The 1,112,203-nt window shown below is 43.9% G+C and overlaps 1 protein-coding gene and 1 pseudogene across 1 annotated transcript; one reads left to right on the top strand and one right to left on the bottom strand.

Moving 5' to 3' along the window:
- Nucleotides 1–90,514: 90,514 nt before the first annotated feature.
- LOC121283411 lies at nucleotides 90,515–91,134 on the bottom strand (annotated as a pseudogene).
- A 124,461-nt stretch (nucleotides 91,135–215,595) lies between these two features.
- Nucleotides 215,596–1,043,257, top strand: LOC121282846 (N-acetyl-beta-glucosaminyl-glycoprotein 4-beta-N-acetylgalactosaminyltransferase 1-like). The gene is made up of 20 exons (XM_041196659.1): nucleotides 215,596–216,087; nucleotides 477,692–477,807; nucleotides 666,375–666,488; nucleotides 694,883–694,978; nucleotides 697,845–697,935; nucleotides 721,009–721,109; nucleotides 724,711–724,778; nucleotides 811,951–812,029; nucleotides 865,873–865,939; nucleotides 901,500–901,640; nucleotides 918,871–918,980; nucleotides 970,972–971,072; nucleotides 972,757–972,827; nucleotides 977,092–978,427; nucleotides 993,669–993,961; nucleotides 1,002,482–1,002,635; nucleotides 1,018,960–1,019,032; nucleotides 1,033,658–1,033,811; nucleotides 1,039,658–1,039,784; nucleotides 1,043,131–1,043,257. Exons 1-20 carry the CDS (start codon nucleotides 215,937–215,939, stop codon nucleotides 1,043,255–1,043,257), a joined length of 3,570 nt encoding a protein of 1,189 aa, XP_041052593.1. The 5' UTR covers nucleotides 215,596–215,936.
- Nucleotides 1,043,258–1,112,203: the final 68,946 nt, after the last annotated feature.

Here is a 1,112,203-nt window from a genome sequence, read left to right as displayed (position 1 = left end):
TGTCGCCAGAATACATCATCTTTAAGTCTCTAGAGAGGAGCCTGTAAGACATAAAGCCAACAAAGAGCAACTTTGGTGGTTTTCTAGTCGCTATTAATACAAATGCACTTCCTGTGTCCTCATTCACAGTATGCTAAAGGATATGCTGCTTTTCAGTGATAGAAACTTTAAACGGAATATGAAGACGGAAGAACTTGTATTTGTGCACCACATTATCACACTTCTCAGGAAGTCTCAAATGCTTCCCATCTAATGAATGGCCTTTTGATATGTAGTCAATGGTTTTATGTCACTGCTTTTAATGCACAAACAATTATAGGGTACTAATGATTTGCCAAGGTGTTGCATCTGAGGAGTCAAGACCAAGTCTAATATTGAGGTGAAATAGAGTTGGATGGTGTAACATATTTGGGCCAGAGTGCAGACCATAAGGTCTTAATAAGTTGTATAATACAAAATACATATTCTGTATCCATTTTAAGATTATGCATTGTCTCCTTATTCTGTAATTTGATTTTACATTATTATTTGTAGTTAGGAAATAAGGAAAGAAAAAAATCACAATTATATAATGCCTTTCACATCCTTAGGGCATCCCAAAGTGCTTCACAATTAATTACACATTTTTAAAGTGAAGTTACTGTTGCGTTGTAGCAAATGGCAAAACTTGCTGCAATTTCGCAGAGAAAAGAATTGGTTCAAGCAGATGTGCTTTTTCGTACAGCTGAGTTGAGATCTAAGGTTGAGGAGGTAGCACCTCTACTGGCAGGAGGGCGTAATTACAGGCTAACAGGTTTACCGAGACAGTTCCCATTGGTTCCCATTACAAATATGAGCATAGGAATTTATAATGGTGAATTTTGACACAAAAATGTGACAGCAGGAAGTAACGTTTTGTAGGCAAGAAGCATTTAAATTTTTAAACCTCATAAATAGTTGATCTCCAATGGTATTTCTCATGGAGGAAAGTAATCTCTCTTCCTGCAGCTGTTTATTGTTCTTTCCCACACCAATTCTTTCAGTGTCCACCCGTTTGTTTCCCACTCATCTTTCTCGCTCTGTGTGGTTCTCATTTTTCCATTCTATCTCTCTCTCATATCTCTTTTATCTCCCACTCTTGGTGCAAATATCTCATTCTCTCTGATTCCTCTACCTATGTCTCTTATTCACATTGTTACTTGTGTTCCTTTAGAGATTTACTCAATTCCCTATCCTTTACTTTTTCTGAAGAACTCAGTTACAAGGTAAGATGGTATCCAACATGGTCTAAGGGTATCAGGATCAAATGGGAAGGAGCTATCTGGGTACAGCTAGAATACCCCCACAGGCAAGAGAGAAACTGGAAGGCAGTGCCTGCAAGTTCAGAGAGGAGAGGCCAAGGGATAGGGGCTGGAAGGAAGTGGAGCCTGGTGCTGGTATGAAGGAGCCAGATAGCAGTGGGCCTAAGGCCTGGGAAAGTATGAGTGGGGCTGGTAGAAGGAATTTAAATTTGGGAGGGGCAGGAACTGACAGAGGCTGGGACATGGGATAGTTAGGTGAGATGGTGTCTACAGTTCTGAGCAGTGGAACTTGGAAGCATTAGGATGGGCTGGGAGCTAGGAACACTGTCGGGGAGATGGGTATGGCACTACTTGAGGAAGTGTTTGGGCTGGAGTTTGAGGACTTGGGGTGGTCTCGAAGCAGTCATTGGTGGTTTGGGAGCACTCAGGGTGCACAGAGCTCTTAGCTGAATGTGGTAGGGGTGGAATTTGCGTGCGCTGGAACCTGCAGCAGAATGAGTCTTACAGTGGTTGTTCTGGACCAGTCCTCTTTTAGAAAATACATAATTTTATCATGCCAGATCTAGGTTGTAAAACTGCTACATTCCTTTCAATCCGATTTTTATTTTTATATTGTTAGTTCCTATTCTGCTTATGCAATACACATTCCATTTCCATTTCGTATTTACTAAATGTTTAAATGTTGTGCCATAACCACCAATTACTTATATTATTGCTATGCAATAATTAGTTTTAATTCCAGTTGCAGTTGTCATTTAGATTCCAACTCTAATTATGGTTTATAGCCAAAGGTATCACATATGGTATCCTTTATAACTGTGATAACTGTAACTATATATTATCCCTCTCAGCCTTCCTTGATCTTTCTGCATAATTTGATGCAGTTAACCACACATTCCTCTCCATTGTACAGTTCCATGGGACTGCCCAAGTCGGGTCTTATTCCCAACTTTCTGAATACAACCAGTATTTCTCTAATAATGGAATTATCTCCCTCCCCTGCACTGTCATCAACCAAGGCCCTCCCCTCAACCTTATCTAAATACTATCCCTCAGTGATATTGTCTGCAAGCATGGGTTAACTTTCATGTGATGATACCCACCCACAGGTCTCCATCATTTCTCTTGAACCTACTGGTTGCCTCCATGCTGTCACACTGCTTATCAGATGTCAAGTCCTAAGTGATTTTACAATTTTCTCTAGCTCAGTTATGGGAACTCTGAAGCCTTCATTGTTTACCCCATCGTGGACTCAGCTCCTTTGTCAATGACTCCTTCCCCCTTCAGGCTCAGTCTCTCAGGCTGAACTAGACTGTTTGCAATCTGAACTGAGTTTTAACTCCTCTTCCATGCACTCCTGTCTTCTTCCACCACATCTGTGACAGGCATTTTTCCATGTTCAACGAGCACTGTCCCATTATTGATGGACACTGTCCCCATTGTTGATGGAGAATTCCCCTTGTGCAATGGACAGTTCCCTATTTTTGATGGATATTTTCCCCATTGCTGATAAGAATTTTTTCATTTGTGATGAACATCTTCCTCTGGTTGATGAGGATTTTTTGACACTCCTCAAAGAACTCTGCACCCTCCATTCTTGGCTTCCTATTAATCTCCCTCTTCCTTTGCCATGACGTGGAACCCCTTCTATTGGTCCTTTAGGCCCTTAGCTCCAGAATTCCCTTCCTAACTCTCTCCTCAACTCTACTTCTTTATCCTCCTCTTTGACCACAATTTTGGTTTACTGTTCTCAAATCGCCTCCTTTGGTTTGGTGACAATTCTCTAGTTCTGGTGAAGTACTATATTAAAGGTACTATATAAATGCAAGTTGTTTTGTTTTAGAGAGGGGAAAGGTCAAACAGGGTGCCTTTGCCTGACCCTCGCATATGCAGTTGTCAGGTGCGAATAGCATCTGGTTTGGGCTATTCACCTGTGATTCACAGGATTTTAAATGCTTTTGTGCATCTATGGAAAAGTCGATCAGGTTAGGATAGTTTTGCTACTGAGGGAGGATTTAATAGTCAAAAGAGACAATTAAATCTCAGATGAGGGGAAAGCTATAGTCCATCTGGGTGGAAATTTGTGACAACACGGGTGCAATATTAATGGCTGGGAATTGTAGCAGTCCCACTAGGCACAAAGGAAGAAACTGATGTGGAATTAATTAAGCCGAGGAGGAAACGAACGCACTAATTATGGGCGATTTTAATTACCCAGGAATTAAACAAAAATGACAGTGACGATTTTTCAAAAGGAACAATTCGGGGTTTAGTGGATGACTGCCTCTGTTGTAAAGGGACCAGGAAACCTTTGAGCTAATAGCAGTGAGCTTGTGATGGTGGACGTTGGAAACCTTTTGTGCCCAAGTCATCAAAATGTCATTAAACCTGACCCTCATGAAACAAGCCAGAGCAAAGGGAAATAAAATGAATTAGCAGATTTCAAGAGCGGGGAACTTAAAATACCAGGAAAGACGCAGGGAGGTAATGAGGCGGGGGAGGGGGAGAGGGGGAAACAATACCAGCAAAATGGAGAATATTGAAGCATTAATTAAGAATGATATAGATGCGGGAGGAGACTATGAAAACCTAGACACCCATGTTTTGAGCAAGAAGGATAAAGAAATCTTTATTTTTCCTTTAAATGGCATTTACAAAGCACATTAAAATCATAGAATCATTGAATGGTTACAGCACAGAAGGAGGCCATTCGGCATGTCATGCCCAAACCATCTCTCTGTGAAGCTACTCAGCTAAATGCACTCCCCTGCCTTTTCCCCATAGGTTTGCAATGCATTTTCGCTATAGGTAATTATCCAATTCGCTTTTCAAAGTGATGATTGAATTTGCCTCCACCACACTCTCAGGCAGTGCACTCCAGATCCTAACTACTCGCTGCTACTACTAACTTTATTTTATTAACCATTCACCTTAAATCAGTGTCCTCTGGTTCTTTACTCTTCCGCTAATGGGAATTGTTTCTCTCCATCTACTCTGTCCAGACCCTTGATGATTTTCAATACTTCTATTAAATCTCCTCTCAGCCTTCTCTTCTCTAAGGAGGACAGGCCCAGCTTCATCAATTTACCCACATAACTGAGGCCTCAATCCTTGGAACCATTCCTGTGAATCTTAACTGCACACTCTCCAATGAACTCACATTGATAAAAAAAATCTTATGTTATTAAAATGTGACAGGAAATAGGAAGATTGGGAACTATTTGATAGAAAGCACAGAAATAAATGTTCATTTAATGCCATATGATCTTTAACCTGCTTGAACAAAAATATAGCTCCCCAGTTTAATGTCTTAACTGAAGGATGATGCAGCACTTCCCCAGCGCTCCCCTGGAATGTAAGCACACACCAAGGATTCAAGTGCTACCAAACTCATTGGAACTGACATTTAATTGGTTAATTTGGCAATCTTAAAGGAAGAAAATGTTTGAGCCTATTATAAAAAGAAGTAACTTTTGTAACAGCATCTAAGCCATCGTCAGATTATGAAAGAAAGGCCATGACTAAGATGTAACTGAGTTGGTGAATGAAGATAAAACAGTGGATATCATGAAGGTGTGTTTCTACAATCTGGTATTCTGAGAGTGGAGCTGTAATTGAAATTATACAATTGTTCTGAGACAATTTACAGAAGCATAATTAAACAAAAATTGACACTGAACCTTAAGGAGCTCAGTGAACAAACGCTTGGGCAAAGAGGTATGTTTTAAGGATCTTCTTAAAGAAGGTGAGAAGTAGAGAGGGAAAGAGGTTTAGGGAAGAAACTAAAGAGCTTAGGGTCAGGAAGACATGGTCTCCAGTGGTGGGTTGAAGAAAGTGGGGGTTGCACAAAAGACCAGAGTTGGAGAAACACAGAGATCTCGGAATGTTGTAGGGCTAGAGGCAGTAACAGAGATGGGAGTGCTGTCGCCATGGACGGTTTTGAACACAGGGATGAAAAAAATTTAAAATGGATGTTGCTGAAGTCAGAGCCAATATAGTCCCATGAGCAAAGGGAGATGATGCACAGGAGTTGGTGCAGCATTTAGGATGAACATTAATTTATGTAGGGTAGAGGAAGGGAGACCACCACTTGTTGGGAGTTCATTGTGGGAAATTGTAGGTGGGAAGCCTGTGAAGTTCCCTGAATTAGTGTTAGCAGATGGGAAATCAGAAGCACATCTCCCAAAGTAGAGGGCTGCTAATATCCCCTCGGAATTTCAAATTATAACTTCGTTGTGAGACGGCTGGATTTTTGTTTAAACCCTCACATGAAAAGCTGGAGAGTAGAGTTGGTTACCCTAATAAGGTTTATACTCGTAGATATGCAATTCTAGTGCATAACTTTAACATTAATCTTCTGAAGATTAAAGATTTTTTCTAGTTGTTAATTACTTTTGTGCCCTCCCCTTTTCTTCTGGCAGGTATGCATGCATTGTTCCATACACCTTTCTCTAGGTCTGTATTCAGCAGGAGGAGGTGTACGAGGGCAGCTGAAAGCAACCATCTCTCTAATTTTATCACTGCTTCACATTGCAAAAGTACCTACCCACTCATTAGCATTGTCTCTATTGATAGCTGAGATCTAGTCTCAACTGAGTAGGGAATCTTGGTCAAAAACCTATGTGCTCTCACTTCAAGACACACCATCTCACTTTTCTTGCCTTTCTACCTGATGATGCTTTCTGATACAAGGCTTCATCTGCATTGGTGCAACATACCATCTGGCTCATGTGTGAGCCTGCTCTTGCAGAATTGCCAAAATTTAGACATGACATGGAATTACTTGGAGATTTAAGTTGAGAATAATGATGGATGCAAAACTGCCAGAATGTGCACTAAATCATTACCAACATGCACACGGTTTTGGTTGGTGATACCCTCAGACTCTTCTCCAGAAAATACATCTCATGATTCACCAGTCACGTTCTCCCTTCAGTAATTTCCAAATAGCTATAGCGTTTTTCAATGAGTAAAACACGGGTAGACATGTTTGACATCTGGTTTAGAACACTAATTTATAGAATTACAGATGCAAGAACTAAAGTTTGGCTAAGGGGTTGACATGCTTGTGAGGAAACCTGCCTGTGGAGTATATTATTGTAGCCTCACTGTACTGGGGCAGTGAGACTGAACTCCCACAAATGCATGCCACAATAGGCAACAGGTCAGCTTCTGGGATTCTCTGGACAGTTAATTAGAGGCACTCAGATGTTGCTGCTTCACAGTGCAGATCGATGAAGTTGGAGGGAAAGTTAGGATTCTCGCATGACTCCTTGTAGTGAGCTTAAGGGCAGAATTAGCAATGGCCTGTAATTAAGTCTACTGCTATTGTCATTGGCTGTAAACTACAAAAGAAATGATTAACGTCATAAGGCTATATCTGTAGCTTGAGTTATGACAGTCTGATGTGCTGCTGACCTTTGAGTAAAACTTCTTGTCTTCATATATCAAAAGGTTCCACTTATGTAGTTAAGCAACCAGCATCAACAATTGAAGTAATAGGCAACATCAGACTAATACACAGATTTACAAGGAAAGGTAGAAAGCCAGTGGACTGGGGGAGCAATAAAAAATTACAAATTGATGCAAAGAAAGTAATAAGAGGTGTAAAAGGAATATAAAGGCTAAAGGATGGTTTGATTGGTAGATAGAGAAAAAATATTTTCACTGGTTGGGAAATCTTGGACTGGGGGACATTGCCTAAAATTTAGAGCTAGGCTTTTCAGGTGATGTTAAGAAATTCTCCTACATGCAAAGGGTGGTAGAAGTTTGGAACTCTCTTCCACAAACAGTAGTTGATGTTGGGTCAATTGTTGATTTTAAATCTGTGATCGATAGATTTCTATTAGCCAAATGTATTAAGGGATATGGGACAAAGGTAAGTATATGGAGTTAAGCCTCAGATCAGCTATGATCACGTTGAATGACGGATCGGGCTCAAGGGGCTAAATGGCTTCTTCCTGTTCCTATCTTCCCAAGTTACAGTCCCCACTGGATCAGTATAGGTGGCATTGCAGAGCGATTATAAAAATATACCTAGCAGCACCACTAGGAGGAAGAAGAATGCACTGCACCCACTTCCATTGCAATCTGAAGCAAAAACAGAAAACACTGGAAATACTCAGCAGGTCAGTTAGAAGCTGCATAGGAAGGAGAATAGTTAACGTTTCAGGCATACTCCTTTGCCAGTTCTAACAAAAGTTTATAACTGAAACATTAATATTTTTCCTGTCTTTGCAGATGCTGCCTGACTTGCTCGATGTAATGAACATTTTCTTTCTTGGTTCAGATTTCCAGCATTTGAATTATTTCATGTTTTTTTTCATTCTGGATTCCTTATTCAACATTTTACTTTTGACAAAATACAATAGGCACTCAAGCATTTTATGATGTACAGTATGCTGTCCATTGCATATCCACAGGTTAAAATTGTTCGGGGCATATTCAAGAACACACCTTGATGCATGAAGAAGAATAGATTTCTACAAGATCAGGAGAGAAGTCAAGAACAAGAAAAAAACCATTTAGGCCATTGAAGGCGATCGCTCCAATACATAAACACTCTTAGTCAAAGCATCCAACTTTAGCTGTTGGTTGTGACTTCGTGTTAGTACTCTTGCCTCTGAATCACAAAGTTGTTGGTTGAAGTCCCACTCCTGTACAGAGGGGATGCTGCACTACCAGAGGCGCTGCCTTTCAGATGGGATGTCAAACTCCAACTTCGTCCTTCTTCTCTGATGAACATAAAAGATCCTATGGCACTACTCGAAGAAGTATACTTCCTGGCCAGTATTTGTCCCTTAACTGACACCAGTAAAACACATAAGCTGGTTGTTGCCTCATTGTTATTTGGGGAGCAATTTGCTCTAGGCAAATTAATGGCAGCATTTCCTGCATTTCAACAGTGACTAAACTTTAAAAGTAATTTGCTAGCTTAAAAGCATTTCATGACACCGTGGGCTGAATTTTCAGCCACCCACGGGTGGGAAAGCAGGTGGGTGGACTCGTAAATTAGGGCGCTGTATCATTGGTGGCATGCCTGCTGCCAGCCCACTGTGATTTTATGAGTGGCAGGAAGTCGTTGGGTAGGCTGCACACCTGTAGTCCAGTTGATGTTTTTACGTGAGCAATCAATGCCCAATTAGTGCCTGACCCTGACCCTGCTCTATTTAATGTGTGGCGGAAGAGGCCAGTGCTCAACACGGAGCTTGGCTTGTTTAACACCGCAGGCTACTGACCCGTTAAAGAAGGGGGGGAGGGTGGAACGCATCGTTTGCCAGGCCCTGGTGCCAATTGGAGGCACTTCCCCAGATTTGCTTCATGTTCACCATCCACCCCTGTCCTGTCCCACATACCCCAACCCCTCCACACCAGGGCCTGTCAGCCTGGCCCTGGTGAGGTCCTGACATACTTGAATGTCCAGATCCATTGCTGAATGCCACCTCAGTTGGCTACCTGCAGTACCAGCTGTGGCCACCACTCCCACTGGCGCTACTAATGTGCAGTGCTACCAGCCTCCCATTGGCCAGCAGCTGTATAAGGCGGGACTTCCTCCTGGACATGGATGGAAGTCCTACCCCATAATAATTAAAAGGTCATCACCCAAAAAATTAAAGTGGGATGAGCCACTTGGTGAAAGCATTTTGGGGAAAGTAATCATCTTCTGTGATGTAAAGATCTATGGGTAAAAATTCCACAGAGTTTCAGCAGGTGTCATTGGATAATGATCAGGGCCAGAATCCTGGATAAATTTCCCATCACCAAACAACCCCACCTCAGACATCCCATACTTAATAGCCAAGGACTATTTATGCCAATGATAGCATCCCTAACTTACTGCCCTGGGTGTGGTCAACTAGTTTAGTATAAGTGAGGTACTGGAATCATTCTAATCTGGATGGCCCTCAGATTTGCACATATGTCAAAAGAACCACTGGGGGAATATGCCAACCAGACCTACAGGTTTTGTCACAATTGTATTACATGAAAAAACATAAGAATATAAGAAACGGGCCATTCGGCCCCTCTGGCCTTCTCCACTGTTCAATACAATCACTGCTGATCTCAGTTCCATCAGCGTCTAACCCTGCCACCAGTCTGATTTAATGCAAGGTGGGAGAGGCCGATGTTTTGTCATGTAATACAGTTTGCCAAAACTTGTGGAGCCCACAAGTTCATGCTCCTGCTCTCTTTAACAGTACAATATATCTTGAGAAAAACCCTTTAAACTGTGTCTATAGTGCACATTGTGTCCTCCGTTTGCTGAATGGATCTGGTGAGTCTGGTTGGCACACCCCAAATGGTCCTTTTGATAAATCAATTCCATTCTTCCGCCCTGTGCTCGTATCCTTTGATTCCCTTAGTTTCCTAAAACCCGTCAATCTCGGTATTGAATATACTTCATCACTTGGAAGCCGAAGTCCTGTAGGGTACAGAATTCCAAAGCTTTATACCTCAACCCTCCGAATGACTAGTCCCTTGCCCTGAGACTATGGATGGAATTTTATAGCTACGCCACTGGTGGATTTGAAGGCTGGAGGGCTTGTAAAATGCATTTTGTGGCCTGCTGCTGCCTCCCTGCCAGCCCTGACCTGTCTCCCATTTTACGGGGGTGGAGGAGGGGGGTTGCGGAGAAGGTGTTGGGCAGCCTGCCCACCCTTGGGTCAATTAGTGGCCAGTGAAATGCCTCATCCAGCTTCCACTGCTATTTTACCCATGGCAGGGGGAGACTCATGCCAGGTGGGGAGCATAGTAGCTTTTACTGGCTCATCTGATAACAGGCAAGCTGGGGTGGGAACTTCTTTTGGGGGTGCCCAGTGTCCACTGAGGCACTCCTCACACAAAGTCATACCCCTCTAATCCTCCTCCTATGGCCTCTCAAAGCTGGCAAAGAGAGGTGCTGAAGTCCAGTCTCCAGCCAATCAAGATTCAATGGAGCATAAATGGTTTTGGGTCAAATGATTTCGGCCAGGATGTGTTCCCCGCTGCCTCTTTGGGTTGGGGGGTGGGGGCGGGGGGGTGCGGGGTTTGGGGAGGGGTGGGGGCCGGTGGAGAGGGGGGCACAGGAAACCCCATCCTGAAGAATCCTGCCCTATGAGCTCTAGACTTTCCAGGTAGGGGAAACAACCTCTCATCATCTACCTTATAAAGCCCTGTAAGACTTTTATATGTTTCAATTAAGTTACCTTTCATTCTTCTAAACTTCAGAGAATAAAGTCCCATTCCTCTTCTCATAGTACAACCCTCTCATCCCAGGAATCAACCATCTGTTCAAATATCTGTGAGTTATTTAATATAGCCTCCCCATTGCTCCTCTCTGGCCTATCCATCATTAACTCAGACAACACCACAAGCGGTCGACCTAATTGTAGGCCATTGCTAATTCTGCTCTTAAGCTCACTACAAAGAGCTACAGCAGAGGCAAGGCTTTCCCTCCAATCTCACTGGCCATCATGGCAACCTGCTGAGTGCCTCTAATTGACTGTATAGTGAATTCCAGATGCCAACCTGTAATCTATTGTAGCATATGTTTGCGGGAGTTTAGTTCCACTCCCGCAGCAGAGTGAGGCTGCGTAGAATTGCCCCACAGGCAGGTTCCCTCATGAGCCTGTTAACCCGTTACCAAACCTTAGCTTTGGCAGATCTCTCAAGTTTTTTTCCGAATGAGAAATCAAACCCATGTTTCACTCATTGAAAAGTGCTATAGCTTTATAATTTAGAAATGGCTGTTGTCTGTAACAGCAGATGATGCATAATGTGTTTGTAAGGCATTCCTCGGTCTGGTGGTTTAACACAGATATTAGCCATATGCTCACACTACCGCTAAAACTATTTTCTAAGCATGTGTGTTTTAGTCTCATTTGTCTCATTTTTCAATAGGGTAGTAAAACCAAACACATAGGCCTGGATTTTCTCTCCCAAGGCAGGTGCTCAGAGTCACAAATTCTCCTGGCTCACTGCATCTGCCTCAGGATAAAGTAGCCCAAACGGTGGGATATTCATTCCAGGTGGTTGGTTGTGGGGGAGGAGGCAGGTGGGTGCTTACAAACTCACTGCCCTCCCCCAACCCTGACCCCAGATGCAGATCAGAGGTGATCACAGGCTCTGCCGAATGGTGAGGTGGGCTGATTAAAAGGCCTGCCTCAGTCCTCTGGGACTTTTCCAGTTGTTTTGTTAAATATTAGGCTCTCTAGACTTCACCGCTTACCCCCCTCAGCCTTCCACCCACTCTTCATGCCCATACATGTCAACTCATGCCAACATATGCCCCCACCCATCCCCATGGCCCTTTATAGCACCTATTCCAACTTAGTGTTAACTCATACCAACCCTTGCCCCCCACCCCCCACCTTTTCCCTTACCCTCCTCATGCCAAATCACCCAGGATCCACCATGTCAGACCATGGCTAGAACTCAGGAGCCATGCTGAAATGAATAAAGTTCTCAACATCTATTACAGACTTCACTATATAAAAAAACTCTTTCATGAAAGCCCATTCAAAACATTTCAATCCTCCAAGTACTAAATCCCTTAAAAAAACATTTAGATTCATAACTTCACATCAAAGACAGCTAATCCTTTAATAGCTTCTTGGAATTGTCAAATTGTGAACGTACAGCTCCGGACTGTGATAATGATAGGTTGTAGAAAGCAGTCAAGTAGTAATAATGCTATAATGATAGCACTTAGGGCTTTGTCAACAAACAGCTATTGAAACTGTAGTTTTTATTTCAACTCAGACACACGCAGGTTTTTTTCAAATTTTATAGGGTAGGCTATTTAAATAATAGACAGCATGGCAGCTCCACAGACCAGGGAGGGTTTAAACTAAAATGGCAGGGGGATGGGAGCCTATGCAAGGAGTCAGAGGAGGGGGAATCAAGGACAAGAACAAAAGACAGAAAGGGAAATAAAAAAAGTAATAGGCAGATAGGCAGAGAAATCAAGGGCAAGAATCAAACAGGCCCTCAGTGAAAAATAGTGGGAATGGGACAAGTAATGTTAAAAAGACAAGCCTTTGTGCCTTAATGCGAGGAGCATTCACAATAAAGTGGATGAATTAACCACGCAAATAGATGATAACAGGTATGATATAGTCGGGATTATGGAGACATGGCTGCAGGGTGACCAGAGGTGGGAAATGAACATCCAGGGGTATTCAGTATTTAGGAAGGACAGACAAAAAGGAAAAGGCAATGGATTTGCATTGCTGGCTAAAGAGGAAATCACTGCAATAGTGAGGAAAGATATTACCTCCGATAATGTGGAATCTGTATGGGTAGAGCTGAGAAACACTAAGGGGCAAAAAGCATACGTGAGGGTTGTAAATAGCCCCCCAAACTGTAGTGGTGATGTTGGGAATGGCATTAAACAGGAAATTAGAGACTCATGCAATAAAGGAACATTTGTAATTATAGGTGACTTTAATCTGCATATAGATTGGGCAAATCAAATTAGTAACAATACCGTAGAGGAGGAATTCCTCGAGTGCATATGGGATGGTTTTCTGGACCAATATGTTGAGGAACCAGCTAGAGAACAGGCCATCCTAGACTGTGCATTGTGTCATGAGAAAGGAATAATTGACAATCTAGTTGTGCGAGGCCCCTTGGGGGTGAACGACCATAATATGATAGAATTCTTCATCAAGATGGAAAGTGACATAGTTGATTCTGAGACTAGGGTCCTGAATCTTAATAAAGGAAACTATGATGGCATGAGGTGCGAGTTGGCTATGATGGATTGGGAAATGTTAATTAGAGGAATGATGGTGGATAGGCAATGGCAAACGTTCAAAGAGCGCATGGGAGAACTGCAACAATTGTTTATTCCTGTCTGGCGCAAAAGTAAAATAGGAAAGGTGGCCAAACCATGGCTTACAAGGGAAATTAGAGATAGTATTAGATCCAAGGAAGAGGCAGACAAATTGGCCAGAAAAAACAACAGACCTGAGGATTAGGTGCACTTTAGAAGTCAGCAAAGGAAGACCAAGGAATTGATTAAGAAGGAGAAAATAGAGTATGAGAGTAAGCTTGCAGGGAACATAAAAACTGACTGTAAAAGTTTCTTTAAGTATGTGAAGAGAAAAAGATTGGTGAAGACAAATGTAGGTCCCTTACAGTCAGAAACAGGGGAATTTATAATGGGGAACAAAGAAATGGCTTACCAACTAAATACATACTTTGGTTCTGTCTTGACAAAGGAGGACACAAATAACATACCAGAAATGTTGGGGAACACAGGATTTAGTGAGAGGGAGGAACTGAAAGAAATCAGTATTAGTAGGGAAATGGTGTTGGAGAAATTGATGGGATTGAAGGCCGATAAATCCCCAGGGCCTGATAATGTACATCTCAGAGCACTTAAGGAAGTGGCCCTAGAAATAATGGATGCATTGGTGGTCATCTTCTGAGATTCTATAGACCAGTCAGCCTGACGTTAGTAGTGGGAAAATTCTAGAGTCCATTATAAAAGATTTAATCGCTGAGCACTTGGAAAACAATGGCAGAATCAGACAGAGTCAGCTTGGATTTATGAAAGGGAAATCATACTTGACAAATCTACTGGAATTCTTTGAGAATGTAACTAGTGAAGTTGATGAGGGGGAGCCAGTGGATGTGGTTTATTTGGACTTTCAGAGGGCTTTCGACAGAAGTCCCACATAAGAGATTAACGTGTAAAATTAAAATGCATGGGATTGGGGGTAGTGTATTGAGATGGATAGAAAACTGGTTGGCAGACAGGAAACAAAGAATAGGAATAAACTGGTCTTTTTCTGAATGGCGGGCAGTAACTAATGGGGTACCGCAAGGATCAGTGCTGGGACCCCAGCTATTCACAATATATATTAATAATTTAGATGAGGGAACTAAATGTAATGTCTCCAAATTTGCAGATGACACAAAGCTGGGTGGGAGGGTGAGCTGTGAGGAGGATGCAGAGATGCTTTAGTGTGATTTGGACAAACTGAGTGAGTGGGCAAATACATGGCAGATGCAGTATAATGTGGATAAATGTGAGGTTATGGAAAGCATAGCAAAAACAGGAAGGCAGATTATTATCTGAATGGCTATAAATTGAGGGAGGGGAATGTGCAACGAGATCTGGGTGTCCTCGCATACCAGTCGCTGAAGGTAAGTATGCAGGTGCAGCAGGTGGTAAAGAAGGCAAATGGTATGTTGGCCTTCATAGTGAGAGGATTCAAGTACAGGAGCAGGGATGTCTTGCTGCAATTGTATAGGGCCTTGGTGAGACCACACGTGTAATGTTGTTTGCAGTTTTGGTCTCCTTATCTGAGGAAGGATGTTCTTGCTATAGAGGGAGTGCAGCAAAGGTTTACCAGACTGATTCCTGGGATGGCGGGACGGACATATGAGGAGAGATTGAGTCGGTTAGGATTATATTCGCTGGAGTTCAGAATAATGAGGGGGGAATCTCATAGAAACCTATAAAGTTCTAACAGGACTAGACAGGGTAGATGCAAGAAGCATGTTCCCGATGCTGGGGGAGTCCAGAGCCAGGGGTCACTGTCTGAGGATACGGGGTAGACTATTTATGACTGAGATGAGGAGAAATTTCTTCACCCAGAGAGTGGTGAGCCTGTGGAATTCGCTATGACAGAAAGTAGTTGAAGTCAAAACATTGTGGGCAGAATTTTATGTTTGCCGGACGGGCCCCGGGCAGGCCCGACCCAATTGGCGGCGGGCGTGTAGCCGATTGTCGCTCATGAAACGGGCTGTGCCGTCATTTTGCGTGGGCGGGCCAATTAAGGCCCGCCCAGTGCGTTTCAGACTCCCGTGTACAGCGGGAAATTCAAATGTGCGGTGAGCGTGTGCAGACCACTGGTTCCAATGGGGAACCAGCAGTCTGTATAAAGAATGGCCAGGCAGCCTCCTTTAGGCTGTTCACTATGGCCATCGACCGAGCTCCAGAGGAAGTCAGGGCAGAGGATGAGGAGGGGGGCAGGCTGCAGGGTAGGCAAGTGGGGGGTCACTGTGCCCCTCGGTTCTCCGATGCCTGCCCTGCTGCCCTCCTTGAGGGGGTGTCACATCGTCGGGAGGTGTTTTTTCCCGAGGATGGGAGGAGGAGGGCCCCCCACGTGACCAGGCTGGCGTGGCAGGAGGTGGCGGAGGCTGTTAGTTCTGAAGATGCTGTGCGGCACACATGAACCCAGTGCTGCAAGCGCTTCAATGATTTGCTGCGCTCTGGAAGGGTGAGTACCATGTCGGCCTTGGCCATTTTACCCAGCAGGTAGCCTTAGCCTTTGAGGCCCCCTCCCCTCCACGTCTTAGTGTCGTTACTGCATTGGGCATTTAGCACATGCTGGGTGGGCAAACAATAGTGACCACGCTTACATCAGCCTTAGTGGTTGAGGAGAAGATGGGTTCTCCCTGCAGCAAATGTTGGTGTTTGTCGCTTTTGGGTAGTCTGGGGGCAACCTGCAGGGGAGGCAGCTGGACACATACTCAGAACTCCAACACATGTCTTATTGATGCTGATGAGATGGTGGAAGGGGAACCTCAAGGTGTTGTGGCCACGAGCCATCTACTGGCCTCAGTGCTGCACCTAGTTGCGCCTCTTTGCCATGGGCGCAAAGGCCCATGTGTTATTCAAAGTGATGGATGTCGAATGTGTCCAAGGTGGCCATTGGGGGAGGGGGTTGGAAACAGCTGTACTATCTTCTGGTGACTGATCACCAGTAGTGTGGACAGGAGCTACTGGAGGCCTCAGTTGGGCCACTGTGGTTGAGGTGTGGCATGCGTGTGCAGAGTACATGAGCGATCAGCCCCAATAAATCCTCTTCTTTGTTCAGCAGGCAAAAATAGGGCACAATATCCGGGAGCGTTTGTGGACTGGTGGTGGGCACGCTGTGCTACAGCACCTAACCATATATGAGGAGCAGGCCATGGAGCTGGGGAGAAGGCTAGCGGCCAGGTCGGCAGGTGGCGGCGAGGCTGGGGTGCAGCGGCCAGGTATTTGAGGGCCACGGTCCCATCCACTCTGTCTCCCCACCATCCAAAGCACTGGTGGTTGCTGCAATCGTTAATGCAGCAACACTGCTCATTCACAGACTGATACAGTCAGACGTGTGGGACATACACAAAGGTCCCTTGGCCCCTTGAAGATGCATGTCTCTAGCACCTTCCAAAGTCGCCTTATCCCATTTCTGACCGCTATCCCCATGGCCTAACCTGCCATGGCATCTCTGCTGCACATCCAAAGGCTTATTGCATCTTAGGAGGGTTTGTATCTCCACCACCCTTTCAGCCAGTGCACCCACATTACTCTGTACAAAATATCCTCAGCACCTCACCTGTCAACCTCATGGCACTCAACTTAAATAAATGCCACCATGTTAGTCAGCCCTGTGCCAAGGGGAAATGTTGCCTTCTGCCCACCTGTTCTATCCCCCTCCTAACAGTATGAAGGTCAATAATGTGACCTGTCAATCTCCTGTGCTCCACGGCAAATGTCGCAAGTGTTTGCCATGTTTCCTCATCACTCCAACTCTCCAGGCCAGCATGCGTCCTGGTCAGGAACCTCTGCACTTTCCCCACTCCAATGCCATCCCGCCCATGAAGCGCAGGTCACAACTGAATGCAGAAGTGTAGATGTGGCCTCGACAGCATTTTCTGCACTTGCAACATGACCTCCCTTTTCCTACATTCTATTCCTGGGCTAATAAAGGCAAGTCTGGCTTTGACCTTGTTAAATACCTCATGTTCCTGTTCTGCTACCTTAACAGGTCTGCCCAGCAAGGTCCCTGTAAGCGTCATGACTTCCCATGGTCCTACCATTACTCATGTATTCCCGTACCTTAAAAATAAAAATAAAAACAAAAATAAAAACAAAAAAACTGCGGATGCTGGAAATCCAAAACAAAAACAGAATTACCTGGAAAAACTCAGCAGGTCTGGCAGCATCGGCGGAGAAGAAAAGAGTTGACGTTTCGAGTCCTCATGACCCATGAGGACTCGAAACGTCAACTCTTTTCTTCTCCGCCGATGCTGCCAGACCTGTTGAGTTTTTCCAGGTAATTCTGTTTTTGTTTTGTATTCCCGTACCTTGTTTGTCTTGCCCAAGTGCTTAACCTTACACTTATCCACATAACGTTCCATGTGGCATTCCTCAGGCCATCTGACCAGCCTGTCTGTATGCATGTGTAATGTTTGGGCCTCCTCTTGACTATTTACCACGCCACCAATGTTCGTCTCCTTAGGTTCTTGAAGGTTGAGCACCTTATGAGCCTGGGGTGGAGGGGGGAAAGGGATGAATGGTGTTACTGACTGGACGCTAACTGATGAACTGTCCTTGTTGTTAATTTCAGCATCACCACTGCATGGCCGCCAGGAACAAGTCCAAGGCCCCCCCTCCACACCTGAGGGGCATCACTTGCAATTTGCGTCACATCATTTCAGTGAGCCAGGCACCAGCGCAGTGACTACCACATTGGTGGGGATTATGATGTTGGCTAGTGTCCTGGGGCACAGTGGAAAGGGCACTTCACAGTCGCTGGAGGAGATGGCACCGACAGAGAGTGCCGGTGGCGCCAGCAGCTGGAGGACTGCACGGGACCAGGCACATGCTGAGTCCAGCAATGATGATGTGCCTCTGGAGATGTCAGCCATGCAGCAGCTGCAGGACAAGCGGCAGGGTGCACGGGAGCATCTGGCAAGGTTGCATGAGGGTGTGCTTCACTTGGTCTCTGTGGTGGAGGAATCCAGGCAGAGTGATGGCACGAACCTCAGGACAGAGCTTCAGGCTTCCTCCATTGAGAGATTGGCGACTCTCATGGAGAGGGGCTTCCAACAGATTGAGAATCGTCTGATTGGGTTATGCTCTGACCTGCAAGCCCTCACAGTGGTACTGGCCACAGGTGGTCATTCGCAATGTGGGAGATGTTCTGGGCACCAAGCGTTGACACTCGGTGCCCATCCATCTGCGGTGAGCAGGGAGGTCCAATGTGACCTCACGTCGGTGCAGCAGCTGCCTGTCACCACTGTGAGCTCCTCTCAGGGCACTCCGGATGAGGGCAGCAACTCCTCCGTCCCTCTGCCAGTGACCGTTGCATTAGTTGAGGTTGTGACAACTGGGGAGGTGCCAATTCTGGAACTGGCCATTCCCTCCCAGGTGGGGCCAGCACAGGCTCCATGGGCTAGAGGACGGCCGCCAAGGTCATCGAGGCCAACAGGACAGCAGATTTAGCAGGCTATCTCACAAGCCACTCCAAGCGATGGGGCAGCACCAAGACGTAGCACCCGCAAACATAAGCATAGGGCACATTAGGCACTCCACGGATTTGTCACTGGTGATTCTGCGCTGGCCGTAGATTAGGGAATGTTTCATTATCACAATGACATTTGTGGTTTATTTTGGTGGCAATAAAGTCCACTTTTCTGACCATGGCTGAGGGTGTTTCATTTGTGCTACATTTGTATGTTTCACAGACATATCATGAGTGTTTGGGTGGACATTGATGTTTCTGTACTAAGCCCTTAGTTGCAGCTGGTGAGGTGGAAGATGTAGCACCTAAGTTCCACATGTGGAAGCGCCAGGCAATGCTGGTCCTGCTGATCCATGTGTGTGGAATTAGCTGAAGGGTCGTTGGATTAAAGTGTCCCGGGTGTCCCTGCCTCCTTGGTGTAGTAGCGGGTCGGCGTGCTGTCCCTCATCATTGCCCTGTGCTTCCTCATCCTCTGAGCCACTGTTGGGTTCATCCTGTGCATCCTCATCCAGGGCATCAAGATCTTCATTGTCAACTGCATCCTCCCTTTCCAGCGCAAGATTGTGCAGAGTGCAGCATGCTACCACTATCACAGAGACACGATCTAGGGGGTACCGAAGTGTGCCCCCTGAGCGGTCCAGGCAACGGAAGCACATCTTGAGAACACCGATGGCTTTCTCCACCACAGCCCTTGTGGTGCCGTGGCTCCTATTGTACAGCTACTCAGCTTCTGTTCTTGGATGGTGGAGAGGTGTCATGAGCCACCTTCTGAGGGGATAGCCCTTGTCACCCACCAGCCAACCATCCAGCCGAGCCGGAGCACTGAAGAGCCCTGGCACCTGGGAGTGTCTCAGGATGTAGGCGTCATGGGAGCTGCCTGGGTACCTTGCACAGACTTGCAGAATCTGCATCCTGTAATCACACACTATCTACACGATCATGGAGTGGAAGCCCTTCCTGTTGATGAAGGCACCGAGCTCACCTGCTGGCGCCTTGATGGCCACATGTGTACAGTCTATTGCACCCTGGACGCAGGGGGAAGCCAGCAATGGCCGCAAAGCCTCTGGCTCGCTGTGCCTGACTTGCCTGGTCACAGCGGAAGTAGATGAAGGTCAATATACATCTGTAACCTGCTTGACACAAGTGTGTACAGCTGACTGGGAGACACCGCAAAGATCACCCACCAAGGCTGGGAAGGAGCCAGATGCATAGAAGTGGAGGGCAACTGTGACCTTCAGAGCCGCTGGCATGGGGTGTCCACCCACACAGGGGAAATCTCAGGGCCAATCGTCTGACAGATATAGGTTACTGTCCCCCTTGACAGTCAGAGCCTCCTTCGGCACTGCACCTCAGACATATTGAGGTAGCTGCTTCGCCACCTGTATACCCCGGCAGCAGGATAGTGGCGTCTTCTGTGGCCCCTTGCACTTTGGACAACCTCTTGGCCCTGCGCCCCTTGTGTCTGCGCCTGGCCTCCCAAAGTAGCTCGCCTGGAGGCTGATTGTCCAGTCCTGGCCTCCTCCTTATTCTATCCTTCCCTTCCTCCTCAGAGGAGCTTCCTCCAGCGGAGATGTCAGAACGCATACCCAGGCTAAATGGAGATCCCCGGAAAGCTACAGGCCTGATAAAGATTTTTGTCTGCAGACTGGTGAGCTGAAGCTTCAAAGTACAGAGAAAGCTGTTGGAAATCGATCTGAACTGCTAACAATCACACAGGCAAGTTTAAAACACTTTCTGCAATAAATACTTCAGACAAAACATGAACAACCCCTCTGAGCCCACATATCCCGCCTGTGGATGAGGTTTGTTAAAAAATCAGTTGCCCACCTGCCTGTTGGGCCCATGCGCTGTGGCGAAGATCGCACGGGCTCCTCAAAATCAGCGTCGATTGCCAAGTTAAGGCCCTTAACAAGGCCTTTAATTAATGGTGAGCGCGGGTCGCACTTCATAGCGCACCCGCCCACCTAAATATCGCGATGCTGCGCGCTGACGTCGGATGCTCACTCGATGTCAGCGTGTGACATTTTAAGCGCTGATGTGCGGGCTCCGCCACCCGTGCATCAGCCAGAAAATTCAGCCCTGTATGTTTTCAAAACGGAGTTAGATATAGCTCTTGGGGCAAAAGGGATCAAAGGATACGGGGAGAAGGCAGGAGCAGGCTATTGAGTTGGATGATCAGTCATGATCATAATGAATGGCGGAGCAGGCTCAATGGGCCGAATGGCCTACTTCTGCCCCTATTTTCTCTGTTTCTATGTTTCTTATCCGTCCTTTGTGAGTTTTTACGCCTACTCTGAACATTCATAACTCACACTCTGCTGGATAAGGCCTATGCTCCAGTGAAAGTGGGGTCTGTTTGAACTCAGTGCTGAATTCACTGAGTTCAGGATTTCCACATGTGGGAGTCACACCTTGCCCCCATTCCCCTATTGGCGAAAATAGGATTTATTGGAAATGGGAGTAGGACTTCCAGATCTGGGTTCCCAGCATCATTTTGGAATCTTCTCAACTTTGTGAAAATCTAGCCCATAGTGTTCTGACGTTTAAAGTAAGATTTGCATTTATATAGTCTTGCTCTATCTCAGTTTACTCAGATACTGTATCCCAAAATGTTTTCTAAAACACATTACAGCCAGTGTGTGATTTGGAATCAAACCAATGCTTTTGTGGCCACTAGGCAGGGTGATAATCATTGTACTATCACTACATTCAAATGGAGAAATACACCCATGCATTTATGATCCCAAAATTCCTGTAACATATATAGAACACTTTGTTCCCATGGTTTATGACCCCCTTTCTTTGAATCCCTCTCTTCTATTATATATATTACAGCCCACTTGTAAGCAACTGTCAGTTCAATTTGTGTGCATGTTTTCTAAAACTCCCAAACCACTCATATCACCCACAGCATGCTTTTTTCTCATTTGAAGGCCGTAGCCTGGGGAATCAACAGGGATGAAAAGGCAACTGCTTTGCCTGTAACTCCCGCATATGTCTCCTCAGATGGATGTAAAAACGTTAATCTGAAAAAGAGCAGGTGAGTTTCTGAGTCCTGGTCAACTTTTATCCCTCAACAAACATTGACTAAAACAGATAATTTGTTTGGTTATTTAATTGCTATTGTGTTGGAGCTTGTTGTGTGAAAATTAACTGCTGTGATCCCTGCATTACAACAGTAACTATACTGATTGTAAAGTGCTTTGGAACATCCTGAGGTCATGAAAATAAATGCAAGTCCTTTCTTTATTTAGCAACAGCGAAATACTGCAGATGCTGGCAATCTGAAATACAAACAGAAAACACTGGAAATACTCAATCAGCAGGGAAGGCAACATCTGTGGACAGAAACAAAGTTAACATTTTGGGTCCACAATTCTTCATCAGGACTGAGGAAAGATCAAAATGTAATAAGTTTTGTCTGAGTGAAAGTGTGGGGGAGGAAGGACAAAAGGTCTGTGATTGGGTGGAGGGCAGGAGAGATTAAATGACAAAAAGTTTCATGGTACAAAGTCAATGGGATTGGTAATGGGTAAAGTAAAGAAACAAAAGTTGTGTTTAGAGGAGGTGCGAATGGTTGGATAGCAGCTGTCTGAATGCAAAGTAAAGGAATAATGAAAGAAATCAGATTTTTTAAAATGACTACCAGGAAAAGTATGAGTACACAGAAGAATACACAGGAATAACTCCTCATCTGATATTTTTCCTGGTCACAACTCAATGTACCCGTGGCTTCCATCTCAGAGAGCTGGTCGGAGTTTGAACCTGTGCCTCCATGTTGCCATGCTGTGATATTCCAATTGTTACAACCCTTGTGGCGGAAACGTAAACCAAAAAAACCAAATTTGCCAAATGACCCCCCAGAGAAGAAATTACCAACAAGATTCCAAACTTTGTAGCTTTTACTTTAGCATGAATCATTACCAAAAAGCAAATTATACATGAATTAATAGGCAAATGATATTTCAACTAAAAAGGTAAATTGCACTTCAAATACTTGATTCAACAAAGATATGTCTTACAGAACAAGAATCTCCTGCATAATTCCCCACACAAACATGACACTATGTAACTATACAGTTCCACAATATGCTGTTTATATATGCAGGGTAGGTCAGGAGTCCAATCTGACAATAGGGTTCACCTTCTGGTTTCATGAGTACGGTTACCATCAGCAAAGCACATCTCTACGAGCCCTCTCTCCCTTGGGACATGACAGTCTTGATGGTGTAGTTTTCTAGAGTTCCTTTCCAAATGACCAACCAATACTACCCCAGCTACCTCTTGGAAACCACCCAGTTCCTTAGCACCTCTGAGCTATTCACACAGCTTTCCAGATTTTAGACCATTTTAACCAGCTCACATAGTGCCTCCAAGAGCTCTGTCTCCTTTTCGCAGAATCACAGAATTGTTATGGTGCAGAAGGAGGACACTTGGCCCATAATGTCTGCACCAGCTCTTTGAATGAGCAACTTATCTAGTTCCATCTTCCCGCCCTCTCCCTGTAATTCTATACATCCTTTCTTTTCAAGTAACAGACTAATTCCCTTTTGAATGCTCCAGTTGAACCTGCCTCCACCATACTCTCAGGCGGTGCATTCCAGACCCTAACCACTCGATGCATGAAAAAGTTTTCCTTCATATCACCATTGCTTCTTTTACTAATTACTTTAAATCTGTGCCCTCTTGTTCTCAATCCTTTCACGATTGGGAGCAGTTTCTCCCTATCTACTCTGCCCAGACCCATCATGATTTTAAATGCCTCTGTCAAATCTCATCTTAGCCTTTTTTTCTCTAAGGAAAACAGTTCTAACTTCTCCAATCCATGTTCATAACTGAGATTTCTCATCTCAGGAACCATTCCTATGAATCTTTTCTTCAATGCCTTCATATTCCTCTGAAAATGCGATGCCCAGAACTGGACACAATATTCCAGCTGAGGCCGAACTAGTGACTTATACAAGCCAAACAGTAAAAATGACCTCTTCCTGAGAGTGATTTGCTTCTTCTCCTTGCAAGAATTATCTGTGTTCTTCTTTCTGTCTCTGTCTGCTTTCTCCGTGTGTCTGCATCTGTGTACTGATCGCTTTCAGCTTCCAGCTTCTCTGCTTGTAGCTCTCCTTTGTGTTTGCAGCTCTCCTGTGTGTCCGCCAGTCACTTGATTTCTTTCTTAACTTCTTTCCTGTTGGCACTGCTTCCAGGTGAAGAGTCATCAGGTCACATAGACAAGTATTTCTTATCATCCAAGAATATTGATTCTTTCACAACTCTTGAAGATTCTTAAAAGCCTTTTAAAAACATTCTTAACAACAAATTATAGATTCCACAGACCTTTTTTAAAGTAATTACAGATTTTCCTTACTGTATTATTACTGTAATACTTTCAGATCATAGGTCATCACAGAATGCATTGTGGTGATACTCATCCCATTATGGGGGCCAACCTTTGTAAAAAAAAAACTAATTTGCTATCCTTTTAACAAATAAAATGCAGAATTGATGAAAATGTGCTCATTGGTTCAATCATTATTATTGTTCCTAAGAGGTATTTATCTTTCCAATTATCTTGAAGTCGTGAAGCAACGTATCAGGTACCATTAATGGACATGTCTGTTGAGTTAACAGAATTCTTCAGGATGGTCCTTGGGGCTATCTGATATTCAGCAACAAAATTTGAGAATTACTTTGTTTTGTAGCTTTGGACAGATAGCCAAGAACATGACCAAGCTTTTGCCTATCCTGAGATGCTGAGTGTCCACTGATGTGTAGTACAGGGATAGTTAATTCCTCCTTTCAGTATATTTTTGAGTTAGAAACAGCATTGAACTGCATTCGATCTCCAAAGAAAGTAAAATGGAAAAGTAAGTTAAACCAAAAGACTAAGGCAGCAGCGCTGCACTGGGATACGCTGATTTCTGTGTTCTCAGGAGAATGGCATTTCGTCAACAAGGAAAAGGGAGGTGAGCAGGGGGGCGGAAGATCCGATCCCAGGAGTGTAGCACTCAGACTTTGGGAATTCACTAAGGCACTCCACATTTGTTGCACAGTTTAGTACTGCCTTTCATTGGGTAATATATCATCCTCCATGAAGTGTGCGCTTTGAACACATGCCAGGGAGAGAAATGATCCTGAAAACTCTCCAGAGACTCAACCTGGCCTGTCTTTGGTCTGCATTAAACTCCCATTCACATTCCATTTACTTAACAGTGTGTTTACCCGAGGATATTGGGAAATAGAAAATAACTCATAGTGACAGCAGAAATACACAGATTATTCAGCGAGAGTGAGAGGTCTGTGGTTAACAGTCCTCCCCCCCACCTTAGGAGAATTATTGAAACAAACCATATATCGTTGCCGGGGTATAGTGAGCTATTTGGTTGATATGTAATACAGACACTGAGGAACTCTGGCCTTATTCAAACATGGCAGTTTGCTATTTTCATCTTTGTTATGGTGAAATATCATTCCGGGTCTGGTAAAAAAATGTAAGTACTCAGTATTATACACTAATATCATGTACATATATTCTAGCACCCAAAACTATATTGTATGCCTACGTTATATACCCATATTGTACAAAATAGAATGAAAGGATTGAGATGTCTGATGATGATACCACTGATAGTGGAGTACTGGGAAGGTTGAGGCCAGAATTAGATGAGGATGAAAGTTGATGTAAGTTGTATAAGTGGGATGTGACAAGGTGGAATACGACAGAGGCATAATGGTAATGTCACTGAGCTAGTAATCCGGAGGCTTATAATCCAGAGGCCCAGGTTAAAGTTCTGGGGGCAAGGGTTCAAATTCTATCACAGCAGTGGGTGGAATTTGAATTCAATTAATAAATCTGGAATTGAAAAGCTACTCTCAGTAATGGTGACCATGAAACCATTGTTGATTGTTGTAAAAACCCATCTGGTTCACTAATGTCCCTTTAGGGAAGGAAATCTGCCATCCTTACTTGGTCTGACCCACATGTGACTTCAGACCCACAGCAATGTAGTTCACTCCTAGCTGCCCTCTGAAATGACCTAGCAAGCTACTCAGCTTAAGGGCAATTAGGGATAGGCAACAAATGCTGGCCTTGCCAGCAAGCTGCCAGGGTGCTCCACATCCCTTGAAAGGATAAAGAAATAAATAAAGATGACAAGGTGGGACAAGACCATGGAGGGCTAGGCAAAGATTTACCCAACCAATTCAACTGACTAGTCAAACTTTGCAATTACTCTGTCTCTTCTTTTGATATAACATCATCTTTCTGTGATTACCTAGTAGGATTAATCAGGATGGGAGTAATACTCGCTAAATGGGTAGTTGATTTAAAATCATTCCAGCCCTAATCTAATTGTGAAACTGATCTATTTAAGAGCCCCGTAAACTTGACTCTCAAAGTTAATTTCGACTATAATCGGATTAACAACACATTTCCCAAACGTTGCGGTACTGTAAGACATCACTGTGCGTCATGAAGATGCTGGAAAGTTTTCTTTTATGGTACCAGTGAAACAGTACAGGATTTGCTTTATTTGAATGCCACCTATTTGCAGCCAAACAAATCTCATGGAAAAGCCTAGTGATGTCATTTAGGCCATAGATGCATTTATTTCGTTTCCATGGTTTCCGCCCTGCATCTGCTGCCTCTTTGGGCAGTTTCAGAAACACTTCTCTCTGAAAAGTATCACCCCACAGAAATACAGCTTCTATGCCAATTGATTTACTCTCCCTCGAATATATGGCGAAAAGCGCTAAAAAGATTTTTGAGATTATCTTTCCAGTTGTGGGTGAGTCCACTGCAACATCTGTATCATACAGTCATGCTTCAAAACCCCTACCAACTAACATCACTTTAGCCTTATAAATTGCATCTGCAGTAACTTTTTCTGTACAAATCCACCAACATAGTGGTAATGTCACAAGATTAGTGATTTTAGAGGTCCGGGCTAATACCCTAGGGACATGGGTTCAAATCCCACCACAACAGCTGGTGCAATATTAATTTAAATGATTAATTTTAAAAAACCTGGAATTGAAAGATAATCTCAGTATTATTGCCATTAAACTTTCGATGATTGTTGCAAAGATCCCTTTACATTGACTCCATAAAGTCTCATGGCATCAGGTCAAACATCAGCAAGGAAACCTCCCACTGATTACCACCTACTGCCCTCTCTCAGCTGATGAATCAGTATCAGTGGTGTTGAGCACAACTTGGAGGAAGTACTGAGGGAGTTAGGGGCAGAAAAAATGTCCTGGATAGGGCACTTCAATATCCTTCAGCAAGAGTGGCTCAGTAACACCATCACTGACCAAGCTGGTTGAGTCCTAAAGGACATAGCTGCCAGAGATAAAACCAAAAAAACTGCGGATGCTGGAAATCCAAAACAAAAAATAAAAAATACCTGGAAAAACTACCTGGAACTATAGCTGCCAGACCGAGCCTGCGGCAGGTGGTGAGGAAACCAACAAGCTATTGGTCACAGATGCATCTGTCCATGACAGTATAGTTAGGAGTGAACATCACACAGTCCTTGTGAAGACAAAGTCCCCTCTCTACACTAAGCAAACCTTTAATCGGGATTTTAAAAATTCATTCATGGGATGTGGGCATTGCTGGCTGGACCAGCATTTAGTGCCCATCCCTAATTGCTCTTAAGGTGGTGGTGAGCTGCCTCCTTGACCGCTGCAGTCCATGTGATGTAGGTACACCTACAGTGCTGTTAAGGAGGGAGTTCCAGGATTTTGACCCAGTGTCAGTGAAGGGACGGCGATATATTTCCAAATGAGGTTGGTGAGTGACTTGGAGGGGAACTTCCAGGCGGTAGTGTTCCCATGTTCTGCTGCCCTTGACCTTCTAGATGGTAGCGGTTGTGGGTTTGGAAGGTGCTGTCTAAGGAGGCTTGGTGAGTTTCTGCAGTGCATCTTGCAGATGGTGCACACTGCTACACTGTGCGTCGGTGGTGGAGGGAGTTGAATGTCTGTGGATGGGGTACCAATCAAGCAGGCTGCTTTGTCCTGGAATGTTCTTGAGTGTTGTTGGGCTGCAAACATCTGGGCAAGTGGAGAGTATTCCATCACACTTCTGACATATGCCTTGCAAATGGTGGACAGGCTTTGGGGAGTCAGGAGGTGAATTTCTCACCTCCATGCAGATTCATCATGGTTTTGTGATAGGGAAACTGTGTTCGACTAATTTATTAGAGTTGTTTGAGGGAGTAACAAGCAAAGTAGATAAAGGGGAACCTGTAGATGTGGTGTACTTGGATTTCCAGAAGGTATTCAGTAAGGTGCCACATCAAACATTACTACACAAAATAAGAGCTCATGGTGTAGGGGTAAACATTTTATCATGGATAGAGACTTGGTTAGCTGACAGGAAGCAGAGAGTAGGAATCAATACAATCAGTAACCTGATGGCCCAGCATGCCCCTCACTCAATCATAACTGTCAAGCCAAGGGTTAGGGGTGGGCACTGGTTCAATGAAGAATGCAGGAGGATATGCCAGGAGCAACACCAGGCATATCTAAAAATGAGGTGTCAACCTAGTGAAGCTACAACACAAGATCTATTTGCATGCCAAACAACGGAAACAGCATGTCATAGAGCTAAGCAATCCCACACTACCAACTGATCAATTCAAAGCTCTGTAGCCCTGTCACATTCTAACAGGAGGGGAAGATTCTACATGTAAACCCAGCACATCAGTGCAAAAGACAAAGCTGAAGCATATGCAATCAATGCCAATCTTCAGTCAATTTGATTTACTCCACATAATATCAAGAAATGGCTGAAGGCACTAGATACTGCAAAGGCTATGGGCCCTGACAACATCCTGGCAATAGTACTGAAGACTTGGTCCCTAGCCAAGCTGTTCCAGTGCAGTTACAATACTGACATCTATCTGGCAGTGTGGAAAATTGCCCAGGTATGTCCTCTACACAAAAAGCAGAACAAATCCAACCTGGCCAATTACTGCCCCATCAGTCTACTCTTGATGATCAGCAAAGCTATAGAAGTTATTGCCACCGCACTATAAAATGGCACTTGCTCAGCAATAACCTGTTCACTGACGTTCAGTGCAGTGGTTAAAGAAGGCAGCTCACCATCACCTTCTCAAGGGCAATTGGGGATGGGCAATAAATGCTGGCCTAGCCAGTGATGCCCACATCCCATGAAAGAATAAAAAAAAATGTTAAATCTGGTTGCCCCTCATCTGGCATCTCAGAATAAATTCCAAACTCTCTCCAATAATCTAATTCCCTTTTGTTTTGCCTCTCTTATTAGTTTACTCTCACGTTTATTGACACCAAAACTTCATGAGCATGGGGAATTCTGCTTTCATTACAGTTCTGGGATGGTTCTCTAGGTTTTATTTAATTTAATTAGGCTATGGCCTTTACTTGCATTCATATGTTTATTAGGACTGCGACTGTGAGATCTCTCCCTTGCACCGTTGAAGGCTCCTTCTCCAGTACATGATCGTTTTCTGACACAGGAGTCACTTCTGGACCCACTATTAGTACTTGCACTGCACTTTCTGATTCTCCATACTTTCACCCCGTTCTACCAGTCCATAGACCTCATTTCTTGGCCAACAGTCAATCAATATTTAAACTTGTCAGGAGATTTTCCTGCATGTCCTATGATTGTTGTGTTCCTCCATTCACCAAGCCCCTCTGCATGCAAAAACATTCAAACGTGCAGGAAAAAATGACACTAACTGTAGTACTTTCTAGAGCAGGAGGAGTATCACAAAGAAGAGAAAACAATTTGGAATTTCACCCACAGATTAATTGATAGGGGCTATATCCTCCAACTTTAATATTACGTAACCTTATGCCAATCCTCACTACTTAGTGAATCAAGATAACATTTTAACCAATCAGGTCCAGTACTGCACAGTTAGGAGAGTCCATGATTAACTCATTCATTACAGGATGAAAGCTCTTTTTCACTAGTATAATTCATTCAGATTCATCATTACTTTTATCCTCTTCTTCAGAATTCTCTTCATCATGTGTCATTTTGAGACCCTGCCTCTCAGTTTTAGGCAGTTTATTGCATAATGATAGTTCAAGTCGCACCTGATCCTTAGGCATTCCTGGGTTCATTCACATATTACTGTTGTTCTAGTTCTGTCTTGTGCTGTAATAGAAGATGTGGTAAAGGCACTTTAAAATCCTCATTCTCCCTATCCTTACTCTTTCCTTCATATTGATGCCTGTGTCCAGTAGCTGGATCATTTTGAAATCTGGAATTCATTGAGTCTTCTATTTTCTGTGTCACTATAAAATGTCCCATTTGTTCCATAACAGCTGAAGGAAATAATTGTTTCCTCAGAAATTTTCTCAGAGAAGGAGACCCTGTTGGAAGAAATGTCTCCAAGAATGAAAAACTAGTTAGAGCCAGTAGCCTGTCCACGTGAGCCACCTGAGAACAGTCCAGTAATTGAAACACCAGGACCAATCCAAGGATCCCCAAATTGAATTTTGTCAATCTTGTATACAATCTGCTAAAGTCCATGATATATTCTTCCTTGGAATGACCATCTGTTTTCCAAAATCTATCAAAGACTGACCAGGCCTCAATAGCATTTAATAGATCATCTTTCTTGTGAATTTCAACTAAGAACTCTAATAGAAGGTCTAAACCTACATCATATCCTAATGACAGGCATCCGGATCACAAAATACTTCACTTCTGATATAACTTCCGATAGGAAGTGATAACACCAAGGCCAAAGCTCGGTTCCTCTCAGGTGGGGGCATAACCTATATCCATTTCATTCTTCACTTGTGATATAATTCAACTTCAAGAACATTGGAGGGTTATCAGGCCCTGACAATTTGCACTTGCTTTCTTCCATTTTCCATAGTAGCAACTAGAATAGTAGCTTTCTGTCTGAAACTTATTCTGGCAGCTTCCAAACTTCATTCATAGGTATTCATCCTCCATCAACATGTTATATTCCAGAAATCCAGTTGATGAAGGGTATAACAGGAGCCAATCTTTACACAGTTTCATAAGCAATTATTTACACAGTTAGAGGTTACAGACAAGCACCTCCTAATGTAATTACTACAGTTTTTGTCAATATCTATTTATAGGGGCACAGGTGAATCCTCAGTTAATGCCCCTACAATTTCCTACAATTAAACCCAATTAATATACAATTAAGATAAAAGCAAAATACTGTGGATGCTGGAAATCTAGAACAAGAACAAAAATACCTGGAAAAACTCAGCAGGTCTGACAGCATCTGCGGTGTGGGATACAGTTGATGTTTCGAGTCCGTATGACCCTTCAACAGAACTAAGACATATAGAAATGAGATGAAATATAAGCTAGTAGAAGGGGGTGGGACAGGAGAGCTTGACAGGGGGCCAGTGATAAGTGGAGGCCAGGAAGAGACTGCCAAAGATATACAATTAACATGGGTGGTGAATGCACATCTGTTAGGTGGGGAGTTCCAGGAGTTTGATTTAGCAATGACAAAAGAACAGAAATATATTGCCATGGTGTGTGACTTGGAGGGGAGCTTGCAGGTTGTGGTGCTTCTATGCACCTGTTGCCCAATTCTTCCAGACAGTAGAGGTTACAGATTTGGAAGCTGCTGTCAAGGGATCCTTGGCAAGTTGCAGCAGTGCATCTTGTAGTTATAGATGGTACAGTGTGGTGTTGTTGGGATTTAATGTTTAAGGAGCATATGTGTTGTTCTGGATGTATCAAGCTTCTTGATTGTTGTTGGAGCTACACTCATCCAGAAAAGTGGGAATTATTTGATCATACCCCTGACTTGTGTCTTGTAGATGGTGGAAAGTTTGCACTGGATAATATCCAACCTCTAACCTTCTCTTACAGCCACAACATTTATGTGGCTGGCCCAGTTAAGCTTCTGGTCAATAGTGACCCCCAGGTTGTTGAAGGTGGGAGATTTGGTAATGATATGCCATTGAATGCCAATGGGAGATGGTTAAATGGTCTCTTGTTAGACAGGGTCATTGCCTGTTAGTTGTGTGGCACAAATGTTACTTGCCACTTATCAGAACAAGCCTAAATTTCGACCAGGTCTTGCTGTATGAGGACAGGGACTAGTCATTATTGTAAGAGTTAAAAATGAAACCAAACACTGCAATCATCAGTGAGCTTTTGACCTTATGGAGCTGATTGTGGAGCCTGCTCTGTCATTTACTCATTTATTTGTCCATCACCATTCACAGCTGGATGCAACAGCTCTGGTTAGAGGTGAAAAGCCAGCTTGACTCACAGGAATCGTGTCCCAGCTTCAGTCAATGCATTTTTGCCATTATTGTTCAGTTGGTCACTGAGCAGCTTAAGGGAGAAACCAATGCAAGTATAAACACACTGTAAACATTCTGTTCAGAAATCAGTCTGAGTGAGAGATTTTCAATTGAAGAGGAAGCTATCCAAATTCACAAAGTTTTGGTTACTGTTTTGGAGGCATTTAACAACATTTATTTTTTGAACCAGTTAGTTTCATTTCGAGCTTGCATTTTCCAAAATAGTTAGTTAATGTGCATGGTTGATAAATAGGGAAAAGAATCATCCTCCACTCCCCAGCATGATCTTTACGACTAATCAAATTTCTTTGTCCTCTCCACATACCCTTGTGTATTCTTCCTCTCTAAATGTTTATCCAATTCTCCTTTTTAAATTATGTTATCGTCAATGCCTCAATAGTCACTCTAGTCTAAGAGCCTGTTTTTAATTTTCCCTTTTAACTTCTAGCTGGACTGAGTTCTTGTGATAAGGTAACTGATCTCAGCTGGTTGATGCTGCAACTAGCTTCAGTATCCCTTGGCTAAGGAGGAAGAATTCACCCAACACTGCTGAACTGCTGCTGCAATGTTAGCCTGAGTAGTTCGCAGGTAAAGACAGGCTCTGGCTTGGCTGTAATGTTGTACGTAGCTGAATGGCGGACTGATGCTCATTGTCTAAACCACAGTTAGGAGCAACACTGGCCCTCTTGGAATTCTATGCCAGTTATCATTTACTGCTTCAGGAAAGATGAAGAAAAGCTTGTCGATTCATTTTTAAGTATTGGAAAATTAGTTTGCGAATTTACTAACTTGTTCCTTAATTCGCTTTTCTTCCTAGAGCTCCATAAAGGCATCTTAATCAATCACTTAGTGTAGCTTACTGTTTGCCGCAATGGCAATTTCCACTAGCCTGTAATAAAGATGTAAAATGGTTCTGATATATTGTTAATTAATGTAGCTGGGGGTACCATACTGGGCTGCAGTTACTGTGCATCATGATATTCCAAACACTTGATTCAGTCATTCAGATACTGCTTAAAATGAGGTAACCAGACAGCATGGCACCAGGCTTGAACACCTCAGTCACTATACGAAGGTTCTATGTCTAAGGTCATGTCTCCACCAAAGCCCCTGGGAAACAACTTGCAGGAACTATTCAGGCAACTTTTTTTTTAAAGAAGGGCAGAAAAACAGCTAATAGCTGGTTTGGTGCATGTTTGCTTCAAATGACTTCAGTGCTCTGGGTTGGAGAGCAGATAGCCACACTTTTTATCACTATCCAATTGCCCTAGTTTGGAGTGGACATGTGGAGAATTTGGATGAGAGTAGTGTCAGGGCTCCCTGCTACCAAATAACGACTAGCATTCACTCTCAAACCTCAAATCTAGTCTGTATAATGAGCACAAGAGAAGACATCCAAGGGCTGCCTGTGCAGGTCCCACCTCCCCCAGAACTGATCCAAATGTCCTAGAAATCTATAGCCTTTCCTCCTGTACCATCTCTTCAGACAGGTATTCATCTGCTTAGTACTCCAATTTCTACACTCACTAGTATGTGGACACTGGAAATAATCCAGAGATTACTACCTTTGGGGTTCTGTTTATTAATATTTTTCTAGCTCCCTAAAATCTGTCTGCTGGAGCTCATTCTTCTTTCTACCTGTGTTGTTGGTACTATTATTGAGCATAACCTCTGGCTGTTCACTTTTCCCCTGCTCACAATGTTCTGCATTTGCTAAGTGATGTCCTGGACCCTGGGTCCAGGGAGGTAACATGCCATCCTGGAGCAATATCTGTGGCCACAGTAAAGCCTTTCAGTTCCCTTACTATTGAATACCCTATCATTATTGCATTTCTGACCTTTTTCCTCCTGCCAGACCCCTCCCTCCCCTGTACAGCTGAGCCAATCATGGTGCTGCAGAATTGGCTCTGGCTGCACTAGTACCCAACACCCCCCCCCAGCCAGTGAAGGGGATGCATGCACAGGACTCCTGTTTGGTCCTCCTTGATTGCCTGGTGGTTACCCATTCCCTCTTTGCCTGCACACACTGAAGTTGAGGGGTGAACACCTTTAGAAATGTATTATCCACATAGCTCTCAGCTTTGTGGATGCACCACAATGACATCAGGTACTACTCAAGCTCTGAAATCCAGAACTCGAGATCCTCCAGCTGAGGACACATCCTACACATGTGGTTGTCCAGGATATAGAAAGTGCCCTGGATTTCCCACATGGAACAGGATGTGTATTTCAGGTGACCGAGGTGCCCAGCTATGCCTCTATTGATTAGGCTATTAACTAACTTTAAAAAACTTAAAATTTGAAAGAAAAACAGCTAATGGAGGTTGAAAAATAAATAAAAAACAGCACCTCCTTACCCGCTGCCCTAAAATACCCACTTACACCAATTTCCCCACTTTAGCCCCCTGTTAATGATGCACTCAGATCTGCAATCACTCCATGCTACTCAATTTTCTTAACCTTTTAGATGGCCCTTAAAACTTACCTCCTTGACCAACATTTTGGTCAAATGTACTAATGTCTTCTTTTTTAGCTCTATGCCAATTATTATCAGATTGTGTTCCTGTGAAGCATCTTGGGATGTTAAAGATACTATATAAATTCACACTGCTGTTATACCAGCCCAAGGCTATGATTTGTACAATGGTAACTAGAGTGAGATTGGTAGGAAGATTAAAGAACCTAAAAGGTCAGGAATGAGAAAAGGTAATTTCGATAATTGAGCCCATTCCCATCAACAAACCATATACCTGGGAATTGTTATCGACTCAGCCCCACTTATGATGAAAATGAGAAAATCTCTGGAAACACCAAATAGAAAGCCCTGGGAACGTTTTCGCTGATCCTGAAGTTAGATGACCAAAGGCTCTAGGATTTGAATGTAACATTTGTTTGTTTCTTCATTCTTTTATACCTTAATGGGGATGTTGGCATCACTTTGCTTCTTCTCTGGCTTTCTTCAGACCTTCCTCAGTTCATATCCCAAGGTTATCCATCCATCCAAATTTTCTTCTTCCAAATGCAATATCACAATTGACATTATGAAACATGGATTGACTGCATTCCATAGATGATATTTCCAACAGGACTAGAACTTGAGTGACTCCAGACAGATACACAACATCAATTGTTAATGTGTCATTGTAACTATTACTGTGTGTGGTGTAATTACAGGGCAATAGCAAAGTATTGGCAATGTAATGTATGTTGCTGGCTGTTAGTTACACATGAGTGAGTTTTCATAAAATTGCTCCGTAAAGTTTGTTTCCCCTGTAGGCTTTTCAATTAAAATTGACATTTTATAGTGTCACTTGTGGCTCAGTGTTTCTCGAGTCAGAAAATTGTGGGTTCATGTCCTGTTCCAGAGACTTGAGCACATAATTCTAAGCTGACACTCCAGTGTAATACTGAACGGGTGCTGCACTGTTGTCAACATTTGCATGAGATGTTAAACTGTCTGCCTTTTCAAGTGGATGCAAAATACCCGTGGCACTATTTAAGGAGTAGTAGTGGAATTGTAGTGTCAACTATATATTAAGCCGAGCAGAAAATATTCCAGATGAAACACTCTTGATGTGGTTTGTGAGGTAAAGGGGAGAATTTTAACATGTGAACAGGTGGGATTGGGTGTAGCTGATGGTGGAGGCTTGGGGCGGGGGGTGGGGGGGTGGTGGAGTTGTTAAATGGGCAAAGATCCAGAGTGCATTTGGAAGCCAACTCCAACCAGCTGACTTCCATGTTTACTGAGCAGGATTAGGGATGATCAGTCAATCCAGGACTAGGTGTTGGTATTTTAAATACGTAAATGAGGCTGGAAGTCTCAGGTATAACGAGCCTTGCAGGTTTAACTATGGCCGGCTGAGTAATCTCGGCCTAGGAAAATCAAACAGAGGTGAGGACAGCCTCGGGGATAAGGCAAGTGCCTTTGCAGCACTGCTTGTGGGATGAGTAGGAGCGCTTCCTCCCTGCCCCCCCACAAAGAACCTACAACTTAATGGCCTCAGAGTCAGTGATCAGACTACCCTCAGTGTCAGACTTCCACAGGGTCAGGAAGTGGGATTAGATCACCCACCGCCTCAGGGGATTGGATGATTGGACCGGCCACCCTAACTCCCACTTCTGGGTTTGGGAATTGACCCATCTGGTCCTGTGGCTGACTTCCAGCTAGGATCCTGTCAGGACCAAAATACATATGCTGTTAGAACTGCACAGCATGCAGCAACACCCAGATCTTTGGGTTTACTGCATACCATGCTCCCAGTATATTGGCAGATGAAAACTCCCCCATGAAATCGGCTTGCTGTTTATGTTAAATCTCGACACATATGTGTTGTTCTTCTCTCTAGTATCTCTCCTGAATCAAGACAACCACATCCACGAGGAACAGAATGAAGGAATATGAGTGCATGTGAGTGTGTGTTAGTGAGCATGTGTGTGTTTTATAGTTAGTTTTTGTCAGTGGTGCCATTTCATTGCCTTCCACTCTCAGGGGCAGGGCAAGGAGCCAGGTCTACCTCGGCCAGATCGGGAGTTGAACCCACACTGTTGGCACTATTCTAAACTGGGGGCTCACCTCTTCTGCTTCTTCAGATTTTGCTTTGGTTGTTTCAGCGTCACAGACTAACAACTGTATCCCACCAACATTTATATGTGTAGCGCTAGCTAAGTCAGGTATGACCTGTTGAAATGGTAGTCCTGATAATGAGTGCGGGCAATCCGGATGGTGGGGCTTCCTGATGAGAGTCCTGATTGAGCTCTCTGTAATAAAGTTTACCTGTTTCTTGTTGAAACCTGTCCGCTCTATCAAGTCATTACCTTTGGTGATGAGGATGGGAAATCTCCAACACTGCACCTCACCTGGTTACTGCGAGTACATCAAATCTTAAGAAAAAGAAAAGACCACTCACCAGTCATGCCACTCTTCGGCAGAATCGATCCTTATGATGCAACTATAGAAGACTTGAGCCAGTATGTAGAGCACCTCAAGTTTTATTTTGTAGCGAACGAAATTACCATGAAGGAAAAGCAGAAATCCATCCTTTTGAGTGTATGTATGTAGCAGTAAAACATACAATCCCACTGAGGGCACCGAGTGTGCCCAATTTTAAGCCCTAGAATGAATTGGTGGACCTTATGACAACGCATTACCAGCCGAAGCCATCTGTAATAATGTAGTGTTTTAAATTTAATTCCAGAGTTAGGGACCCGGGAGAGTCCATCACAACCTATGTAGCGAACCTGAAGCAGTTGACAGAACACAGCAACTTCGAGGACATATTAAATGATTTGCTGCAGGATTGATTAGTTCGTGGTGTTCAGGATGATGCCAAAAACCGTTGTTTACTTGCCGAGGTCGACATCGACTTTAAACATGCCCGAGGAATCTCCATCACCATGGAAGTGCTGTGAGAGACTCACAGCTTTGCAACAAATAGAACATGGCATCATTCTTCATGTTGGGCAGGAACCTACCGCTGGGCGTGGCGCAAAAAACAGACCCACAGCATTGAAGCGAGATGCAATGCCTGCTGGTAGACACATGAAAAGGCCGAGTAGAAACACTTCAGCAGTGACTCCAAGAGTAAGCTGTTATAGATGTGGAGGTGACCACGAACGAGACACCTGTAAATTTAAGAAGGTAGAATGCCATTACTGCTATAAGAAAGGCCAGGTAGTAAGACAATGCAGGGTAAAATCGAAACAGCCTGTAAAGCAGCAAACCAATATGATTGAATTAAAAAATACAGCAGAGCCTGAAGCAGCCGACACCGACATTTATTCCCTGTATAATGTAACCGTTGAAAAATCATACCTATCACTGTCACAATCCAAGTTAATGAGAAGCCACTAATATTGGAGATGGATGCGGGAGCCTCAGCTACAGTGTTGGGAGAGCCTGCAGCGGACAGCCACTAAATAAAAGACCTCACTGGAGAATCTATTCAGGTAAAGGGCATTGCCACAGTGCCAGTGTCCTACAGGCAACAGACAGCCCAGCTGCCTGTGATAATAGTGAAAGGAGAAGGACCGAGTCTTTTAGGCCGAGACTGGTTATAGAGAATCCAGCTTGATTGGTCCAAGACATTTCACCTGAACTGCTAAGGAAATATGACATGATATTTCAGAACAAATTAGGGAAGTTAAAAGGCCTGCAGGCCAAGATATATGTGGATCCTCAGGCAACACCATGTTTGTTTAAGGCCAGATCTGTGCCTTATGCATTGAAGGAAAAGGTGGATGCAGAACTGTGCCAGTTAGAAAAGCTGGGCATCATCCAATCTGTCCAATTCTTAGAATAGGCAGGACCCATAGTTCCAGTGGATAAGCCTGACAAAACCATATGCATTTGTGGGGACTATAAACTGATCATGAATAGGGTAGTAAAACTAGATAAGCACCGCACTCCAAGGATAGATAACTTATATGCAAAGCTGGCTGGAGGCAAGTCCTATACAAAATTGGAAATGAGCCACGCCTACCAACAATTAGAACCGAATAGCATGTCAAGAAAATACGTGACTATTAACACACACAAGGGTCTTTATCTGAACACTCATCTACCCTTTAGAGTATCGTCCACATGCGCTATCTTCCAGAGAACAATGGAAAGTCTTTTGCAAGGACTTCCCCGAGTGGTAGTATAGCTAGATGATGTTCTGATCACAGGGTCAACTGAGACCGAACACTTGGCCAACCTGGAGAAGGTGCTAAGAAGGTTCATGGAAGCCAGTGTACAGTTAAAGAAGGAAAAATGCACATTTCAAGCACCAGAAGTTAGTTACCTGGGTCGCAGGGTGGATGCCATGGGTTTGCATCTGGTAGAAGAGAAAGTTTGTGGAATAAAAGATACGTCCTCACCATCCAACGTAACCGAACTTAAGTCTTTCCTTGGTATGATCAACTACTATAGTCGTTTCTTGCCTAACTTACCAACTGTGTTGGCACCATTATACTTGTTGTTAAAAAAGAATCACCATTGGTCGTGGAATTCACAACAGGAAGAAGCCTTTGTGAAAGTAAAGAAACGGTTGCATTCGTTGTGTTTATTGATACACTATGGCCCATCAAAATAATTGGTATTAACATGTGATGCCTCTCCTTATAGCATGGGAGCTGTATTATCACATAGGATGGAAGATAGGTCAGAACAGTCCATTGGCTATGTCTCGAGAACCGTCTCCACAGCCAAGAAGGGTTATTCCCAGCTAGAAGAGGAAGGTTTATCGGTGATATTCGGGTTGAAGAAGTTCCACCAGTACCTGCATGGACAACATTTCACGATAGCGTCAGATATAAACCATTAATGGGTTTATTCAGTGAGGAGAAGGCCATTCTGCCAATAGCCTCAACAAGAATACAACATTTGGCTCTGATATTATCTGCATATGAGTATACTTTTATGTCCCACCCTGGCTCACACATTGCAAATGCGGACACACTCAGTCATCTCCCATTGCCAGATAGCATTGTACATGCTCCTGTTCCACAAGCAGTTGTGTTATTACTGAATTTCCAGGATTCTTCATCTATGTGTGCGAAATAAATTAGAAATTGGACAAACAGAGATCCAATATTGTCAAAAGTCAGAGACTTTGTTTTGCAAGAATGGTCAAATTCGCCTGTATCTGAAGATTTGAGACCATTCCAGGCCAGAAACACAGAGTTAAGCTGTCAAGCTGGAATTTTGTTATGGGGATCAAGAGTTGTCGTCCCATCACAAGGTAGAGAACCACTCTTGACAGAACTTCACAGTGTGCATCCAGGCATATCAAAGCTGAAAATGCTTGCGCAAAGCTACGTCTGGTGGCCAGGCATTGACAATGACATTAAAAGAATGGTCAAGCACTGTCTCCATTGTCAGCAACAACAGAAGTTGCCTGTTTTAGCTCCTCCGCATCTGTCAGAGTGGCCTGATTGACCCTGGGTTAGACTACATGTCAATTACGTAGGACTATTCTTAGGTACCATGTTTTTGTTGATTGTAGATGCACACTCTAAATGGATGGATGTATACGAAGTCAAATCGCCGGCATCGAGTGCAACTATTGAGAAGCTGTGTCACTGTTTTAGCATACATGACCTACCCAAAATCATTGTTTCTGGTAACAGTACAGCCTTTACCAGCAGAGTTTCAGAAATCCATGAATCTGAATGCAATCAGACATATTAAAACAGCCTTCACTCATAGAATGGTTTAACCGAGAGAGCTGTTCAAACTTTCAAGTCTGGTTATCAGGAGGTACTCAGAATCTCGACTTTCCCGCTTCCTTCTCAGTTATCATACAACACCAATTCAACTACGGGTTCAACATCGTACATTCAAAACTCACACATTTCAGTGTAGTGACACAGTATTCATGTAAAACTTTGGAAATGGATCTTACTGGGTTCCTGGAACCATTGTCTCAGAGACTGGCCCATTATCTTTAAGTACAAGTGGAAGATTGAATTGTTTGTAAACACGTAGGTCATCTCTGTGTTAGAGAGACATTCCAACAACCAACTATTCCCCCTTTGATTAACGTCAAAACGTCAATTCCTGAGGTGACAGATCGACCTAGAATAGACATGCCCGATGTCTCTGTAGAGTTACCAAACCCAGAACTGCCAAGTTCTAATGATGTGACTCATGCTGCAGTTCCAGATCCTGTTGAGGAACATCAAGTGGTATAGCTATGCCGCTCTAGCTAAATAAGGAGAGCACATCAGAAACTTGATCTTTAATCACCTGAAATTGTATATATCTATATGTTGTTGGATATTCAATGTTTCCCTGTAAATAGAAATTGTAAAAAAACACTAAAGGGGGAGGAAATGTAGTAAGTTTGGGTATAGCCTCTCCTGCTGTCGATCAGGGATCACATGAAGCTCCAACCAATAAGCGCTATGTGTGGGCTATCTGGAGGGTAGGCCTTCCAGACTGAGCATGTAGCACCTGAAAGGTTCTCTGTAATAAAATGTATCTGTGTCTTGTTGAAAGCGGCCCACTCTGTCAAGTCATTACACTTGTGTTTTGCCATTGTTGGAGGGCACCAGGTACTTGTTTTTATTAATTCCCACCAGTCCATTCCATATTCTATAGAAAATGGTCAGTCTATTTTTCTCCCTCCTTTACTGTGGTAATTCCCATTCCAAATCTTCGATCTGGGATGTGACACTAGTGTAATTTCCTTACTGATTTGTGCAGAATTGTGCAGTATGTCTTTGGATCACTTCGATTTATTTCAATCTATTGGGTCGCAGTCATCTAGCCAACAAAGCTAACTGGCCCCCTATACACATGAATATTCTAAATATATTTATTTATGTGCAGTCACATGCACACATTTGAAATCACTCTTAATACTTTTCTTTGCAACATTTTGCTTTGAATCAGCTTCTCATTTCCTGTTACAAATTTTCTAAACTTTCCAAAATGTTCTGCTGGTATTTTACTTTAAGGAGTGAACGTCCTTAGTTATGCTTGTGTAACTTATGTTGCATTCTTTACCAATTCTGTCACCAGATGTGTACCTGCCTGTGAATTACTGGCTGAATGATGAAGCATTTGCTGTTGTGTGCAGCTGTAAGATTGTAGCAAGGTTACAGATCATGTCCAATGTGGGCTCAGTGAGCATGACGTTGAATTAATTAACTCCAGCAGCAATATTATAAAAGCTGGTGAATCAAAAACTATGATTTTTATTTTCATAAACATTGCTGAATGTTCATAACAAAGGAGTGATAAAGCCAACAGTGAGTTACAACAGTCTTGTTGTACAGTGGGTTGTCGCACAGGTCTTGGTTGTAAACTTAGCCTATACTGATTGAATGACCATTTCTACTTTCTGTTGTGTTAAGGTAACAGGAGTTTGCGCAACCTCACCCAAGTTCACAGTGAATGTGGGTTCACCAAAAATTTTGACCAAAAATTGGGTAATTTAGTGAGGCTATAAATAAAAACTGGAATGTGAAATGACTGCACAAAGTAAATACAGATGAGGAAGGCCATCTGACCCATGGTAAATCATTCAACCAGAAAGACCCTCCAGTCTTCCTATTACATCATCCCATTGCTTGTTAAATGATTCCAGGGTTTAGCCTACACTACCCTATTTGGGGCCCATTCTATGCATTGGTCATTGTCAGGTATTTGTTTTTTTAAACTAGCTACATTCTCGAGTTCAGCATCACTTACCACTAATTTAAAAGATTATCAAGAGTTAATTTAAAAGATTATCACTTACCACTAGCCCACAGCACCTCATGATTATCAATATCTAGGTAAAGGAAAATGAGACCAAGGAATTGAAGCAGAGTAACCTTACTCCATAAATCAGCTACTGGAATGTATCCTGTGTTGCTACGAGATTCTCCTTGAAAAGCAGGTTGAATATATTCTCTATCAGACTGACACTTAGGCTTTAAATTAACAAGAAAGTTTATTTAAATAAAACAGGTGATTGAACAGCACAGTGTCAAACATTGAGCCATATGTTTCACTATTTTCTTCAATATGCTTGGGACAGGATTTTCAGGCCCCTCTGACATTGGGAATGTAGATAAGTGTAACTGCCACCAGCCAGCATGCCAGTATCCTGATCCTGTTCCCAGCACTGGTCATTTTTGCTGAGGTGAATTCAAGACCACCATGAGATGGGCAGCCAATTAGGCTCATTAAGAGCCTTGTTAAGGACACTTAAGGAGGCAGACTGGACATTTCCAATTTCTGGATGCAATGGGAGCAGTTTAGCTGCTCGGCAGTTACCCAGCAGTAAGCCGAGAGGCTCTCCCTACCTGCCTGTGTGCCTGATCAGCTAAAGGTCCACCTATAAATGGATTCTCCCTCCCTCCACAGTGGTGGCCTGGCTGCTAAACTTTTTAAAAAGCTGGTGAGAGGGCACATCCATGTTGAAGCTCCCTCTCAGTTACTTATCCTCTATTGCCTTTTGGAAATCATACCACATCTACTGGCTCCCTCTTTCCATCCTGCTTGTTACTTCCTACCACTAATCTTCACAGCATTGTACACATTTTTGTTCAATTTGATGCCTTCTTTAACTTCCTTAGTTAGCCACAGATGATGCATCCATCTCATAGAGTCTTTCTTTTGTAGTGAAATATTTGAAAGTTATGAAATATCTCCTTAAATGTCTGCAACTGCTTCTCTACTGTCCTACCTTTCAACCCATTTTCCCTGTCCATTTTAGCCAACTCTGCCTTCACTTCTTAAATTACTATTTGATGGAATGTGGGCACCAATGGCAAGGCCACCGTTTGTTGCCCATCCCTAATTGCCCTTGAACTGAATGGCTTGCTATAGACAGTTTCAGAATCAACCATGTTGTTGTGGGTTGGAGTCACATGTAGGCCAGACCAGGTAAGGATGGCAGATTCCCTTCCCTAAAGGACATTAATGAGCCAGATAGGTTTTTACGACAATCAACAATAGTTTCATAGCACCATTATTGAGACCAGCTTTCAATTCCAGATTTTATGAATTGAATTCACACCCTTGTAATTGCCTGTATTTATGCTTAAGACATTAGTCTTAGACCCATGTTTCTCACTCTCAAACTGAATGTGAAATTCTGTCATGTTATGATCACTGTTGCCCAGAGGCTCCTTTACTATGAGGTCATTAATTAATCCTGTCTTATTGCACATTATCAAGTCTAAAATAGCCTCTTTCCTGGTTGGCCGTAAAATGTATTTCTCTAAGAAATTATCCTGAATACACCTCTATGAACTCATCATCCAAGTCACCTTTGCCAATTTGATTCCTCCAATCCATATGAAGATTAAAATTGCCCATTATTTTTGCTGTACCTTTCTTATAAGCCCCCATTACTTCTTCATTTATACCCTGTCCTGCAGTGTAGCTACTATTAGACGGGTCTATAAACAATTCATACAAGTGACCTCTTTCCTTTGCTATTTCTTATCTCCACCCAAAATGATTCTACATCTTGCTCTTCTGAACCAAGGTCATCTCTCACTACTGTACTAATCTCATCCTTTAATAACAGAGCTACACCATCATCTTTTCCCTTCCTTCTGTCCTTATGAAATGTCAAATACCCTTGATCTCTGTAACGGCTACCAAATGATACTTATTTCTATTTGTGCTATCAATTCATCCATTTTTTTAATGGATGCTGCATGCATCCAGATATAGGGCCTTAATTCTGCCTTTTTACTTTTCTTCCACATTCTTACTTTATTTGCTGGTCCACTCTTAAGTCTGTATGCACTGTCCTTTACTGTCACATTCTGATTATCATTGCCTGTACTGCTACCCTGCTCTATTGCCCTGTCCAAATCTCCCCTCATATGATCCCCAAACCCCAACTATTCAGTTTAAAACTCTTCCAACAGCCTTAGTTATATAATTCACCAGGACACTGCAATTCAGTGTCCCAATGCAGTTCAGGTGAAGACCATTCTAATGGTTCAGTTCTCTCTTTCCAAGTACAGTAGCCAGTGCCCCATGATTCGAAACCCATTTCTCCCACACCAGTCTTTGAGTCACTCAATCAACTCTCTGGTCTTATTTATGCTATGCCAATTTGCTCATGGTTTAGCTAGTGATCCAATGATTATTACCATTGTGGTTCTGCTTTTTAATTTAGTCCCTATTTGCTTATAATCCATAAGCAAAACCTCTTCCCCAGTCCTATCTATCTTATAGGTATTCAGGTGGATCACAACAACTGGATCCTTCCCCTCCTACTTCAAGTTCATCTCCAGCACTGAGCAGATGTTCCTGGCACTGGGCGGGGCAACATGACATTCCGGACTCACGCTCTTGGCTGCAGAGAAGAATGTCTATCCCCCACCTATGCTGTCCTCTACTATGACTACATTCAATTTCACTCCCCCCAATGGTGCCATAGTCAGTTTGCTCATCCACCCTGAAATCCCTGCTCTCACCCATACAAACTGCAAGGACCTTGAACCTGCTTGATGGTTGCAAGGGCTGAGGCTCCTCCACTTCAACCTTCTCGATTCCCATACCTGCCTCACTTGCAGTCACACCAACCTATCTGTGACCATGGACCAAATCTGAAGATCCTAGCCTAAGGGGTGTGACTGCCTCCTGAAACAAAACATCCAGGTAACTTTCCCCCTATTTGATGCATCGCAGTGTCCCAAGTTCAGACTCCAGCTCATCAACTCTGGGTCAAAGTTCGGTGAGTTGCAGACACTCACTGCCGCTGTGACTGCTGTGGATCACACAGGTATCCACCAGCACCCACGTGCTACAGCTGCAGCACATCATCTGTTCTGCCATACTTATTATGTTTTATTTAACTAATTAAGTTTCAAGTACTTTAAATTTCTCAGCTCCTAATTTGAACGAATACCGTACTTTAGAGAGAGACAAAAGAAGAAAGTACTCACCAATTAGTTACCTTCTTTCCTGTTGTGTCAGATTTTGATTTTCTTTAGAATGTAGACAGTTCCTCTGAACCTGCAGACTCACCTCCTAGCTCTTTAAACTCTCACCCTGTCTCACTGTTCCCTCACAGGCACACTTTTCAAATCTTGTTGCTGCCTCACTGCTCCCTCACAGGCCCACTTTTTAAACTCTCGTCACTGTCTCATTGCTCCGTCTCAGTCTCGCTCTTTAAACTCTCGTCACTGTCTCTTGCAAACTTGACCCCTCTGACCCTTGCCTCTCTGCTGACCCCCTATAGGTCACTCCACTGCAGGCTGATGACCATCTTTCTCCTCATCTGAGGTCCAATCGAAGGCACCCATGGTGCCACTCATCCTGATTCTAAGTTTCAATACCTCCATAGGATACAATTTAGAACTCTCAACAAACCTTTTCCCAGTGAGAGTTAAGGAAGTAGCTGTGAGCACTAAGTATTTATTGGTGCCAATGCCTGGCTTTTAATGAACCTTATGAATTGCCGTTTAGTCTTCTCGCCTTTGTTTCAGGAAGCTTGGAAAATCCATGCATGTCATGGCAAATTTAAATCCCAGTAAAAATCTTGTTCAAATTGCCCCATTTAAGTACTGACTCTCTGGGCAGTGGGGGGCTTACATTTTTGCTGATTTTAACAATCCTACTGAACCTAAACTTATGTGCTCTTTGCTATTAATATTCTCCTCAGTATCTCACTGGTAGAGAATCAAATCATTTTGTAAAATTCCTTTTGATACTATAACACATCTGTTTTTTTTTTAATGAAGAGTTGAACCTTGAACCTAAGGGAGTTTACTCGCTTAGGCTTCTGGTGACAGCACACATTGAAGTAAGCTTACTTTCCCCATTGATAATTGAACCAAATGGTTCTAACAGAGGCCCTTCTCTGGAGACTAGACTGAATGTCCACCTGAGATTACTTAACCTCATGGTGACCCCCATTTCCCTGTTGGAAACCTGTCAAGACAGACTCACTTGCAGTAAGAATTACATATACATCAGTTATAAAAAATGTTTAAACAAAATGACCTATTTCAATACATCTCACTTGAAAATTAACAAAGTACTCCGGAAATATTTTAAATGGGTTTGCAATCTGTCTGTCCTTTGTGTAATTATAACTCACTTTGCTACCATGGGCCTCCCCTTGGCGACTCTGCTCCTGATTCTAGTTCTATTACTGAGATTGGTATGAAGTCATGTAAGAGGTGATGTAATGTTGGTGCCTCCTCTCCCCCCTCCGGGGGCCTCAGCTCTTTGATCAGCACCCTGATACTGTAATATACAAAGTAGACAGGATCTGGAAGTGAAAACAAGGCGTAACACAATAAGTTACAAACCAGGTGGCCCTGAAAACTCATTTTTTTCTCTCCGTCTACATCTTTGTGAGCTAAGAAATAAGGAAACAATTTAGCTTTAAAAATATAAAGTAACATCGATCAGTATCAGCCAAAATACTCACTAATACTGAGTTTGTACTGACACTCAGAGTGATTGTGGTATTTTTAAGATTCATTCTTGTGATATGAAAGTTACTGGTAAGGCAAACATTTATTGCCCACCCCTACTTGCCCTTAAGAGGGTGAAGGTGAGCTGTCTTCTTGAGTTGCCCAAGTATGTGTGGTGAAAATATTCCCACAGTGCGGTTCAGTAGATTTTGGCTCAGTGATGATGAAGGAACAGCAATATATGTTCACATCCGCTTGGTGTGTGACTTGAAGTGACGGTGTCCCCATGCATTGGTTACCCTTGTCCTCCTAGATGATGGAGGTCATGGGTTTGAAAGGTGCTGGACACACTCCCTGCTCCAGTCTGATGCCACACAATGCTGAGACTGAAGCTGTAATGCTGGTTCAGCACTTAATGTACACATTTCATGGAAGTGCTTTGTGTATGTTAATCATCAGATCTTACTTGAACAGATCAAGTTCAACTAGGCCTCACTAGCCATTGCCAAAACTGTCCGCTACTTCAGGATCATCTGAGAAGGCAAAGGTAACTCCCTTCTCTTTGCTCCTCCAAAATGCCCTCTTAAATCCTCCATTCCCAACCCCTCCACTTCACCTCCAGCAAGGATCGATAGTTCATGGATTTCTTGGTGACTAACATAAATACCACCCATTCAGTTGCCTCTGCAGCTATTTGCCTTCCAAATGTCCACTAACCCAAGCCTTTCACCACTCTCATTCACACTTTAGCTTTAAACCTTGTCTCTCCTTCTTGTTTCTCCCTGTCATGTAGGATTGCCAAACATACCGGATTGGCCTGGAGTCTCCAGGAATTGAAGATCAATCTCCTAGATACTGGAAAAATCACCAGGACATTAAAAAATATATTTTTTTGTCATTTTCATTGAACATTTCCCTTTACCAGATATAAAAATATTGAAAATGAAAGAAAAATAGCTGATTATCAAGCATCATCCAATTGGGTAATGAGCCCTTTTGCTTTCCAATTGGCATAGGAAGGCAGTATGTCACAAGGATGGATGTGTTAGCCAACTAATGGTTAGAATGTGGCTCAAGTCATGTGATTAAACTTCCAGGAATACATTTAATCACATTTGACAACCCTACACTGATGACTCCAAGCACATCTTGCCCATGAGACCTACCATCTCCTCCCTTGATCGTATTCTCACTAAACTCCTGACCAACCAACTTTCTTTCTTGGACCCCTTGTCAGCTGATATTGTAAATAGCTCCTGTTCCTCAGACCCGCTCTCCATCCTTTCAAAATTCTCGCATCTCCCTTCCTCCAAAAAGCACATTTTATCCTTCTTGCTTCAGTGGCTGATGGCTCCCTGCAAAGTCCTACCAATACACTTTTACACTTGCCTTATGTTCTTCATGTTGTGGGTGCGTTTTTGATTTGTTGTCTTTATTTGTTGGTAAGCCAGTTTATTTTGCTTTGAGTTCAGGTCATTCTGCCAGAAACAGAAAGTCTTGCACTTGCGATCAAGCAATTCATTGATATTCTGGTCACTTTCATGGAACCTATCCGGATGTTTTCCGGCAATGCTCTTTGCAGGCATTGATGGCAGTGGACTTAAGGACGTCCCAAGCACTGTGGAAACTTCTTCTGTTCTTGATTGAAGTTTGAAAGTTTTCTCGTGAGGCTTTGTTGGAATTGTCTCTTTTGATTGGATTTTTCTGAGCTTTGACGTTGACCTTTCGTGGGCATCTCTTCTGTTGCACCCATCGTTTGGGAGCCAGTTTGATGGACATAACTGCACAAATAAGTTGGTGATTGGCCAACGCCTATCAAAGTGATGAAAGCCAGCGTGGCACAAATGAAGAGCAACAAAGCCACAGGAGGTGATGGAATAAAAACAAAAAAACTGCGGATGCTGGAAATCCAAAACAAAAACAGAATTACCTGGAAAAACTCAGCAGGTCTGGCAGCATCGGCAGAGAAGAAAAGAGTTGACGTTTCGAGTCCTCATGACCCTTCGACAGAACTTGAGTTCGAGTCCAGGATAGAGCTGAAATATAAGCTGGTTTAAGGTGTGTGTGTGGGGGGCGGAGAGATAGAGAGACAGAGAGGTGGAGGGGGTTGGTGTGGTTGTAGGGACAAACAAGCAGTGATAGAAGCAGATCATCAAAAGATATCAACGACAATAGTACAATAGAACACATAGGTGTTAAAGTTAAAGTTGGTGATATTATCTAAACGAATGTGCTAATTAAGAATGGATGGTAGGGCACTCAAGGTATAGCTCTAGTGGGTTTTTTTTTATATAATGGAAATAGGTGGGAAAAGGAAAATCTTTATAATTTATTGGAAAAAAAAGGGAAGTGGGAAACAGAAAGGGGGTGGGGATGGGGGAGGGAGCTCACGACCTAAAGTTGTTGAATTCAATATTCAGTCTGGAAGGCTGTAAAGTCCCTAGTCGGAAGATGAGGTGTTGTTCCTCCAGTTTGCGTTGGGCTTCACTGGAACAATGCAGCAAGCCAAGGACAGACATGTGGGCAAGAGAGCAGGGTGGAGTGTTAAAATGGCAAGCGACAGGGAGGTTTGGGTCATTCTTGCGGACAGACCGCAGGTGTTCTGCAAAGCGGTCGCCCAGTTTACGTTTGGTCTCTCCAATGTAGAGGAGTCTCCTCTACATTGGAGAGACCAAACGTAAACTGGGCGACCGCTTTGCAGAACACCTGCGGTCTGTCCGCAAGAATGACCCAAACCTCCCTGTCGCTTGCCATTTTAACACTCCACCCTGCTCTCTTGCCCACATGTCTGTCCTTGGCTTGCTGCATTGTTCCAGTGAAGCCCAACGCAAACTGGAGGAACAACACCTCATCTTCCGACTAGGGACTTTACAGCCTTCCAGACTGAATATTGAATTCAACAACTTTAGGTCGTGAGCTCCCTCCCCCATCCCCACCCCCTTTCTGTTTCCCACTTCCCTTTTTTTTCCAATAAATTATAAAGATTTTCCTTTTCCCACCTATTTCCATTATATAAAAAAAACCTCACTAGAGCTATACCTTGAGTGCCCTACCATCCATTCTTAATTAGCACATTCATTTAGATAATATCACCAACTTAACTTAACACCTATGTGTTCTATTGTACTATTGTCGTTGACATCTTTTGATGACCTACTTCTATCACTGCTTGTTTGTCCCTACAACCCCACCCCTCCACCTCTCTCTCTCTATCTCTCCGCCCCCACACACACACCTTAAACCAGCTTATATTTCAGCTCTATCCTGGACTCGAACTCAAGTTCTGTCGAAGGGTCATGAGGACTCGAAACGTCAACTCTTTTCTTCTCCGCCGATGCTGCCAGACCTGCTGAGTTTTTCCAGGTAATTCTGTTTTTGTTGAGGAGGTGATGGAATCCCACTGAAATCAAGGTGAGGAACTAACATTACATCTCCATGCCCATACACTACAGGCCTGGAATGAAGAAGAGGTCTGGAATGATTTCAAGGACACCATGATTGTGCCAATCTTCAAGAAAGGGGCAAATTCAACTGTGGAAATTACAGAGGCATCTCCCTGCTTTCCATTGCAAGAAAGATCATTACAAGGGAGAGACCAATGTAGTGTAGTGGCAATGTCACTGAGCAAGTAAACTAGAGGCCACAGCCAATTCTCTGGGGGCATTGCTTCAAATCCCATGATGGAACTTAAATTAAATTAATTTTTAAAAATCTGGAATTGAAAATATTACATCAGTAGTGGTAAAAACACATCTAGTTCAATAATGTCCTTTAGGGAAGGAAATCTTCCATCCTCTATTCTAGATAGCTACATGTGATTCCAGACCCAGGCAATGTGGTTGACTCTTAACTGCCCTCTGAAACGGCTGATCAAGCAATTCAGTTCAAGGGTAATTAGAATGGGCAACAAATGCAGTGACATCCACATCCCATGAAAGAAGGAAAAAAAGAACGCTTCTGAATTGACTTATTACATTTGCTGAAGAGCTACTCCCTGAGTCTTATTGTAGGTTTAGACCATCAATATGCATGGCCAACATGATTTTTACAGCTCACGAACAAGAAAAAGAATGTTGTGAACAATATCAACCTCTCTGCATGGTGTTCTTTGAGTTGACAAAGGCCTTCGACTCTGTAAGTCATGAGGCACGCTGGACAATTCTCCTGAAGTTTGGATGTTTTCCAAAATTGGTTAACCTCTTTTGTCTGCTTCATGATGATAAATGAGTGGTTATCCTTAACAACAGATCCATTACAGACCCTTTCGAGGTTAAAATAGGAATAAAACAAGGCTGTATCAGCACTCCAACTCTTTTTCAGTTCTTTCTTGCTGCCATGCCCCGTCTGACTAGAGACAAATTCCCTGCTGGAGTGCAGCTTATGTATTGAATGGATTGTAAACAATTTAATCTCAGGTGACTCAACTCAAAAAATATGACCACCCCAGCCTTAGTCGCTGAGCCCCAATATGCTGGTGATGCTGTAGTAAGTGCTATGTCTGAAATGGATCTTCAGAGAATCATCGATGTATTTACTGAGGCATATGAGAAGATGGGACTTACACTCAACATTCAGAAGACCAAAGTCGTCCATCAGCAAACCCCAAATGCACACACCCCAGCCCCATTGATTAGGGTTCATGATGAGTATCTGGAAAATGTGGAACACTTCCAGTGCGTTGGAAATTGTCTTTCACAGGAGGCTGACATTGCTGAAGAAATCCAGCATCGCTTGCAATCGGCTGGTGCAGCCTTTGGCCACCAGAGGAAATGAGTGATTGAAGATCATGACATCAAAACTGAAATCAAGCTCATTGTCTACCATGCAGTCGTGATCCCTTCCTCACTGTACAAGGCTGAAGCATGGACAACATATAGGAGGCACCTCAAAGCTCTAAAGTTATACCATCAACGCTACCTGTGGAAGATCTTACATATTAAGTGCGAGAACAGATGCACCAACTTCACTTTCCTCTCTCAAGCATTGAAGCTATGATCATCTGTCATCAGCTTCATTGGACTGGTTATTTAGTTTGGATGTCAGATCCAGGCTCCAAAAACAGGTCTTATTCTCCCAGCTCAGTCAGGGCAGATACACCAAAGGAGGATAGAAGAAGCAATTCAAAGATGTGCTGAAAGCCAACATGAAGAAATGTAATATTGACATCAACTCATGGGAGACCATCTCCTTGGACTGAACCAGATGGTGGCACAGACTGTGGGAAGGATCACAGCATTTTATCATTCAACAACCCAAAATGAGGAGGACAAGCAAAAAGAATGTGACATGACCTGAACTGATAATACATGGCCAGACATCCCACATGACAACAAATGCCCTACCATAAAGGCTGCAGATCCAGAATCAGCCTCATCAGCCAGCTATGAACTCATGGAAGACAAGCATCCTCACTAGTGTGGAAGAGCCAATAATAACCAATGCACTTAGTTCTATGTTTATGTAACTTATTCTGTCTGTTCCTCCCTAAACCTTCTAGTGAGAACTGCCTGTCCACATAGACTGAGTCTAACCCTTTCAATCTTTCGAGGACCTCAATGAAATCTCTTTGAAGTCTGTAATTTTCCAAAGTAAAAAAAAAAACAATCCTCTAAGCCTATTGTGATGACTGAGGGCTTTTAAATTGGTATCAATCTGGTGGGCTTCCACTGAACCTTTTCCAGGGCCTATCACTCATAGGTGAAAGGGTCAAAACTGGGCAGTTTTCAAAATGAGGTCTGGCCAAAGTCTTGTGCAGAGACAGTACAGAGTTTTATATTTAATACTCCTGGCAATGCAGGCCATTTGTAATAGCCTTGTGCTGCTGATCATGGACCTTCATAAACTCATGCAGTCTAAAACTCAGGTCCTTTTCCAAATTGGCAGTCTTTTTCATGAAACTGTGCTTGTCCAGGCGTATTATGCTATAATTATCTGTATTGAAAGATATCTGTCATACATGTCCATTCACCCATCATTTCTTGTTCTGCCTGCTTCTGTTATTTTCATCTAAACTTCTTACAGTTGTGCACATCTATATATCACCAGCCAACTCGCTGAAAATTCCCTTAACATTTTCTTTCAGATCATTGATAAAGATGGTGAACAGCATTGACTCTAACACCAATCCCTGCAGGACTCCACTAGTCCATGATAGAGAAATTGTACCATTAATAACTATCTTCTGTCAACGAGGATGCAACTTTATTCAACTTAAGACCCATCTTCTAATTCCACAGGGATTTAGTAACATTTTGTGTGGCACTTTTCAATGGCTTTCTGAAAATCAAGACACATAGAGTTGAACAGTTCATCAGGAGGAGTGTGAAGTAGGTCAGAATCACTGTGAAGCAGATCTGGAGGAGTTTGAAGCAGGTCAGCATCATTGTGAAGAGACCGGGAGGAGTGTGAAGCAGGTCAGCGTCATTGTGAAGAGACCAGGAGGAGTGTTTAGTATAGTATGTTTCCTCCCTGGTGCCAGGGTCAAGAATGTCACTGAGCAGCTGTAGGACAATCTCATAGGGGAGGGTGAACAGCCAGAGATCATGGTCCCACATCAGCACCTACAACACAGGTAGAAAGAGGGATGAGACCCTGAAAGCAGATTTTAGAGAGTTAAGAAAGACTTAACTCTTAAAAGGTAAGACTTCTAAGGCAGTAATTTCTATGTGCTAGTGAGTACAGAAATAAAGGATTGACCAAATGAACACATGACTAGAGTACTTTTGCAAGAGAGAGTGTTTTAGATTCTGAGGCACTGGGACCAGTTGTAGGGCAGATGGGAACTGTACAAGAAAGAAAGGTTACACATTAGCAAGGCCAGGACTAATATGCTTGCAGGTAGATTTGCTAGTGATTTTAGAGAGAGTTTAAACTAACTTGGCAGGGGGAGTGGGAACTAGAGAAGGAGTTCAGGTAGGAGAGAAACAAAACTGGTAATAGTAGGAAGAAAAGTAGTAAGTGAAATTGGAAGGCAGCAGAAACAAAGTCCAGCATCAAATAGGGTCAAAATACAGAAAAATTGTTTAACAAAGGCAAAATTAAAGGCACTCTATCTGAATGAACACAGCATTTGCACTGAGGTAGATGAATTGGTGGCATAAATAGAAGTAAACAGGTAAGATCTAATTGCCATTACAGAGACTTGGCTGCAGGGTGATCAAGGATGAGAACTGAATATTCAAGGGTATTCAACGTTTAGGAAGGATAGGCAATAAAGAAAAGAAGGCGGTGTCGCTCTGTTAATAAAGATGAGATCAGTCTATTAGTGAGAGAGGAACTTAGGTTGGAAGGTCAAGATGTCGAATCAGTTGGGTGGAGCTAAGAAATGGCAAGGAGCAGCAAACATTGGTGGGAGTTGTTTATAGGCCATCAAACAGTGGTGGTAATATAGGGCATGGTATAAATTAGGATATTGGAGGTGCATATAATAAGGGTAATACAGTAATCATGGGAGATTTTAATTTACATAGAGACAGGCTAAACCTAATTAGCGCTAATGATGAGGAGGACAAATTCCTGGAGTGTAGACAAGATAGTTTTCTAGAGCAGTATGTTGAGGAACCAACTAGAGAATGGGCTATTTTCGATCTGCAATAAGAAAGGGCAAACTAATAATCTCATTGTAAAAGAGCCTTTAGGGAAAAGTGGCCATAATATGATAGAATTTTACTTTAAATTTGAAAATAATGTAGCTCAATCCGAAACTAGGGTCTGAAATCTAAACAAAGGAAACTATAAATGTATCGGGGCAAGCTGATAGATTCAGCTGATAGATTGTGGTAGATTCGGAAACTACATTAAAAGGTCTGGTGGTAGACTGGCAACGACTGGCATTTAAAGAATTAATACATGGTTTACAAGAAATATATGTTCCACTGAGACACAAAAACCCAACAGGCAAAGTGATCTAATTGTGGCTAACAAGAGAAGTTAACGATTGTATTAGATTAAAGAAAGAAACTTATAAGGTTGCCAAAAAAGTAGCAAGTCTGAGGATTGGGAGCATTTTTGAATCCATCATAGGAGAACCAAGAAATTGATAAAGAAAGAGAAAATGGAATATGAAATTTTACTCGTGAGGAACATAAAAATGGGCTGTAAAAGCTTCTATAGTATGCAAAAAGGAAAAGATTAGCAAAGACAAATGTGGGCCTATTACAAGCAGAGACAGGAGAATTTATAATGGGGAATAAGGAAATGGCAGAGAGACTAAACAAATACTTTGTGTCTGTCTTCACAGAGGAAGATACAAAAAAACCTCCTAGAAATACCAGAGAACCAAGGGACGAGCGGGAATGAGGAGTTGAAAGAAATTAGTATTAGTAAAAAAGTAGTACTGGAGAAATGAATGGGACTAAACGTTGGCAAGTCCCCTGAACCTGATGATCCATAACCCAGAGTATTGAAAGAGGTGGCTATAGAGATAATGGATGCGTTGGTGCTCTCCTTCTAAAATCCAATAGATTCTGGATTAATTCCTGCAGATTAGAAGGTAGCAAATGTAAACCCACTATTTAAGAAAGGAGGGAGAGAAAAAACAGGGAACTATAGACCTGTTAACCTGACATCAGTAGTAGGGAAAATGCTAGAATCAATTTTAAAGGATGTGATAACTGAACTCTTAGAAAATAATGGTAGGATTGGGCAGGGTCAACATGGATTTATGAAAGGGAAATCATGTTTGACAAACCTGATGGAGTTTTTGAGGATATTACTTGTAGCACTGATAAAGGAGAACTGATGGATGTGGTGTATTTGGATTTTCAGAAGACTTTCGATAAAGTCCCACACAAGAGGCTAATAAACAAGAATAGAGCACATTGGATTGGGGGTCATATACTGGCATGGATTGAAACTTTTTTTTATTCATTCATGGGATGTGGGCTTCACTGGCTGGGCCAGCATTTATTGCCCATCCCTAGTTGCCTTTGAGAAGGTGGTGGTGAGTTGCCTTTTTGAACTGCTGTTGTCCATGTAGTATAGGTACACACAGAGTGCTGTTAGGAAGGGAGTTCCAGGATTTTGATCCAGCGACAGTGAAGGAATGGCGATATATTTCCAAGTCAGGATGGTGAGTGGCTTGGAGGGGAACCTCCAGGTGATGGTGTTCCCATATGTCTGTTGCCCTTGTCCTTCTAGGCGGTAGTAGTCATGGGTTTGGAAGGTGCTGTCTAAGGAGCCTTAGTGAATTCCTGCAGTGCATCTTGTAGATGGGACACTCTGCTGCAACTGTGCATCGGTAATGGAGGGAGTGAATGTTTGTTGATGTGGTGTCAATCAAGCAGACTGCTTTGTCCTGGACGGTGTCCATGTTCTTCAGTGTTGTGGGAGCTGCACTCATCCAGACAAGTGGGGAGTATGCCATCACACTCCTGACTTGTGCCTTGTAAATGGTGGACAGGTTTTGGGGAGTCAGGAGGTGAGTTACTCATTCCTAGTCTCTGACCTGCTCTTGCAGCCACAGTATTTATATGGCTAGTCTAGTTCAGTTTCTGGTCAATGTTAACTCCAAGGATGTTGATAGTGGGGTATCTAGTGGTGGTAATGCCATTGAACATCAATGGGCAATTGTTGGATTCTCCGTTGTTGGCGATGGTCATTGCCTGACACTTGTGTGGCACAAATGTTACTTGTCACTTGTCAGCCCAAGCCTGGATATTGTCCAGGTCTTGCTGCATTTGGACATGGACTGCTTCAGTATCTGAGGAATCACGAATGGTGCTGAACATTATGCAATCAACGAACATCCTCACTTCTGACCTTATGATGGAATGAAGGTCATTGATGAATCAGCTGAAGATGGTTGGGCCTTGGACACTACCCTGAGGAACTCGTGCAGTGACGTCCAGGAGCATTGGTGCTCTCCTTTCAAAATCCTATAGCTTCTGGATCAGTTCCTGCAGATTGGAAGGTAGCAACAACCACAACCACCTTCCTTTGTGTTAGGTGTGACTCCAACCAGCAGAAAGTTTTCCCCCCTCATTCCTATTGACTCCAGTTTTGCTAGGGCTCCTTGATGTCACACTCAGTCAAATGCTGCCTTGATGTGAAGGGCAGTCACTCTCACCTCACCTTAAAGGACAGAAAACACGAGAGTAGGAATAAATGGGTCATTCTGAGGGTGGCAGGCTGTGACTAGTGGGGTACCATAAGTATCAGTGTTTGGGCCCCTGCTATTCACAATCTATATCAATGATTTTGATGTGGGGACCAAATGTAATATTTCCAAGTTTGCTGATGACACAAATCTTGGTGGGAATGTGAGTTGTGAGGAGGATGCAAAGAGGCTTCACTGGGATTTAGACAGGCTAAGTGAGCGAACAAGAACAGGGCAGATGGAATATAATGTGAAAAAATGTGAAGTTATCCATTTTGGTAGGAAAAACAGAAATGCAGAGTATTTCTTAAATGGTGAGAGACTGGGAAGTGTTGATGTCAAAAGGGACCTGGGCATCCTTATTCATGAGTAACTGAAAGTTAACATGCCAGTGCAGCAAGCAATTAGGAAGGCAAAAGGTATTTTAGCCTTTATTTAAAGAGCTTTTGAGTACAGGAGTAAAGATGTCTTGCTGCAATTGTATAAAGGCAATTGCCTTGGTGAGACTGCATCTAAAGTGCTCTATACAGTTTTGGTCTCCTTATCTAAGGAGGGATATATGTGCCAAAGAGGGTGTGCAATGGAGATTCACCAGGCTGATTCCTGGGATGGCAGGAGAGATCGAAGTGACTAGGCCTGTATTCGCTTGAGTTTAGAAGAATGACAGGTAATCTCATTGAAGCATACAAAATTCTTACAGGGCTCAACAGAGTAGGCACAGAAAGGATATTTTCCCTGTCTGGGGTTGGGGGGGAGGATGGTGGTGGCAGGGCCTAGAACCAGGGGACGCAGTCTCAGAATAAGAGGTAGACAATTTAAGACAGCGATGAGGAGGAATTTCTTCAGATTGTGGTGAATCTTTGGAATTCTCTACCTCAGAGGCCTGGGGAGGATCAGCTATTTCTGCAACTGTACGCATGATTCCTCGGGAGCTGCCATGATGCTTCCATCCTACAGCAGTAGCTCCCTGATGTGGCAGAAAGCAAAGAACAATGGTCGATGGATGTTTTTGTGACTGGGAGGCTCTTCCAGTGGGGTCCACAGGGCTCAGTGCTGGGTCACTTGCTTTTTTGTGGAATATATCAATGATTTAGACTTTAATGTAGAGAACATGATTGAGAGGTTTTCAGATGATTTATGAATTTATTTATTTATTTATGAATCTTTTCCTCCAGAGGGTGGTGGGGATTTGGATCTCATTGGCCATAAGGGTGGTGGAAGCAGAAACCCTCAAAATACTTAGATATGGACATGAAATACTGTATCCTACAGGGCTACAGACCAGAGCTGGAAAGTAGGATTAGGCTGGTTAGCACTTTTTTGACTGGTACAGGCATGATGGGCTGAATGGTCTCCTTTTGGGCTGTACATTCTATGGCCTGAATCTTCCAAGGACTAGCACTCAACATCGGAGTACCACTCTGCTCCAACTTCTCTGCGCCACACTGGAGCTCCACATTTCTGGCCAAGACATCTGAACCCACTTTCTCCAAAGGTAGCTATTTCATCATAGAGTTGGGTTGTCAGAAGAAGACAAGCCATGGCCCCTTTTCACGGCACCAGCTGCTGCATTCTGGTAAGTAAGTTTAAATGTCCCAAAGCTTCTTTGATAAACTATGGAAAGAAGGTAAATATGTAAGAGGGTAGTGTGGGTAAGATAAATGGGTGAGGGGGGTAAGGGTGGTGGGGGTGGCAGTTGGATAGGGTGCTGGCTGGGTAGGTTGGCAGGTGGGTGAGGTGGTAGGTGGGTAGGGTGGCAGGGCTGCAGCTGGGTGAGGTGGTAGCATGGCAGGGGGGTAGGGCAGTGGTTCGGTAGCATGGGAGGTGGATATGGTGGCTGTTTGGCAATGGGTGAGGTGGTAGGGTGCCAGGTCAGCAGGATGGCAGATGGGTAGGGTGGCAGTTTGACAGGATGGTAGGGTGGCAGGTGGGTAGGGTGGTAGATAGTTTGGGTGGCAGGATGGTAGGTGGGTAGGATGGCATGTAGGTGAGGAGTGTAGGTGCATGGGTATGCAGGGTGTGTAGTTGGGCCAGGTCAGAAGGAGTTGTCAAGTTGGGGGCTAGTCAGATTGGGTTGGTGGAGAGTCAGGTGCAGCAGGGGAGTCGGGTGGTGGGGACTAGTCAGGTCAGGTCGAGTAAGGAGTTGGGGCATCAGGGGGGAATTAGAGGGGTCAGGGGGTTAATTGGGTGGTGGGAACCAGTCTGGTCAATTTGGGAAGAGTTGGGGCTTAGGGGAGTTAGTCATTCAGGTCAGGTTGAGTTGGGGAAGTTGGGGATCCTAGTTAAGTTGCGTCTGGGGTGAGTTAGGGGGATCAGGGGGAGTTGGGGGTGTATGGGGGTAGTTGGTGGGGTCAGGGTGGGTAGTTGGGTGGTAGGGGTTAGTCAGATTAGATTGGGGGGTTGGGGGATGCAGAGGGGTTGAGGGGGAGCCTGGGGAATCAGTGTGAGTGATTGGTGGGTCAATTGTATAATTATCCAGGAGTTAGACTAGGTTTTAACCTCTCTAACAATTGCTGGATAACTATCCAGGTAAGTACATTGGAACAGTCCAAAATCTTCAACTCTAACTCAGAGGGCAGAATCATCCCAGATTTGCTCTAAGTGCAGTAGTGGGCGGAAGTTTTTTACGCCGCTTCATTCATTCCTGCCTCATTCATTATGCATTCCTGGGAAACATGCTGGGTCACAGGCAGGGCAGCCTCTGATTCGCCGGCCCCATCGTCACCTCAGGCCTTCAGTAAAATGGGTGCCACATTTAAAGGCTGCCCCTGTACAGAGCTAGCACTATTCAAGGGATAAGAAGCTGCTGGGAAAGGGAGGAAACATGCCGCCCCAGATTTAGCAACGCCTACTTTGAGCACCTACTGGACACAGCGGGGGCCTGCTGTCAAGTCCTCTACCCCTGCTCTGGGTGAAGACCAGCAAGAAAGTCCCGCATGACAGGCAGTGGCAGCTGTGGTCAGTGCCAACACCCTGGAAAAGATGACAGCCAAGCAGTGCAGGAAGAGGGTGAATGATCTCAACCATTCTATTGGGGTAAGTCACTCTTCGCATCACTCTCAACTCACACACTCACAAACCCATCACACATCCACAGGGATCTCACACCTCAAGGGACAACACCAGTAACTCTCACACACACCCTCACATCTCCATCTAGATCCTATCCTCTGGAGCCCACGTCCTCATCCCATCCATGGCTTTTTATGGGGGTGGGAACCTGAGGGGTGGCGAACTTGGAAGGAAGTAAAGTTGGTAACAGGAAGTAGTAGTGAGACTAGAAGGCAGGAGAAACAAAGCAGAGCATCGAGAATGCTTTGAATGTGGAATGATTTCAAAAAGACAAAGTTAAGGGCGCTCTATCTGAATGCGTGCAGCATTCACAATAAGATAGATGATCTAAAGGCACAAGTAGAGGTAAATGGGTATGATATAATTGTCATTACGGAAACATGGCTGCATGGTGACCAAGACTGGGAATTGAATATTCAAGGATATTCAACTTTTAGGAAGGACAGACAAGAAGGGAAAGGAGGTGGACTTGTGCTGATAACAAAGGATGGGATCAGTGCACTAGAAAGGGAGGATCTCAGATTGGAAGAACAATGTGTGGAATCTGGGTGGAGCTAAGAAACATCAAAGGGCAGCAGACATTGGTTGGAGTTGCTTACAGGCTACTGAAAAGTAATGGTAATGTGGGGCATAGTATTAATCAGGAGATGGGAGAAGCATGTAGCATGGGCAATACAGTAATCATGGGTGACTTAAATCTACATATAGACTGTGTAAACTAACTGAGCACTCATGCTATGGAAGATGAGTTTCTGAAGCTTGTTAAGGATAGTTTTCTAGAGCAGTATGTTGAGGAGCTGACTAGAGGACAGGCTATTTTAGATCTAGTATTAAGTAATGACAAAGGGCTAAATAATAACCTTTAGGGATGAGTGACCACAATATGATAGAATTTTACATTATGTTTGAATGTGAGGTAGTTCACTATGAAGCAACAGTGTTAAGATTGAATAAAGAAAATTATGAAGGCATGAGGGACAATTGGCTGAGGTGGATTGGGAAAATACATTAAAAGATATGACTGTACATAGGCAATAGACAGTCCTCAAAGAACTATTATATAGCTTACAGCACCTATACATTCCTTCCAGGCGCTCAGACCCAAAAAAGTCAGTCAACCGTGGCTGACAAAGGAAGTTAAGGGTTGTATAAGATTAAAAGAAAAGGCTCATAAAGTTGCCAGAAATAGTAGTAAACCTGAGGATTGTGAGGTTTTTAGAATACAGCAAAAGAGGACCAAGAAACTGGTGAAGAAAGGGAGTATAGAATATGAATGCAATCATACAAAAAACATAAAAACGGACTGTAAAAGCTTCTATAGGTATGTAAAAAGGAAACATTTGGCTAAGACAAATGTGGGTCAATTACAGGCAGAGTCAGGAGAATTTATAATGAAGAATAGAGAAATGGTAGAGAAGCGAAATGATTACTTTGTGTCTGTTTTCACTGAGGAAGATGCAGGAAATCTCCCAGATTTAGAGATCCAAGGTACTAGGGAGAATGAGGAGTTGAAGGAAATCAGTATAAGTATGAAGGTTGTTTTGGAGAAATTAATGGGACTGAAAGTTGACAAGTCCCCTGCACCTGATATTCTGCATCCCAGAGTATTGAAAGAGGTTGCATTGGAGATAGTGGATGCATTGGTGATCATTTTCCAGAATTCTATGCATTATGGAAACGTTCCTGAAGATTGGAAGGTAGCAAGTGTCACCCCGCTATTTAAGGGAGGGAGAGAAATAAACAGGGAACTGCAGACTTCTTAACTTTACATCAGTAGTAGGGAAAATAGTAGAATCTATTATAAAGGATGTGATAAATGGATATTTGGATAACCATGATCTGATTGGGCATAGTAAGCATGGATTTGCAAATGGGAAATCATGTTTGACGAACTTGGAGTTTTTTGAGGATGTTGCTAACAATTGATAAGGGGGGGTTGATGGACGTAGTATACTTGGATTTTCAGAAGGCTTTTGATAAAGTCCCACAGGAAGTTGATTAGCAAAATAAAAGCACATGGGATAGGAGGCAATATACTGGCACAGATTAAGGATTAGCTAACAAACAGAAAACAGAGTAGGAATAAATGGGTCATTTTTGCACTGGCAGTCTGTGACTGGTGGAGTACCACAAGGATCAGTACTTGGGCCGCAGCTGTTGGATGTGGGGACCAAATGAAATATTTCCAAGTTTGCGGATGAAACAAAGCTAGGCGGGAATGTGTGTTGTGATGAAGAGGTAAAGCGGCTACAGGAGGATTTGGACAGACTTGGTGAATGGGCAAGAACATGGTAGATGGAATATAATGTGGAAAAATGAGAGCTTATCCACTTTGATAGAAGGAAAAGATGTGCAGAGTATTTCCTAATTGGTAAGAGGTTAGAAAGTGTAGATGTACAAAGGGACCTGGGTGTCCTTATCCTTAAGTCACTAAAAGCTAACATGCAGGTACTGCAAGCTATTAGGAAGGTTAATGGAATGTTAGTCTTTATCGCAAGAGGATTTGAGTACAGGAGTAGTGAAGTCTTGCTTCAATTGCATAGAAGCTTGGTTAGAGCGCACCTGGAGTTCTGTATGCAGTTTTGGTCCCCTCGCCTCAGAAAGGATATTATTGCCATAAAGGGAGTGCAACAAAGGTTCACCAGGTTTGTTCTGGGGATGGAGGGACTGTCCTTTGAAGGGAGATTGGGCAAACTGGGCCTGTATTCTCTAGAGTTTCGAAAAATGAAGGGTGACGTCACTGAAACCTACAAAACACTTAAAGGAATTGGCAGGGTAGATGCAGGTAAGATGTTTCCCCTGGCTGGGGAGTCTAGAACCAGGGGACACAATTTCAAAATAAGGGGTAAGCCACTTAGTACCAAGATGAGGAGAAATTTCTTTACTCAGAGGATGGTGAATCTTTGGAATTTTCTACCCCAGAGGGCTGTGGAGGCTCAGTCATTGAATATGTTTAAGGTAGAGATTGATAGATTTCTGATTAACAATAACGTAAAGGGTTATGGGGATGGTGTGGGTAAAAGGCATTGAAGTGTTCGATCAGCCATTATCGTATTGAATGGCAGAGCAGGCTCGATAGGGTGAATGGCCTTCTCCTGTTCCTATGTTCCTATGTTTCCATGACTCTGCTCACCACACAAATATTCCACACAGTGCCATGCGTCCTACTCACAATCTCTCCTTCTGTTTTCATGCAAGAGAAGCTGGCTCACAACATCAGGGAGAGGTCCCAGACTGGGGTGGAATGGCCCACATTAGACCCCTCACTCACTTTGAGGAGTGTGTCATCGCGCTGACTGAGGACATGGACTGTGCCTGTGGCGAAGGTGAGGTCGGCGGCGAACACCCACGTGAGGATCTTGCACCACATCATCCCTCTCTCAATGAGTATCAGTGAGTTCTCACTCTCCTGCTTTTGACTCTGCTGCCTTGCACTAATTACCTCTACTTTGGTTCACAGGGAGCTCTGCCAAGTGACCCATACCTTCAGTCAGCCAGTCCCTCAGCTCCATCCAGATGCCACCTCCAGTCAAAATGAAACCTCCTTCATTGAAGAGCTGGAAATAAGCAGCCTGGAAGACCTGTCACAGCGCTTACCCACACTCTGCACCAGCGCAGAGACACACACCTCGGGGGACCTAGATCTAGAGCAGGCTCGGGTTCACAATCTGGTGGTCACTGCACAGACATGTGTCCACGGCAGGAGGAGGCAGGTTCAGCTGAGCTCCTCAGCACTCAGAGGACTGCTGAGGAAGAGGCATCTCTGAGGTCTGAGTCAGATGTTGAGTCTCTGGTTTCGGCCTTCCAACTCACCATGGAGAGTCAACAGAAGGCAGGGGAACTTCACGCAGAGCTGTTGGAAGCCCGCAACAGAGTGGCATGAGAGTCGGAGGAGTGTGTCTGATGAAATGGTGCCCACATGTGTGCATATGGAGGTCTCCATGGGAAAGATGACAGATACCATGGAGACCCTGGTCCAGCAGAACGCAGAGATACGAGTAGACCTGCATTCCATCGCGGCAGCCATGGGTGAGTTCCTACAGTGGCAACACGAGAGGGAAATGGGGCACCTCGACTTCCCTCCAGGTGCTCCTACTCCTCAAGGAGTCAGGCCAGGGCCCTTGGGCACCCAAGGAGTAGAGGAGCAACAACCGGACACCCCTGGGTCATCCACTCAGGAATCTCAGAGGCTGTCCTCTCCCTCCGAGTCCCCTTTGCCTGTGATCCCCTCAACCTCATCTGTCATTGCAGAGGGAGCAGCTGGCCCACTGGAGGACAGCCAAAGCAAGCCGAGGCCCTCAAGGCCTTGGCTCTCTATAGGGTCAATGCCAAAGTCATCAGAGGCAACAGGGCAACCATTGCGCAGACAGTCTGCACCCCTGCTGCGGATGTCAGGGAAGCACCTAGAAGAACCGGTAGACCTAGAAAAGTTAAGAATTTCTGATCGCAAGTAGTTGCACAGGTGAACATATTTTGTCACTTTATAATCTGAAAATGTATTCACTTTCACTGATTAATGTGTAATGGTGTCTTTAAGCTTCACTTACAGGCTTCATGCATCCTCCCCCTGCATCTCCACCACTATCAGTTCAGCTGCACGCAGCTGGACCAGGAGTGATTCTGGAGGGAGAAGTGTGTGCGTGGCAGGTCCTTTTGAAGCCTAGTGCAAGCACTCTACCACGCATGCAGAGCCTTCCTCCATCACACTCACCTTACTGTCCTGAGCATCTTCAATGCTGCCTGCTGGGGTTCTCTTTCAGTTGTCCATCTGAGCTGACCAGTATCTCCGCCCACCCACTGATCACACTCCCATGCAGCACCAGTGCCCGTACAACACGAGGCTCCGCTCACTTTCAGTTTCAGAAGCATGGTGGTTGTAAAGAATGTTTTCAGCTCCCCCGTCCTTTCCTCTCCCCGAGTCATCCACGTCCTTTCCCCCTTCACTGTTGATGCATCCTACCCCCCCACCACCCCTCACCACCCCGCCCCCCCCCGCCCACCCTCCCCCCCAACCCCCCCACCCCACACCACCACCCCCCACCAGCATCGCCTTCCATGTCCCCACTGTCACCTACTAGCTAGAACCCCTTTCTTTCCAGGATGTCCAAGTGAATGTGCAAGTTCCCTATCTTCCAGAGAATCCTACCCCCATCCTTACTGATCTCCCTTAGCTCCTCCTTTGCATCCCAGGGTCCGTGTCTGTCATTGAGTCCACACCAACTACCCTCACCATCCCTTCTACCTCTACCATCTCATCCTCACGCTCCCAACCTACCGGCTCACTCTGCTCTCTCTTGTACTCACCATTCCCTCCCACCACATCCACCCTCAGTTCTCTCCCCAGGAGGCAGTCATTGACTCCACAGACACCTCCCTTGCATATTCACCTGGACATTCCCCCCCACTGCTTACTCTTTCCTCCATCCTTAATCCTTCCTCTCCTCAGACTCCTTCTTCCCCCGGACTCCTTGTCCCCCTCCGAACTCCCGCCACTCCCCGGTCTCCTTTCTCCCCCTGGACTCCTTCCTTCCCCAAAGTCCTGCCCCTCCATCTGAACTCTTCCCCCCTCCGAAGTCCCTTCCTTACACCCATTTCCTCAGTTGTCACATTCTCCTTGTTACATCCTCCCCTCCCTACTCCCTCCTCCCCCTCCCAACCTCACTCCCCCGACATAATCATTCCGCCACCCGTCCCCCCCGAACTCACCCGCCTGGTACCCATTCCTCTCCCAGTCAATCCTAGACCTTCATCTCCACCCCCTCGATGGTTATCTATAGCAGCCCATGGCCAAGACCCTGATGTCCCGAAGCAGACCGGAGACATCGACAGAGACCTTCCACTATCCGTGGAGACATGTGCATGAGAATCCACCCAGCATGTGGTGCAAGTGTCCCTCCAGAGTTGGTAGTAATACGGCTCCAGTATCTTTTGCTTCTTGGGTGTCCGGATGTGAGCAAGGCCCTGACAGTAAGTCCCGACTTCTGCACTTGTGAAGACATGGTCTGGCCCAGCGTGCTTTCTGCTGACATGCCCAATTATCCAGCATGGGGAGATAATCCTGATGAGCAGGGCATATAATTATGTGCAAATATTTTAAAATGACAATCCCAATGTGCGACAGCCATTGACTGGTAGATCGATGATTGCAAACTTTTTTCACGATGTCGTGAAACTGATTTTTGGCTTTCCCTCCATATTGTCCGCTCACGCCCACCAAGATGCCTGACATCAACAGGGACAGAAAATTTTGGCCAGAGTTCCAGGCTTTTTCAGAGGTTCCTGGGGAGCAAGGGAATTGCCCATCGGGAAGTTCAAACTTCCTGGGCAATTCCCATGGAGTCGGTATATTGGGTCTTCTGAGGGCCAGACAGCATCTTCTGAGTGTGTCCAGTCTCTGACAATCCGGAGACTAGAAGATCTGGGCCTCTATAATTCTATTTTTATATGTTTCTATATCCTTAGACTTAAATGCAGACTTAAGGAGTGGCTGCTTGAAGACAAGAGAAGTATCCACTTCAAACTGAGCTGATGACACCCGTCAGCAATCCAATCAGTGAAGCGTTAGATTGAATGCCACTAGAATGATCACTAGAAACGTGTCATTAAACAAGCCATCAACAAGCACTCCAAGCGCTGAGGCAGATCTAGAGTCATCGTTCAGTATGTATCAGCTAGGGTGTCCACAATGGTCATGATATGCTGTTCTCCGCACAGCATTGTGCAGCAAGGAGGTTTAGACCTGCAAGAGGAGGAGGAAGGTGATGAGTGTATTGCAGCACCAGCTGCTCACATTGTTGCCAAGGATGTCTCTATGAATATAAAGTTCACTTAGGTAACACCATTGAAGCAATGCTAGAACCACATGCCACTCTTCCTGCTGTTCCATGGTTCCTGTAAAAATCATAGTTTCCCATTCATTATTAAGTAAGTTAAAAGGTGACTTTCTACCCAGTAACCAGGGATGAGCAAGACACAAGGAGGTGCAAATTAATAACATTTATGTAATTCCACTAAAGAATGGAAACTTAATAACAAACATTTTCTCATAATCCTACATGCACACCCATCTGCATCCACAGAGCATTATTCTTCCTTTCCCTATCACCCCTACCAAGAGCGACCTATGTAGTGTCAACAGAGGTAGAGGCTGTTCAGATCTCTGCTCTGACTGCTGACATATTCATGGCCAATGACCTCTGCTTTGAAAGCCGAGAGGGCCATGCCAATGACTGCTCCACCTGCACCTATGCAGGTGGGACAGACTTGGGACACAAAGTAGCATGTGGGCCACTGACTAGGGGTTGGGGTCAGTTAGAAGTTGGCGTGGAGGGTGGGTTCAGCTGGTGAGAAGTGGAAGAGCTTTGAACCGATCACCCATTTCCATGTCCCTTTTCACCATCATCCCTCTCATGGACCAGCTGCACTTCACTGCTGCCACTCTGATGGAGAGCACTTTGGTGCAGGGCAGTGGAGCCCTGTAAGGCCAACACTCAGAAACCTGTTATCCTATTTAAGGCAGCAGACATGTTTGTATCCAGAGAGACTGGACGGCTGTGGTCCAAGCCTGCATAAACTCATTTCATTGCTGCGTTTGAAGTTCCACATAGTTGGCAACTCTATTCATTCAAGAGGACATAGTCACCATGTTCTGCAAAGCTCATGCTTGAGGTGGACTGCTCTATTCTCTCTGTAATTGTCAATGTGATTGGAAGGCCTGTCATTCACATTCTCTGCTGCTATTCAATGATTATTCTTTAATCAATGGCCCCCAGGTTACAACATCTGTGTTCAGCTGAGCTTAAGAGAGGCCAGCACCCTCCAATACAGACTCTACATTGCTGTCCCTGCCACCGCCATTGCTCTTGTCAACTTGTGAAGTTTGGGACAGCCAGTGAAAACCCAACTATCGGTCCAACTGGTTCCACTGAAGTATGAGTATCTGCCCTGATGTACGATAAGCAATAGTTATGTGATGGTGCACCCTCAGAAGAATCAGGTCCTTCAACATTTCATTGATCCTAGGCTCCTGCTGCCATGTGAAGGTCCTGGCAAACAGAAATACTATGAATCAGTACTGGCAAGGTGAGCATGTTGAATTGACCATTTATATTGCACTCACTGTTGAAATCAAGTCAATGTGACAAAGTGTTGTGTTGTGTCCCAACCTTGGTGTTCTATTTTATGACAAACTGGATTTCCAACCTCACATCATTAGAAAGATCGGACTCTGCATTTTCACCTCCCACTGTCCATGTCTCAGCCTGATTGCCATTCAACCCATTACCTATGCTTTAGTCACCACAGACACAACTGCTCCAATGTTATCTCAAATGGCATCCTAACCTCCTTCCTCTTTAAACTTTAGCTCATCCAACACCGATGCCTGCATGCTATCATGCAATAGGTCTTGTTCATCCATCAACTCAGTTCCCATTAACCAACAATGATTCCCTGTTCCCTAACATCAAAAGTTTTCACTTTCTGTTCTTGTCTTTAAATCCTTCCCTGGTCTCACCCCTTCCCTTCTCTGTAAGGTTCCTCAGCCCTATAATTCCCTCCAAGTTCTCTATGCCTCTTACTGCTGCCTTTTGTTCAACAGCCCCTGCCTCCCACTTTACCCATGATTAGCAGAAAGAAGAGAAGAGGGGAGGGGAAAGGAGAGGAGGGGAGATTAGATGAGAAAAGAGGAGAGGGTGGAATAAAGAAGAGAGGAGAAGAAGAGTGATAAGGGCAGGAGAGAAGATAAGAAAAGAGACAGAGTGGAAGACATTGGCAAGGAAACAAAACAGAAAGTATTTGAAAAAACTGAGCAGGAGAGAAAATCTTCACTTCAAATTTTGACACTTTAAATGCTTTAAAGGAACCACTGAGCCCCAAGCAGCTTCAAGTAAATGGTGTGTAGGTGGTGCTGATGTTTAATTGACTCAGTTCAATATAGGGTGTGGACTTTTGTAAATCAGACTACATGAGTGCCTCTGGTGATTGGGGTGTGGGAATATTATAATTGCATGCTAATGACATTTAAGTGAGGCCAGCAGCTACAAACCATGCAGGCTCCCAGAGGAGGTGACTAGAATTTGAACAGACTCTGACAGGGCAGATATAATTTTTCCAATCTCCTCCCCAACTACCCTGAAGCCAGTCATTCTCTTTTGGGGTCCAGTTCCACAAACACCTGCAACCCTTTTGTCTTACATCCGAGTGCCCATTCCTTGCTTGCAAACCCAGACAGTGTGTCCAAGGTGGTTATTTGACTGTGGAGGGCATCACAACTTATCTGAATTGTAATCAAGAACATAAAATCTGAACACCGTCCTCCCTACACACACCCCCTCCCTCCACCCCCTCAACCCTAACATGAAGCGTCCATGATAGTTGTAGTAGCGTACAACCCCTCCCCACCCATCACTTAAAGCTCAGGGCAACAGAAACTGCTAATTGTACTTTAGAGCTCCTGATAAAGCAGTTCTTAATATTTCACTCATTTAGTGCATTTACCTAGGAATAATGCTTATCAGTAACATGGCTGAATATAAAGAAGTATAATTCTTCTTGCAAACAAATAATGTTGTCACAGGGGAAAAAAAATTAAGAATGGATAGGAGATAGGAGTGTAGGTGTTGATTTAGGAGTGTGAGAAATGAATTATTATCTCCCAGCCTCTCAGTAAGGGCTGAATGTTCCTTTGGTATCCAGCCTGGAATCAGGTGGAATAACAGCAGAAATTGCAGGAGATTTAGTGGGTGGCGTGGGATAGCAGAGTGAGGGCTACGGTCTGCCTCACTGGCATCAGTTTATCTCCCTCCTTCACCTATTGAGATTCCCCTCTGGTTGCTCCTTACCTAACCACTACATTTGTTTTTAATACTTTCACAGGATGTGAGCATCATTGGCTAGGTCAGTATTTATTGCCAGTCCCTAATTGCCCTTGAGAAGGTGTTGGTGAGCCGCCTTCTTGAACCACTGCAGTCCATGTGGTGTAGGTACACCCACAGTGCTGATAGGGAGGGAGCTCCAGGATCTTGCCCAGCAACAGTGAAGTTACGGCAATATATTTCCAAGTCAGGATGGTGTGTGGCTTGGAAGGGAATTTGCAGGTGGTGGCGTTCCCATTCATCTACTGCCCTTCTCAGTGGTTCAGTTTGCAGGCTTGGGAGGCTGGGAGTTGTAGCACAATGGTGATGTTACTGCACTAATGCTTTGGGATTTGTGCTCAAATCTCACCATGGTAGCTGATGGAAATTTCAATTGAATTAAACTTGGAATAAAAATTTAATATCAGTAATGGTAACCATGAAATTATTGGAGTATTATTCTGTTTCCTGAGGGGTGACCTAATAGGGGTCTTTAAGATAATGGAAGGTTTTGATGGAGTGGATACAGAGAGAATATTTCTTCTTGTGGGAAAGAGCATAACTGGAGGCCATCAATATAAGATAGTCACCAAGAAATCCATAAGGGAATTCAGAAGAAACTTCTTCAAACAAATAGTGGTGTGAATGTGGAGATAGAACTATAGAAAGGTTACAGCACAGAAAGAGGCTATTCAGCCCATCATGTCTATGCTAGCTGAAAAACTTAGCCACCCATTCCAATCCCACCTTCCAGTACTTGGTCTGTAGCCTTGCAGGTTACAGCACATAAGGTGTAGATCCAGGTACCTTTTAAGTGAGTTGAGGGTTTCTGCCTCCACCAGCAACCTGGGCAGTGAATTCCAGATACCTACAATACTCTGGGTGAAAAAGTTTTTCCTAATATCCCCTTTAACCCTTCTACCAATCACCTTAAATATGTGCCCCCTGGTAATTGACATCTCTGCTAGGGTAAATAGGTCTTCCTTCTCTATCTAAGCCTCTCATAATCTTGTACACTTCAATCAAATCACCCCTCAGCCTCCTCTGTTCTAAGGGAAACAACCCCAGCCTACCTAATCTTTCCTCATAGCTGTAATTTTCCAGCCCTGGCAACATTCTTGTAAATCTTTTCTGTACTCTCTCCAGAGCAATTATGTCCTTCCTGTAATATGGTGACCAGAACTGTAGGAAAACTTCAGCTGTGGGCTGATCAGGTCCAGCATTGCATTCCTGCTTTTGTATTCTATACCTCGTGCAATAAAGGAACGCATTCCGTGTCTTACTACCTTATTTACCTGTCCCTGCCACTTTCAGGGACCTGTGGACATGCAATCCAATGTCTCTCACTTTGTCTGCCCCTCTCAATATCCTCCTGTTTATTGAGTATTCCCTTCCTTTGTTTGCCCTCTCAAAATGCATAACCTCACACTTCTCTGGATTGAATTCCGTTTGCCACTTTTTTGCCCACTCAACCAAACAATTGATATAATTCTGGAGACAACAGCTATCCTCTTCACCATAACTTACATGGACAATTCTTGTGTCATCTGCAAATTGCTAAATCACGCCTCCCACATTTAAGTCCAAATCATTCATATGGACCACGAACAACAGGGGACCAAACTCTGAGCCCTGCGGAACACCACTGGAAACCACTTTCTATTTGTAAAAACATTGATCATTATCCTTTGTTTCCTGTCACTGAGCCAATTGTGGATCCAACCCACCATGTTCCATGTATCGAAGGACTTTTACCTTTCTGATCAGTCTGCCATGTGGGACCTTGTCAAACGCTTTACTAAAATTCATGTGGACCACATCCACTGAACTACCCTCATCAATCCTCCTTGTTTTTTGTTCAAAAAGTTCAATTAAGTTAATAAAGCAAGACTTTCCCTTAACAAAACCATGCTGACTATCCCTGATTATTCTGTTCCTTTCTAAGTGACTGTTTAACCTGGTCCTCAGAATTGCTTCTAATAATTTGCTCACCTATGAAGTCAGACTGACCGGCCTATAATTTTCTGGCTGATCCCTGGAACCCTTTTTAAACAATGCTATAATGTTCACAGACCTCCACACGTCTGGTACCTCGCCTATATCTAGTGAGGATTGAAAAATGATTCTTAAGGCATCTGCTATTTCCTCCCTGGCTTCCTTTAACAATCTGGGATACAATATATCCAGCCCTGGCGATTTAGTCACCTTCAAGGATATCAATCCCTCCAGTAATTCCTCTCTCACTATGCTTATTGTATCTAATATTTCACACTCCTTCTCATTAACTAGAATGTCTGCATCATCCCTCTCCTTAGTGAAGGCAGAGACAAAGTACTCATTGAGAACCCTGTCTACATCTTCTGCATCAATGTGCATGTTACCTTGTACATCCCTGACAGGCTCTACCCTTTCCTTAGTTATTCTCCTGCTCTTAATGTACTGATAAAATATCTTCGGGCTTTCCTTGATTTTACCTGCCAACATTCTTTCATATCCTCCCTTAGCTTTTCTGATTTCATTTTTTACTTCACCCCTATATTTTCTATATTCTTCCAGGTTTTCTAACGTATTAATTTTTTTGTGGCTATCATAAGCTTTCTTTTTCTACTTTATCTGACCCTGTATGCTTCTAGGTAACCAAAGGGCTCTAGATTTAGCAGTATCACCCTTTTTCTTAGTGTGGATATGCCTACAAAGTGCCCATAGAATCTCACTTTTGAATGCCTCCCACTGGTCTGGCACTGATTTCCCTTCAAGTAGTTGCAACCAGTCCACTTTCGCCAGATCACCTCTCAACTTTGTAAAATTTGCCTTTCCCTAATTTAGAACTTATACTCCTGTTCTATCTTTATCCTTTTCCATAATATAACTGTATTATGGTCACTATCTCCAAAATGGTCACCCACTGCTACTTTATCCACTTGCCCAGCTTCATTTCCTAAGACTAAATCTAGAATTGCACCCCCTCTCGTTGGGCTTGTTATGTGCTGGCTAAAAAAGTTCTCTTGAATGCAATTTAGGAATTTTGCACCCTCTGTGCCCTTCACACTGTTTGTATCCCAGTTGATATTGGGGTAGTTGAAGATCCCAACAATTACTACTCTATTGTTTTTGCACTCAGAAATTTGCCTACATATATCTTCTTTGTCCCTGTCACTATTTGGCTGTCTATAGTACACTCCTAGCAGTGTCACTGCCCCTTTTTTATTTCTGAGCTCAACTCATATATCCTCATTCGATGATTCATTTAATGTATCATCTCTCCTCACAGTTGTAATTGATTCTTTACCCAGTAATGGAGAATACACCAGACGAACGCGTGGCTACACCGCCACCTTTTTCAGCCCCCTCTCTATCCTGTCTGAACACCCTATATTCAGGAATGCTGAGCTGCCAGTTTTGCCCCTCTTCAAGCCAAGGTTCCATTACAGCAATGATATCATGCTGCCATGTGTCTATCTGTGTCCTCAGCTCATTGGCTTTGTTTGCTATACTCCTTGCATTTAAATATATGCCTTTTAACTCTGCCAAACTCCTGTGCTGTGGACTTTTTAACCTTTGCTTCTTCTGTCTTTCAGAGTCACTCACTATTTTTCTGTTCCCTGCTCACTGCTCTGAATTTTTACTATCCGAATCTGCCCTTAGGTTCCCATCCACCTGCCAATCTAGTTTAAATGCTCCCCAACAGCATTAGCAAATCTCCCTGTAGGGACATTTGTCCAGATCCGATTCAGGTGTAGACCGTCTGCCTTTTACAGGTCCCTCCTTCCCCAGAACCGGTCCCAATGCCCAAGAAATCTGAAGCCCTCCCACCTGTACCATTTCTCCAGCCATGCGTTCATCTGATGTATTCTCCTATTTCTATACTCACTAGCATGTGATGTTGGGAGTAAGCTAGAGAGTACTACCTTTGAGGCCCTGCTCGCTAATCTTTCCTAACTCCCTAAACTCAGCCTGCAGGCCCTCATCCCTTTTTCTACCTATACTGTTGGTATCAATATGGACCACGACCTCTGGCTATGCACCCTCACCTTCCAGAATGCTCCGTAACTGTTCGGTGATATCCATGACCCTCGCACCAGGGGGGCAACATACCATCTTGGAATCACATTTTGACCACAGAAGCGCCTATCTGTTCCTCTAACTATCAAATCTCCTATCACTACAGCTCTTTCCCTCTTCTTCATCCCCTCCTGTACAGCTGAACCATCTGTGGTGCCCCGAACTTGGTTCTGACTCCACTCCTTCGAGAAACCAATGCCCTCTCCAGCATCAAAAATGGAAAACCGTTTAGTGAGCAGGACCTCCGGGAACTCCTGCAGTACCTGCCTGATTCTCTAAGACTGCCTGGTGGTCACCCGTTCCCTTTCCTTCTGCATGCTCCTAGCCTGCAGTGTGACCACCTCTCTGAACATGCTATCCAAGCAGTTCTCAGCTTCATGATTGTGCCACAATGACTCCAGCCACTGCTCGAGCTCCACAACCTGGAGCTCAAGTTTCTGCAGCTGGTAACACTTCCTGCACATGGGCATCTAGGTCACTCATAACGTCTATGATTTCCCACATACTACAGGACACACATTCCACGTGACCAAGCTGCCCTGCCATGTCTTAACTTTCCTTCACTTATGTTAACTTTATTTTACTTTGGTCTACTTATTTTAATTTTACTCGGCCTTAACTCAATAAACCTTACAACTATTGATAAATCTTACTAGTACTGATAAATCTTAATAACTTAATACAGTTTACTAGTTGCAATGAACCTTACTTAAAGCACTTCCTTCCCTGCGCACCGAATTCCCACGTGAACCGAATTTGCAACCACAGATGAATAGTATAGATGAATTTAAGGGGAAGCTAGACAAGCATTTGAGGAGGAAGGGACTAGATGGTTATGATGGTAGATTTGGGTGATAAAAGATGGTAGCATGCTTGAGTGGAGTATAACAGCAGCATGGACTGATTGGACTGAATGGCCTGTTTCTGTGCCATGTGTCTTATCAATGTATTAATTCTTGCTCTTGGTTCCTACCCGACAGCCCATTGCTTATAAGCAGACAAAAGTGAATGTTAAGTCTGTCTTTCACCGCCTCAGGTCGCACATGACCAATAACTACTACAATAAAGTAACGACCATATAGAACAGCATCCTTTGGAGAGTGGGCAGAAACTGAGGAACAAGATTGCACAGGAAAGTGCTTTATAGAAAAAACTTAGGCAAGTGTCAGCCGTGGCTCAGTTGGTAGCACTTTCACCTCTGAGTCAGATGGTTTGGGGTTCAAATTTTACTCAACAGATTTGAGCACATAATCTAAGCTGAGACTCCAAAATAATACTGTCAAGTGGATTTTGAGGAAGATCTGGAGATTATATTCTAGCCAATATGTATCCTTCAGCCAAGAACACTAAAAAAAGATCTGTTCATTTACTTGCTTGCTCTTTGTGGGATCTTGCTGTGTAAATTTAATTTTGCATTACCTATTTATTACATTTCATGGGCAGGAGTTTACATTTCACGGGGTTCCCACCCCTACCCCCTGCCCCCCCACCCCTCCACCAGGAAAAAGTTGGTGGTGAGCCCACCCTCACTCCAGTGGGTTGCCTCCAGATTCATTTAATGTTCGGGGAATGGGGGGTATGGTTAGTGACTTCTGCCCCCATCTGGGGAGGATGTTCTGCTTTTGAGAGCTGCCAGCCAGCAGATGGCCAGCACCTCTCTTGTCCCAGCAGCGGTGGCCACTGCCGGCACTGCATCCTGACCCCAGCGGATGGGGGGGTAGGTTGAAGGGTTTATAGCGGGGTCAGGACAGTAGGCCCGGCAAGGGGTTGCTGATGGGGTTGCATAGGACAGGAGGGGAGGGGAAACTTGGGAAGGGTGAGGGGGCAAACCTTGGAGTGGCCAATGATAGGCCAAGGGGGAGGCTGTAAAGGAGGACCCCCTGCATTTCCTGCAATAGCCCAGGGAGTGAGACATGGTGAACATCAAACCTATCTCCGGCCTCCACCCACGTGGCAAAACTTGCGTTGAGGTGGGAAGAGGCCCTTAAGTGGCATTAATTGACCACTGGCCTTCCCCACTGTGCGTAAAACTGCCGTGGGATTGGGGCCAGCTGGCTACGTGCTGGGCCCAGCACCAATGAAATTATGCCCAACTCTATGTGCCCGCCTGCCTGCCAACCTGGCCACCGGGGAGTATAAAATCCTGACCAATAAGTAGTTAAATGGATAAAAAGTACTTTGAGCTGAAGTCGTGAATGGCACCGTATGAATACAAGTTATTTCTTTCTATATGTTCAGGTTTTTGTGTTTTTAATATTGAAGGTTGTCTCCTGGTCTGTGCTTACTACCTTGTTCCCTTAATCTTCAGATTTCACATGCCCGTATGTGTATCCAGTATACAGGCTGAATGCCAAGGAAATACCAAGCTCAAGGAAACTCTCTATCCAGTCATCATCCTCAGCTTTCACAGCCTAATTATGTTTTTCTCTTGTCAATAAAATTCCCATCACATTTTCCACAAGTGTAGCATTCCAAGCCCAGAAACTGAAATAGAACTCTGAGCTACTGAACTCTGGCAGGTGCTCTGTGTGCAGGAGTTTATTCCATATTTGAGGCAGTTGACACTCTTTTATCTCTCTGACCTTAGCTGGGAGCTCCCCTTAGTGGAACTATCTAGAAAGGCTATTTTTAAAAGATTATTCAGAACAGCTTTGCCAATAATGAAAGATGATACACGCATCATGTGTACATTTAAAGTGGGTTACCCAGGGGTCCCAATTACAGTAGCTTACATAGCAATCCTGGATACAATGTGCTACTCGGGAGATAAAAGCAAAATATTGCGGATGCTAAAACAAAGACAGAAAATGCTGGAAAAACTCAGCAGGTCTAACAGCATCTGTGGAGAGAAAAACAGAGTTAACATTTCGAGTCCATGTGACTCTTCTTTAGAGCTACTCAGGAGATTTGCTTACAGTAAGTTATGCAGGGGTCCTGGGTAACATGGGTTAGGCAGTGGATCATAGCTACAAAGTTAAATGTACAGTGGTACACACAGGTGTTCCAGGTTCAGTTGGTTAAACAGTGGGTCCTGGTTACACTGGTTTAGAGGTACAGTAGGTTAGACAGGGTTCCCAGATATTCAAGGTTAGCCAGAGATGAAAATGCTCCACTGAGATCAGACATCATGGACAGAATTTTCCCTCTGTCAGGGGGAAGTTCAGGAGCGGGCGTATGGAGGCGGGGGTGGGGTGGGGTTGGGGGACTCCCTGAGCTGGGAGTGCGCTCTCTCACGCATGCACGTGAAAGAACGCATCATCTCTCTGAGGCTAAGTGCTACCTCAGGGAGATCGGCTCCACATTAAAAAATGTTAAAAATAGAAACAAGAAATTTCCCTGACATGTCCCCACATGTGACACTGTCACATGAGTTGGGACGTATCCATCGCTTTTAGTTACACTTTTATTAAATTTTAAAAAACCTACATGAAACCTCATCCCACCCGTGGATAAAGTTTCATGCTTTTTCTGAAGCCCGCCAGGGCTCCTGGCCTGCTCGCCAACCTTAAGGTTGGATGGGCAGGTCCAGTAATTATGTTAAATACTTTGTCAATGGCTTCAATAGGCCATTGACAGGTAGGTGGGCGCACAGTTGATTTGGCTGAGCCCCCACCGACCTGAAAATTGAAATGACGCAGGGTGACATTGGGAGTTCTGCTCAACAACATCCCGTGTCATTTTATGCATCGGCGGGAGGGCCCCACCCCCTGCTTGCCGACCGGGAAATCCTGGCTTAAGTTGCAAAGGAAAGGTAAATGGCCCAAATCAAGGCAAGTGAAGTGCCCAGCAACATTTCTGAAGTTTCCTCTCTCCCAGTTTTCTCCCCTCTCTCCTGAAAGTGCTGAGTTACACTCTGACAAAATGGTCATTCTCCATGTGTCACTTTATGACCAAAATGCGATATTTGATCATGTATATCATTGCAGCTGACGTCAATTCTGTTCTCACCCAATATCCGCACATATCATTGTTACAGGGTGTTGGTTACAGTTTGGTAGATCTGAAGCAGTCTTCATAGTCATTGGTAGGTTAACTGTAAGTCTTTTGCGACTCTTAGAATTATTTACACATACACAGTAAAGGGTACAAGCTAGGAGATGTCTCCATGCCTGCTGGTACAGAAGACGCTGTTCAACATTCAATGGACCCTGGGTACGGGTCATTGCTCTCTTACATAACTGTGTGGGTGGTACTGTACTCAGTGCCACATAAACCCTATATGTGCCAGACCCTTAAACTACATCTCTCCCCAAGTCAGAAATTTATGGCACTCACACAATATCTCGCTTGGCAAACACGAGCATGTGCTGAAGCCGCGCCTGCCATCAATTAACAGGCCACTTAAGGCCATTAACAATTCAATTGACAGCAATTTTTTGTTGCCCATGCGATTTCGCAGTTGTCGCACTCGGGCAAAATGGGCAGGCGGGCAGCCGACATTTTCAAAAACCTCAACCAGGGGCAGGATAAAAACGGTCTCAGCATTGCCAGTGTGAGTAGGGAGGAGTTTTAGAGATAGTTTGTTACTGGTGACTTATTGGTACTTGGCAGCTTCATCTCTGTTCAGGGCTTCATTCTTCACATTTCCAGGCATCATTTCAGGACCCCTTGGTATCTGCCAGGCCCCTGGAGGATTCAGACTGTGTGGACCCTTCCAGGTATCAGACGGCCTTCCCCGTATTGGGGATTGTGGTGCCTGTTAGTGGCATCTCCTCTGAGGAGGAAGAGAGGGGTAAAAGGGAGAGGAGGTCAGGTGTCCCAATGCAGCTTCCAGGGAGGTGCAGGCACAAGGGCCCCAGGGCCAGCAGGAAGTCTATGGTGGAAGGGGCCAAAGAAGACCCCAACATCCTGCAGCCAGGGTTGACAGGCAGCGATGCAGCTACCTCAATATGTCTGAGGTGCAGTGCCGAAGGAGGCTCCGCCTCTCAAAGGAGACAGTGACCTCCATTTGCCAGATGATTGGGCCTGAGATCAGCTCCAACTGTGTGGTTGGCCACCCCATGTCAGTGGCAGTGAAGGTCACAGCTGCCCTCAACTTCTATGCCTCCAGCTCTTTCCAGGGCTCAATGGATCTGTGTGGAGTCTCCCAATCAGCAGTTCCATCAAGCTGGTGACAGAAGCTCTGTTAAGGTGGGTACTTCTTTACTGTATGGACAAGGCCAGCCAAGCTGAGCGAGCCAGAGGCTTTGCAGCAATTGCTGGGTTCCCCCGTGTCCAGGGTGCTAATGACTGTACAAATGTGGCCATCAAGACACCAGTGGACCAGTCGGGTGCTTTCGTCAACGTGAAGGGCTTCCACCCCATGAACATGCAGATAGTGTGTAACCACAGGATACAGATTCTGTAAGTCTTGCAAGGTACCCTGGCAGCTTCCATGATGCTTAAATCCTCAGACACTCCCAGGTGCCAAGGCTACTCAGTGCTCCAGTTCTCCATTCAACTGGATGGATGGCTGCTGGGTGACAAGAGTTATCTGTTGAAGAGATGGCTCATGACGTCTTCCTGCCACCCAAGAACAGAGGCAGAGAAGCGTGGAGTCATGCCTCCACAAGGGCGGTTGTAGAGAGGACCATAGGTCTTCTCAAGATGCGCTTCCGAAGCCTGGACCATTGAAGGGGTGCACTACAATACCCCCCAGAGCGGGTGTCACTGATAGTGGTCTCATGCTGCGATCTCCACAATCTGGCATTGGCAAGGGGGGACCCACTGGAGGAAGAGGATCTTGACGCAGCTGCACAAGCCACAGAGGATGAGTCCAGTAGTGAGTCAGAAGAGGAGCACGGTGAGGAGAATGCTGAGGGCATGGAGGCAGACCTCAGTAACTTGAAGGGAGGCAGGAATGAAGGGACACCTTGATCCAATGCTACTTCAACTCGGCTACCAAAGATCTGCTTCAACCACATGCCAGGGCTGCGGCCTCCATCCCCGATGTCTGAAAGGACCCTTTCATTTGAACACAAAGAACACTCAGTGCCTGTGCAATAAAGTTAAGAGCCACTTATGTCCAGCATTACATACTGGCATACCCTGCACCAATAAAATAAAAAGCTGAAGCATACTCAGGCCATGATGACAAAAACAAAATGTATCTCATTTTGACAATACCAAACTATTTACATAAATTTCTCATTCCCAGACCAGTATAGATAAAGCCAACATAAATGAACATAAAACCAGACGTGACCTGTCCCTCTTGTGCTCATGGTGTCTTTAACTTACGCTTGCGAATTCTATGCCTTGGTACCCCCGCGCCCCCCTCCCCCTCATTGGCACTGGCACTGGAGACAGCTGCTCACTCTGCTGTCCTGTTGGCCTTGAAGACTTTGGCAGGCACCCTCTGGCCAATGGAGCCTATGCTCTCCCCACCTGGGAGGAAGTGGCCAGTGCCACAGCTGGCATCTCCCCTGTCATCGCAGCCTCATCAGATGCCACGGTCACTGGCAGAGGGGCAGAGGAGCTGCTGCTGTCATCCAGAGTGCCCTGAGAGATGACAAGCAGCTCATGTGCTAACGTGAGGTCCCTCTGGATCTCCCTGCTCACCATTGATGGTAGGGGACTTAGCTGGGATACTGGGTGCCTCATCCATCTGCCACACTGACACTGACCACCTGAGGTCATTGCCTGTGGGAGGGCTTGCAGCTCCAAGTGCAAATCCAGGAACCCCTCATTCTGTCCCTGGAGCTTACTCTCCATGAGAGTCACCACTGCCTCAATTGAGGAGGCAGTGCGCTCAGCCATGAGGGTCAACACACTGCTGATGCTCTGCATGGACTCCACCATAATGGAGAGCATGGCACACAGACCCTCATGGATCTCTGCCAGATCCTCCCGCACATCCCACTGGACATCCAGCATCTGCTGCCTAATGGCCAACTCCATCAGCCTTCATCAGCCTTCAACTGAGCATTGACCTGGTTCCCAGCAGTCCTCCGACTGCCGGCCCTGGTCACTCTCTGCCTCTGCCCACAACTCAATTGGGTGTGAAGTGCCCTCACCAATGTGCACTGAGATACTAGCCACTGAAGTAAAGCCCACTGAAGTGCTGGTGCCTGCGCTGGTGCCTGCTTCAGAGAGCGGGTGTGATGCAGGAGCAACACGAGCTTGGTGGTCCTCTGGTGTCAGGGGTGGCCCTTCAGGGTCCACAGAGCGAACGCCTGCTGGTGAACCTGAAAGGGAGAACAAGGACATGTCATTAGTTTCAGTCATCACTCTGTCGCTGTGCATGCCAGGCACCCTGGTGAGACAATGGAGACCTACCTCACAGTGCCATCGTCTTCAAATGATCAATGTGGACTCCAGGTTTGAGGCTCCCATCAATGAAGAGACTATACTAGAATTGCTGCACAATCTGAAACTCACCTCTGTGCACTGAGCTCTTACCGTCTGGCACCCTCGCCTCTTCATGCCCAATTGCAGGTGGAGCATGCCAGTTCTCAAGCTCCAGGGCGTCTTGATTGAACCTGTTGAGCAGCAGGAGGTTGGGCTGCCCTTTGCCTGTATGTTCCCTTTCTGCCTGGTTATGGCTTGTCTTCCGCTGAAAGAGCAGAGGAGCTTTGATTAGTCCAATCTCTACCTGCAGCGCCATTGCAGCCTGGCCCATTCGAGGTGTTCCTCAGCCTGTAGCTGAGGAATACCTCGCAGGTCACATCTGAGTCATGGCCCTCGAGCCTCAAAGCACTCAGTCCAAGCAGCCAGAGCTCACCCCTTTGGCCAGCTCCAGGCTCATTGACAGTTGACACTCAGACTCTAGCACCCCTGAGGTCTATGGGGTGCTGGAGGCCTCACCTTAACACTTCTGCACACTGACCCATGCCAACATTGTGCTCGCCCTTCCTGAGCGCAGCAGGTCATTGAAGCACTTCCAGCTCTGCACCCATGTGCGCCGCACCACATCACGGCTGCTCACCATTGCTGCCACCTCCTCCCATGCCCTCTTGGTGAGGGGAGGTTGTGGCATTGTGGTATTGTCACTGGATGGTAATCCAGTGTAATTCTCTGGGGGCCTGGGTTCAAATCCCACCATGGATAGATGGAATTCAATAGAAATCTGGAATTAAAAATCTGACGATGCCGATTGTCATAAAAACCCAGCTGGTTAACTAATACCCTTTAGGGAGGAAAATCTGCTCTCTTTACCTGTTCTGGCCTACATGTGACCCCAGTGGTTGAGTCTCAAATGCCCCATGAACAAGGGCAATAAATGCTAGTGACACCCACATCCCATGAACAAATTTAAAAAAATGAAGGCCTTATAACACTTCCATATCTCATTCATGCTACTGTTGGAAGAGTGGCAGGCTTTGTTGCTGCTGGCCCTTTCTGTAGGTTTGGAGCTTGTTCTGGTATTTGGATATGTTTTCATCCTTTTCTTCCATTCCTTTGTGTTGAACCGCAGCAGGTTGATTCTGCTGTTGTGCTGGTCAGTGGTAGCTATCCTAACTCATTGTGTTCATCTCCTTGTCACTTTCTTCACTTTTACTATCATCGTGTGGGTCGTTATGACATATGTAGAAGTTTACGTTTCAAAAATGGAACCCTTGTTCCCTCTTGTTTCACAATTTTACCTATTTTCTTCTTTCCAGTTGTTTTTTGAGCTTATGGATCTTTTCGTTCAGCTCCGCAGCTATTCTGGCAAGCTGAGTTGTCTTTGTTTCAGAGTTATCAGCAGAATTCTTATGTAAGTTTGATACCTTCACCTGGGCATTCAGTTCTGTTCAGAACCTTTCTTCCATGGTCACTAACTGCTCCTTGGGCTCTTTCAGTTCACTCATTGGATCATCAATCTGTTTCGTAGAATTTCTCTTATCTGCTTTCAAAGTTGGACTTGCACTTCCATTTAATGTATCTTAACCTTCATGTTGTTCAGATTAGACCAAAGTTCAATAAGTTAATCAGTTCTGGTTGTTAATTCTGCTTTCAAGCAACTGTTCTGATGCATCAGCAATTCTTTCTCCTGTTCCAGGTATTTTGCATGATGCTTACTAGAGACTTCTGATTCTTGCAGTTCATTTGGTTTTAACTGAAGATCTATGTTGAATTTGCTTCTACAATTTTGTCATTTATGCACTTCAAGTCTTCTTCCAAGTGATCTACTTCCTGTGAGCAACTTTCCAGTGTTCTCAACAGTTCTCATTTTCTCTTTACAATTTCATCTTTTGTATGTGAAAGTTGGTTCTCTATGTCAATCAGTTTTCCTTTAGCACAGCATAATTACTTTGTACTATCCTTTAGCTCACATTCTGTAATTTTACTTCTGCCAGTTGTTTCTGACACTCTTCACGCCCTCTAGTGAGAAGTTCTACTTGTTCTCGCCATTCTAGGTTCTAAGTTTTCATCGCTTCATATATATCTTTGGAAATGTAATGTTTTCACATGTTTTCTTCCAAAAGTCCAACCATTTTCTTCAGCTCTGTGGTCTCTTCCTTGTACCTCTTGGCTTCCCCCTGGAATATAGAACATTCCAGAATCTTCACTATCAACTGGTTCTTCAGTTCCTTCAGAATGACATTAAATTAATTTTGCTTCACTTCATAATTATCCAGAGGAATCCTTGTAGGTGTGAAGGTCCTTTAGCAGGTTTTCCTTTTCTTTGTAAAGTGCAAATGCTTTGTATTGAGTTTTGTTGTAATTTAACAAAATCTCATCATGTTTGTTCTGCTGTTCCTCCATTCCACTGTTCAACATAGTTTTTATTTCTTCATGCTACTAGATGGCTATGTACTGTTTTTGAATTTGACCTTGAAGGACAGTTAGCTGTTCTTTCAACTGTTTATTTTCCTGTTCCGCCCTTGACTTCTCACTTTGTGCTTCAGTGCAATGCTTTGTTACTACTGATAGTTCCAATGCAGCTTTTTCTGAACTACTACTCAATTTTTTTTTTTAACTCTTCATGTTTTCCCAGGGGCATGTATTGGTTCCTCAAAGAGTCTTTCAAGGCCGCAACTTCTTTTGAGTACATTTTCTATCTGCTGTTGTGCCTAGCTGTACAGCTGGTTGAGTTTTCCCAACTCCTGCTCGGTTTGCCAACAATGGAATTCAGAGTTGTTATTTCTTCCTTATACCTTTATGACTCCTTGGCAATTTGTTTATTCAGATCTCAAGCAGTTTGGGTAATTGAAAATTTTAGCTTATCATGTTTACAAGGTATATTCTCAGCTTGAATTTTATGTTTCAAATCTTCCAATTCAACTTTGATGTGAACATTTTCAAATCTTATTTTATTTTCCTTTTGCAGGGTTTATGTGTTTTGGACTTCATCAGATAGCTTTCATTCATTTGCAGTCAGCTGCTCGATCTACACTGCCACCTACTGTTGCAATTCAGGTAGTTTGTCGGGCTTCCCAAAATATATATATTCCTGGACCTTCTGGCAAGTTCTTGGCCTCACTAATGCCCTCGTGTGGTTTGCTTGGATAATGTCTTTTTCTCTTTCGTAGCTTTCCTGGGGGTTTTCTATCCTTTTTAAGCTCTGTGTGCTCCGCAACCTGAAAATTCAAATATTCATCAAAAGTTATTCATATTTCATTGAAGCTGGTTGAGGCTTCATCAATGTCATGAGTTTTGATTATTTCCTCTGCAAGGTCACCAAACCAGTTTTCTGACATTCTACTTAGACCTGATGTACTTTGCTAGTTTAGAAATTCGTTTTTCAAGGATGCCAAATTTCCCATTAGGTTTGGCCTTTGGATATGCCTAAATTTGTCTGGTAGTTTTAATTTACCATCAATGGCTGTTTTAAATAACAGGTGAGTACCTCTTTTTTTTCTAAGATGGCCCCATGGTAACTATTTTTTCTTATCTTTATTCTTACTGTGCTGGTCAGGTTTTGAGAGGCCCCCATTGCGCTGATGAAGCCATTTTAAAAAAAAGTTATTCTCTCTGCAGGAAACCTTTATAACAAGAAGCCTGAGCCATCTATGGGATTTCTAATGTTCTTTAGGGAAGGAAATCTGCTGGCCTTATCTGCTCCGGCCTACAAGTGACTCCAGACCCACAGCAATGTGGATAACTCTTAAAATGTCCTCTGAACAAGGGCAGTTAGGGATGGGCAATAAATGGTGACCTAGCCAGTGATGCCCACATCCCATGAATGAATTTTTTTTAAAATTGGAGAAAATATACTGGAAGGCAATTTTTAAGTTCTGCCTTCACTTTTAAAACTTATTTTTTCATTCAGTTGAGCCCAGCCATACATGTTATGGCTGTGGCCTGTTGCTGCAGCTTTCTGAATTTCAGGATGGCGTGGCTGTTCACTTGGAGACAAAAGGATTTTCCATACTAGCCAGTTTTGGTGGGCACTGCCACAATGGCAATAGCACTCATTTTGAAACATTTCTTTTCTCAACAATGGCTACCTGGAGTGGCTACCCGTTGTCGTCTTGCTTAGCGATTTTGTTTAAAATGGCAAATTCTTTGAATCCAGGCTTCTGCTTGTCTTTAGCTGGGTTTCAAAAGACGTGATTCACCTGGAGTGTTCAATTAGTTATTTATAGATTTTTTTTATAGGGAGCTCAGATGCCTCATGTTAAGGTGCTGACTCAGGGATTGGGTTTTTAGGGCTGGCTTTTTTCAAACTGCACTTCTGACTCTGAAATTTTTAAAGATTTCTCAGGACTTGCTGTAGCCTGGAATTTTAAAAGATTTAGCTCATCCTTGCTAGATTTGCTGACTTTGTGCTCTGGGATTTGAAGCTGGACTTCCAAAGGGGATACAATGGAGTCTTCTGCTGTAGTAAGGAATTTTAAATCTCTGCCTTTAGCTTCCAAGCTTTTCTTTGGAGCTTTTTCTTGGTGAATTTTTCTCTGCGCCTCTGCTTCCAAAGCTTCTTTTCAGGTCAGAATGCTTGGTTAAATTTTTTAGTCTTCCAGCATTTTGGTTTCTCTCTGCATTTTCTGTGAGGTTTTGGGTTTTTCCACCAGCTGCCACCATGTTGTAGAGTGTTGGTCACAGTTTAGTATGTCTGCAAAAGTCTTTGTAGTTGCATGTAGGTTAACTGTAAGTCTTTATTGACTCTTAGAACTACTTACAAATGTACAATAAAGGGTACAAGCTAGATACATGCTTGCTGGTACACACGGCTCTATCCAACCCTCGACTGACTCTGGGTGTGGGTCATGTGCCTCCTACAACACTGTATGGGTTGTACTGTACACAGTACCACATTAACCCTACATGTGCCAGTCCCTTATATTACAATAGCCACCAACAGTGGGGTGAAGAGAAGAGGGATGCACATGAGCTACAATAGTAAAGAGTTCTTGTGGGTGATGGTGGGGAGGGAGGAATTGTTGGGCTGGAAGAAGTTACATGGATAGAGTGAAACTAGACTATAATTTGCTGTTAAAAATATTACTGCTGATACTCCTCCAGTTGTTGTGTGCAGTTTTTGTATTTTCAGAATTGCTAAGATGTGACCCTGATCATGTACACTTCTCAGGATGTTATTTGGTCCACACATCCTGTACAGTATTTAATCTTCATTACACATTGATTTTTTGACATCCCCATGCTGTGCAGATGTAGTGCAAATTTAATAGGTAGAACACCATATGAAGACAAAAAGGAGGCCATACAATGCTACCCTATCCAATTGTGGTGTGATCGCATACAATATTGACCTGTCCCCTGATCACATAATGGTGACAAATTCTGGAAAATTCTTCGCCAACGCCTTCTGGCAATCAAGCAAGGTGCTCAGGATAATGCATAATTCCTCATAATTTCAATTAATCTCCCTCTTACTGGGCATATCCTCTTTACTCAGGTGGTCAATCTCACTTATGAAGAACCAAAGCCATAACCTGGTTCAGCAATCTGCTCCAGAAGGCAGTAACTCCCTGCAAAAGTCTTTCTGGCATCTAAGCTAATTTGTTTTGTCTGTCGAGTTAGTAGACATGACCTACAACCTAAGCTTATGTTTCTCCAAAGTGAGTAGTCCTAATACTTGATGAGCCTATCCTGCTAACTGAGCCCTTATGTTCATGTGTCTTCCTTTGTATCTTCTTCAGCACCTTTTTGTTCTTTGCTCTTATGCAAAGACAAAACTGCATATGATGTACCAAGGCTCCAATATAGCCGAAGCATAGCACTATTCATTTCATACTTGATGTTCCTATCAGGACTGTTAAGACTCTACTTCCCTGCTTTAGTAACTAACGAGCTATTATCTGGTACAACCCTCTTCTTTGATCCTTATCTTCAGGTTAATTAACATGCCCAGAGTTTCTCAATGCCAAGTGCATGACAGTATAAGTATCCACAATGAAGGCTGCCTGCTGCATAAGGGCCTACTCCTATAACTTATCTAAGTTGGCTAACAACGTATTAATTTGGTCTAAATTATGTAGTCATGCTTATTTTCATGTCATTTGTGAATATATAAACAATTTATTTAAAGTCCTCCTCCAAGTCATCAATGAAATTGTGAAGTGGTCCACCATAGAGCCCTTATGAAGACCCTTCCCTGACCTGCTGTCCCCTCTAACTAGGGAATTCCAACCAATAACCTATGAGCCTAATATCTGTCTTACAATTCCATATCATCCAATCTTTTCAAATCTTAGCATTTATACGGCTCTTAATCAAACGCATTTTGAAAATGAGTCTATATCACATCAGCAGGGCAGTTGTCCTTTACTATTATAGTGACTTCCTCAAAGCAACCTGACATAGTCATACTCACCGAATCTTAACTTGCATGCGATGTCCCAGATTCCTCCATCACCATCACTAGTTATGCTTTATCCCACCAGCAGCGCAGACCCCCTAGACGTGATGGCACAATGATATACAGTTGGGAGGGAGTTGCCCTCAGAGTCTTCAACATTGACTCTGGACCTCATGAGTTTAATGACATCAGGTCAAACATAGGTAAGGAAAACCTCTGCTGATTACCATCTCCTGCACTTGTTCAACTAATGATTACTCCTTCATGTTGAACACCACTTGGAAGAAGCACTGAGGGTAGCAAAGCAAAGGCACAGAATATACTCTTGGTGGGGGCTTAAATGGGCAATAAATGCTGGTCTAGCCAGTGACACCCAAATCCTGTAAATGAATTTTAAATAAGCAAGAGTGGCTTGAGAGCACCACCCTGACTGAGCTAGACGGGTCATGGAGGACATATCCATCAGACTGGGCCTGCTGCAGGTGGTGAAAAGGCCAACACGAGGGAAAAACCTATTTGATGTCATCCCTAAATCTACCTGTTGCAGGTGTATCTATCCATGACAGTGTTGTTAGGAGTGACTACCACACAGTACTTGTGGAGATGAAGTCACACCTGGCGCTACCTCTATTATAGATGGAATAGATTCAGAATAGATCTAGCAGCTCAAAACTGGGCACCCATAAGACACTGTAGGTGATCAGGAGCAGCAGGATTTAATTCAACCACAATCTGAAGCTTCATGCCCAACATAAACCTCACTCTACCATTACCATTAAGACACGGAGCTAACCGTGGTTCAGTAAGGAGTGTAAGAGAGCATGCCAGGAGCAGCACCAGGCATTCTTAAAAATAAGGTGCAGTCCTGCTACATCCAGTCATGAATGGTGATGGATAATTAAACAACTAACAGGAGAAGGAGGCTCCACAAACATTCCCATCCACTATGATGGGGGTACCCCAGCATGTCAGTGCAAAAGACAAGACTGAAACATTTGCATCTATCTTCAGACAAGAAGTTCTGAATGAAGGATTCATCTCAAACTCTTCTTGAGGGTTCCCTAACATCACTGATGCCAGTCTTCAGCTGATTTGATCCACCCCATGTGATTTCAAGAAATGACTGAGCACAGAGCAAAGGATATGGGGCCTGACAACTTCCGAGCTATAGTAATGAAGACTTGTAGTCCTGAGCTAGCAGCATCCTCTAGCCGAACTGTTCCAGTACAGCAACAACATGACTATTTGCTCTTCCATCTGTGGAAGAGTGCCCAGGTATGTCCTGTCTTTCCGACCTTATGTTGAAGGCAGGTCACTGATGAAGCAGCTGGAGATGGTTGGGCCTAAGACACTATCCTAAGGAACCCCATGCAGCGATGTCCTGGGATTGAGATGCTTGACCTCTAACAACCACAGTCTTCTTCCTTGGTGTTAAGTGTGACTCCAACCAGCGGAGAGTTTTCCTTTGATTCCCATTAACATCAATTTTACAAAAGCAGGACAGATCCAGTCCAGCCAATTATTGCCCTGTCTACTCTCAGTCTTCAGAAAAATGGAAGGTGTCAATGACAGTGCTATCAAGGGGTGCTTACTCACTACTAACTTGCTCACCGATGGTCAGTTTGGTTTTTGTCAAGATCACTTGGCTCCTGACCTCATAATAGTTTTGGTCCAAACATGAACGAAAGAGCTGAATTCCACAGGTGAGGTGGGAGTGATTGCCCCTGACTTCAAGAAAGCATTTGATTGAGGGTGACCTCAAGGGACTCTAGCAAACTGCCTCTTGCATCTGTTCTGACGATGCCACCTTCTATACAGGTGCTTTCAATATGTCTTCCTTTTCCTCCACTAATGACTGACACTGTTCTTGACCATGTTCAGCTCAGTTCCTGCACTTCTCCCTCTTTCCCTTCCCTCTCAGAACCATGATAGGGTTCCCCTTGTCCTCACTTCTACCTCACCAACCTTCATATTCAATGGATCAACCTCCATATTTCCACCACCTCCAGCGTGATGTCATCACCAAACAGATTTTCCCTCCCTTCCACTTTCATTTTCGAAAGGTACTGCTCCCTCTGCGATACCTTGGTCCTCTCTTTAATCACCCCAGCAAACCCATCCCCCACTACAGCCATGGCATCTTCCTGTGCACGTGCAGGAGACACAACACCTGCCATTTCACCTCCTCCCTTCTCATTGTTCAAGACTCCTGAAAGCCTCTTCCAGGTGGAACAGCAATTTACACATATTTCTTTCAATCTAGTCTACTGTATTCACTGATCACATTGCAGTCTCCTCTACACTGGGGAGACCAAGTGCAGATTGGATGACTGCTTTGCAGTCCGCAGATTCAGTCCACAAGTGTGACTCTAAGGTTCTGGTTGCCTGTCATTTTAATTCTCCCGTCCACTCCTACCCTGACCTCTCAGACTCCTACACTGTTCCAACGAAGCTCAATAGAAGCTTGAGGAGCGGAACCTCATCTTTTGATTGGGCACTTTACAGCCTTCTGGACTCAGCACTGAGCTCAACAATTTCCAATCATAACCACCACTTCTATTTTTTTGGACAACAGCTGTTGATGATTCTGCTTTTCACATTTACACCTCCTCTCAACTCATCTTTTGTCTCTTTATTGTCCCGCTACAGTCTCCTTTTGATTTGCACCATCATTAGCTTTGTTATTTAATCTCTCCTGCCTTCCACCCTCTCACAGACCTTCCCTTTTGTTCTCCCTTCCTCCCATTCTCTGTCAAATGTTTCACCTATAACTTGTTTTATCTTTAACCTTTTCCAATTCTGACGTAAGATCATTAAAACAAAATGTCGGGCTGAATCTTAATTTCCAAAAATGGGCAGGGTGGTGTCAGGTCAGAGGTCAAAATTCAAGAATCTGAAGCAGGAATGCAGCCCACTTTGAACCCACCCCAACCCTGCTTTCAGTTTTTTTTTCTCTTTTTTTTCTGTTCAAGTTGTTTTATTTGGAGATAAGCCAAAGAACATTTTCTACAAGTACACTTCAATAACCCGCCAATATATATAGCTTAATCAAACCAATTCAAGTTTATGGTGGTATAATCAATTACATAATTGGGTGGTGTGAAAACTGGACAGACTACAAATATAAGTTAAACATGCACTGAGCTTTTCGGAGTCAAGCAGCAAGGGATAGACAGTTCAGGTGTTCAGCTGCTGTCTTTACCCAAGGTGTGCTTGTCAAATAAGTACTCAGCCATTCCACTTTCAGGAGCACTCAAACTCTGCAGGTTGATTACGTAGTCTCCTAATAGCTGGAGAGGCTTGACCTGTTCATCCATGTAGTGGGCCTCCAGGAAGTCACAGAGATGTGGGTCATTCCTGTCTGTAGTCAGTTTATGCAATTCTAAAAGCAACTGGTTTACGTTCTTCCCCAGTTCCAAAGAGCACACCATTGCACCCAAGCCACTTCCCCATTCATCATGATCTGGTTTCTTGATATTTTGGATGCGCCCCCCTCGCTGGTTCTGTAGTTTAATGAGTTTTTCAGCATGTTCACGCTCTTCATGAGATTGCTCCAGAAAGAATATGGCAAAATTCTTCAATGCAATGTCATCTTGATCAAAGTAGAAGGACATGGAGAGGTAAACATAAGACACATAGAGCTGTAGCTGATCTGGTGGCTGATGGCAGCCTCACAGTCAGGATGGTAATTCTGTCAAACCTGGGAGCTCATGGTGATGGTGAGACGATAGAGCAAAATATAAGGATGCTGTGTGTATATGGCAGATGGAAAAAGTACTTGGGATTGAAGGTTCCGTTCAATCACCATTGAAACAGAAACACTGTCTCTCCTTCAGACTCTCCTTCAATCTGATCCAGTTATAATGGAGGTGGGGTGGGGGGTCGTCAATCAATCTTCTCACAGGAGACAGGTTGACCATTTAAATAATATAAAAAGGCTCAATGCTTTCACTTTAATAGTTCTGTTTTTAATTCACTTTGGCCAGGTTTTCCAAGCCTTGGGAAACTTGACAGATGTAAGGAGCTGCGTGAAAGGCCGAATCCATGAACTAAGTGCCTTTATAGATCTACGTGTGGGCCAGGAGAAGCAAGAATATTTCCGCCAGGGCTAACAAACTATTCATAAATCCTTCACCCCCACCCACACCTCACCCCCATCCCCATGACCTCTCGAATCCCTCAACCATTGTCAAAAATTCCCCACCAATTGGGACCCTGCCCCAACCCAAGATCTCTTGCAGTTCCTCACAATCTGCCTGCTGCCCTTGTTCATCCTTATATCGAAAGGCCTCTTCACCTGACAGGTTTCTAGCCTGACTGTAGACGAGAAACCAACAGAAAAAGACTGATCAGACATGCAGGAAACTTGTTCTTCCAGGTTTCCTGACCTCACAGCAGCCCCCACGCATGGAATTAAAATCTGACCGTTAACTCTGTTTCTCTCTCCGCAGATGCTGTCTGACCTGCTGAGTATTTCCAGCACTTTCTGTTCATATTGCAGGTTTCCAGCAACCACAGTATACTGCTTTTATAAAGATTTTAAGTTTTTCACATCCTTGATCAGTTATGTAATGATCTGTTCCAGGAAGCTTTTACATATTTAGGCAAGTCAATTTAGCAAAATTCCTTCTTTCCAAAAGAACTCTAAAAGTTTTAAATATCACAGACCTGCAATCCAAATGGTTGAAATAAAGAATATTCTTAAGAAAATTCACTTTATAATGTATCAAAATTATAAGTTTTTACTTGTGATGTCCTGTAATGCTTTGATCTGACCAGTATGTGGCAGCTATGGCCGTTCCTAGATAATGCTGTAAAGACAAAACTAACCACTAGATGTCAGAACGTTGCATTAAATGAATTAAATGAAAATTGCTTTCCTTGTAATCCCAAATTTAAGTCAGGATGAGCACTGGACTGATGGGGCAAGTGTCAGGCTCACCCCAGCTCATTGATGTGAGGCTCTGGCAATTTTATTTTCTAGGATTGCTTTAAATAGATCAGGCCCGACTCCCACCTGACAACGTCAGGCCAAGGGGGCGGGAGTCAGCTGAGCACAGCAGGAGGCCACATCTGGGAAACCATGGAAACAGATCATAGCAAGATACTGAAGGAACCAATGAAATGGGAGCAAGACTCTGGCAGTGGAGGGCCAAGGATTCCTTGGGGGCCCAGAGGAGGATTACTCCTCCTCTTGGCTCACAAGGAAACCTTTACAAAATAATGTCATTTTAGTCTTTTTTAGTCTTTTGACCATCTGAGTCTGCCGCCCCCTCGGCAATGGGTTTCCCTAACTGATACTGGGCATCGGCTTTACTGGTCCTTCTTAAAATGGCATTGGAATCTGAGTGACGCTATCAGACCTCCCGACATTTGGATGTCAACGAGGCACTCGCCTTTCTGGGTATGATGGAGTGAGTGGTGGGCAGGATCAAAATCAGGGCTTATGGGTGGTATATAATGGAGGGGGCAGGAGTCTCACCTTCCAGTTGGAGAGACAGCAAGAGTCCTGCGTTGCCTCTTTTAGGGAAAGCCAGCCACATTAGGCGCTTAACAGGACAGCAGCGCGCCTTCTCTGGGACTAAGGGCCCTGAGACAGAAGTCCCACCCGCTGACAGCTGCCCAGCAAACAGAGACCAGCAGTTCCATCAAACGGCGGCACCGGCAGGCGGTGGCTGCTGCCGTTACGATTCCCACCCAAGGTCTATTATTGCCCCTGGACCCCAGGCCACAGGCAAGTTATAGCAGGAGAGCTGGCATGGGGTGAGGTTTGCATAGAAGGGCAGTGGTATAGATTGTCCAGGCCGCTTTTCTTGGTGGAAACATTGAACTTTATTTACAAGATAGCAGCAGCTACATATGCGCATCTAACTCTATAACTAAAGGAACACCCCATCCTAGAGGTTCCCTGTGCTGATTGGTTTCACAGATCATGTGATTTTACCACACGGGATTATTCTTAAAATTACAGTCCTACATTTATCAAAACTACAATTACTGCAGGCAGGGTGATGACACTTAGTGGGCCCGCCACTTCTCAGTGCTGTATCCTTCAATCAGGCACTGAGTGCTCTTGAATGAGGGAACTCCCCCCACTACCCCATGGGAACCTGCATGGGTTTGGTGGTCATGGTCCCCACACGGTAAGCCCCCTGCCCGCCGTTGGCTTAATACAAGCAGTGGCGTGATGAGGCATAAATTGGCCTCTTAAAAGCCCCAGTTGGCAGCTGGGTGGGAAGGCTGTGTGGGTCGAGGGGGGAAGGCTGTGTGGTCCCCACTCCTCACCCTCTCAACCAATTAAATGCAGCACTGTCACCAAACATGCCTTGTGGAGGGCATTAAATTCCATCTTCTGTGTGTGAATGTAAAAAATGATCTTTTAAACCAATAAGCACATGGTGTTCACCTTCAAGATTCAGTGCACATATGTTACTGCCTGATTCTAACTTTTTGGTGACTTTGATATTTTGGGTAAAATATGTTGACAAATGGTATATTTAGAGGAACTCAGGCTTCAGCAGCTGCCTGGTATTGGTGTATCAGCTTTCTATAGCAGGCTACAGAGCTTCACTTTGTGTCTGACATTTGCAATATAAACCGTTCCTGATATTAACTCAGCTGCACAAGAGAAATAGAGGGCAGTATTTAATGGAAGTGAGAGGCATCTCACCCACTGGCTGGACAGCTGGTGAGAGCCCTGCATTGACTCTTTTTGCGAATGCTCACCAAATTAAGTGCCACTGGGGTGAGCCTTACCCAGGATCAAGGACACGAAGGGCAGAAGTCCCGTTCACAGAGTGCTGCAAGTCATTCAGAGGCTGCCAGCTCTATTGAGCGGCAGCGCCACTGGGAGGTGGTGGCTGCTGCTGGTACATCACGCACCCAAGGCCCAGGACCACCGATGGATCCCAGGCCACAGGTCAGTGAAGGCGGGAGGGGATTGCAAGAGAGGAGAGAGTGGGTTCGGCAGCAAGGGCAGTAGGGTGACTCTCAACGGGTATCCCCTTCCTGATGGCAGGTCCCTAGATCAGGCACTGAGAGCTTCCCAGACGAAGAAACAATAAAAACTGGGAAAAAGGAATACTGATCCAAACTGTTTTTCCCTTCTGGGTTTTGAATGAGAGACCCCCCCACCCCTTTCCTCAGGAGCCTGCAAGCAATGCCACTCATGTTTGCTTGTCGTGCTCCCCACATGGCGAGCTCCCCCGCCCGCCACTGGGTTCATACCTCAATTGCCAGTAAGGGGTGGGAAGGCTGTCCGCGAGCCTTCCCACCACGGACTTAATTGGGGTTGAGGTGCGAAACCAGTGAGTCCCCACCCACTACTCTCCCGTCAGATTAAACACCTCCCCCAACACCAACCTCGCTACAGAAAAGGGTAGTAAATTCCACCCAACTTGTAAAGAATTTGGAGGGGGAATTAGATATTGCTACTCTTCTACACCATCTAAAAGCCATTACTACAACTGGGAATGAACCAGGCAGGAAATTAGAGGATCTGAGAAGTAATATAAAGAATGAAAGACCTTTCATTTGTATAGAACCTTGCATCTCCCAGGATACCCCAAAATGCTTCACAGCCAAAGAAATGTTTTTAAATGTTGCTTTGTGGACAGACGCAGTCATCAGTTTCTGCATAACAAGGTCTCACAAACTTAGGTTAATCTGTTTTTGGGTTGAGAGATGAATATTATTGGTCAGGGCATCAGGAGAAATCCCTGTCCTTTTTTTGAAAACTTGTTTTTAATTCATTCACAGGATGTGGGCTTCGCTGGCTGGGCCAGCATTTATTGCCCATCCTTAGATGCCCTTGAGGTGGTAGTGGTGAGCTGCCTCCTTGAACTGCTGCAGTCCACATGGTGCAGGTACACCCAAAGTGCTATTAGAAAGGGATTTTGACCCAGCGACAGTGAAGGAATGACGATATATTTCCAAGTCAGGATGGTGAGTGACTTGGAGGGGGACTTCAAGTTAATAGTTTTCCCATCAATCTGCTGCCCTTGTCCTTCTAGATGGTAGTGGTCATGGGTTTGAAAGATGCTATCTAAGGAGCCTTGGTTAGCTCCTGCAGTGCATCTTTTAGATGGTACACACTGCTGCTACTGTGTGTTGGTGGTGAAGGGAGTGAATGTTTGTGGATGTAGTGCCAATCAAGGGGTCTGCTTTGTCCTTGATGGTGTCAAGCTTCTTGAGTGCTGTGGGAGCTGCACTCATCCAGGCAAGTGGGGAATATTCCATCACACTCCTGACTTGTGCCTTGTAGATGGTGGACAGACTTTGGGGGATCAGGAGGTGAGTTACTCATCGCAGGATCCCTAACCTCTGATCTGTTCTTGCAGTCACAGTATTTATATGGCTAGTCCAGTTCATGAGCCTTCCCACCACAGACTTGCAGTGTAATCTTTTACATCCACCTGAACAGGTAGATGGTGCCTCATTTTAACTTCTTATCTGATGGGTTTCTGACAGGGCAACGTTTCTTCAGTACTGCACTGGAGCATCAGCCTGCATTAGAATCATAGAACTATAGGCCGGAATTTTACTGCCCCATTGTGGTGGGGACGAGGCTGTAAAATCCGGAGAGCCATTCTAAACTCTATTGACTTCGGCAGGAACATAAAATCCCACTATTGTAAAATTGCAGCCATAGAAAAGTCACGGTGCAGAAAGAGGCCATTCAGTGCATTGTGTCTGCACCGGCCAAAAAAAAGAAAAATGAAACTAGCCACTCATTTCAATACCACTTTCCAGCACCTGGTCCATAGCCTTTGCAGGTTACAGCACTTCAGGTGCAGATCCAAGTACCGTTTAAATGACTTGAGCATTTCAGCCTCAACTGTCAACTTTGGCAGTGAATTCCAGATGCCCACCACCCTCTGGGTGTAAAATGTTTTCCTCATGTACCCTCTAATCCTTCTACCAATCACCTTAAATCTATGCCCCCTGGTAATTGACCTCTCAGCTAGGGGGAAACAAGGCTTTCCTGTCTACCCTACCTAGGTCCTTCATAATTTTGTACACCTCTATTAGGTCAGCCCTTAGTCTCCTCTGTTCTAAGGTAAACAATGCTAGCCTATCCAATCTTTCCTCATATCTGAAATTTTCAAGCCCCGGCAACATTCTTGTAAATCTTTGTACTCTCTCCAGAGCGATTATGTCCTTCCTGTAATGTGGTGACCAGAAGTATACACAAAATTCCAGCTGTGGCCTAGCCAGCATTTTATACAGTTCCATCATTACATCCCCGCTTTTGCATTCAACACCTCACCCAATAAAGGAAAACATTCTATATGATTTCTTGACCACTTTGTCCACCTGTCCTGCCACCTTCAAGGACCTGTGGACATGCATTCCAAGGTCTCTCACTTCCTCAAGCCCTCTCAATAACTTCCCGTTTATTGAGTATTCCTTTGCTCTGTTTGCCCTCCCCAAAAGCATTACCTCACATTTTTTTGGATTGAATTTAATTTGCCACTTCTCCGCCCACCCAACCAAACCATTGATATCATTCTGGAGTCAAGAGCTATCCTCTTCACTATCAACTGCATGGCCAATTTTTCTGTCATCTGCAAATTTCCCAATCATGCTCCCACACTTAAGTCCAAATCGTTAATATATACAACAACCAGTAAGCGCCCCAACACTGAGCCCTGTGGAACACTGGAAATCCGGTTATGCTCTCAAGTCCCCTCAAGTCATAACCTCCCAATTCACTGGTAACATTCAATTCACTGAACCATAAAAAGAGGTATTAAAATAGAAACAGGTAAAAATAAAATTTGGCGTTTTCTGAACAAATCTTTTTGCCTGGAATTTCTGTATATGTCCTAGCAGAAAATGAGCAAAATCTTGCAGAAGTGGTATTAATGGCAGAAAATAGTTTTTATTGTCCTTTCTCCAATGTTTCCACTGATCTTCTGCCAAATTTACAACAGCAGATGAGGAGAAGCCTGCGTAGGTTCAGGGCCTTTACATTTCATTGTAGAGGTTCAGCATTTTCCTTTCTGCACCTGAACTGTTCCACTCAGTTAGATAACGGAATGAGGATCTCAACAGAAGGGCTGTTCAAGCAGCGACATTGCTTCACAGTAGGAAACATCACATAAATTAAAGATTAGTATTAATGTGTGCCATGTGGGATTTATGTCATGTACTAATTTAAAGAATGGATCTATTATGTTTCAAGTGGTTAAGAATTTATCAGAAGAAGGAAGTTTAATTCAGTGGGTTCTTTTTTAAAAATTTGTGGTTAAAAGGCAATGATAATTGGGTCAAGATAGAGTCAAGTATAACAGAATTAATGTCATGTGGATTATTGAGGTATGGAAAGATCTGGACTTTGAACTTTTGCCATGCGATACCAGGATATGAATCTTTAACACACTTGTATGAAATTCCTTCCTCTTCAATTTTAACAGAGATGTTAACCCATATAACATGAGACCTACCACCTAGTCCAGAGAAATGTGTTCAGCAGGCCAGTTCTATTTGTCTTTTTCTTTCAAATATGCATCTTCAGGTTTAGTTTCAGTTAGGTTGAATGGGATGGCACATTCCCTTATATGCTGTTGGATCCCAAGCTGAGCTTCAGATCCCACATCCTATACATCACCAAAAAAATATCAACTGTTGCCTCCAAAACCGTCGCTGTCCCAGTCCCTATCTCATCCCCAGCATCACTGAAGCCTTCATCCATATCTCCATAGCTTCCAGGCTTGGTGTCTCCGATTCTCTACTCACAGCCCTCCACAATTCCATCAGAAACAAACCCTCAACTCACCCAGAACTGCATGATGCCCCAGTTACCTACCAGCCCTCCAACTCTCTTCGCCACAACCTGTTAACCCTTCCTTGATGGTTAAACCTTGCAGTTCTAGCATCACCTTTGTAAATCTTTATTTTTTTGCACCCTCTCCCGATGCCTCTATATCCTTTATATAATATGATGACTGGAACCGTGCACAGAACTCCAAAGTTAGTACAAGTTTAGCATAACCTCTCCTTTTCAGTTCTATCCCTCTGGAAATAAACTCTAATGCTTATTTTGCTTTTTTTATGGCCTTATGAACCTGTATCACTCTTTTTAGTGTTTAGGCATTTGTACCCTCATATCCCTTTGCTCCCCTACCCCATTTAAATTCTTAATTTCCAAGTAGTATGTGATTTTTTTTAACCAGAATGTAATTTCTCACATTTATCCATGTTAAAATTCATTTGCCAAGTGCTGTATGAATCTATAATTCTAAGAAGTACATCTGATAATAAGCGCCTTCATGGATTGCTTATTTAGTATTCATCCAAGTTAAACCAACAGCTTTCCTGACCAAGGCTCCTGAGGCAGCACCTTCCAAACCAGTGACCACTACTATCTAGAAGGACAAGGGCAGTAGATACATGGGGACACCGCCACTTGGAAGTTCCCCTCCAAGCCACTCACCATCCTGACTTGGAAATACATCGCCGTTCCTTCACTGTCACTGGGTCAGAAACCTGGAACTCACTCACTAACAACACTGTTACCTACACCGCATGAACGGCAGCAGTTCAAGAAGGCAGCTCATCACCACCCTCTCCAAGGCAATTAGGGATGGTCAATATAAATGCTGGCCTGGCCAGTGGCACCCACAGCCCATAAATGAATGAAAATTATTTCCTACGCTTACCTTTTACTAGAAGTTTGCATCTTTATCCATCCCTTTTCTTTCTGTTTCACTTCTTTGTTAATGTTAAAGTTGACCTTTATATTTAATCTCCCGAAAAGCAAGTCAATGGCAGCAAGATGACCAACACCGACACAGCACAGTCAGAAGGTCCCAGATCACAGGCCCCCTTTTCATATACCTGAGGAGTTGCTGAAACTAAGCAACAAAATACTGCGTCAAGAACCCCGCCCTCGTCCTGGACTCTGTCAGGCTAGAGTTGGCAATGTCATGGGTGCCATTAGCACCGATGAGCATAGGACCACAGTATGAAGCTCCCCACTGACTATGGCGCTAATTGGCACTAAATTGATGTTCTTGCTCAAAAATGCTACAGGTTGGCTTTTTTGGAATATGGAAAATCTCAAACAGTGCGTGATGTTGCCCTGAAGTGGGGGCTGAAGCACATTGAATTTAACTGTACTGTACCTGGCCTGGCAGTGCACAATGACACAGGACAACTGAAATGGGAGAAATATTCCCTTTCCCAATGATAGCATCCTTCACCTTGATAAGCAAAAAAAAAAATTATCACAAAGAGAAGGTGAGAGGGCAACATCGGATGGATAGGTAGTTGAAGGAAAGGGAGTAAAGTGATACAGGAACAGCGGACGAACATGGGATTAGAATTACTGGTGGATAAACAGCAGCATGGATTGAAACAAAAGACAGAAAATGCTGGAAAATCTCAGCAGGTCTGACAGCATCTGTGGAGAGAGAAACAGAGTTAACGTTTTCAGTCCGTATCACTCTTCATCAGAGCTCTGAAGAAGGACCATATGGACTCGAAACGTCAACTCTGTTTCTCTCCCCACAGATGCTGTCAGACCTGCTGAGATTTTCCAGCATTTTCTGTTTTTTGTTTCAGTTTTCCAGCATCCGCAGTATTTTGCTTTTATTAAACAGCATGGATTAGTTGGGCTAAATGGCCTATTTCTATGTCCCAATTTCAATCTAATTCTATCATGACATTTTTTCCCAGCATAATTGTTGATTTGATCTTTAAAATGACTACACCTCGCCAGCTTATTGTCCAATTCTGTTTTATGCATTCTACAGCGATTCATTCCCATCCTGTCTTCCATATAAAGAGTTAGTTGTTCTATGTGAAGAGCTGTGGTATCAGCAAAATGGGCATTGTGTTCCTGTTGGCCGCACAGGCTCAAAATGTTTAGCAAAGCAATTATAAAACAAAGAACTAATAATTTACTATAAAGCAGTCGGCAGGTGCCCAGCAGCAACAGAACTGACGGCCATTACTCTTCCTGCTTGGGGTCTTGTCGCTGAGAATGCATGTGGGAATGTGGCCTCATCAGCAAATAAAATAACAAAAATAACACATGGGGCAGAATTTTTAGCTCGATGGGCCCATGCGTCCCTGACCCGATCTGGCATGAGATGGCATCGGGCATGCATCCCGATGTCATCCCACACTTGTGCGATATTTCAGTCAGCCGATCCCGGGCCCGCCAATCGTATCTGCCCGCCAACCTAAAATTTCTGCCTATAATGTAAGCAAAGAGTTACACATCCAACAACACCCACCAACCCACCCCTGTCCCCCCTCCAGACACCAACCCGCCCCCATTCCCCCTCCAGACACCAACCCACCCCCATCACCCCTGCAAACACCAACCCACCCCCATCACCCCTCTAGACACCAACTCACCCCCATCCTCCCTCCAGCCACCAGCCCGCCCTCATCACCCTTCCAGATACCAACCCACCCCCGTCCCCCTTCCAGACACCAACCAGCCCCCATCCCCCCTCCAGACACCAACCCACCCAAGTCCCCCCTCCAGACACCAACCCACCCCCATCCCCCCTCCCGCCACCAACCCGTCCCCATCCCCCCTCCAGCCACCAATCCACCCCCAGCCAAATGTACTTCCAGCTGTGACTCAGTTGATAGCAATTTTGCCTCTGAGTCAATCGAAAGTTTGTGAGTTCTCCAGGGACTTGAGTACGTAACCTAGGCTGACGCTCGAATGCAGTACTGAGGAAATGCTACACTGTTGAAACCAAGACTAAAATGTTAAACCAAGGCTTTACCTACAGCCTGAGGTGGATGTAAAAGGTGCTGTGCCATGGTCCTGGGGAAGAAAAGGAGGAACTCTCCCTGGTGTTATGGGCACTATTTATCCCTCAGTCAAAACTTATCAGGTCATTATCACATTGTTGTTTGTGGGAGCTTGCTGCCTGCAAATTAGCTGCAGTGTTTTCTAAATCACAGCAATGGCTATACTTAAAAAGTCTTTATTGGCGCTGAAACGTGTTGGGACATCCCGAGGTTGTGAAAGGCGATATATAAATGCAAGTCCTTTCGTTCAAGGCTGGATGCAAGTTTCCAAATCGGGCACAGAAGTCCCTCCTACCTGTCATTAGCACTGAGTTGCACTTACATCATCAGTTCAAACTGGGGTACATTAACTTTTAAATAAAATAAACCATTCAATAATCACTGGCTGAAAAGATTATAATTCATCTTTATCATTGTCGCAAAATAGATAATAGCATTTTACACCTCGCCAGTTCACTAGTTCCCCTAACTCTTTGTGTGACCATTCGTGTCTGTACGGTGCAGATTCCTTCACACTGATCTCTCTCTCTCTCTCTTTCTCTTTTGGCTGATGTAGGCGGAGCGCAACACCTATAATTTTAATTTCAGATGGTCAAGCCAGATAACTGAACCAGGAATCATGCCACATGTTGTTGTACTGCCTCCTTTGTATTTATGAATCAGGAAATCTTCCAATCCATGCTAGTGCACAGTACTTTGCTACTTATGAGCAGGGGAGAGAGCTCATCCTGAGTGAAACACAGCTAGAATGAGTGTGGGTATTAGCAATTTGGTGCATGGTGGGAATTCGGTGCATAGGGGAAGAGGTGCTCTTTGCATTTTTTCTTTGCTATCCAACTTCTTAAATCTTCAGAGAGTGGCCTTGCCCTGCTGCAGCATTAGAGGCTACAAGGAAAAGGAGTGACTGGTAAGTAGTGGGTAAGCTTGGGTAAGTATTAACTACTTTTGTTTTATGGTTTAAGGTCTTTTTGTGGTTTATAGTTTGTATATTCGGTAATAACAAGGATCAGGAAAGAAGGGCCCTAGATTAATTGGTTTAAAAGGTTTAGTTTGAAGGGATAAGTTATGGCAGGAGAGCTCAAAGCTGTGGTGTGCTCCTCGTGCTCCACGTGGGAAGCAGGGAACATTTCCAGTACCCGGGACCAGCATATGTGCAGGAAGTGTGTCCAACTGCAGCTCCTGGAAGCTCAGATTTAGAGCTGAACGGCAGCTGGGGACAATGTGGAGCATCCGCGAGTCTGAAAGCATCATGGATAGCACGTTTAGAGAGGTGGTCACACCGCAGCTGAAGGGACTTGAGGAAGGAAGAGAATGGGTGACCACCAGGCAATCCAAGAGAAACAGGCAGGTAGTTCAGGAGTCCCCTGGGGTCCTGCTCGCAAATCGGTATTCCATTTTGGAGGCTGATGAGGGCACTGGTTCCTCCAGGGAGTGCAGACAGTGCCAAGCTTCTGGAACCACAAGCAGCCTGTCTGTACAGGAGGGGAGGAAGAGAGGAAGAGCAATAGTAATAGGGGATTCTATAATCAGGGGAGCAGATGGGCACTACTGTGGCCGTCAACGTGACTCCAGGATGTTGTGTTGCCTCCCTGGTACCTGGGTCCGGAATGTCACTGAACAGCTGCAGGGCATTCTGAAGGGGAAGGGTGATAAGGCAGAGGTCATGGAACTTTTGGTACCAATGACATAGGTAGAAAGAGGGATGAGGTCTTGCATCAAGGATTGAGGAAGTTAGGCAGTGGACTAAAAAGCAAGACCTCTCGGGTTGTAATCTCTGGATTACTCCCAGTGCCATGTGCTAGCGAACTCAGAAATAGAAGAATAGCGCAGATGAATACTTGACTTAAGAGTTGATGCAGAAGGGAGAGCTTTAGATTCCTGGATCACTGGAACCACTTGGATCCCAGTTTCACTGGGTAATCACTGGGTTTCTGGGGGAAGGTGGGACCTGTACAAGCGGGATGGTCTACAACTGAACAAGAGTGGGACTAACATACTTGCAGGTGGGCTTGCTCGTGCTGTTGGGAAGAGTTTAAACTAATGTGGCAGGGGGAAGGGGACACAGAATGTTAGCAGGATATGGACACATCATAATACAGTAAAACAATCAACTCAGAGGGAGTACAGCTGCATTAAGCTTCAAGGGAGTAAGGCAAGGCTGGATGGCCTCTCCTTTAATGCCAGGAGTATTACAGGTAAAACGGATGAGTTAAGAGTGAGGATTGACATGTGGAATTGTGATATAGTAGCCATCACTGAGACGTGGTTGAAGGAGGGGCAGGATTGACAGCTCAACATTCCAGGGTATAGAATCTTCAGGCAAGACGGGGAGGGCGTAAAAGAGGAGGAGGCATTGCATTATTAGTTAAGGAGTCAGTTATTGCAGTAAGGAGAGATGATATCTTGGAGGTGGCATTGAATGAAGCTTGGTGGTAGAGTTTAGGAATAAAAAAGGGGCAGCTATATTGTTAGGTGTTTATTACAGACCCGAGAGAGTCAGCGGGAAATTGAGGAGCAAACATGTGCACAATTTGCGGAGGTGTGTAAAAACAATAACAATAAGGTAATTATATTAGGTGATTTTAACTTTCCCAACATTAATTGGGATAAACATGATGTTAAGGGCTTGGATGGATGGACTTCTTGAAATGTGTACAAGAGAACTTTTTAGGTGAATATGTAGAGGGTCCAACAAGGGACAGCACAGTGCTGGACCTAATTCTGGGGAATGAAGCCAGACAGGTGGCTGAGGCTGAGGCGATAGCAACCATAACATGGTGCAATTTAAGCTTGTTATGGAAAAAGAAAGAGACAAGTTGCGAAAAAATGTTTTGGATTGGGGGAGAGCGGATTTTAGTAAAATAAGGCAGAATCTGGCCAAGGGAGACTGGGAACAGCTACTTGTGGGGAAATCTACAGAAGAGCAGTGGGGGGTGTTCAAAAAGGAAATGGGGAGGGTACAGGCTCAATATGTTCCCTCTAGGATGATAGGAAGGTGTAACAAGCCCAGAGAACCATGGATGACCAGAAATATTCAGGATACGATGAGAAGGAAAAGAGAGGCTTTTAGAAGGTACAAGGGAAACAAATCAACGGAAGCATTAGTGGAGTAGAGACAGTGCAGGGTGTAGCTTAAGAAAGCAATTAGGAGAGCAAAGAGGGGACATGAGAAAGTTCTGGCTGGTAAAAGTAGGGAAAATCCCAAGATATTCTATAAGTATATCAATTGAAAGAGGATAACCAGGGAAAGAGTAGGACCCATTAGGGACCAAGGGGGACCTATGTGGAGCCAGAGGACATTGCTAGAATGTTGAATGAATACTTCACATCCAATTTCATCCAACAGAATGAAGATGAAGGTATCGAACTCAGGGAGAGAGACTGCGAGGTTCTTGAGCAAATTGATATAGGGAGTGACAAGGTATTGGAGGTGTTAGCAGGCGTAAAAATGGACAAATCTCCAGGTCCGGATGATTTGTGTCCCGGACTGCTGAGAGAGGCTAGGGAGGAGATCGCAGTGTCCCATATGCCTTTTTCACTACCCCATTTTTAATTCCTCTCTGGCCATGGGGGAGGTGCCAGAGGACTGGAGAACAGCTAATGTGGTTCCGCTATTTAAGAAGGGATGTAAAAATAAGCCAGGGAACCACAGGCCAGTGAGTCTCACGTCAGTGGTATGGAAACTATTGGAGAAAATTCTGAAGGAAAGAATCTATCTCCACTTGGAGAGACAAGGTTTGATCAGGGATAGCCAGCATGGCTTTGTCAGAGGGAGGTCATGCCTAACAAATTTGATTGAATTTTTTGAGGAAGGGACTAGGTGTATAGATGAGGGTAATGCAGTTGATGTAGTTTATATGGATTTCAGCAAAGCCTTTGACAAGGTCCCACATGGGAGACTTATAAAGAAAGCAAATGAACATGGGATACAGGTTAATTTGATAAGGTGGATTCAAAATTGGCTTAGTTGTAGAAAACTGAGAGTGATGACAGAAGGATGCTTTAGTGACTGGAAGCCAGTGTCCAGTGGCGTACCACAGGGATCTGTGCTGGGTCCCCTATTCATTGTTAGACAACAAAATTAGCCTGTGGTTATCATATCATCACATTCTTTCCCACAGCTGTGTCACTGGGATTCGCCTTGGAACATCAAGTACACCTTGGAAGTGATCTTCTATAGTAACATTGTGCAACTTGCTCTCTCTCTGGCCTGTCTTGGAATGAAGCTAGCCCACATGTCAGCCTTCCATGGCCACCTGAAGAAGATAAAAACTAAAAAAATAAATTGGAGACAAGTGTCACCCCGGTCACCAACTGGCAAGCATAAGGTGAAGACCATCAGTGCTTCGGATATCAGTGATGATCCTTGTGTACTCTGTAGCAAATACTGTGCACAAGCATGGATCGGAAGATTGCCTGATTCATAAATACAGCATAAGGCTACCCCGCCAGACTCATCACCCACCCCTGCTGGAACGTCCGTCCATGTCAGTATGATGGCATTCCGAAGTGTTTCACAACAGCATATAAAAAGGTGCACTTGGCGTGCTGATCTTTGAGGGGAACTCAGAGCTGAGTGCATGGTAACGTTATGCAGTGCTCGCAAGGGACGCCTGTTGGCCTTCAAGGTTGAGGGCGTTGGGGCAGTGGGGGCAAAGGCTGCCCTGTGGTTGAAAGTAGCGCACAAGCACGTGTGTAGTGGGGGGGATGGGCAAGGGAAGTGGCCACGCATTAGGGACACCTTGTATAAAGTGACCATTGCTCTGCAGCTGAGACAGTTCAGACACAGCCACATTGATATGATTGGAGTTGGGCCTCTAATTTATCTGCTCACTTAAGCAACACAGAGACATCAAAGTATCACCAAGTGCTCCAGACTGTTTTACCCCTTGGGTAGACTGCAAACTAATGAGCATTTTAGTGGACTGGAGAACAGTTGGGCGACTGGACGCATTGTACAATCTCCTCACTAAAGCTGGCCATGGAGCAGTCACTGGTGGAGGCACCCACAGCCCCTCGCAATGTCATCACCCCGGTTTGGGCCAGTGTTCCCCATAGTTCAAGCTAACAGTGCAGCCTAGCAGTGAGGATTAGGAGAATGCCTGTGCCTGAGCTGAGAGCACAGCATGCAGCCCAATGGGCAAAGCTGCTGCCAGTCAGTTGGGTGGAATGGAGCGGAGGTGATTGGGGATTTGGGAAGCCATGCAGCACACTAAACTCTGGCCATTCAAGTGGTGTCCAGCACTCTCTGGGATGCGTTAAGGGGCCTTCAGACTTAACTAAGAGAGGTTCTTAGAACACCCATGTTAACCCACGCATCTCTCTCTTTCATCCTGCAGAAGGAGTACATTAGAGTTATGGAGCCTGGTGAACTAGCTGGTGAACTATGTCTCGTGGAGTACAGAGAGCAAAGACGACGGAGGAGGGAGTGACTGAGGCACACGGCTGCAGAGGGAGGAGCAGCAACCTCTGGAACAAGGGGTGGCTGAGGCTCCCAGTGAAGGACCACAGAGAGCCATCATTGATGAGTGTCTAGCTATACCCAGGGCCTGTAGATGTTGCCTTTCATTCCTGTGGATGACCGAGAACCAGTGTCACCAAAGACTGCGCATGTCTAGGGAACTGGTTGGTCACATCTGCCAGTTACTGCAGGATTTGGTGCCACTTGACATGGAGGGCATCCACTGCCGGTGGCTGTGAAAGTGACAACGACACTCAATTTCTATGCCAGTGGCTCCTTTCAGGGCTCCACAGTTGACCTCTGTGGGATTTCACAAGCCTCCACCCACAAATGTATCCATGAGGTCACGGATGCTGTCTTCACGAGTGCACACAACTTTGTGCATTTCACCCAGAACCAGGAGAGCCATGATGCAAGATTGATTGGATTTGCCCAGATCTTGGGTTTCCCACAGGTGCAGGGTGCGATTGACTGCACTCATGTGGCACTCAGATCTCCGTTGCAACATGCAGTGAACTACGCCAACTGCAAGGGCTTCGATTCATTGAATGTGCAGCTGGTGTGTTATCACCACAAATGTATCCTACAGGTCTGTGCACAGTTCCCAGGGAGTGTCCACAACTCCTAGATTCTCAGTCAGTCAGAGATCCCTGACATCTTCCAGGGTCCACAGAGGCTGCAGGGTTGGCTCCTCATGGACAAAGGCTACCCACAGAGGCCGTGGCTGATGACACCTGTGTGGTGGCCTCAGACTGCAGCAGAGTGAAGGTACAACGAGGCCTCAGACTGCAGCTCATAACTTGGTGGAGCACACCATCGGGATGCTGAAAATGAGCTCCCCGTGCCTGGACCTGTCTGGTGGGGCCCTGCTATACAGTCCACGAAGGTTATCACACGTCTTCATCAACTGCTGCGCCCTTTACAACCTGGCACTGCAACGAAGAGACGAGCTGACTGAGGAGCAGATGCAGGAGTTGGAGGTCTCCTCCGATGAGGAGGACGCCGACAGTGATGAGGGTAAGGAGGTCCTCGAAGGCAATGATGATAGCGATGAGGCCCTTGCATTGGCCACACAAGGCAGGTACACACATGAGGCCCTCATAGCTGCTAGATTTGTGGAGGATGATGACAACATGCAGTGAGGAGACACTATAAGATCCTTTCATTGTATTTATGAATGTTTGACTCCAGTCTGGCTTAAGACAGTGCACATGCCCTCTATGATAATTCTCCTGTCTTGGAGATGCAGTGGAGGAGGCCCTAATAGTCACTTGATTGCAGGAGAATGATGATGTTATGCAGTGAGGACAGATCTTCACATAGCCTCTGAGAATACCTGTCTCCTGTCTGGCTGAGGGCAGCTTGCTTGCACTCTGTGAAGCCATGAAACTTTAAAAGTATCTGATCTTTTGTCCGCCTTCAGCACCTGACCCCTTCAGGAGCACAGCGTCACTGGTCACAGATGCTGAAGAGATGGGGCCAGCCCCATCTCAAAGGTGCTGAGAGCACAAAGAGAATGATGGAACTCTGTGACACCTGCCCACATCATTCTGGAAGCAATAACAAGCACCATCGAGGTGCAGGCATCAAGTAATGTGCCCAGGGAGTGTGAGACTGGACCATCACTTTGGTCTGAAGACTGCAAAGAGCACAGGAAAGAGGCCCTGGACTGAGACACCTGCCTTTATCTGGTGCAGAAAGGTTTCACACCTGAGTGACATGAATACTACTCATCAGTACAAGGAGCCATAGACAGGGGGACATTCTCGGGAGTTTATTTACAATAGTGAACATTATGTACAAGTGATTAACATCCGTGAGCAGGCCATGCAACTACATCTTCTTAATCTTCCTAATCCTGCTCCTACGTCTTGGTGCTCCCTGGATCCACAGTGGAGGTGGAGGCAGCCCGCTGACTACTCCACCATGTCAGTGATGACTTTGATGGGTATCCTCTGGAGGGCCAAGACCTGGAGGGCCCTGGTCTGCTTTCGGGGTCCTGCTGTGTGGCAGTGAACCCTCCTCAAGCTGTGAAGCTGGAGCTGCTGGGGTCACAGGAAAAGGGGATTCAGATGGGCCGGACACTCCCGGAGTCACCTGGGTGGATGGCCCCGGGATGTAACCTGCTGCTCCTCCTCCCTATGGGTACCCGAAAGCCCCTGGCTGACTCCATGAGGTGAAGGGGTAGCTGGAGTGAGATCAAGCTGCCCCACACACCTCTCACATACACACTGTTGGAGGCCACAATGGCATCAGCGAAGGCATTCAGCCTGCACAGCAGTGCAGGAGCGATGTATTTGGACCAAGGTCTCCATGGCAGCCACCATCCTACCAGTGTTGACCTTGATGCGTTGGCATGCCAGCCCTATCACCTCAGCCTGAAGGCACACAAACTCTTCCATTGTGCCTTGCAATCTGAGGAATGGAGCGGATATCCTTTCGTGATGTTCCAGAGCTTGTCTTTGCAGCTCCAGCAACTGTGACATGACCGAGTTCAGAGCTTCATCATCTGACTCAAACTCAGCAAATTTCTGGCCTTTAGCAGTCCTCTGAGTGCCAGATACCTGGGAAGTCCCTGCCGCTGCCTGCTGTGGATCAGATAGTGCGATGTGCTCACCAGATTGTGATCCCGAGGCTACTCTAAAACTAAGTCCTATCAAGGCACATGCCTCTGCGTTGGTGGAGGGTGTGGGTGAGCGCTGTGATGGGATTTCATTGAGGGTGTCTTCAGATTCCTCTTCAGATGTTTCTTCAGGGCTTGATTGCAGACCCTGGGTCCTGGTCTCTGATGGCTGTTTGGCAGATGTGCCTGCGAAGGCAAGGGGAGATAATTAGTGCATGGCAGTGACCGGTGAAACAGGACACATCACTCACAGTTTGATTGTCTGGTGGATGTTGCACCACTGGACCCTCACTTGGCAGAGCACTGCCAACCTCACCGTCAGCACAGAACCGGTCCAGATCCGTGCCGGCCAGCTGGATAGCTTTGTTTTCAAAGTCTGTGAGGAATTTGATTTAGGGCATTCCTCCACTGGTCTGCGACCTCTGCCTCTTGTTGTGTGCCAGCTTGTCCTGCATGAATAGAGATGGAGAGAGTGTAAGCAGGATGTCTGCCAGACCAGATGGTAAGTACGCTTGGCATATATTTGTGGTGAGTGGTTCCATGGATGGGTGAGGACAATGAAGGTGTGTGTGAGAGAGTGAATGGTGATGTCCCTTGCATTGGCAGTGGGTAAGGGCACTGTGGATGTGTGAGTTAAGAGTGATGATAAGAGTGACTTACCCTGGTGGAACGGAAGAGATCACTCATCCTTTTGTGGCACTGTTTGGCTGTCCTCTTTTGCAGAGCGTGGGCACCGACCACCACTGCCACCACCTCCCAGGCCAGATTAGTGATGTAGCTGCCCCTCCTGCAGCCCGAGCGGGGAGTAGAGGACATCACGGCGAGCCTCCACTGCATCCAAAAGGTGCTCGAGGAACGTGTCATTGAGCCTGGGGACTGCAGCTTTTTGCCTTTAAGGGCCATGTTTTCTTTGCTGCAAATGTGGGCTGGCAGCACGGAGAGGTGTGCATGCAGCTGGACTTTAAATATGGTGCCCGGTGTTATGAAGTGGTGAAGTGATGGCGTGATGGGCAAATGAGAGCCTACCCGCCATAAGAACAGCATGTTTCCCAGGAATGCATAATTAATGCGGTGGGTTTAGGGTGATACAGTGTGAAAAGCCACCTTTGCGGCCGACAGGTAAAATGTCGTTTTATCCACCCCTACCGCACTTAGTGCAAATCTGGGACGATTCTGTCCGCAGAATATACAGCACAGAAACATGCTATTTGGCCCAGTCCGTCCATTTCAACTTTTATGTTCCACTCAAGCCTCCTCCCATTTTTCCTCATCTAAATCTATAATTGTTGCCCTCTATTCCCTTCTCCCTCATATGTTTGTCTAGTTTCCACTTAAATGCATCTATACCCTTCGCTTCAACCACTTTCTGTGGTAGTGAGTTCCACATTCTTACCATTCTTTTGCTGAAGTAGTGTCTTCTGAATTCCCTTTTGGACTATCTTATATTGATAGCCTCTAGTTATGCTCTTCCCCACAAGGAAACATTCTTTCTGTATCCACTCTAACAAAAATCTTTCATCATTTTAAAGACCTCAATGTCACCCCTTAGCCTTTTTTTATCAAGAGAGAGGAGCTCCAGCCTTTCAATCCTTCCCTGATATGATACCCATGAATTTCTAGTATCATCCTTGCAAATCTTCTCTTCACCTTCTCCAGTGCCTCTATATGCTTTTTATAATACGGTGACCAGAACTGCAAGCAGTAATCCAGGTGTGGTCTCAACAAGATTCAATTCAAGTTTAGCACAACTTCCCTGCTTTTCAATTCTATCTCTCTAGAAACAAAACCTAGAGTTTGGTTTGCTTTTATTATGGCCTTGCTAACATATGGTGGTGCATCTTTCAGTTACTTGTGTATTAGGAATACAATAGTGTATTAGGCTCTACTTGAACTTAAACCTTCCAAGTAATATTAAGTGACCTCCCCTTTCTTCCTACCAAAATGTAATATGTCACATTTACCTGTGTTGAACAAGTTCCAGAAGACCATGGTGGGGCTGAAACCATCCTTCCCAATGACCACCCATTTTCCATCTGCAGATTAATCACTTGTCCAGCATCCCTTTGTATGCTTGCAATTAATCTGTACCCACTGCACATGTTGGCAACATATCCTGGAGGTTTCTGTCTCTCTACGAAAAGGAGTGCCCTATAAATTTGTAAGCTAATTTCATAATTTATGCTCGTGGTCCATGGTGGTGTCTAACCTAACTAGCTCAATTCGCCTATCCACTTGGAACAAGTCCAATCTTTTCATTGTATTTAATGCCTCAATCAAATCTTATTAATGTCTACAACTTTCTAAAGTAAAAAATATCCAAATCTCTTAGCATTTCCAGCAACCGAGGTCCCTTAAGCTCAGTTGTATCAGTTTAGTGTTCTCCTCTAAAACTTTTTCGGAGCCTCTATATCACCCAGTGAGTGAAGGGACAAAACTGAACACCATATTCTAGATGTGGCATAACTGAGGCCTTGTATGGAGACAGAATAGTACTTCCTGTTTTATGCTTAATTCACTTACAATACAGGCTAGAATACAATTCCCTTTTACAATAGCCTTGCGACACTGTTGATGGATCATCAATGACTTGTACAATATAGTCCTCAGGCCCTTCTCTCACTTAAAAGACTTGAGCATGCAATTTTTCAGGGTGTACACATGCTTGACATTGTATTATTTCAGAAACTGTTTGGATACTACTGTGATGAGGTGGGGGAAGTGGGATGCAATGGAAGGGAAGGCACTGAAGAAACTCAGCTATAGGCTTTTTTTTATGGTGCATTAACAGGAATTGCCCTCCGGTATTGGATGCTGCCTGTTTTCCAAAACCCTCTATGGCCTTGTCCTGTCTTAGGTAACCGCCTCTGGCCATACAACTCTCCAAGATCTCTGTGACCTTCCAACTCTGGCCTCTTGTGATTTTCATTGCTCCACTATTAGTGGCTGTGCCTTCAGCTTTCTATGCTTTAAGATCTGCAATGCCCTTCTGTGTCTCTCTCTACTACTTTCTCCTCATTTAAGCTGATTCCTTAAACCTACAGGTCACTTGTTGTAATTCCTCACTTTGTGATTCAGCATCAAATTTGTTTTATAAAGCTCCCGATAGAACATGTGAACATGCATATGAATTAGAAGCAGGAGTATGCCATTCAGCCCCTTGAGCCTGATCTGCCATTCAATAACATTATGACTGATCTGATTGTGGTCTCAACTCCACATTCTGCCTATCCCTGATAACCTTTGACTCTCTTGTGCGTCAAGAATCTATCCACCCTTGCCTTAAAAATATTCAATGAGTCTGCCTCAATAACTCTCTGGGGAAGAGAGTTCAAAAGACACCTGACCCTCTGAGAGAAAATATTTCTTCTCCTCTCTGTCATAAATGGGCAACCCCTTATTTTTAAACCATGTCCCCTAGTTCTAATCTCTCCCGCACATGGAAACATCCTTTCAGCATCCACAGGCCCCCTCAGGAAATTTCAATAAGATCACCTCTCATTCTTCTAAACTTCGATAGATACAGCCCCAACCTATCCAACTTTCCTCATAAGATAACCCCTCAATGCCAGGTATCAGTTAAGTGAGCCTTCTCCGAACTGCTTCTATCCTTATATCCTCTCTTAAATAAGGAGACCAAAACTATACACAGTACTCCAGATGTGGTCTCGCCAACATCCTGTACAACTGTAGCAAAACACCACTACCTTTATATTCCATTCCCCTTGCAATAGCCGACAACATTACATTTACCTTCCTAATCACTTGCTATGCCTGCGTACTAACGTTTGTGATTTTAGGTGTGCTAGGTGTTATATAAATGCAAGTTGTTGTTATTTTTGATGTGGAAGTGCTTGTGCAACTCCAGCCTCTCCTGGTTTTAGTTCAGCTTTCCAGTGGCTTTGCTATTTGTCTCTGATTCTGGTATAACTCTGCCTGGCTTGTTTTTATACACAGCAAGCTCTGATTCAAAATTTCTTTAGTGGTTCAGTGGCCACTGGCAAATACACAGCTCTTGGCTGTGATACAAGGGTCCATTGTCTCGCATGAATTTACTTGTTTGCCAAAGGGTGAAAACTTGAGAGACAAGACTTGAAAGGAATTTTCCCCACAAAGTATTTACTTAGTTACATTTCAACCAGGGTTTCTTTCCATCCAGCCAGCCTCGAATGATTCATAATGTATTGCTGAGGGCTCAAATCTGTAGTACCTATAATGCATCAGTCTTCGTTCAGTGGTAACAATCTTACCTCTGACTAAAAAGGTTGTGGGTTCAAAGACCCACTTCAGAATGTAATCTAAAGAGTGCTGCACTGTTGAACATACTGTCTTTTGAATCAGAAGTTAAAGTGAGGCCTAGTGTTGCCAATTGTGATTAAATGTATTCCTGGAGGTTTCATCACATGACCTGCCAACATGCTCTTGCCATTAGTTGGCCAACACATCCATCTTGTGATGCACTGCCTTCCTACACCAATTGGAAAGCAAAATGATTCATTACTCAAGTGGATGATGTTTGACTGTCAGCCAAACAGTCTTTTTTTAATCAAATTTTCAATATTTTTACATCTAGTAAAGAGAAATATTCAAAGAAAATAACAAAAAAACAATTTTTCTTTAATGTCCCAATGACTTTTCTCCAGGGTTGCACACAGCAGTGTCCTTGAGATTGATCTTCAATTCCTGGAGACTCCAGGCCAATCCTGGAGGGTTGGCAGCCCTAGGAGGCCTACTCTGCTCTCTTGGGTGGACATTAAAGATCCCAAAGGAATGCAGGGGAGATCTCCATGGCGGCCTGGCTTATACTTATCCCTCCACTAACATCATCAAAAAAAATGTTAGCATGTTGCTGTTTGGGCAACCTTGCTGTGTGCAAAATGGCTGCCACCTTTCCTGCAGTACAACAGTGATTACATTTTAAAAGTACTTAATTGGCTGTTAAGTGCTTTGGGATGCCCTGAGACCATGAAAGGTATTATATAAATGGAAGTTTTTTAAATGTCATTCACAGTGTGTAAGAAAGTGCACACTAGAATCTCCGTGAAATAAGCATCTGGGGTCAATTAAGTGTAGTGTCATCTCCACACACTATATATGGCTTTAGCAATATACCATTGAACTGTACCTGTAACGCTATAGATCCATGACATGTGATGCAAATGCTAGTCAATTCCTTGTCCAGTAAAGGCACAAAGTGCACACTAGAATCTCCGTGAAACAAGCATCTGGGGTCTATTAAGTGTAGTGTCATCTTACAGTTCTAGCCCAGCTCTAACCTGTATGTGTGGCAACTTCCTTGGATCATAATGCTTATGGCTGGAACTGGGCTGGCCTCATTTGAAACTTCCTTCTTTTATTAAACCATAGTGACCTGATTTTAGAAAGAGCAATTTAATTTTGGGGTGCCCTCTCCTTCTCCTCTTCATCATTCTCCATTCCACCACTGCTGACAACTTTTTGGCTGCTTACTCACTACTCCTGTTAGGCTTTGAGCTTCATTTTGTTTTAAAATAAACATGGCCCTTCTAAGCAAAATTCTCACTGCTATTTCAGGGCACGGAGCTATTGCTCCTTGGTTTTCAATAGTGACCCTGCTTGTTCAGTGGCTTCAGCCATTAGAAACACAGTCTCAGCCACTTCTGAAACCCACAGGTTAATGTGATTACTATCAATGCTGGTCAGTATCAATATAAATGTCCCGTAAGAGCTACCAGGCAACAAGTTTATGTTATCCCCTTCTTTGCATAATTTATTCAGCTGTGGGGAGTTGGATCACTGCCTCAGAAACTACGAGCACCCAGAGCTCAGGAAATTTCTGTATTTCAATAAATCACAGCAAGAGCTATGTTAAATGGATGACTGTGTGATTCATTGGAACAAAAACAGCAAAAACCCAGCTATGAGTTAATAGCCTCACTAATCATTCTTAAATTGTTATGGTTCCATGGCAATTAGGTATTCTGTGATCAGTGGGAAATGAGGAAGAACTAATTCATCACAGCACTAAAATCCTGATTTATCAAGCCCTACCAGTGACCTGCAGGAAAGAGCTGTTTGATGGAATCAGGAATAGTGGATTTAAGGCTGCATGCACACTACCATACTGGTATTGATGCTAAACTGGAGTGGAAATTGGAAAGCTAGGTGGAAAATAATTCCAAAGCAAAGCAAAGTGAGATTCCCAATCCAATGAGTCTCTATCCTGATCAGAGCAAAGTCAGGTCAGACTGTGATCCCAGATTTAGACTGCAGTAACACTATAATTTCACAGTCAATACAAGAGCCAACTAATTTATACTAACATGGCAACTGTATCCTAATAAGACTGATACATGTGGTCTTGTGGTGCAGTGGGTCATGTCCCTGCCTCTGCCTCTGAGCCAGAAGTTCCAGGTTCAAGCCCCAATCCAGGACATGGTGGCCAAGGAAGGTGTGTTCATAATGCAACCAAACAGGTATCAACTCGTAAAGCTTCCCAGCATATGTCAATAGCAGGTGGTAAGGGCAGGACAGATTGTCTTATTTGTGGTGGCAATCACAATTCTTCAATCAGACCCGCCTTTATGCAGAGAAGACTGATGCTCCCTGAAAAGGAGAGTTTAAGCTGCTGGTTTAGGTAAAAATGATGAGAACAGGTTACACAGAGTGGCTTGTATTTCCTTTAGAAAATTAAGGGGTGAGCTAATTGAGTTATTCAACATAATTAAAGGAGTTGATAAGGTAGATAGAGAAAAACAATTTCCTCTTTGGCAGAGTCCAGAACAAGGGGCATAACCTTCAAGTTGGAGGTAGGCTGTTGAAGTGTGTTATCGGGAAACACTTTCACTCAAAGGGTAGTGGAAGTTTAGAACTGTCTCCTCCAAAATGTTGTTGAGGAAGGGGTCAATTGGACATTTCAAAACTGAGATTGATAGGCTTTTGTTAGATAAGGGTATAATGGTTACAAAACCAAGATGGATAAATGGACTAAAGTAAAATAGAGTATGACCCGGGATAGTAGTAGTGTAAAGGGTAGAAAGGGGTAAGGTTTCTGAAATGTGTTCGGGATAATTTTCTTGATAAGTATGTTTCAAGCTCAATGAGGAAGGAGGCATTGCAGGTTCTGGTTCTGGGGAAAAAAAGTGGGTCAAGTGAATCGAGTTTAAGTAGGGGAACATTTAGGGATTGATGATCATAAGGTTTAGCTGAGCTCTGAAAACAGACAAAGAGCAGCCTAAATTTAAAAAAAAAATCTGAATTAGAGGAGGGTTATTTCAGTGGGGTGAGAAAATATCTGTCCCAAATATATTGGAATCATGGATTAGCAGGCAAAGCTATAACTGAACAATGGGCTGCCTTTAAAGAGGAGGTAGTTTGGGTACAGTTGAAGTCCGTTCCCATGAAGGAGAAAGGTAGGCAACCAAAGCCAGAGGCCTCTGATAGACAGTAAGATGAAGCAGAAAAAGAGAGCTTAAGACAGACGTCAGGTTGATAATACAAATGAGAACCCGGCTGAGTATAGAAAATTCAGAGGGAAGAAAATCAGAGAGCAAAGAAGGAATATGAGAAGGCAGCTAACATGAAAGGGAATTCAAAAATCTTCTGTCAGCATAGAAATAGTAAGATGCGAGTAAGAGGAGGAATGGGGGCCAGTGTTGTAGCTGTACTGTAACAGTTTGGCTAGGGGTGCTGCTAGTTCTGGAGTACAAGTTTTCAGCACTGTAGCCAGTACATTGTCAGGACCCATAGCCTTTGCAGTATCCAGTGCCTTCAACCATTTCTTGATCTATTTATCACCTAGACTTGTGTGTACAGGACACAAAAGTTTCCACTGTAACTGTACATCAGATGGCCTGCTATGGTTCAAGAAGGCAGCTCACCACCGACTTCTTAAGTACATAGGGATGGGCAACTAATACTGGTCTTGCCTCAAACCTTAAAATAATTTTAAAAAGTGATTCACACACTGTACCCCATACTCCTAACACTTTTTGTTTCGTTCTCATTGCAGGAGAGCACATAACCCCTGAGGGAGGTCAAACTGGGCTGGCGGGGTTGAGGGAGGATGGGGATTGGTAGAGCATTGTTACTGGTAATCCTGACGCCAATGGTGGAGATTGGTCTGTTATTGTCGTGGGCCTTAGATGTGGTAGTCATGGGTGTGGACTTACGGATAATACTGGAGACAATGCTGTTAGCAAACTCTATCTTTTATTGAATATTATACTAGTTATTTACAACATAGACTCAGCACTAGGGTCTGCATAGAATTATCTCTCGTCATGCTCTGTTGTCATGTGATCTTACATCACTGATGATGTAAACTACATATTTACATATTTAACATTAACTCTTTATACTATATCTCCCCCCGAAGTCTCTGACTCTAATAAATACTATTTACATTATCCTATAATTGGCAGGGTGGCAGCAGGACAAGGAGTCACTGAAGGAGACAAGGGGATGCGTTAATTCTGGAAATGAATCTGAACAGCTTCTCTAGTTGGCCTTATGTAACCATCAGTAAATATTTCAAACTCTGCAGCATGTGAGGGAATGAAACTAATATCGCCAACGTTTTTCACTAACTGAGATCTTATCTTTCCTGCAGGGACAATGCCAGGCGTGCAGCAGGAGCTGCATGTGGAGGCTGTACAGACCTCAAAGGACGAGCAACAATCTGAGGAAACATCATTACACTAGTCATGCTCACCCTCCACCAGAGCAGATCCACTCACCTCAGAGGGGCCTGAGTCATGGATAGAATGACTGACACAAAGTGAGGAACTTTTCTCATGAGTAGAAGCAGGAGATGAAGGAAGTGACAGATATAGGGGACTGAGGACAGCCTCAGCCATGGTCCACTCGAAACAGATGCTGAGCCTGGTGGGGGGTGGGGTTCATACACAAAACAGATGTTTATGGATCAGCAAAGGGAAATGTGTGGCCATCTGCCAATTCCCTGAGGCAGTGTGGAACCTTCCCACAGAAGGTGAAAGAGTCCATCCACACCATGATGCTTCAATCTCTCAGGCATATGAGCATATGAGCTCCTACATTGAAAGAAAAGCCACCCTTATGGAGAGTCATTTGCAGCTGGATAATGAGTGGATACAGGGGCAGCACACTAGCCTTTACAATATGTCAGCATTGATGGGATAGGGTGGTGCAATGGTGGGGGTTGGGGATGGGGATAGGGGATAGGGTGGTGCAGTGGTGGGGGTTGGGGATGGGGATGGGGGATAAGGTGGTGCAATGGTGGGGGGGTGGGGATGGGGGATAGGGTGGTGCAGTGGTGGGGGGGGTGGGGATGGGGGATAGGGTGGTGCAGTGGTGGGGGGTGTGGATGGGGTTTAGGGAGGTGCAGTGGTGGGGGGTAGGGATAGGGGATAGAGTGATGCAGTGGTGGGGGATGGGGATGGGGCTAGGGTGGTGCAATGGTGGGGAAGTGTGGATGGGGGATAGGGTGGTGCAGTGGTGGGGGTGGACATGGGGGATAGGGTGGTGCAATGGTTGGGGGGTGGGGTTGGGGTTTAGGGTGGTGCAGTGGTGGGGAGTTGGGGTTGGGGGATAGAGTGGTGGAGGTGGGGATGGGAGTTAGGGTGGTGCAGTTGTGGGAGGTTGGGGGATAGGGTGGTGGGGGTGGGGATGGGAGTTAGGGTGGTGCAGTGGTGGGGGGAGGGTGGGGATTGGAGATAGGATGGTGGGGATGGGGGTAGGGTGGTGCAGCGGTGGGGGGAGGGGATGGGGAATAGTGTGGTGGGGGTGTGGGGATGGGGGATAGGGTGGTGCAATGGTGGGGGTGTGGGGATTGGAGATAGGGTGGTGGGGGGCTGGGGATGGGGATAGGGTGGTAGGGTGTTAGGGTGGTGGGGGAATGGGGATTGGGATAAGGTGTTAGGGTAGTGGGGGGCTGGGAATGGGGATAGGGTGGTTGGGTGGTAGGGTGGTGGGGGGTTGGGACTGGGGATAGGGTGGTAGGGTGGTGGGACAGTGGGGATGGGGGATAGGGTGGTAGCGTGGTGGGGGGAGTGGGGATGAGGGATAGGGTGGTGCAAAGGTGGGGGTTGGCGATGGGGATGGGGGATAGGGTGGTGGGGGGCTGGGGATGGCGATAGGGTGGTAGGGTGGTAGGGGGTTGGGGACTGGGGATGGGGGATAGGGTGGTAGGGTGGTGTGACGCTGGGGATGGGGGATAGGGTGGTAGGGTGGTGGGGGGCTGGGAATGGGGGATAGGGTGCTGCGGTGGTAGGGAGGGTGGGGTTGGGGGATACGGTAGTGCGGTGGTGGGGGGAATGGGGATGGGGGATAAGGTGGTGCAAAGGTGGGTGTTGGGGATGGGGATGGGGGATAGGGTGGTGCAGTGGTGGGGGTTGGGGATGGGGATGGGGGATAGTGTGGTGCAGTGGTGGGGGGTGTGGATGGGGGTTAGGGTGGTGCAGTGGTGGGGGAGGAGAGATGGGGCATAGGGTGGTGCAGTGGTGAGGATAGGGGGTAGGATGGTGCAGCGGTGAGGGGTACGGATGGGGGATGGGGGGGGCGGGGATGGGGGCTAAGCTGGTGCAGTTGTGGGGAAGTGGGTATGGGGGATAGGGTGGTGCAATGGTGGGGAAGTGTGGATGGGGGTAGGGTGGTGCAGTGGTGGGGGAGTGGGGTTGGGCGGTATGGTGGTGCAGAGGTGGGAGTCTGGATGGGGGATAAGGTGGTGCAATGGTTGGGGGATGGGGTTGGGGTTTAGGGTGGTGCAGTGGTGGGGGGGTGGGGATGGGGGATAGGGTAATGCAGTGGTGGGGGGGTGGGAATAGGGGATAGGGTGGTGGGGGTTGGGGATCGGGGAAAGGGTGGTGCAGTGGTGGGGTTGGCGATTGGGATTAGGGTGGTGCAGTGCTGGGGGCTTGGGGATGAGGGATAGGGTGATGCAGTGGTGGGGGGGCGGTGGGTATTGGAGATTGGGTGGTGGGAGACTGGGCTTGGGGGATAAGGTAATGCAGTGGTGGGGATGTGGCAGTTGGAGATAGGGTGGTGGGGATGGGGGATAGGGTGGTGCAATGAGGGGAGTTGGGGATGGAGGATAGGGTGGTGGGGATGGGGGATAGGGTGGTGCAATGAGGGGAGTTGGGGATGGAGGATAGGGTGGTGGGGGCGTGGGGATGGGGGATAGGGAGGTAGGGTGGTGGGGGGTGGGGATTTTGGATAGGGTGGTAGGGTGGTGGGGATGGGGGATAGGGTGGCAGGGTGGTAGGGTGGTAGGGTGGTGGGAGGGTGGGATGGGGAATAGGGTGTTGGGGGGTGGGGATCGGGGATAGGGTGGTGCAGTGCTGGGGGCTTGGGGATGAGGGATAGGGTGGTGCAGTGGTGGGGGGTGGTGGGAATTGGAGATAGGGTGGTGGGGGGCTGGGCTTGTGGGATAAGGTAATGCAGTGGTGGGGGTGTGGTGATTGGAGATAGGGTGGTGGGGATGGGGGATAGGGTGGTTGGGGGGGTGGGGATGGGGTATAGGGTGGTAGGGTTGTGGGGGCGTGAGGATGGGGGATAGGGTGATAGGATGGTGGGAGGTTGGGGATCGGGGATAGGGTGGTAGGGTGGTGGGGTGTGGGGATGGGGGATAGGGTGGTACAGGGGTGGGGATGGGGGTTAGGGTGGTGGGGATAGGGATGGGGGATAGGATGCTAGGGTGGTGGGTGGAGGGGATGGGGGATAGGGTGGTGGGGGTTGGGATGGGGGATAGGGTGGTGGGGTGGGTGGGGATGGGGGATAGGGTGGTGGGTGGGTGGGGATGGGGAATAGGGTGGTGGGTGGTGTTGGGTGGGGATCAGGGATAGGGTGGTGCAGTGCTGGGGACTTGGGAATGAGGGATAGGGTGGTGCAGTGGTGGGGGGGGGGGCGGTGGGAATTGGAGATAGGGTGGTGGGGGGGCTGGGCTTGGGGGATAAGGTAATGCAGTGGTGGAGGTGTGGTGATTGGAGATAAGGTGGTGGGGATGGGGGATAGGGTGGTGCAATGAGGGGGTTTTGGGATGGGGGATAGGGTTGTGGGGGGGTGGGGATGAGGGATAGGATGGTGCAGTGATGTGGGTTGGGGATGGAGAATAGGGGGGTGGGGATGGGGGATAGGGAGGTAGGGTTGTGGGGGGTGGGGATGGGGGATAGGGTGGTAGGGTGGTGGGGATGGGGGATAGGGTGGTAGGGTGTTGGGGGGTGAGGATGGGGGATAGGGAGGTAGGGTGGTGGGGATGGGGGAATGGAGGATAGGGTCGTAGGGTGGTAGGGTGGTGGGGAGTGGGGATAGGGTGGTAGGCTGTTGGGCGGGTGGGGTTGGGGGATAGGGAGGTAGGGTGGTGGGGATGGGGGATGGGGGATGGGGGATAGTGTGGTGGGGGGGTGGGGTGTGGGGATAGGGTGGTAGGCTGTTGGGCGGGTGGAGATGGGGGATAGGGTGGTAGGGTGGTAGGGTGGTAGGGTGGTAGGGTGGTAGGGTGGTAGGGTGGTGGGGGGGTGGGGATGGGGTATAGGGTGGTTCGGGGGGTGGGGATGGATTATAGGGTGCTGCAGTGGTGAGGATGGGGGGTAGGATGGTGCAGCGGTGAGCGGCACGGATAGGGGATGAGGGACAGGGATGGGGGCTAAGGTGGTGCAGTTGTGGGGGGGTGGGGATGGGGGATAGGGTGGTAGGGTGGTGGGAATGGGGGGTAGGGTGGTAGGGAGGTGGGGATGGGGGATAGGGTGGTGGGGATGGGGGATGGGGGATAGGGTGGTAGGATGGTGGGGGGGTGGTGAGTGGGGATAGGGGGTAGGGTGGTTGAGTGGTGCGGGGGGGTGGGGATGGGGGATAGGGTGGTAGGGTGGTAGGGTGGTGGGGGTGTGGGGATGGGGTATAGGTTGGTTGGGGGGGTGGGGATGGGGTATAGGGTGGTAGGGTGGTGGGGGCTTGAGGATGGGGGATAGGGTGGTAGGATGGTGGGGGTTGGGGATGGGGGATAGGGTGGTAGGGTGGTGGGGAGGGTGGGGATGGGGGTTAGGGTGGTAGGGTGGTGGGGCAGGGGATGGGGGATAGGGTGGTAGGGTGGGTGGGGATGGGGAATAGGGTGGTGGGGGGTGGGGATCGGGGATAGGGTGGTGCAGTGCTGGGGGCTTGGGGATGAGGGATAGTGTGGTGCAGTGGTGGGGGGCGGTGGGAATTGGAGATAGGGTGGTGGGGGGCTGGGCTTGGGGGATAAGATAATGCAGTGGTGGGGGTGTGGTGATTGGAGATAAGGTGGTGGTGATGGGGGATAGGATGGTGCAATGAGGGGGGTTTGGGATGGGGGATAGGGTTGTGGGGGCGTGGGGATGAGGGATAGGGTGGTGCAGTGATGTGGGTTGGGGATGGAGAATAGGGTGGTGGGGGAGTGGGAATGGGGGATAGGGAGGTAGGGTTGTGGGGGGTTGGGATTGGGGATAGGGTGGTAGGGTGGTGGGGATGGCGGATAGGGTGGTAGGGTGGTGGGGATGGGGGATAGGGTGGTGGGGGGGTGGGGATGGGGGTTAGGATGATGCAATGATGGGGGTGTGGGGAGTGGGGATAGGGTGGTAGGGTGTTGGGGGGGTGCTGATGGGGGATAGGGTGGTAGGGTGGTAGGGTGGTGGGGGGTGTGGATGGGGAATAGGGTGGTTGGGGGGTGGGGATTGGGGATGGGACATAGGGTGGTACGGTGGTGGGGGTGGGGATGGGACATAGGGTGGTGGGGGGGTGGGGGTGGGGATGGGTGATAGGGTGGTGGGGGGGTGGGGATGGGGGTAGGGTGGTAGTGTGGTGGGCGGTGTGGTTGGGGGATAGTGTGGAGGGGGGCTGGGATGGGGGATAGGGTGTGGGGGGTGGGGATGGTGGATAGGGTGGTGGGGGCTGGGTTTGGGGGATAGGGTGGTAGGGGGGTGCGGATGGATTGTTGGGTGGTGGGAGGGTGGGGATGGGGAATAGGGTGGTGGGGGGTGGGGATGGGGGATAGGGTGGTGGAGGGGTGGGGCTGGGGGATAGGGAGGTAGTGTGATAGGGTGGTGGGGATGGGGGATAGGATGGTAGGGTTGTAGCGTGGTTGTGATGGGGGATAGGGTGATAGGGTGGTTGGGTGGTGTGGGGTGGGGATGGGTGTTAGGGTGGTGCAGTGGTGGGGGGGTGGGCATGGCGGATAGGGTAGTGCAATAATGGAGATTGGGGACGGGGGATAGGGAGGTAGGGTGGTGGGGGGGGTGGGGATGGGGGAAAGGGAGGTAGGGTGGTGGGGGGTGGGGATGGGGGATAGGGTGGGGATGGGGGTGTGGCGATGGGGGATAGGGTAGTACAGTGGCGGGGGGGGTGGGGATTGAGGATTGGGTGGTGGGGGGGTGGGGATGGGGGATATTGGTGCAATGATGGGGGTTGGTGATGGGGGATAGGGTGGGGATGGGGGATGGGGGATAGGGTGATAGGGTGTTGGGGGTGTGGGGATGGGGCTAGGGTGGTGGGGATGTGGGGATGGGCGATAGGGTGGTGCAGTGGTGGGGGGGTGGGGATTAGAGATAGGGTGGTGGAGGGGGTGTGGGGATGGCGGATATGGTGGTGGGGGAGTGGGGATGGGGGATAGGGTGGTGCAATGATGGGGGTGGGGATGGGGGATAAGGTGGTGGGGGGTGCGGATGGGGGATAGGGAGGTAGGGTGGTGGGGCGGTGGGGATTGGGAATAGGGGGGTAGGGTGGTTGGGTGGTGTGGGGGGGTGGGGATGGGGGATAGGGTGGTTGGGGGGTGGGGATGGGTGATTGGGTAGTGCAGTGGTGGGAAGCGGTGGGGATTGAAGATAGGGTTGTGGGGGGCTGGGGATGGGGGATAGGGTGATGCAGTGGTGTGGGTGTGGAGATTGGAGATAGGGTGGTGGGGGGGTGGGGATAGGGTATAGGGTGGTGCAATGATGGGGGTTGGGGATTGGAGGTAGGGTGGGGGGTGGGGAGGAAGGGTGGTGGGGTGTGTGGATGGGGGATAGAGTGGTAGGGTGGTAGGGTGGTGGGGATGGGGGATAGAGAGGTAGGGTGGTGGGGTGCTGGGGATGGGGGTTAGGGTGATAGGGTGTTGGGGGGGTGGGGATGGGGGATAGTGTGGCAGGGTGTTGGTGGGGTGGGGATGGGGGATAGGGTGGTAGGGCGGTGGGTTGTGGGGATGGGGGATAGGGTGGTAGGGTGGTGGTGGGGTGGGGATGGGAGATAGGGTGGTAGGGTTGTAGGGTGGTGGGGGGTGGGGATGGGGGATAGGGTGTTACGGTGGTGGGGGTGGGGATGGGGGAAGGGTGGTAGGGTGGTGGGGGGATGGGGATGGGTGTTAGGGTGGTAGGGTGGTGGGGGTGGGGATGGGGGATAGGGTGGTGGTGGGGATGGGGGATAGGGTGTTGGGGGGTTGCGATGGGGGATATGGTGGTGGGGTGGTTGGGGATGGGGGATAGGGTGGTGGTATGGTGGGGATGGGGAATAGAGTGGTGGGAGGGTGGGGATGGGGGTTAGGGTGGTGCAATGATGGGGGGGTGGGGATGGTGGATAGGGAGGTAGGGTGGTGGGGGGTGAGGATGGGGGATAGGGTGGGAGGGTGGTGGGGTTGGGGGATAGGGTGGTAGGGTGTTGGGGGTGTGGGGAATGGGGTAGGGTGGTAGGTGTTGTGGGGGGTGGGGATTGGGGATAGGGAGGTAGGGTGGTGGGGATGGGGGATGGGGGATAGGGTGGTAGGGTGGTAGGGTGTTGGGTGGTGTGGGGTGGGGATGGGTGTTAGGGTGGTGCAGTGGTGGGGGGGGTGGGCATGGCAGATAGGGTAGTGCAATGATGGGGGTTGGGGATGGGGGATAGGGAGATAGGGTGGTGGGGGGGTGGGGATGGGGGAAAAGGGAGGTAGGGTGGTGGGGGGTGGGGATGGGGGATAGGGTGGTGGGGGTGTGGCGATGGGGGATAGGGTAGTACAGTGGCGGGGGGGTTGGGGATTGGCGATAGGGTGGTGGGGGGGTGGGGATGGGGGATAGGTTGGTGCAATGATGGGGGTTGGTGATGGGGGATAGGGTGGGGATGGGGGATGGGGGATAGGGTGGTAGGGTGTTGGGGGGGTGGGGATGGGGATATGGTGGTGGGGGTGGGGCTAGGGGATAGGGTGGTAGGGTGGTGGGGGTGTGGGGATGGGCGATAGGGTGGTGCAGTGGTGGGGGGGTTGGGGATTGGAGATAGGGTGGTGGGGGGCTGGGGATGGGGGATAGGGTGATGCAGTGGTGGGGGTGTGGGGATTGGAGATAGGGTGGTGGAGGGGGTGTGGGGATGGCGGATATGGTGGTGGGGGAGTGGGGATGGGGGATAGGGTGGTGCAATGATGGGGGTGGGGATGGGGGATAAGGTGGTGGGGGGTGCGGATGGGGGATAGGGAGGTAGGGTGGTGGGGCAGTGGGGATTGGGAATAGGGGGGTAGGGTGGTTGGGTGGTGTGGGGGGGTGGGGATGGGGGATAGGGTGGTTGGGGGGTGGGGATGGGTGATTGGGTAGTGCAGTGGTGGGAAGCGGTGGGGATTGGAGATAGGGTTGTGGGGGGCTGGGGATGGGGGATAGGGTGATGCAGTGGTGTGGGTGTGGAGATTGGAGATAGGGTGGTGGGGGGGTGGGGATGGGGTATAGGGTGGTGCAATGATGGGGGTTGGGGATTGGAGGTAGGGTGGGGTGTGGGGGGATGGAGGATAGGGAGGAAGGGTGGTGGGGTGTGTGGATGGGGGATAGAGTGGTAGGGTGGTAGGGTGGTGGGGATGGGGGATAGAGAGGTAGGGTGGTGGGGTGCTGGGGATGGGGGATAGGGTGATAGGGTGTTGGTGGGGTGGGGTGTGGTAGGGTGGTGGTGGGGTGGGGATGGGGGATAGGGTGGTGGGGGGGTGTGGATGAGGGATAGGGTGGTGGGAGGGTGGGGATGGGGAATAGGGTGGTGGGGGGTGGCGATTGGGGATAGTGTGGTGCAGTGCTGAGGGCTTGGGGATGAGGGATAGGGTGGTGCAGTGGTGGGGGGGCGGTTGTAATTGGAGATAGGGTGGTGGGGGGCTGGGCTTGGGGGTAAGGTAATGCAGTGGTGTGGGTGTGGGGATTGGAGATGGGGTGGTGGGGCGGGTGGGGATGGGGGTTAAGGTAGGGTGTTGGGGATGGAGGATGGGGGATAGGGTGGTAGGGTGGTAGGGTGGTAGGGTAGTAGGGGGTTGGGGATGGGGTATAGGGTGGTGGGGTGGTGGGAGGTGGGGCTGGGGGAAAAGGTGGTGGGGGGATGGGATGGGGAATAGGGTGGTGGGGGGGGAATGGGGGATAGGGTGGTGGGGTGGTGGGGGCGTGGGGATAGGGTGGTAGGATGGTGGGAGGGTGGGGATGGGGGATAGGGTGGTAGGGTTGGAGGTTTGTGGGGGGTGGGGATGGGGGATAGGGTGTTACGGTGGTGGGGGTGGGGATGGGTGTTAGGGTGGTAGGGTGGTGGGGGAGTGGGGATGGGGGATAGGGTGGTGGGGGGTTACGATGGGGGATAGGGTGGTGGGGGGGTGGGGATGGGGGATAGGGTGGTGGTATGGTGGGGATGGGGAATAGGGTGGTGGGGGGTGGGGATGGGGGTTAGGATGGTGCAATAATGGGGGGGTGGGGATGGTGGATACGGAGGTAGGGTGGTGGGGGGTAAGGATGGGGGATAGGGTGGTAGGGTGTTGGGGGTTGGGGATTGGGATAGGGTGGTAGTGTGTTGGGGCGGTGGGGATGTGGGATAGGGAGGTAGGGTGGTGGGGATGGGGGATGGGGGATGGTGGATAGGTTGGTAGGGTGGTAGGTTGGTAGGGTGGTAGGGTGGTGGGGGGGGTGGGGAGTGGGGATAGGGTGGTAGGGTGTTGGGGGGGTGCTGATGGGGGATAGGTTGGTAGGGTGGTAGGGTGGAGGGAGGTGTGGATGGGGTATAGGGTGGTTGGGGGTGTGGGGATTGGGTATAGGGTGGTAGGGTGGTGGGGGCTTGGGGATGTGGTATAGGGTGGTAGGGCAGTGGGGGCATGGGGTTGGGACATAGGGTGGTACGGTGGTGGGGGTGGGGATAGGGGATAGGGTGGTGGGGGGGTGGGATGGGGGATAGTGTGGTGGGGGGGTGGGGATGGGGGATAGGGTGTTACAGTGGTGGGGGTGGGGATGGGGGATAGGGTGGTAGGGTGGTGGGGGGATGGGGATGGGTGTTAGGGTGGTAGGGTGGTGGGGGTGGGGATGGGGGATAGGGTGGTGGGGGGTTGCGATGGGGGATAGGGTGGTGGGGGGTGGGGATGGGGGATAGGGTGGTGGTATGGTGGGGATGGGGAATAGGGTGGTTGGGGGGGTGGGGATGGGGGTTAGAGTGGTGCAATGATGGGGGGGTGGGGATGGTGGATAGGGAGGTAGGGTGGTGGGGGGTGAGGATGGGGGATAGGGTGGGAGGGTGGTGGGGTTGGGGGATAGGGTGGTAGGGTGTTGGGGGGGTGGGGATTGGGGTAGGGCAGTAGGGTGTTGGGGGGGTGGGGATTGGGGATAGGGAGGTAGGGTGGTGGGGATGGGGGATGGGGGATAGGTTGGTAGGGTGGTAGGGTGTTGGGGGGGTGGGGATTGGGGATAGGAAGGTAGGGTGGTGGGGATGGGGGATGGAGGATGGGGGATAGGTTGGTAGGGTGGTAGGGTGGTCGGATGGTGGGGCGGTGGGGAGTGGGGATAGGGTGGTAGGGTGTTGGGGGGTGCTGATGGGGGATAGGGTGGTAGGGTGGAGGGAGGTGTGGATGGGGTATGGGGGTGGTTGGGGGTGTGGGGATTGGGTATAGGGTGGTAGGGTGGTGGGGGTGTGGGGATGGGCTATAGGGTTGTAGGGTGGTGAGGGCATGGGGTTGGGACATAGGGTGGTACGGTGGTGTGTGTAGGGATGGGGGATAGGGTGGTGGGGGGGTGGGGGTGGGGATGGGGTATAGGGTGGTAGGGTGGTGGGATGGGGGATAGGGTGTGGGGGGGTGGGGATGGGGGATAGGGTGGTGGGGTCTGGGGTTGGGGGATAGGGTGGTAGGGGGGTGGGGATGGATGGTAGGGTGGTGGGAGGGTGCTGGGAGGGTGGGGATGGGGAATATGGTGGTGGGGGTGGGGATGGGGGATAGGGTGGAGGGGGGTGGGGCTGGGGGATAGGGTGGTAGTGTGGTAGGGTGGTGGGGGTGTGGGGATGGGGGATAGGATGGTAGGGTTGTAGGGTGGTTTTGATGGGGTTAGGGTGGTAGGGTGATAGGGTAGTTGGGTGGTGTGGGGTGGGGTTGGGTGTTTGGGTGCTGCAGTGGTGGGGGGTGTGGGGATAGCAGATAGGGTGGTGCAATGATGGGGGTTGGGGATGGGGGATAGGGTGGTAGGGGGCTGGGAATGGGGATTAGGGTAGTGGAAGGGTGGTGGAGGTGTGGGGCTGGGGGATATGGTGGTGCAGTGGTGGGGGCTGGGGATGGGGAATAGGGTGGTGGGGGTCAGGGGATGGGTGATAGGGTGGTGCAGTGGTGGGGGGGTGGGAATTGGAGATAGGTGGTGTGGGGCTGGGGATGGGGGTTAGGGTGGTGGGGGGTGGGGATGGTGGATAGGGTGGTGGGGGGTGTGGGGATTAGGGATAAGTTGGCGGGGAGGGTGGGGATGGGGATAGGATGGTGGGGGTGGGGATGGGGGATAGGGTGGAGGGGGGGTGGGGATGGGGGATAGGGTGGTAGGGTGGTGGTGATGGGAGATAGGGTTGTAGGGTGATAGGGTGGTTGGGTGGTGTGGGGTGGGGATGGGTGTTAGGGTGGTGCAGTGGTGGGGGGGTTGGAATGGCGGATAGGGTGGTGCAATGATGGGGGTTGGGGATGGGGTATAGGGTGGTAGGGCGCTGGGAATGGGGATTAGGGTCGTGGAAGGGTGGTGGAGGGGTGGGGCTGGGGGATATGGTGGTGCAGTGGTGGGGGCTGGGGATGGGGGATAGGGTGTTGGGTTTTGGGGATGGGTGATAGGGTGGTGCAGTGGTGGGGGGTTTGGGATTGGAAATAGGGTGGTGGGGATGAGTGTAGAGTGATACAGTGGTGGTGGTGTGGGAATAGGGGATAGGGTGGTGGGGGGCGGACATGGGGGATAGGGTGGTGCAGTGCTGGGTGCCTGGGGATGGGGGATAGGGTGGTGGGGGTGTGGGGATGGGGGATAGGGTGGTGCAGTGGTGGGCGCGTGGGGATTGGAGATAGGGTGGTGGGGGTTGTGGATGGGGGATAGGGTGGTAGGGCGCTGGGAATGGGGATTAGGGTCGTGGCAGGGTGGTGGAGGGGTGGGGCTGGGGGATATGGTGGTAGAGTGGTGGGGGGTTGGGGATGGGGGATAGGGAGGTAGGGTGGTGGAGGGGTGGGGATGGGGGATGGGGAGGTAGGGTGGTGGGGGGTGGGAATGGGGGATAGGGTGGTGGGGGTGTGGCGATGGGGAATAGGGTAGTGCAGTGTCGGGGTTTGGGGATTGGAGATAGCGTGGTGGGGGGCTGGGGATGAGGGATAGGGTGATGCAGTAGTGTGGGTGTGGGGATTGGAGATAGGGTGGTGGGGGGTGGGGATGGGGGATAGGATGATGCAATGATGGGGGTTGGGGATGGGGGATAGGTTGGTGCGGATGGGGGATAGGGAGGTAGGGTTGTGGGTGGTGGGGATGGGGGATAGGGTGGTAGGGTGTTGGGGGTGTGGGGATTGGAGATAGGGTGGTGGAGGGGGTGTGGGGATGGCGGATATGGTGGTGGGGGTGGTGGGGATGGGGGATAGGGTGGTGCAATGATGGGGGTGGGGATGGGGGATAAGGTGGTGGGGGGAGCGGATGGGGGATAGGGAGGTAGGGTGGTGGGGTGGTGGGGATTGGAGATAGGGTGGTGGAGGGGGTGTGGGGATGGGGGATAGGGTGGTGGAGGGGGTGTGGGGATGGCGGATATGGTGGTGGGGGTGGTGGGGATGGGGGATAGGGTGGTGCAATGATGGGGGTGGGGATGGGGGATAAGGTGGTGGGGGGTGCGGATGGGGGATAGGGAGGTAGGGTGGTGGGGTGGTGGGGATTGGGAATAGAGGGGTAGGGTGGTTGGGTGATGCGGGGGGGGTGGGGTGGAGGATAGGGTGGTTGAGGGGTGGGGATGGGTGATTGGGTAGTGCAGTGGTGGGAAGGGGTGGGGATTGGAGATAGGTTGGTGGGGGGCTGGGGATGGGGGATAGGGTGATGCAGTGGTGTGGGTGTGGAGATTGGAGATAGGGTGGTGGGGGGGTGGGGCTGGGGGATAGGGAGGTAGGGTGGTGGGGTGCTGGGGATGGGGGATAGGGTGGTAGGGTGTTGGGGGCGTGGGGATGGGGGATAGTGTGGTAGGGTGTTGGTGGGGTGGGGATGGGGGATAGGGTGGTACGGTGGTGGGGGATGGGGATGGGGGATAGGGTGATAGGGTGGTGGGGTTGGGGGATAGGGTGGTGCGGTAGTGGGGGGTGGTGATGGGGGATAGGGTGGTGCAGTGGTGGGCGCGTGGGGATTGGAGATAGGGTGGTGGGGGTTGTGGATGGGGGATAGGGGGATTGGGTGGTAGGGTGGTGGGGGCTGGGGATGGGGGATATGGTGGTAGAATGGTGGGGGGTTGGGGATGGGGGATAGGGTGTTGCTGTGGTGGGGGGGTGGGGATGGGGGATAGGGTGGTGCGGTGTTGTGGGGGTGGGGATGGGGGATAGGGTGATACAGTGGTTGGGGGGTGGGGAATAGGGTGGTGCTGTAGTGGGGGGGATGGGGATGGGGGATAGGGTCGTGCAGTAGTGTGGTGGTGGGGGTGGGGGATAGGGTGGTGCAGTAGTGGGGGAGGGGTGGGGATTGGAGATAGGGTGATGGGGGTGTGTGGATGGAGGATATGGTTGTAGGGTGGTGGGGGGCTGTGGATGGGGGATATGTTTGGAGGGTGGTGGGGGTGTGTGGATGGGGATATGGTTGTAGGGTGGTAGGGGGGTGGGGATGGGGATAGGATGGTAGGATGTTGGGGGCGTGGGGATGGGGATAGGCTTGTAGGGTGGTGGGGGCTGGGGATGGGGCTAGGGTGGTAGGGTGGTGGGGGGGTGGGGTTGGTGGATAGGATGGTAGGGTAGTAGGGCTGTAGGGCGTGGGGATGGGGATAGGGTGATGGGGTGTGGGGATGGGGGATAGGTGGTGCAGTGGTGGGTGAGGGGGGATGGGGGATAGGGTGGTGCAGTTGCGTGGCAGTGAATTGAACTGTATTTTTATCATACTTTTATGGGATGTAAGCATCAGTGGCTAGGCCAGCATTTGTTGCTCATCTCTAATTGTCCATGAGGCGGCAAGTCTCCTTATTGAACCTCTGCAGTCCACATGGTGTAGGTACACCACAGAGCTGTTAGGGAGGGAGTTCCAGGATTTTGGCCCAGCGACAGTGAAGGCACAGTGATATAGTTCGAAATCAGGATGATGTGTGGCTTGAAGGGGAGCTTCCAGGTGATGGTCTTCCCATGGGTGTGCTGCCCTTGTCCTTGATGGTAGTGGTTGCAGGTTTGGAAGATGCTGTCAAAGAAGCCTTGGTGAGTTGCTGCAGCGTATCTTGTAGATGGTACACACTGCTGCCTCTGTGTGTCAGTAGTGGATGGGCTGCAGGTCAAGCAGGCTGCTTTGTCCTGAATTGTGTCGAGATCCTTGAGTGTTGTTGGAGCCACACTCATCCAGGCAAGTGGAGAATATTTTATCACGTGCCTGACTTGTGCCTTTTAGTTGGTGCACAGGCTCTGGGGAGCCAGGAGATGAGTTACTTGCAACAGAATTCCCACCCCCAGACTTGTTCTTGTAGTCCCCAGTATTTATATGGCTGGTCCAGCTCAGTTTCTGGTCAATGGTAATCCCCAAGATGTTGATAGTGGGGGAATCAGCGATGGTAATGCCACTGAATGTCAAGAGGACATGATTAGATTCTCTCTTGTTGGAAGGGGTCCATGCCTGGCACTTGTGTGATGCAAATATTACTTGCCACTTATCAGTTCAAGCCTGACTGTTGTCCAGGTATTGCTGCATATGCACTGGTGAGGACATGCCAAAACTCAACCTTTCTTTCCCACTCCTCAATTGATTGTAACAGGGTTTTTGTAATTTATAAGGATAAAGATAATATTTCAGTGTCTGTACTTAACCATTGTGCGCTGATTGCAAAGAACTCAGTCCAATAGGCTTTCTTCAGTATAAACAAATGAATTAGTTTTTATTGTGTTAAAAACCTATCCAGATAGAGATATAAAGATATTTAAAAAGGTAAGCATACATTTCGACCTTTGCACAAACACGCACACACACACTTAGACCAAGATATTGAGGTTGGCGAGCGGGAGGCGGGGCCCGCTTGCCGACGCGTAAAATGACGCAGGCTGACATCGGGCGGAACTCCCGACACCACCCTGCGTCATTTCAATTTTCAGATGGTGGGCGCACAGCTGACTGAGGCCATTTAAAAACTAATTGAGATACTTAATGGACCTGCCTGTCCAACCTTAAGGTTGGCGGGCAGGCCGGAAGTCCTGATGGGCTTCAGAAAAAGCATGAAACCTCATCCAGGGGTGGGATGAGGTTTCATGAGGGTTTTTAAAAATTTAATAAAAGTTTGAATAAAATTGATGGACATGTCCCAACTCATGTGACTGTCACATGAGGGGCATGTCAGGGAAATTTTATTTTTGTCCATTGACCATTTTTGAATTTGGCGTCGATCTCCCTGAGGTAGCACTTTGCCTCAGGAAGGTGAGTGCTCTCTTTCGCACACATGCATGAAAGAGCGCACTCCTGGCTGAGGGAATCCCCGCCGCCCGCACAGGGAGTGCATAGCGCTTCCTGGCAAACGTCATGCTGGGCCCATCCATGTAAATGGCGGAGCATTCCCAATCGGGGGCACCAATCAGAGACACGCCTGCATGCGCCTGCTCTTGCACTCTTCCCCCCCCCCCACCGGGGGAACATTCTTCCCAAACACATGCACACGCACACAAGCTCATAAGTTATACAGTAGGAGGTTTGTTTTTGGCCAAAGTAAGATGCAATGATAAGAGGCTAAAAAATAAGGAGTTTACTGTTTATAAGTCCTTCATTGGTGTTCATGGCTGAGGCAGATTTTTCTACTGTGGTCTTGGAATTCCTGTGGGGTTGAGACAGATGTAAACTGCAATTTCTGGAGAGAGTCTCTTTTAAACCATAATCAATCTTCTCCAAAAGTTGATATGATTGCACTTGAGCTTTTTTTTTTGGTTGAAATTCTCTATCTCTGTGATGGATTCCACGCTGTAACAGAGAAAGGTCTCCGAACTTGAGAATAGGGGAGAGGGAAAGATGATGTTACTTCCCCATTAGACTTTTTCTTCAAGGCTGACTGCCTAAAAGCAACCAGGGTGTTGCAGCAAAATACATTTCAACATGGTTATCTGGTCACATGACCTGTCTCCCCATAATGAGTTGGGTATTCCACAGATGGCCATTAGTTAGCTCATGTCTGGACAGACCTTAGCTATTGTGTTATGGCCTAGGTGATTGATTTCTTTAATGATCTAGACATTACTTCTGAATAGTGATGAGCTAGGAAGAATATATCAATACCTTCCATTTGGCCAATCTCCTGGTAGACTTTCTATCTCTGCCTGAAAAGTAGCTTTATCGAAATGCAAATGGTGAAAGCCAGTTACAAGTTTCAATTCGTCTTTGAAGTAATTCTTGACATCAGTAGGTGTAAAATTCCATAGGACGTTCGCCTTGTCATGTCCTAATTGAAATTCACATTGGAAACTTCCCGAAACTGACCAACTTGTAATACCAGATGTGTTGGGTGACCTGTGGCGGCCATCTTAAGTCAGAGTCTTTGTTTGTTTTAAAAGTCCTTTTGAAGAAGTTAAATGTATATTTGACCAGCTGATGAAATTAAAGATCAATGTGACATCATCATGACAACACGCACTGCTTCAACACCTGAGGAGTCACAAATGGTACTGGATGCCTTGCTATCAGTGAACCTCCCCACTTCTGACCTTATGATGGAAGGGAGGTCATTGATGAAGCAACTGAAGATGGTTGAGCTTAGGACACTGCCCTGAGAAACCCCTGCAGTGATGTCCTGGGACTGAGATATTTGACTCCCAACAACTACTGCCATCTTTCTTTGTGCTAGTTTTCTCCATGATTCCTGTTGACTTCAATTTTTCTAGGGCTCCTTGATGCCACAGTTGGTCAAATGCTGCCTTGATATCAAGGGCAGTCACTCTCACCTCACTTTTTGCATTCAGGTCTTTTGTCCATGTTTGGGATCAGGAGCCAACTGGCCCTGGCAGAATCCAAAGTAAGCATCAGTGAGCAGGCTTGCATCACTTTCCTGATGATCAACTATAAATTAATGGGACAGTAATTGGCCAGATTGGATTTATCCTGCTTTTCGTAGACAGGACAGACCTGAGCAAGTTTCCACATTGTCAGGTAAATACCAGTATTGGAGCTGCATTGGAACAGCTTGGCTAGGGGCACGGCTGTTTCAGGAGCACAAGTTTCCAGTAGTGCTGGGATTTTGTCTGGACTCAGACTTTCAACTGAAGATTGGACTCTATGATGCTGAGGGCCTCAGGAGGAGGCCAGAATGGATCATCCATTTACATTTCTGGCTGAAGATGGTTGCAAATGTTTCATCCTTGTCTTTCACACTTTTATGCTGGGCTCTGCCATCATTGAGAATGGGGAGGTTGATGCAGCCTCCTCCATTTGTTAGCTGTTTAATTGTCCATCAACATTCACTTATGAATCTGGCAGGACTGCAGATCTTAGATCTGATCTGTTGATTGTGAAATCACTTAACTCTTATTGCATACCGCTTTTGCTGTTTGGCATGCAAGTATTACTGAATTGTAGATTCACCAAGTTGGCATCTCATTTTTAGGTATACCTTGTGCTGTTCCTGGCATGCTCTCCTGCCCTCCTCATTGAACCACGCTTGCTCCCCTGGCTTGATGGTAATGGGAGTGTGAGGAATATGCTGGGCCAGGAGATTAGAGATTGTGGTTGAATATAATTCTGGTGTGGTTGATGGCCCACAGCTCCTCATGGATGCCCAGTTTTGAACTGCGAGATCTGTTCTGAATCTGTCTCAGCATGACTTTAGTGTCACATAATAGACTGGACAGTATCATCAGTGTGAAGATGGGGCTTTGCCTCCATAAGCACTGTGTGGTGGTCTCTCCTACCAATACTGTTATTTACAGATGCATCTGCGACAGGCAAGTTGGCGAGGGCAAGGTCAAGGAGAGCTGGTAAGGAAAGATGTGTTGAATGGCCTCCATCTGTTCATTAACCATTCTATTATTCTATAAATGGTGCTTCAGCAATTTCTTTAGCCTGAACACATTCAATAGCAGCAGTTTCAATGAGCTACTCTTGTAATGGCAATACTCAGCCTCTGACTGACCTCAGGCTTGATGCTTTCCCGCTTTATGCTTCTGAATGCATGTTAGTTTCAAGTCTCAATGACTTCCTGCTGTGCACTCACTTCTTCTAACTTGCTGTGTTCCAGATGCTGTATATCCCTTGCACAACTGGTAAAGAGCCATTACCTTGGGAAAATTACTTTTAATTAGATCCTTAAATACTTCAAGTGGCTTCCCGCCGCTGCTACATGTGTTCCCAAAAAAGCATATAACGCACCGCTGTGAAAAATGGAAGGAGCCAGAGAGAGGTTGGGATATCGGCTCAACATCTTTTTTCTAATCTTCCTGCCCCCCCCCACCCCCCACCACCACCTCAAATCATGACTCAAATGGCATGGGAAAATTCTGCCCCCCATCAACTACCACCACCACCTACCCACCCCCATTCCTCCCACCCCCACCCCACCCCACCCCCCACCAAGTATTGATTTAAGTTACAGAGTTACCAAAAGAGATTTAAATAAGGGAATAAGTGTAACCCAATGCAGCTACTTCCAGTTTCTGGGGCTTCGGATTATATGCCACTTCCAGGCTGGAGGATTCTAATGATATCACATCCTTTTACAATGTTCAGACTTACAGGAGCAGTGCCTTCCTTTGGCTTTTAAGGATCTCTGGGTTCTTTGTGCTTTTCTTTAGGATCTGTTTTTATTACCAAAATTAGCTTACATTTAAATAAAGGAATAACCCTCACTTGCATACCAACAACCTTTTAAGGGAATTGAGTGCCACAAAGGGATTGTAAAAGGGCATTAATTATTATTGATGTTTGCAGTGAGTAATGTGATAGCATTAAAATTTTCTTATTACTGCTGTTTTAGATAAGGTTGTCTTAATTGAAGCTGGAGTCTACCACTCGGTAAGCAAAATACAAATGCAGTGGAAATGTGAAAATAAAAAATTGAAGAAAATACTCGATAGGTCATGCAGCATATACAGAGAGATCTTCCCACCACCCATGGCTTGATGCTGTATATATCTGGAAATCATTGATATTGATATGTTTGTGTGTGTGTGTGTGTGTGTGTGTGTGTGTGTGTGTGTGTGTGTGTGTGTGTGTGTGTGTGTGTGTGTGCATGTCATGTATATAGTGATGTACTTGTCCTGATTAATGTATCACCTGATCCTTTCAGTGGTCCTGATGGGGATTAAACCTTCCAGGTCAGGCTGCTCCCAGCTCCACTTGCTGTTTGTGTTGATGTAATTGTAGTCTAGGAAGTGAATGAGGGGAAGGGTGAGGTCATCAGTTTGGTTAAAGTAATTCTGGTCCAGGGAATAGGGGAACCAGCCAGGTTTCCTGCTCCTGTGTGCAGACGCCAGGTGAGGGAAGGACCCCATGATCGAGCATTTTGCTGCCATTCACTCTTCAAAAAAACAAGCAGCCATTTGGGCATGGTACCTGAGAGGTTACTGACAACTGTCGACCTATATCTTAGCATAAGTTGGCATCTTCGGGAGAGGGAGGATGGAAATTAGGAAGACATACAGCGGGGCAAATTGACAGCTGCTTGTAGGGGAGTATTACTGTAATAAAGAAGAAGGAAAATATAAAGAATCTGCATTAGTTTAGTACCTTTCACAACCTCAGGATGTCCCAAGGCTCTTTACAGCCAATGATGTTCTTTGAAAGTGTAGCCACTGTTGTAATTGTATAAAACACAGCAGCTAATTCTTTAATACAGCAAGATCCCACAAACAGAAAATGAGATAATAACCAGATTTAGTGACATAGGTACGTGGACAATGGGAACAACACTAAATCAGTGCTTTTATACAAAACATAACAACAGCAAAATTTAGAGTAAAATCTTGATAGGGAGTTGAGCAGCCCTCCAGTAACCTGGCAATATTAAGCAGGAAGGGCCTTGTCTCATGAATGTTTTAAATGGCAGTTTCACAGTAAGTAGTCAGAAAATGCAGATGCCCCCCGCACCGCACCCCCCCCCCCAACACCCCTTTAGGCATAGGGTTCTGAAACCTGCTTGCTTAGACAGGGTGGTCTAATAAAGAAGTAAACAAGACGACCGTGACATGAATGACAATCTGAAGAAAAGTGCTTGACCTTTAAATGGCCATGTTACTGCGGTTTCTAATTGTCCATCATAATTAAACTCAGAACCTGATACTTACAAAATGAGTCATGCTGTTTGTCAGCACACTAAATATAATCATTTTACTAAAAGACCTTGTCTGAGAATGCTTGGGTGTTGCAAATCTCAGGAGATGTAATTTTCCAATAAAACTGCTGAGCTTTCATTTTATGCTCCCACTAGTAAACTGAGCATGTGCTAAAACACAGCATCAACATGCAGTGCTGCATTTCTCCACTCTTCCCACTGCATCTCCCCTCTCCCCATAGCATGTTAACCAAGCTGCTCAGTGAATTATCCTAAGACTGAGTTGCAAGATCCAAACAAAAGCCTGATAATAGCCAATCTCTCCAATGAAAATGTTCCGAACAATTAAGGAGTCTTTCGTGCATGTCTGATGCTGCCTGGTTGAGACAATTTCTGTTCTATTTGTAATGCTTCTGTACACCTTTGGGTACTTTTTAGGAATTGTGGTCCTGACACAGTGCTTTGCCAGCAGGGAATGCACACCTGGAGTTAGGCTGCCGAGATAGCGGGCAGTGCAGAATTTTCTTCCACCTCTTCTAAAGATACCAGTTCTTGCCCGGGATACAATTCTCCACAGGCAAAAGGCACCTCAAATTGCTTTCCTCATGTGTGACCCTAAAACAATGACCGTTGACAGGGCTGTTTGAGAGTAGAGTGCATCATATCCAAGCCTGATTATGTCTTCCTCACATGTACACACTTTCTACCATTGGTTAGTGATCAGGAGTGGGGGTTGCCCTCTGCAGCTCATTGCTGATTCCTATTGTAGCTCTCCAAATATTTTTATTCATTCATTGCTGTTGTTGTTTCCAGTGCCTAGGTCGATGCCAGGTGGTCAATCATGTTTAATTCTTTTTAGGCTTTTTAGTAGTTTGATACAATTCAGTAGCTTGTCAGGCCATTTCAGAGGGCGGTTAAGAGTCAACCACATTGCTGTGGGACTGGAGTCACATGTAGGCCAGACCAGCTAAGGACAGCAGATTTCCTTCCCTAAAGCACATTAGTGAACCAGATGAGTTTTTACAACAATCAACAATGGTTTCATGTCATCATGAGACTTTTAATTTCAGATTTTTATTGCATTCACATTTCACCATCTGCTGTGGTAGGATTCAAACTCCAGTCCTTAGAGCATTACCCTGGGTCTCTGGATTGCTAGTCCAGTGACAATAATATTATGGCACTGCCTCCCCTTTGTTACCTTGCCTCCAGTTGTTGTCTTGCTTGATATTCATTAACTGTATAGACTTGTGGTCAAAACTGGGACGACCTTTGCCTGGTATGGTTCAGGCCTCCATGTGACAATGCACTTATTGAATGAATCATTGCATATAATTGCACAGAATCTACAGTACAAAAACAGGCCAAATGCTCCAACTGTCTATGCTGATGTTTCTGCATCTGTTGTTTGTGCAGTTGTGATAACAAACATATAAACTGCGCATTGGCACTCTGTAACTTCACCCTCAACCACTTTCACTTCAGCAAACTATAAAAGCCTTTAAACTATATTAGCCATGCTCTCTGTCTGACAACTACATTATTGGTGTAAATAAGCCCAACTACCTTATCCAGAGAATTGCGTAGATCCACACCAATATATCTCTATGAGCAACAATTAGGATAAGTGACTTGATTTTAGCAATGTAAATATAGAGAGCTGGCCCCTATGTGTTTGCTGTCTTTAGGGCTCTATATAACAGTAAAGCCCAGCATGCCAGTCTAAACACTGAATATTTGTGCATGCATATTACTCTCCCAAACTGGAATACTACACCCTTCATCTGCTCATCTTAACCGAGGTAAGATTTAATCATGGAGAGTTGTCCAAATAAAACTCGTTTATGATCTCCAATTTCCCTCTGCTACTTGTGTTGTTTGCAAGCCCTTTTCCTGTTGTTTCATGAATGATTTTGATCATTGTTGCATTTCTAACAAAGGTTACTGTGATCACAGTGAGTTATGCAGTGCATTGAGAATGGAAAAGTGATTCCAATATGGCATCAGTCCCATGGCTATTGAATCCACCAATTTATGTTGCGGGGCTTCTATAGCAGCTAGACTGACCTTTCAACCTTTACACATGCAAGCTTGTGCTTGTTAATTTTCAAAGTCATTGCTTTCCACTAGCCACTTCAGTGCTTGAATCTTCCCCAGGCACTGGTGTATAGATCCCTAGAAGCCCTTGGTATTAAAACCAATTTCTTGTTCAGACAAAGGCAAGTGTAGGCCCTTCAGCTCATCAGAACACTGCTCTTTTACACTGGAGGTTAAAATGACCATGCTGTTGGATCAAAGATTTTTTAATATCTGATTTCACACTGTAATTTTTATCTGACTTTTGATTTTCTATATCCTCATGCATAAACAAATAGAGTTTGTCTAATATATAGCAAAAAAAGCTTTGGTCCTCAGGATCCTGGGGACATAATCCCATTGGCTATTCCCAGTTTATACCTGCTGGTTCCCTCCAGCTCTGACCCTGGGGTTTGTGGATTCAGTGGGAGGGGAATGAATTTTCATGGGGAGGTTAGACCCAAGCACCACTGTGAGTGTATCTCTGACCCTAGTTTACATCACCCAGCCAGAAAATCAGCACCTACCTGCCATGTAGGGAGGGGGGATAGGGGGAAGTAGTAGTAGGATGTTGGCTGGAGGGAGGGCCTTTGCCTGAACCTCAACTTGGCTCCTTTTGCGATTTCAAACATAAATTGCAATTCTTTTTGGGGGCCTAGATTGCTTGACTGGCCTGGACCAGCCCCCCCACCAATGGATGGGACCCACTCCTGCACATCTAAAACCTGGTATGCCTCACCCAAACTAGACGAGTCAGGGAATTTGGACCTCCGCCCTCATTATGTGCTGCAAATCTTATTGTTTCTAATTTATCTTTATTTTTATTAGCATTATAGAGAGCAATGTGGGTTTTGAAAGTGGGTTACATCGTGCCAGTGATTAAGTAGCTAACAGCACCATATGCTGAATTGATGCTAGATATTTATTTATACATGATTTGGGATAATATATTTCTCCCATACAAATGTCACTGTTTCCCATTAATTTACATTTGATATGCAGAATGTCAACTTTTATAGTGTGCCTACCACAGAAGCAATCTAAAAAGCATTGTAAACACAGCAAGACAGAATATTTCATTAGACAAACATACTCTGATCTATAATACAATCATTTAAAAATAATGCAGAGACCAACTGTTGTTTAGGAAACCATTTGTTCCTTGCATTTAGGTTCTTTTTTTTCCTTGTAGATTTTTGTTTAACTGGTTAATGTTTGCATTGGAAGATTGATAATATTTGCACTGTCAGTAAAGTCTTTGCCCTAAGTTCCAGGAGTCAGAGAGGAAGTCTGATTTCTGCTTGGGCAGATCCAGGAATTGAGTGGAACCTGCTCCATTTGCACAGGCCCTTTAAATTCTAGCTGGAGTGGGAATCTTTCTAAAGGTGACTAACCTTTATTAGACAACAGTAATCAATTCAAAGAATTGCAGAATTGTTACTGCGCAGACAGAGGCCATTTGGCCCATCATGTCTGCACTGGCTCTCCAAATGAGTAACTCACCTAGTTCCATTCTCCCGCCTTTGCCCTGTAGCCCTGCACATTCTTCCTTTCCAGATAACAGTCTAATTCCCTTTTGGATGCTTCAATTGAACCTGCCTTCACTACAATCTCAGGCAGAGCATTCCAGACCTTAACCATTAGCTGCATGAAAATGCTTTCCTCATATCACTGTTGCTTCTTTTACTAATTGCTTCAAACCTGTGCCCTCTCATTCTCAATCCTTTCTTGATCCTAACCTAGCCAGAGGGAATGCATTCAATTAGTCATAGAAAAGGAAAGCCAGTTTTATTCATATGCCGCACATGGAGTCCACATCAGCACAGTAGCATGGAAAGCACTGCCTATTCACCTTGCACATCTCATCCTCCTGCTAAAGCAATCACACTGATATGAAACCTTTACTTTAAAGGTGTCACAAGGAGCTTCACAAATGGAAACAGAGAGGAAGAAAAGTGCCAAACTATTGGGAAACATTTTAGGAAGGGGAACCAAATATTTGGTCATAAAGATGGGTTTTGAGAAGTATTTTAAAAATAGTGAGGGAATTGGAGAGGTAGAGGGGTTTGAGGTTGTGGGAGAGGGGAAAATTCCAGCCACTGGGGTTGAGGTGGCTGAATGTTCGGTGGAGCAGAGGGAAGGAGGGTGCACAGTTGGCCAGAGTCAGAGGACTAAAACTATCAGGCTGGAAGAGATTACAGAGATTGGATAAGGCAAAGCCATGAAGCAAACTAAAGGTGAAGACTAGGAATTTAAATTTGGTATGATGAGGCACAGGAAGCCAATCACAGCTGGTGAGAGCAGGTGCTGGTGGGAGAGAGGGATTTAGTCTGGAGGAGATCACAAACAGCTAGGATTTGGGGAAGTTGACATAAGTAGACAATAGAGAACATGAAGCCAGCAAAAAGAACATTGCCATTGGAGGCAATGAAAGGATGCTAAGGATTTCAGCATTCGAGGGGTTAAGGCATGGCCAGAGACAGGCAGTATTGTGGAGATAGAGATAAGCGATCTTTTTGATGGATAGGACGTGAGGACTGTTGCTCAACTCTGAATGGTATAAGACACTAACAATCCCATTCAGCCTGGGTGAACACCCAAGATGGAGTCAATGGCAGGTGAGCAGGGTTGATGACAGGAGTCTAAAATGATGTTCAGTTGAAAAAAGCTGTGACTCATCAGGGCTTCGTGTTGGACAGGCAGGTGGACATTGTGGAGGTGCAGTCAAGAGAAGCCTGGAAAGGTATTGAGATGGAAGCTAACTCTCATACCTTTGGTTAGATCTCTAAGGGGAAGCATGTAAGTGAGGAAAAGACAAGCAAAAATTAAATCCTTAGGGGACTTCAGAGCCGGTGGTGCAGGGCAGGAAACTATGCTGACTATATATGCGTAAGTTGGAGTGGAATCACATAAGGGAAAGAGAAAATCAATGAAGGCTGACGGTTGATGACAATGTCAAATACTGCGGTGAAGTCAAGAAGGACAAATTGGGGGGGTGGGGGGCAATGGGCCAAGGCCACAGTGGAGATTGCAGCAAATGATCAGAAAAAAAGGAAGGGAGGGTTGAGACCAGATGTGCAGAGGTTGCTAGGCTGAAAAATTCATAGCTTCCAGGACCTGAAATTAATAATCTGCAGAAGCATTGTATTCAGCCCTATGAGAATTTTCAGATCTCCCTGCATCGAAAGGTTGAGAATATCCAACAAGCTGCTCTGATATTTTTGTAGCATGCCAAAAGAGTTTTGGGAAACTGCACTTTCTCTACTTTTCTATATTATTCTTCTGTTCTGTACCTGCAGCAAACAGACCTGTAAAAGAGGCAGCCTAAAACTATTTAAGCTATTAATCAGTTGAAGCAGAGCTAGTGGAGGCAATGGATAGTAAGAAAATTGAAAGAGAGGAGGTACAGGAAAGGCTGGCTATGTTTGGGGTAGATAAGTCACCTGGTCTGGATGGTTTGCATCCCAAGTTGCTAAAGGAAATGAGGCTTGGAGATAGCAGAAATGACTGCCATAATCTTCAAATCTTCCCTAGATATGGGGGAGAGGTACCTGAGGATTGGAGAGCAGCAAATGTGACTCTCTTATTCAAGAAAGGATGTAAAGTAGTGAAGTCTTGCTTCAATTGCATTGCTTGGTTAGACTGCACCTGGAGTACTGTATGTAGTTTTGGTCTCCTTGCCTCAGAAAGGATATTATTGCCATAAAGGGAGTGCAACAAAGGTTCACCAGGCTTGTTCTGGGGATGGAGGGACTGTCCTATGAAGGGAGATTGGGCAAACTGGGCCTGTATTCTCTAGAGTTTCGAAAAATGAGGGGTGATCTCATTGAAACCTACAACATACTTAAAGGAATTGGCAGGGTAGATGCAGGTAAGATATTTCCCCTGGTTAGGAACAGGGGGCACAATTTCAAAATAAAGAGTAAGCCACTTAGTACCGAGGTGAGGAGAAATTTCTTTAATCAGAGGATGGTGAATCTTTGGAATTCTCTACCCCAGAAGGCCATGGAAGCTCAGTCATTGAGTATGTTTAAGGTAGAGATTGATAGATTTCTGATTACAATAACATAAAGGGCTATGGGGATAGTGTAGGTAAAAGGCATTGAAGTGTTCGATCAGCCATGATCATATTGAATGGCAGAGAAGGCTCAATGGGCTGAATGGCCTTCTCCTGCTTCTATTTTCCTAGGACTACCTTAGCAACTATAAACCAGTTAGTTTAACATCAGTTGTGGGTAAGATTTTGGAATCCATAATCAGGGAAAGACATTTACAGGTACTTGAAGAGGTTTGAGTTAGAGATTCAGCTTAAGTTTGTAAAAGGTAGATCGTAATTGACTAGTCTAATTTAATTTTTGATGAAATAATAGAAGGTTGATGAAGGGAATGTGGTAGATGTTGCCTATATGGATTTTAAGAAAGTGCTTTGCAAGGTACCACATACAAATCTATTTATCAAAACTGCGGCTCATGGAATAGGAGGTCCGTGTCCAATTGGATAAAATATTAGCTTAAGAACAGAAAGTAGCGAGTTGTGGTAGATGGTTGTTTTTCGGACTGGAGAGGGGTAGACACTAGTGTTCCCCAAGGTTCAGTGCTAGGGCCACGGCTGTTTTGTTATATATAAATGACTTGGAACTTGGAATAAGGAGTAAAATTTAAAAATCTGCCAATGATACCAAACTTGGAGGAATGGCAAACAGTGAGGATGATATGAATCACCTCCAACAGGACATAGATAGATTAGCAGACTAGACTGTCAAGTGACTGATAGAATTTAATATATAAATTATAGTGTGAGGTGATGTATTTTGGCAGAAGTGATGAGACACAATTTGGACTCAATGGCACAGCTCTAAAGTGTACAGGGACAGAGGGACCTGGGGGTGCATGTGCATAGCTCTTTGATGGTGGCAAAGAGAGGGGTTAGCAAAGCCTTTGGCATTTTGGGCTTCATAACTAGAAGCATTAAGTACAAAGCAGGGAAGCTGTGCTGAATCTTTATAAAATTCTGGTTAGGCCCCAGCTAGAGTATTGCATCCAGTTCTGGTCACCACATTTTAGGAAAATATGACGGTCCTTGACAGGTACAGAGGAGATTTACCAGATTGGTCCCAGGGATGTTGGGGAGGGTTTAATTACAAAATTAGATTGGAAAGGCTGGAGTTGTCCTCCGTAGAGCAAAGGAGATTGAGGAGAGATTTAATAGAGGTGTACAAAATTATGACAGGCTTGGATAAGGTAGACAAGAAAAAGCATCTTCCCATTAATTGATCGTACAAGGACTAGGGGAGTCAGATTGAAGATTTTGGGTAAGAGATGCAGGGGTAATGCGAGGAAGAGCTGTTTCCATGCAGTGAGTGGTAATAACCTAGTACTTGCAGCCTACGAGGCTGGTGGAAGCAGAAACAATCAATAAATTCAAAAGGAAACAAGAGGAACACTTAAAGGAAATAAACTTGCAGGGCTATGAGGATCGAGCAAGGGAGTGGGACTGACTGGGTTGCTCTGCGTGGAGCCAGCATGGTCACACCAGGCCAAATGGTCTCTTTCTGTGCTGTACATGACTCAATGGGTGGGATTTTCTAGCCCCAACACCAATGGGCATCGTCGCAGGTGGGACAGGAAAATTTGAAGAACCATTAAAAGTCAACGGTTCTCCAAATTTTCCTGTCCTTCCCGCACTGATGCCCGCCGCTGGCGGGACCAGAAAATTCCGGCCAATGACTCGGACTCCAAAACTCTAAGCTCCCTTGAAGGTGCCTTGAAATGATTGTCTGTACAGCATTGAAAGGGTGGGAGATAATGAAGCTGGAGGTTTCTCTGAACTTCAGGGCTAGTATCATAATGTTCATACAACAGCAAAATATTGCAGATATTGGAATTCTTAAATAGAAACAGAAAATACTGGAAATATTCAGCAGATCAGCAGCATCTGTGGGAGGGAGAGAAACAGTGTTAATATCTCAGGCTGATGATTTTTTTTGTCCGACTTAACAATGTGCATACCACATAATGATGTCCTACTGAGTGACTTGCACAAAAGCAACTGTAATAGCATCACCTAGCATCTTATGCAATTAAAGTAGGTCTTAAAGCTGATTATTTAAGGCAGCATTTCAACATTTTGTTCTCTTCTCCTTTCTAATGAAAGGAAAAACAGAAAATACCACAGCTATTGTCCCTGAGCAAACTATCACCTCAAACACCACTGTCATCGCCTCTCCAAGCATCGACAGGGCTACTTACATGCCAGACGATGTGCATAGTGAAGCTGAGGGGATAACACTGGGTAAACAGGATGACTAAACAGCAGAAAGTTGTGGTGACAGCTCAAGTCAGGCATCTGCTGGCCAGACATTCCTATCTCTCTGATGCAGCACCTAAAATTTGAGACCTCGAAGGCCATTCCTACAAATGGTGACTGCACAGGATCATCCACGAGCTATTTTTTCCCATGCAAAATACACCGCAACATCTGAGAACACCAGTGCCTGAGCCGCCATTGTTGAATAGCTGTCTGCGCTGAGGTCTACTGTGGAGTGCATGGAAACTTCTGGTTCAGCAGCAGCGGAGCCATGAATGGTCCATCAAACCTCCTTGTGCAAGTGATGGTAGGGGTGCTTCAAGGGTAAGCAGGTTCAAACAGCTTTCACAGAACTGCATGTGGTGACTCACATGCAGGGTCCTTGCATGAGCATCACAAAGTGATCCAAGGCCTTCAGAATCCAAGCAGATTGTCAGCAAAACCCTGCAGCAAGACAGCACATTTAATCCTTCCACAGAAGAAGTAGTAAATTAAATTTCACACATTGATTAAAAAGCACCAGCACGAAAGGGAAAAACTGAAGCAAATTAGGCTAACAACATTCTCACACCGACAATGGATGCTGAAAATGCATGGCAATCGTTTCGAATCTTGTGCTGTCATTGGTTGGAATAAAGAAGGAGGCCAGCAAATGACAGGAACAGATGGTCCTTGAGGAACTGCAGGGGAATGCAAGGAGAAGGCGGTTTGGGCACAAGCACTTTGCAGATGTCGATAGCAGCTTTAAGAAATGGTGTAACTGTGGCACTCAGTGGAAAAACTGATTCAAGATCTTAGTGATACATTTGATAATCATTACAGGTTGAACATGAACTTTGTTATTTTGCACTCAGCTTTTGTCTATGACCAGTGTGAAAATGGGCATGGCTACAGAGGGAATTCATGGGCATCCCAGCATTCTTCCATTTCCCTTTCTAATATGAATGCTACAGATAATATTGCCTTTTAAATGAATACATTGTGTGAGTTCAAGCAAAGTTTGCATTTCCTTGCACTTTTTCATTCAGGTACTCCAGAAAGCTAAGCACAAAATCTACGCTGGCATTTCAGTGCAGTACTGAGGAAGTGCTGCACTGTCTTTCAGGAGCACACAAAAGCACCCATGGCACTGTTCTGATGAAAAACAGGTGAAGTTCTCCCCAGTGTTATGCCCAATATTTATCTCTCAATCAGTATCTAAAACAGATTATACGGTTATTATTATATTGCTCTTTTGGGAGCTTGACATGCACAAATTGACTGCTGCATTTCCTACATCACAATAGTGTCTATACTTTAAAAGTACTCATTGTCTGTAAAGTGTTTTGGGAGGTCCTGAGCCCATGAAAAATGTCATATAAATGCAAGTCTTATTTCTTCTTTTTTACTATGTGGACCTTGAAATTAAAATCCTTTTCAGTTCCCATAGCACATGGATCTGAATGACAACATGAATACAATCAATGATTGACTCAACTCTGGGAGATCCAGTAGACCGTAAGAGTTTTGCTTCCTATTGTGTTGTCAATGGCAAGTGTGAAACTGTTGGCCCTGCCCTTGATACCTCTGTGGACAGCAAACCAGCTGATACTGCAAATGATCCCCGTGATACCAGGAGCCAGGTGCATTAAAATTGAGAGCACCTTGGTGAGACATGCAAGTGCATCTCCTTTTGCTAGTCCTCCTTTGCCAAATCCTAGCAGAGTGCTGAACCAGACTCATACATACAAACTTTGTAAGAATCAGCAGCACACCTTTCAGATAATAGTTAAATACTGACTGCTGCTTCTGTAGAAACACCAGTTGGATATGAGAACTAGCAGCACACTGTTTGTGCACTTATCTTACCTATTAATTGCTGACAGAAATAATGAGATTAATTTATTTTAATGCGGAGTTTCATCTTGTATTGCATAACTAATTCCCTGAATAGGAGTCTGCTTATTTGCAAGAAAAATGCTTTACACTCCTCAAGTTACTGCTCGGTAGCATTAAGGTTAAATTTGCCAATACATTCTGGGTGTACGGATCCAGAGATTACCGTACTGAGCAGGTCACGCTTGAAGTATTTCTTCAATTTAGGTTGCCACACCAGAATAACATATGTGTGTGGAGGAGAGGATGGAGAGAATAAGAAAAAGATTGTTGCCAAATGTAACAGGATGAGACATGAGGAGAGATTAGAAAAGCTCAAGTTTTCAGAGTCTCAAAAGATGATTAAGGAGAACCCCATTGAAATATTTAGCAAAATATCAGAAGAATGCGTTTTCATCCAATCCTCTGTGTTACATTCACTCTTACAGAGAACATTTTCTTGAAATTACTGAAGTAGACTTCCATGACAAATTGTTTACCATGAAAAGGATTCAGCTCATCACCTGACCAAGGTTTCTGTGTGTGACTGTTGCTTACATGTGATGCATTTAGGTTAATCTTAGAACAGTATTAATACTCAACAGCCTTCTGTCAAATATCCTCTATATGGCTTGTAAAGTGATGGATAAAGAGGCAATAGCACTTTGCATCAGTGTATCTGACTGTGCCATGTATAGATACATGTTCACGTACTTTAACCATCATTGAAACATATGAAGAATGGATCAGGACCCTTCCATTCAGGTAGAGCATCAGGAAATCATTACATATCAGCATTTCCTTCTCTTGAGTGCCTCATATTAACAGGCTGAGACTATTAGAAACCGAAGTGCAGCTTCCTTGCCTGTACTCTTGCCCAGGAAATGACGGACTTGGGGACTTCAAGCATCTAAGAAAAATAAGGTGGGATGAGAGACAAGCCTGTAATGCCTCTTGTTGGCCTGAAGAGATTCACAATCAGAAGACTGATCCTTTATAATGTGTATGTCAAAGAGACAGAGAGAACTATTTACTGGGCACTGCCTAATAGATATCTATTGCAAGTGAAGAACACGATGACAGTCTATTCTTACCAACACAGTTCTCCAGCAGGCATAAGATAGATGCAGAGTTGCCAAGATAATTGGAACTCCTATTACAGTGAATGTTGGAATATCTATCTCAATAATAGAATCATCTATCATGATTTATATTGTTCTAGTGTCTATTTGTTCAGTATTTTTCAGTGTTAGAGAAACTCGATGCTGTAAAGTACAAATATTTTATTACAGCAAAAATCAGTCGGCTTTTACTTCCCCAAAGTATATTCATTGTTATAATTTTGCCTGCAATAAAAGCAAATGTTGAGATTCTTTTTCTATTCCTTTGTGAGATGTGGGCATTGCTGCAAGGCCAGCATTTGTCACTCATCCCTATTGCCCTTGAGAAGGTGAGTCACCTTCTTGAACAACTGTAGTCTGTTTGTTGCAGGTGCACCTTACAGTGTTGTTAGCATCCTGGAAAATGCCATTCATTTGCATAGTAGCCGTCAAGTCAAAAAGACATTCTGCTTACCACACAAATGAACAATGTGGTATATGAATGCTGGTGCAGTGCCAGATACATAGGACATGTGTCCCAATCACTGGTGGATTGTATTAAACAGCACGCACCTTTGGCTGTTCACAACAGGCAGAGTACTGACCGTACTCAAACAGCCTGTGCTTGCAAAACTCAGAACATAATGTCAAACATTAGATATGGTTGCGCTATTGGATAGCACTTGCTGAAAAATCCTGAGTGGAAGATGAAAAGCTTCAACAACATGTATCCTCACTCAGCAAAAATATATTTTTAAAAAGATTTTAAAATCTCCAATGATAAGTAAGATCTGAAGGAATGATACTCAACATTTCTAAAAGTGCGAGAGAAGTTGTTTGGGAGCAATAAAGACTTATTTTTGCATTCTTTCCGTTTCATTCTTTCTCTCTGTCACTTACACTTGAATAGACAAGTAATAATCTTTTCTGGCACCTTTAGTGGGTATCTTGTTACTGCCACTGAAGGGCGTCAATTTGCTTCTGGAAGGACCTTTCTGCCCTGACCCTATTGTGGGGTGGAGTCAGGAAGGCAATGGGCTCTCTACTCTGAGCTTTCTAGCCCCATTACATGGCCTCCCACCAACCGCCCAGTCTGTTCCCTTTAAATTGCACCCTAAGTTTCAATGGCCAGTCTCTTGGTGAGATACCGATATAATAGAGCTTCTGGAGGGGAAGGGCAACCTGATGATTCCACATTTAACTGCACATATGCGCTTTCTGGAAGTTGCTGACTGATATACTCTTTAAGAATAGTGATCACTGGTAGCCTCAGCATAGTTTTTACTGCAAAATCAGAGCCATTGGGTGGAATCGCCCCAAATCTGCATTAAGTGTGGTAGTGGGCGGGTAAAACGTTGTTTTACCTGCTGGCTGCAGTGACGGGTTTTCACACCATATCGCCCCAAATCTGCCAAATTCTTTATGCATTCCCGGGAAACATGCTGTTTCCATGACAGGCGGGCACTCATTCAGCCGCCCACTATCACGCTGCCGCTGCATCACGCCGGGCCCCATATTTAAAGTCCGGCTACAAGCACACATCTTAGTGCCTCCAGACCACCACTGCTGCATGATAGGCATGGCCCTGAAACTGAAGAAGACTGCAGACCCCAGGTTCAGCGATGTGTTCCTCGAGCGCCTTTTGGATGCCGTGGAGGCCCGCCGGGCTGTCCTCTACTGCTATTCTGGCCCCAGGAGGGGCAGTTACAGCACCAACCCAGCTTGGGAGGCAGTGGCAGTGGTGGTCAGCTACCCAGTGGCCTAAGAGAATGAATGATCTCCGTTCAGCCAAGATAAGTCACTCTTCTCATCACTCTCAACTCTCACGTTCACAAACCCATCACACATCCATAGGGCCCTCACTCACTGCCGGGTCAAGGGACATCACCATTCACTCTCTCACACTCACTGTCATTATCCTCAACCCATCCATGGGACCAATCACCATCATCTGGAAAAACTCATGCGATCTGACAGCATCTGTGGAGAGAGAAGCAGAGTTAATGTTTCAGGGTCTGTATGACCCTGCTCCAGAACTCTGAAGAAGGGTCACACGGACTCAAAATGTTAACTTTGTTTTACTCTCCACGGATGCTGTTAGACCGCATGAGTTTTTCCAGCATTTTTCATTTTTGTTTCAGGTTTCCAGCATCCGCAGTATTTTGCTTTTATACTTATCACCTGGCCTGAGTCCTGCTTATACTTTCTCCATCTCTATTCATGCAAGACAAGCTGGCACACAACAAGACAGAGAGGTCGCAGACTGGTGGTGGAATGCCTGAAATCAAGGTCCTCACGGACTTTGAAAACAGAGCCATCCATCTGGCCAGCGAGGACCTGGGCCGGTCCTGTGCTGACGGTGAGGTCGGCGCTGCTCTACTAAGTGAGGATCGAGCAGTGCAACATCCATCAGATGACCATGCTTTAAGTGATGTGTCCTGTTTCACAGGCCACTACCATGCATAATTACCTCCCCTTGCATTTGCAGGCACATCTGCCAAACAGTCGACAGAGTCCATGACCCAAGGTTTCCAACCAAGACCCGATTAAACTTCTGAAGAGGAATCTCAAGGCACCCTCCCTGAAGTCAAGTCACAGTGCTCACCCACACTCTCCACCAGCACAGAGACACACACATTGGTGGGACCAAGCTTTGAATAGCCCTGGGATTACAATCTGGTGAGCACATAGCACCGTCTGATCCACAGCAGGTAGAGGCATAGACTTCCCAGGTCCCTGGCACTTGGAGTACTGCTGAAGGCCAGAAATTTGCTGAGTCTGAGTCAGATGACGAGCCTCTGGACTCAGTCATGTCACAGTTGTTGGAGCTGCAAAGGCAAGCTCGGGAAAATCAGGAAGGGATGTCTACTGCACTCCTCAGATTGCAAGGCACGATGGAGAAGTCTGTCCGCCTTCACTCTGAGGTGATAGTGCCAGCGTGCCAATGCACTAAGGTCAACATTGGTAGGATGGCAACCACCATAGAGACCTTGGTCCAGGAATTCGCTCCTGCGCTGCTGGGCAGGCTGAACTCCATCGCTGAGGCCATAGTTGGCCTCGAAGAGTGTGCACGCAAGAAGGATGGCGGGCAGCTCGATCTCACTCCAGCTACCTCTGCTCCTCAAGGAGTCAGCTAGGGGCCCCTCGGTATCCTTAAGGAGAAGGATCAGCAGGTGCACACTCCCCGCCCTTCCATCCAGGTGACTCTTGAGAGTGTCCAGCCCTTCCAAAACCCCTCTACCAGTGAATTTGGCAGCTCCAGCTCCACAGGCCAAGGAGGGTGCCACTGCCACTCAGCAGGACCCCGAAAGCAGACCAAGACCCTCCAGGTCTTGGCCTTCCAGAGGATGCAGCCAAGGTCATCACAGACAAGGCGTCACAGTCGGCAGGCTGCATCCACTTCCGCTGTGGATGTCCAGGGAGCACCAAGTCGTAGCAGCAAAGCTGAGGAGAATTAGTTGCACTACCTGGGTATTAATCACTTGTACATAATGTTCACTATTGTCAATAAACTCCCAAGAATGTCTCCCTGCCTGTGGCTCCTTGTTCTGATGAGCAGCATTTTTGTCAGATGTGAAACCTTTCTGCACAAGATAAAGGCAGGTGTCTCAGTCCAGGGCCCCTTCCCTCTGCTCTGTGCAGCTTTCAAACCACAATGATAGTCTGGCTTCACAATCCCTGGACACGTTACTGATGTCTGCACCTCGATGGTGCTTGTCACTGCTGCCAGAATATTGTGGGCAGACGTCACAGAGTTCCCTCATTCTCTCTGATGAAGAGCCAGATGGACTTGAAATGTTAACTCTGTCTTCCTCTCCACAGATGCTGTCAGACCTGCTGAGTTTTTCCAGCAATTTTTGTTTTTGTTCCATCATCATCTCTGTGCGCTCTCAGTATCTTTAAGGTGGGGCTGGCTCCCATCTCTTCAGCATCCGTGACCATTGATGCTGTGCTCCTGAAGGCCTCAGGTGCTGAAGGCAGACAAAGGATCAGATACTTCTAAAGTTTCATGGCTGCGCCTTCATTATATGACCCTATTCATAGAGCCCAAGGAGTCAGACATTCTCAGAGGCTATGTGAAAATCTATGGAGTGTCCTCATTGCATGTCATCATCATCCTCCTGGAATAGAGTGACTATTAGGGCCTCCACTGCATCCCCGTGACAGGAGCGTTATTACAGACGTTATCGCGCTACTATAAGCCAGACTGGAGTCAAACATTCATAGATGCGATGTGAGGATCTATGGGGTCACCTCACTGCACGTCGTCATCAACATCATTCACAAATCTAGCAGCTATGATGGCCTCCTGAGTGCACCTGCTTCATCTAGCCAGTGCGAAGGCTCATCCCCAGCATCGTCGCCTCAGAGGACCCCCTCACCCTCATCCCCGTTGGTGTACTCCTCAACATTCTGGCAGCTCTTCCTCAGCCAGCTCGTCTCCCTATTGGAGTGCCTGGTTGTAAAGGGCGCAGCAAATTATGATGGTGCATGATACCCCCTGAGGACAGTCTTGCAGGTCTCCAACAGACCAGTCCAGGCACCAGAGCTGCACCTTCAGCATCGTGATGGTTTGCTCCACCAAGTTGTGAGCTGCTGCATGAGCCTCATTATAGCGTCACTCTGCTGTAGCCTGAGGCTGCTGCATGAGTGTCATCAGCCACGGCCTCTGTGGGTAGCCCTTGTCCCTGAGGAGCCAACCCTGCAGACTCTGTGGACCCAGGAAGACTCCAGGGATCTGTGACCGACTGAGGATGTAGGCGTTGTGGAAACCATGTGCACACCTGCAGGATGTGTTTCTGGTGGTTGCACACCAGCTGCACATTCAGTGAATGGAACACCTTGCGGTAGTCTACCGAGTGTAGCGACAGAGACCTGAGTGCCACATGAGTGCAGTCAATCATACCCTGCACCTGTGGGAAACCCAAGATCTGGTTAAGTCCAATCATTCTTGCACCCTGACTGCCCTGGTTCCGGGCAAAATGCACAAAGTTGTGTGCCCTCGCAAAAATGGCATCCGTGACCTCATGGGTTCATTTGTGGGTGTAGGCTTGTGAGATCTTACAGAGGTCACCTATGGAGACCTGAAAGGAGCCACTGGTGTAGAAATTGAGCACCGCGGTCACTTTCATGGTCACGGGCAGTGGATGCCCTCCATGTCCCCCGGCGCCAAATTCTGCAGTAACTGGCAGATGTGAACTATCAGTTCCCTGGACATATGCAGTCTTCGACGACACTGGTTCTTGGTCATCTGCAGGAATGAAAGGCGGCGCCGACTCACTGTGGCTGTTGGGTGGTGTGTGCTGGAGCCCCAGCTGCCCCTTATTCCTGAGGTTGCTGCTCCTCCCTCTGCACAGCCAGAAGCCTCAGTCGCTCCCTCCTCCGTCTTCTTCATGCTCTGTAGGCCATCAGGCTTGCAGCTAATTCACCAGGCTCCGTGATCCTGATGTACTCCTCCTGCAGGATGAAAGAGAGAGACATTTGGTTAGCATGGGTGTACAAAGAAGCTGCCCTGGCCAAGTGTGATGGCCCCTTAACGCTTCCTGAAGAGTGCTGACCACCACTTGGGTGGCCAGAGATTAGTGCGCTGCATGGCTGTCCTGTTAGCTTAAACCATGGGGGAGACTGGTACAATCCAGGATGCTGACATTGTAAGGGGCTGTGAGCACCTCCAGCTTTAGCAAGGAGATTGTACAATGTGTGCAGCCCTACTACTCTGCAGTCCACGAAAATGCTCATGAATTTGCAGTCTATGCAGTTGGGGCGGAGAGGTCGGGGGGTTGCGGGGGGAGGGGGGTTGCAGGGTGGGGCGGGGGGGCATGGTGCTGGGGGGTTGGGTGGTATGGGGAGCTCTGGAGCACTTGGTGGTATTTTGATGCCTCTGTGTTGCTTGATTGGGCAAATAAGGTAGGAGCCTGACACCAATCATATCAATGTGGCTGCGCTTGAGCTTTCTCAGTTGCAGAGGAATGGTCACTTTATACTTTTCCCTAATGCATGGACACTTCCCTCTCCCAGTGTACCCCGAATGCTTGCGCGCTATATTCAACGGCAGGGCTGCCTTTGTGCCCCACCACCCCTCCCACCGCCAGTCGCCTCAATGGCAGGGCGACCCTTAACCTCGACTCCCAATGCCCCTGAAGCTTGAAGCCCAACAGGCGACCCTGGCTAACACTGCACAACGTTACTGTGCGCTCATCTCCAAGTTCCCCTCAAAGTGCAACCCGCCAAGTGCACACTTTTTATGTGCTGTTGTGAAATGCGCCTGCGTGCTTTCCTGCCAAAGTGGGCGGACGATTCAGCAGAGAGGGAACAATTCCGGCAGGCTGGCCTGATAATGATATGCTATTGTATTACAATGAGGTTCCTGACATCCGATGGCGGAAAATGTGGCCTCCCTGTCAGTGAGCTGAGCGGACGATCGCGAACTGGTTTCCCGCCATTGCAAAACCGATCACAACATTTTGTCTGCTCACGCCTCCGATCATGCCCGACACCTGCGGGCACGAAAATTTCTGCCCATGGTTTTTGAATCTAATGTAAGGAAAAACTGGAGGACAAAATTCAAAAGCTATGTTCAGATAAAAGTTATTGTGTATGCTTTTTTCATAAATATGACAAAATCTGCATGAGGGAGTGTGTATGAGACAGAGAGAGAGAGAGAGAGACAAAAAAAACTCCTGCAACTTTAGCAAAGGTTCAAATTATAATCCAAATTTCAGGGAATTAAGCTGACAGAGAGAGGGAGTTTCCAGCAGATCTGGGTTGAACTGATCAGAATTGCACTTGTGAGTAAATTCCTGCCCCTGTCCCTTCCCTCACTCATTTTCAATAGGGCAATGCCAGCAGTATCAATTACAGCTACCATATTCTTTTCTTTCTATTCCTGTTCAGCCACTTAGGTGGCCAGTTGAAATCTATGGGTGGAATCGTCCATGCCAACTGGGGTCGGGCGTGCTCAGCGGGCACGGTCCATGTCCCCATCAATCAGTGTGATGGCACACGCCACAAAATGAGTGAGGAACCTAATGTGTGCCACTCTACCCCGAGTCTGGGACCTCTCCTTGCTGATGTGAGGCAGCTTCTCGAGCATTACCCCTTCATCCTTCCTGACTCCTTCAAACTTCTTCCTCCAACCTTACTCCCACCCCTCTCCGCACTCCTTCGCCCCTGATGGAGATGTGAGGGTGTGTGTGAGAGTTAGTGGTGTTGTCCCTTGAGGTGTGAGATCCCTGTGGATTTGTGATGGGTTTGTGAGTTTGTGAGTTGAGAGCAATGAGAAGAGTGAATTACCCTGGCAGAACGGATGAGACCATTCATCCTGTAGTGGCACTGGGTAGCTGTCCTCTTTGGCAGGGCATTGGCGCTGACCACCGCTGCTACAGCCTCCCATGCTGGACTGGTGATGCTGCTGCCCCTCCAACAGCCAGAGCCAGGGTAGAGGCCTCCACGGCATTCAGAAGGTGCTCAAGGGAAGTGTCACTGAAGTGGGGGTACTGCAGTCTTTTTGCCTTTTGGGGCCATCCAGTCTTCCATGAGGCAGTCCTGGGCTGGAAGCGCTGAAAGGTGTACGTGTGGCTGCACTTTAAATGTGGCGCCCACTGTGATGATGCGGCGAAGTGATGGCGTGATCGGTAGGAGCCTACCCACCATGAAAATGGCGTGTTTCCTGGGAATACATAATTAATGTGGTGGGTTCGGGATTTTACAGTGTGAAAATCTGTCTTTGTGGCTGATGGATAAAACGTCGTTTTACCTGCCCATTACCGCACTTAGTGCAAATCTGGGACGATTCCGCCCCATGTCTGTAGAGCTGTTTTACTTCTTTCTGCGTGGTGTATGTTCAATCACATCTAACCAAAAAAAAAAGTTTATTCCAAAAATTCGAGCACCAGCTTGTTAAAGCCCACTCCTGACGTCATTCAGTGGTCCCCATTAGTATCAGAATAGTCACAGCACCACTACCCTGTTCATTCTGCAGCAGCTGAGAGGTGACCACTGGTCCTTAATAGTGCTAGCCTCACTTATACGTGATGTCATTGAGAACAGCTGAGCTTTGGTGACCTACATTGCAAAGCAGCTTGGATTTACCATCAGCAATGCTATAGGAGATCTATTTGGATTGTAAACATTGCTAAGTTATGTCAGCAGGTGTTAAATATAAGAGAGACTAATAGCAGTTAAAGGATTTGGATCAATTAACTGCATGGGCTGTGAAACTGCAGATGTGTTTCAAAGTAAATATAAAGGCATGGCTTTGCACACTGGAATAAGAAACATAAAATATGTACAACTTGTCAATGTTGGCTCAGTAGCATTCATACGTCTGATTCAGAGGATCTTGGGCTCAAGGCAGACACGCCCCAGAGAATTGAGCACATAATCTAGGGTGAGACTTTAGTGCAGTATCGAGGGAATGCTGCACAATCAGAAATGCTGTCTTTCAAATGAAATGTTAAATCCTGGTTGTCCTCTCAGATGGATGTAAGAGAGCCAATGGAATTATTTGAAGAAGAGCTGGAGAATTCTCCCTGAGTGCTGGCTGATATTTCTTCCTCACCAAACAGCTAAAACACATCATTCATTTCACTGGTGCTTGTGGGTCCTTGCTGTGTACAAAAATGTTTGGTGTGCTTCCTACATTGCAAATGGGCTGCACACCAAATGTATCTCAGTGGCTGTAAAGTACTTTGGGTAGTCCTTAGGTCATGAAAGGTGCTGCTAATATAAACACAAGTTCTTTATTCCTCCTGTACTGAAGAATGAAGGATGTTTTTATTAATAAAGAGGATTTGTGTGTTTATATTGACTAGTCATGGAATGTATCTGAACAGTGTAAAGGTAACCAGGTCTGTCTCAAGGACAATTGATTATAAGCTAAAACAAGGCATACTAATTTGGCACAGACCATTGATGAGGCTGCATTTGGAATATTATGTATTGTTTTTTTGAGGAAATGTCTCAAAAACTGTTTTAAAAATGTGGCAATGATGGTTTCAAAACTTAAGACATGAACAGGGAATCACTGATAAAATTAGTTTTCAGAAAAACATGATTATGGAGCAGCCTTATCCAAATCAAAATCTTCAAAATGCTGAGAGACATGGATGATGTGGAAAGAGTAAAATTATTTGGCTTGAGTTAGAAGAGACAATTTTTAAATTCTGGTTTTCTTTCCTCTTCTCCAGAAGGGATTCACACCTGTTGGGGTATGGTTACACAGGTTCTGGCAACATTCCAGTATTCTTCCGAAATGACCTAGCGAATCTTAGCACGTGACCCTAGAATGTGAGAGTTGGGAAGCTATTTAACCTCTGTGTGCATCACCCTCAATTCTGTTCTCACTCAAAGTCTGCACACTTACTTTTCAGCCAGGTTTATGGGACGTTGGTCAGGAGTGGGAATTTTGGATTCTCCCAAGCCCCAAAGCTTGGCTGTTGCAGGCGATTGCAATGCTGTTTAACTGCTGCCGCTGCTGAGGCTCGCTCACTCAGCACAGTTCACAAAACAAACCTAGGACATGGATACAGGTCCAAAGTTAACAAATAAAAAAGTTGGACCATGTGGTAGAAATTCTAAAATAGCAGCAGATAAGGGGAACAGCCTCACAACAAAAGCAGTTACATTGATTGAACATATTTGCTTCGGAACAGGAATAGGGTTGAAGATGAAAGGAATAAATATAGACTGAAATGATTGAATATTCCACAGCAGACAATGGTTCCTTTACTGCTGGACAGGCATTGGGAGCTGGGTGTGTGGGTTGAAGGCAAGATCCCTAATGGATCTTTACAGAGGATAAGAATGCACAGACTAAAATTGAATATTTGAGATGTGGGGGTGGGGTAGATGGAAACTGTGAAATTTCACCTTCAAGGTATTTCTGTGAAAATTCTCTTAATAGTTTATATGCCAGTAGAATTCATGAAAAAAATGGCTTAGTGCCATGTTTGGCCTTTCCTTCTTCCACGGTTTCTTATATGTTAATGCAGTTGATAAATATTAATTTAGTTCATCATTTTCCAGCTAGGAATCAAATATTCATGCAGAATCTTAATTTCACTTCTTCACTGTTATTCTGAAATTATTTATTGCTCTTTTCAAAAGCTAGCTGAAAAGAATGAATAAATATTTGCCAATTCTCAAGTACTTTAAAAATATATACCAGCAGCTCCACTGTAGAATTTCTCATGGTGAATCAGAGGTTATTCTGTTCCAGGGGATGGTGGGGTGGCAGAGGGTTGATTGAAGTTGAGGAGGAATTTGCTGGTTGAGTGAAAGAATTTGGAACAAATCTTGTAAAAGTTATGCACATAACCAATTAAATAAGTGTTCTTTTCCTGTTCTTGGAAAATTAAATATATGCTTTCCAAACAGCTAGAGCAAAGTTTTTCTTTTATTCATTCATAAGATGTGGGCCTAACTGGCAAAGCCAGAATTTAAATCCCTAATTATCCTTCAGAAGGCGATTCTTCTTGTACTGCGGCAGTCTGTGTGGTGTCGGTACACCAACAGTGCTGTTAGGGAGAAGGTTTCTGGATTTTGACCTAGTGACAGTGAGCGAATGGTGATATAGGGCAACATTCTCCCCCCGTCGGGGCAGACGTGTGGGAGCAGGTGCGGGCGGGCGAGCTTCTGATCGGCGCCCCCCCAGCCCGAGGCGTGCTTCCATTTTACGTGGGCGGGCCAATTAAGGCTCACCCAGTGTGATGTCCGCCAGGAAGCGTTACGTGCATGCAAGCAGAAGAGCACACAGATCTCCCTGAGGCAAAGTGCTGCCTCAGGGAGATCGGCTCACATTTTAAACTTTAAATAAAGCTGAGAATAAAATTTCCCTGCCATGTCCCCTCATGTCACATGAGTTGGAACATGTCCATAACTTTTATTTTAAAATATTGTGAGATTTTTAAATTCTCATGAAACCTCATCCTGCCTGTGGATGAGGTTTCATGTTTTTTCAGAAGACCACCAAGGCTCCCGGCCTGCCTGCCAACCTTAAGGTTGGACAGGCAGGTCCATTAATGACTTTAACTACTTTGTTAATGGCCTTAATAGGCCGTTGACAAGTCAGCAGGCGCACAGCCAACTCGGGTACGCACCCACTAAACTGAAAGTCTGAATGATGCGCCATGACGTTGGGATGCATGCCTGACCTCTCCCCGCGTCATTTTACGCATCAGCGAGTGGGCCCCGCCCCCGCTTGCCAATCAGAAGATACAGCCCACAGTTTCCAGTTGGAGTGGAGTATGAATTGGAGGGGAACTTGTAACTGATAGTGTTCTCACACACCTGCAGTCCTTATTCTTCTAGGTGGTAGAGATCAGGGGTTTGAAAAATGTTTTCGAAGGAGCCTTGGCGAATTGTTGCAATGCATCATGTAAATGGTACAAAATGCTGCTGCTGTGTGCCGGCGTTGAATGTTTAAGATGGCGGATAGGGCCCACAATCAAGCCAGCTGTTTTGTCCTGGATAGTGTCAACTTTCTATAGTGCTTTTGGAGCTGAACTCATTGAAGCATGTAGGATGTATTCCTTCACATTCCTGAATTATGCCTGGCAGATCATGGATAGGGCACCATGGATAAATAGATACCACAGATAAATAAATACATGTATTCTATGAACAATAATTTGCCTTATTAATTAGTTGTAAACAAATGCTGTAACCATTTAATATGTCTCTCTGTATCTCTTTCCATCTGCCAGTGTCTATGTTGCTGTATGTGTCTTGTTCATCCATCATCTGTTCCTGTCTTTCAGCCAGCCTCTTCCGATTTCTCTGAAATAAAAAGAAACACTTGAAAATAATCCTCCTGTCAAAAAAGGTTCTGGAGATGATTCTTCAGTCTGTTTTCAAATCATCTGGGAAAACCAATTCATTGTGATATTTATGGTTTGAGAAAAAAGATGTTTTGAATAATTGTGTAGATTGGCTGGCAAGCATGCAGATGAATACTGGACTAGTCACATTACATGGCCTCAGATCACACCATTTTGAAAACTGCAGGCACAGCTTTATCTCTTCAACTAACTACCAACAAACCTGAAATCAGACAGGCAGTGACCCTAATTAATAAAATATTTAACAAAAGTATAAAAAGACAATTTTAGAGATAAATTTCAGCATGCTATTGTGAAATAGGTAAGATTGTTATGTCTTTACTATATGACAAACTAATTTTTGAATGTAAATAAAGTTGCTGGTCCTCAAATTACATTCTTTGTTTTTGTCTCTCTTTTTTCTCTCTCTGCCTGTGACCCAGATTTTTTCTCTGAAAAAAAATCTTTTGATAATAGTTTTGTGTGAAATTTTATCTCAAAAAGAGCTTTGAAAGTGTATTCTTCTCCCTGTTTAAAAATTATTCATACAACTTTCTCATCCTCATATTGTCCCAAAGTGGCTTCATTGAATTCATTGATTTTGAGGTGTGATCACTGTTGTTCATAGGCAAACATGCATCCAATTTGCAAACAGCAATGTCCCCAAAACATCAATGGAATGAATAGCTAGTTAATCTGTTTTGGTGTTTTGGTGACAGTATTGAAGGATGAATGTTAGTCAGTATACTGATAATTTCCTGCTCTTCAGTAAAAGAAGGTACCATAAAATCATTTGTATACAAATGCAAACACACACAAAATGAGAGGAAGACAAGAGAGGGACACATAATGAATGTAAGGAAAGAGAGAAACACAGAGATTAAATGTGAGAGGAAGAAAAACCCAGAGGATGAATAAATGGAATGGAAACAGATACACAGATGAGTAAGATCAGAGAGGGAGGAACTTAGAAGAAAGAAAGACTTGCATTTATAAAGCATTTTTCATGGCCACCTGGCATTTCAAAATAAAGATAAAAACAAAAAATGGCGGATGCTGGAAATCCAAAACAAAAACAGAATTACCTGGAAAAACTCAGCAGGTCTGGCAGCATCGGTGGAGAAGAAAAGAGTTGACATTTCAAGTCCTCATGACCCTTCAACAGAAGGTTCTGTGGAAGGGTCATGAGGACGCAAAACGTCAACTTTTTTCTTCTCAGCCGATGCTGCCAGACCTGCTGAGTTTTTCCAGGTAATTCTGTTTTTGTTTTGGCATTTCAAAATGCTTTACAGCCAATCAAGTACTTTTGGAGTGTAGTCACTGTTGTAATTTAAGAAACTCAGCCGTCAACAAACTCTCATAGACAGCAATGTGATAATGTCCAGATAATCTATTCTTCAGTGATGCTGGTTATGGAATAAACATTGCCCAGGGCAGTGGGGATAACTCCCCTCCTCTTCTTCAAAATAGTGCCATGGAATTTTTTACATCCACCTCAAGACAGCAGACAGGGCCTCAATTTAATGTCTCATCTTAAAGATGGCACCTCTGACAGTGCAGCACTCCTAAGTACTGCTCCGAAGTGTCAGCCTAGATTTTTGTGCTCACGTCCTGAAGTTGGACTTAAGCATGTATATTGAGCAAGACAGTATAAAGAGAGGTACTTAAACTAATGATGGGAGAGTGCAAATAGATAGACTGGTGAACATGATGTGAGTTTATACAGAGCCCACAGGCAAAGCTCTTCATTTGATCTGGCATGAGTTCACCTTGCTGTCTTCTACTGCCTTCCAAAACGCATTATGTTGACCTATTCAGCTCTTCCAGAGTGATGGAGTGTTTAAATATTAGAAAACTGCAGTCACTGGGATCCTGACAGTATAGCATGATCAGCATTATCTATTTGAAGAATGGAGTCTTTGGAGTAGAACCAAAAATCACTGGAAATCCTCATATTTCAAGTGCTGCAGAACAAATTCTTTCTAACAAGATAATGACTCAATTCACTGATTTCCTGCAGGATTTGTATAAAAAGATGGTCAATTATCAGAGATACTGAGGCTAAATAAAGGACAGATTAACTTGTAGTTTTTCTAATATGGCCTTCTAAATTGGAACCATAACCAAGGAGAGTAAATGCTACTTTTAATTTAGCAAATGTGATAAGACTAACCAAATGATGAAATCCAGATAATTTGTTATACAGTGATGAAATTTGGTGAACTAGTGAATAATTATTATTATTATTACACAATACATACAAGCTAAGCAGTTCTTTTTAGTTTTGGGTAGTTCATTCATATAGGAGCTGATATAAACATTTCCATTGGAGTTGGGGCAGGACCTTGTATATGCAAGCAATACGTAGAGCAGACTTTTTTCTAAGGTCAGCAAGATTGTTTTGACGTGCAGCAAGTGTGCTGCAGCAACAGATAGGGATATTTGGTAACTCAGCAGATCTTAAAGGGCTGCTGCTCTACACTAAACTTGGCCTGCAGCGTTGTTCTTTCTGAGGCCACAGTCTTGGTGGTGCTACTCCAGGAAATGCTGCAAAGATGGTATGAGAAGTGTAACTTTGGAATCAAAAAGTTGCCATTGCTTGTTTATTTAATAATATATTGTAAGTGATCGGGACATCTTAATCTCTATCATTCATGTACATCAATGGCTAAGCTAGAAAGGGAGAAAGCATAAAAGGAAAGATACCAGAGAAAGGGATAACTTCAAGGAGGAAAATCTTGGAAGAACTGAGCAACCTTTTGCAAGGTTGGAGTCTACTGTAGACACCTTCAGTACCATCTTCTACACTTTTCCAAATGATCTGAATAGTTTCCTTTATGGGAGTTGATTCACCCTGCCCTAAGTTTGCCAGTACAGTAGCATGACCCTGGGCTTGTATCCATTTATGACTAGAATCAATGGATAAACATATCTTTTGCAAACACATTTGGTCAATCTCTCTGAAGGTGGACCGAGTGAGCATTTGGTGTTGGAAGGCTGCAGATTAATCATTAAACTGCTTTATTTTATCGCAGGGTGAACATACAGGACAATTGTTATGATTGCATTTACTGACTTCAATCAATGCAACTTGTGCTTACTTAATGCATTTGTATGAAATTCCATCACCCCCTATTCTAATCGATGCATTAATCCATTATTTTAAAACTGATTAGCATTTCCATTTCAATTGTCGACAAAGGAATTATATATCAGTAAGTTAACTATTTGTATGTTATCTGAACATCAAGTCCATATTTCTGCACTGACTGCACTGAACTAAACCATAAGATTCTGTTTCTGTCCATTGTTTGCTGCTCTTTGATCTATCAGCTGTGGAAAAGACCTGGAAAAATCTAAGTCTAGATCGTCTCTCAAAATTCCTGGATTCCTCTCGACATTAAGGAGAGACTTCTGATCTGGATTACACTGGCTACACCTTAAAGCTCAACTCCTGTCTCTGATCTGCTGCTCTTTTGTGAACTTTAAAGTATCATTGATCAGTTTATAGCCCTTCTCTCACCACTGCTCTGATTGAGAGACTTCAGTCTCCTGCTGAACCTGTGACTGATCACTGGTTATATTTATAAAAACAAAAAACTGCGGATGCTGGAAATCCAAAACAAAAACAGAATTACCTGGAAAAACTCAGCAGTCTGGCAGCATCGTCAGAGAAAATATTTATATTTATATTTGTTTTTCAGCTTCAGTTTGTTCCTGGCCAGAAAATCACTTGTCTGTGCCGAAGAACAAACCTCTGCTGCTTCTGGATTGTATGGTGTCTTTCAACTTTACCATCATCTTTCTGTCTTGCAACTGATCCCGTTCCCCTCCTGGACATTCATTCCTATGAAAATATCTCCATTCGTACATCCTGTGACTACCCTCAAGCAGCCTTTGGACTTCGCTGGCTACTCTGAACTCAGACAACATTTCATTGATGTTTCATGTTGACTCCACCCTAGCTAAGTCAATGCTATCCCACCACTGGGCCTCTGACTTTAACTCTGGATGCCTTCCTATTGTCTCCTATCTATTTTCCATTATCCATTCACTAGCAGGTTTTTATGTACCTTAATTTTTATGCAACCAGACCTATGTAACTTGAGCTTTCCCTATGTCTATTCTTGTGAACATTTTGGCTGCTGCTCCAGACCCAGATCCATTAACCTATTTTCACCTTTGATCTTCAGTTTTATCATTTTCTCTTTACCTCCCCTAGAATCCTCTCCTCTATTATTATGCCTCCTTTCGCTACTCCATTCTCCAGTACACTGCTCTCCCAATTCCCTTCCCCAACCTTTCAGTACTCTTCAAACTTCCTGGTTTCTTGCCACCATCCCAGGCTTGACTCCCTCTTAGGTAAGCTAGAGCTTCCCTCTGTTTCTCTCTTGGCATCTTCTGAAGGGCTCATTGAGGATGCTGCACTGGCTTGTTATGAGCATCAACTCCATGACTTTCTTGCCTAGTGTGCCGGCCAGGGATTAACCTTGCCAATTACCTTCCTGTCCAACTCACCCTTCCCACTGCTGATTCGATAAATCCTGCTAGCAGAAAAGCTCTCACCGCCTCACTATACATTTACCCCCACATGTGAAAAAGGCCCTTGCCATCCATGAATTTATAGTGGATGATCGCATCGACATCATGGCCTTAATGGAAACTTGGTTGAGGGGGTATGACACCCCTCCCACAATAAAGTCCCCCAGCTGCCCCATCAAGACCAGCGTGATGGCAATGCGGCTCTCATCTCCAAATCACATCTTGACCTGACCTCCCACTCCTCTGGAATGTTCTCTTCCTTTGGGCATCTCACCTTGTTCCACCTCTCTCACCTCTCATTCAAAACCATTGTTCTATAGTGCTTTATCAAGTATGATGAAAATTTTCCCACTGAGATATCGTCAGCCTCTGCCCCCGGATGACTTCTCATCCTTGATGATTTCACCCTCCTTCTCAAATCGTCATGTTTCCTCTCCTTTGAGTTCACTGCCCTCTTCGCCCCCCTAAATCTCTCCCTTCATGTAAATTCCCAAGCCCATATTCACGACCACGCCCTGGGGCTTATTATCTCATGTGGTCTTGCTAGCCCCACTGCATCAATCACAGATAAGGCCATCTCTGGTCACTTCCTTGTATCACTCACCACTCATATCTCCCTCTCCACGCACCAACCCTACCCTCTTCTGTATCCATTCCTGGAAAAACCTATACCCCAATTCACTTACAACTGCACTTTCAAAATCCCAACTATCTACCCTTTGGCCCTCTGTTTGCCACAACATTTCTGCAGCTATTGAATTGCTCAACCCCACCTTAACCTCCACCTTTGATGACCTAGTCCCCAATAAAACCATTACTCGCTTTCATCCTGGCCATTTCCCTAGTATGGCCCTCAACTCAGCTCCCTTAAATCCATGGGACACCAACTTGAAAGGATATGGCAGTTAATTGGTTTAGTATCCACTGCCAGACATGGCTAGGCCATGTAAAGCGCTATCGGGTCCTGCCCTCAACTGCTAAAACTGCTCTGGAATGCAAAAATAACCCATGGCTTCTTTTCTATGCTGCAGCCTTCTTAAACTTCTCTCCCCTGACTTCTCTACCCTCACCTCCAAGCATAAGTGAAAGGAGCTTCTGGATTTCTTGGTCATTAAGATCAAGACCACCCAATCAGCTGTCTCTGCCACATCCCTGCTTTCCAACCTTCTAACTTCCTCTAAAGGTCTGTCCTGCACAAGGTCTGAGGATGACCTAGCATCTTTCTTAGCTTTTCTCCTATTTCCCCTCAGGTCCTATCTGAGCTCATCTTGTCCATGATACACACCATCAACTCCCTTGAACCTATTCCCACTAAACTGTTGACCACCCGCCTTCCCCTGATCATTCTCATGTTGGCTAATATTGTTAATGTTTCTTTCTCTTCAAGTGTTATCCCACTCTCCTTTAAATCAGCCATCAACCCCACTGTACTTTCAAACTACCACCCCAGCTCCAACTTCCCTCTCCTCTCCAAAGTCTTTGAAATGTGTTGTCGTCTCTCAAGTCCATGCCAATCTTTCTTGGAACTCAATGTTTGAAGCCTTTAAACCCATGCCACAGTACCAAAACAGTTCTCATAAAAGTCACAAATGACATCCTATGTGACCATGACAAAGGTAAGTTTTTCCTCCTCATCCTTCTCAACCTGTCTGCAGCCTTTGTCATGGTTGACCATACCATTCTCCTCCAACACATCCCCACTGTCGTCCAGCTGGGTGGGGCTTCTCTCACCTGGTTCAATCCTTATCTATCTAATCGAAGCCAGAATATCACTTCCAATGCCTTATCTTCCCACTCCTGCACCATTACCTCTGGAGACTCACAAGTGTGTGAGTTTATAATAATGAGATAGTTGCCTTAATCTGGATGGACGGATGAGATCATCTTGCTGCACTGGATGGCCAACCTCTTCTGTGTAGCATTGGCACTGACCACCTCTGCCACCACCTCCCAAACCGGAGTGATGAGACCTGCAGCCAGTGCAGGGGTAGAGGACACTGCGATGGGCCTCCATGGCATCCAGAAGGCATCCTAGGGATGTGTCACTGAATTAGAGAACTGCAGTCTTCTCAGCTTTGGGGCCATATCTTCAGCGGAGCAGCCGTGGGTTGCAAGCATTGAGAGGTGTGCGCGTGGCTGCTGTTTAAAGATGGCGCCCTGCATGAGGAAGTAGTGAGGTAACAGCGTGGCGGGCAAATCAGTGGCCGCCGGCTAGCGAAACAGCATGTTTTCTGTAGCTGCATAATTACTGAGGCAGGAAGGGGACAGTAAGGCACGAAAATCCATCATTGAGGCCGGCAGGTAAAACAACTTTTTGCCTGCCCCTAGAGGGAGCAGAATTATTAAATGCATTCAGGAGAATTTTTTTTTATCCCGTATGCAGGAAGCCCAACAAGAGATAAAGCAATTCTGGACTTAGTTATAGGTAATGAATCTGGGCAATGGAAGGGGTATTAATGGGAGAGTATTTTTAGTGACAGTGTTCATAATTCATTTAGATTTAACATTGTTATGGAAAAGGATACAGAGAGACCAAGAGTAAAAGTTTTAAATTGAAGTAAGGCCAATTTTACTAAGCTGAATAAAAAGTAGACTGGCAATAGTCACTTGAAGGTCAGTACAATGGGGGGCATTCAGGGGAGAAAATATATTTTCACTAGGAGAAAGGGTGGGACTCCCAAATCTTGACTACTACCCCAGTCCCACCGTATGTCAAAGAGCATCAAGAGTAGGATAAGACAAAAAGGTAAGTGTATGCCAGATTCCAAGAGCTCAATATTACGGAAAGCCTAGGGGAGTACCAAATATGCAAAGGTGAAATTAAAAAGGAAATTAGGAAAACAAAGAAAGGACATGGAAAAATATTGGCAATTTAAATCAAAAAAAACTCAAAGATGTTTTGTAAATAATAAGAAGAATTAACTCAGGAAAGATTAGTGCTGATTAGAGACCAAAACTTATGTGTGAAGGCAGAAGACATCAGCATTGTTCTTAATGAATTCTTCGCATCTGTTTTCACAAACAAGGGGGTTGAAGCAACATTGTATTAAGAAGGAAAAGAGTGACATATAGGACAGAATAGACACAGTAATGGAGAAAATATTAAGATGTTTAGCATTCTTGAAGGTGGATAAACTAGTAGGCATGGATGAAGTATGCCCCAAGCTGCTAAGAGAAGCAAGGGGAGAAATATTGGAGGCGCTGACCACCATTTTCCAATTCTCTAGCTACATACATGGTGTCTGTTATTGTACAATTGTTTAAAAGGGGAGGAAGGGATAGCTTGAGTAAATGCAGGACAGTCACCTTAATCTTGGTGATGGGTAAATTATTGGATAAAAATTATGGGAGACAGTATGAATCATCATTTGCAAAGGCACAGATTAATCAAGGACAATCAACATGGGTTTGCTAAGGGAAGGCCGTATCTAACTAACTTGATTGAATTTTCTGAAGAGATAACAAGGAGGGTCGATGAGTATGGCACATTTGATATAGTCTACATGAATTTTAGCAAGGCTTTTGACAAGGTTCCCAAGGTTGACTGGTCAGAAAATTAAAAGCTTAAAGGATAAGTGACTAGTTGAATCCAAAATTGGCTAGTGGTAGGAAGCAAAGTGTAACAGTCAATGAGTGTTTTATGACTGGAAGACTGTTTCAATTAGAGTTTGGCAGGATTCAGTGATGGGTCCCTTGTATTTCCTGGCATACTTATCAATGAGTTAGACTTAAATGTAGGGAATATGATTAAGAGGTTTGCAGATGGTATGAAAATTGGTAATGTTGAAGAAGAAAGTTGTAGACTGCAGGAAGATATCAATGGACTAGACAGTTGGCAGAAAACTGGTACATTGAATTCAATCTGGAGAAGTGAGAGGCAATGCATATGGAGATGGCAAACAAGACAGGGAATACACAATAAATGGTAGGATATTGAAATATGTAGAGGAACCTTGGAGTGCATATCTACAGACCTCTAAAGATAGCAAGACAGGTATGTAAGGTGGATAAGGAGGCATATGAGATACTTACCTTTAGTAGTTGAGGCATAGAGTATAAGAGCAAGGAGGTTATGCTAGAATTGTATAAAACACTAGTTAGATTGCATCTAGAGTACTACATGCAATTCTGTTCACCACATCACAGTAAGGACGCAATTGCACTAAAGAGATTAGTGAAAGGATTTATGAGGTTGTTGCCAGGAATGGAGAATTTTAGCTATGAGGAACGTTTGGATATTGCATGTGCAAAGAAGTTGAACTTGATACCAATTGTTTAAAATAAACATTATAATGGCATATAGCATAAATTAACATATGTCATGGTCTAAGCAGTAATTTGCAGATCATAAATTATCTGTGAGATTATTGGGTACGGTAGCATGCGTTGTCTACTTGAGTTTGCTCATCCCCTTGAACAAGATGACTCCAAACAGCATTAATGTCCACCCACACAAGCTCAGCTATCTTCTTCACAACAATAATACAAATACCTGGAAAAACTCAGCTGGTCTGACAGCATCTGCGGAGAGGAACACAGTTAACGTTTCGAGTCCATATGACTCTTCAACAGAACTAAGGAAAAATAGAAGAGAGGTGAAATATAAGCTACCTTCTTGTCTTCTACTCCTGTGTTTGGCTATCATATTCCTCTTCTTTTATCCTCAAAGGTGCTGATTAACTGACTCAGTAAAGCTAATAATTTTTGTCCACACCAGCTCAAACTCTGGTTTTCCTGCTCCTCAGCGACCATCTTGAGCTCAATTTTATATAGGTATTTTCTTCTCCCATTCAATATTTTGTATATACAATCTGTGTTTTTCTTCCTGCACCAATCCAGACTGAATCAAGAACTACCATTGTTACATTTGTTGTCTGTGGTGGATTATAATCCTAGCCCCATTTTGAGAAACCCCAGATCAGGAGTAGCTCTCAGATGATTCCTCTTAACTTTAGTTTGAGAAAGACAGGTCTTAAACACTAAATGGATCTAAAGGACTGATCAATCTTTTCCTAAAGGAAAGGAGCCAACCGAGAGTATTACCATCCTCTGTTTAGCTTCTTTAACAAACTTAAACCAGATTATAATACCATGGAGGTTCTTAGGGTCTGGGCTACTTCTCAGCAATATACTCCACCCCCAAAGAGAGTACAGAGTTGGGTTCTCAAGTTAGCGATACACAAGACTATATTAGACAATATAAATTCTAAAATATAAAGAGTTTATTAAGAATTGATCATGCATTTCAAAGTCAGATGGAAACAATCAATCACAATGTTAAAATGATTCTAGGAAAAAGAGAGAAAATACAATCTTATTTCTAGTAGAGAATCCAGTTTTAAATTTCAAATATTGCTACAGTAAAATATTTTAAGCAATATATTGATCAAATATTAAAGCAACATTTACCTTAATTCCCGGAGTGAAGACTACAGAGTTAGTGAGATGTTCCTGTTCCAGTTAGGGAAAGAATCATCTTTGCTGAGCCTCAACAATCAAACCTTGAGAGACAGGAGTTAAGTGAATCTGATGTATGCTCTCAATACTTATAGTGTGTCTTGGGCTGCATAACCAATTTCTTATGTATCAGGGTGGTATCTTAATTGTAATTAGGTTCAGCCTTTTAATGTTCCAAATATGGCTTTGATCAGTGTCAGTTTCTAAATAGGTCTAGCCCTCCTTGATTCTAAAAATGTTTATATAATTGTTCATAAATTTTATGTAAGGCCTTGCTTTTATTAATTCCACGGAATCTACGCTTGCCTGAACTCATAATGGTCAATTTTTCTATTAGTAAGGAGTCCTCATTTTAAGATTATAATGTGGTTCCAGGTTGTAAAAATTCCAGTTGAGTGTGGTCTAGAAATATCAGTATAAACTCATCTTATCAAATCCAATATCATGTTTGTTGGGACTTGTAAATCCCAGTTGCACGCTTGTTGTGAGATGGCTGAGTTGGTACTATAGATAGAGTTGATCAGAAGACACTTCTTAGGTGGAAAGCATTACGGGCTGGATTTTCCAGCCCATCAGGCCCCAACCCGAGTGCTGGGCTGACGTTTAAATATGGCGCCTAGACCTTCGAACCCACCAGCTGATAGTGGACAGATGAATCAGCTCCTGTCTCGCCAGATGATTCGGAGTGAAATGCGCCTCTGTATAATTAATGAGGCGCCAAGCACAAAATCGGGTGCGAGTTGTCACCATTACAGACAGCGGGCTGGGCACTTCTGGAACCGCCCGCCACTGCACTTAGTTTCATTTTGGGAGAACTCCTCCCAATGAGTTTTATCCTGACATTAATTACTTCCCTCAGAGTGGCTGTAACATGGATCAACAAAGGGTTATCCGTGTCTTCAATTTACAAATATTTTCTCTTGGCCTGATATCCCATTTCTCCTCACCTTTAGGTAAACATGGTTCTTAAGGGCAGTCTGCCTTTGTGAGAAAGGTTTGAATTTAATGGCCCATGCCTGATGACAGCAGGTTGTGATGGGGATTGAAGTAGACACAGATTGAGTAAAACAAAAACAGAATTACCTGGAGAAACTCAGCAGGTCTGGCAGCATCGGTGGAGAAGAAAAGAGTTGACGTTTTGAGTTCTCATGACCCTTCAGCAGAACTGGTTGAATCCAATGAGAGGGGTGAAGTATAAGCTGGTTTAAGTTTGGGGGGAGAGAAGTGGAGCGGGGTGGTGTGGTTGTAGGGACAAGCAAGCAGTGATAGGAGCAGATAATCAAAAGATGTCACAGACAAAAGAACAAAAGAACACAGAGGTGTTGGAGTTGGTGATATTAACTAAACGAATGTGCTAATTAAGAATGGACGGTAGGGCACTCAAGGTATAGCTCTAGTGGGGGTGGGGGGGGCATAAAAGATTTAAAAATAATGGAAATAGATGGGAAAAGAAAAATCTACATAAATTATTGGAAAAAATAAAAGGAAGGGGGAAGAAACAGAAAGGGGATGGGGATGGAGGAGGGAGGTCAAGATCTAAAGTTGTTGAATTCAATATTCAGTCCGGAAGGCTGTAAAGTGCCTAGTCAGAAAATGAGGTGCTGTTGCTCAAGTTTGCGTTGGGCTTCACTAGAACAATGCAGCAAGCCAAGGACAGACATGCGGGCAAGAGAGCAGGGTGGAGTGTTAAAATGGCAAGCGACAGGGAGGTTTGGGTCATTCTTGCGGACAGACCACAGGTGTTCTGCAAAGCGGTCACCTAGTTTACGTTTGGTCTCTCCAATGTAGAGGAGACCGCATTGGGAGCAACGAATGCAGTAGACTAAATTGGGGGAAATGCAAGTGAAATGCTGCTTCACTTGAAAGGAATGTTTGGGCCCTTGGATGTTGAGGAGGGAGGAAGTGAAGGGGCAGGTGTTGCATCTTTTGCGTGGGCATGGGGAGGTGCCATAGGTGGGGTTGAGGAGTAGGGGGTGATGGAGGAGTGGACCAGGGTGTCCCGGAGGGAATGATCCCTACGGAATGCCGCCGGGGGGGTGAATGGAAGATGTGTTTGGTGGTGGCATCATGCTGGAGTTGGCAGAAATGGCGGAGGATGATCCTTTGAATGCAGAGGCTGGTGGGGTGATAAGTGAGGACAAGGGGGACCCTATCATGTTTCTGAGAGGGAGGAGAAGGCATGAGGGCAGATGCGCGGGAGATGGGCCGGACACGGTTGAGGGCCCTGTCAACGACCGTGGGTGGAAAACCTCGGTTAAGGAGGAAGGAGGACATGTCAGACTTTCCTGTCGCTTGCCATTTTAACACTCCACCCTGCTCTCTTGCCCACATGTCTGTCCTTGGTTTGCTGCATTGTTCTAGTGAAGCCCAACGCAAACTGGAGGAACAGCACCTCATCTTCTGACTAGGCACTTTACAGCCTTCCAGACTGAATAATGAATTCAACAACTTTAGTTCTTGACCTCCCTCCTCCATCCCCACCTCCTTTCTGTTTCTTCCCCTTTCCTTTTGTTTTTTCCAATAATTTATATATTTTTCTTTTCCCACCTATTTCCATTATTTTTAAATCTTTTATGCCCCCCCCCCCACCCCCACTAGAGCTATACCTTGAGTGCCCTACCGTCCATTCTTAATTAGCACATTTGTTTAGATAATATCACCAACTTCAACACCTCTGTATTCTTTTGTTCTTTTGTCTGTGACATCTTTTGATTATCTGCTCCTATCACTGCTTGCTTGTCCCTACAACCACACCACCCCCCTCCACTTATTCCCCCCACCCCCCACCCCAACCTTAAACCAACTTATATTTCACCCCTCTCCTTGGATTCAGCCAGTTCTGCTGAAGGGTCATGAGAACTCAAAACGTCAACTCTTTTCTTCTCCGCCGATGCTGCCAGACCTGCTGAGTTTTTCCAGGTAATTCTGTTTTTATTATGGATTTCCAGCATCCGCAGTTTTTTGTTTTTATCAGATTGAGTAAACCTTTCAAACTACATGGACTGCAGCTCACCACCATCTTCTCAAGGACAATTAGGGATGGGCAATAAATGCTGGCCTAGTCAGCGATGTCCACATCCCATAAATGAATAAAAAAACTTAATAGAGATGTTCAAAATTATGAGAGGTTTTGATAAGGGGAATAGTGAGAAACTGTTTCCACTGGCAGAAAGATCGTTAACCAAAGGTCACAACTTTAAGGCAAATAGCAAAAAAGCCAGAGGTGAGATTAAGAGATTTTTTTATGATCCAGAATGCACTGCCTGAAAGACTAGTGGAAGATAATTCAATGGTGACATTAAAAAGGAAATTTGATAAATAATTGAAGGGTAAGACATTTTCAGGGTTATCAGAAAAGAGCAGTGGATTGTGACTAGGCAGGTATTTCTTTCAAAGAGCAGGCACAGGCATAATGGGTTGAATGGCCTTCTATTGTGCTGTATGGTTCTATGATTCAATACAAAGCTGGTCGATTATTTTCGTGGACTTCTAAGTGAAAAGTTATTTCATGAAAAAAGATCCTCTTTCATAATATTTTCTCTTCTTCTTTTGTAGCTTTGCCTGCAGGAGACTGCCTAGTTGAAAGGGCAGGTAAGTAACCTGCTCCGCAGCCTTTGCAAATGCCAGTTTATATGTAGTGGAACAAAAGAACAATTATTCCCTTGTATTTAGCTCACTAGATCTTTATTGTAAGTACAAAACACCCACACAAGGTTTTGTTTTTAAATCTGGGTCCCTGACTTTTTGGACCAGACCTTTATGTATTGGCTAAATTACTATTAAATTGATAAATCAACACACTTAGAACATACCAACATGGTGGCACTACAATCCTATATCTGAGTCCAGTTGCTAATAAGTACATTTACTGCAGTGCCCATGGTACTAGCTTGCAATGTGTATGTCTGATGTTATCTATGGCAACACCAAAGATCAATTGATCAATTTTGAGGTGGCTAGGGATGCAGACAGCAACCAAACGCTACTAAGCAGTACATTATACTGATATTTACCAAGGAAATGGAAGGACCATTTGGTGAACAAAGAGGTAACCAGGATTAAAATAGATGAAATGGTGACATTAGTAAGGCTGGCAGTATTTACCAGGAGGATAATTCACCTGGTCCAGCCTTCACCCTAGGTTGACGCAGGCAAGAGAAAAAAATGCAGCTTTGCTGACCAAATCTTCTGATACATGATGGTGCTAGAGAACTGGAGGATTGCAAATGTTCAGAAAAGGGGAGAGGGATAGACTTGGCAATTATAAGCCAGTCAGTTTAATGTCTGTGATGGGGAAACTTTTAGATAGAATAACCTGGGAGAAAACTGGCAGCCACTTGGACAAGTATAGACTAATAAAGGAGAGTCAGCTTGGATTTTTTAGGACAGTTGTATTCAACTAACTTGATTGAGAATTTTGATGAGTGAATAGAGAGGGTGGAAGAGGCCAGTGCAGTGGGTACTGTGCATATGAATTTTGAGCTGGTATTTGCCATACCACATAATAGGCTTGTAAGAAAAATTGAAACCTGTGGGATAAAAGGGGCATGTGCGGCATGCATGGTAATTGGCTAAGATAAAAAACAGAGGGTTTTGGTGAATGGCTGCTTTTCGACAGGAGGGAGGTATACAGTGATATTCTCCAAGGTTCAAAATTAGGACCAAAGCTGTTTTTGACATACATTAATAACTCTGACTTGGGGATATAGAGCACAATTTTAAAATGTGCAGATGACACGAAACTTGCAAGTGTATGAAACAGTGAAGAAGATAGTAAGAGATTTCAAGAAGTTAAAGATAGGCTGATACAATGGGCAGACACGTGGCAGATGATACTCAACACAGAAAAGAGTGAGATGATACATTTTGATAGGAAGAATGATCAGAGACAATATAAGCTAAATGGTGCAATTTTAATGAGGTTGCAAGATCAGAGAGATCTGAGGTGTTTGTGCACAAACCTGTGAAGGTGGCAGGATAGCTTAACGAAACAATTAACAGAGCATATGGGATCCTGGGCTTTAGGAAATAAAGGGTACAAATGCCAGGAAGTTATGCTAAACCTATATAGTAAGTCCCCGCTTTAATTTGCTCTGCTTTAAGCCATTTTTAAAGTCGCTCAGTTTTTAGGGCTGGAATTCCTGATTTACTTCTTCAGTTCTGATTTTTCATTGTTTCGCATCATCAAAGTCGAAGCATCATCGAGTTATTGCTCTGCGCCATTTTTTGCAATGTTTCAGGTTGATATTTTGCGACATCACTTTCGTTTTGCATAGTTTCATGTTGCCATTTTGCGTTGGTTTGTCATTGGATCCCATGACCTGATTGGCGCCATTCTAAATCCAGTGTACTCGATAGCACTTGAAGGAGTCATGATTTTGTTTCTCTAAAACTATGCAACAAACTTTTCCAAGAAGAATATCCAATGAACAGAAATTTTTTTTCAAGGAAGAAGTCGAAGCCTGGGCTGATTCATTTCTGTGAAGAAAAGGCCCATTTCTTGACTCTGCAAGCTGATTTTAATTTTGGAGCCTCAAGTGTGACTGCTGTGGAGTTTTACATCAGGTGAGGCAGAGAGGCTATTTTAAAGTCTTTGAGAGGCACATTTGCTACAATACATTCGACAGGTAAAATGGCTTTCCTTGTCCACAGAGATTGATTAATGAAACATACAGGGTGCAGTACTTGCCTTTCAGGAGGCTGACTGCTATTTTGGAGGCCTGAGCCTGGCCAATGTTCAACTCTGCAGCAAGTGAGGCAGAGAGGCCATTTTAAAGCCAATGAGAGAGCTCAGCATTGAGGCATTAATCACTCAAAGCCACCTCCACTGAAATGCTTTAAGGATGTCCTCAAAGCATCCCTGAAGAGGTCAAACATACCCACCGATTCTTGCTGACTGACCAAAATGGGAGAAGGTTCATTCGAGAAGGCATCAAACACAGACAGACTTTGTCGAGAACATGCAGAGGTGAAGTCAAGGCAGTGGAGAGAGTGCAAAAATCTCCAAATAATTCATCTAACTGGCCCTCCAAGCAACACCTTGCACATTGGACTTAACAGCCATTTTAGAACCCATTGAACTGGAGTGAAAACAAGCCTTCCCCGAACATGAGAGACTGCCTAAGAAGAAAGAGAGACTGGTGAGTGTTACACATAGTGAATTCATACAGTAGTTAGGAACACGGGAGCAATGAAGTAGGCCATCCTGCTCTTTGAACTTGCTCCATCATTTGATAAAATCATGGATGATCTGGTTGTGGCTTTCACTCCACCTTCCTGTCTCCCCCAGCTTGATACCCTTATCTATTAGATTTGGGGAAAAGCATTTCACTCAGACCAACAATCTTAAAAGGGAGACTTCTTATCCTTAAACTGTATCCTCTAGTTCTAGCCTCCCCAAAGAAGTCATGATTTTCAGAAACACAAGCCATAACTTTAAGTGAGGACATGGTGTAGAAAAACACAATTTTGGCCCCAGTTGGAGTGTTGTGTCCAATTCTGGATGCCACACTTTAGGAAGAATCTGAAAGCTTTGGACAGGGTATAAAATAGATTTGTTAAAATAGTCCCAGGGATGAAGGATTACAGTTACAGATGGAACAGTTGAGGGCTAAGAGAACATAGAGGTGTTTGAAATCATGAAGAGTTTAGCCAGAGAAAATAAAGATAAACTATGTCCAGTGGCTGAGGGGTTAATAACAGGGGGCATAGATTTAAGATGATTGGCAGAAGACCCAGAGGTAACATGAGCAAAAACTTTTTTGCACAATTAGTGGTTGGGATTTGGAATGCACTGCCTGATAGGGTGGTGGAAACAGATTCAATAGTAGCTTTCAAATTAGAATTAGATAAAAACTTGAAGGAGTAGGAGGAGGTAGTGTGGGGAGAAAACAGCTGAGTAGGACTAACTGAATTATTCTTTGAAAAAACAACACAGATCTGATGGACCGAATGGTTTCCTTCTGTGCACTACCTGCAGTTAATTAGTAGGAGGTATGAGTGAGCAAAGTAAGGTGTCTCTCCGATTTCTACTCTTTCTTCTGAACCATTGCCTACTCTTCCTCTAGTCAGCTACAGTAGGGGAATTAAGAGCCCAGCAAGTGAATATTAACTCACATCCAAACATCTTAATTGTGCGCAAAGCAATTTTTCTTTTAAATGATTGAGAAAGTTGAATAGTCAGATGAATATTTGTCAAACTAACAGCCTGTTTAATCCTACAGCACTGTGGATAATACTTTGGCGAGCAAATGAGTATACTTAACATGCGCTGTGCTGGTGTGTTCTGCCAGTCACAAACTTAATGATAGATCAGGGGCAATAATATTCTGTAATAATCAATGACAATAATCTCCCGGTCAGACATTATCTTACATCCTCTAAACTTGAACTCATCTAAAACTCTGTTGCCTATGTCTTAACTCACACCAAGCCTGTTCATCCACCACCCCTGTTCTTGCTGACATACATTGTCTCCTGGTATGGCAACACCAATTCCCCTTCTGATTTTTCAGATCCCTCCATATCCTCACCCCTTCTTATCTCTATAACACCATACGGCCCTAGAATCCTTCATAGTCTCTACTTTCTTACAGTTCTGGTCTCCTGCACATCCTGATTTTAATCACTTCACCTTTGGTGACCATGCCTTCAGCTGTCAAAGTCCTAAACTCTGGAATTTCCTCCCTATACCTCTCCTTCTCACTACGCCTTTAAGACGTTCCTTAAAACCTACCTCTTTGACCAAGCTTTTGATCATCCACCCTTAGATTTTCTTAATGGCTTGGTGTCAAATTTTATTTGATAATACTTTACAAGCCTTGGGGCTTTATATGACATGAAGGTGCTATATAAATGCAATTTGTAGTTGTTGCCATGTTAGCACTGGAAACAAACATATGCTTACATGTAAAGTGTTTCATGGCCTCTGGATGCCCCACAAGTGCATTACAGCCATTGAAATACTTTTGAAGTGCAGCCAATGCTGTGACATGGGAAAATAATTTATGATATAATAAAGTACTTGTACAATAATGTACAGTGAGTTTAACACTTGTATCATGATTAGAAGACAGAGGCAATGATTCCTTTAATTTCTTTTTTAATCATTCTATTTCTTCACTAATTATTGCTGAAACTGTCTAAAATTGACAAGTTCTAGGCAGCAATTTGCTTTGAGAAAGCACAGCATCTCAATGTTGCTGAACAAAAGGAAGATATGAAGGAAGCCTACCTTTTAAATGTATTCTTTTCAGTGCTCACTACCTTTTTTTGATTCTGTTCAAGTTTTTACACTGGTGTTCCTTTTCAGGAATACAGTTTGTATGTCTACTCTGATAGGTCTCTTCCTCTTGCTCCAAGTTATGAACAAAGCAGGCACAAGGATAAAGAGCAGAGACCACCACATGAGCAGAATAACTATGACTACCTGAAACTTGATGTGTTGATCCCCTGACGGTAGTCGAAAACAGCAAATAAACTTGCAATTAATTTCCATGGGGCCATTTTTAGCATTTTCAACAAATGCCAACTTATTTGACAAAGAAGCAGAGTCAAAAAAGAATATATATTTTGATGAACTTGCATGTTGAGATTATTTCCATAAAATGCAATTCTAATTGTTTATATGCCTATTGAAATATATGGTATTTAACTCTTCAATGACAAACATTGAGCTATTGCGAAGAACTCCAACTAAAACTCTTTCCCATTCATTCCATTGCACAGAATACTAATGCCCATTCTTTTTCCATTCACTTGTATTGTATGGAATTCAGATAGAATGGACCTCTTTCTATTCCTACCAAAATATAGAATTTCAATGAACCCAACCCTTGCTATTCAGTCTCATTGTAAGACAGTACAATGGAGTAAACCGCTTTCCATATATTACTGTTATATAAAACTGATTGTCAAAGCATAACTTTAATTACAGAATCATGACTCTCACATTAAATGATACCAGTTCTGCAGGTTTTAAAACTCAGTATATTATATGCAGTAAAACAACTGGAAATTAGCACTTGAAGATAAAGATGCTTTTGTGTCAAATGTATTCTTGTGTTGAGAGATTACAAAGAACACAAACAAATACTGGAAATCTGAAATATAAGGAAGAAAATGTGAGGAAAAAACAGAGCAGGTGTGCCTGCATTTAGAAAGAGAAGATAGGTTCATGTCTCAGACCTGATATACAAAGGCAGGAGAGCCTGAAATACAAATGGAAGGAGAGGAAACATGGGCAGCTGAGGGGCTGATTTTAGTCTTGAGTTGAAAAAGTAGTACAAAGTGCTTGGAGTAAATTTCACATCTTTCTGCCTGACTCAAAAATGAACCTGGACAGACTCCTGTGTTCATCCCCATTTCTAATTTGTGAGTGAGCTGGAGGTGCGATAAGTGTTTAGGATAGGCAACCCACTCAATGGGGAATTGGGGGTAGGGCTGGCTGAAATTAAGGTGTTGTTGCAGGTCTTAAAGGGTGCAGAAACTGAAAGGGACATTTAATTGCTTAAGCAGCAGCGGCAGGACCAAATGTCAGGAGATTCAAAGTTAAATCCAATGGTAGTGGCGTGGCCGAGTGACTAGATTCTTCAACACAGCTGTGGATATTTTAGTGAAGCAAGCAGGGAAGAACCCTTTCCTCTTGGATGGTTGGCTAGTCTCATAGAGTCATTACAGCACAGAGGGAGGCCACTCGACCCATCAAGTCCTTGCCAACTCTCCATAGACAAATCCAGTCTGTCCCATTCCTCCACTCTATCGGTGTAGCCCTGCAAGTTTATTTCTAGATGAGTTGGGTAATACATTGTGCAAGGCATCCTAGGGTATGTCAATGTCAGTGGTGGTACACCATGACCTTACCACACTGCAATTAGAAATTCAATGATTGCACTAGGTGTGCAAAGGTAGGAAACACTCTCACAGGATACATTTGCCTTTTTCTGACAAGTTGGGAGACCATATGGATTAGGCTGAGTTTGTTACTTCCTAGCCTGTTTCCCCTGGTTGTCCTTTATATAACAGAGAAAATTTTGTTATACCTCATTCCTGCTTTTCCTTGTCCTCTTGAAAATCTGCTCCCCTTCAAAACTCATCTCATCTCTTTCCCAAGTTTAATTCTTCTTCCTGTCACTACACATACTAAGCTTATCATTCAGATAGATGATGAAAACTAGTGGCTCTTTTGCAAATTATTTATCCCCATCTACTCTTCTTGCAGCGGGGATTCGCTCATAACAAGAGGGAGAGAAACTCCTTATGCAAATTGAGGATGCTCAACCCTTCTGAAAAGGCCACTTTTGAAATCTAGGACAGAAACAATAACCTTGAAACAGGGAAGGCAAAACCTGAGGCCTAGCACAACATCAGGTTTTGCGGACTAATTTTCCATCTCTTCTCTTCAGGCCTCTCTTGTTTGCTCAAGATATGGCTCATCAGCTCATGACTATGCAATCTTTGTCCAGCTAGCAAAGTGATCTGACATATCTGTTCCCATTCCAGCTAGAACTTAATCCTAGTCCCTCTTCTATTTTTCGAGGTCAGGCTGATGACTCAAATTTGAGGGCCCAAGGCAGTGGTGAGGAAAGCCCTGAACAAAATACATAATTAATCGACCTTACATAGCCAGCATTCAGCAAAAGGCAGACTGAATGGCGGAATAGTCCTAGATTTGCACTAAATGCAGCAGCGGGTGGAGAAAACGACATTTTACCTGTCAGCTGCAATGGCAGTTTCTCACTCTGCATCACCCCAAACCCATCGCATTAATTATGCATTCCTGGGAAACACGCTGTCATTCGCCCACCACGCCATCACCTCGCCACTCCGTCATGCCGGGTGCCATATTTAAAGTGCAGCTGCGTGCACAACTCTCAGCACATCCAGCCCAGGACTGCTGCACAGAAGGCATGGCCCCAAAAGGCAAGAAGACTACAGTGTCAGGTTTAGTGATGTATCTCTTGAGCACCTTTTGGATGCCGTGGAGGCTCACCTTGATGTTCTCTCTACCCCCACTCTGGCTGCAGGATGGGCAGCAACATCATCAATCTGGCTTGGGAGGCGGTGGCAGCGTTGGTCAGCGCCAACGCCCTGCAAAAGAGGACAGCTACCCAGTGCCACAAGAAGTTGCATGAACTCCACCATTCCACCAGGGTAAGTCACTCCTCTCATCACTCTCAACTCACAAACCCATCACAGATCCACAGGACGCTCACTCACTGCCAGTTCGAGAGACATCACCAGGCACGCTTTCACACACACCTTCATTGTCCTCATCCCATCCATGGGACCACTCACCACCCACACATGCCAGGCATACTTATCATCTGGTCCGGCAGGCATCCTGCTTATACTCTCTCCATCTCTATTCATGCAGGACAAGCTGGCGCACAGCAAGAGGGAGAGGTTGCAGACCAGTGGAATAATGCCTGAAATCCAGGTGCTCATGGACTTTGAAAACAGAGCCATCCTGCTGGCGGGCGAGGATATGGACCAGTCCTGTGCTGGCGGTGAGGTCAGCGCTGCTCTTCCAAGTGAGGACCCAGCAGTGCATCATCCACCAGAAAACCATGCTGTGAGTGATGTGTCCTCTTTCACAGGCCACTGCCATGCAATAATTATCTCCCCTTGCTTTCGCAGGCACATTTGCCAAACAGTCGAAAATGTCCATGACCCAGGGCCTCCAATCAAGCCCCGAGGAATCCTCTGAAGAGGAATCTGAAGTCCCATCACAGCGCTCACCCACACCCTCCATCAGCGCTGAGACACACACTTTGGTGAAACCTAGCTTTAGAGTAGCCTCGGGAACACAATCTACTAAGCACATCGCATTACTCCGATCCACAGTAGGCGGCAGCGGAGACTTTCCAGATCCCTGGCACTCGGAGAACTGCTGGAGGCCAGAAATTTGCTGAGTCTGAGTCAGATGACGAGCCTCTGGACTCGGTTATGTCACAGTTGCTGGAGCTGCAAAGGCAAACTCAGGAACATCAGGAAGGGATGTCCGCTGCACTCCTCAGATTGCAAGGTACGATGGAGAGTCTGTCAGGCTGAGGTGATAGCACCGGCATTGCAATGCGCCAAGGTCAACACTGGTAGGATGACGGCTGTCATAGAGACCTTGGTCCAGGACATCGTTCCTGCACTGCTCTGCGGGCCAAACTCCATCGCTGATGCCAAAGCTGGCCTCCAACAGTGTGTACGTGAGAGGGGTGCAGGGCAGCCCAATCTCAGTCCAGCTTCCCCTTCTCCTCAATGAGTCAGCCAGGGGCCCTTGGGCACCTGTAGGCAGGAGGTTCAGCAGGTGCACAGCCCGGGGCCATCTACCCAGGTGACTCCAGGAGTGTCCAGCTCATCCGAAACCCCTATTCCTGTGACCTCAGCAGCTCCAGTTCCACAGGCTGAGGAGGGTACCACTGTCACACAGCAGGACCCCGAAAGCAGGCTGGGGCCCTCCAGGTCTTGGCCCTCCAGAGGATGCCTGCCAAGGTCATCACAGACAGGACGTAGCAGTCAGCAGGCTGCCTCCACTTCAGCTGTGGATGTCCAGGGAGCACCAAGACATAGCGGCAGGGTTAGGAAAGTTAAGAAGATGTAACTCTTTCGAGTACAAACCCATTTCCAACTGTTTCAGATGAAGTTACATTGTTTCATAGTTTGCCATTGTGAGATTTGAACACTTGATAATCTTTTAAAATGAAAACAATTAAACTAAATCAACAAAATTGGGATAAATCAGGCACAGCCCCTAATTCAGGTCAGCTGTAAAACCAAGGACAACGTTTAAAGGAACCTTACAAACTTTAAATCAAAATGTGATTAAAGGGGTCAACAAAACACCCCAGTCCCCGCGGTGCCCACCGAGCACGAAAGGCCTCGAGCGTGTCAGCAGACACCGCGTGCTCGCTCTCCAGGGACATCCGGCAGCGAACGTAGCCGCGGAAGAGGGACAAACAATCGGGCGGGACTCCCCCGTCGATCGCCCGCTGCCTGGACCTGTTAATGGCCAACTTGGCCAGGCCCAGGAGCAGGTTCACAAGGAGGTCCTCCTCCTTCCCGACCCCCTTCCGCACCGGGTGCCCATAGATCAGGAGCGTGGGGCTGAAGTGCAAACAAAACATCAATAAAAGGTTTTTCAAATAACTAAAAAGGGAGTGCAGCCTACAACACCCTACGTATACATGGTCCACAGACTCCACAAGACCGCAAAAAGGGCACGTGTCCTGAAAGTCCGTGAACCTATGCATCCTCTTATTATAAGGGACTGCTGCATGCAACACCCTCCAACCCAGGTCCCCGATAGAAAGGGGGAGGACACCTCCGTAGAGGGCCTCCCATCAGGGGCCTCCGCCACCGGACGGCAACAAGGCACGCCAGGGCGAGAAAATGGAAGGTGTGCAGCAGCAGTCCGTACAAAAAGCCCCTCTTTACCATGCCAAAAGGCACAGAGGGCATGTCCCCGAGGCGGCTCATATTGTGGGGCACCAGCACCCGAGGGAGGGTTCGGGGCTTGGGGCCAATGTGGAATTCCGTCCGAACAGGGGAACGTTCAGACGGAAGGCCACCGCGCACCTGGGCCACCTCAAGACCCAAAATAACGTTGGGTCCGAGCACGACCGTTCTCAGGTCTTGGATGGTATCGGCTGCGACCTGGACACTCACAGATGCGCGTCGCGCCAACTCCTGCGGGAGCATCCAGCCCAGTCTTCTGCCACCCAGCACGTCCCCGATCCTGATCACCCTTGCAGCCACAGCCCTCCTCTCCGCCAACCACTGAAAAGGACGGAGGGGCGGATTCCTGAGCAGCGGCTCTCTGACGGTAGCCGCTACTCCTGACGGGGGAGAGCTGCGTCGCGAGGCGACCACTTTCCAGACATTGATCAGGTCCTGGTAAAAGACGGGCAACGCCTGCAAGGAGCCACCGAGGCCCAGCTGTTCTATAAACAGGAGCTGCACGTCATAATTCAGGCCGTGCACCTGACGGAAGAAATACGTCATCAGGGCACACCATCTAGGAGGAGGCTCAACGTAGAGGTATCGCTGCAGGGTCTGAAGGCGGAAAGTCGCCACCTGTGTGCGTAGGCACATTAGCGCCTGACCACCCTCCCTAAGCGGGAGACTCAGAACTTCAGCAGCCACCCAGTGCAATCTTTTGTCCCAGAAGAAGTCGACTAACAATCTCTGGATTCTTGTGACAAGGTCCGGGGGAGGGGTCAAAGTGACCAGTCGATACCACAACATGGCGGTGATCAGCTGGTTTATGACCAGAACTCGACATCGGTAAGATAGCACTTGGAGCAGTCCGGTCCAGCGCCACAGGCGAGCGGTGACTTTCGTCTCCAGTTCCTGCCAGTTCGCCGACTAGGATTCCTCAGCAGGGCAGAGATGGACCCCCAGGTAGAGGAGGCTGGTCCTGCTCCAGGTGAAAGGCCTGAGCTCCTCGGGTAGGGGATCCATTTGCCACTGACCGACCAGGAGTCCAGAACATTTCTCCCAGTTGATCCTGGCAGAAGAAGCGGCAGAGTAGACCTCCTGGCACTCGCGCATCCTCCGCAGGTCAGCCGGGTCACTAAACATCAGGAGCACGTCATCGGCGTAAGCCGAAAGGACCACCCCGATGCCCGGCCCGCGCAGAACCAATCCCGGCAACCTCCTCCGCAAGAGGCGCAGGAAAGGCTCCACGCAAATACAATACAACTGGCCAGACAGGGGGCAGCCCTGATGTACCCCTCTCCCAAAGCGAAGGGGCGCCATCAGGGACCTGTTAACCTTCACTAGACACTCCGCGTCAGTGTACAGAAGTCGGATTCGGGCGACAAAATGCGTCCCGAACCCGAACGCTCGCAGAGTTCCGAGTAAGTATTCGTGATCCACCCTGTCGAACGCCTTCTCCTGATCAAGAGACAGGAAGGCGCTCGACAGACCAGCCCTCTGGGAATGGTGGATGATGTCCCAGACCAGATGGATGTTATCATAAATGGTGCGGTCCGGGACAGTGTAGGACTGGTCAGGGTGGATCATGTGGTCCAGCACGGTGCCGAGCCGAGAAGACATGGCTCGGGCGAAGATTTTGTAGTCCGTGCTGAGGAGGGAGACCGGGACGGAAGGCGGAGATCCCCCTTCTTCGGCAGCAGGGCAATCACGGCCCTGCGCCAGGAAAGGGGCATCTCCCCGGTAGCAATGCTCTCCCCCAGGACCCCCGCGAATTCGCTCCCCAAGACGACCCAGAACGCCCTGAAGAACTCCACGGTCAGCCCGTCTAGTCCCGGGGATTTGCCCCTAGAAAGACCGTAGAGTGCGCCAGTCAGCTCCCCCAGACTTATAGGGGAGTCAAGCTTTCCAGCGCACTCCGGGCCGACCTGCGGCAGGTCCTCCCACAAAACTCTGCAAGCGTCTTTGCTGGACGGATCCGGAGAGAACAAGGCAGTGTAGTAATCTCGGGCGATGGCCCTGATGCCCTCCGGATCCGAGACAAGGGATCCATCGTCGGCCAGCAGCGTAAAGAGCTGCTTACAGACCCCGTGCCTTTTTTCCAGCGAGTAGAAGAAGGGGTAGCCGCGGTCCATCTCCTTGAGGAACCGGATCCGCGACCTCACGAATGCGCCCCGAGACCTGACCAGTTGCAGGTCCCGCAGCGCGCCCTTCTTCTCATCGTACACCGACCGCAGGGCCGGGTCCGCGTCGGGCTGACGGAGACGTGCCTCCAGGTCGAGCACCTCCTTCTCCAACTCCTCGACCCTGGATTTGCGTCTCTTTGTCGACCCCTTCGCGTACTCTTGACAGAAAACTCGGACGTGAGTCTTGCCCACGTCCCACCATAGCCTCAAGGAGGGGAAGCTTCCCCGCTTCCTTCTCCAGCCGGCCCAGAAGCGACGGAACGAGTCCAGGAACCGCTGGTCTTCCAACAACAGGTTATTAAAATGCCAGTACGCGGACCCCGTCCGAGCGCAGAACGAAGTGAGCTCCGCCCACACCAGACGGTGGTCCGTGCACGGAACCTGTATAGAAGCAGCTGGAACGCAGGACACGTACGCCTTTGAAACGTAAAGGCGGTCGAGTCTGGATGCTCCGACTCCAGGTGACACAAAGGTGAACACGATGGAGTCAGGATGGAGATTTTGCCAGACGTCCACCAAGTCGAAGGACCTGACCAGGTCCCGCAACTTACTCACACCTAGCATGCGGTGCGGGGTACCGTGACGGTCTGGACCCCGAGGGTGCAACTGAAATCCCCCCCGAGGAGGATGCACTCGCCAGCGTCGATGGAGCCGAGATGAGTGGACACTTCTTCAAAGAAGCTCGCTTGCCGCTGCGTGCCCAGGGGAGCGTACACATTCACAAAGTGAAGCACCGCCCCCCCTACATGCACACCCCCCCTACACGCACAGTCAGGTACAGCAACCGACTTGGCACCGGCTCCTTGACCCCCAAGATCTCCGGCTGAAAATGCGGGGCCAACAAGATAGCCACCCCGCCCGAATTGGAGGCTAGGTGCCTCATGTAGACCCCCCCTCGCCACTCCAGGAGCCACGTGGCTTCGTCTCCCGGAACGGTATGGGTTTCTTGCAGGAAACACAACGCATACTTCCCGTCCCTGAGGACCGAGAAGTTCTGGAACCTGCGCTGTGCGCCCCTGCTGCCGCGGATGTTGAGGCTGGCTATAGTCGTCTTCATTGTCAAAGGTACATCAAACCTTCACCTTAAGTCATTAAAAAGAAGAAGACTTTTTAGTCCTTCCTCTCCTTCAGGAGCCCAGCGAGTAACGTTTGGACACTCCGCCGCGCGTTCCTATCCAACTCAGGAGACTTGAGAGCCTCGCGAGTGGACCAGAACACCAGCGGAAATGAATACCACCGGTCCAAGGCCAACTGAACCCTGTCTCGGCGACCGCGGTGACTCGCCAAAAAGTCCCGGAGTTCCCTTGGGGGGATGAGGGGGGAGTCAGTGGAGGGCACCAGGGGATCCACCGCCTCGCTTGAGAGCAACACTGCGTAATCCCCAACGCTCACCACCGACACCCCGTCCTCCTCCGGGTCGTCGCCTCCAGCTTCCGACCCCTCCCCCGCATTGAGTACGGGGGCTGATTCGGAGCTGCCAGCTGGCCCCACCTGTACCTCGATCCCACCCCCAGGATCAAGGCCAGAGGAGTCCTCTCTGGTCTCCTCTAAATTTTTTGGGCCAGAGGTCAGCGGCAGTTCTGATGCCCGCTCTCCTCCCGGCACCGGGTCGTCCAGGGAGCTCAGGACAAGCTCCTGACCTAAACATAGCACACCCGGTGTCAAGGTTTGGGAGGGAGCGGGAAGGCCCTCCTTTTCGCCGCCACCCAGTGACCCATTTATATTTTTTAAAATTTCCAAGCTGCAGTCCCCCGACAAGCCAGAAGGTACCTCGGGGGTATTATGTGCACTGGAGATGGACACCACCTCAAGGGAGGTGCCCTCAGTGCCCCTCGAGGGGCTCTGTTCAGGGGACTGCAGCAGGTTGACGGGGGTAACAGTGGGGGGAGTAAGTGCAGGGGTTTTGTGTTCCCCCAGAGGACAGGGCGAGATTTTACTTGGTGGAGACGCCACCACCTCTTCATCGGGGGAAGGGACACACCCAACTTCTTCAGTTTGGGCATCACCCACTTCCTCCTCCAAAGCGTGACGTCTCTTCCGGGTCAGGCTGGGGGCTAGGGAGATCTCCATTTCCGAGGCCCCCTCCTCCTTGTCCAGCCCTCCCGGACACTCCACCCTCTGGGTTTTGGTTGTTGGATTCCCCGGCTCGGCGTCCCGCGTCTTTTCCCCGCCGGCCCCGGGAGCACGCGCAGGGACGACGCCGGGCCCAGCACTCGGCGCCTTAGCGCCCACGGGCCCGGGAGCACACGCGGACACGACGCCAGGGCCGGATGATGTTTTTTCCCCCGAGCCGGTGCTTGCAGGTGTTTCGGGGTTTTGGGGCGTTTCAGGGGCCGCCTCCAGGTTGCGGGTCTTTCTCCGCGCCTTCTTACAGCGCGGGGGCTCTCCCCCCGCCTCACCGGCAGCCGAGATGGCAGTGGCCGCCGGCGTCGCTTCCCCTTGCGGGAGGGAGATGGAGTGGTGGCGGGGGAAGGAGGGGCGGTGCCAGCCGCGGCCGCTTGGGTGGGGCTCGTGGCCTTGGAGGCGGGGCAGTTCTTCCTCACGTGCCCCGCCTCCTTACAAGCATGGCACCGCACGCCCTCCACGGTCCAGAAGACCTGATAGGCGGTCCCTTTAAAATTGATAGTAAAGGCCCCCTCCAGGCACTCCTCCTGGGCCAAGCGGACAAATACCTGGCGCCGGAAGGAGTACACATGGCGAAGGGCCGAGTCTTTGAGGCCGAGCGGGATTGGTGCAACCCCCGACCTGACCTCCCCCAATTTATTAAGGTGGGGGAGGAGGAGCTCACTGGATAGAATAGGTGGGACGTTCGAAATAATAATTCTCTGGGCGGTGGCCTCAAGGGGATCCACCGCCAGAAAAGTCCCGCCCACAGTGAGTCCTTTTTGCAGGGCGAGGTCCACCGCCCGCTCGGACCTCAAGAAGAATATGGCCTTCCCATACATTTTAGAGGCCGCGACAATGGCTGAGGGGCCGACGACCCCAGCCATAGCCTTTACGCAGGCCTCGATTGTCATTTCAGGGTGAGCATAGCTCTTTACCCCAAGGGCCCTGGTGAGGAGGCGGAATGGTGACAGGGCAGCAGGAGCAGCTGGAGCTGCAGAAGCAGCCACCCCCGCATAGGTTTTCTTTTTTTGAGGCCCTGCCACCGGTGACAAAACCACCTCCACATTAGCCCTCGAGGGCCCGGCCACAGGCGATGGTGAATTGGCCTTAGGGCCAGAGCCACGCCCACCCCGGGAAGGATTGGCCATTTTGTTTGAGGAAAGGGGGTGAGGGAGAGAGGTAGAAACAACCTCCCCTATTTTAGGCAGGAGAGGAGAGGAGGGAGAGGAGTAAAAGACAGGGAGGCACAGGAGGGAAAGAGGTAAATGTCCAGGTGGGTGTCCTCGATGGTGGATGGACGGTGGGTGGGGGCCTGATGTTCTTCAGGCAGGGGGAGGTGATGTCTTCACCAGCTACTGCTGGCCTTACCGGGGAAAAGGGCTGGGTTGGGGGAGGGGCGGCAGAAAGATGGTTTCAGCACACACACACACCCTCCCTCTCTTCCTTCCCCAAACCCTCTGGCAGTCTTCTTGCCTCCCCCTACAAAACACAGTCCTTTATTGCCCCCACCTTACACAAACAATAACGTTGGACACCCACCTAGGATGTTGTTTTTAGACACAGTCCTGGCCTTCCTGTCCTGTAACAACAGAAGCTGTTCTCCTTCTCTCCCTCTCTCTCCCTTTACTCCACACGGGCAGGTCCAGGAGCAGCAGCAGCAAACACCCTCGAGTGCAGGTCCAGCTGCAACAAACACCCTCGAGTGCAGGAGCAGCAGCAGCAAACAGCCTCGAATGCAGGTCCAGCAGCAGCAGCAAACACCCTCGAGTGCAGGTCCAGCAGCAGCAGCAAACACCCTCGAATGCAGGTCCAGCAGCAGCAGCAGCAAACACCCTCGAGTGCAGGTCCAGCAGCAGCAGCAAAAGCCCTCAAGCGCAGGTCCAGTAGCAGCAGCAAACACCCTCGAGTGCAGGTCCAGCAGCAGCAGCAAACACCCTCGAGTGCAGGTCCAGCAGCAGCACACACCAGAAGCAACAACCCCAAAGGCAGCAGCAGAAACAGTTGAAACACTGAGGAGCAGCAACACCAACACCACACACCTTCTCTCCTCAGTCATAAGTTAACATGTAACTCTTTCGAGCACAAACCCGTTTCCATCTGTTTTTCAGATGAAGTTACATTGTTTCATAGTTTGCCATTGTGAGATTTGAACTCTTGATCTTGGGGTTACAAACCCAGTACCATAACCACTTGGCTATTTAGGCCAAGCCTTAAGAAGATGTAGTTGTACAGCCTGGGCACGGGTGTTAATCACTTGTACATAATGTTCACTATTGTAAATAAACTCTCAATAATGTCTCCCTACCTATGGCTCCTTGTTCTGACGAGTAGTGTTCATGTCACTCGGATATGAAACCTTTCTGCATAAGATAAAGGCAGATGTCTCAGTCCAGGGCCTCTTCCCTGTGCTTTGTGCAGCTTTCAAACCAAAGTGATGGTCCGGTCTCATACTCACTGGACACATTACTGATCCTTGCACCTCAACGGTGCTTGTTATTGCTGCCAGAATGTTGTGGGCAGGTGTCACAGAGTTCCATCATTCTCTCTGTGTGCTCTCAGCACCTTTAAGGTGGGGCTGCCCCCATCTCTTCAGCATCTGTAACCAGTGATGCTGTGTTCCTGAAGGGCTCAGGTGCTGAAGGCGGACAAAGGATCAGCTGCTGTTAAAGTTTCATGGCTGCACCTCTATGATTTGACCCTCATCACAGAGCGGAAGTGATCTGCCCTCGGCCAGGCTGGCAATTGTTAGAAGCTATGTGAAGATTTATGGATTGTCCTCAATGCATGTTGTCATCTTCCTCCTGTAATCTGGCAACTATTAGGGCCTCCACTGCATCTACATGACAGGACCATTCTCACAGAGTGTATGTGCGCTGCCATAAGCCAGACTAGATTCAAACATTCACAGATGCAATGTGAGGATCTATGGTGTCTCCTCAGTGTATATCATCATCATCCTCCACAAATCTAGCAGCTATGAGGGCCTCCCTAGCACGCCTGCCTCATCTTGCCAGTGTGAGGGCTTCATCATTGCCACCATCACCTTCGAGGACCTCCTCACCCTCATCCCCGTCAATGTCTTCTGCATTGGAGGAGAGCTCCAGCTCCTCTATCTGCTCCTCAGCCAGCTCCTCTCCCGGTTGCAGCACCAGGTTGTAAAGAGCAGCAGACGATGACAATGCGTGACACCCTCTGCGGATTGTATTGCAGGCTCCACCAGACCAGTCCAGGCACCGGAGGCTCATCTTCAGTATCCCAATACTTTGCTCCACCAAGTTGTGAGTTGCAGCATGAGCCTCGTTGTACCTTCACTCTGCTGCAGTCTGAGGATGCCACACGGGTGTCATCAGCCGCAGCCTCTTGGGTAGCCCTTGTCCCCGAGGAACCACCCCTGCAGCCTCTGTGGACCCTGGAAGATGTTAGGGATCTGTGACTGACTGAGAATGTAGGAGTCGTGGAAGCTCCCTGGAAACCATGCACAGACCTGCAGGATGTGTTTGTGGTGGTCGCTTACCAGCTGCATGATCAGCAAGTGGAATCCCCTGTGGTTGACATAGTTGACCGCTTGTTGCAGCAGAGATCTGAATGCCATGTGAGTGCTGTCACTGGCACCCTGCACCTGTGGAAACCTGAGATCTGGGCAGATCCAATTGCTCTTGCTTCCTGGTTTCCCTGGTCCTGGGCAAAATGCACAAAGTTGTTTGCCCTCGCAAAGATGGCATCCGTGACCTCATGGGTGCAGGCTTGTGATATCCCACAGATGTCACGTGTGGAGCCCTGAAAGGAGCAAATGGCGTAAAAGTTGAGCGCCACAGTCACTTTCATGGCCACTGGCAGTGGATGCCCTATGGCACAAATCCTGCAGTAGCTGACTAATGTGACTGACCAGATCCTTAGACATGCGCAGTCTTCGGTGACACTGGTTCTTGGTCATCTGCAGGAATGAAAGGCTGTGTCTATAGACCCGGGTCTAGCTGGGCACCAACTACCTCACTGTGGCTCTTGGGCAGTGCGTGCGGGAACCCCAGCCGCCTCTTCTTCTTGAGGGTGCTGCTCCTGCCTCTGCACAGTCAGGAGCCTTCGTCGCTCTCTTCTCTGTCATCTTGACTCTCTGTATACCACAAGGCATACAGCTAGTTCACCAGGCCCCATGCTCCTGGTGTGCTCCCCCTGCAGGATGAAAGAGAGACAGAGACTGTGGGTTAGCTTGGGTCTACTGAGAACCTCTGTTGGCTAAGTCTGAAGGCCCCTTAACGCATCCCAGAGAGTGCTGGCTACCACGTGGATGGCCAGAGATTAGTGTGCTGCATGGCTGCCCGAAATCCCATCCACCTCCGCCCCACTCCACTTTGCCCATTGGGCTGCATGCTGTGTTCTCAGCTCAGGTGTAGGCATTCTTCTAAACTGCACTGCAAGGCTGGACTGTTAGCTTGGACCATGGGGGAGACTGGTCCAAACCGGGATGACGACATTGCAAGGGGCTGTGAGCTCCTCCACCAGTGACTGATCCATGGCCAACTTTAGCAAAGTGATTGTACAATGTGCCCAATCATTCATCTGTTCTGCAGTCCACTAAAACACTCATTAGTTTGCAGTCTGTGCCCGAGGGATGAAAAGCTCTGGAGCACTTGGTGGCACTCTCATGCCTCTGCGTTGCTTGAGTGGGCAGATAAGCTAGAGACCTGACTCCACGTATTTCAATGTGACTGTGCCTGAACTGTCTCAGCTGCAGAGGAATAGTCACTTAATGCAAGGTCTCCCTAATGCGTGACCACTTCCCTCCTCCAACCTCTGAATGTGCTTGTGCACTACCTTCAAATGCAGGGCAGTCATTGACCCTCTCCTCCAACGCACCTCAACTGCAAGGCAGCCCTTCCCCCACCCTCCAATGGGCCTCAACCTTGAAGTCCAACAGTTGACCCTCGTGAGCACTGTGCAATGTTGCTCAGCACTCACCTCCGAGTTCCCCTCAAAGAGCAGCCAAGTGCACGTCTTGTATATGCTGTTATGAAACATGTCGGTGTGCAATCATGCCGACGTGGGTGGATGATCCACCAGAGGGAGATGATTCCAGTGGGCTGGCCTTATAATGATATGCAGATGTGTTACAATGGGGTTCCTGACATATGATGGCAGGAAACGCAGCCCGTCATCGATGGGCCGAGTGGACAACCTCAAACTGGTTTCACAATGTTGTGAAACTGATTTCAGGCCTTCTCGCCATATTGCCCACTCATGCCACTGAACACACCCGACACCAGTAGGCTCAGAAAATTCCAGACTGTGACTTAGAGATGAGTGTACTGAGTGATGCACAAAGCACTCATAAGGAGTATCAGGGACCAATGGCAACCAAAGCAAAGGAATGATCTACCTGGAGGACCAGCTATCATCCCTGATCTGCTGGAAGACAGGACTCAATAACCCACAATTTCAGAGAAGAATATTATCTGAGTATAAGAAATCATTGGAGGCATTAGATTATGTAATGAGGAGAATTCAACTTATTGGGCAGAGCTGAGGAGCCTATGGCATTCCAATGAATAGCATTTGAACTCCCCATTCTACCACAGAACATGTGGTCATTCCAGGGTCCATTGCAACAGAGCACACCTCCCCTCTTCACGCATGCCCCTTCTTACAATGGCAGGGCCTGTGATGGCGGGCCAATATCACCTCTCAGCCAAGTTCTGGGCTCAACCAACTCTTCCACCTTGGACAGGCTGGGAGATCATACGGATTTGGGTTTGTTAAGGCTGAACTTAGTGGCAGAATTAGACAGGCAATGAGCATGAACGATATTGCTAATTCTCTCTCCATTCAATGACATTTCTATTCACTTGTTCTCCATGCAACTAAGTTCCAGAAAGCATGCTGAACTATATTAGCAGATGTTGATGTGGAGTAACCTACAGCTGGCTCCTTACATTAATGACAGCCACATCCCAGGAGCCTTTAAATGAGATTCAGAAGCCTCCACAATTCAGTTACTGGGGGAGCACCTCATAAAAGTGCCGGGAGTACAGATTGGACACAATGCGGACTGGGTGTGTCACAGAACGAGTGTCAACTTGGGAATTTGGTGCAGGTTGGATATCTCTGCTAAGTTTTTTTTATCAAGTTATAATTTACATTTAACAGTTAGGCTGATTTAGAACTTTAAAACTACAAGCCAGTTAAAAAGCCTAGGCCCAGATTTTCGCTCCTGGGTCAGGGGTGCAGAGACGGGAGAATTCTGGAGTCTGCGAAGCTGAACTTTAAAAATGGCCGCCCGGAGGTCGAATTTTTGTGATGGGCTTCAGGCTGGATTGGAAGTCAGGCTCGCCACCCCCAGAACGTGTGTGGAGGCTGCCGGATGCGGGGGTGGGTTGGATGGGAGGCCTGCCTCTGTGCTCCAACATTGTGTTGAATGCTGATTTAAAAAGAATAAAACAAAAAATTACCCTCCAGCTCTCGCCCCTCAACTCCTTTCACACCCCACACACTCCATTGGTCCCTCATACCTCATATGCCAAACCATGCACCTCCACCCACCCCACACGGGTCCTCATATCCCTATACTGCCCAAACTCCCATGGTCCTTTATATCCTTTATGCCAACCTAGTGCCAACTCATGCCAACCTATGTCCCCACCCACTGCCCTTTGCCCTTATCCTCTCCATGCCAACTCACCTAGTATCCTTTCACAGTTCCTTGACAGTTCTTTGACAGCTTGACAGTTCCAATGGGTTTATGCACCTTTTTTGCATGATCATGCTTATTTTTAACAATCCCAGAGGGTGCCTTACATCTTCCAAAGGGGTCCCGGCACCAGATCCAAAGGGGTATTTTACTTCTCCAAAGGGGTACCCTGGCTGTCCGAACAAATCCACCAAGTTCAGACTTGCTCTTATCTGGCCTAATCTGCACGCTTCTAGTCTACCAAAATCCCACTTTCGTGGAGGAAGATGATGATTTAAATGTCCAGCTTCTTTCATAACCCACGTACACGTGGACCCTGGCCTGGTTCCAGTCCCGGCCCCACGAAAATGGAACATGTCATGTTTGGGGTGGGACTTAGGATTTCTGGGCCTTTCCAGGATTTTTGCCATGACGGAGAGGCTCTCCATCGTGGTGAAAATCTGAAATCGAAGTTTAACAGAAACTTTGTGGCAGTGGCAGTTATCTGTCAATCAATTGTAAGTGGTTGCCTGAATAAGTTTTAATTACTGTAGCAGGAAGCTGACTTAGCAGTTGCAACTTGGGTGTATGTCATCTGCCCTCAATAAAAGCAGACAGACTTTGTGGCTGCACAGATTGAGAGCACAGAGTGAAGATGTTGAGGATTGAATGTGACAAGGAATGGGTGCTAACTTGGAAATTTTGTGCAGAGGGCTGCTTTTTATACATTTTTTTCCAACCTCCAGTATCTGGTGAGTGTTCAAAGCCATTAATTAGCTGAACAGGTGGTTGGTGGTTGGTGGTTGGTTAGTGCATTTTAAGATTTTATTCCTGTGAACAGGAGCAGTAGTTGAAACTGGTACTGGGGAGATATAATTATTGCATTACATTTATCACTTAACTAGTTAAACTACTTAACTACAGATAGCAGTTGAGTGATATTTATTAACTCAAAAGCTAATTAGTTAAATAAAACAATAAAGATGGCAGGGCATGTGATATATTGCAACTGTAGCATGTGGCTGCTGGTGGACACCAGTGTGATCCACGACAACCACATCTGCATTGAATGTCTACAGCTCAAAGAACCTTTGCTCACAATTGATGGGCTGGAGTCCAAGCTTTGTACACTGCAATGCATCAGTGAGGGAGTATCACAAAAGTAATAATCTCTGGATTACTACCTGAGCCATGAGCAAATTGACAGAGGGTAAATAAGGTCAGAGAATTGAATGCATGGCTTAAAGATTGGTGTGATAGAAATGGGTTTCAATTCATGGGGCACTGGCACCAATACTGGGGAAGGAGGGAGCTGTATTGCTGGGAAGGCCTTCACCTGAACCATGCTGGGGCCATTGTCCTGGCATGTTGTATAACTAGGGCTGTAGAAAGGGCTTGAAACTAAATAGTGGTGGGGAGAAATTACATGAGGAGAGATTTGGAAAGTTAGAGAAAGGATAAGGCAATATTGCAATGTAGTGATACAGGTGATGGGAACCTGAGTGAGACACAAAGGGACAGAGGATACAAACATAAGATAAGAGTGCAAATACAAAATAAGTATATATCAGCCAGAGTAGGGAAAAATGGCTTTAAACTAACAGAAAGGGAGGAGGGTCATGAGGACTCGACACGTCAACTCTTTTCTTCTCCGCTGATGCTGCCAGACTGCTGAGTCTTTCCAGGTAATTCTGTTTTTGTTTTGGATTTTCAGCATCCGCAGTTTATTGTTTTTAGTATAGAAAGGGAGGAGGATTCAGCTGAAGGGAGGTTTAGAAATTCAAAGATAAAAGTTGAGGCAATAGAAAAGTATACTGATGTGGGTAAACACTAGCTGAGTAGAAGGAAGGGACAGATTGTGAAACAGTAATAATACACCAGGGAGTAAGGACCATGCAGGGAATAGTTGTAATAAAATTGACATCAGGTTATCTAAATGAACGGAGTATCTGCAATAAGATAGATGAACCTGTAACACAGTTAGAGACAAATGTTTTATAATAATAAATGCCATTACAGAATCATGGAGCAGAATCTTCCATTCTCATGCTCGCTGCCTGAAAAAGTCCTCCAGACTGAGAACCGTGGAAGACAAGCTCCTGCCCACCAAGCCACTATCCAAGAGGCAGGCAGCTCTTGCATTTGGCCGGGCCACAAAGGTCACCATGGCTGCTGCTGGAACCACACCCCCTGGAGTCCCAGGATCAAGGGGCGACCCAGTAAAAAGGTGAGTGCTGTTGAGGTTTTCTCACAGGGTGGGGATCATGGGGAGAGGGGGGCCATGGCATGGAAGCAAGGGCAGTGGCCAGCCCCCTGCTCCATGTCCACACCCTTGATGATGTACAGATTAGTGCAGATTGAGTGACCCCCACCCCTCCAGCTGACATGCAGCCCTCACTGTTTTACTAGTCGCACAAGCTGCAGGTCAGTAGGCCACCTGGAGCTGGGAAGATTGCAGAGGGGGTGGGAAAAGGCCCTTAAGTGGTTGTTAATTGGCCACTTAAGGAACTCAAGTGGGGGCGGGAAGGGACATGGGCCTTCCCGCCCAGAACTTACTTCCAGTGGTGGCATGCCAACCCGTCAAGTCCTCAGGCCCACCTGCCTCCTTCCTTGCTTTCTGTGGGGGCAGAAGATTCCAGCCATGGTTACAGGGGGACCAAGGTTGGGAAATAAATATTCCAGGGTAGACAAGACAAGGGCTCATGGAGTTGGGGGTGATATATTAGCATGGATAAAGGGTTGGTTAATGAACAGGAAGCAAAAAGTGGGCACAAACGAAGCATCTTCAAGTTGGCAGACAGTGATTAGTGGAATACCACCAGGACCTGTGCTGAGACCTCAACTTTTAACAACCTATATTAATGACATAGATGAAGAGACAGAGATGTATCTAAGTTTGCTGATACAAAACTATATGGGAGTGCAAGCTATGAGGAGGAAACAAAGAAACTGTAAAGAGGTATAGACAAGTTAAGTGATTGGACAACAAAGTGGCAGATGGCTAATACTGTGCGAAAGTGTGAGGTTATTCACTTTGGTTGTAAGAATTGAAAAATAGAATATCTTTAAAAGGTGTGAAACTTGTAAATATTGATGTTCAGAGAGACTTGGGAGAACTCATACAAGGAACACTGAAAGTTAGCATGCAGGTACAGCAAGCAATTGGGAAAGAAAATAACATGTTGGGCTTTATTGCAAGGGGATTGGAGAACAAGAGTAAAGGAGTCTTGCTACAATTGTACAGAGCTGTGGTGAGACCACACCTGAAAAACGGTGTCAATTTTGGTCTTCATATTTAAGGATATACTTGCACAGGAGATAATATAGTGAAGGTTCACCACATTGGTCCCTGACATGAGAGAGTTGTCCTATGATGAGAGGTTGAGTGAATTGGGTCTATATTGTCTGGAGTTTAAAAGAATGATAGGTGATCTCATTGAAGCATTGAAGATTATAAAGGGGCTTGACAGAGTAGATATTGAGATATTGTTTTCGCTGTTTGGGGAATTTAGAACAAGGGGCAAATTTTTAGGTTAAGGAGCTGATTGTTTAGGACTGATATGAGGAGAAATGTCTTCACTCAAAGGGTTGTGAATCTTCGGAATTCTCTACCCCAGAGCGTTGTGGATGCTCCATCATTGAAAATAGTTAATGTTGAGATGGACAGATTTTTGGTCTCTCAGGGAAGCAAGGGCTATGGGGAATGGGCAAGAAAGTGAAGTTAAAGCCAAAGGTCAGCCATTATCATATTGAATATTGAAGTGGGCTTGATGGGTTGTGTGGTCTACTCCTGCTCCTATTTCTTATGGTTGGCATTGGAATACTACGCTTGGACATCAGAAGAAAAACACCAAGGTTAAAAAAATAGCTGGGTTTATATATTTCACAATAAAACCCGGATATGTTTCTTCTTCAATAGGTATAGAGAATGCTCAGTAATTGGGTATGTGCCAAGGAATTAATGGATCTTTTGGCAGTGCCTCAGTACACATTGTTGTGATGTGCTGGAACTGGGACAGGAGCTGACACAACTGTTGATGAGCTAGGGGCTGGAATGCTCAGTAAACTGTTGATATGCAACTTTGATGGCTGGGATCAATTCAGCATCCTCACCAACCTCCATGATGTAGAGTTCTGCCTTTTCATAAGACTGTAGACTCTAGGTGTCATCCTTGTTGCATAAATTCATTTCAAGCTAGCTGCAAACCGTAATGATGGGTGGTTTTGGGCTGTGTTGGAGGAACCAGGACCTGTCAAGGCATCAGAATCATGGTTTTGAGAAACCAATGGTTTGCTCAATGGTGGTTCACCAGGAAGCATGGATCTCATTGTACGATCAGCAAGCGCAGATGGAATATGCTAAGCTATCATAAGTCAAGTTTGCAGAACAATAATCCTGGTCTCCAAGGAGCCAACCTTATACTTGCTGTATATACTTGCACTAAAATACTGGGGAAATGATGATTGATGAAAGATGAAAATATTGTGGCAGCTTTTGGAAAATCAAACATTGATCTGCATGTTTTTGTTTGTTGGTCATCATGGATTAACTGGATATTAGTCAAATAGATTCTTTTGGAACACAGCGTTGTTGTCAGGAATATGCAGGGTACATGCATACAGCCTGTGATTATCCTGGGCTTGATGGACTCTTGAAGTCTTTATGAATCCAAGGTCTCTATTCTGCTGCTTCTGACAGTCTGTGAGAAAAGTGACCAAGATGTTTGCTTTTGCAGACAAGGTGTCAGACCTTCTGATTGATATTTGTATGGACTGCTGATTGGCTAATATTACTGATGATCCCTGTGGCAACCTAGAAAGAACCAGAGGCTCAGTGCTTCAGTGACCCTGACTATGACAAAAAGCACCATGCTTGCCCTGAAAGTTGATTGTATGTTTTTCTTGAAGCTTCTTCCACAATTCTGCCACTGTCTCCCTGGAAAAGTGTAACCTTTCCATGTATGGTTTCTCACGTAGGATCAGGAATGTTCAAGAACACAAGAACATAAGATAGAAGAACATGTCTAGGCCACACCACCCATCAGCCCTACTGTGCCATTCAATACAATCATGGTTGTTCTTGGGCTTCAACTTCATCTTCCTGCCTTCATCCCATATCCCTTAATATCCTGAGAGGCCAAAAATATGTTATTTCCAGCCTTAAATGTATTCAATGATGCAGCATCCACAACCTTTGGGGTACAGAATTCCAAAGATTCATAACGCTTTGTGTGAAATAATCTCTCCTCATCTCAGTCCTAAACAATTGGTCCCTTATCCTGAGACTGTGCCCCCGTGATTTAGTTTCTCCGGCCAGTGGAAACAATCTCTCAGTGTCCAACCTATCAAGCCCCTTCAGAATCTTGTAGGTTTCAGTGAGATCACTTCTCGTTCTTCTAAACTCCAGAGAATATAAACCCTTTTACTCAGCCTCTCATCATAACCTTGACCTGTGCTACCAGTGAAGACTTGGTGAGTTGCTACAGTGCATTGTTGTAGATAGTAAACACAGATGCCATAATGAGTTGGTGATGGAAGGAGTGAATATTTAGTGTGGTAGGTGGTGTGCTAATCAAGGGGGCTGCTTTGTTCTGCATGGTGTTGTGCTTCCTGAGTGTTATTGGAGCTGCACTCATTAGGCAAATGAAAGATCTTCCATCATACTCAAGACTTGTGCCAGTGGAAAGGTCTTGGGGAGACTGGAGGTCAGTAACTCTCTGCAGAATTGCCAAACTCTGACCTACTCTTGTAGCTGCAGTATTTATGTGATTGGTTCAGCTAGGTTTCTGAGGATGGGGATGTTCATGGCAAGTACTTAACCTAATAGTTGTTTAATTGTCCACCACTATTCACAACTGAATATGGCAAGACTGCAGAGATTTGATCTGATCCATTGGCTGTAGGATTTCTTAGCTCTATTGTTATGATCTCATTAGAGGCTAGCAATGTATTTATTTTTTTAGAATCCAAAATGTAGATATTTACAAGGTTCATGGTTTAAATCAAAAGAATTTTATTCAACAATATCAAAGAACATGAATATTCCTAAGTATGCTGTATCTTAAATGGTAGTTACTTTATGTAAAGATATTAAAAGTACAATGAACACAGCTGCTTATTTTCTAACCTGAACTTCTGAATTCAAATTTCTTTCTACACCCATTTAACTTACATCCCTAAAACTCAAGTCAGATACATATCAAAATTTGGAAGATGAACTACTTGGTCCAAGTTCTGTTTCAGAGGTCCATACAAGGGTTGAGATTTCTTGAGCCTTCAGCTTAACCCGGCAATATTTTCCTTTCCAATCTCCTCCAACTACCCCATGGTTATAGACACCCAGTTCAAAATAGCCATAGTTAGCGTCTTAAGCGTAGCTGCCTCAAGTCAGACCCCTCATGGTTTTAATATTTTTAATTCTGGATTCTTTTATCTAAAACTCTCTCTCTCTCTCTCCCTCTGTCTTTCTCTCCTGGTGATTCCAGAAGTCTATCTCATTGTTAGGAATCCTTCAGTTAACAAGAAGTTTAAACTATTTTACCCAGCACACAGAATTTGAAAAGAACTCTGCTGGAAAGAGATATTCCTTACCCTGCAGTCAGATTGACTGGAATTTTATGACCCCGTCATGGCAGGGACTGGGCCGTAAAATGTGGCGAGCCATTCTAAACTCCATTGACATCAGCAGGACCACAAAATTCCACTGATGTAAAATTTCGCCCATTGTTCTAAAACTAAAAACCCTGCTTGAGATCAGGACCACACCCACAGCCTACTTACCCCTATAATTAACTTCTTCTTGATCTTTTGCTATTCTATTGTTTTTCTCCCAGGCAACTTGGTCACACAATTATTAACTGGAAGCCTGGTGTTATTTTTTTTACCAGAAATGAACTCCAAGAGAAACCTAGTTCTTAAAGGGATCTAACTTAAAATAGAGCTTTTTTACCCCCTAAAGGCAGAATAGCCATTACACTACCTATAGCATGCTGCTTCTACTGCTTGGCTTGTTCATAGGCTTGTATTGTAGCTTCACCAGGTTGGCACCTCATTTTTAGCTATGCCTGGTGCTGCTCCTGACATGCTCTCCTACTTCTCATTGAAAAAGAGTTGGCCCCCTGTCTTGATTGTAACGATAGAGAGAGGAGTGTGCCAAGTCGTGAGGTTACAGATTATGCTGAAATATGATTTTGTTGTTGACGATGGCCCACAGCACCTCATAGATGGTAGTGTCGCACAACATGATGGGGAGTATTCTAAAAGTGAAGGCGAGACTGTGTCTCCAAAGGCTTGTGTGCCAGTTACTCCTATCAATGTTATCATGGACAGATGCATTTGTGACAGGTAGATTGGTGAGGATAAGATCAAGCGTTTTTTCCCCCTTGTTGGTTCCTTCACCAGCTGCCACAGACCAAGTCTGGCATCAATATCTTCAGAACTTGACCAGCTCAGTCAATAGTGATACCACTGAGTCACTTCTGGTGCTAGACATTGAAGTCCCCACCAAGAGCCCTTGATACCCTCTGCACTTCTAGTAAATGTGTTCAACATGGAACAATCCTGATTTATCTGAGAAAAAGTGATAGATGGTAATCAGCTGGAGGTTTGCTTGCTCACATTTAACCTGATTTTAAGGAACTTCCTAAGATCAGGAGTCAATATTAAGGACTCCCAGGCCACTCACTGCTGAATGTAAGCAACTTGCTGAAAGTGGCCATTTGTGGATATTGGCTGAGGGCAAGATTGAAAATTAAATTATTATGAAATGCTTTACTGAAAACTAATGATTGGAGAAAAAAATGGAAACAAATTATAATTAATAAAAGAGAGGAAGTGAAAACTGATTGAGTACACATAGCAAAGTGACATGCTGTGTGGTTGTGAGACATTAGATTTATAGCAAATGGTTTAGATGTTCTTGCTGATGGGTTTCTGTGCTGAGAAGTGAGGAAACTCTGCAAGTGTCAGTCATTGGTAGTATTTATTTATTGCAATCAAATATTGCTATGGAATCAGGTCAAGTAATGGGGTAAGGGCAGCATAGTCTGTTTGGTCACCAGTGTGGCTGTCATTGTACATGAGTCTGGGCTTGGAAGTAGTTTGTGCCCAAATCTTAACCGAAGCCTGTGGTAGTGGACAGGAGGCTGATTATCTGTCACTTCTCGGGTCCCAGTAATGTAAATAAAAGTGTAAAATGGAATGAGAAAAATTTGAACTCAGTAGAATACTACTCAACCTCATCTCGTATTAAACAAGGAAATAGTCAGGGATAGAGACAGATGGAGAAAGCAAGAGAGAGGGAGACAACAGACACAGGAATAATGAGAGGGGAACAATGAGAGTACAAGAACGGCAGAGAGGGAAGGTCAGAAAAAAGAAGCTAAATTAAAATTTAATTAATAGAAAATAAAATGAAAACTGGACTTCTCTAAGCTAAAATGAGAACTAAAATATGACAGCCAAAATCATCAACTGTACAGCTAAAATTAAAACTTGAAACTAAATCCACTCTGCAGTTGGTCATTACTCATATGTGAATTTTGGCAAACATCTTCAGGAGTAGACAGAAATTTGTGGAGGAAAATGGTTAAAGAAGATAAATAGTGCAAGAAATAATTCTAAAATGGAAGGGAGCACAGCGGCAGGTGAGTGGACAATCTGGTAGGAGGATTGAGAATGCTGTTAAATTGCTAAAATCTGTTTTTTCTGGGAGGAAGATTAGATCCTATTGCTGAAGTTTGCATTGAGCTTGACTGGAACTGTTCAGTAGGGAAAATATGGAAAGGTTGGAGTGAGGGCACGAAGGGAATTTGAAGTGGTTTCAAGAGAAAGAAAAGAGATGCTCAGAAAAGTGATCAACCAATTTGTATTCCTATTCAACACTGAGGAGACATCTTCATGAGGCACTCGGTTAGAAGGACTAAATTTAAATGGTTATATTACATGGGAAGAATCTTTTGACGGCCCAGACAATAAGAAATGGATAGACGGTTATATGAGAACATTGTTAGGGAAGAGCATCTGATGGTAAGAGTGATGGAATGGGGATTAAACGTTTGCAGAAGTAATGGCTCTTTCAGGAAGCAGACAGAGGAAGGTGTGTTGGGCTCATATGGTAGATGGCAACAGATGATCCAAAGAACGTAGAGGCTTTGGATGGAAGGTAAGAACAAGTCAGTCATGGTTGAAATATCGGTTAAAATAGGGGCACTGAAAATGCAGTAAACGCAATTAAATACACAGGGAAAGAAATCATGAGTGGGAAAAAGGAAATTTTTCATTCAGCATCTCTTCAAATGTTGATTTGAAATACTGTGTATATCCAACATTTTCCACATCTTTTATCAACTGGTTGTTTATTTCCTCAATTTACTGAATGTCTAATTGAAGCATAGCCCTGACCGAAAGTTAATATTTCTTAGAGGAGTACTTATGCATTTTTCAGGCTGTACTTTAATAATTTATTTTCAATCTTTTTTCCTATATGTTAACCAATAACCCTAAGGCATTAACACATACCACAGGCTGTATATTTTGCAAAAAAGAAAAACTTGCATTTAATGTCTCAAAGCATTTTACAGCCAATGAAGTACTTTTGAAATGTAGTCACTGGTGCAATGCAGGAAATGTTAGGAATCCAATTTATATTCCTATTTCCTATTCCTATTCAACATTCAGGATACCTCACCATGTGTATGTGAGACATATCTTACAGAATGTATATAATGGTAGGAGGCAGTGGATGTGGAATAACGTGAACAGATAAGATGTTAGATGCTCCTGCTTACATCACTCATTTTCTTTTCCTGCACCTAGTGGCATACGAGGCAGACAAAGCACATGCTTACGTTTGTTTCCTTAACTAGTTTTTTCCTGGAACAAGTCACTAACCTGTCACCAACATCACTTCTACAAAGGTGCAAATCTTTTGTTTTGATTGGCTCACTAAACTATAAAAAGACCCTTCAGTATTTCTCATTACACATCCTTACCTCTTTTTAAAAAATTCTTTACATGGGACATGGACGTCACTGGCTCGGGCAGCATTTTAATTGCCCATCCCTAATTGCCCTTGAATAGGTGATGATGATCTGCCTTCTTGAACCACTGCAGTCCATGTAGTATAGATACACCCACAGTACTGTTAGGGAAGGAATTCCAGGATTCTGATGCAGCAACAGTGAAAGGATGGTGATATAGTTCCAAGTCAGGATGGTGTGTGGCTTGGAGCGGAACTTGCAGGTGGTGGTGTTCCCATCTAACTGCTGCCCTTGTCCTTCTTGGTGGTAGAGGTTGCGGGATTGGAAGGTGCTATCTAAGGAGGCTTGGTAAGTTGCTGCAGAGCATCCTACAGGTGGTACACACTGATGCCACTGTGCGTCGATGGTAGAGGGAATGAACATGGAAGGTGGTGGATGGGGTGCCAATCAATAGCAGTCGTAGGAATTCAGTGATGCCATTGAATGTCAAGGGGAGAATGGTTGGATTCTTTCTTGCTGGAGATGGTCATTGCCACTTGTGTGGCATGAATATTATTCTTATTCATGTCTCCATCTAGGACCTGAATCACTTTCTTTCCCATTTCTAATTTCTTCCTTTCTTTGAAGTTTCCTCAATTTTTTTTTACGTATCACACTGAAGTAGGTAAGCAGCTTCTTTGTCTGCTGAGGCTACTGAGTTGGAGACATGCAAAGGTAGCCCAGTGGGAATTGTGTTTTCAATTTCTCTCAGTCCGTAAAGGAGAAACACATTTGCCTTTCCTGTTAACACAGACAGCCATGCTAATCCCCTATGTAATGAGAAGAATTTTGACAACCTATGGTGCATCACAGGTACTCGATCCATTTTTTGTAACAATCATGCAAAACTCCTCTGCTGGCCTATATGAGCCCTTAAGAGGTATATCCAGCCACAGCCTAAACGTCAATGTTCCCAGCAAGCTGATTTACACTGTTTCTACCATTAGTGGTGGGCTGTTGTCAATAATGCTAGTTATCTTTAGGTTGTGTGCACTGCCACCTGTGGCATAAAAGTGGCCTCAGTTACATTGTTGGTTTGTAGTCAAGGCCAATAATATGTGCAGTAACTTCTAAAATATAAATTAAAATGGAAGAATATACTTCAAATATTCTGACTGCTTACATAATGATGATTCAATAAGCATACACAATTATCACACATTAATGTAGCACCTTCAGTTTGCATAATACCATTCAAATGGAAGAATATATGATACTACTTTACAAAGAGGAAGAAGATACCAGGCAGGAAATGGGAAAGACAAAGGTGGGGGTCGAAGAGATAACTTTTAAGAAATTTAGTGGTGGGTGGGGGGGGTGGGTAGGGGGGTTGGGGGGGTTGGTGTGGGGGCAAGAGGCGGTATGGTAAAATGGATCTATGACAGAGATCCAAGAAGAAAGGTATTGAAAGATTACCATGGGGAATTGGAAGAAGCAGACAAGCAGCAGTGAATCCTGATTTAGAGCAGCTTGAGTCTCTCTGCAACATTGGCCCAGCATACCACATTGAAATCCACATCCACAGGAGGATAAAGCAAATGGAAAAAGATGTCTTGCATTTAGAGCATCATTAAGTATTTTACAGCCAATGAGGTAATCACTGGTGTAATGTATTGAAATGCAAAGCAAGATCCCTCAAACATCCATTAAATGAATAATAAGCAAGTCAGCGATTCTAGATGTTGACACCAAGAGACTCCCATGCTTTTCTTTTATGTCCAACTGTGAGGGCACATGGAGCCCCATTTTAACACCTTACCCAAAAGATACCATCTATTTTAGTGCAGTACTCCCTTAGTGCTGCACTGACGTGTCAGCTTGAATTATGTGTTCAAGTCCTTGCTTTCACTCATAACTGCCTAACTCGGATGTGAGAATGCTACTACAGAGCCAAGGCTCACACCAAATACTAATAGCAGGTGATTATGCCTCAAGAAGTCCTATTTCTCTAATACTAAAAGCTCTTTAGAAAGAAAAATGATTTATTTGTGGTAAAGGTTTTCATTGCTTTTCTCTTTCTTATTTACTAGTACATTTTCTTCCAATGATTTATTCCCCTCTTAAAGAGTCAGCTTTGACAGTGTTCTTACCTCTAAGTCAGAAATTTGAGAACAAGATCTTGACCAGACTCTCGTGCAGTATTGATGGAGTGCTGGACAGTCAAAGAGGCCACCTTTCAGACAAGATGTTAAAGTGAGGCCTTGTCTGACCTGTCAGTTGAATGTAAAAGATCTTGTGGCACTATTTGAAGAAGAACACGTGGCTTCTCCTGGTTTTCTATCCAATATTTGTCCCTTAACTAAAACCACTAATAAACAGACCATCTGGTAATTTATCCCATAGCTGTTTCTGCGACCCTGCTGTATGAACATTCGAACAAGGGGCAGGAGAAGGCCATTCGGTCCCTCAAGCCTGCTCTGACATTTAAGAAGATCATGGCTGATCCCATAGTAACTTCAAATCTGCATCCGGCCTAACCCCAATAATCTATCGCCCCCTTACTTACCAAGAATATATCCATTTCTGCCTTAAAAATATACAAAGACTCTGCTTCCATCGCCCTTTCAGGAACAGAGTTCCAAGGACTGACGACCCTTTGAGAGAAGAATCACAGATTTGTTACAGTGTAGAAGGAGGCCATTCAGCCCATTGTGTCTGCACCAGCTCTCTGAGCATTTTAACTTAGTGCCAATCTCCTGCCTTTTCCACATAACCCTGCACATTGTTTCTATTTAAATAATCATCTAATGCCCTCTTGAGTGCCTCAATCAAACCTGCCTCCACCACACCTCCAGGCAGTGCATTCCAAACCCTAACCACTCGCTGTGTGAAACAGTTTTTTCTCACCTCACATCTGCTTCTTTTGCAAAACACTTTAAAACTCTGGTTCTCGATCTATTTACGAGCAGGAACAGTTTCTCCCTATCAACCCTGTCCAGACTCCTCATGATTTTGAAAACTTCTATTAAGTCTCCTCCTAGCCTTCTCCTCTCCAAGAAAAACAGTCCAAACTTCTCCAATTTTTCCTCATAACTTAAGTGTCTCATCCCTGGAACCATTCTCGTAAACCTCTTCTGCACTCTCTCCAATGCATTCACATCCTTCCTATAGTGTGGTACCAAGAACTGTACACAGTACTCGAGCTGAGGTCTAACCAGTGTCTTATATAAGTCCCTCATAACCTCCCTGCTCTTGTACTCTATGCCCCTATTAATGAAGCCTAGTATACTGTATGCTTTAGAAACAGCTCTCTCTACCTGTCCTGCCACATTTAATAGCTTACATACATATACACCCAGGCCTCTCTGATTCTGCACACCCTTTAGAATATTATCCTTTATTTTATACTGTCTCTCCATGTTCTTCGTACCAAAGTGTATCACCTCACGCTTGTCCACATTGAACTTCATCTGCCACCTATCTGCCCATTCCACCAATGTGTCAATGTTGTTTTAAAGTTCTACACTGTCCTCATCACAGTTTACAATTCTCCCAAGTTTTGTGTCAAACACAAACTTTGAAATTGTCCCCTACACACCAAGATCTAGATCATTTACATACATCCGGAAAAATAAGGGTCCTAATACCGACCCCTGGAGAACTCCACTACAAACCTTCTTCTGGTCCGAATAATACCAATTCACCTGTTTCCTACCCCTCGGCCAATTTTGTATCCACGTTGCTACTGCCCCTTTTATTCTATGATCTATAACTTTCCTCACCAGTCTGTTGTTTTGGAAGCTTATGTACACCACATCAACAATCTTACCCTCATCAACCATCTCTGTTATCTCTTCAAAAAACTCCAGCAAGTTAGTTAAACATGACTTTCCTTTAACAAATCCGTGCTGATGCTTCTGAATCAATCCATGTTTTTCCATGTGACTATTAATTCTATCCAAAATAATTGTTTCTAGAAGTTTCCCCACCACCGAAGTTAAACTGACTGGTTTGTAAGAGCAGGGCAGACCTTTACAACATTTTTTGATCAAGAGCATAATGTTTACAATTCCCCAGTCTTCCAACACCTCTCCCAAATCCAGGGAACATTGAAAGATTATTGCCAGTGCCTCTGCCTTTACCAATCTCACTTCCTTCAATATTCTTGGGTGCATTTCATCTGGTCCCGGTGCCTTATCAACTTTAAGTACCAACAGCTTCTCTAATACCTCCTCCTTATCAATTTTAAACCCTTCTAGTAGCTGAGTTTCCTCCTCTGTCACCATAGCCTGGGCAGCAAATGCCTCGTAGATAAAGACGAATGCAAAGTATTAATTTAACACCTCAGCCATGACTCTTGCCCCTATGTCTAAATCCCCATTTTGAGCCCTAATTGGCCCTACTCCTTCCTCCTTTTACCACCCTTTTACTATTGATGTGTTTAAAGAATAATTTGGGATTTCCTGTTATGTTAGCTGTTATGATCCCTCTTTGCTTCTTGTATTTGCTTTTTCATATCCCTTCTGAACCTTCTATATTCAGCTTGGCTCTCGACTGTAATTGCTACCTGACACCTGTCCCCTCATCTCCATTTTAATGGGCTACGCCTTATTTTTAAACAGTGGCCCCCGGTTCTAGATTCTCTTACAAGAGGAAACATCATCTCCACATCTACCCTGTCAAGACCTCTCAGGATATTAAAGGTTTCAATTAAGTCACCTCTTACTCTTCTAAACTCCAGTGGATACAAGTCTAACCTGTCCAACCTTTCCTCATAAGACAACCCACCCATTCCAGGTATTCATCTGGTAAACTTCTCTGAACTGCTTCCAACTCATTTACATTGTTCCTTAAATAAGATGACCAATACTGTACACAGTACTCCAGATATGTCTCACTGGTGCTCTATACAACTGAAGCATAACCTCCATACTTTTAATTTCAATCCCCCTCATCTATAGACTGTAGACTATATTTTTTACCTCAATTATATGGCACCCGTGATGCAGCTTTCCACTCAAAATCATCATGGCAACAAAATATCCCCTTCAAAATTTGCAGTGTAAGGTTTGTAAATTGTCTCCCACCAGGGAATATGTAACACATTATTTGTGCTTTAGAAACCTGTAAAACATTGGAAATTGGAGCTGAGCTATGCTGCCTTTGTATAAGCTCAAACCTATAACCTGATATGCAGTCGATCTTGTTTCTCAGGTGTAACGGTGTTTTTGTGTTCCTTACTTAACAGATTAACTAGCATAAAACCTGCATGCCCATAATCCACCTATGTCTCTATATCATTTAATACGGAGTTTAAAGCACACAATGTACATTGTGTAAAATAACCATGCCTTGGAGGGAGTGCTTTTTCTTCTCAAGATCATAGAGCTGTTAAGAATAGTTTGGATTGCATATGTAAAGTTGTAAGGAATTGTCCAGGGGACCAGGGGACTTGTTCAAGGCAGCATCTTGGATCTTTGGAGAGAACAACAGAAGTAATGTTTCAGGTTGATGATGTTTCCTCTGGCCTGGAAGAGGCTAAAGTTGGAACAACTTTTAAGGGACTGCAGAAAGAGTGTGGGTGTTGTGAAAGGACGGAGGGTAAGAGTGATTAAATGACAAAAGTAATGATGCTGCCAGGCCAGAAAGTCGAATGTGTGGCTCAAAGATTGGCATGGGAGAAATGGGTTTCAATTCATTGGGAACTAGCACCGGTACTGGGAAAGTGGGAGATGTTCCAGTGGGATGGGCTTCACTTGAACCTCACTAAGATCCAGGGTCTGAAAAAATCGAATAACCAGGGCTTATGAGAGAGCTTTTAGCTAAATAATTGGGGTGGGGGGTGGGGTGTAGGTTCCAGGTGATGGAAGATTTGGAAAGTTAACAAGAAAGAACAAGGTAATAGTGCAGGGTAGTGATACGCGTAATGATAACTAAGGTGTGACAGGAAGGAACAGAGCCTACAAACATAAGAGTGTACCAATAAATAGGGTCAGAGTAGGTAAAAGTTGTAAAATAAAAGAATTAAATGCTCTTTATCTGGATGCACATGGCATTCATAACAAGGCTACTGGGATTGAGTGGAGAAGTGGGACTGACTGGATTGCTCTGCAGAGAGTTGGTATGGACTCAATAGGCTGAGTGGCCTCCTCCTGTGCCATAAATGACTCTATGATTCAAAAGGGGGCTGACAATGAGGCTAATGTAAAAAAATGGGTCTATAGATGTAAATTGTTACAACAGAATAGCAGAAGGGACGTATATGTGTATGTTGGGGAGTGGGGGGCGGTGGGTAAGCATGCAAAGCGGAGCAAAGAGAGGGTTCCAGTGGATTAAAGAAAGGTAAGTGGACTCCAGGACTGTGAACCACCCAATTGGTCTGCACTAAAGCCGGAAGGTAATTTACGATAAAATAAGTTCAGGCCCATATCTGACCTCTACCCGTTGCTGATTTATCACATCTATTGAGGTAAAGACACGATACAATCTGACAACTCACTCAAATGCACAGCTTCATTCCCTTGCGGATCATTCTCATTCAAGGCAAGTCTCAAATCACCAGGAAGGAACTCGCTCTGCTCTGTTCTGTTGTTTTGGATTTCCAGCATCCGCAGTTTTTTTGTTTTTATCTCTGTTCTGTAGTTGTGTGTGTGTGTTTTTTTTAATGGAATGATGTGGCCGGGCTAGACTTAGGAACCCTGCCCAGATCAAAAGCAAAACCAAACTTGTAAAACTTGTTAATGAGCTGGCATTGTGGGACAGTAACAAAGTAATGGCTGGAGCTGGGAAATGACTGAACTGAGCTTCCTCCCGATTGGGCAAGGATGATTCGCCTTGGTCCGGAGCAGCATCACTCGCCGGTACCGGCAGGTGTCACACAAACCTTGACAGCAACATCAACTGCAGCTTTCAGCTTCACTCCTCTGTTTGAAGGAATCGCATGGATAGAAGAGCAGGTTTATAACGCAAAGCAGGACCATCTGGCACAGCTGACTACAACAGGAGGGCCTTCTTTGTAGACAGGTGCTAAGTTTGAGAATGCTGTAGAGGGAGTGAGCTGGCTAAGTGGAAGCTGGGGATATCGAGACCCCAGTTCCATTTATTGCGAAAGCAACGCATTTCAGGACCTGGGACTATACATTTGGGATTGCCTTAAATACATAGGCTTTGTCAACCTTGCTTTAGAAATCAAGGCTTCATATCCTCAATTAGTCGTTCATTTATACAGACAAAATAATGCCAAGATTTTGTGCAGTAACATTTACATTGCGCGTTCTAACAAGAAAGCAAACCTCTGGTCATTTATTCGGATTCAGCAACAAGCCGACCATCGATGATGGGCACCGGTTTTCTCGGGCATTGGATTCCTCAGTCTGTAGTTCGGCCAAGAGAAATATAGTTCACGTTGTGTTGCAAACAATCAGGAGTTGGTGGGAACGAGCGCCAAAGAGCGCTGGAAAAACTTAGCAGGTCTGGCAGCATCGGCGGAGAAGAAAAGAGTTGACGTTTCGAGTCCTCGTGACCCTTCAACAGAACTACTTATAGTTCTGCTGAGTTTTTCCATGTAATTCTGTTTTTGTTTTGGATTTCCAGCATCCGCAGTTTTTTGTTTTTATTTTTGTTTTTATCGCCACGGCGGGTTTCTTCACTCTACATCTTACCTCAAAATAGGTGACATATCGGCTCCAAAATGAGTGTGTTACTCATAGAGGCTAACACGTTTGATACGTCTGTGGCACAGCTAGTAACTTTTCAATAAGCCTTTGAAACCTCAGCGTATGTTTGCAACTCTCCTGCATTATAACATTGTATAATAATGCAATATTGTATATTATAAAATAGAAATCATTTTTGTGCGCTATATTGTGAGCGCAAGAACTGAAGAGAGCAGCATCAATGAAACACAATTTATTTCATTAATATTCCCCATAAAAAATGTACCCCGGTTCATCCACGCGGTGTGCTGAAGTTGGATTGCGGACACGTGTTGAGCAGGACATAAATATTCTGGGCTCTAACTTTGAGTTCCATCACTCATGCTGATTTTGGCAGGTTTTCTGAACGAAGGGGTTGTGGGACTTTTATATTTTTTTAATTTAAAAAGTATTTTTTGGTAGTACAGCACTTGAGTATTGCTGAAAAAAGAGCTTTTTAGTTGAAGCTTTTCATCTTGCACTCATCAGGACAATTCACAAGAATACCAAATGTAAAGGGAACAACAATTTATACTATATGAGAAGAGAGTGCTTATTGGTAGAGGTGTTGCTATAGATTGTCAGCTGGGCTCTCTGTTGTGCATTTGTGTGTACTGGCAGCTACATATATTAATACACAGGGTCCTGTTGTTTGCAGGCAGAAAGAACGTGTTCACGCATTGTGCCTGTTTTAGCTAAACAAAATAAGTGACAGCCATTCATTGGTTCATTTCTTAGGGCAATGCCTTGACCAATCAGACTTAATCTGTTTGGGTTAAATTTCAAATCAGAGTCCACTTGCTAACCAATCAGAATTGTCTTCTTATATCGTATAAATAGTTGTTCCCTTACATTTTGTATTTCTAAAAAGTGGATATGCACAATTAAATGGGTCATATCTTGCACAAACCTACCTTGGTATCAGTTGCAATGAGGCCTATTATGGCGGTTATGATCTACAGCTGCCCAGACCTTTCTCCTATCTTCACCCCTCCCCCACCCAATTAACCCCTGCTTCATGAGGATGATACGAACACCCATTCCCCACCCTTTGCCAGCCATTCCCTACACCCCGCCCCATCCACCCTGGTTGCCATTTAGAAAGGTTTCTTTTAAAGTAAAAATGCAAACACTGGAAAAACTCAGCAGGTCAGATGGCTTCTGTGGAGAGAAACAAAATTAATGTTTCAAGTCTGAATGACTTCTTCAGAGCTAAAAAGAAGTAAAAATGTGATAGGTTATAATATAAATTCCATCACATTTCTACTTCTCTTTAGCTCTGAAGAGTCATGTGGACCCAAAGCATTAACTCTGTTTCTCTCACCACAGATGATGTCAGACCTGCTGAGCTTTTCCAGCATTTGCTGTTTTTATTTCAGATTTCCAGCATCTGCAATATTTTGCTTTTATCTTACTTTTTAAAAAATATCAGCAAATGCTTAGTGGGTAGCATTCTTGTCTTTGAGTCAAAAGTTAGTGGGTTTCGGAACTTGAGAACAAAAAAACTAGACCGATACTCCAATGTAGTACTGAGGGAGTCAGAAGTGGTCCATCTGTCAGAAGTACCGTCTGTCAAATGAGACCCGGAGGCCCCATCTTCTCTCTCGGGTGCATATAAAATATCTTCTGGAATTATTTTGAAGAAGAGGTCATCTCTATTTATCTCCCATGCAACATCACAAAAAGAGATCATTTGGTCATTATTTACATTGCTGTTTGTGGGAGTTTGTTGTGTGCAAAATTGGTTGTCGCTTTTGTCACATCACAAGAATGACTGCACTTCAAAAGTACTTCATTGACTGGAAGAAGCCTTGGGACGTCCTGCGATCGTGAAAGGCGCTATATAAATGCATTTTTAAAAAATTCTATCCCATAGGTTAAAAAGTGAAATGTCTATTCGTGTTCTATAAACGTGCAACGAGCATAAAAAAACATTGTGCCGCAGGGAGAAACACTTTAGTGTTTCTTTTAACTTGTAAACTTTCATATTTTGGTGGTGTTTTGTTTTATTTGCAAAAGCCAAAGTTTCTCGCCGAGTAAAGGTTCTGCCTGATGAATGCTGCATTGTCCTAGGACTTACCCTGGTACTTTCAATACTAGGAATTGGGGAGTTATTTAATAAGAATAAAATAAAATGCCAGTAGAATAAAAACTAGAGCACAATTCAAAATATTATGAAATTAATAGAATTGCAATAAAATCATTTCAAAATTAAACCGTTAGTCTCCTTCAATGCAGATAATTGAGTAAATATCTGATAGTTGTCTCCCCCTATCTGGTGCAATGGTACAATCTGATAGGTGCTGAAATGGAGAGCGAGCCGACTACAACCTAACCTGATGACACCCACAGCTCCTGCCTTCCTCCCTCTCCTATTGGTCTATATTTCCGCCAATAGGGAATCCCCGTCGTTTGATTGGCTGTGGCCGGACCGTGACTCGGAGCAGCCCAGCTCTCCCCTTGGCCCGGCGCCTTATCCGGGTTTGGTTGAGCGGTGGCGGGGAGTCCGCCGCTGCCCGGGCCGTGCGGCAGGGGAGACTGTGAGCTTGTGCAAGCCGCTCCTTCAGCGTGCGGCTGACACTGGAGAGGCAGCGGGACTGGCAAGTCGCCCGTATACCCAGATAGGGAGCATGCAGTCCGGCTTGTTAAATGACTAGCCCATCTGTCTTTTGACTGAATAAACGGGGCGGGCATCGCTTTGAAGATGTGGCGGCAGCTGTGAGGGGTGTGTGGGTGCGCAGGGGGAGATCTGTCGGTGCTATTGGCGGTGTCTGGCTCTCCCTCTCTCGCTCTCTTTGTGTGTGCCTCTCTCTCTCCTCCTCGTCCTCCCCACTGGCAGTGCAGAGAGAGATGGGCTCTCGGCGGCGGCTGCTCCCACACTGAAAGGATGTGGCGCTTCCCCCTCAAGAAGATCCGCAAACAGTTCAAACTGCTGCTGCTGGTCGTCCTGCTCACCTTCGGCATCTGGTTCACATACCTGCACATCGCTGTGCTCAAGAATGGTCGAGCGCTGAAGCTGCACCTAGCCTACGGACGCGGTGAGCTCCCTGATTGTAAATGCATTGACTAAATAAATAAACAAACTAATAATAACTAGCCTCACACTAGGGCTACTGTACTGAAATCTGGCTGGAAGTAGAACTTCAGCATGACAGCTGCAAGTGAAAAGAAAATTTGCAGTTGTTTGTTTAGTTACTCTGAAATATGTCAATGGACTGGGTTTGTCGTGCTGCAACCTAGTTAAAAACTGTGACGGTATTTCTAATTATAATAGTAAGTTAAGTTCAAAATATTTTCCGAAATATTGCTTAGACCTGAGAACATGTATTGACTGCATTGCGAGCGAAGTTGTTTGAAGTTTCCCTTTTAAAAACTTTGGAAGCTACTGATCTGATGGTATTTGGACACTTGTTCGGACGCGCGATTTTGCATCAGAGATGTGCAAATTTTGTGTGTGTTTTTTAGGAGAGGAGCTGGCGATATTTGTTCTGTAACTTATCAAGGGTAGTGTCACACCAACGTATTGATATATTGATCTGACGTGTCGGAGAAGATCGCGTCCACCCCGTGGTTACTGGGGACCGACAGAAACTACACAACAGGAGCTCTGTTAGCAATGTTGAATTAACACAGAAATGTACCCTAGCTCCTTCACAGTTTTTAAGTTCTTTAGAAGGGGAGAGGGTGGAAGGGAGGTGGGAGGAAGTTGTTCTAGTGATTGAATTAGAATACGGAATACATTCCACACCTTACTCGTAGCCAAATCTTTATCTATATTGACGGAAACTCATACATTTGAATTTATATGTGAATGTCAGGCTTGAGAGATTGGAAGACGTGAAATAATTTCTTCATCGGGGTGTGGGGGAAGATTTTTTTATGCTGTGGGTCTGTGTCGGTGGGGAGTGTGTGTGGAAGCTGTACATGTCTAAGAATAATATTGTAGTATCTATATATCTGTTCAAGTTAGCGATCTTTACAACATCATGTAATTTACTGCGTTATTTGTCCGTCTTTCAACGTTTTCAATTAGTCTCCAAACCACCCCCAAGCTCTCTTGAAAATGAGGCTCATGTCAGACATAATTTCATGAAATTAGGGGACTGATGTTGGATATTGTTCCATAGGTACAGACAGCCGTCTGATTGATATCTGGCTGAAAACAAGTTACTCGTGTGGAACTAGACACTGTAGGGCCACAGGGGGAGAGAAGGTGGCATCTCAGCCCAAACTGATCGTGTCCTCACTGTCAACCTACCTATATTTTTAGCAGGGGCTACTGGATATTGATAAGGAGCAGGATCCCTGGTTAATTTCCCTCCCACCTTGGCACAGAGGCTAACTATAGTACCTGCTGAAGCTGAAATCAGCTAACAGCAGAAACCACGGATCCAACCTGGGAGTTTTACGTTCTAAAAGACTCTGCTACACCCCAAGTACATTTACCAGCTACTGAGTGTCCTTCAGTGTGTGGAGTTCACCTGGCAGATCTTGCCCATCAGACGCCTTGACAAAATGAATTTGCCTGGAGGCGCAGATACATGTGAGACCTGCAACTTCTGAAGCTCCAACTATTGGTAGACGCCTGCAGTTGCAGCTACGATTACGCATCGTCTCATAGTTGTGTCCAAATGCGGAGGGTGGGCCATACAGAGCAAATTTGATATTATTGCAGTTGGCAAATTGAAATCGTCTATGCACTTTTTTCACAATCCTGCTTCACTTTTCAGTATCTGGTCACAATTTATGGCAATGCATAGTTGTGTATGGATACTGAATATAAGTGTTAGAAAATTGTAAATGTTTGGGGGATTGAGCGGTCTTGTGAGTCAAAGGATTGCCTTTCAACATCTGGCTTTGAATTCGGCCCAGGCTGGTGGGACAAGCCTCTTTCTATCTGCTACAACCCGGAATTAAATTCGTTTGATTACTCTCAGCACAGTTCCTGATGATTGTCTGTCCTAGACTCTTCTCCCCAAGCTTTTTGGCTGACGAATCTCTCTCCTAAAACTTCTATCTTTGCTGGGATAACATGAACGAGCTCAATGATATTTTGGTTAGTTGTGTCTCATGCTTCTCTGCATCCTTTGCTAAATATTTTATTCATTCTTGGGATGTGGGTCGGAAAGGCCGACGTTAATTGCCAGCCCCCAAGTTGTCCTGAGCCGAGTGGCTTTCTCCAAGGGAAAGTTGGGAGTCAACTAGGCTACTGTAGGATTAAAGTCCCACATCCGGGTCAGACTGGGTAAGGACGACAGGTTTCCTTCCCTAAAGGACAATAGTAAGCCAGGTGGAGTCTTACAACAATCCAAGAGCGTCGTGCTCACTTTTACTGATACCAACATTTTATTTCTAGGTTTTAATCCTCCCCCTTCAGAATAAATGGTTACTTTACTGTCAGCTTTGTTTCAATTATAGCAACATTTCCCCCACTTCCTACACTGATTGCAATTTTGTTCTTGAACGTACAACTTTATTAAACTCCCTTCTACCTATTTTGATGCTACTTGTTCTTATTGCTGCTGTATGATTTTTCACGCAGCTTCCCACATATGCTATCAGCTTGAATTCTTGAAAATTTTCCCACCAAGTCCGGGCCCTCGGTCTCACTTACCACTGTATATTTCCAATTCCTAGTAAACATTTCCAGTGTGTTCTGCTACTTGTTCTGTAACATTTGCTCCTTTACACATTTTTACTGTTTGAGCTCTCACTGCTTAGCTCCCATCCTGTATTTCGTTGTTATGCAGATTTTTTATTTGCCAGTCTTCTCATTCCGTCTGATTTTTATGGGTGACCTTGTGTTTAATTTCTTTCACTGTCATCTGTCCTTTCTGTTACCTCTTCCCCCTTTATTAAATTTTTGTTGCCCCTTTGTTTTTGTCCAATCCTGACTGAATTTTTGTTTCTGGCTTTCTGGTCCTAACTGACTCCACTGAGTTTTAAAAATATTTAACTCTTCCCATACACTCCAATCATGTTCCCCTGCTTTGTAAGGTACTACCTACGATTTGCCTGTATCTGATGCATTGTCACAACTGGAGGGGAATGGGGATAGGGGGTATCTAATTTCCCCTGTTCATGTCCATGTAAAACTAAATGGAATAGAGTTAAAAAAATTAAAAGGATCCCTTGGCAGCAGTGCTTGATTTTTGGAATAAACTAGACTTGATAATAAAATTTTAATTGAACAAGGATTACCAATTAAAAATACTTTGAGTAACAGAATATTTAGGTGGCATCTGCCATGTGTACAACCAATAAATCAGACTAGGCAGAAGTATTGCACTCTAAATGATCATATATTAGGTTCTCCCGATTGCTTCCCGCGCTGTCATTGCCAGGGACATGATTTCAAGGCAATGATTTCATTTTGATTCCAATACTTTTGGTGAGAAGGTGGGACCTATTATACATAAAATAAATGTGTGGTATTCCCATACAAGTTATTTCTCAAAAAGGCAGCATTTAGCAAATACATTAAACCATTTAATATGCTAATGTCATTGATGAGTCCCAAAGTAAGTCTTGCCAACTAAGTTAGAGAGTGAGTGAGTGAAGGTGCATGTACATAGATAATCTCTCATGACATTGCACCAATTACAGTCCTCTGATGAACCTGGTTAGAGCATGGGAAGAAGTGATGAGTAATTACACCAGTACTTGCAAACATAGTCTTCATTTCCATGTCCATTTTTAAAGGCATATATTCGATCTTTGTTTTTATATTTCTGGAATAAATTGATATTGAATTGCTCAAGAATAAATTGCTCCATCCACGCTTATAATAGTAACTGGCTATGTAAACATGTCACGCCAGGGTATTCATCTTCAGGGCACACTACAATTAATCATTATGAAATGCTGTACAATTGATCCCAAACTTGTTTCCCATTGGGGAAATCTTTGAAGTTTTGCTCAGCCATCTATCTGGCTTTTTCAAAGCTTTGACAAATGGCTGAACTCTTGACTGTGTTCAAAGGCTGTAATGGAATTTGCTCAGGATGATTTGTTGGCACACTTGTTCAGTAATTATGAATGCTTGACTGCCCTTAAAACCATTAATGGATTCTGCTCATCAGGGTTTGTTGACACAGCTATCCAGAGGAATGTGAGCTTGTTCATTTTGACAGATTTATGAGCTGTTTGAAGATGAGTGTGTTTTTTCAGTGGCAATTCAGGTAATGCTTGTTAAGGCTAATAAATCTATGAGCTTTTCAAAGAGGATATTGGGTTTACAAGAGGCTATTCAAGCAAAGTTTGTTTATTTTGACAGATTTATGAGCTTTTCAACTACTTCCAAATGTTATAGGACTCATGAGCTCTGCTAATAGTGGACACCTGGTGAGTGGGTTGGGGTTTTGTGGGGGTATGGGGATTGATGGGATGTATAGGGATGAGTGGGGCATGAGTGTTGAAGGGAGGGGTAGGGACGAGGGGAGTGATAGGAGGGTGAGGGTTAAGAGGGGCCCTCACACTGATCTCCAAAAGTTAGAGAAAGGAGGCAGGCTGTGATTCAGCAAATGGAGGTGAGACTTTTAGCCTGACCCTCTTGGCATCACAGAATATTTACAGTGCAGAAGGAGGCCATTCAGCCTATCGAGTCTGCAATAGCTCTCTGAAAGAGCATTCTACTTAGTCCCATTCCCCTGTCTTATTCCTGTAACCCTGCACACTCTTTCTTTTCAGATAGCAATCCAATTCCCTTTTGAATACCTCAATCGAACCTGCATCCACCACCTTCTCAGGATGTTTGTTTCGTACTCCAACCACCCTCTGTGCAAAAAAGTATTTCCTCACATCACTTTTACTCATTTTGCCAATTATCTTGAATCTGTGCCCTTTAGTTCTTGATGCTCTCTTGAGTGGGAACAGTTTCTCACTTTTAACCCTGTCCATACCCCTCAGGATCCTGATTGCCTCCATCAAGTCTCCCCTCAGCCCTCCTTTCTCCAAGGAAAACAGCCTCACCCTCTCTATTCTATCCTCACCACTTCAGTTCTTTTTCCCTGGAAACATTCTTGTGATTCTCCTCTGTACTTTTTCTAATGCCCTAACGTCCATCCTCAAATTTGGTGCTTGAACACAGTCCTCTAGAGAATTTTGTTTCTGGTAAGTATGTTATATGATCTAGAGTCTATAGCCAGAAGGAATGGCGGAAACTCATTCAATAGCAACTTTCAACAGGGGAAGATTAGCAGTGCTATAAGGAAAGAGCGGGGTAGTGAGATTAATTGGTAACTCTTTCAGAGAGTTGACACAAAAACACAATGGGCCAAATAGCCTCCTGTGTTATTATTCTGTGATGATTACACTTCAAAAGCACTTAATTGGCTGTATGGCAATTTGGGATGTCATGAGGTCACAAAAGGTGCTATATAAATGCAAGTCTTCCTTTCCTGTCTCTATTTACATTGTAAGGAAGCGAGCCTTTGTAAAATACAAAAAAAAACATGTTGGACACTTCCCAATGACACTCTATTATGACTTCTGGTATGCTGAGTAAGTTATTCCTTGATGTAGGTGAAATTAGAAGTATTTATTTCAAATGTTATAATTTCACAAGAAATTTCCCTGGATAATGAATGACAATGATGTTGGACAATATCAATGGACAATGACCATGCTGGGCCCCATATTACTATTGTATTGCAATTAACTAATTTTCCATTTTCTTAAAACGTGTAAATGTCCTTACCAGTGGTAAAATCTTTCCTAATGATCTATTTTTGGTACTCAGCACAACACACCCAAATGCACTCCCTAATTGCACTTTGAGACTGAAATGTGATTTCAAAGTTTAAGCCCTTTCACGTATCAATTCGGGATTGAATCAATGCATTTATCCAGAATTTTGATTGTTTATATTGAATTGCTAATTAAATAGGCAAGGCAAAAATACTACAAATTGGCTATTCTTCCCTAGCTTATGGAAATGCCAATCCAAGCACAATCTGAATTCAAGTGGAACAGTCCTCTGCAAATTCGTGATGTGTCTGTCGTGACTCAGGAACTACAGAACATTCCAAAGTCATTAGCAAGTCATTACATAATTATAATGTTTTGGCACAGAGTTTAAACTTTACTTTCCAAGCAGGTCACAAATGGTAAACAGCCGGGTAAAATGAATACCATTTAATTTTCATTCCCCTGTTCTGAAGTGAGGTTTAGAACAAAATTCATGAACAGCGAGTAGCTGGAAATGATTATAGACATAGGGCAGAATTTATCATCCTGCAGGCGGGTGTGCGCCCGACCTGATCGGGAGTAAAATAGTGCGTGATGATGTCAGGCATGCGTCCCAATGTCGTTGCGCACTCACCCGGTATTTCGGTTGGCGGGTGTGCATGAGAGTTGTCAGTGGGCCCGCCAACAATTAAGACGCCTTTTAAGGCCCTTAATCAAGTAATTGAAAGCTGTTTTTCACTGCCTGCCCAACCTTACAGTTGGTGGGTGGGCAAATAGGCCAGGCAGCCTTTGCAGTTTTTAGGAAACCTCATCCATGGGTGGGATGAAGTTCCTAGCAGTAAATTAAAAAATAAAATAAAATTTAAAAAAAAAAATCATTTTTAACATGTCCCTCTTCAAGTGACTGAGTCACATGTGGGGACATGTTTATATCATTTGTAAAATCTTTATTTTTCATTTTGAAATTCTTCAGTTCCCTGAGGCAGCTCTGTGCCTTCAGGAAGCTTTCAGTGAGCGCACACCCATGCATGTGCAGACTTCAGCGCTCACCCTCCTCCCGCCCCCACCCTGGCAGCGAAAGGGTCTTAGCACATGTTTCGCGCTGGCTGGCCATTAATTGGGCCTGCCTGCTGAGCCCACCCGATGAAGGGAAAATCCTGCCAATAGTGATTTTTCCCTGCCTAGGTCCTGATGAATTGTGATGAATTTTCCATCACCTGTATTATTCGAAATATCATGCTGTCCAGAAAAAATAATTTTGAACCAATTTAAATATCCAAATGCCCACCCAGCTGGTATGTATTAATTTAACTGAAGCCATGAAGGTACCTCCTAGTAATTCAGTTTTTGCAATGATAATTTTCTTTGTGACCGTTACAACCAATTGCATTAATATCGTGCTTTTAGTGAGTAATAAAACACCCCAAGGTGCTTCACAGGACCATGATCAGATGAAAATTGAAACCAAACCAAATAAGGAAACATTTGGACAGGCAACAACAAAAAAGCTTGGTCAAATCTGTAGGTTTTAAAACAGGCCTTAAAGGAGGACAGGCAGAGCTGGAGAGATTTAAGGAGGAAATTTTAGAGCTCAGGGTCTAGAAAGCTACAAATGCTGGGATGAGGGAAATTGGTAAGAGGCCAGAGTTGGAGAGGAGCAAGAGGTTTTTGAGGGCCGTGGGGCTGAAAGGGGGACAGACCAGCAGGAATGTGCAGAAGATTTGGGTGTAGTGTTTAAAGAAATTAAATAACCTTACCAGAATAAGCAAGATAGACAAATGATACATCACATCTTAGCTGTACACTGAATAGGACTACTGTGATCTCTGATATCTTCCTGGGTGTCCGTTCTTTCACTTTCTCTCCACTCTCCCATGGGTGTTTATGAGATGTCACTTGAGCACTGGCCACCACCTCCCTGCCTATCACTAGTTTTTTCTGCTCAGGACAACCCACACAATGTCAAGTATACTTGGCTCTCAAAGACGAGGAACCTACACCCACGAAAGGCAAACATTCCTCAACCCAGAGATTTAATCTGATGCTTTTTAACTGATTCTAAGTTTAGTTAATATTGGTTCTTACTTCATTGTGCTCATTAATTAAAAGGGTCAGTGCCGGGATGGGAGCACTTTTCTACTTGTGGCATTCAGCACCACTTGAAGTTCAGGTACAGATTAAAATTCCCTCAACTCTCCCAACAATGTGCCTTAACAGAAAGAAAGCATCCTCAGGATATCCCAAACTAACGCAGAGCCAATCAAATACTTTGATGTGTCATCGCTGTTACAATGTAGACAAACGCCAACTTTAGAAAACTAATCTTCACTGCATGGGATATTTCCATATCCCATGCCAACCATCTTTATGATAATACCAAACTGCCAGTTAGTGCCGAATTATGAGCAACTCATGCTGTGGAACCACAGCAACTGGAAACTGGGCTTAATCAGTCCAAAATCATTTAATATAGATACCTTACAGCCCGCTGAGACTTTCATCCCGTCAAGGAAGGAACTAAACTCAGAGGTCCCAAAGGTGAAACTTCAGTCCACACTAAAACCAATTCTGCATCCATAGTCATCGACATTACCTAACAGATTGCTAGTTACAGTTAAAATAGTAAAATATTCCCACCATGTCAAACAGCAGAAACACTTGTGTGAACTTGTGGCGCTTTTAAACTATAGCATTCTTCATATCTATTTTTGCTGTCCAACACCATCCATTCTAAGGAAGGGATTTTAATTAATTCTTCAGTCGCTTCTGCTGTAGCTAATTCATCATCAGAACATCCCTTGGACTCATTATAGTTTCATAATTAATACAGCACACTGCCTAGCTAGCATTGTGTTCCTACATTAACATTTTAGTTTAGATTTAATAACTATCTTATTTGCACACTGAGGATTTCAGCCGCACACATGCCGACAGCTTTACAACTCATTAATTGGGTTTTTACCTTCCTTCCAGTGGAGGGGAGGCTGGAAAGGCGGTAAGCTAGCACAAAAATATTCTTAAATTAGCTGCCCCGGTAGAGAATACCACTTTGTAAGCCATAACGGAATTGCTCCAGAGCAGAAGTGTGAAGTTCCATACCTCCATCTGTCTTCCCTCTGTCCTTACAGTCTGAAGACTTTGAAAATTCAAGTTTAACAACTAGTGGCCAAATGTTTTCAATGTGTTTCATCTTCACTTCGACTCCTTTTGACTTTGGAGACGACTTGTGTGATGGGCCCTGACCATTTCACTTTTTGTTGCTCAAAAGTCAAGACAATACGGACAATAGATTAGAAATCTCACATATTTGTTAACAACCCAGTGTGGAATGGAGGGGGTGTGGAGGAGGGTGGGGGTGGGGTTGGGGGGTGGGGGGGTGGGTGGGAGGCGATAAGTTTTGCCCTATGTCTGTAATCATTTCCAGCTACTCGCTGTTCATGAATTTTATTCTAAACCGCACTTCAGAATTGGAGAATGAAAAAATTAAACGGTATTCATTTTACCCAGCTGTCTGCCATTTGTTACCTGCTTGGAAAGTAAAGTTTAAACTCTGTGCCAAATCACTATTAATCAGTAATGACTTGCTACGGAGGGCTGTGTCTGGGCACCATACTTGTGGAAGGATGTGAGAGAGTACAGGGGAGATTCATAAGAATGATTCCAGCGATAAACAACTGCAGCTATGAGGATAGATTGGAGAGGTTGGGTCTGTTTTCTTTGGAGAAAAGAAGGCTGAGAGGAGAGTTAATAGAAGTATTTAAGATCCTGAGGAGTATGGACAGGGTAAAAATGAGAAAATGTTCCCACACAAGAGAGCACCAAGAACTGGAGAGTACAGATTCAAAATAATTGACAAAAGGAGTAAATGTGATGTGAGAAAAAGTTTTTTTTCTCCCAAAGGGTGAACAAACTTCCTGAAAAGGTGGTGGAGGCAAGCTCAATTGACGAATTCAAAAGGGAATTGGATTACTATCTGAAAAGAGAGAATGTGCAAGGTTACGGGGATAAGGCAGGGGAGCAGGACTAGGTAGAATGCTCTTTCAGAGAACCAGTGCAGACTCAATGGGCCCAATAGCCTCCTTCTGCACTGTAAAGACACTGTGATTCTTATTCCCCCAGCCTTTTTGTGAATTATTTGGTTACTATCCCTCCTGCCAGTGGGAAAAATTTTACTATATATACTCTGTCAAACCACCTCATAATGTTGAACATCTCTTTTAAATCTCCCCTTAACCTTCTCTGGTCGAAGGAGAATCATCCCAGTTTCCTAATCTCTCTCCAGAAAACCAAAACCCCCCCATTCTTGGTACCATTCTGATAAATCTTCCTTGTAAACTCTCCAAGATCTTGATGTGCTTTCTAAAGGATGTTAATGGCCACATCATATTTTGTGGTTGAGGGATAAAATATTAGAAATAGAGATATTTTTTAAAAAATTTCTACAGGACTTCCGATAGTACTGCACTGAGGTGCCAGCCTAGATTTTGTGCTCAAGTCTCTGGAGTTGAACTGGAAGCAGCAACCTTCTGGTTCAGAGTCGTGAGTGCAACCAACTTAGTCACGGCTGATTATGTTGTTTTGTTACTATTTTCCTCAATGGGGAAGAGACTTCTCTTTGCACCTTCCTTATGGTGCTGAGTTCTCAACGTACAGAAAATCATAAACACACACTTCCTGCCTACACCATGGTACAATGTGTTGGACTAGCTTTGGTCAGTGATGGACTTTTTATTTAGTGAGCTTGTATTACAGAGATGCACTTCAGATCAGTGCGCACTGTACTGTAACTGTTACCATCAAGTATTTTTCAATTCATAATTATTCAAGCAGCCTTTGCGCAGCAAAAAATAATGTTGGGTGTCAGGGTTCGGGGGAGTGGACATTTTCTGTCAGGTATTGGTTTGAGGGAAAAGCTGGCTTAGAGCAGGTAAACTCCAGTTGTACTGATGGTTCTGTATCACCCACTGGGCATTGTAAACAAAGTGCTGGGGACGCTCCTTTCACTGGTTTCCAAAATCTGATTCAAGTTTAAATTGATCAAAGAGCTGGTAGAGCAGTTGAGATTTGAGACTTCATTTTTCATGCTCTCGGATCAGCCCATTCTATAAATGCCACAGTGCACTAGTTGCAATGATACTGCCGGTGCACACAAAAGTGATACAAGACTGCTTTCCTCCATTGGTTTCAATCCTGCCCAAATATGTGGCATTGAGTTGGGCAATCATGTGATGCAACAATATCTAGGTGAAACTGTTTCATCTTGATGCAAACTGTAGCTTAACTGGATTAGTCACCTTTGATGGAGCAAGCGTCCTTTTATGGTTAAGTTTCTATTATTCAAGTGACATTTAGTAACTGAACTTTTAAACTTGAGACTCAGTTTTTTCCATTAAAACCTTCATTCATATGTAACTGCAATAGGACATGACTTGCTGTAATAGAAAGATTTGCATATTTTTCTGATTCCTAAGTTTTTTAAGTTTCATATATATTTTTGTGCTAAAATGATTCTATTTTCCTTAATATCCAGAGAATGTGTTAATCTGGCTCCAGGAACATCATTTTGTCAGGTTCAAATAATTTCTATGGTTCATTTGGAGCCTTGTTAGAGATTGTCCATTCACCTGACAGTTTTTGATGACATTATTACTGGTAGATAATGTTGAAAAGGTGTGTGTGCAAATAGAGTTTGAAATTTCCAAAAGGGCTGCTCAATATATCAGCCTTTCATTGATTTCCATGCTGGACGGCATGAATAAATAGTGACAACTCAATTGCCAGCTCTGTTTGAGAGCTGCACTTAAAGACATTGAAATAATGAGCACGCATTGTGCTTGATAATAATAAAAGAAATCCAGTATGCCTTTTAATGCTGGGTCAACAAATGCAAGAACCAAGAAAGTTGGAATAATTAGAGAATAATGATTCTGGAACATCTCATTTTAAACTGAATTGATCTTACAGTCTCACATGGTCTTGCTAGTTCCATTGTATCTATTTCAAATGATCCCCTTTCCATGCCCAACACTACCTCTTCCTGCATCTGTGCCTGGAAAAAAACTATCCCTCAATTCACTTACAACTGCAATTTCACAATCCAAACCATCTAGCCTTTGGCCCTCGGTTTGCAACAACATTTTTGCAACAAATGATTTACTCAACCTCATCTTTGCCTCTGCCTTGATGTTGTGGTCCCCGTAAAATGATTTCTGTCTTTTGCCATAGTCGTTTCCCTGGTGCAGCCCTTATTTTCTCTCCCTTAAGCCCAAGGGACGTAGCCTTGAATGGATATAACGGGCAACTGGTTAAACCATTCATCACCAGATCTGGCCGGACCACTTAAAACATTATCAGGCCCTGTTTCCATCGGATGAAACAGCTCACTATTCCAGGATTATCCTGGAGTGCAAAGATAACCCCCAAGTGCTTTTCTCTACTGCAAACCATCTTCGTAAACCCATTTTCCCTGTGCATTCCACCCTCACCACAATAATAAGTGTGAGGAGATCATGAACTTCTTTGTCACCAAGACAAAGACATCTGAGCAGATGCCTCCTCCGCATCCAGCATCACCCACATTCACTCATCCAGCTGGCTAAACCTCCTTTAATGCTCTCTCTGTCCTAGCCCTGAACTCACATCTTACTTTAGTTTTTCTCTTGTCTTCCCTCATGCCCTCTATGAGATCATCTTACTTGCAAGATACTCTTGATCCTTTTATACAACATAAAAAAAGCAACTTCCAGCAATTTTCAGCTTAGTCTGAGCTAAATCAAGAACTTCCATGCAAAGTAAATTAGGATCGTGTGTGTGATTGTTTGTGAGTGTGTGAGTTTCTCTGTGTGTACTTGAGTGTGTGTATGCGTGAGTGTGTGTGTGAGTTTCTGTGTATGAGTGTGTATATGAGTATGTGTGTTAGTGTGTGTGTGTGAACCTGAGTATGTGTCACTGTGTGTGTGACTGTATATGTGCTTATGCATGTGTGTGTGAGTTTCTGTGTGTGTGAGTGAGTGTGTGTGTGAGTGAGTGTGTGCGTGTGAGAGCGAGTGTGTGTTTATGTGAGTAAGTGTGTGTGTATCTGAGTGAATGTGTGTGTGAGTGAGCGTGTGTGTATGTGTGTGCATGTGGGTATGTGTATGTCTCTGTGTGAGTATATGCGTGAGTGTGTGTGTGTCAGTGAGTGTGCCTGTGTGTGTAAGTATATGTGTGTTTGTGTGTGTGAGTGTTTGTGTGTGTGTGACTTAATTGAATTAAAGGCAACTGGTCTGAAGGCTTTCATATAACAGAAGATAAGCTCGGTTTGAAATGTTAAGTAGGTAAGCACAGGTGTAAAGGGAGCATTTACATTTTTAAATAAACCAGACCAGATTGAATTCAAAAGAGGGGTGAAATGTTTCACCTAGCCAGGAGAAGTTAAGAAACAGTGGGCAGAATTCTCTGCTCGTTGGGTGGGCACATGCCCGACCCGAAAGAGCATAAAATAACATCCGATGACATCGGGCGAGTGTCCCAATGTCATCACGCAATATTTCAGTCGGCTGGCACACATAGGAGTTGGCAGCGCACCTGCCGACAATAAAAAGGCCTATTAAGGCCATTAACAATCTAATTGAATTAAATGTTTCGCTGTCCGTCCAACCTTACGGTTGACAGCCAGGTGAAAAGGCCAATGGCCAGCGGTTGGATCCCCGACTGTCCCCGCTCGTCTCCTTTGATCCCGCATGCCAAGGATAAAATTCTGCCCTCTGTGTGTGTTTATAATCATTTCTTCTATTAATAAATGTTTAACTTAGTTTTGTAAGAAACCTGTAACACTCAGTGGTCTTATTAGTACTGAATTCAAGGCACGCATCTCAAAATTAATACAAATTGCTAAACAGTTGTGGCAGTTGTTTCAAGTTCCCCTTTTAGATTTGAGCAGCTCAGCATTTACCATCAGCTATGCCATGACGGTGTGTGTGTATGTGTAGAGTGAATGTGTGTGTGTGTGTGCGTGTGTGAGAGAGAAATTGAGTATCTTGTACATGTGTTTTTGAGAGTGTGTTTGAGTATGAGTGTATGAGTGTGAGTATCTGTATGTGTGTGTGTATGTTTGCCTCTGTGTGTGTGGCTGTGTGTGTGTGGCTGTGTGAGCTTGCGTGTGTGTGTAAGAGACTGTGTGAGCTTGCGCGTGTGTGTCTGTGTGACTGTGTGTGAGCTTGTGCGTGTGTGTGTGTGTGACTGTGTGTGAGTGTGTGTGTTAGTGAATGTGCCTATGTGTGAGTGTGTGTGAATATTTGTGTATGTGTATGATTGAGTGGGTCTGTGTGAGTGTGTGGGTGTGTGTGCGTGAGACTGTGTGTGTTTGTGAGTGTGTGTGTGTGTGAGTGAGTGATGGTGAGTGTGTGTGTTAGTGAATGTGCCTATGTGTGACAGAATGTGAGTATTTGTGCGTGTGTGTTTGTGAAAGTGTGTTTGTGTGTGCATATGTGTGTGTGAGTGTTATGACACAGCAGTTGATAAAGCTGAGTTATTTAAAAATCCCAGAGGGAAACTTTGAACAACTGTCATAACCTATATTTTTAAGTGGTATATTTGAGATGCAGCTCTAAATTCAGGAATCAGACCACCCAGCTTTCGAGAGGTTTTTATATCTAACTATATGAGACATTTATTAATTTACAACAAGGTATTAAACACATACATATGGCTACAAATTACGACCATCATAACTGTTTAACAAATTCCCAAACTAATCTCCACTAAGGCAACAACAGCCTATAGACTTTAAACAGACACCAGGCAAAGCATTTTCACCTTACAAATTCAATATGAGAAACAAAAACAAAAATTGCTGGAAAAACTCAGCAGGCCTGACAGCAACTGTGCAGAAAAAGACAGAGTTAACGTTTCGAGTCCATATGACCCTGAAGAAGACTCATACAGACTCAAAACGTTAACTCTGTCTTTCTCTCCATAGATGCTGTCAGACCTGATGAGTTTATCCAGCAATTTTTGTTTTTGTTTCAGGTTTCCAGCATCCGCAGTAATTTGCTTTTAAATTCAAAATGAGGTTCCTTTCACTTTGGTTCCGGTGCAGAAACAGTGGTAGGCTTACAGGCATTGATCTTACATTGCCTCTGCTCTGCACACACGAAAACTGCTATTGGTTATATCCAGCACATCTCATTGAATATAAATTCTCATTGTATCACCAGCCCTTTTGAACTCCACCTCTTCTAACAATAAACCCCTTTCATAGCACCAATTTTATTAGTGATATAAACATTGCTTGGTCACTGCTAGCTAGGTGCCAGATTTCACTCCCCTTCTTGAATGCTCTATTCAACAAAATGCAAATGCACTCTACCTCTCTTACATCTTAAAACTAGTATATATCAAAGCACCTGGACTAGTTGGCTTTAATCCAATTAAGACACACCCACAGACTAACTCTCTATTTTAAAAAAACATTTTGCAATAACATTATATACTTAATAGCTTCATGACATCCCCCTCCCTATCGAAAAATGAGCCGACATAACTCTAAAAGACGGCTTCATTTTATAATAACCCTTCTCACAATATCTTCTATACTTATTACACTGGGCAGAATTTTCCCCCGTTGGGGGAGAAGTTCAGTAGTGGGCATTAGCAGGTGCGCCTCCAATCAGCACCCCCGATTAGGGGCGTGCCGCCATTTTACGTGGGTGGGCCAATTAAGGCATGCACGCAAAAGAGCGCACTCATCTCCCTGACGCTAAGTGCTGCCTCAGGGAGATCAGTGCCAAATTCAAAAATGTTAAAAATAGAAAAATAAAATTTCCCTGACATGTCCCCTCATATGACACTGTCACATGAGTTGGGAGATGTCCATCAGTTTTAATTAAACTTTTATTAAATTTTTAATAACCTACATGAAACCTCATCCCGCCCGTGGATGAGGTTTCATGCTTTTTCTGAAGCCCATCAGGGCTCCCGGCCTGCCCATCCAACCGGGCAGGGTCCTTTAACTAGTGCAATTACTTTTTAAATGGCCTCAATTGGCCGTTGACATGTCAGCAGGTGCACAGCTAAATCGGCTGCACCCCTGCTGACCTGAAAATGGAAATGACGTGGGGTGACATCGGGAGCTCCGCCCGACGTCATCCCGCATCATTTTACACGTTGGCATGCGGGTCTCATCCCCACACGCCGACCGGGATATCCTGCCCACTATTACATTACCGGATGCATGCATTAACGTAATGTATACACACAAGTCTTTGGTATCAACAGAAATCACTCCAGTTCAGTGTCCAGGGTTTTAAAAATGTCCAATTTTCCTTTAAGCTTCAAACTCTTGATAACACATCTGCGAACAGATTCTCTCGTCCAGCAACCTCTATAATCCGTAGATTAAATGGTTGTAACAATAGACTCCACCTGAAAGGCTTGCACTTTTGTCTCGAAATTTATCCAAAAACTTCAAAGGATTATAGTCTGTATAAACAATTGTTTCTGATGAATTGTTTGCAACATAAATTTCAAAATGTTGCAATGCTAACACCAAACTCAAAATCTCTTTTTCAATCGTTGAATATCTTCTCTGTTGTACATTCAGCTTCCATGAAAAATACCCTATCGGTTTTTCAATTCCAGTGTCAACTTCTTGTAACAGTACAGCCCCAATTTCTGTCTCGCTTGCATAAGTGAGCACTGCCAAAACTGGTGTCGTGCTTAATATAGTTCTCAAACTATCGAATGATTTCTGACACTCCTGTGTCCATTGAAACTTCTTGTTCTTCTTTAATAATTCAGTCGGTGGAGCTAAAATTTGGAACAAATTTCTGGTAAAATCCACTCATGCCCAGAAATGTCAAAACTTCTCGTTTTATTTTAGGCACTGGAAAATCCATGATAGCCTTGACTTTCACATCTCTCGGAGCCACCTTACATGTCCAATGGTATGGCCTAGATACGTAACTTGTGCTTTTGCAAATTCACTTTTAGCCAAGTTCATCACCAAATTATCTCCTTGTTGTCGAGAAAATAATTCTTCTAGGTGCTGTAAATCTCCCATGTCTGAGTGAAAATGATTGGATCATCAATATAAACAGCACAATTGCTTTGACCTGCAATTACTTTGTTTGTCGGTCTATGAAATTTCGCAGGTGCATTCTTCATACCAAATAGCATGACTTTAAACTGATGTAGTCCACTTGGCAATACAAGAGCTGATATCTCCTTTGTTATCTCTGACAATATCCTTTTAGCAAGTCAATCTTTGTGATAAATTTCAATTATCCCACTTTCTCAATGCAATCTTCCAACTGTGATATGCGATATGAGTCCCCTTTTGTCACTGCATTCACCTTTCAATAGTCCACACAAAGTCTTTGTGTTCCATCTGGTTTCGGTACCAGTATAACAGGCAAATTCCAGTTACAGCAACTAGACTCAGTGATATCATTTTGAAGCATGAAATCAATTTTTTTTGTACTTGTGATAACTTCTTTGCTGGATTTAATTTATAAGGTTGTTGCCTCATTGAAGATAATATTTCTATACATACATCATATATAGCTAAATACGTCTTTCCCAACTTATCTCCACAAATAGTTTTGTGTAATAGCTTTTCCAAATCACTTTGACACTTACTTGGAAGATAACACAATATTTCATTTAAATTTTCAAGCACCTCCTCATTATCTAAGTTGATTAGAGGAAAATCAATTTCAGACTCCTGCACTTATACCTCCTTCTCATCATCCACCATCACTAATACCTCTTTTTGTTCCTCTTCCCTGTCAAAGTACTTTTTAAACACATTTACATGACACACCCTCTGTTTCTTTCTTCTATCTAGAGTATTTATTAAATAATTTACTTCATTCAGCTTCTTTTCAATCTGGTAAGGCCCACTAAATCTTGCATGTAAGGAATCACCTAGTACTGGTAACAAAACTAGCACTTTCTCTCCAGAAACAAAACTGCAAGTTTCAGCTGTCTTATCTACTTTCACTTTCATCACTTGCTGTGATGTCTTTAAATGTTCCCTGGCAAATTGCACGTTCTGTTCAATCTTTCCCTGAAATTTGACACATAATCCAGGAGAGTAGTTTCTGAATTTTGAACCACCAATTTCTCATGAATCAATTTCAGTGGTCCCCTTACCTCATAACCATAAACTAATTCAAAAAGGCAAACCAGTTGTTGCATTAGGAATGTCTCTAGTATCAAATAACAAAAATGGAATTCCTGTATCCCAATCCTGTGCATAATCCTGACAATGTGCTGTCAACATAGTTTTTAAAATTTGATGCCATCTTTCCAAAGCTCCTTCTGACTATGGATGATAAGCTGTTGACTTAAACTGTTTTATCCCCAAACTGTTCATTACTTCCTTAAACAGCTGTGACATGAGATTTGTCCCCTGATCTGATTGTATTTCCTTTGGTGAACTATATCTTGTAAAAAAATAATTAACTCCTCCACAATCTTCTTAGTTGTAATATTTCATAAAAGTATCACTTCAGGAAGTCTGGTAGACACATCCATTATTGTCAGTAAATACCAATTTCCACTTTTAGTCTTAGGAAGGGGTCCTACACAATCAATCATGACCCTAGTAAAAGGTTCTTCAAATGCTGGTACTGGGATTTAAAGGTGTCGGCTTAATCACTGCTTGTGGTTTTCCTGTTATTTGATGTGTATAACAGGTTCTACAGAATTTGACTACATCCCTATACAATTCTGGCCAAAAAAAACCTCTGTATCTTTTCCTGTGTTTTCCTAATTCATAAATGTCCCCCCATTGGAATTTCATGAGCAATCCTCAGAATCGAAATTCTATCCCCTAATGGGATAACAATCTAATGAACCTCCCTCCAGCTTTCATTTGCTGAGACATAATTCGACCTCCACTTTCTTATTAAAATATCTCCTCGAAGATAATAATATGCTGGAATACATTTTGCTTTTGTTTCTGAATAAGCTTTCTGATATAAATGTTTTAATTGCAAATCATTTTTCTGGAACTCTACTAACCTATTTGAGTTAAACATTTCAGCTAAATTTTCCTGTATTCCTTCCTCCTGAACAATGTTATCAAACACAGTACCAGCTAATTGGATTTCAACACCTTCTTCTGCCTTTGAACTGCCTGCTTATCTTGTTTTTCTTGTTTGAACCTATGAGCCTTTGACCTTGTTACATCACAATCAGGAAACAATCCAGGATGTTCCTTTCGTAACACCTCTGTTGAAAACACTGCTACAGGCTGCTCAACTACCATAGGCATCACCCACAATTGCGATACAGCTATATCATTACCCAGAATAAATTGAACCCCTGCAATAGGCATTTTTTCCACCACTCCAACTATAACTTCACTAATCTTCCATTTGCTCTTTAATTTTATCTTCCACAACGGAATAGATTTAGCATCTACATGAACCCCAATTATTAGTACATGCTCCTGCAATACTCCCTTTGAACAACAAGCATTGCTATCCCACAATATTAAGGATTGACTAGCCTCCGTGTCTCTTAAAATGTTAACATCTTTACTTACTCCACCCTGTACACATGGAAAGGCTTTCCCTTCACACACAAAGTCCTTAAACATTTCTGCAACCTGCTCCTCAGAAATCTAATGAGTAAACCATGAACACATTCCCACTTCTTCATCTATCATTGATTCTCCCTGTTTTATCTGTACTCAAACCACTGGTTTCTCCTGTGCCTGAACCTCAGAACCCACAGTACTTTTACTTCCAGAGCTCTTCTGTATCTCAACAATTCCAACAGATTTTTCCTGCAGTCTCCAACTCACTGGCTTCGTGTGCCCCATTTTATTTCAGTCCAAACACCTCATTGTCACTTCTACCTTCAGCACTCTCTTTTTTGAGAAAAGACTTTTTGGGAACTTCCAGCTACTCCTTCTCTTCCCTGACTACCTACCTTCCTTTCACCTTCCCGCTTTTTATCCTTTTCCAATTTGAAAGGGTGACGAAGAAAAGGTTTAGCTCTATGAACTAATTCATGATCATCAGCTGCCTCTGCTGCTTGTCTTACAGAATCAACCCTCTGTTCCTCCACATGAGTTCTCACTACTGAAGGGATTGAATCTTTAAATTTTTCCAAAAGAATGACTTCCCTAAGAGCTGCATAGGTTGTCTCTATTTTTAACGCCCATATGCACTGGTCATAATTACTTTGTTTTACTCTTTCAAACTCAGTATAAGCTTGTCCAGGCTGTTTTCTCGTACTCCTAAATTTCTGTCTGTATGCTTCATATGCACTTAAAATAGCCTTTTTCACCACATCATAATTCACCAACATTTCTTCTGATAGCGAAGCATATACCTCATGCACCCTACCTAACAACTTAGACTGTAATAATAACGTCCAGTTTTCCTGTGGCCATTTCATCTGTTTAGCTAGCTTCCCAAATGAAATAAAGAATGCTTCAATATCTTTTCTCTCAGACTTTGGAAGAGCTTGTACAAATTTAAACATCTCCCTACTGGGTTCTACTCTGGAGCTATGTCCTTCCTCACCTACTGGTGTCTCTTTTTTAACTGCCAACATTTTCAGTTGGAATTCTCTCTTTCTCTCTCTCTTCTCTTTCCTCCTTCTCTATCTTCACAATTTCCAATTCCCTTTTAAAAGCCACTTCTCTGTTCTTTGCTCCTGATTTAAGATTTATCAGTTCCTTTGCTTGTTCACATTCAAGCATCTTAATTTGTAACTGAACTCTCACTACCTCCAGCTGTGACTCACTAGTGTTAGGTTTCACTTGAAACTGTAGATGCTGTGCTATACTCTTAGTTATATCTGATTTCCTAACACCCTCAAGTAATCCCAATTTTACCTTATCTTCCAACTCTGTTAGCTTACTTTTGGTAATTTTTTATAACCCAATCAGAGTTATATCTTCTACTCCCAGACAAGTCTTAGCAATTGCCAAAGCTATCTTGCAGTCTCACCACGTCTAAACTACCTCACTAATGCCTTAATTCAAAATTCTTCTTGTACTTATAACCTTAAGATTCACCAATTCCAAACCAATCAAGGAATTAGAAATATTTTTCTCCTGCGAGAGACCCCGATTGTTATGACTAATGCAGTTGGTAAAGCTGAGTTAATTAAAAATCCCAGAGGGAAACTTTAAACAACTGTCACAACATAGACTTTAAGGAGACACCCAGCAAAGCATTTTCACCTTACAAATTCAAAATGAGGTTCCTTTCACTTTGGTTCCTGTGCAGAAACAGTGGTAGGCTTACAGGCTTTGATCTTACATTGCCTCTGCTATGCACACATGAAAACTGCTATTGGTTATATCCAGCACATCTCATAGAATATAAATTCTCATTGTATCACCAGCCCTTTTGAACTCCACCTCTTCTAACAATAAAACCCCTTTCATAGCACCAATTTTATTAGTGATATAAACATTGATTGGTCTCTGCTAGCTCGGTGCCAGATTTTAGTCCCCTTCTTGAATGCTCTATTCAACAAAATGCAAATGCACTCTACCTCTCTTACATCTTAAAACTAGTACACACCAAAGCACCCCAAATAGCTGGCTTAAATCTGATCGCCCACAGACTAACCCCCTATTTAAAAAAAATTCCAATAACGTTATATAAATTAATAGCTTCATGATAGTGAGTATGTGTGTGTGAGTGAGTGCATGTGTGTGTGTGAGTATGAGTGTGTGAATGAATGTGTGTGTGTTTGTGAGTATGCGTGTGTGAGTATGTTTGTGTGAGTGTATTTGTGTTTGTGTCTGCGCATGTTTGTGAGAAAGATAGTGTGTGTGTTTTTGTGTTTGTGTGTGTGCTTGTGTTTGAGTGTTTTTGTGTTTGTGTGTAAGTATGTGTGTGTATGTGAGAGAGAGAGTGTGTCTGTGACTGTGTTTCTGTGTGTGAGTGTGCTTATGTGTGTGTATGTGTGTGTGTGTGACTGTTTATGTGTGTGTGTGTGTGTGACTGTGTTTGTGTGCATGTGTGTGTGTCTGTGTCTATGTGTGAGAGAGAGTATGCATGCTCATGAGTGGGTGTTTTTGTACGTGAGTGCATGTGTGTTTGTGTGTGTGTGAGTGTGTGTGTGTTAGTGTGTGATTGTGAGTATGTGTGTGTTTTAGTGAGTGTGTCTGTGTGTGTGTCTATGTATGTTTGTTTCTGTATGTGTATGTGTGCGAGTGTGCGAGTGCGAATGTTTGTGTTTGTGTGTTTGCAACTATGAATATGTTGTGTGTGTGTGCGCACAAGTATGATTTTGTGTGTGTACACAAGTATGAGTGTGTGTGTGTGTGCACAAGTATGAGTGTGTGTTTGTGTGTGCAAGTGTGAGTGTGTGTGTGTGCAAGTATGAGTGTGTGCTTGTGTGTACGTATGAGTGTGAGTATGATTGTGTGTGTTTGTGAGTATGCGTGTGTGTGAGTGTATATGTTTTTGTGTCTGTGTGTGTCTGTATATGTGTGAGTGTGTTTATGTGTGTGTGTGAGTGTGTTTATGTGTGTGTGTGTGAGTGTGTTTACGTGTGTGTGTGAGTGTGTTTATGTGTGTGTGAGTGTATATGTGTGTGTGTCTGTGAATGTGTGTAAGTGTGTATGTGTATGTCTGTGTGTGAGAGAGAGTGTGCATGTTTGTGGATGTTTTTGTGTGTGAGTGCGTGTGAGTGATTATTTGTGTGTGAGTTGCGTGTATTAGTATGTGATTATGAGTATGTGTGTGTGTTAGTGAGTGTGTCTGTGTTTGTGTATGTGTATGTTTGTGTCTGTGTGTGTGTGTATGTTTGTGTCTGTGTGTGTGTATGTTTGTGTCTGTGTGTGTGTATGTTTGTGTGTGTGTGTGTATGTTTGTGTGTGTGTGTGCGAGTGTGAGTGTTGTATGTGTGTTTGTTTGTTTGTGTGTATTGTGTGTATATGTGTGTGTATGCTTATGTGAGTGTGTGTGAGAGAGCGTGAGCATGTGTGTGTTTGAGTGTGTGTGTGTGTATATATGAGTATGAGGGTGTGTGTGTGTTTGTGTGTTTGTATGTGTATACTTGTGTGCAAGTGTATGTTTATGTGAGTGTGTGTGTGAGAGTGAGAGTATCTGTGTATGTGTGTGTGTGAGAGTGTTTGTGTGTGAGCATGCTTGTGTGTGAGTGTATGTTTATGTGAGTGTGTGTGAGAGAGAGTGAGTATCTGTGTATGTGTGTGTTTGAGAGTGTGTGTGTGTGTGTGTCTGTGTGAGAGAGTATGCATGCTTGTGAGTGGGTGTTTTTGTACGTGAGTGCATGTGTGTTTGTGTGTGTGTGAGTATGTGTGTGTGTTAGTGTGTGATTGTGAGTATACGTGTGTTTTAGTGAGTGTGTCTGTGTGTGTCTATGTATGTTTGTTTCGGTATGTGTATGTGTGCGAGTGTGTGAGTGCGAATGTTTGTGTTTGTGTGTGTGTTGTGTGTGCAAATATGGGTGTGTTGTGTGTGTGTGTGCACAAGTATGATTTTGTGTGTGTGCACAAGTATGATTTTGTGTGTGTACACAAGTATGAGTGTGTGTGTGCACAAGTATGAGTGTGTGTGTGCAAGTATGAGTGTGTGCTTGTGTGTGCGTATGAGTGTGAGTATGATTGTATGTGTTTGTGAGTATGCGTGTGTGAGTGTATATATGTTTGTGTCTGTGTTTGTGTCTGTGTATATGTGTGTGTGTGTGTTTATGTGTGTGTGTGAGTGTGTTTATGTGTGTGTGTCTGTGAATGTGTGTAAGTGTGTATGTGTATGTCTGTGTGTGAGAGAGAGTGTGCATGTTTGTGAATGTTTTTGTGTGTGAGTGCGTGTGAGTGATTATTTGTATGTGAGTTGTGTGTATTAGTATGTGATTATGAGTATGTGTGTGTGTTAGTGAGTGTGTCTGTGTGTGTGTGTTAGTGAGTGTGTCTGTGTGTGTATGTTTGTGAGTGTATGTGTGTCTGTGTGTGTGTATGTTTATGTTTGTGAGTGTGCGTGTGTATCTGAGTGTGTGTGTGTGTGCGAGTGTGAGTGTTGTATGTGTGTTGTGTGTGTATGTGTGTGTATGTTTATGTGAGTGTGTGTGAGAGAGCGTGAGCATGTGTGTGTTTGAGTGTGTGTGTGTGTATATATATATATGAGTATGAGAGTGTGTGTGTGTTTGTGTGTGTTTGTATGTGTATACTTGTGTGCAAGTGTATGTTTATGTGAGTGTGTGTGTGAGAGTATCTGTGTGTTTGTGTGTGAGCGTGTTTGTGTGAGAGCATGTTTGTATGTGAGCGTGTTTGTGTGAGCGTGTTTGTGTGTGTATGCTTGTGTGAGTGTATGTTCATGTGAGTATGTGTGAGAGAGTGAGTATCTGTGTATGTGTGTGTTTGAGAGAGTGTGTGTGTGTGTATGACAGAGTGTGTGTGTGTGTGTGTATGACAGAGTGTGTGTGTGTGTGTATGACAGAGTGTGTGTGTGTGTATGACAGAGTGTGTGTGTGTGTATGACAGAGTGTGTGTGTGTGTGTGTGTGTGTGTATGACAGTGTGTGTGTGTGTATGACAGTGTGTGTGTGTGTATGACTGTGTGTGTGTGTGTGTGTGTGTGTATGACAGAGTGTATGTGTGTGTGTGTGTATGACAGAGTGTGTGTGTGTGTGTGTGTTTGTGTGTGTATGAATGACAGAGTGTGTCTGTGTGTGTATGAATGACAGAGTGTGTCTGTGTGTGTGTGTATGACAGTGTGTGTGTGTGTGTGTATGACAGTGTGTGTGTGTGTGTGTATGACAGTGTGTGTGTGTGTATGACAGTGTGTGTGTGTGTATGACAGAGTGTTTGTGTGTGTGTATGACTGTGTTTGTGTGTGTGTATGACTGTGTATGTGTGTGTGTATGTATGACTCTGTGTGTGTGTGTGTGTGTGTGTGTGTGTGTGTGTGTGTGTATGACTGTGTGTGTGTGTATGACTGTGTGTGTGTGTGTGTGTGTGTGTGTGTGTGTATGACTGTGTGTGTGTGTGTCTGACTGTGTGTGTGTGTGTCTGACTGTGTGTGTGTGTGTCTGACTGTGTGTGTGTGTGTCTGACTGTGTGTGTGTGTGTATGACTCTGTGTGTGTATGACTCTGTGTGTGTGTATGACTGTGTGTGTGTGTGTGTGTGTGTGTATGACTGTGTGTGTGTGTGTGTGACTGTGTGTGTGTGTGTGTGTGACTGTGTGTGTGTGTGTGTGTGTGTGTATTACTGTGTGTGTGTGTGTGTGTATTACTGTGTGTGTGTGTATGTATGAGTGAGTGTGTGTGTGTATGTATGACAGTGAGTGTGTGTGTGTGTGTATGTATGTTTGTGTGAGTGTGTGTGTGTGTGTATGTATGTTTGTGTGAGTGAGTGAGAGTGTGTTTGTATGTTTGTGTGAGTGAGAGTGTGTTTGTATGTTTGTGTGAGTGAGAGTGTGTTTGTATGAGTGTGTGTGAGTGTGTTTGTATGAGTGTGTGAGTGTGTTTGTATGAGTGTGTGTGTGTGTTTGTGTGGTATGCTTGTGTGTGAGTCTATGTTTATGTGAGTATATGTGTGTGAGAGTGTGAGTTTCTTTGTATGTGTGCCTTTGAGAGTGTGTGTGTACGAGAGTGAGTGTGTGTGTGTCATGAAAATATAATAACTTTCGTAATATTATTGTGATTTATTTTATAAGCGGAACATCTGAAAGAATTAATTAGTCAAGTACAAGAAGCTAATTTGCTGATGAACTTGGCTAAAGGTGAATTTACAGAAGTGCAAGTTACGCATCTAGGCTATACCATTGGACATAGGAAGGTGGCTCCGAGAGATATGAAAGTCAAGGCTATCGTGGATTTCCCAGTGCCTAAAATAAAATGAGAAGTATTGAGATTTCTGGGCTTGAGGGGTTTTACTGGAAATTTTAGCCAAGTTGTTGCTCCATTGACTGAGCTATTAAAAAGAAACAAGAAGTTTCAATGGACTTAGGAGTGTCATAAGACATTTGACAGTTTGAAAACTGTATTAACTGTGACACTAGTTTTGGCAATACCCAATTATGCCAAGCAATTTAGGTTGGCAGTTAGGCAGTTAACGCAAGTGATATACATATTGGGGCTGTACTGGTACAAGCAGATGACACTGGAATTGAGAAACTGATAGGATATTTTTCGCGGAAGTTGAATGTACAACAGAGAAGATATTCAAAGATCAAAAAGGAGACTTTGAATCCGGTGTTAGCATTGCACATTTTGAGATTTACATTGCAAACAATTTGTCAGAAACAATTGTTTATACAGACCACAATCCTTTAAAGTTTCTGGACAAATTTCAAGAAAGAAGTGCAAGACTATTCAGATGGAATTTATTACTGCAACCATTTAATCCACGGGTTATACAGATTATACATACAGATGAGAAAATCTGATTGCAGATGCGTTATCAAGAGTTTGAAGCTGAAAAGAAAAATTGGGCATTTAAAAACCTGGATACTGGATTGGAATGATTTCTGTTGATGAAGGATTTGTATATATATTATGTTAATGCATGCACCTGGTAATGTAATAGTGTGTGTATATAGATAAGTATAGGGGTTGGTATAAGATGGGTTAATAAAAATGAAGCCGTCTTTTAAAATTATGACAATTCATTTTCCAGTAAGGAGGGGGGTGTCATGAAAATATAATAACTTTCATAATATTATTGTGATTTAATGTAAAAGCGGGTTAATAGTGGGGTTTGCATAATGTGTGTGTGTGTGTGTGTGTGTGTGTGCAATTTAATTGAATTAGAGACAGCTGGTCTGGAGGCTTGAGTTATCAAAAGGGAAGCTAGGTTTAAAATCCTAAATATGTAAACATGGCTGAAGTTTTAGAAGGTGAGGCATGGGGAACATTTGCATTTTTAGATAAATTAGTTTAGTTTGAATTTCAAAGAGATGGTAATATATTACACCTAGCCATAAGAAGCTAAGCCAAACAGTGTCTGTATTTTTCTCAAATGTTACTGATAAAATTAGTACTATGAAAGGATTTACATTATGAGAAAAGTAAATACTGTTGCAAAAACATATTGGAACAGTCGAATTTGCATTAAAAGGGAGAAACATGTATAAAGAAGATGAGGTTATGTGTCAGAGGAGAAACATTCTAAGATCTAAGAAAGTGTGAAAAGCCTCCAGCCTCTGTGCATAAAGTCACTGTCTACAGGAACAAAAACTAAGAAAACTCACTTTGAATATTACTGTCCAGGGTATTGTGTTGCTTTGCCTGGGTCTGCTTAAATCTGTTTGTTTTTACTGTTGCCTTATTGGAGGTGTAACAGGGAGCCAGATTAATTAGGGGAATTAGGAGTTATCATAGTAGTAATTTACAGACCTATGTATGTGCTTAAAATCTTTCCTTTTATTAATAAATGTTTAATTTAGTTTTGTAAAAAACCTCTAAGTCTTGGTGGACTTATGACTACTGAATTCAAGGCACACATCTCAAAATAAAATACAAATTGCAGCTCAGCTTTCATATCTCTCGGAGCCACCTTCCCATGTCCAATGGTATAGCCTAGATACATAACTTGCACTTCTGTAAATTCACCTTTAGCCAAGTTCATCAGCAAATTAGCTTCTTGTACTTAACTAATTCTTTCAGATGTTCCGCTTATACAATAAATCACAATAATATTATGAAAGTTATTAAATTTTCATGACACACACACACTCACTCTCATACACACACACACACTCAAACACACACATACACAGATACTCACACTCTATCTCTCACACACATACACTCACATAAACATAGACTCACACACAAGCATACACCCACAAACACACTCACTCACACTCATACAAACACACTCTCACTCACACAAATATACACACAAACATGCTCATACACACACTGTGCCATAACTGTGTGTGTGTGTGTGTCTGTGTGTTTGTGTGTGTGTTTATGCAAGTGGGTGTTTGTGTGTATGTTTGTGTGTCTGTGTATCAGTGTGTGAGTGAGTGTGTGTGTAAAAGAGAGTGCGAGTATTTGTGTTTGGGCAGAATATTGTGCTCATCATGTGGACACGCATCTGACCCGAATGAGGGTAAAGTGACATGCGATGATGCCAGGCGAGTGTCCCGACATCATTGCACACTCGCACGGTATTTCAGTTGGCGGGCGCACACGGTAATCGGCAGTGCACCCGCCGGCAGTTAAGCGGCCTATTAAGGCCCTTAAGGCACTAAATGACTTGAATTTTCTGCTGCCTGTCTGACTGTTCGGTTGGTGGGCTGGTGAAAAGGCCAAACGGCCTTTGGCTTTTTGGTGAAACCTCATCCATGATCAGGATGAGATTTCATCCAGTGATTTAAAAAATACTTTTTGCACTCATATTTTACATGTCACTGCTTATGTGACAGAGTCACATGAGGGGACATGTTTTCATTATTCTAAAATTCTCTATTTATATTGTTAAAAATCTTCAGCTCCCCAAGGCAGCTCTTTGCCTCAGGGAGCTTTTATTGCACGCACCCCTGCGCATGCGCGAACATCACTGCTCGCGCCCCTGCCACCCTCACCTTCCGCAGTGCTGAGTGCTGCAAAGCATGCTTCACACTGGCTGCCTGTTAATTGGCCAGCGAGCGTGAAATCCATATCAAGGCCCGATCACGGACAGCGGTCGGTTTCACAACCACTCCCAGGCCCGATGAGGGCAAAATTCTGCCCTATATGTGTGTTTGAGTGTGTGGGTGTGTGTGTGAGAGAGAGAGTGTGTGTTTGTTGTGCATGTTTGTGTGTGAGAGAGAGTGTGAGTATCTGTGTGTGTGTGCTTGAGTGTGTGTGTGTGAATGTGAATGTTTGTATGTGTCTGCGTAAGAGTGTGTGTGTGTGGGAGTGTGTGTGTGTTTGTGCGAGGGAGTGTGTGTGTGTGTGTGTTTGTGTGAGTGTGTGTGTGTGTGAGAGAGTGTGTTTGTGCGCTGAGCGAATAATAAACCTGATTACTGTCTCTGAATTGAGGTTGAATTTTTGCTGCAATGATCTGCAGAGAAAGTCAACCAATGGAGCTCAACCAACAGCTTCGTCTGATTAACTTTTTCATGAAATGGTTCAGTTGCTATCTAATTTGTTACTGCTTGCTTCTCTAAATTGCTGTGTGAATAAAGCTGTTTAATAGTTTAGTCTGTTATAAAAGTATTTATTGAACCAAACATTAGCAGTTTAGAAATGGGTATGTAGGAGAGATTACACAATCTGGGATTGTATTCCCTGGAATTTAGAAGGTTGAGAGGTGTTTGTTTCATATCTTCACGCATTTTTTTTACCCACTGGGGAATAGTGAGTGGGTGTTGGAAGGATTTGCTGGCCAGTTATCAGCACTTTGAACCACATCATTAACATTTCTTCCTTGACCAACAAGTCCTGGCTCAGTGGCAGGGGCTCTACCTACTTGAGCCACAAGACCCCCTAAAGGATGATTTGATCCAAACTTTCACAATAGTTGGTAGAGAGGGAGTATTTCCACTGGTTGGGGAGTCTAGGGCCGGAGGTATGATGTAAAAATTAGAGCCAGATCTTTCAGTAGTGAATTTACTCCTGCACTTAAACAGCGGTAGACGTTTGGAACTCCCTTCTGCAAAAGGCAATTGGTGTTGATCATTTTTAAATTTTAAATCTGAGATTTTTGTTAACCAAAGATATTAAGGGATACCGGCCAAAGACAGCTATAGGAGATGGGTCATAGATCAGCCATGACCTCATTGAATGGCAGAACAGGCTCAATGGGTTAAATGGTCTACTCCTGTTCCTATCTTCCCAATCGTAGATCTACTGTTAATCAGTACTATTGTCTTGCATAGCTTCTTAAAAGTCTTCATGCAGAGTCAAAAGAATAGATGTAATTCTCCCAGCATGCAGTTTCCAGAGCCTATTATTAAGCAAAGAAACACAAGAAAGAAAGTCCGTAAATAATTTTGAATGTATTCAGTTTTGTCAGTGACTTACTTGTATTAACAATTCAAGTCTATGATTGGTTCATACATAACACGCCATATTTGTTCTTTGTGTGACAAATAATTACAGTCAAAGATTTAATTATATACTTGTAACGTCTTAACCAGAATATTCAGTTACTGAAACCAATAACTAACCAGCATTTTGTTTTAATCTGAATGGTTATTAATAATTTTCCTCAGTGGATGCAAGCAAATCCTTCAGTCTAAAGTCTGTTGAAGAGGTCTTGTGGTGACCTTGCCTCTGAGCCAAAAGCTCTGCCTTTGAGACCCAACCCAGAACTTGATGGCCAAGAAAGGTTCATTCATTACGCAGCCAAACAGGTTCAATATCAACCTGTGAATCCTTCCAACACATGCCAGTGGCAGGCGGTAAGAGTGGGAGTGATTCCTGATCAGCTATGCAATGGAAAGAAAGTTGGAGCCTCCACCATCACTAACCATAGCTCCAGACTACAGCATGTTTGTAAGAGTGCATGTTGCCATAGCAACTCAGACTCCCTAAGTGATCTGTAACACACCACCACCACCATAAGTCTGTTACAATTTATAAAGAATGAATCAGTAGAGAACCTATCTCTTTGGAGACTCCCACATCTATTTTGAACTGCCAACCTGTACCTATATTATCTGGATTTGGCAAGGTGAATGTTTCTCAATGGGATTAGAGCAGGTGCTCCATAGCAGGCATACAAAAATTCTGACTGAACAGATTTCTAAGTAGCTTGATTTGGAGATTAAGCATGGCGATGGCTTTTCACATTAGAAGAAACACATTAGACAAAAGGTCTGGAAGTGTTACATTCTGCAGAATATCTGCATAGCACAAATTATCATATTGGCTTAAATTAAGTAACTTGGGTATAGAATTTATACATGAAAGTTTTACCATCAAAGTCTTTTACTGAGTTCACTCAGGAATTTGCTGTATGTAACAGCAACAAACTGAGAGTAAGCTTTTGTGAAATCCCTCATCTAAGTGCTTTTGTTTTGTATAAAATGAAGATGGGGAGGCAGCTTAGCATGTAGTGTAGCTATATTAAGTGTCATAAAATGCTAGGATATGGCTATCTGTAATTCTCTGTGTGCTATTCCATGGAGTAGTAAGATATCAGTATCTTTAATACTCTGTATTGTACTGTAGAATGACAAAATTTGGGTATCTGTAATGCTCTGTGTATTGTACTGTAGAATGACAAAATTTGGGTATCTGTAATGCTCTGTGTATTGTACTGTGGAATGATAAGGTGTGGGTATCTGTAATGCTCTGTGTATTGTACTGTGGAATGATAAGGTGTGGGTATCTGTAATGCTCTGTGTATTGTACTGTGGAATGATAAGGTGTGGGTATCTGTAATGCTCTGTGTATTGTACTGTGGAATGATAAAGTGTGGGTATCTGTAATGCTCTGTTTATTGTACTGTGGAATGATAAAGTGTGGGTATCTGTAATGCTCTGTGTATTGTACTGTAGAATGATAAGGTGCAGGCATCTGTGATGCTCTGTATTTTGCTGTAAATGGTAAGCTTTGGGTATATATGTTGCTCTGTGTACTGTGCACATAACAATATGATGTGGATATATGTAAATTTCTTGCGGTAACTGAGTTTTGATTGGGTTCCCAATCCTGGCAATGGTTTTTGATAAGAGTAGGAAGAGGGTTTGGAGGGTTTGATTCCCCCCTTATGTGCATTTTCTCACTCCATGGCCATGTGAACATTTTGTGGTTTTGAAGCACAATGGTATCTGCATATTATCTGTTGTGAAGTGTATTTAGCGACCTGCTCTGACTGCTTTCCTCAGTTGAGGTGTATAATTGGATACTCATTAAACCAGCCTGAAGAGATGGTAAGAAGATTCTGTCTGATTGTGTCTATTGAAATCAGGTCAACATTTTATATTTCTTAATTAAATAATACAATGTTAAATTATCTGCTAATCCTCACTAAGTAGCTAAATGGTACGGTGCAGATTGTGAAAGAAGATACTTACTGAACCTGAATTAATTAATCTTGAATGCTGAAGGCGTTCCCTCCTCCTCGCTCCACAGGTTGCTTTCTCCAGTTTTTATCCTGTTGGACACACTATCATCATTCAGCCTGATTTGAGGAAGCACAGAATGAACTGGCTGGGGTGATGTTCCCACCTTTAAATCTCTGGTGCCTCCATAAATTCTTCATCCAGGAGCCCAGATGGTGAATACTGCAAGCTATTCGATTTGGAGAGCATTGCACCTTGATCCACCCTCTGATGTCCCTATCACATTCTCTCTGGTATTCAGAAGCATGGATCCTGAGTGATTTTGTTTCATATTGTTGCACCCTCACTTGAAGTTGCACATATTTCTTCAGGCGTTACTGGTTGGTGTTAAGGAATATGAATACCGGATAAATTTTGTTTTATTTTAGTCTCTGCCCTAGCTTAGGGATACTTGGGGCCAATTGTAGTGCCCTGGCACGATCAGCTAAAAGAGCAATGCATGAAATTTGGGAGTGTCCTTGTGGGCTTTCTGTTTTGTCTCAAGTGCATTCATGCACAGAGCTGGCAAGCAAGCTTCTCATGTTTGTAACAAGCTCTTCACAGATACGTTTACAAACTGCAGGACAGCCCAAGGAAAGGAAGTCATTATTTCTCAGTATGCCTGAATATACACAGATGATAGAAAGCTGGGAGCACTTTACATTCATCCCCTGTCTTGTTAATTGAACAGGAACTGCAGTTTCACAAGTGCTGCACTGGTGAACTTTCAAAGGCTTTTACCTGGAGTTCAATAAATGTTACTTCAGAATTGATGAATCAATCAGCATGATGGCCAATTTGTTAAGTTGGTCAATTTGAAGTCAATCAGATACACACCTGTGTCTCGGCTAATTTTGCAAGTGGTGCCAGTATTACTGACGTCATTAATGTGGCTAACTATGAATCACGGAATCAAATTAGAACCAAGTTATCTTGCAGAAATTCAGTTGACGCCGTGGTTTTATTCATTTATGGAAATGGCAGCTTTGTGGTAAAGTTACTGGACTAGTAATCCAAAGGCCCAGACGTACGCTCCAGAGACATGGGCAGGATTTTGGTGCCAGTATGAGATACTGGAACAGAGGTGGATAGTGTGGAATTTCCCAATGCCAGCTGGCATGCAGATTCCCTCCCAGGGTTCCAGCTCCCGATCTTTTCCTAGAGGCCAGATTGGGCATAGAATAGCTACCAGTTTGCAAGTGGCAGGTAGCTTGTTAACTCAATTAAAGGTCAATTAAGACCATTAATCATAGGCCAAATGGTATTTTCCACTTGGTTTGCGGTGCCCTGTCACGGCATCCGGATCCCAGCAGATGACTGGTGATGGCTTCCTGATGGAGCATCAGGGCAGAGCCAGAGATCCACCTGAAGATGCCATATCTACCTGTCCACAGCTATGTCCAGTGGAGGGGTTCCCCTGCCACACAGGTCTCTTACCTGCAAGAGTAGGCTGCAATTCCTCCAGTGCTGTAGGGTCACTATTGGGCATTTAACTTCGAGAGCCCTCAGATGGTCCTTAATTGGATGGCAAGCATGCCCTCTGGTCCTTAATTGCCCAATCCGTCCAAAATCGTATTAGCTGACTGTCGCTGACACAATGTAAGTTAGGACTCGGATTTTCTCCAGATGTCAGGGTCACTATCCATGAAGGAAAGTCCTGCCCTTGAGTTCAGATCTCATCAAAGCAGCTGGGGGAATTTAAATTCAATTAATGAGTTAATTCATCTGGAATAAAAAGCTGGTTTCTGTAATGAAGATCATGAAGCTATCAGATTGTTGTAAAAGCCCATCTGATTTAGCAGTGTTCTTCGGGTTGGAAATCTGTCATACTTATCCAGCCAGTGATTCTAGGCCCACAGCAATGTGGTTGACTGAGCTGCCCTCTGAAATGGCCTAGGAAACCGCTCAGTTATACCAAACTGCTACAGTAAAATCAAAAAAGAATAAAACATTGATCTGACATTGATCTAGGCGCCGAAAATGACAAAGATACACCCTGACCACTCACCCTGCAAAATCCCCCTCACTAATGTCTGCACATTTGAGGCAAAATTGGGAAAGCTGTCCCAACAGCTTGACATAATCATATTCACCAAATCATAACTTACAGCCAATGTTCCCCACTCCACCATCACCACCCCTAGGCATGTCCTGTCACACTGGCAGACACGTGGTATACAATCTGGAAGGAGCGGTCCTGGGAGTCCTCAACATTGACTCTGGACACTATGATGTCTCATGGCATCATGAGCAAGGAAACCTCCAGCTGATTACCACCCCCAGCCCTCCTTCCACCGTTAATCAGTACTCTTGTTGTGTTGAACACCACCCTGCTAGAAAGGTCCAGATGTACTCTGGTGGGAGACTTCAATGTCCATCACCAAGAGTGGCTCATTGGTACCACTACTGACTGATCTGGCCAAGTGGGAGAATCAACAAGGGGGAAAACCTACTTTGACTTCACCATCCCAATCTTTCTGTCATAGATGCATCTTTCCATGAGAGTAATGGCAAGGGTGATCAACGCACTGTCCATATGAAGGCAAAGTTCTGGTATCCTACTGAGGACACCCTCTATCGTGTTGTGTGACACTACCACTGTGCTAAATGGGATGGATGGAGGACAGATCTAGCATCTCAAAATGGGACATCCATGAGGCACTAAGGGCCATTATCAGCAGCTGAATTATATTCAATCACAATCTGTAACTTCATAATCTGGCTTATCCCTTGCTCTAACATTGCTACCAAGACAGGGGACCAACCTTTCTTCAATGAGAAATGTAGGACAGCATGCCAGGTCCAGCACCAGACATACCATCAGTGCAAAAGGCCAAGACTGAAGCATTTGCAACCTTCTTCAACCAGAAGTGTCAGATGGATGATCCATCTGAGCCTCCTCATGATGCCCCCAGCAACACAGATGCCAGTCTTCAACCTATTTGATTCACTCCACATACCTACACCATATGAATTATAGCAGTTCAAGAAGGCGGCTCATCACCACTTTCTCAAGGAATGGGCAATAAATGCTGGCCTAGCCAGCGATGCTCACATCCCATCATTGAATTTTTAAAAAAAAATCTACTGTCGCTCATGATGAGGGACTTGAACCAGAGAAAACGTATACAGGAATTTTTTTTTTTATTCTCCTGTGCTCCCTTTTACATCCCAATCAGAAAGTCAGACTTTTCACAGACATCTGCTGTTCCATTACTGATCTGTTTTAAATCTTATTATTTTAAGATATAGATGTATACAACAGAGCTTCAGGAACTGTGCATAGAGTTTAACTCCACATTCTCATTAAGTTGCATGTATATTCCTTGTTGTTTGGTCAAACAGTTCAGCTCTACCTTATGACTTAGCCATCATCACAAAAAACAGTCCTTTCCAACCCTCGAGGTCCATGAAATTTGAACAGAATAAACCAGTAAAAAAGGCATGTAAACACAGGAAGGGGTGAAGTGAGTTGCCTGTGCTTCATGCTCTGGTTTGCCAAGATTTAAATGCTGCACCAGGAAAATAGGTTGGATGTTCATACTGTGTAAAAACATGACTTACATTTATATAGTGCCTTTCGTGACCTCAAGCACATTATGGCCAATTAAGTATTTTTGAAGTGCAGTCATTGTTGCAATGTATTGTAGGGAAATGTTGCAGCTAACTTGTGCACAGCAAGCTCCCACCAACAGCAATGAAATAAATAACCAAATAATGTTTCAATGTTATTGGTTGTGCAATAAATATTGGGGGTTAAATATAAATATCCTCCCTACTATTTTTTAAATAACTTTCACAACCACATGAGGCAGCATCAGCTTAACATTTCACCCATACACAGGAGTATCAGTCTAGACCTAGACTGATTTTTTTAGTATTATTTCTCTAGAGTGTGACCTGAATCCATGCCTTCTGTGCCAAAGGCAAGAGTGTAACCCACAAAGCCAGGCCTGACCCTCACTGGTTCCAACCCTGCTGCAAGGCCTGAATTTCCACTGAAGATATCATAGGATTATATAATAGGATAAGTAGGTGGCCAATTTTTCTGGGTGAGTTCCATCAATGTTCTCATCACCAGCGTCATCCTTAAAACATTTCTTTGCTTTTGTTGGTTTTCCAGTTCCATGCAGTATACATTAATGTTGGTATCAAAGCTATGTTGAAAAGGCCATTGCTGGGGAGATGATTAAGGAGGTACCAAAGGTTGGTTAGCATTTCATATTCCTCCTTTTTTTCCACGTCTTTGGAGCAGCAAGTGAGCCACCGCTCAGTCTGATATCAGAAATGTGTTGTGTGAATAATTGTGGGGTGTGACTGCACTGTTCACCCTGCTACTGAGCCTTCAGATACAGAAGCATCGATGAAACATGACTTTGGCAAGCCAACACAGGCTTTGATTTTCAATTATCTCTCTTGGAACTACCCATCAGTGCTGACACCTTGGAGATGCCACAGTCTGTTGTTTATAAATCACCAAACTCTGCAATCCTACATTTAACTTAAATCAGTTCACTGCACAGACGGATATTGTGTATCAAAGCTTAAAGCCATTTATTTACCTCAAGCAGCACCATTAATCCAAGTAGTAGAAGGTTAGTTTTTAAGACACCAATCAGAACTGGGAAGGAAGAGATGGTGTACCTATTCAGCTGTATCTTATAAGCATGGTTGCACAGTGCAAGCATGCCTCGGTAGCTTTGTATAATGTGTCACATCAACTTTTGCACTATGGCCTTCAAGGTGAAATACTGAGCTGTCCTGAAACACTAGAACAGACAAATCTTTGTCATCTTTCAGTGCTCTGCTTGTTCAGGGTTAGACAGAATCCCGCATTTTATATTACACATTTTTTTGGTATCCAATCTAGATGCACTGAAGTAATAAAAGTGAAGGTTGTTTTATAAAACAAAGGTGCATTGTGTGTTTTGTTTCTGAAATCATTTCTTTCATTTCCTTAACCTCCATTAGGTTCTTCATCTAATAGGAGGAAATCATAATGACCTGAAGAGCTTTGCTCATTATAGTTTAGTTTTGTGTGTCCTTATCCCATTTCCTTGCTAAATAAAATCTGTAGCAGACCAATGTTATGTTCTTATTCTTCCATCAAGAACTGTCTCAATTTCTCTTCCAATGAGAAATGTTCTCTAGCCTTAATTGCCAATTCAGATTCTAACTCCAAGTTTTGTATTTTCACATTGTTTTTGCTTACAGACATTTGGGAAAATTCAGCCTTGGGCTGAATTTCTTTGGGCAGTATTATTTCCAATTGAAGCAGCGATTGCACCACGCCCCATGTTTTGCTTGTTATTCCATAGGGTACTTCCAGCAACTGATGGTGCCCAGCATCGCAATTGCTTCTCTTCTTCCCAATGTGCTTTAAAGGAACATAAAGCTCTCCTTTTAAGGGACATCAAGTAAGACTAAGATGATAGAAAGTGATCATTGCCAGAGTTGCCACTCGCAGATGTGCCACATTGTGCCCACCCCCCCTCCCCTGCAACATATTTAACTAAAATAAAACACCACCTTAGGGCATGCACCAGGCTAATAATAATATTTCATATAAGTAAATCCACCTACCATGGTTAATCACAAGGTAACCCGCATTTCAGAGTCCAGCATAAGTAAGGAAAAGCTGTTTCAGCAGTCTTGCACGAAGCATCGATGGAATCCTACATAACCTGGCATTCTCCTGCCTTTCCAACAAATAACCTTTGATTGTTTTGATGCACAGTATTGTTCATGCACATGGCTATGTAAAAATCATAATCTATGCCAGTGTATAGGCGTGTAAGAACTGTGGGTCTTCACCCACAGGCCGGTGGGGGGGGTGGTGGTGTGGGGGGTGGGAGTAGACGTATGTCTACTTTTAGTTAGGGGTTAGATGTCTGGGTTCTGTATCCTAGGTCATTGGTATATGTGTGGGGTCTGTAACCTGGGGCAGTGGGTTGGATGTGTCAGGTCTGTACCCTGGGGCAGGGGGTGGATGGTTGTGTTTCAGTTCCTTCTAAAAAGGAATTCTGATCGTAATGTGCGCAAAAGAGCATCAACTGGGTTGAAAGCCTGTGATTTAGGGACTTGCATTGTCCTAACAGTTCATGACTCTGAAAGTGTGAAATCTCAGAGCTAAGCCGTTTTTGACTGCCCACCCTGCCTCTTATAGGCAAGGTCTGTTTGTTCTGATAAAGAACAGATTGAGCACAATTGCTCGGAGCCTTCAGCTGGCAGCTTGGATTGACAGGAACAAGTCTATCAACTCAGGAACCTTCTCTGGCAGTGGTGGTCACTCTTCTAGACTACATTAATAGCATCATAACTACAAAGTAAACCATTTGTTTTGTTGTACTAGATCAATCCTTAAATTGTGATAGCTGAACAATCTTGCGTCATTGATAAGCTCTAATTGAGGTTTAACACATGGTATGATTCAATTTCCTTATTCATTTCTCTGTTTGCTAATTTTAGTGAACAGGTGAAGTAGGAGGCCTTCTTTATGCTTAATTTATTTTGCACCCCCGCACCACCACTCCAACACACATAATTAGTGAATGGCATACAAGGAAATTCTTTAAATGGCTGATTCTGTCCACCATTTCTGGATAGATGGCAGAGCTGTAGATAATATCTCATTGTCTTAAATTTCATTGGGCGAAATTTTACGGCAGTGGGATTTTACGTTCCCGCCGAAGCCAACGAGGTTTAGAATGTCTCGCCGCATTTTACAGCCCGTCCCCGTCGAAACAGGGCGGTAAAATTCTGCCCATTAAATGTGCACAGAAAGTCAATTTTACATTACCTTTAATTTGACATTAGACACCTGAGATCCTCATCTCTTTCTCCATAAACTTTCAGTGCTCCTTTTGAATTCACATCACCATGTGTCTCTGCTGATGCTGGACTTTGTATCTCAAATTATAGCTCTTGTGATGGTTCCACTGTAGAAGTTTCAGCTTTCACACTGGGCTTTTCTTTGGTGCCATTTACATTTTTCTCTAAACTTGCCTCCATATTTCTTCAAGACATTATAGTTTTGGATTATTTTCCTTGCCACCAGCTGCTGCAGAGCCCTTGCATACTGAACAGAGTGGATTAGTCGAAATAAAGACAAGTACTTGATGATAAAATGTTGGTTAGGAATGGGTCAAAATCTAGTTCAATCATTTTGAAATTCTATTCCATGGCATGATTCATCCCCTAACTGAAAATACTTGTGATTACAGCTGGTACCTTCCATTATGATACCTACACATGAGAAGGGCCATTTGGCACATATAGCATCAGTATCCACTGTTTAAATGTAAATATTACCTTTTCAAAAAGAGAAATGGGGGAAGACGAGAGAAGAAACAAAAAGTTGGCTGGATCACAAATTGGATAAAAAGTGGAAGGCCTTTGTCCCATTCCAACTCATCCATCCAGAAAGATGCTACAATCACCCTTCACATTGATTCAAGTAACCAAACATTATTGAATTCTTTTCTTAAAGTAGGTGGAGATGGACTGGGAAAAGCTGGTGAATCCCAGGTGGTATTTTGCCTCCCTGGTGCCAAGGTCAAGGTGCCATTGAGTGGCAGTAGAGCACTCTGAGGTGGAGGGGATGAACAGCCAGAGGCTGTGATCCATATTGGTATCATCAATATGGTGATACCTACATATTGGTATGTAGGTAGAGGGAGGTATGAAGACCTGTCAGCAGATTTTGGCGTTCAAGGAAGGAGACAAGCAAGCAGGACCTCAAAGTTAGTAATCTCTGAATTACCCCAGTCCCACATGCTAGTGAGTATAAATATAGGAGGATACTGCAGATGAAAATCTGGCTAGAGAGATGGTGCAGGAGGAAAGGCTTTAGATTTGGGACTGTTTCCGGGGCGATGAGACTTATACAGGCTGGACACGTTGCATCTCAAAAGAATGGGGGCCAATGTCCTTGCTAGTCCAGTGGGCAAGGGTTTTAAACTAACTTTGTGAAGAGAAGATTGAGAAGAAATTTGATAGGAGTGTTCAAAATCATGAGGCATCTAGACAGAATAGGTAGAGAAAGACTGCTCCCATTGGTGGAAGGGACAAGAACCTGAGGACACTGATGTAAGATGATTGGTTAAAAAATAGACACTTTTTCATGCAGCAAGTGGTTTGTATTTGGAATGCACAGCCTGAAAATGTGCTGGAGGCAGATTAAATTCTGGCTTTCAAAAGGGAATTGGATAAGCTCCTGAAGAGAAGTAATTTGCAGGGTTATTGAGGAAGAATGGGGGAATGGGAAAGTTGCTCTTGTAGAGAGCTGGCAGGGACACAGCAGACCAATGGCCTCCTTCTGTGCTGTAACCATTCTATAATTCTATAGTAAAGGGTGTTCTGATGGGAACCACCATACCCCTACACCCAAATAGAATGAGCTCCTCTTATTTTTATTCTTTTACAGGATGTGGGAATCGCTGGTTAGTCCAGCATTTGTTGCCCATCTCTAGTTGCCCTTGAGAAGGTAGAGCCGCCTTCTTGCACTGCCGTAGTCCATGTGATGTTGTAACACCCACAGTGCTGTTGGAAGGGAATTCCAGGATTTTGATCAAGCAACAGTGAACGAATGGCAATATATCCAGGATGGCGTGTGGCTCGGAGGTGGTGCTCCCATGCATTTGCTGCCCTTGTCCTTCTGGGCGGTAGAGCTCATGTGTTTGGAAGGTGCTGTTGACGGAGCCTTGGCGAGTTGCTGCAGTGCATCTTGTCTATTCTACACACTGTTGGCACTGTACTTGATGGTGTGAGTGAATGTTTAAGGTGGTGGATGGTGTGCCAATCAAGTGGACTGCTTTCTCCTGGATGGTGTCACGTTTCTTGAGTGTAATTGGAGCTGCACTTATCCAGGCAAGTGGAGAGTATTCCATCACACTCCTGACTTGTGCCTTGGTGAACAGGCTTTGGAGAATCAGGAGATGAGTTATTCGCTGCAGAATTCCCAGCCTCTTTCTCCTCACTCACCTGTCTGCTGTAACCAAAATATGGAAGAGTGTTCAGAACTTCAACTTCAACCAATTAGAACCTAATATCGTGGATTACTTGATTATCCTAACTTTACTTTTGGGGAAATGACAGATATGAGGAGATCCAAATATGGAATTGGACTTCAACCTTGGGCAACACCATATTCTATTTGAATCGGAATCCCAACTTCTGATTTTTCAATTCATAAGGCATCCAACATCCCTTTTAGTTAAGTTTCTTAATCATGTTCCTCCTCCAAGCAGCGGGTGAAGGTGAAACAAGGCCAACAGACTTAACTTAGCCCACATGATAGGGAATTGATGGGTTCAAATTGGCTATCGATTTTGCACACAGCCAATTTTACTTTTGATTGACTTTAATGGAGAGTGACATCAAGTGGCATGTAGCATGGGTGGCTGGTTTGATCCTGTCAGTATCACATTGGACGGTTTAAGTTAAAATCATCCCAATATTTCTAATAATCCTTGAGTAGTGCAATTATTCTCTGCCTAGTGAATGTTGAACTGCTGACTCCTAATTAGACATGCAGCATTAAGGTTGGTGGCTAACAGGATTTGCTTTGATTTTATTGGGATTACAGTTGTGTGTGGCATGTAATTCTGTATTCACACTTACAGCATTAGAAATGTCACATTTTTGTATGTGGCGTAAAATGAGTGTGGAGATGTGCCTTATATAGCTGGAGTTACACGCTTTATTCAATCGATTTCAGTACAAGTCAGCTGGGAAATGAAAATCCTGGAACACGCTGAAGGATAAGAGATTAAAGAGTGTTCTTCAGAAAAGTTGTGAAACCCAATCTAAAGTGACATATGCTAGCTGGAATATATGGAATTTCTGAACTTGGTTACGGATTTGTGTTTTATATGGAAAATAAACTGCAAAAAGTTGGATGATATCTCAGTAGAGCACCAAAACGTCATTGATTGGTTAATAAAAGGTGAAGTCATTTATATTTACTATCTCGGTAGAGTACCAAAGTACCATTGATTGGTTAATAAAAGGGGAAGTCATTTATATTTACACTCTGTGTATATTGTCTGTGATGAAACAAGTCTATTGTCATGTTCCATTATTGCTGTTTCATGTAAGAGCCACTTGCTATTGATTACCCCATTTGTTTTGATACGTTCCTCATAAAGGCAAGGTGGTCCACAAACTGTGCTTATAGGTGGTGTAGGTGTTGAAATATTATCCTGACTAACCTGCGATACAGGTTCTGGTCTCCACTGTACAGACTGTGGGGGGAAAGCCTTTTTTTCTGTACAATGCCAAGAAATAGAATGTTTTTTTAAAAATTCATTCATTGGCAAGGCCAGTATTTATTCCCGATTGGCCTTGCAAGGGTGAGGGTGGACCTTCCTCTTCTATAATTATATTGTAAAGGGTGTTCTGATGGGAACCTCGATACAGTGCAGTAGGTAGTGAATTCCAAGATTTTGACCCAGTGATGATAAAGGAAAGACGCCAAGTCAGAATGACGTGTGATACAGAGGGGAAATGTGTATACACTTTTCATTTTTAGTGTCAGTCATTTGAGGTTTTGCTGATTAGCCCTTAAGAACATGCATCTGACTGAGGAAAGCCTCCACTGTAGGGAGAATAGACGGTTTTTGAGCCTGGACTTGGCCATCCTTCCTGTAACTTGCCTGATTGTGCTGGTGTAGGGCAGTGGAAGGCACACATGAGGGGCAGAATTTTATGTCCTGCAGGCAGGCGGGCACATGCCCGCTCCCGATCGTGCTTAAAATCGCGCAAAATGTCATCGTGCGAGCACCCACAACGTCATTCCACGCTTAAGCAACATTTTGCTCGGCGGGCGCACGCAAATGTTGGAAGCGTGCCCACCAACAATTAAGAGGGCAATTAAGCCCATTAACAGCGCAATTGTCTCCAACTTTTCATGGCCCGTCCAAACTTGCGGTTGGCGGACGGATGAATCGGCCAGGAAGACTTTGCATTTTTCGTCAAATCTCATCCAAGGCCGGGATGAAACTTCCATTATTAAATAAAATAAAAATAAAAATAACAATCTGTGGGCAGCATTTTTATCATTTATGTATTCAGGTACCTGATTGTGATGCTTGGACATTTTTTCCCTGATTTTCAAAACTTTATTTCATGGCTCCCAGGTCTGCAGCTCCCTGAGGCAGCTCTCTGCCTTCAGGAAGCTTTCCCTCAGCACTCGCCCACACCCATGGAAAAGTCATCACCCACCCCTACCCCGGCAGCACTGAGCTTTTCAGCGCGCGCTTCACGCTGGCTGGCTGTTAATTGGCCAGCCAGCGTGAAATCGCGGCTGGGGGCAGATCGCTGTCGGTGGTCTGTTTCCCGACAGCTCCTGGGCCTGCCGATCGCGCCTGCCCACTGAGCTGAAAACTCAGGCCAAGGTAGATTTGAGAAGAGGAGAACGTGGTGCTGGCTGTGTAAAGAGAATGGCAGAGGCAGGGGTCACCTTGTCAGGAAGAATTGGTGGTATGGAGTAAACAAGGCAAAAAAATAGTAGCATTGCATTCTATTTTTCATATGAAATTGTAACATGAGGCTGTATTTGAATCTGGAGTTTTATTAACTTGGGAAATGTTAAAAATGAACAATGGCCAGAATTTTTACCTTGATGGGCGAGCGGGCCCCACCACCTCAGCGGCAGGTGGGCAGCCAAACTCCGCCACCGAAACGGGGCCCGCCGCCATTTTGAATGGGTGGGCGAAAGAGCGCATATCTCCCTGAGACTAAGTGCTGGCTCAGGCAGATCACTGACAGTAAAAAAATCTTTAAAAATAGAAAAATATTAAAATAATTAACATGTCCCTCTCATATGACAATGTCACACGAGATGGGACATGTTAATAAGAAGCACATAAACTTTATTGAAGTTTTTAAAAATGGACATGAAACCTCACCCCGCCAGTGGATGAGGTTTCATGTATTATCAGGAGCCTGCTGGGGCTCCTGGCCTGCCCACCAGCCTTAAGGTTGGACGGGCAGGACATTTAACAAGTTTAATTATCCTGTCAATGGCTTTAATTAGTCATTGACAGGTCGGTGGGCGGACAGCTGATTTCGCTGTCCGCTCGCCTTCCTCAATATTTAAATAGACCAGGATGACATTGGGGGTTCCTCCCGACATCATGCCGTGTCATTTTCCCGTCGGCGAGCAGGTCCTACCCCCAAATCGCCGATGGGAAAATTCTGCCCAGTGTTATTCACTCATAAATTTGTGCATGTTGAACAGGCACTTAAGCATGCCAAACTTGCTGAAAGCATGTGCTAGAAATTATGTCATTGGCTGTATGGTGGCCTATCATACCTCTCCTGTTCACCTTTCCATTCTTGACACTTAATTACATTCAGGTAGGATACAACCTATGAGCTGGATTGGGGTGCCTGATTTCCATAATCCTTGTGAGCTGTGAATGACAAGGAGCCTGAGGTCCAATTTGGAGTGTGCCCTGGGCCATTTTCTTCTTTAATCTTCCTGTCTACTTTAGTGCCAGGTGGAAAAGATATTTCTTGCCCAATATGTCTGACACAAGGTTAAAAATATTACACTCCTTACAGACACAGAAAGGTACAGGAGCTACAAATAAAATATTCATAATGTTTACCTATCGCTTAAAACATTTGCTTTATAGGCAAATAGCTTTGTTTGTCCCTCCATAAGAACTTTGTTTGCAATTGATTATATTGGCCCAGGTTTTGTTGTAGGAATAACAATGAGGCTATTGGTGTTTAGTGTTGTTATGGAATAAATAACATGCCTGTACATATGTTAGACACAGAAATCAGTAAGTTTCCATCCAATTTGCCCCGCTTCTCCAGAAGCCTCTGTATGACAGTATTTTCTTTCCAGGGACTGGGCACGCACAAAAGTGAAAAAGCATGAAATTGTTGTACTTACATGCTAGATATCCACTAAACATATCAGAAAATGTTATGGTTAGCCATTCAAGTTTAAGTGGATATTTAAAGACATAATATGTCTTTAAAATTATTCTCTGACACTGAAAATTTACATTTACAAGTGTGGAGTTTTATTCCATCTGATTTTGATTATTGTTCAGATTTTTAAAAAATGAATATTAATTTTTTAGAAAGTTTTTCTTTCTGTCTCTTTTCTCACTATTCTTTTTTTGCTTTTAATCCATCTTCCTTTTTCTTTGTTTGGCTTTCCGTACATGACCTTACATTGAAATAAATATTCAAACCAACACTTCCTGGTTTAGATTTAGCGTACCTAAGTAAGTATTGTTTAATCTGATTGTTTAAGGAGGTACCCAGTTATTTGCCCTGATATATTCCATGTAGAGGGTACCATGCTGTTTCAGATACTCAATGAACATAAGTTGTTGCATAATGAATTGTGAGTACAGTTGTTTCCTCAGTGACCGCAAAACCCAAGGCATTATAAAATATATACATATTTATTTATTAATTTTATCTTTCAAACCTGTCTTCTCAGTTTATTACATGAATATACAAGATATATTTTTTCTTTCACTTAATCCCTAGGGTGAATTGATAGTTTTTACTGATACTGTCATTGCTCCAGAGACCTTCAAACATTGAGTTTCCAATGACTAGCTCATTCACCAAGTGCAATATCTGAGGCAGCATGAACAAGCATGTCATAATAATCCTCCTCTGGCCTTGTTGCAAACAGCAATTCCACTAAGAAAAATATTCCTTGCAAGCACATTTCCTTTTGCTGCAGAAATAATTTGAAAAAAATGAACTTTTTTCATTTTTGGTATTTGCTGCCAAAGTTTTAACGAGGCAATGAACAGCGATCTTACATGGCCCGTCCACATTTACAGTTGGCGGATGGGCCACCCTCCCAGGCGGCATTCACATTTTTGCTCAAACCTCGATCCAGGGCAGGTTGAAATCTCCATGGGGAAATAAAATGAGATATCTGGGGACTGGTTTTTTTATGAGGTATGCTTTCAGGTGCTTGATTGTGCTGCATTGACATGTTTTGCAGCATTTTTGTCAGTTTCCTTTATTCTGTGGAGGTCTGCAGCACCCTGGGGCGGATGTCTGCCTTCAGGGAGCTCACTAGAAGCACTCGCCTACACCCTCAGTAAGGTTGGCGCCCACCCTCTTCCTGCTCCCACCTCGGCAGCACTGTGCATTTCTCAGCGTGCATTTCACGCTGGCTAGGGGCCGATCGCACCTGGAGGCCCATTTGCCATCTGCTGCCGGGCCCACCGATTGCGTGTGCTTGACGAACAAAAGATTCTGGCCTATGTTTTAAAACATAATTCACAAGTACACAACTTGTACTTGTACACAACTCCTCTACTGTGTAAAGGATACAGTGTAGAATCTATGAAGAATGTGGTATACAACAAATAGTCTGTGCTTGCTTCAAATCTGGTTGAATTCAACATCAGTCCCTCTCCTTGCCCCAACCTCACCCCTCTGCCCTAGTTGAATGTAAATTATTCCTTTAAACATAATATCAGTGTGATTTAATTAGAGGCTAATTTGACACGCAACATTCCATTTATTTATTTGTATGTGTGGTTAATTCATTCATTTATCTCCATTTTTTTAAAAGAACGATCACTTATAACCTTATTGCTCATCTATGTGCATCTCCATATTAACAGTGACCATTTATCAGATGAAAGTTCACTCATTTAGATATTATTTTATATTATATATTTTATTATTTATATTATTTTATTTCATTCATATATTTAAAAACTCCTCTAATAATTGCATTGCTTATACGTGTGCTCCAACGCTATTTTAAGGTAGCCGCAATTTCTCTTTGGGCAGAGTTGTCCCAGGCTTACACTAAATGCGGTAGCGGGTATGAAAGAAGACCGTTTACCTACTGGCCATAATGGTGGGATTTCATGCCGTATCGTCCCCCTCCTGGCATGTCCTCATTAATAATGCCTCGACGGGAAACACTTTGATTGCTGGTGGGCGGTCTTGGATTTGCCTGCCACCCTGTGACCTCAGTGCTTCCTTGCTCCGGGCACCATACTTAAAGTGCACCAGAGCACAGCCTACTTCATGTCTACAGACCAGGATTGCTCCAGGCCACAGATGGCCCTGAAAGCAAAGAAGACGTCAGCCCCCAAATTTAGTGACATTTCTGTGGGGCGCCTGCTGGATTCAGTGGAAGGCTGCTGCGATGTCTTCTACTCCCGTTCTGGCTGCAGGAGGTCCATCAGAGTCATCGGTCCAGCCTGGGATGCGGTGGAGCGGTGGGCAACGCCACCAGAGCACAGAGGAGGTCAGCCATCCCGTGCAGGAAGAGGACAAATGCTCTCATCCATTCCGCCAGGGTAAATCAACCACCTCATCACTCTGAACTCACACACTCACAAACCCATCACACATCCACAAGGCTCTCACACCTCAAGGGACACCACTAACTCTCACACACTCCCTTACATCTCCAGTAGGCTTTTATCCTCTGGCACTTGTGCCCTCATCCCATCAATGGCTCTGCTCACCACACAAACATTTCACGCAGTGCCATGGTTCCTGCTCACACCCTCTCCTGTTTTCATGCAGGAGAAGCTGGCTCACAACAACAAGGAGAGGTCCCAGATCAGGGTGGAGTGGCCCACATTAGGTCTCTCACTCACTTTGAGGAGCGTACTAGCACGTTGACTGGTGAGGACGTGGACCGTGCCTGTGGCAAATGTGAGGTCAGCGGTGAACACCCTCATGAGGATCCTGCACCACATCATCCCTCTCTCAATGCAACTCTGAGTGCTCTCTCTCCTGCTTTTGACTGTTGCCATGCATTAATTATCTCTACACAGGGAGCTCTCCTAAGTGACTGACACCCTCAGCCAGCCAGTCCCTCAGATCTATCCAGGTCCTTACCTCAGCCAAGAGGACACCCCCTCCACTGAAGAGCTAGAAATAAGCAGCCTGGAAGACCTGTCACAGCGCTTACCCACACCCTGCATCAGCGCAGAGACACACACCTCGGTGGGACCTAGATCTAGAGCAGGCTCGGGTTCACAATCACATGTCCAAGGCAGGAGGAGGCAGATTGCTGTACTCCCCAACACTCGAGGATTGCTGGGGGAGAGGCATCTGTGAGGTCTGAGTCAGATAACGAGCCTCTGGACTCGGCCTTCCAACTCATTGTGGAGAGTCAGGAGAAGGCAGGGGAATGTCACGCGGAGCTGTTGGAAGCCCTCAACAGAGTGGCACACAAGTTGGAGGAGTGGGTCCGCCTGCTCTCTGATGAAGTGGTGCCCACATGTGCACGTATGGAGGTCTCCATGCGGAGGATGGCGAACACCATGGAGACCTTGGTCCAGCAGAACATGGAGATGCACACAGACCATGGCAATAGCCATGGGTGAGTTCCTGCAGTGGCAATGTGAGAGGGATATGGAGTACAGCGACATCCCTCCATGTGCTTCTACTCCTCAAGGAATCAGGCGGCACCCTTGGCACCCGAAAGGAGGAGCAGTGGCAATGCTGCCTGCTGGGGCTCTTTTTCAGTTGCCCATCTGAGCCACCCTGCATCTCCCACCCACTGATCACACTCCCATGCAGTACCTGTGCCTGTCCAGCAACGAGGCTCCCTCACTTTCGATTTCTGCGAAATGGTAGTTGTCAATTTTATTGTTAGCTTCCCTGTCCTTTCCCCTCCCCCGTCACCCATTCCCTTTCTCCCATCACAGTGGTTCCCCCCACCGATATCAGCTTCCACCTCCCCACCATCATCTACAAGGCCGAACCCTTGCCATTCCAGGATATCCAGGTGAACGTGCCCATTCCCTGCCTTCCTGAGAATCCCACCCCCATCCACATTGACCTCCCCGACTTCCTCGTACCCCTCCCCAGGGTCCATGTCTGCCTCTAAGTATCCACCAACCACCTTTACTATCCCTCTTACTATTACTGAGGCACCCTCACCCTACCACCCTTCCGGCTCACTCTGCCCCCACTCACTCCTACCACACCCACCCTCAGTTCGCTCCCCAGGAGACAGTCATTGACTCCACAGACTCCTCCCTTGCGTGTTCGCTTGGGCATCCCTCCACCTTACTCCCTCCTCCACCCTTACTCCCTCCCCCCACCCTTCGTCCCCACTTGCACCCTTCCTCCCCAATTAAACCCTCCTCCCCCATACTCCCTCCTCCCTTGGACACCTTCCTTCGCCCTCCCAATCTCATCTTCGCATCCCCCAACCAACACCTTCGTGTCCCCCCCACCCAACCTCACCACTCTTGGTATACCTTCCTCTCCCAATCAAACCTAGACCTTCCTTTCCCACCCACGCCCCCACCCCACCCCCACTCTCGGTTCACTTTCCTCTCCCATTCACAGCTAGACCTTCCTCTCCCCCCACCTTCGCTGATCATCCATAGCAGCCGATGACCAAGACTGTGATGTTCCGAAGCAGACCCGAGGCATCAACAGAGACCTCTCACCTTTTGAGAGCTGCTTCGCGGCAGAGCCATGCCCATGAGAATCCACCCAGCAGGCAATACATGTGTTCCTCCAGGGTCTGGTAGCTGTAGGGCTCCAGCATCATCATCTCCTTGGATGTCCGCCATCTGAGCAAGGCCCTAATGATAAATCCTGACTTCTGTACAACACTTTTGTCCAGACATGTTCTGGGCAGGTGTGTTTTCCTGCCAGCAAGATTCACATTCCGCCATGGTAAACACCATCGGATGATCCCGCTGAGATAATAAACAGAAATTTTCTCTAAGTAAATATTAGGATTGCCCTAGCCATTGCCCTTAGTTTCTGCCACAAACTCTATTCTCTAGCCACCGAATCCATCCCTCTCCCTGTCCACTGTCTGAGGCTGCAAGGTCGTAACCTTTGTATCCAATTTGACCTTGAACTGAATGTCTGACCCCATATCCTCTCCTTACAAAGGCCACCTTTTCTACTTCCTTTACATCACCATTCTCCACTCCTACATCAGATCATCATCTGCTGAAACCCTCATCCATGCCTTTGTTACCTGTAGGCTTGACTATCCCAATGCAATTCTGGCTGGCCTTCCATGTTCTGTCCTCTGTGAGCTTCAGCTCATCCAAAACTCTGCTGTGTGTATTGTAACCAGTACAAAGTCACTGCTCACCCTTGGCCTGCACTGGCTGTTGGTCAGGCAATACTTCATTTTTAAAATTCTTGTTTTCGAATCCCTCTATGGCCTCTCTACTCCCTATCTCTGTAACTTTCTCTGGCTACACAACCCCCTGATTTCTCTGTGCTTGTCAGCGTCTGGACTCTTTCACATCCCCAGTTGCCATTACTGCACCAATGACTGCTGTGCCTTCAGCTGCCAGAGTCCTAAGCTCTGAAATTTGCTCCCTAAATATCTCTACCTCTCTTGCCTCCTTTAAGATAGTTCATAAAACCTACATCTTATAAAGTTGCCAAAAAACTTTAAAAAGTTGCTAAAAAAAAGTAGTAAGCCTGAGGATTGGGAGCATTTTAGAATACAGTTACAACCAAGAAACTGATATAGAAAGGGAGAATAAAATATTATTGGAAACTAGCAAGAAATATAAAAAATGGACTGTAAAAGCATCTATAGGTATGTAAACTGGAAAAGATTAGCTAAAAGAAGTGGGGGCCCATGACTGGCTGAGACAGAAAAATTTATTATAGGGAATAGGAAAATGGCAGAGAAGTTAAATAATTACTTTGTGTCTGTCTTCACAGAGGAGGTTACAAAAGCCCCCGTGAAACAATAGAGAACCAAGGGACTAGTGGGAATGAGGAATTGAAAGAAATTAGTATTGGTAAAAAAAAAGTAGTTACTGGAGAAATTAATGTGACTGAAAGGTGATAAATCCCCGCGGCCTGATGATCTAGATCCCAGAGTGTTGAAAGAGGTGGCTGTAGAGAAAGTGGATATATTGGCGATCATCTTTCAAAATTCTATAGATTCTGGAATGGTGCCTGCGGATTGGAAGATTGCAAATGTAACCCCACTGTTTAAGAAAGGACGGAAGAGAGAATACAGGGAGCTATAGACCTGTTAGTCTTAAATCAGTAGTAGAGTAAATGCTAGAATCTATAATAAAGGATGTGATAACTGGACACTTAGAAAATAATGATCTGATTGGGCAGAGTCAACATGGATATATGAAAGGGAAATCATATCTGATAATTCTGTTGGAGCTTTTTGAGGATGTTACTAGCAGAATAGATAAGGGGGAATCAGTAGATGTGATGTTTTTAGATTTTCGGAAGGCTTTCGATAAGGTCCCACACAAAAGATTAGTAAACAAAATTAGAGCACAGGAGATAGTGGCCTATACACTTGCAAGAACTGAGGATTGGTTAATGGACAAAAAATAGAGAATAGGAGTAAATGGGTCATTCTCATGTTGGCAGGTTGTGACTACTGGGGTAGTGCAAGGATCAGTACTTGGGCCCAAGCTGTTCACAATCTGTATCAATGATTTAGAATTGGGGACCAAATGTAATATTTCCAAGTTTGTGGATGGCACAAAACTAGGTGGGAATGTATGTTGTGAGGAGGATGCAAAGAGACTCCAGGGGGATTTGCATGGGCTTACTGAGTGGCAAGAACATGACAGATGGAATATAATGTGGATAAGTGTGAGGTTACCCCTTTTGGTAGGAGGAACCAAGGTGCACAGTATTTCTTAAATGGTGAGAGATTGGGAAGTGCTGATGTCCAAAGAGACTTGGGTGTCCTTGTTCATAAGTTACCGAAAGCTAATATGCAGGTGCATCAAGCAATGAGGAAGGCAAACTGTATGTTTGCCTTTATCACAAGGGAATTTGAGTACAGGACTAAAGATGTCTTGCTTCAATTGGATAGAACCTTGGTGAGACCGCATCTGGAGTATTGTGTACAATTTTGGTCCCCTTACCTAAGGAAGAATATACTTGCCATACAGGGATTCCACAGAAGTTCACCAGGCTAATTCCTGGGATGGCAGGATTGTCCCTTGAGGGGAGATTGAGGAGACTGGGCCTGTATTCTCTTGAGTTTAAAAGAATGAGAGGTTATCTCATTGAAACTTATAAAATTCTTAAGGGGCTAGACAGGGTAGATGCAGAAAGGATGTTTCCTCAGGCTGGAGGGTCTAGAGCCAGAGGACACAGTCTCAGAATAAAGAGCAAGCCATTTAGGATTGAGGTGAGGAGGAATTTCTTCACTCAGAGGGTAGTAAATCTTTGGAATTCTCTGCCCAGAGGGGTGTGGAAGCTCAATCATTGAGTACGTTCAAGACTGAGGCTGATAGATTGCTGGATACTAATGACATCAAGGGATATGTGGAAATGGCCTTGAGGTAAATGATCAGCCATGATCTAACTGAATGATGGAGCAAATTCAAGGGGCTGATGGCCTACTCCTGCTCCAAGTTCCTATCTTTGACTAAGATTTTGGCCACCTGTCTTTATACCTCCTCATGTGGTTCAGTGTCAAATGTTCTTTGATTATGCTCCTGTAAAATGCCTTGGGAACTTTACTATATTTTACAAAATTAAAAGTGTTGTATAAATTCATGTTGCTGCTGTTGTTTTTTCATTATTTGGAATGACTGCTTTAGAGCTTTGTGCAATTCTGCAGTAACAAGAGAAGTAAATAATAAATGTGGAAACCATAAAAGGTTGTCAGGAATGGACAATTGATGCAATCCATTTGAAGAACAAAACAAGTGTCACCCATCTTTGGGTTTCAAATAAAAGAATGCAGATGCATGAAGAACACATCCTTTACCCTGTAGTGCTGGGACCTGTTGATCCAAGACCAATCTTTTATCTAATGGCTGATTGATGCAGTGTGTAATTCCACGTGTCATTTATGGTCTTAGAGCAGCTCTTAAACTGGCTGTGAAATATGAAATGTCAAAACTATATGAAATAGCTTCCCATATTATCTGCCAGCAAAGAAGGAAGATATTTATACACACAACATGCTATATAAGCACCATTTGCAAAATTGTATTTGTGCCTGAACATTTCAAATGTGTATTGTTCATTTAAGCATATTAGATGGGGGTAAATCATATTTTGATTGATTCTGGGTGATCTTCATTTTAAGCACATGTGTAAACTGGCACCATGATGCACGATGGCATCATGATTTAGGGTTGCATCCTATAAAGCAGCAAGACATGTACCACTGTATCAATTTGTTTTCCTTGGAGGTAAAAGGTTGTCACATCTGCTCCTCCTGTTGAATTCCGGTGAAGCTTCTTCCCAACCTTTCACAGTTTATAAGTATATTCTGTTTCTGAACAGGTATTAGCAATTGTGTAGCATGAATGTTACCTGCCACTTGTCAGTCCAAGACTTTTTGATGTGAAGTTCTTGCTTTAGACAGTTCATGCTGTCGTCATTTCTAGGTTTTAATCTAGGTCTGCATATCGGTGTCAGTTCACATTGTTTGGCATCAGCTGACAAAGCTCAAGCATTCACAACAAAGCTAACGCAACTCTTAGAGGCATACTAATAACTCAAAGGAAAATATCAGATTGACCCTGCTAAAATATTTGCAGAAACACTGTTGAGCTCTTTTCAGATTATAGGACCATAATCCTCAACCAAGTACATCTCCTCTAGATGTCCATATAAATGGAAATCTTCAAAAAATGTAAAACAAACAAGAACACAATATTGTCACAAGTTGCTAAGTTTGCGCTGGTGAGAAAATTCCAGCTTTGACCACTCAAAGGTTGACTAGCTCAAACATTTTGCTCTGCATTTTCAAGGGTTAGGTATTGAACTGAAAGCAATCAACCATTGGGGGTGTAGGTGCATCAAAGGAAACCAAGCCACACTTCCTTTTTACGGCACTAGTTGCCATATACTGGTAAGTTTAAATGTCCCAAAGCCATTTTGACAAGCTAGGGAGAGGAGGTAAGTGTCTTAGGTAAGTGGCTGAGGGGGTTAGGATGGGTCCGGGTGGGTGGTGGGGTGGAGCGGTTGGTTTTGGGGGGCTGGATGGTGGCGGGCTGGGCAGACCAGTGGTTGTTGTAGGAGACAGTCAGGGCAGTGGGAGTGGTGAGGGAGTGGGGGTATTTGAAGGGTGGGGATTTGTCAGGGTGGGGGTGTAGTCAGGGGGTCAGGAGGGGTGGTCAGGGGGTAGTGGATGGGTAGTTGGAGTGTTTGTGGCTGGATAGTCAGTGGGGTCAGGAGTAGTTGGGGGATCAGGGAGGTAGTTGAGGGTTAGGGGTTTAATCAAGGTGATCGTCGGGGGCGGTGGGTGTTCATCAGGGTGATCGTCGGGTTTGGTGGGGGCTAGTCAGGGTGATCGTCGGGGATGGTGGGGGTTAGTCAGTGTGGTTATCGGGGATGGTGGGGGTTAGTCAGAATGATCAGCGGGGGTGGTGGGGGTTAGTCAGAGTGGTTATCGGGGGTGGTGGAGGTTAGTCAGGGTGGTTATCGGGGGTGGTGGAGGTTAGTCAGGGTGGTTATCGGGGATAGTGGGGGTTAGTCAAGGTGATCATCGGGGGTGGTGGGGGTTAGTCAGGGTGATCACGGGGTTGGTGGGGGTTAGTCAGGATGATCGTCGGGGATGATGGGGGTTAGTCAGTGTGGTTATCGGGGATGGTGGGGGTTAGTCAGAATGATCATCGGGGTGGTGGGGGTTAGTCAGGGTGGTTATCGGGGGTGGTGGAGGTTAGTCAGGGTGGTTATCGGGGGTAGTGGGGGTTAGTCAGGGTGATCATCGGGTTTGGTGGGGGTTAGTCAGGATGATCGTCGGGGTTGGTGGGGGTTAGTCAGTATGGTTATCGGGGGTGGTGGAGGTTAGTCAGGGTGGTTATCGGGGGTAGTGGGGGTTAGTCAGGGTGATCATCGGGGTAGTGGGGGTTAGTCAGGGTGATCATCGGGGGTGGTGGGGGTTAGTCAGGATGATCGTCGGGGTGGTGGGGGTTAATCAAGGTGATCATCGGGGGTGGTGGGGGTTAGTCAGGGTGATTGTCGGGGTGGTGGGGGTGTAGTCAGGGGTCAGGATGTGTAGTTGGATGGTACAGTTGGCAGGGGATGAGGGGGTGGGGTGCAGGCTCAGTGGTTGGAGGAGTCAGTAGTATAGTTACCAGGAGTTAGAACTGGTTTTAACCCTTCTAACATTTCCTGGGTAATGATTCTGCTACGTAAGTTGGAACCATCACAAGCGTCTGACTTTAAATCAGAGTTTCAGAGGGTTCCTACGCAGGGTAATTTCCCAATGGAAGTTGAAACTTCCTGTACAGTTCCCGTGTAGTCAGTGCGTGTGTGGCTCTTACCTTTATGTATCTGACTCCTTTCAGGCTGTTGTAAAGCAACATTTTCACCATTTGCAGTACCCTGATGCTAAAGGAAATCATTTTGTACGAAGGGAGAAAGCATCATCTCATCATCTCATTCCCTCTTGCCAGAGACAATTAGGCGGAGAGCTTGTAGCTTTTCACGGATTGCAGGCTTCCCCATGGTGCAGCGCACTGATGATTGTGTCCTTATTCCTTTGGGTGTGCATCATGTATACTTGGTAATTTTCATGAAGCAAAAGGGATTCCACCCTCTACATGCAGCTGGTGTGTGACAATAGAAAGCCACATACAGGCGAATGCCCATTATCCTGGCAGCAGTCACGATTCTTTCACTCCGTGGCTGTCGTTTGTCCAAGCTGCATTTGACTCACTACAAGTCAACATCTGACTATTCGGTGACAAAGATGATTCACAGATGTCATGGCTCAAGACTCCCATTTCAGAATCTTCACACGCATGTACAGCAGGCATACAATGAGACCTGCCATGAGGAAAATTACAGGTGACACCACTGGCATCCTCAAGCAGTGCTTCTGCTGGATCGCTTTGGAGGAACTCTGTAGTACTCAACTGAGCAGGTGTCAGGATTTGTGGTAGTATGCTATTCAGTGTTCAATGGTTCAGTTGTCCTGTGTTTGATTATGAGTCTGGTAACTGATCTTTGCTCACTGCTTGATTTGTGTTGACTCAGAGATAAGTAAACAGACACACAAAAGTTACTTGAAGCTGAGCCGGAGGCCAGAGGGGTAGGATGGAGTAGACATTTTAAAGCTTTGTAAATAAAATCTATAGCACGCTTAGAACTGGTGTCATCTCTATATTGCTTTGAGATATATAAAATATACAACACGCTCCATGCTGCACATGTTGTTCTTTATGAAGGGAGGCAACAGTCCTTGCCATTGCCTATCAGGTGAGAAGCTGAGGAACAGGAGCATGAGTTGGAGGAGGAGGAGGAGGAGGAGGAAGAGCAGTAAAAAGTCAAGGAAGAGAAATGAAAACCATGATAGCCCCTTTCTGCCTAAGCTTTATGATGAAGGATTCATAAACAATACAAACAATTCTAACCATGCCTCCCCATTCACCAAGGCCTGGATTTTTGTTCCCAGGTCAGGATCAGAGAGTTTGGACATTTCTTGGCTCCGCAAACCCACCTGGTAGAAAGTGGCCCAGAAGGTTGGATTTTTGCTTTGGGGTGTTGCGGTTTCCTGGCAGGTAGGCTGGGCTACCCCAGAATGTGTGAAGGTGAGCTGTGGGTAGGCTTGCCTCAGTGCTATGGCACTGTATCGAAGTTCCAAAATAAAACAGCCCTCCAACCCTCACCCCACCACACACTCCCTGTGCCCCATCCATGCTGACCCATGCCACTTCATGCTTCTCTGCCCAACCCCATGGACCCTCATAACCTCCATGCCAACCTATGCCCCTCCGCCTACCCCTATGGCCTACCCTCTATTCCAACCTGTGCTCCTTGCCCACCCTCATTGTCCTTTATAGCTCCTATTCCAACAGCGCCAACTCTTGCCCCTCCACCAACCACTGTTCACACTTACATTTACCATGTCAGCTCAACCAATATCCATCATGGGCAGGCATCAGGACCCATGCTGAATTTAAATAAAATAATGCTTCAAGAGTTTATTGCAGACTTCATTTAAAAAAGCTCATTCATAAAAAATCACTTTACTACTTTTATATTCCTTCAACTACATTATCCCTATAACAACAAATATTTCATTCAATTACATAATCCCATATAAAAACAAACATTGGAACTCATGGCCCCACTTCAAAGATTCTATAGCAACTTGGAGCTGTCAATTAAACTATGAAATGGCAGGCACCCTACTGTGAAATGGATGGTTGTGAAATCGGTCATGTGGTGCACTAATCCAGTAATGGTTGCCCTAAGGCTTATGACAACAGACAGAGTGAAATAGCTAGCTGTGATTTTTTTTTTAACACGCCAGATAGTTTTTTCAAAGTTGAAAGGCAGGAGTTTTACATGCCCTGTCAGTCTGGCAGCTCCCTTAGAGAGTTAATTTTGACACTGTTGATAGTTGTTTTTGACAGCTCCTTTTGACAGCTCAACTTGACACTTTTTACAGTTGTTTTTTGACAGTTCCAATGGGTTTCACAGTTTCAATGAGTTTATGCACTTTTTACACACATTCATGCCCATTTTTAGAAATCACAAAGGTCACCTTACCCCTCCCAAAGGACATATTACCCTTCCCAAAGGGTACTTGACCTGACCCAAAAAGGTATCCCAGGATCATATTGCAATGGGGTAATTACCCCTCCAAAGGGGTACCCTGGGTATTGAAATGAATCCACCAAATTGAGACCTGTTCCTACCAGGTCTAATCTGCACACATTGGGTTTCAGGCACCTGTCACATCAAAATCATGCATGAGTGGAAGCAGCTTCCGATTTCTATGGGCAGCTGTCTCCGCAAAGCAAGCATGCCATCAGTCTCATGCACCTTACCTTTCCTCTGCCACTGACCATCACATTGTCCAATCTCTGAGAACACAAAAATAAAGCCAAGCAGAATATGCACATTTGAATTTATAAATTTGGATTGTAATCATGACAAAATTTTGATAACAATAAACTAATCGCCCTCGTGCATCCATTTAGTGCCTGTCTTCTGTGTGCTTTTTTGCTTCTCCCTGTTTTCCTATAAGGTTTTTCCCCAGCGGTTGCAGCATGATTGGTGACCTCTAATTGAGAAGACTGCAGATGGCCTTGTGGATTGACCTTAAATAGCTCTGGAAAGAGGGCTTAGCAAATACCCTTTCGCTAATAGTTAAAAAAAACTGGTATTTGCTACAAGAGGGAATCTTAAAAGTGTAAATGGGAAAGATGCAGGGGCAATGATTAAATTCTGCATTGGCCTGTAACCTGGTACTTTCGTCACAGCTCAAAGTGATTATTCTCACAGATGTATTTCTAGATATTATGGTCTGTGTTGCATTTGATTGAGTTACCATATGTACATAAATTTCTAAACATTGCAATTTGAGAGGTTTGTATATCTATGTGTTAGTGTAAACTCCAAACATTCACTGGGCTATTTGGTATTTTTCCTCTCACATCCACCCCCTTTTTTGATGTGAATTGGGAAGTAGCGAGAAGAAATGTTAGGTTTGGGTAAGGGTAATCTTTACTACCAACTTCTTGTCTATGTTGTGACATTTTTCCATTGGGTTTTGATTTAGGCAGAAGTCTCTTGCATATATTTAAATTGAACTGTAATAATATGTTCAGAACCCCAGTTCTGGCAGTTAGGGTTTTGTTCTGAACAGTTTCTCTGGTGTGTTGCAAATGGCTAGCTGAGCAGTTCTGTCTCACACCGTGCCTACACTGCTACCTCTGAATGAAGCACCATCTCCAGGCCTCAGTTCGTCTCTGTAAATTCAACTGTTCTCTCCATGTGCTAAAAGACACGCCACATATGCAGTTTTGGGCTTTCCATGGGTGACGTGTTCGGTGCATAAACCTAATGTAGAGTGGAAAAATTAGCGATCTTTAAAGGCTGCTTGGAAAACATGGCAGTAGGATTTTACTGACTTAAAAAAATGCCTGCTTGTTGCCACTCCTTCAATGGTCCCCGACCTCATTCCTTAAGACCTTGCTGCCACTGGAGCAGCCACTAGTCCCCCTTACCCCACCACAATCCTTAGTTGGTGAGCTTTGCACTCATTTAAGCATTGACATCTGCCAATTTTATTTAAGCAAAACACAATCAGCAAAACAAGGTCATGATATTTTTGTATTCATTGACTTGCTAGCATGTTATGTTATAGCTTAAAAAATGGGAGTCCGTATTGATAGGATTATTTTATTTTGAGTGGCTGTCTCAGTTTATCACAAGTAATGACAGGTTCCCAGGGAATTTGTTCATATTTGCAGTGAAACTTCCTCACAGTAAAGTCTGAAAGTCAGTGTTTTGTGGAATGATGATTTTTATGTTTAGCTGGTGCTTCTAAGGTTTTTTGTTCTTGCTTTCTCAAATTGAAGATAGGCAGCTCAAGGCTTCAACTAACCTAAAGGGAGGTGCCTTATTGACCTTGCAGCAAACTTACCTGACCTTTGTTATTTGTCAAACCTAACATGTTGTGGCATGAAAAGAATCTATTGCCTTATTAAATTAGACTCACTCCAAGTAGTAAAGCCCATCTCCATTATCTGCCTTTCTGTATTAACATATTATTCTCCCAACCTATTTGTATTTCCTTCCTCCTGTGCTCAGAACCTTCCCTTTTCGTAGGCCTCTTGTGTGTCTCTGTTAAGAATGATGGGCAGGTGATATTACTGAGGGCTGCACCTTTCTCGATTTAAGTACCATCCTTCACAATCTTATTTTTATTGTTTTGCAGGTTATTTCTAGTTTTTCCCCTTTTATTCTTCAAAATCTCCCTGGGCTGCACACTCTGTCCAGTTAATGGGATAGGCTGGACACCTGTTTCCTGTTTTCAACTGTGGTGTTTGGGGATACTTGCCTGTGGGATATTTTCTGGCTTAACCTTGATACCTCACTTTTGAAGGCACTACTTAAAGTCAGGAGTCATCAGAGTGGGATTGCTGCATGTGAATCACCATCTGATTATGCCATGTCATCGTCCATTGGATCTGGAATATGCTGCATCGCTCCATTGCCTCCTGAGATATGTATTGCTTTGACATAATTGCGGGCCACTCACAATTCAAGACCATGTGACCATAGATTTTTTGAAATGCCCCCAATGAATAGTGCTCAATCTAGCATTTGAGCTATTGGAGAAATTGCTATTTGGCTGAGGGGCATCTCTCAGCCGATCTTCTCATTGGGTAGCATTTCTTTGATTATTTTATAGAGCCTATTAAAAAAAGAAAAATTAGTTGGAGTTCAGTTGGAGAAACCCATCTCCAAGTAATTATGATCAGCTTACTCTGAACGGATGCACTAAAGAATAAGCTTCAGATTTTTTGCTCGGGCAAAAGAAATAAAAGCCTGTTTCACACGAAGCAACCTAAATTCATTCTTTCATCAAGCTAATGTTTATAAGATGGTTTTGGACTGGTCTAGCATTTCACTTTTAACTGCAATATTTCTATGTACTGTACTGAATAAACATTTGTGATTGTTTGCTGTTTCTGTAAGAGAGAACTATTTTCTGTGAGTGCTTTAGTCCATTTCAAGTTATTATTGGAAGGAGGAGCGAATAAGATATTGCATCAGACTCAGGTTTAACTATGGTTCGAAAATAGTTTTTCAAGATTGTAATTTGTTTCTTTCTCTGTTTTATCAACCTGTCAGCCCCTAACATTCAATTACCAGGCTAATGATAGAGTGAATCTCCTGGTATAATGAAATGCTGCTGTGGCAGTTAGGGTTTTGTTCTGAACAGTTTCTCTGGTGTGTTGCAAATGGCTAACTGAGCAGTTCTGTCTCACACCGTGCCTACACAACTACCTCTTAATGAAGAACCATCTCAATTCATTTCTGTAAATTCAACTGATCTCTCTATGTGCTAAAAGACACGCCACAAATCTGTCATACCTGTGCACTGTACACACTTCAGTGTCAGAAAATGGTGAATATATTGGGGATTTGGGTCTGTCCTTTCTTGGACCTGGATTTGAATCTATACTAGAAAGCTTTGTTGGCTGCAAGATCCTTATATAAAAATAGATTTACTAAAACTGTACCAGGGATGAGGAATTTAAGCCATGTGGAGAGACTTGAGGAACATGGATTATTCACCTTAGAGAAGAGGTAGTTGAGCAGAGATTTAATAGACGTGTTCACAGTTATGAGGGGTTTTGATAGTAATAAATAGGGAGAAATTGTTTCAATTTGTATTGGAGTAGGTAACCAGAGGGCACAGATTTAAGAAAATTGTCAGCAGAACCAGGGAAAAGATTAGTAGAATTGAGGTTTACTCAATAGTAACTTTCAATGGAGCATTGGACAACTCCATAAAAAGGAAACTTGTTCAAGGCTGTGGGGAAAGAGCAGGAGAACAAGATTAATTGATAGCTTTTTCAAAGAAGCACAATGGGCTGAATGGCCACCTGTTCTGTAAGGTTCTATGATTCTATGAGTTTGTACAGTTTTAATAAATTCCTAATTAACATTAACACATAGCAAAAACTTTGCCTTAAATTCAGCATTAGTTAGCGCTGAAGAGACCATTAAAGTTAACGAGGTCATAGCATGGCTGGCTGCCAGGAAGGTATAATAATTCTCATAATGTTATTGGAATTTACTGTAAAATAGTGGTATCTGTGTCTATATGGTCTTTGTGTGTGTGTGTGTGTGTGTGTGTGTGTGTGTGTGTGTGTGTATGAGACTTAATTGGATTAAAGGCAGCTGGCCTAAAGGCTTAGTACTATGAGAGATTTTTATTATCAGAAAGGTAAAGTCCAAAGACATAGTGAAACAATGGGAATTTACATTCAAAGGGGAAAAAATGTAAAAAGGACTGAAGGTTGGGTGTAAGGGTAGGCATTTTAAGATCTAACAAGAAAACCCTTCAGCATCTATGCCTCAAGCTGCTGTCTTCAAAGAACTGAAGTTAAGAAAACTCACTTTGAATTCATCTGGTTCAGGGTATTGTGTGTCACTTTGCCTCTTACTGTTGCCTAAACAAAAGTTGCCTGTAACTGGGAGTCAGATCAAGTAGGGAATTTGGAAGTTATTACAGTAGTAATCGGTAGAGATATGTATGTGCTTAAAAATCATTTTTCTTGTTAATAAATATCTAATCTAGTTTTGCAAAAACCTATAAGATTTGGTGGTCTTATTACTACTGAATTCAAGGCACGCATCTCAAAATTTATGCAAATTGCAAAACAAGTTGTATCAGTTGCTTCATGTTTCCCTTTGGGATTTCAACAGCTCAGCATTTACCATTGGGTGTGCCATAACACTGGCATATAAGATGAGCTAGTGACTGGGATATTCCATGCCCACTGACGTTGGGCATATTCGGTGGCGTGAGTGGAAAATATGGCGAGAAGGCCAAAAATCGGTTTCACAATGTTGTGAAACCAGTTTGTGATCGTCCACTTTGCCCACCGATGGCAGGATGCATTCCCCGCCATCAGATGTGGGGAATCTCATTGTAATACATTAGCCATAAGGCCAGCCTGCCGATTCATCTGCCTCTCCCTGCCCATTCCGAACACTGGAGTGTCCGCCCACATCGGCGGGAAAACATGGCAACGTGTTTCACAACAGTATATCTAAGGTGTGCACTTGGCGGGCTGCACTTTGCCCAGGACTTCAAGGTTTGTTTGCCTACCTTGCTTTGGTCAGCACTCACAGTCATCAGTATCAGGCTTCACAGACAGCACCACATCACTTTTAGGGGGGCTCACGGGTATGTCTCTACCTACCGGATCAGCCATATGTGGGTGGTTTTTCAATGGCTGCAGGGCAAGGTCTTGCTTGGGGAAGTGGGATGAGTGGCCTCAGGCAAGGGAAGAGGCTGTAGGATGAGGACTGTACTGGCAAAAGAGGGTATCCCAGGACTTGCACAGATCAACACAACACCCAGGATTACAGGTATCTCCGGGACATAAAACGTTTCTCGGACTGCTGTTCCCGTCACATTCTGAAATCCACACTCAGTGCCATGCGCCACCATATGAACACACTCGACCTCTCCCTCCAGCAGCACCGCCGTACCCTTTTTCAAAGCTGCGCGTGCCCCCAGTTTCATTTTATCCTTCGGCTCATCCGACGCCTCAACAAGAAACTTTTTCTCTTTCTCTCAAGTGCTAAGGAACGCAAGCTCCAACAACTCATCGACACCAACACCCATCTAGGACCCTCCACCCCTGCCTATCCCTCCGTCCCCACCCTTTCTTCCAATCCCAACCCCAGCCGTGTATTTACTCTACCCCCTGACCTTCCCCTCTCTGATGCTGAACGTTCAGTGCTCAGCAAAGGACTTAGTTTCATACCCTTACGCCATCACCTCAATGAATTTCAGGCTCGGCATGATACTGAACTCTTCTTCCGCCGTCTTCGTCTCCGGGCTCACTTCTTTGGGCAGGAGTCCTCTCCCAGTTCAACGGATCCTTTTACCCATCTCCAATATTCTCCCTCCACCTGGACCCCTCCCTCTGGATTCTTACCTTCTCTCGATCTTTTCATTGAGAACTGTCGGCGCCACATTAGTCGTCTCAATTTCTCTGCTCCTCTCACCCATTCTAACCTGTCTCTCTCTGAACTTACTGCATTCCATTCTCTCAGGTCCAACCCTGACATTGTCATCAAACCCGCTGACAAGGGTGGTGCTGTTGTTGTCTGGCGCACTGACCTCTATCTCGCGGAGGCTGAGCGTCAACTCGCAGACACTTCCTCCTACCTCTCCCTGGACCATGACCCCACCACTGAACATCAAGCCATTGTTTCCAGGACTGTCACTGACCTCATCTCCTCTGGGGATCTCCCTCCCACAGCTTCCAACCTGATAGTCGCCCAACCTCGGACGGCCCGCTTCTATCTCCTACCCAAAATCCACAAACAGAACTGCCCCGGTAGACCGATCGTCTCAGCTTGCTCCTGCCCCAAGAACTCATTTCTCGTTATCTTGACTCCCTTCTCTCTCCCCTTGTCCAGTCCCTTCCCACCTACATCTGTGATTCCTCTGACACCTTACGTCACATCAACAATTTCCAGTTCCCTGGCCCCAACCGCTTCCTCTTCACCATGGACGTCCAATCCCTCTACACCCGCATCCCCCACCAGGATGGTCTGAGGGCCCTTAGCTTCTTCCTCGAACAGAGGCCCGAACAATCCCCATCCACCACTACTCTCCTCCGTCTGGCTGAACTTGTTCTCACGCTGAACAATTTCTCCTTCAACTCCTCTCACTTCCTCCAAATAAAAGGTGTGGCTATGGGTACCCGCATGGGCCCCAGCTATGCCTGTCTCTTTATGGGGTATGTGGAACATTCCTTGTTGCAGTCCTACTCCGGCCCCCTTCCACAACTCTTTCTCCGTTACATCGATGATTACTTCGGTGCCGCTTCATGCTCTCGTCGGGACTTGAAAAAATTTATTAATTTTGCTTCCAATCTTCACCCCTCCATCATTTTCACGTGGTCCATCTCTGACACTTCCCTTCCCTTCCTTGACCTCTCTGTCTCAATCTCTGGTGATAGACTGTCCACCAATATCCATTACAAACCCACCGACTCCCACAGCTATCTCGACTACATCTCCTCACACCCTGCTTCCTATAAGGACTCCATCCCATTCTCTCAGTTCCTTCACCTCCGTCGCATCTGTTCCAATGATGCTACATTCAAAAACAGTTCCTCTGACATGTCCTCCTTCTTCCTTAACCGAGGTTTTCCACCCACGGTCGTTGACAGGGCCCTCAACCGTGTCCGGCCCATCTCCCGCGCATCCGCCCTCACGCCTTCTCCTCCTTCCCAGAAACATGATAGGGTCCCCCTTGTCCTCACTTATCACCCCACCAGCCTCCGCATTCAAAGGATCATCCTCCGCCATTTCCGCCAACTCCAGCATGATGCCACCACCAAACACATCTTCCCTTCACCCCCCTTATCTGCATTCCGTAGGGATCGCTCCCTCCGGGACACCCTGGTCCACTCCTCCATCACCCCCTACTCCTCAACCCCCTCCTATGGCACAACCCCATGCCCACGCAAAAGATGCAACACCTGCCCCTTCACTTCCTCTCTCCTCACCGTCCAAGGACCCAAACACTCCTTTCAAGTGAAGCAGCATTTCACTTGCATTTCCCCCAACTTAGTCTACTGCATTCGTTGCTCCCAATGTGGTCTCCTCTACATTGGAGAGACCAAACGTAAACTGGGCGACTGCTTTGCAGAACACCTGTGGTCTGTCTGCAAGAATGACCCAAACCTCCCTGTCGCTTGCCATTTTAACACTCCATCCTGCTCTCTTGCCCACATGTCTGTCCTTGGCTTGCTGCATTGTTCCAGTGAAGCCCAACGCAAACTGGAGGAACAACGCCTCATCTTCCGACTAGGGACTTTACAGCCTTCCGGACTGAATATTGAATTCAACAACTTTAGGTCGTGAGCTCCCTCCCCCATCCCCACCCCCTTTCTGTTTCCCCCTTCCTTTTTTTTTTCCAATAAATTATAAAGATTTTCCTTTTCCCACCTATTTCCATTATATAAAAAAAAACCCCCACTAGAGCTATACCTTGAGTGCCCTACCATCCATTCTTAATTAGCACATTCGTTTAGATAATATCACCAACTTTAACTTTAACACTTATGTGTTCTATTGTACTATTGTCATTGACATCTTTTGATGATCTGCTTCTATCACTGCTTGTTTGTCCCTACAACCACACCCCCCCCCTCCACCTCTCTGTCTCTCTATCTCTCCGCCCCCCACACACACACCTTAAACCAGCTTATATTTCAACTCTTTCTTGGACTCGAACTCAAGTTCTGTCGAAGGGTCATGAGGACTCGAAACGTCAACTCTTTTCTTCTCCGCCGATGCTGCCAGACCTGCTGAGGTTTTCCAGGTAATTCTGTTTTTGTTTTGGATTTCCAGCATCTGCAGTTTTTTTGTTTTTTTCAACACATGTTGATCTGTGCAAGTGGCCTTAAAGTAGTGAGGGTTGAGGAGGCAGGCTCCAGAGGAGATGAAGCCAGATGGACATGTGAGGATGTGTGTGAGAGAGTGAGTGGTGGTGTCCCTTGAGCTCGCAGTGAGTGAGATGCCAATGAATGTGTGATGGGCTTGAGTGTGTGAGTTTAGATTGATGAGATGGTTGCCATACCCTGGTTGAACGGATGAGATCATTCACCCTTAATCTGCATTGGATGGCCAACCTCTTCTGTGCAGCATTGGCACTGAACACCACTGGCATCACCTACCAAGCCTGAGTGGTAATGTTGCTGCCCCTCCTGCGGCCAGAGCAGGGGTAGAGGACATCACAGCGGGCCTCTGCAGCGTCCAAAAGGCACTTGAGAGTTGCAGTCTTCTTGTCTTTTGGGGTCATGTCTTCTTTGCTGCAGTCCTGTGCTTGAAGCACCGAGTGTGGCTGTACTTTAAATGTGGTGCCTGGTGTGAAGAAGCGGCGAGGTGATGACGTGGCGGGCGAATGAGAACCTGCCTACCATGGAAACGGCGTGTTTTCTGGGAATGCATAAGCTTTGTTGCAGGTTTGGAACGATATGTTGTAAAAACCCACCATTGTGGCCGACGGGTAAAATGTCATTTCACCCACCTGCTACTGCACTTAGTGCAAATCTGGGACGATTCGCACAGTGTCTCACCAGGAAGAAGCATTCTTTAGAAGTTGAGGCTGAGGCATATTGTTGTAATAGAGTGGAGGGAATTGCTAGAACACATTCCAGTCAGAAACACACAATATATTGCCTTTGCTAGGAGTTGAAGAAATGCTGGGACTCACATAATACATTGCTTAACAAACAAGTCTGTATCGTTTCTTTACTAGACTTTAATGTTCTTTGATTCTAGGCTTGTTGATTTTTTTAAAGCAGGGATTTTGTGTGACATAATGATGAATTAACTTATTTCATTGTGAAGACTGATCCAATTAAGTATCAAGTTGTTTGAATCATACATACGATGTTTTTTCATGTTTCAGCAGAGAGAATAATGTCTTTATTTTGTAGATAATGAAATATGTTTTTGACTATATGGATTACAAACAAAAATTACATGATCTAGATTACTTTGGCCATCTATGCATCTCATTCAGACTGGAGACATTTCAAGAAAGATGTATTTTATTAGATATGACAGCAAGAAGGCTGGATTAACTTACAAGGAAGACAAATGTTAGGATACATACTGCTGACAAGACACTAATGCAAATTTTGGGCTTATAAATGTAAGGTGTATAAAGTTTTACATATCCGGGAAATGAAATGCAATTATATGAAGATATTTAGAGAGATGAGGTTGCACCTCAGAAAGGCAGCAAGTTCTGGAGTTCTACAGTCCCAAAGTGAAGATAGAGATTTGAACCTTCAGCGTGATTTTAATTAATGCTCTTCCACATTGTTGAGTTCAGAAAAGCTCTGAAAGAAGTTGTGAATAGCAAGGTTCAAAGCGAAATACTGCGGATTCTGGAAGTCTGAACCATAAGAGAAAATGCTGGAAAAACTCAGCAGATCTGACAGCATGTGTGGAGAGAAAAACAGAGTTGACCAGAATCTACCAAAAACAAACCTAGGTTTGTTAACTCCACAGATGAATGCCAACTGAGAGGGAGAGTTTGAATAACTTGATTGTGATTTTTGATGAGGTCACAGAGAGGGTGGATGAGGGTAGTGCAATTGATGTTGTGCATGTGGACTTTCAAAAGGCGCTTGATAAAGTACCACATATTAGGCTAGTTAGCAAAACTGAAGAAGCCCTTGGGATAAATGTAACAGTGTGGATACAAAATTGCCTAAGGGATAGAAAAAAGACTTGTGATGAATGGCTGCTTTTTGTACTAAGTGACATATACAATGGAGCGCTCCAAGGTTTAGTACTAGGACCACTGTTGTTTTCGATAAACATCATCAACTTGAACTCGTGAGTACAGGGCACAATTTTGAAATTTGCAGTTGACACAAATCTTGGAAGTGTAGTAAACAGTGTAGAAGATAGAATAGACTTCAAGAGGACATAGACAGTCTGGTGCAATGGGTAGACACATGGTGGATCAAATTCAATGCAGAAAAGTGTGAGGTGATACATTTTCATAGGAATAATGAGGAGAGACGATATAAACTAAATGGTACAATTTTAAAAGGAGTGCAAGAAGAGAAAGACCTGAGAGTGTTTGCACACAAATACTTCAAGGGGCAGGACAGGTTAACAAAGCTGTTAATAAAGAATGTGGGACACCTGGCTTTATATATAGGGGCATCGAGTTTGTGAGTGATAATGAACCTATTACAGGCAGTCTCATTTGGCTGGCTTTTACGCTCCCGCGTTGGCAGGTTTGAAGTTGGGGGGTGGGGGGTGGTTGGGGGAGTAGGGGGCACGTAAAATCCAGCAGGAGGCCTATCTGCTGCCTACCCACCCGGCCCTGCCTCCACCGCAATTTTACCAGCAGTACGGTTGGTGTCAGGCAGCCCACCAGCCAGTGGGCCAATTGAAGCCCTTAAATGGGCAATTAATTAGGTTTCCCTATGCGAGCTGGTGTCGGGAAGGTGGGACACTCCTTTCTGGGCTCCTTTGGCCCATCAGAGTACCCTCTGCAAGGTGTTACCCACCCCCGTAGATTCCCTTCTCAACATGACCTCTCAAGCACCGACCCCTAACCCCTCACCCAATCCAGTAAAGCTCACCCCCTCATCACCCGAGTGCAGTACTAGCAACAATTGCCATTCCTGGTGGTGCTTCCAGTGGAGAACTGTCAGCCTCTGATTGGCCAGCAACTCTTTGAGGCGGGACTTCCTGTCCCTGAGGGGTGGAAATCCTGCCTCCAGTTTCACAACAGCCACTTGCCTCTTAATTTTTCACCTGAGTGTGCTCCCTGCTGAATTTGTAGCCTGGAGGAGGGAGGAGGGTTGGGGGGGGGGTGGAATCATTGCACCATGTTAAATCCAGATCATTGTGATTGTAATGTATTTTTTGGGTTTGTCACTTGTTAGGTCTCACATTGCCAATCATTGGTAAATTTACATTATTTTCGCCTTGGGTCTGAAACCCTTTGGTCCCTGAGGAAAGAATTTGGTTACCTCATTCAAAATTGAGTTAAGCCAGGGGAAATTTTTAGCCCTTATACATTTGTGAGATGAGATATTGTTTTAAAATACCTTGAAACCATTCCAATCTTTCTATAATGCTGTATGTATTGATGTTGTTTTAACCTGTCTCCATTAATATTTTATACTGTAAATTATGGTGTTTACCACTGAATTTTGTTCCACGTGGTGGTGAATTAGCCTTGGGCAGCAGCCTGTGATTTGCGATACCAAGTGATTACAGTGAAAAGCACTTCACTCCCGTCCTAACTTAATGAAAGTGTTATGAGAAAGGCATAAAAATGGATTATTATTTCTTAATAGCATTTAAATTCTGCGCACAAAAATAATTGTATTCATGAGATGGACCTTGCATCAGGTTTTTCTACAGTAATAGCTGTCTCTTTCATTACTGTTTATAAATGGTATGCTTCTGAATTTCACTTTTTGTTTTGTTTCCTGTATAATCTGAATTCTAAGAGGATTCAGGCCATTATAGAGACACATTATATGTACAAAGGTTTGAGATTAATTTGAAAACAGAACAGCTGCTGCGTTCTTTTATTCATTGCGTATTTGATGTGCCGACTGACTCTGGAGTACCAAGAGGTTCAAGTTAGAATAGAGATCTCAATGGACGAGCAAGGTTTATTTACTTAAGAGGTGCACTTAATATTAATAAAGGAATTGAGATCCCCCCTCCCCTCTGCCAGTCCTGCCATTGTTCAATGGGTAAATACACTACCAGCACACTACTAAGCCATCTAGGACAAGAGATCTCAAGTTTGATCTCCAAACTTAACCTTCCTCAGCCATGGTTGCTATAGAGTCAGTATACTTGGCCTCAGCATTAGGAAAGAGCTGTGACTCCTGATTACCATCCAGTGAGTTGTGGAGTATCAGACCCTGTATGAAGTCTGAATCTACCTTGGGCCAGAATGCTCCTGGTCTGTGGCCAATAGCTGCGTGGGTTCATCATGTAAAATGACTGACTGTGCAAGCTTGCATGGAATGCGGGACTGTACCCCAGCAAGAGTCCTTGCCCTGTAAAGAAGAAGGAGACAATTGGAAGAGAAGGAAAATGCAGGTGTTGGTGAGTAGACCCAATCATGTGTCTTTTGGCCTATGGCCTCTGAATGAATTTTTGCTAAGTGGAGAGTTAATTGTGTTAGCATGTGCTGTGGCCTGGAAATTGCAGAGGTAGAGCATACACTGGAATTAGTTTTCTACACTTTATGTCATGAGAGATAGGAGCAATGAGTTATAATCAGCATAATTCACTGGGGGAATGGAACAGCTTTCCACTTTTGTACCCAGTTTCAGTATCAAGTATCCCAGTACATGCAGATACACTGTAAAGCCCTTTCTACTCTGTTCCAACAGTGTTCTTTAGTGCCGACCTAAGTAGAGCATATTCTGCTGTGTAAGTATGACTCTTCTATTTCTCACACCAATGATCCTTATGATCTCTCTGAGTGAAACTGGCAATTTGCACCAATTAGTGCTGACTTGTGGGTTAATTTATGTTGTGTATTATATACTGAGAACAGTGGAAATGTTTTTCACATGACTTAATTAAATTTGTTTTACAGATGTAAATTGATGAAGAGTGTTGAACACTGTGGCTCATATGTCATGATAACGGATCTGATTCAGGATTTAATCATTAGCTGGTTGACCTAACTTTTGGAACTACATATATCTTTCCTTTCAGTATGCATGTGATAATATCCTTTACAAAAGATTTATATCTGAAGTGGAATCTCTTCGGTTCCAATGTAAAGTGGTAAATCAGATTGTTAATTACAGTGGTTGCACAATAGTTATGGGAGGATAGTTATAAATGGCAATGGTGTTAATTGGTAGCTGTAAAAGACAGAATTCCCTGGGATCAGTTCTAGAATCACTGCAGTCTACAGTGTTTATTAATAATTTGAAGGTGTTATCAGTACATTGTCTAACCGGGTTTGAGTTAGATGTTCTGAGAGGAATGTAATCCTCAGAGATCTACAGATACTTAGCTACGAAGCAGATGGTGTGTGCTATCAACATGCATTAATGGATTTGATACCCAATCTAATAAATATGCAAGTCATGATGTATCAATAAACATAGTTGCAGCTGGAAAAGGATCATGAAAAGTGTTGGCACTTTGAGACATTAATTGGCAAGGTTAAAAAGAAATTGGTGTATGAGAAGGTCTGTTGGGGTAGATTTTCATCTTCACTGATTTCAGTGGAATGATTATCAGATAGGTCCTATAATGGGCATGTAACGTACTCCACCAGAGACAATAATCTATGATGAAAGGCTGAGGAAACCTCTGATAATCATCAGGCCCTAAAATGAGCATGCTATAACATATGATCATGTGTTCAGTGTGATGTTTTGCACCTTTTTGAAATATAATTTGGAAAGAGAGTTCCTTGGTGCACTGATCGTATATGATGAGTTGGATGTTCAGCACATGTCTGTCTTCAGTAGCATGTGGATGCTTTTCTAAGATTCAGTACACATAGGCCCGGATTTTCATTCCTGAGGTGGGTAATGGGAGTTGGGAGAATTCCTGGCTCAACCGGCCAGCCTTGGGCGAAAGTGATGGCAAAGCCTCATTATGTATGCTTGGCTGAGAGCCCAGACAACCATTAGAGTACAAAATGTCTGTGTCTCAGAGAAAACACTGATTGACAGCTCAGGCTCTCTGATCTCTGCTGTCAATTTCACAACGCTTGTTTCCACAACGTTGAGTGGTTTCAAGAGTTTGTGGTTTTGGTATTGATACTTTAAAGGATATGGATAATTGACACTTTAATCACCTTGTAGTGAAATGACTCCTTTTTCAACATAGGAGAAAGTTATGAATGAATTGTTTTTAAAGCTTTTCTTTTACATATTGTGCTAACACTCCAGGGTTCATTGGTTCTAGACAGTGTACTGTGGGTCAATGGGCATGGAAATAAAACAACTTGACATGGGGGCATGAGGGGCCTTCAGGAGTGTATGGAAGGGCAAACCTTGGCATGGAGGGATTAGGAGGACCTTTTGAACTCACCTTTTAAAAGGTTCCCTCATGCAGATTAGGGTTCACGACTCCTCTGAGGGGCCTTGAACCATGACTCTTTAAAAACCTAGCCCAATTCCATGAAAATTGTGAAAGAGTAGGAAATGTCTATCTCTGCAACAAAAACAAAAATTTCTGGAAAATCTCAGCAGGTTTGACAGCATGTATGGAAAGGAAGACAGAGGTAATGTTTCGAGTCCAAATGACTCTTCATCAGAACACTCATCATCAGTTCTGATAAAGAGTCATATGGACTCAAAACGTTAACTCTGTCTTCCTCTCCACAGATGCTGTCCGACCTGCTGAGTTTTTCCAGCAATTTTTGTTTTTGTTTCAGATTTCCAGCATCCGTAGTATTTTGCTTTTATCTTAATGTCTATCTTCGCAATGGAGCTGGCCAGTTTGGGAATGCTGGGTGTGGGCTTTTGACAGGAACTAACCTGCACCCTTTAAAGGCACTCCTGAAATTCAGACAGCCCGGGAATGGGTCAGGAGCCCTGGAATTGGAATCCACACACCTGCCATTTTTAAAGGGCCCCTGAGTCATCCTGACTTGGTTAAAATCCAGGCCACAATCTCGATCAGTCTTGATTGAGATTCAGCAGTAAAATGGGAAACCCACTTATTAGAATAGGATACTTGTATAACGGTGAGTACCTAAGCTATTCAGTCTGATAAGATCCCAGCTTCTATCCTTGGACAATTTGCTTTCATTTCACTTGTCTCTGGACTAAGGTTCAGCATGGCCACTTGCTCCTTATTGATACCTGATAACCCTAGATGGAAAGTATGGCTTGGCTGTGATGCTCCCAGATTCATATAAATGATTTGCATTAATACAGTACCTTCATTTCTACTGGATTTCCCAAATGGCTTCGCAGACAACTCAGTGTGTCTGAAGTGTAGCCACTCATGTAATGTAAGCAGTTGTGGCAGACAGCTTGTGCACAATAAGGTCACATGAGCATCAATTAGATAAATGACCAAATAACTTGTTCTTATTGATGATATTTGGGGGATAAAGGTTGACCAAGAATATAGGGAGATCTCCCCTGCTCCTCTTTGATAAACCCCTTGGCATCTTTTACATCCTGAGAGAGCAAACAGAACTTCGGTTTAACATCTCATCTGAAAGGCGGCACCTCCAACTTTGCAGCACTCCCTCACTACTGCACTGAGGTGTCACTAATTTATGTGCTCAAGACTCGAGGGAGCTTCACCTAGGGCTGCTAGCTCTGGTTGGGCATATTCCTTGGAGACTGATCATGCACATTTGATCACCTGACACGTTATCTCTCGTTGCACAACACAGCGATTATCTTAGCTAAGTGTCTAAATATCACCAATTGCTGAATAAAGTACTTATTGTCTTGTTGTGTAGAACCCAAAGATTTCTGTGAGTTGAATTATAATATCATTTATAAATCAAAGTAGGAACAGAAGAAGTAGAAAGATTTAAGGAAAAGGAATATTTAAATAAAAACTGTCCCTGTGATGTTTCTGCAGTATTGACTGCAATGCGAAACACCAAGTAAATTTCATTGATTCAGCAAAAACGTAATGATATAAGTAACTTCTAACTGAAATTTCTATGCAAGCTATAATAATAATAAACAAAACGAAAACCAAACATAATACCATAGCAGCTTACTGCAGATGCTGGCAATTTGAAATTAAAACAGAGACTGCTGGAAGTACTCAGCAAATCAAGCAGAGTTCTGATGAAAGATAATCGAGCTGAAACATTAATTCTGGGATGGAGTTTATGCAGCCCATCATGGCAGGAACCATGCAGCCAGGCTCACTTAATCGTGGGAGAGGCCCCGCATTAATCTCTTGGCAGCAGGAAAATTTCAGAGGGCAGAAGGGTCTTATGTGGATTTCCTGGCTGCCTGGTGGCAGGCTGTCAATTTAACTCATTAATGAGCCTGTTGACATCCATTATCCTTAAGCCCACTGGAATTTAGGGATTAAATGGAGGCTGCACAGTTCTCCTGCGCCCTTGGAAGGCTGACCAGCAAACCCTGTCAGGTTTGCCAGCACCTCCTAGATTGGTGTGGGGGGAGTGGAGGGAGGGGTCACTCACTATTGAGCATTGTGCCCAATCAAGGGACCCAGAATTGGGAGGAGGAGCGGCCACTGAAAGCCAACCTGCTGTCTTTGCCTCTGATCACGTTCCCCCCTCCATCTCCTGTGACCCCATCCCTGCCCCACCCCGCACATCCTGCCTTCCTCACCTGTGACTTCCACGATGCTGGGCCTCATGTGGATGCAGTGCCACCAACAGCAATTTTGTTCCTCTTCTCTTTGATGCAAACATACCAATCATACACAAGATTGGCAAAACATCACCTTGGGTTCTTTATTTGATGATAAGATTATATACAGGTAGATTTACTAGGGGCAGGATTTTCCCCTCATCGGGCGGCCACTGTGGGCAGGCCTGGGAGCGGCCATGAATCAATCTGCCTGGTCAATTAATAGCTAGCCGCCACGAAATGCACACTGAGAGCCTCAACGCTGCTGGGGTGGGGGCGGGAGGAGTGCGAGCGCTTAAGTTTGCGCATGCACAGTGTGTGCACACTGAAAGCTCCCTGAAGGCACAGAACTGCCTCAGGGAGCTGAAGGATTTAAAAATGAAAAACAAAGTCTCTACAAATAAAATAAACATGTGACTGTCACATGAACAGGGACATGTTAAAAATTATTTTACAAAAATTTTACAGTTTTTTTTATTTACTGTTGGAAACCTCGTCCTGCCCCCATGGATGAGGTTTCACTATAACAAATGCAAAGGCCCCCTGGCCTATTCGCCAGCCTGCCAACCGTAAGATGGGCAGTGAAAATTTCCAATTAATTGCTTGCTTAAGGGCCTTAATAGGTCTCTTAATTGTTGGCGGGCGCGCTGCCGACTCTTGTGCACCCCTGCCAGCCGAAATATCGATGATGTCGGGATGCTCGCCTGATGTCATTATGTACTACTTTACTTCCGATCGGGTTGGCTGCGCATCTGCCCAAGGAAAGAAAAATTCTGCTCTAGGAATCTAAGTATGTTACATCTGATCTCTAACCTGTTGCTTGCCGAGTGCCTGCAAGTCATGAGACTAATACACCTTACCCTGTCAAGGTATGTAATGATTGACAGCAGTTTAAGATACGCCTCCTTGAAGGTGTGGGTCATCATGTAACAACATCTCCATTTTTCTAAACTAAAGGTTTACCCTTAAAGAACCAAACTCTTTATGTGACAGCAAAGGAGAATTGGCTGGGATTTTCCCTGCCCGCCAGCGTCGGGCGTGTTCGGTGGCGTGAGCAGACAATATGGCGAGAAGGCCAAACAACATCGTGATACCAGTTTGCGATTGCCTGCTCTGCCCACCAATGGCAGGATCCGTTCTCCACCAACGGACATCGGGAATCTCATTGAAATATATCAGTATATCATTGTAAGGCCAGCCTGCTGGACTAATCCCATCATCACCCCCCCCCCCCCCCCCCCCCCCCCCCCCCCCCCCCCCAACCACCCCCACCCCCCGCCCAGCTGGATCATCCGCCCACGTTGGTGGGAAAACAAGCTGATATGTTTCACAACAGCATATATGAGGCGTATACTTGGTGGGCTGCACTTTGATTGGGACTTTAAGGTTTGTTTGCCTACCTTACTTTGGTCAGCGCTTGCAGTCATCAGTACCAGGCTTCACAGGCAGCACCACAGCACTTTTAGGGGGGCTCACGGGCAGGTCTCTACCTACCGGATCAGTCATATGTGGTGGCTTTTCAATGGCTGCAGGGCAAGGTCTTACTTGGGGAAGGGGGAGAAGTGGCCTCAGGCAAGGGAAGAGATCGCAGGATGAGAGCTGAACTGGGGAAGGGGGATAACCCAGGGTGTGTGTGGGGGCACATGTTGATCTGTGCAAATGGCGTCAAGATGGTGAGGGTTGAGGAGGCAGTTTCCAGAGGAGATGAGGCCAGATGGACATGTGAGGGTGTGTGTGAGAGAGTGAGTGATGATATCCCTTGAGCTGGCAGTGAGTGAGATGCCAGTGAATGTGTGATAGGCTTGAGCGTGTGAGTTTAGAGTGATGGGATGGTTGCCATACCCTGGCTGCGTGGATGAGATCATTCATCCTCTTATCTGCATTGGATGGCCAACCTCTTCTGTGCAGCATTGGCACTGATCACCACTGGCATCACCTACCAAGCCTGAGTGATAAAGTTGCTGCTCCTCCTGCAGCCAGTCCGGGGGTAGAGGACATCACAGTGGACCACCCCAGTATCCAAAAAGCAGTCGGGGGCTGCTGTCTTGTTGCCTTTCTGGGCCATGTCTTCTTTGCTGCAGTGCTGGGCTGGAAGCACTGAGTGTGGCTGTACTTTAAATGTGGTGCCTGGTGTGATGAAGCAGCGAGATGATGGCATGGCGGGCGAATGAGAGCCTGCCCGCCATGGAAACGGCATGTTTCCCAGAAATACATAAGTAATGCGGTGGGCTTGGGACGATACGTTGTAAAAACCCGCCATCACAGCCAGCAGGTAAAATACCATTTTGCACTTAGTGCAAATCTGGGATGATTCCGCCTGTAGAGTCTGCATGCATTTCAACACAGAGCAATAGATTTACAAGTTTCTGAAACATATCGGTGAGCTTGCTTACCTGTCCAGACTTAGTAACAGTGATCTTTGCTGGATGCTGCTGAATGTTTTCAGAATGTTGGTTGGGAGAGCTTTATTGATGTTGCATCTATGACTGTTTTAGGATTATTTGGTGTTTCTGGTTGTGGTATTGTTCTGATTTGGCGTATGTTTCATTACACTGTCATGTTGTGTTCGTACTTGAAACAATTTTGGTTCTGGGCATATGCTGAAGATTTCTGCTGGATTCCAGTTGCCATCAGTTGGATGTTGGATTTGAATTTTCCTTTGATGTTCAGATAGGATAATTTGTTACCTGCATGCTGTTCATGGGCATCTTTCTTCTTGCTCTGTTTTTTGAGTAACGCATCACATGCTTCTGGGAGTACCAACAAATGATGCCTGGGAGGTTTGTCTGCAATTGTCTGCCAAATAACAGCTCTGCGTTGGTTCCGCAGTATGAACTTTGCAAGTTTGGAATGGGTATATGTATCGGTTTAACCAGTGTCATGTAGCCTGTTGGCTGATGATCTGCATTGCAGAGTTGGGTGATCTTCTCCCAATGTATGCACAGGGTTTCTGATGGTGCTCCTTGTGGTCTCTGGTCCTCATCATGGTCTTGATGATACCATGGACAGTGACCAAGGACAGGTTATCACATGCTGAAAGGCCTGCAATCACTGGACCCATGGTGTCCACAATATAAAATATCGGGGCAGCCAGGGTGAGTTTTTGTTGTTATACTTGAGTGTAATGGATCCCAGGGATGGAATTTCCGAGCCATTGTACGCAGTGAGTTTGGTGTTTGTTAGTCGAATCATCACTTGCCACTTCTGTGGGTACATACATCTCCGTGTACAAAGTGGAAGGATGTTTGCACCTGCATTATCCAGCTTTGCATATAGATGATGCTGACCCCGCATCTGTGGGCATATAATCTGGACGGTGGCAAAGGCTTCTGTTGGTACCACCATGCCATTATATTCTTTGAAGTTTACTGTGCTGAATGAAGGCTCACTGTGTGTGTTGATAATCTGTTCATCCTTATCATTGGACCATATAGCTTGGCTAGACAATTTGTGGTTCTTCTTTTCATGCTGTTTGATGCTGCACCTGTTTGGCCTCTGGTTGTGGCTTCTTATGATGTTAAACCATTTGTTTTGGCCTTTGCTTTCTGCACTGGCATTTCCAGTGTCCTCTGATGCCACGTGCCTTGCTGGACATTTCCTGGGTGCATGTGTGAGGTCACACTGCCCACATTGCTTGCATTGGCTATTGTACCAGTAATGGACAAATTATGCATGGACTGTAGACTCTGTCTACCAATTAGTATGGCTTCGTACTTGCATCCACTTCGTAGTAGTGCTTCCATGCTATAACCTTTGGTTTGGTCCAAGATGTCTTTTTGGAATGCTCCCATTGGGGTAGATTTTATAACAAACTTGATTTTTCGGTCAGTTAGGTCTGCTACCTTGAAACTCAATCACGTCTTTTGCCTCTGCAGCTACTTATGAATTGGTCATTGGTCTTTGTCAGTTGTTGCTCAAAGGACATGAATTCCAGACAATGTATTCTGAAGTTGAGCTTCACTTGTAATTGATCTTCGAATGTTAACCATATTTTTTCTGGATTCTTAGGATGGTTATCGGACAAACCTGGTGTGTTCAGTTTGTGGAGCCCTTCATTGCCTATAGCAATTTAATGTTAATGGTTTATTTATCTGGTTCAGCAATGTTGAGGTGCGGAAAACACCTCAGAAAAAAGTAAATTGAGATAGGAGAGCTGTTGCCTTCCAATCGACTGCTGGAAATTTTGTGGTCCTCTTTTAGTTTTTTGCAGGATTTTTAATGCTTTCTGTAGCTTTTACAGCTATTCAAGTTTCTTACAGTTCTTGTAGGATTAATTTAGCTCTGTGTTGCAGTACTTTTAGTGGCCCTGTCTTGGTCATAGGTTACTACTAGACTGTAATGGTGCTGCTGTTGAGCTCTTCCTGATTTTTCCTGGGTTTTGCTCTAAGTTCCACCCACAAAGCAGTGATATAGGTGGGAAAATGGCTGCAGACTTCACAATTGAAAGCAAAAAGTGAAAAAAGCTTTTTTACAGGCTGCTTCTGACTATTCTTCTATGCCCATGCAGTATTTTAACTCTATGACTCTATAAATAGGCAGAGAACAGAGTTGTAACACTTAGGCACAAATTTCATTGTGGTTTGTCCCTCTCCATGCTGTAACTTTACAGGATATGTTGGGTTACAGGATGGGACCAGCTACAAGAGCCACTTTTGGCAATTGGGAAATGATGGAAACAATCAAGCAGGCTCCTCAAGCAGGCAGGGTGATGGGAGCAGGATTTGCAGCCAAGATGGATCAGGCACAAAGTTCTGTGACCTGTAGATACAAGGTACTTCTCCCCAGGGTTGCTAGTAGCAATGCCCAGTAGAGAAACTCTCAATTCCAGAAGACGCCTGGAAATTCCGAGATCCTAGTGGAAAGATCAACTCATCAAATTTGATGATGACAAGAGTTGGCAGATAAATGAAAATGTGTCTAAAGCTGCCCACTAACATGTTGCTCATATGTATTTGGAGCAAGAATTCTTGTACTTAACAATTTTTAATCCCTGCTCATGACATGTAGCCTAATCGTTGTTTTGAGATAAAACTTATGCCATAAACTCTTGCTTTTCGTTCAAGTCAAAACACAAATGAAATTCTATTTTTGTATAAAAATTATTTTCTCATTAAATATGCTCCAGGGATTTAATTTCTAAAAATGTCTGTTAATAAGGGCCACTTAACCGTGGCTTTGCTTTCCTGTTTTGTCCTTTGGCAATGCTCATTTACGTTGAGTTTCTGCACATTAAACCAATTCATAGAACAAACCTGTACCTCACTGTGCGATGTTCCTTACATGCTCCATACTCTGTGGCTGCTCCCTTCATTACTATCACAACTTCACCAGTAGTATGGCACATACATTCTCCCAGGGTTGCCAGCAGCAATGCCAGAAAACCAGTGCCTATTCCAGGGAGTCCCAGGCAACCCTAGTGAGTTAATAACCCTAGCTTTTAACTTAAGGGGCAAGAGTGCTACATAGCTGGCATATCTTGCCAACACTCAGCATCAAACCTTAGCTATGGATCTGTCCTAACAGCAGGAGTGGAGAAGGGAAGAGAAAAGTTTCCTTTTCTTATGACTAATGCATGTGATGTTTCATTAGATTATAGATCCCCAAAAAGAAGCAAAACTTTGCACACAACAATTGATTGTAATATTCTAACAGCACTTTTTAAAAGTATTTGCATTATAGACCAGGTTAGTGTGCAGTTTATTCTTGCCCATTAGGTAACTGTTTTAGAATGGGGAGCTAAAAAAAATAAATCTAATCACAGAACAAAATTACTATTCGTGCCAACTAATTATGATGATTGATTCATTAACTGCTAGGCAGCTGAGTGTAGACCTCTCTGTGGAAATCACACTTCCAGACTAAAGCCTTTAGCAAACAAAATTACATAATGTGTCTTTTCACAGCGTACTGTAATTGTAATTTTTTTTCCCATGGATACCTTCATTTTCCCTAAATGCTATATTTTATGCATACTTTTATATTTTAGCATATTTTTCATTATCGGTGTAATGTATTGTCTGACTACCTGACCTTGAACAATAAGTTGGTCTTATATTTTCATGGTAGATTGTTTTGTTAAAAAGAACACACAAAATACACAGATATGTCTTTTGATTTTTACACAAATGGTAGTCAAAATCTGGAACTCTCCCCAAAAGTTCTGTGGATGCTGGGATATATGTTGTGTAACTGTTTTTGTTGTGCGTGTCCTGTTCAGTTGGATGTGCTATATCTTTTCAGATTTTTTTGCGCAGCCGGGCATGAGGGGTATTTTAAAGGACGCATCTTGTGAGTGGCTTTTGCAGTACCTTCTTACAGAGGACGTTAATGCTGGGACAGTTGGAGCTTTCAAGACTGAGATGCATAAGAATTTTGTTCGTTAAGGGTTTCAAGACATATAAAGCTAAGGTGGAAAATGGAGGTAAGGTGCAGATCAGACATGACCTAATTGAATGTGGAGTAAGCTCAAGGGTTGCATATCTCTTCTGTAGATACTGTTCTACATATGTCTTTATTTGAGCAGCCAAACGGAGTAAAGAAGTGATGCATTCTGCTGGTCCTGGTTTGTGGTTGTAGTGTGGAAGCTGAGTGGTGACAGCATATACACATTGGGCCAGATTTTGCTGGAGCAGGACATCTCATAGCTGCCCCATTCATTAGACTTGTTTGTCCTACTTTGGGTTTTAAAAGTTTTGTCCTCAAAGGTTCTGGGAGTGTGAACTGATAACAGCATAGTGAGGCTAACAGGATATCTGGGACTATGGTGAACAATAAGACAAACAATGTGTCCCCTTAACAATGAGATTAAAGGATTGAGAAATAAATAGGAAGTCTGTGAAGGAGGGTGAAATGAGAGAGTGGAAAGGAATATAGAAGAGCAAGCCAGGAGCAGCATCAGGCTTATCTAAAAATGAGGTGCCAACTTGGCAAAGCTGCAACACATGCATGCTAACCAGCAGAAGCAGCACACTATACACAAACTAAGCAGTCCCACGTCCAATGGATTAGATCTAAGCTTTGCAGTCCTACTACATCCACTGATGAATGGTGGTGAACAATTAAAGAACTAACCAGAGGAGGAGGTTCCACAAACACCCCCATCCTCAATGATGGGGAAGCCCAGAACTTGAGTGAAAAGACAAGGCTGAAGCATTTATAACCATCTTCAGCCAGTGCTGTGCATCTCAGTTTCTTCCTAAGGTTCCCATCATCACAAATGCCATTCATTAGCCAACTCGATTCACTCTATGTGGTATCAAGAAAGGACTAAGTGCACTGGATACAGCAAAGATTCTGGGCTACAACAATATCCTGGCTGTAGTGCTCCATCCTTGCCCCTAGCCAAGCTGTTCCAATTCAGCTACAACACTGGTATCTACTCCACAAAAAGCAGGACAAATCCAATGCTGCTAAATTAGTGTCCCATCAGTCTACTCTCAACCATCAGAAAGTCATGGAAGGCGTATCTGACGGTGCTATCACCAGCAGTTACTTAGCAATAACTTGCACTGATGCTCAGTTTGGGTTCCAATAGGCCTGACCGGCTCCAGATCTCATTACAGCTTTAGTCCAAACATGGACAAAAGAGCTGAATTCTAGAGGTAAGAGTGACTGCCCTCAGCATTAAGGCAGTATTTGACCAGGTGTGGCATCAAGAAGCCCTAATAAATTTGAAGTCAGTGACATTCGGATGGACATGACAAGAAGCTTTCGCCCTCTCTCTGCCAGACTCCTATCTTGCCCTCGGTGACTGCCTCTCTTGTAGTCACTCTGCCAATATCAAGGGCTTTCTCTTCCAACAGCTTCAATACTGCCAGCTGGGCCACTCCACCCACCAGCATACCATGTGCTGCTTTCTAGTCTTGCACATTCTGTAATGAAACTATCTGCCTGAAGACACATTAAAGGCTGACAAGCACCCTTTAAATGGAGCCCAAAACATCACGTTCCCGCCTCCTGAACATTCCCACCATGCCTAATTGGATGCTGATGGCTGGATGGATATCATGGAACGATTTGGAAGTGGGCCCACTGTTGGGCTCATGAGGCTGCTGTCAAAATCCAGCCCAGGTTTGTGATCTTTCATACTGAGTTGTGAAGAAAAATCAGATTCGAAATGTTAATGATCTCTCCACAGATGCTGCCAGACTTGCCAGGCATTTCCAGCATTTTCTGTCTTGGTTTATAGTAAGCATAAGTGTGCTTGCTGAGCCTGTGAACATGTGTGCATTGGTACGGTCACTCATTGTTGCAAAATATATTCTGTAGCTGATCCTAGTGACCCTCGCAATAACTCACTGTTCTGTGGCTGTCTTTGTTCATAGAAAACCCAATACAAATACAATGAAGAATTCAGTATGTCTTTTTGTGAAGCTAATGACATTCCAATAGCTCTCAGTTTCATTTCGATTGATGCAGTGATGACAGAGCAAATAGAAAAGCAATCGCTGCTCATCTAATATGAAAACAGAAAACACTGGAAATACTCAGCTGGCCAGGCAGCATCTGTGGAGAGAGAAACCAAGTTAACGTTTCAGGTCAAGAATAGATTGAGAATGAGAAGGCACAGAGTTAAAGCAATTAGAAAAGAAACAAAACTAAAATGAGGAGAAACTTTTTTTTACGCAGCAAGTGGTTAGGGCTTGGAATGCACTGCCTGAGAGGGTGGTGGAGGCAGATTCAATTTAAATGTTCAAAAGAGAATAAAACTGTTATCTGAGAAGAAATAATGTGCAGGGTTACAGGGAGAAGGCGAGAGAATGGAACTAGGTGAGTTGCTCTTTCAGAGAGCCAGTGCAGACACAGTGGGCCACTGTAACAATTCTGTGATTCTGTGAGGTCAATGACCTTTCTGGAGTAAGTTGTGATGTGTAAGAGGTTTTCAGCAAATACAGGGGCAGGGAATGGGAACTGGGGAGGCAGACAAGAGAAGGCTTGGGATAGGATAGGAAGGATTAAATGACAAAAGAGATGATGGCGCAAGCAAAAGGGATGGCAATGGGACAAGTAAAGAAACAAAAGACGTGTCAAGGGCAGTGTTGTGCAATACTTGCCATATGGCAAATGGGTCACAGAGAAATGGTAAATTGATGTTGTGCATTTCTTAGAGCCACACAATACTGAGTTGTGTTAAAGATGCAGTAGTGTGTATGATTGACTGTCACTCACTAGACTGCTACTGGTCGTCTGTCCCTAATTTAGCAAGGAAGAGTCAACCACATTGCTATGAGACAGAAGTCATGTATAGGTCAGAATGTGGCTGTCTTTCAGAATATTGTTCAGTTGTCAGGTTTCTAGTCACCTGGCAGCTGAAGGACTGCTTGCTCAATGAAACAAGAAAATAAGTCTGCTGTTTGTTACATTCTCTGTTCTCTCCGGGTGCCTCCAAATGACAAAACATTTAAATCTGCAAGCCCTTTTTGCGAGGCACTGTGAGAGCCAGACTGGTCTTCAGAAGGAGTGTGATTTGATTGCTCCAGAGATATTCTTGGGGAATCTAGTAACAGAAGATGCTAACTGAAGAACTTGGTCTTGTTCGGCCGGAAATTGACAGTTTTTGAAAAACAGTTAAGGTGCATGAGTGACAGAGCTGTAGCGCTGCCATTGAGGGGTGAAACATGCAGTTTTGGCAAGCTGGGACGGTGCAGCAACATCCAACTGTGTTCAGACTTCATCTTATTAGATATTTTGTTATTTTTTCACAGGATTTGGGCGTCGCTGGCTAGGTCAACATTTATTGCTCATCTCTAATTGCCCTTGAGAAATTGGTGGTGAGCTGCCGCCTTGAACCACTATAGTCCACGTGGTGTAGGTACTCCCATAGTGCTGTTAGGGAGGGAGTTGCAGGATTTTAACCCAGCAGCAGTGAAGGAACAGCAATGGAGTTCCAAGGCAGGATGGTATGTGGCTTGGTGGGGTGGGAGGGGTCAGGTGGGTAGTGCTGGTGGAATTTGCAGATGGTGTCGTTCCCATACATTTGCTGCCCTTGTTTTTTAAGGTGGTAGAGGTCATGGGTTTGGAAGGTGCTGTCAAAGGAGCTTTGGTGAGTTGCTTCAGTGCATCTTGTAGATGATACACTATATGTTAGTTGTGGAGGGAGTGAACGTTGAAGGTGCCAATCAAGCGGGTCACTTGACCTGGATGGTGTTGAGCTTCTCAAGTATTGTTGGAGCTGCACTCATCCAGGCAAGTGGAGAGTATTCCATCACACTTGTGCCTTGTAGATGGTGGACAGGGTTTGGGGAGTTACGCTCTGCAGAACTCCCAGCCTCTGACTTTCCCTTGTAGCCACAGTATTTACTTGGCTCGCCCAATTCAGTTTCTGGTCTGTTCTAGGTCTGTTGAAATGAGCGATTTAAAGGAATAGGGCATTATTGGCCGAAAGGATAGATTACAGGAGGTTGGTCTTGAGCTTAACACACTGTTTGAAAATGACAGGTGACAGAGCATCAGCAAGACAAAAATTAGAGTGCAGAAGCCAATACATAGTAATTTCTCGACTCTTTCGCCTGTCCAAATCTCCTAATATATCAGTTCTAATAAAATAGAGGCAGTTTGCTCTTGAAGATTTAAAAAAAAATAAACTGGAGCACTGTCAGAAACAAAACACTTCAGTTAACAGATTGTTACCACCCTTTGAGAGTGCATACCTTGTTTTGTGAAACAGTTGGATTGCAAAACACTTTTGAAGCTGTTCTCCTTGCTTAGGCAGTGAGTCAATCAGTCTTGACTGCAGATGGTTTTAAACTTCAAACCTCTTTTCAAAAGATTGCACATTTGTTTTTTATTAATATTGCATACATTTTGTATCATGTAGCAAATATGGTGAACTTATTGACACAAGTTTGGCGAACATCAAAATCCTATTGGACAACACTACTTTAGAGGAGAAGTAATAGCAAAATCATTATGAACAGCTGCTGTCCGAAAAAATGATAACAGTGGTCTGATAACCTAACTAATGGCCTGTTGAAAGAGAATGACCTGTAAATCATTGAAAATGCATTCACATTTTACAAATGTGCATGCATGTGCAAAGTGAACTCGAGTGTTTATGGCTTGTGGAAAAGTGCCCAACACAGACCAGCATGCTGAAAAGTGTTTTGTGAACATATTCTGAAAAATAGCAATTGAAAATTTATCCACCTAAATTAGCCAAAATCTTCTCTTCGTATTTTAGATGAAATTATGAGAGAAGTCCTGGACCAATGCACGCCAGTCACACAAACCTGGCCAACCAGTACTTGTTCCAGGTTGATGCGATCTCATAAGGGCAGAATAGAAGAAGCATTAAACTGTGGCCCATTTTCCTATACCTGACCTGGAAGTGGGTGCGGGACTATTCACTGACTGCAGTGAATAAAAGACTTCAGGCGGAATTTTATGGCAGCAGGATTTTACATTCCCACCGAAGCCAATGGAGTTTAGAATGGCTTGCTGTGTTTTATGGCCCTACTCCCACTGCGATGGGGCTCTAAGACCCTGGCCTTCCATCTTGCAGCATTATCATTTTGATAACTATTAAAAATAATGGGCCATTTAAAAAAATTCTCCTCCAGTAAGTTGAAAAAGCTCTTAAAGTCTTTTGCCTAAACTTTTAAAAGCTGCCTCAACTTTAGGTCATGAGTTCCAGGAAAGCTACCTGGCCTAAAGTAAAAACAGAAAATGCTGGAAATACTCAGTAGGTCTGGCAGCATCTGTGCAGAGAGAACCAGAATTAACATTTTGTGCCTGCATGACTCTTCTTCAGAGCTGTCTTCAACGCTCTCTGGCCATTGGGAGTGTTTTCCATTTGAATTCTTATGCATTTTGGAGAAGCTGAGTTGGTGGTAAGCAATTCTCTGATCTATTAGAGTCTCACCAGATTACTCTCTGAGGTTCACGTTCAATCGTTGTATTTGATGCCAAAGTGAACAGCACACAATACCACAAAGGTCAAACAAATTAAAGTTCCTTGGGCCTCTGACATAAATGGCCTCATATCATAGGAACTTTCACAAATCAATCTCTCTGCCGTGCCCATGCAATAGGTTAACATAATGATACAGGAAGTGGGCACATTAACCCAACCTGTACACTGCAAACCTTTGTTCTGGCAATAAGTACAGGTAATGCCTCTTTGAAGCATCTTGGGAGGTTTTTGTATGTTAACAGCACTATATAGATGCAAGTTGATTTTTGTAAAGTACTGGAAGGGTACTGCCTGTTTCACTTTGACTTTCTCATAACCTTCATTCATGTCTTGCCTCCAGAAATGTTTTATTATTAATTGTAGTTTTCTTTCTTGATTAAAAAAGGGAGCCCTTTTCGAGGTGACTTGCAAAGAATTCCAATTCAGTGCCGCATCCATCGTGTTAATTTCTGTTCTGTTCAATTTCTTAAACTGCAAATGGCATTGGATGATCCAATGAGAAATTACTGAGTTAGATGGTGTTGAAACTAGGAATAGATTTTCTACCTGTTGACAATGAATGGGTGAACTTTTAGCCTGGCTAAGAGAGTATTTTCTGCATATTTAATCTTCTTTTCTGTTGAAATACAGATCCACTTTTAAAAATCTTTTTTTTTTAAGGAAGACCTTTAGACACAAGTTACTGGTCTATCACTGAATACTTTTTTTTGAAAGAAGTTCGATGAATCCTGGGATCGGAATGAAATTGCAGTTTCTAGACATAGAAATGATGAAATGTTGTTTGGAACATGATACTACAAAAATACCACACTAAGGAAGGAAAGCAATTGAGTTACAATGTATAACGTAGGATACAAGGTTAGAGTTTTCAAAACTTGCATTTAATAAGCTGTTTAACACAATATTGAAACCTGCCAATAATTGTATCAGCTGTCTCAATGGTAGCATTATCATCTAAGTTAGAAGGTTATAAAAGGTTTTGAGTACAAAATTTTAATCTGAAACCCCAGTACAAATGCTGCACTGTCAGAGGTGCTGATTTTTTCACAAGACACTAAACTGAGATCCCCATCTACCCACGCAGATGGGCATATGAGGTCCCGTGGCACTATTTTCAATGAACATGGGAGTTCTCCTTGGTGCCCTGGCCAATAACTATCCCTCAACCAGATCAATAAAAATAAGTTATCTTATAATTCATCTCATGACTGCTGTGTTTTCTACATTACAACAGTGATTACGCTTCAAAAGGTACTTCATTGACTATAAAGAGCTTTGGGATGTGAATGGAACTATATAAATGCAAGTTTATTCTTTCATCTATTTAAAATATGCTTCACAAAATGAACCATTTTTGGAGTGAGAGCCTGAAGCTGCACTTAACAAATGACGTGCATATTCTGCAGGTTTATGTGATTTACCTTTTGGACAAGGATAATGCGCAGAATTTTCTGTGCCTGTTGGCGATGGGTGTGTTTAATGGCATGAGCGGACAATATGGCGAGAAGGCCAAAACTCAGTTTCATGACATCATGAAACCTGTTTGCAATCATCTGCTCTGCCTGTCAATGGCGGGCCGCATTTCCTCTCAATATATCTGCATATCACTATAAGCCCAGCTCATTAGAATCATTCCCTGAGCACATGCTGATGTGTTTCACCAATGTGCACGTGGCAAGCTGCACTTTGCTCGGGACTTTGAGGCCTGTTTGCCTACCCTGCTTCAGGCAGCACTTGCGGTCATCAGTGCCAGGCTTCGCAGGCAGCACTTCATCACTTTAGGGGGGCTCAGGGGCAGCTCTGTACCTACCAGATCAGCCATAAGGCTGGGGTGACTTTTTAATGGCTGCAGGGCTAGGGCTTGCTTGGGGAAGGAGGAGAAGTGGCCTCAGGCAAGGGAAGAGGCTGCAGGGCGAGGACTGTACTGGGTTATCCCAGGGTGTGTGTGGGGCACAAGTTGAGCTGTGCAAGCGACCTCAAGGTGGTAAGTGCTGAGGAGGCAGTCTCCAGAGGGGATGAGGTCAGATGGAGATGTGAGAGATTGAGTGGTGATGTCCCTTGAGTTGGCAGTGAGTGAGATGCCAGTGAACGTGTGATGGACTTGTGAGTGTGTGAGTTTAGAGTGATGAGATGGTTGCCTTACCCTGGAGGCACAGATGAGATCATTCATCCTCTTTCTGAATTGGATGGCCAACCTCTTCTGTGCAGTATTGGCACTGATCACCACTGCCATGGCCTACCAAGCTAGCATGGTGAGATTGCTATATCTCCTGTGGCCAGAGCGGGTGTAGAGGACATTGCAGTGGGCCTCTGTGGTGTCCAAAAGGGTGGGATTGGGATGATACAGCATGAAAAGCTGCTGTTGTGGCCAGAGAGTAAAATATTCTTTTTCCCGCCCACTACCACAATTAGTGCAAATCTGGGACAGTTCCGCCCAATATTCCTTCAGCAAAACAATAGCTGTTGTGGTTTGGCAAGGGGCTACCATGGGGCTAGATAAAGTAAGGAAGGACTTGCATTTATATAGTGCCTTTCACCACTTCAGGACATTCAAAATCACTTGACAACGATGTAATTTTGAAGTAAGGTCACTATTGGATATTAAAAATCCCAAGGTGTTAGGTGAAGAAAGCTGGAAATTCTGCTGGTGTCTTGATCAGTAATATCACCCAAAACAATGAGCTTGTTGTTCGTCTCACTGTTCCATTCAGGAACTTGCTGCCCACAAAATACAAAACTGCTTTTTAAAACAGTTCTTGGTATCTGAGGCACTCTTCTGAACATGACATAAGACACCACATATAGAAGAAAAATATAAGGACTGCCATTTATTGAACGCCTTTCAGAACCTCAGAATGCCCAAATTACTTTACATCCAATGAAGTACTTCTTGAAGTGTAGCTGGTAAAAATAGTGGCTGCCAATTGGCGGACAGATCCCAAAACAGTGATATGATAATGACCAAATAATCCACTTTAGTGGTGTTGGTTGAGGGTTAAATCTTGCCTGAGGAGAACTACCCTGTTCTTCTTTGAAATAGTGCCATGAGATCTTTTATGTCCACTTGAGGGCAGATGGGGCAGCTGGTTTAACATCTCACCTGGAAGACAGCACCTCTGATCGCAGCAGTCCCTCAGTGCTGTGCCGCAATGTCAGCCTAGACTTTGTGCTCCAGCCTCTGGAGTGCAGCATGAATCCATGACCTTCTGATTCAGAGGTGACAGGTTGAGCCACAACTGCCACCTATAGTTTTAATACTGAGCCTGCAGAGGCTGTGGGTCACACAAAGGCCTGCGATATGATAACTCCGAATGCCCAGCCCACACTGCTTGTGAAGGTGCAATCTATTGGGAGTGTATGATGACAGAACTACATCCCTAGTGTAGAAGAATGGGCCTTTATAAGCAGTGTTAACCTTTTTCTCAGTCAAAGGGCGGGATTTTCCTCACCTGCCTGCCGCCGTGATCTTCCGGTCCCACCGCAAGACAATGGACTTCTGGCTGGGGCGCCACCTCGCCCACGGCAGGTCCCGCATGTGACAGGGCCGGAAAATCCCAACAACTTTCATTTTTCTTGGAAAAAGAACTGCTTTTTTTGGATGTTTTCTTTTCATCTGTTGAGGCAGACAGTCAGATTTATGAGCCATAATGAGATGTGATATGATTGATGTGATGATGTTGGATATTTAGAAATAAGGAGGCTTGTGAGTACTTTTCATCAAGAGAGCGTCCACTTAGCAGAAAAGAACATACGCATCCCTTAGGTATTTCCTGATAAGTCAGAAATTCTAGGAGATGATACTGGTCTTAAATGAGTAATATGAAATGAGTAATAATGAATCAGCTGCTCTTAAACACCCTGCCCAATTTTCTTTTTGTGCTACTGTCAAAAAGCAATTTTATCCCCTTCATTTCTTGTAAAAGATTAGATAAATATAGCTCAGGAGCAATGCAGAGCTTCATCCATTTGTTCAGCCATAATGATAACTGAATAAATCAGGAAGCTTCAAATTTGACCAAAGCAAGTGTACCACTGAACAGGTATCAATAGCATTCTCTGCAGACAGTGCTGTTGGTTTGCACTGTGACTACTGAATCCCCCTGGGATAATGATTGTATCTCTAGCATTACCAAAAAACTGCATTAATATAGTGCCTTTCATGACTTCAGGACACCTGGAAGCAGTTTATTGCCAATGAAATGCTTTTGAAGTGCACTTAACTAGACATATCTATCCTAATCTTGCTCTGTAACCACATTTATGTAACTTTAATTTCCCTGTGACAATTTTTGTATGCAGTTTGGCTGCTGCTCCAGACTCAAACTAATCACTTCTAATTGCCCTTTTCTCTTTCTTCTCTTACCTGGATAGGCCCCTCTCTCCTGCCCTTCATGCTTCCTATCACTTCTCCCCTCTTGGATGATCTGCCATCCAAATCCTTAACCCAGTCCTTTAGCACTCCTAGGCCATCCTATTTTCCTGTCACTCTCCTAGGCCCAACTCCCTCTTAGATAAGCCAAAAACCTCCCTCTGTGCTATTTTTGGCATCCTCGAAAGGGTCTATTGAGGCATTTATTGCTGCCTCCTTATGAACAGCATCCGAACCGTCCTATTCTCCTCTCTGTAGCTGAGAGTGAAGACTGATACAAGGAAATGATCAGCGATGGTCACATGAAAGGTCACAGACTTGAAATGTTAACTCTGTTTCTCTCCACATATGCTGCCTGACCTGCTGAGTGTTTCTAGCACTTCCTGCTTTTATTTCATTAAGATTGAGACTATTCCTAAAGCTGCCTTTGCTGCATCCCTCCCTTCCACTAGATCAATGGGCCAAACTTCCCCTACAGTTCCCTCTTGCCCTGGCCCTCAATATGCATCTTTTTCTAGTACTATCCTATCTCCCCAGTCTGAGTTCATTTTCTCCATCAGACCCACCTCCCTCTCACTCGACCTTCACCCCACCAAATGCTGACTATCAACTATCCAACTTCCCTTCTTGACCTCTATTTCAGATGATAATGTTAACAGTTCCCTCTTCTTCTCTCTGCTGCCTTCTTCCTCTTGAAATCTACAGACAACATTGGCCCCTTTGCATTGACAAACTAACACTCATCTCAAGCCTCCCTTTCCTCTTCAAACTGCTAGAAAGTGCTGCTGCCTCCCAAATCCTTGCCCTTCTTCCCTGCAATTCCATGTCTGAATCCCTTCACTGAAACAATGCTTATCGAAGTCCTAAATAACATCCCTTGGGATTGTAACCATGGTAAGCTATCACTTCTCATCCATTTCCACATGTCTGCACCCTTTGACAGGTTTGAACACACCATCAAGCTCCAACTTCTCTCCACTGTCACTCTCCATTGTAGCCAGAGAATTAACTGCATTAGCTTTTCTTCCCACTCTGCATGTTACCCCTGATCTATCCTTGGTTGTTTCCTATTTCTGACTTTCATAATTCTGACCTATATAAGTGCAAGATGTTGTAATATAGGAGATGAGGCAGCTAATTTGTACGCAAGGCCCCACAAACAGAAATAACATAAATGATCAGATAATCTGTTTTAATGATGTTGTTTGAAGGATAACTATTAATTGACACTATCTGAACCTTTTAAATGAGGCTTTAAAGTGAAAGACAAAACAACTCATCAGCTTTCAATAATGTACATCTCATTTTTCCATCAGCACTAACCCTTATTTCATGCTCCACTTGATTCTTTAGTTGTCGTACACTTGTTGCAGTTCACCGGAAACGCGCCCAGCAAAACTAAGAGGGAAATTAAGCCCATAAATGGCGCAATTGCCTGCAATTTTTCTTTGCCCCCCCAACCTTACGGTTGGCGGACAGGCGATTTGGCCAGGTGGCCTTTACATTTTTCATCAAATCGCATCCATGGGTGGGATGAGGTTTCCGTGATGAAGTAAAATGTAAATAAATTTCTGTGGACAGCATTTTCAGTAACTAAATTTTCAAGTGATTCATTATGATGCTTGGTCACTTTCTTTCAGCTTCTGAAACCTTTATTTTTGATTTTTCAGGTCCTCAGCTCCCTGACGCAGCTCTCGGCCTTCAGGGAGCTTTCTCTCAGAGCTGGCCCAGGCCTGCATTGATGTCAGCGCCTGCCCTCCTGCCCCCGCCCTGGCAGTGCTGAGCTGATAATTGGCCAGCCAGCATGAAATCACAGCCGGGGGCGATTGCAGACGGCGGTCATTCCCTGGCCTATCCCGGGCCCACTGACCGCGCCTGCCCGCCGACTTAAAAATTCAGGCCATGTTATAACACTCCTTCCTTTTAAACACTGTTATCTTCCAAAACCATGAACAAAGCCACTTTGGTTACTTCATTCTGCCCCTTGTCAGTATCCTGTATGCCTTTAATTCTTTCATCTCCAGATTGATTTATTTATTTGAAACTGCTCCACAATAATGTCAGATTAAAATCTATTGTCTGCAATGAAAAGTAGCCTTTCTCAGTTCATTGTTGTTCGAAGACTTATTTTCTAGCAGCACCTGATGAAAAGGTTTCCGGTGTATCTAGGAACAAGTCCCATGATGACACACGCATAATTCATACATAGGAACAGCTGCAGCCCATTCGGCCTATCGAGCCTGCTCAATCAATTCAATTAGATCATGGCCAACCATCTACCCCACCGTTACTTTCTTCACTATCCCCATATCCCTTGATGTCATTAATATTCAGAAATCTATCGATTTCTGTCTTGAATGTGTTCAATGGCTGAGCTTCCACAGCTCTCTGGGGTAGAGAATTCCAAAGATTCAGCATCCTCTAAGTGAAGAAATTCTTCCTCATCTCAGTCCTAAAAAGTCTTCCCCTTGTTCTAGGACAGTGTCCCCTGGTTCTAAAATCACCAGCCAGGGAAACATCCTAGCCATATCTAATCTGTAAGAATGTTGTAAGTTTCAATAAGATCACCTCTTGTTCTTCGAAACTCTAGAGAATACAAGCCCAGTTTCCTCAATCTCTCCTCATAAAACCCTGCCATCCCTGAGATTAGTCTGGTGAAGCTCCGTTACATTCCCTCCATGGCAAGTATATCTTTGCTTAGATAACGAGACCAAAATTGTACACAATTCTCTAGATGCATTCTCACCAAGGCTCGATTCAATTGAATCAAGACATTTTCACTCCTGTACTCAAATACCCATGTGATGAAAGCCAGCATACCATTTTCCTTCCTAATTGCTTGCTGCACCTGCATGCTAACTTTCAGTGACTCATCAGCAAGGTCACCAAGGCCCCTTTGGACATCAACACTTTGCAATATCTCACCATTTCCCACTAGTAACAGCCTGCCATCCTAAGAATGACCCGATTATTCCTACTCTCTGTTTTCTGTCTACTAACCAATTCTCAATCCATACCAATACACCACCCCCAATCCCATGTGCTCTAATTTTGTTTACTAGCCTCTGTATTTGTAGAGGAAGATGCAGAAAATCTCCCAGAAATACAAGGGAGCTAAGGAGCTTGTGAAAATGAGGAACTGAAAGAAATTAGTATTACTAAAGAGGTAGTACTGGAAAAAATAATTGGATTGAAGGTTGATAAATCCCCTGGACCTGATGAGCTACATCCCGGAGTGTTGAAGGTGGATACATTGGTGGTTATCTTTCAAAATTCTGTAGACTTTGAAAGGTTCCTGCAAACTGGAAAGTAGCAAATGTAACCCCGCTATTTAAGAATGGAGGGAGAGAGAAAATTGAGAACTACAGACCTGTTAGTTTGTTGTCAGTAGTGGGGAAAATGTTAGAATCTATTATGAAGGATATGATAATTAGACACTTGGAAAAGAATGATGTGATTGGACAGAGTTAACATGGATTTAGGAAAGGGAAATCATGTTTGACAAATCTGATGGAGTTTTTGAGGGTGTTACCTGTAGTATAGATAAAGAAGAACCAATGGATGTGGGGGATTTGGCTTTTCAGAAAGCTTTTGATGAGGTCCAACACTCACGAAAAAGGACACCCAAGTCACTTTGGATATCAACATTTTGCAACATCTCATCATTTCAGAAATACCCTGCCTTTCTGAAGATAGACACAAAGTAATTGTTTAGTTTCTCCACCATTTCCATATTCTTCATTATAAATTCTCCTGTCTCTGCTTGTATTGGACCCAAATTTGTTCTTGCTAAGCTTTTCCTTTTCATATACCTAAAGAAGCTTTTGCAGCCCGCTTTTATGTTTCTCGCTAGCTTGAATTCATATTCTCGTTTCCCTTTATCAGTTTCTTGGTCCTCCTTTGCTGGATTCTAAACTGCTCCCAATTCTCGGGCTTAACACTTTTTCTGACAGCCATATAAGACACTGCCTTTGATCTAATGCAACTGTCAACTTCTTTTGTTAGCCATGGTTGAATCACCTTTCCTGGTGAGGTTTTGTGTCTTATAGGGATGCATATTATTTGTAGACTATGTAATACTCCTTTAAATACTTACCATTGCCTGTCTACTATCAAATCTTTTAATGCACTTTCCCAAACTGCCATAGCCAACCTGCCCCTCATATGTTCATAGTTTTCTTTGTTCAGATTTAGGACCCTAGTTTCAGAATGAACCATATCACTTTCAAACTTAATGTAAAATTCTATCATATTATGGTCATTATCTCCTAAAGGGTCCTTTACAGCAAGGTTATTAATTAGCCCTTTCTCATTTCATAATACTAAATGTAAAATAATGTACTGCTCCAAAAATCCATCTCATACACGCTCCAGGAATTCATCCTCCACAGCATAAGTGCTAATTAGCTTTACCCAGTCCATATGTAAATTGAAGTCGCCCATTATTACTGTATTTCTCATGTTACATGCAACTCTAATTTCCCGACTTATACTGTGTCCAATGTTACCACTACAGATTGGTGGCCTATAAACAATTCCCTCCAATGTTTTCTGCCCCTTGCTGTTTTTTTTAGCTTCACCCAAACTGATTCTATATCATGATTCTTTGATCTAAGATCCTCTCTCACTAATGTATGGATCTCATCCCTTATTAACAGCGCTAACCCACCTCCTTTTCCTTTTTTCCTATTCTTCCTAAATGTCGAGTATCTTGTATATTCAGTTCCCAGTCTTGGTCACCCGGTAACCACGTCTCTGTAATGGCAATTAGATCTATTTACCTCTCTTTGTACCTTCAAACCATCTACTTTATTGCGAATGTTGCCTGCATTCACATAGACTGCCCTTAACTTTGTCTTTTTAACATTAGTCAGCATTCTGATCCTATTTGATGCTTGCCTTCGGTTCATCTGCCTTCTAATTTTGCTTGCTACTTTTCTACTTACTGTTACCAGTTTTGCTTCCCTGCAATCTGAGCTCCCTCTCAGGCTCCCACCCATCTGCCAACCTTGTTTAAACCCTCCCCAACAACACTAGCAAATCTCCTTGCGAGGATGTTAGTTCCAGTCCTGCTAAGATGTAACCCAACCATCTTGTACAGGTCCCACTTGCCCCAGAATCAAGCCCAATGCCTCAGAAATTTAATGCCCTCCCTCCTATATCAATTCTCCAGCCACATGTTCAATTGCTCATTCCTCCTATACCTACGTTCACTAGCATGTGGGACTGAGAGTAACCCTGAGATTACTGTTTTTGAGGTCCTGTTTTTAATTTCTTCCCTAACTCCCTTAAATCTGTTTTCAGGGCCTCACCCTTCTTCCTAACTATGTCATTGGTACCAATGTGCATCACATTCTGCCTGCCTGCTCCCCTAACCAATGAAACCCCTATTACTATTGCTCTTCCACTCTTTTCTCTCTCCCTCCCAAGCAGCTGAGCCACTCATGGTGCCACAGACTTGGTTCTTGCTGCACTGCTCTGAGGAACCATTGCCCTCATTAGTTTCTAAAATGAAAAACCAGTTAATGAGTGAGATTGACTTAGAGGGCTCCTGCACCACCCACCTGGTTCTCTTAGATTGCCTGGCGGTCACCCATTCCCTCTCTGCCTGCATAGTTGTACAGATGTGGCAGCTCAACGAATGAAAGTTTTTTCAAATTCACCAAGCCATGGGGACTAATTTTTGACTTTTGCCTTTCCACCTTTTAAAATAAGTCGGTATCTTTGCCGCAATTAATTTGTGATTGGAGTGGTAAAGCTCTCATTTAAAATTGTACTGCTGCCAGTCTTTGGGTGTTTTATGCCTCAAGACATGAACCATCTTGCAGAATAATCAGCCTAGCAAAGGGGTTTTTTTTTTTAAGTGGAAAGGCTTGAAACATGACTGAGGATAAGACTCCAAACTTTCACAAGATCACAGAAAAATTACAGGGAAGGAAGGCCATTCTTAATTCAAAGGAGAGATCAAAGGTGGGTAAAATGGAGTTGAGATACAGATCAACCACAATTTAATGGAAAGACAGAACAGGTTCGTGGGGTTGAAAGGCCTACTCCTGTTCGTATGATCCTCCGCATGCCCACCCTAATTGGTACATTCAATTGTCTCATAAATGATGATGGGTTTTCGCCACTCTGTCAGTGTACTCCACACGTTAATCATTCTTCATGAGATTAAGAATTTCTTGTAGATTTCTTGTCCTAAAACTACCTTTACTAATCTGAAGCCATGTCCCCTGGTTCTTCTTTGCTAGTAACATACGAACACACAAAGTAGGAATACGAGTAGGACACTTGGCCCTCAAGCCTGCTCTGCCATTCGGTTAAATCATGGCTGATCTGAATGTAACCTCAATTCCACATTCCCACCTACCCTCGATAATCTTTTACCCCCTTGCTCAATTTCAATAAAAGGAATGATTTTCTGGGTTAACATTTTCACAATAGCCTTGACAATCCTAAAAGATCACTTTACAGACACCTCTTTTCTGGGCTTGAAAGCTGAAGTTTCTGGAATCTTCTCTCATAACACATATCCTAGACACCTTCACTGTCGCTGGGTCAAAATCCTGGAGCTCCCTCCCTAATAGCACTGTGGGTGCACCTACACCACAAGGACTGCACTGGTTCAAGAAGGCAGCAAACCACCACCTTCTCAAGGACAATTAGGGATGGCAATAAATGTTGGCTTAGCCAGTGATGCTCACACCCTATGAATAAATTTTTAAAAATCTTCCTCAGAATGTCTCCAGGACTTGAATGTATCTCTTGCTTCTTTGCGACCAGAACTAGGCACAGGACTCAAAATGCAGTCTGAGCAAACACTATGCAGTGTGATCATAAAATGTTTTGACTTGAATTCTATTGTTTTGGTTATGTGGTTTGACATATCCTGTTAACTTGGTTGACTGCTGCTTTGCATTAATTGGACATGTTTATCACCAAGAGTCCTAGGTCTCTTTTAGCTTCATCCTTAACTATTTCAGAGCCATTCATGTAGTATGTGTATTATGTGTAGCATTTGATGTTTGTCTGAATTAAAATTTATTTGTAATTTTGTTATCAAACACATTCTCTGATTTTTGTGTGAACTTTTCTGATTGCACTGTCCCTTCTGGTTGGGTATCATTTGCAAATTTGGAAATTTTGCATTGTGTTTCTCAATCCTGGTTTTCTAAGTAAATGAAAAACAGCAATAGTCCTAGCACTAAACCTGGAAGCATCTTAGTCTGTACTCCCTGCTTCCCCTCTCTGACATAACCCTTTCAATTAGTACCCTTTGTTTCCTACCCTTCAGCCAGTTGTTTGTCTATTCCCAGGATGTACCTGAATTCCTCATAGCTTTGCGGTTAATTAACAAGTTTTTATGTGGAGTGTATCAAAGTCAAGGTACACCCCAGCATATAGCTTATCTCAGTCCAGTTGATTATCATTACAACACAGTTGAGGAGATTAGTGAGTCAGAATCTTTCTGAATCCATACTGATTACTATTAACTAGGTTATTGTACAAATGATCTTCAAGTTTACTCTTAATGATTGATTCCACAATTTGTTTTGTTTTGAGCATGATAAGTCTGCTTTTGATTTAAATCTCAAATATGAAGCCGCTGATTACAGTTGAGATAATTTTAGTTGAAGAGGGCATTTTTCCATACTTGAAGGAAGTAGTCATTCAGAATATTTACTGCTTTGTGATTACCCTCAGTTTCAAGCCTATTTCCATCTTTGGTTTTGTTTCTAATTGTCCTCTTGTTGTTGTGGTACTGAACACCTTTTTTTACCATTACGTTTAATCACAGCTGACAATCTTTCTTACAGGTTTCTCTTTGCCCATCTGATCATTATTTTAATATGTTACAGGATTTTCTTGTATCCTGCGGTCTGTCCGCAAGAATGACCCAAACCTCCCTGTCACTTGCCATTTTAACACTCCACCCTGCTCTCTTGCTCACATGTCTGTCCTTGGCTTGCTGCATTGTTCCAGTGAAGTCCAACGCAAACTGGAGGAACAGCACCTCATCTTTCGACTAGGCACTTTACAGCCTTCTGGACTGAATATTGAATTCAACAACTTTAGATCTTGACCTCCCTCCTCCATCCCCACCCCCTTTCTGTTTCTTCCCCCTTCCTTTTGTTTTTTCCAATAATTTATATAGATTTTTCTTTTCCCACCTGTTTCCATTATTTTTAAATCTTTTATACTCCCCCACCCCCACCAGAGCTGTACCTTGAGTGCCCTACCATCCATTCTTAATTAGCACATTCGCTTAGATAATATCACCAACTTCAACACCTCTGTGTTCTTTTGTTCTTTTGTCTGTGACATCTTTTGATTATCTGCTCCCATCACTGCTTGCTTGTCCCTACAACCACACCACCCCCTCCACTTCTCTCCCCCCCCCAACCCCCACCCCCACACAACTTAAACCAACTTATATTTCACCCCCTCCTTGGATTCACCCAGTTCTATTGAAGGGTCATGAGGACTCGAAACGTCAACTCTTTTCTTCTACGCCGATGCTGCCAGACCTGCTGAGTTTTTCCAGGTAATTCTGTATTTGTTTTGGATTTCCAGCATCCGCAGCTTTTTGTTTTTATTTTTTTTCTTGTATCCACCCTGGTGGACCCATCTTTCTCTCTGCAGGATTTTTACATACACAAATTTTCATTTTTTAAAATTCATTCATTGGATATGAGCCATCATTTATTGCCCATAGCTAATTGCCCTTGTGAATGAGGTGGTGGTGGGCCGCCTTCTTGAACTATTGCGGTCCATGTGGCATAGGCACACTCCAGAGTATTGTTAGGAGGGAATTCCAGGTTTTTGTCCCAGGAACAGTGCAGGAATGGCGATCTTGTTCTAAGTCAGAATACAGCATGGCCTGGTGGGGAACTTTCAGGTGTTCCCATGTGTCTGCTTTCTTTGTTCTGCTGGGTGATAGAGGTCACTGGTTTGGAAGGTGTTGTCGAACGAGCCTTGGTGAGTTGCTGCAGTGCATCTTGTAGATGGTACACATTGCTGCTGCTGTATGCTGCTGGTAGTGGGAGTGAAAGTTTAAGGTGATGGATGGGTTGCTGATCAGGTGGGCTGCTTTGTCCTGGATGTTATCAAGCTTTTTGAGTGTTGTTAGAGAAGCACTCATCTAGGCAAATGGAAAGTACTTGAACACATTCCCAACTTGTGCCTTGTAGATGGTGGACAGGCTTTGGGGAGACAGGAGGTGAGTTACTTGTTACAGAATTCCCAGCCTCTGACCTGCTATTGTAGCCATGGCTGGTCCAGTTAATTTTCTGGTCAGTGGTAACCTTTGGAATATTGATGGTGAGGCATTCAGCCATGGTAATGCTGCTGCACATCAAGGTGAGATTGTTAGAATCTTTGTTGTTGGAGATGGCCACTGCCTGGCACTTGTGTGGCACAAATGTTGCTTGTCATTTGACAGCGCAAGTCTGATCGTTTTCCAGGTCTTGCTGCATCTGGGTATGGACTTCTTCAGTATCAGGGGTGTTGTGTATGGTACTGAACATCTGTGAATGTCCCCAACCTGACATATTGGAAGTGGTCATTGATTAAGCAGCTGAAGATGGTTGGGCCTAGGACACTACCCTGAGGAACTCCTGTGATTTCCTGGAACTGAGTCGCTTGGCCTCCGTCAACCATAGCAATCTTCCTTTGTGTTATGCATGAGTCTAGTCAGTGAAGAGTTTTCCCCCTGATTTCCATAGACTTCAGTTTTGCTAGGGCTCTTTGATGCCACACTTGGTCAAATGCTGTCTTGATGTCAAGGGCAATCACTCTCACCCCACCTATTGAGTTGAGCTCTTTTGTCCATGTTTGGTTATATTGAGGTCAGGAGCTGAGTGGCCTTGGCAAAATTCAAACTAAGAACTATTGAGCAGTTTATTTCCAAGCAAGTGCTGCTTGATTGTATTGACAATGAACCTTCTATCACTTTGCTAATGATTTAGAAGAAACTGATGGTAATTGTCCAGATTGGATTTGCTCTGCTTTTTTTGTGGAAAGAACAAACTTAGGAAATTTCCCACTTTGCTGGGTAGATTTCAGTGTTGCAGTGTAGTGGAACAGCTTGGCTAGGGGAATGGCTAGTTCTGGAGCACCAGTCTTAAGTACTATTGCCAGAGCGGTGTCAGGGCCCATTGCCTTTTTAAAACCCAGTGCCTTCAGCTTTTCCTTCTTATTATGAGGAGTGAACCGCATTGACTCAAGGCTGGCACCTGTGATGCTTGGGACCTCAGGTGGAGGCCGAAATGGACACCCATTCAGCACCCTGGCTGAACGCAGTTTCAAATGCTTCAGTCTTGTCTTTTGCACTGATGTGCTGGGCTTCCCCATCATTGAAGATGGGGATGTTTGCAGAGCCTCCTACTCCTGTTAGTTGTTTAATTATCCACCACCACTCACATCTAGTTGTGGCAGGATTGCGAGCTTTGATCTGAACAATTGGTTGTTGGGCTATTTAGCTCTGTCTATTGCATGCTGTATCTGCTGTGTTGTTGCTTCCCCAGGTAGGCACATCATTTTTAGGTATGCTTGGTGCTGCTCCTGGTATGCTTTCCTGCACTCCTCCTTGAACCAATGTTGATTCCCTAGCTTGTTAATAATGGTACAATGAGAGATATGCCAGGCCACAACATTACAGATTGTGGTGCATACCCATTTTTAAGCTGCTAGACCTGTTTTAAATCTATCTCATTTAGCACAGTGAGGGTGGCCTCAGTGAGAAGAGAAGACTTTGTCTCCATGAGAACTATAGGCTTGTCACCCCTACTATTACTGTCATGACAGATGAATTTGTGACCAGCAGATTGGTGAGGGTGAGATCAGTTCTCTCACCATCTGCCACAGGCCCAATCAGGCAGATGTGAGCCCTTAGGACTTGGCCCAGTCAGTGGATGTGCAACTAAGTCAACCTTGGTGATGGACATTGAACATCAACCAAAAGTACATTCTGTGTGCTTACTTTCCTTAGTGCTTCTTCCAAGTGGTGTTCAACATGGAGGAGTATTAATTCATCAGCTGAGGGAGGACATTGTGCGGTAATCAGCAGGCATTTTCCATGCCCATGTCTGACCTGATGTCATGAAACTTCATGGGGTCCGGAGTCAATGTTGAGGACTCGCAGGGCCAGTCCTTCCTTACCACATGCCACCGTGCAGCCACCTCTTGTGGGTCTGTCCTGCTGATGGAACAGGACATACCCAGGCAATGGCGATAGTAGAGTCTGGGAGATTGGCTATTGGGTATGATTTAGTGAATATGACAATGTCAGGCTGTTGTTTGATGATCTTGAAGTGGATTATAATCCTAGCCTGTTTTCGGCCTATTCTAGATCAGGCACACTCATTGGATGATCATACTCACTTAAGGTTGAGAAAGACAGGCCCCATAGACTCTTACGTCTGAAGGAATGATCCAACTCTTCCCAAAGGAAAGGAACTACCAGAGAATATTACCATCCTCTAGGTAGCTGTTTTAACAAATTTTAGCCAGTTTATAACAACCTGGATATTATAAGGGTCCAGGTATCTCTCTTCAACAATGTACCTCTCCACTGAAGAGTGTACGGAGATGGGTTTTCATGTTTGGATTGTTTGGATACAGAGGACAATATGAGATAATGTACTTTTAAAATTATATAAAAGTTTACCAAAGAACCAAACATGCAATTCACTTTTGATAGTAATCGCAACATTGATAGTTCTAGGAAAAGTATAATCTTGTTTCTAATGGAGAATCCATGTTTTATTAACATTGCGGAGATATATTTAAGGTATCCAACAATATTTAAAGTAGTATTTACCTTGAATTTCCCAGTAGAAAGCTACTGAGTCTAGCAAGATACCTCTGTCCCAATTAAGGGGAGAACTGTCATCACCACCCTACAGCAGCTAAGCTATGCCTTTTCCTTGAGAGATGCTGCAGTGAATCCATTGAATCTAAAATTACTACTGTGTGGTTTCAATATTTATATCATAAAAGAACTGAACTAGCAGGAAGCATGTTGAGCATTCACGCTGGACTACATCCTTTGTTTTCGTCAACATCCTTTATTTTAGTCAACATCCTTCAATATATGCATCCTTAAGTTTATCCATTGTTAGATTGTAATATCTTATAATTTATCAATGCCTTGCTGAGGTGATGTAAAGGCCAGTTCCTGTTTCTTTTAGAACTGCCTTGTGTTAGAAGATATACCCTACTCTATGCAACAGGATGTTGTTGTCCTTGAGTGCACAATTATTCCCAACCACGTTTATGAGCTTTTAAACCTTCTTCCAGCAGATGAACTCTACTTTTAATTTTTAATCCCAACTTCATAAGAGGATCACTCTTTTTAACCTTATAACTCCTTATTTAGAGCTGAATTCTCTTATAACTCAGTATTTATAACTGCAACTCTTCACAGTCTGTGGGGCAGCTCTTCCAATCTTGGCACAAGTTAGTGAGGAGGACTTTGCAGCATCGACTGAGCAGGGTTTGCCTCTGTCATTTCTAGTGGCTGCTTCGTTCTGTTTTATTCTTATTCAACTTTTCTGTAGCAGTTTGATACAATTGAATGGGATTGCTAAGCCATGTCAGAGGGCAGTTAAAAGTCAGCCACCTTGCTGTGCTTCTGGATCCACACGCAAGCTAAATCAGGTAAGTATGGCAGATTTCCTCTTCTGAAGGACATTAATTAACCAGATTGTTTTTTACAACAATTTGGTCATTTTATGATCATCTTTACTAGCTTTTTAGTCCAGATTTATTAACTAAATCTGAATTCCTTCAGCTGAGGTGGTGGAATTTGGACTCATCTCACTTTCAATTTTTGATTAATCATTTTAGGGTCAGGCTTGTTAGTCTGAGTTTGTTGGCATTGGGAATTTGTTTGTCCTGCATTCTCATCATTATACCTCTTAAGTTATTCCATTTTCTTTGACTGAAGTGATGTTCGCTAAACTCTCCCATTCAGCTCCTAGTATGGATATTTCTGATTCATAGATCATCTTAAATGTTATCATTCCGTGGTCACTACCCCCTCCTATTTCTTTCTAACTTTCATAGCTATGAATGACTGTACAGGGTTTGTGTCCATCATTTCTAGTGGCTGCTCCGTTCTGTTTTATTCTTATTCAACTTTTCTGTAGCAGTTTGATACAACTGAAGGGGATTGCTAAGCCATGTCAGAGGGCAGCTAAGAGTCAACCACATTGCTTTGGTTCAGTAGCCACAAGCAAGCCAAATCAGGTAAGTACAGTAGATTTCCTTCTCTGAAGGAGATTAATTAACCAGATTGGTTTTTATGATAATTCGGTCATCTTATGATCATCATTACTGGGAGTCTTGAAAACTAAGCAGATCCTTGAAAAATATAGAGGGCAGTTATGAATTACTCTCTAACTTCCTCCTCTCTTTCTGACCTGAAAAATCAGGAGAGGATGCCATCCAACATGAGCGCACCCACTATATAAAGACAACTCCTCCAGCAGCTGTAAACTGTTTCCTTCCCCTGCTTTGTTGGATATGAGGGTGTCAGTTATATACTGGGTACTGATGAAAACAGGTTGCTAATCAAGCTGTCTCCCTGAGCAAAGACCCTGTGTTATTGTGTGTTATCTTTTGAAGGTACTTCAAAAGCTCCATTGAAATGCTTTCCAGATGAATATAAATAACTATTTTGATTATTTAATTGTGTGTCTATGTTCTTTACACAATGGTTGTGTAGAAGTTAGCTCAGGGTTTGTGGTGGTGGGGACTAGAAGAGACCCAAAACTGAATTATTACACTTGTTTTGGTTTGCTCTTAAAGGAACAAGAAATATCTACATGAGTTGGGGCTATCTGGCATTAACCAGTATGGTTGTTTGTACTGGATTACTCTGCAGTGTGTATTTAGTTCAAAGTGAAATCTAGATGGACTGCATCAAAAAGCTAGGATGAAGATATAATTGAAGGACTGAAAAGTATCTTTTGAAACCCAAATTTGTATTGACATTAAGTGTTGAGCATTTCTGCTGAATATTTAATATTGTCATTATCTCTGAAATCTGAAAAATAAATGTTTTTAAATAGCTGTGAGTGATATATTAATAATTTACTTGGTCAATGCAATTATTCATATATCTTATTAACCTATAGACAAAGAGAACAGAGGAATGACCTGAAGAAAGAATGAGATAAGAGATGAGAAAGAATCAGACAAATAGAGGGATGCAAAGACAAGAACGAGAGTCGGGCAATGGGAGAGATTTTTGGTGAGCAGAGGCGAGGCTGACAAAGTGGGAAACTTCCCACTCCACACCATTGGTGTCACATTAGTAGCTTAAGGCTAGCTTAATTTTGATTAACACTCCATTTGCACTGGCTCTGATATTTAATTAGAGCTGTAGAGAAAACAAGTTGTGGGGTTATGGATTTCTGGAAGAGAAATCCAGAAGTAATGGTTAAAGTCAACAGCAGATTTCCTGTCTGGCAGCAAACCTGATTGACAGGCTGCCTATTGGCAAGAAAGCCTGCAACAGAATGCCTTACCTTGGAGCAGAGAGGAGTGAGGGATGAAGGAGGTAAGGAAAGGTCATTGGGAGTGGGTAGGGGTGTGAGATTCTGGACACCTGGGTGAAATCATGGAGGTTGGGTGAGAATGGGTGGTTGGGAGGCCAACTGATTTGTGGGATCTCTGAAGGGTTTGCTTGTTAAGCCTGGAGGAAACACTTCTCCTCCTGGCTTCTTCTAAGAGTGGATTGGTTGCTTGCAACCACCCCCCACCCCCCACCTCCAACCTATCTCCCTCGGTCCACTCTGAATCCACCCAAATCCACCCATTTTTGGTGGTTAAATTAAATTAAGACTTTGGACCAGTTCTTCCTATCCCAAGGCAGAGCCAAAGTGCATTGGCTTTAATAATGTCAGGCGAGAGTAACTCCAGGATTCCCACCCCCATCCCAGCACCAGCAATTTTCATCAGCAAGGGATAGAGGGTAGATCGGGAGCCTGCATGCTGTTGAATCAACATTGCTAGCACCATTATGGAAGTGGCCATTTCAGACCTTCTGCAATTTTGATGGCATTGGGCCAGTTTTGGTAGGCAATTTGAATCACACCAGCATACATTTGTTATGCGCTATGGGTGAACCATGGTTTGGAAGTGGGAACTGTATGAAAAGTAAGTACAAAAGGTATTGCCTTCTTTACATGTCATAATAAAATGCTGTAGCATAAGTGATATCTGTTTTAATACAGTGAGTAATCATAGTGCTTTATTTTGAAAAAGTGAATGAACATTAAATAATATGGTTGCCAGGTTGTTACTTCTAACAACTGGCAAGCTGTCAAGGGAAAGTACAGCATTGTGAAAGTAGAAAAGTCTTCAGATGCATTAGAGTACATTATCAGCTGGATAAAGTGCTAATCTGCATTGTACTCTAGATCTTATTCTGTGAAATATTCCCTTTGCTTTTTTTCCTTGACGTTCAGCCTCAGCCATCTGTTTGGCTATTTCAGAGCTTTAACAGATGATTGAGCTTTCATTAAATCTTTGAAGTTCATTCAACCACCTTTTGGCTATTTCAGATGGCTGAGCTTTTGCTTATGTTCAAAGACTCTGATGGATTCTGTTCAGGAGGCTTTGTAGGCACAGTTCTTCAGGGGAATATCATTATGAATGCTTGGCTGACTTCAAAACCACTAACTGATTCTGTTCCGCAGGGTTTATTTATACAGCTGTTCAGGAGAATGTTATTTTGAATGTTTAGCTCCCTTCTAAAACACTAATGGATTCTGTTCAGCAGAGGTTGTTGACACAGCTGTTAAGGGTAATGTGAGCTTTGTTCGTTTTGACAGATTTATGAACTGCTAAGAGAATAACTGTTTCTTAAATAGATGTCAAGTAATATTTGTTTATTTTCACAGATCTGTGAGCCTTTCAAAGACTTCCAAATATTATCTTAGGGCTCATGAACTCCAGTTTATTGTGGATACTGGGTGAGTGGATTGGAGGGGGGTTGATATTGGGGTGAATGGGTATGAGGGGTGAGATTTAGAGGGACCTCATGCTTCTCTCCAGAACTGAGCCGATGTCTCAGTGAATGGAGGTGGGCATTTTAACTGGCTGCCTCAGCCCGCCTCCCTCTCCACTTTAGGCCGTCCCCATCTCTGACAGATGAAAAAATCATCAGTGAGCAGTGCTGAGTAGGAGGTGGGATTGTGATGTTGGGAAATTTCCTGACTCCCAATCCCCACCACAAAGGTGGAAAACTGCACCCCCCTTTTTTCCTCCGTATCCGAATCAAGAACTTTTCTTGCTCTCAATCACTTCCTGAAGTATGTGTTCCCTCAGCTAGTTCTCTAAATCTATTTGTGGGAAATGAGCTTCACATTCTTTGACAAATAGGATTCATGACAAGTTGAGAACAGATGACTCTTGATGGACCTGAAAGTTTGGTCTGCCATAGTTTTTGGAACGCTCTGTAAAGCTAACTAAACATTTGTCATTGAATCTGGATGAAAAGCAGAATTTGAATAAAGTAGAGGAAAGTATTTGGAAGCATATTAAATTATAACATTGGTTAACTAATGTTTGTTTGATAGGAGCTTAACTGCAGTCCATACACTCTCCAGGTGAACAAACTTCTTTAACAATGTTTTATACATGGTTGTTATCTAATCATTTAAAATAGCCCGAATTCTTTCACCTCTACACAAAATGTATATATAACCTGCAGCAAGGGCATCAAACTTGGATTCCCAACAAACTGTGCTATGAAAGTATAGTACTGTACTCTCAAAATCCCAACTGTTTAGCCTTTGGCCCTCCATTCATCACAACATTTCTGCTGCCACCAAACTGCTCAACAACTGCCTCACCTTCATTTTTGCCCTAGCCCCATTATTCTCTCTCACCCTGATCATTTCCCCTATTTTTTCTGCCATAACAACTTGAACTTTGGAATCAAAAACACAATATCTAAATTTGAGGATCACTCCAAATTTGGAAAGATGGTCAATACTGAGGAGGACTGCAACAAATTACTGGAGAGCAGTAATAAACTTGCAACATGGGCAGATAATTGGCAAATGAGGTTTAACACAGGTAAATATGAGTTAGTATATGTTGGTAGGAACCGGAGAGGGGGCAGAGAAGGTGTGCAAGGATGATACCGAGAATACATAGTTATACATGTCAGAAAAAGATTGATAAGCTGGGTCTCTTCTCTCTTGAAAAAAGAAGGCTGAGGGGTGACCTAATTGAGGTCTTTAAAATTAAGAAAGGTTTTGGTCGAGTGGACAAAAAGAGAATGGTTTCTCTTGTGAGGGAGAGCATAACTAGAGGCCATCAATATAAGATAGTCACCAAGAAACCCATCTCTAACCTTTTTTCTCACTGAATGTGTTATATCCTCCCAAAATTGTGCCTATCTTTCCTGCAACACCAGGTTTGAATCCCTCCAATCAGGTTTCTGCCTGGTCACAGTATTGAAACAGCTCTTGCTGAAGTCATGAACAAGATCCTATGTGATTGTGACAAAGATGAACAATCCCTCCTCATCCTTCTTGGCCTGTCTGTAATCTTTTGACACAGTTGACCACACCATCCACCTCCAATACCTCTCCACTGTTGTCCAGCTGAGTGAGACTGCATTCACCTGGCCCCATTCTTATCTATGCAGCCATAGATGGAGAAACACCTTCAATGGCTTCTTTTCCCACACCTGCACCATTGTCTCTGATGTCCCCTAGAATCTGTCCTTAGCCACACCATTATTTCCCACCTACATGCTGCCTTTTGGTAGCATCATCCAAAAAACACAGCATCAGTTTTCACATGCATGCTGACACATTCTGCTCTACCTCACTGCCACCACTCTAGCCCTCTACTGTCTCGAAATGGTTTAGACATTTTGTTCAACATAAAGTACTGGATCAGCAGAAATTTCCTCCACCTAAGTATTGGAAAGGCTATCTTCAATCTTCACCACAAACTTTGTTCTCTAGTCACCTAATCCACCCCCTGACCTGCCAACTGTCTGTGGCTTAACCAGAATGTTTGCAACCTTCATATCATATTTGACTCCAGATTAGCTTCCAAACACACATCCATGATGTCAATAAGACTGCCTGTTTCTATCTCTGCAATATCCAGGGTGACCACCTGTCCTGGATTCTATGGGATCATCCCATAGTTGCAGGGCGATTGACCGTGTCCCATGTTGCAAGCTGCTGGGACACAGCTTTTCCTGTATTTCAGACCTTTAAGTTTCACACAGCTCCCTCCCCTTTCCCTCGCAGGTGCACCAGCAACCACCCCACCCCACCCCCCCAACCCTGCTCTCACAGATATGCCAGCATCTCCCACCCCAGCTCTCACAGGTCCAACAGCAATCTCTGTCTTCTTGTATGGACCCACACTCCAAAGTGTCCCCCCTGAGTTAGTCACAATGCTAACATCATCTGACTCTGCCTCAGCGGATCTGATGCTGAAATACCCATCCATACCTTTGTTACCTCTTGACTTGACTATTCTAACACACTCCTGGCTAACCTCCCATATTAGATTCTCAAACTCTGTTCCCATATCCTAACTTGCACCAATCACCCATCACTTCTGTGTTTGCTGACCTATGTTGTCTCCTGGTGAAGCAATGCCTTGATTTTAAAAATCTTATCTTCATTTTCAAATCTTTCCATGGCATCACCCTTTCTATTTCTAATCTTCCCCAGCCCTACGAGATATCTATATTCCTCCAATTATGGCCTATTGCGCATCCCCAATGTTACTCACGCTGCCGTCAGTGGCCATACCTTCATCTGCCTTGATGCAACCTTGTGTGGCTTGATGTCGAATTATGTTTGATAAAGCTCTGTGAAGCAGCCTGCTTTACTATATTAAAGTTGCTGTATAAATACACATTGTTGTTGTTGCTTAGGTTTATGCCTCTAAATTTCCAGTGAATTTGTGTTATGTCCAGTACAGGCTGCAGATACTACAAATTTTAAAAACTATTTTTAAAAGTGACATGCTTCAAGACTGCAAAAATGGCACCCGGCAATTACCAGACTTCTCTCGTCATTGAAACTACCCTGCCTCCAGAAAGAACAAAAGAGTTTTTTTTCTTTTATGGGATGTGGACATTGCTGGCAAGGCCAGCATTAGTTGCCCATCCTGAATTTCTCTTGAACTGAGTGGCTCGCTGGACCATTTCAGAGGGCATTTAAGAGTCAACCACATTGCTGTGGGTCTGGAGTCACATGTGCGCCAGGCCAGGTGAGGACAGCAGATTTCCTTCCCTAGAGGACATTAGTGAAGCACAATCGACGATGGTTGTCATGGCCACCATTACTGAGACTAGCTTTATATTCCAGATTTATTGATAGAATTCAAATTCCACCAGGTGCTATGGTGGGATTTTGTTATGATTGGGTGAACTGGCTCCCCTTTATTCAGCTCCCTTGGTTGGTCACAACAAAGGTTTTTTAACATTTCTTTTCCCCGTAGATGCCTTTTCCAATCCACATTTGTTTACTTTTTAATAAAGAGCCAATCAAATCAGGTTTTCTTGAGTCAATGAAAAGTAAATTTATTAGTTACTAAACCTGAAAAAAAATAAAAGATGTGATGACATACACAGACACACAGATCTCAGAAGTAGGAAAAGTTGAGTCCAAATAAAAGTTAAAAGAATATATGATTAAGTCCTTTGCTTGTCCTTGAGGTGTAGATTGTTGAACTTTGCTCCATTTGAAGTCAGCTGGTTTCCTTTAAAATCTTAGAGTTGAATTGAGGATCAGGTAACTGTATCTTGCTGGAGTCAATTTTAGCTTGAGGGAGAGAGAGAGAGAGAAAGAGATCCTTACTGCTCCCTTCAACAGTGTTTCCAGATCACTTTGATTTTTCTCTCTGTTTCTGGCTTGGCAAAACCAATTATTAAATCTCCTGTCTGTATATTTCAAGAAGGAATTTGATTAACATGTCTTGTAGTCATTTTTGTCGAACAAGCAGTCACATTTTTGATCTTTCATCTCAGAAACTTTTGACACATTTCAAGCGAGTAGAAACCAACAGGAGATTTTGTCCTCTGCAGAGGGTTTTGAATGTCTGTTCGTAGTTGGCTGTTTAGAAGTTCCCATTGTCTTGACAGAATTACAGTTGATTAAAGTCAAGCACTTTGCATTTTTAATGCCTTCTTTTCATGAGTCCCTTTTTGATGTGAACCTTGACACTGCACCCCCCTCCCCTGCCCCCAGGTGTGAAGTTCCATACACTATGTCAGAATAGGTCTTCAGTACAATCCATACAGGCACTTTCCAGAAAAGTGGTCAACTTACAATATCAGACATCAGGTGATTTGTGGCAGGTACTTTCGGTCAGTGTCTTTCCTTGCATTTTTTTTAAAAAAGGTCCTCTTCAAACAGTTCAATGTTTTTGGTTAGCTGGTGAAGCTATAGGCAGATCTCATTCAGTCACAATTTCCTGTTGTCGTGACAGCTCCCTCTCATAGAGAATGAAATGAGATTCACTCTCGTTTCATTACAAAGTATAAAATAAAATATATAAACAACACATACATTCACACCCAATTATTCTCGTAGTCTGGATGAGCACTTGGCACATCATAACATTCAAGACTATGGGCCAAGTGCTGGTAAGTGGGATTAGTTAGGTAAGTCAAGTGTTTCTCAAGTGTCAGTGCAGACTCAATGGGCCAAAGGGCCTCTTCTGCACTCTGTGATTCTGTGATTCTTGGTCTGATTTATCCCATCAGTTCTAACTGAGACTTTATACCCAGGTGATCCTGGATTGTGTTAGGACCTGGATAACCTGCTTGTACATTGTTTTTTTAAGGTGGTTGGTTACATTCATTTGAAAGATTAAACTGGTATCAGGGTTCTGAAGTTGCTTTATCTTTGATGGTATTCATGACATATAGTTTGTCAGTAACCCTGTGCCTACCCCTTGCTGTAGCTCTGGATTATATATCATCTAAGGGATTTGGTGGGTTTACCTAATTATTAACTCCAAGATTGTTAATAACAGCCAAGCTGTTCTGGGTTACTTGTAAGGGTGTTTTGTGCTTCTCCCTGGCCCTGTCTTGATGCTGTTTTTCACAAAGGCTTTCAATATGCAAATTTGTTTGACTGTAGGGCTGAGCAGTTCTTGTCAGGCTTAACTCCTCCCTATCCACCTCTGTAACCCATGAATTTATTTGTTCAAACTCAGGCACTTTTATAAATCTCATTGCTAGGAAGTTGGTGGGCTCTACTTGGATTTTTATCTCCTGTGGGGATTCCAGTTTTGTGTCTGGCACTTCACTTTTAGTGAATTTTCCATCAACACAGTTCTGTTCAAGGTTCAAAACTTGGTCTCTTCGTCTTGCTTATCAGTGGTTAACCCTGCATGAGTTTCATTGCTATTCCCCTTGTGATCTTCACAAGTATTGCTTGCTTTGGGGTATGCTACCCTTTCTTCTTTATAAGCCTGATTACTATCGTGGGAGTGGGTTGTAACTTGATTTAAAGTGTGGTGTCTGAACTCACTTCTGGTACCTCACCTTTAGCGGACTCTGCCTTTACATTGCTGAGTCTGTTGAGATTTAGGGTTTGAACTTGCTCATTTGATTTACCAGTGGATAACTCCACATAGATTTCACTGGTATAGCCCTTGTGGTTTCCACAAGTGTTGTCCTGCTCGCTTCCTCTTTTGTTTTAGGAAGTGATATTCCCCTAGCCTGCCCCATATCTCCTGGAATACTACTGCTCTCAGGTGGATGTTCAGCTCCTGCTGAACTCCCCTCTTGCTCTTCAATAAATGCAACATCACTCTCACTCTTTCTTGGTCTATCTGGAAACTTCCTTGGTCCCCATTTAAATTGCCATGAGGCTAATCAGTTAACCAAATCATTGACTCATTAGCGCCCTCCTTTGTCTTGGGAATGGGTGTTCCCCTAACCTGTTTCATGTCCCCTGGAACAATACTGCCCCCAGTGGATGTTCAGCTCTTGCTATACTTCCTTGTGGCTCTTCAACTGAGTGAGGTATTTCCCTCACCATCTACTTTGATGTTTGGGAACTCCCCTTGCCGCTGTCCGCAAAACAGATCATTGGCCTATTTCTCTTTTCCTTTTTAACCTTTACAAGGCCCTCGTTTATTTCTGCTGGTCCAGCTTTGGTCATTTTAACTTCCTTAGTTTCTAGCTTGGCTCTTTGTGCTTCTACTGGCCTGTTTTTGGACACTTTAACTTTAAGTGACCCTCCAGCTGTCTCTTTACCTGCTTTGGGACTTCCCTGGTCTGAGGAAAACATAGCTGCCAACCCAATTTCCTGGTCATTCTCTTTGTCTGTTTTAAATTCCACCAGGCCTTCCTTGACCTCCTTAAACGCTACAAACCTAACCTTAGTCTTTTTAAAATCAAGCAGCTTTTTCTTAGCTACACCAATCCTTACAGTTTTATTGCCCCCTTTTGGGCCATTCACCAGGTCCCCACACCTCTGCAGAATTTTGTTGTTGGTTCCCAGCCTCCTTAATTGCAAGTGGCCCATCCCTAGCTATCACTTTTGATCCTGCCAGGTCATTGCCAAGGAGCAGGTTGACCCCGTCCACTGGGAATGAGCCCCAGGGTCACTAGCCCTAACACAACATTGCACTCCAGGTGCACTTGGTATAAAGGGATGGGCATGTGCCCTCCAATAGCCTTTACGAACACCTTGGCACCTACTGCACTCACTGGTGGAAAGGTCATGCCCTTTCCCAGCAGTAGAGTTTGGCTGGTCCCTGTTTCCCCCAGGATCATTAGAAACTTCCTCGTCTTGCTCTGGGGAAATGTGGCCACTTTTTCTTCCGATACAAAATCATTGAAACTCTCAGGGATTTTTTAAAACGCACCTGCACTCACAGCATTGCTTCTACAGGGATGTGCTACCACAGTCAGAGTCATAGCCTGGTCTCCTATGCTACCTGACTCACTCCCATTGTCTGTGCAGGGGTTATGTGCCTGGATAAACTCCACATGCTTTTCCCATAACCTCCAATAGTCAGAATGGAGGTGTCCTATCTTTCGGCAGTTAAAGCACACAGACTTCCATGCCGCACTTTTCTTCTCAGCACCACCCTGCCTGGCTTGAGGAGAGCCCTCAGCATTTCCAGCTGTCCCTTCACTCCTATGAGTGCTCAGATTCCTCTCACTCTCCCACCTTCTATCCATTTCAGTTGGTTGGGGGTGACCAGGGAAGGGTTTCCTTTGGATTGAGTGTTTATGGATCAGGTCATAATCATCAGCCAGCGTTGCTGCCTGCCTGGCCCCTATTACCCTCTGTTCCTCTATACGCATTCTTGTTGGTGTTTTTAAACTCCTTCAGGAGAATTATTTCACGAAGGTTTTTGTAGGTGGCCTTCATTTTAAGTGCCCGAACCGACTAGTTGAAAGCAAGCTGCTTAAGCCTTTCAAATTCTAGGTACATCTGTTCACACCGCTTCCTGAATGGATGGAATTTCTGGCGGTACACCAGAAACTAACTAACTGGAGGAACTAACTCCAGTATGCCTCCAGTACTTAATTTAGCCCTTTTGATGCATCATAACTTGTGGCACTTTCCTCAGGCAAGATGGAGTAAACCTCGTGAGCTATTTTTGAAAGCTTGCTTTGCAACAGCAGGGAACAGTGTTGGACTGGCCACTTTAACTGCCGTGCTAGCCGTTCAAAAGAGATAAAAAAGGCGTCCACCTCTTCTTCATCAAACTTGGGGATTAAATGGACAAACTTGAATATCTCAGTCCTTAAGCCTGAGCTAGGGGTGTCTTTAAGGGAGGCAGTAGGATCACTCCTTATCAGTTCAAGCTGTTTTAATTTAATTTGTTTTTTAAATTTGTTTTCCCCGTTCCAATTTAAATGTATTTACTTTTTAGTAAGGAGCCAATCAAACCAGTTTTTCTTAAGTGAAAGAAAGAGTAACTTCATTAGTTACTAAACCTGAGAAAAAATAATAAAAGACACAATGACAGACAGACAGAAACACACACACACACACACACACAGATCTCAGAAGTAGGAAAAGTTAGAATCCAAATAAAGTTAAAAGAACATATGATTAAGTCCTTTGTTTGTCCTTGCGACATAGGTTGTTGAACGTTGCAGCTGGTTGAAGTTAACTGGTTTCCTTTAAAATCTTGGAGTTGAATTGAGGTCTAGGTAACTGCATCTTGCTGGAATCAACTTTAGCTTCAGAGAGAAAAAGAGAGAGAGAGAGAGAGCGATCCTTACTGCTCCCTTCAACAACCTTTCCAGATGACTTTGATTTTTCTCTCTGTCTCTCTTTCTGGCTTGGTGAAACCAATGCTTAAACCTCCTGTCTGTATATTCCAATAATTTGATGAACATGTCTTGCAGTCATTTTTGTCAAACAGGTAATCACATTTTTGATATTTCATCTCAGAAACCATTGACACATTTCAAGATAATAGAAACCAAGCAGAGATGGAGTTATTTTGTCCTCCACAGGGGTTTTTGAAGGTCTTTTGTTCAGCTAACTGTTTAGTAGTCCCCATTGTCTTGACAGAATACAGTCAAACACTTTGCATCTTTAATGCCTTCTTTTCAAGAGTCCCCTTTTGAAGTGGACCTTGACACCTACCCAGGTGTGAAATTCCATGCAACATGTCAGAGCAGGTATGCAGTGCAATAAATACAGGAAATTTTCCAGAAAGGTGGTTGCAAAGTGTAACAATATTATTGCTGAGATACCAATTACTTCAGGATAATGACATGTTTCAAAATAGAGTTTTTTTAAAAAGTATTTTTTCCATCCCTTTTCTCCAGCCAGCTCAACACTGTTACCCATCTAGGTGGCTAGGCAATGCCTGATTTCTTGCTTCCTTATTAGCAAAGTTCTTAATGGGAATATCTGTTGGTGCTGGCAGCTCCCATGCCACATGCAAGTGAGCAGTGACTTGGAAAATGGAATGTGTCTGCCACCTAAATACTCTTAACTGCTGTTGCTCTCACCCTACGCCCCCAATGTGGTTTCAGTGGTTGAGAGCAATATTGCCTCCCATGCACTTTGTGTCAAATCTACCCTACACCATGCTACAGAATGTCATTTCTGTGTATTGAATTATTTTAATCTTACTGAATCTCTGTACACTCAGCCACCGGAGAATGTTCAACAAAAATTCGCTTTATGCTGTGCAATATAGTAAACAATTTACAGAGTGTAAAATGTTACTATTTAGAGGCTTGCAATAGGTCAGTTAGATTCAGTATTTATATATATTTGTGTAATATAGAAAATTAGTGGAGAAGTATCAGAAAGAAATGATTATAGTTCTTCCACTGAGTTTTCAAAGATCAAAATCCAGCTCTCAGTTTGTGTATAAATGTGATGAATTAATCATTACCTCTGTGACTGCACCAGTTGGCATGCTTATAAATCCAAGTAATATTTGCATTCAAACTGTCATCATCTGTATCTGATTAGCCAATGTGCCCAATTACCCAACATGTTGCAGACCAGATTCATTTTATTTTCAGCATAAAGCAATGTCCAAAAGAAGGCTTTCCATTTTAATTAGGTTCCTTCTAAATCCCCATCCTACGCGTAATATTGTTAACCTATTATTGAGCTTCAGTGGAAGACTAATGACAGGGAGAGCAGGCCTGGGGCTGATTTGGCCATCGAGGATGAAGAGATTGGATCAGTGGCTAGGATGGTGTGAGGAAGGCTGGGCTAGGAAAGTACCATTCAGAATATAATTGGTTATAATAACTGACCAAGTTTATGTAATGAATAATTAATTTGTAATATTGAATTTTTGAATCTGACATATTTGCAAGCAACTCCAGCAGCATTAATCATGTTTCTTCAACAGAAATGGAAAGTGTTAGGAACACACAGCCAGGTAAATAAACATCGAAAGGAGAAAGATAGGCTAACATTTCCATTAAACTTTAATAAAAACTCAGGGATGCTGAGCTTTAAGGTATCTTCCTCTTTTGGATACTGACAGATTTGCTGGGCATGTCCCAGCATGATTTTTTTAATATCTAGATTTTCAGCATTTGCATTGTTTCTTTATATTTAACTCTTATTTCTATGTTTGTAGTATAAATGCAAAAATAACACAAGACAAGCTGACGTGGGAAGTCATCGTCATCATTTTAGCCATAGTCTCCAAAGGCCATAGACATCTCTCTCTATTAGAGAGACAATTTTGGCTTGAGGGCCAACACTCTGCAAACTTGGGGCCAGGTGAGGAGGCAGGACCTCCATGAAATATCACAGCCAGTATAGGGATTGAACCCACACCGTTGGCATCATTCTGCATCACAAGGTGAGCTATCTAGCCAACTGACAGAAAGGGGAAAGAAATACCAGGAACTTGAAATTCTATTGCACTTTTTTGCAATCTCAGGATGTCTCAAACTAGTTCAGAGCTAATTAAGCACTTTTTGAAATGTAGTCACTGTTATAATGTAAAGAATGGAGCAGGCATTTGATGGGTCAAAATCCTCGAACTCCCTCCCTAATAGCACTGTAGGTGTACCCATACACCACATGGATTGCAGTGATTCAGGAAGGCAGCTTATCACCACCTTTTCAAGGGCAATTAGGGATGGACAATAAATGCTGGCCCAACCAGCGACACCCAGATCCCACGAATTAATAAACAAAAAGGCAGTTTGCGTACAATAGTGAGGGAAACGACAAAGTCATCTGTTTTAGTTATGTTGGTTAAGGATACATATTGGTCAGGAAGCAGGGACTACTCCTTTATGCAGTCTCCTCTCCATTGGGGAGACTAAACGCAGACTGGGTGACTGCTTTGTGGAACATCTGTGCTCAGTCCGCAAGCATGACCTAGACCTTCCTGTTGCTTGCTATTTCAATACACCATCCAGCTTTCATGCCCACATATCCACCCTTGGTCTGTTGCAATGTTCCAGTGAAGCCGAACGCAAACTGGAGGAACAGCACCTCATCTTTCAATTAGGCACTCTATTTTTATCCATTTCGAACATTTTTATTTAATTATTCATTTTTAAAATTTATTTTTCTACCCTTTTTCCCCAACACCCAGCGCACCCCCCCACCAACCCCCCCACCCCAGCCCTGCTGACAGCCCCCAACATACAAACGCATAGGGCCATCCTTCACTTGGCTTTCACAGAGTATTGACCCTTGTTCTGTTATTAACACATTCTGCTACCTTAGCTTTATGCCACTATCAGCATCTTCTTTGGTCTTTAACGCTACTATTAACAGCCCCTCTGTCCTGTGTCCATGACATCTTTGTCAAATCTCTCCTGAGCTCCCACCTATCCCTGACCTTTTTTGCTCCACCCCCTCTTGAACAGTATAAAATCCATCACATTTGTACTTCTTTTTAGCTCTGAAGAACCGTCATACTGACTTGAAACATTAACTATGTTTCTCTCTCCACTGATGCTGCCAGTCTTGCTGAGTTTTTCCAGCATTTTCTGTTTTTATTGCTGCTTCTGTATTCTTATTTAAATAGTGATGTGGGATCCTTTAAATCTAATGGAAGGAGCGAACAGGCCAGTAGTTTAATGTCTTATCCAAAAGATGGTACCTCCAACAGTACTACATTGAAGTGCCAGGTTATGTGCTAAGGTCTTGGAGTGAGACATGAACCAGCAAATAAATCACCTCCTGACTCTCCAAAGTCTTTCTGCCATCTACAAGCCACAAGTCAGGAGTGTGACGAAGTGCTCTCCATCTGCTTGGATGAGTACAGCTCCAGCAACACTCAAAAAGCTTGACACCATCCAGGGCAAAGCAGCCCACTTGATTGGCACCCACCACCACCTTAAACATTCACTCCCTCCACCAGTGGCAGCAGTACATACTAACTACAACTTGCACTGTAACAACTCACTAAGGCTCCTTCAACAGCACCTTACAAACCCATGGCCACTACCACCTAGAAGGACGAGAGCAGAAGACACATGGGAACACCAGAAGTTCTGCTCCAAGTCACATGTCATCCTGACTTGGAAATATATCACCGCTCCTTCACTGTTGCTGTGTCAAATCCCTGGAACTCCCTTCCTAACATCACTGTGGGTGTACCTACACCATATGGACTGCAGTGGTTCAAGAAGGTAGCTCATTACTACCTTCTCAAGGGCAATTAGGGAATAAATGCTGGCCTAGCCAGCGACACCCAAACCCTGTGAAAGAAAAAAAACATTGACCTTTGACTTGGGCTAGAGGGCTATCACTGAGCCAAAACCAACACCAAGAGGACCCTTAATTGACAGTAACCACACTACAGTATGTGTTGATTGAGTGCCCCTGTGATATTGTGTAATTTTCTTAGATCTAGATCCTATAGATATCACATGCTCCTTTTATTAAAAGATAGTTTTCTGATCTTTCAGACGAGAGGTTCACATCTCCTGGCTCCACCGAAGAAAAATTAAGTGAGCTTTTCAATCATGTGGTGTTTAATGGGGAGAATGGCATATTCAGTTGAGTTGGAGGGATCAAGATGTTAATTAAGATTCTAATCAGCTGGAGTAGAGTTACACAGAAAAGCTGGAGTTTGTGGGAGACTTCTATTGTATTAGTAAGAGCCAGAAACTGTTGGGTAGAGATTTTACAGCCAAGACAATGAATGGTGAGCACTGTGAGTTTTTCACCAGCCTTCCCTCTGGTTTACATGACATACTGAATTGATGTTCCCTCTTCCAAGGACAGTATTGGCAAAGTCCTTCATTGCTGCTGGGCCAAAATACCCAGACCTCCCTACCTAACAACATTGTGGGAGCACTGTTATCACATGGACTGGTTCAAGAATGTGGCTCACCATCGCCTTCCCAAGGGGAACTAGGAATGAATAATAAAAGTTTGCCTCACCAGTGGCACCCAAATCCTGAGAACAGATTTTTTAAAAATCAGGTTACTTTGAAGAAGAGAATACATATGGGAGGTAAGACTCAAATGTGTTTGTAAATAACACAAAACGACCACCTCAGAGTGGAAGGACACAAAAAGAACAACCATCACAAACAGCCGAATAAGAGACACTGTACAGGTCCATGAAGAAAATGATTACAAAAACAAAAATAGCTGGAAAAACTCAGAAGGTCTGACAGCAGCTGCAGAGAGGAATACAGTTAATGTTTTGAGTCCGTATGACTCTTCATCACAACTGAAGAAAAATAGAAATGAGGTGAAATATAAGCTGTTTGAGGGGGATGGGACAGGTAGAGCTGGATAGAGGGCCAGTGATAGGTGGAGGCAAAGAAGAGATTTGCCAAAGATGTCATAGACAAAAGGACAAAGGGGTATTGATGGTGGTGATATTATCTAAGGAATGTGCTAATGGTGACATGAAGAAAATGATTACTCCCACTGAGTTGGATGCTAAAATAGTGCATCTTCTGCATATATGGTATGTTTTCCTAAAGGAGTCTTCCTAATTTAGATCAGAGACTCTTGAGGATGATGGTATGTGGTACAGACCTTTTGTGTTACTTGTTGCTAGGAATGCTGGTAGAATCCGAGGACTCAAGTCAAGAAACAGTGAGGTTCCTCCTTTATAGGTAGCTTTTTTTACTGCTTTTGGAGAAAGGAGTTAGTGTTGGGTACCTTTTGATTTGTACCATGAATGTGGGAGACAGCCGATTGAATTTGTCCTTCAGTGGCCAAGTTTGTGTAAAAAAAAGACTCAGTTGCACAATTCAAATAAAAGCAGCACCAATACTGCTCTATATCACATCAGTTACTAAGCAACCATTACTCCATGTGACAAACACTTATCTTAAACACAGTGAGATACCCAGGCACTAACTAATGAGCGATCCCTTCATGAAATAGAATAAATTGCTCACAAATTCAGAATGTTCCCATTTGTGCCACTCCAGGATCTAATCATGAAATAATTTTTCAAAATTTTCTCCTCATTAAGATGAAATATGTCACTACAAGAGAATAGAGCACTTTGTGTTTTGAGCATCAACTGTCACCATCAAGCATAGACTAGTACTGGGGAAAGCTTACTCTACATTCTTTCAACAATGTTTTCATGCTTAACATATACCAAACTGCCCTAATGTGACACTTTCATTTCCAACAGGGGATATTCTTTTCTTTTACTTGTTTCCAGCCTCCAAACAAGCCTCCAAGGACCTGGTAAAATTCCAGCCATGACGCCTCTTTCTTACATTCATATGCACAAGGAATAAGTAATTAGGCTGATCTCTATTGACCAACTAAATAAATCCTCTGATCTTCATAAAAAGAGACTGCAGACTGAGAGTCAAGTTCACTCTTCCATTTTACAGAGATACATAAAGCAACATATTATCTAAACTCAGTATCAACTAATTTACTATCCCATAAAATGAGTCAGCTTTCTACAACTGGGGGAAAGTTGGAGCGGGAATGCAACTGATTAATTTAGATACCACACAGACAGTTATATGAAGCGAGTCTAGGCTCTCCCGAGGCAACAAGAAAATAATTTTGTTTAGCAAGTTCCCTTCAGTTCAATATATGAGGCACTACAAATTAAAATAGAAGACCACTAAATGGTGAGGCTGTGGGGTAGGAGGGGGGCGGTAATTGGTGAGTGTGGGGGAAAGTGTACCTGCAACTCTCAAAAGAATTGGCAGATAAATATATCAACAGGAGCAACACTAGAAATATCAAGGCAATGAAACCAGGAGCTTGGGGTATCCGAGGTAGCCCAAGGGTTTCCTGATACCATGTTCAGAGCTTTCATTCAAACCAGCCAAGATGGAAAATGAGCTCTGGCTAAATCCATGTATTCTGCAAATTAACATCTGGGGAAGTATTCCTAGCACTGAGTCTTGAAGTTCTCCACTTAGTACTTCTCCCCCACTTCAAAATAACTCTTCTTAGGAGAACTGTTGTTTCCTGCACTTCCAGTTTTTTTTAATCCATTCTGTCTTTTTCACTCTGTGGTTACTGTCCCCAGGGATGCTGCATTTTCTACCTCTTGTGCATGTCCTGGGTCATTAACAAATACTGGATTAAGTTAAACATTTCAGCAGGCTAAAATGTGACGTCCTTGACATACTGGCTCAAAAAGCAGGCAGAATATCAGTCAACAATGACTCTGAACCACTTGGATTTTCCCAATTTCTATCAGGTTGACTGAAGCTTCATTATGCTGGGCCCGTAACTCTGTACATGAGACATCTCTAATTATTCTAACTACCTTTGCTGGAAATCAGTGGGAATCCTACCAGTTATACCAAAATCACCCAATGGGACGCTGCATCATTGTACAGTTTTATTTAAAGTTAAACTTAAATTTGCTCAGTTTCTTCAAAACATAAAGCAATTCGGACTTTTCACTGCAAGTCTATCACTGGTAAGACAGGAAGGTCAGATAAGGCTGCGTCGGCTGCAGCCGGGGGCATATACCAGGTAAGCTATGTATTTTGACAATATCATCGTTTGCTACCAATAGAGATAATACTTGCCCAAATTGATAGATGCATCAGAAATATACAATACCTGCATTGATCTGCCAATTCAAGTTAATGTGTTAATGTGTTCTGAGCACACCAATGCCCCTGGCTCCCATATAACTGACATAAGTGTGAAGTTTAATATTAGATAATTTTGAAAGAACAGAGTGTATTTTGAAGTGAATGTTCAGGATGTTGACCCTGTGTAAGGAATAAGTAGAGGCTGGTGAAAGAAATAATATCCCTCCTACTTTGATTTAAGATTTAAATTTCTGGTTCTGAAGAAAATACTTGATCACAAGTATTGTCTGTCCTTAGGTTCTCACTGGGGTTTCCAGCACTAGGCCCATAGCCTTGTAAGCCATGGCATAGCAAGTGCACATCCAAATACTTCTTACCAAATACTTCTTAAATATTATGAGGGTTTCTGCCTCTATCACCCTTTCAGGCAGTGAGTTCCAGATTCCCACCACCCTCTGGGTGAAAACATTCTTCCTCACATCCCCTCTAAACCTCCTGCCCATGAAACTGAGAATCTAAACCGACATTTGGAGACAGATCATTCTTTCGTCAGAGGTATATCACAAGGCATTCTTTTTTATTGAAGGCTCTTTCAACTGCAAGGACAGAGGCAAGTAATCAAAGAATGTAATGCTACCCCTGCCAAAGCACTTAAAGCATCCCATGCTGACTCATATCAGATAGCAAGAAGTGGAAAATCTCAAGTGATTGGCAAAAGATTAGTACTGCCAGTAGAAATGAAATGGCATTGATAGTGCATGGAAGGGAAGTTGCTGATCAGTGAAGTCTCATCCCACTATCTGCCAATATGGTTAGCAGCAAGATTACTGATATGGCAAGAGACATTGAGGAGTAGCTACTTCAAGCTGTGGACAAATACATGTTCTTGCATTACAAATTGATGATCAAAGTGCTGCCTGTGTTATTGTAACCACAAATGATGCTTTTTGTTCAACGTATAATTTCATGCGAGATCCAAAAGGACGTTACATTTTGCCATTCAGCCTCAACAAGAACTACTGCTGAGGACTGGTACATGACAAACAAAGACATGGAGTGGAATAATAGTGTTGGGATTGGATTTGTGTGGATGGGGCAAAAGCTAGGGCTAGACGTGACAGCTAACTTGCTACTAGGGCGAAGGCTGTTGCAATGCACTGTGATTGGCATCACGATTGTGTACAAAGGGAGATGCTAGCTACAAAAGTGATTCCAAAAGAGCTGTCAGATGTGCAAACTTCTGCTGTCAAGATTCTGAAGCACATCAAAGCTGGACCATTGAATACACTTTTCTTCTTAATGTTGCATGAAGTGATAGGATCATAATACTCCAAACTTTTGCTTCATACAAAAGTTCAATGGTTGTGTTGTGATAAAGGCTTGGAAAGAATCTGCAAGGATAACACCTAAGTCATCAGCCAGGAATTTCATAGAGTCATAGAGGTCTACAGCACAGAAAAAGGCCCTTCGGCCCATCGAGTCTGCGCCGATCAAACAAGTACCTAACTATTCTAATCCCATTTTCCAGCACTAGGCCCATAGCCTTGTAAGCCATGGCATCGCAAGTGCACATCCAAATACTTCTTAAATGTTATGAGGGTTTCTGCCTCTATCACCCTTTCAGGCAGTGAGTTCCAGATTCCCACCACCCTCTGGGTGAAAATATTCTTCCTCACATCCCCTCTAAACCTCCTGCCCCTTAGCTTAAATCTATGCCCCCTGGTTATTGATCTCTCCACCAAGGGGAAAAGTTCCTTCCTGTCTACCCTGTCTATGCCCCTCATAATTTTATGTACCTCAATCATGTCCCCCCTTAATTTCCCCTGCTTCAGGGAAAATAACCCAAATTTGTCCAATCTCTCCTCATAATTAAAACTCTCCAGGCAACATCCTGGTAAATCTCCTCTGCACTCTCTCATGCAATCACATCCTTCCTATAATGTGGATTCCAGAACTGCACGCAATACTTAGCTGTGGCCTAACCAGAGTTTTATACAGTTCCAGCATAACCTCCCTGCTCTTATATTCTATGCCTCAGCCAATAAAGATAAATATCCCATATGCCTTCTTAACTACCTTATCTACCTGTCCCGCTGCCTGAAAGGACCGATGGACATGCACACCAAGGTCCCTCTGATCCTCAGTACTGCCCAGGGTCCTACCATTCCCATGCCTCGTTTGTCCTGCCCAAGTGCATCACCTCACACTTATCCAGATTGAATTCCATTTGCCACTGATCAGCCCATCTGACCAGCCCCTCTATATCCTCCTGCAATCTAAGACTATCCTCCTCACTATTTACCATCGCTCCAATTTTTGTGTCACCCGCGAACTTACTGATCAACTCTCCTACATTCAAGTCTAAATCATTTATATATATTCCCACCGAGTGCCAACAGATTTTTTGCTGGTCTGACAATTTTTCCATCCTGCTTGCGAAGGTTCCCACTGCGGGCGAACCAGAAAATCTTTGCCATCACTTTTCACCATCATTTCCTTGACCGGCTCTTCCAGGCTTTACAGAGCTATTTGGCCGCCAAATTTAGCACAATTCTTCGCAAGGTAACTCTGAATGTATTCATCATGCACAAAAATGTACAACGCTTTGCCAGCCAAGCGCGAAGATGTAAAGGGAATTTTAATGAGCAGAAATAGTGCCAGCTAATCGGGGTGTAGAAGAAGTGTTAGTGATGAATAGCTACCTCCATAATAAAAAATGAGAGATGGGTAAATAAAGGGCCTGACAGGCAACCATGGGCACTCATGTAGAGAGAACAGTGAACAGAGGCTACGAGTAATATGCATGCCATTTTGGAGAATGGAGCAACAACATTATATGGCCTGCTGACACATCAGGCTAACTTATCCATGTCCTAATCATGCATAAATTGATGGTGCTTATGTGGTAAAGCCATATTAGGGATATTAGCCATATTAATTAACCCTATAATGGATCTCAGGGACTTTAGCAGTTAGGGAGACACCTTTCTTTCATTCATGGGATGTAAGCATCGACCTCAAGGCCAGCATTTATTGCCCATCTCTAATTGTCCTTGAGAAGGTGGTGGTGATCCACTGCACATCATCTGCTGTAGGTACACCCGCAGTGCTGTTAGGGAGGGAGTTCCAGGATTTTAACCCAGTGACAGTGAAAGAATCGGTAATATAGTTCCAAGTCAGGATGGTGTATGACTTGGAGAGGAACTTATAGAGGGTGGTTTTCTCATTGATCTGCTGCCCTTGTTCTTCTAGGAACTATAGGAATGGGAGCATAGTGTAATGTTACTGGACTAGTAATCCGAGGCCCAGACTAATGTTCCAAAGACATGAGTTTAAATCTCACCTCAGCAGCTGAGAGAATTTAAATTCAATTAATTAATAAATCTGGAATAAAATGTTGCTTTCAATAGGTTTTCATAAGAACCCATCTGGTTCACTAAGTCTTTCACAGTAAGAAACCTGCCATCTTATCCAGTCTGGCCTACCTGTGGCTTCCAGATTCATCGCAATGTGGTTGACTCTTAAGTGTTCTCTGGAATGGCCTAGCAAACCACTCACTTGTATCAAACCTCTACAGAAAGTTGAATAAGAATGAAACCCGATAGGCCACCTGGTATTGACCTAGGCACCGAAAACAACAAAGACACACTCTGCCCAGTTGACTCTGCAAAGTCATCCTTACTAACATCTAGTGACTTGTGCCAAAATTGGGAGTGTACACTGAATCATAACTTACAGCCAATGCCCTAGTCTCCTCCATCACCATCCTTGGGTAGTCCTGTCGATAGCAGAGCAGTATGCAATCAGGAAGGAGTGGCTTTGGGAGTCCTCAACATTGACTTCATAAACCATAAAACCTCATGGTATCAGGTCAAACTTGGGCAAGGAAACCTCTTGCTGGTTACCACGTTCTGCCTTCTGTCAACAGATGAATGCCTCCATCTTGAACACCACTTGGAAGAAGCACTAAGTGAAAACAGTATGCTAAAGACAGAGCTAAGCAATTTCCACAGCCAACAGACTAGGTGAAAGCTCTGCAGTCCTGCCACATCCAGCCGTAAATAGTAGTGCACAATTAAACTAATAATGGAGGCGGCTGCATAAACATCCCATCCTCAACACGTCATTGCAAAAAACAAGGCTGAAGTGTTTGTAGCCATTTTCACCCAGAAGTGCTGAGCAGATGATCTGTCTCAGCCTCCTCCTGAGGTCCTGAGCGTCTCAGGTGCCAGTTTTCAGTCAATTTGATTCACTGCATGTTTTATCAAGGAATGGCTGAAGGCACTGGATACTGTAAAAGCTGTGACAACATCCTATCCACAGTACTGAAGACTAATGCTCCAGAACTATCTGTGTTCCTTGCCAGGCTGTTCCAGTACAGCTACAACATCAGCATCTAGCCAAGAATTTCAAAAATTTCCCTGGTATATCCTATCTATAAAAAGCAGGACAAATCCAATCTGACCAATTACCACCAATCAGTCTATACCTGATCATCAATAAGTTGATGGAAGATGTTATTGACAGTGGGACATTTATTCTTCTCACTGATGCTTAGTTTGCATTCTGCCAGGGCCATCTGGCTCCAGACCTCATAACAACCTTGGTTCGAACATAGACTACTGTTCTGAATTCCAGAGGCAAGGTGAGAGTGACTGCCACTGACATCAAGGCAGCATTTGACCGAGTGTGACATCAAGGAGCCCTAGCAAAATTGAAGTCAATGGGAATCTGGGGGAAAACTCTCCACTGGTTGGAATCATATCTCACACAAAGAAAGATGGTGTGGTTGTTGGAGGCCAAGCATCTCAGTCCCAGGAAATCGCTACAGGAGTTTCTCAGGGTAGTGTCCTAGGTTCAAACATCTTCAGCTGCTTCATCATTGATCTTTCCTCTAACATGCATTCAGAAGTTTGATGTTCATTGATGATTGAACAGTATTCAGCCCCATTTGCGACTCCTTAGAAATTGAAGCAGTCGTGCCAATGTGCAACAATGCCTGACGACATTCAGAGTTGGACTGATAAGCAGCAAGCAACATTTGTGCCCCCACACAAGTGCCAGGCAATGATGATCGCCAACTGGAGAGAATCTGGCCATCTCCTCTTGATATTCAACAGCATTATCATTTCTGAATCCAGAATAGCCTGCGGACACTATTGACCAGAAACTTATCTGGAGCAGCCACATAAATACTGTGGCTACAAGAGAAGATCAGAGGCTCAGAACTTTGCAGCAAGTAATTTATCTTCTGAAACCCTAAATCCTGCCCACCATCCACAAGGCACAAGCCAGGAATCTGATAGATTGCTTGCAACTTGCTTAGATGATTCCAGCTCCAACAACACTAAAGAATCGCGACACCATCCAGGACAAAGCAGCCCGCTTGATTGGCACCCCATTCACCATCTTAAATATTCACTCCCTTCACCGCCGACACAGTGGCAACAGTGTGTACCATCTACAAGATGCACTGCAGCAACTCTCTGAGGTTCCTTAGACAGCATGTTACACTTATAGATGTCCAATGAGTCTGTTGCTCATGAATATTTCTCGGTGTTAATGTAATGAGTTTTATCAATGCTTTGATTTCTCTGTATTGCCTTATCCCTGAACTTGTATTAAGAAAAAAGGATAAATGACTATCCTATAATCATTGTTGTTCCAGGGGAATCATTTTTTTTCTGATTCATTGATGGGATGTGGGCATCACTGGCTAGGCCAGCATTTATTGCCCTTGATCAGAGGGCATTTAAGAGTCAACCACATTGCTCTGGGTCTGGAGTTGCATATAGGCCTAAAGGACATTAGTGAACCAGATGGATTTTTACGACAATGGTTTCATGGTCATCATCAAACTTTTAATTCCAGATTTTTATTGAATTCAAATTTCACCATCTTCCATGGTGGGATTTAAACCCTGATCCCCAGAAAATTACCCTGGGCCTGGAATACCAGTCTAGTGACAATATCACCACATCACCACCTTCCCAGTCATTTCCTTATCAGAGAGGCTGAGCTTTGCTGTTTATCATTTTTCCTTACTAGGTGAAGTTGTGGAGAAAAAAGTTTTCTAAAAATGGTAGCAAAGGATTTTATATAATTACTAACCTTTCCTCCCCTGAGGTGATTGCATACTTATGTGTCTACATTAACCTTCTGTCTAGAAAGTCTGACTTTATTATAATACATATTTTAAAATTCTTACCTTGTGGTAACAGTATTGACTGCTGCAACAACTTCTTCTAAGGCTGAAGCTAACTGCTTACACTTTGCATAGCAGATCACCATTAGTTTTGAAGAAATCCTTGCTTTGTTAAACACTATTAGTCTTTTTTTTAATAGGGCTTGCATGGACATTTGTCCAACCTTCTCATTTGTTTTTTGCTGAAGTAAGTTGAGGGTGTTATTGGCACTGACTTTGGGCATCCACTGTCCACGTTGAGCATTTTCAGGTCAGGAATACTATGGGTTAGACATGGTGTTGAGAACCTCTTTGCTTCATTTACATTGCTTTTCTTGGCTTAAGAAGGGCATACCTGTTGTTCTAGTGTGAATTTTTCACTTTCTGACACCAGCTATCTTTTTTTTTAGATCAGTCTTGAGATGTGGGCACTGTTGGGAAAGCTGACGTTTATTGCACATCCCTAGTTGTCTTGAGAAGATGATAGTGGGAATTCTTTTTGCTTCAGTGTGTGTGGTGAAGATGCTTCCACAATGCTGTTGGGTAGGGAATTCCAGGATTTTGATTCAGCAACGATGAAGTATTTATGAATGAGACTGTTACTGAAACACAGATCATTTTTTCACTGTGTAGATTTCCTGGGCACTTGGTTTCCACTGCCCTAGCTCATTTCGCATGGAACTCCAGCTTGCACCAAGAGAGAGAGCTAAGTCATTGCCCCAGGATTGAAACTATTTTTCTTTAATGGGATGTGGGCATCGCTGGCAAGGTTAACATTTGTTGCCCATCGTTAATTTTCATTGAGAAGTTGGTGGTGAGCTGTGAGAAAGCGCCAATGGATTGCCTGAGGTCAACTTCATTAATTAATGCTGGTGGACATCTGGTGGGATTCTGGCTGAATCTAGGAAGCTTGGGAGGATTGGAAAATTGTTGCAGATTTGGACCAGTTGCATTTGAGACAGATGAAGAGAAAGACTATTTTTTTCAAAAAGAAAATTAAATCCTGGGTGATTACATTCGCTCTGGGATGGATTTAAATTATAATTCTGCACCCCAACTTATCCCTGATGCCAGCCTCCATAGAAATTCTGGGCAGTCGCATCCAGGCATCTCTTACTCCATTGTTGCTAAACAGCATTAATGGGAATTGCACCATGTCTTTACTGTGTCATTTAAATATTTGGGTGAAGATATTCAACAGCCTGTATTACTCCTGGCAGAAAATCTAAGAAGTCACAGTAGTTGATAAGGAGCACGGAATATTGCTGTGATCTATTTTCCACTGCTGCTGCCCAAAGATCCACTCAAAATCGGCCCTTCACAACCCAACGAATTGCATATTCAGTTCTCTGGGTTTAGTGGAGTTGTCTTGGCACTTAGTAGTCTTTATTTTTGTGCCTGTAAAAGGTGTAATGTGATCTTTCTCTGATGGGTGCTAATGTTCAGATCAAAGATGTGTAACTGTGGTTGTGACTGAAAGAAATCATTGAATACTGGACAGGTTCCACAGGCTTGCAAAGAGCAATCAGTGCACTTCAAAAATGTTTGAAAAGCAGAATCTGTCAGGCCACAACAGTCTCATTAACCTCACATCCATAGTAGGAAACATTCTAAAGAAAAAATTTGCATTTTTATAATGCTGTTCATGACCTCAGGACATCCCAAAATGCTAAACAGTAAATGAAGTATTTCAGTGTTGTAATGTTGAAAACTGACAGCTTATTTGCACAGAGCAAAAATAGTAACGTGATAAATAACCACATGATTTGTTTCAGTGATGTTAGTTGAAGGATAAATATGGACCAGGACACTGGGGAGAACTGTGCTGCTCTTCTTTGAATAGTGCCATGAGATCTTTATGTCCACCTGAGAGCACAGATGGTGCCTCGGTTAACATCTTATTGGAAAGACAGCACCTCCAAAAGTACAGAACTCCCTCAGTGCTACACTATAGCATCAGCCTAGGTTGTGTGCACAAGTTTCTGTACTGAGGCTTGAACTATTAACCTACGGACTCAGAGGCAAGTTTGCTTTAACATATCATTGAGACTGCATTGATTTGGATAAGGAAGTTGTTAGTAGGTTGGTAAGTTGATAAGTTGGTAGGGGAACTCCTCATGATATAGTTTGTTTCAAATTTCAGATGGTCCTTGAAGAGGACAATTAACTAAATAACTAAATATCACAGGAAATTCAGAATGGCACAGGGGTCTGGATAATTTTGATTTAAAAAATAGAGGGGTTTGGTTCTAGATTTTCCTCTTGGCAGGTTTTCTGATAGAAATGTGGACAAGCTGCTCCCCTGAGTGCCCGATCCAATTTAATTCTGGCAACTGCATTTTAATACTCCTGGTAGGCTGCTGGCACTGTACCCTCTATTCAAAGCTTGCTGAGGGTGGGAGGGGTGTTGGGGGCAAGCGTGGCCGGAAGCAGTAGCTGGGCAGGTAGCCAGAGAAGGAAATCCTTCTAGATAATGTTTCTAGAATATTGCCTGCTTTCAGATCAAACAAGCCATCGTAGATGTAGGTCACTGATGGGGCAATATAAGCAGGTTGAAAATTTACCTCAATGTGTGGTTTTTGATCAAACTACCTTCAAAAGGATATTAATATATCTGAGAGAACTTAAACAGTAGATAGATACGAAGCCAAGGGAGAACTGTGCTCCAAATCTTTAAAGTTTTGAGAGGCATTAACAAAACAGCAATTGTACTTTGACTGTGGGCACAGAACAGAGGATAGAAATTGAAAATTAACAAGCTTCAAGTGATTCAAAGATTTTTTTTCATCACAGATTAATGATCATTCGCAAAAAATTCCCAGCAAAAGCAGTTAATGTTGCATTGATTTAACTGCTATACACAATTGGATATCTGTCTGGCTAGGAAATGTATTGAAGGTTACATGGATAAGTATAGACTGAGATGATCAAGAGCCCCATGGGCAGAAAAAATGATTAAGAACTATTAAGAACTATTTTCCATTGGCTTCAATAATAAACCAATGGGATGTTGTGCAGTTTGCTTGAATATCTCTGGGGATTAAGGGGCATTATTGTGGAACTTTTCCACAGGAGATTAAGTGGATGGGGTCAATTCCATGACTGGAAAAGAAGTGCATGTTATGGAATGGCCCAAATTGCTTTTATTCTGTGCCTTTTCATCTTGGAGTATGGGAACATATGAAAAAATGGATAAACCTGCCTCATCCAGTCAATAGTGTAATCTCATACACTACTCAAGCATCCCTGAAGCATGCTATCTACTGGAAGAGGCAAAAAAACAGAGAAAAAGAACTGTAGCCAGTCTGATTCCCTCTGGCAATCAAATAGATTGTTTGACACTGTGATAGCCTATGCACAGAATTCTATACATCAGATGCTTCAGCAGTTCATTGCTGAGAGCGTTAACTCTCTATAAGAAGCAGTATTGCCTTGATCCTAAGCCAACATTTAGTCCTATTATTCTGATCTCTTTTGAATAACCCATCTGATTAGCATTTTATAACTTGTTTTGTTATAACCTCTGCATTTTTCAAAAGTAAATAGCCTCAATTCTTAGAGTTTATCCTCATAACTGAGTTTGAAGATTTATCATGCTGATCGTACTTCTTTTGCAGCTTAACAGCTTCAATATCTTTCACCATGTGGCAGAATAAGGCTGGACTCAATTCTCCAAGTGCAGATGTGAACAGCATGACCTGGAGTTTCTGCTCAAATTAGGGCATACTTTTGGTGCAGATCCCCCAATATTGATGTAAAATGCGTGGAAGTTCACAGAATCTTCAGCGCAAATTGCATTCAGCGCACTTGTGTTTCTCTGATCTGTTGTGCTAGTTTGAAAAAACATCAAGCAAGAAGCAGGCCCTACCAACAAACATCGCCTGCCACCACCCCTGCCCATGGTGAATAATCACTATTAGGAGTTTTTGCTACTTGTGCTCATTTGTAGGCCTTTGAGGAGGGTTTAATAATTAACCTGGAGCTTCTGCATGCATGGATACTAATAGGTACATTTGGAATGGAATTTCCGATGGCAGATTTTATATCGGGTGATCTGGCAATGAGTTGGAGCGGAAACTTGGCGGGGAAGGTGGTAGAGGAATCACTTTTCAAAACACCCACAATTTTGTCACAATTTGCACTATAATTCTCCCTGGCATGGGTGGGCGTGGTGAGGAGTACATCACCGTGTGAAATTCACCCCATGATATTTACCTTTCTGTATCTGCCACCTATGCAACATCAACATAGTCAATTTACTGTCAAGCAGTACCAGGCTATGGGTACTTTTCAAAACTGGGAAGCAAGGACCAGGTTTAGACTTGCTTCAGCATGTTTCAATCAGGACCTGTAAATCCAATTGAGGGAAGGGATTTCCATCCCATTCTGCTTCCACTCACTTTGCAGCAAAAGCAACATGATATGTATTAGCAGCTAATTAGTTTTCAAATTAAAATACATTTCCCCAAGCCAGCAGCACATTTTAAAAATCCAGGCAAAAAACGAGCGCTCTTTAAGCCCTAGTGTGTCAAAGTGTGAACGTGTACTTCAAATGCAAGTGCAAAATGATCGTGCTCCAAAGAAGCTGCTCAACAGGCTGATTTCATGGGTTGAGGGGAATCAAACAGGGAGCATTGCTGAGATGCCACCTGCGACATCACTAATGAGGGAGTCCATGGAGAATGGAAGGGCAGAGCAATAAAATTAAAGATAGTCAAACCTCCTCCATTATCACTAACACAGGGACATCTAACACCTGAACTTCATTTAGATTTATAAATGTTCTTAATTTAGCTTAGATGACTTTAACTTCATTTTATAAAGATGAAGAGGATTGTGCAAGAGAGGACTATTACCAGATTAATGGCATGAAATGTTAATGTAAGGAAATAAAATGTATCTTAAGTAATGTTATAATTTAGCACGGCCAGGCATATTGAGCTATTCTTTCAGAAAATCTAATTAAGTTGAACTTGATCTGTACATCTGCCTGTGTTTCTGCATATCTCATTTAGACAGCTCATGGCTCCAAACACTGCAGCTATGAGAAAGCTGGATGTTAACAGGGGAAAGCTAATAAGTGTGAATGCAACACCTGTGCCGAGTATGGCTTGCAGTGACATCACGTGAAAATGATGTGATGTTTATAGTGGTTTTGACAATACAATTTATCTTGTATGTTTATGAGAAAGGAAAAGGTTTGCTATTTAAATTTTAAGTGACCAGGATGTCTTTTTAACAACATGTTTCGTTTCATTTTTAAAATCAGTTGGGCTCCCTGCTTGTTGCTGGTGCCGGCTTTGTGTTCTGTACTTGTGCTTTTTTAAGTAACAGATTGTAGAATCATAGAAGTGTAGAATCATACAGTGCAGAAAAAGGCCATTAATTCCATCATTCCTATGCCAGTCCTGCGTAAGCCATGGATGAGTTAGCGGTGGGAAGGTTGTGAAAGACTTGAGCACAAAATAAATCCAGGCTGACACTGTGCAATACGGAGGGAGTGCTGCACTGTTGGAGGTGACACTTCACAGATGAGCCATTAACCCAAGACCCTGGTTGGAACCTTGGGCCACTGAGATCCCCATGTCGCCTCTTTCTGGGAAGGCCTGCAGGTTTTAGCTGTCAATCAGGCTCTTGACAGGCCACCAGCAAGCCTTTCCCTGAGACCAGGACCTCAGGGACAGAGGTCATGCTTGGTGAGAGCTGCTGGCCAGTTGGATTCTGGCAGCTCTTTTGAATGGCAGTACCACTGGGCAGGGGATGGCTGTTGCTGGAACAACAAACATCCCAGGCCACAAATGAGTCCTGGCAGAAAAAAGTTTGCAGGGTGGGGGGGTTGTGGGGGAGGGGTGTTGGCAGTGAGGGCGGGGTTGTCCATGGGTTTTCCCACCACGACCTTAATTGGGGTGGAAGCGGGAAGGTGGGTGGTGTCCCCCCTGCCACCAAATTAAATACCTGATTAAATGCTTCCCCTCCTTCTTGGCCACCAAACATGCCACGGAGGAGGGCACAAGATTCCCACCCAGTGTCTGCCTTTCAGGTGGATGTAAAAGATTCAATGGCACTATTTTGAAGAAGAGGAGTGGAGTTATCATCAGTCCTGGCCAATATTTAGCCCTCAAACAGCATCACAAAAACATATTATCTGGTCATTACCACATTGCCATTTGTGGGATCTTGCTGTGTGCAAATTGGCCACCGAGTTTCCTGCATTACAACAGTGACTGCATTTCAAAAGTACTTTGTTAGCTGTAAAGTGCACTGGGACGTCTGATGTCATGAAAGGCACTGTATAAGTCCAAGGCTTTCTATCCATCCCTCTGTATTTTTGTCTTTCTTTCTATCTCACAACCCTACATTTTTCCGCTTCAAGTATTTATCCAACTCTTTCAAAGTTACTATTGAATTTGCTTTTATCACCCTTTCAGGCAGTGCTGCAACAACTTGCTATATAAAAACATTTCTTCTCAACTTCCCATTTCAAAGATGTGTAATAAAACAAATAATTGCAGTGCGATTTTTGGATTTTGTTTTTTATTTGTCACTTTTGCACTTGGAGATTTTTCCACTGTGCTCTGGAGTTCATTGTCTGTTCTGGTCGTATTATGTTCAAATGGCACTGGCAGATTGTGAAAGGGGCACTTAATGAACAGCATGCGATATTCACTTAGTGCTGAGATAGCTGCAGGAAGTGCCGGTGGTGGCGGTGAGGTGGAGGGGATCTTGGCAGGGAGTGTGTTCATCAGTCAGTGCACTGGTTAAGAAGTTGGAAGCAAAGACATAACAATAGAACACCAAGCACTGTGGGCTTTCAGTGAACTGGGGTTATAATTAAGTGCTGCCTAATTTTAAAGACCATTGTTGGCTTTTCTTTTCGCTCGATATTGCATCTAATTTGATGTGACAGCCAGAGCTAATTTAGCTTCTGCTACTTTTCATTTGCTTATTGAATCGCTTTGTACACTGGTGCACTTAAATGTGGCCCCATGCACCAGCCATTGCTAAAATAAGACTTCACATGGATGGATGTAAACATCCTGGTTTTACTAAAATTTGAATTATGGTGGTGTTCTGCAGTGCAGTAGATAAAAGGAGGTCAATAATTGTTTCACTTCCAACAACTGATGGGTTACATTTTAGAACACATTGCTCACCATAAAATACTCTATTGATCATTAGACAGAATAATTTGTCTCCGTATAAGATCCTTTTTATAACTGCAACTTTTGAAAAAAATGCAAACTATATTTAATATAATAGGAAATTGGGACAATATACTGAGAATCTGTTGTGTACATCTGACTATTACCACCTAGATTTAGTTGGGATGACTTAAGGTGGCTATTACTGCTTTTACTCCTACAACACTTTGTTTGAAGGCAGAAAATGAGAATATGTGTATGGAACTGGCTGTCTTTTGAGCAGCTAAATTTAACAGCCTTATTATCAACTGTGGCTCAGTGTTAGCACTCTCACCGCTGAATCAAAAGGTGGTGAGGTTGAGTCCCATTCCAGGGACTTGAACACAAAATCTAGGCTGATACTCTACTGCAGTACTGAAGGAGTGATACACTGACAGAGGTGCTGTCTTTCAAATGAAATGTTAAATCGAAGCCTTACAGGTTGAAATAGAAGACTTCATGGCACTTTCAAAGATGAGCAGGGAACTTCTCCCGAGTGTCCTATTCAACTTTTATCCTATAACTAATACCACTAAAATAGATTAATTTGATAGAGAGCTTACCTGTTTGTAACTTACTTTTGTGTTTCTCATGGAAGCCAACAAAAAATGTTTGTGAAAGCTGGGCCTAGAGGGGATCCCATGGCAACACCACCCACTTGGGCGTACATTGTGTCGTTAAAACTAACTCAACTGCATAAGTTGCTGAGTTCATAAGTTCAATGAATACAGATTCAGACAATGGCGGCATGTCTAGATCGCCATGATATAGTGGTGAAAATATCTATGGCTTCCTTGAGTGGTACATTGGTGAAGAGGCATTGCTATCGATATGCAAGTCCTGTATGGTTTTTGTAATCCTTCACCAGGCATGTGGAAAACTTGCTCAGAACTGATCGTAGTAATTCACTCAACTATTTGATCAATTCATGGGGCAGAATTTTACCACGTGGGATCAGCGGGGGCAGGCAGGGGTGGGCAGGAAGCTGACTGCTGCCCGTGATTTGTAGCGCTCCGCAATTTTACGCGGGTGGGCCAATTAAGGCCCAGGGCCTGGAATTTGCGCAAAAGGGTGGGCGGGTACAGGGACGTGATGCCTGCCAGGTCCAGTAGTGACCCAACGGTCAATTCAAATGTGGCCTCGGCAGCCCTGGAAGGCTGCCACTGAGGGACATGGAAGTGTTACCAATAGAGACCGTAGTAGGTGGACATGACAGATGAGAGGGAAGGCCGGCAGGGCAGTCGGTCCCACGTTTTTCGGATGAGTGTCTTGCAGCCCTCCTAAATGAGGTGGCAGTGAGGAGTGAAACCCTTGTCCCCAGGGACAGGAGGAGGAAGCCCCGCCCACCTCACCAAAAAGGCCTGGGAGGAGGTGGCATCCAGGGTCAGCAGCCAAGACTTGGTGAGGCGCACATGGATCCAGCGCCAGAAGTGCTGCAACGATCTGCTGCGATCAGGAAGGTTGACTACTGTGTTGGCATGGGTTACTTTGCAGAACAGTTAAGAGCTACCCATCCCCTGTTGACCTCAGGGGTGTTAGATTGTGAGTGCCAAATGTCATTGAAGCAGGAGCTGGCCAAGGAGGTGAGTCCTGGCTGCTTGGGCTGAGTGCCTTGCAACTCCAGGGTCACAAATCGGCTGAGCCCTGCGAGATTTTCCCCAAGTGGAATTGGCCAGGCTGCAAGAGCGCTGCAGGTAGAGAGTGGATTAATCAATGGTCCCCTGCCCTTTCAGGAGAAAATATCCTATAATAATGCTGAGAGGTCGTGGACTTGCGTGGAACCCCCACACCTCCTCATCCTCTCACGATACGAGCAGGAGGTCCTGGAGCTGGAGAGGTGCCATGCACCTTGGTCAAGTGGCTATGGTGAGGTTGGGGTGCCAGAGGAAGGTAAGACTGCAGTGCACTGAGGTGAGAATGTCAGTTATTGTAACCATTCCAGTGTAGTCTCTATATGGCTGTGAGCCTGGAACCTGCAACCCCCATTTATAATCAAAAGACAAGGGCACCATAATGCAAATCTCTGTCTCATCAGGATGCCAGGCATGCACAGTGACAGTGTCATGACTTAAACTAATGACATGTCCCACTTCTCCCCTTTAGGCTCCCAGCAGTTCATTATGAGGAGCCTGAAGGTCCACCCCTGATCACTGAGGACCACCATGCTCACCACGCATCTGCATCACACCCTCTCTGTTAAGCAGGCACCAGCGCAGATACCAGCACCCCGGTGGGCATTACATCACCCTGTAATCTATTGGTGCACATTGGTGAGGGCACTTCACACTCTCTTGAGGTGCAGTCGGAGAGAGTGCCAAGAGCGCCGGCAGTTGGAGGACTACTGGGGACCAGCCAATGCTCAGTCGATGGCTGTTGGTGGGCCTCTGGAGTCATCCATGAGGCAGCAGATGCTGGATGTCCAGCAGGGTGTGCAGGAGGATCTGGCGGAGATATATGTGGGAATGTTGCCATGCAGAGGACTCCATGCAGAGCATAAGCACGGTGTTGACCCTCATGGCCGAGCGCAATGCCTCCTTCATGGATAGAGTGGCGACTCTCATCGAGAGGTTCCTCCAGGGACTCAATCAGGGTTCCTGGAGATGTGCTCGGACCTGCAAGTCCTCACACCAACGATGACCTCAGCTGGTCAGTTTCAGCTTAGGAGATAGATTAGTACCCAGTCTTATGGTCTATCCCAGCTATGTGTCCATCCATTGATGGTGAGCAAGGAGGTCCAAAGCAACTTGACGTTGGCGCATATGCTGCCTGTCGTCTCTGCAGGGTCTTCTCAGAGTGCTTTGGATGATGGCAACAGTTCCTCCACCCCTTTTCCAGTGACTGTGGCATCCAGTGAGGCTGCAGCAACTGGGGAGATGCCAGCCATGCCACTGGCTGCTCCTCCCAGGTGGGGCCAGCACAGGCTCCATGGGCCAGAGGACACCCACCAAGGTCATCAAGGCTAACAGGACAGCAGAGTGAGCAGGCTGTCTCCAATGCCAGTGCCAGCGGAGGGGGGTGGGGGCGGGGTGGTGGGGGTGGGGGGGCACCAAAATGTAGCACTCACAAAAACTTAAAGCACCTTAAGCACAACACAGACTTATCACGGGTGATATTTGGTTCCCCCATTTTTCTTCATTTTTTAATGGTGTGATGGAAAATACCGGTTCATGTTAGTTTCAGCTACTTTTAACATTCACAAGTAAATGATATATTATTTTGTGCAACTGGCCTTTGTATGCCTCATTTGTCCTGTAGGTGCAGGACTGGCCATGATGTTATGATGGACATGTGTCTCCTGATACTTTATTGCAAAGGCACACAGTTTGTGTTGTTGACCAAGGAACTGGCCCTGTCAGGGATCGAGTATGGAGCTTTCCGCTCTGACGTGTGCTGGTGATTCTTATTTGGCAGTCTAGCTGAAGGAGCGTTGAATCAGAGCGTCCTGGTTGTCCCTGCCTCCCTGGAGGTTACCCAGGTCTGCATGTATGCCCTCAGCGTTCTCCTCACTGTGCTCGTCCTCGGACTCACTACTGGACTCATCATCTGTTGCCTGTGCAGCTGCGTCAAGATCTTCTTCCTCCATTGCGACCCCCTTGTCAGTACCACATTGTGGAGAGCGCAGCATGCAAACAGTATCAGTGACACACGATCTGGGGGCTATTGGAGTGTGCCCCTGAATGGTTCAGGCATCGGAAGCGCATTTTGAGAAGACCGATAGTTCTCTCTACCATGGCCCTTGTGGAGGCATGACTCCTGTTGTACCGCTGCTCGGCCTCTGTTCTTGGGAGGCGGAGAGGTGTCATCAGCCACCTTTTGAGGGAATAGCCCTTGTCACCCAGCAGCAATCCATCCAGTTAGGCTGGAGCACTGAAGAGCCTCAGCACCTGGGAGAGCCTCAGCACCTGGGAGAGCCTCAGGATGTAAGTGTCATTGGAGCTGCTCGGGCACCTTGCACAGACTTGCAAAATCTGTATCCTGTGGTCACACACTATCTGCACGTTCATGGAATGGAAGCCCTTCCTGTGCCCCTGGCTCCCGGCTCACCTGCTGGTGCCTTGATGGCCACGTGTGTGCAGTTGATTGCACCCTGGATGTGGGGGATCCCAGCAATCGCTGCAAAGCATCTGGCTTGCTCAGCCTGGCTGGCCTCGTCTGTGCAGTAGTGAATGAAAGTCAATGCATGTCTGAACAGAGCATCTGTCACCAGCTTGTCGCAACTATGGACAGCTGATTGGGAGACTCCACGAAGATCCCCCACTGACCCCTAGAAAGAGCCAGAGGCATAGAAGTTGAGAGCAATCGTGACCTTCAGCACCACTGGCATGGGGTGTCCACCCACGCAATCGGAGCTGATCTCAGGGCCGATCCACTGACAGATGGAGGTCACTGACTCCTATGAGAGATGGAGCCTCCGTCGGCATTGCACCTCAGACGTATTGCCGCCTGTAAACCCTGGCAGCAAGATAGTGACGTCTTCTGCGGCCCCTTCCGCATTGGGCTTCCTGTTGGCCCTGTACCCCTTGTTTACTCCCACAGGTTGCTCTCTTGGAAGCTGAATATGTTCACCTGGCCTCCTCCCCCTTCTGGCCCTCTCTTCCTCCTCAGAGGAGATGCCTTCAGCAGAGACCACAATCCCCATTACCAGGGTAAGGGAAGGCTGTCTGATACCTGGAAGGCCCCACGCAGTGTGAATCCTCCAGGAAAACAACAGTTGAGCTCTATTGTAATTTTAGAGGCAGTAAAGCCTCTAAAATCCCTGAATGCAACTCTGAAGCGAAATAAAGTTGTCCTGTTCACAGAAGCAACCAGCAGCAAGTGATATCCTCCACTCCTCACCAATCACTTTGACAAGGCCACTGACCCCTCTTATCCTGCCCGTGGTTGAAGTTTTGCAGATTGTGGCCTGTCCACCTGCCCGTTTTGTCTGTGCAATGGCATAAAATTCACACGGGCTTCGTAAAGTCGTAGACAATTCATGTCTCAAGAGCCTTAACTGGCCACTTAATTAGGCGGGTGCACCTCTGTCTCCATCACGCACCCGCCTAGCGAAATATCGCGAGAGTGCGGGTTGACGTTGAGCAGGGCTGTCTGGCCACGTTTAGCGGTAGGTGCAATGGATATGAATTTGAATCCATCATTAAGAATGGTATGCATTTTGTCGACATAGTCACACTTGTTGAGGATGACTATTCCAGTCCCTTTGTCGGGTTTACAGATATGTGTGTCTGGGTTGGACGTGAGGCAACTCAATACCACCAGGCATTTGCGTTGCATGTGAAAATCAGCCAGGACACTCGGTATATCGCAATATGCATGCGTTATATCAGCTGGGTGTGCTTTCAAGTATTTAGCATCTTCAGTGGACGCTGGTTTGTGGTGGGATAGTTGATCTCAGCAAATACCTTTTCCCGTTTAATGTGGGACAAACGCATACCAAAATTGAAGCCATGTACAAGAACAAACTCCTTGCTTTCAGAAGGTATATGGTCAAAGTGATTTACTACATGTTTAGCAGAGCAGGTAAATAGATTATCTGCTTGTTGTCACTTTGCTGTTTTTGGGACCTTGAATGCAAGAATTGCTAGTCTTGTTTTTTTCTGCATTACCCACCATCCTTCAAAAAAACCCACTTAATTAGCTGCAAAGCGCTTTGGAGATGTCCTGATGTTGTTAAAGGCCCTACATAAATAGAGCTCTTCCTTTTGGTTTTGTTTATCCCAGAGAGAGGACATTATTCAGCTGCATGGTCATATTTTATAGGCATTTCCTTCCCAAAAGGGCTCAGCTGCCTTTGAAACACACTGCAGATTTGCAAGAATGTTAAGCTCTTAATTGTGCTGAGGACAAAGGCCATGTCCAGATGATGCACAATGTACTTTCTAATGTGGTTGGGTGGCCATAGGCTGGAGTGTCCTGAGTGTAATGCTAACTGAACCTAAACTCTGCACACCCTCAAAATGCATTACTCAGCATGTTGCTTCTCCACTTTGCAATTTCATATGTCCTAACGTCCAGTGTGGAATATCAGCTGAATGTTGAACAGGTTCCCTTGTCATTAGACTCATAAAGAAATTTGTATTTCTTTTAAGGAAAGCAAAATGTTTCAGAGAAAATAATTGTGGATTTTTTTTTATTTTGTCAAAATGATAATGGAAGTTTTGTTCCTGATCAATTTAATATTCCTTTTGGTGCCATCTAATGTGGAGCTATATTTTTTTTTTGTGGAAGGTTGTTTTAGCAACATATATGAGTCATGTACTGCTCTCTGTTACTCATCCCTTGGATGTTTGTCATTCTGAAAGATAAGGTCAAAGATCAGATGTGGTTGGCATTTGGCACAAAGTTGTGTGGGCATGAAACCTTGGCAGAAAGTTCAACATAGTTCTAACCAGTGGAAAGATGAAATTTATTTAATAATAAATAAAAACATTAGGCTTACCAATTGTTGTGATCACGTATATATCATGACACATTTGGATATGTAAAATATGGGTATATGTGAGTTCTGAGTGACTTATCACTTAACCAGATAATGGAAACTTAGGCTTGTGGAACACTGGCATTTTAAAAGGGGGTGGGGGGTTAAACTTCAGTAGGAACAGTGGTTGGTTCACCTTTGCTAATCTGGATATTTTATGTATGTGGATGTTTCTCAGTAGTTTCTCATTCCATTCTCTGTAAAAATGCCTAAATGTGGGCTGTCATAAACAAACCACAAGGAGTCTCCTACAAACTGAAATAAGACTTGAATGGGGTAAAATGCCATCAGAGTAACAGTTCTCCCTTAACCATGACATAGTATATCCAAGATACTGTGGGGTGTCTGCTATGTTGCTCTCTGTATTCAAGTAAATACCATGGTTCAGGTTAAAACTGATAATCAAATTTATTTATAAGTAAAATTATGGCATGGACCAAGTAAGCCATAGCAAAAAATTGGTGGCACAGAAGGTAAACAATAAGGATGGAATTGGTCCATAATTTTTTTTTAAGCTCTAGAATGTACATCTTACACTGACATTCAGAGAACTGTCCTATATTTATCCTTGTCCAAGTGTCTCTTGGGTTCAAACTGTAAATCAATCAAGATCCAAGACACAATGTAACTACAAGAAGAGAGAAACCAACCAGTGTCCCTTGACATTCAATTGCATTATCATCGCTGAATTCCTCACTATCAGCATCCTGGAGGTTACCATTGACCAGAAACTAAACTGGTCTGGCCATATAAATACTGTGGCATCAAGATCAGGTCAGAGGCTGGGGATTCTGCAGTGAGTGACTCACCTCCTGACTCCTTGAAGCCTGTCCACCATCTACAACGCATAAGTCAGGAGTGTGATGGAATACTCTCTGCTTACCTGGATAAGTGCAGCTCCCACAACACTCAAGAAGCTTGAAACCATCCAGCAAAAAGCACCCCATTTGATTGGCTCCTTAAAGATCCACCGCCAATGCACAGTGGCAGCAGTCTGTACCATCTACAAGACGCACTGCAGAAACTCCACCGAAAGCACCTTCCAATCCTGCGACCTCCATCACTAGAAGGACAAGGGTAGCAGTTGCATGGGAACACCACAAGTTCCCCTCTAAGTCATGTACCTTCCTGACTTGGAACTATATTGCATTTCCTTCTCTGTCGATGGGTCCAAATCTTGGAACCCCCTTCCTAACAGCACTGTGAGCGTACCTACCCCACAGGGACTGCAGCGGTTCAAGAAAGTGGCTCATCACCACCTTCTCAAAGGCAATTAGGATGGGCAATAAATGCTGGCCTAGCCAGTGTTGCCTACATCCCATGAAAGAATAAAAGAAAATATTGTGGGCCAGAGGTGTTCTTGCACTGTCTAAGTCTCGTGTATTGGTTACTGCTTTAATTATGTAAAATTTGAGTAGCGCTCAGGAGTTAGTTTGTCAACTAACTAACAGTTCAAATGTAGCCCGTTCATCTTCAGGCTTCCACCTAGAAATTGGGCAAGGGAAATAAGCTTCCATCGTAATTCCTGTTATTACATGACATAAAATGCATAAGATTCTGCTGGACACAAACTTGCAGGATGGGATGGTGACACCTTGCATGGCTGCACAAACTCTGCTGTGCAGTTTTAGTGCACATTTCAAAGACAGACCCAAGCTTTGTGTTAAGTGACCAATCCTAGCCATGTCACTGAGAGGAGGCACCAAATGAAAGACAGAAGCTTGCCCTATGGTGAGGTAAAAAGAATAGGTGACTTGCGAAAGAGCTGATTAGCCACCCTTTGTCCAAGGAATGATCTGTTTCACAGAAGGATACCTAAAGAGGGAGGCAATGATACCTTGTATAATGGAGGAAAAAGCAGAAAGGGATCAAGGTTGGTAGATTGACATTAAATCAATAATTTTGCTTACCTACAAATTTTGGCTGGATAAATAATTGACTACAACCTGCTGTAAGCACAAGCATCAGGAAGATTTCCAATGATTATATAGAAAGAAAAGTGAGCAATTTAGGTTGGTTTTCCTATAGTATCAAAATAATGAGACATTTTCAGGCAGGCTAAGCTCCTGAAACAACAAAAGGCGACCTACTGTGTAAACTCCTGCAAGTGCTCCTGCTGTGGCAAGTTGATGCTAAAGTACAGAAAACATATGGATAAAAGCAAACACCTTCGGATGCTGGAAATCCAAAACAAAATAGAAACAGAAATACCTGGAAAACTCAGCAGGCCTGGCAGCATCGGCGGAGGAGAGCACAGTTGACGTTTCGAGTCCTCATGACCCTTCAACAGAACTAAGTAAAAATAGGAAAGGGATGAAATATAAGCTGGTTTAAGGCAGGGGGGAAGGAGGGTGGTTTGTTGGGACAAGCAGCCAGTCATAGGTGGAGATAACCAAAAGCTGTCACAGACAAAAGAACAAAAAGGTGTTGAAGGTGGTGATATTATCTAGAGGAATGTGCTAATTAAGAGTAGAAGACAGGACAGATAAGGTACAGATAGCTCTAGTGGGGGTGGGGGAATACTAAAAGGTAAAAATAAACAGTGGGTGGAAATACATTTAAAAATAATGGAAATAGATGGGAAAAGAAAAATCTATATAAATTATTGGAAAAAGCAAAAAGGAGGGGGAAGAAACGGGAAGGGGGTGGGGATGGAGGAGAGAGTTCAAGATCTAAAATTGTTGAACTCAGTATTCAGTCAGGAAGGCTGTAAAGTGCCTAGTCAGAAGATGAGGTGCTGTTCCTCCAGTTTGCGTTGAGCTTCACTGGAACAATGCAGCAAGCCAAGGACAGACATGTGGGCAAGAGAGCAGGGTGGAGTGTTGAAATGGCAAGCGACAGGGAGGTCTGGGTAATGCTTGCGGACAGACCGAAGGTGTTCTGCAAAACGGTCACCCAGTCTGCGTTTGGTCTCTCCAATGTAGAGGAAATCGCATTGGGAGCAATGAATGCAGTAGACTAAGTTGAGGGAAGTGCAAGTGAAAAGCTGCTTCACTTGCAAGGAGTGTTCGGGCTCTTTGACGGTGAGGAGAGAGGAAGTGAAGTGGCAGGTGTTGCATCTTCTGCGGCCACATGGGAGGGTGCCATAGGAGGGGGTTGAGGAGTAGGGGGTGATGGAGGAGTGCACCAGGGTGTCACGGAGGGAACGATCACTACGGAATGCCGCCAGGGGGGTGAAGGGAAGATGTGTTTGGTGGTGGCATCATGCTGGAGTTGGCAGAAATGGCGGAAGATGATCCTTTGAATGCAGAGGCTGGTGGGGTGATAAGTGAGGACAAGGGGGACCCTATCATGCTTCTGGGAGGGAGGAGCAGGCATGAGGGCGGATGCGCGGGAGATGGGCCAGACACGGTCAACCACCGTGGGTAGAAAACCTTGGTTAGGGAAGAAGGAAGACATGTCAGAGGAACTGTTTTTGAAAGTGGCATCATCAGAACAGATGCAACGGAGGTGAAGGAACTGAGAGAATGGGATGGAGTCCTTACAGGAAGCGGGGTGTGAGGACCTGTAGTCGAGGTAGCTGTGGGAGTCGGTAGGCTTGTATTGGATATTGGTGGACAGTCTATCACCAGAAATTGAGACAGAGAGGTCAAGGAAGGGAAGGGAAGTGTCAGAGATGGACCATGTGAAAATGAGGGAGGGGTGGAGATTGGAAGCAAAATTAATAAGTTTTTCCAGGTCCCGACAAGAGCATGAAGCGGCACCGAAGTAATCATCGATGTACCGGAGAAAGAGTTGTGGGAGGGGGGTTGGAGTTGGACTGGAACAAGGAATGTTCCACATACCCCATAAAGAGACAGGCATAACTGGGGCTCATGCGGGTACCCATAGCCACTCCTTTTATTTGGAAGAAGTGAGAGGAGTTAAAGGAGAAATTGTTCAGTGTGAGAACAAGTTCAGCCAGACGGAGGAGAGTAGTGGTGGATGGGGATTGTTCGGGCCTCTGTTCGAGGCCTTCAGACCATCCTGGTGGGGGATGGTGGTGTACAGGGATTGGACGTCCATGGTGAAGAGAAAGCGGTTGGGGCCAGGGAACTGGAAATTGTTGATATGATGTAGGGTGTCAGAGGAATCACGGATGTAGGTGGGAAGGGACTGGACAAGAGGAGAGAGAAGGGAATCAAGATAGCGAGAAATGAGTTCTGTGGGGCAGGAACAGGCTGACACAATCAGTCTGCCGGGACAGTCCTGTTTGTAGATTTTGGGTAGGAGGTAGAAGCAGGCCGTCTGAGGTTGGGTGACTATCAGGTTGGAAGCTGTGGGAGGAAGATCTCCAGAGGAGATGAGGTCAGTGACAGTCCTGGAAACAATGATTTGATGTTCAGTGGTAGGGTCATGGTCCAGGGAGAGGTAGGAGGAAGTGTCTGCGAGTTGACACTCAGCCTCCGTGAGGCAGAGATCAGTGTGCCAGACTACAACAGCACCATCCTTGTCAGCGGGTTTGATCCCTTGTCCTCACTTATCACGGCACCAGCCTCCGCATTCAAAGGATCATCCTCCGCCATTTCCGCCAACTCCAGCATGATGCCACCACCAAACACATCTTCCCTTCACCCCTCCTGGCGGCATTCCATAGGGATCATTCCCTCCGTGACACCCTTGTCCACTCTTCCATCACCCCCTATTCCTCAACCCCCTCCCACGGCACCCTCCCATGCGGCCGCAGAAGATGCAACTCCTGCCCCTTCTCTTCCTCTCTCCTCACCGTCAAAGGGCCCAAACACTCCTTTCAAATGAAGCAGCTTTTCACTTGCACTTCCCTCTACTTAGTCTACCACATTTGTTGCGGTTTCCTCTACATTGGAGAGACCAAACGCAGACTGGGTGACCGCTTTGCAAACACCTTCGGTCTGTCCGCAAGCATTACCTAGACCTCACTGTCGCTTGCCATTTTAACACTCCACCCTGCTCTCTTGCCCACATATCTGTCCTTGGCTTGCTGCATTGTTCCAGTGAAGCTCAACACAAACTGGAGGAACAGCACCTCATCTTCCAACTAGGCACTTTACAGCCTTCCGGACTAAATATTGCGTTCAACAATTTTAGATCTTGATCTGTCTCCTCCATCCCCACCCCCTTCCCGTTTCTTCCCCCTCCTTTTTATTTTTTCCAATAATTTATATAGATTTTTCTTTTCCCATCTATTTCCATTATTTTTAAATGTATTTCCACCCATTGTTTTTTTCTACCTTTTAGTATTCCCCACCCCCACTAGAGCTATCTGTACCTAATCTGTCCTGTCTTCTACTCTTAATTAGCACATTCCTTTAGATAATATCACCACCTTCAACACCTCTTTGTTCTTTTGTCTGTGACAGCTTTTGGTTATCTCTACTTATGACTGGCTGCTTGTCCCAACAACCCCCCCCTTAAATCAGCTTATATTTCACTCCTTTCCTATTTTCACTTAGTTCTGTTGAAGGGTCATGAGGACTTGAAACGTCAACTGTGCTCTCCTCCACCGATTTGCCAGACCTGCTGAGATTTTCCAGGTATTTCTGTTTCTGTTTTTGTTTTACACAAAACATCTGCTGCAGTGAAAAGCCTTTTCACCACAGTTTTAGCTTAATTATTAAAGTGGTCATTAATGTCGTATGTAATTGGCGATGCAGTGATGTTGTCTCAAGCCACTGTACAAACATGGAATCAAGGCTCTTTAAGGCACTAAAACAAAAACAGAATCACCTGGAAAAACTCAGCAGGTCTGGCAGCATCGGCGGAGAAGAAAAGAGTTGACGTTTCGAGTCCTCATGACCCTTCGACAGAACTGTTCTGTTGAAGGGTCATGAGGACTCGAAACTCTTTTCTTCTCCTCCGATGCTGCCAGACCTGCTGAGTTTTTCCAGGTAATTCTGTTTTTGTTTTGGATTTCCAGCATCCGCAGTTTTTTTGTTTTTATCTTTAAGGCACTATACTGTGGTGAGACTACCCCATTATGTGGTGTACAAGCAAAGATTGTGTAATAATCGCTGCTTTAGGTTTAATTCTTCTTTGAAGTCACCTGAAATCATTTTATAAAATACTTTTGTCAGCTGGTCGAGGAAGGTGAACTAAAAAAAACTAACATTTTATAACCCACTGTACTATGGTTAATATTGTGCGTTGAAAGTTTTATAGATGTAAAGGATCATACCATGACACAACAGATAAACACTGCTAAAGAACATCTGCATGCAAACATGTAATGTGAATATGCTCTATCTGAGGTTGGTCTTTTCTCCTCTTCTAGTTATCACACTTCATTAGCTGGTAATCTTGAGGCAGTTTAATAATTTTTACACAAACCATTCTGAGCTGTGGCTAAATGAATGCTGGTACGAAAGGAGAGCAGGATATTGCAGTGATAACATCAAATTGAAAACTGCAGCAATGATTGGAAGTGGGGGCTGTGGTTGCAAAGTGCTGAAAGTAGCCCTTGAGTTCTTGGAGAGCTGTATTGTTAGCAAAATGATAGAGGATGCCTCATGGTGTTGTCAGGAATGTAGCTAGGCTGAAAACGACACTTGGCGCACGCACTCCAAAAAACATACCTTTCAGATAGTTGTGGTCTCAGCTTTTATATCAGACTTGGTCCTCCCAAATGTTTGTTTGTTTATCAGCAGAAATGGAACTGTTGAACTCAACTGAGTGAGTTCAACATAAAGAAATTAACCACAAGATTCATTTGTTTGACTCTATCCTTTATTATCAACATTTACTTTGATTTTTTTGAATAGTAAATCATGTTGGCCATATCCAAGATGCTTGGAGGAGTGGCTGGACCTCACAGTGTCAAGGGCAACATAAGAACAGGAGGAGACCATACAGCCTGTCAAGCATGTTCCACTGTACTATGAGATATTGGCTGCCCTGTATCTTAAACTCCATTGACCCGCCTTGGTTCCTTAACCGTTAATACCCTTGCCTAACAAAAATTTACTAATCTCAGTTTTGAAATTTTCAACTGACCCCTAGCCTCAACAGGTTTCGGGGGGAGAGCTCCAGATTTCCACTACCCTTTTTAGTGTGGAAGTGCTTCCAGACATCACCCCTGTTCAGGAGAAATAGTTTCTCTCCATCTACCTTATCAATTTAATAGCCTTAAGTATCTCAAATAAATTGCTGCTTAATCTTCTGCACTTATTGGAGCACAAAGCTATGGAAGATGAAGTAACAAAACAATTAATGTGGATTCCTGGGCTTATTACTGTATTCCTTTTTAAAATGTTGCCTTTAATGAAGAGAGTTGCAGCCTCAAGGGCGTCTTGAATCATCTACGCAAATAAAAAGGGTTCCCACATTTGATGAGTGATATCAAGGTCCTGGAGAAGGCCCAAAATGATACTCAATCTTAGGACTTTGAGTTATTGGATAATGTACTAGGACTGGGCCTGTTTTGTCTGGTGATGTGGCAGTAGTATAGTGATAATGTTATTGGACTAGTAATTCAGAGGCCTGGACTGATATTCAAGAAACATGAGATCAATTAAAAAATTAAAATGAGGAGAGTTCAATTTCCAATACAGCAGCTGGGGAAATTTAAATTCAAATCATTAATAAATCTGAAATGAAAAGTTAGCTTTAGTAGTGATGATCACGAAACAACCGAATTGTCATAAAAGCCCATCTGGCTCACTAATGTCCTTAAAGGAAGGAAACCTGACATCCTTACCCTGTCTGGCCTACAAGTGACTCCAGACCCACAGCAATGTGGTTGACTCTTAACTGCCCTCTGAAATAGGGTAGCAGGCCAAAGCAATGGAAAAGTCAAATATAAATAAAACCAGCTAGATAACCCGGTGTCGACCTAGGCAGTGGAAACGACAAAGACAAAACCTGGCTAGTTGACCATGCAAGATACTCCTGACTAACATCTAGGGACCTCTGCCAAAATTGGGAGAGCTGTCTCACAGATCAGTGAAGCAGCAACCTAATATAGTAATACTCACCAAATCATCACTCTCAACATAGATATATTCCATTGAGAAAGAGAGACTTCATGAGGTATATGGGACACCCATGACTAACTAAGGACATTAAGGATGGTATCAGATTGAAAGAGGCACACAATGTTGTTAAGATTAATGGTAGGACAAAGGATTAGTGTAAGCTTATAAACCAGAAAAAGATGACTAAAATAAAATGGAGAAATCAGAATATGACGGTAAATAGCAAGAAATATTAAACAGACAGTGAGAGCTTCTATAAGTATATAAAAAGGAAGAAAATAGCTCAAGTTGGATCCTTAGAACTTGAGATTGGGGAATTAATAATGGGAAACGAGGAAATGGCAGAGACCTTGAACAAGTATTTTGTATCTGTTTTTATGGTAGAATACTCAAAGCATCCAAAGAATAGTAAAAATCAAGAAGTATAAGGGAGGAAGGAAGTTAAAACAATCACTTTCAATAGAAAAAGTTGCTAGGTAAACTAATGGGACTAGAGTCTGATAAGTCCCCTGGACTTGATGGCCTGCATCCTGGAGTCTTAAAACAAGTGGCCACAGAAATGGTGATTGTAATCTTCCAAAATTTCCTAAATTCTGGCAAGGCCCCAGCAGTTTGGAAAACTGCAAATGTAACACCTCTATGCAAGAATGGAGGGAGACAGAAAGAAAATAGTGGGGCTAAAGGCTGATAAATCCTTTGGACATTGTGGGTTGGATCCTAGGATATTAAAGGAAGTAGCTACACAAAGAGTGGATGTCCTGGCAGTAAACTTCCAAGAATCCTCAGATTCTGGAAAACTCCCAGAGGATTGCCAATGTAACCCTTATTCCTTATTCAAAAAGGGAGGGAGACAAAAACAGGTAACTATAGGCCAGTTAGCTTGGGAAAATGTTAAAGTCTATTATGAAGGATGTAATAGCAGAGCATTTAGAAATGCATGATATACATAAGCATGGCTTCATGAAGGGGAAATCATGCCTGACAAATTTATTAGAATTCTTTGAGGGGGTAACAAGCAGGATAGATAAAGATGAGTGTGCTCCATGGCTGCCCTGTCAACCTGCAACATGGGGGACACTGGTCCAAACTGGATGCCTCCACTTTCTCAACTGGTTGAATTTGTCAACCACAATGTTGTCATCATATTCTAAGGGAATAGATAAGCTTTTGAACTGTTTGCCAGTAAGTCATTATAAAGAATTATGAGGGTTAGTATGAAGGTTCAATGTGATCTTCCCCTTCTAAGGCTATGTTGGCTTAAATATTCTCATCCAGGTACAATTCCAGTTTTATTCCTGATGGTTGATTTTATTATCTTGTGTTTCCTTATTGGACTGGGTTTTTAGTTGCCTGGATTAGACTTGCTTCAAAAAATAGGCACAATGTGAACTTGTTTCTAATTAGTAAAACCTCCTAACTTTTATTGGCTTTCTCATGATGATTGCATTTCACAAACTTCATCCCTCCTTCCTCTCAATCCTTTGGGAGAGACACCATTTATCTCCAGGAAATATTTGTTTTGAACTCTTCAAGTCTGTTCTGTTTGGAACATCCATGTCATTGATGTCAAGGTTTACATGGATTACTTTTGAATTGGAGGACGTGTTGCTGTACTCTTCTCTAGTTAAAGGTTTAAGCTATTTATGTACCTGTTCTTTGGCCCAGGAGTTTAGTCATCAGGAGGTGTGACAATTGGATTAAGGAATGAATAGAAACATAGAAAATAGGAGCACAAGTAGATCATTCAGCCCTTTGAGTCTGCTGTGCCATTCCCAACCCTCTATCTCAACGGTGTACCTCTGCACTCTTCCCTATACCCCCTGATGCCTTTAGAGTCCAGAAATCTATCTATTTCCTTATTAAATATATTCAGTGACTTGGCCTCCACAGCCTTCTGTGGTAGAGAATTCCATAGGTTCACCACCCTCTGAGTGAAGAAGTTTCTCCTCATCTCTGTCCTAAATGGTCTACCCTGTATCCTGAGATTGTGACCCCTTGTTCTAGGCACCCCCCCAGCCAGAGGAAATCTCATCCCTGCATCCAGTCCATCCATAGCTGTCAAAATTTTATGTGTTTCAATGAGATCCCCTCTCATTCTTCTAAACTCCAGTGAACACAGACCAATCTCTCCTCATACGACAATCCTACCATCCCAGGAATCAGTCTGGTGAATCTTCATTGCACTCCCCCTATAGCAAGTATATCCTTTCTTAGGTAAGGAGACCAAAACTGCACACACTACTGTAGGTGTGGTCTCATCAAGGTCCTGTACAGCTGTAGTAAGACATCCTTGCTGTTCTGGCTAAAGTCGCTCTGTTGCTTGGGTAACTTTGCTGGTCTGTGGGTGAGCCACTGTGATTTCCTCCCCCATGTCGCAGCTGTCTCTTCCTGGGAAGTAATGTTAGTGTTTGGAGTTGGGCAGGAGGTGGGTGGTGGCACAGGGAGTGGATCTCCCACTACATTTTCTCCAATTCCAGGTGGAGGCTGAGTACTACTTGCTCAGACTGGAATCTATCTCTCCGGAGATTACCTGTTCAGCTGGTGATCAAACTCCCTGATCTATCCCTTTTAGTATCACGTTTTCAGATTAGGATCAATTCCTCTAAACTAATGGGGTATCCAAGTCATCTCTAAGAGGGTACACAGGATAAGTTGCCTAATGATGGATTTTATTTATTAATTATCATATTTATTTATTGGATTAATAGGCTACTATGATGAAGCTTTCAAACTCTGTGGGAATTTGTGATGTATAATTAATTTACCTAAAGGTGTACCAATAAGAACACAGATACAGAGACAATGATGTACATAGCCCTCACCTCCAATCACTATACACCACAGCATGGTTCCAGTTGCTGAGCAGCTGTCCAGTCCAACTAAACTCACAATATTTTTTTAAAATGTGGCATTGAAACTATTGCAGCCGTGAAATAATAGTGAAAAATAGACAGATGGATAAAGAGAGGCAATGTTGAGAATACACAAAGTAGCAGTGATGAGAAACAAAGTAATTACATTTGCCTGAGACCATTTGTTACAACTCACCTGTGAAAGTGGATTTTCATCACTCACCAGAATGAAATCAAAGTTTTGTCAGTGCAATTGTGTAGAAGACATCTTACAACTCAAACTATCACCTCTCTCCAAATATTTATGTACAAACAAACCACCACATCTGTCACATTAATGGCCGGTGGTACTCCATTGTTAAAGTTGTACATATGTCTTATAATTTGTATATTCTGTACAATGTTTGGCCATTGAAAGGATTAAGATAGTAAACCTGCATATTGGTAGGGGCGCTTGGGCAGCTGGTGGCTCTGCAAGTGGTAGACACTAAATAAAGTTTGATAACTTTACCTCTCTTGGTATTACTTGTTTAGATTGGGATCTATCCCCTAGATGTATCGGTCACCTATTATTGTTATGTGCATTGTTGTATTCTGACACAGTAGAAGAATGCCCATTCCTTCTGTCTGTAGAGAGAAGTGTGTACTGCAGTGGGCCCTCACTGAAACACATCAGTTATGAGGAAAGATTGGAGAAGTTGGGAGAGGAGAAGGCTAAGAGGCGACTTGATAGAAGTTTTCAAAATTATGAGGGGTCTGGACACAGTAGATAGGGGGAAACTGTTCCTGCTCATATATGGATCGAGAACCAGAGGGCACAGTTTTAAAGTGTTTTGCAAAAGAAGCAAATGCGAGGTGAGAAAAACACAGCGAGTGGTTAGAGTTTGGAATGCACTTCCTGGAAGTGTGGTGGAGACAGGTTCAGTGTAGACACTCAAGAGGGCATTGGATGATTATTTAAATAGAAACAATGTTCAGGGTTACGGGAAATAGGCAGGAGATTCACACAAAGTTAAAATGCTCAGAGAACCAGTGCAGACACGATGGGCTGAATGGCCTCCTTCAACACCGTAACAATTCTGTGAGTCTGTGAATTGACGAATCACTGGTTAGGTCCTATTAAACTGCAAGAATAGCAAAATTGAGAATGTCCTTTCCACTGCAGATCCTGGAGTAATATTTGGGAAGGAAGGATAAGTTTTGTGCAGCTTGTTAGGGATGTTTGGTATGGATGACACTAATGTATTTTGCTGCAGTGTATCAAGGGTCTATTTCCATACATCTTGCCATTATTAATCTGTAAATTTTCTCATTCTCAAGCCCCTTTCAAGTTTTTTTTATGTTGTCTTTTCTCATAGAGGTGTACAGGGTGCATGACAGCAACAATGACTTGCATTTTTATGTCACGTTTCAAGTAGTAAAGATATTCCGAGGTGCTTATTGAAGGATGAAGGTTTGTTTGTGGAGGAGTAGAAGGAAAGTTCTTGGTTTAGCACATGCAGCAGCCTGATTGGTGGGCTGTAGGAACTAATACCCAACGCCTTCTGACCTCTATTGGATGTAAATACTGATTGGGAAGGCCCATGGCCAACCTTCCCATCCCGTCTCTACTTGGGTCCCTAATTGGCCAATTAACAACCACTTAAGGGTTTTTTCCCACCTCTGCTGCAATCTTTCCAGCTCCAGGTGGGCCTGCTAACATGTGGCCTGCATGACGAGTTAAACTGCAGGCTGCATGTTAGCTGGAGGGGGTTCCCTCCATCTGCACTAATCTGTGCATGATCGAGGGAAGGGACATGGGGCAGGTGGTGGCCGCTGGCAGCCCTGGCTGCTGACACCCATAGGCCCCTCTGTCCTGTGATCCCCACCCCATGAGACTGCCCACTGCCCCAACAGCACTTGCCTTTATCCTGGGGCGCTCCGCAATCCTGGGACTCTACGGGGTGTTGTTCTGGCAGCAGCCATGGCCACCTCCATGGTGCTTCCGGTTGGCAGCTCTTTGCTGGCGGGAAGTTATCTTCTCAGGGTCCTCAGTCTGGAGGAAGGCCCCACTGTCCACTTACCTGACCTATGGGCAGAAGATACAGTGGGCCTTCCTCCTTGGAGTCAGTGTGGGTGTCTCCCTGCTTTTCCAGGCAGCGAAGGAGACACTGCCGAGAATGGAAGATTCCACCATTTATTGCAGAATACCTTCAATAAATCCCTGATCATGCAAAGTGTTTAAGACCCTTAAGAAAAATCATTTTTAGCAGTTAATGAACATGCAAGTTTAAGCCTCTTGAATATGTAGATGCTTCATTTTGGAATAATTCGTATTCTGTCCTGAGAATTAGCATTTTAAAAAATGTACTCCTGTCCAGCATCCCATCTTTCACCCTCCATAATCTCGTGTTCATCCAAAACTCAGCTACCCATAACTGAATTCGCACCAATTCCCATTAACCCTTCACCTCTGTGCTCACAGACCAACATAAACACCTGGTTAAGCAATGCCACAATTTTAAAATGATCATCTTTGCTTTCAGATCCATCCATGGCCTGACTCCTCTCAATCTCAGTAATCTCCTCTAACTTCCCCTACAATCCTGTTATTCTTGCCTTTTGTTCATCCCTGATTTTAGTTGCTGTAGCATTGGTGGCAGTGCCTTCAATCGTCTTGGTCCTAACCTCTGCAATTCTCTTCTGAAACTTCCCTGCCTTTCAAACTCTCTTTCCTCTTTCAAGAAACTCCTTAAAATTACCTCTTTGCTAAGCTTTTCGTCTAATACCTTAATATTTCCTTACACTGCTTGGTGTTGAATTTTGCTTTGTGACATTCTTGTGATGTGCCTTGGAACCTTTAGCTACTATAAAGATGCTAATTAGATACAAATTGTTTTGTTGTAGTGGGGTGAGGTGGTAGGGACTGGTTATGTACGGTGGTATTCGGTCACCAGATAAGAGTATATTATGCTGAGTCCCTCCAGCCTGATCTATGGTGCATGTTGCCAGGTGTTTTCCAACCGGGGCAAAGAGAACTGGAGGCAGATAGATCCCTGCTTGTTCCCTCAAATGAAGGGGAATGTGACAGATCTGAGGCCGTTCATTCTCCGTGAATGTGAGGTGTGAGTAAAAGACATTGGCTGGAATTTTCCAGCCCTGTTTGCGGGTGGGGAGGTGGGGTACAATATGACAATAAGGCCAAAAATCAGTTTCACACCGGTGTGAAAACATAGCGGGATTATTCGATGGTACCATCCTTGGTGGAACGCCAATCCTACTGGAGGCTAGTGTGAACCCGCTTTGCATCCCGCTAATTGTCCCCCCCATGCCAGATTTACTGTAATGCTGATGGGAGAACAAGCCAGCTCAGAACATGCCTCGACAAGTGTGACGTATAGAAATCGGGACTTACCGTTAGGGCCCTGCTCAGATGGTGGACATCGAGGAGCAGAAGATGCTGGAGCCCTACAGCTACTGGACCCTGGAGGAACACATGCATCACATGCTGGGTGGATTCTCATAGACATGGCTCTGCCATGAAGCAGCTCACAGAAGGTGGGAGGTCTCTGTTAATGGCTTGGGTCTGCTTCGGAACATCATGGTCTTGGCCATGGGCTGCTACAGATGATGAGCAAAGAGGGGAAAAGCAAGGTCCAGCTATGAATGGGAGAGGAAGGTGTACCAGGGAGGGGAGTGAGTGGGAGAGGAAGGTCTAGGTTTGACTGGGAGAGGGAAGTTTACTGGGGGTGCGGAGGGGGAAGGGGGGCTGGTGGGGGGAGTTGAGGTTGGGAGGAGCTGATGAAGGTGATGGTTGGGGGAGGGTCTGGTGGTGAGGTTGGGAGGAGGAGGAGGGTGTAACAGGATGAATGTGGGCCATGAAGAGGTAGGTGTAAGGGGGGGAGTAAGGTGTAAGAGAAGGAGTTTAGAGAGGGAAGGAGTCTAGGGGGACAAAGGACTCCGGGGGGAGGAAGAAGTTTGGAGGAGTGTAGGAGTCTGGGAGAGGAAGAAGTTTGGCAGGGAGAAGCAGTCTGGGGGGAGGAAGGATTTTGGTGGGGTGGGAAGGCATCCGGTTGGGGGGGGAAATGAGTTTGGAGGGGGGAAGGAGTCTGGGGAGAGGAAGGAGTCCAGGGGAAGTGAGTAAGGATGGAGGTGGGAGTGGGACTGGAGGAGGAAGTAAGAGGGGGGAATGTCCAGGTGAAAAGGAGGGGTCTGCAGGGACAATGACTGCCTCCTGGGGAGCGAACTGAGGGTGGGTGTGGTTGGAGGAATGGTGAGTATGAGTGGGGGCAGAGGAAGCCAGAAGGTTGATAGGGTGAGAACACATTGGTAGCGGCAGAAGGAATGGTGAGGGTGGTTGACGGGGACTTGGAGGAAGACACAGATCCTAGGGGTGGGAAGCAGAAGGCCGGGGAGGTCAATATGGATGGGAGTGGGATTCTCAGGAAGGTAGGGAATGTGCACATTCACCTGGTAATCCTGGAATGACAACGGTTCAGGTTGCTAGGTGACAGTGGGGAGGTGGAATGTGTTGCCGGGAGGGCAAGATTGATGGAGGAAAAGTCATAGATAACTGGGGGAGGGGAAAGGACTGAGGAGTTGAGCAAAAGTCTGACTACGACCATCGTTATCGAAATTGAAACTGAGCAGAGTCTTGTGTTGAATGGGTGCAGGTGCTGCATGGGAGTGTGTTCAGTGTGTGGGCGGAGATGCAGGTCAGCTCTGATAGACAACTGAAAGAGAACCCCAGCAGGCAGTATCGAAAATGCTCAGGACAATGAGATGTGTGTGATGGATGAAGGATACGCATGTGTGGAAGAGTGCTCGCACGAGGCTCCGAAAGGCCCTGCCACGCACCCATGGCTGTCTGCAGCTGAACTGCTATTGGGGGTGGGGTGTTGGAGTGTGGAGGTGGGGGTTGGTGGGATACAGTGGGAGGACTTGCGAAGCCTGTAAATGAAACTGAAAGAGAACATTACACATTAACCAGTGAAAACAAATATATTTTCAGATTATAAAATGGCAAAATGTGTTCGCCTATGCAACCACTTGTAATCAGAATTTCTTAATTTTTCTAGGCATACCACTTCTTCTTGGTGCTGCCCTGACATCCGTAGAAGGAGTGGAGACAGCCTGTGCTATGGTTGCCCCTGTTGCCTTCAATGACTTTGGTGTGGGTCCTTTGGAGACCTGAGGCCTTGGAGGCCCCGGCTTGCTTTGGCTGTCCTCCTGTGGGCCAGCTGCTCCCTCTGTGGTGACAGAGGATGAGATTGAAGAGGTCACAGGCAAAGGTGACTTGGAGGGAGTGGACCAACTCTGAGATTCCTGAGTGGATGACCCGGGGTGTCCAATTGCCGCTGTTCCTCTTTTCTTGTGTTGAGGGTCCTGGTCTGACTCCTTGAGGGGAAGGAGCACCTGGAGGGATATTGAGATGCCCCGGTTTTCCTCACAGTTGCCACTGCAACAACTCACTCATGGCTACCACACTGGAGTCTGTGTGTATCTTCTCATTCTGCTGGACTAGGGTCTCTATGGCAGCCACCATCCTTCCCATGGAAGTTGCCGTATATGCACAAGTGGGCACCACTTCATTTGAAAGCAGGCAGACCACTCCTCCAACTTGCATGCCATTCTGTTGAGGGCTCCCAAAAGCTCTGCGTGATGTTCCTCCACATTCTGTTGACTCTCCATGATGAATTGGACAGCCGAATGCAGAGGCTCGACATCTGAGTGGGACCTCACAAATGCCTCTACCCCAGTAGCCCTCCGAATGCCGGGGAGCTCATCTAAACCTGCCTCCTCCTGCTGTGGATGTGTGTCCGTGTGGCAACCACCAGATTGTGAACCCGAGCCTGCTCTAAATCTAGGTCCCACTGAGGCCTGTGTCTCTGCGCTGGTGCGGGGTGTGGGTAAGCGCTGTGACAGGTCTTCCAGGATGCTTACTTCCAGCTCTTCAATGGAGGAAGTGTCTTCTTGGCTGTTGACAGGAATGTGGATGGAGCTGAGGGACTGGCTGGCTGAGGGTGTCGGTTGCTTGGCAGAGCTCCCTGTGAACCAAAGTAGAGATAATTAGTGCATGGCAGCAGAGTCAAAAGCAGGAGAGAGAGCACCCACAGTTATGTTGAGAGAGGGATGATGTCATGCAGGACCCTCACATGGGTGTTCGCCGCCGACCTAACCATGACCTAACCATCAGCTCAATGGCGCACTCCTCAAAGTGAGTGACGGGCCTAACGTGGGCCACTCCACTCTAGGTCTGAGACCTCTCCTTGCTATTGTGAGTCAGCTTCTCCTGCATGAAAGCAGATGGGGAGAGTGTGAGTAGGACAAATGCGTGGAATGTTTGTGTGGAATGGAACCATGGGTGGGATGAGGACGCAAGCTCCAGGGGATATGAGCCTGATGGAGATGTGAGGGTGTGTTTGAAAGTTAGTGGTGTTGCCCCTTGAAATCCCTGTGGATGTATGATGTGTTTATGATTGTGAGAGTTGAGAGCGATGAGGTGGTTGACTTACCTGGTGGAATGGATGAGAGCATTTATCCTCTTCCTGCACTGGATGGCTGACCTCCTCTGTGTTCCGGTTGCACGGTCCACTGCTGCCACCCCTCCCAGGCCAGATTGATGAGTCTGGTGGACCTCCTGTGGGCAGAGCAGTGGTAGAGGTCATTATGGTGGCCTTCCACTGTATCCAGCAGACACCAAAGAGAGGTGTCACTAAATTTGGGGGCTGCCGTCTTCGTTGCTTTCGGGGCCATCTGTCGCCTGGAGCAATTCTGGTCTGTAGACATGAAGTAAGCTGTGCTCTGATGCACTTTAAATATGGCTCCTGGATGAGGAAGTGCTGAGGTTATGGCGGGGCAGACAAATCCAAGCCAGTCTGCTTGTGACCACGCGTTTTCCCATGAATTCATTATTGATGAGGCGAGACACGCTAGGAATGGGATGATACTGCGCCAAAACCTGCCATTGCAGCCAGGGAGTAAAATGATCTTTTTCCCACCCACTACCACACTTAGTGCAAATCTGGGATGATTCCATCCTTTGGTTCATCCATGAATGCTACTCTTTTAATTGATCCAAGAAGGAATTTGTACTGCACCCAATCCAACCCCTTTTTCATGACATTAAAATGAGAAGCTTCTCTACGTTCTTTTCTTTGTGCATGTTTGTTACTACCTCCAGCTTTCTATCTCATCTGCTGTCTAATATGCATACTCATTCATTCTCTCCCCCCGTCTACATTTTGGTCTCTTTGTGTAACCATTTGTGCATTTCTGTTTCTCTTTGTCTCTTATCCCTTTACTTCTGTATTTATCATCCTCTCTTCCAACTTGCGGTGGACACAATGGTGTAAAAGCTGCTGTTTAACCATTGCCTTCTAACTCACAGACTCTTGAGGCTGCATCAGTTCTCCAGAGGAACCTCAGCTTGTAGCTGTCACATTATAAGCGTTTGAAGCAGGAGTTTGACAGCTTTGCACAGCAAAGCTAAAGCTCTTCACAGTAGAACAAGCTTGTCCCAGCACTCACTTGAATGTCACTCCATGGTGAAGTTCAGGTAACACATTCAAAGCGGTGGAAGCAAGTGAATAGTCATGGCATTGTGTCAAAGACACATTAAGGGGGAGAAGTTGATACCTAGCATCGTAAGTACATGTATTTTTCATTCAGGGGATGAAACCAGAAGAGTGTGTTAATCTTAATATTCTGTTATTAGCTTGGTGCCTCTAAAACAAAAACTTGCATTTTTGCAATGTTATTAACATTTGCCAAAAAGAGTGACTATCAAACAAAATTTGACACCAAGCAACATAAAGATATATTAGGATAGGTGACCAAAAGCTTGGTCAAAGGGATAGGTTTTAAGAAGTGACTTAAAGGAAGAGAGGCAGAGTAGCTTAGGGAATTTTAGAGCCTGGGGCCTTGGCAGCTGAAGGCATGTGTGCCCACTTTCACATTTAACCATTCCTGATTTCCATGTATATGATGCTAACATTTTGCTTTCAGTTATCATGACAAAAATTGTTCTGTCATTGTTCAATCATAACCACTCACCCTTTGGAAGAAGTAAAGGTTAACTGTTTTCAAAACTCAAAATTTTCAAAATGAATGTTCATGCATACAGATGAACCTAAAATTGCCAGGTTCAGAATGATTTGAGTTGAAATCTCTTCCTTTTACCATCAAGCGTTTTTCCTGTTTTGCACATGCCCATTAATTTCTGGAAGAAGAGAGGAGAGTTTGTTGACTGAACATTGAACTTGGCAATTGAGATGGGTGACATTGTGGTTCTTGGAATCCACGCTAGTCTGGAATACTATTAACAAAAGGCAACAATTCCCTGGGCAGGAAATGGATTGGACATTGCTTGGGAAAGCTGCTGGATGTGTAACCTCTTAAAAATAGATGGAACAAGGTCTGTGTCTCAGTGTACTGGGGGCTGAGGGGATAGGATAATGGCAATGAATTGCTCCATTCATTGAGAAAACAGGCGCAAGTTATACATGATTGCATTGAAATGCTAAAAACTTGATGCCCATTTCCACTTATTATTGAATAGATTCAACTTACTTTGCATCTAAAGACTTTGTGGGGTCACGTATCAGTGAAGCTTTTCATTTACTCATTAACTGCAGGGAGTTCAAGTTACTCCTGGTGTGCTGCCTGCTTTGCCTTGACTCACTGCTTGCTCTCCAATACCAAGCCAACCATTTTGCATCTGATGGGAGTAATGTGGTGTGTAACCATGAATGGCTTATGTTAAACTTGGCAACCATGACCATAGTTGAAAGAATAATCATTAAGCTGTATTTGTTAAGATAAATATTTTAATGCAGCAACTCTTGAGAGAGTTAAATGCATTGTAAGTGTTAGTAAATGTTGCTTTCACTCAGTAACAGCCAGTATGCGTTCATTATGCGGCTGGTTTATTTTAACCTTGCCTTCTCTGCTCTTGTTGCCAATGATAAACTGTGAGCTTTGTGCGTAGTAATTGGGTTGTTGCATACATGACATGAGAGCTGAATGCAGAATACACAAGGGGATTTTTCCCACAAGATGTTGAATTAGTTATTCATTTGAGAAGTTAATTTCATGGCTGTGTATGAGCTCTATTATTTACTCTGCTTGATCAAGCTGCAAAAAAAGACCAATGGAGATAAAAATTTCATTTTTCTAAAACCCCAAAGGTAGAATTATTATTTGATTTCCTGTGCTACTCAGTTATTTTCTTGCTTTCTTTGTGTCTCACTGGACAGATAGCCAAGTCCATTGCGACTTGCACCATGTAATGGCAGTTGGGTGACATGGGGCATGCTATTTTTGCTGCATACACCATGAGAAGGCACATTTCCTCCTCTGCCAAACCAGTAATCGTGTCATAAAACGAGACAGAAGTTTTATTTCAATTGGGGGAAAAAAAATCATATGAAGGACCAAAATTGTAAGTCTAGGCGATACCACCCAAGTTGAAAAGAGTAGGAAAGAATGAAAGAACATGAATTAAATGAAGAAGTGGTGATTAGATGGCACCAAACTTGGGCTTTAGAAAACCATGGCTTGTAGGTGGAAGGACAGTCTGAACAGAGACCCCTAGTTTTGAGGTCCTAGAAATGATGCAGTTATTTTGGATTCCAATATATCAGTTAACTTGAGTTTGTATGTGACAATGGCATTTAAATGATGCAATTGAAGTGTGTGTGCACAGATAAATGAAGTGCAAAACAACATTTTAAATGAATAATTGCCCAGTGACATATTCTGTGACATATTAAATTTAACTTTGAAATGTTTTCCTTAATCTTTTGTTTCAAGTGAATCTTTGGTGAAGCCAAGGCAGGAGGTGATTGGAGGTGTATCTGCAATGAGAATTAATATTGCATAAATCACTTATATGCTAGTATTTAGCATGAAGCCATTGCTTTTTGCATTTTTTCTGAAGTAAGGAGCCTTTTCTCATGACTGCGTGACATTCCACACCCATCGAAACTTGATGTGAAGTGTTGACTGTTGGCATATGCACCTCAGCTGCTTGAAGTGCTGAGGTGCCTGAGTGCTGCACTGAGTGTCAAGCTGAGAGTTTGATGAGTGAGGAGGTTTGGTGAAGTAAATTAATTAAGGAAAATACATTTAATTAATGCAATAAAGATGGCAGGGTAGGTGATGTGTTATGGCTGCAGCATGTGGGTCTCCTGGGTGCCGCTGGAACCACATCTGTAGCAAGTGTCTATGGCTTGAAGAGCTTCGGCTCAGAGGCCGAGATGCAGCCATTGTGATGCATCAGGGAGAGGGCAAGTTACCTGGAAGTTGTTCCAGAAGGCAGTCACACCCCTTAGGTTAGCGTTGTCTGCTTTGGTCAGTGGTCAGGGACAAGAGGGTGTGAATGCGATACAGGCAGATAAGGGGATTGAGAAGGTAGGAGTGGAGGAGCATCAGCCTTTGCAATTGAGTAACAAGTTCAAGGTTCTTGCAGCTTGTGTGGACTGAGCAAGGGCTAAAGTATGGATGAGCAGGCTGACCCTAGCACCATGGTACATGAAGCCATTCAAGTGGGGGGAGTGAAAAGGAATATAGTGGTAGTAGGGGACAGTATAGTCAGGAGGATAGATACTGTCCTCTGCAGCCAAAAGCGAGAATCCAGAAGGCTGTGTTGCCTACCTCATGCCAGGGTTCGGGACACCTGCTCAGAGCTGGAGAGGAACTTGCAGTGGGAGGGGGAGGATCCAATTGTAATGGCCCATGTAGGTACCAATGACATAGGCAGGACCAGGAAAGAGATTCTGCATAGTGAGTATGAGGAGCTAGGCACTAAATTAAAAAGCAGGGAAGGAAATCTGTGTCCTCACTCAGTCTGGCCAACATGTGACTACAAATCAACAGTAATGTGGTTGGCTCTTAAATGCCCTTTGAAATGGACTAGTAAGCCACTCAGTTGTATCCAACCATTAAAAAGTCAATAAAAAGGAATGAAACCGGACAGACCACCCAGCATTGATTGAGGCACTAGAAATGAAAACTGCAAACCCAGCCCTGTCAACCCTGCAAACTCTTCCTGACTAACTTATGGGGGATTGTGCCAAAATTGGGAGAGATGTCTCACAGACTGGCCAAGCAACAGCCTGACATAGTCATACTCACGGAATCATAGCTTACAGATCTTATCCCACATCACCATTACCATCCCTGGGAATGTCCTGTCCCACTGGCAGGACAGACCCAGCAGGGTTGGGGGCACAATGTTATACAGTTAGGAAGGAGTTGCCCTGGGAGTCCTCAACATTGACTCCAGCCCCCATGAAGTCTCATGGCATCTGGTCAAATATGGGCAAGGGAGCCTCCTGCTGATTACTGCGTACCATCACCCTCAGCTGATGAATCAGTGCTCCTCCATGTTGAACACCACTTGGAGGAACTACTGAGGGCAGCAAGGGCACAGAATGTATTCTGAGTGGGGGACTTTAATGTCCATCACCAGGAGTGGCTCAGTAGTACCACAGACTGAGCTGGCCGAGTCCTAAAGTACATAGATGCTAGACTGGGTCTGCGGCAGGTGGTGAGGAAACAGACAAGAGGGAAGAACATACTTGACCTCATCCTCACCAACTTGCCTGCCGCAGTTGCATCTGTCCATGACAGTATTGGTAGGAATGACCACCGTCCTTCAGGAGGCGAAGTTCTGTCTTCACATTAAGGATACCCTCCATCATGTTTTCATGATTTCAAACAGATCCAGCAACTCAACACTAATCATCCATGAGGCGCTGTGGGCCATCAGCAGCAGCAGCAGAATTGAACTCAACCGCAATCTGTAACTTCATGGCCTGGCATATCCCCCACTCTACCATTACCACCAAGCCAGGGGATCAACCCTGGTTCAATGAAGAGTGCGAGAGGGAATGCCAGGAGCAGCACCAGGCATATCTAAAAAGGAGGTGTCAACATGGTGAAGCTACAACACGGGACTGCTTGTGTACCAAACAGCATAAGCAGTAAGTGATAGAGCTAAGCAATTCCACAACCAATGGATCAGATCTAAGCTTTGTAGCCTTGCCACATCCAGTTGTGAATGGTGGTGGACAATTAGACAACTCACTGGAGGAGGAGGAGGCTCCACAAATATCCCCATCTTTAATGATGGGGGAGCCCAGCACATCTGTGCAAAAAAGAAGGTTGAACCATTTGCAACGATCTTAAACCAGAAGTGCCAAGTGGATGATCCATCTTGGCATACTTCGAGGTCCCCAGCATCATAGATGCCAGACTTCAGACAATTCGATTTACTCCACATGATATCAAGAAACAGCTGAAGTTATTGGATTTTGCAAAGGCTCTGGTACCTGACCATATTCTGGCAATAGTACTGAAGACTTGCACTCCAGAATTTGCTGCACCCCTAGCCAAGCTGTTCCAATACAGCTACAACACTGGCATCTACCCGCCAGTGTGGAAAATTACCTAGGCATGTCTGTACACAAAGGGCAGGACAAATCCAACCCATCCAATTACTGCCGCATCAAACTACTCTCGATCATCAGTAAAGGGGTCGTCAAAGTGCTACCAAACAGCATTTGTTTAGCAATAACCTGCTCACTGATGCTCGGTTTGAGTTCTGCCAGGGTCACTCAGCTCTTGACCTCATTACAGCCTTGGTTCAAACATGGACAAAAGAGCTGAACGCCCAAGGTGAGGTGAACATAACTGCCCTTGACATCAAGGCAGCATTTGACTGAGTGTGGCATCAAGGAGCCCTAGCAAAACTGGAGTCAATGGGAATAAGGGGGAAAACTCTCCGCTGGCTGGAGTCATACCTCACACAAAGGAAGATGGTTGTGATTGTTGGAGGTCAATCATCTCAGTTCCAGGACATCACTGCAGGAATTCCTCAGGGTAGTGTCTTCGGCCCAACCATCTTCAGTTGTTTTATCAATTATCTTCCTTCCAGCATAAGGTCAGAAGTGGGGATGTTTGCTGGTGATCACACAGCGTTTAGCACCATTTGCGACTGCTCAGGTACTGAGGCAGTCCATGTCAAATACAGCAAGATTTGCACAATATCCAGCTTGGGCTGACAAGTGGCAAGTAACATTTCATGCCACACAAGAGCCAGGCAATGACCATATCCAGCAAGAGAGAATCTAACCATTGCCCCTTGACATTCAATGGCATTACAATTGCTGAATCCTCCACTATCAACATCCTGGGGTTTACCATTGACCAGAAACTGAACTGGATTATCCATATATATGTACTGTGGCTACAAGAGCAGGTAAGAGACTAGGAATCCTGCAGTGAGTAACTCACCTCCTGACTCCCCAAAACCTGTCCACAAGGCATCAAGTCAGGAGTGTGATGGAATACTCTCTACTTGCCTGGATGAGTGCAGCTACAATAACACTCGAGAAGCTTGACACTATCCAGGACAAAGCAGCCCACCTGATTGGCACCCTTTCCACAAACCTTCACTGCCTAAACCACTGATGAACAATGACAGCAGCTTGTACCATCTACAAGATGCACTGCAGAAATTCACCAAGGCAGCACCTTCCAAACCACGATCATGACCATCTAGAAGGACAAGGGCAGCAGACACATCGGAACGCCACCACCTGGAAGTTCCCCACCAAGCCACTCACCATCCTGACTTGAAAATATATTGCTATTCCCTTACTGTCGCTGGTCAAAATCCTGGAACTCCCTCCCTAACAGCACTGTGGGTGTACCTACACTACGTGGATAATAATCTCTGGATTATTACCTGAGACGTGTGCAAATTAGATTAGGGTAAATAAGATTAGAGAGATTAATGCATGGTTCAAAGACTGGTGTGGGAGAAGTGGGCTGCAGTTTGTGGGCCACTGGCACTTTTACTGGTGAAGCGGGGGCTGTACCACTGGGATGAACTTCACTTGAAACGTGCTGGGACCAGTGTTCTGGTGAGCCTATCTGGGGAAGTAGAGTGGACTTTAAACTAAATAGAAGGGGAAGGGATCATGGAGAGGAAGACTGTAAATTAAAGGGAAATAATAAGGCAATGGATCAAGGTAGCAATAAAGATAACGATAGTCAGAGTTTGGCAGGAAGGGACAGTGATTTCAAACTTAAGAGTGTGCAAGTAGATAGGGCCAGAGTTGACAAAAACTGTAAAAAAAAAAACTGAATTAGGAGCTCTGTATCTGAATGCCCACAGCATTTGCAATAAAACAGATGAGTTGCCACCTCAAATAGATTTTCATATGTATGTCCTGGTAGTCATTATGGTAGCCAGACATGGCTACAACGAAACCAAAGCTGGGACTTCAATATCCAAGCGTATATGACACTCAGGAAGGATAGGAAGCTGGGCAAAGGTGGTGGGGTAGCTCTGTTAATTAAAGAGGGCATTAGTCCTGTGTTCTACCTTGGTTCTAAAGATCAAGGTGTAGAATCAGAATTTATAATGGGGAATAAGGAAATGGCAGAGAAACTAAACAAATTCTTTGTGTCAGTCTTCACAGAGGAAAATACTAAAAACCACCTAGAAATAATGGAGAATCAAGGGACTAGTCTAAAAAAGGATATTAATATTAGTTTAAAAAAGTATTTGCAAATTTAATTTGACTTAATGTAAATAAAAGGAACTAAGAAACAGCTAAGGGCAGAAAACATTGGTAGGAATTGTTTATAGGCACCAAACAGCAGAGGTAATGTAAATCACACTATATAGCATGAAATTAGAGGGCCGTGTAACAAGGGTAATACAGTAATCATTGGGGATTTCAATCTGTATATAGACTGGGTAAACCTTATTGGTACCAATGTTGTGGAGGACAAATTCTTGGAATGTACTTGAGATGGTTTTCCAGAGCTGTATGTTGAGGAACCAACTTGGGAATGGGCTATTTTAGATCTAGTATTATGCAGTGAAAAAGGGCTAAATAATAATCTTGTTGTAAAGGAGTCTTTAGGAAAGTGTGACTATAATATGATGGAATTTTACATTCATGCAGTTCCATCAGAAACTAGGGTCTTAAATTTAAACAAAGGAAAGTGTGAGGGTATGATGGACAAATTGGCTATGGTGGATTGGAAACAATGTAAAAAGGTATGACAGTAGGCAGGTAATGACTAAGATTTAAAGAACTAATACATAGTTTACAACAAAAGTACATTCCTTTAATGCACAAAATCCAGCAAGGAAAGTGTTCCAACTGTGGCTAACGAAAGAAATCAAGGATTGTATTAGATCAAAGGAAGAGGCGTGTAAAGTTGCCCAAAAAATTGGTAAACGTGAGGAATGGGAGCATTTTAGAATTCTGCAAAGGAAGATCAAGAAAACGATCAAGAAAGGGAAAATAGAATATGAGAGTAAACTGGCTAGAAACATAAAAATGTACTGTATAAGTTTCTGTAGGTATGTAAAAGGGAAGCGATTAGCAAAAACAAATGTGGGTCCCTTACAAGTGGAGTCAGGAGAATTTATAATGGGGAATAAGGAAACGGCAAAGAAACTAAACAAGTTCTTTGTGTCTGTCTTCACAGAGGAAAATACTAAAAACCACCTAGAAATAATGGAGAATCAAGAGACTAGTCTAAACAAGGAACTGCAGGATATTAATATTAGTTTAAAAAAGTACTAGAGAAATTAATTTGACTTAATGTAGATAAATTCCTTAGATCTGATCATCTCCGCTCAGAGTGTTGAAAGAGGTGGTTGTAGAGATTACAATTGCATTGGTGGTCATCTTTCAAAGCTCTACAGACTCTGGAATGGTTCCTGAAGACTGGAAGGTGGCAAATGTAACCCCACTATTTAAGAAAGGAGGGAGGGAGAAAATGGGGAACTACAGACCTGTTAGTCTGACATCAGTAGTAGGGAAATGCTAGAATCTGTAATAGGATATAATGACAGGACACTTGGAAAATAATTGTAGGATTGGGCAGAGTCATCATGGAGTTATAAAAGGGAAATCATGTTTAGCAAACCTGTTGGGAGTTTTTTGAGGATGTAACCAGCAGAATAGATAAGGGGTAACCAATGGATGTGATATATTTAGATGTTCAGAAAGCTTTTGATAAAGACCCACATGAAAGGTTAGTAAGGGAAATTAGAGCACGTGGGACTAGGGGAAATATACTGGCATGGATTGAGAACTGGTTAATGGATGGAAAACAAAGTAGAAATAATTAGGTCATTTTTGGGCTGGCAGGCTAGTGGGATACCACAAGGATCAGTGCTTGGGCCCCAGCTATTCACAATCTACCTTAATGATTTAGATATGGGGATTAAATGTAATATTTCCATATTTGCAGACGAAAAAAAATTGGGTGGAAGTGGAGTGGTGAGGAGGGTGCAAAGAATCTTCATTGGAATTTGGAGAGGCTAAGCAAGTGGGCCAAAATTTGGCAGATGGAATACAATGTGGAGAAATATAAGACCATCCACTTTGGTAGAAAAACAGAAATACAGAGCGCTTCTTAAATAGTGAGAGGCTGGGAAGTGTTGAATTTCAAAGGGACTTGGGTACCCTTGTTCATGAGTCACTGAAAGCTGATTTGCAGGTACAGCAAGCAATTAAGAAGGCAAATGGTACATTGGCCTTTATTACAATAGGATTTGAGTATAGGAGTAAAGATGCCTTACTGCAATTATACAGAGCCTTGTTGAGACCGCACCTAGAGTATTGTGTGCAGTTTTGGTCTCCTTACCGAAGGAAAGATATACTTGCCGTCGAGGGAGTGCAACAAAGGTTCACAAAAACTAATCCCTGGGATGTGGGGATTGTCCTATAAGGAAAGATTAAATATGATTCTCTTTATATATCTATCTTAAATACATTCTTTATTCTCTGGAGTTTAGAAGAATGAGAAATGAACTCATTCAAACATACAAAATTCTTACAGGGCTTGACAGGTTAGATGCGGGAAGGATGCTTCCCCTGAGTGGGGCATCTAGAACCAGGGGACACGGGCAGACCATTTAGGACTCAGATGAGGAGAAATTTCTTCACTCAGAGGGTGGTGAATCTTTGGGATCCTCTATCCCAGAGAGCTGTGGACGCTCAGTTGTTGAGTACGGTCAAGACTGAGATTGATAGATTTCTGCATGTCAAAAACATCAAGGGATATGGGGATAGTGCAGGAAAAGGGTTTTGAAATAGATGATCAAACATGATCTCATTGAATGGCGGAGCGGACTCGAAGGGCTGAATAGCCTACTCCTGCTCCTATTCCTTAAGTTTTTATATAGATGATCCGAGGTGGGTAAGCCAGCTATCTTTCAGTCCTCAGTTGCCTTCCGGAGTCAAAATTTAAACTAAGTCTATTAAGAAAATTTAAAACCAAAGAACCCTTCCCAAGTTGGCCTGAGTATGTTAGGTGAATACCTCTGTGTACCCATATCCCATGTTTGTGGCCTAAATCGGAAATACAAGAGAAACACATGCTGTTCTGTACGTTCCTTGATGGAAACGCAGTGCTCCTTGTGTGATTCTCAGATGTATTCATCACCAAAATCATTCAAAAATTAGTTTTTATGTTAATTAATTCTTTTGAAGTCCGCTGTACAAACATGGGAATGAATACAGCAGATAAAAGCAGCAGGAGAAGAGACAAACAGGCTAGTTATCATAGTAGTCAATTTCCAACAGAGGTCCTCATGGAGGAACCCTGCTGAAAAATTAGACTATTTATTTGGTTTGATTTCGCTCTGAGTATTCCTATTTACCAAGAGTGAATGCCTACTTCCACCCACAATATCTTGAGTCAAAGCCAAAGGTTGTATTAAATTGCAGCTAACTTATGTAACAGACCCTGTATGGATTGGGCCCACAATAGTTTGTTAGAACTCCATTTAGCCTTGCCATCAATAAACCTCCCAGAAAGCACTAAGTGGGGTTGCCAACACTCAAGGATTGTCCTGGAGCCTCCAGGAATTAAAGATTAATCTTCTGGATACTCCTGCAAATGACCCAGGAGAAAAAAATATTGGAGACCTTATAAGAAAATGTGTTTTATTTCCCTTTTCTTTGAACCCGCTTGTTTTTTAGTTTTAGAAGTTTTGAAGATGGAAAAAAAGCTGTTTAATTTGGCTGGACAGTTGGATCCAAGGCAGAAGGTCATGTGTTGAAACCTCTAAGAATATGTTCAAACACACACTCTACTGCTAAATGTGTGTACCGAGTTTGTGTTGTGACATCTGTGATACCATCAAGACATCACTACTCTACCTCAATATTAGTGCGAGAGAATTTAGCACCGTGAAGCCCTTTAGACATCCTATCCGCATGTGGAGAACAATTAAATCTGATCATCTCCCTGTAAGCGTTTCTCTGCTCAGTTTAATGCACTATAAATTTTATTTAACTGGCCAAGATTCACCTTAATAATGCTCTTAATAGCATAAGATGAGCAAATGAGACATTGGTATCTGTCAGAAATACACCTGATATCATTCGGACAGTAGTTGCCCTGGATTTGCCAGTTCCATCCCAACGCAATTTGGAGGAAAATGAATCTTTTCACTCATTCTGCACAGTTCAACAACAGCTTGCATTATATAACACTTTTAATGCAATAACTGAAGTGTAATCAGACAACTAGCGAGATGTTAGGATTATGTGACCAAAATCTTAGTTAAAGAGCTAGGTATTATGAAACATCTTAGAGGAGAAGAGAAAGGGAGAGAAGTTTAAGAAGGAAATTGCAAAATTCAAGGTACAGCTGCCAATGGGGGGGGTGGGGGGGTGGGGGGGGTGCCTGGGGGGATATGGAGGTGTGGGTGCGGGGGACGGAATGAAGGAATTAATTTGCAAAATAATAACAGGTCTCTCCCAATTGTGCTCTGTATTCCCAAGAGAAGCCCTCTTGCAAAGCTATATAGAGATCTATATGCTCCAGAATTTCCAGAAGTTGTTTGACAATTCAGCTGTGTAAGAACGCTGGCAGAGTTTCTCAGCAGGAGCCAGTTTGGTCCCCATCGCCCTCTATAAGAAGGCTGTGTTTTTCTCTGGAAAAAAAGTGTCGGTGTGTCAAATATACATGCCATAGAATTGTCTCGATATCCACCTTTTTACGAAATGAATAATCTCTGCTTTTTCTCTCAGGTCACAGGCACCTTGTGAGATTCTGCTGTTTATTTTTTTTTAAATGGTGAAAATTTAGAAATAAGAACGATCTGACATGGCAGAGGGGACATGAAGGTGTTTAAAGTTTAAGCACTTTGCACTTTTAGTGGCTCTTCACGTTGAGAAGCTCTCTCCAGCTTTATTTAGATTTGATGATGCAACAGCCAGTTCTTCTATTTATTTATGAGTTTACCTGAAGCAGAGTGACTTGAAAATGTAAACTTTGTGAATAAATTCAGGTCTCTCGGAGGGCTCAATTAACAAGAGTTAGATGGACTTTCAAGCTTGCCTCAAATTGCTGCAGCAATTCAGCTTCACCCCAACCATGGAAAGTCACCCGTCCCTCCCTTCATTGTAGCATTACCATACCAGAAAGCAACCAGCTGCTGAGTGAGTTTGCCCAATTATTATGAAATCCCATCAACCACTTTAATAGCATAGCTGCTGATGGGTAGTTGCCTTTTATAAGAAAAAAAAAACAAATCAGTGAATACGTTTTGTGAACATACCTTCAAAATATTGGAATAACCTGCCAGATAAAATGCTTGGGATATTCACCCTAGTATAATGGAAGAGCTGGATTACTGGAGAATCAACTTCATTTGACCAGAATGTCTTTTCTTGTTTGTGATTCATCTTCATTTTTCCCAGCACAAACTGTTTGATGCTTCATGGCTACGTTGGACACTGCTTATTGACTTCTTGTTACATTTCCAGAATTAGGAAAGCAGGATCTTAGGATAATGCAAATCTATCAGCATATATATTGAAAATGCAAAACTCAGTCAAGCAAAAATAATTGCAGTAACTTGAAGGAGCCATCCCATGTCAAGAAAATGAATTCAGGCCTCATATTTAATTGTTCTTGGTATGTGGCTATAACTAATGAGATTGTGGCCTAGATTTCACAGTCAACTGGGTGATGTGATGGTGCCTGCCACTGACATCGAAGAAAACTAATCACCAAGATCAATGAATCTCTGTGGCCTGGGTTTCCCTTTTCCTAACATCAGTTTGATTCTGGAATCCTGTCCAGGGGATCCCCTAGCATCTCATAACAGTGATGTTATCATCTTATTGAAGTATTCTCACAGACAGCAATCCAGCAAAAAATGCACTGAATTTTTCACCTCAGCTAGTATTTTACAAAGCATGAACTGACTGATGACAAGATGACAAAAAATTCCTGTAACAAGTTACCTGGTTGAAGAATTTGTAATGTTTCAATATTGAATCTCAATGCATTAAGCAAACGATTCATTGGAAATACTTCCAAACTTTTACTGTGAATTGAATAGAATATGCTTTGCACATGTTATGACCATAACTTTTAGAATGATATGGAATGGTGCAGTGTCTTTGTGCTGTTCCTTTAAATCAGCCCAATAGAAAACAAACTCAGCATGGGGAGGGATGAAACAAATGGATTTAGGTTCATTAGAAATAAATATTTGAAGAAAGTGTAGTTATTCAATAAAATTGCATTACTCATCATTAAAACCTTCTTAGACACCTCAAAAATCCATTGAATGTAATTACTGACCCTGGGTGGGACTAAATAGTACATCATTCCGATATCCTCCTCCTGTATAAAAAATAGAATTGGGCTCCAAGTTATCTAACTATTGGGAATTCTCACAGAGTAGTTCTAATTATCCTTGCTGCAGACTTTTTATTTTGTCTGATGAATAGTTTGCTTTTTTTGAGCTGATTAGCTTGGTGGTCGTTTTCAATTCAGACAGTCTTTCATTGATATCTCCAATGGAGATAATAGTTATATCCTAAATGGTTAAACAAGAGATGCAGAGTTATGGGTGATTTCCCATTGTCGACAAAAATAGTGAAGTAAACAGCTATAAAAACAATTGCTGCCTAAGAAGTCCAAGTCCTAGCACATTTTGTTGCCTCACCCCTAACTTTCCCCCTTCTCCTTAGCTCATACGATCATTTTGCAGGGCCACATCTTGGAGGACTAAGGTATTGCACAATTGCTCCTCTGATCACAAACGCATTTTGCTTTGCTGAATTAAGCATGAGCAAAAATTTAAATTTATGTGTGTGTATTGAAGTTTTTAAGTAGTGCATCATCTGCATGTTGCAGCAGTGTTCTACTGGTACTGGCAACTCTCTGTATCTTCTCTGATGAACTATACTTTAGCTGCTGTAGTGGAGGAGTCTTTACAATTAGTGACAATAGGTTATTGGGGTGAGAAGGGTGCTGGGGAAGAAATCCTGGCTGAGCCTAATCCTGCCCTTGCCTGATGGTATTGGCACTTATTTTTATTTGTTCCGTGTTAATGCCAAAGGCGACATTTGTTGCCCATCCCTAGTTGTCCTTGAGGAGGTAGTGATGAAGCGTCTTCTTGAAAAAATCCTGGAAATTCCTACCAAATGACCTTTATCTCATGATCTGCAGTGGTTCAAAAAACTGGGACCTTCCTAGTCTGTGTGGTTCAAGCATCCAGGACATTTTAACTGGATCTGCAACACTGTTTATCCAGAGAGAGACTGGGAAGACTGGATATTGAATTACAATTGACATCTGCGTGTTTCCAATTTGTCTGAAAGAATGATTCCTAATATTTCCCAACAGTGAGGGGTAATGGATGCACTCATTATAGGAGTTAATGGGCCCACAATGGAAAGACTGTTTAATGCCAATAATTTGTGATTTGAATTGTCCTTAGCAGTTGTGTTTAAATTAGCAAAATCATTTATTTGCTTGGAGATCTTGTCTGGAAGGACAGCTTGAAGCGTAGTCAGCTTTTGAGTGCATTTCTGACACATGAGTCAGCAGTTAGCATCTGCTTGAAATGTTGGAACAGTCTTGTACCAATGTCGCTGAATATACTCTGAGTATTCTAGCAACCATTGTAGGTCTGGCTCCTAAAATGTTACTTCCCAATTAATTTAATCCACTGCTAATTATGTATAACACAAAAGTTTCAATGTAACAACTTTTAGGAGATGCTGATAATAGTGGTGCAATATTGTAACACATTGCTAGATAGCCCTATGGGGTGGATGAGTTTAGGTGTTAGCTGCGGTTCAGGAGTAATGCTCTTGCCTTTGCATCAGAAGATTGTGAGTTCAAATGCTATTTCAGAGAGTTGACTGCAAAATATATGCTTACACTCTAGTGCTGCACTGAGGAGCACTTCACTGTTGGAGGTAATCTTTTGGGCGTAAATAACGTCCCATCTGGCCTTTCTAATGGAGATAAAAGATCACATTTTGAAGAAAACTTTATTAAGTGCCCTGACCAGTATTTATCTCTCACCCAGCATCATGATAAAACAATCCTCTGGTCATTATCTCATTGTTATTTTGGGAGCTTGCTGTGCATAAATTGGCTGCCGTACTTCCTCACTTCCACCACTATAATAGGGACTAAACTTCAAGAAGTATTTCATTGTCTGTAGGATACTTTGGGATGTCCTGAGATAATAGGCAATATTTGTCTGAGTGCTGCTGACCTTTGCTGCATTATGCCAATCTCAAATCGCTTTCCTATGCTGAGATGCAGAGCGGCGATCAGATGCTCGGCTCTTCCTGTGGTTGGGGGTGGGAGGAGGCATGGAGGAGAATGGAAAATTATCTGGTAATGTCCAGTTGGACTCTGCATACCTTTTTGCTGTCAATGCAACATGGCATTGGTAGAGACATTGGGCAGAATTGTGCAGTCTCATTGGTGGCGGGCATCATGGCAGGTGTGGGAGGGGACAATTGAGCATAAGCGGCAGAACTCAGTTTCACAGCAGCATGAAATCACAGTGGGATCATCCGATGGTGTCTGCCATGGCGGAACGCGAATCCCGCTGGAGGCTGGCATGAACACGAGTTGCATCCGAAAAAGAGCACGAGGAGAGCGGCGGAGACTCAGGATAAAAGAGCGCAAGGAGAGCGGCGGAGACGCAGGATAAAAGAGCACGAGGAGAGTTCCAGGGAGCAGAGCCAGAGGGCGGAGTTCCAGAGAGGTGAGTATAAAAACCTGACCTCGGGGATTTGTGGACCTCGGGTCTTAAAAAAAAAGTTAAAAGTGGCGTCACGGTAAATCTGTGACCTGATTGGCTGGTAGAGAATCTACATTGAATTTGAAACTAAAACATTGTTAAACTAATTAAACCAAATAAATTAATCACTTAATTACTAAGTAGAGGGTATCTAATCCAGAATCAGGGGATTACTGTTCTTAGAATTTAGCATTTACAGTAGAAATCTAGCCCTAGGGAACGTATAGTTAAATTAATTTAAATTATAGATTTAAATTAATTTATTAAATAGTTCTAGAAATAGTTCTAGAAATGGCATTTGCTGGGGTGAAGTGCTTCACCTGTGGGATGTGGGAAATCTGTGTCGCTTCAAGTGTCCCGGACAACTACATCAGCAGGAAGTGTACCCAATTGCAGCTCCTCACAGACTGCATGGATCAGTTGGAGCAGCAGTTGGATGCACATAGGAGCATTCAGGTGGTGGAAAGCATCATTGACAGGAGTTTTAGAGACATGGTCACACCCAAGGTACAGACAGATAGATGGGTTACCGCTAGAAGGGGCAGGCAGTCAGTGCAGAAATCCCCTGTGGCTGTCCCCCTCTCTAATAGGTATACCGTTTTGGATACTGTTGGGGTGGATGGCCTATCAGGGGAAAACAACAGCAGTAGCCAGAGCAGTGGCACCACAGCTGGCTCTGTTGTTCAGCAAGGTTGGGGGAGGGGGTCAAAGCACAGAAGAGCAATTGTCATAGGAGACTGTATAGTCAGGGGCTCAGATAGGCGCTTCTGTGGTCGTGAAAGAGACACCAGAATGGTATGTTGCCTACCTGGTGCCAGGGTCCAGGATGTCTCTGATCGGGTACGGGACATTCTGAAGGGGCAGGGAGAAAACCCAGAGGTCGTGGTACATAATGGTACTAATGACATAGGCAGGAAGAGTGACGAGGTCCTGCGGCTAGAGTTCAGGGAGTTAGGCAGAAAGTTGAAAAACAGGACCTCTAGGGTTGTAATCTCAGGATTACTCCCTGTGCCACGAGCCAGTGAGGCTAGAAATAGGAAGATAGTACAGCTGAACACGTGGCTGAACAGATGGTGTAGGAGGGAGGGTTTCCAATATCTGGATCAGTGAGATCTCTTCCGGGGCAGGTGGGACCTGTACAAGAAGGACAGGTTGCATCTAAACTGGAGGGGCACCAATATCCTGGCTGCGAGGTTTGCTAGTGTCACTCAGGAGGGTTTAAACTAGTATGGCAGGGGGCTGGGAACCAGAGCAATAGGTCAGCAGGTGAAATATATGACTGGGAACCAGTGAATATGGCCAGAAGGACTAAGAGGAAGGGCAGGCAGGGAGAAATTACTGAACACAGTGGTACTGTGTTTCAGTGCAAGAAGTATAACAGGCAAGGCAGATGAGTTTAGAGCTTGGATTAGTACTTGGGACTATGATGTTATTGCTATTACAGAGACTTGGTTGAAGGATGGACAGGATTGGCAGATAAATGTTCCAGGATTTAGATGTTTCAGGCAGGATAGAGAGGGATGTAGAAGAGTTGGGGGGAGTTGCACTGCTGGTTAAGGAGAATGTCACACCTGTACGACAGGAGGACATCTTGGTGGGCTCATGCAGCGAGGCAATATGGGTACAGCTCTGGAATTGAAGGGTGCAGTCACAATGTTGGGAGTTTACTATAGGCCTCCCAATTGCTGGTGGGAGATTGAGGAACAGTTATGTAGGCAGATTTTGGAAAGATGTAAAAGCAATAGGGTTGTTGTGGTGGGTGATTTTAACTTTCCCTATATTGACTGGGAATCACTTAGTGCTAGGGGTTTGGATGATGCAGAGTTTGTAAGGTGCATCCAGGAGGGCTTCCTGAGACTATATGTAGATAGTCCAACTAGGGAAGGGGCAATACTGGACCTGGTATTAGGGAATGAGGGTGGCCAGGTGGTCGAAGTTTCAGTAGGGGAGCATTTCGGGAAAAGTGACCATAATTCAGTAAGTTTCAAGGTACTGGTGGATAAGGATAACAGGAGTTCTCAGGTTAAGGTGCTTAATAGAGGGAAGGCTGATTATAACAATATTAGGCAGGAACTGAGGAATTGAGACTGGAGGCGGATGTTTGAGGGCAAATCAACAACTGACATGTGAGGGGCTTTCAAACATCAGTTGATAAGAATTCAGAAGCGGCATGTTCCTGCAAAGATGAAGGATAAGAATGGCAAGTTTCAGGAACCTTGGATAATGAAGGATATTGTGAGATTAGTCAAAAAGAAAAAGGAAGCATTCATAAGGGCTGGAAGGCTGTGAACAGATGAAGCCGGTGGAGAAGATAAAGAAAGTAGAAAGAAACTTAAGCAAGGAGTCAGGAGGGCTAAAAGGGGTCATGAAAAGTCACTGGCAACCAGGATTAAGGAAAATCCCAAGGCCTTTTATACATATGTAAAAAGCAAGAGGGTAGCCAGGGAAAAGGTAGGTTCACTCAGGGATAGAGGTAGGAATCTATGTGTGGAGCCAGAAGAAATGGGAGAGATACTAAATGAATACTTCTCATCAGCATTCACCAAAGAGAAGGGCTTAGCAGGCGATTTGTCTAGGGAGGAGTGTATAGATAGCCTAGATCATGTTGAGATCAAAAAAGTGGAGGTGTTAGGCATCTTGGAGAATATTAAGGTGGATAAGTCCCCAGGGCCAGATGGGATCTACCCCAGAGTACTGAGGGAGGCAAGGGAGGAGATTGCTGGGGCCTTGACAGAAATCTTTGTATCTTCACTGGCTACGGGTGAGGTCCCAGAGGACTGAGGAATGGCCAATGTTGTTCCATTGTTTAAGAAGGGTAGCAGGGATAATCTAGGAAATTACAGGCCGGAGGGCCTTACGTCAGTGGTAGGGAAATTATTGGAGAAGGTTATTCATGACAGGATTTACTACCATTTGGAAGCAAATGGGAGTATTAGTGAGAGGCAGCATGGTTTTGTGAATGGGAGGTCGTGTCTCAATAACTTGATCGAGTTTTTCAAGGAAGTGACAAAGAGGATCGACGATAGAAGGGCAGTGGATGTTATATACATGGATTTCAGTAAGGCCTTTGACAAGGTCCCTCATGGCAGACTGGTACAGAAGCTAAAGTCGCACGGGATCAGAGGTGAGCTGGCAAGATGGATACAGAATTGGCTTGGTCATAGAAGACAGAGGATAGCAGTGGAAGGGTGCTTTTATGAATGGAGAACTGTGACTAGTGGAGTTCCGCAGGGATCAGTGCTGGGATCTTTGCTGTTTGTAGTATACATAAATGATTTGGACGAGAATGTAACTGGGCTAATTAGTAAGTTTGCAGACGACACTAAGGTTGGAGGAGTTGCAGATAGTGAACAGGATTGTCAAAACATACAATGGGATATAGATCAGTTGGAGACTTGGGTGGAGAAATGGCAGATGGAGTTTAATCCGGACAAATGCGAGGTAATGCATTTTGGAAGGTCTAATACAGGCAGGAACTATACAATAAATGGCAGAACCCTTAAGTGCATGGACGGGCAGAGGGATCTGGGTGTACAGGTCCATAGGTCACTGAAAGTGGCAACGCAGGTGGATAAGGTAGTCAGGAAGGCACATGGCATGCTTGCCTTCATTGGCAGGGGTATTGAGTATAAAAGCTGGGAAGTCATGCTGCAGCTGTATAGAACCTTGGTTAGGCCACACTTGGAATATTGCGTGCAGTTCTGGTCGCCACATTACCAGAAGGATATGGAGGCATTGGAGAGGGTGCAGAGGAGGTTTACCAGGATGTTGCCTGGCCTGGAGGTTATTAGCTATGAGGAGAGGTTGGAGAAACTCGGATTGTTCTCACTAGAGCGACGGAGATTGAGGGGCGACTTGATAGAAGTTTACAAAATTATGAGTGGCATGGACAGAGTAGATAGTCAGAAGCTTTTTCCCAGGGTGGAAGAGTCAATTACTAGGGGACATAGATTTAAAGTGAGAGCAGAAAACTATAGAGGAGATATGTGGGGCAAGTTTTTTACTCAGAGGGTAGTGAATGTCTGCAATTCGCTGCCAGAGGAGGTGGTGGAAGCAGGTACGATAGTGGTGTTTAAGAGGCAGCTTGACAAATACATGAATAGGATGGGAATAGAGGGATATGGACCCCGGAAGTGCAAAATGTTTTAGTTGATGGGCAATATGATCGATGCAGGCTTGGAGGGCTGAAGGGCCTGTTCCTGTGCTGTACTTTTCTTTGTTCTTTGTTCTTTGTTCCAATGGGATGCAAAGTAAGGCCCAGCAGGAATCATCCCCCATGCCTGATTTACCATTACACCATCAAGAAATTATGCTAGCCCAAGACACTCCTGGACAAGTGTGATGTGTAGAAGTCAGGACTTACCTTTAAGGCCTTGCTCAGATCGCGGACATCCAAGGAGCAGAAGATGCTGGAGCCCTACAGCTACCGGACCTTGGAGGAATACGTTGGGCAGATCTTCTTGCACATGGCTCCACCCCCAGGGCAGCTCATGGAAGGTGGGATGCTTTGGGTCTGCTTTGAAACATCACAGCCTTGGCCATGGGCTGCTATGGATGATCGGCGAGGTGGGGGTTGGGGGGGGGAGTGAGAGGAATGTCCAGCTGTGAGTTGGAGAGGAAGGTATACCAAGGGGATGTGTGAGGTTGGGAGGAGGGACGAAGGTACTGAGGTGGTGAGGTTGGAAAGGGGAAAGAGGTATCCTGTGGGGTGGAGGGAGTTCCGAGAGGGGAAGATGTTCCAGAGGAGGAGGAAGTAATGATGGAGGAGGGAGTGAGAATGAAAGAGGGAGTAAGGGCAGAAGAGGGAGTAAGGGTGGAAGACGGAGTAAGGGGAGTGGATGTCCAGGTGAATGTGCAAGGGAAGGGTCTGTGGAGTCAGTGACTGCCTCCTGGGGAACGAGCTGAAGGTGGGTATGGTAGGAGTGAAAGGTGTGTGAGAGAGGGGGCAGAGGGAGCTGGAAGGGTGGGAGGGTGAGGGTGCATTGATAATGGTAGAAAAAACAATGATGGTGGTTGGTGGGGAGCTGGAGGCAGACATGGATCCTGGGGGTGGGAAAAGAGTGGGTCAGGGAGGTCATTGTGGATGGGGGTGGGATTTTTAGGAAGATAGGGAACATGCACGTTCACCTGGACATCCTGGAATGACAAGGATTGGGTTGGTAGGGGACGATGGGAAGGTGGAGGATGACTCCAAGGGAGAGTCAACATTGATGGGGGAAAGAACATGGGTAACTGGAGGAGGGGAAAGGACGGGGGAGCTTATGATAAACTTGACAGTTACCACTTTTCAGAAATCAAAAGTGAGCGGAGCCTCGTGTTGGACAGGCACAGCTGCTGCATGGGTGTGTGATCAGTGGGTGAGTGGGGAAGCAGGTCAGCTCAGATGGAGAACTGAAAGCGAACCCCAGCAGGCAGCATTGAAAATGCTCGGGGCAGTGAGATGAGTGTGATATGTGAAGGATCCACATGAATGGGAGAATGCTTGCACGAGGCTCCGAAAGGACTTGCCACACATAGTTCTGCCTCCAGAATCATTTGGGTTCTCACTGCGTGCAGCTGAATTTCTAGTGGTGGGACTAGCAGTGGGAGGACACATGAAGCTTGTAAGTGCAGCTGAAAGACAACATTACATATTATTCAGTGAAAGTGAATATATTTTCAGATTATAAAGTGACAAATGTGTTCACCTGCGCAACCAATTATGATCTGAATTTCTTAACTTTTCTAGGCCTACCACTTCTTCTAGGTGCTACCCTCACATTGAGGGTGGAGACAGCCTGTGCAATGGTTGGCCCCGTTGCCTCTGATGATGTCGGCATGCATGTTCTGGGGAGCCGAGATCTTGAGGGCCCTGGCTTGCTTTGGCTGGCCCCCTGTGGACCAGTTGCTCCCTCTGCGGTGACAGAGGATGAGATTGGGGGGGTCACAGGCAAAGGTGACTCGGAAGGAGAGGACAGCCTCTGAGATTCCTGAGTGGATGACCTAGGGGTGTCCAACTGCTGCTCCTCCTCCCTTTGGATATCCCAGGGGCCCGACCTGACACCTAGAGGAATAGGAGCACCTAGAGAGACGTTGTGGTGCCCCGTTTCCCTTTCTTGTTGCCACTGCAGGAACTCACCCATGGCTACTGTGGTGGAACGCAGGTCTGCACACGTCTCCACATTCTGCTGAAACAGGGTCTTCATGGCATCTGCCATCCTTCCCATGGAGACCTCCATATGGGCACCACTTCATCAGCGAGCAGTTGGATGCAATCCCCGGCTCATGTGCCACTCCGTTGAGGGCTTCCAACAGCTCTGTGTGATGTTCCCCTGCCTTCTGCTGATTCTCCACAATGAGTCAGAAGGCCAAATCCAGAGGCTGTTCATCTGACTCGGACCACCACAGATGCCTCTTCCCCAGCAGTCCTCTGAGTGCTGGGAGCTCGGCTGCCCCTGCCTTCTCCTGTTGCGGACAAGTGTCGGTGTGGCAATTACCAGATTGTGAACCTGAGCCTGCACTAGATCTGTCTCCCACAGAGGTGTGTGTCTCTGCGCTGGTGGAGGGTGTGGGTAAGTGCTGTGACGGATCTTGTAGAATCCTTATTTCCAGCCCTTCAATGGAGGAGATGCCCTCTTGGCTGGAGACGAGGACCTGGGCGGAGCTGAGGGATTGGCTGGCTGAGGGAGTCAGTCACTTGGCAGAGCTCCCTGTGAACCAAGGTAGAGATAATTAGTGCAAGGTAGCCGAGTCAAAAGCAAGAGAGAAGGAGCACTCACATTTAGGTTGAAAGAGGGATGATATCATGCAGGATCCTCACGAGGATGTTCGCTGCCGACCTCACCGTCACTGCAGGCACGGTCCATGTCCTCAGTCAGCGCGATGGGGTGCTCCTCAAAGCAAGTGAGAGACCTAATGTGGCCCACTCCGCCCCTGATCTGGTACCTCTCCCTGCTGCTGTGAGCCAGCTTCTCCTGCATGAAAACAGATGGAGAGAGTGTGAGCAGGACACTTGGCACTGCGTGGAATGCTTGTGTAGTGAGTGGAGTCATGGACGGGATGAGGACACGAGCACCAGAGGATATGAGCCTGTTGGAGTTGTGAGGGTGTGTGTGAGAGTTAGTGGTGTTGTCCCTTGAGGTGTGAGATCCCTGTGGATATGTGATGGGTTTGTGAGTGTGTGTATTGGGAGTGATGAGGTGGTTGACTCACCCTGGTGGGATGGATGAGACCATTCATCCTCTTCCTGCATTGGATGGCTGACCTCTGTGCTCAATTGGCGCTGACCACCATGGTCACCACCTCCCAGGTCAGTTTAGTGACTCTGGTGGACCTCTTGCAGCTAGAGCAGGGGCATAGAAACATAGAAACTAGGAGCAGGAATAGGCCATTCGGCCCTTCAAGCCTGCTTTATCATTCATTATGATCCTCCAATTCAATAGCCTGCTCCCGCTTTCTCCCCATATCCTTTGATCCCTTTCGCCCCAAGAGCTATATCTAACTCCTCCTTGAAAACATACAATGTTTTGGCCTCAACTACTTTCTGTGGTAATGAATTCCACAGGCTCAATACTCTCTGGGTGAAGAAATTTCTCCTCATCTCAGTCCTAAATGGCCTACCCCATATCCTCAGACTGTGACCCCTGGTTCTGGACTCCACCACCACCGGGAACCTCCTTCTTGCATCTACCCTGTCTGGTCCCGTTAGAATTTTATGGGTTTCTATGAGATGGCCCCTCATTCTTCTGAACTGCAGCGAATATAATCCTAATCGGCTCAATCTCTCCTCATATGTCAGTCCCGCCATCCCAGGAATCAGTCGGGTAAACCTTTGCTGCACTCCCTCTATAGCAAAAACATCTTTCCTCAGAAAAGGAGACCAAAACTGCACACGATATTCCAGGTGTGGTCTCACCAAGGCCCTGTACAATTGCAGCAAGACATCCCTGTTCCTGTACTCAAATCCTCTGGCTATGAAGGCCAACATACCATTTGCCTTCTTTACCACCTGCTGCATCTGCATGCTTACCTTCAGCGACTGGTGTACAGGGACACCCAGGTCTCGTTGCACATTTCCCTCTCTCAATTTATAGCCATTCAGATAATAATCTGCCTTCCTAGTTTTGCTACCAAAATGGATAACCTCACATTTATCCACATTAACTGCATCTGCCATGCATTTGCCCACTCACTCAGCTTGTCCAAATCACACTGAAGCATCTCTGCATCCTCCTCACAGCTCACCCTCCCACCCAGCTTTGTGTCATCTGCAAATTTGGAAATATTACATTTAATTCCCTCATCTAAATCATTAATATATTTAGTGAATAACTGGGGTTCCAGCACCGATCCCTGCGGTACCCCACTAGTCACTGCCTGCCATTCGGAAAAAGACCTGTTTATCCCTACACTTTGTTTCCTCTCTGCCAACCAGTTTTCTATCCATCTCAATACACTGCCCCCAATCCCATGTGCTTTAATTTTGCACGTTAATCTCTTATGTGGGATTTTGTCAAAAGCCTTCTGAAAGTCCAAATAAACCACACCCACTGGTTCCCCCTCATCAACTCTACTAGTTACATCCTCGAAAAATTCCAGTAGATTTGTCAAGGATGATTTCCCTTTCATAAATCCATGCTGAATCTGTCCTACTGCGGCAGCCTTCCACTGAGTCAAGCAGGCACCCCAGAGAGGCGTCACTAAATTTAGGGGCTGCCATCACCTTTGCTTTTGGGGCCACCTGTTGCCTGGAGCAGCCCTGGTCTGTAGAGATGAAGTAGGCAGCGTTCCGGGGCGCTTTAAATATGGCAGCTGGTTCAAGGAAGCGCTGAGGTCATGGCTTGGCGGGCAAATCCGAGTCCACCTGCCAGTGATATGGAGCATTTCCCCTAATACTGAGAAGGGGACAATACAGTGTAAAATGTCTTTTTTCATGCCCGTTACTGCACTTAGTGCAAATCTGGGATGATTCTGCCCATTGGTACCGATAGCTTTCTCACATTGCTAACCATTGTTATGTGGTGAGGAATACTCGAACAAAAGGGAACAGCAACAACATGCAATTATATAGCCTCTTTAGTCGACTAAAATTAAGCCATGGAGGGATTTTAAAATCAAAATAGGAAGACATTGCCGGATCAGTAGCCAAGGAAACAGAAGGTTTAAAAATTGCATAAAACATTCACCACACAAAAACAATCTGTTTTAAAATCTGGGTGTTGATGAACTTAATTGTTGTCAAAACAGATTTCCATTTTAAACATTTAGTTTGTTGTGAGCCAATTGTTTTAGTGGTGCCTTGTAATAAAGGGCATTATTGTCGGTAATTGATGTTTATTTTGTGGCAAATGCCACTTATTGCTTCAAACAAAATAGGAAATGTGAATTCATGAAGCTAAATGTGAGATTGTGCAGAACCCTGTCATTTTAGCTTGAATGCGGTTTGGTGCGATGCACCCATTGATATCCCTGTACATGCTGCTTCCATTTCTCTTGTCACCATGAAGCTCAGTTAACTATCATTCCTCTCCATTGCTCCTAACCGACCCTTAGATAAACATGACAGCCAGTCTGTCTGGCATCATTAAGCTGATTTCTCCATTTTTAAATTGATTTTTTTGTATTCACAGAACAAATTTGTGCAAGGTTGAGATCAGGTTTTGTTCTTTTTGAAAATCTTAGTTCAGAGCCTGCCAGATAAACTGCAGTTTCTTACAATTAGCATACTGCTGATTAAAGCTCCTTTCTGGTGAAAATAACTCTTTGGATGTATTGGTAATGTTTTCAGATCATTTTTAAAATTCTCCCAGGATGAAATGTAGTGTTGTCTTCAAATCTGTATTAAGATATCTAAGCAGATACTAGCAACCAGTAACAAAAAGTACTGTTCCTCTGTCTTGTAAAAGCTTAATCTATTTGAAAGACTGAAGAGTTTAAGTTCTACCAATTTTTACCTTCTGCTTAGAATAACCTGCTGCTCAAGTGCTTTCTTTCACTGGCAGTCTGGTGGTTGGAGAAAGAAAATGTTTGCGTAGCAATAGGTTATTGGTGGACTTATTTATTTAGTTTAATTACTTTTCTTTCCTTTTCTCCAATTCATGTTAATTTTCTCTCTTCCTCATACTGTATGCTGAAGAGATTACTTCCTGAGATCTATTTTCCCTTTCCAGTACCAAACTTTGTTTTCAGGGTGAACTAACTGGAGAGATGAGAGAAGCAGAGAATGTTCTCCTTAGAGCAGAAGGGGGCTTTAGAAGATTAAAGAGGAGAAACTGTTTCCACCAGCAGGGAGGTTGTAACTAGAGGACACAGATTTAAGATAAATGGCAATAAAACCAAGGGGGAGGAGTTAATATTTTTATGCAATACATTTTTATGATAGTATGCACTGCAGCTTCAAGAATGCTCTTTGAAAGTAATTAGATATCTACTTGAAAAGGAAAAAATATTGTATTGTATTCATGGCAAAAGAGGAAGGGGCCAAATTAGATAGATCTTTCAAAGAGATGGAGCAGGTACAATGGGCTGAATGATCTTCTTCAGTGCTATAGGAGTTTCTGATTCTAAATCTGATGTTGAGTGTTGACAGATTATTTGCTTTGTGAGGCACCATAGCCAATTTCACCAAACTTCTGTCAACCTAAATATCCAGCGAGAGTTATTGATTAGCAAATGCTATTTTTAGACAGAGTTTTTAAAAGACAAGTGTCAGAGATATTACGCTGTAAAGAAACACTTTAAGGAAATCTAAGGCAGGGCTTTCCCGATCCCATCCACTCGCTGTTTAAAAAGGTTTTTCTTCATGTCGCTAATCACCCTAAGTAGGTGTCATCTCGTCCTCTCTCCTTCTGCCAATGGGAACAGTGTCTCCCTTGCTACACTGTCCACATCACTCATGGTTTTGAATACTTCTACCAAATCTCGTCTCAATATTCCCTTTTCTAAAGAGAACAGCCCCAGCTTTGGCAATCTCTCCTTGAAGCCTTGCATCCTTAGAACCATTCTTACAAATCTTTCCTGTATCCTCTCTAATGTCTTTATATCCTCCTTAAAATGTGGTGCCCGTAATTGAAGACAATACTGCAGTTGAGGCCGGACTAATATTTTATAAAGGCTCACCATAACTTACTTGCTTTCGTACTCCATGCCTCTATTTATAAAGCCCAGGATTCTGCATGCCGTATTAACTACTTTCTCAACCTGCCCTGCCACCTTCAATGATTTGTGCACGTATACCTCCAGATTCCTCTGCTCCTGAACCTGCTTTAGAATTGTGTCACTTATTTTATATTCTCTCTCCTCATTCTTCCTACTATAATCTATCACTTCACACTTCTCTGCTTTAAATTTCATCTGCCATGTGCCCTCCCATTCCATCAGCCAGTTTATCTATCACTGTGCTCCTCGTACTTCACAATATTTTCAAGTTTTGTGTCACCTGCAATTTTGAAATTATGCTCCGTTCACCCAAACCCAAATTATTAACGTAGATTGAGAAAAGCAGTGTTCTAAACTGACCCCCGGGAGACCATAAACCTTTCTGCAATCGGAAAAACAACAATTCATCACCAGTCTGTTTCCTGTCACTTGGCCAACTTCTTATCCATGCCAGCACTATCTCTTCTATTTCAAGGCCTTCGACTTTGCTGACAAGCCTGCTATGCGGCACTTTATTAGATATAATTTGAAAGTCCATGCACACTACATCAACCACAACCAATGTCATCGAGAAACTCAATCAAATCGGTTAAACATGATTTTCCCTTAACAAATCCATGCTGGCTTTCCTTAATTAATCGACCTTTGCCCAGGTGGCTGTCGATGCTTTGTCCTGGATTACCATTTCTAAAAGTTTTCCCACCAACGAGGTTAAACTGACTGGCCTGTGGTTTATCCTTACACCCTTCTTTGAACAAGGTATAAAGTTTGCAATTCTCCAATCCTCTGTCACCACCCCTGCCTATCTATGGAAGATTATGGCCAGTGCCTTTGCAATTTCCACCCTTTCTTCCAAGGTTCAGACAAGATTCAAAAGTGTGGTGGCTAGACTCACTGCTACTGGTTGACATCTAATGCCATGATCATTGAGAACTTGACATGCTTCTTTCAGCACTTTTTCCCATGTGTTAATGTAGGATTAAAGTTAATTTATCAGTGTTTTTTTAAAAAACTGGACACTAAAAAGTTCTCTGATATAGTGTTTCCAGAATTCCAGAATGCCTTTTGACAAAATTCCCCAAGAAAGACTGCAATACTTACAATAATGGGTACCCTGGGTAATACTTGAGGTTGGGTAACAAATTGACTGGAAGAGTTGAAGCAATGGGTACTAATGATATCTACGGTTCTGACATCTGGAGTATTGTGTACTATATTGGTCACCTTATTTAAGGAAAGATATAAATGCATTGGAAGCAGTTCAGAGAAGGTTTACCAGAGAAGATTTACCTAGAGTGAGCTGGTTGTCTTATGAGGAAAAGTCGGACAGGCTAGGTTTGTATCCCCTGGAGTTTAGAAGAGAAAGGGGCAATTTGATTGAAACATATAAGATCTCATTTTTGAAAAGAACTCTTCTCAGGTTGTCACTCAGTTTATCAATCACCAGAAGGGTCTTGACACGTGGATGTGGAGAGGATGTTCCCTCTTGTGGGAGAATCTAGAACTAGGAGGCACAGTTTAAAAATAAGGGATTGCTCATTTAAAATGAGGATGAGTTGAAATTTTTTCTCTCAGAGGGTCATGAGTCTTTGGAACTCTCTTCCTGAAAAGGCAGTGAAAGCAGGGTCTTTGAATATTTTGAAGGCAGAAGTGGATAGGTTCTTGGTAAGCAAGGGGGTGAGCCAGTCCTACTGAGTTTTGGGCATTTTCCATTTTTTTTCAGATTTCCAGGGTCTTCAATATTTTGATTTCACAATGGGCATTAGTTAGGGAAGTTAGGTAAGTCTGGGAGATGTATTGTGCAGACAGCACTGAAAAAGCTGGAAAAAGTTCAACTGTTTCTAATCTTGGGTGAGTTTTCTTTTTTCCCAGGAAACCATTACTAAAATTGAAGCAGTGTGTTCTGCCCCTGCACCTCTTCCACCCCCACCCCCACCCATGTCAAACCCTGCAATTCTGCCAATGATTCCATCCCTATCCCCAAATACTAGGCTAGATTTTCCCAGTTGGTTTGTGATCCTGACTTCAGCCTCGATTCCAGTACAGGACCTCAGAAGTGGCTGTGGCAGGATGTCAGTCACAGTCTTCATGGAGGCAGCCAATTAAGAAGCCGCCTCTGGGAGCCCTGTCCAATTAAAGACAGACTAGAGAACTGACCCAGGCCCAATCAGACGGCCCACCGCAATGTCTGACCAGCAGCCCTGCTGAGAGAGGTGGGCACTGCGAATGTAGATAGGAGAACACGAGGTGACATCAAGATGGAGGTGTTCTCTGAAGAGTTATAAAATTGTAAAAAATAAGAGTGCCACGGATGCCAGGCCACCATAGTAGAGAGGGAGCCTCTCCATTGGATGTCCAACTGCTGTGACTGTGGGCGTCTGGAACCCATGGCTTTGGGAGGCAGAAGGTTTTTAAGGGGGCTGTCGATTACTCCACCTGCCTACCACTGGGCAGCTGCCTCCAGACAACTGAGGCTTTGGCTGCAGACCCATCCACCATTGGGAAGATCCCAGTGGCTACTCAGTTTGCCACCAACTGGGCCCTTAATTAACCCTAACAATCTAACCACCAGTTCCAGGCAAGTAGCTGGTGCCACTCACTTCCCTTCTCTGGCAAGGTCTCTCAGAAGCAGGTTGCAACATCCGCCACTCAAGATTTTCTAATTTTGCTTCTGTTTCCATTTCCAAATCCAAATTCAACCCACTACCTCAGTCTCAACAAGACTGTCCAAAAGCTTCACATTGTTATTCAATCTTGAGTGAGTTTTTAAACCCCTGTCCCTTCCATCACAAAGACCACCTATTTCTGTTTACATAATATTGGCTGCTGTACAGCTGAGACCCTCATCCTGGAGAAGAGAAATGAGTGGCACCAACTACCTGCCTTTGGCTTCCAGGCCAAATTATTCTAATGTTTCCTGGCCAATTTCTCATCTTTCTGTAAATTCTAGCTGATCTAAAACTGCACTGCCTGTATCCCATCATGGGCCAAGAGACCCTTATCCTTCATTTGTGTCCTGATACACCTGCAGCACCTCCCTACCCCTTAATGCTTATGTTTAAATCGCTTCATAGTTTCACGCATCCGTCGCTCTGGTAGTTTTCCTTAGCACTACAATAACATCTGAAATAAAAGCAAAATACTGCGGATGCTGAAAATCGGAAACAAAAACAAAAATAGTTTGATCTCTCTGTCTCAATTTCTGGTGATAGACTGTCCACCAATATTCATTACAAGCCTACCGACTCCCACAGCTACCTCGACTACAGCTCCTCACACCCCGCTTCCTGTAAGGACTCCATCCCATTCTCTCAGTTCCTTCGCCTCTGCCACATCTGTTCCAATGATGATACTTTCCAAAACAGTTCCTCTGACATGTCTTCCTTCTTCCTTAACCAAGGTTTTCCACCCATGGTGGTTGACAGGGCCCTCAACCATGTCTGGCCCATCTCCCATGCATCCACCCTCACACCTTCCTCTCCCTCCCAGAATCATGATAGGGTCCCCCTTGCCCTCACTTATCACCTCACTAGCCTCCGCATTCAAAGGATCATCCTCCGCCATTTACTCCAACTCCAGCATGATGCCACCACCAAACACGTCTTCCCTTCACCACCCCTGGCGGCTTTCCACAGGGATCGTTCACTCCGGGACACCGTGGTCCACTCTTCCATCACCCCCTACATCTCAACCCCCTCCCACAGCACCTTCCCATGCAACCGCAGAAGGTGCAACACCTGCCCCTTTACTTCCCCCCTCCTCACCGCCCAAGGGCCCAAACACTCCTTTCAAGTGAAGCAGTGTTTCACTTGCATTCCCTCAATTTGGTTTACTGCATTTGCTGCTCCCAATGTGGTCTCCTCTACATTGGGGAGACCAAACGCAGACTGGGTGACCGCTTTGCGGAGCACCTATGGTCTGTCCACAAGCATTACCCAGACCTCCCTGTCGCTTGCCATTTCAATACACCACCCTGCTGTCATGCCCACATGTCCATCCTTGGCCTGCTGCAATGTTCCAGTGAAGCTCAACACAAACTGGAGGAATAGCACCTCATCTTCTGATTAGGCACTTTACAGCCTTCCGGACTTAAGTTCAACAACTTCAGATCATGAGCTCTCTCCTCCATCCCCACCCCCTTTCTGATCCCCTTTTTCCAATAATTTATCATTTTTAAAATATATTTTTCTTTTCTCACCCATTTTTAAATTTATTTAGATATATCATTTTCTTGCCACCTTTTAGCCCATTTCAATCCCTTCCCCCCACCCCACCCCCACAAGGGCCATTTGTCACTTGCTTGTCCTGCTTTCTACCCTTAATGTCACTATTAGCACATTCCATAGATAATATCACCTCCGTCAACACTCCTTGGTCCTTTTGTCTATGAAACCTTTGGCAATCTGTTCTTTGCCTCCATCTATCACTGGCCCTTCATCCAGCTCTACCTGTCCCACCCCCCTCAACCAGCTTATATTTCACCTCATTTCTATTTTCCCTTAGTTCTGATGATGAGTCATACGGACTCGAAACATTGACTGTATTCCTCTCTGCAGAGGCTGTCAGACCATCCGAAATATATGTCTCAAGGGGCTCAGCCATAACTCAGTGGGTAGCACTCTCACCTCTGAGTTCAAAGGTCATCAGTTCAAGACCCACTCCAGAGACCTGAGCACAAAATCTTGACTGATACTTCAGCACAATACTGTCTTTCAGGTGGGATGCTAAACTGAGGCCTGGTCTGCTCTTTCAGGTTGAGGTAAAAGATCCCATGGCACTATTTTGAAAGATAGCTGAATTATGAATAAATTTATTCAAGGCAGAGTTAGACAGATTTTTGATAGACAAGGGAGTCAAGGGTTAAGGGGGGCAGACGGCAAAGTGAATTTGAGATCACAATCAGATTCAAAATGATCTTATTGAGTGGCGGAGCAGGCTCAAAGGGCTGAATGGCCTACTCATGCTCCTAAATCCTATGTTCCTACTGAAAATAGATTATCAGGCTATTATTATGTTGCAGTTTAAGTAGCCTTCCTGCGCACAAAATTGGTTGCTGTGTTTCTTGCATTACAACAGTGTCTACATTCCAAGTACTTAAATGGATTTGAACAACTTGCAGCCTTTTCTGATCATAAAAGACGCTATCGAAATGCAATTATTTCTTTCCTTTCCTCCAACTCATGTGTATCCTCTTTCCTTTGCCCAACAATTGGCTGCTGTGCCCTCAGCCACCTAGGATATATAATCCTCCTTTTCACCTTCCTTTTTCCCCTTAAAACCTTCCTAAAAAGCTACCTCTTAGGCCAAGAATATGGTCACTTCTCCTCCTTGGCTTACACTAATTTTTTAACTTGTGTGCTTGCGAAGTGGCTTGTGGTGATTGTTTACATTCTTTCTTGTGTGAATAAAGATTTTGCGTTTAATAACACTTTGAGGGTGGAGGGTGAGAAAGAGCAATTCAGTATGTGTTTCACATGGTGTGACGATTAGCTGTAAGGACCAAGCAGGACTCTGGTTCAACTCCTAACCTGTGCTGTATTAATCATTCTATGTTTCAGTGATGATACAGATACAACAACTGCCAAGGGGAGTACCTGATGAGATTCCCAATCCTGAACATGGCTTCTGCCATAAATTGTTTGCAGCTATTGGCTGAGGTCAAGAACTGTACCACTGCCTGAATCAATATGGTCAAGAGAGAAGGGAAAAATAAATATATCTATGTAATACACTAAATATTGATACTTTGCTTTTTAAAAAATCACCTTCAGCTTGAGTCCTGAAGGAGACTGATTTTATCTCTCATTCAGCCTTTTGATGCGACGAGCTGCACTGGTGGGATTGTCTTTTGTGGCGAAGTGAAAGCCATCCTTTTGTTTTTTTGTTGGTTTGCTGCTGATTGGTGACTGTACAATGTTAGGAACATTGTAGTTTCTGCTGCTCTAATGTATTCAAAGCTTGCTGTGGGAGGGAAGAGAGGTGTAAGGTAGGAGCAAATGCAGCGTGTTGGACTGCTGACTCATTTTGAACAGGATTACGAACCCTGGTTGGCCATATTGCTGGAGGTTTGATCATGTGACAGTTAATTGTGTGGCATTTGATCATGTGATATTGAATCACATGACCCTCAACCAGCTTGCAAATGCCATTGCATTTACATCATAAAGGGTAGGTTTGTGATAATCACCTCTTAGCTCTTGGTTTCGTGCTCAAAGTTGAAACAACAGGGAAACAGCCCGTGGACTGGTGAAGGAAGTACACAAGCGCAAACTATGTTTGAAAAGTGTGAGCTCTTCTTTTTTCTGGGTTGCTGCAAGCAATGCCAGGAAGATCAGTCTTCTTTTCCAGAAGACTTTCGGAGAATTCCTAGAGAGTGGGCAACCCCAATTTTGAATTTGAAATTTCTCTTTTATGCTGTCCCTTGGCATTTTCATCCAAAAACTGTGGGCAGAATTTTTACCTCAGCCTGTGGGTGCCTGCCCAACCTGCTCGAGCATAAAATGACACGTGTTGACGTCGGGCAAGCATCCCAACGTCGATGCGCGGTTGCGTAATATTTTGGTTGGCACGCGCCAGAGTCAGCAACGTGCCCGCCAACAATTAAAAGGCCTATTAAGGCCATTAAAAAGTTAATTGAAACACATTTTTTGCTGCCCATCCAACCTTATGGTTGGCAGACAGGTGCAAAGGGGTTTTGGAAGCCTCATCCACAGGCAGGATGAGGTTTCCAACATCAAATAAAAATAAAATAAAACTTTTAAATTTCATTTGCAACATTTTTAAAATCTTTATTTCTAATTATTAAAACGGTTCATCTCTCTGAGGCACTCGCCCTCCTCCGCTGCCCGCACAGTCAGCACTGAGCGCTGCCAGATGTATTTCATACCTTAATTGGCCCGCCAGCATAAAATCGCAATCCAGCTCCAATTGCGGGCAGCTGTCAGCTTCCTAACCCATCCCGTCCGCCCCCACCAAGCCCACCCGACAAGGGCAAATTCTGCCCAGTATGTCAGTTTCCAAATATAAGCTGGAGACACCCAGCTCTCCATCAACTTTTTGAACACCTCCACTGTCTGAAAATTGTCATATTGCTTGTCCAACATTCAGTACTGAATGAGCAGAAATTTCCTGCAACTAAATATTGGGAAGACCAGAGCCATTATCTTTAGTTTTCGTCACCTACTCGAGCCATCTCCACCAACCCTATCCCTATCCTTGGCATTATTTAAGGCTACCTTGGTGCCGTACTTGACTCTAAGATGAGCCTCTGATCTGCTTGTTCATCAAGACCACCTACTATCACCTCGATTACATAGTCTGACTTCAGCTGCTCTGCTGCAGAAACCATCATCCTTCTCTTTCTTACCTTTAGACTTGACTATCACAATACACTCCTGGCTGGCCTCCCATCATCCATCTTCCATTAACTGGAGCTCATCCAAAATTCTGCCATCAGATTCAAACTCTAACCAAGTCCCATTTACCCATTTTCTTGTGTACGGTGACTTATGTTGACTGATTATTGACCAATACCTCAATTTTAAAATTATTTTCTTTGTTTACAATCAAAAGCCTCACTCCCCCTTATCTCTGTAACTTCTTTTATCCCTAAAACTTTCCAAGATGTGGGTGCTCCCAGCCATTCGCGCATCCTCAAATTGCTTCACCATTGGCAACCAATCCTTTAGCTGCCAAGGCCTTAATCTCTGGAGATGCCTCTCTCCATCTCTTTCCTCCTTGATGATACTCTTTAAAATTTAATGCATCGTCACATCCCCGAATGTCTCCTTATGTGACTCGGTGTCGAATTTTATTTGATAATGCTCCCATGAAGAAGGTTTTACTACATTATCGATACTATGCAAGTTTTAGTTTCTTGGGAAAGTAAAGGAAACATGCATCAGCCTTTTGTAGCAGCCAAGCAGTACACACATCACATGATTTCACAGTTTAATAATGCAATATGACTCCTAGCAATTTATTATGAATTTGGTGAACAAGCCAATACGGTTGCTAAAAATTCCAACTGAGATAGAGACTCTTTAATGGAGAATTATGAGTTTTTTAAGCTAGAATTAAATAAAACTGCTGTTTTTATGAAGGTCCAACAACTTTTTTTTGTCATTTGTGAAAAGTTTTGATTTTTTGGCATAAAATGCTTATCTCAGTAAGTGAAACAATTTTTTTTAATGCATTGCTTTTTGTATGAAGGCTTAATAATTTCTGAACCATCTGTGAAAGGTTTTTATTTATTCATCCATTTTTTTTATCAGGCTTTTTTTTGTTCTTCAAATGGGGAATCATGCTCTCATACCTCACCAAAGTAATCACCCTCCATGATGAGTCTTTCCACTGGGCATCAGCAAGTTACTTAACTGTGAGAACTCATTAATGGAGCCACCCCTAATATCCTTATATGACCACTTTCCACTGGGTCCATGGATATTCTTTGGATAATCTTGCTCAGCCATTGGTGAGATTTAGAGTAGGTTTAGTTTTTGAAAGAGTATTATTACAACATGCTAGAGTGCATAGACAGAAGAATGGAAGTCATATATAAACTGAATGGATGTTTTTGTTGTTTGGAATGGGTTACCTTTTGTTTAGCTATCTCTCATTACATCATTTTTTCCTTCACAAAATTTTAGCATCACATGGATAATTTCATTAGGTGGGAAAATAAAGGGAGGATGAAGTCAGCAGTGTTTGAACATAAATGGATCAATGTCATAATAACCTATTGTTGCTAGAGTTTCAGTAGCAACAGTAATTGAAGTGGATCTCAAGAGCTCAGGGAGTTCTTTGTCATCTAATATTGCAGCAAAGTCATTCTTTTCATTCCTAATTGAAGAGACATGTGATACTGCCATCACACAGCCTATACTATTACAATTTTTTTTTGAATGCCCAACCTTTCAAGACTATTTTTATGTTTCTTCAAAGGGCCACTACCACTGAAGAGGGTGAAATGGCAGAGGAGCTGTTTGGCAAACAAATATAAAGAAGTTTGCTGAGTGTTTCTCTATGACAATACCCCATTGCTTCTCAACTTTTTGCCTAAGATCAATCGTGGCCCCTATTTAGTCTGAGTTGCTAGTCTTTTTGTTTTTTTTTTGTTTTTGGGTGGATCTCAATGCTGGCTTCGGCCTAATGTCTCAACAACATTCTGGCTCTCTTGCTCAGGCCTAACACCAATACAGTGAAGACTCAATGCTTCAGCTCTGGCTGCAAACAACACCCGAACTCCAAGCCAAAGAGTGAGTATCACTGTCAGGGTGACAGAAAAGATGGTGGAAAAATGTGCCGCACCTTCCTTGCGAAGAGGAACCTATTTGACTGCTGTGGATTTTAAGCCATAAACATCTTCAGATGCAAGGTTTGCCCAGCAGCAAATATTTTGAAGTCACATTCAAAAATGTGGTGGGAAGTTTCTGCAGATTTTCAAGAAGAAAGGAAACCAGACACCATTATTGATCTTCATTGCAGAGCCACTGTTTATGTTACCTTCACAAAAGAACTGCATGGTGATGATCCATATGTATAACCCCGATATCCCTGTCATAGGTGCTTACGTTCCTTGTCAGGTACATTGAGGTGGCTGGAAACGGCAATGAAGTCAACAACCTTTTTTTGGGATTTCGACCAGCAATTGGCAGATCAAGGTGACCTTGGTGGGCGCCAAGGGAATCATCCTCCACGCTCCAGCTTCACCATTGGATGAAGTAGAGGCTACTTGGAATGTGTGGGGCAGCCCCGAGTGTGTTGCACCTATGACCAACCTGGACATGGGACCGCCAGTGCAGCGCAGCCTTCTGCTGAAAGGTCACCAGATGAAGGAATGCAAGGAGAACAAGTGCTACAACCTTTGTGGTGAGAATGGACACCTCAAGGCCGGCCCAAAACACAGTGTTACATATGCACTGATAGTTAAAGAAGGAGATACAAACAGGGCCGCTTTAGAGGAGTTTAATACACCATCCTCCACCCAGGCCCTTGGCAGACAAGACAACAAGAAAGAGGACATGACAAACGACAAAAATGGATAAATACTTCCAGTAAGCTGCCAACCCAGAATATTACCCTTAGCCTCCGCTAGAGCAGACAGAGTCAATGGAAGAGGTAAAAACAAAAAAACTGCGGATGCTGGACTGAGTTTTTCCAGGTAATTCTGTTTTTGTCAATGGAAGAGGTGTTCAGTAACTCAGTACTGATGTAAAAGTGTGGATAATTCAGGCATGTCTCCTGACAATTAATTTTTCTTTTAGTTTTAATTCTTTTTAAAAGGGGAATTTGAGGGAGTGATCTTGAACTGCAGCCGCTAGCAGTGGCAAGCAGCAAAGTGACATTAGCAAAGCCTAGCTATAGGTTGTGTTATTATCTCCGTAGAGAGTGATAACTTTTTAAAGAAAGGAATCCCTACCTCGCCAACAGAAAGAAAACAGATGGACAAGATTTCACTTTTTAAAACAATTACTGTAACATTCAAACCAAAATCAACCTATTTCAAACATTAATTAACAGGCAAGTGAAACTTCAAATAAAAAGGTAAATTTCACTTTAAGTAAATTACAACAAAGACACACAAGACCACAAGCACCCACATCACCCCTCGCACACGTGTGGAACCAGGTGCAGTTCCAAAATTCTCTAACTGGGCCTCCAGTATGTAGCATCACTCGCTTTCTCACTCAGTCACTTCAGCCCTCAAGTTGTGTTCACTGGCAACCATATTCCATCTGAGGTCCCCAGATGCCAGGGTGACCAACTCTCGTGGAGTTGGCATGGGGGAACTGCACGACTGGGGCAAGGGTTAGTGGTTGGTACTGTCCAGACTGTGGGAGTGGGACACTGGTATCAGAGCACAGTCCGCACGTGCAGGTGTATACAGCACATGTGCGAGAACCAGAGATCTGAAATATAGGACAAAGGCCATCCCGACAGCACACAAGCTGGGATACAGTCCGACCACCTCAAATATGTGACAGCTAGTCACCATGCCACATGCGGATTGCACCAAACATCAGTCTTGCAGAACTTCATTAGCAACTGTCTTGATGACACAGATTCCCCCAGAGAATCTTTCATCTGATCCCTTTAAATGGTCTAGTTGGCTTTGCCAAAACTAAAGAAACAGCAGTAGACTTGTCCAGTTCAAAATCCCTGCACTCCCTGTCTTCAGCTTTCTGTCTGATTTTTTAACTGATTTATACACACACAGCTCCTTGTAAATGTGCCTACTTTGGTCCTCCTAACTGCAGAACGGAAGCTGCACAAAGATTTCTGTCTCTGTGTATTCTACAATGAACCTGCTGCAGCGCGCACAACAGAATGGAGCCTGACACCACACCAGTTAGGTTTAATTAGCCCTTTTTTTTGATGTTCCATCACCATAGCAACCTCAGCCAGAGTTTAAAAGCAAAATACTGCGAATGCTGGAAGTCTGAAAGAAAAACAGAAAATGCAGGAAAAACTCAGCAGGTCTGACAGCATCTGTGGAGTGAAAAACAGAGTTGACCCTTCGAGTAAGTATGACTCTTCGTTCAGCCAGGGTTTAACTTCTTTGAAGTTGGTCAAGAAGTCCAATTGCCGCCCCCCACCCCACCCCAATTTTCCAGAATTCTCCCCAGCTTCACTTTGGAAGTAATTCACAAAAAGAAAATACAGGCTTTTCCTCAATGCACAAGAGTTATCACAGCTGTAGCTTTCTTTTTTTAATTCAGTTATGTGATGTGAGCATTGCTGGCTAAGTCAGCATTTATGGCCCATCCCTAGTTGCCCTTGAGAAGGTGGTGGTGAGCTGCCTGCTTGAGCTGCTGCAGTCCATGTGGTGTAGGCACACCCACAGTGCTGTTAGGGAGAGTGTTCCAGGATTTTGACTCAGTGACAGTGAAGGAACGGTGATATAGTTCTAAGTCAGGAGGGTGAGTGTCTTGGAGGGGAACTTGCAGGTGGTGGTGTTCCCATGCGCCTGCTGCCCTTGGCCTTCTAGATGGTAGCGGTCGTGGATTTGGAATGTGTTGTCTTCTTTTTGTCTGGGATTCATGGTACACAAGCTGATCACAACTAAGCTAATTTTGTATACTTTGCAGTGGCTTCCTCAAAACCAGCAGTGACAAAGGCCTGTAGCAAATCACCTACCTGGTTTATGATCACAACTGAAACCTAGGCCAATGAGATCAATATAGAGTGGAAGGGCGGTGTTGGTAATCAGCCAGTCTGTTCTTGTTTTTATTCTTTCATGGGGTGTGAGCATGCTGCCAAGGCCAGCATTTGTTATCCTGCTCTAATTGCCGATGAGAAGGTGGTGGTGAGCCCCCTTCTTGAACTATTGCAGTCCATCTGGCTTGGGTGCACCCACAGTGCTGTTAGGGAGAGTGCTGCAGAATTTTGGTCCAGTGACAGTGAATGAACAGCGATAGAGTTCCAAGTCAGGATGGTGTGGGGTTTGGAGGGGAACATATCAGTGGTGGTGTCCCCATGCATCTTCAGTTAAGTGCAAGGTGCATTTGACTTTTATCCTCAATTGCTTTTATTAAAAATTAGAAACTTTCAAAAGTAAAGGGGCTTCTCTCCAATGTGCACCAACACCCATCTAACCACCTGCCCCACCCTTTTTCATACCTAATCATTGTTAACCTTTGGAACAAGTAAATCACTTCTCTACATATATTCATCTATACAGGGGTATGGAGAAATGGACTTGACTGAACATTGACAAGGTGTCCATGGTCTTTGTATTGTCTTAGATTAATTCAGCCACACACGTTTAATGAGGTACAGGTAATTATTCATTTAGTCTAGATTACAAAGTCAACATGTGATGGTTTGTCAAAGTCACAATGCTATCACTTTACCATAGTTCAGTGATCCTTCCAATGCCATCCAGCACTGACTGTCCAGCATATGAACTGAGTTTGCAACTAGACACTGTGTTGATTTTGCAGAGATCCTGGAACATTTCCAAAGAATAACTTAATCTTGAGTTGGCATACTACATCACAATTTAGGATGTAGAAATAAAATAAGTATCCATGTACATTTGTCTTAATGTAGGTTGTCATTTTCAATATAATTTTCACGTTGTCTAGAAGGGAGTTGCAATCATTTGCTGGGATCCAATCTCTGATCTGGCATTTGAAATGTTCCAGTGATTTTTAAAAAGCTTCCACTAATACCGGTCTACAATTGATCATTAGATTGTAAGAATATAGGAAGAGGAGTAGACTATTTAGCCCCTCCAGCCTGTTCTGCTGGTCAATGAGATCATGGCTGAGCTGTGACTGAGCTCCATTTACATTGTCCGCCTTTGCTCCATATCCCTTAATAACTTTGGTTAACAAAAATCTCTGATTTAGAATTTACAATTAATTAATTTACAATACATCAATTGCCATTTTTGGAAAAGAGTTCAAAACTTCTTCCATCCTTTGTGTGCAGAGATGTTTCCTAGTAGCGCTGCTGAAAGACCTGGCTCTAATTTTTAGACTATGCCCCTACTCCTAAACTGTCCAACTACAACCCCATTTGTTCACCTTAATGTGTGGAAAACATCAATCAAATTACCTCTTAACCTTCTAAATTCCTGAAAACGCAGCCCTAGTTTGCATACTCTCATCTCATACTTGGCTGTGATGTCACTGACTACGTCTGCACCTGTGCGGGAAGTGCTCCCACTAGTGTTGTGGTGTCATTAAATTGACAGTTTAAGCAGTCCATCAAATGACTACCTGTCTTTGATGTGTAGTCTAAATGGATGTTTGTTTAAATAAGAGGCGAACTACCTTTCCCGCTTGCATGAAACTTCCCCCACGCCTTTGCCAGCTTAAATATCCCATCCTCGACATTCCCGCTCCTCCATGTGGCTATAATTCTGCTCACTAAGTGGCTGGCTATTACATGCCTCAGCCCCCACAACCACACTGATCTGAATTCCATTCCTACAGCACTCACTTTCCAACATTATTTTCCTGTTTGACCTGAAAAATTTGAGTTGGTCTTTTCTACATGTATGCATTGCTCTGAGAATCAACTATTTTGATATGAATTGCATAAATTACAAGACTTTACAAAAACTATTTACTTGTGGTTGTGTATCACCACTGTGATGTAGAACCCTCTCAGTGGATGTGATTTGTGAGCAGTGATACCAGATTGGCTACTTTGAACAATGAGAGAAAAATCACCATTCTGCTTATTAATAACTTCTTGATTAAATATTTAATTAACATGGTTGTGTTGAAGGCTGATAAGTGTGGTTAAACCAAAAGTCCAACGGCAAAGAGGAGGTATACTGGGTATGTCTAAGCTGTAAGACCCAGGTCTGACATTTCCAAAGTGATAAAGTTCTGTGTTATTTATTCCAATCTCCCTGAGGTAATAATGATACTCCAGGTTATCAATCCAATATAACAACCCCAACTAATCCACTCAACCCCGCTGCTTTGCACCAGACGATATTATCGTTCTACAATAGACTTTGTGCTACAGGCTCTTAAAGACCAAGCTGTGTTACTTATTCATTCCCCCCTGACCTAACCCTCCCTGCTCTTTTCAGTCTTCTTGATATCCTATATGGTGGGCCTTGGCCTATTACACAGGTGTCCCACAAAATACCAGCATCAACAAATCAATATATTAAGATTGGTGCACCACAGTGTATTTACTGAAAAAGGTAGATCATGTTGAGCGAATTAACTTCCAGCTTCCAGATATCAATGAAGAATTCTTCTCAAGGGCAATTAGGGATGGGCAATAAATGCTGGCCTAGCCATCCCATAAGTGAATTTTTAAAAATGCGGTGTTTCCTGTTATTTTGCTAAATGTTTTAATAAGGAGTAGGGAACAAAATTGGTCTCCTTTGTACTCATCTAAATATCAAGCTCAGTCATACTCATGTTTTCCTTTGCATGAAGTAGTGAGAGGTATTTGTATTTAACAGTGCTGCAGCACAGACACATGTGGGATAGTAAATGGCAACATGGAGTGATTGTCTAAAGATGTTTTTCAGAAATGGTCATTAAAGATGACTCAATTTAGCTTGAAATGATTGTCTCATAGTCTTTGTTTACATAATTTTCAAAAATAGCTCCTCTAAAGTGCATTGTCATAGAGTTAAAAAGGCCCTTCGGCCCATCATGTCTGTGCCGCCCATCAAGCACCTCTCAATTCTAATCCCATTTTCCAGCACTTGTATATCTATATTTATATTTTGGTAATTAAGGGATTAAGAGTGTGTTATTAGTGATTAAACCTTATTACAAGAGTAAAGTTATGTGAAGCCTGAGAGGACTAGGCAAGAGCTTGAGGAGTGTTAGGTCACCTCTAAGTCTATATAGCTCTAATTAGACCAAGGTTCTTAATCCTATCTAAGGAGCTGAGGTTATTTAAACTAGGAATCATTCTCGTGACAGAAGAAACTAGAGCTGTGAAGGGGAAGACAGTTTTGCTCTTCGGCTATCTTAATATTGAGGGCATCCAAACAATGACAAGAAGAATTTGCATTTATGTAGCGCATTTAACTTTGAAGAGCATCCCAATATGCTTCCCAGAGCCATAATCAGGCAAAAATGAACATGGAACCAAAGAAAGATGAAGGATGTAAACATACTGGAAAGACTGCAGAAGAGGTTACAAGAATGGTTCCAGGGATGAGAAACTTCAGCTATGAGGATAGATTGTTGGGACTGTTCTCCTTGGAGACAAGAAGGCTAAGAGGAGGTTTGGTTCAAAATCATGAGGAGGCTGGACAGAGTAGATAGGGAGAAGGTGCTCCTGCTCATAAAAGAATCAAGAATGGGAGGGAACAGATTTAAAGTGATTTGCAGAAGAAGCAAATGCGATGTGAGAAGAAATTTTTTCACACAAGTGGTTCGGGTCTGGAATGCACTGCCTGAAAGTGTGGTGGAGACAGGTGCAACCGAGGCATTCAAGAGGGCATTAGATGGTTATTTGAATAGAAATGATGTGCTAGGGTATGGGGAAAAGACAGGGCAATGGCATAGTCTTAATGCGCATTTGGAGAGCCGGTGCAGACATGATGGGCTGAATGGTCTCCTCCTGTGCCATTAAAATTCTGAGATTCTGTGATTAGTATGGATGGTTACAGGCAATATTTCCTCCTGGTTGTGCGGCTGTATGGCCATGCTGCAACCTAAAAGTCCCCGTGCAGGCCATGCACAAGCTGGCCTCTCTAAGTTAGCACACGTGCATGGCCCAGTAGTAAAATTTAAAGGGGTCGTGGACTTAAAGAAATCACCTTCCCACTCTAAAAAAAAATTGAAGGGAATGTTGGTGATGGGCAAAGTTTAAGGAGAGCCTTAAAGGAAAAGGAGGCAGAGATGTTTAGGGAGGGGATTCCCAAAGATGTGGCCTAATTGGCTGTATACACGGCAGGCATTGGTGGGGTGAAGGGAAGAGAGAATACAAGAAAGGTCAATGGGACGAAGAGTGGGTTCTGTAGAACGAGAGGACTTTACAGAGAAAGGGAAGGGAAGGGGGAAGAAATTTAAACGTGAGGATGAGAATTTTAAATGAGAAGATTTGGAGATTTGGGAACCAGTGAAGACATGGCTAATAGTGGGCCAGACCAGGTGAGGGATAGGATACGGGCTAAAGTGTTTTGCATAAGTTGAAGTTTAATGCATTGCTGGACAGAAGCACATCTGGGATAGCGCTGGAATAGTCAAGGCCAGAGGTGACAAAGGCATGGCTGAGGGTTTCAGTGGTATATGGGCTGAACCAGGCAATGTTAAGAAGCTGGAAGTAGGTAGTCTTTGTGATGCAGAGGATATGTGGTTGAAAGCAAAGCTCCCTGTAAGCTGCAGGGTTGTGCAGTAAACCAAAAGTTCATGTGCAAGCACTGTTAAGTTACCACTTGTACACCACTGTGCACAAAAATTTAAAGGATCTGCATACTTAAACAAATCCTCCATGCAAAACAAAAAAAAATTAGAGGGTACATTGTTGGAAGTTCAGATTTGGGTTAAACAGAACACCTGGCAGAATTTTCAGTTTGACATGCAGGGGGGCGGGCCCTGCATGTCTGTGCATAAAATGATGCGTGGTGACGTCGGGCAAGCGTCCCAATGTCACCGCGATATTTCGCTGGGCGGGCGCGCGATGAAGTCCAACGTGCGTCTGCCATTAACTAACGGGCTACTTATGGTCCTTTAGTGTTCAATCAACACCAGTTTCTCGGAGCCCGTGCGATCTTCAGGTCGGCGCACGGGCGCAATGGGCAGGCGGGTAGAAGTTATTTGTATTAACCTCATCCACAGGCGGGATAAGATGGCTCACTGGGTCATGAATCTGCTCTGAGAAGTATTTATTGGTGCAAGTTTTTCAAACTTGCCTGTGTGATCTGCAGTACTTCAGAATGCATCCCAGCAGCTTTTTCTGCACTCACAACCTTCAGGTCAGCACTCTGCAATGAGGAATCTTTTCTGGGCCTGCAAGTTTCAGGAAGCTTTCCCTTAGTCTGGGTATGGGAGCTGATCTGTCCACTGGAGGCAGCTCCTCTGAGGAGGATGGGAGGGCAAGAAGGGGGAGGAAGCAGGGAGTGCACATTCAGCCTCCAGGGGAGCCACCTTTGGGAGGATAGGTGCAGGCACAAGGGGCGCAGGGCCAAAAGATAGTCCAAGGTGCAAGGGGCTGCAGAAGACACCACTATCCTGCTACCAGGGTATACAGGCAGTGAAGCAGCTACCTCAATATGTCTGAAGTGCAGTGCCAAAGGAGACAGTCAACTATATCTGTCAGATGATTGGGCCTGAGATATCCCCTAACTGTGTGGGTGGACACCCCATGCCAGTGGCTCTGAAGGTGACACCTGCCCTCAATGTCTATGCCTCTGGCTCCTTCCAGGGCTCGGTGGGTGATCTTTGCGGTGTCTCCCAATCAGCTGTCCACACTTGTGTCAAGCAGGTGACCGATGCTCTCTTCAGCCGTGCATTGACCTTCATCCACTCCCGTTGCGACCAGGCAAGCCAGACACAGTGAGCCAGAGGCTTCGCAGCCATTGCTGGCTTTCCCAGTATGCAGGGTGCAAAGGACTGCACACATGTGGCCATCAAGGTGCCAGCAGGTGAGCCTGGTGCCTTCATCAACAAGAAGGGCTTCCACTCCATGAAGGTAGAGATAGTGTGTGAGCACAGGATGCTGATTTTACAAGTCTGTGCAAGGTACCCAGGCAGCTCCCACAACGCCTACATCCTCAGACACTCCCGGATGCCGAGGTTCTTCAGTGCTCCAGCCCTGCTGGGTGGAAGGCTGCTGGATGATGAGGGCTATCCCCTCAGAAGGTGGCTCATGACACCTCTCCGCCATCCAAGAACAGAACCTGAGCACGCTACAATAAGAGCTACACCTCCACAAGGGGTGTGGTCGCGAGAGCCACTGGTCTTCTCAAGATGCATTTCCGGTGCCTGGACCACTCAGGGGGCGCACTCCAGTACCCCCCCAGAGCATGTCTCTGTGATAGTGGTTGTATGCTGCACTCTTCACAAACTTGCACTGGAAAGGGGGGACGCTGTGGATGATGAAGATGTCGATGCAGTGGCTGTGGCTGCACACGGTGAGTCCAGCAGTGAGTCCGAGGATGAGCACACACAGGGAAATGCTGAGGGGGTAGACACTGACCCGGGCATACTCCAGGGAGGCAGGGACACCTAGGATGCTTTAATCCAACGAATCTTCAGCTAACACAACACAGATGGAGCACCTGGACAAGCCTGGGCTGTAAGCTCGATACTTGACACCTAATTGCAAAATCTGCCAGGTCAGGTCAACTAAAGGCCTTGTAAATAAAGCTGAATGTCCAACAAATCACTCATTACACTTTTGTCAACCATATACATGCAGAAGAAACGAGGCATGGTAACACATCTGCATTTAATGTGTGAAGCAAAATAATATCACAAAGAAAACAATAGTGTTAACAATCAAAAAGAACTAATAAGGCCCTCATCTCGGGCCAACACAAAAGCACCAGTGAAAAACCCGTGGTGTGCCTAAGCTGCCTTATGTTTACATTTTAGGCTGCTACATCTTTGTACTGCCCCATCGCTCGGAGTGGCATCTGAGACAGATTGCTGACTCTGCTGTCCTGTTGGCCTTGATGACCTTGGCGATCATCCTCTGGCCTGTGGAGCCTGTGCTGGCCCCGTCTGGGAGGGAGCTGTCTGTTCTGCAGCTGGCATCTCCCCAGTCGTCGACCGGATGCTCCGGTCACTGGGAGAGGGGTGGAGGAGCTGCCGCCCTCATCCGGAGCATCCTGAAAGGTGCCCGCAGAGATGACAGGCAGCAGCTGTGCCGATGTAAGGATGCCTCGGACCTCCCTGCTCACCGTGGATGGATGGGCAATGAACTGGGGAGCTTGATGCCCACACCATCTCCCACACTGGCAATGACCAGCTGAGGTCATCGCTGATGTGAGGACTTCCTGGTCAAAGCGCATCCCCAGGAAGCCCTGGTGGGTCTCCTGGAGTAGGCTTTCCACAAGAGTCACCACTCTCTCTGTGGGGGAAGCATGGCGCTTGGACATGTAGCTCACTGCTTCGGCAATCATCCACGTAGACACCTCCATCACGGACACCAAGCCAAGCACAGCCTCATGTATTTCCCCCAGATGCTCCCACACACCCGGCTGCATTTCCTGCACTTGCTGTGTCACAGACGACACCAGAGGCACATCAGGCACCGACTGAGCATGTGCCTGGTCCCCTTCAGTCCTCCAACTGCTGGCGCTATGGGCACTCTCTGACCCTGACTTTGCCAGCTCCTCCAGTGAGTGTAAAGTGCCATCACCACTGTGCCCTGGGACACTAGCCCATGTTCCAAGTCCTTGCAGAAATAGTGTGACGCTGGTGAAACTTCAGGACCCTCAGGTGTAAGAGGTGGCCTTTGCTGCTCCACCTCCCAGCCCTGCTCCGATGATGCTGAAGGGAAGAACAAGGACAGCGGATCAGCTAGTGTGCAGACAATGACAAAGTTCATCCCTGTCCCCCCGGCTCATTATGCGTTCAACCTTCCATAACCAATGAACCAGCAATAATAACTGATTTAACAATTACCAGTGCTATGGCTATTGGGAGGACAATGTGGACCTCCCCGCCCGCCACCATTTGCATTTGTAAAGTGCCTTTCATGACTTTAGGACATCCCAAACCACTTGACAACCAATGAAGTAATTTTGAAATGTAGTAACTTAGGAAACATACAGTCAATTTGCTCACAGCAAGATCCCACAAACAGCAGTGTGACAATGATCAATTAATCTTTCTTTTACAATATAAAAACAGAAAATGCTGGAGAAGCTCAGCCGGTCTGGCAGCATCTGTGGCAAGAGAAACAGAATAAGTGTTTTGTGTCTGTATGACTCTTCTTCAGAGCTTTCTTTTAGTTGTGTTGCAGGATGGATAAATATCGGCCAGGATACTGAGGAGATACTCCTCACCTTCAAAATGTCATCATGGGATCTTTAATGTACACCTGAGAGGAGCTTAGGTTTAAGATCTCATCCAAAAGGTGGCACCTCAGACAATGCATCACTCCCTCTGTACTACACTGAATTGTCAGCCTAGATTACATGCTCAGGTCTCAGGAAAGGGGCTTGAACCCACAACGTTCTCTTTCAGAGGCAAAAACACTACACTGAGCTATGGCTGACAACTGTAAAGTACCAAAGATGGTGGCTTCAATTTTGCCAATGTTCAACTAGAGGAAGTTATGGATCAGGATGTCAGACAAGTAATGGAGATGACCTGCATAATTTTAAAACTCCCATTAAATCAGCCAATAAGCTGACTTGACACCAGGATTCCAAATTTGGACAATGCAGGTCCTCGCAAATCTTGTGTTGTCCACTCCTGAAAACAGAAGCATGGAACTGTAAGGTGGGCCCTGTAGTAGCATTATTTAAAGGTGAGTGTGTCGTTGTTCTTGGTGTCTGAAAGCAGAAAAATCAAAAGTGGAAGGTTGAGATTTGAGAATTGGGGTGGTGTGGGACGCAAGAGGTCCATGGTGTCACCATATGCAGCTTGCTCATCACGCCAGATAGCGGAATTTAGGTGAGTTGGGAGTTGAGAAGGGGCATAAGGCAGGAACATATTGTCATTCTCAACTTTCTTATTGATGTTGGATCCTGCAAACCTGTCACAACCGACCCTTAAATGCTGAGAGCCATCTCCTCTGCAGGGATCAGGAGATATAGGCATCCTTGTCCCCTGTCAGCTCTGTTCAGCTCCCATCTATTGTGTGCCACCTTGTCCTGTACAATTGAATGTGAATGGTTGTGTATCAGCATGTTTGGGTGATGTGCCTTCCATAGCTGAACAACTGGAGATACATGGAGGCATTGAGAGCTGCTGAGTATTTCCGGCAGTGAGAGGTGGAGGTGAAGCTGGCAGCGTTGGTAGATGGGTGCGGGTGAGGTTAGACAGGAGCCTTGATGCTAGGGAGTGCTGCTAGATGAATGATGGGGATGGAGTGCATTGAGCAGCGTGAGAAGCTGATGGTGTGGTGCATAAGAGAGGTCATGTGAAGATGCATTTACTGATGTTGATACATGGTCATTAGATATCATGAGGCACTGCTGCTGAGTCCTCAAGTCCAAGCTCTGAGAGTTGACCTTCCTGGACACCAGCTCCCGCTCACTGCTCAGGGTGGTCCTTAGGGTCCTCAGGGTGGACCATAGCATCTTTCCTCCTGCCTGCCTGTCTGTATCACCAATGGTTTCATCACCACATCGGTCAGTCTGGATCATTTCATGCGCTCAGGTTGTCAGTTTGCAGGAATTCCCATTGTGAAAATCTTATTAACCCTCCTGCTCCTGACAGCTCAACCTCACCATCCTCTCGCTGTCACATTCCCGAGCATTTGCTGCCCCCTCCCAACCCTTCTCTCTTCCCAACTTGCCATGTGTGAGGCAGCGAGGGCTCAGGTGAGGAGCAGTGGGTGCAAGGCTAAAAGTGAGAGGCAGAAAGGGGTTGGCAAGGGCTTGGGAGTTGGGTGGTGAGGGGTTGGGAGCAGGGAGGTGAGAGGGAAGTGAGCAGGGTGGAGAGAGGTGGGGAGCGGGGCAATGAGGGGTCGGGAGCGGGGTGGTGAAGGGTCGGGAGCGGGGTGGTGAGGGGTCGGGAGCAGAGAGATGAGGGGTTGGGAGCAGGGAGGCAAGCAGGGCGGTGAGGGGTTGAGAAAGGGCCAATGTGGGGCTGGGTAAGGGTCGATAGTGGGAGTGGTAAAGTGAGAGGGGTGGAGAGAGAGGTGCGGCACCCAGCTGCTGAAGGCGGTGTGTCGAGGTGTCCTCTTAGTCCTCTCTGCTCCTTTGTGCCGGCCTGGGAGGACTCTGGGAGCCCATTTTTGATTCAGGCGGTTACCTAGGAAGTCACTGGCTATGATGTCACTGGCTGCAAATTACTTCTTAACTTCCCAAATTCCAGAGAATACAACCTTAGATTGTGTGTGCTCTCCTTATGATTTAACTCTTGGAGTTCAGGAATTATTCTGGTGAATCTACGGTGCACTTCTTCTAAAGCCAATATATTCTTCCTAAGGTGTAGTGCTCATACCGATCTGCAGTACTCCAGGTGTAGCTCTCTAGATGTACAGGACAGTCTTCTTATTAACCTTTTTGATTTGGATACATTTAATGACATCGCAACACTAGGGGAAGGACTTCCTGCACATGTGCAGATGCAGTGACATCATAGCCAGCGACTTCCTAGGTAACTGCCTGAATCAAAACTGGCCTCCCAGAGTCCTCCCAGGTCAGCACACAGTTCCTTAATGGGTTTAATAGGACTCATAATTATCGGCAGGTGCACAGCCGACTCCGGCACACACCCGCCAAACAAAACATCATGAGACAGCACGATGACATCGGGACACATGCCCAACATCATCGTGCGTCATTTTATGTTCCGGCATGTCAGGCCCACTCCCACACACCAAACGTAAAATCCTGTCCATAATTTCATAGTTTGCAGATGGCAAGAATATAAGCTCGTCGGGTGGGTGTTCCTCCAACCTGACTGAGCATAAAATGACGTGCGATGACATTGGGCGAGCGTCCCAATGTCATCGCACACTCGTGCAATATTTCGGTCAGCAGATGGGTGCAGGAGTCGGCCAACAATTCAAAGGCCTATTAAAGGCCATTAAAGTTATAATTGAAAGAGATTTTTCACTGAATGTCCAATCTTATGGTTTGTGGGAAGGCAAAAAGGCCAAGCAGCCTTTGCATTTTTTAGGAAACCTCATCAACAGACGGGATGAGGTTTCCAACAGCAAATAAAAATAAAATCAAAATTTTAGCATTTCATTAATAATATGTCCCTACTCATGTAACAGAGTCACATGAGGGAACATGTTTTATAACCTTTTAAAAATCTTTCTTTTTCATGTTCATAACTCTTCATCTCCTTGAGGCAGCTTTGTGCCTCAGGGACCTTTTCCAGCGTACACACATGCTTATGCATGAACTTGCGCCCTCACCCTCCTCCTCCCCCGCAACCCCCCCCTCCCCACAGAGTGTTTTACTCTGGGCAGGCCTTAATTGGCCCGCCAGCATGAAATTGCGGTCTGGCCCCAATCACAGGTCGGCTTCCCGACTGCCCCCGCCCACCCCTGATGAGGGCAGAATTCTGCCCAATTAGATAGCTAGTAACAGACTTCAAAGAGGCATGGGCAGACTGGTGAAAAAGAGCAGACATGTGGCAGATGAAATTTAAGAAGTGTGAATTGATACATTTTAGTGGGAAGAATTAGGAGGGGCAATATAAGTTAAAGATACAATTCTTTTAAAGGGGTTGCAGGAGGAGAGAGACCTGGAGGTGCATACACACAAATCTTTGAAGGTGGTAGGGCTAGTTGGAAAGGCTGTTTATTCATGGAGAAGATGACAAAAGCAAGGAGATTATGCTGAAACTTTATAAAACACAGTTTAGATCTCAGCTGGAGTTTGTGCTCACTTCTGAGCACCACACATAGGGAGAATGTCAAGGTAGAGAGGATGAAGAAGAGATTTAATAGAATGGTACTGGGAATGAAGGATTTTAATTACGTGGCGAGGCTAGAGAACCTGGGCTTGTTGGCCATAAAGCAGAGAAGATTAAGAGAAGATTTGAAATCCTGAGCAATTTTGATAAAGTAAATGAGGAGAAATGGTTTTCATTGGCAGAAGGGTCGATAACCAGAAACGAGTTTAAGGTAATTGGCAAAAGAACCAGAGGCGACATGGGGAAATGTTTTTTTACACAGCAGGTTGTTGCAATCTTGGATATATTAGCTGAAAATCTTGTGGAAGAAGGTTCAATCATAAATTTTAAAAGGAATTGTATAATTATTTTAAGGAGAACAATTTGCAGGGCTATGGGGATAAGAGCAGGGGCATGAGATTAATTGGATAGCTCTGCAAAAAAACTGGCATGGATATGATGGGTAAATGGCCTCCATCTGTGCTGCATCATTCTATGATTCCATGAAACTGAGAACAACAGTGGATCCAACAGTATTCCCTGAATGACTTCTAGTTCCTTCAGTCTTTGCAACACCCATTAACTCTAACCCTTTGTTTCATGTCCAACATCCAAATTTCTATCCATGCTGCTATGGCAAATGTCCGAAACTTTTTACCAAGCCTCCTGTGAGATTTTCTAATCAAGTACCTCCTTGAAGGTCCACGTACACCATTCTCTTAATCGAGCCAATTGTTCGTTACCAAACACAAATTGCTTTTAACAATCCATGTTGGCAGTCCATGATTGGGCTAAGTATTTCTAAAGTTTGTTGTTGAATTATGGATTCTAAGAGCTCATTAATTTATTGGTTTTACTCTAAATTTTCACTGCTTTGAGGTTAATTGGTATCATTCATGTGGATCTTTACCAAAGGTTTTTTGCAAGTCTGGACGCACCATGTTATGGGGCTTTTCCACAGTCCAATTGGAATGTTATTTCCTCAGTGTGAAGCAGTTCCAATATGGGAGACTTGTTTGTTATCAGATCAAAAAAATATATGGATTGTTGGCAAATTTAATAATAATATTTAATTTAAAGAGGATGTTTTCATAGCAGAGCTATTAAAGCATTGATCCTGGAATTCCTTGGGTAGGTGCATTATAATTGGGTCTCTGTCATTTCCAAGGGTTCTCCGCTGATCTAGTGCCAACGTTATGGCAGGAAACCCGCAGAAACATAGGAAATTCCAATTTTATTTGCATGTTTAGATCTTTGAAGGTGTGTAATATCTACAGGTTCCCTGTTAATGTCCCTGTGAAGTGCCATGGGGCATGTTACTACATTAAAGGCACTACATAGATGCAAGTTATTAAAGCTGCTATAAGTCCTCATCGCAATTGGATATGTTGCACCATGAAAGACACCTCGAGGCATTAAAAGGGATTCGCTTTTCAAACAGATGACCTCTTTCGGTGTGAGGAGGGTGGGGACCTGTCCTCCCACCCCAGTTCTTTGCTCTTGTGCCCTGTCTCCACTGTATAAACACAGTGATTCCCTTGCTGCCATAGGGACTACAGAGCTAGTTGAGCATGAAATCAAAACAGAAAATGCTGGAAAACATTCACCAGCCCAGGCAGCACCAGTGGAATGAGAAACAGAGCTCATATTTCAGGTCAATGACCTTTCATCAGGACTGGAAGTAGTTAGAGAGTAACAGTTGTCAAGCAAGTGCTGAGCCAGGAAAACTGGGGGAGATGCTGGGGTGGTGAATGGAGATGTGGGGGAGGGGCAGGGAAAAGAAAAGAGACAAATCTGTAATAGATGACGGAAGTAATAATGGCAAAAGGCCGATAAACAATCAAGTATAGAAACAAAAGATGGGTCCAGAGGAAGTATAAATTGATACAACAAAATAGCAGAAGGTGAAGGAAGCAAGGCAAATCTGATAAAGAAGAAGGCTCCCATGGCCCAGAAGCTCAATGGAAACAAAGACAAGTAGACCCGTTAGGATGAGGATCACCTTACCAGCCATGTACCAATCGGGGATCCCATATCTCCTTCACTCCCAGTGGCTCTGGTCATTATCAACATCTGTAAAGCAGCAAGGACCCTTTTGGATACTTACCACTTTAATTCTACTTCCCACATACTGGACGGAACATGGGCTACCGTTTAGGTTGGGAACTCTTATCAGTATTTATACTGCCTTTTGTCCAATCTCTTGTTTCTTTACGACCTGTTACTGCCCTCTTTTTCTTGCATCAACATCATTTTCATCATTTAATCATTCCTGCCTTTCATTCTCTCTCAGATCTTTTCCTTTGTGCTTTCCTACCCCCACCCTTTCCTTACCTCTACTTGCTTAAAAACTGTTATACCTCTAACATTTTCCAGCTCCGATGAAAAGTCACCAACCTGAAGTATCAACTTTGTTTCTCTCTCCACAGATACTGTCTGATCTGATGAGTGTTTTGTATTTTTTAGTTTTACTCTGATCTCCAGCATCCATGGTATTGTATTTTTTTCAGTTAAAGCATGGACCAGGATTGTTGTATAACTTGGTAGCAGGGCTACATTTTCTAAACAGCCACTAGCAGTTTGATACGTTCACTCCAAGGATGTGCATAGATTCCTTTACCGCTTTTTCTGGAAGGCAGATGAAGTTCTCAATCTGCAGGACCATGCTGGGGATTAATGCCCAGATTCACCAATCAACTCGTGCTATTTTTGAAAATCTCTCTCCTAATTAAGTGTAATATACTGCAGCAGGTTTAATGTACTGTAGAGTGGATAAATTGGAAAAGGCAAAAGGATGTCACATTTAATTTGGCTGTATTAAGCTTTTAACAATGTGCCAGCCATGGGTTTATGGTGACACTTTTATAGCGCACTTAGGAAAATAAACCTACTGTTGTTTGTGAACACAATTTATCGCCTTTTTTGAGGGCTTGTTTAATATGTAGTTTGCTGGTTAACGCTCTTTATTGCAGTTACTGGTAGTTGCAATTTTTGTAAACTACAAAGGCAATTTGCTACTACAACCCCCGTCTTTAATGTAAGCTAGAAGCTGCAGGGTAAAGTCCTCAGTTGCACCCAATGGGTGGCAGCATGAGATTCAGACTACCCCTGCCCCTACCCCAAAACCTTCACTGTTCATGACATTAAGAAAATCTCCATAAGCAGAGTGAGTACCCTGTGATTCAAACTCCAATTTCTTAATTAATCTGTTCTTACAGTTCATATAATATAAGGAAATGGTTTACTGGAGATCATGTGAGATGCTCAAAGACTCTCTTGTCTGACTGAAAAGGTGTTAACTCACATACTGTTTATTCAGGATAAAGCTATTAATGGGATTTATTTACAGGCTAAATAATACTAAAGAAGCAAATAATATAAAAAATAATTAGAATCAGTCAATAAGAGGACTGAACAGCTTTTTAGAATGTATTTCTTACACGTATGCCTGAGTGAAATTTTGGATGAAACTGTTGGGTTGGTGATTGGTAGAGCTTCCAGATGCATTATTGTATGTGGGACAATGCAAATCTCATGGAATTCAGAGATAACAATTGTCTCTGTGCTCCAAGTAATATTTGAAATGCTTTGAGAATTTTTACGCCTTGTTCCAATAGGCAGTCGCACATCTTAGGCTAGGTACTTCGAATTTAGTCCATGGTTATGGACAGAAGGGCGGGACTGTGAGTGAGGCAGGTAGAAGGGTCCAGAAGGTAGCACTGGGGAGCCACAGTCCTTGCAATTGTCCAACAGATTTGAGGTTCTTGCAACTTGTATGGAAGAGAACGGGTTGCAGGATGGATGAGCAAACTGACCATCCCACTGTAATGCAGGGAACCATTCAAGTGGGGGGAGTAAATTGGAATGTAGTGGCAGTAGGTGACAGTATAGTCAGGGGGATAGACACAGTTCTCTGCAGTCAAGAGCGTGAGTCCAGAAGGCTGTGTTGCCCACCCAGTGCCAGAGTTTGGGCTATCTGCTCAGGGCTGGAGTGGAACATGCAGTGGAGGGCACGGATCCAGTGGTCCATATGGGTACCAATAACATTGATTGGACTAGGAAATAGGTTCTGCTTATGGATTATGAGTAGCTATGGGCTAAATTAAAAAGTAGAGGTAGTAATCTCTGGATTATTACCTGAGCCACAAGTGAATTGGCATGGTTAACTAAGAGTATAGAGTTGAGTCCATGACTCAAAGACTGGTGTGGGAGAAATGGGTTTCGAATCGTGGGGCATTGACAGTACTGGGGAAAGTACTGGGGAGCTGGACCGTTGGAATGATCTTCACCTGAAATGTGCTGAGACCAGTGTTCCAGCGAGTCAACTATGGCTGTAGGGAGGGCTTTCAACTAAATAGTGGGTGGGTGGGTGAGATGGATCACATGAGGGGAGATGTGGTAAATTAAAGAGAAAGGACAAGGCAATAGAGTAGAGTGGTGATATAGAAAATGATATATAAAATTAAGAGTGTGCCAGCAGGTAAGGCCAGAGTTCACAAGAATGGCAAAAAGACAGAACTAAAGCCTCTGTATCTGAATTCAGCATTCATAACAAAACAGATTAATTGATAGCACAAATAGAAATAAATATTTATTTTCAGATAGCCATTTTAGAGAGGTGGTTGCAAGGTGTCCAAAGCTAGGAGCTAAATATTCAAGGGTAATTGCCATTTTCGAAGGGAATGGTGGTGAGGTAGCTCTGCTAATTAAAGATGACATTTGTGTAGTAGTGAGAGATGACCTTAGTTCAGAGGGCCAAGATGTATAATCAGTTTTGGTAGCGATAAAAAATAGTAAAGGTAAGAAGTCACTTATGGGAGTCGTTTATAGCTCCCCTAACAGTAGCTACACTGTAGGACAGAGGACACAGGAAGAAATAATGGGGGCTTGTAAGAAAGGTCCTGCAATAATCATGGGTGATTTTACTCTTCATATAGACTGGACAATTCAGATTGGTAAAGGTAGCCTGGAAGATGAGTTCATAGAGTGTCTTCAGGACAATTTCTTAGAGCAGTATGTTCTAGTGCCAACCAAGAGCAGGTTATTTTAGACCTGGAAATGTGCGATGAGACATGATTAATTAATGAACTCACAGTAAAGGAGCCTCTCGGCAACTGTGATCATAACATAAAATTTCACATTCAGTTTAAGGGTGAGAAGTGTGGGCCTAAGACTAGTGTTTTAAATTTAAGTAAAGGCGACTAAAGGGTATGAAGACAGAGTTGGCTAAAGCAAACTGGGAAAATAGGTTAAAAGGTAGGAGAGCGGAGAAGCAGTGGCAGATATTTAAGCAGATATTTCAACTCTCAGCAAGTATATATTCCATTGACTATATGAGAAGGATGCATCAATTGTGGCTAACTAAGAAAGTTAAGGATGGTATCAAATTGAAAGGAAAAATGGACAATACTGTGAAGTTTCGTGGTAGGTCAGGAGATTGGACAGATTTTAGAAACCATCAAAGAATGACTAAAAAAAAATGAGGAGGGAACAATTAGAGTACAGTATGACAGAAAGTTAGCTAGAATATAAAAACAGATAGCAACAGATTCTACAGTATTTAAAAAGGAAAAGAGTAACTAAAGTGAGTGTTGGTCCTCTAGAGGATGAGACTGGGAATTAATAATGAGGAACAAGAAAATGGCTGCATTATTGGACAAGTATTTTGTGTCTGCCTTCATGAGAAAGGCAAATTAGTTTTGGCAGAGAATTCCAAAGTGCAAAGACAAAGTGAATAGTTTTGATCATTGAGCAGAAGAAGTGGAAATGAATAATAGTCCAGAGTTGTTTTCCTCCACTATGTAGAAATTTTAAATTTTCTTTGAAAATATTCCTAATTGGCATGGTATGTTTTACCTCTCGTAATTATAATTTTAAACGACAAATAAAATTTGCACCTATTCTATTCTGTTGAATTCTTGCAGGAGAGAAAATTGTAGGGCTATAGGAAAATAGACGAGTGACATGAATTGGATTGTTTCAAAGAGCTGGCACAGACATGATGGGCCAAGTGGCCTCCTGTGCTGCGATTCTGTGATTGATGTGATTTCAAAGACACAACAAAATCCCAATAACACTAGAAAATCAAGAGGTAAAATGTAGGAAGGAAATTAAAACAATAACTAGGGAAAAAAGTACTGGGAAAACGACCTGAACTAAAGGCTGACAGGTCTCCTGGACCTGATGACCTGCATCCTGTGACCTTAAAAAAAATGGCTGGTGAGATAGTAGACACATTGGTTGTGATCTTCCAAAATTCCCTAGATCCTGGAAAGGTCCCAGTGGATTGGAAAATCTCAAAGGTAACATCTGTATTCAAGAAAGGAGGGAGATAAAAAGCATGTATTTATAGGCCAGTTAGCCTACCATCTGTCATGGAGAAAGTGCTAGAATCCATTATTAAGGCGGTAATAGCAGGACATTTAGAAAATCATATTGCAATTAGGCAGAATCAAAATGGTTTTGTGAAAGGGAAGTCGAGTTCGACTAATTTATTAGAGCTCTTTGAGGAAGTAACAAGCAAGGTGAATAAAGAGGAACCTGTGAATGTGGTGCAGTTGGATTTCCAAAAGGCTTTTGATAAGGTACCACATCAAAGGTTACTCTAAAAAATACGAGCTCATGGTGTAGGGGGTAACATATTGGCATGGATAGAGGATTGGTTGGCTAACAGGGAGCATAGTGTAGGGTTAAATGGGTAATTTTTGGGCTGTAACTAATGGAGTGCCACAGGGATTGGTGTTGGGGTCTCAACTGTTTACAATCTGTATCAATGACTAGGATGAAGTGGGTGAATGTATGGTAACTGAAATTGATGATAACACAAAAATATGTAGGAACGTAAGTTTTCAAAAGGACATAAAGGCCTGGCTTTTCACTGAGGTGGAATGACTTGGAGCATTTTAAAAATGGCAGGCGGGTCCTGACTTCAGAATTCCCAACACCATTCCCGGGCTGCCTGACTTTCAGGAGTGCCTTCAAAGGGTGCGGGCTAGATCCAATCAAAAACCTTCATCCTGCACTCCTGACCTGGCTGGCTCCATTGCGGAGATCGGCATGTCCTACTCCTCCACAATTTTTGTGGAGTCGGGCCTGGATTTTTAAAGCGTCATGGTTCATGGCTTGCCAGAGGGGTTACGAACCCTAGTCTGCATGAGGGAACCTTTTAAAAGGCATGTTCAAAATTTCCTGCTTGTGCCCCATGCCAAGCTCTGTGCTTCCAACCATTCCTATGGCCCCTCATGCCTGCTAAGCCAAGCTCTGCCCTTTCACCCACCCCTTATGGCCTCTTATATCTTCCATTCTAAGCTCTGCCCTTCTACCTACCCCCTTTAGCCCCTCATGCTCCCCATGCCAAACTTCCATGTCCATTGACCCACTATATACTGCCTAGAAAAAATGAACCATGTAGTGACAGTAGTATGTGTAAAAAGAGCTTTGGAAAACAAGTAGTTCATTCATAACTTTCTCCCATCTTGAAAAAAAGGTGATTTCATTACAAGCTAATAAAGATGTCAATCATCTGGACCCTCTAAAGCATCAATAACAAAAACCACAAGCCTTGAAACCACTTAAGGTTGTGTAAACAAACAATGTGAAATTGACAGCAGAGATCAGAGAGCCTGAGCTGTCAATCAAGCAATGTTTCTTCTGGAGCTCAGATGTTTTAGCACCCTAATGGTTGGCTGGGCTTTCAGCCAAGCATGAATAATGAGTCTTGGCTGAGAGCCCTGATAACTATTAAGCTTGTTGGAACAGCTGCCTCCCAGAGAAAATGTTGTTTGATTGACAAGTCATGCTCTCTAATCTCTGCTGTCAATTTCAAAATGGGTGGAATTTTATAGCTCTGCTGTGGGCGGGGCAGAAAAATACGCTGAGCCGTTCAGAAGTCCATTGGCTTCAGTGGGACCAGAAAATTCTGCTGGCAGGAGGGGCTGTAAGTTTCCACCCTATGTTTCAGAGTGGAGCCGAGGCCACAGTCAGAGCAGTCATGATCTTATTGAATATTGGAGCAGGCTCAAGAGGCCGAATAGCCTACTTTTGTTTCTATTCCTCCTTCTTGTGAGAATTTGAGAAATGTAATAAAGTGACACATAATTGCAGGTCTGTCTGCCTTTCTCATCTGCAAAACTGAAGACTACGGGAGACTTCCACCAGCATTTATCCAATTCCATGGTTTGGAAATCAGAATTGTCAGTTTTTCATGATTAAAGACAACAGTAGCAATTATTGCATAGAACATTAATAAGCAGATGCTGTTATGTAGTCTTGGATCTGAGTACCTGTTAATGCCTTGTCCATGCATAATTTAATTAGCAGTTATAACAAAGCCTGTGTATCATCCCTAATTTCAAGATCAATCAACCTGGCCTGATTCCTTAGACAGTTCATCTGTCAGTCTTCATTATAAAATTGCCCAAGGGAAAACAGCTTCTATTTCAATTCTAGTTATTTCAAAACTGTGTGAAATAAATACAAAAATGTTGTCATCATGTGAAGCTCACTGAGCAGTGAGGTTGGCAATACATTGTATATAGTTTTTGTAAAAAAAAATGTAGAATCAGGGCTGGGTTTAATCTGGGCTTTTTTTGCCTCTCCTAAGAAATCACTTGGTTTAGGGTGGAGTGGAGAGCATATATATATATATTAGCTTTGACTTTGCGGCAGAAATAACGATGAGACTATCAGTGCTCAGTCCAAGTTGTCCTGCTCCTCCACAAGCTTCACTATAATAATATCTCACCAAGTAATTCGACTGCTATACTTGCCCACTAGATACCACTAAACGCTTTTAAGTGCAAGTAAAGTTTTAATAATGTGATAAGGCTTAATTAGTGCCTAACAGCTTCTCAGCTACTGAAAATTAACTTTTACTATTGTGGGGTCTCAATCCTCTTCATTTTTATTATTAGAGATTTAATTTTATTTTACTTTTTCTTTCTGGCACTTTTATATATCTTTCTTTCCTTCCCTTTATTTCACTTTCTGTACTTAGTTTTGCATTAAATTAATTATTCAAACTGAATCTTCCTAGCAAGTTAACTCCAATCAGAATTGACTTGCCAACCAATCAGCACCCTTTACTCCTGTAGTATAGCATGTTGTGATTGTTTCAAATTTGTACTTCTTTGTTTGTTCTGATGAGTGCAAGACGAAAAGCTTCGGCAACATGTATCTCTTTTCAGCAATATTCAAGTTTTGTACTACCAAACAAAATCCTTTCTATCTTAGCATAATGCTGTAATTTGAGGTAAAGAGCTACATTAGTGCTTCACAAAGCCTTGAGTTGCCCAGTGATGGAATATTGAACCCTTGCCACCCCCATAAAACATTCAGGAGCCTCGGTGAGTAATATCACCTTGTGACTTAGCCTTGGAAACAAATTATTCTACTGCATTGCTTCTTAACCCAGCTAATGTGGCATAATAGCTTTAGTCAATTGTTTCCAACTTGTTATGTAAAAAGAACACTTAAGTTACCATGTTACAAAAATTTGAGGACAAGGAAAACTGAGTAATCAAGAATGTTCTCCTTAGTGAAATTTTCACCAGTGCTGTTTTGCTAGTATTGGCTTTGTGTCCTTACCAGAATGACTGAAGATGCTATTCACTGTAGCCAAGTGACATTTGCTTGACACTCTTAATAACACCTGATCATTTTGTTATGGTTTTGGTCTCTCTCATTTAATGTGACAGAGGCTGGAAGAATGATGAGTTATTTCAATGTGGAGTCATTCTAATGTGAACAGTATGAGCTGAATCATAGAAGGTTGTAAAATCCAGATCATCCAAGTCAGTGATGCTGCAAAGTGGGTCATATTTCATAAAAATTAAGAACAAAAGATTTACCGAGAATCATCACAGTCAAAGTAGTCAGAGCAGAATCTTGGTCTGTTTCCCTGGTGGTGTTACTGAGTTATAAGCATCACCTTGTGTTGAAGATTGAATAAACCTTTTGAGGCAATGGGCAATAAAATGATGCTCTTGTCAATCAATTTAGAAAAATGGTTGGTCAGACATGTACTTTCTATTGTTTAATATTCACATTAATCTCTTTCCCATGCTATCCCCCATATGTTTTCAATGACTGATAGTAGCCCACCTCTGTCGCTGCACTGAAGTAAAACAGCTTTCTGAAAATGCTCACTGATGTTAATACATTCTGCAGCTTGTTGAAACTAATTGGTGGTGACACAATCTTTCCATGGCCATCTTCCGGCCCTCTCCCCCACCCCAATGTCACTCTACCCCTTCATCTCCCAGCATGGATACATTGACTGTCATCCCTCCACACACTCCAAATGACAATTGTAATTCATTCCACAAGGGTCTCATTGGCTGATACCACATCCAAGATGCATAATCCTATTGTTTGCTGATAACTGTTTCATTTTTGGTCATTTTAAATGTTTTTTGCTCTAGATTATTTTGATTCTTGTCTTAGGTCATTCTCAAGGCTGAGTTCCAGATTTCTATATTTGTGGATGTGTCAGTTCTTGCCTTTGGATCTAGGTATATTCTTGGTAATGTGTGCAGGAAGTTGAGCAGCAAACCCTGTTTGATATAATAGTTACATAATTACATTACAAAGTCTTTTCATCAATCTCTTCAAGTAGATAAAGCAATAAGAATCAGAATGCAATGCAAAATTATTCTCCCATAGAATAATGGAATAGAATATCATAACTAAAAGTCCTTTACTTCCTTATAATATTATCTGACCATGGGAGTTAACTGGTCTACTGTATAATTACCTGTGAAGTTTTCACTTGGCTGCAGTGCATACGATCTACAAAATATACTACAAAAACATGCCAAGGCATCTTGCAGAACCTTCCACCATTTAGAAGGAATTGGACAGCAGATGCAATGGAACACCATTGCCTTCAAATCTCAAACCACCTGAATTGGGCACTTATCACCATAAGAACATAAGAAATAGGAGCAGGATTAAGTCATTTCACACCTCAAGCCTGCTCTGCTATGCACCAAGATCATGCAATCTGATTGTAGTCATAATTCCACTTTTCTGCCTGTCCCCCAGATCATTGACTTCCCCCCAGCCCCCCGCCATGTCAATAAAAAAACCTAATGCTGTCTTGAATAAATTCACTTCACTAGTACTTCAGTTGGCTGCAATTGGGAACACAAAAAGTGCAGAAAAAAGGGCAGAAAGAGAGCATTCAGGTTCAGAAATGCACAGCCTTAGTTATGGAGGTGGTTAGGATGAGAAGCAGAAGTAGGCTATCTGACCCTTTGAGCCCACTCTGCCATTCAATAAGATCATGGCTGATCTGTTTGTAGCCTTAACTCCACTTTCCTGCCTGCCCCCCATAACCCTTAACTCCCTTGCCGATTACAAATCTGTCTAACTCAGCCTCGAATATATTCAATGACCCAGTCTCCACTGTTCTCTGGAGAGGAGAATTCCGAAGACAAATGACCCTCCATGAGAAAAAATTCCTTATCTCCATCTTAAATGGGAGACCCCTAATTTTTAAATTGTGGCCCCTAGTTCTAGATTCCCTTTGAAGGGAAACATCCTCTCAGTGTCCTCCCTGTTAAGTCCCATCAGAATCTTATATGTTTCATTAAGGTCCCTCTCATTGCTCTAAACTCCAATGAGTACAGGCCCAACCTGCTTAGCCTTTATCAGAAGACAACCCTCCTTTATCCCAGGAATCAACCTAATGAACCTGCTCTGAACTGCTTCCAATGAAAGTACATGGCCCTCCTTAAGTAAGGAAACCAGATCTGTATACAGTACTCCAGGTGCAATATCACCAATACTCTGTACAGCTGTAACAAGACTTCCCTACTTTTATACTCCACCCTCTCGCAGTAAAGGCCACCATTCCATTTTCCTTCCTAATTGCATGCTAACCTTTTGTGAATCATGTACAAGGATACCCAGATCACAGTATTCTGCAGTGCCTCCATTTAAATAATATTCTGCTTTTCCATTCTTCCCAACAAAGTGGGCAACCTCATGTTTTCCCCCCTCCCCTCATCTGTGACTAGTGACGCAGTGCTCCTGAAAGGATCAGATGCTGAAAGTGGAAAAAGGGTCAGGTGCTTTTAAAGTTTCATGGCTGAGTCTCTATGATACAACCCTGATCACAGAGCGCATGCAAGCAAGCTGCCCTCAGACAGAAAGGAGTCAGACATTCTCAGACGCAACGTGAAGATCTATGGAGTGTCCTCACTGCATGTTGTCATCATCCTTCTGCAATCGAGTGACAGTTAGGGCCTCCACTGCATCTCCATGACAGGAGCATTATCACAGAAGGTACGCATGCTGCCATAAGCCAGACTGCAGTCAATTGTTCACAGATGCAATGTGAGGATCCATGGGGTAGAATCTTACCTATGGTGGGTGCGCTGGGCAGGAGTGAGCGGGTACGGGCGCGGAGCCAATCGCCACCCGTGATTGGCTTCGTGCCATCATTTTACGCAGGTGGGCCAATTAAGGCCCACCCAGTGTAACACACTAACTGTGCGGTTGAGGGGGGGAGGAAGAGTCAGGGCCTGCGCTCTTTCCTGCATGCACGCAAAAGAGCGCAGCAATCTCCCCGAGGCACAGAGCTGCTTCAGGGAGATTAAGTAGATAATGAAAGTTTTTTAAAAATAGAGTAAAAAATTATTTAAACTTGTCCCCCCATGCAAGAGTGTCACATGAGCTGGGACATGTTTGTGAAGTTTACCAAACTTATTTATTAATTTTATAAAACCTTCAGGAAACCTCATCCCGTCCGTGGATGAGGTTTCCTGGAAAACGCGAAGGCCGCTTGGGCTCTTTGCCTGCCCACCAATCTTAAGGCTGGACAGGCAGCATGGTTAATCAGGTAAATTACTTTCTTAATGGCCTCAGTAGGCTGTTGACAGTTCAGCGGGCGCACAGCCGCCTCCGGTATGTGCCAGCTGAACGCAATATTGAAATGATGCACAATGACGTTAGGACGCACGCCCAATATCATCCCACGTCATTTTACGCGTTGGCGTGTTGGGCTCATCCATGGTGTCTCCTCACTGCATGTCGTCATCATCTTCCACAAATCTAGTAGCTATGAGGGCCTTCTGAGTGCGCCTGCCTTGTCTGGCCAGGTTGTAATGGGTGCAGCAGGTGACGATGATGCGTGACACCCTCTGTGGACTATATTGCACGGCAATGCCAGACCGGTCCAGGCACCTAAACCTTATTATCAGCATCTCGATGGTTTGCTCCACCAAGTTGCAAGTTGCAGCATGAGCCTCGTTACACCTTCGCTCTGCTACATCACCGTTGGATGGCCAGAGTTTAGTGCGCTGCATGGCTGCCCACCCATCTCCATCCCACTCCACCTGACCAATTGGTGGCAGCTTTGCCCATTGGGCTGCATGCTGTGCTCTCAGCTCAGGCACAAGAATTCTCCTAACACTCGCTGCAAGGCTGCACTGTTAGCTTGAACCATGGGTAAGGCTGGTCAAAACTGGGATCATAACATTGCAAGGGACTGTGAGCACCTCCACCAGCTTTAACAAAGAGATTGTACAACGTGTCCAGTCATCCAACTGTTCAGCAGTCCTCTACAATGCTCATTAGTTTGCAGTCTGTGCCTGAGGGATGAAAATCTCTGGAGCACTTGGTGGCACTTTCATGCCTCTGCATTGCTTGAGTGGGCTAGAGACCGACTCCATGCATGTCAATGTGGCTGCATCAGAACTGCCTCAGCTGCAGAGGAATGATCACTTTATACAAGATTTCCCTAAAGCACGGCCGCTTCCCACACAGACGTGCTTAGTGCACTATGTTAAGCCTCAAGGCAGCCCTTTCTCCCACCAGGTTGCCTCAACCACAGGGCAGCCCTTGCCCCCACACCTCCAACGTGCTTCAACCGTGTAGTCCAACGGGGTGAGTGCTGCACAACGTTATTGTGCACTTGCCTCCAAGCTCCCCTCAAAATGCAGCCTATGAAGTGCATGCCTTATATGTGTGGCAGCTTTTGCCTATCTTATAATAACTCGACTTAATGAACAGATCAGTCACTTGATTACCCGTTTATCAGTTGCTGTGGCTTGCTTGGATTTTTCACTGACAGTCAAGTTGAAAATAATTGGCTGGCATGAATTTAACTGATCAGATCACAATGATTGTTATGTTCAAAGAATGCCCAGTTTCTCCCCTGCAGTTCAAAAGCACAAACTCACTAACCTGACAACGTATACATCATCATTACTCAGTTAAGAGATCTGAACTGCAGGCATTTTATTGTAAGCTTAATTAGAATGACCAGATTTAAAGGGGCAGTCATGTAAGGTATAGGACAGAATTCAATGCCCTCCCCCTTGGTAAGTTTGGTGGTGAGGAACATTTAACCGGGCAGGAGGGTTGTGGGTGGGAACCTGTCACCTTCCCATCTCTGCCTCGATTAAGTCCATGGTAGGAAGGCCATGGGTGGCCGCCCTGCCCCGCTGCCAACTGTGGTCCTTAAGTGGATAATTAATGACCACTTAATGACCTCATTGTTCTGCCACTAGTATTAACCCAACAGTGGGCAGGGGACTTGCCATACAGGGAACATGACGAACAAACCCGTGCAGGTTTGCTTATGGGCTCCCAGGGCGGGGTGGTCCCTTGTTCAAAGGCACTCAGTGCCTGATTGAGGTACTCAGCATTAGGAAGAGGTACTCTCCCCTGCCCTTACTGCAGACCCTCCTGCCCCCACGACCTCCCTCCCACAATCACTCACCCCTGGTGTGGGATCCAGCGATAATACTAGGCCTCGGTTGTACTGGCAGCACCTACCGGCTCCCTGGTGGTGCTGCCGTTCTATAGAGTTGCCAGCCTCTAAGTAGCTGGCAGCTCTGGAGGGTGGGACTTCTGTCCCTGGGCTCCTTGATTCCCCTTGATAGGGAAGAACCACTGCTGTCCAATTAAGTGCCTAAGTGGCGCTTAAAACAACAAGCCTTCCATAAAAGAGGCAATGCAGGACTCCTGCTGGTTCTCAAGCCAGGGCATGAGCCCCGTTGCCTCCATTAAATTCATCCCATTTAATTGTTTGCAGAGTAATGCATTTCCTAATAGTCCATGTGCAGCAATGATGGTGCTCCCTGCTACACCCTCCTACAGTCTTGACATGTTATATAAATATTATTATTTAAGATAGTGCAACTAATTACATGATGGACAGATTGTGAAAAGAGTCAACTCCACTCAGTGCATGCATGTTGGAGCTTGTGATCAATCATGTAATCTCCATTCAATATTACAGTCACATTACATGTCAATGATATAAGTTCCTACAAACATAAGGTTCTGATGAAGTGTGAGCAGCAAGTATATCCTTTGATATTTTTCTTTGACTGTGCTCATTTAAAGCTCTGTTGCCTGTATCTTAACACACACCAAGTCCCAGTCACCTATCACCTTTTACTTGCTGACATACACTGGCTTCTTACCTGTGACAATGCCTGAATTTTAAAATCTTCAACCTTGTTTTCAAATCCCTCCATTGCCTCATCCTTCCCTATAATGTAACCACAAGTCTTTGAGATATCGATGCTCCTCCAATTCTGGCATCTTGTGTATTCTCAGTTTTACTCGCTTCATTATGATGGCCGTGCCTTAAGCTGTCTTGGATCTAAGCTTTGGACTTCTCCCTCTAAATCTCTCAGTCTCTCAACATCTCTCAGAATCACAGAATCACACAGTGCAGAAGAGGCCTTTTGGCCCATCGAGTCTGCACCAACACGTGAGAAACACCTGACCTACCTATCTAATCCCATTTACCAGCACTTGGCCCATAGCCTTGAATGTTATGACGTGCTAAGTGCTCATCCAGGTACTTTTTAAAGGATGTGAGGCAACCCACCTCCACCACCCTCCCAGGCAGTGCATTCCAGACCGTCACCATCCTCTGGGTAAAAAAGTTTTTTCTCACATCCCCCCTAAACCTCCTGCCCCTCACCTTGAACTTGTCCCCTTGTGACTGACCCTTCAACTAAGTGGAACAGCTACTCCCTATCCACCCTGTCCATGCCCCTCATAATCTTGTACACCTCGATCTTGTCGCTTCTCCGTCTTCTCTGCTCCAACAAAAACAACACAAGTCTATCAAACCTGTCTTCATAACTTAAATGTTTCATCCCAGGCAACATCCTGGTGAATCTCCTCTGCACCCCCTCCAGTGCAATCACATCCTTCCTATAATGTGGCGATCAGAACTGCACACAGTACTCCAGCTGTGGCCTCACCAAGGTTCTATATAACTCCAACATGACCTCCCTACTTTTGTAATCTATGCCTCGATTGATAAAGGCAAGTGTCCCATCTGCCTTTTTCACCACCCCACTAACATGCCCCTCCATCTTCAGACATCTATGGAAACACACGCCAAGATCCCTTTGTTTCTCAGAACTACCTGGTGTCAGGCCGTTCATTGAATACTTCCTTGTCAAATTACTCCTTCCAAAGTGCATCACCACACACTTTTCAGGGCTAAATTCCAACTGCCACTTATCTGCCCATTTGACCATCCCTCTATATCTTCCTGTAGCCCAAGACACTCAACCTCAGTGTTAACCACCCGGCCAATCTTTGTGTCATCCTCAAGCTTACTAATCCTACCCCCCACATAGTCATCTATGTCGTTTATATAAATGATGAATAATAGGGGACCCAGCACCCTGGCACTGTGGTACACCACTGGACACTGGCTTCCAGTCACTAAAGCATCCTTCTGTCATCAACCTCTGTCTCCCACAACTAAGCCAATTTTGAATCCATCTTGTCAAATTACCCTGTATCCCATGTGCATTTGCCTTCTTTATAAATCTCCCATGTGGGACCTTGTCAAAGGCTTTGCTGAAATCCATATAAACTACATCAACTGCACTACCCTCATCAACACATCTGGTCACCTCCTCATAAAATTCAATCAAATTTGTTAGGCATAATCTCCCTCTGACAAAGCCCATGCTGATTATCCCTGACCAAACCTTACCTCGCCAAGTGGAGACAGATTCTCTCCTTCAGAATTTTCTCCAATAGTTTCCCTACCACTGATGTGAGACTCACTGGTCTGTAGTTCCCTGGCTTATCCCTACAACCCTTCTTAAATAGCGGAACCACATTAGCTGTTCTCCAGTCCTCTGGCACCTCTCCTGTGGCCAGAGAGGAATTGAAAATTTGGGTCAGAGCCCCTGCGATCTCCTCCCTTGCCTCCCTCGGTAGTCTCGGACACAAATCATCCGGACCTGGAGATTTGTCCACTTTTAAGCCTCCAACACCTCCAATACCTTGTCACCCCCCCCCCTATCAATTTGCTCAAGAACCTCGCAGTCTCTCTCCCTGAGTTCGTTACCTTCATCCTCATTCTCTTGGGTGAAGACAGATGTGAAGTATTCGTTCAACACTCTAGTGTGTCCTCTGGCTCCACCCACAGATTGCCCCCTTTGTCCCTAATGGACCCTACTCTTTCCCTGGTTATCCTCTTCCCATTGATATACTTATAGAATATCTTGGGATTTTCCCTACTTTTACCAGCCAGAGCTTTCTCATATCCCCTCTTGGCTCTCCTAATTGCTTTCTTAAGCTCCACCCTGCACTTTCTGCACTCCACTAATGCCTCTGATGATTTGTTTCCCTTGTACCTGCTAAAAGCCTCTCTTTTCCTTCTCATCGTATCCTGAATATCTCTGGTCATTCATGGTTCTCTGGGCTTGTTTCTCCTTTCTATCACCCTAGAGGGAACATGTTGAGCCTATACCCTCCCCATTTTCATATTGAACACCTGTCACTGCTCTTCTGTAGATTTCCCCACAAGTAGCTGTTCCCAGTCTACCTTGGCCAGATCCTGCCTTATTTCACTAAAATCCGCTCTCCCCCAATCTAAAACATATTTTTGCAACTTGTCTATTTCATTGTCTATAACAAGCTTAAATTGTATCATAAAAGCAAACAACTGCGGATGCTGGAAATCCAAAACAAAAATAAAAATACGTGGAAAAACTCAGCAGGTCTGGCAGCATCTGCAGAGAGGAGCACAGTTAACGTTTTGAGTCCGTATGACTCCTCAACAGAACTATTGAAAAGTCATACGGGCTAGAAACGTTAACTGTGTTCCTCTCCGCAGATGCTGCCAGGCCTGCTGAGTTTTTTCAGGTATTTTTATTTTTGTTTTAAATTGTATCATGTTGTGGCTGCTACCATTGAAATGCTCCCCCACCACCACCTCAGCCACCTGTCCGGCTTTATTCCCCAGAATTAGTTCCAGAACTGCGCTATCCCTTGTTGGACCCTCTACACATTGACCTAAAAAGTTCTCCTGTACACATTTCAAGAAATCCACTACATCCAAGCCCTTAACACCATGTCTATCCCAACTAATGTTGGAAAAGTTGAAATCACCTAGTATAATTACTCAATTGTTATTGTTTTTACACACCTCTGTGAATTGTGCACACATTTGCTCCTCAATTTCCCACTGACTACCTGGGAGTCTATAATAAACACCTAACAATGTGGCTGCCCCTTTTTTATTCTTAAGCTCTACCCACAAAGCTTCATTCGATGCCCCCTCCAAGATATCATCTCTCCTTACTGCAGTAACTTACTCCTTAACTAATAATGCAATGTCTCCTCCTGTTTTACCCCCTGCCCTGTCTCGCCTGAAGAATCTATATCCCGGAATGTTGAGCTGCCAATCCTGCCCCTCCCTCAACCACATCTAAGTGATGGCTACTATATCACAATTCCATGTGTCAATCTTCATCCTTAACTCATCTGTTTTACCTGTAATACTCCTGGTATTAAAATAGAGGCCATCCAGCCTTGCCTTACTCCCTTGAAACTTAATGCAGCTGTATTTCCTCTGACTTGATTGTTTTACTGTATTATGACGTGTTCCTATTCTACTAACATTCTGTGTCCCCTCCCCCTGTCGAATTAGTTTAAACTCCTCCCAACAGCACTAGCAAACCTGCCAGCAAGGTTGTTAGTCCCACTGTGGTTCAGATGTAGACCGCCCCACTTGTACAGGTCCCACCTTCCCCAGAAACGGTCCCTAGGAATCTAAATCCCTCCCTCTTGCACCAACTCTTAAGCCACGTATTCATCTGCGCTATTCTCCTATTTCTGTGCTTGCTAGCATGTGGCACTGGGAGTAATCCAGAGATTACAATCCGAGAAGTTCTGCTTTTCAGTCTACTACCTTACTCCCTGAATTCTTGATGCAAGACCTCATCCCTCTTTCTACCAATGTTATTGGTACCAACATGTACCATGACCTCTGCCTTATCACCATCCCCTTTCAGGATGGCGTGCAGCTGTTCAGTGACATCCCGGACCCTGGGAGGCGACACAGCATCCTGGAGTCATGTTGATGGCCACATTAGCACCCATCTGTTCCCCCGACTATGGAATCCCCTATTACTATTGCTCTTTCTCTCTTTGTCCCTTCCTGTATAGACAGGCTGCTTGTGGTGCCAGAAGCTTGGCTCTGTCTGCACACCCTGGAGGAACCAGCGCCCTCATCAGCCTCCAAAATAGAATACCGATTTGCAAGCAGGACCTCAGGGGACTCCTGAACTACCTGCCTGTTTCTCTTGGACTGCTTGGTGGTCACCCATTCCCTTCCTTTCTCTCCTTCTTTGAAATGCTGCTGAAAGCCTACCTTTTTGAGCAAGCTCTTGGTCATCTATTTGGATATCTCCTTCTGTGTCTCGGTGTCAAGCATTGTTGATTATACTCTTTGTAGCACTTGGGGCATTTGCTATGTTAAAGATGCCATATAAGTGCAAGTTGTTGTTGTTGACTGGTAGCTAATTTTGATCACTGGGATTGTAACATCAGTGCCTTGGTTGACAGCTTTCACTGCATGTGCACTTCATAGTATAGGCATCAATCCTAAGTCATTCACTTTTTGCCTACTGTATGCAAATAAGAGGTACAAAATTGCAAGGGATACATGACATATGGAGATGCTGAAAAGTTTGTGATGTGATAAACACAGGACTTTCTGGCCTTAATTCCATCGAGACAAGCTGAGCCTCCAGAAAAATAGCATAAATGGTGCTTTTCATCCATATGGCCGAATTCTTTGGCTTTTCTGCCAGTCTCCCACTGAAGTTATAGGGAGAGAGTAGGGCAAGCACTATGAAATTTCAGAGTGCCTGTGATTTTATATGAGACAAAAATGCAATAAAAATGACTTCTGCCAGCTGTTTGATTGCATGTATATGCAAGACTGCCTTTATTCTGGTGCAAAGTTAATAGGCTGGTAGCTGACACATAAGGCTGGCTGCATTCCAATGTGATCTTGTCAACCTATTGAAGGGTGATCTCTGTCGTAAATGGGTTTTGATTTTGTTTCAACCCGGGTCTGCCATAGCTTAAATAGACTGTTTGTTTGTCTGCAATGCTTCCTTTACACTGTGGTATTATATGAATCCCTCCTGGTGGTATCCATCTTGGAGAGTTTAACATTATAGTGCAGAAATTAGTTTTCCATTCCTTTATCAGTTTATTTACATGATGTGTCAGATGGATATTTTTTACGAAGGGTGTTCCTCAAAACACTGCTTCTGCATGGGAGGAAAATCAAGTCATATAATTTAGAGGTCATTGCGGTATTGATTTTCCTATTTGCTGTATCAGGATGTATTGGAAATCAACACAGAGCTTACTAGTAGAAACTGTGCTTCCAAGAACTTCCCGAGAGACACTGAGATTTTTGAGCTCAGTTTTTTTTGTTCAAAATAGTCAATCAAACCAGTTTATATCACAGCATAACAGGACAGTTATTGATGAGGAGGGCCTTTTGACCCATCTTAGTTCATCCATCCATACAGATCTTACAATTCACACATTAAAGCCATTAATTGATTCTGAAATGATTCCAAGGTTTTATCTGGAAGTCTATTCCATGTGTTGGTCACTCTTTGTTCAAAGAACTGGAATCCAGACATCAGACTTAAATTTATTTAGTTTGTACGTGTGTCCATTTTCATACTCGTGCACTCTAATTTAAAGTTGTGTTCGAAATTCTCTGAACTGCTATGTACCTCTAAGGTCCCCTTGCAGCCCCACCCTTTCCAGGCCGACAAGCCCAGTTTTCTCCAGTACGGAAGATGATGTCTGATTGGTGCATGGTCCAGTTTGAACACAACTTTGTGTGACTTGTATCCAAGCTTACAGCAATGTAGTTCAACATTCAGCTGACTTTGTTGATTACTGCTCTGTATTGGTTGGGCATATTGAACAGTGTGTCTATTAAGACACCTCAGATGTTTTTTTAACTTTGCTATTTCAGTACCATACATGGAGCATGTGTGTTTGTTTTTTGCATCTTATGTGCGGTACTTTACACTTGTCTGCAATTAACTTCACCTGCTATTGTTCTGCCCATTCACATATTTTTTGACCATGTAATTTGGGTATTATAACCTTAGTTATATATTTAAGAAATAAATTGTAATTATATAGCACCTTTCATGATCTCAGGCAATCCCAAAGCACTTTACAGCCAATTGAGAACTTTTGAAATTTAGTCACTGTTGTAATTTAGGATTTACACACAGCAGAGACCCCACAAACACCGATGAGAAACATGACCAATAAAATGCTTTAGTGATGTTGATTGAAGGATAAATATGAACCAGGACATCAAGAAGGGCTCCCTTGCTCCTTTACAAATAGTGCTATGGGCCCTTTTGCTCCTAAGCTGAAAGATAGCACCTCCAAACCACAGTACTTTCCCAGTGCTGCACTGGATTGTCATTCTCGATTACGTGCTCAAAATCTCTAAAGTGGGACTTTACTCCACAACCATCTGATTCAGAGATGAGAGTGCTACCAGTGAGGCACTGCTGACACCTGCCTTGCTTTCTACATTAGAATATAATTTCATGTGTAAGTAATTCAGCAGATTAATTCCAGTTACTCAAACTGCAATACAACTAAGAATACTGGAAAGATTTTGGATGAAGTGAGCGTGATGTGGGCCACGAGAAATGACTGCCTTCTTGCTAGTATTGCATGTTGTACTGTAATTCTCTGCAAAATAAAAGGTCAGATTTCAGCAAAATCAGTGGGAGGTTCTGTGTGCTGCTAAGTAAAATGTTTTATGACCTGGTTATTTTTACAAAGAGCTGGTTATTACCATGCCTCATTGACTGCTGACATTAAAAGTGAAGGTTTCATTGGGTCTAATGATGTGCTTGTAATTTCTTGCCCCATGGGTGGTCTGACTACATTGCATCATCCTCGAATGCCCATCCCTGCCTGTCACGCTGAACTGGAACGAAAGATGACTGGATTCAGTGAGACCTCTGACCTCAGTTCCCACATGAAATGGCTCAGAACAGGGCAGGGATAAGCAGAAGGAAGGAGGAGCAGTCCTGCTTTCATGAGATGCTTACAACATAACTGTACTGTTTGTAATAAAAGGTGAAAAAAGGGGGTTGGGTGAGAAAGGCAGAGTATTAATGGCTAGAATAATGACCAAGCTGCTACTCTAGTCTCTGCAAAGATAATTTCCAATTGAGTTCTCTGTGTTAATGCAAGAGGAAAAATTGGCATTTTCAGTAGAGAAGCTCTATTTGATGGTGGGCAACGAGCCAGCAGTGCCACAGTTTGACAGTATTAATTAATCACCTGGGAGCTCTGCTTGTCTTTGCCATGGATAATGTATCAAGAAAGATGCTTACTTTCTTTCTGTGCCTTTAAAGTAGGTTAAGGGATGGGAACTGCCTGATAGCTGCTGTCGAGGAGGGAGGGGAGAAGGGAAAAGACACCCTTTTTGTGGAGATGCCACTTGTGTTTTGTATTGCCATACTAATAAATACACAGCAGGTCATGGGGATGGTCCAATTACATCCAAATGCCTACCTTCTGCCACATACTGTACAATACACAGGCAGAGTTTGTGGCACACACATGAGGCTCTGATGCGTGATCTGTGTTGCTCCCAGTTATTTTGTGTTGGCATTTTGGTTGTTAGAATGATGCCAAATGATTAGCAGTGTGCATCTGTCCCTTGTTTCTATTATCCTTCACACCCACTCTTCAGTAAGCCCGATTCCAGAAACTGATGGTTTCCCCGCTCTCTGAATCAGCCTGCAGTGAAGCAGAGGCAAAGGATAAAGGAACCCATTCATAGAATCATAGAGGTGTACAGCACAGAAAAAGGCCCTTCAGCCCATCGAGTCTGCGCCGGGCAAACAAGTACCTAACTATTCTAATCCCATTTTCCAGCACTAGGCCCATAGACTTATGTGCCACGGCATTGCAAGTACACACCCAAATACTTCTTAAATCTTATGAGGGTTTCTGCCTCTACCACCCTTTCAGGCAGTGAGTTCCAGATTCCCACCACCCTCTGGGTGAAAAGATTCTCCCTCACATCCCCTCTAAACCTCCTGCCCCTTACCATAAATCTATGCCCCCTGGTTATTGATCTCTCCACCAAGGGGAAATGTACCTTCCTGTCTACCTTATCTATACACCTCAATCATGTCCCCCCTCAATCTTCTCTGCTTCAGGGAAAATAGCACCACTCTATCCAGTCTCTCCAGCCCAGGCAACATCCTGGTAAATCGCCTCTGCACTCTTTCTAGTGCAATCACATCCTTCCTATAATGTGGATTCCAGAACTGCATGCAATATTCTAGCTGTGGTCTAACCAGCGTTTTATACCAGCATAACCTCCTTGCTCTTATATTCTATGCTTCAGCTAATAAAGGCAAATATCCCACATGCCTTCTAAACCACCTTATCTACCTGTCCTGCTACCTTAAGGGACCGGTGGACATGCACTCCAAGGTCTCTCTGATCCTTGGTACTTCCCATGGTCCTATCATTCATCATGTATTCCCGTGCCTTGTTTGCCCTGCCCAAGTGCATCACCTCACACTTATCCATTCTTGTACATAAATTCTAAATATTCACTGGTGAGCCTGACAACACATTGTGAGCTGGTCCATTGTGTCAAGATAATATTCATGATGTGGCACATGAACGACAACTTACATTTAACATAGTAAAATCTCCCAAGTAGCTTCGAAGAGCATTATCAGACAAAAGTTGACATCAAGCTACAGAAGGAAAGATTGGTCAAAAAGGTATGCTTTCAAGCAGAGCCTTAAAGAAGGAGAGAGAGGTAGAGAGGCAGAGAGGTTTGGCAGGACAATTCCAGTGTGTAGATACTAAATGTCTAGAAACATAGCTGCCAATGGCAGAGTGAAGGAAGGTGTTGACACACAAGAGGCCAGAGCTGGAGGAATGCAGAGTTCATGCTGAGTTGTTAGGGTTGGTGGAGCTTGATTTGCCAGAGGGGTGAGGCCAAAGAGCAATTTGAACATGAGCATAAGAATTTTAAAATCAAGGTGTTGGTGTACTGGGAGCTAATGTAGGTCAGTGAGCAAAGGGGTGGTGATGAGTGAATGGGACTTGGTGTGAGTTAGGGCACGGGCAGCAGTATTTTGGTTTATCTCTGGTTTATAAAGAGTGAAAGATTGGAGGATGATCAGGGGAACATTGCAATAGTCAGATCTATAGGTGTCTGTGACAGATTGATATGCGTCAGCACATTTATCACTGGAAGAGGCAGTAGTTTGGGCAGAGAGGAGAGAGTGGGTCTCTGTTGCTGCTAACCCTTTGGAAGTTGGAAATTTCACTTTCACCAGTATTAGCGGTTGCACTTGATCTGCACAATAGGAGTCACCATCACTGACATAACACCCTGGTCCACAAAATGGCATGCAGGGGGAGGTGGGAAGACAACATCCTGAGATAATGGCAGCAATCACAGAGACATGATAATAGGCATGTAAAAAGTGCTGGGCCATACCCAGCCTGAGACGTCCCAACAATCTTGGTGTTGGAAAAGGCTTATAATCAGAAGGGATATCCTCAGAATCCCCTGAGTGTGTTACTTCTCAATGCTCTCAGCATTGTTTACCTTAGTCAATGACATGTACAGTAGGTATAAATACCTAAGGATATAATACATTTTATATGACCCTGCTTTCTTCACTTTATTTGACTCTATTTCTGTTTAAAGAATATTTGGTGGCAATGAGAATCTGGTCTGCAGGATGAACCAGGAAGATTCCTGATGGATAAAAACAAAAAACGAAAAACTGCGGATGCTGGAAATAGAAAACAAAAACAGAATTACCTGGAAAAACTCAGCAGGTCTGGCAGCATCGGCGAAGAAGAAAAGAGTTGACGTTTCAAGTCCTCATGACCCTTCGACTGACAGGAAACAGATTTTATAGAAAAAAAATGAACCAATTTTTCAACAAAGTAATAGCAATAATAGTAAGTTTTTTCAAGTCAGTCTTGTGCACATACCCTGCTTAGCAAGACGACAACACCTCAAGGTGCTGAGGTGACACTGAAAAATTCATTGAATGCTGCCACTATTGAATAATGCACATTCCACACTGTGAGAAGACAATAGCACATTGAGAGGTTAAGGGGTGAAACAAGTGGTTTATTAATGTTATCTGAGCCAGTCATGTGTTGACTTCTTGTCACGGTTGAGGCTGCAATATTCATTAATTTCAACGCAAATTTAAAAGATTTCTTGCCGTTTCTTTAACAGAGATAAGGCTGAGGTTTGAAAAGCGCATCACTGCATCAAAGTAGCATTGAGTTAAAATGTAATGGTTTTATGTGGCATTTTTATTTATTAAGTTTATGAATTAAATGGTGCTGGGAATAAAAATTCAAATAGCTGGCACTGTTCAGTGTATCAAATGGAAACACCCCAGTCTTGCCTATTCTTTTCAGTGGACGTGTGGTACTTTACAAATTCAGGGCCTTCTTCAGAGTTTTGGAACCTAGGGCAGAATTTTTCGGTTGGTGGGTGGGGGCAGTGGTGGAGCTGATCGCTGTGCGATCGGCTCCGCGTCACCATTTTACACGGGCGGGCCAATTAAAGCCCGCCTAGTGTAAGACGCAAGCGGCTACCTGTGCAGTTGGGGGGAGGAGGGAGAGCCAAGGCCAGAGCCATTTCGCGCGTAGCACTTCAATCTCCCTGAGGCATGGAGCTGCTGAAATTATTAAATAAAAAGTTTATAAATTTATTTAAACATGTCCCCTCATGTGACTGTATGTTACATGAGATGGGACATGTTTTTATATTTATGCAATTTAAAAAATGTATTTAATAAAAGCTTTAGGAAACCTCATCCCGCTTGTGGATGAGGTTTCCTAAAAAATGCAAAGGCCGCTTGGCCTTTTTGTCTGCCCGCCAACCATAAGGTTGGACGGGCAGCGTTTACAATAACCTTAATTAAATCTTTAATGGCCTTAATAGGCCATTTACATATCGGCGGGCGTGCAGCCGACTCCGGCATGCGCCTGCTGAATGAAGCATCGCAACTCAATGCGATGATGTTGGGATGCGTGCCTGACGTCATCGCGCGTCATTTTATGTGTCGGAGTGTCAAGCCTGCCCCCATATGCCAACTGAAAAATCCTGCCCCTAATGTTTCTGTTTGTACCGAGTTCTCCTTGCCCAGGTTGTTAATTTGCATGCTGCCACCTGGGTATTCTCCTCCCAAAAAACACACCATCACCAACACACCTGATATTCAGGCCCACTGTCCAGTGACCCAATAAGATCACAAGATAGCAAGAAATAGGAGTAAGCCATTTGGCCCATTGAATCTACTCTGCCATTCAATAAGATCATGGCTGATCTGATTGTGGCCTTAACTCCACCCTCATGCTTATCCCCCCGTAACCCTTGACTCCGTTTGTCAATCAAAAATCTAAGTCCACCTTGAAAATATTCAGTGACCCAGCCTCCACCAGGTGAAGTGAAGTTGCATTTTTTATTACATGGAATTTGGAGACTATGTTTTGGTAATTGCATTCTGCAGTTCTGCTGGGCAATATTAATTAACATTCATCAAGGAGAATTACAAGGTTTTGTTTTTTTATGGCACTGATAGAGACCTGATTGAAGTCACAAGTTGCACCTTCTATGAGTGTAACCCATAATAAACTATCCTTCCTTATCCTTCTCAAGCTGTTGGAAGTCTCTGATATGGTTGACCACATCATTCTCCTCCATCACATTTCCTTTGGGGTCCAGCTGAGTGGGGCTGCCCACACCTGCTTTCTATCTTTCCTATTCTATCATGGCTTGAAGTTCCATAGAGAACCTCCTACAATCTCTTCCTGCCCTCACATCGTTACCTTGGAGTTCCACAAGAATCACTCCTTGGCCCCTTCCTATTTCATGTCCCATCAGCAACTTCACAAAAAGATGTGGGCCTAAATTTTTGCAATGACGGAGGACTCTTCCAGCATTGCAAAAATAGTGGAAGAGTTCAAAATATGGAAGCCCCAGACTCCCAAACATGGCACCTACCATTTTCGTGGAGACAGGAATGAGCCCGGGCCAATATTTGCACTTGCACTTTTCATGTAGGAAGCTACCTCCAGTCATTAGCCAGAAGTAGGAAACAAGATGTGTGCAGATTAGACCTGGTAGGACCTGTCCTTTGGAAAAGGAGGGTACTCTTTTGGAGCAGAATGGTACCCCTTTGGATATGGTCCTGGGGCACCTTTGGGAGAGACAAGCTGCTCTTAGGGAGAAGTAAGGTGCCCTTTGGGATTTTTAAAAGTGGGCATGAATATGCATAAGATGTGCATAAACTCATTGGAATTGTCAAGAGGGCTGCCAAGAGATAATGTCCAGAGGAACTTCAAAACTGTGAAAAGTGTCATGAGGAACTGTCAGGAAGAACTGTCAAAAGCAACTGTCAAGAAAAACTGTCAAACTGTCATAATATTTAAAACTCCTGCCCTTTAAATCTTTGAAAAAACTGAGTGGAGTGTTAAAAATAATTGTTTGCTATCTCACTCTATAAATGTGAGGAATATAATTATTGAATTTGTGCTGCATGACTGATTTTACTACCTTCCACTATCACAGTGGGGTGCCTTCCATTTCAGTTTAATTGACAACTTCAAGCTGTTATAGACTCTTTGCAATGGAACTATGATTTCCAATGCTTGCTTTTTCTCATAAGAAATTAAATATTTGAATGAAATATTTGTTTTTATAAGAGATTATATAATTGAAGGAATGTAAATGTAGTGAATAGATTTTTATGTATGATAGTGTTTTTTAAAATAAAGTCTGCATTAGGCACTTAGAACCATATTTTATTTAATCCCAGCATGGCTCCTGATGCCTGTCCATGGTTGAAACTGAGTCAGTTGTCATGGTATGTATAAGGGCCAAGGGTGGTGGGTGGGAGACAAGTGTTGGCAATAAGTTGGCATCAAGTTTGCATAGGGGGTATAAAGGGCCATGGAGGTTGGGTAGAGGGCCATAAGTTGGCATGGAGGGTATAAGGGGTTATGGAGAGTGTGTGGGCGGGTGGTGAGAGGCTGTGAAGGAGGGAGGACTGTGGGGGCGGTTTTTTGTTTTACTTTTAAAAAAAATCTTTGGCAAAGTGCCGGTGCACCGAGGCAGATCTTCGTCTAGCCTGCTTCCCTATCCCACAGCCTCCGCACTTGTTCCGGAGCACTTTCTGGGCACATGCTCCTGTGAAGCCGGGAAATTTCCAGACTCTGCGCTCCTGACCAGGGAGCAAAAATTCAGGCCATGATATCAGGTCCACTTGTACACTAATGCAATCCACCACTACCTCTCGACCACTTCTCTCAAACCCTCTGCAGCTTCTGTTTTGTCAGACGGTTTGGAACCTTGGAATCCTGTTCCTGAGCTGAGCTCTATTACAAAGACCACCTTGTTCCACCTCTGTGGTATGCCTGCCTCCACTTTTGCCTCAGCTTATCTATTGCCTTTACCTCCAGATTCAACTGCTCTAATGCTTTCCTAGCTGGCTTCTCATCTTCCACCCTCCATAAGTTTTAACTCACCTAACATTCTGCTGCCCATATCCTAACTCACACCAAAACCTGTTTGTCCATTGTCCTTGTGCATGCTAACCTACATTGACTCTCAGTCCACAACGGTTCTTTTAAAATTCTCACCTTTGCACTCAAGTCTCTTAATGGCTTCACCCTTCCCGATCTCCTCAATCTTCTCTCTCCCTAACTAAACTAAAATCAACTCCCAGTTTAAACAACAAATTTTATTTGTTTCAATTGTAGCGCTCCAAATGAAAATCTACCTTTATGAATATCATCTGTAGTCAGTCACCTTTAAATAATGTTAAGCGTATAATTCACCAAAAAAGAAACCCGGTAAAGGTATACATATTGTTGGGGGCAGGGCGAATGTGCAGACCACCTCAATTTAGGACCTCCATTAAACAAGAAAGTGCTAATATAAAAAATAAAAACACGAAATGCTGGCAATGTAAAAGGAACCAATGTGTAATTCACTTTAATTTACCCCAGAATTTTTCCCATAATTTGTTGCCAAGGGGTTTGTGCACCACGAAAAACTGGCTAAAAGTTATAAACTTCACAAAGCTTGAGCATCAGTGTCTGATGAAGCAGTTTTCACACCTAAATAAAAATGCTTCTCACATTGATTGCCTAAAGTGCTTGAGCACCTGATGAGGTGAAAAATACTCTGAAATATCACTGAGATAAAAGCAAAGTAATGCGGATGCTGGAAATCTGAAACATAAACAGAAAATGCTGGAAAAACTCAGCAGGTATAATAGCATCTGTGGAGATAATGACAGGGTTAATGTTTCGAGTCAGTACGACACTTCTTCAGAGCTGAAGAGAAGTAAAAATGTGATGAAATTTATACTGTTTAAGGGGGGTGGAGCAGGTGAAGCTGGATAGAAGGCCAGCAATAGGTGGAGGCAAATGAGAGATTGACAAAGATGTCATGAACAAAAGGACAAAGGAGTGTTAATGGTAGTGGTACTGGCTAAAGGAGGTGCTGATGATAGCGTTAAGGTCAGGAAGCAGAATGTGGTATCTCCAGGACATACGTTTCTCAGACTGCTGTTCTCACTGCATTCTGAGATCCATACTCAGTGCCATGCCCGCCATATGAACACACTCGACCTCTCCCTCCAGCAGCACCAACTCACCCTATCTTAAAGTTGTCCTTGTCCCCAGTTTCATTTTATTCTTCACCTTAACAAGAAACTTTTCCTCTTCCTTTCAGGTGCTAAGGCACGGAAGCTGCAACAACTCATTGATACCAACGCATATCCAGGACCCTCCACCCCTTCCCGTCCCTCTGACACCACCCCGTCTTCTAATCCCAACCCCGGCCGTGTATTCACCATAGCCTCTGACCTCCCCCTCTCTGATGCTGAACATTCAGTACTCAGCAACGGACTCAGTTTCATACCCTTACGCCCTCACCTCAATGAATTTCGGGCTCAGCACGATGCTGAACTCTTCTTCTGCCGCCTTCGTCTCAGTGCTCACTTCTTTGGGCAGGAGTTCTCCTCCCGCTCGATGGGTCCTTTCTCCCACCTCCAGTATTCCCCCTCCACCTGGACCCCTCCCTCTGGCCTCTTACCTGCTCTTGATCTTTTCATTGAGAGCTGTCAGCGTGACATCGGCCATCTCAATTTCTCTGCTCCTCTCACCCACATTAACCTGTCCCCTTCTGAGCTTGTCACACTCTGTTCTCTCAAGTCCAACCCTGACTTTGTTATTAAATCTGCTGACAAGGGTGGTGCTGTTGTTGTCTGGCGCACTGACCTCTACCTCGCAGAGGCTGAGCGCCAACCCTCAGACACTTGCTCCTACCTCCCCCGGACCATGACCCCACCACCGAGCATCAAACCATTGTTTCCAGGACTGACACTAATCTCATCCCCTCTGGAGATCTCCCCTCCACAGCTTCCAACCTCATAGTCTCCCAACCTTGGACAGCTCGCTTCTACCTCCTTCCCAAAATCCACAAACGGGACTGTCCCGGTAGACCGATCATGTTAGCCTATTCCTGCCCCACGGAACCCATTTCTTCCTATATTGACTCCATTCTTTCTCCCCTTGTCCAGTCTTTTCCCACCTACATCCATGATTCCCTGATGCCCTACTACATATCAACAATTACCAATTCCCTGGCCATAAATGCCTCCTCTTAACCATGGACATCCAATCTTTCTAAACCTCCATCCCTCACCAGGATGGTCTGAGGGCTCTCCACTTCTTCCTTGAACAGAGGCCCAAACAATCCCCATCCACCACTACTCTCCTCTGTCTGGCTGAATTTGTTCTCTCACTGAACAATTTCTCCTTAAACTTGCCTCACTACCACCAAATAAAAGTTGTGGCTGTGGGTACCTGCATGGGCCTCACTTATGCCTGTCTCTTTATGGGGTATGTGGAACATTCCTTGTTCCAGTCCTACTCAGGCCCTCTCCCACAACTCTTTCTTTGATACGTCAATGACTGTTTTGGTGCCGCTTCATTCTCTCGTCTGGACCTGGAAAAATGTATCAATTTTGCTTCTAATTTCCACCCCTCCATCAACTTCACATGGTGCATCTCCGAGACTTCCCTCCCCTTCCTTGACCTCTCTGTCTCAATTTCTGGTGATAGATTGTTCACCAATATTCATTATAAGCCCACCTACTCCCACAGCTACCTTGACTACAGCTCCTCACATCCTGCTTCCAGTAAGGACTCCATCCCATTCTCAGTTCCTTTGCCTCTGTCGCATCTGTTCCGATCATGTCACTTTCCAAAACAACGCTTCTGACATTATTTCTTTCTTCCTTAACCAAGGTTTCCCACCCACAGTGGTTGACAGGGCCCTCAACTGTGTCTGACCCATCTCCCATGCCTCTGCCCTCACACCTTCCTCTCCCTCCCAGAACTACGATAGGGTCCCCCTTGTCCTCACTTTTCACCACACCAGCCTCCGCATTCAAAGGATCATCTGCCGCCATTTCTGCCAACTCCAGTATGATGCCAACACCAAACACACCTTCCCTTCACTCCCCCCCCACCCCCGTTGGCATTCCGTAGGGACTGTTCCCTCCGGGACACCCTGGTCCATTCCTCCAACACCCATTACACCTCAACCCCCTCCCCCCACTGTCCCTTTACTTGCTCCCTCCTTACTGTCCAAGGACCCAAACACTCCTTTTCAGGTGAGCAGCGCTTCACTTGCACCTCCTTCAATTTGGTCTACTGCATTCGCTGCTCACAATGTGGTCTCCTCTACATTGAAGAGACCAAACACAGACTGGAAAACTGCTTTGCGGAACACCTTTGGTCTGTCCGCAAGCATGACCCAGACCTCCCTGTCAGTTGCCGTTTCAACACTCCACCCTGCTCTCATGCCCACATGTCTGCCCTTGGCCTGCTGCAATGTTCCAGTGAAGCTCAACGCAAACTGGAGGAACAGCATCTCATCTTCTGATTAGACACTTTACAGCCTTCTGGACTTAATATATTGAGTTCAACAACTTCAAACCATGAACTCTGTCCTCCATCCTCACCCCTTTTTATCCCCTTTTTTTAATATTCATTTTTATTTTTTTTTCCGCTTATTTTTATTTGTATTTATTTTCATTTTTATTTATTGTTTTATCCCCACTTTTTATCCTATTTTATATCTTTCTTCCTGCCACTGTCCCCCCCCCACCCCACTCCCACTAATGCCATCTGTCACTTGTTCATGTTGTTGTTTTAGAGTGCTTACCCTTGTCCTGCTATTACCGCATTCTGCTTTCTGACCTTAATGTCACCGTCAGCACCTCCTTTAGCCAATACCACTACCATTAACACCCCTTTGTCCTGTTATTTATGACATCTTTGTCAATCTCTCCCTTGCCTCCACCTATCGCTGGTCTTCTATCCAGCTCCACCTGCTCCACCACCCACGCCCTCAAACAGTATAAATTTTCATTACGTTTTTACTTCTCTTTAGCTCTGAAGAAGGGTCATACACACTTGAAACATTAACTCTCTCTTTCTCTCCATAGATGCTCTTAGACCTGCTGAGTTTTTACAGTATTTTCTGTTTTTGTTTCTGAAATAGCACTGAATTGGTTACTCTTACATTTTGACACCTAGACAGAAACACTTGTGAATAAAGAGCTCAGCATATTAATTGGCAAAAGGGTTTTTAGTGAGGCCACACGCCACTTCATAAACACAAAATGTAATTCGCATAGCCATTTTGCTCATTTAACAAGTCTTGCCAACATTGGAAAAGATGGTACAGCAATTTGTGCAAGGAAATTTTATCCTTGTAGTTGTTTTATTCATTTAACAATGATTAATTTAGATTTGACTGTAATAAAGTAAGATAGCACAATTATTGAAATATGGAGTAAAAACACAATGTGCAGCAAACATTTTAATATTAGAAGAATGACTATAAAACAAAAGTTCAAAAGTACTTCATTGATTGTGAAGTGTTTGAGATGTCCTGCTGTCATGGAAGGCAATATATAAACACAGGTTTTTCTTTTCTTTCAAATACACAGAAGATCAGACATTTAAGTCCAAGCCCATTATGAAGCCAATAATGCCAGGTTATTCCTTCTCAGTCAATTTCATCCTTGGAAGGAGCTAAGGAACAGGTCACTTCCCTGCTCTGTCAATCAGGATGAAATGCATGCCATGTGGTCACCCTAAAGAGGCAATGAGGAAAAAATAAAAATAAAAAAATAAAATGAAATACTTTGGCATTCTTAGCAGATGGTATATATCACTCCTGTATTGAACATTGTCAGTTGTGGCTGTTGAGGCTGATTTGTGAGTGGGTGTCTCTTCTGCAGCTGGCACAGATGAATGGATTCGGGCTGAAGTCAGCTGATCTTTTTTCCTTCCGCTGAGCTTTCTTTTCCGTCATTTGGTCATTCCTTTTGTCCTCTGCTTTATTCCCTACCCTTCCTGACTGCTTGTCTCCAGACGCTCCGGTCAGTAGTGAGGATTTCCCATGGCATCGACTATGATCCTGGGCAATTTGAGGGCTCGCTTACGGACATCCTTGTATCGCAGATGTGGGCGACCTTTTGGCCTCTTGCCTATAGCAAGCTCGGCATAGAGCATGTATTTGGGAATGTGCTGTAATCCATTTGGCTCACATAACCTAGCCAATGGAGTCACCACTGACTCAAGAGGGTAAACATGCTGGGGATCCCTGCATGCTGGTGAGCTGATGTCAGATCTGGCATGCAGGTAGGCACCCTCGTTTGAGTCATTGAAAGTGTACGATAGCAGCATGGAGAAAAATATGCCAAAGAGTGTTAACGCCATGGTGCAGCCCTGCTTTACCCTACTATTGACCTTGAAAGCCTCCAATGATGCTCCATTGTAACTGATGAAACTGTGCATGTTCTCATGGAAAGAAGGAATGGAGTCCAGGAGTATAGGCAACAGCCTATTTTCTGCAGCAGCTTAAAGTGTCTGTTTCTGCTGACAAGGTCAAAAGCCTTGGTGAGGTCTATGAAAGGCAATGTAGAGTGATCTGCACTGTTTGCGGTTCTTCTCCTGTTACTGCTGGAGTGAGAAAATCATGTTCACTGTCAATCTGCCAGTTCTGAAGATGCACTGAGAATCAGGGTGAAGCCAGGGTCTGCGATCTAGTCAGAGCAACTGGAGAAAAGAACTTTTCCACAATACTTAACTAGGTGATGCCTCAGGAATTGTTAGTCACCACAGTCCTCTTTGTTTTTGTACAAGGTGGCTCACTTTGCAACTCATTTTGCATCAAGTATGTCTTGAGGTACAAATCTTTGCCTCCAGCAGAAGCACTAAAGTTGATGGGGATGCTGCAGCAGTGCCGGCTTTCCACATTTGATGATTTCAGTGGAATGACATTGTTTCCTGGAGTTTTACGAGTGGCAAAATGGTCAATGGCCTTGTTGATCTCTACTATGGCCAGCTTGATGTCCAGCTCCTCCATGACAGAAAAGTTTGCAATTGCGCTGAGAACATTTTCAGTGACAATGTTCTCCATTGCGTAGAGTTCAAGGTAATACTTCACCCACCTTCCCATCTTCTTGCTAGGTTCAGTGATGATCATCCCTGTCTTTGTCTTCAAAGGAACTGATTTAGTTGCTGCTGGGCCTGTTGCTTTCTTGATTCCTTCATACATCCCTCTAGCATTCTCGGATTCAGCAGCAGATTGTAACCAGCATTGATTGGCGCAGTGTTGAGCAATCTGCTTGGACTTGATTCTGGCAGCTCTGAGAGCATCTAGATTTTGTTTGCTGGGGACTTACTTGCAGTTCATGGTTGCAACCAAGATCATCACTGAACCTCTTGGTTGCAGCTACTGGCTCCATTTCAGTCCAATAAGGCTCAAACCGATCAGCATTCCTCTGATCTTTTTCCCGTATGCAGTGAGTGCAGAGTGATAGAGGGTGTGATGCAGGTGATCTCATTTTGACGCCACACTCTGTCCTTGGGAATTGTTGTCCGAAAGAGCCTTGGTCGAAGATGTTGAGGATCCCATGAGTCCTTTGTGGGTCAGTGGCATGGCAAGTGTTGATCCAAGGATGACCTTGGAGTGGTATAGTTTCCTTGGCTGAAGCCTGACATTGCTACACACCAGGGAATGGTCAGTGTCACAGTCAGCGCTGTGATAGCTACAAATGATGAGGACACTTTTGAGCGTGGTATATCTGGTGATGATGAGATCTAGTCAGTGCCAGTGGATGTCTCCAGGACGCCTTGTGTCACGACTTAATTTGGAAGTGGCTGTTCATCACACAGAGCCCATGGTAATAGTGCAGCTCCAGCAACCTCTGTCCATTTTCAATCATTTTTCCAGTTTCTTGGTGTCTTATGCAAATTGGCCAAACCATGTAGTTGGTGCCCATTTTTGCACTGAAGTCCCCTAGAAGGTACAATCCCTCAGTGATGGGAATTCTGCTGATGGCAGCGTCAATTGCCTCATAGAATTGATCCTTGACATCAAGGGTAGAGGTGAGTGTCAGGGAATAGATGCACGTGAGGTTAACTGGGCCTACGTTTGTTGACAAGCAAAATGTAAAAAGCCTGGCTGAGCCTTCTGTTCAATACAGTGCTTTTTGTAGTGAAATCCACTCCTTGCTCACATGTTGCTTCTTGAATTTTCCCGTGCTAGAAGAACATGTCGTGTTTCTCTTTAAGGGATCCACTTAGAGTGAGCTTAGTTTTTTGCAGTGCAGCAATGTCCACATTGAGCCTTGTAAGTTCTTTGTTGATTACAGCTGTCTTACATGCGTGCACCAACCTGCAGAAGATCATTGGTAAGGCCAGGACACATGGACCTTATGTTCCAGCTTGTGTTACAAAAGACTGGTGTCTTCTTTGTTGAGTTTGTCTTGCCTGGTGCATAGATTAGCAAGCCGCCTGTCGAGAGACGACCCTCCAAGCTCCAATGAAGCAAGATGGCCATGGCGGGACATCCCTTAACTGACTGGGGGCTTGAGGCAAGCAGTAATTATCTAGTGAGACATGATGATCTCCCCAACCTTCGGGAGTAAACCCTGGTGCTTATGCTCTACACAAATAGAACAAGAGTTTAAAACCAATAACTGTTTCTTCCCATGTTATGCCAATGTAAACCATGAAGCTGGAGTGTCCTCTCCAGAGCGTAGGCCTGGGCAAATAGTATGGAGACCTTGTGTTGCCCAAGCATCAGGACCCTCCTCCCAGCATTACTACTATTGTCCGAAGGAAAGGATGAAACCAGTACTGTTTGTTGCCAACTCTGCTGCATGAATTGCTGGAAAGCTATCTGACAAATGACAGATCAGCACCTATGGGATTCCACAGTAGATTTTCTGTCAGGGTTCACCGTCTTAGGTTTATTCTCTCCAGAGACACCCAAAAGGCAGTGGAGCTATTTTGGGGACCAGCGGTGTAACCATACACCAGTGGGCCTGTATGCCAAGCATTTGGGGCCAGGCCTCCTCTGAAGCCCCTGTAATTTAGCCTGGGTCCACGAGGCACACAGTTTATGTGTGGGAGGCATTTCATAAGGACTGCTGACGAAGAAGCTATGCACTGGCAGGAGAGGCTTACGCATTTGGCTCTCTTTTCTTTATACTGATAGCTAGCTCTGAGACTTGAAAGCAAGAGATGACAAACAGACTGACCACTACTCACCACTGATTATGCTAACACACTTGAAATATTGCATCAATTGGAGCTGCACATAGAGTAAATAAAAGCCCCTTTTTAAAAGGAAATAAAAGGGCTTCTAAATTGACCTTTCTCTTGGCCAGAGTTCAATTGCCCAAGGCCAATTCAATCCAGCCATGTTTGTACCATAGGGGCAGTTATCTTGCAGCTAGAAATCCACATTTTATAATGATCTATCATACGTCCTCCAAGATTGCAATTCACTGAATGTTAAACAGCATGATTGCTGCCTTCCCCCCACACAGCTATATCTGTTTGCAGACAAAGGCTTTCTTTGTTCCCTCTCACTTGATAACATGATAATCAACTCAACTATTTAAATGTTTTTATTTAAACCCAATAGTCTGTTCACTTTATTTGGCACGCCTTGCAAATGGCACTGGAATGCAATTGTATTGTCTTGAAACCCCATAAGGCAAGAGTAGAAATTCTGATTCAGGTGGTAAATATCTTTATTTTTATACAGATGGTGTTCCATCCCAAGTTCCAATAAACATCCTGTACATATAAAATCTCCAGGACAACCTTTTTTGTTACACGGGACCATTGTGTAGAACAAGACCAAATGCTGCTTTGCTGTTTGGGAGCAGGCAAGCAAAATTCACAGCATGTCTGCCCTTCCCACATAGCCAACACTTTGGAGCCTCAACCCTGCTGACCTCTCAGTGCAAGACAGACAGAAAGTTGGGGGAAAAAATCATGTTTAATTATTTCAACAAACCAGGAATGGTGTCTGTTTCTTGTTCATGTAAAAAAATACTATTCACTCATTCAAACATTTTAAATGCATAGATAAAAGCAAAAAACTGTAGATGCTGGAAATCCAAAACAAAAACAAAAGTACCTGGAATACCTGCTGAGTTTTTGTTTTTATTCCAAATGCATAGTTTTTAGAGACTAGAACTTTCACTTATTTTTCTTCCAATTCCCTTATCTCTCTGTGGCAAATGCCAATTGTGACCTAGAGTCCTCCACCAAGGCTATTCAGCAGCCTGGAGGTGAAGTGGAATGTTAACCTGCTAAACCAACCTGGACCAGTACTGATTCAGTAGCTCTGGAGTTCAAAGTAAGCTGAACTCTCATCTTCATGTTTCAATCCATTCATGACCTCAATGCTCCCTATCTCAATAACTTCCTCCAGCTCTACATTCCTCTGAGAACTCTTAGTTCCTCCACCTCTAGCCTCATGTGTATCCACAGTTTCCTTCACCCTAACATTGGCAGCTGTGCCTTCAGCCATCTTGGTTCTAAACTCGGGAATTCCCTCCCAAACCTTCCCAACTCCCACTCCTCCTTTAAGATGCTCCTTAAAACCTTCCCCACACTTTTGGTCAACTTTCCTATGCCTGCTTCTTTGACTCAGTTTCCATCTGATTATGCTCCTTGAAGTGCCTTGGGAAGCTAAAGGTGCTATATAATTGCAAATTATTGCTGTTACTTAATGTCTCTCAGACCCCATGGCCACTCTCCTGCAACTCCATTTGTATCAAATGGTTTTGTTTGCATCCAAAGGGTGTCATTGTGTAAGGAATTTAAGGGAGGTACACATTGGGAGAACTGTTAAACAGGCTGCTGACTCGTTATCACCTGTTTTACACTATTGCACAAAATCAAAAATGCCCTGAAGTAGTTTATCTAGAAAAGTCATTGGTCTGACCACTAGTCTGTCCTAAATTAGTTGATCTCACTCAAGAAGCACTGCAGTTGAACTCAGCTATTAGGGAGAGGAAATTCATTCATTCCTGCTTCAGCTCACAATTCATTGACGCCTGTTAGAAGCACATGCTTATGAAAGTTGAAGGAGGTAGGGACTGGTTTCCAATGTGATGCCACACAAGGTAAAGCTTCCTGCTGGCTCATATCATTGAGACTTCCACATGAATAAGGGCCATTTGAGCAAAATATTATATGCTAATGGTTGTCAGTGGGACCACAAGGGGTCAGTACAGTCAGAGGAAGAGCAAAAACGGTGAAATAAACAAGCACATTTTAAGAGAAGTCCATTCCAGTTCATCCACAGGAAATTCTTTGTCCTTAGACTGGATTCAGAACACAAAGGATAAGAATATCAATCCTTCTCTGTATCAAAACCTACTTTCCTGTCTCCTTGGGTGTCACAGATCATATGCCATTTCTCTGCTGAAAGGGCAGTGAAGTGGCCTACTCCAAGTCTGTGCCCAAGGCAGTCTTGCACCATTCACTGGAAGATGTGTGAAAGTGAGTTGGCCTCAAGTTTTACCTTTCCTCCTTTTCTGAAAGCATCAGATTTTGAATGGTCTTGTCCTATTTTTTATGGAGGAAAGTGTGGGGAAGCCCAGTAGTGGATGAAGAACGCATCATGGCCAGGGACATTAAGGCACCGCTGATCTGAAAGATAAGGGCACATTTAAATAAAAGCACACGGATTCTTGCACAAATCCTGGCCAGATGGATGCAGGAATTTGTTGTTGGAGGCTGCAGCTGTCAAACCTTGGGACTTGAGCTCACCAGCTCAAAAGAATAGTTACTATTGGAACACAGCGAAAAGGAAATGGAATCGATGTGGATGAGTGACTTGTGCCATTTTTAATTGCCTTTTTGCCTGTTTCCACCAGGTTAAAATAAGGTTCTGTCTGCGTGACACTCATTCCTCAGAGTTGTTCCCGCTCTTCTGGCTAGCAGAACAAGAGCAACTCCGAGCAATTTCCTAGCCAGCATGTAGAAGAGCCTTGCCAACAATGCCAGCATTAAGTTGGAGTCCAGAACCACTGTCAAATATAAGACCGTACAGTGAAGATGTCTGTTGAGTAACAGAAGGATGACAGGCTCTGTTATTTTTCAGTAAACTCTCAGTAGGGTAATGCTGAAGAATTCAGTTCCTGCTACAAAGTCTACTTCCAGTGAAAAGTGAAATAGATTTGATTTACTTTCCAATAATGTTAAATCACACAAGACCCTGAAAACTTTTATTAGCTGCCCTCATTTATTTAGTTAAATAGAAGGTATACTATTCATGATGCTCACTGATGAACCAGAGTGACAAGTCAGCAGTTTTGTTGCAATATTTTAGAAAATGGGATTTTCTCTCTCCCTCTCCCTGTGTTCTAATACATTCTAATCCTACAATTAAATGATTGCTAAAATGTTTTGGCACAGACAAGTCACCACAATCGTTGAAGTATGTGGGAATGTGGAAGAAGAAAGGAGAGAAGTGGATCTGGCTGTAGTCCAGGGGTTACTGTTTCATGTTTGCTTATCCTGTAGGAAAAATAAAAGACCATTCAAAGGCTTTGAAACTCCTTGGGGAACAGATGCTACTTGATGTGTGAAAACTTCAGGAAGATCTTGCTTTGCAAAATCAAAGGCAAGGTCTCCCTAGCACTGCCTTTCAGCTAATTAAAAAAAACGTGTAATAAATTGATTGACTTCAAAATGGCAATGCCCATTAATAACATTTACACCTTGTACATGATGCAACCCACTTGGACTACAAAGATTAAGACTTTCCATAAAATGAATGTGTACAAAGGAGCATGTGTTCCTGACCAGAACCTGATGTTCCTGGCTGGCCTGTGCCTGGTCTAGAACTGCGTGACTCTGACAATGAGACACAAAAATAAGTTCTTGCCATGGCTCTTTCTCACCTGTGAGGAATGGGTCTGGCCACATTCCTGCTGAGCGCTCCAGCCAGTTGGACCATGCCAGACCAACTATCCTTCATGGAGAAGGTTATGTAGGAAAACGCCTTTGATCACAAGTCTATCAGGCAGTGGTCCACACATGATGGGTAAAATTTTTCGCTCGGCAGGCAGGCACCTCCCAACCCGACTGAGCGTCAAATGATGCGTGATAATGTCAGGCGAGCGTCCTGATGTCATTGCACATTTGTGCTGTATTTCTGTCAGCAGTGTGCATGCCGACAATTAAAAGGCCATTAAAAAGTTAATTAAAAGAAATTTTTTGCTGCCCATCCAACTTTACATGGCGGAAAAGTGAAAAGGCCAAGTGGCCTTTGCGCTTTTTTGCAAATCTCATCCACGGGCAGGATGACGTTTCCAAAAGCAAATAAAAATAAAATGAAAACTTTAATTCTTCATTAATAACATGTCCCTGCTCATGTGACAGTCACATGAGGGGACATGTTTCATTACATTTTTATTTTTAAATTTTTTTTCATATCTCTTCATCTCCCTGAGGCAGCTCTGTGCCTCAGGGAGATTATGAAGTGCACACTCACATGCATGCATGAAGATCGCGCTCACCCAGCTTGCCCTCCTTCACCCCAGCATAGGCAGCACTGTGCACTGCCGCTTGTTTTTCATGTTAAGGCCCGTTGAGCATGTTTTCCGGTGCCGATTGCGGGCGGCGGGTGGATTCCTGACCTTCCCTGCCCGCCCCTGCCAAACCTACTCGACATGGGTGAAATTCTGCCCAATGTCATCAAGGCAGGAAAAGGAGATGATAGTTTCTGTCAAATGATCCATGAGCAGACCATCAAAGTAATTTGGCAGAATGCCCCATCGCCAGAACTTTCAAACAAGCACCAAGATGTAGCTTGGCTGGTGATGAGAAAGGCTCTCCCCATCAGATCCTTCCTACGTGGCTGAGTCTCAGCCCCCTTCAAACGTTGCCCTCAAGGTGGCCGTGGTGGCAAAGGGAACATTGTCCACCTCCTTTTGGAATGTGCCTTTGCAAAGAAGGTCTAGAAAGAGATGCAGTGGTTTTTGTTGAGGTTCGTCTCGAGCAACACTGTGATTCGGACTATGTGCACTATGGGCTGTTCCCAGCAAAACACTCCAAGACAAACATCAACTGCTGCTCTTTGGTCTGCCCAAAACTTGCTGGTTTTATAGTTCAAAGAGGTGTTCATGACTGAGTGTTGCAGGCTGGCACATTTCAGGTTTAGAACTTAGTGCAGAGGGATGCAGCAGCTGCAAAGGCTCAATGGGGAAAGGACACTGCCTAAGGTCCTCTTGTCATAGTACACTGAGGGGCTGGAAACTATTTAAGATCCCTCAGGCGGTATCTTTGTCAAGGAATGCATATTGTAAATAAATTGCAATTGTATTGAGGTTCCTCAGAGTGCCACATGCTGGGTAGAATCTTCTGCCTTACACTGTGGTGAGTCTGGTAGTGGAGACACTGCCACTTTCCCCCTCCACCCTGATTAAATCAATGGCCGGAAGGTCTGTGAATGGCCTTCCCACCCTGCCATTAATTGAGGATCTTAAGTAGGCCTCAGTTAAATGTTTACTTCAGGGCCTCATCCCACTGTTATTAACAGCTGCTGGTAATTGTATTATAAAGTTTAGCTTGGCTATAGAAAAGGACAAAGCACAATCCAGAATAAGAATAATTAATTGGGGGAGGGCCAACTTCACTGGGGTGGGAACATATCAGGCCCAGGTAAATTGGAATCGAAGATTGGCAGGGCAAGTGGTAACTGAACAATGGGCTACCTTTAAAGAGGAGTTAGTCTGGATACATTCAAGGCACATTCCCATGATGGGGAAAGGTAGGGCAAACAAATCCATAGCTCTTTGGATGATGAAAAAGTTAGAGATTAAGATGAAACAGAAAAAGGGTGCATATGACGGATGTCAGGTAGGTAATACAATTGAGAACCAAGCTGAATATAGAAGAATATATAGAGGGGAATTGAAAAAAACAAATAAGAGAAGCAAAGAGAGAGAGTATGGGGAGCAACTGGCAGCTAACATAAAAGACCATCTAAAAGTTTTCCATAGGCATATAAATAGTAAGAAGGTGGTAAAGGGAGGAGTGGGACTGATTAGAAACCTAAAAGGGTCTTTATTCATGGAGGCTCGGGACAAAGCTAAAGTACTATATGAGTACACTGCATCTGTCTGTACCAATGGAGAAAATGCTGCCCTGGTCATGGTGTAGGAGGAGGGAGTTGAAAAACTTGACGAGTTAAAAATTGATGAAGAGGAGATAATAAATCAAATCATGTTTAACTAACGTGTAACACATATCTGAAGAATGCCATGCCTAGCGGATTGAGATGGTGTAGCCCTTTGGGAAACATAACATAATAAATGTTATTAAAACATTCTGAAGTCTTTGTTCTGTTTACCTACATTGCTGAGGCATGTCCTGTCCAATTAAAATAGAGGTAGTATAGAGTAACACAACCATTCCAGGCCAGAAAAGAAATGATTGGATAATTTCCCTGTCAGTCACTGCTATTAGGGGCTGGGATTGATTTTATACACGAGTTGTTTGTTGCAGTTTGTAGGGACTCATTTCAATCGATTGTAAATAGACTTTATAAAAACATTAGTGAAAGGTGCAGAAGTAGACCATATAACCCTTCGAGTCTGTTCAGCCATTCTGTAAGATCATGGTTGACCTTCAACCTCAACTCCAGTGTCTCATGTTATCCCCATATCCCTTGATGCCAAGTGTCTAAAAATCTATCAGTCACATTCTTGAATATACCCAATGGCTGAGCTTCCACAGGCCTCTGGGTTAGAGAATTTCAAAGATTCACAACCCTCTGAATGTAGCAATTTCTGCACATTTCAGTCCTAAATGGCCACCCCCTCTTATCCTGAGATGATGTCCCCGAGCTCTACATTCTCCAGCCAGGGAAATAACCTCTTAGCATCTATCCTGACAAGCCTTCCAAGAATTTTATATAGTTTAATGAGATCACCTTATACCCTTCTAAACTCTGGAGAATATAGGCCTATTCTACCCAATCTCCCCTCATAAGACAACTCTCTCAACTCAGGAATTAATCTAATAAACCTTGATTCAATGTCTCCAAGGCAAGTATATCTTTTCTTAGGTAAAGAAACCAAAACTATACACAGTACTCCAGGCATGGTCTCACCAAAGTCTCATATAATTGCAGCTGGATTTCCTTAATCTTATACTCCTACTGCCTTGCAAAAAATGCTAATATATCTAGAGTATCAATGAGGGATCGGGGAACAGAGTGCTTTGTGAGATGAGTGCTAAGTCAGGAATTTAGAGCAATTGGGATCACTCTGGTAAGTAATTCTCAAGCTGTAATTAATAGTTAGAAACTGACTTAGTTTCTTTTATATTATTAAATTCTAAAAGCTAATTAAGCAAATAACATAAATAGACTTTCAGTTACCCATAACAACTGTGACCATTCTTAGCACTCCAACCTCAGTCACTGAGCTTTAGCACACAGATGGCTTTTGTGTATGCGCTCACTCAGAAACTAAGCTCCAGGTCATTGTCAACTCCTTCTCTGAAGCACATGAGAAAATGGGCCTTTCACTAAACACCCAGAAAACCAAGCTCCTCTTCCAAATAACTCCCACAGCACAACACCTCCCCTGCCCCCATCATTGAAGATCAACGGCGAGATCCTGGAAATGTCACCATTTTCTATATCTTGGGAGTCTCCTCTTGACGAAGGTAGACATTGATGATGAAACTTATCATTGCCTCCAATGTTCGATCTCAGTCTTTGACTGAGTGAGGAAAAGAGAATTTGAGGACCAGGTTCTCAAACCTGAGTCTGGGCAGACGCGATCCCTGCACTCCTATATGTTTCAGACATTCGGATAACCTACAGCCAGCACGTCAAAGTACTGGACAGTACCATCAGTGGCGTCTTCACAAGATCCTCCAGTATCTCATGTTAACCCCATATCCCTTGATCCCTTGAGGATCCTGTGATCCTTCAAGTTTAGTGGCAAGAAAGGTAGTCTACCAACAGTGTCCTCTCCCAAGCCAACATGCCCAGATCAAGGTGCTAAGCACTCAAAAACAGCTCCACTAGGTGGGACATGTCGTTTATTTACCTGACACCAGATTCCAGAGAAACTGTTCTACTCAGAATTCGGTTGCAGCAGGAGACTCCTGGAAGGACAGGGAACACTTTAGGGATGCTCTCAAAGCCTCCTTGAAAAGATCAAACATCCCCGCCGACAGATGGGAGTCTCTTGATTGTGATCAACCAAAATGGGGAAGGTTTATTCGAGAAGGCATCAAACGTAAAAGACTTCATCAGGGATATGCAGAGGTGAAGTCTAGATGTTGCATAGAGTGCACAAACCTCCCAACAAACCATCGACCTGACCCTTTCAAGCAACACCTGTCCTGCACTTGGCAGAATCTGCAGATCACTTATCAGCCATTTCAGAACCCATCAAACCTGAGTGAAAGCAAGTCATCCTCAAGCCCAAGGGACCGCCTAAGAATAAAAGATAATTTTTAGCGCACTGTAATTGCAATCCAGTTTGCATTCCATTGTTAACTTCTCACCAAACTTGATATCACAGAAAGCAAATGAAATGGTTAAGTTCTTAACTTAGCAAAATTGTTATTCTTTAAAGTTATGAGGGTGGATCTGCACTCCTCTTACAACCCCTCAACCCTGGCCTCACCTTCAGCCTGCTTAGTCTCTCCTCCAAGTAGCACTAAGTTTGGCAATCCCTGTATCTGTGGTAATTCTGAGATCCAATGCTTTGCAGCTTATTTGCTACATTACATCAATGACTACACTTCCAAAGCAGATATCTGGTGATCATTAAAAGTACTATATAAATGCAAGTTTTTTTTTCTTTTAATACGTTGCACCTTATCATGCCCATCATGTGTTCTTGGCAGACAGGGGTGTGTGGATGGTTTCTATTACCTTGCATTGCCTTTTGTAGGCAAATTGTGTGACCGCACCATCTTTTGCAATTTATGGTTTTACCAAGTATTGATTTTAATAAAAGAAAAAAATCATGTGATGCAAACACAGTGTAGAAATTCTGTACCATTGTACTGGAGAGTTTCAGAGCTGAGAGAGGATGCTCCAAATCCTTGAAATAGTGTAAATGTGAAGAAAGAAATGTCCCATGTGTAGAAGGCACATTTAAGGTAATTGGCAAAAGGAGCCATGGTGACATGAGAAAAAACTTATTCATGCAGCGAGTGGTTAGGACATGGAATGCAGTGCCTGAGGGGTGTGGTGGAGGCAGGGTTAATCGAGGCATTCAAGAGAGGGTTGGATTATTATTTGAAAAGAAAAAATGTGTAAGGCTATGGGTAGAAGGCACTAGGTGAATTGCTCCTTCGAAGAGCCAGCACAGACACGATGGGCCAAATGGCCTCCTTCTGTATTGTAACCATTCTATGATTCTGTAAGGAGATTATTTCACCTGAGCTGTGGCTTCAAAATTGGACACCGGGAGTACAATACCAGTAGACTTTAAACAAAAAGGGCGTAGTCAATAATTGGAGCTATCAAAAATAAATGAATTATTTGCTGATTTGGCACCATTAAACAGGACTAGGCAACTAGATAAGAACAGTTTGAAATATTGTATAGACAAGTGTAGCCATAAAGATAAAATATGCCAAGTGATATTATGGTTTTTATCATGTTGGGACCAATGGGTTGTCACCTATTTAATTCAACTAGTTAGATTGGTCATAAGGAGTGTCAGGGAATTACTTTAAAGGGTGAGGGATAAAATTCAGAGATTTCTGTTCTAGGAAGTTTTTTCAGATCACCTAATCTGATGGAGACTAAATTGAGCCTAGGATCATATGAGTTATATATAGTATGTGGTAGAACTAGCCTCATTAGATCAAATAGGTCTTAATCACATCCTTTTGACAGGTTCCTAAAATAAGGTAAAAGAATTCTGTCTCCCAGGATCTCAAAACTGTGTGGCGCCTTGCTTCCTTCAGTCGTTCTTCCTATAATATAGAAGCTTTTAAAAACCAAGTTTGACATCAACTAATCACTTTTTCTTGATTTCCTTTGGCCAGGATTTTATGACCCCCTCCGCTGGTCCGGCAGGATATCACAGTCCTGCTGAACTGAATAGAGATTTGAATGGCTCCCCGCATCCGCTGGAGGGGAGACATGGCAGGGCCATAAAATCCTGGCCTTTGTCTTTTCTGCTACTGTTTTTGACCCTGGTTGTGCCCTGCACTGTTGACTGTGAATCTTCAGCAAGGTTCCTCAATAGAAAGAGTTGCGATATTGCACAACATTGTAACATTGTAAACATACTGTGTTACTGTGTTTAAGGCTAGGGATTACTCTTGTGTATTTTGCTTTTCAATTTGACATTGCTTCGTTAATTTTGAAAAGTGTATTAATTCCCTTATTTGAACCTTCCAGGTTATTCTCTAACAAATTTTCATGGCACAGTTATGCAGAGTTAATAATTTTTTTGCATCTGATTGAAAGTATTTGGGTTTATTAAGAAATATTAAAAATAGAACAACAGTATGCTGGTACACTCAACTGTTCTATGCACTGGTAAGGTCAGAAGTAGGTTGCACATCAAGTTCTTCATATGATCTCAGCTGTGCCATTAGGGAAGGCACCAAAGCAAATACCAGCCTATTCTGTGTGACAGTACTAGCAGGCAAGTCAGTTAGGGTTTCTCTTGTATGCTTTTAGCTGACATGTAGACTAAACAACATTATCTAGAGGCCCAAGGCAGGCTGTTCTATCTCCTTGGCCTGGTAGTGATAGGCACAGGAAGGAGAAACATTACGAAGTCAATGGACAGCATTTTCAGCCCGACACGCAAGAGCGTGAAATAGTGCGCAATGACGTAAAGCGAATGTCCCGACGTCATCGCGCACTCACGCAATATTTCAGTCGGCGGGTGCGTGCGAGAGTCGGCAGGGTGCCCGTCGACAATTAAGAAGGCTATTAAGCCCCTTAATCAATTAATTAAATTGAATTTTTCGTTGCCCGTCCAACCTTACATTTCGCGGACAGACGAATAGGCCAGGTGGCCTTTGCATTTTTTGCGAAACCTCATCCATGGACGGGGTAAGGTTTTGAACAGTGACTAAAAAAAAATAAAAGTTTTTAAAACTCATATTTCACATGTCCCAGTTCATGTGACCGAGTCACAAATGGGGACATGTTTTCCTTATTTTCAAAATTTATCTTCAGCTATGTGCCTTCAGGGAGCTTTCGTGGGCAGCGGACTGTTGAGCGGGTGCTCCCGGGCCTGCCCTATGCCCGCCATGCCCACCCAAGGGGAAAATCCTCCTCAATGTCTGCACAAATTGGTTTGGAAGAGCACTCAGCTAGAGTACAGGGAACAGCAACTAAGTTGATAAATGGAATTGAGCCACTGAGTTGTGAGAAACGACTGAGAGGTAGGGATGTTTATATTGGATAAAGGGCTGCTTTGAAGAGATTGCCACAGTGGTTTTCAGGAACTGAATAGGAAGAGGTAAATTCTATCCCAATGTTCAATATTAGCCAAAGCTCAAGAATCAAAGGATATGGATGAGAGAAGGTGAAGACAGTTAAGATATATCTTCACGCCAGAGTTCAAAATGCACGGGGTCAGTGGGCGAATTCACCCTTTAAAGCTACTGAAAAGCCTATGAAAATAAATGATTGGGCAATGGAGAGGCAGAATCTGAAGAGCTGCTCCTCCATTCACAGATCCTGTCTCTCCATGTTCACTGCTCCAGCTTGTCCAATCACAGGTTGCCTGAGCAGTTATGCTGGCTGGTCCTGCTGCCAGCATCACCAATCACTTCCACAGGAAGGGAGATAAAAAATGGCTTCTGCTGTTGGGCTTAGATAACCTTAGATAAATTAGGGTAGGGTATGTGGTGTTGGGGTGCGTGGAATGAATGTGTACCCTGTGGTTCAGTGGGAGACATGTGATCTTGGATTGGAGGCTTTGGAGGGTGGATGAATTGCCATTGGTGTATTCCAGTTCCCACTTGCTTAGTCCTGTCCTCCACACCAGCCCCTCAACATTGTTCCAGACATGTCTCAGTAGGGGAATGTGCACACAGCCAATGGGTCACACTTAACTTGGACTTGGCCAGCGGCTCTGCCCTGCTGGAAGCCTCAATTGACAGCCAGAACTGGGAGGAGGGAGAACAGGATAGCAACAAGCAGCAGGAGGCCTCACTCAGTGATGCTCCCCCATGGGCTCCCCCAGTGACTGAGTTGGTGTTAGGACCTGGCTCAGGATGAGGAGATGGACAGGCTGGGTTGGGGATGCTGGTGGGGGAGCGCAGCAGCATAAGGAGGGGGATACACAGGCCAAAGAGATGCAGAAATGCTGTGGCCTCCACCTGAATGAATTCCACTGTTTCTCATATTCCTTAAAGGCACTAACACCTTGGTCTGCAGAGACTCTCTCAGGAGAACTATGCATTTAGACTCTCTGTGCAGTGTGGAGCAGGAGTATATATTTGGAACTCAAGGTGTTTGGAAGTTTTTCTGCATGAAACAGCAGGTAGTGGTTCAAACAATAAACATTCTCAAGGAAGTTATGGCTGCCAGGTGAATAGATGGTGGCACTGTTGGCTGCAATGCTGAATTTTTTCCTGAGTGTAAAGAGCGTAAACTACTTACAATTAATTTTTTAAAGGGGTTGCGTATGTGAGACTCATTCCCAATAAGTTACCTTGTACCAAGTAGTTAGAATTTTCATTTTGGACATAGAGTATGGGAGATTTATTTATGGTAAATTAACAGAGACATCTTATTTATAGATTACAATTTATAAGATTTAATGATATATATACACAATCTTTGGTATTTGTGCTACCTTAGCTAAAGAAGGAAACCCTAAAAAAATCAACAGAACTTCAGAAGGTAATGTTATGATATGACTGCATCACCTAATAAATTAGTGAGAATGAAAAGGGAGCCCCTAAAAACCAAAGGGGTAGCTCCTGAAAATAAAAATGTAGCCCTCGAGAAAATTTTAAGAGCCCTCAAAAGAAAAAAATAATTTGACCCTTGCTTCACACAGGGCTGCTAAACTACCTATTTAGCAAGCCAGCAGAAGTAGAGAATGTTATGAATTTCAGGAAACTGATGGTTGCATTTTTGGTAGATCGTGCTATTAAGGACATGCAAGATAAGCAAGCACTGCAGAAAGTCTATGACCTTCAGGCCTGATGAATTGCAATAGCCTTTCAGGGACATCATGGAGTGGAGAAAGTTAACTGTACCTAGGGATGCATCATTGGTAATTGTGGAATTGTGGGGCTTTAATGATTTCCTTAGCAAGTTGGGCAAAAAATTCCTAGGCATCCTCTTGAAATCACCCAGTTTTAGTTTTCCATCTTTTCAGAGACAATATAAAGTAAGGGATACAGGGGTAGAGGGACCTGGTTGTATATGTGCATAGATAATTGAAGGTAGCAGGACAGACATAGAGAGCAGTTAATAAAACATACTGTATTCTGGGATTTATTAATAGGGACATGGAGTACAAGAATAAGCAGGTTATGCTGAGCTTATATAAGACACTAGTTAGATCTCAACTGGAGTGTTGTGTATGGCTCTGAACGCCACACCATCGGAAGAATGTGAACGCATTGGAGAGAGTGCAGAAGAGGTTCACAAGAATGGTTCTGGGGATGAGGAACTTGTGTTATGAAGATAAATTGGAGAGGTTGGGACAGTTCTCCTTAGAGAGGAGAAGACTAAGAGGAGATTTGATAGAGGTGTTCAAAAACATGAGAGAGCTGGATAAAGTAGATAGGGAGAAAATGTTCCTGCTCGTAAAAGGATCGAGATCGAGGGCACAGGTTTAAAGTGATTTGCAAAAGAAGCAAATGTGCTGTAAGAATTTTTTTTTCACACAGCGAATCATTCGAGTCTGGTTTACACTGCCTGGAAGCGTGGTGGAGACAGGTTCAATTGGGGCAATCAAGAGGGCATTAGTTGATTATTTGAATAGAAAGAACGTGCAAGTGTACAGGGAAAAGGCAGGAGAATGGCACTAAGTCATAATGCTTACTTAGAGATCCAATGCAGGCATGATGGGCCCAATGACCTCCCCTGCACTGTAACAATCCTGTGATTCATATTTGCTTCCCCTAGTGGCTGGAGTGAATGATGCATCAGATTGCATGATTTAATGGTTAGAGTAAGCATTGATGGGCCAAATGCTCTCTTGATATATTCATTTGTAGGATGAGCTTTGGAAGAAAAGTTCTTGGTTTTGCTTTTTTTAAAAGTGAGTCAATAGAAGAATTGACCAGACTGAAGTCCAAAAATCAATAGAGCCCTTATTTTACACCTAAATCAGGCTTCTCTTCTCAGCTACTAATTATCTCCATTGTTGATTTCCTTGCAGATGCAGAGAAGCTGAGTGAAGCTACTGATACTGGCAGGAGAGCTGGCTCTACCCATGCTGTGTCCAACAAAAGGAAGATTGACGACTCCAGTGACAGTCAGGAGGATGAACAGATGGTAAATGACTTTTGAACAGTTTCTTTAGAGGAAAAAATTCAAGCCTGAGCCATGCTTCTTTATCTCTATGTCTAAAGTTGCAGTGGCCCAAAGCCATTACAAAATAATTTCCCGATCCATTGTAAGGTAAATTGCCTCTCCAACCCCCAGATGCATATGTAGGAAGTAGAGAAAGACAGCCAGTTTCTAAAGCAGAACTCTTCCCATTCTCATTCATCACAGTGATATTGAACTTTCTGCAGCAGAGTTCAATCACAGGTGAGTGTGCTGTTCCCTCCTGGGTTCCAATTAATTTGAGAGCATGGAAAGGGAGGAAGGAGTAAAACAGCAGCAGTTAGTGGCACAGGAGTGTAAACTGTGCAATGGGAATTGATCTTTGTGATTACAATTTTAATAACAATTGCAGCAAGAGGCTGTAAAACATTTTAATGAGCTCTGTATTTTAGTTTCTCTTATTATATTTTTTGTTGGGATATGAAGTTATACTTATGGTATCTTTTGCCCATTCCTAGTTGCCCTGTAGGCAGTAAGCGTTAACCATTTAGAATCCCACTGGCTGAGAATAGCCTGCAGCTGTGGGAATTTTTCACCCTTTATACACTACAGTGAGTCTCGCCTTCCTGTTGATCCCACGGGGAACCTCAACATGAAAATGGTGATGAAAGCGACTGGCTGAGAAAGCAGGCAGTAACTATGTCTCTCTAAGGCTTGTTATCTCCCTATTGCCCACCCAGCTGTGAGGGAGGTATGGCTGAAATGCCTTGCTTCGCCTGTAGCATGCTACGTGGGCATCACGAGCCAGAGGTTGCTGTACTGCTTCCTCCCCATTTTGATAACGTGTGGTTGTTTAGAGCTAGTCACTGAATCTATGGTCATCTTGGCTCTTCTAAACCACAGTGAGTCGAGGCTGAACTGGTAGTTGGCCCCAAGGGGTCAATCAGCACATGATGACTTTTGGTGTGGTAACCTTCAGAATTTGACTGGTCGAGAATAGCTATTAAGCCTGTGCTCTGCCAACCACAAAAAAAAGGTTCTACCTCAGACAGGGACAGTCAGCAATATTCCGCCCACCTCAGAACTTTGCACAGTGGTCAGGTGGCCAAGGGACAAGCAACCTTGACCTTTTTGAACAGTCAAGAGGAAAGTCAATTACCATCTATCAAGGGCCCGGCATCCCTCAAGGGAGTACAATGGATGGAAGTTGGTGTCCCTTCCTGATCCTGGAGACTGTTCTGCAGCAGAATGGCTGGTGATGAGGACAAGAATTCGGTTCACAGGAACCTAGAGACTTTTCCTTTATGACACTCATTTGTCCGATCCCTAAAGGGTTAGCTAAAGCTAAGGGAGGCAGCCTATTCCCAGGTGTGTGAGTAGGGTATCATATGTTACGTTGACATTGTGTTTGTTCTTGTTGTCCCATGAGTGCTGTTTTATCTTTAAGTAATTTCATGGTCAAATGATGACATTAGGGTAAACACATTCGAGCAACTAACCTGAACCAGGCCCGTTCTTTGTGGTGTGAATTCCTTGCTTGGCTGATCCCGTGGAATGAATGAATGGTCGTATTCATGCAAGACCAAGTCCTAGTTCTCCTCATAATCCCCCAAACCTGGCTGTGGTCCATCTTGGAGGTAATTCCATATGTCGACAAGTGATGTAAAGACTTGGATTAGGCACCCACATGAATGTTTCAAGTAGGACTGAAGTCACACATAGGCCAGACAAGGTCAGAGTGGCAGTTCTCTTCTTTATGAGACATCCGTGAGACAACTGCCTTTATACAAAAATTATTGATTTCAATTTCACACCTTGCTATTATGGAATTTGAATTCATAACGTCTAGGTTGTTAGTCTAAGTATCACAACCACTGCATTTGTTCCTCTAATTTCAGTGTTTTATTTAGTAGCTCTGTGGCAGACTGCATGGTCGTGAGGTTCAGATTGCAAATGGTTGCCAAAATCAAATCTGTTTCCATTTGTTTCACTTTTTTCTTTACCTCTTATACAAATGCATACCAGGGCTTGGCCTAAATAGCCAAGTGGTTATGGTACTGGGTTTGTAACCCCAAGATCAAGAGTTCAAATCTCACACTGGTAAACTATGAAACAATGTAACTTCATCTGAAACAGATGGAAACAGGTTTGTACTCAAAAGAGTTACAAATGCATACCAATTATAGGCTGCATGTGATCTGACAGAGTGCTGCTGTTCAAATGTTCAAAGGAGTGCAGCATTTTGCTGCAGAATTCTCTCAGTATTGCTGCTTCAGAAATGTTAATTACCTATCGATGGGGAGTGGATCTCCCCACTGGAATGCTCTGATAAACTCTCAGGAGTTGACCAAGAGCCACAATAGCCTCTGAGTAGTCTCTCCCATGGTTTCTCAGATGTGGTTGCTCCATGACCCACAGAAACCAGCAACACAGAGTTGAACCAGTGTCTTTGGCAGCAGTGTTACAGATGTCAAGGTCAGATACCACTACCAGAAAGACCAAAGGAAGACTTTGGGTCATTGGAGGGTCATTGAGTTGGAACTTCAGGAGACTGGCAGCGAGAGAGTATTGGTTAGTTTTGGGTGCTTGGAGCCTGGTGAATCAGTATGTTGGCAGTTTCAGTACCTGGAGAAGGGTTAGACATGCTTGACTCTGGCTGCATTGAGAATGCGCAAGGGCTTGACGGCTGAATGAGGCAGGGAACAGCATAGCAGGATGTTGAGAACATGTGGGAGACTGATAGATTTTTGTTCAGCAAGGATATTTAGAATTTCAAAACCAAGGCAGGTAGATGGAGTTCTGACACAGATTAGTCATTATCTAACTGAACATTGGAATAGACTCAAAGGACATAATAGCACACCCCTATTCCTATGCTGCCATAGTAAGACTCTGATAAGTCCTTAATGGGAGTTGGTTTGGCTTAGGGCCATGCAGTTTTCTTCGTCAAGCTTCATGATTTTAACAAAATAATTAGAAGCTTTTGCTCAATTTATAGTTTACTGGGTGAACTCACTCTTTATTGATTCGAGCAGGTCCAAAGTCCACACTGATGATAATATCACACTACCACATCTTATCTTACATTACATTGAGGTGTCCAAGTTCATTGCTATGATTGAATTGTGTCAAGCACAGCGACTAAGTGGGTTCCCTGGTGTTTATATGGTCAGAGATTTCCTGAGGCGATTAATTCAAATTTCATGTTGCAATGGAAACACCATTTCTAAAGCCAAGTGTATACATAACTGTAAGAGTTGGTGAAAATATGGCAGCCAGTGTGTTATACTTAGCAAAGTTCACTTCCACAGCTTTCGTGCTTTGACAGGCTTTTGACAGTTCGGCGGGCGCGCAGCCAAGTTGGCTGCGCGCCCACCGAACTGAAAATCTAAATGACGTCGGGACACATGCCCGATTTCACCCTGCGTCATTTCACGCCTCAGCTAACAGGCCCCGCCCCCATTCACCGAGCCGAAAATTCTCCCCCAAGTCTCACTCCAGGATCTGATTGCAGAATCTAGGCTGGCAGTTCAATGTGGAGAGAGAACTGTGTTATCAAAGGTGTCAAATTTGGATGAAATTTTAAAACTGATTCCTGTTTCTGTGGTGGCTATTAAGTTCCCAGGGAGAAGTCTGATGAAAGAGTTGTCTTGACCAGCATTCCTCTTACTCAATACCATCAAAAATGAATTATGTTCATTAATAATCCAATTACCATTGTGGGATCCTGCCCTGTGCTAATTGGCTGCTTCCATAGCAAGGTACTGAATTAAAAAGTACTTCATTTTCTGTGAAGTGCTTTGCAATGTTTCCAAGAGATGCCACAGAGATGACATTTTTAAAAACATTGTAACGATGACTTCAAATGGTTCCATAGAAAACCTACTGATACCAAAACAATGTGTTACAGGCAAGGCCAGCTGTAGTGCATTAATTTAACAGCAAAATGTTATGCTTCACAGGTACCTAGTTATAGCTGGCCTGGAACTAAATCAAATGAGGCAACACACACAATTTATAAAAGAAATCATAAAATTCAGAGTCATGGTTTTAAAATTCTCATCTTTGTTTTTAAAGGCCTCACCCCAGAGTACCCCTGTAACATCCTCCAGCTCGACAACACTCTGAGATCTCTGCATTCATCTAATTCTAGCCTTGATTTTAATCACTGCATTACTGGTGGGAGTTCCTTCAACCCTAAGCTATGGAATTCCCTTCCCAAACCTCTCCGCCTCTCTACTTCACTTTCTTCCTTTACAATGTTCCTTAAAAGCTTTTGACCATCTGCTCTGATATCTCCTTATATGACTCAGTGTCTAATTTTGCTTTACAGATATCATGTGAAGTATCTTGGGACATTTTATTACATGAAAGATGTTATATAAATACAAATTATTGTTGCTTCACAACTTCATGACTGATGAAAACAATGGACAAAGCTAAAAACTTTGACCCCCATAAATAATATCCACTTTTTATTATTTATTTCCAGTTCCCATCTCAGAAATATTTCCTTTCTCATTCATTTTATCTTTTGATCCCTGAAATTCCTCCCAATAAGCTCTGCTGATAGAAATAATCACAGCTTCTATATTTTGAAGGAACAATCCCAGCAGACTAGCTGTAGGTTGTCCTCTGCATCTGCTTTAACAAGTGGAAATGTTGTTCATTTATAGCAGTTTTCAGTATTCATGCGGGACCCAACTGTACCTTTATAGATGGTGTCATGCGTCTGAGCCAAAACCAGGAAATGTAAAACACTACAAGCTCCTGAAATAGCATTGCTGGCATAAGGGTTTTCAACCCACCAGATGTAATTGTAATGATCACCGTTCTTTTTACCTGTTACAATACCAAAGAGAAGGTCCAAGGCCCACAGTGCAGGACTTCAGCAAGGCTGCAAAGAGTAGATGGAAAGATGAGACATATTAAGAAATAATGATTTTAAATGTTTGCGGCTGCAAAATAGGGTTCTAAAGCATCGCTGGTACCAGCACTATGGAAGCCCTGAATTCAAAAATAGCGGCAAGAACACTTCTGGCGTGGCATGTGCATGCCCTTACTAGCCCTGACATGCTGTCCATATGCTGGGAATGTGCAGGATGGGCAGATTGTGTTGGCATACAGGCTCCAGCACTGATTTGTCATACAATCTGTTAATCTGGAAGGTGTAGGTTAAGTTAATGTCCTCTCTGAACCATTCCTAGGTGAACAGCTTCATGAGGGACACACCCTGCTAGCACTCATAAAAGGGTTAACCATCCAACTTCCAGGTGCTCTTGACTTACTTTTGCTGGTGCAACGTTAGTAGAAGTATTGTGTTTTGTCTTATTAATGGAGCTTTACAAATCTTTTGGATTTTCAAAGGAGTGAAGCTGAATCTTGACAAGGAGGCCAGAGATTTTGTTGCCTATCAGGAGAAAGTCTGCTTTAATAATAGGAGGTATAGCTGCAGTCATTGTTGGGCTGTAGCATGATTTGGAAACGGAGCAGAGGCAGCAGAGAAGGGAAGCTGTGTGCAGAGGAAGAACAAGGAGGGCTTCAGATAGAAGGCTGTACCCATCTAGGATCTTCAGGGAGCACTCTTACCTCCACCTCAGCCAGCAGTAGTTTGTAAAATACTTGCAATTCACCAAGGAGGTGGTCATGAAAAACCAGAGGCTGGTTGCTGGGTTATGAGGGATAGCCATTCTACACCTGGATAATGACTCATCTGCCACCCGACCACATGAGGACAGTGTGTCTATAATGAGAACCATGGAGACAGCAGGAGTGTTATGGAATGAATCATTGGTGTGTTAAAGCAATGGTTCTACTGCCTGGGCTGCTCAGAAGAGCTCTCCAGTTCTCACTGGACTGTGTCCCCTAGATTGTGGTATTCTGCTGTACCTCCATAATCTTGCTATCATGAGGGGTAGCCCTTGCCACCAGACATTTAGAGACCACCTTGCGAGGATGAGGTGGAGGAAGGGAGGAGGCACCTGGAACCCCTTTCCTCCAGAAAAGTTGTGCCCATAAGTGGATACTCTGATTTTGGTTCCCCTGAAGTGTCATCCCCACATCACAGTTGCTCTACAATTCCCCACGATTCAATTCATCTGCTATGTCGCTTTATAATGTCCTCTTTGCCTAAAGCATCCAACAAAAAATTCCGTAACAACTTTATCCGACAATACTTCCGATAAAGCACACAAAACTGAACTATTTGCCTTAGTTAATTCTCCTTTTTTCCTGCCTTATGGGTGTTGTTGCCTGCCCTCGTGCTCCTACACAGTGTTGCCTCTATGATTGCAGCATGGCTGGTGGAAGACTGCTGACTGTCACTGGAGGAGACTGCAGATGGCCTTGCAGGACGACCTTCAGCAGCTCTGGGCTTTGAGATCCCAGCATCAGACTACACCACCTCTGCATGGGCAAGCAGAAGTCTGGACTAGCTAGCTGAAAGGCAGCAACAAGGTCACTGAGGAATACTGTGCTCCTAAGAGAGACTATATGCTTGTGCTCCACAGAGTCACAGCCATTCCCAATGGCGGTGCCTCAGCAATCCTAACAATCTGTTGGAGGATAGATTGCTGGATTGCTGTGAGACCATGCATGTTCTTTTGAGCACTGGTATCCAGAGCCATGATGGCAGCAGTCTGAGCTACCAAACACGATTCTCATGACCTCCACCTGACCTTCCACTGCAATACTCAGATGTTGGCTAGCTTCCGCCTGCATCGCAGTGGAAGCTAAGACAGTGAGCACCAGATGATCCATTGCAGTTGGGTCCGTAAGTGCTGTCACGGAGTTGACCACCTCTTCCACGTTGGAAAGGATAGGCTCCAAACTCTGTGCAAAATCCTCTACCATGTTGGAGCCAGGCTCTTTAATGCTCCTTGACAGCTCTGTGGCATAGCTGCCAATGCACCAAGCATCTCAGTGTTAAAAAGGTCCAGGCTAGCTGTGGGATGCACTAGCCATCCATACTGTTCAGCCCCCTGTTCAGTGTGCAGCCAGTCAGCAGTGTGTTCCATGCTAGGCTGCACACTGAAATCATTTAGATGAGGAGAGAGCCTGGAGTTTGCATGCTGCCTGTCTCAATGGGACCAGGCACAAGTTAATTGTGCATCATGATCTCCATGCCCAAACACAGACCTTATCCAATTTCCCCTCCAGTAGTTTGTAGAAAGAAAGGGAAATTGAGAGACAGAGGCCTGAATTTTCACTCCTGGTTCAGGTGTGCAGAGTCAGGAGAATTCCTGGCTCCCTGAACTCTGTTACCAAAAAACTGCCTGAGAAGTTACGATTTTCATTCAGGGTTTGTGGGGGTGGGTGCAGTGTGTAATGGAAGTCGGCCTGCTGATCCTGGAAACAGGTTGGAAGCAGCACAGGGCCTGCTGGATGCAGAGGTGAGCTGTGCAAAAGGTTAGCCTCGGTGATCCAATGCTTTGAGCCAGCTGCAAAAAAAAAAACCCAATAAAACAAAAAGCAGCCCTCACCCCCTCACCCTCCACACACTCCCCATGCCCCATCCATGTCAACCCATGCCATCTCATACCCCAGCCTGCCCCCCACCCCCCCCCCCCCCCCCCCCCACATCATGGCCCATCATACCCTCCAGGCCAACTTCTGCCATTCTACCCACCCCCATGGCCCCTTATATCCTCCATGCCAACCTATGCTCCTCTACCCACAACCCCCATGGTACCGCATACTCTCCATGCCAACTATGATGCTCTAACCATACCCCCCCATGGCCCTTCATACCCTCCATGCCAGCCTGTGCTCCTCTATCCACCTCTCATTGCCCATCATACCCTCTGGCCAACCTATCCCTCCACCACCTCCATGATCCTTTCTAACTCCTAAGCCAACATAGTGCCAACTCACATCAACCCAATCCCCATCACCCTTTGCCCTTAAACCCTCATGCCAACTCACCAGTATCCACCATGGGCAGACCACAGCACCCATGCCAAGTGGAAATAATATTAAATTGTTAGTGTCTACTGTTGAATTCACAATTTAAAAAAAACCTCATTCATAAAAACTCATCACTACATTTAAATACCTTCAAACACTTAATCCCTTATGACAAAAAGCATTTGTATTCACAGACTTTATAAGCACTTTGAGCTGTAAAAAAACTGTAAACTGACAGACACCTCACTGTGATAATGATAGGTTATGATATCAGCACAAATGATAGCCTTCAGGCTTTTGTAAACAAGCAGAGTGAAATAGTATACACTGATTTTTTTCTTACAACCTGCAGACTATTTTTTTAAATTATAGGCCAGGAGATTTAAATCCCTTGACAGTTTGACAGTTCCAGTGAGCTCTGACAGTTCCCTTGACAGTGCCTTTGATAGTCCCTTGACATTTCCAATGAACTTGATAGTTCTGAGTTTATCCACTTTTTATGTACATTCATGTCTATGTTTAACAATCCCAAAGGCCACATATCTCTCCTAAAGGATACCCTATCTCTCCAAAGAACTACACTAACTTTAGACTTTTTCTTGATAGGTCTAATGTGCACAAGTTATGTTTCAGACATCCCACTAGCCAAAATTGGTTCTGACTGAAGGCACCTGCACTTTAACGTATGCAACTTCCTCTGTGAACCACGGATGGGCAAAGTACAACCCACCCCTGCTCCCCCCACCCACGAAAATGGTGGGGTGGGGGCTGGATTCAAGGGCAGGGTTTCTGGATTCTGGCCTCCAGTACCATTTTTGCCATGACAGAGAGCCCCTCTATCAGTGTAAAAATTCAGGCCGAAGAGTTGCACAATAATGATGCTTTGGGAAAGACTGAGTCAGGGTGGGGGAATAGATGATGACTCTTGATTTCAAAATAGAGAAGGTGCAAGAAGGAGGAATGATGTATTGATGAAGTACTTAGATTGGACAGCAACCTAAGAGTAAAGATAAAAGGGGCTTATGTCAAAGTGGTATTGATAAAATAGTGAAGGACAAGAAAGATTATGTTGGTAACGGTGGGTTGAATGCCTTGATATTTAACTGCTGTTTGACCTTTGCCAGTCACCAGTTGTTTGCTCAAGAAAATCATATTGCAGAATGGGTTAACAAAGCTGTGACTGGAAGCTTAGCCTCCATGTTCGACACAGTTTCATGGAGAAGAGGGGCTCCAAATGTACTATATCTCTGCTTTCTCTAAAAGCTAAAACCACATGCACACTGTGCACTTTTACAAATACTTAGGGAGTTGAGAAAGTTTTGTCTCAGTCTTGCTGTATTTTTAAACATAAAATTGCAGTGTCTTTAACACTAATTGTTGCTTCCTGCCTGAAGTGTAATTGGTTCATCTTCAGCCTGAGTGAAAGTGATTGCTACAGTTAGAGCTGTCACCTCGAGGTAGGAAACCTCAATGTATGTGGAGGGAGAAGGAAGGCAGTCAAGCAAATACAATAACCTCCAGGGTGAGTGATTAATGATGACAAAGTATATAGGCAGGCTCAATAACCTCCAAGGTGAGAGGCCAATTTGGAAATAGAGTGAGACATTGATCCTTTAATCTTACTGTGCTCTCTGAATGAAGTCCAATTGTAATCTTGTCCTTGTTTATTCTGCACTGTAGAAAGGTCCTTCCTGCACTCCTCAAAGGATTACAAGCACAAGTTTTTGTTCTGGGAATACCTGTCAACTATAAGAGGAGGCAATAGGAAAGAAAGAACTTTCACATATATAGGTGAGGTGAAAGTTCTGGTGCAATTGGATTCGACAGCACACATCATTGAAGCTGAGGTGCATTCATCCTGCCAATTCCAAGATGCTCCTTTAAAAAAAAAGGAAAAACTTGCATTTAACTAGTGCCTTTCACAACTACAGGATGTTCTAAAGTGCTTTACAGCCAATTAAGCACTTTTGAGGTGTCATCACTTGTAATGTGAGAAATGAGGTGGAATGTAAGTTAAAAGCATTGTATGGTCCATCAGGCATCAATGGTATATTAATTTTAACACACTTAGATGTTTATTAATGCCATTAATAAATCATGCCAGTTAACAATATTACTAAAAGTGCCACAGTAAAGTAAACCTATTGTCACTGAGCTCTAGTAAGTGACCAGAAAACTTACCTCACTTTAATTAGCGGAGGTTACCATATCCTTATTGACTTTTCCTTCTGTACCGCTCTTCTGTAAACAGTTTAATGTTGGTGACCTTCTTTACTTGGAGGGCTGTAGCGTCGTAGTGTTGGCATGATATCTGTTCATAGGAAAGTTGCAGCGACATGTAATCAGTCTGCCATGGATGACACCGTGCTCAGTAATAACTAAAGTCTTTTCTCAGTGGCATTCATTGTCACAGCAATCCCAGTTCATACGGTGGAGATTGAGCCAGAATTGTTGAATCAGGACCTGGGATAAAGAATAGTGGTGTTAGTGCAGTGAATACAAATGGGGCAAACGATCTCATCTGTGAAAGAAACAGAAAATTGCCCCAGCAATGAGGTACAACCAAGATTTTTAAAAAAAGATGAGCTAACTTTGGTTTTGTTTATGTGAACCTTTGTTTGTGAAGGTGAAAGGTGGGAGAATGACCCGTTTTTCATTTGGCAGTATTGATTACTTCCAGTTTAGATATAAAACGGGTCATAGGCACGGTAAAGCTCTTTATACTTTGCTACAACATGCCTGCTTCTGACTGCACCATTTTGACATTTCCTACAACAGCATCCTTACAGTTTCTCTGAGTGAGGCTGACAAGCTGTACTGAATTATTCAAACCCTTCTATTGTAGATTTGTACTGCAAACCGCCAGGCTGACATCCATTCCTGCCAGCAGAGGTGACCCACATCACTGCAGTGAGGGGTGAGCTTATTTCCCCAGGGCAAAAGCTGAACTATTGGTCTATTGTTCTCTCAGGACCAACCATGACTTTATTATCAAACCTGCTGACAAGGGTGGTGCTGTTTTTGTCTGGTGTACTGACCTCTACCTTGCAGAGGCTGAGCGCCAACTCACCGACACTTCCTCCGACCTCCCCCTGGACCATGATCCCATCACTGAACATCAAGCCATTGTTTCCAGGACTGTCACTAACCTCATCTCCTGTGGAGATCTTCCCTCCACAGCTTCCAAGCTCATAGTCTCTCAGCCTCGGATGGCCCGCTTCTACCTCCTCCCCAAAATCCACAAATAAGATTGTCCCGGTACACTAATCATGTCAGCCTGTTCCTGCCCCACGGATCTCATTTCTTCCTATCTTGACTCTGTTCTCTCTCCCTTTGCCCAGTCTCTTCCCACCTACACCCACGATTCTTCTGATGTCCTACATCATATCAACAATTTCCAGTTCCCTGGCCTCAACTGCCTCCTCTTCACCATGCACGTCCAATCTCTCTACACCTTCAGCCCCCATCAGGATGGTCTGAGGGCTCCCTGCTTCTTTCTTGAACAGAAGCCCGAGCAATCCCCCTCCACCATTATTTTCCTCCTTCTGGCTGAACTTGTTCTCTCGCTGAACAATTTCTCCTTAAACTCGTCTCACTTCCTCCAAATAAAAGGTGTGGCTATGGGTACCTGCATGGGCCCCAGTTATGTTATTCTGAAACACTAGGACCTCCAACACAGCAGCACCCCCTTCGTATTACATTGGAGTGTCAGCTTTGACCTTTGCTCTCAGTTCCTGGAGTGGTACTTAAACCCACAACCATTTGATATAGAAACAAGAGTGCTATGAACTGAGCCACAGCAGACACCTACACAATACTCCATCTGAGTCCTTAACCATGATTTGTAAAGGTTTAGACTTCTTTGTGTTTGTATTCAAGCATATCATAAATTTTCTTTACTACTTTATCAGCTTTCCCTGCCAGCTTCAAGGATTTGTGGATCTGCACCCCCAGGCCCTTCTACCCCTGTACCCGCCAACAAAACAGTATTATTTAGGTTGTATTTCCTCTCCAGGCTGTTTCTCCCAAAGTGCATTACTTTACATTTAGCTGCATTAAATTGCATCTGCTATGTGTCTGCTCTTTTTACCAGTCTCTGTCCTCCTAAAGTTTGCTATTATCCTGCTCACTATTTGCTATGTTGCCAAGTTTTGTGTCACCAGCAAACTTTGAAATTGTATACCCGATACCCAAGTCCAGGTCATTGATATTTAACAAGAAAAGCAATGGTTCCTAATGCAGACCCTGAGGGAATCCCACTGCATACATCTCTCCAGTCAGGCAAACATCCATTTGCCACTACTCTCTGCTTCCTAAACCTTGGCTATAATTACATACCCCCCAAGTTACCACCATCCCTTCAATACCATATGCTTCTATTTTCCATAGAAGCCTGTTATATGGTACTTTATCAAATACCTTTGACAAGTCTATTTTTGTAAATTACATCAATTACATTGTCTTCATGAACCCTCCCTGTTACTTCACTTCGGAGCTTGGCCTAAATAGCCAAGTGGTTATGGTACTGGGTTTGTAACCCTAAGATCAAGAGTTCAAATCTCACAATGGTTAAAATCATGAAACAATGTAATTTCATCTGAAAAAATAGATGGAAATGTGTTTGTACTTGCAAGAGTTACTTCACTTCGGAACCTAATCAGGTTATTCAGACACAGATGACCTTTAATAAATCCATGCTGATTGTCCATTATTGCCCCAAGTTTTTCCAAGCAAGAATTAATTTTGTCCTTGACAGTGGTTTTTAATAGTTTTCCCACCACTGACACTGGACTGATTAGCCTGTAATTCCCATGTTTATCCCTCTCCCCTTTTATGAACAGGGTGCAACATTTGCAATCCTCCAGTTCTCTGGCACCACTCTCATATCCAAGGAAGATTGAATGATTGCAGTCTAAATTTATCATCTTAACCTTCTGTACCCACCCTAACTTCCCTCAGCAACCTAGGATGCATCCCATTTGGACTGGGTGTTTTTTTAATTTTGAGTGATGCAAACCTATTTAGCCCCTCACTTCTATCTATTTTCATTCTACCCATTATCCTTACTCCTTTCTCCTTTACTGTATTATTAGATTCATTCTTTGCTATGAAGAGGGATGCAAAATATTTGTTCAGTACCTCAGCCATGTCTATGCTCCACAAGAAGACTTCCTTTTTGTCCTTAATAAGCTCATCATTTTTTCACATTTTACATGTTTAAAGAAGATTTTGTGTTTTCCTTTTATGTTACCTGTTGATGTTTTCTCATATTTTCTCTTCCTTTTTCAATTGCCCTCTACCCACTCTGCATTTTCCCTGATTTCCAATTGTACATTAGAACAGTCATTTGTCATAACCCTCCCTTATCTATTTTATTTTGTGGCTGTATCCTTTGTCATCCAGGGTGCCCTAGCTTTAGATGCCCATTGTAGTAATTATGGTTTTGTTAAATGTTGGACTGTAACTTTAAGAATAGTCCTGTGATGTAAGATCACATGATGAGGCGCTGTGGACTATCAACAGCAGCAGAATTGTACTTGAACACAATTTGTAACCTCATGGCCCGGCATGTCCCGCATTCTACCATTACCATCAAGCCAGGGGATCGATCCTGGTTCAATGAAGAGTGCAGGAGGCTAAGCCAGAGGCAGCACCAGGCATACCTAAAAATGAGGTGTCAACCTGGTGAAGCTACAGCACAGGACTACTTGCATGGCAAACAGCATAAGCAGCAAGTGATAGACAGGACTAAGCAATCCCACAGCCAACGGATCAGATCTAAGCTCTGCAGTCCTGCCACATCCAGTTGAGAATGGTGGTGGACAATTAAACAACTCACTGGAGGAGCAGGCTCCATAAATATCCCCATTCTCAATGATGGAGGAGCTCAGCACATCAGTGCAAAAGATAAGACTGAAGCATTCGCAACAATCTTCAGCCAGAAGTGCCAAGTGGATAATCCATCTCAGCCACCTCCGGAAGTCCCCAGCATCACAGATGCCAGTCTTCTGCCAATTCGATTCACTCCATGTGATATCAAGAAATGGCTAAAGGAACTGGATACTGCAAATGCTACGGGCCCTGACAATATTCTGGCAATAGTACCAAAGAGAAAAGAGCCCCAGTCTATCAAGGTTATCCTGATATGTTTATCCACACATTTCTAATATCTTCCTTTAACATCTTCTCTGCACCCTCTCCAGTGCCTCTATATCCTTTTTTTAATATGGTGGCCAGAATTTAGTGTGGTCTAACTAATGTTCAATGCAGGTTTGACATAACTTCCCTACTTTTCAACTCTATACCTCTAGGAATAAAACCTAGTGATTGTTTTTTTTTAATGGCCTTCCTAACCATTGACACATGTTAATGATTAGTGCATTTGTAGTCCAAGAACACTTTGTTCCTCTACCCTACCTAGACTTGTACTTTCCATGTAAGTTGCATCCCTATTCCTCCTGTTAAAATGTATGACCTCATATTTATCTACATTGAACTTCATCCAGCAATGCAACAGCAAAAAGGGAACATTTCCAAATTTGCATTCAAACTTATATACCTTTAGAGTGTACCATTTCTGACCAACTGTGAGCACAGGAACCAGGCTGTGAGCTGTCGGAGAAGGGATGGAGTTGATATCTTGCCTCCAGATCTCTTCCCTGCCCATTAAGAGTATTTGGCTTTTGGTACCTCTTGATGAGGGCATGGCTGAGACTAGAAATTCACAATGAGTTCTCATAGAACAAACTCTTACTATTCAATTGATTATCTTAGAATCAGAGAATACTGGAGCACAGACGGAAGTCATTTGGTCCATTGTGCCTATAATGGCTCTTTGCTAAAGATTGCCAATTAGTCCTAATTCCTGCTTTTTACTAGTAGTGCTGTAAATTTTACCTTCAAGTATTTATTTAATTCCCTTTTGAAAGTTACTATGAAATCTACTTTCACCACTCTTTCAGGTAGTGTGTTCGAAATCATAACTCTCTGCCCAAGACTGATCTCCAGTACTTGGTCTAAGTGGCCAATCTTCAACTGTTTTTTGGCAACCAAGTCTAATCTTCAAATGACTGCTACCCCTACTGAAATGAGTTAGCTCAGCATGGACTGTGGCTAGAACCTGCGATCTCCTGGTCCATATTGCTAACTGGAGGCTGGTGTAGCCTCTTTAATGAAGCTGTGTCTTACTCACCCTTGTGAAAATCTAGTGATGTCTTTCCAGGCAGTTATTGCTGCCAACTACTGATTTCATGGTGCAGTCAATACAGGAAAAAGTCTTGCCAATATCACACTTCTGTGTAGCTGTTGCGACATTGATGTTCCCTTTTGAAGTAAGTGTACTCCTAAGATGGGGTTGTTAATGCTCCAGGCTTGACCTGGTTCCTTCAGGAATTGATGATTAACCTCCAGGACACTGCTGTGAGCAACCCAGGAGAAAATAGATAGGGTATTAAAAAAAAAAGTTTTAAAAAAATTTTCTTTGAACAGCTTTAAAAATATTGAAGATGGGGAATAAGTTATTTTGACTGATTGTCGAGAACCATCCAATCAGCTTTCTGATTGACAAGGGAAGGCTGTGCACTGTGAGGATGGCCATATTGGGTGAATTTTGGGAGTGTGGGGCCAGGGCAGATGAATGCAGGAGGTCATATGACGAAACCTCCAGTAACAAACCTTGGCAACCCTGTCCTAAGGATGCACTTACTCTACAAAGTAGCATTGAGGTGATGTGGTTTTAGCTGAGCACCAGCACTACAGCTATAAAAGGAGGATTTTCCTCTTTGTAGCATCTGGAGGTATCAGTGTTCCCCAGGTGCTGTGACGAGGAAAAGAACACAGCAGAGATCATGCCAGGCCTCCACTTCCATGATGGTGCATTTTTTAATGACTCCAGTAGGCCTGCTCCCATACTGGATACAGAACCAGTGCACTGACAGGAGGTGACCTTCATGCCCCCTACTCCAGTTTCAGATTCTTACAGTCTTCTGGGACATCTGAAGAAGATTGGTGAAATAATCATCTCTCAGATTCCCTTAAGCCAGAGGGTTAGCAGGAGGCCTGAGATGGAGGGAGGGGGCAGACTGATGAGGAAGCAGGGAGGTTTGTAACTCGCCATTCAATGATGACATAAAGACCTGCAGGTCTCCTGGCTTTTGCTTTCTGGCAAATAGCCCAGCAGGGGAAAATGCTTTCTTCCCCTGAGTGTAGTGCTATGCCTTTTAGCTACCCACTGGGTATAGAGGAAAATCTATTTGATAGTGTAAATGTGTAAATGTAGCCTCAATTCAGAATCAAGGCCTGAACTAACACCAGGACAATGTGGATAAAGACTCCTTGGAGGATGGAGTCTTGCTCTGTTTCATTACCGAGTTAATTCAGAAACATATCATTTAAATAACATAGGTTTAGTGGGGTTTTTTGGCTGGCATTGTGGATAAGGGCATTTTGCATTGGCTGGGATCTCAGATTATATATACAAGTTGTTTGTCAACTTATAAGTTGCTTGAATCCTGTTTTAAAATTGTTTCTCATTTCATTAATTACAAAAGTGTGAATGCTGGAAACCTAAAATAAAAATTGATAATACTGGAAAGATATATAGAATTCATCAGCATCAAAACAGATAATTTAATATCAACTTTTAGCAACTTTTGGCATTCAAGACAGTTCTCATACATGCATAGCCATAACTTGTGTGACTGGTTACTTCTCTGGTTCTAGGTCAGGTATACATGGCTCATGTTGTCCTGGCAGAACAAGCTGGTCCATTCATACACAACGGCTGTCAAAATCATCAGCCAAGTTCAGTTAGAAGTTGAACCAAATCCAATATACTTCAATGCTCTTATAAAGTTCTGTCAATCACAATTTTAATTAGTTAAACCACGTTTCCTGGCACACTTAAAAACATTGAATATTCAAGGCTACATGATAACCCATTCTTAGCAGGTTGTGTATACTGCTTCTAAAGTCAGAATGACATAGGGCAGGAACCACTACAATGTTAGCTATTACAGGCCTTTTACAGAGGATATAGCCTGTGATTTTGGCACGTAATGACTAACCATAGAAAAATTTGCTAGAATATCAATCTCCCTTATATATCAGGGAACAACACTTTATTCTGCTCAGATCAATCTTTGATATTCCTCAGCATCCTGTTAAAATATGAACTAATGTCTGTCCATGTCAGCAATGTATTAACTATGTCAGGAATCATTGTCATGCCGTATAATTTCTATGACATATAAAGACAAATACATTAACCTAAGACAGCACTATCTGGGCCAAGAGTTGTTATTTTCTTAGTGAAATTTTGTCACAGGTTTTGCAACAATCATTCCTCCTTCCTGCTAATATCTAACATGATGGCTCTTCTCCTGGATGAGACTCCATTTGAATTATATTTAAACAATCTCCTTGTTGTTTTAGGTGATGCGACCTATAACTTTCTGTCTTTCCTCATTAGCAGTACCATTCTGGTGAATGCTGTTTAACATGTTCTTCAGTTCCTGAATTTGCTGTTGCTCTGCTTTTTTTGTGCACTGTGCCAAGAGTCTGCTGGTCTCACCCAGCGCTCTTAATTATTCACATTCAGATTCATGACCCACATTTCATTAGTATGATGGTGGAACAGCATCAGTTATCCTACTGCCAGACAGGTAGTCCCATTAGCTACTGACAGGAGATCGCAAGGGGGAAATTTATCAGTCTTCAGCTCCATTACGAGTGAATTAAGCAAGGACATTGATTGCTTCCTCTCTTGTATTAGCATAATCAAAAGGGATGTCTCTTTCCTCATTAGAATATCTAAAAGGTCAGATTCTGGTCTCCACCAACGTCCCACATTTGTATATTTAAAGTGAAGATTTCTCTTTTCTCCCCCAATCAAATATATATATCCACATGCTGCTATATCCTGACATAATTTTAATTATATTGAATATATTATTCCGGATTAAGCCACTGAACAGAGTTAACATTTGCATCTTTTCTTCAGCCTCTCTCAGTAACAGCTAGTTATTTAAATATTGCAAGGATCTGTCAAAGGAATTGAGGAATGAGCTGAGAAGGTGGCCTATATTTTTAAATAAAGCAGACAGATTTATTGGGCCTGGAGATCTTTTGCTGTTTATAAGATTTCCTGCTCCATATTTAAATCTATTTATTTGACACAAAGACGACATGTATGCTAAACAGCAGAACCAGCATTCTACAGAGAGTGCTAAGCAATCCCACAACCAACAGATCAAAGTTCTGCAGTCCAGCCATATCTGTTTGTTAATGATGGTGAACAATTAAATCACTAATGGAAGGAGGAGTCTCCGCAAATATCCCCATCCTCAATAATGGGAGAGACCAGCTTGTGCGTGCAAAGGACAAAGCTGAAGCATTTACAACCATCTTCAGTCAGGATTGCCAAGTGGATGATCCATCTGCGCCTCCTCTTGATGTCCTCACCATCACAGATTTCAACTAATCAGGTTCAGTCCACTGGATGCTGGAATGGCTGGACACAGCAAAGGCTATGAGCCCAAACTTCATTCCAGTTGTAATACTGAAGTCTTATGCTCTAGAGTTGGCCACGCCTCCAGCCAAGCTGTTCCAGTACAGTGAATGACATCTATCTGTCAAAGTGGAAAATTGGCCAGGTATGGCCTGCCCACAAAAAAGCAGGGCAAATCCAATCTGGCCAATTACCACTCCATCAGTTTACTCTCAATCATCAGCAAAGTGATGGAAGGAGTTATCGACAGCGCTATCAAGCAGCACTTACTCAGCAATAACCTGCTCATTGACAGTCAGTTCAGGTTCTGCCAGGGTCACTCAGCTCCTGACCTCATATAGTCTTGGTTCAAACATGGACCATGAGATGAGGTGAGAGTGACTGCCCTTAGCAAGGGTGGCACCAAGTAGCCCAAATTAAATTTAATAGTTAACAAAAATCAGGAGGAAAACTCTCCGTTGGTTGGAGTCATACCTAGCACAAAGGAAGGTGGTTGTGGTTGCTGGAGGCCAATGATCTCAGTTCCAGGACATCATTGTAGGAATTCCTCAGTATAGTGTCGTAAAGTCAGAAATGGGGATGTGCGTTGCTGATTACACAATGTTCAGTTCCATTTGCAACTTCTCATATACTGTGTCCTCATGTAACAAGACCTAGACAATATTCAGGTTTGGGCTGAAAAGTTGCAAGCAACATTCATGCCAACAAGTGTCAGGCAGTGTCACCTCCAACAAGAGAGAATATAACCATCCTCTCTTGATTTTCATTGGGATCACTATTGCTGAAACCCGCACCATCAACATCCTGGGTGTTACCATTGACTAGGAACATAAATTCTGTGGCTACAAGAGCAAATCTGTGGCAAGCAACTCATCTCCTAATCCCCACCAAAGTCTTTCACCTTCAAGGGACAAGTCAGGAATGTGATGGACTAGTCTTCATGCCTAGATGAGTGCAGCTCCCACAACACTCAAGAAGCTCATCATCCACATCAAAGCAGTCCACTTGATTTTTTTTTTTATTCATTGGATGTGGGCATCACTGGCATTTATTGCCCATCCCTAATTGCCCTTGTTCAGAAGGCATTGAAGAGTCAACCACATTGCTGTGGGTCTGGAGTCACATGTAGGCCAGACCAGGAAAGAATTTCCTTCCCTAAAGGGAATTAGTAAACCAGATGGGTTTTTACAACAATCAACATTAGTTTCATGGTCATTATAAGGCTTTTAATTCCAGATTTTTATTGAATTCAAATTCCACCATCTGCCATGGCAGGATTCGAAACCCAGAGCATTACCCTGGGTTTCTGGATTACTAGTCCAGTGACAATACCACCATGCCATCATCTCCCCACTCCATTCACCACCTCAAGCATTCATTCCATTCGCCATAGGTGCACTGTAGCTGAAGTGTGTACTGCCAACAAGTTGCGTGACAGCAACTCAAGACTCCTGTGGCAGCATCTTCCAAACCTGTGACCTCTACTATATAGAAAGATAAGGGTAGCAGACAATTGGAAACGTCACTGTCACCTGCAAGTTGCCATCCAAGCTACTCACCATCCTAACTTGGAACTATATCGCTGTTCCTTCACTGTTGCTGGGTCAAAATCCTGGAATTCCCTCCCTAACAGCACTGTGAGTGTACGTATGGCACATGAACTGCAATAGTTCAAGAAGGTACAATTAGAGATGGGCAATAAATGCTGGCCTTCTAGTGCTGCCCACATCCCATGAATGAGTGAAATAAAAATGTCTAGAACCTATCATGAATTGATTTGAAAAAAAGTTATTTCAACCACACAGAGAAACCAAAAAGTTAGAATTAGAAAATTTTAATTTTCTGCCCCTCTCAGTCTAGCTCTCTGGTCTCAACCACCTACACTGTTCCAATGAAGCTCAATGTAAGTTTGAAGAACAGCACCTCCCCTTTCAATTAGACACTTTCAGCCTTCCTGACTTAACATGAGATTAACAATTTCAAATCAGAATCTCTGCCTCCATTTTTTTGGCGATGATTCTGCTATTTCCCAATTTACAACACCTGAAGACCCACTTTTTATTCCTTTACCTGTCCTACTGCCATCTGCTTTTGCCTTGCAGCGCCATTCATTTTGTCATTTAATCTTTTCTGAATTCTACCCTGTCACAGACCTACCTTTTTGTTCTTCCCCCTTCCCTCCTTTCCTCTGTGCTTATTTAAAACCTGTTCCATCTCCAACTTTTCCCATTTCTGAAGAAAGGCCATCAACCTGATTTTCTCTCCACTGCTGAGTATTTCCAGCATTTTCTGTTTCTATTAGGGATTATTACATAAAATAAAAGCAAAATACAATTGAAGCTGAAATCTGAAACAAAAACAAAAATAGCTGGAAAAACTCAGCAGGCCTGACAGCATCTGAGGAGAGGAATACAGTTAACGTTTTGAGTCCGTATGTCTCTTCGTCAAAACTAAAGAAATATAGAAATGAGGTGAAATATAAGCTGGTTGAGGGGGGTGGGACAGGTAGAGTTGGATAAAGGGCCAGTGATAGGTGGAGGCAAAGAAAAGATTGCCAAAGATGTCATAGACAAAAGGACAAAGGGGTGTTGACGGTGGTGATACTATCTAAGGAATGTGCTAATGGTGACATTAAGGGTAGAAAGCAGGACAAGCAAGTGACAGATAGTCCTAGTGGAGGTGGGGTGGGGGAACGGATCGAAATGGGCTAAAAGGTGGAGATAAAATGATAGATCGAAATAAATTTAAAAATAGGTGGGAAAAAAATATATATTTTAAAAGTTATAAATTATTGGAAAGAGGGGAATCGGAAAGGGGATGGGAATGGAGGAGAGAGTTCATGAAGTTGTTGAACTCAATGTTAAGTCCGGAAGGCTGTAAAGTGCCTAATCAGAAGATGAGGTGCTGTTCCTCCAGTTTGTGTTGAGCTTCACTGGAACATTGCAGTAGGCCAAGGATGGACATGTGGGCATGAGAGCAGAGTGGTGTGTTGAAATGGCAAGCGACAGGGAGGTCTGGGTCATGCTTGCGGACAGACCAAAGGTGTTCCGCAAAGCAGTCACCCAGTCTGTGTTTGTCTCTCCAGAAGGTGCAACACCTGCCGCTTTACCTCCCCTCTCCTTAACGTCCAAGGGCCCAAACACTCCTTTCAAGTGAAGCAGCATTTCACTTGCACTTCCCTCAATTTAGTCTACTGCATTCGCTGCTCCCAATGCGGTCTCCTTTACAATGGAGAGACCATGCTCTCATGCTCACATGTCCATCCTTGGCTTGCTGCTATGTTCCAGTGAAGCTCAACACAAACTGGAGGAACAACACCTCACCTTCTGATTAGGCACTTTACAGCCTTCCAGACTTAATATTGAGTTCAACAATTTCAGATCATGAACTCTCTCCTCCATCCCCACCCCCTTTCCGATCCCCCCTTTTCCAATAATTTATAATTTTTTAAAATATATTTTTCTTTTCCCATCTATTTTTAAATTTATTTTCATCTATTGTTTTATCTCCACCTTTTAGCCCATTTCGATCTGTTACCCCACCCCACCTCCACTAGGGCTATCTGTCACTTGCTTGTCCTGCTTTCTACCCTTAATGTCACCATTAGCACATTCCTTAGATAATATCTCCACCGTCAACACCCCTTTGTCCTTTTGTCTATGACATCTTTGGCAATCTCTTCTTTGCCTTCACCTATCACTGGCCCTCTATCAACATCTACCCGTCCCACTCCCCTCAACCAGTTTATATTTCACTTCATTTCTATATTTCTTTAGTTCTGATGAAGTCACATGGACTCAAAATGTTAACTGTATTCCTTTCCTCAGATGCTATCAGACCTGCTGAGTATTTCCAGCGTTTTTTTTGTTTTTGTTAGGGATTATTACATGTTGGTTTCGCAACAAATGCCTTAAATTGTCTTATGGGCTGATGATGAATGGAGAAGCTGGCTTTGTTCCACCGAACTAATTGTTACAAACAGGAGGCGGGGTCTGTTCAAACAGCACTAATTTTTCCTCTCACCACCTGTCCATAAACAGGAAGGTGTTTTGATTTGTTTCCTTTTTAATAAGCGGTAGCCTATTTCCCCACCCCTGGGTTTTTGTGTGATCCAATTCCTACTAATAATCCCACAGCAAACTTGAGGTAGGAGGAACTCAAAAGGTTAGTTTATTGCACGCATTCAAAAACCGTGAAACAGAATATCCGCAACATCCCATTCCGCACAGGTACAGTAAGGAGAGGGATAGAGAAAAGAAGGTTTTACACTATAAAGACCACAGAGAAAACAAATATTGGTTCATGTGAGGCCCAGATTCAAAGTCCCATGAGGAATTCCTTCATGGCGGTTGGAGGGCTGAAAACTGGTGGCGTAAGATTCACTTTTCCGGTGGTGTTGACTTCACAATAAGAAATAGGGATGCAGAGAGGAATCAGTTAGTAGGCGATTGTACAGAACTTTCAACATAGGCAGTGTAGATGGGGCCAGTTGTCCAGCCTGGTCAGAGCTCCTTCTGTTTGGCCTGCTAGTCAGATGTTAAAGCGGCAGACTGCGCTTGCAGCCCAGATAAGCAATATTAAGCTGTTCAACAAGCCAGAGTCTTAGATCATGTGACCTTACCTCTCCACAATATCTTCAACAAAAGATGTTTATCCAGTATCAGGAAATTGGCTTTGTGTTCCAGGCTGATAACGTCTCAGTCATTATGGGTTGGAAGAGGTGCTATTTGTTGAAAGTCTGATGTTTGGGAAGTCATTGTCTCCACAGACACTCTGGGAAGAGTGTCCTGCAGTCAGCATCACAGTGAAGCAGTCGGGAAAGAGGGTGGTGATGAGATGAGCTCTGCCCCCATAGCATGTGGTACACTGTGACACACCTGACTGTTTTGGGGGCAACCTGAAGGAGCTGCACCTAGGCACTGTGCTGGAACTCCAGGACATGTCAAAGTCATGGGTGATGACATGCTGGGTGGGGAGCTTCAAGGTGGCGTGGCACCGATCAACTTGCTGTCCTCTGTGCTCCACGTGCTTGCGCCTCCTTGCTATGGAAGGATAGACTGTGGTGCCTAATGTAATATAGGCAGCATTTAGCCGGGGGGGGGTAGGCAGGGTGAGAGGGTCAGGCCTATCATCTTTGTGTGAGTGTTCGGCAGCAGCGGGGTGAGAAGACACTGGAGCCCTGCAATGTCCAATCTGGTTGGGGTGGGTCATCCGCGAAGAGAGTCCAGGTACAATTAGCACTAATCAATGCTCTTCTCTCCTTTTCAGGAGAAGAGTGCACATAATGCAGCCGAACGGATGAGGACTGGTGGAGGGCTGGCACAGTTAGCGATTTTAAGCCGCTTCCATCAAGAGGCCCTAGATTTGGAGAGGCGCCATGGGCCCAGGTCCACCGGTGTCAGTGAGGCTGGGGTGCCATGTTTACCCAGCAATGAAGTCACCATTGTTCTCTCAGCAGCCATGGCAGTGCTGAATGTTCAGTGATTGAAGTTTGCAACATGGCTTGACCATTGCATATGGAAGGATGAATGCATAATGATCCGGGGGACAGGGATGCACATTGACATTGTCTCCATGTTAACTGATTCAATGTCCTTGTTCTTCCTTTCAGCATCAGTGGATCAGAGCCGGAAGGAGGAGCAGCAGAGGCTCCCTCTCACACCTGAGGGCCCTGAAGTCTCATCAGTGTCACACCATCTCTGCCAGGCAGGTACCAGCACAGATACTAGCATCTCAGTGGGAATTCGAACATCGGCTAGTGTCTCGGAGCACAGTAGTAAGGGCACTTAGTCAGTGGAGGAGCTGGCAGAGACAGAGAGTGCCCTTTACGCCAGCAGTTGGAGGACTGCAGGGGACCAGGCACTTGCTCAGTGCTTGATGCAGCAGGTGCAGGAAATGCAGACGGGTGTGCGGGAGCATCTGGGGATGATACATGAGGCTATGCTTGGCTTGGTCTCTGTGGTGGAGGAGTCTACGCAGACTATCGCTGAAGCAATGAGCCTCATGTCTGAGCGCCATGCGTTCTCCATGGAGAGAGTGGTGACTCTCGTGGAGAGGCTCCTCCAGGAGACCCATCAGACGGGGAGGCATCATGAGCCACCTTCTGAGGGGATAGCACTTGTCACCCAGCAGCCATCCATCTAGCCAGGCTGGAGCACTGAAGAGCCCAGCACCTGCGAGAGTCTGAGGATATAGGCGTCGTGGGAGCTGCCTGGGCATCTTGCACAGACTATAAGAATCAGCATCCTGTGATCACACACAATCTGCACGTTCATGGAGTGGAATCCCTTCCTGTTGAAGAAGGCACCGGGCTCACCTGCTGGTGCCTTGATGGCCACATGTGTACAGTCTATTGCACCCTGGACGCAGGGGAAACCAGCAATCGCCACGAAGCCTCTGGCTCGCTGTGTCTGGCTTGCCTGGTCCCAGTGGTAGAGGATGAAGGTCAATGCACACCTAAATAGTGTGTCTGTAACCTGCTTAACACAAGTGTGGACAGCTGATTGGGAGACTCCGCAAAGATCACCCACCGAGCCCTGGAAGGAGCCAGAGGCATAGAAGTTGAGGGCAGCTGTGACTTTTAGAGCCACTGGCATGGGGTGTCCACCCACAGTTAGCGAAGATCTCAGGCCCAATCATCTGACAGATATAGTTGACTGTCTCCCTTGAGAGACGGAGCCTCCTTTGGCACTGCACCTCAGTCATATTGGTAGCTGTTTCGCCACCTGTATACCCTGGCAACAAGATAGTGGCATCTTCTGCAGCCCGTTCCGCCTTGGGATACCTCATGGCCCTGCAAACCTTGTGCCTGCGCCTGAGCTCCCAAAGGTGGCCCCTCAAGGCTGAATATGCACTCCTGGCCTCCTCCGCCCTCTAGCCCTCCATCCCTCCTCAGAGGAGGTGCCTCCAGTGGAGAGTTCAGCTCCCATTCCCAGGCTAAGGAAAGGCTTCCTGAAACACGCAGGCCTTAGAAAGGTTCCTCACTGCAGAGTGCTGACCTGAAGGTTGTGAGTCCACACCAAGATGCTGGTATGCGTTTTGAAGTATTGCAGATCACACAGGCAACTATCAAACTATCAGTAACTTTGAAACATCAATATTTGACAGAGCACACTCACGACCCCACTGAGCCCCCTTATCCCGCCCGTGGATGAGGTTTATACAAATGTGCCTTACCTGCCTGCCCATTGCCCACCCCCGCATGTCAAAGGGAAAATTCTGCCCATAGAATTAACCAAATCTTTGTTTAATTTTAACTTCTTTCATTTACCTGATAACCATTAAACAGCAGAAAGTGTTCTTTTTGATTAATTGCTAGATTTTGTAAAAAAAGCAGTTTGGTTTAAAGCATTTGACAGGAAAAATAATGTGAAGATATTTCCAGTAGTTAATGCATCAGGAAATTTGGATTAGCATTGGAAACTTAAAGGGAGAAATTAGAAGACCCGGGGATGGATCTTACGCCTCCCCACTGGTGGGACTGAGGGTGGTGGAGTGGGAGGGGTTTGGAATCTTAAAATCTAGCAGGTGACCTTCCCACCGATACACCTGCTCGGCTCCCAACCTGTCTGAAATATTACAGTGGGTGAGAGAAGTGCTGTGAGACCAACCCACCTTTGGGCCCATTGAGGCCCTTAAATGACCAATTAATAGTGGGGGAGGCCCACGTTAGGTGGGAAGCCCAGCAGCCTCAGCTGCATGGGCCAATGTTGGGAAAGTGGGGAACCAAGATACCTGTCCCCCAAGGTCATCCCTCCCCACTGGCCTCTTGAACCCGACACCCCAACCTCTCACCTGCCCTGCACCGACCCCACCTCCCCCCACCCCCCGACCCCCCCAACCCCTTAACGGGACAGGTTGGCAGGCTTCAGTGAGACACTTAACTCCAGACCTATCTGGGCTCCTCAGTGTGATGGACTGCATTTATTCCCAGCAGTAGCCAGTGGCGCTGCTGGGACTACAGAGCTGTCGGCCGTCTGATTGGGCGGCAGCTCTCTAAGGTGGGACTTCCTACTGAGAGACGGTCAAAATTCTCATATTAAAGCAATTGGCGCTGCTCCCCGTGTTAAATTGCTGCGTGGCAGCCATTGGTATTGTGGTCAGACCCTCTCCCAACTTTTTAACTGGATGGAAGGGGACCACGGTATCCCATAAAATCCAGCTCATCTTTTCATTCAAAAGATTATTGGAATTAAAATAGCAAATGGCTACTGAAACTGAACCAATTATATTTAATTGGTAGTCAGGTAAGTATTTGAAGAAAAACATTGAGGTTAGAGAAAAGAGCAAGGAAATGGAATTACAGCAGGTAACTAACACTGGCACAACACTGGAATATTTCCCTTACTAAGTGCCCCGAAAGCTAGAGCAAATCTTGCACATGGTTGCGTACAAATGCAAAAATAAATAAAAAACAAGAAATGCCAGTAACTTACAGAGAAATGAAAAATAAATGCAGGAAAGTTTATTCAATCATATTTTTCCCTTTCTCTCTCTTTATCAGTCTACCTGTATGGATTGTCAGTGTTGTATGTACTGGAATGATGCAAATACAATTTGTTGTCTGTTATTGGTCCACAATAACCTGTGTTCCATGGATCCTGGAGGCTATGTGACCATGAGGCATCAACCGTATTTCCAAACTGAAACCTGCCAAGCTGCTTCATAATTTTCAACTTCAGGTTTGGCTCACCACCCACTTGCCCACATGAAATCATCCTCCTTGCTTTCTGGTGTTAGCCTTGCCTTTCCTCTCAGCTTCCAGTCTCAACTGCCTTTTGGCACCCAGTCTCAGCTGTCCCCTTGGATTTTAGCCCTTACCTCTCCTCCAAATTTCAAGCTCTTTATCGAATGTTACTTCCATATTTCTGTACCAGGCTGACATTCCATTGCATTAGCTCAAGGCATTCAGTGATGTAATGACATACATTTCTGCTGTATGTCTTCTTGACTTTACTCATTAGGTGTGTGTTTGCCTGTGTATGTGTTAAATTTGATAATTAAAATTATTAACAGGGATGTTTAGAGTGCCTATTCCTTGCCTTAATTCCTGTCACAACTAAAGAGAGAATAGATAATTTTTGTAGCTGTCACAAAATTGAAAACCCAAACCTGGCAATAGTTCTCTGTGGGAGGTGAGAAGAAAAGGGGAGAGAGAAACAAGGGAAAAAAAACAACACAGAAGGAAACATGCCAAAAGAAGTGAACAGAAACTTGGAGAATCATGTAGAGAAATTAATGAATGCATACGAGATATAACCCAGAAGGAAAAAACAGTAAAAACTGGGAAATAAGAATACTGGTCCAAACTGGCCTTGTACACCTTAAAATGGAACACCATTAAAACTGAGTAGGAAGAACACTGGTCCAAACTGTTTTTTCCTTCTGGGAAAAGAGATGTTTACAGAAATTTGGAAAAATTGTTGCACACATCTTTCTCATCCAAGGCCTACCCTTTTTGTGGAATTAAGGGGAAAATGGCAGTATGAATACAGAATTAGTTCAGTGACAGGAAGCAGAGAGTGGTGCTGCTGGATGGATTCTTTTTAGACTGAGAGGTGACTGGGAGGTGGTTTACAGTGGTGTTCCCCAAGGGCAAATTTTGGGTCCATTACTTTTTTCAGTTTTTATAAATGACCTAGACTTGGGTGCAGGGAGCAGCATTGTAAATTTTGCAGATGATACAAAACTTAGCAGCAAAGGGCTGAATTTTCTGGTTGGCGGGAGGGCAGAGCAGGCGTGGGCGCAGACCTGATCACCGCCATTTTAGACGGGCGGGCCAGTTAAGGCCCGTCCAGCATAATGCCTGACTCCCAAGAATAGCAGGAGCAGGAGGGCAACGGCGGCTGTGCATTGTCCACCGCGTCCAACGGCGACCGGGTGGCCTGTTTACCTGAAGCGCTGGCAGCCTTTGCAAGGCTGCTCACAATGTCAAGTAGAAGGGCTCATCAGAGGGCTTCTGGTGAGCAGGCCAGTCCGGAGGGTAGGCCAGCGCAGCAGGCGAGGCTGGAGGTTAGGGCAGGGGAACAGTGTGCCCCTTGTTTCTCAGATGACTGCCTTGCTGCCCTCCTCAAGGTGGCAGCACGGTGGGAGGTGCTGGTTCCCAAGGATAGGAGGAGGAGGTCCCCCCAAGATGATGAAATGTGCCTGGGAGAAGGTGGCGGAGGTGGTGAGCTCCCGCGATGTGGTACGGCACACCTGCATCCAGTGTCACAAGCGCTTCAATGACTTGTTGCACTCTGACAGGGTGAGTGCCATGTTGGCATTGGCCATTTAACCCAGCAGGTTTGCTTACCCCCCTGCTCTCCCCGCCCCCCCCCCACCACCCCAAGTCTGAGTGTAGTGACTGCATTGAATCATTGATGACATTGGTTCTGCAAGTGTCCAAGGGTTGGTTGGGTGGCGGGCGGGGGAGGAGGAGAGAGCCGGCCTAGCATCTTTGTGTGAGTGTTCAGCAGCAGCGGGGTGAGGAGGCACTGGAGCCCTGAAATGTCCCACTCTGGTTGGGATGGGCTGTGTGCGAAGAAAGTCCATGTGCAATTTGCACTAATCAATGCTCGTCTCTCATTTTCAGGAGAAGAATGCTCATAACGTGGCAGAGTATGTGAGGACTGGCGGCGGCTAGACACAGATCACCATTCTTAGCTGCTTCGAGCAGGAGGCCCTGGATCTGAAGAGGCGCCATGCACTCAGGTCCACCGGTGTGGGTGAGGCTGGGGTGCCAAGGCCTGGTATTTGTGCCCATGATGAGGTCAGCATTGTTCTCCCCATAGCCATAGCAGTGCTGAATGTTAAGTGATTTAATTTTGCAACATGGTTTGAACATTGCTTATGGAAGGATGAGCGCATAATGATCCGGGGACAGAGATGCACTTTGACATTGTCTCCACGTTAACTGATCCACAATCCTTGTTCTTCCTTTCAGCATCATCGGAACAGGGCTGAGAGGAGGAGCAGCAGAGTCCCCCTCTCACACCTGAGGGGCCTGAAGTCTCACCAGCGTCACACCATTTCTGCCAGGCAGGTACCAGTGCAGATACAAGCAGCTCGGTGGGAATTCAAACATTGGCTAGTGTCCCGGGGCACTGTGGTGAGGGCACTTCACAGCCACTAGAGGAGCTGGCAGAGACAGAGAGTGCCCATGGCGCCATCAGTCGGAGAACTGCAGGGGACCAGGCACACGCTCAGTCGATGATGTGCCTCTGGAGTCATCCATGATACAGCAGGTGCAGGAAATGTGGCCCGGTGTGTGGGAGCATCTGGGGGAGATACATGAGGCTGTGCTTGGCTTGGTGTCCATGGTGAAGGAGTCTACACGGACGATCGATGAAGCAATGAGCCACATGTCCGAGCATCATGCATCCTCCACAGAGAGAGAGGCAACTCTCATGAAGAGGCTCCTCCAGGAGACCCGCCAGGGCTGCCTAAGGATGCGCTCTGACCAGCAAGCCCTCACATCGGCATGGACCTCAGCTGGTCAGTGCCAGTGGGGGAGATGGTTTGGGCATCAACTTTCCCCGCTCGGTGCCCATCCATCCACAGTGAGCAGGGAGGTCCAAAGCGACCTCATGTTGGCGCAGCAGCTGCCAGGCGTCTCTGTGGGCACCTCTCAGGGCCCTCTGGATGAGGGTGGCAGCTCCTCCACCCCTCTCCCAGTGACCAGAGCACTGGTAAGGCTGCAACGACTGGGGAGATGCCAGCTGTGGAACTGGCAGCTCCCTCCTAGGCGGGGTCATCACAGGCTCCACGGTCCAGAGGATGACCAGCAAGGTCGTCGAGGCCAACAAGACAGCAGAGTCAGCAGGCTGCCTCAGATACCACTCCCAGTGAGGGGGCAGCACCAAGACATAGCACCCAGAAACGTAAACATAAGGCACCTTAGACACACTACGGGTTTTTCACTGGTGCTTTTGTGTTGGCCCGTGATGAAGCCCTTATGATTTGTTTTGATCCGTAACACTATTGTCTTATTTTTGGAATAAATTAGCTTGCTTGACATATTAAATTCAGGTATGTCAGCATGGCTGAGGCTGCTTCTTTTCTTCTGCATGTGTATGGTTTCCAAAACTGTAATGAGTGCTTTGTTGGACATTCAGCTTTATTAACAAGGCCCTTAACGACTGTCCCTATCCTGGCAGATTTTGCATTTAGGTGTCGAGTATCGAGCCTACAGCCCAGGCTTGTCCTAGAGGCCCATCTGTGGTGTGTTAGCTGAAGGTTCATTGGATTAAAACCTCCCAGGTGTCCCTGCCTCCCTGAAGTATGCCCAGGTCAGTGTCTACCCCCTCAGCGTTTCCCTGTGTGTGCTCATCCTCGGAATCACCTCTGGACTCATCGTGTGCAGCCACAGCCACTGCGTCGACATCTTCATCGTCCACTACATCCCCCCTTTCTCCCGCAAGTTTGTGGAGAGCGCAGCATACAACCACAATCACCAAGACATGATCTGGGGGGCACTGGAGTGTGCCCCCTGAATGGTCCAGGCACTGGAAATGCATCTTGAGAAGACTGATGGTTCTGTCCACCACAGCCCGTGTGGTGCCGTGGCTCCTGTTGTACAGCTGCTCAGCTTCTGCTCTTGGATGGCTTTCATGAGCCACCTTCTGAGGGGATAGCCCTTGTTACCCAGCAGCCATCCATCCAGCCGGGCTGGAGCACTGAAGAACCTTGGCACCTAGGAGTGTCTGAGGATGTAGGCATCTTGGCAGCTGCCTGGGTACCTTGCACAGACTTGTAGGATCTGCATCCTGTGCTCACACACTATCTGCACGTTCATGGAATGGAAGCTCTTCCTGTTGATGAAGGCACTGGGCTCACCTGCTGGCACCTTGGTCACATGTGTACAGTCTATTGCACCCTGGATGCGGGGGAAGCCAGCAATAGCTGCAAAGCATCTGGCTTGCTGTGCCTATCTTGCCTGATCCCAATGGGAGTGGGTGAAGGTCAATGTACACCTGAACTGAGCATCTGTAACCTGCTTAACACAAGTGTGGACAGCTGACTGGGAGACACCGCAAAGATCACCCACCGAGCCCAGGAAGGAGCCAGAGGCATAGGAGTTGAGGGCAGCTGTGACCTTTAGAGCCACTGGCATGGGGTGTCCACCCACACAGTTAGGGGAGATCTAAGACCAATCATCTGACAGATATAGTTGACTGTCTCCCTTAATACTCGGAGCCTCCTTTGGCACTGCACCTCAGACATATTGAGGTAGCTGCTTCGCTGCTTGTATACCCTGGCAGCTGGATAGTGGTGTCTTCTGTGGCCCCTTATGCCTTGAACCACCTCTTGGCCCTGCGCCCCTTGTGCCTGCACCTGTGTCCCCAAAGGTGGCTCCCCTGGAGGCTGAATGTGCACTCCAGGACCCTTCCCCCTTCTGGCCCTCCCTTCCTCCTCGGAGGAGCTGCCTCCAGTGGACAGTTCAGCTCCCATTCTCAGATAAAGGGAAGGCTTCATGAAACCTACAGGCCCAGAAAAGATTCCTCACTGCAGAGTGCTGACCTGAAGGTTAAGAGTCCAGACAAAAGTAGCTGATGTGTGCTTTGAAGTACTGCAAAACACATAAGCAAGTTTCAAAAACTTTCAAAAATAAATACTTGACTGTGCACACTTGCAACCTCAGTGAGCCCTCTTATCCTGCCCGTGGATGAGGTTAATACAAATGTGTCCTACCCGCCTGCCCAGTACAGTCCTCGCCCTGCAAAGTCCCCCCTACCCTGAGCAAGCCCGAGTCCTGCAGCCATTGAAAAGCCACCCCCACCTTACTGCTAGTCTGGTGGGTAGACACCTGCTCTTGAGCCCCTCTAAAAGTGATGTGTTGCTGTCTGCGAAGCCTGCAAGTGCAGACAGAAGCAAGGTAGTCAAACAGACCTCGAAGTCCTGAGCAAAGTGCAGCTTGCCAGATGCATGTCGCTTATGTACAGTTGTAAAACACGCGGCATGGTGCTTGGATGATCCAGTGTGGGTGGATGATTCCAGCGAGCTGGACTTTTAGTGATATGCAGATGTATAACAATGAGATTCCCGACATCCGACAGCGGGAAACGTGGCCCGCCATTGACGGGCAGTGTGGACGATTGCAAACTGGTTTCACGATGTTTTGAAACTGATTTTTGGCCTTCTCACCATATTGTCAGCTCATGCCGCCAAACACGCCTGACACTGTGGGCACAGAAAATTCTACCCATTATCTTAGACCCTGGCGCAAACTTTCTATTCTCACTATCGACTCTAAGCTCCTCCCTGTTCATTGTTCAATCTGAATCAGACCGCTTGGATAACTGACCTTGAGCTTTAGCTTTAATCCCATATCCCTCCATCACAAGATCACCTACTTCCATCTGATTAACACTGGCCACCTCCAACCCTACATTGACTTGTTCATTCCCATCCTGGCTGACTTAAGTCTTGTTATTCAATGGTCTCCTAGTTGACCTCCAATATTCTACTCACTGTAAATATCAGCTCATTTAAAACTCTGCTATCTATAAAATTTCTCTCAGCAAATCCACTCACCCGTTTTCCACCACTGTCCCCCACCCCTCCACCCCATGGCTGCTGACCCACTTTGTGCTGGTCACCTAATGCCTCAGCTTAAAATTCTCATCCTTGTGTTTAAATTACCTCATAGGCTCAATCCACTCTGTACATATAACATCTTCCAGGACTACAGCTGTCACCTGAACTTTGCATTCCTTTGGCACTGGACTTATACGTAAACCGCTCTCCTTTTGCCATGCCATCCATGGCTGTTCTTTAAGCCTCTTACTCTCTGGAGTTTCTTCCCTAAAGTTTTCTTGACTTTTTAATTCCCTCTCTTTTAAGATCCTTGTTAAAACCGATCTATTTGGTCACCCCTCCTAATAGCTCCTTTAGGTGAATGTCCTTATAACTTTGATGTTTACTTCGAACATTCCTTTGTGTTTGAAGTGCTGACATAATTGCAAGTTATTGCTGTTGTATGAAAGACATTCAAAAACAGAGGAAGCACAGAAGATGGTGGCAGAAAGAATTGGTGGGTAGGAGACAAGCAGAAATACAGTTAAACTTATTCATTTTGTTTGTGAACGATGCAAAGCAAAATGAATTGGAATGTTTTGGATCAAGTCAGTTAGTTCCAGTGTCATGGTTACCAAGGGATCTTGGTGGATTCTGAAAATGACTTGCCAGCTTCCTCTACAGAGGGTTGCAGGCTAATGTTTTGCTTGATTTTTAACACACTGAAAGATATGAAGTTAATTTGTCAGTGTTCTGTTAAACAACCTGCAATAAGCAGAGTGAAAGCAACAACAAGAGGCACACATTGAAATGTGTCTGAAAGATTTTATGCAGGCTTGCTGTATTGGAATTGCTTAGGCAATAATAAGCCTTGAGAAACAATTAATCTAAATTAAAAGTGATTGTAGCACCTCTCGAGACGTTTCTTCACATCAAGTCCTGTCTCAACTCTGAAGCCAACCTTCGCAAGACCATTGCAACCAACTGCGACTCGAGCACAAATGTAATGTGTCTAAAGTGGTATTGTTTCTGAAAAGTTATTTTTTTCCTTGTGTTTTTTAAGAACATGATGCAGCAATGTAATTTGCATTGCAGTAATGGAATTTGTACAATAAATCTATTGCTGTAATGAATATGATATGTGGCTCTTCTGGATTCTCTTGCCTCATAAAATAGGGATGATCCCGTCTTTAAAAATAATTTTTCAAATCTGAGTCAGTCAGTGATAATTTGTGAATTATTTAGAGGCCCAGCCACAATGCTTTTCCTTCATAGATTCTGAATCTCTGTAGGGGAAAATATTCAATCTCCTGTCTAAACTAACCTTCCTTACTTGTGGATTGTCAAAATAGGGGATTGTGTGGGGCAGTGTGTTGGAACACTGCCTTTCAACTCTGCAGTGTGAGATTAAATCAAAACTGAGAACAGTGGAATGAAAGGCTCTCTTGGCTATAAAGGTCTCAACTAAAATCAAAATTTAGAAATTTAGGAGGGGGTTGGAAATAAAAACATCACTTTGCCTAATAGTAAGCATTCTGCTAAGTTGAGGCTAAAACCAAAGCATCGAACCTACAGTTGGCCAGTGAGTCAAAATGTTTGTATCATACAGCATGAAAGGAGAACACATGGCTCAATGTACTTGTGCAGGCTCTCTGAAGGAGGTGTCCACCTAACTCATCTCCCCTGCCCTATCCCCATACCCTTTATTATGTTTCAAATATTTATGCATTCCTCTTTTAAAAGTTATTAGGAATTCTGTTTCAATTATTGTTTCTGGTAGTCATTCCATGTTGTACTAACCCTGTACATACGGACAATTTTTTAACTTCTCCCTTTTCCCTTTGTTCTTTTGACAATCATAAATTTATACCCCAAATTATTGAATCATCAATCAGTGGAAATAATTTTCCCAATTTACATTACAAAGCTCTTCATAAACTCTTGTGTCCCAGTCTCTTCAATCTCTCCTCATAACTAAATCTTTTCACCCATAGTATCAACTTGGCGATACTCTTTTGTACCCTTTCCATGACCTTGATACCTTTCCCAAAGTAGGATGCCGAAACTGGACACAATATCTTAAATGTAGCCTAACTAATGATTAATAGTGGATAATGACCCCATGCACTTCATCAGCAGTAAATACTTTGTTTATGTTCTTCAGTAAATGGCGGAATCTTCTGTTCTCTGCAGGTGTCTCGCTCACTGCATGAAAAAGCAGTGAGACACCTGCACTGACTCTGAGGAGGAAGGCCCGCCATATCTACTGCCATCAGGCAGGGGGCAGAAGATTCCGGACATAGAGCGGAGAATAGACTTAACTGTTTCAGTGTAAGAGCAAAATATTGCAGATGCTGGAAACCTGAAATTAAAGCAGAAAATGCTGGCAGTTATTTCAACTTTTCCAATGCTCTCCTGACTATTTTTCCATCTTCCACAGTTTCTAAGGTTCACCCTAACCAAAGCTCAGTTGTTACTAGCCTATCCCACACCAGATCACGCATACATTTGTATCCTGCCCAGTTGGTTCCCAGTCACACAATAATGTAAATTTAAAACCCGAATTTTAAAATTTAAATTTTTTCATGTGCTTGCTTCTTCCCATCCTTGTAGCCCTACAATACAACCCTCTGGTCCCCATGCTTTGGAATTCTCAGTTCCTATGACTCTGGCCTCTTAAGCAGCGCCCCTTTGCCTACCATTGGTGGGTGTGCTTTCTACCTTCCAGCCCCCATGTTCTTGAATTCTCTTCCCAAGCTCTTCCAACATCTCCACTTCACTCTCCTTTGTTAGGACCCTCATTAAAACCAACCTCTGGCCAAACTTTCGGTCACCCCCATAAATATTTCCTACATTGAATTGGCATCCAATTTTATTTGTATACATTTCTGCAAAACTCCTCGGGATGTTTTTGTACATTAACAGTGCTGTATAAACGCAATCTGCTGTTGACGATGAGAAAAAAATGAGTTTGCGATTGAAGCAGCGCAAGACAAGACTTAATCCATGAGGCCAATGAAAGAATGATTGGATGGAGGGAAAATGGATGTAAGATAATCCATTCTTTGCTAGTCACATGGTGGAAGTGAGATGTGTTGTGAAGGAAATGGATTTGTTAGGTCTATCAATGACCCAACTAATTTATTTGTTTGAAGGAAAAACGCAGTATTTATGAAATACAAGTAAGTAGTTCATGCTCTTCTAGATGTCTCTGTCTCTGAAGGATTTGCTGAACATTCAGCCAAACTGTGTCAAGGCCTGATAGGTGGTCTCAGCCTCGCCACTGACCTCTGGTCATGAAAGCTTTGGTAGAGATTGTGTCATTGTGTTTGGTTTGTAAGGAAGAGCCAATATTCAGTTTTGTATTCTTTCTTCCCTGTTTGTTGATCAATTCCAAGATCTCTTCTCATTTCTTTGCCTTCTCCATTAACCTTATCTTTTCAGCTGCATAGGAGGTTCATTCAGGAGTTGTTTAGATTTGATATCTTCCTGGGTCGACTGACAGTGACAACACTGAACCCGGCCTGGCCCGGACTCAGGGTTTGGGCCACCTTCAGCCGCTGCTTGATGTCCCCAGACACCAGGCTGGACTCGAGCGGCGGCTGCAGGTACAGGGAGCTCCAGACCACTTCATTGTAGGCCTTGGCCAAGCAGCCGACAGACATTATACGGGAGGACTGGGAATCTGCCTCCAGGCCCGGCTGCTCCTCAGCCATGGCTGCGGCCCGACAGCAACTTTATTCAGTGAGTAGCTGAGGAATGAAGAATTGGAAATACTCGTGTATGGATGCTGAATTCTATGTTGAATTGGCTAATCATAATTGAGGCATGTCAAAGGACTAGTAACTGAGCATCCTTAGTTCATCCATGTTCATCTGGTGAAAACCAAACATGTGGATATTGAATGAAGACAGAATTGGGCTCAGCATGCCCCCTGTAGGCAAATAAATTGTTATCCCTAATGTTATCAAGGCTCTCCACGAATAATGACCACTGTGGATAGGTACCGGGGGAATCTAGCAACTTTGGATATTTAGCTCAGTGCGGAATTAATGTTTTTAGGGAGATAAGAGAGAGAGAGAGATAAGTAAAACAGACCTGAGGAGAGAAAAAAAGAGGCTGCCTTAATAACAGTAATAACCTTAAGTGTTGAGAGATGATGCTGGGTGTTGTGAGTATACACGTTGTATTTGACCCTGTGATTGCAGATTATATCACTAAAGGATAGCATATAAGTGATGAATAGAAGAGGATCAAAATTCAAGTCCCGGGCTCATTGTCAAATACAGGCTGACAAACAAATTGAGAAGCTGTAGTCACTGAATTGGGGCAAATAAAGGCTGAATAAAGAGAGCTCAGTGATGTGGAGGTGAACCCTGGGGAGACGTGATGAATGACAAAGTGTTGAATAGAGTCAAGGATAGCAGAGAGATTGAGGAAGAACAAAGGGGAAGGGTGACAGGCACAGGTATGCCTGTCTCTTTATGGGGTATGTTGAACATTCCTTATTCCAATCCTACTCCGGCCCCCTTCCACAACTCTTTCTCCGGTACATCGATGATTACTTCGGTGCTGCTTCGTGCTCTCGTCGGGACTTGGAAAAATTTATTAATTTTGCTTCCAATCTCCACCCCTCCATCATTTTCACGTGGTCCATCTCTGACACTTCCCTTCCCTTCCTTGACCTCGCTGTCTCAATCTCTGGTGATAGACTGTCCCAATCTCTGGTGATAGACTGTCCACCAATATCCATTACAAGCCTACCGACTCCCACAGCTACCTTGACTACAGCTCCTCACACCCCGCTTCCTATAAGGACTCCATCCCATTCTCTCAGTTCCTTCGCCTCCGTCGCATCTGTTCCGATGATGCTACCTTCAAAAACAGTTCCTCTGACATGTCCTCCTTCTTCCTTAACCGAGGTTTTCCACCCACGGTCGTTGAAAGGGCCCTCAACCATGTCCGGCCTATCTCCCGCGCATCTGCCCTCACGCCTTCTCCTCCCTCCCAGAAACATGATAGGGTCCCCCTTGTCCTCAGTTATCACCCCACCAGCCTCCACATTCAAAGGATCATCCTCCACCATTTCCGCCAACTCCAGCATGATGCCACTACCAAACACATCTTCCCTTCACCCCCACTGTCGGCATTCCATAGGGATCGTTCCCTCCGGACACCTTGGTCCACTCCTCCATCACCCCCTACTCCCCAACCCCCACCTATGGCACCACCCCATGCCCACGCAAAAGATGCAACACCTGCCCCTTCACTTCCTCTCTCCTCACCGTCCAAGGGCCCAAACATTCCTTTCAAGTGAAGCAACATTTCACTTGCATTTCCCCCAACTTAGTCTACTGCATTCATTGCTCCCAATGCGGTCTCCTCTACATTGGAGAGACCAAACATAAACTGGGCGACCGTTTTGCAGAACACCTGCGGTCTGTCCGCAAGAATGACCCAAACCTCCCTGTCGCTTGCCACTTCAACACTCCACCCTGCTCTCTTGCCCACATGTCTGTCCTTGGCTTGCTGCATTGTTCCAGTGAAGCCCAACGCAAACTGGAGGAACAGCACCTCATCTTCCGACTAGGCACTTTACAGCCTTCCAGACTGAATATTGAATTCAACAACTTTAGGTCTTGACCTCCCTCCTCCATCCCCACGCACCACCCCCCCCCCCCCCACCTCTGTTTCTTCCCCCTTCCTTTTGTTTTTTTCCAATGAATTATATAGATTTTTCTTTTTTCCTCCTGCTTCCATTATTTTTAAATATTTTTAAATCTTTTATGCTCCCCCCACCCCCACTAGAGCCATACCTTGAGTGGCCTACCATCCATTCTTAATTAGTACATTCGTTTAGATAATATCACCAACTTCGACACCTATGTGTTCTTTTGTTCTGCCGTCTGTGACATCTGTTGATGATCTGCTTCTATCACTGCTTTTGCCTACAACCACACCACCCCCCTCCACTTCTCTTCCCCCACCCAACTCCCCACCCCCCCCCCCCCCCCCCCCCCCCCCCAACCACCACCTTAAACCAGCTTATATTTCAACCCTTCCTGGGATTCACCTAGTTCTGTCGAAGGGTCATGAGGACTCAAAACGTCAACTCTTTTCTTCTCCGCCAATGCTGCCAGACCTGCTGAGTTTTTCCAGGTAATTCTGTTTTTGTTACAGGAGACTTGTTGGTGACTTTGTCTGGAGCAGCCTTAGTGCTGTTGGTTAGCTGAACAACACGTTGGAGAGATCTGTTTCTATTTTCCTTTTCCAGAATTTGCATTTTAATTTTAAGCGGGGTAAGCCTGTAGGAAGAAGCCTGTCATTGAGTTGAAGTGATCTGTTGAAAACTGATAGAGAAAAAGGGCAAGTCAATGATGGCACGACAGCATGATTGTGTTCCATTTAGATCCCCTGTGTTCATTTCAGTTACAACGATTGTCTGATAAACAGCATAATCCATTGGTCTACTAATGTTAAATTTGCTAGTACATAGCATTTAGAACACACAAATTTCACTTACCATTTGTTAAGTGGAGTTGCTTACAAAGTTGCCCCTGCTTCCACCCACCCAACATCGAAAATGATCAAAACATCTTTGATTCAGAACTTATGTTCTTTTGTAATATAGAAAAGGCCTGTTTATTATCTAATGCTTGTACAATGTTGGTTAAAATTTGTTATTGCTAAAATTTATCACGTAATGATGGATATTTTAGTATAGAGACTGCTTGCCTATTGTGATTGCTCTGTTACTAACTCCCCTTTTATTGCTATCTACTGTAAGCTATCATGCTTCCTAAAGAGCCCTTTGGTGAAAAATATGCTAGCTCATCCCAGAGTAGTGCAAAAACAACTTTCACCATTTGCCCTCTAAAATTTCAAAATTTTTAATATTTCTGTCAGATGACCTCCAAGGAATGATGCTCCAGTTTTTAAAATCTCTGATCATAATTCTATCCTCTCATTCCTGCCATCATGCCAGTAAATCTATATTCCACCTCTCTACAGCTCTAATATCCTTTTCACAATGGTCTAACCAATGTCTTGTACAGGTTAATTTGGATTGCCATCTATTTCCATCAGCTTTTCTATACTGCTTCACGTTTTTACACATCAGACTGGTATTAATACAATACTATCCTTCCCCTTTCCTCCTATAGGTTGCTTCACAGTTTACCATGCTTCCTAATTTGATATTGGTGGCAAATTCTGATGTCCATTCCCAATCATTTATGCATATGGAGAAGAAGACTTACACAGATCTTTGTAGAAGGCCAAGAGCTATGTTGTACCTATCTGAGAAGCATCCATTTACTCATATGCTCTTTTCCCTCCTTCAGCCATCACAGAGTTTAGTAATTACTCTGAACCATGGATTCTAAAATTATGGTTAAATCACTGAAACCAGGAAGTGGTGATGTACAGGTTCTGCTGTGATGCAGACAGCTGAGTTCCCTGTCCGGTGCAGGGAGCCCTTCATTCTTCCCTTGTAACATTGGTCATTCCCAAGATACCAGACATGTACTCAAAGAAGCTGTAAATAGGAAACACGTAATGATGCACATTAACTATGCTTAATGTTGTACTTTGTAAAGATAGTTTAAGCATTGCATTGAATCTGGAGCACAGAAACAGCAGTAGTTATGCTCCATATGAGCCTTCCCCCAACCTACAAAACTGGGAAATGCTGAGAAACTGCTTTGAAAAAGCTGACGTAGCCCCAGAAAGGCTGACAAACAACTGAAAAATCGACATCAAGGTGATGTAATAAATTAAATTTCTTATTACACTGGATTTCAATATTTATATTTGCGTCTGGGAATCATAATTCATTTTGTTTGTTTTTGCAATAGCTGAAACCTCATGTATGAAATGAAGTTGTTACAATGCAAGTTCAGCGGGCCATGAGCTTGTCATGAATCAAGCTGCAAGCATACCCAATATTACACTAGTTATATAGGAAAAGACATGACCCTGTAGAATCAAGTCACAATTTTGACCATAAATGAATACTATTTAATGCGCTTGCACACAAAATAACCTTTGGGGAATTTGAGAGTTGCTCGGCTTAATTTGCTTGTAACATTAAAAATGCGGATCTTTATTAGCAGATGCTGGTAAATGAAAGTAAATGAAGAAATTGGTCATACAGCATTACAGTCCATTTTTATGTCAGTGCTAGATTTTGCAGCACAATTTGTGGCACTGGTGTTAGATTTTACTTTTAGCTTTTATAGCAGTTTTATAGTATTGCTCAATATTGAGGTATTGGTGTTTTACTCCACTGTAATGGCATTGATACATTTTATATTGTAGTCTTACAACATTGCTGTTGGATTTTTAGAAATATATCTTTGGCAAAATGGTGAGTTGTTTCAGATTGCTGTTTTATGACGTTGTTGGGTTTGCGGTATAATTTGTAGCACTGCTGTTTGATTTTATAATGGTATTATTGCATTCCTATTTGGACATAACTATACTGTTTGAAGGAATTCATGACCACTTTAATATTGCACTGCAGTTAGTCTTTTTTTAGTTCACTCACTCACTTTTCCAGAACTGCTTTATTCATTTCGGCTTTGTGGAATTCTATACATTTCATCATTACAATTGGACCCCCACTCCTTTCAATTGCAGTACCTATATCACTTTGGATACTCTTCAAGCAAGTTTAAATTTTCAAAAAAAAACATCATAAAGGTGACCAGCCATCACTTCTATTAGTGCAATAAAAAAACAACCTGCTGTTTGACAGCATGTGTTTACAGTTCTCAAAGCCCCTGCACATGCATGGACATAGCCATGAATGCAAATGGACTTCCTTCTGGGGTGAGTCTTTGCCTGATATGCTGGAGGCAACTAAAAAGATTATTTTATTCATCCACTGGCACATTGACAAAATGCTGACTCATCCACCCTGCAAACAGGTGGTTGGCAACTACAAAAGTGTTTTCTGCATATCATTAGGTCCAAGTTTCTCCATCAATTAAATGACATTGCTACTTTATTAAAAAAAAACTTCATTCAAAATCAGTAACCTATAGGGAATAAAATAATTTTGGTTTTGCTTGAAGTTTCTTTACATGGGCTTAGGCAAGGAGGGACTAATGACTTTGTGCTCACTACAGTTAGAGATACAAGTCCCAACTCTTATCATGCTGCAATTGACTGTAAAACACTTGCTCTGTTCTCTCTTTTTCTGCCCCTTTTGATCCCAGTTCAAGTCAGGTACAGCATTGTTGGACTGATGGGCACAGGAAAAAAACTGGGCTAAGTTCACCTCAGAATGACAGGACTGATTCCAGTTAAGAAAGAATTAGAATATAACAACCCAATTTAACAATTAGAAATATTGAAAAAAGAACAAATTAGAATTATTTTGAATAAAACTTTAATATTATAAATGATTTCTAGACTGCAGGAGCATATGTGCTATGAATTTATAGGGTGGCTGTAATAATGGATCTCACCATACTTGGCGTTTCCTGCAAATCTAAAACTGATCCATGGAGTGTCTGGGGGCCTCAGGTGCTGAAGGTATCAGCAGGACAGAGGGGCTGCTAAAAGTGTGATTGAATCATAGAAATATAGAATGGTTACAGCAAAGAAGGAGGTCATTCTCTGCAAGAGCAGCTTGGCTAATCCCATGCCCCTGTCTATTCCCTGTAGCCCTGCAATTCTTTTCTCTTAAGGTACTTATCTTTTTGAAAATCACACTTAAATCTACCTCCACCACACACTCGGGCAATGGATTTCAGAACCTAACCAGTTGCTGCTTAAAAAGGTTTTCCCTCGTGTAAGGTTTCTGGATTCGGGCTCACAGATACCTAAATAGGCAGTCAATTAGTCATAAGTAATTTTATGATGGTTTATTAAGTTGATTAAGAAACAACAGTTTAGATATGATAGATTAACTAATTAGACAGGGAAAAAAGTGTACGACCCATTAACAGCTTGTGAAAACAGCTTTCCGCAATCTCGTCGAAATGTTTGGAAATTCTTCCCTCGATCCCTCGACCTTCCTTCTCCTCCTTTGGTCCATTCTCCATCTGAAGAAGGCAGCAGCCCAACAAGCACTGCCACCTCTTCAGCACCTTTGCCCGACCTCAGTCCCAGCACCTCAGCAGACCTTCTGCAGCACGTCAGACCCCTACCACCAGTGTGACACCAATATATTTACCCTTTTTGGGGGGTTGGTAGCTTACCCAGAGTCGATCATCTATTTAACTATTCTGACCAATGGATACAGGACAGGTACTCAAAATGTCAAGGTGGCTACCAGCCCCTCCCCTTGTGTGTCACCCCACTCAAGGTCAGCTTTAGTTTATATCATGCGGAGGACCATATCTTGGTCTTTTCTAAACACTTGGGAGATAAAGGAGTGCACAGGCCGCCATTTAACAACTCAGGAACGTCAGCATGACAGCCTAAAATAAGACTGTTTCGAGGTCAAAGATTTTAGGAATCCTTTTTCTTGAAAGAAAATCAATGTTGCTTAGCTAATCCCATAAAATTCAGAAAATACCCTTTTATTAAAGACCCGATTTTCTTACACATGTGGCCATTGGTTCTTTTGCCACTCACCTTAAATCGATGGCCTCTGGTTCCTGATCCTGCCACCAATGGGAATAATTTCTCTCTATCCAGTCTGTCTCAACCCCCTTTGATTTTAAACACCTTTATTAATCCCATCTCAAGCTTCTGTCATGTAGGAAGAATAGCCCCAGCTTCTTTAATCTGGCCACATAACTGAAGCTCCTTGTCCTTTAAACCATTCTTATTTTCTGCCCCCTTTTTAAACCCATACATCTTTACTAAAGTGGGGGGCCCAAATTGGACACATACTCCAGTAAAGGACAAATGCTTTATAAAGATTCAGTATAACTTCCTTACTTTTGTACTCTATACCTCTATTTATAAAGCCCAGAATCCTACATGCCTTTTTCAACACTTTCCCAACCTGCCCTGTTACCTTCAATGATTTATGCACATATACCATGAGGCCACTCTTCCTGCACCTCTTTTAGAATTGTTTCTTTTGTTTTATATTGTCACTGCTTGTTCTTCCTACCAAAATATATCACTTCACACTTCTCTGCATTAAGTTTCATCTGGCATCAGTCCACCCATTCCATCAGCCTGTTTATATCCTCTTGAAATCTATCACTATCCAGTTCACAATAGTTCCAAGTTTTCTGTCAGCTGCACAGTTTGAGATTATGTCCTCTGCACACAAGCTGAGGTCACTAATATGTATCAAGAAAATCAGTGGTGCTAAGACGGAACCCAGGGAAACCCTTCTTTCTACCTTCCTTCAGTCTGAAAAATAACCATTCACCACCTCTCTTTGTTTCCTGTCACACAGCCAACTTCAAATGCAAGCTGCTACTGTCCTTTCCATGGACATCAACTTTGCTGGGAGTCCTGTTATATGGCACTTTATCAAATGTCTTTTGGAAGTTCATGTACATCACATCAACTGCATTACCCTCATCAACATTTTCTATTACATCATCAAAAAACTCAATCAAATTAGTTAAATATGATTTGCCCTTAACAAATCTGTGCTGGCTTTCCTTAAATAACCTGCATTTGTCCAAGTGACAATCTTGTCCTGGATCATTGTTTTTAAAAGCTTTCCTACCACCAAGTTTAAACTGACTGGCCTATGGTTGCTGGAATTATCTTTGCACCCTTTGTTGACCAAGGGTGTAACATTTGCAGTTCTCCATTCCTCTGGTACCATTATCTAAGGAGGATAGGAAAATTATGGCCAGTGCCTCTGTAATTTACAACTTTCCTCAGCATCCTCAGGTGTGTTTCATCTGCTTATGGAGACTTATCAACTTTCCACAGCCAGGCTTTCTAATACTGTCTCTTTATCAATTTTAGCCCACCCAGTGGCTCAACTATCTTTGCTTTCACTATGACTTATAAACCTAATTTAGACCTTACTGTATTCCCTCTTACTCTGGCTCCATCTAATACCTTACTATTTCTTGCTGTAATGCTATCTATCTCTCATAATCCTTTGTGCATCTTGTTTTTCCTTTCTAATGCTACATCCTTGTTCCCATCCTCCTGCCAAGTTAGGTTACATTACCACAACACTTGCCCACTAGGGGTTGTTTCTGACTCTAAGTGCAACTTGTCCGGCCTGTATAGGTCCAATCTCACTCAGAACTGTCCAATGTCTCAGGAATCTAAGACCCTTCCTCTTGTACCATCTCTCCAACCACGCATTCATCTGCTCTGTTCTAAATTTATACTCACTAGTGTGTGGCACCGGGAATAACCTGGAGCTTGCCACCTTTAAGGTCCTGATTGCTAGTCTCCTTTTTTAGCCTCTTAAAATCTGTTTGCAGGGCCGCGTCCCTGTTTCTATCTGTTTTGTTGGTATCGACATGAACCACGACCTTTGGCTGTTCATCCTGTCCCCTCTAACTGTCTTACAGTCGTTTAGTGGCATCCTTGACCCTGACACCAGGGAGGCAAAATACCATCCTGGAATCAAGTTTGCAGCTGCAGAAACACCTGGCTATTCCCTTAATTGCAGAACACCCTGCACTATTGTTTTCCCAGTCTTTCTTCTGCCTTTCCTGTATAACTGAGCCATCCAAGATGCTGCAGACTTGGCTCTGAATGCAATCCCCAGAGGAACCATCAGTATCATCAGTTTTCAGAACTGAATACTGGCTGGAGAGTACAATGCACTCAGGAGACTCCTGCACTACTCACCTGGTCCTCCTTGGCTGCCTGAGAGTCACCAATTACCTCTTTTCCTGCACACCCTTAAGCTGAGGGGTGACCACCTCTAGAAACATGCTATCCACATCTTAACATATGCAAAATGTGGCAACCATGTATTTGAACTATTTTAATGACTAAAGATGAAATTGCCTGATTGCAACCTTCCGGGCGGGCCTGTGCCTGACCCCATCTGGCATAAAATTGCACAAGGTGACGTCGGGCAAGCTTCCTGACGCCATCACCCACTTGCGCAATATTTCATTCGGCGCGCACGTGCATAAGTCAGAAGCACGCCCACCATCAATTAAGAGGGCAATTAAGCCCATTAATGGCGCAATTGTCTGAGATTTTTCATGGCCCGTCCAACCTTATAGTTGGCGGACAGGTGAATTGGCCAGGCCTTTACATTTTTCATCAAACCCCATCCAAGGGTGGAATGAAATCTATGTTATGAAATTAGATAAAAATAAATATCTGTGGACATATTTTTGTGAGGTATATTTTCAGGTACTTGATTGTGATGCATGGACATTTTCTTTGCAGTTTTTTAAGCCTTTATTTCATCATTTGAAGGGCTGCAGCTCCCTGAGGCAGCTGTCTGCCTTCAGGGGGCTCTTTCGCAGCGCTCACCTGAGCTCGCGGTGACATCATTGCCCTCTGTCTTCCCGCCCCCACCCCAGCAGTGCTCAGCCTTTCAGCACGCATTTCAATTAATGGCCAGCCAGCATGAAATCATGGTCAGGGGCTGACTGTGATTAGTGGTCCATTTCCTGGTTGCTCCTGGCCTGCTGGTCGCGTCCACCCGCCAAAGTTAATATTCAGGCCTCTGTTTCACCTTTGATCCAAAATTTGCTCACACCTAATATGTTTCTTTCACTGAATTTAGCCGTAAATAAAAAAAACAAAGATCCAAAGGCCTGTACAATCTATTATTTGCGACTGTCAAGAATCTGAGTTATCATATACCGTATATCTGAAAATCCAATGCAATTGTTAAGTAAGTAAGTCTACTTTAGCTGCTGAGCTGGTGTAACTGAAGATTTCAGCTAATAAACAGCAGGTTTTAAGGTCTTGACAGTCTCACTGCAAAGATTACTATTTTTAAATGTATTTTTATAAGGCTCCTTAGGCAGAGAAAATCAAAGCTGCGAATTTGATTTTCCATTGGATTAAGGGTTCTGCCCTTGGTGTTGTTGTTTGTCTTCTGATTATTCCCTCAACTGTTTGTCCTAGTTTTGATAATGTGTTTGGAGCACTGTATGATTGAAAGCATTTCCAGTGGTAATGGAAGAATGACAGCTTCCAGTGTCCTGAGGTGCACAGTTACCTACTGTAAATACGAGGTGGGAAAAGGAAGTGTAAGGTAAGACAGTGAGAAATTGGCTCTCATCCATCCAATTCCTCCAGTTTATACAAATCTCTCAACTGTTTAATGTATAATAAATCATGAAGAGCCACTTGTTGGTACTTATCCCACCCTCATCATGGCCATACTTTATATATTAATCAGGCTGATGGAATGCCAGATATGATTAATGATGAACAGAAGGTCTTGATTCCCGCAAGGACCTTGGTCCATTTGTTTGCTCTGTCTTATTCATTAAATAAACCCTGCCACATGAGGAATAACCAGAAAAACATGATAAAAAAATGCTTGAAATCTGAAATTAAAACCAGAAAATGTTGGAATGTGACGAAATGAGAGTAGGGGACTTCCGATGAAAGATCAAACCGGAAATATTAGCTTATTTTTTCTCACAGGTACTGGTCAAATTGCTGTAGGTTTCCCACATTTTCTAATACCTTAACAATACTGAAAGTGTACTTGCCCTTCTTGGACTGCAGCAGTTCAAGAAGGCAGCTCACCACCACCTTCTAAAGGGCATTTAGGGTTGGGCAATAAATGCTGGCCTAGCCAGCGACATTCATTTTCCCAGTACAAATTTTTAAAAACCCTGCTTAGCGCACATCAGTAAGTAAACATTACAATTGTTTACACCATGCTAAACTACTGGACAGTAATACCTGCTAATACTTTTTGTTGCTGTCATGCAGCGTTGATTTAGTTTTTTTTGGCTGGCCTCAAGGACATAGAATTAAATTATATACCGTGCTTGGTGTATAGTTGGGTGATAATCTGGCCTGAATTTGCACTCCCAGGATGGGAACATTTCCCGGCTCCTCAAACCTAACCTGGGAGAAAGTATCTTGGAAGTTGGCATTTTCATTTTTGATGGTGGGTTTCTTTGGGAGTCGGGCCAGGCATCCCTGGAATGAATGCGGAGGTTGCTGGGTGCAGAGCTGGGCTGGACAGACGGCTGCCTCGGTACTGCAGCATTGTGTTGCACTTTTAAAAAAACATAAAACAGCCCTCCAGCCCTCATCCCCTCACCCCCTCAACCACCACTCACTCCCCATACCCTATCCATACTAACTTATGCTGCCAACCCAGCCCCATGGCTTCTCATACCCTCCATGCCACCTTTGCTCCTCTGCTCACTCACTATAGCCCTTCCCATGCTGACTAATGCCCCTCTGCCTACAACCCAAGGCCCTTCATAGCCCCGTGCCAACTTAGTGCCAAGTCAAGCCAACCCATACCACCACCAGTCATCTTTTTCCCTTATAGCTTCCATGCCAACTCACCCATATCCACCGTGGGCAGACCTTGGGAGTCATGCTGAGATGAAATAATATAAAGGCTTAAGTGTCCAATGTAGACTTAATTTTTTTAAACACATTCATTCATAAAAAAAACATTTGCTACATTTACATTCCTTCAACTACATAATCCTTTATAAGAACAAATATTTCATTCAAATGCATAATTCCATATATTAAAAAAAAGCATTGGAATTCATAGTCCCACTTCAGCGAGTTTATAACCTTACTTTAAGTTGTGGTTGTGTTCCTGAAAATCACACATATATAAGCGAAACAACTTTAATTGAAGAATTAGTTCCCATAGGAATTGATGTTAAAACTGTAGTTAGTTTCTGTAGGACGTTCCTTATCAGAAAAAAACAAATATTAAAACCTTATATCCTCTTTACATTGCTAAATTCCTACATTGGTAAATGAAATAGCTTGTATATTTTTAAACTTATTTTATTTTAAAAGAAAAATGTAACTTTCAACTTAGACTACCTTCTGTTCACCGCCAATCTTGCTTCCCGACCCTCCTGCTCTCTGATGCCCAAGGTCACTGCAGAGTCTCCCCCTCCTCAATCCTTTGCATTGTGGCCTCTCTCCGTCCCTGACCCTCCAAGTTGTGGCTTCTCCCCCTCCCTGACCCAACATCTTGTTGAACCTCCCACTCTCTGACTCAACCTCTCACAACTTCCTTCTCCTGGACCTGTGCTTCCATTCAAGATCCAGATCTGATTTGAAGCTGGAGCTCCGATGTTGTGAAGTGTGAGTCCTGATGGTGCAGAAGCACTGAGCTGGGGCTGCTACAAATCCATGTTTTTTTTAAATGCTCCCACTGCCCATTTCCCTCTCCTGAGCCCTCGCTGTGAGAGAGAGCTCGGAAGAAGAGCAGTGAGGCAGGAGCTGCTTCAATAGTCCATTTTTTTTAAAAAATTGATTTTTAAAAAAATGGACCCAAGTGGGAAACAATGTTAAGACAAATCTCATGACTCTCAACAAGATTACAGTCCCCATTAACTTACCGACGTTAAAGTGAAACAACATTAAATGAGGACTAACTGTAGCAAGCAATTTTTTTTTAACATTCCAGGCATTTTCTTTTCAAAGATTTAAAGGGCAGGACTTTAAATGCTTTGACAGCTTGACAGTTGCCTTTGACAGTTCATTTTGACACTTTTGATAGTTCCAATTAGCTTGACAGTTAATGGGTTTATGCACTTTTTATGCACATTCATGCCTAATTTTAACAATCTTAACGGGCACCTTGCCTCCCTCAAAGCTGTCCCGGGACTGTATCCAAAGAGGTACCCTACCTCTCCAAAAGAGGACCCCACCTGTCCAAAGGACCCCACAAATTTCAAAGCTGCTCATAAAAGGTCTAACCTGTGTGCATCGTGTTTCACATACCTGGGTTACCAAAATTAAGCATGAGTGGAGGCAGCTGCTGATTTATATGGGCAGCTGCCTCCGCAAAATGTGCACGCATGAAATGTGATCTGCCCCGCAAAAATGGAAGGTGCATTGTTTGTGGGCAGAAATTCATATCTCCGGCCTCATCCACCATTTTTGCAATGATGGAGGGGCCCTCCATCATGCAAATCCAGGCCTCTGTTTTTATTACCCCTCTTTGATGGGTTAAGGCCATTTCTCCCTGGAAATCCAGTAGTCTTGGGTCACCAAATAAAGTAAAACCATGGCACTTGAGACTAAGTTTAGCAATGGCGTAAGTACCATATCAAAATACTGTATCACAATTAAAGTGCTGACAAACAGTCCCATGACTAAACACAGTATCAATCCTTGTTTACCACCACAAAATGGAAATAAGATATACATTTCATAAAAAAACACAGGAATAAATTAATTTAACCTTGGACTTGAGTTGACGAGAGTAAACGAAGAATGAATCTCAAATGACTTTTGCTGATATCTGAATTCTCAATTAGATTATACACTTACAACTCACTCCCGAGATCCCTCTTATTCACTTTTGAGGACCTACTGTTCTCCCTTCTAGCCAATTTTGAAAATCTATTCTTCTTTGGAAATTGCACTCACAGAGAACTTACCTGTATTTGGCTATAAGGTTTGTTAAATACGTATTTGGTAAATTGGAGCAGATCTTCTCCCAAAGTAACTCTTTAGAAAAAAGTCCCTTGCAGATTTCTCTTGGTTTCCTTGCCACAAGCATTTAGGAATCATCTCTAGCTCTGTAGGAACTGAACTTAACTCTACATTGTAATGTGATTTAAATAAAGTGTGTCTTATAATTTTGTTTCAAAAAGACAGAAGTGATTGTGCAATGTGCAAAATGGGTTTATGTTTGAAATGGCCCTGCAGCTGTACTTTGTTTCCTATATTTCACAGCCAGAAAGCATAAATCAAGTAAAGCAATATATTTTAGTTTTTTCCTTCAAAATCAGAACATTTTGCTTTTTCTGAAACTTTGCAGCAACTAATTGGTTGAGAATAGATGAAGTGCACCAGCTGTAGTAAAAGCAAGTTTGGGGAGGTAATATCTTTACTGGGGAACTCACATTTGGGTAGAAGAGAGCAATGCAACTAATGAGACATGCAGGCAAGAAGTAGCCCTGATGTAAGCATCTTTTACGACCCTTGAGTCTTAATTGCTACCTATTCACTCTGAGTAACTTATGAAACTGCTTGACATACTGTGGGTAAACTTCTTTCAGAATTTTTAACATTTATTGGAGATCTTCTGAATGGCTTTTTCAGAAATGTTGCTGGGAGGGGAGTAAAATGCATGTTGTTTTGATGGACGCCTTATTAGATGCATTAACCAGACTTTTTAGACTACTGAAAGCAAATAAAAGATAAATGATGTTCAGACTAATTTGGATGAAACGTTATTAATATTCATTAAATTTATCCCTGTGGTGAAGATTGAGATGTTACAGACAAACAACCATGGGACAGATATTAACCGCTGATATCGAGTTGGAAGGAAATGGCCAAGATGAGGCAGCAGCATTCTCCACGACATAGGTCACTGAGCATGACCACTGTTTTTATTAAATGCTTCATTTCTACTGTTCACTGCATCGTCTGTATTAGATACTTGTACAGTTTAACCAGGAATTCACAGTGCAGTATGCATTTATATTGTGTAATGTAGATATTCACTGTGTTCTGAACGTGATATTATAAATAACTTGCCTTAACCCAAACAATAAGATGGATTAATCCAACTCGAACAGCTTCGATCGCTTTGAGTGCTTGAATTCTACTTAGGAACATAGGAGCCAGCGTAGGCCATTAAACCCTTTGAGCCTGCTCTGCCATTCAATAAGATCATGGATGATCTGGATGTGGTCTCAATTCCACTTTCCCGTCTGCCCCCTATAACCCTTGACTCTCTTGCCTTTCAAAATCTATCTAATTCTGCCTGAATAAATTCAATGACTCTGCTGCTTTCTGGGAAGAGAATTCCATACAGTACCCTCTGAGAGAAAAGATTCTCCTCATCTCCATCATAAAAGGGAGTCCCCTTATTCCTAAACTGTGTCTCCTAGCTCTAGCCTCCCTCACAAGTTGCAACATCCTCCCAGTATCTACCCAATCAAGTCCCCTCAGGACCTTATATGTTTCAATAAGATCACCTCTCATTCTTCTAAATTCCAGTGAGTATAGGCCCAACCTTCTCAACCTTTCTTCATGAGATAATCCCTTCGTCTGAGGATAAGTCAAGTGAACCTTCTCTGAACTGCTTCTAAGGCAATTATATCCTTTTTCAATTAAGGAGACCAAAACTACACAGTATTCCAGATGTGGTCTCACCAAGGCCCTGTACAGCTGCAGTAAAATGTCCCTACATTTATATTCCATTCCCCGTGCAATTAAGGCCTACATTCTATTTGTCTTCCTAATCACTTGCTGTACCTGCATACTAACCTTTTGTGACTCATGCACCAGGACATCCAGATCCTACTGTACCATTGAGCTCTGCAATCTGTCTCCATTTAAATTGTATGCTGCTTTTCTATTCTTCCTGCCAAAGTGGGCATGTTCTCATTTTCCAACATTATACTCCATCTGTCAATTTTTCCCCCACTCACTTAACCTGTCTCTTTACCTTTGTAGGCTCTCTTCCTCCTCCTGACAACTTACTTTCCTACCTATCTTGGTGTCATTGGCAAATTTAGCTATCATACATTCGGCCCCTTCATCCAAGTCATTGATGTAGCTTTTAAATAGTTTAGACCCCTGTACTGATCCCTTTGGCACCCCAATTGCCAATAGCTTGCCAACCTGAAAAAGGCCCATTTATCCCTACTCTCTGCTTCCTGCTAGCTAACCAATCCTTTATTCATGCTAATAAGTTACCCTCTACACCATGTTCTCTTATCTTGTGTGAAACCTTTGATGTGGCACCTTATCAAATAGTTTTTGGAAATCCAAGTACACTACATCTACAGGTTCCCCTTTATCTACCTTGCTTGTTATTTCCTCAAAAAATTATATTTAATTAGTTAAACATGATTTCCTCTTCACAAAGCCATGTTGAATCTGCCTGATCTCACTGTGATTTTCTAAGTATCCTGGTTTAACCACCTTAATAATGTGTTCCAGCAATTTCCCTATGACAGATGTTAAGCTAACTACCCTGTAGTTTCCTGCTTTCTGTCTGCCTCCTTTCTTGAATAAAGATATTACAATATCTATTTTCCAAACCACTGGGGACCCTTCCAGAATCCAAGGAATTTTGAAGGATTAAAATTAATGTTTCTACTATCTTTACAGTCACTTATTTAAGACCCTAGATTGTAGGCCAACTGGTCCTGGGGATTTATCAGATCAAGGTACATTTCCATGAAGGGGAAAGTTGTATTAAGCAAAACCAGATCTCCCTGAATATTGAGAGATAGAGAATAAAATGAGGCAGGAGAAGGATGTATATGATAGATGCCAGGTTGATAATACAAGTGAAAACCAGGCTGAATAGAAAAAGTTCAGAGGGGAAGTGAGAAAGGGAATAGGAGACAAAGAGAGAATATGAGAAGAGATTGGCAGCTAACATAAAAGGAAATCTAAAAGCCTTCTATAGCATGTAATAGTAAAAGGATAGTAAGAGGCGGGTATAACCAATTAGGGACAAAAAAAGGGATCTACCCATGGAGGCAGGGGTATTGAATGAGTACCGCACTTTGCAATTGTCTTCATGAAAGAAGATGCTGCTGGTATCATAGTGAAAGAAGAGATAGCTGAGCCACTGGATGTGCTAAAGAGGTATTAGAAAGGCTGGCTGTACTTAAAGTTGATAAGTCAGCAGGACAGATGGGATGCATCCAAAGATACAGATATGGTGCCAGAGGACTGTAGAATTGAAAATATTGCACTCTTGTATAAAAACCTGTGTAAGGATAAAACCAGCACTACAGGTCAGTCAGTTTAACCTTGGTGGTGGGAAAGCTTTTAGAAATAATAATCAAGGACAAAATTAACAATGAGCAAGTGAAAATTAATTAAAGAAAACCAACATGGAATTTAACTAAAGATAAAAACAAAAAAACTGCGGATGCTGGAAATCCAAAACAAAAACTAAAACAGAATTACCTGGAAAAACTCAGCAGGTCTGGCAGCATCGGCAGAGAAGAAAAGAGTTGACGTTTCGAGTCCTCATGACCCTTCGACAAAACTTGAGTTCGAGTCCAAGAAAGAGTTGAAATATAAGCTGGTTTAAGGTGTGTGTGTGGGGGGCGGAGAAGGAGAGAGAGAGAGAAGTGGAGTGGGGGTGTGGTTGTAGGGACAAACAAGCAGTGATAGAAGCAGATCATCAAAAGATGTCAACAACAATAGTACAAAAGAACACATAGGTGTTAAAGTTAAAGTTGGTGATATTATCTAAACGAATGTGCTAATTAAGAATGGATGGTAGGGCACTCAAGGTATAGCTCTAGTGGGGGTGGGGAGAGCATAAAAGATTTAAAAAAAATTTTTTTTTTTGAAAAATTAAAAAAAATAATTTTTTAAAAAAAAATAACGGAAATAGGTGGGAAAAAGAAAATCTTTATAATTTATTGGAAGAAAAAGGAAGGGGGAAACAAAAATGGGGTGGGGATGGGGGAGGGAGTTCACGACCTAAAGTTGTTGAATTCAATATTCAGTCCGGAAGGCTGTAAAGTGCCTAGTCGGAAGATGAGGTGTTGTTCCTCCAGTTTGCGTTGGGCTTCACTGGAACAATGCAGCAAGCCAAGGACAGACATGTGGGCAAGAGAGCAGGGTGGAGTGTTAAAATGGCAAGCGACAGGGAGGTTTGGGTCATTCTTGTGGACAGACCACAGGTGTTCTGCAAAGCGGTCACCCAGTTTACGTTTGGTTTCTCCAATGTAGAGGAGACCACATTGGGAGCAACGAATGCAGTAGACTAAGTTGGGGGAAATGCAAGTGAAATGCTGCTTCACTTGAAAGGAGTGTTTGGGTCCTTGGACGGTGAGGAGAGAGGAAGTGAAGGGGCACGTGTTGCATCTTTTGTGTGGGCATGGGGTGGTGCCATAGGAGGGGGTTGAGGAGTAGGGGGTGATGGAGGAGTGGACCAGGGTGTCCCGGAGGGAGCGATCCCTACGGAATGCCGATAGGGGAGGTGAAGGGAAGATGTGTTTGGTAGTGGCATCATGCTGGAGTTGGCGGAAATGGCGGAGGATGATCCTTTGAATGCGGACAAAGGGGACCCTATCATGTTTCTGGGAGGGAGGAGAAGGCGTTTTCCACCCACGGTCGTTGACAGGGCCCTCAACCGTGTCCGGCCTATCTCCTGCGCATCCGCCCTCACGCCTTCTCCTCCCTCCCAGAAACATGATAGGGTCCCCCTTGTCCTCACTTATCACCCCACCAGCCTCCGCATTCAAAGGATCATCCTCCGCCATTTCCGCCAACTCCAGCATGATGCCACCACCAAACACATCTTCCCTTCACCTCCCCTATCGGCATTCCGTAGGGATTGCTCCCTCCGGGACACCCTGGTCCACTCCTCCATCACCCCCTACTCCTCAACCCCCTCCTATGGCACCACCCCATGCCCACGCAAAAGATGCAACACGTGCCCCTTCACTTCCTCTCTCCTCACCGTCCAAGGACCCAAACACTCCTTTCAAGTGAAGCAGCATTTCACTTGCATTTCCCCCAACTTAGTCTACTGCATTCGTTGCTCCCAATGTGGTCTCCTCTACATTGGAGAGACCAAACGTAAACTGGGTGACCGCTTTGCAGAACACCTGCGGTCTGTCCGCAAGAATGACCCAAACCTCCCTGTCGCTTGCCATTTCAACACTCCACCCTGCTCTCTTGCCCACATGTCTGTCCTTGGCTTGCTGCATTGTTCCAGTGAAGCCCAACGCAAACTGGTGGAACAACACCTCATCTTCTGACTAGGCACTTTACAGCCTTCCGGACTGAATATTGAATTCAACAACTTTAGGTCGTGAACTCCCTCCCCCATCCCCACCCCCTTTCTGTTTCCCCCTTCCTTTTTTTTTCCAATAAATTATAAAGATTTTCTTTTTCCCACCTATTTCCATTATTTTTTAAAAAAAAAAAATTTTTTTAATCTTTTATGCTCTCCCCACCCCCACTAGAGCTATACCTTGAGTGCCCTACCATCCATTCTTAATTAGCACATTCATTTAGATAATATCACCAACTTTAACTTTAACACCTATGTGTTCTTTTGTACTATTGTTGTTGACATCTTTTGATGATCTGCTTCTATCACTGCTTGTTTGTCCCTACAACCACACCCCCACTCCACTTCTCTCTCTCTCTCTCTCTCTCTCCGCCCCCCACACACACACCTTAAACCAGGTTATATTTCAACTCTTTCTTGGACTCGAACTCAAGTTTTGTCGAAGGGTCATGAGGACTCGAAACGTCAACTCTTTTCTTCTCTGCCGATGCTGCCAGACCTGCTGAGTTTTTCCAGGTAATGGAATTTAACTGGCCTGATTGAGTTTTTTGATGAGCTAACAGAGAATGTTGACGAGGGTGGTGTGGTTGATATGGTGTACATGGACTTCCAAAAGGCTTTTGATCAAGTGCTACATAACAGGCCTATCAGCAAAGTTGAAGTTCATGGAATAAAAGGGACAGTGGTAGCATGAAAACAAAGTTGGTTGAGTAAAAGGAAAAATAGTTGTGGTGAATGGTTGTTTTTTGGAGTGGAGGAAAATATAAAGTGGGGTTTCCAGATTCCAAGGTCGGCTCTAGCATCACTGTTTCTCTTGATACACATTAATGACCTAGGCTTGTGTGCACAAGCACAATTTCAAAATTTGTAGTTGACATAAATATTGGAAGTATTGTGAACTGCAAGGAGGCCAATGGACATAAGCAGGCTGGTGAAACAAGAAGACATGTGGCAGATAAAATTCAATGCAAAGAAATGTGAGCTGATGCATTTTGGTAGGAAGATTGAGAGAAGCAATATAAAATGAAGGATACAATTCTTAAAGGGGTGCAGGAACAGAAGGACCTAGGGGTGAATGTGCACACATCAGTGAAATTAGCCGGGAACGTTGAGAAAGCATTATAAAGTTACATGGGATCCTGGACTTTATAAGTAGAGTCATAAGGCCAGATTTTCTTCTCCTCATGGATGCAGAATCAACTCACAAAACACAGAACATAGTTTTTTTTTGATGGAAAACAATTTTCTTGTGTCATCCATTTTCATGCGGCCTTTTCACGGGTCAGGAAGGCCTTGGATGCAAAACATTCTCATACTTCGCCCGAGATCAGAGTCCCCATTGTGAGGGCCACAGGAAAAATGTGTTAACTCCAGTGCACTATTTTTGTGTGCTTGTATGAGAGTTGGAAGCCCAAAAAACACGCCTCATTGGTGAGTTTGTGATGAGTGGTGTGGAGTCAGGAACTTTCTGACATGTAAGTGTAAAATGTTTCCACACCATCAGATGCCACTATTAGATGCTGTATTGTAATGTAGGTGTGTTTTTAATGCAGTGATTCACCAGAGAGCTCTGTCCTCTAAAGATAAGTAGACCATTACATTGACCAGCATTGTGTAAGTGTTGACATGCATTACAGTGCTTTTCTTGATGAGAGTAAGTGACAAAGTGCTTTCAGGAATGTAGAAAAATGTGTTAACAAGCCTCACTGCCATGTTTAGTTCTGTAATTTTAAATATACTAACAGCTCTAACCTTGAAAAAAAGGCCCTTGCTGTTAACTGTAAAAAAAATTCTAAGTACCTCCTTTCCCCATCCACCACCCCCCCCACCATTGATTGACAGGCAGTTAATGAAATAGAAATGTAACACCACGTGCTCTTTCAATTTCAGAATCTTGTAGCTGTAATTGTTTGTTTTGATAGCCTTGGCTATTATGAATACTTGGCTGATTCCAAAAGCTGTATGGCCTGAGCTCAGCAGATGATCTATTGACGCAGTCGCTCAGGGGGCTCATTGGCATATTAAATAAGTTGCAATAACATATTCTGCCTTCGATGTGGTTTGTGACAAGATGGTTGTTTGTTTACAGAACTTAATGGCCACTTAAGGGATTAAACATTTTTTCTAACAGTTAAACAGTTTTTTTCTTGCAGTATCCATCACAGAATTCTGAATGAGAGTTTTATTAGATTGTCACATGTTTAATATTTTTTATACCTTCACTTAAAAGAATTCCCATTGCTAATGCATGTCTCCTGAGGACTGTACATAGTGGATTGTGGGTGACTGGCAGTGGAGGATACATGGGGAGCATGGAGGGGGCATGATGTAGCATGGGGGATCTGAGTGGGGATGGGGTAGCATGGGAGATATGAGGGTCAAGGGGGATCTGAGCCATCATGGAGGGACATGGAGTAGCATGGAGGTGGGTGGGGGGAGGGGGTAAAGGGACTATTCCAAAATCTATAGAATTTTGGAAGATGACAACCAACACATCCACTATTTCCATGGTCACCTCCTTTAGCACCCTTGGATGTAGGTCACCAAGCCCTGAAGATTTATTGGCTTTCAGTCCCATTACTTCCTCTGGCACAATTTTTTACTCATATTAATTTCCTTCAATTCCTCCTTCTCACTCGACCCTTGGTTCCCTAGTATTTCTGGGAAGTTATTTGTGTCCTTCCCCATGGAGGCAAGTAGTTGTTTAATTGCTCTGCCATTTCCTTGTTCTCCATTGTAAATTCTCCCATTGCGGACTGTAAGGGACCTATGTTTGCCTTCACTAATCTTTTCCTTTTATGTACTTATAGAAGCTTTTACAGTCTACTTTTATGTTCCTTGTGAGCTTATTCTCACACTCTATTTCTCCCCTCTTCATCAACGTCTTTGTCCTCCCCTCCTTTGCTGAATTCTAACTACTCCCAATCCTTGGCTTGCTACTTTATCCAACAATTTTATATGTTTCCTCTTTGAATCTAATACTATCCTTTTTTTTTTTGTTAGCCATGGAACCATAGAACCATAGAAAAGTTACAGCACAGAAGGAGGCCATTCGGCCTATCTTGTCCATGCCAGCCTGAGGACACCCAGGTGCACTTTCTAATCCCACCTTTCTGCACCTGGCCCATGGCCCTGCAACTTACAGCACTTTAAGTGCATATCCAGGTACTTTTTAAAAGAGTTTAAAGTTTCTGCCTCTACCACCAATTTGGGCAGCAAATTCCAGAAACCCACTACCCTCGGCGTAAAAAAGTTCTCCCTCATGTCCCCCCTATACCTTCTGCCACTTATCTTGAATCTATGTCCCCTGGTTCTAGAATTCTCCATCAAGGGAAACAAATTTATCCTGTCCACTCTATCTATTCCCCTCAATTTTGTACACCTCAATCAAGTCACCTCTCAGCCTTCTTTGTTCTAAGGAAAATAACCCCAACCTATCCAACCTCTCCTCATAGCTACACTTTTCTAATCCTGGCAACATTCTTGTAAACCTCCTCTGCACTCTCTCCAGAGCTATTATGTCCTTCCTGTAATATGGTGACCAGAACTGCACACAATACTCCAGTTGTGGCCTCACTAGTGTTTTATACAATTCCAACATTATATCCTTACTTTTATATTCTATAACTCTGCCAATGAAGGTGAGCATTCCATATGCCTTCTTTACAACCTTGTCTACTTGAACTGCTGCCTTCAGGGACCTGCGTACTTGTACACCAAGATCTCTCACTTCAGCTACCCCTCTTAGTATATTCCCATTTATTTTGTAATCCCTGTAACTGTTTGACCTCCCTAAACGTATGACCTCACACTTCTCTATGTTAAAATCCACCTGCCACTTTACTGCCCACTCCACCAACCCATCTATATCATTTTGGAGATTATGGCTATCCTCTACACGATCCACTACTCGGCCAATCTTTGTGTCATCTGCAAATTTCTCAATCGTGTCCCCCACGTTCATGTCCAAGTTGTTAATATATAACACAAACAGCAAGGGTCCCAACACCAAGCTCTGTGGAACACCACTTGAGACAACTTTCCATACGCAAGGGCATCCATCGACCATTACCCTTTGTTTCCTGTTACAAAGCCAACCTTTTACCCAGTTTGCCACATAACCCTGAATCCCATGGGCTTTTACTTTCCTGACCAATCTGCCATGTGGGACCTTGTCAAATGCCTTGCTAAAATCTATGTACGCAACATCCACTGCACTACCTTCATCAACCCTTCTTGTCACTTCCTCAAAGAATTCAATCAAATTTGTGAGGCAAGACCTTCCTTTAACAAATCCATGCTGACCATCCCTGACTAGTCCATGCCTTTCCACATGACAGTTAATCCTATCTCTCAGGAATGATTCTACTAATTTGCTCACCACCGATGTAAGACTAACTGGTTTATAATTGTTTGGCATTCCCTTTGATCCCTTTTTGAACAATGGAACTACGTTTGCATTTCTCCAGTCCTCCAGTACCTCCCCTGTATCTAGTGAAGATTGGAAAATCATCCTCAAGAGCACCTGCTATCTCCTCCCTGACCTCTTTCAGTAGCGTCGGAAACAATCCATCTAGCCCTGGTGACTTATCAGCTTTCAAGGATTTCAACCCTTCAAGTACTTCCTCTCTCTTTCTGACTATCCCGTCCAATATCTCGTAGTATCCCTCCTGGACTACTATATCTCCATCTTCCCTTTCCTTTGTAAACACAGAGACAAAATATTCATTCAAAACCCTTCCTACAGCCTTTGCATTTACACACAAGTTTCTATCTTCATTTCTGATAGGTCCCTCTTTTTCCTTAACTAACCTTTTAGCATTAATGTATTGGTAAAACATCTTTGGGTTATTTTTAACTTTACTTACTAATCTTTTTTCATGCCGTCTCTTTGATTTCCTTATTTCCTTTTTTACTTTGTCCCTGCACTTCCTATATTCATCTAGGCTATCTGCAGTGCTTAGTTCTTTGTGCCTATCGTACACTTTCTTTTTCTGTTTGATCTTCCCCTGTATTCCTCTAGACAACCAAGGGGGTCTTGATTTGGTAGTACCACTCTTATTTTTGTAGGGGACATGTCTACTTTGTACAGTTAGGATCTTGCTTTTTAGTGCTTCCCACTGGTTTTCCACTGTTTTATCCTCCAGCAGTGCTGTCCAGTCCTCCCCAGCCAAGTCCCTTCTCATTTCTGCAAAATTTGCCTTCCCCCAGTTCAAGACTTTTACTCCTGCCTTATCTCTGTCCTTTTCCATTATAAAGCTAAATCTAACTGAATTGTGATCACTGTCCCCGATATGGTCGCCAACTGTCACTTCACCCACTTGCCCTTCTTCGTTCCCCAAGACTAGGTCTAGACTTGCATCTCCTCTCGTGGATTTGTCACTAATTGATTGAAAAAAATTTTCTGGACACACTGCATGAATTTTTCTCCCTCAGTGCCCCTTGTATTGTTTGAATCCCAGTTGATATTAGGTTAGTTGAAGTCTCCTACTATTATGGCCCTCTTGTTCTTACAAGCAGAAATTTGCCGACATACTTGTTCTTCTATCTCCCTTTCACTAATTGGGGGTCTGTAGTATACTCCCAGTAGTGTGACTGCCCCTTTTTTATTTCTAAGCTCAATCCATGAAGCCTTGTTTGTTGACCCATTTAGTATATCATCCCTTCTCACAACTGGAATTGATTCTTTAACCATTAGTGCTACCCCACCTCCTTTTTTATCTCCTACTCTATCGTGTCTGAAGACTCTATAACCAGGGATATTTAGCTGCCAGTTTAGTCCCTCCTTTAGCCTGGTCTCTGTTATAGTAATGACATCCTACTGCCATGTGTCTACCTGTGCCCTTATCTCATCTGCCTTGTTTGTAATACTCCTTGCATTGAAGTATAAACAATTTAACCCCGTCAATTTCCCCTGCTGGACACTTTTTAAACTTTGCTTCTCCTGTAATTCCATGTCTATCACAACATCCCTAGCTAATGTTCTATCTCCATTTTTCTGATCTGAATCTGACCTATCTAATCCTACTCCTGGGATTCCATTCCCCTGCCACACTAGTTTAAATACTCCCCAACAGAACTAGCAAAAGCCCCCACCAGGACATTGGTCCAAGCTCTGCCTGGCTGCAGCCCGTCCAGTTTGTACAGGTCCCACCTTCCCCCGAACTGGTCCCAGTGCCTCAAGAATCTGAATCCCTCCCGGCTGCACCATCTCTGCAGCCATGTGTTCATTTGGTCTATCCTCTTATTCCTGCTGTCGCTAGCACTTGGAACCGGGAGTAATCCTGAGATTACTACATTTGAATTCCTGCATTTTAATTTATCTCCTAACTCCCTGTACTGAGCTTGCAGGTCCTCATCCCTTAATTTACCTTTGTCGTTGGTACCAATGTGTACCACAACCACTGGCTACTTACCTTCCCTCCCCAGAATGTCCTGCAGCCGCTCAGTGACATCCTGGACCCTGGCACCAGGGAGGCAACATACCATCCTTGATTCACGTTTGCGGCCACGGAAGCGTCTGTCTGTGCCCCTAACTATTGAATCCCCTATCACCATAGCCCTGCCACTTGTTTTCCTCCTGCCCCTCTGAGCAGCAGAGCCACCCGTGGTGCCGTGAACTTGGCTGTTGCTGCTTCCCTCTGAGACCATCCCCCACTACAGTATCCAAAGTGGTATATCTGTTAGAGAGGAGGATGACCACAGGGGACTCCTGCACTACCTTTCTGAGTCTTTTACTGTTCCTGATGGTCACCCATTCCCTTTCTGCCTCTGTAATCTTCACCTGTGGTGTGACCACCTCGCTAAACCTGCTATCCATGACTTGCTCAGCATCATGAATGTCCCACAATGAGTCCACCCGCGGCTCCAGCTCCAAAATCTGGTTAGCCAGAAGCTGCATTTGGACACACCTTCTGCACACATGGTCAACAGGGATGCTGGAAGCTTCCCTCATTTCCCACATCCTGCAGGAGGAGCATATCACAGGTCTGAGATCTCCTGCCATGATATCCCTCTCTAGTTATTCTCTTAAAAAATACGCTAGCTTGGAGCCTTATTTATGTTAGCTAGGAACCTTGTTTCTTGACCAATTATACTTGTACAGTACTATTCTATACTTTTTTTAGCTCCTACCTCAGTATTAAACAATGAATACCTTTAATAGATTGAAAAAAAAAATCACCAGGATTTACTCACCAATCAGCTGGTTTTTAAAAAAAATCCACTTTCAGAAGAGTGTCCCTCACAGGTCTGGTGCACTCCTGAAGGTACTGCCTCTCCCTCTCTTTTTTTTTGGTTTGAGGAGGAGGGAGGGATGGAAACACTACAGCAATGTAATGTTTGGGGCTCTTCCGTTCTTTGACAGTGGGCCCTCGTCGATCCCTTCTGAGTCTCCGTGTCTGCGGTGACTTCTCCCAGAATGCCTCAGTTACTTGTCACTACCGCCCTCTGTTGGATGCTTTTCCTCCTGTTGAGTGCAAGAGTCCTTCTCCTCGATCCCCTTCTGAGTTGCGGTGTCTGTGGTGACTTCTCCCAGACTGCTTCAGTCACTTCTCACTCCCGCCCTCTGTTGGATGCTCTTCCTCTTGTTAAGTGCAAGAGTCCTTCTCCTCGATCCCCCTCTGAGTCGCGATGTCTGCGGTGACTTCTCCCAGAATGCTTCAGTCACTTCTCACTACCGCCCTCTGTTGAATGCTCTTCCTCCTGTTGAGTGCAAGAATACTTCTCATCGATCCCCTTCTGAGTTGCGGTGTCTGCGGTGACTTCTCCCAGAATGCTTCAGTCACTTCTCACTCTCGCCTTTTTGCTTTTTACCTTTCTATCTTTCATTTCTATCTTTGTCTCCCTCTCTTGTGTCTCCCCGCTCAGGTTCCCAATCCCCTGCCAATCTAGTATAAACCCACCCCCACAGTACTAGCGAATGCCCCTGCAAGGTTATTGGTCCCGGTCCTGCTAGGTGCCACCCATCCGGCTTGTACAGGTCCCATCTTCCCCAGAATCAGTCCCAATACCTCAGAAGTCTAAATCCCTCCCTCCTACACCATCTCTCCAGTCAGGCATTCATCTGGTCTTTTCTCCTATTCCTGATCTCACTAGCATATGGCACTGGGAGTAATCCTGAGATTACTACATTTCAGGTCCTGCTTTTTAATTTATTCCCTAGCTCCCTATATTCTGCTTGTGGGACCTCATCCCTTCTTTTACCCATGTTGTTGGTATCGGAATGGGCGATGACCTCTGGCTGTTTACCCTCCCCCTTCAAAATTTCCTGCAGCCACTCAGTGACATCTATCTGTTCTCCTTCTGGCTCCTCCCCGATCTCTTTGCCGCTTTCCCTCACTCTGTTGCTTCCTCCGCTCTCTTTGCCATTTCCTTTTCACCCCAGTTCTCTTTTCCCCACGCCCCCCATGACTTACTGCAATTTTTTTGCCACTTCCTCCTGCTCTCTTCGCCGCCCACCCCAGTTTCCTCATGGCTTCCCCCATTCTTATCGCTGCTCCCTTCTACTCTCTTCACCATTCCCCCCTTCCCACTTCCTCTTGTGTCTCCCCCTCTCTTTGCTGTTTTCCTGCTGCTCCTCTCACTGCGTCTTCTTGCTTCTTTGTGTCCTGGTTGTCTACCTCCCACTTTGTCCGCCACCCACTGCCATGAACGGACAGCGGGAGTGAGCGGCAAGTTGATCAGCAGGGAGCTGGAGGGAACAGGAAGTGGCAGAGCGGATTGCAGCAAGTGGCAGCGGGGAGCAGGAAGCTGGAGGAAGCAGCGAATAGAGTGGCGGGAAGTGATGAATAGAGTGGAAGAGCAGAGAAGAGAACTGTGGAAACAGTGAAGAGAACAGGAAGGGGTGGGAAGCAGAAGGATCAGCAGGGAACTAGTGGTGATGAGCAGGAGGGAGAGGCAAAGAGCACGGGAGGTAGTGGGTAGTGGATAGCAGGAGGGGCAGTGAAGAGAGCAGCAGGGAGCGGGAGTGGCAACAAAGAGAGCATGAGGGAGCGGGAGCGGATGCACAATAGTGAAGTCAGCGGTGGGAGAAACTGCATGCGCCAGTAGTCAGAGTGGGAGCCAAGTTTACGTTCAGCAGGGCAGTGATTCCGGAAGATGGCATTACTCAGTGGCAGTGAGAGAATTTAAGAGAACATTGCTGGGAAAATTCAGCCAGGCGGTGGGTCATGGGGAAACGGAGTGCGTGGGCCTTGATTGCATTGGTCAACAAGCTGTAGGATGCATTCAGCTCCGCTGGAGAGAGCATTAACCTCGGCTTGGCACAGATCATGATGGTGGGCTGAGAGTGTGCTGACAAAAACTCAATGCTCCCTATGGGCAGAACTTGTCAAGGCAAAATCAGAACTCAAGTTCTTGGACTGGAAATAGTAGAGAAATATTTGAGGGGCCAGACAGGACCAGTGGTGTCTGAAGCAAGGACAGGTGATTGGCAAATCTCACAACAGGGTCCAGAAGATTGATCTTTCATTCCTGAAAATTCCAGGACAATTGGGAAAAGATAGTAACTTGAGATCAAACAGTTCTGAGCCTGTTAACATGTGGCAGTCCCTGCCATGAATCATCTTCTCATCTCTGTTCAAAAACTTCTCAAACGGTTCCTCACTGACAAATGACTTCTGTGATCTGGAATAATTTATCAGCACTGATTGCAATTTCATTCTGCCTACCCTGCCATGACATTTATTCTGTCCGTTTGTCCTTTTGTCTCTAAGCAGATTTAGCAGATGTGTTAATTACAGAATATTATCGCGCCAGGACCATTGATGTTTCAGTAATTTCCCAGTCTGCCTTTCTCCTCAAGGAGTCGGACAATGCAAATTGGAATTAATGAGGTAGAAAATTGTCCCCTCCTCCCATCTTGCCTCAGAGGAGAAACAAAGAATTTAAATCTGCAGATCACTGGAAATGAGAATGAATTTTATTTTGCCCCCCTAATTACTTGTTTATTAACAAAGCATGAGTTTTAATTACAGAAATTTGTCCTGTTGGGGGAAATGACATACTTCCAGGTTATATCTGATAATGCAGTATAATTAGTTCTTAGGCTGATTCCTTTGCAGAACCTGGAAAGCATTAATTTAAGCTGCGTTCCTTTCTAGCATGTAGATAGCAGTAGTTCGACAAGCTGATAAAGAGAGAGGGCCATAGTTCAGGCCACAATCAAAGTTGAAAATAGTCAGATGCAAGACAGAGGAAAGGACGTAGTTTGGAAAGGATGGCTGACTGGATAACATATGGATAGACCATAATCAGATTCATGAGTGGTAATATTTATCAGGTCACTGCTGCGCACTTTGGGTGGAATCCTAGGCATTTTAAAAATAATCGCCTAGAAGACTTTCCTGGAGGCAGCCAACTAAGAGGCTGCCTCTGGGTCCGTCATTCAATGGGCAGGTCCCAGATGTTGCAGCAGGCCAATCTGAGGTGGGCACTGCCACAGCAGGATGGGGACCGCCAGGATGCCTCTATCTTGAGGCACCTACTGAAGTGGTTTGAGTTTTTAAAAAATAAACTCTGGCCACGGCCACCAGGTTATCCTGCCAGACGATGCCTGGCAGTCGCAGCTGGGACTCTCTCTGATCCATGCTGCTCCAGTGGGGGTTAAGGACAGGAGGCCTCTTGGGTCATTCTGCAGAGTCATCAGCAGGCTGTCTCCTGGAACCTGCTGGGTTTTGACCTCAGTGGGGTCAGGGAGGGGGCTGGGCGGTGGTGGTGGGGGAGTGGGTGGAGGGAAAACAACTGTTGTCGGGGGCAATCCTGGTTGCATCCCCCGGCAGCCCACAAATAGGTACTTTACTCTTTAAATTCACCACCTGCCACTGCGAAACAGATAGCTATTACCGCTGACAACCCTCTTCTGGCAAGCTTGTCCACAAGTGGGAATGTGGCCAGGCCACAGAACCAATGTGCACATAGCTAAATTTCTTCTTGTTCCCAACTTGAAGCCTGTGTGGGACCAGGAAGATTCTGCCTATTCAGAGCACCTTCTGTATAGTTTCTACTGCAGAATGTCAAATTTAAATAAATGTTGTATTTTGCTTGGCTGAGGAAAGTCAGCTCCTGAACTGTTTTCATATGAGGCAATCTTAATGAAATGGGCCAATGAAAGGATATAAGAGCACGAGAAAATATCAGAAACATCAAATCACTTATTGAAAAGCACAATATTAAGAACTGAGCACTCGACCAACCGTGCAACCCAATATTCAGGCAATTCACAAAATACGCAGTGAGCTCAGTTTGGTTCCTTCTGACAGCAGATTTAAAAAGGAAGCTGTCAATTCTGTTCAGTCCAGGGACAAGTTCTCGAGACATCTGGCTGAATTGCCAGCCACATGGTAAACACGCACCCAGAAAATGATGAAATCATCATAGTAAGGGCTAGTTCCATTACCTCCATTCACTGGAACCCTACACTGTTCCTTCGCAAAAACCTGCTATTGGGCAGCTTCCACACATTCCATATGGATCTCAGGACCCTGGCCTTCAGGAGTATCTTACCAGTACTGACAGCAAATTGAATTTTAGCTGCCAAGTTGCTGGGGTTGGGGGGTGGGGTGGGGGGGGGGGGGGGTGCGGTGCGCGGCTTGGGTGCAGGCAGGGGTGGTTAAATCCCTTTAAAGTGGTACAGGTTGGAAAGCATTGATCCTGCCTGCTACTGGGTTTAAGCTGCCAGATTTGCAGGTTAGTAGGAATCCCTTGTGGAGCTGTAGGGTAATATTTAAATCCCTGTTTAATTTAGGATTTAACCCAGAATTCTGATTATAACAGCCAGTGCATGGGCTTCTCAAGCTGTGTGGAGCTCACCACGGTCAATCAGGCAAAAGTGCAGTGGGGAGTCATTGCTCTGTGAAACTGACAGGCTGGGAAGTCTTCAATGAGTGAAACTGAATAGCCGCAGCCATAGCCAGTTGAGAGGCTGGTGCTCAGCACTTCTTTGGAGAGTGTGTTTTCATTGCTTGACAGGTGATTTCCATCATTTTGGAAGTCAGTTTGCTAGTCTTAGACTCCAGTCACCTTGATCTGCACCTCCCTGCTGTTAGCCTTCATTCCAGCATGGGTGCAGTTTATGCAGCTCTAACATGGGCCTCTGATAAGGAACAAGAGGAGGAGCAGCAGCAACATCAGCAGCACCAAGAGCAAGAGCAGCAGCTGCTGCCTTCTCCTCAGCAACAGGACAGAGTGAATGAACGCAGAGACCTAGCTTGAAGGAGGCAAGAATCCCCAACACAGGGAATACAGGCAGAAGGTCAGCTGTCTCGACATGTGAGACAACCTGTGCCTCAGGTGACCCGGCTCTCATGGCAAGTTGGTGCTGGTATTGGAAGCCTCCTGGAACCAGATCTCCTTCACAATGGGCCAGATGGGCAGGCATTGGCAGTGGTCATCAAGATGGCTATCATTGGAAGGGAACTCTCCTGTCCCACCCCAGGTCCCTGCCCCTCTCTGGACTTCTGCACTCTCCTCTGCAAAGAGAGAAAGCAGAGAGTTTGAATGTGAGAAATGGATTATGTGGAGCGGAGAGGAGGACGACTCTTGTGGATGGTGACTCGGAGGTGTGGGTCAAAGATGGGGGTGAGTGTCTGTGTTGGCTGTTCAGATAAGGATATGAGGAGATCCCTGGAAAGAGAGGAATGGGTGGAAATTCAAAGTGTGTTGGTCTGAGGAGTGCTGTGTTGGAGAATGCTTGACAAGTCAGACTGTGGAATTTGGCACCTGAGTGTGTTATGTCATTCACCTTTCCCATCCTGCTGAGGTCCTTGAACCTTTTGGCACTGTATCCAGACTTGATCAGACTCTTCCATCCGTACCAGCTTAGTTTGAGAGACTGCTGTCCCCTTCCTCTTGTCCTTGGGGAAGATCACCTCACTGCTGTCCCTCAGATCCTGTAGCAGGATCTCCAGGTCAGAGTCAGAGACCAAGGGGAACAGCCTTCCCAGGTCTCCTTTCCAATCCTGTGGTTGCTGAATCAATCAGGAATCAATGTACAGCTCAGCCATCCTGACCCTGACAGGGGCCCCTTTATTTATACATACATATGAACAGACGAAAAAGGAGCAGAAGTAGGCCACCTGGCCCCTTGAGCCTCCTCCGCCATTCAATAAGATCATGGCTGATCTGTTTGTGTTTCGAATTCCACATTCCCACCTATCCCTGATAACTTTAGATTCTTGTTAGACAAGGAAATCAATCTACCTCCACCTTAAAAATATTCAATGACCCCGCCTCCACCGCGTTCTAAGGCACAGAGTTCCAAAGTGGCATAGAACTCAGAGAAAAAATATCTTCCCTTTGACGGAGGAGGCCCTGTCAACTCCTTCCCCTGTCACGCCGCCCTCTTTGATTGGCCAGGAGGTGGAATGCTAATGTTAGTTAAAGAGCTATCGCAAAGACTGCTTCAATCGCAAATGGATTTTCAACTCATTACCAGCTTCCCGCTGCGTGTGTGTCTGCTATGTTAAGATTCCAACTAACGTATTCAAAGTTCATGTCTGCCGGTATGCGCAACTGGGTAGGATTTGCTCCTTTTGAAGGACCCTGGATTCTCAAGAGAAAAATAGGGATGAACATTGCTAATACAGTGCTACATTACAACAGTGACTACACTTCAAAAGCACTTAATTGGTTGTAAAATGTTCTGGGACCTCTTGCAGTTACGAGAGGTGCTATATAAATGCAAGTCTTTTTTTTTACCAGTTTTGGAACCTCGCACCAGGGCATTTGGGAAATTTCCCTATTTTCCAGATGGCCAATCCACTCCTGGAGAATGCATGCTCAAAGTGGATCACTACTTCAGAGTGGGCTATTGCTGTCCCTGTCAATGCAACTGCTTTGTTGGCTGCTTGGATGAACTTGCAATGTTAAAATTAGTTGGCAATGAATCTGCTTTAAGATTCCCATGCCAACAGCAAACAGCATAAGCAACCTGGGGCCCAAGAACCACTTTATTTGCACCAGACATTTCTTGTTGTTACTATTTCATTGCACAAAACACACCGGCAAGGTAACACCCTTGTCTCTGTTGGTAGCACTCATGCCTCTGAGTCAGAAGTTTGTGGATTCAAGTGCCATGCCAGAGACCTGAGCCCAAAACCCAGGTTAACACTCCTGACTCAGCACTGATGAAGTGCTGCACTGTTGACGGTGTCGTCTTTCAGATGAGATGTTGGACTCATGGCCCAGCTGTCCTCTCGGATAGATGTAAAATATTCTGCGACACTATTTCAAAAAAACTCCTTGGTGATCTGCCAATATTTGTCCCTCGCCCAACATTATTAAAACAGATCACCTGGTTATTATCATGTTGTTGTTTGTGGAGTCTTGCTGTGCACAGATTATCTGCCCTGCTTCCCTAGTTACCACAGTGAAGACACTGCAAAAATACTTCCTCAGTTATGAAGCACTTTGATACAACTTGAGGTCATGAAAGGCGCTATATAAATGCAATTCTTTCTTTAGTATTCCTTGGCAGGGTGGGACGTGCTTTTATCTTGCAATACCTACACTACTATACATTAGGTATTTCCTATTGAAAAATATTGAGCCATGCATGCTTACACGGCACTGACATCAATATGTTCCTGAAAGGATTTGCAAACTTCAGAAATTCATAGGGCAGAATATTGCGCTCGTTGGGTGGGCGCGTGCCCGACCCGAATGAGTGTAAAATGATGAGCAATGATGTCAAACCAAGCTGCCTTTGGATTTTTTGCGAAGCCTCATCCACAGGTGGGATGAGGTTTCGTTCAGTGAGATATAAAAAAAATTCAAACTAATTTCTAACATGGCCCTGCTCATGTGACAGAGTCACATGAGGGACATGTTATTAACCTTTTTAAATTCTTTTTACTTTTTATTTTCAAAATTCTTCAGCCCCCTGAGGCAACTCTGTGACGCCACACATTCCTCCCACCCCCACCCCGGCAGCACTGAGTGCTGAAACGCGTGCTTCACGCTGGCTGGTCAACCAGCGTGAAATCCATGTCAGGGCCCGATCTTGGGCACCGGTCAGCTTCGTGACCACTCCCAGGCCTGCCCGCCACACCAGCCTGACGAGGGCAAAATTCTGCCCATAAAGAAAGATTGGTTCCTAATTAGTCTTGATGATTTGGAGAACATATTAATAAAGGGGAAATGTTGATTGGTTTTTCTACAATGACCACCTCAAGTAGGTTGTAGTTGAGAGAGCACCACACACTAGAGACAGCATAGATGTTGGAAGGATATGTATTACAACTGTTTTTAATTTTTGAGAGAACCTAATTGATATCTTCAGGCTATGGTATATGATATCTCTTATAATTAAATGCAGAGTACGTGGCCTTAGTATCCCAGCAGAGATGCTTTCCTCCTGTGAGGAAATACTTCTACACATTGCTACTCACACCACCTGAACTTTAACCTCGTTTCCCAGGCAGCCACTGACAGGACCCAATCACTCCTGGCACAGATCATAGACTCTCAGGTTGGTGGGAGCAGCAAAGTTGAGTGAATACAGCCCAAATTACTTTACTCATTATTTCTAAATATGTTAGAAAAGCATTAAAATGTCTCCTGTAAAGAGATGAGGGCAGGTGAAACTTATCTTTTAGACCTGTAAAATTTAAATTGAGGAAACCTAGTCTTGCAATAAAACAATTGAAAGGCACTGACTACCGTACTGGATAACTTGTCATGTTCCAGGTGCTCGGCTAGTCCCTATGAGCAATTTGACAAATACTTGAACTCTTCATAACCTCTTCATAACTAAGTGTTTGTAGCTGAGAGGGTGCACTACACCAGATCAAGAGTTAACTGAATCTCAACACTTGCAGCATTCTCAGGTATATGGATGATGTACTCTCCTGTTGTGTGGGTCATATGAGAGTGCTGATTATAACAGGGCTTGTCAGACAGCACTCGCATGGTTTGAGTGCATTTATAGCCAGCCTAATTAACTGGCACAGCAGTCTGCTGCGATCAACCTTGCAATGACCTGACTGTCAGAACAAGCTAACAGAACACAATGAAATTCCCAAGCTTTCGATCCACTGTCTGCCAGTTGAAAGCTAGACTAAGACAAAGTATGGTTATTAAAAAGAAAAGGTATGAGAAGTAAAAGTTCAGGGTAGCTGAGCAACGCAGCACATTGATTTAACACATGAAAGAGACAAGTGGTAAATTGGTAGGTTTCTCTATTAAATGCAGGGTTCATGATCATTGTTTGCCTGTCTAATTGGCCCTTTCCCTCACCAATGGATGAAAGAATTGAGGATACGTTTATTTTTCTCCCTTTTCTACTTCCCAGCACAGTGCCTGGTTTTAGTACAGCCAGGTTAGTAAAAGATGCCATCTTTCGGTCAAGACATTAGAATGAGGCTCGGTGTGCTCTTTCATGTGGAGGTCCCATTTTACCACTTTGAAGAGGCATTCTTCCTGGTGCCCTGAGCAATAGGAAGAGAAAAATCTATATAAATATTTGGTCCCTTCCCCCCACCTGACCCCCACTAGGGCTATCTGGACCTTTATTATCCCATTCCTTAGATAATATCACCAGCTTCAACACCTCTTTGTCATTTTGTCTATGACATCTTTTAGCTATTTCCATCTATCACTGGCCCTCTATCCAGGTATACCTGTACCCCCCCACCGGGTCTCCCAAAAGCAGCTTATATTTCACCTCTTTTCTATTTTTCCTTAGTTCTGTTGAAGAGTCATACGGACTCGAAACGTTAACTGTGTTCCTCTCTGCAGATACTGTCAGACCTGCTGAATTTTTCCAGGTATTTTTGTTTTTGTTTTGTTATTATTACATTACTGTTGTGGGGCCTTGCTGATGCGTTTCCTACATTACAACAGTGAGTTCCTTGCAAAAGTTCTTTGGCTATAAAGCAGTTTGCAGTCTCCTGAAGTTGTGAAAAGTGCTATAGAAATGCAAGTATTTTTTAAAAAGTTTTCTTTATCATGAGTTTGTCTTCAATATTGCCTTTATTCTAACCAGACCACCAAGATTACAGGCTGGCTACTGGGGTACAAGGGCTTTACCCTTCAAATATGACTCATGAATCTGGGCACAGTTGCAAAATAGAGTGACACTCAAAGTCATTCTGCCTCCAGAAACATCCAAACAGACAGTATTCACAAGCAATCCTCTGTTACTTGGACCACTCAGGAGGTACACTTCTGAACTGTGTCAACCACTAGTGTCTTTAGCTGTCAGAGCTCTTAAAGCATATCTCTTCCAAGAGTGCCTCACATGAACCATGCCTCCCACTTTCTAATACAAGAACAGTACCACACTCCTTATCCCCGCCATCCATATTACACACATCCCATCCCTTTACTTCTGCCTAGCATCATATATCTTTTCCACACTATTAATGCAATCACCTCAGTCAAGAAGCATTACGCTATTAAAGAAACAAAGGGAAGCCAACCTGGAAGGAAAAAACATTAAAAACTAGATAATAAGAGTACTGGCCGAAACTGCTTTTTCCTTTTGGGAAGGATTTGGGAGGCTTGGAGAAATGTTAGAAAATGGGAAAAATGGGGTATGTGGATCAAGAATGATTTAAAATGGTTTGAAAATGATGATATCAAAGTCTGAAATTACTGAAGTTAGTGCTCTGGAGTTAGTGCTCAGGAAACCAGAGGGTTATGGAATGCTTAATGAAAAGATGCATTGTTTTTCTTATGGCTTGCGCTGAGTTCAATGGTCAGTGTATGAGTCTAATGCCATAGGTCAGAAAGTGACTAGGTGAAGCCATTAAAGTGGTGAGATACACATAGCTTATGGTTACACTTGCGGGCAGAATGTTGGTGTGCAGCAAACCACCTAACAGAACATTGTTTCTCTTCCCTTTCCTTCACTGGGACTGCCTTTGTGCAATAGTGGAGTGTTTATGGTCCTAGACTAGCAGTGCTAGAGATTGAGACCCCAATATTGATAGATGGATTTTCTGAACAAGGTGATGGGATAGTGAGTGGTTCTGTCTCAGATAGGAAACCCCAAAGCCTGGTTTCCACGGTTGCTGTAGAATTCTAATTCTACAGCATTGATGATTGTTTTTTGACAGGATCCTCGCCTGATGTCAGTCTGATTGACAGGCTTGGCTTTCAGTCAAGCAGGGAATATTCCTGAGCAGGCTGCAACCATATGTTAGAGGCTTACAGTTAATGGTGGGATAGGATCGACCCTTGACCCCGGCGGGAGTCCTATCTTGGGGGAAGGATCGATCCCTGACCACCGGGAGGGCAACCCTGGGAAAGAGTCAGATCCCAGGGAAAAGGCAAGCTTGATGGGGGGGAAGGGGGAAAGATTCCTGCTCCCCCTGGTACACAAGCAGTGCTGTAATTGCACTTACCTTTCCAGTGATGCTGCCCTCAACACCCACTCGCTGCCAGGTTTTCCAAAAGTTTGGCCGGGGTCAAACTTGTCAGGGAATTTAAACTTGAGGCTCCCAGCTTTGTTATAATATTTAAATGGACAATCCACCTCTTGGGAATGTGTTGGTTATTACTTCCTGTTCCACCTCCGTTAATCCTAGAAGTGGGTGGATTCGAGGCTGCTTGGGGACTGGTTTAAAATTTTTAAAATTTCTATTGTCTCACCTGACCATAACCCTCCTATTTTTTGGGGTAGAAATTCACCACTGAGATTTTAAATTACGCCAACTCAAGTTAAAATTGAATTTAGTAAATTTGGTAATTTCTAGTCTGGGACTTGGTGGGGGGGGCGGGGGGCGGGGGGTGGCCGGGTGGCGAAGATGTGCAGGAAAGTTGATGCATTATTGTAAAAGGTACTCAGAGCAGAGAACTCACAATTTTTACCAGGACTGGTCTGTACGTAATTTCCATTAATGCGGCATCAGGAGTCAACCATATTACAATTGTTTTGTAAAATGAATCACTTGAAAGATCTGCCACTACCTTCTCAGGCCAACTTTGGATATCCAAATAATTTACTCTCCACCATCACATGTATCCAGTATATTTTTAGCATATCTTCACACACACTTTTCTGCCCCTCTTTGGCAAGGATTTGCTGGCTGATTATCAGCTCATTTGGCCACATTATCTTTGCTTCTTCTGTAGCCAACAAATCCTGGCAGGGACTTGAACTTGGAGCTCCTGGCCCAGAGGTAGGGGCACTACCCCTGTGCCACAAGACTTCCTATCCAGTAATAAAATAATTCTTCACCCTATCCTCGGCTTCACAGAGGCACTTTTCCCCCTCCATCTTCCGCTGTCACACGTGCACTCCTACCTGGTGCTATTGCTTCTAAGAATGGACTCCCTCTAGGTGTTGCAGGCCAGAATTCCTAATCTGCCTTAAAGAACAGAAATTCCTGTTCGCAGCAGATGGAGTTTCCTCATTGAGTGATATGACAGTGTCAGCAAGGAGCCAGGCAAGATCTCATGTGACAACAAATCAGTTCTTGTAACATGAGCTCACACTGCAACAATAGATTTGGAAAACAAAAACAGAATTACCTGGAAAAACTCAGCAGGTCTGGCAGCATCGGCGGAGAAGAAAAGAGTTGATGTTTCGAGTCCTCATGAAAAGGATGAAATGGGCACAGCCCACATGCTTGCCTGCTGTGCTGGCTTTAGCTGCTTTAAGGATTCATGAAGGGGACGCTCTTTGGAAAGAGTCCAAATGTAAATTAAGATTTAATAAATAGACTACTAAGACTGAAAAGAAAGACAGGTTTCAACTGGGATGTCAGTGTAATTAGATGGTTCACTGAGTATTTTCTTCAGATAAGCATTAAGGGGCAAATTGAGTCCTAAAGGATTGCTGAGGGTGGGATGGTACAACAGAGCATGATACTGGAGACCATTTATATTTTTCTCATCGGTATCCGCAATATATTGCAGTAGTTTTCTTTTCCTCATCCTGTGACCAGGTCACTGGGGGATACAACCATATATTATGAAGGAGATTAACAAAGAAGTTACTGTTAAGAATTGTAAGTAATTAGTGATCTCAAGTTGTCTAGTCTGAATAGAGTAGAATAGGAAAAGACTGATGATGATAATGGGAAGTATGGGTGGAGTTTGTCTGGAATTCTTAAGTCATTTGGAAATGAGCCTAATATCAGAAGATGGGAAATAATTATTGCTGTGGAATGCTAGACCAAACAACATTACATCACTAAGGTGCGGGGAAACAGGATGTATTGGCGGTTACAATGAAGTTCAGGTTAATTTAAGACTGAAGGTTAATAAAAATATAAAAATAGCTTCAAGTCAAGTGTAACAAATGTACTGGGCATCCACCCTCACACCTTCCTCTCCCTCCCAGAATCATGATAGGGTCCCCCTTGTCCTCACTTATCACCCCACCAGTCTCCACATTCAAAAGATCATCTTCTGCCATTTCCGCCAACTCCAGCATGATGCCACCGCCAAACACATCTTCCCTTCACCACCCCCCCACCGGCATTCTGCAGGGATCGTTCTCTCCGGAACACCCTGGTCCACTCCTCCATCACCCCCTACATCTCAACCCCCTCCCACGGCACCTTCCCATGCAACCGCAGAAGATGCAACACCTGCCCCTTTACTTCCCCTCTCTTCACCGTCCAAGGGCCCAAACACTCCTTTCAAGTGAAGCAGCATTTCACTTGCACTTCCCTCAATTTAGTCTACTGCATTCATTGCTCCCAATGCGGTTTCCTCTACATTGGAGAGACCAAATGCAGACTGGGTGACCGCTTTGCAGAACACCTTTGGTCTGTCCGCAAGCATTACCCAGATCTCCATGTCGCTTGCCATTTCAACACTCCACCCTGCTCTCATGCCCACATGTCCGTCCTTGGCCTGCTGCAATGTTCCAGTGAAGCTCAACGCAAACTGGAGGAACAGCACCTCATCTTCCGACTAGGCACTTTACAGCCTTCCAGAGTGAATACTGAGTTCAACAATTTTAGATCATGAACTCTCTCCTCCATCCCCACCCCCTTTCCGATCCCCCCCACTTTTTTCCAATAATTTATATAGATTTTTCTTTTCCCACCTATTTCCATTATTTTTAAATGTATTTCCATCCATTGTTTTATCTCTACCTTTTAGCCTTTTTCGATTCCTTCACCCCACTCCACCCCCATTAGGTCTAACTGTACCTTGCTTGTCCTGCTTTCTACCCTTAATTAGCACATTCCTTAGATAATATCACCACCTTCAACACCTCTTGTCTTTTTGCCTATGACATCTTTTAGCTATCTCCACCTATCACTGGCCCTCTATCCAGCTCTACTTGTCCCACCCTCCCTTAAACCAGCTTATATTTCACCTCTCTTCTATTTTTACTTAGTTTCATTGAAGAGTCATACGGACTCGAAACGTTAACTGTGTTCCGCTCCACAGATGCTGCCAGACCTGCTAAGTTTTTCCAGGTATTTTTGTTTTTGTTTTGTAACAAATTTACTGCTGTTTATGTCAACGCATTTGATTTGGAAGGTGATGGATAGGTAGAGTCCTATATCTTCCAGGAAACATTTCACAAGATTCTCCACAGAAGACTTGTCGCTGAAGTGAAAATTCAAGGGATTGGAAAAATGAAATTCTTGGTTCAATGAGAGTTTGTTTAACAATAAGAACAGGAGGTAGCTGCAAATGGTAATTACTTGACCTGGGCAACAGTGACTAATGAAGCCTTAGAGGATTGGTACTTGGGGCCTCTGCTATTTACCATATGTTAATGACCTTGATCAAGGAATTGTAAACAGATTAGCATTATTACAAACATAGACAAATTGTGGAGAATTGACTTATTCTGAAAGAGAGAGAGTGATCACCCAAAGTGATTCCTCCACCAGGCACAAAGTCTGTGAATCCAGTGAAGTGATCCCGATGTTATACAGAGAATCAGTGTGTCTCTGCTGGGGTTACTGCATCCAGTTTTGATCAACGTACTGATAAAATATATGAGGCAAAGAAAAGAATAAGAAATACATTTTCAATGGACAAAGCTCAGAACACCAAAGTTAATTTTCACAGCAAAACAAGAGATTGAAGGCAAATTTGATTGAAGATTTTTAAAACCATGGCACAGTCAGAAATAGATTATTCAGCCATTCTTTGGACTGGGTTCAAGAAGGGTAAGAGCCATAAAATAGGAATAAATATAGGAAATAAGAAGCAGCACAAGGTGTAAAATGTGACCTTTTCAACTCAGAATTATGAATTTATGGATTAAACTGTCAGAAAAAAATTGAATGCAGAATTTGTTGATCATACAGCTGGGAGTTGAAAGTTTTTTTTTTAAAGAGGTGTTGGGTTGAGCAGACTTAAATCAGATGTGAAATGGTGCCTGTCTAGAGTATATTATCATTAAGTAAATGAAATGAATATAATGGTCCTTTTCTTATTTATAACTTCTTTCACAGAGTGCAGAAATTTTCAATTTGACATGCCTGAGTTTGGGAGTCATTTTCCATTGTCACTTAAAGCTGTGTATGAGGAATGTGCATTATTGCTGCCTTATTCTGTTAGCTTCCACTGTGTTCACTGCTGCATAATATTTAGCTGTTCACGATTGAGGTAAATTGCCATTTTTTATCTGATTAAAACAAAGACAGACAGCTAAATTTCTCTGGAATATGTATATCATTTGGCCTGACAACGACATCTTCAATCTTGTTTGGTTTATCTTGTGTCTGGAAATGTGGGAAGTAAACAGCAAGCTAGATTACCACATAAAATAACCTTGCTCAGGAAGTTGGGAAAATGATCCACTTCCAGGCTTTGTCAGTAGTTTGGTATATTTGGCTGTTCTGATGTATTGAAGAGACTCTTTGGGGAGAGGGGATAGGCTAATCCTCCAGTAAGAACCACTTTCACTCCCTCTACATATATGTTTGGTTCTTGCTCCAGGCCAGAGGATCTCAAACTGGGGACTGCAGAGACCTTCCAGGGGATCCACAATGCAGGGTCCAATTTCATGGGTGGGTGACTGTCCAGGGTGCTGTGGTCAGGAGTAAGAGAGTGAGCAATGACAAGGATGTGTGCTCTTGCTCCTCCAGTGCTCTCTCTCTCTGGGTCTCCTTTTTTTCTCTGTGCTCTGCTCCTGCTCACTCCCTGTGCCCCTAGCGCTCCCTCAGGCTCCAGCCCTCTCCGTGCTGTACTTCTGCTCTCACATGCTCCCCTAGCACTCACTCTGTGTTCTGCTCTGTCCTGGTTGCTGCCCTCTCTGGGCTCCTGCCCGCTCCATGCTCCTGCCAAAACAGACCTGCAGTGAGAAGCAGCCATGCCCATCTCATAGATATCCCTGTTTTCTTAAAAGCATTATTAAAACACTCATTATATGAAGAACTTTCATATCATGAGTATTATATAGTATAATTTAGATGGAAGTGGACCTGTGATTAGCAATCCATTTGAAAAGGGGCCCATCAACCAAAATACTTTGAGAACCACTGTGCCAGGCTTCTCCCATATGCCCTCAGCACCCTCCACCAACCAAAGTTGTGAACTATTGAATTCGAGAAATCCATGCACGGTGCCAGTACACCAGTAGACAGCAGCATCATAACAATTTGCATTTATATAGCACCTTTAACATAGTAAAACATCTTAAGGCACCTCACAGGAGAGTTATCAAACTACCTTTGACATTGAGTCACATAAACAGATGTTAGGACAGAACAGGGAGATTTTAAGGAATATCATAATGGTGGAGAGAGAGAGTTGGAGTGGTTTAGGGAAGGAATTCCAGAGCTTAAAATCTAGTCAGCTACAGTTCCTTCAACATAATAAATGTTCAAGGCACTCAACAACATTAGAGCAATGCTGCACCCCCTCATTGAGGATGCATTTCAAGATATGTAAGGTCTCCAAATAAACAACTGTGTCATCTCTCATTATTTTTGCTCTCAGTATTAATGTCAGAGTTCAACAGAAGTTTCATTTGTTAAAGAAATAATGGGGTAAATTTTAACGGCAGCATAGAACAACTGGTCCCTTCCCTGGTATTTAGGACCCTGGCGATAGATATATTTCTGCCTATAGCTGCTGGCCAATCAAAGGCCGGGAGCAGTGGCTGCTGCTGGTGAGTGCTGCAGGAACTTCACCAAGGATCATCACAGGATCCCTAGACTCATGTGAGTGAGGGCAAGTTGACAATTGCGGGGAGAAGGTGACGACAGGGAGGGGGGTAAGTTGATCGGAGGCAAGAGCAGGGGAATAGCTTCCTGCAGCATCACCTTCGCAATGCCAGGTCTCTTGATCAGACACTGAGTCTCCGACTGTGTGGGACCTCTGCATTGGGCCACTGGCAAATCTGCTGGGTGGTGTTCGGGAGACCCATTTAATTGCTGAGTGACCACTAAATTCTGGTGGAATTAGTATGGGAACCAAAATAACTGGTTTTTACTTTCAAGCCTGTACCTTAGTCATTCCTTGATGATTGGAGTCACATTATCTTCTTCCCAATGTGGTCTTATTTTTATATAAGAAAAGAAAGAAAGAAAAGGGATAATTGATGTCAATTGAGCCTAATCGACATCCCGCCACAAGCGGGCAAGTTTCTTTCAAGGGCCCATTTCCACCTCCGACTTAATCATGAGAGGTTTACCCGCCACTTGGAGACTGTTGCGTGGACTCTCTCACAATTAAGTGGGCCTGGCCACCATGTCTTCTGCCACAATGGACTGGATTAAGTTACATCCTTGGTTGATGTTGTAGCAGAGGAAATGTAAAAGCTGATTTAAGCACAGAAAGGCCTTACAAATAACAATGTGATAATGTCCAAGTCATTTTTTTTTAGGAAACAAAAACAGATAATGCTGGAAATACTCAGCGGGTTATGGCAGCACCTGTGGAGAGAAACAGTTAACGTTTCAGATCTTTCAGCAGAAATGGAAAATCTTAGAGATGTAAAAGGTTTTGAGCACTGGGTGGGGGGTGCGGATTGAGGACAAAAAGGACATCTGTAATATGGTGAAATACAGGAGAGATTGGATGATAGAAGACTTAGTTTTACAGAGCCAAAGGGAATGGAATAGAGCAAGAATAGAAACAAAGGAACAAAAGATGTGCCTGGAGCAGGTCTGCTGTTGTCTGAAGAAAAAAAACTGAAACAAGCAAAGAACAGGAAACAAAATAGAACTGAGATTATGGTCTGAAGTTGTTGAACTCAGTGTTGTGTCCAGAAGGCTGGAAGGCATCCAATTGAATTATGGGGTGCTATTCCTCAAGCTTACATTGAGTTTCACTGGAACAGTGCAGCAGGCTCCTTCAACTTGAGCTTTAATTTTTTTTTTAGGTGTTGTTTGAGGGATTAATATTGGTCAGGACACCTGCCCTCCTTCAATATATTGTCATGAGATTTTGAAGGGCAGATGGGGTCTTGGTTTAACATTTCACCCAAAGAGATAGCACCTCCAACATGCAGCACTCTCTCAGTACTGCACTAGAGTGTATGCCATAAAGTTGTGCTCTATAGTCTGTGGAGTGGGTACTTGAACCCACAGCTTCTGACTCAGAGCTGAGAGTGCTAAAAGTGAGCCATGACTGTCACCTTGTATATACCATATCCTCATCATAAGGTTCTTTTACAATAATATCCCTGTTATATTCATTCTTAGTATAAAGATTGAGGGATGACCCATATGAATTGGTAGTGATTTAGGGTTAGGAGCTTTGGAGTGTATGATAGAGCTAAGTAGGAGAAGGGATCTTGGATGGCAGTAGAATTTGTTTGGAGAGTAATTAGAGGACCTGTAGCATAATATATTGTGCGGTGGGGCAAAAGGAATAGCTCAAATTTTGCAAAAGAATTGGGACAGGGTAGTGTTATTTGGCTTTTTATTTCTCTGACTTTGCTTAACATTGTGGTATGATGCATGATGACAGATTGCATTACCATACTGGAAATTACAAAAAGCTGCAAGTTGTACTTGAGATATGACCTGTAATGAGAAAACTGTCTGTCATTACTTTGGACAATACATCAAGAGCTCACACTCTGCATTCACATGAATGAAAACATCAAAAAGTCAGGCGATGGAGCTGATCACCTTGAGGCATGGCATAGTAAGGTTTGTAAATAGCAATGGGCATAATAAATAATCACCCTTTTTGGGTGTCAAATTAAACATTTGCTGCCGTATTTCATCACTGTCACTGACGGTCCCAGTTTTCAGTGAAGGGCGACAGATGTGTATTTGCTGGATGGGAACACGGTCAATTACCAGGAATTTGCAAAGTATGGAACATCGAATTCCTGAGATTCTGAGGCTCTGCTTCTGCCACAGGGTTTCAGGAAGAGAAATCAGATTTTGGGCAAATGTCAGGGACGGGGAAGTGTGCTTAAGTCACCAAATGCTGTGATTACTTACAGGTGAAACAAGAATGAAACTAATGGAGGCTATATTGCTGGTTAGCAACAACATCTTTGACCAGGGGCGGGTTTTCATGATACCTGTGCAAACTGCACCAGCATTTCCCTCACCCTGTGGAATTAATTCGCTCATCCGGCCTGTTGAAATTGGATTCTTAAAGCTACCTTACTATTCCTAAAATTACTCGAAAACTTGTGGATGGGTTTTTTTCTTGAAGTATGGTCTCTCTTTATGCTGGGTCATTTTATGATTCTGTGCACTAATACTGATCTTTAACATCCAACTTCTGTTTCTGTTTTGAGCATTTTATTTACCGCACTTTTATACTTTTGTAGTCCTGGTCCTGGCCACTGCTGCCACTGGCGCTGATAGGACTACAGAGTTGCCAGCCAATCACACTGGCCGGCAGCTCCCTGAGGTGGGACTTCCACCTGATTGAGGGGAAGAAGGTCCTGCCTCCAGCCAATTAGCTGATACTCAAAGTGTTAAATGGCTGTGGGGCTGCCGTGATCGGCAGGGTTGTGTTTCCCACTGACTGTTTGCATGGCAGAGTGAGAAACCCTGCCATCTGAAAAATCCTGCCCCTGGAATACTGTGTACAGTTTTTGTCTCTTTACATAAGGAGGTATATACTTGCATTGAGACTAATTCAGAGATAGTTCACTAGACAGATTCCTCTGATAAAGAGTTGTTTTATGAGGAAAGGTTGAGCGGGTTAGGCCTATACTCATTGAAGTTCAGAAGAATGAAAGGTGATCTTACTGAAACATATAAGATCCTGAGGGGACATCTTAATACGGTGGATGCTGGGTGGATATTTCCTGTCATGGAGGAATCTAGAACCAAGGGGTGCAATTTAAAAATAAGAGGTCTCCCAGTTAAGACAGAAATGGGGAAGAATTTATTTTCTCAGAGGGTCATTAGCCTTTGAAATTCTCTTCTCCAGAGAATAGTGGAGGCTGGGTCATTGAATATATTCAAGGCTGCGTTAGACAGATTTTTGATCAACAAGGGAGTTGAGTTATGGGGGACAGGCAGGAAAGTGGAGCTCAGGTTACAAACAGATCAGCCATGATCTTATTGAACGGCCTACTCTTGCTCCTATCTCTTATGATCTTCTCCTGTCTGCGTCTATTACTAAGGCTGCGTATAACTGTTGCATCCGTGAGCCTGGACACTCTGTTTCTGTCCTTGTGCTACATTTTTTTTTTGTTTCCTATTGCAGCCTAGTCAAGTACTAATACTGAGCAGCAGCTCCCTTTCTATCAGTGCAGCTCCCTTTTAAGGAGGGAAAACTGTCTTTAAGATTGCAGGCCCCCTGTTGAGCAGGCAACCAGTCAGCAGCATTGCACTCGGTTGTATGCTATAACCAGGCAAGAGAGGAGGCAGCACAATATTTGAATACTGAGTGCCTCAATGGAATCAGTAGAAGGAGGATTGCAAATTGCAACCCCTGAACCGAAAAATGGGTACAGACAAATGTTTAGTGCATGAAGTGCCTGTCAGATTGGCAAACCAGGAAGGAGACAATACAGGCTGTTTAAAATTAAAAAGGTGAAGGTGCACCTGCATTTTTAAAATCCGCATGAAGGAAACAGTGCTGGTCAATTTGTGAAAAAGCCACTGCTGAGAGCCCGCCTCCCTCCCTCTTCTAACAGCTTCTACTGCTCTCTGTAGCCTTTGCTTGTTCTCCCAGTCAAAGCCAACAGGAAACCCTGGTAGGTCATTCATGTTTGCTAGCAACTGATTTCTGCCTAAAACTTTTTTTATTCATTCATGGGATGTGGGTGTCGCTGGCCAGGCCAGCATTTATTGCCCACCTCTAATTGGCCTTGAGGAGGTGGTGGTATGCTGCCACATGGACTGCAGTGGTTCAAGAAGACAGCATGTTTGGGGTGATATAGCTGTCATGGCTGAACAGCTGCCAGTGTGTGTGAGATGTGGCTGCCACTGTACAAGTGTGTGAGGGTGAGGAAAAGCACATGAAATGAAGGGCTGATTGATAGAGATTTCACCCCATCGCTTACCTAGAGCAGTGAATTGAGCTAAGGATGAGGAGAGTGGTGCAGTTATTGGGATATGCCTTTTGAAGATGTATTCTAGATCTTGAAAATTCATGTGAAGTCATAAATGTCTTGCACTGCATCCTTGGGGCTACACTCCTGGCATTGACCTCCACCATTATCTCTTGGCACTGTCTTCTGAGCAACCACCCCCCCCACTCCACCGAGGATTCAGGATATCTCTCCTCCTTTCCACCTATATCACCAAGGCCTTCAGTGCAGTGTACAAAAATCTTGGTGCACTTTCTCTCCCATGGTCAACAATTGGAGAATCTTCGAAAGCACAATATTCTGAATAATCTCAGGGTCACCAAAAGCTGTAATATATCACCCCTTAAAGTAGCACAGGCTCGTTTTAAGTAGTGTCAGACACTCTCAATATTGGGCCCTCTGCAGATGTGTGAAGCCAATAAACAGCTTGGGGAGCAGTAGGTGCCTGGAGTGATCATGAAAATGAGCAGGCAGCAATACCTGCATTGTAATCAACTAGCATGGGTTAATTGCGCATCATAATCCCTGCACCCATTGTTGGCATTATCCAATATGACCCCCAAATACTTGAAAAGGGAAAAGAGAATATTTGTTTTTATTTCATTATTTAGCTAATGTAGAGCCCTATTTAGAAATTTGGACAGTAACATTTTGAAAATAATTTCCATAATGAACAGTAATCTTTTTGTTTGGTATATGAGAAGACTGATGAGAAGGTAAAGATAATCTCTAATTTACACAAGCCCCGAGGATATTGGTGAGTGAATGGGGTAGGTTGACATTCCTTTTCGAAATATGGAGAATCATTCATACTTTAGGTCATACAATTATAGACTATATTAGGAATATAATGACCCAGTCAGACTTTAAAAGCTTCCAGGCAGCTGCACAGAGAGAAAGTTTGTGATCAAACCTAAAAAAAACCATTAGTCATTATTATAAAGGCTGGAAATTCAACTTCAGCTGGGAGCATTGCTAATATGGTTTTTTTATTTATTTTCTTTCATCTTTTCCCTGCCAGAAGATCTCACTGCAAATTACTCCTCTGAATAATATATTCTCAAGGAACTGCTAATGTGAAAAAGAAAATGCACATGCCTTGTTTAACAGCTTTCTTGGAATGTGAATTTTCTTTTTGTGTTTCCTAAACCAGCAAAGGAACAGCCCCAGTCCTCTTTAGTTCTTTGCATTTATATATCCTGAGCAACAAATGCTCTGCTTCCCAGTTCTGTTGGAGTAAGTGTGTGCATCTTCACCAAAACACGTGCTACGTTTCTCTCTCTCTTGCATTTGCGCGTTCTGTGTATAATGTGGCTGCTGCTCTTTTCTCTCCAGCTCTCTTTCTGCCACTGGCTTTTTCCACACCACGTCTGAGTGTTTAAAGGGCTTAGTCTGAGCCTGGAGCACAGACGATATCACTCACCCCTTCCTCCAATTCCCCTCCAACCTGCTGGTATCAATTTCTTAGAGTTTCCTTTATACTCAATCCTTGCTTTCACAATCTGCTAACCAGAGGAACCCTCTCATTGACATTGTTGTGGAAGATGTTCCAAAATACACAACATGAAGGAATAGCAGTGGTATTCCTCTCGTTTGTTGTGAGTTCAATTTGTGCGCATACAGAAACTGATGGTTCTTATTTGATGATCAGTTATTGAAATATAACACCTACATTGTGTTTTTGTGACTTTGTACTCGGGATGAATGGATGATTATAATTCTTTACATTTTTGGAAAATTTTACTATCACCTATTCATTATAATAGTTCATCATTAAGAGCTCTATTTAATGGTTTTATTTTCTCTTAATACAACAACTAACAATCACATTCCTACTTTTACACAAATTACAATTTGGGAATGTGGTCACCTTTATACACAGAATTAAGCACCTAACTTCAGAAAGTTGGAGTTGACCACTATCTAGTGTAGGTTAAGGAGCAGGAGAGGAGGGACAGGGTGTGAATTACAAGCCCAATATGCTTTCTTACCAAGGCACCAGCACACCATGCAATGCGGCAATCAAACTTGGTTAGAACAATCAGTCAGTTCTTTGCATTTCCTCCACTCTTTTTCCAGAGTCCCTCACCATGGGGAACCATGGTGGAGATGGGAGATGTCAACTTGAGTAGGCACTAAGGTAGCCTGATGCCAATATACTGGGTTTTGATTGTCTTTCCACCAGTCAGCAATTATACCATTAGGCACAATTAACAGATTACTAGCTCTCATGTGAAGTATCACAATTAGTGCATTATCCGAGATTCCTTTCCTGTGAATTAATTGTTAACACACTTCTAAATCTCTTCTAGCTGATCTGTTGGGATGTTTTTCCACTTTCTTCATTATTATTCATATCAATTACTTCTCGGTCAGGTATGGCACCAATTAGATGTGCAGTCCTTATTTTCTCACCGGTTTTGCCTGCAAATTTCGTCTATTCCTCTCCTGAAGGCAGTGAAGTCACTGGAATTCATTCAGTGTATGCTGATTTCCCTATGGCATTTTTCCCAAGAGGGCTGTTGCTCACGTGTAACCTGGATAATGAATATTGGAAAGATATTCAATCACAGGATGATACACAGCTGAGCCTGTTTCAGAGCTCATCAGACATTCATTTCACATTTTTAGCAGGGATCACTGAATAGTGACTATAAGATCATAAGAAATAGGAGCAGGAATAGACGATTTGGCCTGTTGAACCTACTACACCATTCTTATGTGGGTGCCGCTGGCTAGGCCAGCATTTATTGCCCATCTCTAATTGCCCTTGAGAAGTTGGTGGTGAGCTGCCTTCTTGTACCGTTGCAGCCCATTGGTGTAGGTACACCCAGAGTGGTGTTAGGGAGGGAGTTCCAGGATTTTGACCCAGTGATTTTGACTCATCTGATTGTGGCCTTAATAGAACTTTCTTGCCTGACCCCATAACCCTTGACTCCCCTTGTCAATCAAAAATCTGTCTAACTCAGCCTTGAGTATATTCAATGACTCAGCCTCCACTAATCAAAATCCTGGAATTCACTATCCAACCACACTGTGGGTGTACCTACACCACATAGACTGCAACGGTTCAAGAAAGTGGCTCACTACCATCTTCTCAAGGGCAATAAATGCTGGCACCGTGAAAATATAAGAACACTTTTTCGAAAAAAATTCTTAGAAACCAATAAAATGTATTTAATTTTGAGCTGCACTTTGTTGTTCTTTAGTAATCAGGTAATCTATTTATCCTGAAGAGAATACTGAAGAAGGCAGAGTAAGTGGCTTGAGGGAACAGAAGGCTTTTCAATTTCCATTTTTTTTTGTGTAAGTAATTCATTATCTGATGCAGTATAGAAACATTTTTAAAGCACTTTTAATTATGCAGGTTGATGTGTTGGGTTGAGATGACAGAAAAGTAGAAATGTGAACACATAACTTGAATCCTGCCAGACTCTGCTCTAATGTCCATTTTTTTTGTCTTTGTAACATGGGTATCAATCAGGAATGAGGTAAACAGAGGTTCCTCCTTGCACAGTGGCTTATAATGTGGGGCACAGATGAATCTCCATGCCCAGTACTTATCAGATTCTTGCGGAAAATTTCCAAAGAAGAATCATAGCACTGCAAAATATTAGGACAGTGACTCTTGATTCAATCCTTTTCTTAACCATGACACCCTTCATATTCATCTAGTCCAAAGGTTGGCAAAGTAAAACATTGAGTAATTTTTGTTTAATAGCAGTGTGTTTTTATAAAGAAAGCCCAAATAGTCCTTTCTTGTGGACAAAACAGAGCTGCGTGTTTACACTAGGTTTGGTTCTAGGTGCAACCTTTGTTAATGCCTTGACTTTGTAAAGTTTAAGGCAGACAAAGTTCTTTGAGTGGTTTAAAAATGTAAAAATTATTAAATTTTGAAGTAGCTCATAAAAACTGACGAGCAATATTTTGATACACTTTGGACCATCCACTTGGTTCCCTTAATGGAATTTATTACAGTAGGAGATACTGAGGAGGAGTATGACATCTCCCTTCAGGTAGGGAAAGAAATAAGGGATGGCTAAGGTCTCCACCAATTTTGTCTTTAATACCCCTCGACAATTGGTCAAGAGTAATATTGCTGACAGTCAACCTACTTATTCAGCCACCAAAGTGTATGACTTGGAGGTAGAAGGCACAAGTGGTCAAAATTGGTAAACAGGTGTGTGCCCCCAAAAAGTCCCAGCTGTAGTATCAGAAAGAAGATGTGCAGTGAGATGAAGGAAACACTTTAGTGAGTAATTCCAACCCTCTAAGAACCTGACATCTACTGCAGCATTCCTTAAGTGAAAATCTAGTTCAGGAATAGCTGCTGAAGGTAGTTTGGCAGCTAACTCTTTATTTATGTAACAGTAGCTAAGACCCACCATATTTTGACCGTAGCATAAAAGCTGTTCCTCTGTAAAACAGTTATTGTTGCTCGCACTAGACTCTGAGTTGAAATGAGGAGGAAGAATTTGTTAAGACATCTGAAAAGTTGATTTCACAACAATTAAACATCTCTATTGTATTTTTTATTTTGAATGTGTCAATGTCGTAGAAGGTAAGTTGGTGCCAAAGAGTTTTCATACAGACTGATATATTCATCATTTATTTCCTTCTCACAAATACAATAGCCTGTCTACATGGTATTTTCTTTGAGGAATCTAAGATTATATTTAGCAAATAATCAATACTGGTACTTGCTTTAAGAGACTACTGCTGCTGATTGACAGCCAGCAGCTTTTTCCATTTTAATTGTGTGTTTGACAAAGTTGAACCTTCTCCATTGTAACCAATTTTCAGCAGGTAATGAGCATCTATATTCCCTCAGAGCTGCTGAGCCAAGGACACCAGCAACAAATCAATTTTAGATGCCACACTGGGATTTCTGTATTTGAAACAATATTTTAAGTTAAGTTTCCCAGTTTGAATTATTTAACAGGCCTTTAATCAAATGCATCTTCATCAAGTGAGTATTTTGAAGTTTAAACTAAAGTGTGATTCATGAGCTTGATAATTATTATTAATTCTCAATTACAGTGCTAGCTTAATGTATGTTCTCCAGATTTTTGTGGATTCAATTAGTTAATAGGCATTGATGAGTGCGTTTCACCTCAGATAATCATCAAAGGCACCTAAGTGTCCTCGGTGTCTTCCTCACATGTTCCCTTGTGAATCAAAGCATGGTTACAACACAGATAGAGGCCTTTAAGTCTGTCATATCTGTGCTAACCCTCTGAAGGAGCAATTCATCTCGTGCCACTCCCCTGCCTTTTGCATAGCCCTGCAAATTTTTCCTTTTCAGATAATGATCCAATTCCCTTTGGAAAGCCTAATTGAGAATTCCTAGCATCACCACAATCTCAGGCAGTGTATTCCGGCTGCTAACCACTCACTGCGTGAAAAGGTTGTCCCTCGTATCACTGTTGTTTCTTTTGCCAAATACCTTAAATCTGTGCCCTCTAGTTCTCGATCCTCCCACCAAAGGGAATGTTTTCTCCCTACCTACTCTGTACAGACCCCTCATGATTTAAAATACCTCTATCAATTCTCCTTTCAACCTTCTCTTTTCCAAGGAGAACAGTTCCAACTTCTCCAATATTTCCATATAACCAAAGTTCCTTTAGACTTGTATATTTTATTTTATATTGGGCAGAATCGTCCCAGATTTGCAGTGTGGTAGTGGGCAAGAAAAAGAACATTTTACCTGCCAGCTACAATGGCAGCTTTTCATGCCATATCGCTCCAATCCCACCTCATTAATCATGCATTCCTGGAAAACACGCTGTTTCGGTGGTGGGTGGGCTCTCATTTGCCTGACATGCCATCACCATGCTGCTCCCTCATGCCAAGTGCCATATTTAAAGTGCAGACATGTGTGCACCTCTCAGTGCTTCCAGCTCAGGATTGCTGCGCTGCACAAAAGACATGGCCCCGAAAAGCAAGAAGCCTGCAGCCCCCCAATTCAGTGATGTGTCCCTGGAATGCCTTTTGAACACCATGGAGGCCCGCCGTGATGTCCTCTACCCCCACTCTGGCCGCAGGAGGTCCAGCAATCTCACCTCTCCGGCTTGGTAGGCAATGGCAGTGGTGATCAGTGCCAATATTGCACAGAAGAGATTGGCCATCCAATGAAGAAAGAGGATGAATGATCTCATCCATGCCGTCAGGATAAGGCAACCATCTCATCACTCTTAAACTCACACACACAAACCCATCACACATTCACTGGCAGCTCACTCACTGCCAGCTCAAGAGACATCACCATTCTCTCTCTCACACACCCTCAATCTCCATCTGGCTTCATCTCCTCTGGAGCCCTCTCCTCAGCACTCACCATCTTGAGGCCACTTGCAGAAATCAACATGGGCCACCCATTTTCCCTTGCCTGAGGCCACTTCTCCCCCTTCCCCAAACAATCTCTAGCCGTGCAGCCATTGAAAAGCCACCCACGCCTTATAGCTGGTCTGGTAGACAGAGACCTGCCTGTGAGCCCCCCTAAAAGTGATGCAGTGCTGCCTGCGAAGCCTGGCACTGATGACCATGAGTATTGCCCAAAGCAAGGTAGGAAAACAAACCTCGAAGTCCTGAGCGAAGTACAGCTCACCAGGTGCATGTTGCTTATGGTCAGTTGCCGACATGCTCAGATGATCCAGTGTGGGAGGATGATTCCGGTAAGCTGGGCTTATAATGACATGCAGATGTATAACAATGAAATTCCCAATGCCTGACAGTGGGAAACATGGCCTGCATTGATGAGCAAAGTGGACTGTTGCAAATTGGTTTTATGATGTTGTGAAACCGATTTTTGGCCTTCCTGCCCTATTTTCTGCTCGCATCGTCAAACACACCTGACACCAACAGGCACAGAAAATTCTGCCCATTGACTCGCTGTATCCTTCCTACCAAAATGTATCACTTCACATGTCTTTGCATTAAATTTCATCTGCCACTTGTTCGCCCATTCCACCAATGTGTCATTGTCATTTTGAAGTTCTACATTTTCTCATGGTTCACAATACTTCCAAGTTTCATAACCCCTGCAAATTTTGAATTTGTGTCCTGTACACCAACGTGTAGGTCATTAAAGTATTATCAGGAAGAACAGGGACCTAAGCCAATCCCTGGTGAACTCTACTATAAACGTTCCTCTAGTCTGAAAAACAATTGTTTACCACTACTCTATTGCTTGTCACTCAGCGAATTTTGTATCCATATTGCTACTGTCCCTTTTATTCCATGAGTTCTAAATTTGCTCACAAGTCTGTTGTGCGACACCTTATCAAATGCCTTTTGGAAGTCCATGTACACCACATGAACAGCATTACCCTCATCAACCCTCTGTCTTATCTCATCAAAAACCTCGAGCAAGTTAGTTAAACATAATTTACCCTCAACAAATCCATGCTAGCTATCACTATTACTTAACCCATATTTACCCAAGTGACCATTAATTCTGTTTTGAATTATTGTTTCATGAAGGTTCTCCACCACTGAGGTTAAACTGACTGGTCTGCTGTTGCTGGGCTTGTCTTTAAAACCTTTATAGAAAAGGTTGTAACATTTGGAATTCTCATGCTCTCTAAGGGAGATTGGAAAATATGGCCAGTGCCTCCGTAATTTCCACATCACGTGAATGAATAAAAAAAAAGTTCAGCCTAGTTCTCAATTGCATTACCCACCTGAAATCTGTCATAAGCACGCTTTTCCTCCTACACCTTGATCTCCAACTCTTTCATCATCCAGCTTTTGATTTGGTTTCCCTACCCTTCTCCTTCGTGGGAATACACTTTGACTGCACTCAAACTATGTCTTCATTAAAGGTAGTCCATTGTTCAGTTACAGTTTTGCCTGCTAATTTTATATTCCGATTTATCTGGGACAGATCCATTCTTACCACATTGATGTTGGCTTTCCCCCAGTTAACTATTCTTATTCTGGATTGATCCTCGTCCTTTGCCATAGCCAACCTAAACCTTATGATACAATGATCACTGTCTCCTAAATGTTTCCTACTTAATGCTTGAGCCACATCACTCCCAAGAACCAGGTCCAGCAGTGCCTCCTTTCTTGTTGGACTGGAAAGATAATAGTGAAAAATTACCCTGAATACACTCAAAGAACCATTTCCCCTCTCTGTCCTTTACACTACTGCTATCCCAGTCTAAATTTGGATAATTAAAGTCACCCATTATAACTAGTCTGTGATTCTTGCACTTCTCTGTAGTTCCCTTGTAAATTTGTTCCTCTACATCCTTCCCACTAGTTGTTAGCCAATAGACTACATTGAGCAATGGAATTGCATATTTTTTGTTCCTTAGCTCTAGCCAGATAGATTCTGCTCTTGACCCTCTGGGACATCCTCTCTCTCCAGCACTGAAATATTCTCCTTCATCAATATTGCCACCCCTCCAGCTTTCCTTTCTTATATTTTCTGAACAACTTCTATCCAAGAATATTTAATACCCAGTTCTACCCTTCTCTGAGCCAGGTCTCTGTTATCGCCACAACATCACATTTCCACGTGGCTATTTGTGTCTGCTACTCACCAATCTTATTTATCATACTTCACACATTCACATACATACACCTTAAACCTAAGTTAAACTTTATTACTTATCCTCTTATGCTGAACCCACCTAATATTTTAGTGCTTCCTACTCTAGTACTATCTTTCTCTCCCAATATTCCTTGCACCTTGGTATTTCTCTCTAGTATTACCTGCTGGTTCCCACACCCCTGCCAAGTTAGTTTCAACCCTCCCCAATAGCATTAGCAAACCACCCTGTAAGGAAAGTAGTCTAGTTCTGTTCAGGTAAACCTGTCCGGTCCTGTACAGGCCCCATCTCCCTCAGGACTGATCCCAATGTCCTAAGGATCTAAAGCCCTCTCTCCTGAACCATTTCTCCAGCCATGCATTCATCTGCTCTAGATTCCTATTTCTATACTCATTTGTGCATGCTACTGGGAGTAATCCAGAGATTGCTAATTTTGGGGCAGAATTTTGCATTGGCGAGCAGGTGACGTGGCCCACTCGCCAACATATAAAATGACGCGGAATACCCAACGTCATCCCGGTCCATTTAAATTTTCAGGAAGGCAGGCCTGCCAACCTGTCAATGGTCAATTGAGGCCATTGACAGATCGACTAAAGTACTTAGTGTACCTGCCCGTCCAACCTTAAGGTTGGTAGGCAGGCCAGGAGCCCCGGCGGCAAACAGATAAAACATGAAATCTCATCCACTGGTGGGATGAGGTTTCATGCAGGGTTTTAAAATATTTAATGAAGTTATTATGCTAATTATGAACATGTCCCATCTCATGTGACATTGTCACATGAGGGGGACATGTTAGGAATTTTTTTTTCTATTTTTAATATTTTTAAAAGTGTAAGCGATCTCCCTGAGGCAGCACTTAGCTTCAGGGAGATGTGCTTTCTTTTGTGTGCATGCGCGGAAGAACGCACTCTCGCTTTTGGGGAATCCCCCCTGCCTGCACAGGAGCGCATAGCGCTTCCCGCCGGACGTCACACTGGGCGGGCCTTAATTGGCCCGCCCACATAAAATGGTGGCTAATTTCCCACCTAGCACCCTAAGTTCTGACTGCAGGACCACATCCCTCTTTCTACCTATGTCATTGGTAGCAATGTGAAACATGATTGCTGGCTGTTCAACCCTCCTCCCTCAGGGTGCTCTGCAGCCATTGACCCTGGCACCAGGGAGGCAACACACCATCCTGAATTCACATCTTCATATGGACATATGAATATATGTACATTTGGCCGGCAAAATGCCCATCATTTCCTATCTATTGAATCTCCTATCATTAATGCCCCTTCAGTACTTTTTATGCCCCTCTGTACGACTGACCCAATCATGGTGCCATGGAATGGTTCTGGCTGCACTCCCTAGGTGAACCATCATTTTCATCAGTATTCAGAACTGACTACAGGTTGGAGAGTGAGATGCACTCAGGGGACTCCTGCACTACCTACCTGTTTCTTCTTGACTGCCGAGCAGTCACACATTTCCACTCTTCCTGCATACTCTGAAGCTACAGGGTGACCACATCTATAAATGTGCTATCCACAAAGCTCTCAACCTCACGGTTGTGCTGCAGTGACATCAGTTCCTGCTCAAGCTCTGAAATCTGAAGCTTGGGCTATGTAACTGACAACACTTCCTGCATATATAGTTATCCAGGACATAGGGATTATCCTGGAGCTCCTACATGGAACAGGATGTGCACTCCGGAGGTTGGAGCTGCCCTGGAATTCCTCTATCAATTCGATAATAAAACTCACTACTGTTATGATCCTGAGTTGAGTTACCACTGGACACGCCTGATCCCAGGATGGAACCCAACTTGATAGATCCTCACTTTTATTTGTTTGTTTAGATACATGGAGAGGGGTACTGAACAGAGTCACAGGAGTCAGCTAATGAACGTTTAACAAAAGCATAAAACATTTATTAAACAAGAAAAGATTAACTATATTACAACACCCCTTCACCCACAACTATACCTTTACAGATATATAGAGATTTGTAAGGATAACACAAGTTACAAAGGCTATATTATACTCTAATGTTCACAGTAAGCACAATCCATGCAAACTAATAGGCACCCTGTGGTCAGACACACCACATTTTGAAACAAAGTGACAGATGCCACCCAAGACAGATGCAATGGATCTCTCCTCAACTCCTCCCAGATGCTTGTCAACTGTGAGCCAACCAGTCTCACTGAACTCTGTCTTTTACACAAGGGTTTCCAATCTCTACTCTTGAAGGACTTGCTTTGGATCTTCTCCCAAACCAACGCTTTCCCTGAGACGCCTTCGCCAAAGGCTCGCACCAGGGTTTTGAACTCTTCCTTCCGATTTTCCTGTCCCTTAGGTCACCACATGCATTCAAGTTTTCTTCTACACTCTCGCTGTCACTGACTCAGCTGTCAACAGTACACCACTGCTTCACATATCCACAGCAAGGAGTTACAGATCTTCAGCCATCTCTTTGGACCTTCTGGCCTCTTGCAAGTTGTTCTCACTTTAAATCTGCTTTCTGCAGTTTTTGCCTCTTTAAACCTGAAGCTTGGAGACTTTCTCTCTGCCCCTCACTCTTAACTTCATTTAACAGGACCTTTTCCATGTTCTGGTACATCCCTTTGACTAGAAGTCCTTCTTGGGACTTTCTCCTGTTCCACTCCCCTGTATTTTTGTGTTTTCTTTAGCTTGGGACTGGCTCTCTGTCCCTTTTCCTCCAGTCTCTACTGGCAGCTACTTTCAAAACCAATTGAACTCGAGCAGCTTTCAAATCAAACTGCTGTTTCTGGTTTCTTATGTGTGTACCTGTGGGAGGGACCTGTCTCTCTGGACTCCTGTTACTAGGCAACAGCCTAGTTTCTCTACTCTTGTTTGTTTAACCTAGCTGCAACAGTCGTAAAACTTTCATCAGAAATGCAGGCACCTTTTAAAGTGAAACTAAAACTCAACCTGACCTCTTCTTAACACACAGATACAGAAATGCAAATCCAACTTAAACATTAAAGTTAAAACTCATTCCTATTACACACAAATACAACTACTTAAACTATCTCTATTTCCTAACATTATTAAAAAAATAAAGACTCAGCAGCTACTCTCTTTTCAGCACGTGAAAGCCCATTCAATCCAACAAGTTGGCTCCATCAAACCCATGCACAATTATTCTATCATAGATATCTATCTCACACCAGCTGCTGATCACTTTAGGGAATGTTAACTTACATTCTTCATTGCACCTGGAATAAAATCAAGCAGTGTTGTTAAATATCTCTACAATCCTCAAACTCACTCCTCAATAGATGTCTTTTTTTATCTTTTTATAGGTGATATTTAATCCTGAATCAGCTGTGTTCTTTGAGTTTTATTATGACACAGCTGATGGTAAATGCTGAGCTGTTGAAATCCCAGAGGGAAGCTTGAAACAAGTGTCATAACCCATTTTACAATTTTTGTGTTTTGAGATGCAGGCTTTGACTTCAGTAGCATTAAGGTCACCGAACCTTGAGGTTTTTATAAAACTAAATTAAACATTTATTAATACAAGAAAGATTATAAGCATGTAAACATGTCTACAAAATTACTACTCTAATAACTACAAAAATCCCCTAAATAATCTGACTCCTAGCTACACATCCGTTAAGGCAACAGTAAAACACATAGATTTAAACAGACCTCTGGCAAAGCACACTCTGGGCAGGTTCATTCAAAATGAGTCTCTTTCAGTTCTGGGTCCTTACAGACAGCAGCTTGAGGCTTACAGGCTGGAGACTTTAGATCTCAGAATCCCCTTTCTTTTTTACCAACAGTCTTCTCTCCCTTTATACAAATTTTCCTCTTTGAATGCAAATTTTCATTGTATTGCTATGTCTTTTGAACTTTACCTCTTCTAATAGTAACACCCTTTCACAATATTCACTCAATTAGTAATCCTTGGGGAAAATAAACAAACACTCTTTCTGAGCTTCACCTGGTTAGGTGTAATATTTCACTCCCTCTTTTTAAATCCAAGCTACACTAGTTTGTTTAAAGAAAAAAATGCAAGGTGTCCCCATGTTTATCTAATTACCATTTCAAATCTACTTCTCTTCTATACATCAAAGACTCTAGACCAGCTGGCCTTAATCCAATTAAGACACACACACACAGACACCACTAAACTATATTTTAAAATAATTTCCAGTAGCATTACAGATATTATTATATCTTCCTTACAGTTTCTTCCACATGTCCATTATTCTGTAGGGAAGTGGTTTTTTAATCCTTTATTTTTCTTGAAGGTTGTAAATTTTGTGTCTTCTAATTGAATGCTCATTGCCTGAGATAAATAGTCTGTTACTTTGCCCTTTCTGTACATTTTATTGTTTATACCATGTCTTCTTCAGTGAAAGTAAACTTAGTCACTTTTTAAAAATTCATTCACAGGATGTGGGCTTCCCTGGCTGAGACAGCATTTATTGCCCATCTCTAGTTGCCCTTGAGAAGGTGGTGGTGAGCTGCCTACTTGAACTGCTGCAACCCATGTGGTGTAGGTACACCCACAGTGCTGTTAGAAAGGGAGTTCCAGGATTTTGACCCAGCGACAGTGAAGGAATGGTGATATATTTCCAAGTCAGGATGGTGAGTGACTTGGAAGGGAACTTCAAGGTGGTGGTGTTCCCATCTATCTGCTGCCCTTGTCCTTCTAGGTGGTAGTAGTTGTGGATTTGGAGGGTGCTGTTGAAGGAGCTTTGGTGAATTCCTGCAGTGCATCTTGTACACACTGCTGCTACTGTGCATTAGTGGTGGAAGGACTGAATGTTTGTGGATGTGGTGCCAATCAAGTGGAATGCTTTGTCCTGGATGGTGTCCAGCTTCTTCAGTGTTGTAGGAGCTGCACTCATCCAGGCAAATGGGGAGTATTCCATCACACTCCTGACATGTGCCTAGTAGATGGTGGACAAGCGTTCAGGAGTCAGGAGGCGAGTTATTCATTGCACAATTCCTAGCCTCTGACCTGTTCTTGTAGCCACAGTATTTATATGGCTAGTCCATTTCAGTTTCTGGTTAATGGTAACCCCCAGGATGTTGATAGTGGGGTATTCAGTGATGGTAATGCCATTGAACATCAAGGGGTGACGGTTGGATTTTCTCTTGTTGGAGATGGTCACTGCTTGTGTGGCGTGAATGTTACTTGCCACTTGTCAGCCCAAGCCTGAATATTGTCCAGGTCTTGCTGCATTTGGTTATGGACTGCTTCAGTATCTGAGGAGTTGCGAATGGTGCTGAACATTGTGCAATCATCAGCGAACATCCCTATTTCTGACCTTATGTTGGAAGGAAGGTAATTGATGAAGCAGCTGAAGATGGTTGGGCTGAGGACACTACCCTGAGGAGCTTCTGCAGTGATGTCCTGGAGCTGAGATGACTGACCTCCAACAACCACAACCACCTTACTTTGTGGTAGGTATGACTCCAACCAGCGGAGAGATTTCCCCCTGATTCCCATTGACTCCAGTTTTGCTAGGGCTCCTTGATTCCACACTCAGTCAAATGCTGCATTGATGTCAAGGGCAGTCACTCTCACCTCACCTTTGGAGTTCAGCCCTTTTGTCTATGTTTGAACCAAGGCTGTAATGAGGTCAGGAGCTGAGTGGCCCTGGCGGAACCCAAACTGGGCATCAGTGAGCAGGTTATTGCTAAGCAAGTGCCACTTGATAGCACTGTTGATGACCCCTTCCTTTACTTTACTGATGAGGGAGAGTAGACTGATGGGGTGGTAATTGGCCTGGTTGGATTTGTCCTGCTTTTTGTGTACAGGATATACCTGGGCAATTTTCCACATAGCTGGGTAGATACCAGTGTTGTAGCTGTACTAGTACAGCTTGGCTAGGGGTGCAGCAAGTTCAGGAGCACAAGTCTTCAGTATTATTGCCAGAATATTGTCAGAGCCCATAGCCTTTGCAGTATCCATTGCATTCAGCCATTTCTTGATATCATGTGGAGTGAATTGAATTGGCTGAAGAGTAGCATCTGTGATGCTGGGGACCTCCGGAGAAGGCCGAGATGGATCATCCACTTGGCTCTTCTGGCTGAAGACTGTTGCGAATGCTACACCCTGATCTTTTACACTGTTGTGTTGGGCTCCTTCATCATTGAGGATGGGGATATTTATGGAGCCACCTCCTCCAGTGAGTTGTTTAATTGTCCACCACCATTCACGACTGGATGTGACAGGACTGCAGAGCTTAGATCTGATCTGTTGGTTGTGGGATCACTTACACAACATGATGGAGGCTATCCTCAAAGTGGAGGCGGGACTTCATCTCTACAATGACTGTGCGGTGGTAACTTCTACCGATACTGCCAACGACAGATGCATGTGCGGCAAGCAGGTTGGTGAGGACGAGGTCAGTTATGTTTTTCCCTCTTGTTGGTTCCTTCACCACCTGCCGAAGACCCAGTCCAGCAGCTATGTCATTTAGGACTCGGCCAGCTCGATCAGTAGTGGTGCTACCGAGCCACTCTTGATGATGGACGTTGAAGTCCCCGCCCAGAGAACATTCTGCGCCCTTGCCACCTTCAGTGCTCCCCCCAAGTGATGTTCAACATGGAGGAGTACTGATTCATCAGCTGAGGGAGGTATGTGGTAATTGAGCCATTCTTTATTACAATTCCATAGGCATTTTTCTGAACCCTTTCTAGTAATCCATATCTTTTGTGACAAGATGGCCAAAATTGCTCATTGTATTCGAGAACTGGCCTCACTTTTGATCTGCAAAACAATGGAATAATTTGTTCTGACTTGTTGTTCAACACTCTCTGGATTCACCCTGGTACCTGATTTGCCATATTAATAACTGTCATACAATGACCAGATACTTTCAGAGTGTGAGTTATGATCACTTTCAAATCCTCTTTCTTTCTGGCCTCTCCCAACAAAGTCTGTTTCATCTTGTTTACTGTTGTTTTTCCTATGTGCATTGCCCAAAATGTATTTGTGTTAAAAATCCATCCGCCATATCTCAGCCCACATAAACCTACATAATAGGTTTAAATTTATGTACTTGTACTTTCAGAAGCCTTTTGACTAGAATTCTATTGCTAGTGTTTAATGGCCATCTCATTGAGTGATGGGTTAGGAGATAAGGTTTTGGATAGATAACTGGCTTAAGAAAAAATCTAAATGGTGGGCATCCATGGATAGGAACTGTGTAAACTTGAACGTTACGCATGTTATGCATGTTACAGTACAGGTTAATCTCAGATCCTTCGTTATTTTTAAAAGCATATTGAAGAATTGTCAAGGATACCTTAAACAAAATTTTCCGGTTTGCAGCTGAGACAGAAATAGGTGGCAGGGCACATGTTAGTCGTAACAAACTGCACCACCCAGCTCTATTTGCCCTTTGTTTTTCTAACAGTCACTGATTTCTCATTGCCTGTGCAGCAAGATACAAAGTAGCATGCTGCAAAAGAATTTTTCACATTTTTTGAGGAAAATGTGGAATACTACAAGTGCTGGAGAGCTCACAGGCTTATGCTCCTGTGAGGAATGGTTTCTGCATCAGTTTACCCCAGGGCAAGGATTAGCATTATGCAACTCATTAAGGACTCGTCCCGATCTTGATCAATCAAGCCTATTTTTTCTCATGTTCAATTTTTAGAAAATTGTTATCTACTTGTGCTTCTAAAATAAAATAATATTAGATCTAAAAATCTCCTCGGTGGTGGATATGTTAACAGATGATAGCAATAACTTGTGAAATTACAAAAATATGAAATTTTATCAGAAGTTTGCTTAGATGAAAAGTCATAAACTACAGTGCATTCATTTGCCAAGCAAAATGATGTCATGCACCATTGCGTTTATAGCTTAAGTATCACCCGCTAGTCATTCATGTGAGTCGTTCACAGGCCTAAGCATTTACATTAATAAAGGAACTCATGCTCGCCCTTGTTTTGAGGATGGTTTGTTAGAATTTTTTTCATGCATTACAGCGAACAAAAGTTTGTGATGTCCATCAGTGGTACTTTTGCAATATTGAGATCAACAGACTTTTAAAAAAAGTTGATTAGTGTTTGAATTTAATTTGAAAAAAAAATGGCATAATTAGAGGAGTTGAAATGACTACAAAGATATGTCTCTGTCTTGTTTATCACTTTTATTGGCATTTGAGTAAAAGAAGTGTGGCTCTTAAGATATTGTAATTTTGACTACATTGAAAAGAAAAATTCTTGTGTTAAGAAGGTTGCTAACCTCTGCTCTAGGAGGTGGGTGCAGTGTAGTTACAGTGTACACCCTGCAGAATAAACAGGAAATCTATACAGTTATACTGTGTAACACTTACTTTAAAAGATAACTTTGTAGCTTCAATTTGATAACAATGTAACATGAAAATTGGAAAAAAGAAACATCTTTCAGAATGATATGCTTTGCATATTTTTGTAAAGCAGCTCAATGTCAAGGGGTGGCTACAGCTAGCCAACTTGGTCTTCTGTTAGAAATCTCGCAAAGCTGATGTAATGATGAGGGACAGATTATCCTGGGAGACAGACATGTGGTCAGAATCATTGGAGAGAGGTAAATTAGAATCAACATTTGGCTGATATTGTAATGAGACTTGGTACTGGAATACAGATGGGCTTCATTTGTAGTAATAGAAAAATGAGCTAATCTGAAAACGTATTCACAATTTTATTGGAGATGCTTTCAGTGCAGACAGGAATGTTAAGTAGGTGTTCTTGTCACTAGAATCTGTAGTAACTCCCACCACATTCAAATCAAGTTATTCAGGGTGAAATGAGTGGGTTATTGTAGGTGGCATGTCTAACTCCATCATTTCTGCTGCATTCCGGAGAAGGAATTTAGAACCAAGCTGAACAGCCTTAATACTGGTACTGTCTTATTCTTCTGGGTCTCACTTACTTTTACTTCTGCTGATTTTTTTCCCCCATCCCTTCCCAGAGATTTTGACATAGTGGGGTTTGGTTCTGTGATTGCCAGTCACCCTCTGTTACTTCAATCAAATAATCACTTGTCATACACAAGTCTTATCAATGAATTTAATTCAGCAGCATCAGCTGTATGGGGCACAATGTTCAAATCTGAGCTTTTACTCTCTCAATGTCTCTGTGGCAGCCTGGGGCATATGTCTGGACTCTGTGAACTGTAACTAACTAGTTATTGATTTTGTGAAGTACAATAGATATTTACCTTCTAGATTCCAATCAGCAGCGAGTAGTTTACATTGTTGACAGGTGTCAAAGAATGCAAGCTTACCGATGTGTTCATTGTCTCTAAAAATGCCTGAGTCATCAAAATGAGCAGGAATATTTTTGAACTTGCCTTCCTGTTTGCTGACAAATCTGACTAACCCAGTTGATACCTCATGTTATAAATGAAGAACAAATATATTGCTTATGATCAGTGCCTCATCAAAAATGTGTACAGTGTACAATTGTAGGAGCTATGTAATGGACACATGCAGTATTTTCTTTTATGTTGTGAAATGAATGCTTTTAAATGCAGTTTGAATCGCTATTTACTAACAGCAACTTTTAGAGTCAATATTTGAGGGGATATGGCACGATTGATCAATTAGTATTACTTTTTGTAGTTAACTTAATTTCCCATGTGGTGTTTTCTTTAGATTCAGGATTTTATTAGCTTTGCTTTGCTAATATTAGTGAAGAAGCATGAATACAAAGAGGGAAAATGTGCTGACATTTTCATTAGTGAGCAGAGCAAAACTTACACCATGCAGTACTCTTTCGAGAATAAACACCACATTGCTTATCATAGAGGTCCCTTGTAGTCAGCAGCCATATAGGTAAGATGGAAGGTTGCCCTTCAAGATTAACACCGGAGGATGGACTGAGAAAGTCAAGTGTTGTACAGATTGCCTTTTTAGATATTAGTTTTCTTCTGCTTTTTTGTGCATGAAATTTGTGCTGATCAAGGAGGGAATTGTTAATACAAAAGCAAAATACTGCGGATGCTGGAAATCTGAAATAAAATCAGAAAATGCTGGATATACTTAGCAGTTCAGGCAGCCTGTTTGGGGAGAAAAACTTTTTCACACAGTGAGTAGTTAGGGTTTGGTATGCACTGCCTGGAAGTGTGGTGGAGGCAGGTTTAATTGAGTCACTCAAGAGGGCATTGGATGATTGTTTCTATTTAAATAATGTGCAGGGCTATGGGAAAAAGGCAGGAGTTTGGCACTAAGTTAAAGTGCTCAGAGAGCCGGTGCTGAATGGCCTCTTTCTACACCATAACAATTCTCTGATTCTGAGAGGAACAGAGTTAATATTTCAGGTCAATTACTTTCATCAGAGCTAGGAAAAGTTGGGATTGTCATAGGATTTAAGCAAGGGAAAGTGGGGAGAGTGGGAAAAGAACAGAAGGGAAAGTCTGTGACAGGGTGGAATACAGCAGAGATTAAATGCCAAAAAGGTTGTGGTGCAAGACTAAAGGGAATGGTAATGGGACAAATAAAGAAATAAAAAATGTGACTGAAGGAGCAGTGAATGACAGAATGATGAATAGCTGCCATCAAAAAGCAACAAAAAGAGAAAAATGCGAGTCAAACCAAAGAAGATGGAAATAAAATGGGGTCCGAGATTGTGGCCTAAAATTGTTGAATTTGAACTTAAGAATCTTGAAGGCTGTAAAGTACCTCATCAAAAGGTGAGGTGTTATTCCTTGAACTTATGTTGAGCTTCATTGGAACAGTGCAAGAGGCCGAGGACAGAAGGGTTAGTATGAGAGCAAGGTGGAAAGTTAAAATCAAAGGTAACTGGAAGGTTGGAGTCACACTTATGGACTGAATGGAGGCGTTCCAAAAAGTGGTCACCCAATCTGCATTTAATCTCCACATGTAGAAAGACCATATTGTGAGCAGCGAATATGGTGTACTAAATTGGAAAAAGTACATGGAAATCACTGGTTTACCTGGAAGGAGGTGTATGGGGACTGGGACAGTGAGGAGAGAGGAGGTAAAAGGGCAGGTGTTTTGCCTCCTGTTCTTGCATGGAAAAGTGCCATGGGAAGGGAACGGGGTGCTGAAGGTGATTGAGGAGTGGACCAGGGTGCCATGAAGGAAACAGTCCCTTCAGAGTGCTGAAAGGGGAGGGAAAGATGAGGTGTGTTTTGTGGTGGCATCACGCTGGAGGTGGTGGAGATGGCAGAGGATGATCTATTGAACACATACAATGTTCGGAACACATTCTGAAGAAGAGTCATATTGGGCTCGAAATGTTAACTCGGTTTCTCCTTCCACAGATGCTGCAGGACTTGCTGAGTTTTTTCAACACTTTCTCTTTTTATTATTGGAACTATTAGTTTTGGTGCCTGTAATAGAAAGTAATGATGTGTTAGAATCATATATTCCCAGTTCTGCACAGTGATGTACAGAATGAAATTATCTATTATGCTGTAACATTGTGCCTAAACAGGAGAGTGCCCCTACTGCTTTTGAAATAAGCAGTTAAATGCCTCTGTTAGAATGGCAAGCATCAGAGTATTGTATAATTGCATTATGTACATCCCCTAATTTTGCCAACAGCCATTTTTAGATTGACACTAGGCCATGTGGTTGCTGATCTGGGAGTGCATGATGCTGAGTGATAAAATGTGGAAAGGTTTGTCATTTCCCCTGTATTGAAAGCTGGGACTTTTAATGTACTCTACTGGAAAAAATAAAAAGACTGCCGTAAGAAAGTTCAAATAAAATTAATTTGTATTGATGCTTAACTTTCATTCTGAATTGGCTAAAGATAGTTTTGAGTGAGGCATCGATCTGGTTTATCAGAAGAAAAAACATCATTTAGAACTAGCTAACTTCGTTCTATTAAGATTAAAGTAAAATACTGTGGATACTGGAAATCTAGAACAAAAACAAAAATACGTGGACTTGGTTCTATTGTTGGCTTCAGGTTAGAATGTAAATAATGCACAAGTTGAGCAACATGTAAATGACAATTGTAAATCATACCTCACTAGCTTCTGATTCTTATGCAAAGAATTTGGAGAGCTGACCTTCTGAACTTCTAATTTCAAAGAGAGATAAGATTATTTAAAGGTTTACATTTTCTTTCCTGAAATAATAAGCTGACATTTCCTTTGTGAGCTAGCGTTTACAGCAATTACAGTTCCTATCTTGTTTGAGTACAGGGCAGGATCTGTGTTGGATGTATGTAAAGTAGATCTTGTGCAGGATTTTTGTAGGATAGGGTTTGTGTCAGATATGTCTTTCCATTTGGGCCAGATTTTCGTGCAGCCAGGCTGACTCCAGAGGATTTTAAAAATGATGGGCGTGATCGGGATGCAGAAGTCTTACTGACAGATCCCATTTTTACCGGCAGGGGAAGGGGGTGTAAATCACATAGGTGGCAGCCTGAACTCGGCAAGGCCATTTGAAATTAGTGCTAAGTTCAAATAGAACCCATTTTAACTGTCCCAAGGACCCTAACCTATAGCATGCGAGGCATGAATTGATGGAGGAGATGTAAATATTCTTAAAGGCAGATAAGTTTTGCTAAAGTGTCATGATCCAAAGCTATTTAAAACCCCATCCCTTTAAAAATGAAAAATACACAGGCTGCAGCTGTCAGGGTAAAAAAACAGGCACTCACTGCTGGAGTACATTGATTGACAGGCCATCTGGTGTAGCTTAGAAAAAAATCACACATCTATTCTTGCAGTTTCAATAGACTTCATTACTGACATTTTTCAAGGTATATTACTACAGCTGAGCCTATTTTAAATGCCTGGTTGAGTTTCAAAAGCACAAAAACCACTTATGCCAGCCGGGGAACTGATACAACATTTTGAGCGACTGTTTCAAGAGGCTTTTAAAGGACTAGATGTCATTGACGTGGTTAGTCAATAGATGATTGTTTGTTTTTATAAAATATTGACAACTTAAGGGGATTTTAAATCTTTGAATGGGTTTCACGAATGAGAGTTTTTTCACTATCAAACATGTATGAGTGAGAGCTCACTTAGATTGTTAGAAACTTATTTTTTCCTTTCCACACAGCTCCTGAGGTTTGCCCATAGTGAATACTGGGTGAGTGACTATGGAGGTGGCATGGGGGCTATGGGGGAGCGGGATGACATAGGGGTATGAAGGGGCATAAGGGTGGCATGGAAATGGCAATAGACCATAAGGAGGCATAGAGGTAGCATGGGAGTAAGGGGACATGGGGATTGGTGGAGGATTGAGGTCCAGGGGATCTAACAGTTTTTTACGCAAATGGGCTGAAATCTCAAAAACAGAGGCGGGGCTTCTAAACTGCCCTTCTTGGCACTCTCCCACCTATGTGACCATCTCCAAATGGCCTCCAGAAGTGGTGGGCCCAATTCAATCATGCCCCCACCCACCCTGAAGAGAAAATCGTGTGTGTGGGGTCATTTCCATGGCGACAGGTCTGCCAAGTCAGGTGATTTTCCCAACTTGAGCTTCCCACCTCGATGGTGAAAAATCGGCTTGTTATTTTAGTTGTTGTATTTGCAGTGAAAATGTAAATGATCTATTTGGAACTTTGAAATGACAGTGGCCATATTTGTGTTTGAAGAAGAGTACTGTGGTTCAAGTAAGCACATTAGCCATTTCCATTATGGGATATGGGGATAGTGTGGGAAGGTGGAGTTGATGTAGAAGATCAACCATAATCATATTGAATGGTGGAGCAGGCTCAAGGCACTGCATGGCCTATGCCTGCTCCTATTTCTTATGTTCTTATATGTTGGTGAGTATGGATTACCATGAGTTATAAATTAGTCTCAATAGTTTATTTGGTAGAAATCTAACCTCACTCCACCTGTTTTATGGGTATAAAATGAGTGCCAAAAAGTCACATTCTGGGAACGATGGTCCTGCATCCCGTAATTGAGTTGGTTAAGTTTTCAGATGCTTCTGGCATTAACTTTATTGGGTGTTGGTCCCATACATATGTAAGTGAGGGACCTAATTTCAGTTTTAATCTCAACAGCAACAACTTACATTAATATAGCATCAATAATGCAGTAAAATGTCCCAAGGCACTTCAGAGGAGCACCATCAAAGAAAATTTACCATTGGTAGCAATGAGCTGGGGAAGCATAGGCCCTGTCTCACTCAGGATTCTTCATTGGCTGCACAGTCACCGTCATTACCTCCACCCCAGTCTTGCTCTCCTCATATATTTACCTCCTGGTTGCTGGTATTGAGGCAAATTGGCCTATTCCTTCTGAATAAATGCATAAGCTGCCTGTAGAGGTGTTACAAGCACAAGTAGCTAGCTCAGGAATTTTTAATGAGGACAGAGGCCCAATTTTGGGCTGACCTCAGACCTCCTGATTGTTGGTCTAGAAGATTTTCCACTCCTATATTGCTCAGCAGTTTGGTATTCATGTGAATGTGAGATTGATAGTTGCACAATGTAGAAACTGGAGTGACCCATTGTGCTTGTGTTTCAGGTGAGGCATTGGGTAGTTCTGTCTGGAATAGTCGAGATGACAGAATGAAAAGGAAGCAGGAGCCTTTCATCATTGTTACTGAAGGATTAAAGTCCATTAGCAAGAAAGTATGGAGGCAATGAAAATCAGAGTACTGAGAAGTTAAAGCTTCTCAATCACCTAGGATATGGATTTGAGTGTAGGGGAATTAAGAAAGACTTTTTTGAAAGAGAAGGGAGAAGGGATTTTGCATCATCAATCATCTAGCTTAAAAGTTCAAAGGAACTTTGGAGTGATGATAAATAAGTTCAAGAGTATTCAAGATAGATTTTAATTCAGAAATTCATATAGCATTTTCTGTCGAACAACTTTTTTTAAAGGATGCAACCAGAAAAATAGAAATCTGGTACAGATCAAAAATGGAAATGGTTAAACAACCGATGCATGTGGGTTCAAAGAGCAGGCAAGATTCGATTTTGGGAGCATTACTTCTATTTCAACTGATGTTTAAGTCTGGCTCAAAGACCTGTTGTGAAACATGTTCTAATCCCTTCCTTACTTAAGCAGTTTTTTGAGCATAGCCTCAAAGTTAACACTGGCTTTATCAAGGAATAGTTACTAGCACAGTGCAGTATTACAGGGTTAACACATTGTGAGGCTAATAATTTTTTTTAGCACTCCCCAGCACACAAATTCATGCACCTTTGACCATTTTTTTCTGAACTGACACTTAGAGCAATTATGGGGACTTTGTCAGTTGTGTATAGTGCAGTGTCTATATAGGATGCATTTTGGAAATTTGATCATAAGCCCAAGGTTTTCAACCGAAAAAGCTGTTCCAATCTTTGACTTGTGCTACATTTTTTTTATTCGTTCATAAGATGTGGGCTTCGCTGGCTGGGCCAGCATTTATTGCACACCCCTAGTTGCCCTTGGGAAGGTGGTGGTGAACTGTTGCCTTAAACCACTGCAGTCCATGTGGTGTAGGCCCACCCACAGTGCTGTTAGGAAGGGAGTTCCAGGATCTTGACCCAGCGACAGTGAAGGAATGTCAATATATTTCCAAGTCAGGATGGTGAGTGACTTGGAGGGGAACTTCCAGGTGGTGGTATTCTCACCTATGTGTTGCCCTTGTCCTTCTAGGTGGTAGTAGTTGTGGGTTTGGAAGTTGTGGTCAAAAGAGCCTTGGTGAATTACTGCAGTGTACCTTTTAGATATTACACCCTTCTGCTACTGTGCGTCGGTGGTGGAGGGTGTGAATGTTTGTGGATGTGGTACCAATCAAGCGGGCTGCTTTGTCCTGGAGCTTTTTGAGTGTTTTGGGAGCTGGAATCATCCAGGCAAGTGGGAACTATTCCATCACACTCCTGACTTGCGCTTTGTAGATGGTGGACAGGCTTTAGGGAGTCAGGAGGTGAGTTACTCGTCACAGGATTCCTAGCCTCCGACCTGCTCTTGTAGCTGCAGTATTTATATGGCTAGTCCAGTTCAGCTTCTGGTCAATGGTAAACCCCAGGATGTTGTTAGTGAGGGATTCAGCAATGTTAATGCCATTGAACATCAAGGGGTGATGGTTGGATTCTCTCTTGTTGGAGATGATCATTGCCGGACACTTGGCGCGAATGTTACCTGCCACTTGTCAGCCCAAACCTGGATATTGTCCAGGTCTTGCTGCATTTGGATTTGGACCGCTTCAGTATCTGAGAAGTCGTGAATGGTGATGAGCATTGTGCAATCATCAGCGAACATCCTACTTCTGACCTTATGTTGGAAGGGAGGTCATTGATGAAGCAGCTGAAGACGGTTAGGTCTAGGACACTCCCCAGAGGAACTCCTGCAGTGATGTCCTGGAGCTGAGATGACTGACCTCTAACAACCACAACTATCTTCCTTTGTGCAAGGTATGACTCCAACCAGCGGAGAGTTTTCCCCCAATTCCCATCGACTCCAGTTTTGCTAGGGCTCCTTGATGCCACACTTGGTCAAATGCTGCCTTGATGTCAAGGGCAGTTGCTCTCACCTCACCTCGGGAGTTCAGCTCTTTTGTCCATGTTTGAACCAAGGCTGTAATGAGGTCAGGAGCTGAGTGCCCCTGGTGGAATCCAAACTGGGCATCAGTGAGCAGGTTATTGCTAAGCAAGTGTCACTTGAAAGCACGGTTGGTGACCCTTTCCATTACTTTACTGGTGATGGAGCATAGTCTGATGGGGTGTTAATTGGCTGGGTTGGATTTGTCCTGCTATTTGTGTAGAGGCCATATCTGGGCAATTTTCCACATAAATAAAAGCAAAAAAATGCGGATGCAGGAAATCCAAAACAAAAACAAAAATACCTGGAAAAACTCAGCAGCTCTGGCACCATCTGCGAAGAGGAACACAATTAACGTTTTGAGTCTGAATGACCCTTCAACAAAACTAAGTAAAAATAGAAGAGAGGTGAAATATAAGCTGGTTTAAGGGGGGGGTGGTGGTGGTGGGGCAAGTAGACCTGGATAGAGGGCCAGTGATAGGTGGAGATAACCAAAAGATGTCACAGACAAAAGGACAAAGAGGTATTCAAGGTGGTGATATTATCTAAGGAATGTGCTAGTTAAGGGTAGAAAGCAGAACAAGCAGATACAGATAGCCCTAGTGGAGGTGGGGTGGGGTGAAGGAATCAAAAAAGGCTGAAAGGTAGAGATATAACAATGGATGGAAATACATTTAAAAATAATGGAAATAGGTGGGAAAAGAAAAATCTATATAAATTATTGGGGGCAAAAAAGGGGGGATCGGAAAGGGGGTGGGGATGGAGGAGAGAATTCATGATCTAAAATTGTTGAACTCAATGTTCGGTCTGGAAGGCTGTAAAGTGCCTAGTCGGAAGATGAGGTGCTGTTCCTCCAGTTTGCGTTGAGCTTCACTGGAACATTGCAGCAGGCCAAGGACGGACATGTGGGCATGAGAGCAGGGTGGAGTGTTGAAATGGCAAGCGACAGGGAGGTCTGGGTAATCTTGCAGACAGACCGAAGGTGTTCTGCAAAACAGTCACCCAGTCTGTGTTTGGTCTCTCCAATGTAGAAAAAACCGTATTGGGAGCAACGAATGAAGTAGACTAAATTGAGGGAAGTGCAAGTGAAATGCTGCTTCACTTGAAAGGAGTGTTTGGGCCCTTGGGTGAAGAGAGGGGTAATAAAGGGGCAGGTGTTGCACCTTCTGCGGTTGCATGGGAGAGGGTTGAGGTGAAGGGGGTGATGGGGGAGTGGACCAGGCTGTCCCGGAGAGAACGATCCCTGCGGAATGCCGGCAGTGGGGGGGGGGGGGGGGCGGGGGGGGGGGGTGAAGGGAAGATGTGTTTGATGGTGGCATCATGCTGGAATTGGCGGAAATGACGGAGGATGATTTCCACCCACGGTGGTTGACAGGGCCCTCAACCATGTCCGGCCCATCTCCCACGCATCTGCCCTCACACCTTCCTCTCCCTCCCAGAAACATGATAGGGTCCCCCTTGTCCTCACTTATCACCCCACCAGCCTTCCCATTCAAAGGATCATCCTCCGCCATTTCTGCCAACTCCAGCATGAGGCTACCACCAAACACATCTTCCCTTCACCCCCCAACCCCCCCCGGCGGCACTCCACAGGGATTATTCTCTCCAGGACACCCTGGTCCACTCCTCCATCACCTCCTACACCTCAAACCCTCCCACGGCACCTTCCCATGCAACCGCGGAAGGTGCAACACCTGCCCCTTTACTTCCCCTCTCTTCACCGTCCAAGGGCCCAAACACTCCTTTCAAGTGAAGCAGCATTTCACTTGCACTTCCCTCAATTTAGTCTACTGCATTCGTTGCTCCCATGTGGTTTCCTCTACATTGGAGAGACCAAATGCAGACTGGGTGACCGCTTTGCAGAACGCCTTCGGTCTGTCTGCAAGTTTACCCAGACCTCCCTGTCGCTTGCCATTTCAACACTCCACCCTGCTCTCATGCCCACATGTCCGTCCTTGGCCTGCTGCATTGCTCCAGTGAAGCTCAACGCAAACTGGAGGAACAGCACCCCATCTTTCGACTAGGCACTTTATAGCCTTTCTGACTGAATATTGAGTTCAACAATTTTAGATCATGAACTCTCTCCTCCATCCCCACGCCCTTTCCAATCCCCCCCCTTTTTTCCCAATAATTTATATAGATTTTTCTTTTCCCACCTATTTCCATTATTTTTAAATGTATTTCCATCTATTGTTTTATCTCTGCCTTTTATTCTTTTTCGATTCTTTCACTCCACCCCACCCCAACTAGGGCTATCTGCACCTTGCTTGTCCTGCTTTCTACCCTTAATTAGCACATTCCTTAGATAATATCACCACCTTCAACACTTCTTTGTCCTTTTATCTGTGACATCTTTTGGTTATCTCCACCTATCACTGGCCCTCTATCCAGCTCTACTTGTCCCACCCTCCCTTAAACCAGCTTATATTTCACCTCTCTTCTATTTTTACTTAGTTCTGTTGAAGAGTCATTTGGACTTGAAACATCAACTGTATCCCTCACCGCAGATGCTGCCAGACCTGCTGAGTTTTTCCAGGTATTTTTGTTTTTGTTTCCAATTTTCCATATAGCTAGGTAGATGCCAGTGTTGTAGCTGTACTGGAACATCTTGGCTAGGGGCGCAGCAAGTTCAAGAGCACAAATCTTCAGTACTATTGCCAGAATATTGTCAAGGCCCATAGCCTTAGCAGTATCCAGTGTCTTCAGCCATTTCTTGATATCACATGGAGTGAAACAAATTGGCTGAAGATTGGCACCTGTGATGCTGGGGACCTCCAGAGGAGGCTGAGATGGACCATCCACCCGGCACTTCTGGGTGAAGATTGTTGCAAATTGTTGCCTTATCTTGTGCACTGATGTGCTGGGCTCCTCCATCTTTGAAGATGGGAATATATGTGGAGCCTCCTCCAGTGAGTTGTTTAATTATCAGCCACCATTCCCGACTGGATGTGGCAGGACTGCAGAGCTTAGATCTAATCTGTTGGTTGTGGGATCACTTAGCCCTATCACTTGCTGCTTATGCTGTTTGGCATGCAAGTAGTCCTGTGTTCTAGCTTCACCAAGGTGACACCTCATTTTTAGGTATGCCTGGTGCTGCTCCTGGCATGCCCTCCTGTGCTCTTCATTGAACCAGTGTTGATCCCCTGGCTTTATGGTAATGGTAGAGTGGGGGATATGTCAGGCCATGAGGTTACAGATTGTGTTTGAGCACAATTCTGCTGTTGCTGATGGCCCACAGTCTCTCATGGATGCCCAGTCTTGTGTTGCTAGATCTGTTCGAAATCTATCCCACTTAGCACGGTGATAGTGCCACACAACATGGAGGGTATCCTCAATGTGAAGGCACTATTTCATCTCTACAAGGACTGTGCAGTGGTCACTCCTAGCTATACTGTCATAGACAGATGCATTTGCGGCAAAAATGTTGGTGAGGATGAGGTCATTTATGTTTTTCCCTTTGTTGGTTCCCTCACCACCTGTTGCAGACCCAGTCTGGCAGCTATGTCCTTTAGGACTCGGCCTGCTCGGTCAGTAGTGGTGCTACCAAGCCACTCTTGGTGATTGAAGCCCTTCACCCAGTGTACATTCTGCGCCTTTGCCACCCTCAGTGCTTCCTTCAAGTGGTGTTCAACATGGAGGAGCACTGATTCATCAGTTGAGGAAGGGCAGTACATGGTAATGAGCAGAAGTTTCCCTAGACCGTGTTTGACCTAATGCCACGAGACTTCATGGGGTCTGGAGTTGATGTTGAGGACTCCCAGGGCAACTCCCTCCTGACTGTATACCACTGTGTTGCCACCTGTGCTGGGTCTGTCCTGCTGGTGGGACAGGACATACCCAGGGATGGTGATGGTGGCACCTGGGACATTATCTGTAAGGTATTATTCCATAAGGATGACTATGTCAGGCTCCGTGAGACAGCTCTCCCAATTTTGGCGCTAGCCCCCAGATGTTAGTAAGGAGAACTTTGCAGGATTGACAGAACTGAGACTGCATTGTTGCTTCTGGTGCCTAGGTTGATCCGTCTGGTTTTATTCCCTTTTAGTGACTTTGTAGTGGTTTGTTACAACTGTGTGGCTTGCTAGGCCATTTCAGAGGGCATTTAAGAGTCAACCACATTGCTGTGGGCCTGGAGTCATGTGTAGGCCAGACCAGGTAAGGAGCACACATTTCCTTCCCTAAAGGGTTTTCACAACAATTGGTTTCATGGTCAGATTTTTATTGAAGATATTGAATTCAAATTCCACCATCTGCTGTGGCAGGATTCAAACCCAGGTCCCCAGAGCATTACCCTGGGTCTTTGGATGACTGGTCCAGCGACAATACCATTATGCCATCATCTCCTTACCTCCCCATAGCTTGGAGCTCTCTGCTGGCGGCACTGAAGATAAACATTCACCCCAATATCTTTTTACCTCTGAGCCTGTGTTTGGTTTTTGAGCATTGGAGTAGGGGTTGAAGGGACCTATCTTTCACATCTAACCTGCTCGTATTTGTATTGCAAAATTGATAGCAATCTTCTAATCCCTAGCTCTGACATTCCTCACCTCGGCAAGTGCAGAGTTAAGGACAAAAGGAGGATATGGCTTTTGTTTTGGTAATGTTCTCAAGAATAACATTTACTGACAGCTTAGGGACTTGGGTATTGGCAATGTGCCTTCACATGTTGTCCATGATGCACAAGTCATGATTGGATTTTGAAATTTCAGATAATGGCTACCTGAAAATACATCCTCTTTGCACAAGTGTATTATTGGAAAATTATAAATTCCCCTCATGTAGGAAGCAATAAAACCTATGAGGGGTCGAGTTTTTTTTTCTCAAGGATTAAGGTATTATTCAATGTGTTTCCTATGAAGGTCATCCCTGATACATCCCATATACACACAGGGCATGTCATCCTTCCTGTGAACTTCAGGCCTATCTGATCACAGCCAGGCTGGAAGCAGATGATACTTCAATGGGTATGAGCACCTCTGGGTGAAGGAGAGGGAAAAAACAGACAGGATTCTTGCTCTTGATCCATACCGGAAGAATTGTTTCTAGAAAGCAGGTGCAGGGAGATTTTGGGTGAGGAAAGAATCATGCTTGAGATGAGTTCTTGGTTAAATTGTCTGCTAATATGCACTTCACCATTCAGGATCATGTGAAGTCTAGCCCTGAAAGTCAGGCACCAGAGGCCCAAAACCTGTGAATTGTACTCCACTATGAATCAGTAATTTTGGGAAGCAAGAGGAAATTTTCGAGGGCATCTTTTTTGAAGGAAATCTCACCTCCCCTTCAGTGGTAATTTTCAATCCCCCTTGTTTTAGTTTCTACTCACTTAGATGGGAGAGCATGATGGAAATTTCAGATTGCTTGGTTGAAGCAAAAGCATCGAGATCTGCAACTATGACAAGTGACTCCCAGCCATGTCCAGACTGTGATCTTGCAGTAGCAACACACTGGTCCATATAGCATCTGGTGCAAATGCACTGTGGTTGTATTAGGCAACACTGGTTAAATAAAGATTATTGCCAGTAATGAACATAGACTGAAAATGACTTTATTTGTCTAGCTGTTCCTATCACTTTATATTGAATTAACACAGGCAATATGGATAAGGAGTGGCTTAGCATCATGGTAATTGTAGTAGTAGGATCTGGTACAGTACCACTCACATGTGATGTAAGAAGGTACCTGACCTAGAGCTTAGGACAGTATAGAGCTAGGTAGCAACATGTGAGGACATGCTACAGAGTCCTTTCCATAGCTGGACCCTATACTGTAAATATATGCATAGTTCAGTAATGTTAATAAAGACTTATTGGTAACTGCTACAAACTGCTTAATGGTATATAAGCAGTGCACACCACGGGTAGCGACAACCCAACAAAACAGTGATGTTACTTGACTAGCAATCCTGATGTTGGACTAATGCTTTGGAAATGTGCGTTCAAATCCCATCACAGCAGCTAGTGAAATTTTAAATTTAATTAATAAATCTGAAATAAAATGCTAGTTTCGCTAATAATGATCATGAAACTACCGGATTATCAGAATAAACCCACCTGGTTCATTAATGTCCTTCAGATGAGGAAATCTACTGTCCTTACCTGGTCTATGGCACCCCTTCCACAAACATTCACTCCCTCCACCACCGACCAACAGTGCCTTACCTATGTGAAGCCCCCCAGATCCACTCCAATGTGGTTGACTCTCAACAGCCCTATGAAATGGCCTAGCAAGACACTCAGTTGTAGGTAACTCAATACCTTTTCAAGGGAATTTAGGGATGGCAATAAATGCTGGTCTTGTCACTCTCATCCCAAAAACAAATAAAACTAGATGTTCTCCCTCTGATTGAATTGACTAAAGATTGCATGTGCATACCTATCTGTGAGCTCAAGAACTAATTAGGAAATGTGGATGAAAGGATGAAGAGAATTCTCTGGACAGCATGCCTGCTAAGGCTGTTAAATCACTTTGTGTAGTTTGGATGAATTTGGAAGAAAGTGTCTCGACAAAAGCTGCTAAAGTAATTGCATATTATATGAGGAGTACTGTAAGGAGCTATGAATAAAAAGGTCACCTTAACTCTCTCTTGCAGAATACCATATCAGGTGTCACCTATTTCAGTAATACATCTTTCACCACTGAGTCTTGTATCTAGGCTGACACTTCAGTGCAGTACTGAGAGAGCGCTGTACAGTTGGAGGTGCCATCTTTCACATAAGACTTTTCTGTAGCCATTTGGGACAATTGAGTGGCTTGAAAGGCTGTTTCAGAGGTTGAGAGTCAACCACATTGCTGTGGGTCTGAAGTCACATGCAGGCCAGACAAGGTAAGGACAACAAATTTTCTTCTCTATAGGACATTCGTGAACCAGATGGGATTTTACAACAAATGGCACTGAGTGCTTTAAATTCCACATCTTTTATTCATTAATTACATTTTATTAATGATTGAATTTTATTAATTGAACTTAAATTTATTGTGGGATTTGAACAAACACGTTTCCAGGACATTAGCCTGGCCTCCGGATTGCTAGTCCAGTGGCATTAAACTTTTTAAAAATTCATTTCTGGGATGTGGCCTTCACTGGCTAGATCAGCATTTATTGCCCATTCCTAATTGCCTATGAGCAGGTGGTAGTGAGCTGACTTTTTGAACTGCTGCAGAGTCCCTGTGGTGTAGCTACATCCACAGTGCTGTTAGGGAGGGAGTTCCAGGATTTTGACCCAGCAACAGTGAAGGAACGGCAATATATTTCCAAGTCAGGACAGTGAGTGGCTTGAAGGGGAACCTCCGAGTGGTAGTGTTCCCATGTATCTGCTGCTCTCGTCCTTCTAGATGGTAGCAGCTACGGGCTTGTAAGATGCTGCCTAAGGAGCTTTGGTGAGTTTCTGCAGTGCATCTTGTAGATGGTACACACTGCCGCCACTGTTTGTCGGTGGTGGAGGGAGTGAATGTTTGGGGAAGGGGTGCCAGTCAAGCGGGCTGCTTTGTCCTGGATGGTGTCAAGCTTCTTGAATGTTGTTGAAGCTGCACTCACCCAGGCAAGTGCAGAGTATTCCATCACACTTCTGAATTGTGTCTTGTAGATGGTGGACAGGTTTTGGGGAGGCAGGAGGTGAGTTACTTGCTGCAGGATTCCTAGACTTCGAACTGCGCTTATAGCCACAGTATTTATATGGGTAGTCCAGTTCAGCTTCTGATCATGGTACCCCCCAGGATGTTGCTGGTGAGGGTTTCGGTGATGGTGAAGCCATTGAATGTCAAGGGGCGATGGTTAGATTCTGTCTTGTAGGAGATGGTTATTGCCTGACACTTGTGTGGTGCAAATGTTACTTGCCACTTGTCAGCCCACACCTGAATATTGTCCACGTCTTGCTGCATATGGACACAGACTGCTTCAGTATCTGAGGAGTTGCGAATGGTATTGAACATTGTGCAAACATTAGCAATCATCCCCACTTCTGACTTTATGATGGAAGTAAGGTCATTGTTGAAGCAGCTGAAGATGGTTGGACACTACCCTAAGGAACTCCTGCAGTGATGTCCTGGAACTGAGATGATTGACCTCCAACAAACACAACCATCTTCCTTTGTGCTAGTTTTGATTGCAAACAATGGAGAGTTTTCCTCCTGATTCATATTGACTCCAGTTTTGCTAGGGCTCTTTGATGTCAAACTTGGTCAAATGCTGCCTTGATGTCAAGGGCAGTCACTCTCTCTTCACTTATGGAGTTCTATACCACCTTTCCCAATGTTATTAAGCAGCACTTACCCCGCAATAACCTGCTCACTGATACTTGATTTGGGTTCCGCCACTCTGGTTCCTGATCTCATTACAGCCTTGGTCAAAACATAGGCAAAAGAGCTGAATTCCAGAGGTGAGGTGAGAGTGACACCCTGCTGTGAGTGCACCTACACCAGCTGGACTGCAGCAATGTGAGTCCACCACCTTCTCTAGGGCAATTTGGAATAGGCAACAATTTCTGGCCTAGCCAGCGGCACACACATTCGATGAAAGAATATAAAGAATTGAATGGCCCACCTGTTCTTTCAGTTGAGCTTAAAAGTGCCATATGATACTATTTTGAAGAAGGGAAGAGGAATTATTTATCTCTTAACTGACATCACCAAGAAGCAGATTATCTGGCTATCTGGGGGTCATTATTACATTGCTGCTTGTGAGACCCTGCTGTGTATGATTTTTCTACCGCATTTCCCTACATTATAACTGTAACTACATTTGAAAAAGTATTTAATTAGCTGTAAAGCACTTTGAGTCAACCTGCAATCATGAAAGGTGCTATATAAATGCCAAGTTATATTTTTCCATTTTTCACAAAATAATTGGCAGGATTTTACGCGTCGGCGAGTGGGGATGGGGCCCACTCACCGACACGTAAAATGACACGCAGTGACATCGGGGGATCTCCTGATGTCACCGCGCCTCACTTAAATTTTCAAGAAGGTGGGGGTGCAGCAAAATCAGCTGCGCACTGGCCGACCTGTCAATGGCCAATTGAAGCCATTGCCAGAGGCAATTATGTAATTAAAGGACCTGTCCATCCAACCTTAAGGTTGGCGGGCAGGCCAGGAGCCCTAGCGTGAGCTGGAAAAAGCAGGAAACCTCACCCACCAGTGGGATGAGGTTTCATGTAGCTTTTAAAAAATTTTAATAAAGTTTTTTTGAAAATTATGGACATATCCCAACTCATGTGACATTGTCGCATGAGGGGACATGTTAGGGAAATTTTATTTTTCTATTTTAAGGTTTTTGATATTTACAGCTGACCTCCCTGAGGCTGCACTTAGCAAAAGAGCGTGCTGTCAATTTCGAAATTCCCCCCCCACTGCCTGCACAGGGAGCGCATAGTGCTTCCCTGTGGACGTCATGCTGGGCAAGCCTTAAAATGGCATGCACGCTGATCGGAAGCACGCCTGTGCACGTCCACCCTTCAACTACCACCACCCCCCCCCCCCCCCCCCCACCCCACCCCCCACACACGGGGGGAATATTCAGCCCAATGAGTTTTGGGTTAGGTGAAAGAATGTTGTCTGGGCACAGGGTATCAATGATAGAGTGTATCAAGGGTATCCACCTTGTAGAAAAAAACACTTCCACCAAGTCACTGCACAAAAATCCTTAGAGCAGGATTTTCAGGTCGTCAGGCAGATGCAGCGGCCAGCCTGGGAGCAGCCGGGAAACGGTTCGCCGCCCGCAATCAGCCCCTGACCGCGATTTCACACTGGCTGGCCAATTAACAGCCAACCAGCATGAATCGTGTGCTGAAACATTCAGTGCTGCCTGGGTGGGGGTGGGAGGAGAGCAAGCGCAAAGGTCTGTGCACGCGCGAGAGAGCGCGCACTGAAAGCTCCCTGAAGGCAGAGAGCTGCCTCAGGGAGCTGAAGAATTATAAAAACAAAAATAAAGATTTTGAGAATGTGCAAAACATGTCTCCACATAGGACTCACTCACATGAACAACGACATAGCAAAAATGCTGTCAAAACATTTTTTAAAAACCAATGTTGGAAACCTCATCCTGCCTGTGGTTGAGGTTTCCTAAAAAATCAAAAGGCTGCCTGGCTGATTCGCCCGCCCGCCAGCTGAGTAAATATTGCGTAAGTTGTGCAACGTTGTCGGGACACTCGCCTGACATCATCGTGTGCTATTTTACGCCCGATTGGGCTGGGCGTGTGCCCACCTGCAGGAAGTAAAATTCTGCCCTTAGAGTTACAAAATGCTGAAAATGTCTAACTAATGCCCTGCTCCGACAAGGTCAGACTCATTGTTTATTTGTGGAACTCTCCAGAGATATTGAGCAGCAAGGAACCTTAAATTTATTGAGAATAGAATGAAAGGTCACAGGAGAAAAAGGGAGCCCTTTCATTGATTCCATTGATTAAATAGAACTTGCCGATCCTGAAATGGTGAAAGTTGAGGGAGAGCTGGAGTGGGAGGAGTTCATAGATCTTCAGGGTATCTTGGCAACTGGCGTGTGCAATGTTTTAATCTGGATGGTTTATTAGCCTAAATATATTTAGAAAACAATTGATTTAATGCTGTCATGAAGCTCTCACTGGTTTTGCTCTTGCTTCCTAACAAGGTAAGGGAGCTCTGGCACATAAATCATTTTTATCCTTTGAGTGTGTCAACTGAGCGTATTTGGAAATTGGATGCCACTTACCTACTCATAGAAATGGAAACCTGCAGTCTCCTTTATTGAACCAAAAATGTCCCTTAACCTTTTGATGCTTTATTGAATTTGAAACTGTTGGCATTAAAAGACATGATAAATATTACCGACGGTGTTAAGTATTCCTTTCTGCAAACCTTAGTGTGCATCTTAGTATATGTGAGTTTTCTAAGCTGAATAATCAAGAAAATGGCATTTATGGAGAGTGTATGTACGGAGAGTAGAAAGTTTACAAAGGATTGAGGAGTCATTTTTATCTAAGTCGCAATTTGATATAAACGGGTCCAGTTAATCAATCGCCTTTATAAGTCTTTAACACAAAGACACACACACCCCAATCCCACTGACACAAAACAGTACTGTAACCAACCACCCACCCCTTACACATTCCCCCACTGGTCCCCATCAATTCATGTTTTCCAATTCATGAGCAAGTAACTGGAAAGGCACGATGCCTCCCAGCAATCAAGGATGGGGAAATACGGGAAAGTGGAGCAAAGTCCTACTTTTTGTGATTCTACAAAACAACACAACACAACATAACAGAGCATTTGTCAAACGCCTATGTGCATACCCTTGTGCAACTACATAGAATTAGCCTTCCTTTCTCTGCCACTCCTAGGCAGTGCAACCCCTGTGGCTTCAGCAGAGGAAGAGGCAGGCTGTTCAGATCTCTGCTTTGACTGCCCAGATGTTCTTTGCCAGCGTCCTCTTTTAAAACCCTTGTGAGCCCCACCAAAGACTGCTCCAGCTGCCCCTTAGCAACAGCACTGAGAACACAGCATCAGTTTTCACATGTAGGCTGACAACATCCAGCTCTACTTCACCACCACCACCTCGATTATCAGATTGCTTGTCTGACATCAAGTACTAGATGGGCAGAAATTTCCTCCAAGATCAGAGCTGTTATCTTCAGTACCCTCTCAAGTCTCTGTTCCCTAGCCACCCATTCCATTGCTCACCCTGGCAACTGATGAGGCTTAACCAGACTATTTGCAACCTCAGTGTTATATTTGACCCCAAGCTGAGCTTTTGACCACATATCCATGTTATCATTAAGACCGCCTATTTCTACCTTCCACACCATTGCCTGACTTCTCCCCGCCTCAGCTCATCTGCTGCTGGAACCTTCATCCATGCCTTTGTTACCTCTATATTTGACTATTCCAACACATTTCTGGCAGCCCTCACATGCTGTACTGTCTAAACTTGAGGACCCCAAGACTCTGCCGCCCATGTCCTACTCAAGCAAGTCTCATTCACCTACCGCCTAAGAAAGCAAATGGAATTTTGGCCTGTATTGCTAGAGGGTCAGAGTTTCAAAATAGGGAAGCCTTGTTACAACTGTACAGGGTTGGTGAGGCCGCACCTGCAGTACTGTGTACAGTTTTAGTCCCCGTATTTAAGAAAGGATATACAGGCATAGGAGGCAGTTCAAAATAGATTCACTGGGCTGATTCCTGGGATGAAGGAGATGCCTTATCGAGAACAGCTAAACAGGTTAACTTATTCATTACAGTTTAGAAGAATGAGGCGTGATCTTATTGAAACATACATGATACTGAGGGGGCTTGACAGAGTAGGTGTTGAGAAGATGTTTCCACTAATGGGGGAATCTCGAACTAGGGGACATAGTTACAGAATAAGGGGAGATTCACTTAAAACTGAGATGCGAAGGAATGTCTTACCTGAGGTTAGAGTATGCCTGGAATTCGCTACCTCAGAGAGTTGTGAAGGCTAGATTACTGAAAGCATGTAAAGAGGAGGTAGATAGATTTTAGAAATATCGAGGTATTGAGGGCTATGAGGAGCTGGCACAAAAGAGGAGTTGAGGCTTGGGGCAGGTCAGTCAGGCATGGATGAAGGTTCCTATTGAATGGTGGGGCAGGATTGAGGGGCCGAATGGCCTACTCCCGCTCCTATTTCCTAAGATCTCATCACCCTTGGGCTCGCTGACCTTCACTGGCTTCAAGTTAAACAAGGCCTGGTTTTAAATCCCTACATGGTCCATATCTCTGTAGTCCCCTCCAGCCCTCCAACCCGATGAAATATCAGCTCCATCATCTCTTGAACAACCGTGATTTCAATCATTTCACCCATTAACATCCATGCCTTCAGTAGCCAAGAACCAAAGCTCTGGAATTTCTTCACTAAACTGCTCTGCCTCTTGGAAATTGGCTGAACAGAAGGAGACAGAGAATAGGAATAGACAGGTACTGTAGCTGGCGGGTTGTGCCTATGATATTACCTAAGGCTGTAATAGGTTTTGAGCAAGTGAAATGGTAGGGGCAGGAAGAACAAAAGCGGTGGTCTGTGAAAGGGTTGAGGGCAGGACAGATTAAATGAGAAAAGGGGCAGCATATTACGAGCGGTCTGAACAGCTTGCTTCCCCTCCCTCCCCACCCACACAGACAACCCCACCCTCCCCACCCACCCCTGCCCAGAAGCAAAATTGGCGTGGAGCTGATTCTCTCTGCACCAGCCAGCCTGGCAGCAGTAATATGCTACGAGCAGGCTGAATTCGGGCAGTGAGGGACATCCCACACTGGGGAGAAGCCCCAACTCGGGAGCTGCCAGCCAATTGGATTGGCGGCCAGCTCCATCAGTATCGGCAGCGCCAAGAGCACATTAATGGGCACTGCCAGGACTGCAAGCAGGAGCAAGAAGAAGGCCCATTGATCCTGAACAAGCTAAATCCAGTGTCTTGGGCAGGGAAGGTTTGGGCAGTTTTTGGAGGGGCGTGGGGTGGTGGGGTGTCGTGGTGGTAGTGTTTATAGAGCAGGCAGACAGGAGGAAAGGGGGGTATTTTCTTAGGGGAAAGCTGACCCCCGATGTGCAAAGGGCCCCCAACCCGAAGATAATACCAACCCTTCCCTCCCACCCTTTGATAAAGTTTTTTTAAAGAGCAGCCTGCCCACACCCACCAGACTGGCCACACCAAACATTTTATGGCATGGGCAGCATATTATTGGGACCAATTGACTTGTTAATGAGCTTAATTGGTGCCTAATTATTTAAATATGGTGGGTGGGCTTCCGATTTTAGCACCTGTCCACAAACCCCCCACCCCCCATATTATGGGGGTGAGCGTGGGGCAGGGAGTGGGATGGGAAGGTGGCGGGATGGACGCCCATCTATTTACGTGCCTCCCCACCCACTGAAACCATGCCCAGCAGGGTATATAAAGTACAGTCCAAGGTTTCATGTCACTAAAGCCAAAGGGAGTGGTAATGGGCAAAGTAAAGAAACAAAAGATGTGTCCAGATAAGATGTGAATGGCTGGATAGAAGCCATCCAAATGAGAAGTGAAGGAACAAAGAAAAACATGAGAAAAGAAAATGAACCAGCTAAAAAGAAAAACAGAAACAAAATGGAGGCAGAGGTTATGATTTAAAATTGTTGAACTCAATGTTGATTCCACAAGGCTGTAGAGCGCCAGGTTGAAAGATGAATTGCTGTTCCTTGAGCTTGCATTGAGCTTCATTGGAACACTGCAGCAGGTCAGAGTAGGAGCAGGGTGGAGAATTGAAATGACAAGTGACAGGAATCTCAGGGTTATGCTTGCGGACTGAAGGAAGGTGTTCCGCAAAATGGTCATCCAGCCTGCCTTTAGTATCCCCAGTGCAGAGGAGATTGCATTGTGAGCAATGAATACGGTATACTAAATTGAGAAAAGTACAAATAAATTGCTGGAAGGACTGTTTAGAGCCTGGATAGTGAGAAGTAAGGAGGTAAAAGGGCAGGTGTTGCATCTGCCGCTGGCACATGAAAAGGTGTTGTAGGAAAGGGAGAGGATGTTTGGGGGACTGAGGAGTGGGCCAGGGTGTTGTGGAGGGAATAGTTCCTTCAGAATGCAGATAGGAGAGGGCAGAGGAAGATGCGTTTTGTGATTGCAGACGCTGACTGTTCAAACCGTCATTGTTTTCCGTGAACCTTTTCTCTTTTGCTTTTTACTTCACTGCCTTAAGACTCCTTTATCTCTCAGTCTTTGCCATCAGCAGCCACCAGTCAATCCTTGTTATCACTCTGTCACAGCCCATCATTTTCAAGCCAGCTCTATTCACCATGCAGATTATTTAACGATAAAGGGAGATGGGCAGGAGAGGTCGGTTGACAGTTTTGAAAAAAGCTAAGCTGTTGCAAAGGTTAGAAATAGTCATAGATAAGGCAGCTAAAAATATAATCATTAGTAAGAGAAAAAAAGAATAGGCAGCACTGATCCATTTTATCATGATACCAATGGGGCATGATAAATGAAGGTCGCTGGCAAGCTACCTTTTAACAAGATCAAACAATTGCCAGAGAGAAGATATTGCAAATAGTTAATTTTTAATTTTCTCCTTCAATTTATTACTTTTCTCCTGAGCATGTTTATTTATCTTGGGGTATGGCTCTAGAGCTACTGGTAACTTTCCCACTTCATTCAGTAGTATTTTTCAGCAAGACATGGGCAACATTCAGGCTTTAGAAGAAAAGTGGCAAGTCATGTTCACGCCACACAAGTGCCAGGTAATGATTATCTCCAGCAACAGAGAATCTAACCATCACTCCATGACATTCAACAGCATTACCATTGTTGAATCCCCCACTAGCATCCTGGGAGTTACCATGACCAGAAACTGAACTGGACCACCCATATAAATACTGTGGCTATAAGAGCAGGTCAGAGGCTAGGAATTCTGAGGCGAATAACTCACCTCCTGACTCCTCAATGCCTGTCCATCATCTGTAAGGCACAAGTCAGGAATGTGATGGAATACTCCCCATTTGTCTGGATGAATGCAGCTCCAACAACACTCAAGAAAACACCACCCAGGACAAAGCAACCCTCTTGATCAGCACCTCAACCACTACCTTAAACGTTCACTCCCTCCACCACTGACGCACAGTGGCAGTACCATCATGCACAAGTACAAGATACACGGCAGCAACTCACCAAGGCTCCTTCAACAGCACCTTACAACTCTGTGACCTCAACCACCTAGAAGGACAAGCACAGCATTAACTGCAAGTTCCCCTCCAAGCCCCATACCATATCCTGACTTAGAACAATATCACTGTTCCTTCACTGTTGTGCAAGCAAAGTCCTGGAACTCCCTTCCCAGTGACACTGTTGGTGTATCTGCACTAGATGGACTACAGCGGTTCACGAAGCTGGCTCACCATTAGCTTCTTAAAGGCTGTTAGGGATGGGCAACAAGTTCTTGCCTTGCCAGCGATGTGCGCGTCCTATTAAAGAAGAAAAAAGTTATGCTATCATGTGGGGCAGAGATGGAAACACCAAAGCCTAGTTTGATCCTACAGTGCTCCCGATGTCTCACATGTACACTTCATGGCTAGAATTCTGACTTCTTTATGGTCCTCCCGCAGCCTGTGGCAATGGGAACAATCATGGCATTGCAATTTCCACTTTAACTGAAATCAGCTAACTCAGCAGAGACAAGGAAATTGAACACAGTGTCCTTCCTGATATGTATGGCTCAGCTTCACATATGAACATAAAAAAATTGGTGGAAGCAAAAGACCTAATGGCCTATCCAGCCTGTCCCACTTATGATGCCTTGTGCACCGTTTAGCATACGCTCTGTGACACCCTCCCCATCCGGAGCCATGTGATTCCCTCAGAGGGGCAAAATAAACAGGCCAGTTTGGGGGCTGGAAACTACAAAATTGCTCTCTAACCCCTTCAAGCAATCAAAACTAGTCCAGGAGATTATATTGGCCATGATTTGGTGATACCTACCTCTTATATGAGGTGATCTCCACCCCAGAAAGACTGTATCTGCATTACTGGAGAAATAGCATAAACTGGCCTTTCTGGGGACAGTAGTTTTAAGGAAAATACTCTTCTCCCCTGTCCTCTCTTATCCACTCCTGATTTTGAGATTATGAAGCTCAAAAGCAGTAAACTGCTCCAGACTCCTGGTTGTTTGTCTGCATGTGCCCATTTTGTCAACATAACGCCATTGAAACATTTCAAATATCGTTGCGAAGAAGCTATATTGAGTGTAGAAAAATCAGTTGGGTTGTACTTTAGCAATTACAAATTCTGACTGTTCACCGCAAATCAGTTAACTTGTAAACCTCTTGATTTAATTACAGTCATTGTCCTGATAATGTTGCTTAAATAATAATGCAGCTTTTTAAAAAAAGTTCCTTACATGAAGCAGGCTGTTAAAATTTATATTCATCACACCTCCTGTGTGCAGCTTTCCCAGCAACTGGAACATGTTTATCAGCATAGAACACAGTGCAAAAGCAACTGAATTGGTCTCAGTGGAGAGGTTGCATTGCAATTTCATCTCATTTAAGTGAATCATTTTGTAAATTTCCACTGCCTTCTTGTTATGTTTCCCCCATTAATTAACAGTCTTTAGTCAGAATTTTCAAGCCTGACATTGGAAGATTCAGGGTCTCTGTGAATCTGAAGGGGAAAATAAAAGATATGTACCCAGTCAGTCAATAACATTTTTAGTATTAATGACTACGTAAAACACAAAGCCTTCTAATGGAACTGGGTTCTCTGGTGCTGTAGTTGGTAGCGATGTGGTTTGTATTATTCATACTGTTCCAGAAGTCAAGCCTTTTATTCCATTTACTTTCCCGGCCTCTATTTTTATTCTGCTCTCTCTCTTTCTAACTCCCTCTTTTCACTTTGGTTCCATTTCTTTGCATCTGTAGTTAGTGAGACACATCAAAGCCACTGGTTTTCTTTGAAGTAGGATTTGCAGAATAATTGAGTTGGCATACAACAGGTTGGGTGGGGGAGAGGGAGAAAGGAATTGATATAACTTGGTCCTTACATGTCGAGTTGGGAAACTAGGAAAAGCTCATCCACAACTTCAAAAAAACTGACAGCATGAATCCGTCTTGGATATAATAATTTGTACAACAGAAGATTGTGACTAAAAATTTAAGGATATTCCCTCATGTTTTGAAGAAAAGCTACTGGCCATTAAAAAAGTGGATCTGTATTGGTGTCCTCTGGTAACCTAATCCTAAATAATGGGTAAATTGTTTCTATGATCATCATTGTGATATGCAGATGTTCTTTCTATTCTCCCTCTTTCCATTCTGTTTATTGAGCTACATTTTCCTCATCCACATTTCTTTTGCCATCTTTAGCTGTTCAGTTCAGTCTGGCATTTATCTTCTTCCATCAAATTTACTCCTCCTTCTGTCTTTCCTCTCTGCTTCATGGTCCTACTGCTCTCCTGTAGTCCTGATAACTGTGGCTGAGTTGGTAGCATCCTCATCTCTGAGTGAGAAGGTTCAATGTGCAATTCCGATCCAAGCACTTCTGTACAAAAATCTAAGCTGACACTCCAATACAATACTGAGAGAGTGCTGCGCTCGCAGAGGTGCTGCCTTTCAGAAGGAAGTTTAAAGATAGGCCCTATCTACCCTTAGGTGGATGTAAAAGATCTTATCGTGCTATTTTGAAGAAGAGCAGGGAGTTATCCCAGGTGGCCTGGCTGATAATTTTTTTTAATATTCGTTGATGGGGTGAGGATGTCGCAAGCTAGCCAGCCTTTATTGCCCATTCCTAATTTTCCTTGAAAAGGTGGTGGTGAGCTGCCACCTTGAACCGCTGCAGTCCATGTGGTGTAGGAATACCACAGTGATTTTAGGGAAAGAGTTCTAGGATTTTGACTCAGCGACAGTGAAGGAACAGTGAAATATTTCCAAGTCAGGATGGTGAGTGGCTTGGAGGAGGACTTCCAGGTGGTGGTGTTCCCATGTATCTGCTTCTCCTTCTCCTTCTATATGGTAGGGATTGTGGGTTTGGAAGGTGCTGTCTAAGGAGGCTTGGTGAGTGCCTGCAGTGGATCTTGTAGATGGTGTACACAGCTGCCACTGTGTGTTAGTGGTGGAGGGAATGAATATTTGTGGATGGGGTGCCAATCAAGTGGGCTGCTTTGTCCTGGATGATGTCAAACTTCTTGAGTGTTGTTGGAGCTGCACTCATCCAGGCAAGTGGAGAGTATTCCATCACACTTCTGATTTGTGCCTTTGTCATGAAGAGATTAATGTCTATAAAGTTATTGGAAATTATTTTTAAATCGGAATTGTAATAGGGTCTGTATCTATGTGTGTGTCTATGTGTGTGTCTTAATTGGATTAAAGCCAGTTAGTTTGGGTGCTTTGAAGTATAGTAGTTTGATATGTTAATTAGGGAAATGTAAGGATAGAAGGTAAAGACTACATTTGCATTTGTTGAATAAACCATTCAAAAGTATGGTTAAAATCTTGCATCCAGCTAGGAGACACCAAACAATGTGTTTATATTACTAATAAAATTGGTGGAATGATGGGATTATTGTCAGGAGAGGTAAAATTAAAAACCTAGTAATACAATGGAAAATTTACATTGAAAGGGAAAGCTAGGTATAAACTGAGAGGAGTTTGTGTGTGTGAGTCAGCGGCATGTAAGATCTAACCAGCCTGTAAGCCCTAGGACCGTGTCTGCAAAGGAACTTCATTTCGAATTTGTAAGGTCAAATGTGCTTTGCCTGGTGTCTATTTAAAGTCTATGGGTTATTGTTGCCTTGGTGAAGATTTACCTGGGAGTGATTAATTTGGGGATTTGTTTAAAAGTTATTATGGTAGTAATTTACAGACATGTGTATGTGTTTAATTTCTTGTTCAATTAATAAATGTTTAACTTAGTTTTATAGAAAAGAAACCTCTTGAGGCTTGGTGGTCTTATTAATGAATCCAGAGCTGCATCACAAACATAACAATTGAAAATATAGATTATGACAGTTGTTCAAGTTTCCCTCTGGGATTTAAACAACTCAGCCTTTACCAACTGCTGTGTTATAACAATTGGTGGGATAATATTTGTAATTCCTTGATTGGTTTGGAATTGGTGAATCTTAAGGTTATGAGTATGAGAAGCACTTTGAATTCAGGTGTTGGTGAGGTTTTTCATAAGTGGTGAGATTGCAAGATGGTCTTGGCAATTGTGAAGACTTGCCTGAGAATGGAAGATATAACTCTGGGTTACAAAAAATAACTAAAAGTAAGTTAACAGAGTTGAGAGATAAATTACAATTGGGGTTATCTGTGGGGGCTAGGAAATCATTAAAGATACAGCATCTACATTTGAAGTGCTACCTGACACTAGTGAGTCACAGCTGGAGGTAGTGAGACTTCAGTTACAAATGAAGACGCTTGAACTTGAACAAGCAAAGGAACTGAAAAAACTTGAATTAGAAGCCAAGGACAGAGAAAGGATATTTCAAAGGGAGCAAGCAGAAGGGCAGGAGAAAGAAACAAAGCTGGAACTGGAAGTTCAGGCAACAGAGAAGAATAAAGAAAGAGACAGGAGGGAAAGAGAGAAAGAAAGAGAAACGGAATACTTTCTGAAAAGGCTGGTAGTTAAAAAAGAGATCTCAGATTCTGAGGAGAGTTCTGATGATGATAAAATCTTTAATCTAAAACCCAGTGGGGAGAAGTTTAAATTTGTACAAGCTCTTCCAAGGTTTGAGGAAAAAGATATTGAAGCATTATTTCATTTGAGAAGATATCTAAACAGATGAAATGGCCACAGGAGTACTGGACATTATTGTTACATCTCAATTGATGGGTAGAGTGCATGAGATTTACGCTTCGCTGTCTGAAGATGGATCAGTGAATTATGATATAGTGAAAAAGGCTACTTTGAGTGCTTATGAGTTGATTCCTGAAGTATACAGGCAGAAGTTTAGGAATATGAGAAGATAGCCTGAGAAAACTTATACTGAATTTGAGTGAGTAAAACAAAGTAGTTTTGACCGGTGGATATGGGTATTAGGAATAGAGACAATATCTGCAGACATTAGAGAGGTAATTCTTTTAGAAGAATTTATAGATGCAATCCCTTCAGTAGTGAGAACTCGTGGAGGAAAAGAGGGGTCAAATTGTGAGACATTCAACAGAGATAGCTGATGATTATGGGTTAGTTCATAGAGCTAAACCTTTTTTCATCACCTTTTCAAATTGGAAAAGGATAGAAAGTGGGAAGGTGAAAGGAAGGTAGGTAGTCAGGGAAGAGGAGTGGCTGGAAATTCCCAGGAAGTTTTTTCTCAGAATAAAAAGGAAGGTGCTGAATTGTCGTGTAGTCTTTCCTCCTGAACAATGTCATCAAATAGTGTGCCAGCTAATTGGATCTTGACACCTTCTTCTTGCCTTTGAACTGCCTGCCCTTCGGGAGTGACATTCAGAAATTGAGCTGTTTTCATTGTAATAAAATGGGGCACACAAAAGCAGTGTGTTGGAAATTGCTGGGAAAATCCGTTGGAATTATTGGGGTGCAGAAAAGTTCTGGAAATAAAAAGTATGATGGGTTCTGAGGTTCAGGCACAGAAAAAAAAAACAGTGGTTTGTGTACAAGTAAAACAGGGAAAAGCAATGAAAGGTAAAGAAGTGGGAATGTGTTCACAGTTTACCCAAGAGAGTTCTGAGCAGCAGGTTGCAGAAATGTTTAAAGATTTTGTGTGTGAAGGGAAAGTCTTTCCATGTTTACAGGGTGGAATAGGTAAAGATGTTAAAATTTTAAGAGACACAGGGGCTAGTCAATCCTTAATGTTGTGGGATAGTGACATTTGTTGTTCAGAGGGAGTATTTCAGGAGCAGATGATAATATTTGGGGCTCATGGAGATGCTAAACCTATCCTGTTCTGCAAGTTAAATTTAAGGAGCAAGTGGAAGACAGGTGAAGTTATTGTTGGAGTCGTGAAAAAAATTCCCAACTGCAGGAGTTCAATTTATTTTGGGTAATGATATAGTTGAGTCATAGATTTGGGTGATGCCTATGGTAGTTGAGCAGCCTGTAGAATTGTTTTCAACAGAGATGTTATAGAGAGAGCACCCTGGATTATTTCCAGATTGTGTGGTAATGAGCTCATAGGCACACAGGTTGAAACAAGTAAAACAAGAAGCATTTCAAAGGCAAGAAGGAGGCATTGAAATCCAATTAGCTGGCACTGTATTTGTAACATTGTTCAGGAGAAAAGACTACAGGACAATTCAGCTGAAGTGTTTAACTCAAGGTGGTGAGTGAAGTTACAGAAAAATGATTTGCAATTAAAATAGTTATATCAGAAAGCTTATTCAGAAATAGAAGCAAAATGTATACCAAAATGTTATTACTTTAAGGGAGTTATTTTACTGAGAAAATGGAGGACGGATCACATTTCAGCAAATGAAAGCTGAAGGGAGGTATATCAGATTGTTATCCCAGTTGGGTATAGAAATGAGATACTTAGGATTGTTCATGAAATTCCAGTGGGGAGACATTCAGAAATTGGGAAAACACAGGAAAAGATACAGAGTTTTTTTTTGGCCAGGATCGTGTAGGGATGTCAAATTCTGTAGAACATGTTACACATGTCAGGTAACATTAAACCACAGGCAGTGATTAAGCCGGTGCCTTTAATCCCGGTACCAGCATTTGAAGAAACTTTAACTAGGATCATGTTTGACTGTGTAGGACCCCACCCTAAGAATAAAAGTGGAAATCAGTATATACTGGCAATAATGGATGTGTCTACTAGGTTTCCTGAAATGCTATCTTTAGGAAATATTACAACCAAGAAGATTGTGGAGCAGTTAACTAAATTTTTTACAAGATATGGTTTACCTTAGGAAATACAATCAGATTAGGGTTCAAATTTCATGTCACAGCTGTTTAAGGAAGTAATGAACAGTTTGGGGATAAAACAGTTTAAGTCAACAGCTTATCATCCTGAGTCCCAAGCAGTTTTGGAAAGGTGGCATCAAACTTTAAAAACTATGTTGAGAGTGTATAATTAGGATTGTGCACAGGATTGGGTTACAGGAATTCCATTTTTGTTATTTGCTATTCAAGATGCTCCTAATGCATTGACTGGTTTTCTCCCTTTTGAACTGGTTTACTGTCATGAGATAGAGGGAGCACTGAAGTTGATTCATGAGAAATTGGTGGGTCAAAATTAAGAAACTATTCTCCTGGATTACATATCAAATTTCAGGGAAAGATTGAACAGAGCATGTGAGTTGGCTAGGGAACATTTAAAAACATCACAGCAAGTGATGAAAATGAAGGCAAATAAGAAAGTTAAAACTCACAGTTTTGTTTCTGGAGGGAAAGTGCTAGTTCTGTTCCCAGTACTAGGTGATTCATTAAATGCAAGGTTTAGTGGACCTTACAGGATTGAAAAGAAATTGAGTGAAGTAAATTATTCAATAAATCCTCCAGATAGAAGAAAGAAACAAAGGGTGTGTCATGTGAATATGCTTAAAAAGTACTTTGACAGGGAAGAGGAACAAAAAGAGGTATTAGTGATGGTGGATGATGAGAAAGAGGTAGAAGTGCAGGACTCTGATATTGATATACCTCTAATCAAATTAGATAATGAGGGGGTGCTTGAAATTTTTAATTGAAATATTGAATTACCTTCCAAACAAGTGTCAAAGTGATTTGGGAAATCTATTGCTGTCATACAGCCTATTTGTGGAAATAAGTTGGGAAAGATAGAATTAGTGAAACATGATGTGTCTGTATTGGTTTCAACTTAAATAAGGCAACATCCTTGTAGATTAAATCTGGCAAAGTTATCACAAGTACAAAAAGAAAATGACTTCACGCTTCAAAATGATATCATTGAATCTAGTTGCAGCAACTGGAGTTCGCCTATTGTGCTGGTACCGAATCTGGATGGAGCACAAAGACTGTGTGTGGACTATCAAAAGGTGAATGTGGTGACAAAAGTGAATCCCTATCCTGTACTACGATTAGAATGTTGTATTGAGAAAGTGGGACTATCAAAATTTATCGTAAAGATTGACTTGCAAAAAGGATATTGGCAGGTACTGTTATTGGAGACAGCAAAGGAGATATCGGCTTTTCTGACGCCACATGGACCATATCAGTTTAAAGTCATGCCTTTTGGTATGAAGAATGCACCTGCGACATTTCAAAGACTGACAAACAAAGTAATTGCAGGTCTAAGCAATTGTGCTATTTATATTGGTGATCTAACAGTTTTCAGTCAGACATGGGAAGAGCATTTACAGCATCTGGAAGAATTATTTTCTCAATTAAAAGAAACTAATTTGGTGATGAACTTGGCTAAAAGTGAATTTGCAAAAGCACAAGTTACATATTTAGGCTATAGCATTGGACATGGTAAATTGGCTCCCAGGGATGCGAAAGTCAAGGTTATCATGGATTTCCCAGTAACGACAACAAAATGAGAAGTTTTGAGATTTCTGGGCATGAGTGTGTTCTACTGAAAATTTTTCCTAAATTTTAGCAGTGTGGTTGCTCCACCGACTGAACTATTAAAGAAGAACAAGAAGTTACAATGGACACTGGAGTGTCAGAAATCATTTGATAGTTTGAAAACTGTATTAACTACGACACTAGTTTGGCAGTACCCAATTATGCCAAGCAATTTAAGTTGGCCATTGATGCAAGCGATATAGGAATTGGGGCCATGCTGTTACAAGAAGATGACACTGGAATTGAAAACCCATAGGGTATTTTTCATGGAAGCTGAATACACAACAGAGAAGACATTCAATGATTGCAAAAGAGACCTTGGGTTTGGTGTTAGCATTGCAGCATTATGAAATCTATGTTGCAAACAATTCATCAGAAACAATTGTTTTTACAGACCACAATCCTTTGAAGCTTTTGGACAAACTTCTAAACAAAAGTGCAAGATTTTTCCGGTGGAGCCTATTATTGCAACCATTTAATCCACAGATTATAGATGTTGCTGGATGAGAGAATCTGTTTGCAGATGTGTTATCAAGAGTTTGAAGCTTAAAGTGAAGATTGGACTTTTTTTTAAAAATCCTCGACACTGAACTGGAATGATTTCTGCTGATACCAAGGGCTTACGTATATATATTGTTATGGTAATGCATGCATCTGGTAATATAATAGTGTAATAAGTATAGTAGATAGTGTGAGATGGGTTATTAAAAAATGTAGCCATCTTTTAGAATTATGACAGTTCATTTTTCGATAGAGAGGGGGACGTCATGAAGCGATTAAAGTCTATAATGTTATTGGAAATTATTTTTAAATTGGAATTGTAGTAGGGACTGTGTTTATGTGTGTGTCTATGTACGTGTCTGTTTGTGTGTCTTAACTGGATTAAAGGTGGCTAGTCTGGCTGCTTTCATGTATCGTAGTTTGAGATGTTAATTAAATAAACGTAAAGATAGAAGGTAAAGAGCATATTTGCATTTGTTGAATAAACCATTCAAAAGAATGGGTAAAATCTTGCATCTAGCTAGGAGACACCAAGCAATGTGTTTATATTATTAATAAAATCGGTGGAATAAAAGGATTGTTGTTAGGAGAGGTAAAGTTAAAAACTTAGTAATACAATGGAAAATTTACATTGAAAGGGAAAGCTAGGTATAAACCAAGAGGAGTTTGTGTGTGTATCAGCGGCATGTAAGATCTAACCAGCCTGTAAGCCTAGAACTGTGTCTGCAAAAGAACTTCATTTCGAATTTGTAAGGCGTGTGCTTTGCCTGGTGTCTGTTTAAAGTCTATGGGTTATTGTAGCCTTTGTGAAGATTTACTTGGGAGTGATTAATTTGGGGATTTGTTTAAAAGATATTATGGTAGTAATTTGTAGACATGTGTATGTTTAATTTCTTGTTAACTTAGTTTTATATAAAAGAAACCTCTTGAGGCTTGGTGGTCTTATTACTGAATTCAGAGCTGCATCTTAAACATACCAATTGAAAATATAGGTTTTGACAGTTGTTCAAGTTTCCCTCTGGGAGTTAAACAACTCAGCCTTTATCAACTGCTGTGTCATAACAGCTTGTAGATGGTGGACAGGCTTTGGGGAGTCAGGAGATGTGTTACTTGCCATAGGATTCCTAGCCTCTGACCTGCTCTTGTAGCCACAGTATTTATATGGCGAGTCCAGTTCATTTCCTGGTAAATAGAAACCCCCAGGATGTTGATATTGGGGGCATCAGAGATGGTAATGCCATTGAATGTCAAGGGACAATGGTTAGATTCTCTCTTATTGGAGATGGTCTTTGCTTGGTATTGTGAGGTGCGAATGTTGCCACATTTCAGCCCAAGCCTGGATATTATCCAGGTCATGCTGTATTTGGATATGGACTGCTTCAGCATCTGAGAAGTCACAAATGGTGCTGAACATTGCGCAATCATCAGCGAATATCCCCACTTCTGACCTTATGATCGAAGGAAAGTCATTGATGAAGCAACTGAAGATGTTTAGGCATCGGACACTACCCTAAGGAACTCCTGCAGTGATGTCCTGGAACTGAGCTGATTGACCTCCAACAACCACAACCATCTTCCTTTGTGCTATGTATGACTCCAACCAGTGGCGAGTTTTCCCCCTGATTCCCATTGACTCCAGTTTTGTTTGGGCAGGTTGATGCCACACTTGGTGAAATGCTGCCTTGATGTCAAGCGCAGTCATTCTCACCTCACCTTGCTTGGCTGATTACCTTTCCTTATCCCTCAATCAACATCACAAAAACAGATTATCTGGTTATTATCACATCACTGTTTGTGGGAAGGTGAAGCTTGCTGTGTGCAAACTGGCTGCAGGGTTTCACGCAGTATAGCACTTCAAAAGTGGCTGTAAAGTACTTTTGGGAGTCCTGTGGTCATGAAAGGCACTATAGAAATGCAAGTATTTCTTTCTTTTCCCTGGTTCATACCAGTAGTCAGTTGTCGTCCTTGCTCAGTTCATATTGGTACAATTCTTTACCCTAAGGAAGGGAAATGCCCGCATTGTGTATTTTCCTGGCTCCAACTTTTATAAAGGAATGCCTACAAGCCTACGTTCTCCAATGTATTTCATGCAAATTTAACATGTCAGTGGTTTATTTTCAGGGCTGCTTTCAGCTTATTTGAAACTATGCCACCTTTTTTGGAGAGGGGGGAATGCTGTTTTTTGAAGTTATTCATTTTTTAAGTAGCCATGAATACAATCCATCTTTTAAAACTCTGTGTGAAGAACTGCTTATGTCATAATTAAACATGCCTCCCACAAGTTGCAGCCTGAGGCCCCATCTTACTGTCATGTCACTATATTGGGCCCCGTATCTCAGGTAGGATGTGCTGACCCTGGAGAGGGTCCAGATGAGGTTCACGAGAATGATCCCAGAATGAAAGGCTTAACATATGAAGAATGTTTGAGGACTCTGGGTCTATACTCGATGGAGTTTGGAAGGATGAGGGGGGATCTGATTGAAACTTACAGAATACTGAAAAGCCTGGATAGAGTATACGTGGGGAAGATGTTTCCATTAGTAGGAGAGACTAGGACCCAAGGGCACAGCCTCAGAGTAAAGGGAAGACCTTTTAGAACAGAGATGAGGAGAAAATTCTTTAGCCAGAGAGTGGTGAATCTATGGAATTCATTGCCACAGAAAGCTGTGGAGGCCAGGTCATTGAGTGTATTTAAGACTGACTTAGGTTCTTGATTGGTAAGGGGATCAAAGGGGAGAAGGCGGGAGAATGGGGTTGAAAAATTTATCAGCCATGATTGAATGGCGGAGCAGACTCGATGGGCTGAATGGCCCAATTTCTGCTCCTATGTCTTATGGTCTTATTGAAGTAGAGTTCCAGATAAGTATTTTGAAAACTCATCGACATCTTATACTTGACAAAGTCCTTTCTTGCTTGTTACCTTTCCAGGCTGAATCATACAATATTTTTCAGCTTTTGTCAGAATTCAGTCCCCTCGTGCAAGTGACCAGCCTTCTGGCTCTTGGCTGCACCAATTCTCCTGGGACAGAATGGACACAGTACAGTAAAGTTTGGACGTTCTGTTTGATTTGTTGTTTGGTGCTCCAAGAATTATTGGGCATTTTCACACCTCATCGACTAACATGCCCAAGGCTCTCAATTCTGTGCTCACCAGAGGCAGGTCTACATAATTCTCTTTAACCAATTTGCTGAATATATCCACCCATCCCCCTGAATTTGGCCTTTCTAAAACTGTACTGCTGTCTATCAGTCCTCAGTGGTGCTAAGCCCTGGGTCATGTCAAACATCTTTATTCTGTGGCCAATATTGTTCAAAGTTTTTGTGATGTGGGTGATTTACTTGTACTAAATTGAGAGGTGCACTCTTTTGCTTGACATAATTGATCTCCATTCAGGCATTAGTGAAGACATTTAAGGAGTAGCAATCTTTAACCGAATGGTCAGCTTCATTTACATTGTGTGTGCGAGCTGCTACCCCATGGCATGGTTGGTGTTGGAAGCTTGGCTAACAGAATGAGGGGAATTGCTATACATGGAGACAAAAACATTGGCAGCCTTTACAAAGGCTGCTGATGTTTTAAATCTGTACCTCAACCTTTGCTAAGGCTGTTTGAATAGCAAAAAATGCTATTCAAAATGACAACACCCAATCACTGGTATAATAAATGTGGAGGTAGGCAAACAAGAACTGTGGCAGATGATGGAGCAGTGTAGCATGCCAGGCCTGTCCAATGTGGAGGTGGTGTTGAATGAGATGGTAACAGAGGCAGAATGCAGATACAATGAATAATCGTGGCATGCTGAAACAGAAAGCAATAAGGAACTGACATCTCACAGCCTCTGAGCATCCCAAAAGCATTTTCCAATAATAAAGTACTTCTGTAATGTAGAGAAAAATAACATCTAATTTGCATAGGGCTGAATTTTATGACCCTCATCAGCATATTTGAAGGCAGCAGGGCTCGTAAAATAAAGTGGGTAGTCAGCCCGCTATGTTCCTGCCCACCCTGATCTGTCTCCCATATTACAGCAGGTGAGTAAGATGTCAGGCATCCTGCCCACCCTTACCCTTATTGAGGCCCTTTAGTGGACAATTAATGGTCACTTAAGCCTCATTCCACCTCCACCGCTATAAAAGGCAGAAGCAAGGCCGGCAGTCTGGCAACTTCACTACACGGGCTGCTGTTGGGCATAAAGAGGATACCTACTTTGGAAGTCCCCTATGCCCTTTGGAGGCACCCCCAGCACCCCCCCCTCCCCACACACAAAGATCATACACCCCCATTTAACCTCCCCCCCCCACCCCCCCCCCCCCAACCAGGGTCTAAAACATGCCCCAGCCCTGCCCCCCTCCCGCAGCAAGTCTGGCATCCATGACACTTCTTTTTGGGGACTACTTGTAGGCTCTATTCTGGCACTGCTGGGACTATAGAGCTGCTGGCCAATCTGATTGGCTGGCAGCTCTCTTGGATGGAACTTCTTCCCAGATGGGGACAGAAGTCCTACTCTAAATCAATTAAGCCTGCACCGAACGTAATATCGCTGTGGGGCACCTGGGTTTCGGTGATGAGCTGCTCACAAAATTTTCAGTTGATTTTGGCAGGTCTGTTGACAGTTCCAATAAGCTTGACAGTAATGAGTTCAGGCACTTTTTGTGCACATTTTTGCCCACTTTTAACAATTCCAAAGGGCACCTGACCTGCCCCAAAGGGCACGTGGCCTCCACCAAAGGCATCTGACCTCCCCCCATAAAATCCAGCCCATAGAATAAGTTCCTACAAGCAGCAATAGTATAAATGACAAGATAATTTGTTTTCTTCAGTAATTATGGTTCAGAGGTAAATGTTGACCAGGATACCAGAAGAACTTCCCTAATCATCTTTGAATAATGCCATGGGTTCAGACAGGACTTCAGTTTGATGTCTCATTCAAAAGATAGCAACCCAGACATGCAGCGCTTCCTCAGCCTAGTCCTGAAGTCTCTGGAGTAGAGCTTTAACCCAAGACCTTTTAACTCAGAATCAAGAGTGCTGTGTACTGAGCTAAGATTGACACTGGCAGAGAGTTCCATATTTGGACCAAATAGTGAGGTACAGCCCTATAACAAGATGCCTAATAATATTTTTTGCTGCTTTTCATTCCACCTGATGGAATTTCTGGGGCCCAGATTTTTGCCACAACAGAGAATCTCTTTGTCATGCCGATAATGGCAGAATTGGCCAAAAATCATTAATCCTGCCCTGAACACAGAACTTCCCATTTTCGCAGGGGTGGGAATGGGGGCTTGTGTGGTTTACGGAGGCAGCTGGCCTTTTATACCATCAGCTGCCTCCACGGAATTGGGATTTTGGTAGGCTAGGGGTTTTGAAACCTAGAGTGTGCAGATTAGACCAGGTAAAAGCAGGTCTGAACTTTGTGTATTTGTTCGGATAGCAGGGTGGCCCTCTGGAGATGTAAAGTACCCCTTTGGATCTGGTCTGCATTTACCTTTGGGGAAGATAAGATGCCTTTTGGTGGAGATCACGTACCCTTCGGGGTAGGTCAGGTGCCCTTTGGAATGATTAAAAGTAGGCAAAACGTGCGTTAAAATGTGCTTGAACTCATTACTGTCAAGCTAATTGGAACTGTCAACAGACCTGTCAAAATCAACTCACAAAACTTGTCAGAAGCACCTGTTAAAGGGACCTGTCAAACTATCAGAAAAGGCTGTCAAAAGCATTTGTTCAAGGGAGTTGTCAAGCTGTCAAGACATTTAAAAGCCCTGTCCCTTAAATCTTAGGAAAAATGCCTGGTGTGTGTTTAAAAAAAATGATCACTTGCTATTTCGCTCTGTCTGTTGACAAAAGACTGAGGGTTTCAAATAATGCATTAGTGCTGCATGACTGATTTCACATTCTCCCATTTTCACAGTAGGGTGCCTGCTATTTCACAATTTGATTGACAGCTGCAAGTGCTGCTAGACTCTTTGATGTGGGATGATGAATGTCAACGCTTGATGTCATCAGGGATTCTGCATATGAATGAAATGTTTGTTGTTATAAGGCTTTATTTAGTTGAAGGAATGTAAATATAAATGAGTTTTCATGAATGAATGTGTTTTTTCTCAGTATAGTGAAGTCAGCATAAGCAGAAAGCTAAGCAATCACAGAACCAATGGATCAGATCTAAGTTCATCAGTCCTGTTGCATCCAGTCATGAATGGCAGTGGACAATTAAACAACTCACTTGAGGAAGATGCTCCACAAATATCGCCATCCTCAATGATGGGGGAGCCCAGCACATCTGTGCAAAAGAAAAGGCTGAAGCATTTGCTATAATTTTCAGCCAGAAGTGCCGAGTGATTGTTCCTTCTCGGGCTTCTCTGGAGGTTCCCAGCATCACAGATGCCTTTCTTCAGCCAATTCAATTCACTCCATGCGATCTCAAGAAATGGCTATGGGCCTTGATAATATTCTGGCAATAGTACTGAAGACTTGTGCTCCAGAACTTGCCGTGCCCCTAGCCAAGCTGTTCCAGTACAGCTACAACACCGGCTTCTACCCGTCTTTCTGGAAAATTGCCCAGGTATGGCCTGTACACAAAAAGCAGGACAAATCCAACCCGGCCAATTACTGCCCGATGAGTCTACTCTCGATCAACAGTAAAGTAATGGATGGCCTTTGACATCATGGCTGCATTTGACTGAGTGTGGCATCAAGGAGTCCTAACAAAACTGGAGTCAATGGGAATCGGGGGGAAAACTTTCCACTGGTTGGAGTTATACTTAGCATAAAGGAAGATGGTTGTGTTTGTTGGAGGTCAGTCATCTCAGCTCCAGGACATCACTGCAAGAGTTCCTCAGGGTAGTATCCTGGATCCAACCATCTTCAGCTGCTTCATCAATGATCTTCCTTCCATCATAAGGTCAGAAATGGGGATGGTCGCTGATGATTGCTCAATGTTCAGCACCATTCGCGACTCCTCAGATACTGAATACCCAGGCTTAGTCTGACAAAGTGGCAAGTAACCTTTGCGCCACACAAGTGTCAGGCAATCACCATACCCAGCAGGAGAGAATCTAACCATTGCCCCCTGATGTTCAATGGTGTTGCCATCACTGAGTCCTCCACTATCAACATACTGGGGGTTACCATTGACCAGAAACTGAAATGGACTAGCCATTCAAATACTGTGGCTACAAGAGCAGGTCAGAGGCCAGGAATCCTGCAAAGAATAACTTGCCTCCTGACTCCCCAAAGCTTGTCCACCATCTACAAGGCACAAGTCAGGAGTGTGATGGAATACTCCCCACTTGCCTGGATGAGTGCAGCTCCCACAATACTCAAGAAGCTTGACACCATCCAGGACAAAGCAGCCCACTTGATTGGCATCATATCCACAAACATTCATTCCCTCCACCACTGACGCACAGTAGCAACAAGATGCACTGCAGGAATTCACCAAAGCTCCTTTAACGGCACCTTCTAAACCCATTACAACTATCATCTAGAAGGACAAGGGCAGCATATAGATGGGAACACCATCACCACCCACCCCCCCCCAACCCAAGTCACTCACCATACTGACTTGGAAATATATCGCCGTTCCTTCACTGTCGCTGGGTCAAAATCCTGGAACTCCCTCCCTATCAGCACTGTGGGTGCACCTGTACCACAGGGACTGCAGCGGTTCAAGAAGGCAGTTCACCATCATCTTAAGGGCAACTAGGGATGTGCAATAAATGCTGGCCCAGCCAGCGAAGCCCACATCCTGTCAATGAATGAAAATAACACTTAGAACTTTTAATTTATATAACTTTATTTTATTTCCTCACTGAATAGGTCTTGAGATCTGCCCATGGTGGATACTAGGTGAGTTGGCATCGTAAGAGTAAGGACAAAGGGGGGGTGGGTGGGGGGTCATGAGTTGGTACTAAGTTTACATAGGGGCTATAAAGGCCATGGGGAGTGGGTAGAGGGGCATAGATTGGCATATGGGCTTCAAAGAGCAAATGGAGGTGGGTGGGCAGGGCATTGATTGGCATTGGAGCATGGGGAGTGGGTAAGGACAGAGGGCTGGAGGAATGTTTCATGTTTTAATCTTTATTTTTAAACTTTGGACAGAGTGCTAGAGCCCAGCTGAGGCAGGCCCTCTGCCCAGCCAGCCTCCGCACCTGGTATCCTCATTAGCTCTTCCTGGGTTACCTGCCCTGATTCCTAATCCAGCCTGGGTCCCCTCGGATCGAAAATTCGACATCCAGCAGCCATATTTAAAGGCCGGGTTTGTGGAGACGGGAATTCTCCCATCTCTGCGCACCTGACCTGGGAGATGACCAGGCCTGGAATTCTAAATTCTGCAGGATAATGATGAGGAGGAGTAGCCTGATGGTGGAGAAACAGAAAAAAAAATGAAATGGTTCATGGTAAAGTGCAGCTAGGGAGAGTGCACATCAATCACTGACAAAGTATTTAGTTAAATCGATAGATGAATTTTGGCACAATCAATATGTTCTGTCTAAATCAACTTTACCTCTACTACCATATGTGCCTATCAACCTACAGCCTCTTTCATTAATGTGTCCCTCCTGAAGGTAAGGGACTAGGTGTTTTGTTGGTCTCCTGCCATAAATTCAGTAGGAGACTGGATGAACACATCAGAAATAGTTTGTGCTGTCAATCAATTATGGGCTCAAGCCCCAGTCTAAAAATTTGACTACACAATCCAGGCTGTTACATTTCTGTACTGTACCGAGAGAATGCTGCACTGTCAGAGGTGCACTGTCATTGTTCAGATGGGATGATAAACCAAAGGTCTTCCCACTCTCTCTGGTGGGCATAAAAGACCATTTGAAAGGCAGGGGTGTTCTCCCAGTGTCCTGACCAACATTTATCCCTCAAGCAACACCACTAAAACAGATTAACTGATCATTTATCTTCTTGCTGTTAGTGGAACCTTCCTTTTTAAACTGTTTGGTCCAGATTTTCGGTCCTGGGTGTCAGGTGCGTGGAGATGGGAGAATTCCTGCCTCTGCAAACCTGACCTTTAAAAATGGCTATTTGCAGGCTGGGTTAGAAGTTGGGCCTGCCACCCCCAGAACAAGTGCAGAGGCTGCTGGGTGTGGAGCTGGGCTGGGTGGAAGGCCTGCTTCTGTGTTCCAACACTGTTGAATTAAGGAAAAGAAAAGAACAAAACACAGCCCTCGACCCTCATCAGCCCACACATATCCATGCCCCATCCATGCCAATCTATGCCACCTCATGCCCTCCATCCACCCCCTAGGCCCCTCATATCCCCTATGCCAACCCATGTCCCTCAACCATGGACCCTCATACTTGCTATGCACCCAACAACCTCATGGCCCTTTATAGTCCCTATGCCGACTTACTGCCGACTCAGGTCAATACATGACCCCCATCCATCACACTTTGCCCTTGCCCGCTCCATGCCAACTCACCTAGTATCCTTTGGCAGTTCCTTGACAGTTTAATAGTTCTTTGACAGTTCCCTGACAGCTTGACAATTCTTAGTCAACTTGACAGTTCTTTGACAATTCCTCTGAGTTTATGCACCTTTAATGTGCAATCATAGTCATTTTAACAATCCCAAAGGATTCCTTACCTCTCTCAAAGGTATCCTGGGAACAGATCCAAAGCGGTAACTTGGCTATCCAAATGAATCCACCAAGTTCAAACCTATTTTTATTTAGTCTAATCTGCACAGCCCCCATTTCACATTTCTGGCCTACCAAAATCCCACTTCAGGGGAGGCTGCTGGTGATATAAATGACCAGCTGCCTCCGTAAACCATGCATGTGTGAACCCCAGCTCAACTCCTCTCCTGCCCCCGCAAAAATGGAACATGCCTGTGTTCGGGGCCGGATGGGGGTGAGGGTGGAGGGGGTGCTGGGACTTAGGATTTTTGGCCATTTCCAGGATTTTCTCCACGATGGAGCGGCTTTCCATCATGGCAAAAATCTAGGCCTTGGTCAGCTTTTTCTTGTTTTCAGGATTGGTGTACATGTACCATTTCCTAAAGTTAACCATGTTTCCAATACCCTCCTATATTATAGTTTCCTAATACTACAACAATATCAAGCTTAGGCATCCATCTGCCAGTATTTAAATATAGACCTCGTTGCAGATTTACCTCCCCTTCTTGCCTTCAGTCTGCAGTTAGTCCATTTGCGCATTTCTCTCTGAATTACTATGTTTGTACCAACTTAGTGGTGAACATCCCATCCCGATTGATTTCCTCAAGCAACCACCTTTCCCTTTACCCATCCCCTACAATCTACCTTCAATATTTAATAGTTGCCCTGGCTTTTTCACAAGTCGCATGCTTCTTGTTCTGTCTAGCTGGCCATTTAAATCACTACCCACTTGCTCTACAGCTGTTTATGTTGCATATTGAGCAACCTATCAAGAAGTTTCTGCATGGAGTTCCAAGAATCCTGGATTTTTGTTGCAGTTTCTACCCCCACCTCAACAGCCTTCAATATTAGCATTTTAAAGTTACTTGGCGTTGTTCTATTTTGGTAAATAATGCTGTTTCAGTTCAACTCCCTGAATGCTTCTGTTATTAGACATAGAAAATCCAAACTTTCATTGCATTGTGTCTGGTGGGACTACGTTACTAACGTACAAATGTTACTGGCTTAATAAATAATTAAGGTGTCTTAGAAAGATTTTGTTTATGTAAAAAGACAGCAAATTGTAATGAGATGCACTTCTGTCTTTAAGAACCTTCAAATCAATATCTTATAGTCAAGCTTTACTGCTCTAGCCCAATCAAATGACATGTTGCATTTGCTCCAACCTGTTTATTCCTCTTGCACTTTTCTCCAATTCATCCTGCATTACTCCATTCTAAAATAGCTCAGAGAGGACAGACATGAATAGGTTTAAATACTTTATTGATTCTGAGAACTATTGTAAGCAATAAGCCAACAGGATTAGACCCATAAAAAGGCATTTTTTCTGTGATATCTGAGCATCATAATCCTTCATAAAAAGTTTACTTTCTAAATTGTAAAAATTTTATTTTCAATTTTTTCTTAATTTTAAGGAATTACTTACTAGAACTTACCTTATCCAAGAGCGCACTATTCTGATGTTGTTAGTTATTCCTTTCTCTGAAACAGAATACTTGTCGTGCCCTTCCTGAGAGATAATATGTATCGTCTGTGGAAATGATCTCTTAAATACGATGCCCTGTAATTTTATAATTTTGTCTTGTGCAATAATAGAAAATATCAAGTACTCCCTCGTGGTACATCAGTTTATATAATTGATCCTGGCGCCCAAAGGAGGTTTATTTTCCATGGCTGTTTGTGGGAAATTCAGACTTCAATTTTGTTCTTTGTACAACTTCAACTGGTGACCCTAATTTCAGATGGGCGATGGTTAGATAAAGCTCTGGTGTGATGAGTTTTGTAGGTTCTCTGAAGAGAACACTGAATGAATACCCTGTGTTTTATTTATATACAAACTAAAGAATGGACAGTTATAGTTAATGGTGCAGCTGGGCTGTGGCAACCCTCTATTGGAACATCCTACTTGACTTCTGCTGCTTACTAGAGTTTAAAGAACCGAGGGCTTCGTAACAAAATATTGTTTGGCAAACACTTTTTGATGAAGACTGTAGCCCTGTAAGTTATCCTTAAAATATATTTTCCTGTACTGTGCATGGGTTTGAAGAGCTGTGAATGAGAGATGGAAACACCTTAGCTCTCAACTGAATAATGCATGTCCAACCTGAGCCAACACACGGCAGAGCAGTCCCCAGATAATTGCTTCTCTTGCATTATTTGAACTTCTGCTTCTGGGATCCTATTAAGATCTGGAACAACAGATAATTCCTGACTCAAAAGCAGTGTCCTTTTTTAAGGGTGAAACCCCATTTCTGCTGCCAACCAGTAACAAATGGCAAATATCTGAGACTGATGTCCTGAATTTCTGATGCAGATTCACCCCGGAGCAGTATCTATCATGGTAGTTACCTGTGAAGCAGTCATTTTAGCACAGATAAAAGGTGGCTGGCAGTCAGCTTTTAGGCAGTCACCCAATTGGAAATATCTCTGATGAAATAAGCTACAATAGCAATGTATGAGTGCATTATTAATATTAGCTGAATCCCGATATTGGATTTTTGCTTTAAACTCCATCGACGCAGCCATGTCTTCCGAGTATATTTTTGAAATCGTGTCTTCATTTGTTTTTTCTGTCCTGTCCTGTTAATTTAAAACAATGGCTGGGATTTTCTGTGCCTGATTGGGATGGGCGTGTTTGGTGGCGAAACAGGAAAACCTCGCGGCAAGGCCTTAGCCTTGTTTACCGGCAACGAAATCCGGGAAGCAGTTGCCCCCTCCCACCATCAATGGCGGGCCGCTGTCAGATGACGGGAATTTAATTTGCACATCATTATTGTGGCCACACGTTGGAATCACCCCCAACCCTCGTGTCAAATTTAATGCCTACGTTGGCGTGATTTTAGAACAGTGTGATTTACATCTGCCTTAAAAAGGCGTGCACATGGCGACCTGAACTTCAAGGGGAACTCGGAGATGAGTGCACACAATTTAGCACAGTGCTCGTGAGGATCCCAATGCAAGGAAGCGGGTGGCGGGTGGCAGGGGTGGGGGGTGGAGGGTGGGGGGGGCAGTGGTCACAGGCAAGTCTCCATAGAAACATCTTCGTGGATGGTTTGTGGTGCAGGTGCAAGGGCAACTGAGCTGGACAGAAGGGAACCTTGGGGCAAGGGCAACAGAGCCGGAGAGAACGGAACCTCAGGGATAGGGCAATGGTGCAAGGCGGATGAGGTGGGTAGGGAGTCATGGCAGCACAGACTGAAGGTTACATACTAACGCATGCCAGAGTGGGGGGGTGGAGATGGGCGGGTGGGGGGACGGTGGAAAGAAAACGGCCAGGCAAATGGAAGAACAACAACCCCAAATCCATGGGAGTGGAACAGGAGAAAGTCCCAAGTTCCAAGGAAGGACTGGAACACGGAACAGGCCCTGTTAAGTGAAGTTAAGAGTGAGGAGCAGAGGAAGGCTCCAAGCTTCAAGCTTAAAGGAAGAAAAGCTGCAGGAAACAGATTTAAAGTGAGAGGCCACAAGATCCAAAGAGATGGCTGAAGGTCTGTAACTCTTTGCCATGGGCATGGGAAGCAGTGGTATACTGCTGATGGCTGAGTCAATGAGAGCGAGTCCATGGAAGAAAGCTTGAACATATGAGATGACACAGGGGAGAGGAACATTGGAAGGAAAGTTCAAAACCCTGGAGGTCAATCCTTGCAGAAGAATCCTGGACAAAAGCATTGGTTTGGGAGAAGATTCCAAAGCGAGTTCTTGGAGAGTTGAGATTGGAAACCCTCATGTGAAAGGTGGAGTTCACTGAGACTGGTTGGCTCATGTTGTAAGAAGTGTCTGGGGAGAGTTGCTGAGAGATCTGTAGTATCTATCTGGGGTGGCATCTGTCACTTGTTTCAGAGTGTGGTGTGCCTGACCACAGGTCGCTTATTGGTTTACATGGATGGTATTCTTACATTGAACATTAGAATTTAAGATAGCTTTTGTAACTTGTGTTACCCTTATAAATCTGTATATATCTATAAAGGTATAGTTGTGGGTGAAGGAGTTTTGGAATACAGTTAATCTTTTCTTGTTTAATAAATGTTTTATTCTTTTGTTAAAAGTTCATCAGCTGACTCCGATGCCTCTGTTCAGTAGCCACTCTCCACGTTTCTAAACATAAAAATAAAAGTTAGGATCTATCAAGCCGGGTTCCACCCTGGGATCAGGCATGTCCAGTGGTAACACCAGCTGGGATCATAACACTGACCCTCATGTCTCTCTCTTTGATACTGCAATGAGGAGACCATCAGGAAGATGAAGCCTGGTGATCTTGCTGCCTGCCTCATTGCTTATAGGCAGGAGTGAAGGAAAAGAATATGATGGAGTCGCCTGCTAAAGGGAGGAGCAGAACCCTCAAGAACAAGGAGCGGCAGGGCCTCCTCCACACACACAGGTTGAACCCCAGAGAGCCGTTGTTCATAGGTGCCTCACCAGACCCAGAGTCTATAGGTGGTGCATGTGCTACCTGCAGATGAGCGAGAATCAGTGTTGCCAATAACTGTGCATGTTAAGTGAACTGGTCACTCACATGTGCCGTCTTCTGCAGGGTTTGGTGCCATGGGGACTCTCTGAGGGAATCCACTGTCAGTGGCAGTGAAGATGACTCCTGCACTCAATTTCTACAGCAGTGACTCTCTCCAGGGCTCCACTGGGGACCTGTGCGGGATTTCACAGGCTTCCATCCACAAATGCATCCAGGAGGTCACAGACGCCATTTTTGCCAAGGCACACAACTTTGTCTACGTCGACAGAGATTAGGCAAGTCAGGAAGCAATGCGCTGGGATTGTCTGAGATTTCCAGATTTCCGCAGGTACAGGGTGCCATCTGCTACACCCACATGGCTCTTAAATCTCCCTGGCAACAAGCAGTCCAGTATGTGAACCGCAAAGGCTTCACTCTCTCAACGTTCAGCTGTTCTGTGACCATAACAAATGGATCATGCAGCTTTGTGCAAGATATTCCAGAAGTGTCCATGACTCATACATCCTCAGCAGGTCTCAAATCCCTGACATCTTCCAGGGACAACACAGGCTGCAGGACTGGCTCGTCGGGAACAATGTCTATCTGCAAAGGAAGTAGCTGATTATGCCTGTGTGGCAGCATCAGACTGAGGCTCATCCTGCAACATGGAGATTGGTGGAGCACATCATTGGCATCCTGAAAATGAGGTTCCTGTGCCTGGACAGATCTGGCGGTGCACTCCAATACACTCCCCAGAGAGTGTCATGCATCATAGTGGCTTGCTGCGTGCTACACAATCTGATGATGCAATGGGGGGAGGACCTGGATGATGAAGAGATGCAAGAGCTGCACATCTCCTCCGATGAGGAGGAAGTCTAAGGAGATGAGGGTAGTGAGGTCCTGGAGGGGGACGATGCAGGCGATGAGGCCATTGCATTGGCCAGATGAGGCAGGCGTGTTTGTGAGGTCCTTATTGCCACATGATTCCAGGAGGATGATGATGAGAGGCAGTGAGGACACTCCTCAGATCTTCACATTGCATCTGGGAACATCTGACACCTGTCTGGCTGAGCAGCGCAAATACGCTCTGTGAAGAGCCTTATATCATGCTGAGATACAGCAGCTACATGGACTTTCAGATAACTTGATCCTTTGGCAGGCTTCATCACCTGTTCCCTGCAGCACCACACCTTCACGTGTCAGGGATGGTGACAGGATGGTGGGGTGGGGGTGGGGGGGGGTGGGTTGCGGCGTCAGCTCCTTCTCTGAGGTGCTGAGAGCACACAGAGAACATCATGGAACCCAGTGAAGTTTGGGTATGAGTTTCTCGCAGCAAGCACAAGCCACATGGAGGTGTGGGCATCACTAATCTGGGGAGTGACTATGAAGCTGGACAATTGCTGTGCTCAGGGGAGAGGCACTGGACTGCGACACTTTCTTTCATTTTGTGCAGGAACCAAGGTTTCACATCTAATTGACATGAATGCTGCTCATTGTCTCCTTGTCATATTCTTGGGAGTGTACTTACAATGGTCAACATTATGTACAAGTGATTAACACTCATGCCCACATTGTGCCACTACATCTTCTTGACTTTTCTAACTATGTCTTTGTGCATCCCCAACATCCATATTGGAGGCGGAGGTGGCCTGCTGACTGCTATGCCCTGTTGTTTGTGATGATCTTGGTGTGCGTCCTCTGGGGGGCTGAGACCTGGAAGGCCCCAGCCTGCTTTTAGGGTCTTGCTGTGTGGCAGTGGCACCCTCCTCGGCCTGCAAAAGTGGAGCTGCTGTGGTTACAGGAAGAGGGGATTTGGATGGGCCGGACACTCTCAGAGTCACCTGGATGGGTGGCCCTGGGTGTGCACCTACTGATCCTATTTCCTATGGGTGTCCAAGGGCCCCTGGCTGACTCCTTGAGAGGAAGGGGTAGCTGGAGTGAGCTCAAGATGCACTGCCACCCCTTCTCGCATTGACACTGATGGATACCAGTAAGTGCCTCAGCGATGGAGTGCAGGTCCTGCAGCAGCGCGGGATCGACGTCCTGGACCAAGGTCTCCACAGTGGCTGCCATCTTACCAGTATTGACCTCATTGCATTGGCATGCTGTGCTTTCACCTCAGACTGAAGATGAACTGAATCCTCCATCATGCCTTGTAACCTGAGAAGTTCAGCAGACATCCCTTCCAGATGTTCCCAAGCTTGCCTTTTTAGCTCTAGAAACTGAGGTATGACCGAGTCCAGAGCCTCCTCATCTGACTTGGACTCAGCAGATTCCCTCCAGCAATCCTCCAAGTACTGGCACCCTGGGATGCCCCTGCCTCTGCCTGCTGTGGATCAGACATTCCAACATGCTTACTAGGTTATGACCAGGAGGCTACTCTAGGTCCCAGCGAGGTGTGTGTCTCTGCACTGGTGGAAGGTGTGGGTGAACACTGTGATGGGTCTTCAATGTCAGTGTCTGCGGATTCCTCTTTCCCCCTCGGCTGCTTCCCACATGTGTCTGCGAAAGAAAGGAGAGATAATGAGTGCATGGCAGTGGAATGTGAAACAGGAAACATCACTCACAGCATGGTTGTCTGATGGATGTTGCAGTGCTGGATCCTCACTTGGTAGAGCACCGCCGACCTCACCGTCAGCACACAATTGGTCCACATCCTCAGCGGCCAGGTGAATGGCTCTATTTTCAAAGTCTGTCAGGACCTTGGGGTTGGGCATTCCTCTACCATTCTGGGACCTCTCCCTCTTGTTGTGCACCAGCTTGTCCTGCATGAATAGAGATGGATAGAGTGTAAGCAGGACACCTGCCAGGCCAGATGATAAGGATGCCTGGCATGTGTGGGTGCTAGGTGGTGCCATGGACAGGATGATGACACGATCCATAAGGCAGATGAAGGTGTGTATGAGACAGTGAGTGATGATATCCCTTGAACTGGCAGTGAGGGAGACACCCCCCCGCCTCCCCCCACACCGTGGATGTGTTATGGGTTTGTGACTGTGTGAGTTGAAAGTGATGAGAAAAGTGACATACCCTGACAGAATGGAGGAGACCATCATCTTGTTTTGGCAACGGGTGGCTGTTCTCTTTTGGCATGTGTTGGTGCTGGCTACCGTTGCCACTGCCTCCCATGCTGGATTGGGACTTTGCTTACTGGTCTTTGCCCAGAGAGGGGATAGGGAACATCATGGCAGGCCTCCACTGCATCTAGTAGACACTCGACGGAGGTGTCGCTAAACTTGGGGGCAGCATGTTTTCTAGCTTTGGCAGCCATCAATTCCCAACAACTTCCTATCCCTTGGAGAGTGGCCTTTAAATATAGCAACCAGTTTATTGAAGCTCTGAGGTCACGGTGGGGCAGGTGAATCCAAGTCCGACAGCGATCCAACGTAAAACCCGTGCCTCTGATTTCCCTGAACAATTTTCCTCATAGTATGGGGTGGAATTCCACCATTGCCTTCGTGGATCAAATGCCAAGTTCCCCATCCGATATCAGACTTTGCCGATTTCAGGGAAAATCCCAGTCAGTGCTTCTCGTGAGTGTAACGCTAACAAAGTTAAACATTTTGTCTTAAAAATGCAGCACCTTTCCTGATCTCCATCAATTACATTTGTATGAGTTTTGATTTTGAAAATATTTTTTTGGTCCTTCAGCAAATTAGTTGTTTTCAATGACAGCCGTCACAGGGCACTCGAGTTGGCCTCGATATGCCTGAATTGTCAGCTAGTTATCCTCTCCTGTCCTGTCCAATGTTTATCCTTCAACCAACATCACTAAAATAGGTTTATCTGGTCATTATCTCATAGCTGTGTGTGAGACCTTGTGAGAAAAATTGGCTACTGCATTTCCTACAATACACAGCAACTACATTACAAAAAGTATTTAATTGGCTGAAAATTACTTCGGAACATTGTGAGGTCATGAAAGGCCCCAAGTACATCCAAGTTCTTTCTTGTTAGAAGTGTGCGTGCGTGTTGTCCAGAATTTGTTTTGGAATGGTTTATGATATTGGACCATTCTCTAAAGTCTGCACATATTGTTGTTAATGAACACTGATTAACATTCGAATATGTGCACATTGTTGTTTTATATTTGTAGATTAGTTTATAAATGGGAAGCCCAGACTGTATCTTGTTTTTATAGAAAGAAAGGTGACCGGATTGTGTTGGGAAGAACAAAGAAGTGTGTTGAGATGGAATCGCATGTTTTATCAACTATTTGGCCATTTACTGAGTGGTGATTTGGGCCACTAATACACATTAGCCAACAATAGTGTCTGTTTACCCTTGCATATTATTAATTACCTTAATAGCAAAGTATAAGCGATGATAAAGAGGATTTGAGGCTTTCTTCATGCTAATACTATTGCAGGAAAGGTGTTTTTTTTAAGTCTATGGAGGTGATGAAATGTCCTGTCCAATCACTGTCTGGCGTATTGACAGATTTTCTCAATTGGCATTAGGCGGCTGAATTTAAGCTGACTGGCAGCATGTTTGAAGCAGAAATTTTGCTGAGGAGATCTTTGTGGCAAAAAAGATTGATTTTAAGGAAGTATTTTAGTGGCTTGCTGCACTGAATAATAGTGTTTATAATATTGGATTGTGGTGCCCAGGGAAGGAATTTGAAGAACAATGAGTTTATCAGCTTTATTGTTAAAATGCCAGGTCTGTGTTCAAAGAGTTATTGATACCTTGAATAACTCTGAGCTCTAAAGCTGCAAGACTGATCAGTAAGAAAGATCTACTGATTGAAGTGGAAGCCTCATTGGATTTGTTTCCACCTGATTTTAGAGGCTAGCCTGAAGGCAGTTTGCTGAAAGTGCTTGAGACGCTTGGTGAATATTTGTCACTGAATCTGGCAACTTAGTGCTATGCTATATTAAAAAACAAGTATATACCCTCAATGTGTTCCTGAAGAGGTCAAAAATCCCAACAACTTATGGGAGTCCCTGGCTTGTAGCTAACCCAAATGGAGAAGGCTCATTCAGGAAGGCATCGAGCACAGAGATTTCATTGGGAACATGCAGAGATGAAGTCAAGGTGTTGGAGAGAGCAAACAAACCTCCCAACAACTCATCTACCTGAACCTCCAACCACCACCTGACCCACATGTGACAGAGTCTGCAGATTGTGCATTGGACTTACCAGGCATCTCAGAATCCATTGAACTGGAGTGGAAGCAAGTCCATCCTCAATCCTGAAGGACTGCCTAAGAAGAAGAAGGAGAAGATATAGCTTGTGGAGGTACCTGATAATTGTGAATCTGCAACAGAGTGAGGTGTACACTTATCAATATGAATCAACCTGTGCCTGCAGAGTTGCTGGTAAAGCATCCTGTAAGACTCTTTACCATGTTTCAATGCAAAGAGAATAAATGTGTGATTGGCAGCTGTGAAATTGTTAATTACAAGTGTGCAAGTCAACACTGCTGTGCAAAAGTAAAAGCTGTCCTGGGGTTAAACTGTGATGTTGGCTAATACTTTGCAGCAGAGCTATCTCAGGAGCTCATCTTTCTTGAATATTCTTCCAAACAAAAGCAATTCTGGTTTGAAAAAACATAGTGCAGTCATTTGAAATATTGAGCCAGAGTTTGATCTCAGCTGTGAATGTACAGCATTTTTCACTGGAATTTACTGTAAATTAGAAAGCCAAACAGCATGGTGCCCTCTCTAATATTCTTGGTATTGTCCAACTAATATAGAATAATTACTGAGTCTGCAAATTTTTGTAAAACATGAGCTTTGTTGAAACACACCTTACTGCTCTGGCTGCATCTTCCATGAGGCTACGTGAGAGAGAGCAAACCTTGGTGTTACATCGTTTCCTGAAATGATGTACACAGTATCTGATTAGCATATTAAACAGTTAGAATTAACCCATTATACTACATCTCCCCCAAGTCTCTGATTCCCATTTCTATATTGCTAAGATCAAACAAATCACATATTTAAACTTTGGTGTGTTGCATTCTTTAATCTTGTTTTCTCCTGAATTTGTAGATGACTCTGGTTCACCAGTCGGGTTGTCATCTCCAATGGTGGATGAATGCAGCTTCTCTGGCTGGTTAGATTGGGTGGATGACTGCTTCCACGGGGTAGGAGACTGCTTCTGTATAGCAACCAGTGCACGCCTGTTCTGTATCACTATACCGTGCTCTGTATGAAGTAGGACCATGGCTGTGGTGGCTGTTCAACCACTTGTCCATAGCGAGTCGTGTCTTGAATCCAAACGAGCTCTCCTGGTTGGAGATCTGGCAGATCGCGTGCCTTGTGATATTTTTCATTGTTCCATATCTGGCTGGAACAATGTTTGTCCTCTTTTTCTCTCACTTTGTTCCTATCATTAACTTGTACTTGTGGCATGGGAGTGTGTGTATGAGAATAGGGAGTTGAGTTCTCAGTCGTTTTCCCATAAGGAGTTCACATGATCATAATGGGAAGGAAGATGACATTAATATTCTCTTGTCTCCTGACAATGAATAGCACAAATAATACAGCTCAATATAATCTCTTCCAGTGACTTTTAGAGATCTGGCCATCAAACGGAATATCTTGCTCTGGCTCAACATTTTGTGATGCCCAAATGTCCTTGGTGCAATTGTTGTATTATGTTGAGTTTCAGAACTCTTGGAATGACCACTCTATTGTCATAGATGAGTAAATCATCAACTACACTGAGGCGTCCTCTGTGTTCATAGTATTGTCTGAGAATGGGATTGTATGGCATGTAGGCTGACCATCCTTTGACGTAGTACTCTCTGACCTGAGCACATTCTTCATCAGATTTTTGTGCAGCTTTGATTTCATTCAGTCAATGAGTTGTTGCTGATTGCGTTGTGGTTGTTGTTGATGCAGAGGTTTCTACCTCTTCAACAAGGGCAACATTGTCTTGTTTGGGCCTTGTCAATGGGATATGGGACAAAGCATCTGTTGTATATTGCTACTTTCCCAGAACATATTCTGTCTTTGCATCAAACCTCATCACCCTCAGTCTGAATCATTGTACTCGTGGAAGCATTTTTATTGACTTCTTAGAATTTGAGTGTCACTAAGGGATTGTAGTCTGTCTCTATCTGGAAATGGAGACCGAGAACATAATCTGCGAACTTCTTGCAAGCCCATGTAGCAACCAATGCTTCCTTGTCTATCACTGCATATCACTGTTCAGTCTCTGCCAGTGAATGGGATGCGTGGTAAACTGGTCTACGCTTTCCATCTGTGTGTATCTGAAGGAATACAGCTCCCAGTACTGTAGAAGATGCATTTGTAGCAATGATAGTGGGTAGCTCTGGGTTATAGTGAGTTAAACTGTCAGGTGATATCAGCATCTCTTTGATTTTCTCAAAAGACCTCTGTTGTACTTCCTCCCGGCACCATGTATTGTGCTGACGTAGTGGCTCATTGATGATAGCTAGGTTGGGCAGGAACTTTCTGACTGGTTTGTCACACCAATGAACCTCTGGAGCTCCTACATGGTTTGAGGAAACTCCTTGATTGCCCCTGTCTTCTGTGAATCAACCCTGACATCAGATGGGTCCACAATATACCCAAGGAACTTGACATTTGGCTGCAAGAATTAGTATATGTTGCTGACTGTAAGTCCTGCTTCCTTTAGGTGTCACAGCACAGCTCACACTCCAGGGTCATGTTCTGCCTGAGTGGATCCATGGATCAGGATGTCACCATGTGATATGTGACTCCATCTAGTCCTTGTCTGGTGGAAGATATCTGGTGCTGATGTAATGCCAAAGGGTAACCTGTTGAAGCAAAAACTTCCAAATGGAGTAATGATGGTTGTGAGCAACTTAGACTCTTCATCGAGGGGTAATTGCCAAAAAAACAAAATTCACATCTAGCTTCATGAAGACTGAACTCTTTCCCAATTTAGCGAAGCTTTCGTCCACAGACAACATAGGATGAACTTTGTTTTCAACTGCTTTGTTCAGCTGGGTAAGATTTATGCAAATTCTGATAGATCTGCTGGGTTTTGGCACTAGGGCCCGAGCACCAGTTTGTTCGTTGAGTCAGGTGTGAAAAAACCCCTGCTTCAACATAGATTCAACTTCCTTCTTTACTTTTGCCAAGAGTGGATGAGGAACTTTTCTAGGTGTAAACAAACACACTGGCTTTGTTTCAGGATGTAGAGTGATGTGGTATGCTGTTTTTAGCTTTCCTAGTCCTGCATACAGTTGTGGGAATTCTGAAGTTCTTGGGCTGACTGTCCTGACTTTCCAGTTCCTCCACTCTGCAAATCAGATGCCAGTTGGAATAGGCCTTCCTGCACAAAAGTGAGCAACTCTGGTTCTGAATCAGAAACAATGTTTCTGTGATTTCTTTCTCCCAATTATTGGAGGGTTGTCATCCATTCTCCCATGACCTTGAGTTCTATCACTCCTGGTCTGTATAGTTTTTTGCATTATGGAGGCATGGTTCAATATCAGAAAGAATCGAAACGGTTGCATCTGTGTCTATTCTCCTTCTTTCCCTTTTCTAGGGTATCAGCACTCCAGTAGCTTCTGCTTTGTTCCTGGATCTCTCCAAGGAAAGACACCTCAATATCATGGATATCATCTACTTCATGGATCTTGTCACCTTTCGAAGGCTTTCCTTTATGCATATTCTGTACAAGCTTCTATCTCTTCAACAAGGGCTACATTGTCTTGTTTGGGCCTTGCCAATGGGAAATGGGACAAAGCATCCGTCGTATATTGCTGCTTTCCCAGAACATACTCTGTCTTCGCATCAAACCTCATCATCTTCAGTCTGATTCATTATACATTGCTTGCAAGTGGCCCATCTTTTCGCATAAATGGCATTTGGCCTCTTTGGCAGCGTAGTTTTCCCATCTGTGTTTTTCTTAGTTTAGGCTGTTGATGGACGCTCTTTCTGTCTCTCCTGCTTTTTATGACAGCTTCCCTGTAATTAAATTTTACGGACTCTACTGATCAGCCATTTTTGAGATTGTGTTATCCCTGTCACTTCAAATAACAGGTCGATTCTGCTTTTTGACCTCAGCTTGTCTGCTCAGTTGAATTGTCTTTAAGGTTAGATCATCTCTCGACTGCAAGTGGTCAGACAAGGCATCATCCAACACTGCCATAATGATTGTCTCTGAGAAGTTCATCTTTCAAGTGCCATACTCCCAGTCCTCTGCAAGTCTATACAGGTCATTCATGAATGCATCAACACTTTTCCCTTGACATTGGGTACATTATTAAATTTAGTCCGCTCAACACCAGTATTCTTTCTCCAATTGAAATGTGTATCAAGTAGTTTGATTTACTTCATTATATGTGACTTTCTCCTCATTGATGCCTGGCCTGACAAAGATTTCATCTGCACGGTCACCATTGCATTTAGCAGTATACTGACCTGCTCACTGCTTGCTTTTGCAGTGAGGCTTGACGCAATTTGATATCTAGCAAATCTCTGATACCAATTCAGCCATGCTTCTGCTTGGTTGGGTCTTGTGAATGTTTCGAAGCTTTCCTGGAATGGTAGAGACTCCTCATTACCTATTCTTTCATACGCTGCCACCATAGAATATTCTTGGTATTGTTCGACAAATACAGAATATTTACTGACTCTGCAGACACATGTAGAACAGGAGCTTTATTGAGACATCTTACTACTCTGGCTACATCTTACACGAGGCTGCATGTGGGAGAGCAAATCATGTAATGTTGCAACATTTCCCATGATGATGTACACAGTATCTGATTAGCATATTAAACAGTTAGAATTAACCCCTCATACTACACCAACAAGGGATCTGCGACCTGTGTGAACCGGGCAAGCTTCCGTGTATCTCCTTAACTGATCAGTTTGAAGAATCATTAATAGCAGGGCACGAACTTCCAGTTAGAATATTTAATTCAATATAAAATCAGGTACAGAAAGTGAAATAATTGCCTCTTTAAGATCTCCAGCAATAACTCAAATCTGAAGGAATTATAATCTGCAATTATAAAATATAATTTTCAGTGCCAGAGTTTGGCAGTAATTGAGACTTATCATACCATTAAAAATGTACCATCAATGGAATGGACAAGTCCAACATTTTCTTCTGAGGTTAATGGGTAAACATTAGATAAGTACAGCAACTTCACACAATTCAGTATATTTCAATGTAGAGTCTCTAAGTGAGGTACTCTTATAACACAGCCTTTGGAGGAGCAAGGCATATTGGATATTCCACTTTTATTTCTACAGTAAAATCTGGCCCATTAACTCATGGTTTAAAAACTGCACATCTGAACAGTCCATGAGCGTGACCCATCCCTTGGTAAGCAATCAGACACCAGGCAATCAGGCACCATGCGCAGATAGCAGAGCAAGGGCTGTACTGCCAAGTGCATTGTGGATCAAATAAGAAAGACCTGGTGATTAGTGCTTACCAACAATATTATTGCAATTCACATTTCTTTGTCAGTAAACGGAACGTGGCCTGTGACACTATAAACTGTAAATTATAGGCTGTGCAGTTAGGTGTGCTATTTGTTCTGTAGATTTCAGTAGTACAAGTGCAGTTGGCTTTGTTTGTCATTTATAAAAGACCATTTGTCTTTGTCTTCACAAGCCAAAATCGGATCCCCACCAGTTCCCCGGGTTGGTTCCTGTGATTTGCTTTTCTCTCATCTTCCCTGCTGGTGATACCACATGGTGTGACACTGAAGGAATTAACACGTCGATAATTCATAGATAATGGACGGAATTTTCCCAGAATTGCACTAAATGTGGTAGCGGGTGGGTAAAATGGAGTCCTACCCACTGATGAAATGGCCCGTTTTCTCACCGTATCTTCCTGAGACTGCCTCATTATATATTCACTCATGCGAAACACGTCGTTTCCATGGTGGGTGGGCTCTCATTCGCCCCCTCACCATCACCTGGCTGTTGCATCACGCCGGCCACCATCTTTAAAAGGCAGTCACCAGCAAAGTGCTCATTGCCACCAGCCCACCACTGCTGCATGGGAGACATGATCAGCAAAGGCAAAAAGACTGCAGCCCCCCACTTTAATGACAGGTCCCTTGAGCGACTGCTGGATGCCATGGAGCCCATTGGGATGTGCTCTACCCCGGCTCTGGCCGCAGGATGGGTAACAATCTCACCAGACCCAGCTTGGGAGGCAGTGGCAGCGGTGGTCAGCGTGAACTCCCTGCAGAGGAGGACAGCCCCCAGTGCAGCAAAGGAATGAATGATCTCCTCTGTTCCGCTGGGGTAAGTCACTCTCAACCTACGCACTCACATATCCACAGGGCCCTCACTTACTGCCAGTGCAAGGCACGTCACCATTCACTCTTTCACACACATCGTCACTGCCCTCATCCCATCCATGGGATCACTCATCATACAGGCCAGGCATACTTATCATCTGGCCTAGCAGTCGTCCTGATAGACTCTCCCCATCTCTATCCATGCTTACAGCAGGAGGGCAAGGTCCCAGACAGGTGGAGTGATGCTGGAAATCAAAGTTCTGACAGAATTCGAAAATGGAGCCATCCAACTAGCTGACGATGACTGGTCCTGTGCTGATGGTGAGGTTGGTGCTGCTCTACCAAGTGAGGATCCAGCAGTGCAACATCCATTAGACAACCATGCCATGAGTGATGTGCCCTCTTTCACAGGCCACTGCCACGCACTAATTATCTCCCCTTGCTTTCACAGGCACATCTGCCAAACAGCTGACAGAGTCCATGACCATCCAATCAAGCTCCGAAGAAACCTCTGAAGAGGAACCTGAAGGCACCCTCCCTGAAGTCCTGTCACAGTGCTCACCCACATCCTCCACCAGCGCAGTGACACATACCTCGGTAGGATCTATCTTTGGAGTAGCCTCGGGATTAGAATCTGGTGAGCACATCGCACTTTCTGATCCAAAGCAAGCAGAGCCAGGGACTTCCCAGGTCCCTGGCACTCGGAGGACTGCTGGAGGCTAGAATGTTGCTGAGTCCGAGTCAGACGAGGAGCCTCTGGACCTGGTTATGTCACAGTTGCTAGACCTGCAAAGGCAAGCTAGGGAACAACAGAAAGTCCGCTGCACTCCTCAGATTGCAAGGCACGATGGAGGAGTCTGTCCGTCTTCAGACTGAGATGATCGTGCCAGGGTTGCAACGCACCGAGGTCAACACTGGCAGTATGGCGGCCGCCATGGAGACCTTGGTCCAGGACACCACTCCTGCACTGCTGCGCAGGCTTAACCCTATCACTGATGCCATAGTTGGCCTCCAACAGTGTGTATGCAAGAGGGGCGCTGGGCAGCTCAATCTCACTCCAGCTACCCCTTCCGCTCACAGAGTCAGCCAGGGACCCTCGGGCACCCATAGGGAGGAGGATCAGCAGGTGCACGCTCCGGGGCCATCCACCCAGGTGACTCTGGGAGTGATCACCCCACCTGACTCCCCTCTTCCTGTGACCTCCGCAGATTGAGCTTCACAGGCTGAGGAGGGTGCCACTGCCACACAGCTGGACCCTGAAAGCAGGCCGGGACCCTCCAAGTCTTGGCCCTCCAGAGGATGACTGCCAAAGTCATCATAGACAGGGCGTCACAGTCAGCAGGCTGCCTCCACCTCTGCTGTGGACGTCTGGGGAGCACCAAGACTTAGCGGCAGGGTCAGGAAAGTTAGGTAAAAGTAATTGCACAGCCTGTCCACAGATCACTTGTATATACTGTTCACTATTGTCAATAAACTCCTAAGAATGTCACCCTGCCTGTGGCTCCTTGTTCTGATGAGCAGTGTTCTTGTCACTCAGATGTTAAACCTTTCTGCATGAGATAAAAAGCAGGTGTCTCAGTCCAGGGCCTCTTCCCTATGCTCTGTGCAGCCTTCAGATCACCGTGATGGTCCAGCCTCACACTCCCTGGAAACATTACTGATGCCTGCACCTCAGCAGTGCTGGTCATTGCTGCCAGAATGTAATGGCAGACGCCACAGAGTTCTCTCATACTCTCTGTGTGCTTTCAGCACCTTTAAGATGGGGCTGGCCCCCATCACACCAGCATCTGCGACCAGTGATGCTGTGCACCAGCTCCTGAAGGGCTGAGGTACTGATGAACCATATGCATTTAAAGCTTCATGGCTGCGTCTCTGAGATGGCCCTGACCATGGAGCACAAGCAAGCTGCCCTTGGCCAGACAGGAGTCAGACATTCTCAGAGGCTATGTGAAGATTTGTGGAGTGTCCTCACTACATGTTGTCATCATCCTCCTGCGATCAAGCGACCATTAGGGCTTCCACTGCATCTCCATGATAGGAGCATTATAACAGTCAAACATTCACAACTGTGATGTGAGAATCTACGGCGACACCTCACTGCATGTCGTCATCATACTCCAAAATCTGGCAGCTATGAAGGCCTCCCGAGTGCCTGCCTCGCCTAGTCAGCGCGAGAGCTTTATCCCCGTTGTTGTCACCACCAAGGACCCCTTCATCTCTGTCGCCATCCTCCTCATCGGAGGAGACCTCCAGCTCCTCCATCTCCTCCTCAGGCAGCTCCTCTCCCCGTTGCAGCACCAGGTTGTAAAGGGCGCAGCCGACGACGACGATTTGTGATGCCCTCTGTGGACTCTATTGCAGAGCTCCACCAGACCGGTCCAGGCACCAGAACCGCATCTTCAGCATCCCGATGGTCTGCTCCACCAGGTTGCGAGTTGCTGCATGTGCCTCATTATAGCGTCTCTGCTGCAGTCTGAGGCTGCTGCACGGGAGTCATCAGCCACAGCCTCTGCAGGTAACCCTTGTCCCCAAGGAGCCAACCCTGCAGCCCCTGTGGACCCTGGAAGACTGCAGGGATCTGCAAGTGACTCAGGATGTATGCGTCGCGCATAATCCCTGGAAACTGTGCGCACACCTGCAGGATGCGTTTCTGGTGGTCACATACCAGCTGAACGTTCAGTGAGTGGAACACCTTGCGGTTGATGTAGCCCACTGACTGTAGTGACAGAGACCTGAGCACCACATGAGTGCAGTCAATTGCACCCTGCATCTGTGGGAATCCCAAGATCAGGTTGAATCCAATGGGCCTTGTATCCTGGCTGTCACGGTCCCGGGTGAAATGCACACAAAGTTGTGTACCATGGAGAAGATGGCATTTATGACCTCGTGGATGTATTTGTGGGTGGTGGATTATGAAATCCCACAGAAGTCATCTGTGGAGCCCTAAAAGGTGCCACTAGCATAGAAATTGAGCACCATGTCACTTTCACAGCCACTGGCAGTGGATGCCCTCCATGTCCCCTTGGCGCCAAGTCCTGCAGTAAGTGGCAGATGTGAGCCACCAGGTCTCTAGACATGTGCACATGGTTCTCAGTCATCTGCAAGAATGGCAGGTGGTGTCTGTAGACCCTGTATGTTACTAGGCGCCAACCAACCGTGGCTCACTGTCGCTCCTGGGTAGCGTGTGTAGGAGCCCCTGCTGCCCCTTCTTCCTGAGTTGCTGCTCCTGCTTTTGCAAGGCCAGGTGCCTCAGTTGCTCTCTCCTCCATCTTCTACAGTCTCTGTAACCCATCAGGCATACAGCTGGGTCACCAGGATCCATGATCTTGATGTGGTCCTCCTGCAACATGAAAGAGAGAAACGTGGTTATCATGGCTGTACTTAGCACCTTTCCTGGCCCTGTGTGACCGCCCCTTAATGTTTCCGGAGAGTGCTGGTCACCCCTCAGATGGCCAGAGATGAGTGTGCTGCATGGCTGTCCTGTCAACCTGCGACATGGGGGACACTGGTCCAAACCAGGATGCTGAGATTGCAAGGGGTTGTGAGCGCCTCCAGCAGTGACTGCTACATGGCCAGTGTTGACGAGGAGATTGTATAACACCTGCAGTCCAACTGCTCCACAATCCAATAAAGCAGTGGCGAACTCGAAGTCTGTGCTGCGGGGATGAGAGCCATCATGAGACTGTGAAGAAATTGGATGGCACTGAAGTGTTTTTATATTATTGTATTACCTTAAGATGTCAATGACATGATGGAGAGTAGATTTGTCAGGTGGGGAATGGACCATAGGGAGAAGAACAAAGCGAATTAAATAGAGTGTAGCATTGAATCAGGGAGCAAAGCACTAAGAGCCGGAGCTGAATTTGAGATAGAGTAGGACAGGATGAGGTGAAGTAGAAATGGAGCTGGGTCAGTATCCTGTTATCTGGTAGTGAAAATGACCAAGTTGAGAGAAAGATTAGGGGACAGTATTCCTTGGCGTGTAGTTGTTCTAGGGCTGAAGCACAGGCATTACTGGAGTCACAACTGGCAGTAGAAATGTTCCTGGGGTTGAGGGGAAATGTGTATTTGACCAGGGTTTTGAAAAAGGACATTGTGATTCAAAAGTACATTGTGATTCAAACCTAGCACCAGAAATTATGAAGTTTATTTCAATTGGCAAGCTTTTCCTATATAAAAACAGGAGTAGGTCATTCAGCCCCTTAAGCCTGTTCTGCCGTTCAGTTAGATCATGATTGAACTGTGCTTCAACCCCATTTACTCACCTTTGTCAATTTCCCCTGATTAAAAACAAAATCCATTGCTCAGTCTTTAAAGCTTCAATGATCCAGCATCCACTACCTTTTGTGTGACAAAGTGCTTCCTGATTTATTAATAGCTGTCTTACATTTATGTCCCTGGTTTTGGACTTCCCTACAAACTATCAAAGCTGGAATCGACATTTAATTAACTTGGGGCCTTGGATTAAAATTGATATTTCTCCCAGACATGCCATAATATCAGCTTTAGAGTTACCCATTTTTCTAATTCCTTGGATCTCACAGAATCAGCATATCCCAGAGTGATTCTTTGGGTGCAACAATGAAATCGGCAGAATTTAGACTGGGGTCTTGCCCGTCTGCTGGAGAGCTGGCAAGAGCACAGCATCAATTCATTTGGAGAAGGCTTGCTATATTAAGTGCCAACTAGGCCAGCATGGGCTGTCCCTATTATCAAGGACCCCGAGAGCTGCCGGCAGCACTTCAATGCCATCAGCACCACCAGGAATGTGGTGGCAGCTGCCAGCAATACACCCACTAGAGGACCAGGACCAGCAAGCACCCCACACCATGGATAGTGAAGGCAGGAGGGGGTTGCTGGCTCAATTGGAGGGGGCGCAGGAGCATTGGAATAAAGAATAAAGGGCAGGGGGATGGCTCTCAGCGCTCCCACCCCCCCCCCATCGGATGCCGGGTTCCCCAGTCAGGCATTGAATTTAATTTTCGGGCTTCTCACGTGGTAACTCTCCCCACCTGTCGTCAGTTAATTAACAGTGGTGGTGGGATGAGGCCATTAAATGAGCAGTAATTGTCTACTGAAGGACCTCAATTGGTGTCGGTGTGGGAAGGCGATCTATGGGCTTTAATCTGGGTAGGGTTGGGAAGGCGGCATGGTACCCACCTGACACCCTCCTGCCTGATTAAATGCCCCTCCCCGCCTCCAAATTTGCCTCAGAGAAAAGCATTACATTAAATTTCACCTGAAGTGCCTTTCTTCAGGCTATAACAGTAATTCTGAATTTGGATTTTTTTCCCAGTGTTTTACACCACCCAGCTCAAAATGAGGGTCTGGTGCATTCAGGTAGTTGTCGTCCTCTTAATTTAAACAGATGGTTCTGTGAAACCTCTTGAACTCCAGCTAGAGGCTTTGGAAGAAAACGTTATTGCACATGTTTCAAATCCATGAAATACAGTTGTTTTGATATGTTTAATCAGTTCTTTGTTTCTGTCATACTATTAGATTTTACTTTTAGTGATATGTTCCTCAGCATCACGAGGAAACAAGATCACAGAATTTTTACAGTACAGAAGGAGGCCGTTTGGCCCATCGTGATCAAACATCCAACAGTTTTTTCACTGACAGTGCTTCAACCCACATGCCAGTTTGCCACAGGATTAAAGAATGCGTTTTTTTTTCACTGATATTGGCTGTGGTCAACCAATCAGATTAGTTTGAAGGGAGGACTGGAGGTTGTCAAAACCAATCAGATCAGCTGTTTATTTTAAATGTGTTTATACCTCCAAAAAATAACAAGTGGAAGGATGACATTTGAATGTTTTAAATGGTCGATGCATTCACTGTTTAATGCCAATTGTCATTTCTGGACTCATTGTTTGAGAGGCCTTTGTCAGTTTTCATTTTTTGAAGCTGTTGGGCAACTTTTGATGTTTTTTTCAGTTGGCATGCATGTGAAGTGGTGGCCAAAATTTTAGTTTTTTAAGAAATGAGCAATTTTTCTTGCTCCTCCTGGCTCTATAGGTGTTTATTGGCTTCTCCCTGGTTGTAGCTTTTGTACCATAGTTGAAATCATTGATAATTTCTTTTCCTACTCTTCCCCTGCTTGTTACCACATTCTCAATCAGTCACGATTTATTGCTGTCTCGTGAATTTTGATTTAGCTAATTAAGTGCGAGAGTGACACGTATTTTGCATATGAGAAGCGTCTGCTATATGGTGAACTGACCAATGCAAAACTCAGGCCTTTGTGAGATTTCACTAGACAATGAATTGAATATCTCCCCTGCTCTACAAAAAGCCTTTGAAAGGGACATGGAGGCAGAAATGGAAAAGCAAAAAGAGAAGGGAACTGTATCTTCTTCCTCTTGCCTTCTGGCTTAAATTTTTTCTCTTTTTAACCCCTCAACCGTCCACGTTCCCTCTCCAACGTTCTTCTTCTGCACCTCTCTCTGGATAGATGCCCAAGAAACTATAAACTGAAAAATGAAAGTAAAGCTTGTTTTTAACATGCAGTGTTCTCACACTCAATTATTATCTTTTTTGAGAGGGAAATTACATTAAAGCCTACATAATTTTTTTGAAAAATATACTTTATTCATAAAATATCTGGAGGAACATTACAAAACATTTCAAAATCGCCATCACAAAAAGTACAATCAGATTCAACTTTTACACATGGATCACGAGGTGCATTAATACAATCAATAAATATTACAATCATTTCAATATGGTCATTACAGACAGTCAGGCAGTGCAATGATATTGGAGTTATCAATCATACATCATGTTTCACTCTGAGGTGCTTCAATACAATTATAATACAATTAGTATTCAATGCATACATTCATTGTGAGCCGTACAGCCCGAGGGGTCTATACCTTTCCCAGCCCCTCGGTGCATGATGGCAGAAAGGTCTTAGACAGCGACCTTTAAGCCTACATAAATAGCTTGAAATACAGATATGATATTGGATAGTCTACAATAAACTTGCTTTTGTCCACGATCTCACCATATCCTCTAGCCTTCAATGAGAGTCTAGCATCATTGTGATTCAAATTGGCTCCCAGAAGGTCACTTTCCTATTATGTGCCAAACTCAATTTTCCTGCTCAGCAATTCTTAGGTCTCTATCAAGATGCCTGAGAGTTGTCTGCATGACAAAAAGCTTGATCATTTGTTAGGTGATCTCTCTCTTTCCCTCTCATTTCTAGCCTCAACCCTCTGTTACAATCTACTCTTTTATTTAAACATCACCCAAATGAGAATCTAGAGGTGAAGCCAGGATTTTCAAAGGGCCATGGGGTCAGGCCCTGAAATTCATTCACGTGTCGGATTCCTGACACCACCCTGAAAATCTGGCCTTGTGTGTTGACAGATTGTTTGACCACATGCCACATCAAAGCTCAGTTTGATCCTGTCCTCACCCACTACATGTTGATCCAGAGCAGAAACCCAGGGTGTTTTTTCTTTCTCCCTGCTCAACCAAGATTTGTGGCACCTGTGCTCCACCCTAGCTAAGGCCAGCACAGGAACTGAAACTGGGCCTTTGGACCGTTCCCCCAAATGGCTTAACATCTCGATGTTTTAACCAGCTCAGCCACTAGAGAGCTGTCTCTCTTAATCTTATTATACTGCTGGAGCCAATACTACTCTGAGCTTCCTTTCCTTTTTCTTCCCAGTCCCAAATATATCAGCCTCACAATTGTCATTGCATATCTTCATCTAATTCATTATGTTTTTGAACTCCTTTCTTCCTGCTACAACCTATAGAGTTTTAACACCAAACTTTGTGTCAACCCTTCACTTTCTTGTTTGCTTTGTCTTTTTTTTTAGCTCTTTCAGCTTTGGAGATGTTTGTACCGTGAACCTTGACCTGGGCTTCTCAATTATAAAAACAAGAAGGAAGTTCCCAATTACTCTTTAGTTAAATTAAAGAACCAATTTGTACTATTAATTTGTCAGTCACTTGGTAATAGCTATGCACTAATGCAGGTAGCAGAGGGAATTCATCAGTGCCAAACACTTACCCTACTTTCAATATAATATTAAATACCCATGATAATTGCTGATGGCTATTATTAGCTAAATCACATTAAGAACATCTCAACCTCAATTGGCCTCCATCAGTAGTAATGCTTGTATTTTCTTGTTCACATAGTTGAATGCAATGTTTCTTTTATTTCTTCCTAATTTCTGCCTATAAAAAACAATAGTGACAGCACTTCAGAAGAAATTCATTGGCTGAGCTGTTTGGGATGCTCTGAGGAAATGAAAGGGTGCTATTGAAATGAACATTCTTCTTTTATCTTTCTTACCACTAATTTCTACTGAGCACAGACCATTATCCTCCTGACTATCAATTTTCATTGTTGGATACTCTTTTGTCACTTCTATGGACTGGTGGTAATCCTCACTTATTAAGAAGTCAGGTCAACTGAATATCCAATTATCATACAGTTGTGGGTCCTACCTGTTGAAGTGCTTTCTGTGTCTGTTGTTGAAATGACCTTATCCATGTTTAAAATGAATTTCTACCTTGAAGTGTTGAAGTTAATCTCTCCCCACCCCCTCCTCTGCACCAGCTAACTGTCGACTTCATAAATACAGTCATTGAACAGGCAACGTGCCAATGCCACAAATTTAATAAATTCAAGATTGTGACCACACACATTGGCACTGTTAAATTGGATTTCATCCTGTGCCTGAGTACCATCTATGGTTGTCCTCACCACACAGCACATCATGCTATTGCATACATTGTCTGCTTGAATGTAATGTTTAGAACAAAGTCATCTCTGTTGGAATGCTGATTTTGAGAGCTTGTACATTAAGGCTTGCTACCTTGATGTTGGAGAGAAAGCAAATTGTTGGATTAGAATAGAATTTTGTGAATTTTTGATGCCCTTTAGTGTAAAGGAATGGATCACATTTTGTTTTTTTTTTAACTTAATGTCAGTGTTTCTAAGATATAGCATGGATAATAATAATCCAAAAGAAAGAAAGATTTCTATTTATTGTTATGAAGATGTGTTTAAAGAAGAAGATACAGGCTGGGATTTTCCAGCCCTGTCTGGGGGGAATGCGGCTAGCCAGCTAAATGTCCATTGACTTTCAGCAGGACTGGACAATCCCAAAGTGGCCTGGGCCAGAAAACTCTGTCCACAATTTCAAATGCAGGCTGGATTTTTAATAAACTGTATTTTCATTAAGACAATGGAAGGTCTGCCAACCAGCCAAATATACAACTTGCATTCCACCCCCAAGTGGAATGAAAATGAATAGACTCTCAACCCCCATACCCCTTGGGAAGCATGAAATATCCATCCCCTGTTGACTTTTACACTATTACTCCTCAAAGGTTTCTGAGATGAGACATCAAAAATTGTAATTACCTGTTCTACAACCCAATGACCACAGCAGACATGGTAATCAAATTCCTCTGGAATATACAGCCATCAAGGCTTTTTTAAGTACAGTTTTTTATGAAACCAGGGCAGAGATTGAAAGGATATACTAAAAGGCTGCAAGGGATGGACCTCTCTCTCTCTCTTTGAAGTATTGAGCATGGATATTGCAGAGTAACCATCCTGGGAAGAGGAACCTACTGTAAACCAAGATCTTTATGGGTGAAAATGTAGAAATCTGCTCCATACAGCTAAACCCAGGAAGACAACTGAACGAAATGGCCGTAACGTGGAATCACCGCATTGAGACAAGCCAAAGAATGGTTATTTTCTTTGATGGTTTATTTTTATACAGAAAATGCAAAAAAAAATCTTTAAGTCTATCCTCATATTCTACCATCTCTACCAGTGTGTACATGAGGCGCAAAGAATGTGTGTGATGTGTGAATGGTGGTCACTATTTACCTAGCTTTTTTAATTTAAGTAGCTTCAATAAACTCATCTCGTTCTTTGATTTAAACTCAGAAAACGTGTACGATTAATTCTTCATAATCTGAAAGCGTACGTAATGGGACTCCTGCAGTATTAGCAAAGTACATCCACGCTAAATTCACAACAAAACCCTGTTTCAGCAGACCTGAAGTGGTAAATTAGGGAGGTCAATTTTTACCCTTCCTCGTGTGGTTGGAATATCATATAGTGGTGTTTATGATCACAGATGTCGCAAAGTGCTTGACAACTAATGAGGTATTTTTGAAGTGTAGTCACTGTCATGGCAGCCAATCTACACATGACAAATGTTCGCAAATAGCAATGTGGTAATGACCTGATTATCTTTTTAATTTTGTGTAATACTGATTGAGCAATAAAAATTGGCCAGCTCACCGAAGATACTTCCTGTCCTCTTGTTCAAAATAGTGCCATGGGTTCTTTTACATCCACCTGAGAGGGCAAGTGGGGCCTCCAATTTCATGTCTCATCCAAAAGGTGGCACCTCAGGCACTGCAGCACTCCTTCAGTAATACACTGGTGTGCCAGCCTAGATTTTTGCGCTCAAGGGATTTGAACGCACAACAAGCTCCTTCTATTCTAATCCAACAATTTGCTTTCTCTCCAACATCAAGGTAGCACGCCTTAATGTACAAGCTTGGCATTTCCATTTCCTTCGCAAGCCACCCTTAAGATGTGTCCGGGTGAGGGACAGAGCCTGGGTTGTAAGCAGTTTACTCAAAAGATTCGGCATTCTTTATCAAACATGTTTTTTTAACAAAACCAAGGAACTGAGATAAGAACTTGCATTAATTTAGCACCTTTCATGCCCTTCGGATGTGCTAAAGCAGAACCACAGTAACTTTGAAATGTGGTCAGTGTTGTTATGTAGGCAATCTCAGCAGCCAATTTGCTCATAGCAAGGTCCCAGAATGAGATAGCTTCCTATTTAATCTGTTTGGATCATGGATGTTTTTTGCCTGGGCACTAGTAGAATTTCCCTGTTCTTTGAATAGTCCCACAAGATCTTTTGTATCCATTTGAAAAGAGGCAGATTAATATCTCTTCTGAAAAACAGCACCTCCGACAGTGCAGCAATTTCTCAAAGCTGCTGTGACAATTTAGATCTGCTAGAGTAGGGTTGGTAAAAGCTGGAAATTTTGGAAGTGAGATAGGGTTGGAAGGTAGAATGTAGAATGCCTATTCTAGATAGAAGCTGTGCACCTAGAAAGGAGGGAGTGCAGGTGGATGACTCAGAAGCAGTTGCGTTGGAAGCTGGGCACTTAGATTAGATCAGACGCACAGATAGAAGGGAGCCCATATGTAAGTGAGATCTAGAAAAAGAGATAGTTGAAAGCATTGGAGCTAGTATAGAGTACAGGTGGAAGCAGAAAACCTGAGCTGGCAATCTTGTTCAATATTTACAGATGAATGTGTAATCTACTGCAATGAGCTTATCTTTTTTCATCTCTAGTAAATTGATCAGCAAGTCAATGTTATTGCTCATATATGAGTACAAAACAGTCACCTAGAGGAAGCAATAACTGCACTACATTTCTCTAACTTAAAAAATGAAAGCTTCTGTCCTCCATTTTCATATCCAATCCCCGGTATCATGATATAAAGTGACCTTTGTCTTTGATTGACTTAATATTCAGGTGACATCTGGTCATCAAACATTGTTCAGAATTTATTTGATTTTTATGGTTCTCATATTTGAACATCTGTCCATCAGTCAAAGGGAAAATGCAACAATGTTGAATTCCAGTTTTCTTATTATTATCATAATCTTTACAGTGTATATGACATTGCTGATGTTTAACCCCTTCCGTGTACCTTCTCTAGCTGTTGTGTTTGCAGTCAATTCCCTTATCTCTACTGACATAATCCTCACCATGCACCTTCTAAATTTTTGCTCACCTGAGCGTTTGACCTAAGTTACAGTCTCCAGCTCATTGTTTATGCACCAAATTTCTTTTAGTGCTTTTATTTTCCCTCCTGTTATCATTTCTCTGTATCGCCCATGTAATAATTAATAAAAAACACTTCCTGTATGATTTGACCTTAAAATCTATTTTTATTTTCTTTTCTCTTGGGCTATCCTGTGTTATTTTCTGATTGGGAGGCCAGGACAATGACTTGTTCTCAATTAGGTGGAAATATTTTGAGTGGTTGTTGAAAGGTGCTGTGCCATGTTTTAAGCCTGCTCTTGTTTTCCCTCCATCCCTTTGAGAAAAGTATTGTTTGGTTTCTTTGCTGACGGTAGTAGGGTCTCACTATTGTTGGAACTTTGGGGGTCAAAAACCCAAGTCTAATCATTCCATGATGCAGTGAATTGGATCCCACAATACGTGAACTGCACGTCCTGTGCACTATACAGTTAGCGCCTTAGATACATAAATCAAGTATCATTCCATTAAACGTACTCCAGTTTCCGTATATCCTGCAACAACCATAGAGTATGATAGAGAGAGCTGATGGGTAGTCTGAGACTAGATAATGATGAATTGATTCCATCTGCTCTAGTTATTAATCTTGTTATCCAGTCTTGGACTACCCATCCAAATGCACATACAAAATGGCAGATATGGAGTTTATGGTGGCAGATCAGTTGGGAGAGATAGAAATCTTTTAAACTACATTTTTAATTATATTTGTATGTGACTTTCCTGTCAGTTTGGCATTTTTCATTTTATAGGGCAGGGTTTTGTCCTCATTAGCTTGGTGTATAATAATCTGGAGATATGTGACAACTTGTTCACTAATCTCATATGCACGTAACAATGATGATCTGATACTATTAGGTGCAACCATGTGGGATGAGGGAATAAACAGAATGTACTGGGAGAGATGGACATAGCAGTTAGTAACCAGTGAATTTGTGACCAGGACTTGAATTTCAGTCTTAGTAACAAATGAAGAAGATCCAATTAGATGAAGAAGATACAATTAGATAGACTGTGTGAGGAGCATGAAGTGAAAGCACTCTGTCCCATGTTCTTTTTTAGTACATGTCATGTTCCTCTCCATTCCTCATTCCAAATTCTAGGAGTAGTGCTGACATATCTGTCCTCTCCCAACTAACAGTTGCACTGTTTCTGACAGTTTATTCCAGAACTGTGATGTGAGAATCCCTTTGTATGTGGCTGAGATCATTGACTTGGTATCTTTTCATACTTGGAGTAATAAATAAATAATGCTTAAATTGCATTAATTAATTAGTCTCACCGTAACATACATCTAATTGTGAGCAGGTGTTGGGTATGTTTCCTCCACATTCAAAAATGATGTTTATCATAGAAGTTGCAAGCCTGTCTGCACCTGAAAATGAATGATAGCTTAATGTTTTAAATAAGATCGTGCCTCTACCTCCCAGTACTGTTTGATGAAAGATTACATCTGAAGCATCAACCTCTTCCGGGTGTTTACCGACCTGTGTGTTTCTAACGTAATCTAAATTTGTTTTAGATTTCCAGCATTCATTATTTTGTTGTTTCACACATTGTTGCAGACTGATGGGATTTATCAGTTTCTTTCTCCACCATCCAAGATAATTAACTACAGTACTAGAAAATGCTGACCAATTCCATTTGTGCCCTAACCTCTTCTGCAACTGTGCTTTCACCTCATGCACCTCACACAGTTCATCTAACTGCACAACCTTTCTGCAGATCTTCTTCATTTGTTACTAAGACTGAAACTCAAGCCTTGGCCATAGATTCTTAACTATTAACTGCTATGCCCATCTCTCCCAGTACATTCTGTTTATTATTAGCTTGGGGGTGGGGGGGCTACTCTTAGTTAAGCTGCCTGTCAATAATGCCCTTACTCTGTAATATTGCTCTTGTTGAGTAAACTGGCTAATTCTCTACCCATCACATATCCTTTAGCCTTACTCCTCAGAAGTACCTTCTTAAGGGAAGTTAAGGATGGGCAATGAATGTTGGCTCTGCAAGTGACATTCACATCCCAAGAATGATTGAAAAAAAACTCTATTGTGCGTGAATTAACATGTTCTTTAAATGTGAATGATACATGCCTGTGACCTGTTCACTCTAAAATTTATGTAATGGGGAGACCTATTACTTAGTGCACTATATCTCTGACTTCTTTTCAATGCATTAGGAAAAAGGGGGAGGGAGGGTGGGTTAGACACTGGCCTTTTACCTTGGGGACTTGGCAGTAGCTTTTCTAGGAGGATGGATAGGGTGCTTAACTTTATTTGATCTAGAATGGGATTTCCGCTCGCTGGCAGCTCTGTAGTCCCAGCAGTGCCAATATTGAGTAGTGGCCACTTCTGGGACTACAAGCAGTATCCCAAGAAGAGGTGTCATGGATGCTGGTCTTCAGGTAAATCCAGGGATTTTGAATGGGCGGTGAGGCCAGGGGGAGACTTAAAGTGGGAGTATGATCTTGGCGTGGCGGGGGTTGGGGTAGGTGCCTCCAATGAGCACCGGTGACCTCCCAAAGGAGGTACCCCTCTTCCTGCCCACCAACAGCCAGTGCAGTGAATGCTGCCAGGCTGCCTGTCTTGCTTCTGCCTTCCCCTGTCGCAAGTATTATAGCAGCAGAGGTGATTGAGGCCTTTAAGTGGCCAATAATTGGCTGATAGGCTCCAGGGCAGGCTGGCAGCCTGATGCCTGACCCATCCACCATAATACAGGAAATAGGTCAGGTGTGGACTGGAAGGTGATAGGCAGGCCACCCATTTTATTTTATGAGCACTCCCCATCCTCTCGGCCTTCAAATACACTGGCGGGGGTTGCCGGGGTGGTGGGGGGGGTGGAGGGGGGGGGGTGGTGGTGTGGATTGTAAAATTGGATCCTTGAATTCACATCCAGTCCAGGTCTCTTTTATCATTTTTAACCATGGGAAAGGAGCTTGTGGCTGCCTATGTCCAGTGGGCACAAAATTTGCTCCTAATTGGCAGCATCTCGGAAATAGATGGGTTGGTATGGGAAATGGAAAATGCATGTCATTGATCTAGCAGGAGGGTGCTGTTGAGGGTAGAGTAAAGGAAGCTTTGCTGAGCTAAAGCTGACCTAGGAGTGCCTGATCCTGTCTGCTGGTTTGCTGACTGGAAAGTGCTCCATTCCCCATCCATTCAAACAGAGTTAACGGCCAGGATCATACCAGCCCCAGGAGGAGGGTTTGGTGGGGAGGCGAGGCAGTAAAATCTCAGGGGACTATGGCAAGTGGGCTTCCCAAAGCAGTCCCACTGCTGGGGCATTTTACAAATGGTGAGATTGGATACAGAGCAGCTGTCCATTTCAAGGAAGCAGACAGCCAATGAGTATATTTAAAGATAAAAGCAAAATACTGCAGATTTTAGAAATCTGAAACAAACTGAAAATGTTGGAAAAACTCAGCAGGTCTGGTAGCATTTGCAGAGAGAGAAAGTGAGTTAAAGTTTCGAGTCCATATGACCCTTCTTCAGAGCTAAAGAGAAGTATAAATGTGATGAAATTTATACTGTTTAAGGGGAGGAGCAAGTGAAGCTGAATAGAAGGCCAGTGATAGGTGGGGACAAAGGAGAGATTGACAAAGATGTCATGAACAAAAGGACAAAGGGGTGCTAATAGTAATGATACTGGCTAAAGGAGGTGCTGATGGTGGCATTAAGGTCAGGAAGCAGAATATGATAATAGCAGGACAAGGGTAAGCACTCTGGAAAGAATAACATGAACAAGTGACAGACTGCCCTTGTAGGGCTTGGGTGGGAAAAAAGAGCAAAAATAGGATAAAAGGTGGGGCTAAAACAATGAATAAAAATGAAAATAAATAAAAATAAGTGGATAAAAAATAAAAATTAAAATGAATATTGAAAAAAAGAGATAAAAAAGGGGTGAGGATGGAGGAGAGAGTTCATGGTCTGAAGTTGTTGAACTCAATATTAAGTCCAGAGGTCTGTGAAGTGCCTAATCGGAAGATGAGGTGCTGTTTCTCCAGTTTGTGTTGGGCTTCACTGGAACATTGCAGCAGGCCAAGGATGAACATGTGGGCATGAGAGCAGGATGGGGTGTTGAAATGGTAAGCGACAGGAGGGCCTGGGTCATGATTATGGACAGACCCAGTTTATTTAAAGGCCCAGTTAGGGGCCTGGTGGTGCTGCTGATGCTTCAGAGCTGACGGCTCTCTGATTGGGCTGTCAGCATCAGGACATTGCCTGTTGTCCTTATTGAACAGTGCGCCCACAGGCTGCCCATTTCCTGTGGTAAAATTGCCAGACAGATCCCACTGTCAGCAATTGTGGGCTCAAGACCCAATTTTTGCCAGGACATTGGGATTCTGAAGCCCATGTATAAATTCAAGCCAACACTTCGAGTTGATGACCTTCCATCTGTCCCCAATGCCTAATTCTGCTTTCTCGCATAAATCGAGTTTCAGCTGGTTTTCTTCTCCCAACAAGCTCATTTTTTTCCTACTTTAACTAATTATTCTCCCTCCTCACACAGTTACTTAGGGTTTTGGACTAGATATTCTCTCAGGTTCAATATCACTGGTCACTCCCATAAGTGGTCATGTCCTGCATGAACCAGAGTGAATCTTTACTGCTCAAATGACAGTGTTACCCAGGGATTGTAACATGGAATCCTTATTCTGGTCACCAGCTATTGTAACAGTGAACAAGCACCAAAAACAACACTGTGATCGAGTCAGTCAGCTCATATCTGAATGCCAAGTGAGCAGGAATGTTAACCTTACTCACCGACAGAAACTGATGGATGAGCAGATAAAATCACAAGTTGCTTCCTCACCATTCAGGATTTTAACTAGTTCTGACCAGTTTTCAAGTATTCTCCTTTACATATGCGTGCCAGATTTGATGATGTCATCGGGACCTACTGCCATGATGAAGCAGATTGGGATAGGTTCTGCCTCAAAAGAAGGTAAGAAAGCTTAGGCCTCCTCTGGTTCGGACTGTTCCCCACCACTTTCCAGGCTGACACTCCCAGATTTCAATCCTATCACCTGCTTTGCGTCAGCGGGATATGTCTGGGCCGAGCGATTTTTTGCAGCTTAAGTTGGCCAGTAGAATTTATATGAGGCCTGGGAGTTAAAGTAGCCCAGGCCTGATTTCTGCAACAGAAGATTAATTTCCAACTCACCTCACCACCCATCCTCCCAGGGTTAAAATGGGGACCGTGTTATTCCCTGATGGGCCTGATCTTGAGAATCATGATGGGATCACAGTTTTTCTGAATTCACCATGTGTGCCAGGAATTCCATAAAAGGATGCTTCCCAATTCTATCTATGTGGGAATGTCCGAAAAACAAATATTTCAGCACAGGAATGGTAACCTGAGGTTGCAATTCTTTTTATTGGTGTATGGGTAATCTGAGAGATCATCTACCTGCTCTTGGAGTTGGAGCATGTGTGGAGTGGAAAAAATGTTTTTTTTTAAATGTTAATTTGAGTAATTTTCTTGGGTGTTGTATTTAGTTTCAGAATGAATCTTTCATGTGACTGTTATATAGGTTATTTGGAAACAGTAGGTGGAGAGTGAATTGGGTTGGTAGTGTCAGTTGTGGCTCAGTTGGTCAGGCTTTTCCATATGAGTTAGAAGGCTGTGGATTCAAGTCCCACTCCAGAGACTTGAGCACGAAAATAAAGGCTGACATCCCAGTGCAACACCAAGAAAGTTGGAGGTGCCATCTTTCAGATGGGGCATAAAACAAAAGACCACTCTGCCCTCTCAGGTTGGTATAAAAGATCCCATGGCACTTTGAAGAAGAACAGGTAAGTTATCGCTGATATAATGGCCAATATTTATCTCTCAACTAATGTCACAAAAACACATCATCTGGTCATTATCAGATTGCTGTTTGTGTAACTTGCTGTGCGCAAATTGGCTACCACATTTCCTACATTGCAACAGTGACCACACTTCAAAACCAACTTAATTGGCTGGAGAACACTTTGGGACTCTTGATCGTAAAAGGTGCCATTCAAATACAAACCTTTCTTTGCTTTTGATTTGGCTGTTAGTAAATTTAATCATAGAGGAAAGCTGTTGTTACAGTAGATTTAAAAGGATACAGCTCAGTTGAAATCTTTATTCATTTATTTTTTCCCTGCCTCTTGTTCTGCCCAAATTGTCAGCTGTGTTTCTATATTATATGACAGTGACTACACTTCAAAAGTACTTCATTGACTGTAATGCACATGGGACATCCTGAGGTCATGAAAGACACTATATAAATGCAAATTATTTCTTTTTCCATTCTATTGTTTTTTTTTCTCTGCTGCTTTGTGCACATTTTGTTCTCCAATCTGTTAGGCATTCAGCATGCAAAGTGGTATATTGATGCAAGTACTGTAATTGTTGGTCTGATCATTCTCAAAGTATTTATAATTTCAGTTACACTCTTTGCTCAGAGCTTTACTATTGCAGAAAAATGCTGTTGTTGAGTGGGTTCAACTCTTAGCCAAGCAAATTATAGGGACCCTAGATAAAGCAATGCATGACTCTGATGGAAAAGATAATTGGGACATGACTGAAGGTTTGATAAAACGATTGAAACAAAAGTACTAATTTAGAGTTCAGCTCCTGTAAATGTACTACTGAATCCCCTGATAATTTTCACAGTGTGAATTAATGGAACAGATTCATTCCTACTGCCTGTTATAGAATCTTACCAATCAGTACCTAGAATATCATTGCAAGAAGGACAATGTACCTGGCACTTTAATTCACTGGCAACACTATTGACATTTTCAGGATTGTGAAGGGAGTTAAGGTGGTTTCAGGTAAATTGCCCCTTAACTCCTCAGTTCTCACTGGCGCCTTTTTGAATGCTTACATTCCTTCTTATAAGGAATATACCAGGGCTGGCACTCCAAAGGTGGTTCAAATCCCTCCAGTATTGATACCCTCAACTTACTTTAGTGAGTTTACCCATTAAGTTAGAGCAACATGAGCTGAACAGTATTGTAGTTGATCATCCAGTCTGAATAGCTCATTCTGTCTTTTGCCTTCTAATTGTAGTATTTGACAGTGCTGTGAAACTTTGGCACTGGCTCTGCTCGAATTAAGCTAGATGCATGCTGGCCTTGCAACAAGCAATGTTGTCAAGTGAGAGTCAATGATAGCCTCTGTGCTATGAGTAACCGTACCAAGCTGTTCAGCCACTTTACTTTGATATTGAAGACCTGATCAGGTCTATGTGAATGCTGATAGGCCAGACTCATTGGTTAACTACAATGTAATTACATTTGGGATCAAATTTAAAAACAAACTGAAATTTATACATGCTCAGCATTTTGGGGATCTGATCCACATATCTATGTTCACAGAAAAAAATCAGCACTGGTTCACTATCCCCCTCAATCCATTTGGAAACTTGCAGGGTGGGAAGCTGGGGCAGGGAGCATTACTGAGGGGAAGAAAGAGTATAGGGTTGAAGAGGGGTGGTTTGCAGGCAAAAAAGTGGCAGTATGAGCTGAGGATTGGAGGAAGAGAATTGGATTAGGCAGGGGATAGAAGGGTGCCAGGTTGATTTTAGCAGGGAGAGGGATAAGAGTGCCAGTAGGAATTGAGAGAATTGGTGGATCAGGGGTTCACTGAAAAGGTGGAGAGTTGGATGAGGTACAACCTCTCTGTGAAGGATCAAAAGGGTAGATATCTGAGACAGCTGGAGTGAACATTTGGATACGATGGGGTGGTGGGAGTCAGGATAGCCTTTTGAAATCAAATTATGGATTAAAATGTTAAATTCTGAAGTGGAGAAGTGCTTACAATTAACCAGAGTACACTATTGTGAGAAAAATATTCAAAAATTTCCTGAGGAGCATGTCCTCAAACTATCATCCAGATATCCACATTACTTTGCATTTTCCGTGTCTTGCAATCACACACTTTCTTTTTCATCCTCCAACACAACTGTAGGAATATTGGGCACACCTGCAGCTTAAGTTACAAAGTCTGGTAACTACATGTTTTCATGTGTCCTAAGGGCGAATCAGTGGCTCTCAGCATTCTTCCCCAAAAACGTTAACGTTGTGAGCAAATTCAGGACAATGTATTTTAACGGAATGCTAATATATTATTGTTATCCAACAGTAATAAAGAAAATATTTCTATTGCAATATTTATAATAACTTTAGGGGAAGATATTAAAACTGGTTGAAATGTGTTAGAGCATGAGAGTTTAAATGGATTTAAGTATTGGAAAAGGAGATAGATAAGGGCACAGGCATGATAGACTGAATGGCCTCCCCCTGTACTGTATGATTCTACGATCCTAAGATTATCCTAAATTATAGGTTGAATGGTGATTCTTTTTATTTTTAGTTTACTGATGCTAAGCATTTAGCACTGAGTAAGTTTGTGTTTAAAAATGTGATGTGATACAAAAGTATTTGAAGTATCAATTTGGCTCAGTCGGTGCCACTTTTCAGATGGCTTAGCATCTGAACTGATACCCCAGATCAGTACTGAGGGACAGCTACACTGTCAGTACTTTATAGCTGCCTGTTCCTGTGGTACAGGCGGATGTTAATCCTGGCATACTATTCCTGTTCACAGCTTACATGAGCGTGTAAGTCTCTGATCAGTGGAGGCATGAGCCTAGGAAACTGCACTTTGCTGTGAGCACAAATGGGGACAGCAATTTTCCTGGACAGTAGTGCAAATGGGAAAAATGACATGGAATGCCTTTTACATGTTCTACCCTTTATTCAGTTCCATAGATGTCAGTGGAACTGCATCTTGGGCAGGTTGTGTAATGGGTGGCAATACGGTAACATCTATTTTTCACTACCGGTGAAGGTGAGTACCATGGAGTTGAGAGAAGACCCGAATCAGGACAATACCTGAATTGCAGTTTTCCACTAGCTAGCAATTGCACCATGTGCTTTTCTACATTGCCCTTCAGCTGGGAAGGAAACATCTCTTTGGGCATCTATTCTGTGCGATCCTCCCTGTCTGTCTGATATCACTGAAACCCCAAGGCAAAACCATCATGAGATGAATGTGGAAGAATCCACAATGGCAAAACTTCACAATTAACTCAAACGCAGTTCTAACAAATGTGTTGCAGGGCCTGAGAACTCAGATGTAATGAAGGAGCAGGTGGGGATCAAAACCAAAAGTGTAAAATTACGTTAAAATAATCAGCCTGGTGATGGTTGTACATCTACAAAAATAATGGATAGAATTTAATGAAGCCTGCCAAAGTGCGATTCACGATTGGAGGAGTCATAGTATCACATGAGAGCAGATGAGTTGAAATTCTGACAGGAATTAAATGGCCAGTGGAAAGACAGTGAGGCGGTGAACCCACATGAATGTTGTGAGGAAGCAAATTAAGATTGTTCAGCAGGTAGTTAAGAGACACTCGCATGTTGCTTATGGGTTTCTGCAAGAGATGAGTAGGGATCATGGTCTGTCAGATCCCCGACCAGTGAAATCTTGTAGTGTTGATGCGAGGTGATTCTCTGTGGTGGAAGGTCAACCAATTTGCAGCCGCCTTTCACAGGAGGATAGAAGGACCCCAGAAAGTTACAGTCTGAGGGGAATACATGGGAGGGGGAGGGGCTGTTGGTGCAGACAAAGGGACTTACATTGGCACTTTAAATGCAGGGGCAGCAGCTAGTGTAAAGGCTAAAACCAGACCCATAAAGATCGCAAACACTCTTTTTGAATATTTCTGAAAAGAGAGACATGTTGCCGAAGCTTCTCATCAGGACAAATGCAAGAATGTCTAACTTCAAACGATTACAATAATCCTACAGGAGAAAAGGGTGCTGATTAGTTGGGAAGCTGAATCTAATTGGCCAAGGCATTGCCATGGTGAATTTGGCATTCTTGCATTTGTCCTGATGAGTGCAAGACAAGAAGCTTTGGCAACATGTCTCTTTTCAGCAATATTCAAGTTCTGTACTATCAAGAAACCATTCCACCCCGACCCCCCACCAGCTTTTGGTGGACGCATGAGCAGTGGAGGAGTAGTGGTATCAGCAGGCACCAGAAGCATCATTATCAGAGAGGCAAGAGCAGCAAAAGGACCTGTCACTGCCATAAAATTGGACAGGCCCTGTGTGTCACTTCCCCTAATTGACCAGCCACCACATGATCGCGTTTAGCTAGCCCTTTCCCTTTGCACCCACTTGGGAGTCCCGCCAGCTTCTGGGTCCACTGGTGGGATCTGCTGTCATGAAGAGATTAATGTCTGTAATGTTTTTGGAAATTATTTTTTTAAAATAGAGTTTAATGGTGTCTGTGTCTATATGTGTGTGTCTTAATTAGATTAAAGCCAGCTGGTCTAAAGGATTTGATGTATAGAAAGAATAGGTTTGAAATGGTAATTAGATAAACATGGGGAGGTTTAGAAATACAGGTGTCAAGGGGGCAATTTGCATTTTTAAATAAAGCATTCAAGAGTGGGTGAAATCTTGCCCCTAGCTAGAAGATGCCAAGCAATGTATTTATTTTTTACTGATAAAATTGGTGGAATCAAAGGATGTTATTGTTAGAATAGGTAAAATTAGAAACCTGGTAATACAATAGAAAATTTATATCCAAATAGAAAGATACATATAAAGGAGAAAGGAGATTGCGTGTAAGGCAGAGGCATTGTAAGATCCATCAAATGTGAAGCCTCCAGCCTGTAAATCTCAAGTCTGTCTGCAAGGACCCAGGGCTGAAAGAAACTCATTTTGAATGTGACTGTCCAGGGTGTGTTCTACCAGGTGTCTGTTTAAATCTGAGTTTCACTAGTGCCTTAATAGGGATGTAACTGCGAGTCAGATTAATTAGGGGATTTTTGTAGTTATTATTGTAGTAATTTTTGTAGACATATGTATGTGCTTACAATTTTTTTGTATTAATAAATGTTTAAATGTTTAATTTAGTTTCATAAAAATCCTCTTGACTATTACTACTGAATGATCTCGAATCATACAAATTGCAAAAAAGGGCTATGACAGTTTCAAGTTTCCCTCTGGGATTTGAGCAGTTTGGCCTTTACCATCGGCTGTGTCATAATAGCCTCATCGCTAGGTTGAATTCTGTCCAATACCTGTTAAGGTTCTGAGGGTACTTTGAGGAATAAACTGATTTGTTGTGGTACTGCTGTACACATTTGTGCTTTGGGGGGGATAAAGGGTTTTAATACCATGCTGCTGAAATTCACAGACTGAGCCCCTGATGTTGGGCAAATCATTATGAGGGCAAATCTCATGATTGGCTGCTAATGTTGCAACCCTGTCACAATGAAGTGCATGATCTAGCCGTAAATGAGAGCAGCTGTTACTAATTGGGGAAAGGTTAGGGTATTATTCTTAAGTGTATATGAGATCTGGTTTTCACCTGTGTCGAGTGAAGGAAAAGGCAGTTTGTGCCTGAGTTCTCTGGGTTTTGTGGAAAAGCTATGTTAAGGAAAGACTGGCTCCAGATTCTTCCTTTACTCAGTGAATGGACAATGAATTATAACATTGGCCAGGAAGGAAATGTTGCCTGTTGCCTTGGCTGGAGTTATAGCTCAGCCTAAGGGTAACAATGGAGAAGCTGAGAAGAAGATATTTTCTTTAAATTGCTTCATTAACTGATGCCCTCAATTTTGTATATTGTGGTCACTTTTTTTTTCAGTAATTGTTAAAGTATTAATTATGCACCCTAACTCAAACAATGACGGCAAATCATAATATATAATCAGGCAGCTGTGAATTCACTTCTTTCCTTCCTTCCCAAAACAACCCATTCAGAAAAGAGTCCTTTTTCCACAGTCTACTCTTGCAAAGTCTTTGGGCATGTTAACAGCAGGAATCCAAATCCTTGATGAAACATGCTTTCAAATATTTACTATGCTTTTTTTAAACACCATTTTGACTACTTTATCCTTCAAGTTATTTAATTTGACCATTACCCATTGTCTGAGCGTTGCATACCTCTCTCCTTTTGGCTCAATTGGTATTGATAACCTTGCGATTGAGAGTTTGAAAAGTTTGTTGAGCCATAAAACATGGAAAAATGGAACGTTAAGAGTTTCTTTGCCCAAAGCCTCTAAGTGATGTGATGCCTTTGTGACAGCGATGTTTCCCAAGGACCTATCCTTGACCCTCTACACTTCTTCATTTGTCTGTTGCCTCTTGTTGACATCATTTGCAATCGTGGGTTCAACTTCCACCGTTGAGACCCAACTCTACCTCTCAAAGGTATCTGTTGGCCCTCCCCCTCCCCCTGTGCTGTCATAGTGCTTTTACAGCCCCCAGTCTGGGGTGAACTGTCATTTCCCGTAGCTTTAAATTGGCAAGGCTAAAGTCAGCACCCATGTCCCAAATGCAAACTGTACGCTTGATGTTGACTCCATCTCCCCACTCTAACCACTATCTCTGGCTAAATAAGACTGTCCTATCAGCCCCTAAACTGAGCATCTACCTTCTTTTCCATCAGAAAAAACAGCACGTCCTCTTTGTAACATTGCTCACCTCTGCCTTAGCTCCATCTTCCACTGAAACCTTAGTTCATGGTTTTGCCGCAGCTACCCTCAATCATTCAATCTCTCCAATGCTTGTCTGCGACAGCATGCTTCAACTTTAGCTCATCCAAAATGCTGGCTCTTGTAACTTGTCCCACTTTGCTCATCACCCCTGTCTCTGACCTACATTTTCTCACAGTCAACAACAACAACTTATATTCAGATAGCATCTTAACATAATTAAACCTCCCAAAGTGCTTCACAGAAGCATCATAAGACAAAATTCAACACAAGGACATATGAGAACATATTGATGACCAAAAGGTTGGTTGAAGAGGAAGGTTTTAAGCAGTATCTTAAAGGAGGAAAGCAAGGTAGTGAGATGGAGAGGTTTAGGGATGGAATTCTAGTGCTTAGAACCTTAGCAGCTGAAGGCACAGCCACCAGTAATGGAGCAATTAAAACTGTGGATGCTCAAGAGGCCAGAATTAGGTGATATCTTGGAAAATTGCAGGACTGGAGGAGATTAGAGATAATGAGGGGTTAGGCCATGGAGATATTTGAAAACAAGTATGAGAATCTTAAAATCAATGAATTGCTTACCCTGGGGACAGCATAGGTCAACGAGCACAGTGTGATAGGTGAACTGGACTTGATGTGAGTCAGCACACATGCAGCAGTGTTTTGTATGACCTCACGTTTATGGAGGATAGGATGTAAAAAGGTGGCCAAGTGTGTGCTAGAATAGTCAAACCTGGAGGTAACAACAATATGGATGAAGGTTTTAGCGGCAGTAGACCTGAGGCAGGACTGGAGTTGGGCAATGTCACGGCAGTGAAAATGGGAGTGTTATGGCACAGCGAATGGTAAATACTGAGTTGTTTATATCCCAAAGGGAAACTTGAAACAACTTTTTGTTTTATTCATTCACGGCACGTGGGCTTCACTGGCTGGGCCAGCATGTATTGCACATCCCTAGTTGCCCTTGAGAAGGTGGTGGTGAGCTGCCTTCTTGAAGCACTGCAGTCCATATGGTGTACATACACCCACAGTGCTATTAGGAAGGGAGTTCCAGGATTTTGACCCAGCGACAGTGAAGGAACAGCAATATATTTCCAAGTCAGGATGGTGAGTGACTTGGAGGGGAACTTCCAATTTGTGGTATTCCCATCCATCTGCTGCCCTTGTCCTTCTGGATCGTAGTGGTCACGGGTTTGGAAGGTGCTGTTGAAGGAGCCTCGGTGAATTCCTGCAGTGCGTCTTGTAGATGGTACACACTGCTGCTACTATGCATTGGTGGTGGAGGGAATGTTTCTGGATCTAGTGCCAATCAAGCAGGCTGCATTGTCCTGGATAGTGTCAAGCTCCTTGAGTATTGTGGGAGTTGTACCCATCCGGGCAAGTGGGGAGTATTCCATCACATTCTTGACTTGTGCCTTGTAGATGGTGGACAGGCTTTGGGGACCCAGGAGGTGATATACTCATTGCAGGTTCCTAGCATCTGACCTGCTCTTGTAGCCACAGTATTTATATGGCTAGTCCAGTACAGTTTCTGGTCAATGGTAACCCCAGGATGTTGGTAGTGGTGTATTCAGGGATGGTAATGCCATTGAACATCAGGGGACAATGATTGGGTTTTCACTTGTTGGAGATGGTCATTGCCTGACAGTTGTGTGGCATGAATGCTACTTGCCACTTGTCAGCCCAAGCCTGGAAATTGTCCAGGTCTTGCTGCATTTGGACATGGACTGCTTCAGTATCTGAGGAGTCACTAATGGTGCTGAACATTGGTGCAATCATCAGCAAACATCCCCACTTCTGACCTTATGATGGAAGGAAGGTCATTGATGAGGCAGCTGAAGATGGTTGGGCAGAGGACACTACCCTGAGGAATTCCCGCAGTGATGTCCTGGAGCTGAGATGGCTGACCTCCAACAACCACAACCATCTTCCTTTGTGCTAGGTATGACTCCAACCAGGGGAGAGTTTTCCCCCGATTGCCATTGACTCCAACTTTGCTAATGCTCCTTGATGCCACACTCGGTCAAATGTGGCCTTAATGTCAAGGGCAGTCGCTCTCACCTCACCTCTGGAATTCAGCTCTTTTGTCCATGTTTGAACCAAGGTTATAATGAGGTCAGTAGCTTAGTGGCCCTGGTGGAACCCAAACTGAGCGTCAGTGAGCAGGTTATTGCTAAGCAAGTGCCGCTTGATAGCACTGTCGATGACCCCTTCCATTACTTTACTAATGATCGAGAGTAGACTGATGGAGTGGTAATTAGCCGGGTTGATTTGTCCTACATTTTGTGTACAGGACGTACCTGGGCAATTTTCCACATAGATGCCAGTGTTGTAGCTGTACTGGAACAACTTGGCTAGGGGTGCGGCAAGTTCTGGAACACAAGTTTTCAGTACTGTTGCTGGAACATTGTCAGGGCCCATAGCCTTTGCAGTATCCAGTGCCTTCAGCTGTTTCTTGATATCACGTGGAGTGAATTGAATTGGCTGAAGATAGTATCTGTGATGCTGGGGACCTCTGGAGGAGGCTGAGGTGGATCATCCACTCGGCACTTCTGACTGAAGATTGTAGCAAATGCTTCAGTCTTACCTTTTGCACTGATGTGCTGGGCTCCTCCATCATTGAGGATGGAGATATTTGTGGAGTCTCCTCCTCCAGTGAGTTGTCTAATTGTCCAACACCATTCACGACTGGATGTGGCAGGACTGCAGAGCTTAGATCTGATCCATTGGTTGTGGAATCGCTTAGCTCTGTCTATCACTTGTAGCTTATGCTGTTTGGCATGCAGGTAGTCCTGTGTTATAGCTTCACCGGGTGAACACCTTATTTTTATGTGTGCCTGGTGCTGCTCTTGGCATGCCCTACTGCAATCTTCATTGAACCAGGATTGATGGTAATGCTCGAGTAGGGGATATGCTGGACCATGTGGTTACAGATCGTGTTTGAGTACAATTCTGCTACTGCTGATGTCCCACAATGCCACTTGGATGCCCAGTCTTGAGTTGCTAGATCTGTTTGAAATCTACCCCATTTAGCACGGTGGTTGGGCCAGAACTTGTTTTGTAATTTGTATAAATTTCGAGATGCATGCCTTGAATTCAGTAATAATAAGACTACCAAGTCTTATAGGTTTTTACAAAACTAGATTAAATATTTATTAACAAGATAAATGATTTTTAAGCACATACATATGTCTTCAAATTACTAATACAATAACTTCTAAATCCCATACTTAATCTGTCTCTCAGTTACACTTTTGTTAAGGCAACAGTAAGACATGTAGATTTTAAAAGACTCAGGCAAAGAAAAGATACCCTGACAATACAATTCAGTGTGAGTTTCCTTAACTTCAGTTTGTTGCAGACAGCAGCTGGAGGCTTAGATGCTGAAGGCTTTTCACATTTGTTAGATCTTAAAATGCCTTCACTTACACACAACCTTCACTCCTTTATACATGTTTTCCCCTTTGAATGCAAATTCCCTTGTTTCACTATGTCTTTGGACTTTACCTTTCTAATAATACAAATCTCTCATGGTACTAATTTTACCAGTAATCTTTGGGAAAAATAAACACACTATTTCTGAATTTCACCTGGTTAGGTGACACATTTCACCACTCCTTTGAAAACAATATAGTCTGGTTTATTAAAAAATGCAATAGTTTCCTTCACACCTTATGTCCTAAAAGTTTTCCCATATTTCCCTTGACACCTATGTTTACCTGCTTAACATTTCAAACCCAGTTTATCTTCTAGCACATCAAAGCCTTCAAACCAGCTGCCTTTAATTCAATTAAGTCTCATATACACAAACACACAGACACTGATACCACTTTTATACAATAAATCCCAATAACATTATGGGAAGTATTATATCTTCCTGACAGGGGGTCTTAGTGACACTGCAGCTATGTGGTTGAAAGTTCATCTCGACTTCAAATATGACATAGAGATTGCAAACTGCCTGGTTCAGCCTCAGTTACCAGGGAGAGGGATGGAGTCGATGGCTAGGGTGCAGAGTTTGTGGCATGGGTTGAAGATAATGGCTTCAGTCTTCCCTGTGTGTAATTGGAAGAACTTTCTACTCATCTAGTACTGGTTGACAGGTAGTCCTCCAGTGTCTCTGAGTTGGTTTTTAACCAACCATCCTGAGATGGGCTGGGAGGCAAGAGACCTTGTAAAATGGTGGCTATCAGGAGAGGGATTCCAATGTCTTGCTGCCACCACAGGATATTCCCAGAAGTGAGAAAGGCAGCAACAATGCACACCACCAACAAGAGATGGCCAGTCTATTCAACCAATTAATTAACCTATTAATGGCTACTGTCCATGCCTGCTGGGATATACTGGTATTGGGATTGTCCCCTGCCTTGTAAGAAGACTACTAGGTAAACCCTGGCAGCCTCCCGGGGGTTCTTGCCGGTGATGGGAGGGAAGGGGATGTCTTCCTTATTGGCTGCTTCATGACCCAAAAAGGATCCCCCTTGGCAATAGTTGATCCCACATTCTGATGCCACCATTGGAGGGTGCAGCCCTCCAATGGCTGGGACCTGTCTGCCTGACATCAGAGCAGTAAATTGCAAAACTTAAAGGACCTTTGAGGGCATCTCAACATGGAGGAGGCCCCTTCTTCTCCCTGTAGCCCCAGCAGCGACCACCTCTAATGGTGGCGCTGCTAAGGCTGCCGAGCTGCTGGCACTTTGATTGGACCGGCAGCTCTGAAAGGCAGGCCTCTGTCCTCAATTGGATGGCAGTCCTGGCGATGGCTTTCTAATTGGTCGCCACCAGTAATATCCTGCCTAGGGTCTCATGATCTGTTTGTAAAGGCTCAGCACCTGCTTTCGGTCCTGGCAACGGAACAATCTGGGCTTGGGAAAATTCAGCCCTCTGTTTTAAATTCTCATTCTTGTGCTAAGATTTCTCTAGGTCATCGCCCCTCTGTATCTTTGTAACATCCTGCAGCCTTGCTGTTACTACCCACCCTTGGATTCTCTTGTATCATCTCACTACTTCTCCCCAACTTCGCCACCCCACCATTTGTAGCCATGCCTTCATTGCCTGGCCCCTACTCCCTGGAATTGTCTCCCTAAACCTCTCTTCCGCTATCTCTTCCTTTACAATCCTCCTTAAAACATACTTTTTTTGACCAAGCTTTTGGTCACCTCTGCTGTGAAGCACCTTTAGATGTTTTTCTATATTAAAAATTTGATTGGTGGTTGGTTGTTCTTCCACAAACAAAAGATTTGGCAAACACATTGAGGAAAATTGTGCCCCTTTAATGGCGATGATCTGACAAATGGAACAATATGATTGCCAACATGTCATCCCAACTTTGTATCTAAAAATATACCTCTAGGCTTGTCACATGTTTTCTCTGTTGTGATAGATAATCTTCTGTTTTATTTGACAGCTGGACACACCAAGCAAATATGGTAGACCTTCGCAAGGTGAGCCAGATCACTATCAAAGGGGATCCAGACAGCCTTTGAACTTGACTCAAATGAGTTTGCCGTGGAAACCAGAGGTGAGGATCAGAGAAGAAAAGCATATAAAACTAGCTCAGTATTTTCAGCAGATACAGTTTAATTGAAATGAGATATTTTCCCCTATGTTTTTCACTCTGCTATGCACAGAGAATTGCCAAGTAAATTCAAAGCCGTTTTTTTCTTGAAAACTGTTATTACTTTGTAACTTCTACATTTATAATCAACTACAGCCTATAATGGTAGATGCTGCTCTATAAAACTGTGGAACACAAGAAAATATGCAAGTCACTGACAATCTTCCAAAGTGTTTAGGAACTGGTACATGAAATGTAGAAAATAGAGATGATAGCTGGCAGTTTGGGACAAATATTCTCTAAATCTGACCAAATAAAGCCTTCCTCGTCTGGACCTGAAAATATTTATCAGTTTTTCTTCCAATTTCTGCCCCTCCGTCACTTTCACATGGTCCACCTCCAGCATTTCCCTTCCCTTCCTTGACCCCTCTGTCTCAATTTCTGGTGATAGACTGTCCACCAATATCCATTACAAGCCCACCAACTCCCACAGCTACCTTGCCCACAGCACCTCACACCCCGCTTCCTGTAAGGACTCCATCCCATTCTCTCAGTTCCTTTGGCTCTGTCGCATGTGTTCTGATGATGCCACTTTCCAAAACAGTACTTCTGACATGTCTTCCTTCTTCCTTAACCAAGGTTTTCCACCCACGGTGGTTGACAGGGCCCTCAACCGTGTCCGACCCATCTCCCGCGCCTCTGCCCTCACAGCTTCCTCCCCCTCCCAGAACCATGATAGGGTCCCCCTGTCCTCACTTTTCACCCCACCAGCCTCCGCATTCAAAGGATCATCCTCTGCCATTTCTGCCAACTCCAGCATGATGCCACCACCAAACACATCTTCCATTCAACTCCCCCGCCCTCACCCCCTTTGTTATTCTGTAGGGACTGTTCCCTCTGGGACACCCAGATCCACTCCTCCATCACCCCTGACACCTCAACCCCCTCCCACAGCACCTTCCCATGCAACTGCAGAAGGTGCAACACCTGCCCCTTTACTTCCCTCCTCCTCACCATCCAAGGGCTCAAACATTCATTTCAAGTGAAGCAGTACTTCACTTGCACCTCCTTCAATTTGATCTACTGCATTCACTGCTCCCAATGTGGTCTCCTGTACATTGGAGAGACCAAACGCAGACTGGGTGACTGCTTTGTGGAACACCTTTCGTCTGTGCGCAAGCATGATCCAGACCTTCCCGTCACTTGCCATTTCAACACCCCATCCTGCTCTCATACCCACATGTCTGTCCTTGGCCTGCTACATTGTTCCAGTGAAGCTCAACGCAAACTGGAAGAACAGCACCTCATCTTCTGACTAGGCACTTTACACCCTTCTGGACTTAACATTGAATTCAACACTTCAGACCATGAACTCTCTCCTCCATCCCCACCCCTTTTTGATCCTCCCATTTATTCTTATTCATTTTCATTTTTATTTCATTTATTACTTTTCCCACTTATTTTCATTATTTTTAAAAAATGTATTCCCATTTTTACTCATTGTTTTATCCCCAGCTTTTAGCTTTTTTGATTTTTTCCCACCGCTGTCCACCCCCTATCACAACCACCACCACCACCCCCTCCCCCCACCTTACTCCCACTAGGGCCATCTGTCACTTTCCAGAGTGCTTACCCTGGTCCTGCCATTATCACATTCTGCTTTCCACTCTTAATGTCACCATTAGCACCTCATTTAGCCAGCACCACCACTATTAACAACCCTTTCACCTTCTGTTTATGACATCTTTCACAATCTCTCCCTTGCCTCCACCTTCTGGCCTTCTATACAGCTTCACCTGTTCTGCCCCCCTTAAACAGGATATATTTCACCACATTTCTACTCCTCTTAGCTCTGAAGTAGCGTCATACGGACTCGAAATGTTAACCCTGTCTTTCTCTCCACAGATGATGTCAACTCTGCCTCTCTCTCCACAGGTGCTGTCAGACCTGCTGAGTTTTTCCTGCAATTTTTGTTTTTGTTTCAGATTTCTAGCATCTGCAGTATTTTGCCTTTATCAAACAAAGCCTTAATTGTTTTTGAATTTCGCCTCCTCTCTCGCTCTCTTTTTCACCCCACTTTCATTCTGTCTCAGTGTTATCAAACCAATGTCATTTGTGGCATTTGCTTTCTCCTTCTACAGATGCAGAGAGACTCCCTAAGATCCACATTGCTCATTCAGAACCTTACTGTTTACCACACATGTTGGCACTCTCTTCCATCTACTTACCAGTCTGTGTAGGGTGAATTTACACACACAAACCCTTCTGTACCAGGCCAGATTTAATTTTCCAACATCCCCACTTTGTTGAGCTCATTATCTTACATTCTTATATTCTTCCTCTGAAATCTCAAAACCATTAACTGCTTCACTGTCTTACTTTTTCCTACAATCTCCAGAGTTTTACACCCGAGAGCAGTATCACCCACTTATGTTGATTTATCTTACCTCTCCCATTCTTTTCAGTTTGGTTGTGTTCTGTACTCTGGGGCCCTAACTCTTCACCTATACTTCGCAATTCGCCTCAAATTCAGAGGAGCACTACCACTAAATTGATGTAACATTTCAGCCTGGATTTTAACCTAATCTGCTCTAAGGGTTAAAGCCTGTTTTACACCATATCTGGTTTTTGCTCTATTGCTTCAATGGAGTGTAAAAAGGACTTACAATCCAAATCCGCCCCTTCTCCACTCAGTTAAGTTAAAATTGGGGCTTTCGTTTCTCGCACCAGCTGTCTGTTAGTGAGGCTGCCCATTCGATATCATTGATAATTTATGGTCAGTTTTATGCTGTGGATTCATTTTTATTAGGAACTGAACTGATTGAGTAAAAAAAAATCTTGTTCACTTAGAAGTCTTGCAGTTAGCAGACTCCTTCCAGCCCATCAGTTCAGCCAGGGTGAAGGGGCACATTGTGCCAACCTGCTATTCCATCTAGATCACTTCAAACAAGATTTTGGAATATCTCATGAAATGTCATTTGTGCCATAATAATGAAGCTTAAGGGATCTTATTTAAGTGGAGATGACTGTGGACAATGGTGGGAATATCCAATAGGATGGAGCTTAGAACATTGATCTATAGAAGCTTGGGATTTCTGGGGTAGGCACTGGGTGTGGGTCCAGGGAGGATCAAGTATTCAGACAAAGTCATTATGACAGGGATCAGGAAACATTCAATAAGAGAAACATTGAGCATTTTGTACATTGAAATCTCCGGGAATTGAAATGACATATTATTTTACCAGACAGAGATAAATCATTCAGCCTTTATGGTGGTGTTTATGTTCCCCATGATCCTTCTCTCACTCTATTTGCTTCATCTCACCCTATCAATGTATCTTTCTATTCCTTTCTACCTCGTGTACTTCCCTAGCTTCCCCTTGAATGAATCTATGCTATTCATCTCAATCACTCCATGCTGTAGTGAGTTCCACATTCTAACCAGTCTCTGATTAAATAAAAATCGCCTGAATTTCTTGTTGGATGTTATATTTATGTACTTTAGTTTTGGACTCTTGCCTCAAAAAGACTTGCATTTACATGTTTCCTTTCATGACCACAGGACATCCCAAACACTTTATAGCCAATGAAGTACTTTTAAAATGTAGTTAATGTTGTAATGAAGGAAATGCAGCCAACTGCACATCGTAAGCTCCAACAAGCAGCAATGTGATAATAACTAGATAATCTGTGTTTACAATGTTAAATATTGGCCAGAACACCAGGGATAACTCCCCTACTCTTCTTTGAAATAATGCCAAGAGATCTTCCATGTCCACTTGAGAGCGCAGACTGGACCGCCATTTAAAATCTCATCTGAAAGACAGCACTCTAAACAGTGCAGCACTCTGTCAGTACTATGCTGGCATGTCAAGCTTGATATTTTAGTCCAAGCTCTGGAATGAGACTTGAATGCACAGCCTTCAGAGGCAAGAGTGACACATAAGTGTGTTAAAAGAAGTGACTAGTGAGATAGTTGATGTATTGATCCTAATTTTCCAAAATTCATTAGATTCATGGAAAGTTCCATGAGATTGGAAAATAGCTAATGTGACTCCTTTATTCAAAAAGGGAAGAAGACAGAGAGCAGGAAACTATAGGTCAGTTAGCTTAACATCTGTCATAGGGAAAATGTTAGAAGCAATGATTAAAGATGTTAAAGACGTTATAATAGGTCACTTAGATAAATTCAAGGTGATCAGGCAGAGTCAACATGGTTTTGTGCAAGGGAAATCATGTTTAACCAATTTATTGGAGTTCTTTGAAGAAGTAACATATGCTGTGGATAAAGGAGAACTGGTGGATGTGAATTCATGTTAATTACAGACCACAAGCCTTTGACCTGGTTGTTTAGCCCAAAGTCACAAACCCTGACACTTGTTGCTTCACACCTACAAAGGTGGGCACTGACCTTATCTGCTTACCAGTACAAAATTACATTTCACTCAACTGAGAATCATGGAAATGCAGATGCACTTTCCAGACTTCTGTTACACCACAGCTCCACAACCCGAAGTGAAGTTACTGCTTTCAATGTGAACCAGATAGATGTGTTACCTGTTAAAGTGGATCAAATTCAACTTGAAACATAGAGGGATGCTGTGCTCTCCAAAGTTTACCTGAACACACAGGAGGGTTGGTGTGTACCTCAGGAAGTGATTACTGAGCTTAAACCTTAATAGATGCGTAGATTTGAGCTGACTCTGCAAGATGGTTGTTTGTTATGAGGAATCAGAGTTGTTATTCCTCCAAAATTCCAAACACGAGTGTTAGAAGAACCCCAGCCACATGGGAATCATAAAAACGAAAGCATTAGCTCATTCACATGTATGGTGGCCACACCTGGATAAAGACATCAAAGGTATGGTCAGTGATTGCCTTCAATGCCAAGAAATGAAGTTTTCTCCTGCACCTACCCCATTACATCCCTGGGCTTGGTCTGACCGCCCATGGCAGAGACTTCATGTGGACTTTGCAAGACCACTTCTTGGACATACATTCAATACATGATTGTGGTGGATACCCACACAAGGTGGCCTCATGTTATTCCCATGAAGTCAACTACTTCAACAAAGACCATTGATGCTCTCCGGAATGCGTTCACTACTTTTGAACTGCTGGAGCAGATTGTGTCTGCAGTTCACATCATGTGAATTTCAAACATTCCTGAAAAACCATGGGATCAAACAGATTCTCATCTCACCTTACCACCCATCCTCAAATGATGAAATAGAGAGCTTTGTCCAGACATTCAAAATGGCCATATTGAAGAGGAGGAATCAAACAGATTGGAAGGTGAAGAATGTTTTGATCATGCATCATAACACTACCAACATTCAATAGCAGGCATCTCTCCTGCTGAGCTGATGTCTGGAAGACGACTGCATTCCAGAATGGATTTGCTTTGTGCAGATTTGAGAGGAAAGATTGGGTCAAAGCAACTTGATCAGAAAAGGTCACATGAAACAAGTAAACCAGCTCATGAGTTTAATATGGATCAGTCTCTTTGGGTCTGAAATTACTGTGGGACGTCAAAGTGGCTTTTGTGAAGAATCATCAGGTGTTGAGAGCCACTGACCTATAATGTTGAATTTTCCTGTGGTATCTGGAAGAGACACGCTGACCAGATAAGAGAAGCCAAATCCAAGGAACCAAATTTCCAAGGATCTCCACTCACAGTGGAAGATTCCTAGAAACATCTTCTCCAGTTGATGAAACCCGACTTGATTCAGGTGACAAACCTGTAGCACCTGTAGGTACAACTGCTGAACCTGAACAGAAACAAGTAGAACAGCAGAACCTTCCATTTCTAAGCAAACAAACTGAGATATCTAAGCCAACACTCCTCTCTAAACCAAAGTAAATCTGCAAACTGCCTGACTGATTTGTTCCTGGCTAAAGGGGGAGGAGATGTGATGTTTGTGTTTAACATTTATGCTTGTGTGTGGGGGGCGGAGAGAGAGAGAGAGAAGTGGAGGGGGGGGGGGTGTGGTTGTGGGGACAAACAAGCAGTGATAGAAGCAGATCATCAAAAGATGTCAACAACAATAGTACAGAAGAACACATAGGTGTTAAAGTTAAAGTTGGTGATATTATCTAAACGAATGTGCTAATTAAGAATAGATGGTAGGGCACTCAAGGTATAGCTCTAGTGGGGGTGGGGAGAGCATAAAAGATTTTTTAAAAATTAAAAAAAAATAGGTGGGAAAAGGAAAATCTTTATAATTTATTGGAAAAAAAAGGAAGGGGAAACAGAAAGGGGGTGGGGATTGGGGAGGGAGCTCACGACCTAAAGTTGTTGAATTCAATATTCAGTCCGGAAGGCTGTAAAGTGCCTAGTCGGAAGATGAGGTGTTGTTCCTCCAGTTTGCGTTGGGCTTCACTGAACAATGCAGCAAGCCAAGGACAGACATGTGGGCAAGAGAGCAGGGTGGAGTGTTAAAATGGCAAGCAACAGGGAGGTTTGGGTCATTCTTGCGGACAGACCGCAGGTGTTCTGCAAAGCGGTCGCCCAGTTTACGTTTGGTCTCTCCAATGTAGAGGAGACCACATTGGGAGCAACGAATGCAGTAGACTAAGTTGGGGGAAATGCAAGTGAAATGCTGCTTCACTTGAAAGGAGTGTTTGGGTCCTTGGACGGTGAGGAGAGAGGAAGTGAAGGGGCAGGTGTTGCATCTTTTGCGTGGGCATGGGGTGGTGCCATAGGAGGGGGTTGAGGAGTAGAGGGTGATGGAGGAGTGGACCAGGGTGTCCCGGAGGGAGCGATCCCTATGGAATGCCGACAGTGGGGGTGAAGGGAAGATGTGTTTGGTGGTGGCATCATGCTGGAGTTGGCGGAAATGGCGGAGGATGATCCTTTGAATGCGGACGCTGGTGGGGTGATAAGTGAGGACAAGCGGGACCCTATCATGTTTCTGGGAGGGAGGAGAAGGCGTGAGGGCAGATGCGCGGGAGATGGGCCAGACACGGTTGAGGGCCCTGTCAACGAACGTGGGTGGAAAACCTCGGTTAAGGAAGAAGGAGGACATGTCAGAGGAACTGTTTCTGAAGGTAGCATCATCGGAACAGATGCGACGGAGGCGAAGGAACTGAGAGAATGGGATGGAGTCCTTACAGGAAGCGGGGTGTGGGGAGCTGTAGTCGAGATAGCTGTGGGAGTCGGTGGGTTTGTAATGGATATTGGTGGACAGTCTACCAGAGATTGAGACAGAGAGGTCAAGGAAGGGAAGGGAAGTGTCAGAGATGGACCACGTGAAAATGATGGAGGGGTGGAGATTGGAAGCAAAATTAATAAATTTTTCCAAGTCCCGACGAGAGCATGAAGCGGCACCGAAGTAATCATCGATGTACCGGAGAAAGAGTTGTGGAAGGGGGCCGGAGAGGACTGGAACAAGGAATGTTCCACATACCCCATAAAGAGACAGGCATAGCTGGGGCCCATGCGGGTACCCATAGCCACACCTTTTATTTGGAGGAAGTGAGAGGAGTTGAAGGAGAAATTGTTCAGCATCAACTCGCAGACACTTCCTCCTACTTCTCCCTGGACCATGACCCCACCACTGAACATCAAGCCATTGTTTCCAGGACTGTCACTGACCTCATCTCCTCTGGGGATCTCCCTCCCACAGCTTCCAACCTGATAGTCGCCCAACCTCCGACGGCCCGCTTCTATCTCCTACCCAAAATCTACAAACAGAACTGCCCCGGTAGACCGATCGTCTCAGCTTGCTCCTGCCCCACAGAACTCATTTCTCGTTATCTTGATTCCCTTCTCTCTTCCCTTGTCCAGTCCCTTCCCACCTACATCCATGATTCCTCTGACACCTTACGTCACATCAACAATTTCCAGTTCCCTGGCCCCAACCGCTTCCTCTTCACCATGGACGTCCAATCCCTCTACACCTCCATCTTTAAGGCAGAAGTAGTTAGATTCTTGGGCTTGAATTTTCCAGCCCCTCACGCCAGTAGGATCTTACAGTCCCGCCAATGTGAACAGTGATTTCAATGGCTTGCCAGCCCTGCCGCGGAGTTGGAAAATTCTGGCCTTGGTAAGCAAAGGGGTGAAAGGTTATCAGAGATAGGCAGGAGTGTGAAGTTGAGGTTAAAATTAGATCAGCCATGATATTATTGAATGTTGGAGCTGGCTCAAAGGGCTGAGTGGCCGACTTCTGCTTCTAATTCGTATGTATGTATATAAGTGGAAGCAGCTTCTTTATGTCTACCCTTTCAAGTCCCTTCATAATTTTGAAGACATCTATCAGGTCACCTCTCAGACTTGTTTTCTAAAGAGCCCCGACCTATTCAGTGTTTCCTGATAGTAGCATCTTCTCAGCTCTGAACCTTGTCAATCGTTTTTGCACTTGCTCCATTGCTTCTATATTCTCTTTATAATACAGATCCAGAACAGTTCACAGTACTCCAAATGTGGTCTAACCAAGTTTCTCACCTTTTACGGAGCATCTTAAAGGATAAAAAAGAGGTGGAATATTTATGGAGGGAAGTCCAGAGCTTAGGGCCTCAGCATGCAGCTGATAGCATGACTGCTGATGATTAGGTGATGAAAATCGAGGATGTCCAAGAGGCCAGAGTTGGAGAGTTGTAGTGATCTCAAAGGATTGTAGGACCAGACGAGCTTTTAGAAATAGGGAGGGATGAGACCATGAAAGGATTTGGACACAAGACTGAGAATTTTAAATTTGATGTGTTGCTGGACTGGGAAGCAATGTAGGTTGGTGAGCAGAGGGGTGATGGTTGTTTGGGACTTGCTGTGAGTCAGGATATAGGCTGCAGAGTTTTGGATGAGCTGAAGGTTACATAGAGTATAAAGTGGGATGTGACATGTCAATGGATTAGAATGTCTTGGGACCAATGTTTATTCCTTATCTGTGGACATCATGTGCTGAGTACGTTCCTCTAACTACTCCAGGAAGTGAGTACATTACAAACTGCCAGACTGTTATGTTAAGGCTAAAACCTATAGATTCATTCACAAACAAAACAGTGACACAGAAGTAACAACTGTGATTTATTATAGATTTATTAGTGTATGCAAATGTGGTTAACAACTAGGTGCCCTCTGAAATGGCCTAGCAAGCCGCTCAGTTGTATCAAACCACTACAAAGTTAAAAAGGAATGAAACTAGACGGACCACCCAGCATCGACCTAGGCACCAGTTACAACAATGGCACACCCAGTCCTGTTGACCCTGCAAAGCCATCCTTACTAACATCTGGGGGCTTGTGCCAAAATTGGGAGAGCTTGGAATTGGAAGAGCAATTGGAAAATTGCTGTCTCACAGGCTAGTCAAGCCACAGCCTGACAGAGTTATACTCACAGAAGCGTACCTGACCAACAATGTCCCAAACACCACCATCACCATCCCTGGGTATACCCTGAACTATCATCAGAACAGACCCACCAGAGGTGGCAGCACAGTGGTAAATAGTCAGGAAGGAGTTGACCTGGGAGTCCTCGGCATTGTCTCCAGACTCAATGATGTCTCATTGCATCAGGTCGAACATGGGCAAGGAAACCTCCTACAGATGACCACCTTCTGCTCCCCCCTCAGCTGATGAGTCAGTACTCCTCCAATGTTGTGCACGAATTGGGAAAAGCACTGAAGGTGGGTGGGGGACTTCAATGTCCATCACCAAGACTAGCTCAGTAGCACTACTGCTGACCAAGCAGGCTGAGTCCTAAAGGACATAGCTGCTAGACTGGGTATGTTGCAGGTGGTAAAGGAACTAAAAGGATGGAAAATACTACTTGACCTCATCCTCACCAATTTACCTGTCGTAGATGCACCTGTCCATGACAATCTTGGTAGGAGTGACCACTGCACAGTCCTTGTGGAGATGAAATCCAGTCTTCTCATAGAGGATACCCTCCATTGTGTTATGCGTCACTACCACTGTGCTAAGTGGATTAGATTTCGAACAGATTTAGCAATGCAAACCTGTGCATCCATGAGGCACCGTTGGCCAACAGCAGCATCAGAATTATACTCAATCACAATCTGTAACCTCAACCCCAAATCCCCCGCTCTACCACCACCATCAAGCCAGGGAATCAATCCTTGTTCAATGAAGACTGAAGGAAGACATGATAGTTGCAGCACCAGGAATACCTAAAAATGAGATGTCCAGCTGATGAAGCGACAATACAGGATTACCTGCATGCCAATCAGCAGAAGCAGCAAGTGATAGAGCTAAGCGATTCCATAACCAATGAATCAGATCTAAGATCTGCAGTCCTGCCACATCCAACCGTCAATGGTGGTGGACAAATCAGTAACTAACCAGAAGAGGAGGCTCCACAAATATCCCCATCCTCAATGAAGAAGGGGCCAGCACATCAGTGCAAAAGATAAGGCTAAAGCATTTGCAACAATCTTCATCCAGAAGTGCCGAATGAATGATCCATCTCGGCCTCCTCCGGAGGTCCCCAGCATTACACATGCCAGTCTTCAGCCAATTCGATTCACTCCACATGGTATCAAGAAGCAGCTGAAGGCACTGGGATACTGTTGGGTCCTGACAACATTCTGCCTGTAGCACTGAAGATTGTGCTCCAGAATTAGCAATGCCCTTAGTCAAGTTGTTCCAGTACAACTAAAACACTGGCATCTACCTGGCAATGTGGAAAAATATATGTCCTGTCCACAAAAAGCTGGATAAATCCATCCGGCCAATTAGCACCCCATCATCAGCAAAGTGATAGAAGGGGTTGTCGACAATGCTGTCACGCAGCACTTACTCAGCAATAACCTGCTCAATGATACTCAGTTTGGATTCCACCAAGGCCACTCAGCTCCTGACTTCATTACAAAATTGCTGCAAACATGGACAAAAGAGATGAACTCGAGATGTGGTGAGAGTAACTACCCTTGACATCAAAACAGCACTTGACTGAGTGTGGCTTCAAGAAGCCCTAGCAAAGCTGAAGTCCATGAGAATCAAGGGGAAAACTCTTCAGTGGTTGGAATCATATCTAGCACAAAGGAAGATGATTGTGGTTGTTGGAGGCCAATCATCTCAGTCCCAAGACATTGCTGCAGGAGTTTCTCAAGGTGGTGTCCTAAACTCAACCATCTTCAGCTTCTTCATCAATGACCCTTCTCTCCATCATAAGGTCAGGAGTGGGGATGATCACTGGTGATTGCACAGTGTTCAGCACTATTCGTGACTACTCAGATACTGAAATAGGCCATGTCCATATGCAATAAGACCTAGACAACATTCAGGCTTGGACTGATAAGTGACAAGTAACATTTGTGCCACACAAGTACCAGGCAATGACCATCTCCAACAAGAGAGAATCTAACCCCATTTCATCTTGATATACAATAGCATTATCATTGCTAAATCCCCCATTAAAAGCAGCTTATGGCTGGGATTTCTGTGGGAAGCAACTCACCTCCTGACTTCCCAAAGCCTGTTCACCATCTACAAGGCAAAAATCAGGAATGTGTTGGAATACTCTCCACTTGCCTGGATAAGTGCAGCTCCAACAACACTTAAGAAGAAGGTCAACACCATCCAGGACAAAGCATCCTGCTTGATTGGCACCCTATCCAGCAACTTAAACATTTACTATCTCCAACACTGGTGCACAGTAGAAGCAGTGCGTACCATCTACAAAATGCACTGAAGCAACTCATCAAGGCTCCTTCAACAACACCTTCTAAGGAGTCCTTCACTTTCTAGAAGGACAAGGATAGCAGGTACATGGGAGCACCACCACCATCTCTAAGTTCCCCTCCAAGCCACACACCATCCTGGCTTGGAAGTATATCGTCATTCCTTCACTGTTACTGGTTCACAATCCTGGAATTCCCTCCCTAATAGCACTGTGGGCGTTACAACACCACATGGACTGCAGTGGTTCAAGAAGGCAGCTCACCACCACCTTCTCTAGAGCAATTAGAAATGGGCAATAAATGCTGGCTGAGTTAGTGGTGCCCACATCTAATGAAAGAGTAAATAAAAATGTTAAACAAGTAAAAGGCCCAATTAGTTGACCAATAATTGTCAATGATATGGATTCTGAGGGATTATTAAGGGGGGAGGGTGAGACGTGAACTGACAGAGGGATTTAGGGAGGGAATTCCAGAATTAAGATTCCGGTTGCTTAAGATTGAGTTGCCAATGGTGGAGCAAATGGAGCGAGGCTGCATGAGGGGATGGAGTAAGAAGAATGCAAATTTTGGAGGTTGTAGGAGGATGCTGAGATAGATTAAGTAAGTAAGCCATGGAGGTATTTAAAGATGAGGATATTTAACTTGAGGTGTTGAAGGATGGAAGAATGTTAGTCAGTGGTTTTCTAAAAGGTGGTAGTTGAGAGTACATCAAGAAGAGCATTAAAACAATTGGGTTAGATAGAATTGAGTGACAAGAGGTTAAAATATTGCTACGATCCCCATGGAGACTGATAATTTGAAAAAGCGTGAATTTCCCAGGAACCAATGTAAAGAATCGCATAACAGGATTTCACGTTTAAGACTTCTACTTTGACAAACAAACCAAAATCAACTCAACTAAACATGACTTAGTCAGCAACTACAGAAAAAGTAATCCCTATTAACTTCTTAACACAACCAAAAACCCCATACCATGTTTATACATTGCACCACCCTCTCAGCAGAAAAAGGGTGAAATCTTATTGGGGTGTTGAAGGGTCTTGACAGCTAACTGGAGAGCCTGCGAGAGACCTGTGGTGCCTCTTTTCAGGAAGGCCAGTTGAACTACATGCCAATCAGGCAATGGTGAGGCCACTAGTAGGCCTTCCCCTAGAATCAAGACCCCGGGGGCTAAAGTCCCGCCTAGTGAGAGCTGCCAGCCAATCAGAGGTTAGCTGCTTTTTTGCTCCTCCCACCACTGAGGAGGCTGTTGCTGCTGCTGAAAGGTCAGGCACTGGAGTCCCCAGTATCACAGAGGAACCAGGATACAGGTATGTAATGTCGGAGGAGGGGGGTTGTTTTGCAGGGTGGGGGCTGCAAGGAAAGGGATGCAGGGGGTCAGAATCAAGGGTGGTGTGGCTCTCTGACCCCCCCCTCTTCCCAGTGTCCAGTCACTCAATCAGACTGCCTTTAATTGAGGGACCCCCCTCTCTGAGGTGACAAGTATGCCACATGGCAACAGGCCGTATGGCGACTGGCCTGCTTGCAGTTTGTTTAATCTCCTTTTCTACCAACAAATGCTTGATGCGCTTAGCCTTCATGGGTGCAAATGCCAGGCACATTTTCCAAAGGCTTTCAGGGACCGATGGTACCTTAGCAGCAGTAGTATGAGGCCCTTAAGTGGTCATTAAGTGGCCACTTAAGGGCCTCAATTTGCGACAGATGGGAAGGTCAACCATGGGCCTTCATGCCCAGAATTTAATTCTGGTGGAGGCAGAAAGCCAGTAGGTTTCAGACATGCCACCACCCTGCCTAGGTAAATGCCCTTCATACCTCCAAGCTCGCCACCAGCAAGAACAGAAGACTCCACCTGTAGTCTTGTGTATGAAGTCCCAACCTCCTCCTTGCCCCACCAGGGTGAATTTTCCCGTGTCCTTTTAGAACAAAGTCCCCTCACTCAATCTTATGACCATAATAAAATGGAAATGTAGTAGCAAAGCACCCTTTGGTGACTCCACAAGCCCTCTTTCTTCAAACAGGGTATCTGTTCTCAGCAGCACTCTCCTTGGTCTTTCCATCTGCTTGGCATAACCGCACTGTTGTGGGTTGTCTTCCCCAAATTTCTTGGTGTGACTGACTCTGAGAGTCTGAGTCTGAACTTGGCAAGACCAGCTGCCTCCTCCATTGTGTCCAGGTGCTCAAACTTGAACCTTTCTTTTAATAAGTTTTGACTTGAGTTTCTGGCCCCATGGGTTTATCTCCTGGCAGATTTAGCTGTGAGGTCACATCTCCCTCTCCGAACTACTCCATTTTATCTCAATTTAAAGGAGAACACTTAAGTCCAGTGTCTGTAATTCGATATTTTTCAGAAGATTCTTCGGCGGCATTGTAACAATCTGCAATACTGGGATAAGCAGTCTATTTTATAGACTTCTTGATGCAAAATTGGTGCATCATTGATGCTGTTTTTAAATCAACTTTTGACCTAAATTAAACTTTTGAGGCCAGATTTTTGTTTTCAATGCCCAGGTATCTGAAAGAAGCACCTGTGACAAATGCCTGGGCCCCATTCCAACTCACCTTAGGCCTGCTTGGGTCCTGCTCAAATTTGCTTGAACCCCGCTCTGGCCTGCTTGAGCCCTGGTCTGGATGCCTGGGCCCTGCACCCAGACACCTCCGCTCCCTAGGCCTCACTCCCTGGCACATCCGCTCCCTGGGCTGTGCTGCCCAGTACCTCTGCTCCCTGGCACCTCTGATCTACAGGCCCTGCTGACCAGCACCGCCACTCCCTGGATCTCAGTTCCCAGTGCCTCCACTCTCTGGGGCTTGCTCCCTGGCACCTTTGCTCCCTGGGCCCGACTCCAGAACACCTCTGCACTGTTGGATCTGCTCCCTGTCACTTATGCTTCCTGGGCCTCGCTCCCTGGCATCTCTGCTTCATGGGCCTTGCTCCCCAGGCCCCAAACCTAGTTGCTCTTCCAATCACAGATCGTTTTTCTCCCACACTAGGTGAGCCTATCAGCAGCAAACACTGAAGAGAAACAATTGGAGGAGCAGCTCCATGCATAATCTTCTCATTAGAACTTTCCTAAGTGATTGATGTTTTAAAACTGGCCCCGGTGTCTGCATAAAGAGGTTTCATGGGCCGGATGTGGCCCATGGACCATACGTTGGACAAGCTTGGTCTAAGCTCTCTCTACACCCCCCCCCACTTTCCCCCCAGTCTCCTGCCTCTCTCCCCCCTTTCCCCTTCCAGTCACCAAGCATCCTTCCTCCTCCCTCTACCCCCAGGCCTCGGACCCTGCCAAACTCTGAACTCTGCCCCCCCGTGACACTCTCCATCACCCCTCCCGAATATTCACCTTCTTGCTGGCGCCATCACTGCTTCCATGCTGGCACAAAACTGCAACAGGGTCAGCCTCATTGTCACTTCCGGTTCTGGGAGATGTGGGGGCGGGAGGGGAAGGGGTGGGGTGGGACAAGGGTGAAGAAAGAGAAATTGTGGGTAAGAGGGCAGGGGCAGAGCGAGGTGGGGAGGGAAGGAGAGAGGGAGAGGGAGAGCCTGGGGTGTAAGAGATGGGGATGGGGGAGAGAGAGGGGAAGAGAACCACTGTAATTTAAGGGGATGAGTTGGGGGTCAGAGGAAAATTGATCCAGGGAGGGGTGGTGGGGAAAAAACTGCTCTGGGGTGTAGGGGGGATAAACTGCTGCAATCTGGGAGTGATGGGGGCACCCAGGGGTGGGGGTTCAGTGTTATGATGCACGAGCTATACGTTACAAAGATAAACAACAATTAGCTTATCCAAACATGTAAAACAGAGTCTGTTTTTCCCAATTTTAGCTCAATTTTAGGATGTTTGAAGCTATGGAAATTCAGAAGTTAGAGTGTAGACTCTGATCATTTTCAACAAGTTAGGCAAATATATTTGGAAAGGATGGGTTTGGAAACAGGGCGGTATATGACCAGCTACATTGACGAGCAAGCATTAAAGTTTGCAGATGTTAAATAGATACCTCAAAGTTATAGCAATGTTTAGTTACAGAGTGAGGAATCAATGTTAAGGTATGTAAATTATGAAGCAATACACCTATTGGGGTCAAGGTTTTGAATAAATACATCCATGAGTAATAGTGCTGTAAGCTTGTTCATAATCTGTCTATATACTATACATGTATTTAAACATGTTTTTTATGGTCAGTTAAGGTGTGTAAATGCAGATTTAGGAGTTGGGAGGGCATATTAGCCTCTGCAGGTTCTGTGGCACACATGTTGGATGCTTTTCATGTCAAAAGGGAACAAGCTGTATTTTACTCTTGTGAGGAGCGTGTAGAACTGATTGTAGCTTTATAACAAATTTTGGAGCATTATAAAGCCCAGGGGAAAGTCACCTAGGTTTCTTTCATTGATTTTTCCAAGGTTTCAACCTGACTTCTCTGTACAGAGCTAGGAGCATCTACTAATTAGATTGGCTTATGCACAGAATGGCAACTGGAATTTGGTGAGAGTGGTAACGAGTGGTTATAGATGTGTGCTTCATCAAGCTGAAATTTAACACATTTTTCTTACTTTGCTTTAAAACTGCAAGTCAGTGGTAGTGAACAGTTAACAGCCAATCAGCTTTATGTGAATTAAAAGCAGAAAAGGCTGTTGTGGAGGGAGAAACAAATTTAATGTCTCAGGTCAATGACCTTGCACTAGAACAGTTCCGATGATGAAAGGTCATCAATCTGACATGCTGCCTGACCCTGCTGAGCTTTTGCAGTATTTTCTATTTTTATCTCCAATCCATTACTTGAGGTAGGCAGGTCTGCAGTACAATGTAGGTGACTAATCAACCTGTTAGGCCTGCAGATAGACGTTGGAGGGATGACTATGGTTCTGGGGCTCCAGAAAACCAGTGTCCTAACATGTGGTGTAGTCATGGTTAGAGAAGCATTGTGAATCTTACCAATACAAACATTCCTTCCAGGTGAAACAGCAATTTATGTGTACTTATTTCAATTTTGTATACTCTATTTGCTGCTCCCTAGTACATTTCTTTGTTTGCTTAATACAAACTTACCAATTTCACACAAGACTGGTAAACTAAACATAGGTTTAGTTTATTTGAAGATGTAGTACAGGATCGCACGCAGACAGATTTACTATAAAGATTCAACAACTATTGTTAACAGGAAAGTATGGCTGCAGTTCCTTCATATCACATGCTGCTAGCTCTAATGAACAGTGTCTGCTGGTCACCTGGTTCACATCCTGGCTACTTATTTATTAGCATATTCTGTCTTAAAGCACTATCAAAACATCCCCCTTTTTTCCAGGATAACATTACATACATTAAAAATCAAAAAAAATGTTAGGGTAATTGCAAAAACTATTTGCATGAAAAGTAAATTTCTGCTCAAGAGTTTAAGGATTTACGAATTTAAGAGTTTAAAAGTCTGTATGAAGTAAAGGTGGTTTAACAATCCTCCCGGATCTCATAATGGTGTGACCTTCCTGAGATCGAGGGCGGACTTTTCCCCCGCGCGCGCGCTCCATGATGAGCTTAATGGCAGGTGGGAGGGACAATGCAGCAGGAGCTGAAAAATCAGCATCCCACTGGTGTAAACTGACTGTGGGATCTTGCACTCCTGCCCTGCATGGCAGGTTGCAGATCCGGCCAAAGGCCAGCATGAAACCAATTTGCATCCCGCTAATGGGATGCAGATGAAGGCGCAAACAGAAACGCCCCTCACCCTTTTCTCCCCCCACCTGATCGTCCGCACCGCCAGTGGGAAATCTTACTGGTCCAGAACACATCTGGACCACTGAGACGTGGAGATTTCGGGACTTACCTGAAGAAGATCTGGGGGAGCTCGTGAGGATCCAAAGAAAAGATGGAAGTCTCCAGCAACCGGACCACCACGTGTGCAGTGGGTGGGTGGACCCTCAACCACGTGGGTCTTCTCTGCACAGCAGCATCCAGGAGGTGGTTGTTCCCAGTGTAGCAACTTCTCCTGGGGTTCAGATCTTCAAGTTGCAGATGGAAGGCTGCAGGAGGTACTGGTGGGTGGGGTGGGGGTGGACATGGAATAGCCTTGGAGCAGAGGAGTGAAGAGGTGGGGCAGATGTGGAAGCCTAGAGGCAGGCAGGGAGGTTAGGAATGGTGGGGGAAAGAGAGAGATTCTGTGGCACTAGTGGAATGGGTGAACTAGTATGGAGTGGGAGGGTGGGAAGGCCCGTGCTAGAGTAAGGGTGGGGGGGTGGTTGTGCAGATGTGAAGGGGTGTGAGGGTTTGTGCAGGTGTGAAGGGTCATGGGAGGGAGTTATGCAGGGATTGAAAGACATGGGGGCAGTGTTGAAGTATAGATAGGCATGTGGAGGGTATTGAGATGTGGGCAGGAATGGTGGGGGGGAGGTGATATTGAGATGTTGGAAGGGCATGGGGGGATGGTGAAGAGGGGAAAGGGGTTCAGAGGCAGGGGTCTGTAGAGTCAATGGGAGAGTCCTTGGGGGCACACTCAGGGTACAAGTGGTAGGACGGGATGGTGATGGATAAAGGGGGCAGTGGGAGCTGGTAGGGTAGGAGGGTGAGGATATGGCAATGGCCAGTGAAGGGGCGCTGAGGGCTGTTGGAGGGGTTGCGGAAGGTGATGCGGACTGTGGGGGTCGGCAAGGTGAGGGCCATCATGTCTATCGTAATGGGGCTGGGCTGTTTCAGAAGGTAGGGTTCTTCTACATTGACCTGCACATTGACTTGGAAGGTGATGGGGAGGATTGAAGGGTGACCGTTTTGCGGTGGGGGGGTTAAATGTAACACCCAGGGGTCAATGGTTATGTGGGGGAGGATGTGGGTGACATGGGGAGGGGAAAAGGTATTAGATTCAACTTCAAACATTACTCACATCATGGCTGCTTGCAACTATGCAGAGCTTTGTGGTGAAGATCTTGAGATTTTGGATGGGAAAAAGGTCATCAGGGGTGGTTGGAGTTGCAGGTCAACTCAACTGGACAACTGAAGTGGAACCCCAGCCTGTAGTACTTGCAATGCTAGGGTCTTGGGAAAGATCAGAGAGTGAAGGGAAAGGCTCAGAGTGTGTGGGAGACTTCTTGCACATGGCCTGCAAGGGCCCTGGCAAATACCTTTGCTTCCCTGCACATGCCTGATTTCAGGGTACATGGGAATGTCCCTCAGAAGATTATTGGGGGATAGATAGCGTGCACACAGTCTTAAGGACTATCACAAATAAACCACGTCAGACATGATTAAAGTGCAAGCGAATTATACTTACAAAAGTGTGATAATGTAACAATCATAGTGCACACATGCAACCACTTGCAACCAGAACTTCATAATTTTTCTTTCCCTAACACTTCTTCTAAGTGTTGCCCCGACATCGCAGCAGGGATATAGGTAGCCTGCTGACCAGTTTGCCCTGTTGCCTTTGATGACCTTGGTGGTTGTCCTCTGGAGACCCGAGGCCTGAAGGGTCCTGGATTACTTTGGCTGTCCTGCTGCGAGGAAGCTGTTCCCTCTGTGGCCACAGAGGATGAGGCTGAAGGGGGTCACAGGGAAGGCAGATTCAGAAGGGCGGAAACCCTCAGAGTCCTGGATGGAGGTCCGAGTTGTGTCCAACAGCAGCTTCTCCTCCCTTTAGATGCCCGAGGGCCACTGTCTGCCTCCTTGATGGGAAGGGACAATTGGAGGGAGGTCGAGGTGCCAGGCCCCCCTCTCACATAGCCATGCAAAAGCTTACCCATGGCTACAGTGTAGGTCTGCGCGCATATCTGGCAGAATCCACTGGATCAGGTTCTTCATGGGAGTTTGCCACCCTCCCCATGGAGACCTCTATGCGTGCACAGGTTCACCACACTTCATCAGCCAGCAGGTGGACAGACTCCTCCACCCCATGTGCCGCTCTGTTGAGGGCCTCCAACATTTCTGTCTGATTTTCCCTCATTTATTGTTGCTCCTCCAGCATCTCTTGGGAGGCCGATTCTAGAGGCCCATTATTGGGTGCAGACCTTGCAGATGCCTCTTCCCCAGCAGTCCTTCAAGTGCTGGTGAGCTTAGCTGACCCTGCCTGCCCCTGCTGTGGGCACGTGTATGTGCAGCGACTACCAGAATATGAGACCCTTCCTAAACTAGATCTAGTATCCACCGAGGTGTGTGACTCTGGGCTGGTGGAGAGTGCAGGTGACTGCTGTGATGCCTCTACAGATGGACTTTCTTCCTCCACGATGTCCTTACTCCTCCATGGGCTTGTCCGAGTGCTTGGCAGGGCTTTGTTACTTTTTGCCTTGCCCTCTTCCTGATGGCATCTGTGAGTGAGAAAGTAGAGAGTGAGTGACTGCATGCCCTGCCTCCAACATGGAGGAATGCTTCGCCCATAGCTTTCTATGACATGCATGGATCCTTACTGGGTGGTGGCCGCAGGCCAATTTCTGCATCTCCATTGGATCTGTCCCGCTCCACCCCTACCGGCTGGGCTGCCCGCTCTTCAAAGTCAGTCAGTTCTTTTAAGCATGGCTGGCCCCCTCCCAAGTTGTCTATTATGTCATAACTTCTTCTGCGCAAAGAGAGAAGATGGGGTTGGGTTTTATGTATCTATCCCATGCTTCCAGTCTTACAAATAACCTATTGGATTGTGTGCCATGTGATTGATGCACTGCAGGTTGTCCACAAGGATTCTGGGCCACCAGAGTGGTGAGCACATGCAGATAGAAGGATAAGGCTCAGAAAGGCATTAGCAGAGCTTGCTGGTGCCCTCAACACCTGAGACCCTGCCCCCTACTCCCCATCTCAAAAACAGCATGTGGACTCTCTGTGTAGAACAGTGAGGGACCTACAATGGCCTCTCCACCTGCAGCATAGATGGACTGTAGTGAGGCTATGAAGCATCACTTTATCATGTTGCCACTGAAGCCCATGTCCCCTGTACTATTCAATGAGGTGTGTGAGAGCAGTGGAGGGTTCACTTACTCTGGTGGCGTGGGTGAGGTCATTCATCCTTTTGTGGCATTGCAGGGCAGTCTTCTGCTGGAGGCCCTGGGCACTGACTGCCCTGGAGACTTGCCCCCATGCAGGGTTGGTCTCCCTGCTCAGCCTCCTCCTCCCGCGCTGTAGAAAGAGGTCGTCCCTCCTGGCTTCCACTTTGTCGAGGAGAACGCCCAGGGAGGCGTTGCTGAATTTGGGCACCGGAGTTCCCTGTCCTCTTCGGACCATCTCCTCCTCAACGTTATGTAGGTTGCTGTCTGGGCCCCTTTGAAATATGGCACTCGGATATGGCAGCAGGGCACGCATCATCCAGCCCGGCCCACTGCAAGGTATATCGGGAAATCCACAACTGCATAATTAATAAGGCCAGGGTTGCAAGATATTGTGTGAATTTCCAGCAGCTTCTGTGGTGGGAAGCACTCCTAATCCTCACCCCACCACGGTACTTAGTCCCGGAAGGGAAAATTCCGCCACCAGATTTATCACTTTGGTGTTCTTGACTTGTATGTGTATTGGTATTTTGTGTGTTGTCGGAGTGCTGATAGCTTTTGTGGAGGTCTTCCACAATTTCACTCTCCGAGTCCATCTTTGTGCGTGTTCTAGACACAGTTGGCCTGTGAGGCATTATACAATTATCTTAGCTGGGTTCTGTTCCTTCTTAACATCGCTCCATTCGGTGTTGTGATTTCATAGTATCCAGGCTCATTGCACACTCTGAATACTTCAATGGGTAACCAAGTTCCCTGGGTAGGATGTATGACTCAAACCTTTTCTCCTGCAAATGAAGCAGTTCTGCATGTTGGTCGTGTATCATCTTTATCCTCCCTTGTTTTCCAAGAAGTTACTCCTGTATTTTTGAGAAATGGGACAGTTGATGACTTGGTAAGCTTGTCCTAATCTACCTTCCCAATATGATTTCCACTGGTGACGGTAAGCCCATGTCTAAAGGTGTCGTTCCAAAATGTAACATGACGATACAGAGATCTTGATTTGTCTCCCTGCACTTTATGATTAATGACTTAACAGTGCGAACCATTTGATTGGTGAGATTGTTGGACCTGAGATAGTGTGACGAGGCTGTAACATAGTTTATGCCCCATGTAGCACACATGTCCCTAAAAGGTCTTTCAGTGTACTCTGGCCCAATGTCTGATCTCACCTCTTCAGTTGTGCCGATTAAGCTGAAAATTGAATTCATTGTGTCTACCACGGACAAACTTGAGGTATCCTTCAATTGTGTGATGATTGGAAATTTGGAAAACTGGCCAGTGACTAGGAGAAAGTTGTCACCCTGGATAATGAATAAAGCTGTTGCAATTTTGGACTAAGGGTATGATGGAACTTCATGCAGGCATAAAGGTTCTTTGCGTTGATGTGGCTGGTGTCTCTGGCATGCTTTGCACATCCTCCCTGCCTTCTCAATATCATTGTTGATCCCTGGTCAATACACAGTATACCTTTGCCAGGTGCCTCGTTTGCTCTGTTCCCTTATGTCCTTGCTGTAACTGTGACAATATGCCCTGGTGAAGAGCTTCAGGTACAAGCACTTGTTTTCCGTTGAAAATCAGGTCTTTTGAAATATCTAGTTCATCTCTGTATGGCCAAAAACATCTGAGTGTCTGGCACTTCTTGCATCATATCAAGCCAACCTGATAATGCCTATGGTCTGGATCATTTGCTGTTTTCTCCTGAAGTTGGTTGCGCCTGTTGTCAGGAAGAGACATTAATGCATATAATGTTATTGGAAATTATTTTTTTAAAATAGAGGTTTAGTCAGTGTGTGTGTTAATTGGATTAAAGCCAGCTGGTCTGGATGCTTTGATGTATCGTAGTTTTGAGATATAAACAGAGGTAGAGGGTACATTTGCATTTTGTTAAATAGAGCATTCAAGAGTGGAAGTGAAATTTTGCAACTAGCTAGGAGACACCAAGCAATGTTTATATTACTAATAAAATTGGTACTATGAAAGGGGTTCAAAGGGCCTGGTGATACAATGAGAATTTACATTCAAAAGAAAGGCTGGGTATGACAAAGGAGTTTGTGTTTGCAGTCAGAGGTATGTAAGATCTAAGCCTGTAAGCCAAAACTGTCTGCAAAGGAACCAAATTGAAAGGTCCTCTATTTTGAATTCATAAGGTAAAAATGCTTTGCCTGGTGTCTAGCTAAGTCTACTGGTTATTGTTGCCTTTGTGGAGATTAATTTGGAAATTCATTAAAAGTTATGATAGTAGTAATTTGTAGCCATTTGTATGTGTTTAATTTGTAGTAACTTAATAAATGTTTCATTTAGTTTGATATAAAAACGTCTCGAGAACTGGTGGTCTTATTCCTGAATTTAAAGCTGCAACTCAAAACATACCAGCTGAAAATATAGGTTATGACAGTTGTTTAAAGTTTCCCTCTGGGATTTTAAATAACACAGTTTATAAACTGCTGTGTCATAACACTTGTGTTGACCAAAATTCATCAGATCAACTTTGAGCTTCTACTTTGAGGCCTTTGCTGTCTTGTAGGTCTAGCGAGACATCTGCAGTTTTTTTTGGATCAGGTAACCTGCTCAATGTATCTGAAGTAACTATTTTACTACCAGGTTTGTAACACATTTCACAGTCTTAGGCCTGTATTTTTATTAGAAGTCACTGTAGTCTGGGTGGCACAATTGTCAGTGGCTTGCGCCAAATCATTTCCTATGGTTTGTGGTCAATTTCCACAATGAATTGTGTAGCTAATAGGTACATGTGGAACCTTGTGATACTGAATCATAGCGAATGTCTCACTGTCTATGTTTGAATAATTGGATTACACTGGAATTTTGGAACAAAGATCCGTTTAACTCGGCTTTGAATATATTCAATGACTCCACTGCTCGCCGGGGCAGAGAATTCCAAAGACTAATGACAGTCTGAGAAGAAATTTCTCCTCATCTCAGTCTTAAATGGGAGACCCCTTATTTTCAAACCGTGCTGCCTATATCCAGATTCCCCCACAAGAGAAATCATAGACTCAGCAGCTACTCTTTCAAAGCCCCTCAGAATGTTATATGTTTCAATAAGCTCACCTCTCATTCTTCTAAACTCCAATGAGTGTAGGCTCAACCTGCTTAACCTTTTTTCATAACAAACCATTCATCTCGGGAATCAACCTAGTGCACCTTCTCTGAACTGCTTTTGATGTAAGTCCACCCTATTCTGAAGAAAGCTCATTGACCTGAAAAATTAACTCTGTTTCTCTCTCCCCTGATGCTGCCAGATCTGCTGAGTATTTCTAGAATTTTCTATTTTTATTATTAAATTTTACCAATGTTCAGCTGTTTTGTGCTGGCAGACTGCACTGTTTTATCTAGTTAATTCCGGTGTTATTCTTTGAACACTTGTTGGTTCCTAAGCCTTGCATCTGCCAACCTATGTTCTCTGGTCTCAGCTCAGTTGGATGTGTTCCTACAGGGAGAAAGTGCGCTTCATATCAGGCAAATAGAAATTATTCCTGCGTTGGTTGCTTTGGAGAATCTGATGGTGCGGTTCTGTTCATGTCAGGTATCTGGCTGACCAATAAAAGATGGTGTAGGTTAACTAGATGTTTCCATACATTATGTCTTGTGCGAAGAAAGTGTTAGATTTTGTAGACCCCACTGAAATAACTTCACGAGTCATGGTCATATTTTAAGTTGCAGTCATGTACTATTTCAAAGATAAACTTCAATCATCACCAGAAGAAAACTTATGTATGTCTAATATAAAATCTGAGAGCCACCCCTTGCTGGCTCATGTAAATAAAACTGCACAGCTCTGCTTTGGCTTCTTGCTTTAATTAGCTCTCGGTCTGTGTTCAAGCATAATAGCCACTGAATTGTCGGTTGGAGCTTTAGCAGTAATTACCCCACTCTGTGCAACACTCTGCTGTGCTTGTGCTTCTACTGTTGCCTTCAAATTATCGGGCACGTGTTCTGGAGCTTCTATTTGAGACTTTCACCTTCTGTAATGCTTTGTAATTCATTAGCTAGCCCCTTGCCCAGTGGTGAGCTGAATGCTTCCTAATGTAGGCCATTGTTCATCCACCCCTCTTTAATGCATGTTGCTATTCTGCTGCTACTTCAGGTGGCATATGGTAGCTCAGTTCTATACTGATTTTATTTTTCTTGCTTTTGGCCTGACGTTTTAGTAGCTGTTTAAAATATGTCTGACTGAAACTTTCAGGAATCTGCACTAACCGCTGCAGTGCTTATGAACCAAAATTGTACAGTTACAGTTAGTAGCTTGTACCTCAAATGGAAAGAAAAAGTATGCATCTATATGCACCATTCAATATTGATATTCTAAAGCTTCCCACAGCTAATTAAATACTTTGGAGGTGCAGTCACTGTAATTTATCAAAATGTGGCAGCCAATTTGCACATACCAATGTCCCACAAACAGCAATGCGATATATGCCTAGGTAATTTGTTTTTCTCAGTGACTTTGGCAGGGGGATAAATATTGGCCAGGTCACTGGGGAGAATTCCACTGCTCTTCCTTGAATAGTGCTGTGGGATCTTTTGCATCTACCTGGGAGGGCAGAAGGGACCTTGGTTTAATGTTTCACCTGAAATCCCTGACAGTACAGTACTCCCTCAGTACTGTACTGGAGTGTTAGCGTAGATTGTGTGTTCAAGTGCTAAAGTGGAATCCATAACCTTCTGACTCAGAGGCAAGAGTGCTACCACTGAGCCAAGGATAACAGTTTTCTTTAGTCCTGTACTTTCCTTTTAAGCAATTTACAGACCTTCAACTCAAGAATGAATAATTGAGGGGACATTCGTGTGCTAATTTGTAGTGCTGCCAAATAGGGAGCAGACGTACACAGGGCTGTGTTCCCAATCTTGTCAGCATTAAATAAAAGTTACAAAGGGGACATTGTTAGTTGATTCACACCAGGTCACTTATGCATGTCACTTAATAGCCATTACAGGTTGGAATTGGTGTAGTTTTTGGGAAGAAGGTTACATGACTGACCTTCTGACCTGACAAATGATACAGTAAATTTTGATTTTGTGCAATTGTGTAAACTGGGTGACAGTAAATCCTTCGCCCATTTTACACTTCATCCTATCATTATTTTCAGTGAAGTTGGTGGGAATAAAAATCAGGAGATGTAAAATACGTTGTGGATTCCCCATTACTCATTTTATACTGTCACACAAGATCAGAATTTACAGCAATATGTTTTAAAAAGAACAAGAGAAAATAAGAATCATTTATATTTTGGTATGCCTTTGTGAAGCATTTGGTGATTTCTTTTCTGCGTTAATGGCATAACGCAACTCGAAGTTGATGTTTTTCTCAGTAAATTCTTCTCAGAGAATACCCTGAAAATCAAGTGCTGATCATTGTTTAATCATTTGCTTTAAAAGAAAAGCTTCAATAAAGCATAATTAACATTTAAGGCAATAGAAGCTCAGCAACATCAATTCGAATTGCAACAAGCCAAGATGCTCCAAATGGTTAAGCAACTCAGCAGAGAGCTACGCAGGTCTGATACAAACTACTGTATGATGGATCAACACAGGGGAAGTAACGCTGACTTCCAATTTAGTCTGCTACTTTGGGTGTTCAACAGCACACTGCACCCAGCTCTTTTTTGTTTGACACATTAGTTGTAGGAGTGCTGTAAACACTTTGTAAACAATTCCAGCCACTGATTGAACGTATGGTGTACGTTTAACATAACTGTGAGGTAACATTGAATTCGGCATTTTTGAAATGCACTGCACTCCTGCATCAAATTTTTTATTATGTCTGCAGATTGATAAGTGCAAACTTGAAAACAAATTAAAACTATATTTCAAAGTAAGTGAAAAATAAACTATCTGATTGTCCAGCTAGGATCACCTTACTTGCTGCAGGGTATCCTGAGGCTGAGTGTGAAGAATCTCAACCCCTAGTTCATAGGTCCAGGTCTATCCATTCTGGTCTGCTCAATGAGCCAAGCTGACTGGACTGGCTCTGGAATACTATGGACCAATCTGACTTAAATAAAAGACTGCCAAGTCTGCTGCAGAGCAGATTTCCACACTTCCATTGCCAGACGTGTGACCTTGGGACCAGTTTGACTCCAAAAAGATTCCCCTACCTCTCCTCAAGGAGAATAGTTATCAAGGATGTTTTTTTTTCAAACACCGTATTATTCAATAGAAAGAGCAGCAAATTGCAGCTGATTTTGGATGGCACTTATATTGCCTACATGACTTTCCTGAATGTAATAGCAATGTCAGTGCTTTTATCACTTTTCCAGACAAGTCAAACATTTCTTTTGAGCCTGGTGGTCTTTGATGACAATTCTTCTAATTTATTGCTCTTACTGCTTCAAACAGGGTGCATTTTAGCAGTTTTTTGACAGAAGTATCTGAGTGCATTGTTAGCTTGTCAGTATTTCAACCAAGCAGCCAGTTAGTTAAGAGTGGGCCTAGGGTGACACTTTTTCATTCTGGGTGACCCTGGTGTAGAAATGACAAGATTGAGTCCTCTAGTTTGGGGGCCTCTTTTCCTTACAGTGGGCTGGTTTATCAGAATTGCCATCTGTTTCTCTATTATACCAGTGACAAGTTTAACTTTTCCCTGCAATAAATTAATTTGTATGAGCAGTGATTCATTTCACCCTCCCCAACTTCTACCATACATCTAACCTGAGGGGAAACATAGTAGGTAACCTCATACCCAGTTCTGGGGGTTTATAAGTAGTATAAAGTTATTTCTCACTGAGTATTACTGTCCAACATTTCTACAAGTGGCAGTCTTTGCCTTGTCTATCCACTTCTTGATATCAGATGGGGTGAATTGAAGTGACTAAGCAGAGCCATCAGCCATTATCTATTAACAAGCTTGTGCTTTAACCAAGATAGAAAAAACATTGCCAGCTACCCTGGAGCTAACTTGCTTTCCAGCTTAGTTGAGGAACTGAAAAGCAAAGCAACATTCTTGCATTTCTCCTCCCATCTTAGCCCATCACTGGACATTTCTTAATTAATTCTAAGCTACATCAGAAGTGACCTTTTTGGTCGTGAATTAATGAAAGAAACAGCATTCTTTTAATCTTTTGTTGAGAAGAATGTTGTCCTTGGGTTTTGTTCTTACTGGAGGTAGTGCCTGTATTGTTCTACTTGGTAGCATGGTGCCACAGCACTCCATTTTGAAGTTCTTCCCAATTTTCCATCCAAATATTCAATGATACAGTGGGCTGTCTGTGTGGAGGCAGGGTTAAAAAAGTGAAACCACTTTGAGGTTCTTTTAGTGCAGTGTTTTCTAGGTTACTAAGTTTTTGAGTTCCATGACTTCTGAACTATTTGCTGCTTCTCATGACTGGAATACAGAAGATAGAAACTTGCAACAGCAGCATTGTTTCTGTGTCAATAATACAATGCCATTCTACAAGGATATAGCAGTTTGAGCTTTTCCATGTGAATACTCAAACTTATGTACATTTGCACTAGTCATGATGTGAAAAGAGTCCATGTGCCATGGATCAATGTGGATGCACGGACACATAGTAAATGGGCATTTGTCGCACAGAGGACAAACAGGTTAGGCACAAGCACTGTTCCCTTTAAGACGTGGGATCACATTGTGTAGTAGAAATGGGCTACGCGCAGCAAAGGCAGATTAGAGGGAACATTGCTATGGATACTTAAATGTTCCCTGATTCCATAAGGAATTGTACTATTGTGTTACATGTACATTTAATCAAGACTGGGATATTATGATAAGTTTTTGCTTTCTTTTCATTTTTCAGTACAAAGGCAAAGTAAACCTTCATGTTTTTGAGGATTGGTGTGGCTCTTCAATTTATCAACTTCAGAAGAATATTCATTTTCCACTTTACCCTCACGTAAGTAAAACTGCAGCTTTAGTCCTTCACTCTTCTCTGCTTTCAAAGCAGGAAACTTGAAAGATAATGACATAAGGATGTATCGCTAAAATTCTCCAAATGACTTTTGCTGCATTCTTTCCCCTATGCCATGTTATTTTTGTCCTCTTGTAAGGTCTCCTGCACTGTGAACAATTCCCCATTCGTCAAGGGAAGATGACAACTTGCTGATAAGTCTCTGTCGGTACTGCTATTTGAAACTGATACCAGGAGGTGTATGGGATTAGCACTGGGTCACTTGCTCTCATGTTTTCCCCTCCATGTCATGGAGAAAACACTTTTCTCTTCATGTTCCACTGATGGTGGGTGTTACTTGTGACAGTTCACCTTTGAGTCAAGAAAACCACCCCAGAGCATAGGATCTAGGCTGATGTTCCTGTGTAGTACTAGGAGAATGCTGCACTGTCAGAGGCATTGACTTTTGGAAGAGATGGTAAATAGAACCACAGTTTACCCTCTGAGGTAGATTTAAAAAATCCCAAGACACTAGTTTGGAGAAAAACAAATGAGTCAACATTTATCCCTCAGCCAACAGTGCTAAAAGAATATATATATTTTTTTAACTCATTGCTGTTTGTGAGAATTTAAAAAGGTTTGAGCAGTATTCAGTAGGAATAAGTAGATAGTTCTTTTGGAGAGCCAGGCCACATGGCCTCCTCATCTGTTGTTTATTCCTACTTTTCTATGAGTTGGATTTTATGGGAATTTAATGCTGGGGGTAGCATGAATTGACTTAAGGTGAGACTTTTGCCCCTCTCTCGGGAGGAAGTCCTGCCTTAGAGAATTGCCAGCCATCCAGTTTGTCAGCAACTCTGTAGTTGCAGCAGCACCATCAGGAGTGGTTGCCACTGCTGGGACTATAAGCAATCCCACCATGCTGAGGAGTCCAGGTAAATCTGGAATCAGCGGTCTTGCTGAGGCCTGCCAACCTAGCCTCGGTGAGGGGGGGCCCAGGTTCAAGAGGTAAGTGCGCGGGAGGCGAGGAAACATAGAAACTGGGAGTAGGCCTTTCGGCCTTCAAGTCTGCTCAGCCATTCAGTCTGATCATGGCTGATCTTTTATCTCAACGCCATATTCCCACTTTCTCTCCAAACCCCTTGATGCCCCTAATATCCAAAAAATTATCAATTTCTTTCTTGAATATACTCAATCTCCCAGCATCCACAGCCTTCTGTGGTAGAGAATTCCACAGATTGATCACCCTTTGAGTGAAGAAATCTTCCCTCATCTCAGTCCTAAATGGCCTTCCCCATATCCTGAGGCTGTGGCCCCTGGTTCTAGACTCACCAACCTCTGCATCTAATCTGTCTAGCCCTGTTAGAATTTTATACATTTCAATCAAATCCCCTCTCATTCTTCTAAACTCTAGTGAATACCGGCCCAGTCAAACCAATCTCCCCTGATACGACATTCCTGCCATCCCTGTTATCAGCATAGTGAACATTCACTGCAATCCCTTTATCGCAAGTATATCATTTCTTAGGTAGGGAGAACAAAACTGCAAGCAATACTCCAGGTGTGGTCTCACCAAGGCCCTGTATAACTACAGTAAGACTTCCCTACTTCTGAACTCAAATCCTCTTGCAATGAAGGCCAACATATCATTTGCCTTCCTAATTGCTTGCTGCACCTGCCTATTTACTTTCATTTATTCCCACTCTCTGTTTCCGGTCTGTCAACCAATTCTCAAACCATGCCCACTAGCCTCTCATGTGGGACCTTATCAAAAGCCTTCTGGAAATCCAAATACACCAAGGTTAAAGGGGGGAGGGGGGGATGACCTTGAGGGCGGTGCCTCTGATGAGTCTAGGAAGCCCCTGAAGGAGTTCCCCCCCCCCCCCACCCCCCACCCGTCCCCGACTTTCCTGACACCAGCCCAGTAGGTACAGCATGGCGTGGGCTTCCTCCCACCGCCTGTAAAATATGTGCAGCTGTGGGATGACCATTAATTGGCTGGCGGGCCCCAAGGGAGGGTGGTCCACCAACACCTCCCCCAGCCCCTTTAAAATGTCAGACAGGTCTGGGGCAGGCGGGTAGACAGCGGAAAGGCATCCCGCTGGATTTTAACATGACTCCTTCAAACCCACTGGCAGGCGAGCATAGAATCCAGCCATATGACTTTTGTTAGTTCATTGTTAGTAATATTTCAGTTAAAATATACTTCATATATTAATGTGTTATAACACAAAATATAATGAGCTCCATTAGGAAATAAGGTGGTATAATTGGTTGTTGTTACACTTTTTCTACTTCTGGAATCTGGATTGAGGAAGGGGACGATATGGGTGGCTCTGCTTATCGAAGTGGTTTGTGTGTGGGAGCCCCAGCACAGTTGCTAGTCTTACCACAAAGCACCCAGCATTTGGAAGAATTGACACAAAACTCATAACCACACACGAAGAGCCTCCAAGAACGGCTGGAGGCGAAGCAGCTGCAGTTTTTGAGAGGTTGCAGTTCGGACTACAATTTACTGCAATTGAATAGGAGATCATTCCCATAAAGCCAGCTCCTTCCACCTGATTAGTGACCTGCACAGAAAGACCCTTGCTCTTGAAATATCACAAGAATGGGCAAATTCATTGTGGGCCACATATCCCAGATTATGATGTAAGAACAGAATGCTGGAAACATTTCAAAGGGTAATTGTTATCAATCCAAATGGTAAGTGTTTCTCTCTCCATGGGTGATACCTGACCTACTGAGTATTTCCAGCATTTCCTGTTTTCATTTCAGATTTTCAGCATCTGCAGTATTTTGTGACCAATGTGTAAGCCTCTAACAACCAGTGGGTAAATATTAGAAATGAAAAGTTATCTTTTTGTTTCAGACACGTACCTCAGTGAACAAGATTGCTGTTTCTCCAAAATGGAAGAATTATGGGCTTCGGCTATTCGGCTACATACACCCCTACAAAGATGGTAAGGATGGAGGGAGATGGAGATTCTAGTAGTGTATCCAGTAGGCTGAAGTAGATGCATTCATTTATTCCTCTTTGTTGCTGCTCATTGATATTGTAATTCTATCATCAACGATCTAATAAAAGCAAAAGCATAGTGAAATTAAACATCTGATAGTTTAACAGGGTCATATAGGCTGGGATTTTCAAATGCTGTTGGGGTCAGGAAGGAGTGTGTGGGCACGATTTGAAAATTGTGTCCCCAGAGGGCAGCTGAATCCCAGCACCTCTGGATCACGATGCAATTTTCAAAGGGAAGGGGCAGAAGTGGGAGAACAGGAAACCCACTTACCTCCAGTTAAAGGCCCATTAAGTTACTTGGGAGGAGCTGGTTAACAGCCTGGAGAGGGTGAGAATGCAATTTTCAAAGCTGAAATTGCTGAACCCAAACCATCTGGAGCCTGTTAATCCTGTTGGTGCAAGGCGGCCAGAAGTTAAAGTTTTCTTAATATTTAAAAATTCCAGGGATCTTGTGTTGGATCGTGCCGCTTTACCTTGCATTTGGTGGTTTGGCCACTTGGGTGAGGCTGCTGACCCTCCGAGGTGCTGCCTGCTCTCTTGTGCAAGGCAGTAGCAGGCCCCATAATGGCTGCTGTCTGCCTTTGCCACTCGCACTCTGCAGGCAGCTCCTGTCTCCTGGGAATGCTGGGTGCCGTGAATTGGGTGCTGAACGCTCCTCCAGCCCAATTAGGGCGTTTAAGCCCCAACAGCAGGCAGTTAACTGGCTGATTGACATTTAATCTTGTTGGGGCTTCAGCAAATGAATGTGGCGCAGTTGCCACTAGCTTTTTGGCATGTGGACAGAACCACCGCTGCACCATTATGTTCAGCCCTGAATCTGAACTGAACTGAACTTTTACTGTCTGAAAAGGGATGACTGGGAGAAGAGAAATCAGCCTGGCACCCAAAGCTGGTGTTTGATTTTAATCTACTGTTATCCATTTGCTCCTTTCTCCTACCTTCAGCAGCAGGGTAGAAATGGCATCACCACGTTAATAAATATCGGTAGTGTTACGGACCAGAGGGAATTAATTTAAGAAGCCCTGATTTCTCCTCTCATGCCCATCCATAAACAGAAAGGTGTTTTTGATTTTTGATTTTCCCCATTACAAGTAGTGGCATGTTTTCCTCAACCCTTCAGTTTTGGAGTAATCCAATCTTCTATTAATAACACAACATCAAACTCAAGATAAGGTAAAATAAAAGGGTTGATTTATTTTACAGACACACAAAACGCGGGAAAGGTGTTTCACAATGTTCATCCCTTTTTACACTGATACAATAAAAGAGGGATAAGGGAAAGAAAGGGGTACAGGGCAAGACCACGATAAAAATAAGAGTTATGGTTTCATTTGAACCCAGAATGCAGAATCAAAAATCCAATGGCATCTTCCTTCAGAGGTTAGCGGCCTGAAACTGTTGCAGGATGATCTGACTTTCCAGGAGTGAGGACTTCCACGATAGGAGAAGGCACGTAGAGATGAATTAGTCTTGAAGACACAAATACAGAAGTTCCAATGTTCCAATAGTTCACCATGTAGATGAGGGCCGTATTCTTCACCTGTACAGATCCCTTTCTCATGCTACCTGTTCGATGGTAAAATGGCAGACTGCCTGGGTACAGTTCCACATGGCAATATTACAGGTTCTTGAAGCTTGGGGGGAAGGTCACGTGACATACCCCTCACTTCTCCTCCTAGGTCTTGGTCAAAGGATGTATTAATTCCCCTGTCTGGAACTTGAGGTGTTTAATAGAGGAGTCAGGGTCCCTCTTGTCTTTTGCGGACATACTGTCTCCGTTGGCCGGAGCTCTGCATTAGAAGTGCAAAGAGTTGGGCGTATTTCTTCAGAATTTGATTGTCAGCCGTCACAGAGGGCATTACCTCTCATTAGCATTATCCCGTTAAAGGTAACAAGGTCATGCTGGTTTCTGAAGGTTAGAAATTCCTCTGGTATGAGTCACGGCTAGGCAGGGTAAAACCTTGTCCATTTTCAAAATAAAAATAACAATTTTATAAAGTAGCCAGGTTAACCGTATGTATGTATATATTCCTGTCTTCTGGCTGGGACAGTATTAAGAAGACATCTGAGAGGTTCAGATGGTATCATCATTGATTGCAGCCAGTTTATGTCTCCCCTCTTTCCTCAATGATGAGGCAGGCGCACTCCAGGGTAGGTTTCTGTCTGTGCCACATGGGCATTCTGCTGAGTGTATCATCAGGTAGAACGATCTATAAAATAGATTATGTTCAATTTTACCTCAGTTTAATTGAATTGAAGAATGGAATCAAGAAACACTTCTTCACACAAAGGGTAGCAGAAACCTGGAACTCAATCCCTAAAAAATCTGTGGATGATGAGTCAATTGAAGCTTTCAGGACTGAGATCAATAGATTTATGAAGTGATATAAAGCAAAGGTAGATAAATGGGGTTATGGTACTGATCAGTCATGATTTTATTAAATGGCAGAATAGGTTTGAGGGGTTGAATGGCCTCCTTCTGTTCCTATTTTCCTAAATTAATGTGCCTGGCATCTTGCAATGAAGTTTGATTTGAATGTGTTGTCACTCCTTTATTTCCCAGTTCCGTCCCCTATCTCCCCACCTATTGTTTCAACAGCAGAGCACAATTAGGAAGCACCACTATGGTCAAGTGGCTCCATTACTTTCCTCCCTGATCATCTGTCTAGGTATGATTCATGCTTAGGGAGTGCAGATAAAAAATTTGTTCCAATGCAATCTGTCTTACCGGAACATTTAGACCTAAGGGGAGTGCTAATGATGTTGGCTTCAATTTTTTGGTTCCACACAATAGAGGACTCTTTGCAAAATTGACTAGAAGGATAAGGAAAATAAAGCACTGAATGACTCTGGGAGATGGAACTGATGAGTCTGAAGTTCATCACATCAGCAGTACTTCAAGATAAGTTACTGAACCACTTAAATGAACTGACACCTTTCCCACCCACAATGTGGCATAAAACTCATTTTAATTTCTGTGTTTGTGTGTTTTGCTGTACAACCACTTTCATGCACCTTCACACATGACAGACTTCTTCAAAATAAAGCAATATAAAGCAGTGAACAAAATAAATGGAAGCTGATGAAGACTAAATATTTATTGATGAGTTAAGAATCCTTTGAAACAATTACATAGTTACGAGGCGTTCAGATCTGGAAGGTGACCGAGTCTATGGTAGGTAATCATGCTACGTGTCACTGATAAAAGAGACAAAGGAACGTAGGAAGAGGAATAGGCCATTCAGCCCCTCGAGCTTGTTATTTTGTTCAATTAAATCACGACTGACCTATATTTCGTTTACTCGCCTTGCATATCCCTTGACTCCTTTTCCTAACAAAAGTCTAACAAGCTGTCTTGAAAGTATCAATTATTGCAAATCCACAACATTTCAGGGAGAAAGAATTCCAGACTTTCATTGGCCTGCTGAATTCATTGCAAAATGCCCAGCTCTAATCGAAGACTGTGCCTCCTTGTTCTTGAATCATCTGCCAGAGGAAAAAATCTTCAAACAAATTTGAAGATTTGTTCAAACCTTTTTAAACAAAGGAAACGTTAATATTAATAGATCTCCCATGCTGTGGCTGATATGTGGGACGTGATTTTTCAGTCCTGTGAATGGCGGGCGTCATGGGCGGAACGGGAAAATGTGGAGAACGGCCAAGAGTCTGTTTCCTGCAGGTGTAAAAATAATTTGCAATTTTCCACTCCCAGCTTTCATGGTGGGTCAGGTAGTCTGTTGCACCATGCTGGGGAACTGCATTTGCATCCATTTGAATATCATGAATACTCACTTCAAAGGCAGGTCACCAGAATCACACCCCCACTGCAGATCAAATGGCCACACTGGTGGTAAACTAGACTGGCGTGATTCACGACCAGATGTGTGCCACCACATCCCTAGACATACGAAGGTGTCTACAGCACTCTCTCTCACTCATCTGGAGGTATGAGGGGCACCTTCTGTAGACCCTTGGTCTGGCCAGACACTTCTGCTCAATGGTTCTGTCAGTCTCAGCTTCTGTGTCTTGAGGGGGCCCCGCTGGCCCTTGTTCATCAGGGGCCCCCTGACCTGACCTGCACCTGGCGAGCACCACTTCACTCGTGACCTCTAGGTATGTTTGCTTACCTTTCATTGCGCTGCGTCCATGGGAAGTCCCAAGTGTCAGAAGGGACCGACTGAAAAGAGACCACGGGTGAAAATGCATATGCTTAATGGCCTTAAGACCTCTAAACATTACAGCTAGCAGTTTAAGATTTTCAAGGCTCCCTCCCCCACAAAATTCTCATAACATGAACGCAAGTCGGTACTGCTGTGTAATCGAAAGCATACAGTTTGACATTGCCCTGACTGAGGCTTCTGTCGCTTGGCAGAATTCAGTCAGATCCAAGCCCCTGAGTTAAAGCCCTGTCAGGCCGGTATCATTTGGGGGATTGGTGTTGGGGGTTTGCATGCCCTACCAGTGATTCAGAAGGCTGTAATAGTGCTCCAAGGAGCTAAGTGGGGCTGTAATGTCTGGGATGAAAGTGACCCATGGGCTCCACACTGACTCCCTAGTTAGCGACTGGAAAGTGATCTTTGGAGGCTTATGCGCATTCATGTTTCTGTTCAATGTTCCTGCAGCCACGAGCACGAATTACTCATGGATGGAGCAGGCAACATTGTGTTCATCCTGGCAATCAGGCAAGTAAGGAGGAGGGGAAGAAGGGCCCATTGCCACCAAGCTGAGGCTGAGGCTGGGCTAAGGGAAGAGCCTGACCCTGATGAACAAGGGCCAGCGGGGCCCCCTCAAGACACAGAAGCTGAGACTGACAGAACCATTGAGCAGAAGTGTCTGGCCAGACCAAGGGTCTACAGAAGGTGCCCCTCATACCTCCAGATGAGCGAGAGAGAGTGCTGTAGACACCTTCGCATATCTAGGGATGTGGTGGCACACATCTGCCACATTCACCGGGAGGAGTTGATGCCACAGGGACCGGGAAGCCATCTGTTGCCAGTGGCTTTAAAAGTGACCACCACTCTGAACTTCTTCACGAGTGGCTCGTTCCAGGGCTCCACTGGAGGTCTCTGTGAGATTTCTCAAGTTTCTACTCTCAGATGCATTCGAGAGGTTACACACGCCTTATTTAGCAAGGTGCACAATTATGCCCAGTTCTCCCTAAATGAAGCTAGGTTGCCAGAGCTCTTGGATTTGTAGCGAGCTCTTGGATTCCCACAGGTGCAGAGTGCCATCGGCTGCATTCATGTGGTTTAAACAGCTCCCTGGCAGCGTTTTACACAACCTGGCACTCCAAAGGGTGGTTGTCTTGCCAGAATGAGAGATGGAGGAACTGAATTTCTCCTCCAATGATGAGGACATTGAGAAGACTGAGCTTGATGAGTGCAAGGAAGCTGAGGCTCCAGAGGAAACATAGAAACATAGAAAATAGGAGCAGGAATAGGTCATTTGGCCCTTTGAGCCAGCTCCAGCATTCAATATAATCATGGCTGATCCCCTATCTCAATGCCATACTTGCACTCTCTCCCCATACCCCTTGACACCATTAGAGTCTGGAAATCTATTTCCTTCTTAAATATATTTAGTGACTTGGCCTCCACAGCTCCCTGTGATAGAGAATTCCACAAGTTCACTACCTTCTGAGTGAAAAAGTTTCTCCTCATCTCAGTTCTAAATGGCCTATCCTGTATCCTGAGACTGTGACCCCTTGTTCTAGACACCCCAGCCAGAGGAAACATTATCCCTGCATCCAATCTGTCCATCCCTGTCAGAATTGTATACGTTTCAATGAGATCCCCTCTCGTTCTTCTAAACTCCAGTGACAGCACAAAACTAAGTGGGAATATGAGTGGTGAGGAGGATGTTAAAAGGCTTCAAGGCAATTTAGACATGTTACGTGAGTGGGCAAATACATGGCAGATGATTATAATGTGGCAGAGTATTATTTAAATGGTGATAGATCTCTCCTCATACGACATTCCTGCCATCCCAAGAATCAGCCTAGTGAACATTCGCTGCACTCCCTCTATGGCAAGTATATCCTTTCTTAAGTAAGGAAACCAAAACTGCATACAATACTCCAGGTATGGTCTCACCAAGGCCATGTACAGTTGCAGTAAGCCATCCTTGCTCCTGTACTCAAGTCATCTTGCAATAAAGTCCTACATATCATTTGCCCTCTTAATTGCTTGCTGCACCTGCATGCTTGCTTTCAGTGATTGGTGAACAAGGACACCCAAATCTCTTTGTACACCAACATTTCCCAATCTATCACCGTTTAAATAACACTCTGCTACATTAAAATTCATCTGCCATGTATTTGCCCACCCACTCAAATTGTCTAAATTACCTTGAAGCCTCTTAACATCCTCCTCACCACTCACATTCCCACCTAGTTTTGTGTCATCAGCAAACTTGGAAATAATACATTTGGTTCCCTCATCCAAATCATTGATGTATATCGTGAATAGTAATAGGAAGAGGTCATAGCATGGGCCAGATGAGGCAGGCATGCTCATGACATGCTAATAGCCATCAGGTTCCAGAGGATGATGACAAATAGCTCATACAAGCCTCTTTAACCAGTGCTATCCACGCTGGGTCCACCTTACTATCTTGGTTCCGATCCTAATCAGGTCAATGCAGCACATCCATCTCTGAATGAGGAGTGACAATCTCGTGTCACGATGTCCTCACCTTTGGAAGGTAGGGCAGCATGTGGCCTTTCTGTTATTGGATAATAACTGCAACATGGTGTTTTGTGCACAGAGTTGAGATGGTGCAGCCTCTTCCAGCATCTCGCCAATATTCCACTGCCTACGGCAGCCTGCAAGAGGCAAGAGCAGCACTGCAACCTTCAGTGCTCTTGTGGCAGCATGCTTGCAGTCTGGCAAGGCGCCTCAAGAAGAACAGTCATCACTTAGTGGTTCTTGATTTCATGTGTGGGGTTGATCCTGAATCTGCACTGTGTTTTGTCCGCACAGGCAATCATTCAGGCAAGACAAGTGCTCAGACCTCATCATCATACTCAGTCCTCAACATTTGATATTTCCACGGGAAGCAGTCAACTGTAACTCTCAGTAATGGATGTGAGGCAGCACTTCAGCTCACCTTTCAGTAACCTGCGAAAGCCTCTGGCATAGTCTAATATCTGTCAAGCACTCATGATCATGCCTCTGTTTGGAGTCTCCAAGTGTCCTGTGCTGCCTAGCCATGGCTTTGTGGGCCCAAAAGAAATTTAGGCCTTAAGGGCCCCATTTGATGATAACAAAGAGCACATATCAGATGTTTTGGAGCCTCACTCTGATCCCATTTGAGACCTCCACATTTTCATTCTAACTGTCTGACAAATGCACATGGAACCCGGGCACGCCAATGTGATAGTAAGTTGCAAATTACTATGTCCACTGAGCATCTCAAAGCAAGCAGAGAGTCAACGTGATGAGACGTTAGCCAGACCTTCTGGCCCAGCATCGCACCCTCTGATGTCCAAGATGGCATCTCGGGCCTCTGCATACAACTTCTAAGTGGCACAGTTTTAACCATCTAGTAGGGAATGCAAGGCCCAACATGTCAGCAAGGCACATAGTTCTACATCATGGAGGTTGAAAGGTGGGGACTAATGTTGGGGGCGATGTTCAAATGTACAAGCAGACATGAGTTAATACAACAGGCAGACAGGAGTGTATAAGAGTTCTGAGATTGGGTTCACATATAAAGCTCACTCCGACTTACGGAAAGTACATGGAAGCCAGTGAAAGATGCACTGGCGTCATGCACATTGCTGTTTGATCCTGTAAGATCTACATGGAGCAATCTCCAATGCGGAAGCATCGGGAGACTAAAGCAGCCTCCTGGTTCTAATCTCATGAGGCAACATTGTATGAACCTCTGAGGCAGGCCTCAGAGATGCCTTGCCAACCACCAGGTTCTTAGAGTCACAGGCTTCATTCATGTTGATACTGCGCAGAGAACAGGCAGGCATTGTAATGAGATGGTTCTAGACACCATAGAGCAGAGGCAGGTGATGGGATATCTGGGGTTGGGAGGGGTCGGGGTGGTGGTGGTGTGCATTTGTGACACTTGACTGACCATGGAGCATTTAATCAGATAGAAGAGGCATTCGCAACATGAGAAGTGGAGTGAATCAAAACCTATTTACATTTGTGCAAATTTTATACAGATTGTGGACACATACTAAATGCTCTTACTATTTCTTTTTTTCTTCTTACCCTATCACTACATCTAGGTGCTTCCCCTGACATCCACAATGGGGGTGAAGGCAGCCTGCTGACTGCTATGCCCTGTTGCCTGATGACTTTGAGCATCCGCTGGAGGGCCAAGGTCTGGAAGGACCTGGTCTCCTATCGTGGGGCAGGTCCATCATCCTTGGGCTGTGGAGCTGCAGATGATGGGGTTACAGATGGATGGAATTGGGATCGGCTGGACACTCTCGGAGTCACCTGGGTGTTTGGCCCTGGCATGTCAAGCTGATGGTCCTCCTCCCTATCAGTGCCTGAGAGCCCGTGCCTGACTCCTTGAGGAAAAGGGGCACCTGGAGTGTGGTCAAGTTGCCCTGTCCACCTCTCGCTTAGCCACTATTGGATCCCACCTATGCTTAGAGTGATGAAGTGCAGGTGAATATCAGGCACTATGCGCTGGACCAAGCTATCCATGGCAGTCCCAACAACATTACAAAGTACTCACAGTTTCATCAGGTGAACGATGAGCTGGCAATGGATTCTCACTGGCTTTGGAAATGCTGGTCTCACCCTTGGTCCTCATTGGCCAGCTCTGCCACATGCTTTTCATGCTAGGTGAGGGGGTATGAGCTCGGGTATCCCCCCTCTGGCTGGGGCATCTCCCTTTTGTTGTGGGTGATCTTCTCCTGCATAAAGTCAAATGGACAGACTGTGAGCAGGACAGATGCTAAAGCAGATGATAAGGACGCCTGCTGCCTTTGGGCGCTGAGTGAATCTGTGTAAGGGTTGAGGATGTGAGCTACACAGGATGTGAGAATAGATGAAGAGATTCAAGTGTATGTGAGAGACTCAGTAGTGATGTTCCTTGTGTTGGCAGCGTGTGAAGTCCCTGTGGACTGTAACCCTGTGAATGCCTGATGGGCTTGTGAGAGTTGAGAGCGAGGAGAAGGTTGACTTAACCTGGCGGAGTAGAGGAGATCATTCATCCTCTTCCTGCACTGGATGGCAGTCCTCCTCTGAGTGAGCATTGGCGCTGATCGCCCTGGCGATCTGCTCCCAAGCTGGTGTGGTGAAGTTGGTGGTCCTCCTTCTGCTGTCACGAGGTAAAGGATCTCCCAGAGTGTCTCTGCAGTTTCAAGAAGTGCCCCTAGCATGTTGCCGCTGAACTTGGGAGCAGTAAACCTCTTACCTTTCGGGGCCATCACTTGCCATGATCAGTCCCAGGCTGCAGACAGTGAACGATGTGCGTGTGTGCGGTTTAAATATAGCGGTTGGAAAGATGAGGTCATGGCAGGGTGATGAATCCCAGTCTCCAGAGTGGAAAATTCCGCCCATCATTGCATGTTAGCCTGGGAGTTTTCCCGCAGTGTTGAGTTCCCAAGGATTGGGAGGTGCTTGATCACATCATTATTTGCATTGGCCCAGCACTAGCTAACTGACTGACTACACCCACAATGTTATAAATTAGCACTGAACTGTCTCTATTAATGCCTTTCTCTCATCCCAGTGTAAGCACCATCTTACCTCAGTGACATATTAGCTTGTAAAAAACACTGAGAATAAATTAAATCTCCTTTCTAATACTGCTTGCAGATCAGTTATTTGTATGTTTTTTATAAATCTGATTTTTCCATGATCTATTACACATGCAAGCACACACACAAACGCACACTCATACATGGAAATTCTCTGGATATGTATTTCACAGGAGCAGGATGAAAAAATGCAATTGCCATGATAATGCATCACATGCACACTCACAAGTCTAAAGTTGATAATTCCCCAGGGCGCAGCTGACATTTTCAACTGAAGCCCTGAGCATTAGACAGAACCATGGCCTTGAAAGTAGGTGCAAATATTTCTAACATTAAATGATCAATGTTATGGACACATTTTTTATTTTCTTTTAGAGGACAATATATTTTATGTATGTAAATTGTGGCTCGGTTTGCAAAGTGCATGGGCTGATTTTCGCCTCAGCAGCAGGAAGGAGGGCCCAGACACAGACTCTTGACACCACCTGAACCTGAAAGTGGGAAGTACCAAGGATCAGAGGGACCTTGGTGTGCATGTCCACCAGTCCCTTAAGGTAGCAGGACAGGTAGATAAGGTGGTTTAGAAAGCATGTGGGATACTTGCCTTTATGAGCCTGAATCACATCCTGTTGTCTGGATGAATAGAATAGATAAACTGCTGTTGTCTGTATTAGGTTGCTTGGATTATATGACTTGTCCTTGTCTCTATCAGTGTAGCTGTATCATTGACAGACTGTTTGTTTCCTTTTTTTGTTAAAAAGATTCTGCTCTTGCTTGCGTAGCTGGTCTACGCAGTCTTCTCATAGAGTCATAGAGGTCTACAGCACAGAAAAAGGCCCTTCGGCCTATCAGGTCTGCACTGATCAAATAAGTACCTAAATATTTTAATCCCATTTTCCAGCACTAGGCCCATAGCCTTGTACGCCATGGCATCGCAAGTGCACATCCAAATACTTCTTAAATGTTATGAGAGTTTCTGCCTCTACCACCCTTTCAGCCAGTGAGTTCCAGATTCCCACCACTCTCTGGTGAAAAATTTCTTACTCACATCCCCTCTAAACCTCCTGCCCCTTACCATAAATCTATGCCCCCTGGTTATTGATCCCCCCACCAAGGGGAAAAGTTCCTTCCTGTCTACCCTATCTGTGCCCGTCATAATTTTATACACCTCAATTATGTCCCCCCTCAATCTCCTCTGCTCCAGGGAAAATAACCCCAGTCTATCCAACCTCTCCTCATAACTAAAACTCTTCAGCCCAGGCAACATCCTGGTAAATCTCCTTTGCACTCTCTCTAGTGCAATCACATCCTTCCTATAATGTGGATTCCAGAACTGCACGCAATACTCTAGCTGTAGCCTAACCAGCATTTTATACAGTTCCAGCATAACCTCCCTGCTCTTTTATTCTATGCCTCGGCTAATAAAGGCAAGTATCCCATATGTCTTCTTACCTACCTGTTCTGCTACCTTTAAGGGACTGGTGGACATGCACACCAAGGTTCCTCCGGTCCTTGGTACTTCCCAGGGTCCTGCCATTCATTGTGTATTCCCGTGCCTTGTTTGTCCTCCCCAAGTGCATCACCTCACACTTATCCGGATTAAATTCCATTTGGCACTGATCAGCCCATCTGACCAGCCCGTCTACATCCTCCTGTAATCTAAAACTATCCTCCTCACTATTTACCACCCGACCAATTTTCATGTCATCTGCGAACTTACTGGTCAACCCTCCTACATTCAAGTCTAAATCGTTTATATATACCACAAACAGCAAGGGACCCAACACCAGTCCCTGTGGAACCCCACTGGACACAGGCATCCAGTCACAAAAACACCCCTCAATCATCACCCTCTGCTTCCTGCCACTCAGCCAATTCTGGATCCAATTTGCCAAATTGCCTTGGATCCCAAGAGGTCTTACCTTCATTATCAGTCTCCCATGTGGGACCTTATCAAAAGCCTTGCTGAAGTCAAAGTAGACTATGTCAAATGTATTGCCCTTATCTACACACCTGGTCACCTCTTCGAAAAATTCAATCAAATTAGTCAGACATGACCAATCAAGCCGACATGCTTCAAACTGAATATAAGTGACATGCACCTGACGAACCACACTTCTCTTGGAACTTTGATGTTTGTTTGCCTAACTTGCTTTGGGAAGCACCCACGAGCATCAGCGCCAGACTTCACAGGCAGCACCGCATCACCTTCAGGAGGTCTCTACTTACAAGACCTGCCATAAGGTCGGGGTGCCTTTTCAATGGCTGCAGGGCTATGGCTTGCTTGGGGAAGGGGCAGAAGTGGCCTCAGGCAAGGGAAGAGGCTGCAGGGCTAGGGCATTACTGGGGAAGGGGAATATCCTAGGGAGTGTGTTGGGGCACATGTTGATCTGTGCAAGTGGCTTCAAGCAGGTGAGGGCTGAGGAGGCAGTCTCCAGAGGAGATGAGTCCGGATGGAGATGTGAGGGTGCGTGAGAGAGAGTGGGTGGTGCTGTCCCTTGAGCTGGCAGTGAGTGAGATGCCAGTGAATGTATGGTGGGCGTGTGAGTGTTTAGAGTGATGAGACGGTAGCATTAACCTGGCAGCATGGATGAGATCATTCACCCTCTTTCTACACTGGATGGCAAACCTCTTTTGTGCAGCATTGGTACTGACCCCACTGCCACCGCCTCCCAACCGGAGTTTTGATACTGATTGGCCTCCTGCAGCCAGAATGGGGTAGTACACATTGCGGTGGGCTTCAACAGTGTCCAGAAGCGATCCCAGGGATGCATCACTGAATTATGGGGGTTACAGTCTTCTTGCCTTTCAGGGCCACGTGTTCTGTATTGCAGTCCTGGACTGGAAGCACTGAGAAGTGTGGACACAGCTGCACGTCAAATATGGCGCCCGGCGTGAGGAAACGGCAAGGTGAATTGGAGGCCACCCACTAGCGAAACAGCATGTTTCCTGGGAATGCATGATCAATGAGGTGGAATTGGGATGACAGAGAGTGAAAGCTCACCGTTGCAGCCAAGGGGTAAAACGTCCTTTTTCCTGTCCACTACCACACTTAGTGCAAATCTGGGATGATTCTGCCCTTGATATTTTTAGTGTTACTACAAACTCCAACTTGTACAACATGTTTAATAACTGGTTTTAATAAATTATTTGACATTCAATCTCATAAGAATTAATTATAATTCTGTTTACCCAAAATATTTTTTTTGTGTCAAAATGGAGAGATCAATTGTGCACACCACAGGCACATTAGGATCTTCTCCTATGAATGCTCCCATTGTTGTTATGGCTGACCTTTGGCTCCAAAGTCTAAAGTACATTCATGGCCAGCTTCAAATCACCTGGAGTAAGGCCCTGGTATTATTGATGGAGGAATTCTGGTGCCAACTGTTTTATCTAAAGTATAGATGTATTTTTACATTATTCCTACACAGAACAAAGGCAGGACAGTAACATAAACAGAATTAGTTCTTACAAACTCTGTCTGTTTCCCTCAATGTTGGTGATAATTGTTGGTAAGGGTTTGTTCAATAGGTCTCACAAAACGGTTCAGAGATTGTGAGGTTGAAAAGTAGTGTTTATTGGTAACGCATAACTATTTACATGTATACAAGATATAGCCCAGACCATGAGCTAACTCCATGCTTTCTTCCACACAGGTCTCTGTATACTCTTAGACAGCAGGCCTCTTGACATGTGACCCTTTACATCACACTGTGGGAGGTACTGTTTTCCAATCCCACATTAATCCTTGCTACACCAAACACCCTATAGACCCCAAGTTTTCACTAAATGTATTTATAATGTAATCTTTCTTTACGTGCTACTCATTCTCTTTCTCTCTCTCTCTCTCTCTCTCTCTCTCTCTCCCCCCCCCCACCCCCACACACACTCAAGTCTCTCACTTTATAAATTCGGATGGTCTGGAGACATGACAATGCTTCCAAATCTTGTTCTGGTCATGTTTGGAGAAGTGGTAGGCTCAGTTGCTTTGGGAGTTGAACTGTAGTATTCTGTGTTTCTGGCACTTGGTTCTCTCCATCTAATTTGCTTACATATATAATAGCAGGTTCACCTTGTGGAATGAGGAGGAGACTCCTCCTGTTCCTCCTGATCGTGCCTTCTGGGGTATGTATCAGGTATGACCTTGGTTGATCATCTCTCCAGATAATGACAACCTGTCTTTCAAGGTCCCTGATCCAAATCTTGTCATATCTGTGTAACTGTGGCTGGCTACTAGTGCGGTACCTCCTCTTGTAGGTGGAAGCCTGTCTCTGTCTGTCAGACTGTTCTCAGTTCTGAACCTTCTGGCATTCCTTGACTGCCAGCCCTGGGATTAACTTCTTTGGCAGCATTAGGAGTTGAGTGTGAAGTTTTTTTCCCAGCATGAGCTCTGATGGAGCCAATCCACATTGCAGCTGGGTGGATCTATATGTTAAAAGCGCCGTTGGGAAGTCTTTGTTTTTTTTTCTCAAAAGAGTTTTAATGGTGGGGGTGTCTCTTTCTGTCTCACCATTAGATTGTGGATACCCTGGGGAACTGGTAACGTGTTGAGAGCCGAAAATGATGGCAAATTGAGTGAATCATTCATATGCAAATTGTGGGCCTTATTGAACACCAGCTGGTCTAGGATGCCATGGCTCACAAACACTTCCTCCAAGGACCTAACGACCACCTGTATGGTCGTGTAACTGCTTCACTTCGATCTATCGGGAGAAGTAATCAACCAAGATGAGTAAGGACCTGCCAGTAAACACAAATAAATAAACATCCATGGTCCGGAACTGTGTGGGGATAAGGGCCTCCCTCTGGACAGGTTTGTGCACACCTGACAGTTTGAGATAATTTCTTCAATTACCCTTGACATTCCTGGCCACCATACTGCAGACTGGGCCATGCTCTGCACTTTGTAATACCCACATGGCCTTGGTGTATTCCTTGAAGAATCTCTGGCCGAAGAGAGACTGAAATGACCAACCGCTCATTATATACTAGCAGATCATCTATCACAGTGTTTCTGCTGTTCAAATCAAATCAAATGATGTTGCCAACTGGCCACTACTGTGGCCTCTTTCATTTGCCAGTAATGACAGATGTGGACACATTCCTCATCTCACAACTGCTCCTGGCATTTTCTTTGTAGCTCCCTGAGGTAGCCGGTGGTTGTTTTATCACCAAATTGGAATATGATTCATCGAATGACCCAAACCTCCCTGTCGCTTGCCATTTTAACACTCCACCCTGCTCTCTTGCCCACATGTCTGTCCTTCGCTTACTGCATTGTTCCAGTGAAGCCCAACGCAAACTGGAGGAACAGCACCTCATCTTCCGACTAGGCACTTTACAGCCTTCCAGACTGAATATTGAATTCAACAACTTTAGGTCTTGAACTCCCTCTTCCATCCCCACCCCCTTTCTGTTTCTTCCCCCTTCCTTTTGTTTTTTTCCAATAATTTATATAGATTTTTCTTTTCCCACCTATTTCCATTATTTTTAAATCTTTTATACCTCCCCCCCCACCCCCACTAGAGCTGTACCATGAGTGCCCTACCATCCATTCTTAATTAGCACATTCGTTTAGATAATATCACCAACTTCAACACCTCTGTGTTCTTTTGTTCTTTTGTCTGTGACATCTTTTGATTATCTGCTCCTATCACTGCTTGCTTGTCCCTACAACCACACCACCCCCCTCCACTTCTCTCCCCCCAGCCAACCCACCTCCCCCCCCCCCACCTTAAACCAGCTTATATTTCACCCCTCTCTTTGGATTCACCCAGTTCTGTTGAAGGGTCATGAGGACTTGAAACATCAACTCTTTTCTTCTCCGGCGATGCTGCCGGACCTGCTGAGTTTTTCCAGGTAATTCTGTTTTTGTTATGATTCATCGACCAGGTTGACATATTGTGTTGCAGAAAGGCCGACTGTAGCCCTGGATAATGTCTCTGCAGTCATTTCATGCATGGTAGTATTGTCACTGGACTAGTTTTCCAGAGACCCAGTGTAATGCTTCAGGGACCTGGGTTCAAATCCCACCATGGCAGATGGTAAAATTTGAATTCAATAAAAATCTGGAATTAAAAGACTCATGATAACCACAAAGCCATTGCTGATTGTCACAAAAACCCATCTGGTTCACTAAAATCAGTTAGGGAAGGAAATCTCCCATCCTTACCTGGTCTGGCCTACATGTGATTCCAGGCTCACAGCAATGTGGTTGACTCCTAAGTACCCTCTGAACAAGGGGAATTGGAGATGGGCAATAATTGCTGGCCTAGCCAGCGACACCCACATACCATGAAAAATTTTTTTAAAGTACACCGTATCATATGCGAAGCAGAATCTCTGAATTCTTTGGGGGGATCTTTGCAAGTTTCTTCTCATCTAACAATGAGATCAGTGGTTTATGACCCATTTTGATGGTGACTTTCAGGCCAATGATGTAGTTGGAGAACTTCTCGCAAAGCCATGTGACTGCGAGAGCTTCCTTGCCAACAGCATACCGTATCTCTGTGTCTGACTATCCTCTAGATGTGTAATACACTAGTTGGTTACATCCAATCCAGTTGCTCTTGGAATAGAACTGCTCCTAGACCTGTGGAGGAAGAATCAGCTGCTTTTGGAGTGGGCAGTTGTAGTGAGTTGAGATATTGGACGAGAGCAGCATGTCTTTGATGTGCAGCCTAGCCTTTTTTGAGAAGGTGCCATTGGGGCTCTGTGATCTGTGCCTGGTTGGGCAGAAATTTTGCCAATTGGTTCACCATGCCAAGGAATTTTTGGAGGTCTAGAATAGATGATGGGGATGGGAATTCGCTCATTGCCTTTGTTTTATGTGGACGCACCATGACGCCTTTGCTGCTCACAATATGTCCTAAGAACTGAGTGGAGTCCTTAGAGAACTCACACTACTCATTCAGTGTCAGCCCTGCTTCCTGCATGCGTCCTAAGACAACTGCGAGCCTCCTCTTGTGTTCCTCAATGGTCATACTATGGACCAATACATCATCCATATGGAAGGTGACACCCTCCAGGGCTTGTAAGATGGCTGGCATTGTGCGTTGAAAAATCTTGGTTGCCAAGGTAATGCCAAAGAGCAAGTGATTGAAACAGAATCTGTCAAACAGGGTGATAAGTGTAGTCAGCAATCTGGATTTCTCGTGGAAGTTGCCAGAAGTTGCTGTTAGCCTCGAGCTTGGAAAACACTGTGCTTTTGGAAAGCTTGGTCAGGCTGTCACCCACCAAAGATCTTGGATGGACTTCTCTTGCCACTGCCTTATTAAGTTGTGTCAGGTCAACATAGATGCGATTGGAACCATTTGACATTAACTCTCGTCTGGCAAACACCTTTATCCTAAAATAACATTGGAGAAGGATGGATTTCAGGACCGAATAACTTGTACTGTAAGGATGTGCAAATATAGATTATTAAATAAAGAAGTTAGGTAGATAATGTGGACTTAAGGAGTTTTCGGGATTAAAGCGTAGACCATAGAAGAGGAGAGTAGAAGAAAAGAGATTGCTGCAATATAAAATGGCAATGTCACTAGAGAGAATATATCAAAGGTTTTAAAGGATAAAGCTATGGCTTGGAAAAAGCAATTAAAGGGAAGTAACAGTATGATATGAAATAACATGAGGTCCTTCATCACCATCTGACAATGTTTAAGGGTGGTGGGGGAGGGAGTTGCAAAAACACAGAACAATGTTGCATCCAGCAGGAAGCAGAAAATGGTATAAAAAGAGATTCAACATTTGATTCAGTATGAACGTTGCTTTTCTGACAAGGCTGAGTACATTGTTAGGTTTAGATAAGCCTAGAAGTTCCCTGCACAGATGGTTTTAGTTGTGAAACTAGATGTGTACTATTCTGCATGAAATGTTAAATGATGAATATTTTGAAGTAAGAATAACTCTCAGACATATGCAGTCCCCAGCTTTAGGAATTTGTTAAAGTGATAAGAACGAAATTAGCCCACTATTTATATTTGTGCAGGTTAATGGGTAATTAAGATGCTTTTTCAGGACATTGCGGGACACATATTGGATACTTTGGAGGCAGATGGAATAATCAGAACAGGCTGGATTTTGCTTTTTTGAGAAATGTGTAGAGTAGTTGTCACTTTGTACAAGATTGTTGTGCATTGTAAGACTCAGGGGAAATCCAGTTACATTGTTGTCATTGATTTTTGTGATGCTTTCAATCTGGTGCCTCATGTAGCCCTCAAAACGAACCTGGAAGCTCAAGTGGTTCCAAAGTCAATGTAGTGTTCAGTAAATCTTTCCTCTTTTGAGAGATCGAGTACATGGGTGAGGCAAGATTGCCCAGTCATCAATCCTTTCTGATAGCTTTGTCAGTGAAGTGTTGAATCACGTCATGAGATAATCTTTGTGTCTATAAAAGCCATTTCTTAAAGTATTGCAGTGTTGCTTCTCACAGATGATCCTGTACTGGCGATACACCAGTGTACTTGTTCTGTAACTGAACCAGCAAGCTTTCAGCTGCAAGTGGAAATCCACTGATGGCAAGTTGTGAATCTAATTCATTAAATCCACTAATGATTCAAAAATGAGCACAAAGGTTGCTGGATAGTTATCAGTGTCCTTCAGAAGAGGAAACCAGCCACCTTACCTGGTCTGATCTAAGTGCATGTTACAGTTTTATAGACTTTACACAACATATTCCTTCAGACTTAGCATTACTGGTAGCTGCTACGTACATATGATCTTCATTTCACCTATAATTGAGATGCACTTTACCTTGAGCATTTGGAACATGGAACCCTTTTTAAACACTGACTGCTACAGTCTCTTTTGCCTCCAAGAGCATCTCCCTCTCTCTGTGAAAGCCAGACTGAAAAGTGCTCTATCAACTGGCAAGCTTCAGGGTATATCAAGGATGATGACTTAGGGGAAGCTATATTTCTTCATTTACATTTGTTCAGGGAATGTGAGTGACGCTGACAAGGCTGCATTTATTGTCCAACTCTAAATCCCCTAACAATTGTATGGTTTGTTCGATCATTCCATAGGATATTAATAGTCACATTATAACATTTTTGGATGTTTTAACCAAAAGGCCAGTAAGAGATTTTGCCTTAACTTATGTTTGATCCAACTTTGAGTAAAGCATGTTAAAATTCTTCCACAAGCTAAGAAACACAGGACAAAATATTCATTTTTTTAAATCACTCATCACCTTTCTCTCAAATGTTGTAAACGTTATGTGCTCCAGCAAGCATTTGAAGGGAACCTTGTAATTCCACATGATGAATGAGAATTTGCTGCAGGAGTTAATCTACCATTAGGAAGACTTGCCTTTGCATGTTTAGGCTGTAAATTTTTTGTGTGGCAAACAACACAAGTTTGGCCTTTAAGTTTTTTTTCAGCTCCTTCCTCTTGTGAGGGTTGGATGTAATGTGGCACCAGTCATTTGTACAGTAAGCTGTCCCTGCTGGTTCCTGATAGCTCAGGTTTGCACATTCATTGATGTTGCTTGCCCAAAAAACCTTGGTCATGCTCTTGGTCAAACTCTTGGCCCCTTTAAGTTACTGTGGTAACAAACTTAAAGCATCTGTAATTTGGCGGGCACAACAAAAGAAGATTGGATGGCACATTGGTGGCAAGTCACAAACTGATAACAGCATTGTGAAGGAAACCAGATATCTGAGACCAGAGTGAACAGGAGAATTAACTGTATATCCCTTTAAACAATCAGATTGACGGATTGTGAATTTAACACAGCTAGGATTGAAAAAGAAATTAAGGTTAAAGTGGGTGTACTTGATGACACATCGAGAATATAAAGAGAAATAAAGATACAAAAAGAAAGATTAGATTATGAGAGAGAGAAGTGAAAAATAAAGTGTTTTTTAAATCATTTTAATTTTAAAATATATATTCTTGAAATCTCCAACAATTAAAGTCTGAAGGAATGAGGTTCTGATTTTGTAATTGTTAATTTTCAGTGCCAGAGAGGTTATTTGGCAATAATTTATAATTAAAATGTGGATAAAAGGGCAAATAGGCTGAAAAGGTTGGATTTATCTTTCTGTGGCGTGTTTAATTCATATTTACCATGCAAATGCAGCAATTTCGTGAAGTTCAATGCCTTTCAATGGTGAACTAGGCAGCAAGATGACATTTTCACGAAGCTAACAGCAGAGTGGCGCCTCTCAGACAGCAACTTTTGGATTTCCATATTTTCCATGTGTCCTTGCATGAAGCTGCTGTAGCATTTGTACATAAGTAACTGTTAGTGTCATGAACCTCACCAAATTATGATCCCAGATGTGTAAAAACACCACAAAATTTGCTTTTCTTTTTCCTGGGTTCTCATGCATACTCCCCTGTGTTTTAGCCACAGGCACAGTGGGTCCAGAGATTATTATCAATATGTATACATCTTGTCATGAATATCTACTTTGTAATTTAGAGTATAACTTTTAGTTTTAGCAATTAAAGTTTTAACTGTAGAAAATGGGCTTATCTGGTTGAGTAACTGGTAAAAGCAACCCTGACGTAAGTGCAATTCAAACAAACTTGGATCTATTACACTTAAAAAAAATGTTGGGGTCATGTTGATTTAAGAGGTTAACAGCTAGCAAAGTAAGATCATAAATTAGCAGGTGGGTTTACTTAGCTAAAGAATTGGAGACATGACATTTGCAGTTATTCCATTATCATGTGGTCTCCCAGAAGTAAGGAAAGTTTTTAAATGAAAAGATAGTTGATTTGCATTTCTACCTGGGAACAGCTGCATGTGTCACATCGTCATGGAGATGGGTGGACCTTAGTGAAATTCTTTGTTTTCGAGTTTATCTCCTTGAATTCAGTTAGGGCATAGCCAGCAGGTAAGAATGCCTTTGAGATAGTTTCTTTGAGCAGCATGTTCTGGAACCAACTCACGAGCAGGTTATATTAGATTTGGTATTGTGTAGCAGGTTTAATTAATGACATCAGAGTAAAGGCACCCCAAGATAGCAGCGACCACAAAATTATTGAATTTTACATCAAGTTTGAAAGGGAGAAGAGTGGGTCTAAGACTAGTATCTTAAACTTAAATAAGGGCAACTATGTGGGGATGAAAGTCAAGCTACCTGAAGTGAACTGGGAAACTCGGCTAGCTGGAGGATAGATCAATAGAGAAGCAGTGGCAAACATTTAATGGGATATTTCAGAATATTCAGAATAAGTACATTTCAATTATAAAGACAAAATCTAAGGGGAGGACCCAATATCTGTGGTTAACTAAAGAAGTTAAGGAAATTATCAAACTAAAGCAAAATTCATACAACTCTGCAAGGATGAGTGGTAGGACAGGTGATTGGACAGAAAATGAAGAATGACAGAAAATGTCTAAAAGCTTAACCAGGAGAAAGAAGTTAGAGTATGAGAGGAACCTAGCTAGAAATGTAAAAATGGATAGCAGGAGTTTCTACAGATGTTTAAAAAGGGAAAGAGTAAGTGAAGTGAGTGTTGGTCTTCCAGAGAGTGACAGTGGCAAAGATCTGGCAAATAGAGTTTGATGTGGGAAAATGTGAAGTTGTTCACTTTGGCAGGAAGAACAAAAAAGCAGAGTATTACTTAAACAGGAAGAACAAAAAAGCAGAGTATTACTTAAAAGGAGAACAATTGCATAACTTTGAGGTGCAGAGGTCTCTAGGCGTTCTATTACATGAGTCACAAAAAGTTAGTAAGCAGGTACAGCAAGTAATTAAGGCTAATGGAATGCTATCCTTTATTACGAGAGGGATTGAGCATAAAAGTAAGGGTGTTATGCTTCAGTTATATAGGGCATTGTTGAGATGGCACCTCGAATACTGTGTGCAGATGCAAATGAATTGGAGGCGGTTCAAAGGAGGTTTACTAGATTGATACCTGGAATGAGTGGGTTGTCTTGTGAGGAAAGATTGGACAGACTGGCTTGTTTGCATTGGAGTTTAGAAGAGTGAGGGGTGATTTGATTGAAATATACAAGATCCTGAACATCCTTGACAAGGTGGATGTCAAAAGGATGTTTCCTCTTGTGGATGAGTCCAGAACTAGGGGGCACTGTTTTAAAATTAGGGGTTGTCCTCTTGGGACAGACATGAGAATTTTTTTTCTCTGACTGTTATGTGACCTTGGAACTCTCTGCCTGCGAAGGTGGTGGAAGCGCAGTCATTGAATATTTTTAAGGCTGAGGTAGATAGATTCTTGTTAGGCAAGTGAATCAAGGTGTTATCGGGGTTAGATGGCAATGTGAAAATCGAAACACAAAAATGATCTTATTGAATGGCGGAGCAGGCTTGAGGGGCCGAAAGGTCTACTCCTGTTCCTATTTCTTGTTTTCTTATGACTGGTTAATGTTTGAAAAAGTGGCTAAAAGCAACTAAAAGCAAACTGTCCCACTGCAGCCGTTGCAGCAAGCCAGCCAAAAGTCCATTGATTTTGGCGGGACCAGAACATCCCGCCGGCAGTGGTGGTGGGGGGGCTGGAAAATCCTGTCCTGCATCATCTTTGGGTCTTATGTAAGCTAGTAGCTCCTTGGAAGTCAGGGGATAAAGCCAAACTTAAATCTGGAAGAGAGTAAATGCTTGATCCATCAGCCTGCGATTGGGAACTGGTATTCAGTATGAGACTAAGTTGGATTGGGGAAAAAATAACTTGAAGATTTGTTTAGTTGGAAGCTAAAGGAAGAAATCTATGGTATCCTTTCAATAAAAAGCTGTTAGCTTTTTGCAATTGGATTTCTGGAATCAGCTGGGCTGCAATTTGAAACTATAGCAAAGGACTGTTGGAAACCAATGATGTTTTCTGCTGATTTAAGCCACTGCACAGGAGTCACAGGGAGGCTCATGCTTGAGCTGTGAAATCCAGAGTCATGTGCTTGGTTAAAAAATTGAAGGGTGGTTTATCCAAAAGCTAATGAAAGGACCCCCATGAAATCTTGTACCTTGGCGAATAGTTGGAACAGTGAAGAGAAATGAATGTGAATTCTGGAAAGCGATGATATACCTTTTATGTTGGTCCCAGGAAACATAAATGAACCTTTAAGATTTTGCAAAATAAATGAATTCTTGGGGGGAAGTAGAACTGAGTTTATAGCAATAAGTCTTTATAAGCCATAGTGTTAAGGTGCTTACTGCATTTAATTCTTTTTGATATACATTAATGACACATTGTGGTGTAGTTCTGTCGGTTAATTGATGGATATTTTGATTTCTTCTTTAAACATTAAGGTTCCCTAACTGGATCGTAACAATATTTTCAAGTTTATTGATTTGATTTCTATTTTCCCAGGTGATTTCCAGTTTGCAATTGCGTCAGATGATAATTCCGAGTTTTGGCTCAGTTCTGATGAAAGTCCTGCAAACGCCAGACTGCTGATGCATGTAGGCAAGGTACAGAATGTTAGTTGAGTCTCACTTATCTTTCTGACAACCATTCGGGGCTTTTCATAGTTGCTGCATTGAAATGTCATTGGGGGATCCGGCTGATTTTTTTTTTATTGATGGGCACTGTCTGCGTGTCTCCCTCTGAGCATGAAGTCGGCATAGAAATCAAAAGATAAAATCAGACCTCAGCACCAGAATGCTTTTGTATTGAAGTCAATGCAGTATCCTATAAAGCAAGTAATGTTCCTTTTAAAACATTTGACAAATTATATTTATCTCAAGAGAAAACTCCTGTAATGTATTAATGTACCTTTTGGACCTTGTATTATAATTGTAAAACCATTAATTTCAGTTGTCTATATTGAACACTGACAGTTGTGTATATTTAGCTGATCTAGGTAAGGCAGCAGTTGGGAGAATGCATTGCCTCAGAGCTTTCAGTCTGAGGGGGAGAGATTTCAGCCAATGCTGTTATTTCTGATTGCTGCCCTCATGGAAAATATTTTGACATCTGAACACTTGAGTGCCAACCTGGGTACTTTTCAGATCATAGGATCCTGACTTCTATATTTAAAAGGAGCTGATTTTCTGAAACAAACGGGTGCTTTGGATACCTCGCAGTAGGCCCCTTTCAAAATGGAACCTGTCATTTTGTTGGTGTTTTGAAACTATTACCACCCAGGAAAAGGCAGTGAATATCAATTCCGTTGTGTTGATATCAGGTTGAGGACAGGAACAGGTTTTATTTGAATTCTCACAACAGTCGATTCATCTGTTACCACTTACTGCTTCACATGAATGGCCACCCCAGGGCATTTTTTTTTCTTTGTTCAGGGACATGAATGTCACTGGCAAGACCAGGATTTGTTTCTCATCCTGAATTGCCCTTGAGAAGGTGCTGGTGAGCTGCCTTCTTAAACCATTGCAGTTCATGAGGTGTAGGTCCATCTACAGTACTGTTAGGAAGGGAGTTCCAGATAATTGTCATTGAAGGAATGGCATTTTAGTTCCAAGTCAGGATGGTATGTGGCTCGGAGGGAAACTTGCAGGTTGCTGCCCTTGTTCTGCTAGATGGTAGAGAGCACATGTTTGGAAGGTGCTGTCGAAGAAGCTTGACGAGTTGCTACAGTGCATCTTTTAGATGGTATACACTGCTGCCACTCTGCACTGGTGATGGAGGAAGTGAGTGTTTAAGGTGATGGATGGGGTGGCAATCAAATCGATTGCTTTGTCCTGGATGGTGTTGAGTTTCTTTAAATGTTGTTGGAGCTGCACTCCAGCCAAGTGGAAAGTGTTCTGTCACACCATTGACTTGAGCCTTGTAGATGGACAGGCTTTGGAGAGTCAGGAGGTGAGTTACTTCCCACAGAATTCCCAGCCTCTGACCTGCTTTTCTAGCCACAGTATTTATATGGCTGGGCCAGTTCAGTTTCTGGTCAATGTTAACTTCCAGGATATTTTGTTAATGGAAGTTTCAGTGCTGGAATGTCATTGAACATGAAGGGGACATTATTAGATTCTTATTGGAGTGGTCATTGTCTGGTATTTATGACACAAATATTACTCGCCATTGAGTGGCACAAATATTATTTGCCACTAATCATCCCAAGCTTAAATGTTGTCCAGATCTTGCTGCATGGGAGCATAGGCTGCTTCAGTATTTGAGGAGTTACAAATGGTACTGAACACTGTGTAATCATCAGTGAGCATCTCCACTTCTGACCTCATTATAGAGTGAATGTGATTGCTGGAATGGCTGAAGATGATTGGGTCTAGGACACAATCAAGACTATGATGTCCTGGGTCTGAGCTGATTGGTCTCCAACAGCCTTCCTTTGATCTAGGTATGACTCCAGCTAGTGGAGAGTTGTCACTCAATTAGCAATGAATTCAACTTTGTTAGGGTCCCTTGATACTATACTCAGTAACATTTTGTCTTGATGTAAAAGGCAGTCACTCTCACCTCATCTCTGGAATTCAGCTATTTTGTCCTTGTTTGGACGAAGGCTGTAATGAGGTTTGGATTTAAGAAGCCAAAATTAAGCATCAGGAAGCATGTTATTGCTGTGTAAGTCCCACTTGATAGCACTATCAACAAATTGTATCGCTTTGTGTTGTATGTTGGTTGGTCTGGCTGAGGAATGATTGCTGAGACATTGGTATGTCTAAACAATAACTGGTTTATTGGATATAACTGAACTATATACAGATATACATGACCAGGTGTTACTCTGTTGAAGCTAGGATCTTTCTCCCTTCTGTCTCCTTGTCATGTGTTCTCTTGCATCATCATTATGGGAGGTGTCATTTACACAGTCCCACACATTTACTCCTACAACCTCAGCACTACACTTTTCTGATGATCGGGAGTAGACTGATGGGGATCAGGTGGATTGGATTTGTCCTGCTGGCAGGGCATTCTTGGGGAAATTTTTACTTTGTCAGGTACATGTCGGTGTAGTAACTATAGTGGAATAGCTTGGTCAAGGGTGCAGCTATTTCTGGAGTCTTCAGTACTACAGCCAGGATATTGTCAGCCTTTGCTGTATCCGGTGCCTTCAACCATTTCTTGATGTCACATGGAGTAAATTGGCCAAAGACTGGCATCCAAGATGCTGAGGACCCCAGGAGGAGGCCATAGTGGATCATCCACTCAGTACCTCTGGTTTAAGATGGTTGCAAAGGCTTTAGCCTTGTCTTCTGCATTGTCATGCTGGTCTCCACCATCATTGATCATGGGGATGTTCATGGGCTACTCTTCCCGTTAGTTATTTACCACCATGACTAGATGTGGCAAGACTGCAGAGTTTTGACCTTATCCATTGGTTGTGGGATCGCTTAGCTCTGTCTGTAGCAAGCTGCTTCTGCTGCTTAGCGTACATGCAGTCCTGTGTTGTAGCTTCACCAGGTTGACACCTCATCTTTAGGTATGCCTGGTGTTGCTCCTGACATGCTCACCTACATTCCTCATTGAACGAGGGTTGGTGTCCTGGGTTAATGGCCATGGTAGAGTGAGGGCATTTGAAAAGGTCAACCACATTGCTGTATGTCTTTTGTCACATGTCAACCAGACTGGGTAAAGACAGCAGATTTCCTTTCTTGAAGGACATTAGTGAACTAGGTGGGCTTTTATGACAATCTGGTCGTTTCATGGTCACCAGTACTGAGACTAGCTTCTTATTCCAGATTTATTAATTAAATGAATATAGATTCTACCAAGGTGTCATGATGGGATTTGTTTCTGCAGCATTGGTCTGGGCCTCTGGGTTACTCATCCAGTAACATCGCCACAATGCTACCATTCCCTGGGTTCTGGGTGCTGACAGGTACCCATGGAATGCAAGCCCTCAACATGAGTTGACTTCTTCAGGAAAGGAAGGGGAAAATAGGTGAAGCTATTAGAACGAAGCTATGTGTGATATTCTGTTTCTATTTCTTTTTCATTTCTTTTTTTGGTCAACTGCAATGGTTGAAATCAATTAGAACAACATCTAAAAGCATATTTTTATTTACTTATCATCTCTACTCTATTTACTCATTTTCAGAGCTGGTCCAAGTCAGTAATTGTATTTAATTTAATTGTATTTAATCCATGATTGTATTTCAGCTGGGAACAGAGTGGGCTGCTCCAGGCGAGTTCACCAAGTTCAGATCTCAAGTCTCCAATCCAGTCCAGTAAGCACATTATTTCATTCATAATTCAGAATGACTACAGTAATAAAATCACAATAAACACTTATATTCACTGGTTAATTTCTGTTGGATTCCTAACACGAAATCATGGTTAACTGTATTTTTATGACACATGCCATTGGATGTTTGAGGCAAACTCAAATGATTTAGGAAATTTACATATTTATATTTTTCTTGTTGGGTGTTAATGATTAGGCAGTTAAGTTAGAGATGTGATTACTGTTGGTACTGTGACCATGAATGTCCTGTTTGACAGGGCTTGACGGTAAATGTTGAGAAGATGTTTCCACTAGTGGGGGAATCTCGAACTAGGGGACATAGTTACAGAATAAGGGGACACTCATTTAAAACTGAGATGCGAAGGAATTTCTTCTCCCAGAGCATAGTGAACGTCTGGAATTCTCTACCTCAGAGCGTTGTTGAGGCTAGGTCAATGAAAGTATTTAAAGAGGAGGTAGATAGATTTTTGAAATATTGGGGAGCTGAGGGCTATGAGGAGCTGGCACAAAACGGGAGTTGAGGCCTGGGGCAGATCAGCCATTCTTATTGAATGGTGGAGCAGGCTTGAGGGGCCAAATGGCCTACCCCTGCTCCTATTTCTTATGTTCTTATTCATTGTTGCCAGTGGGTGGGAGTGGGTTTACAGAGGCTATTAATGTTAGTTAAATGGGAATGTTCAGGAATGGAAGTATTTTCCTGTTAATAAAGAGGAGATCATTTAAGTATGGACTTGATCAATGAAACTGCTGTCAGAACTGTGTTGATTCAACAGATACATGAATAAAACAACAAAGAATTGAGTTATCTAATATAAATAAAGATATTTATGGGTGGACGCACATCATTTTCTTGGTGCAAAATCCTGAAGCTTTGGAGTAAATGACCTTATTTTTTCATTTACCTTTGTATATGTCTCACTCATTGACAGCAAATGATTTTAGTTTTCCACCAGCAGCACCTTAATGATGACTCTTTTTAGATTTTAAAACTGAGGTTGCAGAATGGCTGCCTGGTATCGAAACCAAAGGAAATGACAACATTTTGGTTTGGAGACAAAGCTTTTTCACCTACAATTTTCCACGTAGTATAACAGCAAGGAGTGAATTCTGTTCTGTGCCATTACCTTGGTAGTGTTAGCTAAACAGTGCAGTCTAGTATATACCCCTCACAGCAATCTTCAGTCAATATGCACCACATTCATTCATCTCTTCATTTCTATCTGCCAGCCATCTAATCTTGTCTTGAAGTTTGAGTTATTTTGTATGTGGATGCAAGGCAGATCCACAATCATAGGTCATAGAGTCATGGAATCTTACAAAATACAGGAGGTGGCAGTGCATTTCAAGTCTTAATAGCTGTTTCCATCTCACCTCTGGTTCCTTTGCAAGTGAATTTAAGTGTGGCCTGGACTACTGAGCTTCATATTTTGTTAATATACCTTTTTGTTATATTTATTTTATTTATGGTCACATATTGACATTTAATATCATAGATACCTAAGGCACTGTGAATCTGGGAAAGTCACTGTAATAAGGAAGGGGGATATAGCAAACTGAAATTAACTTCTGTCTCATGAAAGGTGAATTTTGCAAAGAGAAAAATGTGTTATGATGTGGCAGATGGTATTTGCCAGGCTGACCAAATCCCAGAGGGAAACTTGGCCAGGCTATCACAGCGATTTTGCAATTTGTATTTATTAAGAGAAGGTTTGTGCACTAAAGTCTTTAGAGATTTTAAAGATTGAATTAAAACATTTATTAACAAAATAGAATAAAACTTAAACACACAAGACTACAGTTACACAGTCACATTTAGTTTTATAACAGTTCTCACATGATTTCTAGACATGATTAACTAGACTCCCAACTATACACCCCTTTCGGGCAACAGTCCAAATAGATTCCTAATCTATAAACCATCCAGCAATATTATCACAAGCACCCATTGTTGCTATAAGGGAGGTATTTCACAACTTCTCTCTCCCTCTCACTTGACAATAGAATGCCAAAGGCTTTTAACACAACCTTGGTTACTGGAACAGCAAACTTCTCCAGGGTGGCTAGTGGCATTTTCCCACAAGTCTGTTTCACACCGTGCACCTTTCAAGGTCTGACACGGCTACCCCCATACAGCTTGCCATAATTCTTTAAATATATCTCCCCCCTTTTGATCTGTAAATTCCATTATTTCAATCTTTCTTTGTGTAAGTTACTTTTCCCAAAATATAAAAATCTTTCATGTTGTCATTATGGCCAGCACTTTTGGTGGAAAAATAAACTTAATAACTTTGCTTTATTTACCTTGCCAGTTGTAAACATCTTATCATGTCCCTTTGAAAATCAAAAAACCTCTCAGCTTATCTAAAAATGCAAATTCCATTTACACTATATCTGCTGAGACTTCATCCTAGCTTACTATTTCAGATGCCTGTTTGACACCGAACCCCTATTTTGGATTCAAACCTTGCAGTCTGTCTGCACTTTAATTAAGCTAAACGCATACACAAACATAATACACACAGTTCCCATAAGCCTGCTTCGGTGTCCCACAGTAATATTAGGGGGGAAAAATATTTCCTTTGCAAATGACATGGGATCATGATATAAAGGCCCCAATTACTCATAAGGGCTTGTGCAAACATGTTGTCAGTTCATTTATTGAGACTAGGCACATATATACATTAATAGAAAGCTTGAAGACATCAGAGTTGCAGAGCTGTCCATGTGTGTTCTGCTCTGAGCAAAGGTGAAACTAAATTGGATCACATGACACATGCTTCCTTTCTAGTGATGTCATGCTGCAATCCCTTAAAGGCATATTGGGATTTGAAAGACTGTAATAGCAAGAAATGAATTATTTATGTGCATCAGTAAAAAACATCTAATGTGGATTGGGAAAGTAATTGAAATAAGGAAGGGAAATACAGCAAACAGCTTTTTGTGGCAAAATATCTGCATAAGGAACATTTAAATTTGTGCTTTGCTCCCAGGATAATCGAAAGTTGTTTAGCCATGATGAGTTGAAATCAAGTTATTCCAGAATTTGCTCTTGGTAAAGCGGTATGCCAGCTTTGTTAATAGGATCAGGTTCCAACCAAGAACACCTATTATGAAATCTTGTGTATTAGTGCCAGCTTCTTATAACATGCAAACTTCAGCATGTGGCCTTTGTTATATGCAACTTGCACAGCACTTTCTAAGTTATATATTTAATCAATTCATAACCTGGAGGCACATGGTATTCTCACTTATACTGGTACAGAATTTGTTACAATTCCATACAAACGGTTTCAAGGAGCTGAATTTTACATACCCCGGCAGGCATGCTCCTCCCGAAGGAGGTGGGAGTTCCCATTCCACCATCTTCCCGCCCACCCCTGAGCTCACCCCCATAATACAGGGGGCAGGCGGGTGCCAAAATCAGCATTAAATGAATAATCAATGGTCAACTAGGCTTGTTATCAAGCCAATTGACCCTGGCAATATGCTGTTCATGCCATAAAAGGTTTGGCTTGGACAGCCAGGCCGGAGTGGGAAGCCCAATTTTTTTTTTCCCTCAAATGCTTAAAGGGCGGGGAGGAAGGGGGGGTGGGGGGGTGTTCAGTCTTCGGGGGCTGCCCTTTGCCAGTCATGGGGCGGCCACCCTTAGGTCAAACCCCTCCTTCTTTCCTACCTGCTCCCCCCCTTAAACCCACTGCCCCCCTGATGGATGGTGGAAAGGTTTTGAGGAGTCAAGAGGTAAATTACGTTCCACAGAACCTGGCTTCTGACTTGTTCTAGTAGCCATGGTATTTACGTGGCTGGTATCATTAAGATTCTGGTCAATGTTGATGGTGAGGGAATTCAGGGATGATAATCCTGTTGAAGGTCAAGGGGAGACAGTTAGACTCTCTCTTGTTGAAGATGATCATTGCCTGGCACTTGCGTAGCATGAACATTACTTTCCATTTATCACCCCAAACCTGAATGTTGTCCAGAATTGCTTCATTGTCTAAGGGGTTGCAAATGAAACAACACTGTGCACTGAACATCAGCGAACATCCCCACTTCTGGCCTCAAATTGGAGGAATGATCTTTGATGAAGCAGCTGAGGACAGCTGGGCCAAGAACACTACCTTGAGGAACTCCTGCAGTGTTGTTATAGAACTGAGATGATTTGCCTTGACAATCATAGCCATTTACCTTTGTGCTAGGAATGACTTTAACCAGTGGAGAGTTCTCCCCCATATTCCAATTAACTTCAATTTTACTAGGGCCACTTGAGGCCACACTCAGTCAAATGCTGCCTTGAAGCAATCACTCTCATCACACCTCACCTCTGGAAACCATGTTTAAACCAAGGTATGGAGTCAAGTAGTCCTGGTGGCACACAAACTGAGTTTTAGTTTACAGGTTATTAGTAAGTGCTACTTGATAGCACTGTTGATGATACCTTACATCAATCTGGCTGATGATTGTGAACAGACTAAAGAGGTGATAATTGGCTAAATTGGATTTGACCTGTTTTTGTGCAAAGGACATACATATGGCAATTTTCCACTTTGTCAGGTAGATGCCAGTGTTGCAGTCTATTGGAACAGCTTGGCTAGGGATTTGTTAGTTCTGAAGCATTTTTTTTTCAGCTCTACAGCTGAGATGCTGTCAGGGCCTATAGCCTTTGCTGCAACCAATATGGTCAGCTATTTTTTTGATAACATTTAGCATGGTGGTCCTGAGGGTGTCCTCATTGTGAAGATGGAACTTAGATGCATCTGCAATAGGTAGATTGGTGAGGATGAGGTCAGGTGGGTTTGTCCCTCATCTTGCCACTGGCTCAACCTGGCAGTTATGTCCTTCAGGATTCAGCCACCCTGATTAGTAGTGGTGCTGCTAGCCATTCTTGGTTACAGACATCAAAGTCCCCCACCCAAAGTATATTTTGTGTCCTAGCTGCCCCCAGTGCTTTTTCTAAATGGTGTTCAACCTGGAAGAGTACTGATTAATCAGCTGAGGGAAGCTGTTATGTAGCAACCAGCTGAAGGTTTCTTTGCCCATGTTTGACCTGATGCCATGAGACTTTATGGGGTCCGGAGTCAAAATTGACATTTTCCAGTGCCATATTTTCCAGAATGTATCCCCATTGGCCTTTTGTGGAGAGTCTGCCCTGCTGTTAGATAGGATATAACGAGGGATGGTGATGGAGGAATCTGGGATGTTGGCTGAAGTGTATGATTCTATGAGTGTGATTATTTCAGGCTGTTTCTTGATAAGTCTGTGGAACATCGCTCCTAATTTTGGAACAAGTCCCCAGATGTTAGTGGGAAGGATTTTGCCAGGAGACTGGACTAGTTGTGCCTTTGTTATGACAGGTGACTGGGCCAATACCTGGTTGTCCATCCAGTTTTATTCTTCTTTCTGTAGCAATTTGATACAACTGAGTGGTTTATAGGCCATTTCAGAGGGCAATTGAGAGTCAACTATGTTGTCATCCTTACCTAGTCTGTTTTACAGCAGATTTCCTTCCCTAAAGGACATTGGTGAAATTGATGGATTTTTGGTTTCATGACCACCATTACTAAAACTAGCTTTTTATTCCAGATTTACTTAATTTAACTGAAGTTAAATTCCTCAACTACCATGGCAGGATTTGGACTCATGTCTCCAGAGAATTATTCCAAACCTCTGGATCACTAGCAGAATGACATAACTACTATGCAGCTGTATAATTCAGTTCACTCCCTCATTTGCATCTTTCTACCGTCCTTGAGACTGTCTTTTGACGTCCAGTTTCTGGATAGGAAAGCTATCACCTATTGTGGCATGACTTCTTGCACAATGGTAGTGAGGAAAGAAAGAATGTTTGGATCTGAGATCAAACACGGGTAAATTCAAAATGCCTTCTCATCCCAGCGATTCCAACTAGGTTCCTTTGTAAGTGTATTATTTCCATGGCGAGAAACTTAACTCTATGCAAATTAATTTTAAAAAGCAAAAGCAACATAATTATATCAACAGTAACATTTTTCAACTAATTAGTATTTGGTATGTACACTGTCAGCTATGCCTGGTCTGTGTGTAACTCCTTTGTGTGTTTCATACTCTCCCATCATGGTTCTATTCCCCACCTCCCGTATCTGTACAATTCACTCTCTGAAGTTTAAATGTTTATTACTGTATTTTTTAAAGAAATACTATTTCTCTTCACAAACGTTCATGTTCACACAGTGCTTTGAAGTTGAACTCATGACCTCTATTGAGCTGGTGCGTCATCAATGCAAGAAGAGCTTATGTGAAGTGAATTAATCCAGATCAGCTCAATCTCATCTGACCTTGACTTCTGTCTCTGAGCAAAGTTAAAACCTGCATCTCAGCAGGCTTTTGTGGTGACAGTGTCATCCAACTGATCCAATTCTCTCTGGCAGAAATATGCAAGAAGAATGATCCCGCTGTAATCGGGTTATGAATCGGAGTAGAGTTAGCCGGGGCTTTAAACATGTGCTAATGATCGGCAGCTTTCGCTTGTATGGGTCCTGGGTGACGGCTTCCATAATCTTAAATAAAAACCAAATCTGCAGCAGGCCCAGAAGGAAAAACTAGTAAAACTTGGGGGATGAGTGGTACTGATCCATGTTGGTCTTATATACTTTAAATAGAACTGCAATTTGGACCAGTACCAGTCATTTTCAGGTTTTACTGGTTTTTCCTTGTCTTTTGCACTGATATGCTTGGCGTAGTAATCATCTAAGATGGGAATGTTCATGAAGCCTCCTCCTCCCATTAGTTGTTTAATTGTCCACCAACATTCACAATTGGATCTGGCAGGAATGCAGAGCTTTGATATGAGCTGTTGAATGTAGCTCTGTCTATAAAGTGCCTCCTACGCTGTTTAACAAGTTTGTAGATCTGTGTTGTAGCTTCACCAGGTTAGTACCTCATTTTTAGGTATGCCTTATGCTGCTCCTGGCATGCTCTCTTGCATTCCTCAATGAACCAGGGTAGGCCCTGGATTGATGGTAATGGCAGAGTGAGGGATCTGCCAGCCCATGAGGTTACAAATAATGGTTGAATACAATCCTGCTGCAGTTGATGGGTGACAGCATCTCATGGATGCCCAGTTTTGAGCTGCTAGACCTGTTCTGAATCTATCTCATTTAGCATGGTGGTAGAGTCATACAACACAGTGCAAGTTGTCCTCCTCAGTATGAAGGTCATCCTCAGTGTGCAAAAGGTTTATGTAATGGTCAGTCCTACCAAAACCGCCATGGAGAGATGCATCTGCAACAGGCAGTTTGATTAGCAGGCTAACATTTTATTCCAGATCTCCTTAGCTGCTGTGGGGGTGGATTTGAACTCTGAAGCATTAACCCAGGCCTTAGAATTGCTAGTCCAGTAACATTACCACTATGCTGCCATTCCCATTGTCCTGCATTTTTACCCTGGCACCAAGGAGGCAACACAAGTTCAGGACTCTCAATTTTACAGGTACCAAAACACATGTCTATCTCCTATGACACCTATCCACTGTTTCTACACCTGCTTTTGCTCTGCTGTGCAGCCAAGTCTCCCACAATGCTGTGGATTTGCTTCTGACTGCACTCCCATGAGGTGTCATCACTCAGGAGATTCTCAGGGAACTGTTGCACTGCCTGCCTGACCCTACTAGTCTGTTTGGTGGTCACTCACTCTCTTTTCTTCTTAACCCTCTGTATCTGTTGGGTTGATCATTTTCTAGTTGGGATGATCATTTTCTAGTTGGAAAGCATTTACCTCATCCATCTTGCATTAAATATCCCCTCCTGCTGTTCAATCTTTTTTTTTTGCAAACTATTAATCAGGAGAAGCCTCTCTTTCATCCCAATGAACTTGGCAAAATTCCAGCCCAACTCTTCTATCTTGTATGCCTTTTTTTGAGTATTGCTGAAAAAAAAATGTTGTTGAACCTTTTCATCTTGCACTCATTGGGACAGATGCAAGAAATACCAAGCTTCAAAGAAAGCAACAATTTATACTGCATGAGGAAAGGGTGCTGATTCGTTGGCAAGTCAGCTCTGATTGGTCAAGGCATTGGCATGGTAAGTGCACCAGGGACCTATTGTCCCCCAAACTTTTGTTTAATTCAAAAAAGGTGCAATGACTGGACATATTCTTTTTGCCTGCAGGGACAGGGCCCTGCATATGGATATATATAAAAACCTTCAGTTGCTTACAATAGGCAGAATGCTCACCTTACGCGACCAACCCATGCTTTCAAGAGTCAGAACATAATGTCTAATGTTAAATGTGATTCTGCGATTGGACAGCACTTGATGAACAATCCTGAGTTTTATACTAGATTCAAACTCACAATTTTCTGCCAAGGATTAGATTAACAACCAATTTAAGATTATCTTTGGGCTCACAATGTAGCTCAATTATCATCTTGGGGGGAGTGGGGGATGCACAGGGCACCACCCCAAAAGATGTACTCCCCTTCCTTCCTGCTTTTTCACATCAGATGGTGAAAAAGCAGACTCCCTATTCTTGCCTGCCTGCCCACGTCAACCACATTATGGCATGGCTAGCGTAATATTCAGGTCAGTTGGCTTGTTAACCAGCTGAATTTCCCATTAATGATTTTTTTAAAATGGCTGGTTGGCTGATGATTTCAGCATCTGTCCCTTACTGTATTGTGGCAAACAGGCATGTTGACCTGCGGATGACACAAAGATTGGCTGGGTGGTTTACAGTGAGGTTGAGCATCTTGGGCTACAGGAAGACATAGATGGGATGGTCAAATGGACAGATAAGTGGCAGATGGAGTTTAACCCTGAAAAGTGTGAGGTGATACACTTTGGAAGGAATAATTTGACAAGGAAGTATTCAATGAACAGCATGACACTAGGAAGTTCTGAGGAACAAAGGGACCTTGGCGTGTGTGTCCATAGATCTCTGAAAGCGAAGGGCAAGTTAGTAGGGTGGTGAAAAAGGCATATGGGACACTTGGCTTTATCAGTCGAGGCATAGAATACAAAAGTAAGGAGATCATGTTGGAGTTATATAGAACCTTGGTGAGGCCACAGCTGCAGTACAGTGTGCAGTTCTGGTCGCCACATTTTAGGAAGGATGTGATTGCACTGGAGGGGGTGCAGAGGAGATTCACCAGGATGTTGCCTGGGATGAAACATTTAAGTTATGAAGAGAGATTGGATAGACTTGGGCTGTTTTCATTGGAGCAAAGAAGACTGGGGGGTGACCTGATCGAGGTGTACAAGAATATAAGGGGCATGGACAGGATGGATAGGAAGCAGCTGTTCCCCATTAGTTGAAGGGTCAGTTATGAAGGGACATAACTTCAAGGTGAGGGCAGGAGTTTTAGGGGGGATGTGAGGAAAAACATTTTTACCCAGAGAGTGGTGACGGCCTGGAATGCACTGCCTGGGAGGGTGGTGGAGGAGGGTTGCCTCACATCCTTTAAAAAGTACCTGGACACATCATAACATTCAAGGCTTTGGGCCAAGTGCTAGTAAATGGGATTAGGTAGGTAGGTCAGGTGTTTCTCACATGTCGGTGCAGACTTGATGGGCCAAAGGGCCTCTTCTGCGCTGAGTGATTCTGTGACCTGAAGTCACGCAATGTATTTTGTACATGCACGGGCCTGCAGCAGTCCTGATTTGCAGATGTAAAATTTTGGCCCATGACTGTTAGTAACAAATTTGATGATCTTCGTCCAACCCTTGGAACCTATCTCTGAATCATGCAGTTTGCAGTGACTGACTGAATGGATGAGCTGATTTTGGTGGGTGAGTGACACATACACTAAAATTGTTCTCTGCTCTGGAGCTCAGAGTCCCACTGACAAATTGCTATGCTTTGCACCAGTTTAATTTCTATCTCAATTATTTTGAGTATACGGCAACAGAAATAATGGGCAGAATTCCACCCATGTTGGGCAGGCTTGATGGGGGCGGGCGGGGGAAGCCGAGCACCGCCTGTGATCAGGGCTCGAAAGCGATTTCACACTGGTGGGCCAATTAAGGCCCGCTCAGCGTGAAATGTGAGCGGCAGCACTCAGCGCTGCCTGTGCGGGCAGGGTGGGGAAGGGAGTGTGAGTGGGCTGACTGCAGATTTTGCGCACGTGTGCGAGTGCCATTTACAAATCTCCCTGAGGCACAGAGCTGCTTCAGGGAGATGAAGTATGATCAAGAAAAGAAAATAAGAGAAATAAAAATGTAATGAAACATGTCCCCTCATGTGACTCTGTCACTTGAGCAGGGACATGTTATTAATGAAAAATTAAAGTTTTTATTTTATTTTTATTTGCATTTGGAAACCTCATTTCGCCCGGGTCCTCCCGCTGCAGATGTGGTGAGTCATTCAAAAGCCCATTGACTTAAGCGGGTCTGGAAGGTCCCGCCAGCGGAATGGGCCGGAAATTTCTGGCCAATGTTAGTAAGTCACCCAATGCAGCAAAGTACGGCAATTTTTTAATATATCCCATTTATTTTTTTATTTATCTATCTCTCTATATCACCCTTTGCTCTCTGACCCACAAGGCCTCAGGTTAAGCAATGTTTGGATTTTAAAATTGTCATCCTTGTTTTCAAATCCTTCTATGGCCTTGTGCCTCCTTATCTCTGTAATCTCTTTAGGTTTCACCATCCATTTGCGATGTCTGCATTCAATAATCCTGGCCTTTTGAGCATCCTCGATTTGAATTGCTCCAACTTCAGTGGCTCTGCCTTCAGTTGCCTAGACCCCTGAAGCTCTGAAGTACCCTCCCTAAACTTCTCCGCCTCTCCACCTCGCTATCCTTCTCTAAGACACTCCTTAGAACATACCTCTTTTGACCAAACTTTTGGCCCTAATGACCCAATATCTCCTTATGTAGGCTCGGTGTCATACCTTGTTTTATAATATTCCTGTGAAGCACCTTAGGACATTTCATTACATTGAAGATGCTATATAAATATAAGTTGTTGTTTATCCATGGGATGTGAGTGCCACTGGCAAGGCCAGTATTTGTTACCCACCCCTAATTGCCCTTGAGAAGGTGGTAGTGAGCTGTATTCTTGAGCCCCTACAGTCCATGCGGTGTAGGGATGCCCACAGTGCTGTTAGGAAGGGAGTTCCAGGATTTTGACCCAAAAACACTGAAGGAATGGTGATATAGTTCCAAGACAGGATGGTGTGTGACTTGGAGGGGAGCTTGCAGGTGGTGGTATTCTCATGCACCTTCTGTCCCTGTTCTTCTAGCTGTTAGAGGTCGTGGTCTTGGAAGTTGCTGTCAAAGGAGCCTTGGTGAGTTGCTACAATGCATCTTGTAGATGATACACACTGCTGCCACTGTGCGCTCGTGGTGGAGGGAGTGAATGTTTACAGTGGTGGATGCCAATGAAGTGAGATGCTTTGTGAGAGTATTCCATCGCACTTCTGACTTGTGCCTTGTAGATGGTGGACAAGCTTTGGGGAGTCAGAAGGTGAGTTACCCGCCACAGGATTCTTAGCCTCTGACCTGCTCTTATAGCCACAGTATTTATATGGCTAGTCCGGTCCAGTTCCTGGTCAGTGGTAACCCCCAGGATGTTGATAGTGGAGGATTCAGCGATGGTAATGCCATTGAATATCAAGGGGCGATGGTTAGATTCTCTCTTGTTGAAGATGATGATTGCCTGGCACTTGTGAAGCGCAAAAGTTACTTGCCACTTGTCAGCCCAAGCCTGGATATTGTCCAAGTCTTGTTGCACATGGACATGGCCTGCTTCTGTATCTGAAGAGTTGTGAATGGTGTTGAACATTGTGCAGTCATCAGCAAACATCTCCACTTCTGACCTAATGATGGAAGGAAGGTGATTGATAAAGCAGCTGAAGATGGTTTGGCCAAGGACACTACCCTGAGGAACTCCTGCAGTGATGTCCTGGAACTGAGATGATTGACCTGCAACAACCACAACCATCTTCCTTTGTGTTAGGTATGACTCCAACCAACAGAGAGTATTTCCCTGATTCTCATTGACTCCAGTTTTGCTAGGGCTCCTTGATTCCACACTTGGTCAAATGCTGCCTTGATGTCAAGGGCAGTCACTCTCACCCCACCTCTGGAGTTCAGCTCTGTTGTCCATGTTTGAACCAAGGCTGTAATGAGTTCACGAGTTGACTGTTCCCAGTGGAACCCAAACTGAGCATCAGTGAGCAGGTTATTGCTAAGCAAGTGCCGCTTGATAGCACTGTTGGTGACCCCTTCCATCATTTTACTGATGATGGAGAGTAGGTTGATGGGGCAGTAACTGGCTGGGTTGGACTTGTCCTGCTTTTTGTGAGTAGGACATAGCTGGGCAATTTTTCACATAGTCAGGTAGATGCTATACTGGAACAGCTTGGCTAGGGGTGCAGTATGTTCTGGAGCACAAGTCTTCAGTACTGTTGTCGGAATGTCGTCATGACCTATAGCCTTTGCAGTATCCAGTGCCCTCAGCCATTCCTTGATCTCAAGGAAGTGAATTGAATTGGCTGAAGATGGGCATTTGTGATGCTGGGGACCTCCAGAGGAGGCCAAATGGATCATCCACTGGGCGCCTCTGGCTGAAGATTGTTGGGAATGCTTCAACCTTACCTTTTGCACTGCTGTGCTGGGCTCCTTCATCATTGACGATGGGGATATTTGTGGAGCCTCCTCTTCCAGTTAGTTGTTTAATTGACCACCACCATTCACGACTGGATGTGGCAGGACTGCAGAGCTTAGATCTGATCCGTTGGTTGTGAACTCACTTAGCTCCATCTATCGCATGCTGCTTCCACTGTTTGGCATGGAAATAGTCCTGAGTTGCAGCTTCACCATGTTGCTATGTCATTTTGGGTATGCCTGGTGCTGCTCCTGGCATGTTCTCCTGCACTCTTCATTGAACCAGGGTCAACCCCTTGGCTTGATGGTGATGGTAGAGTGAGGGATATGCCAGGCCATGAGGTTACAGGTTGTGGTTGAATACAACTCTGCTGCTGCTGATAGTCCACAGCACCTCATAGATATCCATTCCTGAGCTGCTAGATCTGACCTGAATCCATCTTATTTAGCACTGTGGTAATGCCACATAATAGGACGGAGGGTGTCCTGAGCTTGAAGGTAGGACTTCATCTTCACAGGGACTGGTGGTCACTCCTACCAACACAGTCATGGTCAGATGCACCTGAAACATTGGTTGCTAGACATGAGGTCAAGTAGGTTTTTCACTTTTATTGGTATGTGCACCCCTACCCCAGATCCAGTCTGCAGGTAAGTCTTTCAAGACTTGGTCAGCTGGGTCAGTAGTGGTGCTACAGAGCCACTCTTGGTCCCCCACCCAGGGTAAATTTTGTGCTCTTGCTGCCCTTAGTGTGACTTCTAAGTAGTGGTCAACATAGAGGAGTACTGGATTCATTAATCAAGGGAGGGCAATAGGTAGTAATCAGCAGGAGGTTTCCTTGCCCATGATTGATTGATATACTTCGGGTCCAGAGTCAATTTTGAGGACTCCCAGGGCCACTCCCTTCCAACTCTTAACCACTGTGCTGCCACTTCTGGAAGAGTCGGGGCATTGGCTGTGAGTTTTGACTCATTGAGTATGAGTACGTGAGACTGTTACTGTTGCTTCATGAGTCGGTTGGACGTTTTTCCCAATTTTTGCACAAGTCCCGACTGGATAGGGTATGCCTTTGCCATTTGGGATGCCTAGGTCAATGCCAGGTAGTCCGTCCAGTTTATTCTAATTCAACCTTTTTGTAACAGCTTGATGCAACTGAGTAGCTTGGTAGAGGACAGAGGGCAGTTAAACTTCACATTGCTGTGAACCTGGACTCAAGTGTAGGCCAGACTGGCTACAAATTTCCTTCCCTGAAGGACATTAGTGAACTAGATGGATTTTTACAATATTCCAGCAGTTCCATGATCATTATTACTGAAACTAGATTTTTATTCCAGATTTATTAATTACTTTAATTTAAATTTCCCCAGTTGCTGTGCTGGGATTTGAACTCATGTCTCTTGAGCATTAGTGCTGGCCTCTGGATTACTGGTCCAATGATATTATTATCTGCTGACAGATATCTAGTGCACCAGGTTGAAGACCTATAGATTATACTAAGGGGAGGGTTTTTATGGGGGAGGAGGAGGGAGGGGGGTGGTGGGTGGACGACTTGCCCTCCCTGGATGTAAGGTTGCTGTGGAACCAACCCGCTCCACACCGGCCTGCTCCGTAGCCATAAAGCACTGTGAGCAGGCTTAACAGAGCCAGCGTGGGCCTTCCACCCCCTCACTGGGGAAGAAAGCTGTCCAATCGGATTGGCTGGCAGCTCCATCAGTCCTGGCAGCACTAAGAATGCATTAGTGGCCGTTGCCAGGACTGCAAGAGGAGGAGGAAGAAGGCCCATGGATCCTTGAGGTGGGTAAGTCTGGGGTTGAGGGCAGAGAGGGTTTCAGCTGGTCAGGGAGGGGGGTGGGGGGGTGCAGGGTGGTGGATGTTGGGTTTAAGGCTGGGGGCGGTTATGATGTAGGGGAGATTTTATCTTGGGAAGGCCACCCCCACCACAATCCGCAAAGGACAGCCCCTGAAAATCAAACCACCCCTCCCTTTCCTTTCCACCCTTAGAAGAATGTAATTGAAAAATCCCGAATGCTGCTCACGCCAAATGTTTTATGATGTGGGCAGTGTATTATCAGGGCCAATTGACATGGTAACAAGCCTAACTGACCCTTGATTACCTATTTGAAAATGACGGGTGGGGTTCTGCTTTTGTCACCAGCCCACGCCAGTATTATGGATGTGAGCTCCAGGGGGCAGGTGCAAAGGTGGTGGTGTAGGCACCTGTCCAATTTTATGCTCCCCCCCACACTGTTGGAAACAAATCTGGTGGGGGCACCTAAAATATAGCCCTAAGTGGGCAGTCAGGTCATACAATCAGCAAGAGTCCATCTCATTGTAGAAACAGAAGGATGGACGGAATCATTTCTTTGGGTTTTTGTGTGTGTCTGTGAATTCTGATGAAGCAAATGGTGTGTCTGTAACTTACTTTATATGCCCAATTTTAACTCTGTGTACGTGAATGGATTTTGAATCAGTTAATCTTTCCTCTGTGTTCTCATATGCCAATGTTTACACTAAAGTGCTTCAGAAAAGATTTTGTGATTTTCTTTGTAAACAATAGTACTGTAATAAAATTTGAGTGTAAAATTGGCTCATGAATGTGTATATATATATATATTTATATATACATATACATATACATATATATATATATTATATACACACACATATATACTTACACACCAGCCCACATTAAGGAAGATTAGATTCTTTGTGTTTGACATCACAGCCTAGTTAAGGTGCATTACTGTCATCAACTAAAAGATAATGGGAGTCAAGGGCATGAATAAAATGATTATGATCTGCATTGGCTGAAGATTTTTCTTCAAATTGCCAAGAGAAATAGATTTATTAACCAAAAAAAGAACAATTACAATGGAAGTTAAAATATCTGTGGTATTTAAAACCTTTGAACCTTAAGATAGTATTTTATTTTTGGAATTTTTTTTTTTTTAGCATCTTTATATTTTGGGAACAATTTTTTATGGCACCAGTATTCTCCCTGGGAAATGCAAGGGAAAACTCATTTTTAAAAAAATGAATTTCTCTCTACATATGAATAGCTGAGAGCGGAAGGCTTTTTTCAGGCTCATCAAACCTCTGAGCTTCAAATTGATTAACTTCACAGTACTTGTTTTATTTAACCAAACTAACCCATAAAGACAGATTACAAATATCATCGTTTAGACAAAATGTGTAAGCAGTGGGCCTATTTGTCAGGGAAATAAATCATAAGATCAGAGACGAAATGGCCGATGCAAATGATACTTAGGAAGAAAACAAATCTGATTTGGTTCAATTCTTGGGTATCTTGTGGCAGTGCCATGTTCTGAAGGAGGCGTTGGATGAGGGTTTGTGGGAACGGAAAGCCCACATTTGGTACTCTTGTATGCAATCCTGACACCAAGCAGAAAATATTCACCTTTGTGGGCCTTGCAGCAGGATAAGGATATATTATGTAGTTTCTGAGCAGTTCATTGACAAGGCAGATTATATTGGAATGCGTTCTTGGAGTGGATGCTGATGAGAATTCTGTTATTCATCTGAAAAGGTAGTGGTGATAATTGCATGGAAGTGCCAATGAGGACTGTGAGATATATCAGAGATTTTGATGATAAGAGCTACGCAGCGTATTATGGTGTGGGATAAGTGGCTTATTAAATGTCCAATCAAGATCATTGTCATCAACCAAAATGGACAAAAGGATTTTCGTTTGTGGGCTGTAGTAGAATTTTATGATTTGTTTTATTCAGTGCAATATTGAAAGCTGCACTGGCTTCATGAGAAAAGGTTTTTCTCGTCTGTTTAATCCACACGAAACACAAGTGTCATAAATAAGACCAGAAACACACCCAGCGGAATTGTCGCAGATTTGCAAGTGTGGTAGTGGGACAGCCGCAATGGCGCTTTTCATGCATATTGTCTCAAACCTGCCGTATTAATTATACATTCTGGGAAACACACTGTTTCCATGGCGGGCAAGCTCTCATTCACCAGCCATGTCATCATCACACTGCTTCATCACATCGGGCGCCATATTTATGGTCCAGCTACGCGCACACACCTCAGTGCTTCCAGTCCATGACTACTACAGGGAAGGTGTTCACAAAAGGCAAAAAGACTGCAGCCCCCAGGTTAAATGATGCATCACTGGAACGCCTTTTGGAAGCTGCGGAGGCCCGCTGCGATGTCCTGTGCCCCCACTCTAGCCACAGGATGGGCAGTGGCATCATCAATCCGGCCTGGGAGGCGGTGTCAGCAATAGTCAGCGTGAATGCTCTGCAAAAGAGAACAGCCACCCGGTGCTGCAAGAGGATGAATGGTCTCCTCTGTTCTGCCAGAGATGTCACTCTTCTCATCACTCTCAACTCTCTCACTCATAAACTCATCACACATTCACAGGACCCTCATTCACTGCTGGTTCAAGGGATAGCTGTGTGTGAGATTCAGTCTCTTTCACACAATTTCATTGTCTTCATCCCGTCCATAGTGTGTACTTGAGAGGGATGCAGGGCAGCTCCATCTCACTCCAGTTACGCCTTCTCCTCAAGGAGTCAGCCAGGGGCTCTTGGGCACCCATATGGAGGAGGATCAGCAGATATACCCCCCAGGGCCATCTATCCAAGTGACTCTGGGAGTGTCGGGCCCATCCGAATCCCCTCTTCCTGTGACTTCAGCATTTCTAGCTCCACAGGCTGAGGAGGGTGTCATTGTCACAGAGCAGGACCCCGAAAGCAGGCCTCCGGGTCTTGGCCCTCCAGAGGATGCCAGTCAAGGTCATCACAGACCAGCCGTCAGCAGGCTGCCTCTACCTCTGCTGTGGATGTCCAGGGAGCACCATGATATAGCAGCAGGGTAAGGAAGGTTAAAAAGATGTAGTTGCAGACAAAGGTGGTGTCATAAATAAGACCAGAAGCGCATCACACAACTGCCAGCCGGGGTGTTAATCATTTGCATATATTTTTCACTATTGTTAATAAACTCCGAAGAAAGTCTCCCTGCCTATGACTCTTTGTTCTAATGAGCAGTGTTCATGTCATTCAGATGTGAAACCTTTCTACATAAGATAAAGGCAGGTGTCTCAATCCAGGGCCTCTTCCCTGTGCTTTGTGCAGCCTTCAGACCAAAGTCTCACACTCCCTGGACACTACTGACACTACTGATGCCTGCACCTCAATGGTGCTTGTCATTGCTGGCAGGATGTCGTGGGCAGGCATCACAGAGTTCTGTCATTCTCTCTGTGTGCTCTCAGCACCTTTAAGGTGGGGCTGGCCCCCATCTCATCAGCATCTGTGACCAGTGACGCTGTGCTCCTGAAGGGGTCAGGTGCTGGGGGCAGACAAAGACCGTGTCATAAATAAGACCAGAAGCACACCACACAACTGCCAGATATGACCCTCTTCAACAAGAGAGAATCTAACTATCGCCCCTTGGCATTAGCATTGTTGAATCCTCCACTATCAATATCCTGAAGGTTACCATTGATCAGAAATTGAACTGGACTAGCCATAGAAATACTATGGCTACATGAGCAGGTCAGAGGCTAGGAATTGTGCGGCAAGTAACTCGCCTCCTGACTCCCCAAACCCTGTTCACCATCTAGAAGGCACACATCAGGAGTATGATGGAATACACCCCACTTGCCTGGATGAGTGCAACTCCAACAACACTCAAGAAGCTTGACACCATCCAAGACAAAGCAGCCCACTGATTGGCACCATATCCACAAACATTCAATATGCCCTGCAGGAATTCACTAAACCTCCTTAGACAGCACCTTCCAAACCCATGACCACTACCACCTAGAAGGACAAGGGCAGTAGACAGATGGGAACACCACCACCTGGAAGTTTCCTCAAAGCCAATTGCCATCCTGACTTGGAATTATATCACCGTTCCTTCACTGTTACTGGGTCATAATCCTGGAACTCCCTCCCTAATAATACTGTGGATGTAGCTACACCATATGGACTGCAGCAGTTTAAGAAGGCAGCTCACCGCCACCTTCCCAAGCGCAATTGGGGATAGACAGTAAATGTTGGCCTAGATAGCAATGGTCACATCCCATGAATGAATGAAAAACATCAATCATCTGCCTCTTTTGCCATCTTCCACACTTTCTCAAAATCTATCCCAATCCCAATTTCTCTCCATTACATTCTTTCTACCTCACATCCACAGTTTTCTTAGCCTCTATTCCCCCCTTTTTAGGCATTCAATCTGTCAGCAAATAATCTCTCCACTTGGATCACTTTACAGTAGCAAGTCCTGGCTAAAATCTATCCCTCAGCCAACACCACTAAAACAGATAATCTGCTCATTGTCACAATAGTGTTTGTGAGGCCTTGCCGATTGCAGATTGGCTGCCATATTTCCATACAATACAGCAGTGACTACCCTTCAAAAGCACTTCATTGACTTTGTAAATGCTTTGAAATATGCTGAAGTTGTGAAAGACACTACAGAAGTACAAGTCTTTCCTTCTAAGCAGCTAAATACAGTGGAGAAATTAGATTTATGTTTAAGGTTTGTTCACAGGACCTGGCGCATGGGGGTAGGTCGGGGGTGAAAACAGTGAAAAATTTAAGTGTGTTGGGAAGCCAATTCCAACTTGCTAACTTCCGCATTTACCTGAGCACATTAGGCTATTTGCTTGTAATCCTCTTTGGAGAGACAGTCGCCTATTGACATATTGCTTATCACTCACTTGGAGCAATATTTCAATTGACTTTCAAATTTATTGGTGCCATCTTTTCAGAAGATGGCGGCTTTCGTCCTGTGGCAGTCCAAGCTCTCTGTTATCTTTGGACCTAGAATTACACTTTAGCGGTGGCTGCACGGAGACGAGAGATACCCATATCAAACTTGCCAGACCAACAAGATCCAACAGCACTACAATGAATGTGTGATTGGACATTGAGATGCTGAAGACATTTCTGGAGGTGCTCTTCAGTAGGCACTAAGCAAGGTGCCCAGAATGGTCATGGTGTGCTACACTCTGCAAGCGATTTTAGAGCAGCAAAGTTTGGCCCTGTAGGAGGACTGTGGCACTGACTGCAGATCCTTCCCTAGGTCTGGTATCCTGTATAGATGGTGGACACACTGTGAATAATCTAATGCTAAGCCTTGGAGGGTTAGCCATGTATAGCAATGGATCACATTTAAACTCCACCACTCCATTTGAACAGTTACAGAAAAGCTTCTGGTCAAGATCAGTTGGCAAGGGATTAGCTTGCAGAGAAAGTCAAGGTTCATTTGATATCCATTTGATTTTATATGTTTAAAGGCTAGAGTTTTCAGAGACAGATGGTGTCAACAGAACTATAATGAACAGAATTTGCTTTTTGGAATCCCAAAAGATTTTTGTGCATAAGGTTCTTGAACATTTTCACACAAGAAATCGTGGAACACAAGCATCCCAGCTTGCACCCTCAGACTACAGACAATCTAGCCCACATATGCTGCACTCCTTTCATTCTTTTCCTCCATTTCTTTCTTTTCATTCCCCTCAACATCAGTCTCTCTGAGGACAGCACATATCAAAATTACAAATTCAGGGGAATTTTCTTTACCCAAAGAATGGTTAGAATGTGGAACTTGCTATTATAGTGAGAAGTTGAGCTGAGCAGCATAGATATTTTTAAGACAAAACTAGATAGGTATGTGAGGGAGAAAGGAACAGAAAGATATGCTAGATGAAGTGAGGTGGTGGGAGGCTCATGTGGAGCATAAACACCAGCATAGACCAAATGGGCCAAATGGCCTGTTACTGTGCTGTAAATTCCATGTAATTCTGAGCCTTAAGGTGGTGTCATGAAACCTGCAATGAAAATCTTGCCTGGTGGAGGAACAAATGAAAACAGGCACTAATTCTAAGCAGCTAAATACAGTGGAGAATTTAGATTTATGTTTAAGGTTTGTTCACAGGACCTGGCGCATGGGGGCAGGTCGGGGGTGAAAACAGTGAAAAATTTAAGTGCGTTGGGAAGCCAATTCCAACTTGCTAACTTCCGCATTTACCTGAGCACATTAGGCTATTTGCTTGTAATCCTCTTTGGAGAGACAGTCGCCTATTGACATATAAATGAAAACAGGTGCTAATTCGACATGCCATTGAAAATCTGATTTTAGCACTCAACCTTTGGCCTAAATGCCAATTACTGTAATTTCCATTTGCCGGGGGGTGCTAAAACAGCTACCTGAAGGTTTAGCACTCAAGTGCTGATTGGATACAATTATCATGGAGCAGCGTATGTAGGCTCTAACACCCACTTCCACTGAAGCTGTGCAGTGGGTTAATTGACACATAAGTTAGTGGGCTCAGGACGGCTTGTGGATTAAGTGACAGTGAGCACAGTTTCTCAGTCTTGGCACTAGAAGTGCTGGTGGAGCAGGTCCTGAATAGGAGGGATGTCCAGTGCCAACACACTGGAGAGTTGAGCACCTGTCACTCCTGTCTCTCTCTTTTGTAGCAGTTGGTGCTGCTCTGCCTAGCCTCCTCCCATTCCTTTTGCAGACAAAGAGGGGAACCCCTGGCAGGATGCCCCTGACCAATCACTCCCTTTTTCCTGGTGACTTCTATAAGGTGTCCAATATCTCAGCACTTACTCTTTTTAAGTGATGTCCTCAGAGAATTTCCAGAATAATTGTTAATTTATTGTTCGTGAGAGAGCAGCCACTGCCAGAAGCCCAAATACATCATCAAGGAACCCTAGCAAAACTGGAGTCAATGGGAATCAGAGGGAAAACTTTCCGCTGATTGGAGTCAGACCTAGCACAAAGGAAGACGGTTGTGGTTGTGAGGTCAGTCATCTCAGCTCCAGGACATCACTGCAGGAGTTCCTCAGGGTCATGTCCTCGGCCCAACCATCTTCAGCTGCTTCATCAATGACCTTCCTTCCATCATAAGGTCAGAAGTGGGGATATTCGCTGATGATTGCATAATGTTCATCACCATATGCGACTCCTCAGATAGTGAAGCAGTCCATGTCCAAATGTAGCAAGACCTGGACAATGTCCAGGCTTGGGCAGACAAGTGGCAAGTAACATTCAAGTGTCACGACTGCCAGGCAATGACAATCTCCAACAAGAGAGAATCCAACCATCACCCCTTGATGTTCAATCACCATCACTGAATCCCCCACTATCAACATCCTGAGGGTTACCATCGATCAGAAATTGAACTGGACTAGCCATATAAATACTGTGGCTACAAGAGCACGTTGGAAGCTAAGAATCCTGTGACGAGTAGCTCACCACCTGACTCCCCAAAGCTTGTCTACTATTTACAACGCACAAGTCAGGAATGGGATGGAATACTCTCCACTTCCTGGATGAGTGCAACTCCCACAACACTCAAGAAGCTTGACACCATCCAGGACAAAGCAGCTGTTTGGCACCACATTCACATTCACTCCCTCCAGCACCGATGTACAGTAGCAGCAGTGTGTACCATCTACAAGATGCACTGCAGGAATTCACCAAGGCCCCTTCAACAGCACCTTCCAAACCCATGACCACCACCATCTAGAAGGACAAGGGCAGCAGGTACATGGGAATACCACCACCTGGAAGTTCCCCTCCAAGTCACTCATCCTGACTTGGAAATATATCGCCATTCCTTCACTGTCGCTGGGTCAGAATCCTGGAACTTGCTTCCTAACAGCACTGTGAGTGTACCTACACCACATGGACTGCAGCAGTTCAAGAAGGCAACTCACCATCACCTTCTCAAGGCCAACTAGGGATGGGCAGTAAGTGCTAGCCCAGCCAGCGAAGCCCACATCTCGTGAATGAATTTAAAATATCACAAATGGAGATGACATAATCACATAATGAAATGACATCATCATGTGTGGAAATCTAGGGGGGAATTTTCTCCCCTCGGGTGGGCAAGTCGGGAGCAGAGCTGCCTCAGGGAGATTAATTTCATAATGTGAACTTCAAATAAAGAACCTAAAAAATCATTCACACGTGTCCCCTTGTGACAGAGTCACATGAGCTGGGACATGTTTTTCAAATGTTCCAGAAATATTTATTAATGTTATAAACCCTTCATGAAACCTCTTCCCACCCGTGGATGAGGTTTCATGAAAAATGCGAAGGCCGCTTGGGCTCTTCGCCTGCCCAACAACCTCAAGGTTGGATGGGCAACTTTCTCAATTGTCTTAATTGTTTGATTAACGGCCTTAACAGGCCTTTGACAGTTCGGCGGGCATGCAGCCAACTCCGGTGCGCGCCCGCTGAATGGAAGATCAGAATGAAGAAGATCAGAATGTCAGGATGTATGGCTGACGTCACCGCGCGTCATTTTAAGCGTCGGTGTGTGGGGCGAACAGAAGATTCTGCCCCTACTGTCATTCGAAATGGAGAAGGCCCAATTGCAGTTAAGTAAGAGATGACAGGGTGGAAAAAATATATGAAAACCAACTTCTGTTTTCTGTGCCTAGTCACTTTGAAGCTGCTGCAGACAGGGAAAGAAATGAGCACAGTGCGTCACTGAGATATGTATGCTAAGGCACAAAATACCTGACATAAAGCTATCTGATGCCAGACAGTGGTCAGACCAACTAAAAACCATGTTGGCCAATATAAAACTGATAAATGGCTGCCAGAGTTGGTGAAGTCTTGACAAAATGTCCCAGAAAGTCTTCCAAAGTGTCTCAAAAGTCCCCTTCAAATTTGTGAACAGTAAAAGTTGATGTGCCTTCAAGTCATGCTCAAAGTCCTCAGAAATAACTGGTTTACTTCCAATCAGCTGCTCACTATTAGGAGAAGGCGTTAGGTCAAGTGCTATTCACAAAAATACCCAACACTCTCATTAATGACCTCTAACGTTTAATTTAAGAGACAATCAGCTGCATAACGATCCTCTAGGCAGCTTTTCCTAGCACAAGCTTCAATTCCTCTACCAAGATGGCATTTCTGCTAAATCCATTGTTTCAACTTAAGACCTTACCTTGGTTGCCTGGAAGGATCTTTACTGCCCAAAGTATCTGGGCAAAATTGCTTCCACCATACGTATCCAGTCAGTCACATAACCTGGTAAATGCCGTATAACCATGACTGAAATTCAAGTTTGTTGCTCTTTGGTGAAAGAAATGCTTGTGGTCCCTGTGGTTTTTCCATTATGGAGTTGTATGATCAGACACTGGATACACTGTGGGTGGGCACACATAAAACCTCCGATGAGCAAGTTCAAAATTTGGGCCAGTTTCTGAAGTTCTTGTTAGTAGTCCCAGTAGAAGATGACTTGGAGCAGAAATGTGGTTGTACAATGCTTACACCAGATGCTGCTTCATCAGTGTGTCTGTGTGCACATGTGTTAAGTAATCTGCATGGATTAATAGCGATGGCAACCCTGCATAGACCAAAGCAGAAAGCTATTATATCCAGAATCTTAAAGCACCACTGTCTTTAGTTAAAAAGTCTAAGGTACTTCTTTCAAATTTAGGGAGAAAGTTGTTTGCCTGTTGACATGTTGTTCCAATGATCCAATGAACTGATAAAAATGTTGTAAATCATGTGCTTGTAAGCAAATGTTCAATTTTTATGAAGACAGTGAATCTTTAAGATTTCTTTGAAATGGTGGGTACAAGTATATCCTCATCCATCTGGCAGAAACTGAGCAGGTGGGCAGTTAAAGTAACCCAAGTTACTTATGTGCCCTGGAATTGCCAGGAGCTGATAGATTTGGAATTCTACCTGCTGTTTTGAGAGGGCGGAAATTATACTGGCTCAAAACTGGCAGGGTCCTGTTTAACATACAACTATAAGGCCACAATGACATCATCACCATCTGCACCAGTGAATTTCCTGCCAAGCCAATAGTAATGAGGACTGAGGCCAAAAGAGGCCCAAAAAGATAAGTTTATAATTTACTTAACTTTCCTTGTGCGGCAAGAGTACTTAGGTCACCCCATAACCAACCCCCACACCCCTTCTCTCATCTGATTGTAGAGACCACAATGAGGTGACCCCGCATCCAACTCCACCACTTACTTGCCATCTTCCATAATATTGGCTGGTGAGATTTGAATGAAGCCAAGAAGTGAGTACCCTGGGTCTCAGGTTTTGAGCAGCAAGTGAATTTCTTACACCATTCTCCACCTGCTGAAAGCTGGCCTTCTAATTAACATTGTTACTAATACAAAGTTTATAAGTTTATTATATTTAGGGACTATTTGTCTCAATGCCAACCCATGACACCCACCCACCCCATGCCCCCTCATGCCCTCCATGACACCTCCATATCCACTCATCCAGTATTTACCATGGGGCAGACCTCAGGAGCCATGTGGAGATGAAAAAACTTCTAAAAATCTAATACAGCACTTACTTATACTCACTCGATAGTAAAAATGCTCCCATTCATGAAATTCATTTATAGCGTTTAAATTTCCTAAAGTGGTTAATCTCTTATAAAATAAAATTCTATTCAGACCCCACATTAAAGACAGCTAATCCTCTAATAACCTCTTTAAACTATCATTTAAACTGCGAACTCAGAACACCCTGCTAAGATAATTGTAGCTTTTTAAACTCAGCCAAACATTCATAATGACATAATGAAAACTCCGGGGGAAATGTCAACAAAGTGCTGTATTGAAACTGCACAAACTGATGCAAATTTTCATTCTAACCCACACTAGATAGCCTTACAATCAAAACAAACCAGCAGAGGGATTTTATTTAGCCCTCACTGATAGCTGCAGCCTGTTTTTTTTAATTTAAAAAACAGAGATCATGACAGTTATGCAGACCTTATATGCCCTTCAAGAGCATTTGCATCTAATCCATCAATTCGTGACTCCTACATTTCAGGTTAAGGCCCTTCCAACAACCAAAATGGGGTCTGTTTGAACTCAACACTAAGTTCAATTGGCTCACTGAATTTGGATTTCCGCTTATGTGAATCATGCCACACCCCCTTTTCACTGCTGACAAAAAATGAATCTGTAAGAAATGGGGTGGGACTTCCATATCAAGGTCCCGTATGCCATTTTTAAAGGTCTGCAGGTCTACCTGACTGTAAAAATCTGGCCCCTCATCTCCAAGTCTCACAGGGAGGTGTTAGGAATGTTAGCTTTTATATATAATTATACTTTATTCTGTCTATTTAATTCCAAGATAGAATGGAGTTGGAGGTTTAGAAGATGGTTAATTAGCAATTCTATTGTGTATAAAGCTGTGTGATCCATGTTGCCATAGAGATGAGCTTTGGGAGGGAAAGAGTACTTAGGAAACTGTTGTAGGGTGACGTTGCAGGTTTTCTTAAGAAATTCCTGAACCTCACAGACAAGGATCAGTTTGCAAGAATCAAAGAGAGAGAGAGAGCAGTAAGATAGAGGCAACCAGTTTCTGTTGTTCACCATGCAGGATGTGGGTGGGAACTCAAACTTGGATTGAAGAGGCCAAGTTTGTGAGGATTTAAACAAAGCTGGAAAACTTGCCTAGCTTTGGCTAGAGGGGGAAATCTCCAGGGTAACCCTAGCTGTGAAAGTCAGTTCAGGGAATAGAAATTATACAGTTGGAAAGGAATAAAGAAGCAAGCCACCAGGTGCTGAGAATAGCTTTGAACTGGTTTCTGGAGAATGAAGTGTCCACTCAAGAGTTAGCGTAAAGTACAACCATGGGGGGTGATTTTTTTGTTGCTTTAAATGTTAAATGGGGAATATTTTCTATAGTTTAGAGTATAAGTTGCCTACTGAATAAAATTTAGACAATGTTGCTTTAAGTTTGTTTACTACAGTACAAGTCTTGTCATGTGATCCTTCCAGTCAGACACTAGAAATTCAAATGTCTTTTTGGAAGTTATCGATCCTTACAGGATTGTAACAGAAATCGAGGTTTTTTTTCCCCTTACTGGATATTTGTAAGAATACAGCTTGCTCCAGTTAGTAAGATTAATCTGGGAGAGAATGGAGCACACAGACTGTTCTCAAGATGGAGTGGTGCTCCTCCAACAGGATGGGATGATGCTGGTCCAGCAGACGACCACCTTTGGATGGGCTATTGCTTGTCCAAGAAATAGAAGCCTCAGAACGGGCCACCACTAATCATCCATGTCTCAGGTTAGACTGGTACTATTCTGACAAAAAAACTCTCACCATTGACTAGCACCCATATTAAGTAATCACACCCTAGTATGTCACTTTTAAAGATTTGTTAGGAGTATTTTTTGCTGCAAAACTTCTGTACATTTACTTACCTTGTTTGCAGAGCGAGTTGCTTATACTAAGTTTTTGGAACTCCAGTACTAATTAAATGACTTGGATCTTCATTAAGGCCCAACAGCAGCAAAGCAGCACTGGAGCCTTGGGGGGCACCAAATCAGCGTTGTTTCCATAGCTACTGTGACAGTAGTATCATACCGACCATCTGCAAAGATGCAGAGGGACAACTCAGATTGATGTGTCAGCTGCTGTGAGGTAAATGTATTTGCGTCTGATAGAGTAGCTGTCATGCTTCTCCCATTAACAGTTTTCCTTTGTTCTATTTGCATGGATCATTTCGGTTGGAAGTGAACCCAGTTTGGATTCCGGTTTTGCAGCAAGGCATCTGTCTGAATGTTACCAGATTCCATACTGCGTTTATATTACATTGGAAAGGTGCAGACTCATTGAAATAAAAAGATTGTAAACTTGAGGTGCTTTCTGCACAACCCATTTCCCAGGCCTCTATTTTGTTGAAATTTACACAGGACTTACCGTAACCAAGAAAACGGTATGGGTTTGGGTCAGGTAGATGTTAATGTCTTTTAAATATTCAACTCGAACTCAACCCACTTCAAACCCGCCCACTTCCAGTGTTAATGAAACCCAGGAGACCAGTTATTTAAATTATTGAGTGAAGCTGCGTTCCTCAGCTTTTTATCTTTCTTCCATCTTTAAGCTGGCAGTTTAAGAGAACCGGGGACAGCTGAATGATTTTCCAACATTGCTTTCATCCAGGGTCTCCAAGTATACCTGTTTTCTGTTTATAGCAATATTAAAACCACTCCCACCCCCACCCCTGCCACCTGCCATCACTGACCACTGCCCCCAACTTTGCCCCGGACCCTCCCTAGCCACCCCAGTAATCACCCCCTGACCTTCCAAACTATGCTGAACCCATACCCCCATCCCTGTGGCAAACTCAGCCCTGAGCAGCAGGAAGCCTTCCTGATTCTGGGCTGTAACTTCTAGAATATTTCCCACCTGACAGGAAGACAAGCCTCTCAATCAGGCTGGTTTCCAGGCAGTGAACCTGTTAAAAAAAAATATAAGCACGTTGTGGAGTCAGAACTTGACAGCTTCCGGCCCGACCAGAACTTCTCTCGCCCGGCTTGGAAATCCCCTCCCCGTAAATATCGGGACTTTTTTAAACTGCAAAACAGTTTGTCCTGTCCTGGAACAGATTGTAGAAAATATGTAATAAGCAAAAATTACCACCATAAATTATTGATGTTCAGACCCAGTGCACTCCATAGTTTGCTCATTCAAACACATTTGCCATTCTAGACCTACGGGCCTAGAGTGAGTTCTTAATGTCTGTTATTGTTGGAAACAGTGGAGAATGTTATTACTCATAGGGCTTTGCAATACATTATTCTTTGGAGAGTGGCAACTGACACTGGGGCTGGATTTTATGCTCCTCCGCATGTGGGCTTAAAAGCAAGGGGGGGCAGTTAAAATCTAGTGGATGCAGGGCCTGCCACCTACCCGCCTGACCCTGCCCCCCACCCGCAATTATACTAGAGATGGGGGTGCCATCGGGAGGCACGCCCACCTTTGGACAATTTTGATCCTTAAGTGGCAACTAATGACCACTTAAAGGTTTCATTCCACAACCACAGAGGGGTGGGGGGGAGTCATGCCATGTGGGAAGTGCAGCTGGTGTCAGGAAGGGAGAAGGCATGGGTCCTCCTTTGTAGGCCCCCCTTAGCCTATCAGATGGCCCCTTCCCCACCTGCCGACCCCTCAAACCCAGCCCCTATTTTAGAAAGATTGCCAAGACTTTGGAAAAGGTGGAGAGGAGGTTTATTAGAATGGTACCCCAGGAATGTGGTAGTTCAGTAATGTAGAGAGTCTAGAGAAGCTCAGATTGTTCTCCATAGAGAAGAGAATGTTAAGGGAGACTGAATAGAAGTGTTCAACATAATGGGAGGTTTTGATAGAGTAAACAAGGAGAGACTGTTTCTACTGGTAGGTGAGTTGGTAACCAGAAGACACACAATTAAGGGGATTGGCACAGAACCAGATGGGAGATGAGGGAAACAATAATCTTACACAACGAGGTACTATGATCTGGAATGCATTGACTGAAAGGATGATGGAAACAGGTTAATAGTTAATTTTAAAAGAGCTTGAAAAGGAAAGATTTGGAGGACTATGAGCAGGAGAGTGGGACTAAATGCAAGGTTCTTTCAAAGAGCAGCAAAGACACAATGGGCCGAAATACTTTTTTCAGTATTGTAAAATTCTATAATGCTTTGATACTGGCATGGATTGTATTTTTGAAACTTCCATCGTTATTATAAGTGTGTTGATTTCAAGAGAATGTGTTGGATTGTTCCATTCAGTTATAATGCGTTGATGTCCCGCTCCAAGACTTAAAGACCTATCTCTCTGACACTTCAGTGCAATACTAAGAAAGTGTTACATTGTTTGAAGTGCAGACGTGAAGCTAAGATTCCACTTGCTCCTTCCAATGGTTCATGAAATGGATGTCAAAGATCCCAAGGTGCACTTCAAGTACAGGAATGCTCCCAGTGTATAGGCCAACACCCCCCACTGAAGTAACACCAAAAAGTAGTTTAATGGGTTATTCATCTCATTAGGGTGCATGGGATCTTACTACGTGCAAAAAGGTTAAATCCCTACAATATAGTAACCAAATTTCAAAGGAATTCAAGGTATGTTATGTACTGTGAGATGGTTGAAAGACATAAATACAAGTCTACTTTTATTTAAAAAAAATTCTGTTAAAGATTTGAATACAAAGATGGTTAGGGAGACTGACAACTTTGTAGTCCACACACTCTGTACAGTATATTGTTACAAGTAATGAGAGTATCCTAAAACAGTGGTCTGTGGTAGAAGAGAAAATCGTTTGGTTCAGCAATATAAGAGATACATCAAATTCTTGTGTTTGAGCAGATGAAACATTACCTGACAGTATTGAATACTTTCTCAGCACTTCATCTCTGTCCTGATAGGCAATCAATCTTCCATAGGAAAAGGGTTTATTGAAAACACCAGACTTGTGTATTAACTGTGCTCATGACATAAATGTGTGATAATGGATTGCTGGAGGCAGTTTTTTTGCTACATCAGAAAATGAAATCACAAACCTCGGCCCAAAAAGGCTGCTTGGCTGTGGCTTATGGAGTTGTGTGGATTTAGGCAACCGGCTGTAAAGAATCTATGTTAGTAATGCACCAAGGATGTCACGTTCAATGGGGCAAAGAGCAGACAACTGATGGAAAAGGATTGTTTATGCTGTAGCTTCAGCTGAGAAGATTAAAGGTTATGACCAGCGGAGAGAAAGTGGAAGGTGTAATCTTCTGTTTACTCCCTCAACACTCACCTGTTAATGTTTTTACCGCTAGGCCTGAGAATATGTTTTATCATTATGTTCCTATAAAATTAATCGGGGTATGTTAAAATTAGACAACGAAAAATGTCGCTTTGATGGAGAAAGAAGCAAGTCCCAACTGTCAGGACAGAGATCTGTCCACCTGACAGAAACCTGGCGGGAGGGACAGTTAAAATGGGGTAGTGGCCAACGTAATATTTCTTCCCGATTGGACCGAGGACAATTTTAAGCTGCAGGTGGTGAGGTACCCTGCCCTAAGCCAGGAGGGCCCTGCTTTAAATAAGCTTCAATCACACCAATTGGGCTTGAATGCTATTTTTATACATTATACAATTTTTATTTTGATATATCAGTATCAAGCTCTTAGGATTCACAGTCAGGGTACAATTAGGCCCAGGTAAGTGCAAATTTTACATTTTTGGCAGGTTTTCTTGTGGGTTGGTAGCAGTGTGATGCCTCCTTAGCTTAAAAAGGAAATCTGAAGCCTCCTCTGTCCCAGACATCTCCCCGTCCCTTGATCGTGATTTTGCTACTTCAGGACCACAGCAACGAAAATAAAAAGAAAGACTTTAATTTATATAGTGCTTTTCATGGCCAATAGACATCTCAGAGCACTTTACAGCCAATGGAGTACCTTTGAAGTGTAGTCACTGTTATAATGTTGGAAACACGGCAGCCGCTATCCGCTTAGCAAACTCCCACAAACAGCAATGTGATAATGATAAGTAATCTGCTTTTTATGGTGTTGATTGAGAGATAAATATTGGCTAGGACACCAGGGATAACTTCCCTGGTCTTCTTCAAAATAGTGCAATGGGCTCTTTTACATTCACCCAAGCAGTCAGATGAGTCTGTTAAACATCTGATAGCCAGTTGGTGAAGGAGGAAACAGAAATTGATCTTATTTTTTATTCGCTCATGGGGTGTGGGCGTTGTTGGCTAGCCCCACATTTATTGCCCATCCCTAATTGCCATTGAGAAGGTGGTGGTGCGATGCCTTCGTAAACCGCTGCAGTCCATGTGTTATAGGAACACCCACAGTGCTGTTACTTAATCTTTACTCAGTTTTAGATTTATTCACAAAGTGACACATTACAAGTGCATAGCTCCTAACACTACCACCCCCAGCCAACGTCAATAAGTGACTCTTTACAGGCACACAAGTAATTATCAAATGAGTGTCCCCCCTCCGCCTGTCCATCTGTATCCACTTAACCTTAATTGATACAATTAACAGGGTCCTCGGTTTAACATCACATCTGAAACATATGGCATCTCCAACAGTGCAGCACTCCCTCAGTACCACACTGGAGGGTCAACCTTGATTTTTGTACTCAAGTCCTGGAGAGGGATTTGAAACCAGAAATTTGTGACCCCTGAGCCACCCAATTTTAACAGCGGGACAGCTCATTTTTGTTGGGAAGTCGGCAATCAGCGTGTTAATAAGGCTCAGCCATAAGAGTCAGCTGAGCCTCCCTGCTGTTTTCTGATCATGCTTGCTAGGTCACCCAGGAGTAAAAATTGACCTGTTAGAGTTTAGCTGTGTCTCAGATGCAGTAAAGTACTTTGGGGCAGTTTTTCATTTTAACTAGAGAAGCACTTGGATTTTTGGCAATGGATTTCAAACCAGGTCAAAAAATAATGTAAATCATAAATGAACAAATACCACTCAGGTAAGTACTATACCAACTTATTTCTGGGAGAGGCAACCATAATTGGTGACAAGTATATATTATATACCACTTTCTGTCTAGAGGTGGAAAGTGGTGATTGTCATTTGCAAGTGCTTAGCAGCTACACCCAGGAGCAAAGAGATGGGGGGGAATGGTAAGCAATCCCATTGTTAAAAGGACAGCCTTTGATTCAAGGGCAAGAAAAGCAGGCAAATGAAAGCAGTGACAATTATGTTGGGTTATGCAACTCATTGTTATACAGTTGTAAGAAGAATTTTTGCAGTTATTCAACTTGAGATAAATGGCCTTCAAGCAGTCTGTTAATGGTGAGCAATTCTCAAACCTGTATGTGGGGTGACAGCTGAGCATTTTGTTCAAATCTGTAGAAAAAGCTTCTGTCTATTTGGAATACAGTGCTGGCTCTGCTGGGAATCTCTTTCAAGGATCTGCTACATAGTGAAGTGTAATTTTCTCATTTCTAGTTTCATTTTAGTCTTGTTAATTTTTTACTACGTGCTTCTATACCTAGAAATGTATTTTAATCAAGTAGCCAGCTGGGCTATGTCATCTGTGACATTTCAGAGCAATCTTTGAAGTTATTTTCCACATCATGGACAAGTTCAATTCCATCAGCTCATCCTTATGGCTTGCAATGTTGAGTCTTCCAATTAATTTCTCTGAATCATCTCCAGTCCATCATTGGGCATTTGAAGGTGGGCTGCCCTGGTCAGTATGTAGTATAGGATTAAAGTAACTAATTTTAACATGTAATCAAGTCTTCAAGCTGCTCAAGTACTTGATCATCCTAATGGCTGTGCACTGAGTGACACAGTGAAATCAGGAAACTTAAAAATCAAAAGTTTGGTATAAAACAATCACAAATTGCTGTTTTTTCAAACTTAAACCAACATAGATTGACAATTGGTTTATAAACCTCATTAGTGGTTTATTGAATCTCTACCAGGTCATATGAAGTTACACTTAGTCCTGGCTTGGCCTAAATAGCCAAGTGGTTATGGTACTGGGTTTGTAAGCCCAAGATCAAGAGTTCAAATCTCACAATGGCAAACTATGAAACACTGTAACTTCATCTGAAAAACAGATGGAAACGGGTTTGTACTCGAAAGAGTTACACTTAGTCCTGCAGTTTGCCTATGGTTATAAAAGCAAACCAAGAGATAGTGGTGCTCAAAGATTCTTGTTCTCCATACAACCCTCTTGACCATTTAATTTTTCTTCCTTCTTCCATTCCAAGTTAATACTGGTTAAAATTCCCATAAGGGAGGAAAAGGAGTTCCATGGTTTTATATGTATTAGTTCTGCAGCTTTGGTCATTGGAGACTGATGGCTGTGCATTTTGAGCCTAGGGAGACATTGCTAAAACCGTCTTCCTTATCCTGTCAGTTGATTTGTAAACTCAGATTTTTGTGGGCCCATGATTCTATTGCTGGGATAGGGTAGCACGTTTTTCAGTGCAAATATAAGAAGTCAAGGACAGGTTCCTTTCCAGGAACGTAGGAAAGGAGCAGACTATTCAGCCCATTGAGCTTGCTCCACCATTCAATTCAATATGGAAGATCATCCACTTCAATGACTTTTCCCCACACTATCCTCATATCCCTTTGTCATTGACAAATTTCTAAATACCAAATTCTGCCTTAAACATACTAAATGATTGAGCTTCCACAGCCTTGTGGGGTAGAGAATTCCTAAGATTCACAACACTCTGAGTAAAGATGTTTCATCTCGGTCCTAAGTGGCTTCCCCCTTATTTTGAAATTGTGTCCCCTGGTTCTAGACTCCCCAAACAGGGGAAACATCTTACCTGCATCTACCCTGTCTATCCCTTTAAGTATTTTGTAGGTTTCAACTAGATCACCTCTCGTTCTTCAAAACTCTAGAGAATACAGTCCCACTTTCCCCAATCTCTCCATAGGATAGTCCCGCTATCCTGGGAAAAGCCTGCTGAACCTTTGTAGCATTGCCTCTGGAAATATTATCCTTCCTATGGTAAAGGAGCCAAAACTGCACACAGTACTCCATGCAGTCTAACCAAGGTTCTATACAATTAAAGCAACACTTTGCTACTCCAGTATGCAAATCCTTTTGCAATAAGGCCAGCATACCATTAGCCTTCTTAATTGCTTGCTGCACCTGCATGTTAACTTTCAGTGACTTATTGACAAGGGCACCCAGGTCCCTATGCACATTTTAATCTCTTACCATTTAAAAAATACCCTGCACATCTGTTCCTCCTACCTCACATTTTTCCACATTATATTCCTCTGACAGTTGTTGCCCACTCGTTAAGTCTGTCCAAATCCCATTGAAGCTGCTTCGCATCTTCTTCACAACACACATTCACACCTAGCTTTGTGTCATCCACAGACTTGGAAAGATTACAATTGGTCCCTATGTCCAAATTATTTATATATATTGTGGACAGCTGAGGCACCATGTACTGATCCTTGCGGTGCCCCACTAGTCACAGCCTGTCAATTCAAGAATGGTCCGTTTATTCCTACTGTTTTCTGCCTGTTAACCAATCCTTAATCCATGCCAGTATATTAGCTTCTATCCCATGAGTTTTAACTTTGTTCACCAAGCTCCCTGTTGGGGACTTTATCAAAAGCCTCCTCCAAGCATACTACATTCATCGACTCCCCTGTTAGTAACATCAATTCTGTTAGTAACAACCTCAAAATACTCCCAAAAGGATAATTAAACCTGATTTCCCATTCATAATCCATGTTGATTATGACCAATCAGATCATTATTATCCAAGTGTCCATTTATCACACCCTTTAGAATAGATCCTAGCAATTCCCTACTACTGATATAAGGCTCATAGGTCTGTAGTTCCCTGTTTTTCTCTCTCCTTCCCTACTTAAATAGTAGCGTGACATTTGCTACCTTCCAATCTGCAGGAACTATTTCAAAATCTATAGAATTTTGGAAGATGATCACCAATGCATCCACTATCTCCATGACTACCTCTTTCAACACTCTGGGATGTAGAATATCAGGTCCCGAGATCTTACCAACCTTCAGTCCCATTAATTTCTTAACAACCTTCTTACGAATACTAATTTCCTTCAATTCTTCATTCTCCCTAGTCCCTTGGATCTTTAATTCTAAGAGATTTCACGTGTCTTCCTCAGCGAAAACAGGCACAAAGTAACCATTCAGTTTCTCTGCCATTTGTCTATCCCCATCTCACCCTCCTCCAGATGTCCCCAGCATCATAGATGCCAGTCTTCAGCCAATTCAATTCATTCCACATGGTAAAGAAACAGCTGAAGACAGTGAATACTGTAAAGGCCATGGGCCTGAGCAATATTCTGGCAACAGTACTGAAGACCTGTGCTCCATGACTTGTTGTGCCTTTAGCCAAGCTGTTCCAGTACAGCTACAACACTGCTATCTATCCGGCACTGTGGAAAATTGCCCAGGTATGTTCTGTGCACAAAAAGCAGAACAAATCCAACCGGGCCAATTACCGCCCAGTCTCAGTCTACTCTCGAGCATCAGTAAAGTAATGGAAGGGGCCATTGACAGTGCTATGAAGCGGCCCTTGCTTAGCAATAACCTGCTCACTGACTGTCAGTTTGGGTTCCACCACGGCCACTCAGCTCCTGACCTCATTACAGCCTTGGTTCAAACACGGACAAAAGAGCTGAACTTCAGACATGAGGAAAGAGTGACTGCCCTTGACATCAAGGCAGCATTTTGACTCAGTATGGCATAAAAGAGCCCTAGCAAAACTGGATTCAATGGGAATCAGGGGGAAAAATCTCCACTGGTTGGAGTCATACCTAATACAAAGGAAGATAGTTGCAGTTGTTAGAGGTCAATCACCTCAGTTCATGATGGACATCATTGCTGGAGTTCCTCAGCCCAACCATCTTCAGCTGCTTTATCAAAGACCTTCCTTCCATCATAAGGTCAGAAGTGGGGATGTTCGTTGATTATTGCACATTGTTCAGCACTATTCGCAACTTCTCAGGTACAGAAGCAGCCCATGTGCAAATGCAGCAAGACCTGGGCAATATCCAGGCTTGGGCTGATGAGTGGCAAGTAATATTTGCATCACACAAATGCCAGACAATGATGATCACCAACAAGAGAGTATCTAACCATCATCCAGTGACATTCAATGGCATTACTTTCGCTGAATCCACCACTATCGACATCCGGGAGGTTACCAGGCTAGGAATCCTGTGGTGGATAACTCATCTCCTGCCTTCCCAAAGCTTGTCTACAAGGCATAAATCAGGAGTGTGATGAAATACTCACCACTTGCCTGGGTAAGTGCAGCTCCAGCAACATTCAAGAAGCTTGACATCATCTAGGACAAAGCAGCCCACTTGATTGGCACCCCATCCACAACCATTCACTCTCTCCACCACTGATGGACAGTGGCAGCAGTGTCTACCATCTACAAGATGCACTGCAGGAATTCACCAAGCCTTCTTAGACAGTACCTTCCAAACCCACAACTGCTACATCTTGATGGACAAGGGCTGCAGAAATATGGAACGCCACCACCTGGAAGTTCCCCTCCAAGCCACTCACCATCCTGACTTGAAAATATGTCGCCATTCCTTCACTGTTGCTGGGTTAAAATCCTGGAACCTACTCCATAACTGCAATGTGGGTGTACCTAAGCCATGTGGCCTGCAGCAGTTCAAGAAGGCAGCTCACCACCACCTTCTCAAAGGCAACTAAGGATGGGCAATAAATGCCCCAACCATGAATGGATCTCAAAAACGTCAGTTTTTTTTTTGCTAGGTTACTTTCATATTTTATTCTCCCTTCTTTATCAGTTTCTTGGTCCTCCCTTGCTATGTTCTAAATCCTCACAATCCTCAGGTTTACAACTATTTCTGCCAACTTTATAGGCCTTTTGTTTTAACCTTACACAATCCTTAACTACTTTTGTTCGCCATAGTTGACTGACTTTTCATTTTCAGTTTTTGTGCCTTGTATAGTTGCTGTAAACTAAATAATAATTCTTTGAAGACATATGTCTATCTACGTATAATCATACCTTTTAATGTAGTTTTCCAATCAACCTCAGCCAATTTGCCCCTCCTACCTTCATAATTTCATTTGTTCAAATTTAACACCCTGGCTTTAGATTGAACTATTCACTTTCAAACATAATGCAAAATTCTATCATATTATGGGCACTCATCCCTAAAGGTTCCTTTACAACAAATAATTAGCCCTTTCTCATTACGTAATACCAAATCTAAACTAGCTTCTTCACTGGTTGTAAAAACAGAAAATGCTGGAAAAACTCAACAGGTCTGGCCGCATATGTGAAGAGAGAAACAGAGTTAACGTTTCTAGTTCATACGACTCTTCTTCAGAGCTAATGAGAGGTAAAAATGTGATGGATTTTATACTGTTAAGGGTTGTAGGGGGGAATGGTGGTGGAGCAAAATAGAAGGTCAGAAATAGGTGGGAGCTCAGGAGAGACTTGACAAAGATGCCATGAACACAAGACAAAGGGACTGTTAATAGTAGTGTTAAAGATTAAAGAAGGTGGCATAAAGGTATGATAGCAGATTGTGTTAATAGCAGAACAAGGGTCAGTACTCTGTGAAAGCAAAACATAAGAAGAATGGCCCTGTGGGGGAGGGGTTTGTTTAAAAAAAAAAATTTTAAAGATCAAACTGAAGGACAGAGCTAATGATCTGAAGTTGTTGAACTCAATGTTAAGTCCAGAACGCTGTAAAGTACCTAATCGGAAGATGCGGTACTCTTCCTCCAGTTTGGGTTAGGCTTCACTGCAACATTGCAGCAGGCTAAGGATGGAAATGTGGGCATGAAAGCAAGATGGTGATTTTAAATGGCAAGTGGCAGGAAGGTTGGGGTCATGCTTGCCGACTGAGTGAGGGTATTCCACAAAGCAGTCACCCAGTCTTCATTTAGTCTCCCCAGTATAGAAGAGACTGCATTGTGAGCAGCAAATGCAGTAGACTAAATTGAAGGAGGTGCAAGTGAAGCGCTGTTTCACCTGGAAGAAGCGTTTGGGGTCTTGTACGGTGAGGAGGTAAAGGGGTATGTGTGATATCTTCTATGATTGCATGGGAAGGTGCTGTGGGAAGGGGATGAGTTATTGGGGTGGTGGAGGAGTGGACCAGGGTGTCGTGGAGGGAATGGTTCCTATGGAATGCTGACAGCGGAGGTGAGGGGAAGATGTGGTGGCATCATACTAGAGTTGGCGGTAATAGCTTCATTAAAAGCCCACCAACTCCCACAGCTTCCTGGACTACAGCTTTTCACACCCTGCTTCCTGTAAGGACTCCATCCCATTCTCCCAGTTCCTACACCTCTGTCACATCTGTTCCGATGATGCTACCTTCCAAAATGGTGCTTCTGACACATGCCCCTTTTTCCTGTGCCAAAGTCTCCCCCTCCCACTGTGGTTGACAGGGCCCTGAACCGTGTCTGACCCATCTCCCACACCTTTGCCCTCACCTCTTCCCCTCCCACCCAGAACCATGATAGAGTCTCCCTTATCCCCACTTTTCACCCCACCAGCCTCCGCATTCAAAAGAATCATCCTTCGCTATTTCCACCAACTCTAGCATGATGCCACTACCAACAAACACATCTTCCCTGTTAGCATCCTGTAGGGACCATTCCCTCTGTGACACCCTGGTGCCCACCTCCATCACACCCAAATGCTCATCCCCTTTCCATGCAATTGCAAGAAGTATAACACTTGCTCTTTTATCTCTTCACCATCAAAGTCCCCAAACACTCCTTTCAGGTGAAGCAGCAGTTCACTTGCACCTTAGTCAATTTAGTCTACTGTATCCACTGCTCACAATGCAGTCTCCTCTACATTGGGGAGACTCAACACAGGATGACTGTTTTGTGAAACACCTTTGTTCAGTCCACAAGCATGACCCTGACCTTCCTGTTGCTTGCCATTTCAATTCACCATCTTGCTCTCGGCCCACATTTTCGTCCTTAGCCTGCTGCAATGTTCCATTGAAGCCAAACACAAACTGGTAGGAGAACACCTCATCTTCCGATTAGGCACTTTAGAGTCTTCTGGACTTAACATTGAGTTCAACAACTTCAGATCATGAGCCCTGTCCTCCATTTTGATTTTAATTTTTTTTTTTCCTCAACCTCCTCCCCCAACAGAGCCATCTGTAACTTGTTCTTACATTTTGCTTCCACAGAGCACTGACTCTTGTTCTGCTATTAACATGTTCTGCTGTCTTAACTTTATGCCACTATTAGCACCTTCTTTAGTCTTTAACACTGCCACTAACAGTCCCTTTGTCTTGTGTCCATGGCATCTTTGTTAACTCTTTCCTGAACTCCCACCTATCCTTGCTCCACTTGCTTCATCTCTCCCGCTCTCCTCAACAGTATAAAATCCATCACATTTCTACCTCACTTCAGCTGTGGAGAAGAGTCATATGGATGTGAAACGTTCACTCTGTTTTTCTCTCCACAGATGCTGCCAGACCTGCTGAGTTTTTCTGGCATTTTGCTTTTTTTTCCAGCATCTGCAATATTTTGCTTTTATTCTGTTCTGTAGTTGGTTCCTCAACATACTGCTCTAGAAAACTACTCCTAACGCACTTCAGAAACTCATTTTCCATAGCATTAGTGCTCACTAGTTTTAACCAGTGTATATGCAGATTGAAGTAACCCATCATTACTGTATTACGCATGCTACATGCTTCTCCAATCTCCTGATTAATACCATGCCCCACACTACCATTACTGTTTGGTGGCCAATAAAAAAACTCCTACCAATATTTGCTGGCCCTTTGCTGTTTCTTAGCTCCCATCCAAAAAGATTTCACATTTTGTTCTTTTGATCTAAGATCCTCCCTGACTAATATACTCATCTCATCCCTTATCAGTACAACACCACCTCCTTTTCCTTTTTGCCTGTCCTTCCTAAATGTTGGATGCCCTTGAATATTCAGTTCCCAGTCTTGGTCACTCTGCAGCCACATTTCTGTAATGGCAATTAGATCATCTCATTTACCTCTATTTGTGCCTTTAAATCATCTACCTTGTTGCGAATGTTGCGTGCCATTGTCTTTTTGACATTATTGCACATTCTAAGTCTAGTTGATGATCACCTTTGTTTTGTGTGCCTTCTATTTTTGCTTGCTACTTTTCTACTTCCTGTTACCCGTCTTACTTCCTAAGGGGTAGCTCAAATTGGAAGGTTCCCATCCCCTTGGCAAGCTAGTTTAACCCCTCCCCAACAGGACTAGCAAACCTCCCTGTGAGGATATTAGTCCCGGTGCTGTTAAGGTGTAACCCGTCCATCTTGTACAGGTCCCACCTGCCCCAGAACCGGTCCCAATGCCTCAGAAATCTGATGCCCTCCCTTCTACACCAGCTCTCCAGTCAAGTATTCAATTGATCAATCCTCTTATTGCTACTGGAGTTTTTTAAGGACGAAACTAGCAGAACAGATAAAGGAGAACCAGTGGATGTGGTGTATTTGGATTTTCAGAAAACTTTTGATCAAGTCCCACATAAGAGGTTAGTGTGCAAATTTAAAGCACATGGGATTGGGTGTAATCACTTGATGGAGTGGACAGGTGTCAAGAAACAGATAAACTTTATCACAGAGAGCTTTTCAGGTGACAACTGATCAATCAGGAGTCTCGTCAGGAAGTCCGACCCCTCCACCCCCCAGATTGCCTGCACTTAGGGCTCATTGGTCAGAGCCTCCCGGAACATCACATGATCCCTGATAGACAGCAGGAGAGGCTATGCCCACATTTTCTCCCCTTTTAGTTTTTTTGCAATTTCTATTTACAGGGAAACATTGAATATCCAACAACATATACATATATACAACTTCAGGTGATTAAAATCAAGCCTCTGTGGTGCTCTCCTTATACAGCCAGAACAGCATAGCTCTACCACTTGAGGTTCCTCAACAGGATCAATGGGATCTAGAACTGCAGCATGAGACACATCGATAAAAAATGGGAATTCTGGGTTTGGCAATTTGAAAGAGACATCGGGCATGTCTATTCTAAGTCGATCCATCACCTCAGGAATTGATGGTTCAATGTTAATCACAGGCAGAACATTTGGTTGTTGGAATGTCTCTCTAACATGAATATGATCTATATGCTTATGGATGGTTCTATCTTGCACTTGTACTTGGAAAGATAATGGACAAGTCTCTGAGACAACGGTTCCAGGAACCCAACAAAGTCCACTTCTGAAATTTTGCACAAATACTGTGTCACCTACATTGAATGTGTGAGTTTTGCTGTGTATATCATGAATCAATTTTTGATCACTCTGATTCCACTCTACTTTCCCCTCTAAATTTGGAAACACCAGGTTAAATTGTGTACATGGGTGGTGTTTTATCAATAATTCAGACAGTAGTCGAATGTGGCTTTGGACGATAACTGAGAAGCGGGAAAGTCGAGATTCTAGATTACCTTCTGATAACCTTTTCAGACCAGACTTGAAAGTTTGAACAGCACTCTTGGCTAAACCATTCGATGAGGGATGGTAAGGGGCTGTTTTAATATGTCTGATTCCATTCAGATTCATGAATTTCTGAAACTCTGTGCTGATAAAGGCTGTACCATTATCAGAAGTGACAAATTTAGGTAGATCATGTATACTGAAACAGTGATGCAGCTTCTTGATAGTTGCACTCAATGTAGGCAATTTGACTTCGTATACATCCATCCATTTAGAATGTGCATCTAAGATCAACTAAACATGATACCTAAGAATGGTCCTACATAATAAATATGTAATCTAACCCAGGGTCAACCAGTCCACTCCCACGGATGTAGGGGAACTGAAATAGGCAAATTCTGTTGTTGCTGACAATGGAGACAGTGCTTGACCATGCTTTCAATGTTACTGTCAATGCCTGGCCACCACACATAGCTTTGCGCAAGCATTTTCAGCTTTGATATGCCTGGATGCACACTGTGAAGCTCTGTCAAGAATGGTTCTCTTCCTTGTGATGGGATGACAACTCTTGATCCCCACAACAAAATTCTGTCTTGATGGCTTAACTCCGTGTTTCTGGCATGGAATGATCTTAAATCTTCAGATACAGGTGAATTTGAACATCCTTGCAAAACAAAGTCTCTGCATTTGGATAATATTGGATCTCTGTTCTTCCAATTTCTAATTTGCTTCACACACACAGGCAAAGAATCCAGGAAATTCAGTAATAATACAACTTCCTGTGGAACAGGAGCATGTACAATGCTATCTGGTAATGGGAGACATCTGAGTGTGTCCGCATTTGCAGTGTGTAAGCCGGGGAGGTACATAAAAGTATACTCATACGAAGATAATATCAGAGCCCAATGTTGTATTCTTGCTGAGGCTATTGGTGGAATGGCCTTATCCTCACTGAATAAACCCATTAATGGTTTATGGTCCGACACAATGGTGAAATGCCATCCATGTAGGTACTAGTGGAATTTCTTCACTCCAAATATCACTGATAAACATTCCATTTCTAGCCAGGAATAACCCTTCTCGGCTGTGGAGAGAGTTCTTGAGAAATAGCCAATGGGCCTTTCTGATACATCTTCCATCCTCCATGACAACACTGCTCCTACATCATAAGGAGAGGCATCACATGTTAATACCAACTCTTTCGATGGGTGGTAGTGTACCAATAAACGTGACGAATGCAACAATTTCTTTACTTTCACAAAGGCTTCTTCCTGTTGTGAATTCCACAACTGATGGCGATTCTTTTTTAACAACAAGTATAATGGTGCCAACGCAGTTGGTAAGTTAGGTAAGAAACGGCTAAAGTAGTTGGTCATACCCAGGAAGGACTAAAGTTCGGTCCCATTGGATGGTGAGGGTGCATCCTTTGTTGCCAGAACTTTCTCTTCCAGCAGATATAAACCCATGGCATCCACCCTGTAACCCAGGCAAGTAACTTCTGGTGCTTGAAATGTGCATTTTTCCTTCTTTAACTGTACATCAGCTTCCATGAACCTTCTTAGCACCTTCTCCAGGTTGGCCAAGTGTTTGGTGTTGGTTGACCCTGTGATCAGAACATCATCTAGGTATATTACCACTCAGGGAAGTCCTTGCAAAAGACTTTCCATTGTTCTCTGGAAGATACCGCATGTGGACAATACTCCAAAAGGTAGGCGAATGTACAGATAAAGACCCTTGTGTGTGTTAATAGTCACGTATTCTCTCGACGTGCTATCCAGTTCTAATTGTTGGTAGGCGTGGCTCATTTCCAATTTTGTATAGGACTTGCCTCCAGCCAGCTTTGCATATAAATCATCTATCCTAGGAGTGGGGTACTTGTCTAGTTTTACTGCCCGATCCAAAAATGTGTATGGTTTGGTCAGGCTTAGCCACTGGAACTATGGGTGCTGCCCATTCCAATAAATAAACGTTGGATTATGCCTAACTTTGCTAACTGATACAGTTCTTCATCCACCTGCTCCTTCAATGCATAGGTCTGGCCTTAAACAAAAGTGGTGTTGCTTGAGGATCCACATATATCTTGGCTTGCAGGCCTTTTAACTTCCCTAATTTGTCCTGAAATATCATATCGTTTTTCCTTAGTTCAGTCTGCCTGTTTTCAGGTGAAATATCTCAGACCAGCCAAGCTTGATCTTCTGTAACCAATCTCGGCCTAAAAGACTGGGTCCTTCTTCTTTCATTATTATCACAGACAACTGGGCTGCCTATTGCCTGTAAGACACTGGTACTGTGGCAATGCCCATTACCTGAACAGATGCTCCAGTGTATGTCTTCAATTTAGTGGTTGTCCACTCCATGTTTATTGGCTATATACCTTTATTAAGGTATGGGAAAGTGTGCTCTCCTACCACTGTATTTGAGGCTCCTGTATCCACTTCCATTATTAGTGGCTTCTCATTAACTTGGATTGTGAGAGTGATAGGTTCGGCTTTTGAAATGGTTATGTTATACAAGGAATAAATGTCGTTGTTGGCAGCTTCAGGTTCTGCTGTGTCCTTTAATTCAATCATGCTGGTTTGCTGCTTTACAGGCTGTCTCGACCTTGCCCTGCATATCCTCGCTACCTGACCTTTCTTATGGCAGTACTGGCATTCTGCTTCCTTAAATTTACAGGTGTCCGATCTGTGGTCACCTCTACATCTATAACAACTTACTGTTGGAGTCGCTGCTGAAGTGTTTCTACTAGGCCTTTCTGTGTTTCTAACAGTGGACATTGTATCTCGCTTTGATGCTGTGGGGTTGGTTTTTACGCTATGCTTGGTGGTAGGTTCCTGCCCCACATGAACAATGGTGCCATGTTGTATTTGTTGCAAAATCTGTTGCAGAGTCTCTCACAGCATTTTCCATGGTTAGGGAGATTCCTACTCTGCGCTTATAGTCGGTGAGTAAACAGCGTTGAATGGCGTTGTCCTGAACTCCATAAACCAATCAGCCCAGCAGCATATCATTTAATGCGTCCCTGACATCGCAGTGTTCTGTTAACTGCTTAAGGTTCGTTACATAGGTTGCGATGGACACTTCCAGGGTCTTACTCTGGAATTAAACTTAAACCCCTGTATCATTATGGATGGCTACGGCTGGAAATGCGTTTTCACGAGGTCCACTCATTCATTGTAGGACTTAATAGGGCAAGCTCGGGGCCGTCAGGTTGCGAATGAGACTGTATGTCTTACTGCCTTTCCTCTGTAGTAATTTTGTTTGCTACGAAATAAAACCCGAGGTGCCCCAGTCTTCTATAGCCGCATCAAAAGGATCAATTTTGCTGAAGAGTGGCATGACTGTTGAGTAGTCTTTTCTTTTTCTTAAGATTCAATGTACCTACAGTAACCAGGCAAGGTGCTTTAGAGTTATTTTACCCTCATCGCCAAATGTAATGACTTGATGGAGCGGACAGGTTTCAACAAGAAACAGATAAACTTTTTTACAAAGAGCTTTTCAGGTGTTACCTGCTTGATCAGGACTCTCGACAGGAAGCCCCGCCTCCTGGATTGCCCGCACTTAGGGCTCATTGGTTAGAGCCTCCTGGAACATCATGTGACCCCTGATAGACAGTAACCCACAGTAACTCCAGTTGGCATGGATTGAGAATTGGTTAGCAGAGAGGAAACAGATAGTAAGAATATGTAGGCCTTTTTTGGGGTAGCAGGTGGTGACTAGTGGGGTACTGCAAGGATCATTGCTTGCGCCCCAGCTATTCACAAAGTATATCAATGATTTGACTGAGGGAACCAAATATAATATTTTCAAGTTTGCTGACAACATGAAACTTGGTGGGAATGTGAGCGATGAGGAGGGCACTAGGAGGCTTCAAGGCAATTTAGACAGGTTGAGTGAGAGGACAAATACATGGCAGATGCAGTATAACATGTATAAGTGTGAAGATACCCACTTCGGTAGGACAAACAGAATGGCAGAGTATTATTTAAGTGGTGATAGATTGGGACATGTTGATGTACAAAGGAACCTGGGTGTCATTGTACACCAATCACTGAAAGCAAGCAGGCAGATGCAGCAAGCAGTTAAGAAGGTAAATAGTATGTTGGTCTTCATTGCGAGAGGATTTGAGTATAGGAGCAAGGATGTCTTACTGCAGCTTTTCACCATACTGATTCTTTGGATGGCAAAATTGTCGTATGAGGAGAGATTGGGCCAACTAGGCCTGTATTCACTGGAGTTTAGAAGATTGAGAGGGGCTCTCATTGAAATATATAAAATTCTGAAAGGAGTAGATAGACTGGATGCAGAGATGATGTTTCCTCTGGCTAGGGGGTCTAGAACAAGGGTCACAGTCTCAGGATATGGGGTAGACAATTTAGGACTGAGATGAGAAACACCTTCACTCACATGGTAGTGAACCTGTGGAATTCTCTATCATAGCAGGCTGTGGAGGCCAAGTCACTGAATATATAAAAGGAAATAGATTTCTGGACCCTAAAGGCATCAGGGGGTATGGGGAGAGAACAAGAGTATGGTGTTGAGATAGAGGGTCAGCCATGATCATGTTGAATGGCGGAGCTGGCTTGAAGGGCCAAATGGCCCACTACTCCTCCTATTGTCTATGTTTCTAGGCTCATGAGCACATGGCACTGGGGGTAATCCTTAGATTACTGCTCTTGAGGTCCTGCTCGATAGATTCCTTCCTAGCTCTCTAAAATCTCCTTTCAGGACCTCATCCCTCTTCCTACTTAAGTCATTGGTACCAATGTAGACTGCAACCTCTGGCTGTTCACCTTCCCTCAGAAGGATGTTCTGCAGCCACTCCATAACATCCTTGACCCTGGAACCAGGGAGACTACCACCCTGGAGTCACTTTACTGCCACAGAAATGCCTGCCTGATACCCTGACTATCAAATCCCCTATCACTATTATCCTTCCACTCTTCTTCCTCCCCCCCGCAGCCCCCACTTGCAGCTAAGCCACCTATGGTGCCACAGACTTGACTGGTTGTGCTCCCCTGAGGAACAATCACCTTAACCAGTATCCAAAATGCAAAACTGATTAACAAGCAAGCTAGACTCAGGGGGTGTCTGCACTACCTGCCTGGTTCTCTTAGACTGCCTGGCAGTCACCCATTCCCTTTCTGCCTGCATGCTGCTAACCTGCAGTGTGACCACCCCCTTAGATGTGCTATCCACATAGTTTTCACCCTCACTGATGCAAAATAATCACTCTAGCCACCACCCAAGTTCCAAAATCCAGAGCTGAAGCTTCTGAAGCCAGTGACACTTCCTGCAGATGTGCATTAATGACACATGGTATATCCATGACACCCAGGCCTTTCTACTCCTGCACCCTCTTCAAAATTTCACCCCTTATTTTATATTGTCTGTCCACGTTCTTTTACCAAAATGCATCACCTCACACTTCTCCACGTTGAACTTACTCTGTCACCTATTTGCCCACTCCACCAACTTGTCTATGTCCTTTTGAAGTTCTACACTATCCTCCTCACAGTTTACAACATTCCCAAGCTTTGTATCATCTGCGAGCTTTGAAATTGTTCCCTGCACACCAAGATCTAGATCATTAGTACATATCAGGAAAAGCAAGGGTCCCAATATCGACCCCTGGGGAACTCCACTACAAACCTTCCTCTAGCATGTACACCACATCAACAACATTATCTTATCGACTTTTTCTGTTACCTCTTCAAAAAACTCCAGCAAGTTAGTTCAACACAATTTGCCCTTTAGAAATTCATGCTGACTCTTCTTTAGCAATTCATATTTTTCCACGCGACTACTAATTCTAGCCCAAGTAATTGTTTCTAGAATCTTGCCCACCACTAACTGACTGTTAAACTGACTGGTCTGTAATTGCTAGGCTTATCCTTACAACCTTTTTTGAACAAGGGCATAATGTTTGTAATTCTCCAGTCCTCTGGCACCTCCCCTGAGTCTAGGGAAGGCTGAAAAATTATGGCCAGTGCCCCTGTAATTTCTACTCTCTCTTCCTTCAATATCCTTGGATGCATCTCGTCCGATTCCGGTGCCTTGTCAACTTTAACTATCAACAATCTATTCAACACTTCCTCCTTATCAATTCTGAACCCTTCTAGTGATAGAATTTCCTAATCTGCCACGAGGGCCTGGGTAGCATCTACCTCCTTGGTAAAGACAGATGCAAAGTATTTATTTAATACCTTAGCCAAGGCCCCTTCGTCCATTGCAAATTCCCTTTTAGCTCTCTAGCTGGCCCCACTCCCCCTTTTACCACCCTTTTACTATTTATATGCCTATAGAAAACTTTTGGATTCCCCTTTTATGTTGGCTGCCAGTTTTTTCTCATAATTCCCCTTTGCTTCTCTAATATGCTTTTACACCTCCCTTCTGAACCTTCTGTATTCCTCTTGGTTCTCAATTGTATTTTCTACCTGATGCCAGTCATAAGTGCACTTTTTCTTCTTTATCTTAATTTCTATCTCCTTTTTCATCCAGGGAGCTCTGGATTTGTTTGCCCTATCTTTCCCTTTCGATGGAATGGACTTTGAATGTGCTGAACCAATTCTTTTTTGAAGGTAGCCCACTGTTCAGCTACAGTTTTTCCCACCTATCTTTTGTTCCAGTCCATCTGGCTCAGCTCCATTCTTGCTCCACCGAAGCTCTCATCCAGTTAATTTTTCTTACTTTGGATTACCTATCGTCCTTTTCTATCATCATCCTAAAATGTACAATACAATGATCACTGTCTCCTAAATGCTCCCCCACTGACACTTGATCTACTTGGCCGTCCTCATTTCCAAGAACCAGATGCAACAATGTGTCTTTACTTGTTGGATTGGACATATGCTGCTGTAGAAAGTTTTCCTGAACACAAGCCACTCTCCGCCCTTTATGCTACCACTGTTCCAGTCTACATTTGGGGAATTAAAGTCCCTCATTACAACTATTCCATAATGCTTGCACCTTTCTGCAATTTCCCTGCAGATTTGTTCTTCTACGTCCTTCTCACAAGTTGGTGGTCTGTAGACTACACTGAACAATGTAATTGCACCCTTTTTGTTCCTTAGTTCTAGCCAAATTGATTCTGTCCTTGAACCCCCTGGGACATCCTCTTTCTCCAGCACTGCAATGATCTCCTTAACCAATATCGCCACCCCTCCTCCTTTCCTTCCTTTCCTATCTTTTCTGAACACCTTGTGCCAAGGAATATTTAACACCCAGTTCTGCCTATCCTTGAGCCAGGTCTCTGTTATTGCCACAACATTATATTTCCACATAGCAATCTGCACCTGTAACTCCCCAATTTTATTTATTATATTCTGTGTATTCACATACATGCATGGTAACCCTGATTTAGATTTTGTTACTTTCCCCCTCACCCCAACTTCACCTATTAACTTAATATTCTCGATACTAGTGCTATCTGTCCCTGTCAGTATTTTGTGCACTCTGGTATCCCTCTCTTGTATTTGTTCTTGCTTCCCGCACCCCTGCCGAGTTAGTTTAAAGCCTTCCCAACAGTGCAAGCAAAATGCACCGCAACAAACTCAGTCCGGCTCTGTCCAGGTGCAACCCATCTGGCTTGTACAGGTGCCATCTCCCGCAGAGCCAGTCCCAGTGTCCCAGAGATCTAAAACCCTCCCTCCTGCACCTTCTTTCCGGCCACACATTCATATGATTTAACCTCCTGTTTCTGTACTCACTGGCACGTGGCACTGAGAACAACCCGGAGATAACTACGTTTCAGGTCCTGCTTGCTAATTTTCTACCTAGCTCCCTAAATTCTGGTTGCAGGACCACATCCCCCTTCCTGTCTAAGTCATTGGTACCAATGTGGACCATGACCTCTAGCTGATCACCCTCCCCCAGGAGAATGCTCTGCAGACACTCTGTGACATCCTTGACCCTGGCACCAGGGAGGCAACATATCATCCTGGAGTCATGTCTACGGTCACAGAGATGCCTGCCTGTTCTCTTAACTAATGACTCCTCTATCAATATTGCTCTTCCTTTCTTCTTCCTCCCCTCCTGCACAGCCGAGCCGCTCATGGTGCCACAATCTTGGCTCTGACTGCACTCCTCTGAAAAACCAATGCTGTCACCAGGTTCCAAAACAGAAAACTAATTTGTTAGTGGGACCTCAGGGGACTCCTGTACTACCTGCCTACTTCTCTTGGATCGCCTGGTGGTCACCCATTCCCCCTCTGTCTCCAGGCCCTTAAGCTTGGTGTGACCACCTCTCTGACCATACTATCCACCTAGCTCTCAGCCTCGTGGATGCGCTTCAGTGACTCCAGCTGCCGCTTGAGCTCTGAAACCCGGAGCTCAAGTTTCTGCAGCTGGCAAACCTTTCTGCATATGTGGTCATCTAGGACACCAGTAGTATCCATGACTTTGCACATATCACAGGACACGCATTCCACTCGACTGAGCTGCCCTGTCATGTCTTAACTCTACTTCCCTTACATTAACTTTATTCTACTTTGGATTATTGATAATACTTTATTATATTAGCCCTAAATTTCCCTTATTCCTGGTGCTTCTCAGTTAAATCCAAGTACAGCTACTTGTTTAAAAATATACACTTTTCTAATTTATTCACCAGGTCCTACTTACCAAGGCCACTGCTCTTCTTTCTGAGGATAGGTAGAAAAGGAAAGGAGCACTTCCTCCCTTGTCACCAAACTCCCTCAGTCACCTCTTCACTTGAACTCTTGCCGCCATTCGTGCTGTTTTTATAGCTCCTCTGCTCTCTGCTAGGTGCTGCTGACTTCTGTCCCAGGGTTCGCCTGTCACACACTCCTCCAAGATTCAGCATAAGCTCACCCTCCAGTGCTATTGGGCAGAATCTTGTGCCTTGCCCCATGATGAGTTTGGTGCCGGAAGGGCATTTATTCAGGCAAGAGGATGCCTACCTCCACCTCAATTAAGTCCATGGCAGGAAAATCCCATGATGAGCAAACCCTGGCATGTTTATTTGCGGGCTCCCAGGGGATGTCCCTTCTTCAAATGCACTCTGTACCTGATCGAGGCACCAAGCATTGGGAAGAGGAGGTTGAAGGGAAAGGGGAAGGAAGTGTGCTGAAAGCTACTCCCCTGCCCTTGCTAGCGATGCACCTCTCCCCCTCCCCCGCAGCCCCCACCCTGGGACGCCCTTCCTGCCTTCACTCACTTGTGCCTGGATCCCTCCTGAATTCAAGGCCTTGGATAGGTGTCCTATCAGCAGCAACCACTGCCTCCCCAGTGGCGTTGCTGAGTAAAAATAGCTGCCAGTCGTGGGACTTCTGTCACTGGAGTCCTTGATTTTTGGGGAAGTCTCACCATTAGCCTGAGTGGCAGCAGGCCTTCTCAAAAAGTGGTGATGTGGGGGCCTTGCTGGGTCTCCAGCGGGCAGCTGAAACCCCTGTCGCCTCCACAAGATCCCACCCATTGAGTCTCCAGACTATGGGTCACTTATGTGAAAATGTCAAAACTGGTGCTCCATCTCCATCAATACAATCCATCTTAGTAATAGAAAGCTTTGTAAAAAGATAAAATTTGCTGCTGGGTCATGTATAGCAGGCTTACGTTGTTGTTTGACATACTGTAAAATTATTCCAGCATCACAATCCACAAACTCTCCCACTTTAGAGGATATTTAAATAGTTAGATCTGTAGTTATGACTGTCCTGGCTTAAAACTGAGCTTGATTCTGATAAATAACTCCACAAATTATTGCTACTCCCAGAGCACATGCTTTATGAGCTACTGCTCTCTTCCAACAAAAACTCTTTATCCCTACCCTTTCACTTTATGCTAGCATAACAGACCCCAGTCACCCATTTGTTGTACACGGCCTCAATCTCCATCTCCCAATAAGAGTGTCCGCTCAGAGCAATGCATCTGACCCAGCAGTCAAATCTCTTCCGATTGGTGGAATAGTTTTAAAATGGTCCCTGAATTTTCAATTTAAAGTGGTACCTCCATAAGTTAAATAAATATTTCCTCGGAAGTCTATGACCTGAAAGCTATTATTCACATTTGTACAATTAGAAAACATGTTCCCCAGGAAATCACAAGACTTGAGCCTCCTTGCGAGATCATGAGAGAGACTTAATTTTACTGACAAATCACATTTCTCTCGCAATAAAATGAAGTTTTGGAACCATTTACTTTTCTGATTTTAGCAACAGAAATAGTCAATATATCTTTACCCTGCAAAATGCCACATTTCATTGCAAATGTGGGTGTAGTCTTTGTATCTTCTATTGCCTTAGTCCACCTTACCTCAACCCTCTCCATCAGCTATGTATCCGTCCATGCATCCTCCACTTCTCTGACATTTGTTTACTCCTCAGTTTCGGTACCTTCTACTCCATCTGGGAGGGAGGCGATCCAGCAATGCAATTTAAGATGGAGAACTATGTTTGCTGTTACCCACTCTACACCCTTTGCCACTCTAGGTTATTGTCCTCTGGTGGCTGGGAGCCCAGGACTCCCTCATGAGTGTGGCCATATTGTCTCATTGTGTTGTATCGTTGTTTTGTGGCTCCATTAAAATTCATTGTTTTCACCTCAACACTGTTGGTATTTTGATCCTGCACATGTGCCAATCTGCAAGTAAACACAGCCTACTGGCATGGTGACAGTTTTGGAACATTTTCATGGCCCTCTTCAAAGTAAATTGGTGAGTTTATTTGGCACTTATACACAGATTTTGACCTCTATTTAGTTCACAACATTACAGTTCTGTAACAGTGGAAGCTATGGCAACCATGCATTGGGCACCGAAGTGGTAGTGCTTAGCAAAGTTCGAGACGGTCAATCATTTGAGCATTGTCGTCAGAATCTAGTTTACACCTTAACGCTTGATCCTAACTTTGCCCCCTTCCTCGGTGACAGTATCGCATGAGAGAAGAGGAGCAAGACTAACTCTCTTTGTGGATTCAGAGACATAAAAAGTGATAGGACTTTTCCAGGACTCTCTACTCAAGAAAAAGTAGACAAATTGGACCAGATGCTGAGGCCGATAGCGAATTGCTGCCCTGCAATGTTCATGCAACTTCATAGTTAAAGGACCTACGTCATTCTCTTCAATATGGCAGACCATCCGCCTACATTATGGTTGCCAAACCACGAGCCCACCTCTTAAACCTGGCTGATTTCATATTGCAATCAGCTGAGAGGCATGAGGACCTGCATTAACATCTGATGGTCTTCTTTGAGAATAACCTCTTGCAGAAAGGTGAGCGTCACAGTCAACCTCATGATGAGGAAGAGGAGTCGTCACCCTTGCTGGAGAACATAGTGAGTAGTTCTACATTGGCTTCAACTCATTCACCCTAACCTACCATGTCTAGTTAAGCAAAGGTGCCATGCACCAAACTCAGGTCACGCATCTTGGCATCTGTCAAGCCAGAGATCTCCCAAGCCTTGGGTTTGCTGTTCAATGAGATTTGTGCTTCTGCTGATGCGAAGGCTCTCTGCATTGCCACTTTCCCCTTCCAGGGGTGCCGGACCACTTCGCCTTCACATAGTAAATCTAGACTCTAACTCCCCCACTTCACATACATGACAGATGGCTTGCCCATTGTGTAAGCAAGTGGCCGACCAGGTAAGCATTTTCTTGGCAAATGTAATTTTCTGGCAGATCAAGACCGCTGATACATGGCTAAAACTCGTAAGATAGCTACTATCTTGGATAATGATAATAGTGATAGCATCACGGACACTAGTTAAGATGAAGGGGTTGAGGAACCTGATATCTCGTTGGAATCAGTTGCACTCCATGTACAAATCCACTAGTCGCCCTACTAAAAAACATTCTTCGAGCACTATGCTATTTGAGTGACCATTGACAGTGGAGCCACTGGAAATGTGATCCGTGTCTCCACAGCTATGAAACCCGGTGTCCCAGTCAAGGGTTCATCCCAATCTGCTCACCAGGCTGATGGTTCATCGCCTTTACATGCTGTTGGTGAAATACACTTTTCTCTGTCCAGAGACCATCACACCCTTGCCTTTGAAGGCCTAATCATGGAGAACCTTGATGTTGAGGTACTTGCAGGCTTGTCCATTGTGTAAGCGTATGGGCCAACCAGGCAAGTATTTTCTAAGCAAATGTAATTTTCTGGCAGATCAAGCCCGCTAATATATGGCTAAAGCTCATAAGATAGCTGCTACCTTGGATGATGATAATAATGATAGCATCATGGACACTAGTTTAGACGAAGGGGATGAGGAACTTTCATGGAAACCAATGATATGTCAATTCAACCGGCCAAGTGCCTGGTGCTAGTAGGTGACTCCACTATCAGCATTTAAGGATCTCAACTCCATTCTTCCTCCAGCCCATGCAGAGTGAGATGAGCTCATGTACTTCGCGCTCCCTCATGGTCAACAACAATCTGCCTGTGGGATTTCATCGAGGTGATACTACCTGATGACCTTGCAGGTCTCACAACATTTGCAGTGGAACCATCCTCTCTTCCTTCAGGACCAAAGTGTACCAAACCACCCAACACTTGGCCCCCGCCACATATTTTTGACTCGTGTTACTTACAAGATTTACATTGTGAATCTCTCCCTTGAGCCTTGGGTCCTGTCTCACAATTAACATTTTGCTCAGATATGACCTATCTTCACCTCCAGCAACCAAGATTTTTTGCTTTCTCAGGACAACATGACACAGCTGCTTACCGTGAGAATGTAAGCACCAGCAGCTCTTTTCAGGATCTGTTTCTGTGGATTGGAATCACATCCTGCCTCAGCACACATGTTCTCAGTTCCACTCTTTCCTTGAGGAGTATGATAATGTCTTCCATCCAACATTCCCAGGTTACAATGGCAAGGAGCATTCCAGGCTAGTGTCAACATGAAACCTGTACAACCTCAGTGTCTCCCCCAGATTGCCAGAGACAAACTTGTTGATTTGCAATGAAAATTTGATAACCTTGAAAGCCTTGAAGTCTTTGCTCAGCCTGAAGGTGTGGGGTTCACTGTGGAGTATCCTAACCCATCATTTCTTGTGAAGAAGTCAAATGGTGGTTTTCGACTTGTCATAGCATTTGCTGATGTTGGGCACTATAATAAGCCACAACTTTCACTCATACCAGATGTTGACATCACTGCAGGCATTCCTCAGAGTAGTGTCTTAGAACATAAGAATATAAGAACTAGGAGCAGGAGTAGGCAATTCAGCCCCTCGAACCTGCCCCGCCATTCAACACAATCATGGCTGATCTTATTTCGGCCTCAACTCCAATTTCCCGCCCTCTCCCCATAACCTTTCAACCCGTTACTAATTAAAAATCTGTCTATCTCCTCCTTAAACTTATTCAGCGTCCTGGCATCCACTGCATTCTGAGGTAGTGAATTCCACAGATTCACGACCCTTTGAGAAAAGTAATTCCTGTTCAACTCTGATTTAAATCTACCACCCCTTAGCCTAAAACTATGGCCTCTAGTTCTAGGATGCCCCACAATGGGAAACATCCACTCCACATCTACTTTGTCTATCCCTTTAGCATCTCAATTAGATCTCCTCTCATCCTTCTAAACTCTAGCGAATATAGGCCTAAACTGCTCAATCTCTCCTCATAAGACAAGCCCCACATCTCTGGAATCAAGGTCCAATCATCTTCAGCTGCTCCATCAATGACCTTTCTTCCATCATAAGGTCAGCAGTGGGGATGTTTGCTGATGATTGCACAATGTTCAGCACCATTCACGACTCCTCAGATGCTGAAGCAGTCCATGTCCAAATGCAGCAAGACTTGGACAATATCCATGCTTGGTCTGACAAGTGCCAGGCAACAACCATCGCCCCTTGATGTTCAAGCGATTACCATCACTGAATCTCTCACTATCAACATCCTGGATGTTACCAGAAACTAAACTAGACTAGCTGTATAAATACTGTGGCTACAAGAGCAGGTCAGAGGCTAGGAATCCTGCAGTGAATAACTCACCCCTTGACTCCCCAAAGCCTGTCTACTATCTACAAGGCACAAGTTCGGGGTGTGATGAAATACTCCTCACTTGCCTGGGTGAGTGCAGCTCTCACAGCACTCAAGAAGCTTGACACCATCCAGGACAAAGCAGACTGCTTGATTGGCACCACATCCACAAACATTCACTCCCTCCACCAGCAACACAGAGTAGCAGCAGTGTGTACTATCTACAAGATGCATTGCAGAAATTCACCAAGGCTCCTTAGACAGCACCTTCCAAACCCACGACCACTACCATCTAGAAAAACAAGAGCAGCCAACAGATGGGAACATCACTGCATGGAAGTTTCCCTCCAAGTCACTCACCATCCTGACTTGAAAATATATCGCTATTCCTTCACTGTTGCTCGGTCAAAATCTGGAACTCCCTTCCTAATAGCTCTGTGGGTGTACCTATACCATATGGACTGCAGCGGTTCAAGAAGGCAACTCAGCACCACCTTCTTGACGGCAATTAGGGTTGGGCAATTAATGCTGACCCAGCCAGTGAAGCCCACATTCCATGAATTAATTTTTTAAAAAGTGAGAGTGAGAAAAGAAGAAGTCACGCTACTATGGGTTATTGCCCTTTGATGGCTGAGAGTCCAGTATTCCCTCACGGCTGCGGTCATCTTATCTCATTGTACTGTTGTTCCATGGCTGCATTAAAGTTTGATGTTTTCTCCTCAACGTAGTTGGTATTGTGATCCTGTGTATGTGCCAATCTGCAAGTAAACACAGTCTACTGGCATTGCTTCTTAAAAGCTGACCTATTTGAATGTGCTTTTTGTTCTGATCCACAATTCCTCTTTAGTTGGGCATACCTCTTTGTTCCTTTACCTCTATAAATTATTTTGAGATATCCCTAGACCTGATTTTCCAACAAAACTAGAGATTCCTGAGCAAAATTGTACAGTGCTCTGTTTGGATAGATGAGCTCATACAGGAAAGCACCAACTATTTAAAATCTCCCGAGGTATGCAGCGTGGCAGAGAGTGAGTTGCTAGAAGCCCAAAGGCTTCAATTAGCTGTGTATCCGAGCTGGTTGATATATGGTAGGAAATGCAGTAAATCACTTATGTTTGTTTTTCTTTCCTGTTTTTGTTCTAATGCTGCAGTGTAGATCTGGTTTATCCTTTTCTGACCTTGAAAAGATCTTATCATTGCAGTGAGATGAGAAACCTTGTTTTAGGTTGAAATTACATTGGATGAATTAACTATTAAAAGTTTAAAAATTGACTCACTGGTACAGATAATATAACTGTCAGCTCCTGTTCTGTGACTGTAGGATTATTCTCTTTTGTCTACTTTCTTAATCCTGAAATTCTCTGCTTTTGTCTAGTAGCATTACCATCATGGTTTCAGGCACAATTAATATTGCTGCAGTTTTAAACCATTAACACTCATTTCATCTGTTGAAAGGCATCTCAGTGATTTTATTTGCCATGACACTTAGTGTTCCTTGCCATATAGCCATGGCACCTCTCTCTAGATCATTTCATTTTAACTATATGATTTGGTTGTGCCTTACTTTGAATGTGGTGTCATTTTTAGATCAAGATTGACAGTTTAACAAGCAATTTGTTTCCCAGCTTGATCGCTGTTTTCAGGCAGTTGGTTTGGCAAAGTGCTGAATAATAGGAAGGTTCCAGGACAATTTGGAAGCATATGTCAGTTGAGGTCATAAAAATGGGCACATTTCCCCCATGCAACCTGCTGTCTGCTGAATCGTGCTAATTAGAGGGAAATTATGCTTGTGGTAGTCATTGGGGAGACCTTAGATTAGAGCATTCCCTGCTCAAGCTGGCATCTTTTATGAAACAACAAACAAGCAGAGGGAAGGTAAAACGCATATCTATGTCACCAGGATTCTGAGAGAGAGTTGATTATATGTGCATAAGGAAAAATTGCTGGTGTATATGTCCCTGACCTTTGAACTGAAACAGAAAACAGAACAACCTGTTACTTACTAACTGATCAAACTCTACACTGCTTTCTCCATACATGCCAACCATGGCTCAGTGGATATCATTCTTGTCTCTGAGTCAGAAGACTGTGGGTTCATGCCCCACTCCAGAGACTTGAGCACAAAATCTAATATCTGAAGAAAGTTCATATAGGCTTGAAATGTTAACTCTTTCTCTCTCCACAAATGCTGTCAGACATGCTGAGTTTTTCTAGTATTTTCTGATTCCATTTCAGATTTCCAGCATCCACAGTATTTTGCTTTTATCTAAAGAGTACAGTTGGGGATGCTACCTGTCGGATAGGATGTTAATACCCTGGGCCTGCCTGTCCTCTTAGGCGGATATAAAGGCCCAGATCTTCCGATCAGGATCGGAAAGCCTAGTTCCGACCTGATCAGGCCAAAAAAATGCACACATACCTTCCTCCAAAATTACTGAGTGATCTTCTGGTGGAGGATCCTTCACATCTGACCCGGTGCAGCAAACCTTGTAGAGAACAGCACAGGGAATCCATGCAGGAGCCATGGTCCCTTTTTACAGCATTAGCTGCTGTATTCCGGTAAGTATAGAGTTTAAGTATCACAATTGCTGCATTGAAAACACTTATGGAGAGAAGCTGGATGGGTAAGGGGGTAGGGTGGTAGGGTGGCTGGGTAAGGTGGCAACTAGGTTGGATGGCAGGTGGATGAGAGGTAGGATGGCAGGTGGGTGAGGGGTAGGGTGGCAGGTGGGTGAGGTGTTTAAGGTGGCAGTTGGGTGAAGTGGTTAGTGTGGTAGGTGAGTGATGTGGGTAGGTGGCTCGGGGGCTACTCAGGTCAGATGTTTGAATGTATGATCAGTGTGTGTGGAACCTGTACCCCAGTGAGAGTAAGCATGAATGGAACCTGTACCCCAGTGAGAGTCAATGTGTGTGGAATCTGTACCCAAGTGAGAGTCAGCGTGTGTGGAACCTGTACCCAAGTGAGAGTCAGCATGTATGGAATCTGTACCCCGGTGAGAGTCAGCATATTTGGAACCTGTACCTCAGTGAGAGTCAGTGTGTGTTGAATCTGTACCCAAGTGAGAGTCAGCGTGTGTGGAACCTCTACCCCAATGAGAGTCAACATGTATAGAACCTGTACCTCAGTGACCGTCAGCATGTATGGAATCTGTACCCCTTTGAGAGTCAGCATGTATGGAACCTGTACCCGTGTGAGAGTCAGCATGTATGGAACCTGTACCTCAGTGAGAGTCAGTGTGTGTGGAACCTGTACCCCAGTGAGAGTCAGCATGTATAGAATCTGTACCTCAGTGACAGTCAGCATGTATGGAATCTGTACCCCGGTGAGAGTCAGCATGTATGGAACCTGTACCTCAGTGAGAGTCAATGTATGTGGAACCTGTACCCCAGTGAGAGTCAGTGTGTGTGGAACCTGTACCCCAGTGAGAATCAGCATGTGTGGAGCACATACCCCAGTGAGACCCGGTGTATATTGGACTCATACCCAAGTGAAAGTCGTGTGTATGGGACCCATATCCCAATGAGAGTCATCGTGTGTGGGACCGGTACCCTAGTGAGAGTCAGTGTGTTTGGGACTCATGCCCCAATGAAAGTCAGTGTGTGTAGGACCCGTAACCCAGTGGGAGTTGGTGTGTGTATGTGAAGCCTATAGCCCGGTGAGACTCAGTACGTGTGGGATCCATATGATATTCTACACAGTCTCTCTCTCACTCTCTCACACACGTGGATACGGACACACATGGACACACACACTCGAGTTGAGAGAGAGAGGGTGTGGGAGAGAGAGGGAGAGGGCAAAAAAGAGGGGTGGAAAGAGGTGGGGAGAGGAGGAGAGAGGCAAAGGGGGAGAGGGAGAGAAGGAAGGGGAGGGAGACAGGGGATCAAGAGAGGGATTTGAGGGATAGGGCAAGACAGAAGGGGAGAGAGAGGGGTAAAGAAATGCAGCTTGTAAAAGAGGCTTTGAAAGAGGCACGAGAGGAGAGAGGCTAGCATGAGTTGAAAAGAGGTGCAAGAGGTGAGAGGGCAGTGATACATGAAAGAAGCATGAGAGGGGACAGGCCAGTGAGATCTGGAAAGAGGCAGTGTCAAATCTGTGGACAGACCATCTTCTGAAAAAAATGGAAGTCTGGTATCATAGGGAAACAGATAAGCGATTGATTGGTGAGTATTTTGCTTGCTTTTCTTTGCAAACTCATGTAATTCAGTAATTGTAAGGTTTTATTAGTATTAGTGGGGGCTCCTGCAGCAGTAAAGCTTATTGGGAGTAGTAGAGTTTATTAATTATAAATTAATTAAGAAAATAATAAGTTAATTAACATATAATAAAAATAGCAGGCAGGTGACGTGTTGTGCCTGCACAGCATGGGTATTTCTGGACATGAGTGCGATCCAGGCCAAACACTTCTGTAGTAAGTGTCAACGGCTTGAGGAGCTTTGGCTCAGAGTCATTGAGATGGAGGCCTGAGCTGGAGACATAGTGATGTTTCAGGGAGGGGGAAAGTTCCCAGGACGCTTTGTTCCAGAAGACAGTCACGCTTCTTAGGATAACCATTACAGAGACATGGTTGCAGGGTGACCAAGGCTAGGACCTAAATATTGAAGGGTATTTGACATTTCAAAAAGATAGGAAGCTTGGAATGGGTGGTGGGGTACTCTGATAATTAAGGACATCATTACTACAGGAGTGAGAGATGATCTTGCTCTGAAAGAACAGGATGTAGAATCAGTCTGGGTAGAGATAAGAAATAGGAAAAATAAGAGGCCACTTGTGGGAGTAGTTTATAGGAACCCTAACATTAGTTACAAGGTAGGACAGAGTATATAGGAAGAAATAAATGGGACATGTAAGAAACATACCTCAATAAACATGGGTGACTTTAATCTGCATGCAGATTGGGTGGATCAGATTGGCAAAGATAGTCCGGAAAATAAGTTTAAGTAGCTTTTTTAAAGAAGTTTAAATAGTAAACTAGGTTAAAAGGGAGGACAGTAGAGATGCAGCGACAGACTTTCAAGGAATATTTATTAACTCTCAACAAAGATTTATCCCAGTGAGAAAGAAATACTTTTGGAGAAAAATGCACCATCCATAGTTGAATAGGGAAGTTAAGGATAGTACAAATCTATAAAGATGAGCGGTAGGTCAGAAGATTGGTCAAATTTTAGTAACCAGCAAAGAATGATTTAAAAAAAAATAAAGAGGGAGAAAGAAGAGTATGTGGGGAAGCTAGCTCGTAATATAAAAGCAAAGAATTTCTAAAGTATTTAAATAGAAAAATAGTAGGTAAAGCTACTCTAGAGAGAGTGTCTAGGAAATAGTGGAAAACAAGGAAATGGTAGAGGTATTGAACAGGTATTTTGCGTTCACTGCAGAAGACTTAGAAAACTTCCCAAAGATACTTGAAAATCAAAAGGTGATCAGAAAGGAGGAACTTAAAACAATCACCATCACTAGGGAAAAGGTGCAGGGGAAACTATTAGACCTAAAGGCTGATAAGTCCCCAGAACCAGATGGCTTGCATCCTAGGGTCTTAAAGGAAGTGGCTGCAGAGATAATAGATGCATTGGGTATAATCTTTCAAAATTCCTTAGATTCTGGAAGTGTCCCAGTAGAATGGAAAATATCTAATATAACAACTTTATTACAGAAAGGAGGGAGACAAAGTAGGAAACTACGGATGAATTTGCCTAACATCGGTCATAGGGAAATTGCTAGAATCTATTATTAAGGAGGTTATAGCAGGATATTTAGTCAAAATTTGATCAGGCAGAGTCAATAGAGTCAGGCAGAGTTTGTGAAAGGGAAATCACGTTTTTTGAGGAAGTAACAAGCAAGGTGGTTAAAGGGGAACCTGTAGATATGGTGCACTTTGAATTCCAGGTGGCATTTGATAAGGTGCCACATCAAAGATCACTACACAAGGTAAGATTACATAGTGTAAGGGGGTAACATTAGCCTAGGTAAAGAATTGGTTAGCTAACAAGAAGCAGAGGATAGGGATAAATAGGTTTTTTCAGGTTGGCAAGCTGCAACACATGCCACAGGGATCAGAGCTGGGGCCTCAACTATTTACAATCTACATCAATGATTTGGATGAGGGGACCGAATGTATGGTAGCTAAATTTGTCAATCACACCAAGGTAGGTAGGAAAGTAAGTTGTCAAGAGGATGTAGAAAGTCTACAAAGGTATATAGACAGGTTAAGTGAGTGGGCAAAAATTTGGCAGATAGAGTATAATGTGGGAAAATGCAAACTTGTCCATTTTGGCAGGAAGACCAGAAAGGCAGAATACTTTTTAAATGGAGAGAGATTGCAGAACTCAGTGGTAGAGTGGGATATGGGTGTCGTGGCACATGAATCACAAAAAGTTAGTATGCAGGTACAGAAAGTGATTAGAAAGGCAAATGGAACGTTGGTACTTATTGCAGGGGGAATGGAATATAAAATTAGAGAACTTTTACTGCAGCTGTATAGGATCGTTGTGAGACCACATCTGTAATACCATATATAGTTTTGGTCTCCTTATTTGAAAAAAAGATATAAATGCATTGAAAGCAGTTCAGAGAACTCATTCCTGTTGTGAAGGGCTTATCTTATTAGGAAAGGCTGAACAGGTTGGGCCTATACTCATTGGAGTTTAGATGAATGAGAGGTGATCTTATCGAAACATATAAGATCCTAAAGGGACTTGATAGGGTAGATACTGGGAGGATGTTTCCTCTTGTGGGAGAGACTAGAACTAAGGTGGTCAGTTTAAGAATAAGAGGTTTACCGTTTAAGACAGAGATGAGGAGAAATATTTTTCTCTGAGGCTTGTCATTATGTGGAATTCTCTTCACCATAAAGCAGCGGAGGCTGGGTCGTTGAATTTATTCGAAGCAGAGTTAAACAGATTTTTGATAGACAAGGGAGTCAAGGGTTATGGGTGTGCTGATAGCAAAGTGGAGTAGAGACCACAACCAGATCAACCATAATCTTATTGAACGGAAATTGACACCCCATCCACTACCTTAAAAACTTCACTTGCTCCACGACCAGGGCACAGTGGCAGCAGTGTGTACCATCTACAAGATGCACTGCAGCAACTCACCGAGGTTGCTTCCACAGTATCACCCAAACCCGCAATCACTACCACCTAAAAGGACAAAGGCAGCAAACATATGGGAACACCACGACCTGTAAGTTCCCCTCTAACTAACACACTAACCTGACTTAGAAATATATCACCATTCCTTCACTGCCATTGGGTCAAAAACCTGGAGCTCCTTTTCTAATGGCACCACATGGACTGCAGCAGTTCAAGAAGGCATCTCCTTAAGAGCAATTAGGGATGGGCAACAAATGCTGGCCTTGCTAGCGACGCCCACATTCCATGAATGCTAAAGGAAAGCATGGTATTATGATTATTGTTCTTATGAAAGACATGTTTGAAAATCTGTTAGAATTTTTGATGCTGTATCTGGAGAGGTAAATAAAGGGGACCAAATGGATATCGTACATATTTGAATTATCAAAACGCTTTAGTGAGGCACCACTTGAAAGGCTGTTGAACAAGTTAGGAACTCATAATGTTGGAGTGTTATCTTAGCATGGATGGAAGATCGGACAAAGGGCAGAAAACACAGTGAAGTAATAAACTGATCGTTTTGGGTTGGTCGGCTGTTACTAATTTGTGCTGCAAGGAAAAGTGCAACTATTTGTAATCTATATTAATGACTTAGATGAAGGGAGCAAATGAAATGTATTCAAGTTTGCTGACAATACAAAGCTGGGTGGGAAAGTAAGCTGCAAGTCACATCTTCGTGGGGGTATCATGTGGGCCTGCAAACAAGCTCACACTCCCATTTCGGCCAATTAAGGTAATTGAGGGTTTGTTAAAAGCCCATCTTGGTTAAGGTTTTGGATTTTCCTGGGGGCAACCAACATTCAGCAGCTGTCCACCACAGACCAGCTGAAGGCAGGTGAGGACCATGTTGGGGCAAGTCATGGAAGCCAGAAAGTTTCTAAAAGTAAGTGCAATGACTTGTCATATGATAAAGGGTTTATCCCTCTGTGATGAAAGTTGCAGCAGCTCATCACTGGTCAGGGAGGAGCCAGTATTAAGAACTTTATCAGTTCAGGGGTCCTCACCCTCTTGACATTGCATGGGCACTGGAGCGGTAGGCAAGACTGTTTGAATTCACCTGAACACCTTGAAAGGTGCATCTGGAAATGATGCTGCATCCTCAGAAATCATGTGTTGGAGATAAAGAGCAGCAGGTTTACAGGAAGGGCATAGTGCTGGGCATCAGGAGGCCAGAGGAGAGGGATGAGGGGCAGGAAGGAGAAGGTGACCCAAACCTCAGCACAGAACCAACAAGCAGAGGCAAAGATACCTGTAGATGACTGACAACCAGTGCTGAAGGAGATTGTGACTCTCGAGGCAGATGGCCCAAGGCATCTACACCCTCGTCAGTGCGCACCTCACAGCCAGCTGCACACTGGTGCATCACCCAGTTGACAGATGCCCTCTTCATCAATGCTGGACAACACATCAGATTCATGACTGCTGGGACATCATCAGTTTCAGAGGGCACTAGGTCCAATGCCTGGACTGGTCAGGTGGTGCCCTCTAATACCCTCCTGCAAATGTCTTGGTAATTGTAGTTGTCTGCTGCACTGTCCAGTACATGGCCCTCCAGAGAGGTATGGACCTTGAAGATGGTGACGACCTGCAAAGGGATACCTTTTTTTTATTCATTCATTCATGGGATGTGAGCTTCGCTGGCTGGGCGACATTAATTGCCCATCCCTACTTGCCCTTGAGAAGGTGGTGATGAGGCTGCCTTCTTGAACCACTGCAGTCCATGTGGTGTAGCTACACCTACAGTGCTGTTAGGGAGGGAGTTCCAGGATTTGATCCAACAACATTGAATGAATGACAATTTATTTCCAAGTCAGGATGGTGAGTGACTTAGAGGGGAACTTCCAGATGGTGGTGTTCCCATCTATCTGCAGCCCTTTCCCTTCTATGGTAGTGGTTGTGGATTTGGAAGGTGCTGTCGAAGGAGCCTTGGTGAATTCCTGCAGTGCATCTTGTAGGTGGTATGCACTGCTGTTACTGTGCATCAGTGGTGGAAGGAGTGAATATTAGTGAATGTGGTGCAAATCAAGAGGGTTGCTTTGTCCTGGATGGTGTCAAACCTCTTGAGTGTTGTGGGAGCTGCACTCATCCAGGCAAATGGGGAGTATTCCATCCCACTCCTGACTTGAGCCTTGTAGAAGGTAGACAGGCTTTGGGGAGTCAGAAGGTGAGTTACTTGTCACAGGATTCCTAGCCTCTGACCTGCTCTTGAAGCCACAGCATTTATATGGCTAGTCTAGTTCAGCTTCTGGTCAATGGTAACCACCAGAATGTTGATAGTGGGGGATTCAGTGATGGTCATGCCATTAAATGTCAAGGGGCGATGGTTAGATTCTCTCTTGTCGAGATGGTCATTGTCTGGAACTTGTGTGGAGCGAATGTTACTTGCCACTTGTCAGCCCAAGCTGGATATTGTTCAGGCCTTGCTGCAATTGGACATTTGGGGTTCAGCTCTTTTGTCCGTGTTTGAACCAAGGCTGTAATGAGGTCAGGAGCTGATGACCCTGGCAGAACCTAAACTGGGCGTCAGTGAGCAAGTTATTACTAAGCAAGTGCCGCTTAATAGCACTGTTGATGACCCCTTCCATTACTTTACTGATGATTGAGAGTAGACTGATGGGGCAGCAATTTGTCCTTTTTGTGTACAGGTCACATCTGGGAAATTTTCCACATAGCCGGGTAGATGCCGGTGTTGTAGCTATACTGGAACAGCTTGGCTAAGAGCGTGGCAAGTTCTGGAGCATAAGTCTTCAGTAATATTGCCGGAATATTGTCAGGCCCCATAGCATTTGCGGTATCTTCAACCGTTTCTTGATATCACATGGAGTGAATCGAATTGGCTGAAGACTGGCACCTGTGATGTTGGCGACTTCTGGGTGGCCAAAATGGATCATCCCCTTGGCACTTCTGGCTGAAGATTGTAGCAAGTGCTTCAGCCTTATCTTTTGCACTGATGTGCTTGGCTCCTCCATCATTGAGGATGGGGATATTTGTGGAGCCTCCTCCAGTGAGTTGTTTAATTGTCCACCACCATTCATGACTGGATGTGGCAGGACTGCAGAGCTTAGGTTTGATCTGTTGGTTGTGGGATCGCTTAGCTCCATATATCACTTGCTGCTTATGCTGTTTGGCACACAAGTAATCCTGTGTTATAGGTTCACTAGGTTGGCACCTCAGTTTTAGCTGTGCCTGATGCTGCTCTTGGCATGCCCTCTTGCACTCTTCATTGAAACAGGGTTGATCCCCTGGCTTGATGGTAATGGTAGATTGGAGGATATGCTGGGGCATGAGGTTACAGATTGTGGTTGAGTACAATTTTACTGCTGCTGATGGCCCACTCGCCTCATGGATGCCCAGTCTTGAGTTGCTAGATCCGTTTGAAATCTACACCATTTAGCACGGTGGTAGTGTCACACAACACGATGGAGGGTATCCTTAATGTGAAGGCAGAACTTTGTCTCTGCAAGGATTGTGCAAGCAGATTGTTGAGGATGAGGCCAAGTATGTTTTTTCCCTCTTGGTTCTCTCACCACCTGCCACAGACCCAGTCCAGCACCTATGCCCTTTAGGGGTCAGCCAGCTTGGTCAGTAGTGGTGCTACCAAGCCACTCTTGATGATGGACACTGAGGTCTCCGACCCAGAGTACATTCTGCATCCTTTCCAGCCTCAGTGCTTCCTCCAAGTGGTGTTCAGCATGGAGGAGTATTGATTCATCAGCTGAGGGAGGGCAGTACATGGTAATCAGCATGGTTTTTCCTTGCCCATGTTTGACCCGATACCATGAGAATTCATGGGGTCTGGAGTCGATGTGAGGTCTTCCAGGGCAACTCCCTCCCGACTGTATACCACTGTGCCGCCACCTCTGCTGGGTTTGTCCTGCCGGTGGGACAGGATGTACCCAGGGATGGTGATGGTGGTGTCTGGGACATTATCTGAAAGGTATGATTCTGTGAGGATGATTGTGTCAGGCTGTTGGTTGACTAGCTAGTCTGAGAGACAGCTCTCCCAATTTTTGGCACTAGCCCCCAGATGTTGCCAAGGAGGACTTTGCAGGGTCGACAGGGCCGTTGTCGTTTCCGGTGCCTAGGTCGATGATGGGTGGTTCATCCAATTTCATTCCTTTTTTTGAGGCTTTGTAGCAGTTTGATACAACTGAGTGGCTCACTAGGCCATTTCAGAGGGCATTTAAGAGTCAACCACATTACTGTAGGTCTGGAGTCACACGTAGGTAGTCAACCCAGGTGAGGATGGCAGATTTCCTTCCCTAAAGGGCATTATTAAACCAGATGGGTTTTTTGGACAATCGACAATGGTTTCATGATCATGATTAGACTTCTAATTCCAAATTTTTATTGAATTCAAATTCCACCATCTGCCATGGTGGGATTTGAACCCTGGTCCCCAGAGCATTACACTGGGTCTCTGGATTATTAGTACAGTGACAATACCACTCTGCCAGGAACAGAAGGTGGGAAAGGAGGAAGAATCGGAGGCAAAGGGAAGCGATGCGGAATGTGTCCCTGCTGCAAGATGATGTGGCCTCTGCCACCCTCCACAAAGAGAACCTCCCCCGCTCCCTCATGGGTGTTTGCCCCCTGGCCCCTCTGTGATATCTCACTTCCCTGTGGTGCAATGGAAGGCTTTGGCACAAACTCTCTCCCTCAAGACCACCAGCAGCCTCAGTGATGGCTGCCTTGGATCTCTGACTGAGTTCCATACTTCATCTGGCCTGCATCTATTCTTGCCCTAACTGGCTTTAATTGGACAGGAAACTTGTATCCATATTAATTAAGGGCTCACCCTCACAAAAATCTGAACTTCAGTCAGTTCCCTGAGGTGGGTTTCGAACACAGAAACAGAGCCAGCTCCTATTTCCCATCTCTGTAGCGAAAATCCAGCCCAAAGAGTCTACAAAGAGATATAGATAGGTTATGTGCATGGGTGAGAAGGTGTTAGGTAGAGTATATTGTGGGGAGATGCAAGGTTATTCACTTTGGTGGGATGAGTAGAAAAGCGGAATTTTTTTTCTATAGTGAGAAATTATTAAATGGTGTTCAGAGGCATTTGGATGTCACTGTACAAGAAACACAAATGCAAATAGAGCAAACAATTCAGAAGGCAGATGTATGCTGGCTTTTATTGCATTGGGTTGGAATACAAGAGTAAGAATATCTTGCTGTAATTATATAGGGTTTTGGTGAGACCACACCTGAAGTACTGTGCACAGTTTTGATCTCTGTACCTAAAGATGGATATACTTGGCTTAGGGAGAGGCAACAAAGGTTCACAAATATGATTTCTGGAAAATGAGACTGAGTAGAATATAGGGTAATACTCTGGTGTTTAGAAAAATGAATGGTGATTTCATCGAAACACATGATTCTGAAAGACCTTGACAGGATGGAGGCTGAGAGGCTGTTTCTCCTACCTGGAGAGTCTGGAACTCGGGATCATAAGGTGCTAGCCATTTAGGAATGCAGATGAGGAAAAATGTCTTCACTTAGACAGTGGTGGATCTTTGAAATTCTCTCCTCCAGAGGGCTATGGATGCTCAATCATTGAGCATATTCAAGGCTGGTATTGATAGACTTTTGGATTTTAGGAATATCAAGGGATATGGGGATCAGGCGGGAAAGTTGAGTTGTGGTTGAGAATCAGCTTTATTAAATGGTGGCGCAGGCTTGAGAAGTAGTGTGATTTACTCCAGGAACCACTTTTTATGTTCTTCTGCCCCTGTCACCTTTCTGAGATGTAATGATAAACACTGCAAATGAAAATTGCCTAGGATCTAAGCGGAATCTCTTTAAACAGAGAAACGCAGTAATTAAAATCTTAACTGTGAAGATCTTCACCCAGAGTTACCTTTTCATTTTAGTAGAGGTCTGACTACTGTTGGACACGCAACACAGGCTGGATCATGTTATGCAATCTCTGTCAAGTTCCACAAATACGCAGGAGGGCATAATGAGAAAATGATTTAACATTATAAATAGAAATTATGAGGAAATTAATAGCCCATGCATTATGAAGATCAATGGACTTATATTTGGCCTCAAGAGTGGCCTGACCTGACACCTATTATATGTGAGATATTATTATGGATTGCATATAAATCAGTCCCATGGTTCTTTATAATGAACTCCGTCTATGCCTTGTACTAAAAATTAATTAAGTAAAGAGGTTAAAAAATAATAGGTTTAATGGTGCACTGTGTATCTTTTGTGCTTTGGTTCCACTGCAGACAGAGGCAATGTGAGTGCTAATTAGCCTGGTATTACGGCATGTTGGTTTAGAATATTTCAACTTTGAACATTTGATTCAATTCATGGGGAAATTAGTTCCAGCACAGTCCCCACCACTTACTCCACCCCTGCTTATTATGGATGGAGGCCTATATCAGACAAAGGACACTAGCCATCCCTGATTACTACTGAATTCAATTCCAAAGGGGTCCCGCTAGTTATTCGGTCAGCTTTTAACTTCGTTAAAAAGCAGTTAACTACTTATCTGAGCAGTTGTGTGCCTCTGAGAACTGCCTACCTCGTTCATCTGTTTTCAAGGCCTCTGACTCTGAGTTAGAGTCGGAGACTTGGGACAGATCCATGGTATTTATCTGGATTGTTACTCAGGAAATGTTAGATTAAACAAAAACAGAAAATACTGGAAAAACTCAGCAGGTCTAGCCTGAAGAAAGGTCATACGAACTCGAAATGTTAACTCTGTTTCTCTCTCCACAGATGTTGCTAGACCAGCTGAGTTTTTCCAGCAATTTCTGTTTTTGTTTCAGATTTTCAGCATCCGCAGTATTTTGCTTTTATCTTAAACAGATTAAACATGATCTAACACTTGGGTAACTCTGTAGCCGACCCCTCAGTCACCAACCCTCACTGCTAGCCCTCCTGGTCCCCTCTGAACTGACTACTTTCCCCCTGACTATCTGACTATCCACGATCACTCAAGTGCCCAGTAGTTGGGCTGGATTGGGGGTAGTCTGGTGCCGGCAGTTGGGGGTGTGGTGGAGTGGTAAAGTCAGATCACCTGTCTAACCCCCCCCCGATCACCTGACTACTCAGCAGTTGGATTGGATTGGATTGGGGGTAGTCTGGTGCAGGAAGTTGGGGGTGGGGTGGAAGGATAAAGTCAGGTCTCCTGTCTACCACGCCCCCTCGCCCCAATCGCCCCACTCACCCAGTAGTTGGGTCGGAGTTGTGGGTTGTCTGCTCCAGTTGACAGGGGCGGGGGCATAATCTGATCCGGTCAGGAGAGGTGGGGGCGGGATGGTGTAGTCAGTTTAAATTGGAAGTATTTTGTGCTCTGAATGTTGCTTGACATCTTGCACAGTATTATTCATACGAGCTTGAATTACTTTTTTTAGGCAATTTGGAATTAATTTGTGTGTTGATTATTTCCTCACCCTTGTATTTCCCTTCCAAAAGAATCTATTGCCCCTGGCAGCGGTTAACATTCTCCGATGAAACAAAAGTTCATTTCTCAATAGATTGTTTATTCATCAATCTGTTCCCCGCCTCTGGCATTGCAGAATTGGGGCTGAGCAGAATGGCCTTTCTGGTGTGGCAGCTGCCCTCTCCTGTCTATTAATATCATTTCTTTTTTAAAAAAAAACTTTCTTTTAATGTCAGCTGTCAGTCGGACAGGCAAAGGGCATGTAGCATTCCTCACCTCATTATCGGTGCCTGGGAGCAGCTGCTGTACCCGAGTATTACACCAACTGCTGTCGTATTGATGTTATCAGAAGGTTCACAGTTTCATTTCTTACTGCTGTCAAAGGTCTGAAGTTATCAATATGAATAATGCAATGAGCAGTACTGCAACTGTTAGACTGAATTTCTTTATGAATTTCTCTGGCGTTTTCTATCTGGTTTTCTACCTGAGTACTTCCTCTTTCAGTTGGAGGCTTTGGGCAGGGACAAGGGAATTCTTCAAATTGGACAGTTCAAGATGCCCTTTGTCAAAGGTGTGAGATGCCACCACAATAGGCTGTGCAACTGAGACACCCTAGTGACTTTATCCTTCCACCCCACCCCCAACTGCCTGCACCAGACTACCCCCAATCCAATCCAATCCAACTGCTGGGTAGTCAGGTGATCGGGGGGGGGGGGGGGGGGGGGGGGGGGGGGGTAGACAGGTGATCTGACTTTACCCCTCCACCACACCCCCAACCGCCGGCACCAGACTACCCCCAATCCAACCCAACTACTGGGCACTTAAGTGATCGTGGATAGTCAGGTGTAATACCAAAAGTCCAAAATTTACCACATGTTTACCAGGAATGGATTTCTTTTCCACTCTTAAGAAGAGTTTTGTCCAATAGATGTGTGCTCGAATTACCTTTGGGTGAATGTTTATGCTGATTGAGGTGCTGGTTGGGTACAATTCAAGCTTTTGGGCTTCAGTGATATAATGCTCCAAGCTTAGAGGCAGATGTAATGTAAAGCTTCCTCTGCCTGAATAAAGTATGTTTGACCTCATTCAAGTGGCCTACTTACTGCCCTGACCAACACTCTCATGGTTCTCCCATTACTCCAAAGGCCTTGATGCCCCCATTGTTTCTCAGCTGCTCCTAGTGAACTTGAGAATCCAACTCAGAGGAGTCACACTTCTATTTCCTGCACAGTGATTCCTGTCTAGATCCTAATAAAGAATTGCCAGAATGCAAACAGTTCTACTCCAGTCATTGATTCATTCACTCCTGGAATGGATTAAAATGGGTCGGGATGGTCCTATACACTTTTTGTTTCATTCCTTCATGGGAAGTGAGCCAACATTTATTGCTCTTCCCTAATTGCCTTTGAGAAGGTGGTGACGAGCTGTGTTATTGAACTCCTGCTGTCCATGTGGTGTAAGCACAAGCACAGTGCGTGTCCAGTGCCTGGGTTGATGCTGAGTGGTTTGAGAAGGCCATTTCAGAGGGCAGTGAAGAGTCAACCACATTGTTGTTGATCTAGTGCAGACCAGGTAAGACTGCAGATTTCCTTCCCTAAAGGATATGAGTAAACCAGGTGGGGATTTGTACACAATCTGGTAATGTCATGGTAACCATTATTGAATTTAAATTCACCAGCTGCCATGATGGGATTTGAACTCATGTCTCTGGTTCATTAGTCCACTCCTTTGGGCTAATCTTTATTGGATTACCAATCCATTTTCTTATGAGATATCCAGTTGCTTCTTTTCAGTGGTTGTTGATCTCAAAAATTATGGATGTTCTTTTCATGACTGGACGGTTTCATTCTCACTCCCAGTGGCCTATAAGAACTTAAATAAAAACAGGAAGTGCTGGAAAAACTCAGCACGTCTGACAGCATCTATGGAGAGTGAAACAGAGTTAACATTTTGAGTCCAATATGACTTTTCTTCAGAACTGAAGAGAGGTAGAAATGTGATGGATTTTATGTTGTTGAAAAAAGGGGAGAGTGTCAAGTGGAACAAAAGGGAAGGTCAGGGCTTGATTATAGGATGGGGAAGATTAAATGACAAAGATGCCATTAAACAAAAGGCAAATGGAGTGGTAATGGTAGTAGTAAAAAACAAAGCATTGGTGTAGAGTAGGTTTTAAGATCAGAATAAAGGTCAGCTCTGTCTGAAAGCAAAGACATGAGAGCAAGATACAGACTGGCACTTGGGAAAAACAATCAAAGTGGAGGGCAGAATTGATGGTTTGAAGCTGTCGAACTCAATGTTGAGCCCAGAAGGCTATAAAGTACCTAATTGGAAGATGAGGTGCTGTTCCAACAGCTTGCATTGGGCTTCACTGAAAGTGCAGGCTGACGGCAGAAATATGATCAAGAGAGCAAGATGGTGAATTAAAATGGAAAGCGACTGGGAGGTTGGGGTCATGCTTGCCAGCTGAATGAAGGTGGTCTGCAACGCAGTCAGCCAGTCTGTGTTTGGCCTCCCCATTGTAGGGGAGACTTTCTTGTGAGCAGCAAATACAGTAGACTAAATTGAAAGAAGTACAAATAACTTGCTGCTTCACCTGCCAAGAATGTTTGGGGCCTTGGACAGTGAGGAGGGAGGAAGTAAAGGGTCAAGTGTTTCACCTCCTGCAATTGCATGGGAAGGTGCCATGGGAAGGGCATGAGGTGTTGGGGGTGACAGAGGAAATAAGAACTTGTTGCTCTTATCAGGACTCCTTTTGTTTGCCTTTATTTGGCACCTTGGCACGTTTAACTACATTAAAGGCACTATATAAATGCAAGTTGTAGTTGTTGATGTTGATGTTGACCCTGCTTGGGTTGTGCCCTTATGCTTCCATACTGCCCTCAGTGGCCTTGACATTCTGTTAGCTTTACTGTTACTTTCTGCTGGCCTTGAATTTCCCTCAAGGTGAATGGCTGACATAGACATTCTTTAGAACTTGACAGCAACAGAAATTGTTCAAGATTATGCACAGTTTTTCATATAAATTATGATCAATCTTAACAACTCCTTACAAGCAATTATCTCTTCCTTTAAATAGATTATCTGTAGAATTATTTGGGAAGCAATTGAATTGATGCAGAAATATTTCATTAAATTAATTTTACTGAGATACATTTCTACAAATATTGAAATGCAGTCAGAAAGACTCCTGAATCCATTAGTTTGTCAATAAAAACAATTCCTCTAAATTGACAAATTAATCCTACAGCGACAAAAGTGCTTTTGCATAAATGACATCCAGATTGACTTCTCATTCAGACATGTAAATTTGCATCAAGACTTCCCATCCTTAACACAAAAGACATTTCTTAGAAGGGCTGTAATGAAAATTCAAAAAATGCCTTCAATCCCAAATTATGGGTAGAAGGATTTAGTATAAGATAAACACTGGGCTGCAGGGTTATGTGCAGTCAGTGCAGGGACTGTTGCCATTGGGCATCATCGAGATCAGGCAGGTTGGATACAAAGAGTAAATGAATGCAGTCTGGGGCCAAATTGAGGAGGAATGGAGTGAACTTAGCAGGACTGGAACAGAATCTAGATAGGGGTGTGAATTTTTAAGATAAGAACTACACTGCAACGTTTTCTCAAAAAAAAAGGGTAGGATTTTGAGTTTGGCGTGTGGGTGCAGTTGGCAGGTCCGGGAGTGGCTGGGAAATGGGCCACCGCCTGCAATCGGTCCCTGACTGTGATTTCATGCTGGCTGGCCAACTAACACAGCCAGCATGAAAGGCGTGCTGAAATGCACAGCGCTGCCAGGGTGGGGCGGGAGAAGGGCAAACACTGAAGTCAGCATGGGCATGGGGGAGCACTCACAGAAAGCTCCCTGAAGGCAGAGAGCTGCTGCAGGAAGCTGAATAATTCAAAAGCCATAAATAAAGATTTTCAAATGCCGAAAAAATTGTCAGCGCATCAGGATCAGTCACCTGAACCTATGGCTGATGTGCTGTCCAAACATTTTTATCTTTTTTTTAATTAATATCGGAAACCTCATCCCGCCCTTGGATGAGGTTTCCTCAAAAAAGCAAAGGCCTCCTGGCAGATTCGCCCAGCCACCAACTGTAACATTGGACGGACAATGAAAAATCACCGTTGATTACTACATTAATGGCCTTAATAGGCCTCTTAATTGATGGTGGGCATGCTGCCGACTGGAATGTTGCACAGGTGCGCGGTGACATTGGGATGCTCGCCTGACATCATCGCCCGTTATTTCACTATCAGGCGCGCGTACACATGCCAAGTGAAAAATTCTGTCCATATATTCTGAAAAATATACTGCACTGTTCTTTGACTGTATTTTGTCAGCTTGCAGTGTGGGATTGGAAGTCTGCTTGTATTTGTGGTGGGAGCTACAAAAGATGTTGGCACCTTCAAATGTTATAAGGAAGGGTCAAAAGTCAAATAACGGATTGTAGGAGAACAGTCAGTATCCTTCATGTAACGTGAGATTCAACATCACAAACTGCAAGAAGATTTTAACAGAGGTTCTTTATTCCACTGGCATCAAATCTTCATTGATATTAATGGAAAGCTTAACTTAGAGGAGCAAATTATTTATAATGGACTCACATGGCTGATGCTCTAATCCACTGGGGTACTGTCGAGAGCTTAACTCCTGATCAGTTGGATAGCAGAGTTCAGTTGTGGAGCTCCTACTGCTAACTTCCCATGATCATGTAACCCAGATTACTATGTGTCACAGAATCACACAGTGCAGGAGAGGCCCTTCGGCCCATCAAGCCTGCACCGACACGTGTGAAACGCCTGACCTATCTACCTAATCCCATTTACCAGCACTTGGCCCATAGCCTTGAATGTTATGATGTGCCAAGTGCTCATCCAGGTACTTTTTAAAGTGAGGCAAACCGCCTCCACCACCCTCCCAGGCAGCGCATTCCAGACCGACACCACTCACTGAGTAAAAAAGTTTTTCCTCACATCCTCCCTAAACCTCTTGCTCCTCACCTTGAACTTATGTCCCCTCGTGACTGACCCTTCGACTAAGGGGAACAGCTGCTCCTTATCCACCCTTTCCATGCCCCTCATGTCCCAGATAAGGAGGGGACCTCCTTCTTCTCGTGGCCTCTTGAACTCTGTTGTGCTGTCTAGATAGTCTGCCTTGTTCTTCCGCAGCTGTTTGCCCACTGCCACTTCCTGGTGCTCCAGCGACTATCAGAGGCTTTGGGATGCCATATTTGTGGCCTTGACTCTTTGATATTGTGACTCATCAGTCTTGGACTTCTGCTCTTGCTCCTTGCTGTGGCCCTGCTCTCCTCTTTCTCTCTCTCAGGCTTCTGGCCTCCCCTGCTTCTTCAGCCTATGTTCCGGGCTTCAGGCTATGTCCCCAACCTGCTGAGGGCATCTCTTCTCATCCCAAGGGGGGCCCATAGGGCCGACCGAGTTCCCTGCCGGCGTTCTCCTGGGCCAACGACTTCTGCTGGCAAGAATCCAGTGGTCCATAGGGAATGCCCCACATGGGCAGGCCCAGCATCCAGCCCACTCCTGTTGTGTGTGTTATCATGACATAAAAGCGCCAATCACTCATTAGGGATTGTGCAAACACATTGTCGGTTCATTTATTGAGACTAGGGACCTGGGAATGTTTGTAGAGAGGCATAAAACTTGAAGACGTCAGAGCTGCAGAGCTGTGTGTTTGCTCTAAGCGAAAGCAAAAGTCAAACTAAACTGGATCATATGGCACACTTGCTTTCTAGTCATGCTGCTATCCCTTAAAGGCATATTAGAGCAGCTCCGACATCAGAAGTCGGGACACCGAGGTCCCGTTCATCTCCCCCGCCATATGCATAACATGTTTCATTTTAAACACAACCTAGTGGAATTGGGTTAAAATCATCTCAGCCAAATTCATGTGGCCAGGTTTTTCAGTCCCCTGCCCAAAGTCAATGTATGTTTGGCTTCCTCTCCAAATTTTCCATCCCACCTGTGATGAGTCCCAGCCAAATCTTGGCCCTGGGTCGAAACAGTCAACAGAGGAAGGAAATTCATTATGTCAGTCCGAACTGGATTCAAACCCTGGTGCCAGCTATGAGAGTAGCCCACTCCACCATCCACATCCCCCAACTTCTTGTTTTAATTTTGTTTGATAAATATAGATAGAATGTCTTCATTGCATTATTCCCTAACCAGTAGACTGAAAGCACAGTGTTAATTTTTACACATACGCTGATAACACCCAGCTCAACCTTTTCCCTACCTCTCTTGATTCCTCCACTGTTGCTAAATTATCAGACTGCTTATTCAACATCCAATACTGGCAGAAATTTCCTCCAATTAAAAACTGGGAAGGCTGAAGCCTTTGTCTTTGGCTCCTGCTCAAAACTCTATTCCTTAGCTGCCAACTCCATCCTTTCCATGGCATCCACTGTCCTTCCTATGGAGACCTATGGTGTGAGATCCCTGTGGATGTGTGATGGGTTTTTGAGTGAGTGAGTGAGTTGAGAGTGATGAGATGGTTGACTTACCCTGGTGGAGACCATTCATCCTCCTCTTGCACTGGATGTCTGACCTTCTCTGTGCTCCAGTGGCACTGACTGCTCTTGTCACCACCTCCCTGGATTGGCGACTCTGATGGACCTCCTGCAGCCAGAGTTGGGGTAAGGACATCGTAGCAGCTTTCCACTGTGTCCAGCAGGCGCCCCAGAGTGGCATCACTAAATTTGAGGGGCTGAAGCCTTCTTGCTTTCGGGGCCATCTGTGGTCTGGAGAACTCTCGGTCTGAAGACATGAAGTAGGCACACGCTCTGGCACACTTTAAATATGGCAGTGGGAGCGAGGAAGCACTGAGGTCACAGTGTGGAGGGCAGATCTGAGCCTGCCTGCCAGTGTTCTGAAGTGTTTCCCATGAAGGTGTTATTACTGAGGCAGCGCATGCCGGTAATGGGACTATATGGTGCGAAAACCCACCATTGCGGCCAGTGGGTAAAACAGCTCTTTTCACGCGTGTACTACTGCACATACTGCAGAACTGGGTTGATTCTGCCCTAAGTGCCCAGTCTTTCAACTTGACTCCCAGGCAGTTGTTTGACGTGACATGGTGGAACAATTTAGCAGCGATGTCAAGAACCATAAATCTCCTCACCCATTCAATACCATTCCTCCCACCTGGATCTGTGTAGATGAAGGAACATGTTTTAAAGGAGTTTGGGGCCTAAGTTATGTTCTGCTGCCCTGTTTGAAGATTGTTCAGTTGTTAAGGGATCTTGTTCCATTCAGTGTTAATTGTATGCTAATTGACAGTTGACTGTTCCTATTAGCTGCTGAAGCATATAAAATAATTCCTCAATTTATAGCTGGTTGGTATAGCCTTGAACTTACAGACACATAGTGACTTTGACTCAGAGCAGCTGAATTTGCATTGAAAAGCTTTTGTTAATACTATTATTCATGAACAGTGATTTAAGCCTTTTAATTGCACTTTTAATGAACATAATTTTTGTTTGTCTGTCTGTCCTTGGCTTGCTGCATTGTTCCAGTGAAGCCCAACGCAAACTGGAGGAACAACACCTCATCTTCCGACTAGGCACTTTACAGCCATCCGGACTGAATACTGAATTCAACAACTTTAGGTCGTGAGCTCCCTCCCCCGTCCCCACCCCCTTTCTGTTTCCCCCTTCCCTTTTTTTTCCAATAAATTATATAGATTTTCCTTTTCCCACCTATTTCCATTATAAAAAAAAAACCCACTAGAGCTATACCTTGAGTGCCCTACCATCCATTCTTAATTAGCACATTCGTTTAGATAATATCACCAACTTTAACTTTAACACCTATGTGTTCTATTGTACTATTGTCGTTGACATCTTTTGATGATCTGCTTCTATCACTGCTTGTTTGTCCCTACAACCACACCTCCCCCCCCTCCACCTCTCTGTCTCTCTATCTCTCCGCCCCCCACACACAGACACCTTAAACCAGCTTATATTTCAATTCTTTCTTGGACTCGAACTCAAGTTCTGTCGAAGGGTCATGAGGACTCGAAAAGTCAACTCTTTTCTTCTCCGCCGATGCCGCCAGACCTGCTGAGTTTTTCCAGGTAATTCTGTTTTTGTTTTGGATTTCCAGCATCCGCAGTTTTTTTGTTTTTATAATTTTTGTTTTTCCTTGACCTAGATAGTTCCATTTGCATCACCACCTCAATCTGCTGTGAGGAATTTAACATGGTTCCAGGGACGAAATAAAAATTTGGAGTTATTCTCATGGGGTTAAGATTTTCTTTGTGTTGTTGAAGTACTGGTGTTTGTGCTACATATGAAAACTAACACTTCATTTTCGGATGCTGTCACAATAGGGGCAGCATGTAGATGAGAAATAGGAGGGAGCCAAGGATTGACGTTTATGGGAAAAGCAGAGGTAAATGTATGGGAGCAGGAAGGGAAACTATTGCAAGTGATTGCCTGGCTACAATTAGATAAGAATGGAACAAGGTGAGCGTATACCCACACAACTGGACAATAGTGGAGAGGTATTGGAGGAGGGGTGTTGTGATCAACGGTGTCAAAGTTGATAGGTCAAGAAGCATGAGGAAGGATAGTTTACCTTTGTCATAGTCATATTGGATTTCATTTGTGACTTTGGTGAAAGCTGTTTTGGTACAATGGTGGGAGTGGAAACCTGATTGGAGGGATTCAAATCTGGTGCTGAATTTTACATGAGGGCGGGGTCCCTGCCAAAGCATAAAGGTCACTTGACCAGCTCACCTTGTAGTTATTTAACGGCCATCAGTCCTTTAACTAGCTTACGATTGGGCTACCAACCGCAACAGAGAACTCCCACCCCCGAGAACTACTAGCTAATCAAGTGGCCGACAGCCCTCTTGGCCCAGCAGTGCCACTGAGATTGCAGGCAGTTTCAAAGTGGAGATACTGATGGAGCCCAGACTTTCAGTTAAACCTGGGGTCTTGCCAGAGCCAGGCTGGCAGGCTGCGATGTGGGGCACTCCAAGCCTGAATTGACAGGACGGGGGGAGGGGGAAGAGGTGTGGAGGAGGCTCCTGATTGGTACAGGATGGCTGAATAGGGGGCATCCCGTCTTCCCCGGCCTAGTCTGAACACTTGGTGTTGACATCCGTTGCTCCAATACTTGGCCAATTAAAGCCTTAATTGGCCCATGGGTGAACTGACTGCCCAACGCCTCCCCACACTGCAGGTTGAATATCCATGGGGCCTGGTGCTGCAGGCATGGACCCTATTTTATGCCCCCAAGCCTGCCACCCTCTTCCCCCCACCAGGGGCATAAAATTAAGATTATGGAGTTCTGGAAAAGATGGGCATGGATTTGAGAGGCAACGACACATTCAAGGACTTTGGAGAGGAAACAGAGCTTGGAGGTGAGGTGTTGGTTTGCAAGGCTGGTGGGTCAATTGTTTTTTTGACAGCAGATTTAAAAGAGAGTGAGGGAAAGTACCTGAAGAGAGAGTCATCAAAACCGCAAATGCACAAAGGGGAATAAAATTCAGTGCTCTTATATCTTCACTGGGGGGAGTAAGGAGGAGACAAGTAGTACATTTTTATATGTGTAAATAATTGAGAAAAAGAAGGAAAGTTTTGGGAAAGAAGGGGAGTGAATAAGCAAATAATGTACTTGGGCTGCATTTTTCTCCGTGTCCTGCCTTAACTGGACAGAAGCGGGAAACAGAATAAAATCATTCAGTTAGCCCTGCCACTCTCTGATTTTGGCCATTTTACCTCATTTTCCTTTCCCTAACCCTGCCAGCTTGCTGCTCACCAACTGTTCCCTGCCCATGGGTTAAAAATGCTGATGGGGATGCAAAGCCCAGAGGTCAGTTTTCAGTGTGCGGTCTGGAATCTGAAGCCCAGTTGAATTCCGGGTCTCAACCCTGTGCTGCCATTGCATTGCTCAAGTAACACTATTTTGAAATGCTGAATTCCTAATTGGGCAGGAGGCAAGCTTGGCATCCAAATTTTGGTGTCAAGCGTCTCCAGAGGCTGGAGCTGCCTGCAGAGCCAGCAGCAAAGGCAGATGGCAGCCATGATAGGGCATGCCACTGCCTGGCCAAATAGAGCAGGCAGCTCCTCAGAATGTCAGCAACATTAAGGCAAAGAAAAATGGTCATACGGTCAAGTTAAAACTAATGTGCTTGACCTGATGCAAGATGCCCCATAAACTGACCCTTTTCAATAATTAAAGACAAACTTTCATTTCCGCCCACAATGAACCTGGCAGTGGTGGAATATATGTGTACCAGACTTTTCAGGTTTGCCAAATTGACCTTTGAAAATCCCTCCTTGCCCTCCCTGGCATGTTTACAAGCTTCTTAGGGAGCATGGTGGACCATTAACTATTGGCAAGAATGCCCCCTCATTCTCCATTTGAAAATCACAGTGTGTCCCGGAGGCATCAGGATCCAGAGACGACTTCATAGAATGTGATTTTTAAATTGCACCCGCTCCCGATCCAGGTGCCCCTGGCAATTGCAATTCTGACACCAGGTTTTAATTTCCCGCCCAGCAGCTCCTCTTAACCATTGTTACCTGGAACCACCACATGCAGCCCAAAGCTATTCCCTAGACTAGCAATAGGCAGGCCCTTGATGAAGGGTGAAAGCCCATCAGCTACTCCATTTCAGTCAGATCCATCTCCTGCTGAAGGCCTTGGTCTCAACTGAGGCCTTCAATAAAAGAAATTTACATGGCATTTCGGTTGCTACAGCTGCGGTCACACTGGATTAATACCAGGATTTCCCTACCTGAAAACAGTGGACTCCCTCTTAGTGGCGGGAAAGCTTGACTTGCATGACAAATGGACCCAATCCAGAAAAATGGATGAGGATTACAATAGATTCCCAGCAGCAGATGGAAAGTTCGGCCCCATTGCCTCCCCATCATTTAAAGAAAAGTCCTTTATATTTTAGCTAACATCGCAAATCCACTGTGTGAATTAGAGCAACAAACATATCTAATCCTATTAATTTGAGAATAAGAGGTTTTGAAGCAGTCAGAACAACATTACTTGTATGTGAAACAATAACAGAAAATGCTGGAAAAACTCAGCAGGTCTGACAGCATCTGTAGAGAGAAAGACAGAGTTAATGCTTCGAGTCTGTATGACTCTTCTTCAGAGCTAAAGAGAAGTAAAAATGTGATGAAATTTATACTGTTTAAGGGGGATGGAGCAGGTGAAGCTGAATAGAAGGCCAGCAATAAGTGGAGGCAAAAGAGAGATTGACAAAGATGTCATGAACAAAAAGACAACGTGATTTTAATGTAGTGGTACTGGCTAAAGGAGGTGCTGATGGTGGCATTAAGGACAGAAAGCAGAATGTGGTAAAAGCAGGACAAGGATAAGCACTTTGGAAAGAACAACATGAACAAGTGATAGATGGCCCTGGTGAGGGTGTGGTGGGGGGAGGGGACAGTGGTGGGAAAAAAGATTGAAAATAGGATAAAAGGTGGGGATAAAACAATGAATGAAAATGAAAATTAATAAAAAATAATTGGATAAAAAATAAAAATGAACATTGAAAAAAGGGTGAGGATGGAGGAGAGATTTCATGATCTGAAGTTGTTGAACTCAACATTAAGTCTGGAAGGCTGCAAAGTGCCTAATTGGAAGATGAGGTGCTGTTCCTCCAGTTTGTGATTGGCTTCACTGGAACATTGCAGCAGGCTAATGACGGACATGTGGGCATGAAAGCAGGGTGGTGTGTTGAAATGGCAAGCGACAGGAAGGTCTGGGTCATGCTTGTGGACAGACTGAAGGTGTTCAACAAAGCGGTCACCGAGTGTCTCCAATGTAGAGGAGGCTGCATTGGAAGCAGCGAATGCAGGAGACCAAATTGAAGGAGGTGCAAGTGAAATGCTGCTTCACCAGAAAGGTATTTTTGGGTACTTGGACGGTGAGGAGAAAGGAGGTAAAGAGGCAGGTGTTGCACCTTCTGCGATTGCATGGGAAGGTGCTTTGGGAGGGGGTTGAGGTGCTGGGAGTGATGGAGGAGTGGACCAGGCTGTCCTGGAGGGAACAATCCCTGCGGAATGCTGCCGGGGGGGGTGGTGGTGAAAGGAAGATGTGTTTGGTGGTGGCATAATGCTGGAGTTTATGGAAATGGTGGAGGATGATCCTTTGAATGCCGAGGCTGGTGAGATGATATGTGAGGACAAGGGGGACCCTATCATGGTTCTGGTAGGGAGAGGAGAGTGTGATGACAGAGGCGCGGGAGATGGGCCGGACACGGTTGAGGGCCCTGTCAACCACAGTGGCTGGGAAACCTCAGTTAAGGAAGAAGGAAGACATGCCAGAAGCACCGTCTTTTGTTTTCTTTACTTTTTTAACTTTTCTTCAAATGATGGGAAGGCAATTGGCAGAACTTGCCATCTGCTGCTGGGAACCTATTGTAATCCTCATCCATTTTTCTGGATTGGGTCCATTTGTGATGCAGGGCAAGCTTTCCCGCCACTAAGAGGGAGTCTACTGTTTTCAGGAAGGGTAATCCTGAAATTATTATTTTGCTTTTACTTGCATGGTGAAGCAGCTTTTTCAAAATGGTAGGGAAAGATAGCTGTGTGGCCTCTTCCTTTGTAAAGTTTGTAATATTTTTACCTTGAGCCAGTGATAAAATATATCACTTCAGCATTTTGCTACATTACAGTGATAAATCAACCATTGCCATGTTTAAGGTGATGTGGGACTATGATGTACATAAAACAGAGCTCCTAAGTCCTGGGATACCCAATGTGCACCACCATAGGGAAACTTTTAACTTTCTGTATTTTTTAATTCACAGTTTTAGAGATTACAGATAAAAAGGATCCCGCTGAAAATAAGTTACGCTTCCCTCAGTTTAAAAAAATATTTCAAAGGGATTACTTTTAAAGAGAGTAGCTCAATACAATGTAAAATCTTGATGAATTTTGGGGAGAGGGGTTGATGAGCTTTATATCTTTGCCATTTATGATGAGGAATATCAGTTGTAGTTTTTAGACAATAAGTGAATATTGATGTCAAACAACTTCCCAACAAAAACATGTCAATCTCAGCCTAAGATAAAAAGCAAAATACTGCGGATGCTGGAAATCTGAAACAAAAACAAAAATAGCTGAAAAAACTCAGCAGGTCTGACAGCTCTATCAGTCCCACCCCCCTCAACCTGCTTATATTTAATCTCATTTCTATTTTTCCTTAGTTCCGATGAAGAGACATATGGACTTGAAACGTTAACTGTATTCCTCTCCGCAGATGCTGTCAGGCCTGCTGAGTTTATCCAGCTATTTTTGTTTTTGTTTCAATCTCAGCCTACTCAGCTCCAATTGTCCTGCTGTACACAACCATTTTGGGGAGAGAATTCCAGATTTCTACTACTCCTTGTGTGGAAAAGTGCCTCCAGAATTTCCTCCTAAATGACCTAGCTTTAATTTTAAGATTATGTTCCCTTATTCTTGATTCCTCCACCAGAGGAAATAGTTCCTCTGTATGTACCCTATCGACTCCTTTAACAAACATATGAAATAGAGCAGAAGAAGGCCATTCGGCCTATTGTGCCTGCTATGCTATTCAATAGGATCATGTCTGATCTGTTTGTGTTTTGATTTCCACATTCCCATCTACTTCCGATAACCTTTGATTCCCTTGCCTAACAAGAATCTATCTACTTCCACCTTAAAAATATTCAATGACCCCGCCTCCTGAGGCAGAGTTCCAAATTCACACAACCCTCTGAGTGAAAAAAATTCTCCTCATCTCTGTCCTAAAAGGGCAACCCCTAATTTTAAAACAGTGCCCCCTAGTTCTGGACTCACCCACAAGAGGAAATATCCTTTTCACGTCCACCTTGTTGAGACTGTTCAGGATCTTATATACTTCAATCAAGTCACCCCTCACTCTTCTAAACTCCAGTGGAAACAAGCCCAGTCTGTCCAATCTTTCCTCATAAGAAAACCCGCTCTTTCTAGGTATCAATCCAGTAAACCTCCTCTGAAGCACCTCCAACACATTTAAATCCTTCCTTAAATAACATTTGATCTTTTAAAGTCACCCATCAGATCACTCCTCAATTTTCAAACTAAAGGGAATAGAAGTCAAGTTTATGCAAATTATCCACATAATGTAACCCTTTAAATCATTGTCAGGTCTAGGTCAGGTATTTTGTGGATTAAATGCAGAATGAAACTCCCTTTTCTTTCCTCCAGTGCTTCAACCCCAACCTTGCAAGCATTTTTTTTTTTTACTTTGCACACCTGCCATTTTGCCTCCCAGCCTCTGCCGAAGTAAGGGCATCAACTTATGTCGATCGACCAGTTGTTATTATCGGCTTTGGGTCCACAGATATGTTGCAACCATATAAAACTTTTTTCATTTATGACAGCAGATGTAGAAAATGTTTTTATTCCATCAGTCTGGTCTGGATTCCAGTCTAAACTACAGAAGTAGAGAGGATGAATGTTAACCCATAGCACCACCAGTTCACCAACAGATATGCAGCATTGCTTTTATGGCTATATTAGTTTATATTTTGCCTCATCCTAATGAAAAGGCTGGTTTAAAAGGCATTATGCAGTGATTAAACTACACCTGTTTATTACATTTTAATTTCTCTCGCCATCAAACACAATTAAGTCCAGAGTTAAAGAACTCTGTCCAGGGAATTTGAGATGTTCCCAGTCTCAAATGGCACTCGGGACTATTAGCTCAAGTTCAATTGCAGTGATGCGCATAATAAGCAATTTCAATCTGAAGTTGGCACAGGCACTAACATCGAGCTGAATGAGAGCGAGAGTAGACTAGAAATCAGCCCTGTCCTACTGCCAGAATGATGTCTTATAGGAACAGATTTATTGACCATAAGCTTCAGACTTCAATCAGTAACCTGCTTTGGTGTTGATAGTCTTCGAGAAGCTTCTTCTGTGAATGTGGCCTTTTGTTTAAAAGCGTGATTCTGGTAGGCTTTCACTGCAGTATGGATTGGCTGGCAGCTCCAGTCCAATACTATCAGAGCTCAACAGACCCTTCAGTGCAGCCGTGTGTTGCAGTTATACAAATTGTAATCGATTTTGTTTCAAATGTCATGTTCTTAAAGGTTATGGTTATGTTCACATTGCATTCCCATTGGCTATCAAACTTTCAAGTTAGTTTTCCAGTGCAATCCCTAAGATTACGAGATAAAATGCTCAAATTTGCTATCTAACTGCAGTTGGATGTGTATTGTGTTGTGGGTAACTAGCTTAGTTTTATTAAACCTGATTCGAAAACTATGGGAATATTTGTACAGAAAATGCTGGCAAAACTCAGCAGGTCTGGCAGCATCTGTAATGAGATAAACAGAGTTTACGTTTCGATTCCATATGACTCTTCAGAGCCATGAAGAAGTCGTATGGACTCGAAACGTTAACTCTGTTTCTCTCTACACAGATGCTGTCAGACCTGCTGAGTTTTTCCAACATTTTCTGTTTTTATTTCAGGTTTCCAGCATCTGCAGTATTTTGCTTTCATCTATGGGATTACTTACTTTCTTGAATATTCTCTTCCCACCATCCCCTCCTCACACACCCTCCTGCCGCTCCCTACCCGCCAACGCCCCCCAACCCTCAACACCCAAACCTTCTGCTGGTTTTATTGCCTTCTCCCTAAAGGTAACGGCTCCTGCTGGGGTACAGTTCCACAGGGGATATCTTAACCAAATGGCAATTCTTTTCATGTATGATGATTCTGGACAGGTTGCTCCACTGTGAAGGCAATTGCAGCTGAGCACAATCCTGAGCTCGCCCGATGTTCACATAAGGCAAGAGTCAAGAACACTGATCAGGGTTAAGAATTCCAGCTGCTTTTCTTTCATTGGGCAGTGCAATTGACTACTGAGCCAGCAAGGGAACTTATAAGAAATACATCTAAAAAGAATGAACTGTGGGCATGTGGACCATTGCTTTGATGCTGTAACATGCCTTATCACCTTAAGAGGTCTCCCTTTCCAACTTCCCCAATGAAAAGCTCTTGATTTTAACCATGTTGCCATGAAAAGTAGCAGTGCAGGCCTTGTGGTGACATAAGAGGTAAGAAGGCAACCTGTCAGAAGAAACAATCAGTCATGCTACATGGCAAGGTGATGAGTGGGAAACCACCAGTTTGGGATCAAACCAGAACTATGTAGCTGTAGCATTGAATGGCTACGCAAAGACATAGGATGGATTTCCGTGGAGTCTTCCCAATTCTGCGGACCTTTAAAAAAGGTGGGTGGCACCCAGATGCAGGAGTCCTGCCCTCATTTCTGATGGATCCAATTTTTGCCAGGAGTGTTGGGAGGTGGGGAGGACATAATTCACACAAGAGGGAATCGTGTGCTCAGCAGGGCAATTTTAACAGTGTTGAATTCAAACACCCTATTTTGGCTGTTGCAAGGGTCTTAATCCTCAGTGTGGGAGTCACAAATTGATAAAGTGGATGTAAACACTCTTGAAGGGCAGATAAGATCTGTTAATATGTCATGATCTAAAGTTTTTTTTAAACCCCATGCTTTTTAAACATGATAAGAACAGGTGGAAACTGCCAGTGAGAATTTAAAAAGCCCCATCTGCTTGACTGCTTTAATTGACAGGCCATCTTGTGTAGGTTAGAAAAAGCATTACCATCCATTTGAGCAGTTTCAATAGAGGTTTGCGTTGATATTTCCAAAGGGCTGTTTTTATGTCATTATGAATATTTAGTTGAGTTTCAAAAGCTACAATGTTCTCAGCTGGGATTCTGAGTTATTAGTTTGGTTGATGGTTTAAATAGGCTATTAAAGGATTAGCTGTCTTTGATGGGGTTTGAATAGAAGTTTGTTTTTATAAGAGATTAACCACTTGATATTTAAAAGCTTTGAATAGGTTTCATGAATGGAAGTTATTTTCACTATTAAGTGTGTATGAATGAGAGGCATATTAGATAGCTAGAAGTTTATTTTTCTCTCCACATGGTTCCTGAGGTCTGCCCATGGTATGTACTGGCTGACTGGATATGGAGGTGCCATGAGGGTCAATGGGGTGATGGGTTGGTGGTTGGTGGGTGGAGGGCACTGGGAACCATGGGGGACCATGGGGTGGGCGAGGGGTGAGTGCTAGAGGGGCAAGCAGCTTCTAAAACAACTGCGACAGAGTATTAGCGAACCAAAGAAGGCTTTCTAACCAGTCTGCCTTGGCACTTGCCCGCCCCCTTAGCCACCAACAAACTACTTCTGGGGTCGGCAGGCCCGACTCTATCCCACCCCTGCCTCCTCAGAGCAAAAATTAGGTCTGATAGGATCCTTTAAACCAAGGCGGGCCTCCCGAGTCAGGAAATTTCCTGACTTGAGCTACCTGCCATGGGAGTGAAAATCCGGCCCATACTTCTAAAAATGTCCTCATCAATGCTTTTCCTTTCTCCACAGTGTTATTTCTGCAAGAAGGTACTACTTTGAGATGCTTCACAAACAGGATGATAAGGGATCAGATCACGTAGAAGTTGGGGTAAGTGACGTTAACTTGGTAACTCTCTTGAATAGGAACTCATTGGCAGAGTAATCAGCAACTAGCCAATATCAAACTGATTAATTGCATCTGCCCAGATTATCTCAGTGCTCTGTCAATTAATTGTTGGGCTGCCAAGATTGATATTTAAGATTAATGCTTAACATTCCAACAAGTAGGTTCTTTTAAAAGAGATAAAACAGAATACCGATTGGGTGGCGAGACTGGTCAGTAATTTATATCTGTTTTAACATAGTCCCAGCTTTCTATGTGGTTTGATTGTCACAGTTCATAGATTAAATACTTCACATGTGTGAACTGCCAGTTGATTATTGACAGGAAGGTCCATAAGCGCATTGCTATGGGAACTCTCCATGTTACCAAGTGGTAGGATACAGGCTGTATATTCACTGACACAATCAGTGTTACTGAGCATGTTGTACTGTGTCAAAACTGACTCAAGTGCGGAACTGGCAGAGATCCATTCACCCTCAATATTAGGAAATATTACTGAACACAAAGAGAGAAAGAAAGCAACAGTGTGAATGGGGATATGTTCCCTAATGCAGGTAATTTGGACTACATTCCAAGATGCCAACAAGGTCATTACTGGCCTTGTGATTGTTGTAATTTAGCCACATGCCTGTAAGGGTTGCCTTCAATGGCTAAGAAGCAACTGTAGCCTGCAAGTTTCAATGCTAATGAAAACCTCCTTTTGGCAAAGTTCCATTGTCCACCATAAAATCATACTCATGAGTGATCTATGGGACGTATACCAGTTGGAGTAGATGATGTCTCCTTCTGTGACTGGAAGAATATGAAGTGATCTGGATGCTCATTCTTGGAGGTCTGCGTAATGAAACCAGCCTTCACAGATATCACAATACATCTGCAGATGGCCAACCTAAGAAGGAAGCTCAGAGAATGCCACTCATCTATGAGACAGGTAAAAGGGCAATGCCCGATCCCATTGCCACATCAAAAGATACAAAAAACAAAATAATGCCATTGGTGGAAATGTGAAATAGAAATACAGAATGCTGGGAATGCTCAGCAGGTCAAGTAGCATCGGCAGAGCGAGAAACAGAATTAATATTTCGAGTTGATGATCTTTTGTCATAACTGGAAAAATTAGAGATGCAACAGGTTTTAAGCAAGTGCAGAGGCAGGAGAAAGAGCAAGGGGTTGGATCTGAGGAGAACAAAAGAGAAAGCAGAGAGATTAAATGATAAAAGGGATGATAGTGCAAGGCAACAAGAGATTGTAATCAGAAAAATAAAGAAACAAAAGATGGGCCTAGAGGAAGTGTAAATGGGAAATAGCAGATTCATTGTCAAAGCTGCCATCTGAACAAATGGAGGCAGAAGTAATGATCTGTGAATATCGACCTCAGCCCTGAGTCCAGAAGGTTGCAAAAAGTATCTAAATGAAAAATGAGGTTCTGGACCTTGAGCTTATATTGAGCTTCATTGGAAAGCACTAGGAGGAGACAAAGAACAGAGACATCAGAGTGGGAATAAGGCAGTGAATTAAAAGGACAGTGATCTGAAGCTTGGGGTAATGTTTGCAAAATGAATAGAGGTTGTCCACAAAGCAGTCACCCAATCTGCGTTTGGTTTCCCCAGTATAGAGGAGACAACGTTGTGGCAGTACATACATTGAAATAGTCCATAGTCATTCCAAGCTTCCAGTGGGTTCATTTCTCTCCAGTTCCCAGGGTCATAATGTTGAGTGACTGTCAAAATGCTCTTACCTCAGTTTTCAGAGAATTTTCAAATTGACTACCAGCAACAAGGCCCACTCAGGCAACTTTTCCTCCTAGCCTCACCCGGGCAAATCTTCAGAGAATTTAAAGTGCCACAGGATGTATCTCTTTAACCAGAGACCATCTTTTTCCCCTCCCACCCCCTTCCCTCCCCCCCTCACATTCTGCTTGGTAGCTGGCAGAGGACTCAGTCTTCTTCTCTCTACTGATTACACCAGCTGCAGCTTTTGCCTTTGTGTGAGACCCCTTTCTCTCTATCGCTCTCTCTTTTTCTGTCCAGAAACCTCCAGAGACTGAAAGTCTGTCCACAGTCAGTCCAGCTGATCTTGCCTGTGAAATACGACACATACATTTCAATTGTCTCTGACCGGGGCCACCCTATCCCTGTGGAAGCCAAACCACACGGGCTTGTTGTCGGGCAGAATTCAAAACAAATCACATGATACTCTTCATTCCTCCATTTTACCATGAATCAAAAAAGACAATCCAAAACATTATCATCTTATGAAGCCTTTATTTGAAGCTGTGTTTGGGGCCTTGGGCAGTGAGAAGGGAGAATGTAAAAGGGCAGGTATTGCATCTCCTGTGCTCCCATGGGAAAGTGCCAGTGGAAAGGGAATGGTGTTGGGGTGATGGGGGATTGTACAAGGATATCAATGAGGGAACAGCCTGTACAAAATTATGAAAGGGGAATGGATGGGAAGATGTATTGGGTAGAGGCATCACACTGGAGATGGTGGAAATGACGGATGTTAAGGGAACCCTGTTGTGATTCTGGGAAGGAGGGGAAGGACTAAAAGCAGAAGTATGGGAAATAGAACAAATACAGTTGAGGGCCCTGCCATCTACAGTGGTGGGGAACCTGCGTCTGAAGAGGAAAGAAGACATATTGCAAGCACTGGTATAGATAATGGGATTGCCAGATGCAACAGAGGTGGAGAAGCTGAGGAAATGGAATTGAGCCCTTATGGGAAATGGAGAAATAGAAATGTATTCAAATTAGCTGTGGGATGAGTGGGTTTATAATGGATATTGGTTGCTAAGGTCAGAGGTAATATGATGACCAAGAAGACCTTGGTCACTTATTTCCCTTCCCCCACCAATGACAAACCACCCTGATCCTCAAAACACACAGTATTATGCAATTATGTCAATGTAAATAACTCGATGTATTAATGCTGATTTGTAAGAATTTTTGCTGCCTTGCCAACAACACACAAATAAAATGTACTTGAGTAGACCAAGGTAGATCAAGAGAAAAATATGAGAAAATAACTAGAAATAAATTGTGAGGGGAAGCATTCCTCTAGTAAATTTAACAAATTAATCACAACTTTCAAAAATACATTGGTCTAGGTTCTGATTCCCATGAGACTGATAACCTTTAAAAGAAAGGCACCCCCTCAATGCCAATGAAAAGAAATCCCGATTCACAGTATTTCACTGTTTTAAAACTTTTTGTAATAAACCAACTAAAATCAACATAATTCAGACATCAAATAATAGCCAGAGAATATTTCAAATAAAAAGGTAATTTTTTTTCACTTTAAGTGTTGATACAACAAAGAAACGCCTCATGTAGTTACAAGCACTTGCAGCACTTCCTACACAAATGTGGCACCATGTGCAATCTCACATTCTTCCCAACTCAGCCTCTGCTATATAGGATCTCTCACTTCCCAATCAATTGTTTTGGTCCTTGAGTTGCATTCGCCAGCAGCCACATTCTATCCGAAGTCCCTGAACATAGTTAATACCAACAAGCTGCAAGACTAGCATTTATTGCCCATCTGTAACTTCCCCCGAGAAGGTGGTGATGAGCTGTCTTCTTGAACCACTGCAATACAGTTGGAGGTCAATCATCTCAGCTCCAGGACATCACTGCAGGAGTTCCTCAGGGTGGTGTCCTAGGCCCAACCATCTTCAGCTGCTTCATCAATGACCTTCCTTTCATCATAAGGTCAGAAGTGGGGATGTTCGTTGAAGATTGTACAATGTTCAGCACCATTCGCGACTCCTCAGATACTGAAGCAGTCCATGTCCAATGCAACAAGACCTGGACAATATCCAGGCTTGGGCTGACAAGTGGTAAGTAACATTTGCGCCACACAAGTGTCAAGCAATGATCATCCCCAACAAGAGAGAATTCAACCATCGCCCCTTGGCATTCAATGGCATTATCATCACTGAAACCCCCACCATCAACATACTGGGGGTCACCATTGACCAGAAATTGAACTGGACAAGCCAAAGAAACACTGTGGCTACAAGAACAGGTCAGAGACTGGGAATTCTGCAGCGAGTAACTCACCTCCTGACTCCCAGAGCCTGTCCACCATCTACAAGGCACAAGTCAGGGGTTTGATGGAATATCCTCCACTTTCCTGGCTCCAACAGCGCTCAAGAAGCTCAACACCAAACAGGACAAAGCAGCCACTGATTGACACTCCATGCATCACCTTCAACATTCACTCCATCCGCCACCGATGCACAATGGCAGCAGTGTCTAGCATCTGCAAGATGCACTGCAGCAACTCGCCATAGCCCCTTCAACAGCACCTTCCAAACCCGCAACCTCTACCACCGAGAAAGACAAGGGCAGCAGATGCAAGGGAACATGATCATCATCTGCTAGTTTCCTTCAAGGTTTCTGGAGGAATTCCAAGTTCCTGACTTGGAACTGCAACGCCATTCTTTCACTGTCACTGGGTCAAAATCCTGGAACTTCCTTCCTAACAGCACTGTGGGTTTACCTGCAGCACATGGACTGCAGCGGTTCAAGAGTGTGGCTCACTGCCAGCTTCCTAATGACAATTAGGGAAGGGCAATAAATGTTGGCCTAGCTAGCAGTGCCCACATCTCATGAAAGAATTTTTAAAAATGAGAACTACATAGTGCTATACTGGCAGAACTGAGGACATCAGGGTGATCCATTACAGAATCATGGTTGCAAAGTGACCACGACTGGGACCAGAATATTCAAGGATATTTTACCATTCTGAAGGATAGGAAGAATGGAAAAAGAGGTGGAGTAACTCTGTTAATAAAAGATAAGATCAGTCCAGTAGTGAGAAATGATCTTGGTTCAGAAGATCACAATGTAGAATCAGTTTGGGTGGAGTTAAGAAATTGCAAGGGAAATAAGTCACTGGTGGGTGTAGTTTATAGATACCCTAACACTAGCTAATTATAGGACAAATTATAAATCAAGAAATAATAGGGGCTTGTAAGAAAAGTACTGCAATACTTGTGGGAGATTTTAATCTTCATATGGATTGCTTGAATCAAATTGGCAAACCTGTCCTGGGGAATGGGTTTACAGAATGCATTTGGAACAGTTTTCTAGAATAATACATCCTGGAATCAACCAGGGAACAGACTATTTTCAACCTGGTCATGTGTAATGAGACAGGATTAATTAATGATCTCAGTAAAAGATCCTCTCAGTAAGAGTAATTATAACATGAGAGTATTTTACATTCAGTTTGAGGGTGAGAATTGTGAGTCTGAAACTAAGATCTTAAATCTAATTACAGACAGTTACAAAGATGTGAAGGCAGAGATGGCTAAAGTGGACTGGGAAAATAGATTAAAAGGTAAAATGGGAGAGATGCAGTGGCAGACATTTAAGGATAAAATTCCCAACTTGTATCAAAGATATATTCCTTTGAGAAAGACTCTTTGAGAAGGATGCCTCATCCATGGCTAACTAAAGAAATTAAGGATTGTATCAAATTGAAAGAAAAGACATGCAATGCTGTGAAGATTACTGGTAGGAAAATAGACTAGGAAAGAAAATAAAAACCAGCAAAGGATGACTAAAAATATAATAAAGAGGGAGACAGTGGAGTAGAAGAGAAAAGCTAGCCAGAAATACAAAAGCAGACAATAAAAACTTCTCCAAGTATTGAAAACAAAAGGACTAGCTAAATTGAGCATTCATCCCTTAGAAGGTAAGACCTGGGAATTAATAATCACAAAAATCACAGAATTGTTACAGTGCAGAAAGAGGCCATTCGGCCCATTGTGTGGGAAACAATAAAATGTCATAAACTTTGAACAAGTATTTTGTATCTGTCTTCGCAATAGAAGGCACAAAAAGCATCCCAAGAATAGTAGTAAATCAGGAGGTAATAGGGAGGGAGGAGCTCTGAAGAAGAGTCATACGGACTCGAAACATTAATTCCATCTTTCTCTCCACAGATGCTGTCAGTCCTGCTGAGTTTTTCCAGCATTTTTTGTTTTTGTTTCAGATTTCCAGCATCCGCAGTATTTTGCTTTTATTTAAATGAGGGAAGGCTCTTGTTTTCACTTTTACAATAATGCAGGGGTGGCTTTTGGTAGCCTGATTTAGGACAGCGGTCTGAGCTGTTTCTGGGAATCTTCCTCGGTCTCTACCGGTTGATAAAAACAGTTCTGTTTCAAGGTGTCTCTCCCATTGGCCAGTTTTACATCCCCGCCTTGGCGTGTCTCCCTGCCAGCGAATGCTGTTTAAATCTCCGTTCAGTTTGGCTGGATCGTAATATCCTACTGGGCAAGAGGGGATGTAAAATCCTGGCCATGATGTTCAAGATGGCTCTGCATGCAAAATGGCTGTTGACAGCCAGACTTAATGGGCCATAACTTCCATCTAGCATCGGAAAGTGCTGGCCGGCAGGAACTAGAAGAAAGAAATGCACGCTCACCTGGTCTTGAAAATTACGTTGACACTTCCATTCACCGGAGCTGCTTGGAGCCTGCATCGAAGGACTCCTCACAGGGCCCAGCGAAGTCTAGTTCCAGCGGATTCAAGGAGGCCACCTTAGGGGGTGGGAGTGGTGGTCCAAAGTCCGGGGTTGTGGGTGGGAGTCAGAGCCTTGCAGGGGGTTCATGGGGGATTCCAAAGTCGGCAAGGGGAGGTCAGTCGAAGGTCTGGGGGGGTTGGGGTGGCAGAGGTTGGAAGTCCATGGGGGAATGGTTGGAGTTTGAGGGGTTGAGGTTGGGTGTCGGAGATCAGGGGATTGAATTCTGGGGGAGTGAGGGATCAGAGGTTGGGGAGATAGAGGAGCAAAGGTTGGGGGTTCTGACGGAGGTCTGGTGGGGGGTGGTCGAAAGTCTGTGGTGGGGGGGGCTCCCAAAGTACATGGGGATAGGGTAGGAGGAATGAGGGGGCGGGGCAGAGGTCAGGGGTGGGGGAGGTTTTGGGGGGGTGGGGGTGTCAGAAGTCGGGGTTGGGGGTTCTGAGGTCGGTGGGGTTGGGGTGTTGGGAGTTTGGGGGCTTGGGAATCGTGGGGGCATTGGGTGAGTCCGGTGGTGGGGGGGTCACAGGTTTGGCTGCAGTCCCATGGGGTCGGTCAGGGTCATTGCTATAGTTGCTCAGAAGCTAAGAGGTTTTAATTCTTCTAACTTTTCCTGAGCAACTATTGGTCTAACCCTGACCTAACCATCTGAAGTTTGAGATTTAAACTGCATTTTCAGATGGTTCCCAGCACTGTGCAATTGTCCAGAGGAAGTTTGCACTTCTGGGCAATTGTCGTGTAAACCTTTACCTGGGAACTTCCCAGAGGGATTCCCCAGCGCATCTTTTGGGTACCCCCACAAATCCGATGCTCTGGAGCTTGGAATTTACAGGCCTGTATTGTTCCAAAACTTAAATGGCTGCTGTAGTCCCGTCCATTGTCTTTTTAGTCAAGGTAATTAACCTTTTTAAGGTCACAGCCATTAACTTTAATGGTTCCCATTCTCCCAGGATTGAGGAAATAAGAAAGAGCTATATGCACTCCAGGGAAGCCACAATGAATTTCTGTTTACACTGGTGGAAATGTGAATTGAATTTCAAATATCTCCATGTGCTTGGGTATGACCACCTGCAACTCACTTGGAGTTTCCTGGAAGCTTGGCCACATTGCAGTGGAAAAAGTCAGGTGACTTTTAACAGCAACCTTTAAGGCTTCTTGTGTTCATTTAAAAGGGAAGATTAGCTGTAATTTATGATATCACAATTACATGTTGGTGATAGTTTGAAAAGAAGGGGTGCACAGATAGTGAATGAATTGGTTGTAATCGGCCAAAGTTCCCTTGACTCTGGAAAGGTTGCAGCAGATTGGTAAACAGCAAATGTAACAGCTTTATTCAAGAAAGGAGGGACACAAGTAGCAGAAAAGTATGGCCAGGATTTTCCCCTTGGCAATTTGGGGCAGGGCCTGCTCACCAAGGGGAAAATGACACAGGATGACGTCGGGAGGAATCCCTGACGTCATCCCGGTCTCTTTAAATGTTTAGGAAGGCGGGCGGACAGCGAAATCAGCTGTCCACCTGCCGACCTGTCAATGGCCAATTGAGGCCATTGACAGGCTAATTAAAGTAATTAAAGACCTGCCCGTCCAAGCTTAAGGCTGGCAGGCAGGCCAGGAGTCCCAGCGGGCTTCTGATTATCCATGAAACGTCATCCACTGGTGGGATGAAGTTTCATGTCCGTTTTGTAAAAAAGTTATAAAGTTTACGTGTTTTTTATTAACATCTCCCATCTTGTGTGACATTATCACATGAGGGGAACATGTTAATAATTTTTTAATTTTTTGTATTTTTAAAGTTTTTCGGACTGTCACTAGTCTCCCTGAGACAGCACTTAGTCTCAGGGAGAAGTGCGCACTTTGACAGATGGAGAATCCCTCCCCCCACCCCAGGGACAGGAAGCACATAGCGTTTCCTGTCAGGGATGCCACTGGATGGGCCTTAATTGGCCCGCCCACTTAAAATGGCGGTGGGCCCAGTTTCGGTGGTGAGGATCGGCTGGCTGCCTGCCACCAAGCCGGTGGGGCCCGCACGCCATCCGAGGGCAAAATTCTGCCCTATAGGTCAGTTATCCTAACATCAGTCATTGAGAAAATTCTAGCATTGATTATTAAGGAGGTAGTAGCAGGACACTTAGAAAATCATAATACAATCAGGCAGAGTCAACATGGTTTTGTGAAAAGGAAATCATGTTTGACACATTAATTAAAGTTCTTTGAGGATGTAACAAGCAAGGCTGGACAAAGTGGAATCAGTCAATGTAGTATATTTGGATTTCCAAAAGGCATTAGATAAGGTGCCACATAAAAGGTCACTGACAAAATAAGAGCTTGTGGTGTTGGGGTGGTAAATTAGCATGGGTAGAGGATTGGCTAGCTAACAGGAAATAGAGTTGGGGAAAAAGCTGGCAAACTAACTTGTGGAGTGTCACAGAGATCAGTCCCGGGGCATTAGCTCTTTATGATCTATATTAATGACCAACTGTATTGTAGCCAAATTTGCTGATGAAAGAAGGATAAATAAGAAAGCTGTGAGGAGGATACAAAGAGCCTTGAAAGGCATATAGAGAGATTAAGTGAACAAGTAGAATAAGTAGACAAGCATTTGGCAGATGGAGAATAATATGGGAAAATATGAGATTTTCTGCTTTGGGAGGAAGAATAGAAAAGCAGAATATTATTTAAATGGAGAGAGGTGGCAGAATGCTGCAATAAAAAGGGATTTGTGTGCATGCAGGTGCGGCAAGAAATTAGAAAGGCAAATGGAATTTGACCTTTATTGCAAGGGGATGGAGTATAAAGGTAGGCAAGTCTTGCTACAACTGTACAGAGACTGCACCTGGAGTACTATGTATAGTTTTGGTCTCCTTACTTCAGGATGGAACACTTGCATTGGAAGCAGTTCAGAGAAGATTCACTAGGCTAATTCCTGGGATGAAGGGGTTGTCTTATGAAGAAAGGTTGGGTCTACAGTACACTCACTGGAATTTAGAAGAATGAGATGTGACATTATTTAAACATATAAGATTCTAATGGAGGCTTGATAGCGTTGTTGCTGAGAGGATGTTTCTACTCATTAGGTAATCTAGAACTAGGAGGCACAGTTTAAAAATAAGATCTTGCCCATTTAAAATGGAGATGAGGAGTAATTTCTTCTTTTGTAAGATCGTTAGTCTTTAAGGCCTGGCAGGAAAGTGGAGTTAAAGTCACAATCAGATCAGTCATGATGGTATGGAATGGTAGAGCAGGCTCAATGGGCCAAATGGTCTTCACCTGCTTCTATTTCTTATGACCTTGTAAAGGATTTGACTGTCCTGACTTCACAAGTACAGTAGCAACTATTATATTATTATATGTAAGTAGCATCCTCTGTAAATGTAATTAGATGATTAAATTATTTTATTTTTTTTTACATCATATTAATTAAAGTAAGATATTTACTTCTAACTTGCTTCCTCAGCTGAGGATTTCTGTTCCAGTCGATCAGTAACTACAGCAACATCTACTTACATTTATATAGTTTCTTGAATGTAGTAAAATGTTACATGGCACATCACAGGAGAATGAGCAAATAAAATTTGACATTAAGCCACATAAGGAGATATTAGGACAGTTAACTAAAAATTGGTCAAAGGGGCAGATTTTAAGCAATGTCTTAAAGGGAGAGAGAGAAATTAAGAGGCATAGAGGTTTGGGGCATGAATTCCATAGCTAATAGCCAAGGCAGTTGAAGGCATGGCTGCCAGTGGTGGAGCGATTAAAATTGAGGAAGCACAAGAGAGACATTGGAGGAGCACAGAGATCTTGGAGTGTTGTTGGACTCAGAGGTCATAGAGATAAGGTGGGACAAGGCCATGGTGGAATTTGAAAACAAGGATGAGAGAAGTTTGATAAAAACCTCACCAAGAGTTAAATAATTGGCGGATATAGAAATGGAAACCTCTACAACTCTGGTTTACTAACTGGGAGCAAAACCTTGATGGTTCATTGAAGATATTGCAACTATGTGACCAGGCAAGGTGAATTCCTCTCTGTTATATTTTCTTATTCTCATGCAGCTCCATCAATTCTTTCTGCTACATTGTCTCAGTTTTCCTGGTCTCCCACACCATCACATCATTACACAAGGCTTTTTTTAATATATCAGTTTTCACCCTTGACCTCTGCCCTATCCCTCTCATTGATTCAAAAAAATCCAAGCAAAAATCCCTTTCTCTTCTCCCAGAGCTCGTTTGCTGTCTAAATCCTAAATTACCCTTGATCCTGCCAGAGAAATGAAAAAAAATTGTGACAAGATTGTTTGATATATATTTTTAGATTCCTTTTATTTCCAGCTCAATGAGCAATAGCCCACAACCAGCGAACATAAGAAATAGGAACAGGAGTAGACCACATGGCCGCATCAGACCTGCCCCGCCATTCAATATAATCATGGCTCTTCTGGGGCTTCAACTCCATTTTCCCACCTGCTCCCCATATCCCTTAATCCCCTGAGAAACCAAAAATCAGCCTTATAGTATTCAACGATGGAGTATCCACAATTCTCTCAGGCAGAGAAACAAGAACTAATAACCTAGTGGGCAGGCCTAGCACAATGCATTGTACTAACTACAATACAAACGATCCTTTGTCAATGCATATTTAACAGCAACTTAACTGAAAAGACCATTGTACATGATGGGTAGTGTGAGGCTCATTTAAGGCAGGAAGCAGAAATCAAGAGATTTCCCAATGTCACAATGCAGCCTCCTGCCTGGCACTGCCCACCTGGGCTAATTTCATGCTGAGGTGGCAGGGATGGGCTGGAGACATGGCCAACAACTCCTGAAGCAGGCAGGAGGTGGAAACGGAGGCAGATGGATGCTGAGGCAGGCAGGTTAAAAGCTCTACCTCCATTCAATAGAAAATTGGTCCATATCATCAGTAGATGAACGTTAGGCCCTCTAACTCTCACTACCTCACCAACCCCCCTCACCCTGACACACCCCCACCCACCCTCCATACCCCCACACCTCCATAATCCCTTTGACAGCTGTGTCAACAGCCCCTGTTGAGCTGAATTCATTAGTAGGTTCGGAGCTATGCTATGCATTCATAATGAGATTTTATTACACAACTGCGTTAGCAAAACCTCCAGGGCTAAATACATTAAATGTTTCAAGGTCACTCAGAGTTCATCCATCTGTTTAAGCTTTGAAACAATTAAACAGATGTCTGAGCAGTCAATGAATGAAAAGAGAGCATAGGGGCTAATGGACACGGACAAATTCAAATTTCAGTACTGTTTAATGGAGAGAAGCACGTTATTCAATGGATGGTGTATATGCTAGTACATCAAAGACTTTCCCACTTTTATAATGCTGGTCAATTTAATGGTCACTTACCTTTTAAAAACAAAGCCTTGCCATCAATCAATTAATGCATTAAAAGCATATTTAATTTATCATACAGCATTTCATTATGACATGTGAAGCTGGCAACACCTTTTGAATTTACTGTTAAAAGGTTCCTGATTCCAGAACAGGCTTCCCCCATGGTTAATGACCCCTCTGAGCTATTGTGAACCATGTCACCTTTGAAAACCAGCCCAACTTCATGAAAGTTGTGTTTAGTCTGAACTCCCCACTTTCGCAATGGAGCCAGCAACATTGGGTGCAGGCTCGCAACCCGCACCTTATCCTGTGCCCTTCAAAATTGTCAGCAACAGGGATGGGGGTGGGAATCCTGGAACTGGGTCCTGATGAAACCCATCTGATGTGGGTTGGTCCCACATCTGCGCAGGAAAATCTACCCCATGTCACAGAATTTCCTTAAAGTCCATCACTGAAGCTACCAAGTTTCAGTGTCAAACTTTGAGGAAACTCAGATGTAAATAACTTGTGCCTGAATTTCCTCTCTCTTTTTTTCTATAACATTCCATTGTAAGGTGCAACTCGCAAAAATTTTCCCAATTTATGCCGCTTCTGAACTTGCGGTAAATTTTACACCTAAAATTGTAGGATGCAGTGCAACCTAAAGTCATATCTTTGATGTTTTATCACTTTTTTCAGCAGTTTATTGCTTTTATTTCTCACTGAAACCAAAATTGTATTTTCTGTATCATTTATAATGGAAACTGAATAGACTAAACAAAGTAAATATTGTAAGTATACTCTTCTGCCAGTGGTGGCACTATAGTGCCTCACTTTGGCATCTGCCAGCTTTTGAGGCATGAGAAGTTCCTATACTCAAAACAAATGTGCTTTCAAATTAGCCATACTTTTTCCTGTTTATTTTTAAATAATAATACAAATCCAAGTATTATATAAAAATACAACATTTGGTTAGAAAAGTTGTGGTTGGATTACTTATGTTCTCCTAGATATAATTATTCCATCCCTCTAACCACACTCATCTGTACGCTATACTTGATTTTCATTAACTAAGTGCCATGTTACAGGAAATTGGCTTGTGCACACATGTGTTTCTACATAAAGCACACATACCTTAATTAAGTACTTAAAGTAGCTAAGGAGGATTTTACTCAGCAAAAGAATGAACTGCTTGCACAGAAGGAGGCACTGTCAAACCTGTCTCTCCTGGAGAAGAACGCAAAGTTTAAACCATGGGAATGAACTTAAGGAGAATGATAATCCTACATTTAAACAGGAGGAGGACAATTCAGCAAATGGCTCAGTGAAACTTTCTTCACAGGACATTAAAAAACATGCACCCATGAAGAAGAATGGAGATCTGGAGTTAAAACCTGAACAAAATGGTACAAAGACTGTATTAAAAAGATCAATACCCTGATGACAGTGTAGTGTCTGGTTTTAAAGAAGATCTAAAAGAATTACTGAGGGAGGAAGCATTATGACAGAGAATTCCTTCTTGGTTTATGATTCACCCCTGCCAGTACCAGAAGACCTGAGGGATTACTGAAGTCAGCAAAGTTGTTCTTGACAAAGTTAACAAGACCAACCAAGCTTACAATTTTCTAATCTAGGATATGGAAATGCTGTAAAACCTATTCAAAATGAGAAAGGAGATTTGCTACAACAGTGAAGCCACCAGAACTAAAATGAACTCCCAATACGGAAGAAAGTTGGAATTCCAAGAACTCATATAAAACTGAACTTTAAATCCTAACTATCACATGAGATTGAGTGTGATAAGTCTTATAATGCTGCCAAGACAAACTGTTTAATGATGAAATGTGACAAGGGAGAGAATGTTACCTGTGCTGTATCTGGTAAATTAGTTGATAAGGTGCTTACAATGTTATATTTTGTGTTGGAGAAAATTATTACTTCAGTAATAGTTTTGGGGGTGGAGGGCAAGTATTGTGAATGCAAGGTTCTTATAAGATGATTATGCTTTGGACTGTCTCTTTAAATTTAAAGTAAAATAGCATAACGGTAAGAGACATGTGACCTCCTGCCAGCTGTACCTGGCAAGGGGCCATAGGGAAGGGAGAGGTCCAGGTTAAAATTTGCTGAACCCTTGAGCTATATTTCACACCTGAATACAGAGAGAAAAGCAGCTGCCTTGTCTTATATAGAGCTACGGACTCCTAGTCAGTCTGATTGAAGAAGGCCTGGACACAAGAACTACAATGGTTCAAGAAGAAGGCCCACCACCATCTTTTGAAGAAAACTGGAGATAGACAATAAATGTGGCCTTGGCAGGATTGCTCATATCTTGAACACATTTTGAATACTTTGGCTTTGCATCAAAATAAGATAAGCAGTTGACCCTGAATTGAGCCCACATGAGCTTGGCAAACTGAACCCCACCTTTTCCATTTTCCAGAGAACTCCAGTTGGGTATTAATAGATTAAATTGTTAACCACTGACACAAACAATAAGAATAGCCAATTATTCACTTTATGAGGAGCATGTTGCAAATAGTGGAAGGAAAGAAAGACTACAAGGAGTGAGGAAATAGGCAAGAAGTGCAGCAATGATCAGACTGGCAGCCTGTAAGATCTCTGATACTCATTAGAGACCAGACATTAGTAGTCTGACTGTTGTCACTAAGAAATGTATGAAGCCATCTATATTCAGTGCTAATTATGTTTTTCAAGTTTGGTTTTCACCTATTTCTCTATTAAGTGTCAGTACCTATCTTTTGGAAAGTGATATCATGATTATGTTTATTTCTTAATTAATATTTTTAGGTGAAACTTGCATTAATATGAGAAATGTCTGTGCTGGGCATGGAAAATCTTTGCATCAAAGGCTCCCAGTTCAGGCACAGCAGCCTGCCCATTGTTGGGAAGACACTTGCATCCCATCAATCAGGAATGCATTTGGTGTCAGTTGAAAGAGATAGCCGGATAATGTGCTAACACATTGTAGCACTCAGTCCCATGTCCCTTCAGCAAAAATACAAGGAAAATTATTTTGGTATTTAATATGAAAATCAGCTATTGCACCTTGATGCTAGTGATTGAAAAAGAAGATAATAATTATTCCATGGCCTACCCTTCAGGTGAAATGAGTTAAGTAAAATATCTTCTATTTAATTGAATCTTCTGAAACTACAAACTCATATTAAATAATATTTACACTGATGACACTAGTTTAGGATCTCTGACTTGTGGTGAGTCACACTTGAAGTTCACAATGTATTTAATCAGTCCCTCCTTTCTGAATTGCATTATGGACTTTAGGCTAACTCTCCAAGAACATTTAATCACATCTTAAATTTTATCATCTCAGCTGCAGTTTCTATTTCAAGTCAAATTACTATGACTGCACCAATTAAATTTATATTATAGATCAAGCAAAACTGAGGGTTGAAAAATGAGTTTATACCGGATTTAATAACTGAGCTAGGTTTTCCAATGTCTCATTATTCAGTGCCAATTTGTTATGTCAGTAGATGTGCTGTATAGCTTCTTTTTGACATATTAGTGTTTTGAGCTGTAATGCAATGACAATTAGAATAATGGATTAAAAAAGCAAAAATTAATCAGTAATGGAGCATGAAGTACTCAAAACTGATGAACTGCCGAGAGATTAAAGAACTAAATCCTGTTGCATCTGTTATATATTAATGGTAGGTGGATCATAACATTTCATCTCAAAATGCTTTCAAAATTCTGATGTCAACCTGGTTCTATGGAAAACCCCATTAGAAAAGTGTCAACATTTACCTGCAATACCTGATATGCCTGTAGATGGAACTGTGATAAATTATTTTTCCCCCTCTCTCAATGTCAAGTTCTGTTCATGTTAGCAAAACCAGAGTGCCTAACACCATAATGCCTTACCTCAGGAGCAAACCTGGAGAAATTGGTGGCTGTTTGGGAATGTTGATAGTGCAGGAGGGTACCTAGCTGACTATTAAAAATATAAAAAAGAGACATATAGACCTGGATTTTTTGCAATGATGGAGAGCTTCTCCTTCATTATGAAAATAGAGGAGGAGGTTGAGACCCAGAAGCCTCAGTCACAAACATGGCACCTACCATTTTCATGGGGGCAGGTCCAGATTTCTGTGTGCACATTTCGTAGAGGCAGCTGCCCATATAAAACAGCAGCTGCCTCTGGCCATGCCTGATTTTCATTAGCCAAAAGTGGGAAACACAACATGTGTAGATTAAACCTGGTAGGAGCAGATCTAAACTTTCAAGAGGTGAGATACCCTTTTGGAGAGATAGAGCACCTCTTTGGATATGGTCCCAAGACACCCCTGGGGGAGATCAAGTGCCCTCACCATGCCTTTTGAGAGAGGTAAGCTGTCCTTTAGGAGAGGCAAGGTGCCCTTTGGGGTTGTTAAAAGTGGACATAAATGCGTGTAAAAAGTGCATAAAGTTATTAGACCATCAAGAGAGCTGTTAAAAGGAACTGGCAAAAGCAACTGTCCAGCTGTCAAGGCATTTAAAAATCCTGACCTTTAAATCTTTGAAAAAACTGGTGTGTTAAAAAAATAATCATTGCTTGCTATTTCACTCAATTATGACATTAGCCTGAAAGTTAAAATTACTGGATTAGTGCACCATGGCTGATTTCACAAGCTTCCATTATCAGAGTGGGGTGCCTGCCAGCTCACAGTTTGATTGGCAGCAACAAGTGGTTATAAACTCTTTAAGGTGGGACAATGAATTCCAATGTTTGTTTTTGTAATTGGTTAAGTACGTGAATAAAATATTTGTTTTTATAGGGGATTATGTAATTGAAAGAATGTAAATGTAATGAATGGGTTTTTATGAATGGGAATATTTTGAATGAAATCTGCAATTGACACTGAGCAGAGTTGTTGGATGGGCGGGCCCGACCCAATCTCTGGCGCTGGGGAACTGATCCCCGCTGGAGAAGCGGGCCTTGCCACCATTTTACGTGGGTGGGCCAATTAAGGCCCACCCAGCATGATGTCCAGTGGGAAGCACTATGCGCTTCCTGTGAGGGCGGGGGGGAGATTCCCCAAAAGTGAGAGTACGCTCTTTCGCACATGTGCACGAAAGAGTGCCCCCCTCCTTGAGGTTAAGTGCTGCCTCAGGGAGATCGCTTCCACATTCAAAAATATTAAAAATAGGAAAAATGAGATGAGATGGGACATGTTCATAATTTACATAATTTTATTAAAATTTTTGAAAGCCTGCATGAAACCTCATCCCGCCACTGAATGAGGTTTCATGTTTTATCTATCTGCCACCGGGGCTCCTGGCCTGCCCGCCAACCTTAAGGGGATTCCGCCCAATGTCATCCCACGTCATTTTACGTGGATGGGCCAATTAAGGCTCCGCCTCCTGCTCGCCGATGGCAAAATTCTGCCCACTGGGAACTTTATTTTGTTTAATCTCAGCATGAGTTCTGAGGTCTGCCCGTGGTGGATACTGGGTGAGTTGGCATGGAGGGAATGAGGTCAATGAGTGGTGGATGAGGGGCATGGGTTGACATGAGTTGACACTAAGTTAGCATAGGGGCCATAAAGGCCATGGCGGGGTGGGGGGGGCGGGGGTGGGGGGGGGCTAGAGATGCATAGTTTGGCAAAGAGCAGTAAGGACCGATGAGTCATAGGTAGAATGGCATAGGTTAGCATGGAGGGTGTGAGGGGCATTGGGAGTGGGAGCATGAGGTAGCATGAGTTGGCATGGATTGGGTACAGGGAGTGTGTGGGGCTGTTGGGGGCTGGGGGGGGGCGTTGGAGGCTGTTCTTTGTTTTATTGTTTTTTTTAACTTCCACACAGTGGCCGGCGCACTGAGGCAGACCTTCCGCCTAGCCCGCTTCCACACTCGGCAGCCTCTGCACTGTTTCCGGGGTTGCCCACCAAGATTCCCATTTTCGCCATGCCTTGACTCTAGCAGGATGCTTAGTTGATTCAGACATTTAGTAGCCCTGTACTCCCACATTAAAGAGAAAGCTCTTCAATAGAATTGTGACTTGAATTGCTGACTTGAAGGACCAAACGCCATAAACACAGAAATAAGGCATGAACACTCTCCTTTTCATGTAACTCAAAGTGAATGAGCAGTATTTGAGCTATAAGTGTTGAGATAGTTTTAGAATAGACTTAGCAGACGTCCTGCATCTAGAGATGCATGAGGCAGACACAACACATGCTTACATCTATTTTCCATAGCTTTCTAAAACAGGTCATTAGCCTGAAGCTAGAGGCTTCAGTTTGAGCGACACCACTCCACATCAAGCATGGCTAACCAAGAGCCTCTTACCGCCTGCCCTAGGCGTTTTGGAAGAATTTGCGGGTTGAGAATCAACCTGTTTTGCTCTGTTATGACTGCAACTTCTGTGGCCATCAAGTCCGGGGGTTGGACTCGAACCCGGAGCTTCTGGCTCTGAGGTAGGGGCGCTACCCACTGTGCAACAAGACCTCTTCATTTTAGAATGGCTGATCTAGAAAAAAATTGGCCTTTGCCCAAAGAGATATTAATTGCTATTTTTTATTAGTTGTTAAAAAAAGGAATCTAAGAAAACAATTGTTTACACTGTGAAATCTATATATAGTTAATTCATATATTTTATGTCAGATGAACCAGTGTTTGGTTGAAGCTGTGTCCTCATCCCATGGCAGGATGTAAGATTTCAATATATGGTGAATGGAGCAAGTTTTCTCTGTTGTACCTCTGGGTCATGCAATTGTTCAATGAGATGGTGAGTGGTGAAAGGAGTATTCCCGATCGTAAGCCTGTTCAAAGGAGTGACTGGTGATGCTAAATTCCAGAAAATATCTGACACAAAAATCCAAAATTCTGCTGGAATGATAGTGAAGCTGTAAAATAGTTACAGTGAAGATTCACTGGAGTTATGTCAGGATTGAGAGATTATAGCCAAGCAGAAAGGCTTGAAAAATTGGAGCTTTTTCACAAAACATGCACAGTTAAAAGACAATCCAGTAGTATATATTCAGAACTCTGAAAGGTTTCACAAGGGTAAATAATGAAAGGTCATTAGCATCAGTTGGTGAATTCACAACAAGGATTTGAGGTTCAAAAAAGATAAATCATGGTTAGATTGGACCTTAAACTGGAGCAAGATGAAGGGGTGAAGGAAAGGCTAATTGGTCTTTTCTTCTTCCCATTTACTTCATTCAGATTTTAATGAATTATAATAGCTGGGACATTTATCATCTAATCATCAAAACGAAACAGTTACTAAGTACATAATGAAAACTGAATGCCGTGACAATAAAAGTAGTTAGAATAACAGCATGCAGTTGTAAGGTAATTACCAGGTCTTTTTGTATTATTTCTAATTTAAAAATATAAGCACTACTCAGCTGAAGAAGGTTGGTAATCATAATGCCCATAAGGAATCTCTAACTTGAAAGCGAAGTGACATCTAAGGGAGTCCAGGCCCCTCTGATAATACATTCTCCATCATTTTGCCCCACAAATCACTATGTGTTACAGTTGTAGGTATTTAAAGAATTCTCAAGTGGTAAGACTCTGTTGCTCACTTAGTTGGGTACTTCTCCTAAAGCCTTGATCCAGCCGAACCTCATTGCTTACAAAGGCGAGTACTCGACTGTAGAGAATTATAAATCTAGGAAGCTCATCTATTATTCCAGCAACCGTTCATTCTAAATGATGTAGGCGGTGTATCCCAAATATTACCCTGTGGTCACTTTTATTCATAGATGGTAGCCTTCATGCTGCTGTCAAGGAACACAGTGAAAAATATTTTCACTTTCTAGACAAACTTTGCCAGCGCAAGCTGCTTCTATTTGACATGCCTTCTTATTTTATTCGCCTGTGGGATGTGAATGTCACTGGCAAGGTCAGCATTCATTGCCTGTCTCTAAGTCTGTCTGTCCATAGGCAATCTCTTTTGGTTCTAGTGTTTGCATTTTTTATCAATGGACAACTCAGCTGATGTCTTGGATCTGACCAATAATGATGCCAATAACTCAAACTTTCAGCTAGCTGAGGTTCTTGATTAATTCAGAAAAGTTGAGGACAGTGAACAAAGTACATGTGACTATTTGCCTGCTACAAATCCGTTGTCCCAAAGGAAAAAATGTGGTACCTGAAATACTTTACAATCTCACAATCTTGAGACAGACCTGTGGAGCCACAAATTTTCATGTTAGATCCCAGCCACTCATGACATCAGCTCTCTTTACTATTCCAAATATGGGATTCTTTATACAACGTTATCAACTGAATTTATTGTTGTATTCGCAACAATCTTCAGCCAGAAGTGCTGAGTGGATGATCCATCCCAGCCTCCTCTGAAGTCTGATGTCCCCAGCATCACAGAAGCCAACCTTCAGCCAATTTGATTCACTCCACGTGATATCAAGAGAAGGATAAAGGCACTGGATACTGCAAAGGCTTTGGACCCTGAAAATATTCTGGCAACAGTACTGAGGACTCATAGATATTTACAGCACAGAAGGAGGCCCTTCGGCCCATTGTATCCATGCTAGTGAACAAAGATCTGACAGCACTAATCCCATTTTCTAGCGCTTGGCCCATAGATTTGGAGGCTATGGCAGTGCAAGTGAATATCTAAATACTTCTTAAATGCTACAAGAATTTCTGACTCAACCACCCTTTCAGGCAGTGAGTTCCAGACCCCCACTACCCTCTGGGTGAAAATATTTCTCCTCAGCTCCCCTGTTAGCCTTCTACCTCTTACCTTAAATCTGTGCTCCCATTTATTGACCCCACTACTAATGGAAAAAGTGCCTTCCTTTCCACGCTATCTATGCTCCTCATAATCTTATACACGTCTATCAGGTCCCCTCTCAACCTTTGCTGCTCCAAAGAAAACAACCCCAGTCTATCCAATCTTTCCATGTAGCTCAGACACTCAGCTCAGGCAGCATTCTGGTAAATCTCCTCTGCACCCTCTCCCAACACCGTTCCAGAACTTGCCGCATCCTTAGCCAAGCTGTTCCAGTACTGCTACAACACCGGCATCTACCTGACAATGTGGAAAATCGCCCAGGTATATCCTGTACAAAAAAAGCAGGACATTTCCAACCCAGCTAATTACTGCCCCATCAGTCTACCCTCTATCATCAGTAAATTGATGGAAGAAGTCATCAATAATGCTATCAAATGACACTTGCTTAGCAATAACCTCACGGCCACTCAGTTTGGGTTCTGCCAAGGTCACTCAGCTTCTGACCTCATTACAGCCTTGGTCCAAACGTGGACAAAAGAACTGAGCTCCAGAGGTGAGATTAGAGTGACTGCCCTTGACATCAAGGGAGCATTTGACCAAGGAGCATCAAGGAGCTCTAGCAAAACTGGAGTCAATGGGAGTCAGGAGGAAAATTTTATGCTGATTGGAGTCATACCTAGCACAAAGGAAGATGGTCAGATGGCTGTGGTTGTTGGAGGTCAATCATCTCAGTTCCAGGATACTACTGCAGGAATTCCTCAGCGTAGTGTCCTAGACCCAACCATCTTCATCTGCTTCATCAATGACCTTCCTTCCATGATAAAGTCAAAAGTGGGGATATTCGCTGGTGACTGCTCAATATTCAGCATCATTTGCGATTTCTCAGAGGCTGAAGCAGTCCATGCCCAAATGCAGCAAGACCTGGACAATATCCAGGCTTGGGCTGACAAGTTTCACATAAAATTCGCACCACACAAGTGCCAGCCAATGACCATCTCCAACAAGAGAGAATCTAACCATCGTCCCTTGACATTCAATGACATTACCATCACTGAATCTCCCACTATCAACATCTTGGGGGTTACCATTGACCAGAAACTGAACATGGACTAGCGACATAAATACTCTGGCAGCAAGAGCAGATCAGAGGCTAGAAATCCTGCGACAAGTAACTCGCCTCCTGATTCCCAAAAGCCTGTTCACTATTTGCAAGGCACAAGTCAGGACTGCAATGGAATATTCTTCACTTGCCTGGCTGAGTACAGCTCCAACAACAGTCAAGAAGCTTGACACTACCCAGGACAAAGCAGCCCACTTGATTGGCACCCCATCCACAAACACTCACTCCCACCACCAGCGACAAACAGTAGCAGCAGTGTGTACCATCTAAAAGATGCATTGCAGGAACTCACCAAGGCTTCTTAGGCAGCACCTGCCAAACCCACAGCCACTACCATCTAGAAGGACAAGGGCAGCAGATAGATGGGAACCCCACCACCTGAAAGTTCCCAGCCAAGTCACTCACCATCTTGATTTGGAAATATATTCTGTTCTTTCACTGTTTTTGGGTCAAAATTCTGGAATTCCCTCCCTAACAGCATTGTGAGTGTACCTACACCACATGGACTGCAGCGGTTCAAGAAGGCAGATCTCCACCACCTTCTCAAGGGCATTTAGGGATGGGCAATAAATGCTGGCATAGCCAGCGACGCCCACGTCCCATAAATTATTTTTTAAAATCTCTCTCCCCCTTAGTGTTTCAATGTGTGCATTTGGTATCAACAGAAATATCACTGAGAGCTAGACATTACAGCAATCTTTGACACATTTCCCAAAATATCATATTAGTGCCATCCTTTCAGGTTTGACTGAAAGTTGGGCAGAGGGGCTCTGGGCAGTAATAGCAATCTATCTGAAATATTTAGTTACTAATGCAATTTTCCAGCTTTTTCAGCACCCTGGAATGGGCAGGCAATATTCTGATAAGGCAGGCGGATGGTAAATGCCCAGCTGCCCAAGTCCCAGAGGGAAACTTGAAGCAGCAGCAACAACTATTTGCAATTTGTACTTACTTTGAGATGCCAGCTTTGAGTTCAGTAAAAAGGCCAGCAAGCCTTATAGGTTTCTTACAAAACTAAATTAAATCATTATTTATAGAAGAAATGATTTTAAGCACATCCATACTTAAGCAATAGATCTACAAATTACTACTATGATAACTTCTAAATCCCCTAATTAATCTAACTTCCAGTTGCACCTCTGTTAAGGCAACATTAAAAACACAAATACTTTAAAAGACCCAGGCAAAGTAACATGATACCTTGAACAGTCAGATTCAAAGTGAGTTTTCTTAGCTTCAGTTTATTTAGACAGCAGCTTGAGGCTTAGGTGCTGGAGGCTCTTCACACTTGTTAGATCTTAGAATTCCTTCTCTTCTACACACAACCTCATCTTTATACAGATTTGAATGCAAATTCCCATTGTTTCACAATGTCTTTGGACTTTACCTCTCTAATATTAAAAATATGTCATAGTACCAATTTTACCAGAAGTCTTTGGGAAAAATAAACACACTGGGCAGAATTTTGCCCTTGATGGGCGGGCAGGCCCCACTGGCTCAGCGGCAGGCGGGCACACGATCGCCGCTGCCAAAATGGGACCTGCCGCCATTTTAAGTAGGTGGGCCAATTAAGGCCCACCCATTGGGCTGCCCGACGGGATGTGCTATGCACTTCCTGTGCGGAGGGGAGGTGGGAGATTTTCCAACTGTCAGAGCGCGCTCTTTCGCGCATGCACGCGATAGAGCGCACATCTCCCTGAAACTAAGTGCTGTCTCAGGGAGAGTGTTTTAAATATCAAAAATAGAATAATAAAAAATTATTAACATGTCCTCCTCATGTGACAATGTCACATCCTTTGGGACATGTTAATAAATATGACTAAAACTTTATTTAACTTTTTAAAAACAAACATGAAACCTCATCCCGCCAGTGGATGAGGTTTCATGTTTTTTCAGAAGCCCGCTGGGGCTCCTGGCCTGCTCACCAACCTTAAGGTTGGACGGGCAGGGCCTTTAATTGTTTTAATGATCCTGTCAATGGCCTCAATTCTCCATTGACAGGTCGGCAGGCAGACAGCTGATTGCGTTGATGGCCCGCCTTCCTGAATATTTAAATAGGGCGGGATGACGGAAACCCCCGACGTCATCCGGCATCATTTTCGTGTCAGCGAGCGGGCCCCGCCCCCAACTTGCCGACGGAAAATTCAGGCCACTGTTTCTTAACCTCTCCTGGCTAGGTGAAACATTTCACCTCCTATTTGAATTCAAGCTAGTCTGGTTTATTTAAAAATGCAAATGTTCCCTTTACACCTCACATTCTAAAACTTCACCCATGTTCACCTACTTAACATTTCAAAACTATCTTATCTTCTGGTACATCAAAGCCTTCAGACCAGCTGCCTTTAATTCACTTGAGTCATACACACACACACACACACACACAAACACACAGACCCATAGATAGAGACTCCACTATTACTCTACAATAAATTCCAATAACGTTATGAAAATTATTATATCTTCCTGACAATCTACATGGTCAATTTTTTTGCAAAGGAGGGATGTAGGTGGTATGAGATCTTAGGTTTGAATGCTTTTAAAAAAGGAAGGGTTGTGATGGAAAAGGCAGTGGACCAATCTGCATAATCTAGTAAATTGAGTGCAGAGGTCCAAGTAACAGTCTTCCTTAGGAGTCTTGCTTTTTACTTGGTGACCTGATATGAGGATATATTTGAGATTCCTCCGTCTGGCTGAACTTGTTCTCACGCTGAACAATTTCTCCTTCAACTCCTCTCACTTCCTCCAAATAAAAGGTGTGGCTATGGGTACCCGCATGGGCCCCAGCTATGCCTGTCTCTTTATGGGGTATGTGGAACATACCTTGTTGCAGTCCTACTCTGGCCCCCTTCCACAACTCTTTCTCCGGTACATCGATGATAACTTCGGTGCCGCTTCATGCTCTCGTCAGGACTTGGAAAAATTTATTAATTTTGCTTCCAATCTCCACCCCTCCATCATTTTCACGTGGTCCATCTCTGACACTTCCCTTCCCTTCCTTGACCTCTCTGTCTCAATCTCTGGTGATAGACTGTCCACCAATATCCATTACAAACCCACTGACTCCCACAGCTATCTCGACTACAGCTCCTCACACCCCGCTTCCTGTAAGGACTCCATCCCATTCTCTCAGTTCCTTCGCCTCCGTCGCATCTGTTCCGATGATGCTACATTCAAAAACAGTTCCTCTGACATGTCCTCCTTCTTCCTTAACCGAGGTTTTCCACCCACGGTCGTTTACAGGGCCCTCAACCGTGTCCGGCCCATCTCCCGCGCATCTGCCCTCACGCCTTCTCCTCCCTCCCAGAAACATGATAGGGTCCCCCTTGTCCTCACTTATCACCCCACCAGCCTCCGCATTCAAAGGATCATCCTCCGCCATTTCCGCCAACTCCAGCATGATGCCACCACCAAACACATCTTCCCTTCACCCCCCTTATCGGCATTCCGTAGGGATCGCTCCCTCCGGGACACCCTGGTCCACTCCTCCATCACCCCCTACTCCTCAACCCCCTCCTATGGCACCACCCCATGCCCACGCAAAAGATGCAACACCTGCCCCTTCACTTCCTCTCTCCTCACCGTCCAAGGACCCAAACACTCCTTTCATGTGAAGCAGCATTTCACTTGCATTTCCCCCAACTTAGTCTACTGCATTCGTTGCTCCCAATGTGGTCTCCTCTACATTGGAGAGACCAAACGTAAACTGGGCGACCGCTTTGCAGAACACCTGCGGTCTGTCCGCAAGAATGACCCAAACCTCCCTGTCGCTTGCCATTTTAACACTCCACCCTGCTCTCTTGCCCACATGTCTGTCCTTGGCTTGCTGCATTGTTCCAGTGAAGCCCAACGCAAACTGGAGGAACAACACCTCATCTTCCGACTAGGGACTTTACAGCCTTCCGGACTGAATATTGAATTCAACAACTTTAGGTCGTGAGCTCCCTCCCCCATCCCCACCCCCTTTCTGTTTCCCCCTTCCTTTTTTTTTCCAATAAATTATAAAGATTTTCCTTTTCCCACCTATTTCCATTATAAAAAAAAACCCACTAGAGCTATACCTTGAGTGCCCTACCATCCATTCTTAATTAGCACATTCGTTTAGATAATATCACCAACTTTAACTTTAACACCTATGTGTTCTATTGTACTATTGTCGTTGACATCTTTTGATGATCTGCTTCTATCACTGCTTGTTTGTCCCTACAACCACACCACCCCCCTCCACCTCTCTGTCTCTCTATCTCTCCACCCCCCACACACACACACCTTAAACCAGCTTATATTTCAATTCTTTCTTGGACTCGAACTCAAGTTCTGTCGAAGGTCATGAGGACTCGAAACGTCAACTCTTTTCTTCTCCGCCGATGCTGCCAGACCTGCTGAGTTTTTCCAGGTAATTCTGTTTTTGTTTTGGATTTCCAGCATCCGCAGTTTTTTTGTTTTTATCTCTGTGTTTAATTGACTGCCACTGCTCTTCAAGAAATGCCTACCTCCTTGAAGAAGTTCTGTTCCTTTCTGCGACAAGATTTCCATATCTCTCTGTTGCTTTGTTCACCTTCATTGCTTTCCATTTCCCTCCTAGTGTTTGACAAGGTGTTTACTAAAACCCACTTTCACAGCCATATCTCCTTTCTCAGTGACTGTCTCCGTCTCCGACTTACCCCACGTGGATTTCAACTGAAATTCCACCCCTCATGTTTCGAACCCACCCAGGATTACAGGTATCTCCGGGACATAAAACGTTTCTCGGACTGCTGTTCCCGTCACATTCTGAAATCCACACTCAGTGCCATGCGCCGCCATATGAACACACTCGACCTCTCCCTCCAGCAGCACCGCCGTACCCTTTTTCAAAGCTGCGCGTGCCCCCAGTTTCATTTTATCCTTCGGCTCATCCGACGCCTCAACAAGAAACTTTTTCTCTTTCTCTCAAGTGCTAAGGAACGCAAGCTCCAACAACTCATCGACACCAACACCCATCTCGGACCCTCCACCCCTGCCTGTCCCTCCGTCCCCACCCTTTCTTCCAATCCCAACCCCAGCCGTGTATTCACTATACCCCCTGACCTTCCCCTCTCCGATGCTGAACGTTCAGTGCTCAGCAAAGGACTTAGTTTCATACCCTTACGCCCTCACCTCAATGAATTTCGGGCTCGGCATGATACTGAACTCTTCTTCCGCCGTCTTCGTCTCCAGGCTCACTTCTTTGGGCAGGAGACCTCTCCCAGTTCAACGGATCCTTTTACCCATCTCCAATATTCTCCCTCCACCTGGACCCCTCCCTCTGGATTCTTACCTTCTCTCGATCTTTTCATTGAGAACTGTCGGCGCGACGTTAGTCGTCTCAATTTCTCTGCTCCTCTCACCCATTCTAACCTGTCTCTGAACTTACTGCACTCCATTCTCTCAGGTCCAACCCTGACATTGTCATCAAACCCGCTGACAAGGGTGGTGCTGTTGTTGTCTGGCGCACTGACTTCTACCTCGCGGAGGCTGAGCGTCAACTCGCAGACACTTCTTCCTACCTCTCCCTGGACCATGACCCCACCACTGAACATCAAGCCACTGTTTCCAGGACTGTCACTGACCTCATCTCCTCTGGGGATCTCCCTCCCACAGCTTCCAACCTGATAGTCGCCCAACCTCGGACGGCCCGCTTCTATCTCCTACCCAAAATCCACAAACAGAACTGCCCCGGTAGACCGATCGTCTCAGCTTGCTCCTGCCCCACAGAACTCATTTCTCGTTATCTTGACTCCCTTCTCTCTCCCCTTGTCCAGTCCCTTCCCACCTACATCCGTGATTCCTCTGACACCTTAAGTCACATCAACAATTTCCAGTTCCCTGGCCCCAACCGCTTCCTCTTCACCATGGACGTCCAATCCCTCTACACCTCCATCCCCCACCAGGATGGTCTGAGGGCCCTTAGCTTCTTCCTCGAACAGAGGCCCGAACAATCCCCATCCACCACTACTCTCCTCCGTCTGGCTGAACTTGTTCTCACGCTGAACAATTTCTCCTTCAACTCCTCTCACTTCCTCCAAATAAAAGGTGTGGCTATGGGTACCCGCATGGGCCCCAGCTATGCCTGTCTCTTTATGGGGTATGTGGAACATTCCTTGTTGCAGTCCTACTCTGGCCCCCTTCCACAACTCTTTCTCCGGTACATCGATGATTACTTCGGTGCCGCTTCATGCTCTCGTCAGGACTTGGAAAAATTTATTAATTTTGCTTCCAATCTCCACCCCTCCATCATTTTCACGTGGTCCATCTCTGACACTTCCCTTCCCTTCCTTGACCTCTCTGTCTCAATCTCTGGTGATAGACTGTCCACCAATATCCATTACAAACCCACCGACTCCCACATCTATCTCGACTACAGCTCCTCACACCCCGCTTCCTGTAAAGACTCCATCCCATTCTCTCAGTTCCTTCACCTCCGTCGCATCTGTTCCGATGATGCTACATTCAAAAACAGTTCCTCTGACATGTCCTCCTTCTTCCTTAACCGAGGTTTTCCACCCACGGTCGTTGACAGGGCCCTCAACCATGTCCGGCCCATCTCCCGCGCATCCGCCCTCACGCCTTCTCCTCCCTCCCAGAAACATGATAGGGTTCCCCTTGTCCTCACTTATCACCCCACCAGCCTCCGCATTCAAAGGATCATCCTCCGCCATTTCCGCCAACTCCAGCATGATGCCACCACCAAACACATCTTCCCTTCACCCCCCTATCGGCATTCCGTAGGGATCACTCCCTCCGGGACACCCTGGTCCACTCCTCCATCACCCCCTGCTCCTCAACCCCCTCCTATGGCACAACCCCATGCCCACGCAAAAGATGCAACACCTGCCCCTTCACTTCCTCTCTCCTCACCGTCCAAGGACCCAAACACTCCTTTCATGCGAAGCAGCATTTCACTTGCATTTCCCCCAACTTAGTCTACTGCATTCGTTGCTCCCAATGTGGTCTCCTCTACATTGGAGAGACCAAACGTAAACTGGGCGACCGCTTTGCAGAACACCTGCGGTCTGTCCGCAAGAATGACCCAAACCTCCCTGTCGCTTGCCATTTTAACACTCCACCCTTCTCTCTTGCCCACATGTCTGTCCTTGGCTTGCTGCATTGTTCCAGTGAAGCCCAACGCAAACTGGAGGAACAACACCTCATCTTCCGACTAGGGACTTTACAGCCTTCCGGACTGAATATTGAATTCAACAACTTTAGGTCGTGAGCTCCCTCCCCCATCCCCACCCCCTTTCTGTTTCCCCCTTCCTTTTTTTTTCCAATAAATTATAAAGATTTTCCTTTTCCCACCTATTTCCATTATAAAAAAAACCCCACTAGAGCTATACCTTGAGTGCCCTACCATCCATTCTTAATTAGCACATTCGTTTAGATAATATCACCAACTTTAACTTTAACACCTATGTGTTCTATTGTACTATTGTCGTTGACATCTTTTGATGATCTGCTTCTATCACTGCTTGTTTGTCCCTACAACCACACCCCCCCTCCACTTCTCTCTCTCTCTCCACCCCCCACACACACATCTTAAACCAGCTTATATTTCAACTCTTTCTTGGACTCGAACTCAAGTTCTGTCGAAGGGTCATGAGGACTCGAAACATCAACTCTTTTCTTCTCCGCCGATGCTGCCAGACCTGCTGAGTTTTTCCAGGTAATTCTGTTTTTGTTTTGCTAAATATATCTTGGCAGAGATTAAGGTGTTCAAAGATAGGTAATATAAATTCACATGGCTCACAAAAATCTCATTGTAGAATTTTCAGCTACAAAAGGTTTAACTTCTGCAGCAACACAAGCATTCCTGGCAACAAATACATGGGCACAATCACAGGTCGCCAGTTGGGACAACATTCAGACCCAGGTTTTTGCTCCCAGGTCAGGTGCGCAGAGACAGGAGAATTCCTGGCTCCGTGAACATAACCTTTAAAAATGGCTGCCTGTACGTCAGATTTGCAGTCCGGGGGAAGGCGAGTTATATTAGAATTTGGTGCAGGTGACCCGGGAAGAACTGCGAAGGATGCCAGGTGCGTAGACAGGTTGGATGGAAGGCCTGCATTGGGGCTCTGGCACACTATCCAAAGTGTAAGTATTGAAATATGAAACATCCCTCCAGCCCTTACCCCTCAACCCCCCACATACTCCCCATGCCCCATCCATACCAACCCATGCCACCTCATGTCCCCACCCCACTCCCCATAGCCTCGTATAATCTTCATACCACTCTATGTCCCTCCTCCCACCCCCATGGCCCCAATAACCTCCATGCCAAACCATGCCACTCACCCACCCCATAATCCCTCAAACCTTACATGCCAACCCATGCCCCTCCACCCACCCCCCTATAACCCATGCCAACCTATGCCCTACCACCACCCCATGGCCTTTCATACCTTCCATGCAAACCCATGCTCCTGCACTCCCCCCCCCCCCCCCCTAATGATCCCTCATACCCTCCATGCCAACCACTGAAACTCTACCCACCTCCATGGCCTTTTATAGCCCCTATGCCAATTTAGTGCCAACCCACACCTCCCCATCCACCATCCTTTGTTATTACACATACCATGTCAACTCACCCAGCATCCACCTCAAGACCCATTCAGAAATAAGATAAAATACAGTTCAATATGTCCATTGCAGACTTCACTAGATTGAAAAAAACACTCATTAATATAAATTCATTTGCTACATTTATATTCCTTCAACTGAATAAAGCTTTATAACAATAAACATTTCATTCACCTACTGGATCCCTTATAACAACAAACATAGGAATTTATGGTCCCACATCAAAGACTCTATAACTACTTATAGCTATCAAACTGTGAAATGGCAGGCACCCTACTGTGATAATGGAGGTTGTGAAATCAGTCATGCAGCACTAATCCAGTAATGTAAGCCCTCAGGCTTATGTCAACAGACAGAATGAAATAGCACGCAATTATTTTCTTCAATGCTTCAGACATTTTTTTTAAAGATTTAAAGGGCACAACTTGTAAATGCCTTGCCAGCTTGACCATTCCCTTTGACAGGTGCTCCTGACAGTTTTGACAAGTCCTTTTGACAGATCTGTTGACAGTTCCAATGAGATTGACAGTAATGAGTTTATGCACTTTCCCCATATACTTTTAACAATTTCAAAGGGCACCCGACCTGCCCCAAAGGTATCCCGGGACCAGCTCCAAAGGGATAACTTACCTCTCCAAAGGGGTGCCCTGGCTATCCAAACAGATCCACAAAGTTCACACCTGCTCTTGGTCTAATCTACACACTTAGGCCAGAAATTTCTCCTCGCCGGGCAGGCCTGGGAGCAGTCGTGAAGCTGACCACCATCCGTGTTCGGGCCTGACATCAATTTCACTCTAGCTGGCCAATTAATGGCCAGCCAATGTGAAATGCGTGCTGCAGTGCTCAGCGGAGGGGGACGAGCGTGAAAGTTGTGCATGCGTGCAAGTGCGTGCAATGAAAGCTACCTGAAGCACAGAGCTGCCTCAGGGAGCTGAAGATGTAAAAACACAAAAATTAAAAATTTACTACTGTTAAGAACATTTCCCCTCATGTGACTCTGTCACATGTGCAAGGACATGTTATGAATGAAGTATAAAAATGTTTATTTAATTTTTAACTGCTGTTGGAAACCCCATCCCACCCATGGATGAGGTTTTCTAAAAAACTGGCCTTTTCACCTAGTGAAAAATTTCAGTCAATTATTACTTTAATGGCCTTAATAGGCCTGTTAATTACTGGTGGGCGCGCTGCCGACTCTGCGCGCGCCCGCCGACCGAAATATTGCATGAGCGCGTGATGACGCTGGGATGGTCGCCCAATGTCATCGTGCATCATTTTACGCTGGAGTGGGTTGGGCACGTGCCTACCCACTGAGCGCAAATTTCCCCCCTTAAGGTTTCACACTCCTGGTCTAACAAAATTCCACTTCAGTAGAGTCAGTAAATGATTTAAATGGCCAGCTCTGTAAACTGTGCAAGCAAGAATTTGCCCATCCCCAATCCCGCCTGCCAAAAATAGGAAATGCCGTGTTCGCGGACGGGACTTATGATTTTTGGCAATTCCGTTACTTTAGCCACAGCAGAGACCCTCTCTGTCATGGCGAAAATCTGGGCCTTGGCTTTAATATGGCCTGGTAATAAAATTAAAACGTTAAACCAAATTCTTTGGAAGTTTTTAGGATTCAGTCATAATGCTAACTAGTTCATCAAGATTCACTTTGATCTTTGGATACTTGGGTGAAGCATTTGTCTTCCCATTCAAAATTTCAAAGCGTCAGATTTCAAAAAGTCTTCATTGTTATCATTCAATCATCTCTTTTTCAGCTGCACTGTTTCTCATCTGATGTTCTTTTACATTGTAATTACTGAGGGTTTCTACCCACAGTCTTAATTTATAGCTGGCTATCACTCTACTGCACTAAAAATCTCGGTGTCTGCTATACCCTCAGTTACACCTGAGGCCGTTGTACTGCTATTGCTTTGTCCCCCAGCTCTTTGTTTTATACTTCAAAAAAAACACAAAGAAGTCGGGACTTACCACCAGGGCCTTGCTCACATCGCGGACATCCGAGGAGCAGAAGATGCTGGGGCCTGACACCAATGGCAAACTGGAGGGACGTCCATGGCATGAGGGGTGGATTCTCATGGACGTGACTCGGCTGCGAAGCAGCTCACAGAAGTTGGAAATTCACTGTTGAGGGTCCACCTGCAATGGATGATGTTTGAGAGGATGGAGAGAAAGGTCCACCTGTGTTTGAGAGAGCAAGGTGTACCGGGGGGTGGGAGAGTAAGGTCTAGGATCGACTGCGAGAGGAAGAGGTGCCAGAATGAAGATGTCAGGATTGGGTGAGGTTGAGAGGGTGGGAATGAAGGTGTCAGGATGGGGTGAGGTTGGGAGTGGCGAAATTAAGGTGTTAGTGTGGGAGGTTGGGGGGAAGGGATTACAAGGGGGAGAAGGAGGTAACACGGGAGAAGACAGCAGCTGGGGAGGTATGTATAAGGTGGGTGGAAGGTGTAAGGGAAGGGGTTCGGAGGGGAGAAGGAGTGCGGCGAGGGGAAGGAGTCCTTGTGGAGAAAGGAATGCGGAGAGGGGAGGGAGTCCATGGGGAGGAAGGAATGTGGAGAGGGGAGGGAGTCCATGGGGAGGAAGGAATGTGGAGAGGGGAGGGAGTAAGACTGGATGAAGAAGTAAGGATTTCTGAAGGAGTCAGGAAGGGGGAAGGACTAATGCTCCAGGAAGAAGTAAGGCTGGAGGAAGGAGTAAGGCCGGAGGAAAGGGTCAGGAGGGGATAAGGACTAAGCAGGGTGAAGTCCGGAGTTGGGGGAGGACCAAGTGGGGAAGGGAGTCCGGGGGGACGGGAGAAGGGGTTTCGGTGGGTGGGGGGGGGTTCCGATGGGATGGATGGTGTTGCAAGGAGGGAAGTGGCCTGAGGAGGGGGATATCCAGGTGAATGTGCAAAGGCTCTGCTGAGTCCATGTTTGCCTTCTGGGGAGTGAACTGAGGGTGGGTGTGGTATGAGGGAATGGTGAAAATAACCAAGGGCATAGTGAGGCAGTAGGGTGGGGGGGGGTGAGGGTTCGACGGTAGTGGTAGAAGGTACAGTGTGGGTAGTTGGTAGGGACTCGGAGGCAGACACAGACCCTGGGGGTGGGAAGGAGGAGGCAGGGCAGGTTAATGTGGATGGCGGTGGGATTTTTTGAAAGGAAGAGAACGTGCACATTCACCTGGATGTCCCCGAAGGAAAGCTGGTAGGTCACAGGGGAGATGGAAGGTGATGCCAAGGGGGTCAACTGTGATGGGGGAAAGAAAATGGGTGACTGGGGAGAGGGGAAAAGACAGGGGTGCTTATAAAAATGTGGATCAGTACCATGCTATCTAAATTGAAAGTGAAGTAACAGTCATGGTGGGCGCAATCAAGTGCTGCATGGGAGTGTGATCTTTGGGTGGGCGGAGGTGTAGGTCAGCTCAGATGGATAACTGAAAGCGAACCCCAGCAGGCAGCACTCAAATGCTCAGGATATGGAAATGATATGTAAAGGATCAGAGTGCATGGGAGAGTGCTTGCAAGAGGCTCTGAAAGGCCCTGGAACACACACACTTCTCCCTCCAGAATCACTCACTGGCCAGCTGCTCCCTCTGCGGTGACAGAGGACGAGGTTGAGGGACTCACAGGCAAAGGGGACTCGAGGAGAGGACAGCCTCTGGGATTCCTAAGTGGATGACCTAGGGGTGTCCAGCTGCCGCTTCTCCTCCCTTCAGGTGCCAGGGTTCCCGGCCTGACTCCTTGAGGGGAAGGAGCACCTGGAGGGACGTCGAGGTGCTCCATTTCCCTCTTGCATTGCCACTGCAGGAACTCACCTGCGATGGAGTGCAGGCCTGCACACATCTCTGCGTTCTGCTGGACTATGGTCTCCATGGTGTCTGCCATCCTTTCCATGGAGACCTCCATACTTGCACATGTGGGCACCACTTCATCAGAGAGCAGGCGGATGCACTGCTCTGACTTGCGTGCCACTCTGCTGAGGACTTCCAACAGCTCTGCGTGACATTCCCCCGCCTTCTGCTGACTATCCAGGATGAGTTGGAAGGCCAAATCTAGAGGCTCATCATCTGACTTGGACCACACAGATGCCCGATCCTCAGCAGTCCTCCGAGTGCCAGGGAGAATGGCTGAACCTGCCTCCTGCTGCTCCAGCCACGTGTCCGTGTGGTGACCACTGGATTGTGAACCCGAGCCTGCTCTAGGTCTAGGTCCCACCAATGCATGTCTCTCTGCGCTGGTGCAGGATGTGGTTAAGCACTTTGACAGGTCCCCCAGGCTGCTTTTGTCCAGCTCTCCAATGGAGGAGGTGCCCTCTTGGCTGCAGATGAAGACATGGATGGAGTGAAGGGATTGGCTGTCTGAGGGTGTCAGTTGCTTGGTAGAGCTCCCTGTGAACCAAATTAGAGATAATTAGTGAATGGCAGCAGAGTCAAAAGCAGGAGAGAGAGCACTCATTTACGTTGAGAGAGGGATGATGTGGTGCAGGATGCTCACGATGTTTGATGCCAACCTCACCATCACTGCAGGCACAGTCCACATCTCCACCACTCAGCACGATGGCACACTCCCCAAAGTGTGTGAGAGGTCTAATGTAGGCCACTCCACCCCCTGGTCTGGGACGTCTCCCTGCTGATGTGAGCAGGCTTCTACTGCATGAAAACAGGTCAAGAGAGTGTGAGCAGGACAAATGGCACTGCGTGGAATGTTTGTGTGGTGTGCGGAGCCATGGACAGGATGAGGACGCGAGCTCAAGAGAGTGAGTCTGATGGAGATGTGAGGGTGTGCGAGAGAGTTATTGGTGTTGTCCCTTGACATGTAAGATTGCTGTGGATGTTTGATGGATTTCTGAGTGTATGAGTTGGAAGTGATGAGAAGAGTGAGTTACCCTGGCAGAATGGATGAGACCATTCATCCTGTAGCAGCACTTGAAGGCTGACACCACCTCCCATCCTGGTTGGTGATGTTGCTGCCCATGCTGGGGCCAGAGTGGGGCTGCTGAACATCACAGCGGGCCTCCGTGATGTTCAAAAATGCTCAAGCAACACGCCACTGAAGTGGTTGTGGGGGTGGCTGCAGTCTTCTTGCCTTTTGGGGCCATCCCGTCTTCCATGCAGCAGTCCTGGGCTGCAAGTGCTGAGAGGTGTACATGTGGCTGCACTTTATAAGTAGTGCCCAGCTTGATGAAGCAGCGAGGTGACGGTGTGGTGGGTGAATGAGAGCCCGCCCACCATGGAAACAGCGGGTTTCCCGGGAGTGCATAATTTGGGACAAAACGGCGTGAAAAGCCGCCATTGCGGCCGGTGGGTAAATCGTCATCTTACCCACCAGCTACCACACTTAGTGCAAATCTGGGACTATTCCGCCCTTAGTCTTCAACCTTCTTGAGGTCCAGCATCAACTCTGCCTGTTTAGTGTACTATTACTGCTTAAGATATTATTGTTGTGTTTTGTCCTAGCTATAAACCAACTCTTTTATGCCTGAAACAAACCAACACTTTTAGCAGAAACTTATTGAAGATACGCTATTTAAAATGTTCTCATTTAATTTTCCTGAACAAAATCAAGCCAGTGATTTTCAGCACAACAGAGAATGCACTGCTATTAGAGGTGACTTTTGGATGGCACGTTAAACCGAGCCGGCACCTTCCTATTCAGCTTCGTATAAAAGAACCCTTGAGACTGCTTGAAGAAGAGTAGGGAGTTCTGGTGTCCTGGTCAACATCAGTCCCTCCATCAATGCCAGAAAAACAGACTCATTGGTCATTATTCTCACTCCCTATTTATGGAAGTTTGCTGAGCACAAAGTAGCTGCCTTGTTTGTCTATAGAGCAACCATAAAAAAATACTTTGAAAGAAATTCACTCTTTTGGCTGTCATTAGAATGTAAAAGGCACTATGTAAATGCACCACCTTTTCTCACTTTAGTCAAGGCTCAAACCTTCATGTGGTTATAAAAGATTCCAAGTAGGGAGTTCCCCACAGTCTCTTGACCAACATTCATCCCTCAACCAAAACCATCAAGATTGATTAGCTAGCTATTATTTACTGTTTGTAGGATCTTGCTATGTGTAAATGGCTTCCAAATTTGCCCAGTCAACCAAAGTTTCAAAAATTATTCTTTGGCTGCAGACTGTTTTTAGATATTCTGAGGAAGTGCAAGGTTCCTATGTAAATGCAAATTCTTCCTCTCCTTCAGTGGTGTTCAAAAATTGCTCATTCAACTTTGGCCAAAGATAATTTCTCACACTTTCAATGAAGTAAGCTTTTGCCTTGCACTGTACTTATTCTGGATTACTTTGGCTCTCGTAGCTCATTTTCATTGGTGAATCTACTGTGTCTGTCCTTGGCTTGAGATCCGGGCATGGTTTCAGTAACTTCCCTGGGAAATTAACAGTAAACCCTATCTAGTAATTGCTTTCAGCCTTTGGATTTACCCTATGCCTTCACAAGTAGAATGTTCATATCCTAACTCCTTCAGTTAACATTCTTCATACTTGCGTCTGAATGATTTTATGTGTCAATGACAAAGACAAGTGAAGCTTTGTGTTCCATTAGGTGTAGGATCTCGGGCAAGATGAGGTTGTCAAGAGTACTGTATCTAATGTGACAAAGTTGCAATAGAGTATTCAAAGCAGGGTGTGTTCCTTGAACAGAACACTTCAAAGACTCTACAACAAAAACAAAAACAGAATTACCTGGAAAAACTCAGCAGGTCTGGCAGCATCGGCGGAGAAGAAAAGAGTTGACATTTCGAGTCCTCATGACCCTTCAACAGAACTTGAGTTCGAGTCCAAGAAAGAGTTGAAATATAAGCTGGTTTAAGGTGTGTGTGAGGGGGGTGGAGAGAGAGAGAGAGAGAGAGAGAAGTGGAGTGGGGGTGTGGTTGTAGGGACAAACAAGCAGTGATAGAAGCAGATCATCAAAAGATGTCAACAACAATAGAACAAAAGAACACATAGGTGTTAAAGTTAAAGTTGGTGATATTATCTAAACGAATGTGCTAATTAAGAATGGATGGCAGGGCACTCAAGGTATAGCTCTAGTGGGGGTGGGGAGAGCATAAAAGATTTTTTAAAAATTTTTTTAAAATAATGGAAATAGGTGGGAAAAGGAAAGTCTATATAATTTATTGGAAAAAAAAAGAAGGGGGAAACAGAAAGGGGATGGGGATGGGGGAGGGAGCTCACGACCTAAAGTTGTTGAATTCAATATTCAGTCCGGAAGGCTGTAAAGTGCCAAGTCGGAAGATGAGGTGTTGTTCCTCCAGTTTGCGTTGGGCTTCACTGGAACAACGCAGCAAGCCAAGGACAGACATGTGGGCAAGAGAGTAGGATGGAGTGTTAAAATGGCAAGCAACAGGGAGGTTTTGGTCATTCTTGCGGACAGACCGCAGGTGTTCTGCAAAGCGGTCGCCCAGTTTACGTTTGGTCTCTCCAATGTAGAGGAGACCACATTGGGAGCAACGAATGCAGTAGACTAAGTTGGGGGAAATGCAAGTGAAATGCTGCTTCACTTGAAAGGATTGTTTAGGTCCTTGGACGGTGAGGAGAGAGGAAGTGAAGGGGCAAGTGTTGCATCTTTTGCGTGGGCATGGGGTGGTGCCATAGGAGGGGGTTGAGGAGTAGAGGGTAATGGAGGAGTGGACCAGGGTGTCCCGGAGGGAGCGATCCCTACGGAATGCCGATAGGGGGGGTGAAGGGAAGATGTGTTTGGTGGTGGCATCATGCTGGAGTTGGCGGAAATGGCGGAGGATGATCCTTTGAATGCGGAGGCTGGTGGGGTGATAAGTGAGGACAAGGGAGACTCTATCATGTTTCTGGGAGGGAGGAGAAGGCGTGAGGGCGGATGTGCGGGAGATGGGCCGGACACGGTTGAGGGCCCTGTCAATGACCGTGGGTGGAAAACCTCGGTTAAGGAAGAAGGAGGACATGTCAGAGGAACTGTTTTTGAAGGTAGCATCATCGGAACAGATGCAACGGAGGCGAAGGAACTGAGAGAATGGGATGGAGTCCTTACAGGAAGCGGGGTGTGAGGAGCTGTAGTCGAGATAGCTGTGGGAGTTGGTAGGTTTGTAATGGATATTGGTGGACAGTCTGACTTCAAAGACTCTGCTGGAGCTCTCTTATCGATGACCCTGGCCCTTTAAATAAATTATGGTGCTTGTGCCAAGGGGAGCCTTAGTTGCCTGGTGACTTAGTAGGACAGAGGTGAAGGGGTTACGCATTTAATCTCTGGCAGTCTGTTTGCTCTGTGCATCAGAATGTGGTGCAGAGAAATGTAGGCCGTTTGTCCAAATGTGACATTTATCCATACCCAACTGAATAATGCATGGGAGTTAGTCTGCAAAAGTGGCTCATCTCCAGGAATGAACAATATACTGTAAAGCTGTTGCTCTTCCTGGAAATGCTGAGACTTAAAGATGAAGCGTGTTAACTGCAAGAGTTAGGTTATGAACAATCTACTGTGAAGATACAATTGTATTGTCATTGATATTTTGCTTATTCATTGTTTAATAAATTTTCTTAACATTTTAAATTTTAAATGAGGTTTGATATGATGCCCTACCACTTTCAAACTAAGATCTTATGAAGAAATAGGATAAGCTCCAAAAGCTGAAAGCTTAGTAGATGGGATTTACTGTTAATTTTGGGGTATGGATTGTGGATTTAGTGGACCTGATTTGGGGGCCTTCAGTATCTGAACATAAAATTTGCATGTTTGTAAGTCCTGAGCTTTCTGACACACATCCCAGCTTACACAACCCATGCTTTTAATTACTCTTCCCCCTCCCCTGAAAAACACCTGCCTCTTCCATTATCTCATTGCTTCCAAAAGTTTGCTAAGTAGTGTGAAATATAACTGATAAATTGCTGATAGATGTATGATAATAGAACTTCTGTTAGCCAGATCAGCAGGTGCACTTAGTTAGCAATTGTCCTTGGGTAAACAGTGCAGGCAGCTGATTGGGAACTTTGGATAAACAACTAGGCAGATAACTGAGGACTGGATACAGATTTAGCTGCAACCTCTGTGTAAGCAGAGATTCAGATACCCAACTGCTTCCTTCTCACTCAAGAATTTTCATCATTTTTAAAAGACCATTCCACCCTTGTGCATTCCCAAAGCAACCCCAGCGCTTGACAAATTTATAGATAAGTTAGCTGATCCCCACAGTTAGTCAGTGAATACATTGTTTTGAAAGAACAGGAGTGTTATACTGTATAATGTAGAATATATTCTGCTGCTAAGGGAGACTTTCAGGCCAATTTCTATGAATAAGGACATCATGAGTTCAACTGGGGGCTGGTGTTTCTCTTTATATTAACAAGTAGCTGCAAATCCTTGCCAGAAACACTATCAAGAAATGACTGATTTTTCCCTCTTTTAATGAAGTGCAACCTTTGAATTCTAGTGTCTGAAAAACGGACGATGCGGAACTTTTATATATAGATTTGGCAAAGTGGGCAATTAATGACCACATAAGTGCCTATTGCACCACCGTTGGGATTAACATGTTTGAAGTCCCTGATACTTTAATGGTCTGTGATATGGTCTGTTATATTGTTGTAGGAACAGCAGTGTTTTTTCAAAGGAAGATTTGTGAATTGTTGTTTCTTTACTAAGTAGTTTCACGCATGTTATTGTTACTATATGACTCATTGGTCCTGTACATCGTGTTTACTGGGTGAATGGGCATTGAAGGGGCATAAGTTGGCATGGAGGCTATAAGGAGCCATTGGGTGGGTGTGGGACATGAGCTCGCACTGATTTGGAATGGAGAGAGCATGGAAGGGGCATGGGTAAGACCTTTTGCATCTACCTTTCAAAAGGTTCCCAAATCCAGACTGTGGTTCAAGACTTTTCTGATAGGCCATGAACCACGAATCATGGAGAAGCCGGCTCCATTCCTTGAAAATTGGGGGTTGCTAGGAGAGGCCTACCCTTACACAATGGAGCCAACCGGGTCGGGGTGCAGGGTGAGGGGGCTCGCTACCCGCACCTTTATCCCATGCCAGCACAAGTTGGTGGTGCTGGGAATCCCAGAATCAGGCCCTGCCCACCCTTTTTAAATGGCTGTGGCATCATTTCAACTCCATGAAAATCAGGGCCTTTAAATCAAAACCCACTCAATTACACAGTGTTGAAATCAGGCCAATTGAATTGATGTTATTCTTTAGTGATATTGGGAAGTTCTGCTCCCTTTTACAAGCCTCAGGACTATTATGTAGTAATCCAGATGTGGTGTCTTTAATAAGTTTGGCAAAAGAGGAAATTCCAAAAAACCATAGTAGATTGTTCGTTATCACTTAACATTCACAATTTGCTCCAAAATGTACACTTTGAGCTTGCCTTTTTTTGACATAAATTGGTCCAAACTGTATTATTTAAAGAAACACAGTCTTTGAAAAAAATTGCTGAAAATGTGCTGAAATATAATTGTGGAAAAACAGTACATAGCTATCTCTTCTTTCTCTCTAAGATGAAGACCTTTAAATTGTAGCCATCATTCTCTTCATTCCACTAGGACATCCTGCTCCACCCCTCCACTGAAAATGTGATTTCCTCCCACTATGGTCCATGGCAAATTCAAATACAGTTTGTGTTTTCCTATTAGAGCTCAAGCCAAAGTGCATGTTTCAAAAGATGTTTGTTTTGCAGTGATGCAAAGTATTTGCTGTTGAATTCTCGATGCCAATAGAGACTGTATAACTCATTTAGACATCAGCTCCAGATAGGCTGTTGTACACTGGTAAAGTTGTCACATTTAAATAATATAAAAGGAAGAATGCAAAGAGTTAAATCTAATGAAACCTAGTACTGGGCACATCTGATTGAAATCCATCATGACAGGAAGTTTGGCACTGTAATGTTTGCAAAACTGATTTCTCTTCATAAAGGAAGCCTTTCTAAGGTTCAGAATTTCTGAACAGTTGGTTGGAATGTACGAATGGGCTTTCAAAGGGAGACTTCATTTAAAGGGCAGTTCCTTCTGCGGTGTTGGATGAGCGGCACTATGTTTGTGTAACTGTTGGACTTGGTTGCTGTTTCTCTTTGTGTTTACAGCCATAAAGAGTACATTCGGAAGGCTGGTTGCATAGGTAAATAGCATGGACAATGTTTGAAGGAAGGTGATGCCTTTAGGCACAAGCTTGTGGTGCCCCCTCACTGTGGGTAAGTGCTCATCAGAGGGCAGACAATTCCCTATCAGGAGGTAGGCACTGAGACATGAAATGAACTGAAACTGTCACCAGACTTATGCAGCCTACTTCTCTCTGGTTTCCAGCAACATCCGTGAAGACTGAGGAGCAGGCAACGCTTCATAAATTGGTATACTTGAATGAATGAATGAACTTGCATTTAAGTGCCTCTCGTGACCTAATGAACACCTCTAAGAGCTTTATGACCAAGCTCTTTTGATGTAGCAGAGTGAAGGAACTGAACAGCAGGGTTTGCTGAGGGATACCTTTCAGTCCGCAAGCATGACCCTGAACTTCCAAAACAAAAACAGAATTACCTGGAAAAACTCAGCAGGTCTGGCAGCATTGGCGGAGAAGAAAAGAGTTGACGTTTCGAGTCCTCATGACCCTTCAAGAGACCTAGGTGAATCCAAGGAGAGGGGTGAAATATAAGCTGGTTTAAGGTGGGAGGGGGGTGGAGGGGAGAGAAGTGGAGAGGGGGGTGTGGTTGTAGGGACAAGCAAGCAGTGATAGGAGCAGATAATCAAAAGATGTCACAGACAAAAGAACAAAAGAACACAGGTGTTGAAGTTGGTGATATTATCTAAACGAATGTGCTAATTAAGAATGGATGGTCAGCTACAGCTCTGGTGGGGGTGGGGGGGCATAAAAGATTTAAAAATAATGGAAATAGGTGGGAAAAGAAAAATCTAAATAAATTATTGGAAAAAACAAAAGGAAGGTGGAAGAAACAGAAAGGGGGTGGGGATGGAGGAGGGAGACACCTTACATTACATCAACAATTTCCAGTTCCCTGGCCCCAACTGCTTCCTCTTCACCATGGACGTCCAATCCCTCTACACCTCCATCCCCCACCAGGATGGTCTGAGGGCCCTTAGCTTCTTCCTCGAACAGAGGCCCGAACAATCCCCATCCACCACTACTCTCCTCTGTCTGGCTGAACTTGTTCTCACACTGAACAATTTCTCCTTCAACTCCTCTCACTTCCTCCAAATAAAAGGTGTGGCTATGGGTACCCGCATGGGCCCCAGCTATGCCTGTCTCTTTATGGGGTATGTGGAACATTCCTTGTTGCAGTCCTACTCCGGCCCCCTTCCACAACTCTTTCTCCGGTACATTGATGATTACTTCGGTGCTGCTTCGTGCTCTCGTCAGGACTTGGAAAAATGTATTAATTTTGCTTCCAATCTCCACCCCTCCATCATTTTCACGTGGTCCATCTCTGACACTTCCCTTCCCTTCCTTGACCTCTCTGTCTCAATCTCTGGTGATAGACTGTCCACCAATATCCATTACAAGCCTACCGACTCCCACAGCTATCTCGACTACAGCTCCTCACACCCTGCTTCTTGTAAGGAGTCCATCCCATTCTCTCAGTTCCTTCGCCTCCGTTGCATCTGTTCTGATGATGCTCCCTTCAAAAACAGTTCCTCTGACATGTCCTCCTTCTTCCTTAACCGAGGTTTTCCACCCACGGTCGTTGACAGGGCCCTCAACCATGTCCGGCCCATCTCCCGCGCATCCGCCCTCACGCCTTCTCCTCCCTCCCAGAAACATGATAGGGTCCCCCTTGTCCTCACTTATCACCCCATCAGCCTCTGCATTCAAAGGATCATCCTCCACCATTTCCGCCAACTCCAGCATGATGCCACCACCAAACACATCTTCCCTTCACCCCACCCCCCCACCCTGGCGGCATTCCGTAGGGATTGATCCCTCCGGGACACCCTGGTCCATTCCTCCATCACCCCCTACTCCTCAACCCCCACCTATAGCACCTCCCCATGCCCACGCAAAAGATGTAACACCTGCCCCTTCACTTCCTCTCTCCTCACCGTCCAAGGGCCCAAACACTCCTTTCAAGTGAAGCAGCATTCACTTGCATTTCCCCCAACTTAGTCTACTGCATTCGTTGCTCCCAATGCGGTCTCCTCTACATTGGAGAGACCAAACGTAAACTGGGCGACCGCTTTGCAGAACACCTGCGGTCTGTCTGCAAGAATGACCCAAACCTCCCTGTCGCTTGCCATTTTAACACTCCACCCTGCTCTCTTGCCCACATGTCTGTCCTTGGCTTGCTGCGTTGTTCCAGTGAAGCCCAACGCAAACTGGAGGAACAACACCTCATCTTCCGACTAGGGACTTTACAGCCTTCCGGACTGAATATTGAATTCAACAACTTTAGGTCTTGAACTCCCTCCTCCATCCCCACCCCTTTTCTGTTTCTTCCCCCTTCCTTTTGTTTTTCCAATAATTTATAATTTTCCCACCTATTTCCATTATTTTTAAATCTTTTATGTCCCCCCACCCCCACTAGAGCTATATCTTGAGTGCCCTACCATCCATTCTTAATTAGCACATTCATTTAGATAATATCACCATCTTCAACACCTGTGTTCTTTTGTTCTTTTGTCTGTGACATCTTTTGATTATCTGCTCCTATCATTGCTTGTTCCTGCAACCACACCCCCCCTCCACTTCTCTCCCCACACCCCAACGCCACCCCCCCCCCACCTTAAACCAGCTTATATTTCACCCCTCTCCTTGGATTCACCTAGTTCTGTTGAAGGGTCATGAGGACTCGAAACATCAACTCTTTTCTTCTCTACCGATGCTGCCAGACCTGCTGAGTTTTTCCAGGTAATTCTGTTTTTGTTTTGGATTTCCAGCATCCGCAGTTTTTTGTTTTTAACCCTGAACTTCCAGTTGCCTGTCATTTTAATCCCCCATCTTGCTTTTACATTGACCTCTCTATTCTCAGCCTACTGAACTGCTCCAATGAAGCTCGATGCAAGCTTGAGGAACAGAATCTCACCTTTCCATTAGGTACTCTGCAGCCTTCCACACTCAACATTGAGATCAACAATTTCAGACTGTAATATCCGCCCTTGTTTTGCTTCATTTTCTTTGCATGTTTTGATCTTAATCCTGTTTTTCTGTTGTCTTCTCTACCAGACAGCAGCTGTTCGTCATTCTGCCATTTACACCTACTATAGACGCATCTTTTATTTGTTTCTTCATTCATCCCATTACTACTCCCTTTGTTTCTGCCCCACCAACTCTTCTGTCATTTAATGTCTCCCATCCTCTGCCCTATCATATACCTTCTCTTTTGTTTCTTTCCACCCTCCCCCATTTGACCTACTTAAAACCTATTACATCTCTAATTTTTCCCAGTTCTGATGAAAAGTCAACGATCTGAAAAACAGATGCTGTCAGACATGCTAAGGATTTCCCAGCATTATATGTTTCTGTTTCAGATTTGTAGCATCTGCAGTATTTTTCTTTAATACAATGGTCGACATAGTCTGAGAGCATGTGAAACTGTCAACATTACTTCTCAGTTCGAAATAACAAATTAACTTTACATCCCACAGGTGCCTTTCGATAAACGTCTCTCTTGCTCAGAGTGAATGAATGGTTGAATGACAAGGGTGGAATTGCCCCAGTTTCGCACAAAGTGCAATAGCGGGCAGGAAAAAAGACATTTTACCCACCAGCTGCTATGTTGGTTTTTCATGCCATATCGTCCCGTTCCCGGCACGTCCCGCTTCATTAATAATGCATTCGGGGAAACACTCCAGATCGTTGGTGGGCGAACTTGAATTTGACCGCCATGCTGTGATCTCAGCACACCCTCGCTCTGGGCGCCATATTTAAACTGCATCAGAGTGCATAACTACTTCACGTCTACAGACCAGGACTGCTCCAAATGACAGATGGCACTGAAAGCAAAGAAAAAGACAGTCCACATATTTAGTAATGCCTCTCTGGGGTGCCTGCTGGACACAGCGGAAGGCTGCTGCGATGTCCAGTACCTTAGCTCTGGCCACAGGATGTCCACTAGAGTCACCAATTTGGCCTGGAAGGCGGTGGTAGCCGCGGTCAGCACCACCAGAATGCAGAGGAGGTCAGCCATCCAGTGCAGAAAGAGGATGAATGCTCTCATCTGTTCCATAAGGATAAGTCAACCGGCTCATCACTCTCAGCTCAGACACTCACAAACCCATCACACATTCATAGGAATCTCACACGTCAAGGGACAGCACCACTAACTCTCACACACACCCTTACATCTCCATCGGGCTCCTATCCTCTGGACTTCGTGTCCTCAACCCATCCATGACTCTGCTCGCCACACAAACATTCCACGCAGTGCCATGTGTCCTGCTCATATTCTCTCCATCCATTTTCATGCAGGAGAAGCTGGCTCACAGCAGCAGGGAGAGGTCCCAAACCCACATTTGGCTCCTCACTCACTTTGAGGAGCATGCCATCACACTGACTAGTGAGTACGTGGACCGTGCCAGCAGCAGTGGTGAGGTTGGCAGCACACATAGACAGGAACACCCTGCACCACATCACCCCTCTCAACACAACTGTGAGTGCTCTCTCTCCTGTTTTGACTTTACTGTCATGCACTAATTATCTCTATTTTGGTTCCCAAGGAGCTTTGCCAAGCGATCGATGCCCTCAGCCAGCCAGTCTCTCAGCTCCATCCAGGTCCTCTCCTCCAGCCAAGAGGACACCTCCTCCATTGAAGAGCTGGAAATAAGCAGCCCTGGAAGACCCATCACAGCACTTACCCACACCCTGCACCAGCACAGAGACACACACCTCGGCGGGACCTAGATCTAGAGCAGGCTCGGGTCCACAATCTGGTGGTCACCGCATGGACATGTGTCTGCAGCAGGAAGAGGCAGGCTCAGCCGAGCTCCATGGCATTTGGAGGATTGCTGGGGAAGAGGCATCTGTGAGGTCCGAGTCAGATGATGAACGTCTGATAATCCAACTCATCATGGAGAGTCAGCAGAAGGCAGGAGAACATCATGCGGGCGTATTGGAAGCCTTCAACAGAGTGGCACGCAAGTCAGAGGATTGTGTCTGTCTGTTCTCTGATGAAGCAATGTCCACATGTGCGCATGTATGGAAGTCTCCATGTGGAGGATGGTGGATGCCATGGAGCTCCTGGCCCAGCAGAACGCAGAGATGTGTGCAGACCTGCACTCCATCGTGGTAGCCATGAGTGTGCTCCTGCAGTGGCATTGTGAAAGGGAAATGGGGCACCTCGATGACCCTTCAGGTGCACCTTCCCCTTAAGGAGTCAGACGGGATCTTCGGAAACATAAGGAGAGGAGGAGCAGCAGCTGGGCACCCCTGGGTCATCCACTCAGGAATCTCAGAGACTGTCTGCTCCCACAGCGTCCCCTTTGCCCGTAACCCCCTCAACCTCATCCTCTGTCACCACAGAGGGAGCAGCTGGCCCACAGGAGGATAGCCAACGCAAACCAGGACCCTCAAGACTTTGGCTGTCCCAAGAAGATGCATGCTGAAGCCATCAGAGGCAACAGGGCCTACCATTGCACAGGCTGTCTCCACTCTGGCTGCAGTTGTCAGAGCAGCACCTAAAAGAAGTGGTCCGTCTCAAAAAGTTAATAAATTCTGATCACAAGTGGTTGCACGGGCGAACACATTTTGTCACTTTTTATAATCTGAAAGTATATTCACTTTCACTGAATAATGTGTAATGTTGTCTTTCAGCTACATTGAAAGGTTTCATGTGTCCTCCCACTGCATCTCCTGCACTAGCAGTTCAGCTGCACGCAGCCAGACTATGAGTGATTCTGGAGAGAGAAGTGTGTTTGTGTGGCAGGGCCTTTTGGAGTCTCTTGCAAGCACTCTCCCACACATGCGGAGCCTTCCTCCATCACACTCACTTTACTGTCCTGAGAATTTTCAGTGCTGCCTGCTGGGGTTCTCTTTCAGTTGTCCACCTGAGCTGACCTGCATCTCTATCCACCCCTTGAAGGCACTCCCCTGCAGCACCTGTGCCCGTCCAACGCGAGGCTCTGCTCACTTTCGATTTCAACAACGATGGTGATAGTCAAATTTTTGATCAACTCCCCTGTCCTTTCCCCTCCCCTAGCCACCCATGCCCTTTCCCCAATCACAATCACTCTCCTTATCACCTTCCACATCCCCACCGTCACCTATCAACCCGAACCCTTGTCATTCCAGGATGTCCAGGTGAATGTGCACATTCCCTACCTTCCTGAGAATCCCACCCCCATCCACATTGACCTCTCTGACCTCCTCCTCCCCACCCCCAGTGTCCGTGCCTACCTCCGAGACCCCACCAACCACCCACGCCGTCCCTTCTACCGCTACTGTTGCACCCATTCCCTCCCACCCTTCCAGCTCACTGTGCCCCCACTCATATTCACCATTCCCTCCCACCATGTTCACCCTCAGTTCGCTTCCTAGAAGGCAGTCATTGACTCCACGGACCACTCCCTTGCACATTGACCTGGACATCCCACATCCCTTACTCCCTCCTCCACCCTTACTCCCTCCTCCCCCTGGTCAGCTTCCTCCCCCTGGACACCTTCCCCCCTCCAAACTCCCTACTCCCCCCTCCCAACTCCTTCTGCCTGATACCTTAGCCTCCCTGCCCCGCCCCTACCTCGCCCCCTTTAACACATTAGTTCCCCCCACCCAACCCCAACATCACCCACCCCCAGCTCCCCAGGTATACCTTCCTCTCCCATTCACACCTAGACCTTCCTCTCCCAACCCACCCCGCAGTACACCTTCCTCTCCCACCCATAGCTGGACCTCCTCTCCCCTTCATCGCTGATCACCCATAGCAGCCCATGGCCAAGACCGTGATGTTCCGAAGCAGGCCTGAGACATCAACAGAGACCTCCCACCTTCCGTGAGCTATTTCGTGTTGGAGCCGTGGCCATGAGGATCCACCCAGCATGTGATGCACGTGTTCCTCCAGGCTCCGGTAGCTGTAGGGCTTCAGCATCTTCTGCTCCTCAGCTATCCGCAATCTGAGCGGGGCCCTAACGGTAAGTCCCAATTTCTGCACATCACACATCGCCAGACATGTTCTGGGCCGGCGTGTTTTCTCACCAGCATAATGGTAAGTCTTGCATAGGGGAACGATTCTGGTTGGGCCTTACTTTGCATCCCATTACCGGGATGCAGATCAGGTTCATGCTGGCCTCCAGTGGGATTGGCGTTCTGCCATGGCAGACAGCATCAGATGATCCTGCTATGCTTTCACACCAGCGTGAAACCAATATTGCTCCCCCCACCACCAGCCCGCCATGATGCCCGACCTCAAAGGGGCTGGAAATTTCCGACCAATGGTTTGAATTTTACAGCACCCCCCAGGCAAGTTGGCAGGTTGGGGGAGGTCATAAAAATTAGGTACCGTGACATGGGCACCGTTCCCTTGCATGTATCGGTAATGGGGAAAATTCTAGAGTCCATTATAAAAGATTTAATAGCTGAGCACTTGGAAAACAGTGGCAGAATTGGTCAGAGTCAGCATGGATTTACGAAAGGGAAATCAAATCTACTGGAACTTTTTGAGGGTATAACTAGTAGAGTTGATGAGGGGCAGCCAATGGATGTGGTTTATTTGGACTTTCAGAAGGCTTTCAACAAAGTCCCACATAAGAGATTAGCGTGTAAAATTAAAGCACATGGAATTGGGGGCAGTGTATTAAGATGGATAGAAAACTGGTTGGCAGACAGGAAACAAAGAGTAGGAATAAATGGGTCTTTTTCCGAATGGCAGGCAGTAACTAATGGGGTACCACAGGGATCGGTGGTGGGACCCCAGCTTTTCACAATATATATTAATGATTTAGATGAGGGAACTAAATGTAATATCTCCAGACTTGCAGATGACACAAAGCTGGGTGGGAGGGTGAGCTGTGAGGAGGTTGCAGAGATGCTTCAGTGTGATTTGGACAAGCTGAGTGAGTGGGCAAATGCATGGCAGATGCAGTATAATATGGATAAATGTGAGGTTATCCACTTTGGTAGCAAAAGTAGGAAGGCAGATTATTATCTGAATGGCTATAAATTGAGAGAGGGGAATGTTCAACAAGACCTGGGTGTCCTTGTACACCAGTCGCTGAAGGTAAGCATGCAGATACAACAGGCGGTAAAGAAGGCAAATGATATGTTGGCCTTCATAGTGACAGGATTCGAGTACAGGAACAGGAATGTCTTGCTGCAATTATAGAGGGCCATGGTGAGACCACACCTGGAATATTCTGTACAGTTTTGGTCTCCTTATCTGAGGAAGGATGCTCTTGCTATAGAGGGAGTGCAGTGAAGGTTTACCAGACTGATTTCTGGGATGGCGGGACTGACATATGACGAGAGATTGACTCGGTTAGGATTATATTCGCTGGAGTTCAGAAGAATGAGGGGGGACCTATATAATTCTAACAGGACCAGACAGGGTAGATGCAGGAAGGATATTCCTGATAGACGGGTAGTCCAGAACTAGGGGTCACAGTCTGAGGATATGAGGTAGACCATTTAGGACTGAGATGAGGAGAAATTCCTTCACCCAGAGAGTGGTGAGCCTGTGGAATTCGCTACCACAGAAATTAGTTGAGGCCAAAATGTTGTATGTTTTCAAGAAGGAGTTAGATATAGCTCTTGGGGCAAAAAGGATCAAAGGGTATGTGGAGACTGGGAGCAGGCTATTGAGTTGGATGATCAGCCATGATCATAATGAATGGCAGAGCAGGCTTGAAGGGCTGAATGGCCTACTCCCGCCCATAGTTTCTATATTTACCCACTCTTCCCCACCATTATTTTACCAGCAGCAGGGGAGGCCTGATTAATCGTTACTTGGCAGCCTCCTCCCACTGTCTCTGGGATTTTACCTATGGCAGTGGGAGGCCAACACCAACTGTCCAGCCCTCCATGTTTCACTGGGTGGTCTGATGACCAGACAAGGCTGGGGAGGAGGGGGATGGAGGTTAATGGGGGAGGGGGGGTGCCTTTTTGGATCCTCTGTGCCCATCAGAGGACATCCCCCAATTTTTCCCTGCCCCTGTGTTTCCCCTCCTCCCACCCTGCCCTGTCTATCCCAGTCCCCCACCTCCATTAGTCGCCTCCCTAGGCCTGCCAGCCTGGCCCCAATGAGACCTCAGACTTACTTTCAATTCCAGTTCCATTGCAGCTCACTTCCCCCTAGGACTCTCACTGCAGTCCCAGTGGTGACCTCCACTCCTGTTTGGACCAGGGAAGTGCTGGCCATTTGATTGGAGGTGGGCCCTTCCTCCCCAGTGGGGCTGGAAGGTCCGCCCCCTGCCAATTAACAGCCTGACTGGTGTTGGGGGGCCAATATGTCAAATAGGCAAAATCGCAGCAGATCAGGCAGCACCCTGGAGAGAAACAGAGTTAACTTTTCTAGTCATTTCAACAGAAGCTTTGGTGATATTGTTGCCAACTTCACAAATGGAGCGTCTCAGCTTAGGTGAGTTAGAACTCTTTCCTCTTGCTAAGAAGATTGTGGGTTGCAGAACCGGAACAAATAAACTAGAGTGACAAAGTACAAAATTGTAGTTTTTTCAATTGAAACATTGAACCGAGGCCCAGTTTTAATATCCTGGTGGTCCAAGAACTCATTAAAGATCTCATGGCACTCTGCAAAAAAGAGCAATGGGTGGGGGTTGGGGCAGTTCACCCAGTGGTCTGAACACATTCCTCCCTCAACTAACACCATCAATTTATCTCATTGTTGTTAGTGGGATCCTGATGTTATTATTGCTGCATTTATCTAGTAGTTACTACACTTCAAAAGTAAATCTATGCTTGAAGCACTTTGGGATGTTTTAATGTGATGAAATGCCATATAAATGTGATCATTATTTATTTGGATTGTAGTCTATTTGTGGTTCTTTGAGTTTACTTGCAAAATAAATCCTCCAAATTGTAATGATTCTTGCAGATTTCCTAGCTCAACAAAATAAACAGAGCCAATTTAGTGATTTTATCAGTGTGGTGTGAGACCTATGGAGATCTGATTCCTAAACTTGCTAATATTTCATTCTGGAGGGTGAGTGCGTGTTGTTAATTTGATTAAATTAATGAACTAATGTGTTCGGGGTTTTGATTGCTAATCAGATTTCTGGTCATGGACTGAGTGGGTGATCTCAGCCAGTTCTAATTGGTTCCTGTGCCCAAGCCAAGGTTCTCACTCCTGATTGTAGAGTAAAGGGTTAACATAAGAGACATACATGATGCTGATTTAATAATCATGTCAGATCACATGACAGAGAAGAGAGATATGGAAGGAGGAGAAGCTTCAGCCTCTTGTAGAGATCCAACTGTGTAAATATTTGTTGGACATAAAGAGTAATGGTTTTGAGAAACTACAGACTTGAGCAGCATACATTAGGAGAATAGAAAATCCCCAAAACCCCCCACCTGGAACCCAACTACAGAACGAAACAGCAAATAAAAGACCCAGCAGACCTTAAATAGAAGGGCTGGCAAGAAAAGAGATCTTCAAAGGAAGGACAAAAGAAAAAAAAAATTAAGACTCACCAAGACGTCGGAACATTTTGGGCATAACAGATGCAAGCTGAGACACGGACCTGTAGACTGGGCAGCAGTGAGCACAGGCCCAAAGCAGCAAGCAGCAGCACAGAAGCAGGAACAATTCCAGGGCTTAGCGGAAGCACGGAATCCACACTACCACTTAGAACCATTTCGGAGTGCAGACGGCTCACAACAGGCCCAGCCTAGGACACCTGGAGAAAAAGATTCATAAGATATAGACTGCTTCAGGATTACGCAAAAAAAGAATCAAAGAGACCAGGTCAGTACACTGAGCAGTTGGATGTATCACTGATGATGTGATAGCAAGGCAGGGAGTTGATGAGGCTTCAACTTATTCTGAAGACGTCCTGCAAGCTTTCAACTCTTATATCAGGGTCCATTGAAATTTAATAATTGTAAGGTGTTAATTTTAATAAAAGGAAGCAAAGACCAGGTGAAAGCATGGATTTATTCATCACCAACTCTCTAGGCTGGCAGGGAATTTTGATCATGGAATGTTAAGGGGTGAGCTGATTTGCGGCGGAATCGTAGTCGGGGTCCGAGATGAAGCATTCTCAGATCTGTCACAGATAAGAGAGTATTCATCATTAGTGAAATCAGTGCAGATTGTGAGGCAAACAGAACTCAGGAAACAGAATCAGCATTCATTCGCAGGGAAGGAGTGTAATAGTAATATAAAGAGTAATGGAGGCAATCAAGTCTGGTGGCCAGATATTACTCATTCTGTAGAAGAAATTATTTCCATCTGTCTTACTTGTGCCTTAAGCAGCCAGAAACAAAAACCCTCAGACCAAATATCACCACGACCGACCACACGAGGGTAAAACAACGTGAGGATGAACGAGAAGCAACCAGGCTTAGAACTTTAACCACAGGCAAGGAGCACATGAGTTACCAATGCTGAAGCCTGGGAAGAGTTTATGGGTCTGGACCAACAGAGGGAAGGTACAATCATTAAAAAAACTCCACAACCAAGATCATACAGGATTGAGACAGACCATGGTATCATAAGGAGAAAGCGCAGCACATTAATATTCTTGGAGAGAACCCCAATAACGTGTGCTCACTACTCAGATCCTGATAAACAGGAAGAAAAACTTACTACAAGCTCTGGAGCCACCCAGTAGAAAAACATTCACACTAACAGAAGAGAGTATAGAATATCATCAACTTCAAAAGGAGATCAGAAACAAATCAAGGAGATTGGTCAAGGTGCCTCAGAGACTAAGTCTGAGACTTTAGTGGGATGATGTCGGAGGATGCAAATATGATAGGGATAAAGACTTGGGGGAGATGTAGAGTAAAGGGTTAACATCAGAAGCATACATGAGGTGAAGCTCCAACCTCACGTAGAGGTCCAAATGTGTAAATACTTGCTGTGAGTAAAGAGTAATGATTTTAAGAAACTACTGACTCAAGCAGCATTCTTTGGGAGAATAGACAACCCCCAAAACCCCCATCTAGACCCCAACCACACAACAAAACAGTGACATTTATCCTCTGAACTCCTATTAGAAAGTGCATGTAGCTGAATATTGGATGAGGACAGAGTTGAGGTAACGTTGGATTCTGCACAGGTTAATAGTGCAGCCAGTCTAAGGTCATGCATGAAAAATGGCCACTGGGACGAGATAACAAAGGTCTTCTGCAAGTTATCTAATCCCAGGATGAGTCTAGATGAAAGGGACAAAAGAGGAATTATTGCGTGAAAAGAAAGTACATGCCAATTACACTGCAGAGTACAAATGTACAAATTCAATATTAAAGAATGATGAAAGCTTTCTTTAAATGAAAAAATGCTTCTTGACTTCTTCTGTAGAGAGATTTAATTTGTATGTTCTCCACTATCATTATTTGCGTTAACATCTGGAATCCAACTTCATGATTGACACGCTGGAGAATATCTCTCAGCAGCCACCTGCTCACTGTTATTTGTTTTTTTTCTAGTGGCGGCCATTTCTCCCTGGAGTGAAGTTTGAAATTATCGATTCACCGCACATTTCTCTGTACACAGGTAAATATGTCCAATTCCTTTTTTTCCCAATTCAATTCCTTTTACATGGAATTCTTGGTGCCTAAGCTCTAGGTAGATTTTGATGACCATCAACATTACCAGTTAATAACAATGGCTCTACTCAAAGGTCCCCAGACCCTTATCAGGATGTTTATCGGAACCCTACTGTAGCATTTGCCTTTGTGTTATATGGCAAACGGCAATGAGAAAAGAAAGGATGAAAGGTGACGATGTGAATGCTGTAAATTTCACATAAAACGCTGGCAATGCACAACAGGTCCACCTAGATCAGAAAGAAAAATATTTCATGTGGTGCCCATCCAAATCATCTCAGAATGGTGCACATTTTCAGCATTTACTGGTTTCAGTGCAAGTACATAAACCAAGTATGAAATCAATGTTATTTTCTCTGAAACATTGAGCTGCCTCTCAGGGACAGTTAGGATCTTTGTTCCTGGGCTTCCAGCAGAGGATGTAAGTTGGAATGGTTAATGGGTATCTAAACATATGAGTAGCTGTAAATATTTTCCTCCCCCTAAGAATGCATTGGATGAGGCGAATACTGAGCTCTTATTTTACTTATTTATTCCATTGTAAGAAACCAAATAGCTTTGCCATTCAAGATAGCAGCAATCACGCTCCAGGGATTGAGGAGTTGGTCATATTTAACAACCTTTTATAGACTAGCTCTTAAATATTAATACAGTACACTTGTCTCCACTTTGTTCTACGCTGTGTATTTGTTATTCTTCCCACTCTCTGCTTGCTCTGTGCATCTGTCACTGTCACAAGTTCTGCCTGCCCTGTGTTTCCAGTTACCACTCACCTCAGCCCACACTCTGCCATTGTCATCTGTTCAGCAACTCTGTTGTTCTGCAAGCTCTATGCGCTAACACCCTTTCTTCTCCATCCTATCTGTCATACACCTCTGCCCATGATTTTTATTTTTTTAAAGAGACTTTGCCCCCAATATTTACTGGGGCAGAGTTTCACACTAGGGTGGACACTGGGATTATTGTTGAGAACCCCAGAAGTGTAGGTTTCCCTAAATGCCATGGAGTTTTAACTCCAGGATGCATGTGACTTTTATCCCCCAGGTTCCCCAGCCGAAAGCCAGCATGATTAACAGGCTTGGCTGCCTGTCAGGTGAGGAAGACTTTGGAAAAGGGTGCAGCCGAGGAGCAGAAATGGTAGGGGGAAACTTTGCAGCGGGATTAGGGACGGCCGTGGGGTGTGTCAGGAAAACTGACAGTTTGTGGAGGTAGGTTAACCAGGAGAGGTCATGGGTGAGGATTTGGTGGTTTTCAGGGGGAGAGCCAGGGAGTAAGTGATGTGGAGTTCAAGGGGAGAGATCTGGGGATGGTTGATGATGAGGGGTCAGTTCGTGAAAGTGAGGTGGTGTGATTACAGGATAAGCTCGTTGAATCTGAAGGAAACTCTTCTGCTTCTCTTGGCCCGTAAGTAGTGCTAAAAAAGCAGTTGCCTTATTGATCCAGCCCTTCTCTCCTCCTTTTACCTACCGGGTTTCCTGAGGCCCAGAAAACCTGGACAACGCATGTTAAACATAGAAACTCTGTTAAAATGAAGGCATGCAAACTCTTTAAAAGAATTCAACAGCCTATCTGTCCTTGGGAGCAGATTCATTACCATGCCCTTGTCCTTCCTCCATTAAAAATGGAAGTGGATGGGTTTGAAGCAGGTTTGTATCCTACCTGAAATTTTTCACATTTTTACTTCTCACCTGACCCAAATTCACCTGATTTTTGGGGGTTAAATTTATCCACGTTGCTTTGAGAAAAAGCATTTGCCAAACCTTTCTTTGCATTTATTTATGGGCATATGTCCTAAGCACTTTTTAATTTAAGTCACTATTGCTTTCAGCCACAGTGGTTGCTGTGAATTAATCAGGTAATGCTAGGACTAATGTGATGCATCCTATTTTTCTTCTGCACAGTTTTGAGTGATTAAGAGGTTGTGTGTGCTGTCAGTACAGGGAGTGGAGCAATTCACCATCTTCCACTGCACATGTTATACGTTTAATTGGTATTCAACAATTTACGGAGTTGTTGTCTAGTAGCTTTCTTCCCACCATCACACCACCTAAAAAGAGGAACATTAAAAATAGACATAACATAATAATTGCAGTCATAAAAAGATGAGCACATTGAGCCAATTTCCAATTTAAAATCCTCTTCCCAGATGCATCAATGAGAAAATAAATCAAGTCATTAGTAACAAGGGAATTAATACTCTGAAGCCAATTATTACCCCGTGTACTTTCAAAAAAACCACCTGCTAGTTTCCCTGATTATTGCTTTTTAATGCTTTTTTTGTTTGTTTCTTGTCATTTAAATCCCACCCTAACTTGAAGATAAATTTTCTGAACACTTTGAATTCTGTGGGGCTTGGAAACACCTATAATATTGCAATACTCCTATGTCATGATAAGACCTTTCAGTCTATATGAAAATTCAGGGGTATGCCATGCGGAGGATAGCAAATGGAATTAAGACATTGGGTAGAAGGAAGAAATTGAAACAGGTGTTTTGGCACGTTTCCAGGGTGATTGGAAGTAGATACAGGTTCAGTTCTGGGACCACTTCTGTTCATTGGGCGCATCAATGATTTGGATTTAGACCTAGAGGAGACAGCATTAAAATGTACAGATAATACCAAAATATGAAGTACAGTTAATTCTTTAGAAGACAAAATGAAACTGTAGAAGGATTATTGATAAAATGGAGGAATGAGCTATAAAGTGGCAGATAGAATTCAGTAAGTGTGAGGTGATGCATTTTGGTAAAAAGAATGCAGTAATACTCTGAATTGAAGTAGAATGAGTGATGTAGAAGATCACTTGTGGGTGCAACTTCGCTGGATGTCAAAGGCAGCATGTCAAGTGTTTAAAAAAATCGAGTAGACATCTAAGTTTCATCTCAAAGTATAGAGCATTAAAGACTCGAGGTAATGATAAGCTTAGATAAATTTTAGTAAGGCCTCAGTTAGAATACTATGTGCAGTATTAGGCTCCATTCTATAGGAAGAATATTGAGGCTTTTAGGCAGATTTACTAGGCTGCTGCCTGGTATGAAAAAATACAAATAAGACTAAAGGACTTCTTTTTCATTGGAACATTGCTGATTATAGTGCAACACGTTAGAAGTGTTTAAAATTACGAAAATTGTAGGACAATATAGATAGAAGCAGACTTTCCATTAAAGTGACCTAGAATGAAGGGCCAAGACACAAATTAAATGTAAAATTTCAAACAGAGAACAAGAGAAAATACTGCACACAGAGTCGTGAGGCTGTGGAATTCACTTCAAGGGTTAGTGATAAGGGAGAAAGGCAGGGTGTTGGGAAATAGGCTAACCTCCAAAAATGGAGTGAGGATGACGGTACATAGTTAACATAGACCTTTCACGTTGTTCTCCTTGCTATTTCTCCCCCTCTCTTTCCATCATTCTCTCCCCTCTTTCACCTAAAACACTCTCTTTATACCTATATCTGAATAATCTGTTTGCTAGATCACAGTAACAAATCCTTTAATCTGCCCAATGTCAGAAAATTGCTTTTTTCTACAAGCCAGCTATCCTGTGATCTCTCTCTCTCTCTCTCATGTAGCCCCAATTTTGAGCAACATTTAGAAACTTGATTGAGTCTGCCCAAACCAATTTTACGCAAGATCCTTTGGAGAAAAAATACTTCATTCCTTCAGCCTGTGCTGGATTTGAACATAGGCTTTCAAAGTGAGATGACCATTTGCCAGCCGATTGCAGTACTAGATGTCATTTTAATCAATGTTAATACCGAGGAGAAATTTGGAAAATTTGAATATTTGTAATCAGATCATAAAATGTACATTCTGTCAAGGAATGGAATGCTATTTGTAAGCTCAATAATTAAATTAATTAGAAATATAGGCCCCAAAGATACGGTATTCCTCTTGTATTCAGAAAGCTTCCCCTTATTTTCTGCATTATTCTTAAGGCATTTTGGGCAATAAGTGAACTAGAACCTAAGGGCTACAGAATTGACTTCCCAACGAGAATCCCACTCTTACAGGATCCATATACTGGAGGATGAGGAACAACAGAAGGAGAAGACTGATTAATGCCCAGATTATCTCAGCATTATCTATCCCTGTACACCCAGGTGCACTTTCCAAGCAATTTCCCAGGAGCCTTGTTCTAGGAATCTGCCATTCTCTAAAACGGCAGCTCCTTTGCCATAACAGGCTTAGCATCTTCCACATGCGGCAACATGCAGGGAGCTGTCATGATGCTTTCGTACTCTGCTAGTCCCACGCTTCAGCTCTATTCAACATTGAAGGCAAGGGTCAAAGTGGCAGCTGTGTAAAATGGGATACTCACTACTCCCATGGCACCACTTCATAGGCTCAACAGTCCTGAAGAGGAACACCACAATGAAAGACATATGAAGACAAAGCATCTAATGACCTGGATCTTCTGGTCTCAATAGCGATGAACATTGAGAAATTCATCATTATTGAGAGCCACAACAGCACAGCAACTTCCGGGGACCCCGCTTATGCTCAGATCTGGATGTTGTGATGTGCCAGATTGAGCCCACTGGGAACTGTCAGCATGAAAACCTGGGCTGATTGCCTTAGTTACATCAATATGTAGGTCTTCTTCCAGCAGGCATACAGCCTACCCAGGAGTGCAGCTCTTTAAATCAACAGGAGTGTGAAAGCATTCCTTTACAGCCAGCAGCCCGAGCCCCCTCCTTCCCCCAGCAACCCTGACCTGCCCACCCTGCACCCCCAGCTCTGCTGCATCCATTCCCCCATCCCCTGCAACTGTAGCTGCACTCACGAAGTCCCTGCACCCCCCACCACTGCAAGCACCTCCTCAGTCCTGCCTGATACCTGAGAAAGAGAAGAGACATGGTAACAGGTTCTGGGTGGGGGGAGCAGGGCTGGGGTTACCAGGTGGGAGGGGTGAGGCTGTAGTTGGAGGTAGGGAGCTGGAGGTGGTGGGGGAGCTGGGGATGACTGGGTGGGTAGGGAGCTGGCAGCGATGGGCTGCAGGGGAAGCTGGAGGTGATGGGGTCGGGGAGCTGGGAGTTATGGGGTGGAGGAGAAGCTGGGAGTGATGGAGTGGAGGGAGACCTGGGGGTAATAGGATGGGGGGGAGCTGGGGATGACAGCATTGGGAGATTGCTGGGGGTGACAGGATGGGGGGGGTTAGCTGGAGGTGATGGGGTGCAGGGGATCTGGAAGTGGTGGGGTGGGGGGAGCTGGGGTGGTGCAGAACTGCATATGGGGAGGGTGGGAGCTTGAAAACTATTGAAAAAAAACACTCACCAAGCGTCTGTAAATGGGCCATAATTCAGAGCCTGTCACTGAGCTGAAGACAGACCTCAGGTGGTGTGCCTTCAGCTTGTGATGTCAAAAGAGTGTGGCTTCATCTGGATTGGGCCACTCAACTAGGCCTCCCCAATCACCTCAGTGAAAGATCCATACTGCAGCTGGGAGAACAAGTTCCCATCGCACTAATGAGAAAGTTGAGGCACATAGTTTTAAACACAGTCAGTGATGTACACCTCAGCTTCACCACTGACTGCAAGACATGGGCCAATGTGAGCAAGCAATTGGGATTCTCAAAGGAAGGTTCCAGTATCTGGATAGGTAAGGGGATGCCTTACAGTATGTGCATCTCCTGAACCGTTGTGTGGTTGATATCTTTATTACCACAAAAGGACTGACGGTAAATGTCCCATATGATGCCATGGAGCTTGTTGACAACACTGCTGATGCTGTAGGCCAGCCCATGTTCTAAAGGAACAGGAAGTAGATGCAGTGAAAACATGTGATGGACACCTGAGAGACAGATTCATTCTGTATATCTTCACAGATCAACTTGGAACTTTCAGCCCTTCAATGATCTGTCTCCTTTTACCATACTCTCAATGATCCTTTAACATCCCTAATTCTCACAGCCAACCACTGCATCCTAATCTTACGCCATACCAGCAGAACATTATTGGACCTCAATAGTCGTGCCAAAAAAAACCCACCAAACAGTCCTGATATCAAATATTCCACTGACTTGTTACAACATTTTTTTACGAAATATGTAGTTTGGCTCTCTAACCATGTACATCCCTTGTGACCATGCAAGTTTCTCTGTGCTCTGTTCCTGGGCTTCTACAAGCTAACTGAAGGCCTTGTCTATGTAATATTGAAGGCTATTGCAAAGTATTATGAGCCTCTTAAAATGGGCCCTTCTCTCAAGGCCCCCATATTCTGGGATGGGCATGCAATAGGTTGACTTGTGTCATGGGTTTCTTAGCAGCCTGGTCCTGCAAAGGTCAAAGTGTCTGGAAGGACCAATTGTGTGCTGCACCATGCTACTCCCATGAGGGCTTGCAGTCTGTGAGCCACGCACAACAGCTTCTCCAATGGTACTGGGAACAGCATTCTGGTTACCAGAGATCGGCGGATGAACAGGCTTCACGGAATCAGAAAGAGCCTCAATCCCTCAGATCAAAGTAACCAAACATTCATTACTTCTTCTGAAGCGCTGCCTTGTTTACTTTGTTATCTTTCTTACAAACTTTGTTATCACTATTTTATCAACATTTGCACTGTGCCCCTCTGAACTAGTTTCCTTCTCTAGTAGCTCCAAAGCTTCAAATCCTCTTCCCCATGCTCCTTGTCCACATTTCCGCACTGCATTGAAATCAGGATTTACTCAATCTCAATTTTGCCCAGGATCTGAAATTTATGGCACGCCCTACTTTCACCAGTCTTAACTTTGCTTCTACAAATAACAGATTTAAAAAATAATTCAAGTTTGGTGTCAGTTAATTACTAATTCAGAATTTATTTAATCTTCTAATCTTCTCTGTTCAGCCATAATGTCATCCCTCCCTACTGACCATGTTCCTTTATCTAGATTTAACAAATTTAAAAAATAACTTATTTCACCTGAGCTTTTACGAAATAAATAATTCTGGTCAAACAGATTGCAGCGGTGGGCAGTGTTTACTTGTTTCAGAGTAAAGAGCATCGAGCTGAAAGGGCTTTGAGAGTGCAAGTAATTTCAAAACGGCTGCTGCAAAAAAAAACCCACTGGTATGTCTACAGAAACCTGAACTTTAAGTCCATTCCAGGAGTGGGACCATCTTAATGCATCACTGCTTCAGCTAATTGGTATCATGGAGCCTTAAGGTCCTGAATATGTAAAAGATAAATGACTCTATGGGGTTTGAGAGAAATGTAAATTTGTAAACCCTTAGCTCTATCTCTTTATGACCCCTTTTTGAATGAGTTTAACTGCTGCCTCAAGGGCACCTGTTCAGAAGTGTGAGCCTAAACTAAATTAATAAAGGAAACTAACTATTTTCACAGATCACCTCTCTTCCAGAAGAAAATACATATTTTGCACAGTTTAATAATGTGCAGGTGAATTTGATTTGAATGGCCAGTGGGCAGTTTTCAGAATGAAAAGCCAAATGCAAGCCTCACAAGTGACTGATGTGTGTTGTGTGTGTGGTAGAGGGGAATTAAACCCAGGGGTGAAACCATTGCTCTTGTTGAATTATTCACCAGCTCTTTATTCAATTACTGTCAGATTCCCTAGCCTAGACTTTGCTTCTCTGTTCAGAGAGTTTGTTGGCTCTTCTCAGTGGATATATGGCACTTCTTTCTGCAAGGAATTAGGGGTGTTTTATGCATTTTCCTAAAGATGTTTCTAGTGCTTCTGAGAACTTACAATTTGTGCAAAAGCTGCCCTAGAGATGCCATATGATCGTATCATAAAAATATAGAAACTTGCAGCATGACAGAGGCCATTGGGCCCAATGTGTCTGTACTAGCTCTTTGAAAGAACACTGGTACTCAGGCCCACATCTGCGCATTTTGTTTGTAACCCTCTGCATTCCTACCCCTCAAGTACTGGTCAAACACCCATTTAAAATTATTTATGGAATAAATCATCTTTTCAGTTAGAGCTTTTCAGATTCGAGCAACTGCCTGAATTAAAATAATTTCTCTTCATCTCCTGACTTCAATTATCTGACCTTTGGTATTTGACCCACTGACCAGGGGGAATAGATTTCATCAATTTACTCTTATCAAAATCTCTCATCATCTTGAAATCTCTATAAGGTCATCTCTTGGCCTTCTCTGTTCCAAAGAGGACAGCTCTAACTTTCAAACCTCTCTTCAGAACTGAAGTCCATCAATCCTGTAACATCCTGGAAAACTCCTTTGTACACTTGCCAAGGCCTTCACATCTTTCCTGAAGTGTGGTGCCCAGAGTTGTCCATTATACTGCAGTTGAGGCTGAACCAGTGAGTTATAACTGTGCTTTATTGCAGGATATCTCACTGATCCTGAACACTATATTATACTGCAGGACATCTCACTGATCCAGAACAGTGTGTTATACTGTAGAATATCTCACTGATCCTGAATACTGTGTTATGCTGAAGGGTATCTCACTGATCCTAAACAGTGTGTTATACTGTAGAATATCTCACTGATCCTGAACACTGTGTTAGGCTGCAGGGTATCTCACTGATCCTGAACTCTGTGTTATACTGTAGGATATCTCACAGACCCTGAACACTGTTATGCTGGAGGGTATCTCACTGATCCTGAACACTGTTATGCTGCAAGATATCTCACTGATCGTGAACACGGTTGTTATGGATAGGAGGCGTATTAATTTAAACAGCCTTGATTTCTCCTGTTACTATCCACCCATAAACAGAAAGGTGGTGTCAAATGCTGATTTCCCCCTTTACAAGTGGTGGTGCGTTACCCCAACCATTGAGTTTGAAGTGATCCAATCCTCTGTTAATAACCCCACAGCAAACCCAAGATAAGGTAAAATAAAAGGGTTGGTTTATTTTTCACATGCACAAAATGTGGGAAGGGTTTTTCTGCCTCTTTTTACACTCATACAATAAAAGAGGAATAAGGGAAAGAAAGGGGTACAGGGCAAGATCACGATAAAAATGCGAGTAATGATTTCACATGAGTCCAGAATCACAGGTCCAGTGATGTATTCCTTCAGAGGGTAGCAAGCTGACTGTTGCAGGGTGATCCATCTTTTCCAGAAGCGAGGGCTTCCATGATGGGAGCCTGCATGTAGAGATGAATTAGTCTTGAAGGCACAGATACAGGAGTTCCAATGTTCCAGGAGTTCACCGTGTGGATGACGACCAGGCAATTTACCTGAACAGAGCTCTATCTGCTGCTATCTGTTAGATGGTAAAATGGTAGATAGGCCGGATTCAGTTCCACACAGCAATATTGCAGGTTGGGGGAGGTCATGTGACATACCTCCCACTCTCCTGGGTGTTGGACAAAGGACAATTTTTTCCCAGGCCTGGAATCTTGAGGTGTTTGCTGACATACTGTCTCTGTTGGCCAGAGCTCTGCCTTAGAAATGTAAATGGTGTTGGTGCATTTCTTTGGAATTTGATTTTCTACAGTCACATGGGACCACCTCCTGGTGGCTTATCAACTGGGTGAGGCGCCTCTTTAAAGATAATGAGGTCCCTGCTGGTTTCTAAAGGTGAGAAATTCCTCTGGTATGAGTCATGGCTAATCAGGGAAAAACATTGGTCCAATTTTTAAAAATAATAATTTGATAGAGGAGCCAGGGATTGACGCAGATATATATATATTTTCTCTCCTGTCTTCTGGTGGTGATATGCCTCCCTCATTAGAGTAAAATGAAATGAATTCCATTTCATTTCAATTTTTTTCATATGGCCTTAGGGAAGAAAGAACGGGAAGTGCAGAAGTATACAGGCTTTCCTTCATTCATGCTGGCACATCAGACACACAGCTAGCAGAGGAAATGGCAGTGCCCTGCTGCATGGGGAAGCCTATTCAATGCTAGAGTTCAGACTTCCCTCTGTTGGGAGTAAGGCATTCCAGTTTCCTGATTAAGTATCCTCAAAAAGGATCTGGGGGTTTTACAGGGTGGTTAACATTGTGATGGTTATCACTGCGAGGGATGGTCAACTGCCCTGGGTGATCCACAGGGTTGTGCAGGACACCTCAGTCTGAGGGTGCCAGGCTTTGGTATCATAGGGCTGAGCTGCTCTTGTCCAGCCTAGCTCCTGCCTGTCCACTTTGGTAACCTGAGGACTCAGGTGTTCAGACCCAGAGACTGAGGTTCGGCTGAGCGTCAAGAGTATGGAGTATTTGGAAGGGACCTTGACCTCTTCAGGGGATTCCAGTTCAGGGTCCGGCTTGGGCACCAGCACAACTGGAGAGTTCCAGCTTCTGGTGCTATTGTTGGCACAGCAGCTGGCAGGTAGTTTATCCCTTAACTTGGGCCAGTCTTTCTGGGTCGGGATGACAGGATGATGACCTTCTGGCAGGGGCCTCTCCCAAGTTCATACCGGATATTGCTACAGGGCTGTAGCCTGGTGGGGGTTATAGATCATTTTAAAGGGGGTTGTTAACTCTGTCCAGTCCTCTTGCATTTCTGCATGATGGTGGGTGAGCATAGGTTCCAGTCTGGTTAGGGTCCCCCTGTTGGTCAGTTATATGATAGGTTCAGTGTCTTTTGTGACACTATTACCCTCTGGGCAATAGTCAGCTCTTGCTGTACCTCCTGGTGGCTTATCAACTGGTTGAGGCACCGCCCTCACTCTTTCTGGGCCAATTTGGGAACTTTTCTGCTCCACGTTTAAATTTGCCATGAAGTGGTCAGCGAAATCAGTTACTGACTTTGGCTTTGGAGAGGGTGCTCTCCTAACTTCTTCCTTGTCCTCTGGAACACTACTGCCTTCAAGTAGAGGTGCAGCTCCAGCTACACTCCCTGGTGGATTTTCGACTGGGGGAGGCATCTCCCTCCCATCTGCTTATTGGCTTGGGAACTCCCTTTGTCCTTTTTTAATGTCAGAAAGATTTCTGCCAGCCATACTCCAGGCATATTCTTAACCTTTTCCTTTCCGTGCTTAATAAACTGTCTTCTTTCAGGCCCTTTGGCTATCTCCCTCGCTATTTCTTTCCCTGTTTTCGGACTTCTTTGATCCCTATTTAATTTAGGGATATTTGGGGAATTATTTCGGATTCTAGGGGCCATCTCTGGACCCAGTTTAATTTTACTGGCCTGGCTTCAGCCTTGCTACCTTTGAGCAGCTCTCGCTTGAGGTCCATGGGTGCAATCCCACCTTTTTGGGCCTCTGGACCTTCTCCAGTTTTCTCCCCTTCTGCAGATTTCTGCTGCTTGGTGTTGGCCTCTTTTCTTTTGCCACCAGCCAAATCGTTCCCAAGTAGAAAATCAATTCCTGGTACTGGTAATTTAGGGGTAATTCCTACTGTAACAGGGCCTGAAACAAGGTCACACTCTAGGTGGACCTTATGGAGGGGTGCAAACGCATATCCTCCTCCCACTCCACTGATCACTGGCCTTCAGGGAGGACTCAGGAGGTATGTTTTGGTTTCTCTCTAACATTAAGGACTGGATGGATCCTGTGTCCCGGAGCAGTACCACAGATTTGCTCACATTTTCAGCCATTTAGGGAGACACTGTTCCTGAAAGGACAAAACTCTGTGAGTTTGTGTGGCTCAGACATACATAATGCCATGCCCTCAAATGGGTAAGTTTCTATAGCGAGAGGCTCTGCTGCATTATCCATCGGGACGTCCTGCGGGGACTACTCATGTGAAGCTCTATTAGGCCAACTGGCTTACTTCACAATCTGTAAGATTCGGGTCTGGAATGGCCTATTTTGTCGCGATGAGAACACACCGGCCTCCGGGAGTTCTCCTTTTGGGCTGTAGGGCCACTCTCTTTTGTGTTTTCTTTTCTGGGTGGGGTCCCTTTCCTATCTAAATCACCCTGCTTCTCTTTCCAGTGCTCATAGGTGTAGTTTGGAAAAGGTGTGCCTGAGCTTACAGAGCCAATGGGTGAGATCATAGCTGTCTGCTGTGACTGTTGCACCTCTAACTGTGAGGATTCTCTGCTCCTCTGGGTGTATTCACAGATTGTAGGGTAGGCAATTTTTGAATTCCTCCAACAGCACTAGTTCACACAACCCCTCATGGATGCATGGGATTTTTAGGGATCTCATCCATTGGTTGAGTGGGATTTGTTTCAGCCATTTAAGCTTGATGTAAGTTTGGGTTGGCTTCTTACGAGCATTCTGGAATTGCTGGCAGTATGACCCTGGGACTAACTCATAGGCACTTAGAATGGCAGCCATAGTCTGCTCATAGTTTAGGGACACCTCAGAATGCAATATGGAGTAGACCTCTTGGGCTCTCCCTGACAGCTGCCCTTGAATTAAGAACATCCAGTTCTCTGAGGCCCATTTTAACTGTCCTGGTATTCTCTCAAAGGTGGTAAAGAATGACTCCACATCACTCTCTTCAAATTTGAGAAGGAATCTCGCATACTTGAGGGTCTCAGGGAGTGGTTGCGGGTTAGAGGGAATAGGGGATGCTGGCAAGGAGAGAGAGATTTTCCCTTGCGGCGGCTAGTAGTTTGCTCTCTTTCTCCCTTTGAGCTGTTAGCTCCATTTCCAATTTTTGCAGCTGGAATTCTCCTCCCTTTTCTTGTCCCCTTGCTTTCTTTTTCCTCCCTTTCCCTCCTTCCCTCTCCTGTCCCATTGCTCTCTCCATCTGTCTCTTTCTCTCTCTCTTTCTGTCTCCTTAAATTCTAGCTCCAATTTAAGATTTTCCAGCTTGAAACTGGATAGGGGAGTGGATTCGGAGTCATGATTGAGCTCTTCATCTGACTGCTCGACTGGTGACGTCAGATCCAGACATTCTACCAATGCCAGGATTAGTTTGTTTCTTTTGATTTTGTTGGGCAATTTGAACTATATCTCCCTAGCTACAGCTTTCAATTGGTCTATGCCAAGGGCTGCCAAAGATTCCCGTTTAAATTCTCTTGCTGAACAAACATCTGGGCATCAAACTTTGCCATTTTCTGAGTGTTAGCACAAGGAATTTGCTGTGGTGAGTTACTTGTCTTAACATTAATTCCAGCCATCGAATTTTCCGTCCTCTGGCTCCCAGTTAATGCTTTTATCTCTAGTTTGGCCTGTCTCTTAACTTGGATTTTGGAAAAATTCAAATTGGATCAGTCCCGGATGTGAGCTCCTAATTTCTGTTACAGACAGGAGGGGGATAAATTTAAACAGCTCTGATTTCTCCTCTCATTACCCATCAGAAAGTGGTGGCGCGTTTCCCCAACCCTTCAGTTTTAGAATGATCCATTATTTTTCAAACACACAAAACATGGGAAGGGATTTTTGCAATGTCCTCCCCTTTTTACACTCATACAATAAAGGAGCGATAAGTGAAAAGAAGGGGTACAGGGCAAGACCATGATAAAAACAAGTTATGGTTCCATGTGAGTCCAGAGTCCAGAATCACAAGTCCAGTGATGTATTCCTTCAGAGGGTAGCAGGCTGAGTGTTGCAGGAAAATCCGTCTTTCCACGATGGGAGAAGGCACGTAGAGATGAATTAGTCTTGAAGATACAGATACAAGAGTTCCAATTTTCCAGTAATTCACAGTGTAGATGAGGGCCAGACATTTCACCTGGACAGATCTCTATCTACTGCTACCTGTTAGATGGTAAAATGGTAAACTGCCTGGGTTCAGTACACATGGCAATATTCCAGGTTGTAGCAACTTGGGGTAGTCATATGATGTACATCCCAATTCTTCTCTTGGGTGTTGGACAAAGGATACATTTTCCCATGTCTGGAATCTTGAGGTGTTTAATAGAGGAGTCATTTTTAGCCTTACAGACATACCGTCTCCATTGGCCGGAGCTCTGCCTTAGAAATGTAAAGGGTGTGGGTGCATTTCTTTGGAATTTGATCTGCAGTCACAGGGGCATTAGGGCCTCTTTAAAGATAACAAGATCCCTCCTAGTTCCAAAGGCTAGAAATTCTTCTGGCATGAGTCATGGATAATCAGGAAAAAGCCTTGGTCCAATTTAAATAAACAATAAAATAATAATTTTATAGGTTGGCCAGGTTGACTTGGATATATATTTTCCTTCCTGTCTTCTGATCGGGACACTGCATGAGATCTCCCTGATCCTGAACACTGTGTTATAATGCAAGATATACCACTGATCCTCAACACAATGTGTATTGCAGGATATCTCACTGACCCAGAACACTGTGTTATACTGAAGGATATTTCACTGATCATGAACACTGTGTATTACTGCAGGATATGTCACTGATCTCACAATAATTTTCAATACCTCCCTGGCCACAGGAGAGGTGTCAGATGACTGGAGGACAGCCAATGTGGTATCGTTATTCAAGAAGGGAGGAAGGGATAAACCAGGGAACTACAGGCCAGTCAGTCTAATCTTAGTGGTGGGGAAACTATTGGAAGCAATTCTGAGGGACAGAATTAATCTACACTTGGAGAGGCAGGGATTAATCAAGGACAGTCAGCATGGTTTTGTTAAGGGGAGATCATATCTGACCAATTTGATTGAATTTTTCAAAGAGGTGACCAGGTGCGTAGATGAGGGCAATGCATTTGACATAACCTACTTGGACTTCAGCAAGGCTTTTGAGAAGGTCCTGCATGGGAGACTGATAACAAAGGTAAGAGCCCGTGGGATCCAAGGCGATTTGGCAAATTGGATCCAGAATTGGCTGAGTGGCAGTAAGCAGAGGGTGATGTTCGAGGAGTGTTTTTGTGACTGGATGCCTGTGTCCAGTGCAGTTCCCAGGGATCGGTGTTGGGTCCCTTGCTGTTTGTGGCATATATAAATGATTTAGATTTGAATGTAGGAGGGCTGATCAGTGAGTTTGCAGATGAAACGAAAATTGGTGGGATGATAAAAGTGAGGAGGATAGCCTTAGATTACAGGAGGACATAGGCTGGTCAGATGGGCTGATCAGTGGCAAATGGAATTTAATCTGGATAAATGTGAGGTGATACACTTGAGCAGGACAAACAAGGCAGGACCTTGGGATGTACCAAGGATCAGAGGGACCTTGGTGTGCATGTCCACTGGCCCATTAAGGTAGCAGGACAGATAGATAAGGTGGTTAAGAAGACATATGGGATACTTGCCTTTATTAACCGAGGCATAGAATATAAGAGCAGGGAGGTTATGCTGGAACTGTATAAGACACTGGTTAGACCACAGCTAGAGTATTGCATGCAGTTCTGGAATCCACATTATAGGAAGGATGTGATTGCTCTAGAGGGTGCAGAGGAGATTTACCAGGATGTTGCCTGGGCTGAAGAGTTTTAGTTATGAGGAGAGATTGGATAGACTGGGGTTATTTTCCCTGGAACACAGGAAATTGAGGGGGGATATGATTGGGGTACATAAAATTATGGCATGGATAGGGTGGACAAGAAGGAACTTTTCCCCTTGGTGGCGGGATCAATAACCAGGGGGCATAGATTTAAGGTAAGGGGCAGGAGGTTTAGAGGGGATGTGAGGGAGAATCTGTTCACCCAGAGGGTGGTGGGAATCTGGAACTCACTGCCTGAAAGCGTGGTAGAGGCAGAAACCCTCATAACATTTAAGAAGTATTTGGATGTGCACTCGCGATGCCATGGCTTACAAGGCTATGGGCCTCGTGCTGGAAAATGGAATTAGAATAGTTAGGTACTTGTTTGACCAGCGCAGACTCGATGGACCGAAGCACCTTTTTCTGTGCTGTAGATCTCTATGACTCTATGATCCTCAACACCATGTTAAAATGCAGGATATCTCACTGATCCTGAACACTGTGTAGTTTGCAGGATATCTCACTGACTCTGGACACTTTTCCTTGTGTCGTTTCTGGTTCTTTTGCAACTCACTTTAAGTCGATGTCTTTTGGTTCTTGACCTCCTGTCAGCATGCACAGTTTCTGCCTATCTACTCTTTCCAAACTCCTCATAATTTTGAACACCCCTATCAATATCTCACCTTTCAAATTTTTAGAATACCCCAAAACACCAAGGCCAATCCAGTACTTTTGAAGAAGACACTGTTATTAATTTAGGGAAACTACAGGCAATTAGTTGGACAGGAGAATGAGTCATGGAAGTGTGCAGGAAAAAGAGGGATTATGCTGATTACCATGAAAAATATGATATATTGTGAAAACATTATTTGAGCCACAAGATAAGCTATTGTGGTTGCTGTTGCCTTGGTGAATTGAAAAACGCAAACATGAGTAAAGAAAAATGTTGGCTAGTCAATGAGATGGACGAGGCAGGTATAACATTATGGGCTGACACAATCTATGTGAGCTGGATACAGCAACAGTGAAGTGCACTGGTCACCAAATTGAGGAAGTCACAACAAAATGAGAAAGACCATGGGGTGTTGAGGCAAGTTGGAATGTTTGTTTTTTATTGGGTGAAAGAAGGAAGTGTTTTGCATGAAAAAAGGATCCAAGCATCCAGAAGGCAAATTTAACAATGGATGAGTTGTAGGAGTTCCACTTGAAGCCGTGAATGTTTATTGAAGCGAACAGCAAGTGCATATTGGCAAGGTATTCAACTATGGAAGACATGCATCCTACTGTTGCATGATGCCCACACACGTACTTTACAGCATGCTTTACTGCTTGGTGATTATGAGTCTTGCCTGACCTTCTCGTCTCCCAGCAACAGTGGGCCGGATTTTCAAGGAGTTGGGCTGACACTGGAGGCTTTTAAAAATGGCAAGCAGGATTCAGATGCAGAAATCTTGCAACCATTTCTGGCAGATTCTATTTTTACTTCCAGGGAAGTGGCAGCGCGTGAATCACACAGGCAGGAAACTCAAACTCAGCAGGATCATTTGAGATTAGTGCTGAGTTCAAACTAATCCTATTTTTACTGTTCCAAGGGCCAAGGGCCTTAGCCCAGGGTGTGGGAGTCATGAATTGATGGATAAGATGTAAATGCTCCTTAAAGATAGATAAGGCCTGTTTAAGTGTCATGATCTGAAGTTATTTAAATCCCCAGCCTTTAAACATGGAAAAAACAGATTAGAGCTGTCAGTTAGAGTAAAAGAAAACACAAGCTGCTGGAGTATATTGATTGGCAAGTCATTGTCTGTAGCTTAGAGTAAACCATTAACATCTACTTTTGCAGATTCAAATGACTTCATTGATGACGTTTCCCAATGGCTGTAATTACAGCTGTGCCCATTATAAATGCTTGACTGAGTTTTAAAAACCATTTTATCTCAGCAAAAGGGCTGAATTCAAATGATGTCCCTATTTTATTCTTTCATGGGATGTGAGCATCATTGGCAGGGTCAGAATTTGCTTGACCATCCCTCATTTTCCTTGAGAAGATGGTGGTGAGCCGCCTTCTTGAACCCTGCAGTCCAAGTGGTGTAGGTACTTCCACAGTACTGTTAAATAGGAACAGTTGACAGTTTTAGAGGCTATAAAATGATTAGCTTTGAAGCAGTTACTGAATAGAATTTCTTTTTATAACAGATTGATCACTTGACGGTTTAAAATCTTTGAATGGGTTTCATGAATGTGAGTTTCTTTTCTGTATCAAGTGTATATGAGTGAGACTTCCCTTAGATTATTAGAGGTTTTTTTTTTAAATCTCCACAAGGCCCCTGAGATCTGCCCATATTGGATACTAGGTATGTGGCTTATGAGGTAATATGGGGGGTATGAGGTAGCATGGGGATATAAGGTGCCTAGAGATGATCTGTGGTATGAGGGCGCATGTGTGTATGAGAGGGCATGGGGGTGGGTGGAGAATTTAGGTGTGAAGGCTAAAAGACCTAGCAGCCTTTTATAAAAATGTGCCAAAGTCTCAGAATGAAGGTGGGCTTTTAACTAGCCACCTCATCTCTATAGCCACCTCAGAACTGCCTCCAGAGGTGACAGGCCCAATTTGATTGAGCTGCTAACCCCCCGCCCCCACCACGGAGTGAACATCATGCTTGTGGGAGTTGTTTCCATGGAGACATGTCTATCAAGCCAAGAGATTTCCTGACTCAGGTTTTCCATCTCCTTGGCAAAATTCCGGCCACATGAGTCCACATGGAGTTCCTCTACTGCCACTCCAGCTGAGATCAGCTAAGTCACTTCGGTACTGAACACATTCTTGCTGATCTGTCTGACTTGGTTCCAAGTTGAGCAATGTATTTCCGCACTAAGCCACTAGGGGAGCTTGTACTGAGCGTCTTCTAAAATGTAAGCTATACTGCAGTCCTTGCTGGAAGAACTGGCCATATATATTAATAGGCAATGTCGTAATATAATTTATGATGATTCATCCACTTAGCATTAAATTATGAATCCTTCCAGTCTATCATGCTACTCTTCTCTAATAATGTGGGCTTTAATTAATACTATAGATCTATTATTTAAACTTCGCAGTTGATGGTGTTATGATTAATAGTTTTTCCTTGGAGTTCTTAGGTCGGCGTTCAATAGACAAGATGTTTGTAATTAACAATCCTCTGCTTGTGTCAGAGTCCATTATTGATCGTAGCTGGAAAAGCACATGCAGCCACCAGAAAAGTAATAGGCAAGAGATTGATCCCTGAGTGAGCCTACAACTAATAACACCAGAGACATGTTTAAGTACAAAATACTTACTACCTGGTAGTAAATATCTGAGTGCATGTTTTAATTGGACTGAGGACCTTAAGATTTGCAAGCTGATTCTACACAAATTACCCCTCAGTGGCTGTCACCTGACATTAAAGGTGGTGGCTCTCATTTATTACTTTTTGTGATTAGATTCTATTCTTGCATCTAGTAATTTATGAACTTTCACCTATGGGATAGCCTGGGAGCGCAATTGGAGAATTGTGCAATAAGTGCTTGTTTAATCAACGGCACATTTTAGCTGTTGCCATGGTGATGAGTAGAAGTAATTAACCTTTAGATTTGAAAAAAAATACAGCAATTGCTCAAAATCTGAAATAAAAACAGAAATGATCAGAGATGCAGTCAATATCTGGAATAGCAATAAAGGTGAATTGGGCTTTTCATTAGAATGGTAATTAACTTTAAATTAACGAGCAATAATTTCTGCCCAGCTAACTAACCATGGGCAGGTGGATCACTGTGTTTGACCTTACATAAATGGCAAAATCTTCTGCCTGGTTCTTAGGGTCATCAGTCCTCCAGGATTGAGCTGGAGTCTGCAAAGATTAAAGATTGGACACTGCTGTGAGTAACCTGGGAGAAAAATTTAAGTGAACATGAAAAAGAAACTTTTTTTTCATTGATCACTTTCATTTGTTAGTTATCAAATTATTGCAGATGGGAAAAAATGCTGTTTCATTAGGCAGGACAGTTGGAGATAGATCATATAGTGAAACCTCCTGGAATATGCCCACTGGAACTATTGATCCTACTGGTTCTTTTCCCCAGTAATCTGAGCTGACCACAATGTCCGATCATTTCTATAGCTCTTGTATGGTGAGTACATATAACTGAGGAAATCTTAATGTGGAGTAACATCATGATGAGAGTAATATTTCTTTCCCCTCCCTCCACCAATATCTTGAACCATCATTTGTATTTTGTGGAGCTTTTATGCGTTTTTTTTACAACCACCAAAGTAAGGGATTTTAGTGTTATGGAATTCTTTGTTTATCTTGATAGCTGGGTTAGCATTAAATGCTAACAAGGGTCTTGAACAGATGCAAAGTGAATTGCCCGCTACATTCTTGGAAGAGCACCAGTGTGATTTTCTTTTTTCACTCATTACATCATCCATCTTCATGACCTGTCTGAGCGAGATTGTCAGTTATGGTCCAAATGATGGGTAGTTCTGTTCTGTTGAATCATGTACTATAGAAACTAAATTAATTCTGGCCCAGTCTCATTTCAAGTACAATTCTGACAAGTGACAGAGAGTTGGCTTTCTTTTCGTCAGTTTAGATTGGATTCAAATTGGAACACAGTCATCAAAACAAAATTCCCTAACTCACTGTGGTACTGAGGCTCCACCAAACTGCAACTTTAGCTGCACTTAGAAACAACTTATTATTGGTAACTCACCAGCCTGTATTCAAAAAATATTTGGCTTTGAGCTAAACCAAGTCAAAATTGGTGAAGAATACTGGTTTTCACAAAAGCAGTTTGGAATGCAATGATTTTTTTTTTTACGTTAACAGTGTCTTATGCTGTCAATTACCACATGTAATAGTGTCCCAAACCAAGCTATTAAGAAATCCACAGAGGTAGAATTTCATTTGCCTGTTAGAGAGTGCACACACACTCTCCACTGGGACACATGATGCAAAGTCCAGAGCCATGGGGATGACAGAATCAAGATTTGGGGACGACCAATTGTGAGCAGGGATACTGCTGGGGTCTAGCAAGCTAAATCTATAATCCATTATATTTGGCTTGTTTGGCTACCTGGTACTTCCAATGACAGATCTAGCTTCCCAGATCCCGCTGATGAGGCAGGTTAAGTGTTGGCAATTTTAGTCTTTCCTGGAGTTCAACAGACTAATGTGGTTTGGTATTGAATTTTCCACAGAAAGTTGTTTAGGTTTATCACGACTCACTGGGGATAGTGCACTGTAATATCAAGCCCTGCTGTTCCCCGAGACACAACAATTGTGAAAAGTTTGACCTTAACCACCAGATTGCCCCAATTCAACCTGTTTAATTTAGGTTAACAGAATACGTGCACCAGGTTTGTAAACTTAATAAGTAAGTAACTTTATTGAACAAACTGTCATTAACCAGTGGCAAAAGAAAGAAATATGAACTGTTAACTTCTAATTCAATAACTTAAACTCTACTCCCTTCTTAAATCCCTATACATACACACATGACACAGAAGACATAAAAAATGGATTTTAAGGGTGGAATAAAACAGTTCAATGGCACCGATCCGGATTACAGGACTCGATGGGTTAATTTTGATCGATGTCTTCCAAGTTCCTTTCAATTGTTGTTGATGACATGAGGTGGTCTTCCAGCGCTTTCAGTATTTGTTTCACTGGTTAGGAACTTGCTTTCAATGTCTCTAGAAGTGATTTTCCCCTTTTCCTTTTTACAGGGGTTTCGTCAGAGAGAGAGCAGGTTATAGAGATATGAGGAAAATAGGTTTTAGTTGTTTTCTTTTTGAAGGCCAGGAGCTTTCTGCTGCACTGTTAACGCATAAAACCCTGGTTACCTGGTCAGGAGCCAATTAAAATGCTACTGTCAGACAGTTCCCTTAGGCCAGGACTCCTTTCGGGCACCATATTGTCTTTCATGGCACAGTCTCTTCTAGGACTGCAACATTGCATATATTTCTCAGGCTGCTTCAGTGGACATGTCTTTCAGCTGTAGCCATTGTAATTTTGCCACAGTCCAACAGAAATAAAAAGATCTGTTCCTTACAGATTCCAGAATTCCAATACTGCATAGGTTTCCTTGGAGTCACCTAAAACCTAATGCATTTTATTTAATCCCCATCCAAGGAAGATTGTCCCAAGTTGGTCATTCGACAACTGACACACATAGGTCTGAACCATGGTTAGGTAGACAGTACATAGCAGGAACAAATTTTGAAATGTGTGCCTGAATTGTCACTCACAGCACAAATACATGCCATACTCAATCAAACTATAGTTCCGCTAGTTGGAGGTGCAGAGTTTCAACTGTAGCTACTTTCTTCCATGAAACCCAGTCAGGGTAGACATCAAGCCCTTGATATAGAGCATGCAGATTTTAAGTAATGCCTCCCACCAACTCAAAACATTTCTCCATCAACCGTAAGACAGAATTATCTTTCAGTGTGATGAGGGCAACTATAAGATAGCTATGATGTGCTAGCCATCTTGAGGTCCTAGGCATACAAATCCAAAGGGGAGGATTTTCCCCTCAGATAAAAGCAAACTACTGTGGATGTTGGAAATCTGAAACAAAAACAGAAAATGCTGGAAAAACTCAGCAGGTCTAACAGCATCTGTGGATAGAAATAAAAACAAAAATTAATGTTTTGAGACCTTATGACTCTTCTTCAGAGCCAAAGTGAAGTAAAAATATATTGGAATTTATACTGTTTAATGGGGGTGGAGCAGGTGATGCTGGATAGAAGGCGGAGGCAAAGGAGAGATTGCCAGAGATATCATGGACAAAGGGATGTTAATGGTAGTGGTATTAGCTAAAGGAGGTGTTGATGGTGGCATTAAGGTCAGAGAGCAGAATGTGATAATAGCAGGACAAGGGCAAGAACAATATGAACAAGTGGCAGATGGCCCTATTGGGGGTGGGGTGGGGGGGAAGGGATGGTGGTGGGAAAATAGGATAAAAGGTGGGGATAAAACAATGAATAAAAATGAAAACAAATAAAAATAAGTGCATAAAAAATAAAAATTAAAAAATAAAAATAAAAAAATGAAAATGAATATTGAAAAGGTGTGGCTATGAGTACCCACATGGGCCCCATGCCTGTCTCTTTAAGGAGTATATGAAACATTCCTTGTTCCAGTCCTACTCAGGCCCTCTCCCACAACTCTTTTTTTCGGTGCATCGATGACTCTTTCAGTGCTGCTTTATGCTCTCTTCGGGACCTGGAAAAAATCATCAGTTTTGCTTCTAATTTCCACCCCTCCATCACCTTCATAAGGTCCATTTCTGACATTTCCCTTCCCTCCCTTAACCTCTCAATTTCTGGTGATAGACAGTCCACCAATATTCACTACAAGCCCAGCGATTTCCACAGCTACCTTGACTATAGCTCCTCACACCCTGCTTCCTGTAAGGACTCCATCCCATTTTCTCAGTTCCTTCACCTCCATCGCATCTGTTCCAATTATGCCACTTTCCAAAATGGCGCTTCTGACATGTCTTCCCTTCTTCCTTAACCGAGGTTTCCCAACCACTGTGGTTGGCAGGGCCCTCAAGCGTGTCCGACCCATCTCCCATGTCTCTGCCCGCACACCTTCCTCTCTCTCCCAGAACTATGATAGGATCCCCCTTGTCCTCACTTTTCACCCCACCAGCCTCCGCATTCAAAGGATCATCCTCCGCCATTTCCACCAACTCCAGTATGACGCCACCACCAAACACACCTTCCCTTCACTCCTCCCATCAGCATTCCGTAGGGACCATTCCCTCCGGGACACACTGATCCACTCCTCCATCATCCCCAACACCTCATCTCCTACCCATAGCACCTTCCCATGCAATCACAGAAGGAGCAACACCTGCCCCTTTACCTCCTCCCTCATCACCATCCAAGGGCCCAAACACTCCTTTCTGATGAAGCAGCGCTTCAGTTGCATCTTCTTCAATTTGGTCTGCTGTATTCGCTGCTCCCAATGCGGCCTCCTCTACATTGGAGAGGCTAAATGCAGACTGGGTGACCGCTTTGCGGAACACTTTTGGTCTGTCTGCAAGCATGACCCAGACCTTCCTGTCGCTTGTCATTTCAACACCCCACCTTGCTCTCATGCCCACATGTCTGTCCTTGGCTTGCTGCATTGTTCCAGTGAAGCTCAATGCAAACTGGAGGAACAGCATCTCATCTTCCGATTAGGCACTTTACAGCCTTCCAGACATAACATTGAGTTCAACAACTTCAGACCATGAACTCTCTCCTCCGTTCGCACCCTCTTTTTATCCCCTTTTTGCAATATTCATTTTCATTTTTTAATTTTATTTTTTCATTTTTTAATTTGAATTTTTTATGCACTTATTTTTATTTTAATTTATTTTAATTTTTATTCATTGTTTTATCCCCACCATTTATCATATTTTCAATCTTTTTTCCCACCACCGTCCCGTTCCCCCACCACACCCTTACAAGGGCAATCTGCCACTTGTTCACGTTGTTCTTTCCAGAGTGCCTACCCTTGTCCTGCTATTATCACATTCTGCTCTCTGACCTAAATGCCACCATCAACACCTCCTTTAGCTAATACCACTACCATTAACACCCCTTTGTCCATGATATCTCTGGCAATCTCTCCTTTGCCTCCACCTATCACTGGCTTTCTATCCAGCTTCACCTGCTCCCCCCGCCTTAAACCATATAAATTTCATTATATTTTTTCTTCTCTTTAGCTCCGAAGAAGAATCATAAGGATTCGAAACGTGAATTCAGGATTTTACTCTCGTCGGGCGGGCCCGGGAGCAGCTGCCCAATGGACCACAGCCTGCGATCGGGCCCCAACCACATTCTCACCCTGGCTGGCCAATTAACGGCCAACCAGTGTAAAACATCAGCGTGCTGATAACCTCAGCGCTGCCGGGCGGGAGGAGAGCGAGCGCTGAAGTATGCTCGGTGCAAACTCACTGCAAGCACAGAGCTGCCTCAGGAAGCTAAAGACTTTTAACCTGAAAAATAAAGAATTCAAAAATAAGGCATCGTGTCCCCACATGTGACTCGGCCACACGAACAGGAGGAAAATGAGTTTTAAAAAATGTTATTGTTTTTTTTATTTACTTTCCGAAACCTAATCCCGCCTGTGGATGAGGTTTTCTTAAAAATAGAGAGGCCATCTGGCCTATTCGCCCACCTGCCAACTGACAGGTTGGGCAGGCAGCGAAAAATTCAATTTAATTAATTGATTAAGGTTCCTAATAGGCCTCCTAATTGTTGGCGAGCACGTTGCTGCCTCTCGCATGCGCCCACCGAGCAGAATATCGCGAGAGTGCGCGGTGACATCAGGACGCTCACCTGATGTCATCGCGCACTATTTCACTCCTGTTCAGGTCAGCTGTGTGCCTGCCTGCAGGATGAAATATCCTGCCCAATATTTTGAATCAGGCTTATTCTGCACTAGCTGCTTAATCCACGGGCAGGATCTTTCCCTCGTTGAGCGGGTGCACACCCAACCCAAACGCGAGTAAAATAGTGCGTGATGATGTTGGGTGAGCACCCCGATGTCATCGTGCAGACTCGTGATATTTCGCTCGGCAGGCGTGCGTGGGTGCCAGAGCGGCACCCGCTGTTAATTAGCAGGCCACTTAAGGCCCTAAATAATGCAATTGTCTTTGATTTTACATTGCGCGTGCGATTTTCTGCTCGTTGCATGGGTAGGCGACCAGCCGATATTTCCTCAAAACTCATCCAAGGGCAGGATAAAAAGGTTCAGCAGTATTGCCAACGTGAGTGGTGAGGAGTTTAGGAGCAGTCTGCAGCTGGTTGCTCATTTGATCTTGACAGATCTGCTGGCCCTGCACCCCTTGTGCCTGCGCCTCTCTTCCCACAGGCCCCTCCCCTGGAAGCTGCATTGGGATACCCGGCCTCCTCTCCCTTCTGCCCCTGTCTTCCTCCTCAGAGGAGGTGCCCCCAGTGGAGACCACAACTCCCATTACCAGGGTAATGGAAGGTATCATATCTGTTCTAGGCTTCATTTTTTAGCATTTTCAGGCCTCATTTCAGGACTCATTGCTGTCTACCAGGCCTCTGGAGGATTCAGACCATGTGGACCCTTCCAGGTATCAGTCAGCCTTCCATTACCCTGGTAATGGGAGTTGTGGTCTCCACTGGGGGCACCGCCTCTGAGGAGGAAGAAACGGAAAGGGGGTAGGGATGGAGGAGGGAGTTCAAGATCTAAAGTTGTTGAATTCAATATTCAGTCTGGAAGGCTGTAAAGTGCCTAGTCGGAAGATGAGGTGCTGTTCCTCCAGTTCGCTTCACCGGAACAATGCAGCAGGCCAAGGACAGGCATGTGGGCAAGAGAGCAGGGTGGAGTGTTAAAATGGCAAGCGACAGGGAGGTCTGGGTGATGCTTGTGGACAGACTGAAGGTGTTCTGCAAAGCGGTCACCCAGTCTGCGGTTGGTCTCTTCAATGTAGAGGAAACTGCATTGGGAGCAACGAATGCAGTAGACTAAGTTGAAGGAAATGCAAGTGAAATGCTGCTTCACTTGAAAGGAGTGTTTGGGCCCTTGGACAGTGAGGAGAGAGGAAGTGAAGGGGCAGGTGTTGCATATCTTGCGTTTGCATGGGGAGGTGCTGTAGGAGGGGGTTGAGGAGTAGGGGGTGATGGAGGAGTGGACCAGGATGTCACGGAGGGAACGATCCCTACGGAATGCCACCACCAAACACACCTTCCCTTCACCCCCCTGGCAGCATTCCGTAGGAATTGTTCCCTCCATTGGAGAGACCAAACACAGACTGGGTGACCGCTTTTCAGAACACCTTTGGTCTGTCCGCAAGCATCACCCAGACCTCCCTGTCGCTTGCCATTTTAACACTCCACCCTGCTCTCTTGCCCACATGTCTGTCCTTGGCTTGCTGCATTGTTCCAGTGAAGCTCAACGCAAACTGGAGGAACAACACCTCATTTTCCGACTAGGCACTTTACAGCCTTCCGGACTGAATATTGAGTTCAACAATATTAGATCTTAAACTCTCTCCTCCATCCCCACCCCCTTCCCGTTTCTTCCCCCTCCTTTTTGTTTTTTCCAATAATTTATATAGATTTTTCTTTTCCCACCTATTTCCATTATTTTTAATGTGTTCCACCAATCATTTATCTATACCTCTTATGCCCTTTTAGTCTTATTTCACCCCACCCCCACTAGAGCTATCTGTACCTTGCTTGTCCTGCTATCCATTCTTAATTAGCACATTCTTTTAGATAATATCACCACCTTCAACACCTCTTTGTTCTTTTGTCTGTGACATCTTTTGGTTAACTCCTCCTATCACTGCTTGCTTGTCTCAACAACCACCCCTCCCTTCTCTCTTCCCCCCGTCCCTCCCCTTAAACCAGCTTATATTTCACTCCTCTCCTATTTTTACTTAGTTCTGTTGAAGGGTCATGAGGACTCGAAACGTCAACTTTGTTCTTCTCCGCCGATTCTGCCAGACCTGAGTTTTTCCAGGTTTTTTTTTGCACAGAATAGTCTCGTCCAGTTATGCTGTACAAACTCAGAGGCAAAATAGATCTTACTAAAGATATCAAATTGTAATGAAAACAGCAATTACCGGACATGCTTGAGTTCAACAGTTACTTTTAATGTTGTCTGGTTTACATGTTGCTGCCATCTGGTGGGAAATTCAATAATATTGTTCAGTTGACTGACCTTCATCAAAACTGTCATAGGATGGAGGTCAAAAGAAGTCAATAATTTGTCATGGGGAAGGGTTCCACCTGAATAAATATGTGTCAGCTATCAAAGCTGTGGATCTCCAGATGCCTCCATGTCACTGATTAATTCTTTATTGAAATGCTGCCTTATAGCTATTTCATTTCTACTAATCTAAAAATTCTCATAGCACAGTTGTAATATAGGAATACATAGTAGATAATTCACAGAAAGCAAGGTCCCACAAACAGCAATAATGACAAGATAATATGTTTTCAGTTGTGCTAGTTGAGAGTAATATTAGTCAGGCCATCAGGGGGACACTCCTGCTCTTCTTCTTCAAATAGTGCCATGGGACATTTCACATTCACCCAAGAGGACAGATAGGACCTCAGTTTAACATCTTATCCAAGTATATGTCAGAATACACCTCTGACAATCCCCCATTGCTGCACTGGAGTATCAGCCCCAATTATGTGTTCAGGTCTCTGGAATGGGACTTAAACATGTAAACTTCTGACACAAAGACGACAATGCTGCCATTGAATCAAAGCTGATGTCTTTATGTTTGTAATTATGGTGCTGCTTTATTCAATAAGTAAATATTCTAATAAACAGTTATTCAGTTAATGTTTCATGAAAAACACCACCTTAACATGTAATCCATTGCTTCTAAATCAGAGTGCACACATTTGCAAGTTGAGCAGCTGTGGGAATTTGACCTGATACATAACAAATTTTAAATGGCATCTTCCACAGAGGCAAGTGGAATATTGGCATTTATTGCCAGGGGAATGGAATTTAAAATAGACAAGTTTTATTGCAGCTGTACAGGGCCTTGGTAAGACCACATCTGGAATACTGTGTACAGTTTTGATCTCCTTATTTGAACAAAGGTATAAATGTGTTAGACGCATTTCAGAGAAGGTTCACTCAACTCATTCCTGAGTTGAGGGGCTTATCTTATGAAGAAAGATTAAACAGGTTGGTCCTGTGCCCATTGGAGTTTAGATGAGTGAAAGGTGATCTTATTGAACGTAGAAGATCCTGATGGATGTGGAGGTAGATACCGGAAGGATGTTTCTATTTGTGGGAGAGACTAGAAACGGGATGTAATTTAAGAATAAGAGGTCTACTGTTTAAGACTGAGATGAGGAGAATTTTTTTTCTGAGTCATTGATATGAAGAATGCTCTTCTCCAGAAAGCAGTGGAGACTGGGTCATTGAATTTATTCAAAGCAGAGTTAGATTTTTGATAGACAAGGGTGTGAAGGGTTACAGGAGGAGCAGATGGCAAAGTGGAGTTGAGACCATAATCAGATCAGCTATGATCTTATTGAAAGGCAGAGGAGGCTCAAAGGGCTGAGTGGCACACACCTACTCCTAAGTCCTCTATTCCTATGTTCTTCTGTTCCTGTGAGTTTGGTGTCTTTGACTAGTTTCAATCACTTAAGGGGGTTGTTGGGAGAGGGATTTTACTGATTTCCCCTCTCCTCCCACCACCCCCAAATGACACATGATGAAGAGAATTCTGAGGAAGATAATGATGAATGAAAACTAATTGTACCGGCCATAAGGAGTTTTAGTCCTCTGATGAATGTTTTAATCATGGACTCCTTTTAATTCTGCAGTAGTCAATAGTGTTTGTACTTCAAAAATACATGGGACAGATTGGTTAAAATGTTATCTTGATTCACTAAGTAGTGCAGGTCAATGCAAGATTAGGAATAAGTAATTACATTCTCTAGACTTGGCAATGACAACACACAAGGGTCACTAAAAATGTTGTAAAAGTAAATAGTCATTTGATAGTACAGAACTTGGGTATTGTTGGAAAAAGTCATTTTGTCGAAGCTTTTCATCTTGCACCCATCAGGACAATCGCAAGAATACCAATGCCAGGGGAATCACTTTTATACTGGTATGAGAAGGGAGTGCTGATTGGTTGGCAAGTGGACTCTGATTGGTAGAGGTGTTGCTATGGCAAATGCACCAGTTAATGGTGACTGACAGTTAACTGCCAAGCATTGCTTGAAATTTTAAACTAGGCATCTTGACTCTGATTGGTCAAGCCGTTGCCCAAGGAATGAATCAGCGAATGGCTATCACTTATTTTGTTTGAAACAGGTGCAATGTTTGTACATGTTCTTTCTGTCTGCAAAGAACAGGGCCTTGTGTTTAATATATGTAGCTTCCAGTACACACACATGCGCAATACTGGGAGCCCAACTGACAATCTTAAATTGGTTGTCAGTGTAAATTTTTGCATGCTGAGGATTATTTAGCAAATGTTGCCCAATCACAGAATCACATTTCATGTTGGACACTGCGTTTTGAGTTTTGCAAGCTTGGACTGATTGGTACGGTCTGTACCTTGTCCATTCCATTCAATTATTTTTCTGTCATTTGAATGCTTTACATGCAGCTGGACAGGCATTCATCAAGGCTGAGGACTTGGAGAAAATTCAGAGAGCACTGAGGCATTGTAGAATGCCATTTGAGAAAGACATCAATTCAGGAGATTTGGTATACTACAAAAGAGAGGGTTAATAGGAACTGGAAAGGTCCTAGTAAGGTACCAGGTTATAATGGGAAGAGAGTACTTATCAAATGTGGCAATCAAACTGTTCAGGGTCATGCTTGCAATTAATCAAAATTAATTACAAAATCTCGTACTCTTAGCAGCCGATAGAAGTACCTAAACGCTGATGTGTTCTTTGATGAAGGCCCTAGGGAACAGAATATGGCTAGTGGTAATGTGCGTGATCATGACACACTTGAAAAAACTAACACATCAGTGGATCATTTGTCCAGAATGGGTACTTGGGTGACACATGTTCCAGAAGGATGTGACAATTGTGAGACATGCAAGAAAGGCTTCAGGCAAGTTTAAATTACTCTGAATGGTCAAGTTTATAGTCAAGAAGTGAGATCCATGGACCTGCAGAATGGGTGAAAAAGTGGAGAGTTAAAAAAATGCAGTGTAAGTTCTGATAGCGAGTCCGAAGATAACTCCTGCATTAGAAAACGATCACATGCCAGAGAAAGATCCTCCAATAGTACAAAAGGACAATCTTGCAGAAGGAATTTTGGGAGACAGAAAGATGAAAGTCAAGGCCACAACTATAATGGATTAAATGAAGAAATAAAGGATGCAGAAGTCTCTGAACAGAACTAGAAACAGAAGAACTTATGATTGTGAAGTTAGTGGCTGCCAATGAACTTGAGGATAAACTAATAAAGGAGACAAAACATATGAACAAGGAGCAGGAGTAGGCCATTCAGCCCCTCGAGCCTGCTCCGGCATTTAATAAGATCATGGCTGATCTGACAGTAACTTGAAATCTGCATTCCACCTACCTCCGATAATCTAAGACCCCCTTGCTTACCAAGAATCTATTCACCTCTGCCTTAAAAATATTCAAAGACTCTGCTTCCACCACCTTCTCAGGAAGAAAGTTCCAAAGATTCATGGCCCTCTGATTAAAAAAATTTCACCTCATCTCTGTTTTAAATGGGTGACTCCTTATTTTAAACAGTGGCCCCTAGTTCTAGACCCTGCCACAAGAGGAAACATTCTCTCCACATCAACCCTGTCAAGACCCCTCATGATCTTATATGTTTCAGTCAAGTCACTTCTTACTCTTCTAAACTCCAGCAGATATAAGCCTAGCCTGTCCAATCTTTCCAGATAAGACAGCCCATCCGTTCCAGGTATTATTCTGGTAAACCTTCTCTGAACTGCTTCCAATGCATTTATATCCTTCCTTAAGTAGGTGACCAATATAGTACTCCGGATGTGGTCTCATCAATGCCCTGTACAACTGAAACATAAACTCCCTACTTTTGTATTCAATCCCCCTCGCAATAAATGATAACATTCTATTAGCTTTCCTAATTACTTGCATACTAGCTTTGTGATTTAAGCATTCAGACACCCAAATCCCTCTGCACCTCAGAGCTCTGCAATCTCTCACCATTTAGATAATATGCTTCTCTTTTATTCTTCCTTCCAAAATTGACAATTTCATATTTTCCCACATTAAACTCCATGTGCCAGATCTTTGCCCACTCAGTTAACCTATCTATCTGTTTTGTAGCTTCCTTATGTTCTTTTCACTACTTACTTTCCTACCTATCTTTGTGTCATCAGCAAATTTGTCAACCATCCCTTCAATGCCTTCGTCCAAGTCATTTATATAAATTGTAAACAGTTGAGTTCCCAGCGTTGATCCCTATGACATGTCACTCGTTACATCTTGCCAACCTGAAAAAGACCCATTTATGCCTGCTCTCTGCTTCCTGTTAGCCAGCTGATCTTCTATCCATGTCAATATGTTACACCCTATACCAAGAACTTTTATTTTCCGCAATAACCTTTGATGGGGCATTTTATCAAATGCCTTCTGGAAATCTAAGTACAGTACACCCACTGGTTCCCCTTTATCCAGAGCACGAAACTTCCTCAAAGAACTCCAGTAAGTTGGTAAAACACAATTTCCCTTTCACAAAACCATGTTGACACTGCCTGATGACCTTCAGCTTATCCAAGTGCCCTGCTACAACTTCTTTAATAATAGCTTCTAACATTTTCCCTATGACAGATGTTAAGCTAACTGGCCTGTGGTTTCCCCCTTTCTGTTTCCAACCCTTTTTGAATAATGGAGTTACATTTGCTATCTTCCAATCTAATGGGACCTTCCCCAAATCTAGGGAGTGTTGGAAAATTAAAACCAATGCATAAACTATCTCACTAGACATTTCTTTTAAGACCTTAGGATGAAGTCCATCGGAACCCGGGCTCCTGTCAGCCCACTCTCTCAATAATTTACTCAGTACCACTTTTCTGGTGACTGTAATTTTCCTGACTTTCTTCCCCCCTTCCATTTCCTGGTTTATAGCTGCTTCTGGGATGTTACTTGTATCCTCTATAATGAAAACTGATGCAAAATACCTGTTCATCTGCCATCAAAGGGAATTAGATAATTAGAAAGAGTTTGGAGTTTATTCTGAGATACAAAATGAAGTTCAATCAACTTTGTTGCACAGGTTTACTGAAAACGTCCTTACAGATTAAACTTACAAGACTAAGGCGAAACTGGTTACTAAGGGTTTGAAGAGTGACTGTGTGATTATTGATGTTAGAGTGGACTGTGAGAAAGTAACCTTGAAAATATTTTTTAGCGCTTTTGGCCACATATTCATGGGAGTGTTGATCAATCGACATAAAAGCGCCATTTCTGCAGAATGATATTTCACAGAGAAGTGTTTCAGAAACTGTGCAAAAAGGCAGCAGATGCAGAAGGGAAACTATGGAAAGTAAACAATGCACCTATGGCCTGAATGATGCTTCCAGGTTTTGGAATCTTTAAGTGAGTCTGTTTTGCTGAAAATAGGTTGTGTTTAACAAATAGAAGATCCCGTAATGTTTTATTGGTCCCATGAAGGAAAGCTTTCCGGCATCTTTTTGGTATATATTGATGATTTCTTATGGGGTGGCAGTGTGGCATTTGAGAAATGTGTTATTAATAAGATTAGAGTAGAATTTAAAATTGGGACTCAGGCTTGTGGAGCATTTAAACATATTGGTTTAGATATTAAGCAAAGCAAGTCTGGAATAACTTTAAATCGACAATCCAATTTGCAGATTATTACTCCCATTGCAGTTAATCGCACTAGTTCATCACAGAAAGATTATGTGTATACTTAAAGAAGAAACAGGGCAATTGTGAAAATTGATTGGTCATTTGAACTGGTTGGGCACCCAGATGAGACCAGATGCTAGTTTTAATGGGCAAAATTTTATGATGGTGGGATTTTATGGTCCCACCAAAGTTAGTGGAGTTCTGAACAGCTCGCAGCATCTTACAACCCTGGCCCTGTTGGCATGGGGCCATAAAATTCCACCTAATGTGTTGGAATTAAGTACTATGATGAAAGCCCTTAAAACAAAGAATGTTTTAAGGGCAATAGAACATTAAGAAAGTTAAATGTTGATAAAAACATACTTAAGTCACCATCCTTATAGACCCAAAGCTAGCCATTTTTAGCGATGCTTCACCTGTTAGTCTTCCTAATGGGTATTCCAGTGCAGCTAGTTTCACAATAATCTAATGTACATTCTAAAATATGTGCAAGTTAGAAAAGGTTACAGATTGACTTCCTGGCTTGAAACAAATGCTGGAGAGAAAGGAAATCTCTAATATTATGTGGGTGGATGTGAGTCGTCAACTGTCAGATTATTTCACACAAAGAAATGCATGCACAAAGAAATTTCGAGGAGTCCTGGAGGAGGGACACTCACAATCTAATGATTTTTACAGAATATGGTGGTCTTTGATTTAATTTATTTTGACAATTGGTTAGTACATATAAAATCTTTAATTAGAGAAAGGAATATGATAATTGTGTATTAATTTTATCTACTTATATGCAGAAAATGAACATTAACTGGGGATCCACTTGTGCTCCTATAAATAGAAACAGACCAAAACTGTGGTTGTTGGGTTAAGAGGTGCATGCTTGTAATGTGGAACATTACACCACATGGACTGCAGCGGTTCAAGAAGGCAACTCATCACCACCTTCTCAAGGGCAGCTAGGGGTAGGCAATAAATGCTGACCCATCCAGCAAAGCCCACATCTGGTGAATGAATAGTAAAAAAAATTGTGTATCTCTGTAAATAAGCACTTTTAAAAGCATGCGAAGATTTGCTCCAGTTCTATCCTTCACTACTTGGTTTTCTATAATATAACTCTGTGCCTCTGTTAATTGTTTGGCAAGATTATTATTCACTTAGCAGTTACACTAAGTTGAGTACCTTACACTAATTGTGTGTTGTCACTGTTTTTACATCCCTTGTGTAAATTTGGAACATCTCTTCAAATTAATATTTTTGTCCCCAAGAAAATTGGTTGACATTGCTTTTAATCATATATCACTGTAAATTTATACCTAGGTAAACAAGAATTTTACTTGTTGATTTTTTGACTCCACACATCTTTTTAAATCATGTTATATGTACAGATGTACACTTTAAACCATGCATTGTATTGTGTTTTATTTGTATCAACACATTATGACATTATGCTTGATTGTATAATGGTTATAGTACTTGTAACCAGGAAACCCAAGGAAAAGATGTTTGGCGGACTGACTGGAACTATCCCTGAAATGTTTCTACTTCAGAAATGACTTAGTCCTTATCCCTATGGGGAACGTATCTCACAGACTGCATCTAGCAGACTGCAACTCAGACAATAGCTCAGCTGACATTTCAACACACAGTTATATATGTGACTGCAGCAAAAAGTAATATTTCCCTGTCTCAGTGGTGTTGAAAGATTAAATTTAAAATGCCATCCATCATTGTTTCTGTTAATAATTTTGTCGGCTGCAGAAGTTCTGATTGATTTTTTCTGATTGTTCCCATCTTTTGCCATCACCATAGGGCAGTCAGACTCTATCAGGGTGTACCGGGTAAAAATGCATCGTGTGGTGTGGTACTCAGCCATAAAGACTCCAAGGTCCAACATTCAGTCTCCACTCTTATGTTGAGGCGGATGATCTCAGTCTGTAAGGACTATACTTAGTCCATGGGCTACAAGTCAAGAAGGGTAATTTTAACTGCCAAAAGCCAGTGGGTTTGTGTGGAGTGGGAAATTCAAATTTTTTAAACTTCAAATGAGAACCCAGGCCGCCTTGAACCAGCCCACTTCCAATTTTAGTGGAGTTGACCAATTTGTTCTCAGGTAGTGGGTTGATCAATAAATGATTTTAAGAAGGCTGTATTTCTCCATTTTAGAATGGTCTCTTTATTTAATTAATGTTGGACAGGCTTCCTTGGCCTTAATTGGGAAATCGAGCAGTTAAGAGAAGTCAACCCCCTTGAACATACTCTACCTTCCACCAGGATCACTCCCTCCTCCACTCACCACTAGACGTAGATTCTCCTCCTCTGTGCCCTTCTGCCAATTAGACTGGCTGTCAGGGAGGGTACCTGGAGAAAAAATTTAAAACACATTCTACAATTTGCCATCCATAACCTCCCCCTCCCGATCGCCCCAATCACTGTCACATTGAATGTCTTGTTAAGTATCAGGGCCAAAATGTCAGCCAAAGTTCCCTCACCTGGTAACTATCGAGTGACTCTAAAGTTCACTTTGAGTATCCAGTATGGCTGTGGTGCTCTCCTGCAGTAGTATCATTTGTGAAGTCGCTGTGTTGTTTGGCCATTGCACAAGGTAACAAGGAACTGTTGGAGGCTATGGATCTGTACCTCACTATCACTGCACTCAGGAAAGAAGAAGGGAGGGAATTAAACATCAATCAGAATCTAATATTCAGGTTAAACAGAGACCCCTGAATGACAGCAAGCAGCTCTGATCTGTTCTCTATGTGCAACAGGTACTCAAAGGACAGAACTAAGTCGTCAATATCTATTTGTGTGACAGACAGGCCTACAGCACACATGGAATAGAGTATGACTGAATAGCTTGACTTCTCTAATTGCATATAACTTCTGCTTTCTGTGTCCTTAAACCTACTTTAGAAATTATGTTTCCAGTTCAGAAGTACTGAGTATGAAAATTTATTTTTTTAATCATAGAAGAATCATCACTGAAGATGAACAGCGTTGATCATATCCCACAAACCCTTGCAAGTCATGCAGGAGGTCACAAGATGGTACACAGAGAGCTGCATGCTGCAGACATGCTCAAACCCGATCCCAGGGACACCTTCTTCCTGAGTGAGTTCTGTTTAGATTTTCACTCAGTGTCATAAAATACAGATCGGAATCTGCGTTCACTTCCGGCTCTGAGTTACTTGTAGACATTCATGACTAGGTTTTGATTATTATAATTTCACTCCATTTTCTGACTAAATACACCGTTTAAAATTATTCAAATGATTACCACTTAACAGTATCCAGAATTCTTCAGAACATTGAGTGGAATTTTACCAAGCAGTTGGAGGTGGAACTGGTGTCATGCAAGGAGAATAAACACTTGGGTTGAGATTTGTACTCCGTGTGATAGCAGGTGGGAAAATTGACGTTTTACCCACGGGCCTCAAAGGTGGGTTTTCGCACCATATCATCCCCTTCCCGCCTCATTAATTATGCAGCCACAGGAAACACGCCATCTCGCTGGTGGGCGGCCTCTGAAAATCCCGCCACGCTGTTATCTCAACTTTTCCTCAACCTTGGTGCCACATCTAAACTGCAGTCACGCACACAGTTCTCAATGCTTGCAGCCCAGGACTGCCTCAGTGAAATTAAGGCCTTGCAAACCAAGTAGATTTCACAGACCCTTTTGGAATGCCTTTTGGAGCCTCGCCATGATGTGATCCACCCCTGCTCTGGCCGCACGAGGTCCAACAATCTCACCACTCCGGCTTGGGAGGTGGCGGCAGTGGTGATCAGTGCCAGTGCTGCACAGAAGAGGTTGACCGTCCCATGCTTGAAGAGGATGAATGATCTCGTCCGTTCCACCAGGGTAAGGCAACCATCTCATCACACCAAACTCACAAGGCCATCACATATTCACTGATACCTCAGTCACTGCCAGCTCAAGGGACATCACCACCCATTCTCTCTCACATACCCTCACATCTCCATATGGCCTCATCTCCTCTGGAGACAATCTCTTCAGCCCTGTCCACCTTGAAGTCACTTGCACAGATTAACATCTGCCCCACACACACCTTGGGTTACCCCCCCTTCCCCAGTACAGCCTTCGACCTGCAGCCTCTTCCCATGCCTGAGGCCGCTTCTCCCTCTTCCCCAAGCAAACACTAGCTCTGCAGCCATTGAAAAGCCATCCCCACCTTATGGCTGGTCTGGTAGTTAGAGACCTGCCTGTGGGCCCCCCTTAAAAGAGATGTGGTGCTGCCTGTGAAGCCTGGTGCTGATGACTGAGTGCTGCCTAAAGCAAGGTAGGCAAACAAACCTCAAAGTCCTAAGCAAGGTGCAGCTCGCAAAGTGCATATCGCTTATGTACAGTTGTGAAATATGTCGCCAAATGATCCAGTGTTGGGGGGATGATGCCAGTGAGCAGGGTTTATAATAAGATGCTAAAGTACTCACATTAGGTTCCTGGCATGCAGTGGAGGGAAACATAGCCCGCCATTGACGGGTGGGACAGATGATCGCAAACTGATTTCACGACAGCGTAAAACCGATTTTAGGCCTTCTCACCATATTGTCCGCTCACACCCGCTATGATGCCCGCCAGCAACGGGACCAAACGATTCCACCCCTAAACTTGTGTGTGCAGAGCACAATTCCAAAATTTGCGATTGATACAAAACTTGAAAGTATTGTGAACAATGAGGAAGATAATAATAAACTTCAAGTGGATATAGACAGGTTGGTGGAATGGGCAGACAGGTGGCAAATGAAATTTAATGCAGAGAAGTGAGTAGTGATATATTTTAGCAGGAAGAATGAAGATAGGCAATGTAAAATAAAGGATACAATTCCAAAGAGGGTGCAGGAGTAAAGGGAGCTGAGGGTGCATGTGCACAAATCATTACAAGGTGTCAGGGCAGGTTGAGAAAGCGACTAATGAGGCATATAGGATCCTGGAATTTATAAATAGGAGCATAGAGTACAAAAGCAAGGGAATTATAATGAAAGCAAAATGCTGCAGATCCTGGAAATCTGAAGCAAAAATAAAAACAAAAGTTGCTGGAAAAACTCAGCAGGTCTGACAGCATCTGTGGAGAGAAAGACAGAGTTAATGTTTCAAGTTATAATGAACACTGGTTCAATCTCAAATGGAGTATTGTGCCCAATTCTAGGCATGCACTTTAGAGAGGATGTGAAGGCATTAGAGAGGGTGCAGAAAAGATTTACAAAAATGGATCCAGGAGTGAGGCCCTGCAGTAACATAGAAACTGGGGTTGTTTTTCTTGGAGCAAAGGTTGAGAGGAGATTTGATAAAGGTGTTCAAAATCACAGATAAAGAGAAACTGCTCCCAATGGTGACAGTGAATTGGACAATCAGCTGAAGAGAAAAAAAATTGTAGGACTAGAGGGAAAGGATGGGGTGGTGGGACTAGCTGCATTGGCCTTGCAGAAAGCTGGCATGGACACAATGGGTCAAATTGGCTCCCTCTGTGCTACAACCATTCCATAATTCTTGTTGTCATCATTGTTATCCTTCCATCTCAGTAAAATGATGGACATGATGAAATCCATTGGTAGCTATATGTGATGCATTTTTGCTGATGGCTGAAGAGACCAATCCATGAGAGGCAAGTTCTGTCACAAGTGCTGCATATGAAGTGGTTATCAGGTTTCATTTTCGTTGTTGTTTTTAGTGTTGGTACCAGTTTGCAAGCCTCTGTAGTCACTGATCGTTGTGGTGGTGTACATGGCCTACAGGTGACGTTGCCATTTTCCTTTGTTATCGGTTAGTGTCACCAAGGTGCAAAAATTGATGTAAAGACCTTCATATCATGCTTGCAAAAGCATCATTGGAGCAGAGCTTTGGGCATTCTACTGGTCTTCTGGCTCCAGCTAACCCACCATACAAAATATCCTTGGGTATGCAGCCGTCTTCTATCCTGTGAACGTGATCGAGCCATTGAAGTCACCTCTGCTTAATGAGTGCCAACACACTTGGGAGATTTGTCTGCTGCATTTGTGATTTTGTCCCCCCATGAGATGTCTAGCTTGCGCCATAAATAGCAAAGGTGAAGGAGGTTGTTGAGCTTCCTTTCTTGATAGCTATAAGTTGTCCATGTTTCACAGCCATACAACAAGATGCTGACAATGTAGGCCCCGTAAACCAACATCTGAGCCCTAAGACCTTGGTCCCATGGTTCTATAATTCCGATTAATGCTATGTAAACAGGCCAATGTAAGTTTTCCCTGTGTCTATTCCTTTGCACACTTTGACTATCAGTTGAACCTGAGGCCATCACAAATATTCCCGCTTAATTGTTATTCTACTGCCTATTTGTTGTTTTCTCTCTACTCCTCCCAAATCCCTGTCTTCTGTCATTATGCTTCTTTCATTTTGCCCCACCCCGGGTATTCTGCCTTCCAAAATCCCTACCTTAACCCTTTAGTATCCTCAAACTTCCTGCTCTTCAGCTGCCATCCCAGACTTGACCCCACTTCGATAAGCCTACAGCTTCCCTCTTTGACTTCCTCAGTTTCCTTCCGAAAGGCTTTTCGAGGCACTTGGCGCTGCCTCATTAGCAGCAGATGACCCTTTGAATATGGAGGCTGGTGGGGTGAAAACCTTCTAAGTACCCTCTAGCAGTATACCCCCTAATGGGCAGGGCTGGTAACACTGAACCCAAGAGAATATCTAGCATAAATAAACAAAAATGGTCACATTAACCCTTGGTGTCCAAAATAGAAACTGTTTCATTTTGCCAGTGCTAACATCCTGCACCTAGAGGAGAGATTTTTGCAGTCTTGTCATTGCTTTCTTCATGTTCATTTTGGACAGCCGTGCAGTTATTTATTATTAAAAAAGTAATAATTCTCACATTGTAAGTGATTTGCAGTGGAGGAAAATTCACATTTTAAAAGCTACACAATTGTTAATCATGGGTAAATGCTTATTTCATCATCCTGTTGCCTTTTGAACCCATTAAAATCACAAAAACTTTACACCTGTTAGCTATCAAAAAGCTAGCACATTTCCTCAGTTATCTAATGAGATGTGGCAGTTGGAGACGAGCTGCTGGAGATGTTATGGTAATTAAACTGCTGGCAAGCCTACACTTGTTTTATGTTGTGCATAATGGCACCCAGCACAGCCATGAATAGCCCTAATAAGATTATTAGATTACTGAACCCTCTATATCATATAATCAGTAATATTATGTTTGTAGAAATATCATATTAAAACAGATAGACAGAAGAAAAAAACCTAAACAATGAAGAGGTCTCCACTTTTAAAAAAACAGATTTTTGTTAAGAACGTGCTGACCCTGTTCAGTTCTCTGAATGTCACACACCCCTCACTGTAACACACCCTGACATATACTGCACTGCTTCCAACAACAGTGTCTGACAGATCCAACAGTGCTTACTCCAACACACTCTGACATACCCTAGTAATGTCAGTGTAGCACTCTCTGACATACCCCACACTGCTCACTATAACACTCTCTGACATACCTTACACAGCTCACTCTAATTCTCGAAGACCCTCACCGCTCTCCGTAACATTCTCAGATATGCCCTATGCTGCTTGCTACAACTCTCTGACATACTTGACTTGCGTCATTTTAAAACTATCTGACATACCTTACATTCCTCACTGTAATACTGATCGACCCTCACCTCTCACTGTAACATTCTCTGACATATGGGAATGGCAATATAGTGGTAATGTAACTGGACTAGTAATCCAGAGGCTAGGACTAATGCTCCAGAGACTTGAATTTCAAATCCCATCCCTGCAGCTGAGGGAATTTAAATTCAATTAATTAATAAATCTTGAATAAAATGCTAGTCTCATTAATAATGATCATGAAACTACCCAATTGCCGTAAAAACCCATTTGGTTCACCAGTGTCATTCAGGAGTGCAAATCTGCCATTCTTACCCAGTCTGCCCTACATGTGATTTCAGATCCAAAGCAATGTGGTTGACTCTGAAACGGCCTTGCAAGTCACTCGGTTCTACCAAACTGCTGCAGAGACGTCAATGACAAATAAAACTGGATGGACCATCCGGCATCAACCTAGAAACTGGAAACAACAAATGCACTCCCTGTCCCAAGTCCTCCTCGCCAACATCCGGGAGCTTGTGCCAAAATTAGGAGAGTTGTCCCAAAGACTCAGCAAGCAACAGCCTGACATAGTCACACTCACTGAATCATATCTTACAGCCAATGTCTCAGACTCCTCCATCATCATTCTTGAGCATGTCCTGTCCAACTGACAGGATAGATCCACCAGAGGCAGGGGCACAGTGGTGTGCAGTCAGGAGGGATTTGCCCTGAGGCTCCTCAACATTAACCCTGGAACCCATGAAGTTTTCTGGTATCAGGTCAAACACGGGTAAGGAAAACTCCTGCTGATCACCACCTACTGCCCTCTCTCAGCTGATGAATCAGTACTCCTCCATGTTTAATACCACCGGGAAGGAGCACTGAGGGTGGCAAGGGCACCGAATATATTCTGGGTGTTCATTGCCCATCAGCAACTGTGGCTCAGTAGCACCACTACCCCAGGTTGGCAGTGTCCTAAAGGACATATCTTCCAGACTGAGCCTGCAGCAAGTGATAAGGGAGTCAACAAGATAGAAAAACCTACTTGACCTTCTCCTCACCAATTTACCTGTCACAGGAACAGCTTTCTATGCCAGTATTGTTAGGAGTGACCTCTGAACAGTCTTTGTGGAGACGAAGCCCCATCTTCATACAAAGGGCACCTTCCATCATGCTGTGTGGCACTACCATTGTGCTAAATGGAATAGATTCAGTACAGATTCTAGCAGCTCAAAACCGGGCAATCGTGAGACACTGTGGCCATCAGCAGCAGCAGAATTGCTTTAAACCGCAAATTGTAGTCTCATGCTGCGACATATCCCTCACTCTGCCATTACCATCAAGTAAGGGGAATCAACTCTGGTTCAATGAGAAGATTTTTTTTATTAATTCATGGGAAGTGGGTGTCGCTGGCTCGGACAGCATTTATTGCCCATCCCTAATTGCCCTTAAGGTGGTGACTTCATGAACCACTGCAGTCCATATTGCGTAGGTACACCCACAGTGCTGTTAGGGAGGGAGTTCCAGGATTTTGGACCAGTGACAGTGAAGGAACAGCAATATATTTCCAAGTCAGGATGGTGTGTGGCTTGGAGGGGAACTTCCAGATGGTGATGTTCCCTTGTGTCTGCTGTCCTAGATAGTAGTGGGCGTGGGTTTGGAAGGTGCTGTCTAAGGAACCTTGGTGAGTTTTGCAGAGCATCTTGTAGATGGTACACACTGCTGCCACTATGCTTCAGTGGTGGAGGGAATGAACATTTGTGGATGGGTGCCAATCATGTGGGCTGCTTTGTCCCAGATGATGTTGAGCTTCTTGAGTGTTGATGAAGCTGCACTCATCCAGGCAAATGGAGAGTATTCCATCAATCTCCTGACTTGTGCCTTGTAGATGGTGGACAGGCTTTGGGGAGTCAGGAGGTGAGTTACTTGCTGTAGGATTCCTAACCTCTGACCCGCTCTTGTAGCCACAGTATTTATATGGCTCGTTCAGTTCAGTTTCTGGTCAATGACAATCCCCAGAATATTGATAGTGGGGGATTCAACGATGATAATGCCGTTGAAAGTCAAGAGGCGATGGTTAGATTCTCTCTTGTTGGAGTTGGTCATTGCCTGGCACCTATATGGCGACCATGTTACTTGCTACTTGTCAGCCCAAGTTATCCAGGTCTTGCTACATTTGTACATAGACTGCTTCAGTATCTGAGGAGTCACGAATGGTGCTGAACATTGTTCAATAATTAGTGAATATCTCACTTCTGACCTTATGATAGAAGGAAGATCATTGATGAAGCAGCTGAAAATGGTTGGACCTAGGACACTACCATTAGGAACTCCTGGGACAGAGATGATTGACCTCCAACAATCACAACGTGCACCCAACAGTGCAGGAAAGCATGCCAGGAGCAGCACTAGGCATACCTAAAATAGCATGCCTACCTAGTAAAACTACAACATAGGACTACTTGCACGTGAAACAATGAAATCAATGAATTAGATTAAAGCTCTGCAGCCCTGTCACATCCAGTCATGAATGGTGGGGGCAATTAAACAGCTTATCATAGGAGGACGCTCCACAATTATCCCCATTGTTAATTATGGGGGAGCCCAGCATGTGAGCGCAAAATACAAGGCTGAACCAGAAGTGACAAGTGGATGATCTCAGCTCCCTTCCAAGGTCCGAACCATCATAAATGCCAGACTTCCGGCAATTCGATTCATTCCACGTGATGTCAAGAAAACATTTGAAGGCACTGAATGTAGCAAAGATTATCAGCCCTGAGGACATCTACAACACTGGCCCCTGCTTAACCATTTGAAAATTTGCCCAGGTGTGTCTTGCCCGCAAAAAGCAGGACAAATTCAACCTGCCCAATTATCGCCCCATCAGTTTACTGTGAATCATTAGCAAAGTGATGGAAGATGTCACCAACAGTGCTATCAAGCGGCACTGACTCAACAATAACATGTTCACCAGTGCTCATTTTCAATTCCACCAGGGTGACTCAGTTCCAGACCTCATTACAGTGTTTGTCCAAATCTGGACAAAATAGCTGAACTCAGAGGTGAGGTGAGAGTGACAGCCCTTTATCAAGACAGCATTTGACCAAGTGTGACATTAAGAAACCCTAGCAAAAATGAAGTCAATGGGAATCGAGGGAAAACTCTCCACTGGTTGGGGAGAAAACTTTATTGCCATTCCTTCATTGTTGCTGGGTCAAAAGCCTGAAACTCACTCCCTAACTGCACTGCAGTTGCACCTACACCACAGGGACTGCAGCAGTTCAGAAGGCAGCTCACCACCATCTTTTCAAGGATAATTAAGGATGGGCAATAAAATGCTGGCCCAGCCAGCAATGCTCACATCCCAAGAATGGAAAGGAAATCTACCATCTTTACATGGTTTGGCTTACATGTGACTCCAGACCGATAGCAATGTGGTTGACTTTTAACTGTTCTCTGAAATGATCCTGCAAGTCACTCAGTTCAAGGGTAATTCCGGGTGGACAACAAATGCTGACCTTGCCAGCGACACCCAAATCCCAAGAAAGAATAAAAAAAGATATCCTGCACTGCTGATTATAACACTTCCTAGCATGGTATCCCTTAATGTAGTGCTCTCTATTGCCTTACACTGCTCATTGTAACTTCCTAATATACTGATTCTTGCTCACTGTAACAGCCTCTAATATGTCCCATATTGCTCACTCCAATACGCTAATATGTTTTACTCTGTTCTCTGTAATACTGTAATGTCCCCCACACTCATTAAGCACTTCCTAATATCTCCTACACTGCTCAGTGTAACACTCTTTAATATCTCTCACAATGCTAACTTAACTCAGAAATGCAGTGCAAGTTCCTGAAGATAACTTGATAGCGTTTGAAATAAAGACATACCGTAACCAACAGCCATAAGTGAACCATATAATTTAAATGCAATTGCACCCTAGGCTCACTGTCATTAAAATGTCTGCTTTCAAGCATTAATTGTCTAAAATCCTGATCAAACAATAATTAGCAGGTTTCCATAACTAGGTGCTCAGAAATATAAAAAAACCATCTTGAATTCTAAGGTAAAGTGAGAATATATCTTGTTTTTTCTATATAGAATATATTTTGCTCTTTCATAAACACCAGATTATATTGATTAAAAAATACAAACCAATATGATTTCAAATCAAATATGCCCTTTTGCTTCTTAAGTTTCTGCTTAATCTGCATCCACTAGTGCTCATAGAATGATAGAATAGCACAGCAGGAAGCTATTCGGTCTATCAAGTCTGTGCTGTCTCTTTAAAAGAACAATCCAGTTAGTCCCAAACCCTTGCTCTTTTCACATATCCCTGAAATATTTCCTGCTTCAATTCTGTTTTGAAAGCTACTCATGAAACTGTTCCACCTCCCTATCAGACAATACATTCCAAATCCTACCTACTCATCGCGTAAAACATTTTTTACTTCTGGTTGCCTATCAACATAAAACTGGACACGCTAGTTATCATCCCTTCAACCATCGGAAACAGTTTCACTTTATTTACTTATCTAAACCCTTAATGATTTTACACAAATTTTCTCTTAGCCTTCTCTGCTCTAAGCAGAACAACTGTAACTTCTGCAGCCTATCCACATAACCACCTTTCACCCCTGGAACCATTCTCGTAAATCTCTTCTGTATTATCTCCAAAGCCTTCACATCTTTCCTGAAGTGTGGTGCCCAGAATGGACATGATTCTTTAGCTAGGGCTGAACTAGTGTTTGACATAGTCTTAGCATAAAATCCTGGCTTTTGTACTTGATGCCTCTATTTATAAAGGCCAGGATCCCATATGATTAATTGTTTTGTGAACCTATTCTCCGACCTTCAAAGATTTTGCCCAAACACCTTCAGACCTCTCTATTCCTGTAAAATTGTACAATTTGGCATACTATCTCTCTAATTCTTCCTACCAAATTGCATCTCTGCACATTTTTCTGCATTGTGTTTCATCTGCCATGTATCTGCCCATGCCACCAGCCTGTCTATGTCCTCTAGAAGTCTAATACAATCTTCCTCACTGTTTATTACCAATTCTTTGTCATCTGCAAGCTTTGATATGGTGCCATGTATCTGTTAGTCCAAGTCATTTGAGTATATCAAAAACAGCAGTGGTCCTATTCTTGAAACTTGAGGGATGCCACTGTATGCCTTCCTCCAGTCAGGAACAAACAGATAATTCCCTATTTTCTATCCCTTAGTCAATTTTGTATCTGTGCTGCTATTTCCCCTTTTATCCCATGGGCTTCAATTTTGCTGATATGCCTATTGTGTGGTTCTTTATCAAACAACATCAACTGCACTGCCCTTATCCACTCTTTCTCTTATCACATCAACCAACTCCATTAAATTAGTCAAGTATGATTTGCCCTCAACAAATCTAAAATGGCTCTCCTTTATTACTCCATGCTCATCCAAGTAGCTGTTAATGTTCTACCAGATTATTGGGCCGAATCCAGTGAAGCTCCCAGGAGCAGAAAACGAGATGGGCAGGGACACTTAACTATGCAGGAGGGAAAGGAAGAATGTCAGCTTCCCAACAGTAGGATGAAAGTTGGGAATTAAGTTGGCGGTTGATTAAAGGCAGATTGTGGTACCTGATGGCAAGCAGCGGGAACCTATTTTTAATGCATCAGTATGTCATGCATATTCATTAAGACACACGGTCACCAGATTAAATTGTACCTTTGTGATTAAGTCAGCAGCAAACAAGTAACACGTAACTTCATCAGATGATTTGGAGTGACGAGGAGTTGTTTTTCTTATATGGAGAACTTTGTTGGACCAGAGAAAAGGACGCTGAGCTGGTGCATTGACCGCAGGTTGTGGCTGTACAGGGAGGTCGAGGCATGGCTGTCTGACAGAGGGAGGTCGGATTGTGGTGACGCTAAGAAGGGTGGTGGGGAAGGATCTGGATGGCAAAGGGAAGGTCAACCTCTGCTGAAGGCAGCTCAAGCACGTTAGAGGGGAAATCAAGGGTGATTGATGGCAGGTCGAGGGTAACCGAGGGACAGTCAAGTGTGATAGAGTGAAGGTCGAGGATGACATTTGGTGCCTCGAGGGTGACAGTGGGGGCAGATCCAGGGTGAGGGGAAGCTCTAGGGTAATAGATAGTTGATCAAGGATGTGTTGGACGGCTCAAAGATCCCAGACGGCAAGGGGATGGAAGGAGGGTTGAGGGTGATGGAGGAAAGATTAAAGGTGACTGAGGGACGATGCAGGGTGATGACCTGCAGCTCCAGTGTCAGAGTGGGAGCAGCCAGGAACATAGCTGTGTCAGTTGGAAGAGTTGAAGATCAGCCCAAGGAGGATTTGGCCACAGTGGGGTGGTTGGAGACCAGGGTGTGGTCGATGCACAGCAGTGGGCTCCTCATTGGTCTGCAGTCATCAAGTCAGGAAGAAGGATGAAATAGACTCTGCTGACCAGATCTTTATTGGTCTTCTGCCCACAGTGCACTTCAGGCTGACAGAATGGATCTCGTGGTTCCCAGTGTTTTTGATGGTGTGGCAGAGGTGGAGAGGAACCAGCAGAGGATGGCCCAGTGCCAGGCCCAGCTAGGGCCAAAAGAACAACAAAGGGTGGTCAGGATGCAGGCAACTAGGGGCTAATGTGATGGTGAGCAATAGCGCATCACCAAATATACTGCACACGGAGTAACTATCTACAAATGTCAGAGAAGCAATATCAGAGACAGCTGAGGATATCACAGCAGTCAGTCAATGTCAGCTGCTGCAGGAAGACCTACAACCCATATAAAAGCAAAATACTGCGGATGCTGGAAACCTGAAACAAAAACAGAAAATGCTGGAAAAACTCAGCAGGTCTGACAGCATCTGTTGAGAGAAAAAACACAAAGTTAACATTTCGAAACATTAACTTTGTTTTCCTCTCTTCACAGATGCAGTCAGACCTGCTGAGTTTTTCCAGCATTTTCTGTTTTTGTTTTAGACCTTCAACCCACCCTGTGGAATGGGAGGCAATCCTATGTCAGTTGCCTTAAAAGTCACCACTACCTTGAACTTCTACATCACTGGGTCGTTCCAGAGATCCACGGGACATGTTGGGGCATATGATATCATTGTGCAAGGATTAGAGGACCCAGATTAAAGTTTTTGGGCAAGAGTTGTAGGGGGAATGAGAGGAAGAATTTCTTTACGCAGTGATTGGAAATGGCTTGGAATGTGCTGCCCATGAGGGTGGTGGATTCAGAAACAATCAATAATTTCAAAAGGAAATTGGATGTGCACGAGAAGGGAATAAACTTGCCGGGCTACGGGGACCAAGCGGGAAAGTGGGACTGTATAGATTGCTCCACTAGGAGTCGGCATGGTCTCAATGGGTCAATTGGCCTCCTTCTGTGTCATAAACGACTTTATGATTCTATGTGTGACACCTCCCAGCCACACAAATATGCATAAAGGAGTTGACCAATGCCATGTTCAAAAGGGCCGATGATTTTGGGCGACCCTGGGGGCCAGGAAGACAGAGCTATTGGATTTGGCTCCATCACTGGATTTCGCCAAGTGAATGGGATGATTGATTGCACACATGTGGCACTGAGAGCTCTCTGGGAACAGCCAGCTTCATTCATAAATTGAAAGGGGTTGAATTCCATCAGTGTGCAGCTGTAACCACTGAAGACGAATCCTGTAGTGTGTGCTCACTTCCCAGTGAGCTCTCATGGCTCTTACATCCTCACTCACTCTCAGTTGCCACCTGTTTGCTCCCCCTCAGCAACTGCAGGGATAGCTCCTGTGGGACAGGGGATATTTACAGAAGATCTGGCTTATGATACCTGTGTGGAACCCACAAAGCCCAGCAGAGGAGGGGTGCAATGTCACCCATGCCCCAACAAGGACAACAATAGAGCAGACATTCGGACGCTGAGGATGAAGTTCCACTGCCTGGATTGCTCAGGTGGAGCGCTGTACAGTATGCAGCACACTGATCATTGTGACCTCCTGCTCTTTACACAACCTAGCACAATAAAGAGGTGAGGAATTACCAGCCAGGGAGATGGAGGAGCTGGATTCATCCTCAGATGAGGATGAAGGGGGAGAATCAGAAGGCCCTGAGGTGATACATGGTGCTTCTCCAGCTGCAGATGCCAGGGTGATGGAGCAACACACCAGACAGGCCCCTGAGACTCTCATTGGGCCGAATTTTAGCCAGTGAGGCCCCTGTAAAATCTCTTGATTTCTGCTTGAAGAAAAGTCATTGTGGAAGTGCCACTATATGCAACATGCTCCCTCCAGACAAACCTACAGGTCTACAACCTCTGGCACGCTTGAGGGAAGCAGGTTTCAGGCTCTTTTCATGAGCAAACCTACATGCATTGTCCCATCAAAGATTCACGCACCTCTGATTGGGAGGAAGGTCGCTCTTGACTCAGTGACACACGCTCCAGTCCTGGCAAGGCCTAGCTAAGAACTCTTTGCATTCACCTGAAAAATATGGAATGCCTCAGTTGCAGATGCTAATGAGACAACAGCTTCTAGGGGTGATAAGGGAATGAGCAACATATGGCTTGCTAGCGAGGTTCCACCCTTCGACCGAACAAAGGTTGACAGACAAGAACCCACCAAATGTCTAGAAGCTCAGATTTGCCACTACCTCCGAGGCTGCCCAATAAGTATCGTGTCCATAACCCTGACCATCAGCCATCATTGAGTTTCAATGAAGCACCAAGCCTTTAAAAGTCCCTATCCAGTTCCAAAAGTCCCAACATGACCATTCACCACACATCAATAAAGTGCTCAAAATTACACATAAATTTACAATTTCTGAGAATGATTGGACACCTGTACCACCTTTGTGCCATTAAAAGGTTTCTCACTTTGGTTTTCTACCATGACACCTTAGTGCAACCCCAACATCTGCAGCTGAGGTGGAGGCAGCCTGCTGAGTTCTATGCCCCATTGCCTGAGATGACCTTGGCAACCACCCTCTGGAGTCCATTGCCAAGAGGGCTCTGGCCTGCTGAGGGTCTCCTGCACAGGTGCAGGTGCACCCTACGGGCCCCACTTACTGGAGGCACTCGGGTCATTGGCTGGGATAGGAGAAGAAGCAGTTCACCCCTGCAGAACCCTGAGATAACACCCCTGAGGAGAATTTATGACACTCCTCCCTTCTGGTGCATGATAGCACCTCTCTGACTCCAGGAGGAGAAGAGGCCTCATCCCTTTCTCACTTAACCAAAGGTGTAAAGATCCCATGGCCAGGGCGACGGAATGCAGGTCCAAACACATATCTGACAGCCACTGAATGTTCTGCTAGACCTGACTCTTCACAGAGTCATGCGCTTACACACCAGAGCCATGACATAACTCATGGCTTGGATGGATTTCTCCACTGTTCGCTCGATGTTGCGCATAGCCTCTGACATCTCTGCCACATGTTCTCCTGACTGTCTCTGCATCTCTGGCAGGTTTTTGTGGCTGTTCCTAAAGGCATGTCACCAAAATATCACAAGAAATAGTGTGTCCATAGCCCCTAATATCAGGATCAGCATGGGTCTGGTCTCCAGCAGTCCTCAACTATCAGGGACCTCAGCTGTCACATCCTCCATCAGCTACTACTCCTCCCCTGACATGTCTGTGATGTACTCACCAGATTGTGACCTGATGGCACATATATTCCCACCGAGGTGACTGTCTCTGCGCTGGCGGAGGCTGCAGGACAATGTTGCGATGCTGCATCCACTAAGTGTTCTGTGTCATCATCCTCAGAGTTGAAGTTCTGGTGTGCTGCAGACTGTAGGCGACATGTCTCCTGACTGCGAGGATCTGCAATGGAGAACACACAGAATTAGCTAGAGGTAATGCACAATCACTTTTCCCAGTGCAGTTTCACTCATGTCTTCAGTGTGCCCAGCACTCAACACCAGATTGGAGATATCCTTACTCTATTGTGTTGACTGTCTGGCCTCACCATCCACAACTGGTGACGATCCTGCTCCCCAACCAGGTCGACCATCACTTCCTCTGCAGGGGTCAATATGCAGAGGTCAGGGACACTGCCACCAATCTTCGAGCGCACATAATGTGCCCTTTTGTCCTGTAGGCAAGCAGAAGGATTAAGAATCACCTCAATGGATAGCAAACTTCTTTAAGAGCATACAGGCCTATGACAGCTAATATCTCCTCCCTAGTATGTTTTCCAAACATGGACTCTCCTGAAACTGGTGCAACTTTCATAGCATGAACTGGCACCCACATTCAGTCCACAGGTTCCATCTGGTGCTGAGACCTGGAACGCAAGCTCTTGCCTGACATCTCTCTCCATTCACAAATTGTTTGATTCCATAATGAATGCCACTTTGAGGTGATTATACCATGCCACTTTACCCTTACAGGAGTTAATTGACACTTTTGCAGCATTACACCCAGTTTCACTGTGTAGACCATGGCTGTTAACCTCTGGTGCAATCTCTGTCCAGGCTGCCATGGTCAGGTGGGGTGGGGGGGTTCTTCTGCTACCATTCCTGGGAAATGGGACCTCTCGCCGCTCCCAGGCAGCCTGGAAGCATTGCTAAACCCTAGGACCACTCATGTTCTACGCTGAGACATAACTCAAACAGCCACTCACATAGCTGCTGGATTTCAGGGTGTGTATGCCTGTCCAGTCATGCCCAGACCTCCAACTCCAAGAGATAACGGTGGGTTGTCGACCTCCTGCCCCTCCATCCCCACCACACAATTAGCCAGACCCTTGACTCTGAATGTCTAATTGGCTGGCCGCCATGTGATTGCGTGTGGCCAGCCATCTTGCCCGCAAGTAGAAATGCAATCCTGGTCCTGCCATTGGGACAGTTGACACAACCACAAGATTTCACTCACTGTTTCTAACAGCTCTTCCAGTACTGATGTTAAACTGAGATTACTGCCTTTTTCCTTCTCCCTGTTTATGAACAAGGGTGTAGCATTTGCAACACTCCAGTCCCCTGGAAATGTGTGTTCATGTTAATGAAAGGGATCTGAGAATAAGGACACATTGGTGCTAAATTGTTTATGTCTTCATTTGCATCCTCACAAGACAGCGCAGGAAAGCTGATCGACTCGAATTTACAGCCTGAAGACAACTTTCCCTCATTTGTTTATGCTGTTACTGCAGGCAGTGAGTCGAGGAAATCAACCTCATCATTTACTCATGTCTACATTTTTGTTAAATCTTATCCACAGAGGAAAATATGCATTCAGGGCAGTGATGCCCAGTAGAAATCACTGACTAGCCAAAGGCGTGGCTACGGCAACATGCACTAATTTTAACAGTAAGCACCATACGCACAATACAGGGCCTGAATTTTCCTCTTGTCGGGCATGCATGATTGGCAGGCCCAAGAGCAGCTGGGAAACAGGCTACCGACTGCGATTTCACACTGGGTGGCCAATTAACAGCCAGCCAGCGTGAAATGCGCACTGAAAAGCTCAGCGCTGCCAGGATAGGGGCAGGAAGAGGGCGGGCAACAATGACACCGTGGGCGTGGGTGAGTGCTTCCACTGAGCTCACAGAAAGCAGACAGCTGCCTCAGGGAGCTGCAGACCTGCAAATAATGAAATGAAGCACTAAAAAGCTGCAAAAAAAATGTCCATGCATCACGAACACCTGAAAGCATACCTCAGTAAAAATGCTGTCCCAGATATTTCTTTTTATTTTATTTCCGAACAGAGATTTTGCCCCACCCTTGGATGAGGTTTCATGAAAAATGTAAAGGCCGCCTAGCCAATGCGCCCATCCGCCAACTGTGAGGTTGGACAGACCATGAAAAATCACAGTTGTGCTGTTATTGGCCTTAATTGCTCACTTAATTGTCGGCGGGCACGCGCAAAAGTCGGAAGTGTACCTGCCAAGTGAAATATCACGCGAGTGCGCGATGACGTCGAGACGCTTGCCCAATGTCATCTCAGCAATTTCACGCCCAGTCGAGTTGGCCGGGCGCCTGCCAACGGGACATAAAATCCTGCCTCAAGTAAATGTGCTTCACCTGGATAACCCCCACCATTCAGTGCAACGCTTTGCAGTTTTTCTTTCTCATTAAAACATTTATCAGACACAGCACAGTTTGGTGCAGTTTTTAGATTCTTGTCCAGTGGTTGTGAGCTTTGTCTGACAGGTTACTGAGAATATTGGCTCAGACAAGTCATGTCAGACCTGTCATTGCTCTCTAACCCCCTGGATGCTGCTCCCACCCCCCCTCCCACCCACTTTGCTTTCATGTGGCCTGTTGGAGCCACTTGTCATGGTCAGCTTCTTTTCTTCTGTTGGCTTTGGCTTGGAGTGGTTATTCTAATTAGTTGAACCGATTATGTTGATAGCTCCCCTCTCCTTACAATTGTTGATCTCTGACACCATCACCTGTGTTATAGACCATTTTAGCATATAAACAATAAGCTGTAAGCAAGGCAGGGAAGCACACAATGATCTAGATACACTCTGATTTCCATGTTCCCCTTTCACCATATGGACTGAGATCATGTGCCCAACAACAGTGTCTAGTACTTAAATTTTATTTATTGGTCAGAAATGCAATTAGCCATGTTGGGCAATGTTTATCCAGGAAACCAAACGTTTAATGTCACTGCTATGCCACTAGTGGCTGGTTCAAATGGGGGAATGATCTATCTCATCTTTACCTGTGAAGTTGCAGGCCTTTGCTTATTTGTGGTACTTTCTAATATAGGCTGGGTTTTCTTTCCCTCTCTAGTTCCACCAATAGATCCATCCCGGGTGCAACACATCCTTCCACCCTGTGTGTACTCACCAACTTACATTGTGAAGGACTTTCCCATCGCTCGCTACCAAGGACTGCAGTTTGTAAGTTTTCTGTTCATTTTCTGTTTCTTTGGGCGGAATTTTACAGTCCTTCCTGCTGGCGGGATTTTACGGTCCTGCCGAAGTGAATGGATCTTTAAATGGCTTGCTACGTTTTACACCCTCGCCTCTGCCATGACGGGGCCATAAAATTCCGCCCTTTGTCCCAGTTCAAGCAAAGATTAACCCAGTGCTTTAAAGGTTGAACGTAAAGGTCTACCGGAACCTGTTTTGCTGATTGAAACCTAATCCTGTTATCAAGTTTGAGGGGGATGTAAATTCATAGTTTATTCTTCTCCCAATAAATTTCTGCATGCACACAGCTACTGGCGATTATGGAAGATATTTATCAATATGATTGTTTGTCTTATTGCATTTCTATTGAAGTTATACAGGTCTTGCTTTGACAAACAGGTTGTCAAACAGGATTAATTAAAGGTGCTGAGGTTTTCTTTTTGCGAAGCTGGAGTGAAGCCTGTTTAGGAGTTACTCAGTTCCTGTGTTGTGCATGTTGCAAAAGTCCATGCTGGTAATTTAAACTCCTCTTCATGCCCCTCCTTCAGTATTTTTGTAATGAAATATTTCTTGGTATTTTATAATTAAAAGGAAAAGGGAGGTTGAGTGGGGGAAGCATCTGGCACTGAATTTATTCCAGATCAATTTTCTGAAATAAGATCTTAAAATGCCTTGTATTAATATAAAACTTAGTTCAGACTGCTCATAAATATCTTAAATGCTTCACCTACGTTGATTTACTTCCAAGTGTAATGATTGTTGTTATGCTGGTGAATGAGGCAGCCATTTTAAAACAACAAGCTACAACAAGTAGCAGTGTGATGAACCAGTTGGCTTGTTTTTGGTGGTCTTAAGGGAGGAATATTAGCCACCTCACCTGGAGAACACCTTGCTCTACAAATAACATCAAAGAGCATTGAAGATACACTTCAGATCATTGAATGACAGTGTGGTTTTGGCCTCCATCCATGCTATAAGGCCTGCCAAGTCCCCGCTGGCTGTCTGCAACAGCAATTCAGCTCATTCTACTCCCCCTACACTTTCCCATAACCCCACAATTTTTAAAAAAAATCTTCTGGTGGTTATCCAATTTGCTTTTGAAAGTTACGATTGAATCTGCCTCCACCAGACCATCATTTGTGCATTCCAAATCCTAACCACTGTCTGCTTAAAATAAAATGTTTTCTTATGTCGCATTTGGTTCTGTTGTCAATCACCTTATATCAGTGCCCTGGTACTTGCCAAAGGGACAGTTTCTCTTTAGTTACTCCGTCTAGACACCTAAAGATTTTGAACACATTTATCAATTCTCCTCTCAGCCTTCTCTTAAGCCCCAATTTCTCCAATCCATCCTCGTAACTGAAATCCCTCATCCCTAGAACCATTCTCATAAAATCTTTACTGCGTCCCCGTCAAAGCTGTCACGTCCTTTCGAAAGTGTGGTGCCCTGAATTGGACACAATCATCCAGCTGAGGCTGAACCAGTGTTTTATTAACTTTTATTGCTTTTTCACTTATGCCTCAATTTATAAAGCCCAAGTTCCTGAAAATCTTTTTAACCACATTCTTAACCTGTATTGCCACCTTCAACGATTGTGCATATATATCCCCACGTCCCTCTGCCCCGCACCGCTTTTAGAATTGTATCTTTTAATTTATATTGCCTCTCCTCATTCTTCCTACCAAAAGCTATCACTTTACATGTGTCTGGCCATTCCACCAGCCTTTGTCCTCTTAAGGTTTACCACTAACCGCCTCACAGTTTACAATATTTATAAGGTTTGTGTCTCCAGAACAGGTAGACAGCTACTCGGTTTAGTGGAGGTGAAATGCAACTTGGGTGGGAGTGCAAAATGGGCAAAAGTGAGTCTGCAGCTTGCTTTACCCTCCTCTTGATATTCGTTTCCATTGTGAAGTGTAAAATGCTCCCAGTTTGTTACTGCCCATTTTGTAATGCTTCTGAAGACAAATTTCACACCCAATGTCTGATTAATGGCATCTTCAGTGAAGCAGCACTCCTTCAATACCAATTTAAAATGTCAGTCTAGGCTATGTACTGGTAACCTAAGTATTCACATTTGTCACCTTCACCTTTATATCCATCCAGAAAGTAACCATGCTGCAGGTGCTGCTTTCCAGCATTGGTTTCAAAGAAATTGTTTCTTTTTCTAAGAAAAGTGAGGATGAATATTTAGAAAATGAACTTTCAGTGCCCATTTCATTCAGGTTTAAATTGTGAATGCCAAGCCTAATGTATTGGAGACATTAAGATGAAACTCCAGAGGTGGATCATACTGTGGACTGAAATTTGTTGCTGCAACTTTGTTTACCACATTCATTTAATCTAAATCCCAATCGTGAGTATAAATTATATAACTGCAAAAAGCCTTATTCATCAAAGAAGTCACTTTCATAATACACCAAACAGGTACTGATAACACCTTTCTGCAAACTTTTGTCTTGTTGGGCCACATATAATTGACCTGAAAAGTTATTTCTTTAAACAATTAATCATGGCCAACTTTTCCTTGAAGTATTCTTGGTGTTTTGTGGTTTTTAGTGTGGTGAATGTCTCTGTTAAGGGGTGTGCTCTCTGTAACAATTTCACAATTTAGGCACAGCCCCTTTGTGGGCTCCAATGCAAATGCAAATTTTTTAAAATCAAATTACATCTCAGCCACATTGGGGAATTTTATGCAGAAATAAATAATAGGGCAGAGTTTCTGCTTTGATTGCAATCAGAAAATTGGATGAAAACTGCACTTGAAATTGTTCTGGTTAGGTTACAGTTTGTTTCGTGTTCAAAGGTAGCAGTGCTTTCTCATTGTAAGTCTTTATTGAACTGATCTAAAAATGGCTTCCCTCATTGCAGATGTTACATGACTACACCAAGCCAGATAGGACAAGTAATAATGTTGCATTTCAAAACCCAAACATCCCCCTTTTCCTAACGAACAAAAGGTATATTTGTATGCACGATCATGTGTAACTGAGTTATCCAAGTTACCCACAATACACCCACTGTTTTCATGCATTAACAACTGTTTGTTCTACCAGTGAGTCTCTGCACCTGAATTTCATACATAGTCTTTAAATCGTGCAGGTTTCTTAATGGTATGTGTGCACATTGTCATTGGTTGTTCTTCTGGGAGATGTTTCTTGTCTGAGGAGTGTCATTGCCGTGGTAACTGTTGTTGTTTCATTGCCATTGTTGGGGACCTGTGGACTTCTGGGATTGATGGTAGCTCTGTACTGAGTACAGCTGATGAGATTCTTTCTCTCTGAGAGCGCATAGTCATGAGCGCCAAGGGTAGAGCTTCAGGCCCTTTCAAACTGGTTTCTTCACATAATTTAGCTAGTTTGTTTTTCAGAATACTATTTTGTCTTTCCACCGCCCCAGTAGGCAGGGGGTGGTATGGGAAGGAAAGGTGATGGTTGCATTGCAAGGCCTTCAACAGTTCCTTTATCACTTTAGCAGTAAAATGAACAACAATTTTACAACAACAATAGCATCATTTCGTCGGGTGGGATAGGCCTCCACCCATCGCGAGAACAAACATACTAGAACTAAAACATAATTATATCCCATTCATTTAGGCATTTGTATAAAGTCCATTTGTAGGTTTACAAACAGGCCCCATGGCTGGGGTCCCGTACCAGCAGTCACTGTGGGCGTCTTGCCTGGATTATGTCACTGACATAGGTATGACAGGTATTATTAATACAATGCCTATTAGCTTATTACTATTCACTATACATTCAACATTCATTCTACATACACGTGTTAAACCCCTGAGCTGGCAACCGGTCAAGTCATGATTCTTGTGGCGTGAGAGATTCAGTAGATGCTCGTTAGTACCCATAAAGGGACTACCCCTTCTTTAGTCTGTCTTAAATTTTCTCGGACTTGTTCCAGTGCCCAAGATACATCATTTCTGCTTACTTCGTCTGAAATATTTTTCACTATTTCAATTCATTTATTGATAGCCCCGTATGACTTTCAAGCACGGTAGCTAGGCTTTGGATTAACCAACGATGTCCCTATATTGAATATTATGGTGGCACATTTATCAGGCTGCGCTTAACGCGATCCCCTCCCAAGCCTGATCGCATCTCGCCACTGAACTGAACTGCTTCAGTCACCAATTGACGCGTCAGAGCCATGTAGAGTGCTTGGGTATGGGTTGAGCACCATTGGGGCAGGACGACACTGGATACATTCGAGACTACGGTACCAGCTCATGATACATTATCAAACAAAACTTCTGATTAACCAGTACCAAACCATTCATCGGTCCTGGATGCATAATCGGACAAGATGGGTCAGTCGGTGTGGTTTGAGGGTCTTCAATTATCTCTACTCAGACTGTGAAAGTAAAGGTGGGAGGTGGCTGGGTAGTGACGGACCTCCCATGCTCGATCTGAAGCAAACCCTTATTACAATTTGAAAGCACTTGTTCTCCTACTGTTACATTTATCATTCCCTGTTGCGTGTCGCATTCGGCACTGTCCATGCTGTACCAAAGTTCCTCCTGCGATGCGGGATGAGCAGTGATGATCCCCGACCTTGTTGCCAGTAGTGATAGGCCCACGACCTGGATCGTAGATCTGTGAAGACATTAACATTGGCTCCCGTTCTCTGGGTTACCGCTTGGTCAATTGTCATGTATCTTTAACTGTGTGTAATGCCTCCATTTATTTCCCGTTCTCATATCTACAAGTGCGCATGTATCACCTGTCATAATTACCTGGTATGGTCCATTGTTGCTCTTTGGATTTGCCTGTTTCCATATCCTTAATCATCTGTCAGTCTTTAACTTCCTCCCGCAACTCATGTAATTGCCTACTTAATTCCCTTACATTGTCCTGTATTTTTCCTTCCTGTGGCCCTGCGCCTCCTACTATAATACCTTCAGGTAATTGCATGACCCTTACCTGTTATCATTTCAAATGGGAAGAACCTGTCAGTCCTGCTTGAGGTAGCCCACAGTGCATTAGAATATTGGGCTGTTCCCTGTCTCTTGATTGATGTTTTTTTTAACCTCCATAAATTTATACATTTCTTTAATGACTCTCCCTGTGAAATGAGTTCCCTGATCTGAACCTATTTGGGTAGGCATCCCCACTCCTTCCAGTTTACAATCTCATGCTGCTGTCTCATGTCAGGCCTCAATTCCTTAAACTGCCAACACAACTGTCCAGTGCACCTTCTTATCCTATCTTTCAATGGCTCAGTATCTTCACTTCCAGTGATGGTTCTCTCTGGGAACTGCTTAACTCTGCCTGTCACCAAGATGTTAATCCTATGGTTTTACTTTTTGTAGCTCACAGGCACATTAATATAGTCAGTAATACATCTATTTAGCCTTTTTCCAGCTTTCCCTTTACCTGTATCCGTCTTGTGGTAAATTGTTGTTAAATATTATTTCTCCTTACATTTCAATTCCTGAACTACAGATTCTTCATTGTCTTACCTCTAAGTTTTCTTTCCTGACCATGATCATCCTAAGGTTTTCTTGAGTTCAGTTTCTCTATTGTCTTGATTGTTTAAAATGTTTCCTGACTCTTTAGGCCATATTAACTATTTCATTTCAATGGGGATCCCTGTCTCTAGATCTTTGCTTATCTCCGCCCTGTGCAGCTCTAATGCCTCAGTTGATGGCCAGATTATCAAATTCATTTCCCTTAAAACAGTTTGTACATTATGTCCTCTTGCCCTAACTCATTCTCCTACTTGCCTCATACCATATTACACTTGCAACAGCTACCATCTTATCTTGTTCAGGTTGCCTGGAGAGACTTTAAAATAAATAAAATATTCTCATAACAGCTTTAAAAACAGAAATCAGGTATTGACATATTTTGCTTCCTTTTCTTCTTCTCAAAGATTTTATTGTCTTAAAAGTAACCCACTAAATTGTGTCTGACCCTTTTCTTTTAGAATTACCCCAGATTCATTAACTCGGCCAAAAATTGGGTTTCTGCCAAACTTTGTCAAGGTCTTGAGCTTAGCTTCATATTTCGGGAACAGACTTACAAACACAAAAGCTTGCAGCATTTGAATTAGTGGCAATTGTTGTCAGACCTTTTAAAATGAAAATTCCCTTTTTGAGAACTTTATCAAGAACCAAACCTCAAATTTTTAAACTTTGTAAGAACTGTAATTTACACTATCAAAATTAAAACAACCTCTTTTTCATGTGTAATGATTTGTATCCAAGTTATAATTTCCGTATGTTTATCAACACATTCTTTATCTTAGATAGCATCCTAGTGATTCAAAAGTAACCTGTTAAATTACACTGCACTTTACATCTCAAGATTGTCCCAAATTCAAATTCCAGTGCTTTTGGAAAGCAGATTTCCTTTAATATTTAATTCATTTCTTCATAAGAAATCCCTTTTTATCCATTGGAACCACCTAGACCTTGTGTTTATGTCTTTTCGTTTTCCTAGAATCTTTCTGAATTTCAAGTAATTTCTTTTTCTCAGAATTTTAGAATACTAACTCGTATGTATTAATCTCAGTCAGCTTGGAAGCTGATGATGAGGGTTATTCCCTACTAATCTGCAAGGGGGTGGTACAAGGGTTGGTACATCTCAAACAAAGGCAAGCCCTGTTTTATCTTTACACTACCTTCAAATTATGATTTTTGCCAGAAATCTCAACTCAAACCTTATACTCAAAACTTTGGAATGTTTGAATAAACTTTTCCTTTACTCTAATATGGGGCTTTTGACTCTAAAGTGCTCAACTACATACACAAAAGACAATTCAGGGAAGAAAAAAGTTACAGAAAATTCAGTAGTGGACTATCTACCTCCCTTAAAACATATTATAAGCGCTCAAATCAGTACCGATTAAAAGTTCCAGCTGGTGGGAATCTCTCTCCTTTACTTTGAGTCCATTTAACCCAAGCAGAAACATATTGGACAATTTCAGGACCGTAATGGACATATATATAAGCATTTGGGGTTCCCTTCAAAGGGGGAACCTGGGGTTTCTTTGATGTCAGATTTCCCATTTTACTTAATAATATACACAAAGTAAAACACAGAAATTGCTTACTTTTCACCTCCAGGGGACCCTGGGTATACTACTACTACCTTTTTCGTTTTCTTACCCATCTTCAAAGTTCCTGATTTAAGCTCCGGTTTCGCCTGTTTCAGTTTGTTCTTAGTACTTTGAGAAGCGGGGGGAGTGGCAGAACCCGCTCTGCTGTTGCGACCTCCCATTTTTCTGAAAAGAAAACACAATTAACAGCGCGGCGTGTTTTCCTACCATATGCGCTCACTGGTATTTAAGAGTTCCTGAACAAGTCCTCCAGTTCCTTAGGTCGTTTGAGTCTGGTCGGTAGCTACCCTTTTTCAAGCCTCCCCCTTTCAGCTAGGATGCTTTTTGTCCACTTTTCACCTCTCCAATTTAAGAGGCCACCTCTCCAACTTAAGAGGTAGCTGGGATGCTATTTAACTGCACTCCCCCTTTCAGCTAGGATGCAGTTCGTACTCTCCCCAACTTGGGAGAGTAGTTCCTCCCTGTTTCCGCGAGGGTTCTTTTTTAGAGATCCGACGGTCCAAAATTCCTTATCGTCCCCTTTCACCTCTCCAACTTAAGAGGCCACCTGTCCAACTTAAGAGGCTACCTCTCCAACTTAAGAGGTAGCTGGGACACTAAGTATCACCTCTCCAACTTAAGAGGTTGCTGGACTTCAGTCAGATCCCATCCTCATCGCCAATTTGTCGTGGAAAACAGAGTGAACACTCAGACCCAGGAGGTTTGTCTCAGAAGCCTTTATTGAATCGTGATATCACGGCGAGCCCAGCAGCATACAACGGAGCTAGCCGGCACTCTGCAGTAGCATCAGAGTACTCACATAGTTATAGCATAAAAGTACATATCTCTTGGCATGCACACAATAGTTCTTTTAGTTTACAATTACGCAAAAACCTTGAGTAGTTACACAAAACCTTGAGTAGCCCATCTGGTGACTAGTCATCTGGACAGACAACAGATAGCATGACTAGGCCCTGTCTCGTGCTGATAACAGACATCCTAACTTTCTTTCAAGGACTCTTGGTAGTTTGATTATGATACTTGTTTTTCTTCCTTCACAATAGCTGACAGTGCAGGTTTGTCTGCTACTGGTGCAAGGAGACTTTGTTGTAGTATTCCACTATGGTTTAACCACTTAATCCTTTGTTATCCTGTAAATGTATTTTATTCTCCCACACCATGCATCGTCAACAGCTCTCTAGCTTGTTTAGCTTGGTACTCATTACAAGTACTGCACTGGCCTAGGTGGTCTTTAATTTTATTGTTCATGTTTGGCCATCAGAGCACTTCTCTTGCCTTCCTCAGACTCACTTCAATTTCTTGATAGCTTACATGGGTGTGCTTCAGCATCTCTCCTCTCATTTCCTGAGGAGTGATGACTCTATTTCCTTTGTACAATATGCTATCTTGGGCTGTAAATTCATCTCGATATGCCCAAAGTGCTTTTTTGACCACAGGTGTGTCCTTGATGCTCTCAGGCCATCCTTTCATCATTACTTCTTGTAGCACTTGGAGAGTTGCATCTTGTTGGGTAGTTTGCTTGATTTGAGCAAGGTGCTTGTCTGTCAGATTCCATGTCTGTGCTGGGTTGATCACTTCCAGATCATGTTGAGCTGCTGTTTCACATTGAATCTAGAAGATTTCACATTCTATTGTAGCATTCTCAGCTTTCTTCATGGGGAGCACTGCTCTCAACAGCAGGTCTGCAACGTACTTCTGTTTCTCTTGCTTGTATGTCACATCCAGATGATATCTCTGTAAATGAAGTAACATTCTTTGCATCACTTTGGAGCAGATAGTAGCAGTTTGAGACAAATGCTTGTGGTCGGACTCCACTGTTACCTTGTCTCTTCCAAGCAGGTGTTGTTGAAAATGCTCATAAACAAAAGCAATAGCAAGTACTCTTTCTTGATCTGAGTGTAATGTCGTTCGGTTTGCGTTAATGCCCTGGATGCAAATGTGACTGGTTGTCCTTACTGCAGCAGAGTTGCTTCCAGACCTATCTCGCTGGCGTCACACTGCAAGGTAACTTCATCATTGACGTCATAGGACTTAAGCATTGGCATTGTCGTCACTAGTTGTTTGATTTTAGTGAACCTACTTTTTGTTCTCTTTCCCAGTATCACTGCATATCCTTGGCAGTGAGCTGGCATAACGGTGACAAATTAGGCAAAAATTTTACTAAATAGTTCACGACTCCAACAATTCATTGCACTGCTTTCACGTATGTTGGTCACTGAATAGCTGCTATAGCTCTCACCTTGTCAGGATCTAGATGAAGATATGACCTATGTACTTGACTTCAGGCATCTTCAATTGCAATTTTTCCTTGTTCAGCTTCAGTTTCATCTGGCGAGCTCTCTCCAGAAGTCATATTAAATTCTGATCATGATCAGCAATGGCTTTTTCCATTGTGTCTCCACATCCACAGACTAGTCGATCATCCATTATTGCTTCCACTCCAGGAAGATCACTGACTATCTTATGCTGTCTCTGTTGATACTCTTCTGGAGCTGCGGAAATTCCAAAAGGCACGTGCGACCATCTGTACCTCTCGAGCAGCATCCAGAATGTTGTTAGAAAGCTCCTGCTTTCATCCAGCTTCACTTGCCCGTGACCATCTTCTGCATCTAAGATAATAAAGACCTTTGCCTTGGCAAGTTGCAGCAAAATTCCTTTGATGTTGGCATGGGGTAGTGAGATCTCTTCAGTGCTTTATTTAGACCCTTTGGGTCTAAGCATATTTGCAGCTTTCCATGTTGTTTCACTACTACCATGCTACTAATCCAGTCTGTAGGAGTTGTCACTTTCTTGATTACTCCCTTCTTTTCCAGCTCTTCTTTCTTATCCTTTAGGCTTGACTTGAGGGCAGCTGGAACTCTTCTCAACAGATGTTGTATTGGTCTTACACTCTGAAGTGCTTCTAGAAGATATTCTCCTGGTAGGCATCCCACCCCTGTAAAGACATCTTGTACTCCTCTAGGGTCTGTTTGGCTGTCAATGGTTTTGAGTGTTGCAACACATTGTAAACCTCTGTTGGCATGTTTAGGATTACCAGTCCAAGCCTTAGATTTGCTTCTGCTGAGATGAGTAGCTGTTGCACACTATCTATGACCTGGAATTCCAGATCTTCATTCTTGCCATTGCATTGAGCTCTCAAGACTAAATTGTTTTCTCAATGTGAGTAACATGCCATCATATAGCCTCAAGCTTAATTCCGAGGGCTTAATTTTTGGATCGCCATTTTGAGCCACTTCACACAGGTCTGTGAAGGTCATGATGTTGCTTCTTGTCGGCTTGATATCCTCCTTCTACAGTCATCGTTGTAATAGTCACAAACTAGTTATCACCTATAGACATGATGGAACCAGCCTGTTGTATCGTGTATCATTCTTCATCAGACTCTTTTGCTGATATCACTCCAGTAGCCATCTGTATAGGTGTGTTTTGCTTCTTTCTAGCCACACACTTGTGTGTAAAATAGTTTGGCTTCTTTGCAGTTAAAACACTGCTTTCCTCATCCTGGACAATCCTTCTTTTCCTATGTATGATGTCTTCTGCAGTATTTGCATCCTGCCCTTTGTCTATGATTGCTCGGCTCTTTTGGCCTGTTATGTCTCTCAGCATAATGTATCTCCTAGTCTGCTCTGCCATACATATGCCCGATCTGATGTTCTACAAGCTCCATATTTCTACACACGTCCAACACTTTCCTGAGCGCATGTTTCTCCTGTTTCAGTAGACTTGCTCTCACTAAGGAGTCTCATATGCCTAAGACTATTCAATCTTTAATCAGATTATCTGTTAGTTGTCCAAACTCATATTATTCTGCAAGCTGTGTTACTGCAGTCACTTATTGTTCATGGGTTCATTTGCACCTTGAGCTCTAGTGTTCAATATAAAACGTACATAAGTAATGTTCACTTAGGGTTCAAAATGTGTGTTCAAGGCATTCAAACTCTCTGTCATCTTTTGCTTGAAGGATAGATTTGGGGTGGAATACAGTTCGTAACAGTCCCTCTGCAGCAGTCTTACAAGTGTGGCTACTCTTATCGGCTCTGGCTTGTTAATTAAATCTGTTGCTAGCTCATAGCTTTGCCATTGCAAGTGAAAAAACTGCCGGTTCTGCCACATATCACCTCTCATTTTGACAGAAGCTGGGAAGGGTAAGCTTTCAGCAGCCATGTTAACTCACCCGTTATTTTATTGCAGCCTTCGGTTTGTGTTTGCTTTTCCTTGCCCTCTCTCAGCAGCTTTTAGCAGATTTGAACATTTCTCTTCTCTGCAGCATTTTAAGGGTTTCAAAACACTAATTTATCTCCACTTCCAACACCAAGTTTCATGTTGAAATATAGTGGTGCTTTTGCATTGTAAGGCTTTATTGAACTGATCTAAAAATGGCAGTTTACAGGGAGTTTCCTTTGTGGCAGAGGTCATGTGATTACAGCAAGCCAGATAGGACATATAGTAATATTGCATTTCAAAACCCAAACACAGTTCAATGTTTCCGCAAAATGCATTTCCATAGTCACAAACCAGAAACCAGGGTGAATGGTCAGTGTAATAGAACACCATCCATTATACTTCTTCTTTACATTAAAATAATCTTTGATGTATTTAAGAGTGATAACCCTGATGCAATTTTATTAATGCAGCTGAAAATGCATTTATCACAAAAATAAGTGTTTTAAATGGTGTTCAGTCCTCCATCTGTGAGTGACCTGATTTAAAATAATTGAAAATGACTTAAAACACCTTTGCTAGACCATTTGATAGTTCTATTGGTGTACAATAGTCAGTTTCTTAGCAAATTAATGTTTTAGTAGGTAAAGTCTTTCAAAACATGTTTGCCTACTAGTGCCAATGCAATTAAGAGAAAGTAGCTCAGTTTGAAGACCCTCCTCAAATAGACATAATCAACTGAAACTGGCCATTCTAATTATTTTGATATAGGAGTGTGGCAGATTAGTCTTTGGGCATAGTGATGTTTTAAATCTGCATTAAAGATCACGGAAACTTGATTAATCCTTGATGTAATTTGCGATTCAGTTTCTGCAATTTTTCGCACTGGTTCAGCTGACTTCACATGGATTGTGCTGTTGGGAAAGGTTCCATATATATTTGATCTGTTAGCCACAGAAACCTTTCTGGTGAAACAGTTAATTAAGGTGACTCTTTTCTTCCTTCTTTCAATACTTTTCCTCTTATAACTTTAATTCCTTAATTTAGTGCAGTTCCATGGATCCTGATTGCCCAAGTGGCTATTGCTCGTATGTTCATTATTTTTGGTGGTGTGTATTGGATATCACAGTCAATGGGGTAGAAATCGAGTGCTTTTATTGGCATGTGCAATAGGCCAAAGCTCTGTTTCACTTCACAAAGAATACAGCTTGTTTGTCATTACCCAGTGTGGCGGATTGTGCGCTTTTGGCCAGAAAGATACACACACTTCCTGCCTATCTGAGGCCTTTGTAGTCTGCAGAGCAATGTCCAGGCCAATACTTTATTCAGTCCTCTCCTAATATTCACAGAAGTGCACCTTTGATAGGAAACCGTGAGTAGCAGACAGGAATGGGAATCTTTGACTGATTTAACTTCTTTCTAACCCATGGACATTGAAACCTGTTGTAGTGCGCCCTAGTCCAGTTGAAAATCCAGGTAAGCATCTGAATTAGGCTTTTCTGCTCTCTGTAGCTGAGCTATTCACTGGATAAACTTTCTGAGCCATCAGGAAGCTACAAGATGGACATCATAAGGGCAATCAACTGGCATAAGAAAAATTGGAAGATTTTGTAAGACTGCTCCTGGGCTCCTACAGTCATGGGTAGTGCTGCTCATTCAATAGCAACACCCATGCATTGTGATGCCATAGTGTTCTCAGAGTACAGCTGAGCATTGTACTGTTTAAAGAGGGAAGGTGTCCAGTATGAAGACCAGTAGATTTTCTATATATGTTGTTAGCCCTGGGAAATTTGAAATCGCATCCATCAAATACAAGCTTTTCAAGAGTAGCTCACTTCAGAAGGCATTTGATAAAGTACCACATAATAGACTTGTTAACAAAATGTAAACCCATGGGGCAGTAACTGCATGCATACAAAATTGGCTAAGGGACAGAAAGCAGAGAGTAGTGGTGAATGGTTGTTTATCATACTGGAGGGAAATGTACAAAGGTGTCCCCCAGTTGTTGGTGTTGGACCTATTGTTCTTTTTGATATTTATTAATGACCTGCATGTGGGTATACAAGGCTCAATTTCAAAGTTTGCAGATGACACAAAACCCTGCATTGTTGTCAACGCTGAGGAGGATAGTAACAGACTTCAGCAGTACGTAGAATGATGAAACCGGAAGACACATGGAAGATTAAATTTAATGCAGAGAATTGTGGAGTGATTCATTTTAGTAGGAAGAGTGAGGAAAGGCAATTTAAACTAAATGCTACCATTTTAAAGGGGATGCAAGAACAGAGAGACCTGAGGATGTATGTACACAAGTCCTTGAACATGACAGGACAGGCTTTGAAACATAGTCATGCAAAAGCAAGGAAGTTATGCTAAACAAGTGTAAAACTCTGATTAAGCCCCAGGTAAACTATTGTGGCCAATTATGGACAACACACTTCAGGAAGGATGTCAGGACCTTCGAGAGGAAGCAGAGGAGATTTATGGTACCAAGAATGAAATACTTCAGTTAGGTGGAGGGATTAGAGAAACTTGAATTGTTCTCCTCGGTGCAGAGAGAGTTAAGGTTTACTATTTGATAAGTGTTCAAAATCATGAAGGATTTTGATAGGGTAAATAAGGAGAAACTATTATCATTGGCAGAAGAGTCTTTGACTCTTTAAGGGAATTGGCAAAAGAACCAAAAACAAAACGAGAGAAAAATGAATGCAGCAATTGTAGTATAAGGGTACTTGGCATAGCAAGGGTTATGTAGGGCTAAGAAGCAGTACTGTCCACAGTGTGATGTGTTAGATGTACATGACCTGAGACTAGGATCAGTTGTGGATTGGACAGAGACCTGTATAGAACAAACATGGAGTTAGCTCATAGCTTGGGCTATACCCTGTATATATGACATAGTTATGTGTTATCAATAAACACTTAATGTTCAACCATACAAGACTCAGAACCTCTCCATGAAACCTACTGAATACACAGCAGAAATTATTTTATGATCTGAAATGCACTGCCTGAAAGGAAGCAGATTCAAAAATAACTTTCAAAATGGAATTGAATAAATAGTTGAAGTGGAAACATTTACATGGCTATGGGGAGCAGTGAGACTAATCTGGTAGCAATTTCAGATGGGTTAAATAGCCCTCCATCTGTGCTGTATCATTCCATGATCCTATGATTTATGGAGTGCTCCTCAATCCCAGCTTGAAATTCACACTGTTTCCCATTACTTTTTTGCATGATCAATCCTGGTTTCCTTCAATTGATTTCTTTGATGACAATGCTATTGAATGAAACATTAAACCACAATGAATTTAGGTAACACACTCTCCATGCCCTCTACTGTATACTAAGCATCTCACTACCCTAGCTTGCAAATTATGTACAGTCCACCTCACACAGTTGCACTTTAGGTTGTGGAACCATTTCCCATCCACCATCTATTACAAAGTGAACATCCCCAACCTGCTTCTACTACTGAGCAGCTAAACAGCCATCAATTTACATAGAATTACCTGTAGTTAAACAGAAACACTGGAAGCTGAAAGGGCATCAATAATTAATTGCAGATCAATTATTTTGATTACTCATCTTTTCTTCAGCACAAAACTAATTTTAATACTGCCACTTATGTAAGTATGAATGTAAATACCCAGTCCATTTTGTTTTTTTTAAATAAATTTATTCTTAGGGCGTGGCATTTTTATCGAGGCTGGCATTAACTGTCTACTGTTAGTTGTCTTATAAGAAGTGACTGCAGAGATAACGGTTGCATTGATTGTAATCTTCCAAAATTCCCTGGATTCTGGAAACGCCCCAGTGGATTGGGGAGCCACAAATGTAACACCTCTGTTCCAGTTTCTCTGTTTCAGTGCCAGTGTGATGCTAGATATGCATGCCATACTTCCCAAAGACTGGTGGATCATATCAAACAGCACATCCCTTCCGCCGTTCACAACGGGCAAGGTACAGACCATACCTTGCTTGCAAAATTCAAAACACAGTATTAGATGTGATTCTGCAATTGGACAACATCTGCTAAATAATCCTGAGTGTGATTAAAAATTACACTGATAACCAATTTAAGATTGTCAGTTGGGCTCACAGTGTGGCGCATTTGCATGTGCTGTATTAATACACAAGGCCCTGCTCTTTGCAGACAGAAAGACCATGTACGCAAATTGCACCTGTTTCAGCTAAACTAAATAAGTGATAGCCATTCGCTGGTTCATTCCTTAGGGCAATGCCTTGACCAATCAGAATCAAGCTGCTTGGTTTAAAATGTCAAACAATGCTTGGAAGTTAACTGTCAGTCATTATTAACTGTGCATTCTCCATGGCAACACCTCTACCAAACAGAGTCCACTTGCCAACCAATCAGCATTCTCTTCTCATACAGTATATTGTTGTTGCTTTCCCTGATATTGGTATTCTTGTGATTGTCCAGATGAAAAGCTTCGACAAAATGTATTTTTTCAGCAATATTCAGGTGATATATTGAGGTGGATAGAGGATTGGCTAATGATCAAGAAACAGTGCCATAGGGATCAGTGCTGGGGCTGCAACTATTTATTAATGATTTGGATGAAGGGACAGACTGCATTGTAACCAAATTTGTTGATGATACACAAATAGGTAGGAAAACAAGATGTGAGGAGGGTACAAAGGGATATAGACAGGTTACATGAGTGGGCCAAAATGTAGCAGAGGGAATATAACGTGGGAAAACGTGAAGTTGTCCACTTCAGCAGAAAGAATCGAAAAGCAGAATATTGTTCAAATGGAGCAAGACTTCAGAATGCTGCGATGCAGAGGGATCTTGGTGTCTTCACACATGAATCACAAAATGTTAGCATGCAAGTACAGCAAGTAATTAGGAAGGCATATGGAGTGTTGGCCTTTATTGCAAGAGGAATAAAGTATAAAAGTAGAGAAGTCTTGCTACAACTGTACAGAGCATTGTTGAAATCACACCTAAAGTATTGTGTACAGGTTTGGTCTCTTCACTAAAGGAGGGTTATACTTGTATTGGAAGTTCAGAGAAGGTTCACTCAGCTGATTTCTGAGATGAAGGGTTGCCTTATGAAGAAAGGTTAAGCAGGCTGGGCTGTATTCATTGGAGTTTAAAAGAATGAGAATTGATGGTATTGTTACATATAAGATTCTGGGGCAGCAAAACAGGATAGATGCTGAGAGGACGTTTCCCCATGTAATGGAATCTAGAATTAGAAGGCATAGTTTAAAAATATTGGGTCTCCCATTTAAGACCGAGATGAGGAGTGATTTCTTCTATCAGAGAGTCCTTAGTCTGTGGAATTATCTTTCCAAAAGTCCAATGGGGCTGGGTCATTGAAAATTTTCAAGGCTGAGTTGGACAGATTTTTGATTAACTAGGGAGTCAATGGTTATGGGGGGGGGGGGGGGGGGTGGTGGCAAACAGGAAAGTGGAATTAAAACCACAACCAGATCAGTCATGATCTTATTGAATGGCTGAGTAGGCTTCAGGGGCTGAATGGCTACTGCCTGCTCATATTTCTCATGATCTAGCCATTGAGAAGGTGGTAGTGGGTTTCTGTTGAACCATTGAGGTTGTGCATTGAAAATGTTGCCACCATGCTGTTAGGTAGGGAGTTCCAGGATTTTGGCCCAGCATGATGAAATGGCAATGTGTGTTCCAATTAGGATGGTGAGTGACATGGAGGGAAATCTGAAGGTGCTGGTGCTCTCATGCACTTGCTACTCTTGTCTCAAGTCACAAGTTCGGGAAGTCCTGCAAAACAAGCCTTTGTGACTTGTTGCAATGCATCTTAAAGATAGAAAACATTGTAGCTTCGGTATGCTGTCGAGGGAGGGGCTGAATGTCTAGAGTAGTGGATTAGATGCTTAAGTGGTCTGCTTTGTCCTGGGTAGTGTCAAGCTTCTTGAATGTGATTGCAGCTACATCTATCCAGGCTAGTGAATTGTATTCCATCACAATCCTAATGTGTGCCTTGTAGATATCAGAGAGGCTTTGGGGAGTCATGTACATTTTTTCTCAATGTACGTAGTAGTTGATACAATCAGACCATATGATGACTGCCTTCCTTTGGTAGCTGTAGCATAAGGGCCTGGCACATACAGGGTTAATGTAGGACTGAGTACAGTATCGCCCACAAAGTGATGTAATAAGGCACATGACCCAGATCCAAGGGTCAGTGTGGTGTTGAGCAGAGTCTGGTGAAGACCTAAATGTGGAGATAGCTCCTACCCTGTACTCTTAACTGTACATGTGTAAATAGTTCTACTTGTTAGTAAAGACTTACAGTTCACCTACTAAAGACTACAAAGACATTTTTAACACCGTTCTGTAACCAACATCTTCCCAACAGTAGCTGATTCAATATATTCACAAGTTTCCATATAAAGTCATTAAATTCACTCAGTTGTTTTGCTCCTAAGTTGAAAGCTATTCCATCTTGTTGTAAAATCTGTAATCATATTAAACGTATTAACATTTATCTTGTGCCATGCTTTAGGACTAGTTCCATTGAAAATCATCCTCAAACCTCCCCTCCTTCATACTAAATATTTCCAATTTCTGCAGCCCCTCCTCATAATCGCAACTTTCAATTTAGTTGCCTTATGCTGCATGCTCGCCATGTCTTATAACATAATGAGCAGAATTATACACAGTACTGTAAGCAGGGAGAGACCAGCATTATGTACAAAATTTCAATTACTTCCTGAGATTTGTGCTCTATTGCTTAGCTCTACATCCCAATACCCTAGTTGCTCTTTCTGCTGCCGATACACACTATGCTGATGGCTTCAATTATCTATTCACCAGTACACCTGAATCTGCTGCCTATGCCATGTTCAGAAAGGAAATGACCATTGAGCTAGAACAGGCCTTTGGTTTAGTGGTAGCGTTCATGCCTCTTTAGTCAGTAAGTGTAGGGTTCGGACTCCTCCTCGGACACCCCTGCTGTATGAAGCACTGGTTTTGAATTCTGGCATGACATCCAGCAAGATACTTGTATTCACTAGTTGCCACATCCAATAAGTCGTGGGAACCCAAAAAAAAGCTCCTGCCACAAAAAGCCTCAAGCATACAAATTAGGAGCAGAAGTAGGCCATTCCATCCCTCAGCCTGTTCCACCATTCAGTAAGATCATGGCTAATCCGATTGTGGCCACAACTCCACATTCTGCCTAACCCCAATAACTAAGTAACCTATCAGATGGTATAAAAATGGTTATGGCCATGGAAAGAGTATTCACATAATGGTCTGTTAATCAGGATGTGAATCCTTTCACTGCTTCACACTATTCTCCATTCTCTTTCGTGTTATGAACACAACACCACATCAGATTACTTATAACATCAGCACATACTGACATATTTGAATGCAGTGAAAGGGGTTGATGATTGTATTATTGCAATAATGAGAAGATATCCCTGTGTATCTGTTAAATTAAATCACTTCTGTTGTCCAGCACTTGGTTCACATGATAGTTTGTCAGTGATAAGAATGACTCAGTACCTTTTAACTACCTTACAAATTCTCCTGGAAGAATGGCCATGTCACAGTCCATCAGACTGTTAATCAAACTCCGAATCCTTCTACGGCTTCACGCTATTCCCCAAGGGAAGAGCATGAAGATACAGAAACAACACATCCATTTAGCTTAGATTGATGTTATTTATTATCTTGCCAAATCTTGTGTCTTTGATGATGCACAGCAATGGGAATGAAGGTTCAGAAGGTTCCTCTCTAAAAAGTAAGAATCTGATTTGAGTAAGTTTACATTTCACTCAGCCGGATGGAAGGTACATGATGATGTGAAATGCTCTTTCCTTAATGGTTATAGTAAAAGACATTAGTGCAAAGATGGGAATTTATATGCGTACTGTTTTAATCATTCTTACACACTCACCTGAAATCCATTTGCATTCTCTTGGATTTAATGATGGATGGAAGCTAATAACTGTGAAAGCACTAGAATGCTGCAGACAATGTCAACACTTAAAAGGCCCATTCAGGTAGTGTAATAGCTATTTGCTTTGATAAATTCTGTTCAGTTAAGCAATGGTAAATGAAAGTATTTTGTCAACTCATGACTGATGAACAATTGGATTTAGTCAGGCAGGAACAAAACAGACCAAATACCCAGGTCCCACATGATGTTTAACAGTGTCTCAAGGCATCAGTGTCCATTTGCATGCCCTCCTTATAGCATTCACTGCATTGATCGGTACACCTTTGATCACTGCCAACCTATTGCTTTCCCTCCCTGTTCCATTTATCGATCTGCCACTATGGCCCAAGTTATAGGAGAAAGAGCATTTATTTCATCCTGATGAATAAATATTTATATAATATAACATGACATGACAAGATCATTTGATGAATTGATTATGTCATTGATTTACCTGTATCTCTTTGAATGACCAGGCAATATTGGAGAGTTTGTTTGGTCTATAGAGCAACCTATCACTCACAGAGAATGTGGCCTTCAAATGCACAAGAAAGTGAAATTCAATGCCTTTTACACTCACTTCCCAAGGTGTGCAGAAATCTAGGAAGGGCCAAAACAATTTGCTGGACCAGTAATCCAGAGACCCAGGGTAATGCTCTGTGGATCTGGGTTTGAACCCCGCCGGGGAAGACAGTGGAATTTGAACTCAATAAAAATCTGAAATTAAAAGCTCAATGATGACCATGAAACCATTGTTGATTGTTGTAAAGGCCCATCTGGTTTACCAATGTCCTTTAGGGAAGGAAATCTGCCATCCTTACCTGGTCTGGCCTACATGTGACTCCAGACCCACAGCAATGTGGTTGACCCTTTAATTCCCTCCGAAATGGCCTAGCAAGCCACTCAGTAGTATCAAACCACTACAAAATCACAAAAAATGAATGAAACCAGGTGGACCACCCAGTACCTGACATAGCCATCCTCATGGAATCATACCCTTACAGATAACATCTTAGACACCACCATCACTATCCCTGGGTATGTCCTGTCCCATCAGCAGGACAGACCTAGCAGAGGCGGTGGCGGCACAGTAGTATACAATCGGGAGGGCGTTGCCCTGGAAGTCCTCAACATCAACTCCAGACCCCATGAGGTGTCATGGCATCAGGTCAAACATGGGCAAGGAAACTTCCTGCTGATTACCACGTACCGCGCCCAATGCCCTCCACGGCCCCCCAACCCCCCCACCCCCCACCCCACCTCCCCAGCTGATGAATCAGTATTCCTCCATATTGAACACCACATGGAGGAAGCCTTGAGGTGACAAGGGTGCAGAATGTACTCTTGGTGGGGGACTCAATGTCCATCACCAAGAGTGGCTCGGTAGCCCTACTACTGACTGAGCTGGCCAAGTCCTAAAGGACATAGCTGCTAGACTGGGTCTATGGCAGGTGGTGAGGGAACCAACAAGAGGGAAAAACATACTTGACCTTATCCTCACCAACTTGCCTGCCACAGATGCATCTGACCATGACAGTGTCGGTAGGAGTGACCACCACACAGTCGTTGTGGAGACAAAGCCCCACTTTCACATACCCTCCATCATGTTGTGTGGCACTACCAGCATGTAAATGGGATAGATTTCGAACAGATCTAGCAACTCAAGACTGGGCATCATTAGGCGCTGTGGACCATCAGCAGCAGCAGAATTGTAACTGAACATAATCTTTAACATCATGACCTGACATATCCCCCACTCTACTATTACCATCAAGCCAGGGGATCAGCCCTGGTCCAACGAAGAGTGCAGGAGGGCATGCCAGGAGCAGCACCAGGCATACCTAAAAATGAGGTGTCAACTTGGTGAAGCTATACCACAGGATTATTGCATGCCAAACAACACAAGCAACAAGTGATAGACAGAGCTAAGCGATTCCACAACCAATGGATCAGATCTAAGCTCTGCAGTCCTGCCACATCCTGTCGTGAATGGTGGTGGACAATTAAACAACTCACAGGAGGAGGAGACTCCACAAATATCTCCATCCTCAATGATGGAGGAGCCCAGCACAGCAGTGCAAAAGATAAGGCTGAAGCATTTGGAACAATCTTCAGCCAGAAGTGCCGAGTGGATGATTCATCTTGGCCTCCTCCAGATGCCTGTCTTCAGTCAATTCGATATCAAGGAATGGCTGAAGGCGCTGTATATTGCAAAGGCTATGAGCCCTGATAATATTCCGGCAATAGTACTGAAGACTTGTGCTCCAGAACTTGCCACGCCCCTAGCCAAGCTGTTCCAGTACAGCAACAACACTGGCATCTACCCGGCTATGTGGAAAACTGCCCAGGTATGTCCTGTACACAAAATGCAGGACAAATCGAACTCAGCCAATTACCGCCCCATCAGTCTATTATCGATCAACAGTAAAGTAATGTAAGGAGTCATCAAGAGTGCTATCAAGCGGCACTTGCTTAGAAATAACCTGCTCACTGATACCCAGTTTGGATTTTGTTGGGCCACTCAGATCCTGGCCTCATTGCAGCCTTGGTCCAAACATGAGCAAAAGAGCTGAACTCCCGAGGTGAGATGAGAGTGACTGCTCTTGGCATCAAGGCCAAATTTGGCCGAGTGTGGCATCAAGGAACTCTAGAAAATCTGGAGTCAATGGGAGTCGGGGGAAAACTCTCCACTGGTTGGGTTCATACCTAGCACAAAGGAAGATGGTTGTGGTTGTTGGAGATCAGTCATCTCAGCTCCAGGACATCACTGCAGGAGTTCCTCAGGGTGGTAGTGTCCTAGGCCCAACCATCTTCATCAATGACCTTCCTTCCATCATAAGGTCAGAAGTGGGGATGTTCGCTGATGATTGCACAATGTTCAGCACCATTCACGGTGAAGCAGTCCATGTCCAAATGCAGCAAGACCTGGACAATATCCAGGCTTGGGCTGAAAAGTGGCAAGTAACATTCATGCCACACAAGTGCCAGGCAATGACCATCTCCAACTAGAGAGAGCCTAACCATCGCCCCTTGACGCTTCATGGGTGGGGGTTACCATTGACCAGAAATTGAACTGGACTAGCCTGTCATGAAGCTATTAATATATATAATATTTTGGAAAATATTTTTCTTTTAAAATAAAGGTTTAGTCTGTGGATGTGTTTTAATTGGATTAAAGCCAGATAGTCTGGGTGCTTTGATGTGTACTAATTGTGATATGTAAGAGAGATAGCGTGCGTTTGCATTTTTTTGAGTAGAGCATTCAAGAAGTAGGGTAAAAACGGACACCTATCTAGCAGCTACCAAGCAATACATTTATATTACTAATAAAATTGGTACTATTAAAGGGGTTTTTATTGTTAGAGAGGTTTATTTCAGAGGTTGTTGATACAATGAGAATTAACATTCAATGGACAGTGGTAGGTATAACAACACAACCATTTTGGGTGTACAGAGCAGAGGCAATGTGAGATCAAAAGCCAACTGCAGGCCTCCAACTGGCTCCACAGGAACCAAACTGAAAAGAGCCTCATTTTTAATTCATAAGGTGAAAATGCTATGCCTGGCGTTTGGTTAAGTCTATGGGTTGCTGTTGCCTTAATGTAGATTAGTTTGGGAATTTGTTAAAAGTTATGATCGTAGTAATTGGTAGCCATGTGTATATATATTTTAACCTGTGTAAGTTAATAAAATGTTTCATTTAGTTTAATGTAAAACCTCGAGAACTGGTAGTCTGATTCTTGAATTTCGAGTCACATCTCAAACATAGCACTTAAACTTATAGGTTATGACAGTTGTTTAAAGTTTCCCTCTGGGATTTTTAAATATATCCACTTTACCAACTGCATCAGTCATAACATAGCCATATATATATATGCTGTGGCTACAAGAGCAGGCCAGATACTAGGAATCCTGCGACATGTAACTCACCTCCTGACTCCCCAAAGCCTGTCCACCATCTATAAGACACAAGTCAGAAGTGATATGGAATGGTCCTCACTTGCCTGGATGAGTGCAGCTTCCATAACACTCAAGAGGCTTGGCACCATCTATGCACCACATCCACAAACAATCACTCCCTCCATTACTGAAACACAGTGGCAGCAATGTGTACCACCTACAATATGCACTGCAGGAATTCACCAAGGTTCCTTAGACAGCACCTTCCAAACCACAACCACTATCGTCTAAAAGGACAAGGGCAGTAGATACATGGAAACATCACCTCCTGGAAGTTCCCCTCCAAGTCACTCATCATCCTGGCTTGGAAGTATATTGCCGTTCCTTCACTGTCGCTGGGTCCAAATCCTGGAACTCCCTCCCTAACAGCACTGTGGATGTACCTACCCCACATGGACTGCAGTGGTTCAAGAAGACAGCTCACCACCACTTTCTCAAGGGCAACTTGGGATGGGCAATAAATGCTGGCCACATCCCATGAATGAATAAAAAAGAACCATTTAACCATGTTCTGTGATATGAGTGACAGAGTAGACTTTGAGATCTTTGTAATAATTCCACTCTGCTTCATTTAAAAGTCTTCTTGAGCAACATATTCTCTGACCAATTGGGAAGAAAGGAGATGCATGCCCAGTCCTCTGCTGATCCTGAATTTAGGCATGGCACTTAGAGATGTAAGGAAGTGGCATAGTCATGGTCAGGTGCATTTTTCTCTTTCTGTTTGCACCTCTCCCTTGACTGAAGTTATCACCCTTTGAGAACACTGTTCCACTGACGATGTCCTCTTATGCATCCCCACTGCCTTCACTCTGTCATTGGTGGCTGTGCCTTCAGCTCCTAGGCCCTATGTTCTTTCATTTCCTCCCTAAATCTCTTTCCTTCTCCAATTCCCTCTCCTAAAGATGCTCCTAAAAGACCACCTCTTGGACCAAGCTTTTTGCCATCCCTCGAAATATTTCCTTCTTTGGCTGAGCATTGAATTTTGCTTTCTTACACTTCTGTGTAGCACTTTGGGACTTTTTTCTACATTAATGGCATGATACAAATGCAACTTGTTGCTGGAATTGGGTGCACACATCCCACCATTCAGTTGCAAAAAATGTTACTGGTTCACACCACTCCTAATGGGAGATTGAAATCACAGTCAATCCTGACATTAAAGCCCCCCAGAAGGATGATTTTTTTTTCTTCTTTCGGGATGTTAATGAGGGCTTCATCACGGCCAGAATAGGACTTTTCCTTAACATCCTCATCGGAGTTGAGGGTTGGGGCATAAACGCTGATGATGGTGGCATATTTGTGACATATTGGGAGGAGCTTGGCACCAATCACTTAGAATGGTGACAACTTATCCATCAAGCTGCACTATGCTTCAAGCTCCAACACCTTAATGATGAGGTAGAGCACCAGCAGAGAAAGAAAGAAAAGGAGGCAAATCCTCCGCAGCCCACTACCTCATGGAACATCCTGCTCCATGTGCCCAAAGATCTTTCAGTCGAAAATCATCCTGCTCTGTCACATGAAGACCCAAGGCAGAAACTCACAACCCTGTGTAGGCATTATCCTCGAATTGAGGGAAAGTTGATGATGAATGGGAGATATTTTGCTCTCTGCTCATCTATAATAAACACATGCAATGTGTCAGGGGATATGTAATTTTACAGCAGGAATGTTATTGAATGCACATTATTATCAGGATGACTGATTTGTAGTGATTTATTCAGTCAAATTTTGTTTTTATTACCTGGTATTGTAGAATTTTTTTATTGTGTTTTGGGGATCAATTTCTGCATTTTTTTCCAAGAAAACTGTAAGTTGTTGGCTTTGATTGTCATATATTCTTTTATCCACGTATTCCATTTTTATTTCTTACTCTTTTTTTACATACTATCTTTGGGGTTTTACATAGATTTGTCCGTAGGGTTCAGTATTATAGATTTCCAATGAACCAGGGTGGCCCTTTGCTTGCACTAATATTTAGGTAATTGTATGGAGCTGAGGGATCAAAAAGAAAACCTATCCCTTTTTTATGCTGAACATGAATGTGACAGGCAGAAGAATAAATACGCAATCAGAGGATCAATTAACTATTGTTGTTAGCCATTGGAGTAATTTATTAAACAGTAAATAAGCGAATGAACGATCGGAAGAACCAACCATGGATTTACAACACCTATTGACTAAACTATTCCTCCTCAGGATATAGAAAAGAACAAACTCCTATAAAACCTTGAAGAAAGCTGTCTGGTTAATCTGGAATAGTGATTCACTGCTGACCATTAGCAGAGTTCCTCGCCTGTGATAGCTTCAGAATAATTAGCCAGTTTGACCAGGTGAGCTTGAGGTTGACTTTTGGGGCTGAATTTCCGGGGGCTCCGAAAGGTGGAAATGGAGGCAGGGGGCCCTGAAAATACTGATGCTGGGCAGCATGCCAATTTCAAGGTGCCAATCTCGGCACCAACAATAATCAGCAGGGCAGCAGGAGGGCAGGACAGGACAGTTTTTTGGGAAGGCAGTAGATGTGAAGCACTTTGATGTGGGAATGTGAGCAGAGGAGAAGATTTCAGGTAATTAAGGAGAGAGATTAGTAAACGTCAATGGCATCTATAAAGAATCCTGCGTATCTAAAATTACTTCACAAGACATTTAAGTTCATCTTGTATGCTGTTTTAATTCGAAGAATAATTAAATGTGGAATTCTCAATATAGTTCACATTGCTTTTAGTAGACGCATTGGTGCCAGTGCATTTGGCCTGCTATATACTTTATATACTTTAGGTGGTCTAAAGATGTAGTGCTATTACTATTGAACAAGACTTCAACAAATCATTAATTAATAAATTAAACAAAATTGTTTGGAGTGCAATTAGCTTAATTTAGGCCACATCTGCTGAAAGGTCAAATACATATGTTAGAAAATATTAAATGTTAAAAAAATGATTACCTCGACATTAAAAATTATGTGACATGCAGCTCTCCTACATAATTCCATGAAAGAACCCTGGAATCTGAGTCTGAACTGGCAGAATGGGCAGCAAACTATCTCGGCCCATCTGGGGGCCTCCCTGTCGAGTTTTAAATGAGGTTGCTGCACCACAGTAGACTGCAGTGTGGGAACCGCAAAGTGACTGTTGGTCAGCATTGCCTTAACCTCTTCACCATCCAGATCGAGTTCATGTCCTTCGTCCTCTTCATTCGGGATTTACATTGTGTTTATCACCCTTTTCTTCTATGTCATCATTGCCAGTTTCAGGTGGAGCAGTGTGGTCCCTAAGGTGACACAGCTGAGAGATTTCTTTCTCTGACATCCCAGCTAGTAACAGTCTCCGTATCTGTCACAGTTTTGTCAGCATTTGTTTCCCCACCATTACAAGGTAATTGGACTTTAACAAGGTTCTGTGTCCTTATTGGGCATGCTTGTTAGTTGCAGTCAGCACTGAGTAGGAAAAGCTCATCCCTAATTGCCCTTGAGAAAGTGGTAGTGAGCTGCCTTCATGAATCACTGCAGTCCGTGTGGTGTAGCTACACCCACAGTGGTGTTAGGAAGGGAGTTCCAGGATTTTGACCCAGTGATATTGAAGGAACGGTGATATACTTCCAAGTCAGGATGGTGAGTTATTTGGATGGGAACTTATAGGTGGGGGAGGCGGTGGCATTGCGGTATTGTCATATTGTCACTAGACTAGCATCCCAGAGACCGAGGGTAATGCTCTGGGGACCTGGGTTCGAGTCCCACCATGGCAGATGATGAAATTTGAATTCAATAAAAACTTGGAATTAAAAGTGATAAACACAAAACCATTGCAGATTGTTGTAAAAACCCATCAGTTCTCAAATACCCTTTAGAGAAGGAAATCTGCCATCCTTATCTGGTCTGACCTACATGTGACTCCAGACCCACAGCAATGTGGTTGACTCTTAAATGCCCTCTGAACAAGGACAATCAACGATGGGCAATAAATGCTGGCCTAGCCAGCGATGCCCACATCCCATGAACGAATATATAAAAAAAAATCCAGGGCTTGCTGCATTTGGACATAGACTGCTTCAGTATCTGCGGAGTTGTGAATGTAGCTGAACATTGTGCAATCATCAGTGAACATCCCCACTTCTGACCTTATGATGTAAGGAATGTCATTGATGAAGCAGCTGAAGATGGTTGGACCTAGGACACTACGCTTAGGAACTCCTGCAGTGATATCTTGGAACTGAGATGACTGACATCCAACAACCACAACCATCTTCCTTTGTGCTTGGTATGACTCCAACCAGCAGAGAGTTTTCCCCCTGATTCCTATTGAATCCAGTTTTTCTAGGGCTCCTTGTTGCCACACTTGGTCAAATGTTGCCTGATGTCAAGGGCAGTCACTGTCACTTCACCTCTGGAGTTCATCTCTTTCGTCCACGTTTGAACCAAGGCTGCAATGAGGTCAGGAGCTGAGTGACCCTGGCAGAATCCAAACTGAGGATCAGTGAACAGGTTATTTCCAAGCAAGTGCCCCTTGATAGCACTGTCGATTACCCCTTCCATCAATTTACTGATAACTGAGTAGACTGAAAGGGCAGTAATTGGCTGAGCATGGATTTGTCCTGCCTTTTGTGTACAGGATGTACCTGGGCCATTTTCCACATTGCCGGATAGATGCCACTGTTGTAGCTGTACTGGAACAACTTGGCTAGGGGTGCAGCAAGTTCTGGAACACAATTCTTCAGTACCATTGCTAGAATATTGTCAGGACCCATAGCCTTTGCAGTATTCAGTGCCTTCAGCTGTTTCTTGATATCATGTGGATTGAATCAAATTGGCTGAAAACTGGCATCTTGTGATGCTGGGAACTTCTGGAGGAGTCTGAGATGGATCATTTACTTGGCACTTCTAGCTGTCGGTTGTTGCAAATGCTTCAGCCTTATCTTTTGCACAGATGTGCTGGGCTCCTCCATCATTGAGGATGGGGATATTTGTGCAGCCTCCTCCTCCAGTGAGTTGTTTAATTATCCACCACCATTCATGATTGGATGTGGCAGGACTGCAGAGCATAGATCTGATCCATTAGTTGTGTGATTATTTAGCTCTGTCTATTGCATGTTGTTTACGTTGTTTGGCCTGCAAGTAGTCCTGAGTTGTAGCTTCTTCACCAGGTTGACATTTTATTTTTAGGTATGCATGGTACTGCTCCTGGCATGCCCTCCTGCACTCTTCATTGAACCAGGGTTGATCCCCTGGCTTGATGGTAATGGTAGAGTGGAGGATATGCCGGGCCATGGGTCTACAGATTGTGGTTGAGTACAACTCTGCTGTTGCTGATGCCCACAGCATCTCATGGTTGCCCAGTCTTGAACTGCTGGAACTGTTTGAAATCTGTCCCATTTAGCACCATGGTAGTGCCACACAACACAATGGAGGGGATCCTCAATGTGAGGACAGAACTTTGTCTCCACAAGAACTGTGTGGTGGTCACTCTGACTGATACTGCCATGGACAGATGCATCTGCGGCAGGCAGATTGGTGAGGTTGAGGTCACGCAAGTTTTTCTTTCTTGTTGGTTCCCTCACCACCTACCACAGACCCAATCTAGCAACTATGTTCTTTAGGACTTTAGTTCAGTAGTGGTGCTACCGAGGCACACTCGGTGATGGACATTGAAGTTCCCCATCCAGAGTACATTCTGTGCCATTGCCACCCTCAGTGCTTCCTCCAAGTGGTGTTCAACATGGAGGAGTCCTGATTCATCAGCTGAGGGGGGAATGAGTTCTCTGGTGGTGGGGCAGTACATAGTAACAAACAGGAGGTTTCCTTGCCCACGTTTGACCTGATGCCATGAGACTTCATGGGGTTTGAAGTCAATGTTTAGGACTCCCAGGACAACTCTCTGCCCCTGCCAACTATATGCCACTGTGTTGCCAACTCTGATGTGTCTGTCCTGCTGGAGGGACGGGACATACCCAGGATAGTGATAGTGGTCTAAAACAAAAACAGAAAATGTTGGAAAAACTCTGCAGGTCTAGCAGCACCTGTGGAGAGAGAAACAGAGTTAACATTTGGAGTCCATATGGCCCTTCTTCAGGTGATGGTGGTGTCTGGGACATTATCTGTAAGTATGATTCTGTGATTATGACTATATCAGGCTGTTGCTTGACTAGCCTGTGAGACAGCTCTCCCAATTTCGGCATAAGCCCCCAGATGTTACTGAGGAGGACTTTGCAGGTGCGATAGGGCTGAGTTTGTGCTGTCGCTTCCATTGCCTAAGTCAATGCCGAGTGGCCCACCTGGTTTCATTCCTTATAGACAGTTGAGTGACTTGCTAAGCTGTGGAGACATTTAAGAATCAACCACATTGCTGTGGGTCTGGAGTCATATGTAGGCCAGACCAGGTAAGGAGAGAAGATTTCCTTCCTGAAAGGACATGAATGAAGCAGATGGGTTTTTATGTCACAAAAACAAAAATAGCTGGAAAAACTCAGCTGGTCTGACAGCATCTGCAAAGAGGAATACAGTTAATGTTTCGAGTCCGTATGACTCTTCTTATGTCAATTGTTTCATGGTCATCATTAGACTTTTAATTCCATATTTTTATTGAATTCACATTCCACCATCTGCCATGGTGGGATTCAAACCCTAGTCCCCAGAACATTACTCTGGGTCTCTGGATTACTGGTCCAGTGACAGCACCACTACGCCACCGCCTCTCCTGTGAATAATGTCATGGGATCTTTTACATCACCCAAGAAGGCAAAAAGTGCCTCAGTTTAACATCTTGTCCAAAAGACAGCATCTCTGACAATGCAGCAGTCCAACAATACTGCACTAAGTGCCAACCTTGATCTTTGAGCTTATTGCTTCAAGTCACAGCAAGTGACTCAAAGACTTGAGTACTGCCAACTGAGCCATGGCTGACACTTAAATATACACATTAGAAAATTAGTTTGGGATCTACCAATAATGTCTAGCATTTTTTTTTATTCATGCCTAAATTAGCTTATCTTTGGACTGTTCATGATGCCCTAAGCAAATTATATCACTAACTAGCTAAGAAATTAAACTTAGTTCATACTTACCAGACTTGTCAATGGAATTGGACATAGAGGTGCATCAACTAGCACTGCTTTATCTATATATCTATAATAATACAATTAATACTATCTCAAAATTAAATATTGAGGATTATATCAAAGTGAAAATCAAGCCTGAGGTTTCGCTCAGCGTTATTTTACCGGGGGCACTCCACTTAATTTAATTGAGCTATTGCTAGTGCTAAAACAGTGACACTTAAAATAATCAGGCTTTAATGTTGATCAGAATAATGTAAATTATCCTTGTTCGAGGTCACAATATCTCAATATTAATGGGGTTTTGCTTAATGTCGATTATTACGTAAGCCTTAAGATTACAGTACAAATTTAGACAAATCAAATTTACAGTTTGTATTCAAAAGTCATACGTTCTTCCTTTGAAACGACCCCTTGTAAAATGGGCATAAGATATATAACCTCTTCCATTGTAGTGGATTGACCAAGATGGTATTGTGATTCTGCTGCCTTTTGGGTTGTTAAGCATCATCTCTGGAGCAGTGTGCTAACCATAGTGGCCATTACCTCCTACAGTCTTCATTGTCATCCTATTCTAACTCAATATATCTCCCCAGCAATCCACATACAGGTACCTGCTTCCTTAGGTCGGCAGATTGTGAATTTAAGCCACACAATGAAATGGAGCGTTTAAGGTAGACTTACACGTTTGTCTACTGAGTGTTGCATTGTCGGAGTAGCTGTTCTTCAGGTGAGACATTGGGGCTGAAAATCCATGCCTACGCAATGCAACCCTTCCATAATTCAGGTGAAAGGGTGCCAGCAGTGTGACATGAGAGGGGGTGTGGCGGCGGAAGGAGACCCCTAGGCTTAGTGGGTCAGTGTATTGAGTGAATGCAGAGATACCACTGAACCCAATGGCAGATCAGATCCATGTTGGCATCCAGGCCTGAGATGCAGACAGAGTCCCTGACCATTTCGAAATCTTAACCTTTATCCTGAACCTTCATGATGGGAGCTGAAGGACACAATGTAGATGTTTCTGAGGCAGGGGGTGCCTGGCAGCATGCCTCACCCCAACTTACCCTCTCTATCCTGGCCCTTACATCCAGTACTCTCCAATATCTTTTACGGCCACACCATTAAAAGTGGTAATGTGGATTCAACCCGAGTAGCATGGGTTCTCACCTGGTTAATGCAAATTAATTAATTAAGCTCCTCCTGATCAGAGGCGACTGACAGTTACATCCTCGCAATTAAGCTGAGGTCAAATAGGTCCTTTGGATGCATTCAACTGGGATCACCTTTCTCCTCTCAGGTGAATTTGTAAGATCTCATGGGCACTGTTTGAGCAAAGAATTCTCATGTCCTGACTGACACTCTTAATCCCTTTATCAACACCACCAAAATCAGATTTACTGATTGTTTATTTTATTGCTGTTTGTGTAACCTTGCTATATCCAGATTTCTGCTGTGTTTGCCCCTAATACAACAGTGACTGCAGTTTATAAAGCAACGTTGTGATGCACGTTGGGAAAGCCTGAGGACATGCTAAGGTGCAGTAAAAATGTAAATTCTTTCTGTTATATTATTTCTCTGTACGGTTGTATTGTGCTTCCTCACTGTATTCAGGCTACTAATCTTTCAGTTGCAGGATACTTTGTAATAATAATTCAATTAAGCAGCTAACCTTTCTTAGCCTTCTAACTTCCATTTTATTGCTTTTCCTGTTTCTTTACAATTTCCTTAAATTTGTTAATCGCATCAAATCAATATCTCCTAAACCTCTTGGACAGGCCAAGCATTACCTTAAATACTATGAAGGAGATGGCAAGAAAATTATATATTTTTTTTACAAATTAAGCTTTCTAGTCATCAAAAAAGTGTGATGAGCTAAATTTTGCCTCGGAGGTGATGGAGGATTCGGAGGCGGGCGCACTGGCAGTTTCATGCAAGGGGATGGTGTGCGAATTGCCCGAATTGTTACTACCTCTGCTCAATTTTCCAGAAGTGGCTTCTCGGTAACGATTACCCAACTGCCATGGTGGGCAGGTGATGAGGATGATTAAACAGGCACTTGAGAGTTCTTTTGACACAGTTGTTGCAATTTTGTCAGAGGCATGCAGGCCCCATGCTGCTGCAGTAAGTACCTCATCCTGGTGGATAAGATGGTTGCACAGCAGGAAGCCCTTTGACTAAAGTGGCAGCCTTTGTATGAAAAGGGGAATCAGTGAAGAGGAGCTCATGCACAGACACTGACTGCCAGAGTGAAAGCAGCGCTCTTGGACTGAGAGTGCTGATAGAGTGGGTGGGTTTTGGAGGACGGCTCATTCTGGATCAGTGTAAAAAGCGCAAGAGAAATTTGGCAGTTGGTGTCTTAGTAATTAAGGGTACCTCCTTCCATGGGGGACACTTACTCCAGAGTTGGATTGGAGCAGTGGTGAGGAGCAACAGTCCATGCAATAAAGGCAGTCCCGTGGTGCACAGAAATGCAGGGGTGCAGGTCAAGGGGCAGGTGGGGAAGAAGGTGTAACGAGAAAGGATCAACTTTCTTAACATGTCTTCACAGCAATGCTGTCAACAGCTGTGTCTGCAGAGGTGGTGGCTGATCTGTGTGCCCTCCAGGATGAGAACCTTCGGCTACAAGGAGCAGTGGACATTCACTGCCAGTAAATGTCAAGTTGACAGTCGCCTTGAATTGTCTAGCATTGAGCTTGTTTCAGGGGCCAGCAGCAGAGCTGCATGGGATATCACAGGTAGCTGCCCACAGCAGCATTACTCAGGGGGCCAGTGCTCTTATGAGAGGTCATCAAATTTTGTCATGTTCGCCACAGGTGCGACCAGTGAGGTAAGAAGGTGAGTGGGATTTGCCACCGTGGCAGGATCCCTCAGGTGTAGGGCATTATCAACTGTACCCACGTGGCCATCCGGACCCCGGCAGTATAGCCCAGTGTTATTCTCAGCAGGACAGGATTCCATTTATTTAATCTTTAGTTGTGTACAAGCGTTATCAGGTGTGCACTAGGTCATCTAGCAGCTGTCATGGTTCATTCATCAGCCTAAATAGCCAAGTGGTTATGGTACTGGGTTTGTAACCCCAAGATCAAGAGTTCAAATCTCACAATGTCTGGTTCAGCCGGCGGCTAAGCACATAAACGTGCCAAACTACGGATTTTGGGCTTGGCCTAAATAGCCAAGTGGTTATGGTACTGGGTTTGTAACCCTAAGATCAAGAGTTCAAATCTCACAATGGCAAACTATGAAACAATGTAACTTCATCTGAAACAGATGGAAACAGGTTTACTCAAAAGAGTATCAAGAGTTCAAATCTCACAATGGCAAACTATGAAACAATGTAACTTCATCTGAAACAGATGGAAACAGGTTTACTCAAAAGAGTATCAGTACATACTGCAGCTGTTCATGCCATCAACAGCCTCACTGGATGGCCCTGGCTGACAAGCGATATCCTTCAAAGAGATGGCTGATGACACCAAGTGTGTGACCCCACCACATAGAAGTGATATAGCCATTGCCATCTCTCCACAAGGGCCACCATTAAGCAGGTTTCCCCAAAATGTTCTGGTGATTGACCGGTTGGGTCCACTCTCCAGTATGTGACTACAAGGTGCCCTGCATCTGCTGCGCACTGCACAACTCGGCCCTGCAGAGAAGAGCACTGGAGGAAGACCATGTAGAAGAGCGCTCTGTCAGGTTGTTGTCAGAGGAGATTGATGAGGCCAATTGGCTGCACTGCAAGGTTGTCCAGCCTCCATGTTGTGGGGGCAACACCAGGATGTCAGAGAAGTCTGTGATGCCCTGATCCAGGGATGCTTCTCCTAAGGCTAGCAAATCCTGGAGTGGACTTGTCCCATGTGGGCATTATCCTCAGCATTTTGTCTGCTATTGCTATCCAACGCCACATGGAGATCTTCTGGCTTCTAGTAGTATGCTCTCAGTATGTCTCTACCGGGCACACATTGGCCCCAGCCACTCTCAGTTTTCTCACACGGGCAGTTCTTACTGCTGATGTTGCTATGTCGATAATAACGACATGACACATGTAAGGGTCCAAAAGCTCACCACTTCATTCCAATGCCATCACTGCAACGGAGGGGTCAAAGCTTCAGAATGTATCATACATTCAGTTCATGTCAGTCCGCTGCTCCTGTACCATTCAGTGGACTGCTATAAATGACTCTCCATGACATAGGCCAATCTTTTGATGGAGGAGCTCCTGCACTCATATGCCTGAGACATTGCAGTGCTCATGTCATAGATGGACTCTCCTATTCTCTGGCTAATGGCCTGCACAGTCTCAGGAAACGCTGACAGGCTGCCATATATCTCTCTTTGCTGTTCCACAAGCAAACGCTTTGTATATGGCCACCGAGGTTCAGCCAAATGAGCATGGCTGGAGCTGTCCTCCATCCTCTGACAAGGACTATTCACAATGGCCTCTGCCTCCATCACCTGCTCTTGCTTACATGTGATGTGGTGCCCACCTTGTACCACTCATTCTAACCACACCTGAGTCCCCACTGAGGTGCCTGTATCTGCTGTGGTGGAAAGTATGTTTGATCTTGTGATGGTGGATCCCCAGAGTACAAGTCATCCTCTGAAATCAGCACAGCCTCCAACATCATCCACAGCTGCTCCTTTGGCATTGCCCCTGTAGAAGAGTGATTGTGCCAGTGATTCAACCTCCTATCTCTCGGCGTTTGCCTCATCAGACATCTGGCAACCCACCAATCAAGATCTGATGAATATGACTACACAAAAGGGCCGCTTGCATGGACAGGACAAGATGCTTTATCCTCTCCCTATCGGACTCCTATTTTGTCCTCGGCGACTGCCTCTCCTGCTGCCATTCCACCAATTAAAGACCTTCCCCTTCAACAGCGTCAATACTGCCAGGTAGCCACTATTGCACATTCGGTAATGATACATTTTGCCTGCAGACACACGATGGCTGACGGGCGCCCTTTAAATAGGGCCCACCATGTCAACCTCCCAACCCCTGAATGCTGCCACCATCTCTAATTGGACGGTGATCCCAAAGGCAAGCCACTACTTGGCCGCATTCCGCTAAATTCTGCCAGATGTTACACAATGACCTTGAGTGGGGTTACGACCCAGAAATGGTCCCAATTCTGGTTGCCAATGCTGTTAGAAAAATTCAGCCAAGTTAATCCAATCTCATGGGTCTCCTTCCAAGTTGTTGTTCAACTTAGGCCTCCTTAGTTTGTTTATCTTATCTATCCAAGGACAGTCACACATTTATTAGTCTATTGGTCCATAATTTTAGGGAAGATCTTTGTTCAAGATGGTGCCAGTGTTAACTTAAAGCATCTGGTGATATTAAGATGTATGAATACTCTGCATCTAGAATTTCCCAATGGTTAATTATTTTAACATTTTTTCAGAATATCTGAAATGTGCTTAACATATCTTGAGTTTTTCAATAAAAGCCACTTGGCATCATTTGGGGCAATTTTAATTTAGTTTGTTTTGTATAACATCATCAAAACAGCAGAGAGAGTGTACAATTTGAGGCAACCTTTACAGAGAATCAATGTAAATTACTATATTTAAGAAGAGTTTTCTTCTTTATTAAATGTATTAACTTGACACATTCCAGAAGCTCTGTTGCATTATGCAAGTTTAGAACGGTACAGGGTTCTGAATAAGTATGCAGAATTTTAATATATTTAGTTGAGTAGAACCTTTTTGAAATAGTAAGTGCTGTGCCAGAGTTATTGGCAAAGCAAGGTGGAAAGATACAAATTAATTCAATCTTTTCCTCAGCTTTACATTTCTTGGTCCTCATTATAAACAGCTGCATGGTAAAGACTGCTTATTTGATATTGTAGGTAAGGTGCTACTCTTGAATTAAATTACAATTTGTACTTTTGATTAAAAAATTGCATTTTACATATTTACCCATGAAGGAAACATGGAAAGACCTCAAGTGCATAATATTAATATTTAAAACCATATCTTGAAAAACTACTGGTTAAAATATGGGGCAGAATTTTCTGCCTGCCGGATGGGCAGGCCCGACCCAATCTCCGGTGGGCAGGGAGCCGATCCCCGCCGGAGAAGCGGGCCCCGCTGCCATTTTACATGGACGGTCAATTAAGGCCCGCCCAGCGTGACGTCCAGCGGGAAGCGCTATGCGCTTCCTGTCCGGGGGGAGGGGGGCTTCCCCAAATGTGTGCATGCACACAAAAGAGCGCACGTCCCCCTGAGGCTAAGTGCTGCCTCAGGGAGATTGCTGACAGTTTTAAAAACGTTAAAAATAGAAAAAAGAAATCCTTAACATGTCCCCCTCATGTGACAATGTCAGATGAGATGGGACACTTTCATAAATTACATTAAAACTTTATTAAACTTTTAAAATCCCTACCTGGCAGATGAGGTTTCATGTTTTTTCAGAAGCCCACTGGGGCTCCTGGCCAGCCCGCCAACCTTAAGGTTGGACAGGCAGGTCCTTTAATTGTTTCAATAGTCCTGTCAATGGCCTCAATTAGCCATTGACAGGTCAGTGGGCCCGCAGCTGATTTTGCTGTGGGCCCGTCTTCCTGAAAATTTAAATGGGGCGGGGTGACATCGGGGGTTCTCCCCGACGTCATCCTGCGTAATTTTACACATTGGCGAGCAGGCCCCACCCCCTGCTCGCCAACGGCAAAAATCAGCCCGTGGACTTGGAGTGCATGCTTTATCTTATGCAACATAGATCAGCTAGAAGTAAATGTTCACACAATTAGCTGTGACGTATTATTCCTCAGAAAATGCCTACTTTCTAAACAGCTTGTTGTTTTCATATGTGTGTGTGTGTGTGTGGGTGTGTAATATCCAGCTGATAATGAAAGTGGAAGTGCCCCATGATGCATACAAAAGTTTGTTTATTGCTGCCGCTGTGACATGTGAGGGAAACAAAACAATGTATTTCTCTACCTGCAGTGGGTAAGGAAAAAGTTATGACACTAAAATTCACAGGCGACAATCAAAGCATTCTGTAGCAACCAATGACCTCCAGAACTTGCATTGTCAACAGGAAGGCTCCATTAAACAGGGCCAATGGGCAACTGCACCATTTCAGGCACAACTCCACTGCCCATCTCCCCCATGAAACCAAAAAATCTGCTTGCCATTACAGTATCTGCCCAGACCCCTCCCCATTTGACCCAAAGGGGGGATTTTCCAGCCCTGCCTGCCGCCGGGATCGTCCAGTCCCACCAAAAGCAAATGGACTTTTGGCTGGCCCACCGCAGGTCCCGCCACGGTGGGGCCGGAAAATCCCGGCGAAAGTGGCACCCCTTCGGTGTGCTGTACGATTTATATCTAAAATAAAACCTCCCCTTTCATTGGGGGTTAAGGTTAAGCCCTGTTGCTGGACTCTGTTCACCTGGAGTCAGAGTATTCTTAGAGTAATAGAGGCATTTAAGCCATTTAGGGCATAATATCAAAGTTACTGATTGATTGTTCTGTCATTATCAATTCTATTTTCATCAGATGCCATTCTGAGATTATTCCTTGTACTTGGGGATTGAATTCCACAACATTGCCATTATTGCATGAAACATTATTCTGTGTATATAAGTAGCTAAATATATGTGTAGATGAGGGGTGGGGTGAATTTCATTGGGTTTCTCAGTTCATTGTCATAGTTTCAGCAGTAAAAACTATGGCATTTGCATCAATTTTCAGTGTATCCAAGACCCTACCTGTTGTAAGGTTGTATGTTGTCTTATGAAGAGTCTAGAGGCTTGTAAATAACTGTTTATTAATAACACATAACTATATACACATATATAGGGTACAGTCCTGACTAGGTGATATCTTCATGCTGATTTTTACCAGACTCACTCCTGCACTCTAGCACTCCCATGTGACTCTATACATCATAATGTAGGTGATACTGTCTCCCCAGTCCCACATTAACCCTTGCAGTCCAAACATCTTAATACTACACTACCATCAAAATGTCAGCAGAAGAATGGGAGAATCTGTGCAAAAATTCACCAAGCCCCCCACCACCACCCAATGTATTTGACATTTCTGAAATGTTAGTTTTTGGTTGAAGGGGTTATCGAGCAGCCTGTTTAAATGGGCACTCAGTGACTGCAATAAGAATGTTTCATGGGGTTGTGACCTTATTAACATAGTTTGATGGCTTTACTAAGGCCTGCACATACCTGGTGCACAGTTCTTCAGTGTTGTAAGTGCTTTCCCACAGCATATTTAATTCACCTTGTGGAATAGGGCCACAGCACAAAAATGTGGGCCACTCTCTCCGCCACACCACAGCATTACAGGCACTGAACGGTACTCAATGATCCATAGTTTTTAATTGAAAACAAGAAGAACCTTGCATGACCTCAGGTCACTCAAACAATTTTACAGCCTTTACATTAATTACTTTTGTAAAACAAAAACAGAATTACCTGGAAAAACTCAGCAAGTCTGGCAGCATCGGCGGAGAAGAAAAGAGTTGACGTTTCGAGTCCTCATGACCCTTCGACAGGACTAGGCGAATCCCAGGAAGGGGTGAAATAAAAGCTGGTTTAAGGTGGTGGTGGGGGTTGGTGGGGGGGGGGCAGGGTGGGTTGTTGGGTGGGGGGAGAGAAGAGGAGGGGGGTGGTGTGGTTGTAGGCAAAAGCAGTGATAGAAGCAGATCATCAAAAGATGTCACAGACAGCAGAACAAAAGAACACATAGGTGTTGAAGTTGGTGATATTATCTAAACGAATGTGCTAATTAAGAATGGATGGTAGGGCACTCAAGGTATAGCTCTAGTGAGGGTGGGGGGGGCATAAAAGATTTAAAAATATTTTAAAATAATGGATATAGGTGGGAAAAAGAAAAATCTTTATAATTTATTGGGAAAAAAAAACAAAAGGAAGGGGGAAGAAACAGAAAGGGGATGGGGATGGAGGAGGGAGGTCAAGACCTAAAGTTGTTGAATTCAATATTCAGTCCGGAAGGCTGTAAAGTGCCTAGTTGGAAGATGAGGTGTTGTTCCTCCATTTTGCGTTGGGCTTCACTGGAACAATGCAGCAAGCCAAGGACAGACATGTGGGCAAGAGAGCAGGGTGGAGTGTTGAAATGGCAAGCGACAGGGAGGTTTGGGTCATTCTTGCGGACAGACCGCAGGTGTTCTGCAAAGCGGTCACCCAGTTTACGTTTGGTCTCTCCAATGTAGAGGAGACCGCATTGGGAGCAACAAATGCAGTAGACTAAGTTGGGGGAAATGCAAGTGAAATGTTGCTTCACTTGAAAGGAGTGTTTGGGCCCTTGGACGGTGAGGAGAGTGGAAGTGAAGGGGTAGGTGTTACATCTTTTGCGTGGGCATGGGGTGGTGCCATAGGTGGGGGTTGAGGAGTAGGGGGTAATGGAGGAGTGGACCAGGGTGTCCCGGAGGGAACGATCCCTACGGAATGCCGACAGTGGGGGTGAAGGGAAGATGTGTTTAGTAGTGGCATCATGCTGGAGTTGGCGGAAATGGCGGAGGATGATCCTTTGAATGTGGAGGCTGGTGGAGTGATAAGTGAGGACAAGGGGGACCCTATCATGTTTCTGGGAGGGAGGAGAAGGCGTGAGGGCGGATGCGCGGGAGATGGGCCGGACTTGGTTGAGGGTCCTGTCAATGACCGTGGGTGGAAAACCTCGGTTAAGGAAGAAGGAGGACATGTCAGAGGAACTGTTTTTGAAGGTAGCATCATCGGAACAGATGCGACAGAGGCGAAGGAACTGAGAGAATGGGATGGAGTCCTTACAGGAAGTGGGGTGTGAGGAGCTGTAGTCAAGGTAGCTGTGGGAGTCGGTAGGCTTGTAATGGATATTGGTGGACAGTCTATCACCAGAGATTGAGACAGCAAGGTCAAGGAAGGGAAGGGAAGTGTCAGATCTGGACCATGTGAAAATGATGGAGGGGTGGAGATTGGAAGCAAAATTAATAAATTTTTCCAAGTCCTGACAAGAGCACGAAGCAGCACCGAAGTAATCATCGATATACCGGAGAAAGAGTTGTGGAAGGGGGCCGGAGTAGGACTGGAACAAGGAATGTTCCACATACCCCATAAAGAGACAGGCATAGCTGGGGCCCATGCCGGTACCCATAGCCACACCTTTTATTTGGAGGAAGTGAAAGGAGTTGAAGGAGAAATTGTTCAGTGTGAGAACAAGTTCAGCCAGATGGAGGAGAGTAGTGGTGGATGGGGATTGTTCGGGCCTCTGTTCGAGGAAGAAGCTAAGGGCCCTCAGACCATCCTGGTGGGGGATGGAAGTGTAGAGGGATTGGACGTCCATGGTGAAGAGGAAGCAGTTGGGGCCAGGGAACTGGAAATTGTTGATGTGACTTAAGGTGTCATAGGAATCATGGATGTAGGTGGGGAGGGACTGGACAAGGGGAGAGAGAATGGAGTCAAGATAACGAGAAATGAGTTCTGTGGGGCAGGAGCAAGCCAACACGATCGGTCTACCGGGACAGTTCTGTTTGTGGATTTTGGGTAGAAGGTAGAAGCGGGCCATCCGAGGTTGGGCGACTATCAGGTTGGAAGCTGTGGGAGGAAGATCCCCAGAGGAGATGAGGTCAGTGACAGTCCTGGAAACAATGCCTTGATGTTCAGTGGTGGAGTCATGGTCCAGGGAGAGGTAGGAGGAAGTGTCTGTGAGTTGACGCTCTGCCTCCGCGAGGTAGAGGTCAGTGTGCCAGACAACAACAGCACCACCCTTGTCAGCAGGTTTGATGACGATGTCAGGGTTGGACCTGAGAGAATGGAGTGCAGTAAGTTCAGTGAGAGAGATTAGAATGCGTGAGAGGAGCAGAGAAATTGAGACGACTAATGTCGCTCCGACAGTTCTCAATGAAAAGATCAAGAGAAGGTAAGAATCCAGAGGGAGGGGTCCAGGTGGAGGGAGAATATTGGAGGTGGGTGAAAGGATCCGTTGAACGATGCTGAACGTTCAGTGCTCAGCAAAGGACTTAGTTTCATACCCTTATGCCCTCACTCAATGAATTTCGGGCTTGGCACGGTGCTGAACTCTTCTTCCGCCGTCTTCGTCTCCGGGCTCACTTCTTTGGGCAGGAGTCCTCTCCCCGTTCAACGGATCCTTTCACCCACCTCCAATATTCTCCCTCCACCTGGACGCCTCCCTCTGAATTCCTACCTTTTCTTGATCTTTTCATTGAGAACTGTCGGCGCGACATTAGTCGTCTCAATTTCTCTGCTCCTCTCACCCATTCTAATCTCTCTCTCGTTGAACTTACTGCACTCCATTCTCTCATATCCAACCCTGACATTGTCATCAAACCCGCTGACAAGGGTGGTGCTGTTGTTGTCTGACACAATGACCTCTACCTCGTAGAGGCTGAGCGTCAACTCACAGACACTTCTTCCTACCTCTCCCTGGACCATGACCCCACCACTGAACATCAAGGCATTGTTTCCAGGACTGTCACTGACCTCATCTCCTCTGGGGATCTTCCTCCCACAGCTTCCAACCTGATAGTCACCCAACCTCGGACGGCCCGCTTCTACCTCCTACCCAAAATCAACAAACAGAACTGTCCCGGTAGACCGATCGTGTCAGCTTGCTCCTGCCCCACAGAACTCATTTCTCGTTATCTTGACTCCCTTCTCTCTCCCCTTGTCCAGTCCCTCCCAACCTACATCCGTGATTCCTCTGACACCTTAAGTCACATCAACAATTTCCAGTTCCCTGGCCCCAACCGCTTCCTCTTCACCATGGATGTCCAATCCCTCTATACTTCCATCCCCCACCAGGATGGTCTGAGGGCCCTTAGCTTCTTCCTCGAACAGAGGCCCGAACAATCCCCATCCACCACTACTCTCCTCCGTCTGGCTGAACTTGTTCTCACACTGAACAATTTCTCCTTCAACTCATCTCACTTCCTCCAAATAAAAGGTGTGGCTATGGGCCCCAGCTATGCCTGTCTCTTTATGGGGTATGTGGAACATTCCTTGTTGCAGTCCTACTCCGGCCCCCTTCCACAACTCTTTCTCCGGTACATCGATGATTACTTCGGTGCTGCTTTGTGCTCTCGTCGGGACTTGGAAAAATTTATTAATTTTGCTTCTAATCTCCACCCCTCCATCATTTTCACGTGGTCCATCTCTGACACTTCCCTTCCCTTCCTTGACCTTGCTGTCTCAATCTCTGGTGATAGACTGTCCACCAATATCCATTACAAGCCTACCAACTCCCACAGCTACCTTGACTACAGCTCCTCACACCCCACTTCCTGTAAGGACTCCATTCCATTCTCTCAGTTCTTTCGCCTCCGTCGCAACTGTTCCGATGATGCTACCTTCAAAAACAGTTCCTCTGACATGTCCTCCTTCTTCCTTAACTGAGGTTTTCCACCCACGGTCGTTGACAGGGCCCTCAACCGTGTCCGGCCCATCTCCCGCGCATCCGCCCTCACGCCTTCTCCTCCCTCCCAGAAAAATGATAGGATCCCCCTTGTCCTCACTTATCACCCCACCAGCCTCCGCATTCAAAGGATCATCCTCCGCCATTTCCGCCAACTCCAGCATGATGCCACTACCAAACACATCTTCCCTTCACCCCCACTGTCGGCATTCCGTAGGGATCGTTCCCTCCGGGACACCCTGGTCCACTCCTCCATCACCCCCTACTCCTCAACCCCCACCTATGGCACCACCCCATGCCCACGCAAAAGATGCAACACCTGCCCCTTCACTTCCTCTCTCCTCACCGTCCAAGGACCCAAACACTCCTTTCAAGTGAAGCAACATTTCACTTGCATTTCCCCCAACTTAGTCTACTGCATTCATTGCTCCCAATGCGGTCTCCTCTACATTGGAGAGACCAAACGTAAACTGGGCGACCGCTTTGCAGAACACCTGCGGTCTGTCCGCAAGAATGACCCAAACCTCCCTGTCGCTTGCCATTTCAATACTCCACCCTGCTCTCTTGCCCACATGTCTGTCCTTGGCTTGCTGCATTGTTCCAGTGAAGCCCAACGCAAACTGGAGGAACAACACCTCATCTTCCGACTAGGCACTTTACAGCCTTCCGGACTGAATATTGAATTCCCCCCTCCATGCCCACCCCCCCTTTCTGTTTCTTCCCCCTTCCTTTTTTTTTCCAATGAATTATATAGATTTTTCTTTTTCCCACCTATTTCCATTATTTTAAAATATTTTTAAATCTTTTATGCTCCCCCCACCCTCACTAGAGCTATACCTTGAGTGCCCTACCATCCATTCTTAATTAGCACATTCGTTTAGATAATATCACCAACTTCGACACCTATGTGTTCTTTTGTTCTGTTGTCTGTGACATCTTTTGATGATCTGCTTCTATCACTGCTTTTGCCTACAACCACACCACCCCCCTCCCCTTCACTCCCCCCACCCAACCCAACCCCCCCCCCCCTCCCCCCCCACCTCTCCAACCACCTTAAACCAGCTTATACTTCACCCCTTCCTTGGGATTTGCCTAGTCCTGTCGAAGGGTCATGAGAACTCGAAACGTCAACTCTTTTCTTCTCCGCCGATGCTGCCAGACTTGCTGAGTTTTTCCAGGTAATTCTGTTTTTGTTTTGTATTTCCAGCATCCGCAGTTTTTTGTTTTTTGTTTTAAATACTTTTGTAGTTGCTGTTGTCTGAAATGCAGCATACATTTGCAAACAACAATGGCTAGATGTTTTAGTGATATGGATTGAGGGATAACTATTGATTAGGACACTGGGAAGAACTCCCCAGCCCTCCTTTGAACTAATTCTTAGGTATCTGTCACGTCTGCCTGAGAGGGCAGACAGGGTCTCGGTTTCATCTGAAGGATGGCACTTCTGACAATGCAGCATTCCTTCAGTAATGTACTAAAGTTTGGAATTCAGGAGTTTAATGTTTAAAAAAAAACTGTGGTGTCAAACGTGCTCGGAATTAAGTATGTATGATTTTATTTTAAATCTTTTATGCTCCCCCCACCCTCACTAGAGCTATACCTTGAGTGCCCTACCATCCATTCTTAATTAGCACATTCGTTTAGATAATATCACCAACTTCGACACCTATGTGTTCTTTTGTTCTGTTGTCTGTGACATCTTTTGATGATCTGCTTCTATCACTGCTTTTGCCTACAACCACACCACCCCCCTCCACTTCTCTCCCCCCACCCAACCCAACCCCCCCCCCCCTCCCCCCCCACCTCTCCAACCACCTTAAACCAGCTTATACTTCACCCCTTCCTTGGGATTTGCCTAGTCCTGTCGAAGGGTCATGAGAACTCGAAACGTCAACCCTCTATACTTCCATCCCCCACCAGGATGGTCTGAGGGCCCTTAGCTTCTTCCTCGAACAGAGGCCCGAACAATCCCCATCCACCACTACTCTCCTCCGTCTGGCTGAACTTGTTCTCACACTGAACAATTTCTCCTTCAACTCATCTCACTTCCTCCAAATAAAAGGTGTGGCTATGGGCCCCAGCTATGCCTGTCTCTTTATGGGGTATGTGGAACATTCCTTGTTGCAGTCCTACTCCGGCCCCCTTCCACAACTCTTTCTCCGGTACATCGATGATTACTTCGGTGCTGCTTTGTGCTCTCGTCGGGACTTGGAAAAATTTATTAATTTTGCTTCTAATCTCCACCCCTCCATCATTTTCACGTGGTCCATCTCTGACACTTCCCTTCCCTTCCTTGACCTTGCTGTCTCAATCTCTGGTGATAGACTGTCCACCAATATCCATTACAAGCCTACCAACTCCCACAGCTACCTTGACTACAGCTCCTCACACCCCACTTCCTGTAAGGACTCCATTCCATTCTCTCAGTTCTTTCGCCTCCGTCGCAACTGTTCCGATGATGCTACCTTCAAAAACAGTTCCTCTGACATGTCCTCCTTCTTCCTTAACTGAGGTTTTCCACCCACGGTCGTTGACAGGGCCCTCAACCGTGTCCGGCCCATCTCCCGCGCATCCGCCCTCACGCCTTCTCCTCCCTCCCAGAAAAATGATAGGATCCCCCTTGTCCTCACTTATCACCCCACCAGCCTCCGCATTCAAAGGATCATCCTCCGCCATTTCCGCCAACTCCAGCATGATGCCACTACCAAACACATCTTCCCTTCACCCCCACTGTCGGCATTCCGTAGGGATCGTTCCCTCCGGGACACCCTGGTCCACTCCTCCATCACCCCCTACTCCTCAACCCCCACCTATGGCACCACCCCATGCCCACGCAAAAGATGCAACACCTGCCCCTTCACTTCCTCTCTCCTCACCGTCCAAGGACCCAAACACTCCTTTCAAGTGAAGCAACATTTCACTTGCATTTCCCCCAACTTAGTCTACTGCATTCATTGCTCCCAATGCGGTCTCCTCTACATTGGAGAGACCAAACGTAAACTGGGCGACCGCTTTGCAGAACACCTGCGGTCTGTCCGCAAGAATGACCCAAACCTCCCTGTCGCTTGCCATTTCAATACTCCACCCTGCTCTCTTGCCCACATGTCTGTCCTTGGCTTGCTGCATTGTTCCAGTGAAGCCCAACGCAAACTGGAGGAACAACACCTCATCTTCCGACTAGGCACTTTACAGCCTTCCGGACTGAATATTGAATTCCCCCCTCCATGCCCACCCCCCCTTTCTGTTTCTTCCCCCTTCCTTTTTTTTTCCAATGAATTATATAGATTTTTCTTTTTCCCACCTATTTCCATTATTTTAAAATATTTTTAAATCTTTTATGCTCCCCCCACCCTCACTAGAGCTATACCTTGAGTGCCCTACCATCCATTCTTAATTAGCACATTCGTTTAGATAATATCACCAACTTCGACACCTATGTGTTCTTTTGTTCTGTTGTCTGTGACATCTTTTGATGATCTGCTTCTATCACTGCTTTTGCCTACAACCACACCACCCCCCTCCACTTCTCTCCCCCCCACCCAACCCAACCCCCCCCCCCCCCTCCCCCCCCACCTCTCCAACCACCTTAAACCAGCTTATACTTCACCCCTTCCTTGGGATTTGCCTAGTCCTGTCGAAGGGTCATGAGAACTCGAAACGTCAACTCTTTTCTTCTCCGCCGATGCTGCCAGACTTGCTGAGTTTTTCCAGGTAATTCTGTTTTTGTTTTGTATTTCCAGCATCCGCAGTTTTTTGTTTTTTGTTTTAAATACTTTTGTAGTTGCTGTTGTCTGAAATGCAGCATACATTTGCAAACAACAATGGCTAGATGTTTTAGTGATATGGATTGAGGGATAACTATTGATTAGGACACTGGGAAGAACTCCCCAGCCCTCCTTTGAACTAATTCTTAGGTATCTGTCACGTCTGCCTGAGAGGGCAGACAGGGTCTCGGTTTCATCTGAAGGATGGCACTTCTGACAATGCAGCATTCCTTCAGTAATGTACTAAAGTTTGGAATTCAGGAGTTTAATGTTTAAAAAAAAACTGTGGTGTCAAACGTGCTCGGAATTAAGTATGTATGATTTTATAGAGCTCAGCTTTCCCCCATATGTGAGCTATCAGACCATGCCAGCAAGAACTCTTTATTTTATTCCTAAGATGAGCATTTGCCTTTTTAGTAGAATTGTGACAAACATGGTATTGGTACACAATATCACAGTACCCACTTGTAATTTTAGCTACACATAACATCTGTTTTAAAAAACGGGTTTTGGTACGAAGCAAAATTTCCTGGATCTGTTTTCTATAAATTGAACAAACCTTATTGAAATGTGTCACTCATAATTTATTCCCTCATGCAGCTCCTTTGGATAAATACAGACACCAAAGATGAATGGAGTTAAAAAAAGGTGTTACATCCCTCTCCTTCCTGTGGCTTTGCAGGACCCAGCTGGTACAGTCTCCCCACAGCAGCACCTCAATGTTTTCTAATATATTTAAATTTTTGAATGCTTCCATTTAACTAATGATTTTATTTTATTTTAAATGGTGCCAGAGTGCTGGAGTTTTACTGTGAAACTGGGAGGAATAAGCACTTCACTTGGTGTGGTGTTCATTACACAACTAATTTATTCTTCATGTTACAGTCATCACTGCCCCCCTCTGGCAGTGTGCTGTTAAAAGGGTAATGAAGCCAAATGAACCCTCATAATTAAAGCAGCCTTTTCAAGATCATGGCAATACTTAATGCTGAGTCATTAAAAGTAATCAGAACCTGGGGTTCTGAATTCTTACAGTGATTGCTGTAAGGTTATAGCATGACAACAACTGCTCCTGAGGATACATGAACAGTCTGAGATAGACACCCCTTGATGCCAGCAAGGTTAACAAATTGTAAAAAAAAGAGGCATCCGATCAGGGAGTTGAAAGATAAGCTGCATTGTATTTAAAAATCAGTGCATTGTAAGAGGAAGTGTGGGATGAAGAGAAATTCTTTGAGATGAAGAGATCAAACATCCCTGGTGACTCATGGGAGTCCCTGGCTTGTGACTGATTAAAATGGAGTAGGTTCATTCAGGAAGGCATCGTGAGACTTCGCCAAGAACATGCAGAGGTGAAGTCGAGGTGTCAGAGGGAGCGCACAAACCTCCAAATCCTTCATCTGCCCGACCTTTCAAGCACCACCTGCTTAGCGTGTGACAGACTGCAGATCACACATTGGACTTATCAGCTACCTCAGAACCTATTGAACTGGAGTAGAAGCAAGTCATCCTCAATCCTAAAGGACTGTCTACAAGGACTGAAGAAGCCCCAAAGCTTTAAGGGCCTGGAAAAGAATGGCTTTAGGGAAGGAAATGGTGCAATGAGTTTTTGTTTAAATAGAGTGGAGTTGTGAAGAAAAGAAGAGTCTGTATTGGTAGCAGAGGAGGAACGAGAAAGGAAAGTTCCTAAAAGCACTGAACTTCACTCATAGTATGTCATTGTTTCCAATTTAGTTAGAATTATATTTTCCAAAATTTGGCACAAGAGGAATACTAGTCTACAGCAGTGGCCATAGTAATGGTAGAATAACCAACATCCTGATACTCCTCCTGATACTTCCCAGTAGAATTCTGCTTCCTCCACTTCTTGCCTCTTGTGCATCCATGACTTCCTTTGCTGCACCATTGACAGCCAAGCCTTCAGCCTTCCAAGCCCTATGCTCTCAAATTTCTCCCTAAACCTCCCTGTTTCTCTTCCTTTAAGGTGCATCTTTACACCTATCTCTTTGACCGTGTTCTTATATCATCTTAATAATCTTCTTCTAGGAACATAAGAAGGAACATAGGAACTGATGTTGGCCATTCAGCCCCTCAAACCTGTTCCACTATTCAATTAAATCATGACAGATTTGTATCTTAACTCCATCTAGCTGCCTAGGTTCCAAACCCCTTTATACTCTTGCCTAACAAAAACCTATCAATGTCAGTTTTGAATTTTCAATTGATCCAACTTCAGTAGCTTTTTTGGAAAAAGAGTCTCAGACTTCCACTTCCTTTTATGTGATGAAGTAATTCCTGACATCACCCCTGAATGGCCTAGCTCTAATTTTCAGGTTAGTTGCAGTTGCAAGTGCATCCACCGAGCGGGATATAGCGTGAGTGCGCGATGACGTCGGGACACTCACCTGACGTCATCTCACATCATTTCATAGCCAGACAGGTCAGGTGGGCGGCCGCCTGTAGGACGTAAAATTCTGGCCCATAATTTTTTTTTGTCTGTGGTCTTTGCCCTGAAACTCTTTCTTTCCCTCATCCCTCTTATATTGTATGAATGCAAGAAAGGGGCTGATGTTGTGAAACCCCCTTCCCACGTTTTGAGCGTGTGTGGCATAAACGAACCCTCTGATTTTACCCTACTCTAGTTTGCTGTGGGATTATTAATAGAGGATTGGATCACTCCAAAACTGAAGGGTTGGGGAAAATATGCCACCACTTATAAAGGGGGGAATCAAAAATCAAAAACACCTTCCTGTTTATGTACAGGAAGTGAGTGGAGAAATCAAGGCTGTTCTAAATTAAACCCCTCCTGCCTGTAACATCATTGTCAGTGTTTGCTGTGTTTTATCTGTTGTGCAATAAAGCAGCTTAAGAACTGGAGCAAATAGATACCTCGCCTAGTGCTAACTCATTTTATCTTTATAGAGATTGAAAGCATATAAGGGCTTAAGACATGGAGGCCCTCATCCAGATCACAAAGGAGTTTCATTGTCACACTCATGTTTCTCACCACCGCACTGGCAGATACAGGGAACTGTGGAGAATCAAACAACCAGACCACTTAAGAGAGCAACAGACGGCACTGAACTCTAGTGGATATCTTGAAACAGATCTGAATTCATAACATAACGCTATAGCCCCCATGTGTTACGGCTTTAACAAGACCTAAACAATAATTTGAAAAATGCTTCCTTTCCATTTGGTATTAAAGAATGACCCACATAAGATTATGAGAAATTTTGACAGATCAGAGAGCTGGGCCCAGATTTTCATCCCCGGGTCGAGTTTGCAGAGTCGGGAGATTTCCCAGTTCAGCGAGCCTGACCTTTATAAATGTCCGCCCTCATTTTGGATCTTCAGTCAGGAGGGGCAGGCTGAAATAGGAGTCGAGCCGGGTGATGCCGGAACGAGTGCTGGGGCTGCTGGGTGCAGAGGTGGGCAAGATCTGCCCCTGTGCTCCAGCACTGTGCTAAAATAAGTATAAAACTTATTTAAAAAAAAATATATAAAAAATAATAAAACAAAACTAATACCTCTAACCCTCACCCTCCAACCCTCACACATTCCCTATCCCACACTCATGCCAACCTAGCCAACTTAATGCCCTCTACTCACCCCCCATTATCCCTATACCCCCTTTGTGAACTTTGTGCCCCTCTACCCACCCCCATTGCCTCAAAACCCTATGCCAACCCATGCCCCAAACCCACTACCCTTTTCCCTTACCCCCTACATGCCAATTTATCTTGCATCCTTGGACAGTTTCTTGACAGCCTTGACATTTCCTGGACAGCTTGGACAGCTCTTTAACAGCTCCTTGACCGTTGGACAGTCCTTTAACAACTGGATAGCTCTTTAATAGTTCCTTGAAAGCTGGACAGTTCATTGAAAGCTGGTTGGTTCTGATGAGTTTGTGCATAAAATGTGCATAAGCATAGTCACTTTTAACAATCCCAATGCCATACCTCTCCCAAAGGTGTCCTAAGACCCTATCCAAAGGGGCATCCTGGCTATCCAAATGCATCCACCAAGTTCAGACCTCCTTTTACCTGTTTTAATCTGGACACTCCAGGCTCCATACTCCTGGCCTTCCAAACTCCCACTTCCGTGAAGGCAGCTGGGTGATTCAAATGACCAGCTGCCTCCACAAATCATGCACGTACAAACCCTGACCTGATTCCAGTCCTGCCTCTGCAAAGATGGGAAATGCCAGGTTTGGGGTTGGGACTTAACATTTTTGGCAGTTTCCGGGATTTTCACAATGATGGAGCGCCTTGGTTTTATAATGGATGTGTCTGTGAGCAAGAATCATAAAATGTTATGCCACAGCTATTCATCCCAACAAGTGTGTACTGGTATTTTTTTTTCTGTGTGAACTAAATTCCAGTCTCCTGTTCACTTCTATTTCTCTTAATATTTACCTTTTTCTAGAAAGCATCGAATCCCTCTTTAAAATAATTAATAGCGTCTGTTTACAGCAAGAGTTCGTGAAAGGGAATTCTACACAATAACCACCTTGTGTATAATAGTTTGTTTCCAGCCTCCTGTTTATTGCATTTTGTGATGATGTTCAATTGTACCCCTTATTACTGCCTCATAGACAATCTATCACTGTTTATCTTTATCATAACCCTTCACAATCTTGAAGACTTCAATTCTTTCAGCTCAAGTGGAAAGGAATAGCCCTAAATTCTCAAGTGACTCTTTATAACTGTGACCCCTCATGCTAAAACTAATGGCAGTCAGTATGAAAGAGATGAGAATGAAGCTCTAACCCTTCAGGTTCTGGAGTCAAAAGTGCCAATGTGTGTGAAACATTAGGGGAATCGGAACTGAGCACCTACTACATTAAATGCTCTTTAACTTAATATGTCAACTATGGCAATGGTAGCATCCTTACCTCTAAATCAGAAATTGTGGGTTCAAATTCCTCCCCAGAGACTGAAGCATGTAATCTAGGCTGACGTTTCAGTGCAGTACTGAAGGAGTGCAGCACTGTCAGAGGTGCTGCTTTTCGAACGAGATGTTAACATTGAAGCCCCGTCTGCGCACTTGGGGAAAAGATCCCACAGCACTAATCAAAGAAGAACAAGAGTGTTCTCCCCAGTGTGCTGGCCAATACTTACCCACATTGCTAAGAACAGATTACTTGGTCACTGTTTCATTGTTTTTGGATATTCTGCAGTTGTGAAAGGAGTACAGAAATGCAGTTCCTTCCTTCTGTGTAACAGAAAGTTGCTTTGTTGATGTTAAGGTGTATCTTTGGGAACAGGGACAGGAAAGTTGAAAGAAAAAGTCGTTCATTTCTAACAGTGCTGTCAATTAAAAGATACTCTAATTATAAGTATACTCAGAACAGAAAGTGGCCCTGAAATTTCCCAGAGGCTTTCCTAGTGTCCTTACTGTAAGATTGCTGAAAGGCCACTAGAGACCTGATGTAACCAAACCCACCACTATTTTTAGGGAAGACTCCACCAGACTCCCAATAGCATTACTGCAAGACGATCCTTGCACAACTTCACTGCCAGAATGATTTCAAAGCCAAAACTTCACTTTTCACATTGTCTATATTGTGTGCAATTTGAAAGAATCCCAGGGGTCAGTACAGTACTTAATATGTTGTTTGTGTACTCTTACAGGTCTACTTGTCCTTCGTCTACCCAAATGACTTCACCAGGCTTACACACATGGAAACGGAAAATAAGTGTTTCTACCGGGAGAGCCCTTTGTATTTGGAAAAGTAAGAACGCATAAGTAAAGTTTAAAAATTGAATATTGGAGGCATTAGTTTGAGACAACAGCCAAGCAAAAAAAAAGTGTGCATTTGTTGTGAGGCTTTGAATAGGAAGATCTGTTTGGCCCTAAGGCAAAGTCGAAGATAAATTCCATGAACTTGACTTTACGTTTTTAGCAAACCCGACCTGCCTTGTTTTAAATGCATAAAATATTCCGTGTACAATATCTTAGCTGGACTGTTTCTGTGCCGCTTGAATCATGCTGATCTGATACCCCTTAATAAACACAAAGGGTTTTGTAATTTGCATTGCCATCTATCCTATTTGGGTCCAGACTATGGTTTCTAATTGGGCTGTGAGTAAATTCTAAAGTGTAACCTAGACCTCACTGCTCTCCACCTCCTTGGCCACCTCTTGATCCCTCCCTCATGGGGCACATCGCCAGGAGAGCCTTCCCTCCTCCACAGTGATGTCCCCCGGCCAGTTTTCAAAGACTTGGCTGCATTGTGATCTTTTAGCCTTGCCCCCCTCCTCCACTTGCCATAGAAACCTGGATGCCTGGTTCAAACAGTGTGAACAGAGTAAGTACAATGGCAGTCATGTTTCCTTCATTTGCATGAACTTAGTATACATAATTTTTCTTTCTAATAATGTTGGCCCTAAGGAAATGGCAGGAAGGCTGAGATACCATGGAGCACATTATCCCTATTACCTATCTTTCCCCCTGTTCCAGATCCAATGGGAAGTTGGTAGGCCTATAAATCTGTCTGTTTTTTTAACAGTAATTGTCATTTCTTTCCCCAATGACTTCTTTGTATTATGATATACCGATGTTGGTTATTAAGATTTTCAATGAACTATTATCAGCAGCAAACATTGCAATGCAAGCAATATTGCAATGAATGCACCTATCACGATCAGATTTTGAAAACAGTGACAGTCAACTGTTTACTTATGGTATACATAGTAAACATTTATGTACTAAATGCATAAAGCATATTGAGGGGCTCACGTCACACAATTTTCCGAACAACACGATCCCAAAATATCACCTTTACTTCAAAATCCCACAGCTAGAAATGTTAAGTGTGAGAAGAGGACTCAGAACAGAATTAAGTATATCCACAGATTAAGGTCATGCAGATTAAATTTTACACTCAGCTAAAGACGTTTGAGATTTTCACTTTGGGACAGATTGATGATTAAATATGTTTGCATATCTCTTGTTTGCAACCTGTATATGATTTGCATTGCAGCCTTATTAATAGTCAGCAGTGTCAAGATAGCTAATTAGATAATGGATGTAAGTATTTAGTATTTAATTTTTGAATCATGGTGGATGAATTTGTTTCTCATCTGTAATTGTACTTACTCTATTTACTGAGTGTGGTACGCTCAACAACATAGTAACAGCTCTGATATAAAATAATGTAAGGTTCTGAGAGTAAATGAAGCTATTTGAGTATATTGTGAGAGAGACAGATGAGAGAGTAAATTGGCATATTTCTTCTTTGATCAAACTTCTTTCCTATTTATCCATCGTATAATAGTTATTTTGGTACTTTTGGGATCAGCTCCTCGAATATATTTCTTTCCACAATTGAACACCCATCACAAGCCACTGAAGCTTTGTAACGCAACTCACTACCACAGTTTTGTTTGAAATGTATGTCAATTCTCTCCCGATAGATTTGGATTTTACAAGTACATGCAGATGGATGAGGAGGAGAGCAAGCCGTTTTTGTTCGATAACGCAGAGGGTAAGAGTTCCGGCCAGTCAGTCAGTCAGTTTCTCCAGTTACATAGAATTATGTAGAATGTACAGCTCAGAAACAGGCCATTCAACCTAACAGGCCTGTACTGGCAATTATGCTCCACATGATCCTCCTCACACCTAACTTGGCCATACTCAGTCAAATGCTCTCTTGATGTCAAGGGAACATTTGATTGAGTATGGCATCAGGGAGCCCTAGCAAAACTGGAGTCAATGGAAATCAAGGGTCAAACTCCCCATTGGTTGGAGTCATACCTAGCACAAAGGAAGATGGATGTAGTTGTTTGAGGTCAATCATCTCAGTTCCAGGACATCACTGCAGGAGTTCCTCAGTTTAGTGTCCTAGGCCCAACCATCTTCAGCTGCTTCATCAATGACCTTCCTGCCATCATAAGGTCAGAAGTGGGGATGCTCACTGATGATTGCACAATGTTCAACACCATTCGCAATGACTTAGATACTGAAGTAGTCCATGTCCAAATGCAGCAAGACCTGGACAATATTCAGGTTTGGGCTGACAAGTAGCAAGTAACATTCATGCCACACCAGTGCCAAGCTATAACCATCTCCAACAAGACAGAACCTAACCATCACCCCTTGACGTTCAATGGTATTATAATCACTGAATCTTTCACTATCAACACCCTGGGGTTATCATTGATCAGAAACTGAACTGGTCTAGACATATAAATACTGTGGCTAGGAATCCTGCAGCAAGTAACTCACCTTGTGACTCCCCAAAGTCTGCCCACCATCTACAAGACACAAGTCAGGAGTGTGATGGAATACTCTGCACTTGCTTGGATGAGTGCAACACTCAAGTCCAACAACACTTAAGAAAGTTGACACCATCCAGGAGAAAGCAGCCTACTTGATTGGCACCCCTTCAACAAACATTCAGTCCCTCTGCCACTGACGAACAGTGTAGCACTGTGTACCATCTACAAGATGCACTGCAGCAACTCACCAAAACTCCTTAGACAGCACCTTCCAAACATATAACCACCACCATCTAGAAGGACAAGGGTAGCAGATAAAGCCACTCATCCTCACTTAGAAATATATCATCGTTCTTTCACTGTTGCTGGGTCAAAATCCTGGGACTCTCTCTCTAACAATGCTGTGGGTGTACCTACAGCACACGGACTGCAGTGGTTCAAGAAGACAGCTCACCACCACCTTCTCAAGGGCAATTAGGGATGGGCAATAAATGCTGGCCTAGCCCGCGATGCCCACATCTCAGAAAGAATAAGAAAAAACTTCTATCTAGCTAACATTGAAATAAAAGCAAGGAATTCTAGATGTGCTTCTTTGGTCTACTCCTGGGTAGAGCGAACTTTTGAGTTTATTAACACATTGACATATGAAACTTATTTCCTTTGCTCGCAACTTATTTCAACATCATGCGTGCCCAACCAGGTACGGAATAGGCAGAATAGAGGCCCCGCTGCAATGTCCCAACAATATACTTTAGATCTGAATTCCAAATGCTTGCACAAGAGAGTCATTTGCAAATCCCACACCAGCCATCTGTGAAGCCTCGCAAAATTAATTTGCAGATGGCAGGGCAAGTTGAGAAAATGGTTGGGAGAAGACATATGGGATCCTGGGCTTTATAAATAGAGGGTGCCTCCATTTTGAGGCACCCTCGAGGTCTCCTACTTGTCTCAGCAGTGTCCACCTGTCCTGGTGCCGAGGCCCTAGAGCTGGCGGCCCTCTGATTGGCTGCTGGCAACACTGGGAGCTTACTCACCATCTTTAATAGGACAGCGAGCGTGGAGGTCACCTTCAGCTGGTCTCATTGCTGGCAATTGTGGCCTTGAGACCACCATCTGCTGCCAATGTCAGGGACCAAAGCCTGCGGTCAAATCCTGACCAATGCTTTGAGATACAATTGAATGGAAAAGTGTTCCTTGATTTAAAACTTTAAAGAGAGAGACCATCCAATTAGGCCCTTTACCACCATGGTTCCACTGATCCTCATCTTACCATCCAGCTGGGATACCCCATTACAGCATCCACTTGGCCAAAACCACCAACACTAAGCTTTCTATAACATATTTATCCAAAAACATGTGCATTTAGACAAATACAGGTGAACTATTCACCCTTGCACATTCCCTTAGCGCCTGTTTTGTGAGTGCACTTGCCTATACTTGTGCTCCTATGACAGTGCTACCCATTGGCTACAGCATGACTGGTGGAAAGCTGCTGACTTTCATTGAGGGAGACTGCAGATGCGACAGCAATCTGGGCTGGCTGGTTGACAGGCAGTAACAAGGTGGAGTGACAGTGGTGGGAACATGAATGCTATCTTCCTGAAAGAGGACAGCAGGTTCATGTTCCACAGAGTCACTGCACTCACTTGGGGAAGTGCCTCAGCAATCCTGGTAATCTGCTCGAGCATGGATTGTTGGACTGCTGAGAAAGCCTGCAAGCTCCTTTGTGCACTGAGATCTATATCTGTGATGACAGAAGTCTGAGCTTGGGTGGTAGTAAGCATGGAACTCGTAGCCTCAGTCTGCTCTTCCACTGCAGCACTAAGTCTTGGCAGGCCTTCGCCTGTGTTGCAGTGGAAGCTGAGACAGCAGCCCCCAGACGCTGCATTATGTCAAGGTCCATAATAGCTGTCATAGAGTTGTCCATCACTTCCATGCTGGAAGGGATGGCTCCAAGATCTGCAATGCCCTCTGTCACATTGTTGTCACATTTCTCCATGCTGCTTGATACTGACAGGAGGCTGTCTGGCAGGCCTGCCATTGCCCAAAGCATCTCAGTGTGCATCTTCATCAGCACTTTCCTGTAGGTCACCCCATCAAAGTCCTTATCTGGGTCCCCTGCAGTGGAGTTTGTCTGTTACCTTGCTCACTGGTGAGCAGGTACCACACTCCCTTTTCCCCCTGGCCTGGCTGCAGCCCCCTTATGCTTGGTGACTCAACCGTGCAGGTCCTGACCCTGTGCTAGCCTGTAAGGTTTCAGTAGTGCCAAGAGCTGAACTGGTGTCTGCAAGTGACAAATCATGTGACATTGGTTCTTCATCATTGGTGTGGGGCTGTTCTCTGTCCTCCTCCTGTGGCTGGACAGAAGACAATTCTTATGAATCTGAAAATAGAAAATAAGAAGGGAATTGTTGAAATAAAGGAAGTGTGGGTGCAATGCGAAGCATGAGATCCATAGTCACATGATCTGCAGCTTGTTCATCATGCCAGATAGCAGGATTAGGATGAGTTTGGAGTTGAGTTGTGCCACAAGGCACATGCCATCATCGTCAAAGCTGTCGGCGATGCTAGACGGGTAAGGCACTGTCACAGCTGACCCTATGAAGCAGAGAAGCTGAGGGGATAAAGGTGTGTCTGGCCCATGCCACTGCACACTTGTTCTCTTTTATTGTGTGACATCTTGCCCTGCTAGAGAGAGTCAGTAATTGTGTAGCATGGTGTTTGGGTGATCTACATGCCATAGGTCATTATTTGGATGCATATCGAGAAAGCGATAGATGATTGTGATGCTGGCATCATTGGAAGGTGGGTGAGGTGTAGTGTCTGAATGTTAGGCTTGAGCCCTGGGTGCTGAGAACTGCTGATGGCTGATGGGGCTGTGGTAGATTAAGCAGCCTGAGAGGTTGGTGGTGCAGCAGAGTTGAGGTGCCCTTTGGTAATGTATTTGCTGACCTTGGTGAGGTCATTAAACTTCTTCCAGCACTGCAGCCTGATCCTGGAGCCCATACTCCTAGGGTTCACTTCTCTGGCCACCTGGTCCCATTACCTCTTGAAGATGTTTCTTTGCGGATTCCTGACTTCCCACTGGAACATGACCTCTCTCCTCCTATTGCCCTACATGACTAAAACCTCCAAAATCACATCTGTGAACATAGGAGCCTTCTCTCTGCCCATTACCCTTCTTTCCAGTTGCAGCGCTGACTTTCAACAACCTTCTCCTTTCTTTCAGTGCAGCTTCCCTTTAAGAGGGCAGGCAGCCTTTAAGAGCTGAAGGCTAGTTGGAGTACATTCTAGCCTGAGACACTGTTAGGCCCACTGTTGAGTGTGTGGCCAGCCAGTAGTGCAGGTCACCCTGAGCTGTCCATTCAAATCATTCAAACAAAAAGGCAGCACAATTGCAAGTCACATCTCCTGTGCCCAAAAACTGGTGCAAATTAATTTCTAGACTAGCTCTTTTATATTGTTTTACTGCTCTATCACTTACAAATAGTTATCCTTTACTTTTTTCCCCCAATAATTTGGGTTTTACAGATTTCCCAGAAGAATCAGAAGGAGTAGACACCGAAACCATACTAAGCAACAGTCAGGTAACATGGAACAAAAGCACCATTAAAGAGCATGAAAATAACAGCCTAGTCCAGGACCAAGTGGTTGCAAAGAGGAGACTTCTGCCATCAGTGGTGGACAGCAGGAATGACCTTGATGACTACACATTCAGCCATAAGAGAAGGTCCGAGGAGCACCACATTGTGAAATCGCAAAGAAAGGCCTTAGATCCAATTCCTCAGGAAAATAATGTGCCCCCATCAACTGCTACCTACTACAGTCAGGAAATGGACCTCTTTCACAAGCTAAGCAATAGGCAAAGCAGGTCCCTAACCTGGGTCAAGCTCATCCCAGAAGAGTTGAATAAAAAGCCAGCCACCCAGTCAGCTCTGTCCAAGCTTGGTAAAGGTAGCTTGTTCAACTTGCAGCCACAGATTTCTATTCCACTCATTCCCAGCAAAACCAAACAGTTTTTAAGTAACTCTGCTCATGCTGGACTCCACAAAAAAAGATTCAGTGAGCCCAGGAAGCTGCAGAACAAAATCTATGTGACAAGACCCCAGGAAAAGAAGAAGACAACATTGCACACAGAGAAGGCCAAGGATTTGTTCCCCAGAGTGTACTTGCATACCAGCACAAAGAATGCTGAACTGCAAGACCTGAGCCCCAAAAATGAAGAGAGGAATATGGCTTCTATTACAAGGGGGAAAAAGACAACACTGTACCTCACAAATAAAATTTTTTGGTTAAATAGCAACACCTCACAGGAGGGGAAAGTACAACATATCAACAATGATGCTTTTCACAGGACAACTACTCAGAAGGTGGGTAGGAACTGGAAACCACTGCACAGAAATTTGGAGCAGTATAGGGGTGACAAAAATAAACACATCATTACTGTAACACCTCTCATTCACCTTATGAGTGAGGAAGTTTTGGGTAAGGAAGAAGCCATGCTTCACAAAGAAGAAAAGGAGCTTAAATCAACCGGCATTGCTGCTGGAAATGACGCCGAAGAGACGCCATACTGGAAGACTGATGACCTGAGTGAATCGCAGCAAACATACACAGACCAGTTTGAGGTTACTGATGACGGACTGTCGGATTACAGTTATGAGGATACTGAGCTGCAGAAACATTGGATAGAGGAGTCCATAAACTGGCAACGAACATTCAGTGTTAGCTCCATGGATTTCGAGCTCCTGCGGTCCGACTGGAATGACCTCAGGTGTAATGTTTCAGGCAACCTGCAGCTAAGTGAGAGTGAGGTGGTGGATATTCTAGCGCAGTACATGGAGAAACTGAATGAGAAAAATGGAGGGTAAATACTTTCATATTATATTCATATGAAACTATTTTGTTTCGGAAAGTAGCCTTTCTTCTTGCACAGATCCATTTTAAGATTGCCAGATGATAATGTGGAGCTAACCTGATGTTATTGCTAAAGGTGAACCTTAATCCTGGTCATTTTCATTTTCATGTCTTTCTCTGTTCCCCAAATGCAGCAATGCATATGATCTCTTTGTTGAGGGAAATCACATTCCATGGATTAATGATTTAGGAATTGGGAATAAGATGCCAGTCTTACATTACTTACAGCTTCTGAGAGATGAAAGGGCACATTTTTAATTTAGTCCACACCCTGTTGAATTAATGGGTGATGTGCAGAAATGAAAAAGATCTGCGCTTTGTACTGGTGTTGCTGTAGGGTGATGGAACCTGGGCTTCTGTCTATAAATCCCCCAATTCCAGCTGTCCTGCCCCTTTCCCAACACACTTCCACTAACCTCCAACACCTAGGAAAACATCACCTGATCACTAGCTGAGCCATGGTGCCTAATCCTAGGACACTAGTAAAACATGTGCCTGAAGTATAGTGATGTTAAGGAGAGGGAGGAGAAAGAGAAGAACTTCATCCCATGAGGTAAATTCCCTCAGGGATTCTCTTCCTCTGCTGCTGCAACTCTGTTGATGTGTGTTGGCATAGTTAATGGTGGCTTAGCAGGAGAAGACCCGAGAAAATGAACTCTCATGTGTTTGTGCTGGATGTACATTTCAACCTAAGTGGGTGACAGGTCAACGAGGCCACAAACGAGAGCAGCAGCCTCATTTCTGTCCAAGAAGTAATTTATTTGTAACGACCCAGTTAAAACAAAGAAAGTAATATGTGTGTTTACCTTATACAAGGTGATGTGGACTCCCGATGTTTAAATGGCAGGCAAATGCTAACCTACAGTTTAGCCAGAAAGTGTTGTTAACATTATTAGATCACTTCCTTTAATTATCAACAGAGATACAAATATTGTCTTGAGACAGCGCCAATGTTAACTGTCTATATTTGTCCAGCTACCTCACTCAGTGATGTAACATTTTCATACTGTATCTGTTCAACCTTCTTGTGATAATGCAATCAGCAATTGTTGCTGAAACAAGAACAAAAAACATTCAATTATTTGAAAGGGCATAATAAGAGGAGATTCAATTCTCCAAGCTTTTCTTTGTATAGCTGAGGGTATGATGCGCAGAGACTTTTAAGGGCCAGTTCCTGTATATGGCGCATAAGAGACTGGGTAAGGTGTCCACTCTGCCTGCCCAATGATGTTGACAGGATAATCAATCAATTTTTATGGTCATGCCTCACTTGAATGCACCTGCTTGCCAACTGGGAGGAGAGCAAATCCACTGATACAGATAACACTTAAAGGCAGCCCTTAAAGGAGAGGTACACATTAGAAAACAGTCAACAGAGAGCACTGGAGGTCCTATCGCCCAGTTGGTAGCACTCCTGCCTCTGAGCCAGAAGGCTCGAGGTTCAAATTCTGACTCCTGGACTTGAAGGTGGCCACAGAAGATGTCTTCATGATATGGCCTATTAGTCTGAGAATCTTTCCAATACTCTATTCTCCAGGGTGAGAAAGAGCATAAGGATACAAAAACAAACAATGGAAAGCATGCTATTGAAATGAGGCAATAATGATGTCATCAGGAAGGCTCCACACCCCCCACCGCCCATCACCCACCCACACATCTGTTTTTACCAATGCAGCTTTAGAGATTCTCGTAGAGCGAGAGAGAAACAGAATGGTACATTCTCCATCCAGTGGTGTGCCATCAAATGAATCAGCAGCAGTGGAAAGAAACCTGCAAAACAGGTCAATGCCAGAATCACGATTCCAAGAAGTAGGCTGCAGTGCAGGAAGAAGTTTAACATCCTTGCCAAGGCTTACGGTTATTAACCCTCCAGTTCTGGAGTGTCCAGGAATTAAAGGTAAATCTCCTGGATGCTGCTGCAAGCAATCCAGGGGAAAAATCGTGGAGACATTGAAAGATATTGTGCTTTTTCATTCACATTGAATACTCTTGTTTATTAGTTATTAAAGTGTCAGAGACAGGTGAAAAGAACAAAAAGTTTTGGCATAGTGGAATTGTTGGAAGCAGGATTTCATGCGATGAAACCTCCAGGAATAAGTTCAACCAGAGCTGAGAACAACGCCAAGGCTGCCAAGTTGAGAGTCCATTCCACACCTCTCTTACCCTATATTGCCTTGAAAGAGGCAAACAAATCCAGAACTCCCTGGATGACAAAAGACATAATAAAAAGTGCACTTGTGACAGATCTCAGGTGGAAAATACAATTGAGAACCAGGCTGAATATAGAAGGTACAGAGGGGAATTTATAAAGCAAATAAGAGAAGCAAAGAGGGAGTATGAAAAGACACATAAAAGGGAATTCCAAAGTCTTCTCTAGGCATTTAAGTAGTAAAAAGGTGGCAAACGGAGGAGTAAGGCTGATTAGAGACCAAAAAGGGGATTTACACATGGAGGCAGAGGGCATAGCTGAGGTGTTAAGTGAATACTTTGCAATTGTCTTTACAAGGAAGAAGATGCCACCCAGGCCATGGTGAAAGGTGAGGTAATTCAGACACTAGGACAGTTTAAAATAGATAAGGAAGAGGTATTGGATAGGCTGTCTATATAGTTGATAAAACACCAGGACTGGATACATCCCAGGATACTGAGGGAAGTGAGAGTGGGAACTGCAGGGACACAATCATAATTTTTCAGTCTTCCTTAGACTCGGGGGTGGTGCCAGAGGAGTGGAGAATTGCAAATGTTACACCCTTGTTCAACAAAGGGCATAAAGATAAGCCCAGCAAGTACAGGCCAGTCAGTTTAACTGGTAGTAGGTAAACATTAGAAACAAAATTAATAGGGGCAAAATTAATAGTCACATGAACAAATGCAGATTAATTAAGGAAAGCCAGCATGCATTTCTTAAGGGAAAGTTGTGTTTAACTAATTTGCTGGAGTCTTTTGAAGAGGTAACAGTGAGGTTTGATGAGGGTAATGCTATTGATGTGGTGTATATGGACTTTCAAAAGGCATTTGATACAGTGCTGCAAAACAGACTTGTGAGCAAAGTATTAGCTCATGGAATAAAAGGGACAGTAGCAACATGGAGACAAAATTAGGTGAGTGACAGGAAACAGAGAAGAGTGGTTATTGGATGTTTTTCAGGCTGGAGGAAGGTTTGTAGTGGAGTTTCCTGAGGTTAGTTTTGGGATGCTTGCTTTTCCTGATACATATTAATGACATAGACCTTGGTATACAGAACACAATTTTAAAATTTGCAGATATGAAACTTGAAAGCATTGTAAACTGTGAGGATAGTGTAGAATTTAAAAAAGGAGATAGACAAGTTTGTGCAATGGCAGACAGGTACCTGATGAAGTTCATTGCAGAAAAATTTGAAGTGATTTATTTTGGCAGGAAGAACATGGAGAGACAATATAAAACAAAGGGTTCAACTCTAAAGTGGGTGCAGGAGCAGAGAGAGCTGGGTGTATAAGCCATTGAAGGTGTAGGACAGTTTGAGAGAGTGGTTAATAAAGCATACAGTATCCTAGGCTTTATTAATAGGGGCATGGAGTATTAGAGCCAGGAGGTTATATTGAACTTGTATAAGACACCAGTTTGGCCTCAGCTAGAGTATTGCGTCCAGTTTTGGGCACCACACTTTAGGAGGGATATGAAGGCCTTAGAGAGAGCTCAGAAATGATTCACAAGAATCGTTCCAGGGATGAGGAACTTCAGTTATGAAGATGGATTGGAGAAGTTAGGACTGTTTTCCCTGGAGAAGAGAACGCTGAGAGGAGGTATGATAGAGATATTCAAAATCATGAGGGTCTGGACAGAGTAGATAGAGAGAAACTCATTAAACAATCGCAAATGAGAGGGCACAGATTTAAGGTAAATGACAAAAGAAACAAAAGCAATATGAGAAAAGCTTGTTCAAGCAGCATGTGGTTAATGTCTGGAATGCACTGCCTGTGAATGTGGCGAAGGCAGGTTCAGTTGAAGCCTTCAAAAGGGAATTAGACTGTTACCTGTAAAGGAAGAATGTGCAGGTTTACGGAAAGGAGGTGAGTGAATTGTTCATTCGGAGTGCCAGTGCAGACACAATGGGCCGAAAAGATGCCTTCTGCACTGTAACAATTCTGTGATTCACTACTGCACTTTTGTTGTAGCAGTATCAATCCTTCTGTTCTGACAATTCCAGTGCCTCTCCTCCAAGCACAATGGGATACTTCACAACATCTCCATCTGCTTGCACTCACACCCACTGCTTGTTTCTCTCATCATATGCACAATGCTGAGCTGCCTCATAAACATCTTCAAAGCCCTTCAGCAGGGCACCCCAATAACCCATTTCCTCTGTTCTGGCAGGAAAAGCTGGCACCAAAGAGAAGAGAAAGTAAAAGAAGACAAGGAAATCCTGCCAGCTTACAAACTCTGATACCAATGCATGAGGCCACCAATGAAAATCATTGGCAGAAAGACACGTAGCATTGTATTAGCCAAGGCTGAAGGTCACACACAGCAGGGTGTTTGGGCTTCTTTCATTCCTTTATTCTTTCTACTTAACTATTTTACTCATACACAATAACCCCCACTGCCCCATGCTATCTTTCTCACTGTAACTATTATCAGCATAACTATTCAGTATCAGACTTCTTAACTCTCCAGTTTCTGTGTGGGTTTGCAAACAAAGACTTATTGCTACTCACATGTATGTGAGATAGTTTGTAATTGTCAGCCGTTGTCACAGCTGCTCTTATCTTGGAAACTTTATCGTCTTCCAGGTGGTACCTTATTCTTAAAGTGACACTATTTTTAAATTCTTCCACTAACATCATCTGTCTAAGATTTTCAAAATCTTGTTTTATCTTCATAGACTGATAATATTTATCAAATATTATTTGCTTTTCTCAAGCATATTCCGCAAAAGTCTGATTCTATTTCTTCCGTCCATTGCTAAATTTTTGCCTATACACCTACGAATATCCTCACAGGAAGATTTGCTAATGCTGTTAGAGAGGGGGGTTAAACTAGATTGGTGGGGGGGGGGTGGGAACCTGAGGGCAAATTCAGAGCAGGGAATGGGAGATGGAGAATTAGTGAGTGACTCTGAAAGACAGAAGCAGCACTGGTTAAAAAATGTACAACACAGGAATTTGGCAGTGTTAAAAGGTGTATATGTAAATGCAAGGAGCATAGTAAATAAAGCCGATAAGCTAAGGGCAGAGATAGACACATGGCAGCATGACATTGTCGCTATATCAGAAACTTGGCCAAAGGAGGGGCAAAAATATCAGCTCAACATTCCTGGATGTAGCATTTTCAAGCAGGATAGGGAGGGGGATAAAAAGTTGGGTGTAGCATTATTGGTTAATGAATCAATTACAATTGTGAGGAGGGATGATCTACTAAATGAAGTATCAAATGAGACTATATGGGTTGGGCTCAGGAATAAAAAAGGGGCAGCCGCACTGCTAGGAGTGTACTATAGACCCCCAAATAGTGAAAGAGAGTTATAAGAGCAAATATGTAGACAGATTTCTGAGTGCAAAAACGATGGGTCAGAAATAATAGGGGACTTCAACTACCCTAATATCAATTGGGATATAAACAGTGTGAAGGGCACAAAATTCTTGAACTGCATTCAAGAGAACTTTTTTTAGCCAGCACATAACAAGCCCAAAGAGAGGGGGTGCAATTTTAGATTTAGTCTTAGGAAATGAAGGTGGGTCAGTGGATGGAATAGCAGTAGGGGACCATTTTGGAGATAGTGACCATAATATAGTTAAATTTAGCATCATTATGGAAAAGGACAAAGATAGAACAGGAGTAAAAGTTCTGAATTGGGGGAAGACAAATTTTACAAAGCTGGGAGGTGAGCTGGCGAGAGTGGACAAATACAGCTATTAGAAGGTAAAACTGTGTCAAATCAGTGGGAGGCATTCAAAGGTGCGATTCAGCGGGCACAATATAGACATGTCCCCACAAAGAAAAAGCATGATACTACCAAATCTAGAGCCCCCTGGTTATCCAGAAGCATACAGGCCAAGATAAAGCAGAAAAAGAAAGCTTAAAACAATCAGAAAATATTTAATACTGTAGAAAGACTCGGAGGGTATAGAAATTACAAGGGTGAAGTAAAAATAGAAATTAGGAAAGCTCAGAGAGGATACAACAAAATATTGGCAGGTAAAATCAAAGGAAATCTTAAGATGTTTTACCAGTAGATTAAGAGCAAGAGAAAATAACTAAGGAAAAGGTAGGGCCTATCAGAGATGTACATGGTAACTTGTGCGTTGATACAGAAGATGTGGGCAGGGTTCTCAATGAGTACTTTGTCTCTGTCTTCACTAAGGAATGATGTAGACATTCTAGTTAAAGAGGAGGAGTGTGAAATATTAGATACAATAAGCATAGTGAGAGGATGTACTGGAGGGACTGGCATCTTTGAAGATGGATAGATCACCAGGGCCAGATGGATTGTATCCCAAGCTGTAGAAGGAAGCCAGGGAGGAAATAATGGATACTCTGGGGATCATTTTCCAATCCTCACTAGTTACAGACAAGGTCCCAGAAGATTGGAGGTCTGTGAATGTTGTACCATTATTTGAAAAGGATGCGAGGGATAGGCCAGAAAATTAGAGGCTGGTCAGCCTGGCTTTGGTGGTGGGCAAATTATTGGAAGGAGTTCTGAGCAACAGGATAAACTGTCACTTAGAAAGGCACGGATTGATCAGGAATAGTCAGCGTGGTTTTGTTAGGGGAAGATTGTGTCTTACTAACTTAATAAAATTTTTTGAGGAAGAAACAAGGAGGATTGATGAGGGTAGAGTTGTGGATGTTTCTACATGGAATTCAGAAAGGCATTTGACAAGGTCCCATGTTACAGACTGGCGAGGAAAGTGAGATCTCATGGGATACAGGGGAAGGTGCCAGGTAGGATCCAAAATTGGCTCAGTGACAGGAAACAAAGGGTAATGGTCGATGGATGTTTTTGCGAATATAAAACAGTTTCCGGTGGTGTTCCACAGGGTTCAGTGTTGGGGCCCTTGCTGTTTGTTGTATATATTAATGATTCAGACTTAAATGTGGGAGGTATGATTGGGAAATTTATAGATGACACAAAAATTGCCTGTGTAGTTGACAGCGAAGAGGATAGCTGTCAACTCCAGAACGATATCAATGGTTTGATTGAGTGGGCAGAGAAGTGACAAATGGAATTCAATCCCAAAAAGTGTGAGGTAGCACATTTGAGGAGAGCAAACAGAGCAAGGGAGTACTCAATAATAGAGAAGTTATTGAGAGGGATTGAGGAAGTGAGAGACCTTGGAGTGCATGTCCACAGGTCCTTGAAGGTGGCAGGATAGTTGGATTAGGCGGGCAAGAAAGCATGTGGAACGCTTTCCTTTATTGGGTGATGTATTGAGCACAAAAGGAGGGATGTAATGATGGAACTGTATAAAATGCTGGTTAGGCCACAGATAGAATTTTGTATACAGTTCTGGTCACCACTTTACAAGAAGGACATAATTGCTGTGGAGAGAGTGCAGAAGAGATTTACAAGAATGCTGTCAGGCCTTGAAAATTGCAGCTACGAGGAGAGATTGGATAGGCTAGGGTTGTTTTCCTTAGAACAGAGGAGGCTAAGGGGTGTATAATTGAGGTGTATAAAATTATGAGGGGCCTAGATAGAGTAGGTAGGAAAGACTTGTTTTCCCCTAGCTCAGGAGTTAGTTACCAGAAGGCATAGATTTAAGGTGATTGGTAGAAGGATTAGAGGGGACATGAGGAAAAACCTCTTTACCCAGAGGGTGGTGGGCATATGGAATTCATTGCCTAAGTTGGTGGCTGAGGCTGAAATGCTCAAGTTATTTAAAAGATACTTTGATCTGCACCTGAAATGCTGTAACCTGCAAGCCTATGGACCAGGTGTTGGAAAGTGGGATTAAGATGAGCGGCTAGTTTTTTTTTTTTCTTTTTGGCTGGTGCAGACACAATGGGCTGAATGGCCTCTTTCTGTACCGTAACTTTTCTATGGTTCTACACCTCTGGCATTAACTCATATGTATTGAGAACAGCAATTTGCTCTATATCATAATCACTAGACAGTATGACTGAAAGAGATGAGTACGCTTCTAATGCCTTCCCCAGGAATGCGCTCTGCGACAGAACTGTCCAACTTTCTTTTGACCAAGGCAACGTTGCTGTAATTTTCTCAAATGACACAAAATACATTCCAACTCTTGCCAAATCCTGAGCCATCATTAAGTTTACTTGTGATCCCCTGTTCATGTAACCCAAGTTTTCTTTGTCAAGTTCAAACTTTTGTTCTAATTTGTTGCTTTCTAGATTCTCTTATCTCTTTCTCTTTCTCTCCCTTTGAAATTCAATATTTTCCTGTTCTTTTGCTTTTTGGAACTCAAGTTCAAATCTTCTCAATTGTTTCTCCAATTCAAGTTTCTTCATTTGTAATTGAATTCTGGCTAACTTGACATGAGTGCGATAGGGATCACCCTTTCCTTCCTCATGATTCAGCTGTTGAGTCAATACTTCAACAATCTCTGCTTTTTTAGGCCCTACTTTTAAATACACTCCTAACTCCTCTATCACGACCTTCAAATTAACCTTTGTTAATTGTTGCAAGACATTCACAGATAGGTTGTCTCTTTCCAGAAAAGCTTAAGCAATACAGGTGGCAATGCTGATTTTTCAATGAATACATAAGACCATAAGACATAGGAGCAGAAATTAGGCCATTCGGCCCATCGAGTCTGCTCCGCTATTCAATCATGGCTGATAAGTTTCTCAACCCCATTCTCCCGCCTTCTCCCCGTAACATTTGATCCCCTTACCAATCAAGAACCTATCTATCTCAGTCTTAAATACACTCAATGACCTGGTCTCCACAGCCTTCTGTGGCAATGAATTCCATAGATTCACCACTATCTGGCTAAAGAAGTTTCTCCTCATCTCTGTTCTAAAAGGTTTCCCTTTACTTTGAGGCTGTGCCCTCGGGTCCTAGTCTCTCCTACGTTTGGAAACATCTTCCCCATGTCCACTCTATCCAGGCCTTTCAATATTCTGTAAGTTTCAATCAGATCCGCCCTCATCCTTCTAAACTCCGAGTATAGACCCAGAGTCCTCAAACGTTCCTCATATGTTAAGCCTTTCATTCCTGGGATCATTCTCATGAACCTCCTTTGGACCTTCTCCAGGGCCAGAACATATCTTCCTGAGATACGGGGCTCAAAATTGCTCACAATATTCTCAATGTGATCTGACCAGAGCCTTATAAAGCCTCAGCAGCACATCCCTGCTTTTATATTCTAATCTTCTTGAAATAAATGCCAACATTGCATTTGCCTTCCTAACTACCAACTCAACTGCAGGTTCACCTTAAGAGAATTCTGGACTAGGACTCCCAAGTCCCTTTGCACTCCAGATTTCTGAATTCTCTCCCCATTTAGAAAATAGTCTATGCCTCTTCTTTCTACCAAAGTGCATGACCTCACACTTACCCACATTGTATTCCATCTGCCACTTCTTTGTCCATTCTCCTAACCTGTCCAAATCCTTCTTCAGCCTCCCAGCCTCCTCAATAGTACCTGTCCCTCCAACTATCTTTGTATCATCTGCAAACTTACCAGGATGCCCTCAGTTCCTTCATCTATATCATTAACGTATAAAGTGAAAAGTTGTGGTCCCAACACTGACCCCTGCGGAACTCCACTAGTCACCAGCCGCCATCCTGAGAAGGACCCCTTTATCCCCACTCTCTGCCTCCTGCCAGACAGCTAATCTTCTATCCATGCCAGTAACTTGCCTCTAACACCATAGGCTCTTTTCTTACTGAGCAGCCTCCTGTGCAGCACCTTGTCAAAGGCCTTCTGGAAGTCCAAGTAGATAATATCCATTGGCTCTCCTTTGTCTAACCTACTCGTTATCTCGTCAAAGAATTCTAACAGATTTGTCAGGCATGACCTCCCCTTGATGAAACCATGCTGACTTTGCCCTATTTTACCATGCACTTCCAAGTATTCTGAAATCTCATCCTTAATAATGGACTCTAAAATCTTACCAATGACCGAGGTCAGGCTAATTGGCCTGTAATTTCCCGTCTTTTGCCCCACTCCCTTCTTAAACAGGGCGGTTACATTAGCAATTTTCCAGTCCTCTGGGACCCTCCCTGACTCGAGTGATTCCTGAAAGATCACCACTAATGCCTCCACTATCTCTTCAGCTGTCTCCTTCAGAACTCTGGGGTGTAATCCATCTGGTCCAGGTGACTTATCCACCTTCAGACCTTTCAGTTTTCCTAGCACCTTCTCCTTGGTAATGGCCACCATAATTACCTCTGCCCCCGACTCTCTTGAACTTTGGGGATGTTACTCGTGTCTTCCACTGTGAAGACTGATGCAAAGTACCTATTCGGTTCCTTCGCCATTTCTTTGTTCCCCACTACTGCTTTTCCAACGTCATTTTCCAGCAGCCCAATGTCCAATTTTGCCTCTCTCTTACCCTTTATATATCTAAAAAAAAAACTCTTGCCATTTTCTTTTATATTACTGGCTAGTTTACCCTCCTATTTAATCTTCTCCCTCCTTATTTCTTTTTTAGTTGTCCTCTGTTGGTCTTTGTAGGCTTCCCAATCCCCTGGTTTCCCACTGCTCTTCGCTGCATTGTATGCTTTCTCTTTAGCTTTTATGCTGTCCCTGACTTCCCTTGTCAGGCATGGTTGCCTCGTCCTCCCTTTAGTATGCTTCTTCTTCCTAAGGATGAATTTTTGCTGTGTCTCCCAAATTACTCCCTGAAACTCCTGCCATTGCTGTTCCACTGTATTTCCTGCTAGGCTCATCTCCCAGTCAATTCTGGCCAGCTCCTCCCTCATGCCTCTGTAGTTGCCTTTATTCAACTGTAATACCGTTACATCTGATTCCAGCTTTTTCCTCTCAAATTGCAGAGTAAATTCTATCACTTCCTCCTAAGGGTTCCTTCACCTTAAGCTCCCTTATCAAATCGGCCTCATTACATATCACTAAATCTAGAATTGCCTGTTCCCTAGTGGGCTCCACCAAAAGCTGCTCCAAAAAGCCATCTCGTAGACATTCCACAAATTCCTTTTCTTGGGATCCACTACCAGTCTGATTTTCCCAGTCTACCTGCATTTTGAAATCCCCCATGATCACTGTAACCTTGCCTTTCTTACATGCCTTTTCTATCTCCTAGTGTATCTTGTGCGCTACATCCTGACTACTGTTCATTATGGTTTTTTCACCTTTGTGGTTCTTCAACTCTACCCACACAGATTCTACATCATCTGACCCTACATCAATTCTTGCTATCGATTTAATTTCATTTCTTACTAACAAAGCAACCCCATCCCCTCTGCCAACCTGCCTATCTTTTCGATAGGATGTATATCCTTGGATATTTAGCTCCCAGTCCTGATCCCCTTGCAGCCATGTCTCCGTGATGCCCACCACTTCATACCTGCCAATTTCAATCTGCGCCACAAGCTCATTTACCTTATTTCGTATACTGCGTGCATTCAGATACAATACCTTCAGTCCTATATTTCCTGTCTCCTTTCTCATTGTCGTCCCTTTATCTGATGTGATTGAAGTTAGATTCCTAGCCCTTTCCAAACACTCTGTCCTATATTTTGTTCTGGAGAATTTAATAGCCTCTCTTGGGCTCTCCTTTCTTTTCAGTTTTTTCATAATTTTCCATGAAGTTGAATTCACCCCCCCTACACACTAACCTGCTGCTTTGTTTCCCATTAGTCATACTTCTTGGAGTTTACCCTTCCCTCCCCCCCCCACACTTTCTAGTTTAAAGTCCTTTTGACCACCCTATTTACCCTTTTTGCTAGAACATTGGTCCCAGATCTGTTCAGGTAGAGACCGTCCCAATGGTACAGATCCCTCTCGTTTCAATACTGATGCCAGTGCCCCACGAAATGGAACCCCTCTTTTCCGCACCACTCCTTTAGCGACGTGTTTATTTCCCTTATTCTCGCATCCCTATGCCAATTTGTATGTGGCTTAGGTAGTAATCCGGAGATTATAACCCTTGAGGACCTGTTCTTTAATTTTGTTCCTAGTTCCTGATAATCCCCAAACAGGTCCTCTTTCCTAGTCTTACCTATGTTATTTGTCCCGGATCCTCCCCCTCCCTCTCCAATATCCTTTCAAGCCGGTCAGAGATGTCCCTCACCCTGGCACCGGGCAGGCAACATACCATGCAAGACTTTCGATCCTGCTTACAAAGGATGCTATCAATTCCCCTAATTATAGAATCCCCTACAACTACCACTTGTCTTTTCGCTCCCCCCTCTTGAATGGCTCCTGTGCCACGGTGCCGTGGTCAGCTGGCTCATCATCCTTACAGCCCTGTTCCTTATCCACACAGGGAGCAAGTACCTTATACTTGTTGGACAAGGTCAAGAGCTGAGGGTCCTCTGTTCCTGAACACAGGATCCCTCTACCTGCCTCACTTGCAGTCATACCCTGCTGACCCTGACCACTGACCGAACTTGAGGTACTTAATCTACTGGGTGTGACCACCTCCTGAAACAAAGCATCCAGGTAATTGTCCCCCTCCTGGATGTGCCACAATGTTTGGAACTCAGACTTCAGCTCATCAATTCTGAGCCAGAGTTCCTCCAGCAACCAACACTTGCTGCAGATGTGGTCACTGCAACTCACAATGGGATCTGCCAGCTCTCACATCATACAGCTACAGCACATCACCTGCCCAGCCATCTCAACTTAGTTAATTAATTTATTAATTAACTTGCTGTTTTTTTTTTCAAATTTGATGCAGATTTCCTACCAACCAATCAGGTCACAGCTTTCCTGTGATGTCACTTTTTCAGATTTGGCTTCAGTTGCTCTGTGCCCCGAGGTCACCGCTCCGGTGCTCCTCCCTCTGAGTCTGCTCCCTGGAGACAAGGCTGCGAATCCCCGAGGTAAGCTAGATTTATACTCACCGCTCCGGAGCTCCTCCCTCTGAGTCTGCTCCCTGGAGACAAGGCTGCAAATCCCGAGGTAAACTAGATTTATACTCACCGCTCCAGTGCTCCTCCCTCCGAGTCTGCTCCCAGAATTTACTCATCAATCAGCTGCTTTTTCTTTAAAATCCATTGCCTCTTCCTCTCTTTTTTTTATGTTTGAGGAGGAGGGAGGGATGGAAACACTACAGCAATGTAATGTTTCGGGCTATTCTGTTCTTTGACAGTGGGTCCTCCTCAATTCCCTCCTGAGTCCCGGTGTCTACAGCAACTTCTCCCAGAATGCTTCAGTGACTTTTCACCAGCGCCCTCTGTTGGATGCTCTTCCTCCTGTTGAGTGCAAGAGTCCTTCTCCTTGATTCCCTCCTGAGTCGCGGTGGCTATGGTGACTTTTCCCAGAATGCTTCAGTCACTTCTCACCAGCGCCCTCAGTTGGATACAGAAGTAACTGTGAAATCTTGTTCATTTAAACTCTGGCAAATTCTAGTGTACTAATTTCAGCCTCTGAATTTGTATCCCAGATGAACCTCCAGTTTGTTATGATTCCTGTAGAGGCTGATAACTTCTAAAAAGAGATTTGAATTTCCAGTGGCCAACTGAAAGGATCACACAATAAGATTTCATATTTTAAGACTTTTACTGTGACAAACAAACCAAAATCAACATTGAATAAGCATCACTTAGTAGGCAACTAATGCACTAATCCCCTCTTTATTTCCTAACAGGACTGAAGACCTCACGCATTTGTGTATTACATTGTACTCTCCACAGAATAGCAGTTTTTACAGGAACCAGTCTGAAGTTGCTTCCAAGAGGCTTGTTCCCCCCTATTTCACTGAGTCATGTGTTGGTGTCTTTCTCTCTCTCTCTTCGGTCTCTCCCTGTCCCCATGGCATCAGGTCACATGGGCTTATCACTAGAAAGAATAATTGGAGGTCACATGCCCCTCTCACTACTCCACCTTACCTTGAATTAAAGGTGACAGTTTAAAACATAACTATTTTATGAACTCTCACATTCGGAACACTGTCAATATAACTTTGATGATTTGTTGCAGTGTTTCAATCACACATTCAGTGCACCAGTAATGAGAGGATGAATATTGATCCCAGGAGCAGTAATGAAGTAACCTGTTCTGTCCTAGGCACTGCTGAGCTTAAGCATTGCAGCTGCACTCATCCAAGTGGCTGATGAGTATTTTCCATCACATTCTTGCTGGAACCTGATAGATGGTGGAGAGACTGGTCTTGAGGTGAACTATTTGTTGTTGAATATTCAGTCCCTGCCCTGCTGTTGGAGCCACAAAGTTGACATCCCTAATGTCCAATTCACCTTCTGGTCAATATTGACCCCAGGTGGTTGACGGTGAGGGATTTGGAGATGGTGGTTCCAGTCGAGGTCATGGTAGATGGATTGACTTCAATGAAAAGAAAATCGGGAGAGATGTAAAACGGACAGCTGATTCGTCAACGCCAGTTCTAATCTATTGTACCAAGTTAAGATTACTCGCCACTGTTTTCTGCCATTCTTTCCCAGAGCCTCAAAACTCTGCAGTGCTTTACCTCCCTCAATTTTCCTTTTTTGCTTACTTTCAACATACATATTGTTATACCCTACTTTTTGATATGTCTAATTTTTGCCTTACTTGTGTCTAAGACCTTGGACTTTCACTTAGATTTCTTATTTCAAAACGAAACCTGCTGTGAATGCTGGAAAAATAAAAAAAAGATCATTTTACCCTTTTTGCTTTAGGTCCCTTGTGGAGAAACTTTGGTTACTGGTCAACAGCTAATAGGATGTATATATTTTGATAAAACTGGAAAGCTCATGTTAAATGGTACATAGAATTTATAGTCCAGAAGTAGGCCATTCAGCCAAACTGGTTGACACTAGTGTTTGTTCCCCTAGTACTTCCTCCACCCTACTTCATCTAACCCCATCAGCTTACCTTTCTCTTCTTTTCTCCAATGTGTACTTGTACCTTAAATGCATCTATGCTATTCACTTCAACTATTCCATGTAGCATCAAGTTCCACATTCTAACCACTTTCTGGGTAAAGATGTTTCTCCTGAATTCCCTATTGGAATTATTCGTGACCATTTTATGATTAGAACCATGAGTTTTTGATTCTTCTCCAAGTGGAAATATTTTTCCTACATTTAATGTCATGTCTTTTGCCACCTTAAACAGCATTTATACACTTCTGCGGATCATTAATGTGGAGAAACGGAGGGATTCTGCTCGTGGTAACAGATACCTCATTGAATTGGAGCTGATGGAGAAGGGGAGGAAGGTGGTCCGTTTGACAGATTACATCTACCTCTTGCTGCACAGAACAAAACAAGATGATGGAATTGAAGTAACAACACATTTGCAAAATAAGGAACCCACTCAGCTGAACGTTCCATACTCGAAGCCTCTCCTGTGCCAACCAGTAGGATTGCATATAAGGTCGGATGTCATGGTACACTTTGTAGTTCCAGGTGAGGAAGAGCTTTATCGTATTCAACTGAGTTTATGTAAACTCAACACTTACATCCTTGAGAACAGTTATTTCCCCATTCTTAATGGCTCTAATGGTTTCTGATTTTTCCGTTTGATGCCTGGTTTGCTGGGAAACTGAGAGCAGTCCCCAAAAACAAAATGGGCCGAGTTCCATTCCAGTTGAGCAAGCCAATCAATGTTGAATTATGAGTCAGGAAATCTTAAATGTCTGTGACTTTCACCTAAAGTAGGGCAAACTGGATATTTCAAAATGAATGTCTGGTCCACATTTGAGTTGTTTCAGAATTGGCAATCCTATGCTCCCTAATTTCGGTCCAGACTGAAGTACACTGATAAAATTAAAGTTTCTTTGTTGCCCTTTCTGTTGAAATCAGTAAAATCATGGCAAGGTGAATGTGAGTTTGAATGCCTCATCATATAATGTAAGCTTTGTTAAACAAACAGGATCAGGAGAGAACTGAAACCTTTGTACCCTTTTCCTTACTGTCCGTAATCAGTGTATTTTGGAGAGGAAGGTGTGTATGTTTCTTAGCCCCCAGAGTGCGTGCAGCCAATTTAAGTAACAGCAGCAAACTTTTGTGGATTTAAGTAAAGAGGATTATTTATTCAAGCCTCCAGCCTGAAAGTCTAAATGCTATGTCACTCGTTTATACTCATCTGAGAAAGGTACAGTTCAAGAGAATAGTGAACTTCTAAAAATTGTAAACAAAAGGATAGTTCATTGTTCACATGCTTGGCTCATCAAAGGAAAAGCTGTTGCTGCAGGTCCAGCGAAGGCAGTATTTTCACTCTGAAGGGGTGGTTTAAGTGGCTTCAATAACTGTAGTCATATATGAGGGACTATTGCAGGATTCCCTCTTGGAAATGAATGTTCAGCAGGTTGCGAAAATAGTCATTTGTGGTTTCTCCTTAACAAGAAGGCAAGTTTCTTTACAGGTGGACTTGGAGTAGGAATCAGGCTGAGAGACTTTTTAAATGTCCAGGTTGAAAAAGGCATGAGTCTGTTGCCTTTTCCACTGCTGATGTTTTGTAGCTGTTGCTCGGTATAGTCTAAGTTAATCTCCAGGTCTTAAGATAAGTACAATTCTTATCTGAAGGCAGTTTCAGTCACATGATCAAATTATATTGTCCATCCAGAATGACCTGGAAGCCCGAAACCATGGATACACAATGGGGTTCGTTGGTTCTATACTGTGTAGAGTGGGTGAATGGGCATAAAAGTGCCATAGTTTGGCATGAGGGGCCAAAGGGGTTGTTTTGGGGGCATACCTTGGTCTGGGGAGCATCAGGAGGACCTTTTGAATTTATCTTACAAAAGGTCCCCTCATGCAGACTATGGATTACAACAACTTTGAGATGCTGTGAACCACGACTCATTGAAAGCTTAGTCCAATTCCATGAAAATTGTGGAGGACTAGCACATGCCTATGCCCACAATGGAGCTGGCCAGGTCAGGAGTATAGGATGCAGGTTTTTGACCCAAACCAACCCACACCCTTAGAAGGCATTCCCGAAAATTGGAAACCCAGAAATGGGATTGGGAATCCCAGAATTGGGTACTGGCTACCAGATTAAACTCATCAAACTCACAGACATGGTCTTGGATTTTCACCAAATTGGGATGACTCGGGAGCTCTTTAAAATGGTGGCCAGTTCCCAATTCTGGAATTCTCAACCCCATTCTTGAGTTTCCAATTTTCGGGAATGCCCTCTAACGGTGTGGGGTGGTTTGAGTCAAAAACTCACATTCTGCATTCCTGACCTGGCTAGTTCCATTGCGGGCATAGGCATGTGCTAGTCCTCCACAATTTTCATGGAATTGGACTAAACCTTCAATGAGTCATGGTTCACAGCATCTCAGAATGGTTGTAATCCATAGTCTGTATAAGGGGTCCTTTTGAAAGATAAGTTCAAAAGATCCTCCTGATGCTCCCCAGGCCAAGGTATGCCCCCAAAACAACCCCTTTGGCCCTCATGCCAAACTATGGCACTTTTATGCCCATTCACCTACTGTACAAAGTATAGAACCAATGAACCCTATTGTGACCGAAGGATGTATTTAAAACAAGCTTTAAAAAATAGTTATTCGTTGATAACTTTCCATTTTCTGAAAACATTTTTTACTAGAGGGCAATATAAGTGTTAATCATCCAAATCCTTTAAAGGTTCAATAGCTGAAACTGCAAGTTTTTGAAACCTCTTCATCTTGTATAAGTGAATATTGTGAAATTGATAGCAAAGATCAGAGAGCCAGAGCTGTCAATCAAGCAATATTTTCTCTGGGGCTCAGGTGTTTCAACCGTCTAATAGATTTCTGGACTGCATCCTACCGTCACTATAGGGTTCATTGGCTCTCTATATTGTATATTGGGTGAATTGGCATGAACGTGCCATAGCTTGGCATGAGGGCCATAGCGCGTGGGCGGGGTGCATATCTTTGCATGCGGGCATGAGGGGTCATGGGTGGGAGGCATACCTTGTCATAGAGTTATGAGGGACTGTGGGGGAGTGGATGGGGGCATGAGGTGGCATGGATGAGGATCGGTGTGTGTGGGAGGTGAATGACTGTGAAGAGTGAGGGCTAGAGGGTCTTTCTATTTTCATTTTAGCTGGGATGAAGTCTCAGGATTACAAACCAGGCCTTTTAAACAGCCCACATCAGCACCTAGCAGCCCTAGTGGCTGCCTCCTAACAATTTCCTGGGTCTGCTGGCCCAACTCTAGCCTGCACCCAACTCCACCCCCAAAATGAAAATCCCATTCTTGTTAGCATTTTCTCCCAAGCAAGCTGGCTGAGCCGGGAAGTTTCCCAACTCCCACTAGCTATCTCAGTGATGAAAATCCAGGCCATGGAGAATGGACTTGTGTTTTTGGTAATCCACAAACAATAGCAAGTGTAAATTCCATAGGTAGTTTTCATCTTGGTATTTCCATTCAAGGGGGAGCACTCCACCAATAGGCGTTCAAGTAAGAACTTTTCTGGAAACTTGAGGTAGTCTGTGTAGAAATTGCAGAAGTCACCTGACCCTTATCAACCATCTTAATCTTGTTAGTGTCCATTTTTAAATAAAAGACAGTTTCAGAAAAGTGTATACTAAATGCAATCAATGTTTAAATTTCTGAATAGGACATGCCTTCACTGGGCCTGACAGTTTTCTTTCTCCTTGTAGCTTGTGGCATAAATTTAATCTCAGGGTTTGGCTTCTCCATTCAGTTCACCTCTTCTATTGATGGCATTGGTTTCTGATAGGCTAAAATTAGCCGAATGCAGACTTCATTCTGTCCCTTTTGTGTATGCTTTTCCATGTCACTTGTGTCAGCTGTAGCTCAGCTGGCACCTTACCTTTGGGGCTCTTGCCTCTGAGTCACAAGGCTGTGCTCCAGGGCTTAAGCACAAAAATCAAAGCTGACATCCAGTGCAGTACTGAGGGAGTGTTGCACTGTCAAGGTGGTGTCTTTCAGATGAGACATGAAATTGAAGCCTGCTTGGGTATTATAAAAGATCCCATGGCACTATTTTTAAGAAGAGCAGGGGAACCCTGACCAAATTTCAACCCTTAATCAACATCACAAAAAAGATTATCTGTTCATTATCACATTGCTGTTTGTGGGTGTTTGCCATGCACAAATTGCCTGCTGAGTATCCTTGATTGTGCTTCATTGCCTGTAAAACGGGTTTGAGATGTCTGATGGTCATGAAAAATGCAAGTTTTCCTTTTTGCTTTTTCAGTTCTCTGTGGTCTCACTTTTTTTTTTACATTTTCTTCAGAGAACCTTCAATGTCTGCATTCTCTAATTACGTTTATGTGGCTGTTCAGATGCCACTGGGAAAACCAAAGCAGAGCACTGATCCAAGTGCAACTGATCCCCATTCCCCACCCCTCCCCAGCACTGTTAAATTGCAGATATCTACCGCCAACTGGCATAGCTCCCGTAGATTTTTGTGTATTCTCAGCTTGTAACAGGTAAAGGATAAAAAATTAAGCACATATTGGTCACGGAATATATGTAGCATCAGATCTACTTATTTGCACCTTTCATAAAATGATGAATAGAGCTGCAGAATTCAATTCCTAAAACACTCATAAAATTCCCAGAATATCATGTCATAAAAATGGAAGAACTCTGTAATATGTGTATTAGAATTACCTTTAATACACATCTGTCGCCCTCCTGACATAACATTTCTTGGAAAACAATCTCTTTATAAAACAGAAAGCCAGCTCTTCACTTGAAGCCTGGAATTTACACATAGTTTCCAGTCTGCTCACAGCAGGTAACCTCTAATCGATATGGAACTTACTTAACATGTAGATATTGTGGCCTTAAAGCGTCATAGATCTACCTTGGCAGTGGAATAAGACATTGTGCTTTACATGTTATACTATATTATCTTTTGAAAGCAGCATATCATCTGAGAAAGGTGGCAGAGGGTTGCTAGCCCCATTAAGTAATTGTCATACATCAATGCTATTAGTGCACTACTTTACAAGAATTGAACTCAACGTGGTGAATCAAAGTTAAATCAATGAACCAAATGGAGCTCATTTACATTTATTTTTACCTTTTCATTTATATTAGGTGTTTCACAACATCCATCTGACCACAAAAACAAGAAGTATATTTTCATAATAATTATAATATCATAGTATAAAATTTGATAAAAATAGAATGTACAGCTGCACTTATACCAAATTGAGGAAGTTCAGACTGCTCAACTGTCATTTATTTCTCGTTCAGATACTGGATTTATATGAAGTAAAATTGTGAACTAAATTTTCTTCTTTTCAGTGGGTTTGCAATCTATATCACAGTTACTTTCCAATGGCCTTGGTGATGCTCAAAGCCTTGCATGTTCACCTCTCAGCCTCATGTGGTCTTTTTGCATGCTGGTCCCCATCAGCCTGACACTGTGGTCTTTCACAAAACATGTCTCAGCCTTACAATTAGATTCCTCTCACTTTTTCCAGTCTCAGCCTCAAAAAGGGACTTGATGCCTTTGGTGCCATACAAACCTTCCTTAATCCCACACATCGATGCTCAATTCTTCTATTTGTTGTCCATTTGTTTTTTTTTCCCTTCTGTTTTTGCTGTTTAATTTCAACATCAGCCCCTCTTTCTATTCTCTAAGGAACTCAGCTTCTAGTTTGCCTGCTTTCCATATTAATCTCTCCTGGTTGCACAGAATTCTGCACTCAACCTCCCTGGGAGACTCTCCCTCAGGCTCTGGATAAAATGCCGATATGTATCTTATACTCCACTATAGAAGTAGTCAATTCAGAGCATATTTTAATTAAAAATACCTTTTTGCTAGCACTTTTAAGGTCTGAGTGGACAATATGCTGAGTTGTCAATAATATCTTTATTTAGCAAGACTACAACTGCAGTAGTAAAAATAATTGCCCAGATCTTCTGTTGCCAATAGCGGTGAACATTGAGGTGCCTGCCACCAATGAGGGCTGCAACAGAATTACAAGGTCCAGAGGGTCAACTTATGTTGAATCCAGAACTTGTGGTTTGCCAGTAATGGCTCCATGGGATTCCATGCTGATGGTCCAGCCTGGACCTATCAGCGTGTAAACTTGGGCCATTTGCCTGGTACTTGGCAAATTATTTGCACTAATTTATTTAGATCTGCTCCTAACAGACATACAGCATACTCAGGAGTACAGTCCTTTAAATCAAGAGGACTGTCAAAGCACTCCAATGGCCTTGGCTCTGCTCTGGCAACCCCCGACACCCTAGCCCCCACCCCAGCATCCCTCACTCTGCTCACTACTCACCCACTCCCAGCAAGACCCCCCCACCGCCCCCCCCAGCACCCTCTCTCCACCGGCAACCCTGGCTGCACTCAACATCCCCCCACCCCACTGCAGCACCTCCAAATCTTCAGGTAGACTGAGGAACTCAGGGAGTGCAGTGGAGGGGTGGTGAGCAATGCCAGGGGTGGGGAGTGGGGTGAGCAGAGCTACTAGTGGGGTGGAGGAGTAGTGGGGAGGTGGAGGGGTGTTGGGTGAGCAAAGCCTGAGGAGACAGGGGAAGGGGGATGGTGAGCAGAGCAAAGGTGGGGTGGTGATGGCTGATTTTAAGAGTTGAAGGAAGGAACTCTTGTAAACATTTAAACACTTGCAAATACTGAGGCCCAGATTTTCGCTCCCTTGGCACAGAGTCAGGAAATTTCCCAACTCACTGCACCCGCTTTGGAAAAAGTGCCCAAAATAATGGGATCTTCATTCTGGGGTGGCAGGTACATACTAGATTCGGGCCTTCCACCTCTGGAAGCAGGTCAGTGGCAACCACAGGGGCTGCTGAGTGCTGAGGTGGGCTGGTTAAAAGGCCTGCCTCAGTGCTCTTGGATTTTGTAATGGTTGTTTTATTTAAAATTGGGCCATCCAGCCCTCATCGCTCACACCCCCTCACCCACCCCACTACCCACTTCCTATCAATGCCAACCCATGCCCCAATCCACCCTGATGGCCCCTCTTGGCCTCCATGCCAACCTATGCCACCCCACCAATCCCCATGGTCCCTCATAGCCCCATGCCAGCCTAGTGCCAACTCTGCTAACACATGTCCCCCACAGACCTTTATAGCCCCATGACTATTTAGTGCCAGCTCATGCCAACCTATGCCACTCCCACTCATCCCCATGACCCCTGTGGCAATGTAGTGCCAACACAAGCCCACACCCATCATCCTTTGCCCTTAAACACTCATGCCAACTCATCCAGTATCCACCATGGGCAGAGCTCAGGAGTCATGTTCAGAATAAACAAAATAAAGTTCGAAGCATCTATTACGGATCTCACTAGATAAAAACGATATATAGACCTCACTACTCTCACAGAAATGGTGCATTCAATACATTTAAATCACCTCCAGTACTTAATCCCTTATAGAAACAAGCATTTATATTCATAGCGCCACATCAAAGACAACTAATCTCTTAATAACCTCTTGGAGCTGTCAATAAACCTGTGAATGCACAGCTCCCGCCTTCCCCGCGCCCGGTCCCCCCCCAACCCCTCAACCACCCTTGCAGTGATAATGATAGGTCGTGGAAATAGTCAAGCCGTATTAATACTTTAATGACAGACCTTAGATTTATGTCAACAAACAGCTATTGAAACTGCATTCAACTCAGAGACACATCAGGCTGGTTTTAAAGGGCAGGGGATTTAACTAACTTGACAGTTTGATAGTTCTACAGACCTCACTTGCCTTTTGTGAGCATTCACATCTACTCTTAAAAATCTTAAGTCACACACTGTGGGAAACGGACCTCACACCAGCGAAAATAGGATCTGTCTGAACTCAGCACTGAGATCAAAATGCCTTGCTGGGTTTTGGTTGTATGAATGTATGAATCACATCCTGCCAGCTTTCCCCTACCAGCAAAAATAGGATCTGTCAGAAATGAGGGTGGGACTTCCTAATCTGGGGTCCTTATGCTGGGTTGGGTAAGGCACGGAACCTCCATGACTCTGCGAAAATCCATACCTTAAACACAGCACTTCCCAGAACGCTAGAGCACTGCTGGACCTCAAGGGGCATGTCTCCCTCCAATGACCTCAGAGAGGGGTGGCTTTGCCATATCTGCCCCATGCCACGAGTCCCCTGAGTTCCATCAATGATTGCTTTGTGCTGGAACTGGGAGAGGAATTCCCAGCTGTCCAACATAAGAAGGTAACAACATGCCATCAAACACGATTATCAGCATATGCCTCCATTTCACCGCTGACTGGAAGATCTGGGATATTAAATCACTTTTTAAATACCTAGTGTTCTACAAACCTACTGCATACCAATAAGGAGCTGTTGTCACAACTGCTAGAGCAGTAACTTTTTTTCATACTTCAGGTGAATATTTGCATTTTAGCAAGTTAAGGAATGAAATAGTTTTGTCACATTTTCTACCTATTTTAAAATAAAGTACTTCTACTTGGGGTTTAGCTCAGGTCAGATGCAAAGGAGTGCTTCCCTCACTTCAACTCTCCCTGTTTAATCATATGCTCCTACACATCAGAGGAAGACTCAAAGGAGACATTGAATTCATGGGAGTGATGTGGTGAAGAGCATTAAGATGGTCCCAATGTCAGCTAACTGAGTATTGAGGAATAACTGGAGAAACTGATACTTCTTAGCCTTAGAATGAGGTGATATTTAGTGGTATATAAAACAGTATGAAGAAAGATAAATCCGTGGCACTACTTAAAATCCAGTCATGGTTTGAAGAATAGGGGGTTTGTGTTAAATAGTGAAAGGATAGTCACTTGAAGTAATCACCATAATGAATGAACCACTGGGAAGCTTAACAGATAAAAACACTTGCGTAGAAGTGTTGCTTTTTGGGAGGAATCAGCTGAGTTGGGCCAGTTTCCTTCTTGACCTATCTTATGATTTCCAAAGAGTAGTGATAGAAAGTGGAAAAGTCATGTTTGCTAATGGGCAAGTGATCTTTACATCAGCAATTATTCTTCCTTTTTTTTGACTGTACAGTAAAGAACCAGGCCCGATGGGTGCAGCAGTTCATTATAGATATGGAAGACCTCTACATGGCAACAAAGGATGAAAACTTCAACATTATCATCATTGACTTTGACAGTAGTGACATGGATGTGGAACGGGCCTTGAGGAACAGCAAACTGCCTCGGTACAGTAAACGCTATAGACCAGGATTTGTATTGGTGAATTGAACTGGGACTGTCTTGGTTGCTGGTTCTGCATTTAATTTAATAAGTGAGAAAGAGATGCATCATTTCAGTCCCGATGATAGCTTGGATAAATAGCATGATGAGTGAATTTATAAATGCAGCTTGTCATAGCACAAATTAAAAAGGCATCACCTCTTAAATTAGTATGTGTGGTATTTTATGAGATAATCATGTACCCAAAGCGAAATGAGGTTTGGCACCATTTACTTCAGTCACCAGTGATGGGCATCTATGAGATAAACTTGACTTTGTTATCCTTAACTAAGTTTGATGGATGGACAACGAAGGTGAACAATGAAGTGCATTTTGGTATAAGTGATGCTAAGGCTATGTTACCAGTACAAGACCTTGTTGGGTTGGGGGGAGTGTATAATGTCATTTTGGCTTTAATTTTTTTTCTGCCATCATTTATTTGATTTAAACAGTTTAGTTGCTGCAATGATTTTGGATATAGGCCCTGACTTGGCTGACTCGAAATAATTAGCATAGCACTCTGATATTGTGTAGTTTCAGTGCTCTGGACAAGAGTTTGGGAAAAGGCATGAATTGTGTAACAATTCCTTGAACCTTTAGCTCTGAGACTACTCTCTTACTTAGACTTAGTTCCTCTGATCCCGTGTGAGACAATGGGCAGCAAGACTCCGCCACCAGCCCTGGTCCATCACAATCTCTTTTGCTCCAGCCCAGGTAGTGTCCCGCTCTTGAGAGTCCTCCTTAAATGCACTTCAGTCCAAGTCTTCATTGGCCAGCCCCGCCTCCCTCTTCCTTCTGGAGATGTCCATTCTACTGCCACTCTCGTATGTCTTAATTCTATTAAATATATTATTTTCATAATTCATAGAAATTATGTTTTACTTCAGGCATAAAAACATATAATAGAAAAACATAAAAAATAGGAGCAGGAGTAGGCTATTTGGCCCTTCAAACCTACTTTGCCACTCAGTATGATTATGGCTGGTCTTCTGCCTCAACTCTAACGTCCCTTATTAATGTGTGATGACTTCCACATTGAAGGTTAAACAATTTAACATTGTAAGTGCTGCATAAAAACAAAAAACTGCGGATGCTGGAAATCCAAAACAAAAACAAAAACAAAAACAGAATTACCTGGAAAAACTCAGCAGGTGTGGCAGCATTGGCGGAGAAGAAAAAAGTTGATGTTTCGAGTCCTCATGACCCTTCAACAGAACTTGTAAGTGCTGCAGCCTTATAACATGAATGCCAGTTGTGAAGTAACACACCCATTACATTTGTTTCAGTAACACATAACACCAATTTTAATCTCTTCATTGTGACTTGTGATTGTTGGCAGATCTAACTGAGTTGGCTTGAATAGGAAGTTAAAATGCCTGCTGGGTTCATTATTCAGAATCCTGCATCAGCAAAAACTTGCAGGTTTATATGTAGGAAAATCTCCTCATCCTTGACAAAAGAAAACTAATGCGTGCAGGGGCCGAGAACCCTCAGGTTAGCCCATTCTTTCTCCATCATCAAGTTCATCATCAAACACAGTTCCACTGCCTATCTTATATGAGCCTTTGTTTTGTATGTTGTAAAAAAGGGATAAGTTATTTGGCCACCAAGTCTACCTTTGCTACTTCATTGATATTAGAGATCCTCATGTACAGTATAGGTGACCATGTCCCTGATTACATTCTCCTGGAAAAACCTTCAGCACCCTCGAGGGTCTCCTGGTAGATCCAACCAGCACTGCAAGCTAGGTAGTGGCTAGCTCAGGATGTTATCATGAAGCACTCTGCCATGCTACATGTGAGCTGGTGCCAGCTTAGGAAGACATACTATAGATGCATGGGCCTGCATAGGCCATGCAATGACTTTTTAAAACTCATCCTTAGGATTTGGATAAATACTGGCAAATTGATCCGAGTTACCCCTGAGAAGATAATAGTAGCCACGTTCCTGAACATCTGCAGCCTGTGTGGTGAAGGTACTCCAGTAGTTTTTAGGTAGGGGTCTCCAGAATTTTGACCCAGCAAAGAGGAAGGAATAACAAATATATATACAAGCCAAGATGGTATGTAACTTGGAGGGAAACCTGAAGGTGATGGTGTCCCATATATCAACTGCCTCCATCTTCTAAATGATAATGTTTCCCATTTGAGAGGTGTTGCAGCATTACATTGTATGTTAAACACATTGAAACTGACAGACTGTCTTAATGAATGAAATGTCCTCTATTCCTGCTCTGGACTCAGGAGGCTCATCAGTGTCACCACTCTGGCTTGGGAGGTGGTGGCAGTGGTGGTCCATGTCAATGCTGTACAAAAAGAGGTTTGCCATCAAGTGCAGATAGAGGATGAATGATCTCATCCGTGCCACCAGAGTAAGGCAACCATCTCATCACTCTAAACTCATACACTCACAAGCCCATCACTGCCCATCTCACTCATTGCCAGCTCAAGAGACATCATCACTCACTGTCTCACACACACCCTCACATCCCCACCTAGCCTCCACTTCTCTGGTGACTTCCCCCTCAGCCCTCTCTGTGAGGCCACTTGCACAGATCAACATATGTCCCCCCACATACCCTGGGTTACCCCCTTCACCAGTATTGCCCTAGCCCTGCAGCCTCTTCCTTTGCCTGAAGCCACTTCACCACTTCCCCAAGCAAGTCATAGCCCTGCAGCCATTGAAAAGCCACCCCCACCCTTACAGCTGGTCTGATAAGTAGAGACCTGCCTGTGAGACCCTGTAAAAGTGATGTGGTGCTGCCTGTGAAGCCTGGTGCTGATGCTCACGAGTGCTTTCCAAAGCAAGTTAGGCAAACAAACCTCAAAGTTCCAAGGGAAGTGCAGCTCGCCAGGTGAACATTGCTTCTGTTCAGTTGTGAAACACCTTGGCATGGTGCCTGGATGATCCAGTGTTGGGGGGATGATTCCGGAAAGCTGGGCTTATAATAATATGCAGGTGTATTACAATTCGTGTGGGGGCGGGAAACGCAGCCCACCATTGACGGGCAGAGAAGACGGCATCGTGAAACCGATTTTTGGCCATCCCTCCATATTGTCCTCTCATACCCACCATGACGCTCGACACCAGTGGACACAGAAAATTCCGCCTGTAGTTTCTGCCTCAATCACTAACCCTGGAACTGAATCCCACTGCCACACAAATCTCTGCGTGAGTTCCTGCTGCTCTCTCTTTCATCCTTTTTAATCTTGTATCTATGGTTGCTTGTTCTGGACCTCTCTACCACCGGAAACAGTTTGGTTTTATCTACACTGATAGAGGAAACTTAAATGTACAGCAAAATCAGCACATCCTGTGTAACTTAATTTCCAAGAAGAACTATGTCAAATGTTCTGAGCACAGTTCCCCTGATACAGTGAAATCTCTCAATGCTTCCACTTAATGTGAACATGCACATTCCGTGTTTGACACTTTTAGGGCTGATTTTATCAATGTTTTCTCCCAGCATGGGACTTCTAAGAGAGATTTCCTAAAAAGTGCTCTCCACCGGTAAGGTTTCCCAGAGGGTTTCCCAGTCCTTTACATTGCCTGCTCATACAATTTTGTAAAAGTAACCTTATTCACGCCAATAGGTCAGCATATAGAATTGAAGATAGCCTCTGCACAATTAGTCCGAAACTTTCTGCATCTGAAATACGTGGTCAAATTATTAAACTATATAAAATAAGATAAAGGAGGCAATAATGAAGAGAGAAATCAGTGGGATGCAGTCAACCAGGTCTTATTCCATTCAGAACTGCATTGATCAAACCTGGTTCATTCCCAGAAAGAAATCATGCAGATCTCTCTCTGAGGAAGAATGAACCCTCTGGGCATGAATATAAACTAAATCTTTAACAATGGTTTATGATTGTGTTACAAATCACACACACAGATCCAGAGCCTGAAATAACAACAACAAGCACTTGCATTTAGATTGTGCTGTTAACATTGAAAAATGTTCCAAGGTGTTTCACATGAGAATAATCAAAGAAAGATTGACTTTGAGGCAAAGAGGGAGATAATAGAAGGGGTGACTAAAAGCTTAGTCAAAGAGATGGATTTTAAGGAGGACAGAGAGGTGAGGAGGTTTGGGGGAAAACAGATCTTAAGGTCTAGATGACTCGATGCATGGCTGTGGGTGGTGGGAGGAAGGGATTTTGGGATGCGTAAGTTTGGTGAATGTAGAGTTCTTGTAGGATTATGGATCTGGGGGATGGTACAGCCAAAGAGAAGGATAAAACCATGGAGTGATTTGAACATGAGAATGTGAATTTTAAATTGGATGACTGGAAGTCAATGAAAATCAGCAAATACGGGAGTGATGGAAGAACAAGACTTGATGCAAGTTAAGACAGGTGCGAGCGTACGAACAACGATGCATATGTTCCTAAGCTGAACTTGTGCCTGCCTGTAAGCATGTATACAAGATTTATGCCAGATGACCATTTGTGTTTTGTTCTGAAATGCTTCTCTTTCTTTCCAGTAGTTGGAAAATGACTAGAAGGTTTTGAGTGAAGTGACTACTTCAGTGAAAATGTGTCTATAAAGAAGAACAATGATAGATTGGTAGAATAGAGACAAAAAAATAAAGGGCATCTGATGGGTAAAGATATGGGAATTGGTATAGGTAATACAGGAGTTTGGTACTAGATAGCAATGGCTAACACAGTGCTGTGCCACATATAATATAAACTAATTAATCTGCTTTGGCATTTCTCGCATTAGCTCAGAATATTTGGTCTGTCTGCTACTTGATTGTTCATGTTGCTTCTTCCTTCCTTTCATTACTTTTCTATTTCTCTCTCTGTCCTCTCCTCTCCTGCTTCTCTCTTATAGTGGGACATGATGGGTAGTGTTGTACGACATCAGTTGCTTTCCTCATCTTTGACTCCCTTCCCTCTCTTCTTTCCCTCCTCTTCTTTTCCATCTTCCACCTCCTGTCTATCACTTGTTATGATTCTGGACCAGACCCCCCAAGTTTTTGGTAAGATCCAGTTAGGGACTAATAATAAACAAAAACAGAATTACCTGGAAAAACTCAGCAGGTCTGGCAGCATCGGCGGAGAAGAAAAGAGTTGACGTTTCGAGTCCTCATGACCCTTCAACAGAACTGGGTTTGAGTTCTGTTGAAGGGTCATGAGGACTCGAAACGTCAACTCTTTTCTTCTCCGTCGATGTTGCCAGACCTGCTGAGTTTTTCCAGGTAATTCTGTTTTTGTTTTGGATTTCCAGCATCCGCAGTTTTTTTGTTTTTAGGGACTAATAATATTTTGTTTAAAGTAGACAAAGTTTGAGATTCAAGATACTTGCTAATAAAATAAAGCCACAAGATTCCATGAGTTTTAAACAAATAAAAGTAAACTTTACTATACAAGGTCAGAAAGATAAAACAATTTACAATATTGATCTTATACTTGAACATTCAGGATTAATATGAGGTACATGTGAATTAACAAGCCAACTGTTGTCGAGCACACCACACTGCACACTAAATGGCAAATGCAACCAAGATAGAGACCACGGATTTCTCAACAACCTACCCAGATGTCAGTAAAGATTGTGAATCACCCAATCCCATCAAAAAAGCCAGTTTTCATCTTCAAAGATATAACCTGAGAATTCTCACCAAAAGTCACTCCAATTCAGATGGAATCAATGATGGCCCGCATTGCAACGCTTGGATCTCGTCTCCCGAGATTCCATTCCCCTGGATTCCCAAGTATGCACTCGAGCACCAACTCACAAGCACAACTTCAGATCTTTGGTCGGCCTGAGCAGAAACACGACCGCTCCAAAGGGGCACCTTCATCCCAATGGCCTGCAGCACAGAGCCACCAATGTTCTGCTGCCCTCTTCAATTGTCAGGGCTTCTCCTGAGCCGTCTTCACTTAAAGTCTTGTACCTGCCGCCCTTTTCCTCCTTGGAGCCTGTTTTCCTGCTCCTCTTTTTTTTCTTAACTTAACTGGGATCTGTCTCTGTCCTCTATTTCTCTTCCTGCCATCTCTCCCTTTGGGAAATGCCCCTGTCCCTTCTCCTTGTCCCTTCTCCCTGTCCCATGCCTGGGACACTTCTCTGCAATGCCGCACCACTCACCAGTCACATGATCTGGGTTTTTGCGCTGTTTTCCTTGATGCAAAGGTGCACTGGGCCCAAAATGCAGAATTGTGCATATGCAGCATGTTCTCGGTCTGCACATGCTCAGAAACTGTGTTGGGATATGGAGTTCCCAACCCCTGCTCTCGCCGAGAAAGTAAGTTGGTTTTCATAACACACTCCACGCTCCCTCTTGCCTTCCTTCCCATTGCAATTCCCTCATTGCACTACCATCTGTCTTCCTATTTTATCCTTTCCCCTGCTTTCTCCTCCTTTTTACCTTCCCTAACTGCCCTTTTGCCTCTTCTCTTGTTTAAGTTCCCTCATTCTTCACTTCCTTATTTTCTCCTAGAATTTGTGCCACTATTCTCTGCCTTTCAACCCTTCTCCCACCCCATCTCCATGCCCTTCATTCCTATCTCTGTAACATTCTGCAGCCCCACAATTGCCTCTGCAACTCTTTGCAGTTTCTGCCTTCACCTGTGTTTTCATTTTCCCTCTCCCTTCATCCCAGTCTAGGACACATATTCTGAAATGTCCTCCCTGAACACCTCCATCTCCCTCTCCTCTATTAAGACCTCCCTTAAAAGTCACCTATTATTCCAAATTTTTGCTCACCTTTTCTAATGTTTTCTTCTTTGGTCCGATGTCCATTTTTTGATTACCTCTCTGTAATGCACGTATATTAAAGACACCATATGGAAAAGTTGTTTTATTTGTTATAACCTTTATATAGTTGATTCACTTTAAGTGTATAGTTCGGTGTGATGGATTTCATTGCACAACCCATACTGAAACAAAGGGTAAGTTGAAGTGAAAAACGATGCTTACTTTATTATGACACCAAGATAATTAAAGCTATATATTTGTATTGTACAATCACTATAAGTACTTGTGAATTGTCCAATGCTGGTTCAGTCTGCTGAGGGTGGATTGTAAGCAAATAGGGAGGCGTGGAAAGTTGGGGGAATGAAGTCACAATGTAGCGATACCAAATACCTTGAGGTCTGGCCACTTCTAATGAAACCCAAAGTTGGCCCCATTGGTGGGTAAGAGATGGCCCCATTGTTGGGGTAAGTAAGCATTGGCCCCAATTTGGGGATAGGTAAAATTGGCTCCAATGCCAATCTGTTGGCCAGAATTTTGTCAGCAGAGTAAGGCTGATGATTAAGTGTGAGGTCAGCTGACTATTACGCTGCAATGGAAATAGGAAGGATGGCAAACAGGGACAGTATAATGTAAGATCTAAATGAAGAACCAGACTGCTCTGAGTGGGTTGTGAGAACTCTGAAATAAAAATAAATTGGGTTGAAAACAACTTAAAATTGACAAAACAAAAATAGAAAAATTGGATTTAAAAACAAAATAGTATGCAAACTGGACAGTGTGTTCAGTGACCAGAGGTTTGTCGTTATTGTGTAGCAAAGAAATGTTAACATGGGATTTCCCCATTTTAAATGTTTACATAAAAGCTGCACTGAAAAATTGTGAAATGACGTGAGAGTACCATGTGAAGGAAATTTGTGCAATATGCCAAATGTTTAATATACTGCTGAAGAGAGAGACATGTCGAAGCTTTTTGTCTTGCACTCATCAGGTCACTATTCAAGAATACCAATATGAGAGAAAACAAAAATTTATACTGTATGAGGAGAGAGTGCTGATTGGTTGGCAAGTGGACTCTGCTTGGTAGAGGCTTTGCCAAGGAGAATGCACCAATGATGGTGACTGACAGTTAACTGCCAAGCAATGTTTAAAATTTAAACCAAGCAGCTTGACCCTGATTGGTCAAGGCATTGCCCTGAGGAATGAGTCAATGAACAGCTGTCATTTATTTTGTTTAGCTGAAAGAGGCGCAACATGTGCACATGTTCTTTCTGGCTGCAAAGAACAAGGCCCTATGTACTAATATCTGTACCTTCCAGTACATGCAACTGCACCACACTGTGAGCCTGACTGACAATCTTAAATTGGTTGTCAGCATAATTCTTAGCACACTGAGGATTATTTAGCAATGTTATCCAATGGCAGAATCACACCTAATGTTGGACACTGTGCTTTGAGTTTAGCAAGCACAGACTGGTTGGGTATGGTTTGTACCTTGCCCATTGCAGACAGTGGCTGGGACATGCTCTTTGATATGATCCACCAGTCTTTGGAATGTATGGCCTAAATACCTTGCCTCACATTGGCACTGCATTTCCTGGTACATAGTTTAAATTTCAAACATTGCTCAGCATTTAACTGTCAGTCACCATCACTAGTGCATTCACCATGGCAAAGCCTCTACCAATCAGAGTCCACTTGCCAATCAATCAGCAATCTCTTCTCGTACAGTATAAATTGTTGTTTTACCCCTATATTGTTATTCTTGCGAAGTGTCCTGATGAGTGTAAGATGAAAAGCTTCAACATTCTCTTTTCTCAGCAATACTCAAGTTCTGTACTACCAAACGACTATTTGTTCAATATATATTGATAGAAGAAGATTGCAATGCCTGTTGCATAAAAATTTAATGATGATACAGTTATTAATGAAGGTATTTTTGGGATATAATTATTATAAATATAATAAATATAATATAACCTTCTCAAGGGCAGTTAGGAATGGGTAATAAATGCTGGCCTAGCCAGCGATGCTCACATCCCATAAAAATGAATAAAATATAATAAATAAATTCTGAATATAGGAGGGTGTGGGCTTGATATTCGGACATATGTAAAAGCAGGAGGGGTGCAATAACATGAATGTGTTTAACTGCAAAGGGAAAGCAGAGTATAAGGACAGTCTATTAATCATGCACCAGCAGTGAAATGTAACTGTTAACACATGACTTTTTAGTTTCTCATTTACCAAATACCTTTCGAGCCTTTGAGCAGAATCATCCCAGATTTGCATGAAGTGTGGTAGCGGGTGGGTAAAATGTTATTTTACCCGCCGGCCGTAATGGCGGCTTTTCACGCCGTAACATCCCAAACCCATCACATTAATTATGTATTCTGGGATACATGCCCTTTCAATGGCAGGCGAGCTCCATTTTGCCTGCCATGCTGTCACCTCGGCGGTTCATCACGCCAGACACCACATTTAAAGTTCAGCCATGTTCAGTGCTTCCAGCCCAGGACTGCTGCAAAGAAGACATGGCCCTGAAAGCCAAGAAGACTGCAGCCCTTGTGCATCTTTTTGATGCCCTGGAGGCCCGCTGTGATGTCCTCTACCCCCGCTCTGGCTGCAGGAGGGTCAGCTACATTGCTATGTTGGCTTGGGAGGCGATGACAGTGGTGATCAGTGCCATTGCTGCACAGGAGGGATTGGCCATCCAATGCAGATAGAGGATGAATGATCTCATCTGTGCCGCCAGGGTATGGCAACCATCTCATCACTCTAAACTCTCACACACAAGCACATCACACATTCACCGTCATTTCACTCACTGACAGCTTAAGCGACATCACCATCCATTCTCACATTCATACCCTCACATTATCCATCTGGCCTCATCTCCTCTGGAGACTGCTTCCTCAGCCCTCACCATCTTGAGGCCACTTGCGGAGATCAACATGTGCCCCCACACACACCCTGGGATACCCTCTTTCCTCAGTACAGTCCTCGTCCTGCAGTCTCTTGCCTGAGGCCACTCCTCCCCCTTCCCCAAGCAAGACCTTGTCCTGCAGTCATTGAAAAACCACCCACATATGACTGATCTGGTAGGTAGAGACCTAATTATAAACCCCCCTAAAAGTGATGTGGTGCTGTCCATGAAGCCTGGTGCTGATGACTGCGAGTGCTGCCTGAAGCAAGGTGGGCAAACAAACTCGAATCCCAAGTGAAGTGCAACTGGCCAAGTGCACGTCTTATATACGTTGTTGTGAAACATATCAGCGTGTTTTGCCCCCAATGTGGGTGGATGATTCGGCGGAGGGGAGATGAGTCCAGCGGGCTGGCCTTATAATGATTTGCTGGTATATTACAACGAGGTTCCCGACATCTGATGGTGGGGAATGCGACCTGCCAACAGTGGGTGGAGCGGATGATTACGAACTGGTTTCACAACGTCGTGAAACCGATTTTTGGCCTTCTCCACATATTGTCCGCTCATGCCACTGAACATGCCTGATGCCAGTGGTTACGGAAAATCCCGGCCTTTATTTCTATAAAAGCACATTTACTAGCAGACGTCCATTCCTGAATTTACAATGGCTTTTTTTTCTGATTCCACCTCTGTGAAGTATCTTGGGATTTTTTTCTGCATTAAGGGCACGATATAATTGCTGTTGTTGTTTTTCCCCTCACCAGCTGGACTTGACATTGTAACAGCTTCCTTAGTGCACCTAAGTCTTCTCAAACGTGGTATACCTTTTGTTGGTCTGTTGCAGTATTGAATGAGGTGTGCGAGTTCTGAGGGTTTGTATTGTGCAGCCATTCTTACAGGATTTTTATTAAAGCCTGAGCCAATCAATTCAATCCAATTTTTCCCCTGCAGTAACACCAAAGTTGATGAGTTTTTTTGATTCTATGCTATTGAGATTCCAGTGTGGAATGATTTCTCTCATGTTATCCATTGGCCAATGTCTACCTTTGTGATCTTAAGTACGATTGAAATTGAAAGTGACAGTTTACGTATTAGACAGATCACTGCAGCATGTTTGCACATTCAGCGACTATCATTTGTCGTTCATTTGGAATTGGTGTTACGTTGTCAATGTCTGTCAGAGCAGCTTTCTCCAATGGATTGTTTGTTTGAGCATCTCAGCAATGCAGTACTAGACGAAAGAACATAAAGACATTGTAGTTGCCACAATGGGTTTGCAGCCTTCAAGCCCAAGTTAGACATAACACATCTTTTTGCTCTGTGCCCATGTTTTCGGTATCACTTATTCATTGGTATTGAATACACCAAGCAGTCATGCCTGTAAAGAAGATATCAATTTGTTGCATGATTGGGAACAGTAAGAGGGAGAAAAATGTACTGCTGGAGCAGGGCTTTGACAAGGTTAAAATAATTAATGAATTGACTGCACTTGTATATTCATTATATTTCATATTTTCCTTTTCATATCTTTCCTCCTCCCTTCTTTCAGTTTCCTCCCTTCCTTTCCTGAAAGTGCTGCCTTATGCTGAGATATGGTTTCCCAAGTACCAGCTACCCATTCCAGTAGCTCGCTCAAGTGTTCATTTTTTTTTGCCTGAGCCTAGACAGTGAATGCCAGCAACCTATTTAACTTTGGACAGCAGCAGAACCAAGTCCAATACTTTATTCAGTCTAATATAAAAGCAAAATACTGCGGATGCTGGAAACTTGAAATAAAAACAGTAAATGTTGGTAAAGCTCAGCAGGCCTGGCAGTATTTGTGGAGAGAGAAACAGAGTTAACGTTTTGAGTCTGTATGACATTTCTTCAGAGCCAAGGCTAATACTTCATTCAGTGTGCGAGGTCCACTGAGAGAAGGAATAAATGTGTAGTTTGTTTTCTAAATTTTCCCCCTTTCCCTTTGTTGAGGCCTCCGCATTCTGTGCACCACTCTTCTGATAAGTTGCCAGAAGATCTCCTGGTCCCATGCATCTATTGAGATGCTTGTTTAAATTGGCAAACCAGGGGAAATTGCACAGTGCAATAAAGTCAGAAGGAGTAAAAGAGATTACATTGAACTACAGCATTCAGGCATAGAAAGCTGGGCTTTTAAAAGTCTGGGTGAGGATTTTATGACCTGACAGAATATTATGGTCCCGCTGAACTGAACGGAGATTTAAATGGCTCACCGCATCCGCTGGGGGGTCAGGGGTGGGGGTTGGAGGGGAGACACACCACTGCAGGGACGTAAAACCCTGGCCCTAAGGTTTGTCAGAGGAAGAAAAAACTAAGCAAGTTAAAGAGTTCTGTTATTTTGAGTCCTGGGAGAGTGTTGCTATGTAATCATTGTGTGACTGCTTGGCCTTTATCTTCAATATGCTGCAGTTAAGAATTAATCATGTAACAAATTGTGCATTCAAACATATAGTGCAGCATGTTGAAACATCAAAACAAAGTGCTAGCATTGAGCCAAGAATGACCTGCATCTCCTCATTCTCTCTCAAATAAGAACATTTTCCATTGATTTTTAAAGGATCACAGGATGCTGTGCATGGACCTAATTTCGTACATAAACATTACTCAACTTCCATGTGGAGATTTGTTTCAGAATCATTCGTTGCGATGTGAATTATAAGCCATACCCTGTAGGCTAGGTCTAAGTTTTCCTTGATACTACGACAGTGAAACCAAGTTGATCCATTAGTCATTCTGTGTGCTGCATATTAAATTCAATGACCTGAACACATTTTGTGTATAAGTTGGGTCAATTGCTGTGAAACAAATTTTATCCCATAAATGCCAAGCATGTATTTACAAAATGAAAACAGAGGGAGGTCATCCAGCTTTTTCTCAGCTTTTAGTTTGTAGATGTACAGAATTCAGTGAAAGAGAGTTTTGTGGCGTGTCAGTGATTGATAAAGAATTTATTCCAAGATGTATTGACATGTTTTTAAAGCTGTCCTTTGTCCTATTGTTAGACTTGAATCTGCCTGACTGAATTATTCTTGTGTGTATGCTTCTAGTCACCTCTCAGAAAGAACAGAATTCTGATCTCAAATCCCAGAAAGAAATGTCCAAAAGGTAAAAATGAATCAAGAAGACTAACGCAGCAATGATATCAAACCATTGTGAACATTGTGGAGCCCAGCACATCTTCGCAAAAGATAAGGCTGAAGCATTTGCTACAGTCTTCAGCCAGAAGTGCCAATTGGATGATCCATCTGGTCTCCTCTGGAGGTCCCCAGCATCACAATGCCAGTCTTCAGCCAATTTGGTTCACTCCACTTGATATCAACAACGGCTGAAGACACTGTTAGGTGCAAAGGCTATGAGCCCTGACAATATTCTGGCAATAGTACTGAAGACTTGTGCTCCAGAACTTGCTATGCCCCTAGCCAAGCTGTTCGAGTACAGCTACGACACAGGCATCTTCCCGGCTATGTAGAAAATTGCCCAGGTATGTCCTGTACACAAAAAGCAGGACAAATCCAAACTGGCCAATTACTGCCCCATCAGTCAACTCTCGATCATCAGTAAAGTAATGGAAGGTGTCATCAAGAGTGCTATCAAGCGGCACTTGCTTAGCAATAACCTGCTCACTGATGCCCAGATAGGGTTCCACCAGGGCCACTCAGCTCCTGACCTCATTACAGCCATGGTTCAAATATGGACAAAAGAGCTAAACTCCCAAGGTGAGATGAGGGTGACTGCCCTTGACATCAAGGCAGCATTTGATTGAATGTGGCATCAAGGAATGGAAGTCAGGGGGAAAACTCTCCGCTCGTTGGAGTCATACCTCGCACAAAGGAAGATGGTTGTGGTTGTTGCAGGTCAGTCATCTCAGCTCTAGGTCATCACTGCAGGAGTTCCCCAAGGTAGTGTCCTAGGCCCAACCATCTTCAGCTGCTTCATCAATGACCTTCCTTCCATTATAGGGTCCGAAGTGGGGATGTTCACTGTTGATTATACAATGTTCAGCACCATTTGCGACTCCTCAGATACTGAAGCAGTCCATGTCCAAACTCAGCAAGACCTGGACAATATCCAGGCTTGGGTTGACAAGTGGCAAGTAACATTTGTGCCACACAAGCGTCAAGAGACAATCCAACCATCGCCCCTTGATGTTCAATGGCATTACCATTACAGAATCCCCCACTATCAACATCCTGGGGGTTACCATTGACCAGAAACTGAACTGGACTAGCCATATAAGTACTGTGGCTATAAGAATAGGTCAGAGGCTAGGAATCCTGTGATGAGTAACTCACCTCCTGATCCCCCAAAGCCTGTCCACCATCTACAAGGCACAAGCCAGGAGTGTGATGGAATACTCCCCACTTGCCTGGATGAGTGCAGCTCCCACAACACTCAAGAAGCTTGACACTGTCCAGGAAAAAGCAGCCCGCTTTATTGGCACCACATCTACAAACATTCACTACTTCCACCACCAACGCACAGTAGCAGCAGTGTGTACCATCTGCAAGATACATTGCAGGAATTCACCAAGGCTACTTAGACAGCATCTTACAAATCCATGACTACTACCATCTAAAAGGACAATGGCAGCAGATAGTTGGGAACACCACCACCTGTAAGTTACCCTCCAAGTCACTCACCATCCTGACTTGGAAATATGACACCGTTACTTCACTGTCTCTGGGTCAAAATCCTGGAACTCCCTTCCTAACAGCACTGTGGGCATACTTACACCACATGGACTGCAGCTGTTCAAGAAGGCATTCACCACCACCTTCTCAAGGGGAACCAGGGATGGGCAATAAATGCTGGCCCAGCCAGCGAAGCCCACATTCCACGAATGAATTAAAAAACTAGTTGATAGGTCTTATCCTGGATCTCCCTTGGTCCTTCAAACAGCTGGATTCCTAGAATTAACATAATTTAAAGAGGAAATGGAGGAGGCTTGCTATAAGGACTGAATCAAGATAGAAAATATCTGATAAACCGAAATAAATTGACTTGCTGAGGGAGGGATGGAATGAGATTGGCTCAGGTTGGAATGGCAGTGGGAAAAGACTAGTACTGGATCATACTGGAGATAGGTAGTTCTGTCCGAAACTTGTGTCCAGAGCATTGACATTACTCTGAGTGAGGTGGGTTGATTGTCATTTTTTTCTTTGTTTTTCTTATGTCTCTTCCTCCAATAGTCTAATTAAAACCAAAAATGCCTGAGTACTTTCTAATTATCTTTGCAGCTTCTGAAGGAGTAATGAATCACAAACTAAACGTGGCAAATCCAGATAACAATGGAGTGTAAATATTAAATCAAAGAAGGTCACTCAAGTTGGGCGAGTTAGTAGCTTTTGGCCCACTGTGGACTTCAGGATGGTTTGTCAGTGTGTTGTTAATGGAGTTGCCCCACTTTTGCTACAGTATCCATCTTTCAATGTCATTCATGGCACTCTCACTCTATTGCTCATGATCTCAACACTACATTAAATCACTAAAAGGGTACAAGTGACACTTGTGTCATTTGGAGAATCCATGAATAGTTCATGTCATTGCTTTTTATACATTGAAGTTTACATCTGGGCCAGGATTTTACGGCCCCACCGTGGCATGTCTTCCCCCCGGCAGTTGCAGCGAGCCATTTAACTCTCCGTTCAGTTCAGCAGGACTGCAATATTCCGCCAGGCAGGAGGGGCCATAAAATCCTGGCCCTGGGGTCTAATGCTACATGATGGAATAACTTTCAATCAGCTTGATAATGCAACGATTTTTTTTCCAGGGGAGTTCTGTCATTTTTCTCATCTGAAAACTTATTTAGTTAAGTTCAGGAAAGTGACAAATGCTTTGTATGATAAAATAGAGATTAGTAAAGCTTTCCTTCTAGCAATGCTGCTTGGTGAGAAATAGTGTTATCTGTGACTAGGGAGTATATAGGAACACAATTATTACTAAAGAGGATTAAAGATTGGGAGGGAGCGAAAGGATGCAGGCTTGGCAATGGCATGAAAGGGGAGCAATCTTAAGTTCACCCCTCCTCATAATGCAAGTTGCAAAATTGCCTCTGCGTAAACTTCTTTTGATGCTGTATGTTACATGGTGAAACTGGGCTTGTCCAAAATAGAAATCAAACCAACATTTCAGGCTAAAATGAACAGTTCTAGGTTGCAGAGCTGGTATCTGTCTTGATCTCAGCTGATCAAAATTCTGATCAAAAATGGCTTACAACGAAAAAAAAAACTTGAATTTATATCATCCCTAAACGTCCTTAGGCACTTAAGTCCTGGACTAGGGCTTGAAGACTGGACTTTCTGACTGAGGTAACCAAACCATTATGCTTTTCATTTGCGTGTTGTACCTAGGATTATGATATATTCAGTGTGTAACAGTACGTCAACATGCACCAAGCCACCAAGGTTTAGTTTTAGAACTAAACTTCTTTTGGAAATTCAGAAAGGATGGGAAGTACACAAAGGCTCCCCAACTTATTCACTTATCTATGTCTATTTATTCCAACTGAAGTCCTCCAGAAACCAGCTAAAATGTCACTTGTGAGTTTCAAAAGTTGAAAGGCAGGACCCTTCCACAGAGGATTTCAAATGAAGTGGATTCCTTGGTATAAACTACTTTACAATCTTGCTTTCTGAACTTCTTTTCAGATATCAATATTTGAAACGAACAGGGAGTTTTGAGCGCTCAGCTGGGCTTCAGGCAGGAGCAGATGCTATAGAGGTGAGTGTACATATTTAACTGATAATGAGATTCAATGAAATGGAGTTTCAGATGCATTATACTTTTCCATGACAGCTTCATTACCTTGAACAGGCATCCCAGGCTTCATTAGCGACATATATTAATGGAAACCTCTTTCAGTCACCCATGTTTCTTTCTTCATTAGATATGCTGTAGCTAATGGTAGATATTATATAACATATTGTTGCAAAAGCAGGTTGGTGTTCATCTCCAGCTTAGGTACCATATGTCAGCTGGTCAAAAATGGTATATGTATGTCAAATGTATGATTTGCCCAAAATTACCTTATACAATGTGTGTGCACACTGCAGAAATTCCATATGAAAGGAGGAAAACAGGAGGGAATTCAACGTTCCATTGGGGAGATGATAGTGGTAATGTCATTCGGCATGTAATCCAGAGACCCAGGCTAATGTTCTGGGGACTTAGTTTCAAATCTGGTGGAATTTGAATTGCATTAATAAATCTGGAATTGAGAGCTTGTCTCAGTAATGGTGAGAGAGAGAGAGACTCTCTCTCTCTTGGGGAAGGAAAGATGGGATTGTTGGGGGGGATGGGGGGAGCGCAGATGGAGGCCTTTCAGGGTGTGAGAGAGTGTGTGGGCAACAGGCAACATTGCTGACTTTCATATTCACAGCTTCTTTTATATAATTTCTCTACATTTTTTGAAAAGAAAACAATCTTTCCTTTTAAAACCCCACTCCTGAGCCTGGCTTTCAAGTTTACAAACTACTGCTGGACAAACAATAACCAAATGAGAAAGAAAAATCTTAAACACTTTCATGGCTTTTCTTCCTCTTTCAAATTTCTCCAATAAATTATTTTGTGAGTAAAGTTTAAAGTAGAGAGATCTAAGGTAGAGGGAGAAAAAATATTGTGGGGGAAATCCAGGGTTGTTTTTTTTTGTTCCCCTTATGTTTTTCTTTAAATGTTTTTGCTATAGAAGTGTCTGACTGTAGACAAGCATTTTTTGGCTGTCATTGTGTGTATGTTTTCTTTTAAAAAAAAATGTTTTGATGTGTAGAAAAAGTCAGGAGTTCAGTCGATCCAGAAGAGCCTGAAATTCCAGGCTTTGAGTTTGCTTTAATATCAGCTGCAGGATGAGGATGACTTGTAGGGGGAGTGGGGGGGTGTGACTTAAGGAAAACTGTTTAATTGTTGTGGACCCTTGGCCACCTTCCCAGCACCAAGTCTCTTGTTTCTTTATTATTCTTTAATGAAGGCATAGAGCAAGCTTGCAAATTCCTCCTTTGGGAACAGTTTGATTTCTAACTTAAATCTTTAGACCTGCCTTCCCTCCAAGGAGCCCCTAAAAACCAAAATGTAAGCCCTGAAAATCAAAAAGTAGGCCTCAAGAAAATCTCAAAAAGAGCCCTCAAAAAATAATTATTTTGACATCTGGTATTAGGGAATATACAGCTAAGGCAGGCAAATGGAGTAATGATTTAATTGAATAGGGGAACAGGTTTGAGAGGCTGATTAGCCTACTCCAGTTCCTATGTTCCATCCTGTTGGTGTAGTACCAGCACTGTATCTCTTTACAGACACCACACAGATAAAAAAATGTTTTCCATTATCTAGTTGTCAACTCTTACATAAACTGGATACAGATCAAAGCAGCATGTTGAAAACTCGAGCTGGGGGTTTTAATGAATTGTCAACACATCCATTATAATGCCTCATATTATACCGTAGCTGGTTCATGTGATTCATACAATCAAAGCAGAAAAGTGGCTTTGGCTGTCAGCATATTGACTCACCAATTGGATTGAATCTTAGAGTATTAGGATACAGTTTCCTGGATGCAGTTGCTCAGGTAGCACAAGTCTTGGGTCTCTGATAAGTTTTCTGACTGGATACATTTAGGCAGCCAAGGCCTCCCAGGGAGCAAATGGAAATTGGAGGGATATCACCCCTGGCTTTCAGTACATCCTGGATGCAGAAACCTGGAAGGAGCTCACTGCCCACTTACCCTCTGCTGTACACGTTGAACCAAATTTTAGTACAAAGCTAGTCCGGACAACTTGCTCACTAGATGACATCATTTGGAGTGTGGGTTAAGTGCCTGCTTGAAAGGATGTTGCGTTCACAAAATAATCTTTGCTCATTTAAGAATAAATGTTTACACATAGCATGAATAATATCATAAGCCACCATTGTGTCACTTATGAATGCCATTCTTGTGATGAGTGTGATGTTTGGTTTGCCTATTCCTTCTCCCTCACCAAAGCGAAGCAGATGGCAACCTCTTTTTCATCAAGGCTCTGTCCCTTTAATGTGATTCTCTCCCTGCATTCTCAGCTTCCTCAGAGCCGTAAGCCATTACCACAACAATGAAGCGAATCACTTCCTTGGCAGAATGCTGTCCTTTTCTAGTATAGCTAGATGTAGAAATTTCCAGCTTGTTAGTTCTGATATTGTTGTATTGTGTTCAGCATCAAAGTTCCTTAGCTGCTATTAATATATAAATGATTAAGATTGCAAAATAAGGAACTTTAAGCAAAGAGCTAACCAGACGAGGCTCTCAATGAAATGCAAATCACTCTCTTGCCCATGCTGTTTTGTTTGATTTATTCCTCTTGCTAGCTAGAAAAGCAGGAAATTTCAACTGTTAATCAATGAATAATGGAAAAGTGTTTGCAGCTGATGATCTGTCTGTCCTTTCTAGATCATTTACTTGTATTGCTGTAGTATATGTAATGTGTTCTTGACAATCTCTTTGCTTTTCTGCATTAGTCCCTTCTTTCTGGGTCTTTTCCTCCTTCCTACTTCTGCAACCTCCAGGCGTCTTCCTGATACCTTCCCTCCTATCTTCAGCCATCAGACTTCTCCCTTCCCTCTTCGGCTTGGATTTTACAAGGCCCCTGGAGATGGAAGCCTTGTAAAACGGTGTTGGGAGGAGAGCCTGTCTTCTTTCTGTAACTGCAGAATATTCTCAATGGTGAGGATGTTAGAAAATCAGAGATTGATAGCCAGTTAAACCAATTAATTGGCCAATTAATAGGCACTTCCCACCCCCACCGGCATTTTACCAGCATCAGGCCAGGCCCCCCACCGGCATTTTACCAGCATCAGGCCAGGCCCCGCCACATTGGGAGACCACCAGGTCAGCCACTCCTAAATGGCTGATTCATGCCCCAATGAGGGCACCACGCCACCCCCCCCCCACCCCCCATGACACTTGCAGCATCAATGTCCACCCCACCACGGCCCCGACACCGTAAGTGGATGGTTCAGTCCTACGATCACTTGGGCCTGCCTGGCTTGCCTCAGCACAGTGAAAAATATGTATCTAGCCTTTGAGAGTGCCTCAACATGGAGGTGCCCTCTCCTTCCTATAGCCTCAGCAGTGACCACCTCTCTCTGTGGCTGTTCCCCTGATTTGGCCAGCAGCTTGGAGATGCAGGTTACTAGCCTTAATTGACCTGGATGGCAGTCCCGGTGGTGGCCTCTTAATTGGCCTCCATTGGTAGAATCCCACCACTGTCTATCTGTGGGGCTCAGGACCCACTTTCACTCCCAGTGGTGGGACAACCTGAGACTAAGTAAGATTCTGGCCACAATCTTCCCTCCATCTCCAGGCATCTGTCTCACAATCTCCTGGCCCATATCTAGGCTGCTGCCTTATTTCGTTCTGTTCCCAATTCTAGGCCTTGCTTCCTTTCAATTTAGTTTCCATTAAGGAGGATGAGATTACCTAAAACTTCTTCCCTCCTTTCTGGAGGTGGCTTGTTTTCCTCTTTGGAGCTTCCCTAATAGTGTGATTCATGTGAGCAGTTCACCAGGTACATTAATCTATTCAAAGAAGAGTAATTTGAGCTCAAAACGTTATCTCTGTTCTTTCTCCACAAAAGCTGCCAGACCTGTTGAGTTTTTCAAGCACTTTCTGGTTTTATTACATTAACCTATAGTCTACTAATTGCTCACTTCTTTTAAGAATAAATACCATTCACAAACTCCATCAAATTTAAGTTGTCTTGTATTACATTTGAATGAAAATCAATTTCTATATTCATCCCACATAAAAGATACAATCAGTAACATCTAATAACAAAGATAATGGACTGTGACTGAACTTGAGAAATCTGTTTTCTCTAGTTCATTAAAGACTGCCAGTTACTGAAAATAGTGGAATTCCAACAACCCTGGCCTGTGTGAACTCCTGTAATTTCCTAAGCTGAATGAGTTACTTGTAGAATTCCCTGTTCCACTGACTATTTGCACTAATGTGTACCCTTAAAACTCATTGACAGTGAGCAGTGTAATAAAGATCCTACTCTGACTCTGCCTTGAGTGTTACTTCTGACTCCTAATGTGGAATAAAGAAAGAAGAGCTAGGTAAACCTCACTGTACATAGTGCACTACAATACACAAAAACAGAATTACCTGGAAAAATTCAGCAGGTCAGGCAGTATCGGCGGAGAAGAAAAGAGTTGACGTTTCGAGTCCTCATGACCCTTCGATAGAACTAGGTGAATCCAAGGAAGGGGTGAAATATAAGCTGGTTTAAGGTGTGTGTGTGGGTGGGGGGGGTTGGGTGGGGGCAGAGAAGTGGAGGTGGGAGTGTGGTTGTAGGGACAAGCAAGCAGTGATAGAAGCAGATCATCAAAAGATGTCACAGACAACAGAACAAAAGAACACATAGGTGTTGAAGGTGGTGATATATATCTAAACGAATGTGCTAACTAAGAATGGATGGTAGGGTACTCAAGGTATAGCTCTAGTGGGGGTGGGGGGAGCATAAAAGATTTTAAAATATTTAAAAATAATGGAAATAGGTGGGAAAAAGAAAAATCTATATAATTTATTGGAAAAAAACAAAAGGAAGGGGGAAGAAACAGAAAGGGGGTGGGGATGGAGGAGGGAGGTCAAGACCTAAAGTTGTTGAATTCAATATTCAGTCTGGAAGGCTGTAAAGTGCCTAGTCGGAAGATGAGGTGTTGTTCCTCTAGTTTGCGTTGGGCTTCACTGGAACAATGCAGCAAGCCAAGGACAGACATGTGGGCACGAGAGCAGGGTGGAGTGTTGAAATGGCAAGCGACAGGGAGGTTTGGGTCATCCTTGCGGACAGACCGCAGGTGTTCTGCAAAGCGGTCACCCAGTTTATGTTTGGTCTCTCCAATGTAGAGGAGACCGCATTGGGAGCAACGAATGAAGTAGACTAAGTTGGGGAAAATGTAAGTGAAATGTTGCTTCACTTGAAAGGAGTGTTTGGGCCCTTGGATGGTGAGGAGAAAGGAAGTGAGGGGGCAGGTGTTGCATCTTTTGCGTGGGCATGGGGTGGTGCCATAGGTGGGGGTTGAGGAGTAGGGGGGTGATGGAGGAGTGGACCAGGGTGTCCTGGAGGGAACGATCCCTATGGAATGCCGACAGGGGGGGTGAAGGGAAGATGTGTTTGGTAGTGGCATCATGCTGGAGTTGGCGAAAATGGCGGAGGATGATCCTTTGAATGTGGAGGCTGGTGGGGTGATAAGTGAGGACAAGGGGGACCCTATCATGTTTCTGGGAGGGAGGAGAAGGCGTGAGGGCGGATGCGCGGGAGATGGGCCGGACAGGGTTGAGGGCCCTGTCAACGACCGAGGGTGGAAAACCTCGGTTAAGGAAGAAGGAGGACATGTCAGAGGAACTGTTTTTGAAGGTAGCATCATCGGAACAGATGCGACAGAGGCAAAGGAACTGAGAGACTGGGATGGAGTCCTTACAGGAAGCGGGGTGTGAGGAGCTGTAGTCGAGGTAGCTGTAAGTCCCGACGAGAGCACGAAGCAGCACCGAAGTAATCATCGATGTACCGGAGAAAGAGTTGTGGAAGGGGGCCAGAGTAGCACTGGAACAAGGAATGTTCCACATACCCCATAAAGAGACAGGCATAGCTGGGGCCCATGAGGGTACCCATAGCCACACCTTTTATTTGGAGGAAGTGAGAGGAGTTGAAGGAGAAATTGTTCAGCGTGAGAACAAGTTCAGCCAGAGGGAGGAGAGTAGTGGTGGATGGGGATTGTTCGGGCCTCTGTTCGAGAAAGAAGCTAAGGGCCCTCAGACCATCCTGGTGGGGGATGGAGGTGTAGAGGAATTGGACGTCCATGGTGAAGAGGAAGCGGTTGGGGCCAGGGAACTGGAAATTGTTGATGTGACGTAAGGTGTCAGAGGAATCACGGATGTAGGTGGGAAGGGACTGGACAAGGGGAGAGAGAAGGGAGTAGAGATAACGAGAAATGAGTTCTGTGGGGCAGGAGCAAGCTGACACGATCGGTCTACTGGGACAGTTCTGTTTGTGGATTTTGGGTAGGAGGTAGAAGCGGGCCATCCAAGGTAGGGCGACTATCAGGTTGGAAGCTGTGGGAGGAAGATCCCCAGAGGAGATGAGGTCAGTGACGGTCCTGGAAACAGCCCTAGTTCTGGTCTCCTTCATGACGTTTACCTTATGAAACACTTTCATGTCTTTAAAGGCCTTTATCAGGTCACTCCTCAGATTTCTCTACTCTAGAGAAAAGAGCTCCAGTCTGTATAATCTTTCCTGTTAGGGATAACCTCACAGTTCTGGTATCACTCTTGTAAATTTTGTCTTGCACCTTCTCTAGTGCTTTTTACAATATGGAAACTAGACCTGTGTACAATACTTTTAAGTCTCACCTAATGAAGTTTTTATACATGTTTAACACAACTTTGCTACTTTTCAATTCTATCCCCCTAGGAATCCCCCAATACTTTGTTTGCTCTTTATTTGGCCTTATTTACTGGCATCACTACATTTACTGATTTGTGCCCCTAAATACATTGAATCTTCTATTCCATTTACGCCCTTAGCTTCCAAGGAGGTTGTAACTTCCTTATTCTTCCTACCAAAAGGTACCACCTCACAGTTACCTATATTGAAATTATTTGAGAGATAGAGAGGATCAAGCCCATGGAGGGATTTGAAAAGAATAGGAATTTTTAAATTGAGACGGTGATAGACTGAGAGCCAGTGTAGGTCAATGAATACAGGGATGATGGGTGAACAGGACCTGGTGCAAGCAAGACTAAAGGTAGCAGAGTTTTGGATGAGCTGAGTTTATAGTGGTTGCAATGTGGGAAGCCGGCCAGGAGAGCATTAAAATAATCAAGTCTAGAGGTAACAAAGATTATGGATGAGTTGATACAGGAAAAGAGATCAACAATGTTTCAGAGCTGGAAGTAGGCTGTCTTACTATCGGAGAGGCCCTGGGGTCACAAGCTCAGTTCAAAGTCAGATAGGAAGCCAAACACGTGAACAGCCTGGCTCACCTTAGAATATGTCACAACCTTATACAGCCAACTCGCCAATGCCGAGGGGTAAATTAATCTCCGTCACCGAATATAAATCTAATTCCATTCATTTCACCTTGAGAGAAAGGAGAAAGTAATTTGGTTCAATAAAGAGGCAGAGTGAGCGTGAAATTGAATGAGACTGTAAGAAAGTACAAATATCTATAAGGCGGTGAAATAAATCATTACAAATTCATATTTTGGTCTTACAAGTAGATACAAATCAGCTTTAACCGGGGGGAGGGAGGTGACCAGCTCAATTTTTTTTAAATCACGTTTAAGTGTGTGGTTAACATTTTGAATGGAATCTTAGAAAAATGCACCCCCTGATGGCTTATGAATAAATGTACTATTTCCATTTTGCAAATGCAAAAATAAAATGATGCATCCTTCATTGGTGCAGTGTTTCATCACTTATATGTGATATTGTTGTGACAAAATAAATCAGAGGTCTCTTATGGCTACAGATAAAGGTTTACCCAATGTGCTACCATGAAGTCGGTGTCCCTTTAAATAAAGATTGTTGATTCCACTGACTGAATCGACTTAAAGGGGATATTGAACCTAATGATGCAGAGAAACAAATGTTAACATGTACATTGCTGAAGCATCCCTGGGTTAATGACTAGACTGGTACTGATATTGATTCAACTCCTTCATTTTCTTTGGGTTCAGTAACTTTACTTTGACATCCCAGTGAGATTAACAATGTTTATTAAAGCAAAAAAAATGGAAAAAGTTAACAGAAATGAATGAGGGGGAAATAACTAAAGATGTACTTAACTAATCAGCAATTTGGTGAACCATTTGAGCTTTAATAAGAAGGGTTTAAATGGAAAAGGTAAATGATGCAAGTCTCCTATTGTAATTCATTTTCTCCCAGGACTCATTACCTCCCCCAGCTATCTCTTTCTCACAATCTAAAGGCTTTTAAAATCCAGTTTGACATCATTCTATTTTTTGCATTACCTTATACACTGAGTCCTACTTTCAAACTTGGTGTTCTTGCATCTTGCCCCTTAAAGTTGGTTTCTCAATTTTAAAGTAGGGCCGACATTTTCTGATGTCACCTGTAAAATGGGGCTTTTTGTTTCTGTCCCTTCAACTGATCAGTCTCTTTTCAGTTTTAAAGTGGCGCTGTCATCATATACCTTTCAAGGTGTCATTAGGATGTCCCATGATGAAAGTGATATGCAGTTCTTCTCCTGCCCCCACCGTGCAATCCTTCAGAAGGCTGCCAACTAATTTTTTCTGTGAAGGTGGCCTCCCTTTAAGATTACTCAAAACAATGCATTTGTGCTGGCAATCATTCTTTGGTTAAACTCGGTATATTCATTGTCCAGGTTCAGGGTCTCAGTTACACTTGAGATGCTTATCAATGATCTGCAACAGATCATTCTCACGAGGTAAACTCTTTATAATTCTCTAAATTAAAACAGGTGGGGTTAAGAATAGACAGCCGGAGCCTCACACTACCCTGGTTGTGCCTACGCAATAAAGGAGCACATTCCATTGGTGAAGACTTCTCAGGGAAGTTTAAACAGCAACAATGACTTTTAGTGTGGGAACACCACCCCATTCCTCAACTTTGATGATGTATGACATTGCAAGTATTGTGTTGGAGGAACTTGGAACAGGAATGTGGTCAGACATGCTGTCATTTAGAAGGCTGACGAGAAATGATGGTTTTTCCTGTTTGGCCCCTGGTTCTATTATTAGCTGATGTTTCAGGCATTTCTTCACTTGAGATAACAAAATGATTAATAATACAGAAGAATGACAGCCAGTCAGAATCCTGTCAGGTTATTGCAAATTTCTGGCAGATGTCTGAAAATAGATTACCTAATGCAGAAGTAAGGCAATCCAATGGTGTCAGGACAGTTGGAATGTTTGGGCATTTCTTAAGAAACAGATTTCTAGTTCCAGGTTTCTCCCTTCCTGCCCCATAGGTGTGAATTCTCACTGGGGTATGATTCTTTCGATATCAGGTACGCTCAGATATCACAGCAAGTTTCTCATTGCTGAAAAGAGAGACATGTTTCCAAGGCTTTTGATCTTGCACTTATCAGGACAAACACACGAATGCCAAATTTCAAAGGATCACAACAATTCATACTACAGGAGAAAAGAGTGCTGATTGGTTGGCAGGTCAACTCTGAATGGCCAAGGCATTGCCATGGAGAAAGCAACAGGGAACTATAGGCTCCCCAAGCCCCTGGGCAATTCAAAAAAGGTACAGGCTTGAACATATTCCATTCATTTGTAGAGAATGGGACCTTGTGTATGAACGTTGGTCGCTTCTAGTAAATGTAAATAAACCACGTTACAAGCTTGACTGATTATCTTAAATTGGCTGTTAGTGTAGTTATTAGCACACTCAGGATTATTCAGCAAGTGCTGCCCAATCACGGAATCTAGCATTAGATGTTCATTTTAGGTTTTGGGTTACCAACCAGTCTGCACTTGCAAAACTCAAAATGTAGAGGTCCAAGGAGACTTGGGGGTCCAGGTATATAAATCATTAAAATATCATGAACTGGTATGGAAAATGATCAAAAAGGCTCATGAAATACTAACTTTTATCTCTGAAAGCCTGGTATAGAAGTTGTGCTTCAGCTATATAAAGCCCTGGTTAGACCACATCTGGAATACTGTGTGTGGTTCTATACACCATAGCTTAGGATAATATATTGGCCTTGGAGAAGTGCAGCCTAAGGTTATCTGGACACCAAGGGTTAAATTGTGAGGAAAGATTTTAAAAATCTATGGTTGTATTTGGGAATTTTAGAAGATTAAGGGGTGATTTGATCAAAGATTTCAAAAATTAAGAAAAAGATAAGGAGATAAGAGAAATTATTTCTACTAGTTGGGAATCTCGGCTTAGGGGCTTAGTCTAAAAATTAGATCTAGACTTTTCAGGAGTGAAATTGGGAAATACTTCATTTGGGAAACACACAAAGGACAAATGGCAATCAAAGTTAGGTCAATTGTAAATTTAAAATCTGAAATTGATCGTTTTGTTACCCCAAATTATTAAGGGATTCAGGGCAAAGGCTGGCATATGGCGTTATGTTGGAGATCAGTGATGATTTCATTGAATGGTGGAACACACTCAAGGATAAATGGCCTAGTCCAGTTCCTATGTTCCTATAAGTCAGGAATGTCCTGGAATATGCCTCATTTGTCTTGATGAGTGGAGCTCGAACAACACTCAAGAAGTTCAAAACCATTCAGGACAAAGCAGCCCACATGATTGACACCCCATCCACCATGTCAAATATTCACTCCCTCCACTATCAGCACACACTGGTAGCAGTGTATACCATCTGCAAGATGCACTTCAGCAACTCACCAAGGCTTCTTCAACAGAACATTGCAAACCTGCTAATTCATAAAAGGACAAGGGCAGCAGGTGCAAGGGAACACCACCACTTGCACATTCCCCTCAAAGTCACACACCATCCTGGAACTCCTCCCTTAACAGCACTGTGGATGTACCTACACCACATGGACTGCAGCTGTTTAAGAAGGCAGCTCATTACCACCTCGTCAAGGGCAATTAGGGATAGGCAATAAATTTTGGCCTTGCCAACGACGTTTACATTCCTTGAAAAGACCTATGTATTGGTGCGCTGCAGAATGGCTGGTCTGGCAATGTCACTTAATGCAGCCAAACATGATTGAACAGATGCTACTAGTAGTGCCTTTCATACAAGTACCTGTCACTGAGTCTCTTCTTGGGTGGAGGTGGCTGTTTATCTCCTGTAGCTGGATTATGAGATAGCACCTTCAAAGAGCCAGCACAGGCGTGATGGGCCAAATGGCCTCCATCTGTGCTGTAAAACATTATCATTCTTTGACATGATTTGTTGAATATTGCAGTAAATGTGTAGTATAATGGGCTCAAATCCTTTCTGTTATGATTAAATGTTGCACTGTAATACTTTTCTGTACATTGATAAAGAATGGTGCCAGGAGAGGGAAAATGAAACAACGTTTCAAGATGGATATTTCCATTTAGATTTATTTCTGTTCCAACAAAGCTGTTTGTGAATTCAGCATTCTGTATGGTTATTGGCAGCAGAGGGTGTCAGGTTATAGGCTTAATGGAAAAATTCTTCAGGGTGCGTTTGAAATCAGTTATCACATTCAGAATATCTTTACTTCCATTTCTCGGAAAAGAGGAATCTTATATTTGATCTGCTTAGTGATAAAGTCTGCATATGTTAGACTAGACAATAACTGGGCAACAGTCAAAGAAAAGCCTATAGTTTTAATCTGATTGAAAGGCCAGCTAATGTCACCCTATAAAAGATTGGCTCTCATTGTCTGTGTTAATCATCAGCTTATCCTTACGTTCTCTTTGGTGTGTCCATTTGTGTTCACTTTCTGACAACTGATTCTTTCCTGTCAAGTAAAGGGCTTTAAAGGACATGTGAGTGCAAAGGAATAATGATATTGTTCTTGGTCAGACTCTGAAGCTAGTATTGTTCCTCCAGCATTTGCCTCACCTGACTCTGTGACCCCAATTCTTCAACCACTACACTGCCACAGTGACTGTAGTCACTGATTTTTTCACTCTGTAAATCAGATTCACCTAAATCTGCAGTTAGTCTCCCCTGAACTGACACAGTGGGCAGGCTCTCCATCATTGGACTGACTCTATGGTCAGTTTCTACATCCATAGACTGACTCTGCGGTCAGCCTCTCCATCAATGGACCAACTCTGTGGTCAGTTTCTACACCAATGGACTGACTCTGTGGTCAGTCTCTCCATCACGGACTGATTCTGCGGTCAGTCTCTCCATCACGGTTGACTCTGCGGTCAGTCTCTCCATCACGGCTGACTCTGCGGTCAGTCTCTCCAACATGGACTGACACTACAGTCAGCCTCTCCATCCATAGACTGACTCTACAGTCATAAGACCATAAGACATAGGAGCAGAAATTAGGCCATTCGGCCCTTCGCGTCTGCTCTGCCATTTAATCATGGCTGAGAAGAAAAACCCCATTCTCCTGCCTTCTCCCCAGTTTCTACATCCATGGACTGACTCTACAGTCAGCCTCTCCATCCATGGACTGACTCTGCGGTCAGTCTCCCAGCTCTGGACCGACCTACAGCCAGTGCTCTCGCGTTTAATAATAATGCAGTTACGTGCCTTCTGCTGCTCTTGTGTTTGTTTTAAAAACTTCAGCTTGATCAGTACATAAAAATATTTATCACATTCATCAATCTGTAATATTTTCTATTGTATTAAATCAAAAAGACTAAAAATTCTGAGAGGTTTTCAGAGTACTACAATATGTTATTTTCATACGCTTTTGATTCATTTCAACTTGAAAAGCATGATTATAAACTGATCTTATTGTCCACTAGGTTTTGTTTTGGTATGAATCATAATTACATTATAGAATGGAAGTCTCTGTCCAATGACAGTGAGCACACACTATCCTATATTGTGAAATAATCCATTACATTTTGAGTCACCACTGGAAACTAATTTGCTATTTTTTCTTGATCTATTTATGCAGCAAGGGAAAGTGTGTATTTGTTTATGTGTTCCCTTCTGTCTTCTCATTTAAAACAGTATGGCATCAAAGAGGGTTTCGAAAACAGTGGCTCAGGAAAAAAACTAGAAAGGGTTAATTACACCTCTTTTGCTGTGTGCCCCATATCGCTTTGTGTCTCATTCACTCAGTCTCTCTCTATCTCTTTCTTTCAAAGAGAAGAATGTGTCACTGCAGAATGATGGGCTGCTGTGAGCTCTGAATTATTTTGATAAATTCCTTAACAATTTCCACCGTCTGGAAGCAGTTCCTTGCAATAATACTGCAGCCTCTGCTTGGCTGGAGCTTTGTGTTTACCTTCTATTTTGGTCTAGAAAGGAGATAATCTTGTAGAGCTACATAAATTAGAGAAAGTAAATCCGGAGTGGTATCTCAGACGATGCCATGACAGGAGGTTCAAAGAGGCAAAAGGCAAACATCAAAAAGTTACTCACACAGAGATTATGTGGAATGGACTTTAAAGTTAGCGGAGACAAAAAAAGAGTTGAGGAATTTGTGATGGAAGCAGCATACGTTAGTTCTGGATGATTTAGCTAGAATTGGTCGATTGACCTTCCCCATGCATTGCAGTAGAATTGGTTTAATACCTGTAAAAGCCAAAAATATGGCACCCACCACCCCACCCCACCAATCCCCATCACCCCTTGGTCATCTGGTAAACAAAGCTACCCTGCCCACCAGTGTAGGCATTAGATCATAAGCTACAAGCTTCAATTCCTAAGCAGTGATGAGTTCGCTAAAATCAGCCTCACAACCCTGGGCAAGTGGGGAGAGAAAATCAGTTTGGGTTCCTACGAGCTTAATGACTCTGATTGAAAGTAAGTGTGTGAATATGCGCTGAGAATATAAGCAGGCTTCCTATTACGTTCTCTACAGCTGAGTAGCCTGCCGACTATGCATGTAAATAAGGTGCAAACTACCTCCCTATGGAGCCAGCCCCACCAACTTCAGGGAGACAGCAAGGCCAAAATTTATAATTGTAGGACCTGCATGAGGGAGGAGTTGGTAACACATGAGTGTTTTGGAATCAGTAGAAGAGGCATAATCATTTCATTCTGCTATGAAAAACATTTGTTTCCTATAGCAGTTTCAGCTCTCCAATAACTAGTCTCACTGCCTCACTCTCTTTCTTTAAAGAAGGACGGACTTGCGTTTATATAGCACTCTTCATAACTTCAGGATGTCCCAAATCACTTCACTTTGGAAATGTAATAATTTTGAAAACGCAGGGGCCCATTTGTGCAGAGCAAACTCCCACAAACAGCAATGAGATGAATAACCAGATCTTCTGTTCCAGCTGTCGGTTGAAGTTTAAATGTTGGCTAGGACATTGGGGACAAACCTTCAACTGTGCAGCATTTTCTCAGCACTGCACTGAAGCATTAGCCTGGATTTTGTGCTGAAGTCTCATGAATAGGGATTGAACCCACAATCTTCTAACTCGGAGGTGAGAGTACCACACTGAGCATTGGCTGACCCTTTTATCCACACACTGAAAGATGAAGTTGTTGTTTTGTCAGCTATGACATGGATGAATGGCTGCTTAGAGCCAATAGAGAGTCCATGACCTTATATACTTGGTTGTTGGAAGGAGCAGGTTCAATGAGTACAGTGAGTTTTTCTTTCTCCAAGCTATCTTTTAAACCTTGATTATGTGCCAGTCAAGGATATTCCCTTTCCCCAGAGGTTAAAAGGTTTTTTTCTCTTTTATTATAAGTAACGTGATGTTGTTTCTGTCTTTTTTCTTTCAGGACAGCCACACAATTCTATTCCTATGTGATCTACACATCCACTTCCCCATCAGCATCATAGATAATATAAGAAAGCATTGTATTGAAGGGAAATTGGCATATGCCCCTATCGTGATGAGATTGGGCTGCGGCAGCTCTCCTAGTGAGCCTGATGGTAAGTGATTTTGTGGCAGGCAGCCCACCTTCCATCTTAAGAATTCACATCAGGACATGGTTATCATCACATTGCTGGAGGTCAAAGCTCACTTTAATTTGCCACTATTTGAGCATATATTCTCCTTCAGAATACTGGATAGGCTAGGACAGGCTAATGTTCTGGACTTATTTAAGAAACAATTAGATTTTGTGATGGAGGGATCTGTAGAGTCCTTCTGAATGGGTAAACTGAATGGTTTTGTTCATTCAGATCTATCTTCGTCCAGATCTATCTTATGATCTCTAATGATACTTCAGAGCTTTTTTTTTACAAATTTGCCAGCAGAATGTTTCCCTACCAGTAGACCAGTTCATGGTCCTCAGGGACTTAATTTTTCTCTTGCAAGATGCCAGCCCAGCAATATATTGGGGCTGATTGTGGTGGCCATGTTCACAGTCAATCAATTTATTTATCAGGACCTTCAGTTATTCCCTTGCTAGTGGAAGTCTTGCATTACTCAGCTATTGACTTTGCCTGATGGTCACAGGAGAATCCTTATAATGATTCTTCTACTGCCCAAAAGTAAGACAGAACGTGTTTGCATTTCTGATGCAATTCAGGACCTGTCTACAGAGAAACAAAATGCATGGAAAATGGAGATGGCTTAGTCTGTTGGGCACATCAGCTGCTGAGGGCTGATGCTGGAAACTAGACCTCGGATTTTTCTAACCCACGTATCCAATTGATGCATTCTAGTGGTGTTTCAAATTTGAATTTTTTCTGCTAAAGCAAGAGTATTACTCATCCACAACAGAAGCTAATACTGCTTGGGGATTGATGAGCCTTTAATCTGCCAATTTCTAATGTTGTGTTTGTTCCAGATGTAGAATTACACATTACAGTGAGGAAACAGTTTTACAGGACAAGTGATTTATTGTTCTGCACCTTCCCTGTTTTTCTCTTACAGCCTGTGGCTGTAGAATTTCATGACTGGCAGATAAGGAATCTCCTTGTGGCTGTAATTGCAGGTTTGCTGAATACACTGCTAAAGTGAAAAAAACATTTTTCTGAAGGTGTTTCATTATCAGAGACTTAGATACAGAATTGATAAATTGGTGAGGAGAATTTCCTCAGTTACTTTTCCAATTAATATACTTGCTGCAAATGGAGTAATTTTATTAAGTTGTCACCCTTGTGTTCTCTATTTGATGCCATCTAACCTTTATACTCTTGGTAGCTAATAAAGATGTGAGCGGATGGTTTCAGTTAATTTATTTTCAAAGCTTGAAATACACACTCTAGAAATGAGATTTGAGATTGCTCATCCATCCATGAGTGAGCGGGAAAGCCCCAGTGTGACAGCCAGCCACGCAAAACCAGATGGTTTCAGGTCTGATTTTCCCCCATCTGTGCGAGGCTAGTGAGGGGGAAAATGATCCAAAGTACCTGTGGCGATGGCATTCCAATGATCCTTACTTGAAGGTGCTCATGTTAGTTGAGAGCTGGATCAGGCTTGGCATTGGTGTCCACATACACAATGTAATTTTTATTCTTTCATGGGATGTGAGTGTCATTGGCGAGGCCCGCATTCGTTGTCCATCCCTAATTGCCCTTGAACAAAGTGGCTTGCCACACCATTTTAGAGGGCAGTTAAGAGTTAACCACATTGCTGTTGTTACCTGTAGGCCAGTTACCTGTAGACTAGAGATAAAAACAAAAAAACTGCGGATGCTGGAAATCCAAAACAAAAACAGAATTACCTGGAAAAACTTAGCAGGTCAGGCAGCATCGGCGGAGAAGAAAAGAGTTGACGTTTCGAGTCCTCATGACCCTTCGACAGAACTTGAGTTCAAGTCCAAGAAAGAGTTGAAATATAAGCTGGTTTAAGGTGTGTTGGGGGGGTGGAGAGAGAGAGAGACAGAGAGAGAGAGAAGTGGAGGGGGGGGTGTGGTTGTAGGGACAAACAAGCAGTGATAGAAGCAGATCATCAAAAGATGTCAACAACAATAGAACAAAAGAACACATAAGTGTTAAAGTTGGTGATATTATCTAAACGAATGTGCTAATTAAGAATGGATGGTAGGGCACTCAAGGTATAGCTCTAGTGGGGGTGGAGGCAGCATAAAAGATTTTAAAATATTTAAAAATAATGGAAATAGGTGGGAAAAGAAAAATCTATATAATTTATTGGAAAAAAAAGGAAGGGCGAAACAGAAAGGGGGTGGGGATGGAGGAGGGAGTTCAAGACCTAAAGTTATTGAATTCAATATTCAGTCCGGAAGGTTGTAAAGTGCCTAGTCGGAAGATGAGGTGTTGTTCCTCCAGTTTGCGTTGGGCTTCACTGGAACAATGCAGCAAGCCAAGGACAGACATGTGGGCAAGAGAGCAGGGTGGAGTGTTAAAATGGCAAGCGACAGGGAGGTTTGGGTCATTCTTGTGGACAGACCGCAGGTGTTCTGCAAAGTGGTCGCCCAGTTTACGTTTGGTTTCTCCAATGTAGAGGAGACCACACTGGGAGCAACGAATGCAGTAGACGAAGTTGGGGGAAATGCAAGTGAAATGCTGCTTCACTTGAAAGGAGTGTTTGGGCCCTTGGACGGTGAGGAGAGAGGAAGTGAAGGGGCAGGTGTTGCATCTTTTGCGTGGGCATGCGGTGGTGCCACAGGAGGGGGTTGAGAAGTAGGGGGTGATGGAGGAGTGGACCAGGGTGTCCCGGAGGAAACGATCCCAATGGAATGCCGATAGGGGGGGGTGAAGGGAAGATGTGCTGGTGGTGGCATCATGCTGGAGTTGGCGGAAATGGCGGAGGATGATCCTTTGAATGCGGAGGCTGGTGGGGTGATAAGTGAGGACAAGGGGGACCCTAAATTGTTTCTGGGAGGGAGGAGAAGGCGTGAGGGCGGATGCGCGGGAGATGGGCCAGACACGGTTGAGGGCCCTGTCAACGACCGTGAGTGGAAAACCTCGGTTAAGGAAGAAGGAGGACATGTCAGTGGAACTGTTTTTGAAGGTAGCATCATCGGAACAGATGCGACGGAGGCCATGGACCATGGACCCTCTTTCTCCCTGGACCATGACCCCACCACTGAACATCAAGCCATTGTTTCCAGGACTGTCACTGACCTCATCTCCTCTGGGGATCTTCCTCCCACAGCTTCCAACCTGATAGTCGCCCAACCTTGGACGGCCCGCTTCTATCTCCTACCCAAAACCCACAAACAGAACTGCCCCGGTAGACCGATCATCTCAGCTTGCTCCTGCCCCACAGAACTCATTTCTCGTTATCTTGACTCCCTTCTCTCTCCCCTTCTCCAGTCCCTTCCCACCTACATCCGTGATTCCTCTGACACCTTACGTCACATCAACAATTTCCAGTTCCCTGGCCCCAACCGCTTCCTCTTCACCATGGACGTCCAATCCCTCTACACCTCCATCTCCCACCAGGATGGTCTGAGGGCCCTTAGCTTCTTCCTCGAACAGAGGCCCGGACAATCCCCATCCACCACTACTCTCCTCCGTCTGGCTGAACTTGTTCTCACACTGAACAATTTCTCCTTCAACTCCTCTCACTTCCTCCAACTAAAAGGTGTGGCTATGGGTACCCGCATGGGCCCCAGCTATGCCTGTCTCTTTATGGGGTATGTGGAACATTCCTTGTCCCAGTCCTACTCCGGCCCCCTTCCACAACTCTTTCTCCGGTACATCGATGATTACTTCGGTGCTGCTTCATGCTCTCGTCGGGACTTAGAAAAATTTATTAATTTTGCTTCCAATCTCCACCCCTCCATCATTTTCACGAGGTCCATCTCTGACACTTCCCTTCCCTTCCTTGACCTCTCTGTCTCAATCTCTGGTGATAGACTGTCCACCAATATCCATTACAAACCCACCGACTCCCACAGCTACCTCGACTACAGCTCCTCACACCCCGCTTCCTGTAAGGACTCCATCCCATTCTCTCAGTTCCTTCGCCTCCGTCGCATCTGTTCCGATGATGCTACCTTCAAAAACAGTTCCTCTGACATGTCCTCCTTCCTTAACCGAGGTTTTCCACCCACGGTCGTTGACAGGGCCCTCAACCGTGTCCGGCCCATCTCCCGCGCATCCGCCCTCACGCCTTCTCCTCCCTCCCAGAAACATGATAGGGTCCCCCTTGTCCTCACTTATCACCCCACCAGCCTCCGCATTCAAAGGATCATCCTCCGCCATTTCCGCCAACTCCAGCATGATGCCACCACCAAACACATCTTCCCTTCACCCCCCCCTATCGGCATTCCGTAGGGATCGTTCCCTCCGGGACACCCTGGTCCACTCCTCCATCACCCCCTACTCCTCAACCCCCTCCTGTGGCACCACCCCATGCCCACGCAAAAGATGCAACACCTGCCCCTTCACTTCCTCTCTCCTCACCGTCCAAGGGCCCAAACACTCCTTTCAAGTGAAGCAGCGTTTCACTTGCATTTCCCCCAACTTCGTCTACTGCATTCGTTGCTCCCAGTGTGGTCTCCTCTACATTGGAGAGACCAAACGTAAACTGGGTGACCACTTTGCAGAACACCTGCGGTCTGTCCACAAGAATGACCCAAACCTCCCTGTCGCTTGCCATTTTAACACTCCACCCTGCTCTCTTGCCCACATGTCTGTCCTTGGCTTGCTGCATTGTTCCAGTGAAGCCCAACGCAAACTGGAGGAACAACACCTCATCTTCCGACTAGGCACTTTACAACCTTCCAGACTGAATATTGAATTCAACAACTTTAGGTCTTGAACTCCCTCCTCCATCCCCACCCCCTTTCTGTTTCGCCCTTCCTTTTTTTTCCAATAAATTATATAGATTTTTCTTTTCCCACCTATTTCCATTATTTTTAAATATTTTAAAATCTTTTATGCTGCCTCCACCCCCACTAGAGCTATACCTTGTGCCCTACCATCCATTCTTAATTAGCACATTCGTTTAGATAATATCACCAACTTTAACACCTATGTGTTCTTTTGTTCTATTGTTGTTGACATCTTTTGATGATCTGCTTCTATCACTGCTTGTTTGTCCCTACAACCACACCCCCCTCCACTTCTCTCTCTCTCTCCACACACACACCTTAAACCAGCTTATATTTCAACTCTTTCTTGGACTTGAACTCAAGTTCTGTCGAAGGGTCATGAGGACTCGAAACGTCAACTCTTTTCTTCTCCGCTGATGCTGCCAGACCTGCTGAGTTTTTCCAGGTAATTCTGTTTTTGTTTTACCTGTAGACTAGACCAGGTAAAGACAGCAGATTTTAAATCAAGGACATTAGTGAACCAGATGAGTTTATAGTCGACAATGGCTTTATGGTCAACATTACTGAGTCTAGCTTTACAATTCCAGATTATTAACTGAATTTAAATTCTACCAGCTGCTATGGTGGGATTTGAACCCATGCCCCCAGAACATTAACCTGGGCTTCTATATTACTAGTTGGGTGACATTGCCATTATGCCACCATCTCCCGCCATAGTCTGCTGAACCTCTATGCCAAGGCTCACGCAGGAGGAGTGGCCGATTGAGTGAGGTATCAGAGGGCTAATGGCACATGTAGAACCTATACTCAGTGAGTTGTCAACACCTTCAAGAGAAAACTGGAAAACAATAATAGAAGGTCCACATTGAGACACAAGGATAACAATTTTGTTGCTCTTTTGTTGCCGTGTCACCTGGTTCACCAAACACTGATGGATTCTTACCAGCTAAGCCTGTAGTATTGTGCTGTCTGTAAGCCAGTTATAATCAATTCATGGGTTTTCTTTGGGCAATTGATGCACACAAAGGTGAGTGCCCCAAACACTGACTCTTCCTCTTCTTCTTCTTCTAATGCATCCTCAAGGGTACTGGGAAGTAAATGGGTTTGGACTGTTTGGAATCTTTAAGAGCGATTTTGACAAGATTGGTGGAATGAACACAGAAGAATTCCGGGATCGATGGGGTGGAGAAGATTGGGAGCTACTGGACAGGTAACACCAGCAGAGAAAATGGATTTGCCTCCTTCCAATCTTGTGCTTTCCTTTAACATTTTCCTTCAACATTTAAGTTGATTTGTGCCACTGCATTATGAATTAAATAGGACAAATGTGATTTTCTAAGGATTTAATCCTAAAAACAGCAAAGAGTTTGAGACATAATCCTCCACAGCCTTTCTGCTAATCTCAAGAGGTGATTTTATAGCCAAGTAGTGGATGGGGAATGTATGTGGATATTAAATGGACATCAAGAAGGCAGTCAATAGGGTCCCTCAAAATAGACTGTTAGTTAAAGTTGAAGCTCATGCATTTGACAGCAAATTATCATGTTTAACTAACTTGATGGAGTTTTTTGAAGAGATAACGGAAAGGTTGATGAGGGCAATGCTGTTGATGTGGTGTCCATGGACTTACAAAAGGCATTTAATACAGTGGCATACAACAGACTTGTAAGCAAATTTACAGCTCATGAAATAAAGGGAAAGTGGCAACACGGATATGAAATTGGCTGAGTGACAGGAAACAGAGAGCAGTGGCTAATGGATGTTTTTTGGACTGGAGGAAGGTTTGTAGTGGAGTTGCCCAGGGGTTAGTGTTGGGACCCTTGCATTTCTTGACACATATTAAATGACCTAGACCTTGGTGTACAGGGCACAATTTCAAAATTTGCAGATGATATGAAAATTGGAAGCATTGTGAACTGTGAAATGGATAGTGTAGAACTTCAAAAGGACATATCCAAGTTGATGGAATGAGCGGACAAGTAGCAGATGAAGTTCAATGCAGAGAAATGTAAAGTGATTCATTTTGATAGAAAGAACCTGGAGAGGCAACATAAAATAAAGGGTACAACTCTAAAGGGGGTGCAGGAGCAGAGAAACCTAGGTGTATATGTGCATAAGTCATTGAATGTGGCAGGACAGATCTAGAGGCAGTTTAGAAAGCATACAGTATCCTAGGATTTATTAATAGTGGCATAGTGTACAAGAGCAAGGAGGTTAAGTTGAACTTGTATAATACACTAGTTCAGCCTCAGCTGGAATATTGTGTCCAGTTCTGGGTGCTGCACTTTAGAAATGATGATGCCTTGGAGAGAGTGAAGAAAAGATTCAAGAGAATGGTTCCAGGAATGAGGAATTTCAGTTATGAAGATAGATTGGACAAGTTGAGACTGTTTTCCTTGGAGAAGGGAAGGCTGAGAGGAGATTTGCAAGAGATATTCAAAATCAAGAAGGGTCTGGACAGAATAGATAAGGAGAAAATGTTCCTGCTTGTGAAAAGATTAAGAATGAGAGGGCACACATTTAAAGTAATTGGTAAAAGAAGCAAAAGTGACATGAAAAACCTTTTCACTCAGTGAGTGGTTGGGTCTGGAATGCTCTGCCTGACAGTGTGGTGGAGGCAGGTTCAACTGGAGCATTTAACAGGGAATTAGATTGTTATTTGAAAAGGAACAATGTGTAGGGTTATGGGTAGAAGACAGGAGAATGACACTAAGTGAATTAGTCATTTGGAGAGCCGGTGCAGACATGATGTTCCGAATGGCCTCCATCTGCATTGTTGCAATCCTGTGATCAGGATTTTCCAGTCCCGCTGGCAACAGAAATCAGTGCGGGCAGGACCAGAAAATTTGGAGAGTAGCCAAAAGTCTATTGACTTTAGATAGGAATTTCAGCGGGACCAGAAAATCCCAGCCTGTGATTCTGTGAAATTGTTGACCTGCTTAGGAAATTTGCTGAGAGGCAGGAGACAGAGTTTCGGGATAATGTGCAGTGACACTAAATGGCAGGATGTGCCTTTTGTGTCCTGCAAAGATCGGTGTTAAAGACTCAACTTTTCACTCTATTTATTAACTACTTAGGTGATGGATAGAAAGCACGTATTCAGGTTTACTGACAACAGAAACATATGGCAATGTAAGCAGTGTAGATGGAAGCATAAAATTACATAGATATTGATAAATTAATTGAACAGGCAAAATTGTGGTAAAAGGATTTCATTATAGGAAATGTGAGCTCATACACTTTGGACATAAAAAGGATAGAATAGGATACTTTCTAAATGGTGAAGAGCTGGTAAAAGTGGAGATCAGAAGAGACATTGGGGTACATATACATAGTTTGTTAAAATGTCATGGACAGGTACAGAAAATAAGTCTAATGCCTTAGCATCTAGAGGATTAGAATACAAGGGGGTAGAAATTATGCCACAGCTATACAAAGCCCTGGATCTGGAGTACAATGTTTAGTTTGGGACACAACAATTGTCATTGGAGGGAGTGCAACATAGATTTACCAGAATTCTAACTGGGCTCAAGGAGCTAAATTACGAGGAGTGATTAAACAAACTAGGGTTGTATCCCTTGAAGTTAGAAAACTAAAAGGTGATCTGATCAAAGTTTTCAATATATTAAGGGGAACTGATAAGATAGAATAGATTGAAACTATTTGCGCTGGTTGGGCACTGTCAGACAGCTGCAGGGCATAAAAGTTAGAGCCAAGTCATTCAGAAGCAAAATTAGGAAACAGTTTCTCAGAGTGTGGTAAAAGTTTGGGACTCTATCCCACAAATGGCAGTTGTTTCTATTATTAATTTTTAATCTGAGATTGATAGGTTTTTGTTAACCGAAGCTATGAAGGGATTTGGGGCGAAGGCAGGATATACGGAGCTAGCTTGCAGATCAGCGATTATCTCATTGAAGACATAAGAGGTTCTAGGGCATAAACAGTCTACTCAATTTTCCATGTTCCAATGTTTATATCACTGCAAACTGACCAGAGGAGCTAGCCTTGTTATCTGGTGAAATGTGATTGAGGTGAAAGTGGCAAAAGGAGAGGGAGCAGGACAGAGAGAAAGAGTGGGCCAGCAGTGTTTAGAGTGGGACGGAAAAAGAGTGAGAAAAAGGACTACTGTGGGAGAGCAAGGAACAACAGTGAGTCTGAGAGAGAGAATGGGCTAGCATTGACCCAGAGAGAGTGTGTCCATTGACCTGGAGAGACAGTGTGGGCCAGAATTGACCCAGAGAGTGTATGTGGGCCAGCATTGACCCCGAGAGAGCATGTGGGCGACATTGACCTAGAGACAGTGTGGGCCGGCATTGACCCAGAAAGAGAGTATGTGTGGGCCAACAGTGACCCAGAGTGAGTGTGCCTTGCCCCAGAGAGAGCAAGTATGGGCCAGCATTGACCTATATAGAGAGACATTTTAGGGAGCAATGTGATTTAAAAGAATTTTAAATGCATTGAGAGTAGACATTACATTAATTGGCTGTGAATGAGCAATGGCAAGACCAATTCATTTTGAATATGTTGTGAAAAGCCTTTTTGTTTTCATCTCCTAGGGTTCTTCAGAGTGGCCTTGAGGTAGAACGATTACGCCTCAGGAATTTCTACCATTATTTTCACTCCAAGCGAGGGATGTGGGATTCTCAGGCCAAGAAAACAGCAAAAGGACCGAATGAGGGTTGAAACTTTCTCTATGCACTTTAAAAAAAAACATAAACCAGCAGACGCATGCTCCATAGGCAGTCTAGCCGATTACCAAGCCACGTGGGGGAAGATCCCTTTTGAAGAAATGTTTCTTATGCTCTAACCACGGTGGAATTTCTCTAAATCCTTTTTTTTTCTCTTTGGCATTTGCAAAAATCTTGTGTTTTAGTTACTGGTTAGTGTCCAACTACAAAAGAATTTGACAGAAGCCAGGAAGAATAGAGGCAAGAATCCTGAGTCTGTATATTGGATTTTTTTTTCCCCATTTGAGACATTCAGGAAATAGTAATCACCCCTTAGACATTTTGGTGTCTCTCTTCCTTAGAGCTTGTAGCCATCTTCTTGACCCAGCTCCATGACCCATTCAATTGCTGCTGCTTTTTCTGATTAGTTGCAACCATCACAAAGTTTTGTAAGTTCCGTAATATTAATTTTTCTGCCCAGGATTTTGTTTTGGCGAATAATGTATTGGATTAAGATTATACATTGCTGGGGATCTCTGAGCATATGGTGTCCCTCTCCAGCCCAAACACCAACACTGGCCTTTGAGCGTAAGCTCACCAAATGAAAACAACACACATACACATACACACGTTTCTACTTCCGGGACCAAACTTTCTGGAAATGTTCACTCATGGAACAGTGACTCAAACTGCTCCAGGCTTTCTGGGGCTGGTTCAGATGCATTGTCCATTGGTTTATGCCAACGCTATACTTTTAAGACGGTGCATGAACTCAGCAAAGCTGGCCACTTCAAGACTGACCTAATGAAGTCTTATTCTGAGGGAGGGCCTGGCCTGGAGAGAGATCACCATTTTGGTTATTATAAAACAGCACTAACAACACTGAATTTTCAGCCCCCAATAAGTACACAGATACATGTCACTGAAAGCACATAATGGTAATCACACCCATTGAGCTGTTATCTTTTGTGACATGCAAAGAAAGACTAAATGCAAATGAAGACTGATACCAAGGACTTTTTGACAAAAGCTGGATCAGTTCTGCTTGGTGACTTTGAAGACAGCATCAACTCACTTGACAATGATCAAGCTTACAGAAAGCAACCTTGTCTTATATTTTTTCTTACCTTGAAAGTCAACCCTTAAGTGGGGAGTGCGAGGGAAAGTTGAGTTTTTCAGAACTAATTTATGGAATTGAATTTTAATTCTTAATATTTAAAATGGAACCATTGAGACTAAATGTTACATTAGTTGTATTGAGAATCGGTGAAACCTTTTAGGATGTTCTTAGAATGATGTGCTTATAAAATGCAAATTCAATTTTAATCCACACTGCTAGCTAGGAATGTTGCTGTTTGGTATCATCATCAGGAGTTTTACTGTTTACAAAAATACTCCAGGTGGCAGATTTTGCTTTTTAATTAAGTATTCTTAATGAAGAATCTTTCTAAAATATTATTTATTCAGGTGACAACTCTCCGATTGAATTGATAAAATATTTGAAACATCTGCTGTCACTGGTGAATAATCATGATGAGCAGCAGTCGGGTTTCATAATGATGATGAATCTGACAAAAGTCTTTTCATTTTAGTCTTTATGTTTTAAAATGGCTGACAGGTACTCTTAAGAAACATTATTGGGCTTCCCCATTCACTTGATTGATGAGCACCCACCAGGTCACGATGCTCCTAGGTGCTGATTATAGTCAAGTGTTGGTAGGACACTAAAATTGGTTTTGATTGGGTGGTCTGTGTATGTGGAACTAGTCTTCAATAAAATTGAAAAGCAAACATTCCTTTTACAAACTCAGTGTTTATGTCCTTATTCGGATTCAGAGCATTATTTTGTGACCATCCCGCTTGAGGTGAAGAGGGCTTTGAGATGGCACATCTGCAAATGTAAATGCAGAACCAAGACAACCATCTGTGTCAGACTCAGAATTCTGATGCCTGGCTACACAGGTCTGCAGTACGCCAGGTTATTGTTGATGATTGACCACCCAGCCTAGCCAACTAATGAAAGCTGGAGAGGTAAACCTGTTACAGGGAGCTGGGAATTTTTTCCACTTGTTAACCCTGATAACCAATCGCTTTACAGATGGGATTGTCCTGTCTGGTCATGCAGCTCTATACCAGCGAACTGCGGTTTAGCTGGTTAAATACCAGTAATACTCTTCCGTGTTGTCGTGGGTCCCTAGGGCTTGGCTCTGCTAACTTGTACCCGGGCTCTCCAGACTGAGCTAGTGGTGTGTATCTCTACAGGAAAGAATGTGGACTCTATACCAAGCAGGTAGGTTTTAATCCTATTCAGCTGACAGAAACCAGGTAAGTGGGTTCATACTCGCTTAGCGCTCAACCCTTACCAGCCTCCTGAAGTTCTGTAGATTGGGCCACATTATATCAGTCGGAAATCTGATGGCATTCTAACCAGGCTCTGAACAGAGAAGCTGTCATGACTTACCCACAGGTCAACTGGTGCTGGGAAGGAGAAAGAAGAGTCTCCAGGTAATCCAAAAAATTTCCCTTGTGGGGCCGGGAGGATCGGAATTGAGGTGGCAGTGACTCCATAGGAAAATGTGCCCCTTCCCTATGTTTTTTGAGGTCAGCCTGCTGCCCTTTGGTGACATCATCATTAGGGATAGTTTCAGCTTCCACATGCATCCTGATGACAGCCAGCCCCAACCTCTGCCACCACAGCTAGTTCCTCAACTACCACTGTGCTTGCTTGACATCAAGTTGTGAATCAGTCAGAATTTTCTTCAATTTAACACCGCTGAGGTCAAAAGTCAAAGCCATCCTGTTCTTCCAGCACTGTACCCTCCCCCAAAAAACTAGACCGCTGTTAGGATCACAGCTGATATTATTTTCCGAACAAGCCAAATCCCAGTTGGAATCTTGTCTTACTGATCATAACCTTTTTTGAAAACGAGGGAAAAGCTACTGATCCTAGAAGCATAGAAACCCAGTAACACGTTTAGGATTTTAGGATCCCAAAAAAACCCACTTGGTCAGAACACACAAGTAAACAACTTGGCAACTGCTCTCATAGATTTTTAACCATAAAAATCCAGTATTAATGCCCACAGCAAAAACTGCTGTCACTTTAGCAAAGGTATGCCACATGATTTCTCAATCTCTTCCACTCTGCTGTGGAAATCCAAAAGAAAGGTTCAGAAACAGACTGCTCTCTGAAAATAAAAACTTCTCTGGCTTGAAAACTCGATGGCTGCTTCAAATTCACAGCTTTCACACCATCTCTCAGGACTCCTCCTCCTCCCGCAACCCCACACATTCTCACACTCACAACAGCCACATTTACAGAATGCCACCATATTCTCAAAATAATAATATCCATCTTAACACCTCCCTCAACACCAAAAAGAAACGTCATATTTCAAGAAGTCATTTTCATTTTCTCAACCCATTTCGTATTGCTTGCTATACTCATCTATACAAAAAAATCTATTACACTATGGTGTATCAAACATGAATATATATACAATTCTTTAGTAAGAATAAAGCTCATGCCAGTCTATTGTCTATTTCCCAACATTCAAGATCTTTTGAATTTAAGCTCCTGGCAACGCATCTGCAATTAAATTCTCTGGTCCAACCACATGTAACATTTTTAAATTGAACAGTTACAATAACCAACTCCAATGGAACATTGTGGCGTTTTTATCTCAAAATCTTTCCAGAAACTTCAAAGGATTATGGTTGGTAGATACAACTGCCTCTCACAAGTCATTTGCAACATAGACTTCAAAATGCTGCAAAGCTAAAACCAACTTAAAGTCTCATTGAATATTTCTTCTGATGCACCTTCAACTTCCATGAGAAATATTCTACTCGTGTCTCAAGTCCCAGTTCATCTTCTTGTAGCAACACAGCACCAACACCCACATCACTGGCGTCAACAGCCATTTTAAACTGCTTTGTATAAACAGATGCTCTAGGTATTGTGGTTAATACAGGTTTCAAGCTGTCAAATGCAGCCTGACATTCCTGTGTCTATTGGAATCTCCTGTTCTTTTTCAATAATCCAATCAGTGGAGCAACTACACTGCTGAAATTTGGCAGGAATTTCTGACAAAATTCACTCATGCCCAAAAGTCTCAAAAATTCCCATTTCGTTGTAGAGACTGGGAACTTTACAATAACTTTTACTTTCTCTTCTCATGGGGCCAGCTGACCATGTCCAACAATGTGGCCTAAATACGTAACTTCTGCTTTTGCAAATTTACTTTTAGCCAAATTTACAACCAAATTGGCTTCCTGTTGTTGGTCAAGCAGTTCCTTTAAACATTGTAGAAGTTCTTCCCACGTTTGAATGAACACCACTAAGTCATCAATATAGACAGCATAATTGCTTAGTCCTTCAATCACTCTGTTTGTTAGTCCCTGAAATGTTGCTGGTGCATTTTTCATACCAAAATGCATTACCTTGCAGTGATATAAACTTTCCGGCATCACAAAAGCTGATATCTATTTTGCCCTTTCGGGTAAGGGTACTTGCCAGTACCCCAGCAGTAAGTCCATTTTTGTGATTAACGCTGACTGTCCCAATCTCTCAACACAGTCGTCCAATCATGGAATAGGATATGAGTCCGCCTTTGTTACTTCGGTAATCAATGCATAGTCTTTGTGATCCATCTGGTTTTGGCACCATTACAATAAATGAACTCCAATTACCGTGACTGGGCTCTATGATGTCATTCTGAAGTATAAGTTCAATTCCTTTCTGCATTTGAGCCAACTTCACTGGATTTAATCTATATGGATGTTGCCTTATTGAAACTGAATCCCTCACATCAACATCATGCAAAGCCAAATTTGTCTTCCCTGGCTATTTCCACAAATTCCTTTGTGTGGCTGAAACAGCCATTGTAAATCACATCAACAGTTTTCTGGAAAGTAACTTAATATCACATTATGATTCTTAAGACTTCCTTATTGTCCAATTTAATCAGAGGAATGTCAATTTCAGAATCTTTAATTCCTGCTTCCTTCTCTTTACCCACCATTACCAGTATCTCCTTCTGTTTATCCTCTCTGCCAAAGTACCTTTCTAACATGTTTACATGACACACTTGCTGACTCTTTCTTCTATCTAGGGTATTTACTACATAATCTACCTCACTCAGTCTCTTTTTGATCTGGTGAGGTCTTCTAACCCTTGCCTTTAATGGTTCACCTGACACTGGCAACAATACTAACACATTTTCCCCAGCCACAGAATTACAAGCCTTTCCTCTTTTATCCACATTTGCTTTGTCACTTACTGAGATAAATTTAAATGTTCCCTATCTATCTCACATGCTCTACTCAATGTTTCTCTGAATTTCATCACATAATCCAGGAGAGTTGTTTTAGAACTTTAACTTATTAATTTCTCCCAAACCAGTTTGAGTGGTCCCCTTACTTCATGAACATAAATTAACTCAAAATGACTAAATCTTCTTGACTCATTAGGGGTGTCCGTAATAGCAAACAACAAGAATCCTCGATCCCAATCATGTGGATAGTCTTGACTATATGTTCTAATCATAGTATTTAAAGTTTGATGCCACCTTTCTAAGGTACCTTGTGATTCAGGGTGATAGGCTGACAACCTAAACTGCTTTATTCCTAGGCTTTTCATTGCCTCCTTAAATAGCTGTGACATTAAATTTGAACACTGTTCAGATTGTATTTCTTTTAGTAATCCATATCTTGTAAAGAATTTGGTTAACTCCTCTACGATCACTTTTGCTGTGATTTTCCTAAAGGTATTGCTTCTGGAAATCTTGTGGACAAATCCGTGATTGTCACTAAGTACTGATTTCCACTTTTAGGCTTAGGGAGTTCCTCAAATGCTGGAATTGGAATTAAAGGTTCAGGTTTAAATACTGCTTGAGATTTTCCTATCACTTGACATGTCTGGCATGTTTGACAAAATTTAAGTACATCTTTATGTAGTCCAGGCCAACAGAAATGCTTTTGTATCTTAGCTTGAGTTTTCCTAATTCCCAAATGTCCAGCTATTGAGATTTCATGAGCTGCTCTCAAAATTACATCCTGATACCCAGATGGTATCATACTTGGTGCACTATGGCCCCCTTTTCATCTGCCCGGACTTGAGGCAGTCTCCAGTTCAACATCAATACATTGTCTTTAAGGTAATAACATCCTGGAATATATTCTACCTCTGTGTCCGAATAAGCTGCCTGGTAGAACTACTTTAAGTCCGAACCCTGCTGCTGTAACTCCACTAACTTCAAGGAACTAAACATCCCAGCCTCATCCTCTCTGATCTTCTCTTCCTGAGTAAACTTTTCAAAGTTTGATCCAGTCAACTGAGGTTCAGCATCTTCCCCCTGTCTTTTAGATTCTTCCTCTTCCTGCTAAGCTTGTGTCTCTATGACCTCATCACCACACAATCTGGAAACAATCCAGGATGCTCTTTCTGTAAAACCTCTATTGATTGTATCTCAGCAGGTTCCTCTGTTACAGTAAACATAGTCAAAATTTGCGATCCAGCTATATCATTCCTGAGAATAAATTGAACCCCTGGAAAAGGCAATTTCTCCACCTCTCCAACGACCACCTCTCCTGTATTCAAATCACTCTGAGTTTATTTTATAGAATGACAGAGCCCTAAATCCTCCATGAATTCCACTAACACTTTCTCCTGTAACAACCCTTCTGGATAGCAGGTGGCAATATCCCAAAACTTTAATGGGCAGAATATTTCGCACATCAGGCAGGCGTGCACCCAACCTGAACGAGCATAAAATGTCGCATGATGATGTCAGGCGAACATCCTGACATCATCGCGCACTCGCGTGATATTTCAGTCAGCGGGCGCATGTGGGAGTTGGCGGCGCGCCCGCCGACAGTTAAGCAGTCTATTAAGGCCATTAAAGTCATAATTAAAAGAAATTTTTCGCTGCCCGCCAATTGTAAGTTGAATCAGCTAGATGGATTTTTTGCGGCGGGAAGAGGTTTTGATCAGTGATTAAAAAAGAATTTTAAAATTTCAAACTAAAATTTCAGACAGAGTCACATGAGGGGACATGTTTTTAACATTTTTAAATTCTTTATTTTTTATTTTTTTTTAAAGATCTTAAACTCCCTGAGGCAGCTCTGCGCCTCAGGGAGCTTTTACTGCACGCACCTGCACACATGTGTGAACTTCTGCACTCACCCTCCTCCTGCCCCCCTATCCCGGCAGTGCTGCAGCACATGATTCACGTTGGTTGTCCGTTAAATGGCCAGCCAGCGTGAAATTGCAGTTGGGGGCTGATCGCGGGCGATGGTCCATTTCGCAGCCGCTCCCGTTCGCCCCCGCTGAACCCGCCTGACGACTGGAAAATCCTGGCCAATGACTGACGAGCCCCTGTATCTCTTAAGATCTTAACAATTTTTCCTGCTCTTCCTGGAAAACATGGATATACTTTCCCTTCACATATAAAACCTTTAAACATCTGTGTAACTTGCCCTTCAGAACTCCCTTGGGTAGGGTGTGAACACATTCCCACCTCTCTGGCTAATACTGACTCTTCCTTTTTCACCTGTACAAAGACGACTGGTCTCTCTTCCACTTGGGTCTCAGAGCCCACAGCACTTATACTTATAGAACTCTTCTGAGTCCCTATCACTGCAATCGATCTCCTGTTTAACTTCCAATAATTTGATTTTGTATGTCCAGCCTAGTTACAATGGTAACGTACTACTTTTCTCCCTTCACCTTTGTCTTTTACCTTTCCATCTTTAGTAGACTGATGTAATTCAGCTGGCTCCTTGTTACTGACACTTTTGCCATCACTTGGTTTCCTATTCCTCCAACTCCCTTGTTGATTTCCATATGACCCTTTTCCCACATTGAACTCTGTGTGAAATGTAAGTATCAGCTAAAACAGCAGCTTCCCAGATCTTTTTATTTCATCTTTCATCTAAATATGTCTTGATAGTTACTGGAATCATAATTGCTCTTACATTTTCAAAAGTCTTGCCTAACTTCAATGCTTTAAACCATTGACCCCAGAAAACTTTGTTTTTTTTCTCTTGCAAACTTTAAAAATGTCTGATTAGGTCTCTTTCTTATAGTCATAAACTTCAACTGATAATCTTCAGGGACAAGCTCATAAGCGTTTAGTCTTGCTCTTTTAACTACCTCGTAATCTGCAGATTGTTTCTCTGATAAGCTAGCATACACATTCATTGATGTACCTGACAAAACATTCTGTAGCATCTCTTGCCCAATTCAACTTCATAACTATCTTTTCAAATGAGGTGAAATATCTTTCAACTCCATCCTCCATAAATTTAGGCACTAACTGAAGATTTTTAGTTAAAGCAAATTCCTCAAAGGAATCAAAGTCACCATCTGAATCACTATCTCTCCTTCTCTCCATTCTAAGTTTCACCTTAAACAGTTCATACTGTCTGGCTAATTTCTCTCTCTGACGCTCCCTATCTCCTTCCTTCTCTCTTTCCTCAATTGCTAACTTCACTCTCTCAAGTTGAATTTCAAGTTATCGCATTTCTATTTCTTGCAATCTTTTCCTTTTCCTGCTCCTCTTTTTCCCATTGAAACTTCTTTACTTCTATTTCTTTTAATCTGTCCTGTTCTTTTTCAAGTTTTTTTTCACTTCTCATTGTTTTTATTTTTCTTCTAATTCAAGTCTTTTCAGTTCAATTTCTTGTTCAAGTTCAAGCTTCTTCATCTACCTGAAGTCTTACTACCTCTAGGTGTGATACACTAATTTTGGGTGCCTCCTCCTCTAACTTTAAATGCTGAGTAAGAACTTAACCATACCAGCCTATGAAATTCTGTTTTTATTTCTATCTGCACATCATCTGCTAACTCTCAATTGAATTTTAGTCAGAGATTTCAAGTACTCAACAATCACATCTTCCATTCCTGGAAAGGTCTTAGCAACTGTCATAGCCATTTTGCAGTCCAACCACTTTAAAATTGCTCAACACAAAACTCCTGAGTTCAGTATTCTCTTCGTGCTCATATCCTTTAGATTCATAAATTCCAAGTCAATCAAGGAATTGTAAATCCTGCAAAGAGCCCCCAAATTTGTTATGACCACAGCTGATGTTATTTGCTGAGCAAGCCAATTGCCAGAGGGAAAGTTGTCTTACTGATCATAATCTTTCTTTTGTATTTTGAAAATGAAGGAAAAGCTGCTAATCGCAGTAGCTTAGAACCCCAGTGACACTTTTAGGATTTTAAAATTAAAATGTTTATTAACAAGAAGAAAATAAAACTTAAGCACTCAAGATTGAAGTTATACAGTTAAAACAGTTTTATAAAACATCCCCCAAAAAACCCAATTGGTCAGAACACACAAATAAACTAGTTGGCAACAGCTGTCTTGTAGATTTTTAACCATAAAAATATAATAATATTACCCAAGGCAAAAACTGCTGTCACTTCAGTAAAGGTATACCACATGACTTCTCAATCTCTTCCACTCTGCTGTGGAAATCCAAAAGAAAGGTTCAGAAACAAACTGCTCTCTGAAAATAAAGACTTATCTGGCTTGAAAACTTGATGGTTGCTTCAAATTAACAACTTTCACAGCTCCCAGCACAGATCTTGTCTCAGGACTTCTCCCCACATCACCACCCGCCACCCGCACCCCCCCCCCCCCCCCCCCCCCCCCACCCCACCACACACACACACACACACACACACACACACACACAGCCTTCTTTACAGAATAACACCATGTTGTCAAAATATTAGAATTATACCATCTATCTTCACAACCACAATTCTACACAGCTCCTACTCCATCTGCTCATTCAGGCTCAATCCAACTGCATGATCTGGGTTACAAACCCCATGGGCAGAATTTGCCCTGGGTATGCAGGCTCAGCGGGATTGGTCAGCTCCGCACAGCAGTTTCACACTAACAAGCCAATTAAGGCCCACCCAGCGTGAAATACGAGCAGCAGCGCTCAGCATTTCCTGTGCAGGCCAGGGTGGTGGGGGGGAGGAGGGCGAGCAGGCCGAGTGCGAACTTCGCACATGCATACAAGTGAGCATTTCATAATCTCCCTGAGGCAGCACTGTTTAAAAAAAAATAAAGAAAATAAAAATGTCATAAAGCATGTACATGAGCTGGGACATGTCTTTAGTTCAAGTGTAAAATTTTCATTTGATTTTTATTTGCTTTAGGAAACCTCATGCTGCCTGTGGATGAGGTTTCCTAAAAAGTGAAAGGCTGCTTGGCCTTTTCACCTGTCCGCCAACCAATAGGTTGGACAGGCGGAGTAAATTTGAATTTAATTACCTTTTTAATGGCCTTAACAGGCCTTTTAATTGTCAGCGGGTACGCTGCCAACTCCGGCATGCGCCCTCCGAATGAAACCTCACAGGACTGCACGATAACATCAGGACGCTTGCCTGATGTCACCGCGCATCATTTTACGCTTGGCCGGGTTGGGCACGCGCCTGCCCACAGAGCTTAATATCCTACCTCATGCCTTTTCCATCACCAAGACCACATCAAGAACACTGCTGACACCCTCATTCACGTTGTTGTCACTTCCAGGACTTCCCTAACATAAACTACAACTCATCTAGAACTCCAATGCCAACAACAAACCTTGCACTCGGTCCTGCTTACCTATTAATCTTGGAATCATTGGCTTCCAATGCCTCTCTCTCTTCAACATGTTATATTCAAAGCTCTTATTCTTGTCCACCAATCTCTGAATGACCTACCCCCTCCCTAGGTCTGCAATCTCTCCCAGTCCTATATCTAAAGATTTCACCTCCAATCTTCCAACTCTCACCTTCTTTGCATCCGCTCTATCTCTCCATTTCACCCTCAGACTTAAAACTCCAAATTTAGAGGTGAAATGTCAGTGTCCCTTATTCAACATTTTGAATTTTTATATTGACTAAGAATGTTGGCAATTCCATGCTAAATTTCCTTTTTTAATTCTTAAAATGACAAGTGATGTTTGTTATTCACCATTGTCCTTCGGGAAGGTAAGAGGCAATTGCTTTGGGTTGAGGGAGATCTGGGATGACATGTCTGCGAATGTAAATTCAGAGCAGGTCTCCCCTTTGTGTCAGCCTGGGTGGGCTGGATTTAATGCAGGGTCTCACAGCAGGAACCATGGCGGCCGTGCCCACTTAAATCATAGGGGAGAGGCCCCATATCAGTCTCCTCTGAGGGTGGAAGGGGTGGTCTCAGGATTTCCACCCACCAACACAGGGCGTCAATTAGACTCATTCATGAATCAAATGACACTCATTATCCCGGAGGCCATTGCAAGTTAGTGATGCCCAAGGATTCAATGGGAGCTGAACAGCTTTCCCTGCACCTTTGCAAGGCCACACAACAGGATTGCCAGTGACCTCCTGGGGACAGGGGAGGGTTCCTCATTGTCAGGGACCCTATGCCTGATCGGGGGACCCGGCACCAGGGAGGGATGTAGGCTGTTGAAAGCTTGGTCTTGCCAACTAGCTCCCTGGCCCCCTCCCACCCCATGACTCCCACCCCCTGACCCCCATCCTGCCCTCATTTACCTTTGTCCTGGGGTCCCATGACATTCCTGTGCCTCTGGTAGGTGCAGTTCCGCCAGCAACCATTGTTCCCTCTGGAGCTGGGAACGGCAAGTAGCTGATTAGCTAGCAGCTCTTGACAGGTGAGACTTGCAACCCAGGGAACCGCGTGGGTTCCTCGCTGGTTCTCTGACTGGTGGGCAAGACCCCCTGGCAGCCCCACAAAATCCAGCCTGGTACCCCAATACCTAGTCACAGCTAGCTTTTTTTAAGCGTTTTTTACATTATTCATTTTCTGGATGTAGTCATCACTGACAAGATGGGCGTTTACAGCCTATCCCTAGTTGTACTGTGAAGATGGTGGTGGGATTTCAGCACAGGATCTGAGTCACATATAGATGGCATGTTTCCTTCCCTAAAGGACATGAATTAACCAGCTGGCTTTTTATATTAATTCAACTGTTGCTTGGCCACTTATTACTTAAACCAAATTTTTAATTCTAAATTAAATTCAAATACTGAAACTGCCCATTGTGGGGTTTGAACTCACGTTCTCTGAATTATTAGTCCAATGACATTACCTCTATCTATACTACTGTAACCATATTCCGGATCTATGATCTTTACATTTTTTTACTCTGGCGCTGCTTCAGGCCGTCTTTTTTTTAAAGTTGCACATACCTGCACTGACCAGTGTGTGGAACCAGAGCTCTGTGTTCACATCAGAGATTTTGGTACAACTTCAATAACTCTGGGTTGTGCATTTCTGTTTTAAAACTGCTCCATTCTCAATCCTGGAAATACCAGCAAAGGTCACAGCTGAAAATAATGGCAGGGACATGGTCAGCTGCTGTGCCTCAAAGTTCATTCAAGTCAATTCCCCATCCATGGCAATAAATTTGAATTAGTCGACTGAATGAGTGGAATTTTACCAATCCCGGGTGGTGCGCTATGAGGCAGAAGGAGCCAGTAAAATGCCAGGAGACACATTGGGTGGAATCTTGCTGAGGCATCAGGTGTCTTGCTGTCGTCCCAAAAGAGCTTCACAGGTGCGACAGATAAAATTAGCCACCAAGCCACGTAAAGAGATATTGGGCGGAATTTAATGCTCTCCCCCTGGCGGGTTTGGTGCGGGAGGGGAAGTTGGGGGGGCGGGGGGCAGCATTTAATCAGGCTGAAGGAGTGGAACCCTGCTATGTTCCCACCTCCACCCTGACTAAGTCCTTGGTAGGAAGGTCAATTGTCACCAACTGAGGGCTTAGGCGGGCAATTAATGGCCACAGCCCACTACTGCTGGTTTTCACCCAGTAGCAGGCAGGGGGCTCGCCATGCAGGGAGCACAGTGAATCCTGTTGGGGTTGCTTGCAGGGTACCAGGGAGTGGCAGAGGTGGGGGGCCCTCAGTTGAAGATGCTCAGTGCCTGATCGAAGGACCCGGCATGGGGAAGGGGCAGACCTGCAGCGAGCCATCCCCTGCCCTTGCTACCAAACCCCTCCCCCGTGACCCACAGCCCACAAACCATTCTTGCTATCACTCATCTGTGGCCTGGGATGCAGCGGCAATACTAGGCCTTGGGTTAGTGTTGTACTGGCAGCAGCCACTGCCATTAAACAGAAATGTTGGCTTCTGATTGGCAGACAAAGTTTCCACCTCTAGATTCCTTGATCCCAGGAAAGGCTTGCTGCTGTCCAGGTAAGTACCTGCATGGTACTTAATTGGGTGACCCTTCTTGAAAGGAGATGACGGTGGACTCTCGCCAGGTCTCCAGCCAGCGGGCAATACCCCCATCGGCTCCATTAAATATCACCCATTAGGTCAGAAGACCTAAACCTTGGTCAAAAGGATTGTCTTAAAGGAGGAGGACGTAGTAGAAAGGCAGCAGGGTGTAGGGAGGGAATTCCAGAGTTTAGGGCCTAGGCAGCTGAAGGCATGGCCACAAAAAGAAACAGAAAGGAAATCAGAGATACACTACAGCCAGAATTAAGGGTACGTGGAGAACTCAGAGGGTTGTAAGGCTGGAGGAGATTAGAGAGCTAAGGAGGAGCAAAGCCGAGCAGTGATGTCAACATGAGGATGAGAAACACGAAGCATTGCCAGACCAGGAGCCCAGGTAGGTCAATGTGCACAGGGGTGATGGGTGAATGGGACGTGATGCAAGTTAGGACAAGGCAACAGAGTTTTGGACAAGCTGAAGGGTGGGAGGCCAGCCAGGGGTGCATTGCGATACTCGAGTGGTAAGGGAACAGAGGCATGGTTGAGGGTTTCAGCACCAAATGAGCTGAGGCAGGGCATTTGTTGCCCTCTCTTTCTCTCCTTCCCTTCTGTTTTTTTCCTCCTTTGCTGCTGTTCCTTTGTCTCTTCGTTCATTTGTTTGACTCTACTGTTTCTTTCTCCACTTTAGTTCTCCTTCAGCTTCTCTCCCTCCTATTGTCATTGTTTCTTTTTGTCTTGTCTCTCCCACACACACTCTCTCTTTCTCTCTCACAATTTGCTGCTGTATTGGAGCTGACACTTATGGAATCATATCCTGGTATGAAGCAGCTCATAATAATTACATTATAGATCCAACCAAACACTTTGAGCACTTACAGCAATGAAACACAGATTGCCTCAGACAAAATATAATATCAGTTCCTTCCATGCAATTCTAAGAGCTTAGTTGTGCAAATATTATATTTAAAAGCGAGTAGTATTTTCAAATAAGCTTCTTTGCAGTTACGATTATCTTTCCTTATTTAAATTTAAGCTCAATCTGTTTGAATACCCCATATCCAAAGAATTATAGAATGGTTAGAGCACAAAAGGAGGCTATTTGGCCCATCGTGTCCCTTACAGCTCTCTGCAAGGGCAACTCGGCTAGTCCCATTCCCCTGCCTTTTCCCCATAGCCCTGCAAATATTTTCTCTTCAGGTATTATTTGATTCTCTTTAGTAAACTACAGTTGAATCTGCCTCCGCCACACTTCCAGGCATTGCATTCCAGATGCCAACAACTCACTGTGTAAGAAGGATTTTCCTCATAAAGGCTCTGATTCTTTTGCCATTCATCTCAAATCGGTGTCCTCTGGTTCTTGACCCAATGGGAACAGTTTCTCCCTATCTACTCTATCCAGACCCTCATGATTTTGGACACATCTCAAATCTCATCTCAATATTCTCTAAAGAGAAGTCCTAGCTTCTCCAACCTATCTCCATAACTGCAGCCTCTCATCCCTGGAACCATTCTCATAAATTTTCTCTGCCCCTCTCTAAAGTCTTCAAATCCTGCCTATAGTTTGATGCCCAGAATAGGCACAATACTCCAGTTGAGGCCAATCCAGCATTTTATAAAAGTTCACCATAACATCCTTGCTTTTGTACTCCATGCCTCAATTTATAATGACCAGATTCCATGTCTTATTAACTGCCTTCTCAATCAGTCCTGTCACCTTCAATCAATTGTGCATACATACCTCTAGGTCCCTCTGCTCATTTGTTCCCTTTAGAAGTGTATATTTTATTTTATGTTACATTTCCTCATTCTTATTACAAAAAGGTATCACTTCACACTTCCCTGCATTAAATCTAATCTGCCCTATGTCCACACGTTCCACCAACCTGCATAAAATGCCTTCAGGACAGGGAAAAGGTCAAATTGTGTCCAACATTCTTTGTAAAGGCCTTCCAATCCTGGAGGTGCCTTTTACAGAGAGAGAAGAATGGTTGGGAGATGGTCTTAGGGCTGAATCATCCCAGATTTGTACTCAGTGTGGTAGTGGGCAGGTAAAATGATGTTTTACCCAGCAGCCACAATGGCAGCTTTTCATGCCACATTGTCCTAAACCCGTTGCATTAATTATGCATTCCTGGGAAACACACTGTTTCCATGGTGGGCGGGCTCTCATTGACCCACCACGGCATCACCTCGTCACTTCTTCACGCTGTCCGCCATATGTAAAGTACAGCTGTGCACACCTCTCAGTGCTTCCAGCCCACAACTGCTGCACAGAAGACCTGGCCCTGAAAGGCAAGAAGACTGCAGCCCCCAGGTACAATGACCCATCCCTCGAGTGCCTTTTCGACACAGTGGAGGTCCGTCGTGATGTCCTCTACTCTCCCCCCAGCTCAAGCTGCAGGAGGGGTAGCACCAATCCGGCTTGGGAGGCGTTGGCAGCAGTGTCAGCAGCAACGCCCTGCAAAAGAGGACAGACACTCAGTGCTGCAAGAGGATGAATGATCTCCCTTGTTTCGCCAGGGTAAGTCACTCTTCTCATCACTCTCAACTCTCTCACTCACAAACCCATCACATATCCAGAGGGCCCTCAATCACTGCCAGTGCATGAGACATTCACTCTCACACACACCTTCATTGTCCTCATCCCATCCATGGAATCACTCACCCACCACACATGCCAGGCATACTTATAATCTGGCCTGGCAGGCATCTTGCTTACGCTCTCTCCAATTCTATTCATGCAGGACAAGCTGGCACACAACAAGAGAGAGAGGTTGCAGACTGAAGGAGGAATGCCTGAAATCAAGGTCCTCACGGACTTTGAAAACAGAACCATCCCGATGACCGGCCACGATCCGGACCATCCTGTGCTGATGGTGAGGTCGGCGCTGCTCTACCATGTGAGGATCCAGCAGTGCAACATCCATCAGAAAACCATGCTGTGAGTGATGTGTCTTGTTTCACAGGCCACTGCCATGCACTAATTATCTCTCCTTGCTTTCGAAGGCACATCTGCCAAACAGCCGACATAGTCAATGACCCAGGGCCTCCAATCAAGCCCCGAGGGAAGCTCAGAGGAAGAATCCACTGAAACCCCTCTGTAGACCTGTCACAGGGCTCACCCACACCCTCCACCAGCGCAGAGACACACACCCCGGTGGGACTGAGCTTTAGAGTAGCCCAGGGATCACAATCTGGTGAGCACATGGCACTGTCTGATCCACAGCAGGCGGAGATGGGGACTTCCCAGGTCTCGGCACTCGGAGAACTGCTGGAGGCCAGAAATCTGCTGAGTCTGAATCAGATGACGAGCCTCTGGACTCGGTCATGTCACAGTTGCTGGAGCTGCAAAGGCAAGCTCGGGAGCATCAGGAAGGGATGTCTACTGCACTCCTCAGATTGCAAGGCACCATGGAGGAGTCTGTCTGCCTTCATAGCGCCGGCATGCCAACGCACCAAGGTCAACACTGTAGGATGGTGGCTGCCATGGACACCTTGGTCCAGTACGTCACTCCTGCACTGCTGCACGGGCTCAACTACTGTTGGCCTCCAACAGTTTCAAAGCAGGAGGATTGTGAAGCCTCTCGATCTCACTCCAGCTTCCCTTTCTCCTCAAGGAGTGAACCAGGGGCCCTCAGTCACCCAGAGGGAGAAGGATCAGCAGGTGCACACCCCAGGGTCACCCACCCAGGTGATTCGGGGACTGTCCAGCCCATCCGAATCCCGTCTTCCTGTGAACTCAGCAGCTCCAGCTCCACAGGCTGAGGAGGGTGCCACTGTCACACAGCAGGACCCCGAAAGCAGGCCGGGGCCCTCAGGGTCTCAACCCTCCAGAGGACGCCCACCAAGGTCATCACAGAAATGGCGTAGCAGTCAGCAGGCTGCCTCCACCTCCGCTGTGGATGCCCAGGAGCACCAAGATGTAACGGCAGGGATAGGAAAGTTAAGAAGATGTATTTGCATAGCCTGGGCACGGGTGCTAACAACTTGTACTTAATGCTCACTATTGTAAATAAACTCACAAGAATGTCTCCCTGCCTATGGCTCCTTGTTCTGATGAGCAGTGTTCGTGTCACTCAGGTGTGAAACCTTTCTGCACAAGATAAAAGGCAGGTGTCTTAGTCCAGGGCCTCTTCCCTGTGTTCTGTGCAGCCTTCAGATCAAAGTGATGGTCCAGCCTCACACTCCCTGGACACATTACTGATGCCTGCACTCCGATGGTGCTTGTCATTTCTGCCAGAATGTCATGGGCAGGTGTCACAGAGTTCCCTTATACTCTCTGTGTGCTGTCAGCACCTTTAAGGAGGGGCTGCCCCCCATCTCTTCAGCATCTGTGACCAGTGACGCTGTGCTCCTGAAGGGCTCAGATGCTGAAGGCAGACAAAGGATCAGAGTTTCATGGCTGTGTCTCCATGATATGGCCCTGATTACAGATATTCTCAGAGACAATGTGAAGTTCTATGGAGTGTCCTCACTGCATATCGTCATCATCCTCCTGCAATCGAGTGACTATTAGGGCCTCCACTGCGCCTCCATGACAGGAGCATTATGACAGAGGGTATGTGCGCTGCCACCAGCCAGACTAGAGGCAAACATTCATAGATACAATGTGAGGACCCATTGTGTCTCCTCACTACATGTCATCATCATCCTCTACAAATCTAGCAGCTATGAGGGCCTCCCGAGCACACCTGCCTCATCTGGCCAATAAGAGGGCTTTATCCCCGTCATTGTTGCCTTCACCCTCATCGGAGGAAACTCCAGCTCCTCCATCTCCTCCGCAGCCAGCTCCTCACCCCATGGCAGCACCAGGTTGTAAAGGGTATAGCAGGAAATGACAAAGTGTGACACACTCTGTGGATTATATTGCAGGGCTCCGCCTGACAGGTCCAAGCACCGGAACCTCATTTTCAGCATCCCTATGGTTTGCTCCACCAAGTTGCGAGTTGCAGCATGAACCTCATAGCGTCACTCTGCTGCAGTCTGAGGCTGCCACACGGGTGTCCTCAGCCACTTCCTCTACGGGTAGCCTTTGTCCATGAGGAGTCAATCCTGCAGCCTCTGTGAACCCTGAAAGATGTCAGGGATCTGTGACCGACTGAGAATGTAGGAGCCGTGGACACTCCCTGGAAACTGTGCACAGGCCTGCAGGATGTGTTTGTGGTGCTCACACAGCAGCTGCACATTCAGTGAATGGAAGCCCTTGTGGTTGACATAGTTGTCCCCACCACTCTGCCCCACCCCACCCCACCCATGCGCCTCAACCTTGAAGTCCAACAGGCAACCTGGGCGACGCTGCACAATTTTACTGTGCACTCACCTCCGAGTTCCCCTCCAAATTCAGCCCACCAAGTGCACACCTTATATATGCTGTATAAGCTGTTCTGAAACATGATGGCGAAGGATCATGCTAACTCAGGCTGGTCGGGCGGGCTAGCTTTAGTATTATATGCAGATGTATTACAATGAGGTTCCCGACATCCGATGGCGGAAAAAGAGGGAAGGGTCAGTGTGTAAATATTAAAGGGAAGATGTATGAAGAGGGAAGCGTCAGTGTGTGAATGTTGAAGTGTCAGTGTATGAACAGCGAACGGTCAGTGCGTAAATATTGAAGCGTCAGTGTATGAAGGGGAAAGGAGAGTGTGTTAATATTGAAACGTTATTGTATGAAGAGGGAAGGGCAGCATGTGAATATTGAAGGGTTAGTGTATGAAGAGTGAAGAGCAATGTGTAAATGTTGAATGTTCTGTGTATGAAGAGGGAAGGGTCAGTGTGAAAATATTGAAGGGCCAATTTGTGAAGGTGGAAGGCCAGTTGTCAATATGGAGGAGTCAGTGCATGAAGAGGGAACGGAAGAGTGTGAATATTGAAGGGTCAATGTATGAAGAGGGAATGGTCAGTGTGTGATTGTTAAAGTGTCACTGTAAGAAGAGAGAAGGGCAGTGTGTAAATGTTGAAGTGTCAGTGTATGAAGAGGGCAGGGCAGTGTGTGTATATTGAAGGGTTTGTGTAAGGAAGAGAGAAGGGCAGTGTGTGTATATTGAAGGGCTAGTGCATGAAGAGGGAAGGGCAGTGTGTGAATATTGAAGGGTCAGTGTATGAAGAGGACAGGGTCGGTGTGTAAATATTGAAGGGTCAATTTATGCAGTTGAAGGCCAGAGTGTGAATATTGAAGAGACAATGCATGAAGAGGGAAGAGTCAGTGTGTGAATGTTGAAGCATCATTGTATGAAGTGGAAAATGCAGTGTGTGAATATCGAAGAGTAAATGTGTGATAATGTAAAGGGTCAGTGTTTAAATATTGAAGCATCAGTGTACGAAGAGGGACGGGCAGCGTGTGAATATACAAGGGTCAGTGTATGAAGAGTGAAGTGTCCGTGTGTGAATGTTGCAGTGTCAGTGTATGAAGAGGGCAGGGCAGTGTGTATATTGAAGGGTTAGTGAATGAAGAGAGAAGGGCAATGTGTGAATATTGAAGGGTCAGTGTATGAAGAGGGCAGGGTCAGTGTGTAAATATTGTAGGGTCAATTTATGCAGTGGGAAGGCCAGAGTGTGAATATTGAAGAGTCAGTGCATAAAGAGGGAAGCATCAGTGTGTGAATGTTGAGGCATCATTGTATGAAGTGGAAAGGGCGGTGTATGAATATTGAAGAGTCAGTGTGTGAAAATGTAAGGGTCAGTGTGTGAATGTTGAAGTGTCAGTGTATGAAGATAGAAGGGCAGTGTTTAAATATTGAAGCGTCAGTGTATGAAGAGGGAAGGGTAGAGTGTGAATATTGAAGAGTCAGTGTGTGAATGTTGAAGTGTCAGTGTATGAAGAGGGAAGGGTCCGTGTGTGAAGGTTGAAGTGTCACTGTATGAAGAGGGAAGGGCAGTGTGCGAATATTGAAGGGTTAGTGTATGAAGAGAGAAAGGCAGTGTGTGAGTATTGAAGGGTGATTGTATGAAGACGGAAGGGCACTGTCTGAATAGTGAAGAGTCTGTGTATGAAGAGGGCAGTGTCAGTGTGTAAATATTGTAGGGTCAATTTATGTGGTGGGAAGGCCAGAGTGTGAATATTGAAGAGTCAGTGCGTGAAGAGGGAATCATCAGTGTGTGAATGTTGAAGCATCATTGTATGAAGTGGAAAGGGTGGTGTATGAATATTGAAGAGTCAGTGTGTGAAGATAAATGGGTCACTGTGTGAATGTTGAAGAGTCAGGGTATGGAGGGGGAAGGGTAGTGTTTAAATACTGAAGCATCAGTGTATGAAGAGGAAGGTGCAGTGTGTGAATATTGAAGCATCATTGTATGAAGTGGGAAGGGCAGTGTGTATAATGAAGGGTTAGTGTATGAAGAGAGAAGGAAATTGTGTGACTATTGACGCGTCATTGTATGAAGACGGAAGGGCACTGTGTGAATATTGAAGGGTCAGTGTATGAAGAGGGCAGGGTAAGTGTGTAAATGTTGTAGGGTCAATTTATGCAGTGGGAAGGCCAGAGTGTGAATATTGAAGAGTCAGTGCATGAAGAGTGAAGCGTCAATGTATGAAGAGGGAAGGGCAATGTGTTATTATTGAAGAGTCAGTGTATGAAGAGCGCAGCACAGTGTGTAAATGTTGAAGCATCATTGTATGAAGAGGGAAGAGCAGTGTGTGAATATTGTAGTGCCAGTGTATGGAGGGAAGGGTAGTGTGTGAATATTGTAACGTCAGTATATGCATAGCGAAGGACAGTGTGTAAGTATTGATGCATCATTGTATGAAGTGGGAAGGGCAGTGTGTGAATATTGAAGGGTCAGTATATGAAGTTTGAAGGGTCAGTGTGTGAATTTTGAAGTGCCAGTGAATGAAGATGGAAGGGCAGTGTGTAAATATTGAAGGGGCAGTGTATGAAGAGGGAAGGGCAGCATGTGAATATTGAAGGTTCAGTATATGTAGAGTGAAGTGTAGTGTGTGAATATTGAAGCGTCAGTGTAGGAAGAGGGAAGGGCAGTGTGTGAATATTGAAGCGTCAGTGTAGGAAGAGCGAAGGGTCTGTGTGTGTGAATATTGAAGTCCGTGTATGAAGTGGGAAGAGCTGTGTGTAAATATTGAAGGGTCAGCATATGAAAAGGGAAGGGTCACTGTGAGAATTTTGAAGAGTCAGTGTATGAAGAGGGAAGGGCAGCATGTGAACATTGAAGGGTCAGTGAATGCAGAGCAAAACGCAGTGTGTGAATTAATGACGGGTTAGTGTATGAAGAGAGAAGGTCAGTGTGTAAATATTGAAGGGGCAGTGTATGAAGAGGGAAGGGCAGTGTGTGAATATTGAAGGGTGAGTGTATCAAGAGGGAAGGGCAGTGTGTGAATATTCAAGCATCACTGTATGAAGAGCAAAGGGCAGTGTGTGAATATTGAAGGGTCAGCGTATGAAGAGGGAAGGGCAGTGTGTGAATATCGAAGGGTCTGTGTATGAAGAGGGAACGGCAGTGTGTGAATATTGAAGGGTCAGTGCATGAATTTAAGGGCAGTGTGTGAATATTGAAGGTTCGGTGTATGAAGAGGGAAGGGTTATTGTGTAAATATTGAAGCGTCAGTGTATGACGTTTGACTGGTCAGTGTGTGAATTTTGAAGTGCCAGTGAACAAAGATGGAAGCGCAATGTGCAATTATTGAAGGGTCCGTGTATGAAGGGGGAAGGGAAGTGTGTGAATATTCAAGGGTCAGTGCATGAAGAGGGAAGGGGACTGTGTGAATATTGAAGCGTCAGTGTAGGAAGAGCGAAGGGTCTGTGTGTGTGAATATTGAAGTGTCAGTGTAGGAAGTGGGAAAAGCTGTGTGTTAAGATTGAAGCATCAGTGTATGAAGAGAGAAGGGCTGCATGTGGATATTGAAGGGTCAGTGAATGAAGAGGGAAGGGCAGCATGTGAATATTGAAGGGTCAGTGAATGAAGAGCAAAGGGCAGTGTGTTTATAATGAAGTGTTAGTGTATGAAGAGGGAAGGGCAGTGTGTGATTATTGAACGGTCAGTGTCTGAAGAGGGAAGGGCAGCATGTGAATATTCAAGGGTGAGTGTATATAGAGGGAAGGGCACTGTGTGAATATTCAAGTGTCATTGAATGAAGAGGGGAGGGCAAAGTGTGAATATTGAACCGTCAGTGTAGGAAGAGCGAAGGGTCAGTGTGTGATTATTGAAGGGTCCGTGTATGAAATGGGAAGAGCAGTGTGTTAAGATTGAAGCATCAGTGTATGAAGAGGGAATGGTAGTGTGTGTATATTGAAGGGTTAGTGTATGAAGAGGGAAGGGCAGTGTGTCAATATTGAAGGGCGATTGTACAAAGACGGAATGGTGCATTGTGAATATTGGAGCGTCAGTGTATGAAGAGGGAAGGGCTGCGTGTGGATATTGAAGGGTCATTGAATGAAAAGGAAAGGGCAGCGTATGAATATTGAAGTGTCAGTGTATGAAGAGGGAAGGGTAGTGTGTGTATATTGAAGGGTTAGTGTATGAAGAGGGAAGGGCACTGTGTCAATATTGAAGGGTGATTGTATAAAGGCGGAATGGTGCAATGTGAATATTGAAACGTCAATGTATGAAGAGGGAAGGGCAGTGTGTTATTATTAAAGGGTCAATGTATGAAGAGCGCAGCACAGTGTGTAAATGTTGAAGCGTCTTTGTATGAAGACGGAAGAGCAGTGTGTGAATATGGTAGCATCAGTGTGTGCAGAGCGAAGGACAGTGTGTAAATATTGAAGCGTCATTGTATGAAGTGGTAGGGCAATGTGTGAATATTGAAGTGTCATTGTATGAAGTGGGAAGGGCAGTGTGTGAATATTGAAGGGTCGGTGTATGAAGAGTGTGTAAATATTGAAGCGTCAGTGTATGAAGTTTGAAGGTTCAGTGTGTGAATTTTGAAGTGCCAGTGAATGAAAATGGAAGGGCAGTGTGTGAATATTGAAGGGTCTGTGTATGAAGAGGGAACGGCAGTGTGTGAATATTGAAGGGTCAGTGCACGAAGATTTAAGGGCAGTGTGTGAATATTGAGGGGTCAGCATATGAAGAGGGTTGAGCAGTGTGTTAATTTTGAAGCGTCAGTGTATGAAGATGGAAGGGTACTGTGTGAATATGGAAGGGTTAGTTCTTGAAGAGGGCAGTGTCAATGTGTAAATAATGAAGGGTCAATTTCTGAAGTGGGAAGGCCAGTGTGTGAATACTGAAAAGTCAGTGAATGAAGAGGGAAGGGCAGTGTGTGAATAAAGAAGGGTCAGTCTATGAAGAGGGAAGGGTCAGTCTGTGAATATTGAAGGGTAAGTGTATAAAGAGGGAAGGGCACTGTGTGAATATTGAAGTGTCAGTGAATGAAGAGGGAAGGGTCAGGGTGTGAATGTTGAAGCATCAGTGTACAAGGAGGGAAAGGCAGTGTGTGAATAAAGAAGGGTCAGTCTATGAAGAGGGAAGGGTCAGTCTGTGAATTTGACCAGACAGTGATTCAAGTGGGAAGAGCAGTGTGTAAATACTGAAGCGTCAGTGTATGAAGACGGAAGGGCAGTGTGTGAATATTGAAGGTTCAGTTTATGTAGAGTGAAGTGTAGAGTGTAAATATTGAAGTGTCAGTGTATGAAGAGGGAAGGGCACTGTGTGAATATTGAAGCGTCAGTGTAGGAAGAGCGAAGGGTGTGTGTGTGTAAATATTGAAGTGTCAGTGTATGAAGTGGGAAGAGCAGTGTGTAAATATTGAAGGGTCCGTGTATGAAGAGGGAAGGGCTGTGTGTGGATATTGAAGGGTCAGTGTATGAAGATGGCAAGGCAGTGTGTGAATATTGAAGATTCTGGGTATGAAGAGGCAAGGGCAGTGTGTGAATATTGAAGGCTCAATGTATGAAGACGGAAGGGCAGTGTGTGAATATTGACGGGTAAGTGAATGAAGAGGGAAGGGCAGTTTGTGAATATTGAAGTGTCAGTTTATGAAGAGGGAAAGGCAGTGTGTGAATACTGAAGGGTCAGTTTATAAAGTGGTCAGGGTCAGTGTGTGAATGGTCAAGAGTCCCTGTATGAAGATGTAAGGGCAATGTGTGAATATTGAAGGGACAGTGTGTGAATATAGAAGTGTCACTCTATGAAGAGGGAAGGGCACTGTGTGAATATTGAAGCATCAGTGCACAAAGAGCAAAGGGTCTGTGTGTGTGAATATTGAAGTGTCAATGTATGAAGTGGGAAGAGCAGTGTGTAAGTATTGAAGGGTCAGCATATGATGAGGGAAGGGTCAGTGTGGGAATTTTGAAGGGTCAGTGTATGAAGAGGGAATGGCAGTGTGTGAATAGTGAACGGTCTGTGTATGAAGAGGCAAGGGCAGCATGTGAATATTGATGGGTCAGTGAAGGAAGAGCAAAGGGCAGTGTGTGTACAATGAAGGGTTAGTGTATGAAGAGTGAAGGGCAGTATGTGAATATTGAAGGGGCAGTGTGTGAAGAGGGAAGAGTAGTGTGTGAACAGTGAAGAGTCTGTGTATGAAGAGGGAAGGGCAGTGTGTGAATATTGAAGGCTCAATGTATGAAGAGGGAAGAGCAGTGTGTGAATATTGAAGGGTCAATGTATGAAGAGGGAAGGGCAATGTGTGATTATTGAAGGGTCCGTGTATGAAGAATGAAGGTCAGTGTGTGAAAATTGAAGGCTCAATGTATGAAGAGGGAAGGGCAGTGTGTGATTATTGAAGAGTCAATGTATGAAGAGGGAAGGGCAGTGTGTGCATATTGAAGGGGCAGTGTATTTAGTGGAAACTGCAGTGTGTGAATATTGAAGCGTCATTGTATGAAGAGGGAAGAGCAGTGTGTGTATATTATAGTGTCAGTGTATGAAGAGGGAAGGGCAGTGTGTGAATATGGAAGCATCAGTGTATGAAGAGTGAAGTAAAGTGTGTAAATATTGAAGCACCATTGTATGAAGTGCTAGGGCAATGTGTGAATACTGAAGTGTCATTGTATGAAGTGGGAAGGTCATTGTGTGAATATTGAAGCGTCAGTGTAGGAAGAGCAAAGGGTCTGTGTGTGTGAATATTGAAGTGTCAGTGTATGAAGTGGGAAGAGCAGTGTGTTAAGACTGAAGCGTCAGTGTATGAAGAGGGAAGGGCTGCATGTGGATATTGAAGGTTCAGTGTTTGAAGAGGGAAGGGCAGCATGTGAATATTGAAGGGTCAGTGTTTGAAGAGGGATGGGCAGCATGTGAATATTGAAGGGTCAGTGAATGAAGAGCAAAGGGTAGTGTGTTTATAATGAAGTGTTAGTGTATGAAGAGGGAAGGGCAGTGTGTGAATATTGAACAGTCAGTGTCTGAAGAGGGAAGGGCAGTGTGTGAATATTGAAGGGTGAGTGTATATAGAGGGAAGGGCAAAGTGTGAATACCGAAGGGTCTGTGTATGAAGACGGAAGGGTACTGTGTGAATATGGAAGGGTCAGTGCATGAAGAGGGCAGGGACAGTTTGTAAATAATGAAGGGTCAATTTCTGAAGTGGGAAGGCCAGTGTGTGAATACTGAAAAGTCAGTGAATGAAGAGGGAAGGGCAGTGTGTGAATAAAGAAGGGTCAGTCTATGAAGAGGGAAGGGTCAGTCTGTGAATATTGAAGGCTGAGTGTATATAGAGGGAAAGGCATTGTGTGAATATTCATGTGTCATTGAATGAAGAGCGAAAGGTCAGGGTGTGAATGTTGAAGCGTCAGTGCATGAAGAGGGAAGGGCAGTGTGTGAATATTGAAGGTTCGGTTTATGTAGAGTGAAGTGAAGTGTGTGAATATTGAAGTGTCAATGTATGAATTGGGAAGAGCAGTGTGTTAAGATTGAAGTGTCAGTGTATGAAGAGGGAAGGGCTGTGTGTGGATATTGAAGGGTCATTGTATGAAGAGGGAAGAGCAGTGTGTGAATATTGCAGTGTCAGTGTATGAAGAGGGAAGGGCAGTGTGTAAATATTGAAGCGTCATTGTATGAAGTGGGAAGAGCAGTGAGTGAATAGTGAAGAGGGTGTATGAAGAGGGAAGGGTTAGTGTGTAAATATTGAAGCATCAGTGTATTAAGTTTGAAGGGTCAGTGTGTGAATTTTGAAGTGCCAGTGAATGAAGATGGAAGGGCAGTTTGTAAATATTGAAGGGGCAGTGTATGTAGAGTGAAGTGTAGTGTGTGAATATTGAAGGCTCAATGTATGAAGAGGGAAGAGCAGTGTGTGAATATCGAAGGGTAAGTTTATGAAGTGTAAAGGGCAGTGTGTGGATATTGAAGGGTCAGTGTATGATGAAGGAAGTGTCAGTGTGTGAATGTTGAAGCGTCAGTGTATGAAGAGGGAAGGGCAGTGTGTGATTATTGAAGGGTCTGTGTATGAAGAGGGAAGGGCAGTGTGTGAATATGGAAGCATCAGTGTATGAAGAGCGAAGGAAAGTGTGTAAATATTGAAGCATCATTGTATGAAGTGCTAGGGCAATGTGTGAATACTGATGTGTCATTGTATGAAGTGGGAAGGTCATTGTGTGAAAATTGAAGGGTCGGTGTATGAAGATTGAAGTGTGTGAATTTTGAAGTGCCAGTGAATGAAGAGGGAAGGGCAGTGTGTAAATATTCAAGGGTCAGTGCATGAAGAGGGAAGGACAGCATGTGAATATTGAAGGTTCAGTTTATGTAGAGTGAAGTGTAGTGTGTGAATATTGAAACGTCAGTGAATGAAGAGGGAAGGGCAGTGTGTGAGTAAAGAAGGGTCAGTCTATGAAGTGGGAAGCGTCAATCTGTGAATATTGAAGGGTGAGTGTATATAGAGGGAAGGGCACTGTGTGAATATTGAAGGGTCAGTGTATGAAGATGCAAGGGCTGCATGTGAATATTGAAGGGACAGTGTATGAAGAGGGAAGAGCAGTGTGTGAAAATCGAAGGGTCAGTGTATGAAGAGGAAAGGGCAGTGAGTGAATATTGAAGCATCATTGTATGAAGATGGAAGGGCTGTCTGTGAATATTGAAGGGTCAGTGTATGAAGAGGAAAGGGCAGTGAGTGAATATTGAAGCATCATTGTATGAAGATGGAAGGGCTGTCTGTGAATATTGAAGGGTCAGTGTATGAAGAGGGAAGCGTCAGTGTGTGAATGTTCAAGAGTCATTGTATGAAGCAGGAAGGGCAGTCTGCGAATATTGAAGGGCCAGTGTACGAAGAGAGAAGGGCAGTGTGTGAATATTGAATCATCAGTGTATGAAGAGGGAAGGGCAGTGCGTAAATATTGAAGGGTAAGTGTATGAAGAGGGACGCGTCAGTGTGGGAATTTTGAAGGGTCATTGTATGAAGAGGGAAGGGCATTTTGTGAATATTGAAGTGTCGGTGTATGAAGAAGGAAGGGCAGTGTGTGAATGTTGAACCGTCAGTGTATATAGTGGAAGAGCAGTACGTTAATATTGAAGCGTCTGTGTATGAAGTGAGAAGGGCAGTGTGTGAATATTGAAGCGTAAGTGTATGAAGTGAGAAGGGCAGTGTGTGAATATTGAAGTGCCAGTGTATGAAGGGAAAAGGGCAGTGTGTGAATATTGAAGGGCCAGTGTTTGAAGAGCGGAGGGAAGTGTGTTAATATTGAATGGTCAGAGTATGAAGAGGGAAGGGCAGTGTGTAAATATTGAAGGGCCAGTTCATGAAGAGGGAAGGGCAGAGTGTGTATATTGAAACATGGACGTATGAAGAGGGAAGGGCAGCATGTGGATATTGAAGGGTCAGTGTACGAACAGGGAAGGGCCGTGTGTGTAGGTTGAAGGTTCTGTGTCTAAAGAGTGAAGGGCAGTGTGTGAATATTGAACGGTCAGTGTGTGAAGAGGGAAGGGCAGTGTGTGGATATTCAAGGGCCAGTGTATTAAGTGGAAAGGGCTGTGTGTGAATATTGAATGGTTAGTGAATGAAGATTCAAGGGCAGGATGTAAACATGGAAGGGGCAGTGTGCAAAGAGGGAAGTGCAGCGTGTGAGCATTGAAAGGTCAGTGTATGAAGAGGATAGAGCAGTGTGTGAATATTGAAGCGCCAGTGCATGAAGAGGGGAGGGCAGTGTGTGAATATTGAAGAGTCATTGCATGAAGAGGGAAGGGAAGTCTGCGAATATTGAAGGGCCAGTGTATGAAGAGGGAAGGGCAGTGTGTGAATATTGAATCATCAGTGCATGAAGAGTGAAGGGCAGTGTGTAAATAATGAAGGGTAAGTGTATGAAGAGGGAAGCGTCAGTGTGGGAATTTTCAATATTCATTGTATGAAGAGGGAAGGGCATTTTGTGAATATTGAATTGTTGGTGTATGAAGAAGGAAGGCAGTGTGTGAATGTTGACACGTCAATGTATGTAGTGGGAAGGGCAGTGCATTAATATTGAAGTGTCTGTGTATGAAGTGAGAAGGGCAGTGTGTGAATACTGAAGCATCAGTGTATGAAGGGAGAAGGACAGTGTGTGAATATTGAATGGTCAGTGTATGAAGTGGGAAGGGCAATGTGTGAATATTGAAGCATCATTGTATGATGTGGGAAGGGCTGTCTGTGAATATTGAAGGGTCAGTATATGAAGAGGGAAGGGTCAGTGTGTAAATGTTCAAGAGTCATTGTATGAAGCAGGAAGGGCAGTCTGCAAATATTGAAGGGCCAGTGTATGAAGAGAGAAGGGCAGTGTGTGAATATTGAATCATCAGTGTATGAAGAGAGAAGGGCAGTGTGTGAATATTGAAGCATCATTGTATGAAGTGGGAAGGGCTGTCTGTGAATATTGAAGGGTCAGTGTATGAAAAGGGAAGGATCAGTGTGTAAATGTTCAAGAGTCATTGTATGAAGCAGGAAGGGCCATCTGCGAATATTGAAGGGCCAGTGTATGAAGAGGGAAGGGCAGTGTGTGAATATTGAAGGGTATGAAGAGGGACGCATCAGTGTGGGAATTTTGAAGGGCCATTGTATGAAGAGGGAAGGGCATTTTGTGAATATTGAAGTGTCGGTGTATGAAGAAGGAAGGGCAGTGTGTGAATGTTGAACCGTCAGTGTATATTGTGGGAAGAGCAGTACGTTAATATTGAAGCGTCTGTGTATGAAGAGTGAAATGTCAGTGTGTAAATGTTGAAGCGTCAGTGTACGAAGAGGGAAGGGCAGCTTATGAACATTGAAGGGTCACTGTATGAAGAGCTAAGGTCAGTGTGTGTACATTGAAGCATTAGTGTATGAACGGGGAACAGCAGTGTGTGCATATTGTAGCGTCAGTGTATTAAGAGGGACGGGCATTGTGTGAATATTGAAGGGACAGTGTATGAAGAGGGAAGGGCAGTGTGTGAAAATTGAAGGGTCAGTGTATGAAGAGGGAAGGATCAGTTTCCGAATGTTGAAGCATCAGTGTATCAAGAGGGTACGGCAGTGTGTGAATATTGCAGGGTCAATGTATGAAGAGTGAAGTGTCAGTTTGTGGATGTTGAAGCATCAGTGTATGAAGAGGGAACGGCATTGTGTGAATATTAAAGGGCCAGTGTATGAAGAGGGAAGTGCATTGTGTGAATATTGAATTGTTAGTGAATGAAGAGTCAAAGGCAGTAAGTAAATATGGAAGGGTCAGTGTATAAAGAGCGAAGTGCAGCTTGTGAACATTGAAAGGTCAGTGTGTAAAGAGGGAAGAGCAATGTGTGAATATTGATGCGTCATTGAATGAAGAGGGATGGGCTGTCTGTGAATGTTGAAGGGTCAGTGTATGAAAAGGGAAGGGTCAGTATGTGAATGTTCAAGAGTCATTGTATGAAGAGGGAAGGGAAGTCTGTGAATATTGAAGTGCCAGTGTATGAAGGGAGAAGGGCAGTGTGTGAATATTGAAGGGCCAGTATTTGAAGAGCGGAAGGCAGTGTGTTAATATTGAATGGTCAGAGTATGAAGAGGGAAGGGCAGTGTGTAAATACTGAAGGGCCAGTACATGAAGAGGGAAGGGCAGAGTGTGTATATTGAAGCATGGAAATATGAAGAGGGAAGGGCAGCGTGTGGATATTGAACGGTCAGTGTATGAACAGGGAAGGGCAGTGTGTGTAGATTGAAGTTTCAGTGTCTAAAGAGTGAAGGGCAGTGTGTGAATATTGAACGGTCAGTATATGAAGAGGGAAGTGTCAGTGTATGAAGTAGGAAAGGCAGTGTGTGAATATTGTTGGGTCAGTGTATGAAGAGGGAAAGGCATTGTGTGAATATTGAAGGGTCAATGTTTGAAGAGGGAATGGCAGTGTGTGAATATTGAAGGATCAGTGTGTGAAGAGGTAAGGGTAGTGTGTGAATATTGATGGGTCAGTGTATTAAGTGGGAAGGGCTGTGTGTGAATATTGAATGGTTAGTGAATGAAGATTCATGGTCAGGATGCAAACATGGAAGGAGCAGTGTGCAAAGAGGGAAGTGCAGCGTGTGAGCATTGAAAGGTCAGCGTATGAAGAGGAAAGAGCAGTGTGTGAATATTGAAGTGTCAGTGCATGAAGAGGGAAGGGTCAGTGTATGAATGTTCAAGAGTCATTGTATGAATAGGGAAGGGAAGTCTGCGAATATTGAAGGGCCAGTGTATGAAGAGGGAAGGGCAGTGTGTGAATATTGAATCATCAGTGCATGAAGAGGGAAGGGCAGTGTGTAAATATTGAAGGGTAAGTGTATGAAGAGGGAAGCGTCAGTGTAGGAATTTTTAATGTTCATTGTATGAAGAGGGAAGGGCATTTTGTGAATATTGAAGTGGTTGTGTATGAAGAAGGAAGGCAGTGTGTTAATGTTGACGCGTCAATGTATGTAGTGGGAAGGGCAGTGCATTAATATTGATGGGTCAGTGTATGAAGAGGTAAGGGTAGTGTGTGAATACTGAAGCATCAGTGTATGAAGACGTAAGGGCAGCGCTTGAATATTGCAAGGTCCATGTATGAAGAGGGAAGGCTCAGTGTGCGAATATTGATATGTCAGGGTATGAAAGACGGAAGGGCAGTATGTGAATATTAAACGGTCAGTTTATGAAGAGGGAATGGCAGATCATGAACATTGAAGCGTCACTATTTGAATAGCTATGGTCAGTGTGTGTTCATTGAAGCATTAGTGTATGAACGGGGAACAGCAGTGTGTGAATATTGAAGAGTCAGTGTATTAAGAGGGACGGGCATTGTGTGAATATTGAAGGGACAGCGTATGAAGAGGGAAGGGCAGTGTGTGAAAAATGAATGTTCAGTGTATGAATAGGGAAGGGTCAATGTATGAATGTTGAAGCATCAGTGTATCAAGAGGGAACGGCAGTGTGTGAATATTGCAGGGTCAATGTATGAAGAGTGAAGTGTCAGTGTGTGAATGTTGAAGGGTCAGTGTATGTAGAGGGAGGGGAAGTGTGTGAATATTGAAGGATCAGTGTATGAAAAGGGAAAGTTAGTATGTGAATATTAATGGCTCATTTTATGAAGAGGGAATAGCTGTTTGTGAACATTGAAGGGTCAGTGTAGGAAGAGGGAAGGGCAGTGTGTGAATATTGAAGGGTCAATGTTTGAAGAGGGAAGGGTAGTGCGTGAATATTTAAGGGTCAGTGTATGAAGAGGGAAGAGCAGTGTGTGAATATTGATGGGTCATTGTATGAAGAGGGAAGGGCAGTTTGTGAATATTGATGGGACAGTGAATGATGAGGGAAGAGCAGTGTGTGAATATTGAATGGTCACTGTATGAAGAGGGAAGTGCAGTCTGTGAATATGTAAGGGTCAATGTGTGAAGGGGGAAGGCAGTGTGTGAATATTGAAGGTTCATTGTACGAACAGGAAAGTGCAGTGTGTGAATATTGAAGATTCATTGTAGTTCGAGGGAAGGACAGTCTGTGAATATTTAAGGGCCAGTTTATGAAGAGGGAAAGGCCGTTTGTGAACAATGAGGGGTCAATATTTGAAGAGAAAAAGGCAGTGTGTGAATATTGAAGCATCAGTGTATGAAGTGGGAAGGGCCGTGTGTGAATATTGAAGGGTTAGTGAATGAAGAGGCAAGGTAAGTGTGTAAATATTGAAGTGTCAATATATGAAGAGGGCAGTGCAGGGTGTGAATATTGAAGGTTCAGCGTAGGAAGAAAGAAGGGCAGTTTGTGAATATCTAGGGGTCAGGGTATGAAGAGGGAAGGCAGTGTGTGAATATTGAAGGTTCATTGTATGAAGAGGAAAGGACAGTGCGTGAATATTGAAGGATCAGTATTTGAAGTGGGAAGGGCAGTGCTTGAATATTGAAGTGTCAGTGTATGAAGAGGGAAGGGCAGTGCTTGAATATTGAAGTGTCAGTGTATGAAGAGGGAAGGGCAGTTGGGAATATTGATGGGCCAGTGTATGACGAGGGTAGGACAGTGTGTGAATACTGAAGTCTCAGTGTATGAAGAGAGAAGGGAAGTGTGTGAATATTGAAGGGTCACTGTATGAAGAGGGAAGGGCAGTCTTTAAATATTGAAGGGTCAGTATATGGAGAGAGAAGGGCAGTTTGAGAATAATGAAGTGTCAGTGTGTGAATATGGACAGGCATTGTGTGAATATTGAAGGGACAGTGTATGAAGAGAGAAGGTCATTGTGTGAATATTGAAGCTTCAGTGTATGAACGGGCAACAGCACTGTATGAATAACGACGGGTCACTGTATGAAGAAGGATGGGCATTGTGTGAAAATTGAAGGGTCAATGTCTGAAGAGAGAAGGGCAGTGTGTGAATATTGAAGGGTCACTGTATGACGAGGGAAGTCAGTGTGTGAATATTGAAGGTCCATTGTACGAAGAGTGAGGGATCAGTGTGTGAATGTTGAAGCGTCAGTGTGTGAATATTCTTCGGTCAGTTTATGAAGAGTAGTGTGTGAATATTGAAGGGTCAGTGTATGAAGTGGGAAGTGCGATGTGTAAATATTGATGGGCCAGTGTCTGAGGAGGGTAGGACAGTGTGTGAATATTGAAGGGTCACTGTATGAAGAGGGTAGGGCAGTGTGTGAATATTGAAGGGTGAGTGTATGGAGAGAGACGGGCAGTGTGAGTATAATGAAGGGTTAGTGTATAAAGAGAGAAGGGCAGTTTGTTAATATTGAAGTGTCAGTGTATGAAGTGTGAAGGGCAGTGTGTGAATATTGAAGTGTCAGTGTATGAAGTGTGAAGGACAGTGTGTGAATATTGAAGGGACAGTGTATGAAGAGGGAAGGCTCAGTGTGTGAATAAAGATGTGTCAGTGTATGAAGAGGGAAGGGCAGTATGTGAATATTAAACGGTCAGTTTATAAAGAGGGAATGGCAGTTTGTGAACATTGAGGGGTCACTGTATGAAGAGAGAAGGTCAGTGTGTGAATATTGAAGGTTCAGTGTAGGTAGAGGGAAGGGCAGTCTGTGAATATTTAAAGGTCAATGTGCGAAGAGGGAGGGCAGTTTGTGAATATTGAAGGTTCATTGTACGAAGAGGGAGGGGCAGTGCGTGAATATTGAAGTGTCAGTGTATGAAGTGGGAAGTGCGATATGTGAATATTGATGGGCCAATGTATGAGGAGGGTAGGACAGTGTGTGAATATCGAAGGGCCAGTGTATGCAGAGGGAAGTGCAATTTGTGAATATTCATGGGTCAGCGTATGAAGTGGGAGGGGCACTGTGAAGATGTTGAAGGGACATTGTATGAAGAGGGAATTGTAGTGTGTGAATATTGATGGGTCAGTGTACGAAGAGGGAAGAGCAGTGTGTGAATATTGATGGGTCAGTGTATGATGAGGGAAGGGCAGTTTGTGAATATTGATGAGACAGTGTATGAAGAGGGGAGGGCAGTGTGTGAATATTGAAGGGTCAATGTTTGAAGAGCGAAGGGTAGTGCGTGATTATTGAAGGGTCAGTGTATGTAGAGGGAAGGGCAGTGTGTGAATATTGATGGGTCAGTTTATGAAGAGGGAAGGGCACTGTGTGAATATTGAAGGGTGAGTGTATGAAATGGGAAGTGCGATATGTGATTATTGATGGACCAGTGTATGAGGAGGGTAGGATGGTGTGTGAATATTGAAGGGTCAGTGTATGAAGGGAGAAGGGCATTTTGTGAATATTGATGGGTCAGTGTATGAAAAGGAAAGGGCACTGTGAAGATGTTCAAGGGACTTTGTATGAAGAGGGAAGAGCAGTGTGTGAATATTGATGGGACAGTGTATGAAGAGGGAAGGGCAGTGTGTGAATATTGAAGGACCAGTGTATGAAAAGGGAAAGTTGGTATGTGAATATTAATGGCTCATTTTATGAAGAGAGAATAGCTTGTTTGTTAACATTGAAGGGTCAGTGTAGGAAGAGGGAAGAGCAGTGTGTGAATATTGAAGGGTCAATGTTTGAAGAGGGAAGGGTAGTGCGTGAAATTGAAGGGTCAGTGTATGTAGAGGGAGAGGCAGTGTGTGAATATTGATGGGTCAGTGTATGAAGAGGGAAGGGCAGCTTGTGAATATTGAATGGTCAGCGTATGAATAGAGAAGGGCATTTTGTGAATATTGATGGGTCAGTGTATGAAAAGGAAAGGGCAATGTGAAGATGTTCAAGGGACATTGTATGAAGAGGGAAGAGCAGTGTGTGAATATTGATTGGTCAGTGTATGAAGAGGGAAGGGCAGTTTGTGAATATTGAACGGTCAATGTCTGAAGAGAGAAGGGCAGTGTGTGAATATTGAAGGGTCACTGTATGAAGAGGGAAGTCAGTGTGTGAATATTGAAGGTCCATTGTACGAAGAGTGAGGGATCAGTGTGTGAATGCTGAAGCGTCAGTGTGTGAATATTCTTCGGTCAGTTTATGAAGACTAGTGTGTGAATATTGAAGGGTCAGTGTATGAAGGGGGAAGTGCGATGTGTAAATATTGATGGGCCAGTGTCTGAGGAGGGTAGGACAGTGTGTGAATATTGAAGGGTCAGTGTATGAAGAGAGAAGGGCAGTGTGTGAATATTGAAGGGTCACTGTATGAAGAGGGTAGGACAGTGTGTGAATATTGAAGGGTGAGTGTATGGAGAGAGAAGGGCAGTGTGAGTATAATGAAGGGTTAGTGTATAAAGAGAGAAGGGCAGTTTTTTAATATTGAAGTGTCAGTGTATGAAGTGTGAAGGGCAGTGTGTGAATATTGAAGTGTCAGTGTATGAAGTGTGAAGGACAGTGTGTGAATATTGAAGGGACAGTGTATGAAGAGGGAAGGCTCAGTGTGTGAATAAAGATGTGTCAGTGTATGAAGAGGGAAGGGCAGTATGTGAATATTAAACGGTCAGTTTATAAAGAGGGAATGGCAGTTTGTGAACATTGAGGGGTCGCTGTATGAAGAGAGAAGGTCAGTGTGTGAATATTGAAGGTTCAGTGTAGGTAGAGGGAAGGGCAGTCTGTGAATATTTAAAGGTCAATGTGCGAAGAGGGAGGGCAGTTTGTGAATATTGAAGGTTCATTGTACGAAGAGGGAGGGGCAGTGCGTGAATATTGAAGTGTCAGTGTATGAAGTGGGAAGTGCGATATGTGAATATTGATGGGCCAATGTATGAGGAGGGTAGGACAGTGTGTGAATATCGAAGGGCCAGTGTATGCAGAGGGAAGTGCAGTTTGTGAATATTCATGGGTCAGTGTATGATGAGGGAAGGGCAGTTTGTGAATATTGATGGGACAGTGTATGAAGAGGGGAGGGCAGTGTGTGAATATTGAAGGGTCAGTTTATCTAGAGGGAAGGATCAGTGTGTGAATATTGAAGTGCCAGGGTATGAAAAGGGAAAGTTAGTATGTGAATATTAATGGCTCATTTTATGAAGAGGGAATAGCTCTTTGTGAACATTGAACGGTCAGTGAAGGAAGAGGGAGGGGCAGTGTGTGAATATTGATTGGTCAGTGTATGTAGAGGGAAGAGCAGTGTGTGAATATTGAAGGGCCAGTGTATGAAGAGGGAAGGGCAGTCTGTGAATATTTAAGGGTCAGTTTATGAAGAGGGAATGGCAGTTTGTGAACAATGAGGGGTCTGTGTATGATGAGGGAAAGGCAGTGTGTGAATTTTGAAGCATCAGTGTATGAAGTGGGAAGGGCCTTGTATGAATATTGAAGGGTTAGTGAATGAAGAGGCAAGGTGAGTGTGTAACTATTGAAGTGTCAATATATGAAGAGGGCAGTGCAGTGTGTGAATATTGAATGTTCAGCGTAGGAAGAGGGAAGTACAGTGCATGAATATTGAAGAATCAGTATTTGAAGTGGGAAGGGCATTGCTTGAATATTGAAGTGTCAGTGTATGAAGAGGGAAGGGCAATGTGTGAATATTGAAGGTTCATTGTATGAGGGAGGTAGGACGGTGTGTGAATATTGAAGGGTCAGTGTATGAAGAGAGAAGAGCAGTTTGTGAATATTGAATGGTCACTGTAAGAAGAGGGAAGGGAAGTTTGTGAATATTGATGGGTCAGTGTATGAAAAGGGAAGGGCATTGTGAAGATATTGAAGGGACATTGTATGAAGAGGGAAGAGCAGTGTGTGAATATTGATGGGTCGTTTATGAAGAGGGAAGGGCAGTGTGTGAATATTGACGGGACAGTGTATGAAGAGGGAAGAGCAGTGTGTGAATATTGAAGGGTCACTGTATGAAGAGGGAAGTGCAGTCTGTGAATATGTAAGGGTCAATGTGTGAAGGGGGAAGGCAGTGTGTGAATATTGAAGGTTCATTGTACGAACAGGAAAGTGCAGTGTGTGAATATTGAAGGTTCATTGTAGTTCGAGGGAAGGGCAGTCTGTGAATATTTAAGGGCCAGTTTATGAAGAGGCAAAGGCCGTTTGTGAACAATGAGGGGTCAATGTTTGAAGTGAGAAAGGCAGTGTGTGAATATTGAAGCATCAGTGTATGAAGTGGGATGGGCCGTGTGTGAATATTGAAGGGTTAGTGAATGAAGAGGCAAGGTAAGTGTGTAAATATTGAAGTGTCAATATATGAAGAGGGCAGTGCAGTGTGTGAATATTGAAGGTTCAGAGTAGGAAGAAGGAAGGGCAGTCTGTGAATATTTAGGGGTCAGGGTATGAAGAGGGAAGGCAGTGTGTGAATATTGAAGGTTCATTGTATGAAGAGGAAAGGACAGTGCGTGAATATTGAAGGATCAGTATTTGAAGTGGGAAGGGCAGTGCTTGAATATTGAAGTCTCAGTGTATGAAGAGAGAAGGGCAGTGTGTGAATATTGAAGGTTCACTTTCTGAAGAGAGAAGGGCAGTGTGTGAATATTGAAGGTTCATTGTACGAAGAGTGAGGGGTCAATGTGTGAATGTTGAAGCGTCAGTGTGTGAATATTCTTTGGTCAGTTTATGAAGAGTAGTGTGTGAATATTGAAGGGTCAGTGTATGAAGGGGGAAGTGCGATGTGTACATATTGATGGGCCAGTGTTTGAGGAGGGTAGGACAGTGTGTGAATATTGAAGGGTCACTGTATGAAGAGGGTAGGGCAGTGTGTGAATATTGAAGGGTCAGTGTATGGAGAGAGAAGGGCAGTGTGAGTATAATGAAGGGTTAGTGTATAAAGAGAGAAGGGCAGTTTGTTAATATTGAAGTGTCAGTGTATGAAGTGTGAAGGGCAGTGTGTGAATATTGAAGTGTCATTGTATGAAGTGTGAAGGACAGTGTGTGAATATTGAAGGGACAGTGTATGAAGTGTGAAGGACAGTGTGCGAATATTGAAGGGACAGTGTATGAAGAGGGAAGGGCAGTATGTGAATATTAAATGGTCAGTTTATAAAGAGGGAATGGCAGTTTGTGAACATTGAGGGGTCACTGTATGAAGAGAGAAGATCAGTGTGTGAATATTGAAGGGCCAGTGTATGAAGAGGGAAGGGCAGTGCATGAATATTGAAGGTTCATTGTACGAACAGGGAAGGGCAGTCTGTGAATATTTAAGGGTCAGTTTATGAAGAGGGAATGGCAGTTTGTGAACAATGAGGGGTCAGTGTATGATGAGGGAAAGGCAGTGTGTGAATATTGAAGCATCAGTGTATGAAGTGGGAAGGGCCTTGTGTGAATATTGAAGGGTTAGTGAATGAAGAGGCTAGGTAAGTGTGTAAATATTGAAGTGTCAATATATGAAGAGGGCGGTGCAGTGTGTGAATATTGAATGTTCAGCGTAGGAAGAGGGAAGGACAGTGCATGAATATTGAAGGATCAGTATTTGAAGTGGGAAGGGCATTGCTTGAATATTGAAGTGTCAGTGTATGAAGAGGGAAGGGCAGTGTGTGAATATTGATGGGCCAGTGTATGAGGAAGGTAGGACGATGTGTTAATATTGAAGGGTCAGTGTATGCAGAGGGAAGTGCAGTTTGTGAATATTGATGGGTCAGTGTATGAAGAGGGAGGGGCACTGTGAAGATGTTGAAAGGACATTGTATGAAGAGAGAATTGTAGTGTGTGAATATTGAAGGGTCAGTGTACGAAGAGGGAAGAGCAGTATGTGAATATTGATGGGTCAGTGTATGCTGAGGGAAGGGCAGTTTGTGAATATTGATGGGACAGTGTATGAAAAGGGAAGGATCAGTGTGTGAATATTGAAGTGCCAGTGTATGAAAAGGGAAAGTTAGTATGTGAATATTAAGGGCTCATTTTATGAAGAGGGAATAGCAGTTTGTGAACATTGAAGGGTCTGTGAAGGAAGAGGGAAGGGCAGTGTGTGAATATTGAAGGGTCAATGTTTGAAGAGCGAAGGGTAGTGCGTGAATATTGAAGGGTCAGTGTATGTAGAGGGAAGAGCAGTGTGTGAATATTGAATGGTCAGCGTATGAAGAGGGAAGAGCAGTGTGTGAATATTGATGGGTCAGTGTATGAAGAGGGAAGGGCAGTTTGTGAATATTGATGGGACAGTATATGAACAGGGAAGAGCAGTGTGTGAATATTGAATGGTCACTGTATGAAGGGGGAATTGCAGTCTGTGAATATTTAAGGGTCAATATGTGAAGGGGCAAGGCAGTGTGTGAATATTGAAGGTTCATTGTACAAACAGGAAAGTGCAGTGTGTGAATACTGAAGGTTCATTGTAGTTCGAGGGAAGGGCAGTGTGTGAATATTTAAGCGCCAGTTTATGAAGAGGGAAAGGCAATTTGTGAACAATGAGGGGTCAATGTTTGAAGAGAGAAAGGCAGTGTGTGAATATTGAAGCATCAGTGTATGAAGTGGGAAGGGCCGTGTGTGAATATTGAAGGGTTAGTGAATGAAAAGGCAAGGTAAGTGTATAAATATTGAAGTGTCAATATATGAAGAGGGCAGTGCAGTGTGTGAATATTGAAGGTGCAGCGTAGGAAGAGGGAAAGACAGTGCGTGAATATTGAAGGATCAGTATTTGAAGCGGGAAGGGCTGTGCTTGAATATTGAAGTGTCAGTGTATGAAGAGGGAAGGGCAGTGTGTGAATATTGATGGGCCAGTATATGACCAGGGTAGGACAGTGTGTGAATATTGAAGGGTCAGTGTATGCAGAGGGAAGCACAGTTTGTGAATATTGATGGGTCAGTGTATGAAGAGGGAGGGGCACTGTGAAGATGTTGAAGGGACATTGTATGAAGAGGGAATTGTAGTGTGTGAATATTGAAGGGTCAGTGTACGAAGAGGGAAGAGCAGTATGTGAATATTGATGGGTCAGTGTATTCTGAGGGAAGGTCAGTTTGTGAATATTGAAGGGTCAATGTATGAAATGGGACCGGCAGTCTGTTAAAATTCAAGGTCAGTGAATGAAGAGGGATGTTGATGCATCAGTGAATGAACAGGGAAAGCCAGTGTATGATTATTGAAGCATCAATGTATGAAGAGGGAACGGAAGTGTGTGAATATTGAAAGGTCAGAATATGAAGAAGGAAGAGCTGTGTGTGAATATTGAAGGGTCAGTGTGTGAATATTGAAGTGTCAATGTATGAAGAGTAAAGGACAGTGTGTGAATATTGAAGCGTCAGTGCATGATGTAAGAAGGGCAGTCTGCAAATATTGAAGGGTTAGTGTATGAAGTGGGATGGGCAGCGTGTGAATATTGAAGTTTCAGTGTTAGAAGAGTGAAGGGCAGCGTGTGAATATTGAAGTTTCAGTGTTAGAAGAGTGAAGGGCAGCGTGTGAATATTGAAGTTTCAGTGTTAGAAGAGTGAAGGGCAGCGTGTGAATATTGAAGTTTCAGTGTTAGAAGAGTGAAGGGCAGCGTGTGAATATTGAAGTTTCAGTGTTAGAAGAGTGAAGGGCAGCGTGTGAATATTGAAGTTTCAGTGTTAGAAGAGTGAAGGGCAGCGTGTGAATATTGAAGTTTCAGTGTTAGAAGAGTGAAGGGCAGTTTGTGAATATTGAAGCGTCAATGTATGAATTGGGAATGGCAGTTTGTGAACATTGAAGGGTCTGTGTATGAAGAGGGAAGAGCAGTGTGTGAATATTGTAGGGTCACTGTATGATGAGGGAAGGTCAGTGTATGAATATTGAAGCGTCAATGTATGAACAGGGACAGGCATTGTGTGAATATTGATGTGTCAGTGTATAAAGAGGGAAGGACATGGTGTGAATGTTGAAGCGTCAGTGTATGAAGAGGGAAGTGTCAGTGTGTGAATGTTGAAGCGTAATTATATGAAGAGGGAACGGCATTGAGTGAATATTGAAGGGTCAATGTTTGAAGAGGGAAGGGCAGTGCGTGAATATTGAAGGGTCACTGTATGAAGAGGGAAGGTCAGTGTGTGAATATTGAAGCATCAGTGTATGAACGGGGAACAGCACTATGAATATTGAGGTGTCACTGTATGAAGAGGGACGGGCATTGTGTGAATATTGAAGGATCAATGTCTGAAGAGGGAAGTCAGTGTGTGAATATTGAAATAAAAACAAAAATCTGCGGATGCTGGAAATCCAAAACAAAAACAGAATTACCTAGAAAAACTCAGCAGATCTGGCAGCATCGGCGGAGAAGAAAAGAGTTGACGTTTCGAGTCCTCATGACCCTTCTGTCGAAACGTCAACTCTTTTCTTCTGTGAATATTGAAGGTCCATTGTATGAAGAGAGAATGGGCAGAGTGTGAATGTTGAAGCGTCAGTGTACGAAGAGGTAAAGGCAGTGTGTGAATATTGAAGGGTCAGTGTATGAAGAGGGAAGCGCAGTATGTGAATATTAAAGGGTCAGTGTATGCATGGGGAACAGCAGTGTGTGAATATTAATGAGTCAGTGTATGAAGAAGGACGGGCATTGTGTGAATATTGATGGGACAGTGTATGAAGAGGGAAGGGCGGTGTGTGAATATTGAAGGGTTAGTGTATGATGTAGGAAGGGCAGTCTGCGAATATTGATAGGTTAGTGTATGAAGTGAGATGGGCAGCGTGTAAATATTGAAGTTTCAGTGTTAGAAGAGTGAAGGGCAGCGTGTGAATATTGATGGGTCAGTGTATGAAGAGGGAAGGACAGTGTGTGAATATTGAAGGGTCTATGTATGAATTGGGAATGGCAGTTTGTGAACATTGAAGGGTCTGTGTATGAAGAGGGAAGAGCAGTGTGTGAATATTGTAGGGTCACTGTATGATGAGGGAAGGTCAGTGTATGAATATTGAAGCGTCAATGTATGAACAGGGACAGGCATTGTGTGAATACTGATGTGTCAGTGTATAAAGAGGGAAGGACATGGTGTGAATGTTGAAGCGTCAGTGTATGAAGAGGGAAGTGTCAGTGTGTGAATGTTGAAGCGTAAGTATTTGAAGAGGGAACAGCATTGAGTGAATATTGAAGGGTCAATGTTTGAAGAGGGAAGGGCAGTGCGTGAATATTGAAGGGTCACTGTATGAAGAGGGAAGGTCAGTGTGTGAATATTGAAGCATCAGTGTATGAATGGAGAACAGCACTGTATGAATATTGAGGTGTCACTGTATGAAGAGGGACGGGCATTGTGTGAATATTGAAGGATCAATGTCTGAAGAGGGAAGTCAGTGTGTGAATATTGAAATAAAAACAAAAAACTGCGGATGCTGTAAATCCAAAACAAAAACAGAATTGCCTGGAAAAACTCAACAGGTCTGGCAGCATCGGCGGAGAAGAAAAGAGTTGACGTTTCGAGTCCTCATGACCCTTCTGTCGAAACGTCAACTCTTTTCTTCTGTGAATATTGAAGGTCCATTGTACGAAGAGAGAACGGCAGTGAATATTGTTGGATCTGTTTATGAAGAGGGCACGGTAGTGTGTGAATATTGAAGGAGCAATGTTTGAAAAGGGAAGTGCAATGTGTGAATATTGAAGGGTCAGTGTATGAAGAGGGAATGGCAGTGTGTGAATATTGAAGGGCCATTGTATGAAGTGGGAATGGCAGTGTGTAAATATTGATGGGTCACTGTATGTAGCGGGAAGGGCAGTGTGTGAATATTGAAGCGTCATTTTAAGCAGTGGGAGGTCAGTGCCTGAATATTGAACCGTCAGTGTATGAAGTGGGAAGGGCAGTGTGTGAATTTTGAAGGCCTACTCTAAAAATATTGAAGGTCAGTTTGTGAATATTGAAGGGTCAATGTATGAAATGGGACTGGCAGTCTGTTAAAATTCAAGGTCAGTGAATGAAGAGGGATGTTGATGCATCAGTGAATGAACAGGGAAAGCCAGTGTATGATTATTGAAGCATCAATGTATGAAGAGGGAACGGAAGTGTGTGAATATTGAAAGGTCAGAATATGAAGAAGGAAGAGCTGTGTGTGAATATTGAAGGGTCAGTGTGTGAATATTGAAGTGTCAATGTATGAAGAGTAAAGGACAGTGTGTGAATATTGAAGCGTCAGTGTATGATGTAAGAAGGGCAGTCTGCAAATATTGAAGGGTTAGTGTATGAAGTGGGATGGGCAGCGTGTAAATATTGAAGTTTCAGTGTTAGAAGAGTGAAGGGCAGTTTGTGAATATTGAAGTTTCAGTGTTAGAAGAGTGAAGGGCAGTTTGTGAATATTGAAGCGTCAATGTATGAATTGGGAATGGCAGTTTGTGAACATTGAAGGGTCTGTGTATGAAGAGGGAAGAGCAGTGTGTGAATATTGTAGGGTCACTGTATGATGAGGGAAGGTCAGTGTATGAATATTGAAGCGCCAATGTATGAACAGGGACAGGCATTGTGTGAATATTGATGTGTCAGTGTATGAAGAGGGAAGGACATGGTGTGAATGTTGAAGCGTCAGTGTATGAAGAGGGAAGTGTCAGTGTGTGAATGTTGAAGCGTAAGTATATGAAGAGGGAACGGCATTGAGTGAATATTGAAGGGTCAATGTTTGAAGAGGGAAGGGCAGTGCGTGAAAATTGAAGGGTCACTGTATGAAGAGGGAAGGTCAGTGTGTGAATATTGAAGCATCAGTGTATGAACGGAGAACAGCACTGTATGAATATTGAGGTGTCACTGTATGAAGAGGGACGGGCATTGTGTGAATATTGAAATAAAAACAAAAATCTGCGGATGCTGGAAATCCAAAACAAAAACAGAATTACCTAGAAAAACTCAGCAGATCTGGCAGCATCGGCGGAGAAGAAAAGAGTTGACGTTTCGAGTCCTCATGACCCTTCTGTCGAAACGTCAACTCTTTTCTTCTGTGAATATTGAAGGTCCATTGTACGAAGAGAGAACGGGCAGAGTGTGAATGTTGAAGCGTCAGTGTACGAAGAGGTAAAGGCAGTGTGTGAGTATTGAAGGGTCAGTGTATGAAGAGGGAAGCGCAGTATGTGAATATTAAAGGGTCAGTGTATGCATGGGGAACAGCAGTGTGTGAATATTAATGAGTCAGTGTATGAAGAGGGACGGGCATTGTGTGAATATTGATGGGACAGTGTATGAAGAGGGAAGGGCGGTGTGTGAATATTGAAGGGTCAGTGTATGAAGAGGGAAGAACAGTCTGTAAATAGTGAAGGGTCAGTGTACGAAGAGAGAAAGGCAGTCTGAGAATAATGAAGGGTTAGTGTATAAAGAGAGAATGGCAATTTGTGACTATTGATGTGTCAGTGTATGAAGTGGGAAGGGCAGTGTGTCAATATTGAAGCATCAGTGTATGAAGAAGGATGGGCATTGTGTGAATATTGAAGGGACAGTGTATGAAGAGGGAAGGGTCAGTGTGTGAACATTGAAGGGTCACTGTATGAAGAGGGAAGGGCAGTGTGTGAGTATTGAAGGGTCAGAGTATTGACAGAGACGGGCAAGGTGAGAATAATGAAGTGTTTGGGCATAAAGAGAGAAGGGCAGTTTGTGAACATTGAAATATCAATGTATGAAGTGGGAAGAGCAGTGTGTGATTATTGAGGGTCAGTGTATGAAGGGAGAATGGCAAAGTCTGAATATTGAAATGTCAGTGTATGAAGAGGGAAGGGCAGTGTGTGATTATTGAGGATCGGTATATGAAGAGGGAATGGCAGTGTGTGAATATTGAAGTGTCATTGTATGAACTGGGATGTGCGATGTGTGAATATTGAAGGTTCAGTGTATGGAGAGAGAAAGGCAGACTGAGAATAATGAAGGGTTAGTGTATAAAGAGAGAAAGGCAGTTTGTGAATATTGAAGTGTCCGTGTATGAAGTGGTAAGGGCAGTGTGTGAATTTTCCAAGGTCAGTGTATGAAGCAGGAAGGCTCGGTATGTGAACATTGATGTGTCAGTGTATGAAGAGAGAAGGGCAGTGTGAGAATATTGAAGGGCTAGTGTATAAAAAGCGAAGGACAGCTTGTGAATAGTTGAAGGGTCCGTGTATGAAGAGGGAAGGGCAGTATGTGAATATTAAAGGGTCAGTTCATGAAGAGGGAATGGCAGTTTGTGAACATTGAAGGGTCAGTGTATGAAGAGGGAAGGGCTGTATATGAATATTGAAGCGTCAGTGTATGAAGTGGGAAGGGCAGTGTGTGATTATGGCGGGTCGGTGTATGAAGGGGGAATGGCAGTGTGTGAATATTGAAGTGTCAGTGAATGAAGTGGGAAGTGCTATGTGCGAATATTGATGGGCCAGTGTATGAAAAGAGAATAGCAGTGTGTGAATATTGAAGGGTCACTGTATGAAGAGGGAAGAGCAGTGTGTGAATATTGAAGGGTCAGTGTATGGAGAGAGAAAGGCAGTTTGAGAATAGTGAAGGGTTAGTGTATAAAGAGAGAAGGTCAGCTTGTGAATATTGAAGACTCAGTGTATGAAGTGGGAAGGGCAGTATGTGAATATTGAAGGGCCAGTGTCTGATGACGGAAGGGCAGTGCGTGAATATTGAAGGGTCACTGTATGAAGAGGGAAGGTCAGTGTGTGAATAGTGAAGCGTCAGTGTATGAACGGGGAACAGCACTGTTTGAATATTGTTGGGTCAGTGTGTGAAGAGGTAAGGGCAGTGTGTGAATATTGAATGGTCAATGTCTGAAGAGGGAAGGGCAGTTTGTGAATATTGAAGGGTCCAGTGTATGAAAAGGGAAGGCAGTATGTGAATATTGAAGGTTCATTGTACGAAGAGGGTAGGGTCAGTGTGTGAATGTTGAAGTGTCAGTGTATGAAGAGGGAAAGGCAGTATGTGAATATTGAAGGGTCAGTGTATGAAGAGGGAAAGGCAGTATGTGAATATTGAAGGGTCAGTGTATGAAGAGGGAAAGTCAGTGTGTAAATATGAAGCGACATTGTATGAAATGGGAAGGGCTGTGTGTGAATACTGAATGGTTAGTGAATGAAGAGGCAAGGGCAGTAAGTAAATACAGAAAGGTCAGTGTATGAAGAGGGAAGGGCAGCGTGTGAATATTAAAGGGTCACTGTATGAAGAGGGAAGGTCAGTGTGTGAATATTGAAGTGTCAGTGTATGAACGGGGAACAGCTGTGTGTGAATATTGAAGGGTCAGTGTAAGAAGAGGGATGGGCATTGTGTGAATATTGAAGGGACAGTGTATGAAGAGGGAAGGGTAGTGCGTGAATATTGAAGGGTCAGTGTATGAAGAGGGAAGGGTCAGTATGTGAATATTAAAGGGTCAGTTTATGAAGAGGAAAGGGCAGTGTGTGAATATTGAAGGGTTAGTGAATGAAGCGGGAAGGCAGTGTGTGAATATTTAAGGGTCAGTGTATGAAGAGGGAAGGGCAGTGTGTGAATATTGAAGGTTCAGCATTGGAAGAGGGAAGGGCAGTCTGTGAATATTTAAGGGTCAGGGTATGAAGTGGGAAGGGCAGTGCTTGAATATTGAAGGGTCACTGTATGAAGAGGGAAGGTCAGTGTGTGAACATCGAAACATCAGTGTATGAACGGGGAACAGCTGTGTGTGAATATTGAAGGGTCAGTGTATGAAGAGGGACGGGCATTGTGTGAATATTGAAGGGACAGTGTATGAAGAGGGAAGGGCAGTGCGTGAATATTGAAATGTCACTGTATGAAGAGGGAAGAGCAGTGTGTGAATATTGGAGGGTCAGTGTATGAAGAGGGAAGTGTCAGTGTGTGAATGTTGAAGCGTCAGTGTATGAAGAGGGCACGGAAGTGTGTGAATATGAGGCGTCATTGTATGAAGTGAGAAGGGCAGTTTGTGAATATTGAAGGTTCAGTGTATGAAGAGGAAAGGTCAGTGTGTGAATATTGAAGGTTCAGTGTATGAAGAGGGAAGGGCAGTGTGTGAATATTGAAGGTTCAGTGTATGAAGAGGGAAGGGCAGTGTGTGAATATTGAAGGGTCAGTGTATGAAGTGAGAAGGGCAGTGTGTGAATATTGAAGGTTCAGTGTATGACGAGGGAAGGGCAGTGTGTGAATATTGAAGGGTCAGTGTATGAAGAGGGAAGTGTCAGTGTGTGAATATTGAAGGTTCAGTGTATGAAGAGGGAAGGGCAGTGTGTGAATATTGAAGGGTCAGTGTATGGAGAGGGAAGTGTCAGTATGTGAATATTGAAGGGTCAGTGTATGAAGAGGGAAGGGCAGTTTGTGAATATTGAAGGTTCAGTGTATGAAGAGGAAAGGTCAGTGTGTGAATATTGAAGGTTCAGTGTATGAAGAGGGAAGGGCAGTGTGTGAATATTGAAGGGTCAGTGTATGAAGAGGGAAGGGCAGTTTGTGAATATTGAAGGTTCAGTGTATGAAGAGGAAAGGTCAGTGTGTGAATATTGAAGGTTCAGTGTATGAAGAAGGAAGGGCAGTGTGTGAATATTGAAGGGTCAGTGTATGAAGAGGGAAGGGCAGTGTGTGAATATTGAAGGTTCAGTGTATGAAGAGGGAAGGGCAGTGTGTGAATATTGAAGGTTCAGTGTATGAAGAGGGAAGGGCAGTGTGTGAATAGCCAAGGGTGAGTGTGTGACTTTTCTTTTGTTCTTTCACAGGATTTCTGGGTCACTGGCTAGGCCAGCATTTATTACCCATCCCTAATGCCCTTGTCAAGTTAGTGATGAGACACATTCTTGAACCATTGCAGTCCCTGTGGTGTGTGTACACCCACAGTGCTGTTAGGGAGGAAGTTCAAGGGTTCGTGTCCAGCAACAGTGAAGGAACTGTGATCTGTTTCCAAGTTCGGATGGTATGTGGCTTGTAGTGGGACTTCCAGGTGGTGGTGTTCTCATCACAAAACAAAAACAGAATTACCTGGAAAAACTCAGCAGGTCTGGCAGCATCGGCGGAGAAGAAAAGAGTTGATGTTTCGTCTGCCTGCTGCCCTTGTCCTTCTAGATTATAGAAGTCGTGGATTTGGAAGGTGCTGTCGAAGGAACCCTGGTGAGTTGCTGCAGCGCATCTTGTAGACGGTACACACTGCTGCCAGTCTGTGTCATTGTTGGAGAGAGTGAATGTTTGTGGATGGGGTGCCATTCAAGCTGGCTTCTTTGTCCTGGATGCTTGAGTGTTGTGGGAGCTGCACTCATCCAGGCATGTGGGGAGTATTCCATCACACTCCTGACTTGTGCCTTGTAGATGGTGGACAGACTTTGGTGAATCAGGAGGTGAGTTACTGTCTGCAGAATTCCTAGCCTCAGTCCTCTTCTTGTAGCCACAGCATTTATATGGCTAGTCCAGTTCGGCTTCTGGTCAATGATAACCGCCCCCCCCCCCCCCCCCCCCCAGGATGTTGATGGTGGGGGATTCAGTGATGGTAATGCCATTGAATGTCAGTCGGAGATAGTTGGATTCTCTCTTGTTGAAGATCGTCATTTCCTGGCACTTGAGTGGCGCGAATGTTACTTGCCACTTGTCAGCCCAAGCCTGATTATTGTCCAGGTCCTGTCATGTATGGACACAGACTACTTCAGCATCTGAGCAGTCTCAAATGGTGCCGAACATTGTGCAATCATCAGTGTACATCTCCACTTCTGACCTTATGCTGGAGGGAAAGTCATTGATGAAGCAGCTGAAGATGGTTGGGTCTAGGGCACTACCCTGAGGAGCTCTTGCAGTGATGTGCTGGAGCTGAGATGATTGACCTCCAACAACCACAACCATCTTCCTTTGTGCTAGGCATGACTCCAACCAGTGGAGAGTTTTCCCCCTAACTCCAGTTTTGACACCAGTTTTGCTAAAGCTCCTTGATTCCACATTCAGTCAAATGCAGCCTTGATGTCAAGGGCATTCATTCTCCCTTGAGAGTTCAGCTCTTTTGTCCATGGTTGGACGAAGGTTGTAATGAGGTCAGGAGCTGAGTGGCCCTGGTGGAACCCAAACTGAACGTCAGTGAGCAGGTTATTACTGTGTAAGTGCTGCTTGATAAATTGTCAACGATGCTTTCCATCACTTTGCTGATGATCGAGAGTAGGCTGATGTAGCGGTAATTGGCTAGGTTGGATTTGTCCTGCTTTTTGTGTATAGAACATACCTGGGCAATTTTCCACATAGCTGGGTAGATGCCAGTGTTGTTGCTGTACTGGAACAGCTTGGCTAAGGAGCGGCAAGTTCTGGAGCATAAGTCTTCAGAATGTTGTCAGAGCCCATGTCTTTGCAATATCCCAGTGTCTTCCGACATTTCTTGAAATCATGTGGAGTGAATCGAATTGGCTAAAGACTGGCATCTGTGATGTTGGGGCCCTGAGGAGGATGAGATGGATCATCTACCCAACACTTCCGCCTGAAGACGATTCTAAATGCTTCAGCCTTGTGTTTTGCACTGATGTGCTGGGCTCCCCCATCATTGAGGATGGGGATATTTGGCACCTTCTCCTCCAGTGAGTTGTTTAATTGTCCACCGCCATTCACGACTGGTGCAGCAGGACTGCAGAGCTCAGATCTGATCCTTTTGTTGTGAGACCTTTTAGCTCTGTCTATTGCTTGGCACTTCCATTGTTTGCCTGCAAGGAGTCATGTGTTGTAGTTTCACCAAGTTGACACCTTAGGTATGTGTGCTGTGCTCCTGGCTTGCCCTCCTGCACTCTTCATTGAACCAGGATTGATTCCTTGGCTTAGCGGGAATGGTAGAGTGGGGTATGCCAGGCCATGAGGTTACAGATTGTGGTTGAGTACAATTCTGCTGCTGCTGATGGCCCACAGTGCCCCATGGATGCTCTGTTTTGAGCTGCTGTTCGAAATCTATTCCATTTAGCACATTGATAGTGCCACACAACACGATGGAGGATATCCTCAAGGCTATGGCTGGACTTTGCCTCCACGAGGACTGTGCGGTGGTCACTCCTACCGATTTGTCATGGACAGATGCATCTACAATAGGTGGATTGGTGTGGACGAAGCCAAGTAGGTTTTTCCCTCTTGGCTGTTCCCTAACCACCTGCCACAGACTCAGTCTTGGAGCTATGTACTTGGGGGCTTGGTCAGTTGTGGTGCTACTGAGCCAATCTTGGTACTGGACATTGAAGTCCCCCACCCAGAATACATTCTGTGCCCTTACAACACTCAGTGCCTCTTTCATTTGGTTTTCAACATAGAGGAGAGCTGATTCATCAGCTGAGGTGGGGTGGTACTTGGTATCCAGCAGGCTTCCTTGTCCATGTTTGACCTGATGCCATGAAACTTTATGGGTTCCAAACTCAATGTTGAGGACTCTCAAGACAGCTCCCTCCAAATTTTATTATCAGTGTGCTACCACCTCGGATGGGTCTACCCTGCAAGTGGGACAGGACATATCCAAAGATGATGATGGTGGTGCCTGGGAAATTGTAAGGTATGATTCCGTGAGTATGACTCTGTCAGGCTATTACTTGACTAGCCTATGAGACAGCTCTCCCAATTTTGGCACAATCTTCCATATGTTAGTAAGGGAGGCTTTGTAGGAGTTGACAGGGCTGGGTTTGCTGTTGTTTTCTGGTGCCTTGGACGATGTCAGGCGGTCCGTCCGGTTTCACTCCTCTTTTTAGACTTCGTAGCAATTTGACACAACTGAGCGGCTTGCTAGGCCACTTTAGAGGGCATTTAAAAGTCAACCACATTGCTGTGGGTCTGGAGTCAAAAGTAGACCAGACCAGCAGATTTCCTTCCCTAAAAGGCATTTGTGAACCAGATAGGTTTTTATGACAATCGACAATGGTTTCATGGTCACCGTTACTGAGACTAGCTTTAATTCCTGATTTATTAATTGAATTTCAATTGCACCAGCTAACGTGGTGGGATTTGAACCTGTGCCCCCAGGTCATTAACCTGGGCCTTTGGATTACTAGTCCCATATCACCATATCACCACCTCCCCTAAATAGAGAAGGATCAGTGTCAATGTGTGTAACTCTTTCGAGTACAAACCCGTTTCCATCTGTTTCAGATGAAGTTACATTGTTTCATAGTTTGCCATTGTGAGATTTGAACTCTTGATCTCAGGGTTACAAACCCAGTACCATAACCACTTGGCTATTTAGGCCAAGCGTCAATGTGTGTAAGGAGCAGAATGAGTCACTGCTTCCTAAATGGTTCATTTACTTTTGCCCTGCACCAACCCAGAGCCACTAAGATCAATTGTAACACCAATTCCCAACCACGAGCAGCTAAATCAGCACTGATTGCTTGGTCTGTTTACTCCATTTGCCCAGTGAGCTATTTGGGAAGCTGCAAAAGGACCTCTAATGGGTAAGCGCTCGACTGGCAGTAGTTCCAGAGATTCTCCTGCACTGGTAGGTATTTTTCTGTAGACGTTCTATCACTGACAAGACAACACTCAGCAGTGCACATCAATGTTATCAAGTGTAAAGACAGGCATTGTTCTGGGAACAGCTGGCTCTGAAATCTCTACAATGCTATCCCCACCTTAGCAGCAATGCAAACATGACATTGGGAGAAAGGAATAGCAGGTCCTGCCAATGATGTGAAATGAAGTAGAGTGGGAGGAAGTTGGTGTGGAGCATGAACACTGGCATAGACTGGGCTGAATGGCCTGTTTCTGTGCTGTACGTTTTATGTAATTTTTCTAAATTTAGAGCCACCATCTAACAGCATTTTCAGTGGATTCTGAAATAATTTGTTTTTCTTTTAACCTGATGCCTAAATTTAAAATGGTAATGTGTTATTAACAACAGATTGACATTAACAGATGAGGTAAGCTCTTTCCCCTTCATGGTTTCTGAAAAGCAGTGTACCTAAACTTCCTCCCTGCTAGCGTCCAAGTTAACCCACGTTACACTTCTATCCTCCTCCAGATACCACGCCCTACGAGAATGTTGGTGACCATGGGCTTCATCCCTGATTATGGTTGGTAAAACACTGCATTGGTTTGCTGTCGCCTTTTGCAGTACAGGTGACCAGGAAACTCTCCCACTCTTACTACCTCTATCAGGCATATTGGAAGGATTTACAGACTGCTAATCAACCTGTTTGACCATGTTACAAACACACCTTCCATAGGAATCAAGGCCTGAGGTGGGACTTAAACCCAGAGCTTCAGCCTGAGAGGTAGGGACACTGCCACTACTCCACAAGACTTCCTCACAACTTTGTCACTACTCTAACATCTTCCATAATGAGTGCCTCTTCTGGAAAGTGCTGTAATTTGCTTTTCTGCCACAAGGTATCGTCACTGCCTGCTGCATTTGGTGACTCAAACTTGGATTTGACTTAGCTTTGTAAAGATGGGCAGGACGGTGCGGGACCAGGGGGTGGGGGGATCATAAAGTGGTGCAGGGAGGCAGGGAGTTTGACCATGGTAGGGAAGATGGAGGACGCCTCACCCACCCAGAGGCAAAGTGGCGGTAGGCCCTCTGCCACATGGGGAGACAGCCTGGTGAACCATGGTGGGCTCAGGCTGCGGGTCGAAGGGGCGGCCTCCTAATTGGACACTCTCTAGCCCATGAAGGGCCCCCTGCCATGCACCCCCCACCACCTACCAGTGGCAATGGCTGCCCCTGCTGCCCTCACCAACCACCCCCCTGCCACTCGCCAGGACTTACCTGTCTAGCCGTAGCAACCCCAGACCCCACTCATTTCATTGTGAGGGCGGTGACCATTGCTGCATCCTCTCAGCTGGGTGCAGTCCCAGTTGTGGACACATCTCCTGGTGGTGCTTCTGAGACTGAGTAGCTGTCCTCCAACTGACCAGCAGCTCTTGAAGGTGGGCTCTCATCCTTTGAAGGGACAGGAGCCTTGACTGCAACTAATTTGTTGTTGAATGAGCAAAAAATATGGCCGAGGTGGGGTTGCCCCTCGCATTCGGGCCTATTGTCAGGCTGCTGCTGTACTGACTAAATTTTGACTAAGAAGTGCAAACTGATCACATTGCAATCCTACACCAGAGTGGAAATTACCAATCTTTCTGTGATTCTCTGATCCGTCTGTACTGTAGGATTAACTCTGATTTTAACGGAAGCCTAGTACTCAAAACACATCACCCCACATCGGAATGCTCGCAACCTTTTCATAAATTTCTCATCTTTTGACCAGATATGTTTTTTTTTTAAATGCAATTGAATGAAACCTTGACTCAAAAAACAATGCTTGAACTGCAATCAGAGGAAACTAATCTCAAAAAGAATTAAAATACATCTATTGATACAGATAAGGAGGTTATTCAGGCACATTATATTGTGAAAGATCATCAAAAATCATAGAAGACAGATGAAACATTAATAGGGGTATAATGTGTATAATTTCCCACTTTAGAAATTATGGCCTAATTTTCCTGTTCTTTACATATCAAGCAGCAGTGGGAGAGCTAAGAAGGATGATGAAAACCATGGTGAAATGCACAGGTTTTAAGAAGGTTTTTAAAGACAAAGAGGGCAGAGGCTGAAGGTTATAAGGACTGAGTTCTAAAGAGTAGGATAGAGTGAGTAAAGGCTTTTCCAAAATGGAGGCAGAGAGGAGCCAGTCAGAGATCAAAAGGACACAAAGCCAGCAAGAAGGTTGCAGATGGGATAAGGCCACAGAATTCAATATATTGAGGAACAGGGACTCAATGAGGATCAATACAATTGAAGTTTTGGACAAGCAGCACTTGGTGCAGGACAGGATACAGGCAGCAGATGGTGGGGACAATTTGGAGTTTTAGGCAGGTTGCCAAGGAGGGGTTTTTAAAATTTATTTATGGGATGTGGGCTTCGTAGGCTAAGCTAGCATTTATTGCCCATCCCTAATTGCCATTGAGAAGGTGGTGCTGAGCTGCCTTCTTGAACCGCTGCAGTCCATGTGGTGTACGTACACCCACAGTGCTGTTAGGGAGGAAGTTCCAGGATTTTGACCCAGTGACAGTGAAGGAACGACGATAAATTTCCAAGTCAGGATGGTGAGTGACTCGGAGGGGAACTTCCAGGTGGTGGTGTTCCCATCTATCTGCTGCCCTTGTCTTTCTAGATGGTAGTGGTCGTCAGTTTGGAAGGTGTTGTCAAAGGAGCCTTGGTGAATTCCTGCAGTGCTTCTTGCAGATGGTACACACTGCTGTTACTGTGTAGTGGAGGGAGTGAATGTTTGTGGATGAGGTGCCAATCAAGCAGGCTGCTTTGCCCTGTACGGTGTCAAGCGTCAGTGAGCAGGTTGTTGCTAAGCAAGTGTCACTTGATAGCACTGTTGACGACCCCTTCCATACCTTTACTGATGATCAAGAGTAGACTGATGGGATGGTAATTGGCCAGGTTGGATTTGTCCTGCTATTTGTGTACGGGACATACCTGGGCAATTTTCCACAGAGCCGGGTAGATGCCAGTGTTGTAGCTGTACTGGAACAGCTTGGCTAGGGGTGCAGCAAGTTCTGGAGCACAAGTCTTCAGTACTATTGCCAGAATATTGTCAGGGCCCATTGTTTTTGCAAGTATCCAGTGCCTTCAGCCATTTCTTGATATCACATGGAGTGAATTGAATTGGCTGAAGACTGGCATCTGTGATGCTGGGGACCTCAGAGGAGGCTGAGATGGATCATCCACTCGGCACTTCTGGCTGAATATTGTAGCAAATGCTACATCCTTATCTTTTGCACTGATGTGCTGGGCTCCTCCATCATTGAGGATGGAGATATTTGTGGAGTCTCCTCCTCTAGTCAGTTGCTTAATTGTCCACCACCATTCATGCCTGGATGTGGCAGAACTGCAGAGTTTAGATCTGATCCGTTGGTTGTAGGATTGCTTAGCCCTGTCTATCACTTGCTGCTTATGCTGTTTGGCACGCAAGTAGTCCTGTGCTGTAGCTTCACCAGGTTGACACCTCCTTTTTAGGTATGCCTGGTGCTGCTCCTGGCATAGCCTCCTGCACTATTCATTGGACCAGGGTTGATCCCCTGGCTTGAGGGTAATGGTAGAGTGGGGGATATGCTGGGCCATGAGGTTACAGATTGTGTTTCAGTACAATTCTGCTGCTGCTGATGGCCCACAATGACTCATGGATGCCCAGTCTTGAGTTGCTGGATCTGTTCATAATCTATCTCATTTAGCACAGTAGTAGTGCCACACAACACGATGGAAGGTATTCTTGATGTTAAGGTGGGTCTTCATCTCCAAAACGACTATGCGGTGGTCACTCCTACAAACACTGTCATGGACAGATGCACCTGCGGCAGGCAGGTTGGTGAGGATGAGGTCAACAGGTTGGTGAGGATGAGTATGGTTTTCCCTCTTGTTGATTCCCTCAGCACCTGCTGCAGAACCAGTCTAGCAGCTATGTCCTTTAGGATTTGGCCACCTCGGTCAGTAGTGGTGCTACCAAGCCACTCTTGGTGATGAACATTGAAATCCCCCACTCAGAGCACATTCTGCACCCTTGCCACCCTCAGTGCTTCCTCTAAGTGATGTTCAACATGAAGAAGCACTGATTCATCAGCTGAGGGAGGGCGGTATGTGGTGATCAGCAGGAGGTTTCCTTGCCCATGTTTCACCTGATGCCATGAGACTTCATGGGGCCTGGAGTCGATGTTGAGGCCTCCCAGAGCAACTCCCTCCCAACTGTATACCATTGTGTCACCACCTCTGCTAGGCCTGTCCTGCCAGTGAGACAGGACATACCCAGAGAGGTGATGGTGGTGTTTGGGACATGATTCCATGAGGATGACTATGTCAGGCCATTGCTTGATTAGTCTGTGAGACAGCTCTCCCAATTTTGGCACAAGCCCCCATATGTTATTAAGGAGGACTTTGCAGGGTTGACAGGGCTAAGGTTGCTGTTGTCATTTCCAGTGCCTAGGTCATTGCTGGATGGTTCATCCTGGAGGTAATAAAAGCGTGGATGAAGGATTTGGCAGAAATTGGAATATGGTTGGTGAATAGGCCACAATGTTACTGATGTAGACATAAACAGTCCTTGATAGGATGGCAATTTGAAACTCAGCTCAAGGTCAAAAAGGAATACGGTTGCCAACCCTCCAGGATTGGCCTGGAGTCTCCAGGTATTGAAGATCAATCTCCTGGACACTGCAGTGTGCATTCCCGAAGAAAAATCATTGGGACATTTAAAAAAAATTCTTCATTTTCTTTGAGCATTTCTCTTTACCAGATTTAAAATATTGACAATTGTGTTAAGGGCTGTTTGGCTGGCAGTCAAGCATCATCCAATTGGGTAATGAGTCATTTTGCTTTCCAGTTGGTGCAGGAAGGCAGTCCATCAGAAGGATGGATGTGTTGGCCGACTAATAGCTGGAGCAAGGGGTCAAGTCATGTGATGAAACCTCCTGGAATACATTTAGTCACAATTGGCAACCCTAAACAGGCAGCTAATGGGGTTTGAAGGGGCTGGAGTCAGTGGTAAGCCAAATAAGATGACTTCAGAGAATGATGTATTTTCTTTAAGACTTTTGAAAATGTTTTAATCAAAATGCATCCTTGCACTGTTTTAAAGCTGATGTCTTGAAGCATTGCTGTTGCATAATTTGACGAGCTTTCAGGCAGACTTGGCTCCTTTAAAAACAATGTAGCCTTCCTTCATACTGCAAGATCTTTGGCCAGATGCCACTGCCATTTTAAGTAACAAAGCCTTTTTCGGGACAACTGCGGTTGAACTAGATTGCATGGGTTATGTATACATTTCCTGTCTCCCCCTTCCATCATATTTTGGTCAGTAAATGTATCATCTACTAAGATGTACAGACCAATTGATGCCAAGTTCAGCACCTGGACCCAGCCAGCTGTTCTTGGTGGGGAAATTGGCCTCCAGACAACAGAATTAAGGAGGGAAAAATATCCGTGAGAACTGGTATTCCTGATGGCTGTAGCAGTGACGTCTGCTGGAAAAGGCATGTGGGGGAGGAGGGGGTCAGACCACAATGCCATCTGCAGGGAATAACCTCTTATACTGGGAGCGCTGTCTTGGTTCTCATGCACCGAATGACCATTTAAGAGAGACATCAGAGGCTGGCTGGTGCCTGGTGGAACCATATCCCAACAGGAGCTAACGTCTTCAAGAAAGTAGTTGAAAAGATTGGTTAAAAATAATTTTTGCCAGTTCATGCACAAATTTCGGTGGCTGCTGGCTGCAGTTAAAAACATCAGCCGCTTAATCACTGGTGTATAAAGCATTGAGCCTCCCTTCAGTGAATGATGGTGCCTGAAATCATATTGCCGCCCCTAACGCTGGGCTGCTAGGCCCTGAGGTAAACCATCTGCTGTTTGCACTACAGGAGTCTCCAGAGGCGGACTTAGACCATACCTCAAATCCAAATAAAATAATCACCCCCCACACCAACTACTGGCCTGAGCTGATTTTAACCCAATTGTCAGCAACCGCAAGGCACAGACCTAACTTTTGTACAGTTTGTGTCAGTGCCGGTGTTCAGGAAGATGCAGTGTAAAGAGCACAGGCTCTACAGCAATAGCTGCCAAGGCAAACACAACTGTGTTTTCATCAGGAGCAAATCTGTGTAACATCAATGAGTTCTAATTATTAATCAGTGAGTTGTTGTCCAGCGGTTTCTTCGCCCCCTGTTTTGGTAACAGCTGATGCCTTTTCTAAACTGAAACCAAACAAATGTGACCCCTTTTTAGAGGGGCACAACTAGTGAGGGACCAAACCATAAAAGAAAGGAAACTTAGAAAATTAAATAATGTTTTTCCTGGTGTCCATGGCTGTGATAATCTGAGGTGCAATACACCCTTAAGAGAAGGTGAGCAGATTGACCGCATGACTATAAGGCCCAATAGCTGTGTAGAGCAGGCTACCATGTTAATGTTAGTCTAGAGTAGGGCCTGGTTAGGGAAGCACACATCATGTTGTTTGTGTAAATAAATAGCATGTGCTTCATTCCTTATTGGTTTTTGCATTTGCAAAATTGTATATTGTAATCGACTCACCTGCTGACAGAAAAGCATGTAACCAGTTCGCGAGCAAAGCAACCCTGTGGTGGAACACGATGAGGTAAATCACGACCAATCAATGACACCAAGGAAAGCCGTGAAAACTCATTTGAAGTGAATCAGCCGTGTCTTGCAGGCCGTTTGTAAATACAACCCTCACCATAGCTGTCGCAGTTATCTACCTCCAATATGCCACAATTTGGCTGCATCGAACCATTTGATCAGACCACCCATGACTGGTCACATTATATTGAATGCCTCACGTTTTTCTTTTTAGCCAACAGCATATCGGGGGAGGAGAAGAGGCGGCTGATCCTATTATTGACATGTGGCAGTAAAACATACGGCCTAATTTGTAGCCTATCAGCACTCAATGCCCTGAATTCCAAGAGCTTTGATGAGTTGGTGAATCTAGTGAAAAGCCATTTTCAGCCGAAACCTTCGGTAACAATGCAGCATTTTAAATTCAATTGGAGGTGTTGCACCTCTGGAGAGACAGTAGCTTGCTATGTAGTAGCTTTAAAACAATTGACAGAGCACTGTGAATTCGGGACATTGATTAGTGACATGTTAAGAGAGTGATTAGTGTGTGGGATTAACAAAGATGCCATTCAAAAAAGATTGTTGTTAGAAATAAATTTAGACTTCAACAAGGCACTGGAGTTGATGCTCGCAATGGAGACCACAGTCAGGGACTCAGAATAAATCAAGGGAGCTCAAAATGGCGCCGTTGTTCATGTTGGGAGGGAGGCACTGGCTAGAAATGGCATGGAAATGCAGCGTTCCACAGAAAGGTGGGAAACAGCAGCCTTTAACAGACCAATAAAAAGCAATAGTTCAACGGATAAAAACCACATTAATAATAGCAGAATTGGAACCAGACAGCCTGCAAACGAACAGCAGTTTAGAAAAATCGAATGTTTCTATTGCCATTGAAATGGGCACATTATGTGATATTGTAAATACAGATTGAGGCAAAATTTCAAACAAAAAGGCAGAAGTTGTGAATTTTATATGATGGAGGAACCAGAAACAACAGAGTCAGATATTTACTCACTACACAATTTAAAAATAGGTAAAACAGAGCCAATCTATGTCCCAGTAGAAGTCAACAGAAAACCCATTCAAATGGAGGTGGATACAGGCACATCCACAACAGTCGTAGGGGAACAAACGTTTTATCTGAATGGAGAAGGCCAGTCACTAAAGCTGGAAAACTCAGATGCCAGATTAAAGACATATACTGGCAAAGACATACAAATAAAAGGTAAATGCAAGATTCCAGTACAATGTAGAAGCCAGTGTGCTAACCTACCCCTGATAGTGGTAGCAGGGCAGGGTCCATCTCTACTTGGTCGGAATTGGCTTAAGGAAATAAAGTTGGAATGGACCCAGATTTTTCAACCCAGAATGAAAGATCTGCAAGAATTATTACAGCAATATGCCTCTGTGTTCAGGGAAGAGCTGGGGAAGACTCAGGGACTGCAAACTAAAATACACATGGATCCTGGAGCAACCCCCAGATATCTGAAAGTGAGGCCAGTCCCCTATGCATTATGAGAAAAAGTGGATATTGAATTGGACAGACTGGAAAAGTTGGGAGTTTTACAACCTGTACAATTTTCCGAACGGGCAGTGCCCATAGTTCCAGTACCAAAGCCTGACCCAGAGTGTGCGAATATTCGGCGACTACAAGCTGACCGTTAATAAAGTGGCCAGACTTGATACGCATCCTATAACAAAAATTGATGAATTGTACTCCAAGCTGGCAGGGGGAACCACATATACGAAACTCAACAGGAGCCACACTTACCAGCAAGTCGAGTTAGAAAAGGCCTCTCGGGATTTTATGACTATCAACACACATTGGGGGTTATACCAGTATACCAGATTACCCTTCAGAGTCTCATCAGCTTGTGCCATTTTCCAACGGACTATGGAGAATTTACTTCAAGGTCTACCCCATGTGGTGGTTTATCTCGATGATGTCCTAGTAACAGGACTAACTGATGAAGAACACCTGGCTAACCTGGAAGAGGTATTGAAGCATTTCTCACAAGCCGGAGTACACTTGAAAAGGGAAAAATGTATCTTCCAAGCAAAAAAAGTGGCTTACCTGGGTCATAGGGTCGACTTGCAGGACCTTCACCCAGTAGAAGACAAGGTGAGAGCTATTTGTGAGGTGCCAGCCCTAAAAAATGCCATAGAACTCAAGTCCTTGTTGGGAATGGTTAACCACTATGGTCGTTTTCTCCCAAGTTTGCCAACAGTACTGGCTCCATTGTTCGAGTTACTCAAGAAAAGCTAGAGGTGGACTTGGCAAGCCCCACAATAACAGGCTTTTACTGCAGTAAACCAGTTACAATGTTCATCAGCCCTGTTGGTACATTTCGACCCAAAGAAAGAATTAATTTTGACCTGCGATGCATCCCCTTTCAGAGTAGGGGCAGTACTCCCCCATCGGATGGTGGATGGCTCCAAATGGCCCATTGGCTACGTCTCAAGAACACTCAGTGTGGCAGAACAAAGATACTCACAAATAGAGAAAGAAGGCTTATCCATTGTATTTGGCGTTAAGAGATTCCACCAATACATCCATGGTTGCCAATTTATCATCCTATCCCATCACAAGCTACCACTAGGCTTGTTTGGGGAAGATAAGGCAATACCCCCAATTTGCCTCTGCATGCATCCAAAGGTAGGCATTGATTCTAGCTGCTTACGAATATACTTTTATCCACCGGCCAGGAAGCCAGATTGCAAATGTCGATGCACTGAGCCGCTTATCTCTAAAAGACAGAAATGTGAATGTCCCCATCCTTCAACAACTTGTCTTGTTATTAAACTTTCTGGATTCATCACCAGTGAATGCCAAACAGATCCGAGAATGGACAGACTGTGATCCAGTTTTGTCTTACATCAGGGAACAAGTCTTACTGGGATTGTCTAACAAGCCAAAGTTGGATGAAATGAAGCCCTATTTTATCAGGAGATACGAGCTCACCTGCCAGGAAGGCATCTTACTGTGAGGAGTGAGAGTCATTGTGTCTCCAAGAGGAGGACAATCATTATTGTTAGAATTGTATAGTCCTCACCACGGCATTTCTAGAATTAAAATGTTGGTACGCAGCTATTGACACTGAGATCAAAAACATGGTCAAGAGCTGCACACAGTGCCAACAGGTACAGAAATTGCCTCCTTCTGCTCCACTGCATCCCTGGGAATGGCCAGGAAGGCCATGGGTCCACCTCTGTGTTGACCACATGGGGCCCTTTTTGGCATAATGTTCTTCTTACTTATTACCGCTCATTCCAAGTGGATGGATGTATACGAGGTGAGATCACCAACATCTGCCACCACCATAGACAGATTGTGTCAAAGTTTTGCGATACACGGTTAACCGGAGATAATGGAACGACATTCACTAGCAGGGACTTCCAAAGATTTACAGGTCTCAATGGCATAACACAGGTCAAGACTTCGCCATATCTCCCTGCATCCGATGGGTTAGCTGAGACGGCAGTCTAGACCTTCAAGGCCAGAATGAAAAAACTAGAGGGGGACTCTATAGCAACAAAGTTATCACATTTCCTGCTCAGCTATAGGACTTCGCCATATACAACCACCAATATCGTCCCTGCGGAGTTATTAATGAAGAGACGTCTCAGGGCACGTTTGAGACTTATAAGGCTGAATTTAGTGGGGAGGGTAGAGAGAAGTCAGGAGGCCCAGAAAAATGAACATGATTACCAATGTCATGAAAGTAACTTCACTGTAGGAGAATAAGTCTTTGCAAAGAACTTTGGAGATGGGCCCAAATGGCTATCAGGTGAAGTCAGTACAATGACAGGACCCCTGTCCTACCATTTATTGGTTGAAGATTGGATAATCAGGAGACACGTCGATCACTTCAGGAAAAGGGAAACAGAATCACAGGAAAAGGTGAGCTTAACATTCCCGTTGGAGTCTACACCACAGGTAGAAGGAACCCTTCTTGCTGTGGATGTACCTGTAGAACTTGTTAAGCCTGAGAGAGTCAAAGAGGCAAACTTACAGGTTCCTAATGGGGAGCCTAGTGGACAGATAACTCCTGAGAGAGAAGCCTCAGATAAACCATCCGAAATCGTGGAACTACGATGGTCAACACGTTTGAAAAAGCTTCCTGAGAGACTGAATTTGTAAATAATTTATTTTTGTAAATAGTTAATTTATTGTAAAATGTACTTTCAAATAAAGGGGGAGGGATGTGGTAATCTGAGGCATAATACACGTTAAGAGAGTGTGAGCAGATTGACCATGTGACTGTAAGACCCAATAGCTGTGTAGCATGGCAACCATGTTAATGTTAGTCTAGAGTAGTCTGGTTGGGGAAGCAAACATCATGTTAGTGTTTTGTTGTCTGTGTAAATAAATAGTATGTGCTTCATTTCGTATTGGTCTCTGTGTCTGCAGTGTATTGTAATTGACTCACCTGCCAACAGATAAACGTGCAACCGGTTCACGAGCAAAGTGACCCCATTGTAGAATACAACAATGGCACACTTCAGTTCTTGCTGTACCCACTGGTCATTGAAGGTCTCAACTGTTACCAGTGTGCACCAAGTGCCCATTCTGTAGAGCCACCCAAGCATGGATAAGACTCTAGGAGGAAGGCTGGCAGCCAGACTGAGGTAATAACTACTGAGTGCAAAAGTGACTTTGTAATTTATCTACTAATGATTAGTGTTGATTCACTAATTTAAGTTTCTTACTACTGGTTAACTCCCAGACTAACTCTTCTTGTTCTGCCTAGGCAGCCCCTCAAATTGAGGATGACTTGATTCCGGTCGGGTTTGATGGGGTCCTGAGATGACTGATAAGCCCAGTGCATGACCTGCAGATTCTGCCACATGCAGAGCAGGTGGTGCTTGAAGGGTTGGGTAGATGAGTTATTGAGAGATTTGTGTGCTTTCTCTGATATCTTGTCTCCACCTCCTCGTGTTCCTGATGAAGTCTTTGATGTGTTCGGTGCCTTCCTGAATGAGCCTTCTTCATTTCGGTCAGTCTCAAGCCAGGGACTCCCGTGGGTCAGCGGGGATGTTTGACCTCTTCAGCGTTGCTTTGAGGACTACCAAAGCATTGCTCAAACACTGGTGAGGTGTGAGCAGCTGAGATTGAAAGGGGCATTTCTTGATGATAAAGTACGAAAAAAAGAACTTAAATTTATACAGCGCCTATCACATTGTCATGACGTCCCAAAGTACTTTGCATCAAGTGAAGCATCCTGAAACTTCTGTGATTGAACAGCTTTGCAGTCAGTAAATATTGACCAGACCACTGGGAGACCTCCAATGTTCTTCTAATAGTGCCATGAGATTTTTCTTACATACACTTAAGGGGGTAAAAGAGGTTTGGCTTTAGCCTCCCAAAAGATGGCACCTCCAACAGTGCAACGCTCTCAAATCTCTGGAGTGAGACTTGAACCCAGGCCCTTCTGACTCAGAGACAAGAGTGTTACACTGCCATAATAAGACCAGAAAATGTTGGAAAAATTCAGCAGATCTGGCAGCATCTTTGGAGAGAGAATCAGAGTTAATATTTTGAGTCCATGTGAATCTTTTTCAGAGCTCTGACAAAGAGGCATACGGGCTTGAAACATTAACTCTGTTTCTCTCTCCAAAGATGCTGTTAGACCTGCTGAGTTTTTGCAGCATTTTCTGTTTTTATTTCAGATCACCACCATCTGCAGTATTTTGTTTTCATCTTAGTGCTACACTGCCACTTCTGATAGATGAAGGAATTACTGTGAGTGCTGTTCAAAAATCAATGTGTTGATAACTTTGTGCACATGTGGAATTTTACTCAGGCAGGTTAATCAAATAGTCAATAATAGCATTTCAGAATAATTTCTACTAAGTGTATGGCAAAAATCTTTTAGTTTATGAAGAGACAGTGAGCAAGAACCATTTTCACCATGATGAAAGTGTCAGTATTATATATTGCAAAATGATTGACTTGCCACATTATGTATTTTGTAAAAAGCAAGTGTTACACCAGATTTTCACATCAACCATTGTTTTTAATAATTTGTGTAACTATTTTTATTTATATATAAGGAATGCCTTAGAGTATAACAGGAGAACAATGGAAAGATATATTACATTATATTTCTCTCTTCAGGGTCTGGCACAGATTGTGTCAGGACATTCATGGGTACAACAACAATATTGAAACTAAGCTCCTCTGGAGCAGTGCCCTAAATTTATCTTCCATCTTTGATATTTTACAGACTGCCCATATAATTCATGACACTTCTTATCCATCTAATAAAAATAGTAGAAATTCTCAAAATTCTTAAGAGAGTCAAAAGGATATCATTAAGTTCAGATATCTGTTCAGCTGCAGGGACAGGAGAAGAAAGCAAAGGGGGGTTTCTTAATAATTCTGAAAGATAAACCTGATATATTTGTAAGCACGTGCATGTTCTATATTGAGGCACTGTGGCATTTTGTACAACCAGCTAATGCGGGATGTATGTGAGTGGAAGTTTTATAGATTTAAAAGGAAGCTTTTGATGCCTCAATGGTAACCCCCAGGAACTGAGCTGGACTAGCCATATAAATACTGTGGCTAATAGGGCAGGTCAATGGTAGGAATTCTGCAGTGAGTAACTCACCTCCTGACTCCCCAAAGCCTGTCCACCATCTACAAGGCACAAGTCAAGGGTGTGATGGAATACTTGCCTGGATGAGTGCAGCTTTAACAACACTGACGAAGCTTCATACCGTCCAGGATAAAGTCACCCACTTGGTTGGCACCCCATTGCCACTTTCAACATTCACTCCCTTCACCACTGACGCAGAGTAGCAGCAGTGTGTACCATCTACAAGATGCACTGCAATAACTCACCAAGGCTCCTTCAACAGCACCTTCCAAACCCACAACCTAGAAGGACAAGGGCAGCAGATAGATGGGAACACCACCAACTGCAAATTCCACACCAAGTCACTCACCATCCACTGTTGCTGGGTTAATGTCCTGGATGTCCCTCCCTTACAGTATTGTGGATGTACCTACACCACAAGGACTGCAGCGGTTCAAGGAGGAAGCTCACCGTCACCTTCGCAAGGGCCATAAGTACTGGCCCACATCCCATGAACGAATAACCAAAACCTAATAAACAAGTGATCTGAAGAATTATTGAAGGGTTCAGACAATACCATAAAACAGTGAGAGTAAAGAACATAGTTATTGTTGATCTGGACTCCACAATACCTTATAATTCCTTTGTTTTATTTTGCCTCTGCCTTTCCAGGGAATAGTCAGGACCTGTACTTCCAACAAGGACAATTTAGAGGAAGACATTTTGCTTTTATTGAAGAAGAGAGTGTCTGTTTTACTTCATACTTAAAGGTCCATAAACAAACTTGTGGGATTGCAAAGGTTTGAAATATAATTTTTAATTACTTACAAGGAAAACATGCTTCTCCAATTTTACATTCTCTAATTATTCATTAAAAGAGGAATTCAGTGCCAATTTCTTTGCCTTCTTAGCCATTGCACCCTGCTCTCAGATTGATCTCTGTGATACGGTTAAAGGTGCATGTAATTGCTTTGCTTGTACACCAGATGGTGATGTTCCAGAAATCTCGGCCACAATTTTTATCAAACCAAACTTCTCTCAGTCAGGGGAGCCAGCAGCAAGATAGGGAACCATTGTCGGATAAGCAGGGTTTCCCTGGCTGTTTAACTTAGCATCATTAATGCAGTAACTGAAGGAATAGCCTCTCCTACTGCCTATCAGGGGTCACGTGATGTTGTTGGAGGCTCCGACCAATGAATCCTAAACGCGGGTGATCCGGGGAGGTGGGGCTTCAAGTCGAGGATCCTGTTCAAGCATGTAGCATATGAAAAGCTCTCTGTAATAAAGTTTATCATTTCATGTTGAAACCTGTCCGGTCCATCAAGTCATTACATTTGGCAACAAGGATAAAATAGCTTCAACACTGTACTTTGCCTTGTCACCGTGAGTACATCAAATCTTAAGAAAAAAGAAAAGAATACTCACCAGTCATGCCTCTCTTCGGCAGAATCGCTCCTTACGATGAGACTATGGAAGACAGAAACCAGTATGTAGAGCGCCTCGGCTTTTATTTCGTAGTGAACGAAATTACCATGGTAGAAAAGCAGAAAGCAATCCTTTTGAGTGTAGATGGTAGCAAGAAACACAGTCTCATCCTCAGCTTGACAGCTCCGAGCGTGCCCAATTAGTCGACTTCGTGAAAACGCATTTCCAGCTGAAGACATCTGTAATAATGCAGGAGTTTAAGTTTAATTTCAGAGTTAGGGCCCCGGGACAGTACACCGCAACTTATGTAGCAAAGCTGAAGCAGTTGACTGAACACTGTGACTTCGGGGACACAATGATATGCTGTGGGACCAATTAGTTTGTGGAGTTCACAACAAAGCCATTCAGTGCTGTTTACTCGCTGAGGTCAGCATCGATTTGAAGTGTGTCCTGGAAATATCACTCGCCATGGAATGTGCTGTGAGAGACTCACAGGCTTTGCAACATGTACAACATGGCGCTGTTCTTCATGTGGGGCAGGAACCTACCACCGGGCATGACGCGAAAACCAGAGATACAGCAGCAAAGCGAGAGAAATTCTCTGCCATTAGAAACACGAGAAGGCCAAGTAGAAACTCTTCAGCAGTGACACCAAGATTAAGTTGTTATAGATGTGGCGGTGACCATGTACTGGACACCTGCAGATTCAAGGAGTCAGAATTCCATTACTGCCATAAGAAAGGTCACATGTTAAGGCAATGCTGGGCAAAATCAAAACAGCCTGTAAAGCAGCAAACCAACATGATTGAATCGAATAATACAAGCTGAAGCTGCCGATACCGACATCTATTCCCTGTATAATGTAGCCACTGTAAAAATCATACCTATTACTGTCACAATTCAAGTTAATGAGAAGACACTAATAATAGAGGTAGATAGGAAGCCTCAACAACAGTGGTAGGAGAGCACACATTTAAATCCCCAAATTAAGGTACCCAGCCACTGAATCTGGAGCGAACAGTGGCTCAATTGAAGGCATACACTGAGAATCTATCCAGGTAAAGGGCATCGCCACAGTATCTGTGTCCTATAGGCAATAGACAGCCCAGCTTCCAGTGATCATAGTGACGGGTGAAGGACCTAGTCTTCTGGGCCGAGACTGGTTACAAAAAATCAAGCTTGGCTGGTCTGTGATATTTCACTTGAGAATAGGAAGAGCTCCTGACCTGCTAAGGAAATACGACAGTGTATTTCGTGATGAACTGGGGAAGTTAAAAGGCTTGCAAGCAAAAATATATGTGGATTCTCAGATGACACCCTGTTTCTTTAAGGCCAGACCTGTGCCATATGCCTTAAAAGAGAAGGTGAATGCAGAACTAACCTGGTTAGAAAAGCTGGGCATCATCCAACCAGTCCAATTCTCGGAATGGGCAGCGCCCATTGTCCCAGTGGCTAAGCCTGAACAAACCATACATATTTGTGGGGATTATAAACTGACCATGAATAGGGCAGCAAAACTAGACAAGTACCCAATTAACCATGAATAGGGCAGCAAAATTAGACAAGTACTCCATTCCAAGAATAGATAACTTACATGCAAAGCTGGCTGGAAGCAAATGTTATACAAAACAGGGCATAAGCCATGCTTGCCAACAATTAGAGCAGGATAGCACATCTAGCAGTTCTGTGACTATCAACACACACAAGGACCTTTAAATATACATTCACTTACCTTTTGGAGTATCGTCTACATGTGCAATCTTCCAAAGGACAATGGAGAGTCTTTTGCAAGGACTTCGCCGAGTGGTAGTACACTTAGATGATGTTCTGATCACAGGGTCAACTGAAACTGAACACTTGGCCAACATGGAGGAGGTGCTAAGAACGCTAATGGAAGCTGGTGTACAATTAAAGAAAGAGAAGAAAGAGAAATATACATTCCAAGTGCCAGAAATTACTACTTGGGTCACAAGGCGATGTGGTTTGCATCCAGTAGAAAAGAAATTTCAGGAAATAAAAGATGTGCCCTCACCGTTTAGTGTAACTGAACTTAAGTCCTTCCTGGGTCTGATCAGTTATCATAGCTGCTTCTTGCCAAACTTATCAACAGTGTTAGCACCATTACACTTGTTAAAAATTAATCACCGTTAGTCATAGAATTCACAACAAGAAGAAACCTTTGTGAAAGTTAAGAAACTATTACATTCATCATGTTTATTGGTACACTATGACCCATCAAAAGAATTGGTATTAACATGTGATGCCTCTCCTTATGGTGTGGGAGCTGTGTTATCACACAGAATGAAAAATAGATCAGAATGGTCCATTGGCTATGTCTTGAGAACCCTCTCCACAGCCAAGAAGGGTTATTCCCAGCTAGGAAAGGAAGGTTTATCACTGATATTCAGAGTGAAGAAATTCTACCTGCACCTATATGGATGACATTTCACTATAGTGTCAGACCATAAGCCATTAATGGGTTTATTCAGTGAGGATAAGGCCATTCCGCCAATAGCCTCAGCAAAAATTCAACAATGGGTGTTGATATTATCTGCGTATGAGTATACCTTTCTGCACTGTCCTGGCTTACACATTGCAAATGCAGATGCACTCAGTCATCGCCCATTACCAGATAGCATTGTACATGCTCCTGTTCCACAAGAAGTTGTGTTATTACTGAATTTCTTGGATTCTTCACCTATGTGTGCGAAGCAAATTAGGAATTGGACAAACAGAGATCCAATTTTGTCAAAAGTCAGACTTTTTTTTTGCAAGGATGGTCAAGTTTGCCTGTATCTGAAGATTTGAAACCATTCCATGCCAGAAACACAGAGCTAAGCTGTCAAGATGGAATCTTGTTGTGGGGATCAAGAGTTGGAAGACAGCCACTCTTGACAGAGCTTCAGTGTGCGCATCCAGGCATACAGAAAACGAAAATGCTTGCAGGAAGCTATGTCTGGTGGTCAGGCATTGACAGTGACACTGAAAGGATGGTCAAATACTGTCTCCATTGTCAGCAACAACAGAAGTTGCCTGGTTCAGCTCCACTGCATCTGTGAGAGCGGCCTGGTCGACCCTGAGTTAGAATACATATTGATTATGTAGGACCATTCTTAAATACCATGTTTTTATTGATATAGATGCACATTCTAGGTGAATGGATATGTATGAAGTCAGATCACCAACATCGAGCGCAACTATCGAAAGGCTGCATCATTG

Source organism: Carcharodon carcharias, chromosome 10 (genome assembly GCF_017639515.1).
Source record: "Carcharodon carcharias isolate sCarCar2 chromosome 10, sCarCar2.pri, whole genome shotgun sequence".
Taxonomy (NCBI): domain Eukaryota; kingdom Metazoa; phylum Chordata; class Chondrichthyes; order Lamniformes; family Lamnidae; genus Carcharodon; species Carcharodon carcharias.
The sequence above is the reverse complement of the archived record's forward strand: the minus strand, read 5'-3'. Positions and strand labels throughout refer to the sequence as shown.

Bases quoted from the DNA above. Each gene is read 5' to 3' on its own strand.
- LOC121282846 (XM_041196659.1), top strand. From the start codon at position 215,937: ATGTGGCGCTTCCCCCTCAAGAAGATCCGCAAACAGTTCAAACTGCTG. The intron at 477,808-666,374 runs GTAAATGACTTT...TTTATTTGACAG, and splicing joins GTCAGGAGGATGAACAGATG to CTGGACACACCAAGCAAATA. The intron at 971,073-972,756 runs GTAAGAACGCAT...CTCTCCCGATAG, and splicing joins AGCCCTTTGTATTTGGAAAA to ATTTGGATTTTACAAGTACA.